The sequence below is a fragment of the Ochotona curzoniae genome, unplaced genomic scaffold, assembly GCF_017591425.1.
Source record: "Ochotona curzoniae isolate NIBS_2020 unplaced genomic scaffold, NIBS_Ocur_1.0 contig_3520, whole genome shotgun sequence".
NCBI classification, from domain to species: Eukaryota; Metazoa; Chordata; class Mammalia; order Lagomorpha; family Ochotonidae; genus Ochotona; species Ochotona curzoniae.
The window spans coordinates 8,073,413-9,226,845 of NW_024465894.1; the positions used below are offsets into that span (position 1 = coordinate 8,073,413).

A 1,153,433-nucleotide genomic window follows, 5' to 3' on the forward strand; every position below is an offset into this window, starting at 1 on the left:
GGCACTGGGGGAGGCACCAGGTCCACAGCTGGTAGAGCACTAAATCCTGCCATCAGCCAGACAGGTGAGACTGGAAGCCAGTCCTCCTTGAGTGAGCTTTCCCGTGAGCCTGTGGGTCAGGCCAGCATTTTAGCTGCATACTCATGAGACATCTTGAGCCAGAGGCACCCAGTCATGCTGCTCTTGGGACTTCTGATCCATGCAAAGTGTGAGATGACAGCATGTGGGTAATTTGTAAGCTGCAATGTTTTAGGTGAAATTTGCTCTGTAGCCATAGATAATTCTTGTACTATCTTATTTTTCTATTGGTATTTTATTCACTTTCCAAATAAACAGCTTGCTCTTGAATCACCAACTTAAGATCTGCTTCTAGGGGGAGGCCACACTGAGAGATCACATGAAGAAGTGGAGGCTGATGAGATGGGGGCACCCACCAGTATGGTGTCCTGCTCTGGGCTTGTGATGGAGGAGAGATTTGGGCACAGATTCAAAGATTCTGGCTCTGACAGTGGCATTTCTGAGAGAGAGAGAAGGAGACACACACACACACACACACACACACACACACACACACACACACACACATCTTTTGTGGGTTCGTTCTTCAAATGACCACAATGGCCAGGATTGAGCTAAGACTAAGTCTAGGGCTAGGAGTCAGGTGTTGGGAACTCAACCCAGGTCTCCCACGTGGGTGCCAGAAACCCAGCCACTTCAGCCATCATTTGCTGCCTCCAAGATCTCTAGTGGCAAAGCCTGGAGTCAGGAACCAGAGCTGGGAATATAACCCAGACACTTCAATGTGGCATCTGTATGCAAACATCTTTACTGTTAGGCTAAATGTCTGTCCTTTGTTTGGAAAAAATGCTCAGCTAACTCAATCAAAAATCTAACAGTTCTGTGAGGGAAGCCAGTGATCAGGGCTCATATTCCAAAAAGGTAAATCATTGTTATCGGCCACATGGACCGTGGGCCCTTAGTTTGCTTATCTCAGGACTTGGCTGTACAACCCTTGAGTGGCACATGGCTCTGTCACTGTCACTGGCATTTTGGGGCAGGAAGTTCTCCTCTCTGTCTGGAATGAGCACTGAGCAAGTGCTTGCTCTTACAAAGAAAGCATGGAAGCAGCAGCCCAGCCTGCTGTCAGTGTGAGCACACATCCACAGCTCTTTCCAACGCAAGTATTGTATCCCAAGGTCCTTTAGAAATAATCCTATTCTGAGATGTTTATATACAAACTGGGGAAAGAATGGGGGTATTATGCCCATAATGGAAAGTGCTCATAATAAAAAGGTGCCATTTATGGTCTATTTCCAAGGCTGCTCTGTGGGCTGCTGTGATTGGAACCAGGCCCTGGGCACAGGCAGAGAAGCTGATGGGTTCTTTTTGAGGTTTTGTTGGGCTTTGTCAATCAGGCTTGCAGGGGAAAGGAGCATGCTCTGTGCTGAAGATTCCAAGTTGACAGAGTTCTCGAGTGTCTGCAGCACTGCTTATCTTTCTTGCCAAGGCGGCCGGACTACCTCCAATAGATGGAAGATCCACTTTGGGAAAATCACCTTTTGTTTGTAATTAAGGCTTATAACTTGCTTCTGTGGATTCTTCAGAATTACTTGTAATCATCGTCTAGAGCCTATGGTGAGAGCAGAGGCAGGGATGGGGAGCGGGGGAAGTGTTTGCATGCAGCGTGTCACACACACCATCACCACCATCACCACCACCATCACCCTTAATCTGGTTACTCTCAGTCTTTGTCCTATTGAATCAGACACTACCTGTAGGTCGTCTTGAAGCACATGGGCTAAGTACCTGCTTATTACTATGATAGGTGCTTAATAAGCCAGTCATATCAAAAGAGGTGAAGATTAAATTCATTCTTGAATGGGCCATGAAAAGCATTGCGGACTGTCTTCATGATCTCATTTTATCTGCCCAGAAGTTCTGAGAGGCAGGCACCATCATAATCTCCATTTAATAAATGGGAACTCCCAGAAGTGAGTTGACCAAGATCACTAAGTGAGTAAGTGCTGGAGAAAAAGTTCAAACCATTGTGGTTTCTAACTCTAATTATGTCTCCCAAGTGAGTCATGAGTCTTGGCAAATAGGAATCAAGAAACATAGTTTCTGCTCTTTTATGTCCCACTATATTCATCTTTCAATTGCATGTATGGCCCACTACAAAAATGTAACGATGCTCCACAAATATTCGCTTTATATCTGTGGTTGGAAAGTGTGTGGGCTCTTGTTTGGTTGACCTTGAGCTTGGCTACATAATTTGCTTAGGTCAGTGGGATGTTCTTGGCTGAGATACAAGCAGAGCCCTGGGATGGGCCTTCTTATCATCTCTTTGACCATGAGAAGAACAAGCTCTAGACAGCTGCTGGTCCAAGCAGCATGGAGGTAGACAGAGTGCATTTGGATCCACCTCAAGCTTGGAGCCAAGTACCCAATGTCTGCTGGCCTCAGCTAACACCAACAGTGTGTGAACAAGAAAGCAGCACTTCCTGTTGTTTGCCTTGATACTTGCAGTTGGAAGTATTAATCAGCGAAATCTGATTAACACAAGCAGTACTGTCCCCTATTCCTGACCAAAAATAACAACTCTGAGTTAAACCTCCGAAAGTATTCATATGTCTACCTAAACATTTATTATGTAGCTAATGTAAATGAAGTACTTATACTATTGTATATGTTGATTTTATTGTTGCCATAACACATACATTTATTGTTGCATTTGGTGTTCTAAAACAACACGTAGAGAAGAGAGCATGCCACAGTTCTGTAGGTCAGAAATTGGGTCCAGCACGGCTCAGGTGATTCTCTTTGCAGCTTCTCTAGACTGTGCTCCAAGTGTTGGCGGCCTGTGGTCCTTTTTGGAGGCCGTGAGCGTGAGTCCATTTCTGAGCTCCTTCAGGCTCTATCCCACCTTCTGAAGCTGTAGGACTGAAGTCCCTGTTCCCTCGCTGGCTTTGCAGAGGCTAGGTCCTTTCTCCTTCCCAGGCTCTCCAAAGGGGCCCTTCTAGCATTGGTGGGTTGAGTCCTTCCCGGCTTTACATCTCTCTGGCTTCCCAACAGGCACACCTCTGTGATGATGACAATGGACCAAACTGATATGGACTCTGCCCCAGAGAAGTTATATTCTAGGGGGGGAAACAGATGATTAATGCAGATCTTAATCAAGAGGGTCAACTGTGGTGTGTGCTTGGAGGTATGTACCTAAAGAAACGTGACAGAACTCAGGGGGCTTTTAGAGGTAAGGGTACCAGTTCTGCTGATCAGCTCCAAGTCCTTGGAACATGAAGGGCTTCAGTCATTTTGATGCCCAGTAACAGGTGAGGAAACAGAGTTTCCAACTGGTTTGAAGGCTTCAAATGCCATGCTTGGTTATGTGCACCACTGGCTGTCAGTCTTATCTGGGCATGAGCAGTTATTGCTTGGTAATGGCACTGGACTTAGAGCCAGAAGATTCATTCTCAAGTCAGGTCTCCTTTGCTTGCTGACTTTGTCATCTGGGGAAAGGCAAGAAACCTAGCTGGGCCTTAGTTTCCTTAGCTGAAACATGGGCATGTAATCCTTGCCCTGCCTACTTTCTAGGTTCTCTGTGACGCTGTAAATATGAAAATAAGTACAAGTGAATGAAAAGTGTCCATGCTGGGGTTTTCCAAAGTAGGTGGAGGCTGCACAATTGAACATGTTCAGGAGGCTTCCCAGGGAGGCGTGATTTGTTGAAAGAAAATGGAGGAATCCCCTTCCTCTTATCTGGAATGTCACACCATGTATCAGTTCTGTAACACTGGCTGAATTCTTACTTTTGCTGGATCTGAGTCTCAACTCCCTCAGCCATAAAATGGGCATAATTGTGATAATTACCCTGTTGAGTTGGTGAGACCATTCATGAAAAAGGATACTGGCAGGGCTCTTCCAATATTCCCTTGATCCTCTGGTCATCTGCAGTTTTATGTATGCCCAGAGCCATACGCACCTTCAGTTCTCCAACACCTATTTCTCTGTCCAGCAGCTATTTTGGCTGCAGGAGCATGCTCAGTCCTTGCACAAGGTGCTTAGAAGTGCTATGGAGTTAATGACCTGGACTGGCTGTCACCAATGAGGGATGGAAGTTGGTAGATAAATACCCGAGCCTCCTCACTCTCAGGGGAATAATTTCCAAGTGTCCTAAATTAAAGTATTTCCAGTGGGATGGAGGGGTTCTAGTCATTCTTCTACTCTTTATTGACTTTTCTCTATTCCCTAATCTTATTTCTCCACATTTTCACTGTGCTTTCTGGGGTTGCGTCCCCAATAAACTTTCTGTACCAAATTCTTGTCTCAAAGGCTTCCATCTGGGGGAGTCTTATCAAGACCTGAGCTTAGCCCAAAGCCAGGCATTTAATAAGTCCCCATAAACAGTAGCTGTTACCGCATTCTTATAATGTTAGCTCTGCTACCACCCTGGCTCAGCAGCATCCCTGTGACATCTGAGAATGTCCTGTACTCTGTCTCGGTCTACGTCCAGCTTCACAGAACATGAGCTCTGGCTGGGAACTAGAGGCTGACTGGCCAAAAGAGGCTCCCCACCTTCCAGAGATATGGCTTCAGTGCCTGCCCACAAACAGTGCCTGAAATCCCAGGGAGCTCAGCCAGCACTGGCAAGGCTGCATCCTCCGTACTGGTTGTACTCATGCCTCCAAGTAGAAGAATCTCCTAGGGGTGTGTCCTAGAGATGCCGGCTGAGCCTCAGGTTCCTCTCTGTGCAGTGGGGGCAGCGAAGAACACAGCAGTAATGAGATGATTCATGTCCATGAGGTGTTCAGCATAGTGCCTGGCATAAAAGGAGGACTCAGTGAACAGCGGCCAGAGGTTTTTTTCCTCTAGACTAAATCTCTCCCACCATGTGCCTGGAAATCTAAGGCTCAGAGAAGGATCCATCAGAGCTTTCATATAGGTAGTCTACCTGCCATGGGCTACAGAGGCAGCTAGAGCCCAAGCGAGAGCAAGCTTCCTTGTGAAATCTCTGGCAGCATCTACTGATCAAATATTTATTGGCCCCAACAGTGTGCCCACAGCACTGTGCAAAGATAAAAACGATCCTCATCTGGCTCCCAGGAAGCTCATGGCCAAGAAATGTTGCTCAAAAGAGTATGAGCCTGTGAAGGATGTTTTCAGGACTCTGGTAGAAGCTGGCTTGGGAAGTTTCAGGTTAAAAGCCTGTGCCCTCTCTTTCTGAAGGGTTAATAATCACTGTGATCATTCACATTTATTGATGCTTATCCTAATGCATGCCTGGGTTTTTAAAATTTAATTTTTTGTTTAGTATGAACGCCATTGAACCTGTATACTACATAAGCACAGACCCTACAAGCAAGGATGGACCCGATGTATCATCTTCATTTTACAGATAAGAAACTGAATCCAAGGGCATTTATATAGCCTTCTCAAGTCATGCAGTTGGTAGTATAGGTACTGGATCTGTTGCTTTGAAAAACCACTGTATACTCTGCCCACTGTAGTGGTAATAGAGGAAGTTGGCCACCTGAGCTTCCAAAAGTCCCTAAGGGGAACTGGTATACAAGTTTAGATGATTATGTTTCAGCTAATTTTGTGTCCTTGGATCCCTCCTGCACGGGGCAAGTTGTAGTTCTGGGTTTGGGTTGCATGAGCTAGGAAACTTGGGTCAGGAGGATGTGCAAACACAACTGGATAGCAGCATTCTGTTTTCTTGGGGACTTCATCACAGTTTCTAAGTGTGAAGGACTTGTCATGGTTTCCCAGGACGTAATTGCCTACTCAACCATCCTGTCAATGGAGGTTTTTAAGACTTTTTGGGGTCATAGATGATGGCAGATCCTAGTTTGGAGTCCCACCAAGGTCCCCTTCACTTAATTGCCATGTGTGTTGGCTGCTTAAGGCTCGAAGCTGTCCTCTTTCTTAGGGTTGCTGCATAGAGTAAACAAAAATATTTTATTTAATTTGGGAACCTCACTTTTCTGGAAAATTGTCCTTGATTGGTAGGAGCAATTCATAGCTAATGACTCATTGACATGGGGGTGCAGAAGGCGGCCCTTGTGCTGTAAGAGGGGATAATCCTTAGGCCCCCTCCCCTGCTCTAGGCTTTTACCTTCAGCCAAGCACAGATGCACCAACATAGCAACATTAGCATAGGATTTGGGAGAGCTACCTTGAAGGGAGTCCCTTCCTTCATGCTTGCTCCCTACACCTTGCTTATCTTATCCACTAGCCAGGGACTAGTGCCCCTGGGATGGGATGAAGGCTGGCACTGCACATTATGAGTAGATCTTTTTTAGCTCGTGTAATTTCCTTTATTTGCAGAAAGCCCATGTGGAAATCAAAACATATCCAGTGACAGGGAGTTGTCAGGTGAGTGTCATGATAAGAAATAATAGTAGAAAGGACATGAAAGAAACACAAGTCTGATCAAGCCACGTCTCTCTTCTGAAGCTCTTCAGAGATTTCCCACTGCTTCCTGGAAAAGACCAAAGTCCTTTACCGTGTCCTAAGGCCCTCAATGGATGAGTTCCCTTCACCCTCCCCATACCAGTTTTATTATGAGCCATCCTCTCATTGGAAAAGCATGCTGCAGCTGTACCAATTTTTCCCCAGTCTTTCCAACACCATCTTTTTTTTTTTTTTAAATAAATGCCAGGGCTTTTCTCAAGCCACTCTTTCCCTTCCCCACTCCTCCACATAGTCAGCACTGAATGAATATTTATTTAACAAAGGAAGGAGTTTAACTTTTTGGTCAGTATCACTCAAGAAAATCTTCAGCAAAGAAGTCATGATCAATTATTAATAGAAAGTCATTGACACTGGTATACTCACACAGATCTTCCTAGCTAGTTTTTCAATTTCTATTTAAGAGGGAGGCAAGGAGTAAGGACACCATTAATTTCTTTTTTCATTCATTTAGCAAATACTTACTGAGGAGCGATTATGTGCTAGAAATTGTGCCAGGTACTGAAGATCAGAGATTAATAGAATGCATAATGGCTTTTTATAAATTAAGACATCCACATCTAATGCAGAAAGCATTCCAATGCCTTTGAATAATTCTCAAACATGAACAACCATAGTCAGCTGTATTAGCAACAGAACCCTTGATACTGAGTTTGCAAAAGCTGTTTTATCAGCCCAGCATGTTGTCCCAGTGAACTGGAGTATTTACGTTTAATTCCATAGTGGTTGCGCCAACATCAATCCTCTGGTTTTCATACTTTTGGTCACTGTTTGCAAATGTGTAAAAGGTTTTGTCAAAGGAGTTGGATAAAGATGGAAAAAGAATGGCATTATATATGACTAGCAGAGATCTCAGAGTGGTTGATGCTGGGAAGCCGTCAGCTAAGGTCATGGGGGCAGACGTGGAGAGCAAGAATAATGTGAAGAAATGGAAGTGGGAAAAATGAAATAGCAAAAATGGGCTCTGGCTGAAATGAGTGCAGAGTGGTAAAAGCTCTGGTTGGAGACTCCGGAGATTTCAGCTCCAGCCCCACGCATTCCCTCCTCTGGGCTTCTGTGTTCCTGTCTGTAAAAGAAGTAATTGGATCAGACCAGTGGTTTTGAAACTCTTTGTTTATTGTTATTTGCCTGTCTCTATTGTACTTTGCATTTAAACGGGCACATCAAACAGGTAAGACTGAAGTCTCTTTTCTCATAGTGGGAAAAGTAGGGAATTGTATCCCATGCTATGGGTGCTTCCTCCACATTCTTGGATCTGCAAAATTAATTTCACTGAATCCAACTTTAGTACATAATCCCCAATCCCGCATCTCGATGGTCTTCCTCTGTCTTTAACAGCCCATTTTGCCATCTACTTAATGGCTTGGAGTACTGGGGATTAGCCCTCACAAGTGCCTTCAGGGACAGATGGGAGTTGAGGTATTTCTTTGTTTATATTTATTTCATTAGATAGATAAAATTATCTATCTATCTATCTGTCTATCTATCTATCATCTATCTATCTATCCATCCATCCATCCATCCATCTCCCATTTACTGTTTCATCTACCAAAAACCCACAAATAGCTATTAAGGCTGGGCTGGGCTGGGCTGACGGGGGCTGGGAACCAAATCCAGGTCTCCCATGTGGGTGGCTGAGATGCCTGCTGCTTCCTAGGGTATTCATGATCAGGAATCTGGAAGTGGCCTTGGACCTAGGTGCTCTCATATGGGGCATGGGCATTCTAGATGTGTTTTACCTACTGGCTTAATACCCACATTAGAATTGTGGTATAAACACCTCAGGTGAGATATCCCTAAGGTATATGATCTAGGTGGGCTTGTAGAATTCTTCAAGGGTACCAGTTCCATTGCCAATGATGATGAGTGCATTGGTAACACATCCATTGGTAGCTGTCTTGCTTTCCCCTTCTCATTCCCTATCCCCATAGCTGTGGACTCCTGGAATATTTCCAAAATACACGACTTGTGCTTAAACCTTTGTCTCCAGGTGATCTTCTCGGGGGATTCAAACTAAGACAAGAATTCTGAAGTAGTAAAAACTTTCCCTTCCCCTGCCTCACCTGCTCTGGAGAGATCCTGTGCCCCAGTGCAGTCTGCAGACCAATGTAACAGGAAACAAATAAACAAATAAAAAGTCTCTGTATTTTCTTCTGGCCAGGACATTAACAAATGTGCACACTTCTCGGCTTTACTAGAACATAGTGTCTTAAAAGCAGCTTTACCTTGGTGTTTTCATGTGGAATGAACCAGGGCCTTTTTACAGACTAAGTCAGGTTATGCTTCAACTCTGTAGAAGGGCTATTAGGAGCTAGCTTTTTCTTTTGCTCACCTGCTTTATGGAGTGGGAAAAGAATCTGTGCCAGTTGGCAGATCCACTGTCCCCAGAGAGCTTACGGACAATGAAGCTTGAATGGCTTTGTGAGGGATTTAGGCCCCTTCTGTTTGGCCAGTGATTTTTCTTTCTGGCTTTTCTTCCAACCTTCACATGGAGGAGAAAAGGCAAGGATGGGGTAGAGAAGGAATATTGCCCGTTGGAGGTGGTTCCCGCTGAAGTTGGGATAGGAAAGAGAAGTAGGAAGGAGAGATGCCCATGTGACATCCTGGGGTCTGCTTCTCCCAGGCACAGTGGCCTGACTTCTCAGTGCTTGCACCATTTTGCCCGCCTGGCACTTTGCTGCCTCCCAAGAAATTAACACAGGGGTGGGCAGGCTCAGGTGTGTGTGCAACCCTACTCCCTTGTCTCCTGTTGCCTACAGGGGTAGCTTGTTTATTTATTTATTATGAATTTTTCATGATATAGTTTCATAGGCTTAGGGATTTCCCCTTCCATGGGTTTTTTTTTTTTAATATTGGCTGCCTGCCTTCCCTACCTCACTTTTCTACTTTTTTTCCTGATATTTTCTTGCATCTCCCAAAGAAATTTCAAATGCTCAAATTCTTGTCTCAAAGCCAGTTTCTGGGAGAATCCAAACTGAGACAGTTTCCCAGACAAGCACGGTTTCTGCTTGTCCATCTTCTCTTCCTGACAGTTTTGTTGGCTGCAGCATTATTTGCTGAGATTTTGTTGGTGTTGTCTGGAACTTCCGGGCTGGGAACCCTTTCTTGGCAAGACCTGCCTCCCAAAGATGACCATGAGCTGGGACAACAGGTCTAAGAGAGCACCCTTCCCTCAGGATCAGCTCTAGGACCGCTTGCTCGTGGGCCAGCCCTGTTCTCCCACCTGTATCCCTCTCCTTAGGTGGCTCCCATAGTTTGTGGTCTCTGCCTTCTATTCTGTCTCTTATCCTCACACCTCATTTCCCTTTTCATGTCCGTTGATTCTGTTTAACTGTCCCCTCTGCCAATATTACCCTCTTCTACCTTTCCCTCAGCAAAATCTTATTGCTCCTTGAAGGTCCAGTCCAAGGGTAACCTATTCCATGAAGCCTTCCCTGACTCCTTTAGATGAAGGAATAGCCCTTGGTCATATTTTTCTTGGCTGCCTCCTTTATTTTTGGTATGTTGCTCTTACAGACACTGCACTGAAATTGGCAATGTATGTATCTGCCTCCTCGTCAGATGATGAGTGCCTAAAAAAACCCAGGCTAGATTTTTGATTCACCCATTACCTTCCCAGAGCCTGAGTTCCTGCAGGAGCATGATGCAGGCAGTGTCCCCTAGAAGCAAGCAGACTCTGAGACAGAGATTTGTTGGTGAGTATTGGAAACTACTCCCAGGAGACACCAGTCAGGGTTGGGAGGGAGACCAAAGTGATGTGATTCTGGCCCAGGTCCTGCAGAAGGGATCTTTGGCCCCATCCTACGCCTTGGTGGTTGTCCTGACACCTGGGTTTTTACACCAGTCATGTTGGAGGTATCTCTTGGGATTGACTGTGAGCAGAGCAGCTGCAGGAACCCCAAGCTGGAGACAGAGAGAGACCTGGGTGAGGACTGTTGAAGGCAAAGGCCAGGAGATGCTCTACTTCTAGAAGCCAGAGTCATGTGCTATAGAAATGGTGAGTGCTCTGAGATCAGGGTTCAGTGCCAACAGGGTTCCCTGGAGGATTCATGAGTGTCAACCTGCACTAAAATGCAGGGTAGCTCCCTGCACTGCTCTTGGCACTGCAGCCCTCAGTGTGTGGCCAACACGCTCCTGTTGTGGTCTATATATCCACCAACCACTTCCATTCTTGCTGCATTATCTGGGCTTATGGCTCCAGCATCATCTAGGTCTCTAGAGTCACCTTGGCCTCAGCTTCCACCCTTGTGAATTTAGACTTAGTAAGTCCCAAATCTTTGACTTCTGTTTCCAAAATTCTCTTTTGAAGTCATTCCCTTTCCCCCATTCTCAATATCTTGCTGCTGTGCTCTCAGAGCCTGGCAGTATACATGTGTATATCTGTTAAATGAATTAATTAGTATTTAATGGGCCAATCTGTTGAAAGAGGTTCAGCCTCCAAAGTCTTGGGTATAAGCTTTCCATGAGCTGATCTCAGCCTCTCTTTCAATTCTTGCACATGGTGATGTGTTCAGCTTACACCAAAAGGGCCCACTCATCCTTTCACAAAGTGACTCATGCATCTTGAGCTCTCATATTTGCTATTCTTTCCCCTGTACCTAACAAGATCAGCTTTTCATCTCTGCCTTTGAATATCCTGCTCTGAGGTCCAGGTCCTTCAGTGGATTGTGCTATCTTTGAACTTGTGACATGTAGTTTATTCCTGTATTAGGGAACTGCTAGAAGTTTCTCTTGCCATCTCTATGTCAAGAAGTAGTATGGTTGGCATCAACTGGCCACAAAATGCTTTAGTCACACTGGTGTTGAGGCATGTGGAGATCTCCTTTTCTACATGTTTGAGTTAAAACCATGACCACGCAATTTGTTTTGGCCAATGAAATAGGGACAGAGTGATTCATGTTATTTCCAGATGAAATCTTTGAGTCAGTGTGGGATCCCCTGTGTCCCTTTCCCCTAGCAAACACAGAACAACAAAGATGTTCTTCATCTTGGGTCCCTAAGTGAAGACACTGTAGGGCAGTGACACCCCCTATATTTATACAGTGGACACATGGCATAAGTGAAAGATACCTCTTGCTTTCCCATGCCATTGAGATCTTTTTAAAGATTTGTTTATTTTATTGGAAAGGCAGACCAGATTTACAGAGAGAAGGAGAGACAGAAAGATCATCCATTTGTTTGTTTACTTCTCAAGTGGCTGCATTGACTGGAACTGAGCCAATCTGAAGCCAGGAGCTTCTTCTGGGTTTCCCATACAGGTGTAGGGTCTCAAGGCTTTGAGCCATCCTTCGCTGCTTTCTTAGGCCACAAGCAGGGAGCTGAATGGGAAGTGGAGCAGCTGTGAAATGAACTGGCACTCACATGAGATCCCAAAACTTGCAATGTCAGGATTTAGCCTTTGAGCCATCGTGTCAGGATGTTCCTCCCCATCCAGGCTTGTTACTGTGGCATAGCATGACTTTAGCCTCTTGTGACTGACACACTCCAAGAATCATCTCCATGGCTTCTGGGAATCTAGCAGACATCTTCCAGTAGAAGATCCTCAAGGTCTATTTGCTGAATGGAACACACTGGGAAACTCGCACCACTGTTCTATAGCTGAGATGATGAAAAGGATACACTGGGCTTGCCAAGGAATTAGGACATTAAAGATTGAATGTAAAAGTGGAGCTATGTCCACTGTACTTTCAATGTAGATGCCACTGAGGAAGTTACAGTGTTGGAACTAAAAGAAATTTCTATTATGCATCTTCCCTTCCTCCCTCTTCTTTATTTATATAAATCTACTTCAAAGGCAGAGAGAGAAAGAGATACTGGAAGACAGAGAGTATCTCCTGGTTCATTCTCCAATGTCCGCACAGCCAGGGCTGGGCCAGGCCAAAGCCAGTATCAGGAACTCCCTCTGGGTCTCCCAGACAGGTGGCAGAGCCATCACCCAAAGCCCTTCAGGATGCATTAATAGGAAGCCGGTTTGAAAACAGAGAATGCAGGGTTCAAACTCTACTCTGATAAGGGACATGGACATCCTGTAGCAGCTTAAGTCATTGCACTGCAATGGCTGACCCATTCCTACGTTTAAACTGCTGCTACCTGTTGGCTGAGCGTAAGCTGGTACAAGAGGCAGGAAAAAGCCAGTCACATGACTTCCTTTTTTTTAACTCTTTTTTTTTAATTGTTATTAACATTGTATTATGTGATACAGTTTTATAGGCACTAGGGATTCCCCCCACCCCTCCCTACCCCTCCCCCCTTGGTGGATTCCTCCACATGACTTCTTTTCTTTTTTTTTCCTTTAAAGATTTATTTATTTTTATCCAAGAGGCAGATTTTACAGAGAAATAAAGAGGGAAGGAAGGAGTGGGGAGAGACAACAAGAAAGAAAATCTTCTGCTGGTTCATTCCCCAAATGGCTACAATGGCTGGAGCTGGTCCACACGAGGAACCTTGAGCTTCCTCTGGGTCTTCCACATTACTGCAGGGAACCAAGGACCTGAGCCATATTTTGCTGCCTTCCCAGGCATGCCAGTAGTGAGCTGGATCTGAAGTGGAACAGCTGGGATCGAATAGGAACCCATATGGGATGCCAGCACTGCAGATGGAGGCTTAATCTATAATCCATGATGCCAGCCCCAGTGACATTATTTTTTTTCAGGGATGAACAAAGAATAGAAAATTTTGCCATAAGAAAAATGGTCTTCTATTTTGTAATCTTCGGGCCAAGAGGCAGTTTTGAATACATCTTCCATTCCTCAATTTCTCATTTTCTAAGGCTTAAGCTTCACACTCAAAGCAAAAAGGATAGATGTTCTAATGACAAAAAAAATCCAACATTACATCTTAGTGTCTCACTGTTCTCACTTTTTGAAGTTATTTCCTACCATCATGGTGCAGGATTGTTGAAATATCTCTATGAAAAAAATTCTTTTCATCAGCATCTACAACAGATGATTTGCTGCAACGGGGCTTTTTTCCCCTGAGTGGGGAAGCCCAGACTTCACCAGCCTTGTGGTTCTGAAATTACTCATCCGGACACGAAATAAAATTGAAAAATCAGAAAGATCTAGTTTGAAAGAAAAAGAATGCTTGATGGCCTGGGAACCAAGTGAGTTCTCATTTTGTGTTTGTGCTACTGGATGAAGAAACCTGGATGCAAATAGGACTTGGGAACATCAAGGACTTCACAGGCAGGACTAGAATACTTGGGCAAAATGTTTATCCTAAAACAACCAAAAACCATACATCTGGAGTGTCAGCACTCACATGTGAAAGCCTCCCAGGTCCCCTGTTGCCACAACAAACTCATTGACAAGAACTGTCATTGACTGTGCTTTATCTTCTGTGTGCTACTAAGAGGGCGCTTTCTAAGTGCATCCTACGTAAATTGAGGTTTGCTTTCTGACCTGGGAGATCAATTCTCTGTCAAAGAGAGCCAGCTGATGGATCACCTTGTGGCTGCTACTGCATTGAAAAATCACACATCAAATATCTTCTCAAACACACTTCTGAATTACATGCTGAAATCTCCAAAGAGGCGGTTATCGATGAACCTGCAGAAACGTGTACTCATCGTGGAGCCCCACCCCTGCCGGTGGGTCTCACAGTGCCAGTGGAAACAGGCTGGCGCACAGCAGTCTGAGCTGTTATCCTAGCCAGAGGCAGCAGGATTTTTGGCTCATATCATGGAGCCTGCAGCCTAGTGGCTGGATTTGAGGCCAGGACCTGCCACTTACCAGCTCTGAGACATTGGGCAAATTATATTCAGCCTTTCTTGGATTTTGTTATCTTCTAGGCTGCAAAGGGGGGCAGTTAACAATGGCACCTTTCTCCCTCACAAGGCTGCTTCTGCATCTGGGAGACCCAGAGATCAGGATTTAAAAGGAAGTAGTTAATGGTGAGGTGAAGGTGGATGAGTAGTAAAGTGAGACAGAAAAGAGACTGTCTCATAAATGGGTGACGTACAAAGAAAATTGCCACTTTGGGTGACCCAAGCTTCATCCCACTGGGGAGCTCTGGGGACCATGTAAACTATGCACCTCAGACTGTGAGACACATACTCAAGGGGTGAAGGAGGTGGGGTGTTTATGCACCAACTCCCACCTATCCTGAAGCAAAGGTTGTTCCTACAGGTGTGTGAGTGTGCGCAGGTGCATGCCACGTGTGAGAGCCTGTGCACAAAGGAAGTGGAAATCTCAGCAAGCAGAGAGTCATCCTTGGAGGAATACATTCATGTGCCTGACACAGGGCATGTCCCCCTCTTCCAGGCTGACCCTTCTTAAATAGATGTATAACTGTTTTCCTAACCCCAAAAAGGTTTAAAAACTTTCCCTGATGGTCCACAGACAGAAATGTCAGTGAATTTCTATACTCTGAGCTCCAAAGAATGATGAAATATTAGCTCCTGCTACCCTGTTAGCCCCTGTAGCCTCACCCATCTACAGAGTCCTAGGTAAGGCATGTGAATTAGCGAGAGATGCAGTGACCTGTGGTGGAGCCAGCCCTGGGATCTAGGTCTCCTCAGTGGTTCCCTCTGTGGGATGACCCATGCAGGGCACTAAGGATTTAACCAGAAAGTCACAGAGAGCTGCTTTCTGTTAGCAGGCAGCTGAATTTTTCCTTCACCCTGTCATAGTAACCATTTCCATAGAGTTTTATTCCCCTTTGGCCTCTGATCCACGGAATAGATAATGAATCAGGCTTCTGAATAATTAAAACTATTAAAAATGCCTTTGTACCTGCTAAAATCGCTCCAGTAATTACTGCCTTATCAAAATCCTGCTTCCGCTGACTGGACTGTTTTTCCAGCAGCTCGAAAGTGCTTTCACCTGAGGCTGTGTAGGTTCAGAAATTGAGGGAGGGATGTTTGTGATGTCGCCAAGGGCCTCTGAAGATGAACAGGGCCGAGCCACACCTCTGCAGGCTCCACGCAGCCTCCTCTTGTCCTAGCAGATGCAGCCAGCCTATCTCATCCTTTACTTTTATAGCCTGCTGGAAAGCGTGGTCATTAATGAAAATATGGGAAAGACTGATTGGAACCACTTGGGCCTAGCTTTCAAGTTTAGTATCCACTTCCCAGTAAGTCAACTTTTTTTTTGAGATGTATTTTTTTTTATTTGAAAGGCAGAGACAGAAGAGAAGGAGGCTCACTGTCCACATGGCTGCTGCAATGGCAACGGCCGGGTCCAGATTAGGCTGAATCCAGGAGCTTTGTGTGGGTCTCCCATGTAGGTTCAAGGCCCAAGATCTTGGGCTGTCCTCTGCTGCTTTCTCAGACACATTAGCAGGGAGCTGGAGCAGCCAGGACTGGAACTGGCATCCATCTCACTGTCACAGGCAGTGGCTTAACTTGCTGGGCCATACATATTGGTCCCCATAAGTCAACTCTTGAAGGAGCAGAGATGGGCTTGTTTTTCTTTTTTAAGGTTTTAAGGTTTATTTTCATTGGAAAGTCAATTTACAGAGATAAGGAGAGACAGAGAGAAAGATCTTCTGCCTGCTGGTTCACTCGCCAGGTGGCCACAATGGCCAGAGTTGAGTTGATCCGAAGCTAGGAGCCAGGAGTTTTTTCTGGGTCTCCCATGGCAGGTGCAGGGTCCCAAGGCCTTGGGCCATCCTCGACTGCTTTCCTATGCCACAAGCAGGGAATTGGAAGGGAAGTGGAACAGCCGGGATATGAACTAGAGCCCATATGGGATCCTGGAGCATGCAAGGTGAGGACTTTAGCACTAGACCCAGCTTGCTTTTCTGGAGTTACCACTTGGCTGTTCCTAACTCAATTAACACCTGCTGTTGAACTCTAAGCCAGGTGAAGTCTGTGAGACTGCTCGGAATTTAGACAAGTTCAACTCCAGCTTAAGCACCTGTGGGACTTGGGAGTTACAGACTGCTGTTGAGTCTTTGTTTTCACATCTGAAATATGGGGACAAGACTGCTTGTCACATAGTCTTGTAAAAATAATGTTCCAGAAGATTTTTTAAATGTAATGGTCATCGTTATGAGGCTGAGCAAACAGACTGGCTAGTGTGAGGGAGAGAAGGGTACCAGGGTGGTGGATGATGCCAGAAGTGACAGGTGGTACACATGTTCTGGCTCTGTCATCTACTGATATCTTTGACTTCATGTCTATAGTGTCCAATCAGGCCTCTCTGGACGCAGCTCACAAGAATCACTGCTTAGAGTACCTTATATTTTACACAACCAGCTAGGATAGGTCACCATGCTTGAGAATTAGCACTCAAGCTGCAGTGACTTAGAACAGGAAGATTTATTGATTTGGGTTAGGGTTAGGGTTAGGGTTATTGATTGGCCCACACAACATGCTCACTGTGGATTGGTTGGAAACTGCTGCATGCCACTATCAAACTTTTGCCAGTGGCTGCGGCAGAGGCAAGAAGAAAATGGTTTACTGCTCACTCTTCACAAAGCTTCTCATACAGCAATGTATGTCTCTCCTGCTCTCATATTTTATGGCCTAACGTAAGTCATGATTACATCTAAATGTAAGGGAAAATGTCACCCTATCAAGTCTTCAGAAGGAGAAATATTCACTGAAGAGGGCTAATGACCACCGTGTTCTCCAACTTTCCTTTAGTTCCATTCTGATGTGGAAACTAGGTCCTTTCTGATTTGGGGGTACCCAGCTGTTTCCATTTTTCCTCCCATTACATCTTTGTATCTGATTCTCAAATTACTCTCAGCCTCACTGGCCACCACAGTGACCACCTGATTCAAGCTAGGCAGATGTCAGTGTTCCATGGGCCAACCACAGTCATTGGCTCGCAGGAAGGACTTGGGGCCATCTAGAATGATTACAATGACAGCTGAATGAGAGTCTTCCAGTCAGTATCTATCTGAAGGTGCCCTCTGCCCTTCAGTGCCCTCGTAAGTGTTGCCGGGAGAATGAGGTTGATGAACCCATAGCAGGGAGGCAGCGTTCTTGTGACCAAGGCTGACCTTGACCTTCAGACTGCCCACTTTGAGACCCATGTCCTGCCTCTTCCTGCTCTGTGTTCAGAGGGCTGTTCTCTGTGCTTGAATTTCTCTAGATTCCTGTTGTAGTCGGTGCAGTGGGAGACACTGACTACCCATCTGGGCAGGAGCAAAGGGGAAGGATTTGGCTTTGGATGTTTCTCCAGTAGTAAGGAGTCATGTCCGTGGTGTCAGCTATTCCTCGTACATCTCAGGATTCCAGCTTGTATGCACTTGCACAGTCCTGGGTCTGTGTCTTTGAGGGTCTTTGTCCCTCCCTCTTAAGACTTGCAGTAGCTTCTTGTTCTAGGGTATGTTTGAGTCAGCATGTTGTCCCCTCGCAGGTTCCTGACTCTGGCATCATCTATGTAACTGACTTCCCTGCCCTCTACAGTCCCCTCCATTGTACACACTTAGAGTAGTTTCTGATTTCCAGGTTAGGGTTGGGTCCTGACCGTTGAGCTGCTGCTTGATAAGGTAAACTCACAACTTTTCTCTTTGGTAAAGGTCAACTTGAGATAAGCATCTGGCTTGTCACCCAGTAGGAAATGTGTGAGTCGTCACTCGTGAGGATCTACTGGATACCAGGCTGTGTGTGTGTGCTCAGTGCTTTGTTTTTACTATGGAATCCACAAGGCAGGATTTGTGACTTCTAACACTTGAGGAAGACAAGACCCAGACAGGTGATATTCCCCCAGGCAGGCTCATTGCCTATAACCGGAGATCCGCCTGTAACCAGCTGCTCCATTCAACAAGGCAGGCATTCTCACAGGGATATTGACTCCGGGCTGTCAGGACAAGCAAGGATGGAATCCATGTCCACGTGCTGCTTCGCGAATGGCCCTGAAGCTGGACATGCTTCTCCCAGGCTGGTGTAATGAGTGAGGCTCACTCCACATGCATGAGCTACAGGCATCTCTAGTAACTGAGATTCCAGTCACTTCCTGCTGCTAATTGCACACACATTTTGCTAAAGGTAGTAAATAGGAATCATTCACGTGTCCTTAGAGACCACAGCGCCATTCAGTATTCATGGCAAATATATCACCGAGCTTCATAAGAATCATTTTAAAACAAAGCCTGGTCAGCTATTTAATAATTTACTGATAGTGACAGCAGGGAGAATATCTAATAACCAGTGAGATTGGCTTTCAAATAGAAAATAAATTCATGTTAGAAGAGTCAGAGGAGGGGAAAAAACGGTGAAGGGGGAAACCTGATTAGAGTAAGGAAATATTTAACACTTGTCAGTTGCTGATTTTTAATCCCATCAGCGGAGAAATCTGATTATTAAGAGATTGCAAAATTCCATGTATTTAGTTTTAAGACACTCTGGAGTCCTTTGTGCGATGCTCACAGGAAATAAAAAATTATGCAGAGACCCAGTCTCCTGAGTGGGGGCTGAGCGCCACTCAAGCGTTACCCTGTTGGTCTGGGGACTTGGGGAGGCAGCAGGCCTATGTTACCACATCTCAATTGTTGCTAAGCTTCAGAAAGCTAAGTCTCAAAGAAACAGAATCCACTCAGACTACACTGGCACAATCTCCTGCTCTGGGGAGGACCAAGCCCAGAACTTATTACAGGGAGTCTGGTTGCTAGGTATACTGAACTCTATAGTTATTTTTGTTTACCAGAAAAGTGCTATTGCAATGTCTGTGACATGCAAGGGGTTTGGAGACTCAAAGTTGCCTGCTGACTCTCATATGCTTGCCCTGTGATTGGCAGAAGCAATGACATTTATTAGAAAAAGGTGCAGGATCCGCTGGGAGGAAAACCAAAGCTAAAACCCTCATTCATCCCGAATTGCAAAAACAAAAACATAAACAAACAAAAAAACCTTTCTCATGCCTCAGTTTCCTCACCTGTAAATGGGGATTCACAGTGTAGCTCATGCATTGACAATTCCCAGCAGTGTCCATGGCGCACAGGAAACCCTCAGACTGGCCAGACTGGGGCAGAAGCAAGATCACAGTGAACATCCCCAAGATACTCTGCAAACTCCTGGGGCAGCAGTGTTTTTGTAATGGAACACCTTACCGCCCTTGCCCCCGATGGCCCTTGACCTCCCTCCCCAGTGCACGGGGCATGCTCTGTTCCACCTCAGAGACGAGCCTCCAGACAAGATGAATGGTCTTGGTTCCCAGATAGTGTTTTCTGCGGCTTTACATTCCAAGTTTGTACCCTCAATTCTTCATGTTCATTCGAACACACTCGCTCCTATTCTGCCTTGAATTATTAGCCTTATTTTAGCTTGCAGACATGACAATTTGTCAATGTTTTACTTGATGTGGGGAATGGCCTGAATAAGCATGTGCAGTCTGCCCTCATCATGCTAATGTACAGTGTCAGTGTGATTGGGGTGAGGGCCCACCACTGTCATCCTGGCCTGGTTCCATGGGGGTGCTGAAGGTCATGGCTAATATGTTGGGTACAATGTTTTCCTATGCAATAAAATAAAACGCTGCTAAGCAGATGCTATTTTCTGAGACTTAAACTCGTGGCTATCCTGTGGGATTAACTGTGAGGCAGGTGAATGCAAACATCCCGAGGGTAATGCATGCTTTGGTGCAGTGGATGGGGAGGTGGTGTAAAAAGTACCGGAGCAGGTGGGTTGGTGGAGGGCATATCCCAGGTAACTGGTGAGTTCTCTGAGTCAGCCTATAAAGGGGTAAAGCATTTTGATAAGTAAAACATGTTGCTGAACTGCTTATGTTTCATTTGGAGAAAACGCCTGCTCCCTACTCCAGCCTGTGTTCAAGGGGCCATCGGTCCTAGTGAGTTCTTCAACCAGCCTTCTACAGTGTGACACATGGATACCTTAGAGCAGGCTCTGGAGGATAAGAAAAGACATGGGATTTTGCAGCTGGCATCCCAGAGAAGGACATATGTGGACAGAGGCCCAGAGGGAGACAGCGGGGATCATTTGTGTGGCTGGGGTGAAGAGTGTGTGAGCATAGGGTGCAGGAGAGATGGAATCCACCCCTGGGGCCTCAGCCTGCATGGCATGGCTGCACCTGGCTGAAGGTGCAGCACCTGTGTGATCTCTGAGCTTTTGCCTTGGTAGTCCCAGTGACCTGGAATGCCCTTCCTTCTTTCTCTACTTGGTGAGGATTTTACATGGCAGGGAGTAGCTTGGGCTGGACCCAGGCAGAGGAGGAAGTGTATGCTGTGGATGCTAGTGAAGGGCTCAAGTTGCTGAGTGCCAGCTTGTGCAGTGACTGGTGTTTCAAGCAGGTGCTGTGGCCTTTGGTGGGGATGAGTTGGCAGGGATGGGACTGGAGTCAATGAGGAGCTGAAGGCGGAATCAGGTCCCTGCCAGAAGGTGTAGAGATGCATCTCATCTCATCACAGCAATGAGCTCACTGTTACAAAGAACCTTCTGGAATCTGAATTTAGAGCCAGGATTCAATGTAAGGGCTGAGAGTCTAGAAAGGCCTGTGTCCAAATGTGTTCTTGTTTCATCAGAGAAGCACTTTGATGGAGGAAAGAAGTGAGGGTCAGGGCTGTGCCTCAATTGTGTTGGCTTTCATCCAAACCCCAAGTCACCATTCTGTTCCCACGTGGCTGGAGTCGTTACCCATTGTACACCCCTTGTGGGTGGGGTCCCTTTAACTTGACATTCCTTCTGCCTGGCACAAGACTTGTGTGTGAAACAGGTGCACATATCCACGCTCAGTGCTTGCCACATACCACTTTTTTTAAAAAATGAAAAGAAACAGCTCTTTGATAGATCATACTTGGACAAGATGCAGCCGCGGCATTCAATTCAAGGCACCACAGACACTGAGATTTACTTGCCAATATCCTGGGCCATGTGCTGGTGTTTTGGCCCGAGAAGGTAGCAGCTGGCTCTACACGCTGTGCTCTTGGCCAGGTGTCTCTGACAGTTGGCCTGCAGTCAAGGTTGGGTGGTGTGGTGAATCAAGGCAGGCAAGCAGAAAGCAAAGAGAGGAAACCATCTTCTGGTGGTCCAGGCCCAACCCTAAGTGTGTTTGTATCCATTAACTCAGTTAATTCTCACATCAACTCAGTGAGGCAGGAATAATCACCCCAATTTCACAGATGGGGAAACAGATTTGGAGATGGAAAGGGACTGGTGTGTGGTCACTTGGGTGGGGAAGGGAGGTGTAAAGAATGGGCAGGTGCCAGGTCTCCCTGGAAGATGGCCATTGTCCAAACAAAGCATGGGCTAAGAGGACCAGGAAGAATGCAGGGGACGGAGGCTGCCTACCCGCAGCACAGCCGACACACAGGCGGAGGTCGCCTAGAAGTGTGTCCACTGTTTTTTTTCTGTGTCCTCGAAGGGCAGATCCATACCTGAAGGCAGGAAATGACAGAGAAGAGTGCCAGGTGTGTAAGCAAACTATAACCCTAAAGGCCCCTATGACACCTGATTCCTACATAAAGGCTGGCTTTGGGGCTAGGGCAATATTACGGAGTATTGCATGCTTTTAAAGACAAGCAAACTGATGGGATCAGGCGGTTAAACTTGAAACAGACTTAGGATATCTAAGTTGCCTTTGGGTTATTTATATTTGCATGGTTTGACAGACACCATGAATGCGCATTAGCATTCCTCTTGTCAAAACATTATTCAAGCCAGCCAGAACTCCTGGCTCTGTCAGAGTCGACGGCAAGCACAGTCACTGTGCTAATAGAAAGGTTAACTTGTATTTTTGAATTATTGATGGTTGCTTGTTACTAATTTTTCCCCCAGAAAGGAGGAAATTATTAATGAAGAGATCATTGCCAATGTGTCTGACATCTATTAATGATTTCATCTTGCAACCAGATTAAAAAAGACAGCTGGTCCAGAAATTTATGCATGGAGACAGCTCCTAAAGTGCTGACAATTCCATGGGAGGGCGGGGCCCATGATGCCAGGACCTGGGCATCCACACAAGTGATTGGTGTGAAGATCTTTCTCTGCTGCCCAAGTCCTTGGTGCGGGGGGACCAGGTGGTGGATGGTGTATCGCCACCCTGACATCTTCTCAAATTCTTGCTACCCGTGAGAGCCCTTGGTCTCTTGAGCTGTGTCACATATGCATTGGTATCCCCTAGTAGCTATTCCACAGTCATAGCTTTCAACTTGAGTGTGTTTCACCATGCTCTGGAGAGTTGGGCCTTGCTCGCCACGTAGTCAGATCAGCACACTGGGGGCCCAAGAGCTTGCGTGTCTAACATGTCCCTAGGTGATGCTGTTGGCACAGGTGTGGGGACCACATTTTGAGAACCAGTTAGAGATCAGTGATGGCCACAGGAGGACTTTCCTTCAGAGAAAGGGTTGGGAACCTTTCTGTAATATTTCCAGCACTGTAGCTGGAGGCTTGACTCTGTGGCTGTAGGTCAGAGGGCAGAACATAGGCAATGCAGGCTTATGTTCCAATCAAACTTTATTTATAAGGATAGGCGGAGGTGGGAGAACAGATGAGACCTGTGGGCTGTAGTTTGCAGATCTTTGCTCTCAAAAGTGCTGCTGAATAGGGTTTTCTGCCAAAAGCAGCCACGGGCAGTAAGCAAACGAGCAAGCATGGCTGTGGCATGGCACAGCTTTATTTATATAAACACCAGCTGTGGTGGGGGTTCGCTGATTTCTGTCCTAGCCTTCATAAGTGCCTCTGGCCACAAGGGACAGCTTGAGAAATGCAGCTTCGGAGTGACTGAGGCTCTGCACTTGAAACTGACATGGCCAGTGGCCACCTGGGCCACCACAAGAGGAAGGAGGCTCCAATGGAGCCTTAATCATTTCCTCCTTCCCCATACAATCGTTGGCCCTGTTGTAGCCTCAGATGTAAGATGGACATGAAGCAACAGCTGCCTCCTTGTGGCAAGGGAAGAGCCTTGGCCCAGAAGGTCCTTCCCCAGGAGCCCTGCTGTAGCATTGGGGGGTTGGACGGGGAGGCGAGTCTGTGAGGTCAGGGTCATGTGAACCCATTCAGACCTGAGAACTTCGCCTGCAGCGATAGATACAGCATCCCTGGAGCGTGGGTGCAGGAGGGCATGCGCTCCGGAGAGCTGTGAGAAGTGCTATTTTATGCTTCTCCAGCAAGCTTTGGAAGAGGGAACGAATTGGCAGGAGCCCAAGGAATCTGGGACAAGTTACAAGTGTGACACCAAGCTCCTTAGTGGCTTAGAAATGTCTTCCCTTGCCCAGGTCAGCTGCTGCATCAGCCATGCATCCTCGGAGGTCACAGATTCTGAGCCTGGGTGAGTCCCTTCTGCAGGGGGCTCCCTAACAGCTGCACTGGTCCAAGGTAGGGTTAGAGTGAGAGTTTGCTGGCGCAAACAGCTGGCAGTTAGCTCTGAGCCAGAAGGCACCTTCCTTTTCCAAGGGTCCCCCAGGGCTTTTCATCACAGTGTTCCCACAGATGAGCGCAGAGTGCAACATGGGAAGTGCATTATAAAGGCAGAACTATCAGGAAAATCTGAGCGATTAGTTACAAGTTTTCCTCCTAGGTTTCTCCCCTTCCTACCCCCTGCCCCATGGCATCCCACGGTGTGGTCAGGCAGGGCTCTAAGCAGCCTCTTTGGTAGTAATTTGAAAGGTAGGGCTTAGGCCTGCAGCTAGCACAGGTGCTGCACCTTCTGAAGGTGGTGACAGGAGCCCAGGATGGAGAGGAAGACTGGGCCAGGGAGTGCAGGGGTATGGTGTGGGGAGACAACTGGGCCCTCATGTAAGGCCCTAGTCCCCTTTTCCTATTGGGGGCTGAGAGAGTGGTCTTTTGTGTACTATGACCTAGCACCTCGAACCCACAGCCTAGAGCTCCCCACCTTTTGGAAACTCTGGCCAGTCTCCCGGCAGGCTGTCCAGTTCAATCCCAGTAGTGCCTGCCAGGAAGGGAGACAGTGCTGCTGTCCTCCTGAGCTTCTCCACTCTGGGCTCTGCACACCAGTCCAGCAGCCAAGGCTTGGTGACAAGGGGATCCCAGCTCCGCTCGCAGAGCAGCAGGGAGGGACAGCTTTGACTCATCTGTGGCTTAAAGCTTCCAGCCCCAGCCAGGTCTTTGTTCAGACAGGGGAGAAAAAGGAAAAAACCTACAGGGTTCTGGCTCCCCAGAAAGGGAGGGGGGACATCCAGAGCACTGCGCAGGAGGGTGGGGTGGTGGTGGGGTGTGCCTCTTGCCCCATGTTCACTACCCTCTGCGTGGGGGTGGGATGAAGAGATGTGGGTGATTGGGGGCTGGGGGAAATGGGAGGGGTGGCTGATTAGGTAGGGGAGAGGGCTGCAATGCAATAGTGGAGCACCCAGCACTGTATGTGTGTGTGTGTGTGTCCGTCTGTCCGTCCTAGGGTGTGTCCAGGACTCTCCTGCAGCAGCCTGCCCCAGCTTTGGGTAGATCCCGGTACACCCTCCCCGCCGCAATCTCCTTAGGCCCTTAGCCCTAGTTGACACCGCTGCCTTCTCCCTCGCCGACCCCTTCCCTCCTTTCACCTGTCCCCCATCCCAAGAGCTCAAACGTTACTCCCTCTCCCTCTTGCCCCCATCCACCTGTTTCCCCACCCGGAATTCAAACGTAGCTTTCTGTCTTCTCCCCCCCGCCCGCCTCGACCGCCCCCGTACCTGCGCCCCCGCAAGGCAGACGATGTTCGGCTGCGTAGCGCGGCGCGGGGCGAAAAGGCGAGGACCCCGCGGGTTGTGCGGATGCGAGGGCGATGTGGGTACGAGCCTGAGTGTGCGAGCGGCTCCGAACCGGCCAGCCCCGGCGAGGGTGCGCGGGGGAACCCGTGTGTGCCAGGCGCGGGCGTACGCGCACGGGTGTGTGCGTGGCCGAGGCGGAGCGGCCTGGCGACGGCGGCGGCGGCGGCGTTAGGACTCGGGGGACACCGCCCCCCGCCCCCCGCGTCCCGCCCCCGCCCAGCCTCCCGCCTCAGTTCGCGCCGCGCCTCGGCTCGGAGCGCAGCGGCGCCGGCTCCTGGAGCCCGAGCGGAGCCCGCCCGGGCGCCCAACAGCGCGCACACGCCGCGGCCGCGCCGGCGATGCGGGGCCGCCCCGCGCCCGCCCCAGTCCCGGCCCGGGCCCCCGCGGGAAGGGACTGAGCCGCCCGCCGCCGCCGCCCGGATGGCGAGCCTCGCCGCGCTCGCCCTCGGTCTGCTTCTGCGGCTGCAGCTGCCGCCTCTGCCCGGAGCCCGGGCGCAGAGCGCCGCAGGTGAGTGCACCCGCCACAGTCTCCCCGGGGCTTCCGGATGCGCGCGGGACCCGCCGAGGACAAAGTTGTGCAGGCTCGCGGACCGGAGGTCCTGACGGTGACCCGAGCCCGATTCACAGCCTCCAGGCGCGGGAAACCGTGAAGCGGCGCGCCCGGCCCCTCGCAGCCGGCATTTGGTGAAGTTCCCTCGTTACTTTCCTGCCGCCCCCCTGGGCTGGAGTAACTTTGCGCGGCTGTTGCGAGTATTTCCACGCGCTGCCTCCCACTTGTCGGAATCCGCCGCCCGAGCGTTTGCGGGCTGCGGGACGAGGAGCGGCCTCTGGGCGGCCAGCGCCCTGGGCCGCGCGCTTCTTCCGGAGGGGAGCTCCGGTCTCGGGTAGGCCGAGACTGCCAGGGCTATGGCTTGACTTGGCGTTCTCTCTTTAGGGACGCAGGGAGCGCCAGGCTTGCTGTTAACTCGCGTCGTTCCTATAAGCTCACCCTTGAGCCACCGAAGGTTCCCGGGGTACTTGTGTTGGGAGCCAAGTCAGCGACGCCTGCATCCTGCCCCATAGTGTTAGATTTGGAACACAAGGGCGCCGGGCTTAGGGCCCTTCCCGTGGAGCACCTTTGGCCTGTGGGCCCGTCTGCTCCTGAAAAGTTTGGGGGACTCCTGTCTGGGTGTGGTCGCGGGCGGGAGGTGAGCAAAGGCGGCTCTCATGGAGGGAAGTGGGAGGCGTGTACCCCGATCTGCTCCTAGCATATGCTGGGATGGGCATAAGGCCACCACCACCCCGGAGGTCTTAGACCGAGCCCCGCTGCTGACAACCTGCAACCTTGAGGTTGCAGAGAGGATGCCTAGGAGGTAGGGCAACGAGGGAGGAGTTGGCACAGGTGAACTTTCAAGTTTAATATCAGTTTGAAGTTTGTGGGCCCCATTGGCCTAGGAGTGGCCACGCTGGGCTGAGCAGGTGGGACTTGGACGAAGGTTCTTTGTGGACTACTAAGCAACAGCTGGGCCCCTGTCATTTTCCCGCAGAACGAAAGAAAGGGGCGGGGAGGGGGGAGAAGAAGAGGGAAGGAGGTGAGGAGTATGTTTGTTCTCAGCAGGGACGTTCCGTTGGAGATGCCCCAGAATTGGACATTTAGCAGAGACTGAGTACGGGCCCCCTGTCTCCTGTGTATGTGGGCGACGGTGATGCAGGCGAGCGAAGGGACAGTTGTAGCACGGATCTCAAGATAGTGCACAACTCTAGTTTGGCGAGGGAGAGTGCTCCCAGCGGACCTGGGAACCCGGGCTTGATGCGTCACGCAAGAGTTTTGCCACCGTTTAAGGCCTGACCGGCGGGTCTGACGCTAATAGTGTTCTCGTTCTCGCCGCAAAAACATAATCAGAAAATGTTCCACCGCGGGCCTCAAGCGGCTCTTGGGTAAACCCGTGGCGGCTCGGGCAGCTGTCCAGTGCTGAACGCACGCTCCTCCGGATGCTCCCGCCAGGTGGCGCTCGCCCACAACGGTTAAAATGCAAATCCAGTTGCTTTCATCTCAGGAATAGAACTTCTTTTCAATTTTTTAAATGAGTAATGTGTTTATTCAGCAGCCTTTTGTTAAAACATTTAGAGAAGTGTGAGGAGCCAGCACCTTTTCTTTGTTTGCTCTTGGGCACATTTGGGAAAGAAAAGCAATGCTGGAGAACAGTTTGGGAAGAAATCTGTTAAGACACCATATGTTTCTTTCCATTCTACCTGAACTGGGCTGGCTTTTGCAAACCTGCCTTAGCATATATTTAGCAACTGGCTGCGTTCGTTCCTGGGGCTCCTTAAAGGAGTGAGATTAGCTTGTGTTGGAAATTTGATGCATGCTAAGCCTGATGCGTTTGTAGAAATAGGGATTTTCTGTATATATCTGTTCTCTCCTTTCTGGCTTAATGCTACCTCGACCATTTAAATTCGATTTCCCCCCTTGGTTTTCTCATGAACATCTGTACGTGTAGATGCAGGAATGGCACGCTCTGTTTTTAAAATGGGCTTATCGTCTTGCTGTGCTAAATGCAGAAATCGCTGCAATCCACGTCCAGCATAGAGCGTGAGGGTAGCTTGATTCCCTCTCCAGTATCCTTATAAAAACTTTTGGTGAGTTTGTGTAGATGATCCCATTTTGAAACTCAGTGTTGTGTTCTGCACCTTCTTTTGATCTTAGCTTCCTACTTTTGAAAGCAGTTTCAATTTGTAAGCTTCCATCCCGGTGCCTGCGTTTTGCTGTAACATATTGGTCACCGTGTCCAAACGTCAGACGTGGAAACTTGTCATCAAAAGTCAATTTCCTCCTCCTCTAATGTGTGTGTCAGCAGCCGTGACGATTTGTGTAAGAGGTGATGGTAAAAATAACGTTTAAAAATAGCCTGTTAGCAGGATGGCAAAACATGATTAGGGCTGTGGGAAGACGGAGAGTCAGCCAGATGAGCGGTCGGTTAATGCCTGTGTGATGGGTTTTAGAGCCTGTACATTGAGGGCGAAAATGGATCTTGGAGGGGACCGACTTGAGATCGCAGTTGTTGGCAATATAGTCATTTAAGTTGATAATTGCTGCTGGGTACGTCTGGGGAGCAGTTAACAGTGCAGTGGAATCTTCCTCTCTGTCCAGGAGTGCTTTATTTGCCTCCTAATAAAAGAACAATTAATGTGTAAACCCGTCTTGGATTCTGTTCCCCCAACAATTGGCAACACGCAGCAAACCCAGCCCATCTCCTTGGGTTCCAGCCCATGGTCTTTCTGTGGTACTTCATTCCTCCCGGCTTGTGCCTGGCACAGCCCCTGCATGCTGCAGGCTGCCCGCTGACACAGCGTCCCCTGTAGTAGTGTAGCCATACCTTTCAGAGCTGTGAGCAGAGGATGTTACCGCGTCGGTCTTTGAAGCTTGGGATTCTCTCATGGCTTTCTGGCAGCGTGTTGCTGTGGAAACAGGGGCGATGCTGTGTAGGCATGGCCCTTGATAAATATTTATTGATGATGATGAAGAGATGGTTGAGTCTCTAGGGGCTGGAGGGGTTTAGCTCTGGAGGCAGCCTTATTTAGAGTGCAGGACTATGAGCTTTGGAGTCCCAAGTCCTCCGTTTGAATCTCGCCCCTGCCTCTTACTAGCTGTGCCAGCTTGGGCAAGTCATTTATCTTCATGGATCCCCAGCTTCTCATCTGTAAAGTGGGGATAACAATAGCTACTTCACTGGATTGCTGCAAACTAAAAAAGACAGTGTGTGCCGAGGGAGTAGAGTGCTGTCCGGTGCTGCGAAGGCGCTTCACCCACAAGGTGAGCCTGCTCAGTGACTTACCTCTGATTTCCTACTCGGAGTCTGACAGGGGAAGTCACGGATGTTAAGCTGTGCTGACGGAGGGATGGTTTAGCTTGCTGATGGTTTTCAGCTTTTTCTTCTTTTTAGGAAACTTGATTTTCTGCAGCTGCTTTTACAAAGACGTATTAGCTGACAATTGCTAACAGTTGACCCTCGTAAATTTGACCACTCAGAGGTTTAGATACGGAAAGTAGAGTTGTCAGCACATTTTACCTTTTGAATTACAGCTGATAGAAAAACTCCTCACAGGATTGTGTTGCAACAAGCAAGCTCTTGGATCTGTTTTTTCTTGCGCCTACCACCCTCCCGCCTCACTGTCTTCTTGCAGCCTGTGTCTCCTGCTCCATTCCCAACTCATCCTTAACCTAGAAATTAAGTGGATAGCACTCGGACTGAGGGAGGAAACATCTTCTTCTGCACTTGCTAAACAAGCAAACAACAAGAAAACAGGGCCACGGCATTGCAACAAATAAATAAAAAGGCAGGGAGATTATGGAAAACAAACTGTGTCCGACAAGTGTAATAATGTTTGCAAATACATTACAGGATTGGGCCTAAGAGCCGACACTGTGTAGCTAAGAGGAAGCGGAGTGTCTCTTGAAATCTTATAAATGCAGTCAGGCTGGTTTGGAGCAGAAGAAAGGCACCGGTGCTTAAATGAATGAATGACAATCAGATAAAGCCAAAGAGACCTCTGTGATCAGCAGTGTTGTGTCCAGAGGAGCCTGGGTGACCATTTGGGGCCATGCTATTCAGCAGGAGATGTGGCTCTGCCGGACACTTCTGTCTCCTGTTGAGAGGGAGGAATTATCTTATGTATTTATCACCTGTTGGTGAGAGTTGTAGGAACCAAAAAGGAGATACAAAGACTCAGGGAAGATTCTAGCCAGAGACAACAAGGGCCCAGCAGAAGTCAGCTGTGCGAAGTGGGGATTTATGTGTCAGTAAAGTGGAGTGGCAGAAGGACAGGGTACCAGTGAGAAACGGTGAGCATTAGGACCTGTTGTATCTCCAGATGTCAGTGCTGGCGCAGACTTCATTTTTCCCCGCCTGCAGCGAGGCTGCCGAAGTGTGCTCGACACACCCACACCTGCTGGCTGTAAGTGGAAAGGATACATAGGCTTTCATGTTTCCTAAATATTCAACTTAAGATTTTTATTGGATGCTAGAGGGGCTGAAAGATGTTGAAGCCATTTTGGGAAGCAGTGTCGCAGTTTCTGGAAACAGGCAAACCTGCATTTGTCACAGGATCCAGTAGTTGCAGCACAACTAGGAGTCTACCCAAAAGAAATGAGAACACGTGCCGAGCGAAAGACAGGTCTGACCTTTCATAGCAACAGGATTCATTTCAGCCCCAAATGAAAACAATCTGTGTGTCGTTCCATGGTGACTCCGCTCATTGGGACATCCTGGTAAAGAGTGTCTGAGCCACTCAAATGCTGAGTGAAAGAAGCCAGATGCAGAAAGCGTATGACACATACTCTTCAGAAACAGACAAAGCTGTAGAGACAGAAAGCAGACTGGTGGTTGCCTGAGGCTGGACCTGGGAGCGGCGGTTTATATAAAGTGGGCATGAGAACATTGTGGGTTGATGGAAGGACTTGCACACCCTGTGTGATGATGACTGTATAACTGAGCTCATGAAGGATCGTGGAATTGCTTGCTTCCCATGAATGCAATGTTAAAGGTGCTGCTGCTTTTATTGGAAAGTGAGCCTTCGGGTAAGCAGAAGAGTAGGCCTCGGCTGCCCCAGGGTCCTGATGAGCTGTGTTGCTGTGGTAGAACTGATGGAGCTGGCATGTGGGAGAACAGACTGGTGCCCTGGTGTTGGAAGAGCTGGAGGGCATTCCTGCACTTTGCCAAGCTCAGCCTCTGGCACCAGTCAGGTTCTTGGGCAGGATATCACTTATCTCTTGCCAGTTTCCCAGCTGGGTGGTTGTTTCAATTGGTTGTGAGACACTCACTCCTTCTGTCCATTTTAGGTTCTTTATGCTGTGAACTAAAATCCATGAACTAGTGTTTTCCTCTTTTTCATAAAAAAAAAATTCAGAAGTTTAGGACCGTCACGTTCTGATAAGGATCTGAGCAATTAGGTTGGCTTTGTTCACTGAGTATCCCCGATTGAAAGGATGCGTTTTTGAGGAATAATTTGGGGATGTCTGTCATGTTAGAAGAATTGAGTGCTTTGTGCCTCTGGTGTTTTGGTAAGGTAGTCTCGGTGGGAGTGAGTGTAGGGGTGGAGGAGGTGGGACCACTCTTCATGTTTCTTTTCTGATAAGCCAAAGCTGTAGGAATTCCAGCGGAACTTCTTGGGCCAGGAGTAGATGCCACAGTTTTGGGCCTGTTGATTTTTGTCTGAGTTCAAGAGCTGCCAGTGGGGAGAGAACTGCTCTGTGCGGGCTGCCTCCCTGCCCCTATGCACACAATGAGTGTGCGTGCAAGCACACACACGCACACACACGCACACACCTGCCTTTCTCTTCCACCCCAGGAAGAGTCTCATTCTGTTGGCCCACATGCTGCTCTTCAAGATACATTTGCAAGCCCCGAGCTTCCTGCCATCCACAGCCATCCACATCCCTGCTAGGGTTTTGGAAATGCTAGCCACAGCTCCCCATCAGTACCCCTGGCTCTTGCTGTGCCAGGACGTTCCTGTCTTCTCTGGCCCCGTTGGACTTGGCCTTGCTGCTGTTTTATCTGAAGATCACAAGCCTGGTTTCCTGGTAGCTCTCTGCTGGATAGTGGGAGAGTCCTCTTCATCCTGCAGGGATCACGCACTCATCTCTCTGCAGCTGAGCATGAACGAGCAGCTTCGCATCGACAGGCAGGACTTTTCCTCAGGAGTGCTTGATGTTAGGTCATCGTTATGTATTAGTGGCCTTGGATAGTCTTGACTTCCTTTAATTGACTGTAATTATGATTTTTGTTGTTGTTGTTGTCGTCTGCCCAAGTGATCACTGTTGGGCTAGTGAGAGCTTGTGTAAGCCATTTGCAAGCCTTTTTCATCTCTGAGAGGGTCCCTGTTGTTCTGTGACAGTAAAGACCTTGAGGCTCCTTGCTAGATGTTCTGCTCCTGACATGTAGTCGACCGCTAAAGGGCTCTGATCCCTTTTTGAGGGGCCATCACAATCTGGGTGGCACGTTTTTGTTGGCCCGTTGGTGTAGTGCAGAGTAAGGTTAGGGATAGAATGGGAAGATGCTCTCAAGAGCATGTGTTTGTGATGGTTTCATCTCTTTGGTTTTGTGAAGCTAGTTGAGGATGAGACCTTGTGGAAAATGAAAGTCCTAATTAAAGATAATTTTGTCACATTGTCTTCCTCAGTGCTTAAGTTACTCTCGGGAAGAAATTGATGTCATCATTTTTTTATTTTTTAAGTGTCTTGGAATAGGCTTTCCTGTGTATGGGCTCAGCATTAGTGTTTATTGATGTCAACTCCTGGAAAGAGAAGGGATCTGATTTTCATTCTAGGGAAACAGCATTGGTTATCTATGGCTGTGCAGCCAGTTGCTCTCCCAAAGCTACGGACTTTATCGTCTTCTTTGGATGAAGGGTCTGGCTGGGTCCTCTGGCCTTGAGTTTCTCAAAGGCTGCAAGCAACCTAGCTCAGGTGTGCAAGGATCTACTTCCAAGCTCACTCACGTGGTGTTTGGCAGGGCTCATTCCCATGGGCCGTTGCCTTGAGGGCCCCAGCTCCTGGTGAGCTGCTGGGGAGAGACCTCGCTCAGGTGCTCGTCATAAGGCTTCCCCATCAGCATGAGCAAGGGAGAGGGTGGAAGATAGTGTGAGTGAGATGAAATTTCAGATTTTGGTAACATAATTTTGAAGATGACACCCTGTGAATTCTTTCTGTCAAAGGTAGGCCCGCAGGTCAACCCCACACTCCATGGGGAAGGAATCCCACAAGAGCCCTGTGTTACAAACAGGAACCAGTAGGACATACACCTGGCTGTAATAGGGGAGGCTAATCCAAAGAGGACATTTACTGTGGGAATTGGCTCACACAGTTGGGAAGGCCAAGAAAATCTCGTGATCTCTTGTCACTTACAGTATCAGCTTTCCTGAGTCTGTAAGTTGAAAGGCCTGACAATGCGAGGAGCAGTGCCATCAATTCTGGTCTTAAGAGTCTGAAAATTTAAAAAAAAAACCCAGGAGCAGTGATGTCCAGTGCCACCAGGAGCAGTGATGTCCAGTGCCAGGAGACGCCGGCTCAAGCACAGAGTGAACTCCCTTGCTCTACTTGGACCCTCGGTGGAGTGGATGCTGTCTGCCCACACCAGGGAGGGCCATCAGTTCTACTCAGTTCACAAAGTCAAATGTGAACTTTTCTAGAAGCATTCTCATGCACATGTCTGCATATACACATGGACAGACACACCCACACATGCACACATCCTCTCACAGACAAACCTGTATGTACTGCCATACATACACATCACAGCCACACATACACTCACGTGTATACCTGCACGCACCCCCATGCATACACACCCGCCCATAATGCATGTATGTTTTCTGGGCATCTTTTAGCCCACTCAGATTGTACCACCTCTGGAGTCTTTTCATTATGGTCATATAAAAATCTCAGAATTTAATGAGTTACAGTAATTAAAAGATCTGATATACACATGAAAATTATTATACAGGTCAAAACAGGTCACATCTGATTCTTTTGACTGCTATTGTGGTAGTATCATTATCATCATGGTGGAAATTTGGCCACAGTATTTTTCCAGGATAGTTGTAAGGGGGAGACGGTGTTAGTCTGTTTTTCATTACCCAGCTCAGGTTCACTTTGTAAAGAAAAGAGATTATGTTGATGACCCGCTCACTGTTTGAGAAACCGTGTGGCAAGAAATGAGTGTATATGTGTTTTTCTTGTTAGAAAGTTCTTGGATTCAGTCATGGGGCCTCCGACTTAATAGCCATCTCTATTCCTAACTGTTTTCACCCTCTCAATACCATAGATTGGGGACTCAATTTTGACACATGGAGGCTCAGAGGAGGCAGCCATAGTAGGGCTCCATAGCAGGCTCCAAGAAAGGAGCTTTTATCAAAATCCAGGTGGACTTCCTCATGGGGATGGGACATTGGACTGTATGTTCAGGGAGAGAGTGGTGATGATGGTGCTGCCTGTCTAGGCTGTGCCAATGGAGACACCACCAGTTTACAGTGGCTCCAGCCTCAAGTCCTGTTGAGCTTTTTCTACAAAGCCAGCTGGGGAATGACACCTAGAGTTCACCTGGCAGCCACCTTGGGGAAATGTTTGACCTCCCCTTGGTTATTTGAGCAGTTTGTCATTTAATCCAGTGTTCCCTTTATCTCTGCCAAGCCTGTACAAGATTGGGTGCCAAGCACCCCTCCTGTTGTGAGTGGGCAGGGACTTAATGTTTCTACGTGTGTGGGCCAGGGGTGCTGCGTATGATTGTGTGGAACCTGCACAGCAGCACCTCATGGGCCTGGGTCAAGGAGATTGCCCTGCTTTGTGTAGTAGCTCTGTGTTCAGTCGTTTCTGTACCCGGTGCTGCTCCTTCTCACAGATCCACAGCCCTGGATGCTGTAACTGTTCATTAGTTTATTTGTTTGGTGAATCGTCCCTCTGCCTGACATTATTGATCGTTTACGACTTCTTCACCTTTTGTTTTATGTTTTCCCCTTTAGTGGTGGGCAGTATGAATATTGGAAGAGGAGGAGTGGTTTCTGGCTCAGAAAATAAGATCTTGAGCCAAGATTGTGAGCCATCTCATGTCGCGGCTGCGGTGGAATGGAGACTGCCCGTGATTTTCCCAAAGCTTCTGGTTCTGGGGAAGCTAGGCTCATTGCCAGCTTTCTCCCTGTGTCTCCACTGGCTCTGGTCCAGGATGCTTATCTTCCCCCAAACGAAGGAGCCTGGACCGATGTGGAGGCCTGCTCTTCCACACTTGGGTTGCGTTGTGTTGAGGCAATTTCAGGTAGGTTTGCTAAAGAACTATGGGACCCATGAGGAATTTTCCAGGTGGATTAAGTCCTTTATGTTTTGCTCTCAGAGGGTGCCTGATTCAAGTAGAAATGAGGACCTGACCCTGTGAACACCACTTTTGGTGGAAGAGTGCAATTAATTTGAGCAAATTCCAGAGTTCCAAGGCCACTGCTTCCTATAAAAAACTGTACACATATTTTAAAAGAGTTTCTTTGTTTTAAACTAACTGGGGACCATTGTCCTGAAGTTCTGCTGGGTGACTTTTTGTAGTGAGGGTTGGTGAAGATTGGTTTCTTACTTTTATTCTTTTGCTCTCCCCGCGTGTAGAGCATGAAGCATGTATCGTCCCCACGTTGCTGCTCTCTGGAGAGGTGACGTCGTGAGGCGGCAGCTTTGTTCAGTGTCTCTCAAACCTCAGCAGCTGCCATTTGTCCTGGAATGTTGCTGACTCCCGAGAACCTCCTTTGGGGTTCTAGGAATTCTTGCACCTCCTTGATCTCAGGTTTCCTTTTCAGATGTGTATTTTGGGAACATTCTTTTGTATTCTACAGATTTTTGACTTAACGTTTGGGCCCGTCTTCCTTTTGAGGTGCCAGTTCTTTTGGAGAGTCTTAGTTCTGGCTATTGTTTGTCTCACATGGACAATCCTAGGCATTTTGCCTTGGGTTCATTCCTCTCTTATTATGTGTAGGTCCTAGTAGTTGGAGGGAGAGTAACAGTGGATGAAGTCGTACAGACTTAGCTTTTTGAAAATTCTAGTGCTTCAGGCCTATTTGATTCCTTGATTCCTACGTTAGCATTCTACTTGGTGGCCAGGGTGTGTTTATCATACCTGTCCCACTTTGATATCAAAAGGGTACTTTCAGATGGGTTGTTGGTAAGCTTATAGAGACCTTATGTGTGCTCCCAAACACTTAGAAGGTTTTGATTTATTTAGCCGAATATACAGGATATCCTGGAAGTGAGATGACTATATAAGACCAATATGGATCTTGGTTTGGTCTTTTCTCTCCTGTTGGCTCACTAATGGGGTGTGTAGTTGCTCTGCCATCCTCAACAATGGCTGCATCCTATTTGTACACAGAAGAAGCTGATGCAATGATATTGCATGTCTCTGTTTATCATCTGTGTATCTATATATCAGCATCTTGCACAATCTTGTGCCAATAATCTGAGCATCTATTTAAGGAACGTTTACAAATATCTTGCTCTTTTGGTTCATGAACCAAATTGAGCATCTGCAAGACTATATATCCTCTTTTGTGGGAAGAAAAACAGCCACTTTTAGGAATGTAACAGTCAAACATGTATCAGTAATCAAACTGTATGTTTTTGTCAGTACAAGCAAAAGAAAAGAAGGCTACACTCCTTAGAATAGGCCTGGGAAGAATGCAGCTAGAAAGGTGGGAAAAGAATGTTTTGGCCTCATTTGTAATATTCTCTTTCCTTTGAAAAGGGGGTATACTTCAAGAAAATTTATTAAAATGAGTTGGCAATTTTTGATAGAGAACAGAGGTGTTAATTATACTTCTTTTTGTATTGTTTCTATCCTGAAATTATTCCTTAAAATGTGATACCTTTGGAGTTGTAGATTTGTTGGTAAGATCACAGTGATGGGGATTTAAAACACCGTGTGTGTATGTGGTGTTTTTCTTCAATTGTCGTTTTTTTTTTTAATTCGAGTTTCTTTGTGGAGGCTGATTTCAGAGTTGTACCGAGGATCTCTTTGGAGTTGGAGGCCATCTGCATCTGGGCAGGAAGGAAGTGAAGTGCTGCAGACTTGGGCAGACGTCTGAGCACTAGTTCTTGGGATTCTGCTGGAGGGGCCTTCAGTGTCATTCTCCTGCATAGTCCCTTTTGGCTCGTGGAGCCCCCAGGAAGGAGCTTCCTCGTACCCACTCCCCACCTGGAGGAACGTCACTGAATCCTTCTGGGATGGACTTTGCCTCTGCTTTCTCTTGAGGCTTCAGAAAGGTACTTTGGCCACAAAGATATAAGGTTGAACTATCGTTTCCATGTTTATAGAGATTCTGGGCACCTAGGCACTGTTTCTCCATCTGTGAAATGACCCCACATCTTAAAGGATGGCGCTCCATGACTCTGACTTTGGAATTTTTGATCTCCTGAGTATCAGATTACCTGAGATCCTTGGTGAGGCTATGTATGTTAAGGATCTGTCCTTTCTTCCAGTAGATCAGTTTTGTTTTTCTGATGCCATCCATTGTTTGGCCAAGGCATAAATTGTGTGATGGAACTGAACCTGTGTCTAGGACTCTGTGCTTCCAACTGTTAGAACCTTCCAGACCCCAATGTGACGGCTGAGACTCACTCTCCTGGGATGCCAAGGAACTAGAAGGAGATGAGCGCTTGGCTCCTGTTGGAATGGAAAACACAACCTATGAGGAGGTGGCAAACCACTGGGTGAGATGCTGGATGATGAGGGGATCATGGCAACTAGAAACAAAAGCTATGAAAATTGCAGGAGCAGCAGGGTGAGTCTGTCTGGCATGAAGGAGCCAAATTGAGCACCGGGGGAATACAGACAGGAGTGGAATGACTACCAAATAGGGAACACTCACACTGATGCATACTTCAGGAACATAGAGAGAGGCAGATTCTTTCCTAATTGTCAGTAATCAAGTGTATAGAGCACCATCATTATCAGACCTGAGCATCGGAGTGGTTAAGTGATGAACTCAAGGGCACACAGTGAGTGAGTGCCCCAGCAGTCCAGGCTAGAATCTACGCTGCCAGCCAGGACTTGCGCTCTCTGCTCTACTTTGTGCCACCTGCTTTGCTGAATTTATAACTAAGGAGAAAATGAAGCCCCAGAGATTTCTTGGCTGCGGGGAAAGCCTGAGGCTCCTTTTAATTTTCCTGGTGATCCCAGGAGGCAGACCTAGCACTGCCACATAAGGAAGGACGAAAAGTGATTCCCTGGAGCTTCACATGGCTTGGCCACAGCCACACTTGACCACAGCCACAGTCCAAATTCCTAACCACTGGGAGATGTTGAAGGTAGAAGATCTTTATGGTAATAAGGAGTCTGGAAGAGGGGGCTGTTCTTTCTAAGACAGTATCCCCATGGAGTCTCCACTCTTCCGGACTTACAAGGGGTAGTCCCCTGGGGTAAACTCTCATCTGTCTCAGGGCAGAAGTCAAGCTCCTGGATAGAAATGATTCTGACTCCAGCTCTGGGCTCCTCATAGCTGGAAATTCATCCCAGTTGATGGCCTTGTGCATAGCACTTTAGGAAAACACTTTTTTTTGGCTGAATGTAGTTTATGGAGTTTATTTAAGTCACATGATTTTGATTCCAGTTTTACAGCTGAGAGGTTGAAGCTTGTACCATTAGTTGGGGCTGCCTTTGAGTTTGGGAGGTGCTTTTGTGTTGAACACCACTGATTTTGTTGTGGGAATCTTTGGTTTCGACAACTTTGAAGCTATCTGCTTTCCTGAAGGAACCAACTGTCTCCCCACTGACCTTTTTCATTGATTACCGACAGTTAAGAACAAGTGGACACCAGCTCAGTTTCTGTCCTGGCTGCCTGTTTGAGGCTGGGTCCCTAATGTGCGCTTTTGGTTTTTTGCTGTCTTTGTCATAGGATTGGGTCTGGGGGGTGGGCCCCTCTGTCCTGCAGTGAAGGAACATGCACGGTGGTTCATTACGGGCACAGGCTCAATTTCAGGCTGTCTGGGCTTAAGTCAGTGTGTGCTGGTGTCTGAGATGGATGATCCCAGACAAATAACTGAGCCCTCTGAGCCTCAAAATTATTGTCTGTGAAATGAGGCTGATTTTGGTAACTTGCTTGTAGGGTGGCAGTGAGGAATCAAAGAGGTGGTTTCTGGGAAAATGTTGAGCATGGGGCCACACTCATAGGAAGCGCTCTGTAAACGCTCAGTTTCTTTGGGTGTGGTTCTGTTGTTGGAGCTTGATGGAGACTGCTTAATTTAAGAATGAGGCTCCACAACTGGGGTAAGCAGGATGTGGGTGGTTTTCAAAATGTGGGATCCTCAGTGCTCACTGAAAATCTGGGTCCGTCTTAGCAATGCTGGATGAATTGGTTGTTCTTGTACTCTTTCGAGATGCACAAAGCTCTGTTAGGAATGATCTGGCTGCTGGTTCCTGCCAATTGCATGTGAAATTCCTATTTGTTCAGAAAAGTTAGGGAAGAAATTTGTTTGATGTCACCTCTAGAGGAGCTGTGGGGGCTGGGGTAGCATTTTTCTGGATCTGGACAGAAAGCATACTTCAGCTGTAGCTTGTCAAGAGAATGTGATGGAAGGCGTCTGTGAAGTGGGGTTGAGGTTAAGGCCTTCCAGGGTGCTGAGCTGCCTGGAGGCTAGGACTGTGGGCCGCTCTCAGCCCAGCTTTGCACGTGCACAGGGGAGGGAATTGTGCTGTGGATCTTTTGCTGAACTGTCCTGGTTCCAGGAGCTTGCAGGAGAGCTGGTCTCGTTTGTCCTGTGTCTTCTGGTTGTGTTTAGTGGCTGGGCAGCACCAGGAGGAGGGCTGTTGGCTCTTTCTCACATCCTGCTCTTTGCTTTCTGGAGTGTCTGTGTCCCGCCTGGGTCAGCAGTCCTCAGAGTGCTGTCTGTGGCCAGGCAGCCTGTTAGAAGTGGACATTTTTTGGATCTGACCTCAGACTTGGGGAATCAAAGGCTCTGGGTGTGGGGCCCAGCAATTTGTGATTTCAGGATCCTTCCAGGCAATTCTGGTAGGCGTGGACATTTTGAGAACTGCTAATCTGGGGAGGAGGAATCACTGATCCAGTGTGGGGCTTTGGCTAGTAAGTCCCACTCTGATCTGGAGGTCAGCCTCCATCTTGGCCAGGTGAAGGGAGCTTTGCTGCCACTGACCTAGCCCCTAAGTCTCAGAAACAACCTTCCTGTTCATTTTCCAACCCTTTTCTGCTAGAGTTTGTGCTCCAGCAGCATTGGGACTTTGTCTTGTGCACAGATGATCCCCAGTGCCCTTCTCTGTTCCTGCACACACTGGATACTCATTTAATGCTGGATGTGAAGTGATTTCTTGGATTACTTTTGTTGATAGTGAATTGAAAATTCTGTTTTGTCTTATAGCAGCCAGTTTATTTCAAATCTGTCAACCAGAAATATCCACCAGTATTTTTTTGAAGAGAAATGATAACTGATGAGTTAAGGAAAGAGTATTTAAAGCACCTTCTGTGTGTTGTTGACCATGATCAAGTGTCTGTGCTGCATGTGGTCTCATGAATCCTCAGAGTACCACTAGACTGCAAAGCTGTCTTACGGAGATTAGGTGACTTGTTCAAAACCACACAACTACTGGGTGGCTCCCCTCGGTTTCAGTCAGCAATGTTCACTTTCAGAACAGCATTATTCCAAACTTCAAAGCCCAGGAAGACTCAGAAAGATCTTTTGCATTGCAAAAACTGGTTGTGCTGTAAGTGAATAATTTACCTTTAATTGTATTGTGCTGAGAGTTAATATGCTGGAAAGATAGTAGGCATTGAAGCTGGGGAGACCTGAATCAAGACACTGGCTCTTGCTGCTTGCTGATTGTGTGTCCCTGGGCCTGGTACTGTACTCTTCCAGGCTTATATGGCTTGTCTGCAAAATGGAGCAGTTCTAACAGCCGGGCAAAGGGTGTGTGAGGATTGAGATGGTGCCGGTGCAGTACGTGGCAGGTGGTGGTAGCAGTGGGGATCAGGATGGTAATGTCTTTTGGAGAGCTGGTAGTTCATGCATGAACCAGGTGGTGGATTTGTTTCATTAGTGGATTTTAGAGTTTCTTGCTCTTCATTAGGAAAAGCTGATAAGGTAACTTGAACTTGCTATAATCTGGAAATATTTTCATTCTCATCTGTACTGATACTGGGTTCCACTGCGGGAGACGCTGAAATCCTTCCTTCTCTGTGTAGGGAAAATCTTTGATCAAAGGACAGGAGTAATGGACGCATGAATTGATCTATTAGGGGATTTCAGAAACTTTGTGGGAAAAGTGGATTAAACTACACTTAAAAAATCCACACATAGTTTTTCTATAATGTGCATTTTCCACAAACTATCTGAAGACCCCTCATATGGATGGGTTTCAAAAGATTTTTAATTATTTTCAAAGATGTGTTTATTTATTTGAAAGAGTTGTACAGAGAGGGGGAGGAAAGGGGCTGGGAGAGGGAGTAGAGAGAGAATTAGAGAGAGATATCAATCATCCATCTACTGGTTTACTTTCTAGATAGCCACAATGGCTGGCACTGGGCTAGGCTGAAGTCAGATGCCAGGAGCTTCTTCTGGGTCGTCTGTATGCGTACAGGGGCCTGAATAGTTGAGCCATTCTTTGCTGCTTTTCCTAAGCTATTTATTAGCAGAGAACTAGATTACAAGTAAAGCAGCCAGCATGCAAACTGGCAACTTTCTATGCTGTATAGCCATTTACAAGGTTGGCCCTGGGTTTCTAGATTATTTTGCACAAAACTAAACTTCCATTTTCCAGGAGCTTTTAGAAGTACATAAAGTTGTGAGTGAGAAGTGTGAAAATGAATACCATTCTTAAGTAGGATTTTCCTCCGTATTGTCTGGTACATCTTTGGTCTCATTGCTGTTGTGTATCATGCATACACATGTCTACATCAATTGGTGGGCACTGGTGAGAGCTTATGTAAATAAAGCTATCCATGAGATGCTGCGTAAAGAACTCTCATCCAAACACTGCTGCTGAAAAGGTTTGCCTTGTAATGCACATTGCAGAGCCTAGAGAAAACTGTAAGAGCTCTGAGCTTCTAGATGAATCTAAGCATGCACATGGCCCGTCTGCCATCCCCTCCCCCAGCAACTAGGAGCTCTTACCTTACCAAAAGTTTTAGGAGACTTCTCGCCAATTTTATGTGACTTCTAGGCTTTGAAGATTTAGAAGGAGGCAGATAGGCTCTTCCAGGAGACATGTTCACAGGGGTGGTAAATAAAAGGAGTGAAGGTCTGACTGCTATGCAAGAGAAAGGAAGGCTGGAAGCAGCGGCAGTGAAATCCCAGTACACTGAGGAGCTGGAGCTGCCGGGTACGTGGGCAGTGAGGGCACGCTTTGCCCTGGATGCGCTAGCTTATTGCCTGGTGGAGGATGGAGACTCAGACATGGCAGCTGTAATGTCAGCAGAGAAAAAGAGGGTTGAGCTCCCTGTCTAGTAGTTGGTCTTTTTGTTGATAATGCTGAGTTGTATGAAAAGGCTAAGTTGTCTTCTTTAATTCCAGTGATTGAGTTTTTATGCAACCTTATGCAGTTACATTTTTACATATATCCTCTCATTGCATTGCATACACATAGGTCTTAAAGGTATCGACTACAGCATTGGACATGATTCTTCTGGTCTAATGAACTTTGGATTTAAGCATTTGGAGTAATAAATTGAATTAGAGCATGAAACTTAACTACCTGCAAATCTCTGATATTGTAAAGTCAAGCTTTCTTAGGAGGATGTTGTGGAATAGAGGCTTTAATAGCAAATCATGAGACAGTAACCCCTAGGGGCTCCCCCAGCTGTGGAGGCCTCCTCCCTCATGATGCCCATCTGATCCAAATGATTCCAGGGCCCAGATCCATCCAAGCATACCCCTAATGTGAGGCAGGCCAGGCCAGGTGTTGTCATGTTCTCTTGCTCTTACACTCAAGGGTGTCTATGGTGTGGTTTGACGCTGTCCTTCGTCACCTGCTTCACCTAGGAAGATTTGGCAGTTAACATCCCTTTATTGGAGGCAGTGGATTGGGACTGGTTTCATGTAGTATAGTGGTTCTTTAGAAGGAACCAGCCTTTAATCTGTTCTTTGAAAATTTCTATAGAAAGTGACAGCAGGATACTTCTGCAGGAAAGTGGCTTGGCAAATTAAAATCGGAGTGACAGTTCGGATCCTGTAAATTACCTTGTAGGGTGAGGATTGAGCCCCTTTGTTCCTTAGGGGTTGAGGTCATCCTTGGCCTCTCCAGCACAGTGGCCTGTACCACTGTGTAACGTGCAGCAAGACAGTCACAGAGATTCCGTCCTGTCACTGTCACCATATTTTGTGGGTTGGAGGAGTCACTAGCTCAGCCCACTCTCAAAGGGAGCATGGCATAAGGCTATGAGTATTTGGAGGTAGAGGTAGGTCATTGAGGACTATCTTTGAGTTTTCCCCCATGGACCTGTATCTCAAATTCCTGTTTTTATTCATTTTTTTTAAATTTTGACGTTTTAAAGCCTTACCACAAAATGCTTCATTTCTGTTGGTATGGCAAGTGTTGCCATTGAATTAAGAGGTGGAAGGAAGCAGATGGACAATTCTGGTAGAATTGGTTTGGTTATGTGTGTGCCTTGGTTGACATGTCAAATGCTTGTCCTGAAACGAGGGATTTCCTTTCACTGTCATGATAACCCTGACACACAGCCATCATCTGTTTCTATTATAGAAGGGATGTGAAGGAACCAGGATTCAGAAACAAGCCTGGATCTTGCCTGAGGTCTTGAGGATTTTAGTTTTTTAAAAGAGGTCAGAGAATGTCAAGAGTAAAGGTATTTAGGGGGCTGAGTGAACATGGTAGCACTTCTCTGCTGGGGCACTGGGCTAAGGTGAAGTGTCAGGGGCAGTTCAAGAGTAGGTGCGGAGGTCAAGCTATAGCTGTGGAGGATTCAAAAGGGGTGTCCGGGGGGAACCCAGTGAAGCCTTAAAGGGCCAAGTACTTTGACAACCATTTCTCTCATGAAAGGCAGAATTAGGGAGAAAAATGTGCAGTTCTCTTCATTATTCATCCATGCTCTCAGTGTTGACTTTGTTCTTTACAATACCAGCTGACACTGTTAACACTCTACTGTTTGCCCACAAGGCCAGTTTTTCTCACCTACCACCTCTGTTCAGCTGTGATAGCATTATTTTCATTATAGAAATGAGTGGAAAATCAAAATGTAAAAATACCAGTACTCATGGCAATATGTTAAAGTCAGAGACAGGCACTGTCCATGGCACAGAGTGTCCCCTAGATTATTCAGTTTCCATTAGTTACGGATCATATAATTTCAGTTGTGCATGGAAATCAAATGAAAGAACACACATGATATGTTGGGCTTTTTCTAACACCTCCAAGGCCATGTGCAGTGTAGGAAGCAATTGGGGAAATCTTTGAGAGTGTGGGCTGGAAATCCACATTAAAGAACAATAAAAAACCCATCAGTGATTCGCATGCGGGGAGAGGTTGCTGGGTATCCTCAGAGCTTTTGTTGGGAAGGCGGTTTGTCCCGGACTGTTTAATCAAGAGGACAGTATTCTGCTCCCTATTGACACATTTTTTTCCAGGAAGTTGATGACACCATCAGAATTGCTACACTACTGCCAAAGTAATTTTTTAAAAGCATAAATCAGACTGTGGCCCTCCCCTGTTTGAAATTGCTCTTCTTGTGCTTGGAATAAATAAAGCGGCAGTTCCACACCACCATTTTCTGACTGCAAGATTTAGCTCCCGATGTCACCTCCTGCCTACCTTTACACTGCCCGGTTATTCAACTGAATGTAGCCTAAGTGATGGCAAATGGTATCCTGTAGGGCTCGACTGGGCTGCTACCTACTTCTGTATGGCCCGGGCACCAAGAATGGTTTTCTTGTCTTCCCATAGTTGTTAATCAAAGGAAGTATGTTTTTTTTTAAAAAATTTTTTTAAAGATTTATTTTTATTATATTTTTTATTGGAAAGGCAGATATACAGAGAGGAGAGACAGAGAGGAAGATCTTCCATCCGTCCGATGATTCACTCCCCAAGTGAGCGCAATGGCCGATACTATGCCGATCCGAAGCCAGGAGCCTCTTCCAGGTCTCCCACGTGGGTGCAGAGTCCCAAAGCCTTGGGCCGTCCTCAACTGCTTTCCCGGGCCACAGGCAGGGAGCTGGATGGGAAGCGGGGCTGCCGGGATTAGAACCGGTGCCCATATGGGATCCTGGGCGTACAAGGCAAGGACCCTAACCTCCACGCCACCGTGCCGGGCCCAGGAAGAATGTTTTATAGTTCTTGCAATTGATAAGGAATTTGAACCTCAACATCTCTAAAAAAAATTGTTGCATTGGAATACAGACTTGCCTAATCGTTTCCTTGGTATCTGTGGATGCTTTCACGCCATACTGGTAGAATTTAGTTGCAATGGAAACTGTATGCCCTACCAAGGCTAAAGCAACTGCTTTTTGTTCTCTTATAGAAAAGGGTTGATGATGCCTCCATTTTGCACTGATGCTGTCTTTTCACTCACAGTCAGAACCTCTGGCTGCTTCCAGGCCTTGGCTCTGGCTCTTCTCTGTACCTGGGATGCTGCTTCTCTTGAAACTTCAGCTCTGACCTCTCTCCTTCACACACTTCAGTGTGTTGATAGATTAGTGGCATCAGCTATCTCAAAGTACTTAATTACTTTTTAAAGAATTAAATACCATTTGGGGTCTGGTGGCGTGGCCTAGTGTCTGAAGTCTTCACCTTGAACTCCCCGGGATCCCATAAAGGCGCCGGTTCTAATCCCGGCAGCTCCACTTCCCATCCAGCTCCCTCCTTGTGGCCTAGGAAAGCAGTTGAAGACGGCCTAAAGCTTTGGGACCCTGCACCCGTGTGGGGTGTGCAGAAGAAATTCCTGGATCCTGGCTTCGGCTTGGCATAGCATCAGCCATTGTGCTCACTTGGGGAGTGAATCATTGGATGGAAGATCTTCCTCTCTCTCCTCCTCTCTGTATATCTGACTTTCCAATACATAAATAAATATTTTTTTTTAAAAAAAGAATTAAATACAAGTTGAAACTATTTAAAACTTACTGGTTATGTATCAGAGAGAGGGAGAGAGAGGAGTGGGAGGGAAAGGGAAGGAGAGGGAGACAGGGTGTGACAGAGGAAGGGACGGGGAGAGAGTATGTGGAAAAGAGAGAGAGGGAGGGAGGCAGAGAGAGAGTGTGTGTTTTGCTCCCATCCATTGGTTCACTCTCCAAGCAATGAGGCAAAGCCAGGAGCTTAGAATGCAGTGCAGAGCTTTCGGGTGGTTGGCATGACCCAGTACTTGAGCCATTACTACTGCTCCCCAGGGTCTGCATGTGTGGGAAGCTGGAGTCCAGAGCCTGAGGCTGGTCTTGAACCTGGGTGCCTTAATCACTAGATCCAACGCTGCCTCCAAAGTCTTAGTTTTCACCCACACTTACATGTAAAGCCCTGAAAAAAGCAGTTCTATCTCCCTCATCACCTTGAAAGTGACTGGCACATACTGGTTGCACTGGGAATGGTGACAGACTGTGTACATGAACAAAAATTGGTGTCAGGCGTCTGCTCTGTGTGTGTGTTTGTGTGTGTTAGGGAGAGAGACCCTTGTCCCCAGAACTAGACCTGTTTTCTTCTTCATGCAAAATGTCATTTTTGGTAAGTTGAGGTAATAAAATTAAAGATGATACATGTTCAAATTAAGTTATTTTGTTATTTATTTTAAAATGTAAATAATTCTGAATAATCAGGAGTATAGTGTGGCACTGAAAGGTTAAAAATTGGAAAATTCATGCTGTAATCCAACTGCTTTTCTTTCACTCTAACAGCAGGTAAGGATCTCTAGGTTGCAACTTTACAGTTCAGTTTTAGTGATGCCATTTCTCACAGCCGGTTGAGGACTGGATGAATTTCCCTTTGGGGAGTTACAGGGATCCCCAGGAGATAGAGGTGCTTTTCACCCAAGGACATCGGCCCGGTGCCACAGTCATAGAAATGTCCACCCAACGTGAAAGAACTAGCCCACTGCCCTGCATGTGCAGTCTGCCCACCTCGTGGTTGCACCACACAGACATCCCAACCACTGTGCTGTGACCAGAGACGGAGGGGGCATGTGAGCGTCCTCACAAAGCAAGCCCTCTCTGTTCAGCCCAGGCTTGACTGCACCTGTCGATGCTGCGGCCGGAGGCACTGTGAAGTGCATGCTGCCCGATCCAGGGCACATCTTTGTAAGAATTGCAGGGCTTTCTGGCAGAGAATCCTTGTTACTGTCAAAGATAGGCTTCTGTATCCCTCCCTGCCAGTTTCTGTGGCTGGCTAAGGTTTGCCTTTGCACTGGGCTGCAAAGGCAGGGGAGACCTGAAGGACCAGTCTTGTCCTCAAAGAGCTAGCTGTCTGGTTTGGGGACACAGATAGGCACATGGGTCATGACCATGATGATGGCAGATACAAGATGTTGCTGGGTGGAGATGGGGAGCCTGAGGCCATTCACTTGGCTGGAGGAGCTAAGGAGGGTTTCCAGCAGGCACAGGTGCTTGGCTTAGGGGTCTTGAGCCAGGAAAGGGGATAGGAAAGCTGCTGGGGGTGGGGGGAGGAGGTGCAGATCCCATACCCAGCACACCAAGCCCCTTGGCAGAGCTGGAGCTGTGGAAGGCTGACTGCAGTAGTGGAGGAGGGGAGAGACGGTCCCAGGCTGTGTACCAAAGGCTTGGCTCCCTGCTCTCCTGGAGTGAGGGCCCATAGAGACCTGCAGTCCTCTGCAGGGAGGGGATGTAGTGTTTGCCAGAGGCCACGGAGGAGGTCTTGTGGTGTTGCTGGTTGTGTGCTTCAGCAACACAGAGGGACTGCACAGGTAGCTTTTGGGTGTGCAGAAAGAAGTCACTGTTGTCTGTTGCTTGCTGTGTGGTTTTTAACAGAACAGTGGCTTTGGAGTCAGGCCCTAGCTCTGCCACTCAAAGATTTCTGAGCCCAGACAGTTGTTGAGCCTTGCTGGACCTCAGTTTGCTCCCCTGTTAAAGGGATAGGATGATGAGATTCCGTCTCATAGGTTTGAGGATGGAGTAAGTTAATACTTACACAAAAAGCATGTCAAACATAAATATTCAATGCTGACGTTACTGCATTTGTCACCATGGCTGTTGTCCTAACATGTTTTGGGAGAAATTTCGCTCTTGCCATCAAGTGCCAGTTGTGGAATAAAACTGTGTGAGAGGCAATGGTTTTGCTTTGTGATTTTGTTTTGTTGAACAAACCCTGTACAATGTGTGCCACGCTTGTTTAATTACATCTGCCTGCTTCCTGCCCTCCAGTTGCAATGGCAGGGATCACCATATTAGCATGGTAATGTTGCAATAATAATCTCCTGAGTCAGTGTAAATAAGGAACATCTGTGCAGTATTTATGACCCATAAAACACTGTTAGACTCGACAGTGTTGTTCCAGTCCCAAGTAGGTCATTGTGATGGAGCCGTGATCTGAGAACCCTCCTGGGGGTCTCTGCCTGGCTTGTCCAGGTCTGTGCCAGCCAGCCCAGCTGGGAATGGGCAGTGCCACATGGCACTTGGTGGAAGGGAAGCTCCTGAGAGGGTTTTGTCCATCAGAGCACAAAAGTGAGTTCTATTTTGTTTTTACAGGAGAAAAAAAACACATGAAGTTTCTTTCTTTTATTTTTTTAACATTAGGATCATTTATTTCTATTTGAAAAGCAGATTTAAAGAGACGAGATACAGAGAAAGATTTTCCATCTGCTGGTTCACTCCCCAATTGGCTGCAAAAGCTGTGACTGAGCTGATCTGAAACCAGGAGTCATGAGCTTTTCCAGGTTTCCCATGCGGGTGCAGGGTCCCAAGGACTTGGGCTGTCCTCCACTGTTTCCCAGGCCATAAACAGGGAGGTGTGTGGGAAATGGAGCAAAGGACATGAACCAGTGCCATATGCCTGTTGTTACTGCATAGCCCCTAAAGTTTCTTTTTTTTTTTTTTAAATAAACAACCATGGCCGGTTTTCAGGTGTGTGCATGGGGCTTCATTGCCCTCCAGACCATGCAGAAGGTCTGTTGAATTCTTCCTTGGTCTGCTGTCATTGGGCACTTTTGTTTGCATGTGTTGCCGGTTTTGTTTGGGCTAACAGGGAATGCTGAGTCCAAGTCACAGATGAGTCTGTCTCGGGCATCATGGTGTCGCAGCCAATGGGTTTGTCTATTTCTCTGGATTTCCTGACCTGTGTAGTCAGCAGACTGGATAAGTACATTCTGTGATGAACACATCTTGGTACCATGAAGCTCTTTCTCTTCCTATCATCATCAATGTGTTCTTAAAGCTGGCAAGCTAAGAAAAACACAAACAGAAAGATCTAACATGTGTCCACATCAAGTTCAGCGTTTAGTGAGCAGTGCACACAGGAATCTGCAGAATTTTCCTACAGAGAATCAAGGTTTGTAGCCACAGACAGTGCACAGAACGGCTGGGGGCTGTGTTCTAATCCAATTTTACTCATGAAAACAGGTCCCTGGGCCTTGATTGTCTGGGTTTTTGTTGGAAGAATGTGGCAGCTCACTGATGCTCAGCTTGGTGAATTTTCATCATAAGGTAACATTCTTGTAAAACCACCACCAAGACCAAGAAGTATAACAGGACCAATGTCTTTAAAACATTTTTAACATTTATTAATAACTGACTTGAAAAGCAGACACAGAAACACACACACACACAGCCACACACACACAGCCACACACACACACACACACACACACACACACACACAGCCACACACACACACACACACACACACACACACACACACACACAGCCACACACACACACACACACACACACACACACACACACACAGCCACAACCTTCCATCAATGACTCTCTCCCCTAAATACCTGTAAGATCTCAGGCTTGGCCAGGCTGAATCCACAAGTCTGGAGCAATCTACCCTATGGGTGGGAAGGACTCATATGCCACCCAGGGTGTGAGCCAGGAGAAGGCTGGAGTCAGGAGTGGGGGTGGGATAGTGTCTTCATGGCTAGGCCAGGTGTCCATTGCAGGGCTAGCATCAAGTCCCCAGTGTCAATATTCCTTCCACCTTAGGAACAGTCATTTTTCTATCTAAATGGAGTTAACATATTTTGTATCACATTCAGTTCTGCCTACAAAAATGCTATAGATTTAAAAACATTGTTCTCTTGAGTGGGAACCATGGTATCATCTGTTCACTGGCTTTATTACTGTGATCAGATTACTGGTGAGTCTTTCACATTTTAGTTCTTCTATTAGTAAAATGGGGGTTAGAAATGCTTCTATTGGGGCTGTTAAGAAAAAATCAGTAAGACACCATATGTGGGTCTTTAGTGCAATCCTGCATTCACAAACCAACTGATTTTATCTTTTGTTTAATGACACGGCCTTATCCATGCCAGTGGCCACCTCTTACAACACGATAAAGTGCCACTGTTTGAACCATTGCTGATGCTCCAAGGAGAGCAGTTCTGAATCCACCGGACTTCTTTACATGTTGATAATTAAGCCTGGCGGGTCACAAGTGTGGTTAGCTTCTTTCAGATTCGTGCTGGCTGTTGGATGCCTCCGTGAGGCCTTGCTGGTGTTCGCTTTTCCCAGGACACCAAACAAATAGCTGTTGTGGGGGTTTCCTGGCATGGAGAGCACCTCGCTCGTTTGTATGCTGGTGGCTTCTTGCTCACACACAGGCACTTGTCTCCCAGGCCCAAGTCTGCTGTGCTGGAGGGGCTGGTGGGTGGCACCGGGTCTGTCTGCTTCCTGCGGGGTGCTTTTTCGAGATGAGTCTTCTCTTGCAGGGGGTGGGCAAGAAAAATTGGCTTCTTTTGAGATGATCCCACCCATGTCGCTGACAGCAGCCTGGCAACTGATACCCGAAGAGGCTAGATGTCCTTGGGTTCTAAGTGACTGCTTCTTGGCCAGTTTGCTTTGGACATAGGGGATAGTGTGATGTGCTGGGTACAGGAAGTGGTGGGAACAGGACTTAAATCTGCCTTGGGGACATGAGTTGCCATCCTGTCTTCCAGGAAACCTCCACGTCATCCATCCAGAAAGGAATATTTTGGATGGTTTCTACTGATGTGGGAGAGGGTGTGAGAGGGAAGGAGGATGTGCTTGGCCACCCAGAGAATAATGTACTGCAGCAAGGGGCTGCCAGCAAGGAAACTTGCTCCTTTATGTGGCAGAGTGGAATGGGGACTAAGAGAGGAACACAGGACATGGAAATTCTCTGTGTCCAGCATCATACCAAGTGCTATGAGGACCCTGATTTGCTGTTATTCCTGCCTGACTGTAAGTGGGACACTTTGGTTCTGCGTGGTGGGGTCAGTGGCAGCAGCTCTGGGCATCAGAGCCACAATAATGACAGTGCTGTGACTGCCATCAGTGTGTATCCTGCCTGTGTTGTCTTGTGAGCATCACCATTGTGGTGTGGCTTGGCACACCTCCAGCTGCCTCTCTGCCTAGAGCCAGAAAGGAATGCCCCCTCAGCTCAGCAAGCTGTCATCCAGTGACTGACCGGAGCGCTCTCATAGCTTCAGGTCAGGCTGCTGTGAGTCATGTACTCTGTCCTGGATCTTACAGTGTCACAGTGGGGTTAAGCACTAGTAAGTTGCTGGAGAACACATCCTCTGTCCACTTCTCACCCCCGCCCCCTTCTTAACCAGTTCTCCTCTTAACCAATGTTTGCTAGGTTCACTTTCCACACACAACTAATGATGAATTCTCTCATTCTTTAAAACTGTCTTTGGAGGAACACAAACCCAGTTAAAAGTTAATAGTAACAACAATGGCATCTGTAGCTGCTTTTGCTGAACTTGCTGAACAATTTCTCTATTCTTAGGTTCTGTGCTAGACTAGACATGTAGGAGGAAGGTACCAATATTTCCATTTTACATGCCAGAAGGCAGGGATTGAGTGCCCTGTGCATGGTCACAGTTAAAGGACCATACTGTTGGTAGAGTTTATTTTTTTCCCACCTCTCGCTTGAGATCTTTAACCTCAAAGCCCAGGGTTCCAGTTTTCTGCTATTCATATTTTGGGAAACCAAAGGAGCTTCCATTTGGGTTTTCTGTTTTCTCATCAGTGAAGCAGGTGTTACTAAGGACCCTGTGATGTTGCAGCTCCTAATTCTGAAGATTCTGTTACATGGAAGACTTCCTGTGTGATGCCATGCGTGTGGAGTTGTCTTCTTGGTCCACACTGCTGATCAGGGAACAATGCCTTTTACCTTCCCAGCACTAGGAGCAAATAGAGGAGCCCCAGTTGGACTCTCTCCCACTCTGGGTGCCTCCCAGAGCTTCCTCTTCTCCCTAAGTTTCTGTAAAGCTCAAGGTTGCTTTGGTGTGCCGCAGGTAGTGTGCATGGATGCCTGGGAAAATGATGAGCCGGTTTGAATGCACTCCCATAGAGTAGTTCTGTGAACAGGTTTTTGGATCTTTTTTTTTCCTTTACAAGGAGAGAAGCCTAAGAAATGGCTTGGCTGTCTCCACATGTGTGAAGTGTGGAGGGCTCAGCCTGCTAATTTCTGAAGAGTGAAAAATCAATTTGGGTTTATAAGGGGGAGTTCAGCAGTCTTGAGAAGTACCACTCTTGTAGGAGAGTTTTAGTGACTGTGCCATGACCTGGATAGATCTGGCTGCAGCTCTGTCCTGGGGGAAGGATAGAAGTTTCTGGCAGTTTCTTCATGAGACACCTGCTTCTGAGTAACTGGCTTCATGCCCTCTCTCTTGAGCCTGTGAACTTCGTGTGCTTGGTAAAATTTGTTCTTCCCCTATCTCCTCTGTATGTTTAGCTTGTTGCTGGCCTTCCCTAGCTACTCAACCCCATTACAGTGACATTAACCGATGGTTCTGATACGTTTATACCATCTCTTCCTCCTTCCATCAGCAAAACAGAGCCAAATACTCAGAGAGGCACCATGGACTGTGCCATTGACCAAGACATTCCTGATGACCACCTTGTCTGAACTTGACTTCATTGTTTGTGGATGTAGAATGTCCATGTACTTGTGTTTGTGTGTGTGTGTGTGTACACAAGGGGTATTGAAAAAGTTGATTGAAAATTTATGTTGGAAACAACTCATACATGCATTTCAATTTTTTGGTAGAAAAATAAACTTCAATTTGTTTTAAAATATTCTTGTATATCTGTCTCTCCCTCTTCTATTCTTACATTTATCCATTCATGTTTCACCTGTGATAGGCATGGGCAGAAATAAAGCTGTGGTGTTCAGTCTAGAATAAGAGACTGATGGGAATGCATTGAAAAATGGCAGCAAGTTCTCACAGTAACCGATGTTCAGGGTATGGAAGTAACACAAATGGGCAGTCAGTCATCACTGCTGGCACGGGTGGGTGAGGGGATTTGGGTGTTGAAATAGGTGTATAAGTTGGCCGTTATGAAGGGTAAGGGAGAGGAAGGCAGAGAGCACTCGAAGAGGCAGGTTCTGAGTCAGTGTGGCAGATGCAGAAAACTCGGAGCAGGTGAGGCTGGCAAGAAGCTGTGAAGGGCGTGTGGTGAGAGATGAGTGCTGGGCAGGGCCAGCTTGCCCAGGCCCTACCACCAGGTGATATTAAAGAGCCCTGAAGATATGGAAAAGCTGTGGACATATTATGGGTGGGTGGGGGTTTGAAATCGTTACTGTCACTACTGGTAAAAGGGTGGATCAAAGGAACAAACCAAACAACACATGTAAGAAGAGTTTGGAATAATGCAGATTAAGGTCTGTTAATTCAAGTTAAGACTAGGTGTGTGTGTGTGTGTGTGTGTGGTGTGCACATGCACCTGTGTGAATGCAGTGGTAATAGGTGGGGAAAAGGAGTAGTTGTTACTTTGGCTGAGCAGATGAAGACGTAGGGGTGCAGGATATGTTCCAAGAATCCGTAGTGTGGAATGTCAGTGGCATTGGAAGCCATTTCTCCTTCTCATTGCACCTAGATTTCTTCGCTAGGAAAGAATCTCAATGACAGCCTATCCCCGTCCCTAATCTGCGAGCTGGTTTGTGTACGTTCAGGTTAATTCAGCTTTCTTATTAGTGATGATTGATTTAGACCCAGAACCTTGAATGCAGTCAGGAATGCAGTCAGTTTGTGCGTTTCCCTGGGGACAGTAGTTGGTGAACCAAGTGGTTATATCCCCTTATCTGCGCCAGTGAAGACACCAAGGGAAGACAGTTTCCATACTCCACCCAGAGTAGAAATGTGCAGTGTTAGTCCTGGAACTAATATAGTGTCTGTTGAATTTGTGTAAGCAGGATCCATCTATTAAAGACCAAAAAAAAAAAAAAAAAGAAAGAGAGAGAGACAAGACAAAACCCAGATATTGATTTTGGAAATACTCATGGTTTTCAGACATATCAGAATTTGTACTAAGAAACTTTACCAGTGTTTCAGTCAGATTAAAACATTTTTGAGAGACAGAAGACAGAGCAAGCATGCAATGAGTACTGCTGTCCACTGGTCTACTCTCTAAATGCCCACTGTGGCTGGAGCAAGAGCAGGGAACATGATCCTAGTCTGCCATGGAAGAAGCCCAGTTAGTGGATCCAGAGTCTGCACTGATGGGACGCTGGAATAAGGATCCAGAGCTGGAGATCAAACTCATCCATTCAATTGTTGGTCGCTGATGGCCTAACTGCTAGGCTAAACCTCAGCTTCTTAAGTCAGTTTGAATTGAATTTTCCATGAGATGCAACCGAAAGTATCCTCTCTGGGACTTTCTCATGGAAGGTGTTTTCTGTGGGTAGACCAAGGAAGAGATGTTAGAAAAATGCTCAGTAGGGGTTGCCAGTAGAGTGGGGAATGGAGGAGGTGGAGGAATGGAGGAAAAGAGTAGAGAGTAGCAGAGAGAAGCTGTAGGCTGGGAAAGGGGGTCTGAGATGTGACGAGTGACTTTTGTGGTTTGTGACCAATGGTTTTGCTAAAGGTACATTTCAGACCATCTGATTTCATTGTTGTCTTGGAACTCACATTCCCCTACACATTTGCCTTTTTAACACTGTGTTTTTATCTTGAAGATAGGGTACTAACCTTTATGCAGATATGCATTCTTGTATACATCGATTTTTAGAGAGAAAAAGGTAAACCATGAACTGCAACTCATCCATGATTCTACCACTGGATTTGTCTGAATATAAAATAAAACGAAAGTTTTTCTTTCCTAATTCCTCAACTGGGTTTTTTCACTTCATTCCATGTGGGGCTAATTAACAATTCCCATTCTGTCTGTATTCTTTCTCCTATGGGTGTCTAAGCATACCTGTGTACACACATATTTCTTAAGTGAGATTTGAATCATGTGGTACATATTGGTCTCTAGTATGTAATGCAATCTGCTTGGCTTCCTGGAAAGGGATGGATGGAGAGATGGCTTTGTCTATTTGCCTTCAACATGGTTTTGCACCTGCAGGTCATGTTTGCCATCATATAAATGCCCCTTAGCTTTAAGACAATAAAGATATCTGGATTTACAGAATTGTGAGACTTCCCATAAGTTTTCTTGCCCAGCACACAGAGGCAATAGAATAGATAAAATCTGATTGAAGGGTAAAAGTGGGGAACAAGTAAGTGAAAGAAAGATGTGGGAAATGTTTAAGTAGTACAATCTTCATTTCAGGTTTTGGAATATATTGCCAAGTGCAGAATGTTAAATGGGAGAAGTTTGATATATGGTGTGTAATTAAGAGGCTAAGGGGAGTGTCATTTTTTATCTCCTCTGCTTGTCACTTGTGCAGATTTGATTTCAAATATGATTTTTGAGGTTACAAGGGTAATTAATTGTATGGTCTCTTCCAGGAAATATCATTTACCTGAGTATCATCCTGGTAATTGATAGACCCAGAGAAAGAATGGGTCAAGGGAAATACCAGACATTCTGAATTTGTTCACTTAACAAATGTTTTTAGGTACCTACTTTGTGCTGGCAACCTTGCTGCTCTAAATGGAGTACAATGGGAATGATAAGGCATTGAGGGTACCCCACCAGATCCAACGGGATACAGAGAAATCAAAGTGCAGGCTAGGCTCTACTGAGACAGGTCTGTGTCTTCAAACCAGGGAAGAATACTTGATTGTGTGGAATTAAGTCATGGCATTTCCTTTCTCTTATTTAGTAATGTACAATTTAAGACAACTAAGAAAAAGATCACTTCAGAAGATAAACATACTAGAGAAAGAAGGACAGGAATAAAAAGAGTAATTTTTAAAAAGTAAGTATTTTATTGATATACCGTGTACATACTAAGAAATGCATGTAAGTGTATAGACAAGTGAGATTTTTTTTTGTTGTTGTTATCTGGCGACACTCATAACCAGCAACCAAATTTATAACAAAGCCTTGTGGTACCGTGAGTGTCCTCAACATTCCTGTCTTCTCCATTTCCGATTGTCTTTTTAGCATGGATTTTGTCGCTATAACATTCAAGCATATTTCCTCCCATCTTTCTTGGCTGGATCTTAAATATGCAGCTGGACACTTACCGGCGTGGGCTTTAAGCCTGTGGTTTAATTGAACTAGCACGTCAGAAACCAACAGTTCTGGAATTTGGTGAGATCATTGTTCTTCTGCTGAGAAGTGAAGCCAGAGTGAAGAATTCAGAGCTTCAAGGCGATGTCCCAGTGAAAGAGGCTTGGACGTCTCTGCTATTGTTGGCTCCTGAGTGGAGTGTGCAGTTCTCTCCAGCAGGCTGCCTGAGGTTGTCCTCCTCGGAGTCAAGTTGTACTTGAGTTTCTTTCATTTTCAAGTTTTTGGTTTCTGGATTTTGAGGCATCTGTGGCTGCAGCTAGAATAGTAAGGCTGCATGGCTTGTTGTTGACACCTGGTAGTCAGTTGCTGGATTCAATTCTCAGTTCTTAGATGGGTTACTGTAACTTTCTGGACTTGGTTTTCTGATCAGGAAATTTTTCTTGCTCCTCCTGTTTTTCCTTAGCCTCCTGATCCTGAGCAGCAAAGCCATGCCATCCTTCACCCCTTGAGCTACCAAAGTAAATGTCTGTTCTTGAGTATGTGGGTGAAGAATCTTTCAGACATCTGGGACCAACTATGTTTGTTTGTTTTAATTGCCATATAGTCATTATACATAATTATGTAATACTCGTGACATTTCAACATATGCATATAACATGTAATGATCAAATTAAGGAATATTTAACAAAGGAAATAAATGATCTCTATGATGAAAATCACAAAACGCCAATGAGAGGACTTGAAGAAGGCACCAGAGAATGGAAAGGTGTTCTGTGTTCATGGATTGGAAAAATAAATATTGTTAAAATGTTCATATTAGGGGCTGGCCTTGTGATCTAGTGTGTTAAAGCCACTACCTGCAACACTGATGTGAGGGCTGTGGTTGAACAAGACCCACTTATCACATAGCCTGTGCGCTGCCTGTGTGAGAATGTTCTAGGTCTTTCACAGATGTTATCTCATAGCCACACAGTGAGAGAGACATTCAGGAAGGTTCTGTGAGATTCACAGTGTTGCTGCAAGACATGCAGCTAAGAGCTAGGCTTTGCTACCTGCTTCTGCTGCTCAGAAGAGTCTGTTGTCCATGAACTGTCTTCCCCTACTCCGGGCCTTCGGAGCCACCTCCATGGCCTGTGCCTTGTACATAGTAGGGCCTCTATAATAATTGTTTTTAATTGTCATGGGCTTTGGTTGGCTTTTCTCCAGTAACTTGAATAGGCCTAGTGCAAGCAGTTTTCCCAAACATATAATGAGCCTTTTTAAAACTCAGACTTCCCTGACAAAGTTTATTTTGTTGAAATACAAAAGAAACGCAAATATTTACTAATTTTTACTCTATTAAAACATAATGCTTGGGGGCATATTTTTAGAAAAGATAAATCATTTCTTTCTCAGAGGAATCTTAGGGACAAAGAAATATACCACATTTAAAAATTGTATACTGTTCTATAATTGCCCAAATCAAATATGTGTATCATTTGTAATTACATCGGTAATATGTGTAATTACATGAGAAAGCAATTAAAGCAAACTGCCTTCCAAGAGAACATGTATCAGGGCTTTTTTTTTCCCTTTTCCTCAGTAACTGCAGTGTTAATTTGTCTCAGAGAAGTAAGAATATCACACACACATTTTTAAAAAAGATGTCACTGGCCTACCTCAGGCATTTTAAAGATTTCTCAAGCAGAAGATCCTGATGTTTTGCAATCTTGGAGGTGAGAGTGAAACTCATCTCATTTCGTCACTTCTGCTGTTTTGTTTTTCTGGCTTATATTGAAGGGAGCAGAAAGTACAGTTTGAGGCATGCTGACTCTGTCCCAACAGCGTACCTCAGCCCCCACGGTGGTTTTGCTATGGGTAATTTAATCCTGAAAAATATAATCAACCCACATCTTTATTCCTTCTGCAGAAATAGCTGGGATGGTTCTAAAGGCAATGAACAATGGCCCACAGTGGGAAACACATGCTTTGCTCAGACCCCCAGGAGTGAGGTGGAGCACAATTGAAGTGTCTGGTATCAGAGCAGACTGTTGCTTGAATCATTCATTCTTCAGACATTTGCACAACACCTGCTGTGTGCATGTCATGCTGTGTTGGGGTTATGGAGGTGAGAGACATTGAAAGTGCCAAATGCCAGACAAAGGGAATGGTGAAGGGATTCAAGAGGACTCCTTGTGTGTAGGGTGAATTTGGAGGGACTAGCTTCCTGCCCAAAGAGGGGATGGAAGTTTGGTGAGAACGTTACCAGGCTGGGGTCATAGATGTTCTGGGACAATGAGATGCAAACAGTTGAGGAGTCTTTTAGGATATGCAAGCTCTGCTGAGTTGGGAGTGAAGGTCAGGTGTGGGAGTGTAGCAGGAGAGGTGGATAAATGTAGAGGCAGCTCTACCCCTGGCCACAGCTTGGGGATGTGAAAAATCCATGAGCCACGCGTTTGGGTAGAGTTTGTGGACTTTTATTATTTATTGCAACAACCACAGACAGAACCATTGCTTTGCTTGAAGAGGTATTTTGTGGATTAACGTTTTCATCTCCAGTGGTGGAGCTATTCTTGAGGTGTGACTTGATGAGGGGGTTCTTGATGGGTCTAAAGATGCTGCGTTTGTTGCTATGGGTTGGAGTACTAAGTTCATGGCTTGGGTTTTGGCGTGCAGTAGTAGGAATCTCATTTGAGAATCCCTTGGAGGTGTGTCCATAAGCAACAGTAGATGGGGTCTGGTTTGTATACAGCTGAAAGTTCTGGGCTCTGCAGACCAGATAGGAATATGCAGAGAAACATGTGGAACTGTTTGATTCTCTTCCCCCATCAGCGTTCACTTTTCATCAAATTCTCCTACACAGACTTAAAATATAAGCAAACTAGAAGCTTCAGGATGTGCTAGCAAATCTTACCTCTGCCGGGCAGAGTATGAATATCACTTACTTCCTGACTGTGCTCAGCAGGCATGGTGAAAGATCTTGCTCCATACACATACTCCCATACCTGCCGTTAAGAAGTCTTTGGTCTGATGGGGAAGGTAGAATGAATTGTTGAGGTATTTCTGAGTGAGAAATATGTAAGATGATGATGATAATAGCTCTATGAATTTAATTTCAACTGTGAAGGAAGAAGACTCATGTCCATTTTGTGAGGGGCTACTTTTATATTTTGTCTTTCACAAGGACACCGACGCATGTGGGATGGTCTGGAAAGTGGAGGAACTAGAACTCAGACTCCATGCAGATACTAGGCTTCAAGCTATTGGTGCTAATAGGAGGTCATAGTTGTTTTTATCTGGAGAGTGAGGGACAGGGTGACAAGAAAGATTTCTTAGAGCTGGTGACACGTGGGTGAGTCCCAAAGAAAAGGAGCAGTGGCTGGAGGCACAGTGTGAGCCACGAGTGCTTGGCGGGAAGCGCAGTTGGAGTGAAGCTTGGTGGTAGGTAGGCAGCAGTACTAGTTCTCACTGGTGCTTCTGGTGGAAGGAGATGCCAAGGATGCCCTTTTCTTTCACAACACTCAGAAAGGTCTAGGACTGCACACCAGTCTTTCTGATGGCATCTCCAAAATTCTGTTTGGAATCTTGCTGCAGCAGCCCGCAGAGGGACAGCTTCAGGACTGTAGACAGTTCAGGGATCCTCTTGAAGAAACAGAGCACAGTATTTTACATTGAAAGTCAACAAGGGGCCCTGAGGTGTCAGCTTTGTTAGCATCTCCGGCTAAATCCTCCCTGAACATTTGTCCTTGCTGACCTCATGCCCATTTCTGGGCTGCTGCAGAAAAGCAGCAGTTTGTGGATTTTTTTCTTTTTCTCTGCCAGAATCAGGAAACCCTTTGTCAAGATCTTCGCCAGTGTTTGGGGAGTGGCCTAGTTGTCTCTTCCTAAGGCTTCTCATAGAATTGGCTCACGGTGGACCTGGAACTATCTTTGGCATTCAGATGATCTCCTGGCACAGCTTTTTTTTTTTCACAGTCTAAGGTCTATAAGAGATGGTTGATATTCAGGACATAATTCCCAGAGTGTTCCTGCTTTGCTAAATTTTAGTTTGTATGTCTTTCGTCAAATATTTGGCTTAGCTGGGGCTGGTTGGCATATTGTGTTAGCTCAAAGTGATTTATTGTCTCAGTGTCATCCATTCAATACAGAGAGGTAATATTTAGTGTGTCAGTGGGGATTATGTTGTAATCTCATGAAAAATATATGAAGTTGAATAGGGAAAAAAATCCAATGAGAAGAACCAAGTTGTTATTAAAATAGACTTTTCTAATATATGTTCATTCACTGAAAGTTACATCCACAACTTCATTTCTCATCAAAAAGTCTCAAAGAGCCAATTTCCAGTAGTTCTTATTCCTCCTTGCAGCTGAATATTTGGGGGTATTTTAAAGTGATATCATAAAATAGATTGAAATGAAATCCCATAAATGATCTTTAATCAACAGTCTCTGTTGCTTTACAGAACAGAAAACAGTGAACAAAAGACTATGATTTTAATTCAAGGAAAGAGAGCTATTTATTTTAAGTATTTCTGCAGAATGACAGAAGTAATTTATTCAGTTATAATTAGACACATTGTAAAATGGACGATTGTGAGGGAGTGATTCTTGCTGGCATGGGAGAGTTGCAGAAGAAGGCTCTTCTGTGTGATTAAGTGCTGTCTGGCCACCGATCCTGGTGCCAGATATTGATGTGTGGACCAGAGAAGAACCAGAGGAAAATGCAAGCTGGAGTTTGTCATATTCCCCTTTTTATCCTGAAAAATGCTTCTTTTCCCTCTCCATCTTGATAAGAAATTCTTACAGAAAGTGTTAGAATTGAAGAGTTACTTAGGAGTGAGAGAGTCCTGATTTAGCAGTGTGAAGTCCTGATTTACCTGTATATTCCAAAGTGAATGCCTTTGGGGACTGTGTTAATAGAAGTGTAGGGAACAGATCGTGGGATTGATAGTTGAAATTCCATGCTTTCACGTTTCTGTGTGGGGCTTCCTGCGTGTCAGGACTTGGGAGACATTGGTGAACAACACAGACCTGTTTTTCTTGATCAGAAACTCTGGAAGGGGGCAGATAAATGGGTGCATAGTTACAAAAACAACAAGAGAAACCGTGAGAGCTGAACTCTAGTTTCACGTAAAATCCTAAGTCGAGGCTGAGGCAGAGGGAGCAGTGGCACAGGGACTGAGGGTCGGCACTTGGAGGGACCCAGATGTTGGAGACAGCTGCGTCAGAGTTGCAGGTATGCTAGGGCCGAGGTGAGCGGTGATATCCTGCAGAGACTTACACACCAGGGGGCTAGCTTGTGACTGTGGCCTCAGGAGTCGCTGAGAGTCACTGATGTGCTTTAAACACCGATGAGTTGTGACCCACTTTGCTCTTGAAAGCCTCACTTCTGGTGAAGAGAGCCAGGTATCAGAAGAAAGACTGAAGAAGCATCTTCCAAAGAGATTAGGTGGCAGCAGAAAGGAGGTGCTGCTGTTGGTAGAGCTCGTGGGGGAGAGATGGGATTTGAGGCAGGGTCAATGTATAGGTGGTTGTTTTGTGATTATTATGTTCTGGGAGGAGAGAATCAGGCAGGATGCCTGCTTAAGGTTCCTTCCTCCAGTTCAAGGTTTCTGGATACGTGTTACAAGTTTAGGTTTGGGTGGGTCCAGTGTCCCATAGTTGACATCGTGGCAGGGGTGTTTAGTACGCAGTTGAATATTGGAGTCTGAAATTTGGAGGGAGGCTGGAATTTTCAGATTTTAGAGCCAGTGCCACACAGGTGATCACTGAATCCTGGGAGTGGATGCATTCCTGTACAGTGGAAAAGGTCAAAGTGTGTACCTATTATGGGTGTGATGATGTCCCCATCTTGGATCTTTGTTCTGGCTAACCATGAGTGGCAGAACCAGAGCCTTAAAGTATAGGGTGCTGCTGGAGGAAATCTTTAGACTTTTAAAAAAATATGACTCCTATAGGTATATGGAGCCTAGCTTCATCTGGGCCTGTGGGTTGACTCAGCTATCTTCCCCTGTTCCCTGTGTAACTTTGCCCCAATGCCCTCCATGCTGCCACCTTTTTCTCCATGCCCAGTTAAGATGTCTCTTGTATTTTACATTGTAAACTGCAGGAGCCCCCTTCATGACCCTGCACCAGCAGTCTGAAGTACCCTTTTTTCCCCACTTCAATCTCAAGGTGTCCTGCATGTGCCCTACCCTTTCTGGGCATTGGCTCTCCCACTCCTGCTGCTTCCACTTGTTGTACTTGTTAACTGACCACTCTCATTTGCAACATTGGTTTTGAGCATGCAACTTCTGAGCAGAAAAGAGCACAGCAGGCCCGAGACTATGATTCTTAGAAAGGCCTATTTGCAGGGTTGGTGCTTGTCTGGTGTTAAGGAACTTGGATCTTTCCACCATTCCCAGAACAGATAAGCTTGGCTTCCTGTGACAGGCTGTTAGAATAAACAGTGTGGTTTATGCTGACCACATGCTTTCCTTCTGGGAGCTTGGACTTCTGGCAGTGTGCTAGACAGAGGGGACCCATGGGACTAAAGCCCTTGCATGCTGTTCTCTAACTGACTTCCCTGGTAGACCACACTGCAACCTGCTGCCCCAGCTCTTAGTTGGAGGAACTGAGTGGGCCCTGCCTGATGTCTGGTGAGAGAGCCTACGTGCCTGCCCCTGATACTCTCCAGATTTCACACCATGTGTCTTTTCTGCTTGCTGCTGTTGCTTTGTTCCTTTCATAATCAGTCACAGGATGGGTACAGCTCTGTGCCTGCCTCTGTGACTTTTCCACTAGTAAGCATTAATCCAAGGGGGTGATCTTGAGGGTCCAGGAAACCTTCCCAGGAGCCTTTGCATGTGATAGTTTATCCTTGCAGATGAAGAAACAAGCAAAGCTGTGTCTCTCTGATCTTTAGGATTTCTTCTAGCTCTTTTTTTCTTTCAGCCAAGTTCCTGAAAGAATTGCCCGTATTCCTGTTACTTCTTCCACTCATTCTGCAGCCACTTCACTATATGTTTATGCCACGGTCTTCATCTCCATGTCATTGGTCCACGTAGCCTTCTCCATCCCTCTTCAGCCTCTAACGCCATTGACCAAGCACTCCTCCCTCTGGGAATTGTCTCTGTCTTCTTGACACACAGGGCTCTGGTGTCTTCTGTCCTACCTCTCCTGAGGCCGGTTCTCCCAGGCAGCACTGACTGCTTTTGTCCTACGTTAACTTCTGCCTCTTGGTTTTGCACAGGCCAGGGGTTCTAATGGGGAACAGAAAGGGAAGTTTATAAATATAAGTGCCCAGTACCTGCTCCTGAAGGCAGAGCAGGATCTTGGGGGTGAGATCTGCATCAGGCCTTGTAAGGAGCTTTGGCCAAACTTCACCCCTCTAGTGCAGCTGTACTCTTAACCTCCTGAATTCATGTGCCTGAAAGAGAACCCCAAATCTGTACCTCCAGGTGAGAGATAGATTTGGATTTAAAGCAGAACAGGTCCTGTTTGCTCCTTTCCATCCCTGGCATTGCCACCTTGGTCTGCATGTCCTAACCCCACACCATTGTCCAACAGCAGCCACAGCAATGTTTCTGCATAAATGTACTCATGTCTGTCCTGTGAGAAAATTTAGCAAATTTAACAAATGCTTTGCCCTGCATTTGTTGGTCACTTGGTACATTTTTGTTGAATGAATGAGTGAATGCCTGAATATGTCAATGTTAGATTTTATTCAAGTGCCAAGTTAGCAACCCCGTGAGCCCTTTAGCCAGATCTGCGATTTAGAGCCGGTGAACTGTTGCATTTGTATTTGATCAATTTGCTGAAGACTCTGGAAAGCAGAGAGGAGGGAGGGGCAGCAGAAACCAGCTGTAGACAAGAATCACAGAGTTGGGGCAGAGGCTTCTGGTAGCTATCCCGAACCCTTCGTTTCCCATTAGATCCCACCTGGTTGGAAGACAGGGACCCTGGCCAGAGCAGTGGCTCTGGGAAGAAGCCCCCTGGTTTGAATTCAGCTTTATCACACGCTGCTTGTTGCTTTTGGGCAAGGTCTTTGTGCCTTCTTGCACTGGTTTTGTAAAATGATGCCTGTTTTTGGGGGAGTCACTGAGATCTTGTGTGTAAGATTTTAGCAAGCAGGAATCATTCAGGTGCACTTTTTCGTGGGTGGTGTGCTTGACTCACAGCCGTAGCATGAGTTATTGTGAGCCATGGGGCACTCACTGGGCCTGGAACATGTCAGAAAGCATCTCTGGTGCCTTAAACGGGATCTGGAATGTAATAGCTGCTCAGTGAAAAGTCCTAGAGTGGATAATTGTGGTGTCAGTGCCAATTGCTTAGTTTAAGTGGGTTGACTGGCACAGCTTGTGGCATATGGTTGATAGTCAACGAAGTGTCAGCTGTAGCTCTTGTTGTTTATTAATAAATGTAATGAGTGTTTGCAATGGGACTTTTTATTTCCTCTTATAGACAGCAAAAAGCGTTATTCCTCCAGGTGTTTCATGAGGGATAGTGTGTACTTCTTGGGTTGCTTTCCTGGCAGACCCTCACCTGAGAACTCTCCACCGAGGACAGGGGATATTGATGGCAGTGCCAAGACCCAGCCATTTCCATGGAGGACACAGAGAACACATCATTTTCCCATCTCTAAAGTTTGTTTCTGACTGGGGTACAGTTCTGTGCCCTCTGGGCCCACCTGTTCTGTTTCCCTTAAGTGCCAGCTCACAGCTTTGACCTTCCCTTGAGCATTTTGCTCACATGTATAATTTTTATTGGTGTGTTCAAGTCGTTTTGGAACTTTGGGCTTGATTTACTATTTCAAGGTCTGTACCATGCAATACTGCATGTTGCAGGTGCCCAAGGCTTGGGCACATGGATCATTTAATTTGAATCTTCTTTGTGATTTCTTCATGTTGTTCCTGCCATCCCTGTTGATAGATGAGGGACGGAACGATACACACAACTCAAGGAACTGGCTTTGAGAGTCAAGGTTAGATGTGGATTGTTTGAACTCTGTGTTGAGTGCCCTTTCTCCTGTGCCACTGTGGCTTTTAGGAAAACCCTGAAGAGGCCCAGCACATCTGGAGCAAGGATGCTAATCCACAAGATGACTTGGGATGGTTCTATGGGCGCCCAACCATGAGCCAGGAAATCTCTGGTAGTTGTTTAATGTGGATTCTGTTTCAAGAAAGTGTTCTAAGAATAAAAAGGAGGAAATGAAAGTTGTTCTAAATATTGCAGAGCCTTATATAAGTATTCTTTCGGGTTGGTGAATGTGTAAGGTGTGAGTGTGGGTAGAATGTTAAAATGGCCATTCATTCTTCCCCCTTTCCTCATTTGTGCCCTTACAGTGCAACATTGCAAATCCTCACATAAACGGGGGACTCTATCTGCACCTTTCAAATCTAGGCTGACACACATGACTTTCTGTGGCCAATGGGCAATAGCAAATGTGACACTTGCTAAGGCTGATAAAGTACTTGTGCACTGGACTGAGTCTCTTGTTCTTGGCATCCCTGTTTCCATAAACATGTGAGGAAGCACTGATGAACCTGTTGGATAATGACACATGTGTGACCCAGGTGCCCCTTATCGTCCCAGCTGATAACCAGCCAGGTCCAGAGGCAGTGCTACCAAGTGAGCAAGAGCTGTCACAGATACTTGATAGAGCCTCACCAAGAGCTACAGAAGAACCACCAGCTGAGCCTTGCTTAAAATACTGTCCACAGAATCCTGACGGAAACACACAGAGGTTGGTGGAAACCACTAAACTTTTGACATAGTTTGTTATACAACAGAAGCCAACTGATGTATTTTTCATTTATGGTTGATACTTTTAAAAATCAACCACAGAAATTAAAATAATTACAGATGGTGTCACTATAAAATTTCTTAAAAGTTAACTCTATCAGGGACTGTAACAAACTATCCAGATGATCAGCCAGATGTTTGTACTGATTTTTTCCAGAACAATTGAAGCTTCTTGAGTGTTAGTTTCTAAGTCTGGAAGAGAGTTTGGCCTGAGTGTGAGTTTGAATATGTGGCCTCACCATTCGCCAGGATTAGTCGTGTCTGAGAATTCATGATCCAGGAAGTAAGAAATTTAGCTGAAATGTTATCCTGAGCACAGCTTTGGTGGTTGGGAGTAATTGACTGAAAACTATAAACTGCTTGGACTCAGCATTGTAAAAGATAATTTCACACACACTGGCTCTGTAAGGGTATTAAGCTTCAAAAAAGTAAACTGGATTAAGAAGGCCTAGCGAATATGAATCACTGAATGGGGGTGTTAATAACCAAAAGTATGGATAAAATTGAAGAACAACAGATTCAGAGAAAAGCAGATGAAGTGAAATAGGATGAGTTTCAATTTTGCTTTTATGTTCTACCACCAGAAATCTAATTCCATTGTATTAACCAAAAAACCCTGCCGTTGCATATGGAGACACAGAACGCACACTCATACGCACACCCCTACACCCACACCCACACATAGAGTGGCTGCCTTTTCAAAAGAAGCACCAGTTCTAGAAATTCTGTCTCACTGTGTGCATGTGCAGGAGATGTATGTACTAGATTATTTGGTGCAGCTTTTCTCACGCTTGTGTAAGAATGGGTGTTGTATCAATGTCCCTACTGTGGCCTACTACCAAAGGAAAAGACCCAAATCTTAAACCACCTGTGGAGCAGTGGCACCATGTCCAAACCTGCTAATGGAACAAATCCAGATACAGAGCTTTGTGTCCTGGCCTATCACTTGCATTACAACGGCATTACACATATTTACATACAGATAGACTCTGTGCATGAATTAACTAGAAGGAGCTGCTTGTGGTAGATGGAGGGGAGAGAGCTTGGTAACCTATGGGCTGGGATAGGAGGCAGATGTCCTTGTATACCCCTTTGTTCTTGTTTTTCATTGTAGTTTGGTTTTTTATAAAATGTTTTAAGAAGTAATAACACGTTGCTTCTGTTTGGTGTTAAATCCCTTGAGGCTGCTACCTGCTCCTGCCCTTCACCACCCTGTTGGCGGTCTGTTTGGCAGGTAGTGAACTGATGTAGATCTTATGTTAATGGGGCTCCAACTCCAAACCCCCAGGGGAAAAGCAGGATGGCTCCCAAGTGGCAGAGAAATTGACAACACTGACTTTGGAGTGTTCTGTAAGTACTAGGCTTGTGTGGCCATCTCCTAGCTCAGGTCACTATGAATACTTTCTGTTTGGGAGAACAACTTCCAGCTTTATGGGAACAGTCAGTGTGTGGCATGGCTCCAAGGCCTTGCACCCCTTTCCCTCAGGTACGGTATCCTGTTGCAAACAACAGAGGCATTGTGGCCCCAGCATTGTGGCATAGCAAGTTAAGCCACCATCTGCTATAACAGTATCCTATATGGGTGCTGGTTTGTATACTGGTTGCTCCTCTTCGGATCTAATTCCTTGCTAAAATACCTGGGAAAAAGCAATGGAAGATAGCCCTTGTGTTGGCTTCCTGCCAGTCATATGAGACACCCAGGCGAAGCCCTAGGCTTTGGCCTGGCCCAACCCTTGCTGTTGTGGCCATGCGAATGGTTTCTGCAACTCTGGCTTTGAAATAAGTAAATGAAATCTAAAAAAAGCATCATTATAAAACTTGAATGTTCTAGTCATTAAAATGGTGTGAATGTGGGGCGGGTTGCTGGAGGAGTGTAGCTGGGTGTATTCACACTGACAGTGAGTGGCTCAGGGTGGGCAAGGCCTGGAGTCTTGACAGGTGTTTTCTGAGCAACTTCACCACTTGGAGATTCTCCAAGGCCTTTAATTCTCACTGGGGAAAGGCTGAACACTGAGAAGCTGAGACTGTGAAGATGCAAGGAGCGTGGCGGGAGCTGCGAGAGCTGCATGCTCCCACATCAGCAAAGATGCTGGGGCTGGGAGGTGGAATGAAGGGCTTGAAAATGATCCAGGAGGGGAGAACGACCTGAGAAAAAAGAGGTTGAGTGTGAGATAGGGAGGGAGCCAGGAGCACTGATAAATTCTTGGCGTCCAGCTGAGTTCTTTCATGGCTTCCTTGGCAAAGCAACACTTCCTGCGCGTACTCTTGCACCTCTCTCTTGGGTTAAGTGAACTAATTTTGGTGGAAATCAGCATTTGAGTTAGCAGGATGCATGGGGGGAGTTTTGTTATGGTGACTCCCTTGTAGAAGCTCTGCAGCAAATCTGAAGGTGGCACATGCGCACAGCCTGTGTTCTGTCAGTGATAGAGCTTATACCAGAGAGGGTGAGTGGCTTTGCCAGAGTCACACAGCAGAGGCCCTTGAGGCTTCTTCTCTCCTCACTCTGCTCTTGCTGTTTTGCATTGGCTCAATTGTTAGCTTGAGGATGGGTCTGGAAAGGCAGTAAGGGAGGACCATCCTCGGTTGGACTTCGGGGACACCAGTGAGAGCTCTGTGGCCACACAGGCAACGGGGTGTGCTGGGCTGTGGAGGATATTACCAGGCTGGATTTTTTTTTTTTAAGATTTGTTTTTATTAGAAAGGTAGATTTTACAGAGAGGAGAGACAAAGAAAAGACAAATCCATCTACTGGCTTATGATCCCATCTGAAGCCAGGAGCCAGGAGGTTCTTCTAGGTCTTCTGCACCGGTGTGGGTCCCAAGACTTTGGATGATCCTCCAATGCTTTCCCCGGCCATAAGCAGGGAGCTGGGTGGGAAGTGAAGCAATCAGGTATCACTCATATGGGATACCAGCACTTGCAGGTAGAGGATTAACCAATTGAGCCACAACGCTGGCTCCTGGGCTGGATTCTTTCTCTAAACTGGCTTTCTGCATTGGATTATGGAGCATCGCTGTGGAAATGGACAGACCTGTTCTGGGCTCTGTGTGCCATGCTTTGCAGTATCCTTGTAGACATGGCAGCATTGGTAAGCTCCCCAGTGCCTCCATAGTCTGTGCCAGGTTCTGCACTCAGAGCTGCACACACCTTGCTTCAGTGAATTCCCACACTTGTAGTCACCTGCAGCATCCTTGGAGTGGAGGATTCAGAGGAACCAGGAAACTCCAAGTCACTTGGCTCCAGAGGGCTGCTGCTAGGACTTGACCCAGGCAAAGGCTCAAAGTGGAAGTGGCTCTCCATGCAGGTGAGTCTCTCGACTCTTGGTCTTTCTCCTGGCAGCCTGTTTCTGGAGGTCATGGACACTTGGATCTCTCTCTCTCTTGTGTGTGTGTGGTGGGGGACACTGACTGGATTCTCTCTGTTCTTTGGAGCTGGCCCCTTTGAAGAGAATGGCCAGCGTGTCATCTGGCATTGAGTGGATTTCTATGTCAGCTCTTCTCTTCCTACTTTACTGTTCTTTCGAACCTTCCTGTGGGAGTCAGCCAATGATTTCTGCAGACAGTGAGACACGTAGGTGTTTTAGGCTTATAGTTCATATGGTCTCAGTCACAGCTATTCAGCTCTGCTGTTGTAACCCAGAGTAGTTTGTAGGCACCACGGGAATACATGGACACGGCTGTGTTCCCATACAGCGCTATTTACTTATGTTACAAGCAACTCCCATATTAGGGAACCATGCTGCAAATCTGAATTACTAATGTATGCATACGAATATTCAGTTCTTTACAGAAAATTATAGGCCAAACAAACATTACCTTTCATAAAACAAAAACCAACTGGCTAAATTTTAATCTAATTCTAATGATCAGTTGGATCCTAGAGACAAAAATCTCACCATTCTTCTTACACTATAATATTTTATTATCAAATAAAATTTAATTTAGAAAAATTGAAAAAAAGCCCCACGTTATTTACAAAATAGGCAGACTTTGCCAGGAGGGGGTCATTTACTAACCCTACAATGTAGGAAAAAACCCTGGGTTTTGAGGGGTGGGGTGCAGGGGGCTTGGGCACAATCCTTGCACAACCTCTCACTTTCCTGTGTCACCCCTGACCTTCTGCCTCACTTTCTTTGCCTCCACGTCCTCTTTGCAGGAAGAAGTTGAAGCAGATTTCTGAGAGGCAGGTAGGGGAGGATTTGAGGTGACATCCTAGTGACCCTGAGTGGGTGTGGACAGGTGGCTGGAAACAGGAATGGAATCAGGGGCTTGTTAGCTGAGACTTGAACTTGAGTCCAGGATCAGATGTCAGATCTCATACAAGATGCCCAAGTGTGTTGAGCAGGGAAAGTTGGGATTGGCAGCAGCATTCCCGTGGGACTGCTGAGGACCCGGGGGAGGCCATGCAGATACATCTTCAAATAAACTCAGGAACCTTTGTGGGTGGGATGAAAAAGTCACAGCTAGAGGGAATTCAGCTATAGAGGTAGATGATTACGTATGCTGCCTCATGAATTTTAAGTCTGCAAATTAATTAGTTTTATTAAGAAGAGAATGAGAGAGAACAGAGTGGCTGAGATACAAAGAATAAAGGGAAGACATCTCAAGGGCTGAGCGAGCGAGTGAGTGTGTGGGGTTGGGGGGCTAGGGGCTGAAGGTCTGCGTTTTGGTCTGCACTAGGCAGCTGGGTCAGGGAGGTAGACCACATGTTCTTGAGCCTGAAGGTGCTGCTAATGGAATTCACTTGGGAGCCTCAGCAATGGAGCTACTTCGGAAAGGTCAGAAATCAGGCAAGGGGAAGGACACCCCATGTAATCATTTACTCAACAGCTATTGAACAATTACTGTGGGCCAGGTTTTCCTCTAGGCAGAAGGGATACAGTATAGAAAGGCAGTGTTTATGACCCTGCTGACTAGTTAAGAAATTTTTTAAAAATTTTAAACATTTATTTATTTTTATTGAAAAGGCATATTTTGCAGAAAAAAGAAACAAGATCTTCCGTCCACTGGTTCATTCCCCTAGTGGCCACAATAATTGGAGCTGAGCTGATCTGAAGCCAGGAACCAGGAGCTTCTTCTAGGTCTTCCATGTGGGTGCAGGATTGCAATGGTCTCGGCCATCCATCCTTCACTGCTTTCCTAGGCCACAAACAGGGACCTGGGTATGAAGTGGAGCAGCGAGGACACAAACCAGCACTTGCAGGTGGAGGATTAGCCAGTTGAGTCATAGCGATGGTTTCAAACACATTGTGGGAAGGTTAAAGCTGGGAAGGGAAAGAGAGTTTGGGCTACATAGTGCAGAAGGAGTCAAACATTTAGGAATTCTGACTCGGTATTAATTGAGTGAGAGTGATGTTGCAGCTGCTTAGGTGAGCAAAAGCAACAGGTAATGAAATGGCAAATAACAAAAATTTGGCTTTGCTAAAGGCAGGAGAGCAAAGCTGCAGCTACACAGAGCCTCTGTGGGGCACAGCGCTAGCTTAATGGCTGAGTTTTCCACTTAGCTGTGGATTCACTTACCAAAGCGATTATTTAAAAAAAAAGTAGTTTAAGCATTTGCTTGGCAGAGAAGATACCATCCTGTGTTTAGAGAGGAGGATTTCTGCAATGTATTCTGTGTGACTCTGCTGTCTGAAACAAGGAGATCAAATGGGACTCAGAGGCCTCAAGGTCACAGTCGGGAGGCACGCACACCCATGGTGAGCGTGTGTGCACTCGTGGGGCAGTTCCCTGAGGGCTGTGTGATCTCTTCACCCTTGCACCGAGTGGATCCTGGTGATTGTAGTTTTTGAAATCTTGTGTTTGCTTTGAATTGTCTCTTTCTTTCCTTGCCAGCAGTGTGTCTAGAAACAGTTTATTTTTTCTTTCTTAGTTTTTATTTTACTTGTTTATTTGTGCATTGAATCAGAAGTATATATTCTCATATAAGGCTTTGAAAATTAGACTGGAAAAAGAAATATATTGTGTCCAAATTGACTACCTGGAGACCATTGATATGAATATGTGGGTTTACATCCTTTCTAAGTGTCTCTCTGCGCCTGTTTTATATCAGAATGGGGTCACATTCATGACCTGTTCTTTTCTTTCCATGAAATATCATGGATATCTGTCAAAAACATGTTTCTGTCCCATTGCATTACCCAGTGCTTACGTTTTATAAAAAGGAGGTTCTTCCAGAGATGTTTAAATGTATCTTGAAGCATAGAAAATAGAATAATGACACCCTGGTGCTGACTGCCCAGTATCAACAACTGTCAATTGTGCAATTCGAACCATGCGAACCATGCTTTATTTCACTCCCCATTGTTTGATTCATTGGGTTTTAAAACAAAACCCTGGGGCCTGGTGCCCATAGCCTAGTGGCTAAATCCTCACCTTGCATGTGCCAGGGTCCCACATATGGTTGCCAATTCAGATCCCGGCTGCTCCACTTCCCTTGCTCTCTTCGAGCTCCTTGCCTGTGGCCTGCGAAAACAGTGCAAGATGGCCCGAAGCCTTGGGAGCCAGCCCCCATGTGGGAGATCTGGAGGAAGCTCCTGGCTTCGGTTTAGCTCAGCTACAGCAGTTGTGATCACTTGAGGAGTAAACCAGCAGACAGAAGATTTTTCACTCTGTCTCTCCTTCTCTCCATAAATCTGACTTTCCAGTAAAATAAATAAATCTGAAAAAAAAAACCCAGCAAAACGCTGAGACATAGCTTCTCACTTGGAGATTGTTCAAAAACAAATTTGTTTCTGTGGCATTGTTTGTCACATCCCCTGCTCTTTCCTGTCCTATAAATAAAATTCCAAATGGGTCAGTAGTTGGGGTGATTTTTCCATCAACCTTACATTTCATACAGTGGCTTTCAGAGTTTGGTGCCTGGACCAGCAGTATCTGGGATCTGGTGAGAAATGCTCATTCCTGAGCTGCAGTTCAGCTCTACTGGAGCAGAGCCTCGGAGGGGGGCAGAGTAGTGTGTGTTTCAAGAAGCCCTCCAGTAAGCTGCAGCTGGCTGACCACAGCCATTGAGATACACTGTTTGGATGGCTTGCTTCATTATGGGCTGCAAAATGCTGAGTTTCAGTTTTTTTCATCTCTTTTGTGTTTATTAGGTGAAACTTCAGTGGGAAGAAACATTTTCCTCAAGTCTTAAGGCTTTGCTTACCCTGAAATACAGTATCTACAGGAAAGACAGGATAAATGCTTGATATATATGCTATATCATTTTTCCCATGTTTTATTGAGGCATAATTTACACATAATAAAATGCACAAATCTTAGCTGTGCAGCTCAATGAATTTTACATTTATGGGTATCTCCATGCAACCACCTTCCTGACCAAATTGCAGGCTGCTTTGCTGATGCACCTTTGCCCCCTTCCAGTTGATGCTTATCCACTTTCCTAGGAGACATGGTTGCATTTAAAACTGTATTTATGTTCTCTTACTGCACAGCTTATTTCTTTATGTAATCAAAATCACTGCTTGTTTTATTCATGGTTTCTGGACGTGGCATCATGTGGTAGACTACATTATCCCATTGCAGATAATGGACCACTTCTCCATCCCCATGTGTGTAGGTAAAACTTTTAGTTTCAATCCAAGTGTCCAAGAGACTAAGTAGTTATCATAACATCATTTATTGTTTGCTCTTTGTTCTCCTTACTGACTTGAAGCGCTGCATGTAACTTACATTAAATTTCCATGTAAACTTGTTTCTGTGTCTGCATATTCTGGTGGTCAGTTCGTCTCTTCCTATCTAAAGTGTTGTTTTGCTGGTGACAGTACCAGCCACCCACATCCTTACTGGAATCACATGTGCAGGGCTGTTTGCTAGCTATTCATGCTGAGTTTACATCCTAGATGAATTTTGGAGCCATGCAGTTAGTTAGGTTTGGAGTTTTTGGTTGGGATTATCTCTGCAGTATCATAAAAACTGGATATTAATATCCAAGAACAACATACTCAATAGATGTAGGAGTTTTCTTTGTTTCTTCCAGCAAAACTTTCCAGATGTTTGGATAACTTCATACAAATCACTCCTAAATATTTAAAAAAAATGTATTGATATCCTTTTGGAGAATCTTTTTTGAGGATATCTTTTTGAAATCCATCCCCATATTTCTCTGTAGTTATTTTTAGGTGTAAAAAATGTTTTGTGTTTTGATGTAACTTACTAAACTTCTGATTTTCCCTTTTAGCTTTTCACTTGATTCTTTGGAGCTTTTAAAACATACACACATACAGTCTTACTTGTTTATTCTAATGTATACTGCTTATTTTGTCGTCTGCTTGTATAGACTAGCACTTAGCATATGATGTGAAGTAACGGTGGTCAGAGTGGGCATGCTTGTTTCATTCCTTCTCTAATGGGGCACTTCCAGGTTTCTTCTTGCAAGAATCGTGCTATTTTGTGATGCTTGTGTGGGAGACTGTGTTGACTTTTAGTTGAGTTAAGCAAGAATTCTGTTTTGATGTATCAGGTTCCTTTTTAAATTCTATTTGAACTCAGGAATCAGATTTTTTTTTTTTTGGTGTTTATTGAGTTAACAGTAACTGCTCTTTAAAGTATTGATAGTGGGTCCCAGTGGTAGCCTAGTGGCTAAAGTCCTCGTCTTGCATGCGCCAGGATTCCATATGGACAATGGTTTGTATCTCAGCTGCTCTGCTTCCCTTCTAGCTCCCTGCTTGAAGACGGTGCAAGGTCTTGGGACCCTGCACTCAGATGGGAGACCCACAGGAAACTTCTAGCTCCTGGCTTCAGATTGGCTGAGTTCCAGCCATTGCGGTCATTTGGGGAGTGAACCAACAGGTGCAAGATCTTTCTCTCTGTCTCTTCTTCTGTCTGTAAATCTGACTTTCCAATAAAAATAAGTAAATCTAAAAAAATTTGAAGCATTAATAGGGTATTTATTTTTAATAAGACATGTTCTTGGGATAAATCGTTTTAGAATATGAAGTGTTTGTTATTTTGTTTTTAAAATATGTTCCTGGTGTCTATTTGCTAAGTGTTTAATTAAGGTTTTTGTTTTTGTTAGGCAGTTAGAGTGATTTTGGCTCTTTTTTTCTGGTCTTCATCAATTTTATTATCAGTATTCTGGTTTTAAGCCAATAAATGCTGACCCAGATAAATCAACACAGTCAACTAGTCCAAAATGTTTGAGGGATAATTTATGGACAAAAAGGAAAATCTTTTGTTTTAAACAGTATTTTATATTAAATTAAATTTGGCTAATTTATATTTGACTTTCATGTCTTATAAAATCTGTACAAATAACACAAACTTCAGAAAGTTTGCATAAAAAGTAGTTAAAAGTTTATTTTGGTGCAAAAAACTTTTGAAAACCATTACAGAAAAATTAGTATAGTGACAGGCGTGTAACTGTTGCTTTACTAATGTCAGCAGCGTGCTGGGGACAAGCTGTGCTGCCCTGAAGTTACACAGAGGGAACAACATTTTGTTGTTACCAGTGTTGGCGTGAGTGAGTTTGAAGCCCTTTCTGGAAGAACCCTAGGACATGAGTATTGCTAAGCCAGGTCAGTGCCTAGTCCTGGGCAGGGAGTGGGGAGAGAGATTGATGAGGAAGCTGGGGCAGGGATGATCAATGATTGCATGGGCCCTGCCTGGGAAAGCCCAGAGATGTGTTGGGCCCTTCTTAGGGAAGTGCCGAGTCAGCAAAGGACAGAGGAGCGTCGTACTGAGCATGCTCACTGTTGAAATGTCTCACAAGTGTGGACCAACGCAGGTCATAGTGGTGGAGGTGTTAAGGCTTTATTTGTATTTAGGTGCTTAGCTAACTGTCTGTGCATTTTCCATTGAGGACTTGATGCTGTTTTAGTTTAGCTAGCTTCTAGGTTTTCATTAGCTTTAAAGACAAATGTATACATGTTGTTTAATCTGATGCTGAACATTTGTTTTTCAAATGCCTGCACTGGGAAGAACTGGAACTGCACTGTACTGAAGTCTTCCACCCAGGTTGCCAGGACTGTAGTTTTTGAGCTGTTTCCCAGGTCTGCATTGCTGGGAAGCTGCGGTCAGGAATGGTACTGGGATTTCAGTTCAGGCACTCTGTTGTGGGATACAGGCTCTTTACTGCTGGGTTAAACACCTGTGTGATTGACAGAAAACAATACATTTGGCTTTCAGTTCCATATGTACCTTTATACTGTTGGAAATCCTCTTTAGTTCACCTATTCTGATTGTATCTTTATCAGTCTCTCCTGATGCATCTCTGCCTTGGATCTTTTGACTCTGTAAACACTGTGAACAGGCTGTGGGAGACTGTGGAAGTTCTCTTCTGTGTCCTGTAGTATATTATTTTCAAAGCTCTGTGCCTCTGGGGCTGTTGATACTGTTGTCCTTTGGTTTCCCAATAGGTAAGAAGACTTTGAAAAAAACAACCCTTTATTCATGAGGATGTATGTATGTACAGTTACCAGAAGGGCGCTTGAGATCCCTCAGTGGGGCATGTCCCTCTGCAAATGAAATTTTGGGGATTAGGGGAGCATCCTAATGGGTGTTGGGGTTCTTTTCTTTTTTGATTATCATATGTGCTTTATTCTGGAGATGGGGTGGGATAAGGGAGAAGGCAGTACATTTTAACACTTGCTGCTTTACTCCAGTATCTTCCTAGTTTTTTGGACTGAGCCCTTTCTGGTTCAATAAAATATAAAGCTTAGAGCCTGTATATCCTTGTGGTTCAGTTCCCATATACCTTTATGTTCTAAGAGCTCAAAGAAGTTTAAAGGAAACTTAATTGTTTACTACATCTATCAAAAATATTCATGGCAGTCCAAACATCTATTGCATAACTTTCGTTTCTCCTTTTCTTCCTGTCCTTGCCCCACTTGTAAAGTCTTTGTTCCAGAGATCAGCTCAGTTTTATGCCCTAAAATTGTCCTTTTTATCTTCTGCTTCTCTGCCTCTGTCTCTTTCTTGATGTTCTCTTGATTCCGTTCTGCACAAATCCTAAAAATGGATTCTTTGGAGTGGGCCAGGGGAAGTGTAGGTGGAGGGGAGGCTACCTAGCTAGAGGAAGCTTTCAGTGCAGTGAGAGGTAGATGGAGGAAGCTGGGAAAGAAGCCCTGAGCATTCACTTCTCCCTTCAGAGCAGAAACATGAGCTCAGAAAGGGCATCTGGCCGGGCCTGGCCAGCTTCTGGTGTGTGCAAATCAGACAGGTGACCCTCTCAGAAGCAACAACCCCTGTGGCTCTGTGTGTAGGAGGGCAGGGATTAGGGTGGACTCAGCTAAAAGTCAGGTCCCTTTCCCTTGTGGCCAGGTGGCCACCAACAGGGCCCCCTGTGAATATGGTGGAAGGAGGGGTAGAACTCTGTTGGCCTCCTCAAACACAGAGTGTTTAAGCCAATTCCATATGCAAGGGAAGCTGTCTATATTTTTAGCCTTTGTACCATCTTCTTGCCCAGAGTCAGCATCTCAAACTAAAGGTTTTGTTATGCACTGTGTTCATTTGCGAATAACAGTTAGGCCCAGGAGGCCCAGAGGAGACTAGATGAGGTAGACCAGTACATAGGAGCCTCAGGCAGGGCAGTTTTTCCTTGGGGGTGGTTGTCCTAGGCTTACATAATGGAGGATTATGGGAGAAGGATACAGAAGACTATGTAACTTTGAAACTGATGTTTGGTTTTCATTCAGAAGTACTGGAGGCCAGTGAAGAGCAGAGTTTGGGGCTTCTGAGATCTTGAAGCCCAGAACCATTTATCCAGATGCAAGTGGTGAAAAGTGTCACCTGGTCAGGCCTACATTTCTCCATTACTGTCAGAACACTGTCTTCTGATGCTGTATCCACTGGGGGAGCTGTTCTGCCTTATATTCTGGCCACTCTGCTATTTAGGAGCCCCCATAGTGATTTGCTAGAATAGGCACAAGGAGTGGGCTGGCAGTCCCAAGATTGCCAAGAGCAGTGAATTTCCTGGTTTATTTTGGATTTTGACCATTTCAGCAATGTGCATTTTGTAATTTCAGATATAAGCAGCCATTTTTCCGAGGCAAGTATAAGTGCAGATATCAGCAGGTCATCTCTTCTTTTTAACATTTCTGCCATGGAGTCGATGGCATTTGGCTGAGCAGTTAAGCATCTGTATCCTGCATCACAATGCCTGGGTTCCAGCTCCCACTCCAGTTTCCTGTTAATGCAGACACTGAAGGGAGCAGTGATGGCTTGAGTGATCTGGAGGCTTGGTTGAGTTTCCAGATCTCAGCTTCAGCCCTCCACCAATTTGAGGAGTAAACCAGGGGATTATGGCTTAAATTCTCTTTTTCTCTGAATCTCAGAAATATTTTCTGATTTTTAAAAATATATATTTAATACTTAAACATTAAATATTTAAAATATATAAATGGCTGCTGTGGTCATGGCTGGGCCAGGCTGAAGCCAAGAACTAGGAACTTCTTGGTTTTATATATAGGTGCAGGGGCCCAAGGACTTGGGCCGTCTTTGGATGCTTTCTCAGGTGCATTAGCAGAGAGCTGGATCAAAAGTGAAGCATCCAGGGCTTGAACATATATGCATATGGGATGCCAGCATTGTAGCTTGTGGTTTTGCCCACTACCCAGATGCTTGCCCTGAATATATTGTTGTTTGTTAATTCCCATTTGTTTCCATTTGACTGGTTCCTTGTCAACCTCCTGGGAGGCCTCAGGCCTTTGTCTTCTGCCTTACTATGTTTTTTAAGAGATGTAGGAGCAAGGAGCTTTTTAATTTTTTAAATATTTATTTTATTCTTATTGGAAAGTCAGATGTGCAGAAAGGAAGAAAGACAGAGAGGAAGATCTTCCATCTGCTGATTCACTCCCCAAGTGGCCACGATGGCCAGAGCTGAGCCAATCAGATGCCAGGAGCGTCTTCCGGCTCTCCCACATGGTGCAGGGTCCCAAGGCTTTGTGCCATCCTCAGCTGCCTTCCTAGACCACAAATAGGGAGCTGTAAGGGAGATGGGGCTGCTGGGATACGAACCTACACCCATATAGGTTCCCAGCACATGTAGGGTGAGGACTTTAGTTGCCAGACTACCTCGTCGGGCCCCCAGGAGCTTCTTTTTTGGGTCTTCCTTATGGGTTCAGGGGTCCAAGGACTTCCACTACTTTCCCAAGGACATCAGCAGGGAGCTGGATTGGAGGTGAAGCAGCTTGGACTTGAACTGGGGCCGATATAGGATGCTGGTGTTTCGGAAGTCTGCATTACTTACAGCACAACAATAGTCTCTTTCCCCTGCCTGGTTCAGACTTAGTTTGTTTCCATTTTCCATACTCTGGATATCTTTGTTCTGTTTTTAGATATTAACTCGGACTGATATTGCCTTGCCATACTCATGTTGGAAAACACAGTGTTGGCCTTATTATAGCCGTCATCATGGGACAAGTGCAGCCTTCCCTGAGCTCAGTTGCAAATGCCCCATTGCATAAAGAGCCAGCATTCGTTTGAAGGTATTCAGACTTGCAGCCACAAGAAGGAAATTGGGAGAACCACTCAATCCAGACACATTAAGAGCAAGTGAAAGGTGGAGGTTAGCCTCTGTCTGGCCTAAGGGAATGGGCTTCGTAGACTGGCAGGGTCAGAGCAAGGTCCCAGATGCTACAGCCTCCCATTGTGAAATTCTCTGTATTGTTCAGTTGGAGAGACTATGTCTAGAACCCATCCATGTTGTCCTGTTAACCTCTCTGTTGGCCCAGATTGGCTAGAGGAATCCACATCTGTATTGAGTTGTGCCTTAGTACAATGGGCTGGACATTCTGTTGCATCTCCCCTTCTGGCTGGTGGTTGTGACTGCAGTAACATGGTTAGAGGATGGCTAGGAACTTCTTAGATTTCTGAACCCTCTAGGTTCCTGTGGCTGTCATTAATGCCAGCAGGTGCGTTAGGGTGGTGATGTATCTACTTGTGGTTTATGAGTGTGAATGCCAGTTTCTTCTAAGAATTAACCAGAATGCAAAGGAAGGAGAAATCACAATTGTAAATAATTCTGCCCCTCAAATATTTCACTGTGGCCTTCCTTTAATTCCTGTTGCAAAGCCAACAAGGAGTGGAAATAACAATTCCTGACCTTTTTCTTGCTCGTACAAAGTCCAGCATATTGGCTCTTGGTTGAGTGGTTGAGCTGGTCAGTCTTCCTTCATTGGAGGTGCTGGGACCTGTAGAACCCACTCCCATTAGGAAGCACCACGCTTGTGTGTAGTCCTACTGCTCCTCCTGCTGAGGATACTTCCTCCTCCAAGGGGAGATTAAGGCTGACTGGGACAGGAGCTGCCCTTCTTAGGGTCAAAGTTGGCTTTTTCCATGAAACCAGAGCTTTTCTCAAGCCTGTGATCTGACTTCTGTAACACTTTCTTGTGTTGTTGGGAAGGTCTGGTCTCTGTTGAAAAGGGATCACCTAAGGAAACTAGAGTTGAGGTGAAGCATTTTTCTTTCTTGTGTAAACTCTCGCACTGACAATTACAAAGAGAAAGCAATTCTAGGATTGTTTAGTCAGGCTTTGCTACCCCAGTGGGCAACCCAGTTTATAGGTCTCATGATCACAGGGGCTGGTATTGTGGTGCAGAGAGTTAAATTGCTGTCTGTGACGCTGGCAGCCTAGAGGAGCACTGGTTCAAATCCTGGCTCTGCCACTTCCATTTCAGCTTGTTGCTGATGTGTCGAGGAAATCAACGGAAAATGATGTGAATACTTGCGCTCCTGCGGCACATGTGGGTGATCCAGCAAAGCTTTTGCTTATCAACTTTTAGCTGATCAGAGTCTACCAAACTCTCCACTACTTTCTTCTTCAAGCAATGTAAATAGTACTCGGTACTCAGTTTTCAGTTATGTAAGTCTGTTTTTGACAAATCTTCCAAATACCTTTTACTTTTAAAATCAATTACCCTATTCAACATGTTCTCTCCAACCTATTTCATTAAATTACCATCTTTCCATGGCTTTCCTTTTCAACAGCACAATTTTTCTTTAATAATTAATATAAAGGAATTCAAAATGTAATCACTGTGCTCACTTAAAAGCTCTTTAATCTATTAACAGAATCTGTGGGTTTGTGGCAGAGGTCTCCCTGAGGGCTTCCAAATCCCCTTTGACCATGCTCAGTGCTAATAGAAGCCAAAAGTACAATGCATTCTCTGGTTGGTGGCTGCTCCTGAGCAGACAAAGAATAGATTTCAAATGAACAGTAACGCACGCAATTGGTTTAAGGTTCTTTCACAGTGAAAATAATGCCAGCATTTATCACCTAGAAATTAAAATGGAAATTTTACTCAAGCCAAGTCCATAGGCTGAAGCACGGTGAATTCTACAGGAACCAGTGTGCTGGCTGGCTCTGAGCATTCCTTTAATCTTTGCCTTATTTTCTGTGTGTGTGAGTCTCTGACTTGGGGGAACTTATTAGGAGAGATTTCACTTCTGCTGTCAAGAGAAAAGAGGTCAAAGTTGCTTGTGTTAAGTTTATGCATTCTTCTGTAAGTTTGGTTGGGAGAGACCAAACCTGTTACTGATAGGTTGAGTTCAGATGCTGGATCTGACTCAGCTTCTTATTTTGAGGAAGATGTGTCTCTTCTGTGAGCCCTAATTTTCTTATTTATAAAATTAGGGGACCTGGCACAGTTGCCTAGTGGCTAAAGTCCTTGCCTTGAATGTGCTGGGATCCTATATGGGCGCCAGTTCATATCCCAGCAGCCCCATTTCTCATCCAGCTCCCTGCTTGTGGCCTGGGAAAACAGTTGAAGATGGCCCAAAGCCTTGGGACCCTCCTTGCACTGTGTGGGAGAGCTGGAAGACGCTCTTGGCTCCTGGCTTTGAAGTGGTTCAGCTCTAGCTGTTGTGGTCACTTGGAGAGTGAATCAGCAGATGGAAGATCTTCCTCTCTGTTTCTCTTCCTTTCTGCATATCTAACTTTCTAATAAAAATAAAATGAATATTTAAATAAAACAGTAAAATTAGGAAGATGCTTAGCTTACACATTGGTTTCTGTTCACAGTGTTTATGGCCTTCTAATACCATGTCAGCTCCTGAATTGCAAATTCTTATTTGTAGAAACAGTTGATGTCCAGCCCTGCTTATAGATGCTTATTGTTATTGATTGTTCATGGCATTATTCTCACCTTCTTAGAGGACAGCTTCCTAAACTGATGTGGAATGGTGCTTGGCATGTAGTAGGTATTCAGGAGCATTTGCTGCCCAGGTGAGTGCCCAAAGGGTGGTTTCTAAACTACGCATTGTACAGCATCCCTTAAGGATAGGGCTGTGAGCGTCTCTGTAGGTGATTTATCTTCTGAGTTATGCCTTGTGTGAGTGCTCATTAAGTCTAGTCTCAACACAGTCTGACTGATGAGTGAACTGGGGTCCAAATGCTTGGCCAGCAAAAGCCAGCCTGGGATTTAGCCCTGGCCTTGGTTACTTCTCAGAAGACACAAAGCCAGTGTAGAGATGTTGCCAGATTGTTGTGTGTGCAGAATCTAATTTATGGTTGACCGAGGTCTCCTGAGAAGACCGTGCGTTTATATCATTACTAAATAGTAATTGATTGCAAAGCTCAGTTGTGAAATTTACAATTATTGAATTACTCTGTGTTAGCTCATAAATTTCAAATCTTTATTTCTAAAAGTCAATTGATATTCAGCCCAATAAATATTTAATTTAGATGTAATAATGGTGTTAGAGCAAAATTAATTTCTCATTTGGAAAATAACGAATGACCTGGATGAAACTGGGCGAGGTGACTTGGCAGAGATGTGCAGAGAAACATCTGTTCTGGTTCTGTCCCTTCTCCTTAATTAGAAGAGTCTTCTCAGAGCTGGCTTCCTTTTGCTTTACTTGCTCTTAAAAAAAAAAAGCTCTGGTAGGAAATAAAAATCCTTCATGTTTTTATAGGGCTTTATATTTCACACAGTAGATACAAGATGGGTGATAACTCAGTGCTTGCTCACAAAAGCCTTTCGAAAATAATTACAGAACACATTCTGTCGTCCACTCCCTCCCTTGTATGGATGGAAAAACGGAGGCACAGAGGACGTTATTTCTCTACATATGGTTACAGAAAGGTGGAAAGGCAGCAAAGTGACTTGCTTTGTGAGTATTTCGAGAGAGGTAGACTCAGCCTCTTCCAGGGGTTTTCCAGCTGATCAGTGTCTGTTACCATCTGTGTTAAAATGTGAAGTTTTGAATACAAGAGGCTTTCACTGCAAAAGATGTCACAGAGCAGCATTTCAGCTGGACAAGAGAGTTGAAAGAATCCCAGCCTCTCTCAGTTGACTCTTGTACCATCCATGAGATATATGTCCTTGAACTTTATGGTCCAACATGACTGCTTGAACTTCCTGCCATGACCTCTGTAGCTTGCCGGTGGAAGAAGACATGGAGGAAACATAGTTTCTACATGTTGAGAAGATTGCCTAGAGATTGGGCTCTGCTTGGACCTCATTGCTCTGAAGTTTCTGATGGGGATGCATCACATTGCCAGTTAGTCCAGAATGTGGAGTCAGGGCAGCGATGTGTTAGGCCGGACCCTGGGCTGCTGCCTCTCTGTGAGATAGAAAGCCATCATTTGAGGGGATAGCTGGGTTTTTGCTGCATGCATGAATCCTGAAAGATCTAGTGTAAAAACTGCTGGAAGTAAGATCAGGGGCATGTTTGCTTGGATGCAGTAATTCAGGCAATTGTGTGGACTAGAGGAACTGAACAGATAATGGCTGGGTGGCCTGAGCACAACCTGCACCTCAAGGCTTAGCATCTCCTTTCCCTTTGTGTGGATGTATCTTGGTGGAAGGCAAGTGAACAAATCAGGAAGTCACATCCCTCCCCCCCTCAGATTTATGGACAAAACTTTCTAGAATAGAGCATTTTGTGACTGCTTTTTTATTTGATTTGATTTGGGTTTTTCTCCAAACTCCCACTCCCTGACAGGTTTTCCCCATGTTGCTACAATAGTATAGTCCTTCATAAGGAGACATAATTGCATCAGTCTCTTGTTTAAGTGTGCCCCGACATTACTGGTACCGTGAACAGACAGTCCGGCATCCCATTGTCTACACATTTCCAACAGTTTCATTGAGAGTCCATCTTTTGTTTGGAAGCAGGAATGCGTGTTGCATTGTACCCCCACATCTGGATATGACGGACCCCAGTACTCCATCACTATCCATTTCCATAAATGAGAAGCCATGAAACAAGGTCAACAGCTGGTATGAATTAGAACAACAGCTACAACAACAACATCAGCAACAACAACAAGTTATAGCACCATGAAAAAAACACGCCACTGAATAACCAACACATGGATGACAAAAGGAAACACAGAAGTCTCTTGGGAAAAATGCCACCATGTAATCCACGAGCCAGTGATGAATTTGACAAGAGAAAAGAAAGTGTTTGGAATAAATGAAACTGAAATAAAAAACATCAAAACACATGGGATGCAGCCAAAAAAGAAAAACAAAAACCAGTATGGATTGGGTTAGTGAAGTTAAACGTTCCACGATGATTTCCTTATATTAGAGAGAACATATTGTATTTGTTCTTTTGGGATTGACTCATTGTACTTAGGAAAATGGTCTCGAATTGGGACTACCTAGTTGTAAATGGCATAATTTCATTTTTCTTAATAGCTGAATAATATTCCATGGAGTAGATGTACCGCAGTTTCTTTAACCACTCTACTTTGGAAGTACATCTGGTTTGTTTCCATGTCTTTCCTACTGTAGATTGTGCTGCTGCAAATATAGGATTACAGATCCCCTTCTCATATGCAGATTTAATTTGTATTGGGTATATTCCTAGGAGCGGGATAGCTGGGTCATGTGGCAGATGTATTTGCAATTCTCCAAGCACTCTCCATACTGATTTCTACAGTGGTTGTACTTGTGTGACTGTTATTTTAAGATCTTGGCTTTAGGACCTTGCTCAGTAACCCAGTGACTAAAGTCTTTGTGTTGCATGCACTGGGGTCTTCTATGGGTGCTGGTTCATGTCCTGGCTGCCCCACTTCTTGTCTAGCTCCCTGTTTGTGGCCTGGGAAAGCAGTAGAAGACGGTCCAAAGCCTTGGGATCCTGCACCCACATGGGAGATCCAGATGAAACTCCTGACTTCAGATTGGCTTGGCTCCAGTCATTACAGCCACTTGAAGAGTGAATCAGCAGATGGAAGATCTTTCTCTCTGTCTCACCTTCTCTCTGTAAACTGACTTTCCAATTTAAAAAGAAAAGACCTTGCCTATACCACTCAGGACACACAGTTTAGTGTGCCTGCATGGAGGACAAATGGGTCTAGGAAGAATGTAAGCATCACTTTCGTGTCTGGGGTCTCCTAGGGACTTTGAGTGTGGAGATGAGCAGGACAGGATTGCCTTTTTCTGTATCAGTGGTTCTCAACGTATGATTCCTGAGTTATCATCACGGACAACAGCCCCAGTGAACTTGGGAATGCAAATTCTCAAGCCCCACCCTAGTCCTACTGAAGTAGTGGCTCTGAAGCTGGGACCCAACAGGCTCTTCTCCTCTTCTCAGCTTTCCTCCCTTCCCCTCCCCTCCTCTCCACCCTTCTCCCCTCCCTTCCCCTCCCTTCCCCTCCTTTCTTTTCCCTTTCTTTTCATGTATTTAGTTGAAAAAGCAGACAAAGAAAGATCTTCCATTCATTCCACAAGTGCTCATAACTGTTGGAGCTGGACCAGGCCTACACAAGGAACCAGAACCTAGCTATCTGGCCCATAATCTGCTTCCACCAAAGGTTGCATTAGCAGAAAGCTGGAATTGGAAGCAGAGCTTTCACATGTGACACAGGCATCCCAGCAGCATTTTTACCGCCATGCCAATACCTACCCTCTTTCATGGGGGTCTGTTTTAACAAGCTCTCCAGGGCTCTCTCCAACACGCTGAAGTTTGCAAACTTCTGGAGTCTTAGAATGATGAGTAATAGCTTGGTGGTCAGGTTTTTGTTCCCCTATCTGGATCTGAGTTCTAGTTCAGTCACTTGGTTTCTGTGGTGTGTTAGGCAATTTAAGCAATCTCTTTGGACCTCTGTGAACTCACAGGGCACTTGCATGTTTTATGTGAGATGATAAAGTACTTAGTGAATATTATTGCACAGTTCAAAGACATTTTTCTACAAGTACTAGCAGAAAAGCTGAAATCTAGAGACTAAGTTAAATGAGTCCTCTGCCCCTCCTAAAAAAACATCTACCAATTTTGATTTGCCATTCCTCCTTGTCTTGGTGTGAACATGTCAAGAATTGCCTTTAAAAATAACAACAGAGTGTCAAGAGATTTTAAAAGGCATTTTACCAAAGAGGATATGCAAATGCACAGATGCTGAATCTCATTAGACACCAGGAAATGCAAATAAAAACGTAATGAGATTTCACCACCTGTCGCCATATTTGGTAAACAATAAAGACAGTGAAAAATATTGGTGAGGATGTGGAGCCCCTGAAACTCCAATACACCTGTTACTGGAAATGCTTATTTGGCAGCCCTGAGGAGTTAAAGGTATCCATGACTTATGAGGCACTTTCCCATTCCTGTGTGCATGGCTGGCAGGAATGGGCCCCTGTATTCACTCATGGAGGTGCACGTGGATGTTTTCAGCAGCACTGAAAGAAACAAAGACTGGAAACAGTCCAAAAGCTCACATGGTGACTGATAAATGGTGACTATTTAGGCAACTGAATACTGTGCAGTACACATAGCAGATTTATTTTCTGTAACAAAACAGATGAATCTCAGACAAGTTTGCATGACGGAAGCCAGACATAGGTGACAAAATAGTGCATGATGCCATCAGTGTTGGAAAAACTGACAAAACAAATGTGTGGGGATAGGAGGTGAGATAATGGTAACTCTGTGTGTGTATGTATGTATGTGTGTGTGTGTGTGTGGTGTAGGCGGGTATTGACTTGGGAGAGTCATGAAGTCATGAAGGGCATTGGTTCTTGTGCTGTCAATATTCTGTTTCTTGACCTGGCTGACAGTTATCAAAGTATGTTTGCTAGCAAATCTTCAGCAATCTGTAACTTGCACGCGTATCTGTATGCTTATAAAAATAAGTTAAGAAGTTCAATATAAAATTTAAATATCTGTAAGATATTAGGAAAATTTTATTGGAAAACAAATGTGTGACTGAGGGAAGTTTTAGGACTGGAAGTTGATAAAATGTGTCAGCCATTTTCCGACATCCTTGACCTTGATTGCTGAACTTGTATATCCTTCTCCTGGGTTTGTGAATAAAGTTTTAGTAGAGCACACCCTTCTTCATTTATGGACATATAGCTGGTAGATGTTCTCATGCTAAAGCAGCCGGGTGAAAATATTATCTTCAGAGAACAGTTTGGCTGACCTCTGCTTCTGATCAACCTTAGATATATTTGTTTCTGAATTAATTGGAGATAAGCATGTTGTACTTATTTTTTAAGATTTACTCATTTTTATTGCAAAGTGAGATATACAGAGAGGAGGAGAGACAGAGAGAAAGATCTTCTGTCCAATGGTTCACTCCCCAAGTAGCCGCAACAGCTAGAGCTGATCTGATCTGAAGCCAGCAGCCAGGAGCGTCTTTTGGTTCTGCCATGTGGGTGAAGAGTCCCAAGACTTTGGACAATCCTCTACTGCTTTCCCAGGCCACAAGCAGGGAGCTGAATGGGAAGTGGGACTGCTAGCATACAAACTGGAATCTATGTGGAATTCCAGCGTGTTCAAGACAGGGATTTTAGCTGCTAGGTACCCTGCCAGGCCCATGTTGTACTTTCAATAAACACAATTTTTCTGATATAGAGTTTGCCAAGCTGTGGATAGTTGAGCTATAGTGTTTTGGATGTGATTGTCTTAGCTTGCCACCAAATGAACCCAAGTCTGTTTCCATTGTGAGAATGGCTTGTAGGATGTCTGCGGTTCTGTTGTCCCATCTTTTGGCTGCATGAATTTGCATGGAGCTTGGGGACCAGTGAGGGCTGACTCTTCCTTCTCACTTGTCTCTGCCTGATACTCATCATTGTTTTGATTGTGTCACACTTATTTCAGAATACTTAAAAAAATTCCTTGGACATAGGAAGATAGGAGTGTAACAACGCCAGTGATTATAATTTCCAAGCTGATTTGGTGGTGTTGGGAAGCAGCAGGCATTGTGGGTGTGAGCATGAGCCATACCTTTGCTTGTGGATATCACCAATGTGTTTCTCTGCAGTTGTGTGACCTTGGGCCAAGCAGTAACAGCTCTCTCTCTCTCTCTCTCTCTCTCTCTCTCTGGAAGAGTGTGAAAGAATCCCTCTACTTTGAATGCTAGAGTGTTCTTGTTGGATTTAATCATTTTCCATTCTCCATCCCTTCCATTATCTACCAGACTCTACTTCTGCCCAGCGGAGATTTCCCTAGTGACATGATGTCATTCATGTGAGATGCTGAAGCCAATAGAACATAGTTGGAAGTGTCTTTGCACACACAAATAAAATATAGGTGAAAGTAGCCAAGCCTCAGGAAGCAGCACATGTTTCTGCTTTTCCCTTTGGTGTTTCGGTCATTGATATGAGAAAACCTTCCTTGAATGACTCACTGATCCAAGGAAGATAGGTGTCATGTGAAACAGTTCTGGATCCAGCCAGAAGCCCAAGCTCAGAGCAACTTTCTTACACCTGGATCAGCAGTCCAGGCACTTCCAGATGTGTGTACACAGGCTAATGATTTTTGTTTTAGGTCGTTGAGTATAGGGCTAGCAGTTTTCTGGTAAGAGTTGTCTGATACAGCTGAAGTGCAACCATGTGGAGTTCATAATTGATGGATATCCAACAGTGAAACATACTAGGTCCTGGATACATGTTGCAAATATTGATATAATCCAAACTATATTTCTTACCATTAGAAGCATACAAATTGGTGGTGGATAAAGGAAAAAGAAAATTTTGTTAAACTGAGAAAACTGTGATGATGGTAAACCCAATGGGTTACACTAACGTCTAGTGCTTGACAGCTGTGGGGTAGGACCTGCCAGGTGGAATATTCTTCAGGTGATAATGTGTGATCTAGGACTTCAAGCATAGGTAGGCATTGTCTGGATAGTTGAGGCAGGTGGAAGGAGTATTTACATTGTCTATTTTCACACAGATATGTCTGCAAATACTTTACAATGGAACTTTGGTGCAAGTCTGTATGATCATTTTCATGACATTAATATTCACAAAATTTAATGAACATCGTGTAGGGCAAGACTCTTGAATATTTTGCTTGCCTGGTCTCATTTATTTTCTTCCTCCCTCAACACATAGTTCTGTGTTCTGGTATATAATCCCCCTTAAGATATGATGGCTTCCATCCAGCAGGGGTTCTGAGTCGAAGTTGAAGGTCATGATCCTGCAGGACTGGTCCTGTGGTTGATACACTTGGGTTGTGGTTGAGCCACCTACTGAATGTTAGGACAAGGAGAAGATATCCTTTGGTGCTTTCTTAGGCCTGCTCTGTAGGTTTGCATGTGGTACTAATTAGTCCTGTAAGTTCAGACTCCTGCAAGGATCAATTTGGTTTACTGCTCGGAACTCATTACACAATGGTAAAGTTCTCAACCACTTCCTGGAGCTGTTAGCAGTCAGAAAGTAGACATTCCAAGTGGCTGCATGATTCTTTTTTTTTTTTTTTTTTTTTTTTTTGAGGACAAACTTGTGATAATCACAGCTGCTGTTTGCTGTCATCAGGGGATTCTCCGCTTCCTCAGGCTTCTGTTTTGCAGATGAGAAAAACCAGGCTCAGTGACTGCCAGCTGCCCAGGGCTATCCACCTTGTGATAGAGCTGTAGCCAGGCCTATTTGGTCCCAAAAGCTGTGCTATTTCGATGTCACTTAGGGGCAGGGTTTCTCATTGCTGGCTTCCAATTGGAGACTGAATTGACATCTTGGATCAGAAAGTCCTCTGTAATGGGACTGTCCTATGCATTGTGTGATGTTCTGGAATGCCCTGGGCCTCTACCCACTAGATGCCAATCATCCAATCTCCTTCCCCAGTTGTGACAACTCCCAGTGTCTCTAGACATTGCCAGGAGTCTTCTAAGGGACATAATGGCATTTTCCTGAGAAATAAGCTCTGCGGTCTCATTGATGTGAAAATAAACCAGGATCTCTGACTGGGGGACTTGGGCAAAGGATGGAGCTCCTTGACTGCATCCCATGACTGCGCTTTAGATATGTGCACCTGTGTGTTCTGGGATCTGCATGAACTGGACTGAAGCTCCAGGTCCAAGGGAAGACATTGGTGTCTCCTGATTGTCTAAGCCAAGCTTGGTCACTCTGTCTGTTACCCCTTGTGTCCTGGACACTTTAGTTCCTGCTTAACCTTGAAGGGAAGGGAACTTAAATGCAGATCTCTTCCCAAGAAAGCGGAAGTTATGTAGGCCTCATGGCCCTAGCTGCCCTGGAGGAGTCATTAGAAACGAGAGGTCACAGAGGAAGGAGGAATGCAGGAAGGAGGGGAGTCTTGGTGTGGCCATCTTCACATCTGTTTGGACTGCAGTGTGAGGTGGTGCTGGATGGTCAGCGTGCCTGGCAAGTCCATAATGCTCAATGAATATTGCCTATTATTACTGCTGTTATTAATACTGTTTATAACTGCAACTTTTTTTTGGTAAAATAAATAAATAACTAGTTTAAGGAATACACTCCCTCAGGCTTCTTGCTCCATTAATATTCAATTTACTTACTTAAATTTAATTTTTTCAAGGCCCTGTGTTTAATTTTTTAAAAACCTTGTGAATTACTAACATTTTAATGAGCACTGACATTTACTAAATAACAACACTCGTGAGGGCTCAGAATGTGGGCTGTTTAACCCGGTACCTATGTTTTCTTCAGAAAGAAACAGAGGAAAATGTCTCCAAGAAATTTCACACTGTGACCAGATGATCTCTAGAACTTGAACTTTTGGCTTTGTAAATTATTGTTATTAGCAGGATAATGGTCTTGAGGAACCCCCAGATTTCACCCGTGCTATCTTGCTAGTGTTTTTTTATTAAGAAGTTCAAAGCAGTCCTACTCTACAGACATTGATTTATGCACTCCTAGTAATGACAGCCCTGCGGGGAAGGAGGTGTTATTCCAGATTTTGAGATGGCTCAGAGACACATAGCTGCTTATTGCAGAGCCAGGACTCAGACCTAGGAAGAATGGATTCAGACTCTGTTCCCTAACTTTTGTGTTTGTCAGCCCTTCCTGTACTGCGCAGGCTGGGTAGGGCCTGGAGTAGCAAACTGCTTCTCTTTCCCCCTAGCTTCATGGGAAAAGTAGTGATGTTAAGTGTGAAATAAGTTTCTCTCTCATTTCAGCTTGGGGAGGCTGAGCGAGTGGCACACTGACAGTCTAATCCCTTATATTGCACAAGGAAGAATAAAAATTGCCTGTGTATGAAAACATTTCATTTCATGTGACGTTTGTGTGCATGTGTGTATTTATTGAATCTGTGCTTGAAGAATATAGTCTTTGACGTTAATATATACATATAAGCTTCTAATGTCTGCAGAAGTACGTATCATAAAGGGAAGGCATGTGAAATATGATTTGAGCTTTTACTATTTAACTGTAGAGTTCTAGTAACAATTCTACACATAAATGAAATGTAATTCAATACTTGTTTCTTAAACGGGAGTTTTGGAAATGCTCTCGCTTGAGTCATTTGTGAAAGAGACATTCCTGTTGGGGTGGCATGGTTCCCTTACTGCAGAGTGCAGCCTTGCCAGTAACTGCAATCCTTCAGTCTTTCTACTGGGAGCTTTATATCCAACCTTGATTCATACTTGAGTTTTTCTGCTTGTGTGGCAATGACCTCAGAAGGACAAAGGTCCCCTCCTCCTGTAGTTTGGATGTTGTTTCAAAGACACAGGGGTGCACTGCCTTAACCTTCAAGCTGACCTGGGTTGCTATTTCTGGACTTCCCAGTGATGATGGTGCTAGACCTTGTCACACAGAAATGGGTGGATGAGTACAACATCTAGCAAGGAAGTTATCCCATTAAAATCCAGGCCTGATCCAATGTGAGCTCTTCTATAAATAACTTATGAAAAGTGAAAAGATGTTTCTGTTAGCAAATTTAAAATAATCGTTAGAATCCTTCAACAGATTGCTGCTAATTAGATTGAGAATTAAACAGCTTTGTGTGAGTGTAGAGTTAATTAATAGCTCATTACTTTTTTAATAAGCCAAATTCATTTGGAAACAGAAGAGAGACAGCCGAGTTCATCATGGATGAGATGTTAGATTGGGATTATTTCTGCTGCTCTTGATGAGCGAGAGCATTCAATTAAGGTGGAAGATACATTGGTAATTTGACTGAGTGGTGTGCTGAACCCCAGTGTTGTAGGGCAGGTAAAAGCAGCAGCTGCCTGTCCTTATTTCAGAAGCCTTCTTGGGCTGTAGAGGGTTAATAAGAGATGTAATTAGTTCTCCCTGTTCAATGTTTAAATTTCAATCCAGCCAGAAAGTAAAGCTGGGATGCTTTCAAACTATTTGGTCTTCCTTGTATTCCATATTGCTTTTCATTCTCGACACACCAGGATCTTACTTTGAAAATAGTTCTCCATTTTCCCGACTTCTTCCTTCTCTTTCACCCTGTCCCCTCTTCCCCCAACATAGTTTCAAATTTCATTACTTCTTCATCTGTCTTCCTGACCCTGAGATGCCTTTTCCGTTATACAACATGGAACAGAATGGAGCCGAATGAAATGAACACAACTTGTGGCTGTGAAAGCAGGTGCAATCTCATTATCCCCTATGGAAATTTTTTGTTGCATCCTTTGGAAACCCAGAGCAGCCCCATTTCTGCATTGCAATCTCCTGTCATCACTCTTTGGCACATGTTGCAGAGATAGATGGATTTGCCTTTTAGGGTGGGCATGCCTTTGTTGAAGTGTGGCTTACATGTGTTTTCACCATTCCCTGTCCGACTGAAAGAGCTGTTAGATGTTCTTGTATCATAAGCTCCTGAAATGCTCCATTTCTCTGGTAATCCCTTGCTAACTGCAGGTTGAGCTTCTGCTGGAGTGTATGTTCCTTTGTTGCCTCTTTGTGTAACTGTGTTTCTGCTTTGGTGGGTCCTCAGCAGCAGTGGGAAGAAGGTTAGAGAGGAGTGTCTTCTCCAAGGACCAGTTAAAGGTCTTACCTGCTGAGATTGTGGCCCCATGACACTGAACTGGGACATGCAAGTGAGTTTTTATTTTTCAAACAGAAGCTTGGCTTGACTCTGCTAATGTCTGATAACTAGTCGCTTGTTTCAAGAGCTGTTTGCTCACTCCAGGAAACGTGAGTGCCACCTGCCTCTCAGAAGGCGATTAAATCTCAGAGTAAGTCCTTGTATACATTGCTTTTGAGATCTGCCTCTTCCTTACCCATTCCAATGAAGACTTGGGCTCTTGAGCTCCCCGATTTTGGAATTATTTTTCTTCTTTAAGCAGTTCTACTAGAATTCAAGGCCCTAGCAGAGAATACAAGAAATGTGTATACAAGTGCTGTTGTGAAATCGCTGTCGAGCAGCGATGTGATAGTCCCATGAACAGACTCTTACATTCTCGACTGTGCCCAGACTATCTGGAGGGCTTCAGGTGCCCGCTGATGCGTGCTCCCCACCTGCTTGTCTGCTGTTGCCGCCCTAGACTTACACAGTCTACCTGATAATTCCCGTTCCCCCTTCTTCCCAGCCTCCCATTTCTTCAGTCCCAGCCATTCCCATCAGCTGAAATCACTTACGACTTGATTAGCATTTGCTGATTCATCCTCAGGTGCTGCCTCCTCTGGCTGGTGCTGGGCTTCACTGGGGTGATGGGAGTGAGGCCGAGTCTGTGGGGCCAGTGCAGGAGCAGGGGTAAGGACACAGGCTGCAGCCTCTGAAGGCAGCGCTGCCTGCAGTGACAGTTCTTCCTTGCTTGCCTCTATTTGTCTTCTCCTCTGCTCCCAGTCCGGCCCAAACCACCCTGAACTTTCACCCCTGGATGTCTACAATAGTTCGTCAGTGATACCCCCAGATCTCCATTTCCTTGGAGAAGCTAGAGCAGTGATTTGTGGGTGTTGGATTGGATTATACCTTTTCTACAGAAGGGGATCTATTTAGAATGTCTGGTATGACCAGTTTTCACTCACTGAAAAAAGCCGTGCAAACAGCACTGTGATGAAGAACTAGGTCACTACCTACCTTTAAGGGGTCCCCTTTGTTCCTGCCCCACCACTCTTCCTGCCAAGGGGACTACTCTCCTCGTGCTTTGTGCATGGCTCTATTTTGAATTTTAAAATTTCCACTATTCCATTTGAAGGAGAGAGAGAGAGACTCCAGTAAGAGACATGGGTATCCCAAGTGGAGACTTCTACCTACCCTTCCAATTTTTTCTTAAATCAACCAGATTTACTCACTCTGCTGCTCATCCCCTTGCTCACCTCCCCATAGTTGCCATTAATCCTGACATAAAGGTCAAATATTCTAGTGTCCTGAGTCCCTTGCTTTTGTTGTTGACTCATCTCCCTCTGCTGTCTGCGTTCCATCTGTGTATCCAACCAGTACTGATCCCCTTTAAAATTCGTGGAATATCCAAGTTTCCTTGCAGACTCAGGCCTTTGCACATACTGAGTCCATTGCTGTGAATGCTGCAAAACTTATCACCTCAGTGAGGTTTTCCTTGCCAACCTAATTTAACCTTGACCTTTCTTATAGTCCTTCCTAGCCACACCCTCTGTTTTTCCTATCTTAATGTTTGCTTTACAACCATCTGTAGTATCTTGGATTTCTAATTATTTTTTTTTAAAAAAATATTGCAAACAGAGTTACAGAGAGTGAAAGACCTTTTGTTTGTTGGTTCACTCTCCAAATGGCCACATGGCCAGGGCTAGGCCAGGCTGAAACCAGGAGCCTGGAACTCCTTCTGGGTCTCTCATATGGGTGGCAGGAGCCTAAGCACTTAGACTATCTTTTATTGCTTTTCAGTCACATTAAGGAGGCGCTGGGTAAAAATTGGAACAGCCAGGACTCTGGTGCTAATATGGGATGCTGGCATTGCAGGCAGCAGCCCGATTTCTCTTTCATTTTTATTGTTTGTGTTTGCTTGGCTTCTCCACTTGATCATCAACTTGAGTGAAGAATAGTAGCACCTTTGATTTGTTTGTTCATCGCCATATCCTTCGCCCCTAATGTGATCGGAGCTTCATGAAAAAATGGATGTAAAAATGAATATGAAGAATGCTGGATCCAAAGTCAGGGAATGAAGTCTGTTCCCAAAACCAAGAGTTCAGAGTGGAGATTAGGCTGGAATGGCACAGTGGACACCTTTGTTTCCTGAGCTTGAAGATGTTTGCTATCCTCTGTCTGGCAAGGTTTGAGGAGCAAGTTCTACCAACTTTGTTTTCAAATAATCATCAAGAGGGACTGGGACCCGATCCAATGGCTGTCGTGTGCTGTGTTTCCCCTTTCCTCTCTGATGAACTCTGGTCACTTTTTAGGGTTGCGTTGATAATATAATCACATGACCATACTTCCTGAATAATGCCCCTTGTTCCTGTCCACGGCTTTATTGTATACTGGAGAGTAAGGAACACAGGAGAGAAGTGTAAGGGGGAAAAAAAAAAAAAGAAATTCAGCAAAGACTTGACCTCTAAGATAACTCTTCAGGTATAGCCATCCAATTAGTCCAGAGTGGTAGTGTCTGGTCTTACAATTTAAGTGACTTTATTCTAGATTAGTGCTGGAGGCAATGCATTTGGCTAATGCATTTCTTATTACTTTAAAAAAGGGACTTGAAGAGGATAAGGTTATTTGCATCCTTTAAAAGGCTTTTTAGATTTCAGACCTTAAAAATTCTGTTTTGATTTGCCCATTGCATGGCTCAGAGCAGTGATTTTAACACTCTTAAAATGGTCTGTCTGGTAAGATGTTTATTTTGTTTTTCACATTGTTGGCTTCAAGTACAATTTCCCCCCTCTTTCCCCGTGTTGTGGTAGGAAATTTGGAGTGCTTTGTTTTTGAAGAACTCCTCTGAGCAGATAAGAGCTGTGTCTGAATTAGGAGACCATCGAGATGGCAGATTTCTTATCCATCCTCGAGCCCCCCAATCCTGTCTCTGAAGTCACATGATTTGGATATCTATTGCTGTGTGGAAGATCACCAAAAGAACACTTATCTTACAATAGGGGGCTGTTACCTGGCGTAGCACTGTGTGTTGATTGGAGGAGGCTCTGTAGTTCCTACTTGAGGTGTGTCATGAGACCCTGGACAGAGAGTTATGGGATTGAAGTCATCTGAAGACCCAACTGTCTTGGATGGCCAAGGAGTTGATGCTCGGCTGGGTTCATCAACTACGTTGTCCGCAAACAGCATCCAACAGTATGGTGGCTGAGGGAACATCCTGGCAACAGGCATGCCGAGAGGAGGGGTCAGGAGATGCTAAGCAGAGCTGTGCCTGGAACCAGCAAGATGTGATTTCTGCTGGGCCTGCCCACATTCATGTGGGTGAAGGAGCCAACTCAGCCTCCTGGTTGGGGAGTAACAAGGCCATGCAGAAACATGCGGGATGCAGAGTCTTACGACCTCTTTGGGAAGACAGAATGCACCACATTTTGTCCCGTTTTTCCTGCCTGCATATATCCCAAAAGGCCGTTTACTTTGGCAATCGTTTCTTGAATGGAGGAATTACCAAATATTGATTCAGTGGGTAACCTTGGGCTTTGTGAGTTATAATATGAACAGATATTGGACATGTCAGATTAAGATGCCGTTTCTTCCCAGATTTTTTCCATATACACAGCCACAACTGTGTTGAGAGTTTTAAACTGTGTGTCTGAGCTCTGGTTATCACTCTTGGTACTGAGTTCCTGATGGTTCTCCCCTCTCTTCCTGCATTTGGATAACCCTTGTGTGTAAACCTGTTTTAATTTCTGCTGGCATCGTGTAATTGCAGTATCGATCCTTTAGGCTGAGAACAAAGTGCCTGTTAGTGCAGCTGACTCCATCTGCCTATGGAGACATTAACGAGGAAGCTGAACTTGGTGTTAAATGGCTGCCATTTTTAATTTTTCTGTTACGCCGTTTATCCCAACTTTTCTTAAGCTAATGGAATTTGCGGTCTTTTATACTTTTAACCAGAGGGTGTAAAATTCTTCAAGCTACATTGCCATTTTAGTTTTATGAGATTAGTCAAGTGAATTGGGGAATGTCTGTTTCTCTTCTTTTTCCATGCTGCCTTTTTCTCCCAGCAAAGTTTTCTAAAGGTGATGAGTAGCCAGGCAGATGAGATGTCCTCCCTCTGTACATCAGCTGTCTCCCGACACCCCTGGTTGCACATCAGTCGGAGATGACCTTCCTCCCTCATTTGACTCTGCTTGCAGGGCTAGGGTCTGGTATCGTTACTTTACTTGAAAAAAAAATTTAAAGCAGTGTGCAGTCTTCCCAACTTCAATTAGAAACAGAAAAGTTAAACAATTAAAAATACGTTTATTATTGTAATATGAATAAAATTTGCACTTTCCCCCCACATATGTTTCTTTCTCGGCTGGAAGAAACCTGGGTGGAGGGGTGTTAAAACAGCACCTCCTTATTTCATTCTGAACTCAGTGTGTTCTGACTCACAGGCATGGGGCCAGAAGACTCTGTCTAGGTCTTGTGTACTTGAAGAGGCCAGGAGAGAGCAGGTGGTTTGGTCAGAACAGCCCAGCTGTCCAGTGGGTGTCTGAGGCGAGAGGAGAGATCCTTAGACTTCTGGCTCCTGCTGATCCTCCCCTGCCAGGCAGCTGGGCTTGGTCACTGCCTTATCTCTGATGTTTGGGATGGCCTTGGCCTGTCCAGTCTGGGGACCTGTCTTCCTGCCTGTACCTTGTGCACCCTTGTGGATGTGGAATCTGATGTTCCCAGGCAATCAGTCTGGAAGTACCTCAGCCCCCAAGAAACAAAACACTTCTCTCCAAGTGTCAAAGAGAAAGGGAAGAGGAGTATTGGAACACTGCCATATTTGCCATGATTATACACTGTCTCATTAGGTATTTTCGTGTTGTTCCTGAGTGTTTGTTAGAGGCTACAAATTGGACAGCGAACAACTGAGTGAGCTAAGTGGAGCCAGGAAATCTCTTGATCCTTTTGAAGGATGTTGGGGCTGTGGGCGGGCTAGGTGCATAGGTGTCCATCTTTGTGCAGTGGTGCAGTTATTGCCTGTCTCAGCCATCTGGACGGCTCATGAAAGCTCAGATGCAGGTGCCTTCTCAGGGCCACTGACTGAGGTTGAGGTGGAGCCTGAGAATCTGCATTTCCAACATGCAGTTTCTGCAGCCCAGCCCTGTTTGCTTCCTGATGGCCTTGCTAACTCTGTGCCTTCCTCTGCTCATTGGTTGTGTTGTGGGTCCTTAAAAGGCCGTGTGACAGCTAAGTTTCTTTCAGAAGGCCTCTTTTTCTTCGTGGCAGCAGGATTTTGAAAAACGGAAGTTCCTTTGGTGTTTTGTGTCCCGTAACGGCCAGGTATTTGCAAGCTCTATTCTGTGTGAGAAACAATTGGAGAATGATTTGAGATCGGAGGTAATTAAGTCCCCAGCAGCTGCCACGCTCTTTATTTGGCATTTGCTGTGTGTACTATCCATGTGATACAACATGCTGTGTGGTGGGTGTTGTTGTGTTACCCATGTTTTTTTTTTACAGAGGAGGGAAATGAATTCTGTGCTGTTTCTGCTGTGGTGAGCTCTGGGGCTGGGCTTATACTTTGTCAGTCTGTCTGCCACGTTTTGCTTCCCAGTGACACCACATAGCTACTTTAGAAGTCCAAAGAGGAAAAGCATCGCTAGTGCCAGTGACATGAGCGACAGTAGCAACTTTCTATTGAGCATTTCTTGTTGGTCTTTTGCTGTGCTAAGTGTTTTATATTTATACATTCAAGCTGTATCTGCAAGGAAGGGAGATATTGTTTGTTTTGTGTAGGGATATAGGAGCTTAGGAAGGTTCAGTGGTTTATATGATGTCAAAGCTGGCAAGTGGCTCTGCTGGGCTTTGTATCTGGGTGTGGTGTGTTTCAAAGCCTGGGCTCTCAGATGCTCTCTCATGCTGATTGGCTGGATCTCACATACCCAACATTTATCTGGGACTTTGGGATGGTAATATGCCTTGTGATGCGGGGCGTTTGGGAAGTGGAATCATGTGCCAGAGGTGAATCCCATTAAGGCATGCCAAATTTAAGAAAAGTCACCCAATTCGTTTTAAAAAAAATTATATATTTATTTGAAAGGCAGTTTCAGGGAAGATGGAGGAAGGAGAGAAAGAGGGAGAGAGAGAGAGAAAAAAAGGAGGGAGGGAGAGAGAGGGAAAGATCTTTCATCCACTGGTTCATTCTTCATTCTCCAGATGATCGTAGTTGCCCGGGCTGGGCCAGGCTAAAGCCAGGAGCCAGGAGATTCTTCCAGGTCTGTTACATGGGTGGCAGGGGCCAAAACACTTGGGTCATCTTCCTCTGCTTTTTATAAGTGCATTAGCAGGAAGTTGGAGTAAAAAAGCAGCAGCCAGGACACAAACCAGCATTGTTACGGGATGCTGGCATTGCTGTCAGTGGCTTAATATGCTGCACAACAATGTTTGTCCCCACTCAACTCTTATTGAAGGCCCTATTGTGTGCTGAGAACTTTTCCAGAAATGAATGAAGGAAAGGGATCTTGATTCCTAAGGCTGACATTTTGTGTGTGTGTGTGCCTTATTCTGTAAGCCAGGATGAGACTGTCAATCAAGAAAGTTCAGAATTGATGTGACTATGACAATCATCTTTCTTTATTTCTGTGCCTTGTTATAGATAGGAGAGATGAAGATAAACTCTGGAATGGATGCAAGAGCTGGAATAATTACCCAGGGCTGTTCCATGTGGCAAGCATAGGTGCTCTTCTAAGCACCTGCCCTCTGCACATTGTGCTGTGTTGTTGGGTAGTAGTAAACATTCAAGTCTTACTGTGCTGCATGTTGTTTGCCAAGAGGAGTTGGAAGTTAATCAAGAACAGGCATTTTACCCGACATCCCTGCTTTTCAAGGTGATTTCCCCCTTTCTTTATCATTCCCCTAAGGACCTTTTAATTTATTCTTGCTAATCTCCCATTCCCAGGAAATGAAATGGGCTAAGATTTAGTTAGGAATGGTTGAACTCTGGAAGATTATAAAACTATTGTAATAGCCAAGGTTACTTTGTCAGTGTAGTAGTGCCTCCCTGGCCCAGGAAGGCAAAGAATAGGGTGTTCAAGTGGGGGTGTTAGGGCTGGTGCTTTTGGTTTCATTCACAAGGCTCTGAGAAGGGTTGCTAAAGCTTGTGTCTTCTCCGTGCCTTGCACTAACAGGTGTTTCACCAAAAGCAGGACTTGGACAAGAAGGTAGGTTCTTGTTATTCCTGCACTAGGGGTGGCCAACCTCCTAAGCATCTGGCCGCGAGACTCCAGCAGGGTTTCTGGAAGAGGATGAGGTTTGGTGGTCCTGGGCTAGGGTGGCTGAGCTGAAATCTCCACCCACTGCATCCACTGGTGAACTCTGTTAGGATTCAGGAGTACTGCTTTCTGCCCCTGGGGAGGTGGGCTGTGCTTGTGTCTGGGAAGGAACGTGCATCTGTGGGTTGTGGGTTCCTGGGACAGCTCAGGTAGAGTGGCGGTGAGAAAGCACAGTGCTCACAGAGGCTGGCAGTTCTTCTCTGGGCTTCTGTGCCTGTTTCTCATACCTTCCTTCAGGTTTACCGTTCCAGAGGAATACTGTCTGCACATGTGATGTTCCTTCTTTCTCTTTGGAGTTTAATTTTTGTTCTCCCAAAGCACGTCTTGAAACAAGAACTTGGGTGGGAGTGATTTATTCTGGAGGTGACCCCAGGGTGGTGCTGCACTGGGAGAGACACATTGTGAGGAAACCCCACACAGCATGGGTTAACGAATGGGATCCTGGCCTGGGCAACAGGAGCGTAGAGCTTCCAGGACCTTCAGAGAGACTGTGTCAAGCACACCTCCTAATTGCCCACCGAGGGAGGCAGCAGCTGGGATGCATCTTCACTGACTGTCACTTCTGGCCGATTCGGCCCGTGCAGCCACAGGCTCATCTCATGCTGCCAGACGCAGGTCAGCACTGGTGTCACGTGGAGCTTTGTGTGGGCAGTGGTGTGTGGGCCACCCAGGGGACAGGAAAGCTCACAAATGGCCACCCTCTGCTCCTGTGGTCTCTGACTCTGACAGCTTTACACTGAAATGAAGTCAGTAGTTTGCTTGGATTTATTCAAAATATGCTATGCCTCCTATTCCCCATGTAGAAATTAGGTCAGCTGAATATTTTATTTTCCCAAACTAGTTATACACATTTTAAAAATTGTCTGGAGTCCTATCAAGGGTGTGTGCATGTGAGAAGGGTGGTGAGATTTCCAATGAAAAGCTGACTTTCTTCCAGATTGAAGTATATTAGATACATGCTCCAGTCTGAATGTGTTCTGAGGTTCCTGTGTTGATAGTCAACTGACCGTGTGGTAGAAACAAGAAGTGTGGTTCTTAGGAGGTGGCTAACTCATTCTACCTTCATGAATGGATTGGTGCCTTTGGAGAGGCTCAAGGGGACAGTCAACCCTCTGCCCTCTGTGCTCCCCACCCCCTAAACCCTCATCCCTCTCATGGTGTAAAGACACCTTTATGGGACAGACAACGAGCAGTGTGTCTTCATCAGACACTGAACTCTGACCTTGGGTTCTCAGCCTCTGGAAACTGGGATGTGGAATTCTGTTGTTTATCAGTTTTACATCCTCGGTGTATTGACTTAGCAGTGCAAATGGACTCAGTCAGTCTGAGAGCTTCACCCTCTAGCCTTGGCTGTTCTTTGCCTCTGCTCCCAGGACAGGGTCAAGTGTCCAGGGGTCACTGTCAGAGTTCAGTCCCATCTGGGCAGCCATGTTGACTCATCAGACCCTGAGTTTTTAAGTCTTGCCTGGATCAGGCTCTACCCTCTTTCCAGAACCTGTGGATTGTGAACTCAGCTTCCTAACCCACCTTTGAAAAGCTTGACAAAATAATGCAACAAAGCAACATCGTAATAGCTCTGCTTTATTGAGAATTATCTACCTGCACTATGTGGTAAACCTTTCACCATATTGATTCTTAAAAATTTATTAATAATAACTTATGGGCTGCGTTTCAATATACAGGGTATAGTGATCAAAACAGGACAGTCAACATTTCCCCTTCTTTGGGTTACTTTGAGACCTCACACTTGAAACTTCTTTCTTCTCCTTGCTTGTGTGTTATCTATAAGGCTGCCCTGAAGTTTAGTCTCCTCATTGTGCTGTGTAATGCTGGAAATTTTCTTCTTTGATCTATCTCTGATTTGGCCCACATTGTTCAAACTCACTCTATATCTCCCTCAAACCCTTCCAACCTTTAGTAAACGCCACTGTGTGTTTAGATTGAGGTTTTTTTTTTGATTCTACATAGGAGAGAGAACATGTATTTGTCTTTCCGTATCTCAGTTCACCTAATGTGATGCCCTCCATATCCTTTCATTTTGCTGCAAACGACAGGAGTTAATCTTACGTGACAGAATACTATCCCAGTGTGTATGTATATCACATTTATCTGTCCATTTGATAGTGGGCACCTTGTTTGATTTCCTCCTTTGGCTGTTGTGAATGGATTTTCAGTATTTTGGAGCAGGTATTTCTTTGATGCAATTATTTCATATGTTTTGGATGTTTTACAATGATTTCATATGTAGTGGACTTGAAGGAATTTTTTTAAAAAGATTTATGTATTTGTTTGAAAGTCAGGAGAGAGAGGGAGAGAGAGACAGTAAAGAAGACTGGGCCAGGTAGAGGCTGAGAGCTTCTTTTGGTCTCCCATTGGTGGCCCAGGCCCATGCATTTGGGTCATCTTCTGCTACTTTCCCAAGCTATTAGTGTGGAGCTGGATTGAAAATGGAGCCATGAGACATGAATTGGAGCTCATTTGGGATGCTGGTGTTACAGGCAGTGACTTTTCAACTGTCATACCCAAAGCTGGCTCCTGCAGTTCTTTTAGTTTTTCAGTTTCCTTACTTTTTCCATACTGGCCGTACTAATTTACATTTCCTAAGAGTTCCCCTTTCTCCATATTCTCATCAGCCTTTGTTTTTTTTTGTCTTTCTGATGGAATGAAGTGGTATCTCATTGTGTTTTCTTTAAATTCTTTTTTATGGCACCTGGTGCAGTGGCCTAGTGGCTAAAGTCCTCATCTTGAATGTGCTGGGATCCCATATAGGCGCCGGTTCTAATCCTGGCAGCCCCACTTCCCATCCAACTCCCTGCTTGTGTCCTGGGAAAGCAGTCAAGGACGGTCCAAAGCCTTGGGACCCTGCACCCACATCCTGGAGGAAATTCCTGGCTCCTGGCTTCGGGTCGGCACAGCACCAGCTGTTGTGGTCACTTGGGGAGTGAATCATCAGACGGAAGATCTTCTTCTCTGTCTCTCATCTCTGTATATCTGACTTTGCAATAAAAAATAAATATATCTTTAAAAAATTCTTTTTTTACTTTTTAAAGGCATTTATTTAATTCATTTGAAGGGCAGAATTAGATTTACATACGCATACATCTTCTATCTGCTGGTTCACTCCTCGAATAACTGTACAGATAGGGCTGGGCCAGGCTGAGGCCAGGAGCATAGAATTCCATTTTGATCTCCCATGTTAGTTGCCAGGGCCCAAGCACTTAAACTTTCTTTTGTTGCTTTTCCAGGCATGTTAGCAAGGAGCTGGTTCAGTAACATAGCAGCTGGGACTTGAACCCCACTCATATGGGGTGCTGGTTTCACAAATAGTGGCTTAACCCCATTGCACCACAGTGCAAGTCCCTAAGTGTTATTTAGCCAAAAGCAACAAAAGAGGGGTGGACAGGGAGAGCAGGAGAGGGAGACAAGGAGAGAAGGAAAAAAGAGGAGAGACAGGGCAAGAAGAAGAGAAAGAGAGATAGAGTATGAGAGAGAGCATAAGAGATCATCTGACTGCTAGTTCACTCCCCAAATGCCCACAACAGCCAGAGCAGGGCCAGGATAAAGCCCAGAGCCAGGAATTCCATCTAAGTGTGTCATGTGGGTGGCAGGAACTCAAGTGCTTGGGCTATCATTGCTTCCTTCACAGATTCCTTAGCTGGAAGCTGGATTGAAAGTGGGGTAGCTGGGACTTGAACTTGGTACTCTGACCTAGAATGCCTGTGTCTCAGGTGGCATCTTCACCCACTGTGCCACGACGCTGGTCCTTCATCGTGGTCTTGATTTGTATTTCTCTGATGACTAATGCTGTTGAGCATTTTAAAAAATATTTATTTATTTTTATTGAAAAGGCAGATATACAGAGAGGAGGAGAGACAGAGAGGAAGATCTTCCATCCAGTAATTTATTCCCCAAGTGACTGCAATGGTGGGAGCTGAGCCAATCTGAAACCAGGAGCCAGGAACTTCTTCCAGATCTCCCACATGGGTGCAGGATCCCAAGGCTTTGGGCCATCCTCTACTGGTTTTCCAGGCCACAAGCAGGGAGCTGTATTGAAGTGGGGCTGCCAGGATACGAACTGGTGCCCATATGGGATCCTGGCATGTTCAAGGTGAGGACTTTAGCTGCTAGGCTACCACGCTGGGCCCTCTGTTGAGCTTTTTTTTTTTTCATATATTGTTGGCTGCTTGCATTTTTGATTTTGAGGACTGTCTTCAGGATGTTTGTTCATTTCTTAAGTGGATTGGTTGTTTTCTGTTGTTGAGCTTTGAAAAAGTATCTAGAATACTTGATCCTTATTAGAAAACACGCCTAAGGGTCTGTCAGCTAACCTGTGAGTGGAACGGCTACCTAGCTTTCCCTAAGGGCGCTGCGAGGATGAGGTGGGACTGGGATTTGAACCTGCCTCTGTACATTGCAGTCTGTGTTCTCACCTGCAGTGGCATGTGACTCCCAGAAATGTGAGCCACATGTAATCCAGGGCTTTCTGTGTGGTTTCCATCGCAAAGACTGTTTCATGTGCATGACCTCAAAGACTCTCCCTGCAAATCCTATGAGGTCTGTACTTTATATCTGTCTTATTGATGAGAGAACTGAAGTTCTGAGACCTTGAATTTTCTAATCCGTCAGAAGTAATGCCTTGAAAATCAACTTTACACATGGTAATGCGTTTGTATGTAATGCTGTGTGGCATTACAATATTCTGCTAAGACAGAAAACTTAGCCAGGTATTTTTCTTTCGGTAGCACAAGAAAGTGTTTAAACCAAGCATGTTTCCTGGATGTGAGATGCAATCATTTGGATAGTTGGCTGCATGCCTTGCTTTGCCAGGGGCTTTTTGTGTTGTTTCCTTAACCCCTTGACTGACACTAATGCCATTCTAACGCAAGCATACACATGCCGACTGCCATCTGTGTGTCCTCCTTACTGGCTGTCACTGACAGGACACTTGTTCCTGACCCTCTGACCACACTCTGTGTAGGATATCCAAAGTAGATGGTAGATCTGAACTTACTTTGTGAACTAAGGTAAGTGGTTTTCACATAGTACAGGAAGTAGTTGCTGTTCATCTTGGGGCCTGTGGGGTAGAGGACAGATGTCTGCCTGCTCCTGCTGTGAAGACTATTACCATGGTGATGCTGAGATGACCGGATGGGCTGGGAAGGAGGGCATGAGTGCTGTCACACAGCCTTCACCCAGGACAGGGCACCAACACTGTCCTGATTCAGGGCTGATATACATCCTGCATTGACACCGTACACCCCAGGGAGGGCTAAATATTGATGGGTAGCGTAGCCCTCAGAGTAAATGTGCACATGAGACACTCCTTGCAGTGGAAACCATAGAGCATCTGGTTTGGTTGAAAGCACTTTGTGGGTGAGGGAAAAGTATCAGAGAGGTTAGATGACCTGCCTGAGGTTGCACAGCCCCCAGGAAGCAAAGCTGAAATTCAAGCTCGTATTTTCTGACCCCAGAGCCTAGCAACGCTCCCTGGCTCTGCTGCCGGGCTTTGCTTGCAGCCACAGCCTGCTGAGGCCTGCGTACAGTTGAATGGCGCCTTTGCAGAGCCAGTGCTCATCAGCAACTTAAATAAAACGAGTTTTGCCGAGTATTCTTTGTGCTGCTCCACAAGCAGATTGATGGTTTCTGGGGCCTCCTGGTGTTTGGGAGCTTCGGCTTTTTAATTTAATCTCCTCCAAACTTACATCGGGCCTTCCTTCTGCCAGTTGTCTGCCTGTGTGCTAGGCCGCAGGGAGCCAGAGCCAGTGCCAGTGGATTTATGCTGTCTGGCAGGAGAGCCTGAGGCCTCCAGCCCCCTGCCTGCGTCCCGAGGAGGGGGCCTCTCTGGTTCCACATAAGGGCTGTGATGAGTGTGATGAGCTGGTCTTCACACCCTGCCTGCCCTCCCCCAACTCCAGCTTTGGTTCCCACTCCCTCCAGCCAGTCCCTGGGGCTGTGAGTGATGGCCTGGCCTTCTCAGTGCATCTGGAAGGCCCTGTTAGTATTTCAGGCAGGCGTTCTGGACTTCTGCTCTCACACAAGCAGAGCTGAGCGCCTGGGAGCCTCCCTCTGCTGGGAGCTCCCAGAGGATGGGCTGGGCAGTTGAGAGGGGGATCCGGGCTCCTGTGTGAGGCAGATGAGACATCCGTGCCTGTCACTCACCCACAGCTGACTCTTCAGCAACCTGGCTTGCTGTCCTTCTGGAAATCACGGACATTTAAGAGCCCAGGTTTGCCAAGGGAGGAGTTTACACAATGCTTAGTGGTGAGAATGTCAAGAAGGGAAGATACAGGATGTGATCCCTGCCTGGAGTTGGATGGTGGGACACTGTCAGTCCAGAGAGCAAAGCATGTTTGGAGCATGAGCTGGAGTAGGGAGGGAGACAGAGGAGGAAGGTGTCTGGGGGCACACACACAAGTGCAGACCTCAAGGGACTGCCTGGGTCTGGGTGATCACAGGTCCTTGTCCTGCTGTGTCATCTAACCCCCACGTTCTCTAGTTCCTGGTCATAAATCTCAACATCGAGAATTGTGATTGTCCTTTCGGCTTCTGGCGGTCCAGTCTCCTAGTGGCGGGTGACGGGGTGGAAGTGCAGGGCATCGCTGGGTGCAGCCACTTGGTGGGAACCACAGTCCGGGAACTGGAGTTCAAGGTACATTGGCCCATCCCCAGCTTGAAATGGGCTTCTCTCCTTCCTAGCAAGGGGTGGCTGGCATGGGTACTGTGGTTAACCCTCCTGAGCAGTTTGGGACCCAGTGTCCCAAATGTGAAGAGGCTAAGGGGGTGTATGGGCTATTCTGTAATGCAGAGCTCCCCACTCAGGGGCCCTGCCCTTTCCAGCAGCTGAGCCCTTGTACACCCTTTTGTTTTCCCTGCTGGTGCTGCTTCACCCAAACTGTTCATCCCTCAGTGCACATCGTGGGCATCACCTGTTTGTGGAAATGCCCCTAGGAAGCTGCTCTCGTCTTCTTCCATGCTTTGGCAGGTGGTTGCTAGCTCCTTTCACAGTGGGGTGTGCTGACCTTCTGTGGTCATCCACAGCCATCTTGTTAGGTACTTGTTACTCACTGGACGTGAACTGAAAGTTGGAGATGTTGCCATGAACTGGACAGGTGAACTCTGGTGGAGCTCTGGTTGCAGCAGGCAAGTGAGGCAATAGACAAAATAGCAGAAACAGGGTTATGATGAGTTCCCTTCTCTGACATGAAGGCCCAGGTCTCCAAACCTCACTGGCCACAGTTCAGAGTTTCCATCCTCTCTTGTAAGTGTAATGGGAGGCCAAGGGGAAGTGAAGCAGGAAAGGAATTTGAGCTGATGCAACTCCCTGGAGATCCTTCTGGCTGCTTCTGAGAAAGATGGAGTGACAGGAGAGAAATGGGAAGCCCGTCGCTAAGTGCATCTGCTGTTGTTGTCGTGTCTGCTGTGCTGGACTGGCACTCTGCTCTTGGTCCTCTCGGCTTGGCTGTGCACTTGGACAAATGGACTCCGATCTGTGACATTGCTCTCCTGTAGAGCAGAGGGAGAGAAAGCTTTGGAGTCTCTTAGCAAGAAAGTGAGATCTCACTTCATTTCCTTGGCCAGGATGAGTCTCCAGGATGGGTCTGAGTGTGGTTGTATTCCAGGCCTGGAATGCTGAGAGCTGAAATCCTTTCGATGTGAGCAGTGCTGATGTCTGCCTGGTACTTGTATCTTTATAGTGAGTTACTGTCATGGACTGCCACAGGAACGTTGGGAATACCATTCTTGGGACATTGCATATTTCTCATCAGCAGTGCTGCTGGCACATGGGCACCTCCTTGTGCATCATACTGCTGAATATACATGTTTGGAAATCCCAAACCAGAGATGCCTGTGGGACATCTCTTGATGATTAGGGAGCAGGTATTGATGTGTACACATTGCCTTCCTGTGTGCCTTTCCCTGGTTCCTTGGCAGTGTGGGCTGGAGTCTTGGTCATCCATCATAGTGCCGTGGCCTTGCTCTCTGTTCTACCCTTCCCAGCCCTCTTTCCTGGTACTTGGAATCACTTTCCAAAATAAGTGTCCACCCCTGTGTCCTTTCCCCGTGCTTCATATCTTGAGAAAACTTGGTCAAGACAGGCACAAATGCCCTTGCTGGTAGAAACGTACCCCTCCAAAATTCCCGCTTCCGAGGTTGGATAAATGTGTTTCCATCACCATTCTGCCAGTGGGTAGCATCAGGATGTGGTGTGCTTGTTGATGCTGGAATTTGACCTTATGGCACAGCTGCTGGTTTTTAATTGGCTTTCATTTTTCTTGGTGGAGGAAGCAGATGCCTGCTTTAACAGCCTCACTAATACCTCCCAGCTGTTCAGCCAGTCTTTCCTCTCTCCTGGGTGTGCTGCTGTGTCGTCTTGATGGGGTCTGCCTTTCTCGCCTTGCTAGAACTCTTCTCTTGCTGGAATCCCCTGTCTTAATCTGTCTTTTGTTCCTTTTTCGTTTTGTCTCACTGTGTTCCTAGTTAGCTTTTTATAGAAGTGTGGTTACATGGAACATTCTGAGGGTGTCATTCTAGAAATCTTCAACCATGATGTTTTCCTGCCAGGCTTTTGGAACTATGGTCAGTGTCTTCTAAGATCACTCTTTCTGGGTAGCTTGGCACTTCAAGTTCTCATTCTTTTGTGGGTTATCTGTTTTGCTTGTGTATTGCCTCTCCCCAACACATTAGTTCCTGCTAGAGTTTATTATTATTTTTTTTTAAAACAGAATTTGTTTTTCTTTTCTTAAAGATTTATTTATTTTTTTTTTTGAAAAGTCAGTTACTGGGCTCGACGCGATGGCGCAGTGGTTAAGGTCCTCGCCTTGCACACCCGGGATCCCATGTGGGCGCTGGTTCTGGTCCCAGCGGCCCCACTTCCCATCCAGCTCCCTGTCTGTGGCCCGGGAAAGCAGTCGAGGACCGCCCGGAGCTTTGGGACCCTGTACCTGCGTGGGAGACCCGGAAGAGGCTTCTGGCTTCGGATTGGCATAGCATCGGCTGTTGTGCTCACTTGGGGAGTGAACCATCGGACGGAAGATCTTCCTCTCTGTATATCCGCCTTTCCAATAAAAATAAAATAAATCTTTAAAAAAAAAAGTCAGTTACAGAGAGGTGGTGGTGGAGAGAGATTGAGAGAGAATATGAATGATTATCTTCCATCCTCTGGTTCACTCCCAAAATGGCTGCAACAGCCTGTGCTGGGCAGGGTCTCACATAGAAGCCCAGGAGCTTTGTCTGGGTCTCCCACATGGCTACAGGGGCCCAAACACTAGGACCATCTTCAGCTCCTTTGCCCATTCATTAGCAGGAAGCTGGAGCAGTAGGGAAGTGGCTGGAACGTGAACTGGCACCTGTGTGGGATGCCACTATTTATAGTTGGTGCCTTAACTTGCTATACCACAATGATGCCCCTGCCCTCTACCCCTTTCGAAAGGGGGATTTTTCACTTCTCTGGTTTGGCATTTTGCAGGTTGCTTGATTTTAGTCCTTTCATCCGTCCCAGAGAGTTCATTTTAAAAATTATGCTGCCACTTTCTCCTTTTCTTTTTGATCTTTTTCCTTCCTTTTCTTCATGATTTCTCTGGACAGTTCTAAAATGTTTGCTTCATGGACTGGCCTTCGCTAGCTTGCTTGCTTCATCATTTGTTTTCTAAATATTTCTCTCTGTTTTATGTTCTAAGAGTGTTTCCTACATTTTTTCTTCCAGATTTCCTATTGATTTTTCCCCCTTCGGTGTTTGTTTTAGCAGGCATGTTCTTAATTTCTATAAACTCATTTCTTTTGATTCTTTGATTGCCTTTTAAAAAAAGTTAGCCACCTGTTCTTGCTGTCTGTGTGCAAAATCTTTACCAGTGTCTGAACAGATACTATTAAGGATTCTTTGTTCATTCTTGTCTGTTTTCAGACTTTTTGTTTTCCCTGAAGTCAGTTTTATGGGTTCAGCTTACTTCTTTGGTGGGGATTTTTTGCCCAGGCTTGATGACTTTGTTTATTCCCTGTGGGAGTGCAGGAATGGGGTTATGGCACAAACAGCATGTTTGCCTGTGAGCAGATCATGACTTCATGAGCACCTTTCACTTGGACCTTTGTGGAACACAGGGAGGCAAGTTGTGTTGCCTCATCAATTCATGTTCAGCTGAAGAGGAGCAGCACAATTAGGGGTGTTTATCTCTTCTTTTAGGCTTCAGCTTCTTGCTGAAAGGTTATGTGCCCTTAGAAATCACATCTCTGATTTCAGCCTGGGGAAATAGATTTGCTGTTCTTTGGACTTGAGATTAGGAGTAGTGGTTGGGCGGATTAGGCAAGGCCATTGAATACAGGCTTCTGAGCAGACCACTTTGCTATGTATACCGTTCTTCTGTCCTGGTGTTCACATCTGCCCAGACAAGCGCTCCTATCATGTAAACAGCATCTTTCTCCCCCTTATTGGCACCCCTCCTTTTAGGCTCTGTATGACCTTAACCTGCTGTTATCCCTGCCTCACCTGCCTTCCATGTTTCATACGTTCACAGAGTTTTTTATTTACTGTTACATCAATGAGTTGGGAGGAGAGAAGGGAGGCAGACATTTGTCTGTTGCTGGCCTTCATAAACCACTGGCTGTAATCATGATTTAAAACCTACAGATTTATGTTGCCAGTGCCTGAGGTTGTTTGACATTGGAAGGTGTTTTTTTTTTTTTTTTTTTAAATTTTCTTCTCTCAGCATGAGTAGGCTTCCTGTGTATGAAAACCATTGATTATTATTTTGGGGGGTTTGATTGGCAGATGTGGAACATGGTTAAATAGAATGACAAGGAGAATGTCTCCCTTCCTCTAATTCCTAGCTGGTGATTGGAGCAGATTGTGCTGTATCTGTGTCTAACTTCTTCATTTATTAGTTGGAGATAATCATATTCTTGCCTCATTGGATTGTGTCCGTAGACTGAACTCAGTACATATTCCATGGTATTGGCCCCTAAACATGCTTTCAATTAATAAGAGCTGCTAGTACTGACTGTTGTTGTTATTCATCATATAATCCTCACAGCAGGGAGGGATTATTAATTCTAATAACCAGACTTAGAGAATTTGTCACTTCCTCAAGCCATTGCTATCCTCCTCCTGCTCAGCTGCCCGCATGTGAAGACAGAAAAGAGAGAGAGAAGAAAAGGGAGGGGGAGAGCGAGACATTGGTGTTGTGGAACCTAGGCTTGTTCAGGCTGTGACGGTGGTCTCCCCTTATGCTGGCAAATATGTGTCAAGACCCCCAGTGGAATCTGGAACAATGTGAAGATTACCCAAGTATGCTTGGGTATGTTTTTTCTCCTTTACCTACGTACCTATGATAAATATTAATTTATGATTTAGACATAGTAAGAGATTAACAGTAGTAATTAAGTGTAAAATAAAGTAATTTTAACATTAGAGCTCAGCAAAAGTTGTTTAGAGCTTATTGTTTATTTCTGGAAAAATTTCTGGTAATAGTTTTAGGCATCCACTGAGCATGGGTGACCATGGAAAGCAAAACTTGGATAATGGGAAGCTACCGTAACAGGCTAGATGTTTCATAAATCCCCCGAATCCCTTGATTACTTCAAAATGAGGTGGCAGACCATGTCATCAAGGTATACTCAAGGTAAGAGTGCCTGGTTTTAACATATTAGTCCTTAAATTGATTCTAGGTGATCTGTGTGGGAGTCTCTTGGAGGGGGGATAGCAATAGGGCCAGAGTTAAAGGTGTAGAAGGAGAAATTTGAGTCAATATTATCTGGACCCACACTGTACTCTGGCTAGTCATTCAGAGGTTGTCTCATTCTGAGATGAACTTGATACAACCTCCCTTGGCTCAGTAAATGAGAGTCTGTAGCAAGAGCAAGTGCAGGAGAGAACATTGATAGTGTTGGAAGTGGAAACTCTAAGATGAGCTGTGTGGAGGGCGCCTTCCTGGCTTCCCCACTGTGGACTTGGTCCTTATTTCTGGTAACCTTGGATCCAAGGAATACCAAGCAGGAATCTGAGCAGGACCTCCTGACTACTCTTCCTATGTAATTGGTTGGTGAACATGGTGCCCTCAAAGAGAGTTACTCCAAGGTCCAGGTTCCTCATTCAGAAAACACTGCCTTTCCCCAGAGCACTTCTGGAAGTTCACCGTTTGGAAACATTTTCAAATTCAGCTGGAAGCATATTGTGCATACACATCTGTTCTGATGATTTTATTTCTTTTTGAGAAGTTTGCTTGGTGGGATTATCCTGTTTCTGAACTAAGATGATATCATCCACGTTGACCTCCAGGTTGGTACTGAAGCTGAGGTGAATCTAAGAGATACTATTTTTGTGACTCTCTCAGGTAGGTGCTCCACACTGGGCAGGGAGTCGCAGAACTCCATAGGCCAGAGTTTGTGTCCTTGAATAGAAACTGTTTGCTTCCTGAACGTATTGGCTGTCTCTGATCAGGTGAAGATTGCTTCCACCTTTACAAAGAAGGTGTCGGGTGGTTCAGGGGGCCTGCAAAGGAACTTCTCATGATGGGCATGCTGACGCAGAGCCTGGTGGAAGGCCGCCAACACCCATTGAGGTTTCCCTGTTCTACTTAAGTTAAAAACTAGTGTCCATCCAACAACATGGATCGCTCTTAAAAGGTGAAACCTGGTGGAAGAAGCCAAGCCCAAATGCAAGGTATGGAGGGATTCTGTTTATTGCACATTCTAGAAAAGACAAAGCTAGAAGGCATGGGATGAGGGAGAGGGTTTCACTAAAAGAAGGGTGCGAGGTAAATTTGGGGGATGGTGGATATATTCTCCATCCTGATTGTGGTGGTGCTTGCATGATTGGTGAAATTCAGAGAACTGTACATATATCAAGGATGAATTTTGCTGTATCAAAGAAACTTGGAATATAGGAGAATGAAACCGGTGACATTCCTTAGTAGGCACATCCCCTCTACCCAGTTCTGGCAACATTCACTGTTAGAAAAGCCATTCTTTTTTTTGTGCTTAGAACAGTGGGATTAGGGAGCTTTGAACCTGCTGGGTTTTATTGAATAACTTTTGTATGGATGTGACAACTCAGAGCTGTGGTCCTTATTCACAATTTTAAAGTGGTTCCAGGCATTTTGGATTCCTCAAAGGAAGATTATGTTCAGAATGGTTTTAAGGTTGAATGTACTTTTTTTTTTATTGGTCTTTTGAAAATTAGTAATTTACGCTTGGTGGCTTGGATGGCTCCCTATTACTGAGTGCAATTTATTCATCAGGCTAAAAAAGCCACAGTCCACAGTAGTGAAAGGTTTGGCTTTGGGCCTTGATGTGTTAAAGCCATTTCTGAAATAATTTAACAAAATGTAATCTTTAGCATAAAATGGTAACCTGTGAGTTGTGGTTAAATGATTCTTTTGTAAAATGTTACATCCTGTGAAGGATTTGTGCTCCCAAGTACTGGGTCGTGGTGTGGAATATACAAGGCTGTGGCAGGAACTTGGATTGTCCCTGTTTTTTGACAGTAGAATTTGGGCATCCTTGCCTGGTCTATTGTGTTTGGATCTGGGGTATCCTGGGGCATCTGTGTTCAACAAGGTCGCTGGCTATTATGAGGGTACATTAAATAGTACATTAAAATCAAATTAAAAGTTTGATGACAAGAAAGTTTTGGAGTTGATCCAGTCTTTCTCATAATGTACCTGCTCTGGGGAGAGGGGCAAACTTAACATACCTTTAACTCCATTTTCCACCAACCTTTTCAAGTACCTTCATCTGTAACTGTCTCTGGAAAGGCATGGAGCCTAATGGAGACTAAGACTGGAGGGCAGAAGAGCAATGCATTATTTAGGAGGGGACAGGGAAGGAAACTCTTCCCTTGGTCTTGCCTTTACATGCTTGTTCTGGGCTACCACATGGTTCCTGGGTTCCTTATTCATTCTTCCTGAAAATATTCTTTCTCTTTGAGCTTGAAAAAAAAATCTATTTAGAAATAGCTACAGAACCTTCTGTGTGCTCATCTCTTAAAGTACTTGGGTAGTCTGTACTTTGGGTGCATTGGAGATTAGGTTGTGAGCTCCAGGGTGTACAGCAAGGAGCCTTGAGCAGAGCTAATGCTCAGTTAATACCTGGTGGGTCCAGAGCTAAATGCCAGCTGAACAGCATGGGCGTTTAGGGATGGAACCACCCTGACTCTTGCTTCCCAACTCTAAAAGGACTCAAATACCACATGGCTTGGGCAGGGAGGTCAAAGAGCAACATGCAGGGCCATGAGAGCTTGGGACAGTCACAGGCTGTGAGTCAAGGGAGCAGGTGTTGCAGAGTGGCCTCATGGAGGCCCAGCAGCAACAGCTGTCCATCCAGGCCATTGTCCTGGAAGCCTATGAGACAGGGCCTGGCAGCTCTTATAGTTCCTCCCTGGGACCTAATAGAGCCCAGTTACCCTCTACATCCCTCAGGAGGCTGCAGGGAAACTTTGGCTTTTAAATGTCACTATCAGGGAATGTTAAAGTAAATTCACAGTATGCTTATGTTGGCTGTTGACCACTTCAGCACTTCTGCATGCCTTACTATTTAACTAAAGTAATTTTTATTCTCTTATAAAATTAGATACCTGTTTCTAATTAAGAAGAAAGCTATAGAAGGGTCGGCAGGATCCTGTTACCCAGAGATGCCATGTTTACGCATTTGATATGGTTACTCCAGGATTTATTTATACACACACACACACACACACATATATATATATAATATTTATTTTATTTTTATTGCAAAGTCAGATATACAGAGAGGAAGATCTTTTGTTTCCCATATGGGATGCTGGTGTGTGCAAGACAAGAACTATGCTACCGCGCTGGGCCCAGGATTTTTATATTTTTTATACCTTTTATTTATTGTTTATTTTCATTTACTTGAAAGACAGAGAGAGAGAGACAGACACACTGTTAGCTTGCGCCACAGATACCGATGATAGCCAGGATTGCATCAGACCTAAGCCAAGAGCCACGGGCTCCGTCTATATCCCCCACATGGTATGGATGCATGTAGTCAGGCTGTTTGCTGCTGCCTTCCCAAGATGCACCAGCAGGAAGCAGAGCTGCTGGGACTCCAACAGGCATCCTGCTATGGGATGTAGGCATTTTCCCCCTTTGCATCATAGAGTACATGTCAAAATGGACAACAATGGAAACTTAAGTAATAAGTGGGAAGAAAATTATGGTTTGAATCAGTGTCACTGACTATGATGGACAGCTGGCCCCTCGGGTAGGTACCCTAAACCAGTTTGGAATTAAACATTTTTAGGCAATGTCAACATGAGAAAGGAAGCATCTATGCACAAGTCTGTGTGGAATATTGGACCTCAGGGGAAGTAGTTTAAGTGGGGAGGAGAGAGCCGTGGATAATCCTTAGGTATTAAGAGGAAAACACAAGCATTGGTATGAATCTTAGTTAAGTTAGTGGAATTCATAATTATTATAAAATATAATCTATAACTTTCAAACTAGTAATAAGAAAAATTAACAGAAAGTGTTTATCAAGAGATAGGAAATTAAAATAAAAAAGAAATCACTAATATGGTAAATAGGAAAATACAAAATCAGATAAAGTTAACAGACTGTATCGGTGGATATGGGAAAAATGGACTAATATTAGGGATTAAGATTGGGCTACAAATGATCCAGCAGTATGTCGTTTTAAGAGTCACAGAAACAGAAGCATAGAGAAAGGGAGAAAATAAGAGATAAAAATGACATTCTAGGAAAATAATCAGGATGGCACAAGGCTAGCAATTTTAGCATTTGTTGAAGTACAGTTTAAGGTGAACATCAAAAGAGAAGAAGATGATAATTTATTCTGGAAATGCCACAATACTACAATATTCTAAGAAGATGTAATAGTCTTGAGACAATGTAACTAACAACACAGCCTCAAACCATATAAAGAAATCAGAAGAATTATAGTAATAAATGTATTCATCTATGGTTGTAGTTAGAGATTTCAATATATTCTTCGTGGGAACTGATCAAAGAGACAAAAATGAAAGGATTTCAATGACATGATTAACAGTCTTACATAAAATAAGAAACGCGTGTTATTTTTGAGCATGCTTGGAGTTCTTCACAAACACGCATCATATTCTAGGTCGGAAAGTCCATCAGATTTCTAAGAATTGGTGTCATTCCGACCATAATTCTCTGACTCATTGAAATGAGAAGGATCAAAACAGTAAGATAGGGTTACACATTGAATAAAAAAAGGGATGGGAAAATAATGATTAGAATATTCTTTGACGAGAAAGACAACAGACTTGGAGTGAAACTGACCAAGGAATAAAAAAAACAAACACTAATTATGACAGTGAGTGACTACCCATGAACCAACGTTTATGGTGAAGAGATTAATTGAAAAATATGGAATTCCAAAACTGGGCAGTTGATAAATGGAAAATCTGTTTGGGATAATTGCCGCTGAAATAGTGGCAAAAACTTCCTCCTCCAAAATAAGCACCTTAAACCCACACAGTTTTCTGTGAATAGATAATCCCTGCCTTGCACAAGTAGCTCCAGAGGGCCATAAAAAATGAAAGCTGCTCTTACTGTTTTCTGACACTTAATACCAAGTGTATACCTTCAGTATAAACACTGGGTGAGTTATACAGAGGAGAAAAATAGCAAATCACTTTTGCTTAAAAGTGACATATAAGGCTGACCTTCTAAATCCATCTTTGTGTTAAAAATTGTATATGACTGGCTTTATCCTATAGTGCAAGGATTGAGGTAGTTGCCTGGTGGCCCTAAGAAAGAAAACTCCCTTATTTAGCAGAGGTTGGTTCTGTGCTCAGGAGGCAACAGAATGTAGCAGTTGGCTCATGCAGGTTCAGGAACACAGGCTCTCTCCATCTTGTGATTCAGGGACTTGGAGCCAGCAGCAGAGACTTGCTGCCTGTTTTGGTAGGGGTCTGGGCCTGTGCATGACAGATATCAAGTCTGTTCATGTTCTGTTGGTGAGAATTGGTCACAAAGCAATACTTGTATGTGAGAGTGGCTGGTACTGTCGTCCGGGAGTCATCAGTGTCAACTCCCAGTGATGGTGCCCAGCGATGGAGGATGCAGCAATAAATAACAGTGTCCTTTTGGTGGATAGCTAATGTCTGGTACAAATTTAACTTCATAAAAACCTACCTATAGAAATCGTTCCACCCACAGATTAAAGGAGAATAACTCCCAGGATGATCTCAAAGAAAATGGGGAAAAAAGGCATAGTTATAGAAAAAAAAATAAAAAGAGAAAAATAGAACATGTATCAATCAGCTTTGCTAGACTATGCTGCAAAAACAAGAAACTCTGAAATTTTAGCAGTTTATGACAATAAAGCTTAATTTCCTGTTCCTACTGTATATTTGTGATAGGTTGGCCTTGTTTCTATTCTTTTTTCTTTATTATGGCACCCAGGATGGAAGCTTGGGCTCTACCTGGAGTGAGGTGACTCAATAATGAAGAGAGGGTTCAGCAGACGCTCCATGTGGTGGCTGCAGTGTTAGTGTGTTTGTGGCATATGTTATTTCGTCTCCTGGATCACTGACCAGCCAGGTCTGATGTCGTGGTGGTGGTCTGAACTTGGCCTGACGTTAGGGACCCTTTAGAGAGGGGTCTGGAAAAGGAGAGAGGCAATCAATAAGGAGCAATAATTTAACTGATTGTTAAAGGGAATATCCTCAACTTAATAAAGTATTTCTTCCAAAAGCTTGCTATAAACTTTAATAGATAAAATTCAAAACATTCTCTTTTAAGGTTAGAATGAAATGAGACTGCTACTCTGTGCAAAAAAAAGGCTCTGATCAGTACAGTAAAACAAAGTGCTAAGGATTGGGAGGGAAAAAATGTTTTAATTGCATACATCATTTACTTGAAGGAAAAATAATTAGCAGACCAACTATTAGCAGTAGTGAGTTCAACCAATTTGTCAGATTATCTAAATATAATCAGTAATTTCTCTCTGTACTACAATAATAAATTAAAATTTAAGAGAGTATTTTGCAGATCATAGCAACAATAGCAATATTTGTAAGATTTGATCTAACTCATCTAGAGAAACTGAATGGCATTAAAGAAGGTCTCAAGAGGCAAGTAGCTATACAATGTTTATGGATAGGAAGGCAGGGATGATGTTGTGAAGATACCAGTCATTCCAAGGTTTCCAGAGGGAGCTAGTCAAACAGTCCTGACATTTTTGCATCTATGAAAGCTACTTAATGAACAGATAGAAGTAGAGATCTGTCCTGTTTTCTCCAATATGATTGTAGCATCCTAACATTTGGCAGATAGTAGTGAGCAGAAGAATAAAAATATTAACCAGAGTGGTTGGTTCTGGGCTCTTGGTAGGGGCAGATTCGAAGGAGGGAGGCTAGACAGCGATTGTGCTTGATATGCAGCTCTTAGTTTGTAGGGGAGGACTGTGTTCAATGTACAAAGAATGGCATAAAGTGAAAAATGGGCCCACAACAGACATTCACAGTGCTCTGCGATGAGAGAAATATGATGTGGGCGAAGCAAAGCGGCATGTGTATTTATGTGTGTCTGGTGCTAGCAGCAGGATGGCGGGAGAGCAGCCAGTGAGAAGAACAGCTTCCCTTTGATCATTTGGAAGCAGAGTTTGTTTCTTGATTGTTGGCTCTGCCTTTTCTTTGCCACTCAAACTTCATTGGGAAATGAATTCTTTTGCCAAAAGAGTGTGATTAATACTGTAACTGGTTCTAGGCTTAAGGACAGATTGATGGTTATATTTTTAAAGGGGCAGCTTGCTTGCAGTTTATGTCACTGTGGTATGTTGTGTTTATCACCCGTAAGTGGGAAAGGTTTGTTTGAGTTGGATTTTTGTTCCTTTCCACATGGCTTTGGGTTGTTTGTCAGCCCTCCTTGCCACCTTGACATTTGTTATTTGATTTTAGAGAGTGAGTGTGTTTGAAGCAGGAACTATCAAACTAGGATTTGTGTGTTTTGTAGTGTCTGCAAGTTATGCAGTGACCACCACTGGACACAGTTTTCTAGCTGTTAGGGATTCGAGGGAGATATATTATAGACTAAGGTTGCCTGGGTGTCCAGGGGTAGCCTTGCTGGATGAACACACTGTAGATCCAATTCTTCATCTTCATGGTTCTGGAAACTAACTTTCTCAGGGCCTCCAGAGGGGTCAGTTTTATGGAGGTAGACTCCCGGATGAAACTCACAAAGCACTGGTACTAGAACCGGATGCCAAATTGAACAATCCAGAGCAACACATACAGATAACAGGCTTAAATTATTGCGTGTGCCTTCATTTATTCAGTAAAGATTTTCTTGTCATTTACCATGTGCCAGCCTGTGTGCTGACCCATAGAGACAGCCCCTGTTATTATGAGGCTAATAGTTATTTGACAGAGAGGCGTTAAGTAACTACGAAAGCATATATGAAATGACAGTGGCATTGACTTCCCAGAAACTCATGCTGGGAGCATCTAATATGGGATTTGATCCACTCACAGAGGGTTTCCTGAAGAATTACACTTCTGTCTGAGAGATACATGGAATAGACAGGAATTAAGTTAAACGGTGGAGATTGTAAATGGAGGAGTGTGTGGAACCAGAATGGGAACATGTCCTGAGGTCACTCTCACTTCTGTGGGTTTCCCAACACCAGAAGCCCACACAGGGCAGGATGATGCTTACTGAGTATGAACCTAACAAAAGGGCTACTTAGAGGTGGGATTCTTCAGTATCCTTTGCCCTGCTGCATGTGCCTGGGGGTGGTTGGAGCAGCTGTGTTCTCAGAGCCAGCATGGCCTGGCCAGAACTCTGCTTCTTTAGTTGGGAACTCAAGTTTCTTCTTAACATTCTACTGCAGTCTCCCAAACCTGAGCTGCTTACTTCCTCATGGGGGCTTCCCCTTGCATGTTTTGGTGTTGGGGGTTTAAGTGAAGTGGTGTCATGACCAGTGCCTGGTAAGTGTTTGTAGTGAATGGCTGATCCACAGAACCGTGCAACATGACCTGGTCTGCCTGTAGAGACCACAGCACATGGGAACCAGTACAGTATATCATAAGGATGGGAACTTTTCCAGATTACCCTGGGTCAGCATTGTACTTTGCCATTGGATGTGTTGACAGACTGGATATGGAACACCTGGTGTTTTGTTTGTTTGTTTTTAAGAAGACAGACTGTTGAGAAGACAGGTTATCCAAAGCACTTTGGTATAGATTTGGCCGGGGGGGGGGCGGTATGTTATGATGTTGACTTTGCTTTAGTATCCCTCATCTACATCTATTGCATCAGACTCCACTGAGTTCCACTGTAAATCAAAAGAGGGATGAAGAGCCAGCCCATGGTGGGCCTCGTAGTCACATGAGATATTCTTAACCTTCTCAGTTGGTGGTGGACAGCAAGACTGGTCCAAGATTGAACTGGTGTGATCCCATTCCTTCACTCAGAATTACCATGAAATGGTTGTGGAGGGAGGACCAGAAATCCTGCTGGGAGACTGATATGCAGAGGATTTGAGTGGAGGCTATAACTTGATGAGGAGACAAAGGATACAGTATAGAGAAATGCTTCATTAGGGAAGCAGTGACATTTTGGTCATGAGAGGGAAGGGAAAGAAAACAATCCAAGCTGTTCAAAACACCTTTCCCTTGGAGACCGGAGTGAACGTAGAATAAGATGCCAGAGGACAGGGGTGGAGGTGGGTGTTGCAGGCTTTCACCTTTTCTGGCTCTAGATAACTCTAAAGTTCTGGAGCTGAGAATGTATTCCTTGGGATCTTTTGGGGGGGACCTGAGAGGACTCTTAAAAATGTTTCCTCTTCACCATGAAGGTCCGTGTGTCTACTGTTAGAAGGCCACCTGAAGACCACATCAAAGGAAGAAACAGGCTCATTCAAGGATAAGAAAATCAAATTCAATTGAAGATATTACATGGTAGCACTTTATGTTAGCTCCACGTTGTACACAGTGAAGGTAATTTAAGTCATTCTAGGGCAGTCACGGAATGTAGTGGTAGACTGTGGGTGTCATACAGGGAGGCCCTAGAAAATCAGGGGCCAGAGCTAACTAAGGAGATAGAGAAAATTCTAAGGAAAAATGTAAGGAAAGACAAGCATAGAGGAATACAGAATTATCTTTTAACGAAGAAGGGGAAGAATTTAATGAACAGTGTTGTCACTGTTAGGTTAAAAAATGTAGTAATTATTATTCTTCCCAAATTACAATGGGAGAAATTATTTTTAAATAAGAGAGTTAAGATCCCTGAAGATGTATGTATTTTGAAAAAAGAAATGCTAAAATTAAGCTTCTGGCCAGAGATTTTAAACTTTATTATGTGAGGGATTCTGCAGTTTTGGGGAGTGAAAAAGGGATTTCAACCCTTTGAAATCTGGAACTCACATTTCTTGCTTTGAAAGGGAGCATATAGCTCCTATTACTATTTTATGCAAAGGATTGCAAAATTCTAACTATGTGCACACCTGTTCTGTTTGCAGTGTAGGTTCTGCATGTTAATTTTTCATCCAAATTGTAATACGTGCTTTCCATTTCAGATTTCATTTGTTCTTAGTTCTTCTTTTGGTGAGTGTAGTTTGAACCTGCATCATGCCTGTTGATTAATCAAGAGAATGGACCACATTGCCTGGCCAAAATCAGGATTTATTCTGCTTTTATCTTTAAGGAGTTCATGTTTTAAAAAAGAATGATGGCTGACTGGGCAACACATTTCACTTGAAAGGCTACTACTGGACCTCTGTGCATGAATTCCAGCTCATTTTGGGGGGTGCCAGCAGCCTTTGGGATGAAATCTGACAAACGTTCATTAGCATGTAACCTGGCTGCTTTGTGAGTTGAGGTGGGACAAAAGCAGCCTGCCATTTAGCCAGTGCATGGTCTTCCAGGCCCTTGCTGAGCCCCAACTTCCAGTGTCCCTCTTTAGGATAGAGAATTCTTCATGGTGCCAGGGAGATGGAAAAGGATGGAGTGAGCTATCTATGTTCACTTGAGGCAATGCCATCTCCCAGATCTGTAAAAATGTTCCCTTTCAGACTTGGGCTGCTCACATTTGGTGAGCAATCCCAAGAGGACTCTGAGTTCTTAAAACTTCTTTTAATTAGCCAGTGGTCTTAGGATGCTGATGCATCTCCACTGTTGAGTGCTAAAGAGCAAGCCAGTGGCCTGAAGGCAAACAAAACCTTGTTCATTGGGGCCTGGTGTTTCTCTTCTGTGTCCAGGCTGGGGTCTTCCCTGAGGCTTTGCATGGGGAATGAACCCAAAAGAAAGCTTGGGGAAAAATGGCCCAGTAAAATGTATGCTTTCAAAATTGCAATCAGCACATCAGCTTCTCCTCTTCTGAAACTTTTTGGTGCACAGAATATTCGGAGTGCTTTCCTCTGATTTGTGTGTGTGCGGAGGATAAGGAAGGAAGAATGCCATTTCTCTATTTACTGGTAGTTTCGGCAGCCTAGTGTTTGACCCGTGGGCCCCAAACACTTAGCCTCTTGATTAGGTGAAATCCTGGAACTAGTTAGAAAGCCTAGTTAGAAATCTAGTCTGTTTCATTTGACAGATGAACACATGAGGGAGTGTGGGAAGTGGGCTGTCATGAGGACCAAATCTGGACTCTGAGGATACTTGTCACCCTGAGCGTCAAGTCATACAGGCTCTCAAAAGCATCGTGGAAGTCTGAATTAATGCAGACAGGCTTACAGAGGACTTTGGTCAGTATTGCCTGCCTGCCTATGGAGTTGAGTCTTATGATGGGCCTATGGAGGCCTTGAAGTCCAGTATAGTTGTCAGCAAATGGATCAGTTTCGTTTTTCTCTACATTAACGGCTGAGATTGTTGGAGACCAATGTTTTACACTGAAAAAGAGCATATGGTCATTACCAGATGTTATAAAATTAGTTTTTTACTGCATTTTAATAATCTAGTATCAAGCAATAAGTGTGTTGCCATTTAAAAGGACAGTTTAAATCAATTATGATATTAATTGTGTTGTTTCTCAAGCTTTTTCCTCATTGCTTTTCCCTTAAGAATCCTTGAGTTATTTTTGGCCATTAATTTTCATTCCCCAAAGATATATACTAGATCTCTATAGGTATATGAGGAAATTTCAATAATTTTGTGGAAACTGGAATTAATAGATAGGTTTGTTTTGGTGAACAAATTTTTGAATCTATGTGAATTTTTTTTAACAAAATCTGTTTTACAGGAACTTTTTGAAGACCCCTTACTATATACCCATGCATTTTACAGAAAGAGTAGGTCATTCTACAGACTTACCTATGATTTCAGAGAAACAGCCCACAATTAGACAAAAAACGTAGAAAGTTCTGAAAGGCATTCTCTCCAAGGTAGTGGACACTGGAATAAGAAAGAGACAGCAGTAAGTGGATTTGAACAATGTGGAAAAATGTTAACACTAAGTGGAGGAAGTGAGAAAAATGTGTGCAGAATATGATGTACAATCTACATTATATTGTATATTGCATCTTAAAAAATTGACAGAATGAGTTAAGTCATCAACTCTGGGTAGCTGACTTTATTTTCATTCTTTATTTCTTTCCTACCCCCGAGTGTTTTAACAATGAACGTACATGCTCATTCCAACAGTACAACTGTTATTTTGCAAAGTAAGCAAGTGCAGTTGCTACTGCCATTTCTGTGGACCTTGAAGGGATCTTCCTCCATTGCTAAAACGATGCCTGGAAGCCTTTTTGGAGCACACAGATGGTCTTTTATTCCTCTTGACTTCTCCACATCAGCTTTTGCCCTTCATCTTATGGTCAGGGACCACACCTGGGCCATTTTTTGAGCTTGGTGGAAACTTAAAAGGATGTGGGCTTAAGAAGATACAAATTCCAGAATTAAGTACTAATTAAGTTCTTGGACACAAATCACTTCACACACTCCACTTAGAGGATTTGTTTAATTGACTGAGGAAATAGTTTGAAGGGGAAGAGCATTTCTTTTCATTAGTGTTCAAATGAAGTGCAAATTATAGAACTTGGGCTCCATATTTCCTAAAGATAGAAGCTGTGGAGAAAGGAAGAAAAATTAGAAACGGAACTTAGTTCAAAATCAGAAACAAATGCAGTTTGGATAGAAAAGTTTGGGCAATTTTCTACATGGATAATTTGAGAGCAGCCAGCTAGTACTGGTTTGCAAACGACTGTTTTTTTCCCCTCCCAGAGCTCAGGTTTGCAGCCAGATTTTATTTTGTGTTTGTTTTACTTCACATTCAGCTAGATTTGTTAATAAAAAATTGTCTTTCTTGGCTAAGGAGACAATGTGAATATTTGGACCAAGTGTCAGAGGCCTGCAAACCCACTTTGAGGAATTAGGTGCTAAATGAGTAAAGATGGCACCTGTAATTACAGAGACTGGGATGAAATTACAAGGGTTATTAATCTGCAGGCTTCAGGGCTTAGAATGGCTACCAGATGAATCAGCAACCAATTTCTCCTACATATTACACCCTTGCACAATTATAGCCAGTGCATAGCTATAATGTCTACAGGATCGTCACATTAATTTGTCGCCAGGATTGTTTCTTGAGTGCCTAATTGTGTGAATTTTACCTCTGAGTCCAAGAAATGTTGGCCTGTTTCAACAGGCAGGGTTGGTTCAGTTCAGCTCAATTCAATAGCCATGGGTGAGAGAGCCATCTAGGTGCTAGGCTGTGAGGGTAAAGAGTTGGACAGGCATGTGCTGATCTCAAGGAATTCACAATCTGGAGAACTAGATGGTATGTCCAGACTGGCCTAGGCAGAGGAGGCCAACCTGTCTGATGTTAGGCTGGGCTGAAACCAGTGGACAGTAGCTCTTATAGGCCAGCCTGGACAGAAGGAATATTTAAGAAAATATGTTGGAAATGGTGGACTTATTTATGTATTTGTTTTTGTGGCATTTTCCCATCTTGGGCTGGGTTCTTGGAAAGCAGAACCTGAGGTATTAGCCCCTGTGAAAGTGATTGTCTTGAGTCCATGCTCTAAGGCTAGGTTCTAAAACTTACCATTTAAGAGAATCCCTGGAAGGCATGTGAGGCACTCACTCCAGTGCTGTCCCCAGAGTTAGCAATTCGGAGAACAGCAGTGGAGCTTGAGCTTTGCATATTTTACGAATTCCCAGGTGATGTTAATGTTGATGTGTGGGGACCCCACTTTGAGAACTGCTGCTCTAAAGCAGAGTGGAGAAGAAACTGAGACGGAAGTAGGAACTAAGAGAGAGCGTAGTCTTGACTGTGTCCAGCTGCAACTTGATCCCAATAAGCGCACTGGATGATAAGCCACATCCAACCTGACCCAGCCTTGCCACCTCTTGTATCCTGTTGCCACTCTTGTGTGAGTCAATCACTAGCCACTGCCCAAGTTGGTTCAGGATAGTTCTTTGGAGGAAGGAGTGACTGTGAGCCCTGGGCATCAAGGACGTCGTCTCTTGCTGGAGAAGGCAGCCAGCTTTGTGTACCAGGAGCATCCGCTGCACATCTCGCATTTGAAAAGTTGGAAATACATTCAGGCATTTAGGGAACCTGTGAGTGACTTGTGGGCTGCAACATTTTCCAAAGTCTTCTCTGCAAAGGCGTCTTTGGGAGTAGGTGGATTTCTTCTTAGGAGTTAGCTTGAAGCATTCACCTTACAGAAGCACACCGTGAGCTGGTTTCTCCCCGGAGAATAGGATACTTTTGCAATTGATATTGTATAAATCACAAGAAGGCTGTCCAGAGCCTGCTAAACTGGAGTCACCATTATGCAAGCTGTCATACATGACTGACCCGTTATTATGGCCTCCTAGAAGCTGAGGGACTCCCACCTCGTTTTGGGGGGAGCCCATTTCACACCTGAGTAGGTCTTATTTAAGAAAGTCAGCCTGATACTCATTACAAACTTGCCTTTGACAAAAGGCTCTGCACTGCTTCTCATTAAGCATCTCCCTGTCCCATAGCCACGTCCCTTCCTTGGCATGCCAGAAATAATTCTTCCTCCTCCATGGTGCTTACCTCTTTAGTTAATGTTGTAAAGGATAAATCAAGGGTGAATAAATATAATGTGGTTATATTATTTATTATAGCCCCTTTTGAATTCCACTTATGATAATAATGGCAGGTAAAATTCATTCTGTTTCTAAGGAATCAATTTGCCATTGTACTTCAAATGTCGTCATTTTGCGGTTAATGTAACACTGCAGAGGATTTGTTGCTGCAAATAGACACAGTTAAAGCACTGTCCATTTGAGAGCCACTGGTGCTGAAGGCCCCAAAATAGCACTGACATCTAGCCATGACTGAAGCACATCAGCTGGGTTGATGTATTTGTCAGGGGCATGCATGGCATTTGTCAGCATTACAGTACATAGTGGAGTGTTATCAGCCAGCTTTACATAACTTCAGAAATACCTCAGAAAGGCTTCTTGGGAAGGAAAGGCTTATTTTGACTCACAGTTCAGGTTTGACTGGTCCCAGTAGTCTGGTATCTGGTAGATACTAGCAGTGACAGAAGAGGTGTGCAGAAGCCATCACATGGAGAGCTAAGAAGCTGATTAATACTAGACTGAACGTGGCTTCTATCACCAATGCTCTTGAAAGAACTACCTTCTGAAGGCTAGCCCCCAGCGATCTAAAGACCACCCACCCACCTCTTAGATGCCGTAATTAAATTACAATCATGTCCCTCCAAACTGACTCCCTTTTCAAACAGAATGATATATTTTTGAGTCTTAAAAAAATGGTTTTGAGGAACTGGCATTGTGGCACAATAGGTTAAGCCACTTTTTTTGCGATAGGGTCATTCATTCATAAGGAAGCCCTTGTCTCAGTCATGGGTTCTCCCTGCTGATGTGTCTGGGAGAGCAAGAAATGAGGGCCCAAGTGCCTGGGAGACTCAAGTGGCGTTCTGGACTCCTGGCTTCAGCTCTTGTGGCCACTAGAAATAGTGAATGAAAGATCCCTCACTGTTTAAAAATGTATAATCTTTAAAAATTCGTTAAAGTGAACTTAACAGGAAAAAAAATTTTTAAATGAGCACTTAAGCAGGATAGGACATTCATGTGTAGGTAGCCACCAACTCTTGTCAAAACCTTTTCATTGATCCCAAAAGAAATCTTTCACCCTTGAAACAGTCACTCATCTTTTTGCTTACCAGTCTCATAGCCACCAGTCTGCTTTTTATCTCTTGGAGTTTATCGATTCTGAATATTTCATATAAATGGAATCTCACAACGTGTGACCTTTGCATTTGGCTTCTTTCAGTTAGCCTAGTGGCTTTTTTTCTTTCTTTAAATATTTATTCATTTTTCTTGGAACAGCAGATTTACGGAGAGGAGAAGCAGAGAGAAAGATCTTCTATCTGCATGTTCACTCCTCAGGTGGCTGCAATTTCTGCAGCTGAGCTGATCCACAACCCAGAACCAGGAGCCTCTTTCAGGTCTACTGCATAGATGCAGGGTCCCAAGACATTGGGCCATCTTCCACTACCCTCCCAGGCCACAATCAGGGAGGTGGATCAGAAGCAGAGTAGCCAGGACAGGAACCAGCACCCATACAGGATCCCAGTGCCTGCAAGGTGAGGATTTAACCACTGGGCCATGGTGCCAGGCCCAGCCTGATGTTTTTAAGACTTATCTGTCATGGCTCCTGTCACCATTGCTTCTTCATTTTCTGGGATGGAAAATAATTAATTGTCTGTATTATAGCTTGTGTATTTGCCCATGGATTTATGCTTATGTCAGCTTTTGGCTACTATGAATATGCATGCATACACACACACACACATACACACACACACACACACATACACACACACACACACACACACACTCCCCTGTTTGCGAGGAGACTTACTTGTGACTTGACTGTCGTGGGGCAGGACTGAGTAAGTTTATCTGTGAAGAGCCAGAGGGTAAATATTTCAAATTTTGTTGGCCACTGAATCTGAATGACTAACCTCTGCTCCTGTAGTACAAAAGGACATAGAAATACGTGAAATTTAGCTTGGCTGTGTGCTGTCGTCCGTAAAACTTTATTTGCAAAAAGAGATGATAGATCATTCTTGGTTTATCAATTTGCTGAATACCCTTTTCTATGGACTCTGAAGCCCTGCTTGATTGTGCCACCTTCTGTAACATTCCGCCACTGTTTGCCATGTTCCACTGTTCAGGTGGGCCAGGGTGGAACTGACTGTGGCATGGATGGCACAAGTTGGGGAGCAGCTTGATCAGGTTGTAAGGGAATGTAGCCAGAGTAGCCCAGTGAGAGAACTCTGGTCTAACAGTGCCCTAGAGCCTGAATGATGGGTTGAGAAAGTCTTCATTGTTGTGTTTGTCTGCTGTATGTTTTCAGACAAAGCTTGAACTTCTAGGCTTTCTTAGATAAAAAAAAGAAGAAGAAGAAGAAGAAAAATACCTACAGGTGCATGCAGTGGCATTAAGAGAGTCTGAGAAACTCTTTATCATTGGAAGTCTTTCATGGAGCCTCTGCCGTGTTCTTGGGTAGATCTCACTTTAAAATAGAGGAGAGAAGTTCATTGTCTGGAACATACCTTCTAGAAGAGCTGTAATTCACAGAGCCTGCAGACAAATGCTCCTGCAGGTGACAGAAAGGCCTCTGGGGACAAATAAAGAAGCATTTATGGATGGAAACTTAGCTGAGTCCTTCTTGCATGAGCAGAAGCCATCTGGGAGACACAGACTGTGGTGAGTATGTGAGCGCCTTTGTCCTTGTACTTCACGCAGGCACCTGCCAGGTGTACAGTTTATGTAATTCTGGAAGGAGAGACTTGAGAAGTAAGATGTGCCAAGATGAAAGATTTGGTTTCCAGAGGTCTTTTGTCTGAGAGAATAGTCTGGCTGGTGCCTGTGCCCCAAAGCCTGTGACTTGCAGAAATAGGCATATGTGCAGAGCTGACACAGGGACTGGGAGTGACAGAATCAAGGGAAAGAGACCCAGTCCTGTATTTAGTGTATGCTGCAGGTGCTGCTTGGAAATTGTCAAATGTCTTTGGATGGCTCCATTTCCTATCTGTGTGCCCCTTCTCTGAGCCCTTTGGCTGTTTGTGAAACCATGAGTCCGCCTTTTCCCACCCAGTGCATCTTTGAGACAGCACAAGCTGTCTTTCCTAGTCTTCCCTAGTCTACTTCATACACACATGACTGTATTTATTGATGTTTTATTCTTTACTTGTGTGAAGGCCTATGTTACATGAACACCTGGCTGGTGCCCTTTATTCTGATTCATTGTGCTAGGGTAGTCTCTCTCTTGTTACGGCCGGCAGCGCCAGTAACGTGGGACACAAGGAAGGGTCCTGAGAGATTGAGGCACCTACTGGAGACCTGGGATGGTGGAAGTCTCTCTCCGAAGCCTCTCTAAGGCTTCCCTTTAGTCCCTTCTCTCTTGACCTTTCACCTATTTCTTGTTTACTCTTTACCCTGCACTCTGATTAGCGCATATTGGATACAGCTGAGACCAGGTGCCTCTAGCCTCAAGCCCACTGCCTGTAGTACTCAGCTTAAGGAGCACTAGCCAACTCCTTAGCCCACAACACTCTCTCTCTATCGTGATTCTGGGAAATTGTGTTTTCCTGTCAATAGATCTTTGGGTCAGATTCCTAGAAACTGGCTCACTGCCTTATAGGGCATAATCTCTTCTCTACTGTGTCTTATGCAAGTTTGTGATCGCCAAAATCTATGTCCTCTTTCCTTTGTGCCTCACTGAGAATACTTTCCTAGACACTTTTGTTATCAGATGTGGGCCCATATTGAGTTCTGGCCAGTGGAATGTGTGTGAAAGTGAATTGCATGTATGACCTTCAGGCCTAGTTCAGATATCTCTAACACATGGGGTCTTTATTCTTGTCTGTTGTCTGCAGAAGAAGCTGAGGCCACAAGACCCTGGGTCTCTAAATCTTTATTGGACTACACCATAAGTGCAAAGAAAATGTTAGTTGTTTTAAGCCAACAAGATGCCATGTTTATTTGGCCCAGCACCTGCCCTCTACTGACTATTGCACCTGCTCTGTGCTTGAGTCTGGAGATGTAGAAAGGAAGGAAGAGGTATTTCTTCCTTGAGACACCTCCAGTCTGAAGCACAACTTTTCCAGTGTGTGGCTTGGAGGAGTGGAAGTTTTGGCCATGGGTGGGTGATCACCTTCAGCAATGAGGACAAGCTACATCAGGATGAGAGGAAAAAGCAGATATAAAGACATGAGGGACCAGGGTCATCAAAGCTAGCTTCTAGAACCATGGGTAAGTCTAGATATAACTACTTTCTACTAACTAAGACCTGAGATTTTTCTGCTTGTTGAATCCTGACACTTCACATTAACCCTTTGCTTGGGAGCCACTGGAAAAAGCTGCTCTGAGAATCTCACTGTGAGCTGGTAGTGGGTCACCGCATTGTTACTAGAGTAGCTGGGACATTGGCTGTCCTGTCAGCTATCTTATCAACTCTCCATTTCTGGATGACTTAAACACTTAAAAAATATTTATTTTATTGGAAATGCAGATTTCCAGGGAGAGGGAGAGCTAGAGAGAAAGATCTTTCATCCACTAGTTCATTCCTCACATGGCCTCAATGGTCAGAGCTAAGAGCTTCCGGAGCCCGGAGCCCCCTCTGAGACTCCCATGCAGGTACAGGTTCCCAAGACTTCAGGCCATCTTTCACTCTTTTCTAAGGCACAGGCAGTGAAGTGGATGGGAAGTGGAGCAGCTGGGACATGAATCGCACCCGTTTGGTTTGCCAACACGTGCTGGCAGGGGATTAGCCAGTTGAGCCATCACACCAGCTCCTGATGCTTAATCTTAACTGGTGTTTGTTGGGGGCAGACAATTTAGAACTTGAAGCAGCTTGTGTTGGGATTTGATAAATATTTTTTTTTTGTCCTAGCACAACTAAGTATATTTTGATGTAATTCTGATGTTGTATCTCTGCTTTGACACCATCTAATGGAACTCTGAAGGTGTGAGTACGTAGAAGAGGACATGTGAGTCTGGAGAGGTTAACTGTGGTAACAAACAGGTGCAATGTGCTATTATTCTGCTACAGTATAGATCTGTCTCCTTTATTACAGCCAGCATGGTTTGGCAGAGGGCAGAGGCACAAAGATCTTCCATCTCAGTCCTTTGCTATTCTCTAGGTCCGTGGGATTCATTTGGTAGATTGGGATGAAAAGATGCTGGGAGATGGCTTAGGGGGCTTCTGTGGACCAATCCTAAGAATTTCATTATGGCATCTTTCTGTATCCAGAATTCAGCTGTACCTAACTACAGGGGACCTTGAGAAATGTGCTCTAACTGTTCCCAGGAAGAACAGGAAATAGAGTAGGATGAATAGGTAGAGTTTTCTATCCTAGAGAGAAGTCATTTTAAAGAAAAATGTTTTTGGCCTTTTGAAAAGCTATCAGTCATGGATAAACATAGGGAAGGTCAAAACATGAAACCGTCTTGTTATAAGCAAAGTTTATTTCCAAAAGTTCTGGTGGGACTATGAGTTGACTTGATTCCCTTGCATGCTTTGGAGCCCAGGTTGGGCACTTCCTCTTGGGGTGAAGGGTTGTAAGCAGTAACTGCTTCCTTCTCCTGGATCCATCCAGAAGTCTTCATTTGCTCCATTGGAGTCTCCAGTGCTCCATTTCTTCTGGATGGAAGGTAGATAGCTCATGACAGTGAATTGATCTGTCCTCAGCCTGAGAGTGCCCTGGGGTGAACCAGCTTGACATGAGGCTAGAGAGGCCACCTGTTTGGATGACTGAAAGCAAGACAGGAATGCACCTCAAATGAAGAGTGGTTACAGGCTTTTACTAAAAGAGGGGTTGACTAACACCTTTATGCCTTTAAGCCCATTGCTATATGTTCCCTTTGTTCGTTTCACATATGAATTGCTATTATTGTTCCTGTCTTCTGCAACCTCACACTGAGAGTCTCACTTCCACCAAGAATCCAGAAACTTTTTAATTCACCTTTGCTCCAGCCCTGGAGAAATTACTTGTAAGCCTAAATAGAACTGAATAGTTTTCTTCAAAGCGATTTTCTGAATGTGTGAGGGAAGTTACAAAAGAAAAGAAAAACCCTCCCAAGATGATCTCACAGATTTTAGTTTTAAAACTACCTAAACGAGATTGCTATAGAGTTGAAATTTGCTATGCTGACCGATGTCTTATCCCTGGAGAACGTTACTGTTAGGAAAGAACTAATACAAAGAGATTAGAGAGTCCAGAGTTCTTTTTTTTTCCTAATGACCTTATTAGAGAAATTACGCCCTTGATAACAATATAGTTGAAAACTCCCTATGGAGTCACTTATACTGAAAATATGATTTCTTAGGGAGAAAATGGTAGCTGTCAGTACTGTTCAGGTTTGAATTAATCCAAGATTCCATGGCCCATATTCTTATATAAACATGAATTCTTTAATCTACATACATTAGGTATTCATTCTTGATTATCTTTGCCAGCATAACATTAAAATGATTGCATGCCACAAAAGAGCACATGTCGTTTTTCAGTGAGAGCTTGCAGTGAGGAATGTTGAGGAGTTGAAGATATACTGAGCAAAGGGGAATAGAGAAGTGAAGCTGCTGTTTAGGTGATTATTTCTCATTATTATTAATTAACGATAATAATAGAAGATGTTGTTTACTGAAGGCCCACTCCTTTCCCTGATGTTTGGCATGCATTATCTCCAACCCTGACAGCAGCCTGAAGCTGAGGCTCAGACATGTGTGTTCAGTGGCTTCCCCAAGGTCACCCCACCAGGAAGAGATGAGCCTGGAGGCAGAGCTAGGGCTGTTGGCTCTGAAGGCTTTTCTTTGGTTTTGCCTAAACATATCACTTGGAGTCATGTTCAATAATTGTACACAGAGTCATGTTCACTTTTAAAGTATACAGTTAGAGTTTTGACAAATGTGCTTACCCACATACCTGGCACCCTGATCAGGGTTTGAAATTTTCCCATCACCTTCTTATTTCACTCTACCCCTTTGCAGACCTTCCTGTGATCCCAAGCCAGAGGCAACCCATGGCCTGATTTGTATTGTCGTAGATTAGATTATCATCTGAAGAATTTGATAAAACTGGGATCCTGCTGTATATGCAATTTTGTGTTCATCTGCCTTTGCTCAGGCTAAGATTTTCAAGCCTCAGTAATGTTATTCATGTCAATTGTTTGTTCCTCTCAAGCACCACTGTCACACTTTGATTTGAGTTCCTGTTGTATAGATAAGATATGACGCAGGAGTTGCTTTTGCTAGAATCGGAATTGCTCCTTATTATAAGGAGGCCGGAGGGGTAGGGGTGAGGAATGTGTGAAGATCAGATTTGTAGCTGGTACTTCGTGGGATCTGAAATGGCTGGGGTAAAGGATACCTAGAAATTCTATTAGCTCACCTGTACATTGCATTGGCAGCTTCTTGGAGGATTCATTGTGAAGACCTAGTGGGAATGTGTGGCATCCAGAACAGCACTGAGCATGGAGTAACCTCTCTGCCAATGTCAGCAGTTACTATGCTCCACACCAAAGCTTGAGCGCACGACGGTGCCAGCACTTTGAGGAGGACCTCAGAGCATCCTTAAAGTGCTCTGGGCTCCTGACCTTGGGAGCCTTGAAGAGCTGAGAGTGACCAGCACAGTGAAGGCTACTTGATGGGCAAAACCTCAGAGGTCAGTCATGAGGAGGGGGTGATGGATAGCTTTCATCTGCCTGATCCCCTTGACCTTGAGTGGGAGTGGAGGGGACTCGGGCTGAGGAATGGAAAAGGAAGCGGTTGTAGAATTGGCTGTGCTGTCCCCCAGTTGAGTGAGTGGTGTTTGGTGGAGGAAGAATAGGGATGAAAAGGAGCTCACAGGTCCTCGTTTTAGATCTCGGAACTGCATACATGTCTGTGCAGTGCTTCTAAGGACTGCATGTACTTAATCGATCAGCAAGTCAGCTAGCTATCTATCTTGTTGTCTAGCTAACTAACCATTTAGTTTTCTAGTTCTCTAGATCTCTTGCTGCCATTTTGCTTCTCACTAATATTTAATTTTTCTTAGGAAGGTGTACTTTAAAAAGATTTAATTTACATGAAAGTTGGAGTTAGAAAGAGAGAGAGAAAGAGAGAATCTTTCTTGTGCTGGTTTGGTCCCCAAATGGTTACAATGGTCAGAGCTGGGCTGGTCTGATGCTGGGGACCAGAAGTTTCTTTAAGGTCTCCTGTGTGGGGGTAGGGACCTAAGGTCTTGAGCCATCCTCTGCTGCTTTCCCAGGCCATTAGCAGAGAGCTGGATCAGAAGTGGGGCCACTGGGACTCACACCAACACTGCAGCAGATTAACCTGAATTGCCACTGTGCCTGTCCCAGTAAGGTATACTGTAGATACCATAAAATACATAGGTGTTAAGTATGATTGTGTATGTTTTGATGATATATATATATACATATATATATATTTCTGTCAACAACATGAACTTATAAAGGTGTAGAGCATTCTGTCACTCCAGAAAATTCTCTTGGCCCTTTAATGTTTAGTTTGCTTCCAACCAAGCAGCAGTTAATTTGATATTTGTCAGATAGATTTTTGTCTGTTTTAAAACATCATGCGAATGGAGTTCTGCAGTGTGTATTGCATCTCCGGAGGAGATCGCAGGGGTCCTATTAAGTGACACGTACTTACTGGGCATTGTGAAAGCCACATTATGTCAGTTACTTTATTTAATTTTCATACTAACTTGTTTGAATTATTGCCTCCTTATTGCAGATAAGGAAATTGAGGTTTAAACAGTTAAGTTGTCCGTATCATGGATCTTAAAAAATAGCTGATGTACATGGAATGTTTATGCCCATTTAGAGAATGGAATTTAATTCCCAAAACATGGTATTTGGAGATAGGACATTTGGGGGTGATGAACCTGTGAGGGCAACATTGTTTGAGATTAGACCCCACACTGTATTGCCCGGCCATCAGGTGAGAACACAGGAGGATCGTGGCTCCCTAGAAGGAGGCAGGTGCTCAACCAACGTGGAATCTGCTAGAGTCCTGATATTGTACTGCATAGCCTCCAGAACTGTGAAAAGTACATTTCTGGGTTTTTTGTTTTGTTTTGTTTTGTTTTGTTTTGTTTTGTAAGCTACCTGGTATGTGAAATCCTGCTGAGGCAACCTGAATGGAGCAACACAGAAACTGGTTTCAAGAGACAGACGTGTTGCTTTAACAAAAATCTCCATATTTGGAAGTAGCTTTGGAACTGGGAAATGAAGCTGGGAGCATTTTGAGGTGCTAGACAAGGCCTGTATTGCCTGGAGTAGATCTTTAAAGATGACTGCCACGAGGAGACAGAAGCAAAACAGGAGAGCTCTGAAGAAATGCTTATTTTTTGTGAGATTCCCATTACTGATTTATTGTGAGAGCTCATTACTGTCTCCTAAACCCTGTGCACTTATCACTCTGTTCTTTAATCAGGAGGTACTAAGCCTGTTTCCTACTCACTAGTCCAGAGTATTTGCCACCACTTTTTAAAAAATGATAATTTTATCTTGAAATAGCTTAAGATGCTTAAAAAGTTGGAGTAGTGTAGAGAGTTTCTCGTATCTTTTATCAAGTTTTCCCTAAAGGTATAATATCTTACATAATTGTTAGTATGCTGTTGAAACCAGGAATTTGACTGTTAACTGAGAGCATGTCATTATCTAAAAGTTTTCAGTTTTCCACGGGACCTTCATCCTCTTCGTCCTGCTCCTTCTTTACCCCTCTTTGTTTGGAGTTCTAGCTTTGGTGTAGAACCTGGACCACCTACGCTTGTTGCCTGTGCGTTCAGATGGTTTACACAGAAGCAGAGCCTATCCATTAGCACAAAAATTCTTGTGTGATTGCTTAAGTCACCTTCTGCTTCATCACTCACTCCGGGCAGTGACAGGTGTGTTCTCCATCACTATAAGTTTGCCATTTCCAGAATGTTATTTAAAGAACTCAGACAATACCTAAAGCTTTGAATTCAGCCTTTTCCTTCAGCATAGCACTCAGGAGGGCCATCGAAGTTGTTCCATGTATCAACAGTTCTTCTTGCCATTGTTTTATTAAGATAAAAGGAGTCAGGAGTAGGACACTTTAGGAGGACATTTTCTTTGTGGAAATACTTCCTTTTCAAGGCTAACCTTTACGAGATTGTTCTTCTCCTCTGGGATCTGGAACAATTAGTCTGAGTATAACAACATGTTGGCAAATTGGTAGGTTATCATTTTTCAAATTTGATTTGTAAATGTTTTCTCATTGTTAAATACAGTCTTCCCCGCCCGAGTGGGGTTAGTGCTCTTTCCTCTAATTTGGGCCCAGTGTGCTTCAGAAATTCTTTGCGCTCACTTGGGGAGTGAATCATCGGACGGAAGATCTTCCTCTCTGTCTCTCCTCTCTGTATATCCGCCTTTCCAATAAAAAATAATAAAAATAAATCTTTAAAAAAAAAAAAAAAGAAATTCTTTTAAACAATAGAACAATTCCTATGTTGTTAGATTAATACCAGCCGTTGTAATGAATGCTCTCCAAATTTTAGTAAATTCACATAATAAAATTGTGTATCTCACTGTAGCCACGGAGCAGTAGAATACGCCTCATCATTGAAGGCTGCTTTGGAGATCTAATCTATGGTCCCTTGGAAACTTAAAGCCCACTGTATGCTGCCGTAAGATAGGGCAGGGCATATCTGTTCACATGGATCAGATTTAGAAATGATGTCATTTATTGTTTTTATTCATATTTTGTTGGCTAGAATACATCCCTGTAGGTGAATCAAACTGCTGGTTGCTGGGATGGGAGTTGGTGGAGGAAGAGATGATGTAATTCCTGGTGAATTTTCACATTTCAGAGCTGGAAATACTCTAAGGAAAAGAGAAGTGGAAGTGGTGAAAGGCTTTATAGCCTTTAATCCTAGGAAAGTTTCTATTCCAGGCTAAGAATATCATCTCCAGGGTAATGGATGGAATTGGAGAGTTCAAGTTCTGGATTAGAGTCTTTCTGTGAAACCCAAGCAAATTATTTGTCCTTTTGCAATCTGTTTTCCTGTCTCTAATTACAGGTTAAGTTCTATGATTCCCTATATAATGAAATGGTTTTATGTTGTGCTAAGTTAACTGGTCTTAAACAGATAGGAAAAAAAAAATCTCACTTGCAACCCTGGCTGAAGGTAGGTTCAGTAAATTTGAACTAATTTGTTGAACTAAGCTTACATTTCCTATTAGCCATTCATTTTTAACCCAGAGGCTAAGGACAACACAAGCAGCCCTGGGACCACACGGCACAACTGCTCTTGGAAGTGGGAGGGATTTGACAGTTCAGTCAAGCGAGTATGAATTCAGCCTCTGGTAAAGAATTTACTTTGAGAATTGGGGAGCTAGTTTCATTGTCTTGCCTAGTTTATCTCTTGAGGTATGCAGACCATTCTGGTCATGCTAAAAAGGAAAAGAAAATTTATCTTCTGTGTTCCCTGACTGCCTATCCTTCATGTTTGTTCTGCTGTTTCAGAAAAACCTATGGATTTCCGTTAGCTAAAGCAATGAATATCTCATTTCCAGTTTGCTTTGTCCCTGCCCAGCCCTCGACCACTCATAGCCCTGTCTATCAGAGTTGTAAGAAGTACTTAATTAATTGGTGAACAACATTCTGACGTCCAGGGTGAAAGGGGAAGTGGAGATAAGCATAGTGTCTCCTCCACAATTCCCCTGCACCTTAAGTGACGGGACCTGGAGAAGGCCAAGCCAAACTCAAGTGTTTCCAAGTCAAATTTCATCTTGGGTTAAATATTTCTTTCACACTCCTACATGCCTGGGGAACAGAGCAGTTCAGCTGTGAATTTAGTTCTCTGTTGTCTGGGTTTTCAAGGGTCGGTGTAACTTGGATGCTCATTAAGATTACTGAGCCTCATCTTTTTTAATGTTAGGCCCAAGGTAATATTTAATGAGGCTGAAAAGTATATTAATAAAATTGCTTGTAGTAATTAGCGGGAAATTATAATGGTAGGGTGATGGGGAGATTTTTGGAATCAGTTCGGAGTGATCAAGCCAATCTCAAATGTCACTGTTTATAATTTTTTGCTTTCAATCATCCTGAACTACACCTTTGCATTTTTATCTTTGAAAAGAAAAGTCTTTGGATGAGTTTATACGAATGGATGTGATTTCATCAAGAGTGTTCACTGCTGGGGAGTAAAGAACATTAGAATTAGAGGGGTCTTTGGAATACCCTGAAAATCACTCTGCCGCCCCCTAGAGGAGTTGAAGAACTCGGCTTTTAACCCTAATAGCTTCTTACCTGGGAAGAGGGCGTGTCAGAGGTTGACAGTCCATGTGGAGTTGTTGGAACATGCGATCAACAGAGAGTACTTCTATAGAACTTACCAGCCTTGGAAATGGAAGCAAATGCAAAAACTCAGCCATGAAAGGTACACACCAGGCACCCAAAGGTTAATGCCAAGCCCTTACAACCTCTGTATTTTCTCTAGGGTTACCGCCTCTCTACCAACACCAGTGTTTTATAGCAAGTAGGTTTGGAGGTAAAGCTAAAAAACACAAGACTCTAGGAGATGTGACTGGATCTAAAGTCAGATTCACACTCCAGGGAAATAGTGCTGGTAATACTGGGAAACTTAAACACCCCACTTTTTTCAGTGGATAAATCAACACACATGCACACACACAACAACAATAACAACAGTAAGGAGGAACAGATAATCTACAGTACAGACTTAATGGACTCAATAGAACATTTCTTCCCACAGATGCAGAATAGAGACTCTTTTCCTTGGTGCATGGCACATTCTCTAAGGATAGATCATATACTAGGACATAACACAATTATTAACACATTAAAAAATTGAAAATGTGTATCTTTTCTGATCATAATGAAATTTACCTTGGATTTAATAACAAAGAAAACTCAAGAAATTACACAAGTACCTGGATACTGAACAGCATGTTCCTGAATGAAGACATCAAAAGGGAAATAAAAAAAAAATTTCTTGAACCAAATTATAATAAAAATACAATGCATTAAAAATTAAAGGGATGTAGCAAAAATAATGTTAAGAGGAAGGTTTGTAACAATTAGTGCCTATGTGTAAACATGTAAAGGTAGCAAATAATCTAACAATGCATCTCAAGGACCCGTAAAACAGGAAGAAACTGAAGTCTAAATTACTAGGAGGAAATAAATAACAGATGAATAACAAAAATTAGGAAAGAGATAAAATAGGAATTAAGTAGCAATGCAAAGATTGATGAAATGAAAAGCTATGTTTTTGAAAAAGTGAACAAAATGGGTAACCCTAACACCATTAACCAAGAAAAAGCCAGAGATAAAAAGGTGTTATTATAACTGATACCGCAGAAATACAAAAATCATTAGGAATTGTCATGAACAATTATATACCAACAGATTGGGAAAATTTAGAAGAAATGGGCAGATCCCTAGACACATGTATCTTACCAAAATTGAGGCATGAAGTCACAAAACCTGGGTTGAGATTGAGTTAATAATAAACAATATCTCAACAAAAAAAAGTTCAGAATCAGATGACTTCACTGTTGAATTTTAACAAACTTTTTAGAAAGAATTAGCCTCAATTATTTTTAAACCATTCCAAACTCAAGCTGTGAGGCCAGAATTGCCTTAATTCCAAAACCAGGGAAAAAAAAGAGCAAAGAAAGTGTAGATCAATCAGTGTCCCTGATGAGCATAGCTGCAAAAATTCCTCAGTGAAATAGTAGCAAACCAAATCAAACAGCACATCATTAAGATCATCCACTCTCATCAAGTGGAATTTATTCCAGTGAGACAGGGTTGGTTCAACATAGACAAATCAATAAATTGGTATATCACTTTAGCAAGATGAAGACTATAGAAGCAATATGGTGATTTCCATTGAACAAGAGAAAGCATATAATATACAACTTCTCATAACAAAATAATCTTTAAAAAGTTGAATATACAAGAAACATATCTCAACAGAATAAAGGCAATATATCACAAGCCTATAGCCAGCATTGTATCAAATGGGGTAAAACTGGAAGTTTTTCCACCAAGATCTAGATCCAGACAAGTATGCCTGCTATTACCAGTTATTTATTTATTCTACATGGTTCTGGAAATTTTAGCCAGTGGCATTAGGCAAGAAAAAGAAATCAAGAGTATACAATTGGAAAGGAAGAAGTCAAAATATCCTTGTTTGCTGGTAACATGATCTTTGACACAGGGAAACCAATGGACTCTACCAGGAGACCATTAGATAGTAGAATTCAGCCATGACACAGATTTAAGATCAACACACAAAAGCCAGCAGCTTTCTTTTTTTTCCCAAGATTTATTTATTTGTAAGTTATAGTTACACAGAGTGGGAGAGACAGAGAGAATTTCTATCTGCTGGTTTACTCTCCACATGTCCTCAGTGGCAGAGGTTGGGCCAGGCCTTTTAAGCAGGAGCCAGGAGTTTGTTTCAGCTCTTCGATGGGTCTGTCTGGGCTCTAAACACTTTAGGCATCTTTAGTTACCTTTAGAAGGCCATCAACAGAAGCTGGACCATAAGTAGAACTGTCAGGGCTCAAACTGGTTCCTGTATGGGATGCCAGTGTCACAGGCAGTAACTGTCTGCTAGCTAAAATACCGGCCCCAATAGCATTGTTACACACCAATAATCTGGTTGATAAAGAATGTACAAAATGAAATCCGTTTATAATGGCTATAGTAAGAAAGGGTTAAATATCTTGGAATAAATTTAACCAAGCCTGTGACAGATTTTTGTAGTGGATATTACAAAAGAGTAATGAGAGACAAAGAGGAAGACAAAAAAAAAAATGGGCAGATTTTTCTTGTTCATGAATTGAAAGAGTTGGTATTATTGAAATACCCGTGCTACCTAAAACAATTACTGATTCAATGTCATCTCCAACAGAAGTCTAAGGGTATTCTTTACAAAACTAGAAGAAGGATTTCTAAATTTCACATGAAAGTACAGAACACCTTAGAGAGCTAAAGCTAATAAAACTAAGCCAGAAGCATCACAATAACAGATTTTAAGGCATATTACAAAACTGTTAAAATCAAAACAGTATGGTAATAACATACTAATAAACATGTAGATCTGTGGAACATAATAGGAACCCTAGGAATCCACACTTCAGTTGATTTGAGAAATGTAATAGAAGAATTCTCTGGAGAAAGGATGACCTCCTTAGCAAATGATTCTGAGAAAACTGGATTTCCACAGGCCTAACTTTGAAGATGATGCTTACCATCTATCCTACACAAAAATAAACTCAGAATGAATCAAGGATGTAAATTTAAAGACCAGAAACTGTCAAACTACTAGAGGAAAACATGGGGGTAAGCACTGTAAGACATTGGTTTAAGCAAAGACTTATTTGGGAGGGCTCCCCAAAACAGGCAATGAAAGTAAAAATAGAGAATTAGGATTATATCAAGCACAGAAGCTTCTGCCTGGCAAAGGAAACAAGTAGCAGAGTGAAGAGACAACTGACAGAATGGGAGTGGAATTTATCCTCGGATATGCATATATAGAATATGCATGATACTCAACAAAGCAGCAATCCAGTTAAGAAATGGACAGTGGACATGGATGTTTTTCAAAATGGACTGCATACACATGAAAACATGCTAAGAATCACTAGCCTTCAGGGAAATGGGAGTAGAAACTATCCGGAAGTATCATCTCACTCCAGTTAGAATAGCTGTTATCCGTCAATCAAAAAATAACAAGTTTTGAAGAAAAGAATATCCTGGAGCACTGTTGGTGGGAATTCAAATCAGTGCCGCCATTATGGAAAACAATATGGAGATTCCTTCAAAAACTAAAAGTGAACCCATTCTAAGACCCAGCTACTCCACCTCCAGGAATATATCCAAAGGAATGAAACCCACGTATGAAAATGATAGCTGTACTCTCAAGCTTACAGCAGCTCAGTTCACAGTAACAGAGTTAGTGAATCAACCTGTTGATTCCTGTGTCCAGCAGCTAATGACTGGATGAAAAATGTTCTACAAAGGAGCTCTAGACTTGAATCATTTATAGAGTTTAATCCCAGAAAATAGATCTGCTTTTTCCTATTAGCTTCCAAAAGGGCTCTGGGCAGATTCACAGTGAGGGATGTTGGATCACTTGCTTGTCTCGAGGGATGGGATATGCTTAGAAGGGTCAGGTTTAGAGTGACCAATGATAGGCATGGCAGGTAGGAGTCAGCTCCACCTCCACCTGTACCCTGTGAGTTCCCTACAGGAGAAGAGACATTTTTTTATCAGTAGAAGAAATGAGAGAAAGGCCTGCTGTGTACTGTAACATTCTGGCTACAAGCATTGGATGAGGCATGTTTCATGTGGTATGAAAAGGGTAAGCAACCTGCCCAAGGTTATTCATTTGTGGAGAGAGAAACACAACATCAAAGCTTATGCCTATCCAACATCAAAGCATAAACACTATTTGTTTTCTGTAATGATTTTGGACCCTAATGTGTGAACAGACATCTGTTGTCATGGGATGAGTCTGTCAATGACAGCCACAGAAAGAGAGAGAGTTGGCAGCATATAGCCCATGCATGACCTGATAGAATTACCATGGCCTCATTCAGCACCCTGCCAGATCTTGAGCAGGTGTATGGGTCAAATCCTTGTCCTGATAGTGATTCTTCTCTGGAACTCCTTCCTTATCCTCTGTTTTAGCTAAAATTCTACGTAAACTTAGTGACCTGATTTTATGCACCCTCACCAATAATCTTATGAGAAGCACCTCCCTGAAAACAGAGCTCTTGATGGTTTTTCCCTCTCCCTTTTCACTACCAGAACTGAGTCAGTGTCTACCGTGGGTTAGGACTGGTGGAAGCAGCCCAATTTGGGTCTGTGGGTCTGCTCACTCATGTGTGGTGTTTTGGACCTCAGAAGCTACACCGGGGATGTTTTGAGCTCACCTGTGTCCCTTTTCTCATCTAGAAAATGGAAATCATTGCAGAATCAGCTATAGCAACTCAGGTAAAATTCTTAGCATAAAGTTGGTGTGATGCAATAGCAACTCAATCAATATTGGCAGTGGTAGTTTCTATCTGTGGCTCTTCACTTGGGAGAAACCCACTACTGGTCTGAGTTTGTAAAATTGGACAGTGGCTAAGTAGGTCTTTGAGTTCAGGCCTTCCAGCCTCTGTCTTATTTAGGAATTCACTGCAGGGGATAATGGACTTAATAACACAACGGAAAGAACATGCCAGTTGTCCCCATGAGGGAAAGCTTACTTGTCAAATTCTCCAGGAAGTCCTTGTTCAGGAATGCGTAACGTTCACATGACTGAAGCCTCAGTCAGTGTTGACACTTCTCTTGTCTCTTTGTGGTGAGCTGGCCTTATAGAATTGGGTTTGTGTGCAGTAAGCCATAGGTTTATCTTGCTTGAGATGTTTGGGTACAGAATGATAATCAGGTTGCAATCATTACACTGGCATTTATAATCTTATTACCAACTTCATACCTCTTGGGAAATGCATTGAATAGATTTTTTCCCTAGATCCTGAAGTTGAGAGATGGCATCGTGTTTTGAACTTTTAAAGTATTTATGTGTGTATAAGCACTTTGAATAAATTCACAAGATTGTAAATAAGATTTGTAAGTTGACTCTTCTGTTTCTGCAGAGGAGTAAGTTTTCTTAGTGCAAGACTAATAGAGTGCTGCAACTCTTGGGAATTTGGATTTCAACCCTGCCCCTTTCTGGGCTCTGCCATCATGGACTTAGATTTGGAATGATGGGTGCAAAAGGTAACTGGTTTCATCTCATATTCTTCACATGAAGTGGGAGGCAGGCTGAGAACAGGGTGACTGCTTCTAAGAGCAGTGGCTGAAGACACAGGCCTCCTTTCCATCTCTTGTTCTCTTTCTTCCTCTGGTTCTCTTTTCTGTGTCAGTGTTGATGGCATTGTCTGACATTCCTGTTTAGGATCAAAACAAGGGTGTTGCAGGGGAACCACAGGGTGCATGTGTTCCCTGCAGGAGAGAGTGGTGGGGCCAAGATGAGCAGGTGCCTGGACAGGGCTTACTTGAAGAAACTGATTGGTCAGCATCTCCCTCTCATTGTGGGACTGAAGTTGGGACATAGACTTGATCACTTTGCTTGCCTCTTAGTTGTGGAGCAGAGAGTAAAGACATCAGGGATTCATCTTTATTCATAAATAGAGGTAGGATGGCGCCTCTGCTACCAGGAGAATTTGGAAAAACAGTAGCTAATGTTCCTAACAGCTCTGCTGTTTCCTCCCCATTGCCATTTTCCTGAATGTAGTCTTTCTCCTCCCAGCTCTGTCCATTCACCCATTATCTCGGTGAGTGCCTTGCACCCTTCCATATCCTGAAATCTGAGATGGGGTTATGCCTACGGTTGCCACATGTCTGTGTCTGAGATTCTGCAGCTGGATGTGCCACCCTGGTGCTTACTCCCTTCCCTGGCTTTCTCTGACCTGGGCTGATGATGGATCGACTCTGGCTGACCTCTCCAGTCAGGACCCCTGGGCCGCCTCCATAAACACAGTTGGCATAGCCTCTTCTGCATATTTGCGTTTCTTAGGCCTGGGTCATGTTCTCAATTTTACCCTTCCCCAACTTGCTTTCTACTATCTGAACTACTCTTTCTCCTTGACCCCACTGGGTCCACTCAGCCCACTTTCTTGGGTTCCTTGCCTTCCTCTGGAGGTATACATCTTCATGTATCCACGCTGGACCCAGAACCCTCCTCTATATTCCTGTTTTCTCTCTCAAATTGCTTCTCACAGGCAGTTCATGTGGTGAACTACCTGCCTTTTTTGCACGCTTGGTGTATGAATTCTTTTGTGAAACCTGTACCTCGTTCATCTTGTTTCCCTGAGGTGTTGAAGCAGTGTCTCGGGGTGGTGAGGCCACAGTCACTGTCTCAGGTTGATTCTGTGCAATGTCTCTGTGCTTTTGGGTCCTACTTCTCTCAGCCTCCGTTCTGCAGTGGAGACAAAACTGCCACTACTTAGTGGAGATACTGTGGTGGGGGGGAGGGGTTGATAGAAGTAGTGCTTGTATTGGCACAGAATAAGTGAACTAAATAAATGTTATCTGCTATCTCCGTCCACATTATTATCTTTTGGAGAATTCCAGATAGTAAGTTCTTATCGGATAGAATGACTAATGGCTGAGTGATATGAATCATTTTGTTGAATTAATCCTTTCTCCAAAATGGAGTTACTAAAAGAACATTAATTTTTTCATGTCTCTTTTCTCTCTGAACTTTATTTTCCTCCCCACTAAGAGTGGATGTCTCTCAGACATTAGCAAAACACTTTACTTACCCATGGTTTCTTGGAAGAGAGCCGTTTTTACCCAATAAGCTGACAGCTAAAGTCAGGATTCACCTCCCTGCTGGTTGAGTGACACCCCATTTTCCCCTCTTAAAAGAACTAAATGGCCTATATTTCTTTTTTAAATTAAAGTGAATGAAAATGAATTTCACAACTCCCCTGGAGATGACTGGAGACACACTGGGATGTCAAATAAAAAAAGGCTGGGAATTGCTCAGCTCAAGCACAGCACTGTGGGTTCCCTGGGAAGAAGGAACATGAGAAGCATCCAGCGTGGGGGAGGAAAGCTGTGGGGACCTGAGGAAAGCAGATTATGAGGCAGAGGATAGGGTCAGGGGAGAAGGGAGGGCTGGATGGAAACGACACTGTTGAGTGAACCATCTTCAACTTTGATGCAAAGAATCAAAGCCAATTCAAGACGTGCTGAAGTGTTGCCTCGAAAGTTATCCCGATCACTCTGAGAGTGCTTCTTCACTATGCAAAAACATGGAAAGCAAGAGGGAAGTGGCTGTTTTGAGTTTGGAAGATTCTCTAACATTGCAAAGGAGGTATGTGCCCGTTGTCCTAGTCTCTGTTTGAACCTTGGTCAGTAGCTGCATTTCTTTCTCCTGGTGACTGTTTGCTGAGTTTATTTCAGGGACCAAGATGAGAACCGTGTGACATGCTGGCGTTCAGGTAATTGCTTCTTTGGGTCTAGGTGTGGAGATGAGGGGGAGCCTCTGAAGAATGGCATGTGGATATTCTCCACTCCAGTCCCCTTTTAATTTCTGCACCTCAAAACCTGAGACATCTCAGTAGCTATGTTAGGTTTGGGACAAGACCCTGTATCAGCTTTGTTCATCCGAAGCTTCTGTCTCTGCTCTGGTCACCTGCAGCTTTATTTGTTATCCACTGGAGCAGTCATCTCAGACTGGAAAGCAAAGCACATCACTTTGGTACTTCATGGCACCTGACTGCCTTGCGCACATGGAGTAAAGTCTAAACTCTTGCACCTGGCCCATGGACTCTTGCAGGACTGTCGCCCCCATTCCTCTTTCCTCTGTGCTCCAAGTTCTCAGACTCCTGCACTCTGGAGTATTCCTCCTTGAACTCTGAGTGGTTTACTCCTCCTCAATTGCCAGACTCTGGCTTAGATGCCATTTCTTAGGGAGAATCTAAGTTCTGTTCTCTACCCTTTCCTTTTTTTGTCATTTGTGACTGCTATTTACATTTAAGTTGTTTTCCTGTGTCTTTCTGCTCCCATTAGGTTGTGAGCTTGCAAGGGCAGGGTCTCTTGTATCTTGACCACTGCTTTGCCCTTGTGTCTGGAACATTTAGTTTAATAAACAATGGGGAAGTTGATTGCTGTATCTCTCTGGTTATGCCAGTGCCATGCAGCTCTGATAAAATAAGCTGTAGGAAGCAGTATTTGGGACCAGAGTTGATTTGGGAATAATGGCACCATCTCAGAAGACCTTGCCAAGTCCTTTTCCCCTTGGAGCTGGATTGCCCTGTTTCTAAGGAAAATGTATCCTCCAGAATCTACTCACTGACTCTCACAATCTTTTGAGTATGAAAGCTCTGAGATCTAACAGTCTGTCTTGATTGGCAGTTCTCTGGCCCCAGTCTGCCCCAGAAATGTTTTCCTGAAGAGATGTTCCTCCTGCCTGCCTGTCTCACGGAGACATTTTTAGGCTTAATTAGAGGCTGTTACCCCTTCTTAAATAGTCACACACCAGACATGCCAGATAACCTCAACACTGAGTGCTGGGATAGGAGAGTGGAATAACAATTTGCTTTTGAGGACTTCAAGCCAAAGGCCTCCTCACCATGCTTGCTCAGTTCCTTGCTGTAACAAATGAGTCCTGCATGCATTTTTGAAATTGGCTTGGTGATATTTTATCGAGTCATTTACCCTATGCTCAGCTGTGGGAGGGGCTGCTGTGCATGGTGCATACCTCTCACACTGGATCTGCCCAGATCTCCAAGAAAGGCACCAGCAGGATGCCTATGACTGAGTGGTTTTATTTTTTTCTGTCTCGCCAAGTTCTTGACCTTCTCATTATGTTTTCTGAACATGGGGGAGTCTTTCACTCTTCTGCTTTTTGTATTGGAATAAATCAACTGGCGGAATGACTCAGTCAGGTCTTCTGGGGACTGAGGGCGGGTATGTGTTGTTGGCCTCTCGGACACACCTGCCAGCTTCTTTGTATTAACAGTCAACACTAGCCTCTGATACCTGGGTTCCTTGCAGCTAGAAGCCCTAGCTAATGCAAGAGGAAGCTTCCTTCTCTTAAGAAAAGCATCCTGAGGGTGTGGGGCATGGTGTGTTTCTGTCATCCAGCACCACAGATATTGATGTGTCCTCCACAGTGGTGGAGGTGACTAAGTTCCACTGCCCAGGAGACCTAGCCACAGGATGTGAGTGCTGAAAATTGGCAGTCTACATAAAGTTGGTAGGATGGTTGGATTACTGGCAAAACAGGAGGAGACTCCTGAAAAATTGGGCCCTGGGCTGTTTGCCACAAGAGAATCACTACGTTGGAGATGAGGGTTGAGGGATGGAGACTGTATACTTGTTATAGTGGCCACTCAGAGGAAGGTGGCTCTGTGGTTACAAATATGCCCTCCCCCCATTTGTGAGGAAGTGAGGATGTTGGGAAGGACAGTGAGTACTGAAATTCTCAGGCTTACAATTGGAAAACTGAGTGTTTGCTTGGGTTAGCTGTAATGTGGGAAGCTGAGGCAGCTATATGGCATGGCTGAGATGATCTGCTGGAATAGCATCTTAAGCTAGGAGGAGAATGGATGTGGCTTAGTTGCCTAGTGCTGTGATCCAGGAAATACTGGAGGGGAGTGGATGGGTAAGGATGAATGTCCTTCCGCACCACCATTGCCCAGGGCAGCTTCCTTTGTGTGGCTGTTCTTGTGCTTAACCCTGTAGAGAGGCTGATTTAGCTCTGAGTTCTCAGGCAGCTGGGGGTTATAAAACCTCTGATTGTGAAAAATTCTAAGGTCACCAAGGGAGACTCTTCCTGCTGTGGGAGATTTGTGTGCCTGGAGCACTTTTCAGGTAGGCCTCTTTCTCTTTTTCTCTTGCAGTCAGGATCTGCTGTCCCTGGGAGCCCATTTTTCATTTCCAGGGTGGAGCTGACTGTTAGCTCTGGGCAGGACAAGTGTGACTTTAGGAGATGATGTATAATGTTCACATGTGCTGCCTGGTTAGTAAATTATCCCCTGGATTGCTGGACGATGAGGTGTTTTCAACCGTAGCCACAGGCTTTGTGGGGCCCCTTGCATCTGAATGTGCAAAGGAAGTTGTTGCATCTAAAGGGCGACATGCCTACAGTGTGCAGGAGCTGGGACACTACTGGCCTTGCTAATGTTGATGCCAAAAGAGGGAAGGGGCGGCAACGTGCTCTCAGCACCTGTTGTGTGCCAGGGCTTCAGCATGTTTCATTTGACTCTCACTGCCATCCTGTGGAGCAGCATGCTCAAATGAGGAAAATGAGGCTTTGGAATGTTAAGGGCCTTGCCAGAGGTCAGACTCTGACCTATCAGAGAGAATTTCAGTCCAGCAGAGATCTGTTTTTTTTTCTCCCTGAGTGACAGGCAGACCATGCATTAGCAAGTGTTTTCTGTTAGAGTTAGAAACTGATGTGTTTTAGCTTCTGGCAGGACATACTATTTCTTTCACTTGGGTTCAACTTTGCTGTGGAAGCAGATATTGATAATCTATAAGCTAATAAGCGTAACTATGCTCACATAAACTTTAACTTACAAAAAAGCAGGTAGCATGCTGGATTTGGCCCATAGGCCTCAGTTTGCAATCCTTACTTTATATCACCTGGCTTGACAGTAAGCATGGTATGCGCCCAGATAACTGTGGACAGCTGGGCTCACCTTCCAGCTGGACTGAATCTCGTGGAAGAGTTAAGTCTTGTGCGATGATCTGAAGCCAGAAGAGGTTGGTGGCATGTTACTGCCAGCTATCCAGGCTGACAGGGCTCTTTGAATGCTTTGCTGCAGATAGACGTGGCTGTCTTTGGGGGAACAGGCAGACTTGTCCCTAGGGTTGAAACAGGAGGCTTATTATGTGGATGGAGTTAAAGAGGGCAAGATTAGCATATTTTTTTCTTTGTTGTCAGCTTCATAAATTTTAAAAAGTCATTTCTAAAGCCAATCATAACAGTATTTAAAAACATTATTTGTATTTTTAAAAGAAAATTTGTATTCACTGAAATAACATCACATAAGCGATACCTAAGGAAATAGTATAGCACACCGGATAAGAATTTAGCTTAAGGAGTGGGCATTTGGCCTAGAAGTTAAGAAGCTCAGTTTGGAGTCCCTAGATCCCAGCCCTAGCTCTTCTTGCTTTTCCAGATCCTTGCTTGACTGTGCCTTAGGAGGCAGGTGTCTGGCTCTAGTAGTTAGTTCTCTGCCACAAATGTGAGAGGCTTGAATTTCACTCTAGGTTTCTGCCTTTGGTCTTGACTCTTGGTTTTGTCAGTTATTAAGTGATTACAGAGGTTCTCAACATTCTGCCGTGTTAGAATTACCTGAAGAGTCTAATAAAGCACAGATTGCTGGGCTGTGTGCCCAGGGTAGGAGCCAAGAGCTTGAGTTTCCAACAAGCTCCCAGCTGATTCTGATCTGTTGGCCTTGGGACCACACTTTGAGAGCCAGTGTTTTAGTGGATGTTTTAGTGTTCCAGGTTCTCACAGCAGAAACAGTTGTCAAGTGAGAATATTTCCACTGTGTCCTCAGGAGTCACAAGTGTGAGTAGGGAGACTCTTTTGGTTTTGGAAGCAAAGTGAAACCACCCGTGGATACCTGGAGGTGTTTCCAGGCAAATCCCGGTCTCAGCATTTCTGTTGGGGAAGCTTCTGGGAGTGTTGGGCAAGGAAAGGAGTGGGGAATGGAGATTGCTACATGGCCCTCTTCTAGGGGACTTGGAAGCGGTAATGGATGGTTCTGTCTTTCACGACCAAGGACAATGGATGAGATACCTGGATTCTGAGGGTTTTGAGAGGGTGCAGGTACTTGAGGTGCAATTTTATGGCATTGGGTCTGTCGTATGTCCAGCTACTACCATGTGTCACATATAAATCTGTTGTTTCAGAAGTAATGCATAGTAAATAATTTCCCTTCTTATCAGCCTTCCCCCTTGTTCATCATTGCAGGCTGTGCAGGGCACATGTTTTGGGCATTTTTTAAAAAGATTTATTTATTTTTATTGGAAAGGTAGATCCAGGAGGAGAGACAAAGAGGAAGATCTTCTATCCGTTGAGTCACCCCACAAGTGGCCGCAACAGTTGGTGCTGTGACGATCCAAAGCCAGGAACCTCTTCCAGGTCTCCTGCATGAGTGTACAGGGTCCCAAGGCTTTGGGCCATCCTCGACTGCTTTCCCAGGCCACAAACGGAGCTGTATGGGAAGCGTGGTTGCCAGGATTAGATCCTGTGCCCATATGGGATCGTGGTTCATGTAAGGTACACATTTTAGCCACTAGGCTATTGTGCTGGGCCCAGGCATTTTCTTTAATTCTTTTTGAAAGACTTACTTTATTTGAGAGGCAGAGTTAGAAGAGGTAGGGAGGGAGAGAGGATGATTGATCTGCCTTCCATTTGCTGGTTTACTCCCAACACCTAGGGTGGGCCAGGAGGAAGCCAGGAACCCAGAGCTCCACGTTGGTCTCCCACTTGGGCTGTTTTTCTCTGCCTTCTCAGATGCAGGAGCTTGATGGGGAATGGGATCACCAGACCTTGAGTCGTCACTTGTAAGGAAGGGATGTCAGTGTGGACGGCAGTGACTTGATCCTCTGCATCGCAGCAATTGCCCACACTTTCTTATTGATCGTGGCAACTTAGCATTCTGGGTATGGACAGCCATGTGGGAGCCATATATTGTCACAGTCATGTCCTTGCACTGGTTTTTGTCAGTCATCTTGATTCTGTTATTGTAGCGATGAGGTGGAAAATATTTCTGCTGAGCATTCATTCAGTTATGATTAATGTCAGGTAGAACAAATGTTTTCAAATGTTTTTGTGTTTGCTCCTTTCTGCAGAATGAGCTGGTTGGAGTCTTTGTACATGTTTCTCTCAGATGATTTGCTTTGTTTTTATTTGTAAGTGTTCTTCAGAGATCAGGGTATCATTTTTTTTTTTAATGTATGCTACATTATTGTCCTCTAAAACGGTGGTTTTCTCTGTACCTGATTACAGGCTTTTATTTGTTCTCACACAGAAGCTTTTTTTTTTTTAATCTAGATTTTTATAAGGTGAAATTTATCAGTATTTGGTGGCTCGTGGTTTTATTGTCAGAGTTCTTCCTTACTCTCCTAAAATAAGTTTTTTTCTTTATACTGTTATCTTTGTGATTTTTCTTTCTTTCCCTCTTTTCTTCTTTTCTTTATTATTTTATTTAAGTCTTTAGTATGCTGGGAAATTATTTTGGTATAAGCCATGAATTTATTATCATTCTAATAGAATAATATCAGTCCCAATATATTTTTAAACTTAATATTTTTTATTTCAGATGGCATATTTTTAATTTGCATTTTAGTCTAAGGCTTAATGCTCCACTAAATAAAAATTTCAGCAATTAAAAAGTAAATCCATTTATTTCCTCCTGTTTTTTGGTATTTATTTTTCCATTTATTATTATTATTATTATTATTATCAATAGGCTCTGGGATTTTCCTTACCCTGTTCCTGTACCACCTGCTTGGGGTCTGCTGCTCTGTTTCTGCTCCTAGTTGAATCAAACAAATCAGCAGGATGGATAGTTCTTTTTCTGGGTTTACCTCTTGAGCTCCTGGTGAACTACCTTTTGCACCTTGTTGCAGGTGGAGCTCTGGCTGCTGGTGGAGGTCATTTCACTGCTAGTTGACTGCCACTGGGGTATCTGGTCACTGCAGCACCACACTGTTGTCTCCACTGCTTTCCCATGTCTGTTGGTCTCCAGGTGCCTCTCTGCCGTTGGCCTGTCCTCTCCTATTCCCTGGAGTGTGCCCTCTCTGCTTTGGTTTAAATGTGTCCTTCCTCTAGTCTGCCATCTTGATTCTTCCATTTGGGGAGAACATAACCTCCTGTATTTTGGTATCTATGGGTCTTTCATTAATGTTTCTGCTTATACAGAGAAAGGTTGTGTGACAGAGATAGTGAGAGATAGAGGAAGTGAGACGGAAAAAGAGATAGACTTAATCCAAGCTCTCTATTCAATTGGTTGCAGCCAGCTCTGGACCAGGCTGAAGCCAGGCGTCAGGAACTTCATCCATGTCTCCCATGTGGATGATTGGAACCCATGTACTTCGTTCATTTCCTCCTTCCTTCCCTAGAGCATAGCAGCAAGTTGGGTCAGAAGTAGAGAAGAGGGAACTTGAATCAGCACTGTGATAAGGGATGCCAGCATTGCAGGTGGCAGCTTAACTCTTTGCAGTGTAATATAGTCCCTATACAATATTACCTTGATTCACACAGCAGTTGAAGTGCTGTGTGCAATGCCTGTGTTCACAGCAGATGCTTGGTTTTAACCCTGGCTACTCCACTTCTAATTTGCCTTCCATGTATTGCATATCCTGGGAAGCAGCAGGTGATGGCTCAGGCACTTGAGTCCCTGCCACGCAAGCGAGAACCCAGGGGAGTTTCAGGTTCTTGGCTTCAGCTTGGCCCAGTGCTGGCTGTTGTGGGCATTTGCAGCATAAACCACCAGATGAGGATCTTTCTCTATCTCTCTGATCTCTGTGTCTTTTAAATTAAAAAATAAGAGAGAAAAAAAATTGTCGTTTACTACTATAGCTAGGTTTTATTTCAGTACTGAAGGGGTTTGTTCCTCTAATCTGATACACTCAGAGATTTCCCAGACATTTTTCATATCAGCTCTTTTGGGCAGATTTGAAAGTAATTTGGTTAAGTGTGCCTCTGCAAATCCTGTTTGGCCTGTGATGGACCCTGTGTAGATTCACGGAATAATTTAGAGATCGTGGACTGTTTGTTTGACAATCAGAGCTACACACAAAGAACGAGAGATAGAGATCTTCTCTGTGGAGCCAGGAACCAGGAGCTCTTTCCAGGTCCCCCACATGGGTGGCAGGGGCCCAAATGCTTGGACCGTGCTCCGTTGCCTTTCCCAGGCCAGTAACAGGCAGCTCGATTGGAAGTGGAGCAGCTGGAACTCATACCATTGTCCATAAGGGATGTCAGTTCTGCAGGCAGAGGGCTTAGCTTGCTGTGCCACAATGCCTCTCCTGTGGACATGGACTTAAGCACAAGGCTGAGTCCCCTGTATCTAAACACTAACTAAGGCTGACCATTGACGTATCTCTTGTATTTCGTCTCCCAGTTCCGTTTGACAATTGTTCTTCTTAGGTCTTGCATATTTCTTGTTAGTTTTTTTTATTTATCTTTGGTTCTTTTTTTATTTGGGGTAACATTTGGATGTTTTCTAATTGGATGGTATAAAAATACAGGTTTTTAGGCAAAGTTTTAGAATCAGTTTCTAACACAGAAAGTCTTTTAGCAGTTCTAGCAGCTTTCACCTCTTGGGTTTTAAAGCAGATGATAATGTCATCTATAAATAATGATGCTCCTGTCGTCTCTTTCTTGACACTTGCAGGTTTATTTTTTTCCTAGTGCTGGAAATTCCAGAATGAGTTTAAACAATGGTTATAATACCAGATATGTTTTTTCTCTTTCCCTAGATTCAATTACAGTGCTTCTGGAGTTTTATTAAGTCTAGCGTTTATTTGTTTCAAGCTTTAAAATTTTGTTTATTTGAAAAGCAGCAGGAGAAAGGGAGAGGGGAGGGAAGAAAGGAGAGACAGATATCAAAATCAAAATCTTGGCTGCCTGTTGGCTCATTTCCCACACGTGTGCACAGCCAGGGCTATGTCAGACTGAAGCCAGGAGCTACATGTGCAGTCTGGATCCATCGTGTGAGTGGTAGCATCCCAAGTGCTTGAGCCATTACTTGCTGCCTCCCAAGATGCGTTCACAGGAGAGTGGAATTGGAAATACAGCCAGGATCTGGATCCTTGTACTCTGATAAAGGATGAAGACATGTATGTGTCATCTTTACTGTTGCCCCACACGTCCATTTCAAGGGCTATATTTTTTGAGATCAATGTTATTTACCATGTTAATGAGGTGGCATGTTATTTTTTTTTATGCTGAGTCATTTTGTTTATGTTAGGGGTAAACGTTAAGATAGTCAGTGCTTTCATCCTACTGAGCTGTTGTCTTTTTTTCTAAATTGTGTAGCCAAATATCCAAATTTTAAACTATTGGTGTAATAAACTTTAATTGGGTATGCTTTCTATTCTTTTAATCCAGTTTGCTAGTATTTTATGCAGCTTCTCAGTCCCTTATCTGAAGCCCTTGGAGATAAATGTGTGTGCGATTCTTACTTTAGTATTTTTTTAAAGATTTATTTTTATTATTTTTTTTTCATTGGAAAGGCGGATATACAGAGAGGAGAGACAGAGAGGAAGATCTTCCGTCCGATGATTCACTCCCCAAGTGAGCGCAACGGGCCGATACTATGCCGATCCGAAGCCAGGAGCCTCTTCCGGGTCTCCCACACGGGTGCAGGTTCCCAAAGCTTTGGGCCGTCCTCGACTGCTTTCCCAGGCCACAGGCAGGGAGCTGGAAGGGAAGCGGGGCTGCCGGGATTAGAACCGGCGCCCATATGGGATCCCGGGCGTGCAAGGCGAGGACCTTTAACCACTTGCGCCACCGTGCCGGGCCCAAGCAAGGTACTATGTATTTATTGGGAATGCTGTGTAATAATCCAGTGGAGTCTGGGGAAGTCCCTGTAATCAAAGACATTAATGTTTATGCACCCCAAATGATGAGAGCACAGCTAAGTCAGATCCATGAGTGCTGTAAGTAAGCTCCTCACACTTGAGGTCTACTTTTCAACTGTTTTAGGATGGACTCCCTAACAGAACATCCTGAGACAAAAGTTTCTGTTGACAGTGACAGATTTGAAAGCATTTTCAACAGACAGGTTGACGTGTAGACAGATGAATGGAGAAGAGGGCCACGATGCTGCTTGTCAGATCTCTTCTCCTATCCGATTGGCTGGGTTTGAGTCCCAGATCCACTCCCAGTTCCAGCCTGCTACTCATGTGCATGCTGGGAGGCATCACTTCATTTGTCCAGTTGAGTCACTATAGCAATGTGAAGAATCTTCACTTTGGCACCCCTCAACCCTAGCCATTGTGGGAATTTGCAAGTGAGCCAATGGATGGGAGCTTTCTGTGTCTCTTTCTCAAATAAGTAAATAAAAAAAAAAGACCAAGAAAAGCATGAAGCCAACAGACAAGTGTGTTAACACGAAGCACAGCCCCACTGAGGGTGACTGAGCAAGGTGCATAAGGAACTTCTGGTACAACCAGTGCTGGTGGCTTTTCAGTCATCGCTATTGTGACAGAGAGCTGAACCCCTGAGTTGTCAGTATGCCTGACAAGGACTAAGGGTTATGTGGAAGGGAGGAGGATGTTGACAGGACTGGGCGCTGTCACTATACAAGTTGTGAAAAATACAGGCTTCAGAGTGTTTTTACTTTGAGAATTCTGGAGAAGAGGTTGTAGACTATTTGCTTTTCAGATTTTTAAAAAAGATGTATTGATTTATTTGAAAGGCAGAGAAAGAGACGGGGAGAGACAGAAACAGAGGCAGACAGAGTAGGAGAAAGAGAATCTCCCTTCCATTGGTTCACTTCCTAAGTGCTTGCATCAGGTGGTAATGAGATGGGCCAGGCTAAAATGAGGAGCATGGAACTCCATCCTGGTCTCTCACATGTATAGCAGGGCTGAAGCACTTGGGCCATCATTTGCTGCCTTGTCAGGTGCATTAGTAGGAAGCTGGATTAAAAACAGTGTGGCTGAGATTATAACAGACTCACCAATGTAGGATGCAGGAGTTGCATGTGGTGACTTAATTGGCTGTGTTTCAGCGCCTGCTGCTGATTGTAGCTTTAACATCTTGAAGTGAAGCCATTATGTCACACTCTGCCATGAAGGCAGGGTTTCCCTGGTGGGTTACAGTGCACTCAGAGCCTTCTCAGAGCTCTGGAAAGATCTCCAGGATCATCAGTTCTCCAAGAACTTCTCAGAGCTCATTTGCAAAGGCATCTATAGTTGTTTAATAAATACTGAATATAAAAGTAGTGGTTATTGATTTAGTTTTTACATACTACTATTAACATACTGCAACTGCAATGACATATTTTCTCCTTAACAGTGTTATAGCACAGATTTATTTTTTCCTAGCTTATTGTATCACAAGTTCCTGGCACTTAACAGATGCTCAGGGATTATTTGCTGAATGAAGGAATAAATGAATGTAGCTTATATACCTTATCCATTCCTAATGTTGTGTACCTTTTTTTCTTCTCAACAAGGGTTTAACTATCTTACAGTCTTGGTAACCCCTATTTGTGGTAGGTGGTTGACAGGCTGGAGTGGCCACTTAAGACTGGAGAGCAAAGTGTTAGGGTCACTTCTGTGAGACCTCAGGACTAGAGTTGGTGTCCAAGCCTGACCAGCCAAGTGGTACTTGACTTTCCTTAGCTTCTGTTTTCAGTTCCCCTAAGAATCCTACTGGGTGGGAGTGTAGCTATTAGCTTGTTTCTGGTCATCCCAGTGTTGTTGACTACTTTACCCACGGTAACACTATTCCTTATCAGTCTTGAAGAGTGGAGAGTGGATGGACTTGTTGAAGAGAAGGTTAGGGTGGGGTAGGGGACAGGGGTTGTTGAGTATACAGGAAGATAAGAATGACCGAGAGGTCATCCCTTAGAGATGAACTTAAGTCCTAGGCTTGGAGGGAGGGATCCCTTTGGTTTGGTCACCTGGGGGTATTGCAGCATCACTGTGTTTTAAATTTCTTCATCCTACACTAAATTGTTTTGTATCTAATATCTGCATTCATGGACTTTGAAATTTTAGCTCTAGGAGCTATTTCTTTTTTCATTTTATGAAGCCCAGGGCAGTTTCTAAAGTGAACATAGAAATTTAAAAAATAATTATTGAAGGTATTGCCTCAGCTTTGCATTATTTTACCTCCTACTCTAAAATTTGCCTTTGAAAGGTTATGTCCATTTCAGGAATCCTGTCTGTTTTCCTCAGCAGCCATAGCAGGTGGTCCCCACTTTGGCCTTGGAGTCCTATAGATATATACCTGGCAGGTATGGGAGAGGAAATCTTGAAAGGGACTCAGCTCTAGGTTTGCTTTCTGTATCCTCCATTCCTGCCCATTGCATTGGTCCCTGAGCTTCACCCCAGAGTCTGGTCTCTTGGCTTACAAAGCTGCTATGATGTGGCTGCCTGTGCAAACACTCGTGTGCCAACCCAGCCTGGACATGCTAGAATTTCTCTTGTTGTGGTTCAGGATGAGCACGTTTCTTTTAGAATGGGATATGAGCCTGGCAAGAATGTATGCTGCAAAGCAGAGACCCTGTTTTCTGGCTCCTCTTCTAACAGCTGTGTGGTGGGAGTGAATCAGTTACTTGCTACAGTCATCTGGGGCCAATGTGCTGTTCCAAACCTTAGGATCCTGGATGTGAAGGCACAGGGCAGTGAGAGACATGGAGCAGTCAAGAGGAAAGGCTCTAGAATCAGATATCTAGTTGAATCCTGGCTCTGCCATTTGCTGCATGACCTTGAGAGTAACTCGGAGGTCTCTGTGCTTAGTGTGTTTATGTAGAATACTGGCTTCTTCCCTTCTTCTGTGTGCTCTATCTGCTGAACTCCTTGTAGATTTTTGGGTAAAATTACCTTATTAATCTTTCTTTTGTAAATACTACTGTGGAAGAAAGGGATATTGCATTCACTCATCTTTTCATTATTATGGTAATAGCTTTCAATTTATAACTAATTAATGTTGCTCTTTCCTAACCTGGCCTTCATTATGAGAATCCAGGGAGGAATTCAGGAATGGATGCACAGCAGGTGGGAGACCCTGCTGCGGTGGAGTATTTCCAAGAAGCAAATTTGGATCCCCAAGCTGCCTTTGTTTACACATCCTTGTGGTGGAGTGGTTAATCCCAGCCACCTACAGGCTCTGGATTCAGGTTTAGTTGTCCATCTCTCAACAGAAGGTAGACATGTATAACTCAATAACACTAACAGAGGGGGGAAGCCAGGCCAGGTAGATGGGTATCCAGAACCCACACCTTGAGATCAAGGGAGATCCATAGACTTTTCAAGGAGGAAGTTCTCAAGGGTATATAAATCTAGTCTTCAAAATGACTGTCACGTGGCCCTGAACTTGTTCTCTGGTTCTCCACGGAGAAATGCAAGAGAAGTGGGCAGTGTTCGATCACAAGGAGGCAGATTTCAGTACATTTAAGAGACATTCTCACATCTGTGATATTCCTGGGTGTCTACATAGAGCTGTCTTTCATGGGAGACCTCAGATCCCCATCTCTGTCTGTCTCTGTCTTTCTCTCTCCCTCCCCTTTTCTCTTTCTCTTAGTGTCACACACACACACACACACACACACACACACACACACACACACACACAGTTAAAGACCCGCAACTCACGCCTAAAAACATAATGACTGCCTTGAATGATGCAGATGGTAAGAGAGACCAAAGGACTCCAACACCACTGTACTTCTGTATTGTGCATGATGCGTGCGTATTTGGGAGGAGGTGACTAGGAAGGGAGTTAGACATCGAGCTGCAGCTACTTTGTTTTTCTTTGTTAGCATTATCATGGAATAGGAGCCTCTCTCTTCCCTGGCAGGCTAATGTAGGCCAGTCTCCTACACCAAGAAGACTGTAAAATGTAGGAGGGAAGAGGAGGAAATGCAATAATGACATGCACAAATCTTCTTTGATCTCAGGCACGATTCAGCGCACAGGCCCTTCTATTCTGTGGGGGGTTGAGATAAGAGATGCCAATTCCCCCGTGGACTTTTCTGAAACTACAGAGTCATTAGCTCTCCCCTGTTTATCAAGCGAACATAACAGGTACAAAAATGCTTTCCCTTTTCCCTTCTGGATTAATTATATATGTTTCTGTCTTAGATTAATTAGCTTTATTTGCCACTGCTGTTCCAATGAAAAGATTTGGGACAGTGGGTGAGGGGCATGAAGAAATTTTGAAACATTACTGAGACTGTGTTGCCCCCTTCAGAGCAACAGAGAAACCCTTTGCAGCACCCCACAGTACAATAGTTGTCTGTGATGCAAATATCCAATTCATGACCCCTATGAGAGCCATGATAACCTCTGACCACATGTGGCCACTGAGCCTTGAAACACGGGATGCTTATTTGAGGGGTTATATTACTGCTAGACTTTGTGTTTTTGGAGACCCAAGAGGAAAGAAAAACATTCTGAATTTTGCACATCCAGATTTTGTCATCTGCTTTCTGAAAATTTTCTTAAGCATAGCAGGGGAGTAATAATAGGAGTGATGCATGTGCTGGGTCCCAGTACTTCGTTGGTACCCATGCAGGCTTCCTGTGATTATTTTTGACCATTGTGCTCCAAAATCTTAGATCCCTTAGTGTCCCTTCTTTGCAGAGATTCCTTCTGAGCTTAGCCTTAGGGGATAGGGGAAGAAGGTCAAGGAGAGTGCTTGTGGTTGGGTCAGAGCGGTCTGACACTGAGAGTGAGGCAGGTGCAGTGGTGTTCCCATGTCCCAGGTGTTTGTGAGAACCTGTGAAAGGACACCGGAAGTCTCCATTAAAGAGTCCTGTAGAGTGTGTTCTGTATCTGCCCCTTAGTGTGGCCTCTGAATCAAGATGCTCAAGTCTTTTGAAGATCAAGAACAGTGTTTGTGGGTCTGAGACAGACACAGCTGAAGTTGAAGTTCCATGTGATCCAAGGGCAGTGAGTAGATAGTCATCTCTGAGTTTCTCTTTACTTCTCCGTAATAAAGCAAATCTCCTACAAAGGGTTGGGTAACTGTCTTAGGTCTGTTGCAACAAAACACTTTAGACTGGGTAATTTATAAGCAGCAGAAAGTTTATTGCACACAGATCAAGGCTCTGGAAGATTGAGTGTCTGGTAAGGACTGCTCCCTGTTTCGGTACTATACCTCATTACTGTTTTTGGCATGGTGGAAGGAGCCGGGGGGAATCTTTCTTGAGCTTCCTTGATAAGGACATTAGTCCCATTCAAGAGGGCATCACCCTCATGACCTTGTCACTTTAGCTGATTTCATCTCCTAATACTACCATGTTGGCTAATAGGTTCTAGCGTGTGAATTTTGAGAGGGGAAGACCGAAGTTCAGGTAATAGCCATGGCTATTGAATGATATAATAGAAATGAATTATTTAGTGCAGTACCAGATTGAGAGCAAATATTCCGTAAGTGTTAACTGTCATCATGTCCTGAGAAGGCATGAAGTGGATACCTTCGCCTGCTTTTCAAATTCATGTCTCTCCCTCTGGGACTACGTTCCCCTGGCTGCTGACAGCTCAGTTGAATCCTGTCCTAGCAAATGCCCTCTATGAAAAGGAGTTTTCTTACTCAGATGCCCTCTGTTTCCTAACAGCCAGCCCTCATCCAGCGTCTGGCTAATGTGAGGGGTAAGGGTCTGCTGTCCTTGGCTCAGTTCAGGAAAGCTCTGAGGAACACTTAGGCTTAGCTCAGCTAGGACCTCTCAGTGACTGCATTGCAGCCCCATTTCTTTCTTGGCCACCTCCTGTTTCCTTCACTCCATCACAGAACACTCTCCAATTGACCTGCTCCCAGTGTCATGTCCCTCTCAGTCTTTGTTTCCTAGGAAAGGTGGCCCGAATAAAGTTCTTAGTCAGATATTGACAAATATTAAGGACTAAAAAGGAAATGGGAAGAAGCCTTTTTAGTTAGGATATACCAGGTTATGCCTCAATGTTAAATGGATCATAACAGTCCATTTTTTTTTCACCCATGCTGTGTGGAGATCACAGGTGGCTGTAGCTGTGTAAAAACACCTGCTTCTAATCTGTTGGTCAGGTTGATGGAGTAATTACTAAGGAGTAGGTGGTTGTGACATCCACCAATGACTAAAATGGTAGAGCATAAACTTTTTTAGAAGCTTCTCTTATAAATGACACATGGGTATCTGCACTGGGGACAAAACAGGGTGGGCCTGTATGTTTCTTCTTTAGAAACATTTCCAGGAGATCATAAGCCAAACTTTCCACCATTAGGTTAGTGATATATCATTTCCTCTGTAGGGAAGCACACCAAATCCTGTGGCCAAGCCCCATATCTGTGGCATGGGGAGATACTAACCTTCACCAATAGTTAGTGCTCTAAACAAGGATGTGAAACACCACAACCCGAAAGGAGGTGCATCAGTGGAACCCCAATCCCTGCCAATGGCTCTTCTGGAACCAACATGCAGGATGGTGGAAGAAGGGTGTGTGCATGGTACATCTGATTTGTTTCTGGAAGCTGTCATTCATGGGTGTGATGCCTAGGTCTCTGCTGCTTGTGATGAAAACCAAAGCACTTGGAATCACGGCTGCGGGCCAGTGGCCTGTATGCATGGCTTAACAGTTTCTTGCAAGCAGCTAGTGGACCATGGAGATACTTGATGGATGGCTGCTCTGAGTAATTTCTGGGCCTGTAACTTGTTTGGAGCTGTCAGGCCAGATAGCGTCACTACTGTACCATCATGGCTCTGAAAAAGTGTTCTTTTAAAGCCTCGTTCCAATCAGTCACAAGATGGAATACATTATAGAAGGAACAGAGAATCCTGGTGACAAGATCGATGATGATGTGGCCATGACACTCAGTACTTGCGCCCCTGAGCAGACAGCTGAGCAGGGCGCTCCTGGATGGTGCTCTGCTCTCCTCTGTCCCTTCTCTGACATGGGCAAGTGCAGTCTTTCTAGGGAGCAGATTCAGAGGGATCGTGCAGAACAAAGTGTACGTGAGAAACCTGACCCAGGTCTGTCCACCTGGTGCATCCCAGCCTGCTCCTTCTCTCTGCCTCATTTCATTTAATCTGAATTTGCCCCTGGGTACAGATCTCTTTTGCTCCCTGATAAAGCATTTATTGGGGATTTTCTCAAGTTTAGCTTTTGCTGCTCCTATGGCACTTGGATGGATTTAATTCAACATCAAGAGCTCTGCACCTTGCCTTAGGCTATAGGATTCCCAGGATAAAGGATGCAGTCTGGGCTTCTCCTTTGGTGGCCCAGTGTTGCTCCCTGGCACCTCACCTATGGCGATGCTTCATGACCCAGCCTTGTATCCCCCAAATAGCAGAACTGGAGAGTAAGACCGAGGAGCTAATGTCATGTTCAAAAGAAGATCTATTTGTGAGGCATTTGATTTTCTTCTTTCAGGACTAGGACAGAGCAAGGGGGAAGCTAGTGCAAGGTAGTGGAAGCTTCTAGAGATAAACTGGATAATAAAGCATCTATGCATACGGCATTTAAGAGAAGTTGGGTGCTGGGAAGAGGATCAGGTTTGCTACCAGGGAAATAGGACCATGCATCAAGTTCAAAGAGCAAAGAGAGGACCAAACGGACGCTCTCTGGAGGTTTGTTCATGGTTTGTAGCAACCGGGGGCCTGAGAGCAGTCATGAGTCGTGAGCCACTCATGGCTAAACTTGTGCCTGGGGAATGGTGGGTCATGGCCTCTGTGGTGTATTAGCTTTAATGGGTGGTACAGGCATGGTGGGAGAGTTCAGAGAACTTATAAGCGGCTCTCACAGCCTTAGGATTTGGCAGTCTTCGTTTTACTTTGATTTTTCTTTAATAACAAAGATCTTAATTTAGACAATCGTGATCTGCATCATGGCAGGCTATCTCTGTTCATTTTCTTGAGAAATCAATGCTGCTTAAGGAAGCAGATAGATTGGAAGGGGTGGGGAGAGGAGGACTGGGTGCCATTCTTTGATGCTCAGCTTGAAGGAGCACACCTGGCCCTGAGATTTATTCCCCAGAGCATCTTGTCAATCATCTCTTGACCAGAGATTGGCAACTTGAATGCAACTAGGGTTGTGAAGATAATTTAAGATAATTCAAGTGTGGTTAGAGTACTGGTTGAGCATCCCTGATTCTAAGTCCCAGAATTTGAAACTAGCTGAGCACCCCTGTGACACACGTGGAAACCTTTACACCCAGAAGCGTTGGTTTATACACAGATTAATATTAAAAAAGATTGTATTAGGTTACCTTCAGATTATATGTATAAGGGTTGTATGTACCACAAATAACTATGGATTTAGGTTTGGGTGGTATCCCCATGGCATCTCACTGTGTGTCAGCAAATAGCAAATCCTTTCCCTCCCAAATGTTAATGAAATATGAAATTCTTCTGGTAGCAAACATTTCAGATGAGAACTAGTCAGTCTGTATTGGTTTTCTATATTCATTTTCTAGGGCTTAAACTAATGAAATAAGTCTGGAGGCTGGGAGTTTAAGATGGAAGTATTGGCAGGTTTAGTTTCTTGTGAGTTCTCGCTCATTGGCTTAAGTCGGTCCTCATGTGATCTTTCATCTTTGCCACAAAACCCTGGAGTCTCTATTGTCAGTTGTCTCACGAGACACTAGGCACAGTGAATTAGAATTCATCCCAATGACCCTATTTTAATTAAATCACATCTTTAGAGACCCTGTCTCTAAGTATAGTCACAGTCTGAGGTGATCAGGGCTTTGATATAGGAGTTTGGGGATAGGAGAGTTCAGCATGGAACAGGTAGATACTACAGACCTGTGCTCTGAAAGAGAACACCTAGCAAGAGTGAGGCCTGTTCTTCTGGGCAGGCTTCTCTGAGGGTTCCACTTTCTATCACTGTTGGCATCCCGTGCAGGGGGAGACATTGAGGTGTCTTCCCAAGGAAGAGGGCTTGGATGGTGGCAAGTTGGTTCCAAGTTGGAGGAGGGGACCCTGGTAGCCTGGAAAATGGGCTTCCCCAGAGGTGATGACTGGTGTAGCTGTGGGTAGAAATGTGTCGGCTACAGAGATGTCTTCATGTCCCTGCAAGATGTTCTGGGAGAAAAGCAGAAGTCTGAAGGAGCACATTATAGCTCAAAAGAATACAGGGATCTTTGTGAGATCTGAGGTCTGAGATCTCTAAAAATACATCCAACTGTCCCAGAAGGCAAGAAGCTTTGGGAAACAGGACGTGTTTAGCCCAGAGGCTGGAGGATCTTGTAGTGGTGGGTCCGCCTGGGGGATTCTGGTCTCAGGAAATTAGGCCAGGTGTTATGAAACTGTCTTCTAGCCCTGGGAATATTTTCACTTACAGGTGCTTTATACACTGTTAAGTACCATGTGAACCAAAATCTTGAAGACGTTTTCACTGTAAGTGTAAAAGGATGGACTGCTTTCTGAAAGGCAGGTTCTATAATTTCCTGAACATCACTTTCCAGTTTAGAATTGCAAAGTCATCAGAAGTGGGGGAAGGCTGTGTGTGTGTGTGTGTGTGTATGCACACATGCGTGACTGTGCCTGTGTGCATAGGCAGGTACACAGGCCATGAGAACCTAATCTCTGATGCTCCTTGAAAACATCAAGCATTTCTAAAGGATCTCCCAATGGCCAGAGGAGCCAATGGCCGTGGGAGCCAAAGAGGCATTCCATCAGAGGCCCGCTAACTAGTTGTAGCTCACATCCATCTGTCTGTATGTGATACAGGCATTTGCAAGCTCCTGAGTCTGGCTATGTTTGTGACAGTCCGTGGAGAGTTGGAGGAGAGAGGATGGTGTTTGAATAATCTTTTTAAAAGGTTACTAATATTTGATATGGATGACCACAGTGAGGAGTCTCATTTGCCATCTCATCTCATCCTCAGCACATCCTTGGAAGGCAGGCATGGATACTGCAGATGGAGAAAAGTAGGTATGGCTACTTCAGATGGAGTCACCTACAGAGAGGCTGAGCCACTTGCCTGTGTTCTTGCAGCCAGCCTGGGGCAGAGCTGAGATTTGGACCCAGATTCCAGGACCCTGGGGCTGGTGGTGAGAATTGCTGTGCTTAGCGCCTGGCTTGCTGTCCTGGGGTGCAGCACAGGCTGTGGCTTGGGAGCCTACTGTTCCCTGGAGATGCTGCCACTGCCAGGGAGAGAAGATGCCAAGAAAGTAAAGGGCACCAGAGTCCCTGGGAACACAAGAGAAACACCCTGCCATTGTTGGCATGTTTATCTCTGAGGGGCAGCTCTGTGTGGTGGGAAGGGACATTTTAATTAGACATTTGGGGTAGACTTGAGGCCAAGTGGTGGTCACATAGAACAGAAAGAGTCTCCACAGCAGCTGCTTCAACAGCAGAGGGCAGGACAGTTTAAAGGAGAGACGTCAGTGTAGGCTAGAGCTGAGATGCCCTGGGAGGTAGCCTAGGGTCCTTTTCAGATGCTCGCTGCCTCTCCCCTAAGTAAAAATGGACACTTGTGTAAATCATATCAGAATGAAGAGATTTTGAATGACTGTTACCTCTTTGACAGCCACTCAAGCAAGCAGGCAGTGCAACCAGAATGTGTCATACGTTGTCAGTGAGTTGTGTGGGCAGGTGACTGTGCCAGCATGGGCAGCCTGTCCCACCTCTAAGAGAGGGTGTCCTTCAGTGTGTTTGTCAGAAGGGGCTGGACACCTGGCTTCCCTCAACATGACTTGCCTGTGGGAGTAGGCACCTCTGCCCTGCAGAGACCGCAGCTAGCGCAGTGTGAACTTGTCTTAGAGCCATCTGGATCATGCAGTTGATGAACACTGGGGAGGGTGCTTGGGTCAGCACAGTCATGATGCAAAATAGGTCAGTGTGATTCAAGCTACTGAAGTAGAGGCATTGACCTTGTTTGGGAAGCAGACTTGTTGAGAGAGTGGAGGGCAGTTTCCCGAGAGAGCCAGGACAGCTGCTTGGGCTGTGTGTGTGTGTGTGTAGAGGTCTCATCAGTGCCCAGCCCTGAGTTGGCTGTCACATCAAGATCGGTGCGCCTATATGAACTATAGTTCTTATAGGATGCTGGTGCTTGGAGGCAGAGGATTAGCCGGTTGAGCCATCACACCAACCTCCTCAAAAGATAACTATTTTTAATTTGAATTTTTTTCAAGTTATTTTTTGTTAACAAAATTTATGTATTTATTTTAAAGAGCTGTAGGGTTGTGGTGGGAGGAGACAGAGAGAGAGAGAGAGAGAGAGAGAGAAATTTTCTGTCTGGTGGTTCGCTTCCCAGATGGGCACAATAGCCAGGTCAGGCCAAGGCCAGGAGTTTCTTCCAGGTCCCCCACATTGGTGGCAGGGGCCCAAGCATGTGGTCATCTTTCGCACTTTCCCTAGGCTGTTATTAGGGAGCTGGATAGAATAGAGCAGTTAGGACTCAAACCAGAGCCCATGTGGGTGCTGACATTGTAGACGACAGCTTTATCTGCTGTGTTACTATGCCAGTACCTTGAATTTATCTTAATTTAAAATTGTTTGATGTTTATTATTATTATTATTTTGGAAAGGCAAATTTACAGAAAGAAGGAGGCAGAGAGAAAAATCTTCTAATGGTTTATTCCCCAAGTGGCTGCAATGGCCAGAGCTGAGGCAATCCAAAGCCAGGAGCCAACAGCTTCTTCTGGGTCTCTCATGCAGGTACAGTGTCCCAGGGCTGTGAGTCATTCTCCACTGCTTCCCTAGACCACAGGCAGAGAGCTGGATGGGAAGTGGAAGGTGCCTGTGTGGGATCCCGGCATGTGCAAGGCAAGGATTTAGTTAATGATCAACTGTGTTAGGCCTTGATGTTTATTTTGATGCGTAGTAAGTGCACTTGTTTGTGGAGTGCAGTGTGGTACTTTCATACCTGTATGCAATGTGTGGTGCTCACGTCAAAGGGATTAGCCTATTTACTCCCTCAAATTCATCATTTATTTGTTTGGGGGAACATTCAGACTCTTTTAGCTTTTCTGAAATCTATAATAGATGTTTGTTAACTCTAGGCACCTTGCTGTGCTGTTCACTAGAGAAAATTCTTTCTGTCAAACTGAGATCTTGTCCACATTAACCAACCTCCTCTCCTGTTTCCTTCCTCTTTGCCATCCTCTGGTAACCATTATCTTATCTGGTTCATTGCAGTTATTTGTTTTTAAAGAAAAATCCAGAGGGGCCGGCATTGTGGCATAATGGTTACAGCTGCTACCTGCGGCGATGACAACCCCTGTGGATGCCTGCTTGAGTCCTGGCTGCTCCACTTCCAACTCAGCTTCCTGCTAATATATTCCTGGAAAACCAGTATGGGCTCCTGTACCACAGGGGAGCCCTGGAAGAACTTCCAGGTTCCTGGTTTTGGTCTGACCAAATTTGGCCGTTGCGGCCATTAGGGGAGTGAACCGGAGAATGGAAGGCCCATCTCTCCATCTCTTTCCCTCTCTCTGGGATGCTGCCTTTCAAATGAACAAGATAAATACAAAAAATTAGTTTTTTCTTTACTTGCCATGTGTCAGTGCTTTGCAAAAATTGCCTATTTAAGTCCTTTTTCTGTATTTCGTTCTGGGTTACTCAGAATGCTTCCCCCTGTTCCTTCAGATCTCTAGACACATTCTGTACTTTCCCCCTGGAAGCTTTATGTTTTCCTTTTATCTTTGATTACTGATAATCTATTCCGAGTATGCTGTGCACTATGAGCCTAGCTGTTTTGTTTTTCCAAATCATTTGTCCAGTTGAGAATTTTGTTTTCTGAAGAATAAATGCGGCATCCTTGGGCCGTACCTGTATTTTACATTCCATGCGAAGAAGCTGCTTGTTCTTTAAGTTGAAAAAATGGGATGGAATGAGCATGCTGGGTGCTTCTTGAGCTCCTTTGCTGCCCTGAGTTCCATTCAAGCCATGAGCCTCTGGGAAAACCACTCAACCTCTCTGAACTCTGCATATGTGTATTTTACCAGAGTTGCACTAATCAAGGCTAATTAGCAGGACTCAACTGAACACAGAATGAGAGTCCCTAGCACATCCAGGCATGTGAGCCAGGGCCTTTCTGCTCTGCTTTTGTGGTTGCAATCCCGGACCATATAGAGAGTACAGTGCCTGTTCTGGGGAAACCAGGTCCTTCCCATCTTCATTGCCTCCTGTTCTTGCCTTGACTTTTTCTGCTGGGCTGTTTCCTGTCTCCAAGCTCACTCTTCCGTGCATGCGGAGTGATGCCAGTATCTGCCAGCTGCCTTCTCCCTTACCTCTGGGATATGGGGACATTTATTGTTCAGGACAAGTTTCCTGGGAGTGAGGGCAGATGCAGTGGGTTTGGCAGTGTAGGCAAGGTGTTATTCAGAGAGCTTCTCTCCAGCTCCAGATCTCCTGCTGAGAGGAAGCTCATCTCTCCTTCCTCCAACTCTTGGCAGTGCTTGGGCTGCGTGAGATGGCTGCAGGTGCAGGCAGGAAGAGGAGTGACAGGGTGACAAAGGACAGAGAGGAGAGAGCCACAGGGAACAATGGAGAGAGAGAGAGAGCAGAGAGCCAGAAAGGAAAGATGAAGAGGCATAATGAAAAGGTAGGGAGATGTGAAGACACAGGGAAAGAGAGAGTAAGGTTGAGACCAGCAGAAAAAGGGAGATACAGATAGGAAGAAATGGGTTGAGGAGGACAAACACAGAAGGCAAGCGAGGAAGGTACAGATTGATGGATTCGAGGAAGCACTGTCCATCTGCTGTACAAAATTTAAAAGAGTGTTCAAAAATTCAGTAATCAAGATGGTTAATATTTAATGCAGTGTTAAAAAATGAAGTTAAGAACTATACTCAGGGACTGGCACAATGGCTCAATGGGCTAATCTTCCACCTGCAAGTGCTAGCATCTCAGATGTGTGCCCATTAGTGTCCCAGCTACTCCAGTTCCCATATAACTCCCTGTCAATGTGTCTGGAAAAGCAATGAAGGATGGCCCCAATCCTTGGGATCCTGTACCTTCCTGGGAGACCTAGAGGAGGCTCTTGGCTTTGGATCAGCTCAGCTCTGGCTATTGCAGCTATTTGGGGAGTGAGCCAGCAGATGGAAGATCTTTCTGTGTCTCCTCTCTGGAAATCTGACTTTCCAATAAAAAAAAAAAATCTTAAAGCAAAAGCAAAAACAAAACAAAAAAAATCTATTCCCAAAGACCACTTGTCTGTTCTTGTAACTTGCATTCCAGAGTAGGGGTAGAGCAGGGTAAGAATAGGAAGGAGAGGAGCAGTACAGATGTCAGGGTGTACATATTGATTAGTGAGATATGTCTTCCATCTGCTGATTCACTCTGCAGATATCCACAACAGCCGAGACTGGGCCAGGCTGAAGCTAAAAGAGGCCTAGAAGTCAGTGTACGTGGGAAACAGGGACTCAAATACTTGCGCTGACATCTGGCCATCTGTTGCTTTTCTGGATGTGTGTGGGCTGGAACCTGGAATGTAGACTCAAATCCAGATTTGACCTGGTCCCTCCTGCCATCTGAACTCCTAAGTGGGAGCTTGTACCAGATGCTTGCTCTTTCACTAAAACTTTTGATTTTTTTGTTCATGGTAGATTTTTGACAGTTTTTAAAAGCAGTTTTTATGTAAAATATTTATTGGAATGACTGAGTCTTTTGGTGCCTGTTGCAGGTGTCATGCTGACCTCATTCCCATCTCTACCCACAAGGAAAGAAATAGCCAGGGATGTTGGAAGATAAAGGGAAGGCAAGAAATAGAAGGGAGACAGGTGCTGAAGGAAAAAATAGAGAGAGGGAAGGGAGTAAGGTGACCTTAGTTACAGGGGGAACATAGAGACAGAGCGAGCCAGATAGGCCTGTGCAAAGAGTGGAGATGGGGGAGTAATGCAGGCAGAGAAGAAGAGAAGGCTGTTCTCTGAGAAACAGGAGATCAGAAGCAGTGGGAGTGGGGAAGGAGAGGGAGAGATGGCCCCAAAGCCAGTGGGAAAAGGCTGGGGAGTCCGGTAGGAGGGACCTGTCTGAAGACAAAGGCTAATGCAGGACCAGGGGAAATCCTACTTGGCAGCATGGCTGGCTCAGCTGGGCTCAGATTTAGAGGAAACCCCTGTAGGTGGGAAGGGGGCCTGTGGATACAGCTGCTCCTGTATGGACCGGGACACTTAGGTGTCTACACAGCCCCTTGGAAAGGACCTGTGAACACAGGGACTGGACACTTGAGGTTCTGGGATGGGCTGGAACCATTTGGGGTCACACAGGCCAGATTCTGGACATAGAGACATCACCGCATGCTCATGTGAGGTGACTTGTCTCGTTGCACATATGCTTATTTTATCAATGTGTCTGACACAGGTGCAGTATCCGGTGGCTGGTTCTTTTACATTTTTATTCACAGGAATCTGCTGAAGGCGTTACTGGCATCCATTGCCCTGCTGGGGGGAGGTTGGTGCAATGGATATCCCACTGTACAAGTGGGAGGACCCAGTTCCGGAAGGGTGGCATGACCTGCCCAGTGCCACGTATCCATGGTGGACTGTAGAGTACAGCCCAGGAAGTCTCTGATGCCACAGCCTGTGCTCAGATTTGACTCAGAAATGACATCTGCCAGCCATGCCGAGGAGGGTCAGCCAGAGACACACTCACATCCATCCATCCCTCCCACAGTGCCTGCTCTGCTCTGAGACGCCCCTCGAACGTCTTTTTTGATTTGTGTTTTTTGTTTGCTATGGGTCTAGATCAAATGGTGGATATTCATTGATTATACTGCCCATGGAGTTATTGTGGTCCCTCTCTGATTTGTTAATGCTGCAGGAAGAGCAAAGAGAACCACAGTAATACTTCGGAGCACCTGCTGTGCTCTGCTGTGTGAGTTTGACCTGCCAGCTAGGCATTACAGAGCTCGTCTTGCAGAGATAGAGCATGAAGCAGGGAGAGGTAAAGTAACCCGCCATCAGTGAGAGACTGGGGTTGGTCCGTCTGATTTCTGACTTCACTGTTGGCCTTCCTCTGGGCCACAGGTCCTCCTGTGCCTTTGAGGGCAAGTTGTGAGAAGCTGTCCCTTTTGGCACCTGGCACTCTTGTGGCAGTGTCATACTGGCTGTCAAAGGAAAGGCGATACTGGTTGTTAAAGAGAAAGATCCTCTGGTCACAGTGGAGATCTGTTACTGTTCGCTGAGAGCAGGACACAGATGGTAACGGGGAACGTCTTCAGGACAACTTGGAAAGCAATCCTTTTCCTTTAAAAGCTCTTCTGCCCCCTGATTTGTGTAGAAAAGCTTTAAAATGCCTATCCAGGCCCCCACTTCCCCAGCCCTTGTGTTATTTGACATGCAAAGTGTCATATTCAAAAGCAAATTAGTCTGAAATGAATCTTCTTTTACCCTTTTTATTTCCAAAATCCAGATTTAGAATTTGGGCTCATTAATATGCACAAACACTGCTCCATTAAGCCTGTTTTAATTTCTCCGTGTGCTTGGTAAACAGGGATTACAAAGATGTTTGAATTTTCATGGCAGATTTTGGAGTAGTGTATACATTTGGCCCATTATCGCATAATAAATAAATAACCCCCTGAAGCCCAGAGTTGGTGATGTCATCCCTGGACTGCTGAATTCTGGTCTCAGCCAGTGCTGAGGAGCCATAGCTGGGGTCTCTGAAGTCACTGGGCATCCAACCGTAACTGGAAAATAGGGCCATGTCCCTTGGTGCCACTGGGTGAGCCTGTGCCAGCATTAATGCTGAGGGCATGAAACCTCTGCCTAGTTTGTAAAGCTGGCCTTGGAAAAACACCCCGTTTATTCAATCTCTCGCTAAACGATGACAGTTGTCGGCATTAGTTCCTCATAGTGTCTGCCAAATGAGCTGGAAGCGCAGGCTTATCTTGTTACATGCAGATAACCAAGTGACAGACTTGTAGAGGAAGCCTCCAGCCGGCAGAGGGACTGGCCACAAGTCATGGCAGGGAAGTGCCCCGTGGAAACTGGGTCCTCAGGAGGAGCCCCATTGTCCCGAGTGAGAGTTAAGGAGCATCTTGCCCAGGATGTGCCACAACATTCTGTTTTCAGCATCCTTTCCACACAGGGTCCTGGAGAGAAGAAAGTGTATCCAGTTGGTGACGAAACAACACATTCTGTTAGACCGTGAGCTGACTTGCCTTATGTCCCTCATCTTTCTGAATCCTCACAAGCACCCCTTGAGATCAGTTTGCTGTTATTAGCCACATGTCACAAATAGGGGAAATAAACACTGAAGGGTCTTGCCTGGCACTCCAACCCCACCTGTCAGTCTGCAGGCCTGTTCTTCTAGCCCATCCTTGCTGTGTTTAATTCCTGTTCTCGGGGCCGGTGAAGTGCAGGGTATGAGTGTCAGTGTTCAGACACATCGGCTACAGGAATTAATGATTGCACTCGTGCGTGGAGGCAGTACATCCTCTTTTCTTCCTCTGGGCCACAGTGAGTTGCTGTTGTCTATGACAGCCTGGGGCGGAGGTGGGAGGTCTTCCTCTCCGGAACAGAAGGATCCCTGAGTAGCGAATTCCTCCCAATCAGAGACCCCCACCCTGCTTTCTGCCTTGTTTTAGCTGTGTTTGTTCCACCTGTTTACTTATGCAGGTGGGATCAAGATTCTAACTTACTCATTGTTTTATCTGTCTTAGGGTCAGGCAGAGTGTATAGGTGTGTGGAAGGTGGCAAATTTTCTATTTTCGTGGACAAGCTAGTTTGAATGTTGTTTGTTGTGAATAAAATGCATTGTTAGTGGTGGAAGTTATTTGAAAGCACTCTGTACTTCGTGTAGAATTCTGTATCCTACATATCACTTATATGGGCATATGTAGTACCTTGTTAGGTTCTTGGAATATGCATTCTCAGTGGTAGCTGTGCAACCTCCAGGAGGGTGAAAATGAGCTACTGAATAGGAGAAAGAAATTCTTTAATGTAAAAAGCACAGATACACTCATAGTGTAGAAACAAGTATGTGTTGAATTTGGTAATAAACTATCATGTGGGGCAATCAGGAAACGAAAGTAAGAAGGCTGCTGAGGAAGGCAATGATGGCACAGACTTTGGAAACACGGTCCTGGATGCGGCGCCTGAGACAAGCGTTCCAGAGGCAGGGATTTCTGGAGAGGTGCTGGCATACCAGATGGAGGCAGGGAAGTGAAGCTAAGTGTGTGTTCTCAGCTGGGGTTGATATGCAGCCCGATCCCATTGGGAGCCCTGCAGTCAAGGATTCTGTAATAGAGCTGGTTCCACCTCTTCTGCTTCTGTGTCACTGAGCTGTTGGACACAAGCTGTCTTCATAGAGATGGGTTCAAGGGAGCAGTTTTCCAGGTAGCTCCCATGGGCTGGCCAGTGGCAGCTCTATGGAGAAGGTGGCAGCTTTGAGCTATAAGCCTTTGGCAGCCAATATGTGAGAGCTGGGATGGGTGTACCAGCCAGGAAAGAGGCTCTGACTTGTCCACGGCACTGTACCTTCTGCTGTGGCTTGGGAGAAATCCTCTGATTGCTTCCTCAGTTTCTCTGTTCTGGTGAAATGTACAATTCATTGGTGTTGTAGCCATCTGTAGAACTTTGTCTTCCCACCATGGAACACAGTGCCTTTTAAGCACTGACTCTCCGTTACTCACCACCTCTCTCCGTGTATTTCATCATTCTAGGCACTTCATCCAAGTGGAATCATGCAGTAATTGTGGGTTTTGTGTCTTGCTAATTTTCCTTATGATGTCCTTGAAGTTCACACATGTGCACAGATCACTTTTTAAAAAGATTTATTTATTTTTATTGGAAAGTCAGATGTACACAGAGGAGGAGAAACAGAGAAGAAGATCTTCCATCTGATGATTCACTCTCAAAATGACTGCAGTGACCAGAACTGAGCCAGTCCAAAGCCAGGAGCCCAGAACCTCTTTGGGGTCTCCCGAGCAGGTGCAGGGTCCTAGGTCTTCCACATCAATGCAGGGTCCCAAGGCTTTGGGCCATCCTCCGCTGCTTTCTCAGGCCACAAACAGGAAGCTGGATGTGATGCAGGGCCGCCAGGACATGAACTGGCGCCCATATGGGATTCTGGCATGTGTCAGGTGAGAACTTTAGCTACTAGGCTACTGCACTGGGCCTACATAGACTACTTTTTATTCATTCTTCCATCAGTGGGCAGTCAGGGCTCCCCTCACCCTCTGCCACTGCCTTTGGCTACTGTATATCATGTTGCTATGGACATGAGTATATGAGTATCTATTAGCTTCCTCTAATTCCATGTTCAGGTACCTTGAAGTCTTGAGTGTGAAGCACAGCAGAAGCTCCTGAATCACTTGAGCATCCTCCTGGGAGGCTTCCACCTGTGCATCCCTGGAGTCTCAAGTTGTAGAACCTGGTGTCTTCAGCAGAGGTGGCCAGGGACTTTGGGTTTGGACAGGAGAGGCTGTCCTGTTTGGGGAATTATTGTCTTTTCAAAGTATTGTAGTTGATTTTTTTTCATTCCACTTAAAAAAATGTAAGAGGAGAAAAATTAAAGTTCATGAGGTTTTGCAATCCTTCTCTTTTCTCATTTAGCAGATGAGACCTGCTCTTGCTCTTTCTGTTGAGATGTAACTCCACATGATTTGGTCATGCCTCTGGTTTTAGGTAGCCTGCCTTACGCTTGGTGGGGTAGGTGGCAACCTTAAGTGGATTCACCAAAAGAATTTGACTGAATGAATAGCGAGTGGACAAAGACAACCAAGTGGCAGTCCAGCTCTGGCATTGAGCTAACAGCCTGCCACATGGTCAACTGCTTTTGGAGTACATCAAAGACAGAGCTCTAAGGAGTTTGGGGGAGCCCATTTTTTCCTTAGTCCCCCAGGGCCAGGGGTGGGGAGAATGGCCTCTAGTTCTCAGTGTGTCTGCCTCGCCACACCTGAGGACAATGTCAAAAACCATGCTTCTGTGCTGCCTCCTTCTCGGGATGTGTGAAGCTGAGTGGAATGAAATATTCTGGGCTCTTTAATCTGTTGGGAACAAAGGAATTTTACGAGGGTAATAATGTGCTGTCCTTGATACGTGAAGAACCTGCTCAGTACTTCTGGTTAGTAGGGACATTAATTTTAAAGGCTGCTTTTTGTTCTTTTTATTTATTTATTTATTTTTGTAGCAAGAGATGAATTTATGCAGCTGTGCATTCCTAGGAGATGCCAGGATTTGACAACAAAATTTGATGATGATGGTTGTTGTTTTTGATGATACTGTTAGCCAAGGTACATGGAGTTAACACTCAATATATGTGTTAATGTGAGCTTTATCTGAATGCGTGCTTTGTCTGAATAATCTTGAACACTCATGAAACCGTGAAGTTGGTACTGTAGTTATCTTTTGCAAACATGGGTAAACTGAGGTCTGAGGAGATCACATGATTAGCTCAAGATCCTTCAGTAGGCAAGGGACAGAATTTTACAGACATAATATTAGGGTAACTCATGCTAAGAATTGCCCATCCTCCCTCCCCACAGTGCAAGCTAAGCCCTAATAGAACAAAGGAGAAGGGGGAATTCCAATGACTTGAGATAAAAAAGGGTCTTTTAGAAGAGGCAGCTTTTGGATTGACCTTGAAATACTAGAGGGATTTTATCTAGGATGTGCAGAATAAGGAAGGGCATTGCAGTGCAGATGTTGATGTGTGTTTTTTAGAATGGGATTCAAATGTTTTTGAACATTCACCTTGTGCTGGATTGGGTGAATGGTAAGACCATGCAGAATATGGGATGGTAAACAAAGAGAGGGGCATTGAACCAAGTAGTGGGCCGTGTGATGACCACAGGACACATGAACCTACCCCAAAATACATGTGAACAGTGGAATTAAATGTTAAATTTAATTTGTTGCAAAAATGTTTGAAATCCATGTTTGTAGAAGGTCTTTATTTTATGGAAAAATGCATGGGAAAAAATCATGGATTTCAAATTTTAGTACCAAAATAAGCTAATGTTGAAATTGAATTTTCCATAAACTTTGAAACACCTTATTAAGGAGATAATAAAACACCCTGTTATAAGATGGACATATATTGCCATATAATAAAGTAATGACTGTTCTTGAAAGAAATGAACAGCCTTCTCCCACTGGCCCTCTTATAAAATAGGAACCAATCAGGAAGCTCATCAGGTGCCAATGAAGCGAAGGTGACAGAACCAAAATTCAAGGCCTTTGCAATGGACAGCCCTGGGAGGGATAAGACATGGAGACATTTCCATCAGAGGAATGGACGGGACTGCGGCTTTCTCTAGGGGACTGAGGGGCTTGACTGGGACTTTGGGCGCAGCTGGATGGGATGGGCAGAGGCATGAGTAGTGCAAGGCAGTGTGTGTTCGTTTCCTCGGGCTGCTGTAACAAAGTACTACAAGCTACATGATCAGAACTGGAGCAGAGTCTGCTCTCTCAGTTTTGGAGACCAGAAGTCTGAAATCAAGGTGCTGGGAGAGGAAGTTCCTCCTGGAGGCTCTGGCCTCCCCTAGCTTCTGGGGGTTGTGAGCCACCCTGCCTGCTCCTTGGAATGTGGGTCCACTAGTCCCCTTGTTACAACTCTATCTTTGCTTGTATGTCTGTGTCTCTGTTTTCTCTTCTGGTAAGGGTAGTAGGTATAGATGAAGACTCACCCTAATTCAGCTCGACCTCATTTACCTTAGAGTATTACATCTTCAAATACTTCCAAATAAGATCACTTTCTAGGGTTCCAAGTAGACCTAACATCTTGAGGAGGGGGTGTTACTGCATCAGCCTGCCCACGTTATGAGCACTAAGCCAAGGTAGGAAGTGCCAGGTGGGCTGGATAATTTGCTCAACGTACAGGACTCCTCAGGGTCAGAGTAGGCAAGGAGGTCATACTGGAAAGCCTCTTGGAACCCCAAAGACCTGGGTCCTGAATTCCTTATTTATGGCACCTCTGCACAGTAGGAAACTTGCAATCTTCGGATGTTACAAGAAGTGCTTTGATAACAGAAGACAACTTGACAAGGGGGAAGCCCTGGCTTCCGAGCCCCGGTTGTTTAGTGTGGTAAGAGTTCATGACTGAGGTCACTGCCGTCTGACACTGGTAAGGAAGAGGAGAGGAGTGGGCATTTTTGTAGGAAGACTCAGTAGATCTTGGTGAGAGAGAGGATGAGGCAGGGAGTGAGATGGCACTTTTGGACCTGGGTGCCTGGAATACTAAGAGGGAAGAGCTGGGTTTCTGGGGAAGATGATGAGTTTTGCCTTGGGTGTGTTGGGTTCATGCCGCCTTTGGGAGGACAGGTGTCTGTCACTCTGCTGGGAACATGGGTCTGCTGCCAGCTGGGAGAGGCTTTTCACTCTGCTCAAACAAACCTGACATAAAGGGCGCTGAAGTGCAGGAAGCCCCTGCTCTCCGAGGGGGTCAGATGATGAGAATTTATGTAAATGTTGCTGCAGTTACAGACATCCAGTGAATGGAATGGGTCAGGAGTGAAGCAGGTTCACGGTGGCAGGATAGTCTTCCTAAAACACGATTCTGAGCATGTTTCTGCTGTGCACTCTCTCGGGGTGGTCCCCTGTTGCTGTCAGGTGGAGTCCAGCTCATTAGCTTCCCTGCAAGGTTCCTCCATGCCTAGAGCTCATCTTAACACTGTCCTCCCAGTCCCTCCTCCCTTCTGGCTCCCTGGACCTTGTGTGGTGTGAGCACACAGTGCCTCACTCCCCACCTCTGTATTTTATACCTGTCTTCCCTTTTCTGAACCCTCCTCTCCAGTGCTGTCTCTCCAGTTCTCTAACACCTCAGCTGAGTATTTCACATCCTGTAACACTGCAGGCTAAGTGAGTCTGTTGTCAGCGCTTTCTTCCAACAGGCTGTAGGTGCAGCAAGGTCAGTGAGCATGTCCTGTGCATCAGTGTGTCCCCAATGTCTCTCACAAAGCTGGACACGTGGAATACAGAAATGATCAAGTGAGTAAATGGATAGGTAAAAGCAGGATGTATCCATTCTTAGTCCTTTCTTAGAGATAGTTCTTCAGATCTACCTTTTTTGCAGGGGAGGGTAGGAAGAAACATTGGAATTGTTGAAAAGAAAACATTCCATGTCCTTGAGGTAGTCTCTAACCCCTGCTCTTGTCATTGCTGGCCATAGCTGTTATTTCCTTTCTGGAAATCAAGATTGTTAGCTCAATGGTGAGATGCTATGAACCAACCTGTCCTTGTGAATCAGGAGTTCAAGAATGTTCTCAAGAGGATCTATTGATATACAAAGTCACATGGAGGCCTCCAATATGTGTCATTTATCTGTGACCAGAGGCCATCACAGAGTCCAAAGAACAGGCACAAAGGGCAGTACCCATGGTCAAGAGAGGTATACAACTTTGTTTCCTTGTATGAATTTAGCCATGTGTTTACTCCCTGAACTCACTAAGAGACTGTGTTTTGGTCTATTGAGGCAAAATTGCCAAAGCCTCAGTAGCTTATACACAATGGAAACTTATTCCTAAAGTTGTGGAGGCTGGAAAGTCCAAGTTCAAGAGGCTAGCAGATTCACCATCTGGGAAGATCCTACTTCACAGATAGCTACCATTTGACTTTGATCTCACATGGTAGAAAGGCAAGGGCACTTCCTGGACTCTTGTTTAAAGGGAAGTCATCCCATCCACAGAGCACCACTTCCATGACCTGGTCATCCCCTAGTGGCCTCACCTCCGATATCATTACCTTGGAAAGTGTCAGCATATGAATTTCAGGGGGCAACATAAATATTGAATCCATTTGAATTAAAGATTTATTTACTCGAAAGGCACAATTACAGAAAAAGGGGCTGCTCTACTTTTGATCCAGCTTCCTGCTAATGTGCCTGGGAAAGCAGTGGGAGATGACCCAAGAAGTCCTTGGTCCCTGCACCAACACGGATGACCCAGAGAAAGTTTCTGGCTCCTGGCTTTCAGCTGATCTCTATCTATCTCTCTATCTCTCTATCTCCCTCTCTCCCCCTCCCTCCCCCTTCCCCTTTCTCTGTAACTCTTAGTGAGTTCAGTTTCTACCTGTATTTGAATCAGAAGCTTGGATTATCATTTTAAAGTTGCTGGACAAATGGGGCTGATTCAGATCCTGCTCCCTATGAATGTGCTTGGAAAGATAATGGTGGATAATATTGGGCCTCTGTCACTCACTTGGGCAACCTAGATGGAGTTTCAATCTGGTATTGGCCTGGACCAGCTCCAGCTGTTACAGCCATTTGGAAGGGTGAAATAACACACTGAAGGTCTCTCTCATCTCTCCCTATTCTCTGTTGCTCTGCTTGTTGGATATATATATATATATAAAGAGAGAGAGAGAGAGAGAGAGACAGAGCAGAAAACCTTGGGTTGGTGGATTTGCGTTTTCAGTGGTGTCCAAAATTTAGAGTTCTATCCAGACATTTTTCCCACATGGGTACAATGTGATGATTTTTGCATTTAGTTGGGTAAGCACAGTCTGTAATAAGAAATATTAGTGTTTCTAGATCTTTGTTTAAATCATAGCATTTGGTACAGTGGCTTTAATTTACATATCAAAGTTATTGAAAGCGAAATGATAAATAACTCATGAAGGCAAAAATGGCTAAAGATAGCGGAATAATAAGATCTGATGCTGCATGTATTTAAATTCAGAGGCCAATATTTCCATTCTGAGAGCTGTTAAAACCAAATGTATGTTTCTATTTCCAAGTCAGAAATCAGAATCAAAAACATACTTTCCTCTCTGAGATTTTGCTGTTCCCTTGGAGTCCTTTAGTGCTGTCAAAGCAAAGAGTAGAAATGCTTAGTTAACAGACAGCTTTCACTTCTACTCTGCTGGGTACTTGAGGTTTGACTTAAGCAATGATGTTTCAAATCTTACTTAATCCTTTGATTGACTCTGTGACCTCTTGAGGTATGATCCACTCTTTCTGGATGTCTCTGGAGCTGCTGTTGACTTTGGCTGGCTCCAAAAACTGTGATTCTTCTAGCAAGACACATCTGGGTTCTGTTGATCTTCTGTGTGAAGGCGGGTCTCCTTAAATTACAGTCAGGTGCTATTTTTGTGACCTCCTGGAAACTTTACACTTACTGTGATCTGGAGATTTCTGGGCAGACTCGAAATTGCCTTGCCCCACCTTGCTTCACAGCTTGTCTTTTCTAAGACATTCACTCACCTGCCATCAGAGTCAGCATCTACTTCTGTGCCAGAGTGCTAGACTTCTCAGCAACGGTGTACCTCTCTTTCTGGGGTCTTCTCACAAGGTTTATGGTGGGCTCCTAAGAGTCTGTGACCCATAGAAACAGTGACTTTGTTTCTTTGCGGGGGAGGAACTAGGTGAAGTGGTCAAGTTCAAAGGGAAATAGGGAGATCAAACACAAAGGCAGAGAGAGATGCAGATGGAGATCGAGAGTTGTGGGTAAAGGGATGAGCAGTGGTGGGACTGAGGACCAGAAGAAGCAGTTGAGTTTCTGTAGACTGTGAGGTGGAAGAGCCTACATCAGGGATTCTTTTCTTCAGTTTAGGGTGCCAAAAGAAATTGTCATGCTGGTAGAATCTGACACAGGTCTACTTTTAAGATCGGTTATATTTATCTGTAGGAGAGGTAAGTAGGTAGGTAGGCTATGGTAGGAGAGAGAGAAAGAGAAGTTGAGACAGAGAGAGAGAAAGAGGGACAGAGACACACACAGAGAGAGAGAGAGAGAGAGAGAGAGAGAGAAATTGCAAGATTGAGAGATTGCTTTCCCTTCCCTTTGTTTACTCCACAGAAGCCCACCATAGCTGTACTGGAATGGGCTGAAGCTGGGGACCCAGGAGCTTTACTGTGTGTGTGTGTGTGTCAGGCACCCAGACACTTGCACTGTCCTTGCTGCTTTGCAGGGTGCATATTACCAAGAAGCTGGAACTGAAATCTGAGCCAGGACTGAGACTGAGCACTGTTCTATTGAGTGGGGAAAGTCACTGCTCCAAATGCCCACTCACAGATTCCTAACAAGAGCAGCTTTCCTAGACTGGATATAGATGTTCTGTTTCAAATATACCGAGTATACATTTTTTTCCCCAAAAATTTACTTGGAAGTTGTAGTATTTTAGTTTAGAGAGAGAGAGAGAGACCTTCCATCCACTGGTTCACTTCCCAGATGACTACTGTGGCCAGAGCTGGGCCTGTCTGAAGCTGGGAATGAGAAATTTCTTCTGGGTCTCTCCCATGTGAATGCATGGGCCCAAGGAAATGAGCCATCCCCTGCTGCATTCCCAGGCACGTTAACAGGGAGCTGAATCAGAAGTGGAGCAACTGGGACATGAAAGAGTAGCCATATGGGCTGTTGGTGCCACAAGTGGATTAGCCGGCTACGTCACTGGACCAGCCCCTCAAAAATACATTTGTAAATAAATGCTTGGTTCTAAGTCTTGGGACTCCAATCTGAATTCCAGCTTCTTACTAAGACACACCCTTGGAGAGTGTTATCACCCCAGTTCCTGCCATCCACACAGGAGATCTTGATTGAATTCAGGATCCTTGGACTCGTGACCTTGGCCTGGCCTAACTGGATGCTCTGGCAATGTGGGGAGTGAACCAGCAGATAAGAAAGCTCTCTTTTCTCTCCTTTTATCTTCTTTTTCACCTTGTAGTAAGAAGAAAATAAAATTTAAAAATACATTACTGAAGAGTGTTCTGGTTTCTTTTTAATTTTTAAAATGTTTACTTTGCATTTCTTTAAAAAATATATTGCCTTGTTCAGTGTTAAACTTAGAAAATACATAAAATTGGGAAATGTGGGAAATATATGGAATGAAGTAAAACCATGGTGCATGCTTCAGGGTACTTTTTTCTCTAGTTTGCATATAGTGCTGCATATTCTTAAAAATAAATTTTAGGGTTCAACTATATAAAGTTTTCTATTTCCTTTTGAAAATGTACTGCATTATCAAATACTTTATAATTGACAATTTCTTTCTGTATATCAAATAGTTGAAATATTTCCTTAGTTGGGATATAGATTGTTTCTTAGTCATTGCTATTGGAAGATTTCAGTGTAAATCTTTGGATATTAATCTTTGTACACTTCTTGTGGTTATTTCCTTGGATAGAGTCCCAGCAATGAGAGGGAAAAAGGGACCAAATTCTTCTTTAAGACTTATGTAAGGGTCAAAACAACAACAGCAACGAAAGACTTGTGTAAGGTTCTTGATGTGCTATTAAAAAATTTACTGACTATTTGTTCATTTGCAATCATTGACTCTCAGTGAGGGGATTTGAGAGTTATTATCTGGGAGTCTGGGGCAGGGGCCAAATAGCATCTGCTTTCCGAAGCAGACATTCTAAGAGGGAGACATAAAATGGATACGTAAACAAATAATCCCTGCTGACCATTCATGCAGTCCTCCCCACCCCCAAGCTGTGTGACACGTAAGGCAGGGGACAATCAGAGTTGTAAAATCTAGTAATAGGAAAAAGAGTTAGTGGAGCTATTCTGGGGAGAACTTACTTAAAATGAAACTTTCTTGAAAGATGGAAAAGCTCTGAACGTAATGTGGGAAAGAATGCTGTGGGGAAGGAAGAGCACTCCACGCAGAGGTCCAGGGGCAGAGTGTGGCTGGACCATTCTGGGGGTTGATGGAGGACTGATGTGGCCAGAGCCCAGCGAATGAAAGGAATAAATGGGTTTGGAGAATGGGCAGGACCAATCACCTGCCCTGAGAATGTCCTGGACCCTCATGCATGGGAGCTTGCACTTTTGTGATGAGAGTATTAAGAAGGCAACAAAGAATGATCTGAGATTTTGTCCCATGCAAAGGGAGAGTCCTCTAGCTGCTGTGTGCGCAGCTGTGCCTACACGGATAATGCCGAAAGCTGGGCCCCAGCTGGCCCCAGCTGGCAGGGATGCTCAGGCAGGCCTGCCTCTCACTTGCACAAAGTGTTGAGTGATCATCACATGCCCAAGCATGTGTGTGTTTCACAGAAGGGTCCAGATTCTGCTGCCCATGACTTCATCATCAGTTAAAATGTGCTAGGGTTGCCATTGTGTCTAAAATACTCTAGCCTTAGATCTGAGGAGTCTGAAATAAATATTTCAAACAACATTCTATTGTACTGATGAATAAAAAATAATACCCAATAGATGAACAAATACTAAGACTGAAAGTGTTCTCTGATGTTACTCTGCCATCTTCGCCGATGGGCACGCGGGTGTTTTTCTCTATGGTAAATAAAGCTGTGAGGAAGATCTTCTATCATTCATCTATTTCCTGTGGTTTTAACCAGAATGTCTTTCTGAGACTTATGTAAGCAATTAAACTGTAGCACAGTGTTAAGTTGTGTGCCATTTAAACTCCCATCATGGAAGTTTCCTGACATTTGTGTATTGATTTCTCTCTATAATCCTTGTCAATCTGTTACTTGAAATGTATGTCAATGAATATATTTTTTGATCAATTAGATAATCTTTAGAACTTGTTTGCTTGAAAGACAGTTACAGAGAAGAGTGGAGGGCCTTCCTTCTGTTGGTTTACTAGGAGAGAGAGAGAGAGACAGAGACAGAGACAGAGACAGAGAGAGAGAAACCTTCCTTCTGTTGGTTCACATTCCAAGGGCTGCAAGAAGCTAAAGCTGTGCAGGTCTGAAGTCAGGTACCCCAAATAACTTCTTAAAAGTTATTTGCATGTGGGTGCTGGGGCCCAAGTATTTGGGCCATCTCCCTCTGCTTTCCCAGGCACTTTTGATGCTATATGGGATGCTGGTATTACCAATAGCAGCTTATGAGATAGGCCAGAGTGCCATTACCTCATGTCTTGTTTTTAAGTTAGTGTGTGTTTGACACAGATTTTTAAAAATGTCCCTGAAATATTCCAGTAATTGTCTTTATGGATTTTTGGCTTCAGATTATGCTCAACAAAGGCTTTCCTGACTTAAAAATTATTTTTTAGCAAATCATTTTACTAAAATCATTTAGGAAATATTTTCCTGTTTAGTAATAATTTTTTGAAGATAATTTTAATTAATTTATTTGAACAGCATAATTACATAGAGAGACAGGCCTAGAGACCTTGGCTCACTTCCCAAATGGCCACAACGGTCTGGGTGATGCCAGGCGGAAGCCAGTAGCCAGAAGCTTCACTTGGGTTTCCCATGTGGGTGTTGGGGCTAATGATCTGGGCCATCCTCTACTGCTTTCCCAGACATATTAGGAGGGATAAGGGCAGCTGCCAGGACTTGAACCCACACAGATATAGGATGCTGACAATGCAGTAATAGCTTAATCCTCTGACACAGTGCCTGCCCAATATAGTAATAAATTATTATTGCATTCATGGAATGGACTCAACTTCTTGATTATATGATATTTATTCATGAAATGCTGAAATCTCTGTTAGAAACTTTCATTTGAGGGATTTATAGGTATAGGAGTAAAAGTCTGTAGATAAGAGTCTTACTACCATAGGGAAGTATGCAGCTTTCCTCTGTTCTCATCTAAAACCAGAACTCGGGCCCGGCGCGGTGGCGCAGTGGTTAAGGTCCTCGCCTTACACACCTGGGATCCCATATGGGCGCTGGTTCTAATCCCAGTGGCCCCGCTTCCCATCCAGCTCCCTGCTTGTGGCCTGGGAAAGCAGTCGAGGACGGCCCAAAGCTTTGGGAACCTGCACCCGCATGGGAGATCCGGAAGAGGCTCCTGGCTTCGGATCAGCATAGTATCGGCTGTTGCGCTCTCTTGGGGAGTGAATCATCAGACGGAAGATCTTCCTCTCTGTCTCCTCTCTCTATATCCGCCTTTCCAATAAGAAAATAATAAAAATAAATCTTTAAAACCAGATCTCTGAGTTACCTTTAACTTACCTGGAGATCTTAGTAAAATGCAGGTGCTGTGGACTCAGTAAGTGCAGGGTGACATGTGAGATTCAGCCTTTCCAATCAGTACCCAGGATGCCCACGTGGCTGCCACTGTGGCCACAATTTGAGAAGCAAAGCACTGAAGTATTTAAATAGCACAAGAATTACTCTAGAACATACTTAGATCCAGTACACTTTCAAGAGACCTGTGTATAGTAGTGTGTACAGTTTTATCTAAATTCTCAAATGTATTGGGAGATTAAGTAGTTTTCATGAACCAGTCTCGTTTCTTTTCAATGACTTTCTTCTTATATCTACTTGTGTCTCTTAGATGCTGTTTTCTCTTTGATTGGATTAGTCATGGCTTTATCTAGTTTATTGTCTTTTTCTCAAAGCAGCAGCTCTTAGATTTACTTATTAATTCTGGTGTTTCTCTATTTTTTAATGAATTGATTTATGTTTTTATCTTTATTAAGCCCTTGTTTTTGCTTCATTCCTTGTTTTCTAGCATCTTGAGTTTATTTCTTGAATAATTGACTTATTTCTTGCTCAGTTATTAAAGCATTTAAGTCTATAAAATCTAGTCTACTTTGGCCCCTTTCCATGTATTTTGATATGTGTTGGTTTTATTACTGTTATTCTCCAAAATTCTGTAATCGCTATTTTGGTTTTATTTTTGACCCAAGAACTATTTCCAAGCTGTTGGAGTAATTATTTTGTTCTACTTTTGAAATTAATTTTTGGGTTGTTATGTGAGTAGAGAATATAATCTATATTATTCATTTCATTATTAAAATGGGATTTTCTTTGTTGTTCAGTACTGGTTGAATCTATAATTCTTTCATGGGCGTTAGAAAAGGAACGAAATCAGTCAAGAGTCAACAAAGCATACATAAAACTTTTCCGTTGCTAAAATATGAATTAGATCTCCAATTTTAATATTTGTTATCTTCCCGATTAGTCACTGTTACCATTTTTTTCATCCCAATATCTTGAATTTGCAACGTTTTTTTTTTTTTTTCTTCATGGTGTTTGATTCTATTTCATTTTGACTGTGGACATTTTGACAGTTGTGTCTTTACTGTGGATTGGGCCATTTGTCAATGTAAAAGCAACTGTTTTTATATAGTAGAAGTGAATACTATTTCCCCTCGCTAGATTTCAACGTAATCACCTAAAGTGATTTCTGCTTGCATTTCCTTAGATTCTTTTTCTTTTTTTCTTTTTTTTTTTACTCTTTGTTTTCCACTTTTAACCATGATATACTTGCTTTGATTGATTTAGGACTCATGTTGAGAATCTCTGTGCATTCATCCCATCTATGCTCAGTCTAATTGAGATCTCTGCCTTTACATCTGCTCTCTGTTCATCTTTGCCACAGGGAAGACCTGTAGTCTACTTTTATTTTAAGCCAGAAGTTTTCAACGGTATTTTAAAAATAATGAGGTCTTCTGATCTAAAAAATTGCAGTGATACGAGTTTTTGCAATAGTTGTTTAGTGCTAATGAAACTGCTGGATGACGTCAAGAGTGTATGATACTTGCCTGTCAGTGCTAACTCATTTTTAAGATCTGTATTTTGCACGAATTTTTGGTTATTTAGCCTGTAGTCTTAGGTTGTCTTTAAAGCACAGGTGCATTGTTGTCAGCCTCTTTGAATTCTTTCATATTTAAGGATTTTATAATGATGTCCCTTTAGCAAAGATTTATTCATTTCTTTCTTTTTTTTTTTTTTTGAAAGAGTGACATGTGAGGGACACACACACAAACACACTTCTGTCTACTGTTTCACTCCCAATTGGCCAAAATAGCCAAAGCTGGGCCAGGATGAAGTCTGGAACTGCACTATTCTGATTCTCCTATATGGGCTTCAGGGGTTCAGGTACTTGGGCCATCATCTATTGTCTGTTAGGACTACAGCCAGCACAGTAGTATAAGATGCTGACAATTGCAAGCAGCAGTTTAGTGTGCTGTACCACTACATATTAATGTTGACCACACATAATCTTTGCTCTTCTTTTTTCTCTTTCCCTCATTTCTTAATGGTTATCTTTGCTTCTCCTGCTTTTCTTCTCCTTGCCCATGAATAACTGGCTTATGATCGTGTTTAACCACTTCTCTGAGGATGCTGCCTCATCTGCCTCCTGGGATCTAGCAGTGCCAAGGGGAAGTTTTCATTTGCAGGTCACAAACTCTTTATAGGTGTGTGCAGAGCTGTCTTCACTCCTGGCATTATGCGATTTCATTGGGCTATTTCTCCACATTGGTTGCTTACAGTATTGTTTCCTGGGGCCGGTGAGTCTTATAATCACAGTTGGATTATAAGAGCATGAAGGGTTTTTTTTTGGGTTTTTTTTTTCTGTTATGTCCCTCACCATGATTTCTATTTTGCTTTCTCAAGTCTTTCCTGAGCCCACGCATTCTGTGTCACCCTCGTTTGTCTTTTGCATCTAATGCCATCTTTTGGATTGCTTCTATCCACTTATCATGGACTTCTGCTGCTTTCCATTGATGTTCTCAAGCGTGATTGTGTCTCACTGTTGACTTGGTCCATTATGTTCTTTGTGTTCTCTGGTAGACTTCTTTCTCGTTATTTACTTTGTATTCTTAGCTCTATTGTGTACGTTTTATTTTATTTTTAGATTGATTGTTTGCCTCTCTGTTTCTTTGAGAGTTCAAATCATTGTTATACATGTACATTTTTCTGTTTCATGCAGTAAATCTTTATGACATGTTGTTCAAAATATATATTTGTAACTTATGAAAAATTTAGACTTCTTCCTTTTTGCTTTTAAACGTATTGTGAAATAGCCCCATGTATTTTCATGTCTCTTACTCATAAATGGTCTGGTCCATTTTCGTTTGAAATGCTGCTTGTTTCCTTGGCACCAAAAATTTTGCTGTAGAACCAGACATGAGGCCTGAAATTTATGTTCTGAGTTATCTGGCTCTTGGGAGAACTAGGAAGAGTCAGCCACTGGGTCTTCAGCCTTTGTTATCAGAGAGTTTGCGTTTAGCAGGCTTCATGTCTCCTTTCTTTCTCCTCCTGTCCCCCTCTTCATTCTTTTCCTCTTTCTCTCACACCCCTTCCTTTCTTTCCTCCCACAGTTTTCCTATCATGTCCTAGAATTAGCAACAACAAACCAAAAACAAAAACCACACTGCAATGGCTTCTATTAGGCGTGGGCTCAAACATTTGTGGTTCCTTCCCTGTCATGACAATTTGTCTTAGTTTTACAAGTAAAAATTTCAATTCCAGAAGTAGCATGTTCTTTTTATAAATATCTTAAAATGCTTAAACAAAGAGGAACGCAGAAACCCTTTATAATCCTGCCATATAAAGGTAAGAACACCCACTTTTTGACACATAAATTTAGTTTTCTTGTGTGTGTATATATGTGTGTTTTAGTTTATTGTAGCTGATATGTATGTTGTTGGGAAGCCTTTTGGCTTTATGCAGCAGTGTGCTGTGGTGGTTTTCCCACATGCATTTATATTATTATTCATCCAAAATTTCAGTAGCTGCACAGTGCTTTACATTTCTTTTTGTTTACCTGGATTTCTTGCCTTTAAAGTGATGCTTTGCACTGTTGTAGCTAGACAACAGGCAAAAAAAAATTGGAGGGGAGGCAAAAACTGTCTGCAGGTATAAATTGAAATAAATATGCAGTTAATGTAATGTGTGAAATAGCTGGCAAAGTAATGGGTGACTGTAGTGTCTCTCCATCATACATTCTAACACTCAGGTGGACATCAGGTGGTCTAATCACTGTAGTGCAGCGGTAGGCAACAGACCAGGCCCCTTCAAGCTCCTGTCATCCCAACAGTGTGATTGAGGTTAAGTCCCATAGCCTGTTGGCTGTACTTTCCTGAACTGTAAAATGAGAGATAATAATACTTGTAGCTACCTTTCAGACCTACTTTATTCTTCAGTGGGATTTAAATAAGAACATACGAGTACAGTTGCTTATTGAGTAGATATTCCCATGCATTGCAGAGGGATGATCTTGGTGGCTGAATTCCACATGATTTCACTAGTAATTCTTGGGTTTCTATTCTGTGAAGAGGCCAGTGCAGGTGATCAGGATAGAAGGCACTGCCTTATATGGAAGTGGCCTTGTTATGAATGTTTCATTTTTCTCAAATCAGTGATCTCCTGGGTGACAGTGCAGGCTTCTTTTCATTGCTCCAATATGATTAATTCATTCATCATGTTAGACTGATTTAATTATTTATTATGTCGTTTTGTTTATTTAATTTGCATATCAATTGCCAGGGTGCTGCATATCTCAGCTCACCGCAGAATCATATTAAGAAAGGTTTTGATGCTGATGCAGGTTCCGATGGGATCCCTGGGGGTGAGAAACTTTTCGGTAATTGAATACTTAGGTGCTGGGATGTAACAGCTAGATTTTTTTTTCTCACCTGGAGTTCACCTGACTCTTTCCTGCTTTGGTCTAGGGAGACAGATAGTTGTGAATTATGCATTCTCGTGTGTCCTCTGGTCAACGTTTGCATATTTTACTTTGCCATGGCAGGGGCAGCTTTCCTCTTGAGAAATAGCTATCTCAGGCTTGTGGTACTCTCCTTAAAGGAAAAGGAAGAATACTAGGCACTGTTACCTCATGCACTGCCTCCTGATTCTCTGTTTCTAAAGCAAGAAACCCCAAAGAAAGCACTGCCCCATTTCCACCCATTTGCTACACCCAGCTGGGGGCAGTGGGAGGAAGAAAATTCCTCCCCCTTGTTTGCTTACCTTCCTAGCCTTCAGTGTGGTCTGAACTGAACTGAAGGCTTGGGATTGGCTCCTTGTCATGATGCTTTAGCTGGGTGGCTTTTGCAAATTATTGAGTGATATCGACATGGAGCAGAGCTGAAGGCACGTTATGCGTGTCAGACTGGATCGTTGTGTTACCCTTATTTAATAATCTCCCTAGTGTTCCTGTTCTGGCTACCGTTGCTGCTTCACAAGCCACGTAGTGGCTCAACCCTGTAACCATCACTTTTTTCTTCATGCATGTACATTTTGGAGAGAGCTTGTCGCTGAGCTGTTGCAGTATCTGCTGGGGCAGTTCAGGTCCTGGGGAATGGCTCTTTTTCCAGACCACCTAGTGAGGGATGGGTTTCAGCTGCGTGTGGGATAGAGGCCTTGGTTTCTTCCCATGTGTGCCTCCCACACTGGACTTTCTGGGCTTTTTTCCAGTGTGGAGGCTGGGTCCCAAGTGTGCATGTCTCCAAGAAACTAGGAAGGAATTGGCTTTTGTGAACTTGTCCATAGAAGTTACATAGCAGCCCTTCCCCTGCCTCCACCCTGTATGTGGACAATTTCACAGTCCTGGCTATGTTAAAGGGAAGGTGACAGAGCCTCTGCCTACTGTACAGGCCATAGCACAGTCCTGGTGTGGAAGCACATGTGGGTAGGAGGTGTTGCCCTTATCCCTGAGATGGGCTTCCCCCACCTTCCTGTGTAGATGGTAAAGGGAGACTTAGGCAATGCATATTTTTCATGATTCCAAGCATGTGGAATGGTTGAGTGGTATTTGCTTCTGAAGGACATATGCTTCACTACTAATTATCACAACAGGAAACATTTGTTAAGCTTTTACTTTATGCCAGCTACAGTTCTAGGCATAGCTGACTCTCCTAACCACTCCAGCTTTTGCAGTAGATTCGGTTGTAGTCTTCATTTTACATGGTGACACTGAGGAATAGTGGTGGCCTTACTGAGAGTTACACAGTTATATGCCAGCCTACAGAGTCCATATACTCTACTAGAAAACCCTCATGGGTTATCAGATCACTATGCAAGTTGGTGCTTGTGACTGGAGCACCTCTTTGCTTCCACACCGTGAGACGTACTTCTAATGGGCTTCCTGACACACACAGCTTAGGGGTTAGTTGAAGTAATTGAAATTCTTTCATAGCAGGGATGGATGGGTGTGCCAAATGGACCTAACTTCACACACCAACAACAATCCCATCGAGAGGATTACCATCAACCCCATCCACACATAGAGACAGCTTCCCTGTTTCTCTTGACTCCAGCCAATACTTAAGGCTTTGGGCTTACTTCTGCCATTTAACTCCCCGTTCTCACCTGTAACAAGTACATACTGAATTCAGTTGTTGTAAGCATTTAAAAATTGTGCATGCAGAGTCAGGCAGAAGTTGCTCACATAGATTTTGGATCTTCTTGTTCCTTGCTCTTCAAGCACACTCGATGCTGGGAACTCTGCTCTTACTCTCTTTCACCTGCCAGGCAGGTTATTGCCCTTCTGTGTTCAGCTGTGGGAAGCAAAAAGGGGCTGAGCTGCATTAAGAGGTGGCAATGAGTTTGCATTGAAAAGAAGAAAAAAAAATCAGCCTTTTGCTTTGAAGCCTTACGAGTTCTGCATAGAGATGCAGTGCATTGGGTAGCATGATTTTGTCTTATGGGCATATGTGGAGAAGAATCAGACAGGGCTTCCAGGAATTCTCAGGGAGGTCTCATGTCTGACTTCACTGTCCTACCCTTATCTGAGAGAGGTGTTTGGGCCCCAGGATCCCAGAGTTTAGAGCAAGGAGGGAGTTTCAACATCATCTGATACCTATGTTAGATCATACACGTTTGCACGGTAGAGGCAGGACTAGAAGGGGGGAAATCTCTTGATCCCCCTCAACTCTGATTCTCTCTTTATGTTTTATTTTCTGTAAGGCTCTTAATGTCCACTATTACTTAAAACAAATCACTTTGTTTCTATTTTTATGTATTTATTACTGGGACTACTCAGCTAAGTTGCCTCCAAATCTGTAATCAATAGAAATTATGAGATGATTGTTTTCTTAAGCCATTAAGGTTGGGGATGATTTCTTGTGCAGTAATTGATCATGAATACAAGGGAGAATTCTCAGGGCATTCTTTCCCTATCCAGGCCCTGCTTCTGATCAGGTTGGACACTACCTTTCTGGTCATTTGTCTTTAAGGGCCCTTACCAAGAGATCCTTGGACACTCTAAAAATCCTATGCTGTAACATAGTGAAAAATTTTACCTAAAAAAATTAGCTTTTGCTTTTAAAAGAGTCTGTCTTATGTTAGCTCTGGCCAGGTGGGCATGGCCTTTTGTTAGCAACATACAATTGTCTGTGTTAACAACGGGAGGTCGTCTTCACGGGAGTCCACTGTTCTACTACACTTGCTGGCCTGATGAAAATCAACTTGTGTTCAGCAGTCACTCCTGACCACGTCATCTGAGGCTGAAAGAAGGGGAGTGACATGATTGGTGCTTCTGTTGGGAAGTAATTGGACTGGGTTTCATCTGGCTCCAGAGACTGCCTGCCGAATGCCTTGGGCTGCTTCTCAGACGTTTCCATTGCAGTTTTCCTGATGGTGGGAGAATGCGTCTGCTCCCTGAGGTCTGGGGCTTAGCCGGAGTCACTTGCCTCCAGCAGGGTATTTCTTTAAAATTTCATGGTGCGACTTAAAAATTTATGTGAATGTTTAATTCTGCTCATAAATACATTCATGTTGATCTTAACACAATATTATGTTAGTCAGGCTGGTCTTGGTTAGACTGCAATAACAAATAGACTCCGAAATCTTGGCAGCTTCTTTGATTGGGAAATGTGCTTGGCATCCAGCCGACCTTCCAGCTCTGAAGCAAGCCTGCGTAGTAAGATGCTGCCCATGCTTCTAATAACAGTGTAGCTTTGGCTTCTTTAATGGGGTAGTCAATTTAGGGGGCAGAAAAGGAAAAAAGTTAAGTTGCTTAATGTACATGTAGAAAAGTGTTTCTTGGTTCAAATCACATTTAGATGTTGGTTTTATGATTCCTTTAAGTGGTGTCTCTTGTGATAATGACATATGGCCTCTGAGGTTTGCATGGAGGAGGGAGAAAGTGTGGATCACTGAGCATTTGTTTAAAGATTTCCTTAATTTATTTGAAAGGCAGATTACAGAAAAATAGAGTTTGTCCATTTGCTGGTTCAGTCTCCAAATGGCTGCAATGGTTGGGGCTGGACCAAGCTGAATCCAGGAGCCAGGAATTTCATCTGGGTTTCCCACAGGGATGCAGGGCCATCCTCAGGCACAATAGTAGGGTACCTACTAACTAGTACTGAACCCGAAGTGAAACAAAGGATTCAAACCAATGCCTTTATGGGATACTAGTGCTGTTGGCTGTGGCTTTAATCTGCTATGCCCCCAACACTGGCCCCATACTGTTTTTTCTGTTGTTTTGTTTGTTAAGATTTATTTATTTGAAAGATAGAATTAGAGGGAGAGACCAAGAAAGAGAGAGAAAGAGGATCTTGTGTCAATTTACTTCTCAAATGACTACAATAACTGGGACTTGGCCAGGCTAAAGCCAAGAGTCAACAGGTACATTCATGTCTCCCATGTAGACCAGGACCCCAAGTACTTGGGCTGTCTTGTATTACTTTACTAGAGGCATTAGTAGGAAGATAGATCAGAAGTATAACAGCTGGATCTGCAGCTGGCACCCATAGGGGATGCCAGAATTGTAGGTAGTGCCTTTACCTGCTGCACTGACCTCTATGCTAAGCTTTATGATCACACTTGGAAATGACCTGCCACCCTTTCAATTGACTGGAACCTGTCACATGCCTTTGAGACTGCAAGAGAGATATGAGCTAAGATGTTCTTATATGCATGAGAAGAAATTAGTGATTGGATAAAAGCATAACATTATGTCTATCAGAAACATTTAAAATTGCAATCCAAAGAAGACCATCAAAAGCAATTTCCATTTCCATTGCTTATTTTTTTTTTGTTAAGTGCACATAATTTAACATTCACTATTTTTTGGCCATTTTTACAATTCACTGGCATTGAGTACATTCCTGGTGATGTGTAACCAGGAATGATGTGTAACTATTATCCATTGCCAGAACTTCTCATTATCTTTTCCCATGAAACAGGAGCTTCCTCCTTACCCCGGGCTCCCAGCTCTTGGAAACCACCACTTTTCTTTTCTTGCTCTATTCTTTTGCCTGTTTGAAGCACCTCATGTAAGTGGAGCCAGATAGTAGTGTTCAGGCAGCCCAGTGCAGTTGGACAGGGCCAGCCATACTCATTCATTTCTATCTTGTCTGGCTGCTTTTGTAGCCTGACCATGCAGGAGAGGAGTTAACATGGGAACTGTGTGTCCTGCAGATCAGAAAATGTTAACTAGCTCATGCCTGATGGAGGTTGTATGCAGACCCCTATGTGAACTTGGCAGTGGCCAGTCTTTATTATTATCTCATCAACACCATAAAGAAGCCTCATGTCTAGCCAGTTAAAGGTGAGCTTGTGTTATATGCAGAGGTTTCTCTCCTTACGTTGGAGTTAGGTTTATCATTGCTGAAAATATTCTTAGGTTGGAAATCCATTCAGTTCCTGAGTTTCCAGCACTGTAGCTGAGCCAAGACTATTTAGTGTGCTCAGGAAAATTGCATTGGCCTACAGTTAGGCCAAGTTGTTGAACACAAGGACACTTTTATAACAGACTGTTGGATATGTCATGTAAGTTATTGAACATTGCACTGAAAGTGAAAAATGAAATGGTCAGAAGAGTGTACATTTGTGCCATCATAAAGTAATTGTCGAGTTGGAACATAGCCATCTTATGTGGGAGAGGGAGCAACCGTTGTGCAGTTAAGGTCAGGCTGGTGTCATGGCATAGTTGGCTAGGCTTCTGCCTGCAGCGCTTGCATCCCTTATGGAAACTGGTGTATCCTCTCTGTTCTTCTGATCCAGCTTGCTACTTTTGGCTGGGGAAGCAGTGTAGGATGGCTGAGGTGTTTGGGCCCCTGCACCCAAGAGCTGGAAGAGCTGGAAGAGTTTCCAGGCTCCTGGTTTCAGATTGATATCCATTTCTGATTTAAATTCTTGGTAAAGTAGTTTTTTTTTTTTTACCACTATATGGAAGTGATTAACTGTGTAGGAAAGCCAAAATAACAAGCAGGAAAAATATGACTGTTACTTATACTCAAGATGAATAATATATTTAACAAGGAAATGAGTGAATTAACTTCAGGCTTTTCATATAACCCCATCAAACAATAAGATAAAAAAAGCAGGGAAGAAGACCTCCTATCCACTGTATACACAGGCTTTCCTTAACATCCGCGTGCGACCAGCTCCATGACCCTTGCCTCAGTACCAAATCCAGACGCTCAGGCTGCTTATATAAAATAGTGCAGCATTTGCACAGAACTTACACAATGTTCCTGCATAACTTATGCCATCTCTAGATTATATACAGTATGACAAAATGCACATATATATTTGGAACACATGCAATCTTTCTTTTAATGTTTTTGTTTCACAGCTGGCTGAATCTATAGCTGTGGGGTCTGCAGATATAAAAGTACAACACGACACACAATAAATAGACACCCATATTCAGACAGAGGTGTGCTTATACAATATTTAACAAAAGTCCCTCTGGAAAAGAAAGCCCTAATTTATTGCATCTTTTGATGTTTTCAAATACTTTCACAAGAACCTCATTTTATGTGCCCAACAAGGCACCACCAGAGGCAGAAGTCAGACTAGATGTGTAACAGGGTACCACTCTACCCTAAATGCGGTTTGGTCCTGACAAACCCATAGTAAAATGCAAGTACTGCAAGCCTAAATGCACTCCACACATCTCACCTACGGCACAGCCCAGCCCCATAACACAGTTGAGAGCACATTACTGGTTGCTTCCTCCCAACCAGTGCACCTGCGAGCAAGTACTGTAACTCTCATCACCTGGCTAACCCTAACTCTAACCCTCTCATCACATGGCTAGGCAAGGTCAGAATTCAAATCCTAATGCAGTACCTCCATCGTAATGACAAAAAGCATAAAGTCAGGGCCGTCTGCAGTCTCCACCAATCTAATTTAAGAGTATGGAAATAAGAAGATACGAAAAGTAACGAGGAGGACATGGGTTTCATGCATTTACCACCTTTATGTCAAGATATAATTTTGTGCTGGTAGGTTTATACAACTTAAGTTCTAAGAATGCCTTGTGTTAACCCTGCCTCCTAAAATAAGCTCTGCAATTGTAGTCATCAGGATCTTATGAGCACATAGAGGACAGATCCAGCTCAATACTCTTCTTAAAACCTTGGGGCCAACATTGTGGTATAGCAGGTAAAGCCACCACCTGCGATTCCAGTATCCCGTAGGGCCTCCAGGTCATGTGCCAGCTACTCCAGATACAGTTCCCTGCTAACAACCTGGGAAAAGCAATAGAAGCTAGCCCAAATGCTTGGATGCCTGCCACCTGGCTTCGGCCTGGCCCAGCTCCAGCTGTTGAGACCATTTGAGGATAAACCAGTGGATGGAATCTCTGTCTCTCCTCCTTCTCCTCCCTCTCTGTACCTCCTGAAAATAAATAAATAAATTTTTAGAGATAATCTTATCAGAATCATAAAATAAAACCTCAACTTATAAAAGCTGGGAAAAACCAATGTGACAAAGAAGCAAATTCTCTTTAAATTCACCTGTGCATTAAAGAAATCCCAAAGAGCCAAACAGCATTCCAATTTAACTTTCAACTTTCCTTAGGAGTAGTGATGAGGTTAAGGGCTAACCAAATTATAACCCCTGACCCGAAGAGTATCTAGAAATATTCCACAGAGACAACGAGTTTCAGAGAGAATACAACTCAGAGTTACCGCAGGGCTAGAACGTTCCACAAGGGTGATGCAAAGCAGTGGAGCCATGAGAAGCCCCATTTCCAGTGGGCAGAAAGCTACCCAAACACGTCATTCTGACCCATGTGGAGGGGCTGGGACAGAAATGGGTGTGAGGCCGTGGGAGAACTTAGAAGCATGGGAAGGCAGGGTTTTTTTCCTGATTTTTTTTTTTTTTGCATCTGTCATCAAATTGCCTTCTAGACAGTCCAAACAATCTCTGTTTCCACTATGAGTATGTAAAACTATTTGCTAATATGTTTGCCAGCGCTGGGTAGGTACTACAGTGTTTTAATTTTAAGTGATCCGACAGGTAAGTGGAAATAGTACCTTAAGTTAATCAGTATGCCTGATAGCTCGTGAAGTTGGCACTATTTCAGTTACTAATTGGTTAACTTTGCTTCTACTTGATAGAAATCTGTCTCTCTTCTGTGTTTCTTTTACTACTTTTATAAAAACATGTTTATTTTATTTAATTCTTGAGGAGGCACAGAGAGAGAGAGAGAGAGAGAGAGAGAGAGAGAGAGAGAGAGGGTGGGAGGGAGAGCGAGCTTCTGTTCACTGATTAACATCTCAAATGCTTCAACAGCCAGGACAGGGCCAAACTGAAGACAGGGTCCAGGAACTCCATCCTGCATCCCATGTGAGTGGCAGAGACACCCAGTTCGGACCATCTTCTGATGTTTCCCAAGGCACAACAATAGGAGTGGATCATATCACTCTGATAGGAGATTTGGAATTGCAGACAGCAGCTTAACGCACTGTGCCACACTCCCCTCCATTTTACTACTTTATACTGGTCCCCCACACACCATGTCACACAAGCTGGCATGAGTGTATATATCCTTCTCCCTCCACACAAGAGTGCAAGAAGCTCTGTCAATTGTATCCCTGTATCTGCAGCAGAATGCATCGCCTGCCCCCAGCTTAGAACAGGTACCCCAGAAGCACCTGCCGAATGCGCATGACTGAAGCATAGGGAGTCTGTTCGCACAGGTGCCAGAAGTGGCTACATCAGAACCACAGAACAAAAGGTGTTGCTTTCCCAGCAACATGCAGTTCTGCCAACATTATCAACAGCAACTGGGCACAAACAAGAACAACAACGAAAATAGAAGGCTGTCGTTCATTCCATTATATACGATCATCAGGCAGAGAAAAGTTTGTGAAATTTAAGGAGAATTCTCCCCAGAAAATATATTTTGCTTAAGAGACCTATTCCAATGTACCTGTAGAACTGTCAGAGAAAATTAGATTCTCTGCAAATAATAGTCACTTGAGTCTCTACTTTATTTCTAAAGAGTTCCCCTGCTTAAACTTCTATTTGTTGTGTCTTTACAACACGTTCTGTATGGAGGTGTTTGGTCTGGTATTACCTACTCATCAGATGCTGAAAGGACTCTGTGGGGAGGTAATAGCACATTTCCACAGACAATGCATCTATATAAGTTTGCTGTGACATTTGTGCAAGAGCTGAGCTCTATCTCCTGTAACTACTTTAAGGTCCCCTGAGAGCAGCAGCTGTCCCATTCATTCGATGACTGAAGTGGGTTGACCTGAGGCTCCCCAGAAGTTAGGTTTTTCTCATCTCTCAAACCTGTGAGCCAGACCTTATTTGGAAAAACATACCTTAACAGATGTGAGTAAGGATCTGCACAGGAGGGTAGCCTGGTTAACCCAGGCAGCCCCTAAATTCAAGGACAACAGTCTTCATCCCAGAAAGAAGGGCAGGCACAGACAGGTGCAAAAGGCCATGTGAAGACCAAGATAGCAGTGATGCAACCACAAAGAACAGTCAAGCCCCTGGACTTCAGACTGGCCTCTAGAACTGTGAGAGAACAAATGTGTGTGCTCACAAACCAGCAACTCTAAGGCCATGTGTTAACAGCAGCCTTAAGATCTAATACAGTGACCACTCCTGTTCACCAGCCCCTGGACATCTTTGTGGCACCTGTATTCTTTCGTGCTGCCTTGACTGTAATTCAACAGCAGCAGCAACCTCCCTACTGGCCTCCCTGACTCTCAGAAAGAACTTCCCAAATGCTCAAACCAAAGATGGAGTTAGACTCTTTCCATCTACACTGGCAACCCAATGGTGGACATCAAGATAAAATCCAGGATACTTGGTTTGTACCTACAGATTCCTACCATCTGGCCCTGCACTGTGTTCTCAAAAGCTTTGAAAACTTTGTCAGTTCTGTTCAAACTTATTTGGTGCCATGACTTCAGCTAAACTGATGGGCACTGATTTAGTATTAATCCATATGCTTTGCTGCAAAAATAGGTATATGCTTAATTTAGGGACACTACCCCCCCTCCCTGGTGAAAGACCATATTTATTACATGGTATGGGGCCTGGTACAATGGCCTAGTGGCTAAATCCTCACTTTGCATGCACCAGGATCCCATATGGGCACCATTCATGTCCCAGCTGCTCTACTTCCATCCAGTTCCCTGCTTGTGGCCTGAGAAGGCAGTAAAGGATGGCCCAAAGCCTTGGGACCCTGTGTGGCAGACTCCAAAGAAACTCCTGGCTCTGGATTGGCTCGGCTCTTGTTGTTGCAATCACTTGGGAAGTGAACCAGCTGACAGGAATATTTTTCTGACTTTCCTTCTCTCTATAAATCTGTCTTTCTAATAAAAATAAAAACTTTTATTAAAAAAATATATGGCATGTACATAGGTACTATATTGCCTACCCCCACCTCCCCAAAATAAGCAATTGTGAATTTGGAAACCTGTGGTTCCCAAGAGCTGAAGATAACAAGTTAAGAACTTATTGAGCTCATGATATGAATGAGGAAATAGGCTCAGAGAAGTTAAGGAACTGGCCTGTGGTTCCATAGCTCACAAGTACCAGCTGAAAGTTTGGACTGACAGCCTTACCACAGGGCTGGTGCAGCTAACCACTGGTTTTACCACCTTCCACAAGCGCCCCTTCCAGCTGATCTCCACCCCCGGCCCCTCTCCCAGCAATTCAGTCTCTACTTGTTCATAAACAGAAAATCAGGACATGACTTCTTAGACAAGAGAGATCTAACTCCATCCTCAGAAGATCAGTACATTAATATGTTTTATGAAAACAAAGTTTGGCATACAGATCTTTGCTTTAAGTGCAGTCAAATCCAACAGAAGCATCACTCACAGTTAGGGGACCACCAGCAACAATTAAGATACAACCTGGGGTTTTTATATGAAGAAACAAAGACAGACATGTGTCAATTTTCTGATAGTTTGATATCAGAGTACCATATTTTCTCAAACCTCAAAGTTTAAATTAGACCGTGGAGCTAGATTCCTGCTTGACCACTTAACAGACGTACAGCTGAAACATGATAGTTTACCCCCTCAGTGCCTCGACTCCTTGTCTAGAACATACTACCTGCCTCAAGAACTGCCATTAGTGCTTAGAACACAGCTGGTCCCAAGTAGGTGTCTAGTCCACTAGGCAAGACTCCCATGTAATATGTCAGAGTGCTTGGCTGCAATGCCTGGTTCAGCTCATGACTCCAGCTTCTGGCTAACTAGGAAGAGGTGGCTCAAGTAATTGAGTTCCTATTCTCCATGTAGGCCATAGGGACTGAGATTCTGGCTTTGTCCTGGCCCAGACCCAGTCATTTAAGGAAAGAATAGTGGGTGGAAGATTTTCTCTATCTTTGAAGTAAGTAATTGATAGTAAGTCTCACATTAGCCTTCATAAATAATTAATGGGCCTGGCTTGATAGCCTAGTGGCTAAATCCTCACTTTGCATGCACCGGGATCCCATATGGGCACCTGTTTGTGTCCTGGCTGCTCCACTTCTCATCCAACTCCCTGCTTGTGGCCTGGGAAAGTAATGAAGGTTGGCCCAAGGCCTTGGGACACTGCACCAGCATGGGAGACCTGAAGAAGCTCCTGGTTCCTGGCTTTGGATCAGCTCAGCTCCAGCCGCTGTGGCCACTTGAGCAGTTAATCAATGGACAGTGATCTTTCTCTCTGTCTGTCCTTCTCTCTTTAAATCTGCCTTTCCAGTAAAAATAAAATCTAAGAAAAGATATATGGATACTTTGCCTTAATGAAACATTGTAACTGAATCAATGATGCCTGCGTTTTCTTTAGAGTATATGACAATTAAAGGATTATAGTAAATACTATGGAAGCAGCTATCATTGTGGCACCGAGGGTCAAACTGGCACCTGTAATTCCAGTATTCCATGTGAATATCAGTTCAAGTCCCAACTATTCCACTTGAGATACAGCTTCCTACTAATGTGCCATGGAATACGATCCAAGTGCCACAGCCCCTGACACCCATCTGGAAGACCTGGACAGAGCTGATGGCTCCTGGCTTTGGCCTGGCCCAGTCACAGCCATTGTGGCCACTAGGGGATGAACTAGCAGATAAAAGATCCTCCCAACCCCCATCCCCATAACTATTTGAAATAAATCAATGAATCTTATAAGAAGTATTTGGAAGAACTAGGCATCCTTTTCTTTTGGCTTTAAGAAATTGAGATAAGTGTCAAGTTCACTCATTCAGGTGTGTTCTCATATGTGACCCTATGTGGAAGCCACCATTTCCATTGCACGGACAGATGAGTTCTAAGACCAGCACCAAGCTGAGTAGGTGTTCTGCTCCAATGAAAGAGCCCGGCACAGCTTTCATTTGCATTTCAAGACCCTAACAAATGGCTGCAATTGCCTATTTTGGAATTTCCCTAATTCATTTTATTCTGTGCCTGTATCACCTTTAGGAGGAAGTCAAAGATGTTAGCCTTCAGTGTTAGCAGCAGTGCATGTCAGAAGGCATTTCAAAGAGTCAACGTGTGCTTGGAATCTCATTGCTAAGTCTGAGAGTGAGGTCTGAGGATTTTTTTTTTCAAGCTTCAGAAAAGCAAGTCACTACTGTTTGGGAAAACAGTCTCAAAACTAAGTTTCCCCAAATTGTGTATCTAAGAAAAATTGTTACAACAAACTTATCCACAAAAACAAACAAATAAAAATGTAAGGTTTAACACATCGTAAATCAGAGTCTCTCCCTCAGTTAAAATCCTCCAACATGTGCACACTGTGCCTGAAATTAAATACAGTTTCATGTTCTAATCACCACTCCCAGTTCTTTTTTCTTTTTGTGCCATGTCTCCCCCTTAGTCTCTTCCACCTTCAACACATACTAAGACTCATATACCAAGATTTTCGCCTTTTCTTCCTCCAACACATTAAACAGCGCCCTGCCCAGGACCCTGTGCACTTGCTGCTCCTCCTGCCTAAAGAGATCACTCCTTACCCCCCACCACCCAGCTCTGTTCAGCAGGACATGCATTGTACAAGTCAACCAGAGCCGAGAGGACTTTCCAAGTCAACTGAAGGGATCACACCCAGTAACACTGATTCCCTTCCCCAGGTCTATGCAGTCCTTGTCAGAACAACTGTTAACCGAGACAGGCTCTGATCCACACACGGCCACAACAGCCTAGAACTAGGCAGACAAGGCCTTGGCCCCTGCAGTGGGCAACCCAACGATCAGTGGATAAGCCTGACAGCAGAGAGCAACCAGAATGCACAATTTAACTTGGTGATATAACAAGTCAGTCAAGGAAGACTTCCTTGGAGGTCTTGACATTTGTTATAACATCTAAATGCCAAAAATGAGCAATGACCCATCAACACAAAGAATTATTTGAATTGAAGGAGAGAGCACAGGACACTCCGTGCAGAGGGAGCCTTATGTGTAAATTGTTGTACAAGAGGTGTCCAAAAAGATTATGGAAAATTCTCACTATTGGGCCCAACACAGTAGCCTAGTGGCTGAAGTCCCTGCCTTGCATGCACCAAGATCCTGTATGTGTGCCAGTCTGAGTCCCAGCTGCTCCACTTCCTTGCAGCTCTCTGCTTGGCCTGGGAAAGCAGTCTAGGATGGCCCAAAGCCTTGGGACCCTGCACCTGCATGGCAGATCTGAAAGAAGCTCTTGGCTTCTGGCTTCAAATGGAATCAGCTCAGGCTGTTGCAGTCAACCAGTGGATGAAAGATCTTTCTCTCGGTCTCTCCTTTTCTCTGTAAACCTACCTTTCCAGTAATAAATAAGTCTTTAATATCTATCTTTCTGTCTATCTGTCTGTATTCTTCCCTTCCTTCCTCACTCCAGTACTTTAAAAAAGAAAAAAAACTGCTATTAAATACACACACTTCAGAATTTCTGCATCAAAATAAACTTAACTTTTGACTCCATTTTCCACAAATCTTCTGCAGAACCTTTACACAGGTTCAGTAGCGTCTACAAGAGGGGCAGGCTTACTCTCGGTCACAATTAGCCAAAGGACATTCTGCCATGACGTCCTATGCTCTCTGCACCATCCAGTGCACAAGCCGCCAGCCACGTGCCTATCCTGCGCACTGGAAAGCCGCCTGGAGAAACTGAATGTTTGATTTTATTATTCACTTTAAATTAATTTTCATTTAAATACCCACACATGGATCGCAGCTACTGTATTGATCAGCACAACTTGACTGTTGGGTGAATAATTAGAGGGAATACCAGAGCCAAGATTAATCAGGAGGCAGTTGTGGTGGCCCAGGGGAGAGATGACACAGCCTGGAGGAAGAGATGAAGAGACGAGTATCTTCAGGCTGGGGACATCTTTCGGGGGTAGAGCCAGGAGGGTAAGGAAGGCATCAGGGAGGGTGAGTGGAGGATGGAAGCACTTTAACATGGGAAGGATGAAGAAGCAAGTTTTGGGGAGAAAACAAAAATTTAACAACAAAACCTGGCTCCTCCCCAAGTGTTCATGTGGCAAGTTCACTCTTGACATTTGGGCCTCAAATGTCAGCTCAAATGTCACCTGCTTATAGGAACTGTTGCAATCTCTACCTCTTCATCACTCTCATACTGTCCTGTCATTTTCACCCCACTCTTATTCGCTGAATGATTTGGTCACAAATGCCTTGGCTCCCTCTCCTGCAAACTATAAACTTCGTACAGCAACATCATTCCCATTGCCACAGCAGTCCCACTCACCTAGAATAGTGACACTTAGCAAGTGAATTGAAAAAAAAAAAAAAACAGGAATAAAAGTCTTTATCTTGCCAAACAGAATATAGTCAAAGCCTCAAAGAGTAAGTGTGTAGCTTCAACTTCACACAACATAAAATAGAAGAAAGCAAAGTATGCTCACACACCTGCCCCAGGTATAAATGGATAAGTTCTGTTTGGCATTATTTACCAGTACTCCATTTATTTGGAAAACTGAATATAATTCTGGGGTAATGGGCTGCATCATCCAACAGGTGCAAAAGTGAGATGCTAATTAGAAAACTGATTCCCAACACAGCAGCCTCATTTTTCTCCAAGAGCATCCAGAAAGAGAACGGAGTATGTCAAGTGAAAGAGGCATGGATGCTGGGTTGCCCATGTTGGAAGATCAGTGTGTCCCAGAGTGCTTATCAGTCCTCATTAAAAGCAACATAACCACTGCCCAACCACAGAAGATTATTCTAACCAAACAGGTGCTAGCAGGCCAGTCAGACATGGACTTTCATCAGCTGTGGAATCTTTAGAAAGTTGCACAGACCAAAGCTTCCAGATATTTTCTCATTCACTGTAGCTATTCCCCAAGATCCCCCAATTTGTGAGCCTAGAGTAGATCCTTAGAATGACTTCCAGAGTCACATGTTACAGCCTTGCTTTCAGTTCCCACATTCTCCCCTCCATGTGGACTGAAGTCAACCCGTCTGTAATTCTCACTCCAGCACACACACTCTCTGCCTCGTACAGTTCCACACCCACAGACACATGCGGGGCTGCTCTGCAGCTTCTTTCACCCTACACTGACTCACAGTCGTGAGAACACATCTCCTTTTCCTCTTCATAGGCTTCCGAAATGAGATGGCTTCTGCTAGAAGCAATTGTAAGCACTGGGTGAACAACTCCAGAAAATTAGTACAAGTTCCACCAAAGCTAGAGACAGAGAGAAATCTATTCAATTTCAACTGTACTCATGTTACCTACAAAATAGAATGTATCTCTCATTTTTTTCCCCCCACTAATCCCAATCCTTAACAAAAAACGAAAACAAAAGCCATTCCTGGCACCATTCCCAATGGTCATTTTCCATTTGTCATCGGCATTCCTTCTAAATCAGGAGCGCAGTACGCACCTCATTCTGTGAGCATGATTTATTTTGAGGCTACCACATCATCTTGATCTGTGATGGAAATTACAGACAACATGACATTTTTTAAAAATTACCAGAATACACTAAGTATTTCACCAGTTTCACCATGAATCATTACAGACACTAAACAAAGGTACAGTCCTGCAGCCCTGAATCTGATAGAGAGACGTGCTGAGTAAGGAGATAATTGGTAGAATATCTGATATACTCACAAAGTAGAAGAGACAGGAAATATCAGATATGAAGAAAAAAATAACATCTTCCATTGATTTGAAGATAATTGAAGTGAATAACTATCTAAAATCCACTGAATGGAATATCATGCAGCTATTCAAAGATATTTTTACAAAGAGCTTTTAATAACAAGAGGGAAATGCACGTGATACAATTAGATAAGAAAACAGAAGCTTTTGCACTATAGGCAGCATGATTTCACCATGTACAGACTGACTACCCAAAAATGAAACCCACGAAATTGACAATTATGTACAAACTTAGTTGTTAAAGATTTGTTTCCCTGTTTGGAAGGCAGAGCTTCCAAGAGAGAAAGCAAAAGAGTGCCTTCCATCCACTGATTCATTCTGCAGAGAGAGATCTTACACCCACTGGTTAACCCCCCAGATGGCCCCAAGAACCAGGTTCAGGCCAGGCTGAAGCCAGGAGCTAGGAACTCCATACAGGTCTCCAGGGATAGTACCGGAGCTCAAGTACCGGAGCCACATCCGCAACTTTCCTTTTGATCTAGCAGAGTGCAGGACTAGAATCAGAGCAGCTGGGACTCAAATGACTGCTATCACAAATAGTCACTTAGTCCTTGATGCCACAAAACCAGCTCTATAATCTTTAAGTTTTTGAAAATATTTTCTTTTGTAAGAGTTTTTACCTTACATTGCCTTCCTGCTATCATGATGCTTGAGGCTGCAGAAAGGACTACCTCATTACCCAAGCTTATCCCTGCTAAGGCTCCATCCAACTTCTCTGGAGCCTCCAGACAAATGAAGAGTTTTTCGGTCTGATTGTTCCTCCTGGAAGCCAGCAAAGACTAAAGCATTGGAAAGTATCAGTCAGTTTCAACTAAAAAAGGGCAGGAGGGGGAAAGGAAAACTTAGGTGATCATAAAGCACTTGGACTTACCACATGGATTTCATTCTCCATACAAAACTTCTGCAAGGCTAGCTTTCTCATGCCCACTTCACAGGCAAGAAAATAGATCCCTAGAGAGGAGCAGAGGTTCAGTGGCGGTTCAGAGGTCATCCAATATTAATATGCAAATCAATGTCTCGGGCTGCCGATGACCAGGCTCTCTGTATGACATCACGTGGTCTTTCACAGGCCACAATGATTGCATGAAGCCCTGCACAGCAGCATTATCTGAACAGATGATATCACAATGCCTCCTGCCCAAGAAGCTCTAACTTGGTGGGTTGCACTAACATGAGCAGTAATATTCCCACCTTATCTTGTAAAATCATAAGAAGGACATAGAGTGGGGACCATTGAAGTCATACTGTGATGTGCATCTTACAGCACTATCCGCTCAACATGGAACTGCCAAGTCAAAGACATGATGCTCCAATACTATTGATACAACCTTCCAAACCTTCCTAACAAAGGTTATGCACAATTACATGTTCATGAACAGGGTACACAAATCATCATTTAGTTATCTCTTGTCCACCCCTAGGAAGTTTAATTTTAGAAAACTACATTAAATAGAGCAGGAAGAAATGGACAAATTCATATTCTAGTTGTTGAAAGATAACATAATTTCAACATAGCCAAAATATTTGCATATTTGAAAAGTAGAATGATAGCAAGAAGGGTGGATGGAGAGGAGAAAGATCTTCCATCTTCTGGTTCACTTTCCAAATGGCCACAATCACCGTAACTGGTCCAAGGAAAATCCAAGAGCTGGTAACTCCTCCTGGGATTCTCCCTTGAGTTCCCACACGAGTAACTAAATTATTGATTTTTAAAAAAAGCACCAAATCACAGACGAGAGTCCGATGTTCTGAATCCAATCTCCCCAGGGTAATGGAGATACTGTAGGACTCCAGAATTCCCTGAGAGTTTATTCTACCTTGTTCTTCTATTCTGAATTAGTCCATATGACAAACCTGTATTTTCCCCCACTTTACAGATAAGGAGCAAGTGCAAACAAGTCAACAAAAGTGCAAACAGGTCAACAAAAACAGCCAGCTAGGTTTTTGAAGATATTTATTTATCTGACAGATTTACACACGAGAGAGGCAGAGTTATCTTTCAGCCAGTGATTCATTGCCCAGATGGCTGTAACGGCCAGCTTCTTCCAGGTCTCCTGGGTGTGACATGGGTGACAGGGGCCCAAACACTTGGGCCATCTTCCACTGATTTTTTCCGGCCATCAACAGGGAATTGGTTGGAAAGCGAAGCAACTGGAACCCAAACTGGCAGTCTAATGGGATTCTGGCATCATAGCAGATTTTCCTGTTATATCCCAAAGCCAGTTTAACAACCAGCTAAACTTTGATTCAACAACTCCAAATTTCTTGATTCTTGACTTGGTGTTTAACTTATACATCATCTAATAGGCTTCCTAATTTCAAAAGTACTCTTTTCATTACAGCAGATGTTAAAATAGTTTGCAAGTCTAAATGTTAAAATAGTTTGCAAGAATAAATTAAGAAGCCCCCAGTCTTCCATTCAGAGGCAAAAATTATCAACACTTTGTTTCATTTTCCACTACTCATTTGTGTTTATGCATAATTTAAATGAAATTGGCAATGGATTTCCCATGTTGGTTAGTTAACCAGTCCTTTAATTTCTGGAAAAAGAAAATGGAAGAAAGAGAGAAAACAAGAAAGAGAGGAGAAAGCGATCTCCCATCTGTTAGTTTACTCTCACAAAACTCTCACAAATGCTGGCAATAATCATAGTTAGGTCAAACCAAAACAGGAGCCTTGAACTCAGGGCAAGTCCCCCATGTTGATGACAGGGACCCAAATACTTGAGGCATCACCTGCTGCAGGTACGCATCAACAGGCAGCTGGAATTGGAAGTGGAGCTCAGACACAAACCCAGGCACTCTGCTCATGGGATTTAGGCACCAGAAGACATCTTCATCACAACACCAAGCCTCCACTCCAGTTTAAACCAAACACAACGTGAGGTTTCCATGTGGTATTCAGTATCAAATCATTTTTACATGTGCAGATTATTCCATGAGCTAGGATCCATATGATTATTTCAACTTCATTTTTCCTAATGAGCATTTCCATCTATTTTTGCCCCTTTTTTAGTCCTAAATAATGCTTGTAAAATCTTTTGTCTTTCCATTTTCTATGCAGCTCTAAGTATTTCCCCCCCAAATAATCCATTCTTGGGAAGTAAGTCTCAGGGGCAAAGAGTATGCATATTTTAAGGTCCTAAAGCCATATACTAATTTTTTAAGATTTATTTTATTGGAGGGCAGATTTACAAAGAGAAGAGATAGAAAGATCTTCTGTCTATTGGTGTACTCCCCAAGTGGCCGCAGTGGCCCAAGCTGAGCTGACCCAAAGCCAGGTGCTTCTTCTGGGTCTCCCATGCGGATGCAGGGTCCTAAGGCTTTGGGCCATCCTCTATTGCTTTCCCAGGCCACAAACAGGATGCTAGAAGAGAAGTGGAGCAACTGGATCTTGAGCTGACACCCTTATGGAATCCTGGTGTGCGCAAGAGCAAGATTTAGAAACTAGGTTATTGTGCTGGGTCCAGATATACTAGATTGCTCCCCAGAAGGTCTGCAAGAATATATCCACTTGTGAGAACTGCCTCCCTTACTCCTACCAGCAAACACATCCTCATAAATGTAAATGAAGAAAAATGGTCCCTTTGTTATTTTTATTTCTTTAATTACAAAAAAAAAGTTTTCAGATTTTTATTGGTTGTGACAATAAAAACTGACATCAATTGTCTCTGCATATCCTGATGTCATTTTCTATAAAGACAGATCTCTGAGTGAGTAGCGCTCCTTCTATATTAAGCATAGCTGACCACAGTTGATCATCGGTGCTGTAAGTATTTTCCTTAGTTTATTCCTTTTTTTTTTCCTTTTGTGACTGCGTATTTATTTACAAACATTTAGGACTTATACATGACTAAACCCAGCATTCTCTATCATTTGCTTCTTGGCTTTTATACTTTAAAAGCCCCTGCCCCACTAAAAGCAAATAAATAATCCCAGAGAGCTTCTGGGAATCTTGTCTTCTCCATTGCACTCTGCTGTCTGACTTCGTGTGGGTGAAATGTCAAACAGTAACTGAAATATCCTCAAGGTTTTTTTTTTTTAAAGTAAAAGTAAATTCATCTGAGAAAACACATTCACTGGGAGATAAATTATGGATGACTTTGCCCCTTCTAGAATCTCAGGAGTGACAACTGCAGCAGGCATCAAACATCCTTAAAAAAAAAAAAACCCCTCCAAATGGAGCCAGCAATGGAGCACAGCCGGTAAAAAGTAGGGGTGCTGGTTTGAGTCCCAGTTGCTCCACTTCTCATGTGGCTCCCTGACTTACATGCCTGAGAAAGTAGCAAAGGATGGCCCAGATTCTTAGACCTTGCACCCACACGGGAGACCCGAAAGAACCTTCTGGCTCCCGGCTAAGGACTGGCCCAGCTCCAGCCACTGTAGCCATTTGGAGAGTGAATCCATGGATGGAAGATCTTTCTCTCTCTCTCTCTTCTCCCTCTCCCCACACCTGGCTCTGTAACTCTGTCTTTCAAGTCAATAAATAAATTCTTATTATCTGATGCTAACATTTCCACTCCCCACACCTAGCCCCAAGGGCGTGTTCAACTTCTACCCAAAGGTACATCTGCTATCCACTCCCCAATCCACTAGGTATTCCTGTGGATGTCCCTGTGTCCAGCTTCAGAGCTCCACCCAAAGACCTCATGAACAGAGTGGGCCTAAAGGGGGTGTTCTGAAGTTGCTGGGGAACAAGCAAGTTAGCCTGGACAGGTCTTCTGGAGAGAAAGCAATTAAAATTCCTAGCACAAAAGAAATCAGGCTCTTTTTTTTTTTCATTCTAAACTGCAAAACGTGGTGTGGTTAATCAGAGCAATTATAAATGGTAACATCATTATTCAAGCTTCTATTTCCAAACGAAGTCATTTAAATGAATACATTTTCTGCCTTGGAGCAGTAGCTGCCAGTGAACCTTTAAAAAGAAGAGAAAGAAAAACAGAAGACGCCGTTGATGCAGAGCATGGCAGGACGGGGGTGGGCAGGGGGCTTGCAAATGCTCACACACCCCGGGAGCAGCCCCAGCCCCTCAGCCAAGAGCTCAGCTCCCCCTGTGCAGCCACGAGGTTAGATAAGCTTCTCTGCTTGAACACTGATTCTGACTGGGTATGGCTCTAGAAAATGACAGGTGATAGTCAGAGCTCGCTTTTCTGGATGCTGCATTTGCCGCTTTATGGGAGCCAGCCACACATGTGTATTCAAACAAGACAAGTCTTTCAGAGGTTACCCAGGCTGCCTGTAACAGCAACAGATGTGCCTTCCCACAGGGCAGTCTGTATCACGTGGCCACAGGGGGAGAAGGACAACAATCCTTGGTTCAGATCTCACTTCTGATCCCAGTGGCCTTACCATCCCCCCACCGTCTGATTCAGCGTTATGCTTCTTCCCAAGAAAAGTTTCCTTTTCTCAGAGTATTTACTTTGGAAAGCTTCTCATTGCAAATTCCTTCTTTACTCCCCGCCTCCATCCCTCCATCCCTCCATCCCCCCATCCCTCCATTCCCCCAACACACACACACACACACACACACACACACACACACACACACACACACACTTTAAAATGTGTGTAAATCTCTCAGCCTCTTATGGATTTCTCAGTCCAAGAATCCAGGAACCACCTATTGGCAATATAAGCATTGAAGAAGCTGGAGTTCCTATTCCCCAGGGTCTGTTCATTCTCCCAGTTGGAGCCCAACTTCACTCTGCCTTTCTCTAACTTCTAAAACTATCTCCTATCATGAAGCCATGCATTTCTTTTAAGATTTATTTATTTTTATTAGAAAGACAGATTTATAGAGAGGAGAGACAGAGAGGGGTCTTCCATCTGCTGGTTTACTTCCCAAATGGTCACAATGGCTAGAACTGAGTTGATCTGAAGCCTCTGGCTCTCCTATGTGGATGCAGAGTACCAAGGCTTTGAGCCATGCTCAAATATGAGCATGCTGGTACTTGAAGGCAGAAGATGAGCCAACTGAGCCATCATGCTGGCTCCCTGAATTTCTTTATGTAAGGCCAGTTAGTATGCACAGGTACCCAGAGAACTGTAGCTCTTAAAAACTAAACCATGTTAGAGGGGCCCAGTGTTGTAGCCTAGCAGCTAAAGTCCTTGCCTTGCACGCACCCAGATCCCATATGGGCACTGATTCTAATCCTGGCAGCCTCGATCCCATCCAGCTCCCTGCTTGTGGCCTGGGAAAGCAATAGAGGATGAGGATGGCCCAAAGCCTGGAGACCCTGCACCAGCATGGGAGACCCAGAAGAAGCTCCTGGTTCCTGGCTTCAGATTAGAACAGCTCTGGCCATTGCAGCCATTTGGGAAGTGAATCAACAGATGGAAGATTTTCCTCTCCTTCTCCTCTCGGTATATCCAACTTTCCAATTAAAAGAAAATAAAAAGCCAAACCATGTTAGTCACTTTTCTCTCTTATCCCCACATTCTATCACTCTTCCTACTTAAATTTCTCAGGTGCAGTTTTTGCTCACTTTCAACTGTGTGAATGAACCTCCTTCAGCTGAACCCCAGAGGCCCCAGCCAGAAGAGCAAACCATAAAAGTCCTCATTTCAAAACATAAATGAGATATTTCAAGGATGAATCTGTTCATACAGGAATTGTCTGTGTGGGGCAGGATGGTGCATTGCATTTGCATCTTTATAGCCACACCCTGGGGTCATTGCTTCCCACAGACTGTGGGTTTGGCCAGGCAAACAGGTTTGGGCAGTACGACTACAACAAACAACCATAGTGGAGGCTTGAAAATGTGCATTTGGCAAGCCTTCTTATCGTATGTGTTGGAAGAATGAACTTTGAGCAACTCAGCAATGTCGTCTACGAGTGCCTGTCCTGGGCAACCAGGATGCTAACATTCACATCCACAGAGCATCACCATGTGGCAGGCACTGACTGGGCAGGTGATGGAGAGACTGCAGCAACCACAACATCACCTGTCTATTGCTGTGGAGTTCCCAGTAAGGGTATGAGGTAGACTTTGATGGAGCAAACCCAGCTAAGTCACTGCATCATGAAAGCCAAATGTTGAAGTAAGAGCAGAGCTTGACAAAGGGGGAATGAGCTAAGCCCACAAGCACCACTTGTCTAGGATGCATAGGGAATATCTACCAAGAGGTGAAATTTGAAGATGGAAGGATATGAAGAAGCCAGTCACTCGAAAAGTGTTTCTTTAAGTTTCATGCAAAGAGAATTGTTTGAAGGCTCTGATACAGAAAGTAATTGCAAGAAGCTAGTGTAGAGAACTTCTAGTGAGCAAAGGAAAGAGTGCAGAGAGATGAGGCTACTGGCTCTCCACCCTTCCCATCCCATCTCAAATCACCCTACTGGGCACATCTTCTAGACTGCAAGACTCTTCTTTCTATGCAGAGGTCAGGGTTTGGGGATCCAAGCCACAGACACCTTCTTTGTGCCCTATACAGTGTGGTTTCACTTCCTAACATCTCACAACCTATCAGCTAGAGCTCATCACTACCTCCCACATGCTCCAGGGCTGTTAGAAGACTTGTCCAAGATTGCACAGCCAGCTATGGTCAGCATGCAGCTGCTGGGCTAGGATTTGGGCACCAGTCTGCCACACAGGCTCAGCCTTAGCTGCCTCTGGTGGCCGCTTGGTGGTGAGGTCTCTTTACCCCACGCGGGTTCCGTCTTTCCATGTCTCTCCCAACCTCTGCATGCACGCTCGCACGCTTCACAGAGCCCAGAAGGAGGCCCTGAAACAGTTTCCCGTTATGATTCAGCTGGTTAAATACAAACTGCTTTGCAGCCTTTAAGAGCCATGCTGGGTGCTAAAACACCCTAGAATCTCAGGTGGAAAAAAAGGACAATGAGGGCAAGTTAAGGGAGACTCAGTGTTGCCTAAGAGATTTTTCTTTGCCAGTCACAGAGCTAAACTTCTAATCACTCTGTTTCTACCACCATGCTGTTTAATCCCTTGATCAACCCCAGGAGGTTGAGCAACTTCCCAAGGTGACAGAGCTGACTGCTGAGGGGAGAGTCACAAAGAGAGTCCAGGTACCACACCAGGCTAGTCAGCCTCCCCAACAGAAGCCCCCCAGGAAGTCAAACCCACTCTGTAAGCTGTGCACATGATAGCACAGCAGGTTCCTACTGGATCCTGGCTTCATCTCTGCACCAGGGATGCCCATTTCATTCTCCTGGGACAAACACAGCCAACACCACTGGATAAAAAGACAGAGGAATCATGAGCTTAGTCTAGCAGTTACGATGCCTACACCCCAATTGATTGGGCTAGCTTTCCACTCAGGCTCCTGACTGCAGCTGCCTGCCAATGCAGAGCCTGCGAGGTTGTAGCAATGATGGCTCAAGGAATCTGATTGCCACCACCCCCATGGTAGACCTACATTTTCCTCCCAGTTCCAGGCATTTTGGGAGATGAATCCGTTGGGAGAAGAGGGTGTCCCACTTTCTTTTCCCTATTCTTCCCTCTCATATAGATGACTTTTTAAAAAGTCCAAGTTTTCGAGCACCTTGGGGCTGTTTCCTGTGGCACTCCCTTCTGTCTGAGTGCCATGGCACTATGCAGCTTCCTGCATTGCCTGGGGGGTGTCCAGACTTCAGTCTATTTAACAACAGGTGATACTGCCCAGGTACACTAGCATCATCCTGCTGCTGTCACAAGCCCCAACCTGCCCTTCTCCAAAAACCCCCACTCCCGCCATTGTCTCCACCATAAAACTCCACCATGATATCTCCGGAACCAGCTGGGTTTCATTTGCAGGACAGGATTACCTTCATTCACAGTCACATATGCAAATGCACAGGTATATTCACCTGCAGGTACGCATGCATTACAGGAGAGGCATGGATCCCTAGAAACACACAACTCCTAATGTGTAGGTAGATACGCTTACATATGCATGCAACATGGGTACAAACAGGCATGGATACACACACACACACCCCTCAAGTCATCAAGAAGTTAACTACTCAAGTGTTGCTAAAGGCATCCAGAATGCGAGGGAAGACTGGAACTGACAGACCACATAAAGAGACAAAAAAAAGTCTTGAACACAACAGGTAAAAGGCCCCTGCTACTGTCAATCACACTGAGGCTTGTAAAAAGACCACATTATCTCTGACACAAATACAGCTCTCCTCTTTCAGTAGAAGGATTCCAATAAAGATAAGAGCTTTCTCATTATTCCAACATGGAACAAAAACAATCTCCCATTCCAGAATCAGCTTGTGGAAATGAAGGCCCTGCCACTAAACACAGCAGCTCTCCTCTACCAACCCCGTCACTCAAATCCCCCCACAGTCACCCAGCAAGGTTCCAAGGGCACCTACCATGTGCTTGCAGGCACACTCCAGGATTTCATCCTCAAAATAACTTTCCAGGTGGGGACCCATTCTTCTTACATGCAGAGCTAAGGAAACAGGCTCAGAGATGCTTTTGAACTTGCTCATGCCTTGGATGTAGTAGGAAAAGAGGCTACATGTATCTGACAGCAGTGTCCATTTCCTCATGTGACACCAAGCACAAAGAGTTAAAGACAGACACCAGGAAGACCCAAAGACCTAAGCAGCAGCCAAGACAAAGACTGCAGGAGGAGCCCCTCGCTAGCAGAGCCAGTGCCTGCCGATGACAAAGGCTGACTCAGGGTGTCTCAGGAGCTGCAAGTGTGGTAAGGGATACAAAGACATGAAGGTCAACTGAGTGAGATCCAACTGAGATCCAGAGCAGGAGGGACCTTGCAAAACGGAAAGGAAAGTGAGTGTGGCAGTTGGGGACTTGCACAGCAGCGTAGGAAGCCCAACCACTGGCTCTTTCCAGGTTGTTATGCTCCCACAGCTCTGTGCAAGGATCTGTGCTAGCAGATGAGATTCCAACAGTCAGCAGAGAGCCGGGAACCCCTCTCGTGGAGGTTGCCTTTCTGTGGAGAAAATAGATCAAAAGCAATAAACATGATTTTTTTAAACAGTAAATTATATTGAATAAGTGTGGTGAATGCTGTGAGGAAGAATAAGTAAAAAAGATCAGAGAATGAGGAGAAAGTCATAATTTTAATTTAAAAAGGATTTTTTCTTGCAAAGAGAAGTAGAGGGGAAAGCTTGCATTGACTATTTTATTTTCCAGTTGCCTACAGCCAGCAAGGCTGGTGGCCAGGAGCTCCACCCTGGTCTTGATCTCCTGAGTGAATGACAGGGACCAAGTACCTGGGCCATCCTCTGTTGAGTTCCTAGACACATCCTCAGGAAGCTGGATCAGAAGCAGAGCAGCCAGGACTCAAACCGGCACTTCCAGATGGAAGCCAGCACTGCCAACAGCAGCTTAATATATTTGTGCCACAACACTAGCCCCGGAGGTCATCATTTTAAGCAGAACATTCAGAGCCAGCCCCTGAAAAGTTGACATGTTGTTAAAGACTTGGAGAGGTTAAGGGATGAGAGGTGAGCCTCTGAAGTGTTAGAAAGGACAAGAAGTATGTGGTAGCCAACAACAACAGCCAGTTCCAAGGTTCTAAGGCATAACTAATTCTCACTCATGGCTAAGTCCCAAAACCAGGGCAGCAGAGTCAGACAAGAGGTCTAAATTTACCTTGTGAATGACAGCTGCCTTGAAAGGCAAAACAACAGAGAGATAAGATTAGTACAAGGTGTAGTAAGGCCAGCCTTACTGGTGATAACTTCATCCTGTGCAAGGATCACAATGAATGAATTAGAGGAAGCAGGAATTTCCAAGCAGCAGGAAAGAAGAGAGTGTGTTAATGTGATGTCCAACTAGTATCTGACACTCCACCAGGCAGATTATCTAACAGAAGAATTTACAAGAATGCCACTTGGTGCAAGACCTCAGATGTCTTCCTAGAAGAGTATGCATTGCTCCCAAAGCTCCTGTATCCTCCACTTGTCCACCTCAGCAAAGGCCAGCCCACTCTGCAACACTGTATTGAATCCAAGTCCATCATTTTTTTTAACAACAATTCAGGAGGCATTTTCTGGATCTGGCTCTGTGTGCCCCCTGAGGGTGCCATGGGGTCAGACAAGGTTAGCACATGGAGCTAAGTCATCCTTACTGAAGGAACTAGGGAGTACCATAAAGAAAACAGCAGTGGACCTGGCACAATGATTCAATGGATAAATCCTCACATTGTAAGTGCAGGGATCCCATATGGGCACCTGTTCATGACCCAGCTGCTTCACTTCCCATTCAGCTGCCTTCTTGTGGCTTGGGAAAGCAGTGGAAGACGGCCCAAAGCCTTAGAACACTGTACTCTTGTGGAAGACCCAGAAGATCCTGGCTCCTGGCTTTGAATCAGCCCATCTCCAGCCATGGTGGCCGTTTGGGTAGTAAATCTACAAAGAGAAGATCTTTCTCTCGGTTTCTCCTTCTCTTTGTAAATCTGATATGCTTTTCCAATAAAGATAAATAACAAATTCAGTGACACTACACAAAACTTAGAATTGAGTTCCTCAGGTTCATAGTCACATTTCCTCATTGTTGCTTATTTATTTGAGAGACTGAGAAACCAGGGAAAAGTTCCTCTCTGCTAGTTCACTCTCCAAAGCCATACAAGAGCTGGAATGGGGTCAATGCTGGGAGAAGGAAAGTCCATCCAGCCCTCCATGTGGCTGGTAGAAGCCTGACAACCTGATCCATCATGGCTACCTCCCAGGGTTTGTGTCAGCCAGAATCTGGAAACAGGAGACAAGTATCACAGCCATCTACTCCCTATGGGATGCAGGCTTCCTACTCAGTATCTTTTTATAACTAGACACAGTGCCTGCATTAGCCACATTTCAGACGTACAATGGCCACTGAATGTCTTCCCTGCTAGACACTGCTGTTGGAGACTTCAGCCATCACGGCAGGGAGTTCTGTCTAGCAGGGCTGGCTTAGATAACTTTGTTCCTCACTGGGGCACACAGGCCTGCCAGCTGGTTCTGGAGTGTGGCAAATCACAACTGGACAACAGCATCTGCTGAGGGCCTCACATAACATCAGTTGATACCCAAAACATGAAGGGCAAGTGATGTGGGCATAAGAAATGGAGACAAGCAGACAAGTCTGGTCTTGCCAAAACCTGCCTTTACAGCAAAAAGCACAGTTTCCAGGAGAATAAAAATCCACCCGTGGAGCTGGTGCTGGGGCATATCATGTTAAGCTACCGATGCAGTGCCAGAGTTTCATTTGGGCACTAGTTCAAGTATAGTCTGCTTCACTTCCAGTCTATCTCCTGGCTGATATAACTAGAAAGCAGAGGACAATGGTCCAGGCGGACCTCTGCCATGTGGGAGAGCCCGAAGAAGCTTCTAGCTCCTGGCTTTAGTCTGGCACAGCCCTGGTCTTTCGTGCCAACTGGGGAGTAGTGAACCAGTGGAGAAAAGATCTCTGTCCATCTAACTCTGTCATTTTGACTTTTTCTTTTTTTTTAAAAAAGTTTTTATTTCACATGATACAATTCCTTAGGCTCAGGGATTCCTCCTTATAATTCTGACTTTCAAACAAATGAAAATCTTTTCAAAAGAAAGAACTCTCAAAAGCATTCATTCATCCACCGGGGATGTGCACCCATATCCCAAACACCTGTCAGTGAGTCACATCCCCACACTAGTCCTGCAAAACTGAGCTTCCATGTGAGCTTTGTGGACAAATCTTATTCTTAGAGACTGCCTTACAATCTGACAAGCCCTCACCTTGTCTGACTTCCCTTCTCTTTAGTCACTGAAAAATGTCTTGAAAAGTCTATCTCATAGGTGTCCTTTCTAGCACCCCAAACCAAAATTCACAAGCTTAGAAATACCATCACTCTAGTAGTCACTTCCACCTTCCTCTCTTGACTGCCTTTTCATGCAACCTATATTAAGGCAGCAGTGGCTGGTGTCACATGGTCTTCCCTCCATAAGAGGACAGCTGGTACCATGACATCTGGCTTCCCTCGGATTATGGGATCCAGCAGAGAAAGTCCTAGGTGGAAGCTGTAGCACCGTTTGTTACACATTTGGTCACACGCAAGTAACAATGATGACTTCTGCTGAACTCCACCAGCCAGCCCTGAAACAGTGTGGGGGAGACAAGGGAAGACACAAGAATGGGAAGATGAGGAGCAGGGACCACTGGCGGCCCTCTAGAGTCAGGCTAGCGTGGGCTGTTGTGCTGTGTGACCCTGGAGTAGTGAGCGAATGAGTGAATCCTACCAAAGTGAAAAATGATTCGGTGTCCATCCCATCCAACAGGCCTCATTTTCCTCATCTAGGAAACCAAGGGGTCGGGTTTGAAAAATCTGATGCTCTTTCTCATTCAAAATGTTCTTCGGCTCATTTTGAGTACACATTTTCCTGGGCCTGTTTCACACTGTTGAAAATGGCATTAAAACGAACAGGTGTGCATTGGTGGGGCTGCTCTCTCAGGGACTGGATCTTGGGGCCGGAGGAATGCCGGAAGCTCTCTTCTGTCCAACCACAGTCATGTCCAGTATTTCCGCCCGGAATCCCCTAACCCGCCACCACTCTGTGCTGCAAGTGGGTCTGCCTTCTATCACATGAGAACTGACAGGTTCATGGCGGTCAATGAAATTATACACCCTGTGCAGCAAGAAAGCACACATTCACACAGGACCAGCCAAGACACTGACTTTTATGAGATGCTTCTCCCAGGCAATAAACTGGGAGAGATCGTGGCTGCAGGGAAATGGGAGCCTCTGGTTAGGACCTGTGACTGGGTCAATCACTCGGTGAAGATAAGCACTTCACTTCAATCACAGGGCAAGGAGTCAAGTGGGGGCCATGCTAGGAACAAGGATAACTTGATGAGGTACTATAGTGTGCCTAGAGACCTGAGTCTGCCAGTGCCTGTGAGCACCACGATGACAGAGTGGTGACAGTTGCCTTGGATTAAGCACTAACCATGTCCAAGCCCCATAATATAAATCATCCCTCATCCTGGCACCATCCACTAGCAACAAAACTATACCTCCTGCTTGCTGTAAGGCCTCAGAACAGCATCACATGGTATCTGACACACAGTGAGTCCTCAGAATCCAGGTGTAAACAAAATAGTATGTGAACGCATGTTGCAAGATGAGCATTTTTATGCCCATTTGCAAAATAGGAAAGTTAGGTATAACTGTTTGCTCCAAGACACGTGAGCTGTACTGAATACAGAGATGAGTCTGAACCTTCATCTGTCTGATTCCAAGTCTAAGAACTTCTCACAGGACAAGTCAATCTGGATCATGCTGATTCCCATGAGACCATGGCTTTACATGGAAGCACAAAGAAACATTCCTGAGCAGCAGAAGGGGAGAAAACTTGGCACTGCATGGTTTGGGAGGATCTGGGGGCTAGGGCCTGGATTTCTCATGCTCACAGGGCACTCCTGGACACATGTGGCTGGTGTCCTTCCTAAGGCACAAGCAGCTGCGCCGGGAGCCAGGCTTTCCCAGGGAGGCTGATGGGAAAGACCCTCCAAACCAGCACATATGCCTGATGTAATTTGTGTCCCATGACAGTAAAGCCTTCTCAGGTAGAACATACTTGTAAGTCAGGGATTGTCTATGTGGGTTCGTCGTGACAGAAATCACCGACTCCCACAAACTGAGTCAGGTTTTTATTCACAAACATTTGATTCTGTTTCCCCAACCACCTCCTCCTGCCTCTCTTAAGAGAAGATCATACAAATTGCTGTGCTTTGTAATTTTGCTTTCATATTCCATTTACCTTCCTAAAGTAGTACTGCAAAGGGAAAAACTAACCATACAAACTGGATTTTCCAGGGGAATGGGCATTTTTCTGGTGGTTCCGATGCCTCATCCTAGATCATAGTGTCTGCACTGGAGTCTCCATGCTCCATTCCAGCTTCCAGCTAGAGAAGACCGTGGGAGGAAGCAGCAACACTGCAAGCCTTAGCTCCCATTTCCCCTAGAGAAGACCTGAGTTCCTGGCTCCTGTCGCCCAAGCATGGCCACTGTGGGCACTGGGGAGTGAATCAGAAGTGAGAACAATCTCTCTCTCTTAAACACATATTTTTAATTAAAAAAAATGGATTTTTTTTTAAATTGCAGAGAAACAATGGCAATAAGGCAAGCACAGAAATACCTCAAACCACAATGCAAACATCCTATCCTCTGAGTTTCCCACAGTAGCACACACTCCCATGCCCTAGAAAAACCTGGGCATGCAAGTGAGTAGCAATAGCCAAGGTACAAGAGCAGGACGCCTTAGATGCACTGATGATCATGGACCGGTGATGATTTGTCACTGAAGAAGCAAAATATGCCTACGTATCATGACACTTGTGTGTGAAATACCTATCACCTTATGAAGCCATGACCTTTTCAAAAAGATATTAAAAATAATATGCACTTTTAAAAGACATTTTAAAGGTTAGGGGGAAGGCATGATGGTGAGAGATTTAGAACAGGAATTTCCAAGCTCTGGCCTGCTACCTATTTTTGTAAATAAAATTACATTGGGAAAAATGCATACTTGCTAGCTTTTTAGTAAAATATTTGCCATCCTCCAATTTAGATACTCCAATGAGGTTTTATTCAGTATGCTTATACGTCTATTTATGAAGAAGTTAACATGGCAAGGAACTGACAGTAACATCACATGGTATATGGAATTCTAGTTGTTTTATATTTCCCAAAAATATGTGGCAACTAATACACAAACAGATCCCAAATCAGTAATGGCCATAACTTCAGAGCCGGCTACAGTAAACTCAGTGCCTTAGAAACTTCTGTATGATCTACCAACACCACTTCTTATCAAAAGCCTTCAATGGGATGGTCAAGGAAGACAGACCTTGGAAAAGATAGAACAGGTCATTGGAATTATAAACATGTGTGCAATAAAATAAGAAATGACACTGAAAACAGCCATGGTCACAGCCTTAAAGCTCTAAGCTGAAGTCCTGGATTTCTTCATGGAAGAAATAAAATGATAATACAAAGAAAGGCCAAAATCTGAAAAGGCAGAAATAATTCTTTATTCGTCTTAACAGAAAGAGGAGCTTGCCAATTAGATAACTTAGAAGGTATTGTTTCACAACCGGAAAATAATGTGTGAAGTGGGCCGTATTGATCAGAAGGGGTGTCTTTTACAGAAAGGAAAGGAAAAGAAAGGAATAAAGATTACCTGGTAGAAATCAAAGATACTAACAGCAGATGCGGAAGTGGGTAGAGCGTGGACTGACAAGTCAGAGCTTTGGGAGAGGAACAGACACAAGAGGGCAAGCAGGCAGGATGAGGAAACAGCTTGCATGCTCTTTTAAACTTTTTTTTAATTTTTAAGTCATGCATGATAAATGTTTGTATTTATAGATAACCATATGATTTTTGATATACATTGTGCAATCATGGATTCTTGGTAATTAGCGTACTTATCACTGCAGATATTTATCATTTCTTTCTAGTCACGACACCCAAAATCATCTCTTTCAGTCATTTGATAGCATGTAATCATGAGAGGGTTTGTATTATTTTTAACACAAATGTGAGGAAGGATGAAAATAGCAGAAATTGATGAGGTAGAAACAAAGGTCTCAGCTGCAGTTATTGTCTTTTTTTTTAAGATTTATTTTTATTTGAAAAGCAGAGTTACAGAGAGGAGAGGCAGAGAAAGGGAGATCCTCCCTCTGCTGGTTCACTCCCCAAATAGCCACAATGGCCAGAGCTAAGCCATTCCAATCAAAATCTTTTAGATAAATGGTAAGACTTTTGGTGTGAAAATATATTCCTTCTTAGAGTAACCGTGTCAGTTGATTTCTTAGTGCTCGAATACTCTGAATTTGTTAAATGAAATTGAATTGGTCCTGTCATAGCATTTTCTGATAGGTGGTAGGACTTGGTTTCTTCATTTTGGGGCAGTTACATTTATACACGTGACACTGGCTTCTAGTTTTATAATTGTTGCACCTTTTGGCATCATGCTTTTGACAGAAATATAGTTGCAGATTTTATTTTGCTCTCTTGAAACTTATTAATGGCTAAATCTTATTTAACTTTTGGTCTCATGAACCGGTAATACTATACTCAATATTAGCCAAAAGACCGAGAAGCAGTGAATGAACCAATAATACAACATATTTAGAAACTATTCGTTGAACTTTCCCTTTTGTAAATAACACTTATTTTAAAATACTCCAAGTAGAATAAATAGAGTTCTCTGTAGAGAAAACATTGATTGATGTCTTTTAAATGGATGTTATTAATTACCATAGTTGTGGCTTCCTTTGCCTAGTTTAAATTTTCTCTTTTTGATCGCTCAGGATTTAGAAAGACCGTTGAATTCCCATCCTATTACTGTGTTTTTGTCCTTCGTTAGTTTCTCACAGTTCAGTGCAGTGTGACTTGCTGTGGAAAAGGTCATGATAGTTAAGATTTCTTTGTGAGTTGTGCCTTTTATCAATGCAAAATGACTTGCTTTGTGCGACTTAATGTCTCGTCTTTGAATTCTACTTTGATATGGATATTGGTACACCTGAATTTTTTTTTCTATTGACATTTGGCTATTAAACCTGCCCATCCTATCAAATTTAACCTTTTTTGAAATCTAATTGCTTAAGATTGTGTCTTATGGAAAATAGTTAATATGTCGTCTGATTTTTGCCTCTGTCTGTGAATCTGGCTTCTCCTAAGGCACCTGAGCTATCTATACCAATTGTTGTAACTGCTGGGTTTCACCTTTCATCATCCTTATTTCACTTCATGCTTTCTGTTTCTCACACTTGTTTTAAAGTTTGTTTTCTTTCTTTCCTGCCTTCTGTTCTTGACAGCACTGGGGTTAGTGTTTCAATACGAAGACTTCACTGTAGCTGTACGAAGTCCAGAAGCCTGCAATATTTATTTCCCGGCCATTAAGAATCAAATTAGCCAGTGCCTTTTACTGTTTTTCAGTTTTACTGTTGGATTTATTAATTATATTTAAAACTCACCGAAATTTAACTTTTCCCCAGACTGATTTCTAAGTGCTTTTTTTTTAAAAAAAATTTATTTTATTTGGGATTCCCCCCAACCTTCCACCCTCGCCCGACAGGGTTTCCCCACGTAGCTGCATCCCGTCGTCTACACATTTCCAACAGTTTCATTGGGAGTCCATCTTTCGTCTGGAAGCAGGGATGCGTGTTGCATTGTACCCCCACATCTGGATATGGTAGACCCCAGTACTCCATCACTATACATTTCCATAAATGAGAAGCCATGAAACAAGGTCAACAGCTGGTATGATTTAGAAAAACAGCCACCACCACCACAACAACAAATTACAGCACCATGAAAAAACATGCAACTGAGTAACCAACACATAGGTGACAAAAAGGAAATACAAAAATCTCTTGGGAAAAATGATACCATCGTGTAATGCATGAGCCAGTGATGGATTTGACAAGAGAAAAGAAAGTGTTTGGAATAAATGAAACTGAAATAAAAAACATCAAAACACATGGGATGCAGAAAAAAAAAAAAACCAGTATGGATTGGGTTAGTGAATTACACTTTCCATGATGATTTCCTTATGTTAGGTTTCCTTATGTTATGGTATTTGTTCTTTTGGGATTGACTCATTGCACTTAGGAAAATGGTCTCTAGTTGGGACTACCTAGTTGTAAATGGCATAATTTCGTTCTTTTTAATAGCTGAATGATATTCCATGGAGTAGATGTACCGCAGTTTCTTTAACCACTCTACTTTGGAAGTACATCTGGTTTGTTTCCATGTCTTTGCTATTGTAGATTGTGCTGCTGCAAATATAGGCTTACAGATTCCTTTTTCATATGCAGATTTAATTTCTATTGGGTATATTCCTAGGAGCGGAATAGCTGGGTCATGTGGCAGATGTATTTGCAATTCTCTAAGCACTCTCCATACTGATTTCTACAGTGGTTGTACTAGCCTACACTTCCACCAGCAGTGAAGGAGGGTGCCTTTCTCCCCACATCCACACCAGCAGGTGTTGTTAATTAAGTTCTGAATATAGGCCAGTCTCACTGGAGTTAGGTGGTACCTCAATGTGGTTTTCATTTGTAGGTCTGATGGCTAGGGAGCCTGAGCATCTTTTCATATATCTGTCTAGCTACTTTTTTTTTAAAGGTTCATTTATTTGTAAAGCAGAATTATACAGAGAGAGAGAGAGAGAGAGAGGGAGAGAGAGAAAGAGAGAACAAAATCTTCCACCTGGTGTTTCCCTCCCTAAATGGTCAAAATGGCCAGGCTAAAGGCAGGAACCAGTAGTTCCATCCGGGTCTCCCACGTGGGTGCAGGGGCCCAACTCTATGGACCATCTTCTGCTGCTTTCCCAGGTGCATTAGCAGGGACTTGGATATGAAGTGGAACTTCTGGTACTCAAATTGGCAGTCACATGGTACACTGGCGACTCAAGTGGTGGCTTAACCTCTTAGATCACAACTCCAGCCCCTCTGATTGTTTTCAAAATGTACGATCCTACATTGTGCAGGTTGTCTAGGTAGCACTGTTTTATGTTCCCTTAGAACCTTTTTAAAAAATTTTATTTGAGGGGCATACGCAGAGAAACACAGATACAAACACATGCAGCAAGCATGCATGCATACTCCCATTCTCTGATCTACTTCCCAAATGGCACTGGCAGCTGGGCCGGGCTGGACCAAAGTCAGGAGCCAGGGTTGCAATCTAGAGACACCCACAGAAGACTTAGTTTCTTGAGCCATCACTGCTGCCCTCTAGCATCTGCACTGGCCGGAGTTGTAGTGAGCTGGTGCCAGGCACTGAACCAGCACCATGGTCAGGGTTGCAGGCATCTTACCTGGTGGGGAAATGCTTGGCATGCCTCACATACCCTGTGTTCTTCCCTCAGTTGTTAATGTGGTGTTTTGCTTCACATTTCTAGTTCAGTCGTGATCATTTATGCAATTCTTTGTTGAAGTATCCTTTGAAAAGAACTATTAATTACATTTACATACTTTTTAAAAAGATTGATTTAATTGGAAGGTAGATTTACACAGAAAAGGGATATACAGAAGGTCCTCCACCTGCTGGGTCACTCCCCAAATGGCTGCAATGGCCAGAGATGAGCTGATCCGAAGCTGGGAGCCAGGAGCTTCTTCTGGTCTTCCACATAGATACAGAGTCCCAAGGACTTGGACCATTCTCTGCTGCCTTCCCAGGCAATAAACAGGGAGCTGGATGGAAAGTGAAGCAGCTAGAACACAATCCAGTACGCATAAGGAATGCTGACATCGCAGGTGGAGGCTTAGTGTACTATACCATGGTGCCAGCCCCAAATAGTTATTTTCTAAAGAACTCCCTTCTGAGTTCTTTAATTAAATTTTAAAGCTCTCCTATTCTGATCCTACTATCTGTTTATTGTCTGAAAAAGCAGCAGAGGATAGCTTAAGGGCTTGGACCTCACTTGCACCCACATGGGAGACCCGGAGGAAATTTCTGGTTCCTGGCTAGGGATCAGCTCAGCTCTGTCTGTTGAGGCCATTTGGAAAGTGATCCAATGGATGAAAGATCTGTCTTTCTCTTTGTGTTTCTCCTCCCTGTAACTCTGCCTTTCAAATAAAAACAAAATAAACATTAGAAGAATAGGTACTTGGTTACTAGTCCTTGCCAGGGAAAGTGTGGCATGTCTGCCTGTCCTGAGGACTCCTGCATTAGGAAGATAGCACTTGTTTTCTTCCGCTTGTGGCCTCTGTAGTGTTGTTCAGTAGCCTTTTCAGTCTAGCATTGAAGAGCTGAATTCTGAGATGACTTGTTTAGTTACATTAATATTTATTGGCCTAGGTATCTCCATTTTTCTTTTTTGAGGTTTGGATAACTGTTGAGGATGTTTGGAATGTTCAGTACAGCTCACTTTTTATCTGTTGTAATCTATTTTTAAAAAAGAATTATTATTCCTATAGCTTATGTCTCTTGACCTTCGCATTTCTGATTTTCTTTCTAGGCTTTTTATTATTGGAGGTTTTCTGTCTGCCCTAGTTCCCTAGAATAACAGGCTGACACGACGTGCCAAGGTTTCAGTACTCTGAACCCCCTGTGAAAATTCCACGTTACTGTCATATTAAATATTAGTACCTCATCTTGTCATAGGAAAACATCAGCTCTGTGACCTGTGTACAGAATACCGAAGCTGAGAGTTAATTCTGAATGTCCTTTTCTCTTCTCAATGAAGTCTTACTGCTGCTGCAACAGATTGTTGCAGAGTGAGGGTTTTAAGACAACAACCCAGATTTCCATTTTATGGCCTTGGCTGTCTGAAGTCTAACAGGGTGTCAGGATGGCTGGACCATTGCTGAAGTCTTTGGGTGAGAACCTGCTCTCTCTCCTGGAGGCCACCTGCTTTAGTCCCATCTCTGCTTCTGTCCGCACATCTTCTCTGACCTTCCTGCCTGTCCCTTCTACTTCACAGGGTCCCATGTGATTACAGCGTGTAAGCAAGGATAAATTCATCACCCCAAGAGCCATGATATAACTATAGTCCCACAAACTCTTTGGCCAGGGAGGCCCAATTGTAACCAGCCTAGAGATGGGGTTTGGATATGTCTGCAGGGTCTTTATTCAGCTGGCCACAGGAGCTTTCCCTGGTTTGTCCGAACCCCTCTCGCCTCTGCCCTCCCTTAGAAGGTGGTCAGGTGTGTGCACACAGGTATGTGTGTGTACATCTTTGCCCAGTTCTAGGGAATTTTGTCTTAGCCTTTTCTTGTTATTTTTCAGGCCATTCTACTTCCTTCCAGTCAAATGTAGCCATGTCTTTCTTCTTAGAGACTCATTTCTCATGCTTTTTATCCAGCCAGCCCCCAGATGTATGTAATTGCTGATATATCTAGCGTTTCAGATTGAGGGGATCATAATATCAAGGTCTACCTTGGGGAAGAAAATGCGTATTTTTTCCTCTTGCTGGAGGACCAGGAACACCACCATAATCCTCAACACTGCCCTCTTTTCTTCTTCCTTTCAGGAAAGCTTTGTTCTGCATATCACTCTTCTGAATGCCACAGTTCTGCCCCTTCCAGCTGCTAAATACATTAAAATTCTTATCAACTGTTGAATTCTGAACATTCTCAGCTTTAATTACTTATCTTCAAACTTGTTTCTAGCTTTTAATCACATTGCTTCTTATCTCTGTTTATTTCTTTTTAAAATAAGGGATTTTTTTTAAAAAAAAGTAGAAACAAGGTTTTCTTGAATTTATGGAGCACAGGAAGCAGATACTCTGAAATTTAATGGCATTTCATGCAATAAATCATTTTAGAAAAGTGTGTTTTCTCTATATAGTTCATTCTTTCTTGTTTAATTTACAATGATATCTTCCTTGGCCTAATATTGGTTATATTTTTCATTCTTAGTGAGATTTATAAATGAGGATAGTTCTAACTGTCCTGGTATGCTTTTCCCAGACAGGAAAATGAGTTATCTGGGGTACTTCTTAAACTCTCTGCTCAGGAAAAGTTTGCAACATCTTAGGTCACTGTGACACGCTCCTGCTTCTTTCACCTGCTGTTCTTTTCCTGAGCCAGTTGTTAGGGGTATGTGTGTGTGTACACAGGTATGCCTGTGCATCTGTCTGATCTGAATATTGGGTTTGGGGGAGAGATGAAGGGAGGTACAGAGTAGTGACCACCCTCTGCCTTAAAGAGGGGGTGCTTGTGTTGGCCTGAGATACTTTACTCGTCTCTGTTGCAATGGTTTGAACGTTTGTGTCCCTCAAAAATTCATATTGAACCTTGATTCCCATTACACTGGTATTTGAGTCAGGGTGTTTAGGAGGTGATTGAGGGTTCTGCTTCTGAGCTAGGGTTATTGTCCCCATGAAGGGACTTGAGGCACCCTGTTTTGTCCTTATGGCCTCCTCTACCACGTGAAGTGCAGCAAGGAGGCACCACCAGCTTGGAAGCAGAGAGCAGCTCACCAGATGATTGCATCTTCATCTTGACCTTCCAGCCTGTAGGACTGTGAAAATAAATTTGTTACTTATAAATTGTCTGATTTTTTTAAATAGCAGAAATGTACTAAGACATATATGAAATATGCATTAAAATTGACTTTGAATCTAGTTAGTTATGGCATTGAAGCTGCTCTAAGAGGTAGTAAGTGGGCTGGGTGGTTTGGATGTAGACAGACTGAATGTCAACCTGGAGTCCAGGCACTTTTTACTATTGGAGATGGAGGTAGGGGGCTAGGTGCCTGGAAAGAAGGTTGTTCTGGCACTTGCGAGTAGCCCTGTTGTAGGAAGGGAGTGAATGCCCCATAGAAGGTTGGTGCTGTTCATTGGCAGCTGGGTCAACCCTCTGCCTGGTGTGCTGGCTGCCTTTTGCAATTGCTCTCAGACCTCAGAAGTCTTTCTGAATGAGCCAGCTGGTGTTTGCCATTCTCAGAACCAGGAAAGGCCTTGTGTATGGGTCCGTGCTGTCAAGGGTACCTCCAAAGGAAGCTAGAAAGGAGAACTTTCGACAGAAGTTGAAAGGTGTCCCAGAACCCTGGGGCTTTTTTTTTCTTCTGGGCTCAGTCCTTGAGGGATTTAGTTTTGTTGTATGGGGAAGCTGAGTCACTGCATCTTTCAAACTCTGTGTTAATCATCTGTAAAGCAGCAACCAGACCTTCCTTGGGGGGCTGCTGAGTGCATGAAGTGAGATGATACCCTTAATGTGCTTACCTTTGTTTGTGGTATACAAATCTGTGCTCTGTCAAATCCAGTTTTTTTTTCTTCTTGTTCTCCTTGGTTAGATTAACAGACAGTAGTTATTGATTTTTGCCATCACTGCTTCTTTAGATTTTTTTACTTTTTAAAATTGCCTTTAACCTTAGCAAGTATTTGCGTAGCATTTTGTATCACCCTGTATTGTTCTCAACACTGTAGATAGGTCAGTAGAATCTGTCCCTTGAGGTTAAAAACCTCAAGAGGTAACAACTGCTTCATTTACATTTTACACTGATCTTAGAAAAGCTAACTATAAATGGGTATGAGGCAGTCTGATGTTAATGTACTATTTCTTTTAAGATTTATTTATTTTTATTAAAAAAAATAAGATTTACAGAGAGAAGGAAAGGCAGAGAAAAAGATCTTCCATCTGTTGGTTCACTTACCAAGTGGTCACAATGGCCAGGAGCTTCTTCCAGGTTTCCCACATGGGTATAGGGTCCCAAGGCTTTGGGCCATCCTCTACTGCATTTCCAGGCCACAAGCAGGGAGCTGGATGGGAAGCAGAGCAGCTAGGATACAAGCTGGTGCCTATATTGGATCCTGGCGCTTAGCAAGGTGAAGATTTAGCCATTGAGCTGTTGAGTTAGTCCTGACTTTAGTGTACTTTTAACCATTATATGAGCCCCTGAGTTATAGTACAGTTTAAAACACTCTGTAAAGTGATTTTTGGGAAATGGTAAAACATGCAGCATGAACAGCAACAAAAAATGTATGCACCCAGGTGTCTCTAAGTTATAGCTGAAGGTATGCTGCTCTCCAGAGGTGCTCATGATACTATATTTCCTTCATTAGTTTGTGTTGACTTTTTGGGAATATACAGCTCTGTGTGAAGGCAGTTGCATGCATGGTCACCACCTTGTAGAAGTGGTTCTCTCTAGGCACAGGTTTCTAAGTTAATGGACAAGGGACGACTGCGCTTGTGGAGAGCTGATGGGTTAGGTGACAGTTCATCCAAGTTTGCCAAGACAGTCTTCGTTTTGGTTTGCTGTTACCCAGCATTCTGATAGTAACAATGCTTTGCTTTCTTGAAAGAGTCTTGCTGTAGAAGCCAAATTGTGTGCTCCCTTAGTACTTGGATGGGGGAGAGGGAGAGGCAGGAACAGGGTGGAGGTGAGAAAATGAGTTTCAGTGCAATAATGTTCTGTTAGAATGCAGGAGAACCTGTGGCTCCTGGGTCATTGTTTTTTTTCCAATTTGCAAATGAATCATTGGGCTCTTAACACTTCCTACTTTGCTCATTTGCTCAGCTCTCCCTTTTCTCCTCGCTGGCTTGTCTGGCCTCTCAGGGTGTACATTTTGGAATGAATGCTAGTCCTAAAAGGGAAATGTATAATTTGTATGTGAGGCACATCATGTCCTCAGCCCATGTGACCCAACTCTTTAGGCCCCTTGCTTGACTGATTACACTAAATGAGGTGTCATTTAAGAGTGCGTGATGTGGAGATGGCAAGGATTGGGCCAAAAGTAAAAATTATTAATTGATAAAAAAGTAATTAATGAAAACCTAATTAAAGCAGACCTTCTGAGTAGGGCACTCCTCAAACCCAGGGACTGTCTCAATTACCAACTTCCCTCTGAGCTTCTAAAGCATAGTGAGGAGATGTTAGGCTGTAATGGATGAGACTAATTCAAAAATTAATTAATAAAGCCGGAAATTAAATCTGAGTTTGTTAAAAAAAAAAAAGAAGAACTTCCACAGATGGGGACACAACACTGGAATGGTAGGTCCTGGAAGGTTTATTAATTAAATTTTTTGTAAACAACTAGGTCGGCTTGCAGGAGCGTCACCTCCTTTTCGTTGCCCTACATCACCCTATGTTGTTTGTCTTCATTAAATAGCATCTGATGTCAGCTTGGGCTTGTGGAGACCGACAGGAAGTCTTAGTGTGGGAGAACAAGACTGTTTTTTCCCCTTGTTCTCAAGGAGAGAAAGTCTGGTTTCTTCTTCCTGTGGCTTCACCAATAGGGGAAAGGGTAAACAGAGTGTCAAATCAGCATCCCTACGTTGTTCCCTCATTTACTTTTGCTTCAGCTTTATGAAAAATTAACTTCCTCTCCTATGCAGGGTACCTGTTTTTATGAATGCTGATGAGCAAGTGGCGCTTACCAAGGCCCCTAATTATGTTGCCTTGCCGTGCGCATCTGTGCACTGCAGTTTGACCTTTGGCATGATTCATTGTTCTGTTGTATTGATCTGTAGTTAATCACTTCTGAGTTTCGATTTTTCCCATGAAATGAGTTGGAGAGTTTAGGACATGCTCAGGGCAGCTCAGGATTCAATTCCAGCTGTTTATGCAATTTAATGTGCCTGAAAGTCACTTGGGGAACTCATTAACAATATACAGATTCCTTGGTTGAATCCTTCAGAGACTGCTTTAACTCTGGGGTCTGTCCCAGGAATCTGCCTTTTCAAGTGGTGGTATAGGTGAAGGCAACGTGGACACAGGGATGTTTGGCGAGTTGAGTGCCTTTTGGTTGTTGAAACAGACAACACCAAAACATGTGGGTGTTTTAGACTTAGCTCAGGAGCCCCAAATCACTGTGTCTGACCTGCCCTTTCGTCTTCCTGCTCAGTGCATAGTCTACACTCACTGCTCACTGCTGCCATCACTGTTAGCAACATGAGGAACACCACTGTCTGTCTGACGTGCCCTAGGGGAGAGACCAGGCTGGGGCAAGCCCGAGTTCCGCCCACCACTGTAAGATTTACTGGGGCCTTTGATGCCTATCCCCAAGCCACCCCAGGCCAAGGCAGTGGGATCTCACTTTCCAGCAGCTACATGGGGCAGCACAGTTATGACACCCTCTACATGCAAGAGATTGAGCTTCTTATGGGAAGAACTGTAACCAGGTACAAGTAATACAAGGCCGCAGATGAGTTCCCCTCTGGGAAGAATTATTCCAAGGCATGGTGGGGGTGTCCCACACAGCTGCCTGATCATGCACGTGGCTGTGTTTGCTTGTGAATTTGTGGCAGGCATTGCAATATCCACCCGGTGTTTATTTTGCTGCCTTCATCACTTTGTCCTTTCCCTCCTTTCTGCACCTTACAATAAAGGCTTAGCATGCTTTGCCTTGGCCTTGTGCCTGAGTTACTCCTGTGGTTTGCTGGCTGGGGGTTACAGGAAGCTGAAGTCAGGAGTACCCTTCTTGAGTCGCTAGGATTCAAGTACTTGACCCGTCATCTGCTGCCAGAAAACTGAGTGCGAAGCAGAGATGAGACTTAAACCAGGCACTCCCACATGGGATACGGGTATCCCAAGTGGTGTTACAACCACTCTACCAAACACCCGTCCCTCACAAAACTACCATGAAAGACTAAGGAATGATAATATAACTTAATACTAGAGGTTTATGTTACAATAAAGAAATACTCCCTACAAAATAATTGCTGCTATGCCTCTCAGCTATGATAATGTAGGCTCATTTTAATAAGACTTTAGGTAGGCAGTTGACTGATCCAGATCTACATTGTTTTGAAACTGTGCTTTCCTGAATGTCTTCCACAGCCTATTCGTGTTTCTGCTTGTGATAATAATCCAACATCCAAAGCAGGATTTTAGTGCAGGATTTCTCTGGTCTACAAGTCACCTGGCTCTGCCACTGTTATTTTACCTGTTGCCTCGTAGCCCAGAGGAGGCAGAGTATTTAAAGTCTCTGCTACTCCTGGGATCATGTTAAGGGTTAAGAATGTTAACACAGGTGAGTGTGTGGAGCAGCGTCTGGTACACAGTAAAAAGCTCAATAAATGTTAATGGTCATCATCAGTATGATTTATATGGACATGGGAATGTGCACTGTGAGTCACTGATGGCGAATAGGATCTGCAGTGCTTCTTTATTAAATTCATAGGATATGCAGGGAATGCACTTATGTGTAAAGCTCTCTCTTCCTCTTTCCTGTCCCCACCTCTCTCTCCCTATCATCTTTCCCTTATATCTCTCATCCATTCTCCTGCCCTAACCCAACCTTTTTCCCCCAGTTCTGTCACTCTTAGGACTTCTGCAGAGAAAAAAAAAATTGCACAGGAAGAGGTGGATGACTCCCTTCCTGGGAGATGTGGCAGCCTGTAGGGACTCTGTTTTCCTTCTGTAGCAGGAAATCTCAGCTGCCCTTTTCTGCTTCCCCTCTTTACAAGCAACCTTTCCTCTCTCCTTTATTAACTTTCATTGTATATGAACTATAGAGAGACAATAAGAGATCTTTAATCTGCTGATTCACTCTACAGATATCCCTAACAAATTTGGACAGAATTGAATCAGGCCAAAGACAGCAGCCAAGAACTCCATCTGAGTGTCCCATACCTGACCGACACCTTCTGCCTCCTGGGGAAGTGACCAGCAGGAAGTTGGATGGAAAGTGGAATAGCTGGGTCTTGAACTAAACACTTCGATATGGGATGTGACATTCAAAATGGCCCATGATCTCTATCACCAATCCCTGCCTCACTCTTCCTTTTGAAGAGGGTAATTGCTAATGGTATAGGAAGAAAACACAGTTGCTGCTGTGTTCCTTTGGGTTCCCTGAGTGCTATTGGAGGTGTGGGTAACACCCCTTCTCTTCACGTCTCCAGTGTGGAGACATCGGATAGACAGCGTGTTGCATGCAAGGCTAGGTCATCATGTAAGACATAGAAATTGATAGAATGATGTTTCAGGTGCTTGCTCTCCTCCTCGGGCAAGGGACAGAGATCCCACACTGGAGCACTTGCCGAAGACTTCTGTCAGTTCCAGTAAGTTCTGTTCATTCTGCAACAGCCTCATCATGATTCTGCTTCTTCACTGTTTTCTGTAGGGGATGATTGTGAAGATCAGAACATGAAATTATGGAAACTAGGTTATGCACCAGTCTGTTGTAAATTGGATCTACTTAGCTATTTCTACTGAGACCAATCAACTTTTTTTTTTAAAGACTTATTTATTTATTGGAAAGTCAGATATACAGAGAAGAGGAGAGACAGAGAGGAAGATCTTCTGTCCTATGATTCACTCCCCAAGTGAGCACAATGGCCGATGCTATGCCAATCTGAAGCCAGGATCCAGGAACTTTTTCCGGGTATCCCACATGGGTGCAGGGTCCCAAGGCTTTGGGCCGTCCTCGACTGCTTTCCCAGGCCACAAGCAGGGAGCTGGAAGGGAAGTGGGGCTGCCGGGATACGAAGTGGTGCCTATATGGGATCCCGGTGCATTCAAGGTGAGTACTTTAGCTGCTAGGCCACGCCGCCGGGCCCGAGGCCAATCAACTTTTGTAAGATTGGGTCTAGGGCCCGGCCCTAGCTTGGCTGTTGGAAAGGTCTTGGGGTCCCCTCCTGACCCATGATATCTTGCAGACCCCTTGGCTATGTGGAGGGTGTGTTACATCCAACAGGGCAGTGATCTCTTAGGGTTATTCTCTACTCCCTGCCTCTGCAGAGACTCTAGGCAATTGCAGAGATCCTTTTAGTTGTCATGACTGGGATGTGGCAGGATGTGTGTGTACTAATGGCATCAGGTGCAAAGAGGATAGGGGAGTCCACACAGCAAACAACGTTGTGGGTTAAAATCCAACAACGCTGGGGTTGACAGTCCCAGTCTGAGCAGGTTTAGTTATCTGGGATCCTCCTGGAGGGAACTGTAAGTTGTGAAGGCACCTTTTGGCTGTCCTGTGTGAAAAAGGAGACTCAGCTGCACCATGGGAAGCCCCTTCTAGGACTGGATGGACACCATTCTACTGCAGGGGTTGTGAGTAGCTACTTCCTACCAGAGCAGAGGTCACAACTCTCCCTGGATCAGAAACAAGCTGTTGTATAACTGTAGACTCAACTTTGCTTCTCAGGTCACATGATCTGCTTGGGAATGGCAATACTTCCGATTCCCTCTTACTGAGCTGTGTATTCTTATGTAGAAGGCTTAGCATTTCTGAGCTTCAGTCTTCTAATACTGAGGGTGTTGCTATTGGCTTAGTAGCAAAGAGCTTCTCCGTAGTAGAAATAAGATAAACACATGGAAGTTAGGCAGGTGGCCCAGTATGACAAAGGCAATCCAAAACACAGTATGATTTAAACTTGACAACGAAGCTGTTGCTCTGTCTGAACTTCTGATGGAGAAGGAGATACTTTCAATGCCAAAGTTTATTCAGCGTCATGGTTCTGCCTTTGTGGAGGTTCACTATTAACGATTACCCCGAGTGGACTGGGTGGGACAGGGCTCCTGTGATGGTTTTATTGGCAGTGAGTGTGGTGTGATGTGGTCAGGGTATGGATAAGGCTAGTTTTGTGCTGGTTGAGTCTTGGGCAGAAGAGATGGAGGAGTACGCTGGACACTGTGTGGCCAGCTGATGCTACCTGGCCCAGGAGTCCTTTCGATCTTTGGTTACTCTTTAGCTTTGACAGCATTGAGTGTTCCTCACAGTTTACGATCAAAGGTGCAAGATGAGAGCTTTGAGTATACTTCGCCAAAATGGAGGCTTTAGGTCTTGAATTTTTTTTTTGGGGGGTCAGACTTCATCTCATTGATTCTTCATAGCAGCTCTGGGAGATAGGTATAATTGTCTATGATCTGCAGCTGAGTAAGTTGAGGCTTACCTGGCATGTCAGTGACTCCATCCATCCCTGAGCCTGCTGATGACTCTGGATCTATTTCTGCCAGCCTCTGTCTATTACAGTTACCTGAGATCAGTCTGTCATAAGCTCTTACTTGGCCATGATAACGGTGATCCACTCCTCTCCCTGCACTTAACTCTTGCTTCCCTCAACCTATTTTCATCTCAAAGACACGAAAATTATAGATCCTCAAGGGTTGGGTCCTTATTTCAAATGTCTACTCCCAGTCTCTTATGCTTGACATTACACCTAGCATAAAATGGATGCTCAAAACTTTTGTGAAGGAGTAAGTGGATAGATGCATAGATTTATCTTTTAGAACATCTGTCCATCCATCTTTCCATCCACCTGCCCTTCCCCTTCCCCAGTGCACCCACTCCTGCCTTTTCTACTCTTCTATAATTTATTCCCATCCATCTATTCTTTATCCTCTCATTCATCTATCACTTTATCTTGAGCCGTCAGACTGTCCATCTGTCACAACAGGAAATATACAGAACACATTTGGAACTATTAGATTAACTTCAAATAGGTATTATAAAAGTGCTCTTTGATGAAGAAAACATTGCATTATTTCATATGTTGAGAGTGAATCAAGATAAAAGGAGACACTTTGCTTGAGTTAACATGTGTTTCAAAATTTGGCTCTTCGTCTAAAATAGTCAGATACAACCTGTGTCTTTTCTAATTTTCTCCATCAAATGATCAGAGACCACATGAGTAATGAAAGTACAAGTTACATTCTAATTCCTTGCCTATTAAAGTCTCCAGCACTTTGGGGTGCTAAACAAGAGATTATCAGCATATTAATATTGAAGAGCTTCGAGGCTTTCTAAAGGCATGGATATATAAAACAAGTACCTGATTACAGAGTCTATTTTGATAGTGTCCAGTTGGGGGCTTTAGAGCCTTTCCTAGGGGGCATTGATTCACACTAAGGGTGCTGCTTCAAAGCACTGGGCATCCTAGATCTGCCTCTAAAGTTGGGGTTTTGGGCTATGGACACAGCAAAGGGATGCCCGGGATTCCACCCGGCTTCCACAGACTCCTTGCTCCTATGGCCATAATGAACAAAGGCAGGTATGAGAGAAAGGTGGAGATTACCAGTGCAGGAGCCTCATAAATATGAGATGAGATGGCTGGGATGGAAATGAAAGTTGAGATGCTCAAAAATAAAGCGTGAAAGAGCCCTGGCCCCATATGAGAACAGGATTGATCTTCGTACGCTGACAGAATGTACGATTTCCCTTCGCTTTACTACAGTGCTTCTGTTTCTATAGAAACCACCAATTTTATAGACAGATCAGCTCTATGAGAAGGCGCCGGGAGTTCAGCTTGAAGCCAAGTGCCGTTAGGGCACTGGAGCTCCCAACCCCGAGGAGGGGGCTTTCTTTCTTTGCTAACTAGCTCTCCTGGGGATGATTAATGATTACCAGCCTTGGAACCTGTCACTATTACTAGAATAACACTTACAGTGCCGCTTTTCTTCTGCAGAGTCTGTAAGATGTGGTGAGGTTTAGGGCCCATGGAACATCCTCACAGGGGCAGCAGCATGTGGCCCTTCTCACTTTCTTTCATTCACCTGTTCATCAGGTACATACTGATATCTTAGCACCTCACACTTTGCTAAACCCTGGAGGAGTCTATGGTACGGTAAGGGAGAAAGGTGAATCAACAACTTCATTTCCATTCTACAAGAGAGATTTTTCTGGCCAGGGTTACCTTAGGGAGAAATGCCTGGTGTTGGGTACATTTCAGGAATGTTTTGGAGGAGGTAAGGAATAGCTATGTGGTTCAGTTACCTTTGCTTTACACAAACCATTTCAAGACAGAGTGGTGTAAACCAACAACTCCTGTGTATGTTCCTGATGTGGTGGGTCAGAAACTAGGGCAGACATGTGGAAGGAATTCTGTTTGCTTTCTTTGTTTGGGTTGAAAGCTGGAGGTGGGGTGGTGGGGGGGGATTCAAAGATGAAGAGGGCTGGCACAGCTCCAGTGTATCAGAAACCTTGGAGCCTTGGTTCTTCTTCATGTGGCATTTGCTTGAGTTGGAGTGTTCAAGAACGAATTCTCTGGTTGTATGGCTTCACTTGGGCTGTGATGACAATAAGAGCTGAGACCCAGTTGGTGTCATGTTCTCTCTATACAGTTTATTTCTGTGGCTAGCATGTGCTTCCTTCTATCATGGCTTCCTCAGGGTAATTAAACTTCTTCTGAGTCTGTGGGCACTTCTTGGCTTATTGATGGCCTTGCCTCAGAAGCTCCAGAGCATCCATGCTTCATTCCATGGAAATAGCCAAGGGAACAGCTAAAGTCAGATCAGGTGTCAGATTGGCGAGGTATGGGCTCTGCCTCAGCTGGGGGATGGCCTATACATCCTGGCTAGAAGAAATAGAGAGACAGTGGACATCTTGGAGACAAGCTTGCCCACTGAGGCAGGCCAGGTTTCTGGAATGAGGGAGGCTATATGCATGGGTTTTAGATCCTGAGCAGAAGGAGAGATGGGGATGATGGATGAGGGCAACTCTTGCAAGAGTTTGATTGGGGAAAATGAAGGGAGCAAGGGCTGGAGTAGAACAGACTTTGAGGGAAATGTTCTAGTTGAGTGGGTTTTCCAAAATTGCTAAGTGAGGCTCTCCCTTTCTGAGGGCACTTCAAAATGGTGATACAAAAATGGAATTAAAAGAGCCTTTTCTTTGAGTGTAAAATGTTTTAAAAGCATGTATAGTGTTTTTCATAACCACACATTTCCTATTAACTTTATGAAGATGTATTTATGCTTTAGTGTCTTGAAGTATTGTGGCAATGTGGTCTGGTTCTCAGAGAAAACCTCTCTAGTTTCCTATTTTCCCGAAACAGATTCCTTTGGAGGGACAGGGATACCATTGTGGTTTCTTTGGGGGAATCGCTGCTTTGCACAGTTGAGAGGTGTCACTCCTTTCTCCTCCCTTTAGGACCTGTCTTGCCAGAAGCTGGAGAAAACCTGGGCAGCATGAAAACGCAGCCCAATGCAAATGATGCCTTGTGACATACCTCGCTCTCCATCCTAAGCCAAATGAAATAGTCCCTTTCCCCAAGAGTGTGCATTCTTGATTCTAAATTCCCTCTTTTTCTAATCTGTGATAACCAACCGATTTGAATGACAAATTGCATGACATGTAACTGGCATGGATGTTAAGGGTGAGGTCATGTAGGCAGTGGCATCCTGGATAATTCAGTGTTGGTTATAATTAACCCGATTTTGGAAGCATTGCTCAAGATGTCATACATGTAAATCTAAGAAGCTCCTTGGCAGCTGCTCTGTTGGGCCTGACTCTAAATTAGTGGTCTTCAACAAGGGTTGATTTTGTTTACCAGGTAATGTCTGGCAAGGTCTGCAGACATTTTTGACTATGAAAACTGATAGTAGGTAGAAGATCAGGGGTGCTTTGGAATGTTTTACAATGTGTGGGATGACCGTTGGGGACACAGAGTTGTCCTGCTTAGTAATGTCAATAGTGTGTAGGCTGAGTTACCTTGTTGTGGAACTGGCTGTTTATGTGAGGGAAGGGAGTCACCGTGACATTAGAAGAGATGATTTATGGCAAAAAAACAAAAAAGCAAAAAACACCCTGCACAAATCAGTATAGATAGTAAATGCAGTTGGTACTCTCACTAGAAAATAGAGGTTGCTCAGTGTTTAGATTAATTTTTGGCTGGTGGATCCACAGTTATATTTGTGGTCCCAAATCAGGATCCCTGTCTAAGAAACTAATCACATTCTGAACCTCTGTCATGTCTATAAGACCCTTTGCTGGTGCCTCATTGAGCTCAGATCAGTGTGTTGTTCCTGAAGCTGAGATATGGCACAATTTAAGCCCTCTTAGTTGCTTAATTTTTAGGATTATTGAATTTATTTGGTTTTCTGCAGTAAAAAATATATATGGCTATATAAATATGAATGCTTTTCTTTCTGTTTCTTAGATCTGGACCTCCTGGGGCCAGGCAGTGCTGGAATCTCTCAGGGAGCTAGCCTAAATGCAGGCCCTGCCACCTGCTGTGGTGCTCCCCAGGGTGATCATTGCCTAGGGAATGAGAGCCCCTAGTTTCTAGGTGAATATAATTCTGATTCTCCCTTCTTTTAGTGGAGCTGGACTGGTTAAGAAAAAAGTTGTTGGTCAGGTCTGTACTCTCTAATTTGACACAGCTAACCCTGATGGGTATGTTGAACCTGTTGCCCTAGGAATGAACCCCTAGAAGATGAGGCTGTGTGAGAATTCAGACACACAAGGTCACATGTTGTATGATTCCATGAGTATGAACACTCTGGGACAGGTGCATCTCTAAGAGACAGAAAGCAGGCAAGAGGTTGTAGGGGCCAGGTAGGGGAGATGAGATTGATTGCATAAGGGGTGGAGGGTCTTCCGAGGAGTGAGGAGTGTGTTTAGAAACAGATAACAGTGGTGCTTGCACAACATTGTGAATGCATCAAATGCCACAGATGACTCACTTGATGATGGTATTTTGTGTTACACAAATTTCACATCCATGAAAGAAAATCTCTCTTGAAAACAGAATGGCTCTGTTGGCCCATCTCCAGGCAGCAGCACCCTGGCCCCAGCAGGACCTCTACAGGGACCTGTGGGCAGAGGGGAGAGGTCCTGCTGGGGCGGCCTCTGCCCTGTTGGACACTAGATGCAGGAGATGCCTGCTGCGTTATTCCACGTCTCATTGGGAGTGATAAATGAGGCTTTGCATCTGCTTCACGGCAGATTAGTCCCCGGAGAGACGGCAGACGCTCAGGCAGACACGTCTACACCCTGCTCAGTAGTCGGCTTCCAGCAAGATATACGGCAGAGCAGGCAGGGGAGAGGGAGTGCTCCAGCCAGCCAGCCAGCTAGCCAGCCAGCTTTTCTGGAGCTCTGGTACCCAGGTGGATGGGGCGGAGACCAGGGTCAGGAAAAGGAGTCCTGTTGTGCTCAACATATACCTGTGTTCCACTACAGAGTACGCAGGATGGGGAGCTAGCGGTTAGTCTCGCACATGGGATCCGCCCTGCAGGAGCTGCGTGAGCAGTGGCAAAAGTCAAGGAGTGTGATTATCCAGCCTCTTAGTGTCCATTTTCCTCCTCTGTATAGGATGATGGTAATGCTTATCTCACAGGGAACTGTCAGGCTTACATCAGCCTAGGTAAATAAATACATTTATGTTTAGTATGTTATAATAAATATACAACAAATATCTTTCTATCTAGCATAATATAAGGCATGAAGTTATAAATGTCTGAGTATATAACATACAAATACAGTACATGTGCAACTGTTCATAATGCTTTGTGTTCAAAAATTTTATAGTAAGTGTTATTTTTAAAAAAGCTATGGGTTTCAAAATTTTGTCACCAAAATAAGCATCTTTTAATTCCTTTTTTCATGAACTATTTGAAGTCCTTTGTGTAAGGACTATGTATGCTACAAATAATTTATAACATTATATGTGTGATACAGGTTTATATACACATAGCTTCTTCTCCTGTGTCTGACCACAGATAATTTTGGCAAATATTCATTTCATGTGTAAAATGGTGATACGAATTCTTTCATTCACTCACTCATTCATGCGTTCAGTGAGTTTGCTGTGCCAGTACCGGGACTGAACAGTGACTAAGCCATATTCTCTGCCTTCATGGGGCCTACATGGTAGCGAGACAAAAGGCATCAGCGACGATTGCAATTGCATGAAGTGCTATGACCAAAACAAGCAGGTGCAGGAGGCAGAAGATAGCCACCTGTGGTCTTTCTCAGTAGTCATTGAAATAGGCTTTTCTGAGGCGATGATGCGTGAACAGAGACCTGGCAGAGGAGAAGGTGTTGGAAAAAGAGGAAGTTTTCAGATAGGGACACAGGATGTGCAAAGGCTCTGAAATGGAATGAGCTGGAAGAGTGGTTCTAGGTAGAGTTGGAAAGTAGAAGAGCAGTGCTTTTATGTTGGGCCTGCTTTGGCCAGTTTCAAGGGTTTTATTCTAAGTTGGGAGGGAAGCCAGGGAAATGGTGTGCCTGGATTTGGGTGTCAGGAAGGCCCCTATTGGGATGTGGAAGATTGTTTTCAGATTTCATGAGTGTGATCTGGAGGGCAGTTTTCAGGTTTGTGAGCTTGTTCCCATGAGGGACACTTTTGATACAGAAAATCTGTGTGCTCAGGAATACAGAATGCCCAGTGGCAGCTTTTTTTTTCAGCTCTTGCAGCTCCAAAATCCCAAACTGGGATTTCCTCTCTACTCCCCTGTGTTTGTTTCTTGGAAGTCTCTTGATTTAGTAGGTAGTGGATAGTGGATTCTGAGACATGGAAGGTGCTATTGGAAATGGGGTTCAGATCACTCCTGGTTTTCATCTGTGAGTTGACTATAATTCCTGCCAGCATCTCCCTGAATCAGTAGGGATTGGATGATTTCAGGGAGCTGTGGTTAGTTGAATTGTGTATTGAGAGAGGCCATGTGGTGCATGATGTAGATAGTCTTACCCGTGAAGAAGGGAACATGGGAGGATGCATTAACAGGGAGAATGGGAGGTTCAGGCCAGGTTGGAGGTGGTTCTTCCTCTTTCCTCTACCTTGTTTTTGTAGCTATGGAGAACTAAAACCACTCAGTGATAGGGGAACCCTACGTGAGACTCCTAGTGCCCAATGCCTGGTACCTGGAAGAAGAAGAAGAGGTGGCTGTATCTTCAGTGGGAAGGCTTTCCCCATGACCAGCCTTCCTTTTGGCTGCTCAGCTGCAGGGGTTGGCCATGAGCCTCTACCCTGAAGATTGCACAGCCAGCATGAAACAATCCTTGAAGGGCAAGCTTTGGGACAGTTGGTTCAGCAGTTGGTAGACTCTTCCATGACCTTCACTGGTTGTTGGGAGACCTCTTGGGATACTTTCCACACTGTGACATTTCCTAACCTGTTTTTTTGGAAGCCAGTAACACAGCTTCTGCTGTTTGGATAAGAATCTTGTGGTATGGTGAAGCCTTGTTGAAAAATTTTCCCCATTAAGTCAGATTATTTGTCTAAAGAGTGCGTGGTTGAAATGGATGCCACAGAAAACCTACAAATGACAAGCCATGGTCTGTTCTTCTGAAGAACAGTATTGATAAATAAACAGTATTGATAAATACTAACATTTGCAGGTGCCAATCCCTCAATTTAGAGTTTAAAATGCAATTAGTATAAGCTTTTGTTTATTCATTCAAAAAGCATTTATGGATTCTGGTCATCAATTGGCTATCGATAATAGACACTTTTGAATGCTTGCTAAATGCTGGGCAGTTCCAACTATTGTATGAACTCTTGGATTGCTTCATCAGTATGATGGTGTGGGTGCCATCAGGATCCATCTTGGGGAGATAAAATAACTAAGCATGGAAGACTTGGCCACTTACAGAAAGTCTGAAAACACGAGCTAATAGAAAGTAGGATTTGAACTTAGGCTGTGTAAACTCAGAACCAGCAGTTGTATCCTCACCATACCTTGCCCCTCTCTTACCATGATGCAAGCCCTGTATGGGGAGCCAGGAATATGAGGAAGAGGCACATAAAACTCCTGTTCTCCTTTAATTCTTAGTCTAACAAAGCAAGGGAACAGATTTTAGGCAGACAGCTAGCTAACGACAGTGACAGTAAAGGCTGAGAAGAAGCTGTGCTAAAGGTGCTCAGCCTGGTTTCTCTTTGGTAGGGGAAATCTTTCATAAGGAAAAGAAATTTCATCCTAAGCCTAGAATGTGTCCCAACCAGAAATACCACCTGAGGTCTGTCACCAGTGTACATATCTTCTTGGGAGTCATAGATTGAGTGAATAAGTGACCTGTCTGTCTTCTTGACTCCCAAATGCCCCATCCTTTTCTTGTCCCCTGTCACCGGTGTGGACATTGTCTGTATGATTTGTACCTTGTGTTTGGTCTGGGCATCTGTACCAGCTTCGTGGTACCTATAGATTCAAGTCTGCCAACAGACTTCTCAGGGCAGCCATGGCATTGAATGTAACCATAGAAATGCATTTCTTCATTCTTGATGTTCCTTCTAACAGGCTCCATCCTTTGCTGTTTTTGATTAGAAGAGTGACTTCTTAATGGATATTTTGATGGGGCCTCTCCCATGACACTCCCTGGGCCACTGAAGGTGACAGAACTTAAACATGTTGTGTCCAATATTGTGTGGCTTTTCTTCTACTGCACACACATCGACTTTGACTTAAGCATGGATTTCTACTTGAAGAATATTCCCAATGCTAACTAAGACATATAAAAGTAGCCTTGAAGTTTGAGTTCCATCTATTTAGCTGTCTCATTAAATAGTATTCTCGGAAGGTTGAGCTCAGAATGCCTAGGGGGGATAAACAAGAATCATAGAAACTGAGTAGGAAGCTTTAGTAATTAGTCTAGATCAGGACCCACTAAAATGAAAGAGTGGATGTGAATGATATTGTGAGCAGCAAAAATTGGCAGCACTCATTGAATACACACATTGAGAAAGCAATAGGACAGAGGTAACTGAAAAGTTTCTAGATGATTGGGTACTTTTTTATAGGAAAGGAGAGTCAGGAGAGAATACTTGGAACTAACATTTATTGAGTTTCTTGTTGTGGGTCAAGCATTATAATGGGAATTTCTCTTAATCTTAAATGTGTTTTACTCTTAACAATGATTTTTAAAAAAGTCTTCTGGGTTCTCTCTATTTTAACTGATGCACAGTAGTTGAACATTGTGGGCCACAATGTGATATTCCAGACATGTATATATCATGTAATGTCCAAATCAGAATAAATATATTTATCTCATTTATCATTTCTTTGTGATGAAAGCATCCATATATCCTTCTAGAAAAAAATACACAGTGCATTATCAGTAGCTACTGTACAAGAGAAGGTCTTTTTCTCCTGTCGATTGCAACTCAGTTCCCATTAATCAGCATTACCCAATTTCTCACTCTCTGACTGCCCCCTGGCTCTAGTGACCACTGGTTCTACTCTCCATGCAGCACTTGTCCATCTACGCCTGGCTTATCTCACTTAAGGGTGACTTTTGACTCCTTTGAATCACCATCTTATTTCATTAAGAGACTATGACCTCAGAGGTTACGCCTCTGTTCCCATCTGAGCAGCCTCTCAAACTCAACCCAGCTTTGCTTCTGGGGAAGCTTGGTTTACATAGGAGCAACTCCACCACAGCAACCTTATGTTTCTGTTTTTGTTGTGTATGTATGTGAAGAGATAGACTCAGCTGCTTATGAAGGAAAAGATAGGGTATTTTGTTTCCTGAGCACTTGATGATCATCCAGTCTCCTTCCTGGGGAGAGGCACTTTATGTTCTGGTTCCTTGTGTCTGATCTAGGAGTGGGACATCTTTCACCCACTGCCAGGGGTCACACATGTCGTTGCTTCTCTCTGTGTCTGTTGGGCTGCAGGTGAGCCATGTGCACATGCTCATCTGTGTTCCATTTAAGTTTGTATCTGATTCCAGATGTCTCTGGTTGTTAGTGGACCCGTTTCACCCTTTCATGCACACTACTTTGCTGGCCATCCCATCTCTTTATCTCTCTTGAAACACTCATCTGCTTTGCTTTTGCAGTAGCTGTATAAATCCATCCTATTTTTCCAGTGAGCTTGTGAATTCTTTGAGAGTGTCCAGGGCTGTTCTCTGGCTGTTTTACAGTCTCTGCAGTATCTAGCATGTTGTCTCCAATCCAGAGCTGGTGCAATGTAGCACATGCAGCATGCATATTAGATGTAGAGGGAACTAGATTCAAACCTTGGCACTCTCATTTTACGGACTGGTGTTCTCCAGAAAGGTACTATGCCAATGTGGAATGCTGATTAGTAAAATGAAAGCAGTAAGGGTGATCTCTTTGGAAAATTATTTGTTTATTATGTCTAAATTTGATGATTGTATGTGTGAAGCCCGACACCATGACTGACAAGCAGCAGACACCCAATGAATATCAGTATATTCTTTTTCTCCTTTCAGAGAGTGACAGAATAGCAGTGTTGAGAGGACATAATTTACCTCCTTCTTTGTCCAACAAAAACTCACTGAGTGGCTAAGAAAATAGTACTTAATGTGTGGATAGATAAAAATAAGGCAAATTATCTTTGAAATTCTTTGAAAACTACTCTATTACAGTACCCTATATTCTTTCATCATAGCCCTTAGTTTTACATGGAATACTCTTATTTATTAATCTAGCATGTGCCCATGTATTTGTTTATTGCCTTTCCCAATTATTAAAATGTAAGCTCTTTGAAGACTGTTTGATTCACTACTGTGGTCTCAACTCTCAGTCGAATACCTGGCACATAGCAGGTATCCAGTAAGTATTCGATGGGTGAATGCAAAATGAATCGATGGATGTAGGCACAGTCAACTAAATGACCATTGTTTTGATGTTAGGTATTGGCCAGATACTGAGCGAGTCATGGGATACAGAAATGAACAAGACAGATTTTGCTCTGAAGACAGAAAGGAGAAAAGAAGGAGCTAGAATAAACTTCCTCCAGTCAGACAGATGAAGAATCTTTGTCTTTTCTGATTTCTTAGCCAATGTTAGTACAAACAGGCATGGTTGAATAGTATCTGAAATTAAAGCCATGGATATTCAGCGTAACATTCTACTTTAGAATGGGTTCCTCTTCTTCACCCCAGATTAGCCCAGAAGGCCACCTTGCCTGGCAGGAGAAATTGACATCCTATTGAAATTGATGAAATATTTAAGCATTTGCCCACAGAGTATGCTAAGCATTACCGTTTGGGGAAAACTCATTTAGTAAGAGGCCTGACCTGTGCAAATGTCGGGGAGCCAGAGTTGGTGTGCCCCACTTTCTGTGGATTATACTGAAACCAGTGATGGGTAAGGGGGCAAGTGAGTTGATAAAAGCATCTCAGGAGATCAAGTGCTAGATGACTCCTTTATTGCTCACCTCTCAAGGAACCTTCTGTTTAAACTGCTGGCAGTAAGTGCAGGTTAGACCTGTGAAGTTATTACAAATGTTGTTCTTAAGCCTAAGAACTCTATTTTTTAATTGGTTTCTTTTCTTCTTTTATTTTTTTCCCAAGCTACTAATGTAATAGAAAGAATGAAAATTTTATAATTTCTTAAGACACAGGAACTATTGAGAGAGAGAACAAAGAGGCTATTGAAACAGTATAGACTTTGAGTAAAACCAAAAACACGAATAACCCCCTTGCCGCCTTTCCTTGCACAATGGAGCACTCTTTAATGAGTTTGGTGTTAGGGGTGGGGGAGGTAAAGTGGAAAAACCCAGCTCTAATCCTTGTTGAATGAGAAATAGGCCAGGGGAAAGAGAAAAGGGAAGGGCTGCTGCTCACATGGAAAAATACGAGAGGAAGATATTCTTTCTTCCTCGGTGCCTTTCTCGGCGCCTTCTCTCATATGCTACCTGCAATTATAGCCATAGCTGTATTGTGATTGGGTCTTAATCAAAAGTCATTGAATGTTTCAGACAGCGTTTCTTAGAAAACACTGGGACAAAATGGAAAGAGTCATAATGAACCATCTTCAGATCCTAGCAGCACTGGCATAAGGGAAAAAATGGGCCTGTGAGTGGAGAACCGTGATTGTCTAGCTCTAGACTAAAAGCAATATTAAAAGGGGTATTAAAAGGGTATTTTTTTTAGTTTAGGTAAAGGGTTTTATTAATCAGGCTAGAGAGTCTGACAGACTGCTCCCTTGTAGGAGATAGCCCGGGATGACTTCCAAATGCCAGGGTGACCACATGAGGGAAATGGCCACCCAGAGGATATAGCACTGGGCTTTTACACAGCTTAGGTGTGGGGAATTGGAAGGTAGCAGCTCCTCATTTTACGTATGCTTGTGACATGTTTCATGGGGGACTCATCATGGCGGGCGTTAACTTTCTGCACAGAGACAGGTGCTTTAGCATGAAACTGAAAGTGTAGAGCTGGAATGTTAACCCAGACACTCTTGCATAGAATGTAGAAGTCCCAGCATCTTAAACCCTTGGTCAGTGCCTACTCTGAATATTTGGTCTATAGTTTAAATCATGCATGATGGACCCAGTGAGATGACTAAATGGCTAAATCCTCATCTTGCAAGGACCTGGAGTCCATATGAGTGTCAGTTCCTGTTCCGGCCACTTCATTTCCCAGCCAGCTCTCTACTTGTGGCCTGGGAAAACAGTAGAGGGTGACCCAAAAACGTGGGACCCTGTATCACATGGGAGACCTGGAAGAAGTTCCTGGCTCCTGGCTTTGGATAGGCTCAGCTTGGGCCTTTGCGACCTTTTGGGGAGTGAACCAGCAGATGGAAAGACCTTTTTCTCTGTCTTCCCTTCTTTCTGTAAATCTGATCTGCCTTTCCAATAAAAATAAATACACCTAAAACAAACAAACAAAACAATTGAAGTTGATTCTGTTGTTGTTCATTCAAGTGGATATCAAAGAGCTGCTCTTCACTCTGAGAATGCTTTTGATTTTGGAGGGAGAAAGAGTTTTCTTTAGTAGCTTCAGAACAAGGACTGGAAGCCATTAGCTACTGAGTGGAGCCTGAGATCTTGGCTGATAACAATGAAAGAGGCATTTCTAACAGCCTCATGGTGGAGTGGGCCGCCTCATGGGGTAGGGAGCCTCCTGTCACTGAAGATATATTTATGGCAGCTGCAGTTCTAAAGACAGCCTTACTTATTGACTCCCATTTTTAAGAAGTGTAATGACCCCAGCGTACCACCATGGAACCTGAGAGCTGCATCCTTCTCATTGCTGTAGATTTTATGACCCTAGATGCTGTGTACACAGGTGGAAACTGCATGGCAGTTCCTGGGATAGTGCTAGTACAACACTGATTCACATCCAGTGCTGCAGTGGAAGTATTCCATCCCCTTAGTAGAGTTGTAGCCTTTCCTGGTGCACCACAATACCAGATTAGTGTATAGTGACATGGTAAGCTCCCATGCTATGGTAAAGAATCCTAATTCTGTGACTAATTGTGTGACTGAGGGTGGGGTTGGAAATTTGCAGGTGCAGTGAGAAAACTGAGGCTCAGGCATGGAATGTGGACCATGCCTGAGCTGTCCACCCATGTTAGAGGTTCTGAGTCTGGTGCTCTTCCTCATTTCCTACCGTCTGCAACTAAGCACCTCAGAGTGTCGGTTCACTCCTACAGTCTGAAGTTCCATTGTTCCAGTCACTAAGGTTAAAACATTGGGGCTGTTGCTGATTTCTTCCATTTATCACCACCAACCTCCATGTTCTGCTCACCAGCAGTTCCTGATTATGCATCCAAAATGTGTCAAGATTGCAAACTGTTGGTCTTCTCCACTGTCCCCATGAGGTAAGCCATTGGATCCTGTGATCTGTATCAGAGCTTCAGACTCCTCACTGGGCTCCTCATTTCTGTCCTTCCCACCTGACATTTGTTTCCTATGCAGTAGATAAGAGGAGTGTCTGTTAAGCGGTACGCTAGCTGCTGTTGCTCCTCTGTCCCAGACCCTCTGAGAACTCCCAGGTTTCTTTCCTAAGTCCTTGTCAGTGGCTTTGAGGCCATACCTAGTCTGATCCTGACACCTGTTACTTCATGCCTGAAGCGCTCTTGCTCTACCTAGCCCTTCTACCTGAGGACCTTTGCATGTCTGGCGTCTGCTTGGAATGCTCTTCTCCGAGAGAACCTCATGGCTCATTTCCTGACCTCGTTCTCAATTTGGCTTAAATACTGCCCTCTTGTTGGGACCTTTCCTATGTGATACTTATGTTAACCCTTGACTTCTAGTCTATTGCCAGCTTCTCATTCCCTGCTTTCTCTTTTCTCTGCATCAGTTAGCAACATCCAACCAGATACCTTGTTTATTCTCTTTGCTTCTTCTATTGAAATGGGAACTGTAAGAAGACAGACATTTTTCCCCATTGTGCTCACTTCCATTATTGTTCACATGTCATTGGAAACAGAACTTGGTTCAGAGTAGACATTTATTAAACATTTGTTGAAAAATGAATGAACACAAAACACTAGCACTGGTGTGTTGGCTCAAGTGGCTAATCCTCCATCTCCAAGTGCAGGCATTCTATATGGATACCGGTTCATGTCCCACCCAGCTGCTCATTTCCAATGGCCTTGGAAAGCAGTGGAGGATGGCCCAAAGCCTTGGGACCCTGCACCTATGTGGAAAACCAGGAAGATGTTCCTGGATCCTGATTTCAGATTGGCACAGCCTCAGCCACTGCAGCCATTTGGGGAGTGAATCTGCACATAGAAGATGGTTCTCTGTGTCTCTTCTTCTCTGTGTACATCTTCCTTTCTAATAAAAATAAATCTTTTAGAAAAAAAGTTTTCCTAAAGCATTTATGTCCCAGGGCTTTGGCAGGATGCTGTGATGATACTTTTCTAGGCATTGATGTGGAAGAAAATTTTGGACCTGATTCCTAATTTGCTCTCACTCAGAATATTCGTGCCTTTGTGTAATCCTTCTTTTTGTGTGTACGGCCACAGTGATGGGTGTCTCCTCTGAGATGAACATGGAGAAGACAGTCCTTTCCTTCTTGCCAGCTCTGTCTCTTGGCTGCTGGTCTCTTGCCCTCTTGCTTGCTTGGCTCCAGCAAACCGATGGCTGATAAGATGTGCTAGAGAGGCTCAAAGGGCAGGCCGTGGGGTTGGGGGAGGGCAGTGGTTTGTGAGGAACTCAGCCCTCTGTCTGAGGGCCCACAGGGGACTGAAGCCTGCCGACAGTGGTGTCTAAGGCTGAGAAACAGATCCTTTTCTGGCAGTCTTCCGTGAGGTTACAGCCCTGGTGTGCATCTTGGGGTCAGCTCCATGAGCTGCTGAAGCCAAGGGTCCTGCTAAGCTCACTTGGAAGATGTGAGAGATGGAATCAGTGTATGTTTTAAGTTTAGGGTTAATTTGTTAAATTATAGTGAGGAACTAACACTCTTACATATTTTTCTCTGCTCCTTCTAACTGTATTCCTCTATTAGAAAAATTGAATTCTCCCTCTCCCACTTCTGTGACCTAGGCAGGGGCTCATCCAATCTCACCCACCTTTTCTTCTTCCCTCTTGCTTTCCCTTTCTTTTCTCTCTTTTCTCTCTCACTCTCTCCTTTTCTCCCAGGGCATTCCTGGCACTGATATTTGACCCAGCTTTAGGTTCAGCAAGCTGCCCAAACCGTTAGCCTGGCCGTAACAAGATGGGCTGATTCCCAATACCTCCTGACAGTGCTCAGAGCAGCGTGGTAAACGATGCTTGTTGGGTAACTGGGAGGTGTGTCACCGCCTGGATGGCCATCTGGTATTTATCAGGAACTGAAAGTTAGGCACTGGGGAAAAATGAGTTCCAGACGGTTGCACTTCCTTTCAGATAGAATCATATTCTCTGAAAAATTGCATAGGATGTTGAGCTGATAGGGAATTCACCATGATTGTATGGCTCACTGGGCTTGTATTGTGGTTGAGAAAAATCGTCTTGTCGTGTTGTGAAGACAACAGTCTCATCTCCTCAGCTGGCTGGTGATAGATGTCTGAGGACAGGCTGAGGACACGGCTGCATTTGTCTGCTAAGTTGAAGCCACTCAGTTGCATTTTAAAGTAAGTCAACGAAAAGAAGGGTGCTTTGACAGAGTCTCATCCCCTCAGTGTCACGAGCTGGTAGGCGAAGGAAAAAGCTTTGAGACATGCATTTGGGAATTCAGAGAGGCATCTTGTCTGTCATTTGTAATGGCAAGTGAAATTGTAGAGAAAAGGCATTCTTATGTGAAAGGGTATGGGGGAGGTAAGCTTATTCAGCCTATCAGCCAATCAGCTAGTCAGCAACTCACTGGATGCCTACCTACTTTGTGGCCAGCACCACACTCAGGGTTGCAAAAATATAATTAGATAAGACCCAATCCCTGTGATTAAGGAGTTTGTGAAGTATTGAGACTGGGAGAAATACATAAATATAAAAACTAATTGCAATGTAGTGGAGTGAGAACTTGAGCTCTGTGGGAGGCCATAGGAGAGCAATGGATTCTGCCTGCAGAGAGCAGGGGAGGAAAATTAAAGGCTCTTTTGAATTGGCAAATAAATTGGGTTGGTAGATAACAGGATGAGGATGTAGGGGAGCAGAAGGCATTCTAGGGTGAAGGATTAGTCTGTGCAGAGGCCTGGGGTTGAGTCAGCTTGGCAGGGCTAGAACATGGAAAAGTTTGTCAAGACTGATGTGTGTGAGACAGGAAGGAGGTTACACTAATGGGTGACACTGGCTTATGGACCAGCTCAAGCTTGCATTCCGTCCTCAGAATGATGGGGAGCCTAGAAAGGGTCCACATGGGGTCTTGTTCTATTGAGAAGGGTCCCCAACGGGTCCAGTGTAGAACAGTGCTTGGAAGAAGTAAAAGACAGAAGAGGACAGAACAGTGGAATGTAATAAGTGTGCTCACTTGTTTCCAGGCCTCTCTGCACCAGGACATTTTCCCTTTTTCCTCCGTTTGGGTTAGCTGTCACTGTAGATGCCTGTTGGTGAGGTTTGGTGGGTATAGGCAGTTGTTTGAGGAATGACCCAGTTGTGTAGGGCAGGTACAGAATTTTCAAGGGCACCCTGTAAGAACATAGGCCCAAACAGAGCATGGGTTAGTTGCGGAATCACCAAATATGCTGTTTGGCTAGATTGTAAGATATTAAAACAAAATGTTGTATTTGAAAGGTGGAGTGACAGAGAGAGACAGAGGGAGAGGAAGAGATCTTCCATCTGCTGGTTTGTTCCCCAGATAGTTGCAGTGGTACTGGATCAGGTCAGAGGTCCAAGACTTTGGGCTATTTCCACTACTTTCCAAGATCACAAGTGGAGGAACCAGGACTTGAACTGGTGTTTGTATGGGAAGCTGGCATTATAGTAACCTTAAAATGTGGAATTTTAGGCACTGGGACTGGGAATGTCCTGGGGACATTGACACAGGGGGCGTCTCTGTCCACAGGGTGATGTTCCCCCATATTCAAAGCATAGCATACATCCAGTGTGCGAGATGCAAAGCTTCTTTCCTGTCTTACATGACGTATGCTGACCCCAACACCTTGCTTCTCAGTGAGACCTCCAGAAATTATCCAATTCTGGCTTTTTCAGCTTTTTCTTGGAGCCCCAGCTCAGTTTCATTTCCTTTGTCCCTGACATGCACAGCCTCCTTCAAAGGCTCTTTATCTGCAGCCTCAGACCATGAGTCCTTGTCCAGACCAAGCAGGTGCCCCTTCAAGAGATGCCAGCTGCTCTATTGGAGCTCTCTTTTGTCTGGGGCCATATTCGCTCTCACCCTTTGGGAAGGGAGACCCGGTAGGACCTGTGACCAGGCATAGATGTGACATTCTTAGGACCAGAACTCCACTGTAACCTCAGAGAGTAACTTCCCATTTGCATGTGAAAACAGGAATGGATGCAGCCAGGGTAAATGGGCGGGGTAAACAGTGATATGTTGAGTTTTCAATGCTGCATAGAAAGTAAAATCCACACACATATGACCTCCAGTGCATCATTTCAAAGCCATGGCATCCAGCCTTCTTCCTGCTAAATCGCTGTCTCTCTGTGCCCACTTAGAAGGAAAATGTGTCAATTATCAACAAATATTGGAAGTCTGTGCTGTCTCTTCTTTCTAACTCCCATCCAGGAAGTCTCTGTTAGTAGTTTAGTACACTTATCTCTTCCCCATATAGTGCCTGCTTCCTTCCTCTGAGCAAATTATTGTTTGTTGAGAGTCTGTTCTCTTTTCTTTGGAGTCCACTTCTCTTCAACTTTTAGGAAGCACTGGTACCCATCTTTTCAACTACTTGTTTTCCTTATTTTTCCATCAGCAGACCCTTAGGCAAACTTCTGGCTCCTGAGTGACTTCAGACCATCCATTGGAAGGAACTTGGCCCACGTCTTCTGAAACACAGCCCTGTAGTGGTCATGATCTGCCCCATGAGTTGATGGTGAAATCTGTGTTGGGCAAGGGACAGTTGGGGTTTTTCATGGCAGTGGCACTGCTGACCAGTGTCACATGTTGCAGGTGCTTTGCAAGCACTTGTCATCTTCCTCCCCATCAACCAAGGGTGACCTCACCCCTTCCAAGTGTTTCTCCTGGGAAATGATGCACACAGTGTCCCCAGAGCACTGCTGCCTTGAACGGATACCCATAGTGACAGTGGCAGCAGTTTAGAGCAGGCTTGCTACCCCGGGACCCATGTGTAGGAGGCCTGACTCCAAGGACACAGAATTTGCAGTGCTGAGTTCCATGAAGCAATCCAACGCCCATATACTAATCAATAGTGGAAGAGAAGATGCAAGTGCTTACTAAATTGTTTGCTGGCATGTTGTTGTGACAACTGCTAATTCTCATCAGACTAAGTATTTTGTAGAGTTGATGCAGGGAGGAGAATGACCCCTTCATTTTGGATAAGATGCTGTGAGAATAAGGAAAGTGATGTTCAAGCCCCATCAGTCAAAGCACCATCTCGCAGTCCCTAAAACATCTTTCCTCTTCCCTTATCTTTACCATTTTGCACAAATTTACAAGCTCATGCACAATGCGTATTTCCTGTAGAAAATTCAGAAAGGAAAATACCCAGTAAATGTAAAACCCATCTGTGAGAACGCGGATGATTCATGCTTTTCACAATACCTTCAGGTTTCCTGTTTGTATTTGTGCTTCTGTATCTTTCAGGCACCATTGGAATAATTATGCATGTGACAAATGATCTCATGTCCTGCTTTTTTACTTAATGTTTTCTTATGAATGTGCTTGGGTTATGTGGAACTCTGAATTATTGATAAAGGCATGCATTTCAGCTGCATCAGTGTATCACAGCTTAGCAGTTTCCTACTTACACTTTTGAATTCCTTGGCCTTCTTGTGAGTGCTACATTACTGAACATCCTTGCATGTAAATCACATCGATATCTTCCTGGGGGTGGCTTGTTCCTGTTAAATACAAAAGGATATTAAAACTGATGTGCGTGCCCGAATTTCCTCCTGGGATCCTTCTTGAAGCTTGCATGCTACCAGCAGTAATGGCCTCACTGTTGTTTCACCAGATTGATTAGGAGTTGAGTAAGGGATGCATGGTCTGTGCATGTCTCCTGGCCATTCTGTTGGGTTAGCATTCCCAGCTTGAGGTTATCCAGGCAGTCATTGGTCGCAAAGCAGTTGCTTGCAAGAAGAGTCAGAAGACAGGACTGGCAAGATCGGTCATTGGGAAGGGAATGTCTCGTTCTTTGATGAAACTAAGGAGGACAAATGTTTGCACAGAGTCAGCATCTGCCCTGGATTCTTGCTAGGATGGGGGTTGTTTCTGTGCTGGAGAAGAGAAGGTGGTGGGGATGGGTAAAGGGTCTCACACTTGCAGCCCAGGAGTCATTGTCATAACAGAGAGTTTGCAGTTGCTGTCACATACTATCTTTTAGTTGATTGAAAGCTGCTGCTAGGACACCTTCTTCCTTACCAGGGCTGACCCCTTCTTGACTCCTTACCTGATCCAGAAGAAACACTATTGTGGGGACCCTGCACCCATGGGTGTTGCTGCTGTCGTACTACCATCAACATGCTTTCACATAAGCCAGACTCACATGTTCGGTGACACCAAAACAGGTGCACCTCAGAGGGTCCCTCCTTGCCTCATTCTGGCCCGTGGTGTTCACCCCATAGCTCACAGCTGCAGGTGCTGGGGCTCCCCAGACAGCTGCAGTCTTCTACATCCTGTCTGGGCTGTGTCCTCCCTTCCCCTCCCTCTGCCCCTTCTGGGCATCTCTGAGGACTGCCTTGCCAGGAGCAGCTGTTGATTCCGATTTTCATCAGGACTCTGATAATTAAAATTCGAAGCTCTTCAGACATTTGCGTTCCATTACATGGAAGGAGCAGCTGTTTAAATTTGGGGTAGGGAACCAGAGCTGGCACAATGAGCTGAAGTTTAAATGAATCATGTCTGTAGATTCAGTTCCTTTCTCATCATCTGGGAGAGGCTTGGGAAAGCTGCTGCCATCCTCAGTGTCCCTGACCGTCTGTGTGAACGACTGAGCTGTGCCAGGGCCCATGCCATGTGGAGTTGCTGAGTGGCCAGCGGCGTGATGCTTCATGGCAGACTGCATAGGTTTGGATCCCAGTTCTGCCATTTGTTAGCTGTGTGACCTTGGGCACATTACTTAACCTCTCCGTAAAGTATCACAGAGGGCACAGCACATGCACCTGATTAGTGCTTGCTGTATGATTTGGATTCTGCTGAATGCCCCTCAGTTCACCATCTCAGAAGAGGAAAACAGAACCCTTCCAAGGTTAAGTCCTGTGTGGAGGCAGAGAGGTGTGGGCTTGTGAGCTAGGCTTTGAGCTCTGATCTGTCTGGCTGCAGGCACCAACCCTCCAAACTGACTGGTGCCTTCTTGATTTACTTCTCTTAGATCTTGGTGTAGGTCTCTGCAAAGGAGTCTTGCCTTTCATGTTACCTTTTACTTACAAGGCAGTGGCTTCACCTCTGGGAATAGCCAAAAACTCACCTTACCCCTAAGAGAAGGCTGGAAATCCTAGTTGATGTTCAGGGTTCCTTGAATGGGCTCTTGGATTTCCCATTACCTCACTACTGACATCCGGTGGTTTGTCAACAAAGTCTTACAGTCATTACCTGTGTAGTTTAGTTTCCAAGATTTTTGGGATCTTGAGTGATACAGTCTGTCTCTCACACTCCACCCCGACCCCCATGAACGAATATATACATATGAGAAAGGCAGCAAAGAGCTCTCCTTTCCCTTGTGAAAGCCATCTATGGGGCAGCCTGGAACAGGAATTGAAATGCCATCCACTTTGAGTGATTGTTCTATCAGTAATGGCACCGGTACTGTTAGTGGCAACGGACATCCTTTCCTGTGAATCTTCCAGAAGACTGGCGGGCCCTGTGCTAAGTCATGGCATACATTATTTAGTTTTATTCTGACAGCAGTCCTACAGGTGTGGTTTGCACATGCAGATGGAGAAATGACACATACACAAGATCAGAAGCAGCTCCCAGACACTCAGGACACACATGAGGCTGGAAGTTGAATGAGGCAGGACAGACCCAGGAACCTGTACCCCTTGGTTTCTGTGCTCCAAGGTGTCATCCCTTGGGGTACACAGGCAGAACCCAGGTTCAAGTTTCTCTGGGCTGTGATGTGGAGAAGGGCTGGGTCAGAGATCAAGGCTGCTCCAGAAAGGAAGATGGAGAAAGGTGGGCAGGGTGAGGAATGGAGCTGGAGTGACTGAGACATCACTTAGGTATGGTTCAGGGAAGTTGAAGACCTCAGAACAGGGCTCAAGCTTGGTCATCCAGAAAGGGCAGACCTCAGGCAGGTGTAGAAATATAGCATGCAGGCAACAGGGTATGATCTCCTGGAGGCCCTGGACTGGTCCAATCTCCTGAAGCCAACCCAGGGTCAGTAGGCAACATGCTGGACCTCCTGCCTGACCCCTACAAGGTTCCAGAGGAGGAGATAGCTCACCCAGAAGTCTTTACTACTGTGTTCTTACCTCACCTACAAGAAACTTCCAGCAGGGTATTCTTGGAGTGAAGCAATTTTAAGTGGATTTGGTGGAACTGGCTAGCAAGAGCACCAGGTGTTCATGTGCAGAAGACAACCCTTCCCAGCTCCTGGAAAGCAGCAGGAATTAAGCTGTTTGATTCTCAGCTGCTCTGAGTTCCTTGGGCCTGTGGTTTTTCAGAGTGCTAGACCAGAAGGGTCAGCATCTCCTGGAGATTGCAGTTCCCATGCTCCTTCCTAAACACGCAGTCAGAAACCCAAGGGCAGGGCCTACCAGTGTGTGATTCTGCAGGGAATGCTAATAAAGGCAGAAGCGGTGTTAGAGACGTGGGTGAAGCTACTGCTTATGACCCCAGAAACCTGCATTAGATAACCAGTCCAGATTCCAGATGCTTTGCTTCCTTTTTAAATTCTTCTTGTCTGACCTTGTTAAGCCATTTGTCTTCTCTTAGCTCCCATTTTCTCAGAGTCATGGGCAGGGTCCTAATGGACTTACCTCCTAGGACTAAGAAGAGGATGCTTGAGAAGATATATTATAAGGAGTGTGTTATTACCTCTCTGTTACCTGGAAAGTTAGGTGCAGGCATTCCTATGTTAGAAAGCTTCATTCAGGAGTAAGCACTACGGTCTTCCACATTTAGGGACAGTGTGAGTCATTTGCCTTAGAGATGGCATCTACTTGATTGTAGACCTGTATGGATTGTGGGCCGAGGGGCCCAACCAATGCAGAGGCACATATTCCTCAAAGTGGACAGTGTTCTTTAGGGAATACTTGGGGATGCTTCTAGGTAAGATTCACATTTGGTTTGTGGCACCTGTTCTTCCTCTATGCCAGTAGGTATAGTCCCCAAAACGTTGTGGATGAGCTTGTTGCAGGTGTGACTGGCTCTCCAGCAGGCATGATTTGTCATAGGTAACCATGGTAATGGGGCCAGGAGCTTTATGGGAGGGACTCCCTGATTCTGCTATGGATCCCTCCATACCTATCCACAAAAATAGGTGCAGGGTCACATCCAGAGGTTGTAACTGAGATGGTGGGGAACTCAAGGTAGAATGGTGCCTCAGCATGGGGCAGGAGTGGTAATTGGGGTGGCTGATACCTTAGCCATGTTTCTAAGAGGTGGTCTGGTCTTTGCCTGTCTACAAAAATGTGGCCATGATGACATTAAATGCTGCAGTGTGGGTGAAGAACCATGTAAGGTAGGCTTAGGTAGCTGGTGGAACACAGAGGATCCTCCATGCTGAGGGATTCATTTTAGGTATCAAAGTTAGGGTTTCCTGCAGGAAATAAAATTCTACTCAGAAGTATGCGCTGAAGGGTATGTAGTGAGATACCCACTAGTGTTGTAGCCAAGGTTGAAGGAGCATGCAAGGGATTTGGGGGCAGGGTAGAGGTGATAAACAGGAAGAGTCAGAAGAACAGGTTTGCAAGATGGTGGGGGAGGTTTGTTTTGTGTGGACTTGAGTGTCCAGCTGAATGTGTCAGTTAGGCAGTTAGATATACAAGTTCAGGAGCCCAGAGGAGAGGTCTCGAAGAAAGAGAAGATTGGGGACAGACAGCGTGATGCTCGTTAGAGTCACGGGTGTAATGTTGCACATCATGGCTGTACAAACTGTCCTGATGGGTCTAAAGGTGGGTAAAGAAACAGCGGACATGTGTGACTTGTACATGCTTTGGCTAACAGTTTATTTTGAAAAATGTGACAAGCAAGAAAATCGTATTTTAGGTTGTTTGTTATTTTTTGAACCTGTCATTGATACTGTCTCAACCCAGATGTTTCGAAGAAGGGAACTTGCATTATTTTTAACATATTGTTTACCCAATACTATGTCAATTAATTCCATAATGTTGTATATTGATACTGAGGCCTTGTTGGGGCTTTTAACTGACCGGATCTTTACTCTGTTAGACCTATCTTCAGACCATAGAAGGTCTCCCCAAGAGGCCACTGAACTTATCTGGACAATAAGACGCTGAACTTTATGCTAGGCAAGTGTTTGCAAGCAATGAATCTCAACTGAACTTGAACTATGGTTATGCAACAAGGTGGAGGAATCCACCATGGGGGGAGGGGTATGGGAGGGGTGGAGGGAATCCCCAGTGCCTATAAAACTGTACTATATAATACAATGTAAGCAACAATAAAAAAAAAAAAGAAATTTTGAAAACTTGAAATCTGATGTTAATTCCTTCATCTCATCTGTTTGGTGCCATGACTGATAGAATATTCGAACTTGCAGCCATCTCCAGTCTCACCTGCCTTGCATGATGCCTAGAGTTTTTAAAGCCACTTATAACATTAGTGCATTTGGTATCCTGCTCTCCTTGCTTCAACTTTCGTCACAGGCATTTTTTTCCAGGCTGTCTTTGCCACTGTAACCTTCGTAGTTAAGATTTGCATGATCTCATTAGGACCCGTTCCCAACCTCCATATTTCCTGTGGAGTCTGAAACTAATGAAGGGGATGAAGAAAATGTCTGTAAATATTTTGTTGTTTTGCAAACACAAGCACTCTTAAATCTAGTTTAATGATTGCTCAGTTTAATTAAACCCTCTTGGTCTTACTTGTTACCCAGTTTTCTGCACTGATTACAGCCCCAATTTGAAAAGGAAAATTCAAATGCATGTTGCATCTCTTTTTTTTCTTTCTTTCCTCCTTTCACACTTGTGAAAGGAGAAATTTGAAAGGAAGAATACGATTCTGTTTCATGTGAACTTCTGACCCAAATTGCTCCACAGTCCTTTGCTTCAAGTCCTCTAATATTTTTGTATGCATCTATGGCCATGACTTTTTTTTTTACCCTGTCTTCTTAAAAAATGTTATTACTTCTAGACTGTAAGACTTAATGACATATACCTCATGGTAAGTTCTGGTTGTTGTATACAATCATGTCACCACCAGCATCAAATCAAGAGGTAGAGTTGTTCTCTTACCCTTCCTTTGTATTATGTTGCTATTTGTCTCTCCCAGACTCCTTACCCCAGGAAGCTATTTATCTGCTTTTTGATTCTATAATTTTGCCAATTTTGTATGAAAGCGAGAATATAGTCCTTTGTGTCTGACTTTGTCATTTAATCTAGTATTTCATAGTGAGTAGTACCCCACCGGCAAAGATCTCCCATTCACTTTTTATTTTGGGCTTCCTATCCCTGACTCAGTTCATTCACCTCATTCGCGCTTAAATTACAGATGAAAGGGACACCATGGAGCTTCTTGTAATAGGTTGTTGATCACCTTAATCATTCATAATGCTGAGTGTCCCATGTGTTCCGTTGCTGGCCACGCTGCTCCTGTGGCAAGATCGTAAGTTATGACACAGAATAGTGTAATGCTTGTTGGGGAATGGTTTCTGAAATCAACGATAAAGTTGGGAATTGGGCATTGTCAAAATCAACCTTGGAAATTGCTTAAGCTGCCCATGACAAAAGTCTGTTCAGTTGAGTAGTTTTTGTACACATTGCATTTTAAGATCTGTGGAATTAGACAAGAAATGAACAAAAGGGAAACCAACATTAAACCAAGTGGACACACAGGCATTCAGCTTTGGCTGGTTAGGGATCCTAAGGTCCTCTTGCTTGTCTGAAGAGTTTCCCCCAGTTTGTGTTAGTATTAAGTCTCTGCAACTTGAATTCGTGTGTGTGTGTGTGTGTGTGTGTGTGTGTGTGTGTGTGTGTGTGTTGGTAAGTGGGAATTTAATGAGATGGTATTTGTAAGCCAGTTAGTGTAGATTTGACGTGGAGTGTAAACTGCTAGATGGTTCATGGGGGAGTTGCAGGGTCTGTGTTTGGCTTTGTAGTAGGTAATAAAGGGTTCATCCAGTTCCTACCTCAGCCATATAGTGAGGGGTTTATTTTCTTGTAAGCTGTTGCTGGAACACAGAAGGGATGGAGAGCTTTCTTCCTCAGGAGCAAAGGCTTGGGTGAAGGTCAGCACTGTGATAGCAAGCTTTGTCCTGACGCACTCACTGTCCCCGTTGCCTAAGCATGTATACTGGCTCAGTGCTGCTACTGGTCTGCAGGTTGGGGAGATGATTACAGTCCTGGCCCCTGCCCGGGTTGACTCTTACTGAATCTGAGCCAGAGGAAGAAAGAATCTGGTAAGAAATGAGAAAGCAGGTCAGAAGACCCAGGCACCTGAGCTCAGGTGGACCAAAACATCGTAGAAGCAGAGTGAGCTATTCTGTCCAGTAGTATGTGCAGCCTGTGGAATGTAAACTGTGCCCATAGAGTGAGCAATTCCTGTATTCCAGGGAAGAAAGTGTCAGGATTTTCCTTGAACCCTGAGGTTCAAGCAGAAGACATTTCTTTATTTGTAAGAGGATGGAGGAAGATAGAAAGGAATTTCTATCCATCACACCAACAAGCTTCCACCACCACCTTGGTGCTCTTTGGGCAGCTGTGCCAGTCACAGCCTGGTGAGTTCTGGAGTAAGTTTCTTGCTGGTGAAAAGTGGAGATGGTGGTGATGACACCCTGCTCTAGCAAGCCCATAAGTACAGGTGAGTTCCTGTTTATATTTAGTTGATGGGAAGGTGGGAAGGAATGTAATTTCTCTAGCTGACTAAGTTTTCTGAAAATCTCCTTTGCTAAATAGTTTATCGGAATGACAGTAGCACATCTGGCTGTGGCAGCATGGCATAGATGCATGGTGATGAGTGATCCTGAGGCAGCTGCCTCTCCTGCATTCAGCTGCATGAAGCAAGTGCTGGGTGCCCCTTCCCCACTCTGCAGATGTGCATACAGTATCACACTGGGCAGCCCCTCACTTACCCTTTGCTTGCCATTGTGCCCATCACAAGACAGCGCAGAAAGGCCTTCTAGTGTGTAATTCCTATTTCCTGTATGTAACCTGGCCAGGTCTGGGAGCCCTTCCTGGGAGGCTGAGTGGCTGTGCTCTGTGAGCCCCTGAGCTGTGCCATAAATGCAGACTTCTTAATGGAAGCTCAGATTTCACACAGCACCGTTGTGCAGTGCATTGGGCTCTCAGAGAGGCCCTAAAATGGCGAAGGCTGTCATTCTGGGAGCTATTTTCTCTTTGCTGTGACCAAGAGACATTAACAAAGATATTAGCATAGCTATTTCCTTGAGATGGCCAAAGCTTGTGCTGCCTCTTTCCCTAACTGTATCTCTCCTGTTTCCCCTCCATTTCTCAGTTTATGGAGTCATTGAAGAACACATTCATTCAGTAGAGCATTTAGGGTTGAAGGTTCAGATAATGGGAACAGAGAAAGTGCATTAGGGCTGTGTTTTCCAGGCCCCAACCTTGTACAAATTCAAGAATATATGTGTGCTTGTTTTTTAACAACTGCATTTTTTAAGATTTCAAATATATACCCAAGAAATATGTAACTAGCGTAGTGAATTATAATATTCTAATATTTTGCTTTAATTATCACCTCATGACCATGTTTGTTGGATCCATACCCATTTCCGCCATTCCCTTATATATTATTGACATGTGTTTTTCATTTATTTACCAACTTCCATCATGCATTTGCTTTCTTCCCTTTACCCTCAGCTCCTGGTAACCACCCATCTGTTTGTGCTTCCTATGGTTTAGACTTTCCCAGAATATTAGACAATAGAATAATAGATTTTTGTTCTAGCTTCCACAGTGAATTGAAGACATTTTGTAGTCACCTATATTGTCATATATACCTATTTGCTCTTATTTATCACTGAGAAGTATTCCTCCACATGGCAGCACAAAAATAATTTTTCTTTTCAAACGAGGTTTTATTTTTAAAAGACTTAACTTTTTGTTTTTTATTGGAAAGGCAGCTATACAGAGAGGAGCACAGACAGAGAGAAGGATCTTCTGCCCATTGATTCACTCCCCAAGTGGCCACAACAGCTGGAGCTGAGGCATTCCAAAGCCGGGAGCCTGGAGCTTCTTTAAGTATTTATGTATCTGCAGTGGTGGAAACTGGGAAAGCTACTTTTATTCTGTCTCATATTTTGAGTCCTAACAGATACAGTGATAGAAGAGGGTTACCTCAAAACGGCCTTTCCTGAGAAGGCAAAGGCAGTGTGGCTGTGAAATTTGTCAAGGAGTGTGTAGGACAACTACATAAATGAAGATGGATGCAACCGTTCAAAACAAGACCACAAATCTTACAAAGCTACTCTAGTTCATGTCAGAGAAATAAACACTGCTCCACAGAAGGATTTATCTTAGAAATGTAGAGAATGTCCAACATTAGGGAATTAATTTATATATCACCCATTGATAAAGTCTTAGAGAGCAGCCCCTTGAGTTAGCCCAGCACCCTTTTTGGTTTCAAAAGTAGCGGGCAGGGTCAGTGTTTCAAATATTTGATCCACTAGAAATCAACATATGAGCCCTTGAAGCACAAAACATGCAAATAACTTTTCTGAACCTGTGGCTTATACCATTTGCCACACAAAATTAGAGATGCTGATACTAAAGCTGCTGTTAGGACTGAGTTGCATGATACCACTATCATTCAGTAATACAGTCATGACTATTGTGGATTGAATCGTGTATTCCGAAAGAAGATACGTGAAAATTTTAACTTTTCGCATCTTAGAGTGTGAACTTATTTGGACTTTGGAACGTTTTTGGGTTTATCCAAGTTTGGAAGAGGTCATTAGTGAAAATAATAGCTTGCTGTTAACTGAAGTCTTTACAAAAAGAGGAGATTTATGCACAGACAGAGGTAGTGAAAACAGTATACACATACATAGAGAAAATGCCATGGGAAGTTGAAAGCAGAGATTAGGCTAAGTATCTATAAGCCAAGGAATGGCAGATGTCGCTAGCCAATCCTGCTCAGGTGAATAGGCCCTCCTAACAACCCTCGAGGGAGCCAACCCTGCTGGCTCAGACTCAAGAGCTGTAGGGTTTTCCAGCCTTCTGATCTATGGTATGTTATTACAGCAGACCTGGGGGAGAGATGCAATAGCTCACGTAGAGAGCTCACTACAACGTTAGAGACAGTTCTAATCACTGTAGACCTATGCATTCATTTTATTTTCACAGCAATTTTATGAAGAAGAGGTAGTTATTATCCCTGTTTTTTTTCCCCCCACAAAGAAATAGACACATAGGAACTTATCAAACTTTCCCCTGGATAACTAGCTAGTAACTGGTTGGACAGTGATTTAAACTTATTTAAAGTTTAAACTTATTTAAAGTCTATTTGATGAACTAATGCCCAACATTACTGTAACTATGCATTGCTGAGATCCATAATAATTAAAGCATGTAGGTAGTGATCTATTTAGGCACAGAGATAATATAACAGAATAGAAAGCTCAGTAGGAGGCTGATGTGTATGTAGTGTGTGTGTGTGTGTGGTGCATGTATCATATATCATGTATGTCATCAGATATCACTGGTGCTAGAAAGTCATAGAAAATACCTTAAAAATAAATGTTGGATTCATATGGTACACTATACATAAGCTATTTCTAAATGAATTAGAATTTTAAATGCATTCCTAATTAAACAAGAGAACCAAAAGAATAAAACAAGTGAATACTTATTGCCTATGCTATTTCAAATACCCGAGTGTCAGATGAGCTATGTGGGTAGTTCAATCCAAGTGAGGTATGATGTTCAGATTTTGCTCTGTGCTCAAGAGTGTGCATGTATCAAAACAAATTCAGAGTTTAAAAAAAAAGACAAATAGTAAAATGCAAAGAAAATGATACCCCTACCACATCAGAATCTTGCAAATTAGAATGCATAAGCAGCTCAGCTGCCACATGAGTGAGTGACATAAACAGGGAATTTATAAATGAGGAAATGGCCATCAAACTCATGCTAAGGAACCCGTATCACCGAATATTCAAATAACTGAAAACTGAAACACTAAGCCTGTGCGTTTCACACTTAAACTGACAACGATTAAGAGCAGTGACAACACTTGTGAGGAAATTAGGGCTGAAGATAGTCTTCTGCATGGTAGATGTCAACCGAGCCTGCTGTTCGAGAGGCGATTGGGCTGTGCGTGTGTTTGTGAAATTACGCATGCCCTCTGACCTTAGAAATCTGACTGTTAGAAAATTACCCAAAGAGAGTAAGTGTGGAAATGCCCTCAAGCTTATGTCTTTGCTGCATAAACAGTAAAATATTAAAGCAATACAAGTAAGGAATGACCATTTGGTCTAGTAGATATTAAGGCGTGTGGGATGGTGACTGTTAACATTAGGTTCAAGAAGAATCTTAGTGATGTAGGAAAATATTCCTTATTGACAAATGTAATTTGAAGCAAGTTGAAAACTTTCTCTTCATATGGGTTCTAATTTTCTTTTTCTTTATTTTTTGAAAATAAATGTATACACATATATACATATATAAAGAAAAAAGCCTCTAAAGCTTTAGATCGAAGTATTAATGGATAACTCCTGGAGTAGTGAGTTTTGGGGAGATTATACTTATGCTTTCCAAAAATTGCTTGCAGTAACAATCTGTTACGTTTGCAGTTGTAATAACACCAATAAACCAGACACATACATACATGAATATTCATATGCATAGATTTATGTATGACGACGTCCACACATACACACGCAAAGGAATGTCCCTCTATCATGTACATGTCTTTTGGTTATTGTTTATTCAAACAGTGCAGTACTGCCCAATGCATTGGTGTCAGTAGACATTTTAAATATTTCTCAGTAGACATTTTAAATAAGGGTAACCAGAGTATTTGCAAGTTTGTATCTATCAGTAGTTATGACTTGTTAAAATGTGTTATGCCTACACTTTATAGGCCCTCTACTCCTAATAACAGCAATAATAGCTAGTATATATTTAGCCTTTAAAATGCGCCAGACATTTTTTCTACATGTCGCATGTTTATTGTCTCCTTTAATTTCTGTAAGGCATTCTCTGAGCGTCTCTCTGTGTGTGTGTGTGTGTGTGGGCACCAAGACTCAAAAAGGACATAAAGTAAGTGTTCCATTTTTGAGAGCAGATGCATGGTTTAAGAAAATACTCTCTTTTGAGTCATCTCAAGGAGTGTGATGCCGTCATTACCTCGTCCTCGATTTCACGCATACAATGCTGTTGGGTTCATCCAGGCTCTGCAGAAGAAAAGGGCTTTTCCCGAGGCTCAGAGGGTGTTGAAAGCACCAATACTCTCCTGAGTTTGTGGAGTCAGTTTTCTTGCAGCTCACCACCCCCCATAGCCATCATTTCTTGCTAAGTTTTTGATAAGAAGCAGGCATCAGTTTCCTTTTCCCACGGAACACTGAAGATTACCAAACTAACTAGAAAACAAGGAGGGAGAATACAGAAATTCCCAGGGATTCCACCACTAAGGTTGTTTTGCTTCTCCACAAATTCCTGGCACACTGATGCTGTTCACCAAAGACACAGCTCTGTTTCTCCAGGCTTGCCCCAAGGAACCTCCTAGGGATGCAGGGAGGCTGCTGTGAAAAATCTCTGTAAGAAGTCAGAGGAAAAGATGAGGGTGATTCCAGCGAGTGTGGATCAGAACCGTTCGCAGCCCCCAGCCTGTGGCAGGATTCTTGGATGGTCCTTGGGGCTGGGGTCTGGGATATGTCTTATGATGAGGCCTGGGGCTTCTTTTGAAAAACTGTCTTCAACCTGACAGCCAGCAGGGATAGAGGAAAAGGTAGCTGGCTTTTTGGCATCTGCTTCAGAGGTTCAAAGGTGTGATTGAGGCCTGGAGGGAGCTGTGAGAGAGAAGAGGGGAGGAAAGCCCTGGGAAAATTAACCAGATTCGAAATCACCGATTGGCCTCAGCATGTTTTAGCAAACTGGGAAAAATGTCTGAATTATAGTACTTTGGCAGAGGCGAGGACAATAGTGATGTTTTCTAGCACGGTTGTTGAATGCTTTTCTCCCCAAGGTAAAATCTGAAATGTTTGCATAAAAGCAACTGAATATCTGTGAATGTCACAGCTCTTGCCTCCCAAGGCCCACCCGATCCGTTAACCTGAGGTCTGATGTGAATTCGGGAAAGTGTGCATCACACACATGTGCAGCTATGCAGGGGCTGCAGAGGTCAACATGTGCTGGACAGGCTTCTGTTGCCTCCAGCAGAAGGGTGGCGTGACTGTGCCTAGGGCACTAGCCACTTGTGAGGCTGGCAGGTGCCCATCCTGTGAGGGTATTTCAGAGCCCCATGCCTGTGATGTTATTGCAGCATCAGCTTCATGTTTTGATGTCACTTCACTTTTCCAAGGTGGGAGGGCGGGGTGGGGCACGGGGCGACATTCTCACATGCTCATGTATGTTAGTGAAAGAATCAGAATACAAGATAACCTCATTACACTGGTTGGGACGGCTGTGATTCCTCTCCAGCTGTCCCTTCACCGTGCTGTGCTTTTCAGGGTCAGGGGTGAGACGTGAGAGGGGTGGGTTCTTTAGAGTAGTGAAGACTACTTTAAGGACCTGGATAAGTAGAAATTAAAGATTAATCTGGCTTAATAGAGAAATCTAAAACATTAACTTTGTTTAAAATATTTTTAACTCTGGAATTTTTGCCATAACATGCATTTTCCATGATCTTTCTGAAGTACCATGTGTGCATGACATTCAAGACTTCTTTTATAAACAAACTATCTGCTTTTAATTTTGTTTTTATGTTAAGTATTTGATATACTCTCATGAACATGCATATGTACACCCGTATTTCCTTATGTGTAGTTAAAACATCATCAGCTGCCCTAGAGTGAAAATGGCTTCCAGGAACACATTTGCTATCATTACCATGTAGATTATTTATCATTTTTCAGAGCACAAATCATTTTCAATGCTCTGAAATATTATAGCATTTACATAAAAGAAATTTTACAGATTTCTCCAAATTTGGCCAAAATCCTAACATATATATGACACTGTATGAATAATATCTTGTGATCTTGGAGACTTCAAAAAAATTTTTAAAAAGCAAACTATGTATTTATTTGAAAGGTATGCTGAGAGAGAGAGAGAGAGAGAGAGAGAGAGAGAGAGAGAAAGAGACAGACAGACAGAGATCTTCTATCCACTGGTTTATTCCCCAAATGGACAGAATGGCTGGAACTGGGATGGTCCAAAGCCACGAGCCAGGAGCCAGGAGCCAAGAGCTTCCTTTAGGTGTGCTGTGTGGGTTGCAAGGACCCAAGGACTTGGGTCTTCTGTTGTTTCCTTGGAACTGGATCAAAAGTGGAGCATCCAGGACATGAATTAGCACCTAAATTGGGTGCCAGTGGCACCTTCACATAATATACCATAATGCTGGTACCATTAGACTTGAAAGTATCAATAACAGTAAACAAAGGTAATCAACCCACTAGATGGAACATTCAAGTTTCTCTATTTAAAGATGACAAGGTAAAATTGTCATATTGTAGGAATAATCTCAGAGATACCCTCAGAAATGTAAAGGAAAAAATTTGATGACTAATAAAAATGTTTCTCTGGATAGCCAGTGTTTGTGGTACTTGTTGGTAGTTAGAAATGTGTTGTTCTGATTTCTCATTTTAAAGAAAATATTCTTTTATTCCCCGCCTTGAGGAAAGCTCCTTCCCCAACATGTATACACTTCAGCTGACCGTTGAAACTACATCTACACCTGGGTGGGTGTTTCTACCCTTTTTATGGTATGGAAATTAAAACCGAGAGAGGTGATGGCGTTTGTCCTGGGTACCTTGTGCATGGTCTGGGCTCAGTGGGAGCTTCTGTCAGTGGGTCTTTTTGTGCTGTCTTCCCCAAGGGACGTGCTGGGATGCAGTAACTGCTTCTCTCTACTCTAATGGAGTTGCCCCTGCTCTCTGCTCTCAGCTCTTTGGAGGTGTGTCTGGTTGTTTCCTTTCTGCCCATGTCCCTCCACTTGATGGGTCAGGAGAACTTATTCATTTGATTTCAAGCACAGTCGGCCCCTGGGGACAGCAGCTGTCCTAAGAGCTGCTCTTGGTTCTTACTTGAAAATATGCTCTGCCATTGTTCTCTGTTTTCACCTTATCTTCTGTCTTCACCTTTCAGTTCGGGACATTATTTCAAATGAGAGCTTGGTACCAAGTCTCTGGGGAGACTGAATTAGAAGGAAAACAACTAAAGCATCCTCAAACCGACAAGGACCCAACATGCTGTCTTGTGACAATAAGTATTTTCGTTTTATTTATAAAGACAGAGATGAAAAGAGCTATTTGATCTTTTGGTTCACTCTGCAAGTGCTTGTAAGAGCCAGGGTTGGACCAGACCAAAGCCGGAACCTGTGTGGCAGGAACCCACATCCTTGAACTACCACCTGGTGCCTCTTAGAGTATACATTACATGGAGATGGAATTATAAGCAGAGCTGAACTTGAACCCAGGCACTCTGACATAAGATGTAGGATTCCCCAAATGACAACCCATGACAAGCTATCCCTTCAAGTGCTCTTGCTGTAAGAAAGGGGTTGCTAGGTTGGACCCTCTTTCATTTCCCCCTTATGGGCCCATCTCAAGATCACTGACAAATTTGCCTTCCTCCTCTCAATACTGCATATTTTGTGGTGCATCAGTTCCAGACATGGTGAATGGGCCTACTTTGTGCTGTGTCTTCCAAGTCAATGAGGGAAATATTGAAAACCTCCATGCTAATGGCTTCTCTGCTGCTTTTGCTCCTTTGTGCTTGTGTCTGTCGTGCGGGCTGCTTGGTTCATGATAAATCCGCCTTTATGCCACCATCTTTCTCACTAATGCTGCTTTGGATTCTGCTTTGCACATTTCAACTTTCCCTGGAGACTTTTTATGAACCCACAGATCTGTCATCCAGTTCTATTGTCTTTTCATTTATCTTGGTCTCTCGCTGTGGCTTTCCCTTCTTTCACGAAGGGTGAAGTTGGTTTGCAGGCTATCCGATACTTAATGCTTTCAAGAGCATCCTGTGGATTGTTTTAAGAGACAGTCTCTAGGCTTCCACTTTTTTTTTTTTAACTCAAAATAGGATTTGTTTTTAGTTTGGACGTTGTAGTTGCTGGCTATAGGTAGGAGATGCAAGGAAGGACAAGACATTGGGAGCCCAAAGCTGGTGTTCTATGAGTATTAGAGGCTAGTGATACTGCTGCTTATTTGCAGGGTAATGTGTACTGTCGAACTTGGGAGAGCTGATAGCGTGGCAGGATCTCCTAGGGATTTTCAGGAAGATGACGTTTAAGCAGTTTTTTCTCCCATGTTACTATCTCCCATGTTATAAAAGATGACTCGACATTGTTACGTCTACTTCTGTTTTCTGCAGAAGCTGGCGTTCTGTTTATTGTGAGTTCTTGTGTTCTGTTGGTAGCTTTCCCTATGTCCAGTGTTTCCATAAACACTGTGGTAGATTTCTGAGATGGACTTTCAGATTCTTCCTGAAAGACCCATTATGTTTTATTGAGCTAGATGTTTATTTGATTTACTTGAAAGGAAATGGGGTGGGGTGAAGGGGAAGAGAGGTGTTGATTGATTTGCTGGTTTACTTCCTAAATGCCTACAACAAACAGTGTTGGGCCAAGCTGAAGTCAGGAGCTGGGCACTCCATCTGGATCTCGCACAGGAGTGGTAGAGTCTCATGTACTTGCGCCATCTCCTGCTGCCTCCCAGTGTGCAGCAGGTGCAATGCTGGGCTTGGAAGTGGAGCCAGGGCTCAAACACAGACATGCCCAAATGGGATGTGGTCATCCCAAGAGGTAGCTTTACTGCTGTGCCAAAGGCCTGTCCTCAGTTCTCCTGTAAATGGAATATGACTTGGCCAAGGTCTTACAGCCAGCTGTCTGCAGGACCGAATCTGTGATGCAGGACTCTTGTGAGCCACATGCATCCTCAGTCCTGGAATCCTCCTGGCTCTTCCTGTCAGGCCCCGTGTTGTCCAGTGATTTAGTAAGAGGCAGCTTTGTCAGAAATTCATTTCTGTCTTGAAAGATTTTAGCCCAAAGAGGAGTCATGCTGGCAGGGTGGGTGCATTCATAGTATCATTTGCTTTGAATCTTTGCATATTAAAAAAAAAGTGCAAAGGCTGGTATTGTGGCATTAAATCTAGAGCTGCCATAATTCCTTACAGGTTCCAGCTGCTCCACCTCTCTGCTAATGTACTTAGGAAAGCAGTGGATGATACCCCAAGTGTTTGGTCCCTTACATACACGCGGGTGATCTTGAAGAAGCTCCTTATTGGGCCTGTCCAGCCCTGTCGGTCGTGGGCTTTTGGGAAGTGGAACAGGAAGAAAGACCTCTCACCTTTTTGCCCTCTTTGTAACTCTGCCTTTCAAATACATAAAATAAATCTTTTCTTAAAAGCATGCTCAGAGCTGGAAATTGCGGAGTGCTTGTTTCATGTCAGCACCCAGGCATTGGAGGTAGGAATCAGGCGACTTTGAGGTCCCTAAGTTTTTTTTTTTTTCTTTTTTTAACCTCAGGAACCTTAACAACTGCTTATCTCATTTTGAAATGTCCATCAAAGACCAATTCTTTAATTCCTCATCTATCTGTGCCTTCATCGAGGTGATTTCTGTCTCCAGGGAACCAACCTGTCACTGTTTCACAGATGGGGAAGGCTTCCTGAGCTCGCTGGGTGGCCTTCTTGTATAGGCGTGGTTTCAGCTCCCATTATGGGAGGAGAAATCTCAAAACATGCTGATTTCCATCGTCCCCTTTTGGAAATGCCCCTGCCCTGGCGTCTGTGATTTAGATCTAGCTCAGTTTACGCTCTGTCCTTAAACCCTCCCATTCTACCTTTAATGCACATTTAGCTGGTCATGGTAGATGTAGCAGGCAAGCACGGATTGATTTGTAAAAGCTCAGCTGTCTGCAGGGGCATTCTGCAGCTCACCATAAACATGAGATCCTCAATGAGTATTTCATCTACATTATTAACAGGTGATTTATGTCATGCTGGATGCAACTATTGAATTTAATGGATTAGATGGAGCCTTAGTCTTTTCCAGTAATTGAATGTTGATAGATTTGTAAAAACCAATTGCATAACCCACAGTTGTCATATAACCCTAAATGCTTCTTAGTCTTCCTTTCATGTGGCACAGTACCCCAGAAAGATGTTGACCTTTGAGGATAAGAGAGCAAGTCAGAAACGCAGGGACTAAGCTCTTGTTGGACTCTCACTTTCTGCAACTGCTTTAAAAAATAATTATTGTTATTTATTTGAGAGGTAGAGTTGATGTGGAAGATGCTAGGAGCCAGCTTCTCGAAGTGACAAGGTGCATGTGTTTCAGCAGAGGGAATACAAAGACCCTGAGGCTGTCAGGAGCTTGGCTTGGGCTTCTGAAGGGCTCAGGCGCTGATGCAACTCCAGCCAGAAGCCAGTGTCAGCCTGTTCTTCTAGGGAAGGACTCCTGGCTCCCCTCCCCTCTCAGGCTTTCCTTGAGATGGGCTGTGACCTGTGGCCACATGTCTCTTTTATTTCTCCCTTAAAATAAAAATGAAAAAAAAAAAAGACATCAGTGTTGAGTGAGGAAAGCTGAGTGGGCAGAGCTCTGGCCTGGGCCCAGGGTGTTGGGTTCAGTCCTGGCTCTGGACCTCTTCTCTTTGTATCCTGGCCCTTCTTACAACTGCTTTTTTACTTGTAAAGTTAGAAACTTGGTCAGGCCATCTTTTCTCTCTTGATGTTTGATGGCATTGCAAAATCTATTCCCACTGTATCTTTTCTTGTGGGGGGAATATTTTCTGAGTGGGACAGGGACAGTTTTGAGGGTGGTTTAATCTCTGGTCAGAGTCTAGGCTAAAACATTTCCACCTGTTACTACTGATGTTCCCTGCCACCATCTTCTCCTCGGCAGTGGGAATGAGTTGCTGACCCTACTAACAAGCTGTTTCATTATACTTCCTTCTGGCCACCACAGTGCATCTCAGTGTCTGTTTACAAACTGGTGCCAGAAAGAAGGCCAAATGGGCTGTCACATCACACCATAGTCTCCTCTTGCATGAATATATGTTCCAGACAAAGATTCTTGGAGAATCATATGGAAAAGCTGGGCTGAGCTTACTTCCAAAGGACAACTGGCACTCTTTGAGTCTTGGCATGTTCAGATGGGCATGACGGGAGCACACAGCCACAGTTTCATGGAATGTCGGGCATCCAAGGGCCCTAGGAGAGAGTTTACCTCAGTGCCTCTATTCTGTGTTACGTGACTCTGGGCATAGAGGCCACAGCACTGGCCTGAGGTCTTCTGCCAGTCATTCATGGAAGAGCTGGTGCTCACCATGCTGTTAGTAGCCTATCGTGGTTGTCATGGCTGTTCTCTACAGGCTGTGATGGACCAGCTCAGATACAGATTCTTCAAATATTGTGTTAACCTTAAGTGATTATACAAATTGAACATGTATCACATAGTTAGCTCTTCCACCTCTAGTTCATTCATTGGTGTTAAATATTAATTATCCTAACACTTATTTAGCCAGTGTCCCAGTGCTTTACTAATATTAGATCTCCCAAATCTTCCTAACAACCCTAAGAGATGAGTACTATTATTACCCTAGTTTTACAGGTGGGGAAATTGAGTCACATAGAACTTGGCCAAGGTCATGCACTTCAGTAAAGGAAATTGCAGAGGCTAGCTGTTGGCCTTGGAGCGTATTTCCACCACTGCCTAGCTAATGACATGTCTGATAGGGTGGGCATGTTTGGGGGCACTTATCTCATAGAATCTTTTCATTTACTCTGAGAAAACCAGATCTGGCAGGGATGTGAGAACACAGATGAGATCCTGGGACATTACTCAACTAGCCCTGTGCTTTTCACACGGCACTGTGCTACCGTAGATGTGCAAGCACGTTGCTGGTCTAGATGATGCCTGACAGCAAGTTCTTTATTTTCCCATGGAGTTCCTTGGCTGACATTCACCTTTGTTGTTTGTATTCTTGGACCTAATAGAATGAGCTGAATTAACCTGAGTTTCCACACACTTTCATATAAAGGAACCAAATGAACAGATATGACACTGCTGCCCCAATCCTTGGGGAATTTCCAAGCCATTGGGGAAGCAGCATCTTACAATAAGTTCAGTGTTCCAAGAGCTTTAAAATACTTTTTTTCTCTTTCAAGCATATTGTTTCTATCTGTTGAGTCCGTGAGTGTTTGACATTGGATGACTTTATAAAACATTCTACTAATTGGATTTGTTAAAGCAAATAAATCAAACACTAATTGGAACGTGCCCTGCCATTATTTTTGCTTACTGAATTAGATATAATGGTGTGAAGGCCTTCTTATCATATTTGTGCACTTATTTAAACACCCCCCTGGCACACATTTCTTCAAATTCAATTAGATATTAAAAAAAAGAGTAAAATTTATGCAAAGCTGGCTTACATTCTTTCCAGGGGCAAGACTTAGCTCCCCATGATAGGCTGTTCCTCATGAACAAGCCCCACTAAAATAATGCCCAACCTTCCATTGCATCTATTGGCCTGACAGTGGGATTGTGGTGAAGTGTACGTAGGATGCATGTATCCACAGCACATGACAGCTTCCTGGGTGATGATGTGTAAGTCGGCTTTTACACAGGCCAACACTTGGTTTAATGCTCTCCTGTCACCATCTTGAGTTCTTAATGATTTTGAAATAAGAGATCACCACTTTGTGCTGCACCACACACCACAACTTTGGTACCTGATGTTGACCTTGGTGTGGTGACTTTGGTTCTTAGACCTTCTGGCCAAGGAGGAAGTCCTGTCTCAGTCTGTGTATCAGTCACTTTGGCCTTGGAGTCCTCATCTGTAAAGGGGGTGATGCTACTTCTCACCGTGAAGACCACAAACGATAATGTAGGTGAAGTGCTTACTTATGTTGTGAGAGTTAGGAGGCTACACGCCATCCTTGTCCTAATGACCGAGTGTGTAGCAACAGAAGGCAATGAGACACATGGTTCCCCTGCTGTTTCCCAAAGGAAGTAACATGTAGAACTGAGAAATGGGAGGGACCTATCAAATGCCCCTGAAGGAGGTGGGGTGGGTGCTGCACTGTGGCTTAGTAGACTACACATCTACCTGTGATGCCAGTTCATGTTCCAGCTGCTCCGATCTAGCTCCCTGCTTATGACCTGGGAAAGCAAGCGGGGATGGCCCAGGTCCTTGGGCTCCTGTGCTCTTGTACCTACATGGAAGACCTGGAAGAAGCTTCTGGCTATCAGCTTTGGACCAGTCAATTTTGAGCCATTGTGGCCCTTTGGGGAGTGAACCAACAGAAGGAAGATCTCTCTCTCTTTCTACTTCTCTGCAATTCAAATGAAGATAGATTTTTTTTTTTAAGATCCTGATATTGGCTCTCAGATGGCAATACAGGATTCTGTGCTGAAATTCACCAACCATGTTGACCACGGAAATCTTTATACTCTTAGAGTAGAAGTCATCAAAATATAGCTCACAGGCCAAATCTAAGCATTCACTATGGGTTTTTTTTATATCTCACAAGTAAAGTTTTATTAATTTAAATGGTGATGAAAGTCAAAATACAAATACTGTTTTCGTAGCATGTATGAAATCCAAAGTACAGTGTTAATCAAATTTTATTAATTTTAATTTTGCCTATTTTTAAAAATAACATTTGTTTGCTTGAAAGGCAGAGTGACAGAATGAGGGAAAGGTCGAGAGAAGGGAGAGATGGAGAAGGTGAAATAAAGAGGGGGAGACAGAAAAAGAAAGAGAGAGAGAGAAAGAGAGAGGAGAGAGAGAGAAAGACGAGACAGAGAAGATGAGGGAAAGAGAGGAGAGAGAATCTTCCATTGTTTGGTTACTCCCCAAATGGCTGCAATGGCCAGGTCTGAACCAGGACAAAACTGGGCTGCAGGAACTCCATCTTGATCTCCCATGTGAGTGTCAAGGGCCCAGGCACATTAGCAAGAAGCTGGATTGAAAGTAGAGTAGTTGGGTCTTGAACTGGTATTACAAGACTGGGATTAATCTGCCTTGAGACAATGCCAGAGCTACTATGCCCATTCTGGTTGTATCGTTTGTGGCTGTTTCTGTGCTACAATGGCCTTGATGAGTAGTGGTGAGTAGCTGGCCTGCTCTGCTAGACAAGATTCCAATGTTGCCTCAAGACTCCAAGCCCCTGGTGTATGTATCTAATATATGATATTACATATATAGTAGATTTTACTTCCTTTGTTAGGTTATATTATAGTGACAAAGGTGAAGAAATTTTGCACATGTAGCTGAGATCTCATATCCGTTGGCTCCAGTTAATTGAAAACATTTATGTTTGATGAACTTGACTCAATTCGATGAATCCTTAAAATGACTTTCTCTCAAAATGAATGGTTTTAAATCTGAGGGGGCTTATGGAGTGACACTCATGGAAAGGGACTATGAGCAACATCTAAGGGCTGAGAATGGCCCACTGGGTGACAACCAGCAAGAAAACCTGAATGTGGTGTATCATGTTAAAGTGCCTCCCACAACACGGGTATCTGTTAAGGTCACTATGTTGAGTTCTGGATGTTCCACTTCTGATCTGGCTCGCTGCTGATTACCTGCAACATTAATGGAGGATAGCACAAGTGCTTGTGCCCTTTCTACCCATGTGTGAGACTCACATGGAGCTCTGGGCCTCTGGCTTCAACCTGGCCCAGCACCAGCTATTGGAGGGAACCTTTGAGGAGTGAACCAACAAATGCAAGAACTCTTCCTCTGCCTCTTTCTATCACTCTTGCTGTTCCTACATCTTTCAAATAACAAATTTTGTATTCAGGAACGTATGCAGCTCAGCTCACACCTTGGTTTTGACTTGTGAGGTGTTGAGAAAAGAAACCAATGTAGCTGTGCTTAGAATTTAGCCATCAGATACTGTGATTAGATTGAAGATGCTATAGATAAGGCCAACCCATGCTCAGGTGCAAATAAATGCAAGTGTTACTATTTTTTTATTGCTGTGTGTCTCTCTTCGTCCTCAGCCATTGAGGAGCTCTGGTGACAAGTTTCCATTTAAAACCTGGGGAGAGTGATGTGTATCACGTACTCATGGGTGGAGATCGACAGATGGCAACATCTGGGAAAATTCTGGTCTTCCACTTTTACAATAAAATGTTATTGGAACACGGAATGTGGCCAACCCTCCTTTGTTTAGATATGATCCATGACTGCATTGGGTAGTTGAGACCGGAGCGGTGTGAACGCAAAGCAGACAATGCATACTCACACCTTGCTTCTTTACAGAAAGGTCTCACTGATGTCTTGGAGAGCAATGCTTTTGGGATCACCTGCCTGCATAGACATATGGATCTGCAGAAAGCTGTAGCCTCTGGTACAGAGCCTGGCACATGGCACAAGCCCAACAAACCTTTAGTTCCTTTTCTGAACCTAATTCTGTTTAAGAATATATAGGATCATATCTGAGAAGGAGGGTAACAACTCAGGGCTATGGATTTGAATGTTTAATCCTTTGGGTCTGAGGGAAGCTTGGGTTTCTTCTTTTCCTGTTTTTATTTTAGGATCTTTTCGAGGGAGACTTTCCTCTGATGATTGGAAGATAGATGGAAATAAATATTGTTTGCATGTCTCAGGATGAGGATGGTCTAAGGCATGCCTGCAAATCTCACACACAGTGTTCAAGGAGCATGGGCAGGGTGAAAGAGAGGAATTTGTGGAGCAGCACCTCTCCTGGAGCCAGTATGTTACCCAGATAGGTTTCATACAGGGAGGCCTCACTGGGGCTTAAAGGGAGCTGGCATGAGTTCCTGGAGGCTGTGTTGTGACTTAGCCACGGTCACTGTGGCAGACCTGTACAGTGCACTTGGAGGATAAGATTGGTGGGGCCAAACAGGCTATAAAATTAACTGTCCCATAAGAAGGTGGCCACTGGGAGGAAGTGGCCTAAGACAGACGTTTAGATGTATCATTTTAAACTGGGAGTGAGACTTGGGCAGCATGACTGAGCCCTGATTCTGGAAGAGGAAGTCTAGTCACATTCAAAATGGGTGTAGGGGCAATACAAAATTCTAAGAATTTACTTCATTCTTCTTGCCTCCCATCAGTGGTCACAGTAATATAGCAGTGTTTGGGCTGGTATTGTGTCTTCTGTGTGCCTGTGGCTCTTGAGCATGGGAATCCCAGCTCCTTCTGATCTCTGGAAACCTTGAATTTGAGAACTGAAAAGCTCCTCATGATCATCTTATTCCATGATTGCGCTGTCCACCTGAAAATGCAGGCTCAGCACAGGGAAAGGGATGCATGCTAGGAGTTTGTCTGCAGCTGACAAAATTGATTGACAATCAGTTTTTTCTTAGCTGAAAAAAAAAAAGAAAATCCAGGAAGAATTGCTGGAAAGTTCTTGTTAGGTGTATTTTCTGTCCTGAATGGCTTCTAAAAACTTATCTCAGAGTCAAGGCAGACCAACAGGGAGCAGCTATCTAGATTGCATACTACTGGACTCCAATGAGTTGTGTTTTCATTAACTGTATGTTTGAGTGATGCTATCAACTTATATTGAGAGTAATTATGAGAAACAGTCTCATGGAACTTGTCCTGCACACTAGTGTGGATGGTGTTTCAGATAGGGGATGTTTTTTTCATTATGAGTTATAGGGTTTCTGTTACAAAAATTCCTTCTGAGAAATTCTTGTCTGATTTCAACATCTGTGCAAGATGAGCGATTGGCTTTTATTGCATGAACAGTGAGAGTCCAGCCTGTCACCATATTTTCCTTTTAATATTGGGTGTTAGGAGCTTGAGCCAAATATGGGAGGCCCTTTTAGCACAGGAAGATACAGGAAATTGTAGCCTGCATTCACAGCTTCCTCCTTCTGCCCCACTTTGCTTTCTTTTCCTGTCTTTGGTTTACTTTTGCCCCAACTCTGTGTTTTCTGCTTCTATGTTTACCAGTCCATCATGGCTGGGCCAGTGGCTTCTTAGATGGTGTCCATTTAAGTGTATTCCCAGTCTCCAAACAGCACAGAGGATATTTACATTTTCCTGGCTATACTTTCTGCTTTTCTGGGTGCCCTAGGGGCTCTTTGGACAAGTCATAAATCTTGGGTCCTGCTGGGATGTAGGCCTGTGTATGTGATAATGTGCAGGATGAGAACTGTTTCTGGAAAGTCTGTAGGAGGGACATTGTGATGACAAATGCTTGTAGAGTAGGGGAAAAACTGACAGCAGAACCTAAAAAATGGTTGACTCAAGGTAGAGTGTGGGGCTGCTTTGGACTCCACTTGACGTGAGCAACTCCATGAGTCTCTGTGGTCCTAGGCCTGCTGCCGTGGAGCCCAGCATCAAAGAACAAACTGTTAGGAAGGAAATACATTTGCTCCCTGGCTTCAGAATGAAGTGGCCACCAGGAACTCAGCAGGCAAGGGCAGTAAGATGGCCTAGGGAGCATCTTAGGGCCAAACTCTGTCATTACTTAGTTCAGGAGTAGCTGAGAGCCCACCAGCCCACCTATTACTGGTCAGAGACAGGGGACACAGAACAGCTGGTGCTGTGATTGGGAGCAATTGTTACTGTGATCTTGCTGGAGACTCATAGCCTAGTGTGCCCAGAGCTGTGACCATGAGTTCTCCTAAACCTAGCTAAAGGCAGATACTCATGTTTAATTCACTCTGCCTAATGGATATGCTTTTCTTTGTGCAAGCGTATGTCTGTATGAAAACTTTTTTTTTTTGGCGTCGTATCTTGAGTTTATGTATGTTTTGTATACTTGACTTTCTCTCCACTCTGAGAACTTAGTGAAGGTAAAGAAAACATCTGTGTTCCATGCCCCTACCCAGAACCTATAAAAAATATCTTGGCTGAATGTCTCTGATAAATGAAAGAATGGACACAAAGGGAGAAATTTGACACCTGGGATGCCATCTGAGTATGATTTATTTATTTGTTTTGTAACCACTGTGTTGAGGTAAGATGCAAAGGTCTCAGTGATACAGGACAAAGAAACATTCCTCTTTGGCTCCTGGAATTTGGATGCTGGTCTAGTGTTACTGGCCAGGGGACTCTCTTGGGGGCTTTCCTCCAATGAGTGTCCTAAACTTCTTTCTTGGATGTCACCATCCCCAGCAATAGCTTTGAAGATCTCACCCACAGCAAGGGACGGTCAGAAGGATTATTTGTAAGGGTTTCTTTGTATTAACCAGTTCTAGAATGGTGGCTCACTCTGTGACCCATTTCCAGGTTTTACAACATAGTCCCTGAGATGCAAGTTGATCCAGGAACATTCTTGTGTGCCCTAAATCAAAGAACAAAACAGTTTGCCATACACGTTGTCTTGGCCACACGTCCTTCCCTCGTTTTCTTCCTTACTTCTGGATGCTGATCTCAGCGTTGGATTCTCTGTCAACTCTTCATAAGAACAGGTTCTCCTTGCTTATCAATTCTAGCATATGAGGACCTAGTGTCAATGGCATTGACCTGATTCATTTGTCTCCCACAGGATATGCTCCACTGAGGTTAAGGTTATGCAGGCAGAGGCAGTTGGCACCTGTGAACCAGTTAGAATTGCTGCTGCTGTTCTTGTTGCTGCTTTTTGTTGTTGTTGGCTAGTTTTGCTTTCCTTTCCATTAAGTGGAGTGGGTAGTGTTTTCATATTTGGGACAGATAGGAAGGGTAATTGAGTGACATGAGTCTAGGATGATAATCTATAATTTGTCGGATAGGCAATGTAGGGGAGAGGGGAGAAGCTTGCTAGGTAAAAGTGTCAGATCTGAGGTTTGGAAGGACAGGTTGACTGCAATAGGCATTCTGTTACTCAAGTAGAGCTTGGTTTCTGTACAGCATCTATTGACATTGACCTCCGTTGTGTACCACAACAGTTTGCAACCATTGTGAAGATTGTCTTCAGGTGGAAGCTGGTTGGCTGCCTCTTTCCTTGTTTATTGAGTATCTTCTTTCTTCAGCATAGCTGAGATGAAGTCTCCCTGTCAGCTGTTCTTGATCTTTCCTCTACATCTTGAACTTCCATGCTTGCTTGTAAACCTTTGTCAGTCTCTACAGTCATTGCCCTTTTTCACTCCATTCCTCAGAAGGTAATGAGTAAATCATGGCTGTGGGGTGTGGCCAACAGTCTTTGGGAGGTTGGGTGCAGTGGGGGTAACATGGCAGCACAGGGTAGAGAACTGTTACAGGACATGCTCAGGCAGTAACATACTCTGTTATCTGTGAGTTTACTTGTTCACTGTCAGCGTGACTTACTAAATCATCATAGTCAGGGTCAATGATTACTCTCCCGATTTATGATAAGTGCTCGAATAGTTACTGAAGTGGTGAATTAATAAGTGAAATCAAGCAGATCCCAGGGAATTTTTCCTTGGCCAGTATATTTTGTAAGTTTCTGCTTTTCGTTGTATTTTTGGAACTCTGTCTCCATTTGTCTATGATCTCCTCCCCTCCAGTTTCAGCTACTTTGTGGTGCAGAGCAGCTTGTTATCACACACTCCTAACAGGTTCCACCCTCCTATGCATTAATTTATCTTCTGTTTTTGCTTTACACTGTAGTTCTTTTATTTTGACATAAGATGAGTATTTTTCTAAAGAGTCATTTATTTGAAAGGCTGAGATACAGAATGAGGGAGAGATGGATGGGTGGCTGGCTGGCTGGCTGGATGGATGGATAGATAGATAGATACTCTTTCATCAGCTGACTCACTGCTCAAATGGCCTCAGTAGCCGGAGCTCTGCCAGGCCAAAGCCTGGAATCTGAAACCTTGTCTAGTTCTCCCAGACGAGGGCATGGTCCTACGCACTCAGGCTGCCTTTCACTGCTTTCTAAGCACATCGACAGAGAACTGGTTGGGAAGCAAAGTAGAAGAAACTAAATCTGAATCTCTCAAGAGATGCTAACAGATGACAACTTAACCAAATATACCGCAGCGCTGGTCCCAGAGATAATATATTTTTATGTTGTAGTCAAAGTCTTTTTTAATTGTCAAAGCTCAGTGTTCTACTGAATAAAGAGTTCAACAGGCAACAAGGTAAAAATTATAGATAAGCAAAAATATAGCCAAGGGCTATGAACAGTAATCAAATGAAGAAATGTCATTTTACTCATATACAATAATTTAAAAAAATCATAGATGCAGAAAGCTACCTTAATGCTATGTTTGACAAAGATATAAAGCAAGATTTGGTAAAGCTATATTTACAGTAGTACTGCTGCATAATCATAGGCTTTTTTTTGTTTTTTGTACTTTCTTCATGACTTTTAGCTGGGAAATTCATGGTTAAGGAACCTGTAGATTCAATGTCTATTGAGGACCCACTCATCATAACCAGTGTCTTCCATGTGTTCTCACATGACAGGAAATAGGAACAAGTTTCCTAGGCCCATTTTTATAAGGGTGTTGATGCCATTGGTCAAGGTGCTGCTGAGGGCATTGACCTGATGACATAACCACCCCTACAGGTCTCCACTATTAGCTGCATTGTGTTGGGGATTGGCTTTCAGCATAGGAATTCTGGTGAGGCACAGACATTTATTCCACATTACTTAGTAAGGGCCAACACTTCTGGGCTTCCATATACAGCTAAAAAAGAAATGTGGAGATAGATTTGACATCACAGACTCTTTTGTTGTCTTCAGCATGGCCTCTACCACGTCTATCAGCAGGACCTCCCTCCGGGGTCTTCAGTGCCAAGAAGGGATTTGTCCTTTTGCAGCTGTTGGCAAGGTGGTGTGATGTTACAAGGAATTGTAGGCATAGGAGGCACCCAGCATGGCTCCTGTGTATTGTGCAGAATGTGCCTGGGCATTGTCTTAGTCTACTTAGGCTCCTGTGAGAAAACACTGTAGCTAAGTAGCAGAAATGTGTCTCTAGTAGTTCTGGTGGTTGGAAGTAGACCAAGGCATTAGCTAGTTCATTGTATGTGGGGGTCCACTTCCTGGTTCTTTGACGGTGCCTCCTGGTGTCTTTACCATTGTGGAAGGATCTTTTGGGGACCTTAATCCCAGTAATGAAGATTCTTACTCTATGTCAGAATCACTTCCCAAAAGCCTCATCTCCTAATACCATCACCTTGGGAGTTAGGACATAAGCATCATTTTCGAAGGAGCAAAATGGGACAGAGTAGAAGTCCCAGAATTAAATTCATGCATTTACACCCAACTCTTCTTTGACAAGAGTGCTAAAAAACATTCCCTGGGGAAAGGACAGACCCTTCAGAGGTGGTGCTGAGAAAATTGGATTTCTAAAATGCAGAAGTTTGAAACAAGACCCCCTATTTTACACACCACAAAAATAAATCCCAATTGGATCAAGGGTGTAAATAGAGTAGAAAACAGTTTCAAACTATGCAGCTGATAAAGGATTAATATGCAAATCATATCAGGAGGTCAAGAAACTCAACACCAGCAAGTTAATCCATTTAAGAAATAGGCAAATGAGCTAAATAGTAATTTTTGAAAGAAGTACAAATGACCAGCAGTCACATGCAGAAATACTCGGTATTGCTAGCTATTGTAAAAATTCAAGTAAATTAAATAATTACAAGAAAGTATAACTCGTTCCAGTTAGAATGGCTGGTTTCCAAAAGTCGAAAAAATAACAAATGCTGGCAAGCATGTAGAGAAAAGGGAACACCAATAGTCTGTTGATAGAAATGCAAATTATATGGCCATTATGAAAAGCAATATGGAGAGTCCTCCAAAAACTAAAAATAGATATACCACGTGACTCAGCTATCCCACTGCCAGGCATATATCCAAAGCACACAGAGCCAGCATATGAAAGGGATATATGAACTCTGATGCTTACGGTATTCCGATTCATATAGCAGAGTTATGGGTTCATACTAGATGGCCATCATAATGAGTGGATCAAGAAAACATGGTGTATATTTGCATGATGGACAATTTTTGTCATAAAGCAGAATGGAATTCTGACATTTTCAAGAAAATAGAACTGGAGATCATTATGCTAAGTGAAATAGGCCAAAGAAAGAAAAATTTCATGTACATTTTCTTATGTGGAAATTTATGTAGTTTTTAAAATGTACACCCCCACACACATGTAGTGCAAAAACTACGTGTATGCCATTTTATTTTGTATGTAGATATTTGTTCCTACAGTCGTCACAGAATCATTTCCCTTACACAGTAATATTTCCTTGTTTCTTCACTTCATGATCATTGCTGTGAATTCCACATTATGTAACAACACCTCTGCTTAAAAAAAAAAGATGTTTGTGTACCTGCATATAATGCTTGCATATGAAGTGACTATGGAAAACATTAGACATCATTAAACCTGTGTATACTCATGACTCTTCTTGGTGGTGGGCTGTATTATTTGAAATATTTTTAAATAAAAGAGTCAGAAAAATCCCACCTCAAACAAATGCTAAGTTCCTTGCAGATATGATTGTGTGTGTGATGTAACACCTGGGGTTTAAAGGTTGCAGAGGCAGTTGCAGTGAGTTCTTTGAATGTCAGAGAGATGGAGATAGAGGGTAGTGGAAAGACATTCTGGACGCTGTGGTGCCAGGGCCTGGCCAGCCAGCGGGGGCACAGGGTGCCCCCTGTAGGTTCAGCGGAGATGCTGTCTTCCTGCACTATGCCCCATTCGTTTCTCTGCCTTTTCTTCCTCTTTACCCTCCAAAATATAGCGAATTGCTGTTTCTCTGCAGAGATCAAGTTCTCTAATTGGAGCTTTATTTCTCCCCTTCCCAACTGTATGTTCTTTTTAAAGATTGATTTATTTTTATTGGAAAGGCAGATCAGATTTACTCAGAGAGACAGTAAGAGCTTCCATCTTCTGGTTCATTTCCCAATGTGAGAGCTAGATTGAGTCGCTGACCCAATCAGAGAGCTTTTGTATACATTTTAGGGAAGTGAAATAGCAGATGGAAGCTTTGTTTGTCTCTATGTTTGCTTCTCAAATAAATGAAAAATATTTAGAAAACAGTTTCATTTGAAAAAAATCATATGCATGTAATGGATTGCTGACTGGTGGATGATTTGAGGGAGGGGCTTTCAACACTGCATCGACTTCAAATGATTTTTCAGACTGTTTTTTGTTTGTTTTTTGTTGGAAAGGGAATGAGCACTGAGCGCAGTTAACTTTTCATGGTTGTTTTCACTTAATCCTGTGGCATTTTCAGAAGGTGACTATTTCTGTCTACAGCACAGATGAGGAACCCGGGGCATCCAAGTCCCCGGGTCACACAGATTTGCCAACTGGGATGTGAGTGGAGTTTGCCTGTTGCTCTCCCTGCTGCCTCAAAGCATCTCTCTCCAGGTTGCAGGAAGCAATTACAGAGGCATGCCTGGGCATTAATATTTCTTCCTTACAAGGAGACATTGCTGTTTACTTTCCAAGGAAGAAGTTGGAAATCAATGTAACTAGCCTTATTAACTTTTTAAAAAAGGGAGCCTACATACCCCAGTGCCATTCTTAAGAGCACCAAAGCAAATATCCAAATCCAATTTGCCTGCTTTCGTTGTTGAATCCTCTCCAGAGTTTAAAATTCAAAGCTGTAAATGAAGAGCCAATGAGACGTTGGTAACGAGGCGAAGCTCAGACACAGGAATGTATTTATCCATATCTCTTTGTCTGCAGGTGGCTGTTCCTTTGATGAGCACTACAGCAACTGTGGTTATAGTGTGGCCCTGGGGACCAATGGGTTCACCTGGGAGCAGATTAACACTTGGGAGAAACCAATGCTGGACCCAGCAGTGCCCACAGGTATGTAGCTATCATGTTTGGGATGGTTATGGATGGGAATGGTTAGCTTTTCACTGTGACTGCTAAGGGGAGGAAGTTCCTTATAGACTCAACTGTGTGGGAATGAAGTGGATAATCCTTCAGGCAGCGAGTTCTGCATTCTTAAAAGTGTTCAAGCAAGACATCATTATGCGACAGGAGTCCTGTGTCACCTGGATTCATGTACTTTTTACATTTCTTTTACATTTATGATTCTGAAGTTTTGCTACAATTTGAGCATTATGGGGTTTTGCTTGGGACCCTGGGGGCAGTAGGGTTTTAGTGAAAGTAAGAGCTGCTGAGGAATCTGAAGTCATTAGTTTTCTTTCAAGCCTCATAGATGCATGTTATTTAGACACAGAAAAACTTTTGTTTCTGAATAGTATTTGTAAAGTCAGTATCCTGACATCTGAGTACCAGACTTATCCTTTGCTAAGGACTTATCATAAATGCTTGCCGGCAATCTGCATGAGGTACGCTCAGAGGATTTGAGAGGATCTAGTTGGAGTGCCACACGTTTAGAGTGTAGTATGCCTGAGCAAGGCGAGTCTTGATGGTTCTTATTTGGTGACAAGCAGGAAGGACTGCAGCTCAGTCAACGTTCAGAACACATCCCAGGACAATATTCTCCCTAAAACAGGTGCCAAGAGTGTTAGTTTTGGAGAAGGGAAGCCATTTCCCACATGTGCCCCGTGATCAGGGGCACCCTTTACCCCACACATTGTTGGATTTGTACCAACCCCTCCCACTGCCCCTTCTCTGTCTCCCCAATCGACTGGATCCTATGTGCTGGAGTTCTTCAGGTTTAGACTCTACTGTTTCCATGGATGGCTTAGTCACTGCTTGGCCTTGTGGTACCTGTATACTAGGGATACAAAATGGACACTTTCAGCCTAACATCTCTTCTGAACTTGAGCCTGCACAAGTCACTGTCCACTGCCCTGTCTTCGTGGCTACCTCTGGAGAGGAGGTTTTGTAAGATGCCACTAAGCCAGAGAAGATGCTCAGAGAAGTGAGGATGTGTTCTCATCGACTTTGACTTTGGTCCCCACACAAGCAGCCACTGCACTGGCTGGCCTCTTACTGTTCCTTTTCAAGGTAGAACTTGCATAAACATTTGCTGAGTGTTGATACAGCACTTGAGCATAATAAAGCTGTGCTGTGGTGCAAAATTGAGCACTGAAAATCTGATAAATCTTTTCATGAGGATGGTCTCCAACAGCCACATGTGGTCTTTGGTCGGACTGTGTGGGCAAGTTTCCATGTCTGTGGATCCATGGTAATGTTTAAGAATGCTGCCTTTTCACTCAACATATCCTGATTTAGATGATGGACTCAGAATTCCAGACACCTGTGTTAATTGAAGCACATCTGCTCTACACTGCCTGAACATATTAGATATTAGCAGAATAAATATAGATCATTTAGTGTGTATATGTATTTGTGTGTGTATGTGTGCGTGCACACATATTTTTTTTTCCTGCTCAACTTTAGCTTACCTGAAATCTTGTAGGGTCTTGTAAATTCTTCAAACTAAACATGTCCAGAATTGAAGTCTTGGGCAACCCATTCCCTCTTCCCTGTCTACTCACTCACAAGTGCTCCAGGTTCTGGAACAGGACATGTCATCTCACTGGCACTTACTCAGATGACCAGGGCCGGCACTCTTCCCTCTCTTTCTTCTTAACCTTTTTTCTGTTTTGTCACCTTGTTCTGTCATTTGATTTCCCAAGGACTGCTTGAATCTTGCGAATACAGAATGTTGTTAGTACTTCCTGGGTAACTGGAAAACTCCTTAAGGTGCTCCTTCCCTTACTGCATGGACATGAATGCATCCTCCACACAGAAGCCAGGAACTGTTCCAGAATATGGGCCTGCTCAGTTACTTCTTCCTTTTTATTTATTTATTTATTTATTTTGTCTTAAATCCTGCGTACGAGTTCTCAGGCTCCCTTTTGCTCTGAGAAAAATAACTGAGCCCTGCTGACGCCCCAAGACAACCCCACCTAAATGTTAAGCCCCATCATGCTCCATTTCCCCCATGGAGTCATGCTGACTCCTTTCAGGGGCTGGGGTGCTCTGCTTCTCTCCTGCCGGAGACACCTCTGCTTCTGCTCCTTATTCCACATCCTCCAGCCGATTCAGTCTGAGCCAGATACCTTGTAACAGTCTACTCCTCAGCAACAGACATTGAGCTGGTCTTCATCCTTGGTTATACATTTGACCCTCGAGGTAAGAAGTCCTACCTGAAAAGGGACCATGACCATCCTGATAACAGTGTGGTCTGCAGTACCTAATACAGGGTCTGTGCAGAGTAAGCATCAAATCCTATTCTCTTGGATGTATTCACATAGTTCTTATCATGCCTTTGTTAAATGAAGAAGTGATAACAAACTTTGGCAAGACCTTCCTTCCCTCTTTTACATGATCACGGCCTTTTATCGTTGCTTCTGTCTCTCCCATTTTACAGATGGGAAAATCAGCAATTGCCGTTCTCCCCTGTGCCACATTTTCTCCCCAGAGATGCAGCGCTTCCTTCTAATCTTCATTTCCTCAGCCCCTCATTATGACAGCGAGTCGTTTCATAAATATTGGAGTGTGCTAATACAATCTTCTGAGCTTTTCTAAATAGAGGCATTTGATAATGATCACAAAAGTGATTCTGTCGTGATGTGCCTGTGGATTTCAGTGGCTCTGTGCGCCTCATGCGCAGAGAGGCATGAAAGTGGTTTTGGATTAGGCAAAGCTGTTTGTTCTTCACATGGCAAAGGCTGAAGTCTTACCTTTGCTTCTGTGATTTAGCGGTTTCCAGCTTTTTGGAAATCTGAATCTGTTTACATGCTCCGCAGCCTCTTACCCATCACCTTCCTTGTGATGGGCTCTGTACCAGCCATGGCCTAAGTCAATCAGAACTTGTCATTTTTGTCACTTAATGCCTCGGGTAGCCTTTACTGGCACACAGGATAGAATCTGAATTCCTGCACATGGTTTTCATGATCTCGTGACTTCTCTGAGCCTTTTGTTTTCTCTCTAAAAATGCTTCAGACATGCTAGTCTGCTCCCAGTTCTTACAGGTTCAGATTCATTCCTGTCCCAGGACCCTTTCACATGCTGTTCCTTCTCTGGACTTGCTTTCTTCTTGTTTCACTTGGCTTATTTTTCAGGTCTCAGCTTGCACAATTCTCTCCCACCATCTCTTCCTTCATCTGTGTACTAAAGGACCTTCTCATTGTTTTCCCTTGCAGAGTCTTTTCCTTATGTTTGAAGTCTTTCTTCTTTTAATCATTGTTATATTTACGAGTCAGCTTACTCCAGGCCCTCACATGGCTGCATATTGTTGGGGCCTCAAGCTTCTCATCTTTAACACACAGACAGGGTGTAGAGATGCCTGTGTCACTGAACTGTCAGGCTGGAATAGGGCTCAGCCAGTGTTAGTTCCTCTGTGTTCCTCTCAGCTTTGTGCAGTCCCCGGGCTTGTAAGGCCAAGTCTGTCATAGGATGTTTTCCCACCTTCAAGGCCGGTGCTTCCCAAGCTTCCTCTCAAGGCAGATCTCTAAGGAGTGCACAACTCTGGGCCTACACCTGCTCAGCAAGGCTTTCTGGTGCTTGGGCACCTCCCACAGCTCAGCTATGTGATTTGAAAGCTACACACCTTGTCATACTCATCCTCATCCCTACACAGCAGGTGAGCATTAGGGATTCTGCCTCCTTCCTTACACCTCTTCTTCACTGGGGCTGACAGAGAGGAAAGCGAATTTTGCTACTCCTCTCCAGGACTCATGCCTATCCATGGAGCTAACGTGTCTACCATGTGCTCCGAGCCCTGCCTGGCATGAGTGTCCACACATCACTAAGAAATGTTCTCTTAGGGGCTTGATGGAGGTGCAGGTGCTGTGAGTATCCTTTTACAGGGGTTAAAGCAAATTATTGGGGTTTGGGGTTCAGGCCATCTCCCTCTTTTTTGTTCTGCTTGTGGACATCACATATTTCATATCTTTTTAATAAATTTATTCTACTTAAAAATTAGAGTTATAAAGATAGATAGATAGATAGATAAAATCTTCCGTCCAGTGGTTCATTCCTCAAATGGTTGCAATAGCCAGAGCTAGGCCTGTTGAAGCTTGGCACCGGGAGCTTCTTCCAGGTCTACTGCATAGGTACAAGCACCCCAAGTACTTGAGCCATCTTCTGTTGTTTTCGCAGGCTGTTAAGCAGGGAGCTGGATCGATAGTGCAGCAGCTAAGAGAGAATTCAGCACCCAGGTTGGATGCCAGTTTTGCAGGCAGAGGTCTAGCGTGATACACCAGCATAGGTCTAGCATGATACACTATCTATCCTTATTACCTCAACTTCAGGCTGATGCTGAGACCCCAGGAAGTTGCCACACTACATGATAGTCCTTGAGGGGTTTTCTCCCCTTTGTATCTATACATTTTCTGAGTACTTAAGCAGAATATTGGGGTTCTCTTTGAGAAACCCGCTTCTGCTTTCCTGTGGTCCATTCAGTCATGTGACTCTGCTGCTCTTTTCCCACAGAGAGCAACTGTCCCAGGACCAGCCACCCAGGTACACCAGTTGGTATTCCTTGTGGAGCTGCTCCTCCTCAGGGACCCCACACAGAGCAGTGTGGGGTATCAGACCTATCTTTGTGCTTTTCTCGGGATGGAGAACTGTGTCCCTCTGTCCTTAGCCCTCCACGGTCCATTCCCTCTGGACCTCATCCCTCCCGGATCTAGAGCATCATCTCTTCACCAGGTGTAGTGTCCATAACAACAAGGGAAGAGAGGGAAGATGGCCCTACCTTTGGCAGCTGCTGCTCTCTGTGCTGCAGAGAAATACAAAGCAGCTGGGTGGTTGCCTGATGGGAGGGGAAGAAGACCAGATGAGCATACTGGTAGAAATTTATGCCATTAAAGATACCTCATCCAGCCAGCCTGCCAGGGAGGCAGACATTGACTCCTGGGTTCTCCTTCAGGCCACAAGGGCCATGTTTGTATATTCCTGCTTGGCTCCAATTCAGATGTTTCTAGAAAGAGAGCTGAAATCTGGTGTGGGTTGAGATATATCCCCTCAAACAATAGGTGAAGTTTTAACCCCTGGTACCTGTGCATATGACCTTATTTTTAAATAGGGTGCTTAGGTATGGAATCAATTTAAGAGGATGTTGCAGTGGTCATACTAGTTCCTAATTTAGTGTCTCAGAGATGGGGGAAGAAGGGCTACATGAGGATTGGAGCCAGAGACTGGAGGGCAGTGGCTGTAAGCCAAGGGATGTCAAGGATTGCCAGCAGATCCCAGAAGCTAGACCAGAGCAGGACTCTTTCCCCCTACACTTTGAAGGAATCAGGGCTTTGCCAATAGCGTAATTGTGGATTCCTGGTCTCCATGCCATGAAAACCCTCATTTCTATCATCTGGTTTGTGGTAATTTGTTATGGCCACCACAGAAAATCAAACCAAGTCAATCATACATCACGGCCCTGACTTCCTTCCTGCCTGGTTTCCTAGATGACCTCATTCATGTGAAAACTCAAATGAGAGTGCTGGATGTTTTGGAGTGTTTGCTTTCTTCTAAGGCACACATGGGGACCATGTAGTTCATAGGCTGTGTTAGGCCCACAAAATTATTTGATCTGGCTCTGCTAAGGGGGCAGCCACAGGCAGGACTCAAATTTCAGTGAATCCATTTCAGGCTGATTTTTTTGTTTTAAGATTTATTTATTTTTATTGGAAAGTCAGATATACAGAGAGGAAGAGAGACAGAGAGGAAGATCTTCTAGTTGATGATTTACTCCCGAAGCGGCCACAACGATTGGAGCTGAGCCGATCCGAAGCCAAGAGCCAGGAGCCTCTTCCAGGTCTCCCACATGGGTGCAGGGTCCCAAGGCTTTGGGCCATCCTCTACTGCATTCCCAGGCCACAAGCAGGGAGCTGGATGGGAAATGGAGCTGCTGGGATTAAAACCGGCGCCCATACGGGATCCCAGGCTCATTCAAGGCAAGGACTTTAACCACTGTGCTATCGTGCTGGGCCCATTCAGCTTGATTTTTAAGTGGAGAATTTTGTAAGGCTCACGAATGATGTAATAAATACCGGAGTGTCATTGGGAAGAACTCCCCTCTCCCAACACACACACTTGTAAGGGATTGGAGCTTACTATGTTCATTGCATTAGGCATCTTCCTGTTACAACATTTCCTCCAATGTGTTCAAAGGTATCATTGCTTCTGTTTATTTACTTAGTTATAAACTTTTTTTTTTTACTTCTATAAAAGGAACACATTCCATGTGTTTCACATATGCAGTTTGAAGAACATAATGGTACTTTGCACCCTGCCTTCTAATTATTGTCTTAAGTTACTTTTAATTTTTACAATGACATGTTTTCAATTTAGAATCACAAGCTTAACCCTTCACTCAATAAACAATTCAACAAGCAGTTAGAAGAAAAGCCACAGCTGAGAGTCTGAGAATTGTAGTGACTGGTTTAAGGTTGTGTGAGTGTTGTATGGCATGGGATCCAGGCTTGAAATCCAGGCCAGAGATCTCTAGATATCCTGTATACATGATGCTGTCACAAATTAGACATCTTTAAAAGTTATTGTTATTCAATGTTAGGATTTGTGATGGTATAAATAATGCACATTCATTGTAGAGACTGCACAATGGAAATAGCTATAAAGAACAGAATGGAAGTCGTATGTGCACAGACTCCTATAAATACAACTATTTTTTCTACTTAATGCTTTTTAAAAGCATTTTCCTGTGTCATTAAATATTTCTCAAAAGCATGTTTTTAAAGGCTTCATAGCTTTTCATTTCAGCACTGTTGTAGGATTTATTTAAGCACCGTGCATTGTTGCGTATTTAAGTTCCTTCCAGAAGTCATTCCTAAATCACATTGCAGTATTTTCATACATCTGTCTCTGCTATTATCTCTAATATGCGTTATCAGATTTGCTGTTCTATTTTTATGTGTTTGTCTTCTCGGTGTATAATAGAATGGTTGCATTTATTTTGGGGACATTGAGGAGGAGTCTTAGGCATATGTCAAAGGTGTAATCATGGAAATTTGCCTGTGAGATGATGATTGGGAAAATGGCTTGTGAATTCTGAAGCCCTGAATACCAGTTAGGAGATGGTGAGTGCGGCTGCATAGTTCTTAGCTGCTGGGTGAAGACCTTCTGAACTGTGTTTGAAACAGAATCTGCCAGAATGGTCCAAGCGTGGGCCAATCAGGTGGACATCAGTTTTCAAGGCAGTCTGGGCTCTAGAGTGCAACGTGCATGAGGAGCCAGCTTGTTGGTGATCGGCACATTCTCCTGTTGAGCAAGGACACATTTATTTGCCTCTGTAAACAACCTTTGAAGACTTAGTAGGGCATTGTCCGTTTTTGCTAAACGAATCACTCTTCTTAGTAATTGAAGCTTCTCATGACATGACCCCTGCCATCTGTCTTCAAACCTAGCATCTTCTGTCGTTTCTCATTCTCTTTCACTTTCTGTGTCATTGCACGAGAAGAGCTTTAATGTTGAGAGGTAGACCTACAACCCAGCCTCCTCATTTCGGAAATCTCCATGGTCTCCGTCTTGATGGAGTGTGTGGAACTCCCTGAAATCGAAGGTGCCAGGTATTTACCGCTAGCACTTTTGGAGATGGCTGGACAAGTGACCTGGAGGCAGCTGGCTGGACCCTCGTGCGCAGGGCTGCTCATATGCAGATCCAGCAGCTGGAGCCTTGTGAGTCGGGATGTTTCATGTCAGTGGTGTTGTCTGGTGCCGGCACAGTAGAGAGTTTGGACTTCTTGCTTGTTGGTGCCCAGTGCTGCTTTACTTGGCTTGTTTTTTGAGCCTCACTCCCTGTTCATGTTGAGCTTCCCAGTATTCTTCCAGGACAGTCATATTCGGGGGAAAGATGGCCATATGGTCTCTTTTTTAGACCACAAACTCTGTGGGTCATGCTGTCACATCTTTGTATTGGAGCTGACCCTCTGGCTGGAGCATACGTCTGACCTCTTCTACCTACATCAGAAGTCTGTAAAGTTGCCACCTCTCTCAGGAGACCTTCCTAAAGTGCTCTGCTCATCACAACAGATTTTTTTCTCACTCTCCACCAGTGCGGTGAGTTGCTCCATGGCTTGAATCCCGTTGCTGGTGTGGCACAGGACTATATGTATGGACTAGATTTTTGTTTGAACTGTGAGTGGTAGAGATGACTGATTTCAGCAGGAGCCAATGCAGGCTGTGCCGTCTTTGGCACTCATGTGGCACTAGGACTATCTATAGCTTCTGTGTCCCTCACAATTCCTCCTGTCATTATTGATTAGTTTAAAATTACTAACTCTTAAGTTCTCATTTAGCTGCTGTTGAGCTGATGTGTTTTTCTGCCTTCTTTAATAATAAAATAGTATGTGTTTGTTCTTAAAAAATACTGAGTTTGTACATGTGAGCGCTCTCCACTTTCTCGGGTTGTCCAAGTATCACTCCTGACAAGGATGTATGCAGCAGAGAGAGCAAACAAGTGAGAGAGTGTGGATAAATAGATATGAGAATTCCTCAGAAAGTTCTAGGAAAGCAAAGCTGAACCATGAGTTTGTCTTCATGTGAAAATTTTGAGATCTGTGCCTACGAAGGATCTTGAAGAAGTTATAAAAAGTGCACATTATGGAAAAAAACTGCACAGATTTCAAATTGTTTTGTGCCAAAACAATTCTTAAATTCCATTTTCCTGGAATTTTTCTGAAGTCCCTTCGTCTGTGTGGTAATAGTAATGATAAAAATAGAGAATTATTATTTCTGGTTGGTTGTTATTTTCCAAGTCCTAACCTGAACACTGTAAATGTATCAAGTTGTTTGAACCTGACCGCTGTACTCCGGTACAGTTACTGTCCTTTGTGTGCTGCAGATGAAGATGCTCAGATACAGAAAGATGACACACTGGGCCCACTGGGCCTCCCTAGCTGGCCTGTGGGGACTTGGGGTTTGCTCTCGGAGTTCTGGTTCTGGTCCGCTCTGTCCAGCTTCTCTGTGGTACCACCTGGGAGGGCAGGAGATCAGTAGGGCCCTGGCTCCTGGCGACCATGGAAGCCATCTTTCTTCATACCACAGTCCATAGTCTAAGGCCACATCATATTCTCCTGAATGGATGCACTGTGTTCATTCAATAATATCCCTGCGATGGTGGGGGAAAGAGAAGGCATAAACTACACCATTTCCCATATAAAGGCAGGATCTTTGTCTCATCACAACTCTTCTGAAAGTTCTTACAAAGCGTTTGGTATTATGGGGCGATTTCTCATGCACTCGGGGCTACAAAATTAATTAGGGAAACTGCATTAACCTGCAATGACCCCAATCAATGCTGGTTTGGGATGTTTGCAGGGATCATAGAATTGGTAGGGGAAGAAAGGCAAGGTCATTGAACACAGATTTAGCAATTATTCTGCAGGCTCTGGTCTGATAACAACGGGTGTTGGTGGTTGTTATAAACAAGTGTCCTAACGATGTCTTTGAGAAGAAACGGAATCTGGAATGTACATCTGACAAAACAGAAAAGATGTCTGTACCAGGCCTCACATGCACATTCAACTGATGGTTTATTTTGATTAAATAATAAAATTACTTAAGTATTCTGTACAAAATGGTGTCATCAGAAGTAAAGGTGGTGTTGACTGGTATCTGTCAGCTCTTTCTGATGGAAGACGCTGAAGTCAGGGGTGCATATGAAGAAAGCAAATAAAAGGATTCTATAATTTATGGCAATGAGCAGTAAATTACTGTTTTTTTAAGATTTATTTATTTAGATGATTTTTACATAGTTAATTAGGGTGATATTGGTCAAGGGCTACAGAAAGCTGGGTGAGACCATTATTTCTCCTATTTTCTCTGTTTTTTTTTTCCCTTCCTGTATCTGGGGAAAGAGGGAAGATAAGGGTAAAAACCACACTCAGCCTCCCAAGTGCTTCTGTACCTGGTTGGAGGACAGCCACCCGACACTACCACAGAGTCCCTGATGTGGGGCATGCTCTGAGGGTCCTGCTCAAGAGGTTTTGATAGTTCAGCAGTTCTGAGTTACTGCTGATCTCGCCACTCCAAGCATGATGAAATCTCTCCAGAACACACTGGTTGACATAGTCCACCTTAGAGTGTCCGTTTGTCCAGATACTCATTGTCAACACATGGCTGGGGTAGTTGATAAATTTGTTCTGTCCTCTGTCTGTTGTGGAACCAGGTGTCCTCTGCAGAATCCAATATACTGCAGTGTCCTTCATGTGCAACTGGATATACTGCTCCATCTAAGCCACTGAGGAGTCCTAGCTCTGACACATAAAATCCACAGACAGACCATGGAACCTGCAATTCTCTCCATGGTTGGGGTTCTGAGTCCAGTGGTTCAGTTGGGGGGATCCCAGAAGAAACCTCATCTGAGGTGATCCCAGACCCAATTGTTGTGTGTGCTTGCCAATACAGGGTCCAGCATATCTGTCACCCTATTCAACTAATGCACATGTTGGTGGTTGCAATTGCTAGGTCAGTTCTGTCTCCAACTCTGTCTTCTACACAAACTGATGTAGTCCAATCTTGCCCACGACAGTCTGGCCTTCATGCAAATCAGTGGGAGCTGCAGCCTAGTCGGAGCAACCCACAATAATCCCTACCAGGCCTGACCCCTAGCTCTGGTTCCTGTACTTGCCAGTATGTGCAGCAAACAGGTCCAATCTGTCCTACCTCCCATTCAGCTCTCATACATGTCAATGGGCATTGAAGCCTATTTCAACCCAACCAGCCTCACTATCCAGCACACACACATGTCGGCAGGTGCCACTCTCTGTCTAGCCATACCTGCCCCAGTCCTGGCTCTCAGTCTCACCAGTGGGAGTGGCAACCCAAGAGGGAGGTGCCTGCTGTTTCCCTACTAAGCCCACTCCTACTTCCGGATCATGTGCTTTTCAGGTGGTTCTGCAGTTTAACTTGACAGAATGTGTTCCCCTCATGGCAGTATCTGCCAGCTGATGCTGCAGCAAAGCCCAGCCAATCCATACCCACTGTGGTTTATGCATGCACTAGTAGGATCAGTCAAAGCCAGCCTGACTTTCCTCTGATCCAGCTCACATGAGGCCAACAGGTATTGTAGCCCTGTCTTGCCTGGTCTGCCCCCATTCTAATTCATGCTCACTAGTGGGAGTAGCAATCCAGCTGGGGAGCCCCATGCAGCCCCTGTACCTGGTTCGTCCCCCACCCCTTCCCCGGGTCTCATGTATGCTGGTTGTGTGCTGCAACTCAGTCTCGCATGGCCTGCTTCACCTTGGCAATTGCCAGTGGATGCTGTAGCCTCACCTGGCCTGGCCCACCCCCAATTCCAGCTCACGCTTTTGGGCTTAGCCCAGCCCAGCCTGCCCCTAGTCCTGGCCCCCATGTGAACTGGCTTGTGTTGTGGCCCAACCTGACCCACACTCCTTTCTGGTGCTCGGATTCACCGATAGGTGGTATGAACTGGCCCAGCCTGGTTGGCCTCAGACCTGCACCAAATGTATGCCAGTGGGTACCATTACCTGGCCTGGTCTGGGCTGCTCCCTATTATGGTTTTTGTACTTGTTTGCAGGGATTGTGTCCTGACAGAGCAACCCCCCAATCTCCTCCATCTGAATCTCTCTCAATACCAGATCTCATGCCTACAGGTGGGCCCATGGGCCAGACCTATTTAGTCCAACTTCTGTCCTTTCAGGAACAGTGGCCTTTCCTGACTGGCCTTCACCCATTCCAGTGTTTACTGTTAGGTCGTACAGCCCAGCTAAGCCTGTTCCATACCCAGACACTGCTGAAACATGGCTCAACAGGGTCAGAGATTAGCTCAGTCTGTCCTATACCTACCTTGGTTCTCATGAGCACCAGTGGATGCTAGAGTCCTAGCCCAGTCTGGTGCACCTCAGATCCAGTCCACGCTTATGCCAAGGGAAACTGCAGCCTTGTCCAGACCAGATTACAGCACCCACTCTGGCCCTTGCACTCACCATTGGGAACCACATCCCAGCCAGGGTGTCCCCTTTACTCCCCAACCAGGTCTGCTCCCAGCCATGGATCATGCACATCTCAGTGGTTGCTCTGACCCAGCTTGGCATAGTGCGTCTCCTGCTTGGCCTTTGCCTTTAGATACTGCAGCCTGTCTGACCTGTCCTGTGGCCAATCTCAACTCTTGCTGGTGAGCGCTGCAACCTGACTCTGCTTAGTCTGCTGCCATCCCTGGCTCATGCATACCGGTAGGTGTGACAACCTAGCCCAGCATGGCCTGTGCTTCAGCCTGATTTCTATACTTGCCCGGGAGTTAAGGTTTGCTTAGCTTTGCCCGGTTCACCCCCTTCCAAAACCAACCCATGCATTTGTCACTCTGGCCACCTGCATGCCCAGGATTCGCCTACCATTTAGCAGTTGTGAACAAGGAGCTAGGATCCCCAGCAGGAATCCTGGCCCAGCATGGTTCTCCAAGCCAGAGCTACATGGCTAGGAGATTGAGACACCTGCACCTCTGAGCAGACTTACTTGGACTCTGCCAAATTAGTGTTTGTTTTGTTTTTTAACCTGCGTATATATACAGGCTCATAGCCATTGCTACAAGGGTTTTCCTTGTTCTTAGAAAGGATGTATTTTGATTATTTGAAAGGTATGGTCAAAGAGAGAGGGAGCAAGAGAGAGAGAGAGAGAAAGAAATCTTCTATTCACTGGTTCACTCCCCAAATGGCTGCAACATCCAGGACTGGTGAAGGCAAATGCAGCAAGCTAGACCTCCATCCTCCTCTGCCACAAGGGTAGCAGCGGCCTGTTTTCTGCTGCTTTCTGAGGCACATCAGTAGGAATCTGGACAGATAGCAGCTGGAGCAGCCTAGACTTAACTGACACTCCACTAGGGGCTGCTGACATCTGAAACAGTATCTTCACTCCCTGTGCCACAATGCTAGCCCCTACTTTAATAGCATAACGAATAGGGTACTACTATTGTCTCTGATTTACTGATGATGGAACAGATGCAGAGAGTCAGAAAACTCACAGACTTAGTAAGTGGAGGAGGTAGGATTTGAACCTAGGCAGCCAGACCTTTATTGAGCAGGTAATTGTTAATATCTATGTAAGATGAAACCATGTGGTAGGGCCGTAAGTAGACATTTGACTGATTCATTCTTTTACATGCCTGGAATTTTATATATTAAAGTGATTTGAAAGCCTTTTGTGAGGAAGGCAAGAGGAGTGTTAAACTTCTGATGAGTGGGGACTGACCTTGAGCTAAGTCCCTCAGGTCTACCTCTGTGCAGATGCACTGAGCCCCGTGTGTGTTGTTCAGGGTAGTTGCTCTTAAAAGCAGGGATCGCAGACACAGCCACTCATTAGAGACTCAGTTAGTGGGAGAACAGAGAATGGCTTCCCTCATGACTCCTCATGCTACCCTGACTTTAACTTGAGCTACTCCTGGGATACCCTGGACAGGTGATGTAGGCAATTGTCATGGTCACGATGATGCTAGCTGTGTGCTGGGGAGCTTTACTCTGACTCGTGTTCAGGTTATTCTGCTGTCCCAGGCGCCAGTGGTCCTGCAAGGTAGGACCTTGATTTTTCAAAGCACAATTGTCTTTTCACTGAGAGGGTTAACTTGAAGATTTGAAATCTATTATCAATGTGGTTTGGAAAGAAAACCGTGGAGTATAAATGTTGTAGTTTCTTTTGCTTCATTTAGTGAAAAAAAAATAGGACTCATGCATCTTCATATCATGGAGCCCACCAGTGTATTGTAATCTCTTTTGAGCCTGCAGTGTCCAATCAGGTGGCCACTACCCACAGGTGACTGCCAAGTGCTTGCATTGTGACTAATCCTGCAAATGTGAAATATACCCCAGATAGCAAAGGCATGATAAAAAAGGAACACCAAGCCTCTGATCATTAATTTTATGTTGATTACATACTGAAAATGATTACATTTGAGATATCTTGGGTTAGATAAAATGTTATTAAAAGTAATCAAATCTGTTTTACCTAATTCAATGTGGCTACCAGGAAATATAAAATTACATGTGTAGAGGATATTTCTGTTGTTCAGTACCATTCTAGAGGATTAGGTTTTTCTTTCAATCTTACTTCTACCAGGAGGAGTTTCTCCTTTTGATAATGTCAACAGCTAGCATTTATGAAGCTCTTATGTACCTTGTATGATATTTTTCCAATTCACAGTAGCCCCATGTCCCCTAGATGTCATGGTGATCTTCATATTTTATAGTTGGGTAATTTGAGATGGAGCAGCTGACCCTTAGGTGCAGAGACAGTCACAGTGGCAACAGAAGTTGCACCAAAGCAGTCCCAGTGCAGGGGCTTACACCAGCATCCCCCGGGTTTCCACCTTTCTGTCTCTGTCTTCCTGGGCTGACTCAACCCTCTGGGACTGTTTCCCCTGTCAGAAGTAGGCTGAATATCCCTCAGGTCTCTTGAGCTTTCTCTCTCTCCATTTCTTTCCTCCATCCTTCACTCACTCTCTCCTTCATGTCCACCACCTCACTCCATTATAATATGATGATATTGTGATGAGCACTGTCTATACCACCAGGTCTTTCTAGTAGTCTGATTCATTGTCAGGTGAGTAGGGAAATGAACTTGGGGGCTTGTCCTGAGACAGGTGTCTGCCACTTAGCTGAGATGTCAAGCTTTTTCCCCCCTGTGCTTTATGATTTTGTGAAATGGGTGTAAGCATCCTGGCCCCCATCCTTGCTCTGCCATTAAGTTCCTGTGTCATCTGGGACAGTGCACCTTCTCTCCCTGGACCTGATTTACCATTAGGCAGGAAATCAGGAATCAATCTCTTGTATTTCTAACATTCTTTGATTGGTAATGCATGAATAATGGATAAAAGAAGGCATTTTCAATGTATAAATTAATGGATACATTTATAAACTAAAATGTCAGTGAAGAATCCTCTGATCTTAGCCCCTCCATCTGTCTGTCTGTCAGGTCTCGGAGCTGCTGCTGGTTCCATGACAGGCAGCTTTGTCTTCATGAGCCAGTAGACAGCATCTGAGCGATGGCCTATCCCTCGCAACCCAGGCTTGCCCGGCATGATGAATCTTGTAGCTGAGCTTAGGACTCTAACTTGCTTCCCAGGCTGCCCCACAGTGCACAGGTGGCTAGTGCACACCTCAGCAGCATTAATGCTTCCCTCATCCACCAATCAGTAAGGCATTTGCTCATTGATAGAAATTATCCTCTTGTATTTAAAAAAAAAGTCTTCCTATTTCTCCTCATCACCTACCAGTTTTGACCAGTTTTGCTCTATGCTTGACCCATCACATTTCATATCCAGAAGACAACTATTTTTCTAAACTTCACTGGAATTTGCTAATATATTTGAGAATTCTTTCCTAAATGTTGCTTTCCTCAGTAAAAAGCACAAGATGCGCTTTCTCAGGGTTGAAAGCATCATTTGTATTCAGTGATACAGCTTGTAGGAACTTTGAACAAAACAAGATTATATTTTTCCCTTTATGAATCCTGGTATGTTCTAAAATTCAAATAATGTTTAAAGGTTTTCACAAGTTTTCTAAAGCCATAACTGCTGAAATCTCTCAGTGTAATGGGTCCATCAGCATGAGTGGTTTTTGAGGCCCTAGAAGTTTAGGCCCTTCCTTTTGGGGTTGTACTTCTCCCATGATCCCTGGCACTCTTTTTCTTTGAAGAATAGACCTGTGACAGTCTTGAAAATCTTAAAAATGTCTTGTGGCTTCCTTATGTTCATAATTGATCTCCTTGTTGGATATTTACCTAGACATGCTTTTGGTATTCTCTAATGAACATACCTTTGTAACCTGGCCAGGCTAAGAGTTTTCTGAGTCTGTAAGTTCTTGCTCAATTTGAGTTATACATTCCATTTTTAGTTACTTTCTGTGTTGGTGTTGTATTCTAAGTAGCCAAGATAAGTCATGTAGCACCTTCAACACTTTGCCCACGTATTCTGCCAAACATGCTGGTTCCTCACAAAGCACAGTTTATCTGACTTCTTTGCCACTGTGTACCAAGGGTGACCTTCCCTCTGGTCTCAGATACCCCATTCCTTGTTTTCATCAGAGGCTTCGTCAATTTTTTTCTTAAAAATAATTTTTGAAAATGACAGAAGGAGAGAGACAGATTTTCACCTCCACTGAATCACTCCCTAAATGCCCACATCATTTGGGCTTGGACCAGGCTAAATCCCGGAGCCATTGTGGATGGCAGGGTTCTAAGTACTTGAACCATCCTTGTCTGCTTCCCAAGATGTGCACTGGGAGAAAGCTGGAATCCCGAGTGGAGCTGGAGCTTGAACTAGGCATCCTCAGGGGCATCCTGACTTCTGTGCCAAATACTCCCCCTACCCCCGCACACCCAGAATTGCCTTCACCATCCACATTTCAGTCAATATTCTGTTCATGACTAGTTAGATTATCTCTAGGGCTTGTATTCTAAGATTTGTGTTCTCTTTATAGCTCCAACTTTCTAACTCATCCTTCACTACAATGAATCCTTACTGTTCTCATCAGTCAGCTGTTTATTATTATTATTATTATTATTATTATTCACATCTGAAGTCGTCCAGGCTGTACCCATTACTCAGGTTTGGAGCTGCATCCATGTGTTCAGGTATCCATGATAGCAGCACCCCTCTTGTCAGTACTGATTTCTATCTTAGTTCTCTGATGCTGCCATGACAAATCACACACACACACACACACACACACACACACACACACACACACACACAACTGCTAATTCATAAAGAGCGGAAGTTCATTACTTCATGGTTATGGATGCCAGAAAGTCTACTGTCAGCGTGCTGCCAGGCTGGGTGTCTGTTGACAGTCCTGTCTCTTCTTCTAGGATGATGCCGTGAATGTTAGATCCTCACATGGTGGAAGAATGATAAGGGCCCACCTAGTTCTTCCCAGCCCTTTTGTAAGGTTGCTAACCTCTTTGTGAGGACTCTGTCCTCATGACTTAGTAACCTGCTAGAGACCTCATCCTTTAGTACTCTCGTGTTGTAGTTTAAGTCCTAACATCTGAATTTTGGAGTAACAAATACCTTCAAGCCATTGTGAATAAATAAGAGTTTTAGTTTTGTAAGATGAAAAAGTTTCAGAAATTTGTTGTACAACAATGTGAATATGGTTAGTACTATGAAACTCTGTGGTTAAGACCAGTGCAGATAGTAAATTTTAGGTTATGTGTTTGTAGTATTATTTTAAAATAAGAAGTAAACAATAGAAATGTCTGTGAAAATATTTAGCAAAACAAACAAACAAAAAAGCCAAATACAGATGATTGTCTCTTAGAACAAAGAGGAAAACAAGCCATCCAAAAGTAGCTAATGGGCCCTCTGAAAGTGACTTAAGGAAAATGTCATTAGTACTCAGAAACACTAGTATGCCAAAATTTCAGAGGTCCCTCCACCCCCGAGGATCTTAGCTACTATACCTTTGAAGAAGGTGATCCTAGGACTGTTGATCACGTCACATGTCTGTTGTCTGTTGAAGACCACGGGCCACTGCTCTCTGAGCACTGAATTGATATCAGTTCCTGCTCTTTTTCCACGTTCCAGACTCTCTGTTTCTCTGATCAGTGCAGAAGGAATTGGATCTCTGTTAGAAGGAAAAATGTAGTTTCTAGACTTTTATCTCTAGTGGTATGTGAGAGAACATGGAAGAGTAGGGATGATACAAGATCCCAAGGCAAACATTTCCATATATGTGTTTTATGTGGGTGAAGAACTTTGCACTCTCTTTGCATAGAGCCTAAGTGTGAATTTTCAAGTTGTTGTGATGGAGTTGGACTCTAGTTCTGCCTGTGCTGGGTGATGTGATTTGAAGCTGGCTTGGTACTGTCTCTGAGTCCCATGCATCTCCCAAAAGCAGGTAACAGCACAGCAGGCTCATAGGAATCCCATGGAAATTAGCTAAAAAAATTGATGCAAAGTACCCTGCACAGCAATAGGTATTTTATGACCACTGTGCTCCCGTAGTCACTTTGACATTTTTACACCAAAAACTCCTCCACTAGCAGAAGTGTGTATCAAGTCAGACTATGCAATTTATGCAGAGGATAACAAAAAGTTCTCCATGATAAGATGATCGTGACGATAGTATTTGATGGTATTTGTGGATCCTCTGCTTCCATGGCACTATGCTGAGTATCTTACAGTTAGCATCCTTTGATTGGGCTTTAGGAATCTGGATCATAAGAGAGCCATTCAGAGACCAAGCAGGGGAATGATGGGTTCTGGGAGCATCACAGAGTCAGAGCTCTGACTCAGTATGCTTTCAGAATTTATCCTGTGTGAGTTAGGGGATGAGTGAAACATCAGGAAACAGCAGATGACTTGCAGGAAGGCTGAAGAGCACCGGAAAATTTGCCCTGGCTGAAATGCGTGCTTACCAGTCTCAGGAGGTCTGGATCTTGGACCTGCTGTGCCACTGACATGCCATGTGGCTCGACGCAAAGTGCTCAATCTCTCTCTGGGCCCTAGTGGCCTTTACCTGCACAATGAAAAAAGGTCCTGATTTGGTAATGCACCCATTGTTTCTAACGCTGATGCCATGCAGGTGCTGTTGAGTTCTGCTGTGGCACAGTTTGTTCATTCCTGCATGGATCTCCTGAAAGAGTTCATAATTCTGGAATAAAGGGAGCCTGGAGGGCTCATGGAGGTGGGTGGCACAGAACACAGGGGCCAGGGGGCCACCCTGTGTTTCATTCCAACCTCTCAAAAAATAAATCTGTTTTCTTTTATGGGCGGTGACACCCATTATAAGAAAAACAGCATTTAACACTCACGCTAAATGAAGTAATTATCTCATTTTGACCATGACAAGCAAAATGTCATCTTTATGAGCCTAATTTGTAGAATTTGCACTGAGGTTTTAGAATTTGTAGCAAAAAAAAAAGTTATTTGCCTGAAAATTTAAAAGCCTAGTTTTCTCCATGCAGAGTGCAACTTCAGTAACTTTGGTTTGTGATCCTCTGTGTCCTCAGCATTCAGAAAGCACAGCAGGAGTGTCCATTCCTTCAAAACTTGCAGCCATCTCCAAGAGAGAGAGACTGGCATGGATGAACCTGAGCAAGGCTGTTGGGTACTCTGTCCTCAGGATTTTCTCTCATTTATGAAATGAAGATCACCAAGCTGGAATGGGTAGGGGGTGGATGATGTAACGGGAGAGGGGGTTGTGTTGTAGCTGGTCAAGCTTGGCACTCTCACATCCCATCTTGGAGGGTGTGGGATCAACCCAGCTTCTGCTTCCAGCTACTGTGCCTGGAAGTCAGCAGATGGTGGCTTAGGTTACTTGGGTTTCTGTCACCCACAGGGGAGACTCAGGTGCAGCTCCTGGCCCCAGCTCTGGCCTGGCTCAGCCTCATGAGTTACACACCTTCCGCATCGCAGGCTGGACTAGTGGATAGAGGATGCCTCCCCCGTCTCTTTGCCCCTTTCCCTCCCTTGCTCTCTCCTATTCCTTCTCCTCCCTTGGTGTCACTCTCCCTTCCAAATAAGTAAACATTTTAAGCCTAAGTGGCACAGCATATGGGAAAACAAAACAAAATGCTTGGTGTGTGGGCATCTGGCAGATCTGCTACCCTGTGCTTTTTTTCCTGTCTCAGAGCTGAGAGTCTCCTTAGAGATGCTGTGTTTACCTGTCTACTGAAGAACATCTTGAAGGCTTGTCAAAGTTGAATTCTGTGTCTGTATGTGTGTGTGTGTGTGTGTGTGTGTGTGTGTGTGTGTGTGTGTGCAGGCATGCATGTGCAGAATAGGCTGTGACACTAGATGGTGGGTGGGAGCTATGATGTTGATCACCCCTGTCTGATCTTTGATCCCTTAGTACCCCCACCACTTGTTTATACTGAGTAACTGTTAGAGGTTCCTTATTCAGTATTCCTACTATTGCTCAGTAGCAGGCCCTATAGTGTCCAGCCCTGGTCATTTTAGATGGAAGAGATCATACAAGTGGTCTTGCCTGCCAAGACTGTGTGAGGGGGAGCTGGACCCTGTCTGGGATGGGGATGATGAGCCTGCAAAGGATGGGGATTGCAATTAGCTCCCACTTCTTCTGGTTTTGCTGTGACTCTCGTGCCCCCATATTTTCTTTGGCAAGAGCTGGAGAGACTTTGTGCAGAGTGCAGAGTATCACATCCATAGTAGCTGGTGGGTGGCCAGAGCAGAAAGTTCCGCATGGTCTACTCCCTTCACTCAACATCTGTTAGACTAGCGCTTCCTATTTCTTTTCCTGACTCTGTGTTATCTAATTAGGGGTGAGTGAGGTTGGAAGGCAGAGTTTGCTTCCTCCTAAAACCCTGGAAGCTAAGGTGAGGTTCTTGCCAGCACTGACTAACCCACTACTTCCATCTTACATAGGAAATGGTGTTGCACAAATCTTTAAGCTTTTAAGGAGTGGGTCCTACTAAGCAGTTACAGAACTGCTTGTGAACATGCCTGTGGACTTGGCTTCTGTTTCCAACAGGAAGAAAATGTTTTCCAAATACAAGGCTGAGTTGTGCATGACCTCTTGTTTCTAGAGGTTAGCAAGCCAAGCCAAGCTTGGATGGCCCATCTAGTGGGAGTGTGGAGCGCTGCTTCAGACCTCTCTGCAAATTGTTCTGTGTGCAGACCAAGGAAGCTGTTCTCCTTATTGGTCCCAATTGTGGTCTCTGCTTCAGATTTATAAAATATTAAGGTCATGCTGACTTCTGTTTTACCAACATAACTCCAAGACCTCATGGTTTAAGTCAGTCTTGCCAGAGCTTTGAAAGCAAAGGACAGCAACCCCATTAAAGGCATCCAGATTTTTTTTTTCTTTTTAGATGTATTTATTTTTTATTGGAAATTCAAGTTTACAGAGATAAGGTGAGATAAAGACCTGCTGGTTCATATCCCAAATAACCACAATGGCCAGAGCTGAGTCAGTCTGAGGCCAAGAGCTTCTTCTGGGTTCCTCTTGCAGGTATAGGTCACCAAGTCCTTGGGCCTTCCTGTACTGCCTTCCCAGGCCATAAGGAGGGAGCTGGATTGGAAGTGGTACAGCCAGAACACAAATCAATGTCTGTATGGGATGCTGGCACTGCAAGGTGGAGGACTAGGCAGTTGAGCCATTGCACCAGTCAGGCATCCCACTGTGAGACCTGGCTTCACTGCTCCTTAGCCTGTCTCCTTTTAGACTGAGGACCTTTCTAAACCTGGGTACTTTCTAGGATGAAATGGGACTGGGAGTGCATGATTACTGGAAGTGGAGGTGCACACGCTTTGAGAACTCATGGTCTCTGTGGATTCGTTGTCTCCACTCTTATTGAGGCCTTAAAGAGCAGCTGGGTCAGAGCTTCCTGTACCAAAGAAATGTAGTGTTATCTACCGACAAAACGACTCCCTGACTCCCCGCCCAGTTCCTCAGAGGGCGGATTAAAACTGTTGTGGCTGTAAACCCAGCCAATATAGGCTGTAATCGAGTAAATTATCACTTGTTTTGCAGTCTTGACGAGAAAAATAAATGCAATTACACACATGAATGTTGAAAAATGAGGCAAAGCAATGCAGATCAGCGCATTCGAGGTGCTGTTTCTGGGTGAAAAGCTGTGTACAATGAATGCTAATGGGCTTCCTCTCCTGCTCTCCGGCACATGGTGCCTTGTGATCCTCCTGAGTTAAAGGAGCAGCTGTGCTAAGCCAGGGGAGCGGCGCGCTCAAAGTAGGAGACCGGTGAGTGGACCTCCAATGTCCTCTCTTGGCTGAAGACCCACGTTCCTCATGCTGCTCCTGTGGTACTGGTGGTACCTCTTAGCTTCGGGAGCTTGGCATCTCTTTGGCCAAACTACTATCACTCTGGGTGTCCCAAACCTGCTGAGGTCCTACTGTGTGTTGGACGTGGTGCCAGGAGCAGTAGAGGAGAATCTCTTGTGTCCTCTCTCTCCTACCCAGGTGGAGCCTTGTCATTCCATTTAATGGATGTCATCTAGCCTCGTGTTGTCCCTTGAAGAAGCCACATGGCACAAGGAGCAGCTGAGAACTTGAAATATAGCTGGTCCACACTGAGATGTTCCCTGAGCATAAAATATGCTGAGTCTTAAAAACTGAGTTCACAAAGATCTTACTAAATTTTATGTTGTGTACTATTCAGAAAAGTGTACTTTGGACATGTTAGGTTAAATAAATGCATTTAAATGAATTTCATCTATGTCTTCTTACCTTGTTTAATAGGAATGATAGAAGATTTAGAATTACAGGTGCAGCTTATACTATATGCATATTTCTGCGGGGCAGTGGTGATCTCAGCTGTGCAACCCCAACCAGTCACATGTTCTGTCCCACTCTCCCTTGGTGGTGACATTTTTGTCAGTTCTTTAACCACCCACACTAGATTATTTTACGCCTCAGGGTCCTTCACTTGCCAAAGGTTCTCCTCTACTCGTTCCATGTAAATGTCATCTTCTCCGAGAAATATTCTGTGATCACTCTTCCTGTGTAGGCACACCCCTTACTCATCCCAACACTCTGGGTAGTCCTCTTACGTATTTTCCTTTTCATGTGTCTGCCACCCCAAGGCAATGAAAGGTCATGGAATTTGTCTGTTTTACTTATTTTTCTCTCTCTCTTTTTTTTTACTTCAGCTACTAACACATAGTAGGTGCTTGGAACATTTTTTTTTTCTTAAATGAATGCATGGGTGATCTAAATGTCACAAAGGATAAAATACTTTGGTAATGTAGAGATACTGAAAAGGTATTTGCAAACACTGAAGAGAAGGTCGTAACTTGTCCATCAGTTTAAGAGTGTCTGGTGGAGGAACCCATGGCAGAAGAGTGATGTAAATGGCGGTGAATGCTGCAGATAGCAGATTAGGATTATGGGCACAAACAGTGATGCTGAAACTGCTGGGGGATGGCAGTGAAGGGATCCATTACTGCACTGAATCTATCAAACAAGGGTGGGGAGAGAGATGAAGGGTTTTCTTGCAGTCTACAGAGGTGCACAAACACCCTCTGATCTACCAGTATCTTCTTGTGGCCCATGTCAGCCAATGGCAGGAGCTCCCAGAGGATGGAGGACACAGAGCCCAGAGGATGGGCTCTAGGCAGAGAGGGGGTTAAAAACTGCCTCTGCGTCATCAGGAGACGGTGGGCGCAGTAGGACAGAGAATAACTGTCATCATGAAAGGACCCCAAAATGAGACGTAGCCTGTCAGCCCCTCAAAGATGTATAAGGATGCTTGTGTTCACTAAAACTATTTAACATGCATTCAGGGACTCCTAGTAAAATGGGAAGTAGGAGGATGGGAGAGATAAAGTTATTACTTGCAAAAGATATTATCTACCAAAACCCAAGAGAAATAACTGGAAAGCTATTAGAATCCAATAAAAAAAAAAAAACGTCCAGTAAGGTGACTAGTTAGGGAATAAATATACAAAAATCATAATTTCCTAAATCCTAGCAATAACCAGTTGAAAAATGCAATATAAAAGGATTCATTCTTAGAGAGGCAGCAGAAATGTAACAGGATGAGGGATTAGTCTGAGAGACAATATGCAGGAACCTCAAAAGGAAAATTGAGAAATGCTGGATGGGTAAGTAAATAAGTTCTTGGAGAGAAACAGCTGATATTTTAAGAGTTGTGATTTAATTTAAAAGTGTAATGCCCATTTAACAGAAATTCACAAGCATTATCGTTGCTTGTAAATTTCATCGGGAAAGTAGAGATCATTAAGCAGATTTTGATGTAGAATGATGCAGGAAAACTTCTACTTCAGTTTTATGAATAGGTTTTAGAACTTAAATAGCAAAAATGCATGTACTAATCCAGGAAGAGGCAAATGAGTCAATCAATGAAATATAGCCCCAGTAAGTATATGTGTATATACAAATGTTTGTATATGCTAGTGTGTATGTGTTATAAACACAGGCTTTGTCAGTTAGTGGGATCAGTCAAGATAAAATTGAAATAACCCATAAAGGGAGAGTGTGGCCAAGTTGAAGTGGTTCTTATTTCATACCAAGATATATTTCCAGAAAAATGTATTGCATTTCAGTTCAATGTAAAAATCAGAACACATTGAAGATGCATGAATGTTGGGATAGTCCCTGGGATAGACCAGTTTTCAGATGATGATATACCAAAGAAAGACTCAATCAAGAAAAATTCTTATTAGTTGCCACCAAATATTATAAACCAAAATAAAACAGACTCGCATCTTTTTCATAATTTGGTATGTACACATATGTATAGAAATAATTGGTATTGTTGCTGTAGTTTTTACAGATTAAAGAAAAACAAATGGTTTCTTAGATATCTATTCTGTGTTGGTGAGAGTCCTAAGACACATTGCTAATATGAGTACAACTTGGTGCGATATTTAGGGAGGAAGATTTACTGTATGTCAAGGGTGTGAAGTGTGCAAGTCTCTGAAAAGAATTTTTACTTTTGAAACTGGATTCCAAGGGAATTAAAGATAAGCATAAAGAGAAATATTCTGGGTATATGACTGTGATGTGACCCTTGACCCCCTGAAATATTGCTTCTTCCATTCCGTGCAAAGACAAATCAACTTGCTTCTCACTGGGTGGCTATGGGAGTTATTTGGGATTAATGGTCCAGTAAAGCCTTAGTGCTTTGGGACCCTGGGAAAAGGGGCTATTTTTTTAAAGTGAATTTGGGGCTGACAGATTTTCTCCCTTTTCCCATTGGGACACTCTTTGTTCCCATTTTAGCACAGGAAGAGAGCTCTGAATTTCCGCTCAACAGAAGTATAAGTAGGGCTGCTTTGAGGATGAATGTTTACCCAGAAAGACTTACTTAGAGCCAACTGCATATAGGACAGGTTGGGCCAGGTGCTGGGTGACAAAAGAAAACCTGACTGACAGAATTTTAGCTGGGTTTTTCTCAGGACCCTTTCATGTAGAGCTCTGCCTTACCTCTTGTCTTCTCTTTGGTCTGCCTAGCCTAGGAGGAAACACTCACACCAGTGTTGGCCCAGGTCCGTTTGCTATACCAAAGTACCATGAACTGGGAGACTTAGAAGTGGTAGAAGTGTATTGGTTCCACTTTTGGAAGCAGGCTGATGCAAAGTCAAGACAACGGCAGACCCTGTGGCTGGTAAAGACTATCCTTCCCCTGCCAGGTGATATTCTCCCTCTGTCTTCGCATGATGGAAGAGCCATGGCAACTCAGTATTAATGTGCTAATCCTATTCAGGAGGGCTCACTCATTGAGACTGGACTACTTTATCAAAGCCCTAATTTTCAATGGGATTTGAAACTAATGAATTTTGGAGCTGATACCAACCTTGAGACCATTTAACAGTGTCTGATCACCCTTACCTGCCTTCAGCAAGAATCTTGATGAATGGGTTTAGCCCAGATTCACATACCATTGTATCTTCTTAGTAATACTCTGTTATTGGTGCCATTTGGCTATAACCCATTACTCGTCTTTTCCTGATCTCTCTTCCCTCTGTAATGTTCTTGAATAGTCGTTCTTAGCATTTTAACGATATCAGAGTCATTGTTTCATTAACAAGGATTACTAGGGCAAGTAAATCCCAGACTGCCCAAAAGGAGCTTTAACTAAAAGGTAGACAGATATGCAAAGCACTGATTGGCTCAGTGGAAGAGGAACCCATCCTTCCACTAGTTCAGCAAACATGCATTGAGGTCTTGTAATATGTCCAGCATTTGAAACACAAGTGAGAACAGGATATTTCAACCCCTTCATGTCATGAAGATCACAGAGATGGATCATTAAAAATAAGCAGAAAAATGACAGAGGGGGAAGGTTTCTCTTCCCTGGAATTGTATGAAGGAAAAGAGGGACATTGGTAAAGGCAATGGCTCCAGGCATGAGATGACACCCAAGTTGCATCTCCAGTAGGTTACTTGATTCATTAGGTTCAGAGCTCTTGTAAGCATATCTGTGAATAAATTTGATGTTGGGTGGCTCAGTAACCAGCCTGAGGTATAGAGAAGGGGAGGGGAGAGCCAGCTCAGGTTCCCAGAGGCAGCAAAGTTGAGAGAAGACAGAACAGGGAGATTATCCTAATAGGATTTCACAAAGACCACTTAGCAGTCCTGAGCTCAGGGCAGGGGTGGGGGGTGGGTGGGAATAGTTATGAGCTGAGGGTGGAGAGATAGCCAAGAATCTGGCAACTCTATGAAAGCTTGGAGAGAAAAGCTGACAGCCAACAGACAGAACAAGATGATGCTTGCAAAAAAGGTTAAAAGAATAGAGGCGAGGGCGGCGGGGGAAGTACCCCAAGAGATAGGGCTGGAATTGGAAGTGCATTAGTATAACTTGGGGACATGCATTAAGATAATTCCAGCTTTACGAGGAAGCAGAGCCAGGACTTACTGATTACAGTACTTCACCCTGTCAGGAAGAAGTGCGAAGTGGAAGGTCAGGACTGGGTGATAATAAAAGCATCCATGAATATGAAATACCACAGGCGGAAGCAGGATGGCTAGTCCTGGTCCTCTTCTCCAGGGTGGGAGGCCAGCGCTCAGGGAACTGGATTGGGAGATGCAGCATCACATAGTGCTGGACCTCAGAGACAAGTGCCTTCCATCTGGCTGGCGGGATGCAAGGGGGTGCAGCCACTTTGGAGAACACTTGGCAGCACCTCAAGAAGTTAAGCCTTGAGTTGTTTAATACAAAATTCTGTATTTCTATTCCTTTGCATATACCCCCAAAGCATAAAAAAAGTGCTCCTATTTGATCCCCGGCGGGTTGTTTGCTAATCTGGTGGTCATTCTGCGGCAACATGCTGCCGCTTCCATGGTTCATTCTCTCTTCTGCCTTTCTTCCACCTTCTCTCCTCCTTCCTTTCTTCTTGCTCTGCTTTCTGTAAGTAATGAAGTCAATGAGTTGGGAGTCTGACTTGCAACTTTGCCATCTACTAAATATATGACCCCAGTGTCACTGTTCTGTCGCTGCTGGGGACTAGAGCATCACAGGCCTCATCAAGTGTCAGTTACTCACGCGTATTGCCAGTGTGTGTTCAAGGACTGCTGACCTGGTATCAATAAGTGACTAAAACCCTTCTACACCTGCAGGCTTATGAGGCTACCCAGAGATGGTGGCTCTGTCACCCATCCCATCACCTTTCGCTTACCTGTTTCATAGAGTACATATTCTGGGATTGTAAAGCAGTAGTTGGCTTAGTGTTCCTAGAACATCTCTTCTTTCAGTTAATTCCTTTTTAACATTTCTGCGTGGTAAACTTACCTTGCAGGCATACAGCACTTATGAAGTTTTCTGAGGTTTTTCTTGTTTTCCCCCATCTGACCATTGTATTGGGGGTTGTGTCACAGGACAGTGTGATCTGACCCAGATTGGTTCTGTTGAATTTTCTTTTGCTACTCTGTCAGTTTACTTGGGCACATTTTTGACTGTTTCCCTCAGGAGAGAGGAAATCCCTTGGGGTGACAAAGGTGTTGTCAGCAGCTTTGTTTCCAGCACCTCTGTCTAGGTGTGTTGAAATTCAGATACTAGTTCTGTCCTGATGAGGTAGCACTGGATACTGTGTTGGAGTGAGAGCTGGCGGGGGAAGGAGGATCTTCTAAGGCTTTTTTGTATTCCTCTCCATCAAAGCACCTCCTTCACAGAAGCCCTTCTACTTGTGGTTTTCTTTGTTTTTCTTGGGCCATTCATTGTCTTGCTTTTGATCAGTTAAGGCCTCCAATGAAATTCTCTATCCAACATGCACCTTGGGAGGGATCTAGCCATGGCAGGGAAAACCAGCTTCAAGTGGGCCATCCACACCTGTCTCGCTTTGGCAGTGCCTTTCTGGTTTGTTCCCTTCACGTAGGGAGCTGTCATAGAGTCTTTTTCCGTATCACCCACTCCTCCCCTTCCCAAAAGCACTTTTCCCTTTAGGAGGCAGGATGGGCATTGATTTCTGCCCTGTCCGTGTGGCTCAGATGGCACTTGAGGTCTATGGCATTAAGTCAGGGTACTTCAAGATTAATCATATGTTCTCTGATCTTTCACTCTTTTCGTCCATTTTACTCAGCTTCATTTCATTTGTGAAATGGTACTCAAGCAACCATATTTCCTAGAAGACCTGGCATGTTTTCTATTATGCTGTGCTGTGTGATTACAAATACACTCTCACACAGCCAGTACGACATAGTCTGATTGGAGAAGGTTTCCAATGACTATTTTCAGTGCAATGGCCTATTTGTATGTCAAGTACATTATTGGATATGTGGTTCTGTAAAAAAGGGCAACAACAAACAAAGACCCAGTTCCAGACTGCCAAATGCGGGGCTTCTCCCAGCCCCTCCTCCCGCACGTTCATGGAAAGCTGCTACAGGAGCGCTCAGTGATGAGTGCCTTTTAACTGGGCAATGGGATTAGGTTTTCAGGAGACAATTTCCTTGTTTTCATTTCCAGATCTTAATTTTATTGAAGGTGGTACTGCTGTTGCTGCTATTTTGGCACAGGCACAACTGATCTAATTTAATTGAATTTGCTTCCTTGCAAAGAAAGTGATTCTTTGCCCAGCTGCTGCTCTGGACAGAGAAGGAGCCAGCCAACTTGGAGATAAGCTCTGAACTTTATCAGACCTCTCCATGGTTTATGCTAATAAGGAAAGCTTAGATATTTCGGGAACTTTCTGCCAGCAATTTCTGTAACTTGTTCTTAGGTAACAAGTCATCCTCATGAGTCTTTCTCTTAAGGGGCTATAAGGAAGGGGAAGAGTTGAGTACCAGGTAGTAAGGTTAGAAAGGGTTTCCCAGGCCCAGTGTGGTAGACTAGTGGCTGAATCCTCGCCTTGTAACCACCAGAATTCCATGTGAGTACTGGTTTGTATCCTGGCTGCTCTACTTCCCAACCAGCTCCCTGGAGCCTGGGGCCTGGAAGGGCAGTGGGAGGTGACCCAAACCCACAGGACCCTGCACCCACATGAGAGACCCAGAAGAAGCTTCTGGCTTCATATTGGCTCAGCTTCTGCTGTTGTGGCCACTTGGGGAGTGAACCAGCAGCCAGAGGAGCTTTATTTCTGTCTCTCCTTCTCTCTACAAATCTACCTTTCTAATAAAAATAAATAAATCTTTAAAAATAAACAGAAAAAAATGATTTTCCCAATCATTCTTTCACTTCTTGCCTGTAGCAAGAATTCTGAACATGTGCAGTGGGTTTAGGCAACTTTCTGATAAGCTCTTATTATACCATACTAATGTGTTTCCTTGGTCAAGTTATCCAATCTTGCCTTGACTTTCTTAAACCATGTGTAAATAAAATGGAGACATCATGGAAGTAGTGTCTCATTCCTCTCTGTATTCTGAGCCCAACAAGGTGCTTATCAGACAGCAGGCTGGGTAAAAATTTGCTGAGTGCTCATGGAAAAGGAAGATGGGCTGCACCATTATGCCTCCAGGAACAAATTGTCTTCCTAAACAAATGCATTTGGGATGTGCAGAGATTGCAAATCATATTGTGGCAGGGGCTGTGAACAGTCCTGGTTCTCTAGGCCTCTCTTGTTCTGCCTCCATGGCTTCAAGAGGATTTGTTGTCACTCAATTGGACATGCACATGTAAGAATATGTGGTATAGAATCATCCTGTCTCTTCTCTTAGTCTGTCCATATTTACTCAGCCACAAGATTAGCCTACTCAAATCCGACTCAGCTATGTTTTGGGAAGCCATCTGTCAAGATAATATGGGCTAAAAACAGCCTGTTGGCTCAATCTTAAAGTGGTCATTCTAGGAAAAACCTGAACTGCAATCTCTCTCACAGAAGAACTGTTTTATTGAAAGTTGTGGTGGTTAATTTCATGTGTCAGTTTGACTTGGCTAGGGAATGCCAATGCCGGCAGAGCCTTGTGGGCATGGCTATTGCAGAGCTCTGTGGAGGAACAGAATCCAGACCTCTGAGAACTCTCACAGAACAAAACACATGGAAAGAGTACATTTTCTCTCTCTTCTTGGACCCAGGCATTCATCATTATTCCCTTGGGCCCTGGTGCTCATGTTAGTTACTTCTGTGCTCCCTATTCCTGTCCTCAGTTTTTAGGACTTTGAACTTCAAGTGAATTCTACCACTGAGCTCCCTGGTTTTGCAGCTTCAGGTTGTATAGCATGTAAGCACTGATTCTGTAAGTCTCATCATATGCTTGGACACACACACACACACACACACACACACACGCACAACACTTCTGTTAAGTCTGTTTCTCAGTGACTAAGACAAGGACTTTTGTAGGAGGATTCTGTCCTGGTTTCCTTGATTAGAATTGTGGTTCCCTTATTGTACCAAAGGACTTGGGGCCAGATCACGTGAACTAAAGATACAATGAATATTGAGTCCATCTTGCTATAGGAGACCTATGTTTCAACTTCCTTTGCTCTTACCTGAACCACAGAAGAGCTGTCTCCAGGTTCTGCAGCATCCCTGCCTCCGAGAGACTGCATTTCCTGATGCCTCGACTTGAGACCTCTTCTGCGTAGCTCTACCGCTAGTCCTAACGAATCTTAGACATCTAGGTAAAGTTTGCATCTGAAACATTCTCTGGGTCACTCAGATTGGACCTTTTCCTGGAGAGGTCTTATCTTCCTGTGGCCTTCTGTAGTTCTGCCTACTTCCTCAACTGTTTCTCTTCCTTAACTGATCTTACTGAATTGGTGCACATCTGTGGGTTAGGAGACATGGGTACAGGTCAGATGAAAGGGTGTGTGAAGTAGAAGAGACATTTAGTTGAGCCATGTCAGGACAGAATGTGAAGAATACCCCTATAGGATGAACCACTGGAGAAAAATTCTCCAACCAACAGAAAAACAAAATACAAAACAAAACAAAAAATCCAATGGTTCTGAAAAACCGAAGGACATAGACCTCTGAACAAGGATGATTAGTATTCTGTGAAATGCATGTAGAAGCATCAAAGAAAAAGCCCATTGACATTCAAAAGAGGTTTTGGTGCCAGATAAAAAAATAAACTTCCAAAAACATTGTCAGCTTTTTTATATGCTTAAATTTGAGTTGTAATATAAAGAACAAAGAAAATCCAAATTATAATAGGATAGAATATTTTTTAAAAACTTGTACTAAAAGTAATTTAAAAAATCAGGCCCAACACAAAAAACTTGGAAACATGGAAACACATGACAGAAAAACATTTGAACACTTGAAAAAATGCCATGTCTCTGAATAGGAACATTTAGTCATATAAATATGTCAGTTCTCCCACAAATTGATTATACATTTGTGTTTTTAGGATTTGACAACACATATTCCAAGGTTTGTAGAAAAGATTAAACACTTGAGGAAAAAAAGACAATAATTGAAAGGGAGGTTAGTGCAGTAAAAAATTCTAGACTTATAAAGCAATTTGAAAGTAGGAACATTTTAGTTTTGTAGTTGGTAAAATAAAGTATAATTAGAACAGAACATAAAATAATAGAAACAATTTGAGTACATGTAAATACTCGTTTTGTGGTAATGGTGGGTTTTAGGTCTGTGAAGAAGAGAATAGATTTTTAATGTTGGTAGGAGACTTGGCTCTTCAACGGGCAAGGTGGATCACTACCACCATGCACAGAGGAGAAATAGATGACTTGCGTAATAAACGTAGAAGAACAAAGCACAATGTCGTTGAACTTTATGGGATGTTAGAGTAGGAAGATATTTCAGTGGACAAAATCAGGAGTGAAGATGATAATGGCTGACTTTACATGTGAAAATGAGCATTACAAGTGTGAACAGTAGGGCTCTGTTTCTCTGTTGCCACAGAGCTCGTACAGATGCTTCTAAGACTCATTGTCTCCCATTCCTGCCCCCTCATTCTCTGCTGAAATCACTCGGAGTCACTACGCTCTGCCCGCCTCTGCCTCCATCAGAGCCATCTTAGCTACGTTCACTGGAGACTTCCCTTTTGCTAAATATAGGGTTCCCGTCTTACTTGTCAGCAGCATTCAGCCTAGTCCATTGCTCTTATTCACCTTGGAACTTTTTTTTTTTATCATCTGGCTTCTAAACTCTCATGATGTCTTAGTGATCCTCCTGTCACATTTATTTTTCTTAGTCTTCTCTGCTGATTCCAGGTTCTCATAGTACAGAATGACCCCTGGGTTTTCTGTTTTCTCTTTCTAGACTCCCTTGCCAATCTGATCTATGTGGCTGGCTTAAAGTCTGCTGTAGGCTGAAGACTCCTGTTTTATTTATTTATTTTTTATTTGTAATCCAGACCTCTTTCAAATTCTGGCTTGATCTATTCAACTGTAAATGTGGTACATTTGTTTAGCTGTCTGATTGGATTCTCCAGCTTAGAAGTACATCATCAAACTCATAATTTTTCAACATTTCTGCCTGGAACATGTGCTCTTTATAATCTCCGTGGGGAAAATCATCAATCTAATGATCCAATAATAAAAATATAAAGTAAATACCATGGTTTTTTTTGTTATAGGAATTGACAGACAGTGGCTTACAGGTCAAATCTGATTATGTTTATAAATAAAAATTGCTGAAGTATATCCATACTGATTTGTGTATTATTTATGGCTTCTTTTGTCCTGCAGTGGCAGAGTGGAGTGGCTGCAATGGACAGTATGATTATAAAGCCAGAGTATTTTCTATCCAGCTTTTTATACCAACATAGTTGCAACAGAGGAACTTGGACTGGAGTAATGGCAAATAAGCAAATGACATCTTATTGTCCTTGGCTTGGGTGTCCATATGCATATATTATTGTCCCAGTTGGGATGCTTTTGAGAATTAAGGGGGTATTGTAGGCAGACAAGGGCATATAGAGCAAGTGTATTCTATGTTTACAATGAGGCAGTTAGAAATATGTTGAAGAAGGACAAGTGGAAAGATGTGATGCCTAGAACAGAATTAAGATTAGTGTTAACAATGTTAAGTAAGAATAATAGAATTTTCTATTGGTGAAGGTACAAAAGTGGAGGAGAGCATTTTTGACTCATACTGCATCTTTGGACACTTTGAATAAAAAAATAATAAGCCAGTTACTCTCAATTCCAAAAGGGGCAGAATGGTCTTTATTACACAATGTGTTAGTAGAGACAGAAAGTCAAGTACTTCTTGAGCTGTTTAGGGAACAAAAGATGTAAGACAAGAACAACATGTTCACTGCTAATGAGTGGCTAAGAAGGGCATTAGAAGACAGTGGAGAATGGCCCACAGAAAGGAACAGCTGTAATTAAATGAGGATGCATGGATTCATGAGGAAGACTGTGACTTGCACATTTGACTTAACAATGAAGCATCCAGTGAGGGCTCTAATGAGGACCCAAGAGTGAAGGCACCTATGGGGCATGAGTCCTGTGTCATCAGCTTGTTCTTTCTCATCTGAGCTTTCCGAGTGATGAAGAGTCATCAGGAGTTAGATTGGTCAGTGATCTGTTCTTTGAGGACATCTGATACCTAAACACAGCTATCTGGTTGGGCCAGGGTGCTCCCAACCACCAAGCTGCCAGAGGGCAATGTTGCAGATAAACTGTGGGACTTGAAACATTTTTCCTGTTACTCTAAAGGACCCAGCCTTAGGTTCAACGGTGTTTGAGTGTGGCTTCCTTGAGGGATTACATCACAGGGGAGTGAGTATGCAGCAATTGAAATACAGGGCCTGATTTCCTATTGTCAGTGGGTACCAGAAGATTTGCCTGTGAAGGTTAACTTTAGGACACTGGCTGGTGGCTGCCAGCCTCACAGAGGAAGAATCTTGCCACCTTGTGGGGTCCAGGTGAGCCACAGTCTGTCTCTCCTGCTTACCAATTCCTTTTCAGGTTCCACCTGATTGTCCTTAGTTATGTCATGTAAGATCTTACAGTGACAGAGATGGGAATCGTATGAATCAGCTAACCGAATACTTAGGACTTTAGCTTGACAGACTGAGGGGCTTCTCAGGAACAGGCTGAATGACCACATTTCAACTTGAGGACATCAGGCTCTGCAGGGGAGGAATGTAGTCCTTGGATCACTTTTTGCATTTCAAACATGTGTGTGTTTGTTTGTGTATCTAAGGGTGATGTATAATGTACTCAAGCTATGCATGTTCAAAGAAATCTAAAGTTCCTTGGTTAGGGCTTGCGTAGCCCCAATCTAGTGATCAAGATTGTAAATATATGATGGCCAGAAATCTGAAGGAAGCAACTGCTTAAATTAGAAATCGGAAGAATGGATAGTATTTTATTCCTTAAGTTCTGTTTGTGTAGTGTGCAAAATCCTTTATAACGTACAATCCAGGGGAAATTATAGGGAAGGATGAGAACCACTCTCTTTGTAACTTTATTCCACTTCACAGGTGGTGAAACTGAGGTGTGAAAAGAAATAGGCCAAGAAGACACTGCCCAAAGTGGAGGGAACAGTAGAGACTGGGTTTGCCTGCCCTGGTTCTGAGTTTTTGAAGGAGAAATGTACAAAACACCAACTCAAGTACCTACACACTTGGTGGTGTTTGTAAAGCTGAGGCACTAACATATTTTGAGGACCCACAGTGCACTGAGTTCTGTTCTAGGAGATTCGGACACATCATCTCATTTAATCCTCAAAGTAATACTAGGAGCTTGAAAAATCCAGGTCAGGCAATCAGGAGTCAGTGAGTCTAGGTGACTTGTCAAAGGTCGTGGAATAAGTAAGTGACGGAGCTTGGGTTCTGATCAATGGTGTTGAGACCTCAGGGTTGGTGCTCTGCCTACTAGTGCATCTTAACTGGGAACATGAGGCTCTCCTGGCTTTGACTAATCTGGGAGAATGGAAGAAATGGTTCCAGGATGGTCTTGTTGCAAAAGAGCATTGACTCACTGCACTTTCAAATGTAGCTGATCTGTTTCAGTTCTCCCCAAAAGTCACATGCCCAGGTCTCCGTACAGTGCTGGATTGATTGATTAAATTGTTGCTCTAAGAAGCTGTTCCTTGGAATGGATTTCCATTGTCACATGGGGCTCTGGGTTCAGATCCAGAACAGGCATGGAAGATACAGGAGGAAGATGGTTGTGATTTTAGACAAAGTGGGACTTGCTGTGAATTAGAGTAATGCACATCTTATACTTCAGTTTCACTGACTCAAGACAAGCCGAGGTCTTAAGTCTTACCTCAAGAATTGAAGCATCTCTTTTTTCTTTTCTAGGATTTATTTATTTGAAAGGCAAATTTACAGAGAGAAGGAGAGACAGAGAGTGAAAGCTCTTCCATTGGCTATTTCAGTCCCCAGATAGCTGCAGTGGCTGATGCTGAGCTGATCCCAAGCTAAGAGTCAAGGGCTTCTTCCTGGTCTCCCACATGGGTGCACAGACCCAAGAACTTGGGCCGTCCCCTGCTTCCTTCCCAGGCTATATGCAGGGCGCTAGATCAGAAGTGGAGCAGCTGGGACATGAGCCAGCATCCATATGGGATGCTGGTGCTATCGGAAGAAGGATTAACCTGTTGTGCTATGAATCAGCCCAATCGAGTTAAAGCATTTAAAGTGAATTTGCTAGGACCAGGGAGGCCTGGGGCTACCACCTGAAGGTGGCTTTCCCATCAGCCAGCAGTTTACCCGTTGTAGCAGCCACAGGCCTGTGAGAGACTTTGAATGTTATAGTATCTGACTGCAAATCCCCATTTGGATTCTGATGGCTAGGCTGGAACCGTGTGTCCAAGACAGTGGCAGTGAGTAAAGCAACATTCCCTTCCTACTGAGTGCTTATGTCCTGACACGTTCTGTGTTGTGCTGGTGTCATTCATTGAATTGTCTCGATACGGCTTCTACCTTTATCCTCCCTGCTTGCTACCATAGAAGACTGGGCTGTACAGACTGGTTCCCATGTTTCGGGAGATTGGCAGGAGGGAAGGAGCAAACAGAGCATTCTGGGTCCTTCTTCCATTGGCTCTGCCCTTTGTTGTCCCTTAGGTCAGCCTTGTCCCTCACCAACGGTCACTGCTCCTCCCATTGGCACATTCACACCGTGTTCTGTACTGTTGGATTCTCATTAACCACTCTCTCTTTTAGCTCCTACCACCTCCAGGGTGGCTTCCACTCTGATGTACTTGTCCTCGTGCTTGCCTCATCTGTGTCTAGTTAATAATCCCTTTAGGATCTCTCCCTGGATTCTTGTGTGAACATGCCCAGCGTGACCCTGGTCAATACAGAGGGATTATCTAACTTGGGCTTCGCAGAGACTGGAGGAGATAAAGGCTTTTACTATTGTCTATCTTATTTTAAAGGTGAGGAAACTTGAACATGGGTTGATCTGCTTGTTTCTCCCAGAGCTGCATTGTTTGTAAGAACAGAGGCAGTGCTGGCATCCAGGATGTCTGTGTTTTATTGCTGTACTAATGCACCTAGATCTATGGCTTCTTGGCCCAGCTGACCTCAGATACAGGAAAACGGGCATGCGGTCATTCCCAGCTTACAGTTCATCAGAAGCGGCACCTCTTGTTCCCCCTAGAGGCCAAGAGATGCGAGACAGGAACGGTGTTGCCTGGGTTGTGAAGGGGAAGGAGCCCTAGCATCTCAAATCTGGGCAACACCTGGTGTGGACTGGGCCTGTCCCAGTCCCTGGACACATGGCTTTTGTGCTTTGGAAGCACTTGCTTCCAGCCTGGCATCTGCTGCTCTGTTGCGTTTTTTGCTGAGCTGTCCTCAGGGAAGGCGGTCACTGCAAGGTGTTTCATTAGGTGTCTTAATAAGCCTTGTAACCGCAACCTGGCCCGCCTCTCTCCTGCAAGGTGGTTTTCTGCATGGGGCATGGGAGGGTGGATGGTAGAGACATAATTTGCATTGGCAGCAGGAATATTATTTTTGCATTATAAAGCACGGTGGGTGACCTTATCAAAAACAGGAGTGAGCTAGCAGTGCAGGAGCAGGCGTCTGCAGCTCCAGATGACACACAGTAGCCCGCAGGTGGTGGGAGAGTGGTGGGAGGGTGTTCATTCCCTCTGCAACTGACTTGCCCCTTACCGGGGGCCTGCAGAATACTCAGCCTCCCCAATAGACTTCAGGGTTCTGGCCCTGTATCGGCACACCCTGGACCTGGCAGGCATGTCTGTCTCATGAATGAGGCAGACTTTCCCTACTGCTTGGTACACCCTGGCTTTGACCTTGGTCCCTAACCCCGCAGCAGGATTCATTTCTCCCCCTGCAAAGCTCTTCCCAGAGGCTGCTGGGCTGTCTCTGAAGTCTTGAGGCCTTTACAATATCTAACCTCACCTATTGTGTTAGAGCTGATTGCAGAGCTCTGTCCTACCTCATCTGGTGTTTCTGCGCCCAGCTCATCTTGCTGGAAGTGCTGGGCAGGGCTCCTCTCCCAGACTTTGATCCATTCCTCAGACAGATAGTCGGTTACCTGGATGGACCAGGTGGGTGCCCTCTCAAAAGCAAAAATTTGAGAGTCTGAACTGCTGGGGTCCGTGCGGTAGGTGTGGATGGCACGAAGGTGTGAAGAGAACAGCTCCCCTGTTTGGCAGGGCCCGGGGGAGCTTCCAGCTGTTTGGCAGGGCCCGGCGTATTTCTCTCTGACCACCCTGACGCTGTTTTACCCCCTGGCTGCATGGACACTCAAGCACCCCACTAAGAATTCTGTAATCTATTGAGGCATTGTTTGCCCCTGTAGGATGGCTTTTATCACCAACGTGAGCTTGAGAGTTAGTGTCACTGATAATATCTTGGTGAGTGGGCCTTTGACAATTTACACACAGGAGCACAATTAAACCCATGCCATTTCTGGACACCTTATTGTGTACCTACCTATTGCCCTGAAATCGGGCCCAGACATATAGCACACCTTCTGGGAAGGGGCTTGAAAACATCCTAAATATTAATACAAGTGATGGGAGTGAGAGCTGAAACTGCTATGGCAATAAATATAGTTATTGTTATCTCAAAGGCTAGCCTGTCTTTGCAATTTTTTTGGAACATAGAAAATGTAATTGTTTTAGCCACTTTTATAATTTTTAGCTAGAGGAATTAAGGATGCTTTTATTAAAGAAAAATGCTTTTGATTATTGCCTTATTGTTTATGGGGTTGTAGGAGTCTATAGTTGTAGGGAGATTTAACATTTGAAGTTTTGTTTTAGATTTTAGGTTTTTTCCTTTATAACCTATTTTCCCATTAAATGATGGGTAAATTGTAGAAGTAAAAATGTGGTGGGAAAGTACTACTGATTAGCAGATAATCGCATGTGCCTTGGCCTTGGAGTCCTGGCTGTTGCTCCATGGCTACTGTTGAAGAATAAACAATAGCTTGCTTTGAAGAATATGAATACAGTATTTTGCAAAATTATCTTTAGGAGCACCTGCTTAGCCTTGAAGTGCAGACGGAATAACCAAATGTCTGTACATGCCCCCTTAATTTTGAAAAGAAAAAAATAGAATAGTTGCTTGTGCAGAAGCTTGAGAAGGGTTTTGAATAAATAAAAAGGACAGTTTCTTTCTGAGCTGTTGTGAGAATACACCAAATGTCTGTGTCTGTGTCTTTCTTTATCGCCGACTCCACGCACCCTTCCCGAGCTCCGAACTCGGCTGGAGCTGGACTCCGGCACTGAACTGTTAAGGACTTGCTGGCGTTTCCATTGCTAATCGTTAGTCAGATTGTTCACAAACCACAGTACACACACACCCTCTCATTTATAAGGGAATTGGAACAGACTTCTATAAAGTAATTCAGAATCAGACATAAAAAAGACCATTTTGAGCAACTGACCAGTACAACTCTGCCATTTTGCAGGTGAGAGATGGCTGAGATTCAAAAGAAGCTTGTCCCCCATCAAAAATCAGTCCTTTATCGTTTCCACTAAAGATCGTGGTGTGAGGACAAACCGAGCAGAAACAGCAGGGACTTGGAGCAAGGTGCTGGTCTGACTGACAGGATGGTCTTGAGTGTTGGAGTGGATGCTGAGCAGCATCCAAGCAGTTAACCCTGGGGCAGCCCCTCCTCCCTGGGTGCATGTGTATCCTCACCGTCATGGTAACAGGGGATGGGTGCTTCCCGGCATGGTGCAGGTCAAGACTCCACCTCTGCTTTATGGGTGCGCTAGCAGGAAGTATTGGGAGAACGTGTCTGAGCAGCGGGGCTGGGTAGGTGATCACAGGAGGGCAAGTGGGGCCTGTGGGTGTACCCTTAGGGTAGAAAGCTTGCCCAGACATGGCCTTTCTGCTTGCATAGGATCTGCCCCAGCATGGGGAATCAAACCGAAGAACAAATGAATGAATGCATGCATGCTAGAGCCGTATTAAGTGGACTAGGTGTGTGGCAGGCCGTCAAGGACAGTTTATCTGGGGCATCAGGAGAGGGGCACTGAGGCAAGAAGAGGGGACAGAAGCAGTGTTTCAGAGCCCACTGTAATGGGAAGGATTGGTGGGCAGTGGTCAGCTTGGAAACTCTGCAGGGGTTCCAGCCTGTAACCTTCTACAGTAGCAGATGACCAGATGTAGTTTCTGTCAGAGGCTTGCTGGCCCGGGAGGGAGTAGTTGAAACATTGGTGTTTTTTAGATGATCGGCCTTGGGCAGGTTCAGTGTGCCTGGAAGTCACCTTGCAGCGAGGGGGATGGTGTAGAGATGACCCTTTAATTGGAGTGGTGACGTGAACACAGGTGACAGGGGCCCTGGCACCAGGCTTCTGTCTGAGGGTGAGTTTATCGGTGCTGTCATTTCCCCTTCGTGTGCTTGAGTTTGACAGACAACCTGCTGTGAACCTGGGCTATTCTTTCATCACGCACACACAAAAAAGTGTAAGGTTTAAAAATACAACTCCGTTTCTGTTGTATTTTACCTGTTACTATTGCTGCTACAACAACTGCTGAAATGGAAGTGAAATAGTAAATGTAAAGCTCCTGCCATAGTGCCTGGTACACGCTTGGCCCTCAATAAAAGAAAGACCATTCCCCTCTCCCCTTCTCATGCTGTCCAGTGTAAGTGTAGCATAAATGTCCCCGCTAGGTGTACATTTGGCTGTTTTTAAAGATTGGTCATTTTTCCCTGACACCTGTTCCCTTTCTGACCCATTTTATTCATGTTATTGATCTTATGGTTCTTTTACCTGAGTTTCCAAGACTTTCCAGGCAGCATGCACGCACACACACACACACACACACACACACACACACACACGTACTGCCTTTCTCTGGCCCATTAAATAATGTGCTTCCTGAAGATAGAGCTGTGTTCCTTGAGGTCACTGGGAAGCAGCAAGTGTAGCCAGGGCTTCACAAACGTTTACTTGACTCTGCTGAGAATGTGGCATTCTGGATGAAGCATAGAGAGAGATGGTGTTAGTCCAGTTTGGAAGTCCTGCCTGCTCATTATCCTTCTTGGAACAAAGAAGGATGTGATGGGGAATACTCTATCCAGGATCTCTCCCCCTTCCAAATAAGGACCCATTATACCTGCCACATCTTCTGTATTTCTCCACCTTGGATTCAGGCCACCAGGCCTTAGCACCTTTGTCACGGTTTCTTTCCCCCATCCCTCAGGAAAATGAGATGCCACCATCAAATTCAAGGTTTTCTGTTTCCACACAGAGATAATTCCTTGAGCTGCCTTCTGGCAGGTGCCTGCCTTGTGGCAGCTGGCCAGCAGACACCATGGTGGGAGTGAACCATCCGTAGGATGCAAGAGTGGCATCCCCAGGGGGCTGCAGGAGCATGCTCATCCTGGGACTCTGTCGGCATGGGAAGGCAGCGTGTCGCTTGTAATGTGTAATTGCTTATTTACCCCCTGCCTGGGTTGCCTATCAGGAGATATCAGTAGCTGCTGTTTATTTTCCAGATCTCTTTAGGGAGCCAAAGTTTATCTCAGACAGGAGGAATCTTTTCTTAGTGGAGTTTTAAAATCGGAAGTTTTCTTTGCAGGGAATGCAAGCTTCATATTTATTTGGCAGGTGGGGACTTGGATATCCAGGGGGTGAATTAACTTAGCCAAGTCACACGAGGTTGACTAGATGGGCTTTCCCAGCCCTGGCTTGATGGTTTCACCACACAGCTTCCTCTCAGGGGATCTTCTGTTTGCGTGGGCAGGTTCTCAGTGCAGCCTCCACGCAAAACACTTTGAGCATGCTTGCTGTTATTCATGGGAGGGAAGACCCATGAATCCTACTCTGCCTGTCTGTCATGAGAGAATGTAAGGCTTTTCTGATTCTGAACCTTGTTCTGAGAGTGAATTTTCTTAAAATAGTGATTTGTACTAAATCTTCAGAGTTGCAGAATCAAACTGGAATTGAAATAAAACCACCACAGTGATTAAAATGCAGATGGCTCTTGACACATGCTGAGCCCTCGGTGTGGGGCTGATGACAAGTGAGAAGCAGGGATGCTGGGGACACTTGGATGATCTAGGCCAGACTGCAGTGTTCTAAGCCAAGTGGCAAACCGTGGCTTGGGTTGGATTGAAGCTTTTGCCTGGGTTGCACAGAATCACAAGCATTTAATTACTCTGAATGAGCCGTGCTACAAGATGTCCACGTGGACAATCCCTCAGGCTCACAAACTAGATCCAGGTCAACCTTCTCTTGTACGTGGTGCAGAAGTCCAAGAACCTATGAGAGCATTTATTTAAAGTTTAATAATACATTTATTTGAGTGCCAAATCCAACCCAAATGGATGCAAAGCTATTTATAATCCTTCTTTGTAACTCACATGGTGTGAATTGCTCTATGTCTCAGTGTGGAAGTGTTTGTATGTATTTAAGCACCAAGGTTGTTCTGGATCCCACTGGGAAGGTCCCAGGTTCCCACATTACCTTACTACCAATCTCAGCTGTTCTGAACCTGAACTGCCTCTTGCCCTGACGCTTTGTGATCGGGGAGGGCATGACATCTCAGCTGTGTTTCAGAGCAGAGGACACAGAACTGCCGAGGAGTTAAAGAACTTGCCCAAAGGCCCTCAGCTCATGAAGGCACGGTGGGGTCCAGCTGAGCCAAGATTTGAATGCATGTTGGCTCTTGAACGGGGAAGTTCCTGGTGGGCAGAGTCCCTGAGCTGCAATGCTGAGTGATGGGAGGCAGATGGCAGGTGTGCAGAGATGTGCTGTCTGCTCTAGGGTGAAGCCCCCAGCAAGCCTTTGGATTCTGAGGAGTAGGGCACAGTGTGTCTCCCAGAATAGCTTAGTAGGCATCGGTAGCCTTGCCACACAGCCCAGGGTTGAGGACCTGCAAGCCAAGGGGTAAAAGGCTTTCAGTCACGTGGTGTGGACAGCTCTGTGGCCATTCTGGAGAAAAGCAGAGGCTCTGTGGGAAGACACCAAGAAAACTCTCCTGAGTATGTCAAAGCACTGGGTTTTGGGCTCTGGGCAGCAACTCCTGCTGTGAGCACAGACTTCAGACCGTGGACCAAGTTCACAGGTCAAGCTGAGGAGGTCAAAGGAATAGGGCCTCCAAATCTTGTTAGGGTTTTAATCACATCCCCCTCCTCTAAAATATGCAGATGTTTTAAACACCAGCACCTCAGGCTATGGTCTTACGTACAAATAAGGTCATTGCAGAGATGAGTAAACAGAGTCTCCTGTGAGGGTGGGCCACAAGCAGACACTCGTAGGGTGGACACCATGCAGGGGTGACGGTGGAGCCTGGGGCTGTGCAGCTGTAAATCAAGCAATGCCCAGGCTGTCTAGCATGCATGAGAAATTAGGAGAAGGCAGAGAAGGGTTGTCCCTGCAAGTTCCAGAGGGAAAACTACCCTGTGGATACCTTGAGTATGGCTTGCGGAATTGGGCCGTGACGATTTTCTGTGGCTTTATATCACAGCATTTTGTGGCGTTTTGCTGTAGCAGCCTGAGGAAACTAACATACTTCAGGTAAGGATCTCTGGTCTTGGTTGCCCCAGGGACCTCTATGGGCTCTTGTCTACAGTCCCAGAGCCCCAGCTGTATGCCAGTCTAATTTGATCAGACTCTGAGGGTCACCTCCAAACATCAAGTCTTCCAAGTCCCCCGGAAAATGTCAGAATGTAGCCAAGTTTGAGAATCAAGACCTGCAGGACCATTTTTTAAGGGTTCTAAGCAAGAGCTGCTTCTCAGTAGTCACCAGGGTTTTGGCAGCTTCAAGTACACGTGCACATTGGGGACCAAGCCGCACGCTAAGGATGTTCTTGACCTGTCTGCTCCGTAACTCACGACTTTGTGTGTAGTCTTCCTAGCTCCAGCTGGTGCGGTTCATTCAGGGCTGCTGTTAATTTCCATTATTTGTGCTGCGCTCTGAGCAGTGCGTAGCATAATCAGTGATTTCTAAGACTTTGCTGTTATTCTGTCTCCAGCCACCTTCACAAACACCCTTTCTTAATGCTCACCTTCTAGAGAGTGACCCTAAATGGTAGGATTGTATTGTCCTGCCTCAAAAGAGCCATTTCTCTTTATGCTAAAAAACTTGGCTTTACCTTGTTTTAATTAAGGCTTACTTTCCCCTTCTTTTTTTCCTATTTCCAATTTGCCTGAGAGCCAGATTCTGTAAAGAAAGATACAAAAGACATTCCTCTTCTCCCCCACCCCTTCTCTTTCTCTCAAGAGGATGAACAGGGAGGAAATAGGGCTGTACTTCAAAGAAACCTTGAGATTGCTTTCTTGCTCCAAGACTGAAGAGAGCCCCAGTCTAGAGCCCTGCCGGCCGTGGGAAGGGCTGGCGGGAGACCAGGAAGGTCATGGAGAATGGGAGTCCCTGCAGGCGTGAGAGAGGTGCCCACCTGCTGCCCATCTCGGTTCTTCTGCCAGTTGCTGTTGTTTCTAGGCTTGGCTGAGCATAGAACTGAATACAGCCTTGCCCTGGCCTCTAGTCTAGGGGCTAGCTGGAAATCCAAAGTCTAGTGTCATCCAAAATTACATGAGGTTGTTTCCCTGGATGAAATCAAAGGGTGTGTTTTCTTGTCCAGAGTACAATGGAAATAGAATCATGTATTTAAAAGCCTTTGGCCTGACTTCTTCAGCACTCATATTATGATATGTACTACTAGCTCCTCCTTTTATTGCTGGATAGTACTTCTATTGCATGGATTTGTCCAGTTTATGCATTCACCACTCAAGAACACTTACATTATTTGTAGTTCTTGATCATTATGAGTAAACCATTAAAGCATTTGCATACATGTATTTGTATCAATGTACATTTCAGTTTCTTTTGTGTAAATACAAGGAATGAAATTGTGAATTGTATAATGAATATATATATTTAACTTTCTAAGAAACTGCCAATCTGTTTTCCACAGTGGCTACCAGTATTTTTCACACTGGTAGTTACACGTGAAGGTTCAGTTTTTTCATATCTTCATCAACAGTTGGTGTTATTTTTCTCTTAAATATTTAGCTTTTATTTTTTTTTAAAAAAAAGGTTTATTTATTTATTTGAAAGAGTCATAGAGAGAGGGAGAGGAATTGAGAGACTGAGAGCAACTATTTTCTCCCATTCTGTAGGCTGTCTCTTCATTTTGTTGACTGGATCCTTTGCAATACAGAAGTTTCTTAGCTTGATGCAAACCCATTTTAAGATTTTGGTTTTAATTTCCTGTGCTTCTGTGGTCTTACATCCAAGAAGTCTTTGCCAATTCCAGTGTTTTGTGGTATGGTCTTTGAGAAATTTGAAGGTTTCAGGCCTTAGGTTTAGGGCCTTGATCATTTTGAGTTGGTTTTTTGTCTAGGATGTGAGGCAGGGGTCTTGTTTCTTATAACTTAAATATCTTCAGTTGTAGATAAAGGGGAGGAAGATAGACATGATAAGAGCTTGCTCATCTCTTTACTTTCCAAGTGCCTGTGTCAGCCAGTGTACCCAGAGCCCAGAGCTCCATCCAGGTTCCTCGCATGCACTGCAGGGACCCAAGTATTTGCATTATCACCCACACTGCCTCGGGTGCACATTAGTGGGAAGCTGGACCAGAGAGGAAGGCAGGGCTCAAGCCCAGGCGCTGAATACAGGATGTGCGTGTCCCGAGCAGCAACGTAACTGCTTCCTCGCAGCACTTGTCCCAAACTTGTCTTTTAATCCCAGTTTCCATGAACTTGTTCAAGTCCCCTCGTAGTTGTATAAGCTCATTTATGGGATGGAGATATGACTCTGCCTACCTACTGTGCGTACTAAAGCATGTCTTCTCACTTTTTATTTGCTTTCAGAATGTTTGGTGCTGCTGCTGAATACTTTTCATTTTTACGTTATCTGTTTTTAGAAAACTTTTTATTTTGTTTTGGGGACTTCAAAATTTATCTTTTCTATTCCCCCAGTGAAATAGACTCCTTTTATTTCTAGATCTTTAATGAAAAGACTTTTTTCATTCTTTTTCATATTCAATTTTGTGCATGAGTAATTAAATACTTTTTTTAAAAAAAAATTCCTTATATGAATAGAACTGTCAAGCTAGTGAAGAATCTTGGAACCCTGCATTTAATGGTCTAACCTTCCTTCAGTCATTTGAGCTGAAACTTTTCTCATCAAACACATTTTTTTTTTTAAAACATTTGTGTTCTTTTTTCTTGGTGTCACTCTTCTGTTTTTATGTCCGTGCAAAACTATCAACGATCGTAGCTTTACTGAGTGGTTAATACATGCAAGTGTCTCTCACTGGCTCTTTGCACTTTGTGGCTCCTTTCAGATGATTTTGAAAATCACTTAAGCAAGTTCCAGAAGATTCTTCTTGAATTGTATTCTGATTTCAAACACTGAGCAAATTCGTTTTTGTGAGAATGTCACCTTGGCTTTATCGAGTCCTTAGACTCAGTTATTACATTTATCTCTACCTCCTCGAGGATTCCGTTACGACCTCAGTGAATTTTATGGGTTTCTTTACCTGGCTCTCACACACCTTTGCTTAAGTTGATTCCTGCTTATTTGCTGCTTTTGTGATTTAATTTATGCCCTATTAGAGAGTCCCAGTGGTTATTGCTGCTGCATGGGAAAGCTGCTGTGTTGTCTGTATCTGTTCATTTTTTTAACTACTCACCTTACTGAACTGTGTTCTCAGAGCTTCAGGTTTCCTGAGGGATGCCTGGATGTTTTAGATATTTTGTCATACCATCAATTGTAATTTAATCTCATTTGTATCACACAATCTTTTCTTTCCCTGCCTCCTGTTTAAATTTCATTGCTTAACATTTACAAATCATTGTTGAATAATATTGGCATAACCTTGTTTCATTCCTGAAGTTAGTGGAAATGACTTCAGTATTTGAAGCTTACATGTGATGTTGGGTTTCAGATGGGCTCTTGGATATCCTAAGGCAGTCTTCTGTTATGTCTAGAATGCTACCTTTCCTAAAGCCAAGGATGTTGAGAAGATTATGTTAAATGCCTATGCAGCAACAATAGATTGAAGCTTGTTTTTCTTACCATCATCCTGCTAAAATGAGAACGTGTAAATTCATTTTATTTTAAGCAGTTTTCCCATTCTTAGATAAAGCATATTGTCCCTGAATGAATACACATACATTTCTTTTTCATGTCGTGATTAACTTCATTGAATTCCAGGAGCATTTTTCATGTACACATGTGTGTGTGTGAGATAGTTTTATAGTTTTGTGTTTAATTTTTTTGTTCAGTTTTTAAAAAATGCTTGTTAAACTATAAAACAAATATGGTTATGATGTCGAATAGCTCGGAAGGGCTCATGTAGAAAAGCTACCATATGTCCACTCCCGTAGGCTGGCCCTCTCTACTTGTGTTTCTTTGGGTGACTGTCTCCATGTGTGGGAATAAGGTGCCTGAAGTACTTGGCCTGATGTGTTAACAAAAGATGTTGTTCACCGGCTTGTTGCTGAGGGTCCTGAAGAACCTCCCTTTCGGTCACTCTGTGTCTCCCATCACATTTATGCTTTTATTTAATGATTTTAATTTTATTTGAAAGATAGAGAAAGACCCTATATGCACCAGATTACCTCCTACATGCCTGCAATGGCCACGGCTAGGCCAGCCGTAAGCCACGAGCCTGGACTCCATGTAGGACCCTTGTTGGATAGCAGGAATCCAAGTGCTTGAGCTGTCACCTGCTGACTCCCGGGTGCAGCTTAGCACGAGGCTGGGTTGCAACTGAAGTGGCTGAGAAACAGGCGCTCTGACAGCATGCAAGCATCCTGGGTATTGCGTTCAGCCACAGTGCCAAATGCCGGCCCCATAGTTAGATTTTATTTTTGTATGCCTTTTGGTGCCTAATCTCCGCAATTGTACACAATGTGTTTACACCTGTGCTTCCTCTGAGACCTGTTCATACTGTCTCCAATGAAGATGTGGAGGCTATGGGTGGCTTCCCCTTCACTCACCTCCATCCTTTCTTTCTACTTCTTCTTTTTAAATTAGTTTACTTAAGCCTGGGGGAAGAGGGAGGGAAAGAATATATTCATGTTTGTTGGTTCACTCCCCAAATGTCCCCTAAGCTGGGAGCTTAAAACTCCACCTGTGTCTTCCAAATAGGAGGCAGGGAATTCACTCTTGAGCCATCTGTGCTGCCTCATGGCATATGTGTCAGCAGCAAGCTGGAGTTGGGGGTAGACCTGCGGTTGAACTCAGGGTCTCTGACGTGGAATCTGAGCATCCTGGCCAGTGTCCACTGAGCTCTACCACTAAACCCAATGCCTGCCCTCACCCTTTCATTTCCATTGTCAACTCCTGCCTAACCCTTGTGCCTAAGGTTGCTAGTATCTAGAATTGACTTTGCAGTTATTATTATCTTTCATGATCCATCAGTTATATGATTCTGCATGTTGAGAAAGCATAGGAATATTTCTATGTTATTCATCTGATGACTGTGAAAATGATTTCAACACGAAGCCAGAGAGTGGATAATATTTTGTTTCCTGTTGCATAAGGGTGGATCCTATATAACCCTTGAAGGAGTGTGTATCTGACTTCAAGTTTGCCTACACTCTCTTCTGGTTAGTTACATTCCTCTCTGGACTTCTGTCATCCCTTCTCAACTACTGGCTCTTCCTCTCTGATGAGAGATGATACTTCACAGTCACTGTGGTCGTTGCGGTCCTCCCGGATACTCATCACGCCTTTGATCTGAGATGTCCTTGCACAATTACTATCACTGGCTTCAACACAAGCTGGAAGAATGTTGTTTCCTGATATGTCCATGGTTGGTAGGTTTTTTTGTTTGTTTTTTTCTAAATAAGTATTTGGAGATTCACAGAAGTCTGGGCTTGAGGTGAAAGGGAGCCTACGAATGAAATACTTTCCATCTAAATCGAACTCCATTCTCCTATAACTTCCTAAGAATGAGTATGCATGCAATGTAGTTTCTGAGGCCCTTGCAACTCAGAATATCTGGGATACGTTTACATGGTGCCTTTTTCTGGGTGTACCATTATTGGCTAAAGCATGCTTTATGTTACAAATTTGAAGCTATGATGGAATTGCTTTGTGCAATCCAAAGTCATCAAGAGGCCCTGTCACAGATACCTCCTTTTTTGAAAAAAAAAATACAAAAACCAAAACCCACTTGTCATTTCAAGAAGGTTCCAGGAAATACTCTGCTCCCCTTGCTCATGTTGGACTCTCCAGTTTCATTCCATGCTTTGGGCTTTGTTTTCTTTCTTGGTGTTTTCCCTTTAGTTTCAAGCTAAAAATCATTATCTCTCCACCCAGTCATTTGAAAAACTATGAGCTCTCTGCTGTACGCCACATCCCATGACTGGATTTGAACACAGAAAAATGTAACTGCTCATAACAAAAACGCCAGTGGGCCTGACTTCCTCTAGCTGCTACCAATGCATATTCTGTATCTGTTTGTTCTTTGTGCTGAGCCTGAGTGGATTTCTGTGGATGCCCCTACGAAAGGAACCTGATAGAAACACGTCCTCTGTTGTGCAAAATTTACTAAATTTTCCTTGTAGAAAATGGAGAAAATGTCCACTTCAGAGTAAGCAACTGGGAATTAATACATAACTTTTTCAACTCTTCATTCATGGTACTCAGCATTTGCTAGGGCTTGCTCTATCTTCCTTCTCTCTTCTGTTGCGTTTTTTTTGTTTGTTTGTTTTTTTTTTTTTTTATCTCCGCTCAGCAATGGAAAACAATACAGCTTTGCTCCTGGCTTCTACCCACAGGCCTGCATAACGAAACTCATCTTGGTGTTGATCAAAGGAAAGGAACCCTGATTGATAGGATCTTCCCCCTAAGAAATGAATAAAGATATTTCTTCTTAACCCACGAGGCATATTATTCTTAAGACTTCTTGTGAATGACATGCTTTTCAGCAGATGATAAACATAGAATTCTCTGCCACCCACCTCCTCATGAAACATGGCACTAAAGATGGCATTCATGGCATCTGTTTCCTTATGTCTAAAGTGAAGGGACTGGGCTGCAGAATTCCTAGGATTCTTGCAAGTGATAAAATTTTATAATCATATGAACTAGATAACCAGGTTCATTACCATAGAGTAATAACAGCTCATTCATTCACAACTACATTTATTGAAAGCTTACTCTTCATATAAAATTTGAGCGCTTACAAGGCAATTTACATATATTATCTTATTTGGCGCTCCTAAAACATCCGTGAGTTCAGTATTATAATTATTATTCCTACTTACATGTTGGCAATGTTTGGCTCAAAGACACATTGCAGAATTCCTCTTGGTCAGCCTGTAGATGTTAATGGTTGTTTTGCACAGTGGTTGTGTTTCTGCTGCATCCCATATCACAGTGCCTGGGGTCTGCTCTTGTTGCCTGTTTCAATCCAGCTTTCTGCCAGTGTACACTGCAGGAGGCAGTAGATGCTGGTTCTGGTTAGGTTCCTGCCGCCCATCTGGAAACCCAGATAGAGCGTTAGACTGCTGGCTTCCGCTTGGGTCAGATCTAGCTATTGGGAGTATTTGGAACATAAACCAACAAATGCCTCCCTGTGTCTCCTGCTTTTGAAACAAATATAAATATTTTCTTACGAACAAGGAAAATAACTGAGAATCAGCAGAATCTGAACAAGGGAAAGAAAAAATTAAATTGAAAATTCAAATACTGGTGGATAAGGAAATAAAATGTTGGAGTGACATGTGGAAGTATAGCCAGGCTTGTAACCCATGTTCCTCATCCACCAAAAGCATATTCATAACACAACACCAAGATTTCTCATCAATACGCCCACATCTAGAGGAAACCAAATTGATAGAACCACATTATCCTTTCTCTAACTTATCAAGTAAGAAGACAGATGGCTGGGGCAGGAGTAGAAGTGGCAGACAAGCCAAAGGTGGAAGGTTTGGGGATGGTTAGCTTCTTCTTAGGCAGCCAAAGCTTCAGGGCTGTGTGTTAGTTATGGAAGTAGCGAGTAGCTCCAGGAAGGCATTGTAGTGCCACAGGTTAAGCTGCTTCCTGGGTCACCTTCATCCTATATGGCGGTTCTGGTTCAAGTCTCTGCTCCTTGTCTTTCTAACTTCCTACTAATTTGCCTGGGAATGCAAAGATGGACCAAGTATGTGTGCTCTTATTATCCGTGTGGCAGACCCTGATGGAATTCCCAGGTTCAGCCTGACTCAACCATATGTTGCAGACATATGGAGGAGTAAATCAGCAGACAAAAAGTCTCTCCCTCTCTCTCCATCTCTTACTCCCTGTTTCCCACCATCTCTCCCCCTTTCAAGTAAATAAATCTATCTTTAAAAGCAGTGAACAATATCTTCTCATAGGAAAGGTGAATATTTTAAATGTAAAATGGAATGTTTCTGAGGCCTGGACAATTTACAAAATCCAGAAAGAAGAAAGAGGTACCCACCTCTCTAGTCATGGCTATATATTCCCAAGCTGGGCTCCCTTCTCTTTCTTTTCTACTGTTCCACCAGATTACAGAAATCAGGCAGAATAAAGAATACTCATCTTCAGACTTCAGGGGCAATGCAAACAACTCTCTGATATGGTGGGAAGAGTCGGGAGTCACCTGTGCTATATATCATGAACAGAGTGTCAGGTTGGCTCCACCCAAGCAGAACCATGAAGACAGATTGAGAAAGTAAGAAATGTCATGGCAGCATTAAAGCATCTGCAAGTAAAAAGAGGGGAAAGGAAGGAAGAAAGAGAAGGATGAAAGCAAGCAAGCAGGGGGCTTATCCATGCAAGCGCAATGTTTCTTTCCTGCCAAGAAATATAAACTAAGGAACAGAAATGCATTATTCACCACTGCTTTACTCCATAGGACAGCTTGATAAGAACATCAACTCAAGATAGTGGGAGTTCAAGGATGAGACAGTATGAGCAGAATGAGATTAATGAGGACAAAGGAAAATAAATTGAGGCCCGAAATAGCACTGATTGCATTAAAGAGCCCATAAATAAATTAGTAAAAGGATAAAAATGGAAAAATTAAAAAATGGATGTACACTGCTGAAAACAAAGTACATAGTTTGGACAAACAAAGAATACAGATGAACTAGAGTAATGAGCGTGGTCAGGGATGATTAACAAAAAGAGTTTAAGGAGGAATATTTTATTCTAAGATAAATTTAGCTGCATGGACACATGATATATAGGCGTGGATACATAGGGCTTTTATTCAAGCATATGTTGTTAATACAGTTTTCTTTAACGTATCAGTAGGAACAAATCTTCCCTGAAGTTATTGTAAGACATTTTCAGCCATTTACCTATACAGCTGCATACAATGTAATTTTTGATGGATTGTATCCAATTTATGGTAACATGAAAGCCTGATGAAACCACCCTATGTTGAAAACATACTAAGTCTTGAATGCTGTTAGTAATCCTAACCTATGGAGCGTCCAGCTTAGAAGCTATAGGTGGGCATGACTCCTGCCAGGTGTCTGAGAAGAATGCCATGTGCTGTATCATTAGCCTGAGAAAAGATGAAAATTCAAGCATGTAAGGGCAGTTTCTACTGAATGCATCGTTAGAAACTCGGAGTGTTGTGAGTTAAATCTTCATAAACTGGGGTCCCTGTATTAATGTTTTATGACATTTAGTGGTCAGCACTATTAATATTCTCATTTGTTTTCCTGTAGGGAAAGGAAAGCATAGTTAAGTAAGTTGACCAAGATCACACAGCTAGGATATCAGTAGAGCACATTGGAGTTCTAAAGATAAGGGTTAGACTATTTTGCCTCTGAAAAGAGAACAAATTCCTGACATGAGTAAACAACTGAAGCTTTAGATCAAAACACAAGGCATTAGAAGCATCTTTCCCACCTGCCACCAGCAGTTCCAGTTTAGCCACGTCCACATCCTCCCAGCACTCGTTACTGCCTACTGTTGACTGTGGAATCCCATTGATGACAAATTATTTGATATATATATATATAAATTAATAAAAGAGATATATGTATATATCGAAAGTAGACTAGCGGTATCAGATTAGGGGAAGGGAGATTGAAGAGATTGTATAAGGGTGACAGAATTTCTCTTTGGGAGTAATGTGTAACTTTTGAAAATAGATAATGATGGCGGCTGAATACTACCTTGAGAGTGGTTAATGCTTTGATTGTTCACTTAAAGTGATTAAAGTGTACATTTTATGTTATGTGTTATCATAATAATAGAAATTGGTAAATGGAAAGGCAATATATTTCTGGAAAATTTGATACCTGATGCAGGACACTGACACATACTTCTGTTAAACCAATAAACCTCGGGAGAAAGGAAGAATCACTAATACACGAGAACGTCTTCCATGAGAGGGGAGCAAAGCCTCAGGCTGACCTCTGACCTCTCCATGCAGCATTCTGTCTCAGAGCACAAGGAATGATGATGTTTCAGTGATGAGAGGTGAAGAAGGCAGGGCTCAGGAATGTCAGGCTATCAACCCTACAAGTAACTGTTACCAGGAACAAACGTACTCAGTCAGCATCACATCCAGGAGACCTTGGGAAGTTCATGATCATAGAATCCCACTAAGGAAGAATGAATACAAAGAAAAGATTCTTGAATACAGAATTCATTGTATCAGGATTGATGATGAGTGGTGAATATAGATAAAGACAGAATTGACAATAGCCAACTTGGGCCATTACAATTATAGATCAGGATATGAAGGCTTGAAGTTCAGACAGGATAAGAGCACAGTAGCAGCAATTAAAACTGATAAATTAGGAGATAAAGGAGACATGGAGGGGAAGTGTGAGCATACTAATGCCCTCTTGCGCAGTGTGGGGTCATTAAGCAGTGCCAAATTCTAAAATAAATACTTAAAACACAGTATAATTACTGCAAGATCTCAATGTTTTCTTCACAATCTGTGTTCTTAACCTTAAAGGAATCTCTTAGTACAGAAACATTTTTAAGGCTTGGATTTCCTTCAGTTTTACTTTAATTTCCCCTTTCTTCTATTAACTACAACTAAAAACAAATAGATCATTTAAAAGTGTAAAGTAGGGGGTTGGTATTTGGTACAGCCCCTACTCCCATGTTGGAGTGCCTAGATGAGCATCTCAGCTCTGCTTCCGATGCAGCTTCTTGCTGAGAAGTACCCAGCGAGGCAGGATGTGATGGCTGAAATACTTTGTCCTACTTGGGAAGGAAGTCAGTGGATGAACAATCTTTCTGTATCTCTCTGCCTCTCTGCCTTTCAGATAAGCGAAAACAAGTTCTAAATGGTTTTTGAGTAGCATACATGTTATACCATATGCCATGGTATCTGTTTCCATTCTTCTGTCCATCCAGCCATCCTCCAACCATCTACCACTCATTTCCCCATGGTTTTGTCTCTGTAAATTGATATGTCTGAGATGGAAAATGATGTTTTACCTATGTTAATGATAGTTATTTCTGGATGTTAAGATCAAGGATTTTTTTTTAAACTTGCATTTTTGTACATTTTGTGTTTGTTGAATTCTTCAATGAATATGTAGCATTTCGCTTAGCAATAACCTTATCTTTCTTCAGAAATAAAGCAGCAAATTCATATGTTAAAAATGTAAACACTCACTAATCCTAGGTGGTGGAGCTGTGGATGTGTTATATTTTGTGTTTTGTTGGTTTCTCCATTTCCTGACATTTTCATTAAAATTTAAGGAGCATTAAAAATTAAGTTCAAGGGGCTTGTCTTAAGGCTCAGAGAAAATGGTGGAGCTGTACTTCCAGCAGTGCAGGGAAGACTGCAATGAGGAGCCCTCAGTTCCCTCTCCCGATGTCTACATCAGCTGGGACAGGCCACAGCCAGGAGCCTGCAGCCAATCCACACGGCCAGAATCCAAGTGTTTGAGCCAAATGACCTGTTGCTTTTAGGTACACATTAGCAGAAAGCTGGATCAAAAACAGAGGTAGTTCTTGGACCTAAGCACTCCTATGTAAGATGCAAGTGCCCCAGGTAGCATATCCAATTCTGACCTCTACTTTAAAAATCCTAAGTGGTGGATTTGCTTTTGTTTATGTTTAATAGAAAAAAAGGAAATTGTGAATGGGACATGAGCCAAAGCAGGAAGCGGCATTGAACAGGATAAAGTGAGCTTGTTCTGATATTTCCCTTGTGAAGAGGCATGCTTACTTTTTAGATGAGATAATTATAATAAATTTACTGGTTAAGTTTTTTTTTTAATTGGAAAGTCAGCTATTCAGAGAGCAGAGACAGAAATATCTTTCATCTGCTGATTCATTCCCCAAGTGGCCGCATTGGCCAGAGGTGAGCCAATCCAAAGTTAGTAGCTAGGAGCTTCCTTCGGGTCTCCTGACAGCCCAATGCTTTGGGCTGTCCTTGACTGCTTTCCTAGGTCACAGCCAGAGAGCTGGAAGGGAGGTGGAGCAGCTGGGATATGAACAGGTGTCCGTATGGGATCTCAGTGCTTGCAAGGTGAGGACTTTAGCCACTAGATTGCTATGTGAGGCTCAACTACCTAAACTTTTAAAGAAATTCTGAAATCATTTTCTGTCAATGTTGAGAAGAATCTTGGATTCATGCTTTCTAATATGCACATAAACAGACCAAGGACTGCAAGCACTCATGCTGTTTTATACCCAGCAGTCTTCAGAATATGGACCTATGGGCCAAGCATGATGGCTCAATGGCTAAATCCTCACCTTGAAATTGTCAGCATTCCAGGTGAGCACCAGCTTGTGTTCTGGCTGCTCTGCTTCCCATTGGCTCAGCTCTGGGCATTGTGTCCATTTCAGTGTGAACCCAAGGATGGAAGATCTTTCTCTCTGTCTCTCCTTCTCTCCGTAAATATGTCTGCCTTTCCAATAAAATAAACAAATCTTTAAAAATACACATTGAAAGAATGAATGTGGACCTGCTTTTGAGATGATCCTGTGCAATCCTTAGCTCTGTGTGAACTGTCAACATCAGGTCTTACACAGTCCTGGGAGAACTCTGCGGCCAGCAGGTGGATGCCATAGCCAGCTGTAACAGCTTTAGTTCAGTTAGATCCCACCAGTGAGAGACCCAGATGGCGGGAGAGTCAATGGCAAGCTCCTGGTCTCCAACACCTGAGGATAAGTGTAGGGAGTTGACGCTTGGTGGAGGTTAGGGTTCTGCCTGTGTTGATTGAACAGCTACCTGAGAGACACCCAAGCCATGGAAACTATGGGCCCTGCATTTAGTGTTCATTTTACTTAGGGATTTCCTAGGGAAGACCTTTCCAGCTGCTAGTCCCTAGCCTAGCAGTGGTTGTGTAGAGATCTGTTTTCCCAATAGAAGTTAGAAACATGGATCTTGGTGCAGTGAATATTTCATCATTGTTAGGATGTGTCTTTAAGTTTGACCTTGGCTTGCATATGCCCACATACTATACCAGAAAGGAACAGATATTGCATCTCAGCTTGTGCTGCCATCTGCCAGACCTTTCTTACTTGCTCCTTCTGCCTGGAATGATTGCTCCCTTTCCCTATATGAAATCTTCCTACACATCTTTTAAGGGCCACTGCAAATGTCACTTCCAGTCTCACAGACAGGGTGACTTGATTTCCTCAGACCCACTGCCATGTTTGAGTTCTTTGGGAAGCAGAATCAGAGATGAATATCTATGTTTATTCAGAAGCTTCAGTTACTAATGGCTGTCAAAGGAATGGAGGGAACAAATAGAAGACAGAGGAAGAAACAGCGGTGGTGCCAAGTTGAGGACATCCTTGGCAAATCCAAGTGGAGCTGTGGCTAAAATGACCCATCCGAGCTTGCAAGGGGCAGGAATGGCCAGGACGTAACATCCCTGCTTCTGTCAGTCATTGGGAATGCAGCATCTCCAGAAGATAGACCTTGGAAGAGGCCACACAGTGTACTGGAAACAATCCCTAGAGAGCTAATGGCTAGTGCCACAGGTTCCACCTTACAAATTCATAGCATGACAGCTTGCCGGGAAGAACACGTTTCTGGGACCATATCCATAATGCTTGCTCAGTGAATGTTTGATGGACACATGAATGAGAAAATGAATGAACAAATGATTGAGTGCATTTATGGGTGCAGCAGAAATTGAAGCCTGAATTCCTTTAAAAAAATGTCTATACCAGTTGAGAAATTTCAATGACATCTCTTATCTGTGCTTATGGTCCTGGATCCTTAGTATAGGATTCTTTGGGAATTGGTAGAAATTTGTTATGAAGATGAAATTATGCATGGATTTTCAAATATCTTACATCAAAATAATCACTATTTTTACTATGAATATATTTCATGATGCTGTTCCATGGGTACACAGATTCATCCTTCTACTCTTCCCATCCCCCACCCCACTGTTTTCCCTCATATTTTACAGTTGTCCCTTAGCATTAGTAGCATGTCTGACATTATGCTGTAAGTGTATCATGGCATTGTAGGGGTAGACAATGACAGAAAGTCTAGTATCCTTTTGTCAGGATAGAGTTAAGAGTTCTATTGGAAGTTCTCCTTTATTCAGGAGTAGAGATGTATACTGTAACATATCTTTACTTCCAGGTAAGCTTGTGTTCAGTATATAGTTCATCCACAAGAGTACGTATGTATACATGCTTACCTATATATCTGTTTGTATTTTGCATGAAGGTTGCCTTATAGTAGGTAGAACATGACGTTGGTCCTTTTAAGATTGGCTTATTTTGCAATAAACATTGCTTAATGATGTTTTCCATAAACTGATGTACTCCTATGCATTGGTTTGGTCAAGATGAGAAAAACAAGGCATGTCTTCAGTCTTGGTGGAGGAGTGGATGAAGAACTGTATCCATGTGTTTGAGATGAGACCCTGGATGCCAAGGACAGCAGAGCCACAGGAACACTACTCTGCATTTTCAGATTCCCTGGGTAGAAATCTCAGTCTCTTCCATTTTCCCCTCAAATTTCCATGAGGACAAGGACAAAGGTCAAGTTCACAGCCACAGTGGACAGTAAGACAGGCAACATTTAGAATGTGAGAGTTTAAAATATTGACTGGCCCTTAATGAAAAGTTTTTTAGCTTCTCCCCTGAACCATTACATGTATTTCACATCAGTGGTCATAGGAGGTTGAATTTTATTACTCCCATTTTATAGATGGGAAAATAGAAAGTCTAAGTAATTTTCCCAGGAGTTCTCTTTAGCAAATTGTACAACGGGGATTTGAGTGTAAGAGTCTGGCTCCAGAGCTTGTATCTTCACGGTTATATGGTGTTTCCAAGCACCAATTTACGAGATAAAACAATCTCTTGTAAATTAGAATTAAGGAGTGAAATATGTGCATCTCGTGCTCCCCAGGTCTCTGGCAGGCATAGGCCACGCCTGCTGTCCTTGCCCATTAGTGAAGTCTGGAAAGCTCTGGCCCAGGATGTTTACAAGAAATAGGCTGGACTCCAGAAGTGCACTCGTAAGCATGTGCTCTGTACTGTTGAAGCGATGCATTATCAGAAACATCTGGGCTTCGAAAATGCCTCATTCATAGATTCCACCTGGGGAAATAATCATGGCAGATACTTCAGAGCATCGAAAGATGAGTAAAAAAAAAATGTCAAGAACTTGAAATGGGGAAATCATGGGATAAAAGGCTAGTGAGTGTCCCTGAGGGGTGCCTGCAGGAGCCCTATTCAGCTGATTCCAAGGCCCTTGAGGAGAATTTTCATCTTGGCAAAATGTCTCTGATGAAGCACCTTGACTGTTTTGTTCACAGCTGTATTCCCAGTGCCGACAACAGGGTCGGGTGCATAGCAGGCAGCAAATATACACTTGTTGTGGAACAAAAGGGCAATATCAATGAACAGGGCTTTACACTCTTCTCCCAGTGGTATCTGCGTAGAGCTTCAGTGCAAACAAGGCCACCATGAATAGCAATTCCTCATCAGACTTCTTCAGGAAGAGTTTACCAACTGCAGCCAGCAGTCGAATTAAATGCCACGACTCTGTTGAAAACACTCACCTATGTAGGAGTGTGACACTGTAAGGAAATGCCTGGCGGCGTGTCCGTGGCTGTTTGACACGGCGGGTGGGTTTTCATCCTTACTTTCTGCTCTTCTGCATCACCCACTATCTCCAACACCAGCTTTATATTGTAACACAATTGCACCATGCCCTTGGGGGCTGGAAGTTCGTTCACCCCAATAGGAAGCCTTGTAAGGACTTCTAGAGACACCTCTTTGGGCAATGCACACAGTAGGGTTCCAGGAAGATTGTAAAGGGCACAGCTGTGTCCTCCTCTGAATTCTTAGGATGCAGTCTTCATGCCCGGTGTTCCAGCCTATGAGTCTATTTGGGTTAAGTGTTGTAGGTGTGTAATTAGTCAGGATAAAGCATGCTAGAGTGAGATGGGCCTTGATTCTAGTATGACTTGTGTCTTTATACAAAGGAGAATGATGGGGACAAGTGCAATGGGAAGAGCATGATATTGAACCTGAAGGCAGAGATTAGAGCTATGTTGGCAAGCCAAGCCACACCCAAGATTGCCAGCACCTGTGAGACGTTAGGAGAGGGGCACAGAACAGTGTTTCTCTCACAGCTCTGAACATGAACCAACTCTCCTGACAGTTCAACCCTAGACTCCTAGTCTCCCGAGCTGTGAGGCAATCAAATTCTTTTGTTTGAGCTGCTTAGTTTGTAATAGTTTGCTATGGAAAGCCCCGGAAATGAATCGACATCTCTCTATTCACCTGACAGCTTTTGTTACTGAAGCTGACTCCACTTCACTCTTTGCTCTCATTCTTCTGTATCTTCTGAATTAAGAATTATTTCTAAAATGTATTTGAAAGGTAGGGTTCCAGAAATGGGTTGGGGGGGGAGACAGAAAAAGGTATCTTTCATTTGTTGGCTCACTCTTTGAATGACCATGAGAGTCAGAAGAGGGCTGGGCGAAAGCCAGGAGTCCTGAGGCACCATCTGGGTCTCCCACTTAGGTGGTGTGTCTTCTGCTGCTTTCCCAGGAGTATTGATGGAAAGCCTGCCTGGCTCTGTGTGCCCTGTTCCCATTGTGGGACTGGATGGATTCCACAGAATATTCTTTGATGATTTGTATGTAGAATGTGCCATATTGGGTGGGACTTGGCAGAACTAAGAGGACAGGTGGCTGGAGAAGGCTCTGGTATCTGTATCATGGTCAGTGGGAAATGTCCGAAGTGGATTTTGGTGGAAAGGGTGGGAAAGGGGGACCATCTAAAGGTGGACCATGTGAGAACAGTAGGACTGAAATAGGAGACTGGGCCTGCAGTTGGAGGGATGGGGGAGCATTTTAAGGAATGAAGGATGAGGGGAGAGAAGTGTGGGCTGAATGCTATGAAGGATATCCAGAGTTTGGTTTCTGGAAGTTCATGTTGTTGAGTCAATGATGTGTTGTGGTGGCTTCAAGCAGGAAGCCAGGAGTCTCCCTCTCCAGCAGGATTGGGAGACTCTTTACAGCTATTCCTCGCCAAGGAACCTGTTGTCCTGTCATCTAAATACTCAGAGGGAAGCCATGGCACTTCCTCAGGCAGGGGTGCCCCAGTGCCGCCTGACCACAAGGGCGTGATGATAGAAATTACTGGAAGTTCAAAAACAGTGTTCAATACATCAGGGTTTGTGCCAGTGCTATATTGTGTCCCTTCAGGGGACAAGTGGAGACATCAAGTGAGCAGGGGCTGCCATGAGTCCGTGGGTTACCATGGGCCGTGCAGATAAGTGGCAGTTTAGGCAGGCTGACTGGGAAACTGTGGTTCTCAAATGTGATCCTGCATTGGTATCATATCGGCGACTTGTGTGAGCCCGGAGGGCCATGTTGCACCCAGAGTCTCTGCCTTATTCAGTCTAGTTTGGAGGCTGAGGATTTGTCTTTTTTTCAAGTGATTTATGTATTTAGCTAAAGAGCAGAGTTACAGAGAGAGGGAGACAAAAGGAAAGAACTTTTATCTGTTGGTTTACTCTGCGGATAACTTCTCTGTCCCAAACAGAAGCCAGGAGTTTGGAACTACAGTCAGGTTTTCCAAGTGGGTACATTATGGGGGCAGTGAATAGGAAGTGGAACAGCCATGATTAGAACCAGGATTCATGTGGGATGCCAACGATATAGGCAGCAGCTAAACCCACTGTGCCTTCATGCCAGCCCCTAGTGGGGTTACGTTTGTTACAAGTTTCTAGGAGATGTTGGTACAGCTGGCCTAGGGGTCCGCACTTGGAAAACCAGCAGAGAAAGATGCTTCTGAGGGCCAGCTGGGGGCAGATGTTGCATGGCCTCCTGGTGTCCCTGTAACTGCTGCCTTTGTGGACAGTGAGAGCAGGTCCTGCCGTGTCTGTGCTCGATTCAGGGTTAGCTGTCTCTGTTGTAGTCAGAGAGCAACCCCCAGAGCTTGTGGATACTGCTGTCATTGCTGAGCATAGTAGTCAACACTGGCACAGTCATATGATGTACTGAGCCCTGCTCTAAGCAGATAAATGATAAAAACATGTTCGGTCCTCCTAAGAAACCTGTGAGGTAGGTGCTGATGTTACCTTCGTCGCACCCATTTTACAGATGGAGGCACTGAGGTCCAGAGAGCTGGAATAACTTGCCCCAAATTGTAGAGCTAGGGTTTGAGGTAACCATTTGCATCCATTCCTTAGCCTGTATTATTTTATTGATCCTGAGGAAGAGGAGAACTGGCGTGACCCTGGGGATGATGGCCAAGTTGTGTGGACACACTTTGCTGTCATTAGTGTTTCCTGTCTTGGAAGAAGATGGAAGAAATACCTTTGCATTCAGAAGGAAGGCTGTCAGCATTAATTGGATAGCAGCTGTTAAAGCCTTGAACTCCTTAGAGGATGGTAAAAGAGGAGGGATAATTATTGTGCTGTTTTCTATACAGACCCTAGTACATTTGGGGGAGTCAATAAGTGTTTAATGATATTGTTGGTAATTAGCAGTGATGGAAGGGAGAGTGTGCAGGTTAGAGGACAGGGTTGCTGGGCTTGGGCAGCCTCATGAGTCTTTGTGTCTGATAATGTATATCAGGGGCCGATGGACCCTGGGAGAGGTGGACAGGGCATGGCCCAGGACAGAAGAAAGTCTCTTGAGGCTGGTAGCAACTTGTTGCTCCAGAGGGAAAGAACAATGCCATTTGATGAACCCAAGTTTATGATCATAAACCAAAAACCCTGTGCCTCTCCAAGAGTGGTGCTTCCATCAGCAGTGTTGGCTCCACATAGAAGCTTGCACAAGAGCAGATTCTTAGATTCCCTTCCAAAACTGTAGAAGGCAGACCCCAGAGGACTTGGCTAAGATTTTCGGATGCTTCTGATGCATGCCAGAACTTCTGAACCTGGACCTGGTGTGATGGCTCAATTGGCTAATCTTCCCCTTCCAAGTACCAGGACACTGTATGGACTCTGGTTTGTCTTTAATGTGCTGGTTTCACTCCCCAAGTGACCACAATGGCCAGAGCTGAGCTGATCCAAACCAAGAGCCAAGAACTTCTGCTGGGTGCCTCGCATGGGTAGAGGCTCTTAAAGCTTTGGGCCATCCGCTGCTGCTTTCCCAGGCCACAGTCAGGGAGCTGGATGGGAAGTGGAGCAGGCAGGACATGAACTGGTGCCTGTGTGGGATCTGGTGGAATGCAAGGCAAAGATTTAGCTACTGAGCCATCATGCTGGGCCCAATCTTCTACATTCTTAAGGATTCATTTATGTATTTAAAGGTAGAGTTACAGAGAGATAGACAGAAATCTTCCATCCACTGATTCATTCCCTGCATATCTAGAAGTGGGCCAGGCCAAAGCTAGAAGCCTGGAAACCCCTAAGAATGGACCCAACCAAAGCCAGACGCTGATCCCCTCCTGCCCTGCTCCACAGCCCTGCTAAGTCTCCGATGGAGGGCAGCAGCCCAAGGGCTTGGGTTATCTTCTGCTGATTTTCTGGGCTCGTTAGCAAAGAGCTGGATTGGAAGTGGAGCAGCCAGAACTAAAACTGGTGCCTGTATGGCATGCTGGCATCACAGGAGGTGGCTTTATTTGCTATGCCACCACCATATTCCTAGAATCACCTCTTTCTTTTCTGTAATGTTTCAAAGAACAAAATCCCTCGAACTTGACTGCTGGTACCCTGGAGAGCGAGACATGTGGGAGGCACACAAATGAGTTCAACATGAATCGCAATTCCAGTGAATTTCAAGAGTGGATTTCACGTCCACAGGGGTAGGCCTTCAGGTCTGGAGCCACGTCGAGGGAAAAGATGCTTGGAGACACCAGCTGGCTTAGGGATGGCTGCAGAGAGAAACCAGTAATCCAAGACATACTGGTGGCTAAGGACAGCAGAGGTGCTGCTGCAGCACTGCAGGAGGGCCAGTCTTGGCAGAGTTCCATGGGACTGAGAGACCCGTCTGATAGAAGCGTTGGATAATGTGCTGCACTAACCTTCAGGGCAGTGTTGCCTGCTGATGAAGCATGATATAATGTGGCTGCCTCCAGGATCCAGGGCGAAAGGTCTGTCCTAGCGTCGGCAGGGTAGGCAGCTTGCAACATCTACAGGAGCTTTTAGCCTTTATCTGTCGCTATTTCTCTGTCTGTCTATCTAGGACAGAGTTATGAGTCTTTGGGATAAATGGATGCTCTTCCCTGAAACAGAAAACTACACCGTGGCACAAACATCCCCCACTGTTGACGCTACTGCTCACTGGGTGCCTGATAAAAGCCTCAGGTGAGCAGGAAAATAGACCCTAATACCTTGTGTCTCTCCAAGCCCTGGCATTTTTAAGCTTGGCAAATAATAGCAATGACCCAGTTTAGTAATGCAGAGACAAGACAGCACTATTTTAACAGGCTTAGTCATCTCTTGGTTTTGCCTCTGCTTTTTCCTCTTCCCTTCCATTTGTGTCTTCTCTCGTTTTGAATATACAAGGTAATAATCCAGTATTTTCTGTGGAGCATGGCAAGCATGCTATATATAAGACACAGTTGAACATTCTGTGAGTGTAATTGGAGCATAAATGTAACTAATCAAAATATTATCATGCCGACGGATGTGTGAAGAGTTGGGAAATCTTTAAAAATATATTTTTTTTTAGTTCCATGTCATTTCATTTTGGAGCTGCAGAAGGGAAGGACTGAGCCCGATGAACGTCAGGGACAATTTGAGGTCTGACAATATAGCAGTCCCATTACTTTACCTGCTACCTGGCTTAGTGTGTATTCTTTCCTTCTATTCTTTGCTTCTCTCCTGAACCTGATCTCCAGGGAAAGAAGAGCTAACTCCAGCAACTCAGCGTTGGGTCACTCCTTGCCACTACGTAGGACTTGCCTACGGGTGGCATGAGGCTAGCCGTGGATGATGAGTAGGTATTGTTCAGTTTGAATCCTGGCTCTGTGACCAGCAGTGTGACCTCTACCTCTCTGTGTCCCACTTCCCCCCTCAATTGTAAGCGATGGGTCATAACTGTGAAATATTAGTACCTGTTTGCTGTTGCTGCTGTTACTATTGAGAGTGGGAGTAAGTAATCCGAGAAAAGATTTGTCCAGGGAGAATGTCTTCACCACCACTTAACATTTGTTTGTTTGTTTGTTTGATAAAGAGAGGGAGTGATGGCAGATTGAGTGGGGGAGATCTTTCAGCCACAATGACTAGGGCTGATTCAGGCCAAAGCCAGGGACCTGGAGCTTCTTCTGGGTCTTCTCTGTGGGTGGCAGTGGCCCAAGTTCGTGGGCCATTTATACCTGCTTTCCCAGGCACATTAGCAGAGAGCTGGATCCAAAGAGATCACCCAGAACAATGCTGTGATGTGGGATGATGGCGTTGCAAGTGGCTGTTTAGCGTACTGTGCCACAATTCCAACCCTACCTTCCACTGTTTCTATAGTTGAAACTTTGGTAGAATATCCATGCCCATCCCTGCCCTTAACCCCCTGATCATCAGTCAGACCTTTGAAGTCTGGGATCACAGATGCCTCTAGCTGGGAGGAACTTCAGAAATCTACCTGCACACCTGTAGTCCAGGTGAAGAACAGGAGAGGAAATTTGTGCTGTAGGGAACACTGTGTGGCTGTAGGGACTGCACACAAAGCAACAGAAAGTCTAAGAGGAGAGTGACATTATCTGACCTTCAATTTTGTCTTGACCTTTGCCAAAAGCAAAGAGCAAATCAAACAAGGTCTTACGCTTCGCAGTTCAGGTAGCCGGATTGTCATTCTGGTGTGTTTGGGTTCCATCATTTTTCTTGCAGTTGCATTCATTTTCCCCTCCTGGGTGCAGAGCTGTTTCTCTGAGGTCCTAGAGGAGGTAAGTCATGAACTCACACAGGGCCCCAAACACAGGCCCCAGAAAGCCTTTTAATGTGCTCCATGTATGGGTGTTCAGCACAAAGGACCAGAAGGAACCCTGGGTGAAAAGCTTTCTTTTGTGAAATTGGGAGCGTACAAGGTGGGGAAAGGCTTGTGTGCTATTTCCATTATATTTTCCTTCACCTGGGTTATCTTGGCGCCTTTCTCTTACCTTTCCCGGCTCAGCCTGTTCTTTCTAGCCCACATTTCATCCCAGAGCCTCCGTCATTCCCTGCTTCCGTCCGTCCTCTCTCCCTTCTCCCTTCCTTCACATCTTCTTTTCTGTTTACTCTTCTGCCTTCTCCAGGAGGGAAAGGAATGCAAGGGGCTGAGGTGTCTGGTCTTGGGGGAGAAGCAGCCAAGTGTCCAGGGTCTGGGTTCCTGAACGTAGTTAACATGGAGCCTTTCACTAAGACTTCAATCACCTGAGTTTCATTACATTTGGAAACTGCATTATCCACACCTACATGGATGATCAGATAACTGTTTTCTTGGAAAATTGCCTTAACAAATTTGCATATGAAATGCTTAAACTCCAACTTATTGGTCTCAATGAATGATTATAGAAATGCATATTACTTGTTCCGACAAACCGGCAGACAAAATCTTCACAACGCTCAGTTCCTTTGAAACTTTGGGATGTATTTTCCTTGTTTTAAATGGAGATTATATATCCATTAAGCTGTAATTAACATTACAGCTCCCCCCCTCATTTTCTGGTGTCTTAGAAAAGAAACACATTTCTTTCCCCCTTTCTTTTTGACACACGATAATTATATTGCTTTCATGGGTAATCTGGGTAATATTGAATGATATGTTTGTGACTGTGGCCATTGGTTTATTGTTTATGGCTGGCTTAATGATTATTAGTTTTCGTGGTAATAATGGGAAACTCAGTGTTTCTCTTTACACATTCATTTTCTTCCTTAACAATTCTTTGTGCCTTTGGACAGTTTTTGTTTCTTATCCTTTTCCTTGTGTCCAAACGGATTAACGTCGTCATTATGGACTTTGAAATTAGCTCTTGTCCGGGATGGCTAAAGTAGAAGTTTGTACCACGAGCTCCAGGGACTGAATGCAGATGCAACTGTTCTTGGGGCACTCGTGCTAGCTAAGCAGGGTCCGTGGTGTTTAAATAGTGCAGGGAAGGCCAGTGGCAGGGCATGGATCTCAGGAAAGCTGTAGCCAGAGGAGAAACCCAGACGCAGGGAAGGGTGCAGGATGCTTGGCAGCTGACTTTTCATGTTAACTGCTGTGATGGATGACATGGATATATAATGACTAAAAGCAATATGTTTTATTTTGGTTTTAGAAGTCAGATGTCCTCAAAGTGCCACAGTATTCCCAACACAAGTCCTCTGGGGTGGGCTCCTTTGTGGGTGCTCTAGGGGAGAACTTGTGTTGCATTTTCTTGTTTTGGGTCTCTATTCTTTGGCTCATGGCCCCCGCTACTGTCCTCTGAGCAGGCAGCACTGCATCTAGCAATGAACCTCCAGCTCTGACACTCCCACCTCCCACTTCCACTATGAAGGAACCTGATTACACTATTGTGCCCACCTGGAAAATAGAAAATAATTTCCCATTCTCAAGGTTAACAGGTTCACAACCTTAATTGTCTTCTACCATGTGAGGTGACATCTTCATAGGTTCTGGAGATTAGAAAATGGCTGTGTCTTTGGAAGGACATTCCAGCAGGTGGATGAGGGCTTTGTCTGTATGGGGAGTCTCTACATACAAGGCAGGGAGATGGGGGCCAGATGTGAATGGCTTAGAAAATGGGAGTTTCCTGTAAAGGAGGACCTTTTGTAGTCAATGTTGTTTCTCAAAGTTGGTGCTGACAGCTGTTGTAGTGGGTGGTGAAAGAATGAGAGCCAAGTTATTACAAAGATGCATGATGGAAATATTATGGACTTGAACTAGATGGGAGGGTGGAGGAAGATAGTTGGGAAATCTACAGAGTAGGCATATGCACAACCCGATGGCTGGTGGAGTGTAGTAGGTGGGGATGGGCAACAGGTTTTATTTTTCTTTTTAGTGAATTGCTGGTTATTTTCTTCCTTAATCTGTTAAAGTCTACTTTGTATACTGCGGGGGGGGGGGGATGTTCTTGTGCAGAGGAAACACAAAAGAAGCTGTTTTGAGAACCCACATTGGAGCAATCTTTGGGCATGTAGATCATCACTACGTGCCATCTTTGTGGCTACAGGGCCTTAGTGGGAGGAGTGTTGCTGGGGTTGTTTTGCAGCAGAGGAGACTAAGGCTCTGAGCTTTGGAGTAATCAGCCTGATCACTCAAGGAGTGAATCTGGGATTCCAACCAGGACACTGAGCTCCAGGCCCACTTGCCGGAAGCCCCTGGTTCCAGGGTGCAAAGCGGAGCCCAGAATCTGAAAGCTCTCGGTGTGGCAAATGCTTCTTCTTAAAATCACCTCACTTCCCTCTGCTTCGAGGAAGTTCAGGGCCTTTTATTTCCCTCTTGAAGAGCTCCCCGAGGAGCCGTTCCTGTGGCTGAATGTCTCAGGCAATGAGGGATAGGATCCTCTAGTGGGAGCTGAAGTAAGAATCCAGAAATCTGTTAGTGACCCCAGGCAAGGCGCTGGCCCGACCTCACTGGAGTTGGCAAAAGGTGGGTTGGGTGACAGGAGCTTCGGTGTCTGTGAAGTTCTGATGTAGAATCCACAACTCTTCAGCCAGCGCTGCCCAGCAAGACTGTCCATGACAAGGACATAGCCTGTGTGGGCACTGTCTGCTGCAGTAGGCCCTGGCCATGAGTGGCGATGAGTGTTTCAAATGTGACTAGTCCCTCTAAGGAAGAAGTTTTTCAAAAATGAAATATGATTTTCACTAATTTAAATTTAAATAGGTATGTGCTGCTTTGGCCTACTCCTTTTACAGAGTATATTCCCACGCCCTGAATCAAGAGTAATTGTTTTGAGTCACTTGCTGTGTGGCTTTGGGAAAATAACTTAGCTTCTCTGTTCTTCCCTATCCCTGGCTTTAAATATGGATGACATGCTGTGCCTCACTGGGATAGTAAAAGGAAGAAAACCTAGGATCCATTCCTGGCAGGCAGTAAATTGTCAATAAACATGAGCTGTTAAAAATTGCATTGGGTCCAGTATCATCTGCTACCAGCTGTTTAGTATGAAATTTACATTGGTTGAGTGTAGAACTGTGTTTTATCTAATGTTCAGCAAAAACAAAAAGATCCACCACGTCCTCTTTATTACCCCATTTGGTAGATGAGAATGTTGAAGTTCAGGGAGCCTTACTGACTTGCTCAGAATCACACAACCAAGAAACCGCAGAGGAGTGCAGGTTTGTCCACTGGAGGGAGACCCAGGATCCATCCCATGTCTCTGCAGCTGCTCCACTCTCGGTAGCACGTGAACTTCTACCGCCATCCATGTAGGTGCTGGCACTGGAAAGTGGCAGGGTTGCCTGCTCGCAGGGTGTGCTTGGAGCTCTGAGGCCACAGCCCCTCAGCCACCAGCCACGTCAACACACTTGTGTCATCTTAATGAACAATGTACAGAGCCATTAAAAACTCAATTAGGACTTTCTTTTTACTGCCGACGTGAGGAAATGTGACGCTGAGGTGCTCATGTGTAAACACAATCGCTGCCATCTGCTACAGAGAAGCTTTTTGCCTCCAAAAAGGCGATCTATGTTGCAGACACATCAATAATGGGGCGCTTATCAAGGCGTTATTATGCGTGGAGAGGAAAAATGCAAAACTTACGGCCAGCCGGAGAGCACTTCCTGGTTGAATTCAACAATTTTCTGTGCTGTGTGTAATAACCATGAGGAAACTAATGCTGTTTTATGTTCCTTATCACGTCAGTGGATGTGTGTGTGTGTGTGTGTGTGTGTGTGTGTGTATGTGTGTGAAGGGAAGAGAATGTACTTACAGTCTTTCTTGCTCATGTTTCTGACTAATCTTGGTATAATGACCGGCTCATGTTTGATCTCCAAGAAACTGACAGCCCCAGGATGATAGTAATTGTGCTAACCTGTTGATCAAAGAGGCCCCCGTCGAGCTGCTCCTGGATGTGGACTCTCGCTGAGCCATCTCACCAGTGACAGGCCTGGGTTCCACTCAGATGTTACTGCCTTCTTTGACGGAGGCTGCGTCCTGATCCCTGAAGGTGGCTTGGCTGTGGAGGGAGCTCGGCTGGTCAGGTCCCTGGTGCCCTGGGACACTGCACCACCCTGCTGCATGCTGTGACTTCTGGCGTTGGTGAATCTACACAGGCTGATTTCTCCATTTCCCATGCCCTCCTGAGTTGACTGCCCACATTCCTGCTGTTGATAATGTTCCCATTTAGAGCCCCTTGCAACTGTGCTGAGTAGCTATCATTTCCCATCTTATTCCTTTGAATTAAGGGGCTTGTGGGAACTACTGGGGTGCCAAAATAATGTGATTATGTTAGCTGGGGATAGTGTTTAATTTTAAAATTTCAGTGGTCTACGGTCCAGTAGTAGTTTATGCCTTCTTTTCATGAAGTCCAAAATGAGTGTTCCTAATAGGTGAGTTGCCAGTCAGTGACATTCAGGACACTTGGCTCCTTTTAAAAATTATTATTATTTTTCATGCAAGAGGTAGCAAGACAAAAAGGGGATAGAGCTCCAGTCTACTGGCTCACTCCCCAGATGCCTGCAACAGCTGGGATTGAACCATGGCCCAGGCCGTAGCTCATGCTAGGCCAATCACCAAGCTTCAAGGAACTCAGTTATTTACATGATATCATCATGGCCTCCCAAGATTTACATTGGTAGAAAGCTGGATTTGGGAGTCACAGCTGGAGCTTAAACCCAGTCATGGCACTGTGGAACCTGGGCAGCATCATCGGTGTCTTAAGCGGTAGGTCAAGCACTTGCCTCTGGCCCCTTTTATTGTAACTCTGCTTCCTTTCACCTCTTGTTATCCTGACCCTCCTCAAACCTTAATGTGTATGCTGATCACCTGGGGACTTGGGTAAAATGTAGATTCAGGCCTGAGCTTTTCCTTTCTTAAAAATTCCCAGGTGATGCTGCAGCTCATCATCTGACAGCCAGCCTTGGAGAGACAAGATAACAGGGGATGGAGATGTGGAGCTATGAGGAAGGTGGCTCTTGTGGACCAGGCCTTCAGAGGATACACATCACATTCACATTCTGTTGTCCATGGGCACAGCCCTACCAAATGTCAAAGGGAGGCTGTGGAAAGGAGTTGGCAGTGTGTCCAGGGCTCTGGAACAGAGCTGTGATTGCTGCATAATGCCACGTGAAGTTAGCTGACTCCACCTTTCCAGAGAGCCCGGCCTGCTACTGACGCTACAGTTAAAACACACAGCACAGAGCTGGGAAAAGGAAGCCTTCCCAACTCTGTGTTCTGTATATTGTAAGGAACCAGTTATACATGTACTTGGTGTGAGTGGAAGGGAAGTTGGGTGCTGAGATGCCCATCGGGGACATTATGGTCCAGAGTAGAGAAAGTCACATGCATCTGTTTGTGAAGCCGTGTCTCCTATAGCGAATCATAGTAGAGGACTTGTACATTATTCAGCTGTTCAGGGGTAACTCAGGGTGCTGGTGGGGTGGGAGATGTCAAGACGCAGATACGAAGGCTGGCCCAGCATTTTCTCTGAGTCTCAACCTACTTCCTGCTGCCCTTGCCATAGTGCTTTCTTTCTTGCCACCACACTGAGGGTTTAGAGTAATTGAACAACACACCTAACAGATATGCACTTGCTCTGTGCCTCTGCCAGGCCACGTACCAGGAGCTTTTACTGTCTGGGTAATGCCGGCAAAGATAGCGTCTTGATTCCACTCCTGGTGGCTCCTTGTCTAAGCAGTGGGTAGATTTTCTGATTGGTAACTGTTGGTGAAGGTCTCTCTGTCCTTGTCACTTTGCAGCTGCCTGAGGTGGCCTTTCCATCGGAGCTGTGGCTGCAGGAATCTGCACCATGGTGGAAGCAGGCAGTCCTTGGGCTCCCAGTTGCTCTGCCTGCAGTTTGAGGGAGCAGAAATTACAGGAAGCCTACTTTGGCCTCAAGTCCAAGTTGCGTTCTCGCATTTAGCTTTGGGAGTAGTTACATGAAGTCTTGGGATGTTGTATTTGTTTTTAAGTCTACTGAGAACCCAAAGGGAGTAGAGTGTGTATTATTGGAGCCCTCTAGAACCTTGGCACAATATGAATTGCCCAACACTTAACTGACAGCTATTAATATTTCTGATGTTAGGGTGAAAGAATGAGGCAGTTTACAGTTACCGAAGTGGCTCATCTTGTCTGAAGGCTTCGTTGTAATTTGAACATTTTCATGGTTAAAATAAGATTCCAAAGCACCAGTGATTTTTTTTAGATGAAAATAATCATTCCAGAATCATCTGAGTTTAGCTACTGTGTTTTATGAGGCAATTTATTTCATAGAATCGTACTTCTCTGAATCCCCGAGTTCAGCCCTCTAAGTTGATTGTGAAATTTCCTTTGATAACTCCTCCATTTGTCCAGACTCTATTGAGCCACATGTGGTGGTGGGAAACTCACTTTGTCTCTGTGCAGTCATCTGTCCCATTATGTTCCTGCTTTTCTTGTAGAAAGCCCTTTGTATATTGAGTTGAGATGTGCCTCCTTGTGGTGTCTTTCATAAGTTTGTCCTTTCAAGTACATTTATTAATTACCAGTTGCCAATGCAATGCTGCCTAATAAGCCAAGAGGAATCAATGGGAAACATCAGTATCCATTTAGTTTCCTACCCATTGCTCTGTGCATCAATTGCAGATTGGCAGGTCTAGGGTGGACTTTGTGGCCCTGCGGTTGTGTATCTCACTATGGGAGTAATAGAATTTGATTCTTCTCCATCATTTGAACTTGGAGTTCATTCATGGGTGTTTATCCTTTTAAAAGGGACAGCACAATCTGCCTCTTTCTTCTTCCCATGAAATGGCAGTAGTATAAGAGGACAAGCCCTGCTAGGAAGCATTTTTTAAGCTTCTGCTAAAATCCACCTGTTAACACCATGTTGGTCAAAATAAGTCACACAGTGGAGCCCAAAGCCAAGGGATAAGGTCACAAGTGGCTTCTCCCGAGAAGAACTGTACTGTCAGTGACAAGACTTGTAGATCCAGAGAGGGGAGAGGAACTGGCAACAACTATGTCGTCTGTGGAAGTCACTCAGAAGAGGCTCACTTCCTGTCTGTGAGGAAGCTTAGTTTTAATGCTTGGTGATAGTAGCTGAGTGTTCTGAAAATAGGATAGCGTAACCTTTGACATCAGAGAGGATCTGGGGTCCTCCCTCCCTGTCCACGTGGCCCAGCCCATGTCCTTCAATCTAGAAGTAAAAATAGAAGTTTCCTATCTCCTAAGATAAATTTGAAGATAAAATTGAGATTAAATACTAAGTATATCAATGTTAATCATTCACTTTACTCTGTCTCTTTCTCTCTTTCTGTGTGTGTGTATATAGGATATTTAACATTAACTCAACTTATTCCACTACTTAGCAAGTGTCATTTACTTTCTATTCTCACACTTCTCCAAGGGTCTCCCTTTCTTATGTGGATCTATTCTATCTTAATTTGTTCTTCTTTAATTTATGTTCTCCTATATTGAGTGCAGGACTCCAGCTGAAGCAGTGATAGCTCTTGTAGTATAGGGGATCCACCTGCAGTGAAATGGCTGAAGTTCACATGAGGTTATATTTCACTTCATTTCCTCTGTGAGAGTTTACAGGACACTGGATTCCTGGGTGGGTTGTTTTTCTTTCTCTCCTCTCTTGTTTATGCTTCCTTCAAACGTTGGTACATGTAGTGTTTCTTCTTTCAACCCCACATATATCACCACACCACTCTTTTACTTCATTAGATCACTTTGTGCAGTCTTTATTCTATTTGTAGTAGAGAGGATCTCAAGGTCAGAACAGAGATGCGCCTTCCTTGCAGTCAAGCAGACCCTCACCACTGGAGTGACACACTCCCTGGCCTCCGCTAGGTCTGCCCTGTTTATCGATGCACCTGACTTTCAGGATTTTCTCTCTCTCTCCTTGTCTGTGCTTCCTCCTCCCTCTGGGGGTCTCCAGGGTCCTTCATGATGGTGAACAGCTCTGGGCGAGCCTCCGGCCAGAAGGCCCACCTTCTCCTGCCAATCCTAAAGGAGAATGACACCCACTGCATAGATTTCCATTACTACTTCTCCAGCCGCGACAGATCCAGCCCAGGGGCCTTGAACGTCTACGTGAAGGTGAACGGCGGGCCTCAGGGGAACCCTGTCTGGAACGTGTCCGGGGTCGTCACTGAAGGCTGGGTGAAGGCAGAGCTCGCCATCAGCACCTTTTGGCCGCACTTCTATCAGGTAAGGCAGTTTACGGTGGTGTGACTTTGAAAAATGACAATGAATCTGAATACATTTTGCCCTCTTTAAAATGCTTGGGTCTGAAAGGGGATTCATTTACGTAGTGCTTTGTTCAACTCATGCTTCCTGGGCTTCTTGACCTAGCCAGTGTTGCTGGTGCAAAGGTGATCTAGCACTGACCTTGCTTCCCTAAACTAAATCAAAAATAAAATGTCACCAGTGATGCCAGGTTTCTGGGACAATTTCTGAGCTTAGCTCTTCCCCACCCTGCTTATCTCATTATGGGCTGAAGACAGGAGGCACACAGACCTATACCAGCCACAGAGCATGCTTGAGATACACAGCTCCAGGTCATCTTGTTCTAGGACTATTGAAAAAGATTTTGACATCATTATGATAGTACTTAAGTATCCTGAAGGAGACTGAGAAGTAAATGGACAATTACAATGTAACAGGATGCATGCGGTTCCCCACCATACTGGAGGAACATAGTATTGTACTAATGCTCCCAGCAACCCCCAATGAAGGGGCAATGTTGCTAGTCCTGTTTTACATAGAAGATTGAATATCAAAGGAAAGAGCTAACTGGTCACATATCAGCTTTGCGGAAGGGGTGTTTGGTAAGGCAGTTTGGGTGAATTCTCAAGAGAGATAGTGGCTTGACTGAGTCTTGGAGGATGAATGAAAATGATTGGGAGAGGCCTTTGAGTTGTCAGGGACGGCATAGGCAATGGTCTAGGGACGTAACGGAGGGAGTTTGGCAGGGCCTGGAAGCTCTGAGTTGTTGAGGAGCATGTTGCAAAGCAGATTTGTAGGTCCTAGGGACTTCAAATGCTCAGTGTAGGGCAGGGTACAACCCATCTGTGATGAGTGCCATCCCCAACTTCCTATAGACCAATATGTTCCTAATTCAAATAAAGATAAAATACCACGCAGTGCTGGGTTTCCAGAACAATTTCTGAACTTGGCTTTTTGCCCCAACGTTGTCCTTATGGGACTGAAGACCCATGGCACACAGACCTGCACCAGCCTGCAGAATCTGTTTAGAGGAATGCCACTCCAGATCATCTTGGTCTGTGATTATTGAAAGAAAAATTAACAAATTTGTAAATCACATTTACAAATCCTGGGGCCCACCTGTTCTAAGTATGCCATCCAGTAATTGTTAGTCAACTTACAGACTGTGTGACCATCGTCTTAGCCCAGTCTGGAAACATGTTCAGCATCCCAGTAAGAACTCTTGTGTCCTCATTCGCACTGTTAAAGTTTTTCCATAAGAAAGTGGCAGAGTCAGATGTACATTCTGGGGATATTTCCCTGTTATTTGAAAAAGGACCAGGGGGTAGGAAGAGTAGTGACTGAAGCTTTCTTAGATGTCTTCCTGTTCTGCCTCCCCAGTGCAGTCCTTTCAGGTTTTAGTGTAAGGAATATGCCTCTCTACAGAGATCGCTTGCCTTCGTATCATTGAGATAATTCGAGTTAATTCAAGCTTTATTTACCCTTTGCCTTAGTAACTAAAAATCAGAATTTAATACTCACATGACTGGGTTTTCCCCTTTATGTGTCCATTTTATTCTCATTGGCTTGTTATTTCTCTATAGAATAATTTCATCGTCTCTGTGTATTTCCTGAAGTTCTTTTAGCATTGATGATGATGATAGCAATACTAGAATGTTAATTCTAGTATTATAATATCTGTTGTTTCTTAAGAGTGTATAGTGTTCCATACACAGGAAAAGATGTTTTCTGTGTATTAGCTTGTTTAATTTCACATGGATCCTTTGACGCTGGGACTATTATACCTGTTTTAAAGACGGTGAAATTGAGTCTGAGAAATTGATGCTAGTCCCAGCTCACATGGACGCAGAGCCTTAATATATTCTCATTCTATCGGAGGCCACAGCCAAAGTTAGTACATCCCATAAATATACATGTGTGCCACATATGTCATCCATTGATTTGTGATAGCTATATTAAAGCAGTAAAAAGAAGCTGATATAATCAATTTTAGTAATATGTTTGACTTAGTCCTCTATATCTAAAATTTTACCACTCCAACATGTCATCACCTTAAACAAATACAGGTGAGATATTTTACATTCTTCATAATTCTTTACGATGCATGTATTTTATACATACAGCCAAATCTGGACTCAAATGCCAGATTGGCATTGGAAATACTAGTCTGTATTTATATTTTATAAATGTACAGTTGAAGAAATAGTTCATGGACATGAGATTCCCCATACTGAATGACCAGTTCTTGAAATACAAACTTAAAGTAATTAAAATCAAATAAAAAGAAAAAAACTCATATTCTCAAACTCATTGGCCATGATCAGCAACTTCTGTACTGGCAGTACAGATCGAAGCACCTGACCACGTGGCCACTCAACTTCCTCCAGTGCAGTGATTGAAATACTGTCCCCACTGGCACTGCTGACAGGCACAGGGGGGCTGCAATGGAGCTCCCAGAAGACATGTGACCTTCAGACAGGTGTATTAGTGAATTCTCATACTTCATCACGTGAGAATATTGCTGCTGCCTTGCATAGTCTCTGGACCTGGATCTGAGGATTTGTGTAAAGTTTACATGTTGAAATCCTTTGTGAGAATTCTGGGAGTGTATCACAAGAGAATGTGTTTGAGCAGCTGTCACAAAGCAGTGCAGATTACTCTCCACCCGACCGCTAGGTAGGAGAGGACTACCAAACAGTGTTTGTGCCCCTGCTTCCTTTGGTTTTCCTCTATGCTTGTCTCCTCTGCTCACCCAAGGGGTGCCCAAGGAGAGACAGAACATAACGAAACTTAGGAAAGAGTGGAAAGAAGAAGAGGTGAGAAAGAGAAGAAAGGAGAACATCTTCAAAAGAACCCACTTTAAGTTTCATTTAATGGATGGTGGTGTGCCTATCTAATTGTTTTCCTAAGCTGTTGCTCCATCACTCCCTCAGCTTGCTTGTCCATCGCCTAACAAACTTCCTGTCTGAACCTGACCAGCACAGTTGTCAGTAACACAACTGTGTTGTGAGCTGGGCACAGTCTGGGCTCATGATGGCCAACGTGGACTGTCATCACTTTGTGTCAGCTTAGACCCTCTCTTATTTCTTTAGAAGAGCAATAACCTGTCACTGGAAGTAGCTAAAACCACAGTCCTTTCATTTTGACACCAAGTCGCTAACAACATGATGTTTTATTCTAGAGGTTTCAAGACAAATAATACATCTTTGGCCTCATTTCTACGTGTCTCGTCTTTCCTTTGTGTGGGGCTGTTTCAACTAGTACCAGGCCCGCGAACTTTCATCTGCAACTCATAGTGTCAATGATGTTTCAGAATTGAGAATATTTGAACTTAAAAGGTAATGCATTTGCATACCCTTTATATTTTATGACACATCTTTAGAGGCTCCAAGACAACATCCTGTAGTCAAATATACAAATATTCCTACAGAAAACCTCATGTATATTCCCAAGAAATGGGATAAATAAAGACCACCATGTCAGACCTCAGCTCAGCTCAATTGTCACCATTGAATCACCTTATATGATATGTATGTGTAAGATCTTAGCAGTTGGGGCTTCAGAATTCACTAGCTTTTGTGTGCAACTACATAGATCTGGGGGAGGGTTCTTGCCCACTACGTGATTTGTGGAGTGATGACTGATGGACATCTATTCTGAGATGCTACACGGTAAAGAATGAGGTGGTTGAGGTCACAGGTCATTGTGAAAATGGCAGGCGTAGCCATTTCCAGGCTGCATAGTTGGCCAATAGAGATTCTCAACAGAGAGAAACCTGTACATTGGTGTTTAACATACTATCTCCCATCTAACTTTGGCCTTGACCTCTTTTCAACACATGACAGTCTGTCAGTATAGGATTCTGGAGATAGTTGCCATTCATGTCAGCTTTCCTGGGGCAAACGTGGTTCACCTCTTTTGTGTTGGTGAAGTGGTGGACAGCATCTCTTTTCTAAGACAGCCTTGGTTGGATGACAAAGTACATAATCTCCCTGTCTATGGAGATGCACATACTGCCTAGTGGTATATGCGGTTCCGATTTATCCTTACGGATCATGCAAACATTTTCTATAAAAGGCCAAATAGAAATTATTTTAGTCTGTGGGCCATACAGTCTCTGTCATATTAATTCAAGTCTGCCAGTGTACTATGAAGGCAGCAGTGGATAACATGTAAATGAATGGATGAAGCTATGTTCCATATAAGCACTGTATACAGAAACAGGTGGTAGGCCTCCTGTAGGTTCAAGGCCGTAGTAGACTGAAGCCTTATGTAGATCATAGAGCTGAAGCTGAGAGATAGTGATGTCCAAGAGTACACAGCATGTAGGTGGCCAGGCCGGAGCCAAAGCTCAAATGCCTTGGTGCTTAGAATGAACCTTGTGCATTAATATCAGCATTAAGAGTCTGTACAAATTCATGAACAACCCTAGGGAGGTATAAGCAATATAATTGGAAATCTTCCAGCTAGGACCTGGTACAGATGATATATGCTAAAACCACAGGTTGCAAGAAGAGGAAAATGGTCTTATAGCAAGGACAACCACACCGTTTGCCCTGCTCTTCGATGGAGAATAAGGGAGGATTGGGGGGACAGGGAGAGAACATGTCTCCAGCACGCCCTAATGCTGGCCTGTGGTGGCTATGTTGCCTCTCTTTTATTTGTTAGGTGACCCTCTGTACTAGGTAACAGTGTGTCCTCTCTTTTAGACTATGGAGGATTTCAGGGAAATTTAAATACTCCAGGATCCTGGATCGGTCCTCTGGCTCCAGGCTTAGTGCCCAGTCTTTTGGGAGAACAGCTGACCCATTCTGCACTGTGGCTGTATGATATTAGCTGTAACCCATTATCATTCGGAATCAATTCTTTCACTTGTAAAGACACACAGTAATAGGGCCAGTGAAGGACCCTTCCATGGATTAAAATAGATAACACATGCAGCATCATGTCAGCCCTGCAGAGGGCCTCTGCAGTTGTTGGAAGGGAGAAGAAGCAGAGAAAAAGCAGAAGGCGGAAGGAAGCCTTGTTGAAGACATATCCACCAAGTTCAGTCTGTTCTCAGTAACTATTACGGCGTTCCTGGGATAAGCAACCTCATCTGAAGACCTGCTTGGCCCACTGCAGCACTGCCAGCTTTCCCCTGCTTACCATGGGTGTGGAGAAAGCAGTTTAAAATGCATACATGTGTCTCCATCACATACACACAGCCACTCATGGAGACTCAAGCAGCTACAAGCATGGTAATGTACATGCATGCTCCCAAGTGCCTGCATCCTTCCAGGCTGGAAGCACATTCATTCACGTATGCCTACATAGGTGGGTGACAAGAAAAGGGAACGCACCCTGGGTCTCTAAGACAGGAATAAAACATGTTTGAAGACTTTTGACTAGACCTCAAACTCTGGCCCTGTGATTCTGTGGAGCAAATATAACTTTGGTTTCCAGCATTGCTGGTTTTTAGGTTTCATGGTGTATGCACCGACTTATCAAATCATTGATCACAGTTCTTAACTCTGGGATGTGTGATTAGCATAGAGATTTCATCTTTCAGGTTAGCCAGTTTTCTGGCACCAGGTCTCAGGGGCTCCCAAGTGAAACAGTGCCTCTTTAGCCCACCCCTTCCTTTCTTGGGAAAGGAGGGACCTGGGAGATGCTGTCTGCTGTGTGCTTCGGGTCGTTATTGCTTTTCATGGGGCACTCATTCTATTTCCAATTTCATGTATTTAATGATACTAAACTTTTATGTCCCAAGATGTCTTAAAAACAAAACAATGAGACAATAAAACAAACAAAACCAAACCAAGCAAGTTGTTTGCCTTTTAGCCACCTGCTTGCTCTTCTTCCTCACCTTCCTTGGTCAGACAACTTACTATTTCACATGCATTATCACTGTGTAGATCCCTTAACTGAGGGACTCGTTTGACTTTGATTCTACTGGACCTGGGTCTCAATTCTGTCCCCAGGAAGACTGCTGACACTGCGGCACTTGTAGGATTCATAACGTTGCTCATAATTTACAAGGATTTATCACAGGGAGAGGCCCACCCGTGGCATAACATCTTTCTCTTCTCTGTCACCCTCCCCACCCATCTCCAGTGACTAGCAATTCCTCCTCCATACCTTATATAGGTCTCCTTGGGCTGGTGTGAGAAATAGATTCTCTTAGCTCCGTCTCAAGTCGTCTTGTCTCATGGAAACATTTAGGTCTATGATCTTCTTCCTAAGCAAAGTCCTGATGGGCCTGTGTTTTTATCTTCTTCAAGCAAATGATTGTAACCACTTGAAACTTTTGCTGTGCAGTTCTCTCTGCTCAAGGACTATGAAAGATCCTTAAAACATGGCCATACGTTCCCCCACATAGGCACACAGCTGGCCTTTGGGAGGAGTCTTACGTGACTCAGCTCTGAGCCTCTCTTGGGAAATTGCCTCCTGACTACTTAATTCCTCATGCTCAGAGCGAGGTTTCTACAGTGATGTGAAAGCCTCACCTCCTTGACACCTGCATTATGAGGTCTCCAAGGAAGCTCTTCAGGCTGGGGCACATGCAGTTGACAGTTATTCCACAGGACAGCCTTGGAGTTGAAGAATGTTCTACAGAGAAGTGGAACTGTCCAGCCTTGGCCTCTTGGTTTCCTGTACACAGACCCTGCTTCCTTGCACTGACATGGGACCCCCTGCAGGGCCAATTTCTTCCCCTACATGCTTCTGCGGCTGCCCTCTAGAGGCCACAACCCTGGAGTCGCCTCGCACTGCTCTGGTCACTCCTCTGACTCTCACCATGCTTCCTTTTACTTTTCAAGGTCTTGGCTTGAATCCCCTGTGAGTACTATGCTTGGTTCTGGGTAACTTCCTGTCCCTTTGTGGTGTTTCTCCCTGGGAACTGGACCTGACTGGATCCTGGATGGGGATTCCTGTGGTCAGAAGCCTACACTCAGACACGTTGATGGGGTTATTATCTTACCCCGTTCTTCAGGGTCTCCTGGGGCACTTTTTGACATTCCTAGCTTTCCAAACTTTTTGCATCTGTGGATTTTTGTCATTCCCACTTCAACTTTCATAGCTTGCCAACTGAAATGGTTTCTTGGAGCATTTACTGCTTTTCCTGATTCTCAACAGTGTTTTACACCAAAAATGCCATTTTTCTGTAAACAGGCATAGGTGTTAAGGTGTTGTTCTTGCTTAGTCCCTTGCCTTGTATCGGAGACTTCTGTTGACATACTCAACATATTTTGACATTATAATTATTAAGAAAGTATATAACTCTTAACAAATCAACTTCTAAGGCTTTGTCATTAATTTGTAGTTTTAGTGAATTTGGTTACTCTATAGACCTAAATATATGCAATTTCTTGTTTGAAGAATTTGTTTGAGTATTACTTTGGCCTGGAAGATATGCTATTCACATAATTCCTGAACACTGGAACAAAAGTTAATTCTCTGTACTCATTAGCATATGTATAGTAAATAAATTATGTTTCATATTTTGTGTGTTCTCAATACCTTTGCTTTTTGTCTTGTAAGTTAGTCTAAGGCGTGGATTACAGTGTTCAAATATTGTTTTTTTTCCCATCATTTTCTTTTTCAAGTTTTGACTCAAGTGTTTTTTAAAATTAAAATGCATTTAATAATTTTTATTTTAAAATTCTATTTTGATGAATTCATATTATTTTGAAACAACTGTTTTCTGTTTATTTGCATTTCCTTATTATGTCTTTGCTCAACTTGTTCTTTTTAAAGTTACTGAGTCATTCTGTTTTAGGTGTTTAATCTTATAGCATACAATTAGGCTTTGATTATTTAGACAGTCAGAGAATGTTTCTCTGTTTTAGCCCATTTATATTTATTGTCACAACAGACATTTTCCCCTTACTTTTGTCATTTTTGTTACACAGTTTGAATGCTTTCATGCTATTTCTTTTTAAGTGTATTTTCTTTGTACATTCCATTTTCTTTCAATTTTTTTCTATGGACTTTGCTTTGGGCTTTTTTCAGCTATTTAAAAAATAATTAGATGTTTTTAAAATTTTTTTTACTTGAAAGGATTACAGAGAGAAAGGGAAGTGGGGGGGTTGGGGAGAGGGACAGACAGACAAATCTTTTATCTACCGCTTGACACCCTGGATTGGGACAGACTGAAACCAGGAGTCAGGATTTTCATCGTGTCTCCCACATGGGTGCTGGGGTCCAAAACCTTGGGCCATCTTCCTATGACTTTCCCATGCAATTAGCTGGGAGTTGAATTAGAAGTGGAACAGTTGGGAGTTAAACTAGTGCCAATATGGATGCCAGCATCACAGGCAGAGGCTGGCCCCATATGTGTAATTTTTAACAAAAGCTTTCTATTTACTTACCTGTGCAGAACAAAGTATTCTAATAGCCTTGTGGAGTTGTAGGCTTCTCTGCCTCCTTTCTGAGGGGGCTGTGCTATCTTGGCACGCTGTTCTGGATGGTTGATATGCAGGTGCACCTCTGTGTCTGGTGTGTGTCATGTCATACCCCACGTTCTGACCCTCTGTGACTTGCAAGCATTGCCACTGTCGATACCAGTTTCTTACTGTAGCTTTTGGAGCACCAAGCCCCACAGAGAATACTGACCATTTTGCTTACTAACCTGGAGTGACCACATGGGCCATTAGAAGCTTTCTTGTTAGCCTTCCTACACATCTACAGGTTGGAACTGAAAACTAAAAAATAGGGCAGTCCAATTTGGGGGTTGTTGAGTGAGCAGTGGTTAAAAATGATGTTGGATTGAACCAGTGTGATATACTGATCTTAATTTATTTTTGACCTACAAAAAAAGGTGGGGAGGGCTTATTGCTATAGTCCATTCTAGCAGCAGAAATGAGAGAAGATGCACATTTTCAGAAATCCAATAATGTGGACTCAAAAAAAAAGTAAGGGAAAAGTAGATGAGGGAGAAGAAGAAACCCAGACAGCTCTGATGCCAGTTGGGTGTCCCCCAGTTTAGGAGAGATGATCCCTGGGCAATGAGGGTGAAAGCTGAGAGAGGAGCTGCTCAGTTCTATCATGTACAACATGCGTTTGGGGCACTGATGTGATATTATGAAACTACAGGAGATGCTAGCTGGCTGAGTGAAAATGTTTGTTGTTCAGGTGAAAGGTCCAGAGTGCAGAACTGGATCTGGGAGTTATGAGTCAATTGGAGGAGGTTAAAGAGAGTATGTCTAAAAAGAAAAAAAGGAAAAAGAAAAAGAAGGAATGGAGGAAACCCACACTTGAAGGGCAGATGGGAATTGAGGAATGCCTATGAATCTACCCTAAGAATAGTCCTGGGTTGATGAGAAAAACTGCGTGAGTGATGTAATCTCTTAGCCTACATAGAAGAAATGAGAAAAAGAGCGCTATGTATAGCAGTGACTGTAAAAGAATAGTCAGACAGTAATAATAATGATAGCAAGCATTTATTGAAAACATAGCACATGCTGTACATTGTTCTAAGTAGGATGGGAACTGAAAAATTATCCAGTGAACTAAGCACTGTATTTATCGGCACAGAGCAAGGAGTTCCTGGCTCCAGGTCACACAGCAGTGAGTGGTGGAGCCAGAATGCAAAGAAGACATTCTGGTCCTGAGTTCAAGGACTATATTTCCTTCTTTTACAAAGTAGGGTTAAGACTCTCTTGGCCATGAACATGGAAGTGTTACCGCCAAAATCTAGATTATAATAGGTTGAGGTTTTGAAGTAGAAAATAAGGAACTACTGGGAATGTGTAAAGACAAAACTGTGGAGAGTTTTTAGTGTCATTCGAACAACTGTATAGTAATAAGGTGAAACTGCTGCTACAGGGTCATTTATAAATAGAAGCCCAAGCATTTACATACGTCAAGTTTAGCAGTAGAAAGGAGGATTTGGAGAAATATGCAAAGAAATCTGAGCAGAACCAGGAGGGTGACAATGGCAAGAGAGGTCAGGGTCAAAAGCATTGGTGTTTCTTACAGAGATAAGGCCATGTGGCAGGTATGGCTATGGATTAGGTCAGTGGGTACAAAGTTGAAAGCAGGCTTCTGTTCTCTCCTGCCAACATGTGTGTCCGCTGGGATGGGATGAGTGGAGATGGAAAGGAAAACATTTGACTAAGGTATAGGAGGATGGAGAGAAGATTAGTTATAGGTGTGGCAAAGTTAAAGATACAAAGGAGAGAACTGTATGGTGATAATGCCATGTGGTGAGGTTAGCTGGGCTTATTGAGAGTACAGACGAGTCCAGGCAGATGCACTAATTCCAGAAACACAGAGATACAGGCAACCCTATGTAGTAGGTTGGAGAGACAAGTGAGAGAGCCTGTGGAATAGGACATTGTACCCAAATGCAGGAAAATGAGAATTTACAGTTCCTCATTTTAAAAAAGATGTTTATTTTTATTTGAAAAGCAGAATTATATATAGAGAAGCATAAACAGAGAGATCTTCCATCTGCTATTGGCACTGCTCAAATGGCCATAAGGGCCTTAATCAGACTTGTCTGAAGTCAGGAACCAGGAGCTTCCTCCAGGTCTCCCACATGGATGCAAGGACCCAATGATCTAAGCCATCGTCAGCTGCTTTCAGAGGCCATTAGCAGGGCCTGGATTGGAAGTGGAACCGTCAGTGCCATTTTTAACCAGTGCCATTATGCAATGCTGGCACCGATGGGGGAGGCTTAACCCTATGCACCACAGGGCCAGTCTCAAAATGCTTAAGTTTCTGAAGTGAGGAATGATAAGACAGATGGTGAGATAGGTGGGCTGGAGGAGCAAGAGGCCACTGGAGTTAGAAAAATTAGAGGCATTTCCTGATGTTGTCCGCATAGGTGCTCAAAGAACTTGGTGAAAATACGAGTTGAGGGATGAGGAAAATTTTTATCTGAGACATAAACATACCATTTTGTGGAAATAAGCAATTCAGGTGGTAAAGCAGAAAACTCAAAGAACATTCTGTCCTCTACTCTCAGATACATATAGACAAGTTGCTGCTTCTTTTTACGAGTTCAGACATACAGAGAGTCAGTGTCACGTCAGAGCAAGTGTGGCCACAGCATCCCGGAAGTGCACCAGTTCGCTTTCCTACTGCTTCACTTCTGATACAACTACTTGCTAATGCACCTGGGAAAGCAGCAAAAGGTAGTTCAGGTGCTTGGGGCCCTGCAGCATGTGTGAGACCCAGAAGACGCTTCTGACTGCTAGCTTTGCATCAGCCTAGTTCTTGCTATCGTGGCCATTAGAGGAATGAAACAACAGATGGAAGTTCTCTTTCTAACTCTGCCTTTCAAATAAATAAATAAATCTTAAAAATAAGAAATTCAGATGAAACCTGCTCCTTTTGAGTATAGAATCAAGTCAGAAAAGAACCTGCTTCGGCTTCAAGTGACTACGGGGAGTGCTGCCCCTCACCCTTCATAGGAAAGTTAAGGTGTCAAGGAGGCAGGCAGGCGTGTAAGTAGATGGGTGAGCGAGCAGGAAGGTCAGGTGGCAGCCAGGCTGGCAAGCCGGGAGGTGGGTAGGTAGGTAAGTAGGCAGGGCATCATTCCCTGTGTGTCACTGAAACCACAATGAGAAAAGTGCAGATTGGAGTCCCCAGGCCACATTTGATTGTTTTTCCTACATCTAAGCATTGTGTCTGAAATCCATTAAAAACGTTCCGTGTGGCTGACTGTTCTTCTGCTAGTCATGAGGCCTTGGCCTTTTTACCTTGTTTTGAAAACCCAAGTCCATTGCCCAGGCAGCGTGCTGCCCTCATGTACGGCCTCTTTGCTTGGTTTCAATAGGAGGCAGAAAGAGGACCTGTTTGGAAGCCTGGGTGGCTTCCTAGGATGAATGCCCACGACTGCCTGTGTGGAATTGACTCCCGCCTTGTGTGTTGCAGGTGATATTTGAATCTGTCTCTCTGAAGGGTCATCCTGGCTACATCGCTGTGGACGAGGTCCGGGTCCTCGCTCATCCATGCAGTAAGTCTGCCCCTCCTCCCCATAGAGCTGTGTGCAGACCGGGTATTTCTGAGGCTGCAATCTCCCTATTCATTCAGCTCACAAACATCTCTCACTCTCTCTTTTAATCCTTCAAAAATGCTTACATACTCAATGCAATCAGTCCTGAATAAATCCATAATTTTGCTGGTCTGTTCAACAGGCAGCACCTCCAGGAATTTGCAGAGAGTAGCAAAACATCTTCGTTTGAATCTCTTGTCGTTATTAAGGGAGTCTAAAGTCCTGATTGTTTATTAGTGGGATTCAGACCACTGAAGTGGAAGAATTAGAGGGCTTCGGATAAAATCTTGTGCAATTGTCAGGAAAAAAAAAAGAGAACACCAAAACATGTAGCAAATTAACACACTGTTCACTCACAGGGAAAAGTATCCCCAAAACTATTAATTCCTTAAAAATATTCTTAAATACGCTCATCAGTTCTGTGTAGGCATGGGCAGAGATTTCTCACAGTGGTGAGTGTTCAGGGTGTGGCGTCAGTCCTTGTGGCATTTCACTCCTCCAGGCCCAGCCACTCTCCCATTAAAATACTGTCTCTTTTCTGTACTTAGTGTAAGGCACTTGCATGGGTTTCAACAGCCAGACATAGTTGCTGCCCCTCCCTATAATTTCAGAGGGGCCAAGTCCTGCTTGGAGGTAGCACAGGGAATTTTTGGTTAGAGATTCTCTAATCTGAATAAAAATAAACAGACTTCGAGTTTTTGTCAATCGCTGGGTGGGACAGCTGAGATGCCAGCCCCTCAGATTTGTCAGTGCTCGGTTGATCAGAGTCCTGCTAGTTGTTGGCAGCCATCCAGTTCGAGGTAAACCTGCAGTGGGTCTTTCTTCATTTCTCCCATCTGGCTGTGAGGCATGCCCGGGCTGTGATTCAGTTTGCTACTATCCCAGGGGACATCCTGCGCCGTCCTCTTGTGCCTTCCATTGCTCCCTTTTTTCTCATTTCAGCCCCATTCATGTTTCTCTAATTGAAATCAACTGTTTCTACTTCTGCGGTGAATTTGTCAGCCTCTTGATCATCACTTTATTTCCTCTTCCTGGTACTAGAATAAACACCATTGTCTGACTCATGGCCCTTGGCCCTTAGAGCACCATCAGTGGAGGAATTTGGAACAAGTCCCAAGTTCCAGACATATGTGAGGAGGGGGGCAGTCTGTGTGTGGTGTATGTGCAGGAGAGACTGTTCTTCTTTCCACATCATAGGAATCTGGAGATCATGTTAGATAGAGTCTCCATCCCTTTGGCTTTGCTGTGGGCTACTTCCCTCAACTCTTGGGAATCAGCATTAGCTACCCAGTGGCCAGAGAGAGAGCAGCTGCATAGGGAGGCGATTCTTGTGTCTGTAGTTGCTTTAGCTGCACATGCTCAACCCCACATGGTTGGAGAATCTGTCTTCTGCTTCCTTGAGTGCTGCACCATCTTGTCCTCTCAGAACTGTTCATGTTGGTGGCACCTGCTGAATCCCTGCCTCTTATTATAGGCTGAGAAGATTGGCGTGTTTGACACTGGCTCCTCCCAGGAGTATGCTACTTGGCTTCCTCCATGGACCCCACAACTCTTTGTTCTCATAGAAAATTTCACCTCCACAGTGAAGCCCTTTTGTTGTAGTCTTAACCACCTTTAAGACAAGCTTGATCAGAGCTCTAGCTCCAAGCGCTGTGTGTGGTTTGCTATCACAGGAAAAGTTTTTTTTCTAATAGTTCTCCAAAGGAGGATGTTCATGGGAAGGCATTTTGATACTTTTCTTTAAAAAAAAAAAAGATTTATTTATTTTTATTGGAAAGTCACATTTACAGAGAGAAGGAGAGACAGAAAGAAAGATCTCCCATCCATTGGGACATTCCTCAAGTGGCCGCAACAGCCAGAGCTGAGGTCTAGGAATGTAGGAGCTAGGAGCTTCTTCAGGGTCTCCCACAGGGGTGCAGGGTTCCAAGGCTTTGGCTCATCCTCTGCTGCTTTCTCAGGCCACAAGAAGAGAACTGGATGGGAAGTAGAGCAGCTGGGACATGAACTGATGTCCATATGGGATCCCGGCGCATGTAAGGTAAGGTGGTAACACTAGGCTACCACTTTCTGTCCCGAGTCTCATGACTCTTCTCGGAACCCTCCTCTCATTGGGCTGCTCCACAATTTAGGTTGCTCCTGACAGCCTCATTCTCCTGCTGAGGAATGTGGATTGCAGGGATATGGAATTGATGAGAGCCAGTTACACAGCAAATGGGCCGTGGCCTATATGTTGGGAAGACGTGACCCTTGCTTTCTTCGTGCATAATGTGCTCCAGCTGAGTTCATCCTCAGTACTTAGGTGACTTCAGCACAAATTTCCCAGAAATCATGTGAGGATGTGCAAGAGTGACTGGAATGGAAAAAACTCCATTTAAGTTCATCTGCAGATGTGGGCAGTGTATTGAGTCATCTGAGAGATAGCTGCCACTCATGAATCACATGAAGTTGTTTGGGAACTGGCCAAGGCTCCTTCCAAAAGACCTATACTGAATCCATACACAGCCTGGGATTTTAATCATCCTTTCTTTGAACAATTAACTATTCAACATGAGATAATCAGCTTTGTGTGAGGAGCGCTGGCTGGGTAATGGGGACACTTAAGTGACTATAGTTAAGTCTTTCTCTTGTGGTTTATGTAGAAGGAACCTAGGGAGAAGAATATATTTTAATAATCATTTCAGGTTGTACTAGGTGCTGTAGACTCTTACGAATGTGGCTATCATGGCTGTGGAATCGCTCGCTGCACGGAGTGCTCAAGGGCGGCTGTTGCTGAAGAGAGGCTCTGAGCTTGGACTTGAATCCTAGGGAGGGGTTTGTGAGTGTGATCTGAGGGGAAGCTGTTCTAAGCAGAGGAGACAGCAGGTGCAGAGGTCCTGCAGTGGGGGTCAGCTATGTTCCCCTCCAGTCCTGAGCAGGAGGAGCCATGGAGGATGCCGAGTGACTGTGGGGTGAGAGCTGGGCCTGCTCCTGTTGGGCCTCATGCCCCACTGTGAGCAGAAGAGATGCCATTTTCAATATAAGGATGTGATGTAGGATAGCTTGATGCTGGCTGGGTACTTTCTCACAGACAAGGAATTGAAGTGCCATCAAGAGGATGTCAGGGTCCCGTTAGGAAGAAAGTTCTGGAGCCAGGTCAGAGACATTGGTGTCCTGGACTAGAGTGGTGCAGAGACATCCAGGCATCATGCAAGAAGCATTCACTGCTTGTTTACTCCATGCCAGGTGCTGTTCTGAGTTTATGGAGTGACAGCCTCCTTCTCTGCCCTCATGAGCTTCCTTTTAAGTGAAAAGAGACAGAAAACAAATAATGAGGTAATTAGGATATATAACAGATGGTGCATTCATTTCCTAGGGCTGCCTTCCTTCACAAAATACCACTGACTAGGGGGCTTCAGCAGCAGAAATATGCTTTCTTACTGTCATAGAGCTGGGAAGTCTCAGGTCCAGCTATAAGCAGGTTTACCATCTTCCAAAGGCCCTCTTTTGGACTCCCAGAGGGCCCCCATTTCGCTGTGTCTTCACATGGTCCCTGCTCTCTGCCCCATACTCCTGGTGTGTTCCTAAAGTCTCAGAATTCCTCCTAAGAAAAATGAGACCAGAAGGAGTAGGGAGGGTGGGAGTGGAAAAGAGGGAGAATGGAGTGGGAAATATGATTCTGTTCTTTGGCTGTATATATGAAATATATGACATGTGCTCCCTTTATAAATAATAATAGTAAAAGAATGACAACAAGCATGCGGACTTAGATAGATTACCCCAATGGCCTCATTTTGCCTGGGTTGCTTCTTTAAATAGGCAGTCTCAAAATCCTCCAAGGAGCAGTGTGTACACATCTTCAGTTTAAGGGGACATAGTTTGGTCCCTGTTGAGTGGTGCAGTGAAGACAAACACAAGGAGGAGATGGAGAGGAGTGGGTTAGCTTAGTGATGGAATCCGCTGCTCTCACCTGATGGGTTGAGGGTGGGAGACATAGACATCCAAGCTGATGTGCTCCCAGACTTGTGGCTTCAGCAGAGCCTGCAAGTGTGGGGGAAGCTGAGTGTGAATGCTGCTTCCCAGTGTGCTGGCAACGGCTCTGTATGGGATTGTGTGCCATGTAGTTACAGTTTCGGGATTGGCCCTTCACGGAAAGTACTTTTCTCCAACCCCTGAGCCTTAGTTAGATTTAATAAACTGATGATTTTGCTTGTAGAATGTTAAAAAATATATACAACTAACTATATTGAGAAAAGATATACATTCCTTTTATAACCTCAAGCTTCGAGAGTCTTTGCATCTGTCCTTCAGATTGTGCTCGCTCTCGACCCATGGCTGGAGTTTATCAATAAGTGAGGCTATGAATTATTCCACAAGCTTCATGGCTTAGTACCTGATTTGCGGTCATATCCTCCATGGATCAAAACTGACGTTTTGACTGATTTGTTTGTTTACTTGAAAGGCAGAGTTATAGAGAGAAGGAGACATACATACACATAGAAACAGAGAGAGAGAGAGAGTAAGTCTACTCACTAGTTCAATCTCTAAATGGTTATAATGGCCAAGACTGGGCCAGGCTGAAAGCAGGGGCATGGAATTTCATCCAAGCTCCCCACATGATACAGGGGCCCAAGGTTCTGGGCCGTCCTCCACCGTTTCCAGAGGCACATTAGTAGGGACCCGAATCAGAAGCAGGGCAGCTGGGGCTTGAATCGGTACCCATGTTGGTTGCCAGTGTCATAGGTAGCAGTTCTACTCACTGCACTACAACCATGACATCCTAAACTTATTATGGTTTCATCTCAGCTTCCTAATCAGTAACCAAAAGCTAGGCATAACATTCCAGGGAAGTTATTTTGTCTTACACACTGAAGCCTCTTGCCCATACTTTATAGCCCATTTAGCGTTTTTGTGTTATTCTAAGTTACACTGTGTCGCCGTTTCTCAGTGTTAGCCATTATCAGGGCTACCACTGCGACAACTATTCCTGATAAATGTCAGCACAGTATTCTACTTGGTTTCAAAGTTTCTAACTTACAAGTTGACTTTTAGAATTTTTTAAACCTATTTTTCCCCCATCACTACCTCGCTGGGCCATGTCCCCAAGCTCACAGAGTTGGCAGCACCCTGCTAATGTGTGTATTGAGCCTTCTCTCCAGAGGTGGGACTTCCCATGGAGCACTGTCGGGTTTAAAGAGCGAGATAAAGGCCACAATCATACTTCTTCAGATGCTGTACTGACATCTGCAGGAGTTTAAATGTCATCGACATCCAGGCGTGTTGCCCCAAATGCACAGCCACTATATTGCTCAGCCCCATTCAGTGGAAGCCCACCTTTGGAGGCTTGATCTCTGCAGCCCCTAAGTGGAGATGCTTCAAGCTGCAAGCCTGTGGCTGCCCTGGGCCTGAGGTCAGCAGTCCTTGACTGAAGGTGGGTGAGTGGATGCTGGGGGAGTACTGTTTCTCCCAGAGCTGCTGAGGAATGGAGACGGAGGAGACTGGAATCAGAGCCTAGGGGAACTTGGATCAGAGAGGCAGGAGCCCAGAGACCAAGGGAGAGGACTCAGAACATCACCTGCATCCCAAGGATGCCCAGAGGGTGTTTTTGTCTTACATCAGACATGAGCTGGGGCCTGAGAACAGTGACGAGAATGCTGGGAATGCTGGCTGAAGAGAGGGTTGTCAGGGGAAGTTTCTCTTACTCTGATATGGGGTAAGTGTATGGTGGGCACCACCAGTTATGGGACAAGACTAAGCCAACCTTGCAGTCCAAGACTATAGGCTAATAGATCTTGCCTGTTGACATGTTCTGTGATGTCTGCACTCTGTGTGTGTGTGTGTGTGTGTGTGTGTGTGTGTGTGTGTGTGTGTGTGTGTGTGAGTGTGTGTGTTTTGGGGGGGAGAGGCAGAGCAACAGAGATGGAGAGACACAAAGAGATCCTCCAACTGCCAATTTTTTCCTCTAAATAGCCACAAGAGCTAGATCTGAGCTAGGCCAAAGGTAACAGACGGAAACTCTGTCCTGGTTTCTCATGAGGGGCTGCCTGGGGCCCAAGCACTTGGGTCATCTTGTGTCTGCTCAGGTGCATTAGCAGCAAGCTGGATCCGAAGCAGAACAGTTGGCTCTCAAAATGATGATCCAGTATGGGATGTTGGCATCACAAGCAATGACTCAACCCACTGTACCACAAGGCAGGGTTTCTGCATGGTATTTTAATTAAAAAATCAGTAAATAGAGTGAGATTTTTGTAAATGTGGATTGTTTTTAAACTTTCTTTGAGAAGTCAGATGGTTCACCACTCTGAGAAAAAAGCTATCGCACTTGCCTCCCTTGGTCAGCTTTTGGGAGTGTCTCCCCCATTTCCTGGGGGACAGGGCCTCTCTTCAGCTCCCCCACATCCACTCCCAACCTGCGTTCTTCCCCAGTGCTGAGTCTGGTGCTGAATAAAGGTGATTATTGTGCTTACACAGTGCCTTTTTTTTTTGGTAGAGAAGACTTTCTGCTTCCGAGATCTCTATCAAAAGTAGAAAACCTGACACTTGGGCCAAGGAGGACGTGTTTTTGTGTGTGTCCTTTTTTTTTTCTAACTAAACCCACTTTATTCATTTCTTTAGCTCTTGGGCTGTTGTGTGCATTTGAGTTTTACATGTCTGCTGTAAGAACCTAGAGTTTCTCCAGAATGCTAATACCATGGCCCAATGGATAGGGAACCTAAAGGGGAGACCAGAGTGCTTGACCAAGGTGAAAGAACCCAGGCAGAAGGTCAGTTGTTGAGAAGGAAGTGAGGAGGAGTTGGAAGCAAACAGAGGGCATGGATCCAGAGGGCATAATTGCATGTTCCCAAAGAGTACTGGGAGAGGATTCTCCTGTAAAACCCAGCTCAGAATTCCCAACATTGCTAACCCACATGAACCAAACCTCAGTTCATGGCACAAACATTATCTCATCCTTAAACCTGTGGCCTAAACAAGTCTTATCTTGTTCACTATATTACCACTCGAAGAATCGAGTTGAACTGCTGGTTCCGAAGATATCTTTGCCAAATGATACAGGAGAGCTCAATGGAAACAATTTCAGACGATCACAGCAGTATGACATTGTCAGGTGGAGTGGATGCAAGAATCCTAAACTGTTAGCCCCACCAGAAGTTTTGTTGCTTTGCAACCTGAATGCCACTTTAGCATGTTGTGACAGTAGATCAAGGCTTCCCCCGAGTGATTGTCCCGAATTTCTGAGCAGGAAGTCTACGCTTTCTTTGTCAAGGCTGTCTGCTTTGGTTTTTGCTGAGCCTTGTAACAGGGTCATGGTTTGATAGATGAGGTGGTTCAAAGTGTGGGGCCATGTGAAAGAAGAGAGAATGGGGTCATTTGCCAAAATGTAGGAGCAGCAAAAAGATCCTAGGGAAGAAACACAGCTCTGCCCCGAAGCTCTTTGTTTAGGCCATGGCCTCTGTCTGGTGACACCATCTTCATTCACCGTGTCCGGGTGGAGAGAGACTGTGCTAGCTGAATAGCAAATTTGGGGTGAAATGGGGCCTGGACTGAATTGTTTCATTTTCTGCTAATGCTTTGTCGCTCTGGGCATGTTGAACTCCTTGGATGTTGGTTTCTGCCTCTGTAGTAGAAAAATGACAGTGCTATCTGTTTACCAGGGATATCATGAGGTTCAATTAGATATAAAATGCAAAGCATTTATCATGATACCTGTCACTGAAGGGCCTTTTGATTAATGGCATAATTGTTACTGCTTGTCTCTCTTGTCTCCCTCTGGAAAGAAGCTCCAAGGCCCTTGTTGAGCCTCCTTGCACATCTCAGAGTTTTCCATCAGTCCCATTCTGGAGTGGTCTGTGCCCAGCTCTTCCCCTTCTTGGCTGCTGCTGGTAGAGATCCTTCATTGTGCCTCAGGGAAGAAATTTGTTCTTCCAGACATGGGTTACCAGACCAAGCTGCTGTCGCTGTTCTTTGGAGATCTCATGCAGGAGGGAACCTGTCAGAGCAGATGAGGGAGAAGGGGAAATCGCTTACCCTGTGTGAAGCACCGGTTGACTCTGGGGTTGACTGCTCCAAGGTACACCATTCACTTACACAGAGGTCTTTTTCCTGTCGTACTCAGCCCTCAGAATCTGTGTCCCGTTCTAGTTCTACCCCCTGGAGTGGGGAGCTGCATTCCCTGAGATTTCAGATTGTACACTTGTTGACTTGGCCAAGAATTTTAGGTTCTCTGCACCTTGGTTCATTCACTGTAAAGATGATTCCACTACTGACTGTGTTGGGTCCACAGTTGCCGTGTGTGGTAAGCATTGATAATTACTAGGCCCCTTCTGGGGTGGCATTTGACATAGCATTTAGGATATCCACATCCTATATCATAGTGAGGTTCAATCCCAGCTGTGGCTGCTTCTCTTCCTCCTCCTCATCAGCAGCTGCCTTGTCACCAAGACCATACGTGCAGGTCTTACATTCAAGATATTTCAGTTCAGCTTTCTTTTCTCTGCTTGCATGGGCTACAGGGGAGAATTTTCTATGGTAAATACCTGCTCCCCATCCTCAACTCTGGTTTTTTCTTCCTCCCTACCTTTTAGTTCCTTGGTTCCACCTGTTATCCATGTCAGCTCCTGGGGCCATGGTCAATTTGAATGTATTCCAGAGATGATTGTGCCAGTCTAACATGGTATTGCAAGGTTGTTGTTATTGGAAGGAATTTTGAAGGTCTCAGAAATCTATATTTGTGTCTTGATCTTGCACTGTCTGGATAGCTCTCTGGACCAAACTGTGTAAACCCTAGGGCCATCATTTATCTATCTGTGAAATAGGTCTATTGTCTATCTCATGGATGTGGTGAGATTTAAGTGAGAGAAGATGAGCCCAAATCCTCCCACTGGATCTGGCTGGCAGTGCGGGGTCTGTCACCTCTTCACTGAACCTCCTCCCATGTAGGGTCCACCCTGCATGCCCATCCAGAGCTGTCATCCACTTGGAATGAGAGAGGCTGTAGAATCCCGTCCTCATACGTTCTTTGGTTTGTCTCCTAGGAAAAGCACCTCATTTTCTGCGACTCCAGAATGTCGAGGTGAACGTGGGACAGAATGCAACATTTCAGTGTATTGCTGGTGGGAAGTGGTCTCAACATGACAAACTTTGGCTTCAGGTAAGGAATGGAGAAGACTGTTTACCCTGGCCTGTCTCTCCGTGAGAGAAGTAAGCATGCACTGGGATGAAGGGGTGTGGGGCAGGGTTGGATCATTTTCTGTCTCTCTCCTTCTCTCTGTAAATCTGCCTTTCCAATAAAAATAAATAAATCTTAAAAATATACATGTATTTATTTGAAAGGCAGAATATAGAGAGAGAGGGAGAGGAAGGGATAGAAACAGAAAAAAGAGTGAGGTTGATTTCGCACATGCTGGCTACTCTCCCCAAATGGCTACATTGGGGGCAGCTGGAATGCTCCCAAGCTGGGATTCAGGAGCTGCTTTCAGATCTCCCACATGGGTAAAGGGGTAGAAAGACTTGCACCATTCTCTGTTGCTTTCCCAAACATGTTAACAGGGAGCTGGATTGGAAGTGGAGCAATAGGGATGCCAGCAACACAGGCAGTAGCTTTACCCATTATGCCAATGACCTCGACCCCACTAGATTTTTCTTAGAATAATTTTTTGTAGAGTTTCATTGAGATGTAATATGTAAAGTGTACTATTTGATCAGTTGTGATGCATGTGTATGTGTAAAACCAGTACCCTATCAAGACATCAGGCACATGCAGCACCCCCAAGTTTCCTTGTCCTCATGTGCGTTTTCCTCTCACTGCCCTCTCTGCCTCATGTGTGACATGTAGCTGTGATCTGTTTGCAGATACTGTAGTGTAAGCCAAGTATCCCTGATCAGATAATCTGACATCTAAAATGCTCAAAACCCAGAAATTTTTGAGCACTGATATTATGTCATGAATGAAAAACTTTACATTCTACCTTCTATGTTAGGTCATAGTCAAAACACAGGTGCAGTAAAAGTATTAAATAACATGATCTCCAGGCTGGGATATTGGGTATGTGTGAAACAGAAATGAATATCCTGTTTGTATTTGAGTTCCAGCCCCATGATATCTCCTCATATGTATGCAAATATTCCACATTCCAAAAAAAAAAAAGGAAATCTAAAACACTTGTTAGCCCAAATATTTGGGGTAAGAGCATACTCAGCTTGTATCAGCTTTTCTGTTCTGGAATTTTATGTGAATGGAATCATGTAGTATATGCTATTCTTTCATTCAACATAGTTATCCTAGGGTTCAGCTATATTGTTGTGATTACCAATGGTTTATGTATCTATTATTTACACTAATAAATAATCTATGACATGAGTAGATTACATTTTGTTTATCCGTGCAGCTGTTCATGGAGATCTGATGGACAGTTTTCAGTTTTTGGTTATTAGCAAAACTAGTTGCTGTGAGCATTCATGTGCTAGTCTTTCGATAGTTGTGTTCTTCCACTGCTCTTGAATAAACATCTAGAAAGGAAGTACTGGGTCCTGGTACAGATGTGTGTTTAACTCTCTGAAAAATAAGCTATTGTGAGAAACGATTGTACTATCATTAAATCCCAGCAGTCTTTGAAAGTTCTCCCTGCTCTATACTTTCACTAACACTCAATATGGTGGATCTTAGTTAATTTTAGCCCTCTGAATAGATGTGTGGTGGTGTCTCATTGTGGCTGTTTTCTATATCCTTAACGACTAAGAATGCTAGATATCTTTTTATGTGCTCATTTGCCAAGTTGTCTCTCTGGACACATTGTTGGGAGTTGAGACTCAAATGTCTCTTCTTGAATTTAAACCTATTTGCAGCCATTGGAAACTGTGGATGGAAAGAGTCCATGTAAGGTCTATTAGTTCTTCCTTGCTATTCAGCAGCATGGAAGACTGAAAATAACAATAATGACTTCCTCTGCTGCTTCTCTCGGCTCCCTCCAGGCCACAGGAGAACATAGTAAACTTCCACATGTCACTCTGGTAGACATGCTGCGGTTCACGGATTCCGTTGTAATTAGGATCAGAACACATCAGATCCCAAGAAGTGGCATTGCTTTAGCTGGGTCGTAAGAATGAGGTGGGTTGGTCACAATATTTTCAGCAACTTTATTTAAGTTTCCCAATTATCTTAGGGTCATTAGTGCTACAGTCCTGGGATGTACATCCTACACCTTGGATCTGTTCCTGAGAATTTTTGAGCCAGAACTGATACTTGTTACTTTATCTATTTTTCACTGTAAACCAAATCTTATTCCAGAGCATGTTTTTCTGTGGTTTACTGTGGGGAGTGAAACATGGAAAGAGAACATCAGTTAAAAATGAGGCATCACAGACAGGAGAAAAGGAATATTACCATATCTGGTAATAATGTTAAACTGCACAACCACACATCTGCTACTTACTGGTGGGCCGTAAGCAGAATTCACAGTATCATGGCTGCTAGTGGAATAGAGAAAACTTGTCAGATACACAATTTACAGTGTCTGCACGATAAACACAAACCGATTGTTCAGGAAAATTCTAACTGTTGTTCACACGGAGGCCAGACAGGAATTGTTCCCAGGAGCCCTCCTAAAGAAACACTGTGTGATATAATGAACAGCATTCCCTACCACGGGCTTATGGAGGGCACAGAGTGAGTTTCACAGGCCTGTTTCACATAATGATGCTCTGTGTACCAGCAATTGGGGAAGGTAGATGAAGAGGAAGGGAATGAGACGGGCAGCGGATGGTGGCAGAGGTCACCAGCTCTCTGCTCATTCATCTCTATCTTAGGAGGCTTCCGGCTTATCTGGCGGGTGTATAAACTCAATAACAGTTTCTCCAAGGAGCTCTCCCTAGATAATGTCTCCCTCATCCATATTTCAGGCAATATTGGAAGGTAGATGAGTCACACAGAGCTTGCTGGAAAATGCCTGTGTGTCTAGTGAAGTCCAGGCTGATGATACTTTCGCTCAGTGCATAGTTGGCTGTCTGGATCTGTGCGTTATCCCTACTGCAGATTCACCCAATGCTGATACAAGAATGTCCAGTAAAACAAATTCTGTCTATCCTGAATATGCAGAATTCCCTAAACAACAGAATGTGACAAATACATACATAGCATTTATAGTATCATAGTTTAGAGATGATTGAAAAGTACTTGGAAGGATGTGTATGCATTATATACAAATATCTCATATAAGGAAATTGAGTATCAGTGCATTTTGGTTTCTGGATTGAAGGAACTAATCCCCCATTGATATAAAGGAGCTACTCTGGTTGGAAGGAGTTTGTATTAGTCAGGGTTCTCAGGAGATATAGATCCAAGCTGCTGTTGCAATGCCGAAGTCCTGTGATCTGAAAGCTGGGAACCTAGGGAAACTTTTTATGCAGTAGTTTACATACAAAGGCCCGCTAACAAGGGGAGTTAATGGTGCAGATCTCAGGCCATGGGCTGGAGAAGAACAGGTCCAAGCAGAGGCATGCAGGTAAGAAGCCATGTGGACAAAGCCCTTTCCTCCCCAGATATGGTGATGGCCACTCCCCTAGGAAATGACAACTACTCTACTGAGCTCACAAGTTCAGAAGCTAACCTTATTGAGAAACATCTTCGCAGATACATGCTGAATTCCTGTTTCATGTGAGTACCCCATGGCTCAGTCAAGTTGAAACCTACAACTAACGGGACGATGGAATAGCATAGTAAGTTAAGCTACTGCCTGTAACATCAGCATCCCCTATGGGTGTTGGTTCAAGTCCCAGCTGCTCTGCTTCCTAACTAGCTCTCTGCTATTGATCCAGGGAAAGCAGCAGAGGGTGGTCCGAATGCTTGAGCTCCTGCACCTGCGTGGGAAACCCAGAAGGATTCCCTGGCTCCAGGCTTTGGCCTGACCTAACCCTGGCCATTGAGATGATGAATTTACTGATTAAAGACCTCTGTCTGTCTCTCTACTCTCTCTCTCTTTAACTCTGGCATTCAGATTTTTTAAAAAGATTGAATCTTTTTTTTAAAAAAATGACTCTTTTTTAAAAAGTTAATTATCACATAGGTTAACATGTTTTTACAAAATAGAACTTTAAGTCACTAACCACTTAGGAGATGATAGTGACCCTGATGTGAGGCACACGCCTGCCGTGGTGGATTCCTTGTGAGATCTGGGTTTTAATCTGATCCAACATTTAGAGGAAGAGCCAGCTAACTTTCCAAAGTTCTGTACATATAACAGGGCTGAAGTAACTTGGTTCAAGGCTATCCAAAGCGAACAAAATGGATGTATCATGTCAAAATGACTTTACAGTAAGTGCCTATAGCAGGTCTGTCTTTTAGCAGCACTATTTTCTGCTATAACTTCTAAGATTAGTTGAGGAATTTAACTAAATTGCCAGAGGTAGAAAAATATCCCCACTGCCCAAAGTGACATACAGATTCAGTACAATCCCTAACAAAACACCAATGCCAATCTTTACAGACTTTCAAAAAATAAAGCTATAATCCATATAGGACCAAATTGCCAAAGTGGTCTTAAGCAAGAAGAACAAAGCAGAATGTATGGCATTACCTGACTGCAGGATACAATACAGGGTGGCATTAATCAAAAGGTCATGGCATTATCATGGAAACAGACTGGCTTTAGTGTGGAACTGAGATTCCAGATGTAAACCTACATGTCTTACTGACAACTGATCTTTGGCAAGAGTGCTGAGAGCTTGCGTGGGATGGAATAGTTTCTTCAGGAACTGCTTCTGGGAAAACTGGATATCCACATGCTGAAGAATGACACCAAATTTTTGTCTCCTGCCATATAAAAAAAATCAACTCGCAATGAATTTTAAAAATTCAATGTTAAGACCTGTATCAAGGGCAGGCATTTGGCAAAGGGATCAAAATGGCATTGACCTGCATTGGGTTTAAGAGTGCCCGAGTTGGATTCCCTGCACAGCTCCTGACTGTAGCTTCCCACTGATGCAGACCATGGAAAACAGCATGTGGTAGCTCAAGAATTTGGCTGCCTATTGCCCCTAGACCCTGACTGAGTTCCCAAGCTCCTGCCTTCATCTGGTGCAGCCCCAGTGATGGCAGGCAATTAGCGAGTTAATCTGTGGATAGGATCTCATCCACCTTCCTGTCCTCCCTCTCTTTCTCTGAAATTATTAAACTTTTAAAAAACCGTTAAAAACAAAAATGATCTGTAAATGTGGAACTACCGGCCAGTTTTTAAGTCACGGAAAAAAATCGAGTTTGTTTCCAGAATGTTATGTCGGTGGCACTTGTCTCTGGGGGTGGATAGAAGTGGTGAGTAACAACATTTGAGATAAAGCCCTGTCCCTTGTGTCACTGGGAGTACGTGCCTCCATTTTTGTAGGGTAGGACTCTAGGGTGTTTCCCTACATGGTTTCATGCCATGAGATTAAAAGGGAAGACCAGCCCACACTCATGGCTTTTATCCCCCTAGAAATTGTATGTTCTCTTAAGGAAGCCAGTATCCCCGGTTGTGGTGTTCATGGAAGTATAGTGCAAGCTCTATGGAAGAAACAGTGGATAAGACCTGTGTAGAAATTCATGTATCTGAACCTGAAAAAAAAATCTAGTGCTTCAAGACAAAGGCCAGTGGAAAGTTATCAACAAGTTCGTCCTGTCTTGGGATGAGTCCTCCTTGCAGGGACGAGTTCAAGGTTGGCCCTGTGTAGGCTTGGGTTCAGCAGTGGCAGCCTCAACCAACTGCTGATCAAAAAATATTGGGAAGAAACATTGCATCTGCACTGAACATGTGCAGCCGGTTTTCTTCTAGTCATTATCCTCTAAACACAATAGGGTAACCACTGTTTACACAACATTTACACTGCATGCGTTATTATGAGTAATATAGAGATAATTTAAAGAATCTCTGTAGGATGCTGTGCACAGGTTCTATGCAAACACTGTGCCATGTTGTATACAGAACTGGAGCATTTGCAGGGTTTCTTATTTAATGCATTGGCCTGAAGAGTCCAAACTTACAATATTTCAGGCAGTTTTAGAAACAAATAGATGGTGTTTGTTCTTAGTAGGATTTCTAGTCAGCAAAATAACCTATGGTTCTAGGGAATCCTTAGAAAAATACATACATTGGGGCCCGGTGCAGTAGCCTAGCAGCTAAAGTCCTCGCCTTGTACACACAGGGATCCCATGTGAGTGTCGGTTCATGTGTCAACGGCCTCACTTCCCATCCAGCTCCCTGCTTGTGGCCTGGGAAAGTAATTGAGGACGGCTTAAGGCCTTGGGACTCTGTACCCATGTGGAGGAAACTCCTGGCTTTGGATTGGCACAGCTCCGGCCATTGCTCTCACTTGGGGAGTGAATCCTCGGACAGAAGATCTTCCTCTCTGTCTCTCCTCCTCTCTGTATAGCTGACCTTCCAATAAAAATAAAATAAATCCTTTTATAAAATAAAAAGAAAAATACACACATGGAGTACAAAGGGATAGAAATACACCAGCATGATCATCTGTGACACACTCAAAAAATGAAAATAGAAACATGTTTTCCTGAAGATAATTAGGCAATACGCATTGAAAGCCTTAACACTGTATATTTTTCCAATGAGTAATTTCAGGAATGAGAGTTTTACCTGAGGAGATAACCAGAGACACAGACAAAAATATGTCTGCAAGTATGTTCAGTGGAACAGAGAATTAGAAACAATTTAATGGTCCAGCAGGAGACTGCTTAACCAAAGTCTGGAATGCAATAATTAAATATCAGATTATAAAAGGATAGGTAATGACATTTTCACAATATGTAATTAGTTGAAAAGAACAAGTTATGAAACAATTGTGTTCAATATATTAAGTTTTACAATAAAACCACAAATGTATCATGCACACACTCTCAGTTGGCCCTCTTGATGGGGTTCCACTCACGTGGATTCCACCAACTTCAGAGAGCAGATATTTGACCAAAACTTTGTTCTGTTCTGAGCCTGCATACGTGTTATTGTTGCCGCTGTTTCATAACCAATACAGGATGGCAACTATTTGCACAGCAGTTAGATTGTGCTAGGTGTTAATCAATAACCAGAGCTGATTCGATGTGTATGGGAGGACACGGCAGGTGCTTTAAGATGCTGTGTATTTTCTGGAAGAAGCTGGGGGTGTCCTGTTTTCCTAGGTGTAGAATGGTGTGCAGTGGTAGGAAGCCAGCAGAAGTGGCCACCGCACACAGCTTCGCTCGGGTTTCACACCCACATGGTTGCCACCAGGCAGGCTTCCTCTGGGAGGCTGCTTAGAAGTGTCGCACATGTTTATCAAAGAGCATAGCTGATGGGGCTTGTCAGCCTCACCCTGGGGCAGGCCTCCAGGCCTCCGTACAGAGGATTTGCTGCATTGGGGGTTTGTGCAACAAGGAACGTTTGCAGAGTCTCAGAAATGAGGCAATGTGTCCAGTGGTGTGCACACATCCCGGTCAGGGTGGTGCTTACGTCGGGACAAATCACAGGCATTGGAGCCAGAGCAAATCTGCATGTGGCAGGGAAAGGCCCCCAGCAGTGAGCCCTCAGATCGACTTCTGTGGACCTGCTCTGTGCTCTGAAGGGGCTTCTGTGGCTGTTCTGGGTACGGCTCTTCCCCCAGCGTGCCTGTGTCTGAAGCAGGCATCGCTTCTGTGCGGGATTCCTGTTGAAGGCCTGGTGGCCACATCATAGCAAAGGATGATGAAGCGATGTTGCTGCCACATCACTGCTGACATTCACTCGAGCGCCTGCACACAGCCTGAACTTAATGTTTGTGGCGCTTGTTTCAGATGGATGTCATTATATCCCCATGTTATTGACAAGGAGCTGGCGTATTAGGGAAGTGAACAGGACCTTCAGGCTCTCACAGAGTAAATAGCAGACGCAGAATGTGAATATAGGGTCTGTATAATCTTACGTCTTGATCCAGCCCTTCCATGCTTGCCTCACGGCCCTGTCACCTTGTGTTACCACTCAGGCCTTTTCCTTCTCTACAGGTGGTCTCCTGTTATACACACACACACATATATATACATATGTGTATTTAGCACCTATAAGAGAATTTCAAATAGTTCCTGGAAATGGAATTAAAAGATAACCCTTATTTGGATGCAAAAAATTTTTGAAATCTCTGCGTAACGTTTGGTTAATATGTATTTCTCATGAACTTCTTCAAGACCTCTTGAGTGTGTGGATTTCAGAATTCTTGCACCAAAAATAAACTTGGAATTTCATTTTCCATTAGCTTTGTGATGTGTCCTTACATTTACAAACCTCTTTACCGGCTGCTGCAGGAAATACTTAAGTATATTTGAGGTTCTCAAATTTTCAAGAAAAGTCAATGAAATAACAAAGCTCTAAGTTTTTTAGAATCAGATCTCCCCCTCTGGTTGCCTGCATACTTCCCATTTTCCCTTCTTAGCTATGTGTTTTTATGTGGGTTGTCTGAGCTTGCAATGCAGTTTTCATTAACTCGCACCTCTTCTCAGGACTGCCCTGTGGAACTGTCACTGATGGTTTTGTTGTTAGAGCTAAGGAGTGGTTATTAGACACTCCCATGTCCTCATTTGGTGGCGCTGACTCTTCTCTCCATGACATTTGTCCTGCCACTTTGGGTCCCTGAGACCATGTGTCAGTGACTAGGGAAGTTCTGAGGTTTGGCCAGATTTGCGGGTTAGCAGGGAGGCCTGCCAAAGGTCCATGCGTGAAGGCAGAAGAGCTCAGGCTTACAGGTCAGAGACAACAGTTACCTCCCCCTGCAAAAAGGGGGCGTGTTTGGATCAGTTTCCCCTGTTCATGGAGAGGATGAGGCTGTGCGCCCAGCAGGTGTGTATCATACACGGGCAGCTCATGTTTACAAAACCGTCTTATTGACACAGAAAGCATGCAACTTGCTGACTTGCTTGGATTTTTGCGTTTTTATGAAGTCGTGGCGGTGTGATCTTTATTTTTCTTTCTGTTCCTCCCTCATATCCAGCTTCCCTCTTTCTTTCTTTCTTTCTTTTTTTTTTGATAATGTTTACAATGATCTGCTTCCTGCTTACTTTAAAATCATGAGTTTAACCCTCCACGCAAGGAAGCACTCAAGCCCCGCCCTCTTGCATCTTTACCACGCTTCATTTTCACCTGAAGGTAACCATAGATGAATCAAAAGTTGGTTTTAGGCACCCCGAGAGATGCAGACCCCGCTGGGCTTGGAAGCTGCAGGCAAGGCTGTGTTCTCTCGGGCTAGTCTGCCCCTGTGGCACAGGTGTCCTGTCGCATCCCGTGCAGAGCTCTTGAGGAGCCAGACAGCTCTGACCCGGATGCTTGCTCCTCACATTTACTCTTGCTTTGTGTTTTTCCTTTTCGTGTCTTCTCCCAGCCCACCCTCAGTTTCTGTTTGTGGGGACTACAACCCAGTGCTTCACAGTCCTGCATTCTCCTGGAGCTGGGAGAGTATGGCGGATGTGCTTCTTGTCTGCACATAGCTCCTCTTCTGGTGGCAGAGATCCTTACTAAGCAGCTTATCATAGAGTCAGCTGCTTTATCCCAGTGCAACAAGACTTCCCAGTATACAGATGAAGGTTGGTGGAGGCAAAGGAGGCAAGTGCTGGAGGACCACATGCAGCAGAGCGGTGCCCTCAGGCTCACTGGAGCTCTGTGAGATGAGACAGACATAGGCAGGAAGGGTGTCACCATGCCCCGAGAGAACATGTCTGAGGCTTGTCTTAGCTGCACAGGTCTGACAGCTAGCAACCTGTGGGGCTAATTCCAGGCCCCTCTTGGCTCCCGTAGGAGCTCTGGATGCAGACATCAACCCTGCAGAAGCACTTGGTCATGCATGCTGTAGGCCTTCGCAAGGGTTTCAGCACATCTAATCAAAAATGATTTACGTCTACTTCTATTCCTTTTAGCTTTTAATAAAGAATAATCAAAAGCTATTCTTTAGAGAATGCCAAAAAAGGAGCATGTATGGTCTTGGGAGAATCAACGTAGGAGAATTCAGGCAGTTTCCAAATGTCACACCATTGTAGCCATGTGACTAAGAGTGGAAAGAATATTCATTAGAGATGAATTGTAAGAACTTCACCCAAATATTTCCTGGCCAGGAGATTCCTAGAGCAATCAGAATGATTTTTCAGCTGGAAATGCTGGGCCCGATTTTATTTTCCTTTTTTGTTGTTGTTGTTGTTTTAAGCTAAAAGTTCAAAGCAGCACTCGGTAGGCTCCCAGCCTTTGTATTAGAGTATTTCCTATAAACCACGCTTAGGATCTGTTGTGTGAAACCAGAAACTGCTTCCTTTTATTAACGACGGTAATGTTTCCACTTCTGCCAATTACAAATCAATTGCGAGGCTGCCTGCTCTCTCTGAAATAATGACATCCATCTTTGCAGGCAGTGTGTCTCTTTGCGAAGGGAATCATGTCATGACACCAGAGGAGAGTGCATGGGGAATTATGAAATGGCGAGGCCATTACAGATACCTTTATGGATAATCAGGGAGTGGGGAAGCGGCGCACTTTCCTGCATTAGGGCCTGCTCTTGTTGTTCTCTCCTGGGGTTTCTTGAAGATAAAGCGTCCAGCCTGGGTGGCAGGATGCCCATGTGCTGGGCACAGAAATACTGAAGTGTTTAGTTATTTTGCAGCCATGCTTTTTCCAAGGAATATATATGAGCTCTCAGCTCGAGCCTACTTGGCTACATAAAACAAAGCAAGTTCGGAGAAGGAGGAATTTTGAGTTGTGTTTACAGAGAAAAGGACGGAGATGAAAGGGGACGGAGGAAAAAAAATGAGTGATGAGAAAGACACAGGTATGACTGGGATTCCTCAGTACTTCCAGTTAGGTTATAATATGCCTTTGTTTAATTTCAGCATCTTGGGATGTTGAATTGGCAAAGGGATTCACCTTGTGACTGGCTGCAGCTTAATGGACACCCAGTTTGATTGGCAGACATGGCTTTTAGGCAGGCGAAAAGTGCAGCCTTTTGGCCAGGGGGCTAATGGTGACCTGTGGTCGGGACCCAGGACTTGGCCGATAGGGAACAGGTTGGACTTGGTTGCCATGCATTGGTCATTTGCTCACCCTCAGGAAGTGGCCTTAGGCTTAAGAGGTTTTGCTACTTACAAGTTGTACGGCAGTGTCTCTGGCTTCTTACCTTCCCCCTGAAGGTCTGAAGGTGGCCTTCATCTTTCAGTTCTTGAAACCCAGATCAAGGTCATCGTCAGCAGCAGCATCACCTGGTAACTTGTTAGAAATGCAGATTTTCTGGATTTTCTGACCTCATCCTCGACTTCCTAGATCACTCTCCAAGTGATTATTGTACAGCCTAAGCTTCAGAACCAGTGCTCTGGGCTGAAGAGGTGAAGAGACCCTCATCCCAGCCTTCCAGCATAGTGACTAGACCAGAACCTAACAGTGTGCAAAGAATCTGTTAGCCCAGAGTATAGGAAAGTACTTTGTCACGTCTTCCGTATGTGTCCATCACTTTTATAAAAAGGCATTCCATCACAGCCATACGTGTGTCTTTTCTTCAAGGTGGCATTAGATGTGAGCCAGGCTGGTTAGTGTCTGGGTTACTGTGCGCTCGGTGCTGCTCCCAGAGTCATTTGGGTGCCGCATGCTGCGTGTGCTGCCACATACTGATGCAGGTGATTCTAGTGCCTGGATCAGATCACCTGGAGCCAAATCTCCACAGCCACTCAGCACTGGTGCAAGGTTTAGCTGTTCCCAGCAAAGCTGGCAGCCAGCAGCCTTAACAATACTTGGCTGGAAACCAAGACTGGACTTGAATTCTTCAAGTGAAGACTCTCGTCCCACGCCACTGGATTCCCCAGTCGACATCTGCATTTTTAAATGGACCCAGGTGATTTTTTTTCTAGTAACTTAGGAAATATTACTCTAAAGACTTTTGCTGTTCTTCCGCCTGGCTTGGTTTTCCTGTTTGTTACGCATGAATATTAGGACTTGGCTCCCACTTTATCACAGGGAGGATTTGTTAAAAGAAAGAAGGGTGGTATTGTGGAGTAATGGGTAAAGCTACCACCTGCTCCTCTTCCAATACAGCTCCCTGCTAAGGACCCAAGGGAAGCAGTGGAAGATGGCCCAGGTGCTTGGGTCCCTGCCATCCACATGGAAAGGCTGGTGCAGCTCCTCGCTTGGTTCTTTCCCAGCCCTGGCTATCGCAACCACTTGGGAAATTATTTGATTGATGGAAGATCTCTCTTCTTCTTTCCCTGTAACTTTGATTTTCAAATGAATAAGTGCATTTTAAGAGGAAGAATACGGCCCAGCTGTACCCCATAGATGCTAATTGGTGCAGTCTCATGTGGGGTCATGGAATCCAGTTAGCTAACAGCTTCCCTTGGGGCGCTAATGCAGCTGACTTGGAGACCACTCAGAAACACAGCTCTTGTTTACTCGGGGAGCATTGCTCTTTCCACATGGACCCTGTTTTCCTCCATGAAGTGTAATATTTCAGCCCTTGACTTTATGTTTTACTATTTTTTTTTTCTGCTATGTTGGAATCTTAACCCAGCCTGTAAATTCCTCTGGGCAGAAATTATACCTTCCACACTCCGCACAGTCTCATTTCTGTTTTGTAAAATAATGAGTACATTTCCAAAATGATTAATAATAGAATAGGGAAGGGAGGAATAAAAAAAATTCAAACTACCAGCCCCAGTGAACACAATCTACAATAGGCTATTGGCCCTGGAATGCTCTTACAAACTTCAATTTCTAACAAGTTCCCAGGTCTTACTCATGCCGCTGCTGTGGTCCAGGGCCACCCATTGAAAGCAAATGGCCTGGAGATGCTAAGAGGACTGAGTGAAGGCTGTTATGTAAGCCAGTAAGCACAGTGCCATGTACAAAGCATACCCTAAGAATGTTACTGTCACTCTCAGCTTCGTCAGTGGTTGGACCGGGCCAGGCATCCGACTAGTGATGAAGTCACTGATTGGAATATTAACATCCCATGGAAGAACAGCTGCACCGCTGCACCTGATTCCAGCTTCTTGTTAATGGACACCCTGGGGGGCAGCGAGTGACCGCCTTTTGGCTGGATTGCTGCCATCCACGTGGAAGTTCTGGCTTGAGTTTCTGGCTCCTCTGTCTGGCCTGGCCCAGTCCCAGCCCTTGCTGGGAACGCTCTTTACCTGCCAGCCTGCCTGTCTCTTTCCCCAGATCTGTCTGTCTCTCCAATAAATGAAAAATAAATGAAACCTACAAAAAAAAAAAAAATAAAGGCTCAGACAAATCCTGTCAAGTGGGACAAAATATTTGATCAAACTCTTTGCTCACGGAGAATGTATTTAATGTTCACAGGCCTCGGTGCTTATTGCAGGATGCCCCAGCTTGCCGTAGTGGCCATTCTGCAGCAACCAGGCTGCAGCCCCCTTTGTAACCAGATATCCAAGATCCCAATTCCAGCAGCTCTCAAGCAGAAGCTGGCCAGCCTTTAGCAGCCCTCCTGTATAATGTGCTGTAGAAGGGGGCACGGGTAGGAAAGGAACAGATAGAGGCAGTGGCCCCAGCCCCGAAGCCTTGTACATGTTGGCTCTTCAGGACTCACGGCTCTCCCTCCCACCAGAGAACCTGCCCTCTGTCAAATGGGAGGTTTCCTTTGTCCCCTTCCATGGCCAGGGCCTGATGGGGCTGCTCAAGATGGCCATTGAGTGCAGGACACGCTTGGGAGCTCCCTATGGGATCAGGCTGGAGCTATCCTCCAGTTTGCCTTCTTTGCATGTCTCCCTCTTCTTTTCTCCTTTCTCCGGGGAGCGCTCAATAGAGCACCTCTTTTCAAGCTTTGTGGCTGCCAGCCTGTGACATTGCCTGTCAGTGCCCACTGGGAAATGTATTCTCTTGACTTATAAACTATGAAAGACTGGAAGATGACCCTGCTTCTGGATAGCCGTCATCCAGACCTGAAGAACTGGTCACAGCAGAAAGAACATATGCCCTGAAATTTCAGAGGAAGGATGTGCATTGGTCTGCAAAATGCCAGAGGAACTGAAAGATTCTTACAAGGCAGAGCAGAGGATAGGACCATCTTTTCCTGGCTTCCATAGACATTCACCGTGTTGTGCTTCTCTTTGTCTTTTTCCTAGAAATTCAGTGTTCCTTCACTGCCTGGCCCTCAGTCCCAGCATCCCGAAATTGGTAACCACGTGCCTTCCTAGGCTACTTGTGGTCTTGGTTGGAAATCTTGAGTTTCTCACTCTATGTCTACTTTGTGGTCCACTTCAGGTTCCCAGCACTCTGATGCTGGCCCATTTCCCTGGGAGCATGTCTGAGCCCTTAGCTGTCTAAACTATTGTCTTGTATTTCCTCTTTTGCCTCCCCCTGGGGCTGAGAGAGTGCCTGGGACCTGTGCATCTTTCACATAGTCTCTATTTAAGCCCCTCCTGTGGAAAGTCACGGCACGCTGGCCTCTGCGCTTCCCTCCGTCTGTTTGTCGACTTCGTGGTCCTCTAGTTGCCCCTGATTTCTGTTGCTGGGTTGCTGCTCACCGACCTTGCCCTGCAGTGTGTATGCCGTTGCTGCTTCATTGTCACCCATCACACTCAGGAGCTGTTCACATCGGGGTGCATGTCCCTGAACCTAACCTCCATTTCTCCTTGCCCATGGTCCTACACAATGCTATTTGCTCTCATGAAATGGTGCCTTCCTGCTCTTCCCTGTCCTGCTGTTGTCTGCCCCCAATATGACAAGTGTGATTACCAAAAGGCCTATTTTCCAGAAATTTTATAAGACAACCTGCAATTTCCTATCCTTCAATGGGCGAGAGTGGTTCAGGAGCTAAACAGAGCAGCGTGAATGGTTCAGGGGTGTGCACATAATCCTCTCCGTCTCTGCTAGAATCTGACACCATTAAGGAGAAAAGTAAATAACACTGGAGGCAGCACTGAAATAAAACTTAAATGGGAAAAATGAACGCTTCACTCTTAATCAGCCCTTTCTCTTTGTATTCGTTTTTATTGCTCCAGTGTTCAGTTGCGTAGCCTAATGGTTTTAAAGCAAATGTGTTTCCTCTGAGCTGCGGCTCGGGGACGTTTGGGCTGACTGGATGAGACTCCAGGCACAGGTGGGATGCGTTCCTTTCTGAAGGTCTCGGGGAGACTCTGTTCCCCTCCTTTTCCTGGCGAGCATTGGCTGCCGGCCTCTTCCTACGTGGTCAAACCAGCAGGCCCATCACTTTGCACTGGCTGGCCGAACAGTCTTACTAACTGCACTGCACCTGCTCCTTCATGAGGAGGGGCCCTTGTGAGCTCATTGGGCCAGGAGGGATAAGCCGACTTGATCTCCTAATCTCAAAATCCTTCGCTTGACAACATCTGTAAAATCTCTTTAGGAAGATAAGGTAACATTCACAGATTTGGGAGATGGAGGTATCAGGTTGTTGCAAGGGCTGTTATCCTGTCGACCACACTTTTCTCATGGTTGAGTTCTAGATCTCTGCTGACCATTTGATTACATGTGACCTAACTTATTCCTCACAGTCACTCCGTAAAGTGCAAATGATGATCAGATCTACTGTATGTATGATGAAACTGAGGGTCAGAGAAATGAAATTCCCTGCCCAAGGCTACACAAATTGGGCGTTTGCTTTCATTGGGCTTGTAGCTCAGCCCTGTGCTCTCACAAGCATCTAGTCAGCACGGCTGCCTAAGAGCTCACCTGTGACCATTTATGGACCAGTTCCACCCAATGGAAGTTGCCTTGATTTTCCGAAACAGTTGCAACTGATAAATTTTATATACTGGGAGTCTTAAGTGGCTTTCCTTCCATTGTATGATTCTTTTCTGCCTATATTTTAGTTTCTTTTCTTTTTGTAGCTAATATTTTATTATTTGCCACTATTTTAGTTTTTGAAAAAAAATCGTCAAGTGGGGTACTCCATTCAAATCTGAAGATTCTGGTTTTAGTCCAGGAAAGAGGACTGAAGTGATTCCCCTCTGTAATATTACGTGTCTGTTCTTCTGGCTCTGTTTCCTTTACTCTCCCTTCCCCCCCCCACACTTTTTTTTTTGTTTTCTGTCCGGGTTATGTTGTCCGGCCTGTCCATAGTGTTTATTGTAGCCCCCTTTTCCAAAGCCATGTTGAATTTTGCAAAGGGTGCTGCTAATTTTCTGGAATCCTTCCCTTGGCTCCTCCGGGTTCCTTTTTCCTCTTAGGATCTTTCCTCGCCTAGTCACCTCTTTGCTCATGTTTTGTGGAACCTGAGGGGTTGACACTGTCCTCAGTCTGTCGTTTGAAACTTCTGATTTCTTGGCTGTTCACAGGGTCGCACACCTGAGCCGAGGTTCATGTCTCAAGGGCTGTGTGGTTGGACGCGGGTCGCTTTTACTTGTTTCCTCTGTCTTCCAACAAGATGTCTACACCTCCCTCCTTCCTTTGCTATTTTGCTGTTGTTATTAGCTAAGACTTTGGTAGTGAATCAGTGGACTGCAGGGTCATGTCTGTTGTTTGCATCCTTCCATATTTGAACCTGTGGGTGCTTGAGGTGAGTGTGGGAAGAGTGATTTGAATTCGAATGCAGGGCATCTGGCTTCAGAGCCTACTCTTTATGTGTCTGCACCGGTGTGGGACTAACTCCTCTCAGCTGTTACCTGCTGCCTCCCAGGATGGGTACTACCCAGAAGCTGGATAAAAACTAGAGGTGAAACCAGGAAGTTTCACCTCTACAGGATGCAGGCATCTCGAGTGGCGATTTAACCACTGTGCCACAATTCCATTTTTGTTTTTAAAGCAGAATTAAGGCCGTAAGTAAAAGGTCTTAGTAAAAAGAATGCTTGAGTTGAAGTTAGAAAGCCCGGATAAGGGACGTATTTGCTCTACATATTTACTTAGCTTCTTTGACATTTGAATTCTTCTTCTGAGCAAAGCAGCAATGATACGCAGCTCAAACAGCTCTATGGTAGTGAAAACATTTTACACAACGTTGCCCAGCTCAGGGTCTGGCGCATATCAAGTGCTTAACAAATAATCACTCAGACAGCATTAACATGCATGCGCTCTATGGATTATGCACGTGCCTTGTGGGTTGTTGTAACTTGCAATGGTAGAGAGTCTTGCACAGGCTCAGAATAGCTTGCCCGAAAGTCGGGATGCTGAGGGCAGAAAAATCTGTGTGAATTCACGTGGGTTGTACAAAGGCCTGCCCTGCTGAGGAGTTTCCAAGCAGAATTTAGGAAATGAATAAAGGAAAGTTGTGCCTTCAGGGTGCTCACAGCCTAAAGTGAAAGGCTGTTTGGAAAGCTTTGTCATACATGGACAGCTGACCAGTTGCTCTAGAAGAATTCATTGAGGATGATGGGAACAAAATGAAGAAAGAGGCCTCTTTCCCAGAGAGATAAGACATTCCACGCAGAGGAAGATGGGCATGCTAAGGAGGAGGAGTGCTAGGCAGCCCATAACCGCACTTACCCACCATGATAGCTTGATGAAGGTGACTTGGGCACTGGGCCCAGGCATCAGCTCTGGGGCTAGGAACCATAGTGTTTATTACCACTACACATGGGCTAAGGTTGAGTTAATAAACCCAAGGCTGTCTTTGGTAATGTGTATGTGTTGGGGGGGGAGGAGGGGAGAGGGCTGTGGTTTTGCTTAAGGAATAAAGAAAAGAGGTGGTCTAACATGTTGCAGCCTAACCCCCCGTGCCGGCTGAGTGAGGAACCCAGCTATTTAGAAGAGGCTTCCTTGCTGTTCTTACCACCAGAAACTCCTTCTCTTGATCATCTTGTTAGCAAGGTCTGTTCTGTGGTTAAATCACTAATACACAGCAGCTGTGGAAGCACCTTGTTATCGACGCAAAAGCTTCCTATTGGTCCTCAGGCACGGGGGTGGGTGGAGCCTCCCGGCTGGGGTTCACCTGGGAGCCTTCAGAGCATAAATTCTCTCCTCTCCTCTCTGTCTTGCAGCAGTGGAATGGGAGAGACACAGCTCTCATGGTCACCCGTGTGGTCAACCACAGGCGCTTCTCAGCCACAGTGAGTGTGGCAGACACGGCCCAGCGCAGCGTCAGCAAGTATCGCTGTGTCATCCGCTCTGATGGGGGGTCCGGCGTGTCCAACTACGCGGAGCTGATTGTGAAAGGTGAGTGCCCAGAGCTTCAGCTGCTACCCCTCTGCGGTTGGCCTTCCCAGTGTCCCGTGCCCCTACCTGCGCTGGGTGGCCATGCTGGGAAGAATCCAAGACTTTACCTATCTGCTGCTTTACCCACCCGCACTCTCCCCAGCCTGCCATTTCATAGAGACGCGCGTGCATACCCACTCGCTCCTCTCCCATCCTGTTCCTTCCCCCAACCCTTGAAAAAGGGAAAGTTTTGAAAAAGGGGGTAACATTCTGCGGTTATTCAGAATTGAGCCTCACTTGTGGAGCTTTATGTCTAGAGGCCTGGTCCAGGGAAAGGGGAAATGTATGCCGGAAGGACTCTCCAAATCTGGCTTTATTTTGTAGTTCAAGTTAGCATACATACATTTTCCTGTGTGTGCACGTGTTGTTGTGGTGGCTGGCTGCTGTGAAGGACAAGTGCTGCTGTTCCTGGGGAAGCGAGTTGAACACTGGCTGCAGTGGCCATATTGGGAAGGACTTCTCAAGCCCTTCACCCGGGCCTTGATTTGATTGTTTTCAGCTGTTGTCCCGTTAGTTCGAGCTAAGGCCGACTTGCTTTCCCTTAAGATACATGTGTTTCTCCCTCTGTCTTTTTCAAGAAGTTGTAAGTCATGTTTATTTCTGAAATTTCACCGTCTGTTTCAACATGTTTAACGGGCGTATGTTTCTTCAAACGAATTATCCGATTTGTAAAAATCCACAGTTGTAGTCGTTCAGATCATTCCAGGTGCTTTTCCCCCTTTCCTTTGGGTGTGCAGCAATTAACCTCGCAATGGAGCTCTTCTGAAGAGAAGGCTTTTATGCTATTGAACCAGATTATTTCGCTAGGATCCATTCCCCAGAGGTAGAGAGGGGAGGCCCAAGAAAATGAACATATTTATGGATTTTTTTCTTTGTTGCAATATTGCTTCTGCAAAAGAAACAATTTGACAATTGACATCAGCAACGGCAGTGTATGGTTGTATTCTATCTGCCCATGTCATGTTCAGCGATTAAAGCTTCAATACAGCATAATGTAGGGAATGAAATAATGAAGCCGTTCATATCATGCTAACTGTAGGAAGATACCTGGTGTGTTTGAAAAGAAAAACCACCGATCAAGTCCCAGAAGGCTTCTGAGTTGATTTCCTACCTCTCTCCCAGAGGGAAGATCCAGGCAGCCTGGACTGGATCAGACTGGGGGATTCTACAGTCTGGAATTTTCTTTGCTGGCCCACTATGACTCTTAGAGGGATGGGGAAGCGTTTTTCTGCCAAGGACCCTGTAGGTATTTATAACATCATCTGCTGGCTGTAATTAATGACCAGCTTACAAATGAGCACACCTTAGTCAATGAATGTGGAGCCCCACCTGCGGTTGTCTTGGCAGAGCCTGATTGAAGGATTCTGTGTACCCTATGCTGCCCTGGGCTGGGTGTTGAGCAGTTCATGCTCACCGGGCAGATGCTGTTCTGTTGTTCAGGTCTCGGCTTGGTTGTTATCGCTTTGTCTTCTCCCAGTTTACCTTACTGGCCCCCTTGAGGCAGCCACACCCTTCTAGAAAAGTTCGTTTCATTTTGGCAGGACTCCAGTTGCATTTTGCAATGGTAGTTTTTCTACACTTTTTTGAGTTCTTCGTACTTGGCACTTGTGCTGGGCACTGTGCCAAGTATGGGGTACCCCAGGGAACCCAAGAAAATTGCCAGTGTTGAACTTGTCTGACCCGTACATTCGATCATTTCATAAGTACTGGTGGAGTGATGGATGAGTGAGTCCCTTCTTGGCCTCTGCAGGGAATTTATTTCATCACTGTAGTGCCATGAACTCTTAAGCCAAAAGATCAACCAATCAGATAGGAGAAAACAAATCTAATGGGGGAAAATCATCTTTTAATGGCACTCAAAGGAAATGAATTTACAGGTGAAGGAAGCCATTGCTTTGTGCACATTAGGCTCATGTCTCTGTTGCTGGTGCCCTAAGATTGATTTGCATGGCATAGTGGCTTGTGCCATCTGTGTGCTCTCTCCTGCACTGCTCACTATCCCTCTTTTATGAGTGACCTCTTGCATCAGATTGGAAGTGCCGCAAAAATACCTTGAATTGTCTCATGCTCTCCTGTCTTTCCATCAGCTTGCATGTACTCAATGTAATGTGTGTGTTGAGGGAATACACTGAATGTCTATGGCAACCAGTGTGGTGACTTTGACTTTCCACTCCCAGATCAAAGGAACCAGAAAATATGTGGCTTGTTCTACTAAATCCGAGGTGATGGAGGGGTGGCGGAATTTGGAGGGGAAGCAGGAGAAGCCAAATCCAGAGACTGCCTTCCTTTGGAGAGCTGGGCACAGTGTTCTGGCACTGTTACTTACTTGTTGCTGACTCTGATCCCAGAGCTGGTGGGAGGAGCCCGTGTGGCTGCCGGTCCTGGAGTGCACCAGCTTAGCCAGCCAATGTGATCCAGTGGCAACTGTTGCTCAGGGACTTCTTACCTACAGTCTTTGCTGCTCCAGTCTAAGGGATCCATTGAGTGGTTCCAGGCCTCCTGCTCAGTGGGTGGTCAAGTGTTAGAGCTCCCTGTGATAAGGTTCCATGGATGGAATCTGTCCATAATTTTGACCTACAATATCACTTACGCTAGTGTGTTCCCTTTGCTTCAATATTCAGTGGGTGCTAAGTTGTGTACTTCGTGCCTTGAATATAGCAAAGTCCCTGCATGTATGTTCTCATCCTAATTGCTATTCTGCATGTTGGTTTTCTTTCCATTTGCCTTACAGTTGTAATAACTGAAACAGCCAGGTTGAGACTGAGAGGATCATCCTAAGTCGTAGAACTGGGGTCCCACTTGGGTCTTCCTCCGGCTGCTTTGGCCGCCCCTGGAGCCCTCAAGAATCATGCCCTTGCGAGTACTTAGGGTTACAAGGCCAGGGACAGTGCCTGGAGTCCAGGTATCCCATAAACAGCTAGGATAAGGCTGACAATGGGAGTCACCAGGCCTGTGGAGCTAAGGTGCCCTTTCAGTTCATGCTCACACCCTCCCTACTGTCAGCCAATTTCCAATTTCCTGGAGAAACAGATTTAACCCTTTTCTATTCATATACATTCTTATACACTTTGTCCAAGAAAGCAAGAGGCAGAGGTAGTGGGGGAGACTGAGGCCCAGGGGCTCCTGCAAGAGGTGCCCTGGAGCACTGGGTGGAGACAGTCTTGGAGAGTGACGCACTTTCCTTCTTGAGAGCCCTTCTCCTCTGAGTCCAGATACTTCAGGGCTTTGCTGCTAGAGTATTTGCACTTGTAAAAAAAAAAAGACTGAGGGAAAATTGTAATCTTCCTCCTTTGAGGGAAGGAAAAAATCTGAAAACCAGAACCTAAAAAGCATTCTTGCAGCACAAGTGTCATTGTAGGGCCTGGGTTTCCTCTCCTGGGTGCTGCTGATGGCTCACACCGACCACGTGGGTCTGAGGGGTGGGGCTGCTCCTGGCTGAGCTGAGACATCACAGAGAAGGTTTCCCAGTAGGGCTCCTTCTCCTAGAATTCCTCTCCTTAGGTCAGTAGCAGGAGACAACTGGAGCTGGCAGGCCCTGGTTTATATCCCAGTCCTATCCAATCCTAACTCTGTGACCCTGACCCTGCCCGAAGCCTCTCGTAGCTGAGATGGCTCATCTGGGAACAGGAGTACAAGAACATCTCCTTCAGAAGCCATGTGAGGAGGGAAGGAGTGCATGTAGTTGTTAGAGAAGTGTCTGTTTACTTGCTCTAAGAAGTTTATTCAATAACGATCACTTGCCTGTGTGAGTGGGATTTCCGAGGCAAAGGAGGTGAAGGATGCTGGGTAGGACAGCACACCTGACTCAGGTGCTGCCTTGATTAATACCTCTGTGCCTTGGGGAAATCTAATGTCTCTGTAAAGTGAGCTCAAAGCCCTTTGCATCTCGTGATGAGGGGGCAACATAGGCTTGGAAACACCGGGATCCTGGGGTCTCTGAAGGTCAGAGTTCTCTGGGTCCATTGCTGAGGAGTCAGGAAAGCTTAGTAGCTGTCCTGTTTGCTTGTAGTGGCGAGATCTCGCCTCCCTGTCCTTGTGTGGCTGTGCAGAATTCTCACCTGCAGTGCTTGGGCAGGTCACAGCAGGAGGTAGAGACTCTGTGGTGGCTTCCCCAGCCTGGGTTCTTGTGGAGCTGAGTGGCGAAGGCCAGGGCTGTGCACGTAGGCATGTTCATGGCTGGCTGACTTATGGCTAAAGTGCTGTCCAGGCATGATGAAGAACGGAACATGGACAGACACTGGCTGATTTGAGCAGGCAATATCAAATTCTCAGTGACATGCAGACCAGAATGAAAGCAAATTGAAATTACTTAATTCTGAAGAGCTGCTTATTGAGTTGTGATAATGTACCTGGGTATACGTTAGATCACTCTATAATTGAGATTTCGCTCAATTGACAATCCAACCCCTCCACCTACCTGTTTCAGGTCAGTGCTTGTCATCTTCAAAGTAGTTCAGATATGTCCTGATGAAAACTTCTAATCCACAGGACGTTGGTTGTCAGTGGTGATACGTAAACCAATCTTCAAACTCCATTTAACAACCTCACATGCTCAGACCACTAACACATATGGGGTCTGTGCTCAAGAGATGCAACAGCAGTGCCAATAGTCAGATGGTCTGATTTAAATCCTTAAGTGACTTTATCAAGTGCCCATTGGTAGGGTCAATAGTATTTGGGAGTGAACCAGTAGATGGAAGATTTCTGTCTCTGCCTTTCAAGTAAATAAATCTTAAATAAACCCTGCTTGCCGAGTCTCCTAGAATCTTGCCCACACACTAGACCGGGGATGGGAGCTTCCCTCACAGGGGGTGGTGGGCCTTAGTCTCAGCTCTGTGGGCCTTAAGGAGTCGGCTGCAGTGACTCAAACCTGGTACAGTAGCTAAAGCAGCCACAGAAAATATGCAAAGGAGAGATGGCCATGTGCTAGCAAAACCCTAATCATACAGATGGGCAGAGGGCTGGCTTTGGTCCATGGCCGAGTCGGCTGAGGGCAGCCCAGGATTGGGCCCCTTCTCAGACATGACTGACTCTTACTGTCTCCTCTCTGCTCTGTTCTTGTCCCTCTGCCCAAGGTGCATTTAGTAAACAAATGAAACCCCGCCTTTCTTAATCATACTCTCCAGTAGTTCTCCCATATTCGTGTAAAATCCAAACTCGTAGATGTGACCTCTAGCCTCACTCTTTGCTTCATTCTGACCCAGACTCCCATGCTTGTTCTCAACTCCATTCTCTGGCGAAAACGGATCTTTAGTTCTCCTGTGAGGGTGTGAACAGGCCTGGCACTAGCACCTTGTACTTACTGCTTGTACTTTTTTTTTTTTTTTGCCTCTTCTAATGTTGCTTTTGATGGACCCAAAACTTACAAGGTGGTGTTCAAAGGTTCATGCTGCACAGAAACACTTAAGATCATGGCCATGTGTCGCACCGTGTTGATCAGCACACGGTCCATGGTTGTTAAGGACTGACTGAGCTGCCTTACCTCCTCTTGCTGAAGATTTTTGCTGTTTCACAGCTGATTCCTGCTTGTTCTTCTCAGTGGTTTTTCTCCCTTCCCACTTGCAGAAGCTGTAAGCTTTGTAAGTCCCGTGTGTGTCTGTCCTGCCTCAACTCTGCTTGGGTTGCTGTTTTGGGGCCTCACTCAAGCCGCAAAACCATGCTATCAATCCCGCCTGTAAGGTGGCTCTTTGGAGAGTCATTTAAAGAACACTGGGGTCTCCTTCAGTGCCCTTAAGGGAAGGTGTGGCTCATGGTCAAACCTGCTTTTCCCTTAGAGGCCTGCCCCTTGAAATTCGTGTGCTGCAAGCACTGTCCCTCTTCTCATCTCATGCTCAGACCCCACCTGTGCTCCATGCCTGTGCTCCAAGCCCGACCTTGGCTTTCAGAGCAGTGCAACCTCTGCTTTCTGCAGACTTGGTTCTCTGTGGGAAAGTGTCCTGGTGCTCAATCTCTTACCAATTGTCTTTGTCTAGACAGAGCTTTGCATGGAAGGGATGCATGGTACCTTCTCTGACCAAGAATGTCAACAACACAAGTTGCCAAGCAAAGGTGTTGGGGTGCTGCCTAGTATTTTCCATGAGAATTGGGAACACCATCTCCTGACTTCCCAGTGTAAGGAGGCATAAGAATGCCAGCTCCTCCAACGGTAGAGGGAGATCTTCCATGACGAAATTCTTTGCAAGCACAGTGCTGTGTGTGTGTGTGTGTGTGTGCCCTGGGATTGCCTTGGGATGTATGTCTTCATCAATCTGCCAGTCCTCGCACTTGCCAGTTTCCCAACCTCACTCTCAGCTCTCTCTCTCCTAGATAACATCGCTATTAGCTTTCCGTGGGAAGAGAAAAATGACAGATGGAGAGAAGTGAGAAACCTAAACTTGAACATATGTGTAGGGGAGGCCAAACAGGAGATATCTTTGTATAGTGTGCTCTGTATGGGCACAAAGACCAGCTTATTTTTTTAAAAAAAAAAAGCATAAATGTGGATAAATAAAACCTGACAAGCATTGGTTTCCCTGGGTTGTTTTGACTGCTTTATCGGCTGCATGATGTGTTACATTAACACTTTTAATGCATGTGGAAATTGCAATTGCATGAAATCTTCATTCGCAGGAATGAAATCTACATTCCTGTATTCGAATAGAGGAAGGATCTAGGATTAGGAGTGAGCTTCAGAGTTCGTTAGCTACTGCTGGTGGGACTGTGTGTTGGAGTCAGACACTGGTTGTTGTCTTCCCAGCAGGCTGTGTTTGTCCCTAGCGGTTTGTTTCACATGAAGATGCTGAAAGCTGATTGCTCAACTTCCCTCTTTAAGGATTTTTAATTTTTACTTGAAAGTGAATTCGACTCTTTGATCTGCTGGTTCACTCGCTAGGTGGCCACAATGGCTGGGGCCAAGCTGGGATTCGGGATCATTTTCTGGTGTTTCACATGGGTACAGAAACCTGAGGTCTTGGACCATCCTTTGTGTTCAGGCCATAAGCAGGGAGCCAGATTGGAAGTGGAATATATAGGACTGGACCTGGAACCCTTTGGGATGTCAGCACCAGAGATTGAGAGTTAGCATTCTAAGCCACCACACTGATCCCAGTTGTCCAGCCCCTTGAAAGCCAAGTATTCAAAAGCCTGGTTCTTCTTATTGGAAAAGAACTATGTTCAGGCCTTCCCATACTGGTTGTTCTGTAATGTGTTGTTCTGTGTGTAATATAGCCCTGGCTAGGTCCCAGGCTCACGGGCTCTGGACATGAGAGGATGCTCATTGTTGGGCTCTCGGTTCTCTCCCCAAACACTGTAGCCTCTTCTAGACCATGCTGCTTAACTGAAGGTGATTTCTCACTCAGGGGACATGTGTCAATCTCCAGAGACTTTCTGAGTCTCAAAGTTTGCATGTGCTAATGCACTCCCCAAGTGCCCACAATGCCTAGCACTGGGCCAGTCTAGGTGGCACAGCTTGATTACTTGAGCCATCACCACTACCTCCCACTAACTCTCAGGCCCATCCTTCTGGCAACTTAGCTGCCAAGCACAGGTGCATCTCTGCCGCCGAGCAGAGCTGTGCTGCATTGACTGCACTTCTCAGCCCACCTGGCTCTTTCCAGGACCTTGTGGTCAGTTCCTATTAGAGGCACTTGATGTGTGTTCTTTCAGAGTTAATGTCGAGAAAGTAGGCATTCCCTCTAGGGTTTGTTGAGCTCTCGGCTCCTAGGAGGTGGCAGAATTAAAATGTTGAACAAAGCTGGACCCCTGGTGACCTTGAAGAGAGAACCGTCTGCTAAGCGGCCCTGTGTTTTAAGGTATAATAAACTATTGTTAAACTATTTTGTCTTGGGATTTATTACAATGGCAAGTATTATCCTAATTAATGCATGCTGGATTGAGGAAAAACCATGGGCAACCTCCCTAGCCATAGCTTCTTAAACCAATGCCTTCTAAGCTTTCTTAAACAGATGGGAAGATGCTTCTTTTCTCCATTGATACTAAGCTCAGAGGTTCAAGTTCTGCATGGCTGGAAAGCTGAGTGGTGGTGGTGGGGTGCTGAGTGTATTAAGGATTTTTAAAAACTTCCTGTCTCCATTATTAGCATTCCAGAACAAGTTAGTGGGGGAAGACACTGTTCATGTACTTAGGCTTCCCCTACCAGCAGCAAAGGCCTAGATGGAGCTCCCAGCTTTCAGTTTCAGTTGACCTAGGCTTGGCTGTTGCAGGCATTTTGGGGGGTATACCAACAGGTAAGTTCTTCCCGTGCCTCTCTCATTTTCCATTCCCCTCCCTCCCACTACAAGAAATTTTAAAAACCTGGAACAATTAGCAGTGGAAGGGGCCCCAAAGCACTTGCCCCGTGATGGGATGGCGGAGATGCTCGCTGTGAAAGTGAAGATCTTGGTGACCACATTTCACTGTTGTAAGTTGTATTCGCTGCCCGCAGTCTGCTCATCCTGCCCCAGGGTGTTCAGAACTCATGCTAAGGTGAGGAACAGCCTAGAAGAGTGACTGCCATTCTGCTTTATTGCAGTTTTGAGCCCATTTCTCAGAGCCTGCACTTACCTGTTGGTCAGAAGGTTGTGTTCTACAGGTGGGGTCCACTTTCCCTGTTTAAACAACTCAATACTTCCCTGAGGCTGCATGGTGGCATGGCCAGCTCGTGGGGCTCCTAGAATAGTGCAACATTCCTACATCCCCACCACCTGGACAGGTGAATATTTTCACTTCATAAGAAGTTCCACTTCCCCGCTCCCCTCCTCATCCGTATGAGCCTCTTGTCCTCTGTGCTTTCCTATATCCCATCGGAAAAGCGGCTAGGATCTGGGTTCTCTTTCTAAAATGTGCTTGCTTGAGCTTTTCATTATTAATCAGAGTAGCAGGCCTGTTGCTTTCTATGTGTGTCCAGGGGCAGATGTGACTCACTCCCAACTCAATAAATGGAGACTGTTTTTTTCTGATGGAATGTGGCCTGGCGGCATGGAGCAGGCGGTTATTGGCAGCACAGCTGATCCGATCATCTGTTCTCTGGGAGGAAAAGCCTTGTATTTGAGTTAATCAGCAGCAAAATGTGCTCTGATTCATGCTCCTAATCTCTTCCACATGTGAGTGAGGAACTGATATGCAGTTGCAAATGCTCTTCAAGGGACATGGGGAGAGGCTGCCCTGAGGATTCATGCAAAGCCGGGCTCATCTCATGGTGTTGGGTTCAACTCTGCAGGTGAATTGGCGCGCGCGCGCGCGTGTGTGTGTGTGTGTGTGTGTGTGTGTGTGTGTGTGTGTGTGTGTGTCCCCTCCAAGAGAATGCTGTGAATTGCCGCCTTGTTTCTGAGGTCCACAGAATAACGTGTCGGATACATAGAAGATGGGGCCTCCTTTGTAGAGGTTGGGGGAGTTCAGACTTGCATGACTGCATTCATCATTCTATAGCCTTTCTTTTCCCTTTTGGGAAAGGAGCAAGGGTGCAGTTCCCAGCTTCTTGAACCCAGACGGAGTCTGAGGAATGCGTGCCCAAGTGACGAATGCCCCTGCCAGGCCAGGCCTTTCATCCTCCTGTTGAGATGCTGAGGTTGATAGCATCTCAAGATGGGCACTTGGTTTTTAAAAGATTTTTTATTGGAAAGGTGCATATAGATAGAGGAAGATCTTCCGTCTGATGGTTCACTCCCCAAGTGGCCGCAATGGCTTGAGCTGAGCCAGTCCAAAGCCAGGAGCTCTTCCGGGTCTCCCATGTGGGTGCAGGGATCCAAGTCTTTGAGCCATCCTCATCTACTGTTCCAGGCTACAAGCAGGGAGCTGGGTTGGAAGCAGGGCAACCGGGATTAGAACCGGCAACCATATGGGATCCCTAGTGTGCAAAATGAGGACTTCAACCACTATGCTACTGCTCCGGGCCCTAGGCGCTTGGGTTTTCTGGGTGATTGCATGGAGCCCATCACATACTGTTGCCACTCATTTACCCATTGGACTGGGAGGAAAATGAGGGTTGATGACCCAGTTGCATCTCCTAAGGAGGGGGCACATGGTGGTATGTGAGTGGCTACCGTTACCCTGGACCTTCCTGTCTTAAGGACTCAGACACTTCACAATGGGCAGACACCATTTCATGCGTGCAGGGCCACAGTTTCCACTCAGCATTTTGTGGGGGCCTAATGGTGAACTGAGGAGTGCTGGGTCTGAGCTCGTAGCCAGGGGAGATGCCTGGTCCTTTTTGCTCTATGCCTTCAGGACTAGTACATGGGAAGGTCATGCCATCTCTGTGGGTACTGCTGCCACAGGCACATCTGTCCTCGCTCCTGTGAGCTCACTGCCCTGTTTTGTCCTTCAGCAGTTTGCCCTGAGTAGGCTCACAGTCCACTGAGTGACCAAGCAAGCCCGCAGGTGGCAGACGAGGGCATTTTCATGGGTATCTTTGCATGTATCTGCCGGTTCTTAGGCTCTGCTGACTTTGCTCCTTGACATGTGAGGCTCAAAAATGAAGGGAACGAAGATTCTCCTGCCAAGCTCTGGTCGGCTTGCAGTAGTTGGAGGTCATTACCCAGATCTAGGGCTCTACTTTTAATATCCTGACCCTAGGTTACCACCTTTGCCGCTCTCCCTTCTCCAGTTCTGACTGTAGGTGTCCTGCTTGATCCCTGACTTACAATGTCATCCCTGGGCTGCCTCAATCATCTGCAAAAATCATGAAAAGGACTGAGCGTGGATATACCAGTAGTGATCATCTTTGCACAGCACAGCTCACACTGGTGTTCCTGAGGCTGTGAGCACAGCCCCCTCAAGCCCCAGTTTATCCCCAGCCAGGGTGCCAAAAGTTGCCCTACCCTTTGGGACGGTGATAGAACTGAGCTCTCTGCTGCATTTTCCGTACTTGTAAGGGTTTGTATTCTCATGGTCACTTCCTACCTGGTCTAGTTTCTATTCCTGCAGACTTCCCTCTTACTGCTTGCTCATTACGCCTTCATTCTGCTCTGCACTATCCAAAGTTAGAACTCTGTTCCATTTCTCAAATGTTTCTTCATCCTTTTCCACACCCACATCCTCAAGTTCTTTGCCATAGAGCAGACTTCTGAAGATTAATTGAAAGAGTTTATAGCCCAGAAATGTAAATGCTCCCAAATGGAATATGAGGGATGCCTGCTCTCACCAACCCCCTGACCATCCAACTGGGGAGTTGGTAGTGGTGGCTCAGACACCCTCATGGGTTGCCCTGGCCGCTCTGCCAGCCTCCATTCCTTGGAGGCTGTTGGATGGAACCGTCTGGCAACAGACTGTTGACTTGAGCTATTAGTGCCCCCTGTCATTGTAGAAGCCCTACTTGCCACTTCTCCCTGTGTGGGTCTGGATGAATCCCCTCTGACAGACCTGTGACCTTCTTTTTGCGCATCAAAAGCGGGGTCCCAGCTCACTGATAGCTAAGGGTCACACCCTTAGCTCATCTTTTGTCGCCCATCTGGTCTGGACTCTTAGCAATACTGTGTGGTTACTAACATAGCTAAGGGCAGGAGGGCCCACTGAGTGCTGCTCTGAGCATGAGGATGGCGATGGAGGCCATTCTTGGAGTGGGTCTCTCAGGGGTGAGTCCCCCTCCAACTGGATAAAGCCCTAGAGGGAGGATGTTGGCCCATGTTCCCTTATCAGAATTGCATGCAAAGGCTCAAAGGCAGGTGCTCAAGCTGTTATTTTCTGTCCTCCTTGCTCCTCCTTGTTCTTTATGTTCTTTGGTAGTTGTAGGGCTGGTAGCTCCAGATAGGCATCTTACTTAACAACCTCAAGACTGATCAGCAAACTGTCTCTAGTGTTGGCCCTAGGAGAGGATTCTCGTCATCCATGCCTTGGATGAGTGTGCCAGGCTAATCATTCTCTTCCTCCCACTGGCATGTGGGAGGACCCAGTCAGTCATGGTGCCAAGACTACAGCCAGGGAGAAGATCTGGGCTTGTAAGGAAGACATGAAGAAGGACAGGAATTTTACTGTGAAGAGGGACTCGAGAGACAACAAACAGGATAGGAACAGAGACTAAGAGACTACCTACATGAAGAGTTAGGGCCCATCAGCAGGTTGTGGTCTATAATTTGTACCCACTGGATTGAACCTTAAATACCAATGGAAATGATCTAGCGCCCCTTTTACTGTAATGGACCCCACACTGCTGGAAGGCCATTTGAGAAGTAGAATATTCAGAACTAAGCTGGTGCCTGTGTCTGTGCCCTCGACCTGTTTCCCTGACTCCTCCTCTGACTTGTCTGTGAAGCCATACCCCTTTACACTGTCTTGCTCCCTTTCTACAGGGCTCACCACTTGACATTTCCTACCGTTCTCTGGTTGTACCCTACTGAGAAAGGATTCCTTCTCCTTTCCTCCACCTCTTTCCCCCACCCTTCACCTCTCTGTTCTCTTTTGCTTCTCACTCCTTGTGGCTCCTGCTGTCTCTTCCTTATATTGTTTGTTGATCACTCATTATCGGCATTTTAGTGACACCGGTCTTGTCAATGAAATTATGGATGGGCCTCAGCTGCCCTCAGCTCAGATGCCTGGGTCTGCGAGGTGGGGCCTGCACAGACATGTGGGGTTGGTATGTTCTGAGAGCCATCTCTGGTTGAGGAGAACAAACGGTGAGTATTTGTGGCCTTACAAACTCAGTACCAATGTATATACAGACAGTGCTTTCTCAGTCTTCCAATCCAATGTCCCGTATTCAACAATGAAGCGCGAATATTTTGTTTTAAGCTGTTCTGTTCCAGGAATCTTCTGGGCACAGGGATTCACCCAGGAGCCAGATAGGTCAGGGTTTCTATGCTACAGTGTCTTCTAGTGGAGAACAAAGAAAATAAGGCAGTTGGTGAGATGATTCTAAAGAATGGTGAGAATGCAATTGTTAACTCCGCAAAATGCCTTGTGAACAGAGGCTGCTTGTATATGGTCTTGGGACCCAAAAGGAAATGGCAGGATGGCTTGTATTCAGACCCCAGAAAGTGATTGGGGCATGCTGTGAGGTTGACCACCAGGTAGGTCATGAGGTTGAGAGGATATAGCTGGAACAGTAGCTGGTAGCTCCTTACCCTAAGAGCTGACACCAGCTGCATCCTGGCCCTGCCTGACAAGGTGGGGTTAAGTGCAGCAGATTGCAGTTGGTAGAGTGCCATTGCCAGTGCTTCTCGCTCTACCCTTTCACAAGTGTTTTGGGACTACCATGACCAGTTACTACAAACAGGGTGGCTTGAAGCAACAGAAATGTATTCTCTTCTGGTTCTGGAGGCCAGCTGTCCAAAATCAAAGTGTGGCCTTTATTGATAACTTATGGGGGCTCTGGAGACCTCTTTGTTTTTTTAATTTTTTTAAAAGATTTTTTATTGGAAAGGCAGATATACAGAGAGGAGAGACAGAGAGGAAGATCTTCTGTCCAATGATTCACTCCCCAAGTGAGCGTAATGGCCAATGCTATGCCAACCCAAAGCCAGGAGCCTCTTCCGGGTATCCCACGGGGGTTCAGGGTCCCAAAGCCTTGGGCCATCCTGGACTGCTTTCCTGGGCCATAGGCAGGGAGCTGGAAGGGAAGCGGGGCCGCCGGGATTAGAACTGGCGCCCATATGGGATCCTGGGCGTGCAAGGTGAGGACCTTAACCACTGTGCCACCGCGCCGGGCCCTGGAGACCTCTTTCATTCCTCTTTAGCTTCTGGCATGCTGGTACCCCTGGTGTTTCTTGGGTCACACAACACAGCTTCAACATTTGCCTCCCCATCATACAACTCTCTCTCTTTCCCTCTCATTTTGTGTGTGTGTGTGTGTGTGTGTGCGCGCGCGCACGCCTTTAGTTTCCCTCTTTACACCATTTACTAGGACCCACCTTGATGCAAGACATCTCTTCAACGACCTCTCAGGTACTAAACAGCTGAAATACAAATGTGTCTTTTGAGGGGACAAAACTCAAACTCACATCCCTACTTATGTTTCATAGAACTGAGACCTTCAGAACTTGTCCGCCTAAGGAGGCCCCTGTATTAATGGGACCCTGTGTCTCTCAGCCACATTTCTCACATTTCCCTCCCATGAGCCAGCCACCTTTTCTGAATCCTACAAGACAGGCTTTAGCCCCTTCTTCCACTGCCAGTGCTGTGTGGTGATGTCACTTGCGGGACCTGCTGATGCACTTGCTTCCTGGACTTATGATCTGCCTTGTTCACCCTCTATATCACGTAGGTGATGTCTGTGTCACGTAGGAAGAGTGTCACCATCTTTAGATGATGAGTTCCATGAGGACATACACTTGGTCTGTGCTTGCTCATTCTGCTTCCTGTTAGAGGTGCTTGCTACATACATGCAAGACAATTTTTTTTTTGTCTTGTTGGCTCTCAGGGAGAGCAGGCAGAACCCTCTACAGTCTTATTTCTTCCTGGTCATTACAATACACCCCAGGCTGGAAACCAGACAAGATGGCTACAGTTAACCTCTATGCCTTTGCCCATAGGATTCCTTTCCTGTAGAATATCCTTCCATGGTGTGTAAACACTCTTAGCTCAGCCTAAGCATTTCCTCTCTAGGGAGGTCTTCCCTGGCAACTTTTGCCATCATAATGAATTAGTTGAGGCACCCTAAGTCCCTAACCACTTTGCAGGAATGCCTGCTAGACTGCCACCTCTTTGGAGGCAAGAGTGATTACTAATTAATCTTTCTGGGGTCACAGTGTAGAAGAGAAACTCCTTTGGTGGCTGCTGCCGTGAAATCAAATGGCTCCTTAGTGTATATGAAATGGTCAGATGGCCTCAATAACCTCTAATTATCATGAGTGTTGATTTTTCTGGGTGAGGAATGAAAGACTTGAAGAGGTTCAAGGACTTGGTTACGGCACATAGCAGGAGTAGTACTGGTGGGTTGTGTGGCTGCATGGTTTCCTAGGGGCAACACCTACTATGGCATATCAGAGCAGGTATTTGGGTGCTGTGGCCCACTCGGAGGGAACTCCCTAGGAGGCTGGCCGCAGGTCGTGACCTTGGGAGATAGTGGGCAGCAGGAAATGCAGACAGTATTGTTGATGATTCTTAGAATTCTGTTCTAATTGCTCTTTTCAAGTGTCGTACTTGTAGTTCAACGTGTGGGGGACATAGTGTTTGTAGCAAGTGCTAATGACAGGGCTACTGAAAAAGACTATCTATTTTGGGAGTTAAGCTTCAGCCCTAAAGAAGTAAAAATAAGCATTGAGAGGTTGCCTTTTTTTTTTTTTTAAAGAAAAGGGATATAGAAATCACTTCTGTCTAAAATGTTTTCCTTTCTAGCTGGGGGTGAATCTGGGATTTGACCTAGCGTTGGAGGTCAAGGAGTCTGGGTTGAAGTCTTGGCACTACCCGAAGCTCCCCTTTTCATGTGATGCCTCTGTGACCAGTTCCTGATGCTTCCAGGGACAGCTGGTGGTCAGCCTTGTCCTGGATGTGACCGTTTCCTCTCCTCTAGTCTCACTGGCTCTGCCAGTTCTTGGAATAGACTCCCAGGAGGGATGAAGCTTTCACAGGGCCATGCCCTGGAAACAGCCTGCAGAATGTGCACCTTCTGCCTTGTGTAAGCCTCACGAATCAGCAGCAAACGCTGCTGCTAACAGCGACAATGCTGCTCGTGTTGATGATCTCGCCTATTTCCTGAGAGGTCACTGTATGCTATGTGCTTGCTAAGCACTTCTGGGACAATTTACTGTTAGGTTGCAAAAAATTGCATCTTGTTGAGGCTGGCCAGGGCAGAGTGTCCTTCCTCAGTTGATTTGACAACTGGCTTTGGGCTGGATCAAGTAACTTGACTTGACCAATAGGATGTGAGCCAAAGGAACAGGGTGCCAGTTCCTAGAAGTCCAGAGTTGCTGCTGACTCACTTGCTGCATTTCATCCTGCGGAGACCCTGTCCAACTCCTCCGCCCCAGTTGGCTTCTTCAGCCTGCTTCCTGGAATGAGGGGCTGCTGGCACGGCTTTAAAGTCAACTGGGAGCCAAGCCACAACTGACCCTTGGTCCTGAGACCAAGACGTGTCTATGTGCAACAGGAACACTTGTTACTACTGCCAAAGCTGGCTAATACAATGCTTTCAATGGATGGTCTTGGCTAACTATTGCAGAAAATCCTTTGACGTAGATGTATTATTGTTGTCCCTTTAAAAATGTATTGGTTTGTAAGTCACATAATAGTTCTTATTTATGTGTAATAGTATGAAATGCTTCCATGAACATGTTTGATGTTCAAATCAGCATAATTAGCATATCCTTCATTTCTTACCTCTATCATTTCTTTGAGGCAATAGCATCTAAAGTTCTCTCTTCTAGCTATTCTGATACATATACCTTATTGTTAACTACAGTCACTCTGCCATGAAATCCACAGCAGGGCTTATTCCATCATAAAGAGCATATGTTACCCCCCTTTATTCGCAGGGTTGTGCTAGATTCTGTTATACTGGGATCCTACTAAGCCTCGATCTGTAATGCTAAATGTTTGTAATGTTAAATCTAGCAGCATCGGCTTTTCATTTGCTTGTGCTCCGTTGGGCCTTGAACAGCCTCACTTTGCTGGGTTTCGCTGTTAAAGGGGTTGCCTTCAGAAACACTCCGAAGGCAAGAAGGATGTGTGTTGCCTTCCTGCTTGCATTTGGAAGGGCTGAGAGTGGAACTGACTTCTGGAATGTTGGCACCTACAGGATGGAGTTAGCAGTGTCCTTCATAACCTACTGACTTGGAGAGCTAGGAAGACTAGGGGCCTGCAGCTCAGCTGCAGTGATGTCTGTTAGTCTTGGGGTTTATTGGTCTGAATGTGGGCAACTACAAACCAGCTCAGGCTGCAACATAACCCTCTAAGATGTATCCTACATGTAGTATTCCTATGGTCTTATGACCGAATGGGAAGCTTGGCTTCAGGGTCTAGTTCCTGATGGGACATTTTTGTGGGCAATCCTCACAGGGACCTCTCGTGGATACACCCTCATGACTCTGCATGAATTACCTCTTGTCACACGAACCCATTTTGCACCTATAATATCCCTGCTCCTCCCCTGCTCTGAGAGCTCAGAGGATGCTGTGTGAGGAATGGAATGTGCTTCCCGTGAAGCAAAGATGTGTGTGCTGATAAACCCATACAGCTCTTCAGAAGCCTGTAGCCCGCCTGCCATGGCTGTGGGGGCAGTGGATGGAGCCACTGCAAAAGCACTGTATTGATTTCCGCAAGGCAACTGAAGTGAAAGTTCAAAATGTCTCCTGCAAGGCAGGCAGCCCTTGGCTTTGGTGAGGTGCTAATGAGCTCCCCAGCCAGCTCAAGCTTGACCTGCATCTTCCCACCAAGAGACCCAGGGCTTGGCATGGAGGAGGGCACCAGCAAGTGAGGATGATGGGGTGATGAATGCAAAGCAGCTTCTGGGGCTCACCATCTCTGCTCTCAGGTTTTTTGTTCCTCCTCACTCGTATCTTCACAAGGAGATGCAAAAAGCCAGGCGTGCAGTGGGAATTCCTCCTTGTAGCATGTTCTGATCTGTTTGCTCCTGTAAACGAGCCCGTTGCACAGATGGGAGTGAACTTCTTCTCTATGGGGATATAAACCCAAGAACTTGTGCATTGTTCTCTGTGGGATGCTCGCCACCCGCCTGGCTTCCTAAGGCTGAGTCCCCATTTCCATGTAGATGTCCAAGATGCAGCCATTGTGTCAAACCTTGTATCTGGGGAGCAGTCATGTTTGGAAGCAGATGTGTGCAGGCATGCTGAGAGGGCAACTTGATTTCCATGCAGGTTTGCTGCATCGTCCTTTGAGGCCCGCAGGCCTGCTCGGTTCTTCCTCTTACCCCTCCTCCAGTTGGTAGTCTGGCCCACCGGTGTGTGCTGAAGTGCATCTGTGACTGAGAAGTGAATAAGATGCAGGCTGAGCACAGCTTCTAGGGATCTTGAATTTTGAAAGTATGTTTTTCCCTTATCTTTTGAAGATTTGCATTACCAGTATACATTTAATATCTTTTTAAAAAATTCACTTGAAAAACACATCAGATTTACAGAAAAGGAGATGGAAAGAAACATCTTCTGTTTTTTGGTTCAATTTTCTGGTTCTGTCTTCTATTTGATGGTGGGTGCAACTGGTGGAACTGAGCTGATCTGAAGCCTGAAATTGGAGCTTCTTCCAAATTTCCCATACAAGTGCATGGTTCCAAGGCTTTAGGCCATCTTTTGCTGCTTCCCCAGGCCAGAGGCAGGGTGCTAGAGGGGAAGTGGAGCAACCAGGACAGGAACCTGCACCCATGAGGGATTCCAACATATGCAAGGCAACGCTTTAGCCACTGAGCCATCAGGCCATGCGTTACATTTCAATTCTTGAGCTTGAGGTGAGTATACTTCAGCCGTGAGCTCTTACATAGGACTTTGAATGAAAGGGAACCTGAGTACTAATCTGTTAGGCTACAGGCAGTTTGCCATTGGCTAGAACTCTCTTCCTTGAGTGCCTCTGTGTCTGTAGTTGGTTTCCTTCCATGTCCCTTCACTGTAACTCTCCTCCTTCATAGCTCACTTACATGCTGCCCTCACCATGCCTTCTGCAACTTCCCCGGATGTGAATGTTTCCCCGCTTTAGTTTTTTTCTAGACATGCCTCCTTTTAAAGTGTTTTTTTAAAGATTTATTTTTATTATTTTTTTAATTGGAAAGGCGGGTATACAGAGAGGAGAGACAGAGAGGAAGATCTTCTGTCCGATAATTCACTCCCCAACTTAGCGCAACGGCCGATGCTATGCTGATCCGAAGCCAGGAGCCTCTTCTGGGTCTTCCACGCGGGTGCAGGGTCCTAAAGCTTTGGGCCGTCCTTGACTGCTTTCCCAGGCCACAGGCAGGGAGCTGGAAGGGAAGCGGGGCTGCCGGGATAGAACCGGCGCCCATATGGGATTCTGGGCGTGCAAGGTGAGGACCTTAACCACTTGAGCCACCGCGCCGGGCCCTAAAGTGTGTTTTAAAGAAAAAGTCTTTTACTCAAATATTTATGAAGTAGCGACCTTATGCGTAGAAATTATGGTAGACACCTTGGATACCAGGACCAATTAAATTGATATGTTATAGGCTAGTGCTGTTTCATAGAACTTTCTGGAATGATAGAAATGCTTATGTTGTGTTTGACAGGAGTGCTCAGCAGTCTCAAGTGGGAACCAAGTACTTCAAATACGGATGTCATGACACAGAAATCATATTTTAAATTTTATTTAATTTTAGTTAAATTTGCATGTAAGTAGACACACATGGCTAATAGCTGCCATAAAGAATAATACCATTTGCACCATCTCACCCTGTGAAAGATTTAGCCATCAGTTTACTATTATAAATTCTGATTGGTGCCATGCATAATCAGAGTGGCAGAGAATAAAGGAAGAGGCCGAGTTTATGAAGAGGACAAGAGCGCCTTCTTGGAGGAAGCTACATTTGACCTGATACCTAAAGGATGGGAAAGTGTCCTCTGTTTAGAAAGCAGGAACGGGGACATTTCTAGGGAAATGGATCAGTGAGTAGAAGCCCCCTAGAGAAAGTAGGCAAGGGCATGACATGCTGAATTTGGAGCAGGTGGGTAAATGGAGGCTGGAGAGCTGGGGCTCAGATCATGGAAGGGAACAGAGACCCTGGGGAAGAAGGAGCAGCTTGCTGGAATTCCTGGCACTGAATCTGTCTCCTTCCAGTTGGCTGGGTAGCGCTTCTGCATGTACTGCCCCCGTGCCTTGTGGGCTCCCGACCTGCCAGTGCGCTGGTGGGCCTGGAGGAGAGCCTCCTCTGCATGCTGTTCACGTTCCTGTCTCCAGCCTGACTTCTCCAGGCCTGTCTAATTTATGGAGCTGCCGAACACGGGTGGTGCATGTCAGGCTCGGGGGCTTGTCCATGTTTGTGAACGAGAAATACTGCTGTCTCCACTGGGGCCATCTTTTCTGCTTGATAGTTAAGATTCTGGAAGCATTTAGCACAGGAGGAATTGCTGTAATGACAAGTAGATCCTTCTGTAACCCCCGTTTAATTGGAAAAAGTGACATCCCCAGTGAAGACTCAAATAAAATTGGGTGCAATTAAACTTTTCTGAACGGCTGGTGCCAGAACCAGTATGGAAATCTTGATGTTCGTGAAAGCATGGAGGAATCTGATTGGACAAGGAGAGCCTGTGGTTCCAGGCCAGATGAAGATATCTGCTTCACCTTTTCATCCCTCCTACCATCTGCGAATTCTGTGTCTTCTCTCCAGAAGGTTCATTGAAGGATATGCTGGAAGGTTCTGAGGCAGAGGGAGTGTCTTAGATTGGGTTCCCTGGAAATCTGCGTTGGGTGCAGAACATTTATTTGGGAAAGCTTTCTGGAGACGGGCCTGCAGTAGAAGGAACACGGCAGCACCTGGACAGGTGGAGAAGCTGACGTGTGACACAGTTACAACGGAGCCCTGACAGTCCTGTGGGAGGGACTGGAGTTGGGATGATCCTTCTGTGTTCCAAGCTGAAGTTGACAGACAAGACCCTGGTATTTCCTCATGTACAGTCACTGGTTGTGTCTCTGAACACCCAGCCCAGCTAATGTGCCCTTGGACATGGTTGAGGAAGGAGGGAGCTACAGGCAATCGGCATTAGCATTCTCAGCCAGCCGGATAGGGGTACATCCACCTCTGCTGTCACACACTGTAGTGCCAGCTACAAGGTCAGCCAGAAGTGCCTGCCAGTGGTTCCAGGAATGTCTGATCTTCTCACTTATTGACTTCAAGGATCACCAACACCCTAAATTCCTCTGCTCCTCTCCTGGAATTGCCCTTACTCTGCCCTCCACCTAGTTTGGGTGACATTGAAAAAGACCCTTGATGCTCTGGCCTCCAGTTTCCACTCTGGTTTATGTTCTGCCTCTGCTAACAATTACAGAGGCCTCCAGTGCTCTTGTCTAATTGCTTTCTGATTTTGTTTACTGTGGCTGATTAACTAGGTCTGAACGCAGTTTCTTAATGCACTCCCCATGCTTGCCGTGATGCTTCTATTAGGGTGGCCTCATTTAAAACAGTGGTTCTGGAAACCTAGTTTCTACCATTTATCAGAGCATCTGTTACGATGGTGATGGAATTGGCAGGCTTGAGGTCAGACAGCCAAGCATTAAAGTTCCAAGGGAAGGCTTTGTGGCACTGCAGGATAAGCTGTTGGTTGGGCTATCTGCATCCTGTGTTGCAGTGTCAGTTTAAGCAGCTATGTTTCTGCCAATCCATATTTCTACCAGTGCATCCTGAGAGTGAACAGATCATGGCTCAGGTGCTTGGAATATTGCTACCCATATGCTAGACTGAGTTCTAGGATCCTGGTTTAGGCTGGCCCAGTGTTCGCTATTGCAGGCACTTGGAACATGATCCAACAGATTAATCTGTCTCCCTCTTTTTCTCTAACATCCAATTAAATTGAAAGTTAGGAGAAAGAACCATGAACAAAAAAGAATTAGGATCCATGTTGTGCCTCTGAAGAATGATTCTGGGTAAGGTGGGTGCTGTTTGTCAACACAGGGATGTATATGTGTGTGTGTGTGTGTGTGTCGTGTCATGCTTCTCTAACATTGAGATCGGACCACTTTAGTAGTCATTGTGGTATTGTTGGGAGGGCCAAGTATCACATGACAGACTCAATGCACAGTGCCTGACACGTGTCATCTTGCCTTCAGTGAATGCTGTGAGCCTGTAAGTTCAGACCAAATCTCAAAAGGAGAGGAGGGGGCGGGGTGAAACTGAGTTATCCATAAACTGGTGGGGGAGCCTCTTCTAATTCAAGCCCATTCCCCAGGGGACCTGGGTGCTTGAGAGTGCAAGTCCACTGCCTAGGACAAAGAAGCACTTACCCTTGCCTCATTCCTGTCCCTGTTCATACCATATTCCCACCCTGCTCTCCTCTCCCCATGGGGTAAGGAGGCTGTCGGCGTGTTGGTGGTGGGTGCCTTTCTGTCCTTGCAGTCAGAGCTGCAACAGAGCCGCACATCCCAACCCTCCCTCGTGTTGGACACACAGCAGGACTCCACAGGCAAATGAAAAAGAAAAGCCTTGATCACTGTTTATTTTCTCTAATTTTCATTGTGCTTCTTTTATTTTTACCCTTGATTACAAGCAACAGAAAAGATCCTGTTTTTTTTTTCCCCCCTTTGCAGCTGTTGGTTTGAATAGCATCCGCTAGACTGACCCCCTGGTAGGCTCAGAAAGGAGAGAAATTGGCTAAAAGGGAAACAAGAGAAGCATTTTTAGTTCAGGGTGGGAGCCTCGTTTTGCCAAACCTGCAGTCTTTTGCTGGAGCCGCCTTTGAATGCCAACTCGTAGCTTCTAGGGACAGAGTGTTGTTGTTGTCTTGTTTAGTTGTGTTTTTTTTAATCTGAAGATAAAATGGATTGTTCTGTTGATCCAGTCATACCATTTATGGAGAAGGCCGGTATACTTGTCAAGAGGTTAAAGCTTGGATAATTTTCATTTCCTGTATGTACTCCTTTGGTCTTGTATATGTAGCCATTCATCTAACACATTTATGTAACTGCAAATTGCTTGCATTTTGCCAGTGGCTAAGATGTAATTTCCCCCATCACAAAGGGCTGGAGAGGTTTTCATGTAAACCAGCAGCTTTGAGAAAAGGTGAGCAACACTGGGTTTAGAAAATGCCCCTGTTACTGTGTAAGTGCGCTGTCTTGGTTCCTGCACTTAGATCTCTGCGGTACCCAGTACCGACTGGGTAACCTTTGCCAAGTTACCCTCCGCACCTGTTTCCTCATCAGTTACATTGTGGGCATGATGTACTTCACCTTGGGAGATTGATGAAATGTGTATGTAGTGCTTGCTGGAGTGCCTGGAGCGGAATGTGCTGTTGGTGAATGTCAGATTCTGTCAGTACCACTGGTAAGATGAGCAAGCTTGGGCTGTGGCTGCAGCTGCTGACATTCAAAACTTGAATTTCCTCACTAAATAATTTAGTCAGTGACAACTCGCTTACCTTCTCTTTCCTTGTAAAACAGTCATGTAATTTCACTCATAAGTAAGATAGTCCTTCTCCCAGTAGGGTCATGGAAACTGCACCAACTATGCCTGAAGCTTGCTAGGACAGTGGATGCTTTGGTCCCACCTTGGATCTGTTGAGTCAGCACTCCGGAGGTAGTTTGGGAATCTGTTTCAAAATTTTTCCGAGGTATTATGATACATACTAGAACTTGAGAAGCACTTGATTAAGTATAAGGTGTGACAGTGGTCCAGCATACAACTTGCACAAATACTGATGCCCAAACAAAGGTGATTATAGCTGTTACTGGAGTGGAAACATAACCAGTGTTGAAGTCTTTTCAAAGGTACAGCAGGTACAAAGATTCAATTTGTACTAATTCTAGAAAGTTGATTCCCAGGATGGGGGATGAAGAACACTGTTTGAGCAAGGACATGGAAGTGTTGGGAGGGTGGTATTGTTCCAGAACAAAATACACTGAGAAAGGTGCCTGAAGACAAAGCAAACAAGGCATAGTGTGTCAGAACCAGATCGGGAGGGTCTTATCTGACCAGGGCAATGACTTACAGCTCGATCCTACAGTCTATCAAAGGGTTGTAAACACTGACGTAATAGGTCAAATTTATTATTACTAAGATCAGTCTTGGAGGCCAGAATAACATTAAAAAACTCCTTATAAAGGACTATACTGTTATAACAATATGGGGAAAATCAGTCGGAGTGGGAGTTGGGAGGGGATCCCAGACTCTATGGAATTGTACCACAAGATTCAAAACTCAAAATAAAAATAACAATAAAAGGACCCAATGAACTTGGGCAAATGAATGTCCCTGGAATTCTAAGAAAGAACTTGATATTGACCTTAAGCATTCACTGGCATACCAGTTGTTCTTTGCTTCCTTGTTCTTCTGTTTTCTGTAAATATTTGCAAGTCTACAATGCTCTAAACACTAGTGAGATGTATATAACAATGTCCTTATCTCTGGCCAAATCTCCTGAGGAAGAGATTAGTGGGCAGTGTGATAAAAGGGCACCACCCTGTTGTGGTTGTGTGGCATAATGCAAGGGCTGTTGTGAAAGCAAATTTAATAAAACACCATCAGCAAGGATGGCACTAGTATGTTGGGTCTATCCTAAAAGCATTGTCTGCAATTTTGTGACAGTTCATATTGTGTCTGTAATATTGGTATTATTTCTTACAGTGATAATAGCTGAGGTTGTTGAGTTGTGCTAACGGCTCAAATGAGCAGAGGTCATCTGAGCTGGACACAAATCCATCCAGTAAACCCTGCCTACTAGGTAGCAGAATTGTCATAGGCTTGAGGAACATCTGGTATGTGATGAGACTGTATGAGGGATTTAATCCTGTAAATCTGTATTATCCAATATGGCAGCCATTGGCCATATGTAGCTCTTTAAATACTACTTTAAATAAGCTAAATACTAATAAAAATCTTAGTTTCTGTATTAAAGCTCCATGTGCCTAGTGGCAGCCGTATGGGATTTTGTGGTTATACAACATCTCTGTCACTGTAGAAAGTCGGGTTGGGTTGGGTAGTACAGCCACGGAAGATGACACAGCCATGAATTTGGCCCAGAAAGAGCTAACTGGCCCAGAGCTGATTGCCTGATTCTGAAACCCTCGGGAAGGATAGTGGTTGGGATGGGGGAAATGAAATTGGCCTGCATATTTCATGGGGAAGAATTTTCTTGACTAATGCACATTGAATAAGTAGAAGTCTTGAGGGACTTGAGTCCAATGTCATAAGGCAAAGGAAGAGACAAATTCCAGGAGATAGAGGCTCCAGTTTCAAAGACCAGTGGACTTAGCATCACAGGGGTGATTCATGCATGAAGCCAAGGCTGCTTTGTTAGTGGAGGGTGCTGGAAGCTACAGAGGAGTGCAAGGTGAAGTGGTGGAGAAGGTGGTAAAGAACTCTTTGCTCGAGCCTTATGTCATTGGTGTCACCGTGGAACTTGTTGAAATGCAAAGTTTTTCGGGTTCCTCAGATTTACTGTATCAGAGTCTGTATTTTAGCAGCCTCATCAGATGATGCACAGGGCAAGTCACATTTGATAAAATCCCACTCCAGGCAGGGTTGGAATTCTCTTGACAGGTGGCAGAGACAAAGGGAATCAAGAATTGATAAGAATGTCGTGGATTGAGTTGGATGAGGAGGACCTGGGAGAAGTGAAGTCAGTAGAAGGATTTCCTTTTGGGTTCTATGCGGAAAGGGATAGGGCAAGAGAACAGGATATATTCCAACAGCACAAGGCTATTGGTGTCCTCCAAAAAGCTGTCCTACTAAGGCATCAAGATTGATACAAGCTTGTGAGTCTGCTGGGGGATGTGACAGTAGCCCCTGAAGGTACTTAGGGAGGTAGGTGAGTTATATTTTGGGGTTTTATTCAAGTGAAATTTAATTGGGCTGACCTGCTGAATGGTGGGAGGTAAAATAAGGAAGCGATGTGTGTAACTGTGTTACATAAACATGCATGTGTGAATACATATGATGGCAGAAATCTCCCAGGAAGAGGGCAGGGACTGACTGCAACTGGCTCTTGTTTGGAATGGCAAGGCAACACATTGCTCTGAGACCGGGCCCCTACCCCAAAGCTTGTGAATCTACAGGCCATCTAATTTCACACCCTGAGCTTCATTGGCCCTTTCCCCTCACCTGCATCTGTCCTTCTCTGAGCATTGCTTTGTACCTGCTTTGTCCAGCCTGAAACCTGAGGACCAGCCCAGCTGCTCCCTCCATCCATCCATGCATGCTCAGTCCCTTGATGGTTATTTTCCAAAGTTTCCCTGCTGGGCCTCCCACGCTGGCCCTCGCAGTGTGAGTGGATGCAGAGTTGCATCCACATCCTCTCATGTCACATGAGTCATCCCCAGCCCTGCCTCTCCCTGATCCATCTCGGCTCCAGTTCCTCATCAAGCATCTCCCCCAACAGTCCCTTTTTCCATACCTTTCAGGAGCTCCATGCTGCTTTAAAGTTACATTTCGGCGCTCAAGCCTGACTTTCGCCAGTCCCTTGTCAGCTTGCTTCCAAGAACACCATACCTGTGTTTGCTTTCTGCCCAGAACCAAATCACTTTGGTTCTTAAAATTGCGCATAGCCTGTAGTCTCTGTGCCTTTGTTCATGTTGCTCAATCCTTTTGTCTCCCTGGGAAAGGGTGTTGCCTACTCACAGGTGGCTGTTCTGTCTCCACATTCTTCTCATCTGTCAGGGTTTATCATGTGTATGTTCACCTCTTGAGTAGAAAGGCTGTGAGCTTCTGGTTTCAGTGATAGTGTGAGGATCCCTGAGGGCAGCCCATCTCTGGATACAGTGAAGGCCTCTGCAACTTGCCATGTTTATCAGGGTTACTCATGTCCTGCTTCAGTGGGCCCAAGGTGATAAGCATATTCGGTAGAAACAGTGATTCTCAAAGGGGCCTCTGGACCAGCCACACCTGCATCCTCTGGGGATGCTTTAGAACTCTGATTTTTTTTTTTTTACTCTCTGGATCAAAAAGTTTGAGGTGGGTTTAGGAAACTGGGATTTTTGTAAGCTCTTCAGATGAATCTGATACCCACTGACCTAGGATGGCTGCCAAAATCAAGCTAGGGATGTCTCCCAGTTCAGACAAGCAAGAGCTTTAGCTTTTACTTATGAAACAACTCAAATGCAGCACAGTCCCCCCCCCCCCACCCCCCAGGGGGTTACTCAAGAACCCAGAATCATGCTGCCTTCTAGCAATCTTCACTGTGGTTCTTTTGGTCTGTAAGTCTTAATACAAGTATTTGCTTTGATGGACCCAGCCTGAAGGTGGTACCTGTTCATACTCAGTTCTCGTTGGCTAGAAAACATCTGCGTGTCCATGCCCAGATGCAAGGGAGGCTGAGAGTGAGAGCTAGCCAAGTGCCAAGGAGGTGGGAAGGGTGAATCTACAATTTGTGGGCAGGAACATGACTTTTTCATCCGTGACTTTGTGTCTCTATAAGAGTGCATGTTTCTAGAAGCCAGAAGACTCTTCATCCTCCAGAAGAGCCAAAGGGCCTTAGAGCCCAGAGCTGAAAGAAAGCCCCAAGGTGATTGTCCTGTGGGGACTTGTCCCCCATGCAGATGTCAGCCTGCCTTTGGGAATTCGCCTTTCCGGGGGTCCGTGCTTGGCTCCGTGCTGAGCACCAGCTCAGCACCAGCTCTGTTCTCCCTGCCGCGCCAGTGCCAACCACACAAGCTGCAGTCTCTTCTGTCCTCCTTGGTGCCCGGGGCTGGAGCTCCAGCTGTGCCGCTTGTTGGTCGGTACAGTGGCTGTGCAGAGGCACTTCAGACACCAGGTGACACCACTCACAGATGTTCCCTGCTTAAAGGCACATCTGAGATCTTCTGTACGTGCTAAATCTATCCTGATCAGAGTTGAGAAATGCTTCATTTTGGTTAAAATTAGATTAAAATAAATTTTTTTCAGAAGCTGCTGTTATGAAGATGTCATTTTCCACAGAAAGCAATTTGATTCTAGATGAGAAAGAATCAAAATAAATGAAACCTTTTCTTGATCATTTTTTGTTAAAAACATAAACCTAAATATTTCTCCCATCTGTTCCCTATTATTTCTGAAACTGTTGAGTATGGGGAAGGGGACAGGGAGGTGGGAAAGATTTCAAACAGCCATCCAAGTTGTTTTAAGTAATTAAAACTAATGAAATGTCCTAAGTTTTTACGTAATCTCTGGATGATTTGATTGGAGTCGACCAGATGTAAAAATGCAAAAAATGCCTGCAACAAATCATTCTTCATCAATGACATGCAATTTTGACAAAATCTCTTAAACAGCTGTTAAGGATCTGATCTGGGGATTTGTCAGTACAGAAGGACAATTTTGTGTACTCAAGAAAGCTTGGAGGAAATATGGTGCGACTTCAGTCATTAGAATGAATTGTGCTTATTTGAGAGGAAGGCGCATTGTAGTTTTGCTGGGGACACCGAGACCAGCAGATCACGTTTCTGTGCAAGGAGTAAGCTGTGGACACCTGTGACAGTACTGTGACAACTTAATGGAAAAATAAACCACTTTTTAAAAATTTATGAAGTTATAAGGGATACATGCCCGTGTATTATGCCTCTGATTAGGGTGGGGAAGTTTGAGGTTATTTTGATGCAAAATAATTTGAAATGCATGCATGTTGGAATACCTGTTCCACCAATTTTGAGCTTCCTTTCTTGGTTTTCATGACCTGGAACCATACGTCAGTTTTTTGTTTGATCAGTTTTCTTAGAGCAAAGCTCTTCTTTCACAGGTGGTCTCATGGGTCAGTATCTGCAATGAACCATCTGTAGTCCCCAAAGCAGCTTGCATAGCTATGACACCTGTCTTGTCATTTTGCAATGTCATGACTTGCATATAGCGCTGTTGGTCCTGAGCTGTTACCGCCGTGTCTCCTTGGGCTAACCACGAGCTTTTCAGGCTTCAGTTTTCATGTAAGTGACGTGGGGATAGTGGGTTTTACCTTCCAGTCATGCTGAAGAACAACTGGGATATATCTTGTTTCTCATACGTAAGAACCCCAAGTGTAGTGCAGGAGAAATGCTTAGTAGGCACCAATTCTCTTCTGCCGTGTTTGGCATCCTTGAGAGTGTTACCTCCTCGAGATGTATAATGACTTCCCTAGTAGGCACTTGGCATGTTTGTCAAATGGAGTGAATGGTGCATGGTAAGTGACTAGATACAGCTGTTACTTTGACTGTTTCTAGTACCTGCACTGACAGTTCTTAGGGACTCTGCCAGGTGTGTAGAAGTCTAGGGTAGAGGCCTATTGGCAGTGATGGCCCACTGCCGACTCCTTCAGATGTCCCTTTCCATGTCCACTCTTAGCTTAGGTCCAGCTAGCAGGCATTTTGTCCATGTGGGCTTTTGAGGTCTTCCCTTCCTCTCAGATGTTAAAGATATCCAGCAGGTGAATATCCTTGAACTTTGCCCCTGTTCTCAGTATGAGAAGGAAATCTCTTGCTTGATCTTTACAAACAAGGGTCATGGCCCACTACAGGTAACAACCTCTCATTATTTGCTTAACACTTGGCACACATAATCTTACTCATTTCTCACCATACCCTGTGACCTCAGTACTCTGATGCTGTAATTTTGATGCTGAAGAAAGTCCATGTCAGAGTGGAACAATAACTCAATCTGGGGCCGCTGTTGCAAAGCTAACTCTGTGCCTTTCAGCCAAGCTTTGGCCACACTTGGCATCCTCTCCAAAACGGGTTTTAGTAATTCCTGTCCCTTGGTTTCCTTCTTGATTCTACAGCCAAACTTGCCTGGCATGGTTTTCTCAGTTCGTCCTTCAAACATCCCATTCCGTGGAGTGCTGTTCCCATTCCTGTTCGTGAACCCTGTTCTCTCCGATTGATCCAGTTTTATAGTTTTTAATGAGGACTGGAGAGGCTGAGGTGACCCGTGCCTGTATCTGCTGCTCACATGATCCCACTGAACTCCTTTATTAGCTGCCGGGCACAGGGTGTGGACGGCCACAGGCTCCTCAAGCTCAGCATGTTCTTTTTCATCTCCTTTAATTGCCCCCACCATTCGTTCTTCTACCAAATTTGAAAAGAAAGCCAAGATTCAGCTCAAAATTATGCTTTTCCCTCATTCTCTTCCTTACCCTGTTGGCCCATATAATTAATCTCTTGCATGTGTCTTGATTCGTCTTCTGAATATTTCTAGATTATAGTCCTTACTTGTCCTTACCATTATTACTGCCTCGGCTCTGTTCAGCTCTTGACTCAGAATCCTGCATTGCCCTGATTTTTTCTTAGTTGTTGTTTTTTGTTTGTTTGGTCATTGTTGGAGGAGGATGATCATGTTAAACTTTGAAAGTTCAACATAAATACCAGAAAGAACACAAGTGAGGAAGGATATAACCAATAGCACAGGAAACTTCTACCTCTTCCAGATCAAGGTGTTGTGACTATTGGAATCATTTTTCTTTTTGAATCTTATGCAAGTTAAAGTATTGCATGCGTTCTTTTAAAAATACATCTTAAAATTTTATTTGGAGAGAGAGGGAGAGGCAAATGGTTACAGTAGCCAGGCCTGGGCCAGCCCCAGATGAGGATCCAAAACTCAAACCATGTGCCCCAGGTGTGTGGCAAGGGTCCAGGCACTTGGACCATCTGCTGCTGCTTTTCCAGGAGCATTAGCAGGGAGCTGGAGCAGAAGCAGAATAGCCAGGTCTCAGACCAGCATACTGACATGGCAGCACTGCAGCAGCAGGGTAACCTGAGATGGTGCCAGCCCTATATACTTCATACTCTTTTGTGTTTGTTTGAAATTCAAGCTGCTTTCACTGTATAACAATAGTTCACTTCAAAACGCAGCATTTAAGAATTTGAATGTTGTATACTAAAATATGCATTCTTCCATTGATGACATTCTAGCTACTTCCTTCTTTAGCTATTGTGAACCATAGTACATATACATAGATATCCTGATTATTTTTTTGTAGTGTTAAGCTCAATTTCTGTGGAATAACTACGAGTAGAATCTCTTTGGGATAAATGGCTACTGCCAAATGGTTTTCCAGTGTGGTAGATTGGTATTGTCATTCTTCTAACGTTCATCATTCTGGCATGTGTGCAATGGACAGCTAATTGTGGTTTTAGCTTGTGATTTTCTGATGAATGGTGAACTTGAGCATGTTAACACTTTTTTTGGCAGTTTAGATTCTCAACTTTGCAAAGAACATGTTTTACTTTTTGTATTGAATCATGTCTTTGATTAGTAGGAACTTTTTTTTTTGCTAACTGGATATGTGTCCTTGTGTGGAGTATGTGAAATGAATATCCTCTCCCTGTGTATAGGTTGCCTTCTCATCTATTAAAGAGAATATGCTGATGAGTGGAGTTGATAATTTTGTTTTTTTGAAAGCAGAGTGACAGTGGAAGAAAGAGACTGGATTGTGTAGAGGAGAGGAGTGAGGGAGGGAGATGACAAAGAAGTATTGATAAATTAAGTTTTCAGTATTGGTTTGTTCATACCATACTTGAGCATTTTGTTTCTCAAGATGAAAGATTACTGCCAGTTTATTTTGATAAACTGCATTATTCTACATTTTACATGTAGGTCTTCATAATTCATCCAAAGTTGATTTTCATTTAAGCTGTGACATAGATATCAAGGTTTATTTTGTCCATATTGGTAGCATTTGATCCAACACTATGATTTAAAAGTCATCTTTCTTCATTATTAAACTTGACGTCTTTCCCTGGTGCATTATCCTTGAACCTTACATAATATATTTACTTAAAGAAGACTGTGGAATCATGATACTAAAATAATGAGTTTATCTTGGTGTAAGAATGTTTAGATTCATATGTAATTTTCCTTTTTGATTTTCCACGAATTTTTGAAGACTCTTGTATGCATGGATTTCAGCTTAATTTTCTCTTTTTTTATTATTTTTTATTTGTTATTAACATTGTATTATGTGATACAGTTTTACTGGGGATTCCCCAACCCCTCCCATACCCTTCCCCCCATAGTGGATTCCTCCACCTTGCTGCATAACCACAGTTCAAGTTCACAGCTTAATTTTCTTTTGCACCAAAAGTGGGTTCTAATTCTATATTCCTATCAACTTAAGCAACTTAATTTATATTTGACAGTTTATATTTATTGGAGAGTTTATATTGTTGTGGGGGACATTCCTTTCCATTTGTCCATTTCCTAATTGCCTGCCACAGTTAGGGCTGCATCAAACTGAAGCCAGGTTTTCCATGCAGGTAACAGGAAATGAAGTGCTCAACCCATTCCCTGCTGCCTCTCGGGGTGTACAGCAGTAGGAACCAGAATAGGGAGAAGAGCTGAGACTTGAACCAGGTACTCTAGTGCTGGGATGCAAAAACCTCAGCAAGTGTCTCCATTTGTCTAAATGAATTCCTTCCACATTTTTGTCCAATTTTTTTTTGTATTTCTGTGAACCTATCTTTTGATATGTTCTTGTTTTGATGACAATAACATTTGAATCCTGCAACTCTGCTGAGGAAAAATACTTGGTGTTTTGATGCCCAGGAGTGACCTGGTCCAGGCCTGGGCTCAGCAGCGCGGCTCTGTCTGGTGGGTTCAGCCAGCTCAGAGCTCTGTTCTGGAGGCAGCTGAGACACAGGCTGTCTCCAGGAAGGACAAGAGAGCAGCTCGTGCTCTACAAGTACCTTCAAGGATCGGACTGCTGATTTTTGGATCACTGGTACATTGGTAATAGATGTGAGTGGGAAGTAGAGTTCCCTGCTTGTGTGTAACGTTTGTTCTCAGTGTTTTAGATTCCTTGCAGTTCTATGCAGATCTCAACATCAGTACATCAGTTTCATTAAAAAGATTTCTGCCATATGGGCCAAAATTTACATGAAGTCTCAGAGCAATTTTGGGAGAATTTACCGCTTAGTGAAAGTGATTCTCCCAATCCTTGAATATCATATCTGAAAATTTAATACTTCAAATTTTCAGTATTTTAAGCAACAAAATAAATAACAAAATAAACAAAATAAAGCAACAAAGTAAAAACAAAACATTTCAAGGGATCCTTTCTTTAAATTTGGTGTTCATCTCTGATATTTCTTTAGACACATGGTTTTCTGCCTGCTTTCCGAGCTTATCTTACTAGCATTCCAAATACACATGCCTCTGAGTACGTGTCAGTTGTGGAGTTTTGTTTATTTACCTTTCTTTCCTCTATCATCTCTTTTCAGTTCTGCCTTTATACCCCAATTCATTTCAGACTGCCACAATATTTGTAATAGTTCAAAAGTCTTCTGATGGTAACATCTGGATCTTGGGACCAGTTCATTCAACTGTATTTTATTTTCCCTTTCTTTCACATGGGAACTGCAAATGATATGTTGTAGGTTGTGAGTTCTGTCACTTTGCATTAAAGGATGCTGAATTTCATCCTGGAAGTCAGTTAAATTATAGTTGCTTCCAGAAGCTATTGGGGTTGTTTTATTCCTCGATGGATTGGATCTGTTTTAGCTTTGTCACAATTCAGTGTGAGGGGCCTTCCTTTTAGAGCTTGCACTTGCTATTAGGACTTGTTCTTTGTGGGGTCCTGGCTTGAATCTGTGCTGCCATGGGGCCAGGAGCCCAGTGTTTCTCAGCACTATACAGTCTCTCGTGCTCTGCTTGCTGTTCATCCCTCACTCTGCCAGACATGGTGGATTACCTTGTAGTTCTCCTTCTAGGAATCCCTGCATCCACTCTCGGTTCTAGTCCAGTGGCCTCTGAAGTACCAGTTCCACTTGATCCATGCACCAGCACTGTCATGCTCCGCTTGGCCTCCATCCTCCAAATGTCTCCAGGCAAAAATCCAATAAAAACATAAGGCTCACCTCTGTATTTGTGTGACTGAGATAACAGTACTCTTTTTTTTTTTTGTTTGTTTGTCTGTCTTAATCTCACTTTTTCACAGTATGGGCATTGTTTTGGCAGGAGACCAAGTCCAATGCCAGTGAAAGACTTATCTTTGAAGACAAAGTCTCTATCCTTAATGCTGTACTGCTACCTCTGTAGAGGTGAAATTGTGTTCTGTTTGTTGCATTCTCACCTTCCAGTATGGCACCAGCAGAGTCGGTGCATAAATCTGTGTGTGTGTGTGCATGTGTGTGTGTGTGTGTGTGTGTGTGTGTGAGAGAGAGAGAGAGAGAGAGAGAGGGAGAGAGAGAGATTGATTTAAAAGGCAGAGTTAAATGGAAAGAGGCAAAGGGGGAAAGGAGAGAATAGAGGATGAGAGATGGATCCAACAACTGGGAACAGGGAACTTGCTGTTCTATTTGGCGCTCACGTGTGGGTGACATGGGACCAAGTGCTTGTCTAATGTTCTGCCTTCCTAACCTTATTAGCTGGGAGCTGGATCACGAGTAGTACAGCAGGGACTTAACTTCACTCATGTGGGATGCTGGCACTGCTGATGGCAGCTAAATCCTCTGACACATGCCAGTCCTGGCCCCATGTGTGTAGATATTGGACTTACACCCTTGCCTAACTTGTATACATACTGGTCCAGGTAGCATGTTTCTTCCTTGTATGTAGAGCATAATCTTGGTGGTTTTTTTTATTCCATGTGATTCTGGAAGGGAAGGGACCTGAGACATCTCACGTTTCATAGCTATCTTTGGACCAGCAAAGGCCCTGGGAGAATGATAGCCTGCCCAACAGCCTATGCTGGATTTAAGGTTCTGCTTAGATTGTAGGTCTACTCTTTCCCACTTTTTCTCTATCTAAATTCATTTACTCAAAATTGAAAATAAGATGCTAAGGAAATCTGAAAGTTGGAAATCTGAAAGGTTTATGGTGGAATTTATGAGGACCAGGGAATGTCAGTAAAAGCAAGTCGTAGCATGAATGATGAAATGAGAGGGGAGAAATGAGGCTCATCAGGGGCCCCTGGACACTGGGCTCCAGGAAGGAGGAACTTGAGCATCTTCAGAATCTTTGGGGACTTGCCTTGACTTTTATTCAGGCTCTGGAAAGGAGTAGCTCAGAAAAGAGAGGCAATACTGTGTGTTTTAAACATCCCAAGCACAAAAGAAAATACACTGAAAATTCTCTTTCCATTCCTTAGCCCAGCTACGCATTTCCTCTCCCTGGAGATTACCAGTGACACCATTGCCTTGTGTATCTTTCCAGAGGTGTTTCATGGGTAGAGAATCAAATTCTCATTCTGTTGTGGTCTTTCCCTTGCATCAACTGAAGCTTATTACACAAACTCATTTGAGTCCTTTTCCCCCCTTTATGTGTCTTTGGTATCTGTACTCAGACATACACAGCTTACTTGTTCTTTTGAACAACTCCAAAGTATTCCATTACTTCGCTGCAACATCATTTATTTACCTGGGTTCAACGGATAAGCATTTGGACTGCTTCCAGGCTTTGGTTATCACAAACAATACTGTGAATAACCTTGTACAAATGTCGTTTCACTGTGCAAGCACATCTTTAGCATCATCTCCTGGGTCTGGGACTGCCAGATTGTTCTCTATAGAAGTTATACCTGTTTACATGCCTTTCATTATTGTGTGAGAATTGACATCAGCTTGGACTATTGTGTTCTGAGCTAGAAATCACATTAAACAACACTTTTTGCATTTTCCCTGATGCTGTGGATAGGGAATTGTAGACTTAGAAGCAGGTCATGTTTATGGTCCATTCCTGAGATAACTTGAACCAGGAATCTGGACTGCTCAATCCGAGTAGTCTGCAGAACCCTGGGGTGACCAAATGTGGAAAGCCCTGGATGTGGATGCCATTTGACTGCATCTGCAATTATGAAAGATGTAGACAGAAGCTGACAACTATCACGTGTACTTCCCAGTAGGGACCTCTTCTCTGGGCTACTGCAAGATACTTGGCTTCTCTTAAAACAAAGGCTACTGTACCACCCACTTTTATGACAGCTCTGACCCAAGGAAAACTTGGGACATTCAAGGCAGGCAGAATGTACACTGTGATCGTTCAGGGCTTGGTGAAAGGATTGTCTTAGTGCCTGGACAGTAGGTACCTCTTGAGAGGAGGAAGGCTTCGTTTATGACTCTGTTCCTAATGACGTCTCTTCCCATCAAAAGGCCCTTGCATGTGTCTTTCATGTCACCTCTGGTGCATTAGTCCAGGTAGAGTGGCATTCATTTTGGAGTGGGATACTTGTCACACACATCCCTGCAGCACTTGAGCACGTCACCTCCCCCAGACATCAAAGCAGGGGAAATTTTGTACTGCATTTAGAACGTGGGCTCTCATGGTAAGCAGCCTGAGCACCCTAAACTTGAGTCTCCACCTGCCTCTTCCCTCCTTTGTAAAAGGAGCAGAGTGACTTGAACACAGTAATGGACAGGAAGCATGAGGTAATGCTGCAGCAGAGCCTCCAACAGTTTTTGTTGCTCCTAGTACTTGGTTGTTGCAGGAAGGTTGGAGACAAAGATACCATCTGGATTGTCCTGGTGACTGTGACAAAAAGGATGAAGGGGGAAGTGAAGTGTGAATTTGCTGTGTTCAGAAGGACCTACATTCCTTTGCACTCATGTTTTAGTCACTGAAGCACGTTTCAAGCCCAGCATGCCTCTGAGCTTACACCAGACCATGTGACGTGTAGGCTGTCAGTTACCTGAGGCAGCTGTCTGTCTCTGTACCCTTACCTGGTAGCTTCCATCTGCAGCACCTGCTGCCCATCACTCTGTGGATACACCATGATGCTCATTTTCTCTGTCTTGGCCTCTTGGCCAGGCAGTTCTGTTGCTTACTGCCAAAGCTGTGAGCATCTCTGGATGTAGATACGTGTGTTGTAGGCCATTTTAGTGAACAAACTTGGAGCAACCAAATAGCTTCCTGGAGATCACTCACACTACAAACACAAGGGGACGTAGAAGTGCACAGTGCATTAAACAATTTTCTTGCTGAAAACATTGTTCTAATAGGGAGCTGAGGCTATTGGATCTTGAGCAACTTGTGCAAGCTGCTTCAGAGAACGCAATGAAGAAACCTTAAAGTCAGACTGGGAGAGAGCAATCCAGAGACCTAGAGGACATGGACTTTGTCAGAGTGGGAAGTGTGGAACATGTTGATGGCTTGTGGCCCTTGACACAGATCACATGTTAGTCATGCAATGGGGGTGTCTTGAAAGGGATGCTGGGAGTAGCAGACAGGGTCTGGGTGAGCTTTCCAGGACCCAGAACACTTGGTGGTAATCACAATGTGTTTCTGCAAGAAATGCTTTCTCTCTCCTGATGTTTCATGAGATCTCGGCTATCCCGTGGTCCTTTCTTGCAAGTCACTTGTGCTCTTGTTAGACTTCTATGAAGTCTCCAAAGCACTGCACAGTTGCTGCAGTATTGTGCAGCTCAGGAAGTGCACTGCATGGTTTGGTTCTGTTTTTCAGTGTTCCAAGATTGAGGTCCACGTGTTCACTCAGCTGAATTTTCCCTCTTGTTTCTGAATGAATGGTATTCTGTGATTGCAGGTCTGCTCTCACCTGAGATACTCTGAGATGGCCCCCATTCTTTGTTACGTAGCCCCCTCCATCTTGACCAACATGGTAGGCTTTTCTGGGATTGACACTTGGCACTTCAGATCTGTATCTGGAAGAGCCAGGCTGCGTCATAGACTCACCTGGTAAAGTCCAGTCTACTCGGGATGATCTTACATTTGGCATCAAGTTTGCCGCTTCCCATGATCTACTCAGAAATGACAGCCCCAGTTTTACACGGAGCAACCACATCTGAGGATGCCAAGGTCCAGAGATGTGGCACAAATTGGCCAACTCATCATATTTTATGAGAATTACACTGGTTAGCTATAGATGCTGCATACAGGTGCCACCATCTGGGACAGGTCACACAACACAATTCAGGAGACAAGAGATCCAACATCAGGGTTTCAGGACTCCAGAGGGGAACCCAGCCCTGCTCCTTCCGAGTCTCTGGTGCTTCCTGACAATCACTGTGTTCACTGAGTAGCAAGTTGTCTCACACCACTCGTCTACCTTCACATGGCCTACCTTCTGTCTTGTTCTTAAATGTACTTATTTTTATTTGAAGGGCAGATCTGTCAGCTGGTTCACTCCCCAAATGATCACAATAGCCAGATGTGGATTGGTCTCAAGCCAGCAAGTTGGAGCTGCTTCTGCATCTGCCACATGGGTGTGGGAGCCCAAGGACGTGGGCCAGCTTTCACTGCTTTCCCAGGCGAATTGGGAAAGAGCCTGATTAGAAGTAGAGCATGTGGGACTTGAGCAGGCATTCGCAGGGAATGCTGGTACTGCACGGGGAGGCTTAATATACTACACCTGGTGCCAGCACCCTGTCTCCTGTTTGTCTTAGGTGTCTTAAGAGGACACATCAGAGTGAGGGCTCATCCTACTCTTAATGAAAACTGAAACTCTTCGATTAAGCTCAGTTTCTGAGATACTGAGGGTTAGGCCTTGAAACTACTGCTTTAGGGATATACGGTTCAGCTCAAAACAGCAATATCCTTTCATTGTTCTTTTAGCTGGTTTCCAGTTCCTGCAGGACGTTTGATTTTGTAAATCTTGTTGATTATGTAATTTCATTCATTAGTTTCTTGAATTCTTAGGATGAGATTTATGTACACATGAAAATCTTTACAGTAGAGAAAGAAAACGCTTTCTTGAAACAATCATATGTGGCAGGTGCTGAGGTGATTGCCCATTTTATTAGTGCAGAGTTTGAAATATTGACAATGATTCATAGAGAAATTCAAATACAGAAAGAAACTTAAATATACATATCCAATGTATATGTTAATGAAGACCCAGCAGGGAAAATGCAAACTTTTAGATTTCAGTTCAGTGTGGGGAGTTGTGTATTAAACGAGCTACCTTGGAAATTAACAGCAGCCAGAAACTTCATCCTCCCTGGGCTGGATGGTCGAAAGATGCGGACAGCAGTGTTGCAGTCAGGGCATTTCTGCCAGAGCAAAGGAGAAAGGGAGGGAGGGAGGAAGAGTGTAAGAGAGGGAATGGGAGAGACAGAATCTTCAGGAGCATTGATCCCCTGTGATAGCAGTCAGTCAAAGGGAAATCTTTGTTAATAGCAGTGGTTGTAAAAGTAATGTTTATAACATCAGTAACATCTGCTTACGGCTTGTTCCTACTCTGTGCCAACTACTATAGAAAGCTCAACCTATGTTTTCTCATTCCATTACAACTGCGTGCAGTAGATACTCTTGTCACACCTTCCTTACAGAGGCAAAGAATGAGGGGTTAAGTGCTTCACCCCATGTCTTAGAGCTAGTAAGTGAAGGATTCTGTGTTCATGCCTAATTTTATCTGACTCCTCAACCTGTGTTTAAACATCGGTGACATTCGTTTAGAAATATTTATGTGTTTATTTCAGTAGGCAGCTGAAGCTGCAGAAGGCAAGATTGTAAATATCAGACTTCATTTCCAGAAGGCCTTTGCCTGTGAACCTGTGAGCTAGCTGGGCCTCAGGTGAGCTCGGAGCAACATTCACAGGTCACCAGTTACCTGCAGCCAGAGTTGTGTTCTCTGACTGTGTGCAGGCTTTGAGTCCTACTAGCGCCTATTTGCTTGGAAGGACAAGTGCACGTGGTAGAAGCCAGGGCTGCCGTGAAGACTGTGATACATGAGATAAGGTAATGACGAAGCGTCCTGTGAAATACAGGGAATTGTGTGGGTAACAAGTTACAGTTTGGGCCAGTGGTTGCATATTTTTTTTTTCTTACTACTATTTGCAACATGATTTAAATATGGAAAACACCCAGTTCAGGGCAAGAAAAACATCCACAGCTAATGCATGGGTGTTCTGCATCTGCCCCTCTGCTGGATAGTGTACAGCCCTTCCTTTCGTAGAACTTTGGAATCTGGGAGGGCAGATCGTAGAAGGGATTGCAGTTCAGTGTAGCTGGAGCTCTAATGGCTGTATGTGCAACAGAAGTGCTAGAGACGCATGGGAGTTGAACAGAGTCTACGTTGGGGAAGCAAAGTTTCTGTTCTAGTTCTCGAGGGGAGTAGGAAGGCCAAGATGTGGAGTGTCAGAAGCTAAGCAGAGCGGAGCTGTCGGGGGATCAGCACTAGCATGTGAAGGCATCTCTGAGCAACTTGAAGATGCTTAGTCAGAAGAATAGAGATTGAGAAACAACAATAGAACCAGGAATTGTCTCCAGCTGGCAGCTTGGCTGGGAAGTCGAGGGGGCCAGGAATCGGGAGCACTGCAGTAGCAGAGGCTGAGAACAGCACTCAAGTCCAAATTGAACCACACTCTGGCATAAGATGGGAGCGTACTTGTATGGATGGGCTGGCTGTAATGGGTGGGTACAGATGGTGACTGGCAGGTGTGGGAGAAGGAAGTGGCTATGGTTGGGAATTATGGCTAACCTCATGGCAAGCAGTTACACACACCTCTGTCTTTGACAGGGAGCAGCTGTGTGACCTTGAGGATGTGTCTGAGTCCATCTCTGTAAAATGAGAAGGAAAGGAGACTTGAGTCTAGCTCTCCCTGAGGACCTCTAGGGACTTCAATACCTCAAGTTCCCAAGTTCTGGCACCAGTGCTTAAGGTCTGGAGATAGCTTGAACACTGTGACAGGCTTGCTGAGTGAGGGGCAGTTGAGAGCTTTGGACCCACGTGTCCCATAACAGGGACCTTCCACACCCTTCCTTGACCCTCGCAGTCTGCATTCTGAGGACCTCCTGGCTCTGCAGGACTCCACGAGCTGGCCTTCACTGGGAGCTTCACACAGCTTTAGGCTTTGAGTCTGCCGGGGTCTATTCTCCCAATCACCGGGCTCCCCACTTCCTTTTGGGGAATCTGTCTTGACCACTGCCCTTGTTTTCTAAGCCCTATGAGGGTAAACAGGTCCTCAAGACTCCAAGCAGCAGAGTCCTGGAGCCTGCAAGCTCAACTGAGAAGGGGTCCTCCATTCCCATGGCACTATGTCCTGGGCTGACACCCCTCCGGCGGGAGCAGCCATTATTCCAATGAATCCACCCTGGTGTGGGCTACTGATGCCCGCTATTACATCAGGAGCCTCTCCTGCCTCTCTCCAGTTCTGATTTGATAATTTAACTTGCAGCTCTAGGATTTCCTCCAACGGGCAGGAATGACTTACATTATTGTCCTAAAATCTCATGGAAATGCACCACTGTTCTTCAGTTTCCCGGTGTGATAAATCTGATTATAACCTGCAGGCGGCTGCTTGTGGCCGGGCCGTGGTTTAAAATGCACTGAAAGATTCATTCAGCTAAACCGAAGTTGTCGGGTGAAGAGCCAGAGGGAATTCTTGTTGCAGACACAAGTTGTGTTATGTCTGCTGTAGCCTGGTGGTGGCTTTCAAATTGCGGTTAGGAAATAAATCCATTAGTTGGTACGCACCGCCCTCCTGGCTCTGCTAGGTTGCCAGCTTTTTGCAGACAAGATGCTTGTCTCAGGGCTGCACCTGCTTTGCAATGTCTGGTGTAATAGGCCCTTGATAATTGGTTTTCTTGATTTTAATAAGCAGTTGAATCTCTAGTAATGACAGCAATAGCTTCAGAGACCTGCTTGTTCGGACACTGCTGAGGATTCTGAGGTCTGTGGAGTGACAGTGACATCTCTGGGGTCACACAGGAAGTCGGCAGGAAAGCTGGATGGGAGCCCTGAATCCTGGCTACCATCCCAGGGCTCGGCTGCTCCACTGTGCTTTTCCCAGCTGCTCCTGCTGAAGAAGGATGTGAGGAATTCCATTTAGCTTTTATTCCACTCTTTTACAGTCTCTTCTGAGTAATAAGGTTGGCTTGTTTAATAAGTTCAGCTTCAAAGTAGGTCAGGAATTTTATTTCTGTGCATGGTCCATTAGCATTCTTAAGTGAGAACACTTTTTTAACTGAGAAAATATCTGTGGTATAGATGAAATACTTTGTGTGCCCTAAGCCGTGTCAGATCCTCCTATGCCAGGGGCCAGGGATAGCTGGCCTCCAGGCTTCTCTGTGGGGGCTGGGTGGTGGGGGAGGGCTGCTTGGGACTGGATATTGTGCTGTGGTGGAAGGGAGGACCTCCAGGAGTTGTACTGTGCAGAGAAACCCGGGCAAGAAGGTCAGAGTGACTTCGAGCTTCTCAGGTTGGAGGTCAATTCGCAGTAAGGTTTGTTTGGTGTCTGCAAAAGATAATTCTCCAAAAAGCCCCAGATGCTAGTAGAGAGAGAATGGATTGTTGTGTGAAGAACTATGTCAAATCTCATTGGACATACGTGGCTTCCTGGACCTAGGGCCCAGTGGCTGGCCGGCAGAAGGAAACCAGGGACCTGAGTCTCACTGTTGCTGTCGGGGAGGGCCAGGACATTGCCAGATGAAGAGAGGGAAAGGAAGACATGACTGTCTGCTTAGGGATACTGCTGAGAATATCATCAATGTAATACTTACAACTGTCTATAGTTCGTGCGCTCACTCCTATTCCAGTCATCTTTAACAGGACCAGTGCCATCCCGAGTAAAGAATGGGTCTATTCAGAATGCCTATACAAGGCACTGCTGGGCACAAGCCTGGTTGGAGGGACTCTGCCCTAGCATGACTGTCAAAGGGCAGAAGGACTTAATGACTGGCACCCAGGAGAATGGGATAGGGCATGGTGGGCTACAACCACCTGCAGCAAAGTTGCCCATACTTCAGTTCTATCTGTGCCCTCCTGCATGATTGAATATTTTTGCTTCAGAAAAGTGACTCATGCTTTCCTTTTCTTTCAAAGACTCTTATTACCATTACTGTAATGGCAGAATGTTAGTTTCCCATTACATGTTGAATTATGTCTTCAACCATTAATCATTCATACATAAATGTCCATGACTGTACACCTCATGGAATCTTTTGTGCCAAGTTTTGGAACATGACAGTGACTGGTGGATTCCTGCAGGTGTTCAGAGACGGGTGGAATTTAGTAGGACCTTGCGTGGCAGGAACTGCGCAGTGATCACCTGTAGTTCAAATACGATGTGGTGTATCGATCTTGAATGACTTAGCTATGATTCAGCGGCAATGCATGCAGCGCTTCAGCCCACAAGGGTTTTGTGTGATCTTGGAGAAAGAGGTGATGTATTGACTACTTGGGAGTAGGCTTTTGAAGTTGCTGGCAAAGAACACACCGTGAGATTGGATTTGTGCTGTGTCCTTCCTTCACTGATTGGTTTTGTGGACATTGTTACTAGATGACTGTTGGAATAATGTACTTGGGCTGCCCGTGAGCATTAGAACTCATTGTATCTCAGGCAAGGAGGCAACAGTTGAATGAGGAAGGCCATTCACTCATTCATTCATAAATGCATTCACTGATCACCTCTGATGCTGGATTAGAGACATGGAAATGCCTATAACAGACTTACTAGAAAGCAAGGTGACTAGGAATCGCTCAGAGGCCATATGTATAATCAATGTTGAAGTGTTTGGAGGAATGAATATATGATAACACCCCAGTGTTCCTCAAACTTGGGGGAAAAGACTGCTGAGCTTTTTAAAAATCCTGATGCCTGAATCTGAGATTCTGATGCAGTTGTGAAGGCTGAACTCAAACCAAAAGAAAGTTTTAACATTTCATCATGTGGTTCTCACATGCAGCCGGGCGAGTTTCAGAGCCCCTAGACCAGCCATGAGAATTTTCACAAAAAAAATGGAAGAGGTTAAAGCAAAGGCCCTTTACTAAAGCAGTAGTTGGGTTCATGTTCGTGAAGGGGCCACTGTAGAGGAGCAGGGGTAAGCCAGTCTGTGACAGTGGGCTCCCATGTGAACACGGGTTCTAGTCCTGGTTGCTCCACTTCTAATCCAGCTCCCTGTTGATGTTCCTGGAAAAGAAGTGGACGACAGCCTGAGTGCTTGAGCTTCTGCCACCCACCAGGGTGCCCTGAGTACAGATCTGGGCTCCTGACTTTGGCCACTGCCAGGCCCTGGTTATTGTAGTCATCCAGGACATGCGCTAGCAGATGATGGATCGAACACTTGGGCTTTCCCTCTCTCTAAAACTCACTTTGAAATACACAAAGCTTTTGGAAGAAATAATGAAAACACATTTTAAAAAGCATGTGTGTATTTCAAAGTGTTTTTGTGCCACAACAAACTTCTGTTTTCCACTCCATTTTCCAGAAGCCGTTTGAAGTACCTTGTGCAGGAAAGGGCCCTGGAGTGACCCAGGCTGGCTGTGGGAGTACAGGTTAGCTCTCTGAAGGGCTCGATTAAGTCCTGCAGAGTTTAACAGTGACCCCTCTCATTTCTTAGAGGGACTTGGTTGCTGCTTCCGGCGGGGGCGGGGGTGGGAGGGGGAGAGGAAACTGATTATTTGAGCTTTCAACTTGACCTTGAGACCTTTCCATGTTCCCACAGAAGCCTTCTGGGGAGAACACTGATAGTTCATGGTCATGCTTGAGTACAGCCTCATGGCTGTGAAACCTCCTTGTGGTTTCGAACTAGGAATGTGTCCCCTAAGTTGAGAGGAAATTCACAGGGCAATTTGAAGAGGCCATAAAGGCCTCCAAGCTGTGAAGAGCTCTATGGGAATTACGCTGTTAGCAATTCTTTCAAAAGTTAATCCTATGAAAATATTTCAGCAGTAAAACTGTTTGTCTTTTGGTGGACATGGCTTTAATCAGATTGCTGTATTAAGATCTAGATGAGGTTTCAGGTAAAATTTGAAAGCATGCTGTTATGACTTCTGTGTTTTTTTGCTCAGTGAAGGATGATAGCAATTTCCCTGAGCCCAGTGAGTGCCTCATTGAGTAAGCAGAGCTATGTCTTCGAAGCGAAGCAAGCTTTCACAGCTACTCATTTTACTGTGTTTGTGACCACAGAGGTGAGTTTTAAACATGTTCTCCCCATTTTTCACCACTCAATTGATGAAATAAAAAGGCATGCTTTAATACTAGCTTTTATTACTATCAAGTACTGTACCTGCTGGGGCATTTCAATTCACGGCGCCTTGGCATGGACTGCCTGTCCTGCCCCAAAGTTTGGTCTGTGCTGCCTTGTTCCTTGTGCTATTCAAGCATTTGTCCGTGATCCTGTTAAGTTTCTTTGCTGCGTATTTTTCAAGGACGTTGCAAATCTGTGCTTTTGTGGGTCTCACAATCCTAAGACTATACATGAAGAAATATGTCTGTTAGGGTCCAAAATTGCCCCTCCGTTGAATAGCAAAGAACCAGACGTGGATGCAATCAGCAAGCAGAGTTTATTGAGCTGGCTAGCCAGGGTCAAGCTCCTCACATGGACACACAGGACCGGTGGATGAAGTAAGACCCCGAGCTAGGGACAAGCCAGATTCTTATAGGCCAGTTTGGCCATTACAGCAAAGCCCATGCCCGTAAAAAACACTCCAATCATTTCAAAGCAAATATGAAACACTCCAATCAACTAAAGGCCCGCAAAATGCCTCAAATGTCTATTCATCATGACAAGACAAAACTATTCTAAGCTAAGGGGTTACAGATGCAAAGCAATAGGTAACATATCTGTGAAATCCAGACCATGGAGCTATTTTACCCTTATCAGGGCCACTGACCCTTACTTACATCCTGAGCCTGGGTGCGGGGGACAGTGGGCTCTTGTTCTTGTTCTTATCAGTGCCTGCAAAAGACCCACTGACCCTTACAGCCTAAGCCTGGGAGTGTGGCCCAAGTTATTTGTAAAAACTTTTTTACTTTAAATTCAAGTTGCTTTTGACTTACTCAACGCACTTCTAACATGTAGACCTTTTAACATTTTAGTTGCCTCTAACAATGTCAGATTGCCCACTGTTAATCTCCATGTGTTCTTGCATTGCAAATTGAAGCACTGAGCTTACGTAGTTTTCAAGTACAGTTTTTGGTGCGTCAAAATGTCACCTTTGAGGGCAAGATTCAACTGTCTCCTTAAAGTTTGAAGCACATTCAACCACACCTTTCCAATCTTTTGTCTATTCTGTTAGCTTCACCCCATAGGGGACTCAAACAAAATTTCAAGGTAGCATTGGGTTTTTTTGTGTATGCATTTGATTTTGCCTTTTCATTATACTAATTTTCAGCCAAAACTTGTGGCTAAAAAGTAAAAACTATGGTGATAAACATCCAAATTATTAGTTACCCATGGAACTCTTATGATGGATTAGTCACCTATAATTCTATAAAAAATGATAGCAAATTATAGTGACTCGCGATAACATTTATTGTCTCACAGCAATGAAGAATCTGATTATTCTGGCTGGGGTGTCTCTCCAGCTGTAATCAGGAGTCTGTTGGTACCCTGATCATTTCAAGACGTGGCTGGCGCGGGAGGCTGCCCCAAGTGTCACTCACAGGGCTCTTGGCAGTCTTTAGAAGCTAAACTTCAAAGATGACTCCTGTAGCTTTTGGCAGGCTGAAAAGCCTCATTAGTGGCTGGCAGAAGATACTATTTCTTATGTGTTCTCCATAAGACCATTTACAACAAGCACAGAGATTGGGGAGAGAGGTTATGAGGAGTGCGGGAGATAGGGAGAGAGGAAGGAAGGATAAGAGAAGGGAGGTGAGAGGGAAGTGATGGAGAATGAAGGAGGGAAAGAGGCAGGAGTGAGAGGAAGAGGATTCATGATTTAAATATCACCAAAGGGATAGTTTTATGTAGATGTTGTGTAATATTCTCGCATGAGAGATACAGTAATAAGTCGCATAAGTATTGAAGCTTGCACACTTTAGATTGGCACCTGTGTGATGCAGAATCACGGATTGAATCTGGGATAGTGTGACTGTCTCCATCACTGTCGGGTTCAGTGAAGCTGTTCTGAAGGACAGTGCCCTGTTGGATACATACCTCCCAGGTTGTAGGTTGTTCTGAATTTTATTGTCTTGAATAATATACTCAAAAGAACTAAGTTTCAAGTTCCCCTTGTTTAAACAACTATCGTTGTGATTGAAATAATTTTTAAAATAACGTGCTTCTATAAAACACATGAAGAATGCCAGTAGAATTTTCCAAACAACATAGACACATTTTTCCACATTTACACGTTAGCAAAAAGAAAAGGAAAAGGAAAAAATAGAACTATAGTTGCGTGTTTGTCAACTGAATGTTGGAACAGTTTTGTCAGAAATTTGATGCTTTGTGAGCACTGATAAATTTGAGCAAAAGCAAAAAGATTGCACCCTTGACATTAAAACTCTGATTTATAACTGGAAAAATTGATACATGCTACCTGATCAAAATTCAGACATTAGCTTTCTGGAAGCTTGTGCAAAGAAAAAAATCAAGTTATGGAGGAAGAGAAAATATTTACAGACCCCACTTATGACAATAGAGAAACGTAGGAAATATATTAAATTCTTAAAACTCCATCTGGTTATGAATGATAGGAACAGACATTCACTGATGTACAAAATGAAGCTTTTGAAAAGATGTTTAATATCATTAGTCACTAGAGAAGTATAACTGAAAATGAGATGTCACTGCTTCTATCAGAATGGCTAACACAAGCCCCAAACACTGACAGCGTCAGTACTGGCAAGAAGCATGATCTCTTCCACACTGATGGTGGGAATGTGTAGCAATATGACCACCGGGGAGACAGTTTGGTGTTGCCAAGTTGTATACAACCTAGAACTTGAACTCCCATCCTCTCATGCCAGCGAAATCTGTGCATGAGTGTTGGTAGCAACCAAAGTCTTGAAACAACTCTGATGGCTTTCAAATGATGAAGGATAATGGGCATTTTAGCCTGTTGGGGAAGGTGCTCCTTCACACTCATGTGCCCATGTAGAAGTACCTGGGTGCTGATCCCTGCTGTAGCTCTTGACTACAGCTTCCTGCTAATGTAGACCTTGGGAGGCAGATCGCTGAGGTCATTGGATTCCTCAGTTGAGTTCCTGGCTGCCACCTTTGGCCTTGGCCCACACCAGTCTTCCTTGGCATTCAGAGGAGGAGCCAGCAGATGGCAGAGTACCTCTCATCCTTCCTCCCTTATTCTCTATCTGCCTCTCAGTACAAACAAAAGAACAAGCCACGGGCACATACAACATGGCTCATTGGCAGCTTTTAGAAAGGGGTCAACTGTTAATTGAAACAACTACCTAGATTAATCTCCAGGGTATTATGCCCTAGTAATGCGGTATCCCTTCTCATTTACTGTCTCCCAGGGACATTATTATACTGTCTCTAGGGCAAACTGCACCATTTACATTTAGGCTTACTTGTTACTAGTTTATAATACCGATATTTGGAAATTTGCTCTATTCTATGATTTCACCTATTGGAGGTTTTGGGGGAATTTTGTCTTTCAATAATAACAGCTGTTATTACTTTCCAACATTTTTAGTCTCTTACACTGATTAGAATGTCCAAGAGATTAGAGAAAGCAATTGTGTTTTACTATTACGATATTTTGTTCTGAGTGCACTTTGTTACAGTAAAGGACTTTACTTGATTCCTAATTTGTGAAGAGTCATGAATGGATGTTGACTTTGATAAGACGCTGTCTTGGCATCTCTTGAGATGACTGCATTGTTCTTAACTTTCAGTTTGTTAATATAAGGATTTATGCAAATGAGCTCTTGTTAACACAATCTTGAGCCTAACATGGGAATGATCTGTTTCATTTAATGTGTCTCTGAATTTGGTCTGATAATATGAAGATGCCTTAAACACATCCTGTGAAATGTATACTATGAAGAAATTATGCACAAATTTCAAATCTTTCCCCACAAACTTAGTGTTGCGGGTTATGAGAGCATGCCAGACAAGTCTAGAATGTCTTAAGGAGTCTTTATTAACCAAGGTTGGTGATAACATGGCCCACTAAAATTTGTTTATGGCAAGACCCTATGGCACTCTAGTCTGATTCAAAACCCTGAGAGGAACAAATGGTCATTAGTCTGAAATCGGCCTGTTAAACTGAAGACTTATGTCCCAGCATTCCCAGTAATAGATGTTATCCTAAGACATGCAGCAAGCAAGGTGGACACATTTACAAGTCTGCAAACATTCACTTTTCCCTGGCTTCTCTGTCCACATTCCGTTTGTTATGCCTCACCTCTCCTAGAATTCTTGGAAGTACACAAATTAGAAACACAAAGCACCTCAGTGTTAACCTCTTCACTGACTCACCAAGCAGTGAACAGACTGAAGAATACAGACTAACGGGCTGTGCTTAGAGGCTGCCTGTTCTTGGAGTCTGTCTGTGGGAAGCCAGAGCAAAGTGGGTCCTGGAGAGGCCAAGAGTTGGAGTGCAAGAGTGAGGGAAGCATGGGACCAAGAGAGCCCCTCCTTTTCAGGGGTTTTTATGGGGCTTGAGAGGGGAGTGGCTATGCAGCAATGCGGGGCTGCCCCCTCAGGTTTCAGGTGATGATAGGTGAGCAATCACAGGTGGGCAGAAAGGATGATGTGGGAGAGAAGCTATGGCTTCTCAGCTGCCTAAGACCACAACAGTGCTGCCTGGTACAATGTGTGGAATTTTAGAACATTTTTTGTAATGTTAAGAACAAGTTTGGAAGCTTTTGTTGTTGTTGGTGGTGGTGTAACATAATTTTAAGGTCTTAGCTTTAGTTATGTTCTTGGCTTGTAAAGTGAATTAAATTTTCTCTGTACTCTTGGAAAGAATTGTGTAAAGGTGATTATTTCATTGAAACCTTTTACATATTAAACTTCAAACTGACTTTGCGCTGTCTTCAAATTGAGTTTGGTTTCAGGAAAGTGTTCTGCCTAAACCCTCTTCTTATATATCCCTTGGAATTTCTTCATTTCTTTGGGTTTCCTACACCTAAGTTTGAGAAGTGCATGGAGGAACTATTAGAAATATTTAGAAGCATTGCTGAAACTATGGTAAATAAGAAATGGCCCTTTTCTCCCTACTGCCTCGTGTTTCTCTAGTTGGACAGCACCCCTCTGCAGGGGTGGACCCTGGCGTGAAGCTCTTAACCCTCTTTTTAGAGCCAGTGTCCACTTGGATTGTTTTCTCTCATGGCTTCTGTGGCTAGATGGTGGACCATGGAACCTGGCAGGATTTGATGGTTTCAGAGTGCTTTCCTAAAGTTCTGCCATCTTTCTTGGCCTGGATGCGGCAGGAACACAGAAGCAGCTCTAGGGGAAGGGTGCCAGGGTGAGGGTTCCTTGAAAGAGCCTGATTCTTGGGTTCCTTTGTGCAGAGGAGGTAATCCTCTCTTAACGTTTCCAGCTACTTAGTAGGCTGTTGTGTTAGGCCTGTGAATCCATCTGGACACGCGTTCCTGACGTGCAAGAAGAGTTGATACTTCTGGTCCCTTCTACCCATTTCAGTAACTTAGAAACTGAATTTCCCCATAGCACGAAGGGACAAGCCAGGGAGGAGAATATGCAAAATAACAGTATCAGTAAAGCTCCAGCCCTCTTGGGTGTAAGCCTGGCCTCAGGTTTCTTTGAATTACTTGTTTGTGCCCTCCTTCCAAGCTCCTCTTACCTCTCTCCCCTGGCTTTTTCTCAACCTTGTGCTGTGATGACAATTGCCATGTTTTTTCCCCAGTGCTTGTTGAGTGTGAGTTGCTTGTCCCAGTGGGACTTGAGTGGCTTCCTCATACATAGAGCTGAAATGGATGTTTAGTGCATGTGAAACCTGAGTCCAGGATGCCTTGAGTGTTCAAATGTATAGAGAGAAGATGGCAGGGTTCTTGTGACTCTACGCTAATGGCATATTAATGGAAGCTTCTGTAGGATGGAAAGAAGAGCAGCGAGGGTGGGGCTGGGTGGGAGCGAAGAACTCACCACCCTGTCCTGCCACATTTCACATTTACCTTTAGTCTCTATAAAGACCCTGCAAGACACCATTGCCTCATTTTATTCCTGAAGAAATAAACTATGACTCAAGGATGCTATATCTTTTGCCCTAAATCATACCATTAAGAGATAAAGGTTATAAGCCAGCCTCTGACCCAATGGTCCTACTGTTAGCTGATTTTGCCACAAACCCAAAACATCAGACACAATAAGCGAGCCACATAAGAGATCTTTATTTCAGAGGGGGCAGGTAACCATGGGGCAGGGAGAAAGCAGGAGCAGATAGACACAGAGGGGTGAAGTAGAGAGACACGGAGAAGAGAACAAAAGAAAGAGGCACCCTTATAGCCTCTAGTTGGGGGTTGGCAGATGTGGCTATAGTGTTGTAGACACCAGGGATAAATGCCTCAGAGGATGCGTGGAGCGCAAGGTTTGAACCTGAAGGTCATTAAGCTTAGGCAAATGGGCCTTTAGAGGACCGAGACCTAGAGGATTTAAAATAGTGCTGGGTAAGCAGGTATTCAAGGTGGCCCTGGGTCCAGGAAGCAGGTGGCCATCTTGACGTCACTGTTTCAGTTGTTCCTTATACTTGCACTGTGGTATACGCTACATTGCCCTTTTTAAGTGAAAGTGCATGAACAGTGCAAGCAGTGAAATATAGGATATTTGGACATACTGTGGGAGGTTGGCATAAAGCAATAGGATGCTGGGCAAAGAGATAGGTAACTGCTTATATGCATTGTACAAAAGTCGTGGAGGTCAAGAACTGACTCTGTGTAATCCTAGATTCTACCTGCTGAAGCTCAGCCTCATACTGATCCTATCTCCCTTACCCTTTCTGTCCAAAGTCCGGGTTCTGTCGGTTCAACCTCCCAAACCCACATCTACTCCAACTCTGCCGCTATAGTCCCATAGCCATGATGTGGTCAGATTTCCATCATGTCTCCCCTACGTATTTCAGGTAACTGCCTTTGGGTTCCTTGTCTATCTGTTCTCTCCAAGACCCATTCTTAGTCTGGTACTCACTGATTCTGTCCAGAACTCGTTTGCTTGCAGTCTGAGGACAGGAGTGCATGCCTCATCTGGGTATGCCCTGTTTCTTTAGATTTACTTTCTGCTGTTTGCCTCTTCATCTGTTACTAGAATGTGCAGTTCCTGAAAAACCCAGTTTTGTATTTGGAAAGGCTGCACTTCCACCAATACTTGTTAAACTTTCCCCTGTTTTTTCCTTTGTTGAAACAGTTTTTTGGTTTTAAATTTTTGGAATTTTGTCACTTAACCTGTCCTATACAGACATTATATCCGTATAGGCATTTTAATTTTTTTCCTTGAAATAGAGATTGAGCTAGATAAAATATAAGCACTAAAAGCACAAAGACAAATGGATTACATTAGACTGTTGCTGAACAGCAAGAGACGGTGTACAAGGTGAAGAGACAACTGATAGATTAGTAGAAAATCTTTGCAAGCTCTGCATCTGGTAAAGGATTAATATGCAGAATATATAAGGAGCACAAGAAACGCACGAACACTGCAATTCATGCAGTTAAGAAATGGGTAAGAATGGGAAGAAATATAAATGGCCAACAGACACATCAATGTTCAGGATTATTAGCCATCAGAAATGTAAATAAAAACCACAGTGGATTTTTTTCACTCTGGTTAGAATGGTTATTACCCAAATACCAAAACATAAAAAAATGCTATTATAGTCCTAGAGGAGACCCTAATGCATGTGGTGGGAATGCAAATGGAAATAGCCATTATGGGAAACAACATGGAGATTAGTCATAAAGCTAAAAACAAATATATTATGAAACCTGACTATCCCACTCAGGGAAATACATCCATAGGAAATGAAATCAGCACTTGAAGGAGATACCTAACTCTCATGTTCAGAGGCTCAGTTCTAAGTCATGGAGTCAACCTACATGTCTGTCAACTAATGACTGGAGAAAGGAAATGTACATATACACAAAGGAAGCTCTCCTAGCCATAAAACGAATGAAATCCTGACATTTGCAGCAAAATGGATGGGACTGGAGATCACTATGCTAACTGAAATAAGCTAGATCCAGAATGACAAATACTATGCTTTCTGTCATTTTTGGTAATTAATATACAAAGCATAAAAATTGTGTCAATGTCATATTATTTGGTGTATGGCTATACATATTGTTTCACAGAATATCGTTTCTCCAAGGCCTGGGTCCTGACTTGGTTTCTGCCCTCTCTACATTGTTTTCTCATGGCTGATCTAACTACTATAAATGTAGTGGCCTAAAAGAGCCTCAATTATCACAGTATTGAAGGTTGGAAACCTAGAATGAATGAGCAAGCTGTATCACTGTGACTTAGGGGACAGTCTGTGCCCTTGCCTTTTCTAGTTACAAAAGGTCACCAGCTTCCCCTGCCCAGTGGTCTCTTCCTCCACTTTCAAAGCCAGCACACAGTATCTTTCAGTAGTCTCTCCCTGACCACCTCTTCCCATCTTTGTCTGATTAGGCTCTTTCCAATCACATCAGGCATAACTCAGGATTCTCTTGTACTCACAGACCTTACAGAGCCACATCTCCAGAGTCCCTTTTGCTGTACCAGTTCTAGAGGTTACTTGGGCAGCTTTAGGTGCCTTTATTGTGTGTACTGCGATGCTCCGAGTCCACAGGGCCCTGGGCCTGCTGCTAGCCAGTCTTGGTCACTTTCTTCTACAGCTCATTGATCTCTGTGTGTTTCATTTCCTTGTGTCCTAGGTCCCTCTCTGAGTTACTTGCTTTGATGGCTGTCCTCAGAACATAATGGAGTCAGCTGTCGGCACTTGTTTGTTGAGCCACAGACCTTACCTGTCAACCCACATTGGCCTGACCTCCTTGTATAGCTGGTTGTGGGGTTGAGGACACCAGAGAAGTTCCCATCATAGCCTCAAGCAGAACAGCCTAGGCATCCCAGCTCTACCCGGGACCAACTGCATGGCCTTGGGCAGGCAAAGTGCCTTGGTTTCCTTGTGTGAAGAATGAAATGGTGTCTTTTTCTATCAGTCAGGGTCCAGGGAACCGCAAACCATCCTTAGGTGTTTTCCAACAGAGCTCTGTATTGAAAGGAATTTATCAGAGTGCTGTAGGGATGCCACAGTCAAAAGGGTATGTAAAAGAAGCCATGAGAACTAGGAAGCAGTATGGGTAAGTGGGATCAGAGGGCCCAGAATCTGGACAGAAGCTTTTCACAGCTGATGCTGGGAACCCTGAAAAGGGAGAACCCACAGATGGCACTGCAGAAGGAAAGGGTGTGCCTCAGTTTCTGCTCGTATCTCTTGAAACATGCTTTGTTATGAATGGTGTGGCAACCAGGAGAAATTAAAGGCAGAGCACAGCTGTCCCTGTCACTGGAGTGATGCTGTAGGGACTTAGGAAGACGGCCATCTTCCAGCTTTCTGTTCTTCTAGACTCTGGCATGGGGATCTAGAAGTGTAGTTGGCAAGGGCTAGACCAGAAGTCACAGAGCTGACAAACGGGGTGGGCTTGAAGTAAGTGTCACATGCACATAACCAACTTGGTCCTTTATGGATCTTCCGGATGAAAAAATTGTTAGTCATTACCTTATGGTGTGAGGGGAGCACCATTCACCCCTAGAATGGTTGTTGCCCTTCCTTAGTCATAACTGTCATCTTCATGTGGTTGTGTGGATGTACATCTGCAGTGCACAGATATAAACTGGCTAAGGCATGGTTCCTTCCAGCCAATTATGCGTGGAAGGCCGTTGAGCAAAAGTAGAGCAAAGGCAGCAAAGAATTCCTGTTTGTGGACCTGTGCTGCTCTGGGATAAGCTACTTTTACAGGATGGTTTCTAATTCCAAAGCTTCAGAAGTTCCAAGTTCTCCTAGCCTCCTTGATTCGTGATTTCTGAAGACTCCTGATTAGCACACAATAAAAGGAAGCCTCTTCTGGAGTGATTACTGGGCTCTTAGTTTTCGGAAGTGGTCCAGCAAAGACTAATCTTCATGATGATAATAAGGCTCTGGGGAAGAAAGGAGCCAGGGACCAGGAGTGGCGGATCATAAAATCTGAGCCGGTACTAAATTGTTCAATTGAACTGTGCGTTTCTAAATGCAACATGGCAGGGTTAAGTAGACTGAGGATGAGGTCGGTGAGGATGAGGCATTAAGTGTGTTTGCTTGTGAAAATAGTGTTCAGAGTGTATGCTAATATGACTGAAGGTGGGCCCTGTGCCCTAACACAGGAAGAGGAGGTACACACAATAGGATTGTCTCTCCAGGGGCCGCACGTTGGGCACAAGTGAAGGCTCTCAGCGGCCATTGAATAGCTGAACTGTAGCTGTTTGAAAAGATAAGAGTGGCTAAATGTGCTTGCTGTGTGCTAGGACTCTTCTAAGGGCGTTCCATGCAGTCACTTTAATCCTTCTTCTGCAAAGGAGCTGTGGCTATTAGTTTGCAGACAGAGGCTTTGAGACAGGAAATGTGAATTGCTCGGATTTTCATAAAACTTTAGACTGAATTTCTTCACAAGCATATCCTGAGACCAGGATTACAAGTAGTCAATCTAAAAGTTGAAGAGGGTGGGAGTGAACAGACAAGTAAACCCATCCTGTAATCCCACAAAATCCAAAAACCCTGCTATCCACCTCAGGGTGAGGGCAGCTCCTGGGAGTGGTCACACCTGCCTGCATCTGGCCTGCGGTGCCATCACTTACCATGCTGTGGCCATATGAGTTCCTCGGGCGTGGAGAGGTAGGTGCTGGAGGAAAGATATTGTCAGGGTGGGCATTGAAGTGCAGTCATGAAACTACAAGTGGCTTCTGCTCTGTCCAAATGAAATAGAGCAGATCGGGGTTCATACTCCTTAGGGATTGCTCTTTGTATAAGAGATACTAAAATATGGTAAGGATAGGAGGGATGTAGAAACCAGGGTCTAGACAGGCAGAACCTACTGGGCAGATAAGCCCAGGTGTGGGTCTTGATTTGTGGGTGGGAGGGTTGAATCCTTTTGATTACGGGAAGAACGGCAGACGTCACCTGCACATGTAGATCTCGCAAAAAGAGAACCTCATTTTCTAAAAATAGTACTCACTATTGTAAACACCATGCAGTTTTATTAGAGGACATTTGAAGAAAAACAAAAAGCCACCACAAAAAGGAAAAAAAAATCACATTTTCTTACAGCCCAAAAGAAATGATAAATGTTCAGGTGTGTTAACATCTGGTAATAGGTAGAGTTGGACTTTGAACTTTTGTACCTAAGGAGAATTTAATATTTTTTAGATGAATTTGTCTTCAGGATGATAACCAAATCCAGAATTAACAACTCATGTCAAAATGGCAGCTTTTGAAGCTTTTGCTAAAACTAAGAAAAACATGCAATCCCAGTTCTGAGGGTTTGAGCTCTTAGTCTACTTCCATGTATCTTGGTACCAATCTTCTCTATAAAGGCTATTACCTCGGAAAGAGGGTTTGTGGTCCTGTTCCATAGACCCATCCTTGTAATGTCCCAGTTCTCCCCTCCTAGAAGTCCTGATGTGAACTTATGGCTGGGTACATCAGATTACACCTTCTGGCAATCTTTCTCTGAGGAAGAGAGATTTTTTCATTTTTCAGAACCCAAGACTGTTATTTTCTATTGGCTCTGCAAATGCACCACAAGTTATCCACCTATGAAATTCATTCTCAGTAACGTCTGGTTGTTAATGCTGTTTGTTGCATGCAAATTGGTCGAACGTTTGATCGACTTGATGCTTCGGAGCATCATTTCTATACCGTTTGTTCCACAAAATTAAGTAACCAGGCAGCGCATCTGAAGAGAACAGGTCTAGGTTAGTGATGGGCAAAGGATATTCTAGCTGAGTGAAACGGCACATTCAGAAGTCCAGAAATGAAGCTGAGGAATGTGTCTGTGTGTGTGCATGTGTGTCTGCTGGCAGGTGGGGTGGGTTGGGGCATTTCCTCAGATCTGTGTGGATCAGAAAAGAGCAATACAATTAGAAATGCGAGCAGGGATACCAAGTAGGACTGAGGTGGGAAGTGTTGGAGGCCAGTTTAGCCTCATCTTTAGCATATCTGGACTCATTTCACTTGTTAGTAACATTCCATTATTTTCAGAATGGTTTCCGTCTGGAGCAGACAGCACATACGTATGTGGACAGCTCCAGCTATTTGAAGCACTTTTTCTCTCTGTAGGAAATTGTGAGGAGTCCAACTGTTACAAGTGATCACAGCAGGGAAAAGAAAGAATTGGCTTGGGGATTTCTGTAGAATTGCATTAAGGGGTCATCTCACCACCCATGTGTTGAAGGCAAGAGTTGGCTGCTCAGGAACAGATGTGGCTCACTGGGCCCTTGTCCTAGGGTACTTTGATGCTTGGCCAGGAGGCATCAGATCTGTCTTCGTTCTGATCTCCTAAGAAGCTGGATTGCCCCTTTAGTTCCATGTTCTGTGGGCAGAGGGAGCCATCCATGTTGAGCACCGGCCCTGCCTTTGCAGAGTTGACAGTGTGGGATCAGGGATGGTGGATAGAGGCTTGTGCTGCTTGGGAAAAGGCTCGTGAGTAGGAGCTGATGCACAGTGCAAGCTGATGTATAGTTCAACAATCTATTGCAAGGAAGAGCACTAGGAATTTAAGATCCTCAATGGTGCTAGTGGAATTGTAAGACAGAAATGCTATAGGATTAAAGAAACATTCCCTCCCAGTTTTCTGAGGTTCAGTTGCAAGTAAAATTGAGACCTTTTTCCCATCCCTTGGGTTATACATAAGTCTTCTCATTTTTTAAAAACATTTAATATTTCTTCAAAGCATATTTGATTTTGAAAGGGAATGACACACATAAAGAAAAAATTGTCATAATGGTCATAGTGGGGCCAGGCCAGAGCCAGGAGCTCGGGACTATGTCCAGGTCTTCAATATGTAAGATAATGAGCCCAAGTATTTGGGCCACCTTCTGATGCTTTCCAAGGTACATTAGCAGAGGATCTGGGTACAAAGGGAGGAGCACAGAAATTACCCCTTCACACATAAAAATGGGGTGTGGGGGTGGAGGGGAGAAGAGGAAAGAAGGGGAAGGAAGAAGGGAATGTCACTGTTTTTAGAATTGCATCTACAAATCACACAATCTGTTAATATTCATTAGTTTTTTAAAGGCTTAGCAAGGACTTAAATTGGTACTCCATTACAGCCAGTGGTTAAGCCTACCGCACTACAACACTGGTCCCTGTTTTTATTAAAGTATTATTTTTTATAAAGCAAAACACCTAAATTTCTTAATCCTTGTTGATCTACAGATATTTTCCAACCCTAGAAATTCTACGTAAGCCCTCTTCAAAGTTGCCACCCCAGGAAATACAATACAGTAGTGGTTTCCATAATTTGGTCAGCAAAATTGCCAGAATTCTCCAACACCCTGTTAATATCCTGGGTTATTCCTTTCCTGTGGGTTATTACTGCTGGCTTTAACTTTCCATACAAACAGAAGCATGATGAATTTTTACTGTTTTGCGCACATAATCATTTTATATTCATGTAGTATAATTTTTCATGGAGTAGTGGTGCATTGCATGGGTGTTTCATGTTCTTGATCCATGGGTCTCAGGTCTCCCTGTGTTCCTATGCCTCTCTCTCTTCCACAACTTTGGAACCAGCTTTTTTCTTTTCATTCTTGTCTCAGTCCTTGAGGGAAGGCTAGAATGTGAACATCCTGCAATCAGGATTCGGTCTGTGGCCACAGCGGTGTGCAGGACATGCTGTATTCCAGGTATTCAGTGTTCATAGAACAACTAAATGAATAGTAATTCAGAGCACACGATTTTGTTGAATGATCTGGCCTGTGGAAGGACCCTACCAAGGATCCCAAGCTTTTCTCTTTGGTCACAGACTGAACATGAATGTTTGGTTTTCCTCAAGCCTTCTAACTTCTTTCCATAAGGCCTTCCTTAATCTTCAGATAATCTCAGACCATCACAGGCAGTGGAGTGTGCATGTAGCTGAGTCCCCTCCACCCTTATGAGAGACCCAGATGGTGTTCCTAGCTCTTTCCTTTGGTTTGAGCGAGTCTTGGCTGCCACAAGGCATCTATGCAGGGATTGTCCAGTAGCTCTCAAAGGAGCTCTCCTTCTCTGATCCTGAAGTTCACTCAGAATCTATCTTAGTCTTATCTTTTTTTCTACCTCTTGAATAAATGGAACATGGCCTCTAAGGATGGTTTCTGTGTAAGTGTAACATTTCAGGCAAGGATTCTGTTTTTGTCCTTTAGGTCAAAAGCTAAATCTGAGAATGTTAGGTTGGTTGTATTGCAAGAATCTAGACATCTAATTAACATGGCCTTGTGGCAGCCTTTTTTCTTTGAAACTTTTTACAGACTTAATTGAGATATAATGGAGAAAGAGATCTTCCACCTGCTAGTTCATTTACCAAATGACTACACTGACCTGGCCCAGCAAAGCCAAAACCAGCAGCCAACAGAGCTTCATCCATGTCTGCTCTGTGGATGGTAGCAGCCCAAACATGGGCCGATCTCTGGTGCTTTTCCAGACACATAAGCAGAGAACTGGGTTAGAAGTGAAGTAGTTGGGACACAAAGAGGTGCCCAGTTTTTTGGGGCCTATGTACCTGCTGTGTTAAAAACCACTGGGATAGACTTTTCTCAGCACCCCTCTGATGATTTCCATAAACATCTCAAGTACAAGTGGAGAAAGGAAAAGACAAGAGTGGCATCTAGTCCTGAGGACTGGTGCCTGGCCTCCACCCGCTTCTGACTGCTCAAGTGATCCCCTTGGCTGGGATCCTTCTTGAGGACTGTAGTGGTTGGATTGAAGAGCACCAAACATTGTTTGCATTGTCTGCTAAGGAAATTAATTCCAGGATTAGAGGAGAACTAGTACAAGTGGACATTGAAAAAAACACCTGCAACACCAGCATTTCATATCAGCACTGGTTCAAGTCCTGGAGGCTCCACTTCTCATTCACTTCCCTACTTATGCACCCAGGAAAACAGTGAAAGATGGGCCGAGTACGTAGACCTCTCCACCCATGTGGGAGACTCCGTTGGAGTTTCAGGCTCTTGGCTTTACCCGTCCTTTTGCAGGCATGTTGGAGTGTACCAGCAAGTGGAAGATTTTTCTAACTGCCTTCAAAGAAATAATCTTTTAAAGATGATATGATTACTGTAAGACTAAACACCATTCTGTATTTCATTTCTTTTTTTTTTTTTTAAAGATTTATTTTTATTATTTTTTATTGGAAAGGCAGATATACAGAGAGGAGAGACAGAGAGGAAGATCTTCCGTCCGATGATTCGCTCCCCAAGTGAGCGCAACGGGCCGATACTACGCCGATCCGAAGCCAGGAGCCTCTTCCGGGTCTCCCACGCGGGTGCAGGGTCCCAAAGCTTTGGGCCGTCCTCTGCTGCTTTCCCAGGCCACAGGCAGGGAGCTGGAAGGGAAGCGGGGCTGCCGGGATTAGAACCGGCGCCCATATGGGATCCCGGGCGTGCAAGGCGAGGACTTAACCACTTGCGCCACCGCGCCGGGCCCTGTATTTCATTTCTGCTTTTTTCTCATGCTCTGCTGCATACATCTTCTAAGTAATTGCATTTGTAAATCAATGGATCACTAAATGAAAAGGACAAAACAGAACCACTACTTCATGTCTTCTTGGTGCCAGATACAGGAAAAAAAATACGATGGATTTACAAGGTTTGTTCCTGAGGGGACAAGGGGAGAGAGAGAATGACAGTGACTAGCTTCAGCCTGCACGTGAATTGGTGGACTTGCAAGGTGAAAGGTCAAGGGATAATGTTACTATCCTTGTACCCAGAAATACATAAGATTCAATATTTAGAAAGTCTATTTTCTTTTTGATAGCTTACACTTGAAAACTGCTAATGCCTCAAATAGAGCAGGAAACCATAGGAAAAGTTGATACACAGAAGCTTAATGTGGTCACAAAGTACTGAAGTCTGCTCTTCTTAATTCTGTCCAGGGTCAGCCTGTGATTAATTATATTAAAGAATTAGAGTCATCACCGAGCTGCAAAATATCACCCATGGGAACTCATTGGAGACTGATGGGCACCCTGGAGACTTGATAATGGTGATCAAAGGATCTATATATTTAAAATGCACAAAGGATGAGCCCAGAAATTATCTGCCTGCCAACTTAACCTCTCTACCTGGAACAAATTATCCAAAAATCAATTTGCAAACACCTTTGAGATAACAAGGTCTTGAGTAATAACCTCCATGGCTTTGTAAAGAAGAGCACCTAGCTTGACTAATCTGCTTAATTTCCTTCTCTGACCAAATGGCGAGCTGTAATAGAGGCAATCTGAAGTTGTCCCTTAAGATTTGCTTCGAGTCGCCCTGAGAAAGTATTGTTCACCTCTGCTTTATAGCAATTATTCTGTTTCTGGACAACGTTTGCTTCTAGGTAATTAATACAAGGGGGATGCAGAATAAGTCTCTCCTATAGCCTTCCTTGGAGTTCCAGACTAAAACTCACACCTGCCTTTGTTAATCCGTGTAGCACGGAAGTCCTCCGTATGCAGCAGAATCTGCCCCACATTCTCTCCTTCAGTGCCTCCTTCACTCTGCTGCTTTCTGTTGCAGGGAGTGTTGGTTTGTTGATGCTCCTTTATAGAGCAGCCAGTTCCTGGAATTGAGCTCTAAAAGCTCTAAGAGGCAAGAAAGACTGTCATTTTCACAAAGATGTTCAGTGCAACATAATTTACCATAGTAGAACTTGGAAAATGTCATATATTCTAACAGAAACTGATTAGCATTGTAACTGATAAATGATTTGGTAGCTATCAAAGATATGGAGTGTGAAGTCCATGGCACATGTGAACAAATTCCTTATGATGTAATAGGGAGAAGTAAAATACAGAAACGCTGGGTCTATGTATTGTTGCAACCAGTGGAAAAAGGTGCAATTTTCATTCATACACTTGTGCTTGATTCAGTAGCGCATGTGCTAGTGTGAAAGTTAGGATGGAATATAGAGAATCAAAACTGGCTTTTTATTAGGTGTAACAAATGGGGATATATGCGGGTACAGTCTCCTTGTTTTCTTTCTTACATTGCTGTTTTTGTTAAATACAAATAACATACACTTTAATGTTTTTAGAAAGTGGTTATCGAGAATCAGCCTTCGAAAAGACCTGGTCTGAGAAGATGTGCTGATCCGGCTCTTACTGTCTTCTCTGTTTCATGCATCTGTTCAGATGACATGATTACTTGGGTTCTAATTTTTTTTCCCACCAATGTAAGAGTCATGCTTTGATTAACCAAATGACGTGAGATAATGCATGCACGTTTCCCCAGTATGTGAGAAGAACAAAACGAGTACTTAATTTCTGCAGTTTTACCCCCGTGGGTTAAGAATTGCCAGAAAGAAACCACTATAAATGCCTGTTGAAATTTCAGTTGACTGTGGAGAACTTTATGGAAGAGAGCTGGCAGTGCAGAGCCAGTGCGAGAGCTGCCTTTAACCCTGAATTCCAGTGGAATTCACTGTGGCCACTGGCGCTCCCTGTTGGAAGGAATCTGACCAGAGCTGAAAGATGAGCTGTGTCCTTGCTGTGCCATAATGCTTTTTCTATCACGGTGGAGAACTTTGATTAACAATTGATATGTTCTTCCATAGAATATGTTGATAAAGCTAAGGTTCTGGATTGTGAGCTGAACTCTGCTTTTGTAAACCTAGCTTTTTTTTTTCTTTGAGGATGGAAAGGGGTCTTTACCCAAGCTGCTTGTCTACATTTGGGGAAAATTTCTTACATTGCCTCGCCCCACCAGTCTTCCCCACCCTCCTTCCTCCCGCAGTGAAGGAGGCATTGCCTGTTTTAAGAACATGGGCGGAGTTAAAAAAGGATGTTGGCTGTTTTCCATGGATATGTCTGGAATTCTGTGGCTTGTCCACAGAGCTTTATCATTGAGCATTCTCTGCTATGGCTTGCCTTTCAGAGCCTCCCACGCCCATCGCCCCCCCAGAGCTGCTGGCCGTAGGGGCCACCTACCTGTGGATAAAGCCAAATGCCAATTCCATCATTGGGGACGGCCCCATCATCCTGAAGGAGGTGGAATATCGCACGACCACTGGCACCTGGGCTGAGACCCACATCGTCGACTCGCCCAACTACAAGCTGTGGCACCTGGACCCGGACGTGGAGTATGAGATCCGTGTGCTGTTAACACGGCCAGGCGAGGGCGGGACAGGGCCCCCGGGGCCTCCCCTCACCACCAGGACCAAGTGTGCAGGTAAGAAATTTCTTATCACTCTATTTTGAGGTCCTGGACCGTCTCTCACTCTAACCTCTCCTCACTGGAGGGCGCTTCTTGTTGTGGACTACGATGGCCCAGGTTTGGGGTTGTCTTTTGAGGCTTGTGTTGTGTCTCTGTTGGCCCTGGTGAAAATGGTGAGAACCTCCGGACTTTTGCTGTTGCCGTTGCTGGTGGGATGTTGGCCATGTCTGTCTGTGGACTCGCAGTGCTTGTGTGTGTACCTGAGGCCGCCTCTGCTGATAGTGTCTGTGAGGGTTCCTGGCCCTATGTCTCCCGAAGGTCTCTTTCAGGCTATAGCCTGGAGGACTTTTGGTTTGTGATCTCATAAAAGCGTTTGTAATTCCAGCATCAACTCCCAAAGAACCCACGACTGGGCCGGTAACCCTTGATTCTAGTAGTTTCTTTCATGGCACTTGATTCTAATTTTGTCCTTTGGGGGTGTTCTGATATTAATCCTTGATTCTGGGTTGTTTTTTTTTCTACATTGGTTCTGGAACTGCCTTAGTCCGTGAGAATTTCTTCTGTAACCCTTGAGTGTTCCTGGCTCTTAAAAGCCAGTGTTGGGCCTGTTCTGAGAGTTCACTGGCTTCTCATTGGGCTCCTGGATCCAGCTGTTTCTCTGAGGCTCCCAGATGATGTTTCAGATTTTTCTGGCTAGGACTGTGCAGGTGGGTTCCTCGGTTCCAGTTTTATCCCTGAGGCCTCCTGGCATCTGTGTGGCTAGAAAGGGGCTGCGACTTGGGACTGTGGATCTTACCATTCTGGACTTTAGAAGATTAAAATAACTTTACCTATATTTTCAACAAATTGTATTTGTTAATATCTTACTTTGCAACTCTAAGTGACCTTTCATTGTAACGACTCTTATCTCTCGTACCCATGAAGGACTGGGGGCTTAGTATTGGAAAGCCTTTGAACCGAAGTAGTAGAATTGGCCAGTGGCATGGCCAGAACTTGTACTGAGGTTTTCTAACTCTAACGCCCTTGATCTTCAGTCACACCATAGTGAATCAATGGAGAAGTAAATGACATAGGCTTGATAAGCACAAGTGGACTGTGTCTTGCAAGAAAGAGGCAACCTGAGCTTTAAGGATAATGAGTCATGAGGTCTTGCGGATTGGTCTGGATCTAGGGGAACAGGATTGAGGAAGAACCCATCACTACAACAACATGCAAAGCAAAGCATAGTTTCTTGTGTGATGTCAGAGCATATGTGTCTTCACCAGGCTAAGCCAACTTAGGAAATAAAAACTAAATAACCTGAAGGAATGAGATCTGTCATAGCATACTCCTGTGTCATCATGACACATGCAAAAAAAAACGCCTTTTAAAATGGATCACACATTTTTACACATTTACAATGGCTAAAAAGAAGCACATAAATCCTAGAAAATACATAGCAAGTTCCTATGAAAGACTTGCTGTTTGTCTGTGGAAGTTTGCAGCCAGTGATTTCCAGGTGGTGGCTGTGACCATGTGTGTCTGAAGTGGTTGGCAAGGATCCTATAGAAGCTGAATGTGTGTGCATACATGTGTGTTTGTGTTTCCCTACCTGGCTCAATTCAGCTGATTTTTTTTTTTTTGTACAGAAGCACACATAAGCAAACAGTTCATGATACCCAGATTGGTTCCTCCATTATCATTTGTGTTAAGCAACAATGTTTCAAAAGCAACCATCATAGTGGTTACCATTCCTGGGTGTCTTGGTAATATATGTGGGTAGCATGTAATCCCAGGACAGGTAATGTTTTTGTGGGTTAGGAATATTTCTTTGAAGATTGTTAAACTCCTGTGATGCGAAGATATGATTTTCTTGATTGTCTTAAAAGCTAGGCCTTCGGTAAAATTCCTCACTGAAGCCTGATAATGAAACTTACTATTTTAAAAGGATGTAAGGGTATGTTATTAAACTTGGTAATACCTTATCTCAGCTATGCAATGTAATATTCATCCATAAAAATAACTGATTTGATTCTGATGAGATTCCGCTCTTTGCACCGGGTGAGCATAAGCCTTCTCAGGGTTTTTGATCTTTATAAATGATACCCAAAGTACCTTAGAAGCCCCCGTGGACTTCCATGCTGATGATCATATAATACATCTTGAAATTCAATCACAAGATGATCATCTCTATAAAAATTTACAATCTACTGCAAACTGTTGCCACAACTGTGAAATGGATTGTTCATGTTGAAAACACAATGCTCTATCACTATAAAAATTATGAGTTAAAATGCTGTTTGTGGGTATTTAAGAAATGTTGGTGTTTAAGTTGCAGCTCAAATATTGAATAACCCACATTTCTACCAGATACATCATCAACAAAATAAGCTTTGTTGCATTGCCCCTGATTGTTGAATGTTTCTTGCCTCATAATGAATTTCTAAGAGAATTTCAGAGATGATGGCCATTTGTAAAGGCTCTTTATAGGCCCTGGTTGTTAAGGTATTTTCCCCTTTTCTCTATTCTATTATTAATCATACTGGAAATGTACTCATTATTTTACAAAGCAGAAAACAAGAGTGTGGTGCATGGAAGGTATAATTTCTGCCCAGGGGAATATACAGGCCAGATTGAGTCCAACAAAACAACAAAAAGGGTAAAACATGAACATATGAACACAAAGTCATGCACTGTAATAGTTTAGTTTCTGAAGGAGAATGGGGTCAGTGTAGAAAGCACGGTGTTCTGAGCAGGGCTTCTAAAGCAGGGGGCCCTGGGGCAGCAGCACCTAAGCTATTACAGATTGAAGCAGATGCGGGGAGCCGTTCGTCTGCCATTTGACCTTGGACATTCAGTTCATCATTTGTAAGCCATATAAACTTATCAATTTCAAGTTTATCTTTACAGACAATGGCATCTTGAATCCTACTTGTGCTTGTCTTGGTAAGGCCAGATCAAGTGATTTCATGGACCTTCTATGGCCCACAACCTCCATGTTCCCCACCCTTGTGAGGGTGAGACAGATTCTTCATTGTGACAGTATTGGGAGCTGGTAAGGTCGTAGCCTGAAGCCATCCTGAGTGGTGGTATTCCCTGGAGTAACACTTACTTGAAGAGCTTCCCAGCCCTCTTGCTATGTGTGAACAAAGGAACACACTCACTCACACACACACACACACACACACACACACACACACACACACATATGAACCAGGAAGCAGGCGCCCACCAGACACCTGAGCTCCTTTATTTTGACCTTGATCTTGGACTTCTCCACCTCCAGAATTGTAAAAGTACTTTTCTGTTGTTTCTAAGTCATGTGGCCTATGGTATTCTGTTACAGAAGACCAAAGGAGTTAAGACAAATACGACACTGAAGGGGTTTGAAGCGTAGATTTTGAGACTTCTGATTGAGATGGCCAAGAGATGAGTAGTGAAACCAGTTGCTGTAACTGAAAATACTACAGGTGGGCTGGGGGCGAGTTCCTCTTTGAAGATGCAGATTTGTGGCTGGCTATGGGGATATGCAAATCAGCAGCTCTGGCTCTTCCATGCCATCTAGTCTACTTGATTTTTCCTGGACTATAGGATCAAAGGGAATTCTTGGTATTGAAGAGAGCAGTTTAATTCACTTGCTTGTTGCTGTTCTCCTGAGAAACCCATTTTTTAAAAAAATTCATTCATCATTTTGTTCTTTTCCTCGGTTTAATCATTCACTATCCTTCCTGCGATACAGGCTTGGGGGCAAATGGGATGATATTTATCAAAATGCTTTGAAAAGCTCAAAATGCTCTTTAGATGCCTATAATGAAGCAAATTGTTATTTGTTGCTGCTAATATTATGGATGTTAAGGTTATGCATCATTATGTCAGTGCAGGCAGTCTTGTCCATTTCTCAGGACTGACTGGCATTGGGAAAGTGGGCCAAATTCCATTGCTCTTTGTAATCATATCATGCGGGAATCCTGCCTTGCAACATTGCACATAGTCCTGGATGGCTTCCTCCAGCCCATCCCCAAGAGCTGACACCCAGTGATGGGAGCCGGGTCCTGTGGCAGCTGTGAGGCCCCCACCCGGCTTCACTGTGAGTGCTGCTGTTGATGGAATGCTCACCGTGCTCCCTACCTCCCCACGCAGGCCATGTTATCAGTCCTCTCAGTCCACAATTAGTTTGATTGCTGTAAAACTGGGCAGGGCCATATGCAGACAGTATCCACCAGGTTCCAGTGAGTGGGAGCAGCAGGCAGGGAACGGTCTGATAGTCACTGGAAGAGCCCAAAGCAACAGCTCTGAGCATGGATGCCCAGATCTATAACTGGGCAAGGCAGAGAAGATGCTTACATGGACACCATCCTGACCTGCCTTGGCCCCACATCTCTTCTGCAGGGACCATGTTCAATAACCTGGGCTCTTATTTACTGCTTAAAGCTCACCAGCATCCTGTAGAAGCCCCCTCCTCCATGTATCCCTCAGTCAGCCTTCGTGTACAGCCTGTATCGGTCTTCACACCTGTATCCCAGTAGACCAGGTGATAGCACTGCCCCCCTGTAATTACCTACTCTTGTAAATGAAAGGCCCCTGCACCCCCAAACTGGGACCCCATTTCACTGTAGCTCTTACCTCTCTGAGTGAGACTTGGCTGCAGCCGGAGATGCTACAAAGGCTGCTGGCCGCGAGGTCTCTGTACCCGGTCTCTCTACCTGAGGGCTGATTGCATGTTTTATTTACATATTTATGGGTTTCTTCTTGAAGTGATAGGTGTCTAGCCCCTCTTTTCTCCAGGGGGATGGAAGGAGATTCAAATTGCTGAGCTCAATGAAGTGAGAGTAGTCATTAGAATATAGTGAAAAGGCTAGGGGTTTCAGAAAAATCAAAAAGGAATCTGGTTTTCATTTCACACAAGGCACTTGCTGGCAAGATGATTGGGGACTAGATTACTTCACCGCTGTGCCTCTGTTTTCTTTCTCTTCCTTTGAGGGATGACTATAATAAACCATTTTTGCTGCAAAGCTTTTGTGGGGCAAGTTGCATGCCTCACGGAATATGCAGAATATGGACTCTTCTAGTGAGGGTGGCTTAGAACAAGCACTCTGGCCTGGCAAGGGCTGGGGACCTGTAGTCGTGGTGTTCTCTGTGGCACAGTGCATGCTGCTTCATCTGAAGTGGCTCTGCAGTTGATGTTCTCTTGCTTTTCTAAGGTGTTATTGCTTAGCACGGACGTGGTGGTTCTTGCAGAAAGACAGAAGAGATGTGGCTGTGCAGGTGGCCTGTTTGATCTGTAGCCATAGTAGTTCCTCATGAAAAGGCTTGTGGGGAGCATGGCAACTGTCTTTCTGTCTCTAGTTTTAGAAAAAAGAAACCCCTAGGACCTGTGTCCTTCATCCTCTGAGAGACTAAGACTGCTGAAAGTGCAGCCTTGCCAGTCCAGAGCGAACCAAGAGTGAGGGGAGACCTCAGGCCTGGTCTTGAGCATCCTCAGGTGGTCTGTGTGTCCTCTGAGTGATCAGGGAGACTTACAGGAGACATAAGATGAAGAGTGAAAGAAGTAATTGAGAGTCCAGAAAAGAGAGCAAGTTCACACCACTAGCCACATGAGACCTTTTCTTCATTTCTATAAGCTTCAGCTGCACCATCTGTAAAAATGGAGCTAGTAGCTAGTAGTCTGACCTACCTGTTACAGCTTTGAAATGATGCTTCCTTCCAGGCACAGTGGTAGTATGAATGAAGACCTCTCATCCCCATCTTTGCACTGCCACAGTGTTAGTGGGATGATTCATAAAGCATCCTGGAGTGTGGTGAGATTAGTCAACCAAGATCAAATTGCCATCCCATGTGTGATCAAAGAAATTACATCAGTGAGTTCCGGAGGACAAGGGAGTCGTCTTAACAACATGAGAAACCAGGGCAGGAAGTGTGATCTATGCTTGCCACACCCTGCCCAGGGGACCTGTGATGCTGGCACAGAGCAGGTGAGCTCTCAAGGCAGCCACGGAAGGTAGCCAGCATCTCCTAACGAAGATGGGGACAAAGAGGCTGGCTCTTGTTGCATCTTCTCCCTCCCTTCTCTCCTGCTTCTGTACTTTTTCCTTCTTGAATGTACAGGATCATGAGGAGAGTTGAGGGATGAGTAATGCCGGAAGCCTGCTCAGACTGCAGTTGGTTCTAGAGCCTCCCATGAGCTAGGGTGTGCCTGTAGAGGGACAGGTATCGGCTGTGGTGTTGAGGAGCTAGGAAACCGTAGAAAGTACACTGAACATTAACATACACTCCCCCAAACCTTCTGATGATGATGAAACGAGTTGAAAAAGAGGAAGCTACAGGAACGTATTAATAAGAAAAGTTAACACTGCTTACTTATCAAGCCAATCGAATTTTGAAAAAAATATCCCCAAAATGGTAAGAGGTGAATCACCATCATGGTTAAGAAGTGATCACAACATAAAATATTACAGGCATGAAAGCAGCAGCTGCCGAGTGTGGTAGCTATCACATACAAAGTGTGTATTCTTGAGCCTGTTTTGAGTGTTGTGCTTGGACTGGGTGACTGTAACGTCTAATATTGATGGTCTGGGAGGTGACTGATTTACCCGAGGTCACACTCTGCCCGAGATGCCCAGGTGTATAGCTGTAAAATTCCTTCTCTAAAATGACGCTCAGAAGCCCACATCATTGTGAACACAGAATGTGCCATGGCAAGTCGAGTTAGTAACCTACCGGTGGGAAGGTGCTTATTTCAAGCAGAAAATGTCCTTATAGCATCAAAGTCTCCGAATAAAATAGGGAGAAAACTCTTAGAACGACTGAAAGATTTTAATTTTAGAGTCAAACACAAAGCAAATAACTGAAAATCAATAGCCATTTGCTAAAATAACTGTTTTAAAGATATAATAAAATGCATCCTGTTCTCAAATGCAATAAATGTATAAACATTTAGGAGTAAGCTGTGAAAACTGCAGAATCTTTATGAAAACACACACACCAACAAATTTTTTCTTGGATGATAGAACAATACCTGAATAAGTGGAGTGATAGATCATCTTCTGGATTAGCAAATTTAATATTGTGAAGATATTAGTTCTCTCCATTAATTTATGGGTTTAATACAATTGTAGTCAAACTTCTAGTGGGATTCTTTTGGGAACTTGACAAAGTGATTTAAACATTGATCCGAAAGAATATACGGGGGAAGGTAGTTAACAACACTTAGCCAAAAAGTTTGAAGGGGAAAGGAATTCTTCTGTGAGACAGCACTGTTTGTAATAATTATGGTAATTAGGGCCCAGCACGGTGGTCTAGCTGCTGAAGTCCTTCCCTTAAACCTGCCAGGATCCCATATTCCTGGCGGTTCTAATCCCGGCAGCCCCGCTTCCCATCCAGCTCCCTGCTGGTGGCCTGGGAAAGCAGTTGAGGACAACCCAGAGCTTTGGGGTCCTGCATTCATGTGGGAGACCCAGATGAGGTTTCCGGCTCCTGGCTTCAAATTGACATGGCTCCAGCTGTTGTAGCCGCTTGGGAAGTGAATCAGCGAATGGAAAATCTTCCTGTCTCTGTTCTCTGTATATCTGACTTCCCAATTTAAAAAAATCAAAATCTTAAAGGTGTGGTAATTAGAGCCCACAGAAGAGTACAGTATGTAGTGAACTGGCTTTTATAATTTATATGGATGGCGAATTGCCCAATAAGTAGTGCCTGATTAATAAATTGTACATGATGAAAATAATTCAAAAAATTATCATGTATCTATATCATGTTGTGATAAATTATGGATAAACTAAGAACTTAAAGTACAGAAAGGAGCTGGTAGAAAGGTTTTAAAGTTATCAGGAAGCATTTTCAGTCATGGTTTGACTGATGAGTATGAGGTCATGGTTTGCAAATTTGATTTTCTGAAAGAGAAAGAACACGCACAGAAGGCTGTTGCTGCTAACAATATTCACAGCAAACGAGTAAACCGGATGTGGAGAGTTGTGTGACAAAACTGCAAAGGGAGAATAATACCCTTAAACAGGAAGGGCTGTAACATGAAAATGTAATCACACAGAGGGAAAAAGGCTAAAAGGTAAGAAGAGATAATTGCCAAATAAAAGATGAACAGAGAAAAGCATATTAAAAACAGCCAGTGTCGCAGATAATCAAATATATTCTTACCTATATTATTACCAAAATATGTTTTTTTTAAATTGCTGATAATCAGTGTTGTCAAGGAGCAGCACAACAAGCTGTCACCGGCGGTTCTGCAGGTGGCTCAACAGGCATAGCATATTGAGAGGACAACTTACTCATGTTTTTTTCTTTCCTAACAGTAATCAGAGCTGCTCAGAGTTTTATACCTAGAGGTCATCACTGCATTATTTATAAGGATGCAAACTTGGTAATCACTTAAGCACACCAACAAAAGGATATTGTGGAAGTGAATTGTGGTATACGTGCTTGCAGTAGAATTTTCTGCTGGTGGGACAAACCATGTGTTCATAGAACGCCTAATGCCTGGATCGCTTCTCCTGCTCTGTTTACAGACGCAGCATGGAAGCAGATTTGGTAATCACTCGCCTGGTTTTGTGATGGGTTGGATTCTGCGTCCACATATCTATTGGGCCAGCTTTTCTGTATCAAGTATGAGTTCCCCCATTCCAAATCCTGCTGGAGAAAGTCAGAAGGTCTGGGTCTCGAGTTCTGGATCGTCAGCCTGCTGCGTTGAGACCATCCCCACACAACTGCATGTCCTCTCTGGCACTGTGCCAAAGCTGCGTGGGCAGCATTCTGTTCGTTGCAGCAGGGAACTTCTTGTGTTTCATCAAAGACAGGCGAAGGGCTGCGTGCCCACTGTACCAGTGAATAACTCAGTCGTTCTGCAGACTTCAGGGTCCTGTTGGCAGACGCGTTTCACTTTGTCCTCTTGCCTCTGTCCCTTGCCGGTGTAGTCAAGTCGTCTTCTTCACATTTCTAGACTGATTCAGCTTTTGCTAGTCTGTTTCCAGGTTCTTCTTAGTGTTCAACTCAGCGTAAAAGATACTCAAAGCGGGAAAAGGTGCCTAGTTCTGAAATACAAGCCTTTCTTCTCAAGGACATCTCTTTAAAAATGGGTTTTAATCTAACTTCATTTGTAGACACAAAGTATGCACACAAACAATACACACATGAAGTACTCCATAAAATTCATGGAGAACGAAATTAAGACATGTTCATTGAGGTGCAAAAAAATTTGGAATTCATGCATAATTTTTGTCCATAATACTTTCCATAGACGTTGTGCAACAGTTCAGAAATAGTTACATATTCATGTCTTGATCTTATAAATCACTGCTAATATTTTCAACTAATTTTGTGCATTGTTTAAAATTGGTATAACTTAAACTGGCTTTCCTCGCTTATAGTCAAATCTGAGTCATTTGGAGGCTGTCCTTGAGAAGCTTCACACCTGTAAGCAAAGTGAGCAACTCATTGTCATTCTTGGCAGGTACAGAAAGACTTACATATTTGCAAAACTCTGGGTTCCTAACCAAGCTTCAGGTTCTGTAGTCAGGTGGCACAAAGGGCAGTCACAGGAGGGGTTTGCTTTCATATCCATCTGAGTAGGAGTCTAGATTGTCATTATGATACTGGGCAGCCTTAAGTACTTTGCTTGACTTTCCTGACCCATTATTCCCATCTGCTAAATGGGAATAATACTGCTTTTATCTCATTTAAAAAAATTATTTTCATTGGAAAGGCAGACTTACAGAGAGGACAAAGATGAAAGATCTGTCTGCTGGTTCACTCTCCAAGTGACTGCAATAGCCAGGGCTGAGCCCATCCAAAACCAAGAGCAAGGAACTTCTTCCTGGTCTCTCATGTGGGTGCAAGGTCCCAAGACTTTGGGCCATCCTCACATGCATTCCCAGGCTACAAGCAGGGAGCTGGATGGGAAGTGGAGCAGCAGGACAGTGACTGGCACCTGTATGGGATCCCAGCATGTGTAAGGCAAGGATTTAATTACTGAGCCATTGTGCCAGGCCCATGATATTGCTTCTAAGTAGAAATAGTCCTTTGTTTCATGTTGTGCTCAATGAGAGTTCAACTCAACAAACTTGCCTGTAATTCTAACCCAGTGAGTTCAATACTCCCTCATTACCACTGAGGAATGAAGATGTTGAATGCGTTGCACCAAGCCACCTATTTCAGGAAGTGGCTAAGTTAGTTGCCATGTAACTATCAAGTGCCTGGCACAAGGACTAGGACTCAGAGCTTGTTCAATGGGAGCCCATGGCACATTAACATCTCAGGGACTCAATTTGTCTTTAGTGGCCCAGGCCCTCCTCACTTGTCAACCCAATGACCTGCTCTGCCATGAATCCAAGGGGCACAGGTAGGCATTTGTTGTATTCACAGAGTGATAGAGGGCTTGATGACGTTACTGTGAGATTTCAGCTGAATGGTGTTGAAACTAGAAGCTGTCCAGAGCCCTTGCTTGTCACTGGCCTTTCTGGAATGCAGAGGTCCCTGTTCATTAGGAACGGAAGAGGCACAAGGAGCACAAATCCGATTTGATGCAGACATGAAACGGCCATGGGCTAAAAACCAGAGGATACAAAATAAGGGATGTGTTTTTCTAAGTCATATGATAACATTGGTATGATCCACAAATCATTATGAGATACCTGAGGGCAGATGAGGCAGGGACAGAGTGCAAGGAAGGGGTTTCTATGGAAAAGCAAGGTGTGAAGGTTTGTCCACCGTTGCCACAAGTTCCTCTGCTGGGAAGTGTCTTGAACTAGGAATCGCTTGTAAGTAATGTTCCATCCATCCTTTCCCTGGCTGGTCTCGGACTGGATAGGAGTAAAGCCATTCCAGCCACTGTAGTGGGTGCTAGTCTCCTTTTTTTTTTTTCATACTTCTACTTTGAAAGACTAGATGTTTTGATATTTGAAGATAAATTATTGAAAATGGAAAGTACATCCCACGATCCAGTTAATATTTGTGTATTTTTCTGTCCCCTGTGCACTTTACAGTGCCGGCTTTGCTCAGTAAACCAGAGTATTTCACAGGTTCTGAAGGAATTCCAACCTTGTTTAATGACTCCAGTGAGTCTGCTTACCTGAATCGGCTGATTGAGTTCCACGTTGTTGAATATTTAGGTGTTTCCAAAATGTCACCTTCTTCCTGCCTTTAACCTTCTGTTCAAACAATTTTCAAAGACTGAATTTCAAGGGAAGAGGTATTAAAAGCTAGAGACATCCTTATGGCTTCTGCCACATGCCACAGATTGCTTTCGATGAAATAATTATGCTGTTTTATAATGATATGAACAGTTTCAGTGTAACCTTGCCAGTATTATGCACTATCATCTTTTTTTCAAAGATTTACTTTTATTACAAAGTCAGATGTACAGAGAAAAGGAGAGACAGAGAGGAAGATCTTCCGCCTGATGGTTCACTCCCCAAATGACCACAATGGCCAGTGCTGTGCTGATCTGGAGCCAGAAGCCCAGACCTTCCTCTAGGTCTCCCACACAGATGCAGAGTCCCACAGGCTTTGGGTCATCCCTGACTGCTTTCCCAGTCCACAGGCAGGGAGCTGGATGGGAAGTGGAGCTGCCAGGATTAGAACTGGCACCCATATGGGATCCTGGCACGTTCAAGGCAAGGACTTTAGCTGCTAGGCCACTGTACCGGGCCCTATCATTATGTTTTAATTTTGCCCATTTCCTAGGTATATGTGACATCTCCAGTTTAATTCCTTTCTTTGCAATTTATTCTTCTGCTATCTCCTCCACCTTGCTCATATGGACCAGTCACATTCATTTTTTCCCCTCAAATACAGTGGCCTAGTTCCTTCTAAGCTTAGGGCCTTTGCATAAGATGACTGTTTTTTTTTTTCCACCTATCCGCTTTCCCAACTAAATTATCCTTTTCCTTTATCTGTCTCATTGTCTGGCATTCTGATCTCCATGAGCTACCTCGTCACTCTCCTATTAACCATCTGGAAAAGAGAGTATAAAACGCACCTAAATTACAATCACTGATTTGTGTATTCTGTTTCTTCCTTAAGACTCTATGCTCTCCAAGGACAGCACCCTTCTCTGTTCTTGTCACCAGTACCTGAAATGCTGAGTGGAATGTGCAAGCATTTGGTTAGTAGGTATGCAATGCATGAAGCGCGTGGACATGTGTGTGTACTGCAGACTGGAAAATGAGGTGCATGCATGGAAATTAAAATGATCAGCATAGGTTCACTCACTGGTAATAGTTTCTGTCTGATATCGAACTGGGTAGAGATTTTATTGTGGTCTTATAGGTGATGAGGTTCCAGCTTTTTTTCAGTTATATAGCATATTTACTTTAGTGCCATTAGTCAAATAAGCTTACAGTGCCCCCAAGGAGGTATTGGGAGGAAAGAGAGGAAAGTTGCTTGGGGGAGAGAAAGGTGGAACCTTGGAGGTTGTCCTTGGGAAGCTTCTCAGAAGATGGTGAAACTGCCTCTCAGAGCAAGAGCGCTGATGCCGAGTTGACTGACTTGTAGACCTAACAGTGAAGCTCACACCAGGTAGGAAACACCCATCTTGGGAGGAAAGTTCCCACCTCTTCAATGGAGCCAGCATCCCCTATATTTGTACAGCATTTACAGTCCTGTGTGTGTCTGTTGATCTCAGTAACCCTAAGACTAAATCAGAGGATCCCTTCCATTTTATTTGGAGTGGTAGGGAGGGTGGGGCATTGAGGCTCTGAAGAATTGAATGATTGTCTCCAAATCCTAAAGCTCTTAGTGGCTTTAAAATAGCATCACCTGACCTGAAGTTTTCCAACTCCTGTTCTCGGTTCACAGTTTGCTGTGTGCTGTGAATCCTGGATTGACCAAATGGCTTGGGGGGAGAAAGGTGGGAACAATGGGACAGAGGTGGCAGACTTTGTGATGAATTGAATAGTATTGTTTTCTGTTTGAGTGGTAAGAAGTAAATCCATTTAAGCTTGACCCAGACTGTTTTATATAGTCCAAGTATATAAACTAAATGCAATAAAATTGAGCCTGAAGGAATATCCGATAAAAGGGAGAAGTCAGTACCATGACCCTTAATTTCCTTCAGTCAGTACATGCACTTGCCCATCCCTACACTCACTCCAAAGCATTTCATCAAATCCGTGGCAGCTTTGCTATTGAGAGGCCTTCCACAGGCAGGCAGGGCTCCCCTACTGTCTTGAATGCACTAGGCTGTAAACCCCTTGAGGACAGATCTTTGCATCTGACTGGCACACTCAGTCTTGCCATAAGTGGAAGAATGGATGAGGATACATCTGTAATTAGATGGGCTTATCAATGTGATTATATTGTATGAAGAACCTGCAGATCAGAATGAATTTGGAGGTGGAATGCTTGGAATACACCACACAGAAAATCCCAAAAGCATGACATTCAATTCTGGCCACATATTTTGAAAACTATTAGATAGAAGATATTACTTAGCCAAGTGCTGGGCCCTGTGGGGTTATGGCCTGAAAGTTGATATGAACAAGGTGAAAATGCTGACCAAGATGTTTTCCTGTGCATTAGCATCTGGTGCCTAGAGCTGTTCGAACTTCTGCTGTACCTAGTGGAAAAGTTGAGGCAGGTGTTAGCATCCTAATGGCATTTCATGGTCGTGATAAATGTTTTTGTTTTCATTTTGGAAAATGCAGAGACATATACTAAAGTAGAAAGTTGAAATCGCCCCACAAAAACCACCTTAGCTACTACAGATCTCGTCATTCTTCGCATCTGCGATCCTTTGTTTTCCTGAAAAGCAGATTGAACAGACATTGAAGTCTTCTGATGATTCATTCCCCAAATGCATGCAGCATGTCATGGTAGGTCAGGCTCAAGCCAGGACTGGAGACTCATTCCAGGGCTCCTGTAGGAGTGCAAAGGCCGTATTGCTTGAGCCGTCACCTGCTGCCTATGAGGGTGTACACGGGCAGGAACCTGAAGCAGAGCCAGAACTTGAACCCAGGTTCTCCAACATGGAATTTGGGCATCTGAGACCCTGTTTGAACTACTGTGCCAAAGCCCTGAGTTTTACCAGTTCTTAAATGCAAGAGTGCATAGCTCCTTGAACAAAATCGAGTCAACATAGATGTGTTCTGTAAATTATTTTTAAAATTTCTGATTTTCCTCTATGTGCTTAAGTGTGTTTTATTTCTAACCTCAGGAAATATATGTATGTACATGGGAAAATGCTCCATGGTAGCCGTGGAAGTCTGTACTAGGCTGTGCAATATAACACGGTTTTGTTATGGATCTTGAAGACTAAGGAGACAATACATTATGTGTAAGGTAGACACAGATGCAGTCTACCATTTTTATTCTGTGCAGATTCCATGTTTGCAAATTCATCTACTCGCTGAAATGTGTGCATGGCAGCACATCAGTATTCACAGTGGCTTTTGCACATTCACAGATACACACAGAGCAATGAGGCACTCGAGTTGCCCGATGCTTGTGTTCCGGGGTGAGGTCAGATAAGGAACCCTTTCCCTTCACCTTTTACACTGCAGATAAGTCCTCTATATCATTTACTTAGTGTCCTGTGTTTCACAATATGTACTTTCTGTTGGTGATTTTGCTGTTTAAAATGTCCCTCGGTGTAGTGCTGAAGTGCTGTCTGATGTTTTCTGGTTCAGGTAGGCTGAGATGTGCCTTTCAGATAAAATCGGTATGATAAATGAGCTTCCTTCTGGCATGCATTATGGTGTTGCTGGGTGTGAATTCAATGCTAATCAATCAACAATATATATTAAATAAAGTGTCCTTTTGCAGAATGCGTGTGGAACTAGCTTATGCACTAGTCAGTTGACAAAAATATGCTGTGCCCGGAGGCTTATGGGAAACTAACCATGTTTCCCTTATGTCACCAGTTTGCTTCATAGTACATTGCCGTAAATGAGACTCGGCTATATTCCCCAAAGTCCATGAGCTGGGAATTGGTCAGGAATGGAGACATGTTTGGATTTTTTTTTTTTTTTTTGCTCTATGTACCATGTAAACTTCTGATAAAAGATACTTTCAAGAAAAGGTACAATCATAGCTCCTATGCAGACTTCAGAAATTGATGGAAACATGTTCAATTCCATTGTCCATAACTTTTTTGAAGCCCTTCCTCCACCCTGTAAAAATGAAAAAGGAATGTGGTTTTGTTGAATTAATGGGAAACTGGCAAGTTGTTGCAAGTAGCACATAGGAAAATCCAAATAGAAATATTTATGGAACAGGAATATTGAAATGAATACAAATGGAGGCAAACTAACCTACCTTGTGTCTGAATGTGTGTGGGCAGGGTTGTCCCTCTTCTGAAAATTATTCACATATTTAGAGCCAAGAATCGTTCTGTCTGCTTGCTCTTAGTTTTCATAGTTTCAGGGTTCTAAGCTAGCCCTCAGAGAATCTTAATGCCTTTATAAGAAAGCTTATGCTGAAGACGGTGTGTTTTCCATCAGAGTATGGGTTTTTTCCCTCCCATAAGGCAATGGTAACAAAGTCAATCTAGATGCAGCGTGAGGAGAGCCAAGGGATGCAGACCCATGGAAGGCCACCATCATTGGCTCAGATTGTGGAGGTGGTCCCTACAAACAGGACTCAGGGAAGCTACCTAAAACATGGTGCTTTGCTGTCAGCAGTAAGCCTGAAGATGGAGAAGGCTGGCATCTGTTGGAAGGGTAAACTGAGATCCGCTCCAAAGGGTTTCCTTAGGTTTGGAAGTTGGCAAGCCCTGGTGACTTGGCTATTGAGAACTGCACGGAGCAGAAACCAGAGTGGCATCGGGTGGGAGGAAAGGGGATTAGAAAGTGAAAATGCTGTGTTAAGTCATAATAGGATGTTATAGAGATATACAGTTGATTTTGCTCTAACTTTGATTTTTTTTTTTGGTTACTTAGTCTTCTCTACAATTGGTAATTAATATCCTGATATTAATGTACATAAATATACCTGATTTTTTTTTCTAAAATGAGTAATTAGAGTGTAATTTCTGGGTCAGCAAGCATTTGTTTTTTGAGACAGTTCTTCAAAAATTGGATCGGTTGTTGCCCTGTCCTCAACACTGGAACGACAGCTCTGTTTACTTGAACATTCCTGTCTGTAGCTATTATGAGTCTATACTCTTTATTCGTCTGTTTCCCTGAGACAACAACTCTGCAAACAAGTGGCTTGTGTCTGCAGCTGATAATCAATGGCTTTTATTTCTTATCATTACTCAGAAGTCAGAGCCCCCTGTTTGGAACATAATCAATTCTCTCCCTGGTTGGCATTAACACATGTCAAATATTTGCAGGTTCTTATCTTTTCCTTAGACCTGGCTAAGGCAGGCTCTGCATTGTTAGCACCTGACATCTCCCTTCCCACACCTGCTCCTCTGTTTCCCTTAGAGCATCTCTGTCTTAGCTTCTCTTCTTCTTGAGGTATAGTCATGTCCCCACATTTAGGGGGAAATCGCACACTATGCAGCCCTGTTGGAGGAGTTTCCCCTTTTCCTTCCCTGTGGACTGCAAGGCAGCTCTGTCCTAGAATAGAATCATCCTCCAACTCACGGATGTAGAGATCATGTGAGTTCTGCACTCAGCGATGTTTCTTAGGATGTATCCCTCTGCACGAGTCTGTATTTGACCCAAACTCTTTGTACATACTGGTCTCTTTCAATGGTTTGAGTACAACTTAAATATGTCTGCATCTCCTCTGAGCTCCAGGTCGGCACATCTAAGTGCTTTTTCAGCTAGTCATACTCCCACCTCAACCCAACACGGGAATGCTGAATTGATCCACTTCTGTTTGGTAAATAGTTTCCTCTCTGCCCAGATCAGAAGTCTGGCCCTCACTTGCAGTCCTTTGCTTTCCTTCCCTGAAAAAGTTTGTGGAAAAGCAGAAGTAAAACACAAGTTATTGTTCAATGTTTTTAAATGTATTGTTCAATTTTAAATACAGTGTTTTTCTAACAGGCATTTTCCATGAACTTTGTGAAGGAGTCTAGTACGATCAACCATGAAACTGCATTTTTCCATCCTCGTGCCTTAGACTGGAGCTTTCTTCCCCAATTTGACTCTCGTGTCCATGGACCTGGCCCCAGGAGTCTTTGCCGACATCATTCAGTGAAGTGTCACATTTTATTTTACACTCATTACCCTTCTTTGTTCTACCAGATCTGTGAGGCCTGGAAAATACCTAAAGTGAGTCATTTTTTTTCTGTTCCAGTAGACTGTGTTGTCTGGAAATTCTTTTCATGTGGTTGCTCCTGTATCTTTGCATTTTGGTGCCTGCTCAGAATGGGAGATGCACTCACATGTCCTGTGGCTTCTAGGATCCAATGCAAAAAAAAAAAAAAAAAAAAAAAAAACCCACTGGATCCAATGGCTTCTTAAGCTGAAGTCAGTCTTAAGATAACTAAATGAGGAATTAAATTTAAGTATGTAAAACATCACGGAAGGAAGATACAAGGCATGCATCTTTATGAAGTAATGTAGAGTCGTTCAGAGCTGCTAGAGCATGATAAGGATCCAGGGAAATGGTGATTCCATGGAGCTGGTGTTGGCTGCCGTCTTGACCTCATTGGTGATCCCATCACTGAAGCAACCCTGTGGCCTGGGAAGCATCAAAATCTCACTGAGCAAATTTCAAATAGAAGAGCCTCTAGGAATGTGGGATGGGACAATCTCAAAGTGGCCACTTCCTTGTTCCACTGCAACTTCCCAAGATGTTCTTCCTAGGTCCAGTTCCTCTCTGGGAACAAGTTTCTTTTCTCCATGTTTAGCCTTGTAGTATTAGGAGGGCCTTCTGCCCGTCTCTTGGGCCTTTCCACTCATCTCCTCCTTCCCATTGCTACTGACAGTTCTGCTCCTTGCTGCATGTCCTTGTTGCTGTTCATCCTCTGGAGGGCAGCCAGCGTGACGATCCCAATACAAACATGGCCCTAGTACTTCCTAGTTGACATCATGTCCAGGTCCCCTGCTGTCCTGAGGATGATGACTCTCCCCTTCCTGTTATTTAAGCATTTGTTGTCTAGTTTTATAATCCTCTTGCTGAATTCATTTTCTTGATTCTTTTCTGTGGCCAGAAGTCTTCAGGGCTCATAGAGATGTTTCAAGGCCTGAAGAAACAATATAATGGCTAAAAAATAGGAAAGGGAAACTGTATAGTTGAAACTGACAAGCACTGAATTATCTCTGAAATATATCTACGTGCCTTCCCTGGGCCCGGATATTGTCACATTTACTATTGGAAGATTTTTTTTTTCCTAAACACCTAACAATAACCATAGGTTAGCTTTACTTGAAGATAAAAATTCTCAAAGGAACCAAATTGATTGGAAAGAACCTAGGCAGTGATAAATGAGTGTATCTTTGAGTACCAAAGAATATTGAAAGCAAAATCACTTTTAAAGCATTTCAAAGTGATTTTTGTGACCAGAAATAGTACAGTGAATGTCAGATAGTAGGTGCTGTTGTATGTTATGAAGGACAACTCCAAACCTAGGCTGGCTTTTGAAGATTAGACACAACCTTGGGGTTATCCTTCCTCTTGACCTTCAGAACTCTACTCCTTAGCTGTCTGCTGCCAAGCCTTTGCATTTGTTGATTCAACCACCTACTGGTTCCTTTTGTCCTATCACTCAGTTCTGTGGTGTTTGATGCTGTCTTCCATGGGTTGTTTTAAGTCACGCAAAGCTGAGGATGTATTGACCTTGTGTACTTACTGGATCCCTGGCCCAGAGCATACAACTTTACAAGCAGTAGGAGTCTGAATGTTATTAATTGTCTGAATTTTTACTGGTCTTAAGGAATTGTCAAAGAGAATGCTGATGCTCACCATTTAGTTCCCACGGGATCCTTAAAGCTAGGTCTGTGTATTTCTAGATCCATCCAGATCATTCCGCAGTGAGTTCTTGTATGGATAAAGGACCTGGCCTTCAGGAAATCTTCACTAAATGACAGGTATAGATGGGGGGATGACAGAAAAGTGCCCTTAGCAAGTGGTCAGGCACTTGAGTTTGCCTCTCTTCCCGGCATCACAGGCATCGAAGTCCTCTGTGCTCTTCATGACGAGGACCGGGATGAGGAGGAGCAAGGAGTTCAGCATTGTGTGGAGCTGGGTGGGGGCTGTGCAAATTGCGAGCGAAGGGGAGGCTGATGTTCCAAGAGGAAATAAACTGGTCTGTCATGATCGAACAAGTCCTGGGTCATCACCAAGACCCAAGCAGAGGAATCGCTTGTCATACTTGCTGTTCGTCATTTAGCAAGTTCCTCAAGCGCTGGGACCCCAGCGTCTTCAAAACTCCAGTTCCCCAGGTGCCCATCTTAACTTTGTGCTGGGCTGGCACACAGGGAGGCTCTTCTGGGTTGATGAAGAGTTGCGTGGTCTAACCATGGAACTAGTAATTTGGATTCAGAGCAGAGAATTTTCCCCTGAGGGGAATTCCCTCCAAGAATCCTGATTTCATAATGTATATTTAATGGGCCATTTTTGTCATTAGTGTAGAATAAAAACAGAATGTATGACAGGCATTTTGTCTGTTCTGTCCAATTAAATATTAGTAGCAACTGGACAGAAAGTATCCCTTTAGAAAAGATGAAGAAACTCAGAGATCATGACCTTGATCGCAAAGTTGTGAAGTGGCTAACCCTGCTCTGAGCCCTAGAGGAAGTTTCACAGACAGCATTGCTCTGCTGGGGATCACTGGGGCTGCATGGCACAGGGAGACAGCCTTTCCAACTTGAGTTGCAGCAGCCACATTTAGGACCTGTCCCTTCCTCTGCCTGGTAAAGATTATTGCTTTATCTCCTTGATGCTCAGCTTTGGCATCTGTAAGGTGGGAATAAAATGTGAATAACTTTTACAGTTGGAACAAGAGCTAAATGGGTCACATCTGTGGATGTACCTTACAAGTAGAGGGAGGTGAATGGACATTCCTTGATGCTCATGTTACAAATCGATGTAATAGTCTGACATATCTGGGTTTGGCAAGCAGTATTGATGAATTCTTCCTTGACTCAGGTGAATGAATGTCTGTGGTCACATGCAGTTATATCCTCCCTCTGGTCTCTCCCAGTCATGTATGCCTAGCTCACGTTCTTAAGCAGTGTTTTAGATGGAAGAGTAGTTCCTAAAATCCCATGCCCATCTAGACAGAAGAGCCAATTAGTTGTACACAAAAGGACCCTTTTGGAAAGCAGGTGACCAACGTGGTCTTTAGTCTCTTGGAAACCCTCGTAGGGAACATGGCGGAGCATGGCAAGTCTACACAGTTTCTGGAGAATTGACCTGTCCCTGGTGCTGGCTAATTGTGTGATTTTCTTACTGTGGATGTCAGGCTCTATTGCATTTCTTTGTCTTGTTGTTCTTGGTCACAGTGGCAGGAATGAGTTTTTGCTTCACTGTAGTTATTTTCCAGAAAAGCTAAAAACATTGGAAGGAAATTGGTTTTTCTCTTCGGCCTTATCTTTGCGTTAAGTATTCTCGAGATCTCAGAGCAGCTTTGGAGATGACCTCTGCTTTATTGTCACTGCAGAACCAAGACAGAAACACAGGCAGCAGGGGATGAAAGCCCTTTGTGGTGCACACGGAGTGTTCCAACAGCCCTGGCCTCTGTGGCTGGGTCTGCCCGGAAGTGTCAAGGTAATGGCTGGAGTGAATCTGCTGGTCAATTCCAGTGTAGGCCAATCCCTGGTATGATATGCCTCCCTCCCCTGCAGGACTTAGGTTTGGGGCTACTTGCCATAAATGGTGTCGGGATTGTTTTCCAACTCAGATCAACCCCCTAAGTTCTAATCCTTGCTAACACAAATTTGGTCCAGTTGCTAACAGTGACTTCTCTGCTAAAGTGGAACTAAGATTTCCTACAAGAGGCATCATTGTAATAATCAAGACGAGGACAAAACAGATACATGACATAATTATCACCCTTTTAAAAAAAAAGGCATAATGAGTTTAAATATGTTGCCTTGCTTATGCAGCTAGTAAGCTATGGGACAGGACTCAGAACTCTAGGGGCTGATCTCCGAGACAAAGTCAGTGCCACAAGTCAGGCTGCACATTTTTAAATCTCACCCAGGCCTTGTGAATCAAGGACTGGCTGCATCCCTTCTGAGCTTACGGCTCCATCTCAGGCTCTGGCAAGATTCTTCAGGTCAATTAAGTGCTCTCAGGAAAGGAAGTTTATGTGGACTTAGGATCCACAGGCCTAAGGGGTGAACCACTGGGAGTGGTGCGTGTGTTCCATGATGCAGTACTCTAACAAGGGGCTCAAGAGGCCAGCAGGAAGCCAGCTGAAGCCCTGACCTAGCCTCCGCAGCTTCCCAGTGAAGCTCCCAGGATTTGCTAATGATGCTTTTTCTCACTGGTGGAGGAGCAGAAAGACACATACAGCCCTGTGTATCCAGGTTGCCCATCTCAGTCACTTGGGCTTTTGTGCCAGCGTCCTGGGGGGGCCACAGCATCTGGACTTGCCCTTTCTAATCTGCATCACACATGCATCCAGACTCATCCTCCAGTGGATTACACAACTGCCATGTGTGCTTGAGATCAGGCTCCTGAACACAGCACTCAGGTCTTCTCAGGGTTTGCCGGGGCAGTCGCCAAGGCCCCAGGCATGGACTGGTTGCCTCAAGCTAGCATTTGGGGTTTTCTCTTGGTGTTCACCTTGTGTTCTTGGCCTCAAAGCTTTTCTTTACTGTAACTCCAGGGTCTTACATGGGCAGGGAATACATCTGAGGACTCGGAGGACAGGGACTGTCGGGGGGAGAGGAGACTGCATTATCACGTGTTAAAAAACTAGAGTCCTAGTTGGCTTGCATCTCCTGAGCTGAGCTCCAGAAGTAAGATGTGTCTGGAGCTGTGTAGCTGGGGAGCTCCAGCTTCCCACACCTTCAAGTAGATGCCTGGTGGGGTACAAGCAAGGTAAAAATGCTGAGGGCTGGTGTCTAGTCAGCTGCCCAGAGAGCCCCCTGTCCCACTCCTTCTGCAGAGTCCAGGCCCGATTTCGCAACCATTCAACCTAGCTCAGAAGCCCAGCTGTGACAGCTAATAGAAAAAAAAAAAAAAAAAAACTGTTCCATTTACGAGTTCCCCTGAGTCTCTGCCGTAAAATTGGTCAGATCTCCAGGATGTACCACACCTAGGTCTTAGTGCTCAGCCTACAACTTCTGTAGACCAAGTACTTGAACTGTCCACCCTGAGCACCTCTGGGAAGCAGGGATGGGAGTCGGCAGGCTGGGGGACGTGTCTGCATCACCCCGAGCCACTAACAAGGATGTGTCTGTGATACCAGCCGATGCTCATTAAATCAAAGCTCTAGTGGCTGGTTCCTCCCAGGTTTCAAAATGGAGAGAAAAGTCTGGCTTTCTAGAATTCTGCTTTCATCATAAGATGCTGCAAATCACATCTGAAGTGGTCAGGGGGAAAAAAGCAATCATTAAGAGTTAACAAAAGTAGATTTTTCTCTGAGGCAAGCTTCACTGGTGGTGCATGGCGGGCCTCCTTTCGGCATGGCCTCAGAGAACAGGTGCAGGAGCTCCAGCGAGTCCTCAAAGCCTTAGCTAGGTGCACACTCCCCCTCCCCGCAACCCCTTCCCTCCCATCTGCAGAAATGTCAAATTCTGGACTCCTCCACAGCCTCCGGGCCTTGGGCATGTGGTTTAATTTCCTGTGTTGTCAACAACCACACCGAGACAGATGTGACCAGGAACAAAACAGCTCAGGAAGGGCAGACACCACCCACAGTCATCAAGCGGAGGAGGACTTAGGCAGCTTGTCCTTCCCATGCACCACCCTTCCGTCTCCTCGCCAAGACTTCTTTAATCCTCTCGGCGGAGTAGAGGGAAGGCTTTGCAGGCCTGCAGTCAGCCTTATCAAGGCCTTGCTTCACCACCATGATTTCAGTGGCGAGGTGGCAGCTGGATGTTGAGGTGTGCAAGGTGTGCTTGGACTTAGGCTAGAGCATTCACTGTTCCCTTGGGGGATTCCAGGTCTTACTTGGTTGTGGAGACCACCATGCCATATGTGTCTTAGTTTCACCTTGCTTCTTCCTATTTCTGATCTCTCGGGCTGGATGCTTGTTCCAACTACTTGAGGCTGCTTTCAAGGAACCATCTGCTTATTGAATCCATCTTCAGTTTCTCTGTCACCAGAGAGAGTTGCCTTTAGCTTTTCTCTAGCTCACACCGAGAAAGCATGCTCATGCTCACAGTACTCGGGCTGGGAAGGGACTTGCAGGAGCTTTATCCAAAGTTCCAGGGGCTTTGGCCCCTAGGAAAGCTGGTATCCTACTGCAATAAAAGCAGTTGTTAATGATTCTCTAAACAGTTTGCAGGCAGAGGTCACTGAAGGAGAAAAGGGCCATGGAATGCCATCAGGTCTCCATCACAGAGTGCTCCTACAGACTGATGGTCTGTCAATCTCCTGTGCCAGCAGCTCCCACTGCTGCTTGTGCGTCTAGGGCCTCCTGCTAGGCTGAGGGCTGGCCATACCAGTTCTCACTGGGATGTTTGGAAAGCATCTTAGAAATTGCTGGTGTCAGACTGATACAGCCCTTTAGGAGGAATTAAAGATGTGTATCAATGGCTCTGAAAAACATTCATAATCTTTATTTCTGTAATCATGTATGAGGGGAATGAGCATAAGTAATTTATCCAAATGTAGGAAGGAGCTATATGCAGAGCAATTTATGATAGCAGAAATTGGAAGCAACTTAAATGCGTAACAGTAGGATAATGGTTCAGTAAATTATGGTTTGTCTGCCTAGTGGAATATTATTCAGCCATTAAAATGATAATTATAGATGTTATTCAGCAACATGGAGAAATACCAATGATGCAGTGCTAAATAAGCAAGCCAAGAGAGAGCATCAAGCATGCACAATGACTAAAACCATGTGAAATGCATGTTTGTGTAGTTTGAAATGGTGTAGCCCCAGGAACAACTTATGTTCTAAGTCCCCAGCTGGAGAGAGGGCAATGTGCAAGTAGAATGAAAACATGAGTCATACAGATGTGGGGGATGGGATTGTGTGGGGAGGGGATAGGAAGAGCAGGCTGAATGGTGAACCTCGATGTTGGTTTTACCCTCCCAGTAGTTTTCAACGTTGCTAGCCATTTTACGGTTTCCAAAATTGGTACTGAATGTAACTAGTCTTAAAAGCGTTCTCCAAGTCTTTAATATTCTAAAGTGCATTGGCATTTGTGTGGATCCAATAACACAATATCTAGCACACTCAGTTGATGGAGAATGTGGCAGACTCTGCAAGGGCAGGTGTACTGTCGTGGCACAGACAGAAACCAGATAGAACAACTTCTGGGGGGGTGTAGACACAGGATGTTAAGACGGCTCTTTGGCCTCACTGAGATTCAGGGTTGCCAACAAGTAGCAGATGGGTTTCTCAATGTTGTTTGTTTAGAGATTTTTTTACTTGTTTTATAAAGGAGAAGGGAAGTGTTTTGAATGGGCTGTGGCTAGACTCAAAGATAATTTAAATGCACAAAATTACCAAGACAGAAACCACTCACGTCAACCTAACTCATGAGCAACACATTCTAAGACCTCATTCAGTTCTGGAGTTGTTTTTTTTTTTTTCCATTTGTTTTTAATTAGTTTATGTCCCCTGAGATTTGGGCTCAACAGCGCAGAGACATAAAAGTAGAAAGGGAAGAAGTAGGAGGCCTGATACAACACAGAGCTGAGGAGGAGCTGCTGGGGAGCATCCTCTGGCCATGCTCTGTTGGAACACTGAGGACCACAGAGGTGAACAACCTGTGCTCTCTGTGTCTTATGCAAGTTGTGTGGGAAAATGCGGATTCTTCGTGCTCAGAAGACAGTAATTCTATGGAGAGGCCAACACAGGAGCTGCTTGTAAAGACAGTGTGCCACCAGGGCACAGAAGTCCAAGGGTTCTGTGGCATCTGGAAGCCTAGAAGATTCTACAGTTTTTAGTCTAGGACAGCCAACAGCCTAAAGTTAGTTAAAAAACAAGCGACTTCCACTGCTCCTTGTTATTTCTTGGCTTGTTTCAAAGTGTGTAAATGCCTTTATTAGGCTGCTATAAAGTACCTATTACAAGAGGAAAAAGTAATCATATTGTGACTAAAGCAGGTTCCCTTGTTGAAGAGGTCAAGTGTGAATTTTGGCATTTTTTCTAAACTGGTTCATATTTAAAGGTCAGCTTGTCCTCCAATTGCCGACATTAATAACAAAAAAGAAATGAGAAAGTAATTTAAAATTTTCATGTTTCAGTTATAAGAATCCATATGAAACCTTATAAATGTGCTACCGCCATCTTTGTTAAATAGAGATTTTTTTTTCCTGGTCTTTATTTAATGTGTGGCATTTAAATCAGCTCTGCCACTTTAATTCCTTATTACTTTGTAGGTTTATGTTAAACATCTGCTTTCTGGTATATGAGAAGATAGTTGATATATAGTACAAAAAGCTGATGTATATTCTAGAGTTTTAATTAAAAGAAGAGTGGCACTAAAACTTTAAAAATTAAGCAGTTCTTATGATTTCTACTAAATTTTTGCTGTTGCTTGTTCCATTCTGTCGCATGTGACCTTGAATATGTTTTATTTACTTGCACTTATACTTGGCTTGGGTTGTTTCATAACCTTCCCTAAAAAACTGAACTGTAAAGTCAATATTCATTTCATCTTAACTAAGAGAGGGAGGCTCACTGACTTGTGTAAGTGAAAATCTATTTGTAGGTCTGACTTTAGGATTGAATAACATGAGACTGAATCATGTATTCCAGCCCCTAGGCTTCCCCCATGGAACAGGTGGAACAGGCAGGAAGGAAGGTACACGTACCACAGGAATGTGTGATTCCATGTTTAGGTCAGGACTATTGGTGGGCTCCTTTGGAGAGAACTCTGAAGCAGAGTTTGTAGAAAGGCCGCAAGTCTGTCCCAGTGGGTTCTGCTGCGTCACCCTGGCTTCTCTCTTTAATGAGTGAGTAATTCATCTCATTCCTGGTCTTGAAGACAAGTTAATAGCCCAGGTTATGAAAATGAGTCATGGCTTGCATTCGTATATGGATGTGCTGATGAATCAGCTCTCTGGCAAAAAACAAGCCATGATCTGCAGTCATTTCCTTTGCTTTGAATATTCTCATTGTGACTGATTTCAAACTATTACTGTGAAATGTTTGAACATGAGGTTGGGAAGAGATGTGAATGTACTGTTGGCTCTTAATAGTGGACACAATCCGGTGACTACCTCTGAATTAACAACTAACTTTCAAAGATGTATTTTTGTTTTTATTGGAAATGAAGATTTCCAGAGAGGAGAGAGAAAGATCTTCCATCTGCTGGTTCACTTCATAAATGGCCATAATGACTGGAGCTGAACTGATCCTAGAGCCTGGAACTTCCTCTGGGTCTTCTATGTGGATGTAGGGATCCAAGGCTTTGGGCTATCCTCCAGTGCTTTTTCAAACCACAAATGGAGCTGAATGTGAAGTGAAGCAGCCAGCACCCATAAGAAATGCCAGTGCTTGCAGGTGGAGGATTAGCTAACAGCCATTATGCCAATCCCGCAACTTTGCTTATGTAACATATAGTCTTGTACAGTGCTTTCTTAGACCTAGATTTGTTGTTGTTTATTTACTTATCATAAATTGAAGACAAAGGGTCATTGAGGCAAAGAGTTCGTCCAGTGTTCTGATTCACCTGCCTCAGCTCTCTTTGGTAGTTGGGAGCATGGCCAGCCTGAAGTCGGGAACCCAGAATTCAACCCATATCTCCCCTGTGGGGACTAAGGGCTCAGGGACTTGAACCATCCCCTGTGCCTTCCAGGGTGAGCATTAGAAGAAAGCTGGAGTCAGGAGTGACATAGAAATCTCACACAGATACTCTGATATGGGCTGCAGGTGTCCCAAGTGGTGTCTTAATGACTGTGCCGAGTGTCTCCTCCCAGAATTTGGTTTTAAAAGCTTATTCTTTCATCTCTGCTGACTGTCAGCTGGGAGACTGACTGGCTTACTGATGCTGTTTCTTGATTTTGTTTATTCCATCAGTCATTTCATCTTTCATATCAAGTAAATATCGATTACCTAGTATGTATCTTGCACTTTCTTTTTTGAAGATTCATTTATCTGTGTGTTCGTGGCAGACATTTGGCACAGCAGTTAGGTTGCTCCAGATATCAGCATTTAGTACCAGAGGGCCTGAAGAGTCGTGGCACTGCTCTGGCTTCCAGCTTCCTGCCAGTGCACACCCGGGTACTTGGGAGCCAGCCAACTGTGTAGGAACTCTAGATGGAGTGCTAGTGTCCTGGCTTGGCTTGGACCACTCCTGCTTCTTGAACATTTGAGAAGTAAGCCAGCAGATGGAAGATCCTTGTCACTCTATTCTCCACCTTCTCTCTCTTCATTTCAAATAAATGAAAATTCGAGAAGATCATGTCAGAGTGGTCACCAAGACCCACGTCACACACAGCTCTGAGATGTTGCTGGGATCTTGGATATTAAATTCAGCAAAAACATGGGATGAAACATGGAGTCAGAATATAGCTGCTGGCCAACAGCCTGATTATCACCCAGGAACTTGTTAGACATGCAGTTGCAAAGCTGTGACCCTAGATCTAGAGTCAGAAGCTCTGGGAGTAGGGCTTGTCTATTAAAAAGAATCTCCGTGATGTTACTCTCCCTGGTGTTGGAGACCAAGGATCTATAGGGAGCTGGTCTTTCTACATTGCATCCCTCTAGACTGAAGGGCATCCCCTTCTCTGCAGGGCTGTGCATTTTTCCCATCCTGTATATCACCAAGATGACACTTCCACAGTCTACTGGGTCTGCCTATGCTGCGATGGCTGCCAGAACTCCCACCCCACCCCACAGTTCCCTTTGTTAGCCTCCGTTTTCCAAACTCAACCTGCATGTCTGTGAAGCCAGTGTCGCGCACATCAGTCTGACCCAACATTGTTATCACATGGACCTCGTGTTGGAAATTGCTCTCCACAAAATATTTTTTCTCACCTGTGTGAAGTGACAAAGAACAGTGTGCAACACAAATTTGTTTCATAACTTCCTTGTAATTAGCAATGATTCCCTTAAAATCATGTGAATGGTTGCCCAGTATCTACACACCTGAGACCTTCACCATCCTTTGACACTGGAGAAAAAAGTCGGTCCATAGCACCTGAGAACCTCTTTGCAGCCACAATGAATTCAGCCCTTGTCTATGATTTGTGGGTTTCCTTAGCAAGTGTAAGAATAGCTAAGCACAGGGCTAATATAGCCGATTGTTACTCACATCTCTCAACTCTATTAATTCCATCAATTTTTTTTTTAGGGCTTGTCTGACATTAAGTCAAGGACTTTCCTTAAAAGCTGCAGGAAGAGTCCTCAAAGTCTTATAATTCATAATTATTGCTTAGGAGTTACTTGTAAGTACAATTGTGCAGAAGTCCTTAATAATCCAATGTGGACACTTGGCTTGCAGGATTCTTGCTGGAAGTCTCGAGCTGGTGATACATACATATGACTTCTATGAGTCCCATGTAAGTCTTGTCCTAGCAGCTAGATCTAGGTTTAGCATTTATTATCTGAAAGGTTGAGTTTTCACCTGGTCTAAGTCAAAGTGCAAGTTAAAATAAAACCTAAGACTTCCATAAAAAAGTAATTAGCATCATGTATAATTCTAGAATCATTGCATTTCCAAAAGTGCAAATTATTAGTATGATGTTCCTTCAAATATAATCATCTAGGCCTACTTCTAAACATCTGTTATTTCCATTACAAGTAATTCTAGCCACAAAATAATACCAATTTTTAAGGATTATAAGTTTGTGCAATTTTATGTCAGGAAAATATGGATGTGAAAGTTTCTTAAACGTTGAAATGCAGTAAATCTTTGCCTAATATTTTTCAATTTCTTATTTATAAATTCTGGCTTAAAATATCTTAGATTTTGATATTGTTGCCCTTTTGTTTATAGATTTCAGGAATAAAAACCATGGCATGGAATATAAACTACTCCTTCATATTGAATTTTTTTGGTATAAAGTGGTTATTTCAAATTTTACTTATTGTAGATATTATCCCTTATCTGGGGAGATATATATCTGTATTCAATATACTTGAAACTTTCCAAAATTCATCATCTATCCATTCAAACTGACTTAAGCTGAACTAAAATATTTTATTTGAAAAAATCTCAGATCTAGAGAATGTCTGCATTTCAGAAAAAGAAAAATGGCCCACTACTAGTGTTCAAATTAACTCTTGACATCCAATCCCAGGCAAGATTAAAATGAATTTAAACATTCTTTGCTCATTCTGTCATCCAAGGTTTTTGTTAGCTACTGCATACCAGGAGCCATGCTTAGGTGGAAGGTACCAAGATGAATAAGAAATGAGAATGGTTCAGGAGGTGGACTGGAAGGCTAACTTCATTTGGGTCTGCTGAAAGTACACCTTAATGTTTATAATCAAATTGAGTAATGCATGATAAGGGAATCAAATTACAATCAGTTAAGTAACATGTTTACCTCCCCAAGCAGACTGCTTTTGGATTGTGAATTTACAGTCCGCTCATATACACTGTGTGAGGCAAAAACTCATCTTTCTTAGATCTCTTAAAATGCCTGGCTGTTAAACCACACTGCTTCATACACACAGCAGGGAAGAGACACGAGACCTTTTTCCCTCTTTTCCATGGTGCAAAGAAACTCAGGCTTTCATCATCCGTTCATAGTCCTTGGTCACTTTTAAAATTAGATTTCCTTGCCTGCATCTGACTCTATTTGTCAGTGTCATCTAGGCTGCAGTGCGGGGGATCGCTCTTAATCTCGGAGATTTCACACAATAAAGGTTAATTTCCAACCAATGTGAAGTCAATGAAGGCCTCACATTTCCACCCCCAGGAAGCCTTTCTCCAAGCTTTGGTGGCTTGAATTGACAGTTGCACTGCCTCCTGCATCATGCAGCTCTTAAGGTCTTGTAACAAAGGAAGAAAGAGGGTGGTACACGATTATGTACCTCAAACCTACAGGGCTGCACAGCACTGGGCCTTACAGTCCATTGGCCAGAAGGAGTCATGCCATGTTTCTCTTTTCAGTTTTGCTGTGTTACCGTTCTGCAAGCAAAGTTGTACGTCTTTCCAAAGATCGTGTGCTGTTTTCAGTCTGGAAAATACCTATCTGACTTGCATCAAATGCTAGTACCCAAAATATATTTTGACTTGCTGCATTTTAGTTCGGTCTCCTTCAGTCTGTTGTCAGTCTTCCACAGGAAACACTTGGGTTTGCTCATGACTCACTTTTAGATGGTTTGGTAGCCATCAAAATTAGCTTATTTATCATGGGTCTAGGATACTCAAGAACAGCTAGAACTGATGACCAGTATTAGCCAAAAAGCCACTGATTTTCTTCCCCGATTGTTTCTTTTCCCATGTAAATAACACATGGATGTAGATGTTAGAATCATTCTGAAGAAATGCTCTCCTGCCAGGCAGAGCTTGGCTAGACATTTTCTAACTAGGTCTTTGCCAAGCAGATTCCCTATTTGTGGACATTTTACTTGTTGCTAGGTTTTCCAGTTGATACTAGGGTATGCTCTTAGAATTCCAACTCCAAGAAAGGACCTGTTGCCACCCCCTGTCCACCCTTCTGGGAGCAGGAAGCTTCCAGAGGTCGGCTCTTTTGCTGTTGTCTCCAGTGCCTTTCTTGAGTTTGCTGGTTTGCTGCAAGGACTTGAGAGAACCCAGGAAAGTTGTTTTACCAGGGCTACATTTTAATTTAGTGAGAGAATGTAAGAGAGGCAGGCATGATTCTGGGGCTATCCTCTTTGTGGAATTGTACAGACAATGCTTCATTCTCCCACTGAAAATACATAGTTGTTGCCAACAAGGGCTACCCACCTGACCCTTGGTCTTCAGGAACATGTTTAGGGTTCAGGCATGTAGGTATGGAGTACCACTGTAACTGACCTTAGCTACTAAGTCTTCACCTCTAACTGCAATTTCCCAAAGTCTAATGGATAGAACAGAACTTGGGGACATGGTTGAACCATAAACCATAAATCATACTGTTAGTATTACCTCTTTGACATGGCCCAGGGCTGTAGTTACAGAGACATCTCTGCCAGGCTAGATATTCCAAGGGCTTATTGGTGATATGTTAGGTGCTGGTTAAATACTAGTCATTTCTGTGAAAGGTGCAAAGTTTAATTTGATCAAATGAACTGAATTAACCAAACACTCCATATACCCCTAAGGGGTCACTTCAGTTTCCAAGAGCTACCTTGCCCAAAGTCCTCCTCCCTTCTGGAGCAGCCAGTGTCAGTGAGCTACTAACGGAACAGGCTCAGTGCTTCACCATGTGAGCCCACAAGGAGACCTCTTGGCTTCGTACAATTCTGCAGGATGCTGGCTGACATTGCTGTCGCACCTCACATAGCTGCCTCACTAGTGCTAACTTACCCATTCCACCAGAGATGCTGACCCCAAGCAAACGATTAACACCCTGCTTACTGAACACCGAGTGTTTCTTATGCAACCCATATGTGACAATGCACATACTGCTCTTCTTACTAAATCCTTTTGTAACTTCTCCATGACTATCTGGATTCCAATCTCCAAGAATATCACTAATGAATTATGTGTTGTTCTGAAATTAATATGAGAAATTTTTTAATGGTTTTCCATAAAGAGTCCCAGCAGGTGATAGATGATTTACCCATCAGATTCCAGTTTCACCAATCTTAGATTTTATTCTATGGACCAAAGACTTTCTGTTCAGAGAAATGCAATTTTTCCTCCTGATTCCTCAAGTTATGGGTCTTGCCAGCGTGGCCATCTGTCAGAGGGTTTGTTCACTGGTATGGGTGGTTAGGTTTCCTGAGTGAAGACCTCAGCACTCCTTGATGAAATAGCTCAGGAGGCTTTGGGGACAAGGTTGTTTCCATGCTGAAAAGGTACATTTTACCATGGAGGGGAGAGCCTTCTAACACTGAAAACATGTGTGATGCCAAGTTTTTGTACATGACTGTTGCCATAGCTTCTGAGGTCTCCAGATCATATCACTGATGCTCTTGCTAGTGATTGTGTACAAGGTGTCAAGATGATCCAGGTGGATTCATGGAAATGTACATGGAAAATTCTCCCAACCTCCAATGCCCTTTCTTATGCCCCTTGTCCAACAATTTCTCTCTCCCTGTGTGTACAATGATAAAAAGATTTAAGGATAAATAATGTAGGATTTTAAAGTACACTGAATCAATTAACTTTGGAAAATTAAGGTGTATTTTAAAATTAGCTTGCATCATGAAGTCCAACACCAAAGCTGACAATTGGTGAAGTTATTAACATGCTGCTCTGAACAGCCTGAGATTTCAGCTGCTTGAGGGAGAGCCGGGTCGTGCATGATTTCAAATGTTGTTCCCAGCATAGGAGAGCAGTGTGTGGTTCCCTGGGTTACGGTCATTACATTGGTTGCTTATTAGTCCAAAGTAGTCCCTTCAAATACACATTCAATATCTAGGTTACAGATTGCTTGTCTTCTGACGTTCTGGAGATCCTACAGCTACAATGAGCTTTGGTATGTGTCTGCATTCATTCTAGAGATAGTAAGGGAGAGTTCCTTTTTGATTTTTCCACTTTGTAGAGACTGCCTGCATTTCCTAGCTCATGATCTCTTCCTCCAACAGTAAAAATGTTTCAGATGTCTCTCTCTGCTTTTGAGCCTGCTGCCTAAATCTTTCAAGTGTTAAGGAAGCCCTTGATGACATTGGTCTCACCCAGATAATCCAGAGACATCTCTACAGCTCAAGATGTGTAATATAAGTCCCTTTGGCTAAGATGCCGTAGTCACAGGTTTGTGAGTTCTCAACAAGATACATTCAGAGGGAGCAGGATTGGGGAGTCACAGAATGTCGTTCTGTCTGTTGGATCTGTCTTTAAACTGTGGGATTTAATGCCAAGAATCTTTTATTCCAGTAGTGTAAGTGCTTAACAATTACTATTTAGAATCAGACCATGTTCTTTGAACACTTGATCAATGGAAAAAACCAATTCTATCAACACGGTTCTCTTTTGGATTCCTTGGTCTTTTCTCTGTAGCTAACATACCAGCTTTCAGGAGCTTCATAAACTGCCTTGTTTCAACTCAGATTACTAAGTGAAGTATCATAAGACCATATACAAATTAAACTCTACAGATGTTGGAGGAACATTTAGAACTTACTCTTTATACTAGGAAACATTAGAAAACACTTCACGCAATTTCTAGAGTATCATTTTAACAAATGTTTGAGTATCATTGTAACAAGTATCGAGATTGTGTGGAAATTTCCATTTCTATTTGACCATACTCCTAGCTTCCCCTACTTACTTTTTTTTTCTCTCGTAAGATGCTCAACAGACTCAAGACTTGCCTGCTTGAGTGTGCACAAGATATTTAAATAGTAGCTCTCTTTGGAATGGAATAATTGTAACTTCTCTTCTACCTAGTACACTGAAAATGCAGCCGACTGATCTATGCATTCTTTGACAACCGTAGTTCCATTTGCTCTATTTAGCAACAAATGTAATTACTTAAACTGGAGAAGACAGAACTACTTTTGCAGCAAAGTCAAAACATGCATCAATACTCATCTCTGTAATTATATCACCAGGAAAAAATATTCTCACTGGCTTTTCTAACTAATGAAGAGAATTCTCAACACTCGTGGCTTACTAAGTAAAATATGCTAGTCCTGCTCTTAAAATCTTAGGCCTGGCCTAGCCAGCTCAACCAAATATGTGAGGAGTTATGAAGACAGAGCTGAAATACTTCCATTGCCTGGCATGGTGTTGAAGAACATGACCTTCGGAAGTGGATGAAGCTCAGCTTGAATCAATGACTTATTTTCTTGCTAGGTGTTGTGTAAGAGCAGGGGTTGAACTGAATTGTTACATGACTGCATAGTAAATATTTTAATCACTCCAGCTCACATGATCTCTATTGATTATATGATCTAACTGTTCAGCTGTGTTCACATGACAGTACAAATTGACAGGTTTGTGTTCGAGCTAAACTTTATTGACAGCAGACTGGGTTGTATTTGTCCCTCAGCTGTATTTTGCTGATTATTGAGCAAGAAATGCAACCTCTTTGAACTTTATGAAATGATATTGATGGTGAACATGAATGAATGACTTGCGGGGAATGTTAAAAATTAACGAGGCAGTTTGTATAAATATAAATGTATGCTTTGTACCTGGCAAAAATTAGATAACACCTGTGGATGGATGGAGGCAGAGCAGGCACATAGTGAAAATGGAAACAAAGGAAGAAAGAAAAGGGAAGGATCTATTGTATTAAAACTGAATATAACGAAAAATAATGTGCTAATTTCTTGGGAGTTTTCCATAGCTATGGGGATGAGAAAGTGAATGAGCTTAACTGGGAAGATAACTTAGTGTTACAAAGGAAACAGAACAGCTGTTGGATAGGGAAGTTACACAGACTTGAATCACTACAAGGAAAACATGAGTAGACCCTTCTTCCCCGCCATGCATGAGGAATTTTTTTGTGAACATTCCAGGCATCCTGCCTCCTTTAACCTCCCAACTCCATCCATCAATCCAGGGAGATGCTGAAGTCCCTTTAGTGGAAGCCTAGAGCTGCCTGTATTCTGGCCCATGGCTGTTGCATCTTTTTTCTTTCCCATCCTGCTCTCTAGATGACTTGTGGTTTCTGTTCCCAATCCTAAACTTAAAAGCCCTTAATGGAGCAGTGTAACCAGTGAGTGATCCCCACTCGCCATTGGACTGAATGGAATTTTGCCTCTAACAATTCGTGTTGTGTCTCTAAGAAAAACCTCAAAAGTACTTGAGCAATTGATAGGATGTCCTCATTTTTATTAACTATTTTGAAAATTAGTTGAAATAATTCACACTAGTTATTTTAAAATTTTAACCCCAAAGCATACTCTTAGCTTGTAATTAACAGGTAAATGAAGACATTTAAAAGTGACAAAGATGGAAAGCAAAAATCTATCCCACAACACTGAAAACTAGGACTGAATATTGGAACTTTCTTTCCAAAATAAGACATGAAAATATTTTTTAAAGCTTTATTTTTATTGGGTTGGCACGATAGCATAACAGTTAAGGTCCTTGCCTTGAATGAGCCTGGATCCCATATGGGAGCCGGTTGTAATCCCAGCAGCTCCACTTCCCATCCAGCTCCCTGCCTGTGGCCTGGGAAAGCAGTCAGGGACGGTCCACAGCATTGGGACCCTGCACCCACGTCGGAGACTCAGAAGTTCCTGGCTCCTGGCTTTGGATCGGCACAGCACCAGCTGTTGTGGCCACTTGGGGAGTGAATCATCAGATGAAGGATCTTCTGTCTGTCTCTCCTCTCTGTACACCTTCCTTTCCAATAAAAATAAATAAATCTTTAAAAAATTATTTAAAAAAAATTATCTCCCATGCTGGTACAAGGTCCCAAGGCTTTGGGCTGTCCTGGACTGCTTTCCCAGGCCACAAGCAGGGAGCTGGATGGGAAGCAGGGAGCTACTGGGATTAGAACAAGGGCCTGTATGGGATCCCGGTGCATTCAAGGCGAGGATTTTAGCTTCTAGGCCACCTTGCCAGGCCCAACTGATAATGGCTTTTAAAATTCCCTTTTATTTTTTCCCTTTTCACCAGTAGAGTGGGTGTCTCCATCAGTGCCTCAGGCCATTTGCAGTATTAGTAACTCAGACTCTTCTAACCTGGTGTTTCTGATAAGGGAATCCTCTGTCATTTAAGTTTCTAGGATGAATAATGGCTGAGTGTTTCTATTGTCCTCTTAAAATAGAGATTAGTGTATGCTGAAGCACAACAGAACTACTATTTTATGGGCTGTGAATAGCATAAAGGCCCGTCATCTTATTCCAGGCAGTGCCAAGTGAATGGATAATGGTGAACCAATTATTATAAATAATGCCTTGTTTCCTTTTGGCCTCTGTGCACATTTCAGAGAGCAGGATTCTATTACAGGCTGGAAGATTGCATCCCATGAGACCATGTTAATGCCAGCACCTAGCACAGTGCCTGGCCAAGTCAGTTTTGCGCTAGCTGAATCCAAGCCTGTGCCCTGAGCCATCATTCTAATTCAGTTCCTTTGTAGGGTGGGGTCAAACCAGGTCAGGTATGAACCAGAATTCTTTGCAGAGCTCCCACCGGCAGGAGCTGAATGGTGTTTGAGGCTGGTTGCAATAGGAGCAGAAAAGGAAGACCATGGCAGAGAACAGAACATCTCAGCAGGTGTCTGCTGAGCAAATGGGACCAATATTGGTCTAAGACAAGATATGAGGCTGGGTAGGGATTGTCGGTCCAGTGTTTGGGATCCAGCAGGTTCAGAAAATGCCGAGATGCAGACCTGAAGATGTCTGGGCCCAGGGTGTGCTGGGGCCCTGCAGCATGGGATGTTGACATCTCTGCAAGAATTTGAGCAGCTCTCAAGCTGCAAAATAATTAAACTGTGTCTGCTAGGCCTCTTACATTCTAGAGGAAATAGCACTGAGTTCTGTCACCATTCTTCCCATTTCAGAATTGAGTTTGACCTTAAGGAAATCCAACGAGGCTCCTTTCTGGACCCCTCATTTCCTCAGTTTGGAAATGAGAATGCTAGGTGACACGTTCTCTAAGATCCATACCTTTGTTTCATTAGTCATGAGGTGAGGCAGTTGTGTAGGAAAGCAGTTTTTCCAAGCTAAAATGCATTTTGAAGCTGTGGACTTTTCTGTCTCTTGTGTGATTTTACATTTTGACATGTATTGTTCTACACTGACTTGTGTTTAACATCCGGTTACTCACCATTGTAATGCCACCCAGCTTTGAGATGAAGGCCAAGCTGAGTGGACAATGGGGAGCCCAACTTAAGATAGATTTCATCTCCTAAAGCATCCATCTGCGTAGAAAAGGCAGTACCTGCTCCAAGGCTAGCTTGACAAATCCAGTAACGTTAGAACCCCACGACTTAGTAGTCTCCATATGCCAGAGCATTAGTGCAAGAACAGTATATTTGCCAAAAGAGAAAACATTACAATTTAATACAAAGAGTTACCTGGTAACATGATTGTGAATAAGTGTGAGCAAGTAATCAGGAAAATTTGGATTTTGAAAAATTGTTTGAATAAGCATCACATCCGTGACCTAGCTATTCCCAAGCCCTTGTTTCTCTTGTGCTTTTCTTTACCCTGCCAATGGCATCTTTCCCCTTCCTAGGTCCCTGTCACCCATTACACTGTTAACTATCGGATATGGGTCTTAGGAGGTGGGCTGGGATAAAGGAGTGCGGATGTGTGGAATTCCAGACAATGTGGCCAAGTGCAGGTATTGACCACAAAGTTATAATGATCTGTGCAATAATTTAATTCTTAGTAGCAGGTAAGATTGGAAAGAGAAATAAAGCTTAGTACATAATTTCAGGGAATGCCAGCATCAGACAGGCTCCCCATGTGGAATGTAAGATGCCAACAAAGCAAACTGGGAAGGTGAAGGATCAAAGAATTCTGTGTTTAAGAAGCAATATAGTCAATGACGTCATTTGATTGGGTGTTACTTTAGCTCTTAAATTAGTGGTAGGGAGGATCATGGCAGGAGAACTTACAATAGAAGTAGGATAAAATGGATTTAAGAAAAGTGGATATCAGCGTATTTCACTCTTAATAAATTTGGCTGTGAGGCGAGGGCTGGGTTTGGAGAGATGTGAAGATAAGAGGTTTTGCTCTATATAGAGGGAGAGTGGAAATGTGGATGTGATGGCAGGGGAATCCAATGGAGGTGGAGGTAGTTAAGAGGGAAACAAGAGGAGTAAAGGATAAACAGAAAGAGGAGGGAGGAGCTCCAGCAGCTGCAATTGTGAGTCAGTCCTAGGGGCTGGGTTTCATGGAAAGTCTCCACCTTAGCCTGGCTTTTCCTGTAAAGGTTAATCTTAGCCTCCAGGTTCTTGTTCAAGTGATCACTGTGTGGCTGCTCAGATTAGAACTGCAAAGCAGATCATAGCCAAGGTATTTGCAAATCGGGGCTTCTTACTCTGCCTTGGCTTCCATTTACATATGATAACTACAGATCCTCTCTATTCTCAGAGGGACTTTCAAGCTATCTGAGCTGTTGAGTCTTCAAAGGGCTGCATAACTAGTATGGATTTAATGGGCAATTCGCCCTGTGATTCAGCATTTCCTAGGCTCCAGTACTCGGAGAATTTGCTCATTAGCTTCGAAAGACAGCTTTTTAATGGAATAAAATAAGGCAGAAAGCGGGTTGTGGTTCCGAAAGTTGCTGTGATTAAAATCATACGGACAGCTGCTGTTCAGTATGGTGTCACCGAGTGTGGATGAAAAAGTGCTCACTGTCAGAAAGCCATTGGGCTGTAAATTCTGTTTACAACTGGCCGCTTTCTGCCAACTTGGAAGTTTTTGAGAAGTGCCTGAATAGACCACGATGCGCAAAAACAACTTCTAAATAACCTTAGATTGAAAAATAACTTTTTTTTCCTTCATTGAAGAAAAATTTGGGAAATATGTAAAAATAAATCTTTAGAGAAAGCAGATAATCTCTTGCGACTTAGCAGTTCGAGTGTCTCCATCTGCTCTTTGCTTTCCCTAGGCATGCATATACATGCATACATTTACTAAATTAGAATCCTACTGTAAATACAGTTTTGCAACTTACTGAAGTGTCTCCTGATCAGAAAGATTTCAGAGGTATGCTGTGTTCTGTGTGGCTTAGCATGATTTATTTCATCAATATCCTTTCTTTGGAAATTTAGATTGATTTTTAGCTTTGGGCTATTAAAGATGATTCAATATACATTGTCCAAGATGGAATGTGTTTTAAAGCTCATAGCTCCTTGGTTTGCAGTTGGATCTGTTGAAGGTCACCCAGGAGGGCTAGGGTGGGCTGGCGAACAGGGAGCTGTGGACCACGAAGTCCCTTTAGCGCAGTCTTCAGGGCTCTAATTACAAGGTGCTTGGAGAGAAGGAGCTGCCTGATCTTCAGCCACACAGCATGCCGAGGGATTCCATGCAAATAGAAAAGTGTGCAGAGTTGGCTGCAAAGAATACAAGCTGAAGCGCAAAGTGCGATTGTGTGGGACACAATGGGAGAGCCTTTGACCCTGTCACAGGAGCCCGGGCTCCTCTGACACAAAAGGACTTGTGATGGGGTGGGCTTTTGCCCCCACCCTGTGATTCCTCACGGCAGAAAATTCATAAACTGTTCTGTGACAGTTGTGCAAAATGAAAAGCTCTGGGAATGTGTGGAGAATAGATTATCTTGACTGCTGTTAAGCATTTGACAAATTGGGAGTTTTGTCATACATCAAAGAACAATGGAGGGAGAATAAGGAACGGTGTGCACCATATAAATAGGACACACCTGACAGTTCCCCAGCGTCATTTATCTTCCTGTGTGGGGGGAGGAGAGGAGCACAGGGAGACAGGTGGGCAGAGGTCAGGTCACCAGCCTCTGGGAGGCGATATGGAGCAGCATGTGGTCGGGGTGCCACCCCAGAGCGCATTTTGGGAGGAGCCGTGTTACTTAGGGTTGTGTTCATTATCATTTCTGGACCTGAATGAATCCTTTCTCTCTGTCCTTGGGGAATTCCAGAAGGCCACGGATGGGCAGGCAAGAGTCTCCTGGGCTCCAGCATGAGGATCAGGTGGCTCCCGACTTCTCTGGACAGGACCAGAAAACAGAAGGGCAGAGGCCCACAGCCTGGCTTCTTACCTACTCGCTCAGAGGGAATGTGCATGGCCAGGAGGAAATGTTTCCATCTCAGGGCTTATGGGAGCAAGATGGGTTCAGGCAGAATGTTCCTTTGTTGCCAGTCCTGACCTCTCAGAAGTAAGCTGCTTGTTGAATGCAAGTGTTCATGCAACGAGGGCTGTGAGGGAGGCATGACTGCCAGACAGGGTGGGCTGGAGGATTAGTTACACCAGAGATCTGACAGCAGGTCCTTTATCCATCTTGTCTTCCTATCAAAGCTTTGGCATGTATGTAAATCTCCATCTTTGAGCCTCAGTTTTGTGATCTGTAAATTGGGATGGTGGTCCCTGCCCTTGTGACAGTGTTTCCAAAATTAAATGTGATGTTTTAAGAAAAGGACTTTGACATCCACTAGCATGGCTATGGATGAAACAGATGACAGCAAAGCTTGGCAAGGGTTGGGAGAAATTAGAACCCTAAGACGTGGCTGGAGAGGATGGAAAATGCTGGAGCTGTTCTGGGAACTTCGTCAGAATGTCTGGTGTAGGGCTACCATAAGACCCAGCATTTCTGGTCTAAACTGTACTCATATATAGCTAAGAAAGGAAGACCTGCATCCAAGAAAAAGCCTAGGCAGGAGTGTTTATAGTAAGATTATTCTTAATAGCCCCAAAGTGGAAACAGTCATCGTGTCTGTAGGTTGATGAATGGGTAAATAAACAGTAGGCTGTTTGCCCAAAGTGAAAGGGAGTGAAATATTCATACACAGCACAACAAAGATGAACCTTGAACATATTATGCTAAGTGAGGGAAGCCAGTGGGTAAAGTATTTTATTTATATGAAAATTATAAAACTGGCAAGTTTATTCAGATAGAAGGCAGCTTAGTGGTAATCTGGGTGAGAGGTTTTGGAGAAAGCGGGAAGCAAAGGGCGTGATGTTTCTTTTAGAAGTAATGAAAATGTTCTGAAATACACTGCAATGATGGTTACACAATGATGTGAATACATTAACATTTGTTGGATTGTACACTGTAAATGGGGAATGTGTGGAATGTGTCACCCAAACCTCTACCATCCTCATCTCTCTCTCAAAATAGGAAGAAAAGTACCTGGCACACAGCAGGTAACTTACTCACTTAGGAAAAGTTAGACAGGATTTGAAATCCTCAGTGCTCAGGATTTCAAGTCTTCATGTGCCATTGTTAAAATGAGACATCAAACTTTCATCTAAGCTCACCATGTTCACCAGAGCAACACTCTTTGTAGAATAATTGCATCCCAGAAAATCTGAGGGTGTGATCTATCAAGCCAGTTTTTATCCATTGGATCCCAAGTCCCTGGGACACATGCCTGCTGATCTGCATGTCTGTGTTGACCCTGCATGTCACACTGTTGAGAAAAGCTAGTGAAGTGGTTTCTGCTCTTCAGCTTGGGCCTTCCTGCAGTCATCGAAGCTGGTGTCCCACCACCTGTCTGAATTCTGGCATCTGTTGAGGCTTGGATACCCAGCATCAAATGGAATAAGTGCCTCTTTGGAGAATAGCTCCTGGAGGCCACTGCACATTTGTCACATGTCACTGGGGTCTGCATATGGATGTGAAATGTATATTTAAAAATGTGTACACGCTCAACTGCACAATGCTTCCTGCTCCAAATGTGTTTGCCCAGTTGCCCATCACATACCCGGTACTCAGGAGGGTGGGAGGCCTTGGGGCTTGCTGACCGGTCCTTTGCCGACCAGTCCTCAGTGCCTCCAGTCATTCATCATCCTTTGCTCACCTCAATTCTTTTCCCCTCCAGCAAGAGCAGGGAACCACAGTGTTCTGATTGGAAAATAGCATATCAGCCAGCTCCAAAGAGGGGTACCTAGCTTTGTAGAAAGAAATGGACAGCCACCAGCATCATGGGAGCAAAGAGTGCCTGTTGGTTTTGCAGTCGGAGGTCTCTTTAGGAACAGTGATGATGTCTCTTGGAAGCCACGTGACATGGAGTTGATCAAGTGGCCTTTGTTGGTCTTAATTTATTAAATATGAGGTTCCTGAAAGGCCCTGAATTTAGCATCCCCTCTGTTTATATGCTTTTGTGGAGTGAGAATACTATTATCTAAACTACTAGAATGTTCCGCAGTATTTCATGTCCTGTAAGAACTGGGGTCAAGCATCTGGAACTAGTCATACCCAATCCTGTACCAACGCTGATATGGTCCTCCTTGGCAGTTCTAAGCGGGTTCTCCAAATTCTGACTTTTCCCATCAAGAAAGAGTCCCATCTCCTTCCTTTGGTTGTGGGTAAGCTGTGACTATTCCCATTGAGTAAAGCAGGCTTAAGGAGTGAAGTGACTTCAGAGGGTCACTTGTTCCCTAGGAGATGATCTTTTCTCAGAACTTGCCCACGCAGTGAGAAACTTGGATCATATATCTGTGCTGAGTGATGGCCCAGCTGAGCTGACCTTCTGTCAGCCCGGACCAGGCATGAGATGGGGGAGTTCTTGTTGGAGATGAATTCACCCAGCTCCATCCTGGCATTCAGCTCACCTCTGGCTGTCCTGTTTTTTCAGACATTAGAGAATGAAGAAAAGCATCTCTGCTGGATCCCATCCAAGTGCCTGATGAACAGGCCCCAGATGCATAATAAAGTATTTGTCGAGGATGAGCATTTTGCTGTTGTTTAGGAACAAATTGTCTCCCTCCACACGTGTGTTGAAGTCCCGGCTCTCCATGTGCGAGTGTTGAAGGTGGGGTCTGTGAGAAGTGATGACATTGGGATGAGGTTATCAGGGTGGGGCCTGAATAATGAGGTTGGTACCCTTCTAAGAAGCAGAAGAGACACTGGAGCTTTCATCTTCCGTGCACACTCAATGAAAAGGCAGCTGTCTACCAATCCAGAACAAAGATGAACTCTGCTACCTTGATAGCAAGTTCTAGCCTCCGGAAGTCTGAGGACAGAAATGTCCCTTACTCACAACACTTGGTCCCTGGCATTTTCTAACAGCAAATAGAGCAGATGAAGACATCTATACCTAGTCCCTTGGCCATGGTCAGTACGGTTACCCAAGTGCAAACTGGTTGCTGCAGATCCATTTCTAGGAGGGAAATCAGCTTCACACGTACACCTGCTAGTGTGTGGGAATTCTTAGTTCCCCTTTCATACATGCTCATTATCAGGTATCCCTTCTAGGGCAAGGGTTAGAATGTGTGTGTGTGTAGGTACTTGTGTGGGTATCTCATGAAATCGTGTGAAAGAATTTCGGGTAAAAAGATCCCAAGCTCCTCTGTGTCTGATCGAAGCCGCCGCCTCCTCCTTCCCTCTGTCCTGTACAGACGGACTGGCATTCTTTATCTTCAGAGTCTCCTTGCTCCACCCTGCACCAAATCAAAGCTATTATCCAAGGGCAATGGTGGAACTGTGGTGCCTTTCCTTCTGCGAGAGACACAAAGCTGACAGCATGGGTATTTATATCACACTCTGGCTTTCTAGCAGCCTCATATTCATTAATGAATTAATCCTGCCTAACAACCATCCCTTTATCAAGGCGCCGTCACGATGCACTCTCATCAGACAAGCATACCGAGGCAGCCGCTGGGGCTGCTTGTGATCCACAGTGCACCATGACTGTGGCCACTGAAGACTTGCTCCTTCCAAGAGCGGATGAGGGTGGGCAGGAGCTTGCTCATCAGACATTGTGAGTGTTTTGAGTCTCCATTTCCTCATCTGAAAGCTGAGCAGAAACAACAATCCAGTCAGGGCCTAGTGTACAGAACAGTTAGGTGGTGTGTTGCAGATATTCTTAAGCTGTGTCCCAGGACATGATTGAATGTCATTGCCTCTGGGTACATGCTGAAATATGCTTTCATTGCTGGGAGAATTAGTTGGTACTCTGAGGGGGAAGGTCAGCAGGCAGCATGAGGACCCCCTCAGATGCCTGGGATGATGCGGAACCTGCTGCAAAACCATTACCCGTGGATTGCTCACACTCCACACTCCCTCTCCTTGCACCATTTGCCCGTGTGACCTACCTCCAGAACTTTCCTGCACATCACACCCCCACACCGGCCCTGATTGTTCACACATGCTTAGGTTTTATTTGCTTTTGCTGCATTTTTTTATTTTTGTGTGTTCAAGAAACATTTTTATCATTCTTCCATACGGAAGAATTATTACTGATGAGTAATAAAAAGAGAATCAATACTTAAAGGTGACATTCTGCATTGCTTTGCTCAGCTCTGAATCTTGGACATGGCAAATATATTAAATTTCTGTCCAGTTCAAATGGTCACCCCAGCTGTGATGTTGGCTCCATTGTAACATCCAGTGCTGAGGTCTACCCTTTATACAGGAAGCTGCTTAGGATCTATGTTTATCTCCTTCCCCCCACATACTCTTAAATTTTGAGATACACAGGCCATGTATAGTTTACCATCATGATATATGATTCCATGGAATAAAATACATTCATGATATTGTACAACCACCAACACCATCCACTGCCATTGCCCTTTCCATCTTAGAAAACTGAAGCTCTGTGCCCACTCAGCAACAGCCCTCTATTCTCTGTCCCCCAGTCCCTGACAACTGCTGTTCTCTCTGCATTTGACTACTCTAGATAAATGGGATTGGCAGAATCATACGGTATTTTATTTAAAGAGAAAATGTTCACTGAGTGGAAGGAGGACTTCCATATTCCACTACCTAAATGGCTGCAAGTGGTCCCTGCCTGGGGCTGAAGCCAGGGGCCTGAAAGTGAAGCCAGGCCTTCATGTAGGTGACAGGAACAACAGCACCAGAGCGATCACCACTGCCTCCAGTATCTTCATCAGAAGGAAACTGAAGTTCTAAGTTAGAGGCAGATGTCAGACAATCCAGTGTGGCATTAAGAGTATCTTAACCCATTGTCTTCACTGCTAGGTCAAACTTTGGCCCTGGTAGCTATTGTTTGGGGGGGACTGGATTGTTTAATTTAGCATAATATCCTCAAGGATAATCTGTGATTATCTTGTAATTTTGTTAAAGGCTGGATAGTAGTCTGTTGTAATACAGACCACATTTTGCTTATGCATTCACCCCAGCAATGGACCCTTGGATAGCATCAACATTTGAATTGTTGTGAGTCTTGTTGCTGTGAACATGGGCGTACCTCAGAATGATCTTGATGATTTCAGAATGAGTAGCTTTATGGAAACTCAGTGCCACTGAGCATAGTGTCTCTCTATTGTGACTATTCATAAGTGGTAACCAACGCCATCACGACTCTAGGGGTGATGTTCAGAAAGCATGTCTAACAAAACAAGCTGATCAGGTTGAGTATGCGTGAAGAAAGCCATAAGAGTGGGGCTACCAGTTTGAACATTCTTAATCATGAATGAGTCATATCTGCCTTATGACTCAGTTTCACCATTTGCAAGCCTGGGATCATGCTTTCTATCACATTGGCTTATTGTTTCTGTTATATGCACAGTTGAGTGAGAGAGTGGAGCGAACATATTCTCTTAGCCAAGAGGTATTCTACAAAGGACTCACCATTCTTAAAAGTGCTTGGCAAATGCTCAGTACGTGTTAACTGAATTAATGGTTGTTGTTTGCTTTGTGAAATGAGTGGATAGGCGGCAAGACTACTGCCCTTATATTTTTAAAAAAGGTTTTTTTTTTTTTTTTAATTAGAAATGGAGTGATAAAAGGAGACAGAGAAAGAGGTCTTTCATCTGCTGATTCACTCATCAAATGTCTGCATCGATCAGGTCTGGGCCAGTGTAAAAACGAGAACTTCATGCTAATGGGTGGCACAGGCGCATGCAATTCTACTTTATAGGGAACATCAACAGGAAGTGGGCTCAGAAGTGCGTCATCTGGGACTTGAAATAATACTGTAGTATGAGATGTTGGTGAAGGAGGTAGCAGATTGAGTTGCTGTGCTATAGCACTAGTCCCTGCCTTCGAGTGTGTTTGATTCTCATCCTGTTGCCATCAGATTAGCTTTGTCCATGCCCTCACATGATAGGGCTAGTCCTACCACATTAACACTGGTATGGATGTGTGTGTGTGTGTGTGTGTGTGTGTGTGTGTGTGTGTGTGTGTGTGCGCGCGCGCGCGTGTTCCTGTGAAGCTCTATGGTTCAGAAGAAAACATACCATATATTAAACACTTGATACAAAGTGTTTGATAGGCCGAGTAAGAGAATCTTTCATTTACTGGTTTACTCCTCAGATGCCCACAACAGCTGGTGCTGGGCCAGACCAAAGTCGGGAGAACCCAATCCAGGTTCCCCACATGGGAGGCGGGAAGAGTACTCCAGCCATCATTGGCTTCTTCCCAGAGAAGCTGGAATCATAAATGTAGTCTGAATTCAAGAATTCCCAGATGGGATGGGGTGCCCCAAACAGTGTCTTAACTACTACACCACGTGTCCGTCCCACATTTACTCTAGGACCAAATGAGTTCCTCAGGGCATGTAAGTTGAAAGACATGCAGTCAGCGAGTTAAGGGAATTCGAGGACCAGATCAAGGACTAGAGAGAAACTTTAGTACACTCAGAGTAGCCTAAACCAACAATTTTGTCAACATAGATGTGTACCAGTCATCGGGAGTCATTTCAAATGCTGCTGCTTGTCCTGTTGATGTGAGGTAGAGCCTGAAAATCTGTCTACTAAATCCTCTGGTGAAGCTGTTGCTCATGATCCATCTGTCATACTCTGAGTGGCCAGGGTCCGAGAACACACATCCGTGGTATCCATCAGGGAGCTAGTGGTTGGAGCATCTGGGGTCAGGGCCCAGAAACTGGAGTTGACACTGATTCAAAGGTCCCTTGGACCCTGAGAGCCTGTTGTTTTGGGGTTGTGTCTGGAGACTCGGATCTCCTGTCGGAGAAAGAGAGGCCCCCTCCTGGGGTCTGTATCCCAGGCAGGTGTGTCTTGTGTCAGAGGTCACTTTTGCTCACATCTTTATTCAGATTTCTGAAAGCCTCAACCATTTAAGTCAACTCTTCCAAGACATCACCAGGAATGCCCTTTGCTCCCAGGTCTAAAGCCCTTTGCTCCCAGGTCTTATTTGGATAAGGGAGTGAGGCATTTGTGAAAATTGAGGTTGAGAATCAATGGTTGGGGCTGAGGTGTTAGCTCAGCCATGATTACTCATCCAGCCCTTGACCTTTTGCCGTGATGTCTGAGAAGTGAGTAAATTAACACCAGCAGGGAGTGACAGGAGCCTGCAGACCCACAATTTCTCTCACTCGGAGGCTGATGAGTAGAAGCAGGCCTGCAAGGTCATTGTCGCCAGGTCTCTTTTACTGTCCTTGGTCTCCCACTGTGAGCTGTGTCCTTAGGGTCAGACCTGGACTGAGGCAGAGAGAACTGGACATATTGAGCCAGGGGCTCAGCTCCAAGTATGTGGGTCCATCTCCACCTGCTCCAGGGCTGCTGTAGCAGGATTGTCCCTGAGCTTTTTGGGTCTCTCTCTCATCCTAGCAGCACATGTCCTGCCTGGCTTGCTGAGCTCTGTTCCTGCTTCTGCTGTACACTGACAACAGAGCCTCTGGGAAACTCTCGTTGGCATTGAATCATCCACATCACTGAGAGTCCCACAGCCTGTGTCAGAAACCCCTACTAACAGGTGCACATGGTCAACAATACCTGCTCCCTGGACTTTTTAGTTTTTTTCTAAGCCTCCATCACATCTCAGGAGGGACCTTGATCAATGGAATGGGTTTGCAGCATACTTTGCCAAGCACAGCAGTGCAGGCTGTGATGGGCCTGGCATGGTAGAGTCTAGCACATATGGAAGAGAGGTTTGGCCAAGGGCAGCCAGCTCCAGTGAGCATTCCTTGGAGAGGAGTTGTAGGACACTCTGTCTCTTGCATCCTTCACCTACTTGCCTTCTGAGATATTTAGCTTGAGCCTCTCTAAGTTCTAGGGAGAATCCATCCTCAGGAATCTTCGTTGCCACTGAACCCATGACCTTTAGATGCCCTTGTTACTCTGAGAACTTGGTATCTTTTTGGTGGTGTTCCATGCTGTTTCACCAACTGTGTGGCTGGCAGGAGGCAGGGTTATAAGCAGAGCAGACTCTAGATGAGCAAGAGGAGACAGCCCAGGATGAAAATGAACTGGGGTTGCTACACATGACACCACAGAAGCCGAGGAAGAGCCACGGCAGAAGGGATGTGAAGATAAGCTTGTGGATTTGGTTTTACGCTTACTATTTCCTAATTTCTCTCCAGAGAGCATGATATGTATTTTTCTTTGGGGGCAGCCCTGAAGACTTTGGTGTCCTTGTGTCTTGGAGGGAATGGAGATGGCTGGGATGTTAGAACCTTTAACAGGATTTATGGGCTCTGAGGAGTATCTAGGCCCAGAAGACTTCAGGATGTATCCTTGGGAGATGAAAGGATGAGACAGATGGGAGAATCAAAGGTCGTCTTCCTAGGTTCTGTTGAAGCTGCTGCCTTCCATTCTTCGAGCTAGCTGGTTGGTGCTGGATAGGAAGAAACATGATGAGGAGAAAAAGAGAAATCTACCATTAACATTATCCTGGAATAGTATCAATTTTCTGTTCATTATGAGCTAACATGACAATATTTATGAACCCTCAGGATCCAGACAGATTCACAAACTCCCACAGAGCAATGGTGCAATGGTACATCCCCTACATTCCTTGCCCAGCAAGAGTATTGTCAACTCACGCATCCAGCTTTGGCCACAAGTCTTGACTAGACCCAGTGTCTGGCTGGTGCCATGTACGACATGAGCATCACTGCTCTTGGAAAGCTATGGAATGCTTGGGTATGTTGCTCGGTTCTGCTGTGTATGTATCCACCCCTTGTTGCTTGATTCATTTCCGCATATGTCATAAGGCAAGAGTTAAAGGAAGGTGACATTGGGTTCTGCAGCAGTTGTTGAATCCTGAGTTTCCAAGGGAGCTCTGTTGGAGAAGAGTGGGATGGATGTTGGGATGGATGTTGGGATGGATGTTGGGATGGATGTTGGTGTAGGAGGAAGCTAATAGTTGGGGGATGGGTGGTGAGTGATTACTCACTGTTTGCGCACATCTCCTTGCTCCCTTGTGTCCTGGGAAACACATCTGGGAAGACAAAGCATAAATGCTATTTTGTTCATCTACGGAGAGATATTTTGAAGCCTAACATTTATCACAATCTCAGGATTCTACACTTCAATGTATTCTACTCATCTCCCCTTTCTCTGTTCTCCAATATTTATCCAGAAAGAACTTTTGAAAACAAAAATCATCTCACATCACTTTCCTGCTTAAAAATTCCCCAAAAGCTTCCTATTGCATGTAGGATAAAACCCCAAATCCCTTCCAATTGTGCTCAAATGATCCAGCCTCATCTGGCTCTCCAAACTCATTTCTTTTCTCCTTGTCCCACCTGGCACTATGCTTCTACCAACATTATTTATTTTCACCCCAGGAGCCTTCCAAGGTTGTTCTGTCTGATGCATTTGTTTTCTTTGTCTCTCCTTCCCTCTTCCCTTCTTCCCGTCCTTCTTCCATTGCATTTTGATTCTTTCTTCATTTTCCTCCTCCTCCCATTTTTCCACTCTCCTATTTGTCTTCCTTTTTTGAAAGATAGAGAGACACACGCAAAAACAGCTCTTCCATCAGCTGCTTCACTCAAATGCCCACAACAACCAGAGCTGGGTCAGGGTGAAGTCGGGAGCCCGTACTGCAATCAAGGTCTTCCCTATAGGTGGCTCTGCATGTGAACCATCCTGTTGTCTTCCAAGCTATATACTGTTGGAAGTCGGTGGTACTGGAAGCAGAATCAGACATGCTGATATGGGATGCAAGTGCTCCCCAAGCAGGGGTTCTGTTGCACAAAGCCCACCTCCGTTGTCTTTGGAACGTTCTTACCCACATCTCCAGCCTCATAGCTCGTCATCCCTCATAGCTCTTTATCTACATATTGGCTTTATCACCTTCTACTCATTCTTTATTAGACACTGAACTCCTTGAGCACTGGAACCTCCTTTATACCCCATGCATTGTACATGCTTGGTGCCCAGTGAAGAACATCCAGTGGTAGTTACTGGATGTAGCATTTAAAAAACTGCTTGGGAATCTGTCCTGCACCAGAGCTGCCTGAGTTCGAGTCCTGATTCCAGTTTCCCCCAGGGAATGGCACACGTGCTTAGGCCCCCTACCAGCCGCATGTGACTCAAATGGAGTTTTGGGTTCTTGGCTTTGCCCTGGCCCAGCCCAGGCTGTGACAGGCATTTGGGCAGTGGATCAGAGGTTGTAAGTTTTCTGTTTCTTTTTGCCTTTCAAATAAGCTGAAAATAAACTTCTTAAAAATAGTTGGATTATGTCCCCAGCTTTACTCTGAGGCATCTAAAATTCAGACTATGTCTTACATGTTGGCCAGCGTGCCATGAAATATGTGACTGTTGAGGTCAGTGTTGTGCTGCACTGGATTAAGCAGCCAGAATTCCATCTGTTTCTCTATGTGGGTGGGTGGAGCCCAAGTACTTGAGCCAGTTTGTGCTCCCGTCTCAGGCACAGTCACAGGAAACTGTACTGGAAGCAGAGGCTGTGGGGTTCAAACCTGCATTCCAGTATGAAATGCCTTTGTCACAAGTGGCACACTTAACCAACTATGTCACAGTTCTGGCGCCAATCATGGATATTACTTGAAAGAATGTAGGTGGAGCTCTTTGTCTAGTGCATGACACCACAGGGACATTCTGCAGTAAGTAGGTACACCCCTTGTGTTGTCTTCATTTCTCCATAGCTCACCTTACATGCTGAATCTTCCATGGGATCCTTGGGAACAATCTGGCCACAGACAGGTCTCGTTGGAAACTCCTGGTCTTCCAGCACACCTGGAAGTACCTACAGAAGGAGCTTCTGTGTTGCATGTGACTTTGAAAGCAATGGTAATACACAGCTATTGTGCATAGAGGAATATAGACTTCAAAAGCAGAGAGGAAGATAGATGGGTTAGTGACACCACTGTGGGAAAAACTACCCTCTGAATTACATTTCTGCACAAAAAAAGAACCAGAGGCAAATGGGAATGAATGACACTGGGATCACAGTATCATCAAGAAGCAGAGGCAGTAATGAGGCATGGGGCCCTCCATTATTTGGGGCATCAAGGAATGAGTAGTCTTCTTACTCTTCTCATAAATGATCCCAATTCATTTTGTTGTTGTTGTTGCTTATTCACAAGAAGTACAGCTGGTGTTGGTGCCTGTATAGAATCCTGATAGGGTTTAGGAATCTATAGCCATCCTAGAGTTGTGGTTTAAGAATCTATAGCCATTCCAGAGATATTCTGGGGAACTGTCTCACATAAGTGTGCTGCTGTCCAGGTGAGAAAGTGAAGGCTGCAATGGGAAGGGACTTCTGTTCATTCATTATTCAGGGGTGACTTACTGAATCAGTTTGCTGTTCAAGTTCAGTCAGGGAACTCCTGTCTTTCACAGAGAAACAGATGTAGTGAATACTTACTTTGTGTAAGTAAGATTGGTGTAAGTAAGTATGTAAGATTGGTGATGGTAACATGCACAGAGTTCAGACCTGGCATGGGCCTTGGGCCTAGTGCAGACATCTGCATTCCGTTGCCTTGGATCCAATATCAGCTCCATTTCCAGTCCTATCTTCCTGAGGAGATGGCACATGATGACTCAAGTTGTTGGGCTGCTGTTCTGCATGGAGGAGACCTGGATTAAGTACCCAGCTCCTGGTCTCTGAGCATCTGGGCAGTGAACTAGCGAATAGGGACTCTCCTTCCCTTTCTCCGTCTCCATCTCTTTGCCAAATAAAAGATAAACATATTTTTTTAAAAAAAGCTCAGACTAGAAAATTACAAGCTTTGAGTTCTAAACTGCCACTTCCTATCTGACCTGGGAAATGCACTGAGCCTCCGATTTCTCATGTGTAAAATGTGCAGGATGGTGTCTGGCCTGTGAATCTCACCAAGGATTTATGAGCTCCCAGATATTCATGACATGTGCTGCTGTTGCTGCTTGATGGCCTATCAGGCAATTTGTAGAGGATGCTTTTGTTCCTGGTAGGGTGATCATTTGCAAGCAGGGAGATACAGCCCCTGGGATAATACAATGAGAAAATGAAAGAGGTGACGGTGGAGGTGGAAGGCAGATTGTATGCTGGAGATGAAGCCGAGATGAGCTGCAGGTGTGCCCCAGACCTGTATTCTCAGGGCTGGTCCTTTGCACTGTTTGATGTGAAGAGGATTTCCATTTGCAAGGAGCTCATTCTGTTCACAGCAGCCACCACTCACTAGTGTCTAGCTGTGTGACTTGTGTGAGAATGGGAGACCCTGCAATCAGGCATAGCCTTGCAAGTGGAAGCATGGAGGTGTGGAGGAGTGGAAATCATAAGTGGAAAGATGCTGGGTCTTGACATGGGCTTGGAACCCAGGCACCCAAACCCACTCTGTTGGAAACAGATTGAAGAATCGCCAAGGGAGGTGATGTGGGAGTGCAGATAGTGTGTGTCATCCTAGAGGGGGCAGATGAAGAAGGGACACATGGCAGAGGGAACCCATGCCACGCAATGTCTTCAGGTTGTAGAACAGCAGAGCCCTGGGCTTCATCAGCTCCTATAGTGCCACATGTGAACCCAACTCTGCCACCATCTAGTTTCTCTCCAGCATGGGAAAGTAAGGGTATGCTAAGACAGGGGCCTTTGTAGCCCTCAGAAGGGAGGAATAGGTGGATTGGACTCAGAAAGCCTGCCATTGTTGGGTTCCTGTGGTGGCAGGGTGGCTCTGGTAGCTGAGAAGATGACTCGGAGGCCCTGGTGGGCATCTGTATTCATGAACTTCACACTGTGTGCTCAGACCCGAAGTTGTCACTGAACCTCTCAATAGCACTGACTGTGGAGGACAATACAGAGGGGAATACTACCACCCCTTGTCCAGGACAGAACTGGGTGTTGGTCTCAGTGTTCCTCTTTGCACTGGATTCCCCAACTTCATGATTCCCCTGATTTGACTCATTGTGCTTCCTGTTCAGCTGTGTAGCAGTACTCCAGTCCTGCTGTAGTGACCTGGGCTAGTGCATCCTCCTTGCTTGTAGTCTGCTCCTGCAGTTCCATTCTCCCTCAGAGCTGAGCTGGGCTTTGCTTTGTGGCAGTCATGTGTAATGACATGTTCTTCATGCACAGGCCACCGTGGAGTACCCTCCCAGTGTCGGGCTCCTGTAATGGGTACTAGAGATACAGAAGTGGTGGGATTGGCGATGTGGCTCACAGCCAGATGCGGAAGGCAGCTCCTAGAAAGGGCTGTGTTAAACCGCTAGAGAAAGTCAGCTCAGCAAGGTGGGGTGCAGAGGGCAACCCCACTTGGGAACCTGGGCATGTGAGAAGATCTTTGGCTTACAGTTTTCTCTGCCCATAGTTCCTTTCCTTCAGTTAAACTATAGCAGGGCTTGATGTTTAAAATTATTAAAATGATCGTGCTATGTTGGAAACAGAGAAAATGGAGCTAAGAGATACTTAAGATGTCTCATAATGTAACTTCTATCTAGCCATTATTAAAAATGTGTGTTTTCCTCATCAACTTTGCTTCTTCACATTTTTGTCTTACAAAATGTGGATGCTGGGCCCGGCGCAATGGCTCAAGTGGTTAAGGTCCTCGCCTTGCACACCCGGGATCCCATATGGGCACCGGTTCTATCCCGGCAGCCCCGCTTCCCATCCAGCTCCCTGCCTGTGGCCCGGGAAAGCAGTCGAGGACGGCCCAAAGCTTTGGGAGCCTGCACCCGCGTGGGAGACCCGGAAGAGGCTCCTGGCTTCGGATCGGCATAGTATCAGCTGTTGTGCTCAGTTGGGGAGTGAATCATCGGACGGAAGATCTTCCTCTCTGTCTCTCCTCTCTGTATATCTACCTTTCCAATAAAAAAAAATGTGGATGCTGTGAATACACTACTTTGCTGCTTAAAAAAACTGATTGTAGTATTAAAATACAATCATGTTGTCTTTGCTCAGTATAAAAGGAACACATGGCTATGTTATAAAGAAGTTTTCCGTGAGAATGCCTGCAGGTGACACGAAGTTTGCTCTGTTACTTGCAGTCCTTCTGCTGTCTGTATGTTCACTTAAGGTTTTGTGTTCATAAGTACAAGTTAAAAAATAAGCAGGTGTAGATAGGCTTGACGTTTAACCTGGTTGTTCCACTTCCCACAACACACTCCTTATTTAAAAAGGCTCTGCTCATTTATGTTCTGCTTTCTGTGCCTACACAATGTCCCATTTAGATAGAGGACTTGAACTCATCAGGTACTTAGGTGGCCTCTGTGAGTGTTGTTAAGTGGCAGTGACGAAAAGGCATCTCTGAGCATGTAGGCATTCTGCTTTTGTTTCCTTGGGATAAAGTTCCAGGGGTGAAGTTGCTGTGACAAAGCTAATGTCATTTTACATTCAACCCGTGTGTCAATGGCAGGATTAGAAGACAATCGCTAATGGCCCTCCTCTGTAGTGTGGGTGGCCCTTGTCACCAACAGAGTACTTTGAAGGTACTGGATGTCACTGCTCTGAATATGGCTCCTGAAGTGGCTAGAGTGAGGGGACACTGCAGATGTGACAGTGTCAACGTGGATGGAAAGGAAGACTGCTTGCAATGATTCTGGCCTAATCAGGAAAGCCCTTTCACAGAAAGTCAGCTTTGGACTTTGAAGAAGCCCCAAAGAGTCTGCAGCTGCAAGGAAACAAATTCCACCATTTACCACACAAGATTTGAGGATGACCCCGAACCCTTGATGAGGCCCAGCTCCTGGCTGACAGCCTTCATGGCTGTGTTGTGAGACCCTGAGCAGAAAACCCTGCTAAGTCCGTACTGAACTCTGGCGTCATCCAACTATGGGATAGTGAATGTGTGTTTGCAGGCTTAATGTGTAGGAGAAGCCTGAGCATCAGAAAAGTCATACTGCAAAGGAAAGATGATTCTGAAAAATTACACTTGCAACTGCATCAGAGCTCCCATTTCCATAAGAGGTTTTACCAACACTATTGCTAACCTTTTAATTTTATCCTAACATCAATTTGACGATACCTATTTAATTGGACATTTTCCATTATTTGATTAATTGCCTCGTTGTATCCTTTGCCTATTTTTTTCTTCTTGATTTTTCAGTGTTCACATGGAGGACAGGATAAAGATAGAATATAACTGATTTTCCTTGTACAAATATTGCTGGGATTTTTGTATTTCCAGCTTGAGAGTTCTGGTTCACATTGGACACATTGCTTGTGGTAGTTGATGTACAGGGCTGTTGGTATTTGCTTGTTCTTTGGGTTTGACAGACACCAGCAGAGGAGTCTGTATGGACGATTGAGTGATCGATGGCAAGGAGAGCAGTGAGGTGACAATTACATCACCTCACATGGGAACATGAGAGTAAAGGCTGGACCACATTCCAGAGGACACTGCTGAACAGCAGAGATCTAAACCCAGAGATAGTTCAATGATAGGATCGAGACAGTTTGGTGTATTTAAGATACTTTACTCAGGTGAGAAATGGAGACTTAAAAATGAGTTAAGTAGAGGCCTTTGGCGAAGTGGCTAATATGTCAGTTAATGGGACCGGTATCATGGTATAGCAGGTAGGCATCCCATATGGATATTGGATTTTATCTGGCTATTCCTCCTCCCCTGGCTCCTAGCTTGGAATCTCCTGGCTGCTAGCTTGTGTTGGCCTAACCCTGGCCATTGCAGACATCCTGGAAGTAAACCATGGATGGAAGAGCTCTCTCTCTGGAAAAAAATTATGGGGGACCACCCGTGTTTCCTATCAAATGCCCAACTTCTAGGCTTTGGTCCTGTTCATAATTCCAGATTTCTATTGAACACCCCGGGACGGGGCAAGGAATGCTCAAATACTTCAGTCCCTGTTATCTATGTGGAAGACCTGGACTGAGTTTTTGCTTTTTGTCTTTTGGCCTGATCTGGCCCAAACATTTGGAAAACTGAATCAGTGAATTCTTCCTCCCCTCATCTCTTCCTGTTTTTTTCCTTCTCCCCTCCCCCTACCTCCTTTTTCTTCACTTCTTCTCTCTGCATTTCTAATACATACATTTTTAAAAACTTAAAACTCGGTGTAGCAGTGCACGTTTCTGCTTATATCGGCAGGCACTGTGTTCCCTGAGGTGTCTTGGTCCCGGGTGGCTCTGTGTGTTGCAGCAGAGCTTCTGGGGCTTGCAGGACCCTGAGAGCAGCATGCATCCCCTGATCTCCTATGATGAGAGCTGCATGTGTTTCCAGTGGGTGAATGAGCCCACCAATCTAGAGGCTGCTCTTATTTCCCTACCAAGAGATAAAGGCTTCACTCTGTTCCTGTGGATTCCCGTTGCCAGCACGTGGTTTGACGCAGGACAGATAAGCAGGGGTATTTTATTTGTTCAATGAGAATCCCCTTGAACATGACTGGCACAGTGTTGATTTCCCTTTAAACAAACCAGCCAGCCTTGTCTCCTGGCTGGGATCGGGATAGCATTGGAGAAGCATTCCTCCTTGCAGGGAGCAAATTCCAGTGAGATGTTGAACGCCATGTTAAGGTTTTGCCAAGAAGGCAGCCAGCTGTGTTCACAGATTGTGGACAGTTCCCCAAACCAGCTAAAGGGAAGAAGTTTCCCATCTTTAATAGCATAAAAAGAATATCTTTCTGGTAGAGACTTGTAACATACTTGGGCTTCCCCCTCCCCCCCACCTCTCTTTGAAGACAAGAAACTCCATACCAACAAACAGATCCTAAGACCAGCTACCTAGAACACTGACCTCAGATATGACTTACTCCAATCCAACCTCTTTGGTTACTTGCTTAATTCGGGGTGGTGAGTCTCAACCAGGGGCCATTTGTCTGCTCCACCTTGACAGACATGTGGTATCTGGAGATGTTTAGTTAATTGCCTGAATGCTGATGGCAGTCATAGCTTCTGAACATCCTACAGCACACAGGGCAGCCCCCTCCCCCGCTGCACAGAGAAACACAAGGACTTTCTCTTCTGATGTGTTGATGGTGCTGAGGATGAAACACGTTGGCTTAGTAGGGATAAAGGGGATGGTGTGAGTTAATGATATACCCGAGTTAAAGATACCCGTGGTATCTTTAGACTGCGGTCTCTATACTGTGAAGTGTTCAGTGCTGTGGTTTGGTGTGAGCTGAATGGATCTTGAAACTCAATCCCAGATTTATGGCCACAAGCAATACTGCTTGCCCTAAAGTCAGAGAGGAACTAGAACAAAAGCCATTCATGAACTGCAGTGGGATCTTGCCTCTCAACAACCCCAAGTCCTGTGTTTATAAACATTGACTATTTTGAGCAAGGTCCCTGCACTGTGTATCTGCTTAGATTCGGTGATCTGTACACCTGGCTTGGATTGTCTGCCAGACAAGGCCTGCCATAGGAGGTGCTGGAAACTTGGGTTTTTGAAATTTTAGGAATGGGTAGATACTTGATGTATCTTCATCTAAACTTCTGCATGTGAATACTACTGGGGATGGGACTATTCCACCGTAGTCGAGAGAAAAAGGTCATGCTGAAAACAATCAGCATCAAATGTTATCTAGACCTCTATAGCGTAATCTAGTTTCTGTACCTGCATGTGTGTGCATACCAAATACAGGTGTGTGTTTATTTTATTAACATTTTTAAGGCTTATTTTTACTTGAATGTCTGAAAGAGGCAGAAGGAAAAACAGAGGAGAGATGGAGGTCATTCATCTGCTGGTTCACTCCCCCAAGTGGCTGCTAAGGCCAGAGCTGAGCCAGTCCAAAGCTGGGAGCTAGGAGCCTCCTCCGTGTCACCCACGGATGCAGGGGCCTGAGGATGTGGGCCATATTCTGTGGCTGTCCAAGACTATTAGCAGGGAACTGGATCAGGAGTAGAGCAGCTAAGATGTGAACTTGTGCTTGTACAGGATGCAGGCACACAGATGGAGGATTAGCGTGTGACACCAGCATGCTGGCTCTGTTAATTTAGTAGTAAGGGTTGATTTCCTAGAACAAGGTTTAACTTTATATTTTGGTGGTGTTATCAGAAGCATCCTTTACTGTCCCAAGAGAGACAGAGAACAAGTATTACAAAGAAGAAACCCTGGCCTGAAATTGTCACTTCTCATGGATCCCAAATGCCTGTGTTGTTTTTCCAGGAATCAGATTTACAGAAAGAGTTGTTTTTGTTGTCTCGAGTCATTTCTCAGAAATGTCTTACTGGGACAGGATCTGAATTAACAGCTGGAAATGAGGTTTGCATGGGCACTGCCTCTCCAGCCAGCTCTTTCCACATAGGTTCTCAGACCTCACCCTTTTTAATCCCTCCTGGCAGGAGCTACCACCTGGTCTCTCTGTCTCCCACTTGTTTTCCTCGCCATGGATTGCCTGATTCTCCTGTGCTAGCTGCTCAGACTGTTTCTGTACTGGTTTGCTCCCTGAGAAATCTCCCTGACCTTTTGTGCTCCTAATGGACTTGTGATAGTGCCAATTTCCTGCATTCCCAGGATCTCAACCAGTGAACAGGTATTTCCTAAATCCTCCTTTCTAGTCTCGACTTTTCCCTGAGCCAGAGACCTGGTCATGGAGAAGATCACAAGCTCAACTCCTGTCTTCCCTGTATCTTATTCTGTCCAACAGGGAAATCTTGATCCTTGCACTGCAGAAGTGGTTACTAGTTCCTTCAGGCAAACAGTCTGGGCTAGGAGTAGTGAAATTTGCCATCTTGGTGGTTGACATAACCCCTGTGGTTATTTTTAACGTATGTCCCAGCAGCAAATTGCCTTTAAGTGTTTGGGGTTGTCAGGAAAGATGAAAACATCAAGACCCTTACCATGTACCTAATCGGGGATTGATAGAATAGATAACCAAGTTCTTTCCCTCCCTCCCTCCCTCCCTCCTTCTCTCCCTTCCTTCCTTCTTTCCTTTCTTTTCCCCTCCTCCCTAGATGCCTAAAGTTATGTGCCTAAGTGCTGTAACATATGAACATCACAGTTGTATCCTCAGTACTGACCTCAGCACCCAGCACAATTGCACAGGAAACAAAATAGGAAAACATATTAGGGAAACCTGGAAAAATGGATAGAGAAGGCTTCTGTTGGGAAAGGAGTGACAAGGGAGCTGAAAACATAGCATCTGTTCCCAATATTTCCAAAATAGAGCTTCAAGCCAGGAGACTCAGAAGGTGGGGACCACTAGAGTACAGAGGATTTTGACATCGGCTAGCAACAAAGTGAGGAATTTTAAGGGAATTTGTCCTTCACCAATGATGAGGTTCTGCAGTCACAACTATATCCACGAGGCCTGGGTCATACAGAACTAGATGCTATGATTCTTGCCCATGGATTTATTGCCCTTATACTCTGTTGACATCCACCCCCCAGCTCTTAGATCTGTTGCTATCCTTATTGACTGTGCAGTGTTCTGGTAGTTGAGTTGTTTACATACAGGGAATTTACTAACTCTTTTTTACTACGTTGAAAAAGGAAGGAAAGTTTGAGATTGTTCCATGTCATTTTTACCCACAAAGATACAGGAAATTCCTGAAAGCGTTCCCCCTGGTCAGCTAAATGGAGATCTGCCTCTTCAGTGCTTGGCTGAGAGGGGTGGGAACTGACAGCATGGTTTGGTGGAGTCCTCAGAGGCCTTGTGATGGTGCAAAGGAGCAACACTGGCACCTCAAACTTGAGCTTCCTAAGGGTTATGCAAAGAGTAAATCCGCAACTTTCAGAGTGGGTAGCCTTCTGAACTTGCCCAGTTCCCACATTTCTTTTTCTTTACCTGGTTCTGAAAATGCTGGATCCCCTTAATGAATGCCTCCTCAGATTTGCTGGATTAGGGAAGACACAAGGAACCAAAACTCCAGCTTTCACAACTGTGTCTCTTTCCAGTCGGGGGGCGGGGCATGGCCTTTGAACCACTGCCCTGGGTAGCAGTTGAGTATACACCAGCCAGTTTGCTATTAGCATTGTCCTTTTCCCCAAGAACCTTTGCACACTCGGTAGTATATTCCCTTCACCTGAGGCTTAAACATACAGAACAATAGGAAGCAATGGCCTGTCCTCTGGACAGAGAGACATGTAAGTGGAGATTGCTCCTTAGTTCAGACAGGGCCAGGCCTGTGTGTGCCTTATGATGGATTTGCTATCAGAGTAATCATGATAGTAACTGCACTGGCCACTGAGACCAAAATGATGCCTGTGTTAGAACTTACATACATGCTTGGCTTTTTACATCCATTGTTCTTCTTTAAATGATTAACCACTCTTAGAAGCTGTTACTGCGTGTGTTTCACTGCTGAAAAATTGAAGCTCAACTTGTTATAGGTTCGGATTTTGGAGATGTAAGCCTAGGGTAAGTGGAGCAAGGTGAAATCATGGAAAAGTAGCACTGTTTCTGTGATTCTTGGACTGCTTTGGTACTGCTTTGGTGACTTCGCACAGCACTCAGTGATGACAGTGTCGACATATTACTGGAAACAGTGATGGGATTCCTGCAGGGGTGAGGTACGTGGTGCCGAGACGGTGCAGTGAATGTGGTTCCCATGTGTTATGGACCTCGTTTGATGCCCTAGGACAGAATTAGGCATTCTTCCTCAAACTGCAGGGATGTCTGTGTGTGCACAAAGACCTATTTGTTTTTCTCATAGCTCACATCTCCAGAACTTTCGCTGTTGTCCAGACGTCTGAAACTAGTTTGATCACATTTATCTAGTTAAACATCCATTTTGTTCAAGGCTTTATGAAGGATGCAGGGAACTTCAGGTTTCTTTGGGTTGCTAAGGAGAAGCTGTAATTGTTTTCTTACGTTGACTCTGTACCCGTCTTCAACCTTGAGAGAGGTCTTTGTTTACAGACTTAGCTTGCTGTGCATGTTCCCTGTATCTTGCAGTGTTTTTCTGTCTTCTATTTTGGCATTTCATAATGAATTTTTACTGTGTAGCTATGTTTATCAATCTTTTAATGTTTCTTGACTTTAAGTAAAAAAAAAAACCTTAGAAATCTCTTTAGTTATAGAGAAATTAATCTTTCTACATTTCTATTCTAGAATTTCAGTAGATTAAATTTTGAAGGTAAGGTTATTTTTAAAAATCTATTTGAAGGTTGTTTTGGTGTAAAGTATGCACAGTAATGTGTTCCTAAAGTCCCATCTGAGAAAGTTGTCTTTTTATGCTACATTTCTAAGATATATATTTGGGTCTGTTTCTGGACTTTGGACCATTGGTCAAGCTTCTGATAGAGTAACCATCACTGAGGTTTTAATTTTGACATTTCTAATGTATTTTAAAAGTTAAGGTAGACTTTTCCCTAAGTAAACCTTTAGTGTGGAGTAAGATCTCTATCTGCTTCACCTCATGGTTAGTCATGCCAAGATTCAATTAATGATCTGCTCCTTCAGAGGTGTCCTCAGGCTGATGCTTCTCCAAGCTTGATCTGATCCTGCAGTACCTGTGTACTCCTCATCACCTTCTTGTGATTGTCCATTCCCTCTGAGATGTGATCTCCTTAAGGGCAGGGACAAACCCTGCTTCCCTGTTGAATCTTAGCAGTTATTGAGTTCCATCATGGTGCCGGGGAGGTGGTGTGTACTGCACCTGTTATTGAAGAGTGACCAGAACACCTTGCAAGAACATGTGCAAAGAGTTGTGTGCCTGAGGATGCTTCAGAAAAATGCAGTCTTCCGCAGAGCCCACTTCCTGTTTGTCAGATACATGGGAATGCACAATGCAGGATTTCTGAGATGGTCGCCTTCCAGGCTCGGACTCTGAGACTGCTGACTCTTCATTTTCCCATCTCAAGGACGGTTTGTGAAGCTACAAAGATAAGCATAAAGCTGGGCAGTAATGGGCTGGAGGTTTTTGATCGTGAAATTCCTCTTTCCCATGCAACGTGCTAGGTGATTAGAGGTTTTGGGGTTTTTTGTTTTGTTTTTTGCTTTTTGCTTTCTGAAGAAAGTGCTTTGAAGAAGATGGGTACAGGGGAAATAGCACATTAAGTGTTCCTGCTGAAATGGGAGGTTTCTGCTGAAATGGAAGGTGCTGTGTTTATGACTGGCACACAAATTGAAGAACAGAACTTGTTTTTCTGAACAATTGAGTTGATCATTTTGGCTCTCAAGGGTGCCTCTCGCTAATGTAGAAAGCTAAAAGTGTTTGAGGAAGCTGTCTTCTTTGATTCTGCCAGAAAAAGATAACTTGGGCAATGTATGATAAATACAAGAAATGAAGTAGAACTCCTCTATCCCCCATGAGGACCCTATACGATGGGCACTGAGGTGCCTGGTGGTGAGGGAGGGAAGGTGTGTCACTTAAGAGTGGATTTCAAGGGCAGCGTATAACTGCCAAGTGTACTTTCTGCCCTAGGAAGTGACCTGTGTGTAGGAAGACCCTGACAGGACAATTATTGATGAATCTGGCAGTTACCTTGCAGTCTAGGTATTGGATCTAGATGCTGTCGGCACAAACCTTTTGCCACTGATGAGCTCCGCAGTGTGGATGGTGTCATGGCACCTCTTAAATCCTCAATTATCCTGAATGACCAATAGGGACAGTAGTAGGATCTGCTTTAGGTTACTGTAGGGATTGCCAGTCACATAATAAACACCTGTGCTCTTGTTCCTGCTGTGGTTGTTGTTGTAGTTTTACTGGTCATTTTAGCCATGAACTGCTCTTTCTAGACCTGTAAAACCATGTGTATAATTTAAACATAGTTAGTATTCATGTTAAATGAAAAAGAAAACAAGTAAAATTAATGTTATCAATGTTTTACTTAATTAGCATATCCAAAGGTATTTTCTTCAAAGTGTAATATATATATGAAAAGTATTAATGGTGCTTCTTCAATTCTGTTTAAAAATGTTTTTGAAAGGAAGAGAGAAAGCACGCAAGAGAAAGGAAAAAAATTATCTCCTATCCACTGCTTCACTCCAGAGAAATGGCTGAGGCGGAGCCAGACTGACACCGGGAGTTAAGAACTCAATCCAAGTCTCCCACGTGGGTGCCTGAGCCATCCTCTGTTGGCCCTCACGATACACATTGGCAGGAAACTAGAATCAGGAGCAGCACTGGAACTTGAGTCAGGAGATCCTTTGTTGGATGTAGGATCCAGAGCAGCATCTTAACTGCTAGGCCAAATGGCTGCCCAGATTCTTTCTTGGAAACTAAATCTTTGGTCTTGGAAAATGATGTTATCTCTAGTAGCATCTCTGAAAACTAGCCAAAGTTAAATGGCTCCGTAGCTATATGTGTCGTGGTCACCATGCAGGACAGTACAGCACTGGATAGCTATTCTTACAGAGTAGCTATCATGAACTAGGTTATTGGTGTGATCCATAGAATTCTATCAGAAAACCTGTCTTGCTAGCAACTGTTTTGTATCCATTTTACAAATGGAGTTCTCAGATTCAAAGAGCCAGTTTGCCCAAAATTGAGCAGTTGAACAGAGGCAGAGTTTGTACTCCAATCTGTAGGACAGAAATTCCTTTCCCATGCTGAAATGCTTGATTTTACAGGCAATAGGACATGGGTGCTGTCTGTTATTAAGGAAGGGACCTACTCACGGCCCTCTAATATGCCAAGCCTCTTATGTGACCAGGCTGGCTGGTCTCAGTCATCACTATAGCACAAGCTGAGTCCAGGTCCACCTAAAATCGGGAATCAGGATAAGAACAGGGTTACAGCTATGACTGAGCCCTGGGTCATGACCCAGTGGTGAGACTGGCTCCTGAATCCAGCAGTGGCCAGAGGCAGGGCCCTGTCCATGCAGAGACCAGAGAAGATTCTGTGACCAAGGCTAGACCTCAGCCATGGTCAGGTCTGAGTTTGGTGAAAACCTTGCTTGGAGGCATTTTGTGTCTGAAGGACAGAGTGGCAGGCCCCATGGTTCTTCACAAAGCTTACATCTTTAGGGACGTGTAGTCAGGCTGTACCCCTTGCCATTCAGGTTCCTCTAAGGTTGGGACAGGTGACTAGGGTCACCAAGGGGAGTCCCGCAGAGTGTGAGAGGCTCAGCTGCCGTGGAGCCTTGGGTTCGGGCAGGAGCAGGACCTTCTGTGGAGATTGATAGGGGCATACTCCTCTGTCAGTGCAGCCTGGAGTGGACCATACTCTGAGAAACAAGATTCAACATCCCTGCTGAATGTGCCTGAGTACTGTGAAGAGGTGGCTGGAACTCTCCAGCTGCCCCAGGGCTGGACAAAGGGGAGGCCAGAAGCTCTCTAGCCACCCCAGGATGGATGAAGAGATGGCCAGAACCCTCTAGTTGCCTTAGGAAAGGGTGAAGAGGTGGCCAGAACCCTCCAGCCACCCCAGAACAGGACAGCAGAGTTTCTGGGCTCAGGTGATGTGGCTGGGTCACAGGGCCAGTCAGCACTTAGGAATGTTGGAATTCACATGTGGTTCTCTCTGAGGACTGGAGGTACACGTGGTGGAAGGTTTTTTCTGTTAGACTACATCAGGTGTCCAGCTATGGGGCCCACAGGATCACCTCTGATACAGGTTCAATAAATGGTGATACCTGTCCACAAATTACTATTCAGCTGCCAAAATGGGAGCCATTTTCAAATAAACTATTGTTAGGAGAGAAGCAAGATGGAAAGAGGATGTACAGGACTATCTTGGTGGAGCAGGTGTAGAAACATATATGAATGTGAACATCAAGGTGTGTGAGTAATTCTAATAAAGTTATTATGTCGAGGTCATAGAAGAGTTAGTTCATCTCCATTGAGGATAGGCTTAGGAGAGTGAATGTTATGAAGCATTGGAGGCTCTTAGTAGCTCAAGGAGCCAGTGCTTGGCTGCCCCCAGGCTTGGCTGGGAGGGCAGAGTTCTGTGCTGCTGTACCTGCACCTCGTTTGGTGTGGTGAATAGAAAAGGAAAGTCCAAGTAGAGGAGACCCCACTTGGAAAGTTAGATTTCTTTATGGTTTCTTCCCTGTGCCTTAGGTGGCAATGGGCCTTGTGAAGCTGTCCTTAGCTGCCTGCTCCCTGGTTTGAACCAAAGCCGGTTGGTTTTACAAGAGACCCAAGGTAGGGAAAAGTGGTGAAGTTAAGCATCTGTACTTGTCAGCATTCCCTGTGGGATAAAAGGGGCCCGTGTGTCTATTCAGGCTGCCAATTTCCAAAAAGCAATGTGCATTTGTAATGTAATTTAAGAGTGCTTACGTTTGTATTTGATAGATACATATTTCATGAGAATAACATTGAATGTGTATTTAATCAGGATTTGTAGGGAATCGCTGGTAATCCTTTTATGTTTCTTCTTTATATTTCTATTTTATAAGTTTGCCTCTGTACAAACTGCAAAACACATTGAGCAACTGAAAAGATTGACAGTGCAATTGAGCTGAATACAAATTGCAGCAAACACTAGCATGTGTACACTTCTGTGCACATATAGACACTTGGGCACATGTGTAACAATGTTACAAATATGTTAATGTATAATTTTAATGTGATGGAAGACGCTAAATTATTTAGTTAACTGTGTTGGAATACTTGGCAACTATTCAGAGAAAAATAATTAGATCCTCACTTCATACCACACTCAAATAATTTACCTCCCATGAATTCCTATTATTAGCCAGTAATCACAAATGATGAAACTGAAATCATAAGGCAGTTTGAGCAATCTGTTGGTAAATATATATTACATCATATACAGAAAAGAATTTATAAGATAATGATAGTACCTTTCATGATAGTTATTTAGGTTAAATGAGTAAGATATGTAAAGTCCTCAGAAAAGGGCTGGCATGTGGTAAGTGCTATATAAGTGGTAGCTATTATTAGGAGCTGAAATAAAATGATGGATATGATTATATAAAAGTTGGAATTTGCGAATGTCAAAAATAGCACACACAAAATAGAATGCAAATATGCGTTAAGAATTCAACCTAGATGACAGGAAAAGGGTGAATGTTTCATATATGTGGAGTTATTTCAAATCAGTAAGAGTTCACAATGAAACTATGAGCCAGTAGGCTTCCAAGTAAAAGGAAACAGACTGACTTTGTTTCTCCAGCAGGTGTTTACTACACGCCTGTGGGATCAGAGTCGTCCTGGGATGCTGGGGGTTTCACTAAGCAGAGATCCGGTCTGTCTGTGAAGGCGCGTTCCTCCTGCTATGGCCATTTAGCATGAGCAGGAAGGCCAGTCCACAAAAGAAAAGAAACAGAAATGGAAATTTAAACAAAGGATAATCATTTTTTACCTGCTCACAGAATGTATTTGATTTAATCTTATATGGATTATAATGCAAAGAAGTTTGCATTCTTACACTTTGCTGATGGGAGTAGAAAACAGTGCAGCCTGTGTATTGGAATTTTATTCAGTGTGTGCTGAAAGACTGAAATGCGTGATTTCTACAGATCAACGTCTCACTTATAGGGAGTTATTTTGAGGAATATTCAGGAGTGCATGGAAAGATTTCTGAATAAAACACAGTGCTGATGGATGGATGGATCCTTACATTTACAGCTAGTTATTCATCGTTCCTATACCCAACAAGGACACTGTACTTCCTGGGAACATACAGTGATAAAAGCAGAGGAAACTTACTTTGTTGGAGTATATACTGTATTATGGGCATTTATTGTGGATAAGAAATATGGCCCTTTTCATAGATGAGAACTATTTATGTTTTAGATAAGGTGTCCCAGAAGTTCTGTCTGACATTTATGCAAAGGCCCTTAGGAAGCCGGGATTAGGCAGTGTTGACATCTGGGGAGTGAGCGTTTCTTCCAAGGGAAGAGCTAGTGTAAGTGCCCTGAGGTAGAAGGAACCTGTTGGTGTGTTTCAGAATGAGTGGGGAGGACACTGGAGCTGGAGAGTAGAGTGGGTCTGGGAAGATCTAGGATCAGATTGTAGAAGGTGGGGTAAACGCACATGGATATTTGTAGGCAGAAGGGCTAACTGCTTAAACACCAGTCATTTTCTTCAAGTAGTTCATGCTTTCATGGGTCAGAAATGTGGACAGAGTTCAGCTGGAAGATTCTTCTGCTGCTTGTGGCATTGGTAGAATGAGGTCACTCTGTGATATTCAGTTTGGAGGACAAGTTGGTCTGCAAAGTGCTTTCACCTGCCGGGACATCGGGCAAGGATGGCTGGAGGGCTGGACTCAGCTGGTTCAGTCCACTGCAGTATTTGTGTGTGGTGCTCACAAAGTCTGATGCATCTGCAGTTCACTCAGAGAGAAGAGTCAAATCAGCAGACATGTATCGTTAACCACATTGAGCAAAAGAATGGGGATCAGAGAGCCAGGTTTATTTCATTTTGATATAAAATTGTGACAATGTAGAAATAACAAAAATATCCAATTGCGAAAAATGTCATCTATATGGACAGTCATAGTGGAATGTTGGTTAATTTACAAAATTGTTTTCAGAGAGGAGAGTTTTGCATGTGTGTCTGCGCGCATGTGTGGGTATGGTGCATATGTGTGCTTGTTTATCCACACACACTTTCCAATAAGCAATTGGGCAATGGGGAATCAGTGTCCAGCTATGACAAGAGCCCAGTGTGTCACCAGTCCTCTTTCAGCAGTGATAGAGGCTCTCTTTCATGGTCTGGGGGTGACCCTTTAAGTCTTACTCCTAATAGTTAAGCAGGGACTGTGGAGCTTAAAAAAGCAAATAGGCCTTTGCTCCAGTGACTTTGAGTAGACTAATTGGCATCTTCAGTTCCCAAGCCAAGCATGCATGTAGTTTAAAAAAAACACAACCCCCAAAAAACACTCTTCCTGAAACTGTTTAGAGACTGCTGAGTCTCTGAGACCACATCTGAATTGTCAAGGTCAAGCTGAAGGTCATCACTGCGACATCCCTCTTTCCTGTCTCCCTCCCCACCCCCACTCCAGCTCCATGTCCTGCTGCTAATCCCCCTGCCGAGCCATAGATCTGGAAGAGTTACAAAAAGGCCTCATCATTCATTCATCCATAGGCTCAGCAAACACGCAGGTGCTAGGGTAAGGTGGAACCAATGTTCCAAATCTGGGGCTTTCTTGGCACAGACCAGCACTTTCTAATAACCTGAACACCTGAGCGTATGAAATGAAGCAAAGAGTGAGGGATGCACTTGACTATGGGTTTTTGGAATCAAATCCATAACTCACATTCAGATTTGAAGCAGATATCAGGAATGTTGCTAAGGGTCTGCGTGTCTGAGAGGATTGTTGAGGTAAATTCTCCCCAAAACGACTTCATCAAACTCCCATGATCCTCCTAAGCAGGCTACACAGGGCAATGACAGGCAGTGTCGATTACCAGTGTCATGATGGTCCTTTGCACATTCTTAAAAGGCAGCCTCTCTTTTTGAACAACTTGCAGGAAGAGGTCTCTGACTCAGTCAACTCATGCAAAGGGTTATGATTCCCAGGCAACTATATCTGCAGGCCCTGCTCAGGACCTTGGCTTGCCAGTTTTGGGGATGGTACCATCCCAGGAGGCAGCCCCACTCATTGCTGTCCTCCTCACAGGTGGCTGGTGATCTGCTGTCATCCTGTCTCTACCCACCCCTCTGCCACAAGACCCAGGTGGGATTTCCTCTCTAACCGTGGGTCTTTGTTAGTTCAGCACTGGATGTGAGGCTCCCTGCCCCGGCTCCTGAGAACCCAGACCTCAAATCCTACCTTTGAGATAAATCCTCCGCACTCCATCCAAGGGGCATGTATGAAGGGCCAAGTTCGGTATCCTTTATCCCCACAGAATAAGTTAAGATCTGTCTCTAGGAGACCCAAGAGGAAGGACTGAGCCCACACCCTCCCCACAAAAAATGATTCAATCCTTACTTGTTTACCAAGTAACCTGGTGCTCTGGCTTCACTGAAGTGAATCTAAGCTGGGATCCAAGGCCCTTTGTGGTTCCCGGTGTTGATTGGTTTCCTTAGGATATTGTCCATTCATTTTAGTCATTCCTTTGGAGCAAAATGTAGGATGTTCATTGATTGGAGCTGTTTGCCTACGAATGCTCTAGGCAGAAACCCATATAACAATACAGATCCCACCCTGTCTAGCAAGCCCTCCTGCCCCTCAGCTCTTTTCACCTGCAGGGGAAATGTTTTGCATCTTTGCTTTCACATAAATCTACTCCCACCCCTTCTTTTTAAAGAACTCATTTGTCCTCTCCAAGAGCTCATTTCCTATTCTGGGTTCACAATTTGTTTTATCTTATATGCAAACCATTTATTGTGGTTACATGTTCACTCTCTTCTATGGAAGTTTTGTTAAAGAAAAAAATAGTTGGCTTTTTGATTTGGAATATTTTCCTCTCCTGTGACTTAAAGCCTTTTTTCTGTAATCAACAATTAGAGATTATTCAATTTAATCAATATTTATTGAACACCTACTTTGTGTTCTAGTTGTTGTTGTAGGTAGCTGGAATACAATAATAAACAGAATAGACACACCACTTCCTTCCTTGTGCCTATATTCTCTAGGGAGACAGAAAATAACCACTATAATGGACAGTGGTGTGAGCTGGATGTGGCTGCAGTGTCCCTTGGCATAGCTCTGAAGTCTGTCTCACATTTGGGCTGACATCATCTCCAATGTCTTTGTCCAAAACTGACCAGACTCCTATGTTTTTAAAGTTTTACTTATTTTACAGGTAGGATAAGACACAGAGGGAGAGATCCACTGAATGGTTCACTGCTGAACTGGCTAGGGCTGAACCAGCCCAAAGGTAGGGTGCAGGAACTCCTTCCAGGTCTCCTAGATGGGTGGCTGGAGCCTTGGCACTTCAGCCTTCTGCTGCTGCCTTCCAAGACATCAGAAAATGAGAAGCCAGAACTTGAATTGGAGCTCCGATGTGAAACGCTGGCATCAGGAGCAACAGCTTAACTCAGTGTGCCACAGCACTGGGTCCAAGGCCTTTTACACATGAGGTAGTCCTTGCATGCACCCTTTCCATTAGTGATGCTTTCTTCCCAGGATCACCCGAGATTGGCACCTGTTTGGCTCTCCTTGGGAGTGAATCAGTGTGAAGCCAGTTGATTTCCTTGAGAAATCACATTTTTGCTTCTTGTGATGTGATTTTGCAAATAGCCTATGTTTCCTTTCTGTGCTGTTGTAACAGTTTTTGGCGTTCAGCTGAACTCTTGCTTTATTTTTTTAACTGTGTCTATATTGGTACTGTTCCTTGGTGCTGGCTTGTTTTTTTGTTCGGACCGTTAAGTTTACTCATTTCTAAAATACTACTTGACCCAGGCATTCTAGTATACTTTATTGTCAGTTTTATTCTTTCTCATTTTACTGCCTAGTATCGTTTCTGGCCATCCATTTATCATTGTATTTACCATGCTGCAACAAAATGGGTTGCCTTCCCCACCAGAGAGAAAGGCAAGAATTGGTTAACCACCATCTCTGTGGATTGTAGTGGCCAGGTCATTGTCAAGAAACCTCATGGGCACAGCAGTGGACACTTGCAAAATTAATAAATAAAGCAGTAAGTTGCTGTCTTAAGGAAATTTGGTTGTGAATTCACTTATGCTGTTCCCAGAAAAATACAGATAGGTTAGCACTTTTGCATGCCTTTAAACCTTGGTCCCCCTAGAACCATGGAGTTCTAGAAGCCAGGCAGGTTGTTTCCCAAAATCTGAATACTTGGAAATTTCAGAACATTCTAGAGCAGCAAAATCTTTGTGACCAAGGCAGAGTCCCTGGGAACCCTTGTCATAGCATATTCCAGTCCTGGGGGAGGGGATTCTCTGAGCTGTAAGTGCCTGGCTCACTGAAACATTCCACCCATTAGCAGAGATGTACAGAGCACCTGCTGGAGCCGGGCACTGGGCTGCAGGGCAGGGATGTGTGTTGGGCATGGCTCCCTTCCACATGCTCATGCTTTAGTCATTAAGTAGATGGGCGCTCGCAGTGTCTGAGGACATCAGGGAAGGCTGCTCAAAGAACGGGATGCCTGCACTGACAGGGATCAGAGTGAAGGGAAGGAGGGTTTAGATGGACTCTCTGGAACACTGTCTAGGCATAAAACAGCATGGGGAGACTGCTGTACTCAAAAAAGTTGCTTACGCTGGCTCAAGTGTAGGGACAGGGAAAACAGTGCAAAGGGCTCCTAAAGGGGTTGAGTCAGTAGGTTGCCCATTTAAGAGAACAGGCATTTTATGAAGGATTTCTAGAAGCTAGGTGGTTTGATCAGGACAGCATTGAGAATGCTCCCTCTGGCTGCTGGATAGAGAACTGGTAGGGGCACAGTGACCATGGAGGTGACCACTGAGGTCATCCAGGCACCGGAGGATTGTGGTTGTGCCAGTGGAGTGGATGATGGGTGTGGAGAGATGCGGACAGATTGAAGAGACCTTCAGGAGGTTAAACTGACAGCCCTTGGCGGTGTGCTTTGTGAAGGGCAACCAGCAAAAGCCTGGGGCTCAAACCTTGCTCTTATATGCTTTTGTAAGACATGCTAGCACTGTCACTGCAGCTGCAAAGCTGAGTCATTCTTGACCAAGACCCTACACTTGTCACAACTCAAGGTGCTTATGTAGGTCCTCTGCAGAAAATATTTGTCAAACCCTGGAAGAGGAGGGATTTGAGGGTATCTCCCAAGTGCAGTAGGTGGATGCCAGCAATCTAATGGACACTCAGGCAGTGCAGGAAGGCCTGTTAACCCTTTCCCAGTTTCCTCTCGGCCCTGACCTTATCTCTGCCCAAGCTCTTCCCTGCCCCTTGCCCTTGGAAACTGAGCCCTTGACCATGTGCAGCTGTAACTGTTAGGATTCAAGTGTTCTTTTGAAACCTTGACCTTGGCTTCACCTAGCTGCAGCCACCTTGACTGAAAAATGGGCCCTCTGGGGTAATATCTTTCTCAGTCTTCCCATGCACCTGCTACCTCCATTGAGGACTGGAACTGGATCCAGGCACTTTGCTTCGCCCAAGCAGAGCTACACATATGCTGCTGACATCTCAGCCGCCTCTGTGTTCACTTGCGCCTGGCCCCAGGGGCTGTGGATGCCCTAAGCTGGTGCTGTTCTCTTTTTCTCCCATCCCCTGTGCTTGAGCCTTGGCAATCCACGAGGACATGGGCTGTGACTGTCTTTCTTGGAGGCCAGGGAGTCATCCCTGCTGTCGCTTTCTAAGCAGGTCACCTTTGGTGGGTGTGTAAATCCACTTTTCTACTTGTCAAAGTGACATTTTCATGATGGCCAAAGTTATTAAGTGGCATCTTTGGGCGCCCACTTTTTAACCGAAGTGGAGTAGGCTGGGAAATGTCAATAGTGATAATGTACAGTTATGTCACCAGTACCCTTTCGATAGAACATATGATAGAAACAGTGCAAACCGCAAGCCCTTTGCGGCGATCTGCTGCTTAAGGAATTTGTTCATACAGAGGGCATCTTAACTGTAAAACCCAAGTGTCTTAAATAACATGCCAGCTGCCATGGCCCTGCTGACTGGCTCGATGTCATCAGAATCTTGCCTGGCTTCACAGCCAGTCGTCATTGGCAGCCTGAGTGCTTCTCATCGCTGAAGCCCAGCTTTGCCTTAGGGGAATGGAAAGAGTTCTGCTGGTCTCGTCCTCTGTGTGGGGGGAGCTACTCTGGGAACAGTGTGGACTAGGGATTTTACAGTAGGAAGGTAGGCAAGGAGGCAGGCTGGGAGAGGGGACAGAAGGTCTGATGAAGTCACAGTATGAGATCATAACCTGGTAAATGCCTCCTGCTCCACGCCCAGGCTGCAGATTAGAATTTCTCCCAGTCTGAGCTGACTCATGCTAGCTTCATTCTCGCCACTGTGCTGCCTCATGTCGCCTCTTTGTTGCGGAGAGAGATCCCGCTGGGTCCTGAGATCCTATATCCTTCCATTAGAAAAAGAAAAATCCTTCCCTGCCTAGGAAGGAGATTACATTCAAGGCAACATGGGCAAGAGAACTGGGCAGGGGGTGGAGGCAGGGACTCCTTCGCTGTGGAGAAGCTTCTAGAAGCTGACAGCTTACCTGGGCCAGAGCATGCTGGGCTTGAATTTCCAGGACTGTGTGCCTGTCTTTTTCTCCCCTGTCCCTTAGCCAACAGCTTCTTGTATTTAATTTCCATCTTATGTGGGCACTTTGCTGCCTGGCTTCTACAACATTAATTAATTGTTGAATAAATTATTCATCCTTCAATTTGACAAACATTTATAGAGCTAAGATGCTGGGTCCTGGAGAAGGACAAATGGAACAGACATGGAGCTTACCCTCATGAATCTTCTATTCTGAGAAATACGAAGAACAAAAAAACAATGAATTACACATTAAGAAAAGATGTAAATCTACTCTCTGCCATCAATGATCACGTAGACGGTGGCTTGGAGGGGGTCCGTGGCTGGCAGAGGGAGCTCTAGGGGTGGGCACATGAGAATGCAGAGCGTGCCGTTTCTTGCCGCAGGTACAATTCACACAGGTGTGTTCAGACTGTGCTATGTGTGCATTTCAGTTTTGATTAAAGGTTAATAATAGTGATTATCATTAAGGTGAGTATTACACAGAAAACATGACAAAGGAAGAGGAGGACTTTGCCTTGCCAGGGCTCTTTTCTAAGGAAGCTGAATTTTGTGTCTGTTCCAAGGGCCAGGGGACATTTTCCTAGGCCCCAGGGCCTATGAGGAGAGCATTCCATGGAGGTCTCACAGAGCCCAGGTCTGCGGTACACAGAGTGTGGTCTGTTGGCAACAGCTGGGGAAGACCAGCTTGGATTAAGTGGCCATGTGGATTGAGGCCAGAGTGCCTGGCGGGAGCCAGGGCAGAGGGTGGCCAGCATGGAGGCCATTCTCCATTGGTGAAGAGAAATGGGACGTCTTGGAGAGGGGCTGCTGTCTGCTTCTGCCCTCTAAAAATGCACCTGCTGACACTCAATGTCAACGGGAGGGTATTAAAAACAGGCTCTGCCCTTGTGCCTTGTAAATGAGGGTTGGTGTCCTCTCCTGCTCCTTCTCTCCCTCTGTCCACCCCTGCCCCCTCTCCTGAGTCCCTCCTTTTCATTCTGTGATGACTCCTGTGATTACCTTGGGCCCACAGGTAATCCAGGCTGATCGCCTCATCTCAAGATCATTAACTTAAGCACTTAATTAACTCAATTAAGTTAATCTACAACATCCTGTGTAAATAGCATAAATTCACAGGTTCTGGCATTAGAGTGTAGACCTTTGGATGGGGAGGTGGTGATGGTCTATGTTCTGCTTACCACAATGCTCACCACAGTGTTGCTTGTGATGTTCAAAGATGAGAATTGATTTAAGTATCCCACAGGAGCAAATGGTTGAATAATCTCTTGCTGCTTCTATCTGCCGCCATGGCACATGCTCAGGAAGGAGGGATTACGGCATCAGCTGAAGGATGCTGTACTGTTCAGCATCCACTGTGCACGGCTGAAAAGGTATCACACGTTGTGTAACATGCGTTCAGAGAAAGAAAAAATATGAACAATTAAGATGGCAAGGAAATAATTGTTCACATTTGTTATGCCCAGTAATGGAGTCCTATACACCAGTTAGTTTTTAGCTGTGTGTTTCCCTAATTTTCCTGTAATAAACACAACTTGAGGGAGGAGAGGCTGTTTGTTTTTAAATGTGCATCGCTCACTCCACCCCATTTAAAAATGAGCAAGCTGAAAACCTTGAAGGGGAACAGGCGGAAATGCGAAAAGGACATAGACTGATGACTCTGCACCCCATGGATATGTCCACGTTCTGCCTTTGTTCGATGATGCTACTGCGTCAGGGATGTCACTCAACACCTGTGGAGCTGTGGGGACGAGGGGGGATTGAAGGACGAAGGACACTCTTGGCCTTGCCTCCCTGCTGGAGAGGCTGCTGCGTCTGAGTCATGGAGGAGTCGGTTGCTTCGCACAGCCACAGTGTGCTCTGAGATGCCACAGTCAGCTCGCCTGCATGTCAAACTGACTGCTGTCTACAGACTCAGCAGCTCAGCCAGGATTCCTGAGCAGTCTGTGCATGTGAACGCCATTCCAGCTGCACAGCAGGGCAGCCACGCCGTCCCGTGGATCCTACGCTCGGGGAAAGCTGCTTAGTAAACCACAAACTCGGTTTGTAAGGGAATTGGGTGTTTGTGTTCAGATCTAATATCCAGTTCATTAATAAGACTTGCTGGGGACTTCAGTTCCTTATTCTGCTAAGAATCTCAGTGGCCACACGCAGCCTCAGACACCTTTGGGTACTAGTGGATAAGCACTTACAGTTTATCTTGGGTTTGGTTCTAGGAACCCCTTACCCTTGAACTGCAGCATAGGTCAAAGTCCAAGTGCTTCACATAACACGGTACACTATTGGCATATAACCAACGTAATCTACGTAATCCCCCAATATACTCAAGATCATCTCTAGCATGTTTACAATACCTAATGCAATGTAAATGCTCTGAAAACCATTATTGTACTTTAACTAATGACAAGGAAAATATGCATGCTGAGTAGACACAGCCATTTAGGCCTAACTATATACTGTGGTACACAATTTGTAATTATTTGAATCCACTGGTGAGAAACTCTCCACAGAGTTAAGAAAAAAGCATGTTTTTTTTTTGTTTTTTGTTTTTTTTTTTAGCAACCCCCCTTTCTTGCAGGAATCTGTAGAATTACTATGGGCTTCTTAGCATTTGTTCTTGTGTAATTGCTGCCCCACTACGTGTTTGGTAAAATTGTTAACATCTGATCGCTTTGTCCTACCAGGTTCATTGCCAGAAGTAACGGAGTTGAGAAACCCACAGTGGTCTTTTGTCTAGCAAAGTTAGCCACAGGCAGAAAACTTTGGGAAGCAATGAGAGATAGTTGACCAATGCAGGTAGCAGAAGACTGCAGTAAGATGACAAATAATGTAAATTTCCTTGAAAAATCATTGGCGACATTTGCGGGAAACATCTAAATGTAGGAGTAAATGGCTTATTAATTACGAGCCTCTCACCTTGCTAATTAAGCAATAAAGGCCCATCAGGCAGTGCATTTGTGGGCGATTAGAGCTGTGTTTGGTGGAGTCAGAAACTTGCAGCTGAAGATTAAGTGGTTTTTACCACCTGAGAGAAGCATTAATCACCTGGAGCTCCCCTACCTGGTGGATTTGGTGGCTTATTTGGAATGGCATTTCCACATTAAAGTGAGAAATATCTGTACGTGCTGAGCGGAGCTCTGGAGTCAAGGGTAGCTACTCTGCAAGGACAAGTGGTATTTCCAAGTGTAATATCCTGACTTAGTGCAGCATCTGCCCAATGATGACCTTTGTGCTACTTTGAAGGAGGGACAGATGGGAGAGACACCCCAGAGGTGATGACACACACTGAATGTCCTGCCGGGTGTAAGGATGCATGTCCTTTCAAGGGATGGTGGTCAACAGTGGGCCGGGGGGGCGGGAAGGGGTGGTCCTAAAACGCATACCTCTTTTAGCAAAGAGCAGGTCTGAATTTAAACACCAGCTTCATCCCTCAGGGAAAAGTGTTGGGCAGGTAACTTGATCTTGCCGATGCTCAATTTCTTCTGTCACACAAGCATATTCTTTTGCATTTGTCAGCTCCTACTATTTAAGGAACCAATCCTAAAATACCAATGGGACATGTGCCATTAGGCATTTACTTAGCTCAGGTGGGTGCAACTGCTATGACCCCAGCTGAGTCTGTTTTCATATTTGGAGGTGGATGGGGAGGTCACCGGGGCTCTGCTGAGACTGGGCAGGCTCGTGTTTGGATTCCAGTTTTTGCATTTATCCCTCTCAAGACCAGTTAGCTAGTCAGAGGCTGATTCTCTCCTCTATCCTGGTTTTCCTTGCATATCAGAGGGGCCCAATTACCGTAACCATTGTCGTCTTATAGAGTGTATTGGCAGAAAGCTGAAAGAAGGAATCGGGAGCAGAGCCAGAACACAAACACTCTAGTGTGTAACGCAGTCATACCAAGGGGTCTCTTAATCATTATGACAAGCACATGTCCCTAAGAGTTCATTTTTTAAAGCATTTTTAAAATGCTGGCACCTAACAAGCATTTCACACATAATGAAGTCTGTGTACAGAAATAAGTGAAAATTATTTTATATATTACAAAGGTAAAGTAAGATCCTTACAGGAACTTGTCATAAGGTGCTCTGCTGTCTTGAGCAAACACTCAAGTGTTTCATGTACACACTGCATTATGGAACCCAGGCAAGGTGGAGGTTGAATGCTTGGTGTCCTCGTGAAGCCTTGGAAGGTTACATGAAGCTGTGGTATAAAGCGGCTTTGTAGCAAATGGCAATGACCCCTCTCACCCCTCCAGCCCTGTATCAGCTCCAAACAGGCTGCCACATTCATGGCATGGCATACATGGAATGGTTACATGTCTCACGCATGAGCTACACTGGGATTCTGAGTCTGCATGGTCAGCATATGAGAGCATGCCTTAATAGACTTGGGCAAAGACATCTGCAAGGGCAGAATGAATGAGTGCTTAGAATTGAACACAAGGAAAGGCCTCTGAGTAGTGATTTTTGGTTAATGCCAAAAGTCTTTGTGGACAACCTTTGTGAACTCTCAGTGTGAACCATACTAGTTCAGGGCCAGGTTGATAGGACATAATGGAACGCTTTGGCAAGAGTCCTCTGCTTATCTGTCCTTACAGTGCAGCATGGCTGTGGTCCAGAGGCTCTGGAGAGAATTTCTTGTCGTGTGTATCAAGCTCTACTTCCCTGGGTACTTGATGACAGCTTAGTAGAGGATAAAACTGGTGGAGGAGTGGGCAGAAGGGTGTGGTGTGTCAGGTGCAGGTTTAGGCACTTGGCTGGTGTCCTAAATCCTTAGATGAGTCACTTATAGCTTCCCAAATATGCTACTATTCCCCAGATTTCCCTGTGACTTGTATGATTTCATACATTTGTTTGGGAGCTATTTATTGAGTCTCTTCCATGTACAAAGCTTTGTAATAGCAGTTCAGAAACAAAGATGAATAAGGCAAGGCTGTCCTAGGCTGTGGAAAGATTTGAGTCCACTAGGTAAAGAAGCACTGAGCATCCAATTTCCAGGTAGGTTGTTTGTTCATAGTTGTTGTTGTCCAGCATGTCCGAGGCTCAGTTTTGTCATCTCTGAAGGAGGAATAAGAAGAGACTTCTAAAGTCATTGTAGTGGATGACCTGTGCTATATAAACCACTTAGCATAGTATTGGCATGTGGTAAGAAGTAAAATATGACTTACTCCAAGGTGGTAGAAGGAACTTGGTTTTAGTTCCTCAAATGGCCCTCTATAGACCTGGAGTTGGGCACCTGTGATCCAAAGCCCCAGTTTCAACAATTTGACTTCACTTCAGAGCCCTTCGAGTTTTGGCACTCGGCTTTTATTTGAGAGTCAACCCAGAGGGACATGGAAGAAATTGAATTTTTTTTTTTTAATGACAGCTCTTAGTGGGACCTGACAATCAGTTATATGTCAGGATACTGTTTTGAAAGGCAACAGCTTATAGGTAGACTTTCAAGACATGGCTCCACATATGAAGGGAGCAGTGGTAAACATATCACTTATTTTTCCTGCACCTCAATTTTCTCACCTGTAAAGTGGAGGATGACAGTATCTACATTGGAGAATTCTGCTGGAATTCAATAAAATTGAGGCAAAAAACCTTTTAGCTCCCTGGGGTGCTTAAGAGGCACCATGGGCAGACTTGGTAAATGGAAGCCCCACCTGTATTTGTGCATTCAATGGGAGGCATTAAATTGATTATTTCAGCCATTTTGGCACATCAATACTAATTAAGACAATACATTTATGAAACCAAGCACCATGCATCAAGCTGGACAATTTGGGCCACCAGAAAACAATACATTGCAACTGTAAAGCACCCTGGTGCTTAATAAATGCTTTGCAGCTGATCATCCTCTGCATCTGTGCCACACTCCAGAGTTCATCAAGTTGACTCTCCGGGCTGATTGTCAGCGTTCACAGCAAATAGGTGAGGTGGACCAGGAGGAATGTTGTACTTGTGCACAAGACAAGGCTTCTGACCCAGGGAGGAGGAGCTCATCTGGTCTGAGAAATGGGCAGGTGAAATAGTTGCTTCTCTGGAGTGAGGTGGAAGTGTGCAGTGGAAGCCTATAGTATCACACCCTTCAGCAGTTAGGAAACGTGTTTGAATAGAGGCAACGTCGGAACTGAGTTTTGAAACGTGACCAGGAGTTTTGTTAAGTGATGAAGATGGCACTTGTGGCAGCAGCCTAGGATGCAGGAACAAATAGAACAAACCTACTGGCTCAACACAGTGCATTTTTACTTGTAGAATTATTTTAACTTTTCATGTTGCAATCAATTTAGACTTACAGAGCATTTGCAGAGAGAGTGTCCTCGTCTACTTTTCACCCACTCTCATCTAATGCTACCTTACTTATCTCCTGGGTTTATTGAGTAAGCAGAAAATTTTACTTGGATTTCACCAACGTTTGTGGTGTTTACATAAATATAATTAATGAAAATCTACTCTTTGCCGATTCTGGACAGGGCAACAGAGTGAGACATCTTGTATGTATGCATCCAGAAATCTGGTCAACAGAGATGTAAATGGTAAGGTGTGGACGTTTCAACTATGCCTTCGGTTCCTGTTGGATTGATGAAAACCAATCTAGACGTTCTGCCAAATTTTGCAGTGAATCTAAGGGTGTGTTAAAAAATAATAATAATGGGTTACAACATTGTAGTGCAGCAAGTTAAACCATTTCCTTCATTGCCTATGGTTCATACTGAAGTCCTAGTTGGGAGTCCTGGCTGTTCTGCTTACAGTTTATCTCCTTGTTAATGTGCCTGGGAAGGCAGTAGACTATGTTTCAACTAGTTGAACCGCTTCCTTCCCACAGGGCACTTGGATGGAGTTTGGGGTTCTTGCCTTTGGGCTGGCCCAGCTCTGGCTGTTGTAGTAATCTGGGGAGTAAACCAGTGGATAGAGTATATTTTCTATGTCTATCTCTGTTGTCTACCACAGGAAGGATGTGGGAGTGTGTGAGAGATTGGAACTCACATGAATAGAAGTAGGGAGCAAGGACAGGTGCTGATGCTGATGTTTTAAGGGTCCCTGGGGGAATGGAACAGCTGGCAAGTGTTGCTGCAGGGGTCTCAACTCCTGGTCAGCCTTGGCTCACACATCCAGCTGTGCTGGCTTCTCTTTTCTAGGAGCCATTAGCAGCCAGCTTTCCTGCCAGATGAGTCACAGGCCTGCCTTTGCATTGTATTGATTTCTTTGAGGACATTTTTCACCAGAAATTTTACAGTGTTCCATTTAGGGGGCAGGATTTTTCCCCCACATTCTTTCATCCTTTCAGAAAGGAGCAGGTGATGAGAGAAGGTAAGAATTCCTCTAAGGGCCCCAGTTGATGCAGTTTTGCCACCAGGCTTCTAGCTGCGTCTGGGCCCAGAGGCCCCATCACAGCTGGGCAAGGTAGCGATGTTGGGGACATGTTAGAGGCAGAGAGTGTGCCTGTCAGCTCATGTGTGATGCTGGTGTCTGTTTATTTCTGGCTGGCTGGAATATAATTGCTCCCCAGGCTGACAGTGACAAATGGTGGTGTGGGGAGTATATTCCTCTGAGTGATGGGATGGGCTTGTGCACCTAGGCTGACAAAAACAGGCCCTGTCAGAAAGCCACAGGGGGCCTGCTGCTCAGCGTGAGGCCCTCACAGGCATGCATGGAGGCTTGCAGGCATGTGGGCACCAGGGCTGCTGCAGGGCCTGCTGTCTGTTTTTGGTTGGAGGAGGAGAGAGGCAGTGAAGGCTGTGCTACCTGCCCATTAGTCTCTCAGTAGCCGCCTTGGTTATCGGATGACTGTTGCCATATCCCAGTGTTTCTACTCAAGGAACCTTTACATGATAAGGGCAGGATAGCACAGTAGAGTTTCTTTTAGTTACGCAGAAGGAATGCACTGTACATAATGCTAAGTATCATGTAGTAAAGAAATAAACCCATGGTACAGTTGTTTTTAAAGTTAAGTATGTTAACTGTATATGCCATCCTTTCATATGAGTAGCAGCACCGTAGGTTGCTAAATGAGCATCCCCACAAGTGGGAGCCATGTATTGCACTGCGACATTGCTACAGCGTTACTAGGTGAGAGGCCTTTTTCAGCTCCATTGCAGTCCCACGGGACCGGGACCGCTGTTGCACATACAATCTGTTGTTAGCAAAAAGTCGCACATGACTCCACAGGGTTCTGTTCTCTCTGAGGTTTCGGGCATCCACTGGGAATGGCTGATTATCTCCCTCCTCGGATAAGAGGGCTACCAGACCAGCTAAACCAGTCTTGATGCAAAGCGCACAGCCAGGGCACCAGGGCAGCAGCTGCAGAAGTCTGTCAAGTTTCCCTGTGTAGGCATCAACATGGAAACACTATTTGTGCGCTTTTCCTCGCTCACTTTCAAAGTCCTGTGCATCCTTGGTGGGAAAATCCATGTGGAAGAGTAGAGGGAGAATGCAAAGTTGATGCTGGACACTCCTGGCCTGACCCGACCACTTTGCAGTTCTGCTGTTTCCTTCTTGGAGAGGCTGGACAGCTGTGGATAACAGGCTGCACCTTTGAGCTGCCTTTATAGGCAGGTGTAGCCACCTGGCTGTGATTCTGCCAGTGCTGTGTGGGTAGATGAGAGCTGCCTCCATCAGTCCAGGCCCTTGGAACACCCATGTCTGCTGTGGCTTGCTTTGTCTGATGGCCACAGGCAGGGGACCCAGTAGAGGAGTTCAAGACTTAGGGGCACAGAGATCCACTGACAGAGGAGCCTGGGCTCTTTAATGACCGAGTGAAGTGTACTGCCAGACCCAAGTTGACGGGAACAAAAAAGAAACCTTTCCTGAGATGAAATCTGAAGTCATGGATATTAACCTGCCATGATCACCTTTCTGAACACATATGCACGTAGGTACAGTGTTGGAGTCAGAGTCACTGCAGCCTTCTTCAGTCTCTTAAATGCCGTAACATTGTCCCAGTCACTCTGAAGTCTGCACTTCATCCTACCGTATGTAGTTGGTAACTTCTGTACTCTTGGACATTTAGCCTGCTTTTGATTTTTAAATTTTGTAAGTGCTTCTTTAATTAATAGGGTGGTATGTATCTGAAAGAGTACTTCATGTTCCTGGAAAATGGAGTTAAATGATGAATTTATTTGGTAAAAAAGTTTTTGAATTCCGTAATTGATTTTTAAGTATTTCCATGCATTGTTGAAAGCTCCCCCGCCAAGATTTCCAAATAATTTGCTCAAAAAATAACCTGGTCTTCTAATTCAATTTCCATTAAATTTTTGTGATACTGATATGTAAATTATCCATTTTGTTAGGATATCTTCCAAGAAATTGTTCGATGTTTAAGTGGTATTTGCTCATCGTAGAAACATCTTCATGAAAAGAAATATTGATTTATATTTGTAACTGGAGTATATGACAGAAAGAATTTCTAAACTACCAGTTACCTAAGTCATTCTGGTAAATGAAAAATAGGTTTACCAACATCAACAAGCCATACATTAAGTAGAGAATTTCCTCATGTTTTTTTGACTTTTGTATTATCAATAGCCTCTTCCTTATTTTTCTAGTATCAGGGGATTAATAGAATTCTTACTATTCAGTAAGAGCCCTGTGCAAAATTAAGGATAGTAGAGCATGAATACATTTATTCAAGTTTATCTTGTTTATGCTCTATTTATGCTTTTTCTATTCTGTGAGATCGTTTTATGTTCATCGTTATTTGTTAAGAGAACAAAGACTACAATATGAAAATATTTTTCAGTTTTTCTTGTTGCATTGATATTGTTTGTTTTTACTGAATCTTAAAGTCTTTAATCTTTCTAGAGTAGATTTCTGTGTAAGTTGTGTATCCTTCCTGCTTTAATTTTCCCTAATGACTATGAAAGGGAAGGAATAAGGCATATTCAAGCCATGAAAGGAAACTCAGGATGACTGGACCACATCCCCAGAGGTGCACATGTAGCAGTGAGGGGGGGAGGCACCGTGTAGATGATGCTGGCCTGAGTGCCTGTGGGGCATCAGTATGTTTTTGGGTAACTTGGGAGTGTGATCAATGTTGGAGCTTAAATCCTCAGGGCTGGTACTTAGAATAAATTTCAGCGAAATGAGCCCACAAGCATTCCCAGAGAAGAACACTCATAAAAGCTGTAGGCATAATAGATGTATTCAAGCTTAAAACAACCAAAATGGTCAACCATGGGAGAATGGGTAATCCAATGGTGATATTCTGCTCAAACAATGAATTCTGTTAGCAGTAAAAAGGTACATTCACGAATGTAGCTCGGCCTCAAAACCTTTGTGTTGGAAAAACAAACCTAGACACACACAAAAATGCTTACTTGTAATTTCATTTACATGGCACTCAAGAATAGCAAAGCTACTCCCCTGCTGATAAGAGTCCTGCAATCCTATGGGATGGGGCTTGAGATAATTCTGGAAGCATGTTTTCTGTATCAGTCTGAGTAGCAGGTCTGTGGACAGACACAGGAATTTAAGCTGTGTACTTAAGATTTGTACATCTTACTTAGTTCAAATTACAGTGTAAAAGAAAATACTGAGGCTGATTACAAATGTTAAGCAGTGTGTCACAGAACAATCATCTCACAGACCAATCCTCTCATTTCACAGAGAAATGACGTGATTGGCTCTGAGTCAGTGTGTCACCCCTCAGCAGCCTGATTTCAAGGCTGGAGCCGAGAGAGGATGGATTGGTATCCTCCTTCGGCCTCAGGATGAAGGGTAAGTCCTAGGCATCATCTTTGAGAGAACCCTGGGGAGAACCACAGCCCAGGTCAGAGATGCAGTCCCAACAGAACATCATGTCAAGAGTGGAAATTAAGGCACAAACTCCGTTCTGCATCTTTCTGCACCTCTGGAGCACACATGAGCATGAGCTGGCAGCCCTGCTTACTGGGGGCTAGGAATGAAGTTCTGCTGATCCCTTCACTTGTGCAACACATTTTCTTGGCAAAAGGAAAAGAGCATGACACAGCATATGGACCAGCTTTCAAATCCCAAACCCAAGTCCACAAGAAACCAGACCAGGCAACAACTCCATAGCTCCAGAACTGGAGCAGTAATGCGAGATGCAAATGACTCTGAGGTAACATGCAGCCTTGTCCCTGGTGCATATCCTTGGGATCATTCCTATTGAGCTTTCCTTCCAGGTGGCAGGCACAGGATGCTCATGAAGTGACAGTGCCGTTGATACTGAATACTCATTGATGACACTTGCAGCTCCAGATCAAGTCAGACTTCTGGAGCTCTAGTCCAGACTTGGTGCCAAGGGCAGGCCTGTGATTTTCTTGTGGGTCTGCGGGGTCCTCATGCTTCACTCAAGGAAAATGGCATACCTGTTTACAGATTCAAGATGGGTTCATCTTCAGGTTGTGTTTTAGAGCGAGGATTGGCAGTTCTTAGAGTCCTTAACTGGAGGCAAAGGCAGACCTCACTTAAAGATGGCTGTTGCTTCCTGGGAATTGGCAGCATGTGCTGCCCGCCATAGGTTAACCACCGAACGCTGGTGCTGATTTGGGAGCCTCTGGTGCCTTTCACATCCTGAAGAGACTGCAAATAGGAGGAGTCGTTACCCAGAGAGGCTGATGTCAATGAGCCTGTGCACTGTTTCCCTGAGCAGGAAGGTGGGAGGAAGAAGGCCTCTGGCATCCCAGGTCTTCTTCTGATGCAAGAACGACAGGACAGGTCCTCCATGACCCTGGGCTGTTTGCTTTTCCATCTTGGCTTCTTCTGATGTTCTTTTAATGTTTTCTGTCAGAACCAGGGCAGGCCACAGTAGTGGGAGCTTTCTCTGGGTTTGGGGAAGACAAGGTATGCAGACTGCCGGGAGAGAGCTGAGTGATGCTGCTGAAATGTGGATTTTCATACAGTTCACGAATTTCTCGTCTCCCACCTGGCTTGGATGGGGAATTAAGAATTACAGAGCTATGCCATTTTTTTTTCATGCACGATTTAGAATCACATCTACAGGGATGTTGGGAGAATAAGTTGTCCCTTCCCAGAGCCCAGCTTCTTCAAAGGGTCAGAGAACGTCAATGGAAAGGGCTATAATATCAGGCTGTGCTCTCCAGTACCAGAGTTCATTCCATCTCCTTCTTGGCATACTGTCTTACCTTAAATCACAACTGAATGCCTTCAGACACTGTGAGGCAGAAACAAATAATGTTAGAAATCTTGAGCAATAAACCTATTGAAAAGAAAAGTAAGGATGTGGAGGCAAAGCAACATTGGTGTTCCCTAGCTGGCAGCAGGCATTCAGCTAAACATCTAAGCGCTCTCTGTTGCCAGAACCAGACGGCTCTGGCAGCCAACCTTGAGTCCCTGTAGCTGCAGTCTGTGAGGTCACTGAAAAACAATGAAGCAAGAGATCTCAACAGTCTGTAGATTCTTAGGCAATGAGCCTGGCTTGGACTCCTGCATGTATCCAGAATAGGCAAGGTGGGTTTCTTACTAAGTCCTGTTGAAAGGCAGACTGTTGCCATGATTTATGTAGGTGGAGTCCTTGTCTGTGCTGTAACAATCCTCCCGAACCCTCCTTGTTCTCATTCCGTGAGCATGCTCACTCCTCAGTCACTGTACGTACCAGGGATGGTGTGAGACATGCACAAGGACTACTCGTCAACACCAGGCAGTTGGCCTCATTTGGGGGAGTTTGTCCTCCTGGGATTCACCTAGTAAACTTGTGGTGCCCTGATATGGGTCTTTCCCTCTGCCCTGGAAAGCTGCCATCTTGCTCACAGTACTTCCAACCCCTTTCCTTGGGGATATTATTCAGAATGTGAGGGCTGCTGAGCCTCAAGCTGATGTGGGTCCCAAGGATCCTGCTTCTGGTCACCTGACTTTGCATGCTGGTCATGAATAGCCCTTCAGGGTAGATGCAGTTGGCTGTATTCTAGACGATTTGATCAAAGCAAGAGCTATAAGAGGAAGGGTGGCGTCATCTGGGAGTGGCGTATCCCTTGAAGTTGAAGGGCCTGGATGCTTGGTCCCAATGTGGCAATGCTGAGGCTTGGTCCCAGTGTGGAGAGATGGTAGGACAGGGAGGGGAGGTTTCATGCAAGGTCGTAAGGGTGCTGCCTTTGAGAGGGATGGAGGCTAGGTTCAGAGTGGGTGGCTCCCTGACAGGAGGTTATCATCAAGAGAAGGAGCTTGACCCTAAGTCCCACCTCCTTTTTGTCTTGGAGCATCACCTTCTCTCACACCAAGATATCTGTCGCTGTGTCATGGTCGTCTCAGGCTCTAGAGGGACCAAGGATGTGCTGTTTGTGTTTCTCCTGCATGCTGAGTTTAACCAATCTCTAATCAGCAGCTGCCTTTCCTGTCATCGAGGTAAGGATGAAATTATGCTTTTTAAAAAAAATATTTATTTGAAAAGGCAGAGTTGGGCTGGTGTCATGGTATAGTAGGCTAAGCCTGCTCCTGGGGTGCTGCATCCCAAATGAGCATCAATTCATGTCCTGGCTGCTTCACTTCCTATCCAGCTCCTTGCTTGCGGTCTGAGAAAGCAGCAGAGGATGGCCCAAAGCTTTAGGACCCTGAATTCATGCAGGAGATGTGGCAGAAACTCCTGGCTTTGAATCAGTTCAGATCCTGCCATTGTTGCTATTTTAGAAGTAAGCCAGTGGATGGAAGGCCTCTCTCTGTGTGCCTCCTTCTCTCTATTCTCTCTCTAACCCTTTCAAATGAAAATAAATCTTACCCCAAAACAAACATTTGCACATGTATGTATATATATGTATATGTATGTGTATACATATATATGTGTGTGTATATATGGGATATGTTTTATATGAGTGTGTATGTATATTAAAAAAAAAGGTGGAGTTAGAGACAAGTAGGGACAGAGACAGATCAAGAGATTTTCCATTTCCAGATTCTTTCTCCCAAATGGCCTTCTTGCTGACAACTGAGGCTGGGCCAGGCCAAAAACCAGGAACCAGAAGTGGGTACTAGGGCCCAAGCACTTGGGCCACCTTCCACTGCTTTCCCAGAAACCTTAGTAATTAACTGGATTTGAAGTGGAACACCTGGAACACGAACTGGCACCTGTAAGTGTTGCCAGCATCACAGGCAGTAGTTCTACCCACTGTGGCTTTATGCTGGCCCCAAGGGTAAACTGATTTAGTGCTAATGTTCTTAGGACTTGTTACCTGCGCACACTCTAGTTAGTATAAACAACTACAGATCTTCTGTGCGTCTTCTCTGTGGTGAGATGTACACAGATTTAGAGTAATATGCAGTGCCCAAGCTCAGAGGTGAGAAAGCTTGCTGGTTCTAACTTTGTTCTGTGCAGTTATGAGATCTTCTAAGGGCTACTACATGTTCCTAGGTGTCCGTTCCCTCTCTTATAATGCTGGACCAACACACCAATTCATATTGCTGTAGTGTAGCTTGAGTCTTCAGATGTGTAGGAAGTTTAGATGGGATGTTATGATAGTCCTGGGTTCAGACAGGGCTGGTACCACCAACATCCATTCACTGCAAGATGTTCAATACATTACTTCTGTTAGCCACGGCTTTCTCATCTTCCAATATCTGAGTGCATTATTAGGGATGAAGCAGAGATGGAAGACTCAAAGGCAGGATCTGTCACACCTGCTTTCGGTTGTAAGGTAGGGCCTTGGGCCTGGAGTGACTCTTGGGGGTTTGCAGTTTTAGAATTCTTCTTGGAGAAGCTGTTAATATAATTGAACAGGATGGAGAAAGACTGATGACAGCGTGGCGTTAGTGATCTAAGTGGGACAGGTGCCTGCCTGAAGGCGTTGTGTGAACAAACGCAGAGAACGATTTTCAGGACAGCCTTTATGGCTTGATAGATGCGTGGCTTGAGAAAGTTACATCACTTAACACCTTATCTCCTTCCAGTTTTTACTTAAATGTCATCTTCTTAAAAAAATGTATTATTCGGCTTTACTGTAGTAACAGAAAAATAGTATCATTGGCTTACACAACAAACATTTTTTTTTTAAACTTGCAACACCCAGAGGTGTCACTGTGGTGCCCAGAAATCTGTTCCACATTTTCATGCTGTAACCCAGACAGAAAGACCATCTCTTGCTGGGATATTGTTTCCATGGCTTCAGGTGGCAACAAAAGATTGAGCTAAACACACAAGTGCATTCTTCTTCTTCTTCTTTTTTTTTTTAGCTATTTGACTCAACATAAAAACAGAACTACAGAAACACCCCATCCCTGGTTCACTCCATGATGCCTGCAACAGTTTGAATTGGGCCAGGCCAAAGAAGGAATGTGGGAACTCCATCTGAATTTCTGACACGGTAGGCAGCTACCTGCTGCTTACCGAGGTGTGTGTTGGCTGGAAGCTACATTCCTGAACAAAGGATTTGGATCCAGGAAATGGGATGTAGAATGCTGACATCCTAAGCAACATTGGTTTATGCCAGACACCCTCCCTGTAAGCACAGTCCTGACAGATGTGGTATAAGTCACATCTGCTCACGTGACTAGTGCAGTGTCTCTGGGACAAACAGGTCTTCTCATCTAGTGGGGGAGGGCTACAGGTCACACCCTAATGGAAACACTGTAATGGGCTGACCGACTTATGGAAAGTTGGAATTGCTCCACAGCACCAGCACCTAGTCCTGATCTCGGATATTTTTTCTTCATTGTACTCATCATACTCTATCACTCCACGTCATTTTCTTATTTAGCTTTTTAGTTCTTTCTGTGTACCTGGCCATTATGGAGTGTCAACCGCATAAGGACAGACATTTTTCATGTGTCTTTCTACTGATGTCTCCTCTGAGCTTAGGACAGCAGCACAAATACTTTAATTTGATTAATTCAGCAATATGTTATGGAAAGATAACGGGATGCTCGGCAGGTGCCACTGTGAAGTCCATTCCTTCAGGTGCAGAGTGTTCTATACCTGTACATGTACTTCTCTTCCCAAGTGCTTGAGCAGCAATATTGTGAGGTCTTTTTCTGTTGTGTTTATGAATCTGTTTGAAAGGCACAATGACAAAGAGGGAGGGAAAGACAAAGATTTTCCATCTGCTGATTCACTCCCCAGATGTGTGCAATAGTTGGGGGCAGTCCGGGCCAACTGTGGGGAGCCCAGCAAGCACTGGAGACATCTGCTTTTCCTCCTGGGCACTTTGATAAGAAGCTGGATCAAATGCAGGCAGTGGGCCTGGCGTGGTAGCCTAATGGGTAAAGTCCTCTCCTTGCACGTGCTGGGATCCCAAATGGATGCCGGTTCTAATCCTGGCAGCCCCACTTCCCATCCAGCTCCCTGTTTGTGGCCTCGGGAAGCAGTTGAGGACAGCCCAAAGCCTTGGGACCCTGCACCCACTTGGGAGACCTGGATAACACTCTGGGTTCCTGGCTTCAGATTGGCGCAGCTCTGGCTTTTGCGATCAGTTGGGGAGTGAAACATCATCAGATGGAAGATTTTCCTCTCTGTATATCTGACTTTCCAATAAAAAGTAAAATCTTGAAAAAGGCAGGGCAGCTGGGACTCTAACACTCTGTGGTAGGATGCTGGTGGTACACACAGCATTTAAATCCACTGTAACTTCTCCTTTTTAGGATTGATTGAAAGGCAGAGTGACATGGGACAGGGAAGCGTGGGGGAGGGGGGCATTGCTGCGAATTCCTCTGAGGACAGCATTGGAGGCTTGTCTGTCCACTCCCGCGATCTGGTCTGCTGACAAGAATTCACCACTCTGTAGATGAATTACCAGGGGAAACTACTGGAAGAGCAGCCTATGTTTGGTGAGCCATATTTTCCTGAAAATGTGTGAACAGTGAAATATCTAGTGTTAGGACAGTTGATGTGGATTTTTATTGGGGGGGGGGATGGTGTGAGGAAGCCTGTTTCAAGAAATGCAAAAATAATAGTCCCCCAACCCTCCTTTTACATAAAAAACTCAATGTTCTATTTCCAGTATTCAATAGATGTTTAATCTTTCTCTTTTCGTTGACAATTGAGCACAAATTTGACCAGTTTAAATTCGATGAGCATCCAATTGAGGCTAAAAATTTACCACTTTCAATGATGCTTAATAATTCCCATCATTGCTTTGAGTTTATGGACCTGCACTTCTCATCAAAAAAAAAAAATGCGAGTGCTTCCATAATTTCATTTCAGTGTTCTGTTTTCACAGAATAATAATGAATGAATGACAACAGGGAAGAAAAGATTTTACATGCTCCTCCATTCCTACACACTTCCTGTGCTCCCAGTGAGTGGCTGCCACTCCAGTCGGCAGTTGGGATCCTTGGCTGGGCACTGAGGATGTTTTCCTGGCTTCAGAGTTTGTGAGCTTGATGGGGAGATCATGAAATCAAAAATAATATGTATATGCATGATGCAATCAGCATGTAGCTTTGGACCTTACAGAAATCACCAATGTATGATAGTTTCATCATTTTTATTCTGTTAATACAGCAAACATACAACGGGATTTTAGAAAGGTTCCTCAAATGTTATCAGTCTTGCTCAATTTCACTTTACACATGTGTTGATATGCTGCACAGTACTCCATACAAATGTACACGTATTAGTGCTGTTTTGGGGGTTTTGAAAAGAGATGCCCAATTCAGTTTTTTCCTGGGCTCATAGTTACGATGCCAGTGACGATGTTCTGAGTACCTAGAGTCAAATGTTGACTGGCTTTAGGATGACGTGGCTTCCGTTGGAACAAAATGGGGTAGGAAATTCAACACAGCGAGGTTGGTGCCTTGCTTTGTGCAGGAGGCAGTGGTTTTCTACCTGGCGGTGTTTCTCTTAGGTATCATGTGTAGGCGACAGTGATGGATGAGTTATGGAACGTGACTGAGCGTAGACACTGAGCTGCACCCAGCTGTAACCACTCATGATTGCCTGCCTTTTTCCCTATTCCTTATTTGTCTTCTGCTGCTCTTAAGTTGGTTTCTGATCCATGCTAGGGCGTGGAGGAGAAAATTATTACTGTTTTATGGCTGAGAGCAAATCTAAATGCCAAAATAAAAGTGCAGTATTTAAACATATACCACGGGGCGGGGGGAGGAGGGGCGGACATATCAAGCTGGATTTACTAATGAATGCCCAAATAGAATGTGTTCTGTAACTGGAATTCATTCTCCTTTTTAGTGAATAAAAATAATATTCAGTGTTTCAAACTATGCCGGTTCTTGACCGCATGTTTTAAGAATTTTAGCTGAATAGAAAAGGAATTGAAGAATATGGTCTTATAGTGATTGTGTAAGTAGAATGGAATGATTTCTGTGTAGTGCTTGTCATTGACTGCCACACGGTGGTGTTTAACATATTCAAGTCAGGCATTATCCCATCATCGCATTTATTTCTTTGAGTTTCTAAGGACCAGTGATACTCGGGACTTAAAAAAAAAACTTCATGAAAAATAAACAGAAGAGATTAATTTGTTACAAACACAAAATCCACGCCGAGTTTTTCCATACTCTGCGTTTTCTGTGAAGTGTCTGAAGTCCCCATTGCATGCCAGCTAAGAAAACCGGAATATTCAGTAAATGATCCCTGCTCCGGAGTATGTGCGCACCGGTGTTGTGTTTTGAAATATCACTGGAGTATTCTCAAAGTACCTCCTGCCGTGTCACTTTTGGAGAAAGTCAAGGATCGTCCTGTATCCTGAGGCTTCGGTCTCAATTCTGTTCATTCAACACCCGCGGGCCGAATCCGGTTCTGGAGCCGCGCCAGGTTCATCATGCTGTCGCGATTTCCTCTGCAGTGTTTCTTGGACTTGTCCCTCTGCCTGGCTGGGAACCATTCTCACCATCTTGTTCATTAGTCATTCCCTTGTTCTCAATTCACACAGACTCCTAACACACCTCACCAGCTTGCTCTCAACACTTCTAAGCCATCACTTTTTTTTTTTTTCCTGAGCAGCATACAATTTCCTCTTTATAAAATTAAAACATTTTCTAGGGGATAATAGGGAGAAGTTTAAAGAAGATTAACAGTCCCCAACTCACAGGTCACACTGATAATAATCCTTGGTTTCCTACATTCTTTTTCCCACAATGTATGCTTTTCTTAAAAATTGAGATCATGGTATATTAAGTTCTCTGCACTATTTATGTGGTTAAAATAGATCAAAATAGCTCACTATATTATGAATAGTCTTTTAAAGTATGGTAGTAAGTGGTGGAATGCCATTCTATTGCATAGATATCCTGTGTATGACTGGCTTAATTTCCAAATAGAGTTATTTTAGAATTTTTTTTTCAAAAATTTTACTGCTATATTTTTAAAATGAAACATCTATGTCTTGCATTATTAGTTTATTATTTTGGGAAAAGTCCAAGAAATTTAATTACTGAACTAAAATGTTTGGAATCATGCCACATTGAATTTTATCTATCGTTTTTCCATGTAACAAGAACAATAAATAAAAAGGATTCCTGTTTAAGTTATCTTAACCAACAGTAGTGCTGCCCATGTTGTCATGAATATGGATGATTGAAGCAAGTAATGTAACATCGTAGATTAAGCTGCTGCCAGATGTGTCCACACCCCTTATCAGTGTGCTGGTTCAAATCCTGTGTGCTCCACTTCCAACCTAGCTTCCTGTTACTGATGACCCAAGTACTTGAGTCCCTAACACACATGACAACACCCATGTGGAGTTCTGAAGTCTTGGCTTTGGCCTGGTCCAGACCCAGCTGTTGCAAACATTTGGGGAATAAACTATTATATGGAAAATTGTTGAGTGAGTGAGTATGCCTTTCAAATAAGTAACTGTAAACACGGGCTATCTACTTACGTTTTAGCCCATTTTGGAAAACTCTCCTGGAGGTAAGCATTAAACCTGGCGTTCAGGACGCCACTCAGGAAGCCCAAGTGCCTGGGTCCCCTGGCTGCGCCAGCTTCTGAGTCTAGTACCCGAATAATGTATATCCCAGAAAGCAACAGTGATGCCTTTCTGCCTGGGTTCCTGCCACCTGCTTGGGAGACCTGGATGGACTTCCTGCTTGGAGATTGCAAGCATTTGAGGGAGTGGAAATTGGAAAGGGTTTCTTGATTGGAATGTATCCTCCATCTCTGTACCTCTCAACTAAATAATGATTTTTTCAAATGTTACTCTTAAAAAGACAAACCTGATCATCATTTACTTTTTTAATGTGATTTGACATGTTTATGTATAGAATAGCACATTAGTTTGTTATAAATATCATTTCTACTTTAATGTTTATTGTATTTTAGGCATAAAATTTACATACATTATTTATACTGAATATTTTAATCACAAAACTAAGGATATACTTAATGCAGAGAGCTTAGCCAAAACAAAGGAGCAGAAATACTAATCAGACTAAGCATTTTATCTTTATATTCAACATATTCTCATATTTAACCATAGTACTAAGCTATATATCTATTTCTATAAATATTTTTGTCATATTTGACACCAAATATTCTATTACAAGGTTTTTTATATCTAAATAAGATACCTCGTGTAGACCTTTGTCTCTTAAGAATAGGAATTCATTAATTGCCAAACAACTATGTTAGCTATCAGGGCGGAAGTGTATTAGTCACTGCGTTCTCTACAATCTGGTTTTGAGCTGTGCATGTTGGACCAGGAGGCAATGGTTGGTTGCATGAGACTCAGTGAGTTCAAGTAGGGTGAGCCACATGCATCTGATGGGTGGGCTGGAGGGAAGCTGGTGCCTTCTCAGTGGGCAGGAAAAAACGCAGCTTGAGAGTAGAGATGCTGTCAGGCTCCTGTTCCTGGCAAGCTCGGGCCACTGTGGTATGATGTGTGGTTTCTGGAGACATTTAGTGGGAGATAATGTGATGCGACTTGTTTGAAAGATCTGTTTCCTGTGGTGCTAACAGAATGGTAGAGATGACCCAAGTGCGTTTGGGAAGGCCAGTGAGGACGTTTTGTGGACATGGGAGTGAATTTTGATTTGAGTGTCACATGAGCAGATGAAGACCTGTTTTGTGGGTTCCAAACATTTCTAGAATTTGGTACTTGATTCCCTGTAACAGGTGCAGTAGAGGATGAATTTAAAGCTAGTTACAGGTGGCTACCCGAAAGAACTGAGAAGTTAATGGTGGACAGGTCTGGAATGAAAGCACAGGAGGTGTGCAGTATGGGGACAGCCTGGGGCTCATTTTGGGACAAGTCCCTGCCCTGCAGGTGGAACACTCAAGAGGGAAGTGGTAAGCAGTCAATGAGGCTGCAGGGCAGTTCTAGCCTAAAAATGTCAACTTGTGAGAACTAGCCACGTACCTGGGAGAGATGATTTCATTTTATCTCAATAGTTACCACCAGCAATGAGGCAGAGTGGTTACTTGCACTTTGGTGAAGTAACAGATGAGGGAGCCGAGGCACGGACACTTTGATCAGTTGAATGAACCGGGAAGCACAGGAACCAGAACCCTGGTCATCTGTCTTCTGTTAACCTTAGCATGAGACCACAGTGGTGTCCTGGCTCCTCACCAAAGCACAGAGCTGTTTAGGAGAGTGGCTCTCAGATGATCTTATGCATCAGTCTTCTAGAAGACTTTCTGGGATATAGATTGCTGGGCCTCACCCCCAGGATCTGTGGTCCTGTTAAGTCTGGATTGGAGCCCAAGGATTTACATTTCTAATAGTTGCTTGGTGATGCTTAAGCAGCAGATGGATCCAAGTAAGGTTTTGAGAACCACTAAGTTGAAGTTTAGAAGTCTGTCTTTCCTAGATTTCCTCTAGAAGAATCTGGGATCTTTGATTGCTGACTCACGGGGACCTGGAGACGAGACCAACAATGACGTTTTTAACAGAATACTCGATGTGATTCTTACAAAGAGGCTGTTTGTGAAGCATCTGGAAAACAGTGTGGAAGAGCAGTTTTCCACCTTGTCTTCATATTGCAGACTCATCAAAGCTGTAAAATACAGCGAAGCCTGGGAAAAACCTTAGGCATTGTAACTCATATGGGCATCAGTATTTTTAAGTTTCTTTGGGTAATTCGAATGAGCAGCCAAGACTGAGAGCCTTGTGTGTGGCAGTGTGCATTAGAATGATGGTTCTCGTGCTTGAGGATGCATCAGAAATATCTGGAACACTCTGTATAACACAGATTGCCAGGTCCCACCTTTCAAGTTTCTCATTTGGTAGATCTTGGCTCAGGCCAGGGAACCTGCACTTCTGGTATTTGTGGTCCTGGTTCAGGGGCCACACTGTGAGCTGCAGAGAACCACAAGAGACAACCACAAGAGTGTCTAAAGAATATTGATGTGCAGATGACTCTAGAAGGAGCTGCATGGAAAGGACCCTGGTGATAATTAGCCTAAGAGGTTGTGTATTTAAGAAAGGCCTTGATGGATAGAATGTTGCTGTGGTTTCAGGTGAATTAAAGACCAACAATGTGCCCTTGAATTAGTGACAGAAAGCTCTGGTGACTTGATAAGTTCACTGGGTATTTTGGGTCAAATGCAGGTTGGCATGCATTTGAGTCAAAGTGAGAAACTACAAGGAAGTGTCTAAAAATCTTTTGAGAAGATATTTTGAATTAGCTTATCACTGATTTTTTATGTGATTTCCAATTCTCCATTAGTATGCCAATTTGGAGAGAGTGACTATCCATGAATCATTGAAGATTCGAATGACATTTTCAGATACATCCCTAAAGCTGAATGTCCAAGGGAGAAATCATTCACATCTTGAGGAATTTTTTAAAAAGTGTTTATTTGAAAGAGTTACAGATAAGGCAGAGAGACAAAAAGATACCTTCCATCCTCTGGTTCACTCTTCAGATGACCACAACAACTGGAGTTGGGACTAGAGCAAAACCAGGAGCTGGGAACTTCCTTCAGGTCTCCCATGTGGCTAGCAGGGACCCAAGAAATTGGGCCATCTGCTACTACTTTTCCCAGACCATTACCAAGGAGCTGAATTAGAAGTGGAGTGGCCAGACTCTTAACCAGCACCTGTATGGGATCCTGGCACTTCAGGCATTGGCTGAACCTTCTGTGCCAAAGTGCCGGTCCCCTTATTGAAGCTTTACAGGCAGAATATGGTTATATCATAGAGAAAGCCAGGCTGGTTTCTAAAAGGGACTGAACCACTCGTCACAGGAGTTCTGTATCCCTACCTCATCAGCAATGCTCAATACTCGTTTTCATTTTATCTGCAGCAGTGTCATGTATCAAAAGTCAACTTGTTTCCATTTTTGCTTCCAGATACCTCATGTAAAAACAGTCTTCCTGTTTGCCGAATACTTTTGTTTCTTCTATAAGTCACAAGCTTTACTTTCCTCATATTTTTCTTTGGAGACATTTATCTTCTCTTACTGATTTGTAAGAACACTTTATATATTAATAGAATCTATCTTAATTGGTTCTGCCCATAGACAATATCTCCTATTGAGACATATTTGTTGTGTGAATGATATGATAATGAAAGTATCTATTTCTTTGGCACATAAGTTTATCCATTTAAATAATTTTGGTTTTTGATGTCATGTTTAAAGAATTACCTGTGTAAATTTTGTTAAATATTTACCTAAATTGTATGTCATTTTACTTTTTGTACTATCAACGAATTTTGTCCATCTGGCATTTATTTTGGAATTAGGTTAAATATTTTCCATATATTTGATTCCTTCTACCAATACTGTTGGATAACTTGACATTATTCTGCTGCTTTGAAATCTTGGCTTTATATTCTGCATTTTCGGGCACTTCATGCAGTTTACACATACGGAAAGGATACACTGGGATAGATATTTGGCACAGTGATGAAGACGCTGCTTTGGATGCCCACATCGCACACTGCAAAGCCTGACTGGAATCCTGGCTCTGCTTCCAGTTCGGCTTCCTGTATGTGCAGACTCTGGGCAGGGAGCAGATGTTGGCTCAGACACAAGGGAGCCACGGGTTGAGTTCCTGGCTCCTGGCTTTGGCTGACCCAGTCCTGGCTGCTGTTGGCAGAGGAGCAATGAACCAGTAGATGGAAAAACACTGTCTCTGTCTTCCCACTTGGCTGTCTCTACCTGGCTGGCATCCTGCCTTTTAAAAAAGTAATGATTTATTTTTGAAAAGTTGAGCTTATTTTGGTACAAAAAGCAAGAAATGCATTCATGTAAGATATATCAAAACGTTCATGGAAAATGTGCATCATGAAAAAACTGTGCATAGATTTAAGACATGCTTGTACCCAAAATAAGCTTACATTTTAATTCCATTTCCACAAAGGCTTTGAAATATCCTCATGTTTGTGTTTTCTTCTGGGTGTTTTTTTTTTCTGCTCTGCATATGCTTGTTGCATAGCTGCTGCCATCACTCTCCCAGTTAGGGTTAAGGAGGTATTGTTCTACATCTGAATCCTAGGGCAACTGAAATTCCTCAGACAGCTGGTGTGACAGTAACCATTCTTTCATTCCTTCCATCTGATTTCATTTTCATCATAAAGCTAGCATAAAAGCTTAAACCTTTTATGCTGTTGTAAGATTTTTTTTCCATGTTTATTCCCTGTATCATTTCTATGAAGTGTCTGTTGAAAAGAAAGGTTTAGAGGTTCGGAAAGAATTATGCACAGCAAGTGAGGGATTGGTAAGCCATATGAGATAGATCCCTCGTGTGTGAGTGTCACGAGGGTTTGAAGAGTGGAACCATGGAGGAAACCAAGGCATGTGGAAGAGCCAGAAAAAACTTAGCGATAAAGTAGTATAATGTTCATTTGGGATAGCCAAGGCAAAACAGCCAATCTGGTCAACCAGATCCGCATGCAACAAGTGAGGCAGCAGGTTTTCTTCCCGGAGATTGGAGATCGGAGGAGCAGACCACAAATCAGACTAGAAAGACACAAGGTATAAATTGGACACAGTTTCAAACTTCCAGCACAGAGGCAGAGGAGGAGAACCCTAGAAGCCAGTCTATCACACCAGAGAAGCGTTGACTAACACTTTGCTTAGAGGGGAAAATGCATTTAGTCAAACAAACAACAACAACAACAAAAATCTCTGTTTAGCCATCCATTTCAAATTTTTATAGAAAATTGTGTAGGCAGCATCAATTATGCTTGGGCAAATTTAGACTAATTAATGGGTTGACTAAGATAATTATTGAAATTTGCCTATGGATGAAAAGAGGAAAGATGAACCATTTAAATTGCTTTTTGTGTGTGTGCCTGATGACTGTTTCTAAAGGAATGAGCCCACTGGGAAGTGTATGAATTGGGAGTGGCCCAGCACTTTGCAGGGTGTGATGATAGAGTAACAAGGCAGATGTTTTAATCAACACACCAGGATTAATGTCTTTAAATGTCTAATTTGCATAAATACACGTAACACAGATATACAATTTATCAAGGGTCAACAAAGTGCAAAATTCTTCCAGCTGTTTTGTGAATATGTTTATTTTTCATCTAAAAAAAAGTACCCATGAAGAAGGTATTGTTGCTCTCAGTGTTCAGAAGACACTCCTGAAGTTTAGAGATTAAATATAGAGTTCCAGTTTATTCAACCAATAGAGGAAACTGAATCTAATCCTGCTCATGCTATACCTTCTGTCTCTGTGAAAGCGCCTTCAGGGCTGGTAATTTTCTGGTTGGAAGGATGAAGCCATTGACCAAATCAAGCTGAGAAATGTCTTTCAAATCCAGGTGTTTGATACATAGTATATCATTCTTACTACTTTCCTGTCACTCAGAAGTTCTGAAAAATGTTCTGTGGATTTGCTTTCTCATTCTGCTGATCGAAGCTAGGACTGTCAAGATTAGAACACCCCATAGGAAGGAATTTGGCTGCACGCGGAAGCACGTTCAGTACGCTGGAAGCCATGGGGGCTGGTTGGAGTCGGTCTAAATGTGTGCCTAAACAAGAGATAGCAGGGCTCAGCGGGAAGTGGTTCAGCTTTGTATCCGAAGGAAAGCTGGCTTCTCCTATGTAGCAGCTGTGTGGGCTGTGGCACGGTGTCTGCTCATTGGATTTGGTTGATAGAGCCCCAATTCAAAACCTTAATCAATAGAATAATTTTTCCTGTAATTTAAAAATCAGAGGCATGATTTGCCTTTTGCCTAACTTCTGTTTTCTCCTCCTGTCCTTCTTTCACCTGTGCTTATGTTTCTGCTGCTTTCTGTATATTTGCTGGTGATCCCCTTTAAGAAACGGAAAATGGTGCTCCAGAGAGGTACCTTCTGTTTTCAATGGTTCTTTTCTTGTCGCCGAAGTCATGTGTCTGAGGTTGGGAAGGGGACTGACAGTCCACCAAGTGGATCAAAGAAGGAGAGAGGCAGTTGGCAGAAGCAGTGGGTCCACAGGAGACCAACAAATAGCAGGTACAAAGAAGGCCCGAGTTGTATCTTGTAACCCTAGTTGTGAGTGTGAGGGAAGATGAATTTAGTGAGCTTAGAATAAGTGGCTCCCATGATTTTTTAAAATTGTAAACCAAACCTACAGGCCCCTAAGAATTATAAAAATTTGAACTTGTTCAGCGTTCGTGCCCATTTTTAATTTGAAGCAAATAACCTTGCCTTTTGTCTAAGCAGTCTTGGCTACATTTAAAATTTAATTCACTGAATTCTTGAGGTAGGTCCTTGAGATAGAAGTGAATTGCAGGGCCTGGTACAGTAGCCTAACAGCTAAAGTCCTTGCCTTGCACATGCTGGGATACCATATGGGCACTGGTTCTAATCCCAGAGGCACCACTGCCCATTCAGCTCCCTGCCTGTGACCTAGGAAAGCAATTGAGGACGGCCCAAAGCCTTGGAACTCTACACCCACATGGGAGACCCGGAAGAGGTCTGGACTCCTGGGTTCGGATTGGCTCAGATCCAGCTGTTGTGGCTGCTTGGGGAGTGACTCTATGGCCAAAATCTTCCTTTCTGTCTCTCCTTCTCTCTGCATATGACTTTTCAAAAATAAAAATAAGTGAATTGGAGTGGGTCTTTTGCTCTTCAGACTGTAGTGGGCCAGCACGGCTGTGGCTCTGAGATGCTCTCGTTTTGCCTGGTGCGGGGCAGAGCAGGTGGTAGAGGTCTGTGACTGTAAGTTGCATCTTTATTGCGATTCTGGGCAGACAAGGGATCAGGTGACTCCTCACCCCAGCATCTTTACTGTATTTATTTAGTGTTGATTTCTAGGAGGTGAGATGAGGCTGGCTTCCTTCTGGCCCCTAGTACAGGTGGTCCAGTTGATGATTGGCCTCACTTTTCAGCATCTAGAGACATTGGTCTCCCTCAACTCTAATTTGATTCAAGTTTCCTACTGAAATCCCTGTTTTCATCTCCCATTTCTGTACTTCCCCACTGCCTTTTCAATGCATCTAATTTATATCCCTTCCTTTGTGTTCTGGAAAAGTGCCATTTGTTATTTTCAGTCTCTTAAATCGACACAAATGGATCATTTATAGTTTGTGCTACTTCTTCTGCGATCACTCATTTTTGAAGTTCCATCTGGGTTACTGTATGTACATTTCACACTTTGCTTCTAACCTTTTCGCTGTAGTCTACACTTGGTCCATTTTCCCGTAATAGATGCCAGATTGTCTCCAAATCAGCACCCCAGGACATCCTCATGCACATGTACTCGTGGAAGTCTGGGAGACCTTCTCTTGACTACGATCAGGGTTTGGGTGTCTGAGTCATAGATGATGCGCATTTTCGTTGGACAGATTACAGAAGCTTGTTTCCCAGAAGGGGTGTACCCGTCTGCCCCTAGGACTTGGGTTGAAAATTGCTGTATCTCCACAGCCCTGAACTTCTTAGCCTTTGTTTAGATTTTTTTTTTTTTAAGATTTATTTATTTGGTTGGGGTGGGGGAGAAAGAATTTTCCATTCACTAGTGTGCTCCGCAGATTGCTGCAATGTGCAGGGCCAGGCCAGGATGGAGCCAAGAGCTTCTTAGAGCTGACACATGTAGGTGGCAAGAGTTCCCATATGGGATGCTGGCATCACAATCAGTGGCTTTCCTACTATGCCACAGTAGTGGCCCCTAACGTTTTTATGTATTTCGGTCTGTTAAGTGTAGTCAGTGGTACGTTGTTTTAATTTTTGTTTATGTGGTTGATGATGCTTGAACATTACTATAATGCTTATCAACATTTTGGATTTCTGCTTTTTTTTTTAATTAATGATCTCTCCATGTCTTTTGCCTGTTTTTTGGGAGGAAGAATTCCTGTCATTTGTACATATTCACCAGGTGCATTTCATTCTGAATGTTATTCACATCTCTACTTTGGATATGGCAAATCTCTTCTCCAAAGTTATGTTCTGTTTGTTTTATTGAACACAAATCTGCAATTTTAAGTGATAAACTTCTTCAATCATTCACTTTATTGTTTGTATATAGCTCAAGTTGTAAGAAGTCATTCACAGCAGTTTTTCTCTATAGTTTCTTCTATTAATTTACAGTTTTAATTGTCTTGTTTTGGCAGTTGATCCATTTGAAATCTACCTTTGTATGTTTTATTTTTTGTCAAAATAAGTTGGTATGCCAGCACATGTACTAATCTGTCCATTATTTATGCATTCATATGTAGCATATTCTTTACCATTTAACGCCATAGTATATTTCCATGGTCTATTTGGAGTTCACTGTTAATTCCACAATGATGGTCTTTAGTCCGCTATACAATATGGGATTGGGCGAGTCCTCAGTGTCTTATCTGAGCTACTCATGGGTTTTTACTTCTTACAAATTTTAAACTAAGTTTATCTGATTTTTCCAAAATTTCAACTTTGACTTTTATGATATTTTGAGTTTAAAATTGCCACATCTGTGTTACTTTGTCCTCTCCAAGAACATGTAATTTCTGGCTTTGTTGTTTCTCCCTATTTATTATGACATTCTTTATAGATGCCGTCTTCTAGAGCATTTTAATTCTTGGTTAGATTAATCTTTGGATGTGTAGCTTGGCTTTTCTGGCATAGTGCTTGATATGTTATTTTTGCTGTGTTTTACTCAGTGACTGATCGTGTAGAAAACACTATTGATTTGGGGGGGCTCTGATACTGTATCCAGCCACCTTGAAAAAACTTTTATTGATTCTAATAGTTTGAAGATGGTGTTGCATTTTCTGCACATGTGGTTGAATTATCTGCAAAGAATGGCAATTATGTCCAACCCGCTCTAATATTTATACTGTTGCCTTCTTTCTTTAACAAAACCAGTGATTGTGGACATTTGTCTTGTTCCCCATATAAAAAGGAATAATTGTAAAACTTGTAAAATATGTACAGTTTGCTTAGGGTTCATGTATGTAGCAAGTCAGGAAAGTTATCCAAGTTGGCATCTTGCATATGGTCAGGATGTTTTTGGCTTGGTTTCCCCATATCATTGTATCTGAGTGACTGGGTTCATAAGTCCTCTCTACTTGGACTTCCTATTTCCATTTCCTGCTCAGGCCGACTGCAGGGGTGGGGTGGGAGCAGTTGTCCAGTGTGTGACACAGGTGGTTGGGTTCCCTTCCTCTGCATGGGAGACCTGGCTTGAAATTTTGGCTCCTGACTTCAGCCTGGCCCAACCCTCCCACTGTTGAAAAATGTTTGGGAAGCAGACCAGTGGACAGTCTCCCTTGGTCTTACACACAAACACATTCAAAATCATATAAAAATGTATTGAATAGAATGTTATCTTTATTCTTAGTTTGCCCATAGTTAGCTTACAGGGACTAGTCACATAGTATCATTAAAATATGACTGCAATTCTTAGTTCCCCTGTTAGTAGTAGAATATTACAAGTTTACCTGGGGAGGAGATACGACCTGAAGATTTGTGGTGGAGAGGGGGCAATGCTCTCTTAGGCAACTGATCAAGTTTATTTCCCGGGTTTCAGTTCTTATACATTTTGTAAAACAGTAGTTCAAACTCAGAATTAGGCCATGTCTAAGAATACAGAATACAAAGAAGCCAACAAGATGACTTAGTCAAAGAGTTATTGAAATAGAGAATAGAGTACTGTCCGTCCTTGACTGACTAGACAGAGCACAGATGTCCGCCTGTCTTCAAGGAGAGCCGAAAGCACATCCAAGGACACTGGGGCAGGAGCACATTGTTGGGTGAGAGACCTTCCAACTTCTCTTTCCTGGCGCCTCTTCTCCACGGGATCCCACGGGTCCCCGTTGTCCCAGCTATCCTATGGGCTGTGTTCCGACAATATTACAATAGTCTCCATATTTTGAAAGATCTGGTTTACTATACAACTTAGCATTTAAAAGGTGAATCTAGTATGTGGTCTCCACCTGGTGAGCACTTCCTTGAGGCTCGGAATGCAAAACAGGATGTAAGGAATGATTTTCTGTCTACCCCACGCTCTTCTGTTGCCCTGCGTAATATTTACTCTTACGTAGGATATAAGCAAATACACAGAGATGATGTTCCAACCCTGTGCCTTTTTAAAAGATTGGAGAGTCAGTGTTACAAAGAGAGGATGGCCGTATCTTCTGGTTCACTTCCTAGATGACCGCAGCATCCAAGACAGCTTTCCCCAGGACATTAGCCAGGATGCAAACCAGCACCCAAATGGGATGCCCGTGTTACAGACAGCAGCTCTACTCCCACGCCTTTGTGTTATTCGTGGGCTTTCTCATTCCAGGTTCGTAAATAAACACCAACGTCTTGTTACCTCCCCACTGATCTACTTTTCACTCAACTTGGGATTCTTGTGTCCGTGTTACTGAGATCGTTTTCATCTGAGGTTGGCTTTTACGCAAGCTGTAGATTGGCATTTTTTGCCCTCCGTGGCCACCCAGCACTGTTTTACTGAGTCATCTCTTCATTTTGCTTTTGTTAGGTCTGAGTTCATGCTGTATTGTCATCTCTTTCTACGTTTCACTGTACTCCTTTTTTCTACTAGCATAGTTTGTTTTTCTGAAACTTCAAATATGCTTTAATCTCCTGGAAAGCTCATCTTACCCCCTGCAGCTGCCACTACCTGTGTGACCTGTCTGACACTGCTAGCTGCTCATGTCTCACATGAAATTTAAACTTATCATGTGCATGTTTCTATTGGGATCGCATTAACCTTTGAAGGGTTGTCATCACATTTTGTAATTTCATTTATGTGTTTTAGAATTTTTGCCCATGCTCCAGGTACAAATCATTGAAACAGTCACACGACCCTGCAGTTGGTGATGAAGGAGCAGACCCCCAGTCCTTCCTCACCCTGCAGTGAATACTTTTCACCTGGTTAAGATGCTGTGAACCCCATGCTTCTGAATTAGCAACCTTTATCAGGATTTGTGATTTTTTTCCAGTTTACCATCTGTTAACTTCTCCCTGGGGAATATAATCAAGCTCTCTTTCTGCCCCTCACTCCATAGAGGCCCCCTGCCCACTCTCCTTCCTCCTCCTTCTAATGAACTTACATGCTGATTTTGGTTAGCTCAACATTCGGTGTTTACACTCTTTTGACTATGTAAATGCCATTCAAAACTGAACCATACTGTAAATTATGATTTTACCTTCCTGTATAACAATTATGTTTTCCCCGAAGCTAATATTTGCCATGTTTATGGTTTGTTTGCCTCATTTTTATGTTTTTATTACTAATTCAGCTTTGACTTTTTGCCAATTATCTAAAGCTCTTCCCCCGATATTCAGATGCTTCAGTTATTTTTCCAATTTTCTTCTGCTACAGAAAGCTTGCTCAGAGCTGCTTGCCTGTTCCACTGTGGTAACCTGTTCTCCCTGCACCCGGGCAGACTATCAGCCCAGGATCCATGCTCTGTTTTCTGCCTGCATTAACGCTCTCCTCACCACTGACTTTTTCCTGTTTAAACACCTTGGCTTGTAGCAACACTTCTTCTGGAGCTTCTAAAGCAAATGAACACAAAAGGTCCATGTGTGATGATTTTCCAGAAGCCCAGGCTTGAAATGAGAGATCTGACTACAAATCGTTTCCATCGTATCCAGTATCATGCATTGCTTGGGAACATGAAAGCTTCCCATCTCAGAACGCTTGTGCATCTTTGGCTGATGGTGTCCGCAGCCTTTGGCTCTTTTCAGGAACTTTAGTTGCTGGATATTGCAACCTTTCAGTTGTAATACTGATTTTCAACAGGTTTCCTGGCCATTTTATTGGCTTCTAAACTGTACCATCATATTTTTTAATTTCCACAAGTTCTTTATTGTTTTCTGAATGTTCCCTTTTCTGATAATTTGCTCACACTTTTGCAATATGTTCTCTTAGCTCTCTGGGGATGTTAGTAATAGTTTTTTCCTTTCGCTGAATAGTTCATTTCCTCCAAATTGTTTTTGCTCTGGTTGTTCCTTCCATCTCTGTGTCTCACATTGGATCTTCTCTGGATGTATCTGCATCTAACAAGACGTGTTGAGCTCTAGATGAAGACATCTGCTCTTAGAGTGAAATGAAAAAATGTAGAAATTTACTAAGCTTTTGGAGATAAATGAGGTGGTGTTGATTCTCCAGCTTTTGAATCACCAAGATCAGAATACACAGTGCAAACAATAGAATCAAGGAGAAAAGACTTAGTTTGGGAAATGCTGTTTGGTTTTAATATAGCATATGGCTTTTTTCTTTCACTTTTTTTTTTTGTGTGTGTGTGTCTGTGTCTCCTGGTATAAAGTTTGGGAATGTACCAGTCTTACAAATCCTAGAACCACCAAGTATGTACCAAGCCCTGTTCCTGGCCTGGAGATGCAAAGCCACTTACTCAGAAAATCCTAAGTGTCACTGAACATCAAAGACTGTTTAGGATTTGGAGACTCTGTAGCAAGGAAACCATACCTCCTGACTTCGCACTCCCATTGGCAGAATGAAAGTTGATATCAGAAATTCTGTAAAATACCAGGAGGATAAATAGCAGTAATTCACTGGATTGGTTACATTAACAAGTAAATAGACGTTTACCAAAATGCATTGAAGACACAGGAATAAGAACAGAGTCCTCTACAGAGCTCAGAAACTGTAAGTAATAGAAGACTGGTTCACGAGTTCAGTGTGGGAAGGGGACCATAAGGAGGTTCTGTTTGGCAGGAGGTGAGACACTACAGGGCCCAACACTCTTTGAATAGCCTAGAGGAATAGTTGGAGACTCTCCCTCTCCTTTCCTCTCTCCCTCCCTTCCTCTCATTGTTTTTGTCTAATGTACAGCATACTCCTAATTTGTCAGTAGAATGTGTGAGAACATCAAGTTCCTTTTGGAGGCCAACTATCTCACCCTCTTGTATCCTCAGCATTCATGTTCCCAATGGTGACACAGGTTAATCCCCATGTGACTCAGAGTGTAATATTTCTGAGAGGCTAATTAATTCAGCTAATCACATTAGTGGCAATTAGCAAGATGCTCCTCTGATTAGGGGAGTGTGGTCAAGTGGCTCTTACACACTTGGATTTTTTGAAGAGTAAGGCTCCTCTTCACAGAGCCTGTTAATTTCTGCTGACAGGGACAATGAGCTTTAGTCTGGAATTTACCATTCTTTGTTCCTTTCTACAACAACTGTTGACTCTGGGACAGGCGGAAACACCTGATCTCCAGTTCACATTGCTTGGCTTCCAGGGAAGAAAGCTTGATGAGTGTGTCCTGCTGAATAAATTGAGTGTCCTCTGTTGGACTGTGGCTACAGTGTTAATTGGCTTCATAGTCTTAAGCAAATTGTTATAGGTTTTGTTCTCATTTTAATCTCTGTGCCTCCCTTAACTTATCTGCAGAATACAGTTGGCAGTCCTACCTCCTTCAATAGGGGTAATGGAAGGGTCTACTTGATCAGCTCATTTGCATGTTAGGTTGACGCCTGGCACATAGTCCATGATTAGTACCTTGTCCTGTTAGTATTCATTTTTATTGCATAGAACTGTATGATTCTGCAAAAAGGGGAATGCTATAGTTGTGCAATCATTAGTGCATCAGTAGACTTTTAGGTCGGTTGTCATATTTGGGACTTGCCAAAATAAAATGCATTAGTGACCCTGAGTAATGCTGTTTTGGATTTACTATTTCTTGCCAAATAGCTCTCCTGAGTGTCTTACACAGTATGCTTCTACAAGAGATAAGAACATCTGTTTTGACCATCTTTTTAAGAAAAGATTTATCTATTTTTATTGGACAATTAGATTTACAAAGAGGAAACAAGGAGAAATATCTTCTGTCCGCTGATTCCCTGCTCAAGTGGCCACGACAGCCGGAGCTGAGCCAGTCTCAACCCAGGAGCTTCTTCTGGGTCTCCCACGTGGGTGTAGAGTCCCAAGACTTTGAGCTGTGTTCAACAGTGTTTTCAGGGCACAAGTCGAATGTTGGGTGAGAAGTGTGGCTGCCAGGACACAAACTGGCACCTATATGGGATCCTGGCACATGCAAGTCAAGGACTTCAGGCCCTGCTTTCACTATCTTTATAAACACTTGATATTGTAAAAATTGTTTTTGTTTTGGCCAATCTGGTTAAAAATGATATCTCGTGAACCTACTTGCCCAGGAAGTTGAACCTCTTCTCATGTGTTGTCAGGAACATTTTATTAATGTTTTCCTTTCATCTTAGGACAACACAGCGAATCAGCTGTTGCCGTCTTTTTTTTCCAGTTAGGCAACCAGAAAGCGGAGAGGTCATGACTCTTCATTAGCCCACGAAGTGAACAATGGTAAAATGTTCAAACATGGGAATGTCAGTGTCTACATACAGGTATGCTGAGGCAGATTAAAGGATTCCTAGGAGTTAAGGTAGAATAAAGAAATCATGAGTGTTGAAGTTAGATAACGGGTTCAAAGCTGGAGTGGCCAGCCCTCTGCTTTTGGATGAGTCATTGAATTTCTTGAGGGTGTCTGTTTGACTTGTTTGAGCCCGGAGTAGGATTTCCCTGAAGGTAAGGCTACAAGGATTAAAGGAGTTAGTGGATAGGCAGCAGGCAGATGATCCTTTGATTTGAGAGCACACTGGTCTCCGTTCTTAGTTAATTAAAAATCACACCTTTGGGTTCCTGTTCTGCATTTCTTGGGCTCCTGCCTGGTGGGGTAGTTGTTTTTGTCATACGTCCAGTCTAGGAGAGTGTTTTCTTCCAAGGGATAACTGGAGTAGACAATCTTAGTGAATCCCTACAGTCTTCTAATAGTAGACAGAGATAGGAGTCTGTGAATGATAGGTGAAGTCGCTGAGACCCAGGGAGACATGGTGAATTCTGAACACCCTGGTCATCTGTGTGGGACCCTGAAGGCTGAGGAGCAGGCCCCGAGTTTCCAGCTTCCAACCCTGCTTACATCAAGCCTACTTCAAACCTTGTTCTGCCTTCGGTCCCCAAGGAAGTGCACACAGCCTCCTTCTACAGGGCACCCATCACGGCCAGGGCCATTCTTGAACATTGTCACATTATTCCATCATCCACATGCATCTAGCATCTAAGGCCAAGAGCAACTTCTCTCCTCTGAAGCGTGGCCTGGATGGCAGTTCCCAGGGCAACCACATTTTCATTAAGTTTTTGCTCTGTGCCAAGGGCTTTTTTGAACAGCTCTTTATTGCCTAGTGGTTTGACTCTGGGAAGCTACATTAACCTCCTTTTTCCTATGTTTCTCATCTACATAATAGAGACTAACAGCAGGGATCACCACCTCTAGGTAGTGGGAAGATGCTAGAGAAAGGAACAGATACTCAAATGACTTTTCAGCACCGCTCCAGCTGTATCCTGAGCGAATAGCGAGCATTAGCCATTGTTAATGTGCTCCTTCCATCCCCACTATTACCTTGTCTTGTAGGTCTGATGCTTAGCCCCATTTTACTTAGGTTGGCTGATCACATGCAAGTAGAAGTCTAGAAGGTACAGCGGCTGCCGTGTGAGGGCAACACTGATTTTTGATGAACGGCGATGTTGTCAGTATTCTTGGAGTGTGATTGTTAGCCCTCCGGTCCGACATCAGGGTATCATGGTCACAGAAGATACTCTTCTTGTGAAAATCTGCCCACACACTCTGCTGTATCAGTGTGCTGAGATCTCAAACTCACAGGGAGACACTGACAAACGCTCTCAACAAAGGTGATGCTAAGTCTCACTTGTTGGACGTTTCAAGCAAACACAACTTTCTCATTTCCTTCCCTAGCCCTCCACATCACAAGTGTTAGGGAAGAGACTCATTACAGAAAAGAGGGATGGGTAGGAATTCACCGCCAAATTGAGTTTATTATTAAAGAGAAAAAAATGGGCAGAGTGGCTACTTGCTGTGTGTAAATGCAGCAAACCTGGCAGCAGCCCAGTCCTCCCGCAGGCAGCTTCTTCAAGAGCTTGAGGTTCTTCCCAGCTTTGGGAGTTTGAGGGTTTGGGGGACTGGGCGGAAGTTAGGTAGCTTTCCCTGGGCACTGCAAATTTGATAGGCCTTGCTCCTAGGGGACTAGGTAGCTGGACGGGAACTCAGAGTGGGGTGGGAGACAGTATAAGGCATGAGTTAAGCTCACTTTAGGAAAGGCATGCCAAGGATCCCTGTGTAGGAACGCTAAAGGCTGAGGTGCTCAAGTGGCTGGAATTGGTGTCTGGACTCCATCAAGCCTGACTCTGAGGACAGAGCGAGATGGGTTCTGGTTTCTTTGGGGCTGTTTCCTGGTGACACTGGATGTGGATGTGGGGGGGCAGGGCATCTGTCGATTCAAGAAGAGCAGTGTTTTGTGCCTGTGTGATGACTCGGTATGTAGCAATCAGTTTCTCCTGTAAGAACTTTTAAAATACATTAATTGTACATGATGGGAGTAGAAGCACTGTGATGAGAAGGAGAGGAGGTAACAGACATCAGCCATGGCACAAAAGACGGCCAGAATGAGACAGGATAATTTTGGGAATACATTTCATGATTGTTTTGTTTTTTAAGATAAAGAGGAGGATAGGAAAGCGAAAATCCAAGTCCCTGTTCAGTTAGTGGAAGGACAGATACATGCCTCATTGTAGGAGGGAACACTCCTGTGTGGTTAAGTGTGTGCATTCTTGCGGGCAGCTCTGGCGTGGAGTTAGCCTGCCCTGTGTCTAGTCCTGCCCTCTGCATTCTGCTCCTCTGGTTATGGGAGCCCGGGCTGCTTGTGAGGGGTTAGGCCAGTGTTCTGGCTTCTTCAAGCTGAGTAGGGGCCCAGGGTCAAGCTGGGGTTTCAGCAGAAGGTGTCCTCGAGGGGGCGACAGCTCTGGCTAGCAGAAACTTTCCTTCTGAGGTTTTATTTGCTTGGCCATCTAGAAGTTTATTGTTTTAAGTCTAGAAAAAAAAAAAAAGATCTAACAAGCATTGTAAATACCCGGGATCCAAAACAAAGGACAGAGTCATTAATTATCCAAATCCAGAGAAAGTTTGCTCATTGAGAAGCAAATGGAAGCTGATGGGGGTGGGGTAATTAGGTGGGTGTTAATGACTGGCCAGATGTATGTGAGCCTCAGAGCTATTCATCACTTAACAAGGGCTACTGGAAGAGACTCCCTAGGGACTGTGAGCCCTCCAGGGAGGCAGCTCCTTGCCTCCCATTACCTGGCTAGACTTGGAGAACTGGTGTGAATAGGAGGTGGGTAAAGAATCCGTAGTGTCCCTGGATGGAGTTGCAACTGCAATGCCACTGACACCCTTACTTTGGAAGCTGGGCAGTTGGGCTGAGGGAGGGGTTCTTTAGCATGGGAATTAGGAAGTTTGCAGTTCTTCGAGCCCTCGAGGGTGGTTCTGTTTCCTGTGACTTGGGTCTTTGCAGAGCTGACCCGGCTCTTTGGAAGCCAGCTTTGTTAACTGCCAACCGTTGGCCTGGTTCACTGGTTTTCAAGGCACAGGTTGGCCTGGACTTCTGAAATGCAATGCAACGTTCCTGAGAGGAGGGACTTCTCATGGCCAAAGAGACAGAATGTCTGGGATTTGTGTTGCTGGTTCCATGAACAGGTCCAAAAGCAGGGGATGCAGATGTCCATTTGTATTTCCCAGGTAGATTTGATTCATTTTTTCCCTGCATGCCTCCTTGACTAGGTGACCTGTCTTCCCTCACTGCTCCATGTAGAACAGTGGAAACTTTCCATGTGAACGGAGAGGGCAGCTGGGTTGAAGACAATCATGAACAGCAGTGTGTATTAGAATATGGCTTGGCCAAGCATTGGGCATTTGTTGGGCAGAATAGGAGGCATCCTGGGCACCTGGGGAGCTAGCTATTGCTTACAGGTACCTCAGCGCCACCCACTGTACATCCTTCATCCCCATTTACCTTAAAGCTGTCTTTATTCCCAGTTGCAGAAGGAGTTGAGGCTGAGCAAGGCCATGTGCTAGCCATGGGAAGGGAGTGATGCTGCGGCAAGGAAAGCAAAGCCATGTAGAGCAGTCACCCTGAGCTAGCTAGCTCCTGAGGCACCTGACATATGGTAAAGCATCCGATCCCCACAGTGACCCCTCGAACACAGTACTATTATTCTCTCTATATATATAAAGGTTTTATATCTACATAGAGTATATATATAGTTATATATAACAGTATGTAATATATGACTTATATATCATATATATAGTACTATTATATATATATCCCTTCATCTCTAAGATGAGGAAACCAAGGCATCAGTGGTAATTTGTTCAAAGCTATGTAGCTAGTTATTGTAGAGCCAGGATATTGGAATTGTGTTCTCCTAATCTATTTGCCAAGTAGGTGCACAACCCAAGCCACTCTAGCCTTCATGGGCCAGCCCCGAACTTACTTCTGGTTTCCCACTAGTTGGTGGACCAAAAGATGTTCTAAAGTCTTTTGAGCTCCCTTTAGAAGTCTGGAGAAAGAAGAATGAGATCCCAACGAGGGAAACATCATTACCGAGTTGAGAACTGGCAGCACACACATGTTTGATTGCTCAGTCCTGCAAAGGAACACTGAGTTGACAGAACATTGGGCCAGCCCAAATTCCTCTGCTTGGTTTTCTGGAATCAAATTAGGCTGGTGAATAGGCCAGTGGCATTTTCATCAATTTCTCAGCCTTCCCTTGGAACTGAGCCTGATTTCCTTGGCCTCCTGCAATGCTGCCTGCTGTTTACTGAGCAGTCCAGCTCCCGGAACCAGCTCTGCTTTAGTAATGCAAGAGGGCAACGTGGTGGAGGGAAGATTACAGGTATTAGAGGCCATTTAGGATCATTTAGAATCGAGCTGTTTTCTGAACAGGCAATTAATCCAGTTGCATTAAAGGGAATTGTCGGAGCTCCTGTGCCTCTCTTTGCATCAACGGGGAGGGGAATCGAGGATACTCCATTAAGTGACTTGCAAAGCTAGCTCTGGGGCTCAGGGAGGGGGGAACATCTTTATTGTAGGGTGTGCACCCCACCTGTTTTCTGCCTGAGCTCTCTAGGTCCGCTTTTGGGAAGAAGTCTTGCTGAAAGGGTTAGGCATGTAGTTGGGATGCGTGTCTGGCCAAGCCCAAGCATCGCTCAGGGTCTTGGAGCAGGGAGGTGGTGGTCTCAGGTCAGAAGATATGGGTAGGGCTGAAGGAAACAGACTATTCCTAAGAAACTTAGCCTTTAAGATGAAACAAGCCTCAGCTGAGTGGAGCCCGTTCAACAGAAGGGTATGAATGTTTGTAGAATCATGCAGCTCGCTAAAACACTGCCATACATTGAACAATTGTGCATCTGTTATGTCAGCCTCACACACACACACACACACACACACACACACACACACACAAACTATGAGGAAAGGGCTACAGAGATGCAAAGAGTCACAGGACTTCAGGAACTTGGGATTTGAACCCATAAACCCATGACAGTGGTTCCATACCATACATTATATATGCCCTCTGTGGATCTGGATCCAGGAATCCAGGATATCCTTTCTGGTTGCCAGGCTTCCTGGGCTCCTAGCTGTAGGCAGCTTTATGTTGGAGTTCAGCCACCTGTGGGAGCCGGTGACTACATCAAGATGCTCAGGAGTAACACCAGATGCAAAGGAACAAGTGCTAATGCAGGGAGTCCCACTACCCTGGGGCAATGCATGCTCCCTCTATGGAGATACCCTGTTCTAGGTAGGTGTTGGCTACCCTTTACAGTCTTCCAGCTAAGAGAAGGAACTTCAGAATGTAATCTCCTTATAGCGGAGTGGGAGGGCCGGGCTGGAGACCTAAATACAGGAATGGGACTCTCCTGAGCATGTGCTATCTGAAGAGCAGCACTTCTGTCTGCTGCAGCTAGAAGTATGGACATGCCATTCGCTTGCCTGTAGACATATGTCCTAAGCAACCATTTCACTGTAGCTTGGTTTGAAGACAGGCAGAGCCATGGGGCAAGAGAACAGGCTATGTGGAGGAACTCTTGGCATGCTGGCTCAGGTGGTTGGAGACATTTAGAGTGTAAACTAGTGGATGAGATCTCTGACCTTTTTTTTTTGCCTGTCTCCCTCTCAAATAGATAACATCTAAACGCTCAGACGCGCTCAGACGTTTGCAAATTCAGTAACTGCTGTCAGCAGTAGGGTAAGCCACCTCCCCTCCCCACGACAGCTGAGATCCCTTATTTCATATGTTTCAGGGTCCCCCACAAGGGCACAGGAGCACAGACACTTGGTCAGTCTTGTGTGCTTCTTAGGCTTATTAGCCAGGAGCTTAGGTGGGAAGTAGATCCAACAGGACTGAAACCAGCATTCTGATGTGACATGCTGCAGTTGTGGACAGACGCTGCAGCTGCTTCATTATAACACCAGCCCCTTACTGACTTTAAGAGTTTGTACTACATTGAAATCAGGATGATCAATGCTACAGATAGAATCCTTAAGGTAAAGCTAGGAACTGTTCTTAATACATCTGACCGACTTGCAGACTCAGGATATCCAGGTCAGGGAATTGAAACCTTCCTTGGCTTCAGATAAACATCACAGAGTTTAAGAGTGTTAGTTTTTGACAAAATATCTAGCCTTTCATTCATCCATTCATTCATTCATCTGACAGCACACACTTAGTGACTATTTGGCGTAAGCCTGGCACTGTATGAGATTGTGGGACTACAGTAGTGAATGTGCATAAAGTTCAGCCTGGTGGTCTGGAGTACATACATACTACAGAGCTATTGGAGCTGTTTTGAGCTCTGTGAAGGTTGTCCTAGGAAATAAAATCTGAATTGAGTTCTGAAGGTTGGGTCAACATTTGAAAGCAAAATATGAAGGAAAGCTGTTCCAGGCAACAGGAGTAAAATATGCAAAGACTCCAAGCAGGAAAAGGAACATGACATATTCCAGTAACAATAGGAGCAGCAGTTGGATAATGGTTCCCAATCAGAGGGCCAGCAGGCGCCAGCTCGTGGGCCTCCTAGGCAGTGTGATATACTTTGTCCCTGGCCTGGGAATAATGGGGAGCCATTGAAGGAATGACATAACTTTGCATTTTAAAATATTCTATATTCTACTAGCTAGAACTTTGAATTTATTTTTTCCATAGAAATAACTTAATAAATGGTTGTTCTGTGGAGCCAGAATAACGCTATTAACAATGTATCCAGCTATACAGCCTATTGAAAATCTGGCCTTGGTTGCCAACTACCATTTATAACTTGGTTTCTATAAGAAAATGCATTCCAAACTCCAGACAACCTAATTACAAATGACATTTCTGGGGACAGCCTACAATCTACTCAGGCTCCTGAAAAGCCTTCAACATTTTTCCATATCAAAGGTTGTTAAGAAAGGTGAGTAGTAGACTTGATTTCCAGACGGCAGAATAAAGATCCCTATGCTCCCTTCTGCTCTCAGAAATTACCCCTCCGTTAAAGGAGCAGTCAGAAGAAAAGAAAACATAAGCACAATGCGAAAACTAGGAAGAATACATTATGCTGGACAATGAAGATGACACAAGGCTGCAGTGTGATCATCGAGGATGCAGCAAGTGCTAAGAGAGGACAATATCTGTGGCAGCAGACCTCAAAGCCAGCTGACTCACCTGCAGGATCGGTACTGGGGGAACTGAGACATCTCAGAAGAGAATGATAACCTCCAAAATTGTTATGAAAGAAATTACTTAACTACCAGAAATGTTCCTAGGAAGACATTAAAAAGAATAGCATGCAAACGAGTAAATGACACATGAAGTAGAATGAGAAAATCTCACATAAATATCCTGGAAGTTGGGATAAAAGAAAAGAACACTATTCAAAGAGATGGCTAAGGACTTCCCACAACGGAAGAAAGACACAAATTATCAGTCTTGAGAACCCAGTTAACCCAAAGCTGGATAAATACAAATACTAAAGACACCCAGGTGTTATTGTAGAAAATTTGTGTATCACCAAGACCTCCAAAGAAAGCTCAGAAAATGTCGCCTTACCATGAATCCACCAAACCAAAGCAGATTTCTCAACTGAAGCAATCAAGGCCAGAAAGGGAACAAAAATCAGCACATTGTAGAGGAGGAAGAAAATTTAGCCTTAAACCTTAAATTGCACACCAAGTGGAGAATATTGGGAAGAGAAAGTTATCCTGAAAAGCAAAAGCAAAGAATGTCTACCAATAACATTTCATGGTAGGAAAGGCCAAAGGGTGTAGTTCAAGAACAGAAAGAACATGAAAATGAAAAAAATAACATGCAAGTGAGATGATGAGCAAAGTAGTAACAGAGTGAGAAATCTAAACGTTGAGAATGTGAAAAAAGATACTCAACTTGGTGTGTGTGTGTGTGTGTGTGCATGCAAAATATAGAAGTTATTTGGCAATGGGAACATATAAAGTAGATTCAGATTAGATTTTAGGCATTCAAAAAACCTTGGCTTATATTAGGAAGTGAAGTATTGATTTTTGTGAAATGCAGGCATAGTTTTAATTTAAGGATATTGACATATGAAGGCCCTTGAAGTTTATGGAAAATTGAAATTCAAAGATCAGTTTTTGATGCAAAAACTTTGAAATTGTAGATCATTTTGCATATCATGTACTTTCTGTGAACTTCTTGAAAAGCCTTTCATAGGTTAATTTCTAAAACTGTAAAGATAACATAGAATTAAGATAGGATAAAAGTAATATTTTTAGTAATTAAAGGTGCAAAGTTAAAAATACAGTAAGATCAAAACATGTTACCAAATTTGTGATTGACCAGAACATTTTTGTGTCATTGTGTTAACTTTTCCATCTAAGAGGGAGTTTTTCAGATTGATAAGAGAGGCGAGTAGGTGATAGAAGGGGAGAAGAGCAAAGGTGTTGCACTGGCACATGTCACTGGTGATTTAGTTTTTCAATGTTATCACATTTTGTCACATAAAAAAATTCCAGTAGTGAAGCAACACTGCATGGATAGTGTCTACAAACGCCTACTGACACCATTCCCATGAATCACAGGTTGTGCAATCAGCATGATCAGCATGATCAACATTGCTACATTCAATTTAAATATTTGGACTATACAAGGGAAGTAAATTATGTGTGCTTTAGGCAGAGACGACTAACACTTCAATAGGAAAGATCAGATCATGGTCAGATGAACAGCTGTAACACCTGCATGACATCGCTCTTGTATGAGATGGAGAGGTACCCCGAGGTCCTCAAAATCAAAGCAGGTAACAGGTTCCCGCTATAAAGCTCAACATCAAATCTGGGATTAAGGGGGGGGGGAGCAGGATGGAGTCTTGCACACCCCAGGGTGGGTGAGAATAGTTGACCCTCTTAAGGCATCTAGGGTCTGGAACATTTTGATCCTGTGGACTTTAAAGAGCGACTCATCAAGCTTCCTTCTAGGGATAAACAATGAGATGAAGACAGTATGGAACAGCATGGAGACTATAGTTAAACTGAAGGTTCCAATTAAAAAGTGTGAGATAAGCAGAGGTAGGGCATTTCAAAACACAGAGAAAAAAAATAGAGCTCTGGGGAGTTAGAAATTAAGCTTTGGAAGTTAAAGGTTAAATTCTCCTAAGTGTTTAGAAACTAATTTCACATAACGGTGAAGATGAAAAATGACTAAAGTCAGACACCTACAAAGTTGTTATCAAGAAAACAAGAACAGTATACCTGCAGACAATAAAAATAGGAAAAGTCAGAATAAGATCATAGGATTTGAGACATAATTAGACATTTTAAGAAATGTAACTCCAATGAAGATTACACTGGAACACAAGAGGAAATCAACACAATAATGCCTAGAGATAATATGATAACGCTGAAATCTTCAAAATAAAGTCTTTAAGAAGAAATTTTCAAGAGAGGAACAGAGTCCAGGGGCCAAGGATTCCCAGGCACATCTGCAGGGAGCTGGATCTGAATAGGAACAGCCAGGACTGGAACCAGCACCCACTTGGGATGCCAGCACTGCACATGGCAGTTTAACCATGAAATGCTGACCACCAAAAGGGAGAAACTTTCACAAGAGGAAGAAGCAATATATTCAAGAAGAAATTAGAAGACAGAAAAGGAAGATCATCACTGCTTAGGAAGAATCTCCAGAGGTGAACATAAAGCAAGAGTGCCTAGAATCACTTTTAATGATCTGTGATTTCCTTAACATTCACTGCCTATGAATGGAATGGTCATTTTCCCATTCATTTATTGTCTATAACCATTGTCTATAATCCCACTAGAGTCTTTTTGATTTAAAAAAGCATATTGGATTTTCACACATACGTAGTACGATTCAAGAAAACATTTTTGAAATAATTTGTTGAAAGAACTCCATACCTACTTGAGAATATCAGCTTGGCATGACCAGCACTAAGGCATATTTTAATAAAAAAAAATTCAGTCCCTAACAATTCTTTCATGTGTCTAGGGGAAATGACTAAGTCATATATACAGGAAATAAAACCAGATTATTACCAGACTTTTGACGTCAATGCTTGGTGCTAGACCAAGGGGAAACTCATGACACTCAAGAAGATAGAGGCTGAGCACTGAGAGTCAGTCTTGCTGTGGTAAGCAAGACTCCAAACCAGGCATAAACATTGCAAACAAATTGCTCTCAATATGCCAGGAATTAGAGAACATTGTTCCCCTGGGCTCTTCCGGAGGAGTCTACTCAAAAAATGGCCTTCAGTCAGCCAACATGGTTAGAGAAATACCAACAAAAGTGCTGGTAGCAAACATTCGATAAAAACTTATTTTACAGGAAAAAAGTACAAATTGCATGGTTAAATGTTTTGTCAGCATAGGTTTAGTAGAGCTGTTCAAGATGCAGGGACATGTGAAAAATGTAACTGTTCCAGTAGCAAAATTATTTGAGCTGGTATTGGTTCCAACATGGTCATTTTGAGACTGATATGACATGGAGCGGGAAGCCATGACTTCTGATTCTGTTTCACTTGTCTGCTTGAAGACCAGGAGTCTTGACAAGGAAGAAAACAAGCATGTATCTGATAGGCAGGGATCTGTGAAGTCCTGTAGTTCTGAATTTGAATCAGAGGTGTTGTTATGCATTAAAGAGATATTTTTTCTTGAACATATATGAAATACCCACAGTAGGTCAGAGAAGAATATTGGGTAGGATGAGAGGAAACAGAATGGGTGGATGGATGGACGGACGTGAGGTCTGTGTAGGCATGAATTAGTGTACATACTTCTCTCCCAAACTGTCTCCTGAGGAGGTCTGGAAGAAATGACATCTCAGTAACATTAAGCACAACTGTCTCCCAGATCTTGGTTTCTGAATGCCATTCTCCTATTAAAGGAATTGGGCCTCTTCAGCGAAGCAGTGGATCTCAGGCTGAGGCAGAGAAAAGGCAAGATGAAACTTCAGGGAACATGCAGATTGAACCCAGTGTTTTAATCAGTACACAAAGAGACCCTGAGGACTACAAGAGATTTAAGGCATTGGTAATTAAAAAATATACAAAAAAAAAAAGTGACAGCTGAAAACTACACTGTGGTATTTTGCAAAGAGCCTTAGGAAGGCCGGGTTACAAAGCAGGATGTAGTTACCAAAAGTCAGGACACTGGTTGTCTTGAGCAGAAAGAGGGTTTTAACAGGGAGGAGGCTTTTGGAGAGTTGGTCAGTTTTGTTTGTTGACCTAATGGCTGATGCCAAATGAATTTGGTTCCTGGGCATTTATTAAGCTAGCTATCGATTCAGTTTTCTATATTTTTGCTGCATTGTACAATACAATTAGTCTTGATAAATCTCTTGAGGAGCCTTGTCTCAAAGAAACAAAGTGTTTAGATAGGGAAGTGAGCGTTGAAAAATAGATTACTGTGGGCAAAACCTAGCTGGAAGAGTACTTGTGTGTTTGTAACAGTGAGCTAAAATCTTACAGAACTCTATGTGGATGTGTATATTAGAGATATAGCGGGTAAGGAGTTTTGTGCAGCATCTTAGCATTGCAATATCCCATGCTGAACGGCCTTGTTGGAGTCCTGGCTACTCTGCATAGGATCTAGCTCCCCACTAGTGTTCCCTGAGAGTCACAGAATGATGCCTTTAAGGGGCACTGCCTCCCATATGGCAGACTCTGAAGGACCTGTGTTTTTCTTGGTTTCACCCAACCCAGTCCTAGCTACTGTGGGCCTTTGGAGAGTAAACCAACAGGCGAAAAGATTCTCTCTCTACCTTTCTAATAAGATGGAAATAAGCAATTATTACAGAAAAATAGTTATTAATGATGAAAAGATCAATCTACCAGGAAGATACAATAATTCTGATCTTGTAAGTAAACATTGCAAATTAAAACATATGAAATGACACTGCTGCCTACAAGAAAAATTTTTCAAGTGCTACTCCATAGGTGACAGTTCTACATGTTTAATAAAAGTTAGGCACAGAACTGATTAATGGGAGTTTTAAAATTTTTGAATAGAATCAATAACAGCTCACACAAATATTAAAAACCCCTATAATTAGAAATGAAAATATTCTTACCAAGCATACATGGAAAACTTACACAACTGATTAAATACTCAACTAATTTTCAAACATGAATATATGCTTATAGTTATATCTATTTGGTGTGAGCAAAGAGAGGTGCCAGCAACATAAATATAGCATTATGTGTATGTTAAAAATCAAAGTAATCACTTGTAGGTGAGCCAGGAAACTCCATTAAAGTATTTAGTCTCCCCTAAGCTACTGTAAACAATTATGTCCATATTTAGTATAGACAGCTTTTATGCACAAACATGCATGTGAATGCTCATTGCACTTTTATTCACAAGAATCAGTAACTGGAACTAAGCCAGGTATCCTTCAGTGGATCAGTGATTGGACAAGTTCTGCCATCTACTTACCATGCATACCTTTTGGAAATAGAAGTCAATACATAAAACAACCTCAATGAGTATCTAGAAAATAGAACTGAGGGAAAACAGTTGATCTTTTTTTTCCCGAAGATTTATTTATTTTTACTGGAAATGCAGATTTACAGAGAGGAGGTAGAGAAAGATCTTCCAAATACTGGTTCACTCCCCAAAGACTGTACAGCTGGAGTTGAGCTGATCCAAAACTGGGGCAAGGAGCTTTCCTGGGTCTCCTGCACAGGTGCAGGGTCCCAGGACTTTGGGCCATGCTCCAATGCTTTCCAAAGCCACAAACAGGGAGCTGGATGGAAATCGGGGCAGCTGGGACATGAACTGGCCAGTATGGGATCCTGGCACATGCAAAGGGAGGATTTAGGTACTGAACCTTCATGCCAAGTCTAAAATAATCAAATGGTATAAAAATGTAACACCTTGAAATAGATGAATGGCCCATGGTGTTAAGAGGCTGGGAGTGAGAAGGAAGTGAATGGTTGTAAAGGTCTCCGGGGGTAGAGAAGAGAGGAATAGGGGGTTGGAGAGGAAGGACTTTGTGGCAGTGGAATCATCCCGTGTCTTGACTACAAGATGAACAACTGGACGTGGTGCTGTAACTCTGTTCCTCTAAGATGTTGAAATGGGGAAAGCCCACGAAAGAGACATGGCATCTTTCTGCATTCTTACAACTTCATGTGAACCTGCAATTACGTCAAAATAAATAAAAATTAACTGAAATAAAGTAACAGCTGTAAGCCATGGGGTGTACAGAAAAAGTAGAAGCTAGATTTGTAGCCATCCATTCCTATTTAAAAGGCTGAAAATGAGCAAGTTACATTTTCAAATAATATAGAGATTAAATTCAAAGGAAATAGAAAGGGAACCACCTTAAGAAACAGAAATTAATGAAACATGCAAAGAGTGTTCAAGAAAACTGATTTCTTATTACATATGGCATCATCGATGATCTTATCCCAGTAAATTTTGAAACTTAGGTGATGGACAATTTCCAAAAATATCAAGCCATAATTAACATAAAATATAAGAATATAATGAAGAGGGGACATAAGAACACTAAATGACAGCTTATCAGAGATAAATTTTCAATTCATCTTGAAGATATAACTGGGCATGCCACCACTTAATCCACTAGGAAGTGGCAATATGTCATGTGAGAAATGTTACTATATCAGGAACAGAAATTTTAATCAGATAAAAGATTGTATTAGGGTAGAAATTTGAACTCTACAATCCAAGGTAATCAGCAACTAGACTATGAATTCTTTTCAAGTGTGAATTCATAAAATGATCATTAGAAATGAAACAATTATCAATAGAATCTATCAACAGTCTCTTTTTTTAATATAAAATGATTCAAAATAAAAAAGTGACTGTAAAAATAGACATGGTGACTTAGATCTTCCCCAGATTACTGAGGGTTGAGAGAGGAAGTCACTGTGAAAACTAGGAAACATGCAGAAGTTTGACACGAGAGTGCTTTATGTGAAATAGGCGAAATGCAGCTAAAACATTTAAAAAGATTCCAACAGTGAAATGTTTGTTCACAAAGAGTTAAAGTTGAAACTTAATGTGTTAAGCATTCCCACTTTAAAGTTACAACAAATAAAAAAAAAAGAGGAAATAATTAGTGAAAGTAGAAATTCATTAAACAGTGCAAATGAACAATGGGAATAACTGACAAATTGAATGTTCTCTAATAAAAGCTAAAATAATTTAAGAATCTTTGCCTTGATTAAGCGAGGAAAGACCAGAAGTACAAATAAATTATATTATTCACAAAGACAAAAATGCACCAGGGATAGCAAAGACAGTGTCATTATCATTAGTGTAATTAGCCTGAAAAAGTAAGCAAAGTGAATACATTATATGATAATATAAAAACTGAAGAGAAATCTGAAACTCTTGCAATCTGTGCTGAATTTACTTTTTTTAAAAAGATTTATTTTTATTATTTTTTTATTGGAAAGGCAGATATACAGAGAGGAGAGACAGAGAGGAAGATCTTCCGTCCGATGATTCACTCCCCAAGTGAGTGCAACGGCCAATGCTATGCCAGTCTGAAGCCAGGAGCCTCTTCCGCATCTCCCATGCGGGTGCAGGTTCCCAAAGCTTTGGGCCATCCTCGACTGCTTTCCCAGGCCACAGGCAGGGAGCTGGAAGGGAAGTGGGGCTGCCGGGACTAGAACCGGCGCCCATATGGGATCCCGGGCGTGCAAGGCGAGGACCTTAACCACTTGTGCCACCGCGCTGGGCCCTGAATTTACTTTTTTTTAAAAAAGATTTATTTTTATTGCTAAGTCTGCTAAGTCAGATATAGAGAGGAGGAAAGACAGAGAGGAAGATCTTCCGCCCATTGTTTGACTCCCCAAGCAGCTGCAATGGCTGGAGCTGAGTTAATCTGAACCCAGGAGCATCTTTAGGTTCTCCCAGGTCTCCCATGCAGGTGCAGGGTCCCTATGCTTTGGACTGTCCTTGACTGCCTACTCAGGCCACAAGCAGATCAATTGATACTTATTCTTGTTATGTGGTACATTGGAGTATTTCAACACTTGCACATGATGTAAAGCAACTGTACCAACCACCCTTCCCATTTCTTTTGTGTTTGGAGTTCCCAAGTGTTTCATGCAGAATATAATAGATTATTGTGCAATAGGACGCAATAGAGTGCCAGAACCTGCTCCTTTCCGCCAGTGGAATTTTGTTATCCCTCATCTAAATTTCATTTATCCTTTCTCATCTCATCTCCTTCCCTCATTCCCAGCTTCTAGTTCCTGCTAGAAATTCAGGTCAGTTCTATATTTTAAAATTTGCACATATCGGGGAAAGCATGCACTATTTGTCTTTCAGTGGCAAGTTTATTTCACTTCACACGATGATCTCTAATTCTAGTTTGCTACAAACATCTGGATTTTTGTTCTTTTGTGGCTGAATAATGTTGGATTTTGTGTGTGTTGTGGAAGGGGAGTGCAGGTGCACTCACAGGGGTGTGATATTCATTTTCTTCATCAGTCAATGAGTACTTAGATTGATTTCATATCATGGCTAAAATGAGTATTGCTTCAATTAACAGACAAGTTTTACCAAACATTTTAGAGCTTGTGTATTCTAATATTGAGTCTTAATCCGAAGAGAAATAGCAGAAAATTACTTGATTGATTTTACTTAGCAAATATAATTTTTCTACCAAATGTGAATAAAGAAAACATGAAAAAGGAGATTGTAGCATAATTCTCTTATGAATCAAAAGCCAAAAGTTTATTGGTAAAAGATTGTTAGAGTCAAGCAATCATAAGATAGTTCTGGTGAGTTAAAATAATTCATTTTCAAGGTGATGGTCTATTATGTAGATAATATATTCAGATGAACAGAATTGATTAGATTCTATAATGCAGTACGTTAAAAATATACGGTACAGGTGCTTTATATTTGGAATTATTATATACTACTTATGAATTTTAAACTGGTAAAACCACTTTGGAAAGCCAAAACCATGTGGCAAAATGTACCAAAGCTTAACATCTATGTAGCTAGTATTTCTACCCAAAGGTACAAATGAATGTGCACACGGTACATGAAAGATCTATACTAGCATGTTCTTAGCATCTGCCCCAAACTGAAAACCATTTACATGTCTGTCCGCAACAGAATGTATTAATTATGTATGTGATACACTGTTTATTCTCTCTTCTGTGTCAATTCAGATTGCAACCCCATGCAACATGGGTATATCACAGAATCACAATACTGGATAAAACTTTTCTGCCTGAGTGAATAAATCTGAAAAAATTAAAACATGCAGAACTAATCTGTGACAAAAGAAGCTAGCAAAGTGATTATGTGGGTAGTCACATAAATGTCAAGAAATGGAGCATACTTATTTTTAAAATTCTGGTTACATGGCCCACTGCTCATTGAGAGCTCACTAAAGTGTGCCCTCCTGACAATTGGACCTTTTTGTACATTATACTTTCAAGCAGAGCTTATGTTGAAATGTCAGTTGCAAGTCTATAACCTCATTACATTTGTGGTGCAAGATTTTGAAATTCAGACATAGCTGGGGTTTTTAAAAATTTCATGGAAGATGTGTAGAGTAAGTGTACGAATTTATTTTGGCTCTTTGCATTAAAATACATTCATTACTTAATTCCATTTTCCATGGACTTTTGACTTTGATATTAAGAAAATGTGTTCTCAGACTAAATGGCACTTTTGTGCATTTTTAAATGACCTGTTATTGGAAAGGCAGATCATATTTTGTGGTGAGGAAAGACAGAGAAATATTTTCCATCCATTGGTTCACTCCCCAAATGGCCATAATGGCTGGAATTGAGCCAATCCGAAGCCAGGAGCCAGGAGTCTCTTTGGGTTTCTCACATGTAGGTTCCCAAAATTTTGGGTCATCCATCACTGCTTTCCCAGGACATAAGCAGGGAGTTGAATTGGAACTGTAGCAACTGAGACACAAACTGGCACCTAAATGGGACCTTAGCACTTGCAAGGTGAGGATTTAGCCATTGAGCTATTGTTCTAGGCCCTTGTGTACTTTTTTTTTTTATGATGAAAAACCTAAGGAAAGGTATTATCTATGTCTAAATAGAAAGAAATCTTACTGGAAATAAAACTGAGAAGTCATCCCAAACTAAACTTTGGTTCCAATGAAAACAATGGAACTTGACAAACGAATTCTCCAATTTCTGTAAAACAGATGTCCAAAAGAAGAAATCAGTGGAAGGTGTTGCCTTCCCAGACTATGGATAACAGCATGTGATGATGGCATAGGGGTCAGTGAGTGGACAGGTTGGGATATGCAGACACAAGCTCATGTTCCTATGAAACTGTTGAATTGCTAATGTAGCAATCTTGAATAGTTGTGGAATAATTGATTATGCACTTGATTCTCTCACTATGCACAGGATCTATTTCTGATACACTAAGGATTTATGTGTGAAACACCAGTCTTTATGTAAGGTAAAACATAGAGACAAAGCTTTCTGAATGAAGGGTATTGATAGATTTCTTAAAGAGTATACAAATAATAAGAATGTCAAATGTATGAAAACATTTTATTTGTATATAAAATATGAGGAATAAATTGAAAAGACAGACCATGCACTTGGAGCAAGTATTTACAGCATAGGAACCAAACCGGAAACATGGATCTAGATTAAATCATGGGCCTCCATGAATCTATTTTAAAAAGGCCTCATTCCAGGCCCAAGATTCTGATCTGGGCTCTTGGTGCTGCTCCCAGCCTTCTCCCAGCATGGCCCTGGGAGGCAGCCCAGGCTAATGGGCTAATGTGGGTAGGTTTTCGCTCCCCACAGGTGAGAACAGGTTTGAGTTCCTGGCTCCCAGCTTTGGCTCTTGACCATTGTTGGTATGTGGAGAGAGAATGCGCAGACAAGAGCTGTTAGTATCTGTCCTCTGGCTCCCTGATGAGTAAAAACATTTTTTAAATTATTTTTATTAAGAAGGCAGATTTACAGAGAGAGATCTCCCGTCCATGGTTTCATTTCCCAACTGACCACAGTGGCCAGAGCTGATCTGATCTGAACCCAGGAGCAAGAAGCTTCTTCCGGGTCTCCCACGCAGGTGCAGGGTCCCAAGGCGTTGGATCATACTTGACCGCTTTTCCAGGCCACAAGCAGGGAGCTGGATAGGAAGTGAAGCAGCCGGGATTACAACTGGCATGCATATGGGATGCTGGCATTTGAAAGTGGAGAATTTAAAAAAAAAAAGTGGAGAATTAACTTGTTCATCCATGGTACAAATTTTAAGGGGTTTTGAAAAGAAAAAAACAAAAAGGTGTTTCTTAAAATGAGTGACAAGAAAGAACTGAAAGGGAATATTAGCTTTTTAGAAATGGATATTGAAATGACTTCATGATATGATTTTACATCTCATGTAAAAATAATGTAAAAAAAAAGTTAAACATTGTCAAACATGAGCATGGATGTAGACCAATAGGGCGCAGGTTACACTGCTGGAGAGGGAATATTGGTCACATCATGGTAGGTGAAGTTTGACATTTTGTTTTAGAGCTAACGACAATCCCATTCTGAAGCAGCTAAAGACTGCCAGTCATGGACGTCATGAATTATTTGCAAAAATATTTCTAGAACATTTAGCAAAACTAAAAATGGAAAGTCAATGTAGTGACCTCTCAGGACTGAAACAGATGACTCAGTTGTGATGTGTGTACTCCTTAGAATTCTGTATAGCTATGCAAATGAACCAACTATAGCTAGGACGGATTCCAAATGCAAGTCGCAGTGGAATGCACTCACTCTGATTTCGTTAACATAAAGGTTACAAATGTACTTTCCATTGCTTTATATCACAGCTGAGTGAAAACCACAAAATTCCAAATAGTGTTTGCCTACTGGAACAGAGAGGTATAAATTTAGAAGTGAGTAGCCCAGTTGGCTTCAGGGCTATCAGCAGTGTTCTGGTGTTATTCTTTAGATTTCATGTATGTCACATGGGTTGCAACAAGTGGAAACTGAATAACAGCAGTAAAAGAACTCCGTGACTGCTCAGGGTCTATGTCAGCAGCAGGCAGAAATCAGGAGCCAGAGCTGGGAATCCAACGGGACCGCTGGGTTGGCCACCCACTCCTTGAAGTTTTGGGGTTTGTTTGTTTGTTTGGTTTTTAATTCTGAATTTCCATCACTGTCCTAGCTGAGGACTTCAGTTTTAGTCTAACTCATTATGCAAAATGCGTAGGAAAATGGGTTCTCTCCTGTTATTTGCAGCCTGATTGTTCTTTACTCATCCCTCCTCCTTCTAGTTTCTTATCCAGGGAGAGAATGGCAAGTGTTGTTTTATCCTATCCTTTGGAGCTGGAGAAATGACTTCCTGTCTAGGGCGGTTGGAGCTCTTCTATGGGTGTGATTACCCATCTTATGTTACCAAACAAATGCTCTTACTCATTATGCGCAGCCTCTGTTGGGTTCAGCAAAGTACTGACTGAGTTCATGCAAGTGGAGCATCAAAGTGTAAATGAATTTTAACCTGAACAAAATTGCAGGATTGGATGGAGACAGGTCTAGGTCCTCTGACAGGGTACGTGGGCATCCCAAGCAGATTCTCAACCCTGGTCCAAATGCCCATCCATCTTTGTATTAAAGTTTGATTAACTTTTGTTAAATATGACACATTTTAAGCCTTTTTGTTCCTCACAGCATTGCTCTGCCATTTCACATGTGTGTGTGTTGAGCTCAGTGAGACCCTTGGAGTAGCTTTATGTCACATCTGGGATACAGCCACCTTGGCTTGACTGTGGAGCCAGGGTTCTACCAGCTCGTTTTTCAGATACTGAGGCTTGCATTAGGAACTGCACTCTTTAATGTACCTGTCCTTTCACTTAGCAGATACTTGGTAAACCAAATTTTGGAGTTTGGCCTTAGCCCTGTGTTTTTCACATACTTTAGAAAAAAAATTTAAAAAATGGAAAGATAATACGCGCGCACACACACACGCACACACAAAGGGTAATTACTGATTTTATTAAAGACATCTATCACTGAACCACATAACCAGTGTTATTTTGGGCCTGGGAATAGAATGCACACTATTAAGCCATTTGATTAAAGATAAGAAACATGATTAAATATGCTAATAAAGGTGCCAGCCTGTATCAGGATGCTTACCAGGCACTGACCTTGAAGGGGGTAGGCTACCAAGGTAACCACTTCGTGAACTTTCTCCTCAACCACCTCTCCTAGAAAATTAGTTGTTTTGTGCTAAACCAAAGTCCTGTGGGTAATGAAATTCTGATTCCCCAGCCTGGTTGGTACTGTGGCCTGCTGCCCCGTGGTTGCTGTCATAATCCATTTTTATTCTTGTCTCGGTGAAATTGGAAATTCCTGGCCCCGACTGCTCCTATCAACTCCTTCTCATCTCAAGTCTTTAGAGGAATGGGTAAAATGCAGACAGGAAATAGTGTTGGTGAGGTTTCAAGACATTGGTTGTAATGTCTCCTACTTGCTAAGTTAGCCCTACTCTGGTTTTACTGGACTCGGAGATACTAAATAACTTGGTGTGAGGATCATATAGTAATACATCTCAAAATCCTTCAATTTTAAGGGTGTGTTTATCTCAAAGGCAGAGTATCTGAGATGGAGAGGGAAGGAAGTGAAAGAGGGAGAGGAGGCTGACATTATGGTATAGTAAGTTAAGCCTCTACCCACAGTGCTGCCCTCCCACATGGGTACTGGATTCCAGTGTCAGCTGCTCCACTTCCAGTACAGCTCTCTGTTGATGTATCTGGGAGACTGGCAGCAGATATCCTGTGTCATCGGGTCCGTCTTCCCATGCAAGAGACCTGGAAGAAGCTCCTGGCTCTTGACTTCAGACTAGCCCAGCTTCAGCTGTTATGGCCATTTGCGGAGTGAACCAGCAGATGGAAGATCTCTCTGATTTTTCTTCCCTCTCTGCAATTCTACCTTTAAATAAAAATAAAGCTTAGGGATAGGGAATGAGGGAGAGAGAGAAAGAAAAAGTGAAAGAGCAAATGGGAAAGAGGACAGAGAGAGAAAAAGAATGCTCTTCGATCTGTTGGTTCAGTCCCCACACACCCAGTTCTTGGTCAGACAGAAGCCAGGATGCAGGAACTTCATTCAGGTCTCCTCCATAGGTGCCAGGGGCCACACAGTTTGGCCATCTTCTGCTGTTTTCCCTGGTGCATTAACAGGAAGCTGGATTGGAAGCACAGCAGCCGGGACTTAAGCCTTTGCTGAGATACTGGTGTCACAGCAGTGTCTTAACCAGTGCATCTTACACTAGCCCAGCACCTCAAGTATCTTTGGCGCTCCTGCCAAGCTAATGATGAATTTACCCTTCACTGCCTTCTTGGGTCCAGGATGTCTGTGGTAGTATAAGTGGCATGTTTCATTTAGGTAAAAGCTAAAAGAGCCAGATTATTAATCATCGTGTTCTTCTCCATCCTCTGCCTCACCTCAGCTTGGGTCCATGTATGATTGGGCTTAGCATAGCTCCTTTCTCACATGCCCAATGTGAGTGGAAAGTTAATATCTGCATTTCTTTGTTCCAAAAATCTTGCTCTTTCTGCTGTCCCAAAGGCTTTTAATGAGATCAGATCTGGGTGCAGGAGGACAATGGTTCTCACACTAGGGGAGCCAAAAAGTGACACCGACACAGTACAGAAACTGTTTATGAACTGACTGAGAATCTCAGCAGGAGGAAGTACAGGACTCAGAACTTCAAGGTCAAATGAAATTACATCAGCTTACTGAGCAACTTTGCACTAAAACCCCATCTTCTCTGTTATTTTTCACATACGTAAGTTGAACAACAGCCACTCTCAAAAGAGCCTGACCTCCCTCACACCCTGAAAACCCTCATGCTAAAAGAGAACCCTGTTTATCAAGTCAGGAACAATGCATTCAAGGAGTACACTGGACGGCGTGCAGCCTTATTCACTACTTTGAATGGAGAAGAATATTGGAGATGCTGAAACTGAGTAATGGTAATCTGGGCCTTGGACAAGGTGAGTAGGCAGGCTGAGAAGGTAGGACCAGGTCATAGAATTAGGTGGAAGGCTTCAGTAGCACCTTAAGGAAATACACACATTTGCCATGCACATGCATACTTACCAATAGTTGTAAATAGATTAGATGAGTAAGTGGATTTATGGGTGTAGCCTGACTGTGTCTGTATATTCTGGACATGGAGCATACGTCAAAGGGGGAGCATCAGAGGATGAATAAATGGCCGTCTGTGTTCTTCACACTTTCTGGAGGATCCCTGAGCAGGAATTAGGATGTTGGTGATTCAGGACTGAGTCAACAGCTTTGTGCCTTTCTTCCTGGAAGTGACTTTGCTGCCTCCAGTCACAGGCCGCATGGGGAAAGATGCATGGGAAAGCATCTCCACTGTTTGTTATGTGGCTCAGTCTTTCACTGAACTGAGCACTTTAAAAGGACGGTGAACAAAGTGAAATATTCTTTAATCAAATTGCAATGGAAAATACAGTCAAAGGGCAAATATGGCTCTGGTTTCTTTTCTCTTTCCAAAGTCAATGAAGATTGCGAACAATGCATGTCCCTTAGGAGGCCAAACGGAGGGTAGGTGCGTCTTGTTGATATTCAGAGAAGCGTTAATTTACACATATAAAGCAATAGTTCTTGTTGTTCCTATCAAAGTCAGTCCTTTCCCCATGACCCTAATAATTCTGTCATTGCAAAAAAGGAATTAGAGAGTTCCATGTGTCACATAGCCATTTAAGATAATGTCACGTACTCTGCCAATGATTTTTCTTTTAGTTTTTCAAGCACATTTCTGAAGCTTAAGAGACCTTTGATGTACAGGGAATCATGCTTAATTACTGAATTGTTTGGTTGGTTGTACAATAGAGGGAGAAGAGGAAGGGATCACCTTTAATAGAAACTTACAAATGACCTACTTGGAAGAAGTTGGTGTTTGAGGTCTGTGAAATGATAATGTGGGTACTCCGTGCCCAGCTTTCAGAATGCAGGGCTTGCATTCTGAAAATGCAGATGGGTGTTATACCAAGGCTGTGTTTTACGAAACTGCACACATAATGTATTGGCACTGACCTACAGAATCTAGTAGAATATTTGCAGGAACAGAAATGTAGATCTATAATAAAGGGGAATTAAAACTCAGTAAGTTCAAAAGGAAGACAGCCAAGAAGAGGAGGACATTAAAAAGCAAGACAGCATGATGGTAAAATCATTTGTACTTGATCAAAATTCTCAACAGATGTGCATGATCTAAACTCTGCAGTTTAAGCATCAAATTGGTATACTGAGTTAGAAGACAAAACCCAGATTCTCTAACTTTCAAGCAGATGCAAGTGAAACATAAGAATGCAAAAGCTGTAGGGGTCCAAGGTAGAAAACTGTATCAAGAAAAAGATGTTGGTGAAACATTGAATATCAGACTAATTTCAGTGGGACATTGTTTTACTCAGAAGTTGGTGTGCTTACTTGTGAAAGAAGGGCTTCACTGGGAATTTCAGCCGCTTTAATCTGCACGCATTTATGGTAGCACAGTTTCAAAAACCAGTAGACCCAAACCTGGGAAAATGGCACTTCGTATCTGTCGGTGTGAGCGTTTTAACATTCATACAACAAATGCTTGCTGAGCCTATGCTCCCAGCCAGAAATCATTCTAGGTGCTGAGGAGATAATAAACATTTCAGATCTTAAAAACTTCACATTGTCCTAAACAGAAAGGATAAGGAAAAAAATAATGAAATGGGAAGAAAATGAGAGTAAGAGGACAATGTTTTGAGCAAGAGAGTAGGGTTATGCTTTAGATAATGATGAAGGTAGATTTGCTTTAAAAGTTACTAAAGGTAAGAAAGTCAACTAGGTGTATGAAAATTAAAATAGTGAAATTAGAAGGCATACTGATTTTGAGGAGGGAGAGTTCTTAGCCTGTCCAACATGGGGCTGCTATGAGCAGATTGCAGAGTAGAAACGCTGGAAGTAAAATTGTGTGTGTGTGTGTGTGTGTGTGTGCGTGCATGCTTTCACATCCTATGGAAGATTTGAAGTACTTACAAGTAATTAATACTATCCCAATACTTGATGATTTAACCTTCAATCATAGATAGGTAAGGAAAGAATGTAAAAGTAAAAAAATGAGAAAATAAGTGTAGATAAAGCTTTAACAAAATACACAGAAGTGACACATGAAGCCAAAGCTCTTTTGAGAACGCATAAAACCACAAATATTATCAATAATTTAGAGCAGTGACAACCATTTTTTAATGTTTATTTGAAATGCAGTTAGAGGGAGAGAGGGGGAGAGAGAGATCTTCCATCCTTTGTTAAGTTACCAAATGGCTGCCATGGCCAGACTGAATCCAGGAACAAAGGGCCAGGCTGAATCAAGGAACTTCTTCCTGGTCTTCCTCATGTGCTCTGTTGCTTTCCCGGGCAGTTAGCAGGGAGCTGGTTTGGAAGTGGAGCAGCTGGTTGTGAGAACAGCACTGCTACGGGATGCTGCTGTGCTAAGCAGTGGCTTTATCTGCTGTTCCCCAGCACCAGAGGATGGAAAGCGCTCCTTGGAGCATATGATTTGGTACTTCCACTTCGAGAAGCAATTTGCCATCGTCTTTTAGATGAAGATGAGTGTGGTGAAACAACATCCAGGGACTGACTCGGGATACAGAGCCTGGACTGCAGCTCTGGCACAGAGACTCTCAGGAGATACTTGAACGTTCAGAGCTTGCTTTGCTTACTAATCGCTAGAAAGTGTCTGTGTCAGGAGAGTTGATGGGTAAATTGTAGTTTATATCCCTTCGTGTAGTTTCCTAAGACATTGAAAATGAGTAAAACAACACAAAATGAATATCTGTCATAAACATGATGTTACGATGTTTAAGTGAAAAACAAAGCAATGAAGAGGATGTATGGTGTCTTGACTGCATGTGAAACTCAACAGTACCTGCTTTGCAGGTGTGCCGGGGGATGTGGATGTGAGTGTTTGAGCACACGCACTCTGCTGCATATCCTAGATCGTGGCTACCTACTCAAGGCCAGTAGGTAGAATTAAACAGGTAAACGGCGTAAGGGCACAAGTAGTTTTTTCAGTGCAGTGATATTGTTCTGTTGATTTTGTTTTTTCATTGTGAGTCAGACAGAGAAACAGATGGAGAAGAGTTCTTTCATCTGCTGGTTCACTCCCTGTAAGTACAAGGCTGTATACCAGGTGGACTCCAGGAGCCTGGGACTCAGCCTGAGCCTCCCGTGTGGTAGCTGCGACCAAGTTAGTGAAGGATTATTTGCTGCTTCTCAGGGTTCACACCAGCAAGAAACCTGCCAGGAATAACAGTAGCAGGACCTTGAACCAAGCACCCGCACCTACAGTGACAGGGTCTCTGGCAGCAGGTCAGTGTACAGAGTGTTCCGTTACTTAACAGGAGTTTCACAGACGGGGAATCAGTTTATTGTTTTTATCTACATATATTTTCTACTCTTTTTATATATATGATTAGTATTAGAATGCTTGTGATGAATGGCACTCATACATAATGTTTTTTTTTCATTTAGTGAAAATAAAAGTAATGTAGCTAACGAAACAGTTTTAGAAATTGAGTGTAATTTTTAAAATCAAATCTTTAGTTGAAAATCTGAGAAAATGCCATACACACAGACAAGCAAATTTTATAAAAAATGAGAATTTTATTTTTGCAGGTTGGTCCAGTGTTGGCAATTATAGGAATATTCTGTAATGTTCATAATGTTGGAATATAATCCTACCAGAACACACCAGGATAAAATCAAGGGTAAATAGCAACCTCATGTAACTTTATTCTGAGGAAGGGTAAAGTCCAGCTGTGCTCAGGAAAATGCATCATGACAAAGGAAGAGAGTTGAGAGTGTAAACTTGAGCAGCCACTGGTAACAGTGGCTTGACAGGATACAGCAGGGAGCAGCAAACGTGCACTGTGGGAGCCATACAGCAAATGCTTTGGGGTTTACAGGTCATATTGTCTGAGTCGCAAATATTTAACATTGCTACTGTAATGCAGCTGTACAAAGTACATAACAAATAGCTGCAGCTGTGACTTAGTAATGTTTTGTTTTGTTTTTTTTTAAAAAAAAACAGTTGGCAGGCTTATTTTTTAGCTAAAGGAATGTCATTTCTAGCTCCTTGATATATAGAAGTTAGATTTGTACTACTCTGTGTGCCAGAAAAGCTGTTCTGAGGAATATCCTCAGCAGAAGTGCATGCATAGGCTGCCCAAAGGATATGTGCAGGAACATTGACAATGACACTCTTATGCTTCATCATTGGAAACAAACACAGATGTTCCTAAGTCGCTCCATGCAAAATTGTACAACAATGCAAATGGTTGAAGTAACGTTGCATGTAACGCCTTAGTGTTATCTCCCAAACATAAAGCTGGATAAAATAGACAGGAAAAGTACATGCTTATGCTCCCATGTATATGTGAAAGTATAAACAGAAGCAAAATTTGTGAATAAACTTATTAGGATATTGGTGGTTATTGGAGGAGGGATTATATTGGCGCTTCCAAAATACTTGTAATGTTATGATCAATACTGGCTGCTTGGGTTGTGTGAGGATCAGGTTGCTAGTTTATAGTTTATGCTCTGCATGTATAGTTACATAGTATATGTATATACAGCCATTAAATGTCCACATATAAAATATGAAGAGTAAATAAGGAAGACAAAATTGGGATTCATTGAGAAGAAGGTAATGACCATTTAACACTGAAAAATAGGTTGATGTAATTACCACACAAATCAACTCAACAGATTAATCGTAGCTGAATAGATGTATAAAATCATTTGCTAAAATTACAAAGCCATTCCATTGATACTAAGCTAAAAAAGAAATCTTTCGTACCTAGTGATAGGAAAAGCTGTGAGCCTGGTAAAGGAGACGTCCAGAAAGCAGGCAATAACATCCATAGTACACCATGAGATGAGAACATATTTTTTGAAAATAGGCCAAGATATGGAAGGGGTATGCAAGCATCACTTCTTTTTAACATAATATTGAAGGCAGCCAGTATGATCAGAAAATTTTGTTCAAAGGGTAAAAAGTCTAATTATTGAAAATAAATCAGTACAGTATGCCAACCACATGTGGCATAACTGTCAAGGAAGAACCAGATATATAATCATCTAAGTGGACACATTCTTGATGATAGAAATTATAACTAATAAGATGCTGTAGTTGCTAGATATCAAATCAGTGTATAGCTAATTCACATTTTATCCAGCAGCTGGAAAATTGACAAATACTAGGAGAACGTTGACTTTCCCAGTGGGGTAGTGTGGAGAGGAACACATCTTGATCTCTGGGGAAGTTTGTGAACATTCAGAGCTGTCTTTGTACTTCTGTGCATGTATTTCAGGCTTAAATATTAAGTTAATATATATAAGTTACAGTGGCAACTCAAATCAAAGGTACATTATAGCTAGTGGAAAATGTGTAAGCCTTAGAGAGTTAGAGGATCTAAGTAAATTAAAAATTCTATTGTGTTAGGGAATGAAAAAACTGAGCTCATAGATTGAACTAAGGATCAATGTAAACATCCATAGAATTTGTTAATAGTGATACAGTTTGCTTGTAGCAGTGAAGATAAATGACGTTGGGTTTGTGAACTAATCTAATTGGAATGATAGATGTGAACTAATCTAATTGGAATGATAGATGCTGAAGATGAATGCATATATGATAACAATTACATAGCTAAGCCTGCAAATCAATATTATGCAATTCTTGGACACACAAACATACTTGGGAAAGAAGCATGAATAGTTGCATTGAAATGTTTAACCCTAAGTTGATCATGTAAGGGGCTGTTTGAAGTGTTACGTTTCAACTTGTATTTTTCTATATGCCTTAGAAACCACAAACTACCTTCGTTTTTCATCTAAGCTACCCTTGCCTCAAGTGGTATTGGGGAATTCCTGACAATGTTAAATAAGGCTTTGCACATATTGTATAGAAAACTATTGGAGAATGATCTGCGTGCTTTGTGTCAGTCATGAAAGAAATGTTAAATTTCGAGACAAGGGACTATGTCCCCCGTAAATGTGCGGGGCTTGCTACCTGCTTACGAAACAACCTAACATAATTAGGATAAATCTGGAGAATGAGGCGTGTTCCTGGATTATCTCTTGCTATTGGGCTTGGCGTGGTCACATCTCTGAGCCTCATTGTGCTTGTCTGGACAAGCAAGATCTAGCCCCAGATGAGTCTAATGCTCAGGGACCTTAGGTTTCAGTAGGGAAGATAGCAGGTATACCTGTGTACCTGCAGGGTCCAGATTCTGACCTTCCTCCATGAGTTTCTCTAACACTTCCTCCATGAGTCTGTTGGCTGAGGAAATAGGGAAGGTTTCCAGGAAGAACTGATGCTAACTTGAAACATGTTTGTGTTTGCTGCTTCTTTTGTGAGTAGAAAAGTAAATTTTTCTTGATTATGGGAAATTTTAAAATGATAAAGCTTGGACAGGGAAAAACATTTACTTCGCATTTGCGTCTATCCAAATATTTGGCTAGCAATTGTGTGCCAAGTATGACTCCCAGTACTGGGGAGCTGCCAGGAAACAAAAACACGTACTCTGGTCCAATTCATTTTTTTTTTCTGGCTAGGGTGGGGAAATCTTCCGAGGAAGCACATAGAGAGAAGAATGACATGATTCCTGCAAGTGACAGGTGCTGGGAACGTAGAGTAGTTGATTGGATTGTGACATGGCATTAAGGGGCAGTGGCGTTGTTGAGGTGGCAGAAGGTGTGTTTAATGACACATTGCCCATGAATGGCTCCAACTGAATGAATGACGCCTGGTGTGGTTCCCTATTGTGCATGTTTTAATGTCTGCTCCTTCACCATCCTCCCCCACTCTTGCTTCATGAAGAGACTGTTTCACAGCCCTAACTTCATTATTCCTTATAACTAGGTACTCCCCATGCATTGTCATAACATTTGCAGTGAGAAAACTTGTATCTCTAATTTTCAGAGATCAATAAAAACAAATTAAAATAGAGGATTAGAGGTGTCTTTTGCCTCTTCATTTTCCTGAGAACAAAAGATGTAGTGATCTCATCATTATTTCTCCAGAGGTCTCTAACCAAAATATAAAGCCAGTTAGTGCTGCTTAACATGGTAATAATTCATCGCTTCTCTCTTCTTACTCAAGGGGACCATAAGGAAGGAGGGAGAAGGCAGGTTGATAGAGGGGTCAGATTGACTGAGAAAATCCCTATCTCGCTACTAAAAGGACCCTGTAAGTTATAGTGCTTTAGTGTTTCTTGTGGTGGTGGGACTTTTCTGGGAGGGAAGAGGAGAGGATGAGCATCGTCTTGGGGTGGGCGTGCTCGAGAAAACGGAGGCAGTGAGATGGAGAGGTGAAGAGGAGGAAGTGAGCCGTTAGCATGAAAGCATCTTGACAAGGTCCACATGCTCCCTTGAATGACACGTTGAGTACCTTTGGGGAAGCAAAAGAGATTTTTAAAGAATACTGTGCTTTACGTTCCAAGGGACAGTTAGAACAGATCAGAGGCTAAAGATGTCTTTGGAGAGTCCCACAGGCAACCAGGGGCTGTTAGGCATGTTAAGCAGCATGCTGCTGTTTCCCTGACAGCTGTCACGGGGCTACATGAAGCATTGGGTAGTCTCTAGGTCTGTGTAGGAGAAATTCCAGCATTGTGCCTAGGAGCAAAGACCTACGAGTCATCACCACTGAGTTCTTAGCTCATCTGCAGACCCACGTGGAATGCCTGTTTGGTTGTCCATAGTGTGAAGAGATACCTGCTCTGTAGAATGGCTGCGAGGATGCAGTAAGAACAAAGGAATACAGCACTTAGCACAGAAGCTGGAACTTACACAGCAAGAGATCAGCAGTAATAATTATGAATGTCTTAGCCTTGACTGGAACACTCAAGATCTTCCAAGGCCTATGCATCAGCAAGTGAATCAAGTCTCCTAGACTTTTTAAAAGCATGGGGGAAACATAGCAGATTTAATCTGCATTTAAAAAAATATTAATATTTATTGTAAAGGTGACAGACTGATAAGTCCTCGTGATTCCAATTAAGGTGGAGAGGTAAGGGGGTAGGGAAAGTTGGTGAGGTAAATGTTCATTTTCCCTGCTGTGTGCACAAGGCTGGGAGGAGTAGGTAAGGAAGGGGTGGAGACATTCCGTGCTCTTTGCTGCCACACATCAGTGGCCTGGGGATACGTCCTTCGTGAAAATGTTTCAGGGATGTTACTTGAGTAGTCTTGACTGTTCTGAAAGGTTGTCAGCTCTGTTACAACAAAAGTGTGAAATTCTTTCCAAGGCCTGTTGGCTGTCCTCCTGTACGCCACTGTGTCCAGAGCCCTAGGTGCTTGTTGTGTAGCTTGTCATGGAGTGTTGTTGAATGCCTTTCCATCTTTTGATGCTCCAAGTCTTCTGTTGGCTTAGATGAGCTGACTCTCTAGTCGTTCCAGTCCAGCTGGGTATACCTTCCATTCTTGCCCAAAGGTTGGCAGATGAGGTGGCTCCATCCTGCAATACGTGCCAGGATCTGACCACAGGTCTATGTAATTTTTTTCTGTGATGAGGAATTGCAGCTGTGTAGTTGTGGAACCCCCCTAAATAACCTCACTGGAAGATCATCAGACCTTGCGTTCATGTGCCAACTGGTATTCAAATGTCAGACTTGCCACTTTCTTGCTTAACTAGTCACTTTCCTTCCAGACCCTTGGTTTCCTCAGCTGGATAGTGAGAACATTGTGACTTAGAATTATAAGAAATAATTATGAAAAAAGCAAAGTGTCTACTCAAATGCCTGCTGCACACTGCTTAGAACTATATGGAATGTAGACGCATTCACAAACTGTGATTGTTATGGTTATTATTTAAGGAGGGAAACAAGCTAATGAATAAAATAGATGGTAAATATATTGAAACAAAATAACAGCAGATAGACAACATATGCAGTGATGTTGATCATAAAATATCATTAATAAAGTCATTAACATATTGACAAGTCAATAATCCATGCTTTTAACATAGAATTTGAAATCCAAATGCAGAAAATGCTGTTTTTGATCATGCACAAAATAATCGCAAAAATAGAGCATGGACTCCTAAGAGCATACTGATTAAATTCTAAAAAAAAAAAAATCCGTACACACAGATCATGTTCTCCAACTGTTCTATAATAAAATTAGAAATTAATAACCAGAGGACAGCTTTAAAAATCTCATGAAGTTGACAACTAAATAACATATTGCTAAATAATACATGGGTTAAAAGGAAAATCTGAAAGAAATCGTGAAGTGAATAATACGGTGGAGCGTGCCTGTGTCTCTGGATGAGAGCTGAAGCAACACGTAGGGAGAATCTGGAGCTTTGCATTCATTTACCAAGAAAGAAAAGTTAAATGAACTGGATATGCAGATGGCAGAAAGCACAGGAAAAGATGTTCAACACCATTAACCGTTAGGGAAAGGCAAATTAAAAGCACAGCAAGACATCTCCGCACACCTATTGAATGGCTCGTACGAAAGCGGTGATCACATGAAATGCTGGGTGCGTAGCAAAGGCATCCACCTCTCATCCATTGCTAGTGGAGACATAAAATGGTGCAGTCACTCCGGAAAGCAATTTAATCAGTTTATGACTAAACACTAACTTACCGTATGATCTGGCAATTGCACACTGACCCGTTTGTTCCAAAGAAATGAAAACTCAGGTTCACTAGCAAGTCTTTGAAGGGATGTGCATAGCCACCTTGCCCACAGTGGCCATAACTGGAGTGGTAGAGGAGACCCTCCAGTAGGTGGATGGTTAAATTCATTCATGCCATGGAATACTACTCAGCAATAAAAAGGAATAAGTGATCAACACACGCAGCAACTTGGATGAGCCCTGGTAGAATTATGCCAAATGAAAAATCAGGCTGATTCAAGATGTTACATATTCTTCCATTTCTACAGCATTCTTGTTTTTTAAAAAAAGATCTTTTATTGCAAAGTCTGATGTATAGAGAGAGGGGAGACAGAGAGGAAGATCTTCCATCTGTTGATTCACTCCCCAAGCAGCTGCAGTGGCTGAAGCTGGGCCAATCTGAAGCCAGGAGCCAGGAGTCCAGAGCTTCCTCTAGGTCTCCCACGTGGGTGCAGGGTCCCAAGGCTTTGGGCCATCCTCCACTGCTTTCCCAGGCCACAAGCAGGGCGCTGAATGAGAAGAGGGGTGCCGGGATTAGAACCAGCGCCCATATGGGATCCCAGCCCGTGTAAGGTGAGAACTTTAGCCTCTAGGCCACTGCACCGGGCCCTCTCTAGCATTCTTGAAGTCAGAAAAGTATAAATCTGCAGGACAGGGCAGTGGCTGCCGGATATTTCAGATGACAGGGAGGGTCTCCGAGGTTATTCCTGCTTTAGAACAACAAAATATCTTTAGGAGTAATTGAAATTTATTTTTCCCAGTCTGGAACCTGCGAAGCCTAGCCTCCAGGCATTGGCAGGTGTAGTACCAGGTACGCACTCTGTCTTCTTACTGCCACATTCTAAGAAGGTAAACACCGTGTTCATGTGGCAGGTGGGACTGACAGGTGCAAACTTGATCCCTCAAGTCCTTTTATGAGACAGTATTCCATCCATGAGGGCTGAATCCTTGTGGCCCCTATATGTCCTGAAGACCCCACTTCTTTATTAAAGATTTATTGACTTATTTGAAAGTCAGAATTAGAGAGAGAGAAGGAGAGAGACACACTGCTTCACTGTCCAGGATGGCTGCTGCATCAGCCCTGGCTGGGCCAGGTTGAAGCCAGGAACTTCATCCGGTTCTCTGCCATGCATTGCAGGTGCCCAGGTGCTTGGGCCACACCGTCATATGCTTATTCCAGGCCATTAACAGGGAGCTGGACTGTGACGCAGCTGGGACATGAACTGGCATCCAGATAAGATGCTGACCTCACAAGTGACTGCTTAACGTGCTATGCTGCAGTGCCAGCCCGGAGGCTGCCACGTCTTAACACTGTTTCATTGGGGTGTAAATTTCAACAGGAATTTTAGAGGGCTGCAAACATTGGAACATTTACAGTAATAGAGCCTCGTGATGGTACAGTTTGGCGTTTTAATTGTAGTGGTTATGTGACGCCACACGTGATAAAATTACAGAAGTTTCATCACTCTCAGAGATGCTCGCTAAAGGAAGCGTGTGTAACTGGTGGAGTCTGAACCCGGTTACGCTGTTGTCAGTCTCCTGTTTCCGGTGTTGTACCATCTTAGGTGGATGAAGGGTGCTTAGGATCCATCTGTACATTTCTTTGTAACTTTTTGGGGATTCATTATTACTTTAAATGAACAACAAGTCAGAATAATGGAAAGAGCTCAAAGAAATAAGAGAAATTAATAAAAGAAGGGTTTGTACCAACTGAAGGATAAAAGCTGTGATTGTTTGAAGGAATACTAAAACAGCAAAGCTCATTGATGAAGATGAAAAGAATATAAATATCTTAAAGTATGAATGTCATCAACTCTGCCATGTTCAAAAATCTTAGTTCAATGGGAAAAAATGATAGGAAAACTAAATGATGAAGACTCTTATAAAAATTATAATTATATTTATGTTCTTCTCCCTTCAAACAGCAGTTCCGTAAAACTGGAAGGAGAGCCCTACCATGCTTTCAAAGCAGAGTTAATTATTAACTTGTATGAGTTTGTCTAGAAAATAAGATGCAAAAGTCATTTTGTGAAATCATTGGAATTTCAATTCCAAAGTCAGATGAGAATCCCAGAATAGAAAACACAGACCCATTTCATGTGTAAACGTATAAAAAATAATGCCTCCTAGACTAAATATTGGCTAATGAATCCAACACTGTTTTAGGAAAACAATAATCCTATTCATCTGGGGCCCATCCCCAGAGCATGTTTGATTCCATATTAGTGTAATTCACTACTTTAATATACTAAAATGATAAAAATCGTATGATTATCTCAATGAGACAAGCATGTGGTGAGAATTGTCTCCAATTTATGCCTATTTTTAAAACCCTTGGAAAGAGAAAATGGGAAAGTTTTCGAAATTGCCCAAGTTTGTGAGCCACAGTCCCACAGCTAACATTATGCAGAATGTTTAGCTATAATTTAGGTGCTTTTCCTTTTAGAGCAGAAAGCAGATCCGGAATGCCCACTGACTGCCAGGGCTGTTCCCTCACCTGCGTTTGTTACTTTGTAGTGCATTTCTTTTTTTTTTTTTTAAGATTAAGATTTATTTTTATTATTTTTTTCATTGGAAAGGCGGATATACAGAGAGGAGAGACAGAGAGGAAGATCTTCCGTCCGATGATTCACTCCCCAAGTGAGCGCAACGGCCGATGCTACACTGATCTAAAGCCAGGAGCCTCTTCTGGGTCTCCCACGTGGGTGCAGGGTCCCAAAGCTTTGGGCTGTCCTCGACTGCTTTCCCAGGCCACAGGCAGGGAGCTGGAAGGGAAGCGGGGCTGCCGGGATTAGAACCGGCACCAGGAAATAAAAAGGAAGAAGACGTGTAAATGTGGGCAGTAAATAAGCAAAAGTCCTTTTGGGCAGATTTTGTAAAAATTTAAGAAAAATCAATAATAATAAAAATTGTGATAAGTACTAACAGTTAAACTTTGCCAGATGTAAGATGAACTGACCCAAATCAATAGCAAGACTCTAGACCAGCGATAATGAGTCAGAAAAAATCTAACTTAAAACAATTGTAATAAAATTATCCAATATTTAAAATCTAACCAGCCCAAGAACATGCAAAATCTCTTTGGGGACAACTTTAGAACTAATAAAGGACTTGAAAGAAATCTGAATGGAAAAGCAATCCGTGCTAAGGAAGAAATAATATTACAAAAAGGGAAACCACTCCCAATTTGTCTGTAAAGCTGATGCATTACACTGAAAGTCCCCTTGATAAACTTAAGGAATTTGTAAAGTAAAAGCTGATAATAGTCAACTTTGAGGACACTCTAAATATAAATGATAAAGCATAGTTGGTATAATTATTGCTTTAATAGCAAATGGACTAATAGCACAGAATTGAAAGTAGTAAAATTTCTAGGTGCATTGAAAATACTCAAACAAGTGAAGACACAGTGTGGGCACATGATCAAGTGACAAGTAACCCCAGAATCTAAGTGACCCAGTAAGTTCCTCTCTCCCTCTTCTCTCTTTTCTCCCTCCATGTCTTCTCCCTGCTCCTCCCTTCCCTGTTCCCTCACTTTTATCCCATGCTGTGTGACAGTGTAGGGGTCAGTTGGGCAGCTGTGCAGCCAATTTCAGGAACAAGATCAAAGCAAGTTTGATTTCAACAGTTTCTGTCACATCTTCAGCAGAAGAGGGATGTGAACTAGTTCAATACAGGCTTTGTAAGCAGCCTGAAAGCAACAGTCAACCTCTTCCTCTCCTCTCCCGTTGTCACTGGGCCATGAACACTGCACAGCCACACCTAACCGCAAAGGAACTGGGAAATGCAGCCAACCAAGATGCATGCTGGAGCAAGGGAGAAGTGGAATGTCTGAGGACAGATGTCAGTGTTCAACTTGAAGACATTTTTTTAAAAACAAAATGTGAGTTGAAAATTTGGTTGATCTCATTATTTGTAAAATAAGGGATTTGTATTAGAATTCACTGCGAACAGAATGGGCAGGGAAAAACTGAGTTATTCTGGATGCCCATCAAGAGAGAAATGAACACAGAGTATGATACGCATACACAATAGAATGTTTTTCAGTGCTGGAAATAATAGTATGCACTGATATGTAGAAAGCAATGGATAGAACTGGAAATACTATGTTAACTGAAGTTAGAAATGGAGAGACGAGCACCACATATTGTGTCCAGAATGTATAGTCTAAGGAAAATCAATACTCATGTAGAATAGTGATTCATGGAGTTTGGGAAAGGTGGGGAGATGAGGAGATTCAATGAGTGGATAAAGGACATTGAAACACGGTGAGATCATGTTCCCCAGCACATGAACTTGAGTATTCTGGTTTATAGTACTCTGCCCTGTGCTCTATGAGTGTGCTCAGGTGGCAAACTGAAGTCATGAGGACGCACTGATTTCCCAGCGTTGATCGGGACACATTGTTTGCAGGCACTGAACTGTTCCTGTGTACTCCATAAATATACATAGGGAGGATAATAGAAAAGAATTCCTACAAATAAGTAGCTAATGGAACAAAGGATACAAAGTTTACAAAGACAAAAACCCAATTGCTTAATATATGACAACACGCTCAGAATCATTAGAAAGATGTAAATTGAAACAGCCATGGGAAAATTACATAGCACCTATGAAAACTGGTAAACATCAGAGTGATTGGATCTGCCGAGAGCTGGCATGAATGTGGGCTCACAAGAACCTTCCGACACAGCCAAGAGTTTAGGGCATTTGTTCTGGAAGTAATCCGACAACACTTGTTGGTTTAAGTTTATGCATGCCCTGGAAGCCAGTGCTTCTCCCGGAAGTATATGCTACAAAGAAATTCACATAAATCCAGTAGAAGATGGATCCAAGGGTTCTGATATAACACATCTTCTAGTCTTCCTGAGGTTGAGCAAATGGTGAGCCTGTCCATAAAGAACAGATTCAGGGGCGTTGCTCACCTTGGAATCCCGCATTAAAGTTGGAAATACTGGAGACCCTCCAGCAGCCCGTGTGGGTGTCAGGAGCACAGTAGTGGACAGTGCAATGCTGAGTTCACACCATGCTTGAGTGCACATCATTCAAAAAGTCCGTTCTCACCAACAATTAACATGCATTTCACAAGTGTTCATTCGAGGCAAAGCACATGTGAAAATCATGTGTCATGGAAGAAAGACAATGGGAGTGAGAAAAATGTGCAGACTTAGGCTAGAATATAATTGGAGGGATCTTATCAGATTTTTATTGCTGTTATTATAAATCATAGAAATTTGGCAGCTTAAAATTATTTCCAAACTAAGGTGAATTCATTGGCTTGCACATTCAAATACTAAACATCACCCAAACCTTCACCTTTTGGGATGACAAGGTTTATCACTAAGAAAGAGGGGATCTTGGTGGTTGTTGTGGTTTCACGTCTCCTCACATTTTACATGTCAACAAATAGTAATAACATGCACAGTTGATAAACAATTGAGCCCAAGTGTTTATAATTCATCTAACAGTCAGAAATGCATGTGGAGCCGGTTGTCCTGTTTCTTTGGTCTCATTTTTCTGGTTTTTTTTTTTTTTTTCGGACAAGAGGGCTTTCAGCAAAGTTTAATATTGTGTGATACAGGCTCAACGTTCTGGATAATTCTTTGTTTCTTCTCTCTGTAGAGAATGGCTTTAAAACAACATAAATGCATTATTTGGAGGTAAGAAGTCTGAGATGAATCTGCAGGCCTGTGTTCCTGCTCTAGGGATTGAGGGGAACCTGTGTCTGTCTCTTCCTTGGTTTCAAGTTCCTTCCTGCATTTTCATCACTGCTAACATAGAATTATCCCCTAGCTCCTCCCTCTAATAATGATCCATGGGAGTGACTAAGTTCAACCCAGAAAATCAAGAATTTTCTTCAAAGATCCTTAACTTAATGTTACCCACAATAGATGTTTTGCTATATAACTTGCAGATTCTGGGTATTAGGATACAAACTTCGTTGGAGATTTTTTTTTCTGGTGGTTATTTTGTTTTTGCTGGTTGTGTTTGTTTTCTCTGACACAGGTGTTTGATTTGGGGAGACTCAGGACGTGTGGAAGGACGTGGTCTAAGCAGGCTTTTGGGAGTTGAGGGCAGAAATGACTCACCTGACCAGGTTGGCTTGCGGATCAGAAAATTCACACTGAAATTGGGAATGATTTCCACTGTGAGGGTATCTTCTCTCAATCTAATACATTTCTGCCCCTCTCTATTAGAGATGTATTATGTAATTTAGATATAGATGGGTAACTGCCTACATCTTACTGTTTCACCAGAATCTTCTAGCTCCTCCAAACACCTGGTGCAAAGCACACCTTGGAGTGGCCCCATTGATTTTGGGATACTGCTGTGACTTATTTAGGCTGATAGGATGTTGGCAAACAACATGAGGGAGGCCTGAAGAGTCCTTGTGCAGATTGGCTTGGTCCTGTTGCATCCATCATAGGAGATGGCCTGGGTGGCCAGCCCCTCCTTAACAGTCTTAGAGCAGACACCTATGGAAGAGACTTAAACACAACTCCTGAGTGGCCCAAGATCACAGAAGCAAATGTGTGAGCTTTACACTGAGTGTCTATTGTTGCAACTCAGTGACTTTAGGGCTATTGCTACAGGCCACAGTGGCAACAACATTGTATTAATATATGAACTCAATTCATTTAAACTTTCTGAGAATCATAGGTAGGAAGGAGGTCAGGATTAGATTAGTCATTCAAGCACACTCAGTTCATGAATAAATTTGGATGAGTAGAAGAGTAAAAACATTTTGCATCTAAGAGATGTGCTGATGGAAGTAAAATGAAAAATGGGGAAGGGCATTGATAGTAAAGATATTTAATGGCAAGCTTGTATTTTGCAAACATCCTTGCTAGGCATTTCCAAGGTGAAGGTGATTATCTTTATAATTTTGGTATGAAAGATTTTCACTGGGTGGCTTCGTTAGACCTGTGTCTTCACTGTGTCTCACAATACCATGCCCAGGAGTGGTCTCCGATGGGAGAGGTCAACCAGAAAATGGGACGTGAATGTGTCAGAGCTCAGCTTTGCTGAGAGGCGCCAGCAAGGCCAGAGGGTACTTTGCAAGTGAGTGAAGGAGGCAGTGATAGGGAAAATCTGCATCTTCTAGGACTGGTCCTACTCTGTGTCGGCTCAGAGTGACTAGAAGAGACACCTTTTCCTGTCACCTTCACTTTCCCGTTGTCTAGTTAAGTCCCAAATGTGTCCAAGCAGGGAATAAGCTTCCCATTACTGGCAATGGCTTTGAGTTGAAAATGTTCCTTCAACTTAGCAATCCTCTTGTACATTTCAAAGAATAAAGCTTTGGACATCATAGAAAAGCTTGTTAGGCATTTTTGGGGTTGCTGACACAGCAGGGTTCGTCAAGGACCGGCAGTCCTGAGCAGAGTGGAGAGATTAATGTGATTCTTTGGGAGATAGGGTGTGGAGGTCTTAGCTGTGAGCCACCTCAACTTTGAAAAGCCCCAGATCAGAATGGAAAAAAGCCAAACTCACCAAGAGAAGGGAAAAGATAACACTTGTGGGAGAGGGGCCAACTGGGTGATACTGCTTTTGTTTGTTTAACATAGTCTGGAAGCAGTTTGCTTTGCACAGGGCTTCTCAAGCAATGCTAGCAAATTAGCTACACGTAGGATTGTTCCTTCACCCAGGTCCCATTTTGTTCACAGCCAGGGAAGCCAAGTGCTCATTTAATTCCTCACCTGTGCTCCCGCTGGGTGGCTTTTGACCACAGGATCTGTTTCAAGCTTGATTCTTTCTCTACCCTTTTTTTTTTTTTTTGACTCGCCATGAATTAAGGGTGAACTGAAGTGAGTCCCAGTAGATGTTCTGGGCTTGCCTTCTGCTTCCCCTCCCTCTCCCCAATTCTCTTTTTCTTTCTTTGGAAGCCAAAACCATGTAATTTAGAAATTGCTTCTCATTCCCACCCAATTTCCTCTAGCACAAAAGTAATTTTTAAACATTCTAAAGCTTTTATTTCCAACCTGAATCTTGTGCCTATGTCCATTTAATTCTTCTCAGCTTTGAGTTAGTCTGTCAGACAACACACTCAATAATCCAGTGGTTGGCCTAGACACAGCTCAGGTAGTGGGTGTGGGGAAGAGCAAGATCTCAGACAGACCTGGGCATCCAAATGTGCCAACTTGGACATCTGGTCTGTGAGGAAGGGGTGTTCGGGCCAAATGAAAACGGGGGCAGTGAGATGGGGGCGTGATATGCTCAGAAAGTGCAGGCAGTAGCAGGTAGAGTTGGCATTTGTTTTAACAGAGACTTGCCTATGCAGAATTGTTAACTGTGACAGTCCTCAGATGCATTCAGTTTGAGGCCACCAGTACGAATTCCCAAGGGCACCAGGAAATGTCTTACAGGAAAACACAGCACCGCCAGTCAGACATGGTGTACATGGCGGTGCTAGCGGGAGGTGGTGTGCAGGCTCAAGATGCTACTGGGCTGCCGGCATTTTCACGGCTTCCTGTCTTTGCAGGGCTGGTCTCCGGCAGCCTCTGTGATGAAACACAGTGCATGAAAACCGACATGGAGCAGGCAGCAAAAATGTCAGCACCTGATCTGAATTCACAGTTTGAGAAGTTGTATGGCAGTCAGTGGATATATGTATCCCATTAGTAAGTCTGGCTTAGAATGTAATAAAAGTATTTTTTTTCTGGGGCTTACATTGCAGCTTAGTGGATTGATCTGCCGCTTACAATGCTAGAATTCCATATCAGTGCCAATCCAGCTCCCTGCTAATGTACCTGGGCAAGTAACAAAGGCTGGCATGCCTGTTTGGGTCCCTGGTACCCACGTGGGAGACCCCAATGGAGTTTCAGGTTTCTGGCATTGTCTGTTTGAGTGGGGATCAAAGAACAGATGGGAACTCTTCATCCCTCCCCCTCCTCGTTCCCTCTGTCCCTCGCCCTCTGAATGTGTCCCTCTGTCTTTAAATAGACAAATCATTTAGAAATGTATTTTTCTTTTTGATGTATGTGTGCTGTTCTCCCAAACCTCTAGTAAGGTACAAGTACTTAAGTTGTTTGAACCAACTAATGAATGAAGCTATTAGGTGTGTTTGTTTTCTTAGCATCTGCATAAAAATGAGTACACAATGATACCCTAAACAGAAAGTTTGGGAAGCTCTGGTTAACTATCTGCAAAGAGTTGTCTAGGAAATGAAAGAAAAAGATAGCAGGAGGGTTTTAGACCCTGCAACACCTACCGGAAGCAGCTACTACAGGACATAGAACAAAGAGGCTAAATCTCTGAGAACTAGCAGATGGGAAGAAGGAAATGCTTCAGAGCTGGCACACACCTGCAAGCCAGTTAGCAATGCTGTGGCAAAGGGAAGGCCCCAGCTGGAGAGGGGATGCTGCAGTTGGCCCACAGGGACAGTATGCAATCTTCTTCCTCCAGGCCTGCAGCTCCCTCGTCTGCCCGCCAAGTAGCATGGAGCAGGGTGCTAGAGCAGAGAGGTGGCTTGTGCAGTCTCCATGGCAGCATGGCAAAGTAGGTGATGCAGAGGGAGCTTAGAACCAGCAGACAATGGTTTAGGCACCAGCCTGGGGACATCGGGCGGCATCTCCCATGTCCACTGAGTCCGAGGCCCATGGCCCCTCTCGAGGCCAGCTCCTGAAGCTGTGAGATATCCAACATTTAGTTCTCCATTTAGACTCAAGCTGAATAATTGCAGGGTCTGTTGGATAGGGATGTTGGACCAGCCCTGACTGGCCCCTATCTCACTTTCAGGCACGTTCACTCATCCATTCATTATGGGTAAGATAATATTTTAAGGGGAGATTTTGCCAGAAACCCAAAGTGTTTAAGCTGAGACCTGAAAACTAAATGGAAGGTGGCCGAGACATGGAAACAGAGAGAAAGTGGAAGACTGGCAGCTTTCTGTCTAAATGTCCCCTCCTCAGAGTCATCTCCTCTGCGAGGCATGCTCATCTTACCACTTTTATCTGATTTATTCTTTATCTTTATCCTCTTGTTATTTGTATCAGTGAAGCATAATGATACCGCTGATATGATTATCTAGGAACATCACAGTCTTATCAGTTCATAGTTAATTGTTGTCTTTTCCCACCACACTGTACTCAGGAGAGATGGGAGCCACATCCCTCATTCTGAGCACTGTGTCCCCAGCACTTAGCTACTGTCCCACAGGTGCTCAATAAGGACTTCAAGTGAAACCTTACAAAAAAAAAAAAAGAAAAACTGGGCCTGACACCATAGCCTAGTGGCAAAATCCTCATCTTGCCTATGCTGGGATCCCATATGGGCACTGGTTTGAGTCCTGAATGTACCACTTCCCGTCCAGCTCCCTGCTTGTGGCCTGGGAAAGCAGTTGAGGATGGCCCAAAGCCTTGGGACGCTGCATCGTATGTGAGAGAATAAGCTCCTGGCTTCAGATCATTTTAGCTCTAGCCTTAGCGGCTACTTGGAAAGAGAACCAGTGGCTGGAAGATCTTCCTCTCTGTAAATCTGTCTTTCCAATGAAAATAAAAAAAATCTTTAGAAAAAGGAAAACTGCTATGTGAATGGAGAGGAAGAATCAGGAAGACTCCAGGTGCTGTGGATAGGACTTACAACCAAAGCAGTGAGGTTTACTTATCAGCCTTTCTTGTCTGTGATTGGTTTTCTTCAGAGTACTTGCTCCATCTGACAGGCTGCATGGTTTCTGGGTGTTGTGTTACTGTTCATTCCCCTAGGACCTAGTCTAAGGCAGAAAGGGTGAAGGAGCACTTCAAAATGTTCATAAGATGAGAATCAACATTTCATTTTATTTTGTTGCAATAATATTTTCACAGCATGAATAAGGCACATAGGCAAAAGCTGTGAATGGAGTTCAGAAAGTTGCACCAAAAGGAACTCATGTTTTTCAAGATTTACTTATTTATGTTGATAGAATTAGAGAGATGGAGAGACAGCGAGAGATGCTCCGTCTGTTGGTTCACTTCCCGGATGGCCACAATGGCCAGGCTGGGCCATGTTGGAACTGGAACCGGAAGCTTCATCACCGCCTCCCCTAGTTGGTGAGTGGCAAGAAAGAAAGCACATGGACCATCTTCCACGGCTTTTCCCAGGCCAGTAGCAGGGAGTTGGCACTCATTAGGGATGCTTGCATTGTAGGTGACTACTTTACCCACTAGGCCACAATGCTGGCCTCTTGGAATGCATATATTTCATTTCATTTTCCAGACTTTTTTGAAGTACCTTCATTTGTGTCTGTTTGGTTCACTTCTACATTTGGTGTAGCATCAGGCATGTGATGGCAACTCAGAAAATATTGAAAGAATGACTGTGTTTTGTCCTTGATCTGGGGATGGAACACTCTTAGGGCACCACTAGCAGATGGTTCTAGTTGTTTCATTTCCTTCTTAAGGAAGGTAGGGGCAGCCAAAACAACGTGTAGCATGCAGGTTGGCCTAACAGCACTGCACAGAGGTGTTCATGTGTGGTGGCAGCTGAGGATGACTGCTGCTCTGGCCTGTCTGCTCCTGCATCAGACTCTCAATGGCCATTTGTTCCTTTGCATTTGTCTCTTGGGTTTTATGCTTGCTGCTTCCTTGGGTCTTAACTTTACAGCTCCTATTGCCAGTGTTTTATCATCCATTGCCTGATTAAGTCCTGCGTATCCTTAGCCCAAGGCTACCATCTTCAGGACAGGGTTGCAGGTCCCTAGGTTCCAGGTTGCATTCTTGATCATTTACTCTTGCATGTGTAGATTTGTTCCCACTGGGATGTTAGGTGTATAGTTAAGTTAAACCACGGCCCAATGCTGTAAGCCTCACAGCCAAGAACATGGGGCCACACTGGTGTCATAGCCTAGACGTTCATGCTATATAGACAGCTGAGACCACTCCTGTGCTCCCAATACCAAGTGTTGATCCCTGGGCTTCATGTTAGTTCACATATCAGATATCAAAAATTGGCTGCTGAGGTTCTATTTATTAGCAGACTAAGCATTATAAATGGGCTGTAATTGGTGAAGTTGAGGAACTCAAAATATGTGAGTTGATCAGAATATTTTTAGAAATTCTCTATACACTGTGCCACAAAGAGATCCGAGTCAGGCCTTTAGTCTTCAACTTTAGGGCTGGTGTCCAAGCACTGATGCCTCAAGAGTCATATGTAGTAGCATTCTGGGAGCTTTGGTTAAGAGACTGAAGAGACTGTCGTTTTTGATCTTGTAACAGGAGTAAGCAGGCTGCAGCCTAAGGCCTTGGCTGTCTGGTTTTGTGCATTAATTTATGTTAGCACTTATGTATGTATCCTCCATATCTGCTTTTGCACTCAGCACCAGGGATGAATGGATGTTCCAGAAATGGTCTGATCTAAAATGCCTAAAATGCTTACTATCTGCCCCTTTCCAAAAGACAACAACATTTCCTTAAATATTATCGTGACTATGTCATTCCATTCATGACAAATAGTAACCAGATCCCCAAAAAAGGACATTGAACTTGATAGATGGGTTGACTTGCTTAGCGCTCATTTGCTACTGCAGGTTTATGTCATAAATACTGATTCATTCAGTTGAACTTGTTTTTATTAGATCCTAATAATGCAATTATGGGAGCATCACTAAGCTTCACTTGCTTCTGATTTCTTGGGTTTTCTGTGAAGAACAATGTCCAGGTTGTGCATGAGTCGTAACTCAGATGCATTCCTGCCCCATGACTGTCTGCACTAGGTTCTTTAGCAGCCCAGTTCACGTGCAAAAGATTCAGCCGACTTCCTGTCTCTGTCCTTAAGTGACTTGCTTTAGGTCCAAATAGTGATAAAACCATTACCTAATGATGTTCAATAGTAACTTCTTGGTTCACGAATGAGCCAGTAAACTAGTGAATGAGTTACTTCATTCTTGCAAAAGGCTTCTCACTGTGTTATCTTTTCTTAGCATATTACAAAGCATCATGCCCCACCTGCAGATGATTTCAGCATCCATGTTAGGTGAGGATCAGTGCCTCCGGATTGCAGGATAGGCTTTATCCCCAAACAAAACTTCCGATTGCTGCCCTTGCCTCCCTTTATTAGCTGTCTGTGGTAACATTCAACCATCTACCACACAACTGCAATAAATTGAAGGACATGGCGGAAAGCAAGTGAGAGTGGGTTTGGTGTATGCTGGAAAGAAGATGGATTTAAATTTTGTTCCTTTTGCTTCTTTTTCTCCCCTTCGTGTATCATTTCTATGCAGAAATTGCAAATTAATGGTCATATCGAACTATCCGTCAATGTATTACTGCTCTTGCAGTATCAAATTATGTTGGCAATAATGTTTCCAGCTGCCTAGGACTCCATTGCAATTTAATTTGAAAGGAACTCAAATTGCATCTCAAAATGGATAAAAAATTAATTTTACATATAAGCCATCCACCTCCACATTTCAGTCCCATGCCCCAAATTATCTCTATTTAGGTTCAACTTTGAACAGTACATGTGTTCTAGCCAACTCCACATGCAAAGATAAATATGTAGCAGATTCATGAATTGGAAATCTGCTTTGCTGCTTTTTTTAAATAAGGTGTTCTGCCTTAATTAAGGTCATTAGGCGATTCTACAGCTATTGCTTGTGACAGCAGGGATGGAGATTGGAGACTGAGTCCATGTAAAACAAAAGAGCAGGCTATTTCAAGTTGGGCACACGATTACCCTTAGCTGTTGGAGTGTGAAGAGAATTCTGATTCACCCCTTTACTTGACACTTTTCTCTGTAATGCATTGGGAACTCAGTTCTGGTTAGTCATCGCCTATGTTGTATGCCTGCACAATTGTCTTGTTTTTCTGGTTTTAACATAGCATCTGTATTTTCTGGTTATTAAAATGAGGATATCTCGAGGCCTATAGGTTAGCAGGAAGGTGAATATGAAATAAACATATAAAGAGGCAACATGCAGTTTAATAAGAGCTGTGGTAGACATACGTAGTATATTGAAGAAGACAGATAATGGAGGCATGTGTTCAGTGCAGAGGGGACTGGGGAAAAGTGACATACAAATATGGAATTGGAATTGGAACTGGAACTGGGCCTGAAGATGTTGACTAGGATTTGTTGGCATTCTGAATGGGGAAGCAGCCTGGCAAACACACAAAGGTGTGAAAGGATTCAGGTTGCCACACTTGGCTTGAGGAGTATGGGGTTTGATCTGCAGAGCGGGGAAAGTGAGGCCGAGGAATCAGGCACAAATTGCAGTACTTCAGGGTGGAACTAGTGCTGTAAAGTGTGCTGACATGCTAAGGGGCAGGATGAACAGAAGTAAAGCACTCCTGTCTTCTTCCAAAGTCAGAGAATGATGAAATTTCTGGAAAGATGAGAGGATCAATCACACGCAAGTGCACGTGAACAGGCACACTCATCTCACATCCTCATATCTGTTTCTGCCATGTGTAACACTTCAAATAGGACTAGGGTAACAGGACACGGGGAGATGTGACCTCGTTGCCTTCTCCTTGGACCCAACTCTCTCCCTCTACCAAACTGCGCCAAGACACTTGAGTATCCCCAAGTGCAAGTTCTGTCCTTGCTGTGTATATCCATCCTTTGACTGCCCTTGGCCTTAAGGGTGCTCACAGCAGTGGCAGACCAAGGGAAGACACGCACACAGGACTTGGATATGAGTCTAGCACTTCCGGGGCAGGTAATTGTGGGATTAGGTACTTGGAGACTGATTCAGACAAGAGAGCCATGGCTAGGTGGACATAGCCTCGCAGCATGCTGACCTCTTGCCATGGGAAAAGGGCATAGTCTGCGGAAGGCCAGGGCAATGCCCTTATAGCCCAATCTAAGGGTGTACAGAGGAAGAAGGAAGAAGGTTGGTTTCCCATTGGAGGATGATTTTCCAGCTCTCCAGAAAAGCTGCACTGTTGCTGTCATCTTGGCTTGTGGGCTGTTATTTGAGGAGGTCATATGGACAGGACCTTATCTGGAGGCAGAAACCACAGCCTGGAGGCTTGGACATATTTACACAGGGGATGTAAATTCAACAAACCAATCTCTTCTGTACACACAAAGCATCCTCAGCAATTTCCAATTTTTTTGCCCCACCCCCAATGTAAACCCCAGATCCTCCCTGTTGTAGGCAATCACTGAACAGAAGCAGGGTTTGGCAGTCAAGGTTTGAGGAGCGGGGGTCAGATTGAAAGCATAATTGTATGTGTCATGTGTTCTGAAAATGATTTTGCATTCCCTATAAAGGACTTTGAGACATTATCTTTCTTGAATCCAAAAACAACAACAGAAAGTTCACCCTGTAGACCCTGCTGATATGGTTGAGTGTGTGAGACAGAGATCAGCTCCACTCTGTCACTTGGAAGCCTGACCTGTCAGCATCAGCTCCTAGGTTTCTCCAGGCCTCAGTGTCTTGATTTGTAAAGTGGGCTTCCCAGTTCCTCCCTCCCCGGTTCTAAGGTGACTCAGGAGCAAAAAACCCAACAGACATAGCTGCTGTTCCTTAATGGCAATTTTTTTTCCTGTTTTGCTTCAGCTTTTAAAGCCACCCTGGGGAATCAGAGACGTTGTATTTCACATGAGATAATGGTGTGCTGAAAATGCTCTTAATCTTGGGCTTAAACATGGCTATTCTCACTCCCTAACGAGAGAAAACAACAACAGAATCAAGACATTTATCTTATTGGGCTTGGCATTCATTCTCAAGGTGCAACCCAAGAGAAGGATGCTGAAAAAGTGTTGAGGTGGGTGGCTGGCTGCCTGCCAGGCAGACTCTGGTATCTGGACAAATGGCAAGGCTCTCATTGGGCAAGGTGGGCAGGAAGCACAGGCCTTCCCAGGCTAGCAGCTCTGTCATCCTCTGCTCGTACAGCCTGAGCCACTGTGAGATGTAAACCATCAGGACCCCTGGATACTGTAGGAACTGCACTTCCCACCTTCCATCCTGCCTGGGTTCAGGATCACATGCCTTCAGCAACGGCTTGTTCAGTGTCACCTCATTTTGTGACAGTCCTCTCTACAGAGGATCCATGAGTATGAGTAATGGGGCTGTGGCCATGACAGTGAATTCTGCCTAGCAGGAACCAAGGACGCTGCCTCTCCAGAAGCCACATGCCAGAAGCCCTGTGCACAACCCCGGCTGGCTCACTGGCCTGCTGATGTCTCAGTAACTTAGGCTCCTTGATAAGGTTCTAACATGAGTTCTAGGAGGTTTTGCTGGTAGAAGGGGCTCCCAGCCCCGCACCTTCTGCTTGAGGACAAAATGGCAGCACTAGATGTTCTGAGGGAACTGAGGAGATGATAGGATCCTAGGTCATTATTTTACGTGTGGGTGCTAGCAGCACATTGCTTTTAGGATATCCAGGTACTGTGATTACTACTTTCATTCCTATTCGTAATTCATCACCACAATCACATGTACAGTTATAATTACTTTGTACAGATTTCGCTTAACTCCTCCATGTTCATGATATTAGCTTCTCATACTGTCTTACCAATGAAATTGAAATAGAAAATAGACCCAGAGACTTGACATAGTCCCATAAGCAGTAATGGGAAAACTACTGAATTAATTTTGAGCCTTTAACTCCTCTCATCTGACAGAATGTGGCACAGACTTGTAGGGGATACTGTCATGGAAGAAAATGCCTTGGGCCTGGTGTGGTAACCTAGCAGCTAAAGTCCTCACCTTGAATGCATCAGGATCCCAAATCCCGGAGACCCAACTTCCTATCCAGCTCCCTTCTTGTGGCCTGGGAAAGCAGTCCAGGATGGCCCAAAAGCCTTGGGACCCTGCACCCACGTGGGAGACCCAGAAGAGGCTCCTGGTTCCTGGCTTCGGATTGGCTCAGTCCAGCTGTTGTGGTTGTTTGGGGAGTGAATCAACAGATGGAAGATCTTCCTCTCTGTCTGTCTGTCTGTCTGTCTCTCTCTCTGACTTTGCAGTAAAATATATAAATCTTAAAAAAAAATGCCTAGACCTTAACATGGGGTGAGCTTTCCTTGTGAGAATTAAAAGATAAATTGTTCACCATCATCTGTTTGATATAATGCATCTGTTTCATTTGTGTAACATACAAACAAAACATCTGCAATGCAACAAGATGTACCGATATTCTGTACGGGGGCTGGGGCCAAGATCAGTAGGGAGGAGTAGACGAGCAACAATGTTAGGATGGAAAGGCCTGGCCAGGTGTGCTGATAGCATGATGTTCCTGGAAGGATTGATTTTGAAGAAGGTAGACAGAGAAAGCAGGGAGAAGGGCTGCGGCTGTGACATGATAGGTTGTATTGCCATTGGGAGGAGTGAAACGCTGAGGTAGAGATGTTGGGTCAGATTGACTGTGTGGATAAGCCTGCATCAAGGAGGTGGCTCAGTTTCTAGCTTGTGCTTCTGGGCACTGCTAACTGCCATGGTCGAACCAACCCTTAGAGGGAAGGGATGTGGTTGTATTAGACATGATTGATCCAGACTCCTGCAGCTAAGAGCAGTCACTGGTCGCTTCATGACGGGACATATACTGAGAAATGTTCCATTAGGTGATCTTGTTGTGATGTTTGTGTCATCAAGTGTATTCACACGAACCTTGCTGGCACAGGCTATTGTATAAGCAGGTAACATGGTGGAGGTGGCCATCAGTGACAAAACTATCATTTCATATCCCATGGCTGTGTATACTGGAAGTGTGTTGTTAGTCATATCCCAAATGTTTTCTAAGGGAACCCTTTAAGAATTTAATAATCTTGGGGCAGGCATTTGCCCAAGAATTCCAGCCGTCAGTTGCAATACTGCACCTCATATCAGAGAATGTCAGTTTGAGCCCTGGCTCTGCTCCCAATTCCAGATTCCTGCTGGTGTGTACCCTGGGAGGTAGCAGGTGGTACCTCAAGCACTTGGGTCCCTGCCATCTATTTGGAAGACTTGAATTGAATTTCTGACTTCTGGCTTCATCCTGGTCCAGCCCCATCTGAGGATTAAATCAATGGATAGGACCTCTCTTTCAGTCTCTCAAATAATATGGATAAATCTTAAAAGTATTTTAACCATCTTGCATTTATGTTCATGGTTAACATATATTTATGACTAGTGATGTATCACATTTTCCCCTGAAGTATTGTTTTCTTTTAGATGAATTGATGCATTGATCAAAAGATGTTACTTAAATTACACTACACATGAAAGAAAAACCATGCAGGTGGTGACCGAGTAGTTGAAGCCACTTTGGAGGAGCTGTTCTCCCCAGTATTAGTGGAAAAACTCGCTCCACATTCTTGATGATCTGCTCAGAGCTGCATGTTTTGCTTGTGTGTCTTGCAGACCCAGTACATGGCCCACAGAACGTGGAGATCGTGGACATCCGAGCACGGCAGTTGACCTTGCAGTGGGAGCCCTTTGGCTATGCAGTGACCCGTTGCCACAGCTACAATCTCACAGTGCAGTACCAGTATGTATTCAACCAGCAACAGTATGAGGCTGAAGAGGTCATCCAGACCTCCTCCCACTACACCTTGCGTGGCCTGCGTCCCTTCATGACCATCCGTTTGCGGCTCCTGCTGTCTAACCCTGAGGGTCGGATGGAGAGTGAGGAGCTGGTGGTGCAGACTGAAGAGGATGGTGAGTGAGGGAGGCCAGTCGGCTGGCCAATGGGAAGTTGGGCTTGTTCATTGAAATGTGCCAATCAGTTGTGTAATTTTTATCTTTAATCTTCCCCATTTTTTTTTTTTTTTTGGTTTGTGACTATTCCATGAAGAACCCATTCATCTGTGCAATGCACAACTCCCCGTACGGATAGCAGGAACTCTCAAAGACATGTACTCAAGGTCACATTTCCCTAGGCACTCCTCCCTTCTCACTACATGCCACCTCTTCTACCCAAGGTTTAATAAATACATGCCTCCCAAGAGGCAGTGTACATCAGTGATTCAACATGTCTGTCTCGGGATTCAATAAGAATTGAAAAATATTTGGCTAATACATTGAATGCACAAACATTGCATATTTACCTGCATTTCTAATAAGCAACTTAAACTCCATGTGTTCAAAAACTGATATCCCCTTCCATTTCAACCTCTCTCCTGAAGTTCCCATGTTAGTCAGCTGTTCTCCCCTCAACTGAATATCTAGGAAAAGCTATTAAGAAAGAGGAAGGTTTGTTCTGGGTCACAGTTCTGAAGGTTCATAGTCTAAAATGAGATAGTATCCATCGGCGTGGTCATCTAGTGAGAGCAGAGAAAGGATCACACAGGAAGCCAGGAAGAAGAGAGCAAGCAGCTGTGCCCAACTTCACTTTTGTAGCTAACCCACTTGAGAGGAAAACTCTTGGAGGGCACAACTCCGGAGTCCTCTTACTGGGCCTACATCCCATGCACCGTAATTGGATTAAATGCCTACCCTTCCTAGTACCACTGATCTGTGACTTTGGCACTTGAAGTCTTGCATAGGTTTGGGATCCAAGTCATACTCAGGTGATCACAGTTCCTCATCTCTAAGATCCACGTCTTGTAATTCAGGATCAGGACTGAAACTCACCCAAGAGCCTTCCTTTCTCCCTGCCATCTCACTTCACTTACACACCCTGCAAGCGCTCAGGCATCTTCTGCAGTTTGTCTGCCAATGTACCTCCTCCTTGGACCCCGCACGCGTGGACCACATTGCATTCATAAAACACGGAACTTGTGGTGCCTCTCTGACTTTGTCCGTGTTGTTTGCTCCTACTTAGAATGGCTCCTCTTTCCATGTTTGCAAGATGAGCTCCGTTCATCTTTCAACTCTTTGCTCAAGTGTTACTTTCTCCAGGAAGTTTTCCCTGACTGCTCCAAATTAATTTAAATGTTCCTTCCCAGACACACACTGCGTTTTTAATAGAAATCCGCCATGACAGTTGTATATTAATGGAACAAAACCTGCTGATTCTAGAACTTACCCAGAAAACCCTTCCCTGTGAACGTATTTGAGTTTCCTCTCTAACCAGGCTGTTGCTGGCTTGATGAGATACCTTCAATTAGTTTCCTAGAATCAGATTCTGAGATTTAGCTCTGTGAGAATGGGGAAGCCAAATGGGATGGAGATGAACTCAAGGTGCAGCTTCTAGGCAATTTCCGCCAAGGGTGGTGGCGATCTGACTCTGCAGGGGAGCTCTGCAGGGAAGGCATGTGAGGCGGAGATTTTAAGACAGGGTAGAAAGCTGTCACCTGATGCCTAGGGCGTGAGTGGATGAGGGGAGCTTAGCAGGTAAAGTTTCAAAAACTTTGTCTCTCTGCATGCACACACAAAGAGTAGAGGAGCTTAAAGACGGTATAAATGGTGTATAGCCAGCCTGCTGTCATTGTCACCTGCACTGGGTAAATATCCCCACTCAACTCGGACTAGTCTTAGAATCTCAAGTCAGAACCTCTTGCAAGACGAGTGGCTGATACTCATTTCATGGAAACCACGAGTTAATACCCTGCGTGGGATCCAGACTCTCACCCTGAACATCAGATTAGAGAAAGAATGCCAGCCTCTTCTCACCCTGTTCCCACCCCCCACCACCCTCCATCCTAGAAGAGATCTTCATAGCCTTCATAACAAACCCTCCGCATGCCCTTAAATTAGTCTTGGCAGCTACCGCCTCTGCAGCCCCTGCCTAGTGGGCTTTGGGTCAGCCATGGGGGTGGCACTAGCTGAGAGGACCCACCTTCTGTCACCTATTATATCCCACACTCCCTGCTACCTGGCCTTGGAATGAGTCAGATGCATCTGTGGAGGCAGCCCTCCTCCTCTAGCAGCCACCTTGCCTGGCAGAGGTAAATGGGCTGTTTTCTGTGAGCCACCCCCACAGAAGGGCAGGCATCTCATCTTGCCTGCATGCTGCAACCCAGAACTGAGGCCCTGAAGGCTGGCTTCTGATCAAACTGAGCCTTCTGTAGATCCAGCTCCACAGCCAGGAAAAACGGCCACCCACTCCTGTAGCAGGTAGAACTCTGCACAGTTTGGTAAGTTGAACTCTGGAATCAAGTAGGCTTGGCACATATTACTTAACTCCTTAGTGCCTGAGTTTGCTAATCTATAAAATGGAGCTATTTAAGGCACCTGCCGCACAAGTTGTTGTGTGTGTTGAAGGGAATGTCAGAGAAATGCGGCCACCCCCCAGTAAAGGCTAAGTTCTCAGTAAGTGTAGTTACTACATTTGCATGGAGTCACAGAAAAACCTTTCTTGGTAAAGGAACCTGAGGCACTCAGAACCCACCCAGCTTCCCCAGAAGCTTCCCTGGGACTCTGGATAGCCCTTGGAACCTGTTTGAGAAAATGCAGCATAGATGTGCTTGTCGTCTGATTGCAGAAGCAGAATCAGGGCAGAGAGGGGAGCTCTGTGCACAGTATTTAGGTGCTATTCAGGCGGGAGCCACTGTTGAAAGTCAGCGTGAGAATTCAGGTCTTGGAGATGAATTATGCATGGGGTTTGGCCAAGAAGGGATTCGGAGGATCCTCTGGGATGGCTCCTGTGCAGTGGATGAAGCTGCCACTTGGGACACTCACATCCCATCCTCAAAGTGCCTGGTGTAAGCCCCAGATGTACTTCTGATCCACCTTCCTGCTAATGCGCACCTGGAAGTCAGCAGATAACACCTGTGCGTGGGTCCCTGCCACTCCCACAGGAAACCTGCATGGAGATTCCAGTGTCTGATCTTTGCCTCTCACAGCCCTGATTGGTGTGGGCACTGGGCAAATAAACAAATGGATGGTATCATTCTCTTTCCTTTGCCTCTCTCTCCCCTCTTTCTCTCTCCTCTTTTTCGTCTTTCCTCCTCTTCCCTCCCCCACCTGCCCACTTTCTCTTTTTCAAATAACTTTTTTTTTAAAGATACCCTTCCCACCTTCTTGCTTTTTGAAGATTACTGGCAAACACCAAGTGCCAAGTTTAAGGTAGGGCTTGCTCTCTTCCTTGTTCCTTCTCATCACCAAGATAAAGAAAACAGCAGCAACAGTGACCCAAAGCATTTGGCAAAAGAATGTGAGTGTTAGCCTGCTTGCGCACTAAGTGTACATTAAGCGTCATGAGTGAAATTTCAGTTCCTGTTCCACAGAGATGAATGAACTCTATTGTATTTAAAACATCAGCAAGCAAGGTACCAGTTCTATAGCTAATATATTGAAGCTCCAGAAACTGCTGGAATGAAGGCAGTCCTTAAGGGAGTGCAGACCCCCTTCTCCTGCCAGCATTAGGCCTGTTGTTCCTTAAAGAGGTGGGAGGCACCACTTCCATGTGCTGGGACGCACCGCTCTGCTGGACTGCAAGGATGGAGCAGGGCTCCCACTGATGAACTGAAATGCCTCGGGGGCCAGCAGGCAGCCTCTTGGCCTGAGATCACTGCGTGTGCTGCTTTCATCTGTGCTACCCAATTCTCTTGTGGAGAATTTGTAGAAATTTGTAGTTGGAGCACCCACATTGCCTTTGAGGACCTGCCAAAAAAATGCACTGTGAGAGAGAGACCATGGCCTTGCAAACCCCATGGCTTTATCTGGGAAGCAGCTGTTGCAAAAGGGGCAGATTTTTTTTTACTTTTTCCATTTTTTTTCTCACAAATCCCAGAAAAAACCACAGCTCACTTATCTCGTGACGACTGCCCTACCTTTAACCAGACCACAGCCAGTGTTGTGAAATGATGAAAGTCATGTTGTCGGCTGTCTTAGTCGGGCTCCTGTTCACTGACTGTAGGGCTAGGCATCAATAGGCCTGTTGTATTCTATGACTCACACACTCCTTTTTTTGCCTGTGTCTTTGTTGTGAAATGCTTCCAGGCTACCGAAAGTTGGAAAGGAGATTTGTAAACCCTTTATCCAGATTTGACACTTGCCAGTACTTGCACCTTGTTGCATTTAATTGTTCTTTACACAGAATGATAGATATACATACATACATACATAGAGCATTGAGCCTTTGAAAATAAATCATGAGTCTGGCATTGTGGCATAGTAAGTGAAGTCACCCCTAGGATGGCAGTATCACCTATGGATGTTGGTTTCGGTCTCAGCTGTACCATTTCCAGTCCAGCACTCTGGCCTGGAACTGGCAATGGAGCCTAATGTTTGGGCCTTTCAGTTTCCATGGCCGACCTGGATGGAACTAGTTTTGGCCTGACCTTGGGTTTTGTGGCCACCTAGGGGGTGAATCAATGGATGGAAGATCTTTCTCTTCTCTCTCTTTCCTGCTTTCTGTCTGGAACTCTGACTTCGAAGTAAATAGAAGGAAATCCGTGCTTGTCCCCTAAACTCTTCGGCACATAGAGCCGAATAGGCATTATCCTGCATATGTAAGGGATTTGGTGTTGATTTTTCAGATAATCTAATAGTCCATGTTCACGTTTCTAACGATATTAAACCTGATGATATTTGAAGCCAAGATTCAACATTTGTGATGAAATTTTACATGAGTGCTATACGTGTTTCTCACGGTACTTTGTTAGGGGTGCATAATGTCATGATATCCCCCTACTTTTAGGGTGCTACATTTGATTTCTTGGATGAGAAGGGACCACCCAGTCTCCTTGCATGTGCAGTACCTTTTTTCCTTTGTGAGGTTTAAGTGCAGTGCTATCAGACAGTACTTGTGTCCCGTTCTTGAACAACCTTTGCAATGTGGTAGCTTTAATAGCTGTTGGTAAACCTAACATGGACCAGCTATTTCTCAGGCGTGGCGAAGGGATAGTTCCTACATGTGTCAATTGTTCTTCTCTTTCTGACATTCTTTAGAGAACAGCTATCTCTGACCTCTGCTTTTAGAGTGTGTTGATTCATAGATAAGTTTTGGCTCTGTGTATCAGAGTCCATTGCCATGACTATTTCTGATGTTTGTGTTGTCATGATCGTGACTAACGGAGGTCCCTTTGAGCTGATTCCTTGGTCCTTTGGATATGTCCCCAATTCAATTCCTGGTTTGTAGCACAACAGAATATTCTGGACTTGACTTATGTCTGTACCCAAGACTTGAAGTCAACTGATTATCTGAGGATGTGTGGTCACTTTCAATGAAGACTGGTATTTTAGCAGAAACTGTATGTCCCAGGTTTTCTCATTGTTGGGTCTCCTCCATGTTCTTCAGACAGGGAGATTGGTGGGGGGTTGGAGGGCATGATTTTTCTTCATAAATCAGAAGCCCAAATCCATCGCATCAGGATTCTTCTGCACATCCATGCTTTTATCTCCTCCACCCACACTGAAAACCTTAATTCTCATTACTTGCCTATGTATTTTTAGAAAAATGTTTTCTCCACCCTGCAATACACATACAGGAGTTTCAGAATTATAGTACCAATCCTACTCACAATGAGTTTGCTAAGTGGTTTAAAGGTTTGATTTTCATTCTTTAAACCATGTCCCCTTGAGAGAATACAGCCAAAATCCTAAATTCAGAATTTCAGTGTGTTTTTCTGTATGGTTATATTATTGATTTGATACCCAATTAAGTTGATTTGTTTCAATTTCAAGATTAGATTCACCCCTGTCCTTTTCCATTAAATTTCATTGCCTTTAACTTGCGAAACAGTTGTGTGTTTCAAACATCAAAACTATGTAGAAAGTGCACTTGAAGAAATTATTCCCCATTCAGATATTTATCTACTTTAGATTTAATGGTTTTTAACAATTTTCCGTACACACATACATACACATACACTTGTCTTGAAAGTGGGGATAATGTGTAATTCATGAGAAGGATTGTATGATGAGAAAGAAGTGTGTATTATTTAATGAGCATAATTCAGTGAAATCAACATCTCTTTATATGCCCGAATAGTTTGTCATCCATGCATTTTTATGTTCTGTGTACATGTAAGAGAAGTATAAAAATGAACTTTCTTTGGACTATTCTAATCCATACTTGATTACGTGCCATTTTCACTCATTCCTGGTAGTTAATTTAAAAATGATTTATGTTTTCTTCAATGTGTTTCTTACATAAAATAGAGCATCATAAATTTCACACTGTGTGTTTCATTTTACATAGTAAACCCTCCCTATCAGTTTGTACAGAATTTCTTTGTGTTTTTGGCTCTTAGTATGTCATTGTATGGATGAATATTTCACTGTTCATCCAGTTGGTGTTCAGTGTAGATGAGGTAGTTTCCATTACTTAGTATCACAGATACTACTGTGCTAACAAACTTTATACAAAATGTGGGTTTTTTGGTATTTGTAGAGTTCTACTTTCAGAGGAAAGTTGTAAGAGTAAAATTCAAGTTCAAGTCAGTGCTAAATACAAATACAGTGTCATTAAGTCTTAAGAGATATTTTTCCATAGAAGTCAAACCCCTTTGTATTTTCAGCAGCAATATAAATCCATTTAATAATATGAAATGTGAAAGAACAATCATTATGTCCCATAAACAGTCATAAGTCTATCATTATGGGCATGGACAATGGCAAAGAGCCCCGCATCCCATTGTCAAGACATATCCAGCTGTTTCATTGGGAGTCTGTCCTTGATCCGGAAGTAGAGATGCACACTGCACTGTATCCTCACATCTGGACATGTCAGTCTCCACTACTGTCACTATAACCACCCCTCCCAGGTGAAAAGAAACAAAATCAACAGGAAGAAGAACAATGCTATGAAGTTAAACGACATGCCACTGGATATGATGGTGTCCATGATACAGTTACTATACATCCCCTTAAATGGAAAACCGTAGAACAAAATCAACAACAGGAAGAAAAAAATAGAAACTTACAAAGCCATGAAGTTAAATAACGTGGTACTGAATGACTAATGTGTTGCTGAAAAATTTTAAAGGGAAATCAAGAATCATTGTCTTCTTGAAGAAAATGCTACTGTATGATCTATGAGTAATCAAAGAATTTAATGAGAAAAAATGTGCTTTGAGGAAATGAAGCTAAAAACATCAAAATCCGTGAGATGTAGTTTCTGCTAATCTTTGAGCTGTATCTCCTGTAGGTAACAAATGGATGGGTTTTGTGTTTTTAATTCAATCTACTCATCTATGACATTTGATTGAGTTTAAGCCATTTACATTCAGGGCTAACATAAATAGGTGGTAATTTGTTCCTGTCATTTAGCAATCGGTTGTTCATTGATTTGGTCTTCTGTTACTATTTTGCTGGGATGTTCTTCACGTTTACTTTTAATTTTGGTGGGTGCTATTCCTTTTCTCTGTCAAGAGAATGCTGTTAAAATGATATGGAAGAAATCAATTTGGGGGTTGGTTAGGGGAGGGAGTAGGGGAAATCCCAGGGCCTATGGGACTATATCATAAAATGAAAATAATACAATAATGATAAAAAAAAAAGAGTTCTAGGGCAAAGTAAAAAAAAAATTTTTAATGAGTGCTTTTCCCAGTCAGAAAAACGAAAAGGAATATACATGATAGAGTTTAAATCATTTCATTTCAATGCCCAAAGACAGCTCATACAATGAAAAAGATGGCAATCATTAATGTTTATATTTTACAGTAACAAAATTTGAGCTGTTAAGTTTTAATTATATTAAATATTTATAATCAATAAAATATAAATATATTAATATTTGCTGTGATTAGTAACATATAATCATTATGCATTTAATTCAGCTTAAAATATTCTTGTACCTTAATTGCAAGGAAGATTGGCGTATCTTTGCAATGAGTACCCTTATGCACATTTCTAATGAGCCTTATCTGGTTCTCAGGTTTTGGCAAGCTAAAAGAAGCATCCTGTTGCTAGGGACATACCCATCTATCCTAACAAGATGTGACACACAAAATCTGAGAAAGAGAAAAGTAAGAAAAGTAGAAAAGGTAATAACAGTGAGTTAACAAGTAAAGCAGTCTAAAGTCATTGAGGGTGAGGCTGAAAAGGCTAAAAACACCTTAGGAAGTCCTGTTTGACTAGAGCTGTGGAGTTGATGTTCATGCAGATGACCTCTGTAAGGAGAAATTTGTTTATGTTGAATACCAGCTTGCATTGTGCTGATGTCCTTGACTCTCAGGATTGGCAAACACTGAGGTGCAGAAGCCGTTGCAGCACTGGTGCTGAGAAGTTAATGCATCCCCAACTCTTACCTAGGAAGTCTTGCTTGACTCTCTGATATACCACCCTACATCTGGCCGAAACTTTCCTAACACTCTTCTCTACTTATTTTTCTCTATGACAGATTGGATATGTGTTCTGTTAGTTTGTTTAATGTGGTGTATTCTTCAGAATCAAAGTGCTGGCCCATCTTATGTGCTTGCTGTTTGTTGAATCTTTCAGTGAAGTAGCGAGCACCTGACATCCAAGTCCATGCTCATTTCATGCTACCACAGGGTTTCATTTGTGGAGAGTGAGAGGTGGGAATCCATGTGCAAGTTACATGTAATCAAAGCTGACTCATTCTGGCCTGCTAGAGCTGATCTTTGCCATGTCTTCTCAACTCCATGTTTACTAATACATTCTTTTCTTAAAATAGCAATAGTGATCATATTTACACCATAAAATTTGACAAAAACATTAGTTTGTTTTTTCCTCCCTACCTTGGAAAGCCAGTTGTAAAGCATTTGGCAGTGTACTACTGTGTAGCCTAGATAAAAGGCTGTACTTGGTGTCGTAAGAAGCAAATATTTATCTACAGAAGTAGTTTTCCTCCAACATGACTACAAAACATGCACAACTTTAAAATATCTGTGTATCTCTCTTCCCCGGGATTCATTTACATAGTCGTGATAGCCTCTGAGCTATTCTCAAAATATTTTAATTTTCTTTAAGTTAGTTCCAACTATTTTACAATGAGGAATAACCTACTGGCCAACCAACCAGCAGCTTATATGGGACCTATAATGGAAAGTCCAAAACATAACAATACAAAAATGATCCTGACAAAACTGGACAAGGTATTTGGACTTGTGCAGTATGCTCTGCTTTTGCTTGTGCTGGATTATAATCTCTCATACCTACCCTCAAAATTCACCATTGTCGATTCTACTTCTTGCATTTGGAAATAGAAGAAAGGCTAGGAAATGAGAGTAGTGGAGAAGAAAGGCAAAAAACTTGCTTTGATAATACTGTGTCCTCCTTTATGTTGAAATGAAAATTTTCCTTAAATTACCACCTGACTTTAAGGCACAAGAAAACATCTGGTTTAATTACAGTGAATTCACATGAACCTACTGACAAGAAGCACAGTTAAAATTAGCCATTTTAGTATGCTTTTTTTTAAAGAGGAGAATGAAATTATAAAGTAATTAACCTTTGTTGTGGAACTCTGTCAGAAGGATGGAAAGTTCCATGCTGTGAGATAGAAGAAATGAAATAGTGAAAAGAGAAAAATGTAGATTCATTTAGAAAAGTATAAAGTAAAAAGGAAAGGAAAAGCAACTTAAGATTAGAAGACAAAATAAAAGATTTTTCACTGAAGGATTTTCACAGGGAGGGTAGGGATGGTGTGAGGGAGGGAGGGAGGAAGAGAAAAGAGCAAGGGACACACTCCAGCGTTCAGTTGGAGCAGCAGGAGGTAAGTCTGCATCTCAAGGACTTGTTGACCTGCGATAATGGGTAGAACTAGAAAGAGCCCCCTTGGCTTAGCGTTAAGACATTTTTGGGTTTTGGGTTGACATTTTGGGTTTTGAGTTTTGGGTTGACACTGTGACTGCCTTTCAGCTTTTCTGATGAGCATACCTACCAAGTGATGCAAGAGAAAGGGTGCTTCAGAAAATACTTGGAAACAGAAGCTTCTGAGCTGTTCCCAGGCTTTATTTAAGATTGTTAAGCAACCTTGTTGACACACTTCTGTGCACTTTAGAGCCCAGTCATGGGGATAGTAACACCACCAGCTTCGCTGCCGTGTTGCACGTAGATGTCTCCATGGAAAGCCTGGAACTTACTCTGTGTCGAGAGAAATGCCAAGCAGTGGGTGGATTTCAAAATGTTGACATGTCGTGGTCCAAGTTAGGGCCTGTCTATTCATTTTTTTTCTAGGTCCTTGCCTCTTACCTGAAAATCATGTAAGCACAGATACCGATAGAGCTTACCATGTGGTAAGGTGTATTCAGAAGGTGAGGAATCCAGACACATGTAGGCCATGTTCATAGATAACCTGAGCCGGGAAGAGGAAGAGTGTGTGAGAGAGATTTCTATCTTCTGTTCTCTGCCTACATAGACAGAAAAGACAGCGAGCCCCTCCTCAGTATTGGGCTCTGAAGGGCCTTCAAAGGGGAGTGACAATGTGACTTTGTCCCCCTCAGGTTGCAGGCAAGGGGAGGTATGCCCTGGAAGGGAGTCATTTGACTGACAATTAGGGGAATTGTGACTTCCAAAGTCATGATCCCAAGTCCATATCAGAAACACCAAATCAGAGATCCGTTGGCCATGGTCAATGAACCTTTTTGAAGTGATCTCTAATCCCTTGCCAGTTTCGTTTCTGACCTACCTCTCTTCAGTTCACTTGGTCTAGTCCTGCCCACCCCTCCCAAGACTTGTCTACTCAGCTAAAACACCTTAGTAATTTCAGTCACTTCCTTCCACTTGTAGGCTGTGTTCTCATTCCTCAACGCCCACATCCCTTGTTCCTGCTGATGCTCTCGTGGTCTGCGGCCCTCCGGTCAGTAGCTGACTGTAGACCCCTGTGCTGTCCATCCTCAAGAAGCCGGAAGTACCCCTATAGCTGCTGGGGAGCACGGTGCTTCCCTGGCTGGTCTCCCCTACTCTCACCCCTCCCACCAACCTTGAGATGTTTTTCTCCTGTCTGCCACCTGTAGCAACTCCACAGTGTTGTCACAGCCAATGACCTTGTTATCTGTTTTCTAGAGAAAGTTGAAGCCATTTGAGTAGACTTCCTCAGGCTCTCACCGGCCCTTCCCCCATTCTTTCAGCCTTCCTTGTTGCTTCTATGGATGAATAATTTGCTTTTTTTTCCCCTTAAATAAAAACCCTTTTCCATTTAATTCACCAAATTCTGTTTTTCCCCCTCTCAAGGTCTTTAGTCCAGTCAATGTCCCCTCTCTGCCCTACATGACGATTTCTCTATATGATGGATCACATGTATCATCCAAGCTTTTATAGCTAGCCTCTTTGAAAACAAAAAACCGAAAATCCTGTCCCTCCTTCATCCAAACCTGTTCAGCCTCTCCACGTAGGTTCTCATCCACATTTGAAGTTAGTTAAACACAACCCAAACAGCGTTTGATCATTCCTCAGCCTCCACCAAACTTACTCTTCCCCACGGACCCATCTCAGTTAATAGCAGTTGCATTTTTTTAACGGTTTAAGTCCACATTCCTTGACTCCTCAATTTTGTTTGAAGAACCCCTGAAGGTGCAGCCCCAGGGAAGCTCCTGCGGGATGTGTTGTTCTGTTGGTGTCTGGTGCAGTTGCTTGCCCTGTCTGATCCATCAGCATATTCTTTTGGCTTGTTCCTCAGTGTATATCAAAAACTTAACCATTTCTCAAAGCCTCTGCTGTTAACGTTTTGGTCCAAACTATTGTGGTCTCCAGACTGATCTACTGCCTCAATGCTCTCACAGGCTTTCAGCTTCACCTCTGGCCCTTTGTTGCTTGCTGAACAGAGCAACCAGCATGATGCTGTTAAACCACGAGGCAAATCGCAGCACACCTCTGTTCCTACCCTCCACTGGTTCTCCGTGTCCTTGAAATTAAAAAATCAAAAATCACACAATGGCTTGTAAGGAGCCGTGTGGCTAGAAGCCCCCCTTTCTGGTGGTCTCTCTGACTTCTTCCTCTTCTGCCTTAATACACAAGCCAAGCCGTGGTTCTCTTCTGCAGCTGGCCAAGTGTGTCCCTGCCACAGGGTTCGTGCCCTCCCCTTCTGGTTTACTTCTTTCAGGTCTCTATTCCACTGTCAGCTTCAGGAATCTCTAAGCAGATCATTGTTAATGTCAGGAAGCCTTCCAGAGCATTCTCTGTCCTTCTTCCCTGTTCTGTGTACCTCCTTAGCATTTATGATGACAAACTCCACATTTCCATCTATGCTTAATTATCGCTTTCCTCCCACTAGAATGCACTCTATAATGACAGACTTTTATTTTTTTCTCCTTTTTTCTCTTTCTCTCTCTTCCTTTTTCTCCCCCCACTCTTCCTTCTTAACTGTTACATTTCAAGCACTTAGGACAATGCCAGGTAGATAAAAAGCATGCAATGAAAAATAGCTTAGTTGATCAATGAATCCTGGGTCCTCGGAGACAAAACAGATTTTAGAATTATTTACCATAGTAATCAGGAGACCAGAGAAAACTGTTTAATGTCCTCAGTGAGCTATGGGAAGATATGGCTTCTATGATTGCCATTGTAACAACATTCAGAAAGAACCGATTGAAATACAGACCTTACTGGAAATAGCAACAATTCTTTCTCTGAAGAAATCAAATTAGTAATCACCAAGCTACAATAGGACAGTTCTCAGAGTGCAGTGGGAGCAGGAGAAGAGCAAACAAACGTGCATTTACTGTTTCAGGCATGTTACAAAGCAATTTATGGGCATGTTTATGTATGAATATATCATATGTATCTTATATGGATGTTAATACATGGGTACTTATGCATATATAATATAGTTAAGTAATTTCCGTTAATATACAGATGCACATGTATAACGTGCTGAATCTCCACGTTAACCCATGGAGTAGATACTTACTGTGTCTTCATTTCGGAGTAAGGCAAGTGAGGTACAGCAATGGTAATCAACTTGCCTCAGGCTGCACAGTGTCTCTCCTCCTCTCTGTATATCTGCTTTTCCAATAAAAATAAAATAAATTGTAAAAAAAAAAAGCCCACTGGAGAGATTAAAATGTTTTATTCTTGTTAAAAGGAATGAATACAATAAAACATAATGAATATTCTCCCCCACCCATGAATTAGAGTAAGAAACAAGATATTTAAATACAAAAGTTTTACACACACACACACACACACACATACACATACACACATACTATAGTGAAACACATTAACACCTTGCTCCATGGTATAGCACATTGAGCTGCCTCCTGTATTACTGGCATTCCATGTAGATGCTGGTTTGAGTCCCTGCTCCTCCAGTTTGCATCCAGCTCTCTGCTATTACGCACAGTGATAGCATGTGGACCAATTGCTTGGGCCACTGTACCCACAGCACAGACCAGGATGGAATTTCTGGCTCAGCCTGGCACAGCCCCAGCTGCTGTGAAGTGAACCGGCGTTTTTATCCCCCAACCAACCTGTGACTCTATTTCAAATAAAACAAAAATAATTTTTTAAAAAGATGGTCATATGTCTTAAAAAAAAAAGCCTGATTTAAGGAGAAAAATTCCCATAGAGCAAATAACAAAATGGAACCTATAGTTTAAATTTCTCTGGCAAATAAAACCTATAGATCCCAGGTAGGTATACCAGTGCAGCCAGCCAAAAACTCTAGAGAACATGCAATTCCAAGTTTATATACTTTCTGAGAGAGAAAAGGAAGGAACACTTTGCTTCCTTATGGAATGATTATAACTTGATATGAAGCCAGATATATTTATTTTGAGAAAAATAAAAATATATGCAAATACCCCAACCATGTGGTTACTGAACAACCCAAAGTTCTATTTAGTTGGGAAAAATTTAATTTCACATTAATAAACAGAGAAAGAGAAAAACATTAGTATTACCACCGATATAGAAATAATGCCAGTGAGAGTTTCAGAAGACTTAAAAACAAAATATTTCTTCATGTTAGAAATAAAACTGACTTTGTCTGGCAAAAGTTATCAAGGAACCCCGTCAATACTATAATCAAGGAGAGAACAATATCTTCTTATTGGGAAAATATGCTATTTTCATTAGTTTTAATAAACCTATTTGAAGAAAAACCCACAGAATTAAATATTTTAAAAGACCAGAACTATTTTTAATGGAAGGCACTATAATTATCAATATGAGTGACTTAAACAATCAGTATAGGTTACTAGAATTCATAGAATACCAAGATGTCGGTATTTAAAAATCCAGTTGCATTTCTACTTACCTAACAAGAATATGGTGTCTTTTTCAGGGTGCATTTTGTAATAGCAATAAAAATAAAGTTACTTATAAAACCCATACATTTAACAAAAACTTTTGAGATGCATGTGCACTGAATGACGTTAAAGAAGCTGTAGATAGTGAAATATATGTGTATGTAATAGTAATTATATGTACTTAGTCTTACATGTATGTATGACATATGTATATATATCATGTTTATGGATGGCTAACCCTAATGTTATAAAAACACAAATTAACTGGTAATTAGAATCCATTTATTGTTAGTACAGCATCAAGCTTTTTTACAAGTATGCAAGCTGGTCCTAAAATATGTGTGTCAAGAAAAAGAATAGCTAAGCTCTCTCTGAATGTGAAATAAAAAATTGTAGGCATTTTGCATCAGATTCTAATGCTTGTAAGTCTTGGTTAATTAAGAAGGTGTGGTTATTGACTGAAGGATTGTCTAATGGAGTAATTGAACAAATAGAACTTGGAAATAGACCTATACATATTTGAAAATGTGATATAAAGTAGAATCACAGATCAATTGAGTAAGTAAATGTTTTTTTTTCAGTAGTGCTATTTGGAAAGGGACGAAGAATTGAAATTGGATCCTTATGTCAAGTTATATATAATGACACAGTTGCAAATGGAATCAGTACATTTCATTAAAAGTATAACCTTAAAGCTTTGTATAACAACTGAAGAAAATGCTGCTACAACCTCGGGGTACAGAAACTGGTTCTCAAGTAAATAAAAGCCTTCTGTTCTTCATAAGCAAACTCCAAGAGGAGAATTTAATGGTATGACACATGTTTAAATCAGTTCCAGGTTGCACTTGGAAGGGAAAGAGAAATGAGAGTAAGACAGGAAGGAAGCCAATGCAAGATGTGTTATGTAGAAAATTGCCATATGAATCACTAGGTCTTAATTATTTGTTAGATTTTATTTTTATCTTAAAGGGAGTTTTGCCAAGGAGAGAGAGAGAAAGAGAGAGGGTGCTTCCATCTACTGGTTCACTCTCCAAATGACTTCAAGGCTGGAGCTGAGTCTTGCCAAAGCCAAGAGCCAGGTTCCTCCTCCAAGTCTCCCATGTGGGTACAAGAACCCAAGGACCTGAGCCATTCTCTTAAGATTTCCCAGTCCATAAGCAATGAGGGGCATCAGAAGGGCAGCAGCCGGGCTACAACGTGGGGCCCATCTGGGATGTGAGTAAAGGCTTAGCCTACTGTGCTGCCATACTGACCCCCCGGTTGCATTTTAGAACAGTGTCATTCCAGATATGAGCTAAGAACCAACACTGCTTTATTAACACTTTCTGATCCATTACAAGATAAGCATATAAATACTCTAAGTATATAATATATGCATATATACTTTATATATATGTATATTTAACTACTTTATGAAAGGAGCTCATATCTTGGCTTATGTAAAATTTCACTTTTACTTTCCTAGTAAATCATTTTCATGTATTGTATAAAATTAACAGTTCACAGTAGGATGGAAGTCATTACTGTCAGTGTGGTTGTCATCAATGTGGTTATAGTGTTTGAGATAATTTCCTAAGGATTAGTAGGGCATAGCTCAGAATTACTCAGCCACTGGGTGTTTGTCAACTTGCTGTCTTCCATTGTTGGAAGGATTGTGTTAGAAATGTTGACCTTGTTGCACTTCTTTCTTGCCCTGTGTGAACATCCAATTTGCTCCCACACCCTTAAGATAAAATATTGAGTGGGACAGCAGTGTTTGCTGCTAAGCTTGATTTCTTTTTTAATATTAATAGCAAGTGTCAAGAATGTGTAAGTTTGGGGCCGGCCCAGTAGCCTTATAGTTCAAGTCTTTGCATTACATATGCCAGGATCACATAAGGGCACTGGTTTGTGTCCCAGGTGCTCTACTTCCCTTTCAGCTCCCTGTTTAGGGCCTGGAAAAGCAGTAGAGGATGGCCTAAAGCCTTGGGACTCTGCACTCCTGTGGGATACTTGGAAGAAGCTTCTGGTTTCGGATCAACTCAGCTCTGGCTGACTGGCTACTATGGTCGCTTGAGGAGTGAACCAATGGATGGAAGATTTTAAAACTACCCCTTCTGACACCTGTTGGCTGGTCCGTTCTTGAGCCTTGGTTTTCTCTTGCGTGGTACAATGACAGTCCACTGTCTCTGTTTGCCTCTAGGCACTCCCTCCAAATTTCTCCTCTGTTTTCCTCATCATTGTTAAGATCAGATTCCCTCTCTCCTTAGTCCTAGACCTGCATTTCTGCCCTGATCTCTGCTTAGGATCTTGAATATGCAACTGATCCTTAAGAACACTATTTGGGTATTCTGTGTACACTTCAAGAGATAAAGATGAGAAAAGCTAACTTATCTCAGAAACTGGGCATCCTGTAAGATTCCATCTGTATGAGTTAACTATTGATTCCCCTATTGCATAGAAACAGGGCTGGTCCATCCTGACACATCCCTTCCTTTGCTCACCATTAACCATCGTCGCCAAGTCATGCTAGTTTAGCATCCCCAAGTCTGTCTAATTCTCTTCTGAATCTTAGCACTGATACACTAGACATGGTGCTTCCTCCCCAGAATGACCAAAGCAGCTTAGTAACTGTTTTTTTCTCCTTCTACCTTTGACCTTGGACCTTGTAAAACTTTTCTACTAGGATCCAACACTCTTCCCTTTTGCCCCAGTAGTTTCTGCATACTGATCCGCTCTAGCTTATTTGCTGCTCAGTATCTTGATTCACCCAGACGAGATTTTCTCTGATATTCTTCTGGTTCTACGTGCTTACACCTCAGTTCCAGTTACAACCTTAGTGAGTAAATCATTGGTGTAATTAGTTAATGTATGTATGTGTTTCCAGAACACAAGCTTCTTTAAACATTTGACTATGTATCTACCTTTGTTATGGGTTCATCCCCAGTGCCCATTATAATCCCATGATCATATGAAATCAGTATTTGTGGAGGGCAGAGTGAATAGAGAAAAAGCAGCAAGATATTGGATGAATTAAATATTGGCATGGCTAAGAGCTTTAGAAAATATGTAAGAAGAGAAAATCTAACCTGTGCACAGAAATTATATCTAAAAAAAGAGGTTGTAGTTATAAACCTATAAGACAAAGGTGAACACAAACTGAAAAGCCATATGGGAAAATGAGCACAGGATATAGAGAGCTTCTTCATAGAAGACTCAGTGCAAATGGCTAATTAAACTGACAAAAATCTGCACACTCCAGTATTCTAAAACACACACACACACACACACACACACACACACTTAATTTTTAAAATAGTGTTGGCAAGGATTAGGACTAAGCATAGTCTTCTGTTGAGAAGTTCAAAATCCAACCAACTCTTGAAAAGGCAATCTGGGAAAAATGTATTACATGTCTTACAAGCAAAATAGTTCATCTGCTTAAGCCCAGTAAGCTAATTTACAAAAATTTATCTTGGGGACATTAGCAGCAGAGTTACATGTGCATAATTATACATGTAAATGCTTACTCCAACATTAAGCATAATCATAAAGAATTCAAACCAACTTTACTGTCCAGTGATAAAGGATTGTTGCATGTACCAGGGAACGACCCTCTCCCACACAAAGCATTAAAAAACAAAGACCTCAGAAAGAACAATTAAGGATATTATTGCGGATCTTGTTTCCTTATTCAAGCACCAAAGTTGCTAAGATTTTTAAGAACATGACATGTTTGTGTATCTCATTTCCATAACATACTGGGAAACTATCTTCATGTAGGGGATTAATGAGTGCCTTTTTCTGACCTTTTGGTATAGGCGTACTACCCAACAAATTCTATGCATCATGTCCATAGAGAAAAGCTAAATATATTTTAACATTGGGGAGTGGATTGCAACATATGGCCAAGGCTATATCTAGAGAGGCATTGCGTGATGATTAAGAGTATATGCTTTGAAGCTCAGACAGGTGTTTTGTTTCTTCTTTGCAGCTTAAGAGCCGTATGACCTTGAGAAGTTGTTTAATTTTCTGAGCTTCAGTTTTTTCATTGCAAAAAGCAGATAGTACATACTGGGCTGAGCTGTTTTGTGGCTTAAATGAAATAATGTATGTAAAATTCTGATCAAAGAGTTCTTAGGAAAAGTACCTTTTAGAATAAAAGCTTTCTTAATGCTGAGCTATAAATAAATCTGGTAATAATTTCCCCAAATTCATGATTGCTTTGGGAGTTATACCTGAAAGTTTTGGAGATCATTTGTTTTCTGGTTCAGCATCTTCTAGACATTTATAGGATGCTGCTGAGAAGCCACTTCTGTTGCAGAGGCAGCCCTTGGAGGGCTTGGGCTGGGGGAATGGCAAAAGTCATTTATTCACCAGTTCATCTAAGCAAAAGTACTGTACAAAGCTGTACGCTATAACAAACATGAGAAACATGGGTCCAGCGGCATGGCCTAGCGGCTGAAGTCCTTGCCTTGAGTGCACCAGAATCCCATAAGGGCGCCGGTTCTAATCCCGGCAGCTCCACTTCCCATCCAGCTCCCTGCTTGTGGCCTGGGAAAGCAGTTGAGGATGACCCAAAAGCCTTGGGACCCTGCACCCGTGTGGGATACCCAGAAAAAGTTCCTGGATCCTGGCTTCAGACCGGCATAGCATTGGCTGTTGTGCTCACTTGGAGAGTGAATCATCAGATGGAAGCTCTTCCTCTCTGTCTCTCCTCCTCTCTGTATATCTGACTTTCCAATAAATAAGTAAAATCTTTAAAAAAAAAGGAGAGACTCAGCAGCACACAGCTTCTTCTCATTGGGGTTACATCCTTGTCACCCATTCCTGGACTCTGGAATTAAGAATTTGCATAAGCACTTGGTAAAGTTGGAGACAACTTGGGAGAATTAGAATAAGATAGTAAAAGGATGAAAAAAGTTGACTTTGCCTTCCTCAAGTAGCAGTTCTAAGACAAAAACCTAATTCCAGACTTCTGCCTGCTGATAGGGCCAAAGCCTGCTAACTGGTCCTCCTGACTGGTCAGAACACTGATGTGCCGTGTCTGCAGGTGAAAAGCTGTCAGCCTTCTCAGACGGTGTCCGGAAACCTGAGTGTCTTGTTATAATACAGTCACATACATTTGTTGGAATTGTATATATGGCACCATGGGAGGGTTGAGTAGTTGCAGTTTGGGATAAACTATCAAATCTAAACTAGGCCCTGTGTGGTTCTTTATAGAAACTTTACTAACCTCTGTTATGGGTCAGGGGCTCAAGAAGTGACATGGAAGATGACATTGAACTCATTTGTCTTCCCTTCTCTAGTTCCAGGAGCTGTTCCCCTGGAATCAATCCAGGGAGGTCCTTTTGAGGAGAAGATGTACATCCAGTGGAAACCTCCCAATGAGACCAATGGGGTCATCACTCTGTATGAGGTAAGGAAGCCCTTGTGCTGCACCTGTTCATTCAGCTTTCTTCTGTTTGCTCAGCCCCACGCTGGTAAACTCCTGAAAATGAAAAGGTGGGTGATACACCGCTGTGCATAGTCCTTCTGTTAACACAGTAGGCAACGGGATGGGAAGAACACAGGGCAAACAGTTCCGCTGGCTTAAGTGAGATAATGTATGTAAAATCCTCATCAAAGAGTGAGCACTTAGTCAAAAGAACCTGCTTTTACGGTGTTCAAATGCGTGTGATGATGGTCTGTGTGAATTTAGGAAATCTGGATATGCTTGTGCCAGGTATGGAGGTTATGAGAAGAATCCACCTCTTCAGAACTCAAGGAGTCTGACATACCGCTACCTGCCCATCAGGACGTTTATAGTTCATTGGGGGAATCACGTGATATCCATTGCACTCACATCAGTCCTTGGGATTTGGCCATACACCCAACATCTTTTCTTCCCTAGGAATGTAAGATTCTTAAGCTTAACATTGCTGGTTCCTAAAACAGTTTACTGTCACCCAGGTAATATTGTCCAAAGTAATAGCACGGCCTCATCACATCAAAAGTTGTTCAGGCAAGCTTGTTCCCATCAAACCAGGATAATGCAGCTTCCTGAACACATCTAGAACTAAAACAAGTGACAAAGAAGTCCCTTCCAAAGCAAACAAACAAAAAATCTCCGAAAAAACTGACCCAACCAAGACTCAAGTATTGAGATGTGGATTAGATGGATTCTTCTCCCATCTCTCATCATGACTTTGGAAGAGCAAGAGTGTAGGTGTCCAGCTGGAAGGGGGAAGCCCAGTATCTAAGGAGTCTTAAGTTAGCTTTGACAGAGCCCTCCTCTTCCAAGACAATTTCTTCATCAGAAAAATTAAAGTGATAATTGATTTTTCAGTATCTGTGGAGGGGAAAAGTACAGAGATCCCCAAGTTTAGATGGTGGAGAGGGGCTTTAGCCCCTGATCCTGTAGAAACCTGCGCCCACAGCGAGTGGGCTTTGGCAGGGGGTGATAACCTTTGTATAAGGCGGCATCTCTATGCATGGGATGAGTCAACATTTGATGAGGGAGGAATATTCAGGATTAATCTGATAGATGCATAAGCTCTCTAAGGAGACAAGAATAGTTCTTCAAGCTTGCAGAGAGGAGATTATATAGATTGTTGCATAAAGTGCTAGAGAAACACCTTGTTTGGCTAAAGCTAACGTGCTTCAGGAGAAGAGCTAGCATCCATGTCAGACATTGTGAAGGGTATGGTGCAGCTCAGAGTCGGTGTACGGGAGGACATGGAGAGTCATCATATGGCAGGTGGCCAAACACCTGGGAAACATCTTCCTGGAGCTGCCGTGTGAACAGAGAAGGTCTCATGCCAGTCCACTTTGCCAGGGGAGACAGGGCGTGGAAATGAAACCAAAACAAAATCCAATCATTTCAAAGCTTTGGGCCATGCTTTGTAAGTCAGAGACTACAATTTCTCTTTCTCTCTCTCTCTAAAATAAAGATGACATGTGGCCTCCTAATCTTGTGAAACATGGATAGGCATGAAATTACTGGGTACCATTACATTAAGCATCCTCTGTGCCAACATTAAAGGCGTATTCTACCTTGGATTGGTAAAGCCTTTGTAATGAAAGGCCCTGCGCCCTGTGCACCTGCCTGCACTTGCAAGGGAGCAAGAGCTCTTACACAGACTTCTTCTTTGGGAGTAATATATATACACATATTTTTCTCTGATGGAATCATGTATAATAAGAAAAAAAATATGTGGAGGGAGGCCTGATGGAATTTGTATAAGAGAGGCTCTCTGAGCAATAGCCCCTAAAATTGAGGCATCTGTGTGTGTACTGTATGGACGTTCAGGCAGGGAAGTGCACACAGATGGGAGCAGTGTGAACCCAGCACCTTGTGAATTTTCAAAGATCAGGTGCCAGGCATGTTGGCATCCCCCTGGTGAACCTACTGAAGACAGTGCTGGTGAGATAACCCCACATATATTTTGGCCACCACTTAAACTATGATTTTAAAAAATGGAACCAACTGACTTGTTGGTGTGCCTTTTCCGCTCTCTGAGAATCCATGGCGTTTACAGGGGTTGCCTGGAAAGGAGCTAGGGAAGATGTGTGCTTCCCTCATTCTGTTTGAAACAAAACACATGCCTATGATTATGTTCATGCCAAGCTAATTAGCACCTGAAGGTAAGAATGTTGACTTTTTGAGATCGGGTAGCCTAGATTTGAATCCCAGATCTGATATTTATTTGCTTCTGTGACCTTCACTACATCAGGGAACTCCTCAAAACTTCAGGTTTCTCATGTGGGGGGCGGGGAAAAAGAACTGGAAAATTTTTAAAAAAAGAACTATTTTATAGGATTTCTGTTAGGGTCAAATGATGTGTTTAACATGCTATTTGGTGTTTAGAAATAACATTTTAAATATTAGATATTATCATGACATAAAAATGAGGAGGCTGAAGAGCAGAGAGGTGAAGCAGAAAAGTCCAGGTCTTGTAGCCAAAGTGGAAAATCCGACCTGAGCTCGGGAACCAGTTTCCTGTCCTTGCTAGAGCTCGGTGGGGTCCATAGAACACCAGCATCAGCATCCACAGGAAGCTGGTGAGAAGTGTGCACCTCAGGCCTTTGAATCTGAATTTCAGGTTTGGAAAGATTGTAGTGTGATTCCTATGGGCAGTGAGGGTTGGGAAGCATGGCTCTAGAGAACAGCAGTCTTGAATATCCTGGCACTTGACATAAGGGTTATGTCCTACCGAGCAAGGTGAATGTCCCCTTCGTGCTGGGCTCTGCCCAATTCTGCCCCCACAGTAAATGGCAGACCTTACTTTTAAAGATACTTATAACAAAGTATGTGTTTATGAGGCAATTTCCAAATTTAATTAGTTGAAGCCAGTTTGATTTTTAAAAATTAGGCTCTGGTTGTAATTTGGAGAGAGACACCCATAAATTATAAATCACCCTCTTCTGACCTCAGAAGGAGTGTTTTATTTGAGGGAAAACAATGTAGCACAAATGAAAGTCCAAGATTGCCCCTACTTTCGTATGGACAGCCCAAAAATCCCAAACAAAAGACCAAATAAACGAGGCTGGGGAGAGGAGTTTCATTACTAGAACAATGTAAATATCACCCAACACAGTATGCTAAAATAGTCTAAAAATGAAATATTCTTTCTGTGAGTCCAAATTACCACTTCCACACCCATCCTTGGGTCATTGTACCTCACCTTACCCCCAGCTAATGGTTCTGATTAAGTCCCATTTGCCCTCTCTATAATCTGAAGGTAGTAGGCTGTTCCAGGATTTACTTGAGTAAGAATCAGGTTAACCCACACAATCAGAGGTAATACCTCGTTTTGGAATCACTTTGGTTTCAGAACTCTGCCGTTGAGCTGACCAGAGTCATTGGGCCCAGGGAGTCATGGCATTTGAGGAAGCCCATGTCCAGGACCTGCCATGGGAATCCCTTTGATCGGGCTGGAAGTCAGAGGGGCTGAGGCTCTGTGAGTGTGGAGCAGAGTGAGGAGACCATGCTGGGACCACTGGGTGTGGCAGGTTCTTAGAGTGTGTTCTTTATCCTCAGAGGAATGGAGGGGTCTAAGCGGTTTAATGCAGAGGAATGAAGGAACAGATGTGCATTCTGAGACTACCTAGCTATAGTATAGATAACAGACCACGGGTCCCCAAGCAACCCGAGGACATCTGGATGACGCACCTGGAGGCAACGACGTGTCCGTCGTCTCTGGTGCTGTGGTGATGGCTTGGCTGTTCGTTGAAGGACCTCGCACCCAGGCAATGGATGTGAAAGCTTTGTTTTACAGGCTGATTTCTTGCTGCTAATGCAGCTGTGAAACCCTCTTGCTTTAACCAGTTCATACATCAGTGGACTGACTCCTTGGAGCTGTGGCCTGCTCAGTTCTGAGCTGTCCATCTCTAACAGGTGGGAGTTGGGTCCTGACCCTGTTGGCTGCCCTTGGCTGTGAAACAACCTGGTTTTATAGCAACCACAACTTCTGTCTGTCTACTGAGAGAGCGAGCCCGGGGAGGCTGGATTCTCCTCTGCTGCCTCTGGAAGCATTAATATCTACCAGACCGTGGCATCAGGTCTTTGGGGATCTTGCGCTGGAGTGGGAGGTACGGAAAACACTGCTGTGGTCATTCCCCTGATAAAGTGGCAGTGCGCAGAGAGAGGTTGGTTTTCCACCAACAAGCGGTGTTAACATCACTTGGGACCGTGTTGGCAATGCGGAATCTCAAGTCTCACCGCGGACTCACTGACTCAGAATCCTCATTAACAAGACTCCAGGTGACCCTTGGGCATATAAAGCATGCAAAACACTTGGTCTAAGAGATTTTGTAAAACATTACAATGTGGATCTGCATAGGAATTGATACAGGCAGTAAGGAAGCAACAGCTTGTGCGGACAGCTCTGTCTGATGACAATTTCATAGCCATTGGTTGACTAGAGTGGCTATTTGATGAACTCTTAAGGAATATCCCTGTTTGTGTGGGGCCCAAATTATGCAAAATAGATCATTTGCATAGACTCTTCCAGAGCCCTGCTCTTGGATCAGAATGAGCTTCTAGGATTCCCCCATTCAGGGACTGGATATGAGGAAGTGTGCTGTGGGCTCTTCCTCTCTTCCGCAGCTCTAAGGAATAACCATGATTCACCAGAAACTCAGCCAGTCGCTGCAACAGACAGGCACTTCAGCCAGAATGAGGCCACCAGAGAAATAATCCAGCCAACAACAGTTGTCTAAAAAAAAACATTTCTTCAATAAAATCATTCAGAACCAAGCTGTTCAGAGTTCATGAAAAACAGTAATCAATATGTGTTTCAATTCAATTAATTGTTCTCCTCACTGTCCAAAAATAAAAATTGCGCAGTGTGAGGGATTTGGGCCAGAAGATGTTACACTTGCAACTGGGATAACGAAGTGTGAAAATCTTTAAAATTCAGACATGTGAAGCTTCCCAGTAAGCCGTTCTTTTTAGCAGTCAAAATCACGGAGTTTCTAATTACGGTGTAAAAATCTGAACGGCTTGAAGAGAATGAGAAGACCCTAATGAGGCAGAAATGGGTGTCTTGATTATACTAGAGTTGACTGACATTTATCTCACAAGCGCTTCTAGGTGCCTGGCATTTAGAGTTAAATAAAACACAGATGTCACCTCTATAAAACAAGGCAAGGCATTCGAGTGGGGAAGCACTTTTAAAAGGTGTGATGGGTGGGAGGGCCATCAGCGTTTTTCCAGCCTGAGCATGGTTGGATTCAATCTAAACCCAAAACACAGGGCCCAGGACTCTGCATGCCAGCAGTGAGCACTGTGTGCAGGAAAGCAGGTGCCTGTTCTGAGACAGATAGGAGTTCTAAACAGGACAGGAACAGACACAAAGATTTGTGGAAGAGGGTGCCAGCTGCGTGCCAAAGTGCAAAAACAAGCTCTCCAAGAGAAGGATGCATGGGAGTTTGTGGCCTGTCTTTCGATGGATGGGCACACCTTCCTGCACTTCAGTTTGGCCACAGGGACCCTCGCTTAGGGCTCACAGACTCCAGATTCGTTCATGACTTTGGTTCAGGAAGGTCCAACAGGGAGAAATGGCTGTGGTCCAGCTGGGTAGGAGGTAGTCTGGGCAGGAAGGGATCAGCTGGATCGTGACTAATACAGCCCCAGACAATAATTTGCATAATTCAAAACCAGAGCTATGTTAATTAGAAGATGCAATTTGCATAATGCAGACCGCTATTGAGTGTAACTCGAGTCATGCTGGTAACTAAAAGTTCTTGTTTCTTGTTAATTGTTCAAGCCAGATATGGATGTGTCACCTATTGCTTCCAGCTGCCACATGGCTCATCTTCCAGAAGCTAGGCCCTGTCAGGTCCAGTGACCCCGTCACCACCACCACATCCTGTGCTGAGCTCCAATTGGAGGCTGAGACCATTTCAGTCCCTCCCTGCCCAACCTAGCCCATGCTTCCCTAAGTCCACTTGGCATTGCAGCCAGTCATACCATCTTCAAAGGCAAATCTGGACATTGTGCTTTTCTGCTCTGAGCTCCACTTAACTGTAAGACACTTGGGGGCTCTGGCTGTTCCTGTCTCATCTGCTTCTCCAACTCTCTTCCCATGACTTCCAGGGTTCTGGCTTCTCTGCCAACTTTCTGCCATCCCCTCCAGCTTACCCGGTTCCCCTGGGAATAGCGTTCCTTCTGCCTACCATTCTCTTCCCTTCATAGTCCTCATCACCACTTATTTCTTATTCTTCATTTCCAAGAGACATTCCCCCTCTTGTCCACTGTGTCCAAAACGGGCATTCCTGATTGTCTTCTCCCAGCATCTTGCTGCTATGGGACAATTTTCTACATCCGCAATTACATTGTACACCTAGTTACCGCCCAGTGCTCCTGGGACTGTTAGCCCTAGGAGGGGTCAAGCCCTGCAGTGGCTCAGTTGTTTTGTCAGTGTGTCTGAGCCACACTGCTTCTCCAGCTTGAATGAAGATTAAATCATCTTTGAGACAGTTTTGGCTTCATTTTGCTGTGAGCCTAAAACTGATCTTTCTGTTTCAAAATCATAACTTGTGAGCCTGAGGAAATGCAGATAAATAGTAGGTGGATGGATGAATGCTTGGATGGTGGATAGATGGGTGTGCTGGCCTCGTTGCAATCTATGTAGATCAAAATCTCTGGGGAGGGTTCTATCTATGTGATTCTTTTTTTTTCAAGTTCCTTAGGGGTATTCTAATGTGTAGGAAACAAAAAACCATTGCCTGCCATGAATAGTGTGCAGTCCTCAGCTGTGCTCTGCTGACTGAGCGCCCACCCCATAAACAGTCTTGATCCACACTAACTACATCTTTGTTCACACTCTGCCAGACCCCACTTTTATCTGATGGTCCACTCTCGCTGACTCACACAGGCACATGCTGTGAGTGCTGATTTTCTCTAAGGTTCAAGTCCATCAAGGTTGCTAGTCATTAAAGATGGACAGGGAAGTGGCATTCTGTCCTTAACCTTCACCATTTCCCTGATGATACCATGTAGGTCGGATGCTGGAGTTCAGCCCAGACTTCACCTCTCTTGGATAGACAAAACTATTTCTGATCTTATTTTCGTAAGACTAAAAAAGACATATGCACATTCTAAACTCCGTGTACTTGCCCAGATGCTTTCCCTGAATCTGAAAAGTCAGGGCCCTGGGATGTCCAGGAGCCATTTCATGTAGTCTGCAACTCGTCACTCACCCTCCATTGGAGGTTTTCCTTCCACAGACTTGAGAGATACAAGCATCCCTGGGTGGATGTCATACACAGTTCATCCAGGCTGACAGGAAGCTGACAGGTGCTTCAATAAAAGAAGTATGGTTGAAAAGAATTATTTCTGGCACTCAATCTAGGAGGAGAAGAAGTTGTATTGTGCTGTGAATAAGTTGCATTTTTGTAAGTGGGTCCATTAGCAATGCCTATCAGCTACTTTTGGAATATCGAGAATACCTATATATTTGCCTTGGGTGTTCCATTCTTTTTTTTTTTTTTTCTGTTACAACAGATATTTGTATGGAGCTAGATAATGTGACAGTGGAAATCGACAAAAGCAGAGCACATGTTACCTAACACATAGCAAATTTTGTTCTCTTGGCAATGGGACAGTTTTCACAGTACGCATGAATCATTCAGTTCAGTTGTAGAAAAACGGCAGGGGTGGCTGCGAGGAAATTGTTCCTGTGATGTACACGTGTGGGTTTGTGTAAGAACTTACACTTCCATGAGTTTTGTAGTTGCACACTGGCACATGTATGCACTGGGTTACTTTGGGAAGTGCCTGAAAATGTAATTAAGAGCTGAGTATTTTTCTGTATGAAAACGTTCATAATGTTTTGTTTTTATGGTGAACTTTTTGTAGATCCCTCATGTTTGTACGTTTGCTGGTAGGTCTGAGGGAAGCTGGGATCCTTTGACTGTGTTTCTGACTCTTGATTTCCATTTGCATTGCCCCGTGCCCATCCTTACAGTTGCTCCATTTGGGGGGCTGCTATGACTGAGGGATTTGTAGGGCTCCAGGTCCCTTTTTAACCCTGCCGGTGACGTCAGAGGACAGACTCCCACCTGTGTTCCATGGGCTTTTGCAGTGATTGTCTAGTTTTTGCTAAAGGAAAATTTTGGATCCTCCACTCCCAAAAGGGCAAAGAATCTCCAGGTTGAATTTAGCCTTATGCATGTTCTAGTCTTAGACGAAGGAAGGAAATAAAACCCTGATTGTGCATTAGCACTGTGTGGGTTTGCCTTCATGTTCCAGAATGGGAGGGAAACTCTTTTGATGCGCGGTGCATGTACCCAGGGACCTGGGCAAGGGGTCTGCCTGTGCACACGGACATGCAGCTAGGGCTGGAACTCTCTCTGGTTGCCCGGGTCCTTACAGTAAACTGTGCCCAGGGGCAGTGTTGGTGCTGCAAAGTGTCTCCTTCAACTTCACAAGTTGCTGTCTTTTCATCTCAGATGTCTCACCATGTTCCCCCTTTTTTGAATTCTACCTAGACTGGGTGTTGCAGCCTGCACTTACCACTTTTAACAGGCTGCTTCGCTCCCTCCTATTTTGGTCAGAACAGGGCTGTGTTTGGGACCTAAATGAAGGGTATCATTGGGTTGTTGTCTGTGAACAGTACTTGGGGAAGTTCCATTCCAAAGAACCTAAGGCTGGGATTCAGGTGTGTGGTTTATTGCTTGTCGTATGTTGTCTCGGGAGAGTAGGGGTTTTCTCTCCACACTCCAGAATAAGGGATCCTTTCCCTTGGATTACCCTTTTTTCCTCATTATTCAACAAAACAAAAGTGATTCTGTGCAGCTGACACTGAGGCGCCTGGGCCGGCCTCAGCTTGGTTTCAGTCCACCCATGCATGCATCTGTTCATATTGTTATGCATGCAGACACATATATGCATGCATACATACATAAAATATGTATATATTAACAATATATAATATATAGTAGGTCTTCTTCAGAGTACTTAACACCATCAGTGCAATTAATCACTGGTTTTTCATCTCTTATTTTTCATGCTTTCAAAAAATTATTTATTTGGCATGGTCTAAGAAGTCTTCTCTCTGGGGGTTCATTTCCCAATTGCTAGAGCTAATCCAGGCTGAAGCCAGGATCCAGGAAGTCGGTGAGGATCTCCTGTGCTCGACAAAGGGACCCAGCCACTTTAGCCGTCCAGGGTGCACTCTAGTGCGAACTCTGGCTCAGATTCCAATGTGGGATGTGGCGATGCCAAGTGTTGTCTTAACTTCTCTGGCCCAACTTGACATTGCCCAACTTTGACATCTGTATCTATATCTTACAAATAAATATTTATCACTGTAAGTCAAATAGTGAATTTTTTTCATTATGAAATTTAAGATTGACCATGGTTCGATATTACCCAGTGATGTGCTTGAAATACTTTCTCGGCTAACCTGGGCCTCAGTTTGTGAATCCATAACTTGAGAAGATTAGACCAAGTGTGACGCGGGGGCCCCTCTGCTGTGACCTGTCACTTAGGTGCCCTCAGTTGGATTCACCTTAACTCCCAGGCGCATGAAGCATTCTCCCATTTGTTCCCTGCATGTCTCTGCTTTGTGTTTATTCATTCCCTCATTTTTATAGTGTGTCTTCTAACAGGATAAGCAGTTGACAGTATCTACTTAGGAACTATGTAAATATAATCATGTCCACTTATCCTCATTCCTTCCTTCAGAATCTTGTGTGTGATTCATTTATTTTTATATAGTTTTACTACCTATGGGCATTCATTTAAAGTATATTTCTCTGTATCAACTTTTCAACTTTACAAAAGATTTTGAGTTATGTATAATCTTTGGAACACTTTTATTCTATCTTGATTGATGAGTGATGAGTGCAGCTATCTAATATTCCACTGTGTGAAAGGATTTCGATGCTTTTGTCCATTTACTTTGGCCAATAGTGTCCTTGTGCCTACTTCCTGCTATAGGCCTGTTGGACTTCCTCTTCAGTTAATATCTAGAAAGCAGGTCATATAATCAAAGAGGGTTCAAATTTACAGAAATCTGCCACATTCTTTTCGAAGCAGGTTTCCATGATTTATGGTCTTGCCTGTAAAGTACAAGAGCCCCTGTGAACTCATGTCCTCGCTAATAAGGGGTATTCCAAAGGATGTGTCCTTTAACCTGTCATGTAAGCACGAGCTGCGACTCACTGATGGATTTCTTGGGACTTCCTCCAATCATTGTTGAGTATCTCTGTGTTTCCTACCTGTGCATGTTTTCTGTGTTTCTTATTCATGCCTTTTATTTCTGATTCATGCCTTTTGCCCATTTCATAATACTTTTCTATGACAGTACTTCAAAAACTTCACGGGAAAAAACTGGAAGAAATAATTTATTTTTGGTGGAAACAATTTTTCAAATTCACATAGTTTGCTCATAATATCCATTTTACATTTGCTTTTAAGAATTCCTAGCATAGATGTTTCTTATTGGTATTCTTACATTTTAGAAAGTACTTATATTATTATTTCATATAGTTATATATGCAGGGTTCTAGTTTATGTGCTATAAGATATCTTTAGAAAAGCTATGAATCAGACTGAGTTTCATTCAATCTTATGTAATTGAGAGATCCTGTGGCCTTAAGAAATTTCTTTCAATGTCAGCATGATGAATCTCTGTATTTCTACTGAAAGCTGCATAGTTCTGGTGTTGGAATTCAAGTCTTCGGCCTATCTGCAGTTAATTTTTCTATGTGGTGGGAGCTGGAGTGCAAAACTCATTACTTTTTTCTATATGGATGGTCAATTTCCCCAGGTCCTTTAAATAAACAGCCTCTATTTTTCTGTGCTCTACCAGACCATTTCTGACTCATGCCAAAATTCTTCATATTCAAAAAAAAAAAATTCCCCCTGAGGGCTCTATTCCACTGGTTTCTTTACACCACAGCTTCATGCAGTCGTAATTGTTATGGATCTACAGTTAGTCCTGGTCCCTGGTGCAGCAGACTCCTCTTCCTCATCCTTTGGAAACATTTAGATTGTTCTTGCCCTTGGTGCTTTCATTTTAGCATTTACTTATCAAAGTTAATGAAGACAACTGGTACAGTTTTGATTAGAATGATATTGCATGTACACAAAATGTGATCAATCACATTTTTACAATATTTGATCTCTATTTGGATTTTTAAATGTCTCCTGTAGTCTTACTGCCTCTTATAGAAATATGCTACATTTCACACATAAACCTTGAACTGTTCTCTTATGTCTGATTTATATCTCTCATTCCTTTTTCCTCTAGTGTCACTGCTTTTCCTGTATATCCATAATGTCTCCTGCCTCAGCTCTCTGTGCTCAGTGTCTTCTTTCTTTTCTTTTTTTGTGGTGTGGGGGTGGGGGATTTATTTATTTTCATTGGGAACACATATTTACAGACAGATATCCTCTCCCCAAATGGCCACAATGGCTAGACTTGAGCTACTCTGAAGCAGGGAACTTCTTCTCGGTCTCCCTTGAAGGATGCGTGCTTTAGGGCATCCTCCACTGTTTTGGGAGGCCATCAGCAAGAAGCTGGATGGAAAGTAGAGCAGCTGGGACATGAACTTGTGCCCGTACGGGATACCAGTGCTGCAGACACAGGATTAGCATGATGCACTACCATGTCTGCCTCTTAAATATTCAAATGTATATGCACAGAAGGTAACCCCTATCCTCACTCTGTCACATGCCAGCTATGTTCTAGTGAGTTTGTTTCCCTTCTGATTTTTCTGCGTTGGCAATGTCTTTGACAAGATTATGATATTTTCTTTCTTTCACGATGCCAGCCTATTCATGTTTCCATGTATTCCATAGAACTACCTCATGTCATGGATGGTTGTGGTTTCTTTGAACAAGCAGACTGTACTTTACTTTCTAGTGACTTTACTGGGGGTGTGTTTACAGATCTCCATGGACTGTGAAAGAGACTTTTGGAAGTATAATAAGAGTCAATGTAGATCTCTTTCAACGGCAAGTTAAAGTTTGGACTTTTATTTTCCCTCTGCCTCTCAATGCACTTGTCAGCAGCAAGCAGAGGAATCCACGTGCTTGCATTGATTGTAGAAACTGTGCTCAAATAATGGCTCACTCTGTTCAATAGAAATGGATGTAAAGGTGGAGAGAGAACAGTATGTACACATTTGAATAGAAATCTATACACTTCACGTCAGAAGTGGCAGCCTGGTTCCTCCTTTCTCTAAAACTTAAGTTTCATTTTTCTTATTTCTTAATGGAGATATGGATGTAGGACATGTTTGTGCTGCATACTTCCGTAATACCTGCGGCATTCTTACGATGGATATCAGCAACCAATCATGTATGCTAGTCCCCTGGACTCTGACATGGCCTCAAAATCTCTCCTGTCATTTCTATTTGAATGGGATTAGTATCCAGAAGAAAGCCTGCCTGCTGTCCCCAGCCAGATCTCAGAGTGTTAATAAGGAGATGGGGAACAAGGGCACTTATTCATTGGCTTATCCGGACAGGTCTGTCTGTTTCATCGTTTCTGAATGCTTGTTTCTTATTTTTATCCTGTGCTTAGGCATGTTTCCATTTCAAAATGGACAGTGGGTATCATAGTATGGACTCTGTTGCAGGGACCTAAGCATTAAGGGCCGTCAAGCAGATGAAACAGCTGATGTAAAGTTCCAGAAAAGCTTTACAGACACTGGAGTTCTCACCCAGCAGCTGTGTATCCAGTTGCCAGTAGATACAGACATGTCAGTGTCAGAGGTGTTCCTATCTTATCAATGTGGTAGATCAAGGAATTCACAGGGTTTGCAAACAAACACTGGCAGAAGGCTCATCTTCCTGAGGCTCCACTCATTTACTGCAAGCTTGTCTACAGCCTGTGTGTGGAGAAACAGAACATGTCAACACCCTGTGCAAGTAGACTGCCCTAGGAGGATCCCAGGAAGGGCTGTCAGGCACCTTGTGCTATGATTTTTCCCAAAGTGCTTGTGTGTTGAGACTGTCCTTCCTGAAGATGTTGCTATGCCCTGGGATCTTCCAACTGTTCTGTCTCCAGCATGATGTGCTTCTGCTCTTCTCAGAGCCCTAGAGAACTGAGCCATGGCCCAGAACTCTAGCTCTTCATTCAGTGTCAGCCACAGTGAGAGCAGTGATGCTTAAAAGCCCTCAATGTCATTTCATTTTTCCCACTGTCTGTAATTCTGAAGAGGAGTTCCTTTTAATGATGCTTCCCCTCTGTGACTTCTTGGAAGAAGGGACCAGTCCTACAGATCCCATCCTTAGGCAGATCCCAGAGTTGGGAAAGTCTACGCTAGAGCCAGTCATGTAGATGGTCTTTATGTTGGAAGAATGGAGCCACAGGAAGGCAAGAGCATTGTAGGTGTTTCCTGTACATATTATAACTTCCTCTATGCGTGTTATAGCCAACAAGTTCTGTGCTCTACCCACCAAAGCATGGATTACACGATCTTAGCCCTTCTGAGCCAATGGTAATAACAATATTACAGGAAGTTTGGATATCAGAGGAGAAAATTGCTGATAATCTCTTCCCAGGTAAAACTATTTTTCTTTCTATATTATCTTTGTTAAAATGCATACTTCTTATACTTAACTATGACATAAAAAATTTGTTATTATTTTCCACTAGGAAATTTATCACAGTCATGAAGACTTTATAGCACCATGGAAAGAGCTTATCTTTTTTTTTTAAATAACTGTATAATTGTCCATTGTATACATATGCCCTGGTTTACTTATCTATTCCCTAATTGTGTTTCTATTTCTGATAATACAGTGATGAGCCTCTTGCTTATGCTGATGTTCTGTAATGACAGATGTGTAAAGAACCCATCATACATGTTGGAAAGAACATGACTTTCAGATCAAATTATCCTGGATTCAAATTCCAGTTCTTAACTGCCTGAATGAGTTACATTTAGGCAAGTTACCTCTATGAAACCCAGTTATCCCATTTGCTTAATTTTAAAAGTTTTGCATGTAGTGAAAAAACAATTTAATTTCCTTTGAATATATTCTCGTTTCTGGGATAGCTGGGTCATAGGGCAGGTTCATTTCCAGTTCTCTAAGTGCTCTCCATACTGATTGCATAGTGGTTGTCCTAACCTATGCTCCCACCAACAATGAAGGAGGGTACCTTTTTCTCCACATCCATGCCAGCAGGTTATTAGTAGAGTTCTGAATGTGGGCCAGTCTCCCTGGAGTTAGGTGGAGCCTCAATTTGGTTTTAATTTGTATTTCCCTGACAGCTAGAGAGCCTGAGCATTTTTTCACATGTCTGTTAGCCATTTGAATTTGTTCTTTTGAAAAATGTTCATTTCCTTGACCCATTTCCTCACAGGTTTGTTTGTTTTGCTGCCATTGAGTTTCTGAAGCTCTTTATAAATCCTGGACATTAGTCCTCTATCAGTTGTGTAGTTTGTAAAGATTTTCTCCCATTCTTCACTTTGTTGATCATCTCCTCTGCTGTACAGAAGCTCTTTAGTTTGATGTAGTCCCATTTGTTTGTTTTGGCTTTGCCTGCCTATGCTTTTGGTCTATTTTAAACAATAGAAAGGGAGGCAGTCCTTCCAAATTCTGAAGTCGATATCACCTGGATACCAGAGCAAGCTAGAGATGCAACAGAGAAAGAGGACTACAGGCTGAGATCCCTGATGAACATATATGGAAAGAACTTCCACAAAATTCTAGCCAGCAGGAGCCAGCAAGGTCCAACAGTAAATCAGGCAGATCATTCACCCAGATCAGGTGGAATTCACCCCTAGCATGCGTGGATGGTTTAACATTCGCAAATCAGTAACTGTGACTTACCATCTCAACAAACCGAAAAATAAAACTCTATGATCATCTCAATAGATGCAGAGAAGGCATTTGACAAAATGCAATACCGCTTCATGCTAAAAACCTGAGCATTTCTAACAGCTGCACAACAGTGGCAAAAAGGATTGTGCCCTCTGAAGTCAGGAACCTTGGCAGTTCGTGGGGTGCCTAACATGGTATGTGCCTGACAAATGGATGACTTCATTCGCCTCCTCTTTCTTTTCCCCGCAAATATCACCTAATCCCATTTTAACTGGAACAGTCAGTTCCTTGGTAAAACGAAGAAGAAAGGAAAAGAAAAAATATTTGTTTTCCGTTTTCATGTTCTCATCCTTATTTGACCTGTGCGGATCAGAGATGTACCCTCTCTTGAGGTTAGGATTATTCCTGTAACTTTTTTCCCTTTGTGATACCTCAATGCCATCGTATATTCCCAACCGCATTCTTGTCTTGCAAAGAAAAACATTGCTAAGGGCCGTTTTACATTTGCGTCCTCACCTGATGTGGCTGTGCTGCAGCGGTAACATCTATTTCATGGTGCTCAGGGATTCTGCAGTGGTGTGGAGGCTGCCCCATCCATCCTCATGGTCACTGATTTCCAACAACAGTTAATCGTGCCGTGCGTTAGTTGCCTGTGTCAATGAGTAAATCCTCCTCAAATGAGACACGAGTAGTTCATCTTGCTTGCTGTTGAGGCTTCTGGGACACAGAACTCCTGCAGCACCAGCCTATAAATCCCGTCAGACAAGTATCACTCAGTTTTAGACTGAAAGGGAGCTGAAAGCGATCAATCCCTAGCCCTGGTGGGGTTTTTTTGGCCTGTGGTTGGAAGCTTACATCTTGACCCATAGCAGTCCTCAGATGCCAGTGCCCTTGATGTCACCTTGAAGGCTACAGTCCTGGCTTTGTTGAGGTTTTGACAGTAAATTGGGAGGGTATTTTTTCTGTCCACACAGAAAGTGCACCTGTGACATTAGATTCCAACTGAGAAAGGCAATATTTTCTTTGTTAAGGTTTGGAAAAGCTTGAGTGTCCAGAGTTAGAGAAGCCATAAAAAATGTTTTCCAGGGGAGAGGGAAAAAAAAAACATTTTGAGATCAGCCCCTTCTGTATCTCAGTAGTGTCTGATTAGATTAGCAAAAGCCAAACAGATCCATAGGGGGTGTTACATTGACATTGAGCACAAATTTGAAATTTGTTTTTAAAAGTTGTTTGTAAAATGCAATAATTGTAAAAGAAAAAAATTCAGTTACTCAGAATCTTGTATTTTTCTTTTCTTCACATTTGTTTCTAATCCCTATCTATATGCATATGAAATTTTATATAATTGTAATTACTGCACTTTTAAAGTTGTAAATGCTTTTTCCTAGCTTAAAATTATATCCTTGGTATATTACTAGCATTTTAATGCTTTTATAATGTCCCATCAGGTGACATAACTGCAATTTAGTTAGCCATCCCTCATGACATTCCCATTAGCTTTGGATATTTCTGCATTATAAGGGAGACACCCTTGAGCATCTTCATGATTTTGCTTTTCTCTTTTTCCAAATTATTTTCTCGAACTACACTCCCAGGATTGACCATGGTGTCAAAGCACATAGCCCCTAGTTGTTTTTCTGCTTTGTGCTGTCCCCATGACGGGTGCATCTCAGCCATGCCCGCTCTGAGCAGTGGAGCTCTGAGTCCAGAGGCTGCAGCTAGAAGGACCCTGAAGCCAGCAAAGGTCCTGACCATGGGATAGTCTGACGCTGAGCGAGCTGGAACCAGTCTGTAGCAGAAGGGACAGTGGACAATGAGTCAACAAGGGTTGCTGATGCAGGCTAGCCTTTGCACTAGCACTCAGGGGTGTTTTGTGGATCGTTTTCTTGGTCTCTACTCCTTGCCTATAAGTGAGGAAGACAGTAATAACTCTGGCAAGTTTGCTGCCTCACAGAGTGAAGGACTTATGTGAAATTCTCCAGCATAGTCAACTCACCTCTGATTTCTTTTCACACTCTGTTCTCCTTTCCTAAACACACGGAGGCTGTCTGCAGCCCTCCAGGAGCCCTTTGACCTGCTCTGACACTTGCCCTGCCACAGCCTTCAATCTTACTGAACTAGTTGGGGCTATCAGCATCTCTTGTGTTGATTACAGTGCTTTCCTAACCTAGCCATTCTCCTACCTTCCCACTTGGGTCTCCTCCATCAGAGTTCATTTTCCATAGAGCAACCATAGTGGTTCTTTAAAGTGAAAGTTTGTTCTGCCTGCCTAAAACTTGTTATGGGAAATTATGGCAACATCCGTGAGCCAACACACCCCAGTTCCACCTACAGCCCATGAACCTACACACATAGTTTATGTGTATTTTATTGAAAATGCACTGTCAATAATCTGGGTCAAACCCAGGTTAGTCAGGTCAGCACCCAGGGAGCTCTCGTCCCTTCTGTGGGACATACTGGTTTCCGTGAAGGTGTGTCATCCTTTTGTCATGGGAAACCTTCTAAACGTTCAGCTTAGGTCTCATTTGATATTGAAGCACGCAGAACCAGAAATCCAATTCGTTGAGGGTCTGTTCTTTTCCTGGGACTACCATAAAAATTCTCCCAGCTGGTTGAGTTGAAAGAAGATAAATTATTCCTTGACATCTCTGGGAGTCCACAGCCAGGATGACCACAGGTTGGTTCCTTGGGAGGCTCTTAGGAAGAATCCATTGCATTCCCCTGTCTCAGACCCTGGGAGCTACTGGCCATTCTTGGCCATCCTTGGCCATCCTTGGCCATCCTTGGCCATCCTCGGCCATCCTCGGCCATCCTTGGCATGCTTTGGACAAAGTCTCAGCCTCGTTCTTCACATGACCTTCTTTTCGTCTTTTGCATCTCAAATCTCCCCTTTTCTGCTTAAAACAGCCTCTGTCATAAGGTCCATCCTAAATTCATCCTGATCTTATCTCAGTATCCTTAATTGCATCTGCACGATCTTTTTTCCAGATAGGATCACATTCTCAGATTTCAGGTGGATGTATTAGGGGGAAGTAGCCACTCATCCACTACCATGGTGACTCCTGTGAGAAAAGCACGCATGTATCAGGGAGTACAAATGACTTTGGATACCACGTGTAGATTCATTTAGAGAAGGGAATGGTACAACTGTTTTTCCAGGAAAACAGATGGTGATCAGACCTTCACTTTCTAAAGGCCGATGCATGGGTGGGGAGCCTTTTTTCTGCCAGTGGTCATTTGGACATTTATAACATCAGTCACAGGCCATACAAAATTATCAGGGTAAAAATTAGTAATTTTGGCTCTCACCTGTGGTTACCTTGGCATGCCTGACCGAACATTTTCATGGGCCTTCTATAGTCCACAGGCTAGATGTCCCCCACCCCAGTAAAATATGGAGTTTACCTGACTCCAAGGGCAGTGCTGAATCCACCAGGTGCAGACAGCTAGACTAGTTGTGACCCCATCAGTTTGAGCCCTGTTGGACTCCAATCTGCCTCCACAAAAGGCAACAATCCACATCTCCCTAAGCTGTGCTAGCTCTTCTCTAACCAGGGTCCTGCCTTTCCTGTGGCTTCAGCCACTGTGGGGTCTTACCCACAGCTGTCCTGCAGCCTCAGCAGCCCCAGTTTCTGCTCCAGACAGTGTTCCCAGCGGTGCCCTGTTGCCCTAGGTCTGAACTCTTGACATGTGCCATTAGAGGCTGGTTTCAGGATTGCACCCCTACCATGATTTCCTGGGGGTGCTTCTTACACTGAGAGCAGACCAAGCCATGCTTAAGCCACTCTCCAAAGGGAGAGGGGGAGGGGTTGTGAGAGGCACTTAATTACTCTTGCCTCAGGTATCACTCAATCCACTGGCTCAAGTTCATGAGCAGCTACTGCAGGGAGGGGAGCTGAATCCCTTGGTGAGGTATGTGTAGTGAAGAAAGAGGAAGAAACCTAAAAGAACAGTGATTAACCTAAGATAAGGAAAATGGAGGCAAATTATTTTTCCTTTATGCTCCATTTGCTCTTGCCCTCTCTCTGTGTTTTCTGGCTGTTTCTAATAAGCACACACTTTGTTTGTAATCAGAACAGAGAATTATATGCATGGGCTTGAGGAAGTGTGTACACACCAGAAGAAAACACAAGGGCTCATTTATCTGAGCTCAGGATTCCTTGGTTGTGGTAACTCCCAACTTCAGAGATGAAAGCAGCTGGACAGTGAAATCCAGGTCCTCAAATAAATGTCTTCCTGTGTTGGCTGGCTGCCTTTTTCCCTATCAAAATTATCCATGCTGGGAATCTAGTCACCTGTAACAGCTGAAGGCAGACGAATACCTACACAGCATCTCTGTATTCATTTCCTAGGGCTGCATGACAGTTCCACCAGTTGATGGCCTTCAACAACCAGCTTTCTTTCAGAGGCTAGAATTGTAAACTCAAGACGTTGGGGAAAGCCATACCACCCCTCTGAAGGCTCTACAGCACGTGTTTTAATTCCATTTTCCACAGACTTTTTGAAGTACACTCCTATCATTGCTTTGGACAAAGAAGCCTTTCCCTTCAACCTCCTTTCCTCCCCCATACACCTTGCACATTGCCATCAACATACTTGCTGCTGCTTTTGCCAACAATACCACCACTTAGCCGAGGAAAGTCCCACCCTTCCACAACATGGTGGTGATGACCGTTGAAACAGCCCTGCTGGGATTTGTATGGCATATTACCCTTCAAAATCACAGCTGCACATGCTTGTATACAGCCTTGGAGCAAGAAGCATCTGGATTTAATACAAGCAAAGTAGCCACTGTATGGTGGCAGGACTGGTTTTCCTTGGCCAGCACATCCTCCTGCCTCATCTTAGAGCTGAATCTGTCTCCTGTCTGCTCTCCTGTCTTGTTCTGATGGTTTTAAGCTGGCTGTTCATTCCCAGAGAAGATCCATGGAAGGAAATGACAAGGACCAAGGAGGTAGAGAAGATCCGGAAGGAGAGAATCAGGAGAGGGAGGAGAAAAAGAGAGGGGAGAATAAATCCTCATAAGTTCCTAAACCTGCCTTGGTAGTCCAGGGTTCACATCAAAACTATGTGGCAGCATGTGACACTTGGTGTAGGGGGAGTTAGAGGATGGGTGAAGCAAAGTTCTGAGAGGAAGAAATGCTTTGCAGAGGAGAGATGTTAAAATAGGGGAAGTTATGTTCCTCCCTATTGGCTTCCCCAGGTTCTACTCCATTTTCGCTCTCCTATTGTACACCCACGAGAGATTCTCCCTTTTGCCTTCTGCTAACCCCTCCTGCAGTGTAGCCATTTGATGTACAGGCGTGTGTTAGGCTCGGGCTTGATTCCAGTGCTGATGAACCAGCTTACCCTCAGGTTGGGAAACGTAGACTTGCAAGTGCAGTGCAAATACATACTACCAGTCAGCGGTTTGCACATGATACACAAAAGCCATTACCGTGAGCAACATTCCAGTCTCTTATAGGCAGTGGCCCAGGAGTCTTCAGATGTCATTCACTGGCTCTTTCAGTCATTCTGTATTTATTCAGTACTTATTGTGTACCGGGAACCATTCTGGGCAGTTGAGATTCATCCATGAGCCAAAATAGATGCATCTTTCTATCATCTATCTGGGAGCTGATGTGCTGATGTCTTATCCAAGGAGGCAGCTCACCCGAAGGCTTGGGCAGCCCTTGTTGAAGGCCAGAAGAAACGTGTGTAGAGATACCAGGACTTTGACCTCTGCTCCTACATAGCCAGGAGGGCGTATTTCCCAGAATGCCTCTCCTATGGATGAGGCCAGAACATGTTTTGTCGCAAGGGTTCCCTGGCTCTACCTGGGCCAGCCAGTCCTGGCTGGCCAACCCTTGTCTTCATATGTAAGCAGTGGTTCTTTCCTTTCAGTCTATGCTTGAGAGCCTGAGCGCCTTCTTTCCTCTCCATGTTATTTGCATCTTTCTGTTTTGATCCATTTCAAACATTGATTCTTGGGGCAAGCTGCTTACTGCATTCCTCTTGTCTTCAGCTTATTGGCCACAAATCGCACATGGATGGTTATTGCCTGAGGTTAACTTCCATCTTTGCTAAACAACTTGTACACTCATTTCTGAAACACTGTTTTCTGGCTGTGATTCCTGTATGAAGGGGCAGAGGCAGAACACACACGAAGCACATGAGCAGTTCGCGAGTATTAAACTCAGGTCTGAGACAGGCACCCTCATTATTCTCGCTGTTGGCTCTGAAACCGGCATGTTCTGACAAAAAATCAACACAAGCTTATATATAATTTAAAAAAATTTTAGGAGGGGCATTTGTAAAACAAAATGGTAATAAACGAAGTTAATTTTAATACTACATTTGACGTGACCTTGTTTATCCAACATAGTGTAACTTTAGCATTTAATTGATAAAAATATGAACAGGAATTTTCACGATCTTTTCACACACATGGATTTTAAAATTACACTGTGTGCTTACAGCATGTTTTACCCCAGACTAACTGCATCACAAGTGCTCAAAGCAAATGTTGTTTCCACATGTGTGTGCAATGGAAAATGAATGGTTGCTCTGTGCTTCAGTGAGAGTGAAATGAGTTCTGTGTGAGAAATCCAAGAGTGTTGTAGGGGATCAATAAATGCCAAGCTCTCTCCACTTTGATATCATTCATCTGTCTAGGGCGTATTGGACAGGGGTTAATGGTTGCCTCAAAATACAAATGAGTTTTCAGAACATAACAGATACCAGCTTGTCCATTTGTTGTTGTTATTGTGTTATTTTTATGTTTTTCTCCCCTCAGATTCCTAGCGAATCTGCTCTCTGAGGTGGGCTAAATTGTGTCTCCTTTCTCAAAAAGAAATGTTAAAGTCAGAAGCCAGGCTCCTGTGAATGTGACTTTCTGTGGAAATGGCGCCTTAGCAGGTGAAATCAAGTTAAAGTACTAGCTTGCAACAGATGCCCTTGAAAGAGATATGTGGACAGGGAGACAGACAGATGGGCAGAACACCATCAGCAGCGGACGCACAGATCAGAATGGTGCATCCAGGAGTCAAGAGAAGACTTGAGTGGTTGGCAACCACCAGAAGTTAGTCGGCAGTGGCAAGGAAGAGTCCTGCTCTAGAGCTGAGAGACAAAGAGATCACAACAAAACAACAGCCCTGTGTACGCCCAGGTTTTGGAGTTGCAGCACTTAGAGCTGCTGAGTGGTCATGTGCTGTAGCAGCCCAGAGAAACAAGCTCAGTATCCACTGATTCCACTTCCTCTCCCTCTTGTGCTTCCTGCACCCCACTGCACTTGGTTATTTCCCCCCATATCTCCTTGGCTATATGTTATCGGAGATCACCCTGGCCTTGGCATTTCCAGATGCAATGGTCTGAAGCCAGACTACCCAGACCAGGCCTGGTCCTTTGCCTAAATGTTGCAGGAATGGGAAAGCCGGTCATTCTCCAAGATTGTGGATGGCCAGCTAGCATCCTGGAACAGCGTGGCTCTTCTGTATGCTCAGACTTGCTTCACAGAGCACACCAAAGAGAGCACCAGGGCTTCACAGATGAACCTTGAAAAAGGGTCAGGCACTTCATTTGTTTGAAGAGAGAAGAGGCAGCATATTTTTGTTTGCAGGGAAGAAAATGCAAGGGAGGAGGGCCATTGTCTTGGCATACCAGGTAAAACAACCGCCTACCTCACTGACACCCACTGTGGGCACTCATTTGAGTCCTGCGGCTGTTCCACTTCCAATTCAGCTCCCTGCTAGAGGCCTGGCAAAGGCAGCGTTAGATAGCCCAAGTGACTTGGGCCCCTGCACCCATGTTGGAGATCTGGAAGAAGTTCCTGATTATGGCCACCTGGGCAGTGACCAAGCAGATGGAGAATCAATCTGTGTGTGTGTGTACGCGTGTATGCGCATATCTGACTTTCAAATAATAAATATATAAATCTTATAAAATGAATAAAGGTAGACTCAGGGTGAATTTTATTAAAAAAAAAAAACAACCAAACAAAAACAACCAAGGGATGTTCAGGAAATTGGGAAAAATCTCCAAGAGGAGGAGCACAGGTGCTGGAGAGGGAGTGTTGGAGCACAGTGCTGGTCAGGTAACATCTAAGAAGGCCACATCCAGACGATGGAGGTGCTGGAGTCTGGGACTGTCTTGTTCAGTTATGTCACACCTAGAGATTGGCAACATCCACCTGGATTTCACCAGCAGGCTTCTGAGTCTCACTGAAAAATTAATTGGTGGGGCCAGCATCATGACAAGAGGGAGTCAAACTGCCTCCTGGAATCTGGCTTCACCATGAGAGGCAGTTCATATCCCAGCTGCTCTACTTATTGTCCCTGCTAATGGGGTGCCACTGCCCCAACCTGGGATACCCAGATAACGCCCCTAACGTTGGCCTGGACCCATCGTTGGCCATTGCAGCTATCTGGGGACTGAAGTGGCAGATGGGAAGGTCAATTGACCATCACTCTCTGACTTCCAAAATCTTTTTAACATTGAGTTACTCAGAACTATAAGAGTCTATATTATTAGATGTTCAATTTACCGTCAAGACAAAGTTTGGTAGCACGTCTCCGCGGGGCCCTTTGCTTGGTGCTGCCTTGTCAGCACTGTGTCCCTCTGGAGATTCAGTGGCACCTTGGGTGACACTGGGTGCCTTGGTGACCTTTTCATTTCCTTTTTTTTTTTTATTTTACTATAGCATAAGCACCATTACAGTGTCACCTCAGGACTTTGGAAGGCTGAACAAAGCAGCATATCCGTAACCTTATAGCTGTTTCAAGTCTTTGCCTGTATCTAGGGAGAACTTTTTCATTATTATTATTACATTGTAGATACATTCTGATAACATAATTTTTTCCCTCTTAGTGTTATGTCAAAAACCCGTTTCCCCATTTTGTGAGTCTTTACCGTTATCTTTCTCGGGGACTGTGTAATATTTCATCAAGTTGATGGACCCTAATTTACTTACCTACTCCCCTATTATTGGACAGTGTTACTCTCACACAGATAACACTGTTATCTCTGCAACCAGTGGCTGAAAAGCTGACAAAGCAGATACAGCCAGAGTTAGTCATGAATTATGCATGGGACCAGGTTGCAAGCAATTTTTTTCTGTTTAACTTAGGAGAAGCAACTAGAGGGCCAGTATGTCCTGTAGGTGGGGAGTTGTGGAGGAAATGGCTTGTGGACTACAGAAGAGAGGCTGTCCATGACAGGTGCTAAGTTGTAGAAGTTCTGTGAGTGTGTGAGGAATCTTCGTGAAAGCTCATGGAAACTGCATTATGACAAAATGATCCATCAAGTTCGACATTTCTTGCACTCAAGGCAATTCATCTTTTTCTGGAGGTTGTCCCATGAAATTTTGATAGACCCTTGTCTTAGTTTCTTGTGGATGTTATAATAAATGACCTCAAACTTCATTGTCTTGCAGTCCTGGAGGTGGGAAATACAAAACCCTGACAGTGTGTTTCATTGTCCTCCCTAGCTTCTCGCAGCTACCAGCAAGGCTTGCCTTTGCTTGCACTGTAGGTGTATTGCCCCAATCTAGGATTCCATCTCCTCTCTCTGACTCCTTCCTTCTTCTTTTGTAAGGATGCCGGTTGTTTGAGTTTGGTCCCATTGGAACTGAAGGATGATCTCATTTGGAAGTCCTTAATTACATCTCTAAGGACCCTATTTCCAAGTAAGATTTTTAGTTTCAGGCAGACATGTATTTTGGAGCTCAGCCTTCGACATTCTAGGGGAAGAGAAAGCATTTAGATTGCTAAACACCACTGGACGTTGAAGGCATTGGCTCCTTTTCTCAGTGCTTAAGTCAAGGATATGTTAGGGATCTCCTTCCATATATCTTGTGTTCATTTTCCTCAGTTGTGTATGTTACTATGATTTGACCATGATAAATAACAATGAAGATGAAGAACTTGGTGCATGCGTCCCCATCCTGATCACTAGGTCCAACAGAGCTAGCTAGTCATCTTGACATTGATAATGGAATAAGTGGTTTTTCTCTGTATATGTCTAGTACTCTAATATTGGATAGTTAGTGAATGTGTGGCAATTTTACAATTGTGTCAAAAGCATCTGAAATGATTTATATTATTTTCAGCCACTGTATAGGAAACTATTGCTTGTTTATCATCCCATACTAGAAAGAATAGTACTGAGATTCGAACCTACAAAGCTACGAGATTGTACTGACTACCAAGTTCTAATGCTCTTTACTGTGGGTTCATATGCATTTTCAGTTATGTTTCAGGACAAATCCTATTGTATTGTTTTTCCTATTCTGTTACTGTGCAGACCTTCCATAGCCAGCAACGTGGCATCAGTATCTCTTAAAAGATACTGCCTTTCAGTGCTGGCACAACAGCTCAATTGGCTAATCCTCCACCTCCAAGCACTGGCATCCATAAGGTGCTGGTTTGTGTCCCAGCTGCTCCACTTTTTTCATCCAGCTCCCTGTTTATGGCTTGGGAAAATAGTGGAGGACGGCCCAAAGCCTTGGGACCCTGCACCTGCATGGGAGATGCAGAAGAGGCTCCTGGCTCCCGATGTTGCAGCCATTTGGGGTTTGAGCCAATGGGTGAAAGTTCTTGGTCTCTGTAAATGTGTCTTTCCAATAAAAATAAATTGTTTAAAAATTCCCTGTTCTGTTCTTCTAAAACTTCCTGGATATTCTATTTTCCTCATTAAAAAGTAGAGAATTTTGTTAATGTTTAAAAGGAATCTTACTGGATCCTATTTATAGGGTGCCTACACTAAATTTATGGGTTAATTTGGAAGGAATGGATACTTTAAAATATTTTTAAAATTTTATTTTTAAAGGATTGTGTTTATTTTTATTGGAAAGTCAATCTTACAGAGAGAAGGGGAGACAGAAAGAATATCCATCCACTGGTTTAATCACCAAGTGGCTGCAATGGCTGGACTTGAGCTGATCGGAAGTCAAGAGCCAGAAGCCTCTTCTGGGCCTCCCATATAGGTGCAGGATCCCAAGGCTTTAAGCCATCCTATACTGCTTTTCCAGGCCACAGGCATGGAACTTGAAGGCAAGTGGAGCAGCCAGGACATGAATCAGCACCCACATGTGATCCTGAAGCATGCAAGAGAAGAACTTAAGCCACTAGGCTACTGTTCCGGGCCCAGAATTGATACCTTTTATAGCATTCACTTTCTCATGACTTCTTAAAACCGTTTATATTTTGAATAGAATCCCATAGTTTCATTCATTTACTGAACATTTCTAGTTAATCTTGTTCCTTATTTTTTTCTGATGACTTATGTAGAAGATTTTTCTTACATTGCACTTTCAAATTGACTATCACTTCCATTAGAGTTTGTGTTTATTGTACACTGTGACACTATTGAATTTTCATATTAATTTTGTAGCCAGTCATCTTAGAAAATTCTTGTGTTTCCTTTCTAGTATATTCTTCGACTGACTCACTCTGACTGATTAATAGCCATTTCACTGCTTTCTAACAATAGGCATATCTCTTTTTTTCAACCTCTTGCTTAATTACTTTTTCAATTATGTCTGGAATACAGAACATCCTCTTCTTTTGAATCTAATGAAAATTCTAGGATTATTTCAACATTAAATATGAAGCAACTTTGGATCTATTTTTCTCTTGTATCCTGTTGAAAACGATCCATTCACTCCCATTGTACTGAGCCTTTTATCAGATTGATGTGGTATTTCTTCAAAAGCATAATAGATGTTCATTGGTATTCATCCAATTCATATTTGTAGAGCAATACCAGGTGTACTCCAGGCAGAAGCAAACTGCTGTTTATCTCCTGCAAAGTGATGATGCCGGACGGGTGGGTAAAGCAGATCATACAGGCAGGCAGCTTCCTGGAGGAGGTGTCCTTGGAGGGGAGATGTGCAGCGTGGGTGAGCCCTCAAAGTCTGAGGAAAGAAAAACGATTTGCAAGGTTCAGCATGTTCACAGGACTTTACCTTGAGCCAGTTGATGCGGCAAACACAAACCCCTCCTTCCTGATACTGAATCATCTTGCACAGCCAAAGTAAGCCTCATTTCATTACAATCTAGGACTCTTTCTTTTCTTAGGGGTGGGATGTCTCAGTCAGTGATATTCAATCAAATTTTTGTGTTCATATTCATAAGTAAGTTTGACCTAGGGATTTTTTTGTTTGTAAAGTTTTGCTTTGTGTGTTAAATTAGCTTGAAAAAAAATCTCTGAATTGTGTTTTCCTTTTTTACGTCTTAGTAACAGTTCTTTGGTGAGGAATCATTTCTTTGCTAAAGGACTGAATACATACTCTGTGGAAACTGGATGCCTGGTATTTGTGGTGAGATGTAGGTGGGACCCTGCAGTCACTTGACTGTCCTGCATTTTCGTTTCTGCTATGCAGCTTTAGTCTAATTTTTGGAATAAAAATGTATTATTAGGGTGGTGTTTGGCCTAGAAGTTAACTGCATGTTAACACAATCCATGTTGCGATGCCTGTGGTTGAGTCTCCGCTCTATTTCCAGTTTCAGCTTTCTGATAACGCACACATGGCAAGGTAGCAGGTGCTGGCTTGGGTCATTAGATCTCTACCACCCACAGCGAGTACATAGACCGTGCTCCTGGCCACCAGACTGCTCAGCCGTTACAGATATTTGGGGGATGATCCAGCAGATGGTTGGAAAAAAAAAAAAAACCTCTCTTGCTCTCAAATATAATAAAATTGAATTTAAAATAGTTATTCACAATTTTAAATACATTTAATTTTAATTTAAATGATTTCAATTATTATTCACATATAATAAAAATGTCCTTTGGGGGATAATTTAATGGATTTTGATAGATATGTCCAATTATATGTAACTATCACTACCATTGAGATAAAAGAATATCTACATTATTCCAGAATGCTTCCCTATACCCTGTTTGTCACCCGTCAATTACTCCCTCTCCCCAGATCTTGGGAACCATTGGTCTGTTTTCTGTCCCTATGATTTTCCTATGTCTAGAATGTGTTATTAATGGAGTTGCACAGTGGGTAGCTCTTCAAGTTTGATGTCTTTGATAAAGCATAATGTTCTCAAAGTTTGTCTGTGATACTGCTTTTATCAGTAGTTTGTAACTTCCTGAATTGTGGTCTACGGTATGGGTACACCACATTTTATCCTTGCATAGATGGGAAAATAGGCTGTCTCTAGTCTTTCCACTGTGAAAATGTGTATACAACCCTTTGTCTATTTCAATGAAAGTTTGTATACAAGTCTTGTTTCTTGGATAAACATGCAGGATTTGGTTTGGGTCATATGTAAAGTATACGTTTCACTGTTTTATAAGAGACAAGCTGTTTAACTATTTTATAAATTTTAACTTTAATTTTTTACAAAGGCACAATTTCAACCCACTCTATAATCACAGGCTTAATTCACAACTAATGATAATATTCAACAAGTTTGTCTTATAGAACAATTGTGGTCAGTGGTTTTGACAAGTACACATTAATAAAAGTATTCTGTATTATTAACCACAGTATGCTGTAACATAAATTAAGACAGGTGGTTTTGTTCAAGTCATCTCTGACCTAATGTATTTCTATTTACTTGTTCTATCAGCTACTGAGACAGATAAGTTTTCAGCTATAATTTTAGATTTGCGTATTTCCGTTTGATTCGATCAGGTTTCGTTGCATGTTTTTGTTTCTGAGTATATTTTGTTTGTTTAATGAAATTCTGCTAGGCACCTTTTTGTGTTTTTTCCTGTTTCTATTTTTGTTTTATTACATGTTGATTATTCTGTCTGCTTATACTTGATTTCGAATGAATTGAATCTGAAATCTCTTTTCCATTTAAGTTTTCCATCTGATTGCCTCAGAATTTTGTTGTGCCATTTTCACTGATATTTTAAGTAAAGGATTTCAATAACCCATTTAATTCTTCTTGCATGTACTCCAACACTGAAATACAGTTTTGGCAGCACTCCCCAAATTTTGTATCAAGCATAATAGTTACTCCTTTTTAAAATTTCTGGAACAAATTCTGATTTTGACATATTTGAATCAAGTTTTGCTTATTTTTCTTTAGATTTGCTAGTGGTTTGGATTTTTTTTTTTTACATTCAAATACATTTTATTTTGTTTTATCATATAGTTCCATAGGCTCTGGGGTTTCCTGTGCCCAAGCTCTCTCCCTCACCCCCATTGACTTCCCCTCTAGTTTTACAGTGGATGTCCTTCATGAACAGTCACAAGTCCATCATGCTGTTGTTGAAGTGTTTCCCAACAGTGTAGGCGTGGACATTGTCAGAGAGTCCATCATCTTACTGTTCGGATGTATTCAATTCTTTCACTGGGAGTTCAACTTTAGTCTGTATGCATAGAGACTTACAGCACTTTGTGTCCATATCTGAACCTATCAGTCCCCACCACCCTTCCATTATAAAGCTCCTAAGATATAGAACCAGTAGGTACAGTCCACAGCAGGGTGAAAATAGTACATTTTCATCAACATGAAGTTAGCAAACATGCTACAAAAATAAAAACGCATCTCAAGAGTGGTGAAAATGGGAGTTGAAAATCTTGTAAGAATAGATGCCTGTGTGTGACCCTTGTGACACTGAAGGGATTACAATGAAAAAGTAGACCTTCATTACTCGTGATATGTAGCAAAAGAGTGTTGAAATGGACATTTACAATCTCAAGTGTTTAGAAGCAATCCATCTCTTATGGATGATCAATTGATGAATCACAAGAACTTCCTGGGAGAGATACAAATAACTAGGAAGTGCGAAAAGATAAGATTTGCAGGACGAACAATTAGATTTGACACTACAAAACTGCAAATTGAAACATCTTTGCTCCAATGTAAGATAGCATCCATCAAAAACTCTCAATGCTAGTTGTTTGGTTTGCTAATTGTTACTAGTATAAAGTTTTTCTAAAACTTGGGAGCCGTGCTCAGAGACTGCAGTCTTTGCCTTGTACAGAATTGAACAATTTCCTTTGAATTCAATAAGGCAGTGTAACAACAGCTATGGATAATGGATGGCAGATATGAGAGGGTATATTCCAGTGAAACTTTCCTTTCACAAAATAAGGGGAAAGCTCTGGTTGGCCCACAGACCATGCCAGATTCTGTCCTGAGGGACTAATAAAACTCTAACAGGCATTATCTTCTCTTACATTTTTTGAGCATTTCCTGCCGTAGCTAAATCAGAAGGCAAAGCAAAATACAGCCACAATTTATTTGAGATTGCTTCACCCTTCAAATGTTTTGCTTTCCAAAGATCTGTTGGCACTTTTATGATGCTAGAACTTGTCAGTGCACCCATTTGTACACATACTACTTTCCACTTGACATTCTAGAGTGGTTTTTTTTTTTTCCAACTTTTGGTATGCAGTGTTGCAATTGCATTTCAGGACTCCAAAAACACAAATCTCTTAGTGATATGTCTTGAAGCTGTGCCCCCAAATCGGTGTGTTGAATCTGAATTGCCAATGGGGTGGTGTTAAGAAGTGGGATCTTGAAGGTGATTACATCATAAGGGTGGACATGAAGTGGATGGCGTGAGAGTTGTTAGAAGCGGCATGGTGGAGCAGATTGCCTTGCCGCGTTGTGAAGATTCAGCTAGACGAGCTGTTGGGGGAGCGGAGATCAGCCCTCTGCTGACAGTCGGCTGGCTCCCAGATTCCCCACCCTCTTGAACGTTGGGGAGATGAATTCCTGCTGTTTACAGATTTAGCAGCAGAATGATCTGAGAAAACAAGTTAGATCATCTTTTTCCTTAGAATTTTATTGTTGCGTCACATGGTGGATTTTTCTGTTATTAGAGTTAGAGGTTTACTTATTTTAAAGAGTTACACAGAGAGGCGGGGAAGACAGAGGAGGAGAGAAGTCTTCCATGTGCTGGTTTCCTCCCAAATGTCTGCCACAGCCAGGGCTGGGCCAAGTTGAAACCAAGAGATTGTTCCATGTCTGCTATGTGAGTGCAGGGAATCGAATGCTTGGGAAATGGTGTTGGAAAAGAAGTGCAGTTATGTCCCTATTATCATGCTTGATTCTCTGTCACCCGTGAATAAGTGATAAATGATTTTTTTAACAACAGCAGCGGCAGCAACAAAGCATGATGGATTTGACATAGAGTTCAGTGTCCTGTTTAAGGAAAGGTCAGTTATTTCAGAGAGATCATTGTTCAAATGCTTTGCACATGTCCTGAATATACTTCCTAATTTTATCCCCCTCCAAAATATTTGTTTTTTTTTTCTTTATCTGGAAAAAAACACTTGACATGTTCATCAAATTCCTTCAAATAATACACACTTAAGGATTCTGCTGAACTCACTCTACCTCTGTCACTTTATACTTGTACACGATTGATTCTGTTCAGGAATTCCAGTTTGTTTCACTTTATTGTGCTTCTACATCAATACTATTAGAACCACTTTATAGTGTAAGCTTTAAAAAGAGTAGTGATGGTAAGCCATACATTGTATAGGTTTTGTTTGTTTTGTTTTTTTGCTTTGTTAGATGTGAAGGTTTCCACATGTACTTTAAATGAACTTGGTAGGGACCAGCATTGGGGTACAGTAGCTTAAACTGTGCTTGTAATGCCCGAATCCTATAGCAGAGCGTCAGTTTGAGTCCCAGCTGGCATGCTTCTGGTCAAACTTCCTGCTAATCCATGGGCAAACAGTGAAGGATGGGTCAAGTACTCCAGTTCTGGTCCCCTACATGGAGACCCGATGGAGTCCCTGACTCCAAGCTTTGGACTAGTCCTGAACTAACTGTTGTGTTCTATCATGTAATTTTTTCCCTCATGTCGTATTTTAGACTATAACTATAAATGAGTTTTTTCTTATTTGTCACTCTTGTCACTCAGTTTTATACATTCAGGTTAATTTTAGCAAAATTAATAACTTCTGTATGCATTCCAATAGTTTTCTCAGTATTCTTTCCAGTTTAGTTAAGTTTACATTCATGTCAGGATTCTGCAAGATTCTGACTATTTTATTTCTTGGATAGGGGCTTGACTCCAACCAACAGTATCACAGTCACTAGAGTTCTTAGACATGGCTGTCTTGTTCATGATTTTAAAGGAAACGGTTTCACAATATGTCACTTCTTAGCACAAGATTTACTAGCTTCTTAAACACCTTTGTTATATTTAAGAGGTACCCGTCACTTCCTATTTTAGTAAGGTTTTCATTTGGAATGTCTTCTAGATTCTGTCAAATGTCTCTTGGCATAGGCATCGATGAAGACTGTGACACATGCTGAGAAATCTTAGCAAATTAGCTTAAGCAAAAAGTGAATGCATTAGCATTTACAACTGAAAACAGGACTGGGTTGACTTGAAGGTAGCTTGATAGAAGGCCTCAAGCAGTGTCACCCAGACCTGGGAATTCTTTCAGAGTTCTTTATCTTGTGCTGTGGACCTGTGCTGTCTGAAATGCTTGTGCTTGTGTGTTTAGCTTTGAATCTAGTGATGGAGAAAGACACAGTTACTGCCTAGGATTGCCAGAAAGTATCCTATTGTTTCACACTGATTTTGGCAGAGTGATATTTCTGAACGGGTCAATCAGTATAACCAGAAAGCTATGATGAGCGGATTGGCTTGGCTGAGTTGGGTAGAGTGCCATTCAGTCTACATCTGCTCAAGGGAGAGGGGCAGGTGCATCCCCAGAGGAAAGCTTTGGCTTCAGTTACCAGAGTAAGGGAAAAGAGCTACTGGATGGCACAATAACAGATGTCACTTCAGCATCTACTAAATCAACCATATGGCATTTTGCATTAAATTCTGCTTGTATTTCATTGCCTCGATATATTTGCTAATGAAGACCCATCCTTGGAATGATGCTTGCTTAGTCATGGTTTTTCCTTTGGATGCACTGATTGATTCTATTTGTTTAAAATGTTTCATCCGTATTCATAAGTAAAATTAATCTTTGGTTTTTCTGAATTATTTCTGTGATATTTTGGCAGGGAATGTGTTTGATATATAAAACCAATAGAAAAATCTTACTTTTCAATGGACTGAAAAGATCTAAATATCATTAGAATTACCATTTTTTAAAGAGAATATTTTAAAATCAGCTGGAGAACAGGATCTCGACCTGATGTGGTTTTTATAGAAGATATTTAAATAAATTTCTTCAACTATTCTACCATTTTATTCAGTTGAATTTCATCTTTTTCCTCCTAGGAAAATCAACACTCTAGTTTTTCAAATTTGTTGCTATAGAGTTCCATGTAATAATCTCTTTAAAATTATAAATGTGTTTAATCTTCCCTATTTATGGTTATATTGTCTTTCTTTTCCAAAATTTTTATTATACTCCCTTATGTTTGTTTCAACAGAGGTGCGTATTTTTTTCCAAAGGGCTATATTCGGGTTTTATTTATGCTGTTATTTTTCTTTTTATGTCATTATTTTCAGTTCTTATATCTTCCTAATTTTATTTAGTTTTGTTGACTTTTTTTCTAGTTTGTAAAGGTGAAATATTTACACCACTTAACTCTAGAAATAGCTTATCTGCTTCCATGGTTTGAGCATGGAATACTCTCTCCTTTCTCTTCACTGTGTTTTTGCCAGCTTATAAATTCCATTTGGGTCTCCTGTCTGGGATGAGAGCTGTGCACATCGGAGAGAACTGTCATCTCCCCCCAAATTAAGGTTTTTGTTTCAGTTGGAGTAAGCTAAAATTAGACAATTAGCTTTTCATTTCTCTAGAAAAGAAGGTAGGATTTTGGGAAGTTTTCACTGTAAAAATATGCATACTTGAAAGGAGATATACCAAGTTACATAATATATCCATGTAATATGACAAAGTTCACATAGTTTTCCATAAATATATGCAGTTTTAAAATTCATAATCATCACTGCAATTGATCTAGTCATTGAAAATGACATCTGTCCCTGTTGTCCCAGTTATTTTTGAATATTCAAGGGAGTAATTACAAATTGAGAATTTTCATCGCAGGAAGGAGATCATTTCTCTAATACTAGAATTTAATCCTAAAATCCAATGTCCATCTATAAATATGCCTTCTGGGACTTGCTTTGTTATTAAGAGTATTTGTAAGGCATATATTAAAAGTATGTGTATCTGGACCCAGCACGGTAGCCTAGCGGCGAAAGTCCTCACCTTTAATGCACTGGAATCCCATATGGGGGCGCTAGTTCCTTGAATTGCATCTGGCTCTCCCTGGGTGGCAGGATCCCACATACTTGGTTCATCCATTGCCTGTTGTATTTTTGAAGTGCACATCAGCAAGAAAGTTGGATCACAAGCAGAGCCAGACTCAAACCCAGCCTGCTCGACGTGGGGTGTGATGCCTCGAGGGATGTCCTAACCACGCCACCATGGCTGTCTTGGGTGATGGGACTGGGGATTTTTCTGTGTTTTCTGACTTTGTGTCATAGCCATACATTAAGAATAATGAGAAAAACATCGTGTGCATGCACAGATACACGGAAACACACACCCAACAGCCAGTCTCCCTGAGATCCCTGCAAGCTCCGTGGGACTAAGTGCTTTCTGTTTCCCAATGTGCGTTACCATCTCTGTTGCTTTGTTGGAGACCAGCCTGAGTCCACTTCCCTGTAGTGAGCTCACAGCCACAGCCACCACCTGCGTGTTGTTGGAGTTAGAATGTAGGGTTACACTCAGTCTGATTTAGAGCCGACTCAGTACCGGAGTCTTCAGCTGTCTCTGACTTCTTTCATTTTTTATTGTTGTATCTTCCATGAATAAAGAGAACATCTTAAAATGAGCATGAGAGTTTCTTGGCATTTTTTTTTCTTACAATTGTACTGGTTGCATGTTTGTTTAAAGTCTTTTTGGCCCAGCTATCTGAAAATAGACCCTCATGTGTTTTATCATAGGCTTGGTTGGTTGCAAATAATAGAAATCCATTCTATCTGGCTTAATCAAAAAGGGAGGAATTGCTGGAAGGTTACAGGATATTTCCCAAATCTCATGCGGTTGGCTCTGCTTCCTCTCACCTCTCCGCAGTCCCTTGATTCTGTCTGCAGTACTGCTTCATTGTGCCACATTGGTCATCTCCGCTGTCCCCTGCAGCCCTCCTTCACCATTCTGTGTAACAGTTCTTCGCCTGATCAGAGTCAGAGAAACCCCACCATAGCTCATGGAACAAAGGGTCTGATTGTCTGTAAGCACAACACCTGTGTCCTGTGTGTCAGTGGTGAGCGGTGAGGTGGGGACGAGGGTCCAGGAATGTAAGACAGATCTCTGGTCCAGAAAATCAAGAGCAGCAGCGATGAGATATTTTCAGTTCAATCTTTACACGAAAGAGTAAGAGGCTTAGTTCCAGCAGGTTAGTTTGAACCACTGATCTGCTTCTGGTGTGTGTTATTGGGCTAATAGGGATAGTCATGGAGCCTGGGATTTTAGCCTTATAGTTGAGGCAGTGCTGGGCACATATATAAGGCATGTGATTCTCCCAGCACTGACGGCTGCCATGTGGTTGGCAGAGAACAATGATTCACCCACTTGCACACCATTGTGTGTCACCTGCAGAACAATACTTGAATTCCACTCGACTGTTAGTCTAGTGCTCCGTAGCTGGCTGGCTTTTTGTGCATGTGCGTGTATGTTGTCATCTATAAAATAGTTGCTTCAAATAATATTTGTATTTTTTCTTAACAATCTTGTTATTCTGGTGAGATGGATTAGGTAGAAGCATTTTAAAACTACAGAATATGATTATAAATATTATTATATCACCCTCTCCAATTACCTAGCTCCCTAATGTTCTGCCAAGTTTGATGTTAGCACTGACTTGATTTGGCAGAAGTCTTGTAGCACGTTGTTGTGTCAGGGAGTATTCTGAAGGTATTGTGGGCAGAGTGAGGTAAAAGAATAGCTCAATATCCTCCTGAGACTTAAACCTACCATGCATTAAGATGTCAACCTTGATAGAGCTATGTTTAAAAATAAAGGTTGATTTCTTTTTACCAATTTGACATTTGCCTTTTGAAGATATTCTAAATTGAATTCTGAATCAGCCTATTTGCTTATCAAAACTGCTTCTGCTCCTATATTTTTAACCTAGTAAAAAGTAGGCACACTACCCCCAAGCACGCCCTTCCTTCCTCAAATTCCACATCATGAGCCACCAGAAACGCCTCTCCTCCCTTCCAGTGTGCCTTTATCTGTCAACAACAACAACAACCAAACCAGTGCTTGTCTCAACTGTTAGGAATCACCCTACACTGTTTCGTTGTCCCCTCTCAGTTCACCCTAGTGGTTGCTTCCAACCTTGTAAATGTGAACTTGTTCATGTCACTCCTCCTGGAAATGCCACAGCAGTTCCATTCCCTGACACACACGTGCTCGGTGTGATTGACACAGTCCTTCCTCTCTCACGTTTGAACAGACTGGAGTGCTCGACACTCCCTCACTGCACCATGAGCTTCCAGTTCTGTTCTGTGCAAAAACAATTCCTTCTTACAAGATGCACCTTCCCACTCTCCTGTCCTGTACGCTCTCCTTCATCCAGCAAGATATGGCTCCTTGGCAGTTTCTTTCCTGAATCACTCAGCAGGAGAGAGTCTGTCCTCATCCAGCTCCCCCATTTTGCAGATATTGTTACGTTGTCTGATTTCAATGGCCTCTCCCACCCAGCCTTCAGTATGTATCATGGGGCTGAGTGACAACAGCCATACTCATATCCCTTGGTCCTTGGACGAGGATGCCATGGCAGACCATGAGCTCTCAATACAACGAATTTAAACAAATCAGTGAATCAACTGTGCCTTTCTAGAATGATGATTGCTATGAGGGAAAGATGTTATATTGAACATCTTACATTAAAGGAATAATATCCCAGAATCAGATGTGAGAAGAGCTTTGTTTTAAATGTCAATGATGAGATTTTCTCCACATTGATGTCATGTTAGTTAAAAAGAAAACATAATTCGGCTCTGGAATTGTACACAGCTCTGACTTGGGTGAAAGTTAACAATCTTAGGACTACACTAAATGTTGGTGTGGACAACACTATTGTGTACATTCCAAAGTGTGCTAAGCTATGTTGCCTTTCTGTAATGACCATCTGGATTCAATTGTTAGCAATCAAGCCAATTTGCTGCCAAGGCAATCAAGTTATAGGCCATCCTCCAGTTATAAAAGGTGATACTGCTAAAATCATTTTATAAGTCAGATTTTGGAAAACACAGTACACTTTTCAGGATGAAAACTGATGCAAACAGTAGCCAGAACCGTGGTATGCAAACCATATTTCCACAGTCCTTGAGCAAAACGAGTAAGGAATGTTTTGCTCGTCTCTTGGGCTGCAGTGAGAGTCTCACACATTCTGACTTCTAAGGAACCATCAGCCTCTTTCCAGTATTCCTCAAACCTAATCTGAGTCCTTGAGCTATCCCTTGTTTGACGCAGATTCAAAATCGTGGGTGACGATCTGAATTACATGGGTAAAATCTATCCAGAAAATTGTTAGTAAACCCCTGTTGGATCCATTTCAGAGTCCTCTGGGGGCTCCAGGAATGCCTGCTTTTCTGTAGCCCTCACTCCCAGGCAATCCTGGTGCTGCTTGTGAACTCTCCAGATGTGGAGAGCACTGCCATGTTCTTCTGCCCTGCTTTGGCACCAGGGGTGACTGCTTATCTTGTGCCCCAAGCTTAAAGCTCCAGTTCTGTGGACAAGGTTCCTACTTCTAAAACAATGGCCTTGGATGTACTGGAGGGCCCCTGGAACTAACCTAATGGTAATGTCTATGCTAGTCATTGCTGGTACTCACACGGTCAAACTGTCTAGTCTCCTCTAGGGAGATGGGTGATTGCCTAAACACAGAGACCAGTGCTGCTAGGAATACCAGCTCCATGTAATGTTATTGCAATCCATTTATATACGCCTAAAATGTTTCTTGTTGTTCCTTGTTCTTATCTTTGACCTTAGGTATGAGTGCTAAATAAGATATGATAATCACGATAACCTCTCCCTAGACACTAACCCATAATCACTGGATAGTATATCATTGCTGTGACTGTCCTTTTAAGAAGCTACAATAATGAGCCACAGCACTATATGCATATAATAAATTCTGGTGGTCCTACTTCACTAGTACCCAGAAAATGCCAGATGACTAAATCCAAAGATGATCCTGGATTGAGTTCAAGACAGAGTCCTAAGGAGGTATACTCAGTTGAGGGGAAATTGAATAAGATGCGAGTGACAGATCATCTGTCAGATTATCTAGAGTATTATAAAAAAAAAAATACTTGTCAATGAATCACATCTCCTTGTGTGTTCCATTAATAATCTCCCCAGCAATAGGTGGAGTCTAACTCTCCATCTAAAATCTGTCCTAACTTTGTGAATTTCTTTAACCAAAAGAATGCTAAAGTGATGATGTTCACATCTCAAACTTGATCTTAAAGGGGTTTGGCTTGAAAGTACAGTCCTCAGTCTGGTGGTGTCCAAGGTCAGGGTTCTGTAAAGAAGCCCATTCTGGTTGTTTTGGAAAATAAAAAAATCAAGTGAAGAGAATGAAAGGGTCCTCATACCAAACCAACCACCAGCCATGTGACTTGGACTAGACTTTGGGAAACTGCAGCCACGTCAGTGGCCCCAAGCAGCTATAGCATGTGGGGACACATTTTTAGCTCACAGGAACATGAAAGGCAATAGATCATTGTGGCTTCAAGCCACTGAGTGTTGGGATACCAATAGGTATCTGATTTACAATATGGAAACGTGAAAATGGAAATCATTGCAAATAGCCTCTATTTTCAGAAGTAATTAGTATTATTGAATGTGATATTCATCTTGAATTTTAGCATTAAAGTTGAGACAAAGATAGAGTTTGTTCTGGTTGATATACCATTAGAATTTTACTGCAAATGCTATTTTGTAACCTGCATTTTTCATATGATAATATACTAATGATTTTCATAGCTAACAAAGAATTTTTATGTCATTTTAGTGGCTGTATAATACTCTATCATTGAGGTGTGCCTAATTTATCAACATGAGTAATTTTTGGTTATTACACTCAATGCTGCAATGAAAATCCTTGCACATAAATCTTCCCACATATAAACGATAATTTTGGTAATAATTTATGGGTATTTTGTTTAATTCTTTGCCAATGTATTTTTTAAAATCCTTATTTTATTAGCTAAATATAACTGGATTTGTACATCTCCATTGACTATTCTATATATATTTTTTCAGGCCATACTCCTTTTGTATGTGTAAATTTTATATGTGTAAATTATTTTTATAATTTTTATAATTTTTAAGTTAGTATGCCACAAGTAGAACAAGGACTTTCAGCAAAACTGGGTCGCTTACTAGCTCTGCAACTTTCTAGCCACTTAAGTTTATCGACTCTATTTTCCAAGCCTTAGTTTCTTCACAGATCCAGTAGGGATGCTTGTCACTAATCCTTGAACAGTTTATGATTTCTGTAAAAAAATTTGCTCAAGAAAATGACTTCTACAAATTAAATATTCCATAAATATTAACATTAATGTCTGTTTAGCAAAATCAGAACCACATTATATTTAAACAATTTTGTAGTCTGATTTATATTTTCATTCATTCAGCAAACACTTGAATACATCAACTTTAACTCTACCTTTGTTTTGAACATTAAAATAACAGTAGGAAAACAGGTAAAATCTTACTGGCATAGAGCTTATATTTTAGTTGATGGAGATAGATAAAAGTCAAGTGTGTGTGTAATGTGATAATGAGGCATATAAGAAATCAGTAAAGGGGAGGTGGGTATGGCCACGTGTGAGAGTCATTTTCTTATAAAGAGAAGACATAGCTTCTGAGATGGAATTTGAGAGAAATCTGCTGGAAGACAGTGTGTTTTTCCTGGAGGACAGCTATCCCAGGCAGAGGGAGTAGACAGTGCGCAGGGCTGATCACAGAGCATGGTTCCCGTGTTCCAAAAATAACATCGTTGTGTTTGGAGCATTGAGGGAAGGAAAGGGTAGAAGAAAGTATCCATACTTTGTCATTTTGTCCATTCTGTTGAGAATGGCTAAAGGAAAACAAGGATGGAAGTTGGGATACTGGATAAGAAATGACTCTAATAAAACAAATGAAAGATGTTAGAGTCTCAGACCAAGGCCTGAGGGTGTGATAACAAGTGGTAGAATGTTATACATAGTTTGATAATACATCTGATTATGATAACAAGCTGGATTTGGATATGAAAAAAGGGGGAGGACTCAGACATGTCCAAGTATTTAGGACTGAGCAAGTAAGAGGGTGGAGTTGATGTTAACTGTAATGGTGGAACTAGCAGATTGGAGAGAAACAATTGGAGTACGTTAAGCTTTACCCTGTTCGATATTTTAGGTAAAATGCTTAGAAGGGAGCAGGACATGTCCGTTTAGAGTTCAAGTGAGAAGTCTATGGTGAAGGTATTACCTACAAAGAGCATAGGGGGTGCGTGAAGAGAGAATAGAGAGAACCTTGGGATTAAGATGTGAAACACTCGGAATTTCAGGGGTGGGGTGGGGAATTTGAGACAGACCAGCCAAAGGGACTGAAAGGTGTCATGCAACGAGTAAGAAAATCATCGAGAGATGGAGATCTAGGAAATCAAATGAAGAAAGCGTTTCAAACAGTGGGTCATCAACTATGTCACATGCTAGTGGAATTTGAGGTAGAATTTGACCATTGAGGTGAATTTGAGCATTAGACTCCTCAACCTAGAGAGCATAGGTATTTAACATGAGCAGTTTCTGCATGCTGAGTATTGAGGTCTGATTCAGTGGGCATGAGGGAGAAAGAGGAGAGGAATCGAATCAAATGAGGCAGTGAGGGACCCTCATCAGTGACTGGCGGTATTTTCTGACCCGGGGTGGGGGCTGTTGTATTATTTTCTTTAATCGGGAGAAATATTAGCGCCAACAGGCATGTTTTAATGCAAAGGAACAGATTGTTTTCCAAAAAGAACAAATGGGGTTGATTTTAGAGACATTGTAGACTTCCCCTCCATGAAAATAGGACAGGCAGAATGTGTGGTATGCGACAGTCATGCTGGCATATGCTGTGGCCAGAGCTGTGGCCGTGTAATTTCTGCTTGCGCAGAAAGGTCAGAATCTAAGTTGCCAGCTAAGAGTGAGGAGGGGTTGGAAGCATCAGAGGTCTGGAGGGACTCTATAAACTAGAATTAGTTTGAGATCCTGGGCATTGACTGAACTAGGGAAATGTGAAAGATTGCCCAGAGCTACCAAGGAAAGCACTGGAGCTGCTGAGTAGTACAGTGAGACTAGTCAGCATGCTGCCATGCTTTCCTCATAGTTCAGCAAACTCAGAGTAGGTGGATTTCTTTGGACTGAGCTGGTTTGTTTCATATTTATTTACTCACCTGAGAAGCATCCAATGCAGAAGGCAGTGGTGAAGGAGACGGGGACAGGGAGGGAGAGACACCAAGAGAGCAAACAGAGGCAGAGAAAGAGAATAGAGGGAAAAAATGGACGGGAATCCAGTGTTTCACCCTCAATTCATGGCCAAGACTAAACAGGAACTCAAACCGAGGGAACCCAGTGCAGGCTTTCCGCATGAGTCAGCAGGGATGCATTAGAAGAAAGCTGGAGTCAGGAGCCAGAGGCAGTCATTGAACCAGGCACTCCAAAAGGGAAGGCAGGCCTCTCACCTGCTCCATGAAATGCCCACCCTAGAGTTAATGTTCTCACAGTGATTTCATTGATAAAAAGGGGGGAAAAAAACCTTTGGAAACATTTTCCACTATCAGTATGTTTGTATCATTGTAATTTGAATGGTTTCAGAGGATTCTGTAAAATGGACTTAACCTATTTACTCAATCACCTCTTCTTGGACATGTAGTATTTCTAGTTGTTCATTCTCATTTTTAATACTTCAATGAATTCCTCCAGTATAGCAAACTTTGTTCATAGTTTGCTTTTTTTTTTTTCTTTAGATGTTGTGTTGTGAAACAAATGGCCTAACAACCAGGGTGTCATCAGCTACCAGTCACAGAACAGTCAGTCCATCTTAAACAATATGGATGTATATGAAAGCAGGGTCTTCAAAAAACCTATGGAAAAAATCTCAAAAGGATTAAAAACAATTCTAAGTGTGGGTTTCAAAATATTTTCCTCCAAATACACTTACTTTTTAGTTCAATTTCCCATGAACATTTTTGAAGTGCTTGCATATGGAAGCACATACTAAGGGCAAACTGTACTTCATTCATCATTTTTACTAGATTCCTTGGGATTCAGATTGTCTGCTCTGTTAGTCCCAAGCTGTCTTCCCAGTCAGAAGATTCAGAGCTGGCATGATCTCACTCCCCAAGAGCCTCTTGTAATGGGAAAGCAGTGTTCCCAAAGGCAACGTCTCCTACATCGTGTTGACCAAAACTTGGTTATAGACTGTGCCAGCGAACCTCTCAGTGATGGAGGAAATGGTATTATAAAGATCAGCTCAGAGCATTGGGTCTTATCCCTGAGACAGGCACAGTATGTTCTTTGCTGAGAGCATGGCCAGATAGAGAGGATTAAAAGGCCAAGTGAAACAGCCTTTGTCCAGGAGAGAAGGGAAGCGAGGAGTGATCACTACACAGGTCAGAGAGATACTCATCTTGATGGCTTTCAAGACATGCTGTCAAATTTCCTATCCATCTTTTACCCTTGTTCCTATTGTCATTCCAATTTAGGGTATCCATCATTTCAAAAAAAATAAAAACCAGTATTAGTTCATTTGTGATGGAGTAATTTATAAGCAAGGAAAGTTCATTTGGTTCACAGTTGTGGAGACTGGGATGTCCAAATTCAAGGGTCGTACCCGTACAGGCCTTCATCCGACCTCATAACAAGATGTAGGGCATGGCATGTTGAAACAGCACGTGCAAGAGTGAGAGGGGAAGAGAGAGCTCCACTTCCTGCTCTGGTGACCATGGCGTTAATCTCTTCTCCAGGGTGGACCACTCATAACCTAAACACTTCCTATGAAACCTCACTACCCCACACTGTTGCCCCAGGGCTTAAGTTTGCAATATGTGAATTTGGGAAGGAATAAACATTCACACCATAGCATTGTCTTGTATTTTTATCCCGATGAATTATTCATTTAAGAACAGTGCTACCCAGCTGAGCATCCTACAGGTTTATTCACAGCTCTAATCTTTGACTTTCAGTGGGGTTTGTTTGATATGCACCCCATCCTGCCTCCCATCTCCTTTACTTACCTGGCACTTAGGAATGTACTCTTTTCTGAAATAATTTGACTTCCATAGTCCTAAAAATGACTGCACTATTCAAAATTGCACAGTAAAAAACACAAGGCTTATGCAAAAAAAAAAAGTGAGTCCTGCAACCTTAAAAACAAAATTTTAATAGCACACACAAAAATAAGCCTTACCAAAAAATGGTAGCTCATTTTGTATACCTGTTAAAAAGCTAACACATAAACACTGCAATAAATATTTTTACCTTGACAGTGGCTTGAGGTTTGAAAAGTGTCAAGTGGCAGCTTGTGAATTAGTGAAAAAAAAGTAGAAGAAAGATGATCTAGAGTCCAAGGGAAAGTTGGAATGCCAGATGTGGCTGGCTGATAACACATGGTGAACAAATAAGTTATTGTTTGTGGGGTGACCATGTGCACTGCTTGTGTGTTCCTGTGTGGTGTGTTTAATCCAAGTTGACTTTTCTCCCATCATTGCTTTCCTATCTCTTATCCAGTGGCACAAAAGCAGCATAAATGCTTGTGTTATGTACAGATTATTTCCAAATATATGAATTTATGTTTTCAAAGCAAGTGTTACAGCAGAATGGACTGTCCTGATGCTGCCATTGGTGAGCTTCTGGACACACTACCCCAAACCATGGTACTTAGCAGTTGAGCAAGTAGCAGAAAGAAGCAAGTTCAGCTTACCCTGACTCTCTCCTCTGTGACCACACACCATCCGTCTTGCTTCAAGAAGATCATTAAGATCTTAGTGCCAGAGATGCCCTCTTTGTGCTCAGGGGAAAGACACAGGGAGAGACGGAGACAAACCTGCCTTGTTATCACCGTGAGGCTACAGGTGCTGCAAGACTGCCCACTCTTCATTGAATCTAAGCACAAAAATGCACAGATTTCCCTCCTTGGGGGCCGTTTTTGCCTCTTACATCAGTGAGCAGTAAACAAGTGTATGTGCTCTTCTCTTGTGAATCTGTGTTTTGTAGTAAGTGCCTTAGCCCTGAACCTAAGGATGAGTGAAAAAGAAAAGTCTCTGCTCTGAACCATCCCGCCTCTATCCATCATGTTCCACCTGCATCTCACCCCTAGGAAATCCTGCGACGTTTCTGTCCTGGGAGTCTCCTTCCATGTTGCCAGAACTTGTGAAAGCCTTTTTCCTCCTTCTGTGAGGCTCTGAATCTCTGGGAATGCAGAGGGGACATAACAACTTTGCTGTGGTCTTTTCTAGAAACCAAAACTAGTTCTGTCTGATTCTATAGCCTCTCACTTCTTGTGCCAACCTGGGTGAATTGTGCGGGTCACCACAAATGGCAGCTTTGTTCTTTTTCCTTAAAAAAAAAAAAGTAAGTATGTGAGTGAAAGTAAGAAAAGTGGAGTTTTTGGGAAAAGCATCACAAGAAAGATTAGTATAGTAAACGCCTTCCATCAGCAGAAAATGTCAGCCTCTATTTTCTTATCAAAACCTATTATTTTACTTTTTCCCCCTTTTTCTTGATATATGCTAACAGCCCTCTTACCTTTCAGGCCTGTAGTTGACTCACAGTTAGAACACATGGAGGGAACAAAGACATTTTATGCAAGCTCTGAGAAAGGAGAGGGAAGGAAATGCTCGTGTCTGCTGGGACTGAGTGAGTTGAAGGAAGCCTGTCTCTGCTGGAATTACCTGAAATGGAAGCAGGGTGGCAGGGGGTGGGGAAGTGGGGAGGTTGGTGGGGAGCAATCAAGCCTATTGCGAACAAATGGATCCTGGGGGCAGAGAGGTGGCACCACGCACAAGCATGAAATAGGCTCCATGGAAGCGACCAGGAGCAAGGCAGGTCAGCGGACAGGAGAGCAGAGGAGTGTGGCCCACCTTGGGCCCTAGCCCATGATTTTAGGAAGAATAGGGACCTGAGATGGTTAGAGGCTCATCCACTGGAGAAAACCTAGACTGTGTCATCAGTAACTCACAAAGTCAGTAGATTATTCTCAGATCTTATTGAAAAACAGAGCCAATGTCATTCAGCTGTGTGAGCATAGGATTGTCTTCAGCCTGTGTGACTTATGTCGTGATAGGTAGGGTCCTGAGCATATCAGGTGGTCTTCTGATTTCCAGAATCAAAGGCAACATGTTAGATTCGGCCAGTGAGGTTAGCAGCTGCATATCCAAGGCCAATTTCCTTGGCAGCCCCTTGCTCCAGTTCTTTAGCATCTTCAGAGTTCATGACCATCTGCCTCACCACTGCCAGGACCAATATGGGCCTCTGCTGTTTAGCCCCACCTGGTGCTCCTGAGATGGGAGCGCGTGTCCACATCATCAGGGCAGCCACCCGATGTTGGCTATGGTTCAAAATGCTGAGTGCTGTGATTGGAACTGTGGTGTAATCGTGTCTGTGTGCTTGATGATCAGATGATCCTCCCTTTGTGTGCGTTAACTTCTTAATTCCTCCCAGGAGCGTAGAAACCCACAAAAAGGGTAAACACCTTTAAATTGCCCTTCTAAAGAGTACATAGTAACACTTGTCCATTTTTCCTCCAGATTTTTTTCACACTCCTCTTTATTCATGTCTAACTCATCCAACCATATGTTATTCAGAAAACCAAGTGTTACTTGGATTTTAAAAGCAATGGGGAAAACTGAGCAACTTGCTCAGGGTCAATTACAGTGTAGGAGTAAGTCTAAATAAAACAAGTTTTCAGAATCATGCCTGACGGCACAGCCCAATTTCTTATTCCTATGTGATAAGAACCCTCTGATGGTACTCAATGATGCCCCTGCCATTTTTTGGTTATTCTTTCCCCAACACAAAGCTACAAACATGTACTATCATCAACAGTTTGTGAGTGTCAGGATCTGAGAGTGATGTAGCTGATGTCATAGGCGCAGGGTCCCTCTTCGGATGGCAGTCCACATGTCAGCTGGGATGGCAGCCAATTGAAGGCAGGCTTAGCGCTGTAGGGGTTCGCTCCCAGGAAGGAATACCCGTGTGCTGACTAACAGGGGGCCTCAGTTCCTGAGAACCTAGCAGATGGCCACCACAACAGAGTGTGGTCCACAACAAGACAGGGTGGATATCACAGTGTATGAACTCGAGTTCAGAGAAGCCTCCCCATGGGTGTAAAGGCTGGGAAACAGAGATCATTATATACATCTTGGGAGCTGGCTGCCATATATGGCATTTACATGGGTTCATTTTAGCACCATGTATTAGCACTGTTGTTAAAAAGCAATCATGGTTTATATTTTTCAGTTAATTAATTTATTTTCCTTTTTTTCCAAATGCAGTGGTGGACATATAAGCAATTTCAGAATCATAATACATTGATGAATTGTGTTCCCTGTTTCAGTAATATCTTGCTCCACCCATCAACCCTCCTAGTCTCCTGCTGTGGACCAGGGGCTGTCCTTCCTAACTGTTGGGGTACAAATAAAGAAGAAAGTAATGGTGTCCCCACTCTCCCAGAGAGGTCAGCTGCACAGGAAAGAAAGCTGTTAGATGAATGTCTTGGTCCATTCTGCTGTTAACAGGAGACTATAGACTGGGTAGTTTAAAACGGACAGAAGTTTATGGGTTCATAGTTCTGGGTACTTAGAAGTCCTCACCTGGGGGACTGACAGCTGATGAGAGCATTCTTACTGCATCTTCCCATAGTGGAAAGATAAACAGAGGGAGAGACACAGAGAGCAAACTTGTGGATTCTATTCTTTAATAATTCTCATTAATTAATTCATGATGATTGAGTGCCAGTGGCCTAAACAGCTTCCATTGGGCATCACCTTCCAACACTGATGCCTGGGGGATAAATTTCCAACACATGCTTTTTGGGGAGATACATTCAGCAGATACGTAATGTAGTCAGTGCTGTGAAAGAAGGTATCTTTGAATAGGCCCTATAGCAGGTTTCTCAGTCCAGCACTATTGGCATTTTTAACTGAGTCTTTGTTGGGGAAAGCATAATCTAATCACAGGGCTTTGGCAGCATCCCTAGTCTCTGCCTACAGTCGTCTTCCACGACCACCCACCACCAACTTAGGACAACCTCCAATATTTTTACTTGTTCCCTAGCCTGGAAGAATCTCTCCCCAATTAAAAACCACTTCCTTATCAAAAGTTTCCAAATGAAAATTACTGGGGGTGTGAGCATGTCTTAGGAAGAGGAAAGGTTTTGTTCATATGATTTTTATTAATAACTGTTGAACAAGACCAACAAATAATAAGAAATAGTCAATCCCCTAATTCTAATTTTTCCAATTTAGATTTCATGTTTGACTTTTGCCTGTATGATTAAAAAAAAAAAAAAACAGTTTGCCTGTGCTGAATAAAGTGTTTCCACATAATTGGCATGGAAAAAAAGAACAGGTTTTGCCTGAAGCTCTCTTCTAAAATGTATTTCAACTTATTGAATCTGTGGGCTGGCTACAGTTGTTTGGCCTTCAGCCCTCTGGTTTATATCACTGCCCCAAGCAGGGTATTATCACTCAGGAATACATGGCCTCACCTTTATTGGAAAGATATTTCTAGGCACTGTGTACACTGTGTATCAATATGTTTAATGTGCTGAGTAGTATATAATCAGTCTGGATATAAAGTCAGATTATTTCCACGAAGATTTGCCTTCTTTCTTTTTTTTTTTTTTGACAGACAAGATTTAGTGCATATTATTAGAATTCCAAAATCTTGAATAAAAAGCTACTCATAGGATCTAGGAGAAGCGTGGTTTTGGGAATTTAAAATGATTCTGGGTCATATTTGCTCTCCATTCAATGATCAGGAACATATTTACAACATCAGTTTCTTCACATGTAATGATGATTAAACCTTCTTTCCTCGGGGATTGTTGTGGAGATTTGTAAAATCTGGGCAATGTCAGGTGTACAGTACATGCCTAAAAATGAAGTCTTCGTTTCCTCCCGCTTGCCCCATTTAGCTCCTCTTTGACATCCTCAAGAGGTGAACTTGTAGAAATGCGAGGACTAACATATCCTCAGGTCATCTCCCATCTTCTATGTCCAGGCGAATTTCAAAGTCCTTCAAGTGTAACTTCTAGTATGCTTTAGCTAGATATGCTTAACTACCTCTTTCCTTTTGTTTTCTCTATCTCTCTTGCTGCTTCTCTCTCTCTCTCTCTTTCTCTCTCTCTCTCTCTCTCTCTCTCTCTCTCTTTCCCTCTCTGTTTCAGATCTTCACAGTAATTTTCCTATTAGGCAACTATGGCCAAAGATAAAATTGAACCATGTCAATGTGTTGAATATATTGTACTAGTCTAGTAGGCTTCTAGAACTCAGGCTCCACCATGGGCGTTTGACTCACTTCTCGAGGCACTGACTCTCAGGCTCTACATTCTTGAGCCTGTGCTCTTCCAGCACCAGCCTTCTGGTGGAGTCCTGCGTGCAATTCCATATCATCATGGTGTGTTTGTGTGCACGCACACACCTGTATGAACATGCACACATGCATGAAATAATAATTTTGCACTTCATTTAGAGCTCTGTTCAAGCGTTTACTTGGTTCAAAGTAGATACATGTGGTTTTGTTTCAGGAAAAAATAAGAGAGGCATCTGTGTATATTTTAACAAGAACATTTAACGTGAGATCGACCCCTTTAACAGATATTGAGCAGGGTGTTGTTAATTGTAAGCTCCGTGTTCTAACGCGTAACCTGAGATGGACCCTTTTCATGTATTTTAAGTAAACAATATATTATTATTAGCTATTGTTGGCCAGTTTGTCCATTTATTTTGCATCACTGCAACTTTATACTAGTTCAACAGTCATTCCCATTTCCATTTCCTCCCAGCTCCTGGCAAACACCATTCTATTTTCTGCATCTATAACTTTCACTATTGACTTTCACAGACCTCATTTAAGTGAAGTCATCCAGTATTTGTCCTGTTGCAACTAGATTCTTTAACTTATCACAATGCTCTCCGGGTTTATCTTGTCATACTGGGTAGGATTTCATTATTTAAAGCTGAATAATATGGATTAAAAGATACATGTAGCAATATGGGTTAAAGATTTCTTGCATCTGAAACTATGAAAATCCAAGAAGAAAACATAGAAGGAAAGCTTCATGACATTGGCCTAGGCAGTGATTCCATGGATGTGATACCAAAAGCACAAACAATAAGAGCGAAATTACACAAGTGGGGCTGTACTAAATAGCAGAGCATCCATGAAACAAAGACAGCAATTAGGAGAATAAAGAGACAGCCTACAGAATGGAAGAAAATATTTTTAAACCACATACATGATAAAGGGTTAGAAACTAATATCTGATACTCACAACTCAAAAATACAAGACAACCGAATTATAAAGTAGGCACGTGACTTGAATAGCTACTTATCAGAAGAGGACATCCATATAACCAACAGGTGTGTGAAAAGATGCCCAGCATCTCTAATCATCAAGGGAAATACAAATCAAAATCATCCTGAGATACCTCATACCTGTTAGGTTGTCTAGTACCAAAAACACAGAAGACAGCAAGCGTTGGCAGGGACATGAGCTGGGAGCTTTGCATACTGTTGGTGGTAACGTAAAATGGCACAACAGCTATCTAAAACAGTAGGAGGGCTCCTCAGAAAAGTAAAAATAGGACTATCATATAATCCTGCAACCCCACTTCTGCATATATATTCAAAAGCACTGAAAATAAGATCCCAAAGAGTTACCTGCATTGCTGCTTCATTGCAGCAGTATTGGAAGCATCATCATTGGCCGTGAATGGGTAAATACCCATTCATTGTGCTGTTTACACGTGTTCCCTTGGAAGTACTCTCCTGCTGTCCAGCCCTCAGAATCCTACTGATTCCTTCTAAAGAATCGTCAACCTCCTGCCAGAGCGTATTCTCACTCCCTGCATGTCTTCCTTCTCCCCTCCATCACTTGTTTTTCCTTTCTCTTAATCTTCTGCACATTTTTTCCCATGTGTGACGTCTCCGCAGTGTAAGATTTTGTTTACGAGTTTACCATCTCTATAGGGCAGTGAATTACTGGCAGGCAAGAACCCACATCTTATTCATCTCTGTTCCCAGAAAGATTATAACTGATCCTGTACTGATCCAAGTTCAATAAGTATTTGACAAATGAATTCACATTTGACTTGTGCCCTTACTGTGAAGGAAACTCACTTTCTTGCAAAGCAGTTGCCCGGTTTTGACCATATACCCCATGTCAAATTTAGATTGATAAATCTGCACTGACCCTGTTTAGAAGACACACAGGCAAAGTGTCATCAACTACAATGTTTGATTATAGGCATGCAATGGATGCCCCATATAATGATGGTTTTTGTTCTTGGGCAATTCTTCCAATTATTTCTGTGATATAGTATCTGGTTCCTTACTACCATCTCTCCCTCTTCAGGGTCTATTGTGGGTTGTCGGTGGCTGGTAATAAACCCAACATGTTCACTGTAGAGCGTTGGAGCTTTTATCCTAGAAATGATATTCTGATAAGAAGGGGACAAAGAATATAATGTGTATTCATTTCTGTATTTTCCTGTTATAGAAGTATTAGTAACCAAAGCCACTGAATCCTTATCAAGTACCAGACACTGCAGGACCAGTGGCATGCCACTGGTTCTGTCTTCCTGATAGACCAGAAACTCCCTTGGTGAAGCACTGCCTAAAGGTTATCAGCCAGCATCATCCAAAAAAAAGGAGCTTTGTTCTCTATCTCTTTCTGTCAGTGTCCCTTTGCCAGGTTGGTAAAACAAAACACATGAGTCTTTGTGCTCACAGTCACATGAACAACAGATATGGCATCATCCCTTCAAGGCATCAAGGAATATAGGATATCAAACCTCAAAAACTTCTGTTTCCATGGCCATCAGATATGAGGATCTGTATTTCATAGCTGTTCAGTACACCTTTAGTCTTTAGGTTAATTACATTTCAGAGGTCCTATGCACTTGCCCAAATTATTAGTGTTTTAAATCATGTAAATGTATATACCTGTGAGGCATATTTTTAGATACCAGGAAGTCCTTCCAGCAGCTCTGTGAAGCAAATTCGTTTTCAACTGGGAGAACCTACGCCTCAAGATATATTTAAATAATTTAGCCAAGTATATACACCTCTTATTCACCGGGAGAACAACAAGTTGAACCCAGATATCATTCCAGCAGTCAGACTTGTAATTTGCACATTCACTGCCTACTGTTGACAGTTCATGATTCTGTCAATCTACAGGGGAAGTCGAGTCCAAGAAAAGCCTTCAGGGGCAGTGAGTGGGATCGTGTATTCCTGGCATGAATGGAGACAGTACTGGATTAGCAGTTATGGTGCTACAGGATTTTGCCTGGATGCCGCAACCGTTCCCTCTGGCTCCTCTTACACGCTACCCCAAATTCCCCTCCCTCTGTTTTTCTTTCTGTGTTGTTGACCTCCATCGTATGTAACCATTCTTTGTTCTGCCTTATCTTCCCTTTGCCATCTCTTCCTAAGTCGCAGAAATACACCTCTGTCCCAAGTGCTGTCTTCTTGCCTTTGTCTCTAGACTTTTCCATCCTGACTCCCCTCTTTACCTATAACATATCTGTCACCCACCTTGGTGGCACTCCCCATCTAGCCCAGACAATATGTCCCTATGAAATCCATCCTTTATATTATGGTTCCAAATTTGCTCCACCTCATCTACAAAGACCCAGGAGAGATGTTTGCATGTGATGTGGAAACCGTCTGCCAAGGTTGTACCAAATAGGAAGAATGTAGACTTCTCCTCGGACCAGAAATACGTGCATAAGTCTAGGTGAGCTATACTATAAAGGGATAGAGTAGGCATTTCACTCAAAAGGAAAAACTCCCTGAACCCCAGTCTCTTAACAAAGGCCAGCTCAGCCCTGGAGTCCATCAAAACTTCAATTTTATCAAAGTCTCCTCTATAGGTGCCATTTTATGTGCAATTAAACAGAACAATGCAGCTTGCCAGCAAAATCATCTGCAATAACAGCCCATTAAAAGCTTTCCTTAATATGGAACTTTCTAATTAATGTAAATGGAGTGCAAAGCTTGGAAAGCCAAGTTGATTCTAATGTTCAAAAAGTAGGTAAAATAAGCAAGGGTCTTATTTTTCATTAGCAATGTATTAGGGAATCTAATGAAATCTTTATGGTTTGGATATATTACCCTCCCCCCCCAAAAAAAATCACATTTGCTTTGTTTCTTGCCTCATTTCTCTGCCACCTTTCCTATAAATATTGCTATATAACACATTAGATTGAGAAAATATGATTTTCTCATGTAAGAAAGAGGCTGTCTGAATTCTCTGATTCTCACAATGTTGAAGATAGAAGAGATCAGAGTAAAAGACTAACCTTAGGCTCCCGGATTAGTCGGAAACTAAGCGCAAAACCCAGCTAGAGTACCAGCATTGCTTCCTTCATTCTCCTGCCTTCTCAGTTTTTTGCTTCTTCTCTTTCCACTCCCTCTCTCTCTCTTTCACTTTCCTTAAAACATTCATTGAGTACGTGACAATCAGATCAGGCTAGATTACACTACAATATTAGGTAAGCACACCCAAATCTCAAAAGTTTAAACGTCAACATCAAAAGTTTGTCTTTTACCCATGCTAAGCACAGCGGAAGTTACCGCTTACCTGTACTCTGCAGCAGTCCTGAGTCAGCCGACCAATGGCAATGTCCCCATGTAGAACACTGCCAGTTGCCACATGAGAGAAGAAAAAGAAAGTGACAAATTGGGCTGTGGCTCTTACAGTCTTTGCCTGAATATTACAGGTCACTTCTACTCACATCTCATTGCCCAAAGCAGATCATCTGGCTATGCCTGACTTCAAAGGCACCATAAAAGTGCTGTCCTACATTTAATCTAAAAGGCCTCCCTAAGAGTCAATGAATGTAATAATCTAAACTATCAAAGTGGACTAGAAACACACCCCACTGTCCGGAAGCTCAGCATTCAATGCAGTAATCAAGGCCATCTCCAGCCATCATGGTAAGTTCATTAAGAAGCAGTCCTAAAAGGCATGGACCAAGTCATTCATTGCGTTTCCCTGTTACCAGCCTTCTGGGAATGTTTCTGTAACTTGTGGTATTCCCACTTTCCCCTTTCTGTCCAGTATCCAAGAAGGAAATCTATGCACTGTTCTCAGGTATATGTCCTCAGTTTTATAGCCCATGACCCAGAAATTTAAGAAAAAGGCAGAAGTTTCAAAACTTCTCCTAGATAGTTTCCACATCACATGCTATCTCCTAGGTAGTTCTCTTAGATAGGCCTGGAGCTCAGGGAGGCAAAGATCCCTAAGAAGTAAGGCCTGGCTTGTTGCCTGACTTGGGCAGCCACCCCACAGATACTGTGGGTTGATGCCTTTGTATCCTTGTGCTAAGAATCAGCCATCTTAAGACATAGAGCTTTCTTGTATGCAGTATGTGGTACTTACTGCTGAGATTCAGAGCTCACATGGAGCTGGAGAATTGGATAGAGAGATCAAGGCAGGAGCGCACTCAAACACTGGAGTGCAAAGTTTTCTTTAATACACATGCAGTAGCAATCTGTCCTAAAACCTATCTGCTCAAGTTGGGCTTAAGTTCATAGTAGACCATCTTCATCCTCTAGGTGTTTGCCAGGATTGGTGCTGGAACCCAACAGCATAAAGGAGCAAACCTTAGGTGGTCTGTGATTTTGGCAATACTGCTATTGCTGGTCATCATACATGGCCTTTCCTCTGCAATTAAGCCTTTTTTTTTAAACACCCCAGACAGAATATTCTGGATCATTTTGTAGTAATGCTTCAGCCAACCTTACAAAATTATGAAATTGATTAACCTGCTGTCTCACATTGGCTTTGCAGCAATGCACAAAGGGTTCCTGGATTTGTTGGGGGAAATTCTGCACACTGATTCAAGGAAATTTTAGCTTTCCATGCCCAGGAAGAAGAAAGTTCAAATTACCTTAAAATTACAATGTAGAATCAAGCCAGAATCAGTCTGTTTCATCTCTCACTCAGCCATGGTCAAAGCTAATCAAGGGAGGTCCCGGTGTGTAAACCAGACTCTGGCTTAGCATCCTAGTGAAGGGTTGATGCGAGAGACCTGTGGAGTAGTCCATTTGGCTCAGGCATTCTGAGGATGGAAAAGTGGAGAGCCTTGGGAACAAAGGTTGTGGGGTACCCTGTTATAGGTCTGATGATTTTAGATCTTCCTGTAAGATGTTGATTGGGGGTATGATAGTCAGTAAAATTACACAAACATAGTACCACTAGCTTTTCATTGTTTTCACATGTCCTGAGGAAATTGTTGCGATTCTTATACTGATACAGGACAATAAATAGAACCATGATATATATTTCACTAACCAATGGGTTCACCAGTATCTATTGACCTAACCCTGAATGCTAGCACAGCTTCTGTTGTCACTGTGTATTGATAGGAATCTAAGGGCTAAAGCTAGGAAATGTCTTATCTGTGCTGATAAGGCTGTATCCTGGGTTTCAGGTCTAGACCATTGATAGGAGGAGATCGCAGATGGGTCTCTTGTTGTTCAGAACCTTGTTTTAGCAGCAGTGAGCCATTGTCTAGCAGTAAAAGAACCACCTGGAAATGCATCAGAAATGCAAAACTCAGGCTCCAGTTCAGAGCTTCTGAACTGCAGTATGATGTCGTCTCAAGTTAAAGCTTGCCAAGTGCTGATTTGGAAAATATGCAGCAAATTCATGTACTCGTTACGAACTCCTTGTGAAATAACAGAATGGGTGTTACTATTCCCAGTTGAGTTGGGGCAAGTTAGAGGTGTTGTAAGAGGCAAAGATTTGAATGCAGTTGTGTAGAGCTGGCTAGACAGATGGCAGGAGTGAATCTAGATTGTATGTAACCTGTTGTTGTTCATAAGCTTAATAATACTGGCTGATGTTATAAATAACTGAATGAGGGGCAGTATGTGAGTGTGAGAGTGTGTGTGTGTGTGTGTAATGAGAGTGTAATAAGGGACAAGGGGGCAGTGTCAGCCCAGGTAAGCTACTTTTTGAACGTCTTCCTCCCATAAGAATAAAGCTTCTGTTGAAGACGCATTAAGCGAGAGGATCTTTGTGTCCTGAGCCAGGAGGTCCACTGGAGCTCACCAACAGGTCTTCTTGGTTTCCCATACTCCTGGATGCAGCCTCACTCAGTGCCACACTGAGTGCACAGGTGACATTCCAGGCTTGGCTGAGAGAGATAGTGGCATTCATCCACGTTATCAGAACCAAGGAGGTAATTGCAAAATGGACCTAGGAAGAAGCAGCTGACAGCCTCACTCCCTCTCTCGCTGTGTCCTCTCTTTAGGAGGATCCAAGCGATCGACACTGTGCTGTGCAATCTTTAAAAGAGGGAACTGTGGTAATACCCGTCTCTGATTTAATTCCCGAGTTGCTTCTCCTGACTCTAAGCTCAAGCCTTTGTCGTGCTTTTCAACACCCTGCATAAGCAGACCCCAACTTGCTTCCCGTGCTCATCCCCTCCAGCATCAATGCCACTGCGTGCTGCATACACCTTAGGCCGTTGTGACCAGTGATTGATCATTCAACGGGGATTCTTAGCCCGCCTCGTCCTGTTGCATGTCATGAACGGTGCGGATGTCTGCTCAACGCCAAAGTTGAGACTTTTAGACATCTTCCGTCTCATAAATGGCAGTCGGAGAGACAAGGGTTCGTGGAGGAGGGGAGGTTAGGGTTAGAGTGAACTTCCTTCCCACAGAGGTCACTGTTTTTGTGGCCAGAAGTACCTTGTCCTGAGACGGCAGCTAGACTGCCTGGTGGACAGCAGAGGAGCCTAAGACAAATCTACATAATGGAGCCATTGATCACTGTCACAGCGTGCAACCAGCTGTGGCCTGGAGAGCATTCATATTCTGGAGAAATTTTCTTAGGGAGAGAAATCTTTACTCTGAGGCTCTTAGGAACGTGCGGAGGGTCAGGCCGTCTGACATTCTTTGCTGGTGACATTTCTAAGGCAGTTCTGTACTGAATCAACCTAAAAATGTCCCTGCTGCTGCGGTTGGAGTTCGGAATGGCTCCTTCTCCCCTGCAGGGTAAAGCATTTCCATCTTTCATCTGGCAATCTTGTGTCTTTTCAGCTCCGCTCATCACAGCTCTCTGTTGTAATTGGGAGTGCAATTTCCCCAGTCCATTGTGATCATTTGTAGTTAAAAAAGAAAAAAATCAGCTTTTGGATTCTGAAACTATTTTAATTTGTATAATTTTGCCTTGTTTTCCAAAGAATCCTATCTTTGTAACCATCACATGTACTTTATCTGTTGTTTTTTGAGTATGCATCTTGTCCTTTGCTTCTGTGCTGATACATACTACTGAGAATGAAATTGGCTGTCACCGTCTCTGTGTCATCACCTGATTTGATTTATAGCACCTATTCCTTCCTTCTTTCCTTTTGAAAACCTTTTTTCTGGGCCCAGTGTGATGGCTCAGTGGCTAAGTCCTCCCGTGTAAGCATGAGGATCCCATACAGATGCCGCTTTGTATCCCAGCTGCTCCACTTTATCCAGCTTCCTGCTAGTGGCCTGGGAAAGCAGCTGAAGTTAGCCCAAAGCCTTGGGACCCTTCACACACAGGTGAGACCCAGAAGAGGCTCCTGGCTCCTGGCTTCCAGTTGGCTTAGCTCCAGTCATTGCAGCCACTTGGGGAGTGAATCAGCAAACAGAAGAACTTTCTGTCTCTCCTTCTGTCTGTAAATCTGCCTTTCCAGAAAAACGAATCTTTTAAAAATATTCTTAGTTCATTTATGCTACCATAGCAAAGCATTATAGACTGAATAATTCATAAGAATATAAATGTATTTGTCATCATTAGAGGAGGATTAAAAGACCATGGTCAAGACAACTGCAGGTTTCATATCGCAGAAACTAGTCCCAAGATATCCCAGAACCTGCTACAAAGGTGTCAAGATAATGTGTCATCACATGGGCATAAGCAGAATAGAAAAACAAAAGAGCCCTAAATTGTTACCATGAGCCCTTTTATGATACACTAATGAAGTCATGATTGTAGATCCATCATGTTTTAACCAAGCACACTTCTTAATCCCCCTAACTGCAGATTATGTTCCAACATGATTTTGGAAGGGATATGTTCTAAACATAGTGTCACCTGCTATCTCCTACTAGAATACAAGTTCCATGACATCATTGATTGGAAAAATCAAATTTCACAGTTTCATCGATGTCTTGTGCATCCATGGGTTGGAAGATTACACTGGATTGCATAAAATAAATATGGAAGATTGTTCAAAAATTAAAATTGTTCAATAAAGGAAACTACCTTAAATTTTTCATCTTTTTCCCCCATATTACAAATACATTTTTCCCCCTGCAGAAACTGATGGTAAATTTTATCACGTACATTTTGAGTCTTTGGGTATGAACTTTAAGCCATAGGTAGGCCCCATTATATTGGTAGAATCCGAATTGTTGTAGTCCTTCAATCTCTGAGATTTCTCTTTGTAGTAGCATCTTACTCTTTTAAAATGGGTATGCAGATCTGTAACGTTGTTTTACTTTTGCTTGGGTTATTGGTTATTGGTTTGGGGCTGTGATTCTGCTCTGTCCTGTGGGAGGCTTCTGGCCATGACAGCCGCAGTCATATCGGCTGTGCTTTGAGCTGGCATGTATTTTCTCTTGCGAAGCTCCCTCTTCTCATTTTTTATTCTCTTTACTGCATGCAAGAGCAAACCTAGTTATCTGATTTAAATGTGCATGGATTTCTAGTGAGTTTGGTCTCTTAGTTTTATCCCTGTTGGTGCTATGGATCTTCATGAATTTTTTGCTCATATCATTTATCGTTTTCCTATTTTTGTTTCCACCTTTTTTGTTGTCTTGTAAGAACTTCTGCTGTGTTAACATTGAGTTTGTCTGCCATGTGTGTGTTTTCCTTTCTGTTCTTCCACACTTAACACTATTTAAGTGTAGGGTTTAGCATTATGGAAAAAAAAAAAAGCTTTATCACTCTGTCTTTTAAGGTATATTTTCCTTATGCAATTGAGATTTTAGAAGCCCAAACCCAAGCTCCAGCAACTAGCCACCTTTATTTACTTTCAATTACTTTATGGTTTCATGTATTTAACACTTGAACTACTTAATTGAATGACAGTTTTGTTGTCCACATACCACCTGACTTTCTTCTTGAACTTCAGCACAACAAACCTTGCCTCCGTAAGCTCATGAGGACACACACTGGCACTGAGAGACAACGGGCAGGGCTCAGCAGACCTCGTGCCTGCTACTGGAAGAAACCGCAGGATTTCCCAAAGGCTGGAGAGGATGTGAGCTTCCTGAGGTCTCCACATTCTTACTCAGATGTGAGGGGCTAGGGTGAGACCCTACTGTGCACACCTTTAGGAGGTGTTTAGTCCCAGGAGTGCTGTTGAAGGCAGCTTCGTTTCTGCCCACCCCCTCAGCTGTTGCTACTCACTTTCTTGTGACCCCACACCTTCTTGGCTCAGTTCAGTGTTCTTCCTGGACTGCACTTGACTCACACTGAAATGTGGCTTCTCTGGCATCCTCACCTCGAAGTGCCTTGTACATCATTTCCTGGTTACGCTTCATTTCTGGGCTTCCTGAACATCAGGGTAGGTCAATACTCTAAGCACTGGCCATGAACCCCAAAAATGTGCACTCGAGTTCTCCTCTCTCACTTTCTAGTGTGGTGCATCTGTAAGTTCCATCTCCGCCCTGAGCAGGGTGTAGTTATGCTCAGAATGTCTGCCATTGCCACTGCAAACTAACTTATCAGAGCTTCATTTACAGTCTGAGGTTGCTGCCAGTGGCCGGTGTTAGCATCAGAGCTGTTAGAAGCATTGACACGGCAGACAGGTCAGTTGAGGATGACACAATAAGAAAACAGTGAGCCTGGTTCCCTCAGAGAGCTCCTGTCCGTGGCAGGAACCTGTCAATGTAGTGATGAAAATCTAAATATTTAAAAAACCCTAACCCCTTACATGAACATAAAGATTAAGATGAATATGGATGAGACCAAAATTCTGTAACTCTGTCCTCAAAATGATTGCTTCAGTGACACCTTCACACCTGTGGCTCTTTGGAAAGGTGCCAGAGCCCAGCAGGACTATGTGCCCTGCCTCTGTGACCTTGAGTAAGTCAATTTCCCTTTCTGAGCCTGTCTGTGCAGTGGTCAAATTGGAAGCAATGTAAATACAGGGTCATTCTATAGGTTAAATGATACAGGGCTTTCCAGAGAGACTATCATAGCACCTAGCCCATGGTAGATACCCAATAAAACTGGACTTTGCTCTGCATTCCTTCACTCAACTGAACTTACTGTCATTTCACTTACTTACTTACTTACTTATTTATCTATATGTACAGGATGTGACAGAGCCTCGGTGTTCTGTTATGTTCCATTTAAGCATCATCTCAGTTTATTCATACTACTACAGCAAAAAATACCAAACTCAGGGTCCTTTAAAACCAATAGAAGTAAGTATGGCTTGCAGTGCTGAAGGCTGGGCTCTCCAAGGTCAATCACAGCATCTCACTCGCCAGTGGCCGTCTCCCATCTCTCTGTATCCTCACGAGAGGGAAAGTCCCAGCAGTTCTCAGGGACCCCTCACAGCAGAGCATCCGTCAGTGCTTGAGGGCTGTGTTCCTCGGACCACAGCAGCCCCTAGCAGCATTACTTTGGAAGTGAGGTTTCTGCTTATGAACTCCCAGGGATACAAGTGTTGAGAACACACGGATACCCCCTAAACTGTAGCAAGGACCCTCCTTCACTATTGAACGAAAGTTGTCGTCTCTTTAATTTAGTCCACAATTCCTGTGCCCTGACCAGCTCTCTGGCTGATCCAGCTTGATGTATGCTATATCAGTGGAGACATAAAGGGCTTTCTTAGTTACACCTTAGACTTATAAAGAGGCAAAGGCCTGTGGAGGCTCCTGATCAGGGACTCTGTACCAACTTTCCCCCCAAACCCCACACCTGGCTCCATTCCCTAGATTGTCAAGTAGCTTCCCCCAAATCCCAGGAAGATTGCTGAAAATGCTGATGCCCTGGCTGCAGGCTAGCCAAACTGACAGAGAGGCTCAGTCCCAGATAAGCTATTATCTAGCCTCTTGATGGAGGACCCAGTCTAGACCTCTCTTCTGCACTGAACCGGAACATATGATGCAACGGTCAGATTTCAGACACTGAGCTAATAGAAACGCCTGGGCATTGGAAGTAGTGCTTATTCATGCATTTAATGAGTATGTGTTGAGGATCTACTCTATACCCCAGATGTGAAGGATACTGCTGTGAATGCAGCCAACGCAGAGCCTGTTGGCACAGTGCTTAGAGCCTGGTAGGAGTGACAGGTGCTAGCCAACAATAAATGTGAAATTGCCGTGAAATATAGGCTGGAAAATTGGCTTGAAAGGTAGCCTCAAGGGAGAGTCTGAGCTAGTCTCCAATGCTTACAGGTAAACACAGGTAAACTGTGATACTTTGGTTGTGAGTGTTAGGTCTATAGTGAGATGATGGTGGAAGAAGCCACGTGCACTGAGATAAGACTGAGTTGTCATTGCTTCACTCCTGGGTCATGTGTGCAAAAGTGTTGGCAGTGGCTGGTATCTTTTCTGATGTCCTGATTCTACTGCCAATCACAGATCCTGGCCCCTGATCAGGCTCTCCTCACTTCTGGCTGAAACCTGTGAGCTGCTACCTTGAACCACTTTAGAAAGCGTGTATTCATGGATTCAATATGGACAGGGCTCCCTAGATTATGCATAGAGGTCACATATGGCATGTTGGACTTGAGCTGGGAAGGTTTGCTTGAGAAAGTAACAGTGGAACCCAGTCCCAAAGGAAGCTGCTAACCAGCCCGAGAGAGAATGGAAAAGCATGCGGTGAGCAGGGAACAGCAAGGCCATAGATCCTGCGATGGGAGATTTGGGGCCACTATGATGCCAAAGTGCCATGAGTTCAAAATTAAGGAGACAAATGGTCAGTGAAGGGATATAGGAGAGACTGCAGCCTTGGCAAGACCATGAGGGACCTGAGGGCCACTGTGTGGATGGTTTTATTTATCTTAAGAGCAATAGAAAACTGTTGGAGGATTTTACTCTTTTAATAATAAGGGTGTATTGCATTTATTTTAAAAATACTTTAATTTATTTAATTGAAAGGCAGAGTGACAACAAAAACAGATTTCCATCCACTGGCTCAATCCTCAAATGGTCACAACATCCAACTCTAGAACAGGGCTGAAGCTAGGAATCAGGAACTCCATTCAGGTTTCCCAAGTGGATGGCAGGACCCCCAGTCCTTGCGCCATCTTCACTGACTTCCAGCTGGAATACTGATCAAAAGACCAGAACTCAAATCAGTGTGTATAGCAAGCACAAATAGTTAGTGCCTGCTTAACCCTTGGCACTATAACCGCATCCCCTAGAGTACAATTACGGAGTGTTTACCATATTCAGATAATTGTCTAAAATTTTTATTCTCCACTCAGTCTCACAGAATGAGGAAATCATTATTTAAAAACCATTATTTAAAAATAAGGAAAATCTGGTATCAAGAAGGTAAACACCTGCCACTCTTACAGTTAGCAACTGAGCTCTGTCTGATTTTAAAGATTTATTTTTATTTATGTTAATAATTTATTTTTCTTGGAAAGGCAGACTTCAGAGTGAAGGAGACAGAGAGATGCTCCATCCACTGGTTCAATCCCCAAATGGCCACAATGGCTAGAGTGAACCCATCCAAAATCAGGAGCCAGGAGCCTCTTTCAGGTCTGCCATGTGAGTGCAGGTGCTCAAGAACTTGAGCCATCCTCCACTGCCCTTCCAGGTCATAACCAGGGAGCTGGTTGGAAAGCAGAGCAACCATGACTCAAACCAGTGGCCACATGGGATGTCAGTATTGCAGGCAAAGGATTAGAGTATCATGCAACTACACTGCCCACTTAAAAAAAAAATTATATATTTTTATTGCAAAGGCAGATCTAGAAGGAGGCAGAGAAGGATATTCCATCTGCCTGTTCACACCTCGCTTTTGAGAAGGGTGAGCAGGAGCTAGATTTGTGTGTGCCATGGACAAGGCTAGGCGGGATGGTATCATGTGCCGTACGTAGCCTACTTGCAGCTCATGGGGAAGACTTGACACCTGCTATAGGTGCCAGCCTCTGCTGCTGGCCCTTCCCCGAAACCAGTGCCTGAGGATGCTGACAAGACAGAAAGCCTTATCAACCCACACAGCCACTTGCTGGGCTTCTTTCCCCAGGGAGTTCCACAGCAAGGAAGTGAAAGCATTCACACTCAGAGAACCGCATTGCCTGTGGGATCCCCAGGTGCCTACAGCAATTAATGTGGCTTGGAATCTGTGTTTGAATGAATCCATGGCTCCTAACAGGTACATTCATTCTAAGACTTGAATTGAGGAGAACTGGACAGTGGAAGCAGAGAGGGGAAGGACCAGGAGGCAGTAAGGGAGCCCTCCGAGTGAGGAGAAGTAAGGAAAACACTGAACATTCAAATGAAGGCATTACTGTTCTCATCAGCGGAGCTGTTCTCATCAGCGGAGATACACTGTGTTAAGGAAGAAAAGTCCCCCAACTAGCTTAGATGGTCATTTCAGGAGTCTTTGGCAGTGAATAAAAGTGACCTGGTTGTGACTGCCTGAGAATTCAAAGTGGTATCCGTTTTGTCAGGCCCACTAAGTCTACCTGAGAACCAGGGTGAGCCAAGACCCAAGTGTTCTGTTAGGGACACGTAACAGGGCCACGGCGTTAGAAGTATATCCACCGTCTGCTTTAAAACATGGCTAACTGCAATGCTGGCTTCCCTAAACTTCCCTAAACTGCTTGCTGCTATTGAGCAGAATGGAGCTTAGAAACACTTTTCATTGGACGGCTTCACATAAATAACAGTGTTATTGCTTCTCCTAATGGTGTCTGGCAGTTAGGTTGCAGGTGGTCAACCTCCCCCTTATCCTCAGGTTAGCACTCGGCTATAAAGTTTCCCCTGACAGCCCAGGCCGAAACACAAGTGTTTTACAACCCTGGCAAGAAAATGTTCAACCTTGAGAAGATAAGAATTCCTGATAATTCCATCCGTTCATCACATTTTTCATGCTAGTGTGAGTTTAAAAGCACCTAACTGTGGCCTGTCGGGGCTGCTACCCTGTTCCACTTGTGGTGACATGGACAGCCTGCTGGCTGGTGAATAAAGACTCATGAGCGTATAAGAGTCTGCCTGTAACTCATTTTGGGGATAAAATCTATTGCTTTGCAACACTGATGTCAGGGACACGTAATTGGAAAAATCCAGTGTCCAGTTTTTCTCTCTTCCTCTCCCCTCCCGCTGGTCTCTCCAGGCCTCTGTGGCTTCCCTGCTCTACCTCCCTTCTGCAGACAGGCTTTTTTCATAGCTGTTGGTTCCCCTGACACCACTGCAAAGGGTATGTGTCCCCATGAGCTCCAACACCTCTTTTTGGCCTAGTGTACCCTGTTCTCTTAGCAATTAGACACACATTCACAGAAGCATCTAGGGCATCCCCTGAAACACCAACTTTGGTTCACAGAATGGGGAGGGAGCTGTCAACGCAGAGGTTCAAATTAGAGAGACCTTGAGTCTCCCCGAGTGTCCTGTTGGAGTGCAGTGTGTGCTCCATCTCGTAGGGTCTCATCTCTGGTTGGTGTGCTCTCAGGCTTTCTGAATGTTTGCATTTCTAGAGGCAAAATCTGAATCCCCTGGAGTGTGCATCTCTGGATGGGAAGGCAGTACCCAACAGAGGTCCACCCCCCACCACCACAAAGCCACACACAGGCTGGACCACCTGGGCAGCGTTACCCTTAGACTAACAACCTGGTAAAGTTGAGATGAGGTGAGAAGCCAATACAGCTAGGTCTCCATGGAGTGTCCCTGTATCTGCATCTGGAGGATTTATAAGCTCTGAAGCTCAACTGGGGTTGGAGGGTGGGGGTGTAGTTCCAGGTGTGGAGCTTAGAGCACATCTGTATTTTACACACCACTCCTGCAGTAGGCACAGGGTTAATCTCTGAAGCTCTGTTGGTCCTTCAACCTAACCCCTCTACTTTCAGGCTCTTAGGGTCCTGGGAGACTCAGACCTAAGGCTTTACCTGCCAAGGTCATGAGAACATTACTTACAATAGCTTTGGCATCTTCAAATGATGCTCCATGTTGCTGAGGTCTAAGTTGGGGAGCTCCTGTCGAGTGAGCAATTGTTCTGAAAGATACATCCTTAATACTCTGAAATTGTGCTCATGTCTCATGCTTGGGGATAAGCCTTGCCTCTTGTTCTCCCACATGAGGATCTCAGTGAGGAAACCTACTGGAAGGTTGTTAAGCCAGCCAGCTGGACTGCAGGCATAGCACCACGTGCTAAGTCCAAAGATCTTGGAGCTGACACCCATGCACCCAACTCCTTCTTTGGAGCCCAGTGCTTGCAGAGAGTAATGGGAGGTCAAAGGTTCCTGAATCTCTGGCCTGAGCTGGGACAATCAACTTGAGGACTCTAAGTCACCTTTAAAAAGGCAGAGTTCAGTCCCTCCAGCCAATATACACCAACAGGTCTCCATCTCAGTGGCTGACGACCATGCTGTGTGGTGGCCCCTTATCTCAGAGCTCTCTGCTTGGCTCCAACATTTAGTCTTCAACTCGCACACCTCATGGAAAGATACAAGATACTCACTTAGCAGACTGCCTTGCCCTGACTCCCATATCCATGCCTCACTTTGCTGCATGTTTTCTGAAGCGTTTACGGTCTGCTCACAGAAATAGGACAGCATTGCATATTTATTCTGATTATTGTCATTTTTGCTCTGCTCACCAACTTGGCAACTAGCAAGTGAACTCTATTGGCTTGTTCAGCCATGTATCTCAAATCCCTAAAATAATGCCCAGTTTATATTATTGCTCAGAAAATACTTTGGCCTCCGGTGTAATGAGTCTATGGTTTCCCCTTGAAATCCTACTAAGTGCTGGGAGATTCCAGTGGCTCTGAATTAACTTCACAACAGATCCTTTACCTTGATGATGAGCCTGAGTCTTGTAGAAGACTGTTCAGCGGCTTAGCATCTGGCCAGCACTGTCCATGTCTACTCAAGAGGAAACCCTCCCCATTAATGTTCTTCATGACCCAAAGTTCTTTCATTCTCCTTGAGAATTTGCAGTCATCATGCCAAACAATTCCTTTTTATTCCGAATTCTACTTCCCAAACAGTAGCAAAGAAATTGTGTGTCACGTACTCACATAGGCGTACACACATTTGAGAAAACACAAGAATCGAAAAAGGCAAAAATCCCAAGGCCATTTGCCTTGCAAGTGAAGAGATTGGCTTCTGTCTGCATTGCTTGCCTAATGAGGTATGACCATCAAAGACCAGGCACTCAGACAGTTCATTCCCTGAGTTTCACTCTGCAAGGCCCAGCTTAGGACATCAAGGTATAGCTTTTATGAGAAACTCCAATTACCTCTGTCATGTGGTCGTGAAAATGAAAGGGGGAGCTGGATGGAAACCAGCCTTGTCTGTTCTGATGGCACTACCCAGTGGCAGAATTTCAGGTACATCAGAGGAATCAGCATCTCTGTCTCCGAAGGTATTCTGGGAAATTCCTGGATGACCCTGTAATAGAAAGAATGATCAGATATAGCAGGTTTGCTGATGACAAGTAAGAGCCTTCTAAGAACAACAGATGCAGAAATGGTAGTGGCAGGGTGAGAAGAAGAGCAAGTGACAATCTCCAGGAAGCAGTCTGTCCACAAAGAGCCCATGCTTTTGTATTTGGGGACAAAACCACTTAGTCCACAGTCCACCTCCTTTGAGAGCCTGCTTTGGACTGGGCCCAGGAGGAAGCACTCAGAAATGGTTGGAACGTGTGGCCTGTGTCTTAGAGAGGACCAGCCAGGGCACTTGCCCCTCTGTCATGGGCACAGAGAGGGAGAACACAGGAACTTGTCTGGGATGCTAGGACCTGAGCTGCACCAGTCAGATCCTGTAAAAGAGCAAATCTGTTGCAGCTGTGATGCATAAGGCCCTGCCCTCTGAGCATTGCCATGGCTAGGCTGAAGGCAGGAGCCTGTGGTAGGCCCTGAGGCAGTAGAGAGGGCTCCTGCTGGTGAGAAAAGAGCTCAACTCCTAGGCGCCTCTCTCACTGTGGGAGAGGTTACATCTGAAGTATGGGAAGGGGATGTGCATCTTGGAGCTTAGCATCAGTGTCACGCAGAGCACCACTGGATGCTTTCCTACAGGAGCTGTCTCATTTACTCCATACACTCTATCTCATTTCACCGATAAAAACTGGAGGCTCAGCATTGTTCCTGCATGCTCTAAACCATGCATTCTTAACAGGGGTGCTGTTTACTGCTACAGGATGAAAACTTGCTCCTAGTGTGGTGGTGGTGGTCCTGGAGACAGGTTGTGATTGATTCCGTCTGCTGCTTCCTCAAATGGTCATAACAAGTTGCACTAGGCCAGGCCAAATCCAGGAGCCAGTAAGTCCTTCCAGATCTCCATCTGCTGCTGCTTCCCTAGGCACATTAGGTGGGAGCTGGAAGAGAAGTAGTACAGCCAGGACTCAAACTGGTACTTGTATAGGATGCCTGCATCGCATATGATGGCTTAATCCACTGTGCCAACACACCAACTCCATAAAATATTGCTTTCATAACTTATTAGATGCTAAATGAACCAAAGTGTAGCTTTCTTGGGTTAAAGAAAACATAATATTTAATTTCACCTATCTCCTAGGAAATAGAATATTAAGCCTGTGGTTTACATTCTCTTTGTAGTGGGAGGTGTTGTTCTACTCAGCGTCAGGATTTGCAGCAAAGTCTTCCAATTCCCACCATACGCTGCTTTGTTGTCCCACAGTTGCTTGTTCCAAGGGCCCCCGGGGAATACCTGTGTACTACTCTACTTTGAGTACCTTGTGAATGGAACTGGAAGATTCTACCTGGCGCCCGGCAGAGCACACAGGGTCACTATGGCTTTGGAGCCTGTGCCAGCAGAAGTCACAGGATCCTAAACAGCAGTGTCACCTGCTGAGGAGCTGCTTCTAGACAAGTGCCAATGTTAGAACTGTGGCAAGTGATTTGAGCCTCCCATCTTGCATCCTGTGCCATTTCCTGCATTTTCTGCTTCCTCTTCCCCACAGCTGGTGAAATTCATGCAATTCCGATGATCCACCGGTCAGGTGTAACCTGGCACCTTGCCTGAGAATCCCACTCCACAGTCTCTTGTGGCCCCTCCCGTAGTCCCATACACTTACCCGTGGCTCCGATAATATCAGTCACCAGCCCTGGGGACGACACTCAGCCCCTCCCTTCTCCTCCCCCCGGCCTCCCCTTCCCTTCACCTGGCTCTCCCCTAATCCCTGCCTTGGCAACCCTCATCCTGCCATCATCACAAGAGATGTTTCCCTTCCTGTCCTCCTCCAACCCCCACTTCTATCCCTACGCCATTGGAATATAAGGACCTCCTAATATCTCATCACATCTGGTGTTTCAGCTAGCAAGAAACTAATCGTGAAAGGAAGACTTGGCTGCAGGAATTAACTGTGTGCAATAATGTAAGAACTTTAGGAACTTGAAGTGCATTTTAAAACCTAACAAAAACCATATTAGAATTTTATATTAGGAACAATATTAGAAAAGGATGTTTTAATGCAAGAGCAGAGAATTTGCAAATAAATGATTGTTTTAACCAAGCATGGAGAAAAAACAAAAGCTTTGATCTCTTCTGGGAAGGAGAAGATATTACTCCACCCCCCAAATATGCTTTTAAAACCTTCCAATGATAAATGGGGATTCATGAAACATCTTCCAGATGCTCTTCTGCTGGGGTGAATTGATGCTCAGTTTGCCCACCCTTTTCTTCCTTTCCAAAGGTCTAATTTAGTGGAGGAGAAAATCAATTCTATTTTAATTTCATGAGAAATAGTGCTGAGTGAAAGAGAAGTGCAACAGAGTGAGACCTGAACCTTTGCTCCCCTACTGTCCCTAAATGTGTGATTATGTGATCAATGAGCTTCTTGAAAGCCTTTGGAAACTGCTCCCTCCCTACGTTTGCCTATGAAGGGAAGACAGAAGTACCAAGAATGTCAGAGAAGCCCTCTGGGGATTCAAGTGGAGTCAGGCCTCAGGTCCTTTCATTCCCCAGGGCCCTCTCCAATCTCCAAATTCACCTCTCCTCCAGTTCCCCTTCATGATGGCCTCTGTACGCCCAAATTTCCAGCCAGGAATATTTCCTGCCTCACCAAACATCAGGCATGTCTTCTTACTCCAGAATCCTTCAATGGGCAGTGGCTAACAGTTGCCAGAGCAGAGTCCCTGATCTCCCAGGCCTTGGAAGCAAAGCTGGCTGTGCTTGATTAGGCCAGCTGAGCGCCAAGTTAAGCAGGTGGACTCCATGGTTGTGCTTCCTGAGTTGCCTCTTAACCAGGTGTGTGTACAAAATCTGAAAAGTTAGATCATCCTTACCTCACTCTCCTCATGCGCAAAATGTGAACAGGGATGGTAGAAATTATGAACTAGACATGATTGAAGGTTGCATGGAGCATGCCCGCAAGGCACTGACAACAAATGGTCGCGAGTGTTGTAGTTGCTGTTCTCATAAACCAGGCAAGGTCCCTCACTTGGCAGCTAAATTTAGGATTTTTAGAAAAAATTTTAAATGTACAAGTGTACCCATATGACCATTAAGGTCTTTACTTTCATGATAGTACTCAGTAAGTTACACAAGAGGTTTAATACTTTGTTATAAAATAGGCTTTTTTTTTTTTTAAGACAGTGTTGTATAACCTGAGGTCCTCCTTTACAACTCATTTTGCCTTTTGATGGACAGGCAGACAAGGGATCTGTGGCCATTTAAAAAAAATGGGCAAAGTGTCTATTTCTACCTATGTGGAGATACACTTAGAAGACAAGATCTTAAGCAGGTTGGGCCTCATTAATAATTTGGTTGTAGTTGTTGAACACCAGCTGTGTGCTAGAAAGGCGTGGGCTCCACTGTTGAAAATTGTTCATTAAGTCCTTTTCAGACTCAGGCCACTCAAGCCCTGTACTCTGCCACTTGCAAACCTTGTGGTCCGTGGGGATGTCCACAGAGGAACCATGGGCACCGGGGTAGCCTGGGGTTTGGAGTGTTGCATGCTAGCATTAGAATGACCTCATTTCCAGTCCCAGTTGTTCTCCATCCAGGATTTGTTACATTTTCATTGCTAATCCTCATTTATTCAAGAAACCTTCCTGGCTCCCACGCTCAGCCAGGCTGGGGGCTTGGCAGTTACTGCCATCGGCAAACAGGCTTTGCCCTCGGCGAAGGCCAGCTTTGCCAGCAACGCTGTGGCTGTGACTGAGACGTTCCAGGGAGTAGGGTCACAGGATTATCTCACTTTTCTAATCTCCGTGTCCAAAGCCAACTGGAAAGGAACTGGTCATGCAACTTAGCAACTTAACCAGGTTAAACTGAGCAGAACAAAAATCAGCCGAGTGTGAAGTCAGACGGCACGGAGCTAACACTGAGAAACCCGAGAAGTATTGCAGTGCAGACGAAAAACCCCTGGGAGTATCACCAGACAGATTCATTAAACAAGAAGGGTTCTGTGCAAATAACTAAATCATAGCACCCAGGACACCCCAGCAGGAGACTCAAAGCTGGAAGGAGATCCAAGCTTCATATTAGCAAACTAAATTTTCACAGTTTAGGAAGAAAGTGCTCCCGGCCATCCATGTGACTGGCAGCCCTGTTACACAGCTGTGACTGCGTAAAAATGGTCAGAAAGTCCCTCCTGTGTGTGGCCAAGGAGGGATGTGGGAAATACTTGTCTGAGGGTTGAGGGTCGGTGAGAGATGCTTCTGGGCAGCAGCAGCCTCGCCTGAAGACTGGGAGCTGGGGAAGAGGAGATGTGATGTAGGGACGCTAGTAGAGTGAGTAGTAAGTGCATACATGTTAGGGCTTACTCTCACCTGGCCGATCCTGCAGTGTTGGCTGCTGGGTGGTAAATACCAAAGGCGCTGGGCCAGCTGGATTCTGAGCTTGTTTTCTCTCAATGTTTGATCCCAGAATCGCCAGGAAACCACTTAAAGTCAGAGAAGAGCATATTGATTAGAAATCAGCAAAACCAGTGTTGGAACAACAAGGCAACACCCAGTTCTGATGTGCTGCTTTGATCCATGGCAACCATGAGAGCCCATGTGGACTGGCACAAGCTCCCTGTAGGGAAGTGGCAGGCCTGTTCTGAGTAGCAGCTGCAGTGAGGAACCCTGGGCTGGCAGAAGCACTGGGTAAGGAGGGTAGCCCAAGCAGGCCTGGGCACAGACGACTAAGCCCATGGGCCAGGCCGCTGGCGCTGGAGCTGTCTGGGGAGTGACAGAAGCCAGGCAGTCTCTGGCTGAGAGTCGTGGATGCTTTATCAGAGCACTTTGGCTGGGGAAGGTACACAATGCAGCCTTGGTTACTATGTACTTGGGCTGAATTTCAACACAGGTTCTGCAAAGGTGAAAATCCAGTGGGCTTCCACTTCCTGGGTGGTGACCCCCCACTCTTCTTCTTACTGACTGCTGGAAGTTTTAGGAGGACTGGACTAGGAAATCATCCGCGGAGATTGTCAGCCATTTTCCTCTCCCAATAGATCCTACAGTTCTAGGAAACCCTGCCATCTGTAACCCACACTCCGTAGCTCTCCTTTTCGCTCTATTCTCTCCCTTCCTTCAGGATCTGGTCTACCACAGACCTTGTTTGTCACTGGTCATCTGGGCAAGAGGTTGATCTTGCAAAACGGCCTTTAAATTGTTCCTCCGGTCCGTTCTATCCTCCATGCCCTGGGAATGTGTGTAGCACCTGCAGAACGTGTTAAAACATACATACACACACACACCACCACCACTCCCCTCCACCCCCCCAGCATCAGGCCCAGGTACTTTGGTGGATAGCAGGTCTGGGCCATGCCCATGAATTTGCATACCTAACAAGCTCCCAGGTGAGGCTGGTGCTATCTTGTGTGCAGGGCACACCTTCAGTGGGACTGTTCTAAAACACAACTGTGACCCTATATTTCTCTGGGTAGCTTATTTTTCCCTTTAATGGCTCTGCATTACCCTCAGGAAAAAAAAAAAAGAATGTATGCACTTGAGTATTCCCATAAAGGCTTCCATTATCTAACCCCAGCGGGGATGCCACGTACTGTTACACAGTTTGTGCACTGCATAAAGACATACCACCAGGGGGATGAAATCCATTAAGCGCTGGACTGTGTCTAGGAGAAAGAATCCAACTAGGAACCAAGAAAGGCATTTGTTTTTCTCCTCTCCAGAACAGCTCAGGGATGTGAGCTGAGGGTAAGAGGAGTAGGCACAGAAGCACCCCGTAGGCCTGCAGTGATCCTGCCCACGGACATCCCCACAGCCCCTCTCCTCTCCTCCTTACTTCTCTGTCGGCTGTCACTGCTTCCCACTCCCTTCGTCCAGTTACCATTCTTACACACCCGGAGGTGGAATCCGTTTTCTCTGCTTCTCACTCCCAAGAGCCAGCTTCCCTTCCTTCAGAGCAGCAACCTTAGCGTGCCGCCATCATGCTTTCCACCTGTCTTTGTTACCTGACTGTAGGTGGTTGCTGAAGACTAGGTGCTGAGCCCAGGGCCTTGCCAAGGCACTGTGGATCAGTTTTGTGGTCCCATAACACAGCTACAGACTCTGGAAGCTGCCAAACCCAGCACTCCATTTGCTGTTCATTCTCAAGCATTTTGCTTAGTAGTCATTGGAAATTGACTTAAAAGTTATAAACCCCAGTAGCACAGAGCACTCCATTTTCTTTTTCACAGCTTTCCCTAATGTTAACATCACATATAGCCATGATCTATCCATCCAAACCAAGAACTCGTATCAGCAGACTACTACTGGCTAAACTCCAGACCTTTGGGAAAACTAGGAAAAAACTCAAGTTTTTTTCTGCTCTTCCAGGTTCTCAAATAGCATTTATTTGTCATGTATCCTTTTGGTCCTCCAGTCTGAGACAGTTTCTTGGTCCTTCTTGCCTTCCTGTGACCCTCCTACTTTGTCAGAGCATTTATATTACTCAGTCAGGGTCTGTCTGATGTTTTCCCAGGAAGGGACAAAGTCACAGAGGGGAGTGCTGTGCTCCTCACATCATAATCCAAGGGTGTTAATAGCCACATGATGCCTACTCGTGATGGAACCTTCATTGCCTGGCAAAGCAGGTGTCTCCCAGGTCTGTGCATGTTAAAGCTACATCTTTCCTCTTTCTGCCTTGTGGTCTTTCATGGAGAGTCTCTAGGTCCAGGTCACGTAAAATGAAAATGAAAGCTTTTATTGAAGGAAAGAGCACCTGAATATACCTCTGTTCATGTAGTAAAACCACCACAGTCCCTAGTAGACTTTGGAAAAGGAAAAAAAAATGGAAGATCCTTTGGTGCTGGAAAATATCATTTCTTACTTTCACCCAGCAATTTGAGCTTCAGCCTATGATTCCTGCCTGTAGCAAACCCTGCTGTGGTCTTCAGAGCTGACTTTCCCGTCCCATCCAGCATGCCATTTAGCACCCCTTTCTTTGGTATCTGTTGCATCTCACAGTTCTGCTGCTTGGTGTACCACATGCAAAGCATTCCGTTCCACCATTCTCAGCCCTACATGGCCACTTCGATCTTCTAGGAAGCCTTAAAGACAATGGCCAGATGCTTCTATCCAAAAGAGTTTGGCTTGGTTATTCTGAGTGGAGTCCAGACATTGGTGTTACATGTGAGAATTGTGACCTGGCCTCGTACTCATGCAGCTTTCCCAGGAAGCTGTCTTCTGTCTCTTTGGCAAAGCCAGTGACTCCCGAAAGAGTCGGCTCTTTATAAAATTCATTAGTGCCTGTGTTGTCCCCAGAGCCCAGCATACAGTGACTTTTCTCTGTGTATTTTGGATTCAAAAAAAAGACTACGTATGAACAGAAGCAAAAGCAGTAGCTGACTGTGCCCCCAAGACGGGCAGGTACCCACATTCTTTGTTGGCTCTACACTTTCAACAACACCAGGGACAGCAGTCCTTGTGTCAGCCTTGGTCACTTTCCTGCTGTTATTATAGCAAGGCACCCTGGCCAATAAGTCGCGGAGACATGCGTGGTCAACACCTGGGCAGTCCCGGTCTTCAGAAATAATGTGCAGTTGTGTAGATATTTTATTTTCAACTTACTTTTGATTCAGTGCTCTTTATCTGAAACCTATCTGCTAGTTCACTTCCCACAGTGGCTGGCTGAGCCAGGAGAAAGCCAGGAACTTGGGACTCAAACCAGGTCCCCCATGTGGGTAGAGCGGATCTTGTGCCATCATCTGCTGCTCCCTAGGATGTGCATTAGTAGGAACCTGGAATCAGAAGCAGAAACCAGGACTCAAACCCAGGGACACTGCTGTGACTAAAGGCACTCCATCCGAACCTCTGTGACCAACACTTGCCAGGAAGCTGAAGAGCGAGCCCTACACCATCTGATAAGAAGAAATGGCTATGAGCTGATCTCTGGTACTTTCTGCCTGTGAGACAACCCAGACAGCAAGGGCTTTTTTCTGAAAACTCTGATAGTATATGGGAAAAGGAGGAGATGTTTAAATCTATTGTTTTGAGCTTAAAGAAAAATAAGTGAATTGAACCCTTTGTTCAGTTGTGGGCTGTGTGGGTCTGTTTCACCCAAGGCCTTTTGTTCAGGTGCTTGGAGGATGCTAGGAACAGTAAGGATGGGGCAGGTCAGATGAGGCCTGCTGCTGCCATCAGTCAGCAAAACACACAGGAAAACCATGCACTCTTCATCCTAAGACCTACTAGAAAACCTCATTCGTAGGATGTGATTGGGCTTTTGTGAGGAAGGGTTGTCTGGCGAGGGATTCCACTGGCAGTGGCAGGAGGTAAAGGGACCCCAAGCTGTACTGTGCAGTGACAGCCCAGGCCTGGAGCCCTGGGCTGGCATGCCTCTCGGCATCCTTTGCCCTGCTAACACTTTGTTTGAAATCCCCTGCTCTAACAGATCTTCTGTTGCCTCCACTTCCAAAACAAGATTCATCTTGCATTATGCATTTGCAGCCACAGCTCCATCCCATTCCGCTTTTTCTCACATTTTTTTTTCTTTCCCTCCCCAGCCCAATCCCCCACTAACTCAGTAAAACTTGCAAGTTAAATTTTTCAAAGGCTGTTTCTGACAAAGCAGTGGGAATTAGATTTGGTGAAGCCCTTCATAAAAAATTGAAGACACGCTATATTAACATACATTGATTTATTCATAGTGTTTCATTACAAGTAAGTGAGGATCCTGTAATACCAGGAAAGGTTAGGAGAGCAGAGGAGCACGGTACATTATATTGACAGCTTGGTGGAAATTGAGTCGCTTTCAGATTGAATTTGGAGCGCAGGAAAGGAATTGGCTAGTAAATAAGGCATGAGTTTTGCTTTCTAGTGTCTGTATATCAATATAGCTGCTACCAGCTCAGCCAGTGAGACTGGGGAGGGTTTTGGAAGACTCAAAGGTGCATCTTCTCCATTGGTGTGCTGGGCTTGGTGGCTACAGTTTTTTTTTTTTTTCCCTGTCAGGCAAAGCCAGAATCCAACTACCCAGTTCACTTGCTGCTCTGTGGTTTTATTGGGCTTGTCTCTGCCCATGTCTTTTGGAAGTGCAGGCTCCTTAATTCCCTCCGCTGAGAATCTAGAAGGCTCTTTGCTCAGCTCTCAAGCTGTATCTCCCTTCAGGTACTAGTTTCATTCTGTCTGGAGATACCTGCCAGGATATTTTGTCTTGGTTGTGCAGTTTTCAAAAGCAGATCCTGGAACAAGGATTCAGATAGATGCAAAGAAGTTTAAAGAACACCAATAAAGGGGTGGGATATGGAGGAGAAAAAGAAGGCAGCCAGTGGTGAGCATGCTCTCAAGCCATCAAGGAAGTGAGTCTGCTGCAGGGCTGTCATGAGAGAAGAGCCTAGGAAATGTGCATCACGCCCCACTGGACTATGAGGATGTAGGTTTCCAAGCAGTCCCACCCAGCACTCAGAACGCCTTTGAACTTGGAGGGTATGTGCTTGCGCCTGCAGAGGACTGAGTGGGTGAGAGAGTGTCACAGGAGACAGTCTGGACAGGCCACACCAGAGCAGTGTCAAGGCAGTGGTCACTTGCACAGTGGAGGTGCATTCTGGGACATCTGTGTAAAAATCCATTCCTTCAGCTCTGTATGTTCCTGGGAAACACCGCATCTGAAAACATTTCAGCAAAAGTAGTGTGTTCCTTTTTCGCTTATTTTTGGCCAATTTGTTACCATGGGACATTCTGGACAGAGGATCAAATGAAGTAAATTACCAGTATAGCTGGCCTGTTTCTCTAGAGTGAAAGTCACTTGAGGACGGGGCCTGGCTAGCAGTCACTTGAGCGTCTCCAAGAGGCACACAGTGGAGAGACTGAAATACAGGGATTTGTAAGACATGTGCGAAGGAGCAAATGATGGAAAGAAAAGGGGTTGGACTGTGTCTCCAGGCCAGAAAAGGTTCTTCAGCACCGGGTGAATCCCACAGCCTTGGGTCCACAGATCTGCACTTACTTCTCTCAGTGTCAGTGGTGGACAGTGGACCCAGTGTGAGCCTAAGTGGTTTACGACTAATATGACAGCAAGGGTAGATCACTGAACATCATAAGAGGAAAAATATACACACGATTAAATAGACATTGTATGTTTCATTTGTGGAGTGTTCAAAACCAGACAAAACTCGTACATTCAGTTTTAGAAGTGAGACAGGGTCATCTTGGTTGTGGAAAGCAAGTAACACTACAAGCCAGTAGGAAGACATAGTCTTGGATCTGATTTGGGAAAAATAAGGGAATTGTAGGCTTTATGCATCTTTTTATACGTTAATGAAACAATGTTAATGGAAAAATCTAGAACACACAGACCAGCACTCCTGTGTTGGTCGTTAGGCAGCAGTATAATTCAGAGATGTGCAGTCAGCATAAATCAAGTTATATTTTAGTACGACCTTTTACACACTTGTAAGTGTACCCTTTCACTCCAGGGCGAGTACAGGAATGAAGATGGAACCCGTCAAACTTTTATAATGCCTTTATGTGGCATGACATCCCAGTGAGATCAGTGGGTGATGCAGTGACTCATTGCATAGAGCACAGATCACTTACCATAAGATTCCCAAGCAAGGTCACATATGGACCTTGAACAAAAGTGGTGTTTCCACGGACAGTTTGCAAAGTGCTGATTTAATACCAGTAAACTTCCAGTTGAGCCCTAGTTGATCCATTATTAAAATAGAAATAACAAAATACCCTGACTCCTACAAAGTTGTAGGGAACCGGGAAATACAGGACAGTAAACACTGTACCTGTGGAATGGCAGACTCTAGGTCTACACCTCCAACAAGCCTTCAGTGGTTTCTATCAGGCCATAAGACTCTCTGACACTGCCCTGTGGACATGCTGCCCACCCTCGTGGCCACGAACCATGAAGAAGTGCTGTTCTTTTGAAACAGGGCTTGTCCAAATTGAGGTGGTGCTGTGAGGGAGAAAAAAGACAGCTCTTTAACACTTATTATAAATTATAGGATGTGAACTTTCTTATGCAATGATTTTGTGTGTTGATCACGAAGTTGAAATGATGTTACGGTTCCATGGTGTTCAACAAAGAATATTATTAAGTTTTCTTTTAAGTTTTCTTTAATGTGACCACCAGCTTAAGTGTAAAATAACACGTGTGGCTCGCATTCTATTTTCTATTGTACAGGGCTGCTCCCAGGTGTCAGCCAGCAGTGTGATGCTCAGAAACTGGGGTAGCCAGTGATGTGAACAGCAGTAACAGCTTAGCAGAGCATGCCGACCAGGCTTGCCAGCCCTTAACTTTTCTCTGTTCTTCCAACAAGTGAACTTGAGCTTCCTGAGCAAGGCACTCATTTGTTTCTCTGCTGGTTTGTCATTCAGATCAACTATAAGGCTGTTGGCTCACTGGACCCCAGCGCAGACCTTTCCAGCCAGAGGGGGAAGGTGTTCAAGCTCCGGAATGAAACCCACCATCTCTTCGTGGGCCTGTACCCAGGGACCACCTACTCCTTCACCATCAAGGCCAGCACAGCCAAGGGCTTTGGGCCCCCAGTTACCACTCGGATCGCCACTAAAATTTCAGGTATCTCTTATTAAAGGGAAAAGAAGAAAACTCACTCTTTTCCCTACTCCTATCTTCCCAGGAGTGAAAACATGAAGCAGTGTGTGGGGTGGGGACAGTTAGGACAGTACAGTTCTTGAAGGCTGACTGTGCGGGCTCATGAAGAAAACCGAATCAAATGAATGACTCAATGCCTCAAAAACATATTAGGTGACATTTCACAAGAGAATTGCTATGAGTTTAAATTACATGATAGATAGTATTATTTCAGTGCAAATCTTTAATACACTTGGTGCAGGTTTTTTTTTTCCCAAAATAAGTGGAAAATGTATTTGTGGAGAAAATTATGCATGGATCTCAAAAAATTTTTGCAGCAGGATAAATTCACACTTTTAATTCTACTTTCCATGAATGTTTGAAGTATCATTGTTTGCCCACAGATTGGTTTAAAACTGTATTTTCAGGAATAATCGTATTGCCAGTAGGAAAACATCACAGGTTCTCATGTGCCTATTGAATCAGTGAATCAATGACTATTGCAGATTGCAAATGCCATTACTGACAGACAAGTAGACACCACTGGAGAACATCAAAAACAGAACTGTCTCTGAATCCTTTTGCAACTTTGATTGCATCCCTGCTATTATAGTCTGGAAGCATACCTATTGTGTATGTGGTTTCACAAACACCATGGTGTGTTTTGTGGCTTAATGTTCCCACTTATCCTTATCCCATAAGCATTTCCCACAAGGTTACATTGCTTTCATTATAATGTTCTGTCAAGTGGATGGACGTAATTTAATTAAGTATTCCCCTGCGGTTGGATGTATTTGGTACTTCTGTGTTTTTATAAAATAATGCTTCAATAAATAGGTTACAGAATAAAGTTTAATCTGTTAGCTTGGATTATAACTTTAGGATTAAATTCAGAAATTGAAAAGCTGAATTAAAAGGGATGTGGGTTTTAATACCCCTTAATACAAATAACTAAATTACCTTTTCAAAGGATTAGATTTAGTTGCTCTCCTGTCAGCAGGGTATTAGCGGGGAGGGGCTTCATGAAACAAAAATGTAAGGTAAGGGGACCTGATTCACCATGACTTGGATTTGCACTTTCATTGTCTCTGCCAAGGTTGGCTGTGTCATCACACCGTTAGTAAGTTCTGTATTTTGTGCATGGATCTGTATGGTGTGGATATTTTGAAGTTACTGTGCCACTGGCACACCTTGCAGGACTGGGATTGCACCTACAAGCAATCCAGGGCAGATTGGAAGCCAGACTGTCTGGTACACATCCACCCCCGTCCTGCTTTCCTGAGTGTTTCAGGATAGTGTCAAGGAGGAGAGCTTTGGCCCTGAACTCACCTTCACTCTCTGTCTTCTGCTCCAGCTCCATCGATGCCCGAGTACGACACTGATACACCACTGAATGAAACAGACACGACCATTACGGTGATGCTGAAGCCCGCCCAGTCCCGGGGAGCCCCTGTCAGGTGATATGGGTTCTCTGTTTGGAGTTTTCAGTTTTGCTTCTCTGTACCATTTTTTCTCCTGGTTGAACCGGGTGACTAGAGGTACCTTTGAGCAAGGATGATTAAGACCAAGTCTTCCTAGAAAGAAGGGAGGGGCCTTCTGAACCACAATTCTATCACTGCACCATGGCATGTTCAGAGGGATCTGAGATAGTCTGGGGGAGAACTTTCTGGAAGATGGTTTTGATAGTTATCGTAACAGGAGATCTAGATGTATGGCCTCCTGGGAAGATCAGCTTACTGACTTCTGCAGGCAGACAGATAAGGTGGACTTGAAGACTTACAAAGCAGTTCACTTGGAGGTTAAAGATGAGAGGAAATCTGGGAATGGTTTTATTTAAGGTCACAGAGTGTTAAGGTTCCACAGGGGCACTTGCCACCAAGGTTTCCCTGAGAATTTTAGCAAGAACTTCCTGGAGTTCAGGAGTGTGATGAGGCTCAGGTGGCTGGGACAGTGTGGTGGCTAAGCTGGCCAGGTTCTTGGGTTTCAGAAGACTGGACTTCTTTCTGAAATAAGCTATGCTTAGACCATCAAGGGTGGCACTGTTGATTGTTGTTTTTCTCAGACTCTGGGGAACATGGCTGAAACCCCTTGAAATGAAGCAGTAGTGGATGGATCAACTTTCTAATTGGTTCTGTTTTGTTCAGCCCAACAAGAGACAGGGATACAAAGAGCTATCTCTGATCTACTGCATGACTTGGTCCCCACACGGCAGGAGCCAGGTTAGAGCCAGGAGCCTGGAACTCAGTGCCGGTCTCTCACGTGGGTCTCATGGGACACACATTTTTATTAAGCTCTTGCTCAGGTCTCAGGCCCTGTTTGTATCATTAAGTTATGGCAGTGGACTTACCATTAATGCTCCAGAAAATTTTAACTCTAATTGAGGAGATAGGAATCTAGTTGAGGATGTATGGTGTACTGAGTACATCCTGTTAGGGATGGCCAGATCCCTGTGAGAGCTCAAAGGAAAGCATTCCCAGAGGTAGTGATGCTGAGCTGTATCTTAAACAGTGTAGAAGACTTTACTTAAGGGCAGACACTTGCCACACTGGTTCACCTTCATCCTGTAGCAGACTGCCTGGGTTTGAGTCCCAGATGTTCTGGTTTTATAGTCGTGGTACCCAGAAGGCAGCACATCATGACTTGAGTATTTGGGTCCATGACGGCCATGCGGGAGAACCAGATTATGCTCTGGGATTATTAATTCAGCTTAATCCAGGTTCAGCTGTTGAAGGCATTTAGGAAATGAACCAATGACTGGAAAATCTTTGTCTCTCTCCCTTTCAAATAAACAACATTTTAAGGATTCATCAAGTTTCCAGAATGCCCAACACAAGGATATCATGGAAGATACAAACAGCAAGAATAGCAGCAAGTACAATTGGTTAACTTTGCCTTAGTTTATTTAAAGACTTGTTTTATTTATAGGAAAGGCACAGTAACAGAAAGAAAGGGGCAGAGAGACAGAGATCTAGCTGCTGGTTCACTTCGCAAATGGCTCCAATGGCCAGGGCTACACCAGGCCAAAGCCAGACTCCGGGAACTCTATGCAGGCCTCCCATATAAATGGTAAGGACCAATGTACTTGAGTCATCTTGTATTGCTCTCCTGGCATATTAGCAGGGAACTGGATCAGAAGTGGAACAGCTGGGACTTGAACCAGCACTCTGATGTGCTATACCAGTGTTGTAGCCAGCAGCTTAACCATGGTGCCTCAATGCTGACTCCTGGTTAAGTCCACTTTAACATGAAGCTTAGGAAAGATGTGATGGAATGACAACAGGGATAATGTTTGAGGTGTCAGGCAGGACTGAAGGATAGAGGGGAGTCTCTGGAGAGTTGCATCCACCATCATTTTTTGGGTTACAAAAGGTTTGGACAGCAGCCCAGACGACAGTGGGTTTTGAGTTGATCAAAACTCCATTTTCTAGCTTCCAGCTCTTCCTAGAAACTGGAGGCAGTAAAGCAAATAGCATCAGCCACATACCTGCCCACTTTTATATATTCTAGACTATAAAAATGCCCCCCACTGCATCAGTTGAATCTTCAGGTCCTGCAATAGGTGTCAATATTATTTGTGTAACACCTAGCTGTTGATTTTTGTCATAGTTTACGTGTTGGCTGTTCTGGTCTATCCTGTGTAGATTGAATGAAAACACTTGATGGTTCTTAAGTCATATTATTTATCCTCTACTTTTCTTCCATTTGCTCTGATGTAATATTTGATCTTCTCAATGTGTGTGAGATATAATTCACATTTTCGGATGAAGAAACTGAGATCCGACAATGCCCCAGGGTAGGTAGGCACTATAGGTTTGAACTCAGGTCTTCTAGTTGTCAAATCTTCAATTCCATCCTCATCACCAGTTTCTCTTTTCCTTTTATGTTTCTTTCTGTCTTTTTTCAATCAACAGTATTAGTCACTGAAAAATATTCAAATTCTTCCCAGATCACAAAGGATTGTCATAAAGAAGGAGATAAACTTACCTAAGATTGCACAGCTGACTCAGAGCACAGTCCAAATCTGGCCCTAAGTTCATGTTCAAATCATGCAAGCCTAGGAAACTACCAGAAAAGGTACTGAATCAGCTGGCTTCCTGCTGTATTGCTTCCAAGGGCTTGCGGTTTAATCCAGTTCGCTACAGGTTCTGAGTGTGTGGGAGCACCGTGGGCACAATGTGTATTTGATAGCAGTGAACCTGAATTCTTCTTGCTGTGTGGCCTTGGACAGGATGCTCTATCTCTCTATTCTGAGCTTCAGTTTTTTTCTATGTGTGATGCAATAACAGTAACTGTTTGACAGAGGCTGAACAAAAATGTAGAAGGACCCAGGGCTAAATATCTTTTGCTCCAAGAAAGAGGAGTCATCTGAGAAACCAAGTGTTAAATTCATGGGGAAACTTCCCAGGTTTCCAGAGAGTCTCTTCATACCTTCCCTTGGAGTTTACATACTTTGGCTTACACATCTGTGTAGCAAGCTCATGCATCCTAGGACTACAGTAAATCTGACGAGTGGGAAAGGGTTGGAAGAACCCCAGTTGAGAAATCGCATTTGCAAGGAGCAGAGGGGTAGGGCAACTCTACATAAAACATGCAGGGATTCAGAACCCAAGGTATTTGTAGTTGTTCATGACTTGGTCCTAGTCTACCACAGTCTTCAACTTAACAGAGCGAGCATATTTCTAGTTAGTGAGCAAGCATTTGCAACATGCCTGACAGCATCACTGTCTTCACAGTATTCTGATAATAGTCTGTGTTTTTCAGATATGGGCATTGAGATGAACAGAAGCTGAGTGGATTTAACCAGGTCTTGAAGCAAACGCATGCTACATTCAAAATTTAAACATAGTGCAGCTGACCCCAAGTCCACACTCATTTCTGTAGACCGATGTACTTCCCTGTGAGATAGTATGCGTAATATATTTTGGTGACATTTCCATCCAAAAAAAAGTTAAAAGAAATGTCACTGCTCAAAGGGGCTATGGCTGGTGTCTGGAAATGTCTGGATGCTTTTCTTCCCAAGGGTCTGGATCATTGTGGGTAGGTGTTTACCAGTTTTGGGAATTATGCTCAGACAATCGCTTTGACATTTGCCAAGAAGAGGGACGAGGTCATGATGCAAGACTTTTAGGACAACTTCCATGAGAGAAATGGTCCTAATATCTCAATGCACTTGAGTTACCTTAGCCATTTTTTGACCTTGAATAGAAACAATTGACGTGTGTCGGTCAAAACACATTTTTATGCATTTGTTATGTTCAAAGGAGTAAGCCACGCAATTGGGAAGGTAGCAGGAAACAAGATAAATGCATGCCAGCACTCCCAACAGTTACCATCCAGTAAATGTGTTTGTGAATGGGGTGAAGGAGGGGGACACAAGTAAGTGAGTAAACCAGATAATGGAATAGACAAGCCATTGGCAATAGTAACCATGTTGATTGAGAGGACAGGAGACTGATCACAGAGATGATTCCCCCTGAAGACAGAGGACCATTGTGGAGTTGTGCAGAATGGGGAGGTGGGAGCAAGTGAGAAAACAACCTAGGCAACCAGTGCCCCAACACCCAAAGAGCTTAGAAGCTGTATTGGATGCCCTGAGTCCTATTTTACCATTGGCAGTTCCTTTATTCCTACTCTACCATCTGATCCTCTCTTGCCTGTGAGTCAGCTGGCTGGGACATAACGTCTCAATTTCAGAGGAGGAGAATGAAGTCGAAAGGTCAAAAGGCTCAGGGGAATCTCTGCTAACTAGAGGTGGGGTGGGTGGTGGACAAGGCAGCTTCTTGGGGATCCCACACTTTTAAAGTCCCTACGATTCTCTCTCCAAATGGAGCAAACAGACCTGAGCACAGCCATCAGACCCCACCCAGGTAGGTTGCTTTGCCTCCTGCTAGCAATGCCAGGGTCCTAGTCAAGCTGAAAAGCAGCTCCTACTCTATTGCTTGCTGTTCCTTTGAAGTCCCTGGGTCTGACTGTGTCTGGTGGAACTGAGCGTTCAGGGCAGTGCGGTAAGTGGCTCCCCCAGCCTCATCCCACTATCCAACCACCTCGGCAGCTTGGCCTATTTTTCTAATCCTCCACAATGGAGATTTATTGCTTTTGCATTGCTTTCTCCAGGCCCTCAAAGATTTATTGGTTTTTAAGCGACAGAATCCCAGAATTGCTTAAAAGATCAATCAAATAGTGACTAGAATCTAATATTCAGCTCCAACACGAACACACCAAGCCTTCTTCCCCCACGCCCCACCTGTCATACTGATGTATCTGTGGTAACCTTTGTATGAAACTAACTTGGCCATGCATTAATCACCCATAATGCAGTCCCCAAAGGGAGCTCAGGGCAGAGCCCCAGATTCTGCGGCAGACCTCCTGTTCATAGCAAGTTTCCATGGCCTTGCCCTTTGTTTTGTTTCCTTACCTTCCCATTCAATCAGTCATTAAGTGTGCCTGTCTGACTTCTGCATCAGCCATGGACTAAGCTCCTTTCCTCCTAACTGCATCCTCTAGCTCCACCCTCCTGACCTCACAAGTGTCCTTGCTGGTATAGGCAAGACCCCAAGACGCTCCTCCTTGTATGCATCCTACATCGAACTGCTGGAGGAGCCCATGGGAAGCAAAATTGAATTCAGTTAACTTTCCAGACTCAAATTAGCAAATGAGTTACTACTGTGTAGCATGAAGCTCAGGATTCTTTGCATGAAATTCAAGGTGCCGTCAGCAACTGGCCTTCTCCTTGTTTCTGGTTTCACTTGCCACATTGCGTAATGTTCCTTTCTTCCTCTCTCCTAGGCTTTAGATCACACTGTATGTTTGTATGTTCTCTTTGGCTTTGTTTTCTCTGTGGCCCTCACTAGACCATGAGTGCCACGAAGCTGTAGGCTTGGCATTACTTGATCTCCTGTTTGTGGGATCTTATCTGGCACGTACCACATGCCCAGGGAAATAAAAAGTGACTAGTTCCTCTAGTCCCTGAGGAGTTCATTTAGCAAATCTGTTTTACTCACTTGGCAGAAAAAAGGTGCTAGCCCTGCAAAGGTGCACATTGTAGACCCTGCCTTCAACTACTACCTATCCTAAAATAGAGCAGAATCGGACAGAACTTTATGGAAGACTAAATATGTGCTGTATTTGTGCTCCTTATTAGGGTTGCCATGGACCACACATGGCAATTGAGGACTTGGTAAATAGCACAAGGGAAGAATGACCTGTGTTCTTGAACCATGTTTTCTAAAGCTCAGTACTCTGGTTGGCAAATAGGAATAGACGCACCCTACAGTGTTTTCAGAGATCAATAAAGTAGGTGAAAGGCAACTGGTAATAACTTGTTGTGTTCCTTGGACTCGGCTGAACTGCTGAGGGAGGCCACAGTGACTCCAAGGCCTTTTCTGTGCATGTCAGGATGATTATCTGAGTCCTAGCACAAGCCCATGTCTGTTTTCTGGGTCTCCTGTAAGATCATGCGGCATATATCAGTGAAGCACTGACTAATAGTTGACATATCAGGACAATGACAGGCAGGTATTTCTGGGGGTGATAAAAATCCTTGAAAACAAAAACACAACCTTAAGACCATGTTCCCAGATCTGAACACCTTTTTGAAATGCAGAATCAGACAGGGGTTAGAATGTCTGGACAGCAAAGCAAGGCCTAAGAGAAACACCCTTGGGAGATCATGAGCAGCTGTTCAGGTGAGAAATGTAGGTGAGCCAGGTTAGAGTCCTTGAGGTGACACAGTAAAACTTTGAAGAGGGAGAATGGGCATGGCTCTGTGATGATTTCGCTCTGCAGCAGGCAGTGTGAAGGAAAAGATGTAATCAAGACGACTCCCAGAAGGCCTAGTAGACTGACAGCAGGGTACCATGCTGAGCCAAGGAGCACAGTGGAAGGGAAAAGTCATCTGGGAGAGGTAAGTGGTCATAGAGTTAGTCTGGGAACAAAATTGAGGAGTTCAGAATCAACTGAGCACAGAAGTAATGGTCCAGGGAATGCTGAAAACCCAGGAGAGATCACCTTGGCATCCGTTAGGACTGGTGCCCTGCCTTGGATGACTTGAGGCATCATAGAGGAGAGATGACAGCTGCAGTTTGTAGGATCAGGTGTGTGACGTGCTGAACACTAAAGAGCATAGCATGGAAAATGATTCTCAAGGTACTTGCAAGTTCCTTCCATCCCCTGATGAGAATCCAAGATCCTTTTTTTGCATTTGACAGGTGCAGCTGTTTAAGAGTGTAGATTCTGAAAGACACAGTGATTAGCTACCGTGCAGGTTGGAGATCCAGCCAACTTTGAAAGAGAAAAGGAACTTTATTGGGAAGAAGAGAAAATGATTGCCAAATTTCCTCAAGGATTCCTTTAATAACTACGAAGCCCCGAGTGGGAGCGTGTGAAACAATCACAGAAGGGTTTTGGCTGGTCTGTGGAGCTGCAGTGAACAAAATTGGAATCGTTACTGACTGATTCTCAGACACCAGCACATGATGGTGTCCAATTAGGAAGCAGAAATGAGAAATTTAGTGGATTTATTAACATGGGGCTGCCTAAGGAGGTTGTGAGTTCCTGTCTACACTGGGAGAGTTGAGAAACTGCAATTATATTGAGACATGCTTTCTCTAAACCTCATTTAGTTCCCCAGATCTCTGGGAAGCTTTTGCGAGGGCCTGAAAAGGCAGCATCCTCTGCATTCTACGTTGGTGTGTGAATCACATGGACAGAAATGAGATGCTCATCCTTAACCTTCAAAAAGCTTAAGTTCTGTAAAGTCATGACCCTTGGAGCTATTTCTAAAAGCATGCTGGCACTTCAACCCACCCAAATAAGAAAACCATAAGGCATTCTGATGCAAAACTTGGCTCCAGGGGACTACCCCACACTCAAAATATTGTACCTCACTCATTAAAGGAATAAGTGACTACTACCAGTGAAACTACCCAAGGAACAAAAGTCCGTCTGGTGGTGTGGCACAGTACTGCAAATAAAAACATGGGTCAGTCTTGGCACAAAGGCAAACAAGGACAGCCTTGCAAGAAGGTGGACATGCTAATTGTTCCGTTCTACTAATCATTTTCCAATCTAGGTAGTATCAAGTCACACACCTTAAGTATCGCAGGAGAATTTAGCTTCTTAAAAATCACTCATGAAGGTAGCTAGGTAGACATTACTTATGCATGTACAAAGGACAAAAAGAAAAATGGGATTTCTGTTATGATGGAAGCAATCCTTGTGAACCAACCAGCGTATACATAAGTATTGCCACTGCTCAATAACCTGGTTGGATGGCTCTCCACTTTCTCCATGAGAGCAGCTTAGAGGAACAACATCTGCCCTTCCCCAAGGAGACTGTTATAAAGTTCTGGGGGAGTCCCACACCCAGAAAGCCCTTCACGCAGCAATATCCCAGAATGGGAGTAAAGAGAGGAAAAACAGAGGATCTAAACTCACATCCGTACGTCCATACATCTCCAGTCTGAATACAGACTGGAGTTCTCAGTTCTTTACCACCTGCCAGATGTGCTTTCTTTGTTACTTTTTCTTGTTCAATTGGCTAGCATATTTGCTGCTTTAAAAAATCATTCAGGAAAACCCAGGGGAAGAAAGATGACAACTGATTAGCTAATGTGAGTTTGTATTCACTTCAGTGAACTCCACTGCACTGCAGGTCCTTTTGTAAGCCTCTCCAGCATCCCACGAACAAGCTAGTTTACCAAGAGTTCTGATGTTGGTATTCTGGATTATTTCACTTAAGCTCAAGTCTGAAAAAAAAAAAACAGGTGTTTGGGGAAGAATATTTTAAATGGAGCAGTCGACAGAACATGAAGAACAAGAGCGTTCTATTTTGGACTGTCTGCCATCTGGAGAGATGGAGACAGGGACTGTGACTGGCATGAGGGGAAGGAAAGTGCGGTTGCCATGCTCACCTCCTACCATAGGGACTATTTTGATGACTGGAGTCTGTAGCGCTGCAGAAGCATCTGAACAGGGGTTTCAGATTTGGGAATCGTTAGCATCCAGGTGGACTTGAAATATGGAAAGGATGTGTGATGTCATCTAGCAGGAGTGTGGTTGGCAAAAATGAACTGGACTGAGCTCTGTGTACCTGCGTCACAGAACCCTGTGGGAGATGGAGAAGAATCACTGAGGAAGTACCAGTAAGAACCATGGCAATGTATCTGGATTTTGACTTTTCTCCTAAAACAAGAACAATCAAATAAGGAATGATTTTTGTTAAGTCTGTGTTTTAGAGTTTAATTTTCTCCAAGAGGACAGACAGATAGTATAATAGAAAAAATGTGTGTAAGTTGATTCAGGGCAAAGAAAAATGATAATGTCAACAAAACTACCTGAAAATGGACCATCTGGTCTAGACTTGGTGAAAAAAAAGTGTGAAAGTTGATGCTCAGATAACAGGGATATGAGGACAAGGTGACATTGATACTGTTAAAATATTTATATAGAGTACAAAGAAGAAAACGTTTGTAAGGACAGAGAATGGTATTTGAAAAATAATGTCATTAAAGAGAAGTACAGTAATATAGTGTGATGACACAGTAAGGCTCTAGCTACGGCCAGGCTGGCAGTAATGTTGGACAAACAGTAGTTGCTTCAAGGTGAAGGTCGTTGGAGCCAGGTGTTCCAAGGAACAAGAGGTCAGACTATGGATGCAAGGACTATATGTAAATGTAGTTCTTACAATGCTAACCTTCCACAGTGAGGAACTGATGGAACTCTTTACAAATGTAGCCATGGACTCTGCAAGATACCTTCCCCTGGTTCTCACTTCAACGTTTTTGTGTTCTGACTTGCCCCTCCCACATTGTCTTGGGCCTGTGGAGGTTTGCACTGCTGCTCTGCCTCAGGTCTTACACAGCCGATAACCAATGGCTCTCATCGCCCTGTCTGCAACAGCCCAAAGCTCCATTCCACAATAAGGCTTCCATCCACAGCATTCCTGCAACCAATCTGTTGATGTGCTTCTGAGCTACTGAATGTATCTGTGCTGAGTTAGAATCCATGAAGTTTTGTTCTGATCCCGGGAGCATTCTGCACAGTGCTTGCTCCAAGTGCTTGTGGCTGCTCAGGGAGTTGCCTTCTCTCAGCAACAATGAGAGGTGTGATCCTGAAAATGCTGGATTTCCACCAGAGAAGAGCAAAGAATTTGCATTATTTTCTCTTGCAATATATCCCATCCTTTTCTTGCCTAGATGTAGCTCCTTAGGGCTTGCTGTTTACTGCTTTTCCACCCAGGCACATGTTCAGGGAGTAACTTATAAAAATTATAAACATTTAAGCAAGTGTTCAGGCCAGGTCAGGAAGTACCACAAGAAAGGTTCGAAGCAAGATGTCAGAGTCACACTGTCTAATACTGTAGCTAATTGTAGTAGCTATATGTAGCTGTTGTAATTGATTAATGAATTAAAATTTATTACCTGCATTTTCACACATTACAAGTGTTCAAAAGCTGTGCAAACCTCGTGACTATTGTATCGGACTGTATTTCCATCATGACAAAATCCATTTAACTGCTTTGACCTAGCACCTGTGTGAGCTGGTAAAGAGATTTGGTATCAGAGGTAAAGGCCAGGGAGTAATAATATAGAAGATAATCCCAACAGAAGACATGCTCCCCAAAGAGGAACTACCCCAAAGTAAAGCCATAACCTACTGTTTCAGGAACTTCTATGGGTGCCAGTCTGAGCATCAGCTAACCTCCTGCCAGAACAGCTCTTCGCTAATGGTCTGGGAAGGGCAACCAAAGATGAGCTAAGTATTCCGCCCCCTGCCACCCCCATGGGAGACCTAGATGAAGTGCCTGAGCCTGACTCTAGCCTGATCCAGCTCTGGCATCTGGCGAGTAAACTAGCAGATGGAGGAACTCTTTTTCCATCTCTCCCTCTCTCTGTAACCCTGATATTCAAAATTAATTCTTATTTTAAAAAGTACATCCCAAAAGCAGAGTGGGAGCTGATGCTAACCTGCTGTTCAGACTATTGTTGACTGAACTAGATCTCCATAATTCCACTGCATTCTACTTACTGTGGAAAATGAGTGATAAGTAGCTAATCCCCAGGTTTTCAAACTCTAGTAGACATCAGATTCATCTGGAAGACATAGAGGTTTGTTGCGTATTTGTCGTAGCACTATTTTTATTAAGGAAATAAAAAACAACTGCATATATATCAACACATGAACATAGTATGTATACGCAGTGGAATCCTATCCAGCCAGTAAAAGGATGAAATCCTATTTTTTTTTATAACAAAGTGAATAGAACTGGAGGTCATTGTGGTAAATAAAATAAGCCAGGCACAGATAGTGCATAATCTCATTTATATGTGTAATCTTAAAGAGTTCATCTCAAAGAAGATAAAGTTAGAATGCTGGGTACAAGGAGGGAGAAAGTATGGGAGAACGGGGAAAGGGAAAAAGGTTGATTTGTTGCTACTCGGAAAAAAGAAACCTTGGTGTTCTGTTGCATAATCAGATGACTGTAAATAATGATAATGAACTGCATATATATCTTTTAATCTACAAGAGAAGATTTTGAGTGGTTTTTTTTTTACCTTAGAGAAGTAATTAAGGCTTGAGGAGGTGGATATGATAGCACTGATTTGAACATTATGTACTATATGCGCTTAACACATCATCGCATCGTACCCATAGATATATACAGCTTCTATGTATCAGTTAAAAATACCAAAATTTGGGAAAGATCACGTGGAAAACTATTTGTATATACCCATCGCCAGGGACTGTGTCCTGGGGCTTGACAGTCTCCATTTTGAAGACACTCACAGGTGACACTGGTCCCGCTGGTCTTGGACCACACTTGAGTGCTGCTGGTTTATTCTGTAGGTGGCCTGCGTTGGAAAGCAGGTGGTTTGTTCTATGATGACATTGTTGGCTCTTGATCCAGGTAAGCAGGCACTTTTCATTTTCCTGTGAAGCTGCCCCTGTTGCTTTTACAGCTTTTGGAACTCCTGTGTCTTTTGGTGTGTGTTTCAGAGAGAAGCTAGCCAATTTTAGCTCACAAGAACTGCAGTTAGAATCTCTGCCAGCTTATTTCTCTATTCCTGTCCATGTGCGGTCTAAAAACACATCCCTGTTTTCTTCTGGTGATGACAATGACTGGTGTCTGAAATAAGTCGTGTTGTGTTGTTGCATGCTGATAGCATATCTGAATATATCTCTTCCATGCAGATGTTGGGACTTAGGTAGAAGATGGATGTGTGGTGAGGCTGAGCATCAGAATCTGAACAAATCTGTATTCTTTTATGGGAAGCTAATGCATCCTGGGAGAAACAAATCCATTTCCAACTTTCACTCTATAAAAAGTTCTATATTTTCTTAGATCAGACAAAATATATTGAGTGCCAAAATGCTGCAGCAATATGGGTGCGTCACTCAGCTGGGATGGGATCTGTATGCATTGTCCCCCCGGGCCAGTTTTGATTATGTTCTTTTTCCTTTTATTGCAGTCAGCAAATCTGAATTTGCTATTGTGGAGAGAGCAAGAAGAAGAAGGGAAAATGAAGGTTTTTAACCTTCAGAAAGTTCAGAGGTTCAGTCTGAATAAGCACAAAAACTTTCAGTATGCCTGTGAATTCCTTGAATTTGCAGAGCTGCTCAGAATCCCAAGAGAACTACCTTGCACACAAGATTCAGGTCCTGCTTTGTGGCTAAAAGGCAAAGCTGAAATTTTAAGAGAAAGCAGGATTGGAGAAAATGGGAAGAAGAATCAATGCTTTTAAAAAAGGAGGCAGGGGGTTGGTCTCAATCCAGGCTAAGTTTCAACCTATTGTTCAATTTCTTCAATTCAAAACCTTCTGCTTCCCACAGCTCTCAGATAACGTCTCCCCTGCCAGGACATCCTGTTCCTGTTTAATTGAAATTAGTTTCCAAGAATAGTTGTCCAAAGCCATCTCCACTGGCGGGAATGTTTTGAGACTCACACCGGGAGCTGAATTATCAGGAGGCAGATGTATACACATGGGCCAGATGTGCACAGGCCTCATGGGGTCTCGAGCATTCTTCCTGCTTCCAGATCCAGGAATTCTGTGATTGGCCTCTGCAACTCTTGCAGAGCTGGCACCATCTCCTCCCATCAGAGACCTGTAATCCTGCAACTGTGAAGGGAAACAATCACTTTCATTCAGGTTTTGAGTAATGTGTTTCCCAGACTTAATTATACCACAGGTATATAAATTACAGAAACATGTTAATGCTCCCATGATTAAAATTATAGAGTACCTAATTGAAAAAGCATAAACTGAATTGAAGAATTCCTAATTATAGTTTGCTTTGAGGTGTTAATTTCCTCCATAATGAATGCATAATTTCTTGGAACCTAAAAAGGTGGCCTCTAGATCCGCCGCATGTAGGCTTCGAGCACATGGTGGAGAGTCGTCACTGTTCAGCTCATGACATTGACCAGACAAGCCTGGCAGTCGGAAGGTAGCTTAGGAAGGAGGTGGGGTTGGTGTGGACATCCCAACAAAGTCCTTCCTGGTAGGCACCATGATTCAAAAGGACAAATTCTCCCCTCAAATTTTTCTCATCTTCTTTTTCCTTCTCCAAAGTTTCAGCTTTTTCCAGAATTTGGAAGAGTTTTATGCTTCTAAGATAGCTGTTCTCAAGGCTTGGCACCGTGATCACTCTTATCTGGGCATTAATTAGCCATACAAATGCTCAGTGTCTTTCCACCCCAAGCCCCGTCACCTGAATTGGGAACCCTGTGGCTAGAGCTCTACAGTCTGTGGTTGGTAGTTTTTGAAGTTCTCTTTGAGAGACAGTGAGACAAACAGGCAGCTCCTAACCATCGAGGAATACCTCCAAATGCCCAAAGTGGGCAAGAATGGCTCCAGTAGAAGCTGAGAACTCAGAACTGAATCCTGCTCTCTCGTAGCAGGAATTCAACATCTTGAGGCATAATTGCTTTCCTCCGAAGGTGCACATGAGAGGGAAGCTGGAGTCTTGATCCAGAGCCAGGCACCCTGATGTGAGACACAGGTGCCTTAACCAGCATCTTAACCTGATTGGCCAACTGCCTGCCACCTGGAAACCCATGTTTTAAAAATCCAGAAGGGCTTTGTTGAGTTTCTACTCCATATTGGAACCTGTGACTGGTGACTTACCAGGCATCGTTTCATTTAACACTCATACTCTTACACTGAAATATAAAAAAACTGGCCCCAGGTCTTCAAAAGATGAGACTGACATCCAGAGAACATGGCTTGTTTGGCTCCTATTACAGGAGCTGCAGGCTTCATAGAGCATATGCTCGCTGTGTTGTCCATTTGTTCACTGTTGTCACATATCTTTCATCGATGTTTTTGCTGAGAAATGGACTGTAAGATGTTTTGTGCTAGAGGCTGAGGCAGGGCTTGGGGCAACTTGCAGGTGGCATGACTTAAGCTCGCCTGTGTGTAGAACCAGCGTGGAATCTATGAAAGAGTTGCCACCACTATTGTTGATAATGTGGACTGTGAGTGTGCACCCCCCGAATGGTGATGTGAACTATTACGTAAAAAGAGTTGTGCCGTAGCTTTTCAGTTTGGAAGAAACTCCATGCTCAGTGACCTTCAGCCAAAAGCAGTTATGTGAAATATAGATAGACAAATCACCTTTTCTTTTCCAACATCCCATCTTCTTAGATGTATATTTCCCACTCTGGACACATCACATGTATGTGAGTGGCTGCTTTTTCACCAATCTGTAAGCACTGAAAACAACACATTCATGCTCTTGCTTCATAACATCCCATTGGGTTTCTGTGTACTTCTTAACCATTCCCATATGGTTGACAATTTGGGTCATTTCCAGTTATTTGTTATTATAAATAACCCAGCAGTAACATATTTATTCCTGTTGTTCTTTTGGCATTGTGTCTGTAAATAGGAAAAATCCCCGGGAGTGGAATTACTGAAATGAGTAAAATGCAACTACAATGTATTGAATGCCGACTCTTATATGCCAGCACTGACAGCCAATTCATATACGTCAACCTTTTTCATTCTTTAAAGAATGAAAAATCTTAGAGTAACAAATGCACATAGTTGGAAAATCAAATAATCAAGCCATTCCCTACCCTGTTGTTTACAACCCCCTAGTCCTCTGCCCCAGAGGCAGCCCGCATTTTAATTCTTTACCGTTTCTTCTGGGAATTGGCAATGTCAGTACACATTGTGCTATTTTAAAGTTATTGATTGCAGGCATTATCTATTTGCTTCCTGCCATGATAGATGGGAATTTGGCTGTCTAAACCATCCAATAGCTCCCTTCCTTTATCCCTGTTGTTACATCTCTGTTTTCAGGTAAATAAATACACAATGGCTAATTTTATAAATCTATAAAAGCAGGTCACGTCAGAAACACATGGTATACTATTTTAATTATAGTACTATATAATTAACTTGAAGCTTCGTATGTGCCAGGCACTATTTTAAGTCCTTTACATAGATTAACTGAGATATTTCTCTTTAGCACTCTTTGACATATGAACTAATACTCTCACTGTTGTACAGCGGGGGAATCTAAAGACCTAAAAGGTTAAGCAATAAGGGGTTGATGTGCACATGAGCGTAACGGTCTAGCTACACGGTCTGTGTCTCTTAACCAATACTCTCTGCTACATCTGGTCACTCTTCCTGTCTCTTATAGTTGTGTTTCTTAAAATTTAATTCATCATCAGATGATTATTCTGTTAAGGCAATATCTTTATTAAGCTATTTGCACATTTTCCTCAGCGCTTTGTCATTTCAGTTTCACTGTTAAGTACTGTTTTATTTGGGAGAGAAGGGAGGAAGAGAGTAATTTTCTAGAAAATATCAAGTTTTATATTGCATTTGTTTGCAGCTTCAATGATTGTAATTTTTCCTTTTAAGAGCCATTACTGTTATCTGAATTGTTTTCTCATAGCATTCATGGCTTTTTTTTTTTTTTTTGGAGAAGCCATTGTTTCTTCAGCTTTTCATGACAGACATTATCTTGGTGTACAGGAAATTTTGGACCATCTTCCTTCCACATTTGAGTTGACTGTTCTCATCCATGGTGGGACCATTTTCCCACCTGACCAGTGAGACCTATTACTAAGTATTTGCAGGATGGGACAACTCTTTTTTTTTAAGCTTAGGCTAACATTTTATGGAATATAATGCAACTTTCCAACACATACACATAGCTTGAACCAACCATAATGCTAAACAGTCTTTTCATTTCTTTATCTTTTCTTTGTGTTTGGAGGCTATCAGTTCCTCTTTTCTAGTTTATAATATGGGATTTTCCCATTATCACAGCCATAGTGACACCACAATGCTACACAATAGAAGCTGTGATCAAACACAGTAGTAGTTGCTATTTAAAACAAAATGTTGAAAAGTTGACTGCAAGTGCTGTGGATTTTCCAGCAGATGGAAAATTTTTGTGTCCCTCCTCTGTTTGTAAATCTGACCTGCCTTTGAGACAGAAAGGGAGAGGGACAAACAAAAGGAGCACAGAGAAAAAGCTTCCCTCTGGTACTTCAATTCACAGATTCTCACTTGGGCATCAGCTAAGTTTGGAACTGGGAGCCAGGATCTCAATCTGTATCTTCCCCTTAGGTGACAGGGACTCAATTTGTTGAGCCATCACCAGTAGCCTCCCAGGATCTGCATTAGCAGATGGCCAGAATGGGGAGATCCGAGTCCCAAACCAAAGTGCACTGCTGGAAGATGCAGACCTTTAATGGTTAGGCCAACGTCGGCCCCAACGTCGGCTTCTGTATCTTGTCCCACAAGTACCTCTCCTCTGGCAGTTTGGTTGTAGCCACTAATCTGCCAGAGAGCCCTGTCTTGCTCTCCTTTTCCTTGTGTGTGTGTGTGTGTGTGTTTTTCATGTTTTTTGTCATTCATTGTCACTTTACGAGAATCTCAGGGGACAGAGGAGGTGAGTGAAACACACTACAACTGCTTTTTACTAGAAACTCACCTACATTATTATCTAATACAGTTCTCAGAATAATCATCGATGGAGACATTATTAACTTTAGCTTTTCATAAATGCTATCATTTAAGTAAATTAAAGAAGGTCACATAGCTAGTAAGGTTCAGAGCCAAAATTGAAACTTAATATTAATTTCAGCACTTACATTCTTTTGACCCCTACACCTCAAAAGCACTTGTGAATCTTGAAAACTTATGTGCAAAGTTGTTTCTCTGTTTGATGACTCCATTAACACTGTTGCACATCCCTGTCTGTTCAGCCACAGTCACTGAAATGGTGCACTGCCATGTTTATTGTTGCTATTTCACCCCTTTGATTTGTAGCAGTTTCCCAGTAAGAATATCTCTGTGAATTTTTGTGTGGTTAATGTTTAACTTTTGGAATGAATGGGTCTTTTACATTTTTTTCCCATTCCTTTTACCACAGTGGTTCTCCACCAAGGTTGTTTGATCCCCCCGGTGAACTCTGGCAAGATCTTGAAATACTGCAGGGTTGGGGGCTGGTAATGCTGGTTTCTGTCTACTTTGTAAGTTGTGGAGGATGATGTTGATGAGACAGGCACCCAGAGCACACAGGCAGCCCCTGTGAAAAGGTAATTATCCAGTCTGAAACACCAAAATGTCAAGGAAACACCAACAACAAGGAAATCTGAGTAATGGTGATTCTGGTACTTTTTGGAAATGGGTGATTAAGTCACAGGTTCCCAGTCTTTGATATCCAGATACCTTTCTACTCTTAAAACCCAGTGACAGTCCCCCAAACCTTTGCAAGTGAGTTTTGTGGACTCAGTGCTTACTGTATTCAACATTCAAGCTAACTTTTTAAGGATTTTAACATAAAATAGGATCAATCGCACAAAATACTAATATAAATAAAATATCCCCATTTTCTGTAACAATAACACGAAGAGAAAATCTTTCCTATTTTAAATCTTTTTAGTGTGCAGCTCAATAAAAGATAATTTAATTCTCATATCCATTTCTGATTTTATTCTCTTCTGGTGGAGTTAGAAGAAAATTCAGCCCCAGACAGATAAATAATTGAGGAAAAGAAATAGTATTGTACTAGGCATTTAAGATCATCGTGAGCACTCTCCCTTGAAATTACACCAAAATTCAAAGTGGAAGTTTCTGTAAAGTGTAGTTGGAGGAAATTGTATCAGCATACTTTCATACTCTGTTTCGTGAAAGTGTGTCAATCATAAACTGTCACAGAATCCTTTATCTTTGCATGATTTTATGACATTGTATGTTGGCTATTGGAGAGATGCTCACTGCGTTATAAAACATTTCAAGTGTTGATCTTCTTGTTTTCGTCACATAGTTTCTGAGTATCACATTCGCAACTATCATTTCCAATCTCATCAGAAACTGCTTTAAATGTTGGGGACCATTCAAGTTCATGGTGACAGATACAGATTCCCAGATTCGAAGTTTCATTGGAAAGCTCAATATTGTCTTTGACAAATGCTGTCAGTTCTGTTTAAAATAATAGATTGACTTCTACCCCTCTAGAGAAAATGTTTGCTTAACATGCGCATGTAAAAGACCACAATTTTTCATTCATTCAAGAAAAACAAAATAATGCCCACTGGATATTGTGGCTACTTTAGCATGCAACTCAAGCAGCCACAGAAATGATGTTCTTTTGGAGGCCATGGTACATCAGTAAGCAGGAGATTTGATTTAAGCATGTTGTCCTTTATAGCTTGTGAATATTAAAAAGATATTTGCTCAGGGTTGATATTTAATATTATCACATTTGACTGTTTTGTCAAGGACCCTCTTAGATGCAACTGGCAATATTGTCTTCCATTTTGAGTGTGTGGTGATTTAGAATGCCAAGTGCCTTTGGGTACTACACTTTGAATCCTACTAGGCATGATCCACAGCAGTGTCACTTACCATTGCTTTTGCTCTTCCTGTAATTCTCAACACGGTAGGAAAAGCAAGCAGTTTTAGTTTTACTGTAATGTCACCTGAACTTTAACAATTTCAAGCGACAATCTAGAGAGGAATCTCCAACAAAGGAATATTTGGGAATAAACCAGGAATAGAATTATAATCTGGGGCATGCATAAATCGGCTGAGGTGGCTTCTGGCATTTCTAAAGAACAAGGAAAAGGTTGGAAATTTTATTCAGGAAAGAGAAAAAATTTATGTGATGTATCATGAAGGAAAACCCGTTAGTATTTATACTACTGCGTGAGTGGGAGCTTGTGTTAGTAAAACTAATCTTAAGGTCATTATCAACTCCTTTACCAGCAGGTCCTAGGTAAAACTTGTCTGTATGTTATGTCATTCTATTTCACTGGATTGATATTAGGTGATATCATACCGATTTGGTGGGATATGACAGAAAGAACTGAATTATGATTAACAGTTTTCATGTGTTACAAAATTACTGAATGGTTCTCAAAGACCCTGAGGGGCCCATGAGCCATAATTGGAATACTGCTGAAATATATACAACTCTCCACCAGAGAGTTCTAGAACGTGATGTCTATAAGGATATAGTGAGCCTGTTCTAAGACCTTTTTCTCAAATCCCACATCAAGTGATGCATAGTGGGGCCCTAGAAGTCTTAGACAATTCTGTTGTCGAACGGCGGCCTGGCACCCACAGTTCCTTCCGCATATGTGATCTTCAGTTCTTTCCATTTCTGAAAAATAACCTTTCTAGTAAGTTGTGTTTTTCCATAGGGAAAAAAGTGTTTTGGTTGGTGTTCTGATTTTTTTTGCATTTGTTTGCATTAACTGAAACTCAGGCGCCAACTATTGTGATTAATGTTGGTGGGGTGTCTTTCTGTTGCTCCATCTCTCAATCATTTCTTAGCAGTAGTATTTATTGGGTCTTTCTTGTTTCATTTGTGTGGATAGCAAATTTTCTCCATACCGTTTTTGAAGAATCCTCCTGACATGTGATGCAATTTTATATGTGTGTGTGAACAGCTCTTCAGAAGGTTCATGAGAATGTGTATTATGAAAACACTGAGTATATCCAGATCTCGAGAATTTTTTTGTACCAAAATAAGCTTATTTTTAACCCCATTTTCTGTTAACATTTTGAAGTACCTTCATGAGTGTGTATGGACATACAGGTGTTTGAGTCTATGTGTGTACACGATTGTGTATGCCACTGGAGACTTGGTTTGCCCATACTGTTGTATTATTTCTTCCTCATGGTGTCTTACAACCGATTTGATTATAGCTTCACAGAGCATTTTGATATCTCGTCCTAATGAATCTTATTATTCAAAATATATGTAGCTGTTTTTACTCACTTAAGTTTTCCTGTGAATTTTAGAATCGCTTGATCCTGTTGCTTAAATTCCTGGTGGAACTGGTTTAGATTGTATTTAAGCTATCACTTAATCTGGAATGGTTTCATGAACTTGAGCTTTCCCATGGTGAAAGGGGGCAGAGCTACCCAGTCATATAAGTCTATAGACTATTTTTAGGAAAACAACCTTGACTTTGTCATGGTGAAGACATCCACAGCACAGTTGTGGTATTAATACTAAGCTTTTAGTGTTTTCAGCTCTTCATCCCTCATTGCCAACTGGCTTTGACTAGTAATTGGGGAATTTTGTGTGCGTGAGAGCATGTGTTTGAGTTGTGTGCATACAATTTTCTGAAACCTCTTGTGAGTTTCTTTAATTAAGTTTTATGGACTTGGTTGACCAGCTAATAATCACATCATCTATGCATAATGCTTGTGTATCCTCCTGTTCCAACTGCAGACACTCTTATTTCAGTTTTATGTGGTGTGGCACGGGCAGGGCTTCCTACCCAATGTTGTCAAATAATATTAATAGTTGACCTTTTTGTTTAACTCCCAACCTTGCTACAACTCCTCCAACAAATTTCTCTTGTCTGTGATGTTAAAATTTGAAATAAATGCCCTAAAACACGAGAAAGCTATGTCCATTCTACTGGTTTTCTTTGTGACTCGTTTAGTGTCAGAAATGAGTATTTAATTTCATCAAAGCCCTTTTTGGCCTCCACTCTAATCATTTTGGTTTTTTTACTTGCATTTATTTATAGGATTAATGTCTTAGATTTTCTCTTACTATATTTATCTTGTGTACTGGGATAGATGGCCAGCTTGTGAAACAATAACTTAATGGTATATTACAGAAATGATTTACAACAATTTGAGATGCTTTCCTCATTTTTTTGGTCCTGTGTAATGGTTTGCATAACGTGGGAATTTTCAGTTTCTGAATGATTGAAAGAACTTATTGGTAAAGCCATCTGGCTCTAGTGTTGTTTATTCTAATTTTCTTTTTATGGAATGCTTAATTAATTTATTGTCATTCTTTTCTGTTTAATAACAAGAGCTTTTCAGTTGCCAAAAATAGATTTGGTCCCATCCCATAAACACTAAACATCGTTGCTCTAACACTAATATTTTCTAAAATGCATTAAATTGTGGTCTGGAGTTTGTATTTGGTATGAGAATTATTAAGGAATGTTCTTATTTCCCCCAGTTGGAGGTTTTATTGGCTTAATAATGTCTATTTCTTTCTCATTATATAGAGAGAATGTAGTCTATACTTAAGCACTTTATTGATCTTTATATATGCCCCTTGTCATTTTTATCTCCCATACCTAATATGATCTCTTAAATGCTAAAATATTGTTTCCTTTTATGTCATAGTTTCTGGGAATACACTTTCTAGTTTATTTTTTTATTCTTACATTAAGATGTTTCAAATTTACATAGAGGCACCTCGTTTTTTCTTTGTCTGTTATGAGTCATTCTGTTAGAGGTTCTGTGCCCAAGATCACCTTATTTCTTAAGTCTCTAGCGTACATTACATTTTAAGAATCATACTAAAAGACCCATATATCTTTCTCTCAGATTATTCCATTTGTAAACATTTCACCGTATTAACTTATCCCTCTTTTGTCCTCTCTCGCAAATAATTGCTAGGCCTTTTGAGTTTTAGAAGTAATAATAAAGACACTCCAAAACCTCTAGTATTCACCTCTCTCTGAAAACCTTTCAAATAAACTTTTAAAAATATACAGTAAACTCTTAATTGTTATAACTTCATTCTTTTTTTTTTTTTTCCGAGTCCTTTATGTATTTTAAATCCGCAAACAAGCTTACTACAATTGTCAAAGTCACCCAACTCATCAGGGCCCTAAATATCACCTCTCTGGCTCATATTTTATGCTGTTTTCTTCCTCTCAAAGAAAGAAAGAACATCAATTTTGTAAAAATTGACATATTTACAATACGCACGGTTTTCGTCTAGGACTTTACTATTTCTGTTCACTCATTTTCATTCCAGGACAGGTATTTAATAGTTATTCCACCAAGCCCTCAGAGGATGGACACTATTTAAGATTTAATTATTTTTATTAGAAAGATAGATTTACAAAGAGAAAGAGACAAAAGAGCTGCCATGCACTGGTTCATTCCTCAAATGGCCACAATGACCAATGCTGAGCTGATCTGAAGTCAGGATCCCAGGCGCCCGCAAGGGAAGTATTACCCGATTAAGCCATAGGATCAGGCCCACATTATTTAGTCCAAAACATTTCTTATGTGTGTTATCACCAACCGTTTTTAAAGGACTTTTTGAAAAGTATTTTTGTATTGCATCTTCTACCTTGTTTTTCATGGTATACGGTTTATCTTCTATCAAATCACTCTCCTAAATACTTACATTAGTTTTAAAAATATTTCAGTTGATTCCTTTCCATGTATTAGGTCACAGTTGTATTATCCACAAATTATGATGAATTGCTTCCTTTGAAAATGTATGCTTTTTCTGTCTTATTGCATTGGTCAGAATGATCTCATTGCAGACACAAGCAAGGTGACTTGCTCCAGCATGTCAGAGGGAGTGGCAGAGCCAGAGCCACGACCTCATCCTTGCTTTTGAGTTTGGTGCTGCTTTAAAAAATTTCACCTGACCAAGGCCATTCATGCAAATATCTAACTGGCCTAAAAGCTGTGCAGTTCCTATTCCTCAAAGGAAGGTTGGCATTTGCAGTGCTTACAATCTGAAAGAACTCAGCCTCTTAGATGTGCTAAATGATGGTAAAGGATCCAGAGAAAAATTAAAGTCGGAAGTAAAGTAGGATTTCTTGTAAGTTTGGACTGCTGTTTTACATACAGTCATCAGTTAAGGCTTCACTGACTGAAACAAACAAATGTTTTTATAAATCATTTAACCATGCTGTATTTTGTACATATGGAGGTTCCACCCTTGATCTCTCCTTTCTCTCTCCATATTTCCCCCATTTTTACGGTAGTAGAGTCATTTAGTAATAGTTGTGAGTTTAACATTCTGCTAATTAAGCAAGCCAGGTAATTGTAGGCAGAATTGTACAGACAAAGATAGAAAATTTAGTATCATATTGTCAAGGTCCATTAAAACTTTTCACCTAGGAGTCCTCCTCTTATTCAGGGGTAGAAATGCCTACCATGGCATAACCTGGCATGCTAGACTTCATTACAGTTCTTCTTTGAGAGTACATGTATGCACTTGCTCACCTATATATGTTTTGTGCCTGGCTTGAATGTTGCCTTATATCAGAGAGAGCATATGATATTGTCTTTCTGGGACTGGCTTATTTTTCTGAGCATAATGGTCTCTCGTTGGGACCATTTTGTGGCAAAAGGAAGGATCTCCTTTTTAATGGCTACGGTATTTCACGGAATGCATGTGCCACAGCTTGTTGATCCATTTTTCCATCAAGGGACATCTGTGTTGTTTCCATGTCTTCAATATTGTGGATCGTGCTGCTATATAGGGTTGTATATTGCTTTCTCATATGCATATTTCATTTCTTTTGGGTGTATTCCTAGAAGTGGGATAACTGGGTCATACAGAAAATCAATTTTCAGTTGTCTCAGCACTCTCCATACTGATTCCTATAGAGGTTCCACTAGCCTAGTCTCCCACCAGCAGTGGAGTGGGGTGCCTTTTCCCCCACATCCATGCCAGCTGTTGCTGTTAGTAGAGTTCTGAGTGGAGGCCGGTCTCACTGGAGTTAGGTGGACCTCAAAGTAGTTTTTGTTTTCATTTCCCTTATAATTAGAGAGCCTGAGCATTTTTAATATATCTATTAGCCAATAGAATTTGATAGTTTGAAAACAATGCCTGCTCAATTCCTTTGCCCATTTCTTCACAGCATTGTTTTTGCTGTCATTGAGTTTCTGAAGCTCTTTGTAAATCCTGGATATTGGTCCCCTATCCGTTGTGTCGTGTGTGAAGATTATCTCCTATTCTGTCAATTGCCTCTTCTCTTTGTTGAGGTTTCCTTTGCTGAACGGAAAGAACAGGTAATCAAGGCCACAGTAAACAAATGAGACCACATCAAACTAAGATGCTTCTGGACAGAAAACCTCTAAGGGCTGTGCAAAGAGCATTTTATATGCAGGGGATAGCAAATGCAAAGACATGAGTGGAAGTGTGTCTGGGTATGCAAGGAACAGCAAGGGTGTACATGTGACTTGACAATTCAAATAGTGAGGTTAAAGAGTGCACCTCTTCTGTTGCCCTTGACAGTACGGTGGGAGTGGAAGGAGAGCTTTGCACAGCAGAATGTCTTGACATGAGCTTCATGTTTATAAAGAATCACTGTAGCCCATGTTTTCAAAATAAACGGGTGGAAGCAAAGAAATGAGACAGGAAATTCTTATCAAGACCTTGTAGGGATTTGTCCAGAGTTGTAGCAAAAAAAAAAAAATGATGAAAAGTGAGATTTACATGACTTCTGCATGGTTTGCTCCTTTGTACCACATTTTTTGTCCTGTACATGAAATATGCCAGTGAGTATTCTTTTCAGTAACCCTGAAAAAATAATATATGCTGTCATTTTTTTTCTGGAGCGCTTTCCAGAAGGCATTCCTTAGACTGTTGGTCATGGTTAGCCCTGGAATTGCCTTGTAGGCATCTCGTTCTCAGAATCCTTGCTCAGTTTCTCCTTTCTTCTCTCACTTCATTGGAGGATGATGAACAGTTAGTACTTGTCTTCTCCATCTTGGGTCCAAACATCTAAAACCCAGAATCCGGAGTCCTCAAATTTGCACCTGCTATACTATAGTGACTAAATGTTGAACGGATAAATGTAGGAAAGACAGAAAGAAAGGGTGATTGGTCATAGAGCTTGTCATAGGACCAATAAAGAGGCATGTGTGTGCAATCTGGCAGTAAATTGTCAAATGTGTGAGTTCCTCTCCCTGTGTCTTTGTTAACGCTGAGAACTGAATGGGTGTATGGTGAATAGAAATAGGAATCCCTAGAACCTTGGAATGGAGGTGGACTAACAAAGACATATCATTGTAAGTTTCAGCTCCAAGTGACCTTTTATGTGAGGAATGAAATTGCAAAGCTAGATTTTGTTGGGGACTACCAAAGTTCACACTTCCTTCTTGGTCTGTCTTGTCCAGTAATGCCTTCAATTTGTCACAACATCTTTGTATTAAAATGTATGCATACATGATGACTAAAGCATAGACTTTTAAAGGGAGAAATATGTTCAAGATTACTCAGTCTATTTCATTTTTTCAGATTTATTGACGTATAATTCTCATACCATAAAATTCACCCATATTAAGTATACCATTCAATGATTCTCAGTAAATTTATTGGGTTGTGAAGCAACCCATCATAGAACATTTTGATCATGCCATGAAATGTCCTGTTCCCTTGTACAGTTAATTCAAAGTCCAATCCCTAGCAATTACCAATCTGATATCTTTCTTTGTGTGTCTTTTCTTGACATTTAACATGAATCAAATGGATGATGAGGTAGCCTCTGTGTCTGATTTATCCAGCATGGTGCTTATCTAGCTTTGATTCATCCATGTACAGTGCATGAGTTATCTGTTTTTTTTTAATTGCTGAATAATTTCTTGTTTTATAGACATACCACATATTGTTTTTCCACCTGCTGGTAAAAGACGTTTAAATCATTTTCATGTTTTGGCTGTTACAAATAATGCTACTATGATCAGTTGTATGTGTATCTGTATACTCTAAGAGTGGAATAACTGGATGGATGGTAGGGTTTTCCATTTTTAGACTTTTTCATAAATTAAAAATATATTTACTTCCAATGAAAAGAGAGACAGAGAACAGTTGACTTTCCATCCACTGGTGCCTGAAACAGTAGGGCTGGACCAGGTCAAAGCCAGCAGCTTAGAGCTCCATCTGGACTCAAGAACCTGGCCCATCACCTACTGCCTGACAGGATGCAATCATAGGAATCTAGATTAAAAGCAGAGTAGCTTTGTGCCTGTGGTAGTCCCATCCTAAGTGAACTGTTCCACTTTTGATCCAGATGCCTACGTAAGACTTGAGAAAGCAGCAGAGAATGGCCCAAGTTCTTGGACCCCTGCACCCACATGAGAGGTCTCAAGAAATAGCTCAGCTTAAGATTGAATGTCAGGGGGCCAATCACTTGGGCTATCTTCCAATGCTTCTCTCAGGCCATTCATTAATACGGAGTTAGAATAACTAGGGCATGAACTGGCATCCAGGAGCAAGCTTTTAACATACAGAACGGGGCAGAATTTAAAATATAACTTTTTTTGTTTTGTTATGTTTTGTTTTGCTTTGCTTTGGGAGGTTGCAATTTAATGCTTTTTTTATCCTGTGGTTTACCACAGTTTACAGAAACTATGGAAAACAAAACTACAAGAGGAAACTCCTCTTGGTTAGTGCAAACTAACCAAGCTTGGTATAGAATGAATTCCTGTAAAAGACAGACTTTCCTCCATTGATTTTCAATATTAAATCAGAGGTGTTCTTGTGGAAGAAAAGAATGCTGAAAGATTGACCAACATTTCATTAATGCTTGTATTCCCCGCGTATTGCCAAATGGAGCTAATAGCATCTGCTTCTTAACATTATCATGGGTAAATGAATTCCTGAATGGATGGAATTTTATTTAATGCCTGCTATGCACCAAGCGCTCTGCCATCATTTTGGGGTGAGTGGAGCTTCAATTTCCACAGCAGTGGGAGCTATTATAAACATGTGGATAAAGAGCTTTGGGAACAGACGAAAGAAGAAACAGCTTTGGTTTGCAAGTCAAGAGACTCCTAACAGGAAAGGTAGCGTTTGGTTTAGATCTGAAATGGGTGAGGAGTTGCCAGGCTGCAGGGGGAAAATGGCAGTTTTGGGCAGATGGAGCAGTGCATACACAAGCACTGAGGCCTGTGGTGGGAAACGACAGGAATGTGCACTTCAGATTCATTTCATAAATGGTCACAAACTCATTTCCTTAATAAATACTGCGTGAACAACCGTTTTTGTGTTTTTGCCTAGTTTTAGAAGCAATGAACTAGGCAGTAAGATTTCAGACCTCATGAAGTTCATGATCTAAGTATACTCAGGCAGGAAGCCAGTAAACAAATAACCAAACAAGACATGTTCCAATTTTGATAAAAGCTATGGAAGAAATAAATTAGGACATGCGAGATGCTATAACTCAAGAGTACTGGTAATTATGAATTAATGCTTTGCTGAACTTGAAATGACCCAAATCAATTTTTTCAAGAGTATGAGAACGGTAAGGGTTATGTTTCTATTCACTATTAAGGCATACACTTCAGAACAAATAAACATAAGGATGCAGAAATGCATATCAGAATAATCTAGGTGTGTGGTTTCACAGATATATATATACTGAAAATCATCTCTGGAGCTTTTTATAGGAGTACTGATGGTACAGTCGTATCCTTAAAGACTGTGATTCATCTACTCTTGGGTAAGGCCAAGTAATAAGCATTTTAAGGTGCCTGGGTGATTTTAATGTCAGTCATAGTGGGGGAACAATTTAGAGCAACTCTTAAACAACTCTGTTAGGATTTTGTGGTGATTGTTTCCAGCCCTCACTTGAATAATCAGTGGTGGAGAAGACTCTGATTGATGAGAGATTACCATTTTCCTTAGCTGTATGGGTTTAGAAATAGCAGCAGAAAAATAAACTTTCATCAAAACACCTCTCCGATCTTATATAATTTCCAAACACTCACTGTTTTGCAGAGCCCTGTAGGGGACATGTCTCCTCTCCCCAAAGCAGATGGCTCTCCTTTGACCTGTGCTCTGGAGACGGGGTGGGGGAGATGTTCTCAGTTGGGCCGCTGGAGTTGCCATGTCTAAGCTGCACACAGAACTGGGGGTGCCTGAGCGTCTCCATTTCGATGGGAAGCTCCATGAACAGCAACTGGTTGATTTTAGAGGTTCAAACGCCCTTGACTTGAGATGACACAGATGCTGGAAAACATCTTGCTGAAATTCTTGGCCTTTCTCCGAGACCAAGCCTGATGGCAAACTTGCTCCCCTTTTCTCATCTATTCCCTTCACTCCCTTCCTGGCTTCCCCTGGGATCACTCCCATTTTCACTGAAATCTTGGCTCAGAGTCTGCTTCTGAAATTACCTTACAATATGCCTCTTCCTGGGGGAACAGGCGTTCTAGTGTGCACCTTTCTGGAGTTGGAAAATCCTCATCTATGAGCTGAGGCACTTACTCGATAGTCTCTACACTTCACACCCTCCATAAACACAGCCTCCCTCTAGACATGTCTTCCTGAGGGGTAGGAAGAGGATGACTTCAGCATGCCCTGGGTCAAGCCCAGTGGGATCTGAGAAGAGAGGCACACTTCTCTAACAAAACCCTTAACTGAAGAATCGGAAGAAGCAACATGGGTCAAGCAACCGGGTTTTCCAAGGCCTGTGAAGGAATCCTACAGCTTTTCCTCTTCAATATCTCGGAGGCAGCTGTTCATTGTGAGAGTTGGGGCTTTGAGGTCCAGAATACTCTTGCCCCAGATGGCAGGAAGCAGTGGAGCTGAACATAAAACTTTCCTTGATATTAACGCAGGCAACTTGCAGTGAGTGGGCTCCAAAACCCTGTAGGAGGAGAGGCTAATTCATGCAGAGAACAGGCATGCACGTCCATCTCAATGGGAGGAGTAAAAGAGATTTCATGGAAAAGGTAAATGCATGAGCAAACCCTTTGCATTGTGACTGAGCATTTTAGGTTATTCCTTCCTGGCATCAGGATTTCCCTACTGCAAGTATTTCTTCTCTTTCCAAATGAACCTAGATAATTTGATGCAACTGCTTCTTTTTGAGCTGGAGATCTGACATTTGGGGAGTTATTCTCACTTAGGTACAGTTTTATCACTACTAGCACACCAAAAATAGCGTGCTCTCCGATCTGTATATGCTCTAGAGAATGGTTAGAATTAAGTTACTATCAGAAACCAAAGGAACACCCAGGTTCCTGTTCTTCCCCCATCTGCTTCCTCAAGTGTCTCTGCCAGTAAAAGGTTGATTGCACAACTTAAAAGAGCCATTCTTGGACTCTCCACCTCTTCAACTCAGGGTTCCCTGGTCTCTGAAAGAGGCTGGATATGCTTGCAAACAGATGATCTGAAAAAAAAAGGCAAGATTTACATGGCTATGGTTCTGTAGTTGTAGATTTGCCTCTGAATGCACAGGCTGCAGATGCACTGGGACGGAGGGAGCTTCTGGGTACACTTGGGTGTAAAAACGTCGTAATCGTGTGTGCACCATATGTTGACTACACAGTTTAACCCTGTGGCTTTACATGGTGCTGGGTGAGATAGGGCCAATCATCCGCCAGGTACAACAAGTACAGAAGGTCTTGCATACATTTGGTTGGTTTGCAGGAAAAAGAATGAAGGTAGGAAGTAAAGGATTCTGAACTCTGACTATACTGTCTTAATTTCTAGATTTGCCATAGTTTGACACTTTTGGGTCACTTCACTTCTCAAGCTGAGCATCTTCATCTGCAGTCTTCCTGTTGATCTGGCTGAACTGACAGGTGGATTTTCAGTAACTGTGTTGGTGGGGTTACAGGCCAATGCCTTTACAGACCGATCAGCCTTGGTAACCTTCAAGTATTCACAGCTCAGTGAAGACTGATATTCTTGACCATCCATGACTGCCCAGTCTCTTGCCAGTCATGAATGGTACATGAGACCAGATTTGGTGATGAATGTTCCCAGCCCTCACTTGAAGGATGAGTGGAGGAGAGCATCTTAGGAGAACAAACACAATAGAAAGCAGCATTGTACACACTTAGCTGCATATGCTCCATGAGAGGCTGGCCAGGGTACTCATATTTCACTCGTGCGTTCTTGACTGCCAGATTTGGAATATGAGCAGCAGGCATGGTCACTGTGCTGTTGGTATTGCACTCATCTCATGCCCAGGCAAATGCAAGGAAGACATTCCCTATTGAGACTGGGCATTTCCTTGGAAATGACCTCTCTACTCCTTTCTGCTTAATGAAATAGTTCCATGGCTCTATCTTGACCCAAATTGTGCTTCATAACCAAATGTCTTTAGATGAGTAGCCTGATCAGAGCATGGTAGCTTGAAGCACGTTTCATTCCTAAAGTGTGTACTAGTTATTGTATCTTTAAATGGTTAGTTTGAAGCCATTGCTGCCACCATTTCAATTCACAGGATTCTCCTCTGGAGAACTCTTTGCACAGTGGGTCCTCTGTCTTACAGTCAAGAGATTTGTACAAAAGATTTTCTAGGAGGCTTCTAGAGGAACTATTTCCTGGTGAACATGGAACTCCATCTGAGCTCATACATGGGTGGCAGGGCCTGGGATATCTGAGCCATCTTTTGCTTCTTCCCAGATACATTAGCCGGGAGCTGCGTTAGAAGTGGAGAAGCCGGGACTTGCACCGTTGCTCTCATTTGGGATGCTGGCATTGCACATGGCAGTTTAGTTCACCATGAAAGAGTGGACACTGCGGTTTTACAGGGTGGGCCCACATATCCCACACAGAATCAGCCCCCAGACCTGGTTCTTTCATGTGCTGGTTAATGTCGGTCCAGGCTAACATCACCCGTCCCCCATTCTGACTCTCCCTGGAGTTACTGTGATCTAGTCCTGCCAGGCAGGACCCCAGTCCTAGCATTAGTATGTGCCAGTGAGTGGTGGTCAGGATGATCCATGCTAATTAGCCCATGTGAGATCTCCCATGAAGGCTGGTGCTTCTATCTGACCCATAAAGGTCCTGCAGCTTCTACCTCCTAAAGAATGCTGTCTCAGCATCTTCACTGCCTGAAAGTACAGTGCCCCTGTTTATGGGAGTCCCTCAGAAGTCATTCCTCACCTACAGCATACTCCCTCAACAGTCTTTCCTCCCCCCATATCTCCTTACCTCCTTCCCTAATCAATTCACAGACCACACATGTGGGGAAATTCCTCAGCTTGTTCCACCTGCCTAGACACAAGGCCTCAAGTCTCCCCATAACCCTACCAGCAGCATTCCACAGACACCCCACAAGCCCACATCCTTAGGCCCCCACGAGCGTGGGGCCAGGCCTGCATGCTCTGCAGGCAACCAGCTGCCTTGAAATCTCTTTTTTAAGAAAAAAGATCTGAAAAGAAATTTTTTATTCAAGAGAAATGAAACTGTAGGCACTCAAGAACAAAAATTGGGAAAATGTTATCTACTTTCACAGATTTTTAGCATAACGTTAAAAAGGAAATCTAAACCTTTGCTAACAGTTGGTATTTAATAAAGATTCAATCATCAGCTCTATTCAGACACCAGTACCTTTTTACACCCTTCTAAATTGAAAGGAACGACGTGATATCACCAGGCAGGAGTGCAGCAGAATCACTGTGTTTCTTGATTAGGGTTTCTGCATCTAGTCATGTTGGGTTTCATGCTTGTTTTCAGTTTTAATTCAATCTAATTTGATTCATTTGAACAAGCTTTCATTGATCACTTGCTGGGTGTCAGGCATCCTGCTGGGCAATGTGAGTGCGGGGAGAGTGATTCAGAGACAAGTAAGCTACACTTCCCACTTTCTAAAAGGTCACTGTCTAGCCAGCAAGACAGTAATCCCACATCCTGTTATTATGAGAGCAAAAAATGATTATTGAGCTGCAGGGGAACTAATGAGGGGCATAACTCACCCAGACTGAGCCTGCCTGGGCAGGTCCGTAACGGAGGTAGAATAGACTCAGCCTTTGGGGAAAGGCATCTTCAGTGCAGGCAGGTGGAGGGAGGGAGAGAAATGCAGGTGGAGGGAGCATAAGCTGGTAATGGCATGGGGTGAGATCCAAAAGGCATGTGTGTAATGATGTGGGCGCTGATGAAGCCAGAATGAGAGGATGCTCACAAAAAGACCTTCTGAAAGCAAGTATAGAAGGCAGCCACAAGAAACTGCTTTTGCAAGGGTATGGAATCTGGGTGAAGAATCAGACAGTGGAGACCCTGTGAGAGTGCTTAAGGAGGGCCAATGCTGTGTGGTTGGAAAGATCCTTGTGTGGGCTGATTGAATACATGAGAGACAAAGAAGTCAGGAGAGGCCAAATTAGAAGTGGGAGAGTTATCGAAGAGAAGGTGGGCAGATGGAGCACTGTTGAAGTTGATTGTACAAGGCTTGTGGATTAGAGGAGGAGAATGGAAACTGGAGAGTTAAGACTTAGAATCTGGCCACTGGACATCTGGTTCTCACCCTCACTCATCAAGAAGATGGAAGATGAAGAGTAGGCAGGTTTTCGGAGCGTAGAGCTGGGTTGCATTTTGGCTCAGGCCAGGGTGACCTTGCTTTGGGACCCCTACAAGGAGACAGATTTCTTCAAACCAGTGTGGACTGAAGGGATGATGTGTTCATATAGGAGAAGTCATTCTGACAGTGTGAGAATCAACAAGCTCACCCTGCCTGTGTTGCTCATACACTTCTTCTGTTCCCTGTCCAGTGTTTATCAGCTGGTTGTCAAAGAGGAGCGACTACAGAAGTCACGGAGAGCAGCTGACATCATTGAGTGCTTTTCTGTACCTGTGAGCTACAGGAATGCTTCCAGCCTTGATTCCCTGCACTACTTTGCTGCTGAGCTGAAGCCCGCCAACTTGCCTGTCACACAGCCATTTACAGTCGGTGACAACAAGACGTATAATGGATACTGGAATCCTCCTCTCTCCCCCCTGAAAAGCTACAGCATCTACTTCCAGGCTCTCAGCAAGGCAAATGGAGTAAGTATGGCTCTTACTTGCCAGTTTATATTTTGTCTTTTGTCTGATGAGAAGATAGCATGGCTTTAGAGCAGGGGTGAACAAACTAAGGTACTTGGGCCAAGTCCCAACTGATGCGTTTTTAAATGAATTTACAAAGGGCTATGCCTGTTAATTTTTATTTGTTTAATAAAATGGATGTACAAAGATGACATTGAACAGTAATAACATAGACTGTCTATGCCAAAAGGCCTAAAATCTGTTCCATAAGGCTCTTTAAAAAAAAGTTTGAGACTTGTGTGTTAGAGCACAGAGAAAGTGCTCTGCTTGAGCAAATCACATGATATGACATAATTTCTTCTTGTATAGGAATAATACCCATCAAATTGCTATGTATGAATTCACCAAGCACCTTTTACTTGATTAGTAAACATTAACTTCCTTCGTCATTACCACTAATCACATTCAAAAATACTTACTTTTGTCCCAAAGGCAAAGTAAGTGTGCTGTCAATCACAAGGGAATCATCCGACTCCCCCAACCTCCCTCTCCCCTCCAGCAGCAACAACAGCAAAATGCTTCAATCAATATTACCATATCAGAGTTAACTGTTGTTAATATTTATCCCTGAATACCCCCAGTGACAGAAAACTCACTTTGTTGAACTTTGGGATAGGCATGGTTTAATGTGCTTGTGTAATTATGTCTTTTATGGTGGTTTCTACTCATTGCATTTGGTTTATCGCTTCAAGGGCCTACAGAACCCTTGGCTGGTATTCTTTAAGTTACGTATGATCTCTTCTACCACCTACCTCTTGAAGCAAAGCTACCCGTCTGTGTTCTTTTCTTCATGATGAACACCTTTGGTTCTTCTTGGAATATAAGTTTGTATCTTCTATTCAGAATGCTTCTTTTGGCTGTACCCCACAACACGTTCAGTAAGCATCAGTAACCATCTCATGAACATGGACATACAACAGATGCTATGGCTTTTCCTAGGGTTATGTAGTATATCCTTTCCAACACTGTATGAAAACGAAAGGGAGTTTGCTGTGTTGTGAATTGTACTGAGATGTACTCTGGAGAACGTAAGACTGAGAGAAAAAAATACCCAATGAGGAGTGGTGGAGACAGCCTGTTCTGGCTCCGGGTGGCCAAAATGGAGTTTAGTTTGTTGGATTGAAGAACTAATTAACATTTAGAATGTCCACATACCCATTTAAATTCCACTTTGATATTTCGGTTCTGCATTTATTACTGGTTCAAGCAACACTCCCCACAGAAAGTATAAAAGTACAAAGAAGAGCCACCAGACTGCCTTCCACCTGTCCATCTGGTCTTCCCTCTGCATGAAACTCACTGATGAGTTGCACAGGAAGACATAAAGATCAGCAAAAGCATGTGGAGACCCTTCATCTTCTTGGGCCTCTGCATCCCACGCTGACCTGTGTATCTGTTCTTCACAACTTTGTGATCTGCTGTGGCTGTCTGTGTTCCTGACATGCATCACAGATGTGGTTGGGTTTCCATACTGGGAAGAGGAGCTAGCTGCATTCAGTTCACCCTGTGCAACATTCTTAACTGAGAAAAATCACAGCACCTAGCAGCCTACCAGTGTGTAGACGCCAAGAAGGTGGCAGATTGATGCTGGAAGGATTTCCCCAGCTCAGGCATGGTTGGCCCAGAGCAGAATGTCAGGTGATGCCAAAAAGAAAATCTGTTGGAGGTTTGTCTCTCCAAACATCACATCTTCAACCCCCCTTTCAAGACATGGAATTTTTGTCATTGAAAAAAAAAATCAGACCCCTGTGAATCTGCCTTGTCTTGGATGTAGTTTCTGCTACTGTTTCCAAGATGAACAGGCTAATTTCATTACTTATGCCTTTCATCCTGTACTATGCATACTCTTTTTGGAACTAGGGTTTCCAGTAATGCCACAGAAGCAGAAGTAGAATTAGATGAGTTCTCATGCCAGGTACCTTGCAGGTGCAGTTGGCCTGACAGGAATGAAAAGTGGAAAACCAGTTGGCAGTGAGCATGCAGAACCTTGTGTTTTTCTATCAAGGAAAAAAAAGAACTTTATATACTTTGAATGACTGTTTAGTATTAAGTCTTATTGAAAAGAACTGGGTGGAAAGGTTAGAAGAATAGAAAAGTTGTTCTCAGACTCAGTTCACATCTGGCCCCTCTGAGATCTCTCTTTATCATCAAGAACAGCGGACAAGAAGATTTTTAGGAAAAACCGTTATCATCCACACGTTTCTTGTGAGCCACATTGATGCTCTTGTGCAAATACATCTGAAATAATCTCAGTACCCGGTGGCATCCATATGCCCTGCTTCTAATGAATCATCCAAAGAACAGTTGGCTAAATAATGAATCACCATAAAGAAATGAAGGATAGGAAAATATGGAATGAAAAGACCCAGAAACATAGCATTAATGCCAAGTGAAATAGAAAACTAATGTAAAAATGATTGAAGAGGATGCATATTTTTAAAATAAAAATTGTTATTTCTATAATTCACATCAGCAAAAAAGGAAAAATTGAGGATTGAAGAACATAAATAAAAATCTGTTTATTTCCCTGTGTTAGTCAAATGGAAATAAATACTGTTTTATTTTTGAAAGCCGAGAGATTTTACAGTTTTTTAAACATAGTATTGTATTGTGAAAGGCAAAAGACAGCAATCTAAAGAGAGAGAAAAACAAATTATAAGTAAATATAAAAACAAGACAAACGCACTAGGCTTGATGAAAAAGTGGTCATTTCTCCCCTTCTTAAAAGAAAAAAAAAATAGATTGGATGACATACAACCCAAAATTTTGAAAACCCACATCACTGAAATATTTTAAAATGATGGGACAAAGATAATTAAACTATAAGAAAGGAAAGCAAAATATTTATTTCAGGGTGACTGTGAGCCAGGCTACATCATTTACTATCAACCTGTGTAATTCCAGCCTATCCTACCTACAACTTTATTCAAGACACAGTAAAAAATTCCAATGTGTGGAATCCTTTCTCCATGCATATTAGAGGTCATCAATGAATCCAGCCTTTGTAAGCATTTTGACTCTGAACAAAACCCTAATAGCTGTGTAACTTGTAGATGTTCAAATAGTTAAAAATATTTGATTCATTAAGGAAGAAAACAAAAAACAAGCAACCAGCAACAACAACAACAAAAAATATTTTCCTAAGTGCCAGTACAGCAGTAAGCCAACAACAGACAAAAGTTTTTGACCTCACTGTGTTTATGCTCTTGATGGGGAAAATTTTTTTTAGAAAGTAGTTTGTCAACTAATCATTATACCCAGGAAGGTAGATGTCACATATTAAATGCTAACTCATTACATGAAAGTAAAGACATGTTATAAACCTTGGAGAACATAAGTGTGATAGGCATTACGAGACATGATATCCAGAGCCCTGTAAGGCATTTTCATAAACTGCACTGCTCACAGGCACGTATGCTGAAAATTTTGATCTGATTATTAATCTCACGTTTAGCCATTAAACCCTTGTTACATATAGCGAGGCTAGTCACTGTGCATGGTGGGAGTGCTGTCCTTGGTACTGAATTCTCATCACCTGTATTTTTTCTCTTGTAAAGCAGGCCACATGATAACAATTTGGTTTGGACATGGCTATAATACAGACCTGTGAAATCTTCAGGTTGGATGAACTTTGAGGTGCCAGATAATATAGACCAGAAGCCCCCCCCCCCAAAAGAAAAGTCCAATAACAGGTCTTGGCAGGACTGCAGTTTGATCACTGCAATTCTTTGGAGTGAAAGGGAGTTGATTCCTTTGTGGAACAGGTGAAATTACCAGAATTTTTTTCCTTAGGTAAAGCCAGATTATATGTCCTTAACTCTCCCCTGTGGGCCACTTCTATTGATTTGAACAAATCGTTTCTTTCTTTCCCATGTCAGACTTCCAGAGGAAATACAATAGTACTCAACCCTGGCCACCCAAGTCTTCTCTCATTGATATTTAATATGTGATTACTTCTTTTTATCTCCTGTGGCCCAGTTCATAGATTCCTTTATCTCATTTACTCTTTTATGTGACATACATATTCTTCTTTTCAATGCTGACCTTAAAATGGGGTTACCAGAACCTAGCACTTAATTCAAATACAGTTAGTTCAGGCCTGCTGTATTTTAACTACCCCACCTAAAAGACTGTTATTTCATTCCAAGATTTTTTTTCTGACTTTGGGGCCTTGACACAAGCTGTTACTTTCCTTGAATATCCTTTCATTCATTGTTTTTCAGGCACCTGTTGCAATATCACAACCCCTGAGATATACTATCGCAAACATACTAACCAAGATCCATTCAGAATAGTACTCACTACCGATGCATCTTTCATAACACTGGGTATATTTTTTGCACATTTTGGATACCATGTGTTTCCCTTATTCTGCTGAGATCTCCATCAGTGAGGAACTCTGCTTTCTGTTGTTTTCCCTTTCTGCTGAATCTTTCCTATTGAGTGCAATGGTCACAATAGACACCCAATCGGTATTTGATGAATGAGTGAGTGAATGTATTAATCAATATGTGAACTGCTCCTTTTGTTCTGTAATGGTTTCCTCACTTGTAGGTTGGAATATTTCTACTTACTTCAAGGATTCAATGATAAAAAAAAAGAAGTCTTCAGTAGTGAATGTTACTAAATTTAGTAGCAGTGAAGTTTGAATTTCAGTTCAGTATAGAATGAAGGCTGCTTGTTCTCAACCATTTTTTTACCAAGATGTGTTAGCCTTAAAGGCTGTTGCTTGCATTCTGCTAGTGAGAGGTTTCTCCCAGATGTCTCATTTCCAAAGTTCCAGTCTCATGGGCAGTCTTGATTTCCTCTACATCTGCCAGATGGTACCCAGAGTCACTGCATCAGTTGTAAACAGTGGGTAGGTGCAGGCTTGCATTGTTTTTTTCCCACTCGTCCCAGAATGAGGTCTGCTGAATCTACTGTTCCCTGCATCCCCACCACCATTAGCCATGATTGTGAAGTTGAAAAGACCATAATTAGCGGCTGGATACAGAACAAGTGTAGAGAATGCATGCAAATTTCCATCAGAAGCCACCTTTTGTTGGGCAATGCTGTTATGCGTGTGCTGTTCATGCGGAGAGAACTCTTTCCTTGCCATATTATTTTTTGTCATTTAGGACTTATTTAACCTGGATGATGCCTGTGCCACATGCTGATCTGTATTTTAAAAAAAAGTTGGAAGCGGAAGTGTGTTTTTTCTTTTTGGCACCCTTTTCCAACTTTTGAACTCTTGAGAGCGATTGGACATCCAATACTATATTGGACGGGTCACCATCTTTTCAGTGCAATCACATTATAATAAACTGTGATGTAGTGGTGGCTGGGTTAAAAAAAATTGTGTTTCAGAACGAATTGGAAGCAATTACTTTAGTTGTGTCCAAGTGCTATTTAAAGAATGTTTGCACATGGATGGTTTTTGTGAGGCATGCTGGGATAGAAAGAACTGGGAGTCGGACACCAGACCTGACTTTGAATTGAGGCTGTTCTCAGCTGTGTGCCTTTGGCACTTAACAGTTCATAACGTGTGGCATAATTAGTGATCTGCCTTTCAAAGACTTGGGGAGAGAAAATGAGACAGAGTATATAAAACCATCTTAAAACATCATTGCTGTCATTTTTGTCCTGTTTTTCCCATTTCTGAGACCCCTTTCCTAAGAGTGAGGTTGTAGGAGCAGCCTTACCTGAGTAAAGATGCCCCAATTAGCCCCCCAAGAATGCACATGGGAGCGTACGCTTTCCTGCTGCTGGGAGACCTCAGGACTCATGTCTGTGTATTCAGGCTGTCAACCCATAGTGGGATTCATTCCTTTGACATCTCAAACATGGTTTCAAGTTTTCTATTCGATCTTGTACCTTCTTTTTATATATTTGGAGACAGAGATATTTTCTATTCATGAATTCAGTTCCCAAATGAGAACAATACCTGGGGGCTGAACCCAGCTGGAGCCAGAACCAGGAAATCCATCCTTGTCTTCTGTATAAGTGGCAGTGACCCAAGTATTTGCATGATCAGCTGCTGCCACTCAGGGTGTGCGTCAGCAGAGATCTAGAGTCCAAAGCAGAGCTGGAACTCAGTCCTAACACAGCGGCCTCTTTTCCAGTCCTCAGTGGGTCCTTCATCCTGGGGCTCGTCCCTCCCCGCTGGCATCTCTGTATCCAGGCTCACTAACGGAGCCTGCTCCTATGTGCTCTTCAGAATCTTGAACATCTACTGGGGCTCAAATTCTTTTTTTTTTTTTTACCCCCTCAGGTAAAAAAGAAATTCCCGAAGTGTCACCTTGTACAAATACCATGATAAATTCTCCCAGGTTGCTAATTTACTTTTCTCATTCACAATTCCTACCGATTTTATTATCCTGGTATGAGACCTGAGGGAACAAGAACATCTTCTTCCAGTGTAGAAAAATACTTTAAACTCATTTGAAGAAGGAGATGAAGGTTACCCAAGTGTTGACAGCAGATTATCTTGTCTGGCGGAACCTTGAGTTGTCAGTCTTTAGACCCCATTCGCAAAGACAATCTCATAAAAGTAGGAGCCTAACTTCCCATATAGCACAAGCTCTGCCCATCTGGACACTCCACTGAGTGCGCCTCATGCAACTTAGACAAAATACCCCAAATGTGTTTCTAAGAATTAAAACACTTCTGAATATGGAAACTGAATCAATGAGTTTAAGAACTCAGCCAGCCATTTCTCAACTATCTAACTTGCATACTGCTTGCCAAGCCTCAGTTTGCCCATCTGTTAGATGGGAATAGCAATGGCATGTCACCTCCCTACCTGACTGGCAATATTGTAAGATATAAGTGAGAAACGTAGTAGCTCTTTGAACATTCGTAAGAACTTCAGCTGAAGATATGTTTTTAAATATTAACACACCAATATATAATACATAAATATGTATATGGAATGTCTTCAGAAAGTTCATGAAAAGTTTTAGAAAAATAGCACTGTGTAGATTTGTGGTTTTTGTTTGAGAGGCAGAGATTTGGCTAAAGAAAAGAAGAGCCTCTCTCCCCCATCCACTGAGTCACTCCCCAAATTCTTGTGACACTGGGACTTGCCAAGCTGAACCTGGGAGTCGGGGACACAATCCATGACTCTTGTGTGTGTGGCAGAAACCCCATTCCTTAGGCCATCACCACTTCCTCCCAGAGCTGGCATCAGCAGGAAGTTAGAGCCAGACATCCTCATAGTGGACTAACCATTCCAGCCAGCGCTAATCCATCAGGCCAGACACTTGTCCAAAACTATCCACTGCACATGAGCTTCATTTAAAGTTCGCTCATGTATGCAGATATTCAGCATATGCTATATACACATCAGTCTTATAAAATATATACAGGAATACGTGTGTATATGCATAAATATGTGTGTATTCAGTTAAATTCTAAAATGAACTCAGGAAACTTGCAGTAACCATTAGCAGAAGCCTGTTATGGGAAGTTAATTAAATATTACGCTGTCTGTATATCTCACGCTACTTAGAAACTAAGGCAAAATACGCAGCAGGCTTGCCTAGGTTTTCTTGATGTATATAATACATATGTCTTGATATATCATATATATGTATGTATGTGTGTATATATATGTGTATATATATATATATAAAATTTCATGAGATATGCCAAAAGGATACTGATATATCCTTACATAAGATGTCCTGAGAAGATGCTGGTCAATCTCATAAACTGATTGAAGCTGTCCTGTGCACTCAGAGATGTTAGTATTTTTAACCTTTATAAACATTTTGCGCATATAAGGTGAACAAGTTTCATTTATTTTTATATATAAATGACATATATATATATACATATATATGTTTAGAGCATAAGGATACTTTCTGCCTATCCTGTGCCCTTACTGCCACCCTCCCTCCTCCTTCCATTTTTGTTTAATTTGGTTTTTATAATGACATGCTTTCTACTTAGTGTGCAATCACAAGCTTAACCCTCCATTAAATAATGCAGAAAGTAGTAAGTAGAAAACTAATTGTTCCTCAAGAACATAGACCAGGGCTGTAATTGACGATCACATCTCAGAATGTCCCTTTTGCTCATATGTGTTACATTCATTGATCTCTGATTTAATTACCACACATCAGGGAAAATGTGAGATTTGTCTTTGGGGACTGGCTTAATTCAGTAGCGTTGTTAGTGATTTTCAGTTGCACCCATTCTGATGTAAGAGACAGCATTTCAGCTTCTATAGTTGAGTATGATTTCAGGAGATACACACACTCCACATTTTTTAATCCAGTCATCAGTTGATGGACATATGAAGCACTTGTACTCGAGGGATCTATTTCTTGTGCATTAATTCCACTAACCGATGCTATCTCCTAAGGTTAATCTAATTACATAAGATTAATTGGTTTTCCAGTGTGTTTCCCAGTAGCATTTTTTATGACCGTGCCTAATGTGGAGTCTGTTCTGATACACAGATTGGCACTGACCAGCCATGTGACCTAAGGCCAGTGACTTGACTTTTCTGAGTTTTCTTGTTGGGAAACTTTGATGCCTTTAGTGTCAATTATAAACATTTTTATAAATATTAACTGAAAAGATTCATTTTAAAATGCTATCATGGTCACTGCCATGTAGAAAACAAAAATCCTATTACTGTCAGCTTCCGGTATAACATTATCACAGATAGCATAGACAGAGACATTTAAGAAAGACCAAACAAAATCTAAGAGGGCATAGACATTTTAAACCCATTAATCAAATTTGAACAAACATTGAACATGATGTGGGAGGGGGGAATTCAGAACAGAAGAAGAAATTCAGTGACGTCCAGGGTGCCTAGGTGTAAGAGCTGATACACTGGATGTATGAAGAAGGAAGAGGGTGTAAGATTGCAAAGGAAAGTTTAAAAGGTGTGTCCAGAGATGTGTACAAGAAAGAGACAAGTCTTCAACAGATCTTTCTTGGACATTGGATCTTGGATGCTAAGTTTGTTTAGTTTGGTTATTAAGTTTGGTTGTGGTCTCTACTTTGCCCATCTGTACAGTGAATGTATTGGGCTGCAGAGCTAGACAACTTAACAGGAATGACACATGTAAGTAATAGAAACAGTATCGCAATTATTAAAGAATAATCAATTTGCTCCATAACAACCCCTTAGTCTCAGTAAAATGTAGATTACTCCAGAGTCCATCACCACTGTGTCCTCTTCAAGTTTCTTCAATGTATCCACTCTTCTCATCTCCAATGCCACTAGCCTGGTTCTAGAAATATGTCTTGCCTGGACAGCTTCAGCAGTCTCCTGACTTTTCCTTCTGTATTCGTAACTGCTTTCCTCAAAATTTGCAAACACAGCAGGTGCAAACTGGCATTACAGGTCCACAGCAGGTGTAAACAGGTACTATATGTATCCCTGCTTAGTGCATGAGCAAACCAAGACTCTGAGGCTGTTATTTGCTGAATCACAGTCTGTATGCAAGAAACTGCGCTGGGTTTGAATCTATGAATGACAGAAGGCAGTTAGGCAGTCCTGTGTGTTTAGTGTCCTGCTTCATGCTGGTCTTAGTCCCCCATGAAATGGCTTCAGGAAGACTGTGGATGGACTGGGATGAGTAGGATTTGCACTGTGCTCTTCATTCCATGACCAGTGTCAGTCTCCCTGCTCAGTCTTGAAACACCTGCTGGCCCTGCCATTAACGTCAACAAATAGTGAGAAGCTGTACTAATAACAATTATCATAATAAATTGGCCTTTGATTACATCTGACACCTGGGAATTCCAAAGACTTTACAAACATCAATTAGTAATTACAGCTCAACGGATTGCTTGCAGACAGCAGGGATCATTAAGGGCAGATAAGAGCTGTTCAGGGAAGCACGAAGGACGGCTCTGCTTAGGTTGGTTTAGATCTAGAAGTCTGGCTCGTGATGAAAACTCTAAACCCACTCTCCATGAGGCCCAGAGGAACTGTACTTCTAACATCCCAATTAAAGCATGATTTCTAAAGCCAGTCCATCCCCTTCAGGTCCTGTGACCAGGGAATAGGAAGTATGAAATGCATTTTGGAAAGTGCGTATTGCCCAGCTTCCTTCTTTTTGACAGAAAAAGAAAGTGAAGTCCAGTGTGGGAAACAATTTGCTAAAGATAAGAACCATGGATTTAAATCCTGTTTTCCAAACTCCATATGCCTTTGTTTGAGCCCGTAAAATTACACTTTTATTGGTCATACTCCTCTCTGTCAAGAGATATTGATGCTGATAATGATAATCCTATCATCATTGATTGAGGATTTGTGCTGGGTCCAAGAGTGGATACACAGCTAAATAATATCCCCTGCCCTCAGGGAACGCACAGTCCATTGGAAAAGACGGTCATGAAAACAAATGTGTGCAATAAACTGTATCAGGAATCAAGTGTGGAAGACAATACATACCGGCCAGCCTGGACCTGGGAAGGCAATAAAGCCTCAGGAAACGTGGGATCTGTGTTGAATATTGAAAGCTGCCCGATGTTCTCAGACAGTGGGGCAGAGGAAGGATGTGTCTGGCCAAGGAAACACTCAAACAGAAGTCCTAGGCTTAGGAACTCCATAGTACATTCAGTGAGATGTAGTGGAATTCGTTCTGGAATATGGAAAGGAAAGAAAGCAATCAGCTAACAGGAAGACATGCATGCCATCCTTTGAAGATTGTCGCTCACTCTTGAAACCAGGGAGAATTAGAAAATTGCCTTCCTAAATCCGCAACATGGATGTGTTCATACTCATTGGGTCATGCATGTAAGCATCTATATGTCTCTCAAGACGCTTGTGCACACACATTTGTGTTCACCCTCACGAGAAGAAGAGAGGACATCGCTCCCATTCTATGGATGGGAGCACTGTGACTCAGATTACAGAGAGATTTTTAACAAGGTATTTAGCCACTCAGTGAGAAGCAAAACATTTTGGATGTCCAATTTCCTTCATTATGTACAGCCTGTTTAATATGTGCCAGCCACTACATACGAAAAAAAAAGTGGGACTGTCTCCTGCTTTCAACTTGAAGGGAGCAATGAAAGTTACTATTAGTAAGTGTTAATAAATTAAAAATAAAATTGAAAGTCTAGAATAGTTTTAAATTCATAAAACTAAAGTGTCCACATAGTGCAGAGTACAGAGTTCCCACATGCCCCACACCAGACTTCACTATTAGCGTCTTACATGAGTGTGATATTGTCACCATTAAACTACACCCAGCTTCCCCTGCAGTTAACATCTCATATTAGTATGATATATTTGTCATCCTGAATGAGCCACACTATGTCTCCCCTATTAACTGTTTTAGGTAGTAGTGCATGGAAATTAAAAATAATGACATTACAGTGGGGGAAGGAGTTCTCAGAGGAGGTTTCTTGGAGGACAGGACTTGGAACTGGAATGATGGGAAGGTGGTGGGCATCTCGGGCCACTCCAGGAACAGCACATGGGGAGGCTTGAGAGCACATACTTGGCATGTTTGGGAAACATACATGACGGCAATATGCCCAAAGGAGAAGAAAGAAATGGCAGGGGCTGCCTGTGCAGGACAGTGGATGGCGATCAAGGGAGAGGAATCAGGGCTTCAACCATAGCGCCCTCGGGTGGTTGAGGAGTAATAGGACCTGGATTAGGTAATTAAAAGATTATTGTGGCTAAAGAGCAGAGGGATCTTGCGAAGAGTCTCTAGACAACTTGAAAGCATGGTCAGAAAGCTATTATAATCACCCAAGGCAAGAAATAGTGGAGGTTTAGACCATGATGATGACAATAGAGACCAAGTAAGTTACAGTTTTCAGTAGCTGTGAAAGTATGAAGGATATCAGAATGACCCTATATTACAGTGACTCAGCTTCCCCCGTGGTCAGCCCATCGTCTATCTTGGTTGGTTGCTGTTTGTTTGTTTATTTTAAAGTCACAGAAAGGGAAGGAGAGAGCAAGAAAGAGAGATCTTGCATCTGCTGGTACACTTCCCAGATGGCAATCAGGAGCTGCTTCTGATCTTCCACGTGAGTGGCAGCAGCCCAAGCACTCTGGGCTGTCTGCCATCACCTTTCCCAGGACATTAGCGAGGAGCTGGATGGGAAATGGAGCAGCTAGGCTATGAACCAGCAACCATATGGGATGGAGACAGGTGGCAGCTTTACCTGCTATGCTAAATCGCCAGCCCCATTTATCTTGTTTTATTTCGAAGCAGTTTCAAACTTAGAGAACAGTTTCAGGACTGGTATGATGAATGTTCTATCTTCACAGCTGGCCCATTCACTGATATTTAACACAGGTGCTTTTTTACTCCCTTTTCTTGCCCTTCCCCTTGCCCCTCTCTCCTCTCTTCTCCCCTCTGTAAATGCATTGATCTATCACTCCTTTACTCCTGAATACTTGATTGTGAATTTACAGTATAGCTACAATACAATTCGGACTCTCATTTCCCTGTGGATTTCTGTCTTTCCTCGGCTTTCATGTCTTATGTCTTAAAAACTGCGAGACATTGTTGGGGATTAGGGGCATAGTATTATGTCAAGTTGAGTAGAACTGCTGCCTGTGACACTGGCAAGCCAAAGGGACAGTGGTGCAAGCTTCATGTCTTGGTTGCTCCCCATCCTACTCTGCTCCCTAACACTGGCCAGAGAAAACAGAGGAAGATGGCCCTAGTTCTTGGACCTTGCCACCTGTGTGGGAGGCTTGGTGGAATCTCCTGGCTCCTAGCTTCACCCAAGTGTAGCCCAGACCTGGCCATTGCTACCCCCTGGGAAGTGTACCAGCAGATGGAAGATCTCAAAATGAGTAAATCTCTCCCTTCTCCCCTCTCCTTCAAATAAGGTAAATAAGCCTTTTGAAAGAAATACAAGCCAGTCACTTTTTAAAAAAAATATTTATTTGTATTGCAAACTCACAGAGAGAGACAAAGAGGAAGATCTTCCATCCATTGATTCACTCCCCTAGCAGCCGCAGCAGCTGGAGCTGAGCTGATCCGAAGCCAGGAGACAGGAACCTCCTCTGAGTCTCCCACACAGGTGCAGAGTCCTAAGCCTTTGGGCCGTCCTTGACTGCTTTCCCAGGCCACAGGCAGGGAGCTGGATGGGAAGTGGGGCCACCAGGAGTAGAACCCAGCATCCATATGGGATCCTGCCACATCTAAGGCGAGGACTTTAGCTGCTAGGCCCAACTTAGTTACTTTTAAAGTGTTTTCTGAATTTTCTGAGTTTCCTAGGTGATTAGGTCAAGTTAGGCGTTTCTATCATGGATACCACAGATGTTTTCTTCATGTGTCATGTCGGGTGGTGCATGGTATGAGTTTTACAGACATTTGTGATGTTTGACCTCTGACATGTTACCCGTCAAGGTAACATTTCTTTGTACAGATACACTACTAGGCATATTGTTCTTCATGAAACCTTCTTTGCTCCATTTAAGCTTTTCCTTAAAATTACCAGCTCAGTCACTGCAAGTTGTTTTCCGAGTGTTAATTCTCCATTATTCCTTGAGATTCATGTGTTGACACTTGAAAATTTTATTTTTCCTATTTTAATGTATTCATTTATACATACTAGAAAAAATTGCAGATCCTTATTTTAGTCAAAGTTTTATAGCTCACTCACATCTTCTTTTAAGATTTATTTTTATTGTATAGATGCAGCTACAGAGAGAAGGAGAGACGGTGACAGAAAGCTCTTCCTTCTGCTGGTTCACGCCCCAGATGGCTGCAAAAGCCTAAAGCCAGGAGCCAAGAGCCCCTTTGTGTCTCCCATATGGTGCAGGGGCCCACGACCTTGGATCATCCTCTGCTGCTTTTCCAGACTGGGATGCCAGTATCCCAGGGAGAGGCTTAGTCTGTGCTGCCGTGGTGTCAGCCACATATCATTATTCTATTTTGTTCTTAAACCAACACAGCCAAATAGAAACCTCTATAAGACTTTCTCTTTGTCTTCTGACATTTTTACATCAGATGTTGAAAACTTACTTTTTTTTTAAAGATTTATTTTTGTTAGAAAGGCAGATTTACAGAAAGAACTTCCACCTGTTGGCTCACTCCCTAAGAAGCTGCAATGATCAGAGCTGAGCTGATCCAAAACCAGGAACAAAGAGCTTCTTCCAGGTCTCCCACATTGGTACAGGATCCCAAGGCTTTGGGCTGTCCTCGACTGCTTTCCAGGGCACAGGCAGGGAGGTGGATGAGAAGCGGGGACGCCGGGATTAGAACCGACACCCATATGGTATCCCGGCACATTCAAGGCTAGGACCTTAACTGCTACACTATCACGCCAGGCCCTAATTACTACTTGTTAATTCCTATTGATATTCCAACTCCAGAGTAACAACTCAGGATTCATTTGAACTTTTCCCGTATTTGTAACTACCTTATCTGACAGTGAGAAGCAAGACCCTCACCTTTCTCCACCTGCTCCCTCATCTGTTCAACCTGGAATACTCAAAGTGTTTTCAGAGCCATGAAGCTATGACAATTCATAAAACAAACTCATTGACTAGAGTTCAATGTGTGAAAGGTCTTCAAATATTGTATGGAAAATATGTGGAGTGCAAAATGTGTGCATGAAAATGTGTCTTTTAGTTCTGTTGTCCAGGAACTTTTCAAATACCCCATATGTTTATAGTTCTTGTAGCTTCAGTCTGAGTACGTGCTAATTAATATACTCAAATTTTACTTCTTTTCCTTTTCCTTGGATGTGATTAGAAAGAAAATTAATTTTTCTTTACAATTTGGGGCCATTTTTCTCGATGTCTCTTGGTTTGGGGTTGTGTTTAAAGCGTAACGTGGTTCCACACACTCTGTTGTGCAGAATTTTGCTTGCACAGAAGTGCATGCCACTTCTCGCCCCTCCTTCTCGCCATGCCTGCAGATAACCGGTGTACTTCATTTCTTCTTTGCAACATTCTGAGATTAACATTTCTTTCATTTTCCCTTGTAGGTGAAGTACAACTTGTAGCTGGATATTCCTTCGTATCAGTTTATAAACAGATTTCTTACTTGTTTATATAACTGCAAACATCTCATTGTGCGTTTTTATTTTAGTTTACTCAGGCACCCTCAGACATGGACAAATATTGCTTCTAATACTTGTCAATTGCAACATTATTGCCATAAAGGAGCTAAATTGAATCTAGATATAGATACCTTCAGGATAAATTTCTAGAAAGGAATTGGTGGAAGAAAAAGTAGATTAGTAAGTCACTTTACTAGTTCTGGATAAACTCCCTTCCCTAACAGTTAAACTAATTTACATTGTTGTAGTAGTGTACCAGTGTATCAGCTTTCCTTCAGTTTTTTTTTCTCCTTTCAGTGTTTGTGATCTCAATTGAATTTCTGTCAAACCTATATATGACATTATACCTCAAGAGTATCTAATTTCCTTTATATTATTATAAAGGAAATTGATATCTTTGCCTTTACATTATTTTTATTTACCTGTTTTATGTGTTACTTCATTGTCAAAATCTTCACACCTTTGTTCATGTTTTATGAGTCATTTGTGTGTCAGGGATATCAACTTTTATCCGCGGCACAGATTGCAAATTCTACCAGTTGTTTACTTTCTGAGTTGCCTGCAATGTTTTTGCCACATCAAGTATAATGTAGTCAAATAAATGGATTAATTTTCTTCCGTTGCATTCAAACATTGAGCCAAAGTTAAAAGCTTTTTCTTTCGTCAAGATTAACATGCAAGTTCCTCATTTGCTTCTAAGTTTTAGGCCTTATTTTGCTTTTTGTTTGTTTACTTGTAGATTTCTGGTGTTTGGTATTGGTTTTGTGTATGCTATCAAGTATGAATCTAATTTTTTTCCCAAATGTCTGTCCAGATGTTCTAGCAACATTCATGTAAAAGTCTGTCTTCGCCCCAGTGATCTGAGATGTCACTTTTCTTGTCTTGCAAGCCTTCAGGTGTTCTGGAGTCTTTGCTTGGACTCTTCTGTTCGCCCACCAGCCTGCCTGCCTGTGTATGCCACAGCACTGCCCTGTTGCACGCAGTCTGAGCTTTGGTGCTTTGATATCTGAAACAAAAACTCCTCTTGCCCAGGTTTTCTGTCTCCTCTCCTAGCTCTGGCTGCAATTTCATTTTTTCATATAAATTTTATTGTCCACTAGTCTAGCTCCATTAAAAAGTCTATTAGTAATTTTACTGGGATTGCATTAAATTTATATATTAGAGTGAACTGACATCTTTAAGATGTTGAATTATCTAACTTGAGCACAAGGGATACTTTTCTACTTTGGATGAGAGGTGCTGCAACATTGTGTACATAAAGATACAAGTGTCCTCCGGAGTACTTACAGTCTTGGACGCTGCTGGTGCAAGGGTGGCTTTGTTCCCATTGTGTCTTCTGATCACTGGTTTTACACATGGCTGCTATTGACTTAGTATGTAAAACATTATTATTTTATTGCATTGATATTCATATCAGAGTCCCTGTTCATTGTTGCTTTTGACACTAAAAGAGCATTCTCTGCCACCTTAATGCTCCTCTGGTTAAATTATTGTGTGATATCGGGATCACTGCCACTGCTTGATCGAACTTTGATTTGCTCCTGTGGTTCCTCCTGTCACTGTGTCCTTGCCTTTCTAACTTACACTGGTTTTTTTTTTTTTTTGCATGATTGGTTAATGAATTACATCACAAGATCTTATTAAAGAATGTACATGTCCCTTAAGTAACATTGTTTTACACATTACCTTTACATTCAGAAGGTAATTGTGAACTAAGTTGAAATCATTTTCATTAAATCATATTGAGGTAAATTTGATCAGAACTCTGCCATATACTGTATTTCATAACTTATTATTGTAATGCTTGCTGCTGTACTTTCTTTACTCTTATTGTGAAATTTCATTTGGTATTTGTGAAGATTTTGCATTTTTTGTATAGTAACTAGATGTGCTCTCAAAAGTTTCAGTTCCCTTAATCCCCTCTTTTCCTTTCTGATTTGTCAATTTTTGTATGGTAGAAAGGAGGGACACCCTCTTCTTGTTGTTTTTTTTAAATGTCGCAGTACCTGTCTCAGGGATACGCAGATGATAAGTATGGGCTCAAGAGGAACTAGTCAACAGCTTAGGGATGGATGCATTGTAAGGAAGTCCAGTTACAGAATGATTCCACCAAGAAAAGGCATTGTTAGTACAGGGAGTCCAGATACATCCTTAAGGGTGGGGCAGAGGAGGCTCTGTGCAGTAGTGAGAGAGCTCAAAAACCAAAGCCAACAGTCGGTGTGGGTGGGAGGGAGCACTGAAGCCACTCTCCCGTTCTCAACCACCATCATCTCAGCTATTCATCTTTTGCGCCCTAAATCTATTTTTCATACAACAGCCTCCGTATTTAAAAATGTAAACCTGAACATTAATTCTTCCTGCTTAAATATCTCTTCGGTGACCTCCACTTATTCCTGAAACAGACCAAGGAATTTAAAACAATCTAGAACACTTTAGTAGGCTTGCCCTTTAAGCTTCACATTAGGTCAGGTAATTTATTTAGGACTGCTGCCATACCAAGCTTCCTTGCACCACACATTTCCCCCCTTCTAGGTCGTTGTACATTTGTTTCTGGTTGAGACAGCCTTCTTTAATACTTTGTTATTCTACCTCCCACTTGTCTTTCATGACAGGGTAAATGGCCTTTCTCAACACGTTAGACCATCTGCTTTCCCACTCAACGCTCAACATCATCTTCTTTTGTTTCTCCTTAATAGTGTTTATTGACATATGTAATTATGTTAGATATTAATTTATGAGAAAAACTGTCTGATATTTGACTCTGTCACAGTTCTACATGATCTTCAGGAACAAGGAATAGATATATTCTGTTTATCCCAATACTCAGCATGTACTGATAGTTTCGTGCATATTATTTGAATAATAAAGAAATAAAATTAGGTAGACCTACTGGGTCCCAGTCCAGTTTTAAAGACAAATGTAGCCATCAACCAAAGCAACTGGGAAAGCTGTGGAAAATCTCAAGGATCCAGGACTAAGTCCCCATCTTCCTGCATGGGGCATCCATGGGATACCAGAGTAAGAATTGCATGTAATACTCGCTTCCCTGGGATTCTTGATCAGATGGGTGGTGCAACTTAAGTTCCTCCAGATGCAGTTTATAAAACATGTGGTGCCTTGAGTATTTTGTTGGTGCCTCATGAATTAAAAATACATCCAATAATTTCAGTATGTAGTTGAATGAGGGGTACATGGGTAGATGGATGAATCTAAAGTTAGATGGATTGTTGAATTGGTCACTACTGACCTATATTCTTAAAATATAGGCCAGATGTTCGTAATTGAAAAGGTTCTATCCACATTATGTCCCAAGCTTCATCTCACATCAATCATGCCCATTCTAAGAATAAACATTATGAATAAATCAAGGTATGTTGCAATTTTAAAAGGGACACTTTCATCTTTGGAAAGAAAGAAAAGGAGATACTTGTTCCAAAGGATAAGTCGTGTCAACCCAATCTCCTTTTCTTCAGATAGTTCTTGAAATAAGAATTTAGCAAAATTCAGGAAACAGATGATTAGTATTTAAAATGAAAAACAATTTTGTGGAAAAGTAAAATGTATGAGCAATTTTTAACTTGTGCAATTGAGAATATCCTAGTACGAGGCATTTGAGATAAGTAACTAGTTCAGCAATTGTCATGAAGAAGAATGTCAATTAGAAGAGTCAGTACACAGCACAGGATTGAACTGTTGGCATTGGCAAGCTGCTGCTACGTCAAGAAACTACAACAGTTCATGGAAGATGGATTTGCAAAATAAGCCTGGGGATGCACAATTTTTTTCTGGTCCTTGCATATCTGCATTCTTCAGAACGTTCATGGAAATTATTATTATGAAGAAACCATGTATGGACTTCGAAATATTTTGCAAACTGTATTCACTTGGGGTCTCCTTTCCTCTCTCCCACACGTTTTTCCTCCAACATCCCCTCTCTGTCATTCTGCCCTTCTAAGAAAGTAAATACATAAGTAGAACATTTAAAGAGAATTCTGTGCTATTTCTAACCAGTGGAATCTATGAGGCTTACTACTACTATGCCACAACCTTTTCTGTCCTGATTAACATGTACCTGCAGTGTGCAGCAGCAAGCAAAGCATTAGCTTCCATAGAGTTTTGGTTAGATGACTCACACATTTGCATCCTTTGTTTCTGCTTTTATTGCTTATTGCATTGATTGTTGTTGGGGGTATACTTTAGTCTGCAGGAATTTCCCCCAACTCCAAGGACTGCCTGGGAAATGGATCCCAGGAAGTGAAAGCTAAGGATGCTTTTCTTCATACGCACAATTCTCTGTAACTGAAGTCCCAGACATGACACAAAACTATGGATCCTGTTGATATGGGGAAGAGCCAGCAGTAACCAAAGACTTTACCCAGCAAAGATTTTGTTCCCACATAAACTCATTTCATATTTTTCTAAGTTATGAGCCCTACCCCAACCAAGATCTCAAGACCAAAGTGACCAGTTGAACAAAATCACTGCAGTTTGAGTCTCACACAGTTCATATACACTGGACTAGTGCTTGGTGTCCCTTCATTGTGTACCTTCATTGCGTTCTTGTCATAGCAAAATATCACAAGGAAGCCCTTGTTCTGTCAGCTGACTCCTGTTACTGAACAAAGCACATAGCATAGCAAAACATGCCATTTACAGGTTGTTATTAAACCTATTGGATGTTGGGCAATATCTGCTTGGCGTGTTTTTAAAAAGTGGGAAGAGGCATACAAGGAGGTGGGAGCCAGGAAGTGAACAGAAGAACATATGTATCTAGCTTGAGAGGAAATAAAGAAATGGAATTAAAAGGCAATTCAAATGGGGGAGAAAATGGAAAGAATAAATTTTAAATTATGCCTAAAATACACATGCATGCATATATATGCAAATATATATGTATATTTTCTTTATGTAACAACTTTATATAACCCACAGCTAATTAACTGGTGCCTCAATTTTTTTTAAATCCACAGGAAACCAAAATCAACTGTGTCCGTCTGGCTACAAAAGGTATGTTGGTCTGTCCTTGTCTGTCTGCATTTGTTCTTTACTCATTTATAAATTTTTTCATCTAGTCACACAGCAAAATGTTAGGCAACAGCGAGTAAACCAGCTGTGCCCACAGACTAGTGAGAGTTCGTAAGGTGATTACTGGATGGCTGGAAGGACAGACAGACGTATAGATAAACTAGGACATGAATCAGTGGATTGACAGTATAATTTTACTGAAATTGTATGTTTTTATTTTTTGTGGATATTTTTCTTTGAAATGTCTTTGACCCATGTTTTGAATTTTATACTTTATCCAGTTGACACCTAGCTTTCAAAACTGAGGTGATTAGTGTCTGTGCCTTTAATAATGAGAAAACTAACATTGCATTGTTATGTAGTTGGCATTTGCAACACTCATCCCCCAAAAATGAAGGCAACTTTGTTCAGGCTCATCGCTTTTGTTTTCCTAATTATAATTGAATTGCCTCTTTCAAGTGGCCCAAGTTTCTGTTTATTTTTCTTTTTTAAAAAGCAAAATCAGTGGATGGTGTGTTATCGTTTAACCTATTACAGGGTTGAATGGTTAGAAACTAGGTTTATCTTCCTGTTACAGAGTCAGTATTTTTCAAAGCACTCTCCCCAAGTACAGCAAAATGTGATTCTATTTCCTGCATTTATTGGCAGAATACAGAGTTGCATAAATTTCTTTCAAGACATATAAACAAGACAGTGACCTACACGTGAGTCTCCATGAATATACACAAAAATCTGCCTATGTACAAATAAAAACATTCGCACATGTGGTGGGAGGAGAATGAGACAGAGCATGCGTAACAGAGAATTCCAACGCTTGTGTCAAATGTGCCCTGAGACCTATCCTGTATGACTCTTTAATCAGTGCAACGTTTGAACACAAAAGAGAAGACAGAAGCTGCAAAGGGTCACTGTGATAAGAAGTCACCCTGATTTCACATCAGTCATAGAGGTTGGCATGTCCCTAACTTGTTCTCTCTCAGAAATTCAGGCTGCTGGACAGAAAGAGATAAAATACTCTCTGTGAGGCAAGGAGAACTGATGGCCTGCAAACAAAAGTGACACAAATCACAGTCCTTGGCAGACTCTTCTACTGAAGAAAACAGACAATGGAGAAGGAAGAATACCGTCAGTTGGGTAGCACTAGGGCTCTGGACAGTAACCAGGACAGCAGGGTCTCTACAGCATCCTGTTTAAACAGACATCTGAAAAGGGAACGAAATGTACAGAGAAGCTTCTTCATTAGGATATCTCATGACCCCAATAGCTTTTGACCTGTAGGCAAAGGAGAGGTCGAAACCCATGCCATCCATGAGTTGCATGGGTTTCCATAGATACTGTGTACTGTAAGCCTTCCCAAAGCAGTGATTTCTGGGGTGGTTTTTCTGGCCTGAGAATTGGGAACCTGTGATCTCATAGACAGTAGGTAAAATGGGGAATGATGTATGAATACCTGAAACTGTACTTTCCTGAAAATTCTGGATCCATGGTCCTCAGAGGTAGAGGTCCCTCATTCTGAACTTCTCCGGAGTGGGTACCATTACCTCTAGAATTGGGGTTGTATGTAAAGAACTGGAGCAGAAAAGCTCTACTTCTCTTTAGTGTAAGGGTTCCTCCTCCTATTTGATCCTCAGATTACCATCTTCAGTGGAGCGTGCACGCCTGTGGGTGTGCAGAAGGGTGGGAATGCGTGGATGACTGAATGCTCTGCTGGCCAAGGCAAAGTAGTTCTGGGAGACCAGAACATTGCAGATTCCAAGTAGCCGCACTTTATTTTCCAGGACAAAGAGAAGCAGCACTTCACCCTAAAGAAATGGAGTCCGAGCAGGATGTCTATCTGCCAGGGTTCAGGGTGTTAGCACCTCTCAACACCACGGAATGCAGAGATGCAGCAAAGAAAGAGACCTGGATGCCATCAGTGTCTGTGCCATGCCAGGCCCCATGCCCAAAGGATACTCATCCCAGAGAATCCTGTGAACCCATGCCTTGCCAATGAGAAGTCTGTATCAAGGCTTAAAGGCTATGAAATCAACAACTGATTTATCTGTTCTCTTCTGACTGTCTGCATCAAATTCCCTCTTGACACGTTTGACACGCTTGATGAAAACAGTACTCTTTTTTAATATGAAGGAGTTAAGAACCCCTTAGGTGCAATGGGTTGGTACGTGGAATCATTGAGATGGATCACCAGTCTCTCCTCTAGCTCTTCCATTTTTCTGTCACCATGGTAGGTTCCTCATGGGTCCACTGGCAGATATCTAATCCCTGAGATGTGATCATCGGTCAAACTCAAGACCAGTGTTATGGTGATGAAACATCTGACTGCTTTCCTGTCCTAAACATGAAGGGTCCAACTGGTGTCTGTGGCCAGCTGTGTGGATCCCATGGAATAGGACAGCTAGGCACTTGGGACACCTCCAAGCATTCATTCAGATTCATTGCATCTCCATTCCTAGTGCAGCATCTCTTGGGTGAGATACTTATCTGGCTCTAGAGTGTGCTAGAACCCTCACTTCTCTCCAGTGCCTCTGTTGCTCACTCTTACTGCTATTGGGGGCTTCCCAGTTTGAAGGGTTGTAAAGCAAGCAACTGAACTGGTTTCCTATGACTAATGTATCCATGTCAAGTAAACCGATTGGCTTAAAAAATAAATTATTGTCTCACAGTGATAGCAGTCAAACTTCAGAAACCAAGTGTGAGTAGCATCGGTTCCTCCTGAGGATCATGAGGAAGAATCAGATCTGTATCTTCCTCCTAGCTTCTGGTGGTTTGCTGATGATCTTTGCTATTCCCCAGCTTGCATCACGCCAATCTCTGCCTTAGCTTTGCATATCTCCTCCCCATGTCCACATCTGCATCCACTTGCCTCCCTTTATAATAATTCCAGTCACACTGGATTAGGGGGTATATCTTGCTCCAGTATGCTCTAACTTAATTGCCTCTACAAGGACCCCTTTACCACTGAGGGTTTAGGCTAAAAGATAAAAATTACGGAGGAGGGCAGGGTTGACTAAAAACCAACCTGTAACAGGACCTGTGCACATAGCAGCAGTGTCTGTGTGGTCCCAGTGGAGTCTCTTAGTATTCACCATTCACAGTGTGAGCCTCAGGGATGTTACATGTATGTAAGATGCAGGAACCAGCTTGGCTAGAAGGGGTCCCAGAGGTAGGCTGAAGTTCTCTCCTGTCTCTGGTAGAAGCTATGCAAGACTCTTTCGGGTAGGGGTGTCACCTGCTGTATAGAAGAGACCTTGGGCAGGAGGCGAGCATGGTCAGCTGGTCCTGCACACACATGCTGACTCTGTGGCAACAGGACTGATCTCTGGCCTCATGTGGTGGTGAAGCATTCATTGTATGTTAGCCCTAACAGTGCCAGGGGCCCGGGGACAAACACTTTTGCCTGAGAGATGCTCGAATGAGGAGCACTTCAACTTCATCAATCAACATTTTCAGTAATTTCTTTAATTTTCCAGAGCAAGATGTTCTTGGCACATAGCTTGACACTTGAAACATACTTGTCAAAATGAGTACATGTGTTCGACGTCAGCATCTCTGCTCAGTCACCCTAAAACTTGGCTGCAGGGTCTGTTTCATCTCTGTCTGGTCACCCACAAAACACTTTTGAACACACCTGTGCCTGTGATCTGCTGGGTAGACTTGTCCTCTGTAGAATAAACAAGAAAAAACACCCTGTTTGCTTATCTTTGGAGTGTAAATATCTCCCACTGTGTCTGGCTTCAGGTTTACAGTGGTGTAACACAACACACACACACACACACACACACACACACACACACACACACACATGAATATGCACCGAATGTTTAGCAATTGGCTCTAGAAACTGAAGAAGGTGGCAGGGATGTATAACCTCTGCCTTAAGGATCAAATCCTTTCATAAATTATGTAAAAGTTATTTGTTACCTGCAATAGCATTTTGGGGAAAAATGGTTGTTACTCTTACCGATGACTAGTATTTCCTTCCCATGTACTGAGCTTCTTTAGCCCTCTGATAGAACTGTGAGTTTCCCAGTAGACATGGTTTCTGTTCTCTAGGATATCTATATCTAGTGTGGGAACAAAGGCTAAATAGATGGTTATAACTGATAGTGATACAGTTGTGTTTATCATCCTTGCTTCTGGTATGGTGTACTGAATGGGGACCAAAGTAGTCATGTGCCAGATTCCTAGGCAGTCCTGGTGTGTAGGTGTTCATGTGATCCCTGTTCACTTGGGTGGTTTAGAAGACTGCGTGCCTTCCCATCCCTTCTCAGCTAACATTGGGAATTAACTTAGGACCCAGAGCAAGGGTGCAATTGAGTCAGAAGCTCCAGTGGCAAGAGGAATCATGTCCCTAGCCCCATGTGAGGAGCCAAGACTCTGTAAATGCAGAAGACATCTAGAGTAGATTGATACATCATGGCGGGGCAGGAGTGTAAAGAGAAGCACCACTTTTGTTGTAGTTCAAGGCAGACCTTGGCATCCTTAGCACAGCTATGAGACTCTGGGGGGAGCTGGGTATCTGCTGAGAGTAGCATTGATTGTGTAATCAGGACAGACTCACCTACAAAACTTTAAGGCTAGTCTTTCACTGGTGGGGATCACTGCCATGAACTCACATTCATTTTCACTTTGTTTCTCAGCCAGGGTTTGCTGTCACTAGCCTTGGAGGGTTCTGAAGGCTTGGAATGAGAGTTCAGTCATAAACAGGGGCTGGAATTGATCAACAAACGGTCGGATGGGGCCTTGTCTGCAGGACAAGCTTCCTTGAAGCAGAGCTGAGGCAGAGATTGGGTGCACATGATGGAGGGAGGGATCTCGGAAAGATCTGTCAGAGAGAGAGGCAAGTGGAACAAAGCGTGGGGAGAGATGGACCAGGAGCCTCTTCTTAGGTGAAGTCAAATACAGACAAGATCTGAGTGGAGTGCTAATGGCTCCAACCTTTGCTGCCTTGAGACGAGGAGCGCGGGGTTTGTGTCTCCTCCCCAGGCCCATCAGGCTTTCACATTTTCCCCCTCCTTCGCCCTTCCCTTCCAGTCTCAGGAGATCCCAGAGAAGTGGCACTCCAGGCCAGTTCTCTTGAGAAAGCCACAGGCATAAGCCCTTAACCACAGCACTCTCAGTGGTTACAGTGTACAAACCCAAAAGGTCATGAGCTGAGTGTGGTACCAACAGGGATATTCATGCCTTGGGCCGAGGTACAACAAAAGTCTAATGAAATTGTCTCAAATCCAGGAGCTAATAAACACTGCAAAATCCTTTTCATAGTCCACTCAAACCCTGGGAATGAATTTGCTCAGAGCAGCAGTGAAGAAACCATAGCCAATGAGTAAATAAGCATTAAGTGTTGGTTTGCAAAGAAGATGTTACCCAGTCTTTGAAGGGTGGAGAGTTAGGGAGAGAGTGAAAAAACATCCATTTGAAATGAGGTTTTGTACTTCTCATTAAAACTGCAAATGCAGGAAAGGGCAAAGAAAGGGGGAAAAACATTCAGATCCATCCAGCATTGTTTGTCCTACGTTTGGAAGGCAAGGGAGGAGCTCCACCTCTGTCTCAGGTTGAAGATGGAAGCTAAACATGTCCATGTACATACACAGTTGTGGGGAAAATAGAGCCTCTAAGGGCTTACGTAAGGCACGCAGACCTCGGAAGTGTTGGAGCTCAAGGAGAGAAGCTTCCCCCAGTAAGATGTATTATCCCATCTGATAGAAGATATCCACAAGGCTGCAGCTGATGATGGAGCTCCATGCCCTTCAGGCTGGGACAGAGAAAATCGAGAACAGATTCATCTCTGATGGAGTCACTCAGTTCTGGAACCACACCAGTGCATTCGTCTTTGGGAGTCTGATGCCCAGTTCCATCAAAACTCTTACCCACTCTGTCTCCTGGTTGTCTAACTCTTCCCCCAGCTCCCTCCGTATACCCAGCCGTTTGTTCATCTTTCTGCTTTCTCTTGCCCGTCTGTGGGCCTGCCATCACCAGACTTGTCTCTGTGATCTGAGCCTCGCAAACCTCAAGCCTCCTGCAGGCTTTCCATGCTTTTCACTGCTCTCCTTTTAGCCCTTCAGATGCATGAAGTCCCCCATAACCTCGGGGCCTTTGCTCCTCCCGTCCCCTCTACCTAAAGGACATGCTGGACATGTCCTTCACAGATCAGCATCTAGACAACAGTTCCCTTCTTACTTCTTCAGGAAACCAGCCTGCGCTTTTGTCTATCACAAATCCCCAGTGTTTCCCATTCCTCTTTATGTTCTGTTCTTTCCTTCATAGCACACATCACAACTTATAGCCATATAGGGATTTTTTTTTTTGGCCAAACTATATAATGTATGATTCCATGCTAGACTGTAAGTCCTGTAAGTCCAGGACTGTTCGTATTTTGAGCGCTGTTGTGTCTCAGATATTAGCACACATTCATCCTCAAGAAAAAAAAATATGCCAGATTTACACATTGATTAAGCGGGCATGAATGGATCCTGCATGGATGAATGAATGGGTGAACCAGTAGATAGATGGGTGTTTTAGTGAATGATGGATCAGTGGGCGCACAGATGCTTCAGTAAACCAGTAGGTCAATGGGTGGATCGATGGATAGAGGGCCAGTCTTTATCCTCCCATGATTTTATTTTCTTCAATGCAAGCTTCCTGTCAGGGCTATCCTCTTGGAAGATAGGAGTAAACATAGTATAGATACAGGATGACTTGTGGCACCTGCACTCCTCAGTAACAAAAAGGACAGCCAATCTCTGCTTGGGTATCTGCTGTCACAAGAATCTCACAATCCCCTTAGTGATTTGTGGTCACTTCCATACACTTCCATTGGAGAAAACCCAGTATTGTACATCCAAACTGGCCTATTAGTTTTGCCCATCAGTACTTGAGACATTCAGATCCTGTCATTTCTCCTTCTAGAAAATAAAATTGGCTGCTTATTCAGCTCCCCTCGCCTTGGTCGGAGCCAAGCAGGTACCTGCTTGCTTCCTTCCTGTTGTTGGTTGAAACCACTCTGGCCACCAGCAGGCAGCCTCACTCTTGTCTCTGGCACCAACCTTCAAGGGAACACAGCTGGCTCTCCAGACTCCCTGCTGTGTGCACTGGAGTGGCAGTTAGAAAAATCAGCTTTGATTTGATTTGCAAACAGAGCCGAGTCATTGAGACAAAATAAATCCAAAAACCCATGAAGCCATTTGCAGAGTTGCTTTGCAGAAGACAGCCACAGTTTTAATCTAGTAAACACTTGCTAATGATCCCATTAAAACAACCCCCTTGGAGTAGGTGCTGAAAGCTGAACTTCAGAATAATGAAGCATGAGATAAGGGGCCAGTGTTACCAATAGCTCTGTTCTCCCCGATGGTACTAATGGAATAAAACCATTGTCCCAACAGCAGTAGGCAAAAGGTATGGCTGATGTTCTTCTGTAAATAGGCCTTCTTTTGCTAAGAGCTAAACCTGAAGTAAAATATTCCATCCAGCGTATTTCTCTCCTATTCCCATAATGGCTTCTCACTCCTGCAGGGACCAGCAGACAATAAGTAGTCATTCACCGGTAAGATGTCCTCATTGTGCAGGTGCTAAGAATGGGGCACATTCTGGGGAGCGTTGTGTTGTCCATGGCATCCTTACCCACAGAGTACAGGCCACAGGAGTGGGAGATGTGGGGATCATCCACTAGGCAACCCTCACCCCACAATGATCTAATTCTGTAGGGAAGATTGTGTCTTATTAAAATGTAAAGCTTCCTTGAGATGCTGCATGGAATATTAACAAATGAATTATGCTTACACTCAAATCCTGACTCCAAAACTTTGACCATGCACAAATATTTAGCATCTCTCTCTCATCACTTTCAAAATTGGGATCATGAATTCATTCTACTAAGGGCTCAAGAAGATAATAGATGATAAGCAATGAACTTCCTTCCTTCTCCCTTATCTCAGGTGAGACCTGGGAAGCCAGACCTACTAAACACAGGTCGGTTCTCTTGAGGACAAACGTCAGAGCCCCAGGTACCAGTCATTTCTTCTACAGTGCTGCACATCAGCCGTTGTTGAAAAGACTCAAGCAGAGGAGAAAGGCCTGATTCCGGCCCAGCTTTCAGCACTAGGTTACTTTAAGATCCTGTCGAACAGTGATCGATTTCTGTTGATCATATGTAATACGTGTCAATAGGAATTTGCTTTTCCTTTTGCTAGCCTTGGGTGATGGCATTGTCTTTTCCTCACCATCTGCTCACCAATTTCAAGAGGAATCCAGGACCACACCAGGCCCGAATCTAGCTATGGAAGTTAGAGTGGGGTCCATATGGAAGGATGGCTTGCGAGAAGAACAGTGATAGTGAAAGAGTCTGTTGGAAAAATCTCAATTGTTGTTTTACCTTTATAAATAGTCTCAAACTTTTAGAGGAGAAAGGTCAGCGTGTTTGGTGGGTTGGGGTGAGGCAGTGCTATTGTTCTATAGCCAAGTCCAGCAAGATGACTTTTGCAGGTGGAGAATCTGAACTTCAGTGGCCTCTTTTGGTCTCAGCCAATGTCTTCTAAATCCTAAAAGACAAATCTAGATCTTTCTGGAAGTGTTGTGAGTGCTAGAAAGAGCAATATCAAAAGAGCACCATAAAAACAAACTAAAATCGCTTTTCAATTTATCAATGCTTTGTTTAACGTGTTCTTTACTACAAGAGCAGGCAGAACTCCCTAGTTCCCTTCTGTCCTTTCCCCACATCCTACTCTGGACTTACTCAAGCTACATGCCCTACACACACACACACACACACACACACACACACACAGTCTATTCTCCCCTACCGCCCTCAGGAAGACAAAAGCTGATGCAATAAAATCCAGGAATAATAGCCCAGATCAACTCTCATTCTTCTAGTGTGTGCCTGGGGAGTCCCACCCTATCCCTCTAAATTAGAAAATGAAAATTATCTACCAAGCACTCAAGACTTCTGCCTTTAACTCAGATCTGCTGTTACTGATCACTTTTCATCTTGCAAAGGGAAAAGGATGAGTTTTGAAATTCAAGAGTTAGAGAATTGAAAAATTTGGTATCACCTAGGCATAAGGTTGAGAAATGAGGCGTTCAGTCCCAACTAATAAGATCTTAACGCTGTGTTCCAGTGAGAGTAACCTAGGTCGACAAAAATTCACACAGGGCTCTGTGTGCTGGCGTGATATTATGATGTGATGGTAGAAGTACAGGTTGACATGCATTCATTAATGAAATGCAACCAACATTGCTGTCCCCTCTCAAAAAATCACACCATTTTGGCTCTATGGGCTTCAATAAAAAGCACCAGCTCCCTAAGAATTGTACTTCATCTCTGATCCCAAGGCATGATTTTGGATTTTTTCACAATATAAGAATAGCTATGTGAGAGACGATGGACCCTGTCTTCTATTTCTTCCCCACCCTTCACATAGCCATTTTCAAATACTGATTTGTAAAATTATTTTGAGAGTGTGATCGTCTTTGGCCTCTGTTTGCTGGTATCTGAGTTAAGACTTGAATCTGGAGCAGGAGCTGAGAAAGCTCTAAAAGCCCACAACTTTCTTCACTTCCACAACATATTGAAGTTAATAAACCAAGAAATTAGTTTATCTTCAAGGCTCTCTGCTCCAAGGCCATCTGCAGCCCAGTGGTACCTCACTGCGTTCAACATTCATTTCTTTAGACAAGAAGGAACTCAGGAAGGAAGTTGCTAGCACTCCACATTATTTTTTCAATATTTATTTATTATTTATTTACTATTGGAAAGGCAAATTTACAGAAAGGCCAGAACAGCCTGAAGCAAGGAGCCTCTTCTGGGTCTCCCATGTGGGTGCAGGGTTCCAAGACTTTGGGCCATTGTCCACTCTTTCCCAGGCCATGAGCAGGGAGCTGGATGGAAAGTGGAACAGCTGGGACATGAACTGGCTCCCATACGGGTTGTACTCCACAGGGCAGAAGGATAGTCTGTTGAACTAATACTTCTGCACTCCACCTTCTTTTTTTTTTTAAGATTTATTTATTTTTTATTAGAAAGGCAGATCAGATTTACAGAGAGAAAGAGAGACAGAGAAAGGTCTTTAATCTGCTGGTTCTCTGCCAAAATGGTCACAGCGGCCAAAGCTGAACCAATCTGAAACCAGGAGCCAGGAGCCTCTCCCAGGCCTCTCACCCTCAGATGAAGGGTCCCAAGGACTTGGACCCTCTTCCACTGCTTTCCTGAGCCACAAGCAGGTATCTGGGTGGGAAGTGGAGCAGCCAAAATAATAGCTAGCACCATGTGGGATGCCAGCACTTGGAGGTAAATGTTTAACCAGTTGAGCCATTGGGCTGGCCCCTGCACTCCACATTCTTGCTTTCATGGTCTCAATATTCCCAGTCACAAACGCATGGCACAGAATGTGGCTGAGAAGCTTCAGTGAGAGGAAGGTCATGAATCTTGCTGCTGAAAAGAAAAAAGAAAAAGAAGAATTATGCCTGGAATATTTGATGAGAAGAAGAAGACATCTTTCTCTTCTCCAGCTGGATAAGTCAAGATAGACTAGGCTCTGCTGCAATAACAAATTGGTCCCCAAAAGCTTCATATCACAAGGGCTTATTTGTTGTCCATCTAGAATCTAAGTATGGCCTCAAAGACAACAGGATAGAGGAAGAGCAACCCTGAGGGCAATAACTAGGATCTTAAATACTTCACTTGGAAGTGACTCATGCCTTTTATGGCCTTGGTGGGAATTAGTCACGTGACACCTGACTGCAGGTTGACTTGCTAAGGAGAGCTGGGTCAGATCCAGCAAACACTGGTGCTCTCCAGGATGATGGCCTTCGCATAGAAGGCCTCTTCCTATTTCTGTTTCCTTCATGTTCTGCTGAGACTCGTAATCCACCCATAGCTACTCAGCTGCCTCTCCACCCACTAGAAACCTCTTCTCCTGCCCATCCCTGCATATGTCCAGATGTTCATCTCTTCCATCTCCTGGCAAGTGAGCATGACTGCCGACTGCCACATGGGCTGTGGTCCTGGAAGAGATATGAGAAAGGAGAACACCTTTCTTGGCCTGCCAGCCAAATAAAGGCTTTAGCTACTTTCTATTTAATCCTGAAAATAATGTCAGTATAAACTTACTGTTACCTTCCCCCCTGCTTTATAAGTGGGAAAAGGCATGAACTTACAAAATGTTTATGGTTTTACAAGCAGCACAATTAGTAAGTGCAGACTACTGAGCCAATTTCACATACTCATATAGTTTTCAGTAAATATTTATTCAATGCAATTTAGTGTTAAAAACGTGTCCCTCATTTCCGTAGAGTTTAAAAAGTTCATTTTTGCCTGAACCTAATGAGCTATAAAATTCTGAGTATAATTCTTGCCTTTTCATAAGTACTGAACAGGCAGCAGCTAATGGAAGAGCTGACCAATAGATCTATTAATCCAGGATAAAAGCTATAGTAAAGATAAATTCAGGGCATCACTGGAACACAGACAAGGGGAATGGAAACTAACCCTCTCGTGGTGTATGGTCCCTGAGACAAGCTTTGATAGAAGAATGACAGTTATGATGTTGAAGAAGGTTGGAGAGGAAGGCAGAAAGCCACCCTGAGTGTTGTAGATGCACAAATCACTGGTAGTGAGTTAGCATGCTGCTGAACACGAGTGGGATGAAGGCACAGGAATGGTGACTAGCATGTCATTATCCCCAGGTGAATTGACGAACAGTCAAGGTCTTGCTGACGGTGGCAGGACTCTGCAGAGTTCCATAGTAGATTAAGGAATAATGTCCAGAGACTGTGGGAGTACCTGGGGTCATGAACTGCAGTTTCTGGTGAAGGGACACCATGACCACAGCTTGGACAGTGGACAGCGACAGAGGGACTGAGACCGCCAAGGCTGCAGAACGCAAGACCTGTACAAGCTGAGCAGGGACGGTGATTCATCTCTTCTCTCATGCCTTCTGTTTCTTGTTCTGAAGCAAGGCCAGGGAGCCTTATCTTATCCACCTCAAAATGTTCAGGGAAAAAAAAAGAGATTTTAAAAAATAGCCACTCAGAATAGAGGTTAGCAGACTTTTCTGTAAACGGCTGGATAGTAAATATTTTCAGCCTTGCAGACCTTATGTTCTCTGTCACAGCAGCTCAATTTTTGTCATTGTAGCACAAAAGCTGCCATAGATAATGCATCTAAAAGCGAGTCCATCTGTGTCTGTATAAAACTTTGCTTATAGACATCAGAATTTGCATTTTATATCATTGTCATGTGTCACAAAATATTACTCTTCTTTTTTACCCACTTATTGAAAAATGGAAAAGCTATTCCTAGCCACATAGAACACAGTCGGAGCTAAATTTGGCCTCCAAATCTGTGGCTCCCACTTTCTGCTTTGAAAATGCCAAAGCTCCCTGGACCATCAAGGGAGGAGGAGTACGATCCCTGTTCACTGGTGATCAAATTGTACAGTATGACTGCTGGTCAAGTACCCATTGTGATGCTTTGAGATGATGTATCTTCTGTTTAGCAGTTGCATAAGGACTCTGTGTTGGATAAAAACTCTGAGCATTGGTGGTTGAATCATGAGATAAGCTTGCAGCCTCCGTCCAAGCATATGGTATCTTCCAACCCTATGTATCAGGTTCTGTAGAGATGCAAGTGGGTGGCTTAAAATGGCAAGAACATGGAAGCAAGGTGAACCAGGGGCCCAGCACAATGGCTCAGTGGCTAAATCCTTCCCTTGCATGCACCAGGATCCCTTTTGGGTACCCAGTTCATATTCTGGCTGCTCAACTTTACATTCAGCTCCCTACCTGTGGCCTGGGAGAGTCCCAAAGCTTTGGGACTCTTCACCCATGTGGGAGACCTTTAAAAGGCTTCTGGCTCCTGGCTTTGGATCGGTGCAGCCCTGACCATTGCAGCCACTTGCAGAGTAAACTAGCAGGTGAAAGATCACAGCCTTTTCCAGTTACTAGTTTTATGACCTTGCGCAAGTTTTACGAGTTTTCCTGACTCACTATCTCTTCATTCACTCTCTCATTTATGTCTCAACAAATATTGAGTGAGTACTTACTGTGTGTTAGGTGTAATACAAGATCACAAGAGTACACTCGTGAAAGAGACACCTCCAGGGACACTCAAGAATTCATGAGAAGTTATTGATACAGTGTGTTGACTTCATGGCAGCTGGAAGTAGAAGATCATGGTGTGAAAAAGGAGCAGTTGTCCCAGATCCAGTGAAATGTGATTGACTCCCCAGAAGGAAAGGATACCAAATACCTGCAGGATTAGCGATTGTCTGCTAGGGGAAGAAGCAGGAGCAAGTGTGTCCCATGCAGTGACCAACTTACATTGGGCTTGTGGGCTGGGAGGTAGGGAGAATTGATGAGTTGGAAGGCTGCTTCTTGTGCTTAGGAATGAGCCAAGTTTGGTCATGGGATGGTAAGAGATGAGACTACAAAGTCTGGCAGGGGACTTATCACTGAGGATATGTGAGCTGGGATAAGGGATTTGAAAGGTATCTGGAGGACCATGAGGACACTGACGCGTTTCAACTAAAGGGTAGAGAGTAGATTGAAGGAAAGCAAGAAAGGAGGTGGGCAGAACAGACAGAGGGCTATGCAAATGATACAAGAATGGTTTTAATTAAGTGGGAATGACATTCAGAAAAGGAGGTAACAGTATTTCTGAGAGAGTCAAGTGATTGAGCAGAAGTGAGCAGTCAGGAAACGGAAAAAGGTGGCTAAGAAACTGCATGGGTGGCACAGCTAAAGAAGGGAGGAGAGAGTAGAGGAGATGGACTTTGTGTGAGGAAATGCCAGGTTCATTTACCATCATGGTGACCTTTCTGGACTTTTCAAAACCTTTATGACATTGTGTGAAGCACCTAGCAGAGTACCTGGCATTCTGCAGGTGCTGTCATTTTAAAGATCTATTTCACGCCCTATTTAGTTAGCACATGATGTTCTTTTGCTGTTTAGTGTGAGCTCTTCAGAGCCACAAATATTACAGTTTTGGTTTTTTGTACCACACGGTTTCATGTGTTTCTTTTTCTCCTTCTCTTCTGCATGCTGCCTGGGGACTGGCTTCCTTGTGGTCAGCACCAATGGGCAGCGCCCAGGTGACCCCGGGGACTCCACTCTGCCTCCTCACTACAGGTGACCACCAGAGCCCTGGGTGGGTGGGAAGGGAGTGAGAGTGGCTCATACTCAGTGAGTCCTCCAGGCCAAGTGCACCAAAGAGGAACTGGCAGCCCCTCCATGCTACCCATTCATTTACCAACCAGCCCATCCATCCCTCTATTATGCATTCACCCTCTCTTCCATTTACCCATTGTACCAATGCCTACTGAGAGCCTATGATGTGCCAGCAATTGTGCAATCGCTGACAGACACAATAATGAACAAGGGAAGATCTGTTTCTATGCCTTTTCCTGAGGGGAAGTAGTCACTGATCAAAAAAATTAAATCAGTAAATGTTCAACTGTGGGTGACGCTATACATGGGTCAGTGTTAAGATATTCAAAATAGAATAAAATAAAACAAATGGAACTAAGGGAGTAACTCACAGGGGATGTGATGACTGAGATGTGGTCTAAGGTTGGAAGAAGTTGGTCTACCAAATCTGTGGTAAGGAAATCGACAGAGGTGACTATAGGATGGCAAATCTACCATTTATTTGTCCTGTACCTTCCAAATAAGCAAACTCCATCTTCCTGTAGTTAAATAACAACAGCTGCATTCAGTCCTACCCTGTGGGGAGCCACTTGCTTTGTGGGCTATGTACACCAAGTTCTCTATTGTTGTCTTCTGAGACTAAACAAACTAGTAGGTACTGAATAAGCTGGTATGAATGTGGTTAGGCTGGCACAGGTATTTGGAAGGAATGATCATGTCTTTCCTCAAGCCCATCATAGGTAGAACTTACTTCAGATAAATACATGTCATTCTTCAAAGGATGCAGAGCCCATTCATGCTCTACCTACCCTGGGACCCTAATAGAAGAAAAAAAAATTTTTTTAACTAGAAAATGTTGACCTAGAGATCTCTTCAGTGAATGTGGCCTTTCTGCTCACTAGAAAGTTCTTGGAGATGTCAACTTTTTAGTTGTCACCTCTCTTAAAGGTCTTAAGCAATGGTCTTCTCTATAATTGCCACTGATACCACTGATTGGTCAGTTTACCATGGGGCAAAGAGGGTGCCATAGGCAGTGATGACTTGATTTGGGCTGTTGCTACATCCATCTAGTCCATTGTCTTTCCAAAATGTGGATATCGTAGGCTAGATTCCCAGGTAGTGTGTGTCCTATGGAGATTTTTAAGCTGCTTATCCATTGAGAAGTATTCCTGAAAGAAAGGGAGTGAGGTGGGATAGCACAGGGGACAGGGCTAAGGGGCCATACAGAGACCTGCATCATCTTGAGTCCACAGAGGTTTCTGGAGTGGACTATATTGTTGGCAGCATTTGTACCAAGGCATGAGTCGCTAGTGGCTTTGGGTTGCTACCAAGCTGTATGAGCTGTTGGGGTAGTGATTCCCATTTGCCTGATGGTCCTTCTCCAGGGAGAGAGATAGCTATGAACGTTTTCAGGCAGCCCTCATTGTAGCTGAAAATAGGTGCCCCAGACCAGTCAAGGAGACCTGGCAAAGACCTCATGATGTCCTAGTTACTTTCATGGGACATAAGATCTCAACTGCCAACACCATAGGAGTTTCTCCTCGGCTACTGCCTGTTTATGTGAACTTAATCAAGGTTATGTGACCCTATTTCACCGATAAAACTAATCATCACACCTCACATAGTCACATTAAAGATTGAATTTGAGAATCCAGGAGGGTGTCCTGGGTCAGAGCAGCACACAGCAGGTGTTTGCTACGTGTCAGTCCTTAGACATACGCTATCACAGGCCTGCTTAACTCGGGCTTTCCTAGGGGAGGCAGGAGCTGCTGATGCACAAACAGGGAAGGAGACTCTCACCACCCTTCCCACTCCGGACTTATGGCAACGTGAGGCCTCTCAGGAATGTGTCTGAGCTGCCCTGTTTGCTGCAAGACCATTGTGCTGTAGGCTCTATTCAAGTCAACCATCAGATCATGTTTTTTTTTTAACAGAGCCAATCCCAAAGCAGGCACATTTGTTCTTACCTCTTAACCTTCAGAGTCATCGGAATGTCCTTCCTCTGTCAGGTTTATTTCATTGTGTTCCATTTATACCCATGGCTTTCTCAGCTTCGTTTGATGGGTAAGATGCCTGCAAGTGCTTCTCTTTGAGTAGGCTGCCCCTTTCAGAGGGTGTTTTGTTCATGTGCCATAAGGGGCAATGATAATTGATATAAATAATATGTGCCCAAATCTGAGGGATGGGGATATTGCATTGTAAGCACAGGTAGCTGCCTTTCATAGAAGTGCCAACTCAGAGAATGGTGTTGGCCACCACATCATGAACCAGGCACAAGCTAGCATCCAGAGTGGGTTGAGACTGAGGTTAGAGCTCTGCCACTGTCTGGCCTGGGATCCTAGGGAAGCTCTCTCTCCTCTGAACCTACCTTCCAGAGCCGTCATGAGGTCTAAGTGCAAAGCTCCAACTCCCTTGACCAGCTCACTGCAGCGAGTGCCTGTGGTCTCCCTGACTCATTGGCTGCTTTCCCGAGGAATTCCTATTCTAGAGTAAGGTTTGTCAGCCTCGGTGTTATTTGAAATGTAGGGTCATGGATATCTTTGTTGAGGAACTGTCCTGTGTACTGTAGGATGCTTAGCTTCTACTCACTGAGTGCCAGCGGCATCACGTTCCCATCTCTAACAACCAAATATGTATGTGCAGGTACATCTGTGGGCACAGTCATCCCCGTTGAAACTCCCAGAGTGTAATTGTTCAAGAGAAATGGAATTTGAGATACATATAATTTTAAAACTTTAAGACATATTTGAAAGGGGGAAAAGATGCAGGTAAAATTAATGAAATTTCCTTGACCCAACATATCCAAAATGCCATCATCTTAATGTGTATGCAATATTTGTAAACCTGTTGGGGAAGGATATTTCTTACTTTCTTTTTGTTGTTTGTTTGTTTGTTTTGGTGGGGGAGGGCTTTTGTTGTTGCTTGTTTTTTGGTTTTGCTAGCAAGCCTTTTGAGATCTGGTGTATTTTTTTGCACTTGGAGCACTTCCCATTTCAGATGTTAAGTCTTCAGTGGTTAAAATGAAATATGATCTATAAAGATAAAATTCCATGCTTAATGAATAAACAGTTTACACTGCTTGGGTTTTTACATTCAAATTAGTTGAAATAAGTTTTGCAATTTAGTTCTTCTATCACACTGGCAGAATTTCCATTGCTCAGGTTAGCTCACAGGCTGCAGCTTGAGAGAGTGCAGATCTAAAGGTGAAAATCTGTGCTCCTGCCCTTTGTGCCTAGTGGGCGAGCAGAGATGTGTCTGCACAGAGCAGTGGTTCCTGCAGTATGCCATTGTGCTCCTGGGGCATATTTGGCAGTGTCTGGAGGTGTGTTTGCCTGCCACAGCTGCGTGTAAAGTCATCCGCAAAGGAGTAGGCAGGAACACTTCCATGGAGAGAAATAAGATAAAAAACTTTTTCTGGCCAGGTTTGGATGTTTTTCCATGATATATTGGCTTGAATTTGCATTGGAATCAGATAAGAAACATGTCAACTGCAAGGACTAGTTCTACCCCAAGTCTGCCACGGCAGAAAGGATATATCCACTCAGAATCCCTCCTTTATCTCAGCTGAGTCTCAAGAGGATGCTTGGGAATCCTGGGCCCAACAGGACGCTTCCAGTGTCCAGTATGAAGGTCAGCACCCTCCAGACTTTAGAACAGCACCATGCTTGCTCTAAAGATGATCCCCCTGGGAAAGATCTAAGTTCCCCTCATTGGCCATGTCGTTGCTCTTAGCCAGGCCTTCTCAAGGCGATGGGCTCTGGAGAAAGACTTCACCTGGAAGGAACTTTGTTCTTTAAAACTGGGGATCTTGAACAAGTCACTCATCCTTTCTGATCTCAACTATTGCATCTGTGAGATGATAAGCATGAGTCCCTGCATAGTCAGCCTTACTTATTGTATGGGCCAGCAGAAGAGGCAGAGACAGTCGTGGCATGGCTCCAGGTCTGTGAAGGTGCAGGGAACCCCTCCTCAGCTCTCCTGTTGGGCTGCTCCTGTGGTCATGGGGCTAACGCTAGCAGAGAAGACTCTAACACCAGAAAGTAGTCTTTGTCGACTATCCAAATCTCGACAAGTGCAAGATTGTTGGCACCTCATTCTGGTTGATGTTTTGTTTTGTTTTGTTTTTGTATGAGTCTCCCAGTTGAGTCAGAAGACTTAATGCAGAACGTATCTTTCTCAGAAATCATACCCCCCTGTGGATTGTCCTCCTGGCACAAAACAAGCATCTACCCAGAGAGTGTCTGGGAGATTGAGACACTTTCTTCTGTCCTGGGTTGTTCTAAAACCAAGGGCTTAGCCTTGGCTTGGTAGTCTTCTGTCCACACTAACATTAAATTCAGAATCAAAAACCCAGCACAATTGGGTGCTTTCTGTCTTCTTCTGCCCGATACCCAGTTGGTTGCTTCGCACCTGACACAGCCTCTGCAGTCTCTATCAGCTCTCTCCTTCCTTCTGCCTCACTGGTCCTTCCTATATGTGAAGCTCAGAAGGTCTTGCTTGGATCAGTGTCACAGCTTCTCAACTGCTCTCTGCCTTCACATCAGTCCCCTTCCGTCTGTCACCTTCTACGCTCCCCCCTGAAGCCTGAGGCTAGTCCTAACTCAAGTATGCCTAAAGCACCTTGTGTTTTGGGATAATCACTCTATATCACAGGCCCGTCTTTGTCTGCTCCCTGTCCCTTCTTTGTCTATCTGATTTTATTTCCTCTTGCACCCCATGCCTCAATCACACGGATCTTAGAAAAACAGGGCCTAATTTCTCACATCCACCTCCCTTTGTTGGGGTGTCTGCTTCCATGACCTGCCTTACCCTCTGGGCTCAAGGTCAAGCAGCCTGACCTTGGCAAAGCCTTTTCTGACCCTAGCACTCCTAGCTATCCAGGCTAGTCAGCAAAAAAGATCCCTGTATTAGCTAACCTTGAGTGAGCATTCCTCTTGAAGTTAGCACATGTTCATAGCATAAGCACATTGTGTTGCAAGTGTTTGGTTTCTGTCAACTTTTTCTCTGCACTATCCAGCACAGAGACTTGACCCCATTCTTGAATTCTCTAGTAAGTGGAAAATTTATTCACACGGATAGAGAATGTGTAAGGCATGTTATGTTCACCACATTCCACCTTGTCCCACACCTGTAATGGTTCTGACACAACACCAAGCTCCTACCACTTTGTGATGTTGATGGCAGGTTGCTGAGCATTGATTTTCTGTTCAGTGTTCGAACTGCAGACGACTCTACTTCCCCCTGCCAAGCCATGTGGAGGCTGATGCTCTAGAGCCCTTGAAGGAGCCTCTCAAACCTGCTGGGAATGGTCCTGCTAAACCCAGTGCTTGACCAGCCTCCTATTGTGCCAGCCCAGAAGGGCTCAAGCTTCAGGTGAGAATCCCAGACAATGATAGCGAAAGCCTCCTGTGAGGACTCAGTGCGCCGGGGTGGCCAGCACGCTAGAACTGCTCTGGGCCTCTGCTTCTACTTACCATCTTCCTCTCACAGCAAAGCTGCTTTCCCATCCATCGTTTGGGGTGTGGATAGATCAGCTTTTAGTACAGCGCACAGTGATTCAATGTTTCTTCTTCCAAAAGCCAGGGGATAAAAGCTAGAAGAAAGAAAACACAGTGGTGGTGGATTTGATTGGAATCTCATCCGTCAGTGTGGCTCCCACCGCTGGTTTTATTACCCTCACTTGGGTTAGTTGCACTGATCTGAATTCTGTGCCACGTGTTGACTGACTCCCCTCTCTGATCCTGCTCATGCATCTGCTAATCCTTCCCATAGATTTCTTGATCCCTCTTGTGCACCTTCTCTCCTTTCCAGAAACTCTGGCGCTTGCTGCAAGCTTCATGTTACAGAAACACGATAGGCACTAAGCTTCCCCAGCTGCTAGATCTTTGCCTCTCCTGCCCCCTGCTTGTCCCTTGGGTCGGGTAATATAGTCACCCCTTGGGGGATCAATGTGGTTGGCGTTGGTCAGGAAGAATTAAATTATATTTCTGAGTAAGAGCCTTGGGGAACCTTGGCTCCTGTGCACCCTACTCTACATTCAGACAAAGTCTGGAGAAGCCTGGTATGATTCTCAGGCCACTGTGAAGCAGTTGTGGCACATTCCTCTCCCCACGCTGACCCCTGACCCCTATTAGCATTTGCATTTTATTTCAGGAAATGCTAAGATCTCCTTCCTCTTTGCTATCCGTTCCTAAGTCTCTGTCTCACCTGGAGTGAGGGGTAGAACTGCCGCCCCTTACAGGGATCTGTTGAAGTTGTGATCCTCAGTACCTTTGAAAAAGACAGCCATTCCAGATGTTAAGGCAAAGTCAGAGAGGTGGACCCTATTCCAGCTAGACAGATGTTCCTACCGTCAGAGAAAGCATCGTGTGAACGCAGAATTGCAGTGAGAAGGCTGCGTGGAACAGCAAAGGCAGCGATGAGAGGGATGCGTTCCCAAGCAGAAGAGCACCCAGGAATGCCAGCCACTACTGGAAGTTAGGAGGCAAGAAGGGTTTCTTTGCAAAGTCTCAAAGGGTGTTTTGCTGTCACCTTGACTTTGAACTCGTAGCTTACAAAGCTGTGAGAGAACAAATGTGCACAATGTTAAGCCAGCAACGCTGTGGAAATTCGTAAGAACAATCCTAGCAATCAAATTTACATTCAGATGTCATGATCCTGAGCTATAGATGTCAGGGAGCAATCAGGGCGGTGACTTGGTATAGTGGACAGGCCCCCAGCCTCGCACAGCCGAGAGCTGCCACCCCGGAAAATCTCCTTGTCCTGCCCCATCTGCTCTAGGAGTTCTCTCGTTGTCTGTACTCTGTTTGGCCCAGACTGATCTCTGCTTGATGCCTCCTCTCCATGTTTGGTTTCTTTCTTCTCCATTTGCATAGCTTCAGCTTCTGTTGCTGATTGTGGCCTGCATGTGGCCTTGGCTTCACTGTTCTCTGTGTCCTACAATTACATAACTGCCTACTGTCCCTGGCTGGCCTTTATATTCTGCTCCACACTGTGTACTCCAGAGAAGGTCTCCCTTGGCCCATCACTGCCCAATGCCTGCTCTGAACTCCACAGGAGGAATTACAGGCAGTTCAGTGGGACCACATGCTCTCTCATTTCAGCTGCCTGCAAAAGTCTAAAGGGAGTATCACATGGCCACAGGGCATCCTAAAGAGTGTATGTTCTTCTCTCTTATATCTGCTCTTCAGACTAAGCCCTTAATCCCTAACATAGGCCGTGGGTGCCCCTGTCTGCAGCCACTAAGCAGCTTTGAGCCCCTGGGCTCTATGCTCAGTGCATGGATTTCTGAATGCGAAGGGCCAGTACTGTCAACCTCTTCATCCTCCTCAGCAGGACGGGGCTAAGCTGGACCACAGGGATTCAGAGTGGGAAGGGAAGAGAGGACACCTCAGGTGGTCCAGAAATACCTGTGATGTATACAGTGCTACTGAAGAAATACGGAAATGAAACTCATAGTCCAGTTTGCTAAGCTGAGCTGTGTGTCCTCTTTCCTGTACACACCTCTGTGCAAACACTCAGCACACTGAGCTTTAATTATGAGTTTGCACACTTCCTTCCCCCACTAAGTAGTGACCTCCAGGTCAACAGGACCAACTCCTCATTACCTGCCATCCCCAGCACCTTGCTGTGCCTCTGTCACCATGATCATCCTGGAAACAGTGAGTTCAGGCAATGTACAGGACTTTTCTCTGTGGCCAACAACTTAATTGGCACAGGTGTGGTCAGGATATTAGATAGTGTCCATTTGGATATATGGTACCATAGCCATAGTCTAGCATCTTTTACGTCTGGCACATATCCATGCTCAAATGTATGGCATAATGTAACCCCTCTCTGTGGTTACAGCCTAACTACCAGGACACTTCTACAGCCATGCTGCAGTTGATTCCTGAACCCTGCTTTCAACTTACCCCTACTGCAGCCGCATCCTTCTCATCAACATATCTACCCCTGTTCACCGAGTGCACCTCACTCCTGGCTTCATACACAGCTTCATCTCCAATTCTAATCACAGCTTAAAAAGCTATTCTAGTTGCAGACAGTTCTAACTCCAACTCCAGCTGGGTGCTGACAACACTCTCCTGGGCGTAAAGAAATGATGTAGGTCCCGACTGTGGGAACCCTCTTGAAAGGACTTGTCCAGAATGAAGGGTCTGTCCAGAATGACCTTGTCTAGCATTCTCTGGGTAAAATTCCTACTAAATATATCTGTCATAGTAGATTTTAGTGGATTAAATGCATAGAAAGGAGGTGTTTGTTTTGTTTTGTTTTTTGTTTGTTTGGGGTTTTTTTGTTTTTTTGTTTTGTTTTGTTTTTGCAGTCAGAAGATAGTCTCCATAAGGGCCTTGTATAGTCATCTTTCCAGCAGACAGACTGAATTAGAATCTGACCTGCACAGAGCATTTGCTGTGCAAAACCAGGTCCACCTGGAAACACGAAAGCGAGCGATGCATGGGACCAAGCAAAATCAGCACTTGAGGAACAATTTATTTCAGTGTCCTGACTGCTTTCAAACAATCAATTAAAGCTATTCCCATCTCACAGGGTGCTAACCTCCATTTTAGGCTGAAAATGAGGGCACCTTCTGTCAGCAATATTTAGCAGACTTCATTGTACAGGCTGTGATGAAGTCATTTCTAACCCCTTAGGACTGGCTGGGTAATATTCGAAAGTCTGCCATATTAGAAATGTGTATCTTCTTTACACTTAACTCAGTACTTACTAAGTGGTTTTCTATACTAAGGGTAGAGCTATCTTTGAAAAACCTGTATCTCTAGTGTTTTTCAGCTACTTGACATTGACTCCAAGTTAAATCCTGGCTAAAAGTAATTACTGTCATATGATGAATTGAGGCAATTTATTTATTACTCGAGATGATGTCACTTAAAAGAATGATGGAATAATCCCTCTCAAGTACTCCATTATCAGTCAGATCTGGTGAGGGAGACACTGTTCCAAGGCATGGGAAAGGTAGTCAGCATTTTCAAAAATTACTTACAAAGTGAGCAAAGAAAGCATATTGCAAATATAACAGAAAACAGCCATCTAAACTTGAGCAAGACTGGCCTCCCTATGGAATTACTATATAGGATGCTTAGGTATCCAAATATCAAGAAAGGTATTACTGAAAAAGCCTAAAGATTAAAAATAAACCTAAACTCACTGTATTAAAGGCTTGAGATGGCAGTTGATATACAAAGAAAATGAAAAGGATGAGAGAACTTAAGTTAAAAAGGTCAAGTTGAAATATCACTTGAACAAAGTCTGTATAATTTGGCCCATATAACAAGATTCACATGACATGTTCATCAATCCCTTAGATATTAGAATACGATACGTTGGTGGGAGGGCATGATGGGGATAATCTTCAAGAAGGATGAATAGAAAATGGAACTGCATGGTACAGCAGGTGGCGAAGTCAGCAGGGACAGGTATAATGCAAGCATTTTTTATCTGGCTGCACGAGATAAGATTCCACATCTCTTCAGTAGCAGTCGGCTTCTTCGTGCCGCACAGATGACCAGACTACGCTGCTGAGCCTCTGTCCCTCTATCTACTAGAGAGTCGGCTGAGTAGTACAGCGGGCAGATGAGAAGAAATTCCACGCCACATTGCTGAAGTCTGTACCCCACTTCTACTATTGCTGCTTTGTCTCCTTGATCCTACCTTTTCCCATCTCTTCAGTGAGCATGGTATGATAGAACCTGCTTCATAGGTATACAATGAGGAATTAAAACATACGGGGCGCAAGGCTTAGAAATGGCTATCTGGTTTGTAGTAGAAGTCCTAACTATGTTAACTTCTCACTGTTAATTACACTAGTGTTACACTTGGGGGTCAGCTTTCTTGACCCTTCTATTGCCATTTTTTGGAAAACTCCAGTTTAACTTCTGATTGTCTTAAAAGACAGCTCCAAATTATCCATGTTGGTCTTACTGAAGTCAAGACTCAATATTTGATATCCTCCCTGATTTACAAGTTCAAACTCCCCTCAGAAAATGACAAAAAGTGGGGTGATGGTTGGTACAACAGTTACGTTGCCTCTTGGGATGCCAGAATCTGGTTTCTTATATCACAGTGCACAATTCAAGTCCTAGTACCACTTCCAGTTCCCGCGCTCTGTTGACACATATTGTGGGAGGAAGCACATGACAATCCAAGGAATTGTATGCCTGCCATTCGATGGAGATCATGAATGAATTATGAGATTCTAGCTTCCTTCTGACGCAGCCTGGTCTGGCTTCAGATGCTGAGGGGAGTGAATTAGCAGATGAAATTCGTATCTATATCCTTCATTCTCATCCTCACTCTCTCTCACTTTCTCTACTGCTCTCTTCCTCTCCCTCTCATGTCCCTCTCTCCCCTTTCTTTCTCTCTCCTCCTCCTTCCTCTGTCCCCCATCTCCTCTTTCCCTCCCTCCCTTCCTCTCTCCCTCTCTTCCTTCCTCCTTTCCTCCCACCCTTTAAATAAAATAAGAAAGAATAGTGTCTTAGATGGCGAAGAAATAAGCCACAGGAAACCCATGCTGGTCCCATATCCAACTTGCACTGTTACCCTGCTCTGATGACACCTGCAGGTAGCCCTTGAAGAATAGATCCCCTGGACCCCGAGCCCAAGTGTTGTCTGGGTCGAGATGACAAAACAATAGAAAAGAAGAAACTGTCTGGCACTTGATCTCAGACCCTTCTCTGGCAGCCATGGCTTCAGTTTCATTAGTAGATCTACTGGAGTTCCCTGCTCTGTGGGCTGACCTCCATCTCTGGGATATGATAACCCCACCACTTCTACTTGTTTCTCCAGTCTGAGCTCCACTGGCAGGAATCAGGACCCTGTGGATTGTTTCCCCATTACCCTCTGGTCCCTGTGGAGCAGGTGTCTAGTAAATTGTCTGCATGTTTCTCCTGCCCTGATTGACTGCTGACTAATATGCCTGTGCTGGGTTTTAGTGATTACTCACTCCTTTCTGAAGCAGTGAAGGTAAAAATTGATAATTTAATTACCAGACTCTACTTTTCCCCCCTTATTGTCGCACTTACTAGTGTAAAATACGTGAAATACGCATTTTTGATGTTGAAAAGTCAACAGCAGCATTTGTTTCTCCCCAGGCTTCTCACTTCCCTCCTGTTCACAACAATTCCAATCCTCAAAGCCTGCCAAATTAGTTCATGATCACAATTACAAACACTCTTAATGCCTTGGGATGTAATTTGTAAAGTCTAGAGGCTTGAATCTAATGACAAATCCAGATGCTCTCCTACCAGCTTCTCTCCCGTCTTGGACTTTAATTCCATTCCCTCTTAAAAATAGTCTACCATTCTGAGAATTCGCTTCCCACTAAAGCAAGATGGTGCATGCTGCCTACCTGACTAGCAGAACTGGGAAGTTTCCCAGCTTCCTTACCTTTTCCCGGTTGTCTCCTTTTGGCAAAACCCCCATAACCAGAAGTGACTGCGATATGTAAAACCTTCACTAATGTAGACAAAGCAACTCAGAGTTGGGTTTCTCTTCCGGGAAGCCAGAATAAAGAGAAACTCTTCAACAAAAGAAGTCATGAAATAGACAGGAGTGAACTGCCTGCACAGTGGGATTTGCCATGGAGAAGTGACATCAGGGATAGTCTGTCCTTGGATAGCTCAGAGGCCATCGTGTGTTTTCAGGAAGTTCAGAATTGTATCCCAGAGATCTGCCTCCCGTTCCTTGCCATCACAGTGATCAACAGCATGTGCTGTGCATCCACCGGGATTTACTAGGTTTTATCAGTTGCAATTACATGTTCTTTATCTGTGACTTCTATTTTTGCTCCATTTCTTTGCAGGTTGTTGCCAGTGAGAGTACTCTGAGAATGAGTCATTAATCCCTTGTTGCCAAATTATGTTATTGCTGCCATTAAATCATCCCAATATAAGCCTGATAGAGACCTTGCCTGTTTGAGGAAACTTCCGTGCTTAACACCAGGGACTCTGCTGACTTTTATCCTAAGGGCTGGATGATGCAGGCAGCAGGTTGCAGGGAGGCATGACCCCTGTCTCTGGCACCCAGAGTTCAGAGACGCATTGAACCCTACTCACCTTGATGCCAGTTTCAAGGTCATGTCATGATTATACCACTCACATGAACAATTCCTCTGATTACTCAAGCATTTTCACCTCCACAGTTACATTTAATTCTTAGAAAATCCCCAGGAACTCGGCATTCCTTTCCTATTTTGTAAAATAAAACAACAATTCATAGATTTGGCCAAGGTCATAGCTAGTTAGCAATGACATCTTGACTCAAACTTACAGGGTTCTGTTTTGAAACTGTTTTATGTGTCTCGTAAAACCATAGCATCTCAACATCAAAGGTGGTATGGGAAGTTGTACGGCCCCTTCTGCTTCTCTCTCACTATCCTTCTCTCTGTGTCATTGTGCCCTTCAAATACATAGATTTGAAAAACAATAAAAATTTTAAGTGAAGAATCAATAGGAAACAGGCCTTAGAAACCACAGATTTCCTTGCTCTCCCCACATCATTGCTGTTGCTTTCGCCTCAGCCAGAAACCTCCTCCACATTAAAACTTTTCCTTCTCTTTGCCCCCTCATCTACCTCCTGGTCACTTTCATCCGTGATATCAGCTCCAACCTTTGAAATCAAAGGAACCAAATCTAGTCCATCTTCCACAATGGCCTTTTATTTCAAAGCAATGGTGGGATCGTATCTGATTTTTTTCCCTTCTTTAGACTGAAAAATCCTGATTCTGACGGAGACACCTTCAAAGTCAGTGATCTCTGGACTTCAGCATGAACCTTGGTCATGCAGAGACCTTGTTAAAATGTAACTGCTGGCTTAGTACCTCTGGGGTAGAGCCCATAATTCTGCATTTTTTAATAGGATCCTAAAAAATGCTAATATTCTTGTCAGCATACCACGTCTTGGTGAGTAGTTTTTCTCTTGTGCTGTTTTCTCCCAGAGGCTCGTCTCGGTGTGTTGATTCTGCAGGACTCACTGGAGTATGCGACCAGTGCAGAGCAGAGTACTGCTCCTCATGCTGGATCTGTGTGAAGTCCTTTGGGCTACTTGTTTGTATGGAAGGAGTGGGTAGGAAGAAAGCATGACCTCTGAGGTTGAATAAATAAAGCTAATCCTGAGGGAGTGGCGTAGGCGTCATGAAATAGAGCCTGGCACTGTGGCACAGCAGATAAAGCTGCCACCTACGATGCTAGCAGATATTTTTCTGTGGGAACCTAGTGCTATCGTTTGTGGAAGACCCACTACATTGCCAGGAATCCCATCAGTGGCTCACCTTGCTATGCTACCCCATGGCTCAGGCTCCCCACCCCCCGAGCCCCGTGGATACACTGCTTACTGCCAAGCAGTAGTGGGCCTAGCCCACTCTCTGATTCTGTTATTCTTCATTTATGTCTGGCATAGGACCCCCTTGCATGGTATCTGTCCTTTGGTTCCAAAGCCACTTCCTTCATCTCTGTACTGGTCACATACTCTGGTGAGTCTGTGGACTCAACACACTGAGAGGAGCCCCTGGGAGAAGCATGCCCAGAGCCTGCAGGCTCTTCTTCCTCTTCCCACCTACCAAACAGTGAAAACTGACAAGTCTCTGCTCTAGAACCGCCTCTGTTTGCACTTTGTTCTTTCCCTGGTGACATCATCAGCCCCTATGCTCCAGGTACCGTTGAGGAACCTGTGACTCAGACATGTTTACCTACAGTAAGACCTCATCACTTTCTGGAACATCACTAAGATTCACATTGCCCCAAAGACATATTTTTCTATGAGTGTATCCCTTTTTCATTCTTTCTGGAACCCAGAAACAGCATTCATGCCACCCTGTGATGCCAACCAAGGACTTGTGCTCACCCTCAACAGCTGTTCTCTCTTCATTATGTTTGTATGTGCTATGATCAAGAAACAGACCTGTTACTTCTATTTCATGTAAATATCTCTGTTATCACATCTTTCTCCATTGTGATCGCCTGAGTCTAAGCAACTCTCGTCCCCCACCTGGGTGTCTCCAGTAATAACACAACTCACATCCCCAGTATCTCTTCAGTCCCACGTTAAAGCTGGAGTGTTCTAGAAACACAAATCTGACCACTTCGTCCCTTCTTGAATATCATGTCCATGCTGTGATATACTGTGTCTGGGGAGGCCTGAAAACAGAACTTCCCAATGGGACTTGTGATGTCCCATTGACGTCTCAAGCTTCTCTAAGAAACGCTGTCCTCTTTATCTCCTTACACCCCATTTCTGGAATACACCAGGCTCCTCACTCCATCACACAGCCTTAGCCAGACTGCTGCTCCTACTGCTGTCATGTTCAGGCTCCTCCAGGCTCTTTGTCTAGACATAGCCTTAGAGCTCACCCTGCTGGCCACTTCCAGCTGTAATTCATTTCCCCTTTAGGCACTTGCCAAGTGTTGTACACCACTGTGTTCAAATTCTTGACACTGTCAGAAGTTTGCTGTAATTGGTGCTTAGCTGATTAATTAGCTGTCCACATCCCAGACCCCCCACTCACTAGCAGTAAACTTTATAAAGTCAAGAACTGTGCCTGTTGTGCTGACCATTGCATCACGAAATACCTACCGTGTAATGGATGACTGTGATTACCCAAGGAACAAAGTGTGAGTCTCATGAGAAAGTATTTGGGGAGTGAGAAAATTCTCTCCAGGTTCCCTTTGCTTGTCCACTCCCAGCCTCCTAGCAGACACTAAGTAGATGTTTGGCCAGGGAGCAGGTGCTCCAGCATCCAAGGTTCCTGAAAACACGAGTGAGACTGTGAGCACTGAGGATATTTTTCCTCTGCACCCCTTATGCTTGTATGCTAGTAGACTAGTCATATCTCACTTTTTCCTAAGGGGTGAAATGAGTGCTATGTTGAAATTGCTCAGACCAGCCCCAAATCTGCAATGTCAAACTGGCCCTGCGACAGTGGCATTTGGCTAACTTCTCGCAGAATTTCTCCATGTTGTAAATCAGCAGCCCCCTTCAGACAGCCCTGGGATTTAAAGAGTTGGCCTTGCCTTTTAGCTAGTGCAAAGAATGAATGAAAGCCCCTCATTCGCAAGTCCTTCAGGAGAAAAAAAAATCTCTTCCTGGCAACACAGTTTGGCACAAGTGAATCACGGTGCCAAACAAAAAATGACTGAAAAAACAAATGAAGTAGACAGTTAAGATTCATCCACCTTTAACCATCCTTAATTATCTGTAAAGCCACAGTTGTGAGAAGGGAGGCCTGTGTTTGAACACTAGCATCAAAAAGATGTGCAGGACACACTGCCTGTTGCTGGAGCCTTAGGGTTTGGCTAAGGAGACTTGGCTCAGTGAACCCAACTTGTCTACTTTGCAACACTGCGAAAGAGGAAATATTAGATAGGCTTAAGCAAAAACAAAAGGGTACGCTCTGTTCTGGAGGACTGTACTTCAATGTCAGGGATTTGGGGAGGCAGAGCCAGAGTGTGTGAGCATTGACCTCCCCTAAACTCAAGACTCAAGTGAGGTCTATGAACCCATGCCCAGTTTCAAGAGAAAACTCAGTTCAGTTCCAGGAGAAACAGGTGTAGGCAGAGACATCACTCTTTTAGCTAAACACTATAGAACCACAGTCATCGAGGGAGACCTGATTACCAGTCAGGGTCCATGCTAACATAGGAAAACAAAGATAAATGTGCTGTCATCTTGCCTCCAAGGAGCTTGAAGACCACGGGAGGAGACAAATGTACAAGCAAGTAACTGATAATATAGGCACATTGTGGGCACTGTAGGGCATGTGAAGTGTTGTAAAATGTGATCAGCATTTAGAGGAGAGAAAGTGGGGAGGATGGGAGAAAGAGAGAACTCTCCCAGTGGTACTGCAGACCAGAGCGATATGCTGGCTGTTGACAGCGCTGATGTCAGCATGTCAGAAAAGCAGAGACAAATGAGAGAGAGTGCCTTGGATGCTTTCAAATGCTTCCCACAAATGTGGCACTATTGGGAATAAAAAGTGCAGTAGGAAGAAGTGCATCGAGGGTATCCAGTGCCATCCTGCAGAATTTTTAAAATGGAAAGTTGCCTCAAACTCCTAGCATGTAGCATGGAGGGGTTGGGCTTTCTCACTGTTTGTCTACTTTTCTCTGCTATGACGTAAGCACAACAGCCATTTAAAGAGAAGGAGGTTGAGAAACAGTGGGAACAGAGGGTTAATCAAGGCCTCTGACCATGAATGCCCAAACATGAAATCAAAGAACATGGGGAGTCCTGGACTGAACTTTGATCAGCCATGTGACTTTTTGCAACTTCCTTTAATTTTCTCATCATGCGAAGATTGAGCATGCTACCCAGAAAGTCACCCGGTGCAAGACTGAAAAGACATTGTCACTGGTTCCCTGTCTTCCTTTACCTAGCAATAAGTCTGTGAGTAAGCACCTGGTAGAGCAAGAAGCATCAGTATTTAAGGCCAAAAACCCATTTAATCAGAAGTATTTTCTGAATCCAGGCAATTTCCTTTAATAGTCTAAATTTTCACCTCACCATTTATAAAAGGAATAACATGCTCCATCTTTCACAATCCAGTGCCTTAGCCTCATACTTCTACCACAGTTGCTCATTGTTGACCACAGGGCAGAGCAGAATGAGATAAGTCCTCCACTTGATCTCACTGTAGAAGTATGTTCCCACCTGGTAGTTATTGGAACCCTGGGCAAGCACTTAATTTGTCTGCATGTCTCTTCATCTGCAAAGAAATCGAGTAATTATCCCAGCCTCACAAGCAAGGAACTGTCATAAGGGATGAAGTGGGATAGTGTTTAGAATGCTCTTATTGTGGTGTCTGGTACTTAGTTTTTCCTCATTACATGAAGCTGTTGTCAGTGTCATTTGCTAGTTATATACATGAGCCCTTTCAGCATCTTTCTTCCTCTTTTTCCCTTCAAGGTGCCTCCACCCAAAATTCTAATACCGTAGAGCCAGAAAAGCAGGTGGACAACACTGTGAAAATGGCTGGTGTGATTGCTGGCCTCCTCATGTTTATCATCATTCTCCTGGGTGTGATGCTTACCATCAAGAGGAGGTGAGTGTGTACCCTGCCCCTGCCCCAGCTAACTCCAATTTACTGTATGACCAAATCTTTGTATCATTGACTGCTGTCCAACAGAGGTCTTATGATATGATTATTGAGGTCCTGGAAGATGTGGGCCAATTATGACTCATTGTGTTGGCATCTGATGGGTGTGTGCTGCAGATGGGCGAGTGTTATGAGGTGGCCGTTTTCTTATGTAATTGTGGATCCCAAGACTGGGCCACCGTGACATGCTGTAGGGTTCTGTATATCTACTTGGAGTTAACTGCTCTATTGTGGTTGGTCATATCATGAAGACCGCTGGACATGATTCCAGAAATACCATTACAGAAAAGTAGTGTTTCATCTTTCTCATATCCATTTGTTCCTGATTTCCATTGATCAAGTAGTAGCATCCGAGGTTGTCCTCTACATGACAGAGAAAGTCACCATGGGGTGAGAGGCACAGGAGACTCTCCTACTGTAGGTTCCTTCCTACCCTGTGTCCCACAGAACCTCCCAAATGCTTGTTTCTTTTGGCACATCTGGCCAACAGATGTGTTTTCTAGTATTTGTGATTTTCAAATTTAGTTGCCCAAGGAAGTAGAAAATGGGTATTCCTCCCTTATTCCTCAGACTCACTATGCAGCATGTTCTGTTTTAGGAAATATTCACAAAGTTTGAGGGTAACACAAGGAAATTACAGAGAGGAGAAGGAAATGATAAGGATGACTGTATCAGCTATCATTGGCCCTAGGGTGTCTTGTTTATTCCGCTAAGTAGGGAGTCCCACTGACCAGCTCTCCTGAGGCCTTGCCTGCCACAAGGGAGACACACAGACTTCCCAGGTCTACATATTCTGTTTAATTTCCAGGGCTCCATTCTACCTACTCCCCAGTCTGCCAGAGCACTTATCGTTTTAACAATATGTGATTCATGCACCCTGCACTCCATGAAAGAGCATTCTACATTATTGAACAAACTAAGTCCTGAGCTGGAAGCCCTGGGCCTATTTATACCACAGAATTCAGGGCAACCCCAAGATCAAGAGCTGGGGACTTGCTCCCCTGGAAAGGGCACATAAAACTTGTACCCTATCAGCACCAAGGGACAGAGTGCACCAAAGAAGACCTCCAGCTTCTTCTGTAGAAACCACATCAATATTCCTGCAGAAAACCTAAGAAAGAAAGTCAATGTGTCCATTTCCAGCCCAGTTGAATGACTGAAATGCTGGAATTCCTCCTATACATGCAGGAAGACATCATTTGGCCATGTTGCTGCTGGAAGATCGCTGTCTCTATTCCATGCTTCTGGTTTGAGTCAGCCAGGTGTTTTTTTGGACCAGGGTTTCTTGTTGGTATCTTACCCTGTCTTGACAACTTTCATCCAACTGAATTATTTCTTGAACTCCCAGAAGAAAGTTTAAGAGTTAATATTTTTACCTAGTCACTGACTTTGGGATTGAAGAGGGTAAGGGGGGGAAGGAAACTTTGGAAAGGTAATGGCAGCATTGCATTGTCCTGTCACCATTGTCGTTAAGAAAACATGGCCATGTTTTATGGCTGAGAAGCTGCTATTGTATGCGGTAGAACATGAGTTTTGATTTCTCCAGGGGACAGTGGGACTATTGCACGTTTAGGTTTGTTGATATGTTTCTTAGTGTCATAGATCTGTTAAAAGCAAAGGTGAGTGTGGAATTATCCACCTGGAAAAGGTAGCCAATTTAACAGGACTGAATGCCTCTTTTTAGACCTGAAATTTTCCTATTATTTCCCTGTGATTTGTAAGTCAGATATACTCTTCCAATTCTGCTCTTTCTAAAGCCTGGCTTAACCCACGTCACCGTCGGCTGCGAGCTTGTGAAGACATTTCACTTCCTTCTCCACAGCTATTTCTGAAACGTGTGATTTGGAGGAGGGAGGAGAGGGCTTTCTGTCTCCAGGGTGGGAGCAAGTAGCAGGTGAGCCTTTTGTGTGGTTTTAGCTCTTTCTGAGGCTTTTTGTCATCTCTCATGTTTATAAAAACTGGTTCACTGGATCAGACTGATAATAGGAGTCATACAATTGCTGTTTCTCATGAAGAGTCAGAATTCAGACACTGTGACATTGGGGATAGGACAGCAGGAGGTATTCATATATACAACATCTACCTGACAGGAACAATTTATGGAAGAGCATGGGGGGGAAGAGCAAAGAGGATGAGAGAAGTGGGAGATAGTGGAAAAGAGAAATTAAGCATTAGGTTTTTTTTCTGCTAACCTATAATGTCATCTTGTGTAATGAGGTTACCCCCCAAGAACAGTGAAGGACATCTTTGTCCATCTTCTGACTTATTTATTTTAATTGGAAAGGTAGATTTATGGAGAGGAGAGACAGAAAAATCTTCCGTCCACTAATTCACCCCCCAAATGGCCACAATAGCCAGAGCTGAGCCAATCTGAAGCCAGGAGCCAAGAATGTCTTCCAGGCCTCCCTTGTGGGTACAGGGTCATCCTGTACTGCTTTCCCAGGCCATAAGCAAGGAGCACAGGGGGAAGTGGAGCATCAGAGACATGAATCAGCACCCATATAGGATGCTGGATCCTGCAGGGAGAAGATTAGCCAGTTGAGCCATCGTGCTGGTCCATAGCTTCTCCTTCTGAAGAGTTTGCAATTGTCCTTAAGACTTCCTGGCCACTCTCTACAGAGCGTACTTCCCAATTGAGGTCCTAGTTGTAATACAGAGGGAGAAAGCAGGCAGAAAATGGGCTGGACACTCACAGGATCAAGGAAAGTCTTCATGAAAGAAACTCAGTTAATTCACTTGTAGACACTTGGAAAGAGGAAAAAAAAAAATGGAAAGATCAGAAGAGCCACAAAGCCTGAGGGATGCTTTCCTGTCTCTGCTTGAACTTCATAATTAGGGGAGATGGTCTTGATAAATGAATGGCAGAGAACATGAGATGTTGGTGCTGGTTTCAAATACTTTGTAGAAAATTCAAGTTTAAAATTAAAAAAATTAAAGATGTATTTCTTTTTTATTTGAAAGGGAAAGAGGGAGAAACACAGAGATATCGTCTACTTACTGGTCACTCCCAAAATGGCTGCAATGGCCAGAGCTGAGCTGGTCCAAAACTGCAAGCTAGGAACTTCTTACAAGTTTCCTACATGGCTGCATGGACCCAATGGTCATGCTGCATGGCTTTCCCATCAACAGGAAGCTGGATGGAAATAGATCAGCTAGGACTCAAACCAGTGCTCATATGAGATGCTGCCATTGCAGGTAGAGGATTAACTCATGATGCTATACCTTTCTGACCCCAGAATTATTTTTCTGTTAGGCTTGGTTGTTTGAACTGGGCTCCTTAGCATGTGGGGTCGTACACAGTGAGGGCTAAAGGAAGCACAGCATTATACCAGCAGGCAAACTGCAGTCCCTCCCACACAGTTAAATACCAGTCTGGCTTCAGGGAAACTCATTGTAAATTACCCATTCTTTTGTTGTCACTGAGTAATAGCTCCATCTTTTTCTCCTGGATCCACTGATCACCTCTGGATCCAAAAATGTTCTAGAGTGAATGGCACAAATTGTAGCATAGTAGGGAATGCTTCCTTTACAAGAACACAAAGTTGAGTCCTGCCAGGGAATGAGACCCTCAATACTAATTGAGCATCACCATCCTGGTGTCCTCCTTCCCTGGCCTCCTCTGCTTGAGAGAATGGCACAGCCGCCCTCAAGGAAATGGTGATTTCTTAACACCATGAGGTACTTGATAGCATAATGTGCATCATTATGGTGGAAAGTTCAAATCTTCCTACCCTAGCCAGTGTTGACTGTGAACCTATTTTTTAAATTAATTTATTTTTATTATTTTCATGATATGGCTTCATAGCACAGAGGTTCCCATGTGCGGATTTACTCCCAGGATGGCCACAAGTCAGAACTGGGCCGTCTTCGACTGCTTTCCTCAAGCTGTTAGTAAGGAATTGGCTTGAAAGTGGCGCATCCAGAATACAAACAGATGTCCAAATGGATGCTGGTTTTTGCCATCAGCAGCTTTACCCGCAGTGTCAAAACGCTGGCCCCATGAAGTAAAATTCTTTAGTCGCCTGCATCCCAGGACTGGTCTGGATTACTCCACTCTTCATTTTTTTTATTTTTAAAAAGATTGATTTAATTGTTTGAAAGGAGAAACAGGGAAAGATGGCAAGATCAACCTTTTTTCCACTGGTTCACTTCCCAAATGGCTGCAACAACTGGAACTGGGCTAGACCAGAGTTGGTGCCAGGAGATTCTTGCAGCTCTCCAACATGAGGGACAGGGGCTCAGAGACTTGGACCATCTTCCGCTGCTTTCCCAGGCACAGTAAGAGGCAGCTGGATAGGAAATGGAACATCCGGGACTCAAATTGGAGCCCATATGGGATGCTGGCGCCACAGGTGGTAGCATTATCTACATTGCAACAGTGCCTATTGCTCACCCACCTTACTTTTACTAGAAAACCTAGCAACTTTTAGGGATGTGTGTTAGAACCACAAATGGTTCTAACCACCCCAGGTCATCCCTTCCTGGCTCTTGCTCACACAATCCTGAACATTCTGCCAACCATGTTTGGACTTTGTCTAAGAGTCCACTTGCAGTGTCTTTATTTGAAACATAAACATCTAATCTGAGGCACCAATGCATCTCTCCTTGGGCATCGATTTCTTCCCATGTTAAACTGCCCTGCAGTAGCTCCCAGTGCAATAGATACAGACATTGTGTAGGAAAAACAAAACTTCTTTCTTGTGCTGTCACCACACAAGAACCAATGAGGGAGATTTCTGTAATCCCAGAATGTGGGGGATTTTTTTCCCCACCAGCAATCACATAATCAATTCTGCAGCTTAATTGCTGATTCACTTCAATTCTGACATTTCTGCTAGAACTAGTATCATAGCCCACAGCTTGTGGGCTCACACCCCAGAGTTTCCCTCCCCACACCCTGCATTACAAAGATTTGTTGCTTAGTTGACTAATTCACTTGAAAGGCAGAGTGGTGGTGGTTGGGGGTCAGAAAGGAACGGAGAAACCTCCCACCTGCTGGTTTACCCTTGCCCACAACAGCCAGCACTGTACTAGGCTAAAAGCCTGAGTTAAGAGCTCCACCCACATCTGTCACATGGGTGACAGGAAGCCTAGAGTTTGTACTGTTTACATCTGTCTTTCCAGATGCATTATCAGGAAGTTGTACTAGAGGTCACGAGCTGTATTCAAAGTGTCCCATGTGGCGAATTAACCATTGTGCTTTAATGCCTGTGCTTACCTCCCCCACCCCAACTATTTTAGACATCAGTCATAAAACCAGGGTTGTTTTAAATGTGCCAGCATTCCTACAACCCCCTCCTTGATTCAATTAATTTGCTGAAGTGTCTCATCAAACTCAGGGAAACACTGAATTACATTTATTGATTTATTATAAAGATACTGATGAAGAGATTCCTGGGGCAGGGTGAGGGGGTATGGAACATTGAGCTCTTACGCCTTCTTTAGAAACCTCCACATCTTCAGCTCTCAAAAAGTTCTTCAAACATTGTTGCATTGAGTTCTCATGGAGACTACATTTCATAGGTAAGATTGTTGGTAGATTGAGAGAGTAGCTCAACAGGACATGTCTAGAATCTTCAGCATTCATTCCTCACAGGCATGGGACAGGACCTCTTTGGGGTTGGGGGGGGTTCTGTTTCCTACAATCTGAGTTGTTGTGACTTGCACTTGGGTGTGAGAGTTATAAATGGACAGGGACCACACCTTATTGCTGTGGTTTGAAAATAAAACTGGGTCCAAAGTTCTACAGTTTTATTCACTAGCTATTAACCTTAAAGAAGCAACTTAGGAAATCTCAACCTTGCTTTCTCCAATGTGAGATGCAACCAGTTTGTGGATCTCTTCTGAAGATCAAGTGAGCTGACGGTTCCGATAGATTTTGCTCCCTGTCCCTGCCTGAAGAATTGCAGTATCAGTGGAGATATTCATCTCACACATGACGAACAGTTGTGCCAAGTCAGTGCAAAACCCCTTGCTGATACCTTAATATCCATGTTGCAAATAGTAGTTGTGATGATCTTTTGGCACGACTGTTGAATAAGAAGAAAGTGAAGTTTAAAATATTTACCTGAGTTGGCCAAGGCCTTAGGCAGATTTGAGGTACAAACTCAGGCTCTGTGACTCAAGTCTGTTTCTAACTTCGCCAGTCCGTGGAGACTGCTAGAAGATTAGAAAATCCCAGAGGAGGAAACAGATGCCCCAGTTACTCAAACTACTTTTCCCTTCTCAGCTTGTCTTGTGCAGTTTCATTCTCTTATGCATGGTACATGTCATTCCCCTAAATGGCATTTCTCTTCAGCTACAATGTTCCCATCACTCTACATCCTAGCCCTGAGTCCTTCCAGGTCAGACTCCCAAGTACCAACTCCTCCATGACGTCATCACACAAACTGACACCCCGGGAAGATCTGCTGACATTCTTCCATGGTGCCCAATGCAGTCTCTCGTTGTGTGTGAATCACACTACCCATTGGTTGTAAATTCACTGGCCTCAAGGTGGAAACTGTGTGCAAGAATCTGTTCTCTTTAGTACGCTCTTGCTGGCACTTCATTGTTTTGTATCATCTGGCTCTGAATATCTGTCTTGAAAAATCACACATGGCCAAAATGAAAAAACAAAAAAACGGAAACATTTTCAATATGTTTTCTTCTGATACTTTCAGAGCTTTATGTCTTACATTTAGGTCTTCAAGTTGTTTTGACTTTTGTGAACAAGGAGAAATGGGTCAAACCTTGTGATTTTGAATGTGGATATCAGTTTGATACAGCTTCATTTATTCAAAGACTGTCTTCCTCCTGATGCTCATGCTTCGGACCGTCAGAGCTCAGTTTGCTATAGATACACTAATTCTCTAGAATTTGTTTCCTGTTCTGTTGATCCAAATATTTGTATCTATACCAAGCCATGCTGTTTAAAGTACTTTGGCTTTGAACTATGTTTTAAACTCAAGCAGTGTAATGCCTGCTGCCTTTTTGATTTTGGTTGGCGTTTGTTTTTCCTCCATACAGGTTCTAGTAGATTGTCTTCCTAGTTCTGAGAAAATTGTCCTGAACATTTTAATAGAGATTTCACTGAATGAACCAGAGGCCATTATGTTAAATGAAATAAGCCAAGCACGAAAAGTTATGTATCACATAATGTTAGTCATTTCCAAAGTGTATTAAAAAGGTGATTTCATAGAAACAAAAGTATTGTAAGGGTTATCAGAGACTGGGGAAGCAAATAGGGGGAGATGAAGAAAGGTTATAGTTAGTACCAAGTTACAATTAGATGGAAGTAACAATTTTAGGATCATAGAATGACTATAGGTAAGGATAATGACTATATTTCTCTGTAAAAACTGAGATGGTATTTAGACAGTTTCCACCATAAAATATTTGAGAAAATATATTATCTACCCAGATTAGACACATAATGTGTACATGCTTTGGAACATCATTTAGTACACCATAGTGAGTCCAACCTTTAGGGCTGGTTCATGTTTTGTAATAAAGGAGATTTAAACAGAAATAAAGGAGATGGACCAGGGAACTTTTAGCAGTAAGAGAAAACAAAGTCCACCTCCTCCCAACCTGTTCCCAGTCTTAGTAGTGACAGGTCTTGCCTTTCATTCCGTCTGTCAGACACAGCCTGAATCTTCTAGAACTGCATTGGTTGCTTCTTTCCTCCACTCTCCACTGTGCTCCTTTCCTCTGTCTCCTCGCCCTCTTCCTTCTCTCTCTCTCCTCTGCCTCCCCTCCTTCCCTTCCACTCCCTCTCCTCTGAGACATATTTCTGTAGCTCTGTTGCACAGTCTCTGGACTCTGCGTTTCTCTGCATCCTGCACAGGCTAGCTAGAGCAATGTTTTAAAATGGAAATTTGTGCTCCCAAGTCTATAGTCTAAAATTCCTCATTGACTTCTCCTCAGTGGTACTGGTTCTTGGAGTGGGAGTGAAGGAACAAGTGAGGAATTTTGGCAAGCTATGCTATCCCCCACTCGTAATTATCACAGGTCAGTTCGACATTTTACCCTCACTCCTGTAGTTTTGTTTGTGAACTTTCCTCCCATGCTTTTGTCCCTCAGCCTCATTGGGCCAGATATCACCCATGTTGAAGATCGAATTCCAAAGTCGCAGTCTTCCAGGAAACCCTTTCTGATCCCGATTCTAGACACAATCCCTTCACCATCTGGACCCCTCCTCTGTGAGGACACATGAGGTGATCTGCCTTGTGTTTGTCATTTGTATTCACATCTTATCCCTTCCACTGGGCCATCAGCTGTCTAATCTGATTCATCCTTGCCTCAAACATGCCTTGCAGATATTGGGAATTCCCTAACAGCATTTTGGATAGAAAAGCCCAGTGAAATTAGAACAGATGGAGCCCAGGATCAACGCTCTGTCTATTTTACAAGAGTGCTTCCCTCAGAACACAATCAAAATCAACACTGAATATCAGTCACAAATCAAGTAAAGGTGTGATGAGGCCAAAGGGCAGTATGGAAAAGATGGACCACATTCTGGATGTTCAGGAAACATACAGGGGTCCTCAAGCTGTTCATGGAAGTGATCACTGTATATATATACACAGAGATTTAAATCTTTTTCCAAAATGTATTTCTGATTCTGTTTTTCTACAGTTTTTGATGAACTTAAGAAAAAACTAGCAAGGCAATTGGAAAGGGTTACACCTAAGAATCAGAAAGTGGTAGACATTGTGTAGTGTGTGACAGATCAGAAAACTGAAACGCAGTTTAAGAAAATGATCTGAAATCATATAATTAATCAGTAGCAGAGCTGGATGTCACACTGAAACTCCCTGATAATAGAGTCCACGCTCTATAATATTACCTACACTACATTAAATAGATAAAGGATCTAGTGAGATATTACATGGTACAGTGTCATTTTGCTGTTCATTAAGGAGAGGAAACAGACAAAATGTGCGCCATCTTTTGTTTACTCCCTTCTAAACTGCCTCTTACCACCCACCTGAGAAGTAACTCTCCTTCTTTATACTTGAGCAGCCACTCCAATCCAGTATGTTCACATTTTATCAACTGAGAATTTTTGTATCTTAATTTCCCTTCACATTCATCCATTTTCCTCCACCTTCATGATCATTGAAAAGGATCTCACGGAAAAAGCTCGTATTATATCAGACATATGGGCTGTGATTTTCTTGTCTAGGTCTCCTATAACACGTTTCATTTGTTTCTCTGATACTTGGAAAAGATTGGCATATAGTAGGGCGTCAGTAAGTTTTTGATGAATGGATGCTGGATGGATGGGTGGATGAGTGAATTAAGTGGGTAGATGGGTGGATGAATGAATGGATAGATGGAGTATGAGTTAGATAGATGGGAAAAATGGTCCAGTGAATGGTTAGACAGATAACTCAGTCCTACTTAAATGGTAGGGAACAGTGGGGAACTGCCTGAAGTCAATCTTGTCAGATAGCTGAAAAGAAGGTTTTGCAGTATGTGATTTATTAAGTTTGGGATTATTGTTTTTTGTTGTTTTTTTTTTTTCCTTCTAAGCACAGCTGTTTTCCTGCTCAGGATTTTTTGTTTGAGGCAGTTTGTTACTTGCAATATCACAGTATCCTTGTAAATTTAGACCTTCAGTAAATCTTTTTCAAGGCTTAGAGAAAATACTCATGTAAACTGTATTTTGGTCACAGAGTAAAGACCTATGGTACTTGCCCTGAATGACTTTTCAGTTTAATTGGGAAGTGATGTTCAGTTAATGGGAGTTTTTCTGTTATCTTATTCTGGAGTTACCTTTAAGCTGGGCACAGATAGCACTGGCTTCACTGGCCTTGGTGACATCCAGGGTCCTTCAGAAAAGCTCATTGCGAAAGGCCATCAGTGATTTGCAGGTGGAGGAGGAAGCGAATGTGTCCTAGCAGAGGTGAATCCTGAAGCTTGAGAACAGAAAAGCCAGAGGATCCAGTGCCAAGAGGAGCCTAGGGTGTCACAGGAGGTGGCTGCTGGCAGCGCGGCCATCCAGCTCAGATTGGAGGCTTTGTGGTGGGGCCACGGATGCCCAGGGAGCCGTGACCTGGTGAGCAGTACCCCCCGAGGGCCTCAGGCTTCTCTACAGCAGTTTGGGTGCCAAGGAGCTTGAGGCCAGATTAGAATCCGAGTGCCCGGCTGTCTGTATTGTTACTAAAAGGACATTTCCCTTTCCTCTTTCCTCAATGGCAGCACAGTCTAAGATCAAGAATGTGCGCCAGGATGCTGCCCCATGCTGTCATCAGTTGAATGAGCTCGGGCAGGTGACTTCACTTTTTATGCCTCAGTTTCCTCATTTATAGAGATGATCCTAATACCTATGCTTTAGGGTGGTGAAAATGCAAGCATTGCTATATAGTAGGTGAGAAGAACAATGCCTGACCTGCACTACGGGTTGTGTGAGCATTCATTTTTATTTTTAATCATTTTTATTTTTTCTAAATACTGCAATACTTTGTACCTGATGATAAGAGTAAGAAGCAGCAAAAATTTTATCTGTAAATGAGGTGGAGACATAAATCACTCCGTATTGTGTCTTATAATAGTCCAGGTATTTATACTAACATTAATCAATATTAACATACTTGGCGAGATTTATGTATTATATATCATGTATAATTCCAATGTAATTTAGATTCTTATGGTCTAATGTTAGTGCACACAGTGGCTCTTGAGCATGTATAATTATTGCATTCATCCTCAAGATGGTGAGGCTGAGTGTCACAGCAACTGAGTGACTTGCTCCAGTCCAGGTAGTGGGGATTGTGACCTGCTAGGGTTTGCCTTATTTCCCCTCCTGTGAGTGGTTTCAGCTGTAAATCTCCTATGCCAGCGCACAGCTCCAGATCCAGTGGTCCAGGGAAGCGGGATTCAATACCCAAAGATGTCGCAATGAGCAAGGAAGAGATTGAGCTTGGAGCACTGGCTCAGTGAAAAGCACGGGTGTCTGTGCCTCTCCATTAAATGGACTCCAAATGTTCTGCCCCTGAGACATCATCCGACTCCTCCTCCTCACAGCCCTGAGCTTTTCACCTTCTTTCCTCACCTTGGCACATCATTCACTCCATCTGTGATATCTTTCAGTGCTCTGGGTGGCCACATTTCTGTCACTATGGCTCCTTTTCCCAGCTCAGCCTCCCAAGAAGGCTTGTCCCCTTTCCATCACGGCTCCTTGTGTGTCAGGGTTCCTTTCTTTCTAGAACAGCACTGTTGGGCTTTGCCAATAATTGAGAGAAAACCTAGAGATGATACCAGCTTAGGGGCTTTAGTTTGAGCAGGAAATATTCACAGGCCCCTATCTCCCATGTTCACAAACACTACATTTCCCTATGACAAGAAAATGGGGCAGTGCTAACAATTAACCAAATAATTCACCTGCTCACCTGGATATTTGGAACCTGAATTATTCAGCAATTTCTCTCAGTGCAAAATTGCATTACTTAAGGTCAGTATAACTAAAGCTGATGTGAAGTAGAAGAATTTGCATTTATTTCCTTACAACTTGAGACAAAAGACTTGACAAAGGCAGTGTCACGGACTTATGAAAAGATTTTGAATGCTGAGATAATCAAGAGTCCGAGAGGACATGAGAAACTCAGAGCAATGATTCCCAAATGTTCTCAATGTGGCATTATTAGTCATGTTTAATGTAAAGTGAAATCCAAGCTTATGAAACAGATAAAAATAGAAATATGCTGGCCTTGGTGGATGGCATGGGGGCAGCAGAGTCCCCTACTCCATATCTCCATCCCATATTGCAATGAGGCCGCTCTCTGGAACAACCCCCAGCCTTCCAGAAATGCAGTTTGAAAACCACTCATCTGGTTCAGTCCACCCAAGGAAAACCAAGGAACAGATGAGAGCATGAAAGTGCAGAGTTCATTCAAGTTAGAGACTTTCAACTGGGGTATCGCTCCTCCCCTTTTTTTTTGGTATAGCGTTCTTTCTTTGTGTTCTGGTTGTCTAGACTGTGCACCACATGACCCCTGAATTCTCATGGTTTGAGATACAGCAGTGATCTATTTTGCTCATGGAGTCTTCACTTTGAGCAGAGCTTGAAGAGAGTAACTTTGCCTTATTGCTTGGTGTCAAAGGTCTTAGCTGGGGCAACTAACTTAGCTGTGGCTGTAATGGCTGGGGACTGGCTGGATACTTATTCTCTTCAGCGTGGTAGCTTCCAACAAGCCAGATTCTTTGTCTGATACGTTTATTTTCTTGTAGTTCTAAATTTGACATGGCTTGACATTTACAAAGAAGTTAGATGTCCTATCTGAAATCCAAGTCCCCAAGAGTTTTATTTGGGGATAGGGTTAGGGTCAGGATTAGATCTAGCACACCTAGACCTGCAAGCTTGCCTTTATTCCTTGCATAGGAAGTTCCAGAATCTAATTTCTACCAAATCCTGTTGATCTCACCGGGCCAGCCCTAATACAGTGTCAGAGAGTGCTACATGTGAGCCTGCGTGCTGGGAAGTCTGGATCTTTGAAAAGTCATCTTGGATACTTGGCTATATGATCTCCTTCATTTTTTCCCTTTGCATAACCTTACCCAATAGATACTGATGTGATGTGACCATAAACAGAGCAGCTAAAAGGACTCACTGTGGCATTGCGTACATCGTAGGACCAATGTCATGTAGAAACATGGTTGACTCATTTGGGGGATCACAGAAAGCTAATGTAGTACCCACTTACTCCCAAATTGTAATGAGAAGAAAGCTTGTTTTAGTGGACCGTGAGGAGAACCTTCAACTGATGAGAGCATCTAATGTGAAGCTTGGCTCCCTCTGCTTTAGAGAGCGAGTGTCCTTACAAAGGAGAGGTTTCCCTGGTTTCTTCTGCCGTTCCGGGTCTGAATCTCAGCAGAGATGATTAATGGAGAAGCTTGCCTCTTTCTGAGCTTAGGGATGCTAAAATAATATATGCATTTCTAAGAGTCAAGATTTCATATAAATCTAATTCTTGTTTGTTTGTTTTTTTTCTTTTCCCCCTTTTTTGGACATTTCCTTCATCTGACTGCCCATCAATATATAGAAGAAATGCTTATTCCTACTCCTATTACTTGTAAGTATTGAGCTGGTGTTGACTTTGCGTTGTGCTCTGTAGAGGAACCTGTAGCATGCATTTCCTGCACCAACCAAGTGTCTGTTGGTTTCCTATGTTCACTTTTGTCTCAGTCATCTGAAGCCCTATTTTTATTTTGCATAGATGTTTTCCATGTGAAATTGAGTTGTCACCGTTGAAGTTCATTGTTACATTTCTGCCATCTTAGATTATTTTTCCTAGTTTTGGAGCTGTGATGCCTGTCTCTTATTTGTCGGTGTAATGTTTGAGTTAGCAACCCCTAAATTCCAGCGAAAGAGGGGGCAACTGTTTGTTGAAAGACTTGCACATGGAAGGCAAAATCACAGACCTCAGCCACTTCTAAGTCCGTTGTGTCTACCTGGGGAACAGAAAGCCCTGAAGGCTCAAAGTTTAGAAAGGAAGTCAGCGATTGCTTCACTTGTTTCATGACTATCTGTTTGTGAACATTCGATGCCTCCTGTTATCAGTGCATTTTCTTGGGAGTTGAGGTGACTGCTAACTGTCAGTTTTAGTTGCACTTACTAAATAAAGCGTATCAATTTTCTATTACTAAGACAATGATTTTCAAAATAGTATGGTAAAGGAGGACACAGTATAAAATAGACTCTTGATAAGAAAAACTAAGAAAGCTGCTGAACACATACTTTCCGTTTTTGGAATCTGAAACCCAGGAGAGAAGTGTATGAATTTACTACATGCTTGTGAAAGCATGGTAATAAGTCTCAGACTGCCTGGCTCCTGATAAAGTGTCTTGACCATGATGCCATGGCTCTTCTCACCTCTGGCAAGCTCAGCTTCAGAGGGATCATGCTTAGCGATGATCAGCTGTTGTAGCCTCCACAGAAGAGGGAATGAGCAAAATGGCTGCCCCACTTGCTTTGCTCCATGTTGGGTCCACAGATCTACAGGGCCAGCAACTGAACAGATACTTCTGCCACCACTGTCCCCAGTGCCACTTCTGTCGTGTCATCTAAGCAACACAGAACCTGTGACACCAATGGTAGAAATGCCATTCTTTCTTTAGTTCACTCATTCATTCAACAATCATGCCCTGTATGTTTTGGACAGGGAAGGTGGAGAATACCTGTGACTTTGACTGCCATGCTTAAAGTTGAATAATTGGCTTGTTTACTGAGAAGAGCTTAAACATACTCTGGTGTAGGAGCACCGAATAAAGGAGGCAGGCAAAGGTATACTTAGTCATGACTTCAGCCAGTACTAGAGAAACAGAACTTCTGATGAGCAACAGTGTCAGCAAAGGTGTGATGGAGATGTGAAACAGTGGGGTCTGTTACTGCTGTAGTGAAAAGAAAAGGAGCTTGAGGATTATGTGGCTCTCTGTTTAAATCTTGTCTGTATCACTCATGAATTATACACTGTGAATACAACTCACTTGATTATTCAGCCTTGGCAAAATTTCGAAACTCTTCTGAGTCTCCTTTCTCTAACTCTGAATGATTGTGTACAGTGCATAGAGCTGACTTGAAGAGGGAAAAAAAAATGTATTTGTAAATGGCGTGTCACAAAGTTGGCCTTGGTGAAATGTTAGTTCTCTTTGTTTCCCACTTCGTAATCCACAGGAGACATGGAAATAATGGTGTCCCCTGGAAACTGAATTGATCTTCTAGGGGTTGTTTGCATCAGTGTTACATAGCAGGGGTGAACACACAGTGTTACCATGGGTATAGACAGCACAACTTGTGGGTACCTGCCCTCTGTGTTGCTCAATGTACATAGCATTATATTGATACTATACACTGTGTGGGTAATTTTGGTGGGATCAGAGCTGACGAGACGTGGAATGTGTATTCAGCCAGACAGGATGCCTGTATCCACGTTGGAGCGCCCTGCTTCTCTCTGTGGCCCCATCCCCTGATTCCAACTTCTAACTAATATGGACACTGCAACAAGACAGTAATAGATCAGGTTTGGGGCTCCTGCCATCCACATGGGAGACCTAGGCTGAGTTCTTGACTTCTGACTTCAGCCCTGCCCTGGCCATTACAGATATTTAGCAAGTAAACCAACAGAGCAGGGGGCTCTCTCTCTCCTTCCTTTCTGTTCTTCATTTCCTTGTGGCTATCTCTACTTTGGTGTCTCAAGTTTAAAAGTGAGTGAGGTGAAAGTGGAGGAGCTAGATCTACAAATACTTATATTCAAGAGGTCATGATAAACAAGGGCCTTTCTATAAATTTGAAATTCTATGTCACAAGTCATAGAGGGTAAAACTCATAAAATCACCATGGGATACAAAGCCTCTGGATGGGGCACAGAATTCCCACAGCAACAGCCCTAATTTTACATTTAAAAACCCCTCAGCACCCATGGGTGTTAAATTTTGCATGTCACTCTAGAGTCACTTCTATTTCTTCTAGAAAAGTCTTAACACAATTAGGGTTTTTTTTATTTGTTTCTGTTTTTTTTGTTTTTGTTTTTTTGTTTTATCTTGAGTAGCCTATCTCCATCCCCAACTTCCACTAGGCATTTGTGATAGAAGACAAACCATCCCCCAAAATTAAAGATACTAAATATATAAAATATGTTTAGCTGTCTAGGCAGAAGGGGAGGTGGGATAAATTACTACCACATACCATGTACTTTGTGCACACATGAAGTCATCATGATAGCCCACTCTGTCAGTTACTATTATCCCTATTTAATGGAATAGAAGTTTTTCAGAGAAGGTAACTCATTGTCCCAAAGCCACCTAGCAGTACGTGGCAGAGCAAATGGGTTGTCTTAGAAACAGAGACATCTAAGGGAGAAATGGTTTGGAACAGAGGATCACTATGACTTTGATCTGTTGGGCTGAAAATGTTGGTGCAACTCCTAACCGGAAACGTCCGATGGGGCCTTGTAATGTAAACCTGGAATTCACCTGGGAAGAGCATGTTGAGGGCTCTTTTTAGAGCTGTGCAGATAAGATTGCAAGGTGAATAGAATCAGGCATGAAGAAAGATTAGGGAGTGAACCATGGACTATGGTCTCAATCTCAGGAACAGGACAGAGTTGGAAACTCAGAAGAAGAAAGGAAGTAACAAAACACATTAGCAAAATATAGCAACTAGCAAAAAAAAAAAAATAGTATGAGGGAAATGGTAAGAACCAAGAAGACTTGTACAGGTCATAACACAGGGTGTGAAAGGACCCAGCCCAGCTGTGTGTCAAATGAAAGGTCATCATTTTTTAACTCTGAGGCTCTAAAACCTGAGAGGCAAGCAATTTGACCACATGAAGGATCAGAAACTTTTGGCGACATGTGTAGCTGAAGTGGAGGAGTCTTTTGGGGAAGGGTGATTGAAGGTGGTAAAGCTGGGTGATTATGGAAGGGGAGACCCTGGCAAGGTGTTTAGGGACAGAAGGCAGCCTAGCAGTAGAAGAGGTTTTAAAATCTTGTTTTTAAAGAGCCCGTAAGTGGCATGGAAAATAAAAGAGAAGCAGAAAGAAAAATAAGAACTCTATAATGTCCAGATTAAAAACTACAGTCCAAGTGTTAGTGTAGACATAAGGGTTACTTTTGGCCTGCAGGTTCTAGTTTCCAAATCCTTGCCCAAGAGTAGCAGGAAAATAAGGTTCAGGATATCTCCTGCATTGGTGAACTTCTACATGCTATATGCCCAGCTTCTTGTTGCAGACACAGTGGTGAATGAGGCACATCCTATACCAAACTACAAAGTTGCGAAGTTTAAAGGAATTACTAATGGGGGCCCTGCTATGTGCCACACCCATGTAATGTGTGTGACAAGCCTTGTAAGATGAATGTAATTGAATTTATTTGATGTGCATATTAAAGGTTCAAGTTTGAAGATTTAACTGCCATGAATCCGGAATGCAGTGAGCTGGAGTTTGGGACTCAGGACTGCATGACTCCCAAGCCTCCTGCCAGGTCCAGTTCTTTGCATGATGAAGGGAGTCATTCCTGCATCATGTATTTGCAAAGACGTAAACCGTGTTTCATGAGAGCCAGGCTCCGCATGCAATTCTGTCTGTCTGTAGAGCCTCGTTTTTGTACATGGTCATCAGTGTGCCTAGCCTAGGACTGGATGTGCCTACTGTGCACGGCAGGGAAGCTGTTGGACGAGTCCTGCTTCTGCTGGCCTGGCTTGTTTGGGGGCAGAGGGTACCTGGTCACCCAGGCAGTGCTGTAGACTCTGCTGAGGATGGTCAGGGCTGGGAGCTTTGGGTGGTTGCATGTCAAGGGATTATAGCGAGAAGTGACCAAAGGAGTGAGTGTTCATGAACAGGATATGCAATCAACTAGCAACATCAGAGCTGTGTATGGAAGGACCTGAGGACCAGGAGATGCGGAAGAATCTGGGATAAAGTCTTCATCATCTCTCCAGGATACCCACACACACACACGAGGATGAGTTTGGGTTTGAGGATGATGGTGGGAGATCAGCCGCTCAGGTGAATTGGGTTTCACCATGAGCAATCCTAGACCCACGCTGAGCCCTCGTTCACGTCAGTGGCATCAGGAGCTTTTGTTGAAATGGCAGGGAACACGAGTGTCGATATGCAGCGTGGCTGGCACCCAGTAGGTAGCTGCAAGTCACAGCTGTCGCTGCTCACATTCTGAGCTGATGGAAATGTTTCTTGAGAAATCCGTTTTCCTTCCTGCAGTACACAGCCTCTAACAGCTTCCTTTGTTCGCTGCTTGTCTTTTTTCAAGGATATTAAGAGTTGGCGAGTGTCCACAGGTTAATTTACCTCAAGGTGTGTGATGGGCATGGTAATTGTTTTGAACAGAGACATTTCTAGTGGGTAGTTCTTGAAAAAGCACTGAGACATTTTACCCTCTCCTGGCCCGGAGAGAGCACTTAAATGCCTCACTTAACCTTTGAGAAATGCCTGGTTAAGTGTCATGGAGGTGGGAAATCGTGACCTGGGCGGGACCCAATCTGCAAAAGCTCTGTGAGGATTTTCCTGTATCCTTCCCCTCACCCTTCATTTCAGCACATTCAAATCCTGCATCTTCAGTGAATGGGGTATCAAAGGCCATTTTCTGTAAGAAGTCAACCCCGATTCCTTCCACCTGTAGGAATGTCCCATCCTCTGAACTCTTACCGAGGACAGGAGCTAATCTGTCTTCATAATATTTCTTGTTCACCAAGATTCTTGCCATGGTGCCACTGCACCTACAGAGAACCCCCAGTAAATGCATGTGGAATTACAGAACAAGATAAAATACACAATGGCTAGAGTTGACAGGTGTGCTGTTTCTTAAAAGTACGTTAAAGAGGAGCAGGCACTGGAACCCAGGGAGTAAAGCTGACACTTGAGGTAGCCATATTTCATATCAGAGTGTCTGGTGCACATCCAGTCTGCTTCTGATCCAGCTTCCTGCTAATGCGTGTCCCGAGAGGCAGCAGGTGATGGCCTAAGTGTTTGCATCCCTGGTACCCACCAGGGGAACTCAGGTGGGGGTGTCAGGGGTTCTCTGTCCAGCAGACCTGAGACCTTCAAGGGGTGAAATGGCAGTATTCTGCAGCGCAGACACTGAGACAAACTGGTGGTGAGGGATGTCCATTTATATGAGAGAAGTCACAACTTTATATAGGGTAAGAAAAGGAAGTAGGCAGAAAGGCGGTCCCAACAGTACTTCCAGCCAACAATGACATTGTGACTGGTTACTAAATATGTCTGTCTTTGGACCCTCCAATGAAGTTAAAGGACAAACTTGTCTGCTGAAAAACAAGATGAATGTAACATTTGGCTTTCTAGAGTTGTTTACCAGGGAAGTCCTAGCACAGTTCGTTAGAAAGCACAGAAGAGAGACTGGACTCCTGGCTCTTGCAGCATACCCTGTGAACAGGTCTGTTAGCTGAGACTCCTGTCAGGGATTCCCCCGGGGACATGACGTGTTGTGAGCCTACAGCCTACCGCATGGGCTAGGCAGGCAGAGATCTAGGGGCAATCTCCCACAAGGTGGAGTTCTGGACTCCTGACACTCTGTCTGAACTGGTTATTAAAGCCATATGGGGAAGGCCTGGTGTGATAGCCTAAAGGCTAAAGTCTTCACCTTGCACATGCTAGGATCCCATATGGGCACCGATTCTAATCCCAGCAGCCCCGCTTCCCATCCAGCTCCCTGCTTGTGGCCTGGGAAATCAGTTGAGGATGGCCCAAAGCCTTGGGACCCTGCACCCACATGGGAGACCCGGAAGAGGCTCCTGACTCCTGGCTTTGGATCGGCACAGCTTCACTCTTTACTCATTGCAGCAGCTTGGGGAATGAATCAACGAATGGAAGTTCTTCCTCTCTGTCTCTCCTCCTCTGTGTATCTGTCTTTCCAATAAAAATAGCATCTTAAAAAAAAAAAGATTTATGGGGGTAAATCAATACAATGAAAGAGTCTCCATTCGCTTTCTTCCTCTGTCTCTCACCTCTCCTTCCCCTCCTCTCCACCCATTTCTTTTAAAAGTAAATAACAATACATAAATATATTGAAGGACTTAAAAAGAAGTGATATTTTTAAATAAGCCCCTGGATATTGTAATTTCTCTACTTCCTTAATGTAGCTTTTATTGCTTTCTTTATATTTTTGTGACTTGAACAAGCTGCTTTTTTCTGAACCTCAGTTGCGAACAAACATTTCCAAAATGCACACGTTGCAGGTGGAATAGACATACTGTGAAATGCCCAGCACATAGTAGGACCTTCACAAAACAGATTGCTGACCTTCCCCAACCACATGCCTTTTCACACCATCCACTCTTGCCCGTTAGCTATCATTGCCTCAAAACGTTTAAAGAGGCATTTAAATGATCATCTCAAGAGATACTAAAAAAAAAAATCATTTTATGTAATTCATCAGCCACTTTGAATAAAAATGAAGGGAAAATAGGAGTAGAAGTAAGCCACTTAAAGATGATAAATATCAATTACCCAAAGCTGACAGCAAGCATGTTGACAGGCGTCATCAGGTATTCATGATGGAGGCATTGCCACCGGTCTGCCCAGCGCAGGACCTTGGTGAGAATTCCAATTCCAGGCCCCACTGCCACGGCCTCTGAGTTCTTGGGAAGTCTGGCCTGGGAATCTGCATGTGTGTGTGTGTACCCCTTTTACACATCCTTTTTTTTAACCTTTATCTCTGCTGTGTGTTCCTTGTGCAGTCCCCACCCGCCTTCTGTGCTTTGAGAAGAGAGCTCCCGTGTTCTCTTACACAGGCAGCCCTCTTCGCTCCCCGCAGACCGTATCCATAGTGCTGGGCTTGTACTCGGCTGTTGCATTCATCTTTCATTCATTCACCTACAGACTCTCCCCTTTCGTCAGTATGTCTCAGATTCTGCTATCCTTGGAATATTTATAGAGCTGTCTCCGTGTAGACAAGGACTGATTTTTATTTATTTTTCTTTTCCCAGTGACTAGTGGACTACCAAGAACTAATCGGGCATAATACGATTGTGTTGATGAGGTGAAGGAAAATATTTAGTGAATTTAGTAACTCCAGTTTTATCTCTGCGCTGTATTATCCCATTTGCTAGAAGTTGCTTAATATCCGTTTTCATTTATTTTAACATATGCTGATGGTGGGCTCTCGGATCATCTATTTTGCAGTTTTATTTGGACTTTGGGTTTAGAAATATTGTATTTGTGCCTGCCTGTCACAATTATAAATGCATAAAATTAATGGCTGCTGTCACATTAAGATAGAAATAAATGCACTGGGCTAGATCATGTGTGCAGATAGATTTGGATGGGGATTGTGACTGGATGGATGCTTTATTGTTTACACTATTGAATTGGACCCCGTGCACATCAGTCATGAATACCAAATAGAGCAAATCCATAAGTCAGAGGCTTTGTCACCTTAATCAGGGAAAATACAAACGAGTGTTTCCTCTCCAAAGGTGGCAAATGGTGTTTACACTTCAATCGAAAGTCTATACCTCAGCTTAAGATTTAATGCCAGCCAGGTATTAGCAATGCTTTGAGCCGTAGATCCATCTGTGATTCTAAATCTTTCTACTCTGTGATTGTATGTGAGCTTCATAAAGTAAGAGCGAGCGGGGAGAATCATCTGATGAGAGAGAGGAGGGGCTGACTGAAATATCCTTAGACACAAGATCCCTGTGAAGGAGGAGGTTGTGTTACTCAACCCCCTTAAAGAAGGAAGGCTTGCTGGAACTGCCCCTGGCTGTCCTGGCCTGTGTGACAGCCCCTCCCAGACTCACCCGTGGTCCTCACAGGGCTTGAGTCATCCGTTCACTTCCTTCCCCTGTCCCTTCCCCTTCCTCCCTCCTCTCCTCTCCTCTCCCTTCCCCTCATCTCCTCTTTCCTTCCCTCTCCTCTGCTTTTCCCTTTCTTGCACAGATGCAGCTTCCCTAATCTCTCTCCGAAGCAGGTTAGCAGGGAGCCTAATCTGTGATATTTCTGTTGTTCCATTGGCTTTTCCCCAGTTTGGCCACTAGTGGGTTTGTACATGTGTCCCTCCCGCGAACAGCACTCTTCATCACCTATGGACACTTTGCATACCAACTAGCTGGCGTTATTACTTTGTTGTCATTTGATAATAGATAAAAGAAAAAATCCTTCCTTAGACAATTATTTTCTACCCGTCTGTGCTTATGCTGGTTATGAAGCCACACAGGGACCCTCCTATCTAGCTCCTGCCTTGGAGAATTCCACATGTCTCACAAAGAAAACTGTGGTTACTCTTCTGCTGAACTGAGCAGGAGAGCAAGTGCTTTGTCAGGGGCAGGTGTTTGGTACCTCGGTCAGCTAGCCTGTTGGGATACCTGCATCACAGATCAGTATGTCCGAGTTCCAGTCCTCTGCTGATGTGCACCTGGGCAGGCAGCAGGTGGTGACATCAGCACTTCCTTCCCTGTTACCCGTATCGAGACCTGGACTGAGTTCCAGAGTTCTGGCATAAGCCTAACCCAGGCTCGGCTGCTGTAGGCATTTAGGGAGTGAACTTGTATGTGGAAGTGAGATTCATTCTCTCTCTCGTTCTCTCTCTCTCTCTGTATGTGTGTGTGTCACACCTTTCTTCTCCCCTCCTCTCCCTCCCACTTCCTCCATTCTTCCCTGCCTTTCAAATAAATAAAAATTTAAAATGAGCAGTACCCAGTGTGTCTCTAGGACAGACATGGATTTACTCCTCAAAGTGGGAATGACTCTGGCACCTAGGGCTGCAACAGAGAGGGTTCTGAGATGCACAAACTGGAAAATGCCTACATGTTTCAGCATTTAGTGCTTTTAATGGAAGGAAGTGCTTTAGTTAAGCCCTGCAATGTTGATGATGATGATAATGATTGCAGCTTGTTGGTATATAATGCTTTATTGCTTCCACAGTGCTTTCCCACTTATTACCAAGTTGTTTGGTTGGCCTTGGAGGTATTTAGCAAGATATTATTAGATAGATGACTGTACTAAACATCAAAGAGCCCTGGGCATTCTGGCACCACAATTTTAAAGAAGTCACTTAACTCTCTTTCAACTTCAGTTTCTCATCTATAAAATGGGAGTTGAAACATCCACATTTTTGTCATACCGCTGATGCACCAATGTGCACTTTTTCATTCTTAAGTGTTTATTGAGCAGTCCCTTTGTGCCAAGCATTGAGCGAAGGCTTGCATCTTGGGTAAGAAGCATCTTGAAGAGCTCCCAGCTTCGAGGGACTTGGCCATGCTAACCTATAGCTATAATGTTGAAAATGCCCGAAGAAGGAACAGTGAAGACACACACACACAATGCAACATAAGTCATTGATTCTGTTTTGAGGAAAGGAGCTTCGAGTTAAAGGGCCCAGTAACATTCCTGGTGTAAGATAGTGCATCACTCATTAGATTATCTTAAGAAATTGAATAATATGGTGATGTGCCTTGGGGATTTTTATTATTCACCAAATAATGGTGTTAAGCTAGAACAGGGCAGTGGTTGGATGTACTGGGACAAGAGAGAAAGGAAATACCAATTCCAAAAATGAGATATAAGCCAGATGCAAGAATGTGTCGGGTAGAACAAAGTGGGGCAGATGACAGTTTTTCTGAGTGACTGGATCCATTCCTGTTGATATCAACAAAAATAGGCCAGAAACATTTGATGACTACAGCTGAAACCACAAGGACAGACGGACAGCATCATTTGTACGCAGAAAGTTTGTGGACTAGAGCAGCCTTGGGGATTGAAGGGGACAAGGCTACTGTGGCTATGGATAAATACAGCAGCTAGAGACAGGCTCATCTTTTGTAAAGTGCTGCCAACACCTTCCTTTAGGTAGGTCTGGTTCTCATAATGCAATCATAGACTATTCTGGACAGTCCCTTTAGAAACAGCACCTGTTTTCTGTGAACACAGCTCAGGGAGATTGGTGTGTGTTTAGAGAAGGCAGATGGGCCAAGAGGGAACCACAACACATAACCTATAAAGAACAGCTGAAGAAAAAGGTCGTCTGGGGGTATTTCTTAGGCTTGGAAAAGTGGCTCAGAAATTTTACAGCCTTTGATAAGAACCATGCATCTGGGAGAGCTGGAGAATCCAGAGCCCTCCAGTAAATGGTTATGGAAGAGCAGCCTGCAGGCTTAGTCTGACCACTTTACCCAGAACTTTAGCAGAGAATTGGGTTCCATGAGATCGTCAGGTAGATGAGGCTTTGTTGTGATATTAGACCCTGAAGCGGGCAAACTCCACGGATGACTGAGCGGCACTGCCAGGAGTCATTTCTACCTGCACAGACTCTGTTGATATGACCATATAGAGGCCATCTCAGGAACAGCAAAATGTCCCCCAGGCTCACGTTCCAGTAGTGTTTCATTTCATACCATGATCATGCCCCATGGAAGAGTCAGCAAGGCCTGGATGCATCTCTTTGAAGATGTTTGTTCAGAAGCATCTCTTCATCACTCTAACCTCAAGGAGCCTAGTACTCCTGCTGATGAAGTCTTTTTTGCAGAATAAAGGACATTGGCTGAACTGCTTTTGAAAGTAATTTTTCATCCCAGCAGATTTGAGCCATTGTGCAGAGCACTCTAAGAGGTTAGGAATTGGTGGCTAGATTACAGCCACCCGTGTTTTTTTTTTTAAGTGGGAGAATGGAAAGATTAGTGTGGTCAAAACTCTGGTTTTAATAGGAAATTTGATTTTTGTAAAAAGAAAAAGTATGGTTTTCTGGAAGCTATAAACCAAATTGAGCCTCTAGTCTAAAACAAGGTTTGTTTTGCTTCAGAAAACAGTTTAGTGGCAATGTATTCTTAAAAGAAACGTAGGCAATCTTAGAGTCTCTTACTCTTCCTTCTCTTTGCCATTTATGATTTGGGCTTCTACTAGAGGAGAACTTTGGGTTAAAAATCTGAGTTCAGATTTTTTTCTCAGGATTTTGTGCCATTCGTTTTTCTTACATTTGCTTCAGATATCAAAACTAATAAAAAAAGCCTGATATCTAGGGTTTTTTCCAGGAAATGCATGGCTGCATCAAAGTGCACAGTTTAAATGAATTATTGTGGGAGTGTTTGCCAGCCATCTAGGCAAGGGAAAGTTTGCTTAGCAAATTACACTTCTATAATCTCATCTCCCATTCGTTAAGAATATTAAACAGTGCTTTTATCCTGGCTCTGTGTGTGGGGAGAAAGAGTGAATATTTAGTGTCTGGTGTAGCACTGTAATAATAATAATAACAACAACATTGGATTTGAGTTTGATTTCTCCACTTTCCAGTTGTGCTTCCCTGAGCCTCAGTTTCAAGGATACTAAGTTGGGGGACAGTTCTGTGGATATTTCTCAGGACAGAATGAGCTAATGCATGTTCAACATCTTCTGTGTCTGGGGATGGCATGTGCTCAGTATATTATAGTTACAACATTTTATGTTATTACCTTGTAGTACTTGCATCATGTAGTTTACAAAATACGTTTGTGTAGCTATCGTATAGAATCTTTTAGTCATTACAATGAGGAAATATTTTAAGGAAATGAAAGCTCTCCTCCTTTAGGATCATTGACTGAAAGGAATTTCCATGGGATGAAGCCCTTGCCAGGAATGGAGCTATGCCAATCACAGAGGCTGGCTTCTCGGGGTAAAGGAGAAGGTGGGTGCAGCCCAGATTCTTAGGCTCCTGACTTTACTAGGTGAGCATTTCAAACTTCTGAAACTAGATAGAGTATGCAACAGTTAGGGCCCAAACATGGCCCTATAGTCAAATGCATAGCCATTGTTCCAAGTTATAATAGCAAAAATCCCAAAACCTTGTTCCAAGAACTTCATTCTTTGAAATACACTCGTTGTATTAATGAGAGAAGAAAATAACAGAATGACTCATCTGGTATTTTATAATTAGTGTGAAATTTATCATCTACATTGAGAAATAGAAAAAGATGAAAGAGAGGCTAGGGTTGGAGTTATTTGTGTTGTTTTGAAACTATCCTCTAGAGTCCTACTTAACTGCTTTTTGTTTGCTTAGAATGTCCTATGAAAAGATTGATGTCACAAGAAGGATTTTTTTTTTTAATTCAGCTATAATGGATAAAGAGAAATCACTAATTTTGAAATACCTTATGCTTGTGATTTTTAACATAAGTTTTGGGGTTACAAGTTCTGAACAGAGGAGGCCTGGAGGGCGTTCTCCGCAACCCCCTGCAGCTTTTTGGGGGCAGTCCTTATGCCTGCATTTAGCCCACCATCAACCATTTTTGAAAGCAAACTTCTTCACGATGCTGAGTCCCATAACCCTGTCACATGACTTATCCTTTGGTTTGTATTCATCTGCCTTGATTTTTTTACCATGAATCTTTTTTTGTTTTTTTGGTAGTTTGTGGAATGTAAGCCCTTTGCGTGTTTTGTCGAATTTTATTCTCAATGTTTCCTATGTTGTAAATGGGTACTGATATTTTAAATTTTGTATCTTAATAGTTTCCTATTAAGGTACAATTAATACATTAATTTTTATGCATTAAAAAAATAACTGCAGGGATGGGTCTTGATGACATCAGAAAAATTGCTGTTTGGGACAAGTGTCGTTTCCAAGCATGGCTGCTCCGTTTAGGATCCAACTTCCTGCTAATTCACACCCTAGGACAGGGCAGGTGATAAGCCAGGTATTTGGTTCCCTGCATCTACATTGGAGACGTGGATTGAGTGCTGGGTTTCTGGCTTTGGTTTGGTTTAACTCTGACTATTATGGGCATTGAGGGAGTGAACCAGCTTATGGGAAGGGGTGTATCTATAAATCTCCCTCTATCTTCCTCCATCCTTCCCTTCCTTCAAAGAAAATGGGAAAAAATTACATGAAACTTTAGTAGGTTGTAAGAATTAGGTGGGAAAATAATTTAGCTTGCATAAAACGGGTTGTGCGTGAAAGGTGTGTTGGACCAACACAAGCTGGGTCGTAACAATGCACCCAGTATGTATGTCCTCAATGGTAGTTGTTATCTGTCTGGCCTTCCCGTATTCTGTGTAGTTGTAAATGCCAGACTCTGATCTGCAAGTTGCAGTTACAGGGCTTAACATTGTGTGGTAGTTGAGATGTGAGACCCTAGTCTCTGGCTGACTCGGGTTTGAACCCTGTTATAAACTAGCACGGTGATCTGGAGCGTGTCTGCTGCACTCTGGTGATCTGGAGCGTGTCTGCCGCACTCTGAAGTCTACATAATACAGTATGAGGTTATAATCTGAGCACAGCCTAGGGCCTGGCATGTAGCAAGTGCTCAGTAAGCACTGGCTCTTCTTGTTCTGGCTAGTTTTATTAAGTGACAATGGAGGAGATGCTAGAGAAGTCAGAGAACTTTCTAGCAATGCTTATCTAACAATACAACCATTTCGTGTGAATTGACCTCCCACCGCACTGTGGAAAGGCACCGAGGAAGCCGAGATTTCCCTAAGAGTTGGTCCCTGTGTTGCAATGCTATCATCTACACTGCTGTGGCACTACAAACTGGGCCAGTTTTTTGGTCTCCCCTGTTCCTGAGGACAGTTGACCCACAGACACCAACAGTGTAAAACTGTAGACAGAAGCAGTATTCCTGAAAAAGCAAACGCAGACCAGGCTCATCTTTCCATCAGCTGCAGTTTATGATTGTACATTAAATTCAATTGCTTTCTTTAAGAGGCTAGAGTTGGGACGCATCATCTCTAACCCAGTGTCATCCATTCTAGCTTTCCCCCAGGAGTGCGGACAGACCAGCCGCCTTCCCAGCGCCCACTAATTAATTTATCTCATGCTTGTGATTTTACAGCGCTTAAGTGCTGAAGCGTTTCTGTTTATTCTTCTCCCTGCAAAGCACCTCAGGATGCATAAAGACCATGAATCTCCATTGCAAACGCCGTCTGTCTGGAGCTGAACAGCATGCTGGCTGCCTGTTGTCTTGCTAGCACTGCCTCTTGCAGCCAAAGTAACTCATCCGTTAATTTATCCTTAATGACATTTTGACATTCCAATCAGTTCATCAGATGTTCCTTTTGTAAGACGTCACTCGCATGGCCTGGCCAGGGGGCCAGGCCACTCTTGATGCATAATGCATGAGATTCATACTCTGCTCAGTACTCTGATAGACATGTCTGCTTCTTTAAGACCACATGTTCCTCCAAGTCCTGGCTCCCAGAGAGCTCCCCATCAATGCCTTTGGAGCCGTTTTTTCTTTTTTTTTTTTTTTTTACCTCCTCTTACAACTTGCTTTGCTCAGGGAAAGATAGTCAGTGCAAGGAGAGGATGCTGAGCTCAGAGACATAGATGCTACGATGCTGTTTGGGGAGAAGTAAGGATAAATCCTGCCGTACACAAATGCCTCAGAGAAGCTTTAAGGCCATAGATCCCACTAAAACTGTGGCAACCCTGATACCATGAATGCCATCATTATTCTGTTACTACTTAGAAATAAGAATTACAAATGCACTCTGATAGCTAATGACTATCAAAAAAGAAAGGAAAATTATCTTTATTGTCCTCAGTCTACTGCATCTGCCACCCATGCATCCATATACTTGCTTATAGAAGTGATCTAGTGTAGGCAGTTTCATTGTTTCTAGTTTTCAAATAAAATAAACCTAATGCAATCCAGATAGCAGTTTTGCATGTTACTGCACAGTTTTCATTTTTAATGGCTCTTCATCATCTTAATAGCAACATAATATTCCATCCAAGGAATGCACTGCAATTTACCAAGTTGGTCCCCTGTTAGAAATTTTCTGAAGCTCTAGGTCCTCATTTGCTATTAAAGAGAAGCAATAGAGTGGGATAAGGGTGGCAGGGACAGACTCGACAGACTGAGGAGCTGGGCTTCAACCCAACTGGTGCCTTTTAGCTGTTTATAAGCTTCCAATGAACCCTTCTAGGCCTTGGATTTCACATCTCTAGAACAAAGGAAATAATCCGTGTCATGCAATACTGATGAGAGCATTTCTAGGGACCAGACCCAGAGGTGTAATATCTGCTGAAGGTACAACTCTTATGTTCACCCATCCCCAGAGGCTTTTTGGCAGTGTCTGGAGACACTTTTGATTGTCACCCCTGGGAGGAGGGGGAACTACTGATATATCAACGAGAGGTCATAGGTGCTACTAAGCATTCCATAGGTCAGCTCCCCATGTGTTGTATACATGTTAGCCTGGTTGTGCCAAAGTTGAAAACCCTGGCATATGTAGAGTTGATTGTGTCAGCTTTTTCCTCTCTCTCACCTTTCTGTATGTGTATAATGTGTGTGTGTGTGTGTGTGCGCGCGCGCGCTTTAATTATTTCCCTAGAATAAAATTCTAAGCAAATGGAAATCTTGGATTAAAGGATGTATGGTGTAATGCCTCCTGGTGGTTTTGGGAGGAGTGGAGTGGAGTGGGAAATGAAAATAATGTTTGGGGTGCCTGATGGGGAGAAAAGGCAGAAGGAAGATAGGACATGTTCCCTCTGGGCACAGGAGGACATTCCATAGAACAGTAGTTCTCAGAGTATTCTGTCTGGCACTACCTTGGAACTTGGACATGCAAGTTTTCTCGTTTTGTCCTAGAATGACCAAATTGGAAACTCAGAGGAAAGAGGCAACCATCTTTTTTTAATTTTACAAGCCCTCCAGGTGATTCTGAGGCGTGCATGGGTTTGAAAATGACTGCTATGCACCCTCTGCAAAAGAAAAGCCAACTTGTAGACTAGCTAGCAGGAAAAGTGTGGATCCATGTGCAGAAATAGATGAACACTGTCGAGTCTGACTCACGGGAATGTGCCAGTATGGGAGCAACAATAAAGGAATCATGAATGTCACTCATCCATTCATCATTCACGCAGTCATTTATTCAGTAAGCACTTTTAAAGCTTTTACAGCTTCATGCCAAATGCTGAACTAGATGCTAGAAGAAAATACAAATATAAAATAGGGCGTATTAAATGTTTATTATGATAGAGGGTGATGAGAACAAGTAGGCAGATGACTAAGATACAAAACAGAAAAGAGATTTCTATATCAGGGTGAGAGTAGAAAAGGTTTCCCCAGAGAAGTGGTGCCTGTGGTAGAGCGTGAAGGATTTGTGACCATATCTTAATACATGAATTCAACACCTGTTTTCTGACTATCTACTTGTGCCATCAACTTGCAAGGCCCTGAGAATTAGCAATAGAAAGATCAACGTGATCCCCACCATTGTAATTATAGACTCCCTGTGGACTGGTCGTCTGCAGGCAGGAGTTTCAGGAGGGGCGCTGGGGTTGGGGAGGAGAAGGGGTGGGCTTGTGAGAGGGAGAAAGGCATCTTTGGAATGGGTTGACAGCTAAGAAGAGCTGTGAACATGTGGGTATGTGGTGGAGGAGGACATTCACTGACACAAAAGGGGAATAGTCCTAGGCTCGCAGCAACCAGAAGAAGTAGCTTGGAAGTGGTTGCTTGGGAAAATCCATCTTCATAAAACTGAAAGGGATATAGCAGAGAAACCAAAAACGGAGCGTGGAGGCAGGGAAGGCTTTCATGAACTCAGAGGGATAAGTCACCTTACAGAACTGTGCTCAGGGATGTGCTGCCTTGTGAAGTGGCGAGTCCCTGTGACTGGAGAAGAGTGGTCAGGGGTTGGGTGAACACTGTCTCCAAGTGTTGGGGTGGGTCTCCTATCTAAAGTAGAATAATGACTTAGAGGTTCCCAAGAACCTTTTCTACTAAGAGAATCCAAGCTGATTCAGTGACTGGTGATGAATCGAAGATGAGCATCTGAGTATGACTTGGGAAGGAGCATCTCCCCAGCTGTCAGCTTTGGCTTACGGTTACAGGGGCATGATACAGCAAGGGTGATGGCTGGGAAGTGTAGGGAGGAAACTGGGTTCCCTTGGTTCCCTGGAGTCCTCGTTTCAGGGAGTGCATCAGGCACAAATCTGAAGAAAGAAAAAGGCATGCAGATTGCTGAGGAAGGGAGAGAAAAGGAACCTTGCTTTTGTGGGATGCCTTCATGTGTCAGAAACCATGGTAGAGAATCATGATTTAATGTTTCTACTCATCATAGTAACTGTGACCTCAGATGAATCAGATTATATTCCACAGATGAGGAAACAGTGTCATAATCTCATGGAGATGGAGGCTTGCTCATGAACACACAGTTGGTGTAAACCAAGTCTGTCTGGGCAAAGTGGAAGTCTTCCCATGGCACCAAGCACAGATGGGCTCTGTGCTCCACCCAGCATCTCCAGAGCTCAGCATCCTAAGAGCGTTCGGGAAACTCCCACTGTCTCAACCACGGGTCCTGTGCTTTCTTTGCCATGAAGTCTTTACTCTTGTCTCATTGTCTGTTTTTCAACAAACACATACACAGAACTTACACAGGACTTCAAAATGGTTTTGCAGGAAGAGGAATTAAAACAAATGCATTTTAATGCAAAATATTGAAATCTAGAACCTGCGTTTTACCTAAACTTGTTATCATGTAAATGAGAACTGGGACCTTGTTTTTACGGACTTTGTATTCATTTCCTTGGAATGCCGATAATAACGAGCCATCAGCTGAGGGGTTTACACACTCACCATCTCGGAAGCTGGATACCCAAAGTCAGGGTGCGTGCATGGTAATGCCTGTTCTGCAGCTCTGCAGGGACTCCTCCTTTCCCTTTCATGGTGTCTGCTAGTGACCCTTGGTGCTCCTTGGCTGTCCACTGCATCACATCATGGTTGTTACGTGGTGTTCTCCATGCACATCTGTCCAAAAGCCCCTCATCTGGCAAGGACACCTGTCATGTTAGAATCAGAGCCACCCTAGTGAGCTCATCTTAACTTCACAGCTTCAACAACCCTGCTTTGAGGTGATATTCACAGATACTCGGGGTTAGGACTTCCATGTCTGTGGTAACAAAGCAGAACCTGGACTGTACACTAATTCAGAGCAACTGGAGAATAGGCCCCACCACTGCAGGACTTCTCAGATTGTGACATCGTTAGAATGGTCCTGGGGTTTATTAATTACCTGGAGTTTCTGATTCAGTATGTCAAAGATGGGGCCAGAGATGTTGCATTGCAAATATGTTCCCAAGTGAAGGTGTTGCTGCCAATCCAGGAATGGACTCGGAGAACCACTGTTCTTCCTTGGTGGTGCCCAGACGTGGTGCGTATTAGAATCACCTGGCAGCTTCTGAAATCTCAGATCCCAGGCTCCACCCTTGACTGATTAAATCAGAGACATCCGTCATTTTCAAACTCCCCAAAGGATCTGTGCTAACAAGGTTGAGAATCACCGCTCTAGACTACATCGACAAATGGGTGCCTACTGTATATGAGCCTGAACAGAAGCTTCGCCAGCACCACATCATTTAATCCTCATAACCATCTTACTGGAAAGTGCTACTGTAACCTGTATGCCAGAAACAGCATGAGACTGACACCCAGAGGCATGAATGGCTTGCAAGAATTCACACAGCTAGTCTGACAAGGAGCCAGGTTTTGATGCCAGGCTGTCTGGCACTAAAATCAGCATGTTAAGTGCTGTGCTATCCTGCCTCCTGATGCGTAAGAAAGCAGTGTGTTCTCCTTTAACTCCTGCACACATCCATATCCTCTTTGACACCAATGATCTCTGATGTAATGGGGCCGAGCCTCTGCCTCCCCCGGGCTGCTGACCCTGGGTGAGTAAAGTTTGGATTAAGGAGATTTTACTGGACTTGGAAGAGACTACAGTGGGCTGAATTTATGTTTCTAATCTTATTCCTAAAAGAGAGATAGAGGGATATAGGGACAGGTATCCTGGGCTGATGGGCAGAAAATGAGTGTGGGGCCTGTGGCTCCCACCCCAGTGCTGTGTGCCTTGGCTAAGTGTCTGCTCTGCTCAGGCCTCAGTATTGTGTTCTACCAAATGTGAGGATGGGACCGAGCAAGAGCCTCTGTGTGTGTGTGTGTGTGTGTGTGTGTGTGTGTGTGTGTGTGTGTAAAAGTCAGATATATAGAGAGGAGGAGAGACAGAGTCACTCCCTAAGTGACCTCAATGACCAGAGCTGAACCGATCTGAAGCCAGGAACCTGAAGCTTCTTCCAGGTCTCCCACATAGGTGCAGGATCCCAAGGCTTTGGGCTGTCCTTGACTGCCTTCCCAGGCCACAAGCAGGGAGCTGGATGGGAAGCAGGGCCTTCTAGACATGTGAAAAGCCTGACTGATACATCCCAGGTTAGTGTGCATGGCTCTTCCCACTAGAGAGGAACTCCAGGTGAGCTCAATGGGCTGTGTCCATCTCTTTCCAGCCCAAAAGTGACCCTGTGATATTTGCAAAATTCTGATGCTAGGATGTCCCACTCCCTGTGTTCTCAGTGGATTTTTTCCACTGATGAGGGGCCCAATATGTTCAAAAACCTACCTCGAGGGAGGATTCGTGTCAAGCTTTTCACATCAGTCTCCTTCTAATAGCCTTGGTACAGCGTAGATGCTCATTAGCCATCTTGTCCACCTCTCTTCTGCGCAAGGAAGAGGAAATTGCTAAATCTGGGGTTGGGATCTCTAAGCCAACAAGATGTTTAAGATGCTTGAAGCTCCTGACGTGCCAAGCCAACCTGGTCTTGACTCTGCTGCCTTGGGGCCACACAGATGCAGCAGTCAGAAGTTTGACTTAAGAATGCTCTCTATTCCTTAGTAGTCCATCTCCATGAGAAATAGGTCTGCATAGTCCTCTTCTGGTAGTATGATTTCCACAGCCTTTCCAGCTCTGCTTTCCTCTCTGCCTTGAGCCATTCCCCTTGTCACTATCGCTTGGAAAGAGGTTTACTCAGAGTAAATGACAGGACTGGAGGCCCATCATGGGCACATCCCTGCCACCTGCTACTCACTCAGCTAACAAGCAAAGGATGGAGTCCACAGAGCCCATGTGAGAGGGAAAATGATGGCGAGCTGTGACTGTGTCCCTTTGTCCCCACCTGCCAGAAGCAGTAAACTTGGAATTGCTGTGTCTTCGAGCATGCTTCAGCTCTAGAGGTGTCCCTGCAGAGGAATGATCAGACTCTGCGTGCTCTCATTCTGCCTGCTTTTGGTACCCCCTGCTGGTGAAATTGTGTGACCCAGTTGATGAGAATCTCAGAAACAACTAAAGAAAAAAAAAAAATCCCAACCTCAGGAAGTCAGAAGCACTTGAGTTTAAAATGCTCTGAGGAGCCCATGAGTTACATGACCATCCTGTTTATGAGGTCTTTTTTTCTTTTTAACGTTCTATAGCTGTAGGTATCCTGTGGGCTCTTGGGGGAAAAGAAAACTCTAGCTATAAACATTCCATTAATTCTGCAAACATCCCAGGAATGAAAGGCTGAGTTATTAGCCAAAAATATTCCCAGGTACAAATATTCCGATCACAAACTAATCTTATACAGGTTTCCTTCCCTTCATTTGCATGTATCATTTTTTAAAGTCCTGATAATTTGTGGTCAATCTTCTCTGTACTTCACACCTTAGATCTACAAATACAAATTTATGCAAACAATTTCTTGGGCAGTGGCTCTGTGCCAGACACTCAACAAGAAACTGGAATAGGCACAAGGAGTCAGACTCCCTTCTCCCAAGAGATTCTCACCCAAGTAGGTGATAAAGTTAAATCACATTTGACCACTGAATGCTTGGCTGGTATGATTTTGCCTAGTCTCCTGCCGGGGTCCAAAACAGGCATGCACTCTGTAGTAGCGCTGGTTACTTCTTGTTAGTATTCATCATCTTTGCAGCTTCTTGCATTTGTTTCTGTAGGTCTCTGTTTAATGTTCATCTTTGCTGTCAGTCTCTGTTCTAGTTAGGAAGATCATAGTCAAGAAGGCAAGGTCATTGTCAAGGTTGATACAGGCATGTGCCCAGTAGATGAGTCAGAAAAAAAAAAAAAGATACAGTTTTGCCTAGATGAGCAGGAGTCCCCTTCAAAGGAGTGGTGACATTTGAATGGCGTGAACCTTTAGAGGATAAAGAAGGGGTGGCCGGAGAGGACAGGGACGCACTAAGGAATGGAGTGTTGAGTGTTCTTGGCTGGGGGGGGGTGCAGTGAGGTGGATGGCGCTGCTTCAGGGGAGGCATTGTGGGAGATGAGGTTGGGTTGAGGTGTGGATCAAGGTGTAAGGGTCTCACATACCCTGGGCACAGGCTTGGATTTTCTTCTGTCTGGTGGAAAAAGGTTGGGGGGTGGCAAATTAAACTCTTTGGTAACTAGAATGAATAATAATTTTCCTGTGTTGTAGAGGGGATTTGTATATAAGCATTATATTCTAAAAGAATAGCTCTTCAAATACCTATCTGTACATTTTAAATTACTAAATAGCATGATCTTCAACATGAATATGTGGTGCCAGCCATGGACTCAATACAAAGCATGGTCAGATACTAACATTCCCATTTTTTTTAAAGATTTATATGTTTTTAAAAGTCCCCGTTCTTCATTTTTTCTTAATTCGAGTGTTCAGAATTACCCTAACATTTCTGTAAAGTGGCATTTTTTCACAGAAGCACGGAGACCTTTTCTCATTATTATTATTATTATTCCTTTGGAAACCAGTGATTTGTGCCTAACCCTCTTCGTATTATTTCACCCTAAACGGAATGAGACTGGCTGGAAGTTCTTCCCCCAAGGAAGTATCAAAACCTCCAATACATACTCCTTTATAGTTTTAAAGTTAATTCTCTTATCAGATTTCCTTTTATTTCCTGCTGGGGCGATGTGAATGGAGCACAGATACAGGCGAAGGATCTGCTGTATATCCTCTCAAATTTATGATTAGGAAGGTCACATATGTATTTTTAAACACATTCCTTTTTGATATGAAATGAAGAATAACATTCTAAAATGTCATCAGCCACAGACTCACTCATTTTTCTTTTGGTGCTAGTCCCCAAGCCCAAAATTTGCCGGTTGGAGATAAAGGACCCGACCAATTCACTCACTCGCTCATTTCTTGTTTTTCTGTCTGGAGTAGTAGTATCACTAGACCAAGATGCCCGTGGCCAAAGCATTAGAATCAACAGGTATGAAACCATTTCTCTGTGCCCTTCTTCCTCCTGGCCAATTAAAAAAAAAAAGGTGGGGGAAGGACAAGTAAATGAAAATGCAACTTCAGGCTGAGTTTGTCTTCAAATTATGGCCAACATGAAGAACGCAAAAGCGTCTCTCCTTTCCATCTGGAGTCCTGAATGCAGAGTCATGCTCGGGCTTCCTGTGCTCCGACTTCTGCATGGAGAGCACGTTCAGCTCCCGCAGGGACCCCGTCAGAAGGATGCTGTGTTGTCCCTGGTTTCCAGCTGGGTTCGGATAGCATTGACTACAGAAGGTCAGAGGGATAGGGAGAGTGTGCTGGGACCTTTTTGTCTCTAATTCTGTCCCTGTGAGGTCATTTAGAACTAGCTGGACACCTCAGGAGGAAGCCAGTTCTTCTGGCCAGTGGCCTCCTCCTTACAACTCTGTCGTTTTGGGTTTGGGTTAATGCTTGGTATTCTCATCTCTCTGGATCCATGGGTGATAGACTGCGATCGTGTCGGCATGTTACACCTTGAGGTGCACTACACCATGCTCACCTTTGTCAATAGTCCTTCTGTGTGCGAACCCTCCGGATACTATCCTCATTGAGTATGTTGTCTTGTCATTCTCTGGGCTATGTTTATATCAGGGGACCCATGTCTGGAGGAGGATTCAAAATGGACTGGGCTCTGTATGAGCCCCATCAACCTCTTCTGAATCGAGGCTTGCCCTCTGCTTTAACACCTGCAGTAGGGAGGCCGTTATCTTCATTTCATAATAGACTGCCCATTTTGTAATAGACTCAACTTGAGAAAATTCTTTCCATCCTTGCCCTGATTTTGACCTCATTGGGACATCTCTCATTCTGTGCTGAGACACAAGTGACCTGGATTAAATTGAAAGTCAATTTTCTCTTTCCTCTTAAAGTAGGAGAGAGAGACCTGAAGATATTTATCCTCAGGATAGTTAGTATTTATCCTGTGCCTTTTTACATGAAAGAGCATAATAGCAGATGCGTACAAGAGGACTTCAGAAAGTTCATGGAAAATGGAATTAAAAGACATGCTTTATTTTGGTGCAAAAGAAATTAAAATACGTCCTTTTTTTCTTAATGTAGACCTTCCATAAGTATTTTGATTTTTTAATTTAAGAAATTAACATGGAAGTTGTACAGTCTTAGAGTATGCCGTATGTCTCCGTACAAGTGTGTGGTGTTTAATCCTATTCAGAGTAACCCTATTTATCTCTTCAAATATTCAACATTTCTTTATAGTGAAAGCATCCAAACCTGATTTTCTAGATTTGTTTTGCTTTTAGAGAAGCATGCAGTACATTAATATTATCTGAAGACCTTTTGATATGTTGGAAAAACTCAGAAGTATTGGCTTTCAGACATGTTTGAATAACCGTGTAGGAAGGGTTAGTCATAATTTTTTGTCTGCAATGGTATATCGAAGACAAGATAAAATTGTAGGTTTCAGATCTGTAAGAGAAGAACTTTTTAACCTTTCACTTCCCTGATGAGGCATAAACGTCTGTACGATTTGATAAAATTCAGAAAGAGAAAGGATTCCACTGTGGGGCAATAAAAGAGGGGATTCAGACACTGGTGGAGAAATGAAACTATCAAGCACTGTGTGTTGAATGTTCAGTGTGTTGCAGGGACTGTACCCTGTGTATGTTTGCTTTTTATTCAGATGAGAATGATATATTCCATGTACTTCATATATACAGCTTTAGGATATTTGCCACCCTCATCCTTCCTTTGTTTCTTTACATTTTTTAATGATAGCATACTTCTAACTTACTTTTTAATCATGGGTTTAGCCCTTCACAAAGTCAATAATTCAACAAGTAGAATGTAGAAGGACCACTGTTGTGTCCAAGTGTAGAGAAGGGCTGTAACAATCAAACCTGAAGATACCAACTGAGCTGCATACCGTTGTGTATATAGCCACGTTTTCTTTATCTGGTCGTCAGTTAATAGGTTAGTCCTGCTGTTTGCCACAGTTTGCAGAGGAAGCACTTGGGACTTAAAGAGATTAAGGAATTTGCTCAGGTCTTGGCTAAAAGCCAAATCACCTGGGAAATTTGGTGTCCGTACGAGAGCCCACACTCTGCCTGGTGTACTCTGGGCCTTTTGTGCTGTTTGAACTTTCCAGGTGCCTCTAATTTACAGCAGCGTTTGAGAACCGCCACTGTACACTCTTATCATTATAAATGCCCATTGATTTCAAGAATAACTGAAAATGGAAAGAGCTACACATCAAGTTCCACATTTCTCTCCCTTTGCCGCTAGAGATTGGCCTTCACCCTTATTCACTGCAAACACGCAGCGCCTGCTTCAGTCTGCATTGACTTGCTGGCTTATTTCATGAGCTTAGCCCCTGAGAGAGGCCATCCTCCATATTTTAAAAATATGTCAAACTTTTTTTATTAGGAAGAGAGGTGGGGTGAAGCATAGAGAAAGCGCACTGCTGTTGGTTCATTCCCGACGTGCCAAGAACTGGACCGGGGTAAAGGCAGGAGCCAGGAGAACGGTCCACGTCTTTCAAGTGATAGGGACCCACCTATCAGCTGTCATCATTAGAAAGCTGAAAATCAGATGCCAAAGCTAGGAATACAACCCAGGTTCTCTGATGTGAGATGTAAGTGCCTTAACTGCTGAGCAAGAGACAAGCTCCCCGGTCTCTACTTCTGTTTCACTAAGGTCTATAGGAACACAGAGCTCACCTGTTCATTGCCTGAGAATGGGGAGAGCATTGTACAGGTCTCATTTCCTGTCTTAAGCTCAAGTATAGAACATACCCATTGCTGGGGAGGAGGCAGTATGAATTTCGTAAATCTGCGTAAACACAAACCATTCATGGTTTCAGGATGACTTGGGAGCCTTCATGTCTGACACTGGATTACCTATCTTGACCCTGTTTCTGGAGAATGAACCAGATTCCAGGGCTGAGGTTGATGATAAGGAAGGAAAACAATCTGGTCTCTAATGCTTCGTTGCAACCGGTACCATCTGACTGTGATTTTTTTTTCCCCTTGCACATGTCCCAAAGGAAGCTGGCCAAGAAGCAGAAAGAGACCCAGAGCGGAGCCCAGAGGGAGATGGGGCCTGTGGCCTCGGCTGACAAACCCACCGCCAAGCTCAGCACCAGCCGCAACGAGGAAGGCTTCTCTTCTAGTTCTCAGGACGTCAATGGATTCAGTAAGTTGAGCCAACAAAGGGATAGGGATCTGTGTGGCCCTGATGCTGCTTCTGCTGTAGACCCCTCATGGTGGTCAGGTGCTGGGAGCTTCTCTGGGATGACTGGACAAGGATGAAGGTTCCACCAGGTAGAAACAGGGCAGCTCTTCGGGGTGCAAAGAAGTGCTTGGGGATCCACTCTAAAGCAAAATGGAAGTGAGAACAAGTCGTCAGAACTTCCGTGGATATAAATAGACACACATTAAAATAATAATGGTAAAAATAGAAGGAGGAGGAAGATGACTTTGCCATTAAGGGAAAAAAGTGAGCCTTGTTGAACTGACTTAAAATTACCAAGATTATGTTTCATCCACACAAGGAGAGGTCAGTGAGTCATGGATGACAACTCTCTCCATTCTGAGTGCTTAGGAATTGCAGGCTCAGAGAAGCAGCCTCCTCCAAAACCCTCGGCTGCTGGGTTCCAAGTCCCGTCTAGACTCCATGCCCTGCAAGCCTTAGCCAGTGTTCCAAGTGGCATTTGGTTCACACCGCCTGAGTCCTCTGCAGGGCTGGGAAGAGGACCGAGCCAATGTAAGTGGATCTTTATCCAATGGAGAGTGCCAAGACTGCTAACACCTGAAGCTGCCTTGGTGCTTAGGTTCAAGAAAACTGGCTTTTGTTCTTTTCTCTCAGCTGTGTACTGTAAGCCAGGTCCTTGTTGGGTTTAACAGGCTGGAATTTCCAGCCTCTGCCCCACTTGGGGAATGCAGACAACCGAAAGGGATGAAATCAGAAACAGTTTCGTCATCTGTCGTGTGATGCAACATACCGCTGTTTTTATAAAAATCACTTAAGATATTATGCACATCTATCAGAGGATGAGGGAAGAACAGAAACAGATATTTATTTGCCACCTTCTCTGATGCAGATACTATCTCATTTCACCCTCACTATTGTCCTGGGACATATTTAGGAACGGTGATTACATATTGTAGATGAGGTCTCCAGGGCTGAGTTTGGTCACTTTCCCGGAGCGACACAGCTCGTTCCTGATGGATCCTGGACCTGAGGGAAACCCCAGCCCATGACGTGAGAGCCTCAGTGGAGCACAGAAGGGTCAGCACCTGGGAAGGGGTTCAGGCTGCACACAGCTGGTCTCAGCATCAGCTTACCAAGTCAGAGCCTGCTGGAGGATAAGGGGTAGGGCAGCGACGGGAGCCTCTGCATTTTTGCAGAGCCCCTCAGATGTTGTTTACAGGAATTCTGATGCAGGTGGCAGTAGCTGTTTTCAAACAGTGACGTTCTGTGTCTTGAGGAAGAGAGCTTAGTTTAATTCTACAAGTAGGATGAATACTCACACGCCTCGATAACTTTTCAAAGCATTCTTCACTCTCCCTCCTCCTGTTTCTCCGTCTCTGCCTCTTTTTCTCTCTAAACAACATTTGCTTGTGTCCTACCATCCAGGACTCATTCAGGGCGCTCACATCATATTTGGTTTCTCTGTCTCTTCAGTTTCTTTCATCCCAAACAACTCTCCCAGCAGCATTGCAGAGAGAAAAGGAGAGACGGAGATCTTCTATGCACTGCTTCACTCCCTAAATGGCTGCTAGGGCTGAGCCAGGCCAAAGCCAGGAGCCAGGAGCTTCGTTCAGGCCTCCCACATGGGTGCAGGAGCCAATGTGTTGGGGCCCTCTTCTTCTGCTTTTCCAGGTACAGGTACAGTATCTGGAAACTGGAAGTGGAGCAGGCAAGATTTGAATCAGCACCACATGGGCTAGCAGCCTCACAGGCTGCAGCATAGCCTGCTGTGCCACAGCACCAGCCCCGATACTGGCAGTTTTTGAGAGTCTCAAGCAGTTGGCCGGTAGAATGTTCCAGGGTCTACTCATGCCTTCCATGAGGATCACTTTCCAATTAAACATTTTGGCAAAAGTACTACGTAGGTTTATTAAATCAATAGGCACACAGCCCGCTGTTGGTAACGCTAAGCAAAAGCTCTTCTTAAGGTTAGATAATGGCTTTTTAAAAGCAAAGTCTAAATGCATATACCGATTGTTTTATGAGTATTAACTGTGTGCTTTCCTTAAACATCAAAGCCAATTGGCAGTCTGCCTGGCAATGATGCCAGCCCTTTCTCCGTTTCAAGCCAGGTGAATCACTGGATTGTACATTTGCACAAGCCCAGAAAGAGGTAGCAGTGTAAGCCAAGGGAGCAAGGAAGGGGTTTGCAGTGAAATACACTTATATTGCCCTTATATTTTTTTACACAAACTTTTTTATTAGCTGCAAATGTATAAAATAAAAATTGTGATAATAATACCACCTTCCCCCATCTCCCCTATTAGTGCTTCCTTGTTGTATATTTGTTATAATTAATGAACCACACCCAGATTCCCCTAGATTCTTATCCCAACTCCTTTTATGCTTCCCATCCCTTCCAGTCTCTAGTAACGACACTCTGTCATCAGAGTCCGGTTCTGGCTTTGTTTGATTTGAGCTCACATGTGAGGGAGAATAATGCAGTGATTTCTTTGCATCTGGCTTATTTCATCAGCATGGTGTCCTCCAGGCCCATCTATTTTGCTATCATCTAAATAGAATTCCATTTATATAAATTATATATATGTAACATATATATATGTATATACGTCTCACATTTTTATTAGTCTTAGAATGTACATCTTGTTGGCCTCATGGCATGGCTGTTGTGAAAACCACTGCTATTAGCCTGGTAGAGCAGCTGTCTTTTGGATACAGTGAGTTCATGTCTTCTGGGTATATTCCTAGTGGTAAGATTTCTGGATTGTATGGCAATCCCATTTCTAATTTTTCAAGAAACCTCCATGTGTTGTTTTCACGATGGCTGTGCTAGCATACGCGCTCACCAAGAGTGAGTAAGAGTGCCCTTGTCTTCACATCCTCACCAACCTTCATTTCTTTTGGGTCACGGCTACCCTGACAGTGAAGAGGTGATGCCTCATTGGGGTTTTGGTTTGCATTCCCCTAATTGCCTTTATGGAAAGGACCAACCATCCTGGGCTCTCTGACCCACTGGCTGCACTAAGTTGTCACTGTCACTCCAGCTTTTGGTTCTTAGGCAGAGAAATTTGCTTGCGAGCCTAGTGGATTCAAACTACTGATCAAGCAGCGTCTATTCATCCCCAACTTGTCCCTTACAGACCCGCCTCTTGTGCTCACTTTTCCATTTGTGAAATTGCCCCAGAACAACTTGGAACCCCAAAAAGATCGTAGCCAAAGATTCATGGCAATCCTAGGACCCTGAAATTGTAGGTATCTGGTCTCAGGTTTTTCTGATACCAAAACAAAGCCTAGATAATGTTGAATCCTTGGACTTCAAAGGGAGCTATCACTACTATTTTCCCCATGACCCCAAAGCTAAATCCTTGAGGTGAAAAGGCCTGAGCCTGGGGAAGATGGACTGACAGAATCTAGATATTTGAAAGGCCGAGCACAATCTTGTCAAATGGATGGGAGAGGGAGGATGTCTGTGTATATATTTTACATGTATACACATACATGTCCATGTACTCCAAAATCTTCATGGAAAACTGGAATTGAAGGATAAGTTCATTTTTGGGCAAATGCTTTTGAAACCCATGTGTGCCATGTTTCACAATATGCATTTTTCCATTAACTTTTTGAAGAGCTCTCAAATGCATACATTTCAGAAAAGTTTTTTTGAACAAAATAGTTGTCTTTTGATCCCATTTTCTGTGTGTGTGTATGTGTGTTTCAAGATTTACCTATTTGAAAGGCATACTGACAGAGAGGAGAGATGGAGAAGAGATCTTTCATCCATGAGTTCATTTCCCAAATGGCTGCAACATCCAGGTTTGGACCAGGACAATTCCAGGAGCATGGACCACTAACTCCTTCTTCTACACAGGTGGTAGGCCAGGTAATTAGTCCGTTCACTGCTGCTTTCCCAAACGCATTAGCAAGCATTTGGTTTAGAAGTGGAGCAGCCAGGGCTTGAGCCCAGCATTCTGATGTAGGATGCCAACATTATAAGCAGGAGTTTAATCCACTGCTGCACAACACCAGCCCCTCCACAAGCATTTTGCAGCACATTCATATATATGTATATATATATACACACACACAGAGATATTTAAGCACACAGACATATCCACACAGCTGTGCCAATGTATATACATTCATTTTAATGATACTGCTTTTAAAGAACCAGAAAACAAATTTTAATTGACTTATACTCAATTATTATGCATTTTAGATTTGTTCAAATTACCGAATATATTAGTATTCTGAGCATTTGATGTCCTGTGGTTGCAGCTGCAAACACATTCAGTGGGTTGTCGTGAGGAGGGGTTGTTGGAATGCCCTGGAATGCATCAGGTGCCTTTTAAAATGCCCTGTGGAACCACTGGGATGAGATTTAAAGGGAAAAAAATAGAAGTAATGCTTACACTGGAGATGGAAAAATTGCTTCTGAAATCACCCTGATGTATGTAAAATTGAATCTATTTTCGTGACATTAGGGAAGTGACTGTCTGGCTTCTGAATTGGCGTCTTTTGGAGGCACTGAGATTATGTGCAAATTTTGAGGTAGCATTGAGAGAAGCAAGGCACAAGAATAGTGCTTGCATTAGAAGAAGATTGCAGAAGAATGTGCCTTGAGCAATTATTTCATTATTGAACAGGTGGGCCTTTGCCTAATTCAAATTCTGCTTCTCCCGACGTAGGTTTATTTTTTGAGGTTTTTCTATTTTGAGTGATTGCTTAGTTCTGCAACATCTACTCAGTCAAGCCTCCCAATATTGTATAGTAACCATGACCTCTGGTACTCAGGGGTGATGTGGCTTTGTCAGTTGTGGGCCATTGCTTTGGAATGCATTAGCATTCTTTAAAAGGAGACTACCTGTCACATTTCAAGGACAAACAATATCCATTGTTTTCCGTTTAAAGAAATGCTAGCTTTTTTTTTTAAAGTCATTTGATTGTTATCTTGTTGCCTTGTGCACTTGTGATTTCTTTCATAATCTTTGGTTCACTGGTATCATTTTGGGGTCTGGTAACCCCTTTATATATCCATACTTAAGTCGACTCCTTTATCCATTTTGTTTATGTGCTACCTCCTTGCCTATTTTCTGTCTAAATAAAAAGAATTCAGTACAAATTTTACTGAATTCCATGATTGAGGAACTTGGTTGCCCACCCTTCTCGTCATGACATTTAGCAGACTCACTCATTCTGTGGGAATCATTAGTTGAATGTCTTCATTTTTAAGTTTCTGTGTAGCGAATGGTTCCATGTCTGGTGGGTGAAGGGTCATCAGGCATTGGGCTGTTGGATGTTCTTCATTCATTACTTGCTGAATAGGTAATGAAACCTGTACCCCCAAGCAGACACACCTTTCTAAATGAGGCATCTTCATTTTCCACCTAACAACCTTTGGCTGGGAGGATCCTACTTTATCCTGGTTCCTCTATCCACCAAGATTCCTCCAGGAAATTGGCTATGCAGTAAATACTATCACAGACGGGTTTTGTGGGCCCCCTTCTCACCAGGAGAAAGTTAAGAAAGATTGAACCTAAATGTAGGTGGGTACAGGGAGAGCTGAACCACAGAGAAAGAAGACCCTTCACCCAGAGAGTTCACAGCTAGGTAGGAAAGACACATAAGATTCAACAAAGAACATCTTCGCTCACCTGCTTTGTGCAGTAGCTTCCTGGACCCTTCCTTGGCTTTATTCCTCCTAATATGATCAAAATATACCTAGAAGACAGCACACTATAGTCTTGGGAGGTATTTGTTAAGTATTGAAGCCCTAGCCCCTTTTCTTTCCGTCAGCACACAGATCTCATAAGTGGGTGTTTGTTTTTCTTTGTGGGCAAATCAAATTCTATGCAAGTTTGATAACTCTTGCAAGATAGTTCAGCAGAAATGGGGCAGGCAAAGGGAAGCTCTAGACAACATGTTACTGATTATTTTAGGAAGATGTTATCTAATTAAAGCAATTCAAACAGCAGCGGCAGGTCATGGCTTTATAAAAAATGCTCAGTGGACTCCTTACAAGGTTTGTTTAACCATTGCAAGAGGATGATACACCAGATGAAGAAATGAATCTCTGAGAAAACGAGACTGGCCTGTGTGTCGTCTCTGGGGGAAGCTCTTGACAATGATTCCTGGTGTGAAGGACTGCCACCTTTGGGTAGGACCTTCACTGGTCCATTGCTTTGCTAGTTGCTGTCCACGTATTAGCGCCAACCCTCAAACCAGCATAAGCATGGAGGAGTTACTATCCAGGTGTATAACTGATATTGCTGCTGCTGAGATAAAGTAAGATCCCAAGCTGGTCTTCCCTGACCTCCACAACAGTAAATCGGTACATTCTCTGGCTTTGGCTTAAGTCTCTAACCCATCCCATACCCACTGAGTAGTCAAGTGAATGAATTACAGGGATCAAACTCACACTGAAGTCTTACAGCTCCAAGCCTGCATCATGTTCCAGCACCCTTCATACTCAGTTCTGTCCTCTGTGGTCTGAAATCTGTTTCCTGTAACTCCTATTCATGGATTCCTGGTTTTTGCTTTTGTTGTCGTTGTTTGTTTTGTTTTGCACAAAAGCGTACATGGGTCAGCAGCCATGTACTGGCACTTTTCCTCCCTCTGGTGTCACATTGGGTAATAGAATCACTTTGTTTTCTCACAGTACCCACTCCCATAGTGGCTCTTTGCAGCTACCTATTGTGTGTGTCCCGGTTCTTCCCTCGGAGTAATGAGCACCCCTGACCCAAGACAGTCATCCCTGCTTCGAGTCCCAGTTGGCTCTGTCTTTATTTGGCCCACACTCCTAGAGAGTGCAATCTCCAAGATAACTACAACTATCCTTACCACCCTAAATCACAGGAACTAAGACTGTCACCTGTATCCTTTATTCTGGACTCCAAACTTGGATTGGAATCCCCCACTTGTGTTTAGATTAACCTGTCAAATGTCTGTGACACACTGCTCATGTACAGGTCATGGCTTTCACCTGTGCTGTCTCATGCAGCCCGGGAAGAGATGACTGTGGGTACCCAAGAGAAGGACTTTATCTTTGTGCTGCTTTTTCTTGTTAGATATAATCTTGTTATCACAATCTATTGAGATATCTTTACTTCTAATCATATCAGCCATGATATCATTCAACTGTCCCAATTTGGGGGCCTTGAAGTATAATAGTGATTGCTTTTATAATTATATTATAAATGATTATAATTTTATATTATAAATTATTATACTAGTTATCGAACTTTAAATATGAACCCATTTTCACACTGTCATTTTGTGTATGCATTCGTATTTCACTGTACATTGGGAAGATTAAATGATACCTATGGTTATGTCTGATGATTCTAAGCAACAAATTGGAACTTAAGAAAAGCAAAGAGCTTGCCCAAGACTTCCTACCTTTAAATATCAGAATTGAAACCTAGGTTTTTCTGACCCTTGAAACCAATAGAAGAGATCATTTTGTAAACTGCTTTGTGTGAAGTAGAGAGAAATCTATTGAACCCAAAACTCTGTGATGCAGAGTTTGGGGGAAGAAACCCCAGCAATCTGCTTCAAGTTTGAGGATCAAGGTGAATCCGAGCACCGTCAGTCCCCAAAGTTTGATTTTTCGTGTGCTAAGTTGTCTGATATCTGGGGATGTCTGGATGGGGGGAAAGGACTGCCACCTTTGTGTAGTGGTTCTGCCTTCCTGGGGTGGGTATATCAAATGGACCTGGAGGCTGCCCAGGACCATTAATAACTTTGAGAGTTTCCAATTCTGAGGGTTCCTTTTCAGCTGTCTCTGCTATTTTTTTCTCTGAAAATGGACAATCTAAGAATAGTAATGGAAATGTTGGAAATTTTCAAGAAAAAGCAGTGATGAGTTGCAGTGAAACTAGGTGCTCAACAGAGCATTGTGAATGCAAACTTTTAAAAATGGAAAAAGTTCTGTTTGGAGGAACAAATTTATTTTCTAGTTACTCTAAGAATTGAAACAGGGAGAAGAATTGAATGTTTCCAGCTTGCCTGCTTTAGTCTCATTGAATATTTTACAGGGATCACTAAATATTTTGTGATCATACACTTGACTGACAGATTAAAGGACAAACCACATTCCTTAAAACCCAGAATTGAATGGAATTCCTCACTCATAGGAAGTGCAAAACAGATTTGCTTAGCCTTCAGAAAGTAGACAGATGACCCATTGAAACAGTAAGGAGTTAAATAAAGAAGGTTTTAGAGACATATAATTGGTTCAAAATGAATGTAACTTATAAGAGACATGGTCATAGTGAAAAATTGCCCTGTCATCCAACCTCCTCATCTCAAAAACAATCGAGTGTCCATGGGTTTTGTCAATATCTCTCATTGAGTCACCAACAGAAGTGACATTGTAATTGAGGATAGGTCCATTCTAGTCCTTGTGCCATTGTCTCCTTGAAAACAAAAATGATGTATATTTAGTAATGGTTTATCTTTTGATATTTTCTGTAAATCCTCAATATGATTTCTACCCAAGTAGAACCTTTTCAAATTATACTTCCCATTTTCTGGTTATAGGAGTAGCCAAGGTGTTCCTTTAAATATTCATTGAATACCAATTTTACATGACATGCATCATAGGACTCCTAAACATAAAACATAGCCTCTACCATAAAGGATATTACTGTCCTCCAAGAGGAGACTTGTAAGTGGATTAGTTTCAATAAATGTGTTAAGTAATAGAGAAAAGGCTGATCAGACACCAGCAAGTGGTTCATTCTGCCTAAATGGATAAGAGACTATGATGTAAATAGATAGATTCTGATTTGATGGGGAGGTACAAGAAAAAAAAAATGCCCCAGGTAGAAGTAACAGCAGCTACCAGTTTGGGTTTAAAGTCCATGGCAATGGGTTAAGAGTAAGTGGCTGGAGATGAGGCTGGACTAGTAAGTAGCACCTGCTTGGAGAGGTCCTCTCCTCTGTGAACAACTTCACTTCTCTGTCTGAGAAGAGTAACCTATGTAGAAGTCAGTGTGATTGCAGAGTTAGCTCCCCTTATGTTTGGTTGGAACATGGCCTCGGATGTTCCTTGAGTTTTGTAGATTGATCTTCCCATTGAAGGCAAGTGGTCAGCATTTTACCCCTACAGGCCCTTCATTCTCACTGTTAGAGCCTATGCCTTTTCAAAGACACCTTAGGAAAGCAACAAAACTGAAGTTCTTTTTGACAGTTTTTGCTAGGCCACTGCATCTTGAGAAGAAAATAGAATTATTCTCTGTACCTCACAGGTGGTCCTGAATTATAACAGGGCACTTAGAAAGTGCTTGTTAAAGTAATCAAGGATAAAGAAGTGATGTTGAAAATGTAAATATATAGTTGCTAGGTAGCAAAATCAACCAGACTTAGAGGCCATTTTTCCTTTCTGCTCAAAGTTACAGCGTCAGTAAGTTGAAAACACAGATAATTCCAGTTGCTGGCACTCTGTGAGTAATTACTGGACAAAGCACTTTATATGCCTCATTTCATTTAATATTCTCAACAACTTTATGAGGCAAGTCAAAGAAACTGAGGCTCCAAGTCCTTAAATCCCTTTTTCAAGGTCACACAACTACCAAGAAACCAAACCCAGACTCGAACCAGGATTTATATGCCCAGCGGGCTCTCCTTCATGAAACATTTTCTTTGCTTGACTTTTATCTCTTCATTTTTCATTTCCTGTCCTGGCACCTCTTCTACTTTTCCTTTATTAGCTCCTCCTCTTGTTCCCAACCTCTAACCACTGGAACACCCCCTGGTCTCTTGCTTCTATCCCCTCCAGGTGGGCGGCGATGATACTAAATGATATAATGAGGACAGTGGCTGGATTTAAAGCTGAAGAGAGGGTGTTTAAATCTGGACAGGTTACAGTTGAGGTTCACTTGAGTCACTGAAGAGACGTCAGACAGGCAGTTTGGACCCGTGGTCCAGAGGCTCAGCAGAGGAGTGTGTGCTAGAGAGATCAGTGTTTGCTGCATCACGCACGCAAAGTGATTCGAGTTTTTTTTATGTGCAGGTAAATTGAGACCCATAGCCGGGAAATGTATTGCTCTCGGGTCACTCAGCATGTTAGTGGAAGAAATAGGACCTTGAACCAATTTACATCAAGGGATATTTATAAAAATAAGTCTATTTAAAATGGCATAATGTTGAAACAGGAAACTAAAAAACAAATCTGTGTGCAATGTTCCCAGTGTGTACGTGGGCAGTCTGCCAGGATCATGTGCAACCCAGAGTTTGTGGGCTCCTGTCTTAGGTGGCCTCGTAGCTGTGTCTTGTCCGAGATGTCAGTATGCAGAGTAGAATTTTTCGGCCAATAACAAGAAGTCAGGCTTTTGTGTTATCATTGGGAATGGATCTGTGTATCTTGGAAAGGCAGTGAAGGACCATAGTGTTAACAATTGAGAAAGTAGAAATAAGGGCCAAGGACCATCTCAGACAAAACCTCTCTGTTCATTGTCTCACCATCCTCCTCCATCTGGGGTGGCTCCTTTCTGAAGGGGTATTTCTTGAAGAGTGATCCCTCAGCATTGCCTCTTTGTGGGATATTCTCAGCAATGCCATCACACCCCCAGGAATCAGGTAACACCTGATACAGGGCTGGCAGGTCACTTGTACTTTCAAACACACACACACACACACACACACACACACACACACACACACACACTATATGATAGGGATTGCAGAAATCAGATGGCTCGTGCTTCCAATGCAGATATATTCAGAAGCTGTCAGGATAATGGTGTCCGGTGAGGAACAAATGTCCTGGCCCACGGACCACATGATTTGTCTCTGGGTGATTTCCTTTTCATCTTTCTAACCATGAGAGTTGATTTCCTAATAACATGGAGGCTAGAGATCCAACTTCAGTTCTTCCTGTTAGCAAGGACACATGCAGCGTAGACAGCATCGATTAATCTTGATGTGGTCTTCTCCTTTTGTCTCCCACATCAAATTCAACACCACGTTTTGACTCTTCTACACCTTCAATATATCTAGAACTCATGCACTTTTTTCCACCGTCGTGTCCTCTGCCCTTATTCAAATAGCCATCATCTTTTACCTCCATAAGACCCACAGCCCTTAAATAATCGTTATAGACGTCTTTGTCATTCCCTTGTACATTTGGGAGTCGAGGGGGTGAAGAGCAGCCAGGGAGATCTTGACAAGCAAATCAGAGCATGTCACTTCACTCTTCTTAAGCTCAAAACGATTCTCTTGCTTCTGATTGTTCTTAAGCAAATGCCCAAAGTGCCTACCCAGACCTTAGGTGCAAGTCTTGACCATGAATCTCTCTCAGGCGCTCTCATCTCACTGTCTCATCCCGTACGTGCTCCTTCTCCACGCTCCTTCTGCCACGGGACCTTTGTGATACTGCTTTATTTAGAGCAGCGTGGGCAAACTGTATCTGTTCATGTAAATGTGTGTTCCAATACAACATTTATTCACTGGAATATTTTAATAAATATTCTTCAGGAATTCATGTTTACTGGTTATACCCATATACTTTTTCTTGTGTAATTATTGAGATCTCAGTTCATACATGTCTTTCTTTGATCCCTTCTCCCTTCCTTACCAGATTGAAATCAGCTTTTCTAGTGTTATCATAGAATTGTGATTCTTTTTCTCAGCACTGAATTCAGTCTTCAAATATGTTAATCTAACATCCAACCCCTCTACCAGATGGCAAGCTCTGATAGGGGACAACCCTTTGTCTTTTGCTTACTACTATATTCTCTCCATAAAGCAAAGTGTGTAGCACAAAATAGGATCTGAAAACTTTTGTTGATGGATGGATAGATGGGTGGACTTATAGGTGGATAACACAGGCATTTAAAACCCTATATATTCAGATATAAATAAAAGGAATATATAAAGAAATGTGCTACCATTTTAGAATCCAGCATTGAATTCAGGCAGAGAAAAAAAGATGTTCCTTTGCCAGTCAGATACTGTATGGATCTTAGCCAACCTCTCATTCCTGCCTCCAATTTCTAGTATGCCAATAGCATAGGAAATCTTAAAAGTCTCTGCTATGGTTCCTGCAAATCTTGGAGTTGACACTCGCACTAGTATCAGGAAATCAGTCGTCAGCTGCTCTGTGAATGTGACTCCATCATTATTCCAATAATAGGAAACTAGACCATCAGCTGGAAATGTTCAGAAAACATGTAAAGATAGAGATTCACATGAGCTGTTGTTGGTTCTTTCCCCAGAAGAGCCGAGAGCATTATCAAAGATACAGTATAATTAGAGTTTGGCTCTGCATTGACTGGGTGCGTTCACAGATAGCCATGGGAACATTGATTATGTTCTGGGAAGAGGTTCTGGCAGCCAAAGGACACCTGGACACAGGTCCAGTCTGTGGCTATAGAGGGCTGGCTTCACACACCACTTGCTTTAGATCCAACGTGTTTTCCAAGTTACAAAGAACTAACCTCCTAGATCTCTGGACCATATTTGTTTTCTGGGTGAAAAGAAGCCAAGATGAGTTGTTAGAATATTGTGGGGACCCAGTGTGATGGCCTAGCAGCTGAAGTCCTTGCCGTGCATGCGCCAGGATCCTATCTGAGCATCAGTTCTAACCCCAGTGGCCCCGCTTCCCATCCAGCTCCCTACTTGTGGCCTGAGAAAGCAATCGAGGGCAGCCAGGGTGTTGGGACCCTGCACCTGCATGGGAGAACCCGGAAAAGGCTCCGGGCTCCTGACTTCAGATTGGTTCAGCTCCAACTATTGAGGCTGCTTGGGAAGTAAACCATTGGATGGAGGATCTTCCTCTCTGTATATCTGCCTTTCCAATAAAAATAAATAAATCCTTTAAAAAATATTATGGAGAAATAGAAATAGCTTCCTTGGACTACATCAAGATGGACAATATTATGGAGGAGCTGAAGTTTAAGTAATGAGCGGTCGGAGTTAGCTAAGGTAAGAAAGGAGAATTAGCTTATGGATGCTTCCTTTGTTGTTAATACTCCATCCTACAACTGAATGGCATGAAACAACACCATTGTATCTTGCTCCCAATGCTGTTTGTCATGAATTTGGACATGAAAGCTGTTTTGTTTCTCCTAGAAAATGTGGAGCCTCCACTGGAATGACGTGAATGACTTGAAATGACAGCTCTCCTGGGGCTACATGCCCGACCTGGGCTCTGCATCTGAGAGCATCCGATAAGGATGCAAAATGCATCCCATGGTTCCATCATTTACTTGGTTGACCTCAGGACTAGAACACCTGGAGTGGGCTGCATGCTTCTCTCTATATTCATCTAATTTAGACATCCTTTTAGCATGGCAGATGCTCAGCCATAGGATGGCTCACTCCCCCTGAGTGTTTTTTAAAAAGCCAAAAGGTATGCAAGTCCTCCAATACTAGATGCAGAACTTTGCTACATCGCTGCTGGCAGTGGTGTTTTTTAAAATCAGTCCCGGGGCAGCCTGAGTTGAAGGGAGTGAGGAAGCTGTCTCCATCCTTGTAGAGGAGAAATGTCACATTCAGGATGGAGGATATCAGTGGTGTCCATTTTGGAGGCCGACCTGCCATTAGGACAGCAATGGATATGTCTGCAGGGACGCAGCCACGTGCAGTAAGTCCACATGGCTAACGTAATCATAAACAAATAGGCTTGCAAGTCTTTCGTATCCACTTTGATTAGAGGAATATTTCTGCTGTTGCTGATACCTTGCTTGGCAGGGTCTCTGCAGGTCATCCCAGATCTGTAAAGAACCTTTTCTTTCTGTACAACATCTTAGTATGTATTTTCTAAACCACAAAGTCCAAGAGACATCAGTTATTTTAACTTCTGCCTAGATCAAGGGGCAGTGGACTAATGTTTGTGTTTATGTGTGATCCTGGTGCTCCTTAAGGTAGGGCAGTCCCTGACAGCTTTCCCAGGAAGCTCTTTCCCTTGGATCTGTAATGAGGAACAGTTTGATTTTTCTTGGTCTTTGCAGATTAACCTTAATGGGGTTAAGTCTTGCAACAGGAATCTGCAGAGGTAATTGGATGATGTGTCTCGAAGAGTGTCGTGTATTAAAGTGTTTTAAATGTATCGTCTTCTCTAAGGAGCTGAAACAGATTTTAGAAAGTAAAAGGACAGAGTTGAGTTGACTTTAGGAATATCATTCCAGTAACAGTGAGATGAATGTGTTGGAGGAGGAGGAGATAAGACTAATAAAATGTAGTGTATTCCTACATATGTTGGGCTGTAAGTGATGTGAGGTAACACAGAATACTGGTGCACAGGGGAATTTTCTTCCACCCACACATATCCACGCACATCTACAAATAACATGTGTATGTAATTAATAGTACAATGCAATTGGTGTGGCCAGCTCTTTGCAGTTATTTTAATGTGGGAACTAGTTTTAAGTCCGCAGCATTGATTAAGTGTCCTTGATTATATTTTCTTGATGAGTCCATATTTTGAGAATTCAATATCCATGTTTGACTTTGCACATGTTTGATTTTGAAATAAGTGTCCTTATTCAGATAAAGTCTCATTGGTCCAGTTCCATTTTTTTCCAAGGTGAAAACCCCTTTCATCTTCCGGGTCTTTGATCTGGGTGAGATACAATTCCCTCTGATCTGCAGATGTGACAGAGGCTCAGGAAGTGAGAGTCATTCGAAACTGGCAGTCACTTCTGTTTCTACTGCGTTGGAGACCAAGTGTTCGTCTACTGAGTCTTCAAACAGCTGCGCTCCAGCAAATACACCCGCTTGCCAGTCTGTTCCCTGGACACTCGCTCTGTAACCCTCCTTTCAAATTGATCCATCCAAAAAATATTACCTAATAATACTGTTGCCATGCTTTACTGATAAAATAACTACTTGTTTTGCCTATTTAGCACTTTAAAATGCAAATTCCCCCCATGGCAACCAAAAAACTGGACTCCCCATTTTCCTCGGGATGAAATTCAAAGGGGCCAGAATGAGCTGAGGTTTGCAAACATGCTGAGTCTCATCCATGCCCACGTGAAATGCCTTGTCCAATCATACTGACATTCTCCCTATTCTTTGAAATAGCAAGAATTGTCTATTCCTGGCTCCCGCAATTGTGTCCCCTATATAAAATATTGCCCCATCCCATCTTTGGTTGGTTAGCCATAGCCTGTTCTGATTGATGATTCAATGGCACCTTTTGGTGCTTTTCCTGAATCTCCAGTCTAAGCAATTGCCACTCTTTTTCCTAAAAGAACTATATTCCCGTCCCTCTTAGCATTTATCAGAATTAGCATGTATGCAAGGGTTTATCTGTGCAAGAGGTGATTTTATTGTAGCTCCTTCTTTACTGTTGGACCACATTACACAGAGCACTTCTGTTTTGGCTACCATTACATCCCTGGAGACTACTATGGAGTTTGGCAAAGGATACATGATGGATCAGTGTTTGTGGAATGAATCATTATGTTATAGTTTGCAGCTAAGATGGATCACGGTGCCTCACTTTTGACTGTTCAGTATTCACCCAGCTGTTTTGCAGCAGAGAGGAAAATTTCTGAAGTGGTTGCACGGTAGTGAAAGGAGGTGGAGAGCAGGAGAGAGGTCTTTATGCTACCTAAGGAGTTAGCTGAGCACCTCCATCCCCTACGGAGGCATTTATCCTGGTCTTAGTACTCACAACCATATGAGCCAAGAGGGCAGGTGTGTGTGTGTGTTGCTTGGGTTTTGGACACCTGTACTCATTGCATCCCAGGAAAACTCTTCAAAACTCCCTTGTGCCCTTGCTGCCTCTTCCGTCTCTTCTCCAAAGGGATCTACGCTTCTACCTTTTTTACCCTTTCTCAGCCACATGTCGTTTTTTCCACCTTTCTGCCCTGTGGGACTTTGCAATGTGTGGCACAGTCAAATCTCAGCACTCCATTTGTGTGAAGGGATAGGCCTGTTTTCAAAGAGGGAGATAGATGACATCAGCACTGATAGAGCTGAAGGACTCATAACCGCTGTGCATGTATCATGTCATTTAATCCTCAGAGCCTCTGAGGTGGCTACTATCGGTACTAGGCTTCTTTCACAAATACAGAAACAAGTTTAGAGAGACATAACTTGCTCATGTGGCACAGTTCTGTAAGTGGTGGGGTTAATATTTAGAACCAATCTTTTTCTTGCATGTTATCCTACCCCTATGAAGTTCCTCTTTCCCAAATAATGGGAGAGATGCAGACACGTCTGAAGCCACTGAAGAAACATCCCTGGACACTTGTATTCTGAAATCAATCCCAGGGCATAGGCTTTTCCTAACTGTGTCTCTTTCTAAAAGTTTCTTACCCACTCCAGATATTAAAGCACAGCAGTTTTCAGAATGGAATGTCATTTATTCATTCCTTCAACAATTTTTGAATGAACAGCTGCTGACTATCCCTAATTTGTGCAAGATGTGTTAGACATTCTGGTACTATGCTACATAATGCTGAAATTTAAATGTATTAACCCTCTCCATACTTACAATCTAGGGGTACCAAGAAGTAGAAATACAGGAAATAGTGAACAATAAAAATAAGTAAGTTATGTGGTATAGAAAGTGGTACTTAGCATGAAATAATGGAGCAGGCAGAGTAGGAATGGAAGTCACAATGATGAGGGAGGGGAGATTGAAGTTTTACATATAACGGAAGCTCTGACCCAAAGCTTTTAAAAGGCTACACATGTAAGCCACGCTAGCAATGTCCCTGCTGGAGCTCCCAAGGCAAAGGCATGCCTGATGTGTTCAAAGAAAAGCAAGGCGGTTCAAATCGTGTTACGGCTGGAAGGATCCGTAAAGTGATTTATATGCATAAAATAGTAGTGAGCAGAAAGCATGATCTGTTGAAAGACAAAAATACAATGCAAACTCAAAATGTGAACAACCTCAAGAGACATGATTGCACCCATGCAGGCTTGGATCCTATAGTGTCAGTGCTCAGGGCAGGACCTAATTGAAGATCAAAAAGATGGGAGTAGAGGTGGCATTGCAGGCACCAAGTGGTCTCCAGGAAGATGTCATGGTATTTAGGCTATAACAAAAAGTGAGGCTCAACAGCATGTTGAAGCAGGGAGAAATTGTTTTAATTTAAAATTCCAGACCCCTCTTTATTAGATAGGAACTTGGGGGTATAGACCAGAGGATGCCATAAGGGGTATGTGGAGTCTCTGAGAAGGCATCATTGTAAATGGATTGAATCCAAGAGGCTTCCCAAGGATAACAAAGACCCTTTCCCCCGTGAAGGCTGAATTCCATGGTCATCCTCCCGTTCCAGGCTGGGGAGCAAACTCTGGAATCTGAGACTGCTTTGTTCATGATGCAATGCACATGCGCTGTGCACCAGTGTTGTCTCCTGGACCTCTCAGATCGGGATCTTTGCACTGTCTCATCCTCCTGAGCCCAGGAAGGTAGAGCGTAGACTCGTTGCTCTGTGTACCTTTGATTACTCCAGTTTGGATATTTTGGGCTATTCCAAGTCTTCATTTGCCCTCTGTGTGTGTGAGTGTGGTGTTTTCCCTGGTCCCCTAGAATCTAGTTTAACTATTAAGACTCATTTCACTTGGCCCCCTGCTTGGCAAGCATCCCAGGAGAATGCTGTTAAGAATTTGGGCTGGCAAGTCACTTCTGTCATTGTTCTCCCAAAGTACTCTTGCCTTTTCAACTTCCCCTAGATGTGGCGAGTGTTTAGTCACCATCCCAAGTCATTTATTTAGTGTGAAAATTTATTAGGCCATTGTTTAGCAAATTCATCACATTATGCTTTTACTTAGCAGAATCACTTAATTAGTGTTTTATTACTGGAATTGGCTGTCAATTACTTGGCTAATTCATTTACTTAGGGAATGAATTTTTTTGTCTGAGTCAGGCAATTCACAGTGCATTGTTAACTCTTTAATGATTAAAGACTGCTGTCAATAGATCCACACAGTGAGGACAATTAAACTATTTGCCTTGAAATATGAGATGTTAGAAAACTCCTTGGAAAAGTATAGTGAAGATTTTGTAGGAACTCTTGAATTAAAAACTTCAACTGTGGATCTGAATTTGGTAAAGATGTTGTTTGCTATAAAGGATTCTGATTGGACACCTTTTGATGAATTGTTATAATGCACTCTCATGTGTGTATGACTGTAAATTGTGCAAGTTCTTTGAGTTCTCACATGCACATTGTAGAGTAGTACCAGGGTTTGGGCCTCTGCGATGGCTCCATTGTCTACCTAGTCCTTGAAAAATTCCCCTTCCTTTGATTGCAGGGTAGGTCCAGTGGCTGGTTTCTAATGACTGAAATATGAGAAGGTGATGAGATGTCACTTTTCAGTCTTGGATGTGAAAAGGCTGTGGCTTCCATGTTGGGGTGCTCTGTTCTTCCTTTTCACTTTCCTGCTGTGATTGGTCAGCTACAGTGTTATGAATTGCCAAGAGGAAATATCCACTTTGCAGGAATCTAACAGATACCCAACCAGCAGTCAGCAAAGAGGCAACCTGTCTTGCAGTGGCCCATGAAAAAACAAGTCGGCCATCACATGCATGAGCCTGGAATCAGATTGTCTCCAGTGGAGTCCCCAGAGATACCCATAGACAAAGCCCACATCTTGAGGACAATTTCATCAAAGGCCATGAACACCTGTTTATACCCAGGCTTCTGGCTGCCAGAAGCCATGAGAGAGTAGGTATTTATTATTTTAAGATGCTCACTACACAGAGCCTTTATTTGGGAGGAGTAGATAACCAATAGTTGGCTTAATACGTGAAATGCTTTGATAGTTTGCCCAAAGCCTTTTGATGAGTGAAGGGCAGAGCCAGCAGGAAACCTTGATGCTGGTGTTGTCCCATAGCAGGAGGAATGTGGTCCAGCTGTCTCTCGCAGCTGTCAGGGATCCTCAGGCCTTTAAAACCCCACAAGAAGAACTGGGCAGAGCTTGCTTTACAGTAACACTGATTCCCAAGTGGCTTTACACCGTCTTACCAAGGGGATAAAGCTCTGGGAGTCCTGAGCAGCTAGGAAGTAGCTAGCTCAGGTGGGTGGGCTGCCTTCGGCCTGTTTCCAGTCAGGAAGTAGACTAAGCTTCACCTCTCTAGTCCTTAACATATACATAGTCTGTAAATATTTTCTCTTGTCCTGCTGGTTATGTCTTTGTGGAATGTTTCCTGAGCTATGCGGAAGCTTCTTAGCTTGATGTAATATCACTTATCTGTTCTTTATTGCTGTACCTCTAGGCTCTTATCTAAGAAGTCTTTCTATGCCAATGTGTTGCTGTGTTTCCCTTGTATTTTCCCATAAGAATTTGATCTTAGATTTAGATTCCTGATCCATTGTGGGTTGATTTTTGTATAGGATGTGTTTCATTCATCTGCATGCAAAGATCCAATTTTCCCAATTCAGCTCATTGAAGACAGAGTCCATTATCCAGGGAGTTATTTTAGCTCATTTGACCAGGATTAATTGGTTGTAGATGTGTAGATTAATTTCTGGGATCTCTAGGCTATTCGATTGGTCATTGTGTCTAGCCTTGTGCCAGTGTCAAGTTGTTTTGATTATAACTGCCTGTTGTTTGTCTTCAAGTCAAGTATTGTGATGCCTCCAGGTTTATTTTTATTGTTTAGGGTTGCTTAACTGTTTGCAGTTATACAGTGATTCCATATAAATTTGGGGGTCATTTTTTTTCCAGATCTGAGAAGACTTTTATATTTTTGTTGGGATTGCCTTCTTCAGATGGCATGGACATTTTAATGATTTTAATTCTTTCAATCCATGATGATAGAAACTTTTTTGTAATCTATTTTTTTTTTTACTATTTGATAATTTTTTATTATAGGGATATTTTACATCCTTGTTTAAATTTACTTCAAGGTAATTACATTTTTTGTAACCGTTATGAATGGAACTGATTTTAAATGTTCTTTCTCTACCGTGGCCTTTCTGTGTATACCCAGGCTATTGACTTTGGTGTATTGATTTTATATCCTGCAACTTTGCTAGACTTCTGTATGAGTTTCAATAATATTTTAGTATACTCTTTTAGTTGCCCTATGTATGGGATCATATCATTTGCAAACAGATAATTTCATTTCTTTCTTCCACATGTGTATCTCTTGGTTTCTTTTCCTTATCTAATACCTCCGGCTAAAACATGTAGAACTATATTGAATAGTAATGGTGAGAGCTGGCATCCTTGTCTAGTTCCAGATCTTAGTGGAAAGGCTTTCACCTTTTCCCCATTCAGTATGCTGCTTGCTGTGTATTTGTCATAAATTGCCTTGAATATGTTGAGGAATATTCCTTCCATATACAATTTTTTTAAGGTTTTTTATCATGAAAGGATATTGTATTCTATCAGATGCTTTCACTTCAACTATTGAGATAAAAACCATATGGAATTTATTCTTTAATTATTTAATATGGTGCATCACTCTTTCTGATTTACATATCAGTGATAAATTCCACTTTGGGTGAATGATATTTCTTATGTATTATTGGATCCAAATACCTAGTATTTTGTTGGGGAATTTTGCATCTGTATTCATCAGGGATACTGTTCTATAGTTTTCTCTCTCATTTGTATATTTTTCCAGTGTTAAATTAAGATGATACTGGCTTCATAGAAGAAATTTGGGGATTTATCCCCCTTTCAATTGTTTTGGTTAGTTTGAGAAGAATTTTGCTTAGTTCCTGTTTAAAGGTTACTAAAGGGTGCAACATGATGGCCTAGTGCCTAATTCCTTGCCTTGCGTGTTCTGGGATTCCATATGGGTGCTGGTTTGTTCCATATGAGTCCCAGCTGTTTACTTCCCTTCTAGTTGTGGCCTGGGAAAGCAGTAAGAATGGCCCAAGCTCATGGGACCCTGCACCCACAAGAGACACCAGAGGAAGCTCCTGGCTTCTGGCTTCAGGTTGGCTCAGCTCTGACCATAGCAGCCACTTGGAGAATAAACAAAGCAGACAGAAGATCTTTCTCCCTGTCTCTCCTTGTCTCTATAAATCTGATTTTCCAGTAAAAATAACTATTTGAAAAAAAAATTTTTTTAATAAAAGGTTGATAGAGTTCAGGGGTGAAACCCTGATTCTAGGCTTTCATGGTTACAAGGATCTTTCTTACCAGTTCAGTCTCAGTCTTGGTCATTAGTATATTTAAGTTTTCTATTTTTAGTGATTGAATTTTGGTAGATTTTATGTGTCCAGAAGCCTATGTTTCTTCTAGATATTCCAGTTTGCTGACATATAGCTAATCATAGTAATACCTGATGATAATTTGTTTGTGTGCTGTCCATTCTAACATATCCCTTTTAAATCTCTGATTTTATTATTTGTTTTTTTCTTCCTTTTCCCCAATTAATTGGTATTTTTCTCTTCTCTAATTTTAGGTTTGGTTGTGTTCTTATTTTTCTAGAATTTTGATATGCCTTGTCAGATAAGTTATATGATGCCTTTTCAGTTTGTTGATGTAGGCCCTAATTGCTCTGAAGTTCCGTCTTAACACAGCCTTTCCTGTATCCTGTAAGTTTCAATATGTTGTGTTATCATCTTCATTAATTTCTAGGAATTATTTGATTTCCCTTCTAATTTCTTCTATGACCCAGTGTTCATTCTGAGCATGGATTTTCAGTTTCCATGTTTTTACATGTTTTCTAGAATCCCTTAAGTTGTTCATTCCCAGTTTCATTCCATTGTGATCAGAAAGAACATGTGGTATGAGTTCAGTTTTTTGAATTTGTTGAGATTTGCTTTATGGCCTGGCATACGACGTATCCTAGAGAGAGAGCTCGATGAACTGATGAGAGCAACGTGTATTCTGCAGCTGCAGGATGAAATGTTCTGTAGTTAACACTTAGGCCGCTTGTTCCATGATGTCACTTAGCTCTGTTGTTTCTTTTTTTTTTTTTTCTGTGATTGGTCTGTTTGATGAAAGTTGAACATTGCAGTCACCTGCTATAGTGAATTGAAAGCTGTGTCTCCCTTCAGATCAATAACGTTTGTTTTAAATAACCAGGCATTCTAACATTGTGTACATATATGTTTACTGTAGTCACATCATTTCCCTTAATCATTATAAAAGACCCTATTTTGGTCTCTGTTAACAGTTGTGGTGTTACAAGTCTGTGTTGTCTGATACACAGATGGCTTCTGTGCTCATCTTTCCTTCTTAGTGTGGAATGTCTTCTTCCATCCTTGCACTTTCCGTCTGTGTGTCTTTGTTGGTGAGTTGTGATTCTGTTGGGCAGACAGTAGACGGGTCTTTTTTTTTTTTTAATCTGTTTAGTCAGTCTGTATCTTTTAATTACAGTATTTAGGACATTTTACCTTCCACATTATATTGTAAGTATTGATTGGTGCTGCTGTTTTTCCATAAATATTGCTGTTAATTGTTTTGGATTGCTTGTGTACTTCGCTAGATTTTCTGCTTTCACATTCTTTCATAACATTCACTACCCTCTGCTCCTGTGTGCAGCACACCTTTAAGTATCATTTGTGAGGCTGGATAAATGGTGTCGATTTTTGTTTCTGTTTTAGATCTCTATTTTGCCCTCGTTTATAATTGTGAACTTTAGTTCTTATGAGAGTACTAGGTATCTCTTCCTCCCAGAGTAAATGCCCTCAGCGCTGTTCACTTGCATTTGCGGGGGGAGGTAGTTTGGTTTTGGTCAGTACTCAGCTGACACCCTTTGGTCATTCACTCTGGGTAAAAAGAACAGTGTTTACTTTTTGTTGAGTAGCTCAGGACCTTTAATGGGAAAATTGTGCTTATCAACTGGAAGTTCCCTGAAACAGTATCAAGCCCCTGCTCCTCCAAGTGCAGTCCATAGGCCAGCGTACTTGGCATCAGCTGAGAGCTTGCTACATGTGCCCCGAATCCGCTCCTGCATTTGAAATTGAATCTCCAGATATGTGCATTCAGCTTCAAGAAGCATTGGTCTGCTTCTGTTCCCTAATTTTCAAACTAAGACCTGCAAGGTGATTGTTCAAGATAATACTGCAATTAAACCAGCATGAAAACTTGGTCTTGTGATCCCGAACGGTGCTCTTTGCATTCTATTAATGTTCTGTTGTCTTTATGATTTATTATATCCACAAACTCATAGTTTGAACAGGAGAAAGGCTTGCATCCACTTTGTACAATGGAAACTCATTTTAAATCGGTATTGTATATTGAAGTTTCTTCTTTCAGACAAGTTTAGTCATTTCATTTTTGTTTTGTTTCTTACACATCAACTGTCAGGCTGCAAACTGTGAAACTTGTCAAGATTGAGTTTTTCCAGCTAAGTATTACTCTACAGCTATTTTGCATATCTTTGTCTTATTAAAGTTTTGATGAATGGGAGATGGAAACTAAGACAGGCCTGTGTTTTCTCTCTGAGGCTTCACATGTTTTCCTTGCATACCTTCTTAAGAATATGTGGACCCTGGAAGTTGGTGACACATACACAAGGCAAAATGTGGGGCTGACTTTTTCACAGTGCACACAACCCTGGAACTAATGAGAAAATCCAGATCATGTCCAGTCCAAGCTGAAGGCACAGTGAGTTTGATAATTTTCACTGTGAGAGAAGCACTTTGGATGTGGGTATAATTAAAATCACCCAAATCTGTCTGGAGGAGAAATGCATTTTTGATTAAACATGGTTTATCAACATTCCTAAAGACAACAGAACTGAAACAGGTAATGCAGATCCTGCTACACTCAGTGGGGAGGCTTGGAGGGCGTAGGAGATGGACCTTGAAAGCCACCAGACATTGTGTTAGCAGGGAGGTAGAGAGCAAATTGCACATTACAGTATATACCTGGAAAAGCAACGAGTGTCTAGTGGGCAACCATGGGATCCTAGAGATACAGACATGGCACCTGCTTTCATAGAGCCTACAGTGTAGTAAAGGGTACAGAGATCAGATAGCTTTACTAGTGTTTATGCAGGCCCTGTTGTAGCAGTGACATATGTTCACTAATTTATAAAGTTCCTGTTAGGATGCAACATGAAACTCTCAGATGGAGATGGAGGCAGGTACCTAACTTGAGGAAACTAACAAGTTTTTCAGTGAATACTAACCACCTAGATTCTACCGCTAATATCACTAGTTTTACTTTATTTCTACCTTTATATATATACGTACGTGTGTGTGTGTGTGTCCCTCAGTTATCCCTCAATCCATGTTGGTTTTTCATATACGCCAGTGGAAATGTAAGCTATTACTATGCTTCCTTTTCCCTGCCCCAATACTGAACAGTATATTCCATCAGTGCTAATCAGTATACTACTTTGTTACTGTCAGATAAAACTTGCAGACAAATACCTCAATTTGGGCCTGGCACAATAAGTTCTCGCTTTGCAGGCACCAGGATCCTGTATAGGTGCCGGTTCATATCCTGGCTGCATGACTTCCCTTTCAGCTCCCTGCCTGTGGCCTGGGAAGGTAATCAAGGATGGCCCAAAGCCTTGGGACCCTGCACCTGCATGGGAGCCATCGCAGCCACTTGGAGAGTAAACCTGCATATGGAAGATCTTTGTCTCTCCTCTCAGTAACTCTGCCTTTTCGATAAAAATAAATCTTAACCAAAAAAAAAAAAAACCCTAAATTTACATTTTCCATTGTGTGAGTTCAACAAATGCCTATGCTTGTGCAGCCCAAACCCCAACAGTATATACCGACGTAGCAGGAAGAATAGTCATGCACATTCCCCACTAACCCCATCCCCAATCTATGTAACAGACATCCACTGCTTCTCCCTTCTACAGCTTGTGACTTCTGGAAGAGGAAGTGATGTTTTTAACTGAATTGAAGGATAAAGCAGAGTTTACTTGGTCTTGGAAGATCAAGGGAAGCTTACCATTCTAAGGGAATAAACAGCTTATAATTCACACTTTTAGGTTCCTTGGTAAAGAGGACTGTGGGGGTCCTTCTTTGGGGGGACCTGGACCTGAGGTGCGATGACTGTGCCAAGAATTGGCACACAGGGGATGCAAAGGCAAGTGAAGCAAGGCACATTTTATTGAGTTTTTGTAAACACTTTTATACTAAAATTTTTGCAGGGCAGGCAGGTAAGCTATTTATTAACTAAACAATAGAGCACAAGTCCCTCTAAGATAGACTACAAGGAAGTTGGGCAGCAGTCACCAGGCTTTATGGTAGCAGTGTAGCAAACATGTACAGAAACCAATACCAGTAAACAAACAGATTAGCAAGAAAAGGAACATAACAAAACTCTACATTCAGATACACTAGGCCACAAGCGCTAAAAGAGGTGCCACACACCCCCAGGCACACTTGGCTTGCAAGGACACCGCAGCCACAAGAGAAAGCCTGCTTCCTGACAGCACTGTGTCTGCCGTGAGACCCGGGCTCCTCGGGCATCTGGCGGTCTGTTTCAGGGAGCACGTCCTCACAATAGAGGACCGTGTTCTTAGAACCTAATAAGCCAAGAACAGAGAGGTTCACACACTGAAGCCGGTGAGGGAGGTGGCTGCTAGACCAATCACATGAATTACTCAAGATCTGAAATGTGTCCAGAGGACAACTGCCAGCCAGTAAGTGGTTCAAACAGGGAATTAACATACTCAGTTAAGGAACTGTAAAAATCACTTATGCCGCACTCTGAGAATGGGACAAGAAGAACAAGAGAGCTTCAGAGTTATGGAGATGCCGTCTCAGCCATCATGGGGAAAGCAATGGACGCAGAGATGAGAATTCAGGACTTGGAGGGATGGGAGTGTGTTCGGATAGGTTGTGTAACTTCTGGAAGGCGCAGTAAGTGATGGTGTCAGGAGTCTCCTTCAGGTCTGCTTATAACCACAGTCTACACACCTTGGCCACTTCTCTGTGCTTAAGGAGTGTGTCATAAATTAGCTTTCTATGTGCAAGCACTGATTTCCTCTTTGTGTCAGTTCATAGCTGTCTCGAAATGCTCAAGGCATAAGACTACCTAAATTGCTAGCCATCTTAGCTAATCTGGAATGCCATGTTAAGATTACTATCTGTAGCGTTGATTTTCTTTGAAATGATGGTTTTGGGGTGGGGCAGTTGACCTAGTATGGATCTGCATTATCTGAGTCTGTGTATGCTGGTTGCAGTCCTGTCAAACACAAAAACGATGTAGAGATCACCTGAACTTTCGTGTTCTTGCAGCTTCAGGCATCCTACCCCTCCTCGTGCAATCTGTCCTTCCTTTCACATCATCTCTTCTCAAATGCCACCCACATATCATTCTTCCATGCTTGTAAGAATATTAACTTTGAAAAATAAACTTTTCTTAATTATTTCTGTTTCAAGTAACTTGCTCACCAAGACATGGTCTAAGTTCTTTTGCATATCCCATTTCTCGAGGCACACCACAGCCATGTATGAAATTTCTTATTTCCTAAGTCCATTGTTTTCAAACATGAGTGCCTCAAAGTGCAGTTATGAATATGAAAACATTAAGCAATTAGACATATGTATTGCAAGACATAACTCGTCTTTGCAGTGAATTGAAACAGCTTAAAAGTCCAAAAAAAAAAATGCATCTGTTTATGGTTCAGTGACTGCTTTCCAGGACCCACACATGTGCCTAAGCTTTTTTCCTCTTCCTTCTGTTTGGTCTCTAAGCGGGTAAGAATGAAGACCTGCCCTGTAACCCTCACAGACTTTATTTTTGTCTCAACTGCATTAGGTTTATAAAACCTATATTGTGGGTTATTGGTATCGTCACTTTGCTGACTGCTTTCTCGCTTATTGTCGTAAAATTCTGACAAGCTGAATAAATGCCTTCATGTATTTTTGTGTAAAGTGAAACCCTTTCTTCAAACAAAAGCATACCTCTAAATCTTTTCTAAAATAGATATTAAGTCATGTAACTGGAGCAGAGACAAGGGAAAATGTATGTGCATCAGAGAGAGAGAGAGAGAGCCTTCACTCGTGGTCTACATTTCTGTCCTGTCTTCTTCATTTCTTAGAGTCACTTAAGTCTATAGACTAATATGTCATTTATTCTTTCGCCTCTAAAGACTGGTGGGAAATCTCAGAGCTTTTGGAACTGTATCATAAAATAAATTCATTTTTTAAGCATTTGCCACTGGATGACATTCTCAAACTGAACATAATAGATGAGCCACTGGTTGCTGGAACAAGTCAAGACTGATGACTTACAGCTGAATCACAGAAGTGTAAAGAGCCAGGACATCTGTGAGCGACAGTCGCTGAGGTTGAGCAGGGCCTAGCGTGAAGAGTCAGCTGCACACATTGGTGCAGCGGACTGCTGAATTGGAGAGAAGCTTCAGAAACAGATACTTTTCCAGACTGTGGGTCCCTGGCAGAGTTTGCCATTTCCCAGAGAGATAACTTCCTGTTGCCGTTATGCTGATGCATTACCCAGCATCTGGTGACCAGCCAGCAGTGCAAGGACAAAAAAAGGAGGGAGGGGGACTCCAAAGCTAATATTCTTTAACCAGTGAGATCCTTATGATGGAATTGTTGTTATGTCTGCACCATAACATCTGTGTCTGATGTGCAAAACATAAACATTGAGGCATGTTAAGTTAGTGAGACCTGAATAACTTCAGTGGACTGCACAAGGAGTCTTCACAAAGCTCGTGGATATGTGTATGACAAAAAAAAAAAGTGCCCATGGATTTTAAAACAGTTTGCACCAAAATAAATTTATCTTCTGGTTTCATCTTTCCGTGATTTTTTAAAAGTACTCTTGTATCAGTGTCTGGTTCCTGATTATAATGTTGTGCTATAATTATGCAGCTATCATCATTGAGCAAAGCCAGATGAGCATGCAGGAACTGTATTTCTTCAAATGGCCTCTGTGTCTGAAAGTGGCCCCTGGATTCATCCTGGTTCAGTCCTGGCTGTTGTGTCCACCTAAGGAATAAATTAGCAGATGAACTCTCCCTGCTGCCTCTCTCTCTCTCTCCCTCTCTCTCTCTCACACACACACCTCTCTCTCATTCTCACTTCTAACTCTTGACTTTCAAATATAAATCTCTTTTTGAAAAGTTTTAATGCACATAAAATTATACATATTTATGGGCACTGCGTGATGCTTTCATAGACATGTTTACGCTGTTTTCCCTTCTGTTTTCAATAGTTTGAGTAAATCTGTTATCTCAAGCATTTGACACTTAATGATGAAAATATCCAAATCCCTATCTTCTAAGGTTTTTTTAAACCGAGTAATACACAGAACATTAATGTCGCCCAACTGCTCATTACAGCCCACCATCCCTGGCGGCAGGCTGGTGTGTCCCATCTCCCCGTCACATCCGTCAGTCTCTGAATGTGGCTCATAGCTTCCTAGGTCATGGGTTACTCACTAGTCCAGGCATGTGCTGAACAAGTTCTGTTCATCTCTGGCAATCGTGACGTGTGTTATTTATGTCTTTGCTCCATCATTTTTTGGCAGAGGTCTATCTAACTTAGTGGTGTGTTTCAGGGAACCAGCTCCTCGCTATCTTCATTTCCCATTAGCTTCTGCTTTTATGTGTTGATTTGCTCACTTTCTACTTCCCAGAACCACAGTTTCTAACCTGTCCTTTCTCCATGATCTGTTGCATTGTGGCTGTGGTTCATATTCCTTCTTACTTCTCTTTAATCAATCCAAGTGTATTTGTAGCCTCTTTGATTGCTCTATTACTTTCAATTCTTTGGAGTCCGGTTTCTCTGTTTATCATGTCTGCTGCCTTTCCCTTGTGAACATAAGCTTTCTCATGTGGCTTGTCATTCTTTCTGTTTTTCCACAGTGAGTTCATCATTAGTGGAGGCAGATTGGTTCCGTGGGAATTAATGTCTTGGAAGAAAATACTTGTATGAGGTAGTTTCACATTTGCGTGTCAGTACCCTAAGATTCTCCCTTAGTACAAGATTTGATATATTGATTTCTATGTTCACAGTTGTCCCATCACAGCAGGTTAAGTTGTGCTTGCCATGTCTCCATCGCATGAGTGAGTGCTACTTCATTGGCTGTCTGTTCCACTTTAAGCAGTGGAAGATGCTGGAAGTTGGAAAACAGTGGGGGGATTTACTGGGTTTGGATTGGGAGATTCAGATGGAAGTTTTGGCTCCTGGTTTCAGGCTGGCTCAGCTGGGGAATGAGACAGTGGACCACACATTCCCTCTCTCTCATACTGCCTTTCATGTACAGGAAAAAAAAAATACTGTTTTAATGATAAGTCAGTGGATCATCTTGAGAAATAGGAAGTTAAAAAAAGTGCAGGCTTCAGAAGTGGTTGAATGATGTACCCATGAGTGTCTTCAGAGATATAAATTCTTGCAAATTCTCTTGCCCCTAGCCTGATTCCCACCATGGATGCAGGAGTGTTTTAGCTGTTTTAGCTGGATCATTTACCCTCAGCATGGTCCTATCTAATGGCATAGAGGGATCATGGATTATTCTTCTTATAGGTTCAAAAAAAAAAAAAAAGAAAAAAAAACTTTCCTAGATTCCTTTAGTAGAACGTCCCTCAAATCTCATTGAAACGTTGGAAATCCCTGACAGAGAGGATCAGAATACCCTGTACGGCTTAAGCAAATCAGAATCTGCCTCCAGTCTAGGAACAGTATCATGCTTCTATATACATAGGAAATATGGTGATCGTCTCTTCCAGAAAAAAGAAGGTAGAGAAAGGTTTTTGGGTAAAACAGTCAACGCTGTTGTGAAAATAGTATCTCTTGTCTTATATCTAGAATGTCACTTTTCTCATTGTTAACATGGTCTATTTTTCTCAAACCCTATATTGTCTTGTTTCTGTATATTTAACCTAAAAGAAAGAGAGGTATTTTTAAGCCTGGTGTTGCCCTCCTCCTAAAAAACGTAACAGGTGTATTCTCAATATATTCCTCACTGTCCAACTGGTCGCTACTATTGGAACCCTCCTCTTGTTGCTGAAGTAGGAGGAGCAGTGCTTGCAAACATAGCCCATCCCTAACTAAACTAGCTAGTGCTAGCCTTCCGTCCAGTGCGGGTGCTGAAGGAGAGAGAATTCATGCTCCCTCCACAAAGAGAAAGATCTATTTCTTTATCACAAAGAGTTAATGAATCCAGAAAGCCTTCCTCATGACCGTTCCTGTGGCATTGTTTCCTAATACTGAATTATTGCTTGGAATTCCAGGTAACAAAATGAGGGGGAAAATGGAAACTTCATTTCTATCTTTCAGGCCAGTGGATTTACTTTATCTTGAGGCACAAAATCTATCAATGTCACTTGCCAATTGGGTAATGTGCATTTCAGCTCCCTAAATCATGACAGTGGATAGGATTCTACTCACGGTTTTATAGTTTCAGCCTCATGCATTTTCTCATAGGAATGAGAGACATGGAAGATAGGTCGAGAAGGTAATTCTGTCTGGTGTTGTACTGAGTGAGATTGTGTCCCTTAGGGCCTAAGTGACCCCTGTTCCTCAGGCATCACATACTTCAAATTCCTACCCTAAGGTAAGAATAGAATTAAGAAATACAGAAAAGATGGTTTTCCTACAATAAGACTCTTACATACAAGCCAGCTACTTTATCTATGCTTCGCTAAAGAAATTTCAGTAGCTTCTAACTCTGAAGGGAAAACTGCTTATGTCAAGTCAGTTAAAAGATAATTTTTGTATTGTTTTCAGAGATGGTTAAGAAATTATGAAAAATGAAATCTTAATGTGCATGTTAAGTGTGATACTGCGATAGTTAACAGATACTCCTTCCAAATTCTGGCACTGGGTTAGTTGGCGGATGAGTGCGTCCTCTGGAAACGCTGTTGGCATTTGGTGGGGCATCTGTGTCTTATTGCTGGCATCTACAGTTGCCACAGCCCCCCGAGTGTGTGTGCTCATCACGGCTCTGTTCTGAGCAGGCGACCCAGCCTCCTCTTCATCTCTCTGACTCTCCCTTCCCAGTAAGCAGTCTCTGAACACTTACTTTTCCTCCACTCAATCTCTTTTCATGTAGAACTGTATTCGGGAGGAATTAAGGTAAATGAAAGAGATTGATCCTGGTATCAGAAACTAGAGAAATTTGGTTAATTACTTCAGAAACTTTTTCTTGACTTTTTCTAAAAGCTTTGTAAAGAGAATTACAGAAGCACAAGGAGTCATTAGGAAACAGCTTTGCCATGTAGACTTGAACTAGGGCAGTAGCTGTGGGAATGGAATAAAAGAGATGGCTTTGCGGTGTGTCATGAAAGAAGGTAGACAGAGACAAAGAAAGGAGAGAAGCCCTCCTGTCTCGCTCCAGTTTGTGAATTGGGAGTGTCCAGTACAGCATCGTGGACACACCCGCACAGCTAGTGTTGTTTTCATTGCTTGTGAGGTGCTGTGCTCAGCACCTAGCCTGTGTCATCTCATTGAATCGGCATGTTACTTATTTTCCTTGTGTTAGAGATGAAAACCTGAGTCTCAGAAAATTGGCCAAGGACATAGAATCCACACTGGTTTATGAACGATGATCTAGCTCCCATTCTGTGTGATTCTAGGACCCAGCCTTGAGGTTTCTTGGGGTGCAGCATGTGCTGCTTTCATGAGGCATGGACAGCTCTTTTCTGAAACAGCTTTGTGAGCATTGTACCTGGGACCAAAATACCATTAGTATACTACAGCCCTGATTTTAGATTTCACCAGCATTCTTAGGAAGGCAAAGTGAGAAAATCACTACATATTGATTTAAAGAAAAACAGTGCAGGAGTGGGTGTGTGCAGCCTCCGCTGGTCAGTACACACTAGCCACCTGTCACTACTTAAGCAGAAAGTAACAAAATTTGATGTTGTCAATCAGGCTACACACATTGCAAGTCATACATAGCTAGTGACTACCATGTTAAACAGTGCAGATATAGCACCCTTCTGTCATCCTATAAAGTTCTGTGGTGGAAACGTACTGGGTTACAGCTGTCTTATGCTGCATCCATTCTTTTTATGTAGGATTCACTATAGCTCCAAATGAGCTCTCATCAGAACTCTGGCTGGCATTGGATACGTCTGGTACACCTGTGCTGCCCAGTAAAATAGCCACTAGCCACGATTGTTTGTTGTACCCTGGACATTTGGCTACTCTGAATTGAGATACTCTGATAGCATAAAAGGCACATTGGATTTTGAAGCTATTGTATCACTAAAGTAAATATAGCATGAGTAATCCAATTGTATGTTGAAATGGTGTTTTGGATGAATTAATAATAAAGGGTACTACCAGTACATTTTTCAACCTATTACAAAGCCATTCTAAATTGCATTGTATTTTCCAAGGATGCTGTTGCCCTTGACCTCTGTGCCCCACCATATGACTCCAGAGCTCACTCCCTTTTCCTGTCTCTTGTTTGTTTAGTCACCACCCACTTCAGTAGACATAAATACATATGGATTGTTCAATTTAAAGTAAATTTGCACATCAGCCACAATTCAGATGTTCAGTAGCCACATGTGGCTCCTGGCTTCCCTATTTCAGATCCCAGAGGGTTCCATTGTTGCTAGAAGTTCCAGTGTTCATAGACTGTACATAGTTAAGATAGGAGCCATTAACGTGTAAATGCCTGATACCTGGCGAAGGTACTCATGTTGACCAACTGGGACACACCATCTTCCCGTCTTCTGGGTACCTGTCCCTGCCTGCCTTAATTCGACTTGTTTATGTACACGTTATCTTTTCTCTCTCCTCCTTCAAGGACTGGCATGGTTATCTCTTGGTGAACACACCTTCCTCCCTGCTCCTGTACGTCTGTGGTATTTAACACAATGCAGGCAGTCAGTAAATATCTGCTAACCAGTTCAAGTGACAATTTCTAGCACGTGAATGGGAAAACATGGCTGAAACTAGAAGATCTGTTTGGCTGATAACCAGAGGCCAAAGTCAGATTCCCTTGCAATAAGGAAGACAAGAGTGGAGAAACAGAAAAAGAGGAAATCAGAGGGGAAGTGGTGATTTAAAATCTCGTACATGTCACCGGGAAACCTTAACCCTTAGTCACCTCCCAGGCAGTGACAGGAGTTACTGCAGGGAATTCTCAGGCTTAGGTGACAGCTCCAGAAAAAGTGTGAAAGAAAACTAAAATACTATTATGTGATAAATAAACATGCCAGACCTGTAAATGAGAAGTGGAAATGGCATGAAAATTAAAGGTCTGTGGAGGAGGGGAAAAAAATGAAAAATGTTCTCTCTGTGGGCCAGCTGGTTTGAGTTACATTTTATGGGCAGCATGTGAATTCCAGCGCCCTTGTTGAATTAGCAACAGGATCACACATTAGTTTTAAGGCTCCCACTCGAATAGGAACATCATAACGTTTTTTAATTGGGCTTGATAAAAACGTAGCATTACTTGTAGGTTCCTGAGAGAAGTGAGTTGTGAAATTGGGTTTTCATTAAACCTAATGATGGAAAATTAAGTGTAGTGCGTCTGGTGAAATGGGGTGTGATAAAAGTCATCACTTCGGCATCATCAGAGGTTAATAAGGGAATAGGTGAGGTAAGATACATTGGAAAGGGGAGTCCAACTAGTTGAATTAATAAACCTTGAAAATCCCTTGATTCCAAGCCTTCATAGCATCATTAACACTGGCTTTGACATTATGAATGTTACAGCCATGCAAGTCGTTGAATTTCAAACACATTTATTTTCCATCTAAGTGTTGGGTTTGCTGACACCAAGTTTACAATCTGTCTAGCAATGTGTTTAGGGAAAATATCCATATTGATAGCTATTTGGTTTTGGGAACATTTGGCATCTCACAGCAATTGCCAGGTGTCTATTTGTCGGAAGCCTATCTTTGCCAGGCAGCTGGTCTACCATGGAATCTGTCTCTGAGTCCTTTGTGGAACGGGATGTCTCTGAAGACACCGGTCCCTGGTGGCCAGGTGGGACATGCAGGGCTGTGGGCATGCAGCGACAGCTTCCTTCTCTCCCGGGAAGCATGATGTTTGACACCTAGAGGCTCATACTCAAGTGTTGCTTCTGTCTACATTCCCAACTCTGTCACAGCATCCCAGGAGTGTTATTCACGGGCAAGATGCCTCCTCTCCACAGCAGCCAGGACTCCTAAAAAAGTGTGAGTCTGTAAAGAAAGGGATGCTGCTCCAAATCCTTCAGCAGCTTCACACTGCCTTCCAGAGTCGAACACAGTCACAGGCTTTCTGGATCCGCCCCATGTCTTCTTATGCAGCAATGGCCAGGACTTTTCTACCCAGAGCATCTTGGCTGCTGGACTCTTGAGTGCACCTTCACTTTGAAGGCTCTTCCTCAGCATCTCCAAGCCTGGATTTAACTCTGCCTTGTCACTTGCCTGCCAGAATCTTCAATAAATCTCACTTGTGGTCACCAAGGTGTGATGGAAAAGGGAAGAAGCCAAGGGATAATGTTATGGAATGCCAGTGAGGAGGCATCAATGACCTAAAGTCACCAAAGAAAGGGTGAGTGCCATTTTTCTGAGCACAGTCAAGAGAGCTTCACTGGCATCTATTCTAGGCCTTCTTTTCTTCTGTGTAAACCAATATCCTTGAGATCTTTCTGTCGCCAAGCAAGGGACTGTTGGCTTGGTCCTAAAGGATCAGTCTCTGCCTTGGTTATGTTTACACTGAACCACAAAGTTGCCCAAGACCTTGCTGCATGCACATCGACTCTAATCATCGAATAGAAATGACCCAGCCATTCCCTCGGGTTTGACCAGTGTCTCTGTGGAATCATTAGCTCCTATTTCTTTGGAAGAGTTAACAGTTGGGGGAGCATAAAGAGGAATGAGGACTATCAAAGACGTAGGTCAAAGCATGAAGGTTTTTCCAGGAGAGTTGGATCTCCCATGAGGCTAAACTTTCAGTGCCAAATGCAGAGAGGGTTCAGGCAGCCTGGGACAGATTGGTCACAGCCTGGGACAGATTGGAGGAGCATGCAGGGCACACATTATGGTCCTTTTTCATTTTCTTCCGAGGAGCTGCATGCTGGTGCCGTCACTTCTGAGTAGAGAGTCCTTTCACGTACAGAGTCTGTGTCTAACAGATTATTGTGAATAAGAAGCAGATAAGTCAAAGGAAACATGGCACAGGAAAATTAAAAATTGTCATGAATCAGAAACATGTTAAGTCTCCCAGGACATGAGCACACCATAGGCCTGCAGGTGTCTAGTTGCCTCACAGTGTCTGAAAACAGCAGGGTGGGACACATCAACTACCACATCTGGCACATCTTCATCATGTATGTACTGCAAACAGGTCTTAGACTGTGTGAGAGCAAGTCTAGAAGGTTCTAGAAGGTTCTAAAGAAGCCCTGGAAGACTGATCATGTATGTGTAACAGGTAGCTGATAGGGAAAGATGTTGGTTCGGTAGACCCAAGGAAAAGAGTTAAATTCAGATTCGATCTGGGTAGGATCAGTTTTCAGCAGGCCCAAACTAAGAGGTGTTAAAGCAACTGATCGGATGTAAAGGTTCTTACGAGGCGTATATTCAGGTCTTAAGAGGAATTTTTATGTAGGGATGCAGCCGAATGGACGAGAGCAGACACAGGGCTCCTCCCTGCCAACTCAGATGTTCTCCTTATTTGCAGACCAGCTTCAGGTACTTTTCTAGGTACCCTGCTTCCTACACGAGAGAGGACAGTATTGTTCGCATCTCTCATCTGACTCGCTGCTGGGCCTGAAATGGTCAAGGCTGCTCTGACAAGCCTGGAGGAGCTGAAGGAAGGTCTGAGAACCAACCTAGAACTTCCTCTTCACCTACATGCACCTTGGCAGTGGCAATGAACCAATGGTTATTGTGTCTGTACTGTGTGTGTTCATGGTTTTAATGGTTAAATCTAACAAATACCATCCCAGCCAGAGCAATAGTGTCTTGCTGGAGTCTGTGCAGTTGAACCTCCAGTCTCCCTCTGCCTTCCTCAGGTCACTCTGGAGGAGGCACAGAGGACAAAGGACCAAGATTCTATAAGTGACGGTATATTCTGCCTTCTTCTCTTTGAAGCAGATGGCAGCCGCGGGGAGCTCTCCCAGCCAACTCTCACGATCCAGACTCACCCCTACCGCACCTGCGACCCCGTGGAGATGAGCTATCCCAGGGACCAGTTCCAGCCTGCCATCCGGGTGGCCGACCTGCTGCAGCACATCACCCAGATGAAGAGAGGCCAGGGCTACGGGTTCAAAGAGGAATATGAGGTGAGAGACCAGCCTGTGGGTAACCCCCTGGTGACTCTGAGGCTTCTAGAGACTCTTGCTATGAAAAGAGTGGCCCCACCCAGCAACATCAGCATCTCCAGGGCACCTACTGCAAGCACAGTGTCTCAGGCAATGCCCAGACCCACCGAATCCCACCATGCATTCTTACAGGAACTCTACATTCAGCCTGAGGAGCACCACTCTGAGAGTTCAGTATTTCCTCCCTTATATACCCTTCTTCGTGTGTCCTGTCTCTGTCTCCCTTTGCATTTCATTATTCAATTGTCTCCAAAACTTCTGCACTTTGAAACTACATCTTCCTTCTCTTTGAAAATAGACTCCCTTGAGCTCCCATCCCCCTGTGTGATGGCAAAGCCAGCAACCCCACCCTGTGCACCGGTTCCTGGCCTGCTTACCCCTCCTTGGCCCTCCTTGGCCCTCCTTGGCCCTCTGCTTACCCCTGGTCCTGTATTTACACCCAAGTGGTGATCTCACCCCTTCCCCAAACCATGCCTCATCTCTGGTGACTGCAATGCCTTCTCTGCTCCTCTCCCCACTCTTGCATTCAGGACCTGTGTCCTGCCTCCACACAAAGGGTAGTGTTACTGACTTCTGAGAAATAACTGAAAGTTGCAGCCAAGTACAGGGAGCACCCTAACACAACACTATTCCTAACCATCCATTTTGTCCTCAGGCCCTCTGAGGTTCTGTCTCCACTCCCTTCAAGGCTCTCTCCCCTCCCCCACAGCACAAAGGAGAGCCCCCTCCACGTCCCTCCTTTCCTTTATTACACAGATCAGTTGAGCTTTCTGACCTCACAGTTCTGTTTCAGAAGTTGCCCCTTAGGCCTCACCTTTTACTAACAAAATGTAAAACAAAATACAGGGAGAAAACCCATTAAGACATTTTCTGAGCCAATTGCAGCTCCCAAGAGAAATTTTGCAAGTCTTCTAGTGTGTGTGGTATCTAGCTTAGCCAGTGCTAAAGACAAGCATGCCTTTTACCCCCTTCCCCTGCTTCCTTCCCAGCTCTCTGCTAGGCATCCTTTGCATGCAGCACTCCCAGGTCTCTGCATGGGTTTCCTCTTGTATCTGTGTTTTGGCTTTACCACGGGCAGTGTGTGCCCCAGAAATGTTTGGTTCACTTTCACTGGGTACAGAAAAAACTTATTAGCTCACCCTCCACACATTCTGAATTCTTGCTAATGCAGACTAAGTTTATCTCTCAGACTATATTCCAGGAAAGAGCTTACAGAGCAATATTTCAGAAGTTGCATGAGGTCATGAATTTGTGCTAAACTGAGGGTTCAGACAGCTGGATTTTGGTACGGAAAGTAGAGTGATCTCTGAGTTTTCAAATTCTTTATTAATTGATGGACGAATTTGGATAAGGCGATTTCTAAGGGCCTGTCTGGCCCTAGAACTTTATGAGCATATAAAACATGAAGGCAGGGAGCATGTTTGACATATTTATGAGAACCAAAACGTCTGTGTCAATGGCTATGAATAGTTATCACATTGGGAGAACCAGCAGTTAATTTCAAATATGGTTTAAGGAAAATAGCAGTTTGCATATATCTTGTCTACAAATTTTGAGAAGAATATTGAAGCAAGAATCTGAGGACATGAGCTCATTAACTTCTCTGAATTTTATTTCTTGGGGGTTGAATGGTCCCAACCCCTGAGAGTGTGAGAGGCACACTTGCATGTGTCTATGTACCTGTTTGTTGATCAAATATCAGGAGGAAAGATGTAAAGACGTATTCAATATTATGATGTTTGATAAGTACCTAGTAATTCCTTTTAAGTTTCAAATAGCAGTAAGGGAGACATGTGACGTAGTAAAAATGGGCAAGTGGCCAAAGACTGAGCAGGACATGTTGTTAGAACTTGACATGAACAATCTGAAGAGATAAATACAAAAAATGTAGTTGGCTGCATTGGTGCATTTTCTTCCAGAAGGATATGTCTTTTCAAGTCAACCATCCCCAAGTGGTGGATGGCTTTGTAAAATTTGTTCTCTGTACCTTTTTCTGCTTTCCAAGGCTTCCACCATGGAAATAAGCTGCTTTTATAATCAGAGCAAATATGCGTATTCTGCTATTTGAACTTCAACCCAAAATATCCCTAATGAGGCTAGACTTGCTTTTAATTAGTTCAAATTACGTTAATTAGCTGGCTGGAATGCTTAGCTTCTAGTGAACAGTAATTTTTTTTTTGATTATCAGAGGTTAATTGGAAAGTGTTACTTAATGAAAGTCTTTCCACCATGTGCAAGTGCAAGTCCTGGACTCACCGGATGTTGCTCTGACGATGAGGGCTGCTGTGCTAGCCGGATCTTCTTCCTAACCGTAACCCTCACAGGCCTGCTGAGGACTCAAGGTCCCAGTGCAGCCAAGAGAAGCTCCTCCTGACAGCCTGCTGTGTTGTCTTTCACCTGCCAGTTCACTCTGCTGCTCTGTTGTTTTTCATACAAATGGGTGGATTTGACAGGTTGACATGTGAGAGACTTCTCAGCTTGAGAAAGCTGTGTCTTCTAAGCTTCAGTGCAGTTGTACAATCACTTATGTATTTGTTCAGTGTGTTTACTGTTTACCATTGCCAAGGACTGTTTGACGTGTTTGAGGTGCAAGAGAGAGCAGAAGATTCATGCCCTCATGAAGGTTATGTCCTAGCAGGGAAAACAGGAAATAAACACAGGTTTTAAAATAAGGAAATTGAATAGTATAGTGTGTGTGGGATAGCAAGAAATAATACCATTTGTTGTTACACATTATAGGGAATGCCAGCAACACTAAAGCAGTAAATTTGTTGTGCTCACTGATTTTTCAGGTCTGGATTTGGGATAGGCACGTCAGAAATACTCTGTCTTCTCTGTGGTGTCTACAGTCTTGACTGGGATGTCCCTCAGAGAGCTGACATCATTCCCAAGTATCTTTATCAACGTGCTTAGTGACTGATGCAGTCTGGCAGCTGGTATTGTCCACAAGGCCTCTTTGGGTGGGTTGGGCCTACTCTTAGCCACCTCATCAGGGTGGCCTTGAAATGGTTGAACATTTACTTGGTGACTCAGAGCTCCAAAGATGAGCTTTCCATGTCACATTGTGTCTTTACTACTACATCCTGTTGGTTCTAAGCATGTAAAACAATCGACATTTTAGTGGAAAGGAATTAGATGCCATTTCTCAGGGAACAGTGGTCGCCCCATCCTACAAGAGCATAAAGGATAGGAGACATTAGAAAATACAATTTTCATACAATACCTGCTCAAGTAGCATGGAGAAAGCAAGGGCAGATCAATGAGAGGAGATGGTGCATGCCTAGGGCAAGGAGCAAAGCAGATGCCAGCATTCAATGGCATAGCTGGCCATTGCTTCATTAAATTAGATATGGACCTCGACATAGTAGATGTTTGGAGCAAGAGAGTTCCAGATCAAGGGAGGGGCAACTTGGCAGGAAGAATCAGGAGCAAGGAGGCTGGGGGACAGGAGTGCAAGCAGCAAGGGGTAGCGATCCTACGAGACCAGACAGGAGTGACCAGGTAGTATGTTGCAAGTCGCTGTAGGACTTAGGCTTTCACTCTGAGTGAAATGGAAGGTGCTGCAACATGGTGAGAAGATTAGTGATAACGATGCGACTTTTTTTTTTTAACTGGCCCTAACCTCTGTGTTGAGACAAAGAGAGGCAAGTGTGAAAGCAGGGTGATCAAAATTAGGAGGCGTTACCATAACCTGGGATAGAGAACAGTGATGGGACCCAGGCATAGCTGATGAAAAGACAAAAAGGGGGTTGGATTCTGAGTACGTTGATATGTGTCTTCTGTCTACGTCAAGGGCAGAGAGACTGTCATCCTTTGATTCACATCTGGCATGTGTGTGTTGGGGCAGGGGGAATACAGGACTAGGCCAGCCCGAATCCAGTAGTAGTAGCAGCAGCAGTAATAGTAGGGACTCAAGTACTTGAGCCATCACTGTGGTTCCCAGGGTACACATTAGTTGAAAATCAGAATGGAGAGCAGAGCTGCACCTTGCTGTGGGATGCAGCCATCCCAAATGGAGCCTTAAGCACAGCCTCAGATACTTCATACAGTGTAAAGACAGACAACAGGATTTTCTGATATGCAGCATGTGCTAGAAAAAGAGAAATTAAGAGTGACCCTAAGGATCTTGCCATTAGAGGGATAGAGTTGCCACCAGCAGAAATGAAGATGCTTTAGGCTGAGTAGAGGAGGAGCAACCAAATTTGTAGTGTGTATTAGTCATCCTTGCAACGGTAGCGGGTAGAAAGCTGTCCATAGGAGCTTAAAATCTGGCATAGAAATCTGGGTTGGAAAATACAAAAGGCTTTGGGAATCGCTGGCTTATGGATGATATTAAAACCACAAGACTAAATTAGGTTACCATGCAAGTTACCACATAAGCGTACACAGAGACAAGGAGCAAAGGTTGGCCTTTTCTTCAAGGTGTGTGTTCTTTCTGTGAGACAGGGCTTGCTCTGCTGGGTTCTAGGAACTGGGGAGAAGATAAATTAAGCCCTTGTTTTCTCAGGGACTTGGATTATGGGTCTATAAACTGATCATCTCAGTAACTCGACAAAGGACAGCCCTAGGGGCACATGCCACTAGGCTATTTTCAGGGCCAATATGAGGGACGTTTTAACAACACCAATGCCCAGGCCTTATCTCATACCAAGTAGATCCAAACTGTGGACATGGGTGTTGGGGGAAAACATGAGGGTCAGTGTTTTCTAAACCTTACGGTAATTATAATAGACTTCCACAGTTCAGAGGGAGTGGACTCAGAAAACATATGGCATTTCCAGTATGTATCCTGACTGTACCCGCAGACCCCTTTGCGTCACCTGCTGTACTCGCTGACCCTCAAATGCATCGCTGCAGTTGGGGCACAGCCACATCCAAATCAAGAGACGTGCCAGGATCTTGAACTAGAAGTCCTCCTTCCTCCCCAAGCTAGTTCCCCCAGCCCAGACTCTCACCTTTCTCATGAACAAAACAAAACAAAAACACCTAAGCATGGAAGAAAATGCTACCAGACGTTGGCTAAAGGATAGGATTATGCATGCGCCTATCACTTTAGCCTTCATGGCCAGGAAAAAATATCAAGTTTGAGGGACGTGAGAGAGAATAGGAATAGGTGACTTTGTGATGTGGGGAAGGACGAGAAGCATGTTAATCTCAGTCCAAAGCAGACAAGCTGTCATCATAATGAATGGGAAGAACCCAGTAGGGCAACCAGAAGGTATCTGGTTATTACAGCTCCATTAAGACTATTTAAGTCAACAAGGAACAGCTGGGAGGAATATGTTGCTGCCTAACGCGGAGCAAACATTTGTTCATTTCCCAGGTCTGGCAGACAAGCCATGTGCACAGCTTTTGAGGGGACAGCCCCGTGTTGCCATCTTGCTCTCAGCCATCTGTGTAGTGGAGGGAGCAGGAAGCCTCCAAGTGAGACCTAACTGTAGAGTCGGAAGCTTCAGGGCAGCCCGTCTGCTGTGTCCCTGCTCCCAACCACCTGGGCAAGAGCAATGGGCACGTCTGCTTTTCTCCTGGACTGGTAACAGAGTGGCATACACCCCAAAAGCAGGCGACCCTGAGAGGTTCTGGTTCAGCTCCTTCATTTGCAGATGAAAATGATTCTGGAAAGAAACATTAGGAGTTAGTGGCCCATGCCCAAATCATGGATGGGAAAACCATGATTGGTCTTCTACCCTGCAAACTCAGAATGACCAAAAAGAGAAAAGTACAGGGTAGCCCGGTATTCTAGGGCCCTGAGACCTGGAGATTTAAGGCAGTACTGGGCATTCAAGGCCTTCCAGGCAGCACTGAGTCCAGGATGGTGGAGTCAGTTGGAGCTGCCCCTACAAGAATCAATGCCCATTCCTCAATCTGCTCGTGGGAATGTGGTGTCTTTGCCAAGGCAACCCTCCTTGTGGGCTCAGTTTCACTTTCTATGAAATGTTAGATTACTTAGTTAGCATGGATCCCTGAGGCCTGATTACAAATGCTTCTATCACACAAGCATCCAGCTGACCAGGAACACTGAGGACCCACTGTGTGCCTTTCTTGGTTTTAGGCACTGGGGATAGAAAGCTAAATAAAGATCCTGTTTGAAGGGTGCCCATGATCTTGCCAGCCGTAGAATGCTATAACAGTATTCTAGTTAAAACACTCTGAGGATATGAGTAAGGACAGTTCAGGGCAAAGGTTGTCATTGTCTGTTTTTGCTTTTTTTTTTTTGTCACACAGATCCATCAGAAGCCTCCCAAAAAGGAGACCTTGAATTAAAAATAACACAAAAAATGGAGTAGCAGATAGTTGAACGTAAAGCTTTATATGCAAAGATTGGAAGCATAGAAGAAGTACCTTGTTATAGGCAGCTTTTAGAAAGGAAATAAGACTGTCTATGAAAAGGGAACTAAACATGGAACTGGTCAGGGAGATAAGTAGTCATCTTACAACTGAGGCAAACTCACAAGGTGATAGCCAAGGCGTCCAATAGTCTACCTGGGACTCCAGCTGCAGACAAGCGTTGGCCCTCTCAAACACATATGTGATGACTGACTCAATGGGTAGACAGCTGGAGGAACTGAATGTCTGTAGCTGGGAGTGGGGCACGGGGATCCCCAAGGTCATAAGCTCAGAGATCTGGGGAAATAGGGACACACTGGCAGGAGTAACCTCCATGAAGCTGTGGATGTCTTGACAGCTTCTTTTTTCTCTTGCCTGAAGCATGAGGAAAGTAGTATAGGAGTATACGACTGGGCTTTCCTGCATTATAAACTGCTGCTGAAGAATCTTACATATTGAAGAATAGTTCTACCAAGGAAAAAAAGGAAAAAAAGGAAAGTATTTCTTAAAGAAGTTGAGGTGGAGTCTTCACCATAAATGTGCTGTTTCCAAACTGCCAACTGGTTCTGAGTGGGACCTGTGTCAGAACCACCTGCAGGGTTAGTAAGGGGCACGGAGGCACAGGGATTTTCCCCAAATTCTGCAGGGTGCCTGGTATGGCTCGTCAGTGTTTGAGAACCACTGGCCTAAAACTTGTCATTGGAAAGAGGCTTTGTGGCTTTGCATTACGCCTGTTAAACAGGGTGCTTTGTGCCACCGCACTGGCATGCACTCAACTGTTCTTCCTTGCTCAAAGCTTCTGTCACAGACAAATGCCCCATCTTGCTGCAATCTGATTCTCTGCTCAGTTTCCCCAGCAGAGCTCATAAATTACCGTCTATTTAGTGACATGGTGTGCAATAATATTTGCTCTCCTGATGCCACTCCGAGTAGCCGTCGTTAGTCATCCTTTTCTGCCTTCTGTGCCCACATTTGTAATCCCTGAGGCATGTGCTTTTCAACACAGAAGGTGGCAGGTGTGGAAAATGTGGCCTCTGCCAAGGCCACAGCTAACTCACACAACACCTTAGAGTGAAATAGCAAGAATTCACTGTCACCTTCCAGAAAAAAGTCATGGTATGTGGAAGTCTGAAGTGCCTGCCCTATGCAAGGTGTTTCCTTCAATGAACTGGTCTTGTATTGGTTACCTCCTATAGCCTCTGTCATTTATTTGCCTGTGAGCCTTCAGCTCCAGTAAATGTGGATATTAAATACACCCTCTGATGAAATTCAGAGCACTTCTTGAGGCTCCCATCAGATCATGAAACTCATTCCCATTCCCTAAATACTACGTTTTACCAGGATACTAGAATGACCATTTTGTCCTAACTTTCCCAGGATAAACTCAGTTTATTGATAGTCCTGTATCCGTAGGTCCAAGACAAAAAAGAACAGATGTTGCAGGAAGTCTCCTGTTGCTTCCCTTCTGACAAAAACAAGTCAACCTAGATGCTTCTGATAAAGTGGGGCCAGAAAGTGAGTTTCAGTAGTAGGCCAAGAAGCCTGAGTATTGAAGGCTTGAAATAAACTGGAGAGGGTTGCGGAATACCCGCTGTGTGTCCCACGTTGAGTCAAGTGTAGCAGACATTACGTCAGAAAATCACTCATTGTCACAAACTCTGTAGCGTGAGTTTTTTTTTTTCATTTTAAAATTTTACGTTTACAACTTCCATGGAATAAAATTCAAATTGTAAGTTCTAACAAATGCATGGAGTTATGTAAACATGAACCTGAGCAAGCTACTTAAGAGTCTTAGGAGCCAAAAAAGACCCACACTGTTTCCCGTGTAGTAAAATGCTTTACCTTAACTTGAGGTATTATTGACTTCATTTTCAGAGAAGTTGAAACTTGCAGTACAAAAAAGATTTGAAGTAAAAAAAAAAATTCAAACACTGTCTTTTGCAAAGGTCTGCCTCAAGGAGCTTTCCAGCGACAGGTATTCTCAGCCACTCATCATGACACTGCCAGCCTCTCAGATCCCACCTACAAAGGAATAGCCACAATTTCTCCATTGACTTCATGTGCAAGATGTGTTTCTTCGGAGCATAAATAAGCAAAAAAAAAAAAAATATCTGAGTAAGATGGCCCCTCCTTAGTGAGGACCCTCCAGAATTTCCCTATGCTAGTGGTAGGCAAGGTCATGGGAACACCCTCTTGGGCTGGACTGATGCTGGAAGGGGGCACGCCTTCAGCTCTGCCCTCTGGCACCCAGCAGGAATTGCCTCATCAGCAGTCCCTGGGCCTGGTTTTGCTGCACCCCGGGGCATATCAGATCCAATTATCTCCAGGGATACAGTCAAGCCAAGGAGAGTGACTGGGAGTATCAGAGCTGACAATCTGCAGAAGATAGGGAGGTGAACAGGTGAATGAAGTGATTGCCATGGCTGTTCCTAGGAGTGTCATGTTCTGACATCTCACTATTTGGGGCATTACTCAAAAAAAAAAAAAGCATAGCTCTAAAGAAGAGTATCCGAAGACCTATGGGATTCTTGAGCAATCGCCCTCTTAACAGGTGCTAACAGGTAGAAAAAGAAACCAGCTCAGTAGGCATCAGACCCAGTGCTCAGTCCTACAGGGAACAGAGTGGTAAGCGGGGAAGCCAAGGCTGGTTGCAGTTTCAGGGTCTGAAACAGCACAGCAGGGAACACAACACCTGTGGCTAATGGTCATGTAATTGGAGTTTCCCAGAGTTCCAGGGGGCCTCAGCTCTGTAGCTGGGAAAGTAGGCTTTAACCAGAGAGAACTGGTCTAAAGCAGACACCAGATGCTAATATTTGAGATGCATCGCCAAGGATAAAGGGGTTTCCAGTGAAAATTGTTCCTAGACACTTGCGCTGGCACTGTCTCAGCTCCTATCTCTTAAGTAATGTCCAAAACTTCCCATTGATTTAGAATAAAATTCCTATCCTGTACCATGATTGAATGTCCCTAACAGCCCCCAATTCTCATCCTGTGTCAGTCTCGTCATCTTGTTCTGTCAGCTCTGGAGAACTCTAGAAGCTCATTCCATTGCAGCAATTGTGCCCTTTCCACTTCCTCAGCATGGACCATTCTTTCCCCAGAACTTAGCGTGGCTGGTACGTGATCATTGCTTAGTTTTTAACTCAGTTGAGTCAACCTGAGACCAGTAGGAACAGCCCCAGAATTGAACAAATTGGGTTTGCTGCTTATAGTAGTGAGAGGAATAAATGCAGTACATTGTGCACTGTGAGGCATCTCGGGAAGAAGAACTTGCAATGGACTCAGAATCTGGGATATATTGTCAGTTGGCAGATGGTTTAAGGAAACAAGGCCTTGTTATAGATAGGACACTACTAGAAATTGGTATAGATGATGAATCTAATAAGGAAAAAACTAAAGAGAGGCTAGACTGTAACACACAAAGAAGCAGTCATTACTCATGAAGTAAAAAAACCTTTGGCCACTTTCTTAGCTTCAATCTTACATTGTTGTCCGTACGCAGATATGAGTTCTTTACTGCCTCGTTCTACCATGATCTCAGAACAGCCTTGTTGGGGTGAGTGTTCTGTGCTATTGTTCACATCCAACAAGGGAATGTGAGGGCACAACCATAAGTGCCAGGCCAGCTCTCCAAAAACAGGACTGCTTTCTCCTTCTCAGATGTCATCTTTTAGAGGTGTCTTGCCCCAATCTAAGCCACCTTTTGGCCTCTAATATCTACCAACCCCAGCAACCTAGTCATTGCCTTCCGGTCCTTGATATATCCAATTATCTATGAGTTTAATTGTGATCTGTCCCTCCCCACAAGTAAAATCATGAGTGAGATTAGGTCTGTTCCATTATCGTTGTTGTTGCCTCCAAGACGCAGCCCACATAGCCATGTGGAAAGAAGGAAGGAAGGGAGAACAGACTTGTTCAACCTGTGTCTTGAGAAAATCATTTCTTGTCTCTGGACCTCACCTTTTCATCTGTATCATGAAGCAACACTTTCCTCGACCTGTCCTCCCAAATCTGACTTTCTATAAATCCCAGAGCTAAGTTCTTCAGGGACAAGGAAATCCCCAGTCACATCCTTTGGATCAAATACAAAAGATAATTGCATGGAGAAGCAACACTGTAGAAAAGTAGAAGAAAATATCTAACTCAGAGAGAAAGGCAAAACTGAAGCTCAGTACTCTAAGGAGAAGAGAATGAGAAAAGGAAAGTAGAGATTGATAATAGATGAGTATAATGATATGGCAATTTTGTTTTCAAAAAAATGTGATTAGCTCCTAATGACTGCCACCATTCCCTGGTCAATCTACTGTAACTAGCCGCTAATGTAAAAATAATGCCCCTCTGCTTGCTCGCTTTGAAGATGGAGATGAGTTTTCCTTTCATACTTTTACCCCCTCTCATTTTTTTTTCTTGAGGAGATTATCCCCTATTAGATTGCAGCTCCCTAAAAAGGGAAATGGATGTGTGATCAAAGCCTGCCAATTAGGGGGTCATTACCACTCCCTGTGGAGCGGCTCTGTTGGATATTGCCTTCTCTGCCTTTGTCAACATCAGCAAAACCCCCAAACCTACTCCCCGCTCCACCTGCCTCCCACTTGGTGGAGAGCTTCGTGGTGGTTTCCCACAGAGAATTGCCACTCACACCTCACACACTGTTTTGCTAGGCTTAAGTTTGGGGAACTGGTGTCCTAAAGGGCATAGCCTTAAGCTTGGGAGTCCTGGGAACTGTATCATTTAAGGAATCTGGAAGTTGACAGGAAGGACTTTCACCAAATCTCTGCAGAAAGTGTCAAATCCAGAGGATGTAAATGTATCTGGAAGGAGGAAAAGACTAAAACAGAACAAGGCAGAATAAAGAGGAAACTAGTGAGTCTTCCAAACCAGAGGCAGGACATTTGGGGAGGTTGTGAACTGCCTGTCACTGAGAGTGACCAAGTGATGCCATGAATCGGTTTATCAGCTGCCTGGAAGGCCAGCTAGATGGCATGAAAGGTGACATACGCCTGTGAGATCCCGGCATTTACCTTCTGAAGGCCCCTGAGCATTCACTCCAGAGGAGGCCCAAGGTACATCCAGGGCCAACACTTGGCTCAGCAGACACAATCACAAATGTGATCCTGCCATTTCCAGGAAGGAAACTGTGAGAATCCAACAGACACATTTTGAGATGATGCCATCACAGAAGTGACTGTCCTTTGGGCTTCAGCAGGATGGGGAAGGGTGAGTAGAGGTTTCACCAACAACATGTGTGAACAGGGTTTCAAGGACTATAGGAGTTCACTTGGCAGACTCAGAGCAAAGAGAATTTCAGGCCAAGGGAATAGCTTGTATAAAGTCTCAGAACTTTGAAATACCTTCGCAATGGTTTGTCAGGACAAGGTCAAAAAGTGAAGTTGGAGGGCCATGTAAGGTAGAGTCATACAGAACCATGTCATTAAGAGTAGACTTTATCCTGGAAACAGTGGGAAGGGCAATGGCTTGTTCCTGCTCACAGTTTAGAAAGATCTCTGTGATGACATTGGAAAAGAGATTGGAGGGAACAAAGCCACAACTGAGAGAGCCAGGGAGAAGACTATGGGAGAGTGTTCCTCCAAGTGAATAAAGCGAGAATGACACTGGAATTACCCAGGGAGCTTTCCGTCCCAAGGCCTGTGTACTGATCTGGAGGAGGCCCTTCACATTCCTTGCAATTCTGAAGTTTCCCCAGGTCAACCTCATTGGCAATCCCAAAGATATTGCAAGCTAGTGATTAACCACACTCTGGCACAATGTACACAGCAGATATCCAGCTTCATTTTTACAACAAGTAACAGAAAAGCATTAAGACTGTTCTGTTTTTGACTTTACAGTACTCTGGGGGGAAAGAGGAAAGAGTTGAATAAACAGTTGCTTGACTTTTGTCATAAAAGAGTTTCAGCATAGAACAACTACCGCCCCCCCCCCCAATTCACCTTGAAGATGGAGAAATGCAGTGTCAACATGATGACTAGTAACCTTCCCCATGCCACATGGAGAATGTATCTGAAAAACTAACCTGTGGGAGCTGGAGTTATCTGATCTGAATGGGAGGAGAGCCACAGGCTGGGATCTCACTTCTAAGCTGTGTATGACAAGTATTTGCAACACAGAGGTGGCTTGAGCTGGTGGAAAGATGCATATAGAGTAGTGATGGTTTTAAAAGAGAGAACCAGAACAGAAGGAGAAACAGGAAGAGGACAAAAAGGAGAGATGAGCCCCACATTTTGTAAACGTGAGCATGGGACTGTCTCCTTCATCCCATTGTCACACCAATTTGTACACTTGATCTTAGCCAAGAGGCCGAGAAGCGATGTCATACCAGTTTCTGAAGGCAGACATTAGTGCCAGAGCTTAAAGCCTGATTTGCCTGTTCTTCCAGGTGCTCATCTAAAGCTATTGAGACACCAAGAGGAAAAAAAGGGGGCAGGTACTCTAATAGTTTAATTATTAGTATCCCCATTTAAAATCTGGGAAAAACTAAGTTGGAAAACATGACTTGCCGCAGGAAGCCCAAGCAAGGACTCCTGACCTATGCCCTCCAGTAAATCTGGAATGCATAGATAGCACAAAGGGAACCAATCTGCATTTGGGAACTGTGGTCATGTTTTTAGGATAAAGGTCTGAAAGCCAGAACTGCAGGCGAAATCCAGCCCAATGCCTGTTTTGTTAATAAAGATTTATTGGAGGATGGCCATGCCCTTTGGTTTACTTTTTGTCTCTGACTGCTCTCACTCCCCAGTAGTAATCTGAGTATGAATAGATGCCACTGAGATTTGGAAAGAGCTTGCCAACCTCTGCCATAGAAAGCCCATCCAAAGCAAGGAAGGTGACTGTATGTGTGGGCACTCTCCTTTTCACAGCTGGTTGTTATGTGTGCCAGAAAACATGGCCTGTGAAGTGCCTGAACTTCTGACCAATCTGGTTATAGAGTCATCCTTGCTTAGGATGAACCTAGTGAGGAAACAGATGGTGATAGCAAGGCTGTAGATGAAGGGGAGTGAAGCTCTTTCTCTTGCATGGCTGCCAGTGAGTTTTGCAGAGGCAAAAGCCATCTCAGGAGCGATTCAAGGGCTAGAGCAGGACACTCGGCTTGTTCTAGAAGAGGCAAGATGGTGACAGTATTCCAAACACAGCCTGTCCTTCTTGCTCCTGGAGATCTTCTGAAGCTCTTTCCACTCCCTTAGAGGCCCTCTCTCCCTCTATTAAACAACTGGATTCATTCTTATTTCTTACACTATCCTCTTATCCTTCTTTATTTTTCTTGTATCAGTTTTCATCATCTAAAATAATATGTTTTCTTGTTTAGTTGTTACATCTCCTAATCCATTGATTATTCAAGGACTCTCCCTCTACATACCTCTATTTTCCTAGAATGGTACCCTGCAATATGAGGGATTTTATAAGTAGATGATGAATCAGTGAATGAAGGAGTAAAAAAGAAAAATGGCTCCCTTACTGAATGGGATTGTGAACTCAGGACTGACATGCAGAGAACATCAGTAACACATCAGTCAATGAGTGAGCAAGAAAGTTGGTGGAAGAACCAAGCCTGTGTTCTCCCCAAGCCCCAGCTGCATGATGCCTCGTGATGAGTGATCTGTCACAGTGGGTCCCATCTCCTGTTGGTTCGGCTGTCTTGGACAAAGCTCCTGTCTCAGGCAAATCTAACTACTGTTTCTTTTTAGGCCTTACCGGAGGGTCAGACGGCGTCATGGGACACGGCCAAGGAGGATGAAAACCGCAATAAGAATCGATATGGGAACATCATCTCTTGTAAGTGCCATCTGGAAAGTCCCCAGCAGCAAGCTGTGGGATTATGAAGGAAGAAAAACCGTTCTTTACTTAGAATTATTATCAAATAACCGTTGATGATTTTAGCATTGAGTCCACATACCAATCCAGGAGCTTTATTTTAGCAGTCTTCTCATACTTGGTCTTGATGTCAAAGCATGGCTGATTTCACTTGAAGGGAGCAAGGAGGGATGGGTCCAGGCAGGGGTGATCCAAGATGCATATTAGAGGAGAGCCTTTGATGGATGGGCCTTGCCTGGCATTGTCTGTCCAACAACCTTTCAAGTGCAGGAGGAGGTTGAACTAAATGTGTTGCCATTGAGAAGATCCCACTACTGGGCAGATGTAGGAGCCCTGTATGTTCTGAAGCTCCTACAATTCAGAGGACTGCCTTGGCAGCAGCTTGGGGTGGAGAGCAAGGCACTGCCCTTGCTGGCAAGAGAAAGTGTTCATCCAAGGCCGTGTTCCAAGCAAGGGCTGATGCTCAGAAGGGGCCTGGTGTCTTGGGAAATGGCCAGTTCGGGGGTTGATGCAATGGAGGATCACAGAAAAGCCCAGATTCAGAAAAGACACTTTCTCCTTAACCCTGTTGCTAGCAGAGGCTTAACAGTGAAGATCTGTACTCGGGGCCTGGCTAAGTGCACCATTGAAGGGTCTGGGCCTGCAAGAGGACAGAGTGTTTATGTGTGTAAAGCTAGGACATTACTTTTTATTAAAAAATGAGATTCACTTCCCTATAGGCACATCAGTGAATGACTTGATGGAGTCAGTACTATCTAATAGAGCCCTCTGGCGTCTGACTGCTGGGTGTCTGTGCCAGCTGCAGGGCCCTGGGTTTCCTATCTCCCTAAGCTTCCATTTCTCTACCTGTGAATGGATGGAGATAGTACAGATAGAATGATTGTAAAGGCACATGAAATAGTTGTCATAGTATCAGCAATTTTTTTTAGCCATAGGTTTCTTTTTCAGGATCATTGGAAAGTAGGTATGGATATTCCACCTATGTGGGGACATAGAATAAGGCAGGTTGGTAGCAAAGAAAAGTGTAACTGGGTGTCTGTTTCAGAAAATGACTGTGCTAGCAGATGAGGAAGGAGGATTCAAGCAGGATAGGATAAAGGCAGAGCGTCCCTCAGGAGATTGCTGCAGCTATGAGGTCGAACAGAGGCGAGGGTAGTCCTTGTGGGTGACTTCTGCCAGGGGTTCAGTTATGGGAGAAGAGGAAAAGATACACGTACTGGAAACACACAAGTATGGTCATTGCCAAATATCATTCTATGCAAAATTCTGAGAAATACAAAAGGGACAGAGTTATCTCATGCCAAATGCCAAACACATCTTCTGACTAGAAGAGGAGACTTTAGTAGCCCTTGTCTGATTCAGTGTAGCCAACCTGGACTCTTTGACTTCTCATCAGTGGAATTGGAAGTGTTGCTTAGTCTCAAGTCCTAGAGTAACCCAGCTCAGCCAGCGGGGAAAGAAAAGGATCCTGAATGCCAAAGAATTACTTCTTGCACTGTTCACTGTTTTCGCATTTGTTTTCTTTGTCTAGACGTTGCCCAAGAAAAAGATAAAGACAGACTAATATACAGGCAGATTGTAAAGGAATAAAGAGAGGCAGAAGTTTTAGCTTAGCTGTTTCCTGTGCTGATTTAGGAATGGGCTATGAATGGTAGAACTAATCAGAAAACATTTATAATTTCTCTCTTGAAAGACTGTAATGCAGACAGCAGGATTTTTTGCAAGTGTTGGAAAGAACTATTCAAATACTCAGCCGACATGTATTTTTTTTAAAGATTTATTTTATTATTTTTTTATTGGGAAGGCGGATATACAGAGAGGAGAGACAGAGAGGAAGATCTTCTGTCCGATGATTCACTCTCCAAGTGAGTGCTACAGCCAATGCTATGCCGATCCGAAGCCAGGAGCCTCGACCGGGTCTCCCATGCGGGTGCAGGGTCCCAAAGCTTTGGGCCATCCTCAACTGCTTTCCCGGGCCAACATGTATTAGGACTTGTAATCTTGAATACGTTTCCTCTCTAACCACTGGGAAATGTGGTCACTGCCCCTGCAGAGCCCTGGCCCTGACCCCATGGGCACAGCTGGCCACTTGCCCTAACTCTTCCACCATTTCTATTCTCTGACAAGTTTGTGACACCAGATAGCATCCACTAAAATACGAGTTGTACAATCTTCAGGAATCACTGCAATCCTTTATAAAATGGGTTTGACAAAGGTCTTCCTCCTAGGGGTGTTGAACAGTTAAGAAAAAAACAAGAAAGACCACAATGAAAGAAAACAAATGGAAGCATCCTGGGTTCTTGGTAGACAAGGGCATCCAGTAGGACCCAGATCCCAACTCAGTGCCTGTGGGGTCCGAGTGTCAGAAGGCAAGCAGTAAGGGGCTTCCAGAAGTTGATAGATAGTGGAGTGAGAGCTTATTTTGAAAGCAGTGTGAGGGTTTTCATAATAACATTTTCCATGAAGTACTGGAAGTGCTCTCCCATCTCTGCCCCAACCCACCCCCCGCAACTCATGCCTGCCCCAGTCATCACCAGCTGGCACTTGGAACCTGCCACAACAAGTTAGACCCCCAACTATCTAGCAGTCTGATCCTTGACAACAACCAGAAGAGTCTCTTTAATGCTTGAAGTAGATGATGTCATTTTCCTACTAAAAACCCTTCAAACGACTTCCCTTCACTCTCATGATCCCCTTATTCAAACATGGTCAGATATTTTCCAATTTTCTCTCATGTAATGTCGTCTCCATTACAGCCTCCTTTGTTAAGCCATGTTTAATTGTTCCACGCCATTCCATGCCCCAGGACTTTTGAACATTCTGCTCTATTAAAGTGCTCTCTCCTGCCCCACTCCCACCTTCACGCCCTGCTCAGGTTCACACAGTCTTTAGATATGAACTTGTTTATCATTTCTTTAAAAAATGTCTTCTGATCCTTTGAATCTGGTCAAAATACCACTGTTCGGGAGCTGACATCGTAAGTGCAGCAGATTAAGTCATGACTTCCAACACCAGCATCACATGTAAGCATGGGTTCCAGTTCTAGGTATCCCACTTCTAAGACAGAGCTCTACTAATGCACCTGGGAAAACAGCAGAATAGGACCCAAGTGCTTGGGATCCTGCCACCTGTTAAGGAGTCACTTGCCGGTAAACCCAAATGGAGACAGGGAACATTCAGGCACCTTGAGGATATTACTTGCATGGGGTTAAATGAATGTGAATCTCCTCTCTGATTTAAGGATCAATAATCCAGCAACAAATTGGAGCTGCTGGGTACCGAGAGGAGACAGTGCTGAGGCAACCAGTATATTCAGAAAGTTACATAAGACATAAAAGGGAAACCAAAAACATGGAGGAGAAATCTTGCAGTTGAAATGGGAAAAGACAAACAGTCCAAGGAATGGAAAGTGTTCTTGCCTTTGTGTGTCCCTCCCAAGGGCAAGGCCTGCCGGGGCTTGATAAATAGAAATATTCTTGGCACCAGAACGAAAGCGAGTGTGATTAGCATCTTAAGGAACCCAGAGCATGGAGAGGCTGGAGCAGAGGACAAAGGCCCAGGCCAGGGAGAACAGAGAAGATTAAAGGGGTAAGAGTAAGAGGGAGGGCACTGCCTACAAATGAAACACTGAAAGAGAAACCATGGTGCAATAACTCCTTTCTTCCAAATGATTCTATTTAGAGTCTAGTAATAGAGACAGTGGAGTTTCCAGGGAGTGGAAATGGGAAGGAAGTGAAAGGGAAGGAAATGAATGGGGAAATCAGAACAAAGAGTCCTTTGCTGTCAGGTAGCTCTGGGGCAGAGGCTGTTGGCAAGGAGAAACTTGAGGACTCCCGAAACATTCCCCGGGTGGGAGTTCCTAGGGGTGTCTCCTGGATTGGCAGGAAGAACATAAGCTGAGAAGTGACTGAGGGGTTGCAAATTTTACAAAAGGGGGCTTCCTGGTGGAATCCCTGGGGATCCCAGCAGGAAGCAGATGGGACCCTCTGTTAGGAGAATTAACCACATGATTTCTTATGAAGCTGTGATAGAGGGGTGTAGGGAGACTACAAGGACAGGTCTGAGATGCTGGGGCTGGGTGCCACCCACAGGTCCTTAAAATTCAGGAGGGACAGAGGGAGCCAGAAGCTTGTGGCATTGCAGCCACTTGGCCCTGAATAAGAGACCTGTACTTCTTTAAGCTTCATGCTTAGAATGTTAACTTTTGCCTTGCTTACCTATTGTTTGACATGTAATACTTGTGTGCCTCTGTGCAACAGTGTAGTATTTCAGCTTCTGCGTAGAGCCAGATCAGGCAACCTGCATCTCTGCCTCGCCACCCTTCCTCTGTTGGTGCCCTGGAACTCTTCTTCATGCAGTGTCTAAGACATCTGTGGGATGTGTGGTATTCCCCACTTGACTAAAAGCCTTCCAGGTGATGCAAATAGATATGTAACTCTGAAAACCTCTGGTCTTGCCCACTGAGCTCATCCTCCAGAACCAGTGAGCTGATAGGGATATCCAAGAAGGGCCAGCCCCTGGCTCAGAAATATTAGAGTCTTTCACCTGAGATCAGGCAAGCCTGCTTCCTATTTCCAGTTCTACCTTCCACCTTGTGTGTGGCCTTCAGGGAGGCTCCCTTCTGTGGTTTCTCATCTGTTTGGTGATTCTAGGTCAACTTCACTGCAGGGAAACCAAAACATGATGAGTAAATGTTGAATCTGAACTTGGTGTAATCCCTTGGTAGATCTCGGTAAGCATTAGTCTGGCTTCCTCGAATGCACAGTCAAGGAGAAATAGTCCAGAGGTGGAGAATGCCCTGCACAAAGACACACACAGAGTCTTGCCTGCCAGGAGGCTAGGTGCTTCTTACCAAGAAGTTCGCTCTACAAGTCACGTCCATGTTCTGGTGGGGAATGAACTGCCAAGGGCTCAACCTCAGAACAGATGAGCTCATCAGAGACTGCTAGGAGGTAGGCATAGTGTGCCAAGAGAGATCTCCACTTACAGAGAGGAGCTCAGATTTGAAACAGGTGCTGAAGTTACCGGTGTCTGTCCATGTCCCCCAACACTCACCACTTCCATGCATGCTGACCTCCATCTCCACCGTCATCAGCTCTGTTGCTTTGCTTTTGGACGTGGTCCAATCACTAGCACCTTCTCTGCCTACGTTTGGGACAGACCAGAGTGCCAGGAAATTAAATGTTCCCCAGGATTGCCCACATCAATGACTGGTGAGAGTGGGTATGAATGTTCCTCAGATCCTTCTTCTATTAGATAGGATAGCATGGAGGGTCATGTTAGATAGCTTCTCCCAGCAGGATCCATTTCCAGTTGTCCTCAGTGCTGATTTGTTGGATGTCACACGCTTGTTGACTTCCTTCCTGTCTCCATCTCACTTCCCACTCCCCTCCTGGTGTCTTCTGGAATCACCTTCATCAACTTGGGCCTGGGTTAGATCCTTCTCTCAAAGGCATCCAAGTAAGAAACCTTCCTCCCTTCTTTCAGGAGTGTTGCTTTTCCCTGTTAACCTTTCTTCAAAGGCTTCATGTTTTAGAGCAGCCCCTCCCAGCACCCTGCAGGTGAAAGCTGCCCAGTGTCATCCCACACGAGGGTAGCAGGAAAAGGAGATGCTTAGGATGCTGGGCTGTCCCTGTGTCATGCCCAAACCTCCATCTCTCTCTGGGTAATGGTAATTCAATCATGATTGAGTGTGCAGACCTTTAGGCTCAATGAGATACCCGGGCAGTCTTGGAGGAATTATCTGCCTCCTCCCTATCAACTCATGCAAGATGATGGCATTAACATTTCCAATACTTCTAGGAAATGGTTTTTCAGCTCCACAATTCATTGTAATGAGCCAAATCTCTCTTCTCTGAAAAATTGCACCTCTTATTTACCCTCTTCAGTGCCTACAAGACAGGAAGGAAGAACATCAGGTATCCAAATGCTATCCTCCCCATCAGCCCACCTCTTTGATACGGCCATGTTTAAGTGGATGTGACTTGAGATGACTGATTTATTGGGTTACCTCGGATGATGGAGGCAGGGTGGAGGAGTTGGGATTTATTTTGAGAGTAACAGCTATGCATAAAGGAAATGGAACCCTCTCCTCTTCAGTGGGTGTGGGACCACACTGGAAGGGGCACCATTTGAAGTGTTAAGGATGTGTTGGTGAGAATGGAAGGCCAGAGAGGCCTAGCATAGAAGGGATGTGGAGACATTGCATCATGGGGTTCTAGGAGGGGTGAGAGCCATACCACTCTACAAAGCAACTCTCAACCTTATACCTCCACTGAGTTAGTAACTTTCTTGGAGTCTTGACTGTCTTGTCTGTTAAGTGGGGTGATGATTCATAACTCACTCGGTTGAGAATCAAACACGTAGCATCCTTACAACGTGCAGAATAGTACCTGGAACAACCTACTATCTCCACACAGGCACATTCCTGTACCTTGCCCCCTGAGACACAGAGGGTCTCTTGTCTTGTGTCTGAATTCCAGTAGGATGCTGTGGTCTTTCCTCAGAGAGATGGAAGTGAACAGCCAAAGCGCCTCTATGTGAAATGACTAAACCCTCCTACCTATATGTGTATAAGAGCCACCTGCAGGCCTCGTTAAAACACATTGCTGCCCCCTCATTTCTGATTTAGCAAAAATTTGCATTTCTAACAAGTTCCCGGTGATGCTGATCTGCCTGGTCCAGGGACCACATTTGGAGTACCACTAGCTCAGAATAATAATATAATTGAATTTGCATATTTGTCAGACAACATACCAGGTGCTTTCGTACAGGAAGATGATTTTTGCTTACGGTTTTGTAAATCACAGCTTAGAAGAAGGGTGGCTAATTACGCATGTGATATGATAAGGCGATAGCAGGCCTCAGGTCTGTATTCAGATCCCATCCCAGTTCCCCACCTTTGCCCTGTGAAGGAAGGACTTGAATGCCAGTCTTGGTGGAGGACATGCAGGGTCTGCAGGCATGCTGAGGGATAAACTCTGGTGGGGAGGAAGAAGTTGAGTGCAGGCTCCGAGCATTCTGCAAGACCTCAAGGGCTTATTCCTTTGCACATGCGAGAGCTCTGTGGTCAGAGTATACATGGTACCTGTGAGCAGCTGAAACAAGGCCACTGTACGAGAGCCGCATGAGGGCAGAGGACAGCAGGCTGCAGAGTGAAGCGAATTTACACCATCACATCCCACAGGGCATTGTGCGGAGGGGTTAGCTTTGTTCTCTGTTTGTGGTGTACTGTAGCTGACTGGTGCCAGCCGACAGAAGTGGATTGTTAAATTTTCCAGAATTTTGTGAGCTGCTTAATGTCTTGCTAGAAAATTGCTTGTGGCAGGAATATGGACACCATGGAAATCATCAGATATTGCCGGCCAGGACCTTCTTATGCCAAGAGAGAACTGGGGAAACACTTGGCAACACACCACCAACCAGTGTCCTAAAGCAAAAAGAAGCAGATCGGTTCCAAACACAACAGTGCTGCTTCCCTAGCATGGTGGTCAGCTTTGTGTCTCCTTGGCTTCCAGTATTTTTCTGCCCTCTACCTCCTGTCCCCAGTTCTCTCCCCAGCTGCACAAGCTGGCTCTTGTCTGTCTCCCACAAGACAGAAGCGGCCCCAGCTTCCTGCACCTTCCTCTTACCCCACCATGGCGGAAGTCTGCTTCCTCTCCATGTGACTCTTGGCTCCTCCGCTTGACTTGACTATCAAAGGAGCACCACCGAATTAGCTGCTTTTCAAGCTTGCAAAATGTAAATAGAGCATAATGAACATTAGGGCCTGCTTGTAAATTACCTTGTACAAACTCCTCCTTCACAGTGCCTGCCTTCCCATCTCTCTGTGTGTACATGTGGGTAAACACAATTTTTTATCTGTCTCATTACATGAAGTTAGAAGAAAGAGACTCAGAATAATATTAGCATCTCCCAGAAGGAGTAAATAAATCGTGGGGACACTACTGTGCCTTGCAGGTCCTTCCTGGTGGACCTGTGGCTGAATCTCCCCTTAGGAAAGAGGCACCAGCAGTTGGCCTTTGCTGCTAACTGGGTCTGTATTTGCTGCAGAAGGGTAAATAGCATGCATTTCTAAGTGTGATCTGCTCCCTGCCTACCTTACTTCTAGTCCCAGATCACCATTAACTAAGTGCCTACTATGTATTGTCCTGGCACTTTTTTTTTCTAGAGCAGTTTTAGATTTACAGAAAAAAAAAAAGAAGGAATCCCTCTGTATTCTCACCCTTACTTACCCACCATTTCTGCCATTATTAGCATCTTGCGTTCATGTGGTATATTTATTAAAATTAATGAGCCAGTGTTAAATCATGATCATTAGCAAAAGCCCATATTTTACACTGGGTTTGCTCCCTTTAGGAATTGACAGAGGCACAAGGACATGCGTCCATTGTAGACTACAGAATCTTTTCACTGTCCAAAAAAAAAAATCAAAACCAAAAATAAAGACAAACACACCTGTGCCCCTCGTTCATCTTTCTCACCCTCCGACTTCTGGAAGTCACTGCTTCTTTTCACTGTCCCTGTAGTTCTGCCTTTTCCAGGGTGCCGTGCAGTTGCAATCACATAGTACATAGCTTTTTCAGATTGGCTGCTTTCATTCAGCAACATGTATTTAAGTTTCTTTCCATGGATTTTGTTCCTTGCAAGCCTCCTGAAAGACCATAATTTGCTTCCCATTTGCCTACTGAAGTACATTTTGAATGCTTCCAACTTTTTGCAGTTATGAGCAAAGCTGCTGTAAACAGCCATGTGCAGGTTGTGGCGTGTTGATGTAAGTTTTCACTGGCTGGGGTAAATAGTCAAGGTTATGAATATAGATCACTGTGCTAAAGAGTATGTCTAGTTTTGTCAGAAACTTGTATCTGTGATCCAATGTATCTGTGCTGTTTTGTATTCCTGTCAGCCGTGAGTAGAAGTTCTTGTTCCTTCACACCCTCCAAAGCATTATGTAGTATCTATATAGTGGTGTCTTCTTGTTTTAATTTGCAAATCCATGCGAAACCTCTCTTTCTATGCTGACTTGACGTCTATATATCCTCTTTAATGATGTTTCTGCTCATCTCTGCAGCTTGCAAACACTGTTTTCTTATTGTTGAGTTTTAAGAGCCCTTTGTGATTTTGGCTAAGTCCTTCCCAACACATGCATCTGATAAGTTATTTTCTTGCAGTCTGTGACTTGTCTGGCCTAGCACTTCTCACACCTACGTGTTCTCATGTAAGCCCCCCAGTGTTCTGAGAGTTACGTAGTATTGGCTGTGTTTTCCTGAGAAAATCAAGTATAAGAAAGGCCAATTGATTTTCTTACATGCTGGAGTTCATATTTGAACCCAGATCCAATCCAGCAGTTGTGTACCTCACATTGCAATGTGAAGGTCTCTTTGCCATAGATTAGGGGATAAACGTGAGCCTCTTCCAAATAAAAGATCCTCCCACAATCCCAGAAATAAGGGCTGCCCTTGGATGCCCTTGGCATAAGGATCGGACCTGGGGAGCTTCCTCTACCCCATGCCTGGTGCCCCTCTGTGCCCACGTAAGACTCCTGCTCTTCATTGCGTTAAGACTAACTCACTTTTTAATTCCTTTGTCCACTCACACATGAATGACTGACCAATGCTATCTGTCGTCCACTTTCTAGACCTTGGAGTTCCACTTTGTGTAATCACCTAGTTCTCCTTCTCTAAGCATTCTCTTCGATAACACTTCCTTAATCCTTCAACTTGCCTGGTCTGGAACAGGCGTTCCTGAAATTTGTTCTTAATGAATGAAGAGAAAATACTTGAAAATACTGTCATCTGGTGGCTGGAGGCATTTTCCATCATTAGGAATATTTACAAGGAGATAAGTTTGCTTTTCTTTGTTTATAATCAGATTTTATAATCAGATTTTACAATTATATGTTTAAAAAATTCTCTTTTAAGATATTAAATCAGAATCTGTTTCCAGTGCTATGGATCCCAGGGGCAGGCATAACTCAATAAATAAAGAAGATTTTTTTTTTGAATCAATAAGTCATTAGTGAGACTATTGACTGAAAATATAATATGCATTTTTTTTTTTTACTATTTTAAGGCTTACATTTCTTTAGCTGCTGCTAAGAAGGCTCGATGTTCTGAACGCACGTCTGATTCCCAGCTTGATGTGTGGGTTACCCTCCAGAAGGGGCCCCCTCTCTGGGGCTAGACTTCTGCAAGAATTGGTGAGCAGCTGTTTGCACAAACACCAGCAAGAGGCACCTACAGACTGTAGGTTTCCTGATGCCCATGGTGCATTGTGCAAGCAGCGTGAGGGCACCAGATCAGAGGGAACGGCGAGAGGAAGCCTTAGCTGTCACTTGCAGGCTACATACGCAGGAAAGATGCTTAACCAACAGCGTCCCAGTATCTTTGTGAAATGGGAAGACTCATAAGACCACATCGTGCTTGTATTGTTCTAAATAGCTTGTAGAGCTCATCTGGGGAATAAATAATTAAGTGAAGTCATATAGAAAGAGTCTCTGGTACCTGCTCAGTGAGGCTGAACTTGAAGCTCTTTTTCTACTTTACTCCCTTTCCCCAACCTAAACAAAAAACATTTAAAGTCCCTGTAATTACACTTATTCCCTGCAACTGTGTCCGCAGAAACCCAGCCCCTTGATGAGCAACCAAAGTGGCATTCATTCAGTACACAGTCCAGCATAGTGCCTGCCTCCTAGCAGGTGCTCAATGGATAATCTTTAGATGGGCTAATTAGTTGATTCAAGACAATTATACTTTGTCCGTGTCGGGACCCATTTCTTACCTCCTGCTCTCTGTGAGCTGCCCCTTGCTGGCTGCATTTCCCAGGCTCTCCTGTCATGTGGCTCCAGGCCGAGTTTAGTCAATGACAGGCACTGGAGGGAGATTGGAGAGGAGAAAGAGAGCCGCCAGGGTGCTTCTCACCCTTCACCCCCATCACAGGCACCTTCTCTAGCAGCAGCAGATTTTCTGGCTCCCCACACAGAGGCACCCTGTGGCCCTGGTTTCCACCAGCTGGCCCGGCTCCTGAGCACCACGAAGCCCGCCCGCTCTATCCCTCCACCTAATGTCTGCTTGTTGTCGAGGATCTCTGGGTTACGTCCCTCTTCTCTGCCTGGCTTCTCACGCCCTCCATCACCCTGGCAACCACTTCTCTGGCACGAATTCCCTCTGCTGGATGTATTTGAGGTGGTGCCCCATCCCCTTCCTAGGTCACCTTTGGAGTTAGGAACGTCTGAACTCAGAGTTGAGAGATCACACTTCCACTCTCCACCCTCCCATATCCACGGGAACATCAGGTCCCTCGTGTGTATCTGGGGCTCCCCTTCCCCCCATGCTGCTCTCACGGGATCCCTGTGAGAATCCGGTGAGGTCGCTCATTGATACCTTCACCAAGTGCTGACTGAGTCCCTTTGTGGGGATAGGAAATGGACCAGGGATAGGGAAGATCACGTCCCTGTTCTCAGGGCCGTTCAGTTAGTAGCAATAAATGGACTTTGTAAACCACAGAATGTGTATCAGTCTAACAAGGTAACCTGACCTGACTTCCTTCATCCCTCGAAATGCCACATGTGCTCTAGAGTAAGGCCGACTGGCCCAGGAATGCAGCGGCTATCCAGGGACATCCTCCCCCCGCCCCCCTCCAGCGTGTTCCATTAACGTGTGGCTATTAGCTTGTCAGAGCTCATTCTAATTAATTGTGAGGGATTATCCTGATTGTTCCGCTATACTAGCTTTTTTTAAATGTTTTAATTTGGTTCATTTGAAGTGAGCGTGCCACTGAGTAAGGCCTGCAAGTCTTGGTTATGCTTAGATTGTGTTTGAAAGGGTGTCCCCTGCAACCCGGCGTTTACTTATTGATGACCTCCTTTATAATGAGTTAGCCTCACATTAATGTCAGTATTGATAACAATATGTGACTGGCAATCTATCCGCAACAATACTCCAAGAGGCAAAAGAAAAGCAATTTGTGTACATGTGGAAAATAGATAGACTTGCCTTTGTAAGCAAGCATTAAAGTGGAGTGTATTAACTTACATTCAACACTCTTACATTCTAAGCAGTTTAATATGGTCTGTCTGACAATGGAGCAGGTATTTCCATCCCTATTGTATTTATCTGTTTACTTGTTTTGTTTACAAAGAGACACAGGCATACAGAAACAACTCATTCTTCAGTACTCTAAATAAGCCGGGTTGCGCCAGGCTGAAGCCAGGAGCCGGGAATCCAATCCAGGTTTCCCATATAAGTAGCAGGACCACTTGAGCCATCACCTGCCATTCTCCAGGATACACACCGGAATGAAACCAAATGAAGAGCAAATGTGAGACTTGAACCCAAGGACTTCAGTAGGGCACATTGGCATTCTAGTGGCATGTTAATCTCTACACTGATTGCCAGCTCCTCTGCCCTCATTTTAATGATGAAATTCCCAGAAGTAAAGAGGCAGGTGAAGCGAGGGGTGGTAACTGTGGCACAGTAGGTTACGCTACAATATCAGGTGCTCACATCTTACCATCCTATTGCCAGTTCTACTCTCAGCTCCCCTGCTTCTGGTACGGCTTCCCGCTAATGCTCCAGGAAGGACAGCAGAACATGACCTAAGTACTTGTGTCTGTGCCAACAACAGAGAAGACTTGGATGGAATTCTGGGCCCCTGGTTCCAGCCTGACCCAGCTCCAGCTTTTGTAGCCCACAGGGAGTAAATCAGAGCAGAAGATGGCAGTTTTCCCTCCCTCCCTCCCTCCTTCTCTTCCCCACCCCTCCGTTATTCTGTCTTTTTATAAGTTTATTTCACTTATTTGAAAGACAGAGTCACAGAGAGGATCTCCCAACCACAGGCCTCAATGGCTAGACCTGGGCCACGTAAAAGCTAGGAGCCAGGAGCCTTTGCTGGGTCTCCTGTGTGAGTGCAGGGGCCCAAGCGTTTGAGCCATCCTCCATCTCCTTCCTGGTGCTTCAGCAGGGAGCTGGATGGGAAGTGGAATAGCTGGGACTCAATCCCTAAGGTGATTGTAGCTTTTCCTGTTGTGACATGGCACCAGTCCCCCAAAGTGAATAAATAAGTCTTGACAAAGAAGTAGGGTGACTTACCCAGTTGGGTAATGGCAGAATCAGAAGAGGAATTATAAGGAAAAAAATTTTAACAGGAGCGATCACAGGTCACAGGTTCTTCGTAAGATTGGTAACCTGTAGCTTCAACTTCCTTATCTAGGAATAGAAATTGTGTGTGTGTATTTGCTCATGCGTGTTGCGGGTGGAGGACAAAGATGCTAAATGCTACATTGAGTAGTGTGACCCTGGGCATGCAAATGCTGCTGGATCCTCACCCGAAGGCCTCTCATCAAGCATCCCCTGTTTTCTGCTCTCTCTATAGATGACCATTCCCGGGTGAGGCTGCTGGTGCTGGATGGAGACCCACACTCGGACTACATCAATGCCAACTACATTGATGTGAGTATCCTGATGGGGATGGGGCTGGGCAGCCGAGATCTGGGGTTGGCAGGGCAGATTTATGGCTTTCCCTACCCTGTGCTCTGGGAACTGGCCTTGGCAGGGCATATCTGGAGCACTGTGGCTTCTCTCCTTGATTTGTGCAATCAGCATCTACAGCCGCAGGTCAGTTACAGTAACTTGATCTGTGAAATCCCAGGACAACTGCTCATCTGACCCATTCACTCCAGTTATTAATTTGCATATTTGTTCATTCACTGTATTCATTTGTTCACTCACTCGCTTGAATGTACATGCATTTATGCAACAAAAATGTAAAACTGCCTACTCTATGCTGGATGCTATGTGAACCAGAGAACTTAAAATGCCATGGCCTCTATGCTTAAATCTTAGAGGAGAGATAAGCTGTGCACGTCAATAACTCCAGGGTAAACTAGAAAGTGGCAAGAGGCACAGCTTTGGATAAAATGCTACAGGAATGCAGAGGTGTGAAAAATAGTACTTCTTTCATCAGGAAGGCAGGATGTGATGTGAACCCAAGCTGGATGCATAAGTAGGATTCAGAATCAAAGCATGGGCAAATGAGCATCTGGTTAGCAAGAATAGCACAAGCCAAGGCTGTGTAGCTGCTGGAGAAACGTGGGGCTCTTTCCTTTGAGGGAATCGGGGACTTTGAAATGAGTTGGGAGAGAAATGAGCTTGGTGCTCGATCCCTGATGGTTCCAATGGTCTAACTTGGACAGACTATATCCTGCAGGCAGAAGGAAGCTATTGCAGGTTTTTGATCAGAGGGATGACCAGTTTAGAACTCTGAGCCTGGGGATGGTTTATCTGCTGTTGGGGGTAAGAGAGATCAGAGGGAGAAGATTCTGGGATTAAAGCAACAAAGTAGGAAAGGAGATGTCTTAATATTCCACAGACTACTACAGAAGGGACTAACCTCAAACAGCAGCCAACAACGACATGCACTGCCCTCAAGGATGAGAAAGACACAGCCAGACAAGAAGGGTTTAATGTAACCGGGGAGTTCTCACTCACCTCATGCCACCTTATCTAATACCACAATCTCCTAAGAAGGTCAGTGCCATTACTACCCATTTCCAGATGAGCAAGCTGAGTCTCTTCAGTCAGGTTACATATCCAGGATCACACTGCTAGGAGGTGAGGGAAGGGGGAGCAGGAGTTTGAATTGTGGGTGCTTTCCTACTGTACCCCACCCACATCTTTAAGTCACTCTTGGTCCCAACAATGAGCGGTTTGAATGAAGCAGTCTGTCAACACCTCGTGCTATCACTCGCATTTTCCAGATGAGGGAACTGGGGATTGAAAGCTTTAGGAAGCTTGTTCGAGACCGTGCAGTGGAACCGGGGCAGAAGCAGGAGAGAAGTCAGACCTGAATGGTTCCCAGTTAGACACACACACACACACACACACACACACACACACACACACACACACACACACACACGTGCCGCTGCCCCAGGGCTCCTAGACTCTACCCTGCTGCCAGTATTCAGTGGGAACTCAGTACATATTAATCCAGGTTGAATGTGTTCTTTGCCTGTCTAGGTCGATGGAACAAGCACTGAAAAGTCACAGCTCATGCAGGGTCTTGAATGTCTGAGTTGTTGTGTCTGTCAAGCGTTTACTATCTAAGTGGAAACTCCCAGAAAAAGGTGCTTCCCTAGATAGGCACTCTGTCCAGAGTTGAGTGGACATCTGATGGTAGCCAGAACTAAGATACACTAGTTATTTTATACGTGACAAACTCAGTATCTTTAAATTCAGTTGAATCTCAACCATACCAGTGCTAATGATGCCTCCTAGTTGTATTATATTCTATCATATTTGAGATTATTTTAAGGTATATAAATATTTTAGTTGATTAATTAGAAGTGTATACATATAAAAGGGATATACTGTGATATTTTGATATATGGCTACCATGTGGAATGATTTGATCAAACTGATTAACATAGCCAGCATTTTACTTCCCTTTCATTTTGGATATTTGAAATTGACTCACAGCTATTTGGAAAATACAAAAGTTAGTGACTGTCATCACCAACTGTGCAGACCTACCCTTTGATGTACAGGGCCTCTCCTCCCTCCCTCCCCAAGCAGCCTCTGGTAACCATCTCTCCACTCTGCGTCTGTGAGTTCAACTTCAGTAAGTGACACCATGTAGCATTTGTCTCTGTGTATTCCATGTCACGACCTCCGAGCAAATCCCCCCCCCTTTTTTTTTTTTTTTTTGCAAATGGCAGGATTTCTCCCTCTCTAAGGCTGAATACTATCTCATTGTGTATGTGACATCCGCTTTAGTTATCTGCTGATGAAGATTGGGGTGATTTCATGTCTTAGCCATTATGAACACATTCATAATGAATGCAGGAGTGCAGATGTCTCGGTGAGGTGCTCATGTTACTGTCTGTAGTGATAGTAGCATTGAATCTTCCATCTTTATCAGGTTTTTCTGTCAGAGTGAGAGGCATTTAAAACTCCTCAGTTGCTGTGAGCGTCTCCCCTCTAGTCTATTTGATCTTTGTGTCGTGTATTTTGAGATTCAATGAGGCACATACACATTTGTACTTCATGCGCTGTGTTAGTTTTCTACCGCTGTGATAGCCAATTACAGCAGTCTTGGTTGCTGTCAATAATTTGGAGAGCTGGTAAAGAAATCAAGGATCTAGGTTAAAAACATCACTCAACATCACCCAACTAGACTCTCCTTCTCTGCCCACCTGGGACACGCCACAGCCCCTTCCCTCTCTTTATAAGAACTCATTTTTGTAATGGGTCAAACCATGTCTGCCTCATGATGTCTCAGTGTGTGATGTTGGGGCCTGGGCTGGTTCTCACTGTTTAGAGTCAAGGACTGATAGACTAAAGTCATGAATTCGGTCTTTGTGGAGTCCCTTGGGCCCAGGCCTCTCTGATGACTAATTCTGCGATCTTGGGTAAAGTTTGGACTCATTGTGATATCTGTAAAACAAGATAATCATATCACCTCGCATATGTGTGGTGATTGACACGAAGTACTTCTCAGAATCCCAAAAGGGAAGAGAGGCTCACACAAAGAGAGAGGCCAACGAGAGTTTAATAGGGCCAGGAAAAGGATTAAGGGTTAGTGTAGTATTGTGGCTAGCAATGAAAGAGAGCTTAAACCAGCCCTAGGCCTAGAGCAGGGATAAAGTAGGTTTGATGATCTGCCAGGATCTGGAGCACTGGTAGAGGGTCAAGGCCAACCCACGTTAATGAGAAGCACATGTGTCCCAAACTCCTCTTGGCCTAACCCACATAGTAGCAAGAAAGTTTGGAAGCCCTTGGTGCAGTGCTTGTAGGCAGCTTTCTCAATATTAACCAAGCAGAACACGATTAGAAAGCAAGAAAAGAAACTAAGTTGGTGGAGGACAAAGAGAAAGCATGAATCCCAAGCACCTTCTTGCACCTTCTTGTTCTTGTGGCTGGTTTGAAAGTGGAGGGACCCCAGTGACTGAGAAGCTACCGTGTACTCCAGCTTAGTTAAAATTTTGTGGATCTCCATGAGGTTTCTTTCCAGGCATACCTTAGACAACGTCCTAGTCCAGCACTCCTTCACCCTGGCCACCTCTACATTCTGTCCTTTCTGGCTCCCCAGAAAGCTAATCACCCCCCACTATAACCCTATGGCCATTTCCCTACAGTTGTGTCTTGAGGTTTCATTAAAATGACTCCATTTCAACAGTGAGCTGGATGGGCCTGACTCTGTCTTGCTTCCACGAGCTGTTGTCTGCCACAGTCTGAACCCGTCCACTGGCAAGATTGTTTGCACACCCTGAAATGTATTGGCCACTTGAATCTGTTATAAATTGCCAGCCTGGAAATAACTATCATATCTGGGTCCCCAGCAAGTAACAGATGCATGCGTGCAGAGTGAGATAAATGTGTTCTGGATGCAAACCTCTTTCCCATTGCTCACAGACAGATGGAGACAAGCCCAGGGCTGGTTTGCAGTCGGTGTGCATGTTGTGTAGGTGGGACTTGAATGAACTCAAAGTTTTTTTAAGGTTAGGAAGTTTTCTGTTCTAGCTCTTGGCACATCCCCAGAGAAGCCCCAGTTGAGCAGTACATTTCCTTTTATCTCCTTTGCAGAGGAGTCTTGTGGCTAGGATGTTTTCTCTTTGGGGACCGCGTGGGATTGTGGAGGCCAGGGAGAGTCTCTTTACTCAGATGCAGTATGGGGACAGACACCACATCCAAGCATGTATGCATTCATTCGATAAGAATTCATCAAGGCTGATGGTCCAAGTAGGCGTCGAGGTGCTGGAGGCCAGCCATGAGTAAACCCAGTTCACACCTGCCCTGGTGGAGCTGCTATTCCACTGGGGAAAGACAGGCAAGAAGTGAGTCAGTAAAAATAATGTATCAGTACCCTGAAGAAAAAGAAGCCAGGGACAGGAGAAAAGGGGTGGCAGGATGGTCAGAAAAGGGCTGTGTGGAACTGACTGATCACTGGGCAACAGCCTGGATGGAGGGGAGAGCAAACAAGTCAGTTACCAAGGGCCAGACTCAGCAGGCACAGGGGACAGGCAGCACCAGGTTCTTTGGAGGGAGACGTGAATGCTGTTTTCTGGTGAGAAGCAAGCCAGGGAGAAATGGAGAATGGGAGGAAGACTTACCCTGTTGCTTCAAGGGTGAAATAAGAATGATAGAGATGTTGAGGTGGCCAAACTAGGACTAATTAAGAAGCCAACTCAACTGTCACCTCCTCAGAGGTGACTCCTCTGGCCTCCTGGGCTAGTCAAATTCCTGTGGGTGCTCCCCACCTTTCCCTGGCAGCTCTTGTCCCAGTTTCCTGATGTTTCTACGCTGCTCCAAAGCAGAGTGTGCATCAGTCTGAGCCACTGCATAGTTCCCACGTTGTGTGCATCAAAGTAGGTGTTCCATTAATACCTGTTGATGAAGAACATTAGCAGATGAATGCGTGAATACACAAATAGTCACTCCCACTATGAAATGAGGATTCTGTGCTTAAAATTTCATCCTGTTGATTTCAAGCACATCAGAATCAACCAAACAATAGTTTCCTTCAGAATTCGATCTTCCAGTCCATTGGCTGTCTCAGCTGCTCCTCAAAAAACATTCACGTGTGTGTTCCAGCAGGCAGCCTTTGCTCAAAATTGCACCCAGTTTTGAGTGCTGTGTCTCATGGCCCAGGAGGAAAAGAGTAGAAAATACTTACCTGTTGTTGAGCCCTGCTGGAGGAGGAGGAGCAGTTGCTCTGGCATGATACAGAAGATTACACTGGAAGAGCAGAGAGGCAGGATGGAGAAGGATCCCTGCAGGTGAGGGTGAAGATGAGTTGAACGTGACCATGCAGGCAGAGGGAAGAGAAGGAACACATGCAGTGTGCAGTGCGAAGTTCATTGGGGCAGGAAGCAGGTGGACTGCAGGTATAAGACTAGCAGAAGAAACACCAGCAGAGCTGCCAGGGCGAAGTGATAGGATGGTGGCAGGAGGAGGTGGACTCGAGAAACTGTGACTTTGCAGGCTCCGGAGGATGTTCTGTTTGTGATCTTTCCTATCATCCTGGCAGCTCTGTGCATTTGAGGTGGAGGAGGGTTCAGTTTTTAGACTGACAGGGCAGGAAGAAAGAAGGGCAGGCACAGAATGTTAGCTGAATAATTATTAAAATAATAGCAAAGATGCGTGTTAAAGTAGTATCTGGCACATAGTAACTGCCATAGATAAATTCATTTGATCTGAAAACCACTATGATGTAAGAATTCTTACTGCCCTTTTAGAGTCAGGATTCAAACCCAGGTGGTTGGCTTCCAGAGTGCCTGGCACACGTAACTGCTATGCAGTGCTGTCCTCCAGTTCGTTGGTTAATACCTTTTCCCATACTTGTGGAGTCTCTCACTGTGCTAGGCTCAAGGTGGGGGTGATTCAATGTTAAAAGAAGGTGTTTCTTCACAAAGAACCCAACAACCTAAGTAGATAGGATCACTCCAAGGGTTCAAGTGCGGCCGTTGATGACCATGAGGTTAATCAAGGTTTATGCTCAGGACATGGGCTCTGACTTGGTGCTGACGGTCAATTGGAAGGTACCTACTATTTTTATGGAGCAGGTGAGAGACTAAGCAGAGAAATGTGCAGGGATCCCAGGAGCTGAGTGAGTTCAGAATCTTAGGCATGCTGTGTCTGTGGCTTTATAAACCACACGGAAAGTCTAGCTTATTTTCTAAAGAAAGAGGGCTTGAGGCAGTTCATCCATCCCAGCATGTCTAGGTCCACAACGTTTAGGACACACACAGGTGTTCACCAAGATTTAAGATGCATTTTCTGTGGAAATGATGGGCCATACAGATTAAGTACATTTCAGAACTGTCAATAACTTTTCCACCTAGAGGCTCCATTTGTTTGTACTTATTCATTAAGTTATTAAGTATATACGAATTATACCTCACGTTCTGTTTCCAAAACCTGAACTTCTCAGTGTAATGAATTGCCTGTTTGTAACAAGCCGAGAGATCCTGCATCTGTGTCACACTGAGGCACAGCACAGGGTCCCCTTCATCCTCTTCCTTAGTGACTAGGACTATGGGGTCCCGGGGTAATCTCATATCGGAGGCCAGCAGTGCCAGTTATTCACAGTGCCAGCAGTGCCAGGTATTCACAGAGCATAAGGGAAATCAGAAATTAAGAGTGGGGCGCAGGGGGGAATCCCCGTGCCTGTGGAACTGCAGCATTAAAATTTTTGTATTTGTTTGCTTATTTATTTATTTATATTTTATTTAGTTGTTTATTTAAAAAATAATAAAAACAGTTCTTTGATTCAGCAAGTAGCTTTAACACCTCCCAGGCCACACTTCCACCATGTCCTGTGTGTACTTGGTCTTTTACTCCCAGCCCAGGCATGCTGGGCCAGAGACACTATGGCACCCTTTCAGCCTTCTTTCCTAGCTGTTAGTACTACAAAGAATCAGCAATAGAAATGTTCCCTTCTGTCCCTCACTGGGTACCCCCGCAGGATCTCATGCCGTGTTCAACAGATAATCCTGACCCAGGAAAGATGTTTTGGTGGTTGATGTGCCCGTAAACTTAACATCTCAGCTATGTCTTTATTTGGTGCTTAAGCCTGAAGTAATTCCCACCCAGTGTGTGCTCCTGTGGCTACTGGACAAGCACTTCCCAAGTAGCTATGGTAACAGCTAGCATGTAGTGACTCGGGGCTTGAAGCGTATCATCTGACTTACTGCTTTTTTGGGAAGGGGCTGATGCCCTGCCCATTTTGCCCATGAGAAAACTAAGGCTGGAGAGGTAGCTTATTAATAGTGAGCCATTTGCACGTTTTGATTGGAGACTCTTCTCTGTGCTTTTCTCTTGTTATGCAGGGATATCATCGACCTCGACACTACATTGCCACTCAAGGTAAGAGCCTGCCTCTCCTGGTGCTTGGGGGAAACCTCAAGGACCCAGGAAAGAGGACTCTGGGAAAGAATGGCCAGTTCCGTTTCCTCTCCTCCTGTGTCTGCGTTTTCCCCTGAGGGACCCTGGCCCTTCCCTGGAGGAGAGGAAGGAGCTCCCATTGGCAAAGAAGCTACCGAAGTGTAGGGCTGGAGAGGCTCACCCAGAGGTTGTCAGGAAGGAAGGAAGGAGGTAAGGAGTGCAGTTATAGGAGTGAGGAGGTGCCCTGACAGGACAGACTGAGAGCATTAGCCTCTGAAGGTGCCCTTGACAGCTTCCAGAGGGACTTGAGCTAAGGGCGCATGCCTGTAAGAAAGATGCAAGCACCTTAACCTTGTGGTCAGAAGGCTTGGGAATGGCCATGCCCTTTGATTCTTCTAGCAATAAATCCTGCCAAGAATTAGAGATAGGCACTTTCTTCACATTCTTACCTCCAGTATCAAAAGAGTGGAAAATTATAAATGCCCAGTAATGGGTAGAGAGAGTTAAAAAAAATTGTGACATTGTATCAAAAATTATGCAGTAATGAAAAATATGCTTAGTAAGAATTTTGAAGAGTATTAGAAAATGCACATAATAGTGATGCTTGTTGCAGTGAATATATTCATACAAATAAAAATAAAATATATGCCTTTATCGCAAATACATGTACTACTTCTACAATTGTGTGAGTCATCAAGGCCCAGGATATTGGGAGAGTGATATCCAAAGAAATTTCTCTGAACTGTCAGATCCTATCTTCCTTTCCTGGTCCCCTTTTTCCCCCCTTCTTCCTCCTCCTCTCCATTCAGGCTTTAGTTAAATGTTTCCAACATTTGAGAAGTTCAAAATTGAGAATGCTTTGCTTTCTCTGTTAGTATCTAGCTCCTGACAGCTTTAAATCATCCCTTCCCTGATGCATTGCCTATCTCTCTTTGAGGTTCTGCAGCCAAGATTCCAAACATCTCTAGAAGCCCATATGATAGTCCAGACAAGGTGATGAGTCAGAGGAAATGGGGCTGGTGAAAGAGGGTCAACAAGAGAATGACAGCAGAAGGAAAGACTATGGCTAACCTTCTATGAAGTGTATACAAATGTAGCTTTTCTTCTCCCTGCAATGATCTGGCCCCACCAGGCCCCCTTCTCAACTACTTGATGCCCTAACAAGGATCACCTGGCTTTACTCTTGCTCACCTGTTTGGAACCTTGGCCAGTCAACCAGGAGGGTCAAATCCCTTGGTGGCTCCCTTGCACCTGCCGTCTCTAACTTTCACCTTCTCCCTTGGCAGGTCCAATGCAGGAGACAGTAAAGGATTTTTGGAGAATGATCTGGCAGGAGAACTCCGCCAGCATCGTCATGGTCACAAACCTCGTGGAAGTGGGCAGGGTAAGCTTCTCCCGCAGTCACCTGGGCAGAGGATGTGGGAGGTGCTCTCGCGAGCATCTCTGTTCCCTGCACTGTGCTAAGTGTCTCCTAGTCAAGATTTCACCTTCCCCGCAGACCTTCAGCACGGACATCACCCCTACTTCACATTCCAACAGTGGCCTTCCCTTCTGCTCCCTCTCATCCCTTTTTCCACACTCACTCTTTGTTGATGATGTCATCTCATGTATTTTGAGAATAGTGAAGCCATCAGGCGTGAGCTCGCTCATCACCACCTGCTTCCATCCCTCTTGTATCTGCAACTGACTTCTCATTCTTCCTCTCTGGCACCAGCTTGGGTCATAAGAACTAGTCCTCTTTGCTGACCCCCTCTTACGGTTCCAGCCAGTACAACTGAAGCCATGTCTCTGTCCCCGAAAACTTCATGGATTCTGCCCCATAATGTTGTCCACTCTCCCTCAGACTTGGAAAGCAAAGCTCTTTCTCATTACTGGGTTCTTCCCTGGCATCCAGACATGCACAGTCCCATCCATATTAAATAAAAACACCAAGTATTCTCTTGTCCCCACTTTTCTATCAAGCTTGGAAGACTGACACAAAGGCTCTGTTCCTTCACGCCTCCCCCACCCATTCTCTTCTCTCTCCAAGCAGCTGCACCCCCATTCCATCATTATCAGCATGGCTGGCATCCCTCATGCTGACAAAGCCAGCCATCACTCTTTCTTCTCACCTTGCTCCGCCTTTCAGCAGCATCTGACCCTTTTTGCCCTATTCTTCCATCCCTGACCTCTTCCTCTTGATGTCCTTCAGGGCTTAGGCCTTGTTCTCCCTCTCTGATCTATCTCCACTCTCTCCTAAGTCATCCTTAACTGCTGTTATAAGGCTTAGAAATGGGATGGTTAGGCCCAGCTTACTTTTGCCTGCTTGGTTCACTGTGGCGTGTGGGTGGCTGGGCTGCCGGGATGTAAATGCAAGGCAGACAACCACCCTAATGAAACATATTGTATGGAGCTAACTAAAGAGGGGGGAAGGTACAGTTTTGTTTGGCCAAGAACCAGATACTCCATAAAGATAAGGCATATAAGCCCCTGTGAACATGAGGAAGGTGATTTTCAAGCTGTTGTAATCCAGCAAAGGGTGTGGAAATCTCATGACCTAATAGGATTTGAGGGCTATGGTGACTTTATCCTGAGTCCTGTCTCACAGCCTCCACTGCCCAGCTTTACAGATGAGGAAACAGGCTCGAAGGCAAGTGCCCACCCTGAGTCCCTGGCCAGAACCCAGTTCATTAAGTCTGACCCTTGGTTCTCATTCTAGCACTCAGAATTGCTCCGCTGAGCCTCGACCCAGGCTGCAGCTGCTTCAGACATTAGCAGCCAGCCCGGCCTATGGAATTTACCACAAGAAAAACACATTCCTTTGATGAATAGGCCATGAGCCTAAATTGCATTTGTGGGGGAGATAAATCTTAGTGGAATTTTCTGCTGGCGGCCAAACATGATGCCAAGCAGTACCTGGGTGTTGCTGAATTGCTCTCATATCCCAGATGTAAAGCGATGGTCCTGATGATTATTCAGGCATCCTGCCCCATCCCTTTATTGACCATTGGCCTTGGAACCATTTTCTTAGCTTCTGTGTGTTTTAGATTCCTCATCTGTAAAAAACGGGAGTAGGGCTATCCACTTTGTAAAAGGTTCAAAACGGAGCTAAGGAATGAAGACATGTGACGTGTTGGCAGAATCGTAAGCAGTGTGAGGCACGGTAGGCAATCGGGGATGTTAGCCACGATTGTGAAAAAGAAGTCGAGGTCCAGAAGCCACACAGTTACTGAGCATTGAGGATGCAGCAATGAAACCATTTGCCTCCGATCCTTGTGGTGCTAGACCAGTGTTTCCCTAAGTAGGTTCCATGGGATGCTAGCCTGCAGGATGCTCAGTGAGAAGAGGGTTCCATGGTTAAATACGTTTGGGAAATGCTGTGTCCTCCGCGCCCCTTTGGGAGAGTCCTAACACATGCTAGCAGTAGCACACTTGAACTGAGCAGTCCCATAGCAGAGCAGCCGCAGCCCACTTGACATTGTTTAACTCAGCATTTCCCAAACTCATTTGACCACAAAACCTTTTTTGTTTGTTTCTTTTTTTTTTTTTTTTTTTTTTTTACCTAACACCTACTAGCACCCAGCGGGACACACTGTGGGAAATGCCACTGTAGGCCGTGCGGCGTCCCCCGGAATGGTAATAATGCTTTTGTTCTTCTAAGGGGAAAACCATGATCTCTTTTCCTCCGTGGAATGTGATATACCTAGTCCGGTGTGGGAGTGGCTGTTCATTGCATCTGTATGCACTGCCAGGGCAGAGGGAACGTCAAGGTTTTCCCCTTGAGCCCAGAACCTTCCATTCTTGGTCCAGCTAAGAGCCCTTGTCCTTCCAGCCCTTCCAGTGCCCACTTCTTAATAATTTCCCTCTTCCAACCACTTCTCCTTCCACCTCCTCACTGGTTCCAACCTTTTTTTAAATTCTTGTCCCCACTTATAAAAAGGGGACACAGCCAAAGATAGAATGCTGACCACATGTGACCTTGGGTAAGTTGCCCAAAGTTCCAAGCAAGTTTTACTTCCATCTGTAAAATGGGGATGATAACACCCTCCTATCTCACCTGGTTCTATTGATTCATGACAATGCTCTTGAAAATGTTAAGAACTGCAAATGAAAATAGTTCTTTGTTTCCAATTGCTCTGAGCCTCTGGGAGTGAGCTTGGCCATGTGCACTTTGCCAGTCCCTGGCCAGCTGACAACCCCATGGGCTGCAATGCCACCAAAGTTGCCCTGGGAATTGTTGGAAGAGAAAGGCCATAGATGAGGCAGCTGCTTCCACTCTGTCCCCCGAGGCACACGTCCTCACGCCTGGCCTTTCTTTCTTACCTGGTGGCAGGTGAAGTGCGTACGGTACTGGCCGGATGACACGGAGGTCTACGGAGACATTAAAGTTACTCTGATTGAAACAGAGCCCCTAGCAGAATACATCATCCGCACCTTCACGGTTCAGAAGGTAAGCCTTCCTGGGCCTGGCCACCAGCCCCAGTGGTTGCTCCATTCACTCATCAGTCACAGGGACTCAGTGTTTGCTCCATGTCAGCATACCATGCCTAGCACCATGGACAGAGAGAGGAGTGCTGAAGTCAGAAGTAGCTCTTGCCACAAAGGATCTTGTACCTAGAGGGACAAAGTATTCAACAGTCAAATCAATGGAGCAATGATGCATTGTGTGACAAGCCACAGTGCTAAGAATGGAGACAGGTACCCACAGGGGTAGGGGATGGAGAGGGACTCGCAGAAGAGGAGGCATTTGGGTAGAGCATGAATGGCAAGAAGGTACCATGCCAGGGAGAGGGTGGGAGAAAGACTATCTCCGAGCATAGATAAGATGGAAGAGTGCTCTTGCCACACACCAGGGCCTGCAGTGCTCAGGAGGGATTTATGCCCTCATGATATTTCTCGACATCTGGATTCCTGTTCAGGAAGGCAGGCTGGAACTGGTAATATGGTGTGCAAGGAACAAGGGAACTGACAAACACCCCACAGTACACAGCACAGCACAGACACAACAATAAAGGCATAACCAGAACCTGAGAAATGCTGGTCTGGACGTTCAAAGGAAGCCAAGGTTGCAGGAGTTTGATGAGTAAGAATTAAATCATAAATAATTGCATTATTTTTAGAAAAATGTCTATGTAATTATTGGATCATTACTACTACAGTGACAGCTAACATTTGCTTAATAAGCCAGGAGCTGTTCTCGATGCTTTGCACAGATTAACTCATCGACTCTTCCCCAAAGCTTTCATTGTACCTGTTCGGAAGATGCCATTATTAGCCCCATTTTGCACATAAAGAAACTGAGACATAGAAAGTTTAAGAGCATTATCCTTCATTGCCCAGCTGCAGGGTGGTAGAGCCAGACCCCGAAGTCTGTTGCCCCCCTTGACTCCAGCACACTTGCCATTTACCAACCATGTGACCAGAGGGCCACTTACCAACCAAGTGACCAGTGGTCCTGAAAGTGCAGAAACCCTGGGAGCTGAAAAGTGTCACCATCTGTACCCTTGGAACTTGGACCTGTGCTTTTCAAGGTCCAAAGCAGGCAGCCATGCAGACAGGCTTTCCTGGAGGGACAGTGTGGTCCACAGGGCACACCCTTCCTCTCCAACCCCTGCTCTGACAGTGGGCAGATGCAGTGAGGAAGTAGGCCAGCTCTGTCCAGCAAAGGGAAGGAAAGCAGTGAGTGCTTGGGTGTTGTCCTAGGTCAGGTTCCTGGGAAGCAGGATTCCTTGCAGGGGAATCTCTCAGAAGAAACTGATAAAGGAGAGGAAGAAATGGAGAGAAAAGCAGAGGGAGAAGAGGTGGGGAGTGTTGAGCAAGGCCAGAGGCTCAGGTGGAGGGCTGCTGGACACACGCAGCTCTCCCCGCAAGGCCAGGCAGCCACGCTTTGGGAACTGCAGCCGGCAGCGCATGCTCACAAGTTAGAATCCTGACTCCAGCTGTCCTCTTGGTTTTCTTTTAACCCATCACAAGGGAAAACTGTCCACAGAGAGAAGGCCTGCGACGACCTTGAGGGTCTAGGAGGCTTAGCTCAGCTTAGGCAGCCTCTCTGTGGCATACAGGCAGACAAACCCTGCCCGGGGACTTCAGCTAGGGAGCCAGAAATAATAAACAGGAAGTGCTGTCTGCCCTTGAAGACAGCACAGTTCCACCAGGGAGCAGGGATAAACAGCCGCAGTGGCAAGCACTTCAGGCTAGGCTGGGAAGGAGGAGGGAAGCGGTGCAGCTACACCCCAGAGCGGCCTTCCCTTCCCTGGCCTCAGCTCCTCCACAGCCGCCTCAGCCCCAGCCTTTCTTCTCTTCCTCCTAAGGGACGCTGCACCTTGTCTTGCTCATGGCTCAGATTAGAGTTTCCTGGAGGAGGAGTCTGCAGGAGCAAGCCCTGGATCGCACGGGCAGGTGCCTGGCCTCGGCTGGAGCCCTGCTTAGTCTGATCCCTCCTGCAGTCCTGGAGCTTGATCTGCACTATCCGCTGGGCCAGTCTTGATACAGAGGGTCTCTTTGTATCCCCAGAAGAGACACCTATCACTTGGACTCAGCTGTGCCTACACAGCATCCTGGGCAAGCTGGGCAACAGACAAAGCCACATGGTCACTCTGACTCTCCTGTCAGTCCCTGAAGGCCACCTGTGCCCCCTACCATGTGCAGCTCAGAGTGGCTTTCTGAAGATGGGCTTGCCAAGCTGACTGCCACCAGGCCTCAGAGCACAAGGGATGGGGACCCTGACCCCCAGCAGTGCTCTACCACGCCCACCCTGCCCATCACAGCCAAGACCTCCTACGACACAAACGGAGGAGGTACTGGCCCTTGAACGCAGCACCTCTGCAGCCAGCCTCCCTCTGGTTCCTTGCAGCCTTTGGGATTAAGTCCAGAGGCGGGATCCAGTTCCTTCCAGGATCCAGCACCTGCCCTCCTGCCACAGCCCAGCTCCTCTTTCATCTGCCATTTCCCAGGGGCTCTGTGATTCTCTACATGCCCCATGCTTGTCCCTATCCACGCCCTCCTTGCCCACAAAGCCGTGGTGCAATTCCATCTCTCCCCTGGGTGCTATCCATATCCCTGTGCAGGATAGTGATGAAGGCATAGGCTGTGGAGCCAGCTAGCCAGGGTGCAGACTGAAACTTTCATAACTTTCCAGGCTTGTGTGGCCCTGAGCCTCTTACTTAACCTTGCTTAGACCCAGTTTGCCCGTCTGTAACATGGAGGTAGCAATGCTAGGATAGGAGGATTAAGTGCACACATGAAGTATTCGGAGGGGTGACTGGTATGCCACTAATATTTAATAAATGTCAGCTGCTATTATTACTGTTGGTAAATTTCAGGAACTCCTCCAGGAAGCCTAGTCTGATTTCTCCACCTCTTCACCACCACCGGACGAGGCTAGCTGATCAAGATGCACTTTAGCAGAGTTCTCCACTTAGAAGTCCGCCTCCCCCACGAGGCCATAAGATGTGCCAGGGGCAGGGCTGTGGCTCTGCCTCCCCAAGGCAGAGTGCAGGGGGGCCTTGGCGATTACTTTTAACTGGCAGAATGAACAATCAAATAGGCTGTTCCCATTCAGTGCTCTCTATCTGCAGGAGAAGCCCAAGCAGGCAAAAAGTAGGCAAAAGAAAGTGTGCACACCACGGCTCAAAGGTCAGACCTGGCCACGGCGTTCCACAGTCGGAAACCCACTCTCTGGTTTGGAGTGTGTGCAGGCGAGAGATGCCGAGAGGGGAGGGCCACTGCTCGGAGCCCCCGGCCCTGCCACCTCCGTCAGTTGGAGAAGTTCTGCACCTATCTGGGTTCATCTCTTACAATTCTAAACAAAGAAGTCAGCTCAGTCTTTTACACTGTGAAAGCCACAGAGAGGATCACAAAGAAAGCTGTCAAATGAAAGGATACAAGTTGCCCATCTCCGATGGGCCTCAAGTCCCACTGCAATCCATTTGAACTGGGTTGCTGAACATGTTCCGCTGAATACCCCTCCTCATCCTGCCCCAGGGGTCCTCTGAACAAAGACCACAGATGCTCTGTTGCCTTTCCAAGGATTCAGGGAGTGTATTGGTGCCCTAAATGCCCCGAGAAGTCCTGTGGCATGTGAACCGTTTCCATTTCCACTAGTTCTGCATTTCCCACTGGCCAATCACAGCAGCAATATTAGCTCCACGCGGGCCCTGCCTACCCTGGGCAGCAGGTGCACTGCCCCCTTGCTCAGGACTGGTGGGCTGCATGAGGGAGGGCAGCAGCTGGAGGAACAAAGACCCCTTCTCTCCTCAGAAAGGCTACCATGAGATCCGGGAGCTCCGCCTGTTCCACTTCACCAGCTGGCCTGACCACGGCGTCCCCTGCTATGCCACTGGCCTTTTGGGCTTCGTTCGCCAAGTCAAGTTCCTCAACCCTCCAGAAGCTGGACCCATAGTGGTCCACTGCAGGTGAGTCAGGGCTCCCCCCCCCCACCAGCCACACACACTTGGGCAGGTCTGCCTCTGGGTGAGGGAGATGCTAGCTTTACTTTTTTAAGACTCCTCTGCCTGTGTCACCTATGCCCAGCCACATCCAATTAGACCAGGCTTCAAGGCCTCACAAAACAATCCTAAGAGTAGCTGTCATAGTAATATTGTATAATTACAGATGACGTGTGGTGGGTACTGCCGGCATCTGCCACATCTGCCTTGTCAGTTTTACCCACATGATTTCCTTCCCACCCACACTGAGAGGTAGGCACTGATCTCATTCCTATTACACAGATGAGAAAACGGAGGTGCTGAGAGGGGCAATGCAGGTGTCAAATACCAGAGAGAGGTTAGTGAGCCTGCTCTGCACCAGGCATGCACCATGGTCTCCTCCAGGTGACGGCAGGGTGCTGTGGCCGAAGCAGGCTTCTCTCGGCTCATGGAACAGCAGTTTCTGGCCTTCAGGGTCCTTAATACCAACCCCATGATCAGCACGGGGTCTGGCCACACTACAGAAAGGGTGCATTTTAAGCTCTGACCTGGAAAGTCACCTTGCAAGTCAGTGGTATATCTTTCAATCTTCCTAAATGGAGATGAAGCAACATGTCAAGAACATGAAGAATCGGAGAAGGTTGTTTGGCTAGAGCTGAAGGCCAGTGGCCTGAGCTGTCCCTCCCTCCCCACCTCCCTCTCAGGGCTTCTCTTCGCCATTGTGACCTTGGGCCCGCCTGTTTTTTCAGACTCTGCATCAAGTTAACTCATCCATCTCCTGGCAGCATCCACTGCTGGCAAGGGACCAGGAGCATCTCGGAGCCTGCTCCTCTCCCACAGTGGTAGATGTACAATCCCATTACCCAGAAGAGACAGTGGAGGGCAGGAGGGAATGCTCATCCCACCCCAGACCTTCCTGGCATCTAGTATATATTCTCTGCTTTATGTCACATAGCACCCCAGGCCAACAGAACACTAGCTCCCATAGTCTGCATCCCACAGAGCAGCTGAAGCAAAGGTAAGGAAGACAGGGAGACCCTAGGCAATGGGTCCAGGCCTTGCACTGTGCCCAGGCTGTGCAGGAAGACTGCACAGCTCCATAACAAGCTACCTTAAAACATCCAGCAGAGCAGTGTCTGCTGGGGCTACTCTGATGATTGAATAGCTGGGCTAATGTATACTAAATGCTTAAGAGTGTCCCTGGCAGAGAGTAAGCACTTAGAGATACCACTGTTCTCTGCATCTTCATGCTGTCCTCCCCCTCCAACTGCTAATTCCTTAGGAGCCGTGTCTTACCATCATGCTTCTACTCCTAATCTGAGCACCTAGTACACACCTAGATGCTCAATAAATTGTCATTGGCTGTAAGTGGCAACTATTGGGAACTTACTATGTAACTAGGCATGGGGCTCAAAGGTTGACATGCATTGAGTTTTTAAAAATGCAGGACCATGCCATGGGTATGTGGGATGTCATTAATGCTTAATGTTCTGAATTGAGACAGGTCAGTTTAGCGTTACTGGTGCCATACTATGGATGAGAGTGGTGCAAAGCAGAGGTTGGGTCACTTATCCAAGGGCACTTAAGTGGTAAGTAATAGAACCAAGATTCAGTACCACATGATGTTGGAACATACAGCTCAGTTCTCAGGAGTCCCCTGCAAGGAAGCAGGTTATACTTGTCAGAAAACTGAACCTGGTGAGCAGACACCAGGAAACCAGTGGTGGATCCAGGATCACAAGCATGTGGGTTGAGGATAAGACATTGAAGACAAGATGGGTGAGTGGCCCCTGGTCCTCCCTGCTAGACACAGCTCACCTGTTCCTTCCCTTTCGGTGAGGTCTGGGATATGTGGGGGATAGAAGTGTTCTGAGGCAAAACATGTCAGCATTCGTTCAGATATAACCATGGCAACTGCATATTGCTGAAATATGCTCTCATGCTGATTTTATTTGGTTTTGCTTTTTTAAGATTTATTTTTATTTACTTATTTTTATTGGAAAGTCAGATATACAGAGAGGACGATGTTCTGTCCATTGATTCACTCCCCAAGTGGCCACGATGGCCAGAGCTGAGTCGATCCGAAGCCTGCAGCTTCCGTCAGATGAGAACACTGCATGGACACACGTTGTGTAAGTGTGTGCTGCGTGCTATAGATAGGAAGAGAGGAAGTGTGAAATCTCACACTCTGGAGGCAGACAGCCTTGGGTAAGTTTTAGCTCTACCACTGGCCAGCTAGCTGTGTGGGTTTAGGCAAAATTAGCTCTGCGTGTACCTCCATTTTCTCACCTGTGGAATAGAATGAGAAATTTCCCAACTAAAGGGAAACGTATAGGTAAGATTTGTAGAGCAATTAGAACAATGGCTGGCACTTTGTAAGCGCTGCATAAGTGTTTGCTAAATATGCCAAAATATCCCCAAAAGGCAAACATTACTTTTCCATTTCCCAAAATTGGAGAGCTGGGGCTCCAAGATTAGCTGCTTTTCTAGACTCTCCCTGTGCAGCGGGACTCGGTTGTGTCTGGCTTCAGCAGTCTACTGCCTGTTGCTGAGGAAGCTCAGGAACAGAGCTGCGTGGGAGGGGTCTCTCCAAGGCCACCCCCTGTCTTCCAGTGCTGGAGCTGGGAGGACTGGCTGCTTCATCGCCATCGACACTATGCTTGACATGGCTGAAAACGAAGGAGTCGTGGACATCTTCAACTGTGTACGTGAGCTCCGGGCCCAGAGGGTCAACCTCGTGCAGACAGAGGTGAGTCCTAGGACGCATGAGCCATCCTGCAGGCCTAGCCAATGAGAAGAAGGTAGAACAGAGAGAAGCATGGTGGGACCATGCCACAGAAAGGGAACGGGGTGAGGGAGAAATAGGACGAAGTGAACACATGACTTACTGCAGTGACACATCGTAGCAGCTAGGATGTCCCAGCCAACACAGACTGTAGGACGATGAATGGTGCTCAGTTCCCCACCGCTGAAGTCATCCAAGCAGCAAGTGAGAACTTCGGGGAAAATTTTAAATAATATGCCTATTTGGGTGAAAGAGTAGAATTATTGATTGCCTTCTGTATGCCAAGCATTGATTCAGTCACAGCAGGGAATGCTCACAGTTACTGGGTACTCAAATGAGCAAAGTACTGTGAGTGCCAAGAAAGAATACACACTCCTGCTTGCAAGGGAAAGACAGACCTTCAGCATCTCTCTGCCCAGTGAGTGAGCCCAGGACCCAAGGACAAAGCAAGGCAGTCCATCCTGTTGTGGCACGTTTACTCTGAGCCAGGCAACATGCATTTGTTCTTGATACTCACGATATTGCTTCTCCCCCTCACAAGTCCTACACCTGTAGAGTAGCTGTACACTACTGACATTTTCTCCCTAAAGAAGAAAGTGAGCCAGTGTGGCACCAAGGCAAGAGCCAGCCAGACCACGGCAGAACTTGGGTCCCTGTAACCCCACGGTCCATGCTCTTTGCCCTCAATCACACTGTCTGGCTAAGCAAACTTTCCTGTCTATTCCGCTCCACCACACCTTAAAAAGTTACAGCTCATCATTCCTGGCTCTCCGGTGAATATCTCTATTAGGTTTACACTGTAATATATACCATTACAGACTGTGAGCTAACTCACATAGACCAGTCTTCAGTTTAGCACAAAGGCTAGGATAGCTGTTTTCTCTGCCCCCAAGTTTATGCATGCAAAATGCAGTCCTGCTTTGGACTCGGGCACACAGTCCTCACCTTTTGCTGAAGGAGATATATTTCAGAGCAGATACATCATGAGATCCTTGCATTAATGCTTTCTGTAGCCCCGGTTCTGTAGGAAAAGATCGCTGAACATTCGCCAAGTTTCTCAAAGTAACAGCTTCTACCTGGTGGAATAAGAGGGTATTTCCCAGGAGGAATGACACATAGAAGTTATAGAAAAGGCAAGGGGGTCGAGGTATGGAATTTCAGGAGAAAGAGAAGGTTCAAAGAATTGAGATGGGAAAGGGTACAGTACATGTTTTAGGAGTTGACTCTCAAACTCAAGTTTGAGCGCAACCAGTTTCTTTGGAGGTAATCTCCAGACACACTAACTGGGGAGTAGGGAAGTAAGAGAAGCAAATAATGGATACTTTATCAGAAGGTTTAACATGGAGTCCACTGAGGCCTGATCCTTCTGGAGAACTTTGAAAGATAGTATAGAAATTATGGCTCCCAGGCATCCCATCTAAGGGGAAAGGGCACTTGGGTTTTACTCCCAGTTCTGCTTGAGGCCTGCTTACTATCCCATTAGCTCCTCGACCTTGCTGGTTCATCCTGCATACAGCCTGGATCTTCTCCTGAGACCAGCAAGAAAGCCCTCAGCAGGGAATTGCAGGTACTGGCTGCACAGCAGGTAAAAGTGAAAGCTGAGGGATATGGGAAGACACCAATAACACCTGTTGCAGCCTGTCCAGAAGTTTCTAATTTTTGTCAGTAACTACAAGGAACAATCTCACAATAGCTCAGCTTGTCACCATGAAATGGCTGCTTGCCCTTCAGGTCACAGGATCAAAAGAAATCCTAAGGATTCTTCAAACAAACCATACTCACTATGTTTATAGTTGCAAAGTGCAGTGCAAATGGTGAACTCTCAGGCCACAATTCTAACCCGGTACTGTATCTTCTCCCTCGCCCCCCGTGCAGGAGCAGTATGTGTTTGTGCATGATGCCATCCTGGAGGCATGCCTCTGTGGCAATACTGCCATCCCTGTGTGCGAGTTCCGCTCCCTCTACTACAACATCAGCAGGCTGGACCCCCAGACCAACTCCAGCCAAATCAAAGATGAATTTCAGGTATGAGCAAATCTCTATCTTGGTCTTCATCTTAGTTTTGGCTATTGTAACAGATTTCCACAGACTGGAAATAGCTTACCACATTTCCAAAGGCTTTGCAAGTTAAAGATGAAGTTGCTTATGGATTCAGGGTCTTGGGAGGACGTGCTTCTCAGCTTGTGAATGAGTCACTCCTCGTGGTCTCTGTGGCAGAAAGAGAGGAAACCACGTCTCATGTCTTCCTGTACAGATCTTCACACTGTTCCCCCCCCACACACACACAACCCTCCAAAACCCATCATATTGGGAATTAGATTTCCATGTATGACTTTGGAGGGGATGTAAATAATCTGATAGTGACCCAGCCAAACCACCATGGTTCTGGGGTCTTCAGGAATACGTGCTTCCAATGTTTACAGCTCTTGGCAGTGGCAGATTGCACTCCAGAACACGAAATGCAGAGCCTCAAGCAATCCTAACCAAAGACACAGTTTGTGACTGGAGCTGTGATTCAGTTCTAGTCCAGATTGTTGTCAGAGGCAAGTGGGTACACACGAGTGTGAATTTCATGCTCCTTGTCCACAGGGGGACCAGGTTTCCCTAGGATTTTCTCAGATCCTTACCACTCTGAGTGCAGTTCATTTAGCAGCAGCACGAGCGTCACCTGGGAGCTTGCTAGAACTGTAGACTCATACCTGCCGAGAACCTGCCATGTCACAGGGTCTCAGATGATTTACATCCACTAAGAGACCACCACCCAAGAGCACAGCTCAGGAATTGCAAAGGCCACCTTGGTGCCCAGAGGGTCAGAATTGTGGCAAGTTGGGGTAAAGAGTTCTGTGAGTCACTCACTGGGTAAAGAAAAGCCAGTATCCAACCCTTCATTCCAAGATCTCTCCCATAATGGACAACAGGAACTGAAAACCATGGTTTGTTTCAAGTTCATGGCCAAAAGAACACTGAGTCTATGGTTCAGTGGCATGTTATCCCAGCCAGACCAGTACTTCAACACTCCTGTAAGCAAAGAGGTGTTACTGGTTTAGAGCAGAGACAGAATGCTTAATGGATGGTGGAAATGGGGTCCATTGTACCCTACATCTAGTCAACTGCCCAGACTTTCTAGAGTCTGCCCCTAAAAGTTCCCTCCTCCATCCTGGGCAGTTCCTCTAAGAATCCTTTCTTAAGGAGAATGCTGGTAAATCATTTTTGTCATACTGCAACACTTCAGGGGATGCTCAGCACTCAGAGTTTTCCTACTTGTACCCCCAGCACTCCCCCAAGCTGACACAGTCTTTAATGCCACCTCTGCTCAGGCTATGCTACCCAAGCAGTACCCAATGTATCTTTGTGTCCCACAGACCCTCAACATTGTAACACCCCGTGTCCGACCTGAGGATTGTAGCATCGGACTCCTGCCCCGGAACCACGATAAGAATCGCAGCATGGATGTGCTGCCTCTGGACCGCTGCCTGCCCTTCCTCATTTCAGTGGATGGAGAATCCAGCAACTACATCAACGCGGCCCTGATGGATGTAAGCAGAAAGTCCCTGGCTGGCACCCCAGGCAGAGTTTCTTCCAGCAGAGGGGGTGGCTACACACCAGGACCCTGACTCCCCCAGCTTCTAACATGTTGGTCCCAAGAATCTTTGATCCCCTCAGGGCACTGGTCCAAATCTAGATAACAAGCTGTGCTCTTGGCTCCTTTGCTCCCATAATGAGCCTGGAAGCAACAAACCAAAAGCTTAAAGGGGTTCCCATAGCAGCACAGTAAGGCTATAGGTCTGTCCAGCATCCCTACCTCCAGCCTGCAGTTCAGTACCGGAAGAAGGCTATTCCAGATTTTGATCTAAGCCCTGAAAACTCAAAGGCCTGTCTCTGCACTTCAGGGGTCTGTCCCTGTCCTCCCTGCAAACCCAGATTCTATATGGAGAATCAGGAAGTCTTGCCTTGGTCCTGTGAAATAGCTGCAGGTGTGAAAAAGAACTTAGCAATTACCTTACAGTCCCCCAAGTTCATCCTGTGCACATGTGGGCATGCTGTGGTATGATGGGGAGTACACCCATACACCCACTTCCTCCCAGCTTTGCCCTCTCCTTGTCCTAACACCCTCTCACTTCCTTCTCCATCCAAGCAAGGATCAAACCAGTCCCTGGCCTCTGCTTTGGTGAGATGCTGCCTGGAGTCCGATGGCTTCTGCCAGCTCCGATGCTGACTGTAGTCTCTCTGTCCACAGGGCATTTCTCCTGTGAGTCATCACTGGGGCCCGTGCCTTTCTTATATTAGAAAAAAAGTCCTTATCTGTATTCCAGCTCAGTCTGTGCATTATCTGGTAACCATAGCAGCTTTGCTTCGAGCAGAAAAATATGAAGTCCTCTGGGTTAATTTTTAATGTTTCCCCTGGTAAAGGATGATGTTATCCATGAAATGGATTGCTGGCTGATCCCTGAAACCCGGCAGGAGCACGGATCACGAACATATTTCCAGATAAGGCTTTGTCAGGCATGCTGGCCTAATAGAGCATTTATCATAGAGACAGAGGAAAAGGGAAAGAAAAGGAGCATTCGCCGAGTGTTGGCCATGTTGGGCCCTGGGCTTGTACCATCTCACTATTATTATCCCCATTTTCTGGATGATGTATTGAGAATCAGGGCATTTCCATCACCTTTTCAAAGTCAACGAGCTCAGAAAGGGTGAAGCCAGTAATATGAGCTCCAAGCATTTTGATTCTTACGGCCTAGTCTTTTCCTTGACTGGGAATGGCTTAAAGATCTACTGTCTACAACTAGAGAGCTTGGCTTTTCTGAAACTAATGGGCCTGCCCTCCCATGTCCCTCTTCTGACCCTTCCACTGGCCAGATGGGACCTTCCAGGGCACACAAAACATCCACTGTCACAAGACATTGTCCTGTTGTCCAGGTCCACACCCTCCTCTCCCGACTTCCTTTTGCTCCCACTATACACAGCTGCTACTCCCACAGCAACCATCTCCCAATGAAATGTGTTGAGAACATGGGCTATGGAGAAGTTCTCTCATCGTTCCAACACCTTCCTACAGGGAGCTGTCCAAGATGGGAGCTTCCATACCTGCACAGCCCATTTTTCCCTACCTATAACACAGGACTGAAGTGATTCCAAAGATCATAACCTGTCAGGTACATTTCTGTCCTACCGGCTGGCTTACTGTGTGGCTCCTGTTTGCTGTTCTTCCCACAGGCAAATCTCATGCAAAGCTTCTCTTTGCATGATTCCTAATTTCCAAATAAGAAAGCAAGCTTTAGAGACTTCTAGTAACTTACCTGCTGTAACAGCTACTATCTCCCCTCAGAAGGCACTCTGTGCAAATGGTGTTTGAATGAATGGAGGTGTGAGTGGCCACACAAGTGCAAGTGGCAAAGACGGCTTTGAATACCAGGCTCCCCTCACTCCAATATCTCAGTGCCTCCCTCTGATGCATTTTCTCCAGAACACAGTGCCCACTTTGCCCCAGACCAGCTCAGTACTCACTCCAGCCTCAGTATCCTGAGGTGAGAGTCCTGCAGTGTAAGAGCCTCCAGAGGTTGACTGGAGTCCTCACGCAGCATTGTGAAGAATCCCTTCTATCCACAAGGTGTCTTGGCCAGCAGGACAGATCTGTCTCTAGAATCTTTCATTTTGTATATTATAATGATTATTTGCTGAGCACCAAGACATAAATAATTGATTTGGATGATCCATGACTGACACTTCCATAATGAAATGTCTTCGTTTCGGGGAAAATATGTTCATTATGAGAAGGTCCCCTTTGCTGCCGAGAGCTAACAGAATGGACAGGTGCTTTGTGAAACTTGGCAGACTGGGGGGGGGGGGCGGGCTTCTGACAGCAATCTGGGCCTCCTCCTCTTCATCAGGGTGTCACTGACAGATGTGTATTCCATGAAGTCTCTGTCATTTCTTTGTCAGAGCCACAAGCAGCCTGCTGCCTTCGTGGTCACCCAGCACCCTCTACCCAACACCGTGGCAGACTTCTGGAGGCTGGTGTTCGACTACAACTGCTCCTCTGTGGTGATGCTGAATGAGATGGACACTGCCCAGGTAGGAGGCAGCTCCTGGCTGCCCTAAGTGGGCAAGATAGGTTCGGGGAGCCATGCTTTAGAATTGGAGGGAAGTGCCATGGTAGGCCCTCCCTGGCCTTGCAGGAGGCTGACATACTTGTGCTGCCCGCAAAGGGCAAGAGTGTCCTACTGCACCCTGCGCCTTGCGAGCGACAGCAGGGACTCCCACCTCGGGGAGCTGCGCAGCTCCCCAGGACCAGTCTCTGTCCCATTCCCCAGGCACTCGTTCGGGCTTGGCGCATATCCCGCAGAGCAAGCAGAACCCCTAGACGGGCTCCCCACCACACACTGCATATCTGTAGTCCTGAAGAACACCCTGACGCCCGGCCCCACCTACGCACCCTGAGCACTCTGCATTTCACCCTATACAGACAGCTTGGGACTTGAAACCTGCAGATTGAGTGCTCACCTCTCCACCAAGTCCCACCTTCCTCACCACTGAGTCTTCTGTCTGCCATGGTTTCATGCCTTGCCCCACCCCCAAGCCTGGTGCTGCCAGCTCCAAGTATCATGAACCCACAGCATGAATAGGGACTATGAAAAAAAAATGTCCTTTCATTGCCTGGAAGAAAACTCAAGGTAACTCAACACACTTCCATATTAGTTCTGGCCTTGTGATAAAATTTTTTAAAATGAATCTGAACCATAGACTCAGCCCTCCAGAGCTCACAGTCCAGCTCTAGAAAGATGAGCAACTTGTCCCCACCTCATGTGGCAGCGCTGTAATAGAGGTCAATGACAAAGTGCGGTGTTGGCCGGGAACACGGCGGAATTAATTCTGCCCAGAGGGTGAAAGATAACTTCAACAAGAAGGTGACTTTGGCCTTGAAGGAAGAAGGCAGAAATTTGGGAGTCTGAGGAATGAATGAACTGGGAAAAGGCTCTCCAGGTAGAGGGAAAGGCCGGGGCAAAGGCGCACTGGGTGAAGGTGAGCAGCTTCAGTTCCAGTGAAGACGGGGCTTGGAGGCATGTCCAGAGGAGAGGAACATAGGAAATCTAGAAAATACAACTGGGCCAAACTGCCAGGCGGAGGGGCTTGGGCCTTGAACTGCATGGATTTGTGAGGCAGAATTCCTCTAGACACAGAAAGGCTTTCACTGCAAGGTATGATGCAGGGATGAGCCGAGCCGCTTGTGCAGAAGCAGGCAAGGCTCAGGGTCCCATCCAGACTGTCCCCTTATTCTCTTGGTGTTCTAGAGGGAGGAGGTCCCTCTGGGTCCCTAAGAGCAGTCAGAAAATACTGCACAGGGAGGAGAGATTGTGGGTGTTACAGTGCAGTTCCCCAGCCCTTCAAGATGTTCTTTTTATTATCATTATTTGAAATGCAGACACTTAACCGAGACAGGAGCGATCTTCCATCTGCTCATCCATTCCCCAAATACCTACAGTGGTCATAGCTTTGATTTGTATCATCTTCTTAGCTTGCAGGAGCACCACATGGGCCCGCACAGTTTCTTTTTATTTTGTCTAACTATTTAAAAGACAAGCAGGCAGAGTGCACCGAGCCTCCACCCACAGTACCAGTATCTCATAGACACGCTGGAGCATGTCCTTTATCACACTTTCCAAGAAACTGTGTCGAGAACACTTCCAATTCATCTCCCTGCTTAAGACCTGCGAAAATAGGAAAAGATGACTCGGGTCCTCGGGCCCCTGCACCCACATGGGAGACCAAGAGGGTGCTCCTGGCTTCGGATTGGCTTAACTCCAGCCAGTGCAGATGTTTGGGCAATGAACCAGCTGATGGAAGATCTCACTCTCCTTCTACAAATAAAACAGAAAATCTTAAAAAAAAAAAAAAAAAAAAACCACAGGCTTTCCAATCTACTAATTTACTCCCTAAATACCTGTTACAGCCAGGAGCCTGGAGACTCAGGTATGTGATGGCTCATCCACTAGACCCATCATCTGCTGCCAACCAGGATGCGTGTTAGTAGGAAGCTAGAATAGGAAGCAGAGCTGGCTGTCACAGCCAAGCACTCTGGTACAGGATGCAGGCATCCCACGTGATTTCCTAATCTCTACATCAAATACCTACCCCAAGTTCCTTTGAGAAAGCCAGACCAAGGGCCAGCGCAATGGTGCAGTGGTTAAGTTCCTCACCTTGCAGGCCCGGGATCCCATATGGGCATCGGTTCTAATCCCAGCAGCCCCGCTTCCCATCCAGCTCTCTGCCTGTGGCCCGGGAAAACAGTCAAGGACGGCCCAAAGCTTTGGGACCCTGCACCCGTGTGGGAGACCCGGAAGAGGCTCCTGGCTTTGGATTGGCACCGGCCGTTGCGCTCACTTGGGGAGTGAATCATCGGACGGAAGATCTTCCTCTCTGTCTCTCCTCTCTGTATATCCGCCTTTCCAATAAAAATAATAAAAATAAATCTTAAAAAAAGAAAAAGCCAGACCTAGACACTCACGAACAGAAAAGTTAGAGGACAAACTTGGGACCAGGACATTGGGGAGAGGAATGTTGCAAGCATGTAGAAACCAAAGAGCAAGAGCTGAGCTGAGGAAGCAGCCAGGATGTAAAAGAATTCAAATGGGATATGAAACCATTTCCCCAGCTGAAGTCCACAAAATTTATGGAGCAATTGTAAATGGAAAGTACACAGTTGCTCGAGATGGCAGGGTGCCTCGTCTGGGTGACAAGGTGCTTGTGGATACTCCTAGAAAATAGAGGAGAGGTAGGAGGCAATTGAAGGTGCCTGGGGGTATACCATGACAAATAGGGAAAGTGGGGTTGGGGGAAGATGAAGAAGCATCTTAGTAGGAAATGAAACTGAGTACAAGTTGGGATGTGCTTGGGGGACAGGTAGGAAAGACTCCCATTATTCATTCAAACTGTGTTTATGGAGTGTCTGCTCTGGCTGCTTGCTGAAAGCTAGTCTCGGTGCTCAAAATGCATCAATGAACAACACAGAGTCAAGTAGGAAATTCATCCCTCATGCACATTCCATTCTAACATGGGGACAGAATAAACACTCTGATGCACTCAATTGTGCACTAGAAGATGACAAATGTATGGGAAAAGTCAAGTTACGGCAGCATAGTGACCAACACAAGGCTGGACAGGGGGCACAGGATGCGTTCGCAGCAGGGTGGCCAAAGCAAGCCCTATGGAAGAAAACTTGAACACAGACAAGAAGAGGTGTGTCCCAGACAGAAGGAAAACCTTCTCCAGCCAGGCCAGTGTGGGGAGAGTCACAGAGGGTGAAGTCAGAGTTAAACAAGCGCCAAGTCTTGGAAGTCATGGAACAAACTTCGTGTTCTACATTGCCAGTAACAGATATTGACAGATGTTAAGCAGAAGTTTGACACAATAACACAGTATTGAGAAAAGCATACATCTATCTGCTGTACGGGGTAAGGAGGGCTTGTGGAAAGAGGCAGGGTTGTCACTGAGAGTGGAGGTAGAACAGAGAGGAAGCCACTGCCGTTATCCAGGAGGTGATAGTAACTTGAACCTCAGCGGCTGCAAAGGGTCCCTCCTCAAGGTTGAGACAACAACCTGTCATGACAGAAAGAATAAGGAATCGGGGATGCTGCTGCTGCAGCTTGATTCCAATTGATGCGAAGTGGGAAACCGAGGCTACTATAAAAAACAATTCCCATCCAACATAGAGCTCTACAGAGTTCCTTAAAGAGTTTTAAAATCAGAAACGTGACCACCCTATTTACCTGCAAAAGTAACACAGTGGGCTCAGATTCATGATGCTAGCCGTGAATCAGAGACCATGAAAGCCTCTTTGCCCTTTTCCCCCTCCACAATTCTACTTTTTAAAGCTGGAGCTCAGGTACACAGGAGGTGTTTCAAAGAACCTTACTTGAAGACATATCAAAAGCAAGAGTTAAGGTCATTGGCAATAGATTCCCTTTTCAGAGTGGGTCCTGGATAAGTGAGGGCTCTTGGAGCCCCAGATGTTAGTCCAGCCTTTGAGATCCATTCTGTAACTGCAGAAGCATCAGGCTCCAATGTGCCCCGAGGTTGGCTGCCATATGCAGCTGGCACGAATCCCCTCAAGTCGACAGATAAATAGAGCACTTATTGATATAAATATCATCACCACAGCAGCTGGGTGCCTTACGAAAATAAACAATGACACAGCGTGAACATCAGAAAAGCTGCCCTTGGCACCTGGAGGGGCAGTTCTTTGAAGTGACATCAGCCCTTGTCTGCCAGCATGCTCACGCCAGAGCAGTCCAGCACAGGGACAGGTCTGCCATCGGACCTGGGCCTTGCTAGATTGCCCTCAAGAGACCAGTGCCACCTCCCACGGCTGGACTGCAGGGCTCATGCTGGAAGCTGTGCAGAGCTCTCTGAACTGCAGCCAGACAAGGACAAAGAGAGGATGCGAGTTCTCAGCTTCATTTTCTTGCACTGCTGGCCAAATGTGCTTCTGCTCAGCATCCTATCCTGCTTCGTTCAATCAACCATCCCCAGCCACAAGTGTCCTTCCACTCTCCACGGTCGCTGCTATTCAAAGATAATTATGATCAATGGGGGCTCCAAATGAAGATTTTCCAACCCTCTGCACTCAACCTTAGAGATTTTTCCAACTCTTTAGGGTTCCAAAACCCTGTTGTCAGATTAGCGAGGCCAAAATAATCCTACAACACAACATCCAGCAAGTAGCAACACAATTTCCCAGACTCATCAGAAAGTAGCTTTTCAACTGTGTCCAACAGCACTGGGTATAGGCCCAGTGGATATACCAGTGTTCACATGGAGGAAACAGCAGAAAACGACTGTCCTTGTGGTTCTGCGACACTCACCATGTTTTTCAGAACATGTTTCACCATGTTTTTAGAACAATGGCCCTCCAAGTATATGTACAACCTAACCTGAACCTGTTATTTCCCAATAGAAAAACACACATACTTTCAGATATGTTGAGGTTAAAGATCATAGGATATAAATTATCTTGGGCTATCCACATAGGTCTACTAAGAGTCCTCAGAAAAAGGAAGCAGGTAGATCCTAGATTACAGTGTGAACAATACAGTAGAAATTGGAGAGATGCAGGCACAGTGTACAGAATACAGGCTGCCTCTAGAAGGTGGACTTGGCAAGGAATGAATTGTCTCTTTAGAGGATCCAGAAAGGAAGGGACTTCTGTCCATGTCTTAATCTTAACCTTTGCTTTGCATTTCAGAAGTTTGACCTCCAGAACTTCAAGATGACAAATCTTTGGTTGTTTTATGTTACCAAGTTTGTGGTCAGAATTGTTCTGGCAGCCATGGACATGAATACTAATTTCTGAAACCAGAAATTTAGACCCAAGATAATAAGCATCACAGCCAGGGAAGAGTGTGAGACCGAAGTGACAGGAAAAGAATCAGCATTCAGTGTTGGAATGGAAAGTGGTTTGACTTGGAAAAACCCATGCTTTATCCAGTGCCAAAATTGGAGCCCTGAGGGAGCAAGAGGTGGAGAGCCGAGGAGGAAATCCAGGTTGACTCCACCTGCATAGGCATCCTGCTGGCTTAGAGGGAGGCCCTTCCAAGACCAAGGAGCCTCGTTCATTCATTTATCAGCATGCAAATATATTATGAACCTACAAGTTGGCAGGCATTCCTGAAGGGGACATAGTCCAAAAGAGGCACAAGAATCTCCCCATTCCCATGAAGAAATCACTCTGTTTAAGTAAACTACTCCTTCTCTTTAAGTCTGTCTTTAACAGCAAGCAGGATGAAACCATCTGTAGTGGAATCATCTCCACCAGACCTTTGTATGACAGGAAGAAGCTGGTCACACAGCAGAAGAGGCAGAAGAGACAGTGTCCAGGGACGGGTCCTATTGCCCTCAAGCCACAGAAGAATCCAGCAACTGATGACCACCCCAGGCCTCCCTTGGTGGCCTTACATAGGTGCTGGTGTACCTGCTTCCCTTGACCGCAGAGCTGGCTTGCTAAATTGACCTGTATGGATGGTGCCCCACATCTCTTCTTATGTTCCTGGTAACTAGTTCTAGGAAGCGCCCTCTGCCTTGCTTAAGCCCTTTACAATCCAGGTATCCTGCAAACCCTTTCAGTATTTCCAACATCTTCCTTCTTGGAGTCACTAGTGAGAAAGCTGTTAATTCCCAAACTCTATTGACTGATGAACGAAGAATTAATTTTCTTGCATGTTTTCATGCACCTAACCATTCCCAGTGAACTTCTGATCTCCAGGTCATACCCACAACGGACACACTGAGAGGCTCTGATTCTAGCTCAAAGTCAGACTCGCTGTCTTTCAGTGTGGGACCACAGCATGATCCGCTCCTTCTCCCTCTCTAACTTCCAAAAGCTTCGGAGAGTCCATGGTGGTTTCCTTGCTAACTTCACAGATCCTATCATGGAGACTACCAAGTTCTTTTTGCAGGTCCAGAAGCAAAGGCCCAAGGAAGCAGTGTCTGAGGCCACACAGCCCACCACTGACAGACAGGATAAAGATGTCTACTTATGTTTAACAACAAAATTTCCAAGTGCCAATGCCTGAAATCACCGATCTGTTGGTATGCGGGCAAAGAGGGTTTCTTCCTCCCTTTGAGACAGACATGAACCCATAGCTTGCCTCCAAGTTCAGTTGCCGAGTTCTGAAGCTCCCACTGTGAAAAAACAGAGCTTAAATAATGTAAAGTCAGGTGGAAAGCTGAGGATGAGTGCCAGAATAATGGGAAGCTTGACATATTCCCATGGAAGTGAAAGCTTCTAGAAGTAAGAGATGCAAGTCCCTCTCCCTTCCGTGCCTGCAGGGTAAATAGCAAGCACCGATATCCCCATTTTTATCTTGGCTTGTGCTAACATGCTGGCAAAACAAACAGAATGCCCAACTCTGTCTCAGCCAGCCTCTAGTCTGACTTTAGTATGTCCTGGTCCTCACTGGAATGATGCAGTAACAGTGGAGTAAGAAGTCTGGCTCAGAGACCTGAGCCCAAGGTTTAGACTGGCCCTTTACTGGCTGTGTTACCCACAGCCAATTTCTTTTCCAAATCTCAAGGTTATCTTCCAATAGGTTTGTATCATCCAGATGTCATCTCAAGTGACTCTGGCTTTAAAAATTTATGTCAAGTGGCTCTGTCACCTTTCCCCCATCCTGTGACAAAGCCCAAGATTTCCGGGAATCACAGGGGGAGTCCTATTCTCACATTAACCTCCCAGTCTCGGCTGATGAGTCTGTGGACAATGTTGGGTTCATATCCCAGCAATGCGCATGACTCGGGCTGAATACAATACCGCCTCAGTCCCGGCCAGCAGCACACCTTTCTCCCTACCCTGCTGCCCAAAATCTTTTCTGCCCACCTTCCTTGTTTCTCTCCTGCCTTCTTGGCCAGGCTGCCTCTTCCCTCCACGTTGTTGCCTCCTTCAGCTGGCTTCCTTTGTGCCTCTTGCTGAAACCTGCCACAAACCTTGTCTCCCACTCCATCGGGTATTTTCCCTGAGTTCCCCGAGCTCCCAGCCTTCTTTGCTAGAAACAAAATCCTGACCAGGCTGCTCTCAAGATCCCCCAGCACGCAGAACTGCCTCACCACTTCATGGGGCTTCTGACGCAGTTAGTTAAGGAGATGTGCAACTGAGCTTTACTGACTGACTGCCCCCTCTCACTCTTTCTGCCCCGTCTTCTCTGCTAGCCCTCACCCCGTATTGTTAGAGCCAATTATAGACGTCTGGCTCTTTTTGAGGATCTGTTTAAAGGAATTTCATAATCACCAATTGAACATTAAAGCCAATTCCAGCAACTCAAAAATACTAATTCACTTCACCTTTAAGTGACCTGAGATTAATTCACAACCTATCTTCAAAAATCACAAGGACCTTGGTAGGTAAAGACCTTCATTTTTTTTAAAAAAAATTATGATTTACATATTTCTTATTTTAATTTTTAAAATTTCTATTATAGAATTCCACAGGCTTTGTGATTTCCTTTACCTCTTCCCCAAATTCCCTCTCCCTCCCCACTGAGTTCCTCTATATTATTACAATAGTATAGTCCTTCATAAGCATCGTAAGTCCATCATTCTGCTGCTTAAGTGTATCCTGACATGCAGGTATGGACAGTAGAGCTCCTCATTTCTGAGACGATGATACTCATTGGCATTTCCCTTATAGCCACGGTGCACTGGCATACACTTTGAAATCCCTTATTCCAGGAACAGGCCTATTCAACTCATCAAGAGCATGTTTATTCCAGCAACTAACAAGCTTTCTGTTTCCATCAGCAAGAAAAAGATGTTTAATGAGGTACGCTACCTCTGCATTTGTTATATTTCACGCATGAACTTGCACTCCCAAAGGACATCTTTTCATGGCCCAAACAGCAACAGTGACCACTAGGTGGAATAATGTGTGGCAGCTGCTTCATGGCCGTCTACACAGACGTCATGACTTTGGCTTGGTTTAACTCATCCTGACAATAAGTAGCAAAGGGATTTCTGCTCTTCTGGAAGATGCATGACCATTCCTAAATCATCAGCAACAACTGGGCTGACTTACCTCCCACACAGTACACACACACACACACGTGGTCATTGCTGCAACGTGCTGGTGCCTGCAGTGAAAAGCAATGCCAGCCTGTATGGACCATTAGAGGAAAAAAGGAGATATGGTAGAGAAAATCACTTGGTCCAGACAGAAGAACTTGGATCTGTTCTTGGAGACAACCAGCTTCAAAAGTTCTTCCCATCTGTGGAAGAAAACGCCAAGGCTACGCTGCATGGAAGTATGCCCGTAAGATCAGCTAGGTTCCCATGGCCTTAGAGAGCTAACCAGGCTTCCCTATTTCCAAGGTCTCAAGAAACCAGCAGATTCTCTTATCTGAGAGTTGTGCAAACTACCAGTGCTCATAAGCCCATTGCCTGGCTCCTCCAGCACTTACATGGCCACTCAGGGAGCTAAACTCAATTCCACACTGGTTTCCATGCACGCTAAACATTTACAGGCTACTGTAATAATTTTATGGAGCATGGTCACATGGCAACTCACATTTTACCCTTCAATAATTCTACTATTCTATGTTCCTCTTACTTTCCGCTTCACTTCCACAGGTCTCTGTCCCTGTGTCCACAAAGTTGCCCATCCTCTTTTTCACTACAAGCTGACTGATCAGGGCTTTTCATAAGAGAAGTCCTTCAGATATTACCGTAAAGTGAAGTTTTTATAAGGTTACTGTGTGAAGAAAGAAAAGCGTTTACTTTATCCATCTTGTTTTCAGTAACCTTCCCTACACTGCCTAATAATTATGGCTTGCAAGTAATAAATACTCAGTAGATACAGATTCCTTTGCTAAGTAGGCAGAAAATTCACAGCCTCAATAATCTAAAACAGATGGGAGAGGCATTCATCTAGAAAGTGACATTTCTGGGATTTGAAACTCAGGGCTCTTCAAGCGGGAACCCTAATGCATTTCCCTACCTTTTGCTTTGCAACATATTGGAGTCAAAATAGTGCTGTCCACTCAGGTACAACTTCATCACTTGGATACCAGGAATGTCTTGAGCTAAAGCACAGAAAGACATTTCCTGAGAGTCCTTTATGAACTGCAGAGGGTCACTGAGAACAGAACCTTGGCTCTCCCTCACAGTTCTTTCGTTTCCCACGGCTAGGTTTCGTGCAGTGTCACAGGCGATGGGAAAACCCTAATAGTCCTTGGCAACCCAAACACCACATCTGCTCACACATCACATGGCTGAATGTCACCCACATTTCTGCCAATGTGGTTACACATATCAGGGCACCCAAGTGAAAGGATGACTCCGATGCAGGATTAGAAGGGCCTAGCAACCTTCCCCAGCCTTTGGGCATTATGGGACAATGACCTGGAAAAGCAAATGCAGACCAATGTCCCAAATATGGGAGTCTTGTCTGAGACATAGAACTTATTAGCTTAATTAAAAGAGACAAATCCTGCCACATTTTTCCAGATGGAAAATATTGGGTAGCGGGGTTGGGGCAACAGGCTTTCCCTAATGCCTTAGATCTGTGTACCTCATGTCAGGATCACAGCCAACCTCTGGGAAACCTAAATCCAATATAGATGATAAAGATAATTTTCTTAAATGGGCAGTTCTGATTAATTCTGATTTCTCTGGCCAGCCATGGTCTTATCTGTACCCGTCCTTCATTACTGTGAAGGTTGCAAGCCAGAAGAGCCAATGGCAAAGAGAAATGAAGTTCAATTTGCGGATTTGTCACTACTGCACAGCCCAGCAGCAGGATGACTGTCCAGCCATGGAGGATGCTGTGATCAGCCCCATTCCTCTACACATACACACCTCTGTGCTCAATATGCTCGATTAATCCCTGATGGGGAGACTGGGAAAGCAAAGCACCATTGCATTAGGAAACTTACCCTTGCATGTCTTTGCTATTTAAGAGAAGAATTCTTCAAATTTATATATGGACAGTCCCTGACTTATCATGGTTTTGCTTAAACAACTTAACTCTGTGATGGGCTGAAAATGATAGGCTTTCAGTAGAAATCATACTTTAATTTTAAATTTTGCTTCCCTGGCCTAACCATTATCTGTATGAGCCTGGATTATGCATTCATGGTGGAAAACAGCCAAGAGTCTATAGGTTGTTGAGTTAGTATGTTCACAGGGCAGCTGCATTAAATGTATTGTATTTTCCATTTACAATGAGTTTATGGAATACCAAGGAGCACCTGTATATTAGCATTGGATTTCAGTGAATGCTTATTTCATGCCTGCTACTAAGGGCTTTATTTACCTGAATTAGCTCCTTTATCCCGAGAGCAACTATACAAACTTTTTCTATAAAGAATCAAAAACAGGCCCAGCATGATGGTGTAGTGGTTAAAGTCCTTGCCTTGCATGCCCGGGATCCCATATGGATGCTGGTTCTAATCCCGGCAGCCCTGCTTCCCATCCAGCTTCCTGCTTGTGGCCTGGGAAAGCAGTTGAGGACGGCCCAAGGCCTTGGGACCCTGCACCCACGTGAGAGACTTGGAGGAAGTTCCTGGCTCCTGGCTTTGGATTGGCATAGCACCAGCCGTTGCGCTCACTTGGGGAGTGAATCATCGAACAGAAGACCTTTCCTCTATGTCTCTCCTCCTCTCTGTATATCTGACTTTGCAATAAAAAAAAAAATCTCTAAAAAAAAAAGAGAACCAAAAGCAAAATGGTTGTGTAGGCATCTGCTGTCCTCTCTCCACTCACCAAGGCCATCCTGACCACACAAATGATTGTTACTGTGTCTCAGTACAACTTTGCTTACAAAAGCAGGTGCTGGTTAGTATTGACCTTTGGAACGTGTGCGCCTACCACTGCTATACATGGAGCGATGTTACCCTCACCTAGAATTTGGGGATTTCATAGAGAGGAAAAGACTAAATAAAAGATGTGTTTGCATGACTTCAAGGCAGAATTGGCCATTTCCATCAAGAAAGGGAACAGTCTTTCCATGAAAACCCTGCCTCTGAAAGGTCCAGGAGGAAGCTGCCAACCTTTCAGTCCCATCGGTTATCTGTCAGTCTGACTCATTGCATGCAAGCTGTGTGGAGATGCAGGGCATACCTCACCGATCAGAGGCTCAATCTCGAGCTGTTCCGGAGGCTCTAGGGGATGTTGGCTGTGTCCTCTCAGCAACTGTGTGGAGGTGTTTTTAACACAAGGCCTCTGCCCGAGTTAGAGTAGTCCCAGGCAAGTCTGAAGCCCCAAAGTTAACTCTCCTCCACTGTCTTAATTGCACAGCTCAGGAGATGACTGCCCAGCCATTCAGTACCATAATCAACCCCACTCTCCTACACACACACACACACACACACACACTCACTCACTCTCTCCTTGCTCAAAATGTTCTGTTTACCCCAAATGGAGAGGCTGGGATCTCGCCAGGGTTCCTCTGTATCCCCACTGGGAATTTGGAATCTGAGGAACATGCCTTCCCCTGTACAGCGTCACTCTTTAAGAAGGGTCAGAAACTTAAAGAACAATCTATTTAAACTTGGCTATGCCCCTATACATACATTGGGCCCAAAATACCCTGGGGGAGCTTTCCCATGCTTGGAAGATTTCTTCTCACTGGAAACCTACATATCACCTCCCAAACTTGGCTGTCAAAGAGGAAAAAAACAGAACAGGCCTGTGCCTGAGAACCATGGTCTTAGACAAGGGAGAAATGCCTTTTGCTCTTGATTCTAGGTTTTTGATTCTCAGCTCCAGAAAACTAGGCAGGGCCCAGGCAAGGTTTTTAGATGACTTTATCTTCTGGTAATTATCCGCGCTTTACATATCATAAAATTGAGGCCCAGGCTACACAACTAACAAGCCGCAGACCCTGGGTATTCAAGCCTAGCTAACACCACAGCCCACACACGTTTTTAGCTTTTCCTGATCTGATCGATAACAAACCCTACATGGGTTTTCCTGGAATGGCAGCCAGTCTTCCATGATACAGGTGGTAAAAGAAAACTCAATTGTTCCTGCCGTTCCATCAGTGTCCTCAGTAGTCCCGTCTGCAACACAACTGCATAGATATTTCCTTCATTTTACAGAGAAGGAGAATGAAACCCAGCAAATCTTACCAGTGGTTTGAAATGAGCAAAGAAAATGCTTTCAACACCAGTATTTCTGTGTTCAGAGCCTTGATCCATCAGCAAACAAAACCTCGGTGGCTGCTCCCCTGGTGTACAAGTTGAATCTAATTTCTGTAACATTCTACCTTTGTAATAAGCAAGGCTTCATGATAAATGAGACTGTCTTGCCCCTCTACCCTTGACCCCTCTCATGCCCTCTTTCCCTGTCGCAGCTGTGTATGCAGTACTGGCCCGAGAAGACATCTGGGTGCTACGGACCCATCCAGGTGGAGTTTGTCTCAGCAGACATTGATGAGGACATCATCCACAGAATATTCCGCATCTGTAACATGGCTCGGGTAAGCAGATGGCCGCTGTTGCTTTGCATGCCCCACCTCCCCAAACAGATGGAAACTCCAAGGGGAGGAGCCCACTGAGCCAGCCAAGTCTTGTGCTTTTGCGAGACCCTCTCGGGTCAGTAATGCCTTTGTTGTTCTGGTTCCAGGCTCAGCAGCAACTATATGCACCTAGATGCCAAGACTGACATCTAATCTGCTATCTGCCCATTTCCATGTAGACAAAACGTCCCAGACATTAGTCTTTCCCACTGTGTCACACTGTTACAACATGGGTTGGCACAGACGTTGACTGGATTTTGTAAGCTTTAGGACATGCCATGGAAAACGTTAAGGGGATAAATAATTGGTTGTTTCCATGATGATATTCACGGAATGGAGGAGTACTGGGGACTGATTAAGAATCAAGGAAGTGGTGGCTAGCTGCTTGTCTCCAGCCAGGAACTCAGTCATTCCCCTGAGTGTTCATTCCCTGTGGGAAGGTGAAATGTGTGCAGGCACCTGAGGCTCAGGGAGGGAGACTGGTAGTGAGTTTCCTAAGGAGAGGGTGGTTTTAGGATAGTCATGTTGGGACAATTAGTGTGCACAAGGCATGGGTATAGGTGCGGAGGTTGTCTCTGTCTCCCTTGTTTAGTAGGTCTAACACCACAATGCCAGAACCACGGGGGGATCCAGAAGTCTCAGAGCCCCTCTGAACAGCCCTAACAGCCCCTCTCTGGTCTCAGCCACAGGATGGATATCGCATAGTCCAACACCTCCAGTACATTGGCTGGCCTGCCTACAGGGACACGCCTCCCTCCAAGCGCTCTCTGCTCAAAGTGGTACGACGGCTGGAGAAGTGGCAGGAACAGTATGACGGGAGGGAAGGACGCACTGTGGTCCACTGCCTGTGAGTACTGTGGAGGCTGTTCCACGGCCCTGAGGTGGAGGGTGGGAGTGCATCCTAGCGGTCACTAACCACAAACACGAGTCCCCAGCATACCCAGCTGTGCAACATCAACATACCTTCAAGACCAATGGCAGTGTAGGCAACAGCGTGACATCCTTTAAAGGGATGAGGTTTTCAGCTGCTGCCCTGAACTATTCTTACATGTTAGATCTACACAGCATGGAGGTGATGACACCACCCCCACAGCCAATGGGAAGATGAGTTCCTCTCTCCAATGGGAGGTGTGATTTGTCCTGCTGGTCATGCAGAAGCTCAGGACAAAGTGGTTTCCCTTAGCAGGGCTTCCTGAGCTATTTCCTGAAGAAGCAAAGGAGCGCACTGACTGAGGGAGCTTCATTGACATCAGATGTTTTAAATCAATTGCCTCAATCTATCTGCAAGGTAGATTTTATGATCTTACAATGAGAAAACTAAAAGCAACACAGGGTGAGGGATTGGGTAGCCAGGGAAGGCGCGATGGGTTACATTTACTGGGCTCTAAGCTTGCATGTTCCCGTTAATCCACACTGCCTCTCAGTGAGGCCTCGTCCACTCTGGCAGCCTCCTGGGCTTCTGTTATGGGCTTAGCTGAAACACACATACACAGGGAGCAGGAGGGGACAGATTTGAGGAGCATAGAAACACTTTCAAATGTAGGCTGGAATAAAAAAAATCAGTGGATTGTTTTGTTTTTGTCTTAATCTCTTTCACTGGGCCAAATTAGAGCCTTTACCTTCTGTCTAGGAACGGCCCAATCCAATGGACCCTAATTTTTCAGGCACAGTAAAGGTCAGCCCCATAGTGGTCTGCGGCTGACAGGCTGTACACTATCAAGAACATCTCATGTTTCCTCATCTGTCCGTGAGTGTGTTGAATAAGGTTATCTTTAGACTGTACTACACTTTGGCAGAAATCAGCTAGAATCTGGAAACAATTTATCAACAAGGTCATGGCTCTTAAAATGCAGATTTTGTAGATATCATTAGTTAAAATAGCACGTGTTCCTGAGGCTGCCATGGGAGTATAATGTGACCAGAAAGGAGTCCACAAAGGTATCAGATCCAAAACAAAGCTGCAACCATCACACCCAGGGGAAGGAGGTCTGAGTCACAATCATCTTCCTGGCTTCTTAGAACGTAAAGAAGCTCACCCTGCCCCTTTACACGGCTGTTGAAGGGAATTTGAACCAAGATAATATATCTCACTTTGGGAGCTAGTAGAGGCATGATTAACAGGTCACTGACCTCAGAGCTGAGTCTAAGTCCTCACAACATTAGCTCACCAGCCCCCTACTTTCAAATGGGTAGTTGTATACATGTCAGGAAAGTTACAGAACTGGTTAAGCACACACATGCACACACACACATGCACAAACGCCCATGCCTGTGCATATGCTTGTGAGCCACCACCTGCAACAAAACCCCCTTCCCAGAGGTAAGGATGTCAGGCAGGAGTCCAGCAAGCTACTGGGTGGTATGCCATCATCCTATCATCCAAGCCAAGCTGACTGGGCTCAAGTAGCACCTAATTCCTAATCCTATTTCCTCCACTCCCCACTCCTTCAAATGATCCCACCATTAGCACAAAACCACATCTGTATCCTCAGGTTCTCACTCCTTAGGGCCTACAGATGCCTGCATCTACTTAACCTCTTCAGCTTGGACAAGTACTTTAGAAACGGACTGTTTAAATGCTTTGGTTACTTTTCTTTTTCATGTCTTCCTCATCAAGATAGGTAGCTTGGACCAAGGGAAAGTACAGGTTGTCTTCTTCCAAAAGGTACCTTGGCATCCTCGTTGGTTCCAGACACTGAGATGCAGGCATTAACCGCCAAATGCAGGGAATCTATCTGTACAGGCAACATCTGGTCACTGAGCATCTTGTAGATAAAACATCTGGTAGATTGAGTGCCTTACTTTCCATCCAGATGTTCTTTAGACACAGGTCATTAAATGAAATCACTAGTTGCTCTTGGCAGCATGCCCAGAAACTACAAGTCAGACATATTCCTAAGGGAACTTGTTATAAGGGGTGTTTCCATGAAGTGTCATATGAAGTTATAGAGGGAGGAGGAGTACTAGAAGAATGGCCCTTCTAAGAGCGCTTCAGCCCCTTCCTTAAGATCAGTGACATTCCCCTGGACGTGCAGCTTTGTTTTGGATCTGAGACCTTTGCAGAATTCTTTCTGGTCACATTCTGCTCCCATGGTAGCCTCAGGGACACTTGCCATTTTAAGTAATTACATGTACGCTATGTACATTTCAACAACCCTGACATTCTTGATGTCTGGGTGGCAGATAAATTGCTTCCAGATTCTAGCTACTTCCTGCCAAAGTGTAGTACAGTCTAAAAACATTAACATTCAACACACCCCATAATCTGTCACTTCAGGAGAGAATGTCTCAGTCACCCCTCTCCCTGCCCAGCCCTGGTCCCTAAGCCTGACCTGAATAACCCTCAGTGAACAGAATCTTGCTGTCTTTAATGAAACACTTGCAGAATGCCTGGGAAAATCATCTGGAAACTGCCATCGTCTTCACTGGATGTGTAGGTGGACTCATGATAGCCTTTCAGACAATGCCTCAGGCATACAAAAACATAAATTCATTCTGCCCTGGAGGATTGATCAATGTTCCATGGCTAGTTATAACATTCTTGTAGTGCCAAGGAGTTACCAAGCTACTTGAACTCTCCAAGGTCATCTCCCAGGGGAAGTAAAGCAGGTCAGAGGAGGGATGCAAACATATGGGATGCAAATCCTAACTCATGGCTCAGACTACAGTTTTCAGCACTGGCTTCCCTGGCATAACCCAAAGACTCCCCACTACTTTGAGCAGCTTGAAGATGAGCAGGGACCTGTTGGGGGTGTGGGGCTTCCCCAGGAATGGGGCTCAACTCTTCCCTCTGTGTTTAGAAATGGGGGAGGCCGCAGTGGAACCTTCTGTGCCATCTGCAGCGTGTGTGAGATGATCCAGCAGCAGAACATCATCGACGTGTTCCACATTGTGAAAACATTGCGTAACAACAAATCCAACATGGTTGAGACCCTGGTGAGTGTCCCAAAAGCTGATCTCCAACAAACATCCAGGGGCTCACTGTAGTTCCTTGAGTCGGAAGAAAAATGGCACCTAATCCTAGAAACGCTGAGTAGCTTGGATGCCTATGCTTATGGCCTGTATCCTTTGCCTGTGCTTCATCCAGTATTCTCGCCAACTTCCAATTGCCACCAATTTTTCTTTCCCACAGGGCAATCAATATATTAATCCTGGCACACCTGATGCCTTTCCTTAAGAACGATGCACTAATGCAGGCTTGAAAGGAGGGATTCTAGATTAGGAAAGTATTGAATTATGCTTTTAATTTAGTTCAGACCCATTCTAGTTAATTTATGCTAACTTTGCCAGTATAAAGCCTTGGGCCAGGGGGCTGTGGAGAGCAGGAAGTCAGAGTCTAGGTGGTAAACTCTGATATAGTAGTTGAGAAAGAGCCTACCCAACCAAATTTAAGAGTTTTCAAATCCTTCTCAAATGAAGTCTAAATTGAAGGAGTTCCTCCTCAAGAGTGACGGCCCCGGAACAGTAGCGGTTACCTAGGAGCGTCTTAGAAAAGCAAAATCTTGAGCCTCAGTCCAAGTGTACTGAGTCAAAACCTACATTTCTAAAAGATGTCTCTGGTAGCCCTGTGTGCGTATCACAATTTGAGAAGCACTGGTATTAAAAAAAAAAATGGTAAAAAGAAAGGAAGGAGTTCAACTTAGGCATTCAGGAAAGTTTGGCTACAAGCAGATAGAACTTGGAAGGATGTCCACATATGGATATTTTGAATTGACTGAGTATGGATGTAATACTATTTTTCTTTTGCTTTTCATTTCTCTCTTATCCTCCCTTTCATCTCTTTTCCTCTCAGGAACAGTATAAATTTGTATATGAGGTGGCCCTGGAATATTTAAGCTCCTTCTAGCCTAGTGAGATGGAGAACCTGCTGGAGTTGAGGCTGTTGCGCGCAAGCCCCCTTTTCTGTGAATGGCAGCGACCAGGCTCAGGAGCTCGGAGGCGGCAACCCTGCCCAATCCCATGGAGAAGACTGGTGGTCCCACGTTCTTCAGTGGGCTCTGCACCTTCCGGGTGGTCTCCTGCAGCTACAGGAAATGCTGCTGTGAAAGGCCCAGGCCTTCCATTACATGACCAGCCACAGTTGGGCCCCAACGGATGTCCACCCACAAGCAAGGCCCCAGATTTCTGGTTCCTAAACCTCTTGCTTTTGTTCTTTTCTTGAGTTTGTGAAACTCATGGCAAGCTGACTGTGCAGGTGCTGTGGATGGGAAGCTGACCAGCAACCCCTGCCCTCCTTTCTCCTTAAGAGAAGAGGACACAAGCGTCTGAATCTTCCAGGCTATTGTGAAGAAAGATTGGGGCTCTTGGGGTCAGTGCTCTGCCATGCTCTGCCATCTCCCTCAGAGGCTCCTGGCACTGGACACCTGCCAGTCTAGATCAGCATGACCTCGGGACGCTCCCTAGGCCGTAGTCAGAGGCCGCTCATTCTCACACATAACTTGCATGGGGTTTGGCTCACCACCCTCTAGCTCTGGCCTTCTGTCATTCACTGGCTAGCCATCTCTGCCCACAGCACTCTACTTTAAAGGTTCTCCTTTGTGTGTGTGTCTGTGTGTGGGTAGTGGGAGGGGATGAAATGGGCGGAAACTGTACTGCTTCTCTTTGTCTTTGTATAAAGGGACCACCTTCCTGGTACAAGGCTCTGGCTGGCATATATAATGTAACCTGTTTGTCCTCTTGGTAGGTTGCTTCTTTTGGGAGGAATGAGTAAGATAAGATTTGATTATTTTCTCAAGTGTCTGTGAAAGAAATTTTATTTTGGGGTGTAAAATCTTAGTCATAAACGGGAAAAGTCTGAATGTGTAGCTTGGACTTGCTTTCCTGGAAATGCCCTTAAGCTGTCCCACCCTGGATAGCATGGTCATAGAACAAGGAGAGCTGGGCTCGTCTGAAGATGCTGCCATGTTTCTGGGGCAGACACAGCACTAGCTGTTTTTGCTTTTGTTTTGGTTTATTTTGGCTCTCCAGGTCCAATCTTCAGGCTAGAGAAACCCAGCAACTTTCTTGAAAGAAAAAAACAAGATCGTACACCCAATTCTTCTTTGGTTTTACATAAACCAAGGGGATCAGCCCTGGAGGGTCTGGGGTCCTGCCCAAAGTCCAGCGAGCTAATGGAAAGGGAGCCAACACTGGCTGACTATCCTGCTTGCACCTTCCCTGACATCTCCCATGGGCTCCAGCACCCCCTACAAACAGTCATTAATCTCTGTGCTGATTCCCAACTGAATACGGATACGTTCCTCAGTTCCAAAAAGGCAGGTGATAGCAGGAAAAAAAAAAAAAAAAACTCCCCTGTGCCATTTTCTACATTCTTACTCAGCCAGGCAGTTATTATAGGAAGGAAAAATATAGCCAGTTTTCCTCTGAAAAGAGAACTCCATGAATGGAAATTTAATTCTTTCTGATGCCAGTTCTTCTGGGAAGCCCAGAATTTCAGATATATTTTAGTAATTCATTCCTGGCTCCCCAGGACAAGTCTCATCTAACTTCATCATGAAAACAATTCTCCGATGCCTCCAGCTGGGAGGGACCGGCAGGGGGCAGTCTCTAGGTGGCGCAGTGTCCGACAGTGTACAGGTGGCTGGGATTTAGGCAAGTCCAACTTAGAGGCTGCTCAAGTCCCAGACAGGGCATGAAAGGCACAGAAGCGAATAAGGCACAGTTTTCGTCCTTGTAAGCTCACTGAATATTGGGGAAACTGAAGTGGTGGGGTGAATCTACACTCCAAGGAGACTTCTCTGCCTAAGGTGTTGCAGAGGAATGATATCCACCCAACTGGGCCTCAACAGGTAGGCAAAGAAAGGAGGACACCAGGCAGGAGAGCATGTGCAATAGCAGAGAGGCGTGAGAAGTCGCTGGCAGAGCAGTACAACAAGAGAACACTCCAGCTGGACTTTGGCAGGACAGAGTCAAGGAGACAGGTTCCCTACTGAAGGTGCAGGTGCTTCTTTCTAAGTCACAAGGGCCAGCAAAGCTTTGGAGTGGTGTACTCCACTTAGTGGTGGGGAAGGCCCCCCTCAAGCCAGCGGGGCTGCCTTTTCTTTCATCAGACACTGTGAAACATTTCCGTAAGTGTGCACCTTGTAGTATCACATATATTTGTCTGTCTGCTCATCTATCACTTTGTTGCTGGAACACAACATGCGGTAGATCACAAGGTTTGGCTGCTGCAAGAAACTCAAGGACCCTGCTTTACTACACAACAGGGTCACCAGCCCAGGTCTCCAAGCCCATGAGGGACAGGACATGAAAGGAGCCCAGGAAAGCTGCCGCCATGGGCATGGGCTCTGGAGCTGTCAAAGTCTGGGGACACCAGACTTGATCAAGGAAGGGCCGTCACTTTAGAAGTTCAAAAGGACATGTCTCAAAGCAAAGGCAGGCAAAGGAACCCCACAAATAGCTTGCTCTTCTTTTTGATGGGCTCTTCCCAGGTGTGTCTGAGCAGATCCCCAGGGCCAGTTCCCACTGATCCTGCTGGCTCCGGCCCACTGCTCATGGCCTGCCCAGTCTCATGGCACCTAAAACCATGGCAAATCAACCTGCTGTGTGCTGTTTGATCTGGACTCATCCAAATGGGATGAAAGTAAAGAGAGCTCGCTGTTTAATACAAATCCTGGGATTTGTTCTGCTCAGAAAGGAGTGAAATCACTGGCAGATAAAAATGACAGTGGCTTCTCCCATTTCCAGTGGTAAGATTTTAAACTGTGACTGTATGGATAAAGAAATTTATAGACACTCTGGGTATTTTGGAGTAATAAAATATGGCCCCATAGTAATATCCTTTGCTGGCCCCTCATTTTCTCACAGCTCAACTGTCTTCCAAAGAAGGCAAGGTAGTCAACAGTCTTACTTAGCCAGTGTGTAGAAAAAGAAACAAACGAGATGACATTCTAGGATTCCCCCGGAAGGCATGGGCATGGCATGACCAGGGCATGATACGACACCAGAGCTCTGGAGCCTTAACATGCCATATCCCAAGTAGAGTATTTGCCCATCCCACCCCAATTACAAGGTGGGCTGCCTATACTTTGAGCAGAGGAAAACTATACTGAGAAGACCTTGTCTTGGGGACTCTGACATGTGAGCTTGCTGAATTCTACTGACCTTACTAACAAATGTTTGTGATTCTTATTTTCCTGATGAGGACTCAGAGGCCCTAGGGAAAGAAATCACTTGTCCACAGTTCCACAGCTAGTGAAAGAGGGAGCCAGGGCCCAAACTATGTTTCTGACCACAGAAAATATTTTTCCACAATGGTGGCTCAGATTTTCTCAGTGAGTTACACAATAGCAGGTAACTCAGTGGCTCTTGGTCAAATCCAAAAAGCCCAACAGTAATTAAAATTCACCTTTCGCCATCCACGCAGCATTTGCTCCTTTATCCTGACAAACTCTTTTGTAACAATCATGTGCCCCATCCCTCATGTGACTTCAGCAGATTCCTGAATTTGGGGGCTTAGAGGCAGCAGTGCCTCTTGACTAAGTGGAGTCATATGGTTGTTCATGTGGGAAAATCTAAAAACACAGTTGCCATGGAGGACTGAGGTCTGGGGACTGCTCCCGTTACCCTAGCTCACACACTCACTGGGCTCCTGGACGGAGCGCTGGCAGGAAGCACAGATTAGTATGGTTCCACTCACCTCTTGGTGAGGCATGGACTTGTGAATCCCGGTCCTGCTTTCTTACCTATAGAATCAGTGTGAAAAGAGAAGCCTTGGCTATGCAAGACGACGTAGAATTGAAGAGGCTTAGATAGAAAATCAGGAAGGTAAGACTAAGAAATTCGCACCCAGGGAATGCTCAGAACCAAGATGCCTAGGGGCTAGCGATATGCTCTCTTCTGTAACAAGGCATAACAGGGAATGGGAAAGAACTTGCCAGAACTACTTGGAACAAGGATGCAGCTTTGGAACACATCTCATGGGGAAAGGAATGTCATATTCCCTCTGGAAATGTTTTTATTCATCCTCCAATCCTGGATGTTTTGCTAGCTCCTGTTATGTATCCTCACCAGGATGCATCTAGGCTCAGCTTGGTGTCAACCTTTGTTGGGTATGCCAAGGATCAGTTATAACAGCTGCTAAAGACAAGATGAGTGGAGCAGTCCATGGAGGAACAGCCATGCTTTTACCCTTTATCTTAGAGCAGTGACTTCCTACCTTGATCCAGAGTCTTTGTAGAAAAATGGTAATTCCCTTAGAAGTCACTGAAACCCATTCCTGAATTTTTGGTTTCCAGAGGAAGGAGCAGCACTCAGAATGGTAGCCCAAGGCTTGGCATCCCAGCCATCTAAGAGTTTGGTGGAGGTTCACTGGGCCTGAGAGAAGGGATAAGGGGTAGAAGAGGATCTGTTAGGAATTCTTTTTGCAAGCTCCATCACCAGGGAGCTTCCTTCTGTGTCTGAACTGTTCTGGGTAGTAGAATATGAACCTGGACCTTGGTTGGAATGTTCAGATAATAAGGGCCTGGGTTCCTTGGGTTTTTAGATAAATATTAGATATTAGAATATCTGCAGTGTGGGGTAATTAACTCATGGCTCCCTGATGGGCACTTTTCGGAATAATGGCAGTCAGAAGTAACCTACCACAAAACTGAGTCCATGTACAAGAGCTTCATTCCCTTGGGAATATGAATACAAGTCAGTGGACTCCCTAGGCAATGGTCCGACAAATTCTCAGTGCCCACCCTGCCCCTGTGGCTTGCCTGTGGAAAATGAATGATGTAATGTTTCCTTGCGTCAAAATCCCTAGGGCAGTCTAGAAGCTTAGAGGTGGGTCAGGTAGAAAAGTAAGACCAGAATCTCCCATACAACTGCAAATTTTTGGACAAAGCCAAGCATGATTGCTAGTCCTAGGTCACTCTCTGATCAGAATCAATGAATAACTTGCTGACTGCAGGAGAGGGTAAGCTACCCATGTCAGGAGTTATCCAGCAGAAACCAGATGTCTCTTTAAAAAGGAACATTTTTGATATGGCCCTTTCATTGCTTCTATCCTACATGGGTAAGATCTTATACAGCGTCTATCATGTTTGCATACATTCATGTCTGCAGAGCACAAGGCCAGAGTGTTTGTTTTGTGCAAGTTGAAGCTTCCTGTTCTGCTGCCCAAGTATTCCCATCACACAGGCCAAGATGCTGCTCTGGGCTCAGCCAGCGTGGTAGCCGCAAACACCAAGCTAGAGACAACAGCTGCTTTGCCAGCGATCAGATGTCTACTAGCATCTCTGCTGAGTGTAACCCCTGGCCAAGAAGGCCGTCAGTGGCAGCCAGAAACCATCATGTTCCACACAGGGCTCAGAACAGGAGCTTGCTTACCAAACACATTTCCGGAAGTTGATTCTCTCCTCATGCCCCAAAGCAAAGTCTGATGGAGGAGATTTTAGAAAGCAAAGCACAGTGAATCAGTCGACATACTATTATGATTTCTAAAGCACATGGATTTTTTTTTGCCTTCAGGTGGCTCTTTGGCTAGCCCAGATTAATCCCAGTGAACCCATACTGGTAATTAGTCTCAAAAGCACTTGTCTGCTGTCTCTCTTACACCTTACATCCCACTAGCTAATCAAAGGCAAAGAGTCGGGACCTCTATCACTGCTTAGACTACTGAACACCCTGACAGCTCTCCAAGGGCTCTCATGAGGTCCCCACTCCACTCCCAGAAGGCTGACATTTTCATATCCACTGAGCATAATGTATTGCATGAGACCAAAGTCTCCACATGGTTTTCAGCCTCCTCCACAATGCCAATGGCCTGCACTTGTACAGTCGGCTGTTTGATAGATAAAGCACGTATGAGAAGAGAACATGAAATCAATCAACTTTTTGAAAAGCCAGCACTGTGCTGTCCATGCTCTTTTCTTTTGTCGTTTCCGATTTTAGCTTCAAAAAGCAGAAGGTAAATAATGTCAGGTCAATGAATATCAGATATATTTTTTGACTGTACATTACAGTGAAGTGTAAACTTTTTACACCTGCGAGTCCATCTTATTTATTCTTGTAAATGTTCCCTGACAATGTTTGTAATATGGCTGTGTTAAAAATCTATACAATAAAGCTGTGACCCTGAGATTTGTGTTTTCCTAAGATATTCGTATTGGTGTCTTCCTGCAGTTGAGTTTGGGGGAGATGAGAAAAAACTATTGTCATCTAAGTTTTTTTATAATTTTACATTAAGCCTCAGTACAACAACACAGGAAATAGAGATTACTGCACTTGCATATGAGAAAGTCAAGACTCACAAATGTCAAGGAATTTTTCTACACGTGCACATGGAGAAAGAATTGGGTCATCCATAAAGCACCAGCATTGGAATCTCTAGGAAATTCATCAACACACACACACACAAAGCTACTACAGATCACAGTTGCAGAGTCTGCATACTAACAAACTGCCTACATGAAATAGCTATTGCTGTGTCAGAAACTACCCAAAATCTGTTACTTCAAACCTCGGTCTTTGATTGTAGTCAGCTGGGACTTCACTGATCTCAGCCTGGCTCATTTCTGTGTCTGCCAGGGTTCTGTTCTGGGACAGCTGTGGCTGTGGCACATTGGCTGGTGCAGCTCTATACCCATGAAACTCTTAACCTCTTCTCAAAACTAAACTATCCTAGGCATTAGCTTTTCATGCTGATAGCACGAGCATGTTTTCCTAATGCTAGTTACACAAAGTACTCATAAATCAAGGGGCAGGGATTCTGTCTGTCGACATAGACCTCATCAATTTTCCAATATATTCTGTGATTAGGTACCAAACCTGTAGTGCCAGATGCAGCCTTTAACTCTGGAATCTCAAAGTGTGGCCCGTGAGTCACTTAACATCAGTTCACATGAGAATCTTGTAACTATGCCCTGTCTGAATCAGGAGGTCTCAGAGGGAAGCCAGAAACCTGCATACTGAACCCGAGTCCCTGACAAAGCCTCAAGGTAAGCAAACAGTGTTTTCAATGTTGTTTCTCTTAGGAAGCCCGAGAGGGAAGAAGAAAATGGTGCTCAAGCTAGGACAGCAGCTGCTGCTCATCTCTTACTTGGATACACAAAGCTTTCTGTCTTCTGAACAAACAACTTAAAACTGACTGCTTGTAGTCTATTGCTTCCCAAGGTCTTCATGTCAAGACAAAAACAGGAGGTGGAAACTTGGCTCTAGGACCAGAATCTAGAGTTTGCTTTATTCTTTATCTTTGGGGGCTCTGCAAGTTCTTCCGTAAGGTACCTAGTGCTATGCATCTTCTGTAAGGAACCTTCTGAGAGTATCCACCAGGTGCCCCGAGCTAGCATCTGCAGGAAGAAAAAAATGTGTTTCCCACCCTAGATCCGAAGAGGGGTACCCGGTGACCATTAGCTAGTTATCCTTGGTCATGCTCATCTCATGCATTTATTCTGCCTGTTCTATTTATTCTTTTGCTTCAGATTTAATAGATGACACAGAGAAAAGGAATCTGAATAAAAAAAAAATTTGTAACTCATAATGACAAAAATCACTTGGAACACATCATTTTCCCCAAGATGGAAATACCTAAAGCATTGTTGAAAAAATGTCACATTCTCACTTGGAAAAAAACTCAATACAAAATTGTTGGAGGTTTGAGGAGTAAGGTTAAAGTTCCCACATCTGTAATATAGTTGCTAGTATATTGATGCTATTTTAGACCTTTCCATGCATGTATAGGCATACATAGATTTTTCACATGTGGCACAAACTATATATACATGCACACTCTATAAGACTAATTTTTTTTTACTTGACATGTCATGGTCCTATTTCCATGGGTAACTTCCTTAATTTTATTGTTGTTTTTTGCTTTTTTTTTTAAAGATTTATTTTATTTTTATTGGAAAGGCGGATATACAGAGAGGAGAGACAGTGAGGAAGATCTTCCATCTGATGATTCACTCCCCAAGTGAGCACAACGGTCGATGCTATGCCGATCCGAAGCCAGGAGCCTCTTCTGGGTCTCCTGCGCGGGTGCAGGGTCCCAAAGCTTTGGGCCGTCCTCGACTGCCTTCCTGGGCCACAAGCAGGGAGCTGGATGGGAAGAGGGGCCGCCGGGATTAGAACCGGCGCCCATATGGGATCCCGGGCGTGCAAGGCGAGGACCTTAACCACTGCGCCACCGCGCCAGGCCCTGTTTTTTGCTTTTAATTACTAATTTTACTGGAGAAGCAGAACTTAAAAGTGAGCAATCACTCTTCCATCTGCTGGTAGGATCCCTAAACGGTCGCAACAGTCAGACAGCCAGGATTGTGCCAGGCCAAAGCCAGAACTTTCCTCCAGGTCTCCCAGAGGCCCAAACACCTGGACCATCCTCTGCTGCCCTCCCAGGGACATTGGCAGGGAGCTGGGTTTGGAGTGGAACAACTGGTACTCAAGCCAGCACTCATGGATGCCAGCATTGCAGGTGAAAACTTAATTATGACACCACAAAATCAGCCCCTGGAGATATTCTGAGAGTTCTTATCTTCCTGTATGCCTCCTCAGTACTCCTGAGCCTGAGGTGAGGCTACTTTGGGTGCCTCAAGACTCAAGCACTGCTAGTTCCCAAGTTGATATTAAGGAAGTTACCCAAGCTTTTGAACCCACATCAACAGTTAAGGGGGTGCAGGCATTTGGCAGAGGTTTGAGTGCCTTTTCCTCATAATAGTGTCTGGCTTTGGGGCCCAGCTCTGCTTCTGACTCTAAGCTCCCTGCTGGTGCTGACCCTTGAAGACAACAATGATGGCTCAAGTAACTGTGTTCCTGCACCCAGAAGGGGAACTTGGATCTGTCTACCTCTCAGCTTCAGCCTTGCTCCTGCTCGGCCATTATGGGCATCTGAGTAGTGAAACAGCAAATGGGACCTCCCCTTGCCCCACCCTATGTCTGCCTTCAACAGTCTAAGTAAAAATAGTAAGGGGTACCCCACACTTACATTCCTCCAGCCTTAGAAAAGGACCGAGGATAGTAGTGGAATTGTATCTACATATCTGTAGGTTGCCCGAGGTGGGTCCCAACCTGGCCTTCCTTGTATAGTTGGACCCGGAGTGTGAATCCATACCAGGTTTAGGAGAACCTTAACTGTTGCTTTGTTTTCACGTAAGATCTTTCTCCAACTCCAAGGGTTCATGTTTCTCATCAAAACTCCAGGAGACCTGGAAGGCTTCATAACATGCCCCTTATAAGGGACAAGAAGAGGGATTTTATTTCCTCTTGTCCCTTATAAGGATTGGGGATGCAAAGAAGACAGCAACAAAGAAAATCAGAAGACAGTGAGATAGGGGAAGAAACAACTCTGGGTCCTTTTAGATAGGTTTGGCAACTTAGTTTTATCGAGTCCATAAGGATTTTGCCTAAGTGGCTTTTTCATGAAATTTGCCAAAAGGACTATTGGCTGGAATCTGCACTGATGGGCAGTAGATACAGTAGCCACAGAGCGATGGCATCCACAAACCCAACAACCAGAGAGAAAGCAGCACTGGCTTATAATCCCCATGGAAATTATAGGAAATGAGGGGGTTTTCATAGTCCATAGAACAGGCATTAGAATGCAGTTTAATTATTCAAGAGCATCTGGAGTGCATGGATAAATGGAGAAATATAGATGCATAGATAAGTAATCGAAGTCAAATCTATAAATATATGAAAAACTATTAGCATATTAACAGCAATTCTTATCACAAGGAACATGAGTAATTTTTGTTCTTTGTAACTTTCTGTATTTTCTGAATTTACTTTCTTACCTATCAGAGGCAATTAATTTTAAAGATGGAGAGAGTAAAATATTCAACAAATGAGGACAGGATAGATAAGATAAAGCCAGGAACAGGGTTATACCCTCAAAGACCTACCCTGTGCCTGCTTCAAAAGTACCAAAAGCTTGGTGCTGCCCATCCTTTTCCAAGAAGGGGAGACCTAACCAAGCAAACAACTCAGCACTCAGAATGAAAAAATTAATGAGTAGCTCATCGTAAACAGAACCATTCCTGGGGCAGCACCTTTTGAAATATCTACCTCTGGGTGTCAGCTCAGATCCCAGCTGCTCTGTGTCCAAGCCAGCTTCCTGCTTGACTCACCTGGGAGGAAGATGATGGCCCCAGGTAATGAGTTCTTGCCACCCACCTGGGAGGCTCCCCCCCACCCACCCCAGTGTAGTTTCAGGCTTCTGTCTTTGGCCTGGCCCAGCCCTGGCTGCTGCAAACACTTGGGGAGTGAACTACTTAACAGAAGATTCTTTTTACTTCCCTGTCTCTCAAGTCAATCTTCCCCCCCCCCCCTCAGCATCCTTCAACAAAAATGAGGGGCGGCTATTGCAGAGAATTCCTGTTACAGAGCCCAAGTTCTTTTTTTTTTCCCCTGTACCTCTTAATGATGATGGTTTCAACAACCACCTGAGCAAGATACACACTTATTCCCTTCCTGAAGGCTGATGGCCTAACATCATAGAACAACTCTGGGAAAGATTTCCAGTGGCGAACCAAAGTAAAGGATGCTTGCCACATCCTTCCCTACGAATCAACCCCAGTCAGCTGTGGATCTGCAGAATCTTGAAGATTACACTGCAAGAGTATCACATCCTGTTCATAAGTGTCCACAACCTAGATGAAGGCTTTTGTTCCAATTACCAGTGAAGTAGCTATTGTAAGTTGTTGGCTGAGTGTGGTGCCTGGCTTTAAGGACAAGCTGAGTGAGGAAAAGGCTTACCATCTCTTGCTCAATGAGGAGCAGCCTCATAGTCATATGTACCTCGGTAGAACTGAGCCTGTCCTTCCCTGAAGGTAGCCATAAGACACAATCCCACACCCACCCCCGTTCCTCTAAACTATCCAACAAATACACACACCTGGTAGCCAGACCAGGAAATTTCCTGATTTCAGCACACAAGAAGTTGAAATGAGAATCCTAATCAGCATTTGATTCTGATGCAACAAAGACTCAAAGATGATGAAATGGTTCATCCTTTGCAGGTGCCTGCTCCAGATGGTCCAGGCTCATTCAGGAAATGGGTCAGTTGACCATTTCTATCTCCAGGGAGATGAAATGTATTAAGAAAACCTTGATGGGAGGAAGAATGGCAGGGAAAATCTTGTATAGATACATGCTGAGGATTTTCATTTTTATGTTCCCCATCTGTTTGGAACACCCTAGAGAGGGGCAAGGGGAAGTGGCAGCCCCATTGATAGTTGACCTGTACATGACCAGATGCAGCCAATGCCTATCAGTATTCTCAACCTCACCGCTTATGTCATGGATGGCTACAGGGACCATTTACAACAAGATATCTACAGATTTCACAAAATCCTTGATGCCTCCCCTCCGACAAACTCTGTAACCCTTACTATTTGCCCCAGTTTCTAAGGCTGTAGTCCCAGTTGCCCTCAAGAACCCACTTAGCACCCACTCATATGGGTGCTAGCCAGAAACTTGGAGGACTTAACATCTCATGTTGCAACTTTTAACCAACGAGAGATTGAAACAAATGGACAAACACTGCTCCTATTCCTTAGAAGGCAGTCCTGAACTATATTTCATGTAACCTTACAGATGTTTCCCAGAACAAGCAAACAGGCCCTTGCACGAGCAGCCAGCTCTGCAGCACAGCTTGAATGGTCTCCCTTCCCCTCCCCGACGGATACCCCCTACCCTCATTGTTTCTTCAAGTCATAGCTCTAAACAAACATTGTCTCAGACTTTGCATTCAGGGCAGGACTAGCTAGGGAATGAGGCTTAAGCTGCAGACAGTATCCCGTCCTCCAGCTGTTAATCTCCAACACTCAGAGAGCCACCAGCTGTCCAGTTAAGCTTCTAATCCAGGGACGAAAATGCAAAGTGGCTCAGGTGGAAAGAGGTTTACTCATATCCGAGGTCCATCGTATATGTCATACTGTTAATTTGCTACTCAGATTGGGCAGCAGGAGTTCTGACACCCCGCATTTTTGTTGAAAATAGCTGGTAAGCCTGTTCAATAAATAGTAAAAAGGATGGTAAGAGGTTCTTCATAGGACCCCACGGTGGGTCCTAAAACAACAGGGTGGCTGGCCAATGGAAAGAGGGAGTATCTTGATCCAGGATGTAGGCATACAGTCAGGAACCTGTTCTCAGTTTTATTCCTCACCTACTCTAGGCAGGATGTGGCTCCTGACAAACCACGTGCACAGCTGGTGCCTCATGGAGGAAACTGCCAGGAACAGATGGAGAGAGATTTCAGGGGGTGGGGTGCCCAGCCAATATTAGGATACTAACTTCTTCATGCTGTTACCGTGCTAGCTCCCTATACCAGCCTGATGCAGCACCCTCCACAATACCCCATCAAGGCTGTCAGATTTCTGAACTGGCGGAGAAAAAGGACCAGCAAACCTCAATCCCCTTCCCACTTTCCGTGGCTTCTCCGTGATACTCTCTGGCAGCTCCCAACTCTGGGCAGGCTCAGAAATGCCATTGGCAGAGCGAAGCAGCAGCGAGACATCCCAGACACATGAAAAGACACAGGAGTTCAAAAGCAGGGGTTCTTTGATAAATCAGAGAAAACTGCCTATGAACTCAAGTTCCAAGAGAAGGGAGACATTTTACAATAAATATAAATGCAGAGAAACACTGAGTCTGATAACAAAATCTAAGAACTTTTGGTATTTGCTGGTATAAGCAACAAAACAAACTGCTGACAAGTCTAATCATGATAAAGCACACAATCAAAATTAGAAGACACCACAAGGATATAATAGTGAATGATGAAATTATACAGCATTATAAAATGCGTATTGAGGGGAACTCTGGCGAGTAGATTTTAAAATCTTGATCAAATAGATGATGTTGGAAAAGTATGAATGTTAGCAAAATTGGCTTAAGAAATAGAAAAATCTAAGTGGACAAATTATCAGAGGAAAATAATTTTAAGCTGTTGTTGATAGTCCCTAAAAGAATGAAGGGTATTTTTATGTCTGACATAGTTTAAATGTTCAAACCGAAGAAAGTAATTCCTGGGCAGTAGATTCCAATATAATGCAGCTAAAGGAAAGCTTTGCAATTAGTATGAAGCTATCTCACTTCTGTTGGATTCTGTGGGGTATAAGGGATTCACTGAGGTCTGCTCTGGCCCTGGGAGTGGGCACATAGGCTTATCCTCCTTTTAAGAGCAATGCCAAGCATTTCTCATATGTTTTAAAGCCACCATAATTACACTCATAGATGAAGACTCCAAATTATCACAATAAGGAGCATATGCTTAGTAACTACAGAACTACTGAGGACAGTTCATTAAAGGCACCAGTTATGACACAGTGGAAAATAAACTAAAAATGCACGTGTGGCTATGACATCAGTTCCATTCGAGTTTGTTTAGAATTCATTTAGAAAACATGAGAAAATAAGATTGTTTTTACAACAGTAGCACAAAATAAGAGAAGTTTAAGGACAAACTTAACATATGTGTAAAACAACCACAGTTGCAGAATTAACCCTCTGAACCTACAGGACAGGAACAAGTGCAAACATGAAGACAACAAGCATCACGCTAGCCCAGATGCCAATTCTACCAAAAAGTAAAACACATCGAAACCCATGAGTCCTTAGTAGGTAACTCAAAACAAATCACTTATCTGAAAACATGAAAATGTAAGCTTAAACAATTTTCAAATGAACCATGTAGTATCACTTTGGGAATACATTCTGATCAATTTCTTGGGGCTCCTTGTCACATCGGGTATTAAGAAGACAAATTTCACATTTGCCAAGATACAATTTGGATAAAAGTGGTTTGATATGATTAAGTATCCATTGCTCAAAGACAAGAGAATATGAGAGGAAAATTTGTCTTATAAATCACCAAAGCCATGCTGGTTAGGTTTAGTGTAGCTCAATGCATTTCACTGTACCTAGTATATCCATTCATGCTAACCAGTGCTTAAGGCCTGCAAATATCCACATTGTTTTGTTTTATTTTTAATGACATATGAATACATAATTCTCCTTGCAGCATAATCAGAATAGGGACACACATTTGGTCTGATGGTTACAATGCCAGTTAGGATGCCCAGCTTTGAGTTCTAGTCTTGCTTTGATTCAAACTTCTGATAAAGTGCACGCTGGAAGACAGAAAATGATGACTCAAATAGCTGGGTTCCTGACACCCTCACGGGAACCATGGAGTGAATTCGTTGCTCCTGGCTTCTTCCGGGCACAACCTCAGCTACTGCGAGCATTTGGGGAATGAGCCGCAGATGGGCGCCCTGCTCTCTTCCTCTTCAATAAGTGATTTCTTAAAGTACAATAATAAGAACATTACCATTAAAGTTAGGCAACCACCATTTCTGATTCCAGTCCTTAACTCCTAGTTCTCTTGTTTCTCCCTACAATCACATGGGCGGGCAGGCTCCAGGACACACCCCTCAACACTTAAATAGTCCATAAATAACCTCACCTGTTTGGACATGGAGGGAAACAGAGACCAACTCTAATATTACCTTCTGGACAGCAAAGATGGGTGAAGCTTCTCCCGGGACTTCTCCCATCTTCCACCAGCCAATTCCATCCAACAGAATTTGCATAAAACAGAGAGTCCTAAATCCCAAAGACAGGCACCTCAACTCTTACAAGCCATGCTCAGCTGGTCCGCGGCTACACTAGTGCTTTGCTTACTAGTTCCAAAGCAGGAGAGGGAGATTGTATATATATACAACCCAGCCTAATAGAAAGACTCCCAAACCTAGAAATGAGAAAAGTTGGATCTACCCCTACCGGACGCAGGCTAGGTTCTCCATAATGCCATTCACAATAGTAGGAACTGGAGACACATCTCTAAAGGTCTCCTTGGGCCTCAGTTACTTCAAAGTCAGGAATGATCATATCTATCTCATCAAGTTATAAAAAGGGTCAAACCACACGATGAACATAAAGATGTCTCCGAATACTGGGAAGGCTTTGTAAATGTGAAACACTGAGTTTAGCCGATTATCAGAATTAAGGAGGCTAGAGAAACTCTGGGAGACTGTACGCTCCCTTCATTTTATGGGTCTGAGACTAAACTGAGATCTGAACTACCCAAGAAGAAACAGGATTCATGGAATACAGATATCACTTAATGCAATAAAAGCATAATAAATTTGGAAGTCAGAACACCAAGGACAAGGTCCCCCAGTATACATTTTCTCATGGTTATGACAGTGTCTTGCCTTGAATAACCAGATTGTGCCTAGTTGGCCAAGGCAACAGAGAGGGGCAGCCTCCAAGCCCAGTGGCCAAGAGACTCTTGGAGAAGACACTGAAGTTAAAGACCTCAGCCTCTGGCTAGCTCTCTTTTCTCCTTTTTATTGCTGCCGAACTATTACATCTAACCATGTCAAATTGCCATTTTCCTAGGTCAAAATGACCAGGTAACATCATTTCAATTGGTTCAACTTCATCAGCTATGGCACAGAATGTCAGGTACCTTCACTTCTCCCCATCCCAGAGCCTGACCCTGATCCTTGGACCACATTCGCATATCTCATCCACTCCTTCCCGTAGTCTCCTCAGTCCTTATACAAAGAGGTGCAGGCAGCCCTTCAAACATGCTGGAGGCAGTGTTGTCAGGCCAGGAGTCCTCAAGCCCAGCACCTGTGTACTTTCCACACAGCTCTTTGAAGAAGGTAGCAGAGAGGGGTAACTCTGGCTTATAGGAAAGACTAACAAGTCAGGTGCCACTACCTTGTTCTGCAGCCCGAGTATCATGTCATCTCCCCTCTGGTCCTCAGAGTCTTCTTTCTAGAAGTGGGGCATTAGACAAGAGAAACCATTTCCAGTCCTCACTGTAGCACAGGGCAGATAGTTAGGCCTCCTCCAGTGCCTCTTGTTGAATAGTTCTGAAGACAGCCTTCCCCAAGGGATTCCAATACGGAGATGGCTTGAGGACCACTTGGCTGGATGGTCCAGAGGCCTCCATACCTAAACTGTACTGGATCTCTGCAGAGGACATAGAATCCTTTTTAAGACTCCAGGGTTCAGGGCAAAAAGGGGACAGAACTCCTAGAAATGGGTCCAGGCTGTCATGGTCGTGTGGTGGAGCAGGTCTGCCAGGCCCCAGCTGCCCATCCCATGCTGTTGCAAAAATTCCTGGGTTCCATCAGAACCAACCTGGAAGACCAGTTAGAGGAAAGATTTTCTCCAGGCACCTCTCAGAAGCCTTTCTCCACTGATTCAAAGCATTGAGGCTTTTTGTTTAATTAGCAGATTCTTGCCACTGCCAATGGAAATGAGCCTCTGTTCTCATTCCGGCAACCTCAGCCGAGATGGTGAGGAAGGAGACAGGGACGCCATCTACAGACCCGGGAGCTGTTACGCGGTATAATTTCAGAGCCGGAAGTGGATTCAGAGGATGTGTGAGTGGCTGAGATTGTAAGGAACCAAGTGACACATTTAAGAAGATGGCTTTGTGACTTGTGGACATAGTGACTCCAGTTAATGCCTCTTTGAGGAGCTGCATGCCTTTGTGCTCTGCGGAAGATGAAGTGTTACTAGGGCCTCTGGGGGCTTCTGGGAGCCCAGTGGGTTGATGTCTCACATTTTGAACTAAAGAGAACCTTTTTTGGGGGGGGAGAAGAAAGCACACTTATAACAAAATAGCTATAGATGGAGAGAAATGGAAGGTGGTGTTTGTCTAATGCATATTTTATAAACCTCGTGAACTCTGAGCCTGGAAGAGTGCTCGTTGGTCATCTCATTTGTACCTGATGCATTGGAGAGAGGCCGCCTTCCTGAAGTGCCATAAATCACGGGTGCTCCCATCCCAGGTGTTCAGGACAGAGAGATTGTGTGTGTGCATCTGCTTCCAAAGCCATGTGTTGCTTTGGCACACAGTGCAAACAGCCCGATTTCTGGAATCAGCCCAGACATTGCTTTCCTGAATTTATCCACTTGTTTCTTCTTTCCCCACCCCCCCAAAAAAAAACTGAGGGAAGCTTTGATCTTGATAAGGATTGTAAGAAAGTAAAGATGATTCAGAGAAATGTCCTTTTGCAATTAGATTAGACGAAGGACCGCCCATAGGATTATTCCCAAAAGCCAACTAATCAAATCCCACACAGGAAAAGGAAGATGAGGTGACTTTATGTTAGAGTCCATGGTGTAACTCAGACTCTCCAGGTTGTGGTTTGTTCTTTCACAATCCCTTTTCCATCGTACCCTCCAAACCCTGTGATCCACCGCAATGGGCCATCTGGACCCCCAGTATACCATCCAGCTGCCAGATCTCCACATGTCACTCTCCTCTGCCAGAACACTGATTTCAGATCCTTCTCACTGCTCCCATCCCCACATTTTTTCTGCAGGTGCCCAGGTTACTTGGCTAAGACTTATCTAGCATTCACTGAAAGCCCTACAGGACAACCAAACCTATCATGGATGGTCTTCACAGTGTGAGTGAGGCAGATACATGACTGAGTGACTGAATTGCATGTAAAATCATCCCACAGGTATGTGCTCAGAAACAAAGATCTGTGTGACCAGGAGAACACAGGAGCATAAGCCTGGCAAAATAAGTCTAGATAGGCTTTTTAAAGGAGCTGGAACCTTGAAACCAAAAATGGTGGGAAGAGGGCATTTGGAAGATCCAAAGGGACCTTGTTCTCACCAGGCCAGGCAATATGTAGAGTGACTATAGGTTTTGGTTTCCCTGGCCTGGGGTTGGGGGGAGAGTTTATGATTGTTCTCCAAAGTCCAACATTTTTCCAAAGGTGTCCCTATTTGGGTTACAAACCCATGGTTATAAGCGATGATCTCATTTCTCATACTTCTTTATTATATCCATGGAGCTGCTTGCCACACAGAAGCATATGGGGCAGCATGTATGTGCGTGCACACACATGTACACACACACACACACACACACACATGCAGGTGCAGTCATAACAGGCCAGGCATGGGCACTGCGCTTATAATTCAAAATTCAGCTCACTCATCCTTTGCTACCCATCCCATAGCATGGCACTGGCATTCACAGAAGACTGTGTTTGGTGTGTATTTTCTGAATGAGTGAAGAAATGATGCAGGAGTAAGGCCTCCAGAAAAAAAAAAAATCAGACCTCTCAAGCCCCATCTTCCCAGTCATCTGGAATTCTACAACTTTACAATGCTACAATGTTTGGTGCATATTTTCTATTTGTCCAGGGGCCAAGAGATCTGAAATCTATTTTTTCCCCAACAGTCTGACTTGGCTTCAGAAGTTGAAAAAAGCATCTCATTAGAAGCTATTTGAATAGAAATTATAGGCTTGTTCTCTGAGTGCGGACTTGAGGACACTTCATGAGACAATTATTGCTAAATATCTGAAGAGAAAAACCCTTACTGGCTTCTTAAAGCCCATCTCAGGTCAAACTAACCTGAATTCCTCTCAATACAATTAGAACTTCAGTAAGAATAAAAGAAACAAGTTTCCAAGAACATTGGGACCTCAATGGAATGATAAATACCACTTTTGAAGGACTGAGAGGGGGCACAAGGTGGCATAGAAGATTCTGGAAGGCAGCATAAAGAGTGTAGAATAATAAATATATCCACACTTCGCTCAAAAAGTGGTCATCCAGCCTCATACAAAAAAATAGGGCAGGAAAACCTGCACCGCACCACCTCGGGGCTTAGTGTACCCCTTTCTGTCCTTGTTGGTTCTGCTCAGGGCCCTGTGTCCCAGTCCAGTCTGAGCTTCCAGGCCGACAAGCACAGCTGCTCCTTCTTTCTACACTTCCATCACTCGTATCCCTCTAGGGTGCTTTCCCATCACCTCCAGCCTCCAGTAGTCACTTCCTTAAGTCCCAGCGTTATCTCCACAAGTCAAGCAAGGAATACAAATGTATACAGTGGCAGGGAAGTGCCTGGCCCACCTCCAGTGGGCACACCTTACCTCTTACGCAGTGTACCAGGAAGTAACTAAATGATACATGTCTCCCCCAGCAAATGCAGTCATGGCTGCGTAAGCGCTTACAGCTCTGACTCTTCTTTCTTGTTCCCCGCCCCTAATCGTAACGAAAAGATAGCAACCAGTAGCCCTTGGCACAATCAACAAAAGATAAACTCATCAAAAGAATGCATGTATTAAAAGAAGAAGAATGAGAAGAGGTAAGAAATCAGAATGTTAGTCCAACCTGAGGAGGCATCTGAAAACTAAGAGCCATTTTGGAAAGCTTTTCATTTATTCCAAATAAAACCAGAGGGTGACCAGTAGGTGGTCGTGCTGGAGTGTCACCTAAGGTGGAATCCCACCTAAAGCATACCTGCTTGTGGAAATATTCAGAAAAGGCAGTTTGTGTGGAAGACAGCTTCTTTGGAAGCACTCCTTCCACTACGTGGGTCTCTAAATGACTTCCAGGGATGGAAAATACGGCAACCCTCACCCTTTTTCTTCACTACCCAGTTGTCCACAGGAACAGTTACGGGTCCTGTCCTAGAAGACATCTGTTCTGCATATCCTCTTCTCCACCTCTCAGAGGAACAAGTCCAAGTGCAGAAGGAACCGTTGACTATGTCTTTTTTTGTGAAGGCTAGAATTTCTAAAGGGAGAAAAGGAAGGTAGAGGGACGGAGGAAGGTGGAAGAATGAGTGAAGGGAAGCTGAGATGGACTAGGCGGGCCTTCTTCTGCCTTCCTTATGGTCCTAGACAAGCTCCCCACCTCAGCCACCGCTCTTCTCCGTCAGACACCAACAGAGAATTGAAGGATTCCAGAGAGCACAATTTAGAGACAGTTATCCAGAATAATCCCTGGGGGCACTCCAGCTCTAACATTCTGTAAGCTTAACATGGAAAAATATTCAGCGAAAATCACTGGCATGGTTAGGCAGTGGCTTAGCAATTCCTTTTTATGAAATTACTGTCTCTCTGAAGTGCGAAATGTCTACTTAGGCGCTCTGATTCATTCTTAAAGATAAGCTGATCTTTAAATGTTGCAATAGCTCTTACCCCCAGACAATTATAACTATACTCTAATACTCTCTCTACCCACCCCCCAACACACATACTCAGTCTTTCTGAGCAGTCTACTCCACTCTTACCCCAGTGAGTGGAGGACACTCCTACGAAGCTCCTCTTCTCCACCATGATCAAGGTCACAGAGCCCTGTTATCCAGGAGTGGACCTGTCATGACTGGGATTTCCTGTTGTGGGCCATGAGAAATCTCATCCACAATGTCCACTCATGTTCAAGATCTCTCTCTGACTCTGAGGAGCAGGAAGCAGACCTGCATGCTCCGGTGAGGACCTGTATTATCATCATCTCCACCATGCTTCCTGCCCAGACCCAGGCCTCAGCCTTTGAGCCAGCCTCCTGCCCCAAACTGATCTCTGTATCTGATGAAATGTCAATCCTCCTTCCTTTCTCCCCATTCTGTAAATTCACTTCCTCTGCCATATGAATCACTGTAGACACAGAAATGATGGCTGGCTGACATTGCTATATTTCCAGATGCCAAGAAAGGAACTGGCTCCAAATAGGTGTTAAATAAATGTTAATTGAATACATGAAGGAAAAATTAAATGAATGAATGAATGCGTACATAAATGGGTTCAAGTTGAAAATGGCTCAGTCTGATCTACTAACAGACCAATTCTTTTCAAAGATGCAGAGCCAAGGAGATGGGTTGAATGTTAACGTATCCAACTGCTTGTGTCTGCTCCCAGGAACTCCAATCTCTCCTGCAAGTGACTCATTAAAGTTCCTGTCTCTGAGTTTAACTGTGCAGTGGACAGCTCCTCCCCAGTCAAATGACAAGCAATTGAAAGCTAATGAGGTGAGAAATGCTTTGGTTGTCTGAATCCACTGATGCCTACAGCTGAGCCTGACACACCTCCACCATTCCAGGAAGGGTTCCCGGGTAGCCCTGAATAAGCAGGTGGTAGTAAGTTGGGAAAGAGTGGATATCTTGGTCTGGAAAGAAGGCCAAAAACCTTCCTCATCTGCTACTGATCCAACTGTATCATGTTCATTCTCCCAGCAACGAACGGAGGTAGTCTGTACTGCAGTTCCAGCTGCACTTCACAACTGTCCATGACATTTTCAAAAATGCAGACTGACAGATTCCATTCCCACCACACTGAATTAGAACCTCTCGGCAGGTTACCAAAAGATCTGGATTTAACATGCAATCAATAAGTTGCTGTAAACCAATATAATTATTCACGGGCTAGCCAACTACGGTTGAAAGTCCCATCCAGCTTACAACTTAACTCTGGTAAATAATAATTTGCTGGGCCTCAGCCACACCCATTTATTCATCTGTTGTCTGTGGCAGCTTTCACTCTAACATGGCAGTAATGACTCATTCCAAGAGACCCCATGGCCGCAAAAAAAAAAAAAAAGTATCTGGCCCTTTACCAAAGAAGTTGCCAGCTGTCACTGTAATTTACTGGTGAGTACAGTAAGAACTAAAGGGAATCACAACATCGGCCTAGTTTTTTCAAGAAGGGGAGCACTTGGTTCCTGAGCACTACATAAGAAGAATCCTGAAGCCACCATCATCAAAGATTGTCTCAGAAACAGCATTGCCAGGGTGTGGGCAAGGACACCTGTAAGGTGAGGACCCAAGCCTATCCAGGAGTGAAGGTCCCATTCTCTGCAACCCATATCCTGGTAACTCAGGTACCAGGGTAGACACAGAGATGAAGTTAGCTATTTGTTTTTACATGTCCATGTCCCCTGTGCCACCATATTCAAGACTCATTTGATGGTCAAAAACAGATTTAGAAAGGAAAGAGAGGAAATGATGCTAAGAGACAGCTCTTCAGAGCTCCAAATTCTCTGAGACTCAAAAATAAGCACAGTGAATGAACTTAAGCCATGGCTTGGACTCACAGGGCATCTGAGAGCGAAAGCAGCCATGCAGACCAACTGTGGTGCCTGCCATCTGTTTGGCCAATCATTCTCTAGAGCCTGGGAAAATGAGCCACTGAAGCAGACAGGGCCCACTGGAGCCCATGCAATGCCCAAGAGTCCCCAGGCCTGGTAGGACACAGGGTGTCTGTCTGGCCATGTGTGAGCTGTGGGTAGCTGCCACTGTCAAGCCTGCTTTGTCTACCACAAGTCTTGCATCTGTTTGTCCTTCTGTGCCTACCAAGGTATGCTACCCCGCATGTCCAGAAGCCAACTGCAGTCAGCGCCCAGATTCTAAGCAGATTTGCATTGCTTCAAAACGACTTGAAAGCGCACACACACACACACACACACACACACACACACACACATCAATCAGGGTAATCCGTTCAACTGGCAAATGAAACCAGGCCTCGGGGAAATTCCAGATCAAACAGATCCACTAAGAACTAAACAATCTGGGCGTTTTGTTTGGTAATGGTTGTTTGTGCCAGCAAGTTGGGAAGTAGAGCTTCTCACCAACAGAAGACACTCGTCACTTAGGCTCAGCACTGCAGTCCTGCTCCACTCCCACGGAGAACTGGGACTCGATGCCAGTGTGGTAACAGAATGCTCGTTAATATTGTTTAGACATGTGTGAAGTCCAGAATGCGATCTGGGGGAGCTCATCTTTTTCTTCCCCCATTCCTGCTCCCCAAACCTGGGAATTAGTTTCTCACCAGTCCCGAAGACCTGCAAACAGCCGTCACTGTTGAATGTCCCTTTGGTTGCAATCCACACCCATTGGACAGCTGCCTGGGATTTTAAGGGTTCATTATCATAATAATCTCATGAAAGTAGTTAGGGCAACAGTAAGCTGAAGACTAGACACCTCCAAGCAAGGCAAAACCTATCAAGGAAATGAGTCCACATCCCTTCCTGCTCATAAACACTTATTTATTTATTTTAATTGGAAAGGCAGATATACAGAAAGGAGGAAAGAGAGAGGAAGATCCTCTGTCCATTGATTCACTCCCCCATGCAGCTGCAACAGCCAGTGCTGCACTGATCCGAAACCAGGAGCCAAGAACCTCTTCCGGGACTCCCATGCGAGTGCAGGGGCCCAAGGCTTTAAGCCATCCTCAATTGCCTTCCCAGGCCACAAGCAGAGAGCTGGATGGGAAGCGGAGCTGCCTGGATTAGAAGCGGCACCTTCATGGGATCCTGACACATGCAAGGTGAGGGCTTTAGCTGCTAGACTACCACGCCAAGCCCTCATGAAGACTTCTAAATGGATTACCTGATATCACCTATCATCTTAGAGGTTGGTAGGGGAAAATCCAGGCTGTGCCATTCTGATCCTCCAGCCAGAGATGACCCACATGGGCTCAGATCGCAGCCAGAGTCAGGCAGCCCATCTCCTTCACGGTGCAGAGGCCGGCTCTCTCAGCATCTTGTAAATAATCTCAAAGCCTCTCTGTGCAAGGCATTTACAGCAGCGCCGTGAGCTCTCTTTCTCCCATTTAGTTCTCACCAGGGGGCATCCATGCGGGGCTTTTCTCTGCCTACTAGAGCCAGTGTTTCTCAACAGGGAGTGTTATTTTCATAAATTTGTGTTTTTGGATCACCCACAGTTCCCGGCCCCAATTCTTTGGCACAGCAGAAATAGCCAGCAGGCTCCTCTCTGAGACTTAGTCACAGGCGTAGCAGCCCAAGCTGCTCCTCCTCTCTGGACTTCAATTCTGCTGGAATCAGAAACAGCAGCAGCTTCCCCTCCTCTAATCCATGCCTTTGTGGCTGCCCAAAAATTTTCCCTGCGGAACTAACACTTTAGTTGTTCTCAGACAGAATTCTTCCCAAAGAGCATTCACCATGCTGCTCTGTGTCAGGCTCCATGGTAAGGTTGGGGATTCAGAAGAACCAGATGGAGCAAATGCCCATAGGATCCCCTGGTCCAAGAGGAACACAGCCCAACACAGAGTATGCAAGGCTCACCTCCTAGGGGACCTGGAACTACATGTGCCGAGTTTGAAGCGGGGATCTGCCTTTTCTAAGTTTTTGACCTTGACCAAGTTTCTTAACCTTTCTGGGCCTCAATACTGAAACATGAAACCAAGTGTATGTAAATCAAAGGGTTTAAAACCGTGCCTGGCCAATACCAAGTGCCTATAAAGGCTGTCAGTCCTGGAGGGGAGATCACATGCTAAGAACAAGCTGAAGGACCCCAAGCAGCAGCTCAGCTGATAGGCAAGAAGTGGGATCCTCAAGAGTCCCAGAAAAGGGAGAGCACCTGTTAAAGTGGCATGAGGGTAAATGGGCATCACTGAGATGCCACACTGACAGTGAGAGGCAACCATTCAGGCACCCAACTAGTCAAGTTCTCAGAACTCCTTGGGGTCAGGCCATGGGAGCAATGAGAATGCCTGCTGGGCCTGCAGATGAGGGCTGGGAGCCAAGCAGCATGAGTGGAGGCTGCTGGAGGGATGCTGCGGTATCTGACTTACATGGAAGAGCACCAGCCTGATCTCTGCTGTGCTCCATCAGCTCACAGAGAGGAGCTCTCTCAGCCCATCACACGACCAGCCTCCCTCCTCTCAGCTGCATGGCAACCCAGCCACAGCAGCACCAAGTTTCCCTAGACTCTGAGATCTCAGGTGGAAAGCTGGAAAGCCCGGGGGGATGGGCGTGCTTGGGGAAAATGCAGACCCCAGGGCCACAGTTCCCCCAAGAGGTTGATTGCAAGGTGGAACCCAGCAATCTACATTGTCAACAATTTTCCCAACGATGTACCTTGAGATCGACAGACATCACCAGGGCAAGGGGAACTGAATTTGGGGTTGTGGCCATCACCTCAGGGGACTGGTTTCCTTAAGACCTTGTAGTTCATGGGAGTAGCTTCTGGTTCTCTTTAAGGAGTTTATTTATGAAACTTGCCTTCAGCCTGGCAGAAGTTACTAGGGTACTAATAGAAGGTTCTGAATTAAGAACAGTAATAAACTGAATTAAAACCGGGAAATTGAGCTCATACAAAATTTCCTTTTGACTTAGCAGTTGAAACCCACATTCCCCTAAGAGAGCGAAAGGCATGAGAAGGGAGGGGAACCACAACTGCTGATCATCTAGAACATGGTAGAAGCTTCTACACATGGTGTTACCTGCATGTCCTATGGGTGGGTGTTATCTGCATTTTGTGTCAAAAAAAGTTAAGGGTCTAATTGAAAGCCATAGAGCCACTCAATGTTCTAGTTACATTTTGGTGAGTAATACACTACCTAAAACTTGGTGGCATTTATCATGCTTGTTATTCTGTGAGTCAGCAATTAAGGCAGGGCAGATGTGTGCTGCTCAATGTCTAGGAAGACTCGAAGGCTGGAGATGATTCAGCATCCAGCATTTCCACAGGCATCTTGGTTCACCTGCCTGGAGATTGAGGCTGGCTGTGTGCAGAGACCTCAGCTGGACAGTCAGCCAGCACACCTGTATGTGGACTCTCCTGAGTTCCCTCACAGCACGGTAGCCTTTTATGTACTCTTGCATTTACTTTGGGGCACAGCATATAAATGTCCCAAAAGAACTGGGAGGAAGTTGGATCACCTCTAATGTCCAAGCATTGGAAGCCTAGTCTGCCCTAGTCCACTGGTCAAGAAGTCACTAAGATTAGACAGACTCAGAGACAGGACAGAGAGGAGCATCAGAGGATGTATGGACAGGCTGTAAACATGGTGACAGAGGCAGATGCTGAGCCAACATCTGGGCCCCTTCATAGCCTCAACACGGACCAATTTTTCCAAACAAAGTACACTGTCAGTGTCTCATGATGAACTCTGCCAGCCAGGGGCTCATCCAGGGCCTATTGTCCATCTCCTTTAGGACCTACCCAGCCTTTACTCTGTAAGGCTTGGCCCGTGAAACCCAGGAAGAAAACTACAAAGTCCAACTTTTCTTTACGTTTTCTTTCCCAAAGCTGTGCCAGGACAATGCTAAAATCCTCTTCCCCGCCTCACAGTCTCCAGGCAGAACCTGAGCTATCAAATGCCTGCATCAGAACACTAGTAAGGTGAGGTTATGTATCAGGGGGAGGACTGAATGTGAAATTCACAGAGAAAACACGATGTCCTGCCTCCCTCAATACAAAATGGTAACAGCAATAGGTTTATGGAACTGCAAAGGCCCAGTGACCCAAAAAGATGAATGGCAACTCTCCCAGAAAAACCTTCTAGTGTAACTGCTTTGTTTGAACCCCAAGTTTTAGGATCTTGTCCCTGCTCCACAGCTAAAAATCATGGCCATCCTTTGGGGCCATATTTATAAAGATTGCAATAAGCTGTTGAATAACCCCAAATGCCAAATGCCAACACCATAAGAAACACAATGGTAAAAATCGGTCTTTATGTATCCACAATCTGCGCAGGAGACCAATTCATCAGCCAACTGTTGTCGTGTGACCATGAACTCGGTGCAAGTGGAGCTGGCTGTGTGATAACACAATGGATGAACAAGGTCTCATGTTCTATCTCCAGAGGATACACTGGCTTCAGGAGCAGAAAGCTCCCAGCAGCCTGCACAGCAACCCCCAGGCATAGGACACGGCCTCCACCAGGCTGAAATCTGCAAGTCTCTATTATGATTGGGGCTGACCCGACTCCGCACTTCCCCTCTTGCCCTCAGTTAATGATGGCATTTTTTAAGACATGGCTGTTATTACCCAATGGGCTATTACAACAATCCTTGACCTGCTTCTGGCCTGAATGACATCATAGTTTTCAAAGAAACCTCCCACACTAAAGGCAAACTGCTGTGAGGCTGTCTTGATCTCTAACAAGCCACTTGTCCACACGAAGCTTCCCTCTCCTAAGTACAGAAGCGTGGCAGGGCTGCTCCAGGAGTTAATTTCATGGCAAGTGCAGGGCCAATTCTATGTGACACCCTGACAGGATCAGGTGTCCTGTATCATCTCAGAGAAGGACAGCTGAGCCCTTGCTGTCATGGCAGCCACAGAGGAGATGAGGACCAGCATTAACCAGAACTGAGTCCCTCAAGCATGCTTCTGTAGCTTCCGGCACAGCCAAGAGTTCTGCACTCCCCCTCCGCTGCTCCCCCATGCACATACACTTTCATGTGACATTCTGTTTGATGCACGCTCACAAGCGGCAGTGTTCTTCCTCAGTCTAACAAAACAAATTGATCAAGAGTCAATATGGGTCCTAATTACAGGCTCTGCACTGGAAGATTGATGGTGGGAGATGAAGAGGGAAGAACAGCTCTTGATGGGCGCCTGTAATGAGGTGTCACCGGTCCCCACTGTAAGTTGTTTATAAACACAGTCTCACGTCTGCAGCTGTCAGCATGCCCACCAGAGCCTAATGAGCTGCTGCCTCCTGCCCCCGGGGTTGATGTCAGCAGCTGAGCATATTTTCTGCTGTCTGAAGGTTGGCAAGTTGCATCTACAAATGTGCTGCTTCACACAGGAAATGGAATTTCCCAAAGCTCCTGGCAGGCCCCGTGTTGATGTTTACACCTGTGTCTCTCACCACCCCCCACACCAGGAAGTGCCAAAACTGCATCCCCACTTGCACTCTCTTCCCTCAGCTTCTGTGATCTCAGGAGAAGAGTTCCAGGCTAATGCGATTTAAGAGGGGGAGACTTGCCATGGGAGTTTTGAGAACCAAGTGCTGGCTCCGCTACTCACACACAAGCAACATGACCTAAGTGTCAGTTTCCTCATCCACAGACTGGGAACAATTTAAAAAAAAAACAAAACAAAAGCATTTTGGGTTTCACCACCCTGGCTCTCTACAACTGAAACAGATAATATCCACAGACTAGAAGGACCTGAGCATGAGAGATCTTTTCTAGATACCACTGAAGGCTCTTGCCTGAACAATACACATGGGCATGTGGCTTATTTTAAGATGCAGACCAATGGATTTATTTTGTCCAAGCTAGGTTTCAGGCTGGAACTCTTAACAGCACAATCACCATAAGCCACCCTCTCCTTGAACACAAAATTCCCTGACATTCTCCCTTCAGGGAGCCACTCCATGCCCCATTCCTCCCCAATGTGTTTCCTGGGCTGTTGAAGTGTAAACCCAGAGTCCCGCTACCAGTCATGGTGATGGGCTTAGTCTTTCAATACCATCTCTTTCATTATCAGGAAGAACCATGATGTCTTAAATGCCATCCCTTTGCCTGGAATCTGTACATGTTAATTTAAACTACAAAAGAGAATCAAGGTTGCAAGTGGATTTAAACTTGCTCTTCAGATGACTAGCGTCTTTCCAAGGCAAAGAAATGGAGAGAAGCAAACTAGAGAGATGGCAGTGCAAGAAGTGCTCAGCTGATAGGCCAGCTTTAAAGCTGAAAGGGGGAAATGAGAAATGCAGGCGTTCTCTTGAAACTGGCCTAGGGAGTAGACTCCCTTCTAGAGCTATCAGAAAGGAAGGCAGCACTGCCAACACCTTAACTCACTGAGATCCATGTAGACTTCTGTCCTTCAGAATTTTAATACATCTGTGTTGTTTCAAGGTAGCAAGTCTACAGTGATTTATCACTGCAGCAGGAGATAAATACAAGTACCTCTCTCATTGGATTCACTGGATTTTTACAAGGAGTAAAGGTTCTAACAGATAAACGGCTTAGTCTCAGGCCCAGATCATAGATAATTAGTACTGTAATTATGAATGTCATCAACACACTTCAGTAGCTTTCCTCTCCCTTTGACCATCCCAAAACTCAATCTTGATCAATGGAGCTGGAAGAAGACAACAAACTGGGCTTACTGAATGCTTCTTATAACTAGGCACTGTGCTGGTACTGTGCCTAGTATGTGGCACTTACTCTCTTTTGGAGGGTGTCTGGAGCTCTCTGGGAGTAAGAGACAGCCTGGGCCCAAAGGATTATCAGATCCCCATTGCCAAGTGATCACCCCTTTGAGGTATCTGAAGAAACATCATAAGTTGCAAGCCCTCACTCCTTACCCGAACACAAGCATAAAGACCAGCACTGTTAGGTTTGGATCTCAACAGTCTCTGGCCAGGAGAGGGAAAATGCTCTCAGGACCCAATCTATATACAACTCTGCCGCATGCCAGAGTCCAAGCTCTTGGCTCATGCTTCCTCATTCAGGAATCTTGCCTGGCTCCTCATGCCTGGTCGTATCCACTAGGACCTCCCGGTGAACCAAGACAATGCCATCTCAGTGCCTGGCCCCTGTATGTGTGCCTGTCCAACTTTTTGTTGCATAGAAGAGGTATGAGACTAATTATTGCCTTATGTTCCTTGAAAAAGCAAGCACTCCACACCAGTGCTGAGGTTGGCAGGTTCAAACTTTCCCATTCCTCACTTGTCTCAACCCAGGTCACTATCATCAGACATTATTTCTGCAACACACCATTGCTGGAACTTGAAATAAATTTCATTAAACTTCATAATGATAAATAGTCTAACATCAATGAAAGATGATAAAACTGGCTTGTATATTGATAAGGATCAAGCCAGGTTATGCTGTGGCAGCAAATTAACTCAAATCTTAGTGGCTTAGCACAGCAGCTGTTTCTCACTTGCATTCCACATTTACAGTGGCTCAGCAAGGGAGCTCTGCCCCGTGTGAACATTCAAGCAAGGACAACGAAGACTCCACTGCCTCAGAGATGCAGGATCTAGAATATGTGACTTCCTGGGTCAACACAGAAAGGAAAGTGAGAACATGAAGAATCCAATCCTATTCATGTACACTTTGGCCCAGAATCAATTGCTTATTTCTACGTATAGCCCATTAGCTGGAAATTGTGATTTGTCTCACATAATTGCCATAGAATTGAAAAATGAACTGTATGTCCATCAAAAGAGAACCTAGAGTGTCTACTTGAGGAATACAATTAAAGTTTCTCTAAATGGAATTTTCATCTGGAACATGGGCTCCAAGACCATTGGATGAAGAAAAATAAATTAGTTTTTCTTGTAAATCCAGATCTCATTCCTTCCTACAAAGGCCAATTTAGCAGAATTTGGGAAAGCCATAGCACAGATGTTCTCTGCACATTCCCAGGTGAGGCAGGTGGTCCCTGGAGCACTCTTAGGAAGCAGTATCTGGTGGATGGATCCAGCAGACAAGCTGAGCCCTGCCTGTGTCACCTATGGTCTGACACTTGTCTTCTCTGATGACATATGTGTTCACTTGGCTATCTCTAAAAGGTTATGAGTTTAAGTTAACCTTCGTGAAAGCACATAGTTTGATGAGCTGGTCATGTTGCAACTGCAGAGTGTTCTTTCTTTAAAAATATTTATTTATTAACTATTTTTATTGAAAAGGCAGATTGGATTTATGGAGTGAAGGAGAGAGAAGATCTTTCACTCTAAAAAGTCACAATGGCTGAAGCTAAGTTGATCCAAAGTCAGGAATTTCTTCCTGGTCCCCATGTGAGTACAGGGTCCCAAAGCTTTGGGCCATCCTCTAGTGTTTTCCCAGGCCATAAGCAGGGAGCTGGATAGGAAGTGGAGCAGCTGGGATGCAAATGGGTACCTATAGGGAATCCTGGCACTTGCAAGGAATCTGGGCTTACAGAATGTTTTCAAAGGGTAAATGTAGCCTAAGGCACGGGTTATTTATTATAAAGACAACCACAGCCATGGGGGTTGCCCATCTCCAAGGAGGTACCCAAGGCCACACCCTGGGTATTTCAGTAAGCCAGCAGGACTGTCACCCTAGACAGAGCAAATTCTGTAGCACATGCCATTGTGATTTGGAAAAGGACCAAAATCAAATGGAGTTGTAAACATTAACTGTAGGTTTGGCCAATGCTGGAATGATCACTCACAGAAGGAGTACCAGTTGTGAAGAAAGAGTTAACTTCTCAGCAGCTGGTACGAAGGCGCCTCTTCTGTGACAATGAGCAGCACATTAGGTGTTGAGGTGAGCAAGAATTCAATGATCATGCAAAAACCACAAGTCATTCTGAATTGGTTCAAACTGTTGGGGGCTAGGAGAGAGGAGAGGAGTAGGGCTGAGGACAGCCTGATGAAAGAGTTTTAACCTGTTAGTTGTTCTTCTGCATGGTTTGCAGTGAAGCCACCACTTGGCCAGAGGTCATTCATATTTGGGAAAATGAATTTTCTTTAGGAAGTCTGGGTACTGTGCTCAGAGTAACAATAGACAATGTGAGCTGTTGCCCAAGTTCTACCCTGGGCCATTCTACACATTAGAGGCTCTCATCCTTCCAAATGACCTTTGAAGAACTGTTGGATCTGGATGAACACAGGATGAGGCAATGCCCCTTGGAGAAGCCACAGAGCAGTGCCAGTGCTGGTAGGACTGCAAGCAACAGGAATCACCACAGAGGACTGAGCCAGTGCGGCTTGATGCAAAATAAAGGTGAGACTGCACCTAGAAGGTCACCAACTAATGGGGAGGGGGAGGAGGAAGGGGAAATCTTCCTCTTAGGGAACGGGACTAGTGCATAAGCAGGAGGACACCACGAGTCAGGGTAATTTGTGTTCAGTTACTAAGGTAAAATATTAGCCATGAGAAATTTATTGGTATTAATTAGTGCTATGTGTACTTACTGCCTTTCTCTAAGCATTCTACATATATTCCTTTATTCCCACAACAGCCATAATTGTTGGTATATTCATGTTCCCATTGAAGAAAAAGATGAACAATTGGCATAAGTTTCACACAGCCTGCAGTGGCAGAGTCATGATTTGAATTTAGGCCACGTGCCTTCAAAGTCTGTGTTCTAAATCATTGCCCTCTAATATATGTAAAAAAAAAATACTTTATCAAATAAATTACAAAGCGCTGAACAATGCAGTGTACCACCAGGCTCCTGGATGTCTAGAGAAGATATTAAAACAAAATAAAGTAAATGCCAACCCATGTACTGAGGACTTTGAGACCTAAAGGAAATTGTAACTTAAAGGTATTCCCACTTGACCTGTGGCCTCCCTGAGGTGGGAGGAAATACTATGTCCAGCATTTTAATCAGCCCAGTTTCAGAATAAAATACTGTTTTTCTAGGCCATCCTCTTTGGCAGATCACAGAAAAAGGAACCAACCCTTAGAGATTGCTATGAACCTGCTCAAGCATCATTTACATCCATAAAAATCACAGAACTTGCTAGAAAAAAAAAGTGAGGGAGACCATAGGTCAGGCTTATTTACTGCCAGGGATTCATGGACAGCCACGCCCTGGTTAGAGGAAAGCCAGCACAAATCAAATGTGGAGATCACTCGACAATGCCAACACGGCCAAGAGGAGCACGAGACCAAGGCATGAGTACTGGCAGCTCGGAAACACGGAAGCAGCCCCAAGTAGCTGGATCAAGTCAGCCAAGTCATCTGGCACAAACAGCTTCAGATGTAAATGCTTTACCCAGAACCTGGAATTGGGCTCTGAAAACACCTCCCCTAAGTTGTAATTTCAAATCAGTCTAGGCTCTGCCTGCATTGTAGTCCAGACAAGGCCCACGGGAGGCTCACAATGTTTTCCCACAGCTCTTTGTCACATAGGAAATGCCCTGCAGCATGTGAGAAAGGCCTTCTTGATTTGTGTCTACATTTAGTCTGTTGCTGTATTTATGTAAGATCTTGATCATCACACTTTCCTGCAATTTAAGCTGTTTTCCTTCCAAACACACTAAATACATGTTATCGCTAAGAAACTCGAGTTCTCAAATTGCACTGTTTTGCACTCACGTCTTAAAATAACTTGGTGACATCTCACTGTGAACTGTTGAGACTGGCCCTGATACTTCTTCTATCTGGAGTGTGAGGGGAAGCAATCAAGCCTTCTCAGAAGGGCCTTGGGAAGACAGTCATTCCCCCTACCCCCAGTCATCTTCTGCGTGAGCACCTCCCAGCTTGCCAGACAGGGTCAGGCGGAATCTGTCTCCAACTTTAGGACCAGTTTCCACAAGTGGAGAAGCCCTTGCTCACCTGGTTCAACTGGAGAAGACACCAGCACTCTATCCCATTTCCTACTCATATAGGAGATCCAGGATGCAATTCTCCTGTGGTTCCTCCAGAAACGGCCTCACTACTAAGGGAGGGAGGCTGAACCTGTTCTAATAATAGCCTGTCCCAGCTGTTGTGGCTAGATTTGAAAATAGCTCTTGTGATATCCTTCAAGAATGAAGCCTTTTGCACTAATCATAAAGGAAATGAAAAAGCTACAATGAAGTATCATCTGTTACTTATTAGAGTGACTGTTATCATTAAGAGATAATAAGAGTTGACACTCAGACTAAAGGAAACCCTTGTTTACTGGTGGTGGGAATGTAGATTAGCACAGCTATCCTGGAAAGCAGTAGAGATTCCTCAAAGAATTAAAACAGAGCTGTCGTAAGATTCTGCAATCCCTGTACACATTACACCTATACTGGGCATAACCTCCACGTCAAAGGAATATCAATAATTTTACATTTATTGAAACATTTTTGCTATAACCAGGATTTGGAATGAACCTAAGTATTCATCAGATGAACAAAAAAATGTGAGATACATACACACACACATATATACTTACATAATGGAATCCTATGGAATTTGTGACAACATGTATGAACTTGAAACACTTTTGTCAGGCGAAATAAGCCCAGCACAGAAACATGAATTCTGTAGGATCTGGAACGTTAGGTAGTAAATTCATAGCAATACAAAGTCAAATAGGATTAACAAAGCCTTGGATGGGGCAGTGATAGATTATATCCTTTGATCAGTATCTATCCAAAGTCTCAGCCAGAACCGTGTGAGCTCAGAGATCTATTGTACATGATGGTTAATATTCATATATTATACTTGTACATTTGAAAGTTGCTGAAAGATTTTAAGTGCTCTCATCCAAAAAAAAAAATATATATATATATATATATGAGTGGGTACAGGAATGCCTATGTTAATTAACTTCATGTAAGCATTCCAAATTTCATCTTGCTGGTGCCAGTTCTGAGCCTCCCGTCCCTCACAGACTACACAGTACAAGGCTTAGGGGACGTCTCATGCACCAACCACATGGCAGACTGTGACACTTGTCACCAACTTTAAACCTCATTGCCAACAGCATTGTCACTTACATATACAGACGATGAGGCTGGAGCAGGGAACTAACTTACATAAATCTGCCCAGTTCTCTTAAAAGCTTCAAGTATTTGCTATAAGTGGAAACAAGGACTCAAAAATTAGAACTGGGTTGTCCATCTGCTTCTGTTGTGTGGCCATGGTAAAATATTTTCTCTGACTGAGAGGAGGACTTGATCTAATAATTTTCCAAGACTTGAAAAACTGACATGTCACAAATGGGCAACTGAGTGTTTGGCAACCCATACATACCCCTAAAAAAGTCACTTAAGTTGGGGAATTCAGTCCCACAGAATCTTTAAGATTTATTTATTTTTATTTGAAAGTCAAATTTACAGAAAGATCTTCCATCTACTGGTTCACTCCCTTAGTGGCCACAATGGCCAGAGCTGAGTCGATCTGATGCCAGGAGCTTCTTTTGAGTCTCCCCCTTGGGTGCAGGGTCTCAAGGCTTTGGGCCATCCTCTACTGCCTTCCCAGGCAACAAGCAAGGAGCCAGAAGATATGTAGCAGATGGGATACAAACTGGTGCTCATACAGGATCTTGGGGTATGCAAAGCGAGGACCCCAACCACTAGGCTACCACACCAGGCCCTGCAATGAATCTTTATTTCCTCCTTCACTGAATGCATTTTTTGAAAACTTCATTCTAGCTTGTGAGGGCTTCCAGGTATAACTGCAAGTACATGTTTGCTGTATGCCTTCTTGCCCTGTCCTGGGGACTCTGGGTCTTCTCACCTGCACCGACTCTGCACGGCTGTGAGGCGACCTGCCACCTGAACTTGCTGCTCTTTCACTTCCTTACCTTTTAAATCTTATCCAACCCATGTTTATACCTCATCTTACTTCCAAAATGTTGTACTTTTAGTGGTAAACAATATGCTCATTATTGACTTTTTAAAACAATGGTTTGTTTATTTGGAAGTCACAGTTACAGAGAGGGAGAGGCACAAAGCAGATCTTCCATCCGCTTGTTTGCTTCCTAAATGGCCACAATGGCCAGGCTTGGGACAGACCAATTGCAGGAGTTTCATTTGGATCTCCCACATGGGTGGTAAGGGCCTAAAAACTTGGGCCATCCTTTGGTGCTTTTCCCAGATGATTACTAAGGAGTGGGATCCAGCGTGGAGCAGCCAGGAATCCAACCAGCACCCATATAGAATGCCAATGTCAGAGAGAGCAGTTTGGCTATACCACCACACCAACCTGTTACTAATTTTTGAACCCAATCATCATCTTATTTGCTAAGCACCCTTGGAGATGCAATGAGGTGGAGTGAGTACAGACTGGAATCAGACCCATCTGGGAATGATGCTGAGCTCTGCTACTCACCACCCTGGACAAGTTAGCCAACTTCATTGAACCTCAGTTTCCTCATCTGTGAAATAGAGCTGATAGAGTAGCCCCATGGTCAGGAAAAACACACGAGTTCATACGTGCCAGGTGCAGGAAACGCCATCAACCTCAGCTAGGAGTATTATGAAGGACCTTGTGGCCAAATAGGGAAGATGAACAGATGTTATGGATGTGCTGCTCAGATGTATCCCAGTCCAACCCCGGAAGTCATTCATGGACAGTTTCTGCAGGAACCAAGGGCCACAGGAAACTGGGGAGTCAACAGCACAGGAACAGGTCTCAATCATTGAAGGACAGAGTCAATGTGCCCATGCCCAGAAGTCAAGGTGCCCAGCTTTTTCCTGTTCCTTCCACCTGTTAGGACAATCCAAAGCTAAGCTGAATAAAATACACAGAAGGTTCCAGAAGTTCTGAGGCCCTGTGATCCAATTGCTCCTTACTTACTAGTCATACATCTCCATCGAGTCACAGATCATCCTGAAATTCCATCCCAAAGAAACCACTTGGACGCAAAACCCCGTCTCAAGCTCTTCTTTATGAAGAACAGAAAACAAGGCAAATGAATGAGCATCCCGTTGCAATGCATTGCAGCCATTGCTTGTAATGGAGAGAACTGTAGAGCTCAGGGCATCGTTCCAGTTTAAGGGCCACATAAAAACCACCTATCCTGGGAGTTTCCGCTGGGAAAGAGCTGCAGTCAAAGACCCAGGCATCATCAATTTTAGCTGAGTGCCTATTTTGTACCAGGTGTTAGCAAATAATACTCAACTCCTCTCTTGGCACAAGTCCCTGACCAGGGGAAAGGGAGCAAACAGTATGTACTCAGTGCTGCAGCCAGCATCTGCTGTGGGAGGGATCCGTGTTAGACACAGGATGACTGAAGCCTGAGGTGTAGAGAGGTGCCAGCTGGGCTGCAGGTAGGCAAGCTCTATGCTTTGCTTCTCCCTGGGTTCTCTAATGTTAAAGCCACCACCAGGTATAACAGTTACTGATGCTACCTCTTCCCTGGCTAGAATGACTACAAGTCCTGGCTCACAGGAGCCGGGATTGAGCTATATTTTGGAAACAGCCTAGAATTTGGAGCATCATGGCCCAAATCCTAGCTCTGGCTCAGCTGTTTCTCCTTGAGTAACTTCACCTTTGGGGCACATGTCCTTGGAGTCGATCTCTCACCCTCCCGGGCAGACTTGGTGAAATAACTGATGCCAGCACCCAGTGGGTGAGACCTGCCTGGGAGGTTCGCAGCGAAGAGGAGAAAATGGTGGGTCAAAATCAGTTATTTGAAGGCAGAAGCAATGGAATGCCAATTCTGAGATTAGTTTACAAAATACCATGAGTGTCTTTTACTGGAACTCTCACTCTGACTCTAGCACACTGGTTCTTATGAAGCCAACTGGGATGGTTTTTATACGGCAAGGAACTATCAGATAAACTTCACACAAGAGACTGAGGCTCCTCTGGCCAACAGCCTTCTAAGAACTGAATGCTTTCCCACAAGTACATGAACTTGGAGGTGACTCTTGCCCCAGTCACTCAGCTGAGACCTCAGACCAAGAAGCACTGAACACTGCAAAGTTATTTTCATATTAATGTGCTACCGAAATTGTAAGACACTGAAGATATTGAAGCCACCAATTTATGGGGAGAAAAAAATATGCAGAGATAACCAGTACAGTTAATAAATTGGTTCTGACAACATGTGGACATGGCTATCACTCACAGTTGGTATAATTATGGCCGTCATAATGCATACATATAATCATTCAATAGTCAATTACAAAGAAATAATAGATTTGGATAGGAAACATTGAGGCATCACAAACGAAAGTAACCGATATTCCTGGCAAGTGTGTGTGTGCGCGAAATCTTCCACTCCTCCGCACACATCATCACATTTAATCCAAACAACTTGTGATATAGGCACTACTCCAGTCCCCGATTCTTAGATGAATAGAGACTCGGGGAATGCTAAGTCGTTGGAGCTCACACAGATAGCACGGACCACCAGAACTGGGACCCAGCCTCTGTAAGCTCAGAGCCAGCTCTGCTCACTATTGTAGCTTAAGGAGGATTTTCATGTAAAGGAGGCAGCAATTTAGTACAGGTTGTGAGAAAATGCCTTCATCTTGCACACTCATGGGATGAATTACATAGTCCCACAAAGATCTTTCCAGACCTGAGAATGGACAGAGAGTGTCCAGGAAGTCTTCGGTGAAGTCCATAATAGAACATATTTTACACTAGTGACAACCGAGATTATTTAGAACAACAAAATGAAAATCTCCAGGGCAGAGAGAAGTGTTTCCTTGAAATCAGTTGCTGAAAATGCTGAACTCGCAGGCATAAAGGATGCAAAATTCCAAGGATTTTTCTTCCAGGTTCTTAGCTTCCCTGTTTCCTCATTTAGGCAATCCAAAAAGTTCTTGCAGAGCGCCTCTCTACAGCAAGTCTGATATTTTAAATTTAGAATGGCTTTGCCAATCGTATGCAGTTATTCCTTGACCAGCCTCATCTCCCACCTCTGCCCTAACCCTAACAGACACACATGCATGTGGTGGGGTTTTGTTTTTGTTTTGGCTTTTTGTTTTATTTTTAAAGACTTATTTTCATTGGAAAGGCAGATTTAGAGAGAAGGAGAGACAGAAAGATCTTCCGTCCACAGTTTCACTCCAAGTGGCTGCAATGGCTGCTAAGCCAATCCGAAGCCAGCAGCCAGGAGTTTCTTCCAGGTCTCCCACATGGGTGCAGGGTCCCAAGGCTTTGGGTCATCCTCTACTGCTTTACCAGGCCACAAGCAGGGAGCTGAAAGGGAAATGGAGCAGCTGGGACACGAACCAGAGCCCCTGTAGGATTCTAGTGCATTCAAGGTGAGGATTTAGCCACTAGGCTACCGTGCCAGGCCCAGATGCCTGTTTTTACAATCAGGAATCAGTAAGAAACCGGGTGAGATTCTTCAACAGAAGAGTCAAATAAGAGGATGCCTTCTTGGAGAAAACGCCATGACCAGGCACATTATTTTCTGGCCAAATTACATTCCCCAACCTTATGGTCCTTCATAGAAATACTCTATTCCTCTGTATCTCACTCATTCCTCTTGAATCTGTCTCTTCATTCTCTTTTTCATTAAGCCAAATACAAATTTTAAGAAATCTGGAACATTCTGCCCCTTGTAGTAGTAGTTAAAAATATGGACTGTATAGAAAAATATGGACTGTATAGCCAGATCTGCCATTTACTGTATGTCATTGTGCATGGTATTTAATTTCTCCTATAACTCAATTTCCCCACCTGTAAAATTATAATAGTACACATAGCTCAGTGTTGAGTTGATTTATACAGTCCTTGGAACAGTATCATAAAGATGCTTGTTCAATGGATGAATGAATGATCTTGTAAAAACTGTGGCAGAAAAAGTTCATTACTATATATTACTTATATAATACTGAATTATTTACATAATGCATTCATATATTCTTTATAACATTGTAGTGAGGCAGTATTTACTATCCAGTTTTTCAGATAATAGAAGCAAAAGGAATAAGAAGTCTTATCCAAGATCACATGGAGAATTAGTAACAGCTACAGGTATATCCAGGTATTTAGAGCCTCTAGATCCCGATTAGTCTGTAACATGCATAAAAGTAGGTAAACCTTACAAAGCCAATGCCAAATATCACCCTGAAATTACTTCAAATTCTCTCAAAAGAGTACAACTATCAAGTGAACAGCATGAGGTTCCTTCTGATTGTTAGCTCACAGTAATATCTTCTTGAGTACACTCATCAGATGCAGAAATCTTGAGCTAAGAGGGCTATCTATGAAGGTGTTTCAATGCTATTTTGAAGTTGCTCAGACGTGGAGCCCAAAGGTGCTATGAAACTTCCAGGTGGATACACACCCATCCCTCCTGAAGGGATCCATTGATGTCATAGCTTTTCTTATTTCCCTTCTTGTAATGATTTTTCTGAGAACACTTGCTGACTTCATGAGAAGCTGGAACTTGCTTCCAAAGAACTGTATCTTGTCCAACCCTGAACACTCAACACCTAACCTGTGGCTGGTCATTAGGTTCTCTGAAAGTCTGTTGATGAATGATCCCTGAAATCCTTCCCCGATCTGCCACTTAACAGCACCAACAGCAAAGACAGAAAAGTCTATTTAAAAACAGACACAGTAACTCAGTGAGGTGCATCTGTATCACAGGCACACAGATAAAGCCTCAGCATCTCAGTAGTTCCCAAGGGCATCAGTGGGGATCACTACGAAGACAATAAGCATCCACAATAATTCCATGTCACCTACAGAAAGTTCAGTCTTGTTTAAGGAGGCAGTGGCTGTTGTCTGATGAACATGTTCATTGTATAACTTGAATAAGAGGTGATCTGCTGAAGGCTATTAGCTAGTGATAATAAATTCAACTCAACTGATTTTATAAATGTCAGGCTTTGGGTAGTGTGCAAAATTGGATTATCAAAGAAGTAGATGTCAAGATATGATTGTATGCATTGCACATTAGAAATGCCTATGGTGTCTGGCACAATGGCTCAGTTGGACCACTTCCCATCCCTCCCTGCAAAAGCAGTAGAGGACAGCCCAAAGCCTTGAGACTCTGTACCCATGTGGGAGACCCAAAGGAAGCTCCTGACTCCTGGCTTTGAATTTGCTTAGCTCCGACAGATGCAGCCACTTGGGGAGTGAGCCAGTGGATGGAAGATCTTTCTCTTGGTGTCTCTCTCCATAAATCTGCAATTCCAGTGAAAAGGTACAATTTTTAAAAAGTATCTTAGAAATAAGAAATGCCTATGAATGATAAAGAGAGCAAGAATAAATGGGGAGAGTTCTCAGACATGCAAGTGTGATCCCTGAAAAGGAGAGAAGGAAAAATAGGAAAGAAGTTCAGATCACAATGTAGTTGTGACAGAATTCTACCCAGGCCAATGAGAGTAACTCAATGGATTTGCCTTCCTCCCATCTGGCCCCAGAGGAGCTCCTCCTCAAGACACAAGTCTGAAATCCTGAAGTGTGAGTCTAGGGCTAGAGGTAATGCAGGGAAAGCTCGAGTATAGGTTGAGTACCACAGAAGATCCAGAGGCTCTGCACCACCAGCCAACCTGAAGCCAGTCCTTTTAAAGGGGATAACACACATGCAGGACAGTCAGATGCCTGGCTCCAGAGGTACCAACATATTCAAGAAACAAAACTCTCTCTTAAAGATAGTGAACAATGACAAAAAGTTTAAGAAGGGACATATGTAGCAGATAATCAGTCATCAATTCAACTGTATGAAAAACAGAGACCCAGAGAAGTCTTCAGAGGAGGCCTGGCAATTGTCAAAGGACTGAGACATAACGGGAATGGGGAAGCAGAAGATAGGTAACTAAGTGGATTGCCCCATCGTAAACAACAGATTTTTAGATCAAATTGCTTCAGTCTGAACACATAGCCCAAAAGGAAATGTAAAGTCTACAAAACAAAAGGAGTTTAGAATGGAATTTGTGCAAACCTCACAAAGGAAGATGAAGAATATGTATTGAAGCAGGTGAAATTGATTTAGAGAAAATAGTGATTACCTTTTGTATCTAATCAAAACAAACTGAAAATTCTACAGCAATGACCCCATCATCTGACCCTACCAAAAGAACCCTCACTTTATATCATTTCCATATGTCAAGATGTACTCTCCCAGAGAACCAAAAAATGAAAGAGAAATCTTTCTAAAATGAATTGATCAATGTCCTGCCTTAAGTACCATTGCAATTTTCCAATGGACTCAGATTGTTATGAGTATGAATAACCATAATTAGACACAAGAATATGCTCAAATCCAATATGTGCAGAATTGTTAGCTCTGAAAAAGTGCTCCAAATACGTCCTACTTCTTAAGTTGCCCTTATTACCAAAACAAACAAACCCACAGTAGGTTCTTTCCTCAGCTCAGTATAGAAATAAAAAGCCAGGAATCAGTTGAAGACTGTTTTATTTGCAAAGCGACCAGGTGATCATAGAAAGAAGAGAGAAAGAGAAAGCATCTCCCAGGAGAGGACTGGGAGATGGGGTGCCTCTTGAAAGAAGAGAGGGAAGTTTTTTGGAAGGGTCTTGGGATTGTAAGCATTCCCTGAGCCCTCCTTGTCTGGGTGGGAACCTGCATGGAAGAGGTTCCCCATCAGTGGTCTCTCAACCAGTTAGGAAATGGCTGGGCATTCTTGTACCATCCACATGAAGATCTGGCCAGGATTTTAGAGGGTTGGATGGTCTCGGCCTTCATTACCATTACCATTCCTTCTTGCTGCTACCCATGAATTTGCTTATAGGAATTTGAATCCACAAGGCCTTCCAGTTTATTTCTCCTCATTTCTAGAATGAAAAAAGCTGAGAGCCATTTGCACTAAGATTAATCAGACATTAAGTACATTCTGACTGAAAAACTAAGGGCCCTTTCTATGTTAACTGATCATTGTGAGTACATGCATTTGACAATGTCTATTTTGTATGTTTTTTGGGGGGGATAGGGACATTTGTTTCTCACTTCGCCCTGAGACGTGTTCTTGATAACAGTTAAGCAAGTGGCTTCTGGGCAAGCGAAGCCCTAGGTGAAAGCATCATGACGAATGTCACTGTTCCACAAACATCCCTAAAATCCTCCCTAAGAACTGACACAGAGAAGACTGCTTACCCAATACTTATGTTCTTGAGTTTTTCTCCTTCAGGTGAGAAATATATACAAGTATTTGGCAATTTATCTTACCTTTTCTGAGCCACAGTTAAAAGTTGGAAAAGTAAATCCTGGCTTCGTTTCCACTCTTGGTGTGTCCTCAAACTCCTTGCTATGAAGAGTTCAGCAGAAAAGGAGCTAGACAACCAGGGTCTAGACCAGCATTCCTGCTGTACTGGTTAATTATAAAGACCACAGAAACACTCCTGGGGCCTCTCCCAAGTTCATCAGTACCTGATGATTTACTCTATTGGTATGATACTATCAGCTGGGCTTTCCAGATGAGGAAAAAGAAACAGAAATGAGTGGAGCTCCCAAAGTCATGTTGCCAGTAACAAAATACGCATATCTTACTTTCAAGTTCAATGTCCTTTCCTTACATGAACTATCCTAAGGAAGCTGAAAATCCCATCTCCCACATGGAAGCAAGGCTACATTTTTACCTTCACCTACACTGCCACGCAATACACTCAACTTCATTTTTTCACGTGCCTCCAATGCTCAACTTTTGTCTTGCTGCTCATCTGCTCCTCTGGCTCCAACTCTCCATATTTGCCCTGCTTGGAAGAGTTTCACATGATCCTTGTAACTCAGCATTTCACACCCAGACCGCCTTCTTTTTCTGGACTTTCTCATTTCCTCCCATCACTTTCCCTTCGCCATTTCTGATCTAGCCAGAAGAATCTACTCTTAGCCCTTGATACATACATGGGTATGCATGTGCCTCCATAAGAACAGGAGTTTGCCCTTAGTCCCTCTGAGCATCACTCCTCCCTTGAAGTCCCCTGTCAAACATCCTCTTGGAGAAAGAAAATTCTATAACTTTAGAACCTTAGTCCTTGGTTAAAGACAAACAACCCCACCATACACCATAGGCCACGCATGTCAATATTTGGGAGCTGGCTGGCCCTAATGCAACCAGAAACTTGGCTGTGTGATCTTATTACTTTTTAAAAATCCATTTCCTTAGCTGTAAAATAGATATTTCAATGCCTACATCCTGCCTAGGATAGTAGAGACGATGCAGTATCATCTGGCTGACAATGCGTATTTGGAAATCAAACTGCTGAAGTTGAAAGCTGATATTATCATCGAGTTAATCCTTTTATCTAATCCTCAATTTGCTCACCTGTAAAGTGTTACATCTTATATATAAGATGTATGTATAGTGTATCTATAATGTGTATGAGTTACATCTTAGAGTTTAAGACAGCAAAATAAGATTACATATATGCAGACTATCTGTAAGTTCTATTGCTGCACAAATGTTACTTCTGTTATTTATCACCTATCTCACAAAGTTGAATCAAAAGGCTGAGTCAGCAGTGTATTCAGGCTGGCTTGTAATATTTTTCAACACTATCATTAACTGTTAGGAACATTGCCAATAGATGAATGTCAACTTGGTAGCCTTCAATCATATGAGAAAATATCACTAAAATATGCCCAACAAGGAATGTAAGTATGGAGTATTCTTGTCTTCCCTCTACCAAGAGTCTATGGTTGGCTTTACCGGCACAAGCACAGTTATGCCTACAACTGTGCCTGCAAAGTGACTGATACTCTGTATGTGAAAGAGTGTATGTTACACTGTCCGTTTAATTAGACAGAGCCTTTTATCTGATTCCATCTCCAATAGTAATTCCTGCCATAACCTACTCCCTTCCTGAATTCTCTACCCGCAGCAAGGCTGTCCAGCTCTCCGTTTCTCCTTGCTAATGAGAGGGCACCATCTAGTGACAAACACAGACTCCATATCATTACAATCATCATCAGTGCCAACTACTACCCAAGGGCCTAATCTGGCCCTCCATCTTCAAAAAAAAGTTTTATTGAAACAATCATTCATCCACCTAAAAAAAAATACCGATGACAGTTTTCACACAACAGTAGCAGAGCTGAGTGGCTGTGACAGATGGTACGGCCTACAAAGCCAAAAGTATTGCTATCCAGGTCTTCACAGGGAGTGTTTGTTGCTACTTCCAATCCATACTGAAAACTGTATGCTGCTGTCTTTACATTTACCCACATATATTTAGAGACCTCAATGTCAGACTTATTGGTCCCATGACTTTTGCTACCACATGGTTTAAACCATGTCACTTCCAATATGCCCATTATAAACAGTGCTGGAGCCAAGGGCTGTTGTATTCATCATAACACTGTTGAAGTGTCCCTAAGAGAAAGGGTCAACTTCATCACCAGAAGAAAAGCACTCGCGGGCCTCTCTTTGCTGCCAGCATTGTTTGGAGTCAGGCAATTAATGCTTGTGAACTTCAGCTCCTTCATCTTTTAGGTGGGGCTAACAGCATGATGTGCCCCCCTGGACTATCGTGGGGGAACAAATGAGCTCATTTATTAGCTAGCCTTTCACAAGCTGCAAAAACATGCTCAGTAATGTTGGTTTTTGTTACCAATATTAAGAAGGGGAGGGATATATGACTTTTCTCATTAATTACCCAAGGATCTGCGGAGAACACAAGTTCTAACTTTGGATATGCTTCTAAAGACATACCTTTCTGGCTTGAAAACAACTCTCACCTATGCTCTTAGAACATGAACATTCCTAGGCCCCACACCAGCCCTGGTACAGCTAACAAGCAAAGGGTGTGTTGGGGAAGGGGAATCAGTGCGTGTTGGGGAAGCAGTCAAAGTTAGGGTATCTTCAGAATAAGACTTCTTTGGCCTCACAGCATGTTAGGGGTTGATCCAGGAAAAAGGCTTCATTATTAAAAACAAACAGAGCTGGGGGTGTCTCAGCTTCCCGGAAGCAGGGCTTTGGGTGAAAGCCTACAAGAGGGCCTGGCACAGTAGGCTAGCGGGTAAAGTCCTCGCCCTATTGTGCAATGATCCCATATGTACACCACTTCTAATCCCGGCAATCCTGCTTCCCAACTAGCTCCCTGCTTGTTGGCCTGGGAAAGCAGTAGAGGACAGCCCAAAGCCTTGGGACCTTCCACTCACATGGGAGACCTGGAAGAGGCTCTAGGCTCCAAGCTTCAAATCGGCTTAGCTCCAGCCGTTGTAGCTGCTTGGGGAGTGAATCATTGGACGCAAGATCCTCTCTGTCTTTCCAATAAAAATAAAACGAATCTTTAAAAAGAAAACATACAGGAGTAGCCCTGAAAAGCAGGTCTGAGCCCTTGAAGGCTAGAATGCCACCCTTCAGCCTATGCCCTGTCCCTCCAGCTCTGAGCAAGTCCCATGTCTCTGCAGAGTAGCTCCAGCAGGCAGGATTTTCCTTCTCCTTTGCATCCATAATCCATGATACGCCCTTCACACACGTGTGGAAAAGGTACACTTGCTGCTCACTGTAGCAGATACTACAAGTGCCCTGCCCATCGTCTCAGTAATCCCGATTCCCATGCACACAGACCTAGTGGCTGCCAGATGAAAACACCTGTGACTGCGCTTGCTTGGCCCCCTGGACAGCTGAAAATGTCAGAGTCCTCGTCTCCCAGCAGCGCTCACAGCATTTGTGGGCAAACACAACAGCTCTATGCCCCACGTCGGGGACCTGGGATGGGTGGGAGGTTGGGTGGGGCTTCTCCCTTTATTCTCCCCTTACCCCAGATCTAGAAAAAAAATAATAATGTGGAAACTATGGTCTTACCTACTTTCCTGTAGCCCTTGACCCTTTGTGCACTAATCAACTATGTAAAGATTCTCAAAAAAAGACAGCTCTTCTGCCGCACTGAGTCAAACATTTCCATGTTTCGAGAGCGATGAAAACTCCATTTCCCAGAGCACTAACCTCAGTGATTTGTTTTCTACATTCCCACTTGCCACCAACACACACACACACACACACACACACACACACACACACACACACACACACACACACACACACACACACACACACCTAATAGCACTTCCTAATAACCCCATGGGTCTACCTCTCAGGTGTCCAATATAAAATATTTAGTATGGCTGACTACTCTTCTGCCAAGAAAAGTACAAATAAATGCCTCATGATATCCCAGAGGGTCCAGCTTCCTACGGCTTCCACCTTCCCTTCTGATCTTACTTCCAATCACTCCTCATTCCCTCACTGGTACTCAGCCACATGAACAACTTTGCAGCTTTTCTATCATACCAAGTTCTCAGGCCAGGACCTTTACAAAAGCTATGTTCCCTGTCTCTAACACTTTTACTCCATCTCTTTACGCTGGTTACTTCTCAGAATTCCATGCTTAGCTTCAATATCACATCTTCAGAGAAATTGTTTCTAATTACCATACCGAAAAGGAAGTCTTCCTTCATCCCTGTGTTTCCATCTAAATATTCGGATCCTTTGGTGACTTCATAGCATCCATAACAATGTGTGATTATGGGCTTTGTTGTTGGCTTCCCTCATTGACGACTGTCTTCTAGAACGGGAAAAGAAGCTGGATGCCTCATCTACTTTTGTATACACAGTGTTAAGCAAATCACTTAGTATCTAGCAAATGCTCAGTGCATATATGTTAAACATATCAACAGATGAGGCTCTAAGCAGATATATTTAAAACTATTTCTATGCTCACCTTGCCTTCACGAGTGATTGCAATCTCCCTGCGGATATGATCTTATTTTCCTTTTCTTTTCAGTGACCTCGAGGAACTTCAAAATGATTAATCACATTATATTTTTGAAAGGACAAAAATAAGGTAAACATCTTTAATTCCATTTCCACAAGCCTTGTAAAAGCCCCTTCGTAGAAACTTTGAGCAGTGTCTGATACATACAAGAAGCCAGCAGCCACAGACTCTCTTCCCTTGCCCTGCATGTGAACTGTCCTGGGGGGAACTGCTGGGTTCCAGCTTCCCGTACGGGGACAACCCCAGTGACTTCAAGGAGAACAATGTTTTTTTCCTTCCCCATTTCATTTGCCTGCTGCCAATTACATTGAATTTATGAAATTTACTCTGGTCGGTAATTATCCTGGGAAATTTATTTTTGGACTGACTGTTTAAAAAGCTAATACACCCTCCTTCCCCCACCTTATTCCCAAAATTTGCTCACTGTGGGGCAGAATTATGACTGAAAATGCTCAGCTGCGAGGGAAAGAAGCTATTGCATTATTTATTTCTTGTATATATGTTTATGAAGACAGGTAAGGGATTTCAGGCTATTCAAATCTCTTATTAGAGAAGGTGGATATATCTAGGATTGAGCTTCTCAGGTTGCTGCAACTTCACTATACCCAAGTTCAAAATAAAATGAATTATATCCTTTAGCCCTACATAGTCCCTACAAGACACTTTTTTTTCTTTGTTCCTTCATTTTCTCAGCTGTGTAGGGATAGTGGTAGCACACAAGAACTAGCGAGATAGATGTCCTGAGTTCAGAAACTATTTCTGCTAATTACCAGAAGTGTGATCTTGGGTAAGTTGCTTAAGCAGTGTGAGACTCCATGTCTATTACGTTAGAATTAATCAGCCAACTCAATTATGCGGTTGAAATGAGACAAGACACATACAATAAGAACCATCCAAGCCTTAATCAAAATTTACTCCATCGCTCCTGTTGCCATACAGAGGATTCTGCTCCACACTTGGAATCCAGGAACAACAACAACAAAAAGGCATGGTCTATGCCAAGAGGGGGGCCCAGGCTTGTGAAAGGCATGGATAATGAGTCATATTAGTACAGTAGGGGCAAAAAGAGACAAACCAAGTAGGGAGGTGAGAGACAAAGAGGACTTCCTGAAAACTTCACATTTCAACTAAGTCTTTGCAGGGTGATCTGTTGTTGCTAGTCTTCTGTATTTATCCTCATCTCCCCACAAGGATGACTGTTCAAATGTCCAGGTTGCCCGTGCAGTCTCACATGTCTGAAGAGAATCAGACTCAGAAGGATTATCTTTATAATCAACTCACATTTGCCAACTCCAATTGAATAAGACATGTGTATATGAATTGCTTTTTTTTTACTTGATCCTCAGTCCTACAGCTTATTGATTTCATTCTACATTAAAAAAAAAAAAAAGCACCGAGTCTTGGTGTGAAATTGTCCCGAGCCACACAACTGACAAGATGATCAAAAATTCAGTCCGACTCCACTCTAATGTGTCTTTGGTTGCACTCCTCTTTTCCCAGCCCCTTAGCACATTCTGAAAGGAAATTGAATTAGTTGTGAGGTTGCTAAATAAGGGAGAGCTAGATCTGCGATGTATCTCTTGCTCAGATTTCTGAAATGCCAGCAACATATAATCATTTGATGAATCAAAATCTAAAACCATTAAAACTACATTATCATCGAAAACCAAAGCAAATTATTTTATCAAAAGTTCCCAATTCTTTCATTCCCCTCCCTTACCCCTCAAATCGAGTCCCTAGAGCATCTTATCTTAAGGCAGGTTTGGTTGGGTTAAAATTTTCTTTTTAACTCAAAGGCAGTGAAATATAAACTTCCCTATTCCCCTGCCTTTATCAGGCAATATAAAGCATAATTGCACAAGAATGTAATTGCATTTAATTTCCAAATTGTGACAAATTTAGATTAAGTAAAGTAAAAGATTGAAATAGGAAGGAAATTGTAAAGGGCAAAAGCAACGTAATGGAAGAGAGAACAGAAACACAAGCTGGGTCTTGTTGATAAGAGAGGCAAAGAGATGGGAAAAAAAAAAAACAAGAGGAAGAAGAAAAAGTGGGAGGATTGTAGAGGGTATTTGGCCAAAGTTCTGAAGAGAAGGAGACCCGAGTTGGCTCACACAAGAGGTGCAGGTAGGATGGAGGTAAAATTCAGTCCAAGCCCAGAGGTCTGAGAACCAGGAACTTACATGTGTAAGTAGGAGACAATGACTGACCCAGCTCAAGGAGGGCAGACAAGAAGAGAGGGAGGAGAGGAAGAACTCAACCTTCCTCTGTTCTCGCACTTTTCAGGCCCTCAGTGGGGTGATCTTTACTGAGGCCTCCCATTCTGATGCTGATCTTGTCTAGACACACCCAGAGAGAGTATTTTGCCAGCAATCAAGGCATCCCTTAACCCAGTCATTGTTGACATGACATTATCAACACAAGAAAACTATTGAGAAAAACAAACTCTAGACAAGCTCTTGTATGAAGGTACACAAACAACAGCTTGCATCCATGTAGCAAGCCGATGGAGAGGAAACTTGGAAGTCCTCTGTTCCTGATAAGATCTTTATCCAGCAAGACATCCTACCAAGAAGAAAAATAATGTTCTGGACAAATGCAAATAAGAGTTTAGAACTGGATTAAAAAAACATTTACAGCCCCCATTTCCCCATTAACTAATGCTGGATATTTTGAAAAAATTTTTTTCTCTTTTTTCAGACATCTTGGAAGACAAGTCAATGAACCATTTCTCTCAATGCCCCTTTGTTCAAGTTTTTCTATTTCAATAAAATAAAATCAGTTCTTAAGTAAAGAAGATATTGAAGTGAGACAGAGCAGAAATCAATTATTTTTCTGAAGTCTAGCAGTTTTTTCTTGTAAATGGAGATCACAAGCCCTGTTGGCTAACAGACTTTTTATTTGGGCCTGTTCTTTCTCTTTGAGCTTGGACTCTATGGCACTAGTGAACTGCAAAGAGGAAGAATCACAGGCTTCCAGCAAACACATAAATCCAGCCTGACACCTCAGACTAGGGCTCAACTAACCAGAACTAGCTCTGGATCCATCTGTGTTAAAAGATCTAATCAAGAAACTTGTGAGAAGACCTCTTGTCCTCTCATGTCCTTTCCAGATATCCAATCAAGGGAGCCAATCAGAGCCAGCCCAACTCTGTGGAAAGCAGTAATCATCCAGGGAACAGGCTTGGAATTGCGCTTTCTGCCTGGAGATCCACTCCGGCCCCAAAGCAGAATTTGAGAGACTGGGTGTGGGAGAAGTGGGTATGGCAGTTTAGACCACGCTCGGGTCACCTTCATCTCATATGGAGTGCCTGGGTTCAAGTTCAGGTTCCACTTTTGATTCTAGTTTTCTGCTAACGCACACGCTGGGAGGCAGCGACGGATAGCTCTTGTAGGTGAGTGAGTCCCTGACACCCACATATGGGAGACAGTTGCCCCTATTTGCTGATTTTGGTGCTGAGTTCCTGGCTCTGGAATCCAGCCTGTACCAGCTATCACTGCTTTGGGGAGTAACGGAACAAATGGAAAAATCTCTTTTACACTCCACTCTTTCCCTTTCAAATAAGGGAATTCCTAACCTAGACTGAAGTCAAAGCTGAAGAACCCTCAAGTTGAGAGAGGAGTTAGTGGGTAGTAGGCAGTTAGGGCATTCTGGGTCCCCGAGTAAAAGAGAATTTCTCCACCATGTCTTGGACTCACCAGAACACGTCCCTTCCAAGGGACAGGTGTTATCAATGCCCCACCTGAAGTATTATCGGCCATTACCTTGGCCATTGTGGGAGGGTCTCAGGCTGATAAGTGATGCATATCTGCCCAAGGCCTGGAATGTCCCATATCCTGCACCTCCCTGATCTTTTGCCCCAAAACCGAACACCTGGGGACCACCTGGGGATGGGGAAATTCCTTTGTTCTTGGAAAACTCCCTTCTGAAATGAAGCTTTAAAAGATCCCAACACTCCCCCATGCACGGGTCCTTTCTATCTCAAAGCCCCCTCCCGTCACTAGGACGGGAGTCTTCTCTTCTCAACTTTCCTAATAAATCTTGCGTTAAAACTAAACTGTGTCCGCATGAAAATTCTTCTTTCCTGCGAGACAAGAATTTGAGGTTGCTGCCATACTCGGAGTCAAAATTCCTGCAACAAAGTCTCACAGCTTTATTTTATTACCAAAAACCACAACTGTATTAGTGTACAATATCACAAAAATCAAGTCTTTGCCAAAGCATCTAAAACAAACAAGTAAGTCAAAATATCACCTACAAACTACCATGCCATTGCTTTCTTCTTCCCAGAAGTAATAATTAACAAGTCTGTTGTGCTGCCTTCTACACTTTTTTCATGCATTGGCCCTGGTGTCTATACAAGTTTAGCGGCAGTTTTGTTTAGATAAATAAGCCTACACTCTCTCTACAATTCTGAGGCTTGCTTTTGGTATTCAACAGTCCATCTTTTCATGTTTTCTCATATTTGCATGTCAATACACACAGTTCCCCTTCATTATCTTTATTTGCTACAGTAGTTTGGTGGATAATTAGATTGCTTCCAATTTCTCACTATTGGGAGCTGAGCTGCCATGAATACTCCCAGCTCTTGTTATCAATGCCCACCTGCCTGGATATTCCCACAGGATCAGCGGCTCTCCGGAAAGAAAACTGCCGAAGGCAAGAGAAACTGAGGCCCAGAGAAGAGTTTCTCAAAGTTACACGATTATTTCATTAGCACTGATGTTTTCTCCCAGCAAGTTAAGCCACCACTTGGGACGCGAGGATGCCATATGAGAGCAGTGATTCAAGCCCTGACTGTTCTACTTTCAATCCAGTTCCCAGTCAAGTGCTTGGGATCCCTGCAACTCAAATGACAGACTTGGAGGGAGTTTCCGGCTCTTGGCTTCAGTCTGGCTCAGCCCCACCTGTTGTGGTCATTTCAGCGGTGAAACAGCAGATTGAAGATCATTCGGTCTCTCCCTCTGCTTCATAACCAAATACATCTCAAACAAGCAAGCAACCAACCAACTAGCCACATTAGTAGCTAAACTGTGCTAAAAAAGTCAAGAACCCCTGGGTCTATACCAGGCTGCTCTGTAATTCTAGCCCCACTGGGACTGAACGTTCATGTGCCCAGGATCCCTTGAAAGGCTGTGGAATGTCCTATCCTAAACTGAGCAAACAGAAAAAAAAGATGAGGGGCACAGGAGACTGACAAGCACAGTACCATACAGCACACGGTAAGGTGGCCAGCAGGCAGCCAACAGAGGACAGCAGAAGGAGCACTGGACTTCGGATTTATATCCTCTGTCTCCGGGCCTGCTTCCCCTACCGGCCACCTGTTCAGTCTCACAATTTCAGTCTGTTCTTACCACTGTAAAAGGAGTTTAAACAGTTTTATCTTAGTTTCATGATGAAGACTAAGGTGCCAACAGCCGAGATTCAGGACAATTATTAGCATTGCCTGAGTACCTGCCATATTGTAGAGACTTTGCTAAGCACATTTATTGAATCATAAAATTTGGTCCCCAAAATTTCCCTATGAGGAAAGTCCCGTTTCTCTCCTCATTTTACAGAAGAGAAAACTCTGAAGGCACAGAGTTGGCAAGTCCTTGTCTGAAGTCACTCAGGTAATCAACAACAGGTCCAAGAGATGAAGCTTCCAGAGCTCACGCGGATAGCCACAGCAAAGTTCACAAAGTCTGCAGGATCCCTGGAATGGCCATGAAGTCCCCCGGACAGGCCACGACAGGATTCTGGAGTTTCAAGATTCTAGGTATGGAACACACCAGAATAACCCCAGCTGGCATGTGCTGAACCCTGGAAACTGCCAAGCCTCAGGGCAAAGTCTGAGATTCTGTTGCCAGGCTCCACTGCCATGGGCTCTTTACCATTGCAGTTCAACACCATAATTAACCAGCCCCGCAGGGAGCTGCCAGTACCTGGGGCCAGCAGAGCCCTAATGGAAGCACACTGGCTGTAATTGCCACCATCCATCACCCAGGCCCACAGAAACAGACAAGAGCATGGTTCATGCTTTAAGCAAGCCGTTTCTCTGCAGAAACAAGGGCCCATAGCAGAGCCTGCCTTCCTAGGGGGTTGAATAGGTAATGCAGACTGAAGAGCCATCTAGGCTTTCTGGTCACAAAAGAAAAGGAGACAAAATAGGGGCAAGAGAAAAAAAAAAAAAAAAAGCACCAGTGGGAGAATGTGACAAAGCCAGAGACCGTGAGCTTTGGAGAAAATAGGGGAGGGCAACATGTTAGGGGTATGTTTCTGAAACTGAACTCTCAAGCTCTTTGGGGAGTCTCAACTTCTCAAACGACGACGGATGGATGGATAGATGTACTTGTCATATACATTTATATACCTGTACATTTACACACATACTTGTTTTTCTTGACGTTCTAAAAAAAAAAAAAATGAGCCTATTTTGGGTTACACAGTCTACCACTCCTGACCAGAATATCACCACCCCAATTAACTGCCCAGTTTCCTTAGCTGACCTAGCACAAGCTTCTGAACTCTGAATGACAACCTTCCCTTCTCCAGGTGAGCCTGGGAGATAATGAAGTGCTGAGTGGCATGCTCATTTAGTAACTGCCATTATTACTGGTTTTGCTCCCAAGATACTCAGGTTACCTATATGGCTTAGGGAAATGGAGCTGGAGAAGGTGATATCTGAGTGGGCTTGAGGGGTGAGCAGCTCACCAGGCCCACAAGGAAAGGAGACAGTGCTGACTGGGACACACACACAGGAACGCTGGACTATCAGGAGGAAGAGGGAATTGGTCAGCAAGAAACAGAACCAGGAATGGTGCTTTGCATTGTGGGCTGTGAAAGCCAGAACCCTCCCTGGGTCCACAATCCCAGGTTCACTGACTTCTCCAAAGTCAATACTTGAGCAGGCAGTAGGATCCCCATGCTAGACAGAAGGAGCAGCACTGAGTCATGGTAGAATCCCTTTGGAACACACTGAACTGTGTAATTTTCATTTTACTCAGATGACAGAGATCTCTACCCCATCTACTCTCTGCCACTTCTGCCTTTTCCACATGCATATCTACAGAAGACCAACGAACAGCCACTTACACCACACTTTACTATGTTGAGAGAAAAGGAAAATCTGGACTGAGCATGATGTAGACACGAAGGCAATGAAATGATCAAAGGATCTTCACCAAGATCCAAGTTTTCTTCTGTTGCTGAGGCTACTGCTAGACTGCATACCCCAACTCCTTTGCAGTTCAGAGGAGTGCTTTGGAATCTAAGGAGACAAGGCATTTACTGTTTCTGCCCAGTGCGTTTTGGAATGCCCTGATTCTAAAGGTTTTGCACCTGCAACCTTTTGAAGATTGTCCTGTGCTTACAGAAAGCTAGACGAGCCCTCAGAGCATGGGTGCCTGGGCACCCTCACCTGGAGATGGACAACATTCCAAGGGGTAGTTTTGGCTGCAGAGCACCACATAGAGTCAGCGTCCATGAAGTCCCACCAAGCCTATCCTCTTCTCCTTTGTTCTGCCACTTCACTGTTTACTCCTGGCAGCAGGTTCTAAACAAACCCCACACACACCTGTGCTTGTCTTGGGAAAGCAATCCATCCCAGGACATCCTGGCCCTCCACTGAGAACCTCCCTCTGCTCCCACCTGCTTTGTGTCAGACTGATAGGAATAGAAATGACCCAGAGGGTCACCTTGGAAGACAATCATAAGAACCGTAGACACCTGGACCAACGAATCGCCGTATGACAAAGACACATGCACACCAAGCATTTCACACTAGACTGAGGTGAGGGAGAAGGAAGCTTCTGCTGCCCCAGCAAACCGAAACATTTGTACCTCATTGTCACTGCAGCCTTGCTGCCCACACTGAAGGTGGCTCTAGTCCAGCTCTCGGTGAGGTCTAGAGAAGAAAGATGACAGACTCACTTACACTCCAAGGGAAACACAGCAAGCCTTACCTGACAGCCTGGGGTGTAAGGCCTCTTTTGCCAGGATCTGAAGTCCAGAAAGATTCCACAAAACCTCCGATGTATATGGGCTCCTGTTGAAAGAGAACCCTCCTTGTCAAGCAACCCACAGGGTGTCACTGGAGTAAGGATGAGGGTCATTACCTTGTAAACTACTTACAGCTGTACTTCCCTAGTCCCCCTGGATTCTAAAGAAAAATGAATCTCTGTTTCTAAGATTATCTTTTTTTAAAATGAAGAATCTGGGTAATAGGAGCGAAGGTAGTGATAGGAGTGAGAAGAACCAAGGTGATAGGGTTGCAAGGTCAGAAGAGGAACCCGGAACGCACAGAGCTGGTTATCAGGGCGAGTTTAAAGAGTTGGCAGGTAAATGAGAAGCAAAGATGGTTCTGTGGGAGCAGCTGCCTTCTGGGTGGGGAAGATAGAAAAGGCAGACCCGAAGAGAGAAATCTGAAAGTTATGACATTTCTCTGCAGTAAACGCTTCCTCCATTCCTGGCATCTCTTTAGAGGACCAAGTGTGGACTTGAGACTTGAAATCATCACAAATTTTGTTTCCTAGACTCTTCTCGGACATGTCGCTTCATGAACTCATGTCCTGTGAAGAATCCTAGGTGGGTTAGGATTTCACTCCTTTTGCACCCCAGTAACCAAAAGTGTGCACTCACAACCTTCATTCACGCTAAGCAAACTGCCTGAGAGTCCAGTTAGAAGAGACACTCACCATCCTCGCAGGAGCGACAGACCGCACCAGTCAGGAGGTAACGCTCACCGCAGGCTGGAATGCGCCTCTTCAAACCTATCAGGAGTAATGAAGCAAGACTGACACGCCGGGCTCAACAAGCTGCAGCTGCTCAGGCTTACCTCCGTCCTCCCCAGCAGATTCTTCTTAGGACGTTCACCTGGGGGCGGCAGGGAGGAAGTCCACGCCTGAGGCCGAGGCCCAGGCCAGCAGCTTCCTCCCAGGGAAGGGTAGCCTATCAGCCACTGTCAGACATGCTCCTTTTCTTCATTGCCATGATGTCTGGTATAACAAAATGATTCTAGCTCCAACTTCTAGTTTGGCCACCCCATTCACTGCACCTCTTAGCCATTTGCTTGTGCTTTGGGCACTTGGATTCATTATCTACTGGTGAGCTAATTGACAGCACATTTGATTTTTCCACTGATGATGGTACTTTAAGGACAGCCATTGTCTTTTTATCCTCACAAAAGCTGTCTTGCACTCGATACAAAGATTTCGAACTTGCAGCATCTTCAAGATTATCTGATTGATGGTAGATGTTTGGTAAATATTTTTTGAGTGAATGAAATAACACACAAATTGTATTGACGAAATGTGAGTTCCTAGCAATCACCATCTCCAGGCACAGCAGGCCGGAATTTACCTCAATGCTGCTTAGGTGTTGCCACTAATGCTCATCTTGGTGGTCAAATTTGCCCAGTGCTTATAAGTGGGACACACCTGCAAGCCAAATTCAACTGTAATGATAAAAACTAGGAAGCAAAGCAGGAGCTGGGGTGCACCCCATCTGCTTCCCAGATTGCTATGAAAACCCCCGTGAGCAGTATCTCTTTATGCCCGGTGCAAATGTAAACTCTGAAATTTGGTTCAGAAACTGTACCTTCCTTGACTCATGTGAAGAGCAAACCACAAGCCCTGGAATCACATACACAGTGTCCTCAGAGTAGACGCCCAGGGGTCTTACCCATGTTGTAGAATGTTCCTAAGCCCTCTTCAGTGAAGTGGGCTGCACCTAACGCACAACGTTTGTGAAGATTAACCAAGATGACCTATGCGGACTCCCAAGCCACGCCAGGCAGTGCTCCCTCCCTTTCTGGCTGGCAGCACACACAAAGAGAAAGAGAGAGAAAAAGAAGCCACACTCTGTTTTCCGGATGACATAAAGAGGAAAGAGCTATAGATCTCTCATGACCTGCAATCTTACCAAGCGAAGAACAGGGCCGTGCACAAATTTGCTGGCCAAAATGAGGTCTCCCCAGTACCTCGTTTGTCACTCGGAGACACAGCGTTGACCAGGGCAGGAGGAAGGAGATCGGTTCCTCTCTTCTGTACATCCCACGATCTCTTACCACAAGCATGAACTGATGGCTTTGTCCACTTATCTTAATTGGACAATTTACAATTGTGACTCCGTTTGTAACGGAAGAGAAACACAGTGTCTTGTTTTTTGTGGGTTTTTTTGTTTGTTTTGTAAGGGAGTGGTGGGAAAAAAAATTTACATAGGCAAAAAGGGCCAAAGAGGAGATCCCCTTGATAAGAAGAGAAAATGGAGCAAATTAATTTTTGGCTAATTTTTTTTTTCCAATTGAGATGTTCCCGATAGAGCTGAAGAACTTTCAGTTTTGAAATGGCCACCGTCCTGGGTGCTGTCTAGCCACAGGCTCCTGATACCCCGACAACAATCTCTTGAGAAATAACCCCTACACATCCAGACGGCATCCTGCCTGAATTAAGAATATAATTGTTACCTTTTTTAAAAAATTGGTTAAAATTATATGGTATGTCAAAATACAGCATTCTCAGCATGATATTTAAATGGGATTTTTTTTACAACCTCTCACAATATTTAAGTAATTTGACTAAGATACTAAACCGCAGAAAGGCAAGTTTACTTTTAGCTTTGATAGCCCTTCATATAAACCCTCATTTGGGGTCTGGATTCCCTTTTAGAAACTGCTCTTTCATATTATCAGAGAAAAAAAGGGAGCATTCACCAACAACATAGATTCCCTTGAATTCAATGATTTCGCTATTTCTGAGAGAAAAATAACCCAGGGCCCAAAACGACCTGGATAATTACTTTCATTATTTAAGTCATTCTGCTAGATCTGGCTTCAATTGCTGGCCTTTGCAAGGCTTTGAACGGGACATTTCAGAAAATCAAAACACTCAGGATAATATTTAATATTTTCCACTAGATTCACAGCCACACTCGTGACGGAAAAGGCCAATGGCTTATTTAAGGAACTAAACAGCCTTAGCCCTGGAAAAATCTCACAGTCTACAGAACCTTTGAATTTCTGTCTTTTTTTTTTAATAGTTATTTACAAGAATATTTTATCTTTTAATTCTAATAAGCACCACAGGACAGGACATGCAGCTCCTGACCTCCACGTCACTGATGAGAAATAGACAGATGAAACGAGAGAAATGCTTTCTTCAAGGCTGTTTAATAAAATAGTGACAAACTGGAATCGGACCCCAAATCTCCTAACCACACGTCCAAAGCTCTGTTCCCTAGAGCGTGGCTACATCTAGACGTGTCCTAGGTTTGGGTTGAGGACCAGTGAGTGCTGTTGATGGTGAGCCAGTGACACACAATGCTGGCTGCATCCTGACTTAACACGGCACCAATTCATTTCCCCCAATCCCAACAGAGTATTTCAGAATCTCTGATGATGAGGCTTACGAATGGCTATTTAGACATTTTCCGACTTTTTAAATCTCAGCCATGAAAGTGAGATGATAAGGGGAACATCATCCTGTGGAACGGGTGGCAGTGTGACACACACATGCTGCCGCTGAGGTTCTCGGGTTTACCACCCTTAGAAATTGACCTGTGGCAACTGTGGCTGCCTGCCAAGCACTAGAGAAAGTAAGCTGGAGTGTCAAGGCTAAAAGATGAAATACCACATGGACAGCCAGGATGAGTCACCTGCAAACCATATACCACAGATTCAGGCAGACTCCAGGAAGTGATAGCAAGAGGGCTACAGTTGCAGCACCGAGTTCATCTTAACAATTTCACCAACTAGTCATTCAATAAATGCTCTAGTTTTAAAGCAAATCGAGTTGTCTAAATGGTCTTGACATTGAACATCAGTTTAGACTCATTCAAACAGCCCCAAGTTTGTCTCCAGACACGATAGTTGCAGACCTTTTAATGAGACATGCCTGCTTTCAAAATTAGATCTTTTCCAAATCTGGCATCACCATGCAGCCAAGTGGCACTGTAGATTCAAGCTGTGTGACCAGACGAGGCCTCAGACCATTTCTAATTACAGTCAAGGCCATCTTCAGTTCTTTCTTGAACTATGTTTACATGGGGGAAATCATGAACCAAGGGACCACCCTGGCAAACAGGATTAAAGTTTGAGTCCAAAGAGAAAGACTAGATGTGGAAGAATTAGTGCATGTTTGAAACCTACAAAGATGGAAAGCAAATGGGTAACTCAGAGATTCTTCAACACTGTGCATTAAAATGACCTGACAATTGACAAGCTACCAATTCTCAGGATAATAAAAATACCTCTAATTGCATGGAGCTTTTTCTGTTTCGGTCAAGCAGATATATTACCTGTGTCTGCATAGATACATTTGAACATGGAGAAATGCAAGAAAGTATATTCACCAGGCTGGCAACACCTGGTTATCTTGGCAGGAGAGAGAGACTTGGAGAATGTCAGAGGCATAATTAGTTTTTTCCTTTCTGTAGCCAGTATGTGTTCCATAATTTGAAAAACATAAAGAAAAGTAAGTAAATTGACACATAAATCCACAAACAGTCAGAGTTAAAAGTTAGTAATTTATACTTAACATTTTATGATGACATAAATATCAGTAGGAAGTTACTAATGCATTCTTTAAACCTGGAGTAGAGTTCTTTTATAGACATTTGCATTTCCTATTTCTTCTGATGTAAGACTTTAAAATCTCGTCTAATGTGCAGAGCTGTCCTGCTGAGCTCATTAAATACTCCTTGCCCCACATGATTAAAAAACAAATAAACCAAAAGAGGTAATATATAAACATTTAAATTTAACACCCAAGTTTACAGGAAAAAGACATCAGAAAAAAAGAAGGAATAACTGAGAGGAATAACTGAAGGAATAACTCTGAGTGGTCCAAGAGCAGGTACTGATTTTCGCTCCCACATATAACGGAGGACATATATTTGTCTTTCTGTGTCTGGTTTATTTCGCTCAATAGGAAGTCCTCCAGTTGCAATCATTTTTTGTGCAAATGACAGTTTCATTTCTTCTTTGCAGCTGAATATGGCCTGTGTGTATCAGTTTTCCTGCAAAGATGATGTTTTGTCAAACTTCATTTTAAATATTTGTCAAATTGTTAAGAATGATATGCTACTGTGGTTTTGATGAACTGAGACAATTTTAAATTTTGCTGTGAGTGAAACAGACATCTTGTCATTGGATTACTATTTATAACCCTTGACTATAATCCTGCTGAACTATGGTCTTTTTACTTTTTATTTGTTGAACTCTTTATTCAGTAGAGCATTGAGTCTTTGACTATAATGTAAATTAAAAACATGTTAACCACAGAGAGAGAGAGAGAGAGAGAGACCTGAGATTTCCAGAACTGGCAAGGGATTTGGCATGGCTCCTAGACATCAGAGGACCAGATGTTAAGGGCCATAAGCAGAATGTTCTACTGAAGAAAATGGGAAAAAAAAAAGGCAATCAAGAAGTAAAATATGTAAAAGAAATAAAATAAGGAAATGTAAGATGCAAGACTGAAAAGATAAATTGGTAAATGCAGAGGCAAAACTAAACAACAAAGTTATAAAATAGTTATAATAATGATGGTGAGGATGAATTTGAAAGTATTAAAAAGCTAGACTCATACTCTAGACCTTGGTTACTTGCAAAATGGGAAGGTTGATCAAAGTCAAGCATTCTCGAGCCTGTGGAGCCTGTGGGAATAAAGAAAACGGATCACTCCTAGTCTCTATGCCAAGAATATTTATTACAATTTTAACAGAAATCACTAAAGCAAAGCCTACCTTGTGCAGGCAGAAGAAAGTAAGGAAGATAACATTATCCACGAAAGTGAAGGAATAGTGAAAACAAAGCAGCTGTCAACTGAAGCCCACCCACATCCCCCAAAGAAACAAATGGAAATATGAGGGGGCTTCAAGAAGTCAGCAGTGGGATGGGGAGGAATAGGCTAAATGAAAAGTTTATTGGCAGGCTTTCAGTGCAGCGATGAGGACAGTGTTGGAGAGATTGGTCTGTGTGGTTCCACCCCTGCATCCATTCCAGATTTTATATTCCTGCGAATTTGTACCACCATGGGCAATAATAAGACTCTGAGTTCCTGTCACCCAGGTGGGATATCCAGATGAAGTTCCTGGCTCCTGGCTTCCACCCGACCCCACCATGTCTGTAACAGACACGAGGGGAGTAAACTAGCAGATCGAATATCTTTCCTTCTCTCTCCAGCCAGCTAGCTAGCTCTACCTCTGCCTTTCAAGTAAACTGAAAATAAATCTAAAAAAATGTTAGACATGGGCCTGGTGCAATGGCTCAGTGGCTAAATCTTCCCCTTGCAAGTGCCAGGATCCCATATGGAGACCAGCTCATATCCTGGCTGTTCCACAAGCAGGGAGCTGGACAGGAAATGGGTTAGGTGGGTAATGACAGGGCGAGTGACGGTTTCCATGAACAGAGGACTATGCTTCGTGAAAAGGTGGGCAAGTATTCCAGGGCTTCAGGGGAACGGCTGAGAGAGGCTGCCTGTGCAGAGAGCTGTCCGGCTCCTACAAGCCTCCTGGGCCTGCGATTCGGGCTGCCCTCAGTTGGTATCTCAGTATTTACTCCCAGCAAACATGGTGGCCAGGGCCTGAAAGCAGTCAAGCTGAACACCGTTGAACTGCCAGGTGGGAGAACTGTCCACTTGCTGGACCATTGTAACTTTATCAAGCAGGACAAGTACAGGCTCAGAGTGCTTAGCTGACTCACTTGGGGGCACACAGGAGGAAACCCCAACTTTTCAGTTCTGACTCCAGAGCTGCGCTTTCTGCTTCCCTACACTATGCACTTACACTCGACTTGAAATTAGTCTTTTACAGGTTTCCTATTTCCTGTAACAGATCCCAAGCAGCTGATAGATGGCTGTGGGTAGCTATTTACTGTGTGGCTTCTTCCCCTGTGTGGTTAAGAGAGAATGATTCAGAAAGAAACTTGAGTTGTCGTTGAAGCGAGCGTTTAGCATAGAAGTTGAGGTGCCACTAAATGGAGTATGCTAACACGCCCCCCCCATATCAGAGTATCTGGGTTCAAGTTCTCCCTTTGCTTACAACTCAGCTTCCTCTTGAAGGCTCAGATCCCTGACATCCACCTGGGAGACCAAGTTGCTAGTCTGACATAATCCTAGCTGCTAGGGGGATTTTGAGAGCTGAAGCAGTAAATGCAGAATTAATCTGTTTCTTTCTCTCACTCTCTCTCTCCTCTGCCTCTCATAACTAAATAAATAAGTAAATAAATAAATAAACCTACACACACAAAAAAAAAAAACCCCAGGGCTGAAGGTGTTTCACGGCTCTCACAGAGAAGTCACGATGGACTCCCCAGGACTCAGCATCACTGGTTTCAGCAGATCTCAGGGAACGCAACACGCCCACTGGGAGCTATCCTCTGCCTCCAGGTCATGACCCCCTACTTCCCAAACTGGCAGAAAGAAGTCTCCACCACTGAGCCCTATCTGTGCAGAGAGTGCCTTTTGGACTTGGTGCTGGGTTGATGCGCCTGGACCCAGGTGCCCCGCAGGCCGAGGAAGGCAAGCTGCAGGCCCAGTCAGCACCTCCAGACATCACCTCCCAGATGAATCAAAGGCAGAAGCTCAGACAGCTCAGGACACTGATCAGGCAGTCCCTCACTTGCCTCTCTGTGATTTTCAGTCTTGTCTGACAAAATGGGTTCCAGTTTTCACTTGAGCTGCACTGATTCTAACTGCACCATTAGGAAGGAGATCGGGGCTTAAATTAGAAAACTAAAAGCAAAAAATAACCAGGCAGCAGCAACAACAACAAGAATCTTTCATCTTGTCAACCGGCTCTAAAATTCGACAGAGACATACTCTTCTCATGGTTGGGATTTTGCCTTTTTGGGTTGGCATTTACTGTCCAGGCACTGCCAAGAATGAATTGCCCTAGGGGAGGACCTACCTTGTCATGTCTCCGACATGGGCAGGGAATTCCAGGGGCCTGGACTTAGCAGCTTGTCCTCCAGATTACAGGCTTGATGAGGTTTTCCTCCCTCCTGTTTCACTCTTTCTTTAATTTCCTGATCTCTAAGATCTCCATCAGCCCTGACTTTTTACAACTGTGAGCACTGTTAAAGTGATGCTGGAGCCACAGAGGTGTGTGTGCTGTGACAGAGCAGCCTGTGACACGCCATGAAGCAAGGCTTCTGGAGGGGCAGCACGTGCAGATCTTGGTGAGCAGTGAGGGAAATGGCAGCACCACAGCCTTAGCAACAGGCTCCGGATGGTAGTGCTCTATTGATTATAAGTCATACACACTCACACACCCAACAACTCTAACTCAAGGGACAGAAGCCTTTGCTAGAATGGCTGCAGAGATGCCAGCTTGAGATCTAGGACAGAGCCTGAGCTAAGGACCTACTCACCAGCCCTCCTTCCCTACTACCTCGGCTTTGCTGTGGTGCTGCGTTCAGAAGACTTCCTCCAGGCAGCAGACAAGACAGCTACGGGAAGGCCCTGCTTTATAGTCTCATAATCCAAGGAAAAGAGCACTTGTCCTTCAAGTTGGAGAACTCTGGAGGAAATTCTGATTGTATGAGTCTGGGCTGTGCTCACTGGGCACGGGGCTTGGCAGCTGCTGTGATCCGCATCAGCGTGACATGTCGTGAGCCACGAGTGGTTCTCGATGCAAGAAAGGGATGGAGCCCACATCAGAAAAGGGGGGGACACTGTGGGAAGACAGTAGCGTGTATTATGTTCTTCACTTGTGTAGACCCCATTTTACAGATGAGAAAGTTGAGCCCAAGGTTACCTGTTAGCAGGGTGGCAAGGTCAAACTCAGGCTCTTCTGGTCCAATTACCATCCAGAGCTGTTGCTAATCTCTTTTCCTGATTTAAAAAGTAATTTATGCAAAGGTTTTTTTTAGAAGATGGGTAAGACTTTAAAGGATAGTAATTAAAAGACCACCATGATTTCTTCTAGGCTCTTCTCTCTATCCCTGGTAGATATTGAGTGTCCACTGTTTTATTTGTCTTCCCTAAAGCCACAGGATGCACAGGAGGACCACAACTGCAAGCCATGTCACCAGTGTCCTCTTCGGACCCTGAACAGACTGCACCACTCACCCCCCCAGCCACTGTGTCAGCTGGGAATGGTTCACAGCTGTCCCAGCCCAAGATGCCTGCGAGATTTGCTCCATTTCAGGACCCTGAAGTCAGATTGACCACCACAGGCTTAGCAAGGCTCGGTGCAAGCACCAAAGGGTCCCTGAAATCAGGTGGGATGTATTTTTGTTCCAAGCTCCTCTGCCTTCTTTCCTCCCCTGCCCTGCTTTCATCACTTCCTCTGCAATTTCCTTCCAACAGCCATTTGAAAAAGGCTGCTTTTTTTTTTCCTGGCCTTGATTTCAGAGAATCCAATTTGGCAATGACCTGGTGTGCTTTAGTTGTCTGGAAGCGTGGGTTCTAACCTGCGGCTCAGTGACGATGGTCTGGGCCATTGAACTGATGACCAAGCCCAGGCAACCAGCAGCACTCACACCTCAGCATGGCTTTGTCGCTCTCCGTTATTTCTCACTCCCGCAATAACTCTTATGAAGTGCTAAGGGCTGTGTTTCCTGGTTTTAAAAGCCAATTACTTTATACATTTCTTTACTCGTGTATTTATAGAATCATTAAGGCTCTAAAGGAAAACATGCATTATTCAGTTAGATTTTACTGCATTTTATGAGAAGAAAGTATATGCCATAGTAGAAGTCTTAATTTAAGGGTTCATGAAGGTTTTGAACTTATTGATTATCATATTGCCTCCATTCTATGATACCCAATTTAACGTTTTTGCAAGTCTTAGAGTCAATGAATACATTTAGTAAATGTTTTTACTGCCATCCCACCCCACTAAAAACCTATTAAACATTTTTTATTCGTGCACATGAATTCTAGAATCACCTCATCGGATTCTAAGACATCTTCTCCATGAATAAAACCCAGAATAAAATTAAGTCAACCTATAAATTGATTCGGGGGAAAATGACATCTGTATAAAACCAAATTCCTTGACTAATAATGTGATATGCTTCCTAGTTTCCAAGTCTTCGTTAATTTCTCCCAATTGATCACTATCATTTTGTCCATGTACGTCCTGCGTAAGTCTTCACAATTTTTATTAAAGTTAATGTCTTGTATTTGCATTGATAACAGGAATCTGGATAATCTCTCAGCCTAACTGGTATTGTTAGTATATATAAAAGCTATCTTAGTAGTTCTTCAATATTTTCTTACTTTACAGATCTATCTTATTATTTCTGTTGTCATTTTTATTGAAAATTTCAGGCAAGCTATATATCTTCAAATAAAGATAATATTTGCTTTCCATTCTTAAACATTTTATTTCTGATCTGTTTGATTATGTTGGCCAGAATTTCTATAAAGTTTTTAAGACCAGATAAAAAAATTATTGGGAATGATCATGATATTTTACCAGTAAGCATGACACTGGGTGCAATATAGATTATTTTTCAACATATCATACAAAAAAACATGCCTATCTTACATAATTGACAACTTCTATCAATTGACAGGGTTGGATGCTATCAAATGCAATTTAGGGAGCTTGATAATGAGCTTGCAGGATGCTGTAGCAGAAAATACTCTAACCAGTTTGGAGTAAGGTGGATCTGGCATTGAACAGGCTTACCTTGTCATGGATTGGTCTATCCAACCTTATTCAGCTTCTGCTTCGTCAGCTATAAAATGAAGTCAGAATAACTCATAAGGTTTTGTGATCACTAATTAATATAGTTCATACAATAGATGTTAAATTACCCAGCATTTTCAAAATAAGCTCTATTTTGCCAAGTCATAACATTGATTTACTATAAGGATGGAAATAATTTGCCATCATTATATTTAGAATTGTTGCATCTATTTTTTTTTTAGATTTATTTTTTATTATTTTTTCATTGGAAAGGCGGATATACAGAGAGGAGAGACAGAGAGGAAGATCTTCCGTCCGATGATTCACTCCCCAAGTGAGCCACAACGGGCCGATACTATGCTGATCCGAAGCCAGGAGCCTCTTCCGGGTCTCCCACGCGGGTGCAGGTTCCCAAAGCTTTGGGCTGTCCTTGACTGCTTTCCCAGGCCACAAGCAGGGAGCTGGAAGGGAAGCGGGGCTGCCGGGATTAGAACCGGCGCCCATATGGGATCCCGGGCGTGCAAGGCGAGGACCTTAACCACTGCGCCACCGCGCCGGGCCCTGTTGCATCTATTTTTATCAAAGAGAAAATCATTGTATTTTCGCTGTGTTTAAATCCATTGGAAGAGAACTAAAAATTGGAAGGGATACCTTAAGAATACGTTTTATGGATCTACAACATACATACAGAAAATGCATGAATGTATGCATTTAAATATCTGGACACAAAACACTCAGTGATTCATTTGATTTCCACTCCCTGCTCAATGTCAAGAACCATCATGTATTGAACACTAAAGAAGGGTCAGGGTCAGCACTGTGTTAAGCATTTCATTTGCATCATTTGATATGATCCCCACAAAACACCGATAGAGGAAGCTGTCTCTCCACTTAGTGGATGAAAAACACATGAGTGAAAGAAGTTCTTGCCCAAGGTCATACAGTAGCTGATAGAACAAATTAAGGCTCAATCTAAAATAAACCTTGTTACATGCTACCAAGTGTTGTTTCTACAAGGAGACCTCGTTTCAAGTAATTCTTGGTTTATTTCTGGTAATTCTTACTTGCAGTCTAAGTCACATGCTTGTAACAACATTTCAAACATATTATAATTGTGTGTAATATTTTCTTAGATTATACATTCTCCCCAATATTTGCTTGACTCATTATGATTCAGTCCCAATTTAAGGCATTTATGCCAGCTTTCTCATTTTCCTTTAATTTTTTAAAGATTTTCTTATTTCGGGGAGTCTAGGTAAGTCTGCTCAGAGGTGCAGGTATCTGAATCTCCCAGCCATGTGGCTGGGAAAGCCAGTGCTGGGCCAGGCTTCCTGCTGGGGATCCTAGCTCCCTGTCCACCACGGCCAAGCAGTGGGCGAATCCTGGGCTTGTCCAAGCCTGACGTCAGAGAATTTCCTCCATCCATAGCTATCATACTGCGGACAGATATGGGGGACGGCTCTGGGCATGCTCAGGATCATGGCTCTGCCCACAGCCGCCATGTTGTTGGGTGGCGTTCAGGTAAGTATGTGGCTGGGAAAACCTGTGCTGGGCCAGGCTTCCTGCCATGGATGCTAGCTTGGCAGCAGTGGACGAATCCTGCACTTGCAGGCAACCAGAGCAACAACAGAGCTGAGCTTCACCTTGGCCGCCTTGTGGTGAAATCTGGAGTCTTGGGGCATTGAAATTGCTGCCTAAGGACATCCATGTAGGCAGGGCAGGAGACAGAACTGACCCAGAAATTGCAACCACCAACATGTGCATAAGCTGATTGGGACGAGGGACTGTGCTGGACCCTGTATTGGCAAGCACACACACGACTCCTGTCTGGGATCACTTCAAAGTTTCTATGGGGATCTCCCCGACTGAATTGCTGGACTCAGAACCCAACCATGGAGAGAACTGCAGGTTCCGTGGTCTGATCATGGAGTGCAGGTGTCAGAGCTGGGCCTCCTCAGCGGCTTAGAGCAGTGGACAGCATATCCAGGGGCACATGGAGGATATGACAGTACACTGGAGTCTGCAGAGGAGACCTGGTACCACAACACAGGATGGAGGACAGAACCAATCGATCAACTACCCCAGCCAAGTGTTGGTAGTGAATAACTGGACAAACGGAAACTCTAAGGTGCACTATGTCAGCCAGTGGATTCTGAAGAGATTTCATCGTGCTTAGAGTGGTGAGATTGGCAGTAATTCGGAACTGCTGAACTATCGAAACCTCATGAGCAGGACCCTCAGAACACACCCTGTATCAGGAACCCTGAGGTGGTGTCGGGTGGCTGCTTTCCATCCCAGGATGCAAAGGCGTCTGGAAGGCTGGGGGTGGCTTCTCTGCTTCTCTCTCCTCTTCCCCCAGATTCAGGAAGGAAAAAAAGAGAATATGGAATTGGCCATCTCACCAACCTTCCTGTAGCCTTTGACCCTAATCACCCTAATCAACTATGAAAAAATCATCAAAAATTAAAATAATCAATAATTTTTAAAATATTTATTAATTTTTATTGGAAAGGCAGATTCACAGAGACAGAGAGAAAGAACTTCTGTCTGCTGATTCACTCCCCAAGTAGCTGCAATGGCCAGAGTTGAGCCAATCCGTAGCCAGAAGCCAGGAGCTTCTTATGGGTCTCCCATGCAGGTGCAAGGTCCCAACACTTTGGGCCATCCTTGACTGCTTTCCCAGTCCGCAAGCAGGGAGCTGGATGGGAAGTGGGGCATTTGGGACATGAAGTAGTACCCATATGGGATCCCAGTGCATGCAAGGTGAGAACCCCAAATAGGCTACTGTACCGGGCCCATCTAGTTTTCTTTTTTTATAAATATTAGAAACTCTTATTCTGTTTTTATTTTCAAAATCCAGCTCTTGAGTTTACTTATCAGTTTAATTTTGGTTTTCTAATTGTCCTGATTTTACCTTTACTAATTCCTCCCCCTGAATTATTTGATTTGGTTTTCAGTGCCTTTTACAAATTACATCTTTTGATTAAATACATCAAAACATAATTTTCCTTTTAATATTGCTTTGGCCATTTTAAATGTACAGCTCTCATGTTTCAATTTTTGTATAATGCATAATCATAGTTTTGATGTTTTCTTCCACTTGAAAGATATCAAACTTATTTTAAATGTCTTGAATTTTTCATTTGTACTTCTAACTTTAATTTTATTTAATTCTTATAATTTCACACATTAAAAATGTCTGACATCCTATCAGTTTTGTTTATAAAGCAGTACAATTTTGTTATAGCAAATTTTCCATCAAGAATGAAGAATATTTCTTCCTCTTCATTTTGAGAGCACAAAATTTAATTCAAGTCTAATTAATCAAAGTCAACATAATTAATCACCATATTTTCTCCTTTTTTTTTTTTTTTTTTTGCCTTGTTTTGTTTCTGCCAAAGATTCTATGATAGCTTCTTGATTTTGGTTTTCTGTCTAGGGCTTGTTTGGGGTTTTTCTGGCTGGCCTGTTTGTCTCCTCAGTATGCATGTCTATCAATAGTCAAGCTAATTCTGGATGATGTGGAAATGGAGTGACTGAACCCTCCCTGAACATCATGTGCTGGGGGAAGGTGAGTGGTCTTTAAAAATGACCTCTCAGCTGCTCTTAAGATCCTGAGAGAATTTTATGCCATCTTAGACAAATGAGAATTTATCTGTGAATCTCACCTTTTACAACATAAAATGTCTCACTCAATCATTGTGTGTGCTTGAATTATACTATTTACTGATGTTAATATTGTCACTCTTATTCTCAGCTTCGGTGTTTTTCTCTCCCTCTTTTAGGTGGCTCTGACAAGCAGCTGAAGTTGTTTTTTTGGTGCATTTTGAACCAAATCTGAGACAAATTGTTTTTTTTAATAAGGAAATTTAGTTCCATTTATTGTCATCACTACAATTTGCCCTTCACCTGTTTAGCTGATACATCTGACAAATTCTCTTATTAAGTAGCTTCTTGTTGTCTAATTCTTAATGTCTTCAAATTTCATACCTGGGTCTCCACCTGCCGTGCCTGTCCCCGTGCCGACCCCCGGCCCCTGATTTGCTGGGTGTCTCAGGCAGCTCACCCTAGCACCTGTTTTTCCCTGTAGGCCAGGCTTGGCCCACTCTAGTCATTGTCAGGAGATGGTGGCATCCAGGAAGGGGTAGTCCTCCCCCGCCCTTGCTCTACAGCCCAGGAGCTTGACATTTTGCCGTGGATATTCTTTCCCTTTTATAATTCTCCTTTTTCTGGACTCTCCCTGTGTCAAGGAGACTTTCTTTATCCTCCTTAACACCAATTCCATTTTCTGCTATATTACTTCTTTCTTTCATTGCTGCTACTGCAAATAGGAGTTGTATTATACTATGGTCTTATCTTTATTTCAGTCTCTACTTGTAGTTTAGGACAGGGGTAGAGAGATTTTATCTGAACATTCTAAAGCATTAGCACTTTGGATGTTAAATCATCCTAGACGGGATTGGCGAAATTTAATACTTCCATATGATACATTTAGCTCTGGAGAAATCTCAGAGAAGAAACAGAAGTAAACAAACTCCCTCCCTGAAAAAGTAAGACATACACATTTTGAAGAAACCCCAATGTTTCATGTAATAGTAAGATATAAAACTCCAACAACCTTTAATCTTGCCATTCCATCTATTATTTCTTGCTTCACAGAGTTCAAACTTCCTAAAAACACAAAGACTTATCCTTGTAAATGTTTCTATTAACTATTCTATATGTTTCCAAAGTTTTTTTTTCTTTGCCTCTGACTCTAATATTACCCCATTATTTTGTCCCAGAAAATCTTCAAACATCCCTAGCTTTGTTTTTTTCTTGTTGTTCATGTTTAATAAATGGAAGATGTGGTTAGGTTGTTCTCAGTGAAACATCTGGGATGAACCTTGATTTTAACTGTGCGATTGCTATGGAATCCATAGCCAGATCTTGAGCTGAGGAACTGATAAACACACACAGGCTCCAATTCCCACCTGCACAGGCCTCTGTCTCCTGGCTAGGGGCCCTCAGATTCGCTGCTTCACCTACTGGACATGCGGTAGGAATTTATTTGTGAGTAACTATACACAGCCTTGTCTTAGTGAAAGTATCACCTGGACGTTGATGCTCTTGGCATGCTCTATTGCACAGATCTCTCTCTGTTCCTCCATCCCCTTACCTGGATGGTCTGGTATCGTGATGGTCTAAATCCCCCCAAATCTCCTTCAAAACCGGTGTGCTGAAAGTTAACTGCCAATCGGATAGCATTTGACCAGGTGTTTAGTGCAGCAGACATGGTACTGCTCAGGACAACTCCATCCCCCACCACAGTGCCAGGGTTTGAGAACTGGTTCCACACCCAGTTCCAGCATCAAGCTAATACACTTTGGGCAGCAACAAATGATGGCTCAAGTAGTGGGGGTTTCTAGCTCCTGGATTCAGTCTGGCCCAGCCTTGGCTGTTGAAAGCATTTGGAGAATGAATGAGTAGCTGGACAGTCTCTTTCTAATCCCCTGTGTCTCTCTGCTGGCCAAATAAATAAAAACAAAATGTTAACAAAGAAACAGGGCCAATAAAAGGTGACAAAGTCCTGACAGAGTTGCTTACAGGGAAGGGATCAGGCCTCTTACTAAAGGCTTGAGGGAGTGGTTCCTTCTCTCCACTCTAGTGCCTTGTAGCACACGGCACTCCTCCCCTCGAGGGGAAGCAGAGCACGGCCTTCACCAGACACCACATGAGAACTCAGACTTCCCAGGACTGTGAGAACGTCAACCTCTGTTCCAAGTGACCCAGTCTGTGGGATTTCGTTAGCGTAGCACACACAAACTAAGACAGCTCTACAAAGACCCAAACCCTGTTCTTGTCCACCCGGGTCCCTTGCATTCTAAAATTCTGAGAAAATGTAGCTTCCCTGTGCATCAATAAATAGAGGTACCAGAAGCACTATTAGAGGGCAAACGGCTTCAGGAATAACTTCTGAATAACAAACGGGATGTTTCCCTGAGTGAACACGGTGGCCTTCAGGAAGGGCGTGAACAGAAGCACAACCGGAATTCTCCTAGCCTTCAGGCCTCACTGCACATCATTTACGCTCAGGAAGATTGTGGTAGACTTGCCTCTGGTCCAGGATATTGAACCAGACTGAATGAACAACAGCAAGTATTAAAAGAATGTTCCCGTGTCAACTAACTCATTTGTCAGGAACTCAGAGTTCACACACTAATAGAAATAGAACTGGATGTGAGCCTAGGTTCTAACATTCATCGTGACTAAGACAGCAGCACATTTGTTTTGTTATTTGTTTTTTTTTTTTTTTTTTACCACCATGCCTCACGACTTTCTAAAGTTTCCACATGTGCTTTAATCCAGCCCTTACTGAGTTATGACTTATTTTGGGGTCCTTTGGTATGTTTCATTTCCCAGGGAACCTCAACACTCTCCCCCCCAAAAGGACAGTGTCCTACATAGCTCCATATTTAATATATGAAGTGTTCAGTTCTGAAGAACACCTGAAGTTAGCAGCTAAACTGAGTAGGAAGGAGTGTCTTGAGGAGGCAAAATAATGGGTGCATATTATAACCTGTAGATGCACGCTTACAGGGGACAAACAAATGGATGAAGAAGAGGTAAGTATGGTTTCCAAAACAAGAATGAAGGTCTTGGGCAGATATTATGGAATGAAATACACACCAGACACAAAGAAGCAAAGAAGCAAAGAAGCAAAAGTAGCAGATTCCAGAGGTCAAGACTATTGTCTCTGTTTAGTATGAATAGTGACCGAACTGTTGTTCAAACATGAGGGCCAAAGGGTAGACGTTTGGCATGGTGGCTAAAATACCATGTGGGATGTCCACATTCCATGAAAGAATGAGAGGTCAAATCCCAACCCCACTTCAGATTCCACCTTCCTGCCAATGCTCACTGTGGGTGGCACCTGGTGATGCCCAACGTCCCTGCCACCCTCATGGAGCCCTGAACGGAGTCCCTGGCTCTCAGCTGGGTCTTTGTTGCAGGCGTTCGGATGCTGAACCAACAGATGGAAGCTCTGTCTGCCTGCCACTGTCCCTCTTCTTCCAAGAAAATCAAAATAAATACATTTTAATTAAAAACTAAAACTCGGAGGCAGAATGGATACACGATCAACAGACATTTCTGAAATCAGCACAACCAAATGACTCAAGGAAAGGAACAATACTTCTAACTCACTTCAATGGCTGCCAGAAATCCCAAAATAAAGTAATAATGAAGTTATCCTATACCCAGTAACTTTTAAAAAAGGGCGGGGGAGCTGATATAAGGGTGTGAAATTGCACAGGCATCACTTCAAGACACCCCGTCCCCTAACTTCCGACGGTAATCTTGGACCTCTGCCTTTTCTGTCTCCTCGGCTGTAAAACCAGGATAATAGCGCCAGTGTCGTCGCACTGTAAGAGGACTGAACCACACACTCAGCACACCAGTATCCATCTCCTTCTTCAGAATGCCTCGTGAGCCTAATGAGAGGGAAACGGGGCTGCCTCCTTAGCAGTGTGGAGGGAGGCTGCTCTGGGGAGCGGATATGTGCGTTGGTGATTTCATTACACGCCAGGAGATGGAAGTGAACAGCCCTTGCCAATCGGCGCTCCATCCCTCGCAGCTGCTTCTCTGCTGAGGGATTTACGTTCCACGTGATTAGACCTGCAATGGACAGGAAGCTTTATTGTGCTAGGCTGGCAGGGCGTGGAGGAGCAAATTGATAAAGATGCCTGGGTCGCTGGCAAGCAGGGTGGTTCTTAATTTATAGAAACACGTCGGGTTTCATTACACTGCGCCTTCTTTTCTGTTCTCCCTACCCCTTTGTGCCCCCCAGGTCCCCGCCCTGTGCCACCTTGCCAAACAGTGACTTATTTACGGGAGGAAAGGGAGTTACTGATCAAAATGAGGCGTCAGTCAAACCCACAGCAAGCAAATTTCCTGAGAAGTAGCATCTGGTCGTTTGAGTCAGTGCGACAAACATTTGCACAGGTGCTGGGATGGCAGTGATGAGGGGGACATGGGTTAGAACCTGGGGGTTCTATTGGGGGAGAGGGAATGAATACTGGGGTAACGCTAGTTCCTCTTTCACGGGTACTGTGTGCCTAGCACTTTACTATCATTGTCGTCTATCTAGATTCTCCATACTTTGGTATCTTGAGAAATCTTTGTGTGAAAAAATAAGAATCAGGAGAGAGTGGGAGTAAGGATGGGAGCGAAGACGGGGTGGGCGGATTATGATGTTCTTAAATCTGTGTATATGAAATACATGAAATTTGTCTTACACAAATAAAAATATGTTTTAAAAAAATCTTTGCTTTTCTGGATATACACCCCACTTCCTCTCAGAAGAACTGTGTGTGTGCTTCTCTTCTCCAGACTTAGCTTCAAGCAAGAAGGACAGCGGAGAGGAAGTGGGGCATGGATGGCGAGTGGTAGGGCACTGGCCTTCTCTGGGCTCCTCTGGCCAGCCACATAGCGAGCATTCATGAGCACTTCAGTTAGCAGACTCTTAGAGAAACCAAGGTTCTATGCAGTACCTTGGAAGCAGGTGTGGGATGCTGCCAGTACCTGTCTCCTAGCCTCCCTCCCTTACTGTCCTTACCTCGCCTCTTTGATAGCAAACTTAACTGACCTGAGCGAGTGCTGCAGCAGATTCTACAAGGTCCTCATCACAGAACCCATGCGGTCATTAGCTTATCCAATAGATAACGTCTTGATGGTCAATATGGTCTTCACATGTTTCTTTCAGGGCATTTCAAGTCCAGGGTAGAAGATAGCTATTCCTGGCATGGAACTCCCAGATGAAAAAAATTCTACTTTGGTAACATAAAAATTCTGTGAAGAGCACAGCACCAATGACCAGCCATGATGTCACACACGTGTTGAACTCATTCCTCACTTCAACTTAAACCCATGAGAACCTTCGTCCCTGATCTCCGGGGAAGCTGGGGATGTAAGCGGTGGCTGCACGGCCCTTTGCTGTGCACATGGCAATGAATACTTCCTTTCTTTCACCATCACAATGTCGACGATTGCCTTTCCGTACATAAGGCGAGCATACACAGTTTCAGAGAGCTCTATAGCAAGCCCTATCTAGGGGATTGTTCTATATTATTTGTTGCGTTTCTTGCCCTCTGCCTCACTCTTTCCTTCACTCCTCTACGTCAGTCAGAAAACATTTTTTCTATTCCAATTCTTATTGACAACTGAATTCAAATATTCAAGGATGGGCCCAGCACAGTAGTCTAGTGGCTAAAAGTTTCGCCTTGCATGTACTGGAATCCCATATGGGTGCCAGTTCATGTCCCAGCCACCCTGCTTCCCATTCAGCTCCCTGCTTGTGGCATAGGAAAGCAGTTGAAGACGGGCCAAAGCTTTGGGATCCTGTACCCACATGGGAGACCTGGAAGAAGCTCCTGGCTCCTGATCGACTCAACTCCTGCTGTTGCAGCCACTTGAGGAGTGAGTCAGCAGAAGGAAGATTTTTTCTCTCTCCCTCTCCTCCTCTCTATATAGCTGACTTTCCAATAAAAATAAAGAAATCTTTTTTAAAAAAATCTTCAAGGAATCTTTAAGAGCTACCCTATGAAAGTCCAGGCTCTTTACGATCTGGTCCTAGAGGAATATTTCACCACACTCCAACTCCTTAGTCCACCTGGGCTGATCGCATTCCAAGGAATCACGTCTCACTTTCCCTCCTATTTTTGTTCACACAAATATTATTGAGATTAATTGATGTATATTCATTTATTTGAGAAGAACCAACTTTGAGATACTGGTTGGTACTTCCTCGCCAAGACTAGAATGGTTCTCCATCCATTCTCGCCATTCTTCATGATTTCAGTAAACTCTTATATTTGTATCCATCTGAATATAGCTTACCTTTAGCTAATTTCCAGAGTTTTAGCTATTTATTTTTTGGCATTGTTTTCTGCATTACATTTTCTAATCACATGATCTGATCAATAGGAATGTTTTGTTCCTGTCCATCTTATATCCAACTACTTTACTGAACTCTTATTAGCATTATACACTTTTAGCTGTCTCATGAGTTGTCTAAATCAACTTCTATGTCATCTATTAATCATGGCTTTTTAAACAAGTATGGCAAAATTTTTGCAAGAATATTGAAGCAACTCCCAAAGTCCCGTGGCTCAAGAAAAAACAAGATCAGAGTGGCAAAAAGCCTTCGTGTTGTGAGCCTCAATTCAATATTTTATGTTAATTTGCTTATTTACTATATGTATTGTTTACTTCAGCTAGTTTATAAAGCAATCCAAAAGCTCTTCAGATTATAAATCATGTGTGTGTGTATGTGTGTGTATGTGTGTGTGTGTGTGTGTGTACCCATGTCAGGATTACTTTTAAAATACATCACTTTAAAAAATAATTTCAGGGTCTAGCTGTGCCACCTGTGGCACCAACCACTGAGGTGCTCCCTGCCTATAGCCTCAGCTAGCAGTGGTGGATGGCTCAAGTCCTTGGACCGGCACCCACACAGGAGACCTGGAAGTAGCTCGTGGCTTCAGACCAGCTCAGCTGCAGCCATTTGGTGAGTGACCCAGAGGATGGAAAACCTCTGCATTTCTATGTCTCTACTTCACCTCTGTAATTCTGCCTTTCAATAAAAAAAAATCTAAACAAAAATATTCAGTCTTTAAATGTAAAACAAGCTTGCTTTCTGACTCAACATTGAGATGAATAGTATTAATGCATACATTCAGCTATAATCTATTATTTCCCTCTCATTGTATAACGTAACAGAAAAGCTGGTTTTGGTGTCCAGTTCTATGAGTTTTAGCATATACAAGTTGATTTATTTAATCATAACCAGTATACAGAATCCACCCCAAAAGTATTCAGTGTTGTTTCCTTTTAGTCAATGCCTTATCCTATACCCAACCCCCAACACAGTCTCCAGTGATGTAATTTTGATTTTTCCAAGACATCATATGAATGTATTGTGTAAATCATAATCTTTTAGATCTACCTTCTTAATACTTGCAATTTTTTTCTTTTATACATATATTAATATTTATTAATTTTTATTGGAAAGGCAGATTCACAGAGAGGAGGAGAGACAGAGAGGAAGATCTTCCATCCAATGGTTCACTCCTCAAACGGCCGCAATGGCTGGAGCTGAGCCAATCCAAAGCTAGAAGCCAGGAGCCTCTTCCAGGTCTCCCACGCGGGTGCAGGGTCCCAAAGCTTTGGGCCATCCTTGACTGCATTCCCAGGCCACAGGCAGGGAGCTGGATGAGAAGCAGGGCTCCTGGGATTAGAACCAGCACCCATATGGGATCCTGGTGTGCTCAAGGTGAGGACTTTAACCGCTACGCTATCGCGCCGGGCTCGCAAATTTTTTTCTTGATGTATAACACTGGCCAAGGTGTCATTAATTCTGTTTGTTTATTTATGCCTCTACAACTATAGTGTGAGATTCTAGAGTGGAGTTGGTACTAGGTGCTACTGGAACATATGAAGGCATGAATGTCCAAGAATGGGCTCCCTTTGGAGATTACACACCAGCTTCCCATGATGCTAAAATCCTTTCCCAAGAAGAGTGCCTAGCTTGAGGAAAGCATCTCTTTCTGGAAAGAAACCCCCAGGTTCATTTTCATTAATGAATTTTTCAAGAAACAAAGATAAAATCCCACATATTACATGTTCACCATGCCACATGAAACTTTCAACCTCTAATTAGAATTAATTAGCTACTATGGGTTTCAAACTTGGAAGACAAGAGCTCTGCCAAGCTCTGGTATTAATTATCTTAGAAACGTGTTTCAACCCAAAGACTTGCTCAGAGCACTACAGCTTTCCTTCCCACACGGATCCAGGATTAACCAGTGTGCTTCCTGTTGCCTGGCAGTCTACAGGACTCTGTGTCAAGGTCTTGGGGAGGTGGCTTCCTCGGTAGCTTTATTTTTTTAAGATCTATTTATTTTTTTTAGAAAAACAGATTTACAGAGCGAAGGAAATACAGAGAGAAAGTAGCCACAGTAGCCAGAGCTGAGTTGATCCAAAGCCAGGAGCCAGGAGCCAGAAGCTTCTTCCAGGTCTTCCACATGGGGGTGCAGGGACCCAAAGCTTTGGGCCATTCTTGACTGCTTTCCCAGGCCATAAGCATGGAGTTGGATGGAAAGTGGAGCAACTAGGACACAAACCATTGCCCATGTGGGACCCTGGTGCATATAAAGCGCCAGCTAGGCTATTGTACTGGGTCCCCTTGTAGCTTTATTAATGCTTTCTTCTCAAAAGGAATCTATGAAGCATTTTGGCAATCCCAAAACAAGAGTTCCAGGGTCAAAAGCAAATGGGAATAAATTTGGAAGGGCTCCTCTGGTACCAGATTCCCCCATTAAGTGGTCACGAGAAAAGGATCCCCAAATAATTTTGCGGGTCTCATTCCAAAACAACATTCCCCTTCCTATGTTATGTTGGGAGATTGCTTCTTCTCCTCAGTAACAATTCAACCGAACAACATTCCTATCATGAGAAAAGTATGTTGGTTTTTTATTATTATGAGAGCATGTATATTAGAGGTTCCACTCATTCGGTTGTCTGTGCTGCCTTCCATAATGTGTAGGGCTTTCTTCTTTGATTCATGGCCATTGCTGGATCTGAATTTATCCACCTGTCTAGTCATTTCTAGAGCAGGGACCATAGTCCACATCGGTGCAGGCAGGGCAACGCACCGATCTCACTTCCACAGTGGAGATGAGCCCTACCTCTTCATTAATGCAGAGACCCCTGTCTCTTGCTTATTGGTTATTCAGGGCCAATGACACAGATGCTCTCCTATCAAATGTGTTTGAGACAGGTGAGTGATCAGCCTACAGGAATAATTTCAGAATAAAGGGTTTAATTCTACCCTAATCTCAGCACCAGAGAAAAGTAATGAGGCATTAAATGGATCACTATTATTTTTAATTTGAAATCAGATCCTTCGTTAGCACAACTTTGATAAAAGTGAGTTTGGCAGAAAAGAGGTTAGGGCTACCCTGTTTTCCTTCTGTCTCACAGAAAAATTTATTTTTCTTCTTGGAGCAAATTCTTTCTAACCTGGACTGATTCAAGGTGAAGTTAAATCTATTGACAGAGCAAAAACTAAAGCACAAAAATTCATGCACATTGAAATGACCTGGACATGTGATAAAATGCTGGTCCTCACTCAGAAGGTCTGGTTGGTCTGAAGATCATCTCTAAGAGGTTCACAAATATCAGTAATGTCATATATCGCACTTTGAGTGCAAGGAGTAATGGCTTTCTATTGCTGCCATAACAAGTTGCTAAAAATTTTAGTGGTTTAAAAATACTTAAGGCCCATTCTCCTACAACTGTAGAGTTCAAAGCCTAAAAATGGATCTTACAAAATACAACCAAGATATTATCTGGTCTCTGTTCCTTTGGAAGATTCCAGAGGAAAATCCTTTCCTTGGCTTTTCCAGCTTTTAGACACCCAACATAACTTGCTCAAAGCCCTTTTCCTGAAATGGACATTATGTCAACCTCTGCGTCTACAGATCACTTTTTCTAAATCTGAACTTCCCACTTCCTGGTTATTACATTGGCCCTTTACAGCTAAATCAGAAATCTTTTCACATCTCAAGTCCTTAACAGGATCATATCTGTGAAATCCTTTTATCATGCCATGTAATGTGACAAACTAATGGATTCTGGTGATTAGGATCATGTAGCACACCAGGGTTAATGAACCTAAGAAAATGGACAAGGACACAGACAGATGGTTGGTATTTGGAGTTGCAATGGGTTAGTATAATGATTAGGGGCTGTGATATTTAGAGTTCCAAGTATTTGGGCACATGAGTGGGCAGACCATGATAGATGTAAGGGAGTCTGAAAGCAGGGATTCTGGGATAAGATCAAGACCAACCTCGGGGACTAAGTAGTTCAGGCAGGGGCCTGATTTAGATATGATGAGAGGCTTAGCTTGCCTATTGTAAATATTACTTAACTGAACACACAGAAATTAGAAAGTTACTGGCTTCTCTCTCACTACCTGAACATCCAGTGTGGCCTACTTCTACAGTCCTACTGATAACCAGCAAGAGGAAGTGGCTGGAAAAGTGTGACAGCAGCCTTGAGAAGTGACCATTTTACCTCACATTTCCTAATGGCCAAGGAAAGACTGGACTCACATCCTGAGCTTACAGAAGCCTAGAGAAAAGCCAAACAAAGATTGACACGCGAATAGAATGAAGCGAAAGAGTCCAGGCAGCTCACAGAGCCATAATTCTATTTGTGGTCTCAAAGAGACAAGCAGAGCCTGTACTGAGGGGTTTGGGATTTTTAAAGGTCAGGCAAAGATGGAGAAATGAGGGGTGTTTAATACCAAGACAACACTGACTAGTAAAAATGGATGAGGTAACCATAGCCCCAACGAGCTAGAGATGAAAAAATAGTTTTAAATAAGCGTTGATAGAATTAAGATCAAGCAAGAGATGAGCTCAGGGTTTGGATTTTTGCTGCAGCTCCTGCATTTTTCCATCCGATCCCACCGTACCCAGCTATGAGCAGGACATTTGGGAGACTCCATCACCAACATCTCTTGTTTGCAGCAAAGTTTAGCCATTTAGAAACACATTTAGAATCAGGAGATGGAAGAGTGGATAAATAGGAAGCACAAGGCACTTATTTTCTCATTTAATCTCTAAGACCAAAATGGATTGTGGCCATGTTCTTCCACCTAAGGTCACATCTCTTGCCATAGAACGCTCTGCAGTCATTACAGCTCTTTGTGGGGTACTGATAAATGTTTCACTCCAAACCATGCAGACTTAGGAATGATGATGGCTTCCATTGCTGCTAATAATCAGCAGTATTTATTCACCTCAATTTCTCTTCTTTTCCCTGGTCTGTCCCTCTATAAACATTCCCTTCATTGAACTCAATTCAGTGACCCCTTGAAGTGCACACCGTCTGTGTTCTACAAGGACCTAGACAAAAAGGCAACTGGTTGAGACAATGTGGATGAGTGACATGGAAGTAGGATGCTATGTTCCCAAAGACAGTATGCTTCATGGGAAATAGGGGACTTTCTTCTAAGAGAAAAGGGTGCTGGGAGGGAAAAGGGAAAGCCAGAAGTCTCCAGTTCATGCTCTCAGGTCTTAGCGCCTCCACCTGTAAATAGTCACACCATGTATTCCCCATCCCTTGGTACCCTGTCCCATTGACCTCACCCTCCCCACCCCATGACTGCTATCACCCTTTACCTGGGGTACAAGTAGGTCACAATGATACAGTGAGGCTCCATTATAAGGTTAGTCCCCATCCTAGTGGGTGTGTTTTAATTAGGAGCACACCTGTTGACATCTGAGGATAATACAAAGCTGTGGTTACCCCTGCTCCAAACCAATGGCTTCATGGCAGATTGGGAAAGTTACTTGCTAGAGTGCTTCTGCCTCTTGCTATCTTACCCAGATACCCATCTTAAGGAAGAAAACTGCAGTTCTGGGAGAAGTGGGAGTTGTTTCCAAGACACCATTGGATGAGACAATGGGCTGTGAGAAGTTTCATTCTCCAGCACCTCCAGCTGAGCTCTACGTTTTCATGGTACAAATTTTGCAGAATATACAAGACAAATTCTGTAGTCATCCCTAGTGGTGTACCAGAATGCTTCAACTTTGTCCTTAACATTACATGTCCCGAGCTTGTGTTGCTGTCTTGGAGAGAGATGTAACCAGCCTAGAGACATGAGTGTAGATGACAGGAGGAAGAAACTAAGAGAACCACAGAGAGATGCTGTGGGAAAAGAACAGTTCCTGCTTGTTCTCAGGAATATTTTCTATCCATTCACCAGGCAGAGAGCTCCTTTGTCACTGGAAATGTTCAATCAGAGATGTAAGTAGGGTATGAATTCCACCCAAGATAGGAAATTGAAGAGCTTTTGAGGCTGGTAATTTCCAACTCTTTTGCCCAAAGTAAGTATTCTGAGCTCTTCCAAAGTCTTTCCTTTCTCCTGGCTGGGAGCTGGCTCTTCAGTCTTTGCCTTCCCACTTTTCATGAGTCCCTTTCTTCAGCAACCCCAGTTCAGTGCTTCTAACCTGTCTCATTTCCTCTGCTAGCTGCCCCCTACGGCCAGCAGTGTTGCTTGTATGGATGAATAATCATTCATGAGGTTATCTGAAACTGGGATTCATTGAAAAGACAATGAGATATAATCAAGGGTTGAAAATCCTTCCACAGTCTTACATCTTTTGGTAAATCGGTTTGGCTGAAGAAGATCTGTCCTCATTACCTGTGTTGGGGTGAACAGAAGCTCCATTTTGGGATGGTGCCAAGCTCAGACATCAGCCAATGCTCCTTGATAATTGCTCATTCACTAAGTTGCTTCCCCTCTTTGAGCTTCAGTTTTCTCAACTGTAAAATAAAGAGGTTAAATTAAGAGATGGTCCAAAAGAGAAAAAAGGAGAGATGATACAAGGTACTTATGATTTTGTAATTCCATTTTCTTTGCCATGTTCTGTTTAGGTCTCTGGAGAATAAGCATCTCCAAACATCTAAAAGAGGAATTATCTTACAATAGGTCCAGAACCAATAACCATGTCAACCACGGGAAAGGTTCTTTACTTGTAAAGCCCATCATTTCCCTGACAAAGAGTTCTTCATCCTGTATTTGCATTGGTCATTTCCATCCATCCACCCACTAACTGAAACCAGATGCTTGGGAATCATCACCTTGAATCTTAGAATCCCTAGTGATCTCCTATCACCTCCCATAGCTGAACAACCACCAAGAAGTCTTGTCCATTTTCAACTGCACAGAATCTCCTGTATCTGAATCTTCTTCTGCAGCTTCAATGAGCCTGACCAGTTCAGGCCCCTATCACAGCCTCCACCCTGTTTCCTGATTATGCCTCCAAAATCAGCTGCTGATTACTTACTCAAGAACTTACTCAAATCTTTACCCTGCCTGAAGAACCATCAATGACTTCCCAGTCTAGAAAATAAGACCCAATTTGTAGCATGCTCTTAGAGAATCCTTGTGACCCGAAACTCCACATACCTACCAGCAACTCAACACTGATAGTGATAATAGCTGTACGTGATTGATAACTTTTGTATGAAGGTCTAAGAATTTCATAGAGTAGAGCTCAAGTCCAGCTCACTGAGATTACATTGATTTTAGATGTCTTTAATCACTCCTTGATTTCCAGAAAATAGAAATATTTTTAAGCTTCTCAACTCCAGCAGCCATGTGCACTGCAGTTCAAATTAGAGATGCCCTTAACTGACAAAAAAACGGCCATGTCCCAATCAAGAGGACCATGAAAATGAAGAATAATTGCAAAAATCTTCATATTACTATTACTTGATTGGCAGGTATCCAAGGCAATTAGCTAAGAACAGACAGACCATTACTCAAATATATAACCACTTAGCTTTATGAAGTTTGTGGCCAAAATATCAATACTAGGGGAGGGAACTGAATCCAAGTATTTTTGCTGCCTCTTCTCTAAGTTCACTCTAGTTATCTCTGAAAATTAGTCTTCCATAGAGTTAATATTAGGACTCTACAGCATGAAGAATCTGCAGCTTTAGTTAATTCATACTTAGTTTTTTAAGGATTTATTTTATTTTTATTGGAAAGTCAGACATATAGAGAGGAAAAATAGAGAGGAAGATCTTCTGTTGATTGATTAACTCCCCAAGCAGCTGCAATGGCTGGAGTTGAGCCAATCCAAATCCAGGAACCTGGAGCCTCTTCCAGGTCTCCCACACAGGTGGAGGGTCCCAAGGCTTTGGGCCGTTCTTGACTGCTTTCCCAGCCACAAGCAGAGAGCTGGCTGGGAAACAGGGTGGCCGGGACATGAAGTGGCACCGATATGGGATCCCAGCATACGCAAGCTGAGGACTTCAGCTGTTAGACTACTGCACTGGGCCCTCATTAATACTTATTAACAAGAATGGCTCATAAATAAAAATACTTCACATCTGTGAGGCACTTTGCGATTTGAAAATGATGTCATGTGCATTATCTCATTTAATCACCTTTAGTTTTTGCAATTTGAGTTCTAGCTAAAGATGTTCAATGTTTGAGGTGAGGGATTCTCCCACGCAAGGACAATAAAGGCAGATGGGAAAACTAAGAGCGGCCTGGGATGTAATGAAGACATGAGGGGAGTAAATCAGAATATGTGCTAAATTACAGACTTTGAACAAAATAAATGCTGCAAAGAAATAGATGACTATGAATTGCTTTACCTGAGGGCTATCTAGGACATCTAGATATGATTTTAACGAGCAGATAAGAGTTAAGTTACAATTAGGACATCAGAGTGTAAACCAAGGAAGGCCACACTTGTTTTCTTGGCAGCAGTGTGTGCTTGAAACACTACGCATGCTCTGCCTGAATAAATTTGGCTCCTACTCTTGCTTGGCCTTGATTTTGTTTGTAAGACAAGGGTGATGCCTCCTCTCACACAGCATGCACACACAGATGGCATGACACAAGGAAGTGCCCAGGAGTACCAGCTTCGAAATCAGAGTGACCCATACACAGATTCTTTCAACCTCTTCCATTTGCAAGTCACATCATCGCTCTAAGCTTGAGTTTCTTTATATATAAAAATGGTAGTAGAATTTCCTCTACAGTAAAAATTAAAAAAAGGAACACCCAAGCCAGTAGCCATTGCTCCCATTTATTCTTATTACAACCAAAATGCTCAGAAATTTCTGTGAGCTTGCTTGCCTTCTCCTCTAGATCGAACTTCCTGATGGGCAGGAAGAGATCTCTGCATCAGTCTCACGGTATGGTGGAAGACAAACTCACATGTAGCTTGACATCAAGGCTGATTCAAGCTCCCATGAATTGAACAGCATTCAGTGTGCAGTAACAACGTTGTAACTACTTGAGAGCCATTGATGATTGGCCTTGAAAAGTGTCTAAACTCATGAGCAATGCTCCTTGCAGAACACGATTTCCAAGGATGTCCACAGTAGCTAATTAAGTAGACAGTGACTGGTCTCGGGGTCAGGAGATCGGGTTCCCCCGCTGGCTGCACCCTGCCTGTCCTTTCTGAGGAACTCAAGGTAGCTCATTCTTTGCTCTCCAGGCCTCCATTTCCCATCTGTTAACTGAGATAGAGTAACAGGCAATGGGAGCAGCTGGAATAGAGAAGTCTAGAAGTCTAATCCTGTGTCCATGTTTCCTTAAACAAATGATGCCACATCTCTAGGCTTCCGTTGCCTCATCTTCAAATGCACGCCACGATGAATATCTCAATTTGTAATACCTTCTGGGGTGATTTGAGGAGTTTATGTGCACAAAGTAAACTGCTAGTCGGTGGATCACACTTGGAATAAGATGTGGATCTAGAGAACATATCCATTTTTCAATTTTCTCACGGTAACATCTTATACTTCCCACTACCCAGATATATCAATACATCTTGTATCAAGAGAACGAGACATGGATTAAAGAATGGAGACTAGAGAGAGCTCTTGGGAAGAGAACACTTTAATAATCTTAACAAAGTCATCTGTGCTCCAACCAGGGAAGAGAGCAGGAAAAGGAAATTGGAAGAAGAACCAACCTGGAAGTTAGAACAAGTCTTTTTTTTTTTTTAAAGATTTATTTTTATTATTTTTTCATTGGAAAGGCAGATATACAGAGAGGAGAGACAGAGAGGAAGATCTTCCGTCCGATGATTCACTCCCCAAGTGAGCAAGTGAGCGCAATGGTCGATGCTATGCCGATCTGAAGCCAGGAGCCTCTTCCGGGTCTCCCACACGGGTGCAGGGACCCAAAGCCTTGGGCCGTCCTCTGCTGCCTTCCCGGGCCACAGGCAGGGAGCTGGAAAGGAAGCGGGGCTGCCGGGATTAGAACCAGCGCCCATATGGGATCCCAGGCGTGCAAGGTGAGGACCTTAACCACTTGCGCCACCGCGCCGGGCCCCTAGAACAAGTCTTGAGCCTATTGATCGAACAGCTGTACAAACAGAAGCCTCAGCAGATGATATCAATTGAATTTAAAAGTATTGGAAGGGGAAGGGCTGATGCTATGCTTCTGTGGAGTAAGCTGCAATCTGCAATGCCAAAATCTCATTGAAGCACCAGTATTGGGCCTCTGCTCCACACACGGGGGACGTAGATGGAATCCCAGGCTGCAGGCTTCGTCCTGGCACAGCCCCAGTCATTGTGGTCATGTGGGGAGTGAATCGGTGAATGAACACAAGATAGCTCTCTCTTGGCTCTCTCCCCTGCCTCTCCCTCTTCAATCTCCTTCTTTCTCTGTATCTCTGTCTCTGCCTTTCAAATCTTAAAAAAAAAAAAAACCAAAAATGGAAGGGGAACAAGTGAATATGGAAGGAAGCATGTAATTAACTTAGACATGTGTGGACACATTGGGTTTGGGATACCTGTTGGGTGTCCAGCTGAAGATGTCCAGCAACCATTTGGATATGTGGGCCTGGAGCTCAGTAAAGAGGTCTTTGATGAAGACTAAGCTGTGGAAGTTGCATCCAAACGGAGGTAGTTACAGGTGTAGCTGAGAGTGTCCAGGGGAAGGTGGGAAAGGCACCATCTGCTTCTCATCGAAATCTGTTCTTCATACCTATTTCTCTCCAGACTGATCCAACCAGGGGCTGGACATCTGGAAAGGTACTTAGATATCCCTTCTGTATTAAAAATAATAATAATAAAGGATTTCAAAAGCAATTAAATCTGGATCTGAACTTCAGTTCTGTCATGTACTTGCTATGTGACCTTGAGCAATCTAACCTGTTTCTCAGGGCCTCCATTTTGTTAGCTGTATGATTAGAGCAGTGATTGCTACACAGCTGGATAGATGGGGACACCATGTGATACAACGATACTTATGATGTGCTTCCTATGATCTAGCAGGTGCCCAGGAAAAGGGATTGCCCTTTTGCCTTCCCTTCTCATTACTATTCCTAGTCCAAGAATTAAAGGCTTCTTGCTGGTAACACTGTTGGGCAGTGACTGTTTTTAGTTTCTCTTCTTGTAATCTATATATTCCGTGGGTGCCAGGATACTTGACCTAACAGAATAAGATCTCTTTCCTATTTCTGTTCTTCTCCAAGGGACCTGCCATCAGTTTTTCTTTTGTCCCTTGTGCAGACTAGTAATGAGTCCTTTAGACTATGGCTGTCCACATCCCTAAGTACTATATCCCATCATAAATATTAACACACACACACATATATGAATAATCCTAGCTTCAGAACTGTCTAGATAATTGCCAAGGTCATACTCTGCCTTAAATTCAGGGTCGGGTATTATGAAATCCATTCAATCTTCATTATTCAATGATCTTTGAGGCTTTCACTTGAGCCAACTCCCCATTTATTGTCTTTTTAATTCTGTTTCTCTCAAGTGAAAGCTTGTCATTTGCAAATGAATCCATGTGGCTTCTGCCTTCCCAGTCTGTCCTAGGACAGCGAGCAGGGTCTGCCTCTGTAGTGATGCAAGTGTGAGGAAGTGTCCCCTGGGCATAACAGGGTCAACGCTGTCGTTCCTGGCTTTGTGCTGACTCTTGTTCACATGCTGAAAGCCTCCTGAGGACAAAGCTCTAGTCAAAGTGGTTGATACTGTATTGTTTTCTTGAGGACTAGGAAACAATTCATGGTGACAAGAAAAAAAAAGCCACGATGTAAGGAAAAAAGCGAAGCAGCTTCTTTCTCAGCTGTATTTGTGCTTCTCCTCCCCATGCTCTTAGGGGTTCTCATCTACCTTAGCACCATCAGGCACCCTTCACCATTATCACCAGTCAGCATCTTTCTGAGATCTAATTCCATACATAATTACATGCCTTCAGTAACAAGTAACCATAGCCTAAAATGGATACATTTAATAGGAAGATAAAGAAACTGATCCAGGGCACAAAGTTCAAGTTTAATAGCATTTGATCTTAGCACTCATTTATAAAGGGAAGGCAGATATAGTATGTTAGCTTATTAATAATGCAACATCTATAATCACCAGGCTACCACAGAATCAGCACCCACACACACCCAATCCTTCAGACTTTACCATACATTGTATATGCTTAAACCACACAGAGGAATTGGCAAAGGTCTAGGCAGTCTTACCCAAATGTTAAGAAGCAAGAAATCTTCAGATTTCTACAACTTAATAAAATTTGTAGTTACAAATGAGTGCGATTATGTTCAACTTCTTCATTAGGCTGTGAACTCGATGACAACGGGGCGGGAGATGACTTGGTACACGGTAGACCCTCTGTTTCTACCGTGAACGAGACATGAACATGAATGAATGAGACATGAACATGGAAAGGGTTATGTTCCGCTCTGCTCTGTCTATCCTGCCACTCAGCGACAAGGCAGGCTGGGAGCCAGTAGGGAGAAAGACTGGAAGGACTGAGCCTTTGAGAACTAAACAAGGCCTAGTGATCTGACTTGAATGAAGGTCATCAGCCAGATCCATGTGGTCTAAAGAAACTGATGAACCATCCCTCCCTAAAGATTCAAGCTGATATTCCTCAGAGTAGCTTCACAAGGGCAACAGTTACAATCACATGGTTCAATAATCAGAGATCTGTGTCAATGCCGACTGCACACACACATGCATCCACAAACACAAAGTCTCATTTTACCAATGTCCATTATGTATGGCTTATCTTTGCCCAAATAAATGAACTCAATCTATTTCCTTGAACCGGCAACTAGAGTTACATCCATGTAACCATCGAATCAAAATCAGATCAGAGCCAGTGCTGTCAACTTCATTGGCCACTCCAGCCTGACCCCCAACCCTAGCGAAGCAGGGCCTGCAGATGCATGGCACACTTCGTATAGCCTCTTACTTCCTTCTTTCAAAAAAGGGCAGCCCAATGGGTGTATGTGTCTAACGCTTCAAAATATTCTTCAGTGCTTCATTTAACAAAAGCATTTTCTACACAAGTTCCCTTTTTCATGTATTCCTTCTAATTACCATCTTCCTTTCACAGTGTGTTGCATAGAGCTGCACACAAGGAACTCATAGTGAGCAAGAGCCTCCAGGGTGGCAGGGAAAATAAGGCCTGGCTATTAAGGGACTCCATGAAGCAGTAGCTACTACATCTTCCCTGCAGGGGGAAGAAACAGCCCAGAAATTGCAATACCCAAGTCAGCCCCAGCTCAGTAGGACCTGGCTTGAGACAGTTCTGTAAGGTTGAGAAAAACCACTGACTTTGTGGGGGGTTGTAGGAGCTCTCTAAAGAATGTCAATGTAGCAGAAATCTGAAGTTACTCTGTGAGTGAAAGCACATCCAGCTGTTTCACCAGGTCGTTATTTTGTGTTCATTCACCTACTATGAAGATTGGATGTGTCAAGCACTTAAGTGTGGAATAAACATAAGGAAGCACTCAGAGTGATGGTAAGACAACAGTATGCACTCAATAAATGGTTGCTGTTATTATTACTGTGATATCAACTTACTGTCTTCATTTCTTTGTTCACTCATCCATTCCATTCTTCCTGAAGATATTAGCCAGGTGAGGGACAATGATGTGTCAGATGACACAAGAATGAAAACAGACACAACTTGTCCAGGAATTCGATTCAGGGTTAGGCAGCTGAGGAGCTGAAGATTCACTTGCTTGTTGTTAACTAAGACTGCAGACCATTGAAAGCTTTGCATGGGAAAGGGAGGGGTGATGGGCTGGGATGAAAGCATGACAAGTATATATTCCTGGGACTCCAAGAGGAACCCAGAAAGGCCTGCCTCAGTGGCACAGGTGAAGCCTGGTAACTTGGGAGACCAGAGTTAGGTTGCCAGAACCCTGAAATACCAGTACACACCAGCTTTTAGAATATCATTGTATGAGAACCAAAAACAGTGAAGAAGCAGGTGGAATCTGTCTGACAGGCCACATTTAGTTCATCTATATGGATGGATGGATAGGATAGGGTAGGATAAGATAGCTAATAGATAGATAGATGATAGATAGATAGATAGATAGATAGATAGATAGATAGATAGATAGATAACCATATATACTCATATACCTCCCACATGTATACGTGCATGTGAGAGACAGATGAAGAGGATACACAGAGAGAGTAGGAGAGAAGAGATAGTCCCTAATTTACGATAGTTCATTTGATAGTTAATTTAATTACAATAGTGCCAAAGGAATATGCATTCAAGAGAAATATTTCCAGCTTTGAATTTTGATCTTTTCCCAGCCTATTTATACATAGTGCCATACTTTCTTGCGGCAATGGGCAGGGGCACCAAGCCACAGCTCGCTGTGAACTGTACAATCCCAAGAGGAAACACTGGAGACTGATTAGTGTGCAGGGTTGCTAAGCCATGATATTCAGCAGGTTAGGAGTAGTAAGTGCATTGTTTGCTTACCATGGGATTTCAGCTTAGGATCAGTTTATCAGGACATAATCCCATCCTAAGTTTGTAGATATCCCATAACTTCTATCATCACTGCCAGCTGCAGTGAGCTAATATTATTTAATTGTACAGATAAAGATGATGAGACAGAGAGGTCAGTACTTTACTTACGATCTCACAGCTATTAAGTGATCAAGGTGGAGTTCAAACCCAGGCACTCTCTCTCCAGGGTCCTTGTTCTTAACTGCTGGTTTTGCTAGTTCCCAATTTCTGATGCAGCTCTGACTCTGGCCTGGAGAAATGGCCCTACCTTGCTGCCCAGAGCTGACTGTGTTCCAAGGAAAGGTACAGGCCTCCACTGCCAAGACTCCTGGCCACTTCTTCCTGGAGACCTCTCACCCATGTATCCCCTCCTTGCACAGAAACCCTGCTTCCTGCTCCCAGCCTTCACTCTCTTTGCTCACAAGCAGAGGCCCACGATCATCCCAGAGCCCCCTGGCACCACAGTAGGAACTGCAGTCTTGGCAACAGGATGTTGGCTCAGACTAGTTCAGTGTGGGCACCTCCTCCAGCTTTATTAGCCGTCTTTTAAAATAGATTTTTCTATTTCAAACACCTCCACTTATCACTTGCTGCTCATCTTGCCGCACATCCACTGTGCTCCCCTGTCATCATAATACACTGTGCAGAATATCACACACATTCTGACTTTCTGCAAAACACCAGCCTCTTGAAAAAGATTTTTCTCTGCCTCTTCTAATTAGGTCATTTTCCAGCCGGCTTTCTTCTTTTTGAAAGGTGAGCCTCCGATTACTGATTGTCAGCCATTCATTTCAATGTTGACCACACTTTGGGAATCAGGACAGGCAGAGTCTTCAGTGGATCATATGAATCCGCCCTCTTACTCTGCATATAAAACCAGCATATCTCAGAGAGGGAACTTGACCTTGCGCAGGGTCACACAGGCTACTGGTGGTGGGGCTGGGGATGTCATGTGGAGATTTAATAACAGTTCATAATTGTCATACCACTAAAATTTACAAAACATAAACTTCAGTTCTCAGGTCTCTGTCCTCTATGGCTCACAGGTCTAGTTGCTCCTCTGAGAGAGAATCTGTTTCTTTAAACCCAGTTGCACACCCAATACAACCAACAGACATCTGGAATTCACAGCTATCCTGCCTGGTTAGAGGCATCCATGATGACATTTGAAGCACATTGGAGGGCAATAGATACAGATGTGAGTTTCTTATCAATTCTATAGCCATTCCTGAGCCACGTCAGCAGCCAGACTCCTTCCTCTTCCCAGGCACCTTCTCTCTCCTGTTACTGTTGGCTGCTTTCCCTTAGGGTAGCAAGAGCACCCCCAGTGACCCCTACCAAGCAAGGTCATGTCTTCCTAGCGAAGATGCAGCAAGCATAGAAAGTGTTTCATTCAACCCTCTGTTTTTATAAACGGGCAAGTTGATGCCCATGGAGGGCAAGTGGCTAGCCCAAGATCAAACTGTTTGAAAATAAGAAATGATGCCTCAATCAGTTCTCTATGGTATCCTATATTCTAGGCTCACAATATCAGGTTGAAATTTAAACAAAATAGTTGGCAAATAATAAAAGATGCAGATCAAAATTAATGAGAATTCTCCCAGGTGGGCCTTTCCTTTCACTATCTCTTGTTTTCCCTTAAAAACAAAACAAAACAAAAAAAGAAACCTCCACCCCAATCTCAGATCAAGCATGATGTTAAAAGTCCCCAAATCAAAGGCCTTATGAAGTATAATGAGTCCACACAGAAGCTAGAAGGGAAAAAAAGCTTGAAATAGAGGCCTTCTCATGAGACTCATGACAACTACCCTCTGGACTTTATCCCCGCCACCCAGATATTCACTCCCAATGCATGGCTGAGTATAGACAAGGCTGCAAAACACCCAAGAGCACCCTTGAAAGTGATCATTGAAGAACAACAGCAAAAATGTGCTGCCTGATGAGAGCAGGTATAAAGGCTATTCATGCCAAACCTGAGAAGGTTAATAAAAATCAGGAGGTTTGTTTTGCAATGTGTTTTAAGAAATATGAAGCAGTAAATGTTCACATTTCTCCTGAAATGAAAGAGTGCACCTGTTCTGCCTGGGTGAGAGGAGAAGAAAGGGAGAGATTAGCATTGGTTGAGGGTTGAACGTCTTTCTGGCTCCGTTTCATACTCACAGCTTTCACATCCATCACCTGTTCCTGATTCAGCCCAGCCCAACCACATTGACAAGTGGTTCTATGTAATTACCACCATTTTAAAGGATAAGAGAAGTCATGTTTGGAGCAGTCACGACCCTCCCAAGATTCCAGAAACTACGAGTAGCTACAGCTGAATTTAAACCCAAATTCCTTTAGCTCCAATTGGAAAGCTGTGTTACTGTGGAGACAGCTCTGCATGGTTTCAAAGCCAAGAAGGGATAAGAAGGAGTGCCCTTTATCCATTTTTGTGGGAACCCTGAACACCTGACCATCAGGTTAGAATATCAGATTCACATGTACTCTATCTGGGCTATGAGAAATATATTGACTGTTAGCATTTCCAAATGATGAAATAGAGTTAGATCAGTACTAAAGAAATCACCTTCTTTCCCCAAACACTTCTCTTCTGCAATTAGCTGCTCTTCCTATGTGTAATTATTCTGAAATCTCAAATGAATTTTTTTTTACCCTTCTCTGACTTCCTCACCACCCTTCCTTCTGTAGGAAGCCATATGTTTCTCCAGCCCCTCTGCCAATTCCACCTGCACTTATCTGGAGGCAACAAGGGGAGTTGCCCAATAAAAGGGCAAGCAGCAAAATCCAGCACAATGGACTCGGTCTGGAGAGCTGGAGACCAAGAAAGGGCAAAATAAGTGGAACTAGTCTTTATGTGCCAGACATGGGGGTCAAAGGCGTTATATTCATTAGGTTTTTGATACTTAATATAAAGCTGGGAATGTTATCCTCCAATTCACAGATGAGAGAACTGAGGCATGGATAAATTAAATAACTTGACCAAAGTCATGTGGTATCAAAACTAGGTTTGGGACACGACACTGCCCTGAAAGCTAGTGTTCCTTCTATAGTCCAACACATTTTCAAGAAGCCGCACCAAAGTGGAATGGTTGGGGCGGAAAAAGTCAAGTGCTCAAGTGCCAGTAGTGGTTGGTTATCTGAAAATTAGAAACACAACCTGAAGTCCAGGGATATCAGTAAGAACCCTGATAGGGACACAATGTTCTGCCCAATTGGAACAATTAAAAGACACATTACTATAGAGACCATTTACAAAGGTGTGGGCGGGATGTTGAAAAACCGGATAGAATGATTCCAAAGGACAGGAAGGTTTAATTAGTGGAACCTGGAGAGAGAGTGATGTGTGGGGGAGGGTCCAGCACCAGGCACCCAGAGCCTCAGTGGGAGGAAGTTGGGGGAGTAATGATCCTGACTCAGTTCCCTTAGATCTCTCCCTGGTGCTCTCCAAAGATGGTGTCCAGTCAGCCTCCCGAGAGACCAGGCTGGGGGAAGGAGGAAGAGTGGGGCCAGAGAAACAAACAAAAGAAACCCAGCCTCCCAGTTTGTGGAGAGACAAAGCCTTAGAGAAATGAGTCAGCCTGATGATACAAGGAAGGAGGGTGAATTTCAGGTCCTAGACCATCACCGGGAGCCCTTGATCTTTGTGGTTAGGGTTTAGGATTAGGGTTAAGGCCTGGGGCTCACTTGGTGGCTGTGGCTTCCACTGTATCAGGTATCAGATCAGTTCAGTATCTGCTCTTCCTGCTGCCCTTGCTACCCTCTCGCCTCCCAGGAACACAGTAGTTACAAGCAAAGGTTCTGACAGAGCTTCAAATCCTAGCTCTAGCTCTTCCCAGTTGTGTGATCTAGAACAAAATGCTGAACCTCTTCCTGACTCAGTTTCTTCATCAGTAAAAGGAGCAATGGTAACACCTCCTTTAAAGATAACGGTAAGAGAAGTATTTGAACCACATTTTCCCTTGTATTTCTCCACTATGAAACCAAAATCACCATGCCTTTATCTTGGTAATTTCTTAAGTGCTTCTGTTTTTGCAAACAATGGAATACCAGCAATACTCCAAAAATATTTATTAACTTAATAAACATTGAGTGGAATGACCTAGTCAGTTTTAAGTTCTCCAAGCTTCATTTTTGTATTCAATTTAAAAAATGTAATCATATAGTTTTGCCTTTCTCCCAAGGCTTATAAATGTGCTTAAAAATATAAAAAAGTCATATCCAAACTTACTATATTGTTAATCAAATCAATCCATGCACCCAGCAAATGTTCCTTAAAGATAGAATACATTCAATAAAGTCTAATGTGTTTGCCAAAGTAAAAAAAAAAAGTGTCTTCCTTAATGAAATGCTATGAAAAATGAATATGTTAATGGCTAACATGGGACCTGGAACAAATCAAAAACTCAAAAATTATTAGCAATTACCATTATTGTTGTCCTCCATCATAAATATTTATTGGCTGCAGGCTATAAGCTGGAAGGCGAATTGTCTGTGAGACCCAGGAACTTGTGATAGATGCCTTGCAGAGACGCACCCGTAACTCTGGTCAAACACAAGGTGTGCTAAGGCAAGTACAAGGTGCCTCTGCAGAGGGACTCAAGGCCCTAGCCATGAATCAAAAGGAAGCCAGAGGCTGAGACAGAAAGTTCAAGGCAGCAAATACAAAATGTAACTGAAATGTGTGTGAGCTTGGAGGACGCAAACAACAAAGGATGGATCCCCAGCTGTGAGTGAAGAATGCTGATTGAACCACAAGCAGCAATCACAGAGCTCAGCCAATGTTCCACCTGGAAATTGGGGGTTTTGTTTTGCTTCCTGGAGCCGAGTAGTACTCCTCAGAGCAGGAAGAGAAAATGTTACTGGGCATATCACAGAGGCATCTTTGCAAACAGTATTAGCTGAGTCCATTTGCATAGAAGTTGCTGTATTTGCATGAATCACTGCTGGAGCGAATGGGAACAGAATGAGCTAAAGCAGTAAAAATAAGTTGGCAAGAATTGTAAGAGGCTACACTCTAAGAACTTATCACTTAGGCTGAGAGGTCTGCAAACGGTTTGTTCATGATGCTGCCATAAGGGAACAGGTGTGGATAACCTCAGAAGACAGGAAAGGGAGGCAGGGAACACGTCTCTAAATGAAGGACCACAACCCACAGCCTGACTGAGAACAGAGGTGCCTTCCAGTCAGCTAAACCCAAAGTAGGGCCAGCAAAGACTTGAGTCCAGATCACACCACCAGTGTGAGAGGCCTAGGAGTGCAGACAGGGAGCAGGTTCCAGGCCTCAAGTGCATCAAGAAGTGAGACAAATTCTGAGTCAAAGAATGAGCCGCATGGCTAAGGGCTTCTGACTTCTGCAACAGTGGAAAGGGCCAAGCCAGGATAAGGCAAAGGGCTAGGAAACAAGCAGTGACCAGTCTGATGTGTTTCAGAGCGGACATTGCATGAATTCATTAATCCATTCAGCAAATATTTATCAATCACCTACGTAGTACCAGTTACCATAAGGCAATGAATAAGAAGCCATGAACATAAACAACAGCTTTCCTGTCCTCTTGGAGTTTATATGGTAGTGATGAGATACAAGCACACAACCAGGTAAGGACAGGTTCTGAGGCAAGAAGGAAGAAAATGGGCAGAAGGACGGAGGGAGGAGAGGAGGGGAAGAGGAAGAGAGAACAGACATTAGGACCCAGCGTGATGAGAAGGTGGAACAGGAATAGAAGGGCTCCAGGCTCTCTCCTGTTTGTGACTCAACTTTACCTACAAGGAAAATTGAATCTAAAATTGCAATCTGGGCCAAGCATGGTGGCCTAATGGCTAAAGCTCTCGCCTTAAATGTCCTAGGATCCCATATGGGTGCCAGTTCTAATCCTAGCAGCCCCGCTTCCCATCCAGCTCCCTGCTTGTGGCCTGGGAAAGCAGTTGAGGATGGCCCAAAGCCTTGGGATCCCGCACCCATGTGGGAGACCCAGATGAGGCTCTGGGCTCCTGGCTTTGGATCAGCACAGCATTGGCCGTTCCGGCTGCTTGGGGGGTGAATCAGCAGACAGAAGATCTTCCTCCCTCCTTCTCTCTGTATATCTGATTTTGCAATAAAAATAAATAAAATTTCAATCTGTAGACGTCACTCTAAGACATTGATTGCAACTCACCCTCGTGCGGAAATAGCTTCATTATCAAAGATATGGGCTTTTCCTCTCCTGTCTCTTCTACTTTGATGATGAGGATGGAAAACCCAGGATCCAACTCTCAGAGAAGCTCCAACTGGCCCTCCCTCTCCTGCACTCATGTGTCTTGGGCAGCAGGGTGCTCTGTCAGGCAGGGCTCGCTCACTCAGACATGCCTCTCATCTGGTCTCTTCTGATCTTTTCCTACATAAAACCCTGGTGCAGATAGATGAAGCATTAAGCCTTGGATATATAATAAAAGGGGCAGGCAATGAAGGACAATTGGAAGTAAGGACAGACAACACTGGTGGTCTACTTCCTTCTGATCCAACTAGTTTGGGAAAAAGAATGCCCCGAGTGATCCAGCCCAATCCTGTGCTTTGGGTTTGAGAACCCAAACTTAGTTAACAATAAAATGATCCATCTGTCACCTATCCCCCAGCTATTGTTGCCTAGCAGACAACCACAAATCTCAGAAGGCTATAACAATAAGCATTGGTTTTGCTTATACATCTGTGTGCTTGCTGGTGGTTCTCACAATCTTGGCTGGGCAAGGATATGCAACTACAGGCTGAAAGTCAAGTATAGGTTTGCCCTGGGGTCTTCAGGGTCTCTCATCTCCCTCATCCCTTCAGGATAACCGTGTTCTTTTCAGATGACAGCACAACAAGAGGGCAAAGCCAAAACTCTCAAGACAGCTGGAGCCCAGGCTAAAATTGGCATACTGTGTCACTTCTGCTCACATTCCTTTGAACTGAAACAAGTCATGTGAGTCTCAATCAGAGATCTAGAATCTGCCTTTTGTGGGAAAACCGCTGAAGAACCTGGAAAAAGGTGTAGATGCAGGAAGGGGTGAAGAGTGGGGTCACCTGATCACAGCAACAGCACATGGAAAGCAAAACTTGTTTTAAAAACAATGTCATAGTGTTTCAATGGCTTATCGCAGATCAGGCAGCTCATTAGAAAACTGGACTCAGCCCCTTCACTTTCTTACGTCTGCATCATCCTCTCATACCTTTCCCGATAATGGGGGCATGCACAACAGGCCTTTGGTGTCCTAAGGGAAGGTGCTACTTTAAGTCTGTATCAATCATTCACACTTTAGTATGAGGTATTTCCCATCCAGGCCCCAGAGTGAAGGACTGGTTAGCTGCACTAGAAAGGTGCAACAAGGGCTCCACCAAGGGGCAGGAGAGAAACAGTGCAGAAAGCATCAGAAAACGATTTCACTGAGCCTCAATCCCTTGGGATTATTGGTTAGATCATAGCTTAGAGAGATGTGACACAGGGCAACACGTATATAATGAAGACACTCAACAAGTATATAATGAATACAATCAACAAGTAATAATAATTCTTGATTCCCTTGGACACAGAGAATCGTAGTGAGTCTAGGAGAGAAGGCACCGAAGTTCACACTGTAGGTTGGAGACAGTAAGTAAGCTCACATGTAAGAAAGTGAAAAAGTGAAGGATGCTCTAAAGACAACACATTCTATTGGGATGGAGAATTCTGAGAGTGCCTAGATGGAATTGGGCTTAGGGTCAGGACAGATCGTATGAGAACACGACAACTGGGACGAGATGTGAAAAGAAAGAAGGCATTACACTGACCTGTATCTGGTGGATTAAGGAAACAATGTCAGGACCCAAGGTTAAAAAAAAGGACAGCAGCAGCGATAATGACAGAATTGTAACAATATTTGCTAACATATATGTGCCATATACTTGTATATTCAACAAACACATTTGTATTAGTATATTATCTATTCGCCTGTGTGTACTACAAAATTTTATTTTTAATATGTGCATATATACTTATCACATATAAATATATATGATATATGAGTATTAAATATGCTGATGTACTTTATACATATATGTATTAAATGTTTATATTTAATTATATTACATATAATTTGATATATTTATATGCATGTATGATAGACATTTGTGTATATTACACATACATATACATGTGTGGTATGTATGTGATAAAGAATAACTATGTGTATAAATATATAAACATGAATATTATAGCTACTACCATAATGTATAAATAAATGTAGTCTATTTACTATATACTCAAAAAGTTAGGTATTTATATATTCATGTATATGGTATATATAGCTATGTATTACTTATGCATGTTACACATATGTCCTTAAGCATACTCATCTATTTCTAAATTTATGAACAGATTACACATAGACAATTATAGGTTCAGATCAACTTATTTTTATCTTCCATATATGAGAAAGAACATACATTATTTTTCTTTCTGTTTCTGGCTTATTTCACTTAGCATAATGATCTCTAGTTCCATTCATTTTGCTGTAAATGAGAGGATTCCATTCTTTTATGGCTGAGTAATATTCTACTGTGTGTTTCTACTATATTTTCCTTTTCCATTAACCAACAAATGGACATTTAGATTGCTTTCATATCTTGCCTATTGTGACTAGAACAGTAGGGAACATGGGAGTGCAAGTTGTCTCCTAGATTAATTTCATTTGCTTCAGATACATACCTACAGGTGGGTATTCTAACAGTTTTTGAGGCCCCGCCTTACTGTTTTCCATGTTGGCTGTACCAATTTGCATCCCCATCAACAGTCTACAAGGGTTCCGTTTTCTCCACCTCTCACCAGCCTGTCCTAGTTGTCATTCCAATTGAAGTGACATATCTCATTGTGGTTTGGATTTACATGTCTCTGATAACTGGTAATACTGAACATTTTTCATGTGTTTGTTAATCATTTGCATTTATTCTTCTGAGACATGCCTGTTTGAAGTCTTTCTTGCTTAAGTGGATTCTTTGGAGTTTTGGTTGAGTTTCTGAATTTCCTATAGATTCTGGATATTAATCCTTTGCCAGATGTGTAATTTGCAATATATGCTCCCATTTAGTCAGCTGTCTCTTCACTCTGTTGCTAGCTTTTCCTTTTCCACTATGCAGAAGCTTTGTAATTTGATTCAATCCAATATCTTTTTTTTTTTGCCTATGTTTTTGAAAAAAAAAAAAAACTACTGTTTATACCATTTCCCCTTTCCTTCTAGTGGCTTTACAATTTTGAATCTTACATTTAAGTATTTGGTCTGTTATGAATTTATTTTTATATGGGGTAAAAAGCAAGGGACAAATTTGAGTGTTGTACTTATGGCTATCCAGTTTTCCCAGCACCAATTATTAAAGATGTTGTTCTTTTTCAGAGTATGTTTTTCGTATCATTGTCAAAGATCTGTTGGCTATAGATGCATGGATTGATTCTGGGATCCTATTCTGATTCCAGGACAGATTCAGACTCGTGATGTATAAGTAAAGTCTGGGGGTAGAGGAGTTGGTCTTTATCGAGTGTTTTATCTGGTGCTGGCTCTCATCATGGCAAGCCCAGGAAGTTCTAAACTTCCATGCAAAGTCCTGAGTTCATGTTCCCACCCTATTCTCCCAAACCTAGAGTCTTGCTCCACTCTCTGCCAGAGGTTTAAAGGTTCAGGCCACAGGGACTGACGTGAAGGTAGAGGTCATGGCTCAGGTGCCTCAGATCTCCCATCACAGAGATCAGAGCTTGTGGGTGTGTGCTGACCTCGGTGCTCACAGCAGCACACAAGGCCACTACCTTTACATAGTCTTATACAAAGGAGAGGAAAGATAAGCCTGCCTACAACAGTGAAGAGCTGAAATACCTCTCAAGAAGGCAAAAAAATAATCCAACAAATTATCAGAGTAATTGAGGACCACAGATGCTGGCAAAACAGGCTCACCACACAGATCTTCTGAAAATCCACATTACATCCCACCCTTCTGCATGGAAGACTGTCCCAGTTTCCTGCAGCATCTCAGCTCTGCAAGACTCCTGCTAGGTCCCTGCTCATGGTCTGGGAAACGCAGTGGAAGATGACTCAGATGCATGGGCCCTGACCAACCCCACGGGAGACCCTGACTGGCCATTGTGGCCATTTATGGAGCAAATCAGCAATGGAGGAGATCTATATATCTCTGTGTGTAACTCTGACCTTGAAATAACAAGGTTATATTAACTTAGTATATTAACAACAACAAAAGCCAGTGGAGGTATCACAGGAGCCCAGCAAGATAACGACAACCTTAAGCCAGGAGAGGCTCCTCTCCATGTCTCCAGACACAAATGGAAAACTCACAAGCCTCAAATTCACAGGGAAAAACAGGACTCCCATTCCCCCATTCTCTTTGTGGAGTCAAGTCCTAGCCCGTCAGAATCACAAATAGAGAGAGTAGGGGTTCCCAGCAGGACCAGAATAAGGAGGCAGCCCAGGGACAGCCCTGCAGTCTACTCCAAGCCCCTGTGGGTACCTGGAAAAATAATCCCCAGGAAACCTAGAAAGTCTGTCTAGTTCTGAGAAACACAGAATTTTATGCACATATTTATTGCCCTCCTGGCAATTTCCAAGTACACTGTTAGTAGAAAACTGTTTCTTGGACACTAAGACTAATCAAAAGCCTGTTCAAAACGCTTTATGCAGGTACCTAACATAACCGTGAACATTAGTTTCTTATGGTTTTATATTAGATTCAGCAAAAAGTTATTAAGCACAGGCTCTGTGCAAGACATGATACCAGGTGCTGTGGGAGAATGCAACAGATAATACACTGCCTCTGTTTGTCCCCAGCCCTCAGCAGGTGCTGCAGAAAGGAGGATGGGGGCAGAGGGGAGCAACTGACAGACACCAATGCCTCTTTGGAAGGACTACTGTGCTGAATGCTAAAAGAGAAACACAAACGACAAGATACAAAATTCAGAGGACTTGGATGCTCAGGGTGGAGTACCACTCTCAATTGTCTCATCTCACCTCCAAGACAGCCACATGGGATAGGTATTATCATCCACCGATTTACAGATGTGTAAACTGAGGCCCTAAGAAGCTGAGTAGATTTTCCAGTGGCACACAGGTAATAAAGACAGCTCATTGTGTCTGATTCAATCTATCTAGGAGTGGGGATAACAGGAAAGCAGATGTGTTATACAGAATCTGATCAAATATGTTAAGATCCTGAAAGAAGCAGATGGATGGTGGAAGAAGCTAGTCAACCCCGGGAGCATAGGCCAAATTGTCCCAGGAGCCGACCAGGCCTGTTCCAGATCTATGGATGAGAAAGATTCCAGGGCCAATAGATTGCAAAGACTTCCAGTCCCATTAGCCAGATATGGACATAACTGACCTTGCAGTCCTTGGAAAGTGTAAGACCATCTCCTCTGGTCTGGGGCCACACTCGCTCAGCACATTCCACATGAATCCAGTCCCAGAGAAAACCCCTAGAATAATGATTGCATACAGTAGGATCATAGTTCAGTATCCACACCTCAGTTAAAGTGATCCTGCCCATGGAGTGTCCCTCCTGGTCACGTGGAAACAAACAAGCATCTCACTCTGCAGGGCCAGACCCCAGACTGGAGCTCACTCTCTCTTAGTGGCCTCACGGGACATGACCCTCCAGGCTTTCCCAGACAACATCTCCAACTCAAACAGTCCTAGGGATGTCATTTTATTTCCTAGTAGGTTTCCATGGTAAGCAATGTGAGGCGTTTTCAGGAAGATGGCCATGAATCCAGGCTTTTGTCCTTGTTAATAGGTTGCAAGCCGCAGTCACTTGTTCTGTGCTAAATAATGCCCCTGCCCGTGAATGTGTACCTATCTCTATCCAAATGGTTAGGATTTTTTTGTACTTGTTTATATTCGTTTAGATGTATATTTCTGTCAATATGTGTATGGAAATAGCAAACACGAGTTATGTGGTCACTCTGACCTTGAGCAAGTAGTGAGTAACATGTCTAGGTATCACTTAGACCATCTGTAAAATGTCATGTGAACTTGAGGACAAGTTGAGGGATAAAAATGAGGTGCTGTTTGTGTCAGAGCTAGAACTTGACATTTTCTGTGATAGTGAGTAATTCTGAGTGCGCATGTGTGTACACTGTGGCACTTAAGATTCCAGTGATCCTGATGTAACTATGACTTTTGCTCCATGAGCCTAATGTCACTTTATGGTCCCAACAGGCTTGGTCAAGGCCAAGCAAAAATCTTGGAAATGATGAAATCAACACCATCACCTGTGACTGAATGATGGCCAGATATCAATAGAACAACCACCAAAAAGGAGCTGAGAGCCAAAATGGTAGACAGGACACAGGCGTGGCTAAGGAGGGACAGAGGTGCCAGAGGTGTAAGTGGGTTGAGCTGATAGGATGACGTGAATCAGCATGGGCTCCAAAGAAGTTTCACACAACATTCCCAGGTGGGTCAAAGTCTCAGGTCAACCATGTTCCTGGAACTCAAAACCGAAGCCTGTGTTCTGGGTGAACACAGATGGATGGTTTTTGCTGGGTTGCTGATAGAAGAAAACACGTCCTCTACACCACCGCCGTCCAAACATATCTAGGGGAAGAGATCTCAGAACAGACACCTCGCCCTCTTGCCACATGTGGGACTTGCATTTGGCTGTTTATCTCCAGTCTCGGGCTTCAGATGATTATTCTGATAAACTGGAATGAATCTTGCAGCAGAAGGGGAGCTCGCAACAGCCCTGCTGATTTATCACCCTTCTCAACCCGGTTGGGTTCCAAAAGAATAAATCTCGCTTGCCTCTGGCTAGGTACCCGTAATCATACCATGGACCATGACTTTCATATCCCATTAACTCTGAATTACTCAGTCTGGGGCTGAGCTGAGAGGTAATTTAAAACGGCAAAAGGGGAAAAATGTTCTGATTTAGATCTGATAGAGACTAGACTAAGTCCTTCCATTTTTCAGGGTTTAAATGTGCACTTGGTGGAGGGGGAGCACCTGCAGGTTGCGCTGGCGTCCTGTAGAGGACCCAAGCCACAGATTAAACAAACAGGGTTGAGCCAAACATGTATTCTAAAGGTCTGTGGCCCCGCCCCACATCCAAAGTGTGGAAGGCTGAGATTCTCAGGGAGAATCGGTCTGCTCAAAATCTCCATTTCCAGGAGGGTATTTTTTAAAGATTTATTTTTTTAAAATTTTTATTACAAAGTCAGATATACAAAGAGGAGGAAAGACAGAGAGGAAGATCTTCCGTCCAATGATTCACTCCCCAAGTGACCGCAATGGCCGGAGCTGAGCTGAACCGAAGCCAGGAGCCAGAAACCTCCTCCAGGTCTCCCACATGGGTGCAGGGTCCCAAGGTCATCCTCGATTGCTTTCCCAGGCCACAAGCAGGGAGCTGGGTGGGGAGTGGAGCCGCCAGGATTAGAACCGGTGCCCAAATGTGATCCCTGGGCGCTCAAGGTGAAGACTTTAGCCACCAGGCCACTGTGCCAGGCCCAGGGTAAGTTATCTTAACCATTTGAGGCAGCAATTGTGCAGGACCTCACAAAAGGATGAAAGCCACACCCTCTGGTACAAACATTTCACTACAGAAGTAGTTGGACCTGTGTTTGAGGGCTTGTGTACAGGAGCTCTCATTGTAGCTTGATTGATAATGCCGGAAATCAGAGACAAACAAAATGGTTTGTCCATAGAGGAACGCTTTAAGAAAGGACAGAAAATCCATACTACAAGAGAAGATGGCCGTTACAGAGAATGAGGGGGAAGGAGGTCTGTGATGCATTGAGAAGCAGGAAAAAAAAATCAAATGCAGGCCAGTCTCATTGAGAATGTAATACAGACACGCCCTAATCTCCGTGACTTCACACACAGCGGGGTTGTTTGTCTCTCCCAAAAGCTAGGATTCCACAGTGCTTTATTCATTTTTTTCTTTACTGCTCCTCATTCACTCACTCATTCACGTTCAGAAGCAGATCGGCTAGCCCCTGACTTCTTGTAAACCCCTGCCTCGGGTTCCTGAAGGACAGAGAATACATCACCGTCTGCACCCTTCTCAGCACCAGGAGGGGAAGCATGTTTGTGGTCTCCTTGACCGAATGGATTTTGAAACCAGGGTGGCAGGGAGATCATTAAGAAGTATTGCTTCTGCACCTCAACTTTTTAAATTATGTTCAACTTCAGTATTTCTGTAGGCGCCTGTTTATAAATAAAATTAGATTCATCCAAAATTGAGTTATTCTTCACGGTTGGTTAGTTATTACTGGGAATTTAAAAACGCTTATTTGGATAATATCCAGGTCATTTGGAGTCAGCGTCTTCTGAAAGTTGGACCCATTACAGATAAACACCCATGCTGTGCTCCAGGCACAGAAAGTAGCAAAATGGTTCATTTCCTAGAATATCAGATGAAAGAACAACTCCTCCCCCATCCTCTAAATACAGCCTTTCTCTAAACAAAATATTCAGCACATAGCATGAGATTGCATTTGTGTCCCAACATGGGTTTCTGTTAACATACCTCATGCTGCTTTGAAAAATCAGATAGATTGGTTAAATCCTTTTAAGAAAATTAGGCAAGCAAAGATGCCATTAGTTCTAGAAACCCATCACATACATAATAGAAGTATAGTAATTATTTTTAAGGCCATTCTTTTTTATAATACTTGTCATTTCTGGGTATTAACTCAAACAGCCAGAACTTGGAGCCTCTTTAGAAAATAATCTTAGCCTCAAAAATAATATAACTCATCACAAAATTTACTGGCACTTTCTGATCTTCCTTTCAATTTGTCAATTATATACAGGATGACAGTATAATTTACTTCCAGTAGACACTTAAGAGAATGAAAGGGGCCCTATCAATACAAATAATGATGATAGGACAGCAAACTGAGCATGCAGTCTCCTTAGCTTTATATTCTATGAGCTTCTTTTATGGTGAGATACCAAGCATGTGTGCTGGGATCCTAGGAGTTCACCATGGAAAGCAGCAATAGAGCAGAACTGAGGATCAGTAAACTTTTTTAAAGGGTCAAGGAGTAAATACTTAAGCTTCACAGATCCAGAAGCCCAAATGAGAATATTAAGGGGATATTTACAATACCCCCACTTATCATGTAACCATTTTAAAATGTAAAAATTATTCCTAACTGTGAACTGGAGTTGACCAACCTCTGAGCTAGAACATTCAAGACATAAATTGCTTAGCAAAGAAGTTTGGGTATAACTGTATGGCCAGTTCTTTCCAGTATTGTTTTTATGCTAGAAGAAGGAACTTGTCCTCAAGTGAATTTTTAGGTAGGAGGGAGTTCAGTACATACACAAAACAGATTAAGGGGGTGGAAAAAGTGGTTGGCGTTTGGTATGGGAATGAAAACCAGTGAGCACAACCTCCCTAACCATGGCCACACCCCCAGGGCCACTGAAGGGTCCTGCCCTGCAAGACATAGCCACCGTGCAGTGACATAGCCACCGTGCAGTGACATAGCCACTGTGCAGTCAGTGGGATGCTACTGAAGACTGTGCAGGAGGAGATAAAGTGATCAAAGCTGTTTTACAGTGATTATGTAGGGCACAGTGTGAAGGATGCATCAGACGTCAGGGCCCTGGGGCAGAGAGGTCAGTGAGGAGGAATCCCCTAGGCAAGCAGGGATTATCAATGTTTCTGAAGTTGACATCAAGGCATAGATGTGGGACAACAGGAGAGGAAGAGCATGATAAGACATTCAGGTAGGTTCAGCTTTGTGCGTCAGCAATCTATGCTTTCTCACAGGTTCCTGCATGCCGAAGAGGCCCACATACGCTTGGCTTAGTGGTCAGATGCCACCAACTTGAAATTCTTAATAATGTTTAAACCAGGGGCCTGCATTTTCACTTTGTGTTGAGCCCCACAAATCATATAGCCAATCCTACACCCAGGGGTAGCTGGATCCAGAGGCGCCTGAGCACACTTAGCTGTATCCTCCTTTCGTGGCCTGGCCAGGGGCACACTGCACAATTCCCAGTGTTAGATGCTCTTTATCACAACTCCAGCTTCAGATCACCCATCACACATGCTGCCTCATCCCGTTCCCAACACTCAGAACATTTGCCAGCCACGCTCTGGCTTCTGCATCATGGAAACGAGGCGACTAACCCCAACTCCTGATCTCTAAGATTCCAGTTTGGATCCCACTCACCAGCTGGTGTTCAGTACTGCCGGCCAGCAGCTTCCAGCCAAGTAGCCCTGCATGGAGATTCCCAAGGGTTGCCTTGGCTTGCACTGTGCCAGGAAAAGACGATGAGAACAGGATTCCTGTGCAGGCCATTCGCAATGTGATTCCAGGAAGCCCTAGCAGGGAGTCGGGAAATGAGACAGGAAAGGAAAAAAAAATTAAAAAGGGGTTCAGGCTAAAACTGAGCAACCAGGCTCAATCCCACTAGGAACCTCCTGGAGACGTGCTCGCATAGGACTAGAGGCAGGGGTGTTTGTCTCCAACTCCCACCTGTTACTGACTGAGTTGCTCCTGGAGTCCCCAGAAATTCTGGCTGCCCCCAGTACAAGCCAAACACCATTCTGTGATCAGAGAAAATCCCCAGAGCAGCAAGAGATGAAAACTATTGCCACCACGTACCAGAACAGTCCATAGGAGGCCTCTGGAGCACACTGAAAGGGGGAGGGGCAAAGCGTGATATGTTTGCCATCACCATTACGACCAACTACACTGCCGCAGGACCAGAAAGAATGCAGAAGAAAAGCAAGTCTAGTCCCGTCTGAAGTTTGAGAGCTCCCCAGCCCTGAGGGCTTCAGACGGGCATTCAAACACTGAGGACCTGATACGCACCATCATGCTGCTTGTATGTCAAACCCTGTCTATGTGGTGTCAGAAACAACTACACAACCAAGGTGTGCAACCAGGCCGCGTGCCACAGCCAGCTCACTTTGACTCAGTGCTCACAGGCTTTCTAGCATGCCTGAGATTCCCCCAGACTCCTTTTGAGATCTGCCTGAGGGCCGGCAGGAGAGGGTACCTAAAACCCACAGACAGGAGGAGAAGAAGCTCAAAAAGACTATTTGACCAAGACGTGATGCGACTATCTTTCAATGGCGTATTTATCCAACCAAGTATGCAGGATCTTTTTGTCTGGTGATATTTTCAACTTTGAAGACATACAACATGACCCTTATACAAGGCTATTGGGATTACAACATGAAACAATCATTCTGAAAAGTTTAGTAGTTCCTCAAAAGGTTAAACACGGAATCTCTATGTGATCCAGTGAGTCTACTACTAGGTACTGGGTACCCAACAAAATAGGAAACATATATTCACACGAAACTTCCTCTGTGACTATTTCATAGCAGCATTCTTTATACCAGCCCCAAAGTGGATATAATCCAAATGTCTATGAACTAATGAATTAATAAACAAAATGCAGTCTATTCATACAGTGGGATATCAAAACCATTAAAAGAAACAAATAGATCCACATTGCAACATAAATAAACTTCAAAACTATATGATGTAAAATGTCCAAAGGGGCAAATATGTAGAGACGTAAAAGGCATCAGTTGTTGCCTTAGACAGGGTGTGGGGGAGAAGTGGGAGACAACTACAGCTACACAGGGGTTTTTTTGGGGGGGAGGATAGGTGGTAAAAATATTCTAAAATTTATGTTTATGGTTGTACAACTCTGAACCCACTAAAAATACTGAACTGGGCACTTCAGATGAATTGTATGGGGTGACTTATACCTCCACACAACCATTATAAGACAACAAAGTTTTAGTGGGGATTGATTTTTGCTCTGTGGTTATATCCTAGGTTTAATCATGAACAAACAGACAATATGACTGCCCTCTTGGAATTCATATCTATCCCCAGTGAGGACAGAGAGTCATGAATTCTCCATAAGATAAATTACTCCTTTGTTGGGGTGAAAGGTGATCAGCAAAGTGGAAAACTAAGTAAAGCAGAGTAAGTAGTCAAGGAATCGGGGTTGCCTGGAAGAGTTCTAGTGTTAAGCACAGTGTTGGAGGTAGACATCATTGAAAAAGTGACATTAAGACAAAGCTTGACAAGTGCTGGCCACAGTCTAGATCTAGCTCTGCAAGCCTGCTAGCCAGTAGGCATAACCAGTGCCAAAGCCCCGAGAAAGAAGCATGCTACCTCATTGATGCAACAACTAGGAGGGGAGGGGAGCAGTATGAATTAAAAAAAAAAAAAACATTAAGATCAAAGGGAAAGTGGTGAGATCAGAGAGGAAGCAGAAGGCCTTCAGGCCCCTTTGAGGCTGAGTGATGGAGGAGCCCTGGTGATAGCTCAGCTGACCAGCAGCTTCAAGGGGAAGCCATGCAACCTGAGGGGACCAGTTGGAGTTATCCCTGCTTTCCTTAGTGTTTCACCCAGCTGGGAACCAGAACTCTCATGACTCTTCCCCACTAAGTAGGGGAACCAGTAGCCTGGGCCTGCCCAGTCAAAGGAAGATGGTATATCGTGGTGATTTGCCCAGCTCCGGCCCTGAAAAAGCAAAAGCGAGAAGTCGTGAAGCAGCAAGCTGTTGGGAAACTGCAATTTCACCACCTAATCACCTAGCATGTTTGCGATTTTCAGGTTTCAATTTTCGTAGCGTCACGGTCAATTACAGGTCACACATGATTTCCAAAGTGAGCTGCCCAGGGAGGCAGATGTGCAAATCCATTTTCCACAGTCATCCTCATCCTCCGGAAGCTCAGGCCCCAAATGCGCTTTGGAGGAAACTGTGCCAGCCTCACAGGCACACAGACACAGAATAAGGGGAGGAAACTAGTTTGAGAGGAAAGAAATGGATCCAGCCTGGGGCTCCAGATGCTGTTTCTACCCAGCTCTGCCACATATCCATGGAATGACCTGGGCCCAGTCACCTCACCACTCTAAGCCTGAGGGCAAAGACAGAGATGAATACCTACCCTTCCTCACTAGAGATGTTCTGAGACTCCCACTAAAGGAATTATGAAAAACATGGTAAACCAAAACTCAACCCCATGTCCAGCGCTGAGCAAACTCCTTCACTTCCTGCACTTGTTTCACTGAAGTGTAAATTACATACCATACAATGCACTCATTCTAAGTGTACAATTAATGATTTTTAGTGAATTAACAGTCATGTAACCATTGCCAAAGCCAATTTTAGAATATTCTATCACTCCAAACAAAAAAAAAAGATATCTCTAGACACATTCTTTGAGGTTAAATTTCCATATATAATAACATTCATTTAAGGGTGTGTAAATGTAAAAAATAAAAATAGTCATTATTTGGATCACTTGCAATTGACATTTTTATACATTAAAGATGTCCAACTGCTGGCAACTGCACATAGTTTAGCCATTACAACAACAGTACTATAAAATTATAATTTGCACATCAACTCATATTCTATACATTATTGATTAGGAAATGTCTATGTCATGAAAGTCTACATCCTATTTTCATATGTAAAATATGTGCATTAGACTTGGTGGGTGATTGAAAGGACTAGGTATTTTTAAAGGGGGAGATGTGGACCTGCTGGACTTCCACCTTAGGCACTATCTTTAGAAGCCTCCACATGGATTGCCTGATTTTGAGTCAGTCAAATCTAGGATTTGCAATTTGTACTGGAGAGAAACTGAAGCTCAAAAAATGGGGATAACCAGTCATGCACTGCCTACTGTCCCACACTGCCTCAAGGAACATGAAGGCAGCTTTCTGAGTAGGAACACCTTGTACCTTGCAGCCTAACAAGAGCATGGTTTGCATCTCGTTACTGTCTCACATGCTTACTTGATTGTTTTCGTGGTCTCTACTTCCCGCTGGAGCCATAAGGAAAGATGGCAGGTCTTCTTTGCCTTCTGTATAAGCAAGACATAGCAACTGGAATCGGGTATATGCCCAACAACTACTAAACGAATGCAGAAAGTGGACTGGGAAGACAAGACCCTGCCTGGAATATGACAACAACTTCCCTTGCCCCAGTCACTTACATCCAGGGCACAGCATCATTGAGGACACTAAAATATAGTTTTATGCGAAATGACTACATGAATGGACCCAAAAGGTCAACCTTCAGGATGTCTTTTCTTAGCCAGCTGGAACAGAGAAGCCTGCTCTCCAGTGTTAAAGTCAGGGGTTTCCTGGGCGGAAGAGAAGCGGCATTGCCAAGAGCATGGCACTACAGTGAACACCCGGGGACTTCAGGGGGTCGGAAGCCAGACTTTCAACCAGAGAGGGATCTAAAGGGAAACTGTCCAGAGAAGCAGGGAGATCAGATCATGGAACTGGTAAGATGCCCTGGCCAGCCTTTCTAAAGCTTGCTAGCAAGAGACAAATTGTAGCGATTTAGGTATAGGACTTGAGGTGCCAAGGAAGAAATATTGGTAGGGAAGGGGCTTGCCTGTGTACCTCTCATATATACTTCTATTTTGGTTGCATTTTCGACATAAGCATATGGTGTTTCAAAATTTCAAAACAGTAACAGTCAGAGGGGTTAGTAAATGGAGCACAATAATATAAATTTATTCTTAAAAGTCAGTAGCCAGCATTATACTCCAAAATAAGTGTACAATAGCTAGGAAAATCCCATTTGAGAAAAGAGAAATCTTCTTAACTTCTATATGCTGCTGATAATTCAGATTTATTGACAAAGAACCTCTCAGGGCCTCAGCCTTCTCAACTGTAAAACAGACATAATAGCGCCTGCCTCACAAATTACAATCATAGCCAAGTGTTCCTACGAGATAAATTGATGTAAAGTGTGTCTTCATAGCATTTCTAGTATTGTACAAGAAACTGACTCCTATAAAGCAGCTGATCTGTTTTTAAAGACAAGGTGTCTGCAGCCAGCATTGTAGGATAATGGAAAAGTTTTATCCTATGGGTCTCATGGCCTTGTTGCCTCACTTCAAATCTGACTCCCTTCTGCTGCACTGGGAAAATCAGCAGAAGCTGGTCCAACTGTGAGGGCATCTGCTACCCACGTGGAAGATCCAGATGATGCTCCTAGCTCCTAGCTTCAGTCTGGCACAATACAGGCTGTCGTGGTCGTCTGGGGAGTGAAACAGCAGATGGTTCACTCTGCTGGTTCACTCTCTCTCTCCCTCCATGCGTGTGTCTGTGTGAGTGCTCTTGTCTTTCTCTATAATTCTGACTTCCAAAATGAACTTTTTTAAAGTGAATTTTAAAAAATAAAAACACTGTGGCTGTTAGCCTAGGGTATCTATTGAACAAACGAAGAGCTAGTCTTCCTCCAAGGTCAGTGGAGGCTCTCTGTGTTGTCTCGTGCTTAATGTCCTTCACATAAGCGCAGCTCTGCAAGCCAAGCCCACGTCACGTAAACAGTCGTACTGAAGGGAAACGATCCTCATCATCATTTGCACAGATGGGAAACCGAGGCTCAGAGAAAGTGAGAGAATAGCTTTGCTGGGGCCGAAACCAGTATCAGTTAGATTCTGTCCTGTATCGAAAGATTAGAGTAAGGAAAAGAGAGAATACCTGGTGGTTTGGTGCTTGGTTCAAACTAGAAAGAAGAGAAGATAAAAGGACGTAAATAACCAGAAGCCAAGTGATAGATTCTCACTGGAATTAAGTTGCTGCGGGAGAAATGCTATTTTCGTGATAAATGTATGTGCTGCCTATTGTCAGGAAATGAGCATTTCCTGCCTTTTTGTTTCTTTACCTGCCATAGCAACCACCAAGCTCTGAATCAGATTTACTGCTCGAGTAACAATCAGCTCAACTCTAGAAGCACTCACTCCTTCCTTCCCTCCCAGCGACGCTGGTTCCTGCTTTCTGCTTCTTTCTCTCTGGTGGAAACACCCAGTCCTCATCCTAAACCTGATGCAGCGTGAAAGGATGTTCATACGTTGTATTCATTGTTCTGTTCTCGGGTTCCTTATTTTTCACCAGCCCTACGCTGATCATGGGAGTAATGGCAACTATAATTAGGCATCATAAGGATAATGACTTCATTAAAGCTCCTTTAATGGATTTCGGACACGATAAGACAGGGTGTTATACAACACAGTCAAACACTTTATCACCTTGTGATAATTGGAGTGGCTGAATTACAGTAACAGAGCAACTGTAGGTAATTTTCTGTTTGGCCAAAGTTGTCTGACCTCCCCAGGCCTCCAATTATCATATTTCTTCTTGGAATCAGTTCTCCCTTCAACTCAGGGACTGCTGCAAGCTCCAAGCTATTACAGTGGACTCCAAGCTTGCATAGTAGCCGTGAAGTTCTAATTTTCTCATTATACAACCTCATCTGTCAGCTATTTACTGGCAAGCCAGCCCTGTTTTTCCGTTCAGGTGATAAATAGGCATGAAGAGCTTAGCAAGCAGAGAGGCGAATAAACATTTGAAAATGATCAGGCTCAGAGAATCTTCTATCAGATAGTGTTCCGGGACAGAGAAAACCTAGCAAACCACAGAATGAACCATGGCCAAGAGGCGGAATCCAGCTTGTCCTTTTTCACTCAGTATCTTGATGACAACAAAATCTGATTTCTTCGGCTCCTTGGAGAGTCTCAGATGGCTCTTTACAGAGTGCTGTCAACCCCAGCAAAGTTCAGGTGGTGATGTGACAAAGATTACCGTTCACTAAGCACCCACAAGGCGTGTTGCAGTCCACGAAGGCTCTAAAATATATTGACCCTATCTGAAATCAAAACAGTTCACACTCTGCCCACTCCCTCATTCCTTCCCATGAAGTGAGATTAAAACAGGTCCCACATGTTAAAAGCAGACATACTCATCCCTTGGTGTCCCCAGAGGATCAGTTCAAGGCACCCATGGGTACCAAAAAAATACAGCAGCCCAAGTCCCTTTCAGAAAATGGGCAGAACTAGCAATATAACCTCTAGACTTTACATCAGCTCTAAATTTACTCATAGTACATAATTTAATGTAAAAATGTTGAACATAGTCATTGTATTGTTTAGGTTTTAGTGCCAATAGAGAAGTCGGTACACATTCAGTACAGCTATAATCATCAAAAGCAATCTGTGGTCTGCTGCTTGAATCCATGGGTTCAGAATTTGCAGACTCAGAGGGCCAGCTGTATGAGTGTTAGCAACAAGCTTCTATTTATTTGTATGAATTGCTCATTGCCTATGCTGAGCCAGCCTCCATGATGCGCGCCAGAGATGCAATTGTGAGTGAAACAGACATAACCAGTGCCCTCGAACTGTTTACAGGGTACACATTCTATATAAAATCACCTGCAAATATTGACCTTATGACATTGCAATGAAGGTAACGAAGGAAAACAGCAGGTGCCAGTGGGAGCTTAAGACCCCACTGAGTCTGAGGCAGAACAAGAGGTCAGCATAAAAAAAAAAAGAAAGAAAGAAGCAACCTGTCTTAAGGCTACGGCTTAGAAGTCAGCCAGAAGATGAAGTAGGAGGGATGGTTCAGATATGGAAAAAACATGCATGGAGGGTTTAAACCCTGAAGGATCTTGGGGCAGTGAATAGGAAAGGGACGTTATCTCTAGTTTAATGAGGGACAGGAGTGGACACGAGATTATACAGAGCCTTGCAGAGCAGAGGAAGAACATGGCTTTCCTCCTCTGTGAAATGGTCAGTCTGAGTTGGCTCTGATTGATCAATCATTAAGATTCTGAAGAATGGCATTGTTGAAGACTTGCAACTGAAACATTAAGACAAGGAATCTGTCTCTACATAGATCCTCTCAGAGAAAGGCATGAGAAGGGCAGAGGGCAAGGGAAAACTAACTGTGCTGACTATCTCTCACTGCCAGGCACTCGGAAGGCTATTTCATTATACCCTGTGCTTATTACAAAGTGACACAACTACAGATTATCTCATTTGATAATCAAAAGTCCCCGAATTTAATTTAACTTGAGTATCTCTGCTTATTCACCATCACATCATTAACTTTTTTTTTTTTTTTTGGCTTTACACACACACACATATAATATATAGAAAGCTGAGGTTTAGAGATACTCAATAACTTGTTGAAGTTAAAAATGCTGATCATTAGCCTCCCATTCTCACCTTTTTCTCAAGCATCCTAGCCCCACCAATATCCTTGCTAACACAGAGATAACTCGACCCACACGTATCCTCTGTCACAACTGACCACCCCCAGGCCCACTGCTCAGGGCATCTGTGTCACAGGAGAGGAAGAGGTGACAGGTTCCCTGCTACCAAAAATGTGAATTAAATGAACTAGAGCTAGAGGCAGTTAGGAGTTTAAATTCAAAGCAGAGCCACACAGTTCAAGGCCGAAGCTGTGCAGAGCAGAAGAGCCACATGAGGTTCACCTGCAAAACGTCGCACGCAGCACAGAGAGGTGCAGGGACAAAAGGTAGTCCGTCCTCATCAGAGGGAGAAAGCGCAAACCCGGTAAATCTTTATCCCCTTGCCTTGTGTTCAGCTGTCTACTGCACTATAATCAAACATCCCCGACAGCGGCACATGAGATGGAGCATCCTTCGCAACACTAACAGCTCATACTGCGGGACGAGTTCAAGTCTGGGCTGCTCTGCTTCTGACCCAGCTCCCTAGTAATGCGTCTGGGAAGTTAGAAGAAGATGCCTCAAGTCCTTGAGCCCCTACACCCACGTGGGATGCCTGAATGGAGTTCCAGGCTGCTGGCTTTGAGCTAGTCCAGCCCTGCACGCTGAGGCTATTTACGGAGTAAACCAGGAGTTGTAAGAAGCTAGGTCTCTCTCTCTTTCTCTTTCTCTCTCTCTCTCTTTCTCTCTCTCTCTCTCACACACACACAAATACATGTGTACTCTGCCTTTCAAATAAATAAATAAATCTTAAAAAAACAAACCCTGAGCCACCTGAAAGGGCAGTCATCACTTTCTCCCACATTGCTGGGGTGAGCCAGACCCACACAGATGGTGAGAAGACCTCCATGCCGATGCCATCATTAGCGGCTGGAGTCTAAGGGTGGCTAGTCCACGTGCGTGGTGAGGGCGTGGGTGGAAAGATTCTCACAACTTGAGGTCTTCAGTCATCTGCCATTTTCTCTACAGGGTCTGTCATGTGATCTATCCTCTCAGGTGACTCGGGATACCTGGAAGTCTTCCAGATTTCTTGCATGATAGTTCAGCATTCCAAAACCATATGGCTGAAGAAGGAGCACCAGGCAGGAGCTTCCTCGTCATGAAGCATGTCAGTCCGTCGTCTCCTACTCTGAGCAGTCAGTTGCCAAGGAAGCTGGGAATCAAGAAGAACTGAACCAGACTCCATACATCTCTTTCTAAAAGGTTTCTTATTTTTGTTTGAAAGATAGATTTATAGAGAGAAGAAGAAGCAGAAAGAGAGAGGTCATCTGCTAGTTCACTCCCCAGATGGCCACAGTGACCAGAGCTGAGTTCATCTGAATTTGGGAGCCAGTAACTTCTTCCCAGCCTCACACATAGAGGCCTGTGGAGAAACTGGCACTCCTATGCAATGTTGACGGGAATGTCAGACGGACTCCGGCAGGCGAAGCCAGTGTCTGGGGTGCTGGCATCCCACACAAGCCACACATTTGAGTCCCAGTTGCTCCACTTCCTGTCCAGCTTCATGTTCATGTACCTGAGAAAACACCAGAAAACGGCCTAAGTCCCTTCAATCCATTTGGGAAATCCATATAGAGTTTGAGTCTCCTGTTTCAGGTTGGCTGAATCCCAATCTCTGTTATCATTTGGGGAGTGATTTATCAGATGGAAGATCTCTCTCTCTCACTCTTTCCCTAACTTCATCTTTGAAATAAGTAAATAAATCTTTTTTTATTGCAAAGTCAGATATACAGAGAGGAGAGACAGAAAGGAAGGTCTTCCATCCATTGATTCACTCCCCAAGTGGTTGCAACTGCTAGAGTTGTGCAGATCCGAAACCAGGAGCTTAGAGCCTCTTCCAGGTCTCCCACACAGGTGCAGGGTCCTAAAGCTTTGGGCCATCCTCTACAGCTTTCTTAGGCCACAAACAGAGAGCTGGATTAGAACCAGCCCCCATATGGGATCCTGGCACGTACAAGGCAAGGACCTTAGCCACTAGGCTACCACACTGGGCCTTAAATAAGTAAATCTTAATAAGAAAAAAAAAATAATGGTACTTAATTGTTCATTTACTAATGGATCACAAGTACCTAGAATACCTGGGGGAAAAAATAGGTGTTCAGTAAATCTTGGTTAAATAAATAAAACCCAGACATTTCAAGTGCGTTCTAAACACCAGACTGAAAACATAAAGTCTAAAATTGTCTTTCCAAACAGGGTGTGATATGTGGAACAGAGTGAATATATCTCCAAAAAGCCTTTAAGATTACCCACCCCTGGCTGATTTTGAGACATGTAGCTTTTCCTCGGTAGAGAAAAGTGAAAAAGAGTTATAAGTCTGAGTAATGGAGAAATAAAAATACAGTAAAAAAAAAAATGTTTAGTTCTTGGAGGAACAATTTCTACTAAAAAAGAGAGTCAGTGGTATAGTTTAACAGATACTAAAGCCTTTCCTTGGGTTTGAAAGAAAAAGACAATAGGACCTGGCGCGATAGCATAATGGTTAAGGTCCTGGCCTTGCATGCTCCGGGATCCCATATGGGCGCCAGTTCTAATCCGGCAGCTCCACTTGCCATCCAGTTCCCTGATTGTGGCCTGGAAAAGCAGTTGAGGACGGCCCAAGGCTTTGGGACCCTCCACTCATGTGGGAGACCCTGAAAGAAGTTCCTGGCTCCTGGCTTCGGATTGGCACAGCACCGGCCATTGCGGTCACTTGGGGAGTGAATCATTGCACAGAAGATCTTCCTCTCTGTCTCTCCTCCTCTCTGTACATCTGCCTTTCCAATAAAATAAATAAATCTTTAAAAAAAAGAGAGAGAGAGATACACCTTTAAAAAAAAGACAATAGCAAACAATTATGGTAAGGGAGATAATGGAAGTAGAGGACAGAAAATAATAAAATGCAACATGCAGATAACTTAGTCCTTTTCAACAGCAATCAAAATGGAAGAGAAGCTATAGGAAAATAATAAGGAGGCAGCGAAATACTGGGCAAATGGAGACTATGATGGACTATGTCAATCTGTGGATTCTTCAACGACCTCCTCGTGCTTGGAGTGGTGAGACTGGCAGCAATTCATAGCTGGAGAACTATCAAAACCACTTGAGCAAGTATCTCAGAGCATACCCCACATCCAGGACCTGGGATGGATTGGAGACTGGGTGGGGCTTCTCCCTCTATATCCCCCTTTACCTCAGATACATGAAGGAAACAATATGGAAATAATAGTCTTACCCACTTTCTTATAGCCCTTGAACATTTTACCCTAATTAACTATGTAAAGATTTTCAAAATATAATAAAAAAATGAAATAAAAGCTCTAACCTCTCCTCCCCCCCAAAATAATAAGGATGGATGCTTTCCAACTAGAAAGACAGTACAAATGTAAACCTACATTCACAGGTTTAGAAGCATCAGAAATCAAACTCAAACAAAGGGAATTTATCATGAGGATAAAGGGGCATCCTGCACACGCACAAAAGTGAAAGGCACTTCCTAAGCTAAGTCTAAGGCAGCTGCAGCCAGTGCTCAGGCCGTGCTCCGTCCATTGTGCCACTGTGTCACTGTGAGTATTCGATACTCCCGAACCTTCACATGACAAAACCTCTATTCAGCTAAAACTCCCAATTCCTCATCCTGTGGCTTTCAAAATCTAAAGGGGACTCCTCTTACCTCCCTGACTTCAAAATCAAGAAAAAATCCTAGAAAGACTCAATCAGCTATAGCGCAAGGAGCAGGACCTACATGGCCACGAGGATTCCGCCATTGTGCAATGGAAAAGGAAAAGCTATTACACACTTAGAATGAATGATCTGCTTGAAAGGAGCAAAACTCCAATGGTGTTACAGGTAGACTCTTTCAAATATTCATTCAGCAAGTAACTGTGTAATAAATAAATAAATGCAAAAGTCCACAAAGAGTAATATAGGTGACGACCTCAGTCGGTTGGCATAACTGAATGCCACGAGCAGAGGAAATCAAATCCTCAGGTCACTTTCATGTATTAGTATATTTGTAAAAAAGAAATTTACCAAGGAAAATTTAAATATAAAACATGAGGTATTTCCAATCAAGATCGCAACAAGAATGTTCACTGATATTTTACTCTTATCTTACAAGTTTTAATAATAAAATGACAAAAAAAATAATAAGGAGGGAAGGGACAGAGGGAGAAGGAAGTAAAAAGAATACTCAAAATTATAGATGTTCTAAAATATGCAGGTTTCCACTCAGAAAACCCAAGAGAATTAACTGTATCAGAACTAATAAAACAGTTCATTAAATTTGGCCATTACAAAATAAATACAAAAGATGAGTAGTTTCCATGTATAAGCCATAACCAGTAAGGAAATACTGAAGAAACAATCTCCTTCACTGTTGTAGCAAAAATATAAAATATCTAAGAACAGACTTCAGTATCAACAAGTAAAGCTTTTATGAACAAATCACCAAGCTCAGCCCAGACCCTAGAACAAAGTCCCTCTCTTCACACAATGGAGAAAAAAAGAAAGCTCCTGGAGACACCATTTAGTCATATCCCAAACTGATTATAAATTTTAAGCAATTGATGAAATTCTTTGAACACGTCTAAAGTTTAACCACTAAAATAAGCGTCTGAAAGAAGCCACACTAGGTGGAAGAATTGAACGTGGGAGAAATTATCACAAAGTAAAACATCATACTTCATGGGTATCACATGAGACAGGCGGGTCAATGAACACAATGAAAAGGCTTAATTAGAAATATCTAGTAAATGAAAATGGTAGCATCTCAAATCAGTAGGAAAAACTATACTGAATAAGAGTTGCCCTTAATTGAGTAATGATTTCAAAAGAAAAGAGAGTAATATCTTGTCTGATCCACATATCAAAAAAGTCCCAGCTATAATAGTGGATTTTTTTCACTGAATGAAATAGAACTAATTAAGTATTAGATTAACATATCATATGTAACTATGTAATATATATTATAAATGCATTTGTATTGATTTGCTTGAGTTTTAAACAAGTAATCAAAAGAAAGTCATCAGTGAAAATGTAATTGATCAAACTATATAAAATGTAATGTTTCAATATGTCATGAAATCCTAGGAAGAAAATTGGAAACCCAACGAGTAATGGGAAAAATAATTGAATTGTGTTTTCCAAAGGGTTAATATCCTTACTACTTAAAAGATTCTTTAGAAATCAGCAAAGAAAAAAAAAGACCAGTAAGTAGATGAAAACTAATTGCCCTCCCTAGTAATCAAACCGATGAAAATTAAAATTAATATAATACGACATCATTACTCATTCAGTGAATTAACAAATGTGAATTCCAGTGCTGTAGAACTTGTTTCTATTTTCAAGCAATGGGGATAAATATCAATATTATTTCCAGAGGGCAACTGAACAATGCACATTACAAGTTTCAAAAAATCCTTCATTTAATAATTTGTTTATTTATTTGAAAGGAAAAGTAACAGAAGGAGGAGGAGAAGAGAGAAAGAGAGAGGAGAGTGAGAGAGAATCTTTCTTCTGCTGGTTCATTCCCTACATGGCTGCAACAGCCTGGTGTGGCCCAGGCAGAAACCAGGAACCAGGAACTTCATTCTGGTCTCCCACTAAATGATAGTGATGCAAACACTTGTACCATTTTCTACTGTCTTTCGAGGAACATAGGCAGGAAACTAGTTAAGGAGCCAAGAATCTGGGATATGAATGAGCACTCCAGCTGATATTAATGCCAGCACTGCAAGCAGCAACTTAACGTACTGCAACACAACGCCAGCACTGATTCAATTCCTATTAACTTGGCTTTCAGAATATGTAGGAAATTTTCCATTAAAAATAGGCTTAACTTGGTATGTTCCTATTTTTACCTGTAAGAGCTTACTCTGTAAAGAAGTAATAAAGGAAGTGCATAAAGATTTGTGAAGATTAAGAATGATGATGATGAAGATAAGAATGTACAATGAGATGGAACTTCAATTTTGTTTTATTTTTTAAGGATTTATTTATTTTTATTGAAAGTCAGATCTACAGAGAGACGGAGAGACAGAGGGAAAGATCTTCTGGACACTGGTTTACTCCCAAAGTGTCCACAATGGCCGAAGCTGAGCCGATCCGAAGTCAAGAACCAGGAGCTTCTTTTAGGTTTTCCATGTAGGTACAGGGTCACAAGGCTTTGCTCTGCTTTCCCAGGCCACACGCAGGGAGCTGGAAGGGAAGTGGAACAGCCAGTACACGAACAGGCACCCATACGGGATCCCAGCATGTGTAAGGTGAGGACCTCAGCCACTAGGCTACTGCGCCAGGTCCAGAACTTCTATTTTAAATGCAAGGAATTTCTCTGAATTCTTAGATATGCATAATGTATAACCTCAAATGACAGAAAAAAGGGAAGCTCTCTAATAGGTAGGAACACATGAAGTTTCCAACACACACAATTCCAAGTTTCATTTACAAAGTAAAATTGAACATTTCACATATTCATTCTTCTTGTACATCCTGAAACTCTTCCCTGAAATGTGGCATCACAGAGGAATGAAAGTTAGCATCGTTGAGACGATGACAATGTGCTGTCCTCTTCCCAACCCCTTGTCTTGATCTCTGATAGCTTAAGGATGTTAAAAGATAGTACTAAGGGACAAGACCTTCTCCTTCAACAACAGCCCAAGGACTTAGTCCCTGCTTTAAACACATAAGAACCCTAACCTGCTAAAGTTTATCTTATTTACATTTACCTAGGGTGTTTTTAATTGAACAAAATACTTGAGATTAGATAACAGTCCTGAGTTTATGGGCTGATACACAACAAAGAAGAACTGCTTATTCCAAACAGTAAATGGAACCTCTGAAAGACAATGAAAACCCACAAACCGTAAAATAAAACATGGCCCATTTAGCCAGACATAGACACCATTGGTCTTGGCCCAGTAGACGTTTAGAAGTGTTAAATATCACTGAAAGGCTATGTTCTTTTTCTAGGAAAAGGGAGAAGTGAACAGGAACTTAACAGGAATGTAACATCATCTAGAACTGTGTGTGTGTGTGTGTGTGTGTGTGTGTGTGTGTGTGTGTGTGTGTGTGTGTGTGGTAGAGAAACCCTATCTTGCAAGGGCCTTTTTTTTTTTCCTGCTGGGCTCTCTCCAGGCTGGCTCAAGTCCAAGAGCTGGAAGAGGTGTCTCTGGGGAGGTTCTGTCACTGTACAGCCATGCTGAGAGAGCAAAGCCAGAGCAGGCTATGCAGCCATCCTGCCCTTTGAAACCAGCTTACTTGCCTCCAATCCAAGCAGCCAGAATGTGTGAGATTGTTAAAATTAAGTGCTTTCTGGCCTTCTACAAAAATGGAGGGGGAGGAAAATAAGACAAAATTTAAAGTAACCCTTAGAAAGGTTTCATGCCTGGGTCATTTTGGATTCCTCCCAAGAATGACTTGGTGGGGGTGGGGGTTGGACCCTAACAGAAGATACAGAATGCCAGATGGCTAGCCAGAAGGAAGAAAGATTCTGTTGGAGAGAGCCAGATATGGCTTTGACCACCTGCCAAGCCTGGCGGTAATACCACCAGATCATGACAGTACCAGCCAAGTAACAACTTTCCTGTAGCAGAAATCTCCTTTCTGTTTATTCCCAAGCTGGAGATGCCAGAAATGGCCTCTGATAAGCTACAAGGGGAGTTGAGAATGGAAGGGGCAAACCAAGGACCACCTTACTGCCTGCTGCCTATGTTGCCAGCTTGAATATGAACAAGCTGGCAGAAAAGATAAGCTTTAATTTCTTTCTCTACTAAAATAGCACATATGACCTGGTACCACCAAGCTACAGGAAGCAGAGAAACTTGAGACTATGAGAGGGTCCCAGTACAGGGTACAGAAGCATTTAGACTGTGTGAGTCATTGGAGGAGGGCTTAGTAAGAGCATCATTTGCAAAGAGGTGGTGAGGTAATAGAGATAAACAATATTCCAGGAAGAGTCATGGTGCATTGTCATCCTGTCTAGGCTCAAAATGATGACAGGGAAGAAAATAGCAGAACCAGAAGAAGAGGAAGTCTCAGTAAGGCACCTTCTTAGGAAAAACTATCATCTTCAGTGGAAGGACACAGCTAGAAGCAATTTCTCCAAAGAAACAGGTTCCCTGACCACACTGTCCTCCCTTGCCAGAGGTCTCTATCTGAACCCACCAGGCTGAAACAAGTGGGCACAAGAAGCTTCTAACACAACCAACAATCATCCTTCCAGGAAGAGGGCAGCATGGATAAAATGAACAGTAGATCTGAATCATAAAGAGGACTGTGGAAGACATGTGGAACAGACATCTAAGATAAAAGGAGCTACAGGTGCCCTCATGCCCACCTGGGTGTTTGCCTAACCCGGGCTCTGTCCTTCCAATTCTCCTTCAGACAACCCTTAAGGACAAAGTGTACTTACAAGGGTCGGGATATATTTGCCTGAGCTTCCTTTGCCAGTTCCTTCGTTTTGTAAGAGTTTTGTCATCTCCATTATCTCCTTCAATCTTTCCCAATCATCAAAATTCCATTCCTCCCACAACAGTATGAAAAATCTAGTACAGAAAACGAAGCTGTTTTTCAGTTAAGGGCAAATCCAGAAATTATTGTTTCTGGCAAAATGTCATTGGCTATAAAGCCACAGTTGGACACGGGGACAGCCAAGAGACATAAACCTCAGATCACAGGACACTCAGATCCAAGAAATAAGCAGAGCAGAAAACCATATAAGCCATTTGCCTTCCTAGAAGCAACTGTCCGTAGTCATTTTCTAAGAATTATTAGAGGAACAACAGGAAAAGTCTATGCTGGATTATATGAAGATCATAAAACACTGCAGATGGAAAGACTGAATTCTTTGAAATTATGGAAATACGGGAGAATCTGATACCAGGAACCAATCTCATAACAAAGACCTGTATGAGAAGCAAGGCAGGTAGATGGAAACACTGACATAGGATTCATCTATTCAACTTTCCATTCATATTTACATGTAGAAAGATAATGCTTTCTCTGCTCTGATCACTACCCTACAATCATAATCAAAGGCCAAAGGAGCCAGGATAGAATGTTTTAAATAAGACAATCACTATATCCCTATTGAAAAACAATTACTGCCATTTATTTACTAATCACTCATGACATGTCACTTCCCATCTAGTCTTCACTGCAGCTCTATCAGAAAAAAAAAAGTAACATGTTTATCCCCATTTTATAGATAAGTCATGGAAATCAAGTCATGAGCAAGGAGTCACACAAGAGATGAGTCTGATACCAGAAGCACAGGTATATTGTTTCACTAGATGTATAACACCTCGCATAATAGGTGGAATGTATGGGATAACATGGGAATCTGGAAAGTGGACAGGGAAATACACGTACCTGTGGACACTTTTTCCAAGGGGTTCAACCACGTTTTCAGTTTGATTCACCCTCATAAAGTTATCTTCTTCATGAACTAGTCTTCTGCCATGAGACAGTGCACTGACAATGTTTGGCCAGAGAATATCAATGCTTAAACATTTAATTCAATTAATGCTTCCTATTTAATCACCTCATCTTTCAGGAACATCAAGTTCACTTGCCAAAATATATCATCCTGGGGATGATGGAACAGGAAGAAAACAAAAGTACACTTGTATGGAGAAATATTTCTGATTATATTAAAATGAGAAGTATATGTACCTTATTGAGCTAAAAGGACCAATTCTCCTTTTTTTTTAACCTAAAATCAAGAATTCAAATTGAGTCCACCTCCCAGCCTCACCTACATGACTTTGAGAAGAGTCCTTAACCTTTTGCACCTCACAGAGATGATTATAACACTGCTTAAGAGCTCAACTCTTATGTGATGATGTTGTCAGTTGAGCAACATCATCTATTCTCTCTGTAAGACTTGCCGACTGGTCCCTTTGGCAGTAGAACATTCAGAGATAGTACGCCACTCTCTAACACATCTCTTCACTTCTGCTTCTGTCAGTTGAGTTATTTTTGTATTGATTCCAAACTCGCTTGCACCTCTTTACACTGACTACAGCAATCACCAGATTTAGTCCATTATCACATATGAGAGTCAGTGTGTTGATGTAAAACTTTCATTTGGAAACTGTGCACGAGGCAAATCATTATTTTTAAAAGATGTATTTATTTACTTGAAAGGCAGAGTTCAAGGGAGAGAGATCTTCCATCCGCAGATTTACTCTGAAAATTCTTACAGCAACCAGGGCTAAGCCAAACAAAGCCAGGAACAGGAATTCTATCTGGGTCTCCTGCATGGGAGACAAGGGACCAAATATCACTATCTACGTCATCACTGTGGATTCCCCAGGAAGCTGGGTTGAAAGTAGAACAGCCAGGACTCAAACTGGCACCCATAGGAGATATAGCATTGCAGGCAGTGGCTTACTTCACCAAACCACCAGAAATCAGATGTACAAATAAATTATTTTAAAACCACAGAATTAGAAATTTTCAGAAAGCAAAATTTTGGAAAGATTATACCCACAGATATTTTTATATCTTAAATTCAAACCCATATCAATAAAAGCCAAAGAACACATTATAAAACACATGCAAAGTTAAAGGAAGACAGGTACTCAAGGAAAATACCTTTCTGGAAAAAAAAAAAAAGCATATTTTGATCCCATGCAATTATTGGTGAATGTAATATACACCTATATGTTTCAGTTAAAATTTAATGTTTAGGATATTGATAAATTGAATGAGTTTATGCTTTACTTGACTACTTTGAATATGTGGTCAAACTCATTCCAGTTAAGAGGACTCCTGTGCCGACTTCGAAGTGAGGATTAAAAGGGAAATTCCAGAATCAATTCTGGGTAGGCAGGAAGTCCTTTCTAAATTATGTCAGCTCAAAAGCACTGAGCTCAGTAGGCACCTAAATGTTAGCTGTTAAATTAGATTGATGGCAGTCTGTCAATAATTAGTGGGAAACCCATCAAGTTCTTTTGCCTTTTGCAACAGCAAAGGGAGACATTTAGATTAGAATCATTATTACCCACACCTTAACGCATTTACAAGTCACATGGGAAACGTGCTAAGATGCAAACGTTGACTCTCTTAGTCTGGGGGTGACCTGAGCTGTTTGCTTGGTAGCAAGTTCTCACATGTGACTGGTGCTACTGGTCTGCAGCCCATGCTTGGACCATCAAGGGTCTAGCATGTAACTCTCAATCTCAAGTATGTACCAAAGTTGCCTGGAGATCTTATTAAAACACAGATGAGCTGTTAAACTATAGAAACTCTTAAGTGTTCTGATTAAATAGGTCTGGAGTGGAATCTAAAAACTTGCACTTTAACAAATTCTCAGGTGATGCTCATATTGTGCCTACACTTTCAGAATCACTATCTCAGATCATTTCTAAGTGTTCAAATTCAAAACGAAGCAGAGATTCAGAGCAATACTTGGCCGGCTTAAGTCGACAAAAGTTCTGTTATTGCATGATAGATGGAAGGCATCAGGCAAGCTCTTGGCTTCTTGAGTTATCATTAGTCAAATTTGGCATCAGAAAGATAAGGATACAAATCCTAGTTCTCACTGTCCCCATGTAACTCCCTTTACATCTAAGCTACCCTTCCCATCAGTTAATAGGTTCCATTTTTCCACTTCTTTGTCACTTTCCCCTCTTTCCATCCTTTCTGAAAAAAACCTGCAAGGCAATCTTGTGATGGCAGTGGAAACAGAACTTGAACTTTAATGCTAGTGTCTTGACAAGCTCAAAGATGCAAACATCACTTAACGTGACAAGCAAACCATAACTGCAGTGAGAAAACACTGTTAGTCAGGTAAAGAGATAATGTGCACAGAACATGCTGAGCAAATAACAGTCCTTTGTGAATCAGCATTAGCATAATTACTGAACATCGGTAATTGCTGAGATTATGTTCACTAGGATCGTTTATAATTCTAAAGCAAGAGGCTTCTTTCAGGTTTTCTCTCAGCAGGGAGGGCAAGGTAGCTCACCAGCTGGTGCTAGATTCTCAAAAATGCAGGAGCCAGCTCCCAGCAGGCACCTCAGGCGTTCACTTCAAAGGGATTATCATCAGGAGGTGGATTCCAAGCTTCTTGAAATTTCCTGCCTCCACATATTTGTTTCTGTTGTATCTTTCCTCTAGAGTTAACATCCCCACTTAGCTCAATTTGTCCAACACTGCCTGGTCAACAGGATGGGGGATTATATAGTCAAATATACAAGGATCATGCCTTGTAGAAATGCAATGAAAGTTGGATCACCTGTCCAGGTGGACTTTCTTAAGATCAGATTCAACCAAGGAACTGTCGCTTCAAAAGAGAAAAGAGTTTAATTGGTTTGCACAGAATGTTGCAGAGAATGACAGAGAGTACATCTTAAACCCCAGCATCACATAGATCTGTTGAACTGATGGCACTGTACAGCACATGGATTCAGACCCTGAAAACTGACTCCCATCAGCTCCATCAGTCTCATTGGTGCCTGGCACCAGAGTTTGGATGGTGGTACAAACAATGAGCAAGACAACCAGAAAAGAACCCAGACTCGCAAGGCAAGAGAAGAACTGATATAATCAAAGCAAAATGGTATACTGTACCAACTTGGGACGAGCAATCTCAAAATCACATGAAGAAGCAAACATCAATCCATCTCGCCAGGCAGGAGATCTGGGAACCATCCTCATTACTCACTACGCAAGAACATTTCTGCTTGTTTTCTTTACTGCTCTATTCCCAGAGCCTAGAACAGTTGCGTTAATTGAATGAAGTTAGCACATCTTGACAACTCCACTTCCAGAAAAGATCTCATGTCAGCCTACTTTTCAGCCACTGCTATCATCCTAAACCCAAGTCATCCCCATTTCTCATCCTTTGTTGAGCTCCTGCCTCACTTCTGAGCTGCACTCCTTGCAAAAGCCAGGCAATTACCAACACCCAGATCACATGATGCACCTGATTGTAATACAGCTTCCCAAAGTTTGGAAAAGCAAACTTTCCAGATTTTCCCTGCATAAAATCAAGGCCTCAACTGAGAAAATGCCTTTATTGGATCTACTATGTAGTTGGACCTACCATAGCTAGACAGTCTGCTTTGGGCCTTCCATTGCCCATCCCTTTGCAAAGCCCACTTGAATCCCTTCTTTTCTGGTAGACATTTTACGACAATCCCTGACCCAAGTGTCTCTGCAAGAGCTTTGTCTGTCCTACACACTTGGCATTTAGCATTTACCACTCAGTATTACAGAATGACCCTCTGTAGGCATGACAAAATTATTAACCCGTGCACTGTGCATTACCAGTCTCAAAATGGTTTTCTAGCAAACTTGCTTGTCAATCGCTGTGATTTTTGTCCTCATTTTATAGATGAACCTGAACTCCGGAGTAATTGCTCAAAGCAAGAAGATAATGAATGGAAGGACTAAGATTCAAATGCAGTACTTTAGACTCCACCACATGTCAGATGTCACATAGGCTTTCTGTATACCTTTCCTCCTCCAAGTAGCCTTATTTATAATTCTTAAAGGCTTGGAAAGGCAGTGTATGGAAAACAGATTAGTAAATAATACTTAATTTTCTAAGTTTTATATAGGTTATTTATTTCATTCTGACCACTTTGTGAAGTATTTCTAACAGTACACTACCACCCTAAGATGCAAGATGAGACTTTTGAGGCTCAGGGAAGTTAAAAAAAGCAAACAACTCTCTCCTGAGTACACATAGGGGCCTGGGTTTAAACAGAGGCAGTCCATCTCTTGGGCCTCCTGACTTAGTCACTTCCTACTTGATAGGTCCCTGGTGAGTCATTGCAAGTCAATTGGTGACCCAGACTCAGAGTCAGGAGGATCTTGGTGAGATCAAACACCAACACATCCAGAAAACACCTGCGTTGGAGTGACAGCTGACACTTGATAAGGTTTGAGATTTCCAAATCAATTTCTATTGACTTCCTTCTCCTCGGGAAAAAAAAAAAAAAAAGACAAGAGCTTGACAGATAAAGAAAGGCCTTACAGATGCTTTAGAAATCCTGGGGAAAGCAGACCAGAAGCTAGCTATGCAGAGGACAAGGGGGAGGATGGCAGCAGCCGTGTGCTGTTACAAATGCCCCTGCTTAGCAGAGTCCTGGTGCCAGACATCCAAACACAGTGTCAGATAAAGAACTCAGGCTCCTTCTTGTCCACCCCACCCCATGACTTTTTCTCCTGAAAAAAAAAAAAGTGGCAAGGAGGCAGAAGCAGTGGTATGTGGCTTGGACACAGCCACAACGTTATGAATATTTATGTGGTCAACACAGAAAATCCTATTTTAACAAATACCATTTTGATGGATTTAACAAGTTAATCTAAGCGAATCCTAAATTCTGCTGGCTGCCTGCAAGAGATGAACGGATGGCATTTCTGTAAATTCTGTCCTGTGAGAAGACATCTGAAGCAGATGTGTGCATAAATCCGTATTCATTTGGTAACTGTGTCATTCCGTGTTCCCATCTTGAGTCTGTGCTGTGTGCGTAGCTTTACGCGATTATTTTTTAGGACTGAATCTTTTTAGTCATTCTGTGAGGTTGGGTGACAGCAACGATCTGTGACAGAAGGGGCACCTTGATGGGAATGGACTGGGAAGTGTGTGTGTGAGTACTTAATGGACAGCTGAACCCTTGCAGGGCTGGGACTGAGCAGGCCAGTTGGGAGGAGCAAGGTTCCCACATTGTGCTGCGATGACTTCTCTAAGGTCTCCATCTTGCTCACCCTTGGGGACTGCTGCTTCCCTGAGCTTCCTCCCCATCCTGGTCTCCTGACACTAGTCATACTGTTCTGTTCTCAAAGCATTGATACCTGCGCCATCAGAGTTGATCTTCCCAATAAATACTTGTACTTTTGCCCCTCTTTCATGGCAAAGAAACATAAGTTCTGACCTTTAAATGGCTTTCATCACAACAAACACGTGGTTAGAAAGTTCCACTCTGGACATGGACATGCACATGGGTCTTTACATTCTCAGCCATAAATGCACACACAGGCGCTCTGCTCAAGGGCCTGTTCTGGGGGTAACAGTTTTCCACCTGGTGCAGCTTAAATTGTGTCTCCAACTCCTCCTTTCTCTGTGCATTATAATCACATCCCAAGGTCTTGGCTATTTAGCTTTATCATTCCTGCTACTTCAGAGCAAAGCAGATTTCTGCTGCCCAATGATGTTGGCCCCATCCGTGTGATTTTCTTTGCCCAATGGAACAGTACAGACAGATTCTGCAGAAATCAGCAAGTACCAGATCCAGGGATGCAGAGAAGGGTGAGGGGAGAAACGGAGGGGACACTTCACTGATTACAATATTTTATCCTCAAGCATTTGGCACCATCCATCAAATTTGCTAATATGACAAAAATCAAGAACTGCGGGCCTGGCGCGGTGGCGCAAGTGGTTAAGGTCCTCGCCTTGCACACCCGGGATCCCATATGGGCGCTGGTTCTATCCCGGCGGCCCCACTTCCCTTCCAGCTCCCTGCCTGTGGCCCAAGAAAGCAGTCGAGGACGGCCCAAAGCTTTGGGAACCTGCACCAGCATGGGAGACCCGGAAGAGGCTCCTGGCTTCGGATCGGCATAGCATCGGCCGTTGTGCTCACTTAGGGAGTGAATCATCGGATGGAAGATCTTCCTCTCTGTCTCTCCTCTCTGTATATCCGCCTTTCCAATAAAAAAATAATAAAAATAAATCTTTAAAAAAAAAAAAGAAACTTGTCAATTTATACTTAAAAACTGAGATAAGGGCTATGAAACAAAAAACATAATTCTGTCATGTGTCTTCTCTGGCAAGAGCCACCATTAATCTCTAAACCCAAATTCCTCTGATTTCAATTTTGAGCAGCATTACATATGAGGGTACATCAAGCAGTCCATGGAAAGAAAAAACGAAAAGGTAAATTCATTCTGTTCCAAGAGATTTTGAAGTCTGTGCCTCATTTTCTCCTAACATATATTTCCATGAATTTTGTGAAGAGCTGCTCACACACACTCCCCAATCCCTCTCTAACACGCACCCTTGCTCAGACTCGCTCTTTATCCCACCAGCATGCCAATCTTGTTCCTAATTTAGCCCTGTGAATAAACCAGGTTGTCAGTTTGCTATTCCCTAATCCCTTCTCACCATGGCAATTGAAACTGATGATTGCAATATTGCTGAGTTCCTTGTTCTGCAGTCTATCGCGCACAGAGTGGGGGTAATCACTGCTACAGCAGGCTTATGGGAGCTCACGTAGCCGTCACGGCGTCAACAACACCCCTGCCTCCACTCCTGTCTGTTTCAACAAGCACCTATGACGCCAAGAGTCCAGTGGAAAACACAGTTCACAGTGGATAACTCCTGACACTGAAGGAGGGCAGCTAAGACGTTGAGGAACAAGGGGCGAGCCCCGGGCACCTTTCTGAAACAAATGAAAAGAGTCTGAAAGAAACACAAGAGGAAGTGGATGCTTGAAGGAGTCAGAGGAGGCATCCTGCAAGCTGGCAGGACAGGTGGAGACAGCAGAAGCACAATGGTCCAGAATGCACTCCCAGGCTGCAGGAGTCCAGATAGGAAGCCAAGTGTGGAAGAAGATGAAGCAGTAAAGAGCCCTGGGGCCAGCTCCTGGAGGATTTTGTCAGCCAGGCTAAAGAGCTGGGGTTGATTCAGAAGCTGATAGGAGGTCACTGAGGGATGCTTCATAGAAAAGGAGGCCAACTATATGTGTCTGTTGCAACAGTTCCAGGGAGAGCCAGGAGAGAGGGTGATTTAACCAGGTCACCAGATGCAATTGTTGGGCCCCTCCAAGGACACATCAAGTCAGGGATATCTGATGGCACAAACCCGCAGTGATACATTTTTAATAAGCTGTCCCTGCTCTCTTAAAGTTTCAGAGCCGCTGAACAAGATAACAATTCCTTGTAAAGGTGCCAACCAGTGCCACCTGGCTTACAAAGTCCAGCTTCACCTATGCTCATCTCCAACTCAGGTATATTCTTAAGAAAACCCTGAAAAGAGAACTATGGAAGATGGAAATATGAAGTATCATGGCTTTAAAGCAAAGCCTTCAGTTCCCTGTTAGATCTCCTCATGCTTATTATAAATTCTTTCAGCATGCAACCCATTCATGAGCGCACATGTTGTTGCCCCAACGAGAGTTTAAGCAGAAAGGGATGTAGAAAAGCAACTGACATTTTGTAGAGCCTCTTTCAATATCAGAAGCACAGGAAGTGTTCCAAAAATGTCAATTCCATGTTTGTTTGTTTGTTTTTGGTTGTTTTGGGGGTATTTTTCTATTACTCGGGCTTCACACAGCAAAAGAGGCATCATGTCCCATTTCCCGAGAGCTTTCATGAATGTGGTTTCATCGGCTTCTCACAACAACCCTGCATTGGGAAACAGCAGAAACTCAGTGTCCTGTTGACAGATGGGGAAATGGAAAATCAGACAAGTTAAATGGCTCATTGGGAAACATCTTTTCCTAAAAACCTTTAAGTTTCTGCTCAGGCCCCAAGGAAGGAAATTGCTGTCCACACTTTCAGTCACCATGTCCACCTTCACCCCGAGAATCGATCAGGACTTGACATTTCCTGAGCTACATTTAGCAACTGTGGGTGTGCCATGTGGCCTCCCTCTGCCAAATTGCTCTTTTTTTTTTTTCCATAGGGTTGTAGGTTGTATAAACATACTCTGATTTAAATAAAAAAAAAAGCACTAGGAAACTGGAAATCTATTTAAATTTCCATCTCCAACTCACTTCTCTCAGAGGACTTTGAGTCGGGATTTGGAACACTTGTTCGATCACCATTGACGCTGGAAGTTCTTTGGCTTCTTATCTATTGATCTTTACCAGTAGAGCTGCAGTGAGAGGAGAATGAGTTGCATATACACTTACCAAATAGATTCCCAAGTGGATCAAGGTGACATCTGCTCTGGGATAACGTGATGATGCATCTGCCAAGCAACACTTGAACCCATGGCAATTGCTTCTAGATCCAATGTGTTTTCTGCTACACGGAGTGGCTGAGCCATGGAAACCACATCTTGTAGGAACTCAGTTCTTGTTAACACTCTCACCCAAACAATTTGAGAGGAAAAGCAGTTTTAGGCAATGTGATCAGCCTTTTGCTGTCATTCATTAAGAGTTTAGTAGCTCGGTATTGATTTCCTTGCTGCTGCCTCTGAACTTTAATTCCTGCAGCAGAAAAACAAGGCTTTGTCTGTGACATTTCCTGACCAAGTGGTGGTAATAACCATTCCTTGGATGCCGATTTCCCCAGCAATGCTACAAACCATAAGACGCCTGCAACATACCGTTTGTTCCAAAGACTAATTTCTATTGCTGCAGAAGTCACTTCAAATGTGAGCTGCAACTCTACCTCAAGCCTAGCTCAGCAGCACCCTCAAACCCAAGCTTTGAAAAATCCAATGATCACCTTCCTCCCTTCCCCTGACTTGCAACTACAGGCTTTAGGAAATTGCTGCCTCATGTTTTTTGCCACATCCCAATTTCTCTTAGATGTTAATTCCTAGAGATTGGAAGGAATTTTAAGAATCTTATTTGAAGTGTCTCCCTGATATTTTATGCCCTCTACAACATCTATACCATGTGGCCATTCTAGATTTGCTTGAATGCCTCTAAGGATAGGAATCTTACCCCTCAGCTCTGAGAGGCAGAACACACTTCATTGTGTGTAGAATCAAGATCTTCCTTCCTGACACATCAGTCTTTCCATGAGACTTGCAGCATATCCCAACAACTGGCCAGGACAGAGACCTGTTCGACCATCACTGACTCTCTCATATTGCCTAGCATATCATCAGAGCTTGGTATTTGCTAAATTTATGAATGAATGATGTCAACAGCTCTAGGCATCTAATCAAGGCTATGTGTCATGGGAGAGTAATGTGCAACCCCCAGACAGGAACAAACTCTGCGGAATGGTGATAATAATTCTCACCTCCTGGCATTGTTGCAAGGATTGCGTCCATACAAGCAAGCAAGGTGTTTATGTTCCTCTTCACAGTAAAAGAGAAGATGGACGATCTCTCTGTTTCTCCCCCTCTCTGTCACTCTGCTTTGGAAATAAATAAAAGATGCTTTTGTTTTTTTTTTTTAATGGGGAGTCATCAGCCTATATTTAAAGCTGCAAGACTAGATAAGGTTACCTAAACAATAGGCAGTCATGCAGAGTGTCTTCTTGCCTGAGTTCCAGAGCAGTCCAATCTTTAGAAGCCAAAGAGTTGGAGAGGAACAAGAAAGGGGATGTGAGAAAGAGCTTCCAGGAGGATGATACCCTGAACATTCCATGAAGAAAGCACTTACAAAGGAAAAGGTGGCCAACTACATAAACGTTGGTCAGAAATAAAATGAAACACTGATTGAGCACTAGTCCCTGAACTTGTAGATATAAAGATCTGTCATGATGAGAACAGAATTTTGATTAGACTGGCTTTCAGATAGAAGAAAAGGAAGACATATGGAAGCGATGATGAATATTATCCAATCACAAGCGATCACTGGGGCACATGTTCCACAATGCAAGGTGCCATTTTGCTGTGCTGATGGAGCTAAGGAAAGAGGTGGGGTACTTTCTAGCAGCAAACAGAGAAGCTCTGTAAAGTCAACAAAAGCATAAAAAAATAAGGTGTCGTGAGGAGCTGGCATTGTGGCAGAGCAAGTTAAGGTGCTGCTTGCGAAGCTAACATCACATATTCAAACAACAGTTTGAGTCCTTGGTATTCTGCTTCTGATCCAGTTCCCTGCTAATGCACTTGAGAAGGCAATAGGAGATGACCCAAGTGTGTGAGTTCCTGCCAACAATGTGAGAGACCAGGATGGAATCCCAGGTGCCTGGATTCAGCCCCAAACAAGTTAGGGAGTTGGCCCAGCTATTACAGCCATTTAGGGAATGAACCGCAAGATGCAAGCACGTTTTCTCTCTCTCCCTCCATATGCTTTCCTTCTCTCTCTAATTGCTCTTGCCTTTAGAAATAAACAAACAAATCTCTTTTAAAGATACATTTTAAAATGCTTAAAGGGGGATTGACTTGAGTATCGAGCATGACTCTGTGTCTGTGGTGGCGTAGAAGACCCTAGTAGAACCATAGAATCAACACGGCCATTGATAGTTGAGGAAGGGAACTGTCCCAGTAATTCATGAGAAACCTCAGGATGAATTGTGCTCTGGGGCTGAGCTAGGGGAAACCTTCCTGCACACTCACTGCATAGATATGGCCCAAGAAACAGATTTATCTGTGGGAAAATGTGAATAACTTGATTTAAGGCGCAAAGTACAAAATTATGATATTTGTAGTATAATTGCTAGGTGAAAAAAATAAATTTCCAGGAATAAAGACACAAAGGAAACTTTGCAAAATACAAAACAATATCAGAATTAAAGTTTCTGAATTGTGGTTGAGCTTCTAGGTTCTCTATTTTATAACTATGGTAAGATACCTAAGTAGCTTTTGTAATACAAAAAAAAAAAACCCTTTAGAGGATAATAATCCAAAGCTTTCTCCCAGAGTTGTTATGAAGATTATAGTTATGACTAATATTTGAACAGCTGACAAAGTGATTTTCACATTTGTAATCTCATTTAATCTTCACAAGCAATATGCCTTCCCTTGGCACCTTGTAAAAGCATTTATTATTGCACCAAGCAAATTGTGTTGTGATGATCTGTTTATATATCCTTTTCATACCATGGACTAAGTACCTCAAATGCAAGAACGAAATTATTTTATCCTTCTTTTTAAGCAAGTAATACAATCCTGGCACATGATACTATCTAAATATATGTCTGGGGATAGATGGAAGGATGGATAAGAAGAAGGAAGGAAGAAGAGAAGGGAGGATGGACACGTGGGAGGAAGAATGGATGGAAGGATGAGAGAGTGGATGGGAGGATAAATTTTGGGAGAAAATGCCGGCAACGCCCACATCACCGTGTATCCTGAGCCAAGCGGAGGGACTAGGGTTGAAAAGAAGACAACATACACTGGGTCATTCCTGTAAGGAGGATGCCGTTTATCGAAGCACCAGGCTGTCTTTTACACTCTGCCTAGTTCCTCTCAGTATTTATCCAATGCTCAAGTGGCAGTCCTAAAATCCACCGGGGGCACAACTTGACAATCAGGAAGCAGGAACTTGTGGTTAAGCCAGGGGCTAAATGTGTCATGCCAAGACTGCACTTCCTGTTACACCTCTTGAGAAACAAGCTAAGCTGTGGAGTCAACCCTTGAGAGACCAGGCCCTGCAGAAGATGATGGGTGGTTCATTAGAAAAAGAATCAATGGATCATAGACAGCTGCTTTAAATACGAGCACTGGATAGTCTCAGTGTCTCATATTTACCCACAATGCCTATAGACTAAACCAGCCAGTCATTTCTTTGCTCCAAATGAAATAACTTGAAAACCTCATAAATCACTAACCCTCCTCATGTCTAAATTTTCTGGTAACATTTTTATTTCTATCTAAGATACACACACACATGTCCATCCATTGGTTCACTCTCTCAGTTTCCAGTGATGGTCACAGGTGAATCAAGGCCAAAGCTGAGAGTGCGAACTGAATGCAGTTCTCCTACACAGATAGCAGGAATCCAGACTCTACATCAGCAGAAAGCTGGAATCACAAGCCAGGAGTAAAGGTCAACTGCAGGCTCTCTAATGTGGGACTCATCTGTTTTAACTGCTAAACAGCCACCCCAGGTTTCTAATATTCTTTAAAAAAAAGACGCAGTATTTAATTATAGCCAAAATTACAGAGAGATAAGAGATACACACAGAAAGAGATCTTTTATTCACTGGTTAACTCTCCAAGTGGTCCCAGTTGCCACAGGTAAGCCAGCCTGAAGCCAGAAGGCAGGAGCTTTACCCAGGTCTCACACAAGAGTAGCAAGAGCCCAAGCAGTGAGGTCATCTCCTGCTGCTTTACCCAGGGTTTTATAGGATATTGGATTGGAAGTGGAACAACCAGGATATGAAGCAAATTGGTCCTGTGGCTATAAATTTATAAAGTTGTTAATCATTGTTTTCTCTAGGGAGAATTTTTGGAACGGGAAAGGATCGTGAGAGAAAAAAAATTAGAAAATTTTTGCTGCAAATATTTTTATATATTGTTTGGTGTTTTCATGAATAGCATGAGGCAACTGAAAATCTGCCTCTAAAGGATACAGAACGGAGATTCGGGCATGTGGTTCAAAGAGACACTGAAGAAAGCAGGGGAAGAAAAGATTCCTGGGAGATCCGTGAAGATGTACAGGGTCTTGCTCCATGCCCTTGTTCTTGGAAATCTAAGCCAGGTACAAAGCAAACAATGACAATATCTGTGCTTCCCTCCCAAAGCTTGAAATGCTGCCACGGAGCTGGAGGAAAGCTGTTGTTTTTCCTAGTGCTGTGTTTGTCTACTGCTTGAATCCATACTCTGATATGAATTTAATTAATTTGAACTTGAAAATTACTTTCATTTCCTTTCAACATTATGCTAATAAGTTGAAAATTAAGTCTGAAATACGTTTTGTGTTTATAAAAAAAAGAATCGCAACAATCAGAAAAACTGACCAGCATTAAAATAGGTAAAGACTTGATTAGGAGTTTATTTTTCCTCCAATTTGATAATTATAGAATTCTTCTGGATGTAAATTCCAGTTGAATTATCAACCTCGTCTGGACAGAATGAGAATGATTAAAAAAAAAATTCCTATAAGTCAAATTGGGTGAGTGATGATATATACTGTTGGTACATTTTGGAATGGGGAAAAAGTGAATGATATATTTGAGTGTCATTAATGCTGTCATTGTTGAGAAATGAGGTCACTAAATCTGACAGTGTGTTCATGATTTGGGAGCCAGATCGCTACGGAATATAAAATTAAAAGAGAGAGACAGCATACCCAATCCATGTGGGAGAATATGATCGGTTTTCTAGGACACAGCAAATTTGCTGATAATTATTCTGTTTAAAGACCGTTAATATTGTATGTTTTAGGATTATGCTCACTTTGAAAAAATACGGATGAATTGAGAGAAAATAGTTCTATTGAGACTACCTGATTTTAAAGCGTCTTACACTAATCTGAGTGGATTTGATTTTGTAAAGCAGAACATTCATTCTAGTCTTGCTCCCCTTGAATGTGGGGAGCATAAAGACATAGGCAAATGTTTAACACTCCTGAGTAGATCAAACCTTTGTACATTATTCAAAATGTGGTTACTTGGCAGGGCATGTTGCGTAGTTTACTTCCACTCCAAAAACAGAACCTTGTAATCTCCTACCAAACAGATTCCCGTCCCATTTTAAATTCTGCTAACACTAAGTCTATCAGATTTTCACACTGAATTTATCCTAGGGACCAAAGAGAATGGGAGGAGTCCCAGAATAAAAGGCCAGAAACAGTCCCATTAAGTGCTTAATTTGATGTTTGAAATATAGACATTTACTGAAATGACAAGAGAGTCATTTTCCCCAAGTGCTCACTTCCAAAGGACTCCAAAGAGCTTTGTCCAACGAAGTGGTTACACCAGCATGCCCAGAGCAAACTGACAACTTCCTCATTGTATGAATACAGCTTTAATTTTTGTCTTATCACCAGACCCCCACCACCTGAAATGTGCCATGGATTAATCTTGTAATTAAGTTGTGAAGAATATATTACATTTTATTCTTTGGGTACTAAAGTGTTGTTAATTTGTTCATTTTAATCCTCTTTCACAATCTATGAATTTTTAGCTTTGTTGCTGCAGACAGGTTTTCTTCTATTTTTTTTCTTTTAAGACTCCAAATACAGAGAAAACAAACACACAAAAAAACAGTTCTGTTTTCTCTGTCTCAAAAAACCTCAGCCACCAATGAAAACGAATACCCAGACAGTTTATACATTTGAAAGAAGTTTGAAAGATGAGAGTAGGAAATGTAGGGGGCTGTTACTTAAGAGCTTTTCCCCAGACACCTTGCTGAGAAGAAGCAAGGGCCTGTTTAACATCAGTTGGTTGTTTCCAAGTGGAAAGGCAGGCCCAGGTCACTAGATAGTCCAACACTCAAGATATGCCATAGCCCAGATTTTCTATGAAATATCCTACTTTTCAAAGGTTATAGGAAGTTTTTATTACAGCCTTAATAACAGACAAAATAAGCTTGCCTTCCAGAGTTGGCTTACGGACCACCAGTTTGTGCCTGTCATATTAGCTGAAGCTAAAGGACCAATTCGTAAAGCATCTAAAAGCCCATAGCAACTAATGGTCCTCTTAGGAGAAATTGGACATGATCTGTGGGCTCCTGTGCAAACGCTGACCCACACTTAGATTTGGGGAAGTGGTCCAAGGCCAGGTATTCAGTGCAGTGATGAGGATGCTGTTAATTGCATGCATGTACCATGTGTTAAATGGTACTGATGCTGTCTTAAAGGCATGGCTTTTTCTGCCTTAGATGTCTGATGTAATTCATAAGTCATTACCTTTTGGAATTCATAAATTTGGAATCCTTATATTTTATAAATATAATGTTATCAGAAGAAAATAAGTAGATTCTGAATTATTGATTATTCTTAATTGATTGAAACAAGTAGAGAAGTTGGATTCAGCAAGAGAGAAATGCCTCAACAAAATAGCAACAGATAAAACTAACATTTTGAGGGGTAAAGTATAGTCTTCAATAACTAATATATATACTTGATGCTACGAGTTGGGCACATATAATTTATTTAACCTTCCAATAACCCATGTCTTACTTTGGGTTCCTATAGAGGCAGAATCTGAGACCAAAAAATGTGAGTGCAAGTTCTTTGTTTGGAAGGTGACTTCAGGACACACTGTTAGAGAAATGCAGAAGTGAACCGGAGAAGAGAAAGAAGTAATAAATTATGTGATATCATAACCACTTCAAGCCGAGTACCTCTGGGGAGCTCAGGAATACTGTACAGAACATGCACCTCAGAGTTATCAGATTCGAGGGGGGAGGAGCCTGAGATATTTATGCAATAACACTTGTTAGTCACTGGCCAAAGGCTGCTCCCAGGAAAAAATCCTTGGCCTTTCTGACTGACATGCCAGCGACTGCTAGGGAGAGCTATCAAGAAATGCAGGTCCCAAGATGCACAGAGATGGTGCTAGCCAAAGAGAAACAAGACAGGCACCAAGGCTGTCCACCACAGGCTTTGAGATAACTCCCACTATTCTCTTCCACTGTGTAAACACAGTAGGGTCCATGCTTCCAGCAGAAAATGCAAGAAATTACTCCCTTATTGGAAGGCGATCAGGAACCCAAGGCACCTTCAAGAGACGAGAACTTGAGGGAACATATTCCCAGCTGCTTTGATAGCCATGGGAGAAAGCATTGACAGTCAAAGCATTCATGGTTCCCAAGTATGGCCGTCGACATCACATCAGCAGCACAAGATAGCAGGGCTTTCTGCAGTGATGTCAGTATTCTTGGAGAACCGGGGTTGGGTGAAATCATGATGAGCTCAAACAGCAAAAGGAGAACCATAGGTGCCACATAATTACCAAAGGGGCCACTTGGGAGGAGACTTCTGATGCTGTCTTGGGAAAATGGGAGGGTGTGCTGTGTGCGGCCACAGCCAGGGACTCAATTTTTACCTGCCAGCCACAGAGATGAGATATTGAAGGTGCACTGGGCTTCCAGAAGTACTTTCCCTTTCTCCTTTGAAGATTATGGCAATAATTGAAGAAGGCATAGATCACTCACCAACCTGTTAAGTGTCAGTTAATATCTTTGGAAACTGAATGCAAAATGAACCTACTAACATAACCTTGTTAGAATCCCATTGTGTATAAAAATTGGATGTAAATGCTTAATTAATGTATGAAAATATAATTACCAAGTTATCACTCTTATAAAGGTGATTAATAGTCATACCACTTATTTTGTCATTGTGCTCTTGAGTTACTGAATTAGAATTTTTCTGACAGGTTCTCTGGAGTCTTTTTTCCTATGTATCACATTTATGAGTACTTCCAAACTGTTTTCCTTACTAGATTCAGTGCTTAGGAATTGAACACTAAATAATTCATTTTTTATTTCTAACATATAAGAACAAGCCTGGCATGTAGCAAGTGTTTGTGAAGGAATGTAAGAATCTGCCTTAGTGGTTGATAGCAGTTTTATCTTTACTTTAGGGTACAACTTTGAACTGAAGGGTCACAGAATAGGCAGATTTGTATTAAAATCTTTGATCCACTATTTATTAATTGCATAAACATAATCAAGTCACTTGACTTCTCAGAATATTCATTTTCTTAATTGTAAAATGATGTCTGCCTGATCTTGGGTTGCTTAAAGTAGGAAATAAGGACTCCTACTGAGAGCTAATGACTTGAATATGGTGGTGGGTGAGGAAGTGAAAAATATGAGACAGACAAGTGGAAAGCTAATTAATTAAGCATGTGTTAACATCTGGGTTACTGATGGGAACTGCTAGAACTTGTTCTTTTAGGAACTGCTCTGAGAAACAATGCCAAGCGTATCCTGAAGTGTTCACACAGAACAGGAAAGTGAGGGTAGAATATCCACCTGCTTCACTTTCGTGTTTAACAACCACCTGAGGGTTTTTAACTACTTTAAGATTCTATGTGCAAAAGAGCAAGTCGTCACGGTACCGGATACATTGGACAGAAAACAGACGTGGAGGCAAACCGAGCGTAGCTAGGAATCACAACCGTGGGTAAACTCTGTCGGGACAGGGGCGAGGAAGCATGACATTACCAGGATCTGCCACAGAACTCACATCTGTATCGCAGAACCACCTTCCAAGTTGGTATGTGTTGTTTCGCTTTTGTTTTTATTTGAAAGACAGATTTACAGAGAGAAGGAAAGATACAAAGAGAGATCTCCCATCTGTTTTACTTCCCAAATGACTACAATGGCCAGAACTGAGCTGACCCGAGGTCCAGAATCGGGAGCTTCCTCGGGGTCTCCCACACGGGGATAAAGGTCCAAGGACTTGAGGCATCTCCACTGTCTTCTCACATCACACACAGGGAGCTAGATCAGAAGTGAAATGACCAGGACTCAAATTGGTATCCACATGGGATGCCAGCACTGCAAGGGAGGATCAGCCTATACAGCCACTGCACCAGCCCCACAAATTAGCAGGGTTTTTAAAATTTATCTATTTTTATTGGAAAGACAATTTTACAGAGAGAAGGAAATACAGAAAGAAAAAATCTTTCATCTGCTGGTTCACTCCCCAAGTGGCTGCAATGGCCCAAACTAAACCAATCCAAAGCCAGGAGTCAAGAGCTTCTTTGGGGTCTCCAATGTGGGTGCAGGGTCCCAAGGCTTTGGGCCATCCTCTACTGCTTCCCCAGGCCACAAGCAGGGAGCTGGATAAGAAGTGGGGCAGCCCAAACACTAGTGCCCATATGTGATCCCCAAGCATGCAAGGCAAGGATTTAGCCACTAAGTCATTGTGTTGACCCCTCAAGTTGGCAGTTTTAACTGAGCAATGTATGTATGTACAGCATCAACTACAATGCCTGACTCAGAGAAAACTGCCTACAAATTGTTGTGGTAATTGGGATTGTGGTTTACTCAATGTGGAGACAAAAATTTAAACTCATAAGGAGAAGCCTTGAATTTGCAAGTCAATTGCACACTGTTGCTGCCTTTTCTGAATCAAGGTCTTTTTCAAGTTCTTGAATTACAGCAGTGAAGAAGTGTGTGTGTGTGTGTGTGTGTGTGTGTGTGTGTGTGTGTGTGTGTGTGTGTGTGTGTTTACATATAAAACTGCCTTACAGAGTTTACAGCCCGTGTGAGCCAACCATTCACCTAAGTACCCCCTCATAAGTTTATCCTAATGTGTTTTTGCCTCCTAGTCGCCAATACCTAACAACAGTGTCTTAATTTGTGTTCCCTGGAAGTAGATGCTGAGAAGACCCAAAGACAAGGAATTTATTTGGGAAATGACTCAAGAAACTCCAGTAGTAACATGAGACAGGGGAGGGAAAAAAAGCAGACCATCTAGAATGCATCATCAACTGGATATCACTGTGGCCAGTTGTCTCTTCATCATCCAGGGATCCCAGGGAGTCAGTGAAGGACACATGCTTTTGAATCACCCCATCTGAGGGAGTAAGGATCTGGGACATTTAATTTACCAACTCCTGCAGGGGACTTGTCGGTGACCACTCCAGAGGAGTGTCGATTCTCCGGCACCTAACTGCTGTTTTGCTTGAGCAGCTGGAGTCAGGTGACAAGTATGATTCAAGTAAGGTCCAAGGGCATACAAGAAAGGAACTAACAGGGTCTGCTCACAGAAATGGACAGATAGGATGAAGGCTGCCAGAGCAAAGATGTAAGCAAGACCTAGGGGCACACAGAAGAGGATGAACTCTTCAGGGAGTCCTTATCAAACAAAGCCACAGAGAGATGTACTCCCCAATTTCCAGAGGCCAGAACCCCCAGTTCTTGACATATTTCCTAGCACATCCTCAGCGTGTAATGAGGGATTGTGGAGGGTGTAGATGACATGTACACTCTCCAAGCATGTGTCGGAGTTCACTGAGCACCTTCAGGATAAAGGAAAAAGAGAGTCCGGAGCACAGAGCTACACAGAAACACGCTACCATGTTGGTGGGAGATCTCAGAGTTACCACTCTGCGTTTAAAATCTACAGCTGGTTTAATACGTGTTTCTTCCTAGGAAGGCATAATAAGCCTTCTACTCATCCATGATGTTTTTGTTCTTTGGAGCAACAGCAACCGCATTGCTGATTCTCTCCCATCACAGCCCTTCTGACATTTGATGACAAGTCCTCTTTTCCAAAACACCTACACCACTCATTTCTCGTCAACCTCCCAGACTGAAAATTCATCCAGCTACTTTGTGATCATGTGACATTAGATTTGGGGGAACTTCAGATTAAGGGTATACATTACAGTGTTGCAAAGACATTGGTGTCTTCTAAAACTGGGTTTAAATCTTGGTACTGCCAGTTGTGTGAGTTTGAATAACTTGTCTTCCTCACACCAAACTCCTTTAAACAGCAGAATGACAATAATGATGCTGACCTCACTGGACACTCTAGTGAACATTTAATAAAGTTCCTTCTCTTTTCATTGGGCTTTTCTTTGTCTCTAATACATTCCTGCTAAGTCCGAAACTCCCTGGGTGATGAGCCTTCGATCCAGAACAAGGATGAGGTAAGATGTATATGCATGTGACTCAAGGTCTACTAGCACAGGGGATATAACCCAAAAGAAGCCACTCTGGGTCTTCCTTCCTTCCCTCCAGTAGCTCAGAGTTAAACAGCTACGCCTGCTCCTCCAGAAGCAGGAACAAGCACTGCGCTCTTATTCACCTGCTGCGCAAAAGGACTGATTACTTAAAAAAGAAGTGTTGCACACGAAAATCAATACAGATGAGGCTTTGAAAAGGTTGGCTGGCTGCACAGGATTAGATATTGATCACGCTTGTTTTCCCAGTTATGGGCTCCGCTTGCCACCTGTGGCGGCTGCTTCTAATCTCGGTTGAATACCAAATGAGGCAAGGGAGCTCAGCCCAGAACAGACTGACCCAGTGAATGATGACCGTAGATCATGTAGGAATTCCCAGTACCTGTGTCTAAACCATGGACACAGGGGAACAGATTCTTCCCCTCCACCAGTGCATGACAAGTCAGGGGTGGAAGATTCATAAGACAGCCGAAGGGGTGGGGCTCTAGCAGCCATGTGGCAGACCCAAATGGAGTCCCTGGTTTCTGCCTTCAACCTGGCTCCTTCTCAGTCACAGCAGCTATTAGGGAGTGAATCAGCAGATGAAAAAGTTCCTTTTCTGTCTCTTCCTCTCTCTGGCACGCTTTCAAATACATAAAATCTTTTATTTAAAAAAAGCTATAAGATTTATCTACAAGTTAACTTTCACTTCAAGCAATTGTTCTCTAAAAACATATTTAAGAATATGTATCAGGCTTTGCGATAAAAGGAATGTGTCCTATCTTGCGACAGAATTGAGGCCGAACAATGGTGATTGGTGAAGCCCAGATAAGGTGGGGCACACAGTGAGCAGTTCCCAGACCTCATCCAGTGAGGGGTGCAGACCTGCCACAGTGAACACCGTATTAGGGCCATGGGACCCCAGTCAATCAACCTACAGCTGAGAGGTGTTCATTTCCCAAAAGCAGATACTAACATGGAAAGGGGAGAATGAGCCATCTGTTAGAGGAGCAATATGAAAAATAAATTAACTGAACACAAAGGACAATTAATTCCACAATGAGTCATTAAATTTTCTCAGGATATCACTCATACACAGATCCTCAAAAGGGAAGATGACTTTGCAAATGAGACCAATGGGTCCAGACTATTTCAAGGTAAATAACATTCTTGAACGCTCATCTATATAGGATGAGACAAGAAGTATCTTTGGAAAGGCTATGATCATGGAAATCCTTCTAGGTCACAGTGAGTAGCCCAGGTCAAAAGGTACCATGGTGTGAGTCCATGAGAGAGACCAGCAAGTAAACATTATGGCTCACGCTGCCTTGAGAAGCAAAATCTCCTGCCTTAAAAGTTCACCAACTTCTTCTTTCTGCTTGTCGCCTTAAAACAGGCCTTCATAAGATGAAGCTTGCTTAAAAGTTTCGCTTTTGGGGCCCAGTGCAATAACCCAGTGGCTAAATACTCACCCTGAACATGCCAGCATCGCATTTGGGTGCACGTTCGTGTCCCAGATGCTCCACTTCCCATCCAGCTCTTTATTTGTGGCCCAGGAAAGCAGTAAATGACCCAAAACCTTGGTATCCTACACCCACGTGGGAAACCCTGAAAAGCTCCTGGTTCCTAAAGTTTCAGATCAGCTCTGCTCCAGCCATTACAGCCATTTGGGGAGTGATCGAGCTGATAGAAGATCTTTCTCTTTGTCTCTCCCTCTCTCTGTTAATCTGCCTTCTCAATAAAATCAAATATTTTATATTTTAAAAAAGTTTCCCTTTTGAAAATGCCTGTGGAATATCCCCTGTTTTCCAGGGCCATTTGAGACTGCTCTAACCCCCAAACTCTGACTCTTACTAATTACCTCACTTTTTTATCCTTGTACATAGAGGTTCCTGTCTAATTTTGCAAGTCAGTATGCTAAAGGAGACTTTATCACCAAGCCCATTTATTTTGACTATTGTTATATGTTCTTTCATGTCTTTTACAGAGATCTGGGAAGGAAACATTAGAGAAAAATCGGAAAATACAGCATATGATTATCTGCATTTTCATTGTCTTTTCCTCTGTAGATGTAAATTGGCCATGAACCAGTTGATCTCTAGTTACTAATATTCCCGTGGAATCCACTCCTAATACAAACAGGAGAGGCAAGATCAATATGAAGAGCCTTGACAGCTCAGTTTCAATTGTCAGTAGAGGTCAAAAAATACATGTTCTAACTGCCTTTCCCCTTAAATTGTATTTCAGTATCTCAAGTCTGGCTTTGAGTGAGATAGACACATGTCTATCAGCTACAGAGAGCAAAACAAGTAGTCTCCTATAAATTGATAATACGGCTTTGTTGTCACAAACTCAAAAATGTTATTGGCAAATGGCCCTGCTGTCACATCACTGGAAAAAAAAACAACTTGAGATCAACTATCCCAGGCTTCTGGCCTCAGCCTGATCCAGCCCTGACTATTATGGTCACGCAATGAATAAATCCTCAAGACAGAAGAAATATCCCCCTCTCTCTGCCTTCCAAATAGATGCAAATAAATAAATAAACATTAAAAAACACAGTACAGAGAATAAATGTAAAGCATTAAAATATAAACTTGAAAAAATAAAATTTTCAGGATCTATAGCTAGGTAGAGTTCTTAGACTTGACATCAAAAGCATGATCCATAGAAGGAAAAATTGATAAGTTGAACTTTATCAAAATTCAAAACTTTTGCTCTGTGAGACTGTGAGGAGAATAAAAAGGTAGGGAAAATATTTACAAGCTATATTAGATAATTCTCTGAGAACTAGTTTCTAAAATATATAAAAATCATTTTTAAAAAATCAACAGTAAAAATGAACTAAAAGCAATTACAAAATAAATAAAAGAGATGAACAGATATTTTACTTACAAGGCTATATGATATTAATCCCATTAAAATATGTTCACCATCATTAGTCATTAGGAAAGCACAAATTAAAACGAAAATAGGATATTCCAATACTCCTATCAGAGCGTCTCAAACATTTTAAAAACTAATATCACCATATGTTGGGGAGGATGAAGAGAAAATGTATTAGTAATACATTACTGATAAGAATGCAAAATGGTCCAGGCACTCTGGAAAACAGGTTATTGGTTTAAAAAAAAAAAACTAAACCTCTAATGACTATATGATCCAACAATTAGATTCCTAGGTATTCGTCCCAAAAGGGAAAATGTATGTCTGTGTGAAAAATCCATATGCAAATATTCATAGAAGTTTTACACATTATAGACAAAACCCAACAACTTTCAATAGGATAATGTTGACTGGAACAGTAACATATCCCTATTATACTTTGGGCCTGCCCTCCATATTTATCTGTTGAATTCTAATTCCCAAGATGATGGTATTAGGAGGTGGGACACTGTGATTTGAGATTTCTGCCCTTATGAAACAGGCCACAGAGAGCTACTCCTTTCCACCATGTGAGGGCACAGCAAAAAGCCACCATGCATGAGCCAAAAGGCACACCCTCACCAAACACCATATGCACCTTGATTTTTGGACTCTGTATCCTCTATTACCATGAGAAAGAACTTTCAGTTGCTAATAAGCTACATCATTTATAGAATTCTGTGATAGCAGCCCAGACTGACAATCCCACATCATGGGATATTGTAGAGCAACGCTTAAGTGAGGTATTGATATAGATGCCAACGTGGATGAATCACCAGAGAATTACTCGGAGTGAAGAAATGCCAGACTCAAAAAACTAATACTGTATGACTCCATTTATATAACATTATCCCAATGACCAAAGCACAGCAACAGATACAGGTGACTCATACAGATTACAGGAAGCCAGAGCTGGTAAAAAGTACATGCTTATTATAAAATGGCAGCTGGATGGCTTTCTGTAATGAGACACAATCTGCATCTTGGCTGTATGATGGTCAGTATCCTGGTTGTGACATTGAGCTAGTAAAATGTATACAAAATATCTGCATTACTTCTTAAAATCACATGCAAGTCTAAAATTATCCCCCAAGGTTTAAAAAGAATATGGCATAAGTGATTTTGTGCAAATTCTAAGCTGTGACCCAAAGAAGCTTCTGTTGTTCTTTCATTTGAAACCTGACCCAGATACTACATGAACAAGCCTGGGCTGACTGTAGGAGGATGAGAAACCAAATGAAAGAAGACAAACCACCCAACCAAGGTCATGCTACACCAGCCAGGTCTCAGTCCAACTGGCAGTGGGCTGCACAGTTGTGATGAAATCCAACAGAGAACAGAAGAAATATCCAACTGTTCCCTGTATACTCTCAAATGTTGAGCTACATAAATGATTAGACGTTTAAATTGTTAATGGCTAACTGATACATGCTAACACATTTATATATTTCAATCTCAACATATCTAGGAAATGGATAGATTCTGGAGAAATGTATCTCCCCAGAAAGTTGTATTGTTTTACATTAGATGTTTTTTGGAAACTTTCAGGACTAAAACAGACATTTAGTAAGTTCCATTACAAATCTTCTAGGCTAAATGGGTAGGAGTGGCCTAAGACCCTTCATCCAGCTCACAACTACACAGTAGGCTTACCTCCTGAAGGAGGATGAGTGGCCCTGTTCTCAGGCAAGGGTCCTTAAGGAGTTCCTCAAATTTCATGAGAGACCATCACTGCTACCTCCAGCACAGCAGACAATCAAAAGACTATAATTTTCCCCTTTAAAAAAATTCCTCAAAATAGCAGCTGCCCAGATATTTGACCTCCAGCTCATGGCCACTTGGTCTTTATCTAAAAAGAACCTTATTTCTGTGAAGGAGTGTGGAGGCCTCAGCACCATCCTCTCCTCCAGGTCCTCTAAGTGTTTGGATGGAGCTATGCCATCAGAAAAGACAAGGACTGCCTTGTTTTGAGCCTTGATACTAACAAGCACAAAGAGAACCAGGTCTGGGGGTAGATTCTGTGGGGAATACATGGGCCCACCTCTGTGGAACTGCAAAATCCACTAATTTGTTCAAGAGCTGGGGTGGTTCAGGGCTGAGATACACATGATCATGGAAGCCCCCTGATGCTCATGGGTAATAGGGTTGGGAACAGGCTGGGCTGGTCCAGACTGGTCCAAGCTGCAACACCCTTAGGCACACCAAAGAATAGGATTTGGGGTGGGCCAGGTCTCAACATCCACTGGCTCACACAAAGGCTGAGACAGAGGGAACAGACTATGCAGGCTAAGAGCCTAGCACCCCCTAGCACATGTGAGATTTGGGTCTGGGAGTAGGTCTGGTAGGGGAACTTGGGAAACTGCCCTGGTGGGACGTAGCTCCTGCTGGTGAGCATGTGAATCGGGCCTGGGTGTTGTTCAAGCCAGGCAAGACAGATCCATTAGTCAGCAAGTGTATAGGTTGGTTCTGGGTTGGGGGATGAACCAGGCAGGGCCAGGTCCAACCTTAGCACACTGGCATATGTAGGAGCCAGGATGAAGTGCAGGCCATGCTGAGCTAGGCTATCAACCTACCAGTTTGCATGAAGGCCAGGGATGGGAGCAGACTGGACAGGGCTAGGCTACAGGACCCAACCACCAGGGAGAGCTGGTACTGGGGGCAGGCTGGAAAAGGCCAGGTTGTAATATCTGATGACAAAGGTCAAGATGGGGAAGAGAGGTGGGCTGTGTCGGGCTGGGTCAGAGCAACCACTGGTACACACAAGAACTGTAGCTGGGAAAAAGCCTGGTTGGGGAGCTAACAGGATGCCCATGTTGGGAAGTGGTCCCCACTGGTGAGCCTGAGAGGCTGAATGGGGACAGCAATCATGGCTGCGGTATCTCTCAACGTAGGTGTGCACTGGGCCTGGAGTGTGCCAGACTGGGCTAGACTTAAGCACCCACTGGTGCTTATGAGAGCCAGGGTGGGTGTAGGAATGGCTGGTCTAGTTTCTCCACCCACTGAACCATGTGAGAACTGGGTCTGGTAGTAGCCCATGTATGGATGGGATGTAGCACCCAATGGTAAGAACCAGAATGAGTATGGGTTGGTCATGCAAGGCCATTGTTTCTGCCAACCAAGGACATGGACCAAGTTGGGCTGGGCCAAGCACCCACTGGTGTGTGCAAGATCTGCCACTAGGGCTGGGCTGAAACATCCAACAATAAGAACCAGATTGGGTTGAAGGCCAGTCAGGAAAAGCCACTATACCTGCTAGGACAGTAGGTAAACTGAGTAGTACTGGCTCATGGGTCCCCCTGATATGTACGAAATCTGACATTGGGAGAGGTTCTGATGGAGGAGCCTGGGTAACTCCTCTGGTAGGACACAGATCCTGCAGGTACTGCAAGAAGCAGGGAAGGAAACAGCCCAGAACAAGCCATGGAAAGTTTCCCACTGGCATACATTTGGCATGGGTCGGGGGCAGACCGGGCTGAATCAGTCCACATCATCCACTGGCGAATCCAAGCACCAGAACAGAGTGTGGATCAAGCCAGGTTCAGTTGTGACAAAAACCACCGCACATTACGGAATCCCAAGGTGAGGTTACCTGTACCAGATGTGACTACAGTGCCCAACCAGCACATGTGAGAACCCAGAAGGGGGAGCAGAGCTGGCAGGGGGAAGATGTGGCTCTCCCCTGCTGGATGGCTACTCCCACTGGAGAGCGTGATCTGGGATGGGGGCAGACCAGACTAGGCAGGGCTACAACATGTGCGCCTCATGTGATCTAGATCAGGGAAAACCGGGCTGGGCTGACTGTTCCTACTGGTGCAAGCATAAATCAGAGTGGGTGAGGGTTGGTTGGGCTTAGCCGCAGTATTGACTGGCAGATGCTGGCACAGGAGGCTAATTCTGTCAACTTAAACTGCAGAACCACCTGGAGAGTGCATGATCTGGAAGTGGTCTAGAAGGGAAATAGTGGGCTCCTCCCTCTTGGGTTACCACCCCCACTGGAGGGCACAAAAACCAGGACAGGCGCTGTGGTAGGAATACAGAAAGGCACCCAACAGCACGTGTGTGGGCTGGATAGTCGGACTCGTTGGGTTGAACTAGGCTTCAATGTCCATTGACATGTGTGAGAGCTGAATGGGGTGTGGGACAGACTGGACTAGTCTGCTGCACATACTGGCAAACCAGGATAGGGGGCAGGCCTGGTTGGGGTTATTGTGGGTTGCTCCGACTGGGCTGCTGCTCCCACTGGTTTATGCAGGGGCCGAGTGTGTACTGCGCAGAACCAGGATCGACTGCAACACCCATTGGTTCTTGTGGAAGTTGGGGCTGGAAACAAAACCAACCCAGCAATTGCAACCACCAGCTAATTAGGGCGATGGACTGTGCCGGGCCCTGTACTTCCTAGTACATACAAGAATCTGGTCTGGGTACACCTCAAAGTCTCTTTGGGGATCTCCCCAATCGAACTGCCAGACTTGGAGCCCTAACTGTGAAAAGACAGAGAACAGAACAAATCAATCAACCACTTCAGCCACATGTTGGCAGTGAAAAACTGGGCAAACGGAGACTCTAAGATGGACTATGTCAATCAGTGGATTCTTCAATGACCTCATTGTGCTTAGAATGGCGAGAGTGGCATCTATTGTTCCAAGAAAAAAGTCATCAGTGAGTTCTAGGAAACATCATCCCAGACTACACATCCCCAGCAACCTTTAAAGTAAGCAGGCGGGGCGTCAACAACCACTTGTCAGGCGCAGAGAAGTTCAGATTTGTACAAGTCGGCCCAGAAGTAGATTACAGCCCACCAACTGTTCTGCTGCTCTCTGTCTCCAGGCCTCCTCACCACAGACTCCTTGGCCAAGCTAAACTGATGACCTCTCCTAAGGAGACACCAATCCTCTCCTGGTCCCCACCAGCTCTGGAACCCAGAGGGAGGGAGCTGTTTCCTGAAGCAAAAATCCCCAGAGGCCCAATCCTGAGCGCGGCTGGAGTTGGGTACTTGGTCCTCACCTCAGGAAGCTCTGTTTCCCCAACACATGCCAGGGCCTGTGTTTTCCACCTCCTTACCCACCCCTCTCCCAATCTGACATGATCTCTCTGCTCCCTGTGGACTTTTCCTAACCCCAGAGAGCCAGAGGGAATCACAGAATCCTGGTTTCCATAACAACACAGCCAGGTTCACAAGGGAGCAAAGTTCCCACCTTTTCAATCAGCTCCACTTTGCTGACAATGGGCAATTTCAACTCAGCCCAAGAGATTAGTCTGTCAGCAGCTTTGCACAGAAGCCCCTAAGACAGTGCAAAAAAAGTGACCCATCAGCCCGAACTATGCCAAACGACGCCAATAATCCCAGACCAACTACCAAGTCCTTTCTTCCTGCTCCCCTCCACCCTGACTCACTTAACCTAAGTGTGTTAAACAGTGCATTGTCTAATAATCAGCCCCACAGTCTCTGAACATCCTAGGAGCTGCATCCAAGGATACATGGAAACTTCTAACACCAGCATATGTGGACATACACTAATTGGGACTGAAAATCTCCATTTCCTCCTTCTCAGACCCTTGGGATAAAAGGGGGCAGAGAGAAGAGCAGACACAGGCACCAGCTGCAAAGGGGAGTGAAAAAGGAAAAACCTCTTTAGGAGTCCATCTGGTGACCCTCGTGGTGCTTATCAGGGCCCGTTCCTGACAGGTACTCATGGTCTACCTAAAGAGAGGACATCGTTCTGCCCATTTTCTGATGAGGGACAGCAACAAAGGGCTCTTAATTGCTTGAGCCTTGATGGGAAGATCCTTGTCTTTGGTGCCTTTGGTGCTGGACCTGTGGCGAGGCAATTTCAGGGTTGTACAGTAAGATCTCTGAAAAGATGGGACCTGGCATGGATCCCTGCCCATGATCAGGAGAGTTCACACTCACATGCCCATGGCCAGGTCATTGAGTGCTAAGCCAGTGAGAGAATATGGCTTCTGTCATATTTTTAGCCCATCACATACTGAAAAATTTAAGATGCTTACTGTGTGCTTGGCACAATTCCAATGCACATACTAAATCAAGTGGACCAAAACGGAGCAGATCTAGTAGCTGCTGAAGAAGGCGTGATTCCTCCCTCATGGAGCATCTACGGAGAGACAGCTGATGTTGTCTTTGATCACAAGTAGGATCACTTTAACTGTCATGCACCATTTCTTTGCCGAAATCTACCTGGACACCCCTGACTGAGATCAGTTTGCTGTGTTAGGAACTCTTCCCCTTAGAACAGACCATATCTTGGGGTTGCAGCTGAGTTTCGGAAAACCCTGTATGCCAGGGAACATGTTGAAGAGACGCATGGAATCTAAAGGCCCGTTTCTGTCCTCCATGTGTGTTTCTGTTCAGTCTGTGAACCCAACAGTTAGCTCGGTGGGCAGGAAATAAACTTTGTGGAGCGAGTGAACGACTGAGATAAAATAAGATAGTGAAAGTGGACAGATGAAATATGGAAGTGGAAGAAATGCCTAGAATTAGAAGCTGATCGGATATTGAGGAAAAAGTCACAGAGAAACTCTGGAGATTCTGAAATCTCAGGGGCCAGGGGCTGTGGTTATGAGGACCCAAGGAGGGTGAAACAGAATCTCTTCAATGTTCTGTCCATGATGCCTCATGTTCCATAGGGGAACACAACAGGAGCCATGCCATCTTTGTCAGGAGCCACTTTTTCTCACCTAACCTAGTGTGGGAAAATTAACATCCCCCCGGAACAGCTCCAAAGTAGTGATTAATGGCAGATGGGGGATGTTGGGAAGGCTATTGTGCACTTTCAATTCCTTTATACTTTATCTAAGATAAATATGGGGGTCTGTGTGTTCCAAGATGTAACTGTTTCCCAAAAGTTTGAGTTTTAGAAACTTAATTCCACAATTTGAGGGAGACCTTTGTGCGGTCATTGAGATTGGATCACAAGGGTGGGGACTTATGTTGGTATCACCGGCTTTGGACGAAGAGGAAGACAGACTGGACCAGTACATTGCTCTGTCTCCCCTCAATATGCCCTTGACCATGCTTTGTTACAGCAAGAAAGCCCAGAAGCTTGCACCACATTCTTAAATTTGCAAGCTTCTGGAACTGTAAGCTAAATAAATTTCTATTCTTCATAAAATATCCAGTTTGTGCCATTTTGCTGTAGCAATTGAAAAAGAGACTAAGATATGAGGATTCTCAGTCATCCTTATAGGATCAAACATCAGTTGTCCAGCACGCTGGCTCCCTGCACTTCCTTTCTTGGGTCTCTTTCTTCTCATTTACCAATGTTCTTTACATTCCATAACAAAATGTCTGCACACAAATCCTCAGCTGAATTACTCGAGTCTGTTCTGATGGAATCCCACACAGAGACAGATGAATTGTGAGCGAAAAAGTCCTAGGACTAGGCTAAGCTGCAGCAAGACACATTTCTCAACCCACAGTGCAGGAGTCCCTTCCTGTCCTCCTGCCTGCATAACTCAAGTGTTTCCCTGCCCCGCTCTTCATGGGGTCCTAATTCTGATGACTCCAAAGTGCCCCAAAAGCATAGCTTTGCTATTTATGTCACAGAATGCAGAATCCATTTTTGGTTTATCTCTTTCCAGACAGTTGCTTTGTTTTAATGGACTGCTCTTCTGCCTGTGCATAATTCTTCTCTAAATTAAATTCTCTCCTCAGCCCAGTATAATACACACTGGTCTGTCAGCTCATTACTTTTACATCCTCCCTGGTTCTGTTTTTGCAAAGATTTAATTAACTACGAGTTGCTGTGTAGGCAACAGGAAAATGCCTACCCCCAGGTGGCTGTGTGGTTCAACTCTATGAGGGAGACAATGCAGTGCTAGGGGGAAAGACCAGGGGTGAGACTGGAGAATAAAAATACTAATCCTCACACTGCCACTTCCAGTGTCTCACCAGTTCACTGGGTATATGTTAAGTTGCTGCTGTATGCTTGCCATTTTCCTAGGAGGGAGAGGGGTAAGAGAGACATTGGTCCTGACTTCAGAGTTGATAGTCTAGGAGAGGAAACACACGAACAAGTCCTTCAACATCTATCTATGCTACACAACAAATTAGTCAGCAGTTGTTTCAAGCAACAAAAAGCATTTGTTATCTCTCACATTTCTAATTTGGTATCACAAACAGGATCATAACAGGGGTCAGGAATTGAAAAATGGGTTGGCTGGGCATCAGGTGCAGGCTCCCTTGTGAGAAAACAGCTGAATCATCTGAGTCACTTAATTTTTGACCGAACTGGTTGATGCACTTGCAAGGTGGCTCATTCCGGCTAGTTGATGCTGGCTATTATTGTAAGGACTAGTTCCTCTAAATATGGGGTTTTAATAGTTTTCCCACAGAAAGATAGTTGGATTCCCCAAACAAGGTAGAACTGCAATGTCATTTGTGACTTAATTTTGGACGTCATACATAATTGTCTCTGCAGTAATCTGTTAGTCACACAGACCAGCACAATCCAATAAGGAAAAACATGACAGAATGGCATCAGTACTAGGTGGTGAGGATCAATGGGGGAAGGAAAGCATCTTGGAGGGTGTCTAAAGCCAAAAAGAAATGAAGTAATAAGCACATATTGTGATGATGGTAATAAAATAGTGTCTATAGCAAAGTGATAGGGGATGGCAGGTTACACAGTCAAGATGATCGGGGAGGGCCTCTCCACAGCCTTGCAAACCAACAAAAGTTCCCAAGCCTCTCCCAGTTTTCCAGATCTTCCTCTTCAAGGTCTTCCTCTTCTTGTTCTCAGCTCACACAGTGGTTGAAAGCCTCAAACAGAACCAGCAGTAAAAGTTCACTAGTTTGCTTTCTGCATTTAAATGGCCACATAGTCTTGTTTCCAATGGATCTTTCCCTTAACCAAAGCAGGTGGGTGGTCCCAGTGCTGCCACCTTCTGAAGAGAATTCTAAAAATATTTTGGCAGAGACCAGAGCTATCAGTACCCAGCTGGGACACACTGCCAGGGAAGAAGAGCCTTGATTTTTCTCCAGCTTCCAGCTAAGAAAATACATTTAACTGGAACATATATTCCAAGCTCCATTTTCTGGATGTGGCACAGATATTGGCAGGTGCAATTCACCCCTCAGGAGAAAGACCGATCTTCCACAAAAATTCAACTCAGTTGAATTTCTAGACAGCTAGACAGAGTAAAAGAATTTTAGAATTCACCACTCTGAAAACGAAAGAGAGAGGCACAGCTGGATTGTGTCATTTTTCTGCCCTCTCTCCCAGGAAGGAAATGAGAGACAGTATACATTTCTGGAGCTCCCTCTGCTCTATTTTGCCAGTTGCTGCACATCCCTAAGCTTCAGTCTCCCCATCAGCAAAAGGAAGCAGGCTGACTCTCAGCAAAGAAACAAACATGTTGATACACAACACCATAGCAGGGTATAAGAAGTACGAAGGGTTCTATAGGTGCAAAAGGAGCAAAAATTAGTTTCTGGTCCGTTGCCTATAGGAGACACATCTTACCACCAAAGATATACTGAAACTGGGACAGAAAGAAAGATCTTCCATCCACCGGTTCACTCCCCAAATGGCGATAACAGCCAGAGCTAAGCTGATCCAAAGCCAGGAACCAGGAGCCTCTTCTGGGTCTCCCATGTAGGAGCAGAGTCCCAAGCCTTTGGGCCATTTTCTGCTGAGTTGCCCTGGAATCTAGCATGGGTGCTGGGTGCGGGGTATCAGTATACACTGGGCGTGTGGGGTGCAGGGATAGGGCTTGGGGTGGTAGGTGAGTGGGTGACATGAGGGAATGGAGGAGAGGGGAGGGTAAGGGAGGAGGGAAGGGAAGGGAAGGGAAGGGAAGGGAAGGGAAGGGGGGGGAAGGGAAGGGAAGGGGGAAGGGAAGGGAAGGGAAGGGAAGGGAAGGGGGAAGGGAAGGGAAGGGGAAGGGAAGGGAAGGAGGGAAGGGAAGGGAAGGGAAGGGAAGGGAAGGGAAGGGAAGGGAAGGGAAGGGGAAGGGAAGGGAAGGGAAGGGAAGGGAAGGGGAAGGGAAGGGAAGGGAAGGGAAGGGAAGGGAGGGAAGGGAAGGGAAGGGGAAGGGAAGGGAAGGGAAGGGAAGGGAAGGGGAAGGGGAAGGGGAAGGGAAGGTAAGGGAGGTGAAGGGAAGGGGGAAGGAAGGTTAAGGGAAGGTAAGGGAAGGGAGGGCCGGGAGGGAAGGGAAGGGAAGGGAAGTGAGTGAAGTGAAGGGAAGGGACGTGTAGGAAGGGAAGGGAAGGGAAGGGAGGGGAGGTACGGGCAGGGCAGGGAAGGGATTGGAGGGAAGGTAATTGAAGTGAAGGGAATGTTCTTTCCGTTCCTTTATTTCATTGCCGTGACTTCCTTTCCTTTCCTTTCCTGTCCTTTCCTTTCCTTTTCCTTTCTTTCCTTTCATTTCCATTCCTTCCTTTCCTTTCCTTTCCTTTTCTTTCCTTTCCTTTCTTTTCCTTTCTTTTCCTTTACCTTTCTTTCCTTTCCTTTCCATTTCCTTTTCCTTTCCTTTACTGTCTTTCTTTCTTTCCTTTTCCTTTCCTTTCCTTTTCCTTTCCTTTCTTTCCTTTACTTTCCTTTCTTTCCTTTCCTTTCTTTCCTTTCCTTTCCTTCATTTCTTTACTTTCTTTCATATTCCTTTCACTTTCCTTTCCTTTCCTATTCTTCCTTTCCTTTCCTTTCCTTTCCTTTCCTTTCCTTTCCTTTCCTTTCCTTTATTTCCTTTCCTTTCCTTTTCCTTTTCTTTCCTTGCCTTTCCTTTCCTTTCCTTTCCTTTCCTTTCTTTACTTTCCTTTTCTTCTTTCCTTTCCTTTCCTTTCCTTTTCCTTTACTTTCCTTTACCTTTACTTTAACTTTCTTTCCTTTCCTTTCCTTTCCTTTTGTCCTTTCCTTTTTTTTCCTTTCCTTTCCTTTCTTTCCTTTTTCCTTTCCTTTCCTTTTTCCTTTCCTTTCCTTTTTCCTTTCCTTTCCTTTTTCCTTTCCTTTCCTTTTTCCTTTCCTTTCCTTTTTCCTTTCCTTTCCTTTTTCCTTTCCTTTTCCTCTCTCTTTCACTCTCACAAGTAAATAAATATATTTTTTAAATCTCTGGACATCAACTGTCTCTCTCTCTTTGTCTCTGTCTCTCTATGTAATTTGGCCTTTCGAAACAAAATAATAAATAAATCTTTTAAAATCAAATTTATGTAAGAGATTTGTACAATGCAGACTAAATATCATAAATCTGACATGATACATGCCACACACAGAAAGATAAAAACATGGAGGGCGTTTAGTCTAGTGGTCGAGTCCTTGAGTGTCACAGCAGACCGCCCGGGTTCAGTTCCCAGCTCCAGATCTGACTCCAGCTTCTGTTAATGCACACCCCGCAGGGCAGAGGTGACAGTTCTAATACTTGGCTTCTTACTGCCTACCTGGGAGACCTGAATTGTCTCTTAAGTTCCTAGCTCAGGCCCCCAATTCTCCACAGATACTTGGGGAGTTTAACAGTGGAAAGCAGCCCTCTCAGTCAGCCTTTGCCTCTTTCTGTGTCTCTGCCTCACAAAGAAAAAAGTTTCCAAAAACTTTTACTCAATAGTTGCAGGGAAAGCCATTCCTACAACTTCGGCAAATGAGAAATAAGCTTCTTAATCTAAACACATAACAATACACATTATAATAAACATACCGTTACATGGTTAAACTTCAAGAAAATGTCCATTACAATTAAAAACAGCACACAAAGATTCTGTTCTGATGACCACAGCCAAGTCAATAGACAAAGAAGAGCACGTGCTACAATGACCGAAAAAGGAAAAGGCAAAGTAGCCGTTGTTTACCTAGACGGTGTCTTTACCCTGAAATTCCTGAGAATCTAAAAGCTATCAGAAGAAATGAGCTTAGTTTATTTCAATTGCCTTACTTAAGCTTAATATTTTCAAAAATCCCAACAGCTATTCTATACATAAAATACAGCCAATGAGAAAATATACAGTGTATTAAAAGAAAAACAGCATTCACACTAGTAAAAAAAAAAAAAGGCAACTGGGAATAAATCTAAGCAAAAGTAAAAAGTATGCAATATAGGGGCTGAAAATTATAAAACATTGTTGAAATACTCATTGGATCCAGAATAAATGGCAAATTATACTACAGATAGGAAGGAAGATTCATAGTAAAGATTCTAACTAGCTTGGAACAGATTTATAAAATCTACACAATTTTAATCACAATCCAAATTGGGCTTTTCTTAAAAATGGTGTTGATTCTAAAATTTGTGTGTGTGTGTGTGTGTGTATGTGGCAGTGTTCAGGAATAGCCAAGATAATGTGCCATCATTATTCAAAAGACAGAAACAGAGATCCTATCCACTGGTTCACTCTTCAAATGTGCAAAATGGCTGGGGATGTGCCAGGCTGAAGCGAAAAGTCAGGAATTCAATCCAGGTCCCTAACATGGAAGGTAGGATCCCAACTACTTGAGTCACCAGCCACTGTCTTCCATGGTCTTGCATTAGTGGGAAGATTGACTCAGCAATAGAGTTGGGATTTGAAACTAAGGGCTCCAATATGGAATGCAGGTATCCCAATAGGAAGGTTAACTACTGGGTCAAATGCCCACTCAAAGCTTACAACAATTCTAAAAAATAAAACAAAAATAAGCAATAGAATTGATTTACCTCAAAAAGACTGGAATGATATTATTAAGCTATAATGACTGAGGCAGTGTGGTCTCAATACAGAAATAAACTCTAGTCCTTACCATAGAATCAAGAACACAGAAACAGATCTTTCTAGGAGTATTTATAAAGTAAGAAAGAGCATTATGCATCATACAGTCCTTCAACAGTTTGAGAATAATTTGTATTTAACAAAATGCAAGGGGCCAACACCATGGTGTACCAAGCTAAGCCACTGTATGCAGCACCAGCATGCCATATGGGGCTGATTCGAGTCCTAGCTTCTCCACTTCCCATTCAGTTCCATGCTAATGTCCTGGGAAGACAGCGGAGGAGTGCCCAGGTCACATGGAAGACCCAGAATCTCCTAGATCCTGGCTCTGAACCTTCCCAGCTCCAGCTGTTGCAGCCATTTGGATGTGAACAGGTAAATGGATGATCTCTCTCTCTCTTTCTTCCTCTCTAACTCTGCCTTTCAAATAAAATTAAAACAAACCTTTTTAAAATGCAAAATTATAACCGTGGTTATGGCACGTGCAATTTTTACATGCTGATAAATTAGAGAAACCTAACTATGAAAAAATAATTTTTAGAATAAAATTAAGTTTCCTTTGGAAACTTGTGATTGGGAAGCATGCCTTAAGAAAAACAATAAACCACAAAGGAAAGGATAACCATTTAAAATTTAAATATTCTGTGTGACAGATACTATAAACACAGTGAAAATTGGGAAAGTTGTTTCTAATACAAGAAACCAAACAAAACTGAATGCCTATAACAGTAAACATAACATAATGAAAACAACCTACATATCAACAAGAGAATAAAGAATCTTCAAATATATGATTCCTAAATCAAAAGTTACAATGACATTTGCTCAAAATTGCAGGTGCTAATTTTTGGCAAAGCTATTTCTCACTGTGGCACCTTTACACTCTAGCACAATGAAGTTCAGTTTGCTGGAGGCTGATAAATGCTCCTGTCAATCCAAAGTGGACAGAGGTCTGAGATAAGACTTGGAAGGGAGTAATTTTGTGTTGCCGGAGGACAGATTGAGATACAACAACCAGATACAGGAAATGAGAATGAAGTGAGCATGGCATTATTAAGATAAATATATAAACAAGCTAGACGAGCAAACCCAGACTCCTGAGAAAGGTAAGAGAGTAGTCACATTAACAGACAGACTTGGGAGATCCGTAAGTTCATCAGGGGTACCATGTCCAAACCCAGATGGGGAAAATCCGCTTAGGAGATGGGCCATATGTAGAAAATCCATGTCAACATGATCCAACAGTGAGATGTCACCATTTGATGTCATCATCAAACCAGTAAAAGCCACCCTGAACCCATTATGAAGCTTACCATGTTCATAGGAGACTGAAACTATTCATTTTCCTTGCTAATCAGACCATACTTAGCTATACCATGCAAAGGACACAAAAGAAGACAGATCCTTTGAGATCCACACCAAGCCATGTTATCATCAAACTGCAAAAGTTAAGGGCAAAAGAAAATGACACTACAATTCAGACCATCAACTAGGTAGAGAACATAAGAAAAATTGACTTTCACATCATGGGACCCAGGTTAAAAGTCATTCCCATGGCGTTAACATATATTGAAAGTCTACTGTCTGCTCACAGGAGTACTAGATGTGAGGTTTGCAATAAGGACAAGACAGGTTGGAGTATGGATAAGAGGCAGCAAACTTCATTGGAATTTGTGACATTTTATAACAGACAGATTATAAAGTGCCTGTAAGCACACAGAGAGGAACTATGGGAAACAGCTGGTGAGAGAGCCAAGACTGGAAAGGACCAGACACAACAAACCTTGACAGTCATGCTAAGGATTTTATCTTCCATGTGAAGATCCCTGAGAAATGACTGAGTGATTTTCAACATCAAAAAATTAAAACAGTATGGATGTATTTTCATATTTAGAAGGAAAAAAATGAAGCTAAAAGGGCAACATGGAAGCTGGGAAGTAAATAAGATATAACAGAGAGACAGAAAAAAATTGATGCAAATCGCCACATGGCTTTTTCTCTTCTTTCTTACGTTATCAAGGTGCAGCTTGAAGAGATTGCTTGCAGGAAGAAATGACAGCATTGAGAGATGTGATTTGGTAAGCAGCTCTAGAAACTAGATTTTATCCACTTGAAGGGATTGTGCAAAATGTTAGCCCAAGGATGAAGAGCTGTGACCACAGACAACGCGCAGAGTCACAAGGAAATCTCATCTGTCCATACTCCCCAGTCAGGTTATGTAAAATCACCAGATAAGGGGCAGCACTGTGGTGCAGTGGGTTAAGCGCTGCCTGCAATATCAGCACCACATGTGAGTCTTGCCTGCTCATTTTCCGATCCAATTTCCTGATGATATACCTGGAAAAGCAGCAGAACACAGTCCAAGCCCTTGGACACCAGTATCCATTTGGGAGACCCAGATGGAATTCCTGGCTCTGTTTTTACTTTGGCCCATCCCCAGTTATCACAGCCATCTGGGGATTGAATGGATGATAGACCTGTGTGTGTGTGTGTGTGTGTGTGTGTGTGTGTGTGTGTGTGTGTGTGTCTGGGTACACGCACACATGCACACGTGTGTGCCTCTCCTCTATTTTCCCTTTTGGTTTCCTCTCTGTTACTCTGCCTTTCAGATGAATAAATGAAACTTTTTAAAAAATAAAATCATCACATGTAAACTAAAGGTACACATTAAAGGTAAGTGTACATCACATGATTGCCTTGCAAGGATTCCATGAAAATGAATCAAATCTCAAGAAAAAGACCAGTTGGCTTAATATGACAAAATTCCTATAAACATGTGTTCATTCATCTCCTTTAAGTATAAATCTTCTAAGACTTCGAGATCTGATGTCTGATGATGTTTACAACACACATACTGTGATCTGGGCTCTTCGCCTAAAATATGCCTATCATATCCACCATCATTTCTACATTTCCATGAACTTGTTGGAGTTGACTATAATAATCATTTTCAATATGAACTCCTCCATATCAGCGATGGTGATGTGAGAATGTCTCTTTAGGCTGAGTAAAGGTCTGGCCCTACCAAGGTGGGCAGGTATGAAGCAATCCACTGGGGGCCCTCACAGAATGAAAAGGAGGAAGGACAAGTTTATTCCATCTATTTAAGCTAGCCTGTCTTTTCCTGTGTTGCATATTACTGCTTCCAGTTCCTGGGTCGTCGAACTAAGACTCACACCACTGGGTCCATCTTCTTCTCAAACAGGACAGCATGGAACTTCGCAGCCTTTTATAATCACATGATGCAATCAGTTTATACTCTCACAAGCATTCCTAATTAGTTCTGATTCTCTGGACTACGTTAGTTAATATAATATCTGATTCATTTTTTTATTTTTATGAACCTATCATATGACCAAGTGCTATTAAGTGTAGGAGCAGGCATCTAGAGAAAGGAACACAGCTGGGATCTGATGCACTAGGCCCCAGGCTAAATCCTCACCTTGAATGCACCAGGATCCCACATGGGTGCTGGTTCATATCCTAGCTGCTCCATCTCACATCCAGCTCCCTGCTTGTGGCCTGGCAAACCAGTAGAGCATGGCCCAAAGGCTTGGGCCCCTGCACCCACGTGGTAGGCCCAGAGGAAGCTCCTGGCTCCTGGCCCAGCCATTGCAGCCATTTGGGGAGTGACCCAGCAGATGCAAGGTATTTCTCTCTCTCTCTTTCTCATTGTAAATATGATCTGCATTTCCAACAAAAATAAGTAAATCTTTTAAAAATGAACACAGTTGGGCACCATAACCTAGAGGCCAAATTCCTCTCCTTGCATGCCCAGGATCCCACATGGACAATGGTTCTAACCCCGGCAGTCCTGCTTCCCATCCTGCTCCCTGCTTGTGGCCTGGAAAGCAGGCGAGGATGGCCCAAAACCTTGGGACCCAACACCTGCATAGCAGACCCGGAAAGAAGCTCTGGGCTCCTGGCTTTGGATTAGCTCAGCTCCAGCCATTGTGGCCATTTGGGGAGTGAATCATCAGATGGAAAATGTTTCTCTCTGTTTTTCCTCCTCTCTGTATATCTGACTTTCCAATACAAACAAATAAATCTTTTTTTAAAAATGAACACAGAGAGAATTGAGTTGAAACTACTGATTAGGAATCAAGATCACATAAATAATTGTTGAATATGATGGTGGGAATGCTTTCCAAAGATGAAAATAGAGAAGATTCCAAACACACCCTTAGAGATGCCTTACTTCATTATGGCTCAACTTGTACCTCTACCAGTGCTCCTTCCTTCCCTTCCCTTCTGCAGTGATTGATCCCCAAAGCATTCTCCAAATTTTCTGAATGATTGCTTAGAATCTGCTTCCCATGGAGCCCAAACTGCAATAGTGTCAGTTACAAGTGAGTGAGGAAGGAAGGAGAAAAAGAAGGAAGGAGAGAAGGAAGGAAGGAAGGAAGGAAGGAAGGAAAAAAGAAAGAAAAGAAATATGGAAACAAAGAAAGAAGGAGAGAGAGAGGGAGGGAGGGAGACAAGGAGGAAGGCAGTGAGGGAAAGTGGACAGATTTTTATCTTAGTAGACAATTGGTACCCAACTTCCTTTGGAGATCCTCTGAAAAGCTGTTTACAAAATGCTTCGGAATTGTCCTAGCAGAGCACAGGGAGGCTGGGGAATTTGTTTGCTAACTCAACCTACTGCTTGAGGGTGATATCTGAAATACCAACTGCCCATACACTTTGGGGTTGTGCCTGAACAAGACAAAGGAGACTTCTGTGTTTTGGAGAAAACGGGAAAGCGAAAGGTCACCTCTCAGCCTCGATGTGGGACAGTGCCTCACGTGATTCTGTCCACCACGGTAGTTCCAGAATCCAGTAGACTGAATAGATTCAGCATAGAGTATCAGAAAAAAAAACCTGCTGTCTGAATCATTTCTATTTCATTTACTTGAAAATTATCTACAAAAAGCATCAATCAATTGCCTCTAGAATGATTCCTAAAATTCAAATTGTACTTTCAAACATAAATTGAGAACTCTCTTATTCTTAAAAATAAGTAGGGCTGAGCCTTTTATAGAAATTAAAGCTTTTAATATTCACCACTTTGGTGACAAATGCAGGTTTCAGTTCCCCTGAATGACATAGTCTAATGATAGCAATAAGCTCACCTGCTCCCATTGGCTAAACAGATGTTCTGAGTTGACAAATGGAAACTAAACACCACCCCAGTTGATAGCACGTCTGTGTTTTCTAATTGCTGCATACTGTTGGTATGCTTGGGCCATAATATGCATGTGCTTTACCAACAAAAGAAGTAATTGTACAGACAACAGGAACATGTAGCCTCATGAAACTAGGGGAAAATGATATAATCAATGTATACATGAAGGGAGACAGGAATTCTGACTATTTCAGTAAAATACCTCAAAAAATGCAGAATGTACTGTAGTGGGGAAGAACAAAGGTCCTGGGGAGAGAGAAAGAGGGGTAGAGAGGGGGAGAGAGAGAGAGAAATTAAGGTGAATTACTCCTGTTACTATGGTAGCAACTCAGAATAAGCAGACACATTCAAGGTGAATCCCAAACAGGGCCAGGTTCTTTCCTACACCAAGGAGCTGAGAGGAGCAGACATTTATTTAACAGGAGCATTTTGTTAATACCTATTCCATTGCCACCCCATATGACACCAAAGACAATTTTCATCCTTGATCAATCTAGGGAAATGACAACACAAGTATCACTTTTTCAGGTCTACAGTGACCATTTACTTTTTAGCACAGTTGATTAGGCAGCATATTGGCTTGATTCCTCCAGAGTGAGACCCTGAGATAAAGAATCAAGGGCAAGCACTTTATTGGGAGGGTGTGGGCAAAGCAAATGGAGAGTGACTGCAGAACGCACCAACACCAACATTGGAGGGAGAAGTTGAAAAATAAGATGTGACAGCAACAAATTTCCACTCTGGACAACTAAAAAATAATCCCAGTGTAGAACCTGGGGGGCCAATTCAGAACTTGTGCTCTACCCAATGTATCTTTCTATCAACTACTGGCTTTGCAGTTGCTGAAGGCCCCATTGTCCTGCTCAGGAAGTGCCCTGATCACAACGGGAACCCTCCTGGAAAGACTGTATTAATCAGAGACCCAAGAGGAAATGATTTCACTCTAGATTTTTCCATTGAATAGACCTCAATCAAGAGGCTACTTACAATGGTAGGACTCTCAGTGGTGGGTCTCACAGCTGAACATGTATTCATGCATCAGAATCAATAGAAGGGCTTGATTAAAACCAGATTTCTGGATTATATACACATCAAATCTCTGATGGTGGGGCCCAGCAAGATAGCTAGCAGCTGAAATTCTCACCTTACATGCGACAGGTCCCATATGAGCACCCCACTTCCCATCCAGCTCCCTACTTGTGGCCTGGGAAAAAGCAGTCGAGGATAACCCAAAGCCTTGGGACCCTTCACCCACGAGGGGGACCCGGAAGGGGTTCCTGGCTCTTAGCTTCAAATCAGCTCAGTTTCAGCCATTGTAGTCACTTGGGGAGTAAATCAGCAGACAGAAGATCTTCCTCTGTTTCTCCTCCTCTCTGTATATCTGACTTTCCAATAAAAATAAAAATCTTTTTAAAAAAATATCTGATGGTATGGGTGGCCCAATAGTTTTTATCTCAAAGAAAATAGCAAAAAAGTACCAATGTTGCTGGCTGAAAGACCATTTTTAGATGACCATCAATATAGAGAGTTAAGATTTAGAGGGTCTGTGATCTATCCATACAATGGAATGTTATCCAACCATGAAACCAAATAAAGTGTTAACATAGTCTACAATTTGAATGCTCCTCAAAAATTTTATCCTGATGGAAACAAGCCAGAAACAAAAGCTGATATCATGTACCTCCCTTTTATATGAAATATCAAAAGAACCAAATCCATGAAGATAGTGGGTTAGTGACAGCAGGGAGTGAGGAAGAAGGGGAAAGGGCAGGCAATGCCCTAAGCAGTGTTCTTCAGAGGTGATGAAAGCCTTTTGAAACTAGCGTGATAACAGCTGCACAAAATGGTGAATGAATCAAAAACCACTGGAATTTTACACTTCAAAATGACTCGCTGTATATTATGCCAAACTAATTTCACCTCAGTTTTAAGAAAGAATGGCACAATACTCAAAAACTATCAAGAGTTAGACTCTTGATATCTTAAGACCAAAAGACCCAAAAAAGGATGTCGGTGCTAGTGAAGTCCAGTGAGTTTAGGAGCCAGACAGAGGGATGATGCAGCGCTCCTTGCCCCAATCAGCAACATGGAATGAAGCACAACTATTCCAGGCATGGAAGAGTGTAGTTAGTATCAAACATAGCACCGATGCAGGATAAGGAGGAAGGGAATGGGAATATGTACCTGAATGTCTCACTTCCCACATGCTGTTGTTGTCTTGTTGGCCAATCCCAAGCAGAAGTTGGAGGTAAGATAGTCCAAGAAGCACCACTTGCAGATATCAGCCTTGCAAGGCACAGAGCAAAATGGAAGTAGGTGCAAAATGAACTTCAGGCCTGAGTGAGCCAAACAGGAAATAATCAGCCCACCCAGGTTGACCGGCAGGACAATCTGACCATATTTCATCCAGTTTCTTTCAAATGCTGAATAGATATTCCCTTTCAAGGTTAGTGGAAGAAGATGTGCTGAAAGCCAAAAATTTCTCACACCTGGCTTCTTGGAGTCCCTTCTAAGAAGTAGGATGACAGGATTCTCAGAAGCTGACCTCTCAGGTACCACCACAAAGCCAAAGGAGCTGTAATTAAAAGCATTTGTTCCCATGCAGCTGCCCAGCTTCACAGAGTCCCTCTGTCTCTGGCTGCCTCCCTGAGCCACTGAACACTTGCCATCGACAGAAACAAAGCTGCCTGTCACTCAGAAGCCTCTTGTCCCCAATCTTTCTGTCCTTGCAGAAGGGAAAAGGAAACATCTATGAGCAACTCCAGGTTGCACAGAAGAAATGCAGAATCCCAGAGGTTCAATCACCTGCCCTTGACCTTCTCACTTCACCCATGAAGCATCTGTCAACAGGGACCTTCCCACACATCCTTCCAAAGTCAGCACAGTTTTAGGCAAGGACGATTAGGTCTGCCTAGCTCCACACTTCTGACACCCTCCAGGCTGCTGGAGGTGACAAGTGGTCCAAGTGGAGGTGACACCTCCACTACTGCTGCTGCTGCTTCTGTTATTTGACAACAACTTCCCTGGATGTCAACCATAATTAGCTATCCTGTTCCCCCTGAGGACACTATCAATGAAAACTGCAGGGGGTGGTTTCCTAGATCATTACTCTTCATTGGTTCTAAGCTACCAGGAAAACATAGTAAATCACATTAATCAAGGAAGGGGAACTTGGCGCTGAAATGTCTCTGGAGTTCACCACAAATCAGACCTCAGGGAAAAGGCCTTTCCACCCCAGCAAATGAAATGGAACCATGGGGAGTTGGGCAGTGCAAAGTCAGACTCCTGTCCCTTTCACTAGCTTTTCAATCCCAAGATGAAGAGATGTGATTTATTCAAGTTCTTACTCTTTAACCTCATAGATGAATTTCTCAGCCAACACTGATGAATTTCTCTCATCCATCATCACGCTTTAATGTGACATGGTTCTTACAAAGCATTTGTGCCTCTAACTTTATTCAAAAATAAGTAGAAAGGGATAAAAGTTAAATCCTAGGAATTTTTGCTATCTCAAGGCCTAAAGCAACACATACATACACACACATGATACACACACACAAACATACATACGTACACACACACATACACAGAAATAACAGACTCTAAACCACCTGCTATGAGGTTGAAGGGAAGAGGAACTATAATAAAATTATCGAAATAGCTCTGTCTTTCCCTTATTTCCTATGGGAAAAACTCATTCTCCCAAATCCAATCATAAACAAATATTGTTTCTTCCCTGACAATTCTGATCCTGAGTCCATTGCTGCACACTCTATTTCACACTCTGCTGTGACTTTATTTACATCTGGCGATTCTAAACTTTGCATAGTCTTTGATTTTGTCACTCTGTACTATCAACTTGGCACATAGTAGGTGCCAAACTAATGCTTGCTGAGTTAAATTTAATTATAGAATTTCGCTCTCTCATAGGACACTTGCCCCCCAAATTCTAACAGGTGTGCTATGAAAAGAAACAAGACAGAATAGACTCGTGGTCCCCCCAAAAGTAACAATGATGGGTTAAGTGAAGGTCAATGAGTTTCTTTCCAGTAGGACTTCTCAGAGTCTCTGCTATTTAGATATGTATTACAAACCTTTGAAAATGTGGCTTCAGAATGCTTTTTGAGGAAACCATCAAAGAGATTGAGACCCAGTCTCTATTTCAACCTATAAGAAACAAGACTAAGTAATTTAAGAGAGGAATAGATCTTTAAAAGGAAAAGCACAGCTCTAATATAATCTTAGTACCACATACTGAACCACCACTATGTACCACAGTCATCATGGCACACATTTTGCATGCATCATCTAATTTAATCCTTCCAGAAACCCTGTGGCCTAGGGTACATTCACTCTCTCCCCCACCCCACTCTCTCCTTCCATCCGTCATGCTGCGCCACAGTGACTGCATCAATGGTTTCTAGAATATGACAAGCATATATTTACTAGGTACAACTAGCAGAACTTTCCTTAAAGAGCAACAGTAGTACTGTAGGAGTTTGTTGTAAAAATAACAAATAAGAGTTTAAAAACAAATAAGAGCTTATAATGGAATCATTGAAATCTTTACTTTGAACCATAAGTGAAGTCACACCACCGTAACTCCTCAGTCTCCCTGGGCCTTTGATGGCAGGATGAGAGTTACTCTTCCATTATCAGATCAAGATGAACAACACAGTTGCGTTAGGTTCTTTACTGACTTCAACTCAAATGACTCTTTTTCTTTCTAAAGATTTATTTTATTTTCATTAGAAAGTCAGATTTACAGACGGGGCAGAGACAGAGGCGAAGATCTTACGTTTGTTGATTCACTCCCCAAGCGACCGCAACAGCCAGAACTGCACCAATTCAAAGCCAGGATCCTATTCCAGGTCTCCCACATGGATGCAAGATCCCAAGGCTTTGGGCCATCTTCGATTGCTTTCCCAAGGCACAAGCAGGGAGCTGGATGGGCAGCGAGGCCACCAGGACAAAAACCAGCACGCATATGGGATCCCAGGCATGGAAGGCAAGGACTTTACTTCCTAGGCTACTGCTCTGGGCCCCAAATGATTCTTTTTCTGTGATATTGATGACTGAAATTTCCTCAATCACATATGTACTTTGAATAAGTTAATCTTCAGAAAAATTTGGTGCTTTTTATCTGAGCCAAAAGAATGAAGAGTTTGCCATGTAAATGCAGCCCACTAGCCATGCTTGCTCTAATTCCCACAGGATCTCAAGGCTGAGCTGTTTTTACATAGCAATTGTATAGCTGTGACTATTAGTTTCCAGAAAACTGAGATTGTGCCATGGGACAACCTGCTAAGGATCATCAAGTCAGCAAATGGTGGGACTGAGAAGTTTTCTTTGTTTTACGCAGCTCTACTTTTGAAGTACAAGGCAAATGAGCCATTATCGGGGCTTGAAACGAAGACACAGGGCAACTTAGTCAGGTTAGAATTTTAGGATTTGGAGATAGAGCCCAAGGCATGCAGCTCAAGCTGCCACTTTTCCCAGCCCTGTCCATCTCAAGCAGGACCTGGGTGGAAGACTGCACATGCGGCTGGTGTAAGGTAGACAGCAGCAAAACCATGAAGCACAAAACACAGAGGATGGCATCTTCCCGTCCAGGCCAGAGCGCTCCCTCCCAGCTTTAAAACAGGCCAGTCTCTCCATCGTAGCAAACTCCCCCATCCTCAAAACCTTGGTGTTCATGCTTGGACTTCTTTCTCCATGCCTCTCCTGAAGTTGTCAGAATTTGAGATCAAGTTTATCCTGAACTGGTAACTTACTTTTGTGCCATAAGGGTGGGGTAAACAGCCGAAATCATAAAATCAGAAAGGCATTAAGCATTTGCACGGAGGATCAGGCACTAAAAGAAAATGCCTCTGAGAAGGCTTATTATCTTCAACAAAGCAAAACGAATGCACTGTATCCTGAAATTATAAGAAAGGACAACACAGAGAATTATTTCCAGGGAGTCCCAGGAAATGAAAGTTGATTCTACAATCCCTACTACTGCAGTTTTGTTCTTTTAAGCCATAATAAAAACTCACTGGCATCATATTTTTTAAAGATGCTGTTATTGACTTAATTTTAAATCTTGTGAGTATAAAAATGTATAAGGATTTTTCTAGATGTGTTTTACTATCCTAGTCCCCTGATATTATTTGTCTTCATTATTTTCTCAATTACACAGATAGAAATATCATTATTTTAATATCTTCAAAAGGCAGAATTACAGAGACAAAGAGACAAATGGGAGATCTTCATCATTTCTCAAATAGCCACAAAAGTCAGGGCGGGCTCAAGTCAAATCCAGCATCTAGGACCTCCATGCAGGTCTTCCATGTGGGTAGCAGGAGCCCAAGTAACCAGGCTGTCTTCTGCTGCTTTCCCAGACACATGAGCAGATGGTGGACTAGAAGTGAGACAACCAGGACCTGAACAACACAGACGGCAGTTTAACTCACTGAGCCATAATGCTGGTGCCTAGGAAAATTATTTTTGCAGTCGGAGCAAAACCAGCTAAATATTTCCTCACAGATGAAATTATCATCTACTGAACAGTACAAAACACAAACCTAGATTCATCCTGGGAGTTGTTCTCCACTCCAATCAACCTGCACCCAATATTCCATTGGAGTTGTAGTTCTACCTCTACGAAAGCTGCTGCCTCTGTCCCCAAGCTGCTATCCCCACCACTAAGATGTTGTTAGTTCATCTCCTGCTTAAACATTCTTTCCAGGTCCCAGCTGATCTTGCCGTTAGGCAGATTCCTCAAAATCCAACTCCCTTTCCTGCCTAAACCCCATTAGGACTCCTTACAAAAAGACTATATGGATGCCCGTCACAATTGGCTACCAGCTTCTCACACTTTCTCTGCCATCATCTCTCCATCACACATCCCGAATTTTCACCTTAGGGAAGTTTCTGCAGCTCCACCTGTCCACAAAACCTGCTCTTCTCTCCTCTTGAACCCCACTGTGCTTCATCTTCCTGCTGTGATCTCCTTAAGGGCCTAAGTCATTCCAAATCCTCTCGCCTCAGCGTGAGTTTGGAGCTCTGTAATATAGACTTACCAATTAAGACAATTCGGTTGGCTATATGGCTCAGAGAACCAATATGAATTACCACCCCTTCACTGGCAAATGGAAATAATCCTATCTCATAGAACTTGCGTTAGAATCTAAAGATCTGCTATGCACTCAACACAGAGTAGGCTCTCGATAATTTTTGCTGAACCTAGATTTCAGTGAGACCCTGAGACAATCAGGTGTGTAGGAGGCAAGGAGCTAAGTGAATCTGTTTCACCATTAGATGAAGAGATGGCACTGGTTGACCAAGGAGAATATCCATCTTATCCATCTGTACTAACCATAGTTGTAAGCCCTTTAGTATTCCTTCAGCAGAAAACTGTGTTCCAATACCCCTTTTCTCTAACATTAAAAACTCCAGACCTTTAGTTGAGCATTGGTCAAGCTAAACACACATTACATTCCCTAGCCTTTGTTGTAGCTGCATAGAATCTTATAGTTAAAATGGTTAAACGCATACTAATAGGTTATGAGCAGAAAATGACATGTGCAACCTCTAATTTCTCTTCTTAGATACAACATGTAGGCTCTGTTTTTCCTTCTCATGGAAACCTTGTGGTAGTGGTATCAAAATGAAGCATATGCAGAGAGATAATATTCTAGACATGGAGGGGCAAAGAAGTAGCCTGGATCGTTGAGATCTAGCAAAGAGAAATGCAGCCATGCTGACTTAGACTTTTATGTGGGGGAGAAATAAGCTTATCACTTATTAAGTCACCTTAATTTTCTGTGTCTTGCAGAGCAGCTAAAACTCAGTCCCAAATAACACAATTTCAGATACATTTCTATTTCGCTTTTGAGTTCACATTCCCACAAATTTGGGAACAGAAAGGATCCTTTCTGCCTCATTCACCTCACGAAATAATCTGCAGGTCAGTGAACGACAAAAGCCCAGACTTTCAATCGGTAAAGCTAAGAGTTATATTTTAGAATGCCTACAGAATTTTATGCCAAAGACTTCTATTATTACCATATCACTATGTCAAAATTGAAAGGCATGTGAGATTAGCCAGAGAGGCCATCCATAATGCATTGCAGAACTGTGTAGGAGTTCTATGAAATTTGTTTTTTCAAGCTAGGATATACAACACTAACATTATTGAAAGAAATAGAGGGATCTGATCTTCTCTTTTTAATATGTTCATTATTCATGTTATGGACCTTTAACAAAAAAGTAAAGCCATATACATATTCAACTTAATTTAAAATTTTATTTTACCTGCTATTCATCTTGGGTGTCCAACGAAGAAGAAATATCCCCTTTTTATTTTTATGTTAGTTTCTGACAGTTCAATTTCTCTGACTGCCATGCCTCAGACAATCTCCATTGCAAAAGCATATAGGTAATTGCTTTGATCAAAATTTCATGCCAAGTCTTATAGATTTCATATAGATCCCAGCCTCTGAATAGACACCTGCGATACTGGGGCCCGCGGAGCCAACACTGAGGAAAAACTCCTCCACTGGAAACACGGCTGCACACTGACAATCACCTCAAAGCTGATTCCCACTCCTAACATAACCGATAGGATGCTGGACACAGGGTGTCAGTGCAGCACACGCATCCTGCGTCACTGCTTTAAGAGCCTGTTGGGACATGGCAGGAACACAGAACTGAAACAGGGACCCCTGGTTTGGACATGTTTACTTTTCTTATTGTTTTTTGTTTTGTTTTTACAACTTTATTGAGATAGTCACATCCCATAAAAGCAAACCATTTAAAGCATACAATTCAATGACTGTTACTATAGGCAAAATTGTGTAACCAGCATCCCATCATCACAATCGATTTTAAACTCTTTTGTTAACCTGAAATTAAGTCCCATATCCCTTAGCTTTCACCCTGCTCCAGTACTCCTATTGTTTGCAAAACCGAGACAGTACTTACATACTTTCTGTGTCAGTAGATCTACCTCTTCTGGACAATTCTTACAAACGGAACCATATACCAGGTGGTCCTTTGTGACCACCTGGCTTATTTCACTCAGCATGTTTTTTTTTTAAAGATTTACTTATGTTTATTACAAAGTCAGATATACAGAGATGAGGAGAGACAGAGAAGATCTGTCCAATGATTCACTCCCCAAGTGACCACAACAGCTGGGGCTGAGTCAATCCGAAGCCAGGAGCCAGGAAACTCCTCCAGATCTCCCACACAGGTGCAGGGTCCCAAAGCTTTGGGCCATCCTTGTCTGCCCTCCCAGGCCACAAGCAAGGAGCCGGATGTGAAGTGGAGCTGCCGGGATTAGAACTGGTGCCCATATGGGATCCTGGCACAGTCAAGGTGACTTTGGCCACTAGGCCACGGCGCCAGGTCCCAGCATGTTTTTAAGGCACATCCATGTCGTAGTATACATCAGGATTTACATTCCTTCTTTGCCTGAAAAATGCTTCGTTGTGTAGATATATCATACTTTGTTTAGCCATTCTTCATCTAATAACTTATGGTCCTGCTTTGGGCTACCATGAAGACAAACCATCTTTTGATGAACACACATGTACTAGTTTTTGTGTGGACATAAATTTTCAGGTCCCTTAGATATATGCCCAAGATTAAACTTCTGGGCCCAGCGCAGTGGCCCATTGGTTAAATCCTCACCTTGAACAAACTGGAATCCTATGTGGGTGCCAGTTTGCATCCCGGCTATGCCACTTTCCATCCAGCTCCCTGCTTGTGGCCTGGGAAACCAGTCATGGATGGCTCAAAGCTCTGGGATCCTGCACTTATCTGGAAGGCATGGAAGAAGCTCCTGAATCCTGGCTTCAGATCAGCTTAACTTCGGCCATTGCGACCACTTGGGAAGTGAACCAGCAGATGGAATATCTTTCTGCTTCTCCTTCTCTCTCTAAATTTACCTTTCCAATAAAAATAAATAAATCTTAAAAAAAAAAAACTAGACTTCCGAGATCATATGGTAGAGCTACCATACTATGTTTGCCCATTTGATGAACTTCCAGACTGTTTTTTCCAAAGTGACTATGATATGAGAATGTTGGATTTAAGGCCATCAGCTGAAAACTGTTAGGTTTCCACCCTAAGTAATTCCATTTGCCTACTTCTCAATCAAACAATTCCCTTCCCAGCATGTGTCTCCCTCTACCTGGGACCTGGGATGAAAGAGGCTATGTAAACACTCCGTTTCCAACCTTATTAAAGAGGCCAGCCACCGGAAGGAGCTCTCTTCTCTCATCAGAGATCAGAACGAAAGAAAATACTGATGATGCTCTTGCTCCACTTCCTTCCCCCACCTCTTCTCCCTTCCTGGCCCACTCCATTCCTCAACTTTGCTCATGTGTGTTTTCTTGTTTGTTTTTTTTAAGATTTGTTTTATTTTTACTGGAAAGTCTGACATACAGAGAAGAGGAGAGACAGAGAGGAAAATCTTCCATCCGTTGAACCACTCCCCAAGTGGCCACAACTGCCAGAATCTGCATCAATCTGAAGCCAGGAGCCCAGAGCCTCCTCCAGTTCTCCCACACGGGTGCAGGGTCCCAATGCTTCTGGCCGTTCCTGGACTGCTCTCCCAGGCCACATGCAGGGAGCTGGATGTGAAGTGGGGCCACCGGGATTAAAACCAGCACCCATATGGGATCCCAGCAAGTGCAAGGCGAGGACTACTTAGCCTCTAGTCTATAGTGCTGGGCCCTATTTTCTTGTGTTTTAAATAAATAAACTCATTTTGTAAATCAAATATATGCCTATACTTGGAATGTCTCTCTAAGTACAAATCAAGGAACTGTATTAAAATAAAACTCCAACTCTTAAAGTTGGGCCACACTACTTCAAACTCACGCTAGACTGTGAGGGTTCTAATTTCTTGCCAGGATGTCTACATCTTTTATTATAAGCATGCTTGTTGACATTGCCCTCACAGCTTCCGCGAGAGCTTCAACAGTATCTCTTTTCCTACTCCTTCAGCACTTAATTTCCTCACCTGTAAAATGGGATGATGAGAGCAATATCACAGGGTTCCTATGAAAATGAGGTGAAGCAGAATAGATATTAAGTGCCTAGTTTAACCTAAATAATGTGGATATAGGCACAGAAACAGTAATGAAATGTCAACAGTAATGACCAAGTGACTAAAACCAAAGGCAAAGTTCTTCCCAGCAGAGTCAAACTTTTCAGAACGATTACTATCTGCCCATGTAAGTATGATCTTTGGCAGCTCACTTATTGTTTGAGCCTCATTTTTTTTTTCAAGACGAAAGGGTATGACGAAATTTATGTTACATGGCTGGAAATCAGATTCAAAATCACCTAAGTAAAGCATCTGTCACTCAAACCTTTTTTTTTTTTTTTCATTTATTTTCTTTGCATAAGAATGAGAAAGGAGATGGCTGGCTGGAACAAGGGACAGTTCCTTAGGGTTGGCAGAATGCGATAGAGTCATGAGTGACCAAGTATAGGGACAATCTCTCCAGACTTGAAGTTTGCTATGAAGGGAAACTCTGACTGTTGGGATTTCTGCCTTAACTGCCCCTTCAGAGACAGAGCCCTGGCCTTTGTGCAGCATGCAGCAGTCCCAAGGAAGAAAAATCCTTCGTCCCCTGAGATCAAGAGGGAAGAGCAATCAAATGGAAGATGGTGACAATCCAGGAGTACTGACTCTATTGCCCATAAGACTGGGCAGAGCTCCCCGAGGCAAGGGCAGGTTTCCAGTCACAGCTAAAGCTCTTTGGAGTCGGGCAAGAGAAGGCCCTGTCTGGTTCAGCAGATTATCTGGTCATGTTTGACACCAGAATTTCTCAAATGTGAATGTTCACCTGGGGAGCTTGTTACAATGCAAATTCTGATCTGGCAGAGCTCAAGATTCTGCTTTTTTAACAAGCTCCCTGGTGATGCCCGTACTGCTAGTGCACAAAATCACATTTTGAGGATCAAGATATTAGAACTCATGTAGTTTTTTGGTTTTTTTGGATTTTTTATTTTTCATTTTCTATGAGTAAGACCTATCTGTGGAAATGCTTAAAAGAAAAAAATGTGGGGACAGATTTAAAGAGAAACCAGAAGTTGGCTAGGGCCCTTGAGATCTGCTCTGGGCCTAAAAATGGTTTCCTTAAACTGAATAGTGGGAACTAAACTCTTTCCTTTATATCTGAAACCATTTCACAGGGCCTTAAACTCTGGAAAATTGAATATGCACTATAATGTTTCAGCTTCAATGTTATGATGTCATATTATAATTTTACAAGATGCTACCTCTACATTAAACTTAAAGCTCTGGATCTCCGTGTGTTCTTATAATTAAATGCGAATCTGCCACCACTAATTAAATAAAGCCTCAATTTAAAAATCCATCAAAAATGTATTAATGTCTCTACTGAAAAGATCACCAAACCTTTGGCAAGTCACAGTTTCCAGTCTTGTGTTTTCAATAAAGCTGAAGGTGCGCTTAATCAGGTTGTTGGTTAGCCTATGATTAAGTTACTTTTTGACGACTGAACGAACACTAAAAAGAAAGGTTTATACTGAAGTGAATATCAACTTTAGGTATAACATCAGAAAGGAGTGATGTTTTATTTTTGCAGCAGGTTTGTTAACTTCATGTTGATAGAAATTTATTATTTTCACCCTGTTGTAGACTGTGCCCACTGGCTCTATATTTTAGGGGATATATAACGGAAGTATAGCGGGGACTGATATGTTCAGATATGGAGATAAAGTGCTATAAGTCTCTATGCATACAGACCAAAGTTGGACTCCCAGTGAAAGAATTGAATACATCCGAACAGTAAGATGATGGACTCTCTGACAATATCCACGCCTACATTGTCCGGAAACACTTCAACAACAGCATGATGGACTTGTGACTGTTCATGAAGGACATCCACTGTAAAACTAGAGGGGAAGTCAATGGGGGTGAGGGAGAGAGCTTGGGGAAGGGCACAGGAAACCCCAGAGCCTATGGAACTATATCATAAAACAAAGTAAAATATGTTTAAATATAGAAAGTAAAACATTTACATAAAACATACGTCCCTCTCACTTAATACAGTTTGATAGTCATAGCAAGTACATGTATTTCTAAATTTTATAGAATGCTCAAATAAAGAGTAAGCAGAAATGTTAAAAAAAAAAAGGCAGAAAGAAATAACTGAGGGAAATAGATAAAAGATGGTGTGAGAGATCTCCATTTAGACGTAAGATAGAAAAGTGGTTGTGTGAGGTTTAGAAGTGTCTGAAGTGAGAGCTCATTGCCCTTTAAAACTGACTTGTATACTTGAAATCATAAATTCAGAGGCATTAACACTGCACAGGCTCTTGGGAGTAAATGCTTCACAGGCTGCTGGGGTAGGAGGTGGGGAGGGAAGCCCTGATTTGCAGCATTCGCCCATGTGCACAGTGTAAGTGCTCAGACAAGGGCCAATGTCAGACCACTAACGCAACAGCGTTGGATGTGGAGTTGGAGTAATTGGGAAAAGCCTCACAGTCACGTGCCGTGAGTCGGCATGAGCCAGCTCCAGCTCATTATGGTCCTCAGAGATCCTTTTCTCCAACCTCAGCATTTCACAAATGATGTCCTGAGGCTAATGAGGATCTTGTCCACATTTGCAGAACCTGCAAAAGGTGGAGCTGGGAAACTAAAACCCAGGACGCCAACTCCTCAAGCTAGTGCTTTCCAGTCTATTCTCCCCCATGAACCCTTACTAATAACCTTAATTTTAAAATATATTACACATTGCTGGAATTGCAGCACTAAAATGAAAATCTTTTTTGTCTAAAAGGGACAGAAAATATATTCCACATCATGTTAAATGTTCCCCAACTTGTTAACATCTTCCAACTGAGAGAATAAGGGAGAACAGGGCGGAAAGCACCACTTGCTCATAAATCTGCTTGTGAAATACATGGAATTTGTTCAGCTTATAAAAATAAAATTTTAAAAAGGAGAATAAAGGTCTCATGACAAAGAAGGAAGGTATATGGCTTCAATAAGAATTCTGCCCACCAAATTCATGTTGCAGAGTAGAGTCCAATAGAGCAGTGTTAAGAGATGGATGTTGCCACCTTTAAAATCATTCCCATTTTCCGGCTGGTCTGAGTGCAGTGGCGCTTACAACTAATTGATCACCATTCCCGTTTTCCTTGCAGATGGGACTTCTGTCATAGGACTTGAAAAGTTACTGTCAGTGTGGATAGTGATAAAGCAAGCCTGGCACCTGCGTTGGACACAGGCTCTTCTGCATGTACTGCTCACAGTGCTGTCACCATGTGATGTCATCTGCTATGTTATGGTGCAGCACAAGGCTCTTCCAACATGCCATCGCCCAAACTTGGACTTTGCAGCTTCCAAAGCCAGGAGTCTTTTCCTTGCAAGGTGCTTGGTTGTATCGAAACAAAATGAACTAAAATAGTAGAGCAGGCAGTTGGGTGGCATTTAAATCCCTGGATTTGTTTCTGAGCAGCTGCACCAGGCCTGGACTTCTATGAAAGAAATGAATGATAGCATAGTTACATCATAGTAGTCAAGTCCCTGCTACACACAACCAACTGTAGTCCCAGCTGCTGCACCATGACTGTTTGATCAGATGGACAACAAGTTAGAAACATCTCCAAGTTTTCTGACTGAAATGAAGATTTGTTTCCCCATGGAAACTCAATAGTTTTGAATATGTGTTTGGAAATGATTTACATGTCAGCAGCAACTTTAAAGCTTTGGAAGTATCAGTCCCTTTGATAGTCAGCAGCTGTCTGATTGCCTTGCATTCATTGAGAGGTTGGGCCGACTATATTTAGTTGGAATCAGTACATTCCACAACGCTTGCAAAAAAAAAAAATCAGCGTCCAGCTTAAATATGTCTGAAACTCAAAAGCCACAGCAGGCATTTGGCCTAGCAGTTAAGACGCCTGAGTCCCACACTGGAGTACCAAGGTTCAAATCCCAACTTCAGCTTCTAGCTAATGCAATGCTGACAGGCAGCAGTGATGGCTCTCAAGTTCACCAGCAGCGTTGGAGCCAAGCAGGGGAGTGCCCACAGTCCCACTACCAGGTCCACTCTCAGCCTTAGATCTTGCACTTGTAAGGGGGGTATTACAGTCCTGCCTGACACTCTGTCCCAGCACTTGCCAGTGGGTGCTATGGCTTTGCCCAGCTGGCCTATGTCCATTCTGGTTCTCATGTGTGCCAGTGGGCATAGCAGTCTGGCTTAGCCTGGCCTATCCCCAAATCCAGCCTACACCAATCTCGTAAGTCCCACTCACCAGTGGAAGCAGTGGCCCAGCAAGGGAGTCTCCAAAGTTTCCCCACCAGACCCAATCCCAGCCCCAAGTATTGCACAAGCCAGTAATGTGGAGTTTCTAAAAGCAAGGATGCCTTCTTCTCCCTTGGAATGTGTTAGTGCCAAACACTGTCCACACTCTACAGAATTCCACTAGAAACAACCACAGAAGCAGAATCTTAGCTATACAGCCATGAGAAACATAAAATAGCATGTTTTAAATGGCACACTGTTTTTAGAAGTGCAATTTGACAAGTATCAGAAGTTTTACCTACCCATTGCCCTTAGCAATTTCAATTCTAGAAATATATCACAGAAGAGTTCCAGAAATCTATCAGCAGCACCATTTCACAGGAGAGAAACATTAGAAGACAACCCAAATTCCTGAACAAACGGCAATCAAATTACAATGCATCTATAAAGGGAAGCATTAAAATGGTCTTATATAAGATTGTTTAATGGAATAGAAAAATGCCCATAATAAGTGAAAATACAAAAATATCTAATATAATAACTTCAAATGAACAAAGGGAAGGGCACACCAAAATGGCTTTTCAGTAGGTTACTGTAAGTTTATTTGTGTTTATCTAGGTTTTAAGTAACTATACATGATTTGCTATATAAGGATTTTTTAAATATTACTGCTGTTGCCACAGTTTCCCACCACTAAGTATATTATCCAAGATGGCCTTTCATATCTCATCAGACAGACCAGCAGGAAAACAAGTTCACAAGACACAAGGCTGACAAGTTGCTGAGAGGGATAGCAGAGGCACAGAGTGGCTAGGAAGGAGGACCAGAACTGGCCAAACTGGATTTTCCAAGCTAAGGACAAAGTCCTACATGGAAGACTCTGGGAGCCCCAAAATAGGCAACTCACCTTCCAAGTTTTGTGAGTGAAAGAGAATTTTCCCCCTGAAGACAACCCACATGAAGAAAATTGGTGTTAACTACATTTTTAGAATGCAAACAAACTAAAAACAAAGTCCGACAGATAATAGTGAGGACACAGAGGTACCTGGAAATTGTGCACATTAAGTCAGGTGAAGAAATAGGGAATGTTTGGGCCCGGCGCAGCGGCGCAAGTGGTTAAGATCCTCGCCTTGCACGCCCGGGATCCCATATGGGCGCCGGTTCCATCCCGGCAGCCCCACTTCCCTTCCAGCTCCCTGCCTGTGGCCCGGGAAAGCAGTCGAGGACGGCCCAAAGCTTTGGGACCCTGCACCCGCGTGGGAGACCCGGAAGAGGCTCCTGGCTTCGGATCGGCATAGTATCGGCCGTTGTGGCTCACTTGGGGAATGAAACATCGGACGGAAGATCTTCCTCTCTGTCTCTCCTCTCTGTATATCCACCTTTCCAATAAAACAATAATAAAAATAAATCTTAAAAAAAAAAAAGAAATAGGGAATGTTTAACCCACCAGAGTCATGACACCTAGGGAGGACACAGTGCCCTGGGAAGGACCCTCAAACACTGAAGGTCTATCATATACAACACCTCTGTTTTCTACAGCAGACCTAGAATGGTGCAACTTTCAGGGAGACAAATTCTAGCCAAAAATAGGTTGAATGCTTTTAATAATGAGAACTGCTCAACAATAGGGTGGGCTGCCTTAGAATACAGTGAGTTCCCCATTATATGTCAAGCAAAACATAGGAAACTATGAAAGTATTCTATAATAAAATTGTTGCATTCAATGGGAAATTAGACTAGGAAAAAAAAAACTATGTTTCCTTCCAGCTCAAAAATGTTATGACTCTAGAATAAGCAGTCTGCTTGTGAATAGCAACCAATCCTCGCTCATCAGCTCTTGCCAAGAATTTCCTAGTTAAGATATTAACTCCCTTGGCTTCATCTTCTTCTGAAGTTTAGGGAAAAAATTAAGATAAAACTACAGTCATGTTTTCAGTTATCATCAGGATCACCTCATACAAATGTGTCTATGTGGTGTTTTCCCAAGAATAAGTTTCCACGATCGTTGATGAGAACAATATGACCTTGAGTTATGAAAGCAGCTACTTGAGAGCCACTTAGAGGGACAAAGATGCTTCGAGGACCAAGTTCACAAGCTGATATCAACAGACCAACTTGAGTTTTAACATTCCTTTTTTTATTTCCATCCTGTGATCCAGTGCACGTGCCAATTACTCTCACTGTTTTGTTCATCTAAGGGTGGCTAATGAGCACCAGACCGGCCTCTCTCCAACTACATGCCCACTCCACAATGGCTAGCCAGCTGTGCTACTGAAATTAACTTGCTCGGCTGGCCCTCCAAATAAAGCCATTTAAAGAGTGCAATGTACCATAGAAAGCAATTTGTTTCCTTAAGATTTAGTACCCCACATGAAGATTGATTTTGATTTGAAAGACAGAAGCTCCTGCAAGGTGAATAATTTTAACATATTCTTCTTCTCAAGGAGCCAACTGCATTAAAATTAGGTGCAAAGTGCTTCTAATTTGTCAATCACTCCTTGGATAATTCTGTTCCTGCATTACCGGGGAAATTGCCCAAGAGACCTGGCTTTTGGCTCCTTTCATCTCCACTATTCTTTTAACTTGATCATGGCTGCTGTATGTAAATGTGACTCATACTGGGGTTGGCTGGAGGAAGACCCAAGATAAAGACAGCCCAGGTCCACATTGAATCTGTCAGGAGGTCAGAGGTTTGATAGGCTTCCTAAGTTCGGCCACACATCTGGTTGTAGGACAGGGTTCTCAATCAAACAGCTGACATAAAAGATCTCCTTCTGCCAACATGAATCTTATTAGTACTTGCTAGCTTTTTCTGTCCATTGGCAAGCTTACCAACAGCCTTCCCAGTCTCAGATTCTACCCTTGGCCCTTGGACACACAGATGACCAAGGATAGACCCTGCCCTCAAGGGCTCAATCATCACAGAGACAAGAAAATCACCACTGCCACTAAGAAGATACATACACTTTGGAGGAGAACACCAGACACTCTGAAATGATTGAGGACAGAACTGGTCCCCAGCCCAAGGTGGATGGTACCAAGACTTTGGAGAAAACAATGATTTTGCAAAATGACAGGGACTAGAATGTTTAGGTGATGTGACAAGCTTTCAGAAAGAAGCCAAGGTACAAAGACCATGTGGAGTCATACCCCACCTTTCCTATCTGCCCCCCCCATCTCTAACTCTTCCTTTCAAACAAAATAAATAACTCTTATTTTTTTTAAAAAAATGAGTTGTTGTGTAAGAGTTCAACAAGCCCCAAAATTGCCCACCCATGACCATAGCATGATCCAGTGGCACAAGGTCCCTGAAACCCATATCTACATGACCTTGACACAGTCTTGAGTATCACTCCTTTTGGCTACAGATTTGGAAACTGCAGGATTAGTAAATTCGCCTTTTCTGATAGTTCCACCCACTGCTTTATTAACAAGGCAAGCTGAAGCTACCAACAATGCAAGCCCTCTCTCTCCTGTACAGGGCTCTTATCTCATGCTCACTCTGTGTTTCTAGGTCTCCTGTCTCTTTGTCCACATCATAGAACCTACAGTTTCTCATGCTGGGCTTGGCACAGGAGAATAATACTAGCATGTGGGCTATCAGTTACTCAAGAGTGACCATGCCAAGCACTACTCTAATCACGTACTTCCTGAAACATCTAGACAGCAGAGCTGGCACTCAATTGCTTCCTGTAAGTGGGACTTCGGCAATTTTCCCTCTTCTCCAAGATGATTTTCCTAGAGTACATTCTTGCCTGCCAGAAGTCCTAGCCATTGTAGGCATTGGAGGCATGAATTAGCAGACAGAAGTTCTCTCTCCTTCTCTTCCCTTATTTTTCCTTCTTCTCCATTAAACAAAATAAATTTCTAAAAGAGAGAGATCCATTAAAGAAGCCGTAAGAGTCCAGGCACAGGTGGTACACTTTCAAAACTCACTCAACCAAGTGCAGCACAAATACAGGAAGACTCCCTGCCCCCACTCTTACAGTCACTGTCCCTACAATGCTGAGGGAAAATAAAGCAGAGCCTCTCCTTCATTCATTCCGTTGCAGAGACAAGGTTCCAGCCTGACCAGTGCAGATAGCCACGGTGCTCAGACCTAATTTGGGGCCACATTAACTCTGATGTGTTCTTAGGAAGATTCCACAAGGGTTTTGCTTACTGCAACGATCACAAATGTGGATATCCATAAGGTCACAGCTCAGTGAACTTTAGAATGTGGTTATCAGTACAGACAACACCAAATGACAAAAAGGATGAACAAACTCAATTTGATGTTTGATATTCAGACTGCTTGACTATTAGGCATCCCAAGAGGTAGTCGATGTTCCAGTCTTGGCAACATCCAGGCAGAGATGGATGGGCAAGCAAAAACGAAGCGTAAGGGATGGACCATGGACAAGATGTTCTAGCTCTAAGGATGTGTCTGTGACTCATTCAAAGTTCTAAGGCTAGAAAATGCCAGAGCTGAGGCTAGGACCCATTTCTCCTGCAGCTGTGTCCAGTGTCCTGGTACCTCAGGAATGAGGAACAGATTACTTCCCCACTGACTCCCAACAGCACTTTGCAGCATGTAACAACTTCATACCCTGTGCATCTGATAACCAGCTGTCTTAAAGACTGGATTCACCAAAATTAACTCAAGAAGACTTATGTTTCTTCTATAGCAGAAATACTGAAAATATTACAACTTGATGAAAGATTGGAAACTGGCCATAATGAACTAGCTAATTAGCTGCTGCTTGCTCCCTTTCCACATGAAAAGCAATGAAGAACAAGGACCCTGGGCCCACCAGCTCAGAGGCTTCTAGGTTAGCCAAAAATGAGCTTAGCAGATGCTTTGTTAGAGACCGTTGGCACACTAACACACTTGTTTCAGGAACAAAGCACCTGGCACTGTCTGCCAAAGACCAAGGATGCCATCCTGCCCCATGGCCAAGCCTGAGAATGCTTTGTACCCACATGGAGCACTTGCATTTGCATTGCTGAAACATTTTCTAATTTATATAGTAATGGGATCTCATTGGGGTCATCTTCCCAGCTATGTGTTCTGGCAGTGGATTAGCAAAAAGAGATTTGCTCATTCCTGGCAGAGAAAACTATGTTCTAAGTAAAGCACTAAATGACAAACAAGCACATTAGCAGAAAGACTCCTGGGGGATTCGCTGGCAACAATGATGGTCAGGTATGCCCCCCTGAAAAAAAAATCCCAGGAAATAGCACCTTAAAATGAAGGTGGCTCATTAGAGGGAAAGTTAGGGGCGTGTGAAAAGAGCTGTCTGCACTCTCAGCTGCTCTCCATTGAAGTAGCAGCTCTGTCAGGTGACATTAAGAGGCATGGATGATCACCTAGAGGGGCATCCATCAGCAACTGATACAGGACAAGGTCTGGAGGATCCTGGTAAAGGGAAATGCAGAGGCAGAGATGGTGGGGTAGCAAACAGGCTGTGGCCCTCTACAAGGGAGCCAAGCACCCTAGGTGGGTCTGTTCAGTGTGTCTGGAGTGTGTCAAGAATAGGCATAACTCTCAAGCAGAGACAAATGTTCACAGTTAAAAACAGCCCACAGAAAATCTACAATAGGGCTGATCAGGAAGGCAGCAGGAGCCCACTCAATGACTAGAGACATACAGACCAAGCAAGGAGTTAAAAAGCAGAAGGGAGGGGGTTTAGCTAGGTGGGGCGATGGGTTAAACCACCACTTGGGATGCTGGCTTCCTATACCATAAGGCCAGTTTGAGTCCCAGCTGCTCCACTTCCATTCCAGCCTCCTGCTAAAGTAGATGATGGCCCAGGTCCTTGAGCCCTTGCCATCCAAGTAAGATTCAGATGGAGTTCCTGGCTTCAGTTTGGCATAGCATTGGTTATTGCAATCATTTAGGATGTAAGCCAGCAGATAGAATTTATCTCTATCTCTCTTTCTCTCTCTGTCTTTAAAATAAATACATTTCTAAAAGAAAAAGAATCAAGAAGGGGATCTGAGGCAAGTGCCCAGTGCCATATATTCAGGAAGACTGCAGTTCAGGATATGACTGAATAACTACTATTACATATCTAGAATCTGAAAGTAATAAATAAATATTAAATAGTCAAAATCTGCCATTTTATATTTCTATTAAGATATATCATACATAAAGAATACACATTCCAATACCAATGATTTTCTGCCTATGTAAACACTTTTACATCTACTCTCAGAACAACATATACTGTATTTCTTAGTCTTCACATCAGCTTTCTCATGCCTCTTCGCAATCACAAAGAAACCTCTACCTGGACTTCAAAACCACTCAATAATTTCCACTACTTGTTTTATAATTTCATGTAATTGGAATTGTATGACACATGTGAATTCATATAACATTGGCTGACCATATATGTTGCTGTATATAATGGTAGGTCATTCTTTTTCATTGCTATATGGTATTCAGATGTTGAATATACCAGTCTACAAATCCATTTTATGTTGATAGACATTTGTGCTGTTTTCCCGGTTTTTATCTAGTGTGAATAATGCTTCTATAAATATGTTCATATGTATCTTTTGCTATGGGTACATGATGGACATACACTCTCATTTCTGATATGTACCCAACTTTGAAATTGTTGGTTCATGGGCCAGGATGGTGTTTGGTTTCAGTAGACACAGTTTGCTTTTGAACATCTTCATGAACATGTTGGTACATGGCTCCACTCTCTACTATGTGTTCATAGTAGACTGGTCCTTTTATCATTAAATAATGTCTTCCTCTGCCTCTGGTTTCTTTCTTTATTCTGAAGTCTACTTTATCTGGTGTCAGAAGAGCAATTCCTGCTTTCTTTTGATTAATATTTATGTAATATCCTTTCTATTTTCTTTTACTTCCAACCTGCTTTTTTATAATAAAATATTTAAGTCAGAATCTCTACACAATATGTAACTAGATCATGTTTTTAAAACAAACTTCTAATTGCTTTCTTTTGTGTAGCTTGGCTTATATTTAATGTTGATACAGTAGACATAAGCCTTTCATGCCTTCTTGTATGTTTTCTGAATGTCTACAGAATTCCACTTTGATCTTCAAATATCCTTGTATAATTTCAATGGTTACCTTAATTATCACAGTCTGCTAATGTCATCATTTCACTAGACTGAATGAAGTATAGAAGCCTAGCTATCCTTTAGAGCCCTTTATTTCTCACCACTTGTAACTGTTTCGTTATTTATTTGAGAGGCAAAAATACAGAGACAGACAAACAAAGCAGAACTCACAGCTACCTGCTCACTCCCTAAATATCTTCAGTGGTTGGGCTGGACTGAGCTTCACAGAAGCTGAGAATCAGGATAACATTCCCAAGCAACCCACGTGGTTGGCAAGAGCCCAGTGACTTGAACCATCACTCTGTGCTTCCTGGTGTGTGCGCTAGCAAAAGACTGGAATCAAGGACAGAGCAGAACTCAAATCCAGGCACTTGCCAGCATTCCAAGCAATGCCTTGACTGACCTTCCAAGACTCCTTATTTCCTAAGGAACCTTCTTTAGTCCTTCTTTTAGAATAGACCTAACAATAACCAGCCATCTTCATTTTCCTACACCTGTGAGGATCTTGATCTCTCCTTCATTCCTGAAGGATACGGGAATCTGTGTTGGCAACTTTTCTTTCAGCACTTCAAAACTATTGCGCCATTTCCTTCTGGTCTCCACAAACTCTAATGGAAAATCTGTTAGAGGTCAAATTGCTTCTCCTCCATACGTAAGCTGTTCATCTTTGTGCTACTTTCAAGATACTTTCATATTCTTAATTTCCTGAAATTTAGTGATTTTGCTTCTTGATGTGGATTTCTTTGTGTTTATCACGTTTGGCTTTTCTTGGCTAAACTTGGGGAGTTTTCACCATTATCTGAATACTTGTTTCATTGCCGTCTCCTTTCTCCTCTCTTTCTGAGACTACAATTGTGTGAATGTTGATCTTTTGTTACAGCCCCACAGGTCCCTGAAGCTCTGTAAAATTTATAAAATCTATTCTCTCTCTCTCTCTGTTGTCTGTGCTGCATTGTTTCCATTGTTGTGTTTACAGACTACTTATTCTTTCCTCTCTCTATTCCACTCTGCTATTGAGTCCAACCAAAGGGCTTATATTCATGTGTTGTTCAGTTCCAAAACTTCAGTTATTTGACTCTTCATCTTTTGACTAAGATTTTCTATTCTTTGGCTGAGAATTTTTTTCATTTATCTTACTAATGTTCTGGTGATAGTCCAAGTGCTCATGCTGCCCATATGGAGCACCTGGATGAAGTTCTTGGCTCTCGCTTTGGGTCCAAGTCGGGGACACCGGGGGCTTTGTGGGCCTCTGAAGAGTAAGCCAGCAGGGCCCGGCGCGGTGGCGCAAGTGGTTAAGATCCTCGCCTAGCACGCCCGGGATCCCATATGGGCACCGGTTCTAATCCCGGCAGCCCCGCTTCCCTTCCAGCTCCCTGCCTGTGGCCCGGGAAAGCAGTCGAGGACGGCCCAAGGCTTTGGGACCCTGCACCTGCGTGGGAGACCCGGAAGAGGCTCCTGGCTTCGGATCGGCATAGTATCGGCCCGTTGCGCTCACTTGGGGAGTGAATCATCGGATGGAAGATCTTCCTCTCTGTCTCTCCTCTCTGTATATCCGCCTTTCCAATGAGAAAATAATAAAAATAAATCTTTAAAAAAAAAAAAGAGTAAGCCAGCAGATGGAATCCTCCTCTGGCTCCTTCTCTTCTTTCCTTAGCTCTGAGACTTATTTAAAACTCTATTTTAGCTGGCTTTTTCTAAACAACTCAACAGTTTAAGGGCAAATGCTGCACTACTTCTAGGTGGAGGTAGAAGCCCAGGTTTGCCAAACAGCTTCTGTCTACACCCAAGATAGGAGACTGCTTGATGCTGGTTGCTAGACAACAGTGTGAATTCCAACTTCCCACATGTTCTCCACTCAAACCGCAGCACAGGTAGACTGAATAGTGCTTTGTGATGATCAATGTCCTGACCCTTTGCTCAAACTCTAGATACACCATTCCAACAAGGAGAGGGAAGGCCTCACCCTCCTAAGACTCAAAGCCATGTGGTTAGAAAAGATCTGTGTAATTTCATATCCACCAAGCATTAACCCAACCTACAACAGTCCCTACAATAGATACTCTATACATGAACTTTAATATCAACCTATTCTCTAGCCCTTTTTTCTATCAAGGCTTCACTGGCTCCTTAGAAGCAAAACTTCCCTTAGAAGCAAAACTTAGTCTTGATATCCTTAATCACTAATATTTTTTATTAAACCAGATGGCAGCTTCACCCCAGATTCATAGTTCAGCTGTGATTCCCTTTTTTTTTTCACATTTATTGATTTTTTTAAAATTGGAAGTCAGATTTACAGAGAGGAGAGATAGAAAAATCCTCCATCTGCTCGTTCACTCCCCAAGTGACTCCAACAGCTGGAGCTGAACCGATCTGAAGCCAGAAGCCAGGAGCCAGGACTCTCCTCCAGGTCTCCCATGTGGATGCAGGGTCCCAAGGCTTTGGGCCGTCCTCGACTGCTTTCCCAGCCACCAGCAGGGAGCTGGAAGGGAAGTGAAACAGCCAGGATACAAATTGGTGCCGATATGGGATCCCGGTGTTTGCAAGGCAAGGATTTTAGCCACTCTACTAGGCTATCGCACCAAGCCTTTCTGTCTTTTCTTTTACTTTTTTAATTAAATTTTTTGGGATAATTTTAAACTTGCATGTGATTTTTAAAAAGTAATGCAGATATTTTGTGTACATTTTACTAGCTCAATGCCATTACCAGGATACTGACCCTGATACAGCCAAGATATAGAATGTGTCTTTTACCGTAAAGAGCCATCCAGCTGCCATTTTATAAGCCAGCCCTGCCTTTCTTTAATCTCTGTCAGTCACCTATATCTGTTTCTATGTTTTGATCATTTAAGTAATGCTATATAAATGAAGTCATACAGTAGACTCAGAGCTGGATGGGAAGTAAAGCAGCTGGGACACGAACCTGTACCTACACAGGATCCCAGCACATGCAAGGCGAGGACCCTAGCCACTAGGCTACCATGCCAGATCCTATGATTTCTTTTTTCATGTACGGTGTCAATCTCAAGGCTCCTACAGTGGGATTTCAGCCACTACATCTCAGTGACACTGGAACAATCTCAGTTATGTGTCTTGAGTTCACCACATGAGATTCATTCTTTTCCCCTAAAAGCTCACTGCAGTCTCTCCCAGATTTCTTTACTTCAGAACAATCCCAATCTCACCACTCAAAGTATCTAAGATCCTGAATAGATTGTTTCACCTGAGTCTTAGTTTCCTAATCTGCAACCGGATGCTGGGATGATTAATTGGGGAAACATGTGCAGACTCTCCCCAGTAAATTTATGATGATTAAAATGTTTAACTTCACTAACAACCAAGATATGTAAATTAATAAACCAGTAAAGTATCATTTCTCAACGTGATAAAAAAAAATGTTGGCAGCAAGTACTAAGAAATGACACTGACAGACTCTGAAGTGGAAATATATGATAGCAAAACTTTGGGAATGACACTTGGTAATAGCTACTAGAAAGCGTACATACAAGCCATCAATTCAGTGATTTTAATTATAGGAATCTAATCTCCAAAAAATAGATAATAGTACTTGTGCAAAAAAAAATTGCTTAATGTACAAGATGCTGGTTGAAGCATTGTTCATAATAATGAAAACACAGGAACATCCTAAGTGGCCAAGAAGAAATGGTTAAGTAGATATGCTGGGTATGTAGATATGAAGGGTCTTCATGAAGCACCTAGTAAAAGCTGTGCTTAGTAAAGTACCCTTCTACCCCTTCACCACAGTGCAGCTGGAATCCCAGCATACCTGAGTGACTAACTTGCCAAGCCGTTGTGCTTACTGTTCCCTGCAGCCCAGAGTACTACTCAGTTTGGATATTATGAACCAGATGACTCCGGAGGGAAACCAGAACACACCATGTGCCACCGCGGAGCACTGAAATGAGCCCTAACTCCTTTACCTGCCGTTCCCTCTCACAGAGGCTCCATCAGAGACCAGCCAGGTACAGGAATCTTCCAGAAACCTCTGGGCCCTCTCAGGGAGAACTGTTATGGAATGTGCTAATTGTCAACCAAGCTGAGTGACAGTTTTGTTTGGGGTTGATTTGCAAATCACATTCTCCTGGAGCTTATTAGGGGACTCATTAACAGTACAACAGTACATTACTTTCTGAAACTCTGATCTAAGCAGAAAATTAAAATTATTTGCTAAATGACCTAATAAAATTGAATAAAATGTGCTGGAAAATGAAAACCACAATAGATCATGCTGCTGAATTTGGCCACAAGTAATGTCTTTTTCCTATCATTGAGAGGCAGCCTATGCCCTTTATACAGCCCGAGATGGCCCATTACCCCACTCAAACGCCACACTAGTTGAATGCCTCCCTAGGCAGAGAGAGCTTCACGCAATCCTTGCCTGGAGTTGTTAACATGCAACCGGAAGTCCAGACTAGAATCCCCACGTCCACCCACTGTTGCCAGCTAGTGCAGACCTCACTCACCCTCTGAGGGTACAACAAGTTCAACCACCTACTGGCTAACTTCCATGTGCCCTTTCTACTTCAACAGCATCTCCAGACTTTCTCAGAATTGATCCTTCCAAAATGCAAGTCTGACTTTGCCACATCCCTTAGGAGATGTCCAGGAGCACTGCACAGTTGAGAGATGGAAACTCCCCAGCGGTGATTCTCAGACTGTGACCCTAGACTACCAGTCTTGCCTGGACACTTCCTTAGAAAGACAAGCTGTCGGACCCACTCAGACCTACTGAGACACAAGACTTTGCAAGCTGAGTTTTCAGTCTTTCTTGTGAGTCTGAATCAGGCTCACATTTGAGAATCACTACTCCACAGAATGGCACAAAAGAGATTTTGCAGGTGGTCTTCATTTTCATGATTTCCTACGCCTTTATGCCCATCCAATTTTCCATCGAAATTCAACTACATAGTTTTTTGTGCCTGCTGCTACCTTTACTGGGAAGACCTCCTGCCACCCCTCCTTCAATTCACATGGAATACATTTTTAATCATTAATTTTCAGCAAGCAAGAAATCAAAAAAATAAGAACAAAAGTTATCAAAATAGGACTTATGGAATATATACATACACGCTTGGCAAGTATCACAACATTCAAAGTCTAGCATTAAAATATCCATTTATTTTCCCATTTGAAGGGCCTGATTTGCTTGTATCTGTCCCACAGTCACATATTCAGCTAGTCTGAAGAACAGATTTCCCTGAGCGCCCTGAGAGGTAATTTTGCTCCTCATCAGTCCCCATTTAACTTTCTGTGATTCCTATAATATCTGTTTAGACTGGTTCCCTGTTTAGCTTTGAGGATCTAGAGGCCAAAACAACACCTTCCTCAGAACCTGACATTGAAACTGAGAGGGGAGCTAGTGCTCCAAAAACACGTAAGTTTAAAAATCTTACCAACTTGAGCATGCATAAGGCTCTAAATTCACAAACACATTTAGTTTCCTATTCTCCTCAAAACAGGAAGCTTGCCCACCTGTCCTTCCCCTCATGGAATGATAGTAATTTAACTTCATGCATTGCATACAAACGATCAAATTTTCAGGTGTTTTTTTAGCATAAACTAGCAGTTCAGCAGGCTGGAATGGATGTGAGTACAGAGGTGTTTGCCAACCAGTAGAGACCAACTTTGCAGCAGCTCACAGGGACCCAGATGTCAGCAGCTATCCCTTCTGGGTGTGTGAGGCTTAGGTGATAATTTTATCAGCCTGGAATACATCTGAACCCATTCAGAATAATGAGATTCAAAGTCAACTCTAACAGAAAGTTTCTAAGCCTATTTAACTCATTCATCTCTTTGGGAAACCAATAACCCTCCTGGAGAATATATACCTGAATGGTAAGCCCCAAAACCCTGGAAGGAGCATCATCCCCAAACTCTTCATTATGGTGTACCCAGAGCTAAGCCAGGAGAGTCCATGCAGGCCTGCAACTACAGTCACTGAGAAACAGAATTCAGATCTGCCTAGTTTAAACTTGCAGTTGATAACTTGAAATTTTCAATGAGCTGTTTTCTAACCTCAAAAGAGCCAGCACTCGCCCACTTTCCCAAAAGTTTGGAATTGTGTCTTGGATCTCCTTGAAGGACATATTTTTTGTGCCCTAAGCAGAAGCCATTCCCCCATGGTGATCAGCTAGCTACCAGGGAACATCAACTCAGTGGTTGTAAACAAAAAGACCCCTGAGAAAATTTTACTACTATCACTGTTTGAACAGGCCCCTTAAAAATCAGCTATTTGCCAAAATTCGGGCTAATAAGATTGTGACTGAAATACATAATGTGTTTCTGGTGGAAAACAACATTTCAAACTATAATGCCCACAGAAAAGAAAGTAGGCTGAGGGACATCTGTGTATTGAAAAGATGAACACCAATGACTTGTCTTTTCAGAGCAAAGCAAAGCCCAGAGAAAGCAACCTACCCCTAGACGCACAGCTAACTGGAATCAAATAGCAAGATTTCTGGTCTTATTTCCAAGTGTGGTGCTTATTCAATAATATATCAGCTATCATTTATAAAATTATTAAACACATAGTAATGTGGGTCTCAAATTGTGGTCTCCGGACTAGCATCACCAGCATGTTAGAAATGTAAACTAGGGAGCCCGGCACAGTGGCCTGCTGGCTGAACTCGTCACCTTGTATGTGCTGGGATCCCATATGGGTGCCGGTTCTAATCCCGGCAGCTCCACTTCCCATCCAGCTCCCTGCTTTTGGCCTGGGAAAGCAGTTGAGGATGACCCAAAGTCTTGGGACCCTGCACCAGTGTGGGAGACCTGGAAGAAGCTCCCGGCTTCGAATCAGCTCAGCTGTTGCAGCCATTGCAGTCACTTGGGGAGTGAATCATTGGACGGAAGATCTTCCTGTCTCTCCTCTCTGTCTCTCCTCCTCTCTGTGTATCTGACTTTCCAGTAAAAATAAAAAAGAACTATAACATTTAAAACCTCACAACTCTTAGTATGATGAACAATTTTTAATGACTTTCTACAATGAACAAGCATGCTTAATCTTAGAATTCCCTCAGGGATTAAATATAAAACAACTTTATAATTCCAGATTCATTCTTAGGTTTAAAAAAAAAAAAACATTCTTGACTTATTTGAGCCTTGAGTCTAGTGTTTCAGGGCTGAGAACAGATTGACAACTAAAGCCCTTCCTGAGACTTGCTTAATCTTTCCTCTCACTAAAATGAGAGGCTGTGTAAGATTCCACTCAAAATGTAGACAACAGGAGACACTGGATTCCTTCCCGTGATTCCCTCTCGGCTCTCTTGCCTAAGATTTTCTTTGAATAGATTCAGAGAAGAGGGGCAACAGGAGAATGGACCACTCATTCATTCACTCCACAAATCTGACTGCCCTCTGCATATCAGGCATTGTGATGGGTACAGGGCATATTGTTTAGGGTTTTTGACCCCGAATACGGCAGCAACCTCAATTCTTGTCTTGCAGGAAAGAAGAATTCTCATGTGGACACAAGTTTAGTTTTAAAGCAAGATTTATTTAAAAAGTTGAGAAAAGGAGGCTCCTGTCCTAGAGATGGGAAGGGGTTTTGAGACAGAAAAGACCACTATGGCAGGAGGAAAAGTGGGAAAAAAAGATCCGTATCAATGTGGGGAAAGCATCTTTTAAAGGTTCCCTTCAAAGATGTTTCTCCATACACAAAGCAGAATTCCTGGTTTCCATGGTACCTGGCCTTGGGACAAAAGGCCCAGAAAGCTGTCACCAACCGACTTCCTTGGTCCCTTTCTAATGATGAAGAGACCAGTCTGAGGCCCTTCCCTTGGCAATGGCCGCAGACAGAATCCGGCTGACGCTTCTGGTGGGGAATTGGTGTGTTAATGTCGCCCTTGTCTCTTGGGGAAGCATGTTCTTGATACGTTAAAAATATGTCTCAGGAGAAAGTGCTCGGGTGAATCCAAGACATGGTGGGGAAAATAGCATTTTATATTTCAGAAAAAATGATGACTCAGGGACTCAGAATACCCTAACTGCCTACTACCCAGTCTAACTCCTCTCTCAATATGATAGAAATCAGAAAAGATTCTGTCTAGTCTCACAGGGTCTATGAACTAGAAATAGGACCAGCAAACTATAATCTGTAAGCAAAATGTGGCCAACATAGTCCAGTACGGCAGCCTAGCAGCTAAAGTCCTAGCCTTGCATGCGCCTGAATCCCATATGAGCACCAGTTTTAATCCCAACGGCCCCGCTTCCCATCCAGCTCCCTGCTTGCGACCTGGGAAAGCAGTCAGGGTCAGCCCATGGCCTTGGGACCCTGCACCCACGTGGGAGACTCAGAAATGGTTCTGGGCTCCTGGTTTCCGGCTGGCACAACTCCAGCCATTGCAGCCACTTGGGGAGTGAATCACCAGATGGAAGATCTTCCTCATTGTCTCTCGTCCTCTCTGTATAGCTGCCTTTCCAATAAAAATTAAATTTTTAAAAATGTGGCCTACTACCTATTTTTGTATGACCCATGAACCAACAATAGACTTTACACTTTAAATTGTCCAAAAAATCAAAAGAATATTTTGTTACATGTGAAAATCCTATAAAATTCAAAATTTAGTGTTCATAACGATTTACTGAAATACGGCTATGACATTTCATTTACATATCCTTCCCAGCTGCCTTCACATAAAGTTGAATAATTGCAACAAGCACCATGTGAATGACAAAGGCAAAAACATTGATTGCCTGACCCTTTACGGATAGTTTTCTGACCCCTGTTCCAGTAAGAAATGAAAGAGGAGGTTAGACAGGTGCGGTTTTCTCACCACTGTAGAACGCAGTCAGTACCCCACCTAACGGGTACAGGAGTCAGCACCGCATTTGGTTCTGCAGTAAGAAGTTGCTCTAACATTCATTTTTCAGTTAAGGATTTTCTCTGCTTTAATCTTGCGTTGCCATTGGACCATCCTGTTAATCAACTATCTCCTCCTGGATTCCCCTTTGTCCTTCCAGACCTAACATAAAGTCACCTGTGTCTGGAGGTGTCTGATGAGTGTCTTTGCAAGCTGGACGCTTGAGGCAATTCCAGAAGGCATCATTCTCCCGTAGCCTACTCCACAATGACCTCCTCCAGCTCTGAAGTCTTATGACATTGATAATGATGCTATTTAGCACTTGATGGCTAGATGTGCCCTGCCTTATCTTCTTAATAGAGTTCTGACAACTGTGCTGTATCTACTGTCCCATCTGCGATAGGAAAGTAGTTGCTTAGTTTCTTCATTCCTTACTTGTACGTAGGAGCAAGAGTGATGTCTGAAATAAGTACTCTCCCTAAAGATGGAGTAAGTCAACCCTGTGCAATATTCTCTTAGTCTCTGTTTCCATAGCTCCAGTGTGGGATTGATAGTTTCTATTTTGCTGGTTTGTGTTACTTAAGAGCAATGATTCCCAGCCTGCAGGAATTGTCAAAATGCGGACTGCTTGGCCCCATGCCCAGAGATCCTGATTTCAGTTGCTCTAGGTATGAGAATTTGGGTTTGCTAATGCTGCTGGTCCAGGAGTCTCACTTTAAAACCACCGCTAGGACGATATAGTGAGGAACAAACACATAAAGAACAAATCTGGCTCCCTTACAAACTGATGGTGGTGGTGGTGGTGGTGGTGGTGATAATAAAAATTGAATTTTATACTACGTGCATTCCTTTTATCAAGGTAGTTTCAAATTCACTCAGACATAGGGGAGGTGGGATTTTTTCTGCATAAACACATGAAAAAATTGATGTATTTAATTCTGTCACACAAGTCAGGGAAAATTTTACTAGCAGAAAATATGACTATATTATATGCATGAGGGTTTCTGTATCTCAAAAAAATAACAATACATAAAACACTCCCTTAAATCGTATTTTAAATTTTTCCATTAATATTCATTAGTCACTCTTTTTTTTTTACTCTGAAGAAAATTCATGGGAGAAGCTGAAGAAGTTTCACCTATGTTATTGATGAGGTAAGAAAAGGCTGCTGTAACATGATTTGGGTATTCCCTGAAGACCCATCCTGAGGACGACTGGTGCAGTGCCACGTCACGGGGACAGGGCACTTCCCCTGGGGAGGTCACTGTGCCACGGCTGGACCCAACGCAAAGGAAATGGCTGGGAAGCACTGACCACGTGGGACTCCCCAAAAGCCATCTGCCACTTTACTCACTCCCACCAGGAAATGGAATTGCCAAGAAGAGGAATATTTTTTGTCATTTATCCAATACTTCTACTTCCATTTTGGAAAATATTTTCCATGAGAAAAAAAATTTCCATGGATTGAGCCCCATTTGACAGAAGTTAATGCATTTTTTATTTTATTTTATTTTATTTGGGATTTCCCCCAAATAACTACCCCCCAACAGATTTTCCCCATGTTGCTACAATAGCATAGTCCTTCATAAGAAGTCATAATTCCATCAGTCTCTTATATAGTTAATGCAATTTTTTAAAGATTTATTTTATTTTTATTGGAAAGGCAGATACACAAAGAGGATGAGAGACAAAGAGGAAGATCCTCTGTCCATTGACTTACTCCCCAAGCAGCCGCAATGGCTGGAGCTGAGCAGATCCAAAGCTAGGAGCCTAGAGCCTCTTCTGGCTCTCCCACCCAGGTGCAGGTTCCCAAGGCCATGGGCCGTCCCTGACTGCTTTCCCAGGCCATAAGGAGTTGGATAGGAAATGGGGCTGCCAGGATTAGAACTGGTGCCTACGTGGAATCCTGGTGCATGCAAGGCTAGGACTTTAGCCACTAGGCTACTGTGCTGGGCCCTTATTTACGCATTTTATTTCTTCCTGTCAACAATCCTGCTATGTATGTTATGTGCCCAATTTTGGATTGCACACGGAGCATGTTTATTCAGATTGTTTAAGACTGGATGCAACAATGCAGACAAAATGCTCAATAGAACATGATAAAATGCTTGATAAATGCTTGTTATTATTGTCACTGGTTTGAGAATTTTGAGAAAGATTTACCATTGTTTATCTACAAGAGATCAAATTGCAATTTAGCTCTACAATATACAGTGGACAGCTCCCATTGTCCCTCAAGGGCTATTGTCTTTTTTTTTAAGATTTATTTATTTTTATTGGAAAGGCAGATTTACAGAGAGGAGGAGAGACAGAGAGGAAGATCTTCCATCCAATGGTTCACTCCCCAAGCAGCCGCAATGGCTGTAGCTGAGCCAATCTGAAGCCAGGAGCCAGGAGCTCTTCTGGGTCCCCACGTGGGTACAGGGTTCCAAGGCTTTGGGCCATCCTCAACTGCTTTCCCAAGGCACAAGTAGGGAGCTGGATGGGAAGCAGGGCCGTTGGGATTAGAACTGGCACAAATATGGGATTCAGGCACATGGAAGAAGAGGACTTTAACCATTATGCTATCGTGCTGGGCCCAGGGCTACTGTGTTGCTCTTGTATGTCAGGAAAACTCTTTTTTTAGAGTTAAGGTAAATTTTTAGTAAACATATTTAATTGACAAAGTAACTATATATATATAACTATATATATATAGCTATATATATATAACTATATATACATAACTATATATATATATATACAGCATGGAATTTCAATACATGTATGTAGTATGTAATGAACAAATCAGGGTAGCTGACACATCTTTCACCTCACATATACATATTTCTTTGTGTTGGCAACATTTAAAATACTCTCAGCAGCCACTCTGAAGTACTCCATGAATTACTGTCCACCCCAGTTAGTATGTCGCCTGTGGTTGTACCAACAGGCTTGCCTGCCCTCTGGCTTCTGCTTGATTTAGCCAACAGAGAGAGCCTCCAGGAGCAGGGATGGAGGGACAGTGATGAGGTCTGAAAACTTCGGGTCCCCAGGCACTCTGCTGAGAGCTTAAGCTGCCTGTGCTGCCTGGCTAAAGTTTTTAACCACCATCAGGCAGCCTTCTCCCCATGACTCCTCAACAGCTGTCCTAACCACTCCCTCCCATCACCTCCAGTTCCTTCCCCCATTACTGGCCCTGAGACACTGCTTATTTCTTGTGTCTCCTCCACACCCTTCTATTTTTGTCTATTTTGTGTTGTTAGAACACCTGAGACTGGGTACTCTAGTAGAAAAAAAAAAAGATGAGTGAATTTGGCTCACAGTTTGGAAGGCTGAAAATCCTAGGACCCATCAAATCAACAACTAAGTGAGGGCCTTGTGTCTGTATCATGAAATGACAACTGGTGTCCCATCATAGGAGCCAGTATGCACGAGGTCCTGTGCGGGGGGAGGAAGGAAGAGCATAAGCAAAGGATTCCAAGTTCACTTGATGGTAACCCTCTCTCGAGGGCACCAGTCCAGACCCTGGAAAAAAACACTACTCCTTCTTAAAGACCTCACCTCTCTTAAAGAGCTTAGCACCTCAAAATTGTTTTACCAGGGACTAAGCCTCTAGCACACAATTTTTTGGAGGACAAACCATTGCACCTCCCCACACCTTTGGAAAGAATTTCTTTCTTAAGTTCTCTTCAGATGACCCAGATTTAGACTGCAATTTGTTTCCCACAAGGACCTGACTGACACATAACCCTGAAGCTCCCAAAAGTGCTCTCTGTACCCTTCATCTCACCACAACTTCCTCTGGGAGCGCTAACATGAAGAACAGAAATACCTAACAGTATCTATCTCCTCACATAACTAGTTAGCGCTTGATTTTTTTAAATCGATGCACATGCTTTAAAACTAAGCCCGTTTTTTTATGTCATTCTCACTTACTGAGACTGTGTACCTGATGGATACTATCTAGCTTCCCACTCCTTGGCATCAGACCATGTTCCACCACCCTCATTGCCTGTTCTACATGGGATGGAAGGGCACTCTGGATTTTTATCACAGCAACAACAAAACCCAAGGATGGGAGGTCAATAAAAGGGATGTTGTGGGGCCTAATGCTGAAATGGTGAACTACCTTGAGTTGGTGGTTAGCATGAGAAGCCTATTGGATCTTCCTCAAGTTTCTCTGAATACTTTTAGAAGTACCCTGTCACCCCTCTGAGTGTGCAGAGATATTCTACAACATTCTGGCAAACTGTCCTGGAACTGCATTCATAGTATCAATCTTTCTTGCCTTCTGGTCAACTTTTGGTATTACAAAAAAGAGATGTTATGGCCAGCAGGACAGGAGTCGCACCTGCGGTTGTGCCTTGGTGGGGAGAAAAGGGCTGTAAGCACCTAGATTAGGCATGGCTGACTAACTCTGTCCTCCTGCCTCTGAACTTGACTCCCCACCCTGAGAGTGAACCCCCCCACCACCGCCATCTGGGGTCAATAAGGGCTCTCTCCTTTATCAACAGAGTAGGCAGCCCTGTCCCTTTTCTATATGCCTCTGTCTCTATCAGGAAAGCCAAGCAACAATTTGGCTCTTGTAGTCACTGTTTGGAACTTTATTTTCCTCTTGGTCTCCTATCTCCTCTGCTCAAAGCCATTGTCTATTACCACTTTGCAGCCAACGTGGCCAGAGATGAAAGATTCTGTCATTATTTCCCCTATATAACAAATCACAAAGCTGCTTTATCCCATTCCTTGATTGCCTCTGTCTGAAGAGTCATTGTTTTTAACTATCAGAGGCACATATGAATTTCCTCTTTATGCCTTTTCTCTTTCATTCCCTGAAAACACTTAGCCATTTATTCATTTTTATCAACACAAACATCAGTAACACTTCGAAATAATCGGCTCTGCTATGATAGCTCATTTATTATTCATTGCAATAACCTTCAACTCACTCCACATCAATAAAGCCAAAAGCGAACCAACTCAACCCTCCCACATGAGGGCTCTCAGGGATACCATGGGAGGTTCTGTGCCTATGGTGAAGGCAAGATGCCCAGACCCTGCCTCAGAGCTCATTGTGCGCCCCGGGGCTCTTTGGAAAGTGCCTAAAACCAATAGGGCTATGTGGGGCTCAGGACAAACCTCTCCCACAGACTCCCTGCTGTTTCTCCTAGCAGGAAGGGAGCGTTTGTGGGAAAACCTGTGCCTGCTTCCCAGCTGTTCTGTTCCCTAGCAGGAGACCAGGAGCAGGTCCCTTAGCCTCACTCTCAGTTTCTCCTTCCACCCACAGAAGTAGACCTGGTCAACCAATAGACCTTAGAAGGATTTTCCAAGCCTCGTACAATGAAGCCAACAACATTTCAGAACTATCACGACCAGTCAAGCAGCACCCTCATAGCATTCTTCCCCACATGAGTGGAAGGAGATATCAAATGACTCTCTCCCTCCCGGCAGTGACGTAGTTTGACAGCAAGGAGTGGGTCCCACTTCTCCACATCTTCCTACAGAAATAAGAAGAAGAAAAAGAAAAGGGAACCGAAACATTGGGACTGGTAAAACGGCTCAGTGGAAAGCACCAGCATCCCATACGGGCACCATTTCGTGTCCCAGCTGTTTCACTTCTGATCCAACTCACTGCTTATGTCCTGGAAAAGCAGTGGAGGACATAAGCCTTGGGCTTCTGTAACTATGTGGGAAACCTGAAGAAACTCCTGGCTCCTGGCTTAAAACTGGCCCAGTTTCAACCAAATATCGCCATTTAGGAAGTAAATCAGCAGATGAAAGATCTCTCTCTTTCTCTCCTCTCTGTAAATGTCTTTCCAATAAAAACAAATCTTGGAAAAAAAAAAAACTGAAACATTTATCACACACACCTAGGACCCTCCCCACCCTATTCAGAGACCCACAGGGACACGCATCCTTCTATATTAAAACTAAAATAAACAATTTTTAAAAAGACCTCATCTAATCTTAATTATCTCCTTAAAGAGCGTGCCTCCCGGTCAACAGCCACAATCAGAAGGCCTGGCAGCCAGGACTTCTATGTAAGAATCGGGGGAGTGGCAGCAGACTCAATTCTGTCCTAAAGTCATGAGAATGGACATAGCTCTTCAAGACAAAGCATTCTTGAAGACAACTACATTTCCTTAGGCCCTGTGATCTGTCAGAGTCCCAGATTCTGTTGCACAGATACACCACATGTTCACCCTGCCATGGGAGTCTCGCCTCCACCCTGCCACCCAGCGAGGTGCTTCCTGTCCAAATCCTTGTCTCATCTCACGGATACAGACTGAACTGGTGTTAGGAACAGCAGGGGAAACATCTGAAGGGCATAACAGGATGGAGGAAAATTGTCATCCCTAACCCCACCTGACACTGTCTCCGGTTTCAAGGTGTGACCCCTGGGGCAGGGGATGGAGGCTGATGGTTTGAATAAAGGAGGTATCTTTGAGGTTGCAGGCTAGGCCCCCACCACACCCCGTCCCTGAGGATGGCAGTCCAGTTGTTTCAGACAGGCTTCACAAAAGCAAATCTTTCAGGCCAGTCACACTGCTCCCACACTGCTCAGTGGGGGGGCTGAGAAGTTGGACATAATTATAATAGTGATTATAATTGTGATGACCTTTGGACTGAGAGCTGGGAAAGAATGTTATAATAAGGCGTTGATGAGGCTGAATAAGCAGTGAAGGACTCAGAGGCTGCCTTGGAGTGGGCCAGGCAGGAGTGGAGCAGAGGGGTGGGGGGTGCAAGGAGGAGGAGACAGCCCTAGGAGATTTGCTTCTTGCTCAAGGACATTTCTCATACAGAGAAGAGAGAAGAGTCCACATAGGACTTGGCCTGGCACTATCCAGCACCCTGTCACTAGAAACAGGAACAGGTGCTCTGCCTGGATACATGCGCTGGGGTCATCACCCTTGCTCTCAGGCCAACCAAGTAAAGAGCAAGAAAAGCATTAAGACTGTGATCTCAGGCCCGGTGTAGTGGCCTAGCGGCTAAAGTCCTTGCCTTGAACGCCCCGGGATCCCATATGGGCGCCGGTTCTAATCCCGGCAGCTCCACTTCCCATCCAGCTCCCTGCTTGTAGCCTGGCAAAGCAGTTGAGGATGGCCCAAAGCCTTGGGACCCTGTACCCGTGTGGGATACCCGGAAGAAGTTCCTGGCTCCTAGCTTCGGATTGGCATAGCATCGGCCGTTGTGCTCACTTGGAGAGTGAATCATTGGATGGAAGATCTTCCTCCCCGTCTCTCCTCCTCTCTGTATATCTGACTTTCCAATAAATAAATATAGCTTAAAAAAAAAAAAGACTGATCTCACACATTCCAGCTCAGTTGGATTTCCAACATCTGTAAATATAATCCCATTTTATAGGTGGGAAACTAAAGGTTCAGTCAGTTAGGCAAAGCTATATAACTAGGAAGAGACAGACTAGTCCACAGTCTGTTTACATTGCCTTCCAACACTGAGAAACAAAAATGAGTTGGAAATCAAGATGTACAAGGGTCAGTAAGTCACAGATCTTAGGCTCTGTGAGAAGCCCATGAGGTCACCAGGCCACAGTGAAGCATATGACTTCAAATTGCCAGACGTGGCAACTGCTGCAGAACTGAGGCTGGGGAAGGATTTGAGGAAGTGACTTAAGTGACTCAGATCAAAGTTCCCAGGGATGATTTCTAACCCTCTTCCTCCATAGCCGGAGCCCCCTTCAATTCACCCCAGCTCCTTGCACTGAGCTGGCGCTGGCTTAGCACAACTCCAGCAGCACCACCTTCAACTCGGCTCAGAAGGAAGGACTGTTCTCTGCCTGGAGAGCAGAGAAAGATCACAGCAGAGGCTTTGTCCTTCTTCCCTGCTGTACCATGGCTGGGGGGACCTTCACAATTCCTCAAAGTTCATATAAACAAATGAACCCATTCATCCATGTATTCATTCACTAACCTATTTACCAAGCATCTCTAGGGTGCCAAGACATGATGGAAACCTAAACACCATTATTTTTGTGCTTATGCAGCTGGCTGTCTATCAGATGTGACTGATCCCCAATGGTCACATAAATGCAAAATTATGACTATAGTTAAGGGCAAAGATGCAAATTATAGTGGAATGGGGAGCAGGATGGGGGGAGTACTAACATAGGGAAGTCAAGGAAGGCCTCTCTAAAGTGATTGCATTTGAGATAATGTCTAAGGAATGAAGATGGTCAGGGACGAGAGAGTCGGTCAGGCAGAGAAAGATCATGCACAAAGGTTCCATGGCCAATGGGAGTGTAATGGTCAGCTACTACCATACAACAAAACACCAACAAAGTAGGAAAAGGGCACACCATTGATGCTGCCCCTTTGTGACAATGGAAAGCCTGGTGCCTTGGAGAAAAAGCACCCTCCCCTGGAGCAGATGGGCAGAGCTACAGCACCTGGGGTGACAGGCAGGAGGTAAAGCAATGAAGGTTGTGTGCAGTGGGAGGGCAAGAAGGAGCATCAGCAATGAGTTATGATGCTGCAAGGAAGCATGCAAGGAAGATGCAAGTGTTCACTATGCCCCCATACACACATCAGTCATGTGCTCGCCCTGGCCAAGCAGGGTCGGGTTAGGGGACAAAAAGCTGAAGGGCCCTCAAGGCTCTACTAGTCAACACTACCCATTGCATAAATGCAGACTCCAGCTCATCGCCTTTGACTGCTTATTGCAAACACTCATCACTCCACCAGAGGCTTTCTCCTGGCAAAAGGAGTCAGTTACCCCCCAGAGACGGCCCTCCACCAATGATGGCCTTGGAGAAAATGAAAAGGAACTCAGATGCAGGGCCTCCAAAGTTCCTCCACAGAGCTGTGTCCACTTGCTCTGATAACACAAACTCTACGAACTTTAAACTTTTCCTGTTCTTCTTTCCATCCATTGCAGGGGTTTCCTTTTGTCACCTCACCTCCCAGACAAACTTGCCAAACAAACTGAAGAGTATTGGTCTCTGGTCCGTTTCTGGGGGATATCACTGAGAGAGAGGGACAGAGATCAGAATGAATGTAGCCTGAGCCACAAAGTCTCTTGGGGCAGAAGCATGGTCCAAATCCAAACGTCTCAACTCCATGAAGGGCAGAGATTTGAGCACAGAAGTCAGAGTTCACTCACCTAAATACACGACAGACGAGGTCCTCAAAGGGATCGTGGGAAACATGCAGTACAAAAAATTTAACAACTCTTTACTGCCCTCTTCTTTGTCCTTCCTCACGTATTTGAAAAATTGTTTACACCAAAATAAACTTATCTTGTCACTCCTTTTGTTCATATACTTTCTGAAGCACCCTACAATATAACTCCTTGTAAGAAAATTACATATCACTTTCCAGGGTCATTCAATGCAGGACTGCCCTGTACGAGAAATAAACTTCCTCTGCAGTGAAAGGAGAATGGACGGTGTGACCCCCTTGGACCAATGGAACATGAGCAAAACGACACAGACACCAGTTTGCTTGCTCTACTTTCTGCCATGAGAACAGCATGTCCCATAGAGGGACAGCCTGGATCCTGCTGTCCTGGACAGCTGACCCGTAAGTGACACAAGCTTGAAGCCAGAACATCTGTGTTATACCACTGAGGTTCGGAGACTCGTTTGCTACTGTGACACAACAAAAGCTGACTAATACACTCATCATTTATTGGCTGCCTTCCCAAGACCAAGTAATGAAACAAGCAATGAAATCCCTCTGAGTCTGAGTTTCTGCCCTACTTTAAAATAGGGACTCATAAGGCTAGTATCTACATAATGGGATTTTTGTGAAGATTGCCCATGAAGACTTAGCCCCGTGACTGGCTCAGAGGAAACACCCGATAAATGTTAGCTGCTGGGGTTACAGTGCTTTCTTTCGCCTTATAGAGAGATGTCTTCAGAAAGCCAGTTCCCCAGAGAGCGTAAGTGGCTCCTGCAAGGCTCACCCTCAGCTTGTTTATTAAAGGTACTTGCTTGCTTCTTGTCTGCCCCTGTCATAAGGCTACAATCAGCCCAGGCAAAGCACCCCTTCCCGGCAGCCCTGCGTGCAGGAAACCCATTGCAGTAATGATTTCCCATGGAGAGGTCCAGATTAGCCCTGGTTTAATATCTCAAGTGGCAGGGAGTCATTTATCCACAAGCTATGGCCTTTCTGTTGCCTGTGCTTTACTAGTTACTTATGAGTCAATTTGCACAGTTTCACACTGCCTGGCCATTATGCTGCTGTCTACTAACCACTAGCAGGGTGTTAAGCTCAAAGACCAAATGGTTCTCCCCCTGCCTCTGCTTTCCCAGCAACAATGAGCCAGTGTTGTCCCCTGTGCAGCACATTTGCCTGTTGGGGATGAGGGCAGGGTCTAAAGCCAGCGAAGAGAAATCTTGCCACACCTGCGGCCCTGCCACTTAGAATGCACCTGGAAAGGCCAGCCTCCAAGAAAAAGAAACCACTGGCTACAAAGGGAGGTTATTTTTAAATATACCCCAGAAGGATGCACAAAGGTTGCAGCAGCAGGAACATTCCTTCATTCACTGCGCTGGGAAAATGGCAGAATCTTGTAAAATGTTTTGCACATAGCTTTGGCACATAGAAAATTCCCATATATGTTGCCTGCTGTTGTCATGATGATGACCTGCAATCCTTCCCCATCCCAATTTTTGCCATCTTAGAGACTGTGCTTTAATATTTTGCTGGATCTGAACTACTTGCCAGTCCAGCTCATGGCTGCAGAAGCTTTTGAATCTAGCTACATGGGTAGCATACACCAAGGTTGATCCCGCCAATGAGCTAGGATCTGAGAGACAGCTCGAGAGTTCACGTGCTCAGGCTAGCCCAAAGCAATACCATACATGCAATACTGTCTACAGTCACAAGATGCTATCTTCAACGTTTCTCCTGTTCATAAGTAGCATGGCATTTGTGTTCCAATTGCTACTGCTAACTCAACACTGGTGGTTCTGGATGTGGGGGTTCTACCATGGGATGCCACACCCTTTATTAACAAACAGTTCATGCAGTCCCACAACTCAGGCAGAGAAAAGAACACACTTAAACTGCAGCTACCCTAGCTCCAATGCCCTTACTCCGGTAACTGATTCGTATCTACAGTTCTCAAAACATTCCGCTTCCTGCAAGCATTGCTCCCCTGTGGCTTTATTTAAATATCATTCTAAATCACATAGTACAAAACCCTGAGCCAGAGGCAGGCGTTTAGGCTGGTAGTTAACACACAGGTCAAGATACCCACATCCAAACCAGAGTATGAGTTCAATGTCTGGCTCAGGCTCCTGGCTCATTGTCCTACTAACACAGATCATAGGAGGCACAGTGATGATGGCACTGCTTGGGTTCTTGCCACGCACACGACAGACCTGAATTTTGTTCCTGGCTCCTGGCTTCAGTCCTGGCCAGAGTGGGCCAGGGCGAGCACCTGGGGAGTAAGTGAGCCAGTGAATGGCAGTGAGCTTACTCTCACTCTCTTACCCTCTCTCCCTCCCTCCTTTCTCTCCCTCTCTTTTTCCCTCTCTCTCCCTCTCTCCTTTCTCTCTTTCACTCTCCCTCCCTCTCTCTCTCTCCCTCTCCCTCCCTCCTTTTTCTCTTTCCCCTTCCCCCTTTCTCTCTCTCCCTCTCTCACTCCCTCTCTCTTTTTCCCTCTCTCCCTCTCTCTTTTCTCTCTTCTTTCTCTCTCTCTCTCTCTTCCCCCCCCCCCGACCATCTCTTCCATAACATCTTCACTTCTGAATGTTCTCCTATCCCATGTCAATGAACAGACTACTGATTACCAAGAGCTAAAACCTCTGGAACATTTGCTTCACATCAGGGGCATTATACATGTCTGGCATGGATATCTCTTTTTGTCTTCACAACTCCCTGATAGCCTGAACAATTGTCTTTTTTATTTAACAGATAAGAGAGGGTAAGGAACTTGCCCAGTGCCACACAGCAACTAGGAAGAAGAATCTGAACATAAGCAAGGTCACTTTCAGAGTGGGAGCTCATGATAGATTCTGCATATGTTACAGAGGTTGTCTCCTAGAGCCTCACCTTCTCAGGGCACACTAACCAACTTCCTTCTGTGGGCCTGCCAGTAGAACAAACTGAAGGCCAGACTTCCACCATGACTGATGAGAGTGTGTCACTGGCCAGCTCTTACCCCTTGACAGTGTAGCTTGAAGCGTGTGTTCTGTTCCAACTCCCAGTAACCCCTGGTGGGTTTAATCTTTCTTTACCCAAGGTGGCAGTTTCCCTGAGAACACATACTATGTAAACTACTTTATCCAGTTCTCAATATTTCCTACCAATGTTTTCTGGAATCCAATCCCAGACAGAACACGTGTTTCCCAATCTGTGTCTCACAGTCTGCTGCCAGGAAAACCCAAATTAAGACAACCAACAATCAAACCCATTCAATTCTTTTCCTTTTACTGAAATTCTTTACCCACTGAATCTAAAAAAAAAAAAAAAAAAAAAAAAAAAAAAAAAAAATCCCTGAGCACTTATCAGGAATTCTGTTTATTCAACAAAGTTTCACAAAGGTAGGGGCAACTGGAGGGTAAAGGTGCCTTTGTCTGCCCCATGATGGCAGAGTGACAGTTCCATATCTTTCTACATGGACAAAGAACCTACAGTCACAACTGGAAGTTTTCAAGCATGCTGTCTGCCCTGCCTGTGGCTCCCACTCATTCAAATGGGCCCAAGCTACAAGTGATTCCCATAATTAAGAGTCCCCAATGCTTGGCTTTGTAAGACAGATAATCTTTGTTTTACTCACATACATTGACAACATGATGATGGGTTTGCTGACAATACCAGTTGCTGGATGACACAGGGGAAATTGAAGACAAAAAGAACCTGACTTAGTGGTGGGATCTCTAACAAGAAGGAGTAGCTGGGAAGAATCGATCCTCACTACCTTCACTGGAAAGCAGCCCCAGCTAATGACGTACCCCCACGGCAGAACACTGTTCTCCACAACTCTACCTTTCACACCTATGAACCACACTTTCACAGGCATTTAGCTGTGTTACTCCTCTGAACTTCCATTTTCTCTTCTGAGCAGCAGGAATCATTGTGCCTGTCTCATTCGAGCAACAACTTCCTAGTGAATGTCGATCAAGAAAGGACGAAAAGAGACGATGTATGTACATAAAGGGCTTGGTCCAGGGGTTGACGTTGTGATGTGCTGGATAAAGCCGCTGCCTGCAATAAAGCTATCTCATATGGCTGCCAGTTTGAGTCTTAACTGTTCCACTTCTGATCCACTTTCCTAATAGCAAAACTAGAAAAGCAGCAGAAGATGGTCCAAGTGCTTGGATCCATGCATTCATGTAGGAGACCTTGAGGGAGCTCCCGGCTTCAACCTAACCTAGCCATTTTCATTGCAGCCATTGGGAAGTAAACCAATGGATTAAGTCTCTTTCCCTCTTTCTCTCTCTCTCTCTCGCTCTCTCTTGCTCTGTCTCTCTCTCTCTCAATATGTGTGTCTGTGTGAGTGTGTGTGTGTGTGTGTGTGTACCTCTGCCTTTCAAATAAATCATCTTTTTTTAAAAAAAAAAAGGATTCAGCCCATAATAAGCATCAATAACTTATAAATAACATCCTTCATTGTTGTTATTTATTTGATCCTCAAAACATAACATATGCTGACTGCTCCTATCACCATTCCCAGATGACTAACCCAAGGTTGAGAAGGGAGAGATGCCTTGCATAGGATTGCATCTCCAGGATTTAGATCCAAAGCTTTGACTTTAAGACCAGACATCTTCACACCCCCCAGTCTCCTGGGCTCCTGGATCATAGAAGGACCACTGACTGAGGGAGCACAGAACAGAGCTCAGCAGACATTTTCAGTCAAGTCAAATGCTTTGGGTTTTGTGGGCCATCCAGTTTCAGCTGCAGTTACTTGGGCCCACTGCAGCAGAGCAAGCGCAGTCACACCAAAATGTAAATGGATGGCCATGGCTGTGTTCTAAGAAAACTTTATTTAAGAACAGGGAGCAGACAGGATGTCCCCTGTATCTGCCTACCTCTAGTGCGAACAACCAAAAAAACAGTCTGAACTTTACATTTCAAATTCTAGCTCAGATAAAACTAAGTTAGTCCTAAGCCTTCTGCACTTCCCAAGTCTTGGTGCCCTCAAGGGCCAAATGGGAATCATAACGTTTGTATTGTGGGATTTGTTGGGGGGTTGGGACAGCCCTCTTCTTCTGCAAAGGAGTTCATTACCCAAGTATCCATGGGCTGATTTGAAAAAAAAAAAAAGACAGCTGTGGAAAGGTGGGGATTGTCACTCACAGACAAGTCCCAATGTCTGAATAGAATATTCTGTCTCCTGATCCAGCATCTAAATCTTGAGATCTGAATACTCATCAATGGAAAAACAAAGGTTGTGTGACCAGACAGATCCCCAAGCACAGATCAGCTCCTGCCTCCTATCCCCAACAGTGTGGACAATGAAACCCAAACCACGCTTCCCAGGGGCAAACAGAGCAGAGTCCTGGCTTGCTGACTAGCAGCCTTAGTCCTAGCAAGATGTGGCCCAATAAACACTATGCTCTGACAGACTGAATTAACAACCAGGAAGCGGGTAGGGAGAAGCATGGAACCCTTTCTGTGGAGCAGGAAAGGGTATTCCTTCAAAAAGGG

The 1,153,433-nt window shown here is 43.8% G+C and overlaps 1 protein-coding gene across 3 annotated transcripts; it reads left to right on the forward strand.

The window, feature by feature from the left end:
* The first annotated feature begins 25,305 nt into the window (after positions 1-25,305).
* PTPRT (protein tyrosine phosphatase receptor type T) lies at positions 25,306-944,167 on the forward strand. 3 transcript variants are annotated; one of them, XM_040981457.1, is made up of 32 exons: positions 25,495-25,582; positions 285,356-285,481; positions 358,056-358,327; positions 370,208-370,289; positions 379,337-379,452; positions 397,207-397,381; positions 459,519-459,812; positions 616,855-617,151; positions 636,764-636,873; positions 713,777-713,978; positions 715,348-715,450; positions 747,701-747,974; positions 767,972-768,008; positions 782,094-782,150; positions 799,083-799,218; positions 812,301-812,330; positions 837,767-837,915; positions 873,782-873,972; positions 888,039-888,126; positions 901,537-901,613; positions 908,993-909,029; positions 910,334-910,431; positions 913,360-913,476; positions 917,286-917,440; positions 920,066-920,201; positions 922,113-922,262; positions 923,600-923,773; positions 926,181-926,312; positions 939,076-939,201; positions 939,924-940,087; positions 943,041-943,176; positions 944,033-944,086. In XM_040981457.1, exons 1-32 carry the CDS (start codon positions 25,495-25,497, stop codon positions 944,084-944,086), a joined length of 4,383 nt encoding a protein of 1,460 aa, XP_040837391.1. The 3 variants fall into 3 exon arrangements, with proteins under 3 accessions (XP_040837393.1, XP_040837391.1, XP_040837392.1); XM_040981459.1 differs by lacking the exon at positions 782,094-782,150 and having other exon boundaries at positions 25,306-25,582; positions 873,785-873,972; positions 944,033-944,167; XM_040981458.1 differs by lacking the exon at positions 782,094-782,150.
* The last annotated feature ends 209,266 nt before the right edge of the window (positions 944,168-1,153,433 follow it).

Bases quoted from the DNA above. Each gene is read 5' to 3' on its own strand.
- PTPRT (XM_040981457.1), top strand. From the start codon at position 25,495: ATGGCGAGCCTCGCCGCGCTCGCCCTCGGTCTGCTTCTGCGGCTGCAG. The intron at 747,975-767,971 runs GTAAGTATGGCT...TTAAATCCACAG, and splicing joins CTCTCAGCAAGGCAAATGGA to GAAACCAAAATCAACTGTGT. The intron at 837,916-873,781 runs GTAAGTTGAGCC...TTCTCTTTGAAG, and splicing joins TCAGGACGTCAATGGATTCA to CAGATGGCAGCCGCGGGGAG.